This window comes from Ambystoma mexicanum, chromosome 3p, assembly GCF_040938575.1.
Source record: "Ambystoma mexicanum isolate Mex_15411 chromosome 3p, UKY_AmexF1_1, whole genome shotgun sequence".
NCBI classification, from domain to species: domain Eukaryota; kingdom Metazoa; phylum Chordata; class Amphibia; order Caudata; family Ambystomatidae; genus Ambystoma; species Ambystoma mexicanum.
Genome location: NC_090925.1, coordinates 773469189 through 774401246, shown reverse-complemented (window position 1 = coordinate 774401246; position 932058 = coordinate 773469189). Strand labels below are relative to the sequence as shown.

General features: G+C 47.4%; 1 protein-coding gene across 2 annotated transcripts; it reads right to left on the bottom strand.

Annotated features, from left to right (window-relative positions):
- Positions 1-1743: 1743 nt before the first annotated feature.
- Positions 1744-752231, bottom strand: LOC138580852 (integrin alpha-D-like). Of its 2 annotated transcripts, XM_069651726.1 has the most exons (31): positions 752134-752231; positions 650158-650272; positions 620091-620194; positions 601626-601690; positions 586602-586707; positions 579455-579582; positions 525626-525771; positions 520720-520873; positions 502019-502169; positions 454149-454222; positions 436814-436937; positions 435292-435425; positions 420268-420411; positions 393447-393650; positions 379886-380016; positions 336428-336585; positions 324570-324727; positions 321022-321204; positions 317785-317916; positions 280491-280564; positions 242762-242903; positions 199372-199482; positions 152768-152847; positions 128241-128324; positions 123921-124005; positions 99621-99728; positions 69820-69903; positions 16382-16495; positions 15992-16096; positions 5721-5831; positions 1744-2057 (listed from the first exon to the last, which is right to left on the bottom strand). In XM_069651726.1, exons 1-31 carry the CDS (start codon positions 752168-752170, stop codon positions 1959-1961), a joined length of 3645 nt encoding a protein of 1214 aa, XP_069507827.1. In that variant the 5' UTR covers positions 752171-752231; the 3' UTR covers positions 1744-1958. The 2 variants fall into 2 exon arrangements, with proteins under 2 accessions (XP_069507827.1, XP_069507828.1); XM_069651727.1 differs by lacking the exon at positions 321022-321204.
- Between the last annotated feature and the right edge of the window lie 179827 nt (positions 752232-932058).

The following is a 932058-nucleotide window of genomic DNA, read 5'->3' as shown; positions in this document are numbered from 1 at the left end:
AGATAAAACGAATATGAATGAATTTGAGGAAGTGATTATGAAACCGGTGGGTTGCTCCATGTTCCATAAAAGACGATTAATTACACCAGCAATAATGCCACAGGATAGATTGTCTGTACCTTATAAAACTTCTGTGATCACGTTCCGCATGAACCCACAGGGGAATAAGGATGCGGAACCCCCTTCATATACAGTGAATTATAACCCTTATTCTGTCTCATTCTGTTTATAGAAAAAGGGTTTTTTCCAGGTAGGAACATTTACCAGATGCAGGAATATAGTATTCCTTGATAAAGAAGTGGAACCAATGTGTGTGGGAGATCCTGTGTATTTCATATGTGGAGAAAAAGCATATCCTTGGTTACCTTGGAACTGGGGAGGTACGTGTTATTTGGGATTTCTGTTTCCTGGGGTGTTTCTTTTAAAAACATCAGACATAACCAAATTGACCAGGTCACGACCTCGCCGTAATATTGAAGACGGGTTGATTGTAGGGGACATAGCAAAATCATTCATACCATTTTGGGGCCAGGCGATAAACTCTTATAACATGACTGTCTAGGATATTGGAAGAAACAATAAATGGAACCACTGATATATTATATAATATGACTCTCGAGGAAAAAGCAATTAGATTAATGTCACTGCAAAATAGAATGGCCCTTGATATAATCTTAGTTGATCGCGGCGGTGTTTGCAAAATCTTGGGATCAGCGTGTTGCGTATTTGTAAGTGACTCCTCACCCACGATTTTTGAGGCGATAAGAAAATCGCATGTGTTAAGCTCTGATCTCCACCGTCCTGAAGGTGGCTGGGAATTGAACATAAGCTCCTGGTTCTGGGAAGTGTTGCGATCCTGGGGATGGAAGCTATTTGCAATCCTAGTAGCAGTCCTAGGAATATTTGTGACATGTTGTTGTTACATACATTGTCTCCCCATAGTATGTACTGAAATTAGCGAAGAGTGTGTACAAATGATGAAATTAAATAACTTACTAAATCAAGCACTCGCCATAGTAACGAATCTGAAACCATTAAAGAATTCATGGCAATTGATATTGATAATAATAACGAGGAGACAGCAAGTGTACATGAGTCAGAATTTGAATCAGATTCCGAATCTAATCCAAATACTTGGTCAGAAGAGGATGCAATGTATGGCATACGGCCAGGGGAACTTGGAAGTATAGTTTACCCTTTACTTCAATAAGGTTTCGCTTTCTGCATCTCTGCTCCCAGTCTGGATCTGGGACTTCTCAATAGTCACCTGCCGTTCGAAAGCACATGTTGACCTCCAGGCGGAAGAAGATCCCACAGCCATCAAAGTGCCTCCCTGCACAGAAAACCCTATTGGATGCCATTTGCAATATTATTTCACATGAACACCGGCAACCATGGTGGTTCCTGCACTCATGGAAAGTATCTTTAACTGCGTGTGGCCGGGATTTCTTGTCCTTAAGAAAAGCGACATTGCCTGGGAATGTAACCTTGAAGCTCCGTGCAAAGGGCCAGGAGCTTTGGTGAACCCATCCTGGCAACTAAGGGCATGCCTAGCATGAAATAGGGTTAGAATGGATGGATCATGGCGTGGGAATGTGCTGAGAGGTACCTTCATCTCAAAGTTGCAGGTCAGGATTAAGGTGCCCACATAGACATGTGTAGGACAACTGAATGAGGAGGCAAAGAAAGGGATGGATTAAAAAGATCACGAATCATCCATTCCAAGTATCCTTAACTACAGACTCCGGATCAATGTCTTTATTTAAAAAATCACCATGTTTCCGTGTAAGTAAAGCACTCTGGATGCGTTCACGTGTGGTGCCACCTAAAATAGGTCAATGGAGAGAAACCTTCCATTCTGCAGTCCTTCCTTGAGATCTTCTGACACGTGATCTGATGTAGTCTCCTGCACGGTTGCCAGGGTCAGAGGCGGGCAGAAGTGGCATGCCGGGGGAGGATCAGCTGCCTCCTTTGCCTGCTGGAGAGGAGGTCTCAGAGCTGGTACCATGGCTGGTATCTTCCATCATCCGCTTGTACCGACGGGAGAAGAATCCAGCCTGAAAACAAGACAACGTGAGAGTTTTGCAGCAGAAGAGATGCGGGAAATAGATGCAGCCGTATGGGGAGAGATCTGTGAAGGGGGCAGAAGGAGGAGCAGAAGGAGGAACGGATCGAGCAGGAGAAGAGAAGGGACTGGTAAGAAAAATAGACAATGGACGAGAGGAGGCAAGTTGGAAGGCCAAGGAGAGGGGAAGTGGAAGGTGGTTGAGATGGACAAGCAGGAAAGGAATTAGCAGAAGGGGTATCACATGAGAGAAAGAAGTTGAGGATGGAGAGAAGCGTTGGGTGGAGAGGAGAGAGGATTGGATGGGTTGAAGGAATACGCTAGCAGGGTGAAAGAAGGCGGAGAAGGGAGGAGCGGCCTGGACAAATAAAGATGACCATGGAGGTGGGAAGGAAGAAGTGGCGAAATATGGCAACTGGCATCAGCAGAACCCTCCTAACATTATATAAGGCAGTAGATAGTGCTTGCCTAACAAGGGGTTTCCTGTGGTACCCCCTCTGTATGATCTACTTGCCCCGCATCACCTTGAAAACTTTCTGTATGCGTGGTTAACCTCTAAAGAGTTGATGCAGGGACATCAGACTTCCCATGTTTGCAGGTAGAGAATGCCTGGTGGATGGATGTAAATACACATGTAGGAGTTATTAAGCGTAATCCAAACGTGTGCCCCTTGCTCACTGTGCCCAGAGAGGCACAGTCTATGTCACTCATGAGGCCCCAAAAGGCCAAAACATGTGTTTGGGTTCCTACATATTTGTATGTTAGGAACTTTTAATTCAAGAGCCAACATGCAGCGTGTCCTTTTCACAGTGGCTTTCCCAGTGTACTTGAGGAAATCACATCCTCAATTGAGACATGCAGCCTGTCATTTCATTGTGGTTTTCTCAGTGAGCTTCAGGAATTCACACCCTGAACTGCAGAATGCAGTGTATTCTTGCAGTGTGTCTTTCTCAGTTTGCTGCGGGAAATCGGCCTCGAACTCACAGAAGGCAGCAAGTCTTTTCAATGTGAATTTCCCCAGGCTCTCTAGGAATTCCCACTCTAAGTTCCATTGGAGCTCGTTTGCGAAGTCCCCGGAGCGTAAATGGAGGTGCTAAAGAGTAACACAGTTACGCCCATTGGAACGTATCCATTCACGCTGGGGGGGATTTTCATTGTGTTTGAAGGCGGATGGTGAGGATGCAACGGGAGTTACGTTTCCGCCTCACATTTGCTCTCTGCTTTCAAAAACCACTTGGTTCCACACCAGTATTAGATTTTCATAAGAAATCTTTGTAAAGGCTGCCCGCCCTGGGGGCGGGGTGGCAGCGTTTCCTCTATTTGCACTGCGGAGAGCAAATAGAGAAGGGTAAAGCGGCTTCCCACTGTCTTCTTACACTGTGTGAGTATTGTCTCCAAGCTCCCTTTCACAGAGTCAACCATGTTGGCTGCCTCACAGGGCCTGCAATTGAATATCCTTTCAGTGCACCTCGTAAAGATGGCCAGTGTGCCTCTAAGGAGGAACCCAACTGCTTGACTTTCACTCTTTTAGTATTTGTAGACTAACATTACTTTGCAAGACCTGGTTAATAGTCTGTAGGCATAGTTGTGTGGTGAGTGCTTGCTCTTGATGAGGGCTGACTCCATGCTGGATCCTGGTAGATGACCTTGCCATTATTATGTTCCTGGTGTCACCGCTTCGCACTGGTTAAGTAAGCACTCCTTGTTCTATTTCACTCTGGGGGTCCCCTTTTTGTGTACGTGGGGACTTGTGCTAGCGAGGCTGGCCTTTGAAAAGTTTGTCTCTTTTGTTACATCTAAATAATCATAACTGTAAAATAAAATGTTAATGAGAGACCACTGAGTGAAATGGATCTATATGAATACTACGACCCCCAGAATTCCGACAGACGAAAATGCCGACTTTTTTTTGTTTTTGGTTTTTCAACTCCCTTTACACCACATAAATATGCGGGGGGAATCCCCCGCAGTCCCCCATAGTACTATTATATCCATTACCCCCCACATATATATATATCTATATATGTGGTGTAAGGTGGGGTCAGAATAAAAAAGTCGTAGTTTCCGGAGTAGGAATTCTGGAGGCGACATTTTGGTGCATTTCCAGTGAAATAAAAACGATCTCTGGTTTCTGCTTCTTAGACAAAAGGAGGAAGGAGAAGACTAAGGAAGCAAGGAATCTAGCGCCAGGAAGGACACATCTGCGTTTAGTCTGTCTCTTGACGTTCGTTAGCAAATACCACCCCCTCCCCATCAAGGCCATATTAGGGGTGATGCATTGGGGAAAAGTAGCGTGGGGGGCACATATATTGCTGGTGTAACTGGGTTCTGGAAAGCAAATTACTTAAAAAGCCATCCAATCTGATGCATGGACACACCCTCAGAGAGTTGGTTCCAGTTGCCACTCCTCAAAGGTATCCAAGAGGGTCCCAAGCTTTTGCAAGCGCTCGAGGGTCCAAACCAGGCAAGGTAGTCCTTAACGGCAACACACTTGTGAGGGCCCTGAGTCCTCTCATCAAGTTCCCAAAGGTGAGGGTACCCCTGAATGGCAGGATACTCTTACGCAATGCTTGGTCTCTTGTTTTCCCCTTCCCAGACAAGCATGATGTGCACTAGCGCATGGGCGAGGCACATTCTGAGCTTTGTCTGGGGTTTGCCTGCCCCAGCTCATCCTCTATGATAGGAGGGTGCGTTGTGGCATCCTGAATTCCTTCATTTGCTGGTGCTTGACCCTAGGGAAGTAGGAGAACATCTGCCAAGGCATCTGTGGTCACCTGAAGAACACTCACCATGACACTACTCAGCGGTTTTACCACTGGGTCTCCATTTGGGCTTCCAATAAATGTCCTACAATATGGTGCATTGCGCATGTGTACACCTTTGTTCACTCACTGACTTTTCTAGGAAACCTTGTAGAAATCAGTTGCCTGATTTCTTCCCGGGAAGCCCAGCATATCTCCCTTGTGTGCTGCCCCAGCTTGAAAAATTACCACCCTTTGTACTCCGGTTTATTAGACCATAAACGAAATTGTAGTGTGTGAATATATCCTCTGTGTTGCGCAGTATTTTACATGCTTTACGTTGTCGTAGTCTTCGGAGAACTAACACAGCTTTCTTAGGTTTCAACATACTGTCATCTGCTCCCCAGTGTTGAACCATCCCATTGCGCATGGAACTTATTTATTTATTTATTTATAATTTATATAGCGCGGCCACTGACCCGGAGTCTTAAGGGCGCTGAGTCAAAGTGTTAGTCCAAAGAAGTGCTATTCATGGAGCCGGTTCATGGTTACAGCCAAATGGTAGCAGTCATTACTAAGCCAGGCACTTCTTTGCTAGCATAGATCACTTGATTTTGGAGCAGGAGAGTTCCCTACTAGATGTCCAGATGGAGGTTACAGTTGCACAGCTGTCTTCAGAGAAGGGAATACATGAAAGAAAGAAGGAAGTAGAGCAGGGAGCAAAAGTGGAAAAAGTAGAGCAGAGGAAGAAGCGAGTAGATTGGGGTGAAGGGGAGAAATAATGGATGATTGCAATATAGGTAAAGCAGAAAGGAGAGGAAGGAGTCCTGCGATGGCAAAGAGAAGAGATACATGAAGAAGAGCATGTGGTGACATGGGGAGCCCCGGGGGCCTCCACCTCCTCGTAGACTCACCTTATAGAGTCCAGCAGAGATTAGAGCCAGCAGCACCAGTCCCCCCAGACTGCTTCCCAGGATGAGGGGCAGGTAATTGAACTTCTCATTCACCTCAATGGTGGTCTCCATCTGAAGAGAAGAGACACAGGGGCAAGAAAGAGGGAGTGAGGATTCAGAGGATGATGCATAGGAGCAGATTCAAGGTGGTGACGGATGCACGGGGAGACCCAAGGGCTGAGACAGAAAGGGGGAGGTTCCTATGGTGAGGCACATGTTGCTTAATACATGGATAGAGGTACACACGAAGCATCAAAGGAGGCATACATGGATATAAGGAAGACACAGGCTCTGATATTTTTTGGGTGGAATAGAGAGGGTGAGGCACATGGGTTGAGCCATGTATTGGGGAAATAGAAGAACATGCCACACTTCGTGTGGCACAGGGAGTGAGATGTGGACAGACATAGATTGTGGCAAACGGGTGTGGCATGCATGGAAACCAGGGGTTACGCACATGATTGAGCAGGAGATGCATAGAAGTGTGGGTAGTGTGGGTAATATCTAGATTGACAACCAGAATGAGAAACATGGAAAGTGGGTGAGACACCAGTTACTTAAACACAAGTTATGAGCCACAGGTTAGGAGGATGTTAGAGGAGACAGCAGGGCTCAAATCGAGGGTACACGCGGGGGGACGGAGTCCACCCACTTTATTCAGAGGGGGGACTCAGTCCCCCTAGCTAAAAGAGAAATATTGGGTGTCCTCTTTGAATTTATGAATTATAGCCACCATCAGGGATCAAACCGCAGTCATCAGGTTTGTAGGACAGACACTTCACCACTGCACTACATTACCTGATGAAAAAGAGGAAATATCCTATTTCGGTACTGCAAGTCCCAGGGAAAACATTGGTACTGGTTCTTGGATTTTAAAACATGGACACCTTTTAACATTTTCCAAAAAACTATTAGACGAAATATCCTCTCTTGGTTTTGTGTTGATTGTATGCCATTCATCCTGTTCAATTTGAGTGGTCATGCAAAGCCAAGTAATTGAAATTTGCATCACAATTTCCCATTACCATTGCGTCACATCCCATTGCGTTTGCTGATGAGTCCCCCCACTTTAATTTTTAGGACTTGACCCCTGGGAGACAAGGGTTGTAAAATGGAGCGAGATACAGATGTCGAGACACAGGACTGAGAAAGATGGATGGGGCACAGGGGTGAGAAAGAAAGGGTGAGGGGCTAACAGGGAGACACGAATGTAAGCCAGATGAGGTTAGGAACAATAAGTACGTTGCAGACAATTCGGTTGAGACACAGGGTGTGAGACATAAAAGCTGTGAGGCCAAATATGCAAATGAGGTAATGCATGGGTGGCACATGGTGGCTGAGAAATAGATAATGAGATACTGGTAGACACAATGATTGTAGCACAGGGCTCGAGGCACTGGGGCGAGACAAAGAAGGCGAGGCACAAAATGTGGGACTCGGACATACAGGAGGCAGCTGCAATCCCTGGATAAGAAGGTTATACACAGAGGTAAGTGATGGGTTGGAATAGAAGGGGTAATATACAAGGCATGAAGGGTAGGGGAGATGCACAGCAATAATATAAAGGGGATGAAATGGGAGCAACACAGGTTGAGAAAGGGTGTGGGACAAACGGGTAATGCCTCGGGGAGATACAGATGAGGAGCTCTGGGAAGCAGAGGTGTGAAGCAGGACAGAGGGGAGATATGCCGTCAGAGGTCAAGGGGTGAGACACAGTGGTGAGAGACATGGGCGGTGTAGACTAGATGAGACACCCTGGCTGCTGTGCAGGAGTGACATAGAGAGTATGACGTACAGTTGCTGAAGCACAAGCATGAGACATGGGACAGCCACCGGATGAGATACAGGCATGAGACAGAGGCGTGAGGTACAGGGGCTGAGACACATGGAACAGGAAATAGTGCTAAGACAAATGGAAGTAGCTAATAGAAATGAAAACACATGGTACAAGAGATTAGCGGTGCGATAGAGGTGAAATATAAGATTAGGACATTAGGAGACACCTGGGACAAGACAGAAGGAATGAAATACACCAGTTTGCCAATCTTCCACTGGTCACAAAAGCTTTTCGCCTGTCACACTTTGCATTGCCTAAAGAATTGTGAATCTCCATGACTCCTTAATCAAATGGATCCTTGTCTGTGTTCCAAAAGTATCTTGTGACTTAAAAGAAGAGTGAAAAGTGGAGAATATTTGCTGTGCTTAGAGACGCAAGACACACTGTACTGTTGACGCCCAATAAAGCCAAAACGGGTCTGGGCTTCTCTGAGGTCTTGCGTTGAAGCGATGTGATTTAGCAGTTCGGGCTGGACTACCCTTTAGGAGTGTGATCAAGATTGACTTGCAGTGGCATGGCAGGCTGACGAACTATGGTTTGGCCATTGTCCAGAACAATCCCCAGTAGTAAAGATTTCTTCCAAACTTTGAAGCCATAACTCCCAAGGCTTTTACAATGTATTTTTTGCACATAATAAAATATAGAAAGAAAAAGATTGTATGTTTCTAAATCTTAATGGTCATGAGTTTTTAAATGAACATATTTTAATAGAATTAGCACGCCTCTTCCACCTTGTCGACACATTTCGATGAGGCAAGAAGAGCCGGCGGAGCAGACTCAGGCTGCATCTGCATCAGTCTTTGAGTATTAATTTGTTTCTGCCTGAGTCCTAAATAAGGTGTGGAAATTCAGGTGGTCCCGCGCCATTTTCCACCCTGGTGGAAAGTGCAGTTGAATCACCACCACGCTTACATGCGTAAATGGCCGTGATCAATAACAGTGGTTGCCATGTTAAACATGGCAGCCACCGTTACCATGGACTGTCCGGTCCCTTTGCAAATGCAAAAGGGCAGGCATAGTTGGAAAGGTTCAGTGCCTCTCTCCCCGCATCAAAATGTGGTGTGGCTGGAGATACTAGCAGATTCCCTAAATGGGGAACAGAAATGCACGGCCAGTATTTTCCACTTTGTGCCCCTCTCCGTTTAGAGAATATAGATCAAAATGGCCGTGAACTTGAAGTTGAAAATATGTGGCGAGCTTATCTCCATGCATCGTACCGCCTTAGGCCATAAGTGGGTTGTACATGATCTTAAATATTATAATACATTTCAAAGTCTGCATCAAAACAAATATGCTCTTTAGAATAACATTTGCCCCAAAATTAAGCTGCAATACAAATTCAGATAATGGCTAAGGAATTTGGCCAATATTTCACTAATGGATCTGAAGTTGAACTTTAACAAGTTGTAAATTACATTAATGAGAGCCTTCCCAAATGAGATAAATCTTAATCAAGCTATAAAACGATATAAAAAAGAAATTACTATCTCTTCCTCTTCGGCCTTGTGATCTAGTTCGACGTGGAAACAAGGGCTGCCAACAGGATCCTCATCAAAAAAATTGTGTATCCCCTGCCATGTGACCTACTACCTAGCACCAGAAAGTAGCTAGATATAAGAAATCGACTACTCCTCCATGAAGGCAGAAGCAGGTTGCGCATCTGACAAGGAAGGTTGGATCAGCCCAACTAGATGGGGCTGGAGGACCTTCCAAGCATTACACTGTGGTGGAACTGGAGGAGTCATGGGTCCGATGGAGGGAGCAAAGGGCAAAAGGGTGGCAGATTAGCAGAGATGAGCCAAATCATGGTGTCCCTTATGATTAATTACGGTTGCCCGTTGCAAGGTTTCATAGTTGTGATTTGCATTGTTGTTGTTTTTTTCCTGAAAATTGGATATGTTCTTATTGCGCAGTGATCTAATGCACGTTTCTGCCTAGTATGCACTTTACAAAAAAACAATAAAAAAAATAAAGTTAAATAAATACACAGGTGAAAATATTGGAAATATATCTGCTCTTGCCAAAATAAGGGCAACTCACCGCTGAGGATACCAGAACGGATGGTGGACACCATTGTTAAAGTAACATTCTTTAATGAACGTCGAAGGAGATTTGCAGACAATTTATAGATACAGATAAATATCCAGTGTTACAACTTTAGTTATGGCAGAATTAAAATGATCTGATTCATTGCAACAAAACCCCAGTAAATCCAGCGGGTGTGGGAAGTGACGACCATCTTAACTCTGAGACTCCAACCCAGAGATGTCCCCTTGATGTTTATGATCTCATTGTAGTTCCCTGCTGGGGTCTCACGTATGTGCTCATGGGCCGAGCAACAGGGGGATAGCATCATTTGCAGACCACATTGACATTGTTTTTAAATGGAGAGTGAACATTTAGGGTAAAGGCTCTTTTAAATGATGTTCTATAAATGTTTACAATTGCAAGTATGGGACGCAACAGCACATAAGCACTAATGTTGGTGGATCCCTGCATGCAGTTAACATTTTTCCAATGACCCACTTCTTGTTAAGCATACAATTTAAAAAGAGTTTTTAGTACCCTCCCATTATTCTCTTGTAAATTTGCTGCGATATTACAGAGATTTTAGGATCACTGTGATTTTAACGAAAAACCAAATAACGAAAACATTTTAACAATCCCTAAATACCGAAAAAATACAGATTTATTTTTTATTTGGGGGGGGGGTCCCCCTAATCCTCCAGTTTCTCTTGGTTTATAACCCCGCCCCAAACCCCTCCCCACCCATTTTAATCCTTTACCCAACCCCCATACAAATTGTTTTACTAAATATTTGGTATTTAGGGTTTGTTTAAAATGTATTTCGCTATTTCCCATTCATTAATATTACTGTATACCAGATTTTACTGTGCAATTACTGCAGGAATAGCTTGCATTGCTCAAAATAGAAGATGGTGATTTTTCATTTCGGAAAAGCCTCGGATGCTGCAATGCACCATGCGAGTTATATGAAAGTGGGGTTTTTTGACCGACAGCACCCCTTTCTTCGTTCAATTATTTAAAAAAATACTGGACGGATTTACAATAAACCAAAAAAGCCACGTCAGTGGTGCTTTGTGCCCAACTTGTTTCTTATTAAGTGAAAATCTATCCAGCGGCTTTGGCGCAATGGATGTGTTCAATCAAAGCAATCTTTTGTATATGGGAACATTAATGGCACTAGGCCGGGAATAACGTTTTTGTGTTCCTAATAATCTTTCAACCATTTCATGGTTTTCCCCCCAATATTTCCAGTTTGGACGGGCGAGTGCCAGACATTCATTTTGGAAAATGTTATCCAACTCTGTCTAGCGATTCAAAGGTAATTTATTAACAATGGAGATTTGGTAAAAGCTAATGCAAATTGGTTTTATCTTTAGATAGATAGATAGATAGATAGATAGATAGATAGATAGATAGATAGATAGATAGATAGATCGATCAAACACCAGCAAAGTTCTGGTTGGTTTAAAAAGGCTTGAAAAAAAACATTTCACCTGAAATGTGAAAGTAAGATAGTCCATTTGAACCAGGTCACACAGGCCACAGTACCAGCTACTAACCATTGCTGGAAGTGAACCTTCAGTTCAGAGCACCATCAGCAAATTAGTCCAAATGCAAGACTTTTGCTCCACAAAATGATCTTTGTTTTACAGGAAAGTGCTAATTTATACATACCTTTATCAACCCAAGACAGGCATTTTTCAAGGTGGCAGACAACGACATACTTGATTTCACCCTTACAAGGGATCATCAGTGCAGAATTGTCTTGACAGCCTTGTGAACCAGTGGTTTGTGCATTAGGGCATGTTTAGCAAACATCAGCAAATTTATGGCGTCACTAAAAAAGCGTGAAGAAACCCTTTTGCTTAAACTTTCAACTTCCAGCAATGGTTACTAGGAGGCGCTGTAGCGTGTGCGACTTGGTTCAAATCAAATGGATTATACAACTATATTTTATATATAGCACACAGGCGGGCAGAATTTATTTTTGGTGGGGAAGATCATACTGAATTAATGCATGAATGGGAAAAACCGGTGTTTCCAATGTCTATGACTTGTAAACACAGTTTTCAGAAACGTGGCCTTCAAGAGACGCCTCAGGAGAACAGCACAAGGACAGAGTAGACTACTCATTATAATACAATGTACACAAAACGTATACTGAAGAGATTTCTCAAAAATATTTAAGACATTAATTGTTCAATAAAAGATTGCTCCATTGGAAATGCCTCTGTGGGCCATCATGTTCCAATAGCGGCCAATTGTGTGCCTAAAGCACTCGAGAAAAGACAGACTATGGAAGTTAGATGCTAAAATAATTATTCTAAATGGCAGAGAGGAAGCGAGGTGGCGGAAACGCCTCTCCTGTCTATCATACAATTAGATGAAATGGGGGCGCAATGTTAATGAAAAGCATAAAAGCCTTATGCAAAGCTTTTACACCTTTCATTATTGTTACGCCCCTGAGAAAAATGTGCTCCTTTTGGATACATGAGAAGATCTGTAGGCAAGGCTTTTACCCCTTCAATTAAAGTCACCCACCTCAGGAAAATGAGCTCCCTTAGGGTACATGAGAAGATCAGTACGCAAGACTTTTACACTTTCAATTAATGTTACGACCCTCAGGAAAACGACCTCCCTTAGGGTACATGAGAATATCAGTACGCAGGGCCTTTACATTGAGAAGATAAGGACGCAGGGCTGATTCACCTTACATTAATGTTACGCCCCTCAGGAAAATGAACACCTTTAGGATACATGAGAAGATTAGTATGCAAGGCTTTTACACCTTCAATCAATGTTACGCCCTTCAGGAAAATGAGCTCCCTTACGGTACATGAGAAGATCAGTACGAAAGACTTTTACACCTTACATTAATGTTACGCCCCTCAGGAAAATGAGCTCCCTTAGGGTACATGAGAAGATCAGTACGAAAGACTTTTACACCTTCAATCAATGTTACGCCCCTCAGGAAAATGAGCTCCCTTAGGGTACATGAGAAGATTAGTATGCAAGGCTTTTACACCTTCAATCAATGTTACGCCCCTCAGGAAAATGAGCTCCCTTAGGGTACATGAGAAGATCAGTACGAAAGACGTTTACACCTTACATTAATTTTACGCCCCTCAGGAAAATGAGCTCCCTTAGGGTACATGAGAAGATCAGTACCTAGTAAAGGTCCAGAAATACTGGGGTTTGCTGCACATGTGAAAGCCAGAAAAAGCAAAGATAGCAGAGGGGCATTTTACTGGCTGGGTCTGCTGGGGAAAGGAGGTGGGGGAAATGTAAACTGACACACCTTAAAACAACCCGCAGAGATGTGGAAACCAATCCCCAGACACAAACACCTTCATTTTATGAGGGGCGGAGTGAGTGGGAAATGGAGATATAACTATGAGGCACAATGCATTTATGCCTCCATTTCCCGCTCTGCCCCATTTTCGTTCTGACAATGTGGAGGAGGGGGGCAGAGCAGAGATAATCTCCGCTGTGCTTACCTGCTCTGTCTTGTGTGAATACTCTTAATCCTGTATGATAATTTCATGCAGGCGTAATAAGAATGGATCCCTATGGAATCTGCCTTGGTTGTGCAGGCAGATTCCATAAAAATCCGTAATTAAATGTTGCCTGAAAAGCGTATTTGCAGGTGGTGTTTCCTTTTTTAAGAGATGGAGGGGAAAATTAAAAGAGTAAATGTGAGTTTGACTGGATTGTACTCTTCGTTTCGCCCCTCCGCTTCGCTATATTTTAAAATTGCATAAAGGGGCCCCCACAGCACATACGTGCTAATGGTGGTGGTCCCATGCATGCAATTTACATTTAGTACAAAATAAGGCTGAAAGAAGGACTCTTCTCGTGAGCAGGTCCTTGGCCTAAGCACGCCACAGGGAGGAAGAAAGCCCCAGGCTTGAGCATATGAGTTCCAAGGCAGAGGCGTTGCTAAGGGGGGGCTGAGGGGGCTATAGCCCCGGGTCGTTTGGTTGTAGCCCTGGATAGAAGCTCAGTGGTTACAACAAAGAAAGGCTAGGTAGCCCCCAGTACCAACAGTCCCAAAATTAGCATAGCCCCGGATCTGTTCCAGACCTAGCAACACCCTTGTTCCAAGGAGTGGTGCCGCGAGAATTGTGTGTGGGGGGGTGCATTTAGATGTAGAAGGAGGGCGCAGAGCAGAAAGAGCTAGTGGTGCAGAAGGAGGTAGAAGTTTGGGAGGAGTCGGAGGTGGAAAGTAGAAGATGACAAGAACTGGGGAAGGTGAAGGAGCTGGAAGGAGGATGGAGAGACAGTTGGAGAAGTGAAGATGCTGAAGGAGGTGAGAGGATGCCCCTTGCAGAACCAGTGAGACAACATCAATCTATTTATTGTCAGGGCAAAGTGGGTGGTGGGTCATGCACGCGAGGGAACCTGGAGGAGGATAGATGGCAGTCAGCGGAGGGCTAGAGACAAGGCCTACCAAGAGATCCACAGGAACAAGGGCGTAACAGCACAATGAGGAGGAGAAATAGAGAGGGTGGTTGCGATCTCAGGAAAACTGGGAGGTGGACAAGCACTTCAACAAGCACCTGTTACCTTCTGGGCCAAGCTCCCCCCTGAGAAACCGTGTGGTACCACCTCAACTGAAGCCTAGAACTAAACAGGCGTGCCAGTGACCTCTGAGCAGTGGGACCCAGTCTGTGATCACCACAAGAAGGCCACTGACTCACCAAGACATCAAGAACTGGAGCATTATTATTCAATAGATTGTGAACGACACGCGGGAGAGACCCAGAAATAATCTTGAAGAAACATTTTTGCATTGAGACCCCTTTTTGCCATTCTGGCCTTTTTGAGTTGCCAAACCTTGTATACAGTCCCAAAAACCCCTCTGGAACAAACCTCTAAGGTTTGTCATTTGTAGAGTCCACTTTGCTTTGTGATAGGGGGCCTCATGTGCCTCTGGTTTTGCATGCTTTGGGCGTGGAACCTAGGCTATCTTCGGTGGTGTAATGTTCTGTTGTTTGGTGTCTGTTCGGAGGGATATTTAGATTGCTGTTGGTAAGTGGCTAAGTTGGTCTACCACACTGTGTTCGAGCATAGACGTTGAGAATGATTACTGTGGAGAAGTTGTTGGAGTGCCTCAACTGTACACTTCCATTCAAAGTGTCCAAGGCGATGTCTTGATCGGTGCGCCACTTAAGCAGTATCCCGGGTGAGGTGCTTGCAAGGGGAGGTCTTAAAACGTCCTGGTCTAGGCTGACAGAACTGGCACTGAGCAGCACGCAACAACAGGTTTTGAGTGAGGGATTGGGGGGAGAGGCAAAAAGGGGAGCATGCAGTGGAGGATACTCGGTAGACAACGAATGAGAATGATTGCCAAGGAGTGTAGAGAGTAGGGGTGCTGAGACGGCACAATCTAGGTAGGAGGTGTAATATTTCACAGCTGTTCTTACAAGTTGTCTTTGGGCATCACAACGCCGTAGAGCAATAGCTTCATTGGGCTTCAGGGAGAATAGCACCAACACTATGGGCCTCATTACCACCCTGGCGGTCCCGTAAAGAAGGGTGCCGGTACGGGACCAGCACCCTTCTTTACGGGAGCGCCTATTACGAGGTTCCCTTTGCAGGACCCGGAACAGACGTCTGGTAAAACCAGACGTCGTTTCCGGGTCCCGCGAGGGGAAGAGGGAGCTAATAACAGGCCATTTGTAATGTGCCCGTTATTACCTCCCTTCCCATTCCTATTGAGCCCTATGGAGGCTCAAATGGGAATGGGGAATGGTTCCTTCAAGGAGGAATTACCGGGTCCTCCAGTATTGGAATGACCCGGTAATTCCCCATTGAAGGAATCCGGTATTGGAGCCCGGTATAGAGGCAGACATGGCACTAATAGCACCATGGCTACCTCCATACTCGTAATGAGGCCCTATGTTATCTAGTGTACAATCAGCATATCACTGTGGCACAAATATTACCTATTGGAATCAGGGCTCAAAGCCCAGGAGCAAAAACGCTGCTGTGGCTTTTGGTTTGAAATCAGGTTGACAACTGATGGCATGCTTTGGCCAGTTTAGGTGTGCTACTAGTAATCGCATAGTGAAAGGGATGTCAGCAGAGAAATATAGCAGCCCGGCAAAGTGAAGTCCCTTGCCAGTATATTGATAGTGATGGCGGAGGAGCATGATATAATAGTGCTGGGGCAGCCATCCTGGTGCTCTGTTTACGCAAGTATTACACTCTCCCTGTGTCATTCCTCTTTCTCTCCTCTCTTTCTCCATGTTCCTCCCGTGTCGCTCTCTCTCTGTCCCCTTCTTATCTGTGAACTTCTCAATCTCCCACTCTTGCTTTACTTTCTCTCTTGTTTCCCCTGCCTCTGCACCTGCCAAAGGGTTACCTGTGCCTGCAGGAAGCTGTCGCTTTCGTGGGAGATGTCAACATATTTTGATCGGTCAAAAGTGATCTCAGCTGCACTGATCAGGGAGAGTTTCTTAGCGGAGCCCTGAGGGAAAAACACAAAGAGAAAGGTTAGCTTACAGGACCAGTGCAGTCCACAGCAAGGACTGAAGGCATCTATGAGACGAGGCGCGCAACATCATCAGGAACACAGCTCACAGCTCTAGCATAATCAGACTCTTATCTGGCATTGCATTTTACCCTTTGAAGCTATAACAAAGTGGTAAGATCGCTCTAGTCACAACGGAGTGCATTATTTTGTTTAGGGTTCAAATAGACTACACCCATGTCCCTGTGCAACACAGGCCCCAGACACAAGTTGAGAGCTCACCTGGGGTATCCACCCGTTACCGACATCACCTTCAATAATGAATCTCAGCTCTACATCCTTCTGGAGAAGAGACACCTCGCACTGAACCTTCCGGCAGGCAAGCATGGCACAGTCCTGATGGTGGGCAAGAAAGACACTGATCACTGAGCTATCACCACAGGATGACCTTGGCGAGCAATGACTCCAGTAATCTCAACATGTCATGACTCTAACAATCACACGGCGCCGAAAAGATATTGACTCCTACAATCCAGTTGTTTCCACAGTCCCACAACACCCACAATCCCAACACAGCTCCCACACACTCATAGATCACACAATACCGTGACTCCCACAATCACACAATTAGACAGTGCTCCTTCTTTCACAACTCCATCCATTCCACAATCTTCAATCTAACACAAAACCATAGCTCCAACAATTCTATGCCTTCCACAGCTCAATCCACCCTCAATAGAACCCTCCCACAATTCCAGGACTACCAGTCCCAATAGCTCTCATGAGTCCACATTTCCCGCTATGCCAGGTTTCTCTCAAGCCCACACCTTTCACAATTGCATGCCTCCCAATGCCCCATAACTTCTAGAGTCCCCTGTCTCCCATATTCGTAGAGCTCCAACTGTTTAAGCTCACCCACAATTCAACAGATCCCCAAAACCAAAACCTCCATACCATCTATAATTTCTCGACAGTTTGAAGGCTCCCACAATGCTACGCTGCCACTTTCCAATGGATCACATAATTACAGAGTTGCCACAATCCCCCAACTTCCACAATCCCATGACGCCCACAGGTTTCAGCGTTTACACTGTCTACAAACTGCAAACCTACGCAGCCCACAATCCAACAAAGCTCACAATCCAAAAACTCCCATCATTGCATTGCTCCAATCATCCCACAACAAGAGTTTCCGATTGATGGTTGGAGCAGTTACATCAGAAATCCATGACTGGTTGTGCCATTACAATGCAGGGCCTTATACTTAGTCCCTCAACAACAATTCCACTTTATGCAATCCTCTTCCATGCTCTATGCGGGCTATTTCCTCCCATCTCCTCTTTCGTCAAGTACTGAAAGCTCATCTCTTTTAGATGGTCTTATTTTTTCTCTTCCTGCATAAGTAGGGCCAAGATGCCTTTGGGCAAATGCCCCACTTTATTTGTCATGTTAATATAACAATAGGATTTCACATGTGACTTTCAATAGTAAAAGTGGGGTTGTCCCAAATTCATGGAGATTTCCTATTGTACGCATTTTTGCTTGGATTTCTCCAGTCAGTGGTGTTCTTTAAAATAATATGCAGTGGATTGTAACATTTGAACACCTTTGGGTAAAAGAGAAACTCCCTTTGAGGAAAGGTTACACTTTGCTGTGAAGTTTCCTTTTATGATCTAATCGGTCTCCTGAGGCTCGCTGTCAGGCTGCTTCCTTATTGAACCACTGAAACAGTCATACACAAGACAGCATAATCAGTGCGATACTGGGCTGCCCGGTGGGAGAATCCTAGTGCCTGGAAGCCTTATGCATCAATGATGCTTCGCTGTGGTCACCAGACTCTTAGGTCATGATGGAAAGAAAAATCCAAGAGTTGAACCTCAAACGGCCCCTGTGGTAAGCCTATAGCAGACACCCAGAAAGCCCTTGTTCTGGGTTTGAGGCATGATTGAGGTTGTAATGCTGTGTTCTGAGGGATTACAGTTCTGGCTTTGGACTGCATTGCAGCACCAAAACCTTGACCATTGAATAGTGATAGATGCCCCATATATCCTTGAATCACCCTTGCCATGTAGTCTTAACTGGTTTCATGGCTGCCTTCGACACAGTAGGCCATTTTTCTCTCTTCACTACACATGCTAGTTGCATGGTACATTCAGAGATTAGTCCTCTCGTGATCCGCCTCCAAAATCACCCAGATGGAAGCCTCTAGCTTTATCCCGTAGTCCTTCTGTGTTACGTATAGTTACCTATAATCACCAAATTATATATATGGACCATTCTTGGAGTCCTACATCAAAACAAAGATATCAGCCCAAAGCAAAATGCTGATGGCACACATTTAATTGGAAGATTTCCTGCCCCAAAGATAACCATACACTAAATGTCCAATGAACCGCTGCCCAATTCTGCATGCCCTCTAATTTTAATCCAAACAGTGAGGCCCCCTGTTACAGAAAATACACAGATGCGTAATCATAGCTTTATGACATTAACCTGCATGGCTTCAACCTCAACCACAGCCTCAAGCAAACTCCATCACATTCATCAATGACTCGCTATACTTCTTCAATCACATTCAGAGAAAATCCAACATTGGGCCTCATCAGGGGTTGGGCAGTATCCAGGCGCCAATTGCTCTGGGATACCGCCCAACGCTATTAGCGTTACCGCAACTCGGCCTGGCGTAATTTGTGCCAGATCCCGAGTTTCAGTGGTGATTAGCAGACAGCCTAGCCATGTTTGAAGGAATCTGCCCAACCTCATGGCAAGCACCCGTAAAGCTGGAAATACGAAAAGAGATGCTAACGCCCCTGGACCGCCCTATCACGTCTTATCAGCTAAGTGGCCGCTTTAAGTGCATTGAGGAAAGTCGTAAAGACTCTCCAAAATGTTTCCACGTGAATGAACTGATAGCAGCAGAATCTCTTGGGCTATAACCCTTGCGATAAAGAACTATGGACCTGCCCTGCGGACCCCCGTCCCCACGCTCAACTCATGATCTTTGAATACTCACATTACCCCACCTGTCTACTCTACAGCTGATGTTATGTTTTATGTTTCATCTGTCCCCCCTCAACCCCATTCACAAGTGAAGGACATGGCCTCATTACAAGTATGGCGGAGCAGGAAAGAATTGGTGGTAACGGAATTACCGCCACTTTTACCACTCCCCCATGTTACAGGTATGGTCCTGTAGTTGAGGATATACCTCCAGCAAATTGCTGGAGGTAAATCCTCCAACTCTCCACCGAATAATCAGAAAAATTGGCGGAATTAAAAAGCCCTGTAGAGTCCTATGGACTCGAAGAAATTGGGGATTTACACTGTCACCACCACTTGTAATCCGGCCGTAATTCTGCTGGACCAAGTGGTGGTAACGGTATTTCAGTTTGGTGGTATTTCTGTGTGGATTTACCGCCCAGATACCACCAAACTCGTAATGAGGCCTAGTGTCACCAAGCTGAGGGCTTGGTGCACCCTTCAAAATCCCACACGTCGAAAACATATGCGTGGCCATCTGATATGGGCAGGCCTGCTCCCTCGAACCTAATCATGGCATGTGGGCCTTCAGAAAGTGAACATGTGTCTTATTTGGGGAGGATGTGAAGATGCTATGTTTAGTGTAAGAGCTCATGCTGATGGCCCTCCAGGCTGGAATACTGCTCAGCCCCACAGGGACATGTCAGTGTTCAAACCATACCTATCTGGCTACCTGCCAGGTAACATACATGTATGTTTATACACTTCCTGGAAACATGCTCATAAGCAACGGTATTGTCATGCCCCTTCGCATTAATCAGATGAACAGCGAGCACAAAATGACGATTCTATTTAAAGAAACACACATACATTCAGGCTGCAGATACAGATTTAAAAAAATGACACTTCGATGCATAAATTCAGTAATGAATTATCGTGAGCGAGAAAAAGACACAGAAGAAGAAACTCCCTAATCTTGAAGTCCTACACGACTGCAGTGCCCAATGTTTAAGCTTAAGTTATACGAAAAGTTGTATGACTGTGCTGATATGAAATTATTGTATCCGCTTAAGAAGACACCCCTTCAGTCAAGAATGTATTCATTTACTGTAAGTTGACGTGCGCTTTAAAATGCATTGTGAATAGGAAAGGAAATATATCATTTGCTCGTGCATACGCAGCTATTGAGCTCTAAATGGGCCTACCTGATGTGCAGCTGCACCAAACAAACGGACACCTACTGCTCTGCCTGCAGAGACTCTGAGGGCCTCAATGGCGGTAAATGAAATGCAGAGAATACCTCCGTCGCATGTAGTGAAATGAGGCACACTAACTGATGCCATGCAAGCAGTATTGCTAAAATCTGCTTCCCCTAAAACATGGGCACCGCACGTGATAACTACCAGCAACATGGCGTCATTCATAAAACAGGAGAAACACTGCAATGTATCAGGAAATACCATTTCCGGGCGCCGAACCTTGGCAAGTACACGGGAAAGGACAGCAGGTGGCGACCTTTCTCTGGAAAGTGAATCCGTTCTGAATCTGGACAACTATTTGCCATCCATAAAAAAAACAGTGGCACGCAGAACTCTGGGGATGCTGCGGGTGGCATGGATGGTGATGGGTGGCAATGCAAGCCACAATTCATCCAACTGACAGTCCTAGCAGAGAAAGTGGCCAAAGTGGCACCCAAGTGCGTAGGTAACCTCATGGCACCACAACAGCTCCGGGCAAGCATGCTGACCTGTGGGAAAGTGTGAGAGCCGTGTCCATGTACTCCCAGAGTATATAGGAGGGCCACAAGCGATGGGACTCCTTGAAGAATCGAGTATGCAGACTCCTGGTAGAGCACGGCAAAGAATGCCTGGCCAAGGGTGGCAGGGCTCTACCTGCCCACTTCCTGCATCACTGTGAGGTGAAGGCTCTTTTGGTCATGGACATCACAGGAGTGACAGGGCCAGGGGACGCTGAAGTTGAAACAGGTTCCCATGTTGTGAGTCCCCAATGGTGAACATATGGAAGGGGTTTATAGTCAATGCATCGAAAATGATGCATCAACATTCCAACGCATCGAAAAAGATGTATTGACTATAAAAGCGCCGACAGGGACATATTTTACAAGTAAAAGTGCCTTTCCATCGAAACCAGTCCATCGAATATATAAATAGACTGGTTTCAACGGAAATGCATTTTTACATGTAAAAGATAGCATTTTTTTGTAACGTTAAAACGTTACATGGAGCTATCCAGTGCTGAAATGTCGGCACTGGCCAACTCCATCTAACGTTTAATGTTTCGCGCAGGGTGAATGGTTCTAGGAGTGGGCTGAGATACGCTTTTCTTATGGCTAAGGTTGCCGGGCAGCTTATCAGCAGGTGTTAAACTGATTCAATTGTAGTGGTATCCTCGCAAAGTCTGCAAACGGATGTCTGCGATATTCCCCTTAGTGCTCGAATTTCATTGGTAGGGAGGAGGCTTAACCTGGCCCTTAGGAATGTTTGTCTCAATGTTTTATTCGGGGACCTCTTGATGACTTGTTCTGTTTCATTACGTTTTTTGCTGTGCAATGGCAGGTGAGTAAGTAATTTGTTGAAGTCTGCCTGGTCCTGGGTTTCAATCAAGTCACCTTGGTCCATTTTTTTTCTTGATTTTTGTTGGATTTAGAAATGGTTCCTCCTCGTTGGATGCAATTTGTTCCAGTTGGTATTTTTTCTTTGCTGCCCAGGCTGATAGCATTTTGCAACCTCCTTTTTGCAGTTCTTGATTTATCAAGTTGTATTGAGGTGCTGAGTCTGGGGTGATCACTTTCCTATATAGCGCCATTTCTTCGACTCCATGGCTGCTTTCAATGACAGTAGGCCTAGTTCTCGTCTGATTGCTGGAATAGCAGTTGACTTTGGGAAGCGCAACACCTCTCGCCAAAAGTAGCCTTACAGCTTTGACTAGGTGCCCGATGGAATTGTCGGTAGGGATTTTCTTCCATATGTCAGCGATGGGGCCACTTTAGCGTTGTAGAACTTTAACACCGGGAACAGTGAGAACCGGCCAAACTTTCTATCCATAACGCCGGCTTGGGAGGTGAGTTTTCGAGTATTTTCCCATAAATGGCTCTGCATTTATGGCTCTGTCAAACATTACCCCTAGGTATTTGAAATCTTTGACTACTTCAATTTCTATGTTTACGAGGTTCCATTGGTAGATTTATTTTCTTGTTGCTGTTTTTTGCGAGAGCCATTATTTTGTTTTTTTATGTTTATCTCAAGGTTGTTTTTTGAGATGTAACTTGCTAAATTGTTCATTTGGCGTTGTAAGCCAATCGGGGTCTGATCTAGAAGGATAATGTCATAGGTGTAGAGGAGCCTAGGAATCAGGGACTCTCTTACTTTTGGTGGAAAAGTTCTAATCACTTTGCCTGAGTCTTTATAGTTACTGAGGAAGGCAGTGAAATGGCCGGTGCGAGGGGGCAACCTTGTTTTACTCCTCTGTTGATTGAGATTTCTTCTGACATGGCGCCTTTGTGGTTCACTTTACTCTCATTGTGGTTGCCGAATTGAGTGCTATAATTGGCTCCAGGATTTGATTCAGACAATTCCAGCTCGCGAGTTTGGACCACAGCAGAAATCGATCGATCTTGTCTTTGTGTTGATCTCGTAGTCACTTTTTATGATGCACAGCAACATAATATTAACCGCTGTTCCAGTATTTTTCGTGAAACCAGCTTGAAGTGGGTCGGTGCCAGGAGAAGTTTTTGCCCAGTGTTGGAAACTTTCCAATAGTAGTGAGCCGTATATTTTCCTGATTTTGTCCAGCAACGCTATTGGGCGGAAGTTGCAAGGGTCGGATCTGCCCCCTTTTTTACAAATTGGTACAACTATTGCAGAGGTCCAAGATCTTGGTATTGACTTTGTTTGGTGTGATTCTTTTTGTGACCAGGCTGATGAATGAAGCACATTCGGCTGGATGGTTTTTTAAGTCGAAATGTGTTACCCCATCCAGGCCTGGGGCTCTTGAAGATTTTGGCTTTTGAATTGCTCTTTCAATGTTGTCCCTGTTTGAGAGGTGAGTAGTACGAGAGAGCTTGTAAGGCGTGTGTACCTGGGCAGGGGTTTGAAATAAAGTGGTGAAATGTGTCTTCCATCTTTCCTCGCTCACTGTGTTTGGTAGCGTGGAGCTTTGTTGCTTGTCAGTCGTTTTTATAAGAGACCAAAATTCTCTAGAATTTCTTCCTGCGACCTTCCTTAACATCTCCTCTGAGTCATGTTGTTAGAGTGTTATTCGATATAATTTGACCCAGGATGCATACTTCTTTGACTCCTCTAAGAACTTTTTTTTAAGTGGAGCTGATTTGGCTTTAAAGGCTTGACGCTTTAATTTTTGTAAGTCTCTGCATTTCTCCACAAGCAATTTATCATAGAGATGAGTGGTTGACTGTATGAATCATTGATGCTTTAAGGACCAACCTGGTATGGTATCAGTAATGGCTGGTAGTCAATTTGTGGTGGTCCCGTGTTGTTGCTTCGAGAGAGCTTAGTTTTGTACTTTGATGTGAGTTCTTCTATTCTTTCAACTGTTAATCTCAACCGGTTTCCTTGGTTTGTGGGTTCGACTTTGTCATCCATTGTTGGATTTAACGGTCTTGGAGAAGCCCATGTTATTTGGAGAATATTGTGATCGCTGGTGTCAGATCTTATTATCTCGAAAGATGTCACAAGTTTGAGCAGAGCCTCCGAGACAAAAATGTAGTCGATGATTGCCTTTTGGCTACTTTTTTCCCATGTGGGAATTTGAGGTGTTTTGGGGGCAATCTGTTCGGTGTTATGGAAGTTTCTCAAGTCCATTAGTTTCTGCCATTGTTGGCCTCGGGGATCACCCCGGAATTTTAGATTACACGTTGAGGAAGAGTATTTTGGTCTCGGCATTTGACATTTAAGTCGCCACAGATGGCTATTAGCCAGACTTCAAAGTTGACATATATCCTGTCAATTTCTGATTCTAATAACCTTAGAAATCTCTTGTCCGTGGTAACGTTTGGGTTCCAGTATGTCGTGATTATGAAGATTAAAGTTTCCTGGGTTTCTCCCGTCATTTAATCATGTCGGTCCCATTTCACCAAGACTGATAAGTGGCTTTGTGAGAAGGACAGCTGTTTTTGAATCGACAGCCCGCTACCTGAGCAAACTGCAATCAGGATACCTGCAGATGGACGGCCTAGCATGCCCCTTGTCGCCGGCGATGCATCTAGTGCGCATCTGTCCATTGATGGAGTGGTTGTCAGTTAGGTCTCTTGGAGCGCTAAGATGTCGAAGTCTCCCAGGTTGGTTCCACCTGTTTTTGTCAGGTACTTGTAGCCACAGGTATTTCACGAGGCCATTTTTAATGTTGTTGCGGTTAGTTTGGTTCCCGCTGTGCTCCTCAGACTTTTCTTCTTGTCTTGTCTCAACGCTAGTTGCTATTTATTTACTGTTGATGATGCTGATTTCGGCAGCAATGCCCAAAGCTGTTTGACTGGGGCGAATGATAAAACTTTTTGCTGAGTTTTTTTCAGGCGATCTTTTCGTTTCTGTTTCTTTCCCGCATTTGCTGTCACTTAGCTTGGTTGGTCCTTTTCTGGGTTGTTGTCCGAGTTTGTGGGTTGTCTCCGTGGAGTGCTTAACTGGACTCCTGCTTCTGTGCTGTTGGTTTTGGAAGCTTTGGTGGTCGTTTTGTTTAATTTTATACTCTGCTGCCTGACCAGTGGTTCAGTTCGGTTTTGGACCTGTAGTGTACCCTGTGTGATCTCGCTGGTTTTTGTGCTGATTGCTGATTGGTATTAGGTGTTTTTGGTGTGAGCTCTGTTAGGAGGTATCCTCTTTATGAGTAAATCATCTAGCGTCTCCTTAGTCGGTGTAGCTAATGTAGGCTATTTTATGTGTAGGTAAGCTTTTGCTTTCTGAGCTTTATGGTAAGGCTCCACAAGGGTGATGTCGTCTGGTCTTAGATGTTTGAGATCTCTGATGTTTCTTAGGATCTTCATGACTGTTCCGCAATTTAAAGTTAGCACTTACGAGTTTTTGGGGATTTGTTATAACTTGAACATTTTTGTCGAGACCAGCTTTTTTGTTCATGGTTGAGGGTCTGATTGTTTGGTAGACCAGGTCGAGATCCTTTGACGACGATAAGGGGAAAGTTGCTAATTTTTGTGGCCTATTATTTTAGGCTCTTCGTCCCTTGCTGTGTGGTTTCTTTCCGGCAAGTGGTTGGCATAGCTATTTCTTCTGTCTGCAGTTTTGGTTGCTGGTCTTGTTTCTGATCAAGACTGTTGAGAGAATTGACCTGTTTCTTGTTTTTTGGTGCGGACTGGTCATCTCTGAGTTCTTGTCCTTTCGCATGATTGTGGTGAAGCCGTGAGTGAACTATTCTTCTGCATCTTTTAGGTGCAGGTTTTTTTCCAGTTATCCAGGATAGTTCAGGCTCGTTTTCAGATACTTTCCTGCTCACCCCTTTTTCAGGTGTAAGTTTTATCTGCCATGAAATCTTCCACTGTTCTTGGAGATTCCTGTACATGAGATTGAGGAAGCCTTTGAGAGGTTTGGGTGAACTGTCTTTGTTGATGATTTCACAATGTCGAGTCATTTTTTTTGTATTTCTTTAAAAATATTTTTAATGCCATTTCTTCAAACTTAAACATCGGGACACAACACAGTCCCACCATCCCCTCCCTCCCACCCCCTCCCTCTCCTCCAGTTAATGTCCATGTATTGTCTTTGCAACCCTTGGAAGTGTTCATTTTAAGCTGTAAACATATCAAGAATGCGGATGTTGTGTGGGCACCATTGCAGAATATAATCGCTTTGTAGGAAGTCTATGGTGTCTCCCCAATCTGTGGTGAACTTCTGTCTGTCTCCTTGAAGGTTATAGGTGATCCTCTCCATGGCTACGTAGTTCCAGATCCTCCTGAGCCATTCTTGTGTTGGTGGGGGGGTCTTCTGTTTCCATTTTTGCACAATGGCTAGCCATGCTGCTATTAGGAAGCCCATAAAGTTCAGTTTTTGAGTTTTCGTAAGGGACTTATCTCGGGGGGCCCACATACCACACAGCCATATCTCCTCTCCTAAATTGGCCGCGCCCTCGAAGATTTTCTGCATCTGTGCTTTCACTTCCGTCCAGAATTGTTGCAGTACTATACAGTCCCACCAGATGTGTCTCCAGGTTCCCAAGGAGTCACATCCCCTCCAGCATTTCCCTTGCGTTGTTGGGAACATTTTGTGAATTCTCTCCGGCGTGTAGTGCCATTGGACCATGACTTTCGTCCAGGCTTCCCGCGTTTGAACTGCACATGTCCAATTTGGGATTATTAGCCAGAGGTATGTCCACTGGTCCCGATCAATTTGTTTCCCTAGGGTTACTTCCCACTTTTTCATGTACTGCCACTTGATGTTTTCTTCTTGGGCGTTTATAAATTTGTAGAGTGCGGAAACACATTTTTCCCCCCCGTTTGGGTCAACATATATGTTTCAAATGGGGTGAGGTCCCTTGTCCATGCTGTTGTTATTCTTGGTGTTGAAAGCCAGTGGTGGAGCTGCTCCTATTGGTATCTATCCCTTTCCGTGAGGCCCAGCAGCTCCTGGCAATCTGAAAAGGTTCTGATCTGTTGGTTTTCTATCATATCGCCCACATCTGTGCAGTCAGCCTCGTGCCATTTCCTGAAGGATCCTTTCACCAGTCTGTGGGGGGAAGTCTGGATTGTCGAAAAGTGGCATGAAGGGGGCGGGATCCTTCGTTAGGATTTCCTTCTTGGTTGCTATGTTCCATATTTCCATGGTGGTGTTCATAACTTCGCTAAGTTTGATGTTGTGATGTCTGTGCTCGGGTCTCCTCCATAGAAGGTGGCGCAGATTTGATCTTGCGACGGCTCTGTCCTGTGCCTCCCACCACTTTTCTGAGTTGTCTGTGATCCATTCATGTAGGACCCACAGTTGTGCCGCCTCGTAGTATTTTTTGAAGTGGGGGAGCGCCATTCCTCCATCTGATTTATGTGCAGAAAGCACCTGTTGGGACATGTCATTTTTTATTTTGAGTCCTATCTAGGGAAATAGTCTGGTTTTGAGTGCTCCCAAACATGTTCATTTTTTTAGTTGGTTTGCCTGAGATTTCAAGATGATCAGTTGGGGTCAGAGGGACTATCTGAAGTGGACTGTTTTTTTTGCTGATCCAATAACAATACATGCTTGATCTGCTTGTTTTAATTTATGTACAGAAGCGCGTTTTGACCCTTCCGATTTACTTTTTTTTGTTTGGAGATCTTGTTGAATACTTGCAAATCTGTAGAGTGGAGGACAGGGAAGTGGGTCTTTTTGCATTGCCATACTTGATTGTTGATTGTTGGACCAACTGGGGGCATGCGCTTGCTGTGCACAGCTATTTTCTGTTGATAGTGATAAGACGTCTCTTTCCTTGTGTTCTCTTGCTTTGGCGGTGGCAAAGCCTTCCAGATAGATCAGTTTAGTGTGCATCAGTGCGAAAAGGGTCATATGGTCCTTTAACGTGTCATTTATGGCCTTGTACAGTTTCCCAAAAGGCGCTAGGGTGATCGTGACCACCAACATTATTGACATCATGTCTGTTTTTTTTGCTGGAGTTTCTTTAGGTGGTGATTCACTTTGGCAGTGGTTTCTAGCGGGTGTGGATTGAACCGACTCGTATGTTTGTCTATCAAGTGACTGGTTATGTGAGGGTCGTTTATCTTTGCGTGGCTGAGATGAGAGGGCCCTTCTCACGGACCTTGGCCTTTTTGGTATCTGCCAGTCTTCTTCAACCTCGAAGCAGGGAGGTAGGTGAGGTAGGTCGTCGCCTTTGTGCTGATCTGCTCTGGGGTTGAGGGGAAGAGTATTGGGAAGAGTCACCTTTTTCTGGGCCTCCAATTGGTGAGCTGGTGAGGCTGGTGAGATGTCCTTAGGAGGTAGTATGGTTTCACTAGAAGGTAGAAAATCTTCAGGATTTTCTGTTGATTTTTCAATGTTCATGTTTGAAGCCGTTTTTGGGTCCAATTTTCGTTTCTTTTTTGGTGATGACTTTTGTGCAGGATCTTCATGGTGCGGCGATGATGAAAAGGACCCAGAAAGATTATTGTTTTATGTTTTCGCAAGTTTTGGGTGCTGTTTTGCGAGATTTAGGGGCAGGCGGGGGATCCATTAAAACTTCCAGGATCTCGTTGTTCGTCAATTCTGCAAGAACGTCATGTTTTCTTTTCCCCTGTCTTGAAAAGAAGTCCTTTAAAGAATTGCCGAATGTTGTTTTTAGCAGAGATTCATTTTTTGGGTCTGGTTTATCTTTTTTTATTTTTATTGTTTTTAATTGTCCTCTGGCCTTTTTTGTGGATTTTTCTGAGGAAATGTTTGTTGGGGGTGCTCTTTGGGTCCGTGTTGTAGAATTGGCTGCTCTTTTATTCTTTAGGCGAGGTAGTTGTTTACTAACCAGGTTTTTTTCCCCATCACACTTAGTGTGCATTTCGAGGTTTCACCCGTTAGTATATTTTGTATGGAGGCTGTTTTATGTGACTTTTCAAGTTCCTCTAGGGGCACTCCTGCGTCCATAGACTTCTCCGCTGTAAGGGGAGGGGGAGAGTGAGTGCCATGCTGATCTGGTGGTTGGAGACGCTGAGATTTCAGCGATTTGGGCTGCATATACCAGCATGTCGACTGCCACGGGCGTGGGCAGCCTGGCTGGTGCTTGTGCATTTCGTGATTCTGGTGAGTCTTGGGGGAGTGGCCTCGACTCGGGCTCTGTTTCGCAGAGGTTCTCAGACGACCCAGGATGTTTCTTCTGTCGACGTGGGTCCAGCGGCTCCCCTTGGTGTGAGTCGTCTCACCTGCAGAGGGGCACTCTTTCTGCTCAGCCAAGGTAGGTGAACCTTCAGTTGATTCTAATTCTCCTTCTCTTCCAAATGGGTTGGTGTTTTGTGTTGTGCCTCGGGCCTCACGTTTGCCAGCAGGAGCGGTCTCCCCCACAGTCCATCCTTCGACCGACTGCACTGGGTCGCTTCCAGCCAGTAGCTGACTTGGTGAGGCCATGGCAGCCGTTGTGTCTGTTTGCTCCCAGTCTAGGAGCTTCACTTTTGGGTAGTATAGATTGCTCTTTTCATGTTTCTCCATACTTTTTTGCGGAGCTGGGTGATTCGATTCTCGGTGTGCTTCTGATAGTAGGTCCTCATTTGCATTTTTCACTGGGGGATTAGCGTGGCGGAGTTGCCTGCCTGGCACACTCAATATGTCCTGATGAGGTACAGCCGATCGAGAGTTTTGTAGGCCTGCCGTCAGGCGTGATCTGGTGGGTTTCCTGAGAGCTCAGGATCACAATATGAGTGCGTTGTCCGTGAACTCCTCAGGCGTCTTTTCTCTGCGTCTTCTGCCTTATTCCTCTGTTTCACAGGGATGTGTTGTGGAGGTGTTTGTGGAACGTCCGGGTCCATTTGCTTGCAGCCTTTCAGCCCTGACAAGGACTGCTAAGACTGCTCCACCTCTGCTCGAGCTCCGCGACTGCTCTGCGGTATCAGGTACAATTTATGGGTCCTCCCACAAAATAGCAGCAACAGGAGGTAGACTGGAACACATAGGCAGGGTGAGCTGAAAAGACTGCTCCACCTCTGCTTGAGCCCCGCACCCGCTCTGCGGTATCAGGTACAATTTATGGGTCCTCCCACAAAATAGCAGCAACAGTAGATAGGTACATGCCTATCCTTCCATAGGTATCTGGGCAATCCATCTAATACTAATGCATGTGTCCAGTCATAATGTCGAACCAATAATGTCGAATTACAAAAATGTCGAAAACAAAAAGTCGAAAACAAAAATGTCGAATTTTTTTTTTTGGTTGCTTTTTTTTTTCGAAATGGGGGGGTCCCCCCCCCAACCCCCCTTTTTTAATTTTTTTTTTGTTTTACCCCTTTTTTTTTACCCCCGGAGCCCAAAAAAAATATATAAATAAAAAAAATAAAAATTCGACATTTTTGTTTTCGACTTTTTGGATTCGACATTTTTGTAATTCGACATTATTGGTTCGACATTATGACTGGACACATGCATTAGTATTAGATGGATTGCCCAGATACCTATGGAAGGATAGGCATGTACCTGTCCTTTACTAATAGTCCTGTGTAACAAACTCTGTAGTCTGAACAACACTAATGGGAGCTCAATATGGAAGTCATGTCTGCAGATGGCTGTGAGATGGGAAAGCACTTCTCAGTCGAATGGAAAATTCACTTAATTGGGGCAGAAAAGGATCAAGTGTTTCTCACAGAACCCACAAATACACACAAGGGCCCATAAACAAGCAAACAGCCACAACATGGACAAACTCCATGATCACCTGACTAGACAGCCCAGACATGCAAGTCAGTGAGGTTACATATCTGACATCTGTTACAAATAGATCCAGTGGATGCTTGCATCATTTCAACAGTGTACAGTAATGCCACTAAACCCTGGACTCTATTATTTCCAAAAGAAGACTCCCCCAGTGATCAAGAGGGATAATCCTTGTTCCAACGCACCCTGAATGCAAGAGCACCTGTTGGGAATTGTACCTCCAGAACCATCATCACCTCTACCGGGAACCATAACCACCACCACCAAAAAGCCCTCGGGGCACGGTAAAATCAAACTCCAGGTTACTATGAGTCACATATAAATAGTTTAAAATATTGCTAGACAGATTGTTATTATTATTGGTGTTACCCCAAATGGGACTACGACTTACATGGATGAGGATGGTGGAAAGCCTTTCACATATGTAGTGCCTCCTTAATGAACAAATCCAGATCCAATGTAACTACTTTATCTTCTGCTCTAAGACAGTATGATAGGGCTGGCTTAAATTGACGATTCCCTCTGTTGCTTAGGATTGGTTTTAATGTCCTCTGTCATATCCCAGTATAGGCTCTGCCGAAGAATAAAAAATGCCCAATGGCTTCCAGGGTATCCATACAAAAGGGAAACATCTTTGACTCCGACTTCATGCCTTCCCGGAATCCCCTTGCAGTATACAATAGAAAATAATTAAATCTGAAGCGTGTTATATAAAAGCGATCTCTTCTACTAGGGCACCACTCCAAACACAGCTGTAAAGTCAAAGTAGAAAATGCCATACGGATTCTATAGCTCCTATCACACTCCTTAATCATTTGTCTTTCTTCATAGATTTTCAATATCCTTGCCTTGGCCTTCATCCTGCAAGACCGATCTATTGATTCTGGCTGATGGAACCGGAGGCTTGCATTTATGAAGCTCAGGGAAGAACTAACACGAACTAGCCATCTGGTATTTCTCCCGTTGTTACTTCCCGTTATATGACTAATCATCTGTCTTGACAGACTAGCACTGGGATTTGCCCATGTGGAGAGCCACATCAACAATGGGACGGCGATGTAGCTATCGTCAATATAGCTCATATCCGGTTCCACATGGACAGAATATGTTCGTGCCCCTTGCGGAGTGCAAGAAGGTTCCAATAAAACCTGTTTTTTATGTGTTGTAATAGAATCGCTGCCCGGGTTCCCCATATCTCGTCTCAATAGAACCCAATGGCATTATACACTTGCTTCAAAATATCAATGGGTGGGGTTCCTATGCCCTTAGCAAACTGGGAGATGCCAACTATTGCCTGTTTCATGAAGATAGATTTCTTACAAATGTGTTCTTTTTTTGTATATGTTTTAGTCACCAATGCGACTTCTCACATTAAACAAAGCAAATAATTCATTTAACATACTATGCTCATATTGCACAAAAGTAATAAACTACTAATTATTAACAAAATCAGATAAAAATTAACTCTCTCAAGAAATTAACTACTTCCCATGTCAGAAAACTTTCATGTCCAAAGCTCATTCTTTCCTAGAATGACTGAGTCCCCCGACCACCAATCATTATCCACAAATCATGAGAACTTCTTTACCCTTAGGTCCCAGTTGCCCCGACAGACCATCATAATGTATCTAAGGGTTTGGATACATAAAGTCCCACACCATGTACATAAATTATCAGCGTATTGCTCTCTGTGCCTTACAAAGAGGATTTTCCTTTGTTGGTAAAAGATTGAGATGAAATCTGAGAAGCTCAGATCTACACCTGGAGTTAGGAAAGCGCCTCAAATAACTTAATAGGAACCCTTTGGGTTTATCAAATAGAAATAATGATTGAGATAATCTAGAGCTTTGCATCTCAGTATTTGTTCTTACTCAATCTGTTCTTTTCAGGCGTGCTTTAACGTAAATGGGGTTTCTTATCAGGACGATTTCGTCACAGTACCCCAAGATATAAAGGGCATGTATTCTAAGACCACAAAGGAACTGATTGGCACTCACTAACAACATGTCTTTTAGATCTTCATATAATGAATGCCGCCAGGGTACTAGAATCAGCCTATACAATGTGAAGGACTGAAGACCCAATTCATACCTTAAACAGGACATTGGCAAGCTCTGAGGGAGAGTAAGGGCTAGTTTCCATAGCTTGTCCTCCATTCTTGCCCAATCCAACATTTTTATTGTTGGATTGATGTCTAGGCCATAGATGAGGGAGGGAATGACCTTACCGATAAAAAACTTAAAAAAGGTTGCAGTGAAAACTTACAGTAAACATAGTTAATCTTCTTCATTTGACACCCCAGTTGGATAGGTTTGCCTTCCATAGTTGACCTTACGTGAGCATGCGATGGGAAAGACTTCAGTTTCAAACCCAGATATAAAACTCCATTGGCCACCGATATTGTCTGGCCAGATAGTCTCCAACTAAAGGTTGTCCAAGATATTAGGGTCTGAAACAAGAACCGCCCCCAATCCTGGGTGCTCATTTACACCAGAAATTGACAGCTGCTGATTATCGTTGATAGAAAGTACTTGAGCTCAATGAGCAGATTTTTGGGCTTTCACAGTGGATTTGACCTGGCTCCTCAATAATTCGCCCAACGGCACTGAGTCATCTAATTTAGGAGCCCTCAAATCATCATCCGGCAGCCCACTTCTTAGATTATAAATGCAGCACATATTCATAAGCTTTGTTGAGGGTTAAGCACTATGCAGATTCTAGCTGGAAAATGGATTAAATTGGCTCAAAGGTCCAAAGTGTAGAGGAGCAGCCGAATGCCTCTGCAGGAAGTCCCGCCCCCACTGCCTGTATTTTGGAAACCAGAAATTGCGCCATGTTTGACACCAGTAGTTGTGAGCATACCACAACAAGTATTCGAGAAGAGGTATCTACTAAGAAAACCTTATCTGATGTACCCCCGAAGAGATGATAATCTCCTGGAAGAAGTCCCCGAAGGAATATGAAGACGAAAGGAAGAGAAGCTGGAGATGTCACAAAAAGTGAGTGTGACGCACTGAGAAGATTAGCTGATGGAGAAAATGTATAGACCTTATGGGATCTGATGACGAAATAAGGAAATGAGTAAACCTTCATGTGCGAAATAAAGACTGCACGTGTGAAGAGCACTGCAGAAAATGCAAGCCATTTAATAACTGTACAGATGCAGCAACGCAAGTAGACTAAGTAATCATAAAGGCTGGCAATACGTAGTGAATAGACTGCAGGTGGTGCCACAAACTTTAGTAAATTCAAACCCATGGAGAAAGAAGGATCGAGAGCTGTGCGTGTCGCAGCAAGAAAAATAGCTAAGAATCATGGAAAGACCGAGAAGGGCTGTCTGTCATGGTGTCAAAGTGTCAGAAATAAGGGGTGGGGGCTGAAAAGACGTGTCAAGTGCTGAAAACTACATTTCCCAGTAGGCATTGGGATATTATGTAGTTCCGCCTGCGCGCCGTTTATCAGCTGCAGGCAATCTCAGGGCAGGCTTATAACCGCCAACTGCCAGCGCTCCAGTGCAGTTGATTGATGAGTATGGAGCACGGGCGGCGGCGGTGGAGCGGCATGCAAACGCTGTAATATTTTTCGTAGCGTTGCAGTTGGGCTCCAAAGATCTGGATGGAGCCATGCAGGAGAATGCCTGGGTCGCGGAGGTGAGAATGAAGGCGGCCAGGCTCATTGCAGCATTTCTTCAGTCCCGGATGACCCCACGAGGCATCCGAGCCCTCAGTTAAGTATTGCCTCTACAAATCTGTGTGCATTTATGTTAAGCTGCCCAGCCTGGGTCGTGACAGTGAGCGGAGGCGACAAGATACAACTCGCTGCATATCTTCGGGCTCGGACGGATGTATTTAAGAGGCGTTCGAGCTGTGAGTTACGTGTTGTGGATCAAAGCAAAACATTATATGTAAAAGACACAGTATTGCTAGTTATCTTGGTTGTGTGAGATATGAAGTCTTGAGGCGCCACTAAGTCTGGATATTCAATGCATATTGTGGGTTTCACCCACATGGTGGTGCAATCTGATATTCTGGTTTAGCAACAACACTTATTTATACAAGCTTTCCCTATTGCCCAGTGCATTGCCACCTTTCATGCTTGCTGGTTGTGGAGAATAATTCATGTTACATGTATTGAAGGATGTTCATTTTTTGTGGCTTAAGCTTGCCTGTCAGGGCTCTATGTCTATGTTTATGTCATTACAGGGAATTCCCTTGTTTGTGCAATGCTGCTTATGTCATTCTGTGTAATAGGAGCAGGGGGTTGGAGATTTGTTAATCAAGTTATGACATTTAACTTGTGTATGTTTTGTGGTTAGTAAGTGTGCTGAATATGCAATGTTTTGGGACATGATATAAGCATCAGGTATTAGGATAATAGGGTTTACGGTGCTTATTAGAAACAATATCATAGGTCAGGCAGGAGATTTTCAGGTGTGAGATATTATTAGTTTACAGTGTTGAGGTGTATGTTTTTCTCCCCTACCTTTCCTTTGTCATTCCATCCCCTTTCCCTAACTCCGTCTTGCCCCCATTGGCGCCACGTGGTCTCCTGTATTGGTTAAACATCCAGGTACCCGTGCCAACCACGATGAGAGGGTCGATTCATTCGGCTTCTGTGGTTCGGGAGAGAGGATTGATACCCTCATCCCTTATGAATTATTGACAGAAACAACTGCCCCCGGATTTTGGGATTATTGAACCACCCAGGCCAAATGGAGAACCCTCCCTCATTAGCGGATGTATTAAAAGCATTACAAGAAATTCAAGTGGAACTAGTACAGGTTAGGCAGGAATCGGTCACTCTGAAAACCCAAGTGCAGGGGTTAGTAGCTCAAGGGACCCCTTTGGAGGCAGCAGGTTCATCTTCAGGAAGTGCCACCGGTATCTCCCCGACTGTGATAGTCCAACATCCGAGTAGTGTGCCTCTGGCGGCACCTGAAAGATTTTCAGGGGACCCCAAAAAATGTATGATGTTTCTGACACAGTGTAGATTACATTTTTTGTGTAAACCATCAGCCTTTGAAACGATTCAGGCTAGGACAGCATTTGTTGTATCCTATTTAACAGGAGATGCTGCAGCATGGGTAATGCCTTTGGTGCAGAAAGATGCCCCGTTATTATACCACTGGGACAACTTCCTGGAGGAGTTTGGTCGATTGTTTGATCGCCGGGAAGTTTAATTAGCACAAGATAAAGAATTATTGGCTTTGAAGCAGGGTACACGTGATTTGGTTTCGTATATAACCCAATTCAATAGATTGGTAATTGAAACAGATTGGCCAGAAAATAAACAGAAGGTGTTGTTTTATCAAGGATTAAGAGAAGAGTTGAAGGACGCCATGGCTCAGGTAGAACCACAGCCCAGTACATGTACTGCCATGATTGATTTGGCATTAAGTTTGGATCATCGCATGAATGAGCGTAAGGGAGACAGAAAGAAACCGGAGGTGGTACCCTTTGTAAAATTGGATAGGGGAAAAATAAACAGCAATAATGAAGGAGAACCTATGCAGATTGGAGGAGTGAGGGGTCCGTTATCAGCATCAGAGAAGCAGAAACGGAAGGCGAACAATTTGTGTTTATATTGTGGGCAGCCAGGGCATTATATTAGGACTTGTCCAAACACTCCCAGGAAGGCTACAGGTGGAGAGAGGAACAAGGGAGAGTCGGGAAAAGGATTGGGTCGGCCTTGGGGGGAACTCAGGTGTCGGACCCAGTGGAAGGAAGGTTCCCCACTTGGGTAGCAAATACTACACACAAGGGTATTTCCCATTTGTACATTTTGGTAACTTTATTTTTTGCATGTACGAAAAACAAATGGTGTCAGCTATGGTGGACTCGGGGGCAACAGGAGATTTCATGGATATTAGTTTGGCTCAAAGCCTGGGTTTACCATTGAGAGAGAAGACACAAGTGGAAGGTGTGCAGTCAGTGGATGGTTCACCTTTGATTTCAGGTCCCATTTGTTAGCAAACTCAACCTCTAAGAATGATGTGTGGGCCCGGACATGTAGAAGAGATTGTACTGGATTTAATAGCTGCACCTCAGTTTGGACTAATTTTAGGTATTCCTTGGTTAACTCAACATAACCCGAGAATTGATTGGGTTTCTAGAGAAGTTTTTTTTGAAGGGCAGGAATGTATGGGTCATATGGAGGAAGAGTTCGGAGCGGCCGCGTGTTCCCCTTTGTTCACGCTACGAGCCGCGTGCATGGAAGCACCAGGCAAGATGGCCCCCGTCACCATGGAAGCAGGATCAACAAAATATGCCCAGGAAATCACCGCCGCGGGCCCGTGTCCCGATTCGCTACCTCGCCCCGCCCGCCCCTCCTGCTTTATATGGAGGGGGAGAGGGCCGAGAGGCGAAGCCAAGCAGCGAAGGCCGTAAGCAAAGGCCTCCGGTGCTCTTTGCAGCTCCGCTGCGTTCAAGAAGCATCCTCGACCAGCTGAGCGCTGAATCAGCTGTTATCCCCCAGTTCGGAGCGGCCGCGTGTTCCCCTTTGTTCACGCTACAAGCCGCGTGCATGGAAGCACCAGGCAAGATGGCCCCCGTCACCATGGAAGCAGGATCAACAAAATATGCCCAGGAATTCACCGCCGCGGGCCCGTGTCCCGATTCGCTGCCTCGCCCCGCCCGCCCTGCCCTCCTGCTTCATATGGAGGGGGAGAGGTCCGAGAGGCGAAGCCGAGCAGCGAAGGCCGTAAGCAAAGGCCTCCGGTGCTCTTTGCAGCTCTGCTGCGTTCAAGAAGCATCCTCGACCAGCTCAGCGCTGAATCAGCTGTTATCCCCCAGTTCGGAGCGGCCGCGTGTTACCCTTTGTTCACGCTACGAGCCGCGTGCATGGAAGCACCAGGCAAGATGGCCCCCGTCACCATGGAAGCAGGATCAACAAAATATGCCCAGGAAATCACCGCCGCGGGCCCGTGTCCCGATTCGCTACCTCGCCCCGCCCGCCCCTCCTGCTTTATATGGAGGGGGAGAGGGCCGAGAGGCGAAGCCAAGCAGCGAAGGCCGTAAGCAAAGGCCTCCGGTGCTCTTTGCAGCTCCGCTGCGTTCAAGAAGCATCCTCGACCAGCTGAGCGCTGAATCAGCTGTTATCCCCCAGTTCGGAGCGGCCGCGTGTTCCCCTTTGTTCACGCTACAAGCCGCGTGCATGGAAGCACCAGGCAAGATGGCCCCCGTCACCATGGAAGCAGGATCAACAAAATATGCCCAGGAATTCACCGCCGTGGGCCCGTGTCCCGATTCGCTGCCTCGCCCCGCCCGCCCTGCCCTCCTGCTTCATATGGAGGGGGAGAGGTCCGAGAGGCGAAGCCGAGCAGCGAAGGCCGTAAGCAAAGGCCTCCGGTGCTCTTTGCAGCTCTGCTGCGTTCAAGAAGCATCCTCGACCAGCTGAGCGCTGAATCAGCTGTTATCCCCCAGTTCGGAGCGGCCGCGTGTTACCCTTTGTTCACGCTACGAGCCGCGTGCATGGAAGCACCAGGCAAGATGGCCCCCGTCACCATGGAAGCAGGATCAACAAAATATGCCCAGGAAATCACTGCCGCGGGCCCGTGTCCCGATTCGCTGCCTCGCCCCGCCCGCCCCTCCCCTCCTGCTTCATATGGAGGGGGAGAGGGCCGAGAGGCAAAGCCGAGCAGCGAAGGCCGTAAGCAAAGGCCTCCGGTGCTCTTTGCAGCTCTTCGCTGCTCGCCTGTCGTCTGCCCAATGCCCATGCGGCACCTACAAGGTAAGAAGCACCACCCAAGCAAGCTTCTCTCCAATCCATGTGCCTCTTTAAGGCTCCGCAGATTGCGTGCACGTACTTTTGAAGCCGCCTTCAGCTCACATCCCACCCCTACGAGCACCCGCAATACACGGCTATGCTCAGGGACTCTGCAACCCTCTATATCTGCTGTTAAGGCCAGGCTCCCACGCATAGCCTCAAAGACCTTATCCACTACTAGTTGCACCAACACAGCAACCGACAAAGTACTTTACCCGCCACACAATTTTCCTACCCCCCTAACTAATGTAAAGGATCATGTGTCCACCACCACCCCCAGTGTAAAATCTGTGATATGCAAATCTTCTACCACCATTTTGAATGCTATTGTGCCAAATGCTATGCCACAGGTGTCCACCACTTCTGAAAATGAGCCCCCCAGTGTAAAATCTGTGATATGCAAATCTTGTACCACCATTTTGAATGTTATTGTGCCAAATGCTATGCCACAGGTGTCCACCACCTCTGAAAATGAGCCCCCCAGTGTAAAATCTGTGATATGCAAATCTTCTACCACCATTTTGAATGCTATTGTGCCAAAGGCTATGCCACAGGTGTCCACCACCTCTGAAAATGAGCCCCCCAGTGCAGAATCTATGTTGGCCACCTCCCCCGACACTCTCAATGCACCTAGCCCTTCCACACCACCCTCTCCCATCACAACCCCCCCCCCACAGCCACTACTGAACCCCACCTGAAATGCGCCATGATTAACGCTAGATCCATCAATGCCCACGCTCTAGACATCCACAACCTCCTAACCTCCCAAGACCTAGATCTACTCATGATCTCAGAAACTTGGCTACATGAGGCCTCCGGCCCTGCACTCTCACTCGCACTGCTCCCTGGTTACTCCATCACTAGACAAGACCGCCTCTCCAAAGGCGGAGGTGTAGCAATCATCGCCAAGGACTACCTCCCAGTCAGAAAGGTAGAGAAATCCCCTAACAACAACAGCGACTACCACCAAGTCAAAATAACTCTCTCCCCCACTGCACAATTACTGTGCACACTGTATACCGCCCACCAGGCCCAGCAGGAGACTTTCAAGCTTCTCTCATCCACCTCCTATCTGACAACCTCAAAAAACAATCTAAAGCCATTCTCCTAGGGGATGTCAACCTAGGGCTCCAGGATAGTAAGGACGTAGCAGCAAAATCCCTTGACTCTGCCCTCAAGGCCCTAGGCTACAAGAACACCATACTTAGCCCAACTCACACCCAGGGTAGAACGCTTGACTGGATAGCGCAGCACAACTGTCCACTCATCATCACAGGAAACACTCCCACCCCATGGTCTGACCACCACATCGTCACTTTTAGCATCCTCACCACTTGCTCCCCAGCTACCCCTTCACCCCAACCTCTCCCTCCCTGCCTCGCCAGAAGCTCCCGCCAACTCACCAAGGAGAGATTACTACCCTTCCTCCAAGGTCCAGCCTTCAGACCACCTTTCTCTTCAGACCCTGAAACACTCGCATCAACTTATGACACTGCCATCAAAGCAGCTATCAACGCCATTGCCCCGCTCAAACCTCGCAAATCCAAACCCACTACCCACTCCAACTCCTGATTCTCACCCGACCTCCTCTCACTCCGCAACGAAAAAAAAGCCGCACACAGTGGCAAAAGTCCCATTCCGAAAAAGATAAGACAGTCTTTAAATCCCTCTCCACCAAATACAAAAAGGCAATCACCCAAGCCCAGGCCAAATCCTTTGAATCCAGAATCTCGGAAGCCCAATCTAGCACTAAAGAAATATTTGCCATTTTTAGAGAGCTCGAGACACCCACTCCCGCCCCCCAGAATTTCACCAAAGACAAAGACTGGTGTGACGAAATACAAAAGGCCATGCAATCCAAACTTAGCCTCCTCAAAAACAAAATACTAGCCACTAAACAAGCCCTTCCGAACAAGCACATCCCAGTCCCACTGCCTGCCCCTGATCCCCCCTTACCCTTCTCCTTCAAACCCATTCAGGAAGAAGACATCATCAACATAATGAGGAACATCAAACCTTCTAACTGCAAAGGTGATGCATGCCCAGCCTCCATTATCAAAGACTGCACGGAAACACTAGCTCCCTTCCTAACATCCTTTGTAAATGCCTCCTTTTCCACAGGGAAAGTCCCTGCCTCCCTCAAGGAAGCGTGGGTCCGCCCTCTTCTAAAAAAGCCATCGCTCGATCCCACCTCCCCCAACAACTACAGACCCATCACCACTGTCCCCTTCCTCCTTAAAATACTGGACAAAGCAGCCTACCTGCAGGTCCAACACTTCATTGAAGAGAACAAACTCCTTGGACTCCGACAATCTGGCTTCCGCCCCAGACACGGAACTGAAACAGCCCTACTGGACCTGAAAAATAAGATGGACGATGCAAGAGACATGGGTAAACCAGCTCTTTTCCTACTCCTCGACCTCTCAGCGGCATTTGATCTCGTTGATCATAGCGTCCTATGCCACCATCTCTCCAACACTGCCAAATTCTCCCCTGAAGCCACAGCGTGGATCACCTCCTTCCTACAAGACAGAACCATGCAAGTTTTCTCGGACCTAGCCGCAGCTTCACCAACCATCATACTCTGTGGGGTGCCCCAAGGCTCCTGCCTCTCCCCCACGCTATACAACATCTTTACACGCCCCCTCTTCCTCATCCTCGACGCCATGGGCATCTCCTACACAAACTACGCCGACGACACACAGATCCTCCTCACTCTCACAGGTAACTATACCACTGACTCCCTGACCCTCAACAACCTCTACAACACCATCCAAGCCTGGATGGCAGATAACGGCCTATGCCTCAACTCCGACAAGACGGAACTCCTCCTGGTAGGTTCTCCCGACACCCTAAAAAACCTAGATGCCCAATTCAGCCACTTCACCATTGACTCCATTAAAATTCAAGTTTCCGACTCTGTCAAAACTCTGGGAGTCTACCTGGATTCCAGCCTATCCATGGACAGACAAATCAACGCAATTGCCTCTGCAGCTGCATATCATGCCAAACTTATCAATGCAGTCAGACCCTTTCTCTCCAAAGAAAACTGCACCAACATAGCCAGAGCCATCACCGGCTCTAGGCTAGACTACTGTAACATACTCTTCCTAGGAACCTCCAATAAAAACTTAGAGAGATTACAAGTAATACAGAACAATGCACTCCGGGCAGCCCAAGGCATTGCAAGAAGAGAACACATCTCGGAGGCCAGAAAACTAGCCCACTGGCTCCCAATAAAAGAAAGGATCTTATTCAAAGCCCTTACACTGACCCACAAGTGCATCCACCTCACTGCTCCTGCATACCTCTCTCAAAGGATACACCTCGTCTCCTCCACCAGGCCAACCAGATCGCCGTATACCAACATGCTCTCGGTGCCACGAGTAAAAAAAGCAAAAGCGGGCGGATCCAGCTTCCCTTATCTCGCGCCCTCTCACTGGAATGCCCTACCACCCACTATCCGTGGCGAGGCCTCCCTCACCACCTTCCGCAAAACGTTGAAGACCACCCTCTTCACTTAAGGCCAGACACACCAGCACGAATACCTCCATGTATCATGTATTATACGACCAAAGCGATATATGTAACATTCACAATGTGTCAACAACTTCTACCATGCCTGTAACATGTAACTAAGTTTAATGCAAGTAACAGCGCCTCAATGCCCCTGGGCTGCTTGCACGCTATATGAATGTAAATAAATAAATAAATAAATAAGAGTTGGGCCCTGCTTTGTTTTTGGTGGATCAGTCAGTTGCATCCCAAGTAGTGGGTGCGGTGGGATTACAAGTTTCTGACCAGTATCATGATTTTGTTAACGTTTTTGATAAAGGTGGAGCAGAAAGGTTGCCACCTCACAGACCATATGATTGTGTGATTGAGCTCGAACCAGGGGCAAAATTGCCTTGTAGTAGGATATATCCATTGACAGAAACAGAAAAACAACATTTGCGAGAGTATTTCGATGACATGTTAAAGAAAGTTTTTATTAGACATTCCACATCACCAGTATCATCACCCTTATTTTTTGTTCCAAAAAAGGAAGGTACACTCAGAACTTGCATTGACTATCGTGCTTTGAATAAGGTGACAGTGAAAAATCGATACCCTTTGCCGTTAATTTCAGGATTGATAGACTATGTAAAAACTGCAGTGGTATATAACAAACTTGATTTACGAGGCGCATATCATTTGATTCGTGTAAAAGAAGGGGATGAGTGGAAGACTACATTCTGGACCAAGTTTGGGTTGTTTGAGTATTTGGTTATGCCTTTTGGTTTGTGTAATGCTCCTGTGGCATTTCAGTATTTTATGCAGGAGGTATTGAGTGAATTTTTTGACATTTTTGTTATTGTTTATATTGATGACATTTTCATTTATTCCGATTCAGAGGACCAACATGTAGACTATGTTAGAGCGGTGTTGAAGAAACTGCAAGACTATCAGTTATATGTAAAATTAGAAAAAATGTGCTTTTCACACCACAAAAGTGTAGTTTTTGGGGTTTATACTGACTCCTGAAGGAATAATAATGGACAGAAGTAAGGTACAAGCAGTGCTGGATTGGCCCACGCCTCAATGTGTTAAGGATATACAGTCTTTTCTGGGTTTTGCTTACTTTTATAGAAGGTTTATTTCTAATTTCTCACAGACGGTTACACCTATAACTAAACTATTAAGGAAGGCTACGGGTTTTAGTTGGAATCAAGAGGCAGATAGGGCGTTTCAAGAGTTGAAGAAGGCTTTTATCTCAGCACATGTGTTGAGACACCCGGATCCCGAAAAGGTGTTTCAAGTAGAGACTGATGCATCAAATGTGGCAGTGGGGCCTGTGTTATCCCAAAAAGATCAAGAAGGTGTTTGGCACCCAGTAGCTTACTATTCACGAAAGCTTACTAATTGTGAGCAAAATTATTCAATTACAGATAAAGAGCTGCTAGCCATTCGGGCAGCCTTTCTGGAATGGAGGCATTATTCATTGGGAGCTAAGCATCAAGTATTGGTGGTTACTGATCATAAGAACTTACAGTATTTCAAAACAGCCCATACCTTGAGTCCCAGGCAATTGTGGTGGTCTCAATACTTCAATGAATTCAATTTTTTGGTGATGTTCAGGCCGGGAAAAAGAAATGGTAAAGCAGATGCCCTATCCCATCAGCAAAATCTAAAGAATGTCGTGACGGAGGTAAAACCCATAATTCCAGCAGAGAAAATGGTAGGAGCAGTGGTGATTAACTTGTTGAATCAAGTGAAACAAGAAATGAGAAAACAAAAGAATCTGGACTGGGGGGTGAAGGACCCTTTAGGAACCTTTAGGGATAAACTTCCTTATTATGATGGACGATTATATTTGCCCACCTGTGAATTGCAGACAAACGCAATGCATTGGTGTCATAATTCACCCTTGGCAGGTCAATCAGGCAGTTTAAAGACACAGGATATGTTAGAAAGATATTTTTGGTGGCCAGAGTTAAGACAGGATGTCAAGAAGTATGTGCAGACATGTGAAACCTGTGTACGAAGTAAAACGGATCATACGAAAAAAGCAGGTTTACTCAAACCTTTGCCCATGCCTGAGAAAGTGTGGACCCACATATCCATGGACTTTATTATGTATTTACCCCCCGATGACCAATATGACACAATATGGGTGGTGGTGGACTACTTGTCTAAACAAGCTCACTTTGTGCCTTGCAAAGGAATTCCAGGTGCAGGAAAGGTGGCAGAACTATTTTTGCAACACGTGGTCAGGCTACATGGATTACCTCGTAGTATTGTATTCGATAGAGGCCCTCAATTTACATTCAAATTCTGGCGCACCTTCTGTCAGATGTTAGGAATCGATTGTGCCTTGTCCACAAGTTACCATCCTCAGGCGGATGGACAGACTGAAAGAGTCAATCAGACGCTTGAACAATATTTGCGCTGCTATTTACATGAGGGCATTGAGTCATGGGTATGGGCTTTATGGTTAGCTGAATTCACGTACAACAACACAGAGCATGCATCCTTGGGTATGGCGCCAAATGAGTGTTTATATGGACAAGTGCAAGAAATGTTATCGAAACAGTTACCTGAGGTGACAAATCTTCCAGTGCTTCAGGAAAGGAAACAATTACTTCTGACTATCAGACAGAACGCTCGAGACAATTTAGAACAGGCAAAAGCACACTACAAAATGTATGCGGATAAAAAAAGACGGCCAGCTCCTCAATATAAAGTGGGGGATAAAGTATGGTTGTCCACATGGAATTTGCCTTTAATTGGTCATCGTAAATTTGCACCTAAAATTATTGGACCTTATGAAATAGTGAAATGTGTATCAGAAGTAGCTATGAAATTACGATTGCCTCAAACTTTACAGATACATCCAGTGTTTCATGTGTGTTTGCTTAAACCCGCAGTGCCCGGAACACGTGTGCAGAGGCCACCAGCTATTCACAAGGCAGGTCATATGGAATATGAGGTGAAGAAAATTTTCGATTCAAGGAGAAGAAGGCAAGAGCTGTGGTACCTGATTCAATGGGCAGGGTATGGCATGGAAGACTGTTCCTAGGAACCCGCAAGTTCAGTGAATGCTCCGCGACTGGTAAAACTGTTTCATGTACAAAATCCAGAAAAAGAGGTCCTGGGAAGAGCCCTGGGAGAGGAGGTACTGTCAGAAATAAGGGATGGGGGCTGAAAAGACCTGTCAAGTGCTGAAAACTACATTTCCCAGTAGGCATTGGGATATTATGTAGTTCCGCCTGCGTGCCGTTTATCAGCTGCAGGCAATCTCAGGGCAGGCTTACAACCCCCAACCGCCAGCGCTCCGGTGCAGTTGATTGATGATTGTGGAGCACAGGCAGCAGCGGCGGTGGAGCGGCATGCAAACACTGTAATATTTATCGTAGCGTTGCGGTTGGGCTCCAAAGATCTGGGCGGAGCCGTGCGGGAGAATGACTGGATCGCGGAGGTGAGAATGAAGGCGGCCAGGCTCATTGCAGCATTTCTTCAGGCTCGGATGACCCCACGAGGCATCCGAGCCCTCAGTTAAGTATTGCCCCTACAAATATGTGTGCATTTATGTTAAGCTGCCCAGCCTGGGTCACGGCGGTGAGCGGAGGCAACAAGATACAACTCGCTGCATATCTTCGGGCTTGGACGTCTTTAAGAGGCGTTCGAGCTGTGAGTTAAGTGTTGTGGATCAAAGCAAAACATGATATGTAAAAGACGCAGTATTGCTACTTATCTTGGTTGTGTGAGATATGAAGTCTTGAGGCGCCACTAAGTCTGAATATTCAATGCATATTGTGGGTTTCACCCACATGGTGGTGCAATCTGATATTCTGGGCTAGAAACAAAACTTATTTATACAAGCTTTCCCTATTGCCCAGTGCATTGCCACCTTTCATGCTTGCTGATTGTGGAGAATAATTCATATTACATGTATTGTAGGATGTTCATTTTTTGTGGCTTAAGCTTGCCCGTCAGGGCCCTATGTCTATGTTTATGTCATTACAGGGAATTCCCTTGTTTGTGCAATGCTGCTTATGTCATTCTGTGTAATAGGAGCAGGGGGTTGGAGATTTGTTAATCAAGTTATGATATTTAACTTGTATATGTTTCATGGTTAGTAAGTGTGCTGAATATGCAATGTTTTGGGACATGATATAAGCATCAGGTATTAGGATAATAGGGTTTACGGTGCTGATTAGAAACGATATCATAGGTCAGGCAGGAAGTTTTCAGGTGTGGGGTATTATTAGTTTACAGTGTTGAGGTGCATGTTTTTTCCTTTGTCATTCAATCCCCTTTCCCTAACTCCGTCTTCCCCCCATTGGCTGCCACGTGGTCTCCTGTATTGGTTAAACATCCAGGTACCCGTGCCAACCACGGTGGGAGGGTCGATTCATTCGGCTTCTGTGGTTCGGGAGAGGGGATTGATACCCTCATCCCTTCGAAATTATTGACACAAAGGCTGGAGCAGCCAAGAACTGGTTATCTATTCTCAAAGATAGCAAACGTGATAAGCAGAATCAGTCCTTGTTAAGCTGCAAAGAGAGCACACCATGAGTGCCAAGATTATTAATTCAAGGCAATTAAATGCTGAGAATCAGGCTGAAGTACGGTCTCCTGTCATGTGAACCGAGGATGAAAATAGGAGTTGGGCATATAGACCAGAACTGTGATAAGAGTGTGCCCATACTCTCTTATGTTCCCAGAGATGAGAATATATTGCAAGGCCAAGTTCAAAGGCAATCTTCATGGCAGAAGGCACGAGTGGTGAAAGATGTAGGGCTAATTGGGAGGGAAGACATGGTGAAGTCCACCTCCTAACAATTGGGGTCTGAGCTTACGTGCTGCTAGTGAACTGAATGTTTCGAGAAGGGTACAAGCGTGCCAACCAATTGTAGGAGGCCATATAACGAAGGGCCTTATAGTTTGAAAGCCAATGGTATACAATTTACTTAATAACTGTTGAGGATGACTTCCACTAGAGGCAGGCTTAAGTTGTCCACCTGAATTTAGAGACCCAATCACAACCCGATTCCTAATAGAAAGTATGCTTAGATGTTTCCCTTAATCCAACCACAACTCTCCGTAGGTTTTTCTTATTTGCCACGTAGTATGATGCCACTTATGACAAATTTTCTGCAGAAAGCTATGTTTTTATGAGAAATGCATTGAGAGCTCGAGTGAACGTCCGTTGATGTCTGTTGTAACTCCCTGTTTTAGACAATTGAGATTAAAACAGTCAGATGAGACTTTGCCAACTTCCTGGGTCGGTCTTATTATTTGGTGTAAGAGTTATTCTGCATCCCATCCTTTGTATGACACGTTACTAATTAAGGACCATAGGTTCAAAAGGGCCTGCAGTCACTGATTACAAAAAAGATGGAGGTCGGCTCAAAGGCCTGCAGTCATCGAGCAAAAAAGGAAAATTTAGCTGAGTGACTGTGCTAGCACCACTTCCCATTGTTACCCTTTATCGGTGCGTGGGCTCCGAATGCACCCGATCTCCAAACAGCCTGTGCACTAGATTAGGCGATCTAGCCTTACAATATAAAGTGTTGTTGAGGGATGCAGGATACACCCACTCCGCCTGCTATTCCAAATAAGAAAATGAGAAAGTTGGTCCTAAAGTAAGTGTCCGGACCAGGTGGCGGCCCCTGATTGAGTATGATTAAGGATCCGAGAGCCCCACAGGCATCAAACGGAAAGCAAACAATTAGCAGGCACACCCTCGTGGGTCGATGATTTTAGTGGTCTCGAGACTCCCAATACTTACAATACGTCTCACCTTGAAATTGATTCAGGTTCCTCTGTGAGAAACTAGTGAGACAGTCGAGCCACCCAGTCCGCTCAGACTGCTCAGACTGCCTCTCGTCACCTCTCGGCATCGCGCTGCGGTTGTTAGGGGTTTTTAGTGTAAAAGCATCACCTCCAAAAAGTGAAAGCAAAGACAGACTGATCTGCACTGGAAATGCTATGGGAACCTGCTCAGACTGACTCTCGTCGCCTCTCCTGTGCTCATTGTCCTGGCCAGAAGTGGAGAAATGGACACCTAAATAGTCGAAGTACTGCAATCTTTCAATTGGAGTCCCATTGACCAGAAAAACTAGAAGTGCTCTACGGATCTTTCCCATCGTCATGTTTTTTCAGCTTTCTTTTAGACATAAAGTTTGCATGCAAGTCCAAAAGCAACTGTAAAGCAAGTAGTGGCCGTGCCAAGAGTACCACATGGTCAGTGTAGGCGAAGAGGGGCAATCCGTTTCTTGGTACATCAGGGGTTGCATTTTCCAAGACCTCTTGGAGTTCATTAATATAAATATTAAAGAGGGCTGGGGATAGCACACACATTTACCACCTGTGTCATAACGCACAGCGCATTCAGTATTAGTATACAACAAAATCATTTGTTTTAAAAGTCCTTGGGGGATCCCCATATCTGTTAAGATTCTACAGAGTTGTTACCTATCCACCAGGTTGAAAGCTGTGGAGGGATCCATAAAGGCTACTTATATTGGACCCCAGTTACAAATTGTATATTTAGATGTTATCAGCATGAAGTTCAGTATTTGATTAGCTGTCCCTCAAACCTACCTGGACCCGAGTTGTGTGTCACCCAAAATATTCAATAACCTCATCTATTACAGGAGATGCAGTCTTGGTGCTTAACCAAGGATCTTCGACACGCCATCTCAAAGGGTGATTGGGCGATAGGATTTGGGATCCAATTTGTTCCCCTTCTTGTATACTGAAATTCTTATGCCCTAGTGCCTTGTGTCAGGGATTCTATGACCCTGCACAATGGCACGGAAGAGGTTATAAAACAGGTGCCAAAAGGTTCACGTTGGACTTAAAGAGGTGAGGGGACCTAGTTAGTGATTGGGATTAGATGGCTTTTACTACATTAATGTAAGAAAACTGAAACTCATGCACAAGTGGTGCACCTACCCTATCCAGTGGGGGGAGCTGTGGGGGTTGGCCACCTCCTATTCTTTTGCAAAAATGGCATTACAATGAGTTACCCAAATAGTGGCATTGGCATTAGTGGCATTCAAGGCAGACCAATGCAGATTTGACATAGGCCCAAGCAACCTCTAGTCTTAACATTAATGTCAGGTTTTGCAAACATATTGAGATAATAGTATATCCATACCTGTTCTGGAATAGGACATACATAGATACCTCAGTACAACCAACTTTGTTGTTGGTCAAAGCCCAGATGTCTGATGTGTTGCTATGTTTGAGCTTTTCCAGGATAGTTTGGCTATCATTGATATGAATAGAAATGGTAAAGCAGATGCCCTATCCCATCAGCAAAATCTAAAGAATGTCGTGACAGAGGTAAAACCCATAATTCCAGCAGAGAAAATGGTAGGAGCAGTGGTGATTAACTTGTTGAATCAAGTGAAACAAGAAATGAGAAAACAAAAGAATCTGGACTGGGGGGTGAAGGACCCTTTAGAAACCTTTAGGGATAAACGTCCTTATTATGATGGACGATTATATTTGCCCACCTGTGAATTGCAGACAAAAGCAATGCATTGGTGTCATAATTCGCCCTTGGCAGGTCAATCAGGCAGTTTAAAGACACAGGATATGTTAGAAAGATATTTTTGGTGGCCAGAGTTAAGACAGGATTTCAAGAAGTATGTGCAGACATGTGAAAACTGTGTATGAAGTAAAACGGATCATACGAAAAAAGCAGGTTTACTCAAACCTTTGCCCATGCCTGAGAAAGTGTGGACCCACATATCCATGGACTTTATATATTATGTATTTACCCCCCGATGACCAATATGACACAATATGGGTGGTGGTGGACTACTTGTCTAAACAAGCTCACTTTGTGCCTTGCAAAGGAATTCCAGGTGCAGGAAAGTTAGCAGAACTATTTTTGCAACACATGGTCAGGCTACATGGATTACCTCGTAGTATTGTATTCGATAGAGGCCCTCAATTTACATCCAAATTCTGGCGCGCCTTCTGTCAGATGTTAGGAATCAATTGTGCCTTGTCCACAAGTTATCATCCTCAGACGGATGGACAGACTGAAAGAGTCAATCAGACGCTTGAACAATATTTGCGCTGCTATTTACATGGGGGCATTGAGTCATGGGTATGGGCTTTATGGTTAGCTGAATTCACGTACAACAACACAGAGCATGCATCCTTGGGTATGGCGCCAAATTAGTGTTTATATGGACAAGTGCAAGAAATGTTATCGAAACAGTTACCTGAGGTGACAAATCTTCCAGTGCTTCAGGAAAGGAAACAATTACTTCTGACTATCAGACAGAACGCTCGAGACAATTTAGAACAGGCAAAAGCACACTACAAAATGTATGCGGATAAAAAAAGACGGCCAGCTCCTCAATATAAAGTGGGGGATAAAGTATGGTTGTCCACATGGAATTTGCCTTTAATTGGTCATTGTAAATTCGCACCTAAATTTATTGGACCTTATGAAATAGTGAAATGTGTATCAGAAGTAGCTATGAAATTACGATTGCCTCAAACTTTACAGATACATCCAGTGTTTCATGTGTGTTTGCTTAAACCCGCAGTGCCCGGAACACGTGTGCAGAGGCCACCAGCTATTCACAAGGAAGGTCATGTGGAATATGAGGTGAAGAAAATTTTGGATTCAAGGAGAAGAAGGCAAGAGCTGTGGTACCTGATTCAATGGGCAGGGTATGGCATGGAAGACTGTTCCTGGGAACCCGCAAGTTCAGTGAATGCTCCGCGACTGGTAAGACTATTTCATGTACAAAATCCAGAAAAAGAGGTCCTGGGAAGAGCCCTGGGAGAGGAGGTACTGTCAGAAATAAGGGATGGGGGCTGAAAAGACGTGTCAAGTGCTGAAAACTACATTTCCCATTAGGCATTGGGATATTATGTAGTTCCGCCTGCGTGCCGTTTATCAGCTGCAGGCAATCTCAGGGCAGGCTTACAACCCCCAACCGCCAGCGCTCCGGTGCAGTTGATTGATGATTGTGGAGCACGGGCAGCAGCGGAAGTGGAGCGGCATGCAAACACTGTAATATTTATCGTAGCGTTGCGGTTGGGCTCCAAAGATCTGGACGGAGCCGTGCGGGAGAATGACTGGGTCGCGGTAGTGAGAATGAAGGCGGCCAGGCTCATTGCAGCATTTCTTCAGGCTCGGATGACCCCACGAGGCATCCGAGCCCTGAGTTAAGTATTGCCTCTACAAATCTATGTGCATTTATGTTAAGCTGCCCAGCCTGGGTCACGGCGGTGAGCAGAGGCAACAAGATACAACTCGCTGCATATCTTCGGGCGTGGACGTCTTTAAGAGGCGTTCGAGCTGTGAGTTAAGTGTTGTGGATCAAAGCAAAACATGATATGTAAAAGACGCAGTATTGCTAGTTATCTTGGTTGTGTGAGATATGAAGTCTTGAGGCGCCACTAAGTCTGGATATTCAATGCATATTGTGGGTTTCACCCACATGGTGGTGCAATCTGATATTCTGGGCTAGCAACAAAACTTATTTATACAAGCATTCCCTATTGCCCAGTGCATTGCCACCTTTCATGTTGCTGATTGTGGAGAATAATTCATGTTACATGTATTGTAGGATGTTCATTTTTTGTGGCTTAAGCTTGCCCATCAGGGCCCTATGTCTATGTTTATGTCATTACAGGGAATTCCCTTGTTTGTGCAATGCTGCTTATGTCGTTCTGTGTAATAGGAGCAGGGGGTTGGAGATTTGTTAATCAAGTTATGATATTTAACTTGTATATGTTTCATGGTTAGTAAGTGTGCTGAATATGCAATGTTTTGGGACATGATATAAGCATCAGGTATTAGGATAATAGGGTTTACGGTGCTGATTAGAAACGATATCATAGGTCAGGCAGGAAGTTTTCAGGTGTGGGGTATTATTAGTTTACAGTGTTGAGGTGCATGTTTTTTCCTTTGTCATTCAATCCCCTTTCCCTAACTCCGTCTTCCCCCCATTGGCTGCCACGTAGTCTCCTGTATTGGTTAAACATCCAGGTACCCGTGCCAACCACGGTGGGAGGGTCAATTCATTCGGCTTCTGTGGTTCGGGAGAGGGGATTGATACCCTCATCCCTTATGAATTATCGACACAAAGGCTGGAGCAGCCAAGAACTGGTTATCTATTCTCAAACGTGAGAAGCAGAATCGGTCCTTGTTAAGCTGCAAAGAGAGCACACCATGAGTGCCAAGATTATTAATTCAAGACAATTAAATGCTGAGAATCAGGCTGAAGTACGGTCTCCTGTCACGTGAACCGAGGATGAAAATAGGAGTAGGGAATATAGACCAGAACTGTGATAAGAGTGTGCCCATACTCTCTTATGTTCCCAGAGATGAGAATATATTGCAAGGCCAAGTTCAAAGGGAATCTTCATGGCAGAAGGCACGAGTGGTGAAAGATGTAGGGCTAATTGGGAGGGAAGACATGGTGAAGTCCACCTCCAAACAATTGGGGTCTGAGCTTACGTGCTGCTAGTGAACTGAATGTTTCGAGAAGGGTACAAGCGTGCCAACCAATTGTAGGAGGCCATATAAAGAAGGGCCTTATAGTTTGAGAGTGCAATGGTATACCATTTACTTAATAACTGTTGAGGATGACTTCCACTAGAGGCAGGCTTAAGTTGTCCACCTGAATTTAGAGACCCAATCATAACCCGATTCCTAATAGAAAGTATGCTTAGATGTTTCCCTTAATCCAACCACAACTCTCCGTAGGTTTTTCTTATTTGCCACGTAGTATGATGCCACTTATGACAAATTTTCTGCAGAAAGATATGTTTTTATGAGAAATGCATTGAGAGCTCGAGCGAATGTCCGTTGATGTCCGTTGTAACTCCCTGTTTTAGACAATTGACATTAAAACAGTCAGATGAGACTTTGCCAACTTCCTGGGTCGGTCTTATTATTTGGTGTAAGAGTTATTCTGCATCCCATCCTTTGTATGACACGTTACTAATTAAGGACCATAGGTTCAAAAGGGCCTGCAGTCACTGATTACAAAAAAGATGGAGGTCGGCTCAAAGGCCTGCAGTCATCGAGCAAAAAAGGAAAATTAAGCTGAGTGACTGTGCTAGCACCACTTCCCATTGTTACCCTTTATCGGTGCGTGGGCTCTGAATGCACCCGATCTCCAAACAGCCTGTGCACTTGATTAGGCGATCTAGTGTTACAAAACAAAGTGCTGTTGAGGGATGCAGGATACACCCACTCCTCCTGCTATTCCAAATAAGAAAATTAGAAAGTTGGTCCTAAAGTAAGTGTCCGGACCAGGTGGCGGCCTCTGATTGAGGATGATTAAGGATCCGAGACCCCCACAGGCATCAAACGAAAAGCAAACAATTAGCAGGCACACCCTCGTGGGTCGATCATTTTAGTGGTCTCGAGACTCCCAATACTTACAATACGTCTCACCTTGAAATTGATTCAGGTTCCTCTGTGAGAAACTAGTGAGACAGTCGAGCCACCCAGTCCGCTCGGACTGCTCAGACTGCCTCTCGTCACCTCTCGGCATCGCTCTGCGGTTGTTAGGGGTTTTTAGTGTAAAAGCACCACCTCCAAAAAGTGAAAGCAAAGACAGACTGATCTGCACTGGAAATGCTATGGGAACCTGCTCACACTGACTCTCGTTGCCTCTCCTGTGCTCATTGCCCTGGCCAGAAGTGGAGAAATGGACACCTAAATAGTCGAAGTACTGCAATTTTTCAATTGGAGTCCCATTGACCAGAAAAACTAGAAGTGCTCTACGGATCTTTCTCATCGTCATGTTTTTTCAGCTTTCTTTTAGACATAAAGTTTGCCTGCAAGTCCAAAAGCAACTGTAAAGCAAGTAGTGGCCGTGCCAAGAGTACCACATGGTCAGTGTAGGCGAAGAGGGGCAATTCGTTTCTTGGTACATCAGGGGTTGCATTTTCCAAGACCTCTTGGAGTTCATTAATATAAATATTAAAGAGGGCTGGGGATAGCACACACATTTACCACCTGTGTCATAACGCACAGCGCATTCAGTATTAGTATACAACAAAATTATTTGTTTTAAAAGTCCTTGCGGGATCCCCATATCTGTTAAGATTCTACAGAGTTGTTACCTATCCACCAGGTCGAAAGCTGTGGAGGGATCCATAAAGGCTACTTATATTGGACCCCAGTTACAAATTGTATATTTAGATGTTATCAGCATGAAGTTCAGTATTTGATTAGCTGTCCCTCAAACCTCCCTGGACCCGAGTTGTGTGTCACCCAAAATATTCAATAACCTCATCTATTACAGGAGATGCAGTCTTAGTGCTTAACCAAGGATCTTCGACACGCCATCTCAAAGGGTGATTGGGCGATAGGATTTGGGATCCGATTTGTTCCCCTTCCTGTATACTGGAATTCTTATGCCCTAGTGCCTTGTGCCAGGGATTCTATGACCCTGCACAATGGCACGGAAGAGGTTATAAAACATAGGTGCCTAAAGGTTCACGTTGGACGTAAAGAGGTGAGGGGACCTAGTTAGTGATTGGGATTAGATGGCTTTTACTACATTAATGTAAGAAAACTAAAACTCATGCACAAGTGGTGCACCTACCCTATCCAGTGGGGGGAGCTGTCGGGGTTGGCCACCTCCCATTCTTTTGCAAAAATGGCATTACAATGAGTAACCCAATTAGTGGCATTGGCATTAGTGGCATTCAAGGCAGACCAATGCAGATTTGACATAGGCCCAAGCAACCTCTAGTCTTAACATTAATGTCAGGTTTTGCAAACATATTGAGATAATAGTATATCCATACCTGTTCTGGAATAGGACATACATAGATACCTCAGTACAACCAACTTTGTTGTTGGTCAAAGCCCAGATGTCTGATGTGTTGCTATGTTTGAGCTTTTCCAGGATAGTTTGGCTATCATTGATATGAAAAGAAATGGTAAAGCAGATGCCCTATCCCGTCAGCAAAATCTAAAGAATGTCGTGACGGAGGTAAAACCCATAATTCCAGCAGATAAAATGGTAGGAGCAGTAGTGATTAACTTGTTGAATCAAGTGAAACAAGAAATGAGAAAACAAAAGAATCTGGACTGGGGGGTGAAGGACCCTTTAGAAACCTTTAGGGATAAACTTCCTTATTATGATGGACGATTATATTTGCCCACCTGTGAATTGCAGACAAAAGCAATGCACTGGTGTCATAATTCGCCCTTGGCAGGTCAATCAGGCAGTTTAAAGACACAGGATATGTTAGAAAGATATTTCTGGGGGCCAGAGTTAAGACAGGATGTCAAGAAGTATGTGCAGACATGTGAAACCTGTGTACGAAGTAAAACGGATCATACGAAAAAAGCACGTTTACTCAAACATTTGCCCATGCCTGAGAAAGTGTGGACCCACATATCCATGGACTTTATTATGTATTTACCCCCCGATGACCAATATGACACAATATGGGTGGTGGTGGACTACTTGTCTAAACAAGCTCACTTTGTGCCTTGCAAAGGAATTCCAGGTGCAGGAAAGTTGGCAGAACTATTTTTGCAACACGTGGTCAGGCTACATGGATTACCTCGTAGTATTGTATTCGATAGAGGCCCTCAATTTACATCCAAATTCTGGCGCGCCTTCTGTCAGATGTTAGGAATCGATTGTGCCTTGTCCACAAGTTATCATCCTCAGACGGATGGACAGACTGAAAGAGTCAATCAGACGCTTGAACAATATTTGCGCTGTTATTTACATGAGGGCATTGAGTCATGGGTACGGGCTTTATGGTTAGCTGAATTCACGTACAACAACACAGAGCATGCATCCTTGGGTATGGCGCCAAATTAGTGTTTATATGGACAAGTGCAAGAAATGTTATCGGAACAGTTACCTGAGGTGACAAATCTTCCAGTGCTTCAGGAAAGGAAACAATTACTTCTGACTATCAGACAGAACGCTCGAGACAATTTAGAACAGGCAAAAGCACACTACAAAATGTATGCGGATAAAAAAAGACGGCCAGCTCCTCAATATAAAGTGGGGGATAAAATATGGTTGTCCACATGGAATTTGCCTTTAATTGGTCATCGTAAATTCGCACCTAAATTTATTGGACCTTATGAAATAGTGAAATGTGTATCAGAAGTAGCTATGAAATTACGATTGCCTCAAACTTTACAGATACATTCAGTGTTTCATGTGTGTTTGCTTAAACCCGCATTGCCCGGAACACGTGTGCAGAGGCCACCAGCTATTCACAAGGAAGGTCATGGGGAATATGAGGTGAAGAAAATTTTGGATTCAAGGAGAAGAAGGCAAGAGCTGTGGTATCTGATTCAATGGGCACGGTATGGCATGGAAGACTGTTCCTGGGAACCCGCAAGTTCAGTGAATGCTCCGCGACTGGTAAGACTGTTTCATGTACAAAATCCAGAAAAAGAGGTCCTGGGAAGAGCCCTGGGAGAGGAGGTACTGTCAGAAATAAGGGATGGGGGCTGAAAAGACGTGTCAAGTGCTGAAAACTACATTTCCCAGTAGGCATTGGGATATTATGTAGTTCCGCCTGCGTGCCGTTTATCAGCTGCAGGCAATCTCAGGGCAGGCTTACAACCCCCAACCGCCAGCGCTCCGGTGCAGTTGATTGATGATTTTGGAGCACGGGCAGCAGCGGCGGTGGAGCGGCATGCAAACACTGTAATATTTATCGTAGCGTTGCGGTTGGGCTCCAAAGATCTGGATGGAGCCGTGCGGGAGAATGACTGGGTCGCGGAGGTGAGAATGAAGGCAGCCAGGCTCATTGCAGCATTTCTTCAGGCTCGGATGACCCCACGAGGCATCCGAGCCCTCAGTTAAGTATTGCCTCTACAAATCTGTGTGCATTTATGTTAAGCTGCCCAGCCTGGGTCACGGCGGTGAGCGGAGGCAACAAGATACAACTCGCTGCATATCTTCAGGCTTGGACGTCTTTAAGAGGCGTTCGAGCTGTGAGTTAAGTGTTGTGGATCAAAGCAAAACATGATATGTAAAAGACGCAGTATTGCTAGTTATCTTGGTTGTGTGAGATATGAAGTCTTGAGGCGCCACTAAGTCTGGATATTCAATGCATATTGTGGGTTTCACCCACATGGTGGTGCAATCTGATATTCTGGGCTAGCAACAAAACTTATTTATACAAGCTTTCCCTATTGCCCAGTGCATTGCCACCTTTCATGCTTGCTGATTGTGGAGAATAATTCATGTTACATGTATTGTAGGATGTCCATTTTTTGTGGCTTAAGCTTGCCCGTCAGGGCCCTATGTCTATGTTTATGTCATTACAGGGAATTCCCTTGTTTGTGCAATGCTGCTTATGTCATTCTGTGTAATAGGAGCAGGGGGTTGGAGATTTGTTAATCAAGTTATGATATTTAACTTGTATATGTTTCGTGGTTAGTAAGTGTGCTGAATATGCAATGTTTTGGGACATGATATAAGCATCAGGTATTAGGATAATAGGGTTTACGGTGCTGATTAGAAACGATATCATAGGTCAGGCAGGAAGTTTTCAGGTGTGGGGTATTATTAGTTTACAGTGTTGAGGTGCATGTTTTTCCTTTGTCATTCAATCCCCTTTCCCTAACTCTGTCTTCCCCCCATTGGCTGCCACGTGGTCTCCTGTATTGGTTAAACATCCAGGTACCCGTGCCAACCACGGTGGGAGGGTCGATTCATTCGGCTTCTGTGGTTCGGGAGAGGGGATTGATACCCTCATCCCTTATGAATTATCGACACAAAGGCTGGAGCAGCCAAGAACTGGTTATCTATTCTCAAACGTGAGAAGCAGAATCGGTCCTTGTTAAGCTGCAAAGAGAGCACACCATGAGTGCCAAGATTATTAATTCAAGACAATTAAATGCTGAGAATCAGGCTGAAGTACGGTCTCCTGTCACGTGAACCGAGGATGAAAATAGGAGTTGGGCATATAGACCAGAACTGTGATAAGAGTGTGCCCATACTCGCTTATGTTCCCAGAGATGAGAATATATTGCAAGGCCAAGTTCAAAGGCAATCTTCATGGCAGAAGGCACGAGTGGTGAAAGATGTAGGGCTAATTGGGAGGGAAGACATGGTGAAGTCCACCTCCTAACAATTGGGGTCTGAGCTTACCTGCTGCTAGTGAACTGAATGTTTCGAGAAGGGTACAAGCGTGCCAACCAATTGTAGGAGGCCATATAACGAAGGGCCTTATAGTTTGAGAGCCAATGGTATACCATTGACTTAATAACTGTTGAGGATGACTTCCACTAGAGGCAGGCTTAAGTTGTCCACCTGAATTTAGAGACCCAATCATAACCCGATTCCTAATAGAAAGTATGCTTAGAGGTTTCCCTTAATCCAACCACAACTCTCCGTAGGTTTTTCTTATTTGCCACGTAGTATGATGCCACTTATGACAAATTTTCTGCAGAAAGATATGTTTTTATGAGAAATGCATTGAGAGCTCGAGCGAATGTCCGTTGATGTCCGTTGTAACTCCCTGTTTTAGACAATTGACATTAAAACAGTCAGATGAGACTTTGCCAACTTCCTGGGTCGGTCTTATTATTTGGTGTAAGAGTTATTCTGCATCCCATCCTTTGTATGACACGTTACTAATTAAGGACCATAGGTTCAAAAGGGCCTGCAGTCACTGATTACAAAAAAGATGGAGGTCGGCTCAAAGGCCTGCAGTCATCGAGCAAAAAAGGAAAATTAAGCTGAGTGACTGTGCTAGCACCACTTCCCATTGTTACCCTTTATCGGTGCGTGGGCTCCGAATGCACCCGATCTCCAAACAGCCTGTGCACTTGATTAGGCGATCTAGTGTTACAATACAAAGTGCTGTTGAGGGATGCAGGATACACCCACTCCTCCTGCTATTCCAAATAAGAAAATTAGAAAGTTGGTCCTAAAGTAAGTGTCCGGACCAGGTGGCGGCCTCTGATTGAGGATGATTAAGGATCCGAGACCCCCACAGGCATCAAACGAAAAGCAAACAATTAGCAGGCACACCCTCGTGGGTCGATGATTTTAGTGGTCTCGAGACTCCCAATACTTACAATACGTCTCACCTTGAAATTGATTCAGGTTTCTCTGTGAGAAACTAGTGAGACAGTCGAGCCACTCAGTCCGCTCGGACTGCTCAGACTGCCTCTCGTCACCTCTCGGCATCGCGCTGCGGTTGTTAGGGGTTTTTAGTGTAAAAGCACCACCTCCAAAAAGTGAAAGCAAAGACAGACTGATCTGCACTGGAAATGCTATGGGAACCTGCTCAGACTGACTCTCGTCGCCTCTCCTGTGCTCATTGTCCTGGCCAGAAGTGGAGATATGGACACCTAAATAGTCGAAGTACTGCAATCTTTCAATTGGAGTCCCATTGACCAGAAAAAACTAGAAGTGCTCTTCGGATCTTTCCCATCGTCATGTTTTTTCAGCTTTCTTTTAGACATAAAGTTTGCATGCAAGTCCAAAAGCAACTGTAAAGCAAGTAGTGGCCGTGCCAAGAGTACCACATGGTCAGTGTAGGCGAAGAGGGGCAATCCGTTTCTTGGTACATCAGGGGTTGCATTTTCCAAGACCTCTTGGAGTTCATTAATATAAATATTAAAGAGGGCTGGGGATAGCACACACATTTACCACCTGTGTCATAACGTACAGCACATTCAGTATTAGTATACAACAAAATGATTTGTTTTAAAAGTCCTTGCGGGATCCCCATATCTGTTAAGATTCTACAGAGTTGTAACCTATCCACCAGGTCGAAAGCTGTGGAGGGATCCATAAAGGCTACTTATATTGGACCCCAGTTACAAATTGTATATTTAGATGTTATCAGCATGAAGTTCAGTATTTGATTAGCTGTCCCTCAAACCTACCTGGACCCGAGTTGTGTGTCACCCAAAATATTCAATAACCTCATCTATTACAGGAGATGCAGTCTTAGTGCTTAACCAAGGATCTTCGACACGCCATCTCAAAGGGTGATTGGGTGATAGGATTTGGGATCCGATTTGTTCCCCTTCTTGTATACTGAAATTTTTATTCCCTAGTGCCTTGTGTCAGGGATTCTATGACCCTGCACAATGGCACGGAAGAGGTTATAAAACATAGGTGCCAAAAGGTTCAAGTTGGACTTAAAGAGGTGAGGGGACCTAGTTAGTGATTGGGATTAGATGGCTTTTACTACATTAATGTAAGAAAACTGAAACTCATGCACAAGTGGTGCACCTACCCTATCCAGTGGGGGGAGCTGTGGGGGTTGGCCACCTCCCATTCTTTTGCAAAAATGGCATTACAATGAGTTACCCAATTAGTGGCATTGGCATTAGTGGCATTCAAGGCAGACCAATGCAGATTTGACATAGGCCCAAGCAACCTCTAGTCTTAACATTAATGTCAGGTTTTGCAAACATATTGGGATAATAGTATATCCATACCTGTTCTGGAATAGGACATACATAGATACCTCAGTACAACCAACTTTGTTGTTGGTCAAAGCCCAGATGTCTGATGTGTTGCTATGTTTGAGCTTTTCCAGGATAGTTTGGCTATCATTGATATGAAAAGAAATGGTAAAGCAGATGCCCTATCCCGTCAGCAAAATCTAAAGAATGTCGTGACGGAGGTAAAACCCATAATTCCAGCAGAGAAAATGGTAGGAGTAGTGGTGATTAACTTGTTGAATCAAGTGAAACAAGAAATGAGAAAACAAAAGAATCTGGACTGGGGGGTGAAGGACCCTTTAGAAACCTTTAGGGATAAACTTCCTTATTATGATGGACTATTATATTTGCCCACCTGTGAATTGCAGACAAAAGCAATGCATTGGTGTCATAATTCGCCCTTGGCAGTTCAATCAGGCAGTTTAAAGACACAGGATATGTTAGAAAGATATTTTTGGTGGCCAGAGTTAAGACAGGATGTCAAGAAGTATGTGCAGACATGTGAAACCTGTGTACGAAGTAAAACGGATCATACGAAAAAAGCAGGTTTACTCAAACCTTTGCCCATGCCTGAGAAAGTGTGGACCCACATATCCATGGACTTTATTATGTATTTACCCCCCGATGACCAATATGACACAATATGGGTGGTGGTGGACTACTTGTCTAAACAAGCTCACTTTGTGCCTTGCAAAGGAATTCCAGGTGCAGGAAAGGTGGCAGAACTATTTTTGCAACACGTGGTCAGGCTACATGGATTACCTCGTAGTATTGTATTCGATAGAGGCCCTCAATTTACATTCAAATTCTGGCGCACCTTCTGTCAGATGTTAGGAATCGATTGTGCCTTGTCCACAAGTTACCATCCTCAGGCGGATGGACAGACTGAAAGAGTCAATCAGACGCTTGGACAATATTTGCGCTGCTATTTACATGAGGGCATTGAGTCATGGGTATGGGCTTTATGGTTAGCTGAATTCACGTACAACAACACAGAGCATGCATCCTTGGGTATGGCGCCAAATGAGTGTTTATATGGACAAGTGCAAGAAATGTTATCGAAACAGTTACCTGAGGTGACAAATCTTCCAGTGCTTCAGGAAAGGAAACAATTACTTCTGACTATCAGACAGAACGCTCGAGACAATTTAGAACAGGCAAAAGCACACTACAAAATGTATGCGGATAAAAAAAGACGGCCAGCTCCTCAATATAAAGTGGGGGATAAAGTATGGTTGTCCACATGGAATTTGCCTTTAATTGGTCATCGTAAATTCGCACCTATATTTATTGGACCTTATGAAATAGTGAAATGTGTATCAGAAGTAGCTATGAAATTACGATTGCCTCAAACTTTACAGATACATCCAGTGTTTCATGTGTGTTTGCTTAAACCCACAGTGCCCGGAACACGTGTGCAGAGGCCACCAGCTATTCACAAGGAAGGTCATGTGGAATATGAGGTGAAGAAAATTTTGGATTCAAGGAGAAGAAGGCAAGAGCTGTGGTACCTGATTCAATGGGCAGGGTATGGCATGGAAGACTGTTCCTGGGAACCCGCAAGTTCAGTGAATGCTCCGCGACTGGTAAGACTGTTTCATGTACAAAATCCAGAAAAAGAGGTCCTGGGAAGAGCCCTGGGAGAGGAGGTACTGTCAGAAATAAGGGATGGGGGCTGAAAAGACGTGTCAAGTGCTGAAAACTACATTTCCCAGTAGGATTTGGGATAATATGTAGTTCCGCCTGCGTGCCGTTTATCAGCTGCAGGCAATCTCAGGGCAGGCTTATAACCCCCAACCGCCAGCGCTCCGGTGCAGTTGATTGATGATTGTGGAGCACGGGCAGCAGAGGCGGTGGAGCGGCATGCAAACACTGTAATATTTATTGTAGCGTTGCGGTTGGGCTCCAAAGATCTGGACGGAGCCGTGCGGGAGAATGACTGGGTCGCGGCGGTGAGAATGAAGGCGGCCAGGCTCATTGCAGCATTTCTTCAGGCTCGGATGACCCCACGAGGCATCCGAGCCCTCAGTTAAGTATTGCCTCTACAAATCTGTGTGCATTTATGTTAAGCTGCCCAGCCTGGGTCACGGCGGTGAGCGGAGGCAACAAGATACAGCTCGCTGCATATCTTTGGGCTTGGACGTCTTTAAGAGACGTTTGAGCTGTGAGTTAAGTGTTGTGGATCAAAGCAAAACATGATATGTAAAAGACGCAGTATTGCTAGTTATCTTGGTTGTGTGAGATATGAAGTCTTGAGGCCCCACTAAGTCTGGATATTCAATGCATATTGTGGGTTTCACCCACATGGTGGTGCAATCTGATATTCTGGGCTAGCAAAAAAACTTATTTATACAAGCATTCCCTATTGCCCAGTGCATTGCCACCTTTCATGCTTGCTGATTGTGGAGAATAATTCATGTTACATGTATTGTAGGATGTTCATTTTTTGTGGCTTAAGCTTGCCCGTCAGGGCCCTATGTCTATGTTTATGTCATTACAGGGAATTCCCTTGTTTGTGCAATGCTGCTTATGTCGTTCTGTGTAATAGGAGCAGGGGGTTGGAGATTTGTTAATCAAGTTATGATATTTAACTTGTATATGTTTCGTGGTTAGTAAGTGTGCTGAATATGCAATGTTTTGGGACATGATATAAGCATCAGGTATTAGGATAATAGGGTTTACAGTGCTGATTAGAAACGATATCATAGGTCAGGCAGGAAGTTTTCAGGTGTGGGGTATTATTAGTTTACAGTGTTGAGGTGCATGTTTTTTCCTTTGTCATTCAATCCCCTTTCCCTAACTCCGTCTTCCCCCCATTGGCTGCCACGTGGTCTCCTGTATTGGTTAAACATCCAGGTACCCGTGCCAACCACGGTGGGAGGGTTGATTCATTCGGCTTCTGTGGTTCGGGAGAGGGGATTGATACCCTCATCCCTTAGGAATTATTGACACAAAGGCTGGAGCAGCCAAGAACTGGTTATCTATTCTCAAAGATAGCAAACGTGATAAGCAGAATCAGTCCTTGTTAAGCTGCAAAGAGAGCACACCATGAGTGCCAAGATTATTAATTCAAGACAATTAAATGCTGAGAATAAGGCTGAAGTACGGTCTCCTGTCATGTGAACCGAGGATGAAAATAGGAGTTGGGCATATAGACCAGAACTGTGATAAGAGTGTGCCCATACTCTCTTATGTTCCCAGAGATGAGAATATATTGCAATGCCAAGTTCAAAGGCAATCTTCATGGCAGAAGGCACGAGTGGTGAAAGATGTAGGGCTAATTGGGAGGGAAGACATGGTGAAGTCCACCTCCTAACAATTGGGGTCTGAGCTTACGTGCTGCTAGTGAACTGAATGTTTCGAGAAGGGTACAAGCGTGCCAACCAATTGTAGGAGGCCATATAACGAAGGGCCTTATAGTTTGAGAGCCAATGGTATACCATTTACTTAATAACTGTTGAGGATGACTTCCACTAGAGGCAGGCTTAAGTTGTCCACCTGAATTTAGAGACCCAATCACAAACCGATTCCTAATAGAAAGTATGCTTAGATGTTTCCCTTAATCCAATCACAACTCTCCGTAGGTTTTTCTTATTTGCCACGTAGTATGATGCCACTTATGACAAATTTTCTGCAGAAAGATATGTTTTTATGAGAAATGCATTGAGAGCTCGAGCGAATGTCCATTGATGTCCGTTGTAACTCCCTGTTTTAGACAATTGACATTAAAACAGTCAGATGAGACTTTGCCAACTTCCTGGGTCGGTCTTATTATTTGGTGTAAGAGTTATTCTGCATCCCATCCTTTGTATGACACGTTACTAATTAAGGACCATAGGTTCAAAAGGGCCTGCAGTCACTGATTACAAAAAAGATGGAGGTCGGCTCAAAGGCCTGCAGTCATCAAGCAAAAAAGGAAAATTAAGCTGAGTGACTGTGCTAGCACCACTTCCCATTGTTACCCTTTATCGGTGCGTGGGCTCCGAATGCACCCGATCTCCAAACAGCCTGTGCACTTGTTTAGGCGATCTAGTGTTACAATATAAAGTGCTGTTGAGGGATGCAGGATACACCCACTCCTCCTGCTATTCCAAATAAGAAAATGAGAAAGTTGGTCCTAAAGTAAGTGTCCGGACCAGGTGGCGGCCTCTGATTGAGGATGATTAAGGATCCGAGACCCCCACAGGCATCAAACGAAAAGCAAACAATTAGCAGGCACACCCTCGTGGGTCGATGATTTTAGTGGTCTCGAGACTCCCAATACTTACAATATGTCTCACCTTGAAATTGATTCAGGTTCCTCTGTGAGAAACTAGTGAGACAGTCGAGCCACCCAGTCCGCTCGGACTGCTCAGACTGCCTCTCGTCACCTCTCGGCATCGCGCTGCGGTTGTTAGGGGTTTTTAGTGTAAAAGCACCACCTCCAAAAAGTGAAAGCAAAGACAGACTGATCTGCACTGGAAATGCTATGGGAACCTGCTCAGACTGACTCTCGTCGCCTCTCCTGTGCTCATTGCCCTGGCCAGAAGTGGAGAAATGGACACCTAAATAGTCGAAGTACTGCAATCTTTCAATTGGAGTCCCATCGAACAGAAAACTAGAAGTGCTCTTCGGATCTTTCCCATCGTCATGTTTTTTCAGCTTTCATTTAGACATAAAGTTTGCATGCAAGTCCAAAAGCAACTGTAAAGCAAGTAGTGGCCGTGCCAAGAGTACCACATGGTCAGTATAGGCAAAGAGGGGCAATCCGTTTCTTGGTACATCAGGGGTTGCATTTTCCAAGACCTCTTGGAGTTCATTAATATAAATATTAAAGACTGCTGGGGATAGCACACACATTTACCACCTGTGTCATAACGCACAGCGCATTCAGTATTAGTATACAACAAAATGATTTGTTTTAAAAGTCCTTGCGGGATCCCCATATCTGTTAAGATTCTACAGAGTGTTTACCTATCCACCAGGTCGAAAGCTGTGGAGGGATCCATAAAGGCTACTTATATTGGACCCCAGTTACAAATTGTATATTTAGATGTTATCAGCATGAACTTCAGTATTTGATTAGCTGTCCCTCAAACCTACCTGGACCCGAGTTGTGTGTCACCCAAAATATTCAATAACCTCATCTATTACAGGAGATGCAGTCTTAGTGCTTAACCAAGGATCTTCGACACGCCATCTCAAAGGGTGATTGGGCGATAGGATTTGGGATCCGATTTGTTCACCTTCTTGTATACTGGAATTCTTATGCCCTATTGCCTTGTGTCAGGGATTCTATGACCCTGCACAATGGCACGAAAGAGGTTATAAAACATAGGTGCACAAAGGTTCACGTTGGACTTAAAGAGGTGAGGGGACCTAGTTAGTGATTGGGATTAGATGGCTTTTACTACATTAATGTAAGAAAACTGAAACTCATGCACAAGTGGTGCACCTACCCTATCCAGTGGGGGGAGCTGTGGGGGTTGGCCACCTCCCATTCTTTTGCAAAAATGGCATTACAATGAGTTACCCAATTAGTGGCATTGGCATTAGTGGCATTCAAGGCAGACCAATGCAGATTTGACATAGGCCCAAGCAACCTCTAGTCTTAACATTAATGTCAGGTTTTGCAAACATATTGAGATAATAGTATATCCATACCTGTTCTGGAATAGGACATACATAGATACCTCAGTACAACCAACTTTGTTGTTGGTCAAAGCCCAGATGTCTGATGTGTCGCTATGTTTGAGCTTTTCCAGGATAGTTTGGCTATCATTGATATACCTTTGGATCTTTAAAGTTTTTATATGGCTCTTGTAGCCCTGAAGGATCTTTTTCTTTCCGTATCTGAAAGCCTCCAATGGGAGGCGTTGCTGTAGTAGTTCTCTCAACCATTTCCTCTTAGTCTTCTTTGCTTCTACAAACCCTTACATCGTAGGTGTGAAGGAGTTTTTTTTAATCCCTTTATCCTACCATTCTTATTTAATTCCTTTAGACATTGAAATATCACAGCATGAGTTTGTGTTCCATTTCACAGTAAGGCCACCCCTATCTGGGGAGACCATAGCCAAACTTGTAACAAAGGTATGCAGCTTAATTGGAAGATTTAAGGTAAGATGTATGGTAAGGTAGTCACTAAGCCCTATATTGCTAGTAGTTAGGGGACTGCATAATGATTTTAGGCCTTGTGACACGTACACATGGTCGATCCAGTAGAAAACATTCCCTCTGTTCCATGCAAAGGCCTTCCCATCATGTAGACCACCCTGGGGTAAGCACATAAGCAAGCCCCAACTTTGCAAAAAACTGTCTGACTGGATCCCCGGCATTATACAAGTTGAAGGCGCCCCAATGGTAAAGCAGAAATATAATTGAGTCTAGCACCCTCCGCACAGTTCGAATTGAAATCACGCCCTATGATATTATGGGAGTGACCCTTTTCGAACCAGTTGGTAATGATGACATCCAGAGCTGCTTCAAAAGTCAGACATACTGCCAAGAGACCTTGTTGCAAAGTGTCAATTTCGTGAAACTTGGCTTTCAAGTTTCAACATTTCTTAAGTGTTCTCTTCGATGGAGTAGCTACCAGTTTCTTGAGTGTGTTGGTTCAACACTGGTTCTCTTGCCTGACATAAAAAGTTGGTAATTTTACACTGTTTCTCTTTGTTGAGGGAAGAGCCTAGTACAGGAAATTACCTTGCGATGGACTGGTCAACTAAAGATACGCCGTTATGCCCTTGATTCTCCTGAACATTTAAGTCAATCACCTCTGCTTCCATTGGCAAAGATCTTAAGAATTTGAGAGAAGACTTCCCATTGTTTTGATTGGGCATCTTAGAGTTTTTTGTTTTCTTTTTTGTTGTTGACAATTTTGCTTTTTTGCCCAGCTTTTCTTGTTTGATTGAGTGGCTGGACAGGATGGCTCAGAGCAGCATTCCAAAAGTGGCGACAGGGTGTTTGGTGTTTGACTGGTTACAACATGATGTTGGGTTCCTAATGCCACCTCCTCTAGCGTAGGGTTGTCAATGTCCGTATTAAAGGTCGTGGCACGTGTTTGCTTTCCCAGGTATTTATCCTTGGTTATGTTTGTAGAATCAAGTCAACTCTCTATTTTACCATCCACTGCTGAGTGTTTTTTGGGATTGTCCTGGACGGTGTCTTTGATATTATCATATCATCTCAGCAGGGACTCTAAAACCAAGTGCAATGCCGATATAGAAGCCGGCCCTAATGAATCCAAATTAGGCAGAACATTTGATTCACGCCTAATTTGCTTGTTTCCAGGCGTGAAATAATCAGCATTACATAGCACTTTTGAGTTCCATTTTCTGTTGGGCAGTTGAGTGTCCCTTCCCGACAAGGACTCTTAGTTTGTAGCTGGTAGTGCCGAAGTGTTGAAAATGCAGGCAGCCCCGCCATTTTCATTTAAGTCCTCCATTTCTCTACATAAGTATTCAAAAGACTTGTCCAAGATGATAGAATTTCCCCTATCGCTATTTGGGTGGCATATTGCTAGACTACACGCTCACTGTAACCATGAGCAAAGTAATCTTCCTGTAACTAAGACACTTTCCTGCAACAGCGCCTCAATGCCCATGGGCTGTTAGTGCGCTTTAAAAATCTAAAAATAAAATAAATAAATATTGCCATCGACAGCAGTGTTGTGGGATGCAGGCGTCGGAGCTAGTAGACACGTCTGCCTGCTGATAGAGCTAATAATTGGTTCAGTGTCAGTCTCCACATGGATCATCACAGACTCTGGCATTTCATTGGATGGAGGGCTCAGTGGGTCTACAATTGCCAGAGTATTCCGTAAAGTTAACCATAGTTGTCATTGCTTGCGATTTAGACGGTCACAGTCACCAGAGCAAATTCGCTACAATCGTATAACACATTGTCTTCTGTGGTCATATTGCGCTTACTACGCAACTAGAATGACTCAAACAACAAACGTGGCAAATAGCGCTGTGTGGAGTAGCTATTAAATGAAGAGATGACTCAGAATGTTAACTGAATGTAAAAGTCTGAAAAGTAGTTACAGTTGTATCAAATGCGACAACGTGAGACTGAGTTTAAAGACTATTGGCAACAGAGTATGGAAACACTGTCGCTGACAGCCGAATAAAATCTCCACAATTCACGTCCTCGAGATGCAATGAACCGCGCTGGTGATGTTGCGAAGTACAGTTGTGTTGGAAAGAATGGATTATTTATGGTCACAAGCGCTACAGGAACACGAGAACCCTCCGCACAATCGGCTCGCTATGCGAGGCTAGAGGTTCTTGTAGCTTAGACACCTCTTTCAGGCAATTGACAGCATAGACAGACTCTGCGTTGAACAGACCAGCAGCAGGAGTTCAGTGAAACAATGTAGCTTTCTCACAGAACACTCTGTGCACTCTGCATGGCCTGCGTTGCGCTGTGCTGGGGCCTGTAACTACGTGCCCGGGGCATTACCTGAAGTGGTAATGCTCCCCACCCCCCAGCTCGGGGTTTATTGCTTAAATACTTGGGTTGATTATGTATTTAGGTTTTAAGTCACCATGTGGCCATTTCAAATTGGTTGTCCACCTTGTGGCTTTTAGCAAGGTGGAAGTCTGGCCTAATTTCTACCGGCCTCCTGACTGTTTCATCCTCTGATGAGTTATGTAATCTGGAATTTGAAGGAGAACCAATTACAATTACAAATTGAACTAGTGGGGTGTTTTCCTATTGGTGCGGCCCAGACTCTCGAATGAGGATGTGAAAAAAGGTGTGCTTCTGTTGTCCTGCATGCAAAGCTAGGGACGTTTCAATGAATGATAGTTTGCAGGCCCATGAAGAAAAAGCAATGTGGGAGCACTCCTAATCTTCCCATGTGTTTCAATGAGTTCATTGGGAAGAAAGAGGGCTTGGCTGGCTTATGGAAGTGCCCACGAGAATAGGTACTTTCCTACTCAGAAGCTTATCCCAAAAGGCCATGAAAGGCCAGGTTCGATAGGCAAGGAAGCTAGGTGGAAGCACAGAACTCCTAAATGTGGGTATGATTTGACTGTTGCTCCTCTAAGCAGGTTACTTGAGGTCTGCGATCTTGAGATCTGGGAGGGGCTTTGTGGGGATGCTGGGGGGGGGGTTAAATCCCTCCTGGGATGATGCTGAGCACTTCATAATCCAGCCTTTTCTACTATTCCCTTCCTGGGTACAGTCCATGTCCTGTTAAAATAGGTCAGCAGAGTGAGCAACCATAGTGCAGAGTCAGCATAGCAGCTTCCCTTTGCAGATCTGCTTTGAGCTTTTTGAGGTACTTCTGATGTCCACAGTGCTACTTTACATGTGTTATTAACTTATTTTGGTGTTTTGTGGAGCGTTCAATTTCACCTTTCACCTACTTCAAAACACTGGTTGGTCTTGTGAATGTCATCAAGGTAAATATTTTGGGCATCAAATTGATAAGGAATTTCATTACCTTATCAGCCAATGGAATAATGTTGCTGGGGTAGAGAAGGAGTGACTGGCTAAGTGTTCCCTGATTGGTCTACTACTAGCAAAACCGAAAAATGGGTTTTGGTCACAAAATACAACTTGAAAAGAATGTAAAACCACAAGGAGAACATGCTTAGCTATAGTAGCCTCTATCGGCCTGTCCACCACTGCTGGTAGCTATCGGAGTAATCCAGATGCCTATTTGGGAAGCTTTCAAAGGTACTTATCAGTAAGGACATTACCAGCTTTGTCAGTTCGCTCAGCCTGTCCGCCATGTCAGCAGATCCCGGTGTCAGTGCAATCTCCTTGCAGCTCGCTGCCCGGCCCTGAGGGAGAGAGAAAGAAAGATGGCATCACTGTGCATCAGTCTGCAGTGTCCGCGTGCAGAGGCTGCAACTGCACTTCATCATACAAACGTATAGTGAGGACCCAAGTGGGTTCTCAATAAGATAGGAAACAAAGGGTGTGTCTAGCCGGTTTTAATTATAAAGATTAGGCAAACTTAAGAAACGGTACAAAATAAGTCAATGCAACAACACAATGGCTTCTCCTTACGGTTCCAATTCCAAAATCTCTAAAAGCAATTAAACTAAAGGATAACCAAAGAGATCAGGGTGTAGCAAAAAGTCTCTGGGCACTGTACTCTGCAATCCTGGTGTCCCTTTTAGAGATATTTTCATCAGTTCTTAGTGTCTTAGTGTCTCACAGTCTTTGGTGTGGGGGTGTGAAGTGTTCTTTCTTTCGTGGTTTCAGGTCTCTTAGCTGAAGTCCTCGGCTTCTCACCCAGAATTCCTCACAGAAACTCCTTGCCTGGCCTCTAATCCTACTGCACATTTGGCACGGAAGGATGTAGAAGCTAGGTACTGCCAAGATGTGCTCCAGCGCTTCCACCAGAAAGTTGGCCACCTGTGTTGGTCTAAGGCTGGGTCTCACCTTCCTTATTTAGGTTCAAGCCTCTGGTCCCAGACACACCATCCTTTTTTGCATTCTCGACAAGTCGCAACAGTCTCATGTCTAAGGCAAACTCTTCTTTTACGCCCTGTTCCCACTTTTCCACCATGCTCCTCCATCAACTCCACCTGCACCACCTTGACAATGTGTCAGAAGCACCCTAGACCCCTCAGGCATGTATCTTGCTATTTCTCCTTAACTTCACCAGCCTTGGCTCTACTGTCCCACCTCTCCTCCCTCTCTCCAACTCCAATCTCCATCCTAGTTCTCCTCACTTTCATTTCACTGGTGTCCCTCCCAACTTTAAATCAAAATCAAAAATCAAAATCTCCTATGCCTTCTTGTCCACCACCTCCTTCTCCTCCCGGTTCTTTACTATTTCCTTCAACTCTATGCTCTGCTATTTTCTGAGCCCCTCCCTTCAGTCTGCTTCCAACTGACACTCTTACTCTCACCCTCAATCTGCTCCAAAGCCGCTCCTCATGCTCCCAAAACCCACCCTCAGCCCAAACATAGGTGGTTTATACATGAGACCTGCCCAATTCCTCTGTGCTTAATTTTACTCAGGTGCACCTGTTTATGTTGCACACAGGCTGGTGTCATTTGAATTGGGGGCAGTTCTGCATGTACCCTGCAGCTGTTCCGCCAATTGCCCTGGGATGTGATATGAGGCCGCAAGAAGGACATATGCCATTTTGAATTGTCTCTCCACACGTGATTGCAAGGGGCTGCTACTTGTGGACCCAGCCAGAGTCCATTTGCCCTTGAAGGTTTTTAGTGTGAGATTGCTTGCAATTGTTGTATGTATATGTGTTCCAGCATGAGTACCACCGGTAATGTGCTTGCCTGATTCTCACCGTCCAAGAACATAATATCCTTGTGGTCATTGTTTGGGGTCTCCACGTTCCCTTGAGAGTATATGGTGATCAGGCCAGGAGTTTGGAGTGGTATGGCAGAGCTTTGCTTGTGGGTTGGGCTACCCGTTAAACCTGTAGGTTTACTATTTGGGGCCAATGCACAGCAAATTCATGGATGATTTGTTTATTGAAATTTTGAGCTTCCCTTAAGAGAACAGAGACATGTTTTTTCTTTATGTGCCAAGATCCTGCCAACTGATGGGGGCATGGAGGGATAAGTCAGGGCATTGCTTAGTGGGTGGTGGTACCCAGCCAAGGGGCCTCCTTCCTTTATACCTAGGGTCGCTTAGGGGCCCTAATCACAGTAGTCATGCAGGGAATCCTTCTATAGCTTGTGAGTTACACGAGGGCCCATTTCTTGAGAAGTGTACTGTTGTATTTTTGGCTGATAAAATTTTGAGTGCACTAACATTACATAATTTAACATTGTACCTTATTGGTCTAGGATAATGTATACAATGAAGGCCTATTACAAAGTAGGACTGTTTAAACCCAATTTAATTCTCATGTTATTTCTCCTCCCTTTATCGCCTGTTAGCGGCAAGGTTGAATCCCCTCTGTAATAATGTACATGCAACAAGGACATAACCAAGTTATGCTAACCTGAAGTGGAAAGTATAAATACCCACGACATTTGAACTATTGAACCAGAAACCCAGAAAATGGGCTTCATTGCAAGTGTGGTGGTCCGGAAATAAGGGTGCAGGTCGAGCCGTACGGCACCCTTTCCGGACCACCACGCTGCAACTCTGTGGGTGGCTGCTGTTGTGCCCAATAGGTCTGACCGGCTGGGCGCAACGGCACCCGCCCGCAGAGGTTTCACGGAAGCACCGGCCTGGTTAGTAACAGTGCCGGCGCTTCAGTCTCCCCGCTCCCATGGCAATGGGGAGCAACATTTTCCAGCACCTGACATCCCGGGCCGCAGGGACTTGTAATATACAGGTGGCACTGGGATATCAGGTGCCGGAAAAGTGTTACGAGCCCGGTGGCAACCCACTGATCGCACCGGTGGGTTACCGCCGGACTCGTAATGAGGCCCAATAACATGAAAAGGAAATCTTACTGTGAGGCAAAGAAGTGTGCCCCAAGGTTTTGATTGCACAATACCAGGCAGTGCTGGGGCCCCAATAAATATGACTGAACCTTGTACAATAAAGCAACAGTATATCTTCCCCACAATGGCTATGGGGATGACGTGTGGAATCTGAAAATTGTATTATTTCGTAGTTCACCTATAAACATAACCCATGTATAAGGGAAATAAAATGACACTCTTCTTGCTTTGCAAAAATGTAATTATTCAATTCCCTTATCCTTTTATTTTCTCCTTTCATGAATTGATCTAAAAAGCACCAGGCCCTGTGGTACAGTGATGATATGGGACTCCCTGTCCACCTTTCTTCCTCTCGCTCTTGCTCTCTTTTTCTCTCCTTCTCTAATCTGCCCCCCCACTTCCCCCTCTATCCCACTTCTCCGCCCTGCATCTGTTCTCATCCTTTACTCTGCCAACCTACCCTGTGCTGTAATTGATCCATTTGCACCGCAAACTGTTTAGGAACTTGAACCTGTATTCCCATACTGCTACAAAACAGTCGCAGCCATATCTCTTCTAAAGAAATCAAGTGCTGACCCCAATAACCCCTCATTCTACAGGCCTGTCTCTCTCCTTCCCCACCACTCTAAAAGCCTCAATGGGGTTGTCTTCAGACAAATTGTTAATTATCCTCATGTACATTCAATTCCTGGCCCTCTCCGATATGTAGTCTGGTCCAAACAGTCCAACGAGACTGCCCTCACCGCTGCTGCAATCTCTGCCCTCTGGTCACCACCCTGCCCTATCCTTATCCTTCTGGACCTTTCTTCTGCCTTTGACACTGTGGATCAGTATTCCTTTTTTCAAACACTTTCCCCTCCTTGGCATCAAGGACACTGCTTTGGACTGGGTGTCCTCTTATCTCTCTGACCACGCCTTTTCAATCTTATGGAACTCAAACACGTTCTCCTTTTACTTCTTCCCATGGGAGGTCCTAAATTTTCAGTAAACCATAGGTAAATCCATACCCTCCTTTGGCTTTAACTATCATATATTCAATGACGATACTCAGAGCTTCTTTTCCTTAACTTCTTTTGCCCCTGAACTCACTGAATCCTCCACACACTGACTAACTGTCATGCACCATCGAATGACCATATTTAGACTCATGCTCAATTCCTCAAAAACAAAAGGCATCTATTTCCCTTCCTCCAATACAAACCCCACACACCCCTCTCACATCCCTCCCTTGACCTTCTCACCTGATCACTCGTGCCTGCCAAACCTGGGCTTCTTTTTGACAGTGCCCTGGAAATCTTCCAGTTCATCATGGCCACTGCTAGCCGCACTCAACCACCTGAATATTTGAAAAACCTTCCAAAACATCACCACCTCTCAACCAAAACCCTTAACTCTATGCTCTAGCTCAGCAAACAGGGCTACTGTGTGAACCTACTTCTTTGTCTACCAATCTACCTTTTAATCCCTTATATTAATTTCTCAACTTTGCGACATACACCCTTTTCTTTTTCAACCTACCCAGATCCTCTCCTACCAGTACTCATCATCGCCATATTCGATGGCTGTCTATGCAAAATCACTCCCTCTTTAAATTCCTGCTTCTTGTCTCTAAAATCATCTATGGCCTTGCCCCCCCCCCCCCACACAGCTCCACTGACTGCATCTCAGTATATGCTCCCCTTTGAGCTCACTGCTCCTTGTATCTCTGCATCATGTTAGTCCCCTGCCTGCCTGGGCTAACTCACACTTTTGCTCCTTTTCCCTACTTGTCCCATTTTATTGGAATGCTCCCCCGTGGCCATTGAAGCCATATCCTCAGTGAAACTATTCTATTCAAATTGAGACTCAAACTTATTCTGCCACAAAGAGTCTACCTAATACTCACTTATGAGACTATTGTAATATGAGGCAGATGATGGTGGTAACATTTTAGTCATGAACAAAGAGAATTACATTACTATGGCAGAGACGCATCTCAGAACACCAGATTGCTTCAAAACATTGAATATAATCCAATTGAAGGGATTGGTATAGCTGCAAAAATTGTGATCAATCAACGGTATAGAAAGGGATTATTAACTGACAATGAGAAGGCCTTTTTGACAGTAGAATAGCCCAAACTTCTGACCATTTATTTTCTCCCAAAGATTCATAAGACCTTCACCGAGCTTCCAGAAGGAAGGATTGGAGGGGTGACCAAACAAATTGCCAAATATATAGATGCAATAATCCAACCAGAGGTTCATATGTTGCTGTGCTATAACAGGGACTCTATGCATGTTCTGCCAATATTTGAGAAACTTGTTTGGCAATCTGATTTCACGTTAGTCCCATTAGATGTGACGGCAATATTTACTTCCATGTTGCATGAACTTGCCTTAGAAACAATAGAGTACACATAGCATGGCAGACCTATCAGCTCCCTTAAGATAGGTAAGGGAGTGAAGCAGGGGTGCGTTTTGGCCCCTGCTTTATTTAACCTATTTATGGCAGATATTGGAGAATGTCTCCTTAAAGTGCACTACTTTCCTACCAAGTTGGGTGCATCAAAGACCCTATTTCTGACCTGTGCAGATGATCTGGCTATGTTCGATACCACATATGTTGGTATCTGAAGGCGTGCAAGTGCTGTCAATGAATATGCAAGAGATAATAACTTCACCATCAATGCCGAGAAATCTAACTGTATACGTGTTGGAAAAGTACAGAAAGATAAAGTGTGAATTGTGTCACCAGGTGCGGTGTTGCAGAAAGAACATAGCTATGGACACTGCAGTTATGAGGTCAAGCCCAACTCTAGGGAATCCTTGGTATTTGAGAAACAACACTCGAGAGCTATCGCTACTAAGATGTCAATAAGGAATTTTGTTACTACTGATGCAGAGTATAACCTATCTGGCATTGTAGCTCTCTACCGACAGAAATTGATGACCAGTATTTCCTATGCCCTTGAGTGTTCGTGCTCAGACTTTGAAATATGGGCCAATGTTTTAGAAGGCCATATCTAGCGACGCATCCTGTGTCTTTCCACAGCAACCCTAAGACAAGCCATAAGAATCCAGCTTGGTTTGACCTCTCTGAACCCACCTATAAGTATAAGTAGAAGCAATCTATATATCAAAATAATGTGTGTTGCTAAGCAATCAATACTTTTGTTGCTTAAGGACAAAATGTTAACGGGGGCTTGCAGAGTATTGGAGGAATTTAGAATTAGCAATGAGAGCTTTTTCCAAAAATTAGCATGGCTCATGGATTGGTCTGATTTTTTGGGTGCCATATTGAGCTCATTTAAAAAGAAGGCCTTGGCATGGGACTGGTCAATGAATCATGACCATATAGGGAGACTCTGATCCTTGTGTATATTTTCAAAACTGTACTTTCCTTATCTACATTTAGAAGCATCTTCACTTTAATGCGAATAAACAAACTACCTGTTATGGAAGTAAAGGGTGCGTGGCTGTATTTACCTGATGAGGAGCGTAGGTGTTGTGTTTCTGATGTTTCAGAGACAATTGAACCATTAAGACATGTCTTGATCTTGTGTAAATCTATGCTAAAATACTACATCAGATATAACATGCATTTTAAAGATGACACGGCCAATGTACGTAATTAATTGTTTTGGCTGAAATGCCTCTCGGCTTGCAGCTTAACCAGATCGATTGTCCTTGTAAGGGTTTGGCAAGTATTTAATTACAAACTCAAAGTAGGACATAGTAGTAGCCCATAACTTTGTTCCTGATTGTTAATTTGATGTCCTAAAATGAACTTTGAGTTAATTGCATTTCAAATATAGGAGGATCTATTTCATTTCTGAAATGGAAATATTGTTTCTTTTTAAGGTCTTTTTTTCTATGTGTAAACATCTGTAATATTTCTGTATTTTTAACAACTTGTTTTATTCATTTTTTATTTCTTTTGTGAATAGTTTGTGATGCACTGAAACACAATAAAGAACAAAAAAAGAAAACAACTAGAGTTGACACATGGTACCACGTCTGCTTCGTATATGATCCATTTGAAGATGATCATAGAAATTCTCAGTAAAAAATAATACCTTCTTATTCAACAATGACTATTACAAGCAGATAAAGGGAACTGCAATGGGAACAAATTATGCCCTTAGTGGCAAACGTGTTCATGGTTACCATGAATATGTGGGGCATATCATTGCCTGGCATAGATTTATTGATGAAATGCTTATGGAATGGCAATAAACCCAAACACAACTGAACTCATTTGTTGCTCGTTTAAACCAAAACACATTTGGAATAGAACACACATGCTATTCACATGAAGTAGAGATAGATTTTTAAATATTTTGGATCTTCACATTTATATCGAAAACAAGATAATCCAAAAAACCATATTGTAAGAATACAGGGGTGAATTCAACACTATGGGCCTCATTACGACCCTGGCGGTAAGTGGAAAACGATGCCGGTAAAGGATTACCGGCATCGCTTACCGCTAGGTCCGATTACGATCCGAGTAAGTGCCGCTAACAGCACCAAGGGCACGGGAACACGACCCCCCATGCCAGAAATAGCGGCATGGTGCAAATTGGGGAACATCACGAGTCAAGCGGACATGCTCTTAACGCCCTTGCGAAGGCCGTAAAGTACCTTACCGCCATGGTGCAAATACCGCCATCGCGGACCAACCGTAAATGGCCATGTGCAGTGTTCCCAGCTGCCACAGGTGCACACAATCAGCACAGGTGGAGGCAATACAGACTCACCAAGTACAAAAAGAGCACACCCCACCCCTTCCCACACCCAGTCACAATCCACAATGATTCCAATAGGACTAGCAATGTTGGGGCGGGAGGACCTGATTGCAATGCAAGTGCTACAACAACAACAACATCAACAACAACAACAACAGGCAGCACAGAGGAGATGCAGGAGGAGAAGGAGGGCAAGGCAGGGCCAGCAAGCCCCACCAGCACAGCCATTGCCACCACGCAGGCAGCCGCCAATCCCACGCATCAGAGCCAGTCCATTCAACCTCACTGCTGAGAAGAGCCACACCTTGTACCGTTTGGACCGGGACACCATCACCACCATCGTGGACATGATACACAATGACATCGTCAGCATGATTGAAACACCCACCGCCATCCCCCCCCTACTGAAGGTAGTGTCCGTGCTCCACTTCCTGGCCACAGGCACCTACCAGCACACAGTGGGGCACTTGCATGGCATTTCACAACCATTATTCTCACGTACGCTGATCCAAGTGCTCGATGCCCTCCTCCAGCACACAGACGACCACATTTCCTTACCACGGTCTGCCCAGGAGATTGCAAACACCAAAGTGGGTTTCCATGCATTAGCCGGCATACCTGGTTGCATTGGTGCCATCGATTGCACCCATGTGGAATTGGTGGTCCCACATGCCATTGAGGTAGCGTACCGCTATCGTAAACTATTCCACTCAATCAACGTGCAAATGGTATGTGACTCCAACAGGATCATCACACATTGTTGTGCCCGATTCCCCGGATCAACCCATGATTCAATGGTCCTGCATAACTCCGCAATACTACGCTACATGGAGCGACATGCAGGGCCAAGATTCTGGCTACTCGGTGAGTCTCATGTCATGGCCATGGAAATGTGAAGTGGGTAGGTGATTGACGTATCAATGCATACTTTACCTGGCTGAAAGGGGCAGGGGGAGAGATGCATACTTTACCTGGCTGAAAGGGGGGGGGGAGATGCATACTTTACCTGGCTGAAAGGGGGTGGGGAGTGATGCATACCTTACCTGGCTGCGAGTACCAGAGGCAATGGAGCCAGCTCATACCCTAAAGCAGCCCAAACATCAACTGACACCTGAAAACATAATGCCCGATGTAAGCAGCCCTACCATGTGAATGAAGGTGTGTCCCAACCATGACACAACCATCTGCAAGTGCACTGTACCGAATCGGACCACATCGACCTCAACGAAATGCACCTACATGTACCTACATGCAATGACTTCAGCCAATACACGGCACCAAACACCATCAACTGAAAGGCCAGTCCCCCATAACTGCGCACAAAGGAGGCACATGACGGACAAAAACATCTATACACCACTACACAGACACCGAGGCCCCAAAAAATTGCCTAGCATCATTAGTAGTGCTCAGTGGGCTCATCATGAGGCTGACAGCAATGTTGCCATGATGAGAGCATTGATATCACTGGACACCTGCCAGGTCAACAAAACAAACGCCATGGACTAACACAGTGGATGGGCACTCACAAGGCACTGGACCCCCCTGCCAACACTGGTTGATGGCATGCAAAACAGTCCATGAGAGGAATACACATATACTGGTCACATAGTGTGACTCCATTTGTGCATGTAAATGTGGTACAAAGTAAGAGATGAATGCATGCCATAGTGGCACGTCATGATTTGAGATTTGATGTCATGACTGACACATACATTGTTGCCCACATACAGGTGATGCAGGCTATCCCCTGAAGAGGTGGCTCCTTACCCCAGTCCGGAACCCACAGACCCAGCACGAGGAGGACTTCAATCGTGCACATACACGAACCCGTGTGGTGATTGAGCATACATTTGGCCTATTGAAGGCACGGTTTCGCTGCCTCAGCAGGTCTGGTGGGGCACTCCTGTACCGCCATGAGAAGGTGGCAAAGATCGTCATGGCATGTGTCATGCTACACAATATGTGCATCAGACGGAATGTGCCCCTGCCCCCTGACGCTGAACTGCAACCACCTGACGATGAGGATGAGGAGAGTGGGGTTGGGGCAGCACCTCAGGGAGGCAGCGATGCACAGGAGGGACGTGACATGCGTCGGACTCTGATCAACCAATCTTTCCAGCACACACGGATGGGGGGTGTCACATGGAGATGGCAACTGGGGCACTGTGTGTGTCTGGGATATGCACACTGTGGACTGTTCACCAATAAAGCACACATACGCAATGAGCATTGTCCACACATGTGATTTGTGCTCAAGCAAAAATTGTATTGTAAATGTGAATTCAATTAACACACCCACTCCCCCCTCCCCCCTCAACTCCCCAACACACCCACTCCCCCCTCCCCCCTCAACACCCCAACACACCCACTCCCCCCTCCCCCCTCAACTCCCCGCAAAAGTGCGTGGATGTCTGTGATGAAGTGCCTAATGTGGGATTGTTCCACTGGGCGGCCTATATTGGCAGCCCCCTCTGCCGGCCCCCGGGGCACCCCTGCCTGTACTCCGCAGGTTCCTGGCCGACCTGTGGATGGGGCTGTTTGGGGCAGAACTGGCAGCGGAGGAGGTACTCGGCTGCTCACTGGGACGCATGTCCCTCATTGTCTGTACAAGCTCCGAGAGCACGTGCCGCATCGCAGCAAGTTCGGCACAGATATCCTTGGTGGAGGATTGTATGGCTGCCTTCACAGTCAAGGCACATTTTATCATTTCCGCACTTGCACCTCCACATTCAGCCACATTCTGAGTCAGGAGTGAGGACAGTTGGTGTTGGCGTGTTAAGATTTGGTCCAGCGACTCTTGTTTTTTTTGGGCATTGGATAATGCCAGTGGCGTGTTCATTGGGCTGCTCCCCTCATCCACACCTTCCACCCGGCATGGAGTGGCTGGCCAGGAGTCATCAGGGGATTGCCCCTGTGTGCCATCATCATGCAGGCTACATGGGGACAGGAAGGGGGAATGAAGGTGGGCAGTGGGGGGACATTCTACGACATCATCATCATTCCCCACATCACTATCCGAGCAAGCTGCAATGGCAGCAGTCTCCCCAATCGTGCTGCTTCCTGCAGACACAGTCCCTTCAGTGGCCACCAGTTGTTGGATGTCTGTTGCTGGTGGTACCATGCTGCTTGCCTTGGTGCTTATCGGTGCCCTGGCCTGTGTTGTGGCCGTCGATTTTGGCTGCTGTGGGGGTTTGTTTGGTCCAGCAGAGGTGAAGTGTTGGTGTGGTGTCACTTCGGGCCTGACCTTCTTGGCAGGTGTGGTGCCAGTGTCTTCCTCGCCAAGGTCCGAATGGGAGCCTGTGGTGGAGCAAAGGAGGGAAAGTGTTATTGATGGGTCTGCGGACAAGCAGGCATTGTGATAACTGCCATCATTTTGATTACTAGATGGTGCACATTGGAGGCAGTGACATACAGGTTGTCTCCCTTTTGGGTGGGAGAAGCATTTAGGAATGTGGGTGCCTACAGTGAGAGTGTGCATACTGCATGTTTACAGGGTGTAGGTCAATAATGCCTGTAGGCAGTCTTCTGCTGATGTTTCGCATTGACCCTATTAGGCAACATTGTGCTTCCCATGAAACTGGACTTCAGAGAGCTTTGCATGGCTTGATTTGAGGCACCTACCTGCGTCACCTGATGTGTGGGCTCCTCTCTCCATTTCTCCGACCCCCTCGATGCTCTCGATGCCAATGGTTGTGGCACATATCTCCTCCCACGGCTGCAATTTTATCAGTGAGTCTGCTCCTCCACCAGTTGCCATGCCCAGGTTTCTGTTTGCAGACAGTATACTCCTTACACAGAGCCGGAGGTCGTCCCACCTTTTTTACGGCACTGTCTTGTGGTGCGGGGTGTTGTTCCAACTGCACTGACCTGCTGTGCGACTAGGTCCCATATGGCCTTCTTCCGTGCTATTGCCGGTCTGGTTATTTCTGTTGAGAATACAACGTCCGTGTTTTCCTGTAGGGTTTCCGCCAACATGGTGAGCTCTTCCCTAGTGAAGCGCTCCTGCCGCAGCCGATCGCAACTTTTTTAAACAACTTTTGGCATTCTGACGATGGGTGGATGTGGGTGAAGGTTTGTGGCGGGTCTCGGGGTCAGATGTGCAATGGTTGTGGAGGATGGCAATGGATTGTGTTTTTAAAGATGTCCGCCGTGCTCTTTCCCGTTCCGGTGCGATGGCGCAACTTCCAGATCCGCTTCTTTACGGTCACCGATAATAGCGGTCACCAATATTTGCAGTGATCGCTAATATCGGTGGGTAGGGTGGCGGTAGTGCACCTTGCACGGCATAGGATGCCGGTAGGTGCCGTTTTTGGGACGTTACCGGCATGGCGCAGATTACATTACTGGCATGGCGCAATGCTCGTGCCCGAGAGGTCGTAATGTACCGCTTTTAACGGTTTCTGGCCAGCACGGACACGTTAGTTGCGCCATGCCGGTAATGTCCATTAATTACCGCCTGGGTCGTAATGAGGCCCTATGTGTTATGAGTTGCCACAGAAAAAGTGCAGTTGATAGTATACCAATTGGAGAGTATGTTAGGGCAAGAAGGAATTTCAGTGACATTAATAAATTCAATGAGGAATGTGAAACCCTTACCAAGAGATTTTGCAATAGGGGATTTAGGACAGATACTTTGCAAAGGGCAGTTGTATAAACACAGAGACTTTAGAGGAGAATGCTCCTTGTGCATAAAGAACATCAAAATCTACTTACAAGGACACTGTGAAAGTCATTACGAGGTACAAAACAGACAGTCATTTAATTTATAAGATCGTGAAAAAGCACTGGCACATTTTATTATTGGATCGTGATATGAAGACATTTATATCAGATCAAAATGAGCTCATATGTACTAAGGCACCCACACTGAGATCCATATCATGCCCATCCTACATGGACAATCCACAACCCAAACAACAGAATAGTGTCCTAAACAAATTGAAGGTTTTTTCGAATGTGGCTCATACTCAATGTGTAGATATGCCAAAAATTCTAAAGATATAGGGCCTCATTACACGGACGGCGGTGGAACAAGGTGCTGTTAGCACCTTGGTCCATGCCGCTAAAATACCAGCACCGCCTTGGAGGAAAGGGGAATTACCACCCTATTCCAAGGTTGATGGGGCGGTAATTCCCCCTTCCCCCATTGCCCTTCCCCATTCCCATTTTTGACCCATAGGGCATAATGGGAATGGGGAAGATGCTAATTACGGCACCGCAAATTGCGGTACCGTAATTAGCTCCCTGGTCCCTTTGCGGGTTGGTTTTTAACGCCTGCAAAAAGCAGGCGTTAAAGTCCCCAACCCGCAAAGGGACCTCGTAGTAAGGCGGTAAGGGTTAACAGTCACCGGTACCATTAACGGTGACCGTTAACCCTTACCGCCGTCCGTGTAATGAGGCCCATAGTAATGACGTTCATAATCAAGGGTTTTATAAATTGCTGCACAAAATATGTCATACATGTGATAATTTGCATTCGTCACAAGATTTATATCAGCAATACCAAGCAGGAACTGAGAACCAGGATACAAAAACATATCAATCTGCCTGGGAACCAGGACATCAGATTACTGCTGACAGCACACTGGCCAGGACACAATCAACTGGACAACAAGCAGGATGTACAATTTGTAGAAATTCAAACCGCTCCGATGACAAAAGGGGCGATGACAGGGAACTAAGACTGAGACAATTGGATTTGAAATATAATTGCAAGTACTGCACAATACTGGAAGGCTTGAATACATACAATGAAATTAATGTTTTTTTAAATAACACCATTGTTATATTCAAGCATATTTAACTGGAACATTATATGTTATTATGACATCTATGCTCAATGATGTGGGGTTTTATGGGCTGCTGGGGGGTCTGAGGGACTTGGCCATCATTTTCCATCGCTATGGCATGTTCTCTTGCAAATTTGGAAAATGGAATGCATAACAAGAAAGATATATTGGAATACCTAGTGCAAGGATGTTGTAGAATGATGAGAACAAGCTCTTTATTATACTAGCATTGAGTAATGTACGCAGCAATCATGATCGTCAGTTAGCCAACATTATATGCCATTGATTAATACATATACTGCATGCACGCTTCAGGATGCCCTTATTCAGAGTGTAATGGCGCTCTGTAGCTATTCGTGAACAGCACGTCTGCTGAGAATGGCTTTATATATTTGGATAAGCTGATCACAGCTTTTTGGATGGACAACATTTCAAATACAATAGTGGTGAGTTTAGGGGGACTTGTCCTGAGTGCACAATTATGTCTAGTTTAATGTTTGAGGTTCATGTAGTGTAAGGGAAGCATGGTATCAAAAGCAAGACAGACACAAAAGATATGTTTGGAAAACCTTTATTGTTCTCGAAAAAGGGGTTGGAAGAATGCCTATCTTGCCCTGTATGTCTAGGATGGGAGCACGCTTGACCATCAAATAATAAACAAAACAGTCCTAGTTGAGTCTGTCAAATCAAAATGGCCTATGCTAACAAAACTTATTACCAGCCCTCACTCTAATGTAACAAAATATGTGTGAGGAAAATGTACATGCAAAAGAAATAATGTGCAAAACTATAAAGAATCAATTTGGCTGAGTCAGCTCTCCTCCCCACGCTGGACAGCACAGGGAAAGCCGGCCCCCGTGGACAGGATGACACACTATTTCTCAGGTTCTCAAAATTAAAGACAGTTCAAAACGTGGATCGAGGCCTGTCTGGCCTTCCACGGTAAACTCCAGCTTCAATATATAATTCAGCAACAAGTTCACGCCGGTCTCCCTCAGTCGGGCTCTGACCATTTCAAAATACAAAGTTCACGCTGGTCTCCCTCAGTTGGGCTTGGACCTTTCAAAGTACAATGGTTCACATTGGTCCCCCTATGTCGGGCCCAGACCTTTTCAAAACACAATTCAACAAAACTTGCAAGAGGGCTCCCTTCCCCAAGCTTATTACACTTCGGGTCTCCCTCAGTCGGGCTCAGACTGCTTTTGGATGTCAAAGACTTTCGAATGTGCTTGGGTTTCTTTAGAGACCTCCGCAGGACCACTTCAAATAAAAGTTCAAGGTTCAACTTTCACTTTCCCCTTCTCTAGGAGTTAATTTTGCTTACTGTGCTTTTGCAGTTCATTCACTTTATCGTTACAAACAATGCACCTTTCAGAGAGACCTTCGAGTGGGCTACTTCCTTTCGTCAGACCACTCCATTACTCAGTAGCACTGATTTCACAGCTGTCCTTACTTCAAAGCTAATTCACAGGTCTGCCTTTCTTCACCTCTGATCCACGCACGTGCAGCCTTCACTTGCGACATAATGTTGCTACTTCAAACTTTCTTTAACACACACCAGTCTCTCAGGTTGCTTGTGAACTCACTGGCTATGTGTGTTACTTTCTTGGTTTTACGATTTCCAATTCATGAGTCAAGGGTAGTACCACACGGTTGGCCTCGCCTCCTCAACTCTGCCATTCACCAAGGAGGGTCGCTTGCGTCCTTGAAACACAATGCAGTCTTCACTTGCAGATTCTGGCCTTCTCCATGTGTCCTTCTTGGCCTGTCGGCAGCAATGACCTCCAGTAGGTAACTGTTGGGGTTTCCGACCCGCTACTCTCATCCCTTGGTCTGTCGCTCTGCTTCAGTAGGTTTGCCTTCGCCCCAGAAGTCCTGCTCGTACTTCTGTTCCGCCTTGCTCAGTTTTTCTCAGTAAAATGTCCTTGGACTCCAAATCCCATAATTCTTGATTTTGAATTTGCTCCCACTTCGCTAGCTCACCCTTTCAGTACTCTGGCGGTTCTGGGTGCTGTAGGAGTTCAAGGGGATACTTGTTGAGGCCAGGGCCTCGCCACCTGCCCCTCAAAGGCCTGGGCTGTCCTGCTTTGCCCAGGGGAGGAGCTCTGGTGTGGGTGCCGCCAGGTATCCCCAACTGCCCCTGGTTTGGCTCTCTGGAGGCACAGTTCCCTCTCCACACTGCAGCCTCCTCTGTGCTCACAGGTTCAACAATCAGGCAGTCCTTCTTCTTCCAGGCTTTCCAGGAGCTCTCCAGATCAAATTTTCTCCCTCTGGCTTCAATGTATCATCCAGCATCCCCAGTTTACCCAGAGTGTGCCTGTGTGCTCTGCCTTTTATAGTAAGGGGGAGGCTTAATAGGTCTCAGGTGAGACTGATTGTCAAGGGATGCCCGACCTGGCCTGTCTCTATTAGTGAGACAGTCCAGACTTAGCATGGGGGAATCTGTCTTCTGTCTCTCAGTGCGGTATTGAGAAATCTTTATCCTCTCAGTCCCTCTCTTCTTCGTCTCAGTGTTTTTGGAAAAGAGAAATTATGGGGATTATGGGAGTTGTAGTGTTCCTGGGTAATTATGTGCAAATTGGGTGTAATGTTGTCAAGTCGGGGAATGTAGGTGTATGGTTGTGGATAGTTGTCCTCTTGCTTAGAATATCCCAAGAAGATTGTGGGGATGTCGGGTAGATTTGTACCGGAAAAGGCCAAATACCGTGTCTCTCCCGAGGGCATTCTTCCCGCAGTCCCCAAGGACCCCTTTTCCAGGTGATCTTCCCGCACTGGTCCACCCCCAGGGTCTGGCTCTAAAAGCGATGGCGGTGCCCTGGCCACTTGAACAAAAGCTCCTCCGGGTTTATCAGTGAGAACACCTCTGGGTTTCTCACAGTAGAATAAGGGATAATTTTCTCTATTTTAGAATCAACAGACATTACAACGTATTTGAGACAGTGTTACATTTTCTACGCGGAATGCCGGCGCCGGCTCATCCGCGGCGTTCACGCGAAGAACAGCACACTCACGGGCTCCCCTCTGGAATCAATACAGGTTGCCATGGCGCTTGTTTACACACCGGCACGTCTCGTGTCAGCTGACACCTTGCAGGCGTAAGGAACGTGCACCTAAACCATGCCCCCCTGTACTTTAAAGCACTGCTACTCGTACAGCTCTCTGCTGCTAATTGTAGCGTTACTCTCCTTGCGGTTACGTTCCTGTGATGATACACAAAATTGCAAATTTATCAATCAGGGCTTTAGATGACAGCATTAGCCGCTGAAAGCCAATAGTTTATTCAAAGTATGTGCCAAAAATGCTGACAGTAGTCTGTTGTAGCACTTCCATTACGCAGTAGTGAGCTACAAGGAATATGCAGGCCTAGTAGGGGTGGTAGGTCACATTATGCATTGTAGACAGACAGGGAGGGCGAAGGCCCCAGCTCTGTAGCTAATAGACATTATTGGATTGTTTGGAACATTATGGCACCTATATAGCGCTTAGATAGCCAGTCTTAAGCGCTATGAACACTAAGCTATGAGTGCATGCCTTTTAGAGCTTGCTCACATGGGGTTAATTTATCTCGGCTTCTCTTAGAATATTCTGCCTTTCTAACGGTAGCTCTGCATGGCTTTGTAAACTAATCTTCCTTTCTCTGGGAAGGCACTGATAAGACATTCCTGAGCTTTCGCGCAGATGGGCTCCAAGCAGGGAGGGGCACAGAAAAGGAGCACAGTGGAAATTCACAGAGTTGGGTTTTTCCATGAGCAAGCCTATATTTTGCACAGGGAAAGTTCTGGAACTGTGCGTCATGGACTGACAGCACGAGATTATAAAAATGCATGCCCACATGACTCAGGTGGGAGATCGATCTGTGGACTTGGTTTGAGCAAGATCAAGTGTCCGGAATTTGTGGCTCTGTCGGCACCCTGCAGCGCTGTCCTCTGAGCGGGGCTTGTTACAGCTAGCTTATGAGGGCCAGGGTCTCCCAGTGCTGATTGAAGGGGCGTAAGACTATGTTTCTCTATGTTTCTCTAAGTTCTATGTTTCTCTATATTTTGCATTTCTCTAAGTTTTGTGCTTTGTAATCTTCTCTAACTTGAATCCCAAAATGTTGCTGAAATTCACGGTTTAGAATAAATACTAAAACTTTTTGAAGGTGTCATTTGTCACTAGCATGAGTTCACTGCTCGGCACAATAGAACCTGTATTTTGGGCTGAATTGGGTAATTTTTGCTCTAAGGGCTGGTCCCGAGGAAGATTTGCCCAATATCAAGACAGTTCCGTATTCCCTTCTGACTTCCAGTCAGTGCTCTTTTTTGATCATCTGGTTCCCGACGCTTGGCTATTCTATTTGGACTGCATTTGGATACTCCTTTGGTTTTGGTTACGCCCGCTCCTTTACTGACCCGGACTCCTTAACGGACTGCCTGCCTTTTTCCTCAGTGATGTCTTGGTTCTACGGCCCACTAAGGTAATTGGTTGTCCTCTGTACTTGTCCACGGTCTCTTTTTTGTTCCTGAGGCCATTTCACTTGCTAATATCCTGAACTGTTCATACTAGTTAACCATATCTTCTGGATTCCACCGTTAGCGTTAACTTTGAACTTGGTTGCTACATCCTTTGGGACTTCAACATTCTACAGTGAACTACTCACCAAGTGCATATTGACGCTTTCGAGTACATGCACCAACCCGTCACTAGTGCGACCCTCGTGCCACCCGGGTTACTCTCCTGTACTAACCTTCCTTTTTTTATTTTATCCTTTCGTTGTTACCCTCCATTTGGACTTCATTAATTCCTGCCAGTTCTCCCTTCAGGTCTGTGTTTGAATTACTTACCCATTTATTTTTGGGATGCTCTGGTTTATTACATTGACGTAGAAGGTAATAGTTATTTTCTTTTATAGGTCAATAGTATAGCAGATTCCACTCCTCAAACCCCACCTAGGTACTCCTTAGTACTATTGTTTTCTTGCATTCATTCATACCTTGGCTCCTCTAACCATCTTTGTATTCCTTTGCAGAATTGGTTGGCGGTGTGTGTTCTCCCCGCTCTTTTAGGCGATTGGCAATTCTGCCTCGTCTGGTTGAAACAGCAGATAGGCACATCGCAGAAAAGAGCCCCTCCTTGAGGAAGCCTGAATCTTAGAATTCAGGTCGTGTCGGGTTACCAGAGGCTGTCTTGTGAATATCTGTGGAAACTACTGTCTCCAAGGTCGCCTATCTACAGGCAGTGATCGATTACTGGAGCGGTGAGTAACAGAATTAGCAGCCTTATAATGACTACAGAGGCTAGCGATGCCTTGACACAAATAGTGCAAATGCTCACGGATCTGAGAACCGATCTGACCAATGCTCAAGAGGCACTACGCCAGCGCATGGACGCTATCCAGGCCTTGGTGACCACTCCGACCCCGCAGGCAACCGGCGCTGGGGCTATGGCTTCGGGGTCCGGTTTTCCAGCCCCTACTCAGGAGTCGGCACCCATCATGCTTACCACACAATTCCCTCTGGCACCACCAGAACGCTTTCTGGGGGATCCTAAACAATACAGGACTTTCATTAATCAGTGTAAATTACACTTCTTGTGCCGTCCTGCTTCTTTTCCCACTTCTACCACTAAGGCTGTGTTTGTCTTGTCACATTTGGGTGGCACCGCAGCCGATTGGGCAAACCCATTATTAGAATCCAACAGTCATGTTCTTTACAATTGTGATGCTCTTCTTACGATGATGAGTAAAGTGTTTGATACACGCTACACTACTCAAGCTACCGATCTGGAGTTACTAAAGCATAGACAAGTGAACAATTCCCTCTTGGTTTATTTAGCTCACTTTAATCAGCTGGCAGCTGAGACAGATTGGCCCGAAGAGAAGAAGACCACAGTCTTTTATCAGGGTCTCTCTAACGAATTGAAGGACATACTCTCCACTGTTCCTATCATTCCTACTGTTTTCGGAGAATTGCTTGATTTAGTCCTCCAAATCGATGCTCGCAAAGCTGAACGACGAGGCGAGAAGAAATCTGCTCTGTTTGTCTCAGCACCTGCAGAAACCTCTTCCACTACACTATCTGCTCCTGAACCAATGCAGATTGGTGTTGTCAGGGGTCCGTTCACCCCTGCTCAACGTGAACATCGCAGGTCAAATAATCTGTGCATGTATTGCGGGGCCTCTGATCATTTGTTGCCCAAATGTCCTAAAAAACCCAAAAGAAAGGTGGGAAACACCAAATCCCGACAGTAGATGGAGTCCCTACGTCGGGAAGAGCTACTCTGGACTCTCCTTTGTCTAGTTCTACTCAGTTGATTCAGCTTCCTGTCCGTTTTACTGTGAACCAGGGAGGGACATTCAAAGCAATGGCAGTGATAGATTCGGGAGCAACGGGTAATTATGTGGACCAATGATTTGCTTCTATGTCTGGAATACCACTAATTCGCAAACCTACTCCTGAACTGGTTAATGCAGTTGACGGGTCAGTTCTTGTCTCTGGTATGGTGACACATCAGACGATCCCTTTGGTCATGTACACCGACGAAGGCCATACAGAAGAGATAACTTTTGATGTTATTAAAGCCCCTGCCTACAAGGTCATTCTGGGTATCCCATGGCTGCATTACCACAATCCCGCCATTGATTGGTCAACCCACTTGATCCAGTTTCCCTCTAATGTCTGCAATACTTGCTGCACTTCATTGCCTGGAATCAGCCAGGACAGCCCTGCTAGAGCGCTAGTGTCCTCCACTATGCATATTGGGGCCATTTCTAACACGGTTACCTCAGTGGTCCCCGCTCAATATGCAGAATTTGCAGATGTGTTTGACAATGGGATGGCGGAGGCCCTGCCTCCGCATCAGATCTATGATTGTCCAATAGACCTAATACCGGGAATGAAGATACCCAATGGTAGAGTGTACTTGCTCACCTTAAAGGAAGATGCTGTATTGAAGGAGTACATCGACAAGGCACTTACTATGGGCTTTATCCACCCTTCGAAGTCTCCAATGATGTCTCCGCTTTTTTTCGTCCCCAAAAAAGAAGGGGATTTACGTCCCTGTATTGATTATCGTGCACTAAATGCAGCTACCATTAAAAATCAGTATCCTCTTCCTCTGATTTTGGTCCTCCTCGATCAACTGGGCTCGTCTAAAATCTTCACTAAATTAGACCTCCGAGGGGCCTACAATCTGGTGCGCATGAGAGAGGAGGACGAATGGAAAACTGCATTTAAAACACGCTACGGCCTATTTGAATACCTGGTGATGCCTTTTGGTCTCTGTAACGCCCCGGCAACCTTCCAGGCATTCATGAATTACCTATTTCACAACATCTTAGATCAATATATCGTTGTTTATCTGGATGACATATTGATCTATTCACAGAACCTGACGGATCATATCCAACACGTCAAGACAGTTCTACAGCGTCTAAGAGACCACCATTTATTGGTAAAGGCAGAAAAATGCATTTTTCATGCATCTGAAGTTGAGTTTCTGGGATACGACCTTACTGATCAGGGAGTTCGTATGAGTCAGTCTAAGATTAAAGTTGTCTTGGAGTGGCCGGTGCCCAGGAATATCAAAGCTTTACAATCATTTCTGGGTTTCTCCAACTTTTACCAGTGTTTCATCAATAACTTTTCTGACATCTCTGCGCCTCTCACCTCCTTGACCAGTGCTAATGTGCAGTATGTTTGGTCACCGGAGGCTCATAAGGCATTCGATCAGCTGAAATCTGCCTTTACTACAGCTCTGGTTCTTAAGCATCCTGGCCCAGATTTCCCTTTCTTTGTGGAAGCGGACGCTTCAGGCTATGCGGTTGGCGCTGTTTTATCACAACAATGCCCACACTCAGGCGAAGTGCATCCCATCGCCTATTATTCCCGCAAGCTGACGCCTTATGAAAGAAACTATTCTATCATGGAACGCAAACTTCTAGCCATTAGAGATGCCTTCCTGGAATGGAGGCACCATCTTCTGGGGGCTAAACACCCTGTTACGGTCTACTCTGATTACAGAAGTCTTCTGGCCTTCAAGTCAATGAAGTGTCTCACTGCCAGACAAGCACGTTGGCACTTGTTCTTTTCACAATACCGGTTTGTTATCACCTACAGGGACAGGCCCGGACCTTGGCTCTTCAGTGGTCCCATGACTCTCTGATCGCAGCGCATCCAGGGGCTCAGAAGACATTGGAGGCCTTACGGCATTGGGCCTGGTGGTCCATCATCTCTAGAGACATACAAGACTACATCGTGACCTGTGCCGTCTGTGCTCAATGCAAGTCTTTGAGAGTTAAACATATGGGTTTGTTAAAACCTTTACTGATCCTGTACAAACCCTGGCAGATGGTGTCAATGGATTTCATTGTTGACCTACCGGATGTACAAGGACGCAACACCATATGGGTAGTTGTTGACTATTTTACAAAGTATGCCTTGTTCGTGCCTTGTTCCGGATTACCGTCTGCCCCCGGGTTGGCTAGATTGTTCATGATGAATGTATTTCGCTTTTTTTGACTGCCTTCTGTCATCGTCTCCGACTGGGGTACGCAATTTACCTCATGGTTCTGGAAAGCTCTGACTGCTTCCATTGGTATTGAGGATAGGTATTCGTCAGCATACCACCCTCAAACGGACGGGCAGACTGAAAGAACCAATTCCACCATTGAGCAATATCTACGTTGTTTATGTCTACAGTTTCAGCAGTCTTGGCTCACGTCCTTGCCACAAGCGGAATTTGCATATAATAATTCTATGCACACGTCCACTGGGGTCTCTCCATTTTTTGCTCTGTATGGGTGTCATCCTAGGACGCTTCCTCTTGATCCTGCCCTGCCTGGTTCCAATCCAGCGGTGCGTGACTGTGTACGTGATCTGGACCAAATAAATTGTGATATCCGATTACATTTGCTTCGTGTTCAGGACCGTGCCAAGAAATCTGTGGACCTGCATCGTTCTCCAGCACCAACCTACCAAATCGGCTCGAAGGTGTGGCGTTCCTCCCGTAATTTGCGGATAGCAGGGAAGTGTTCTCTACTGCCTCGATTCGTGGGTCCTTTTGTTGTCTCTGCTGTCATTAACCCTGCTGCGGTCCGATTTTCTCTGCCCCGTTCCTGGGGCATTCACCCTTTTTTTCATTTCTCTCTGGTTAAACCCTTCATCCGCTCTACTCGGTTGTCGAAATGGCCTCTTCCCATTCTGGTGGATGGTGAGTATGAGGTCTCCCGCATACTGGACTGCTGGTTTTCTGGGGGCACTGTGCGGTACTTGGTGGATTGGAAGGGTTTCGGTCCTGAGGATCGCACTTGGGAACCTTTGGCCAACTTGCATTGTCCCGATCTATTGAGGGAGTTCCACTCTGCCAGGGGGTTGCCGGTGTCTTTGGGGGCGGATGCTGTTACATTTTCTACGCGGAATGCCGGCGCCGGCTCATCCGCGGCGTTCACGCGAAGAACAGCACACTCACGGGCTCCCCTCTGGAATCGATACAGGTTGCCATGGCGCTTGTTTACACGCCGGCACGTCTTGTGTCAGCTGACACCTTGCAGGCGTAAGGAACGCGCACCTAAACCACGCCCCCCTGTACTTTAAAGCACCGCTACTCGTACAGCTCTCTGCTTTTAATTGTAGCGTTACTCTCCTTGCGGGTACGTTCAGTATTCCCTTCTGACATCCAGTCAGTGCTCTATTTTGATCTTCTGGTTCCCGATGCTTGGCTATTCTATTTGGACTGCATTTGGATACTCCTTTGGTTTTGGTTACGCCCGCTCCTTTACTGACCCGGACTCCTTCACGGACTGCCTGCCTTTTTCCTCAGTGACTTGGTTCTATGGCCCACTAAAGTAATTGGTTGTCCTCTGTACTTGTCCACGGTCTCTTTCTTGCTCCTGAGGCCATTTCACTTGCTATTATCCTGAACTGTTCATACTAGTTAACCATATCTGCTGGATTCCACCATTAGCCTTAACTTTGAACTTGGTTGCTACATCCTTTGGAACTTCAACATTCTACAGTGAACTACTCACCAAGTGCATATTGACGCTTTACGGTACATGCACCAACCCGTCACTAGTGCGGCCCTCGTGCCGCCCGGGTTACTCTCCTGTACTAACCTTCCTTTTTTTATTTTATCCTTTCGTTGTTTCTCTCCATTTGGACTTCATTCATTCCTGACAGTTCTCCCTTCAGGTCTGTGTTTGAATTACTTACCCATTTATTTTTGGGATGCTCTGGTTTATTACATTGACGTAGAGGGTAATAGTTATTTTCTTCTATAGGTCAATCCTATAGCAGATTCCACTCCTCAAACCCCGCCTAGGTACACCTTAGTGCTATTGTTTTCTTGCATTCCTTCATACCTTGGCTCCTCTAACCATCTTTGTATTCCTTTGCAGCATTGGTTGGCGGTGTGTGTTCTCCCCGCTCTTTTAGGCGATTGGCAATTCTGCCTGTTCAGGTTGAAACAGCAGAGAGGCACATCGCAGAAAAGAGCCCCTCCTTGAGGAAGCCTGAATCTTAGAATTCAGGGGGTGTCAGGTTACCAGAGGCTGTCTTGTGAATATCTGTGGAAACTACCGTCTCCAAGGTCGCCTATCTACAGGCAGTGATCGATTACCGGAGCGGTGAGTAACAGACAGTACTGAACCGCTAGTCTATATAAACAAGGTTGAACGTGTTCACGAAATATTGATCAGCAATCATATGAATACATCTTAGAAATGAAGTAAGATAATATTTTCTGTCTGAATACCAATTTCATTTGGATAACCTTTACAGATCCAATTAGTATCATTACTCTCATACCTCAGGAGGACAAATAGAATCCTTATGGAACCAAGTCATTCAAGACCATCCTATATAATAAAAGGCCAGGTGTATGTTTGCCTTAGGATATATAGTGGTCCTAATGTGTGAATGAGAACCTGATCTATCGTAGAGACTGCCCACTTCGCCTGTTGTCAAAGCTAAAGGGAGCTGTTGCCTTAGGATATTATATAGTGGTCCTAGTGTGTTAATGTAAACCTACAAAATATTGTTTTCCTATAAACATGGATTACAACCAAATATACCACATAATATATTAACACTCTGAAAATGTCTTACTTTACACACTTTGGGCCGTGTACACAGGCTTTCACACTAGTATTGATATAAACTATTTGGTGGGTTCAGTCAGCAGGAACAACACTGCTTTGGTAACTTCCCTAATGCCTGTTTCCTTGAATAGATTCTTGAGCACTCTATATTTCTTTTTTGTAATATCTATCTGTTAGGAGGTGGTATGCACTGGTGTCATTTTGCATTAGCCTTCAGCACAACTGTTTAAATTTGAAGCCTGCTCCACTCCAGTTGTGGTATTTTGGTGGAGTACCAAAGCCCTGTTTGACAATAAGTAACTGCACACATGGTGTAAGAGGTGCACAGAGAGTTTGTCACAGAAGTTGACCCTGCAACTGACTTTTTCTCTTTCCACAATGCACTGCCAAGCCCTGAATGCCCTTGTCTATGCTTGGTAAACATAAAGCATGCAGGCGCACAATAAGAATTACCTTCTTTGCTTGTTGCATGTCCCCAGTTATTTAAGGAAATGTCTTGTTTAGCATACAGACCTTGGAAGACAATGGGGAAGCATTGCTTATTTTAGGAAGAACTGCTTGTGTAGGGGGCGCTATTTGTTCATCCATGTAAAGGTGCAAACTGGTAATTGATTTAGACATGTTTCACCATTAGGCTTCTCAGTGCGGAAGATGGCATATTTTGGAAATTTAGTACTTGTCATCGACATGTGAAATATAGACTGATACCCGAGTGACATTTTCTGCGATTTGAGACCTTTTGTCTTCTGCGTTATAGGCTCGGTTATAGACTGCAATACTTAGATTAGGAACAGTAGTGTTGAAAACAGCAAAAGTATACTCAAAGCACTTTAATGCTCAAAGAGGCTCCTAGAGGCCTATACTAGCATTGCATTGCAAAGTGGCTACATAGCAAGAGAAACTCAAAGCACTTTAATGCTCAAAGAGGCTCCTAGAGGCCTATATTAGCATTGCATTGCAAAGTGGCTACATAGCAAGAGAAACCTAACACCAATATTCCTTCTAAGTTATGTATTGTAGATTCTCTGAGTAGATACAACAGTCACCTCTTGTGCTTTGTACATTCGTGTATTTCCTTTTTTAATTAAATCTTCATACACATTTTTTTAAATTTACAAAACAATGTATTAATATTTCATCATTACTATCACGCTACACAATTATTTGTTACAAAAAACTCCAATGTGGACCGACATCTTTGGTGCGCAAACCATGGTAGCACAATTTCCAGCTACCGCTCCTAGAGGCCTATACTAGCATTGCATTGCAAAGGGGCTACATAGCAAGAGAGCCTTTAGTAGTATTGTCACAAAAACAGAATGAGAAGTGTGTTAGAGTAGTGGATAAAATCTTTATTCGGAAATAAAAATTCCCACCAAAGAACTTACAATAAAATACAATACAATAGTAAAATTCATTTAGATACGATCAAAATCTTGCCATGTACAAGAGTAAACTAAAATAATTCATCAAAGCATAAACATTGCCTGCGTAACATAAGAGCCCGTTCAATATATAAATATACATTATGGGATGTCAGCTGGTCCGGGACTGACAATAAAAATCTAAGTGCTAATTGCACGTGTCTAAGCTTGGACACTCATACTGCTGGGAATGAGAAGTGTGTTTCTGTGTTAACATAGATTTATTTATTCATGAATGTTACCATTTAATAAAGCAAAGCTCTAAGCAGCTTGATAGCTTGATCATATCACACATACATGCATGCAAACACGCTTACATATGTAGTTACGAGATGGCCAGTGCATAACCCCATATGCATACATCTAACAAAAAGCTATAATGAGCAGGCTGTGGGATCAAACCCACTCCATTTTCCATGTTAAAGGAATAAGCAGCATTTTGGTTAAGAGCTAAAACAAAAGAACATGTGGCGTTGAGCTAGACCCTTGAACTAGGGACATGTAGGGCCCGTAGATAATTTAGCTTACAGCTGTAGAGATGATTGGACAAGAAGCTGAAGCTTGATCATTTGGCAAGAAGCTGAGGCGAGGCGCCCATCATATTGTTTAGCTCCATCATATGTCATACAATCGAATAGGAAGATAGTTCTGAATCAGATTCAGAAACAGGGGATTCGCCCACCCACGGACATCAAGGGGGAGTTTCCAGCAAGAGACCCTATAAAAATGCTGCAGGCTCAAAGGCCAAGACTGCAGCTGGTGCGTATGCTGATACCATACCAGAGGCTGCAGGGGGTGCGTATGCTGATACCATACCAGAGGCTGCAGGGGGTGCGTATGCTGGTACCATACCAGAGGCTGCAGGGGGTGCGTATGCGGATACCATACCAGAGGCTGCAGGGGGTGCGTATGCGGATACCATACCAGAGGCTGCAGCGGGTGCGTATGCTGATACCATACCAGAGCCTGCAGCTGGTGCGTATGCTGATACCATACCAGAGGCTGCAGGGGTTGCGTATGCTGATACCATACCAGAGGCTGCAGGGGGTGCGTATGCTGATACCATACCAGAGGCTGCAGAGGTTGCGTATGCTGATACCATACCAGAGGCTGCAGGGGGTGCGTATGCTGATACCATACCAGAGGCTGCAGGGGATGCGTATGCTGATACCATACCAGAGGCTGCAGGGGGTGCGTATGCTGATACCATACCAGAGGCTGCAGCGGGTGCGTATGCTGATACCATACCAGAGCCTGCAGCTGGTGCGTATGCTGATACCATACCAGAGGCTGCAGGGGTTGCGTATGCTGATACCATACCAGAGGCTGCAGGGGGTGCGTATGCTGATACCATACCAGAGGCTGCAGGGGTTGCGTATGCTGATACCATACCAGAGGCTGCAGGGGGTGCGTATGCTGATACCATACCAGAGGCTGCAGCTGGTGCGTATGCTGATACCATACCAGAGGCTGCAGGGGGTGCGTATGCTGATACCATACCAGAGGCTGCAGCTGGTGCGTATGCTGATACCATACCAGAGGCTGCAGCTGGTGCGTATGCTGATACCATACCAGAGGCTGCAGCTGGTGCGTATGCTGATACCATACCAGAGGCTGCAGGGGTTGCATATGCTGATACCATACCAGAGGCTGCAGGGGGTACGTATGCTGATACCATACCAGAGGCTGCAGCTGGTGCGTATGCTGATACCATACCAGAGGCTGCAGGGGGTGCGTATGCTGATACCATACCAGAGGCTGCAGGGGGTGCGTATGCTGATACCATACCAGAGGCTGCAGCTGGTGCGTATGCTGATACCATACCAGAGGCTGCAGCTGGTGCGTATGCTGATACCATACCAGAGGCTGCAGCTGGTGCGTATGCTGATACCATACCAGAGGCTGCAGCTGGTGCGTATGCTGATACCATACCAGAGGCTGCAGGGGTTGCGTATGCTGATACCATACCAGAGGCTGCAGGGGGTACGTATGCTGATACCATACCAGAGGCTGCAGCTGGTGCGTATGCTGATACCATACCAGAGGCTGCAGGGGGTGCGTATGCTGATACCATACCAGAGGTTGCAGCTGGTGCGTATGCTGATACCATACCAGAGGCTGCAGGGGGTGCGTATGCTGATACCATACCAGAGGCTGCAGCTGGTGCGTATGCTGATACCATACCAGAGGCTGCAGCTGGTGCGTATGCTGATACCATACCAGAGGCTGCAGCTGGTGCGTATGCTGATACCATACCAGAGGCTGCAGCTGGTGCGTATGCTGATACCATACCAGAGGCTGCAGCTGGTGCGTATGCTGATACCATACCAGAGGCTGCAGCGGGTGCGTATGCTGATACCATACCAGAGGCTGCAGGGGGTGCGTATGCTGATACCATACCAGAGGCTGCAGGGGGTGCGTATGCTGATACCATACCAGAGGCTGCAGCTGGTGCGTATGCTGATTCCATACCAGAGGCTGCAGCTGGTGCGTATGCTGATTCCATACCAGAGGCTGCAGGGGGTGCTAGCCAGGGGTGCACTGGGAACAAAAAGAGGCCCTGGAAATCATTTTCAAAGTGGCCCCATATTACACATTTTCAGCAAGCCCAACCATTTTCCACTGGGAACATTTGGAAATACCACACAAAAGAGGCCTTCCGGGAAATCTCCAGAGTTTCCTATAGGCCAGCCCACCCCTGGTGATAGCTCTGAGCTACACCCCAGAGTCGCGTTATAGATTGAGATGCAATGGGTTTTGGCTTGATTGAATTTTATGCAAGCGTTCTGGTCCTTAGCTGTGATTCTGTGCTTTGCATTGGATAATTACATTTTTATAAAGCACTTAATACCGGAGACCAGTTTCTAAGCCCGAGCCCGGGGTGCGAAATTGAGTTGCTATGCGCTGTCTTGCTTCCAAGACAAACACGTTGCCCCTGAGCTATCCTCCCGGCCCTTATCATATACACTGAGATGCATATGTTGCATAGGATCGTTTTATTGATTTAAGCTTTAGTTTGCCTTAGAATGGGTTTGAGTGCCTGTACACTATATTGCTTCAGTGACTTGAGCATTGTGATTTGACTCTAGAAGTGGTGTGCCACTTTACACAATATTGCTCCAGACAATATTGCTTCATTGACTTGTGCAACGTGATTTGACTTTAGAAATGTTGTGCCTTTTCCTTCCAGGAAGGATAAAGGATGGGCAGGGCTTTTGGTATTAAAATGAGAATTAAGCCCCAACATGAGAGTATAGATGTTCATTGAATAAGTTAAACTAGCAATAAGTGAAGGACATTGAAGATGACAAATGTGTTTGAACAATTTACCGATTCAGCAAGATGAAATAAAATACTTATTTTATATAACATTGGTCATTCTTGACTCTGCTAAATATTGGTACAGTGAAAGCTTATCAACAGCACTGCGTTATGTTGCTTTTTGCCTTTTTGCTTTTTGCTTGTTCCAGTAGATGCTCCCTGCTTAACGAGAAATGTATTTTCCTCTCGTGCTTTGGCCACGGAGAGTTCTTTCTCCTGTATTCCTGACCTGTCGTTCACTGCTCTTCTGCCAATGGAGACTCAGGTTCTTGTACCTGTTTTCAGCCTATAAGGGCTTGCTGCAGAACTTCGCGCAAGACACTGGCTCGGTGGTGCACCAGTCTACTGGGACATGGGCAACTTTCCACAAAAGGCTCAGCATTCTGAAGTAGATTCAGTCACTTGGAAGATGTGCAACAAGGTACTTCTGAAGATACTTTGTGCGTTGCTGTAGGGCACGCTTCCCAGCACTGTTGCCGGTTCTGCATGTGACTGGCCCGTCATGCACGGAAATCGCCTTTTTCCTCTGTAGACTTACCGACACATATCTCCACAGAAGGAGAGCTGGCAGTATATTTGTGGACACACTTGGAAGGGAAGTACCAGAATTCCTCAACAGCCTGTCGATGCAGTACTGGTGATGGTATACGAGTCTGGGAAGATACCAGAATGGCAGGGGATAATGGATGGGGAGGGATGCAGGCAAGGCGTGATAGGCTATATGCGGTGCAAAACAAGTGAAAACGCAGGATGTTAGTGGACAGAGTAAAATCCTTACCGTGCTTGGAGTTACACCATGAGCGTCCCAAACCAGGGATGGGCCTAGCGAGATGGGGATCAGGAAGGTGACTTGCAGGTCCAAACTTCTTCGGCCCCAGTTCCTCACCTGTAGTAAAACAGTGAGACTATTGTAGCCAAAGAAGGTTCAAATGTACAATTACCAGAAACACGTACAAACTACACAGTCGAAGAAAAGGATCAAGGGATGCTGATTTTGATCATTTGCAACGCGCTCCCAACAGACTTAACTGTACGCACGTGCAGATGGACACAAGCCTCAGCAGAGGTAACAGAGAGAGCGAATACACAAGTTATCCCTACACTAGGGAATCCTATTAAAACAGGTGGGTTTTGAGAGCCTTCCTAAACCCAAATAGTGACTGACAAATTCTAATCTCAACAGGGATATTATTCCATAGTTTGGGACCAAAGACTCCAAATCTCCTATCACCTCTGGAGACACATTTTGTACGTGGAATATGCAACAAAACCTTGTCTCCTGAGCGTAAGGCTCTGGCGGGTGATAACGGCAAACTTTGCCTCTGAGGTACTCTGGGGCAAGCCCATTCACGCATTTATAACTGATGACGATGATATCCTGTGAAGGGGATCAGCAGAACCGTAGAGTCACACCTAAAGATCCTGCAATCAGAAGCCTTTCCTCAGAATCATAGTCCACCAATGTGAGTACAGCACAACCTTCTGATATGATTAGTACCACAGTGTGCACTCCAAAGCGGCTTGTTTTTCCCGATTCCCTTCTTTTTTCTGCGCCCGTCAATGCCGTGCAGACTTGAACATCTAAAAACCTGAACTGTTTCCTATTATCCTGAAGAGAACATCAGCGCGTGGCGCGACTGCATGTACAAGCTGCATTGGTGGCTGTAAACAAAAAGGCAAGGCAAGAAAGGCCATCCACAGAGGCGTCGCTAGGAGGGTTGTGCGGGGGAGGCTGGCTATATCCCCTGGTCTTTTGGCTGTAGCCCCGGATAGAAGCTCAGGGGCTACAACCAAAATCCTAGCTAGACCCGAGTCCTGACAGTCCCGACATTAGCGTAGTCCCGGATCGTTTCCAGACCTAGCAACACCGCATCCAGCACAGTGTTTGACAGACCGCATTCGGGTTCCATTATGATACCTTTAAAAAAATGCAAACTCAAATCATATAATATGTGAGGCAGCTGAACACTGAAAGGAAGAGGGGAACATTTTCGCATAAGATAGAGCGCTTCCCAGATGTACAGGGATGCTCTGAAGCACTGATAATGTTTGACTTTGAGGAATGCTAGTGTCGAATGCTCCCACATCTATTGACGTGATGTAGCAGGGTATAACATAACATCTCCGGCAGGTTGACCACTGCCTTAGGGTAGAGCACACACTACTTATGCTTTGCCTCAGACCACAGTGCCCATACTGAGGCATACGTGAGTGCAGCGTGGCTGGGTGCGGAAGAATGCTAGAGCCTGGCAGCTACCCGAATAACCTCTGTGGCTCCCTCATTTCCCTCTATGCTGCTGAGCCAGGCCTTCAATGCATCCCTCGATCAATGCCCAATAGGACATCCCCAGGACCATGGGCTGTAGACACAGAAAGAGGCCGACAGCGACATGGCCTCTAACAGAACAACGAAAGCATTACGTAGTTTGGCAAACCCAAAGAGTGGGTACTTAGCTGCATACTCTACCAGCATCCATTTCGCAATTCGGATGGGGCAGCGAATTATAGGGCCTCATTACACAGATGGCGGTAAGGATTTACCGGTACCGGTAAATCCTTACCGCCTTACTACGAGGTCCGTTTGCGGGTTGGGGGATTTAACGCCTGCTTTTTGCAGGCGTTAAAATCCAACCCGCTAAGGGACCTCGGAGCTAATTACGGCACCGCAAAATTGCGGTGCCGTAATTAGCGCCTTCCCCATTCCCATAGAGCCCTATGGGGCAGAAATAGGAATGGGGAAGGGCAATGGTGGAAGGGAGATTTACCGCCCCTGCAACTTTGGAATGGGGCGGTAAATCCCCTTTCTGCCAAGGCGGTGCCGGTATTTTACCGGCATGAGCCATGGCGCTAATAGCGCCATGGCTCACCGCCTGCCGGGTAATGAGGCCCATAGTCTCCGTTTTAAGCCACAATGTTTAAACATTTTAAAGGGCAAACTTGCTAGCCAGATTCCCGGACATGGACTCCTCCATACATTCTAACTGGGACAAGAGAGAGGACAAACGTGTTGCTGGTTCTTTTCTATGCTTCTGCTGATTGCAGAAATACGAGTGTGCCAAATACACACGGGTTTCCATTGGCAACACATCAGGAATCTGAAAGAAGCACATAGGGGCCACTTGGTTTAGATGCCCAATTTCTGGAAATGTTCCTGCCATCTTATCCATAAAGGCGTCCTGTATCTTTCTCTGGAGAGGTGTGCCAGTGCCACCCCCTTGCATGATTTTATTTTTGGAGAATGCTACCGACGGTAATGTATGACAGGCTACCAGCACCCACTTGGGTGCTTTAAGCGCATTTCACAGTGACGGACCATCAAAGGGCCCGCCATTGCCAAATGTGGAAAAAGGAACAAAGTATTAATATCCACTTCAGGGGTAGAAATGGAAGTGGCACAGCAGTGGTTCATACTGCCGCTGTCCCAATTAATTAAGCTTAATAGACCCAGCCTGAGGGCCGTACCGACAGGTATAGACCCTGAAAATCGAGTTGAAGGCCGGAGCCCAACAAGGGCGTTTCACAAGATTTACAGGCCCATAACCCCAGGTATAGGCCGAGGACAAGTTCTATAAAGATTTCATACCTCTCTTCCTCTTCAAAATATAAGCTGTATATACAAGTACATAGAAGGTGTCAGTACAAAAGTAATCCTGGGGGGTTGCAGGGGATTGGCTGCAGGTACCCCCCATGCAGCTACAACCGCCTTGGAATGTAGCATTCAAAACAATGTGCAGGCCATTCTGGTTCTTATAGCCTGTAGATGGCAATGACAATGCACTCTCAGCATTCCAACAGTTATACAATGAAAGGGTCAGAACTTGCAACTGGCCAAGGGGAATGTTTCTGTTTTTGAGCATTTCAAAACACATCCTATTTGTGAATTCGTGCTGTGCTTTGTAATGCACAGAAATGCTCCCTTTACCACCCCTGCTTGTGCAACTGCTCACAAGAGGAGAAAAAGGCATAGGGATGTGGGTGACTGAAATGCAACATTTTTTCACACAAGTGACGGGAACACATTAGATTCGTGCATCCATCATTTGCATGAAAAAACGTTTTGATAAACCTTGGAGCTCATTTTATTTCAATTACTTATTTGGCTGCACACGGATGCCAATTTTTCATCAATTGCACCGCGAAGTGCAAAAGTGCTGGGCAATAGGCAGCGTAAACGTGTGTACTCCACCTTTTGCCTGTCCAAAGTGAGAAAACGCTGACTTGCATGCAAGCATTCCAGGCAGCGTTTACTTTTAATTCTGAGTGCCACTTACCATGCTCGCATGCCATACAGCGCTCACAATTGCAATTAAAGTCTGTCTGACATGCTCGGGTGCTGGAGCATTAGTATGGCGGAGATGAAAAGGAGGCGGCGCTCTGCCTCATCTCTCTGCCATACAAATGCATGAAAATGTGGCGTGGTGAGATTGAAAGGCTTTAAACCAACAATAGCTCCATTGTGTTTCTTTCAGTATGTTAGCCAAAAAACATTTATGGCCTCCCGTCGTCCTCCCTTGTGCCACAGAGAAGTGTCCTACACGCAGCCACACGCCTCATCAAGGCTCTACACAGATACGACCACATCACACCGGTCCTCACTGACCTTCACTGGCTCCCACTGCACGCACCAATCACCTTCAAGTCTTCCTGCATCATCTATAAGGCAGTCTCCCTCAAGTCACCCAGCTACCTCGCACAGAAACTCAGCATCTCTAGCGGACAGCGCACCACCAGAAGCCAGGACATGTGCAGACTTGAAATCTGCCGCTGCAAAAAGGAAAAGACCAGAAAACAAGCTTTCTCTGCCTACGCCCCAAGGATATGGAACCTCCTCCCCGTCGGCATCAGACCTGCACCACACGCTCCCACAATTCAGAGAAGAACTCAAGACCCACCTCTTCAAGCAGTCCCTCCTCCTCAACACCTAGGTCATCACGTCACCCCCTGCGCCACCTGACTCCCTAGACGCCATCCACCCCTCTGCTCCTAGCCACCCTGTACAGCTGTACCCCTCCTCTGTGCCCCTCTGTATCCTACCCCCACTGTATACTTGTTCTGTTGTTACCTCTGAAAAGCACTCTGTTATGCATCTGAATTGTTGTATATCTCTGCAAAGCGCTCAGTTGCTTCTCGGATCTAGGTCCGTGCTCAATAAATACCATAATAATAACGGGTGGAAGGATTCAGCTGCCTCGCACTTTCCTTGTTTTCTGTCTTTTCTTATTGCATTACACTATGCTCCCTTCCAACCCCTTCAGTTTTCTCTGTTCCCCCGTTAACTGTTTTCTGTTCACCCTGGTTTCGCTCCCCTTCGATGCTGCTGCCTCCATGTTTCTCCTGGTGCGCTCCTGTTTGGCAGTACATCTCCTGCTCTACGAGCTGACATACTCTTCTTGCACCTATATACGTTTCTCTCCTGATAAAGCTTACTTTCATCCTTGTGACATCTCACCGGAACCGCATTTCTATCTATCATCTATCACCATATTAGTGGCAGTTTTTTCCCCGAAGCTACATATTTTTCTGCTGATACCCCCAGATAAATGGAACAGGAAGAAGCAGGTGGATGTCAGTGGGCACTGCAGCCAAATGCCTTGTCTGATTGATGAATAATCTTCCTGTAAACACACAAAGCACACTGTGGAGCACAGTTGCCTAATGAACTGAGTGATGTAGGGGGTGGCCAAGTATTCTCATTGACCAGAAGGATACATGAAATAGAATTTTACCTTTAAACCCAATGGAACCAGAAAGGGTTTAATAATTGTAATTCCAACTATTTGATCTACATGATCAAGTACCCCTACAGATTGCAGTGTGTGGGAATGACAACAAGACCCTACAAGATGGGTATCATTGAATGCTGCTTGTGAATGCACAATCAGAAAGGCAATGCCCCACTGATGAATCACTGTTCTGAAATGAGACATGACACAGAAAGCATGTTCAGTATAGTGATAGAACAGGTCAGAATGCCCATAATTTGGGAGAATTCCCTTTATAAAAGGGAAACCGTGGATTTTTTGGTTAAATACATCTCAGAAGGTTCTCAACAAGGAGATTGAATGAGATCACCTGGCAGATACCTCAAAGCACCTCAGTACCCAACACCACAGAATGGTTCTTGAGACATGATGGCAAAAGAGTCAATTATTTGTTTGGGCAATTATACATGTCCAGGTACTCACCTGACCAGACCTAATGAGTGATATCACCTACGAAGAAGTGGATGGGAATCATGTCATGCTCATTCCAAGTATCACCCCTACCAGTAGTGGTTTTCTGAACTATTTGGGGACCATAATGTTTAAAAGAATCTTCAGCAACAAACCTGACGACCTTGGATCCCTCTTTACTCAACCCAAATCCATATACCGCACTAGGATCGAATGGAGTAACCTGGAAACCAATTTGCCTAACTGAGTCTGATTCCTTCAGAACCAACTCATAGAGGGCTCTAGACTCAAAGCTAAGAAGCACTCTATTATTACGCTCCGAGTCTAGACACTCAACCCTCTCTGTATCCTTTGTGGATATAACAATAAGGTTTAATAACTCAGACAACAATGATACAATTCCAGATCGATTTAAAAGTGGTCTTCGAAAATCTTTAAAAAAGAATATGCTTTCAAGAATGATTATGTAGATAAATTGATTAGAAGGTGTGTTGGGAACATATGTCTTTTTAGTTTCCTTTGTGGGCCTCCTTACTGGATTCTCCTCCAACTGCCCCTTTATACTATAGCTAGGGTCCGCCCCCTTATCCCCCTTCAAAATTGAAAATGTGAGAGGGGAGCTGTTTGATTTCCATTTGCGCAGTCCTGCTGTATTTGAAACAGTCGAGGGGCACAGCTTCTGGTGCAAATATGTCACCCCATTAGCATCCAAGGGAATGAAGCAATAATTCAAAGCAGTTGGTTGATGCCAAGTGTCAGAGGTTTGAGTGGGCAGAATCAGCCGTTCTGATGATAACACGTTAGGCCCCAAGTGTACCTTCGAGTTTCTATCCCCCACCTCATTTATTTCATTTTGAACCATGGGGTGTATCACAACGAACTTTCCCATTGAGTGGCAATAGTTTTTGCATTTCCTTAAGTCAATGAGCAGATAGCGTTCTGTGACTCGGCAACCACAATACTTGTGGTAATCGGCTGAATGACCCTCCCCATTTCGACAAAATCACATTGAGATTGTGCGGATTGAACCAGCGGCGGCAGAGCTTGTAGTGGTTTCTCCTAACCGTGTTGGGGTTGATTTGTGCCCGTTATCCCACTTCGGTTAATGAAGTTCGCCTCATATTGGGTATAGACGTTAGTAGCTTTCGCATAGTGATATTATTAACCGCAACTCTGACTCCTTCTCTAAACGGAACTGATGGATGGGGTACTTTTTCCTCGGAGAAGTTATCAATAACCACAATCGGCACTCTCATAGCCGTGGGGTCTGAATCTGTGGCTTGGTGCGGTTTATTAAGTGCCAGAGATTCTGGAATTGTAAGATTCCAAAGAAACTTGCACGAGGAGGATTTGGACACAGCCTTTCTCATGTTCTTAGATTTTGTTTCTTGCCGCCCCTCCATGTTGTTTCTTTTCGGAGTCACCTTTTTACTCATACGTGGCCGCTCAATTAGGTGCTCCATCAACTGTTAGAGGGCAATTGCAACTGCTCTACTTCCAGAATTTACGTCAGACTTAAGCGACTTTTTTCTGGGCCTTCACAAACATTAATTCCCCCAGGCATAGGTTGACTGAAAGTAGCAGTGGGCATGGATACAGGGGTGGCATTTTGGAGCATCAGAATCACCTGAGATAAGTCTGATCTTTCTTTATCCTGACTTGCTTGAATTATCTCCACCAAACCCGCTCTATTTGTCAAAATGTCCAGCTTATTTTGGATTGTACCCAAGACCATGGAGTGCATCCTCATGTCTGCCTTAATGTCTTCGTACAGTACTGCAAAGGTTGAAATCACCTGATTGAGGGCAATGAAGGTGACCTGAGAATTCGCATTAGACTCTGTATTAGCATTGGACAAGGAGGAGTTAGTACATTAACTTGAGGTCGGTGAGGACATTGATGCATATGAAGATAAAGTGTCCTCCCACAGGGAACCCTCCCCATCAGAATAAAAATAGGGGGGGAAATTCCCTCTTTGTAAACAAATTTCCCCTGCTGTTTTTACCGATCTCAACATTTCAGCATTGGTTATGGAAGGCTGCACCCTTTCGGACAAATGCTGAGACACAGCTACACCCCCCTGTTTAACCAACTGTAATTTTGTTGTCCTTGTTTTTAACTGGTGCCTCCTGTTCTGAGAGTGCAAAGTTTCTCTCCTCCGTAGGCGACTCTGGTAATGGCATGTCCTTTGCCATTTCCAACATGTGTTCATGTATGGTTTGATCAGAGTGTTTTGTGAGACTTCGGGGTGCATATATTGCCACTGTTGCAAATAAAAGTCCAATGAAGTTCCATTACAAGAGCTATAAACTTCAAATAACAATGTCCCAACTCACAAATAATCATTGCAGTCGAAGCTGAAACTCCCTCCAGGGACTCCCTCCACTGTGGCCTCCTTGTGCCACAGTGGACCTCTGTAGACCAATCCGCACACCACCCTACGCGCTGTGCTCTACACCACGTCTGATGTTAATGTTAAATACAGTCTGTGTCAGGGTCGGGTGTAAAGGCTCCTCCTCTGCCAGCAGTAGACAGTGCAAACAGACTCCTGCAATGCGGCCTCTGTAGACCACTCAGCACACCACTCTCTGCGGCGTGCCGTGTCTGATGTTAAATACAATCCGTGTCAGGGTCGGGTGTGAAGGCTCCTCCTCTGCCAGCAGTAGACAGTGCAAACAGACTCCAGCAATGCAGCAATACGGCCTCTGTAGACCTCACAGTAACCCCCTCTGTGCCCCACACTGCATCTGATGTTCAATACAATCCCTGTCAGGGTCAGGTGGAAAGGACCCTCCTCTGTCAGCAGTAGGCAGTGCAAACAGACTCCAGAAATGCAGCAATACAGCCTCTGTAGACCACTCAGCACACCACTCAATGTGTTGCTCTCCACGCCTTGTCTGATATTCAACACAATCCGTGTCAGGGTCGGGTGTAAAGGCTTCTCCTTTGTCAGCAGCCGACAATGCAAACAGAATCCAGCAATGCAGCCTCTGTAGACCACTCAGCATAGCACTCTCCATGCAGTGCTCTGCACCGCATTTGATGTTAAATACAATCTCTGTTATGGTTGGCTGTAAAGGCTCCTCCTCTGCCAGCAGTAAACAGTGCAAACAGACTCCAGCAATGCAGCAATGCGGCCTCTGTAGACCACTCAGCACACAACTCTCTATGTATGCTCTGCGCAGCGTTTGATGTCAAATAAAATCTGTGTCAGGGTCAGGTGTAAAGGCTCCTCCTCTGTCAGCAGTAGACAGTGCAAACAGACTCCAACAATGCAGCAATGTAGTCTATGTAGACCACTCAGGACACCACGCTCTGTGTTGTGCTACGCGCCTGCGTCTGATGTTAAATACAATCTGTGTCAGGGTCGGGTGTAAAGGATCCTCTTCTTCCAGCAGTCGACAATGCAAAGAGACTCCAGCAATGCAGCAATCTGGTCTCTGTAGACCACCCAGCACATGACTCTCCAATGACCCAACAAGATAAGCATCAATAATTGTCCTATTCTGGTGCACTGATTTTCCCAAGAGAACAATATTTTCAATTCAATGTCCATTTCATTCAACAGATAGTGGGTACGGCCATGGGTGCCCTGGTAGCACCTAATGTGGCAAACCTCTAAGGTGGGGCCTTTGAAAAAATCTGTGATCTATGATGTCAACAATCCGTTTCATGCCCTGGAACAGGTTTGGTTTGGAAAGGGGGAAAGCAAAGGGCTGATGGTTTGTGATCTTGGTAAATAATCAGAACTCATACTTTAGGCTTTTAGCTACTCAGAGCAAAAATATGGTCAATTTTCTAGATCTGATAATATATAAGGTAAAGGCGGCCTATTAGTGAAACCATACAATTAATGTGGGTAATTCCTTTGATTGCACAGTAATATAGCCAATAGGGAAGATTTTAAAAGAGAAACAGTGCATTTATTGGACAGACAGAAAACGAGAGTGTGGCCAGGCAAGGTGATTCCACGAGCCAGGAAACAGGCAAGTAATAATCAATGAGAAGCGATCTTAGAAAAAGATGAGTGAAAATGGGGAAGCTAAGATAGTCTTTGTTAATCCTTTTTTCCACATTATCTTCTCAGATAACATCTGTAATAAAAAAACATTGGAACAATTTGGACAGTGGAAAAAGTACCTTTCTCCTCTGAGATTTGCATGCAAAAGGAGCAGATCTATTCTGGACATCATTATTCAAAAGGATATGCTTCAAAGAGCAAGAAAGACCCAAACTGTCACTGGAATGTGGGGGCTACCTCCTATTCTAGTCCATGGGATGCTTGACCTTGGCACAGTGTGTAGGCTTACAAAAAGCAGTAGACCTGTATATATAGGCCTCTGCAGACATTGGTAACAGTCTGAATTTACCAACTGTAACTCAGAAATGTTGCATTACACCGCCTGGTGTCTGTGTATTTTAATGCAGATTGGGAAGACTACCAAAAAAGTCAAAATAGAGCTAGCAGAACACAGAAAGTGCATTTGGGCCAGATCCAGAAAATGTCCAGAGTACCTTTTTCGGGTACCATGGCATGATTAGAGTTAAATCAGGTGGATGGTATTGAAAATGTGTTACATAATGAGATAAGAACAGCGGAGCATCCTCACACTGACTGAACAGAAATAATTGTTTTGGCCAAAAGCAATGAAAGGGGCCTCAGTGAGGCAGTGGAATGGCATATCATGCAGAAATTGCATGTCATCTAGTTTACTGTAGCCAGTTTGAATTTGCATTTATTCGAAACCATACAAAGAGACTGAACTTGGATAGACAGAGCATGTCACTAACCTTAGGCCACAGGTTTTGCCTACAGTACAATATTACATCAGACCACATGTTGCAAAGATGTCCTTTATATACTTTAATAGTATTGCTTTTTTATGGACTAAGTGAGTGGAAAGGGATTTATACATACTTCGGCAAACTTATGTCAGTCATGTGCCCTCTCTTGGATTTCCATAGCCACAGACTAGCATGTAAGAAAAACAGAAAATATTCATAGGTATTTCCATCTTTGGATATATGAACATCCGGGTTCAGGAAGTGACATCAGTTTCCAAAGCAGAATAGCAGGTGATTTGTCAATTACATACCAAGCAGAGCAGACACTCTGATGAAAACACATACTAGTGGTAATGCAACCACATTTATGAGACAGAGCGGGTAAAGCAGGGAGGCTAGTAAAATCTGTCCTGCTCCATAACTCCTCCTGGCAAATGTTAGAAAATCCCCATGATCAGAAAAATGGTAGTAAAAGTGTACCACCACTTTTACCACCTGCACACTAACCACTACTGGACCATTTTGTGAGCTAACCTAGCACTTTAGAACTCTATTGTACAGACCGATAGGAAGCATTACTGGGACTATAGTATAGTGGCCTGACAAGAGAGCAAAAAATATAAGATCATAACAGAAACATAGACTATTCAACAGCCAGTAGCAAACCAGAAGGATCACCAGGCTACAGGGTCAAGGCAAGAGGGAGCATGCAGCAAAAACAGACCTTCACTGAATAGCTTTAAAGAACCAGGACATAGACGATTTGATTTGTGTAGATATTGAATTAATTGAGCACATCTAGATGTTTTTATTTAATGAGAAATGTGTTTATTTTTGTGAAAGAACTATTTGACTGCATGTTTCTGGGTTATGTTCTGGAAATACATACATAAACAGTAGAGACCTGTTAACAGTGAGTGTGAATCCTCAGTTCCACACAGTCCAGCAAATTAAGAGTTTACAGAGAGAGAGAAGACTCTTAGAACTCATGGTTACCAGCCAACTAAGAGGGTACAAAATGAAACAACCCCTAAACAGTGAGTAATGTCAGGGGTGGAAGTTGTGCTTGCAGATCCAGTTGTGAGTCTTGTAGAGTTAATGCTCATTGGGCATTTATATTTGGAGTGGTCTATTAAAGACAGATATGTTGTAGACTTTTAATGTTAGTCTAGGTCTGCAGAAAGAGTTTTGTACATGAACTAGACTGAGGCCATCTTCTCTAACCTTTTAAAACATGCCTGCATGAAACTGCAGAACGATCAACCCCCAGGCCCAGCCCAAAAGAATGGTCCTATACAAACTGGGTACCAGTGGATGGACTGGCTAAGACTGGATTGCACCTTGAAGCCATATCAAGAATGGTGGCTGCTGGTCTGCACACCTGGCCCCCATCATCCCTGCTTCCTCAGGAGGATACCCCCATCCTGAGAGAGCAGTGCCATCAGAGCTCTACTAGCACACCTGGCCCCTGTCCATAGAGTAAGATAAGGCTCCCAGCAGGGCCCTTTGCCGGAACAAAGAGCGCGTGTCTGTACCGTTACTTGTCCCTTATGCCAGGTCCAGGAGTTGCAGTGGGAACTGAGTGGATTGTCCTTGGGGAGGCAGTGGCTATGATACATTAGGATGAACTGCAACTCCTTTGGCTGGAGAACCTCCACCACTAACAATCGACAAAGAGTGTGCCATTGTCAGAGTCAACCTGTACTAGCTATCAGACTTTTGGCTGGGCGCCCACAGACATCAGGCATTTCCGGCCATACTGTTGGTTTGGATTTAAGGATGAACAAAGGCATTTTCCAATTAGAATGAAAACCAGGATGGAGTGAGAGAAGTGGGTCTCATTACAAGTTCGGCGGTAGCCTTGACGGTAGAACCGGCAGCTGCCGCCGAACTTGCAAATTTTACCGGCACCCGGGAATGGGCAATTACCGGGTCATTACGCCCCCGCCGGACCTGGTATTTGCCAATTCCCGGCCGCCAATAAAAAATGCTCCCCATTCCCAATGGGAATGGGGAGGCCGGATGCACCGGCACCATTCAGAATGGTGCTGGTGCATCCGACATGCTCTGTTCGCGGGTGCCTGACATGGCGGGTGAAAAGGCACCCGCGAGCAGAACTCGTAGTTTGCTGGTCCGGTAACTATGGTACCGGCAAGCTTACAGGTACCGTAGTTACCGGACTGGCACACTTGGAATGAGGCCCAGTGAGTCACCAGTACAAGTTCCAGGCCAGGTGGCGGGGGGGTGGAGGGGTAGAGTGCTTAAGAGATGTTTACAGTTTGGCATTGTGGTGCAAGGGGGTTAGCTAAATAAAATACCCACTTTGTATACTTACAAAGGGGCTCAAATATAGGCCACTCTGCCTTGTGTAGAACCAGATCTATAGGGTAGACATTCAAGGGATCCGGAGGGGAAAGGTAAATGAGGCCAGAGTCCCACAGGGTTACATACGTCAGTTTCTACCACAAGAGAAAAGCAAGCAGGAAGTCCAACACAAGGCCATGTCCACAGGTCTGAGGGCCCTATTCTTAACAGTTAGGTGATTAAGAGTGTACATATAGACAGTCCAGGAGAGGGCACAAATAGAAATAGCTCTCAGGCCCATAGAGTCCAGCGGATCCATATTGTAGATATAGAGATTTGCACAACCACCAAGTCTAGCATACTAAGAGGGCACAGAAAGATAGAACCCTGACACCCACAGAATAGAGTCAGCAGAAAAAACATCTGACCCAAAGAGTGCAACTGCCTAAGACCATCCAGACATATAGAACCCTCAGAGCCTCAGATTTCAGCCAATCAACAGAGTACCAACATAATGAACACTCAGATCCACACAGTTCACCAAAAAAGAGGGTATAGACAGAAAGGATCATCAGACCAAATTGGAATATGTGAATATGTCTTGCTTACCTCTCCAACCAAAGGAATGCCGTCAAACCTTTCCTGGTCCAGCAGAAGGTAATCCACCTCTGACACTGGTGCTGATAACATGAAGGTGTTTTGAGAAGTACCTTTGGATGCCCCCTGCTCAGGGCACATGGAGAGGGCACTTAATAAAAGCCTCGGACTATTGTTGACTTAAATACACACCTTGGGATGGCCACGGGTACTGTACAATCAAACTGTTCGTCCATGGAAGCAGAAGCATGATACAGACCGTTGTCAGGACACTTGTAAACACAGCTGCCCTTGACCAAGCCAAACATGATGACCTGATAAAATCCACAGCAATACTAAACACTGTTGTGGTTACAACTGTGACTACCTGAACATGCATGCAGCACAAGCATGATGACCTGATTAACTCCACAGCAACATCAAACAAACACTGTTGTGATTATACCGGTCATTACCTGCACTTGCATGAAGCACAAGCATGATGGCCTGATAAAATCCACAGCAGCAAAAGCAAGCAATCTTCTGGTTCTCTGGGCATTTTGTACACACAGCTATCATTTGCCTGGATGGAACATTGCCTATGTTGTGACAACCTGGAACTGGGACTAGCCTACTATGCCCTATATGAGGGCTTGCTGTGAGAAAGGAAGACAGCGCTCCTGACTACCTGCCTTGCAGAACATGCTTTCACAAAACCTCATTCTCCACTACTCTTGGTGTCATGGTCATTTATTGTGCTCGTGTGACTTAGTGGTGGTGGGACATGGTCTCCAGGTCCAGAACTGAACATAAGATGCGGAGGAAAAACTCTTCAGAGAGACCAACAGGATCAGCCAACTGAGAGGGTACAGGTAGAAAGAACCATTAGACCCATCGAGTTTGCTAACATTGAGGGTATAGCAAGAGAGGATCATCAAACCTACAGGGTCAAACCAACTAAGAGTGTACAGACAAAGGGGGCATTTGCAACCAGGGAAGGGCGCACAGCCAATCAGGTGAATGGAAACATGGGTGAGAATACACAGAGTACAGCCGCATTTTCCAGCCACCTGAGCCCCTTGCCTGGTGCCGCCATCTTGAATGTGGGGAGGCAATGGGAAACCTCTCCCTGTTGCCTCCCCATGCCTCCATCCTCCCCCCCACCCTTCCAAGACAACTCGCAACCTTCCTGCACCTCCTCCCCCCCACGTATCTGCTGGAGCAGAGCTTTGTGCTCTGGTCCTGGCCATCCTTGTCCAGCAGTCCCTTTTCTGTTTACTATGGTGGCTGCCATCTTGTTTATTTAACAGGCGATTGGACTTGCGCAATATGTGTGGAGCCCATCCATCCCCTCTTTAAAACAAAATCGGTTCAAACCCCGGACAAACCCTGGGGTGCGAATAGCAATCACCCCCACATTCCTCATGCCTACTGAGGTTTGGGATTGTGGCCTGTTACCAGCTCTGTATGCCCCCCTAAGTGGGGGTGATTGCTATATTTTGAACTAGAATAAAAAACACAGATGAGTGAGGCTAGTCAAGATAGTGGTTATTATATTAAGCCTACCTAACAGAAAGCATACAGGCGCAGAAGGAATATTAGACATACAACCACATGGATTAGCATTTCACAAGAATGTTTGGCAATACAATCTAAATAAAATGTATCAGCAATTGGTAAACCAGATTTTCCCTAAAAAATATGCCCTCCATTCGTGTAGTATTTTATTTGGCTCGGCTTTATTAAATAACCTCTGTGTTTACTGGGCTCAATATTTCTGATTTTGGTTGTTTGTATAATAATTGACCAATTTTGAACTTCGGGTCTATTGGTCAATCCTTACTGATCACCCCTCAAGCTGGATGGCTTCTTTAATTTGCAATGGGCAAGTGCATACTTGTCGAAACCTGCTGGATGACCTATGCAACTGCTTGCCAAATGTACTGCCACCTCCCCTCCACCCTCAGAGATCTATGTTTATGAGGATGGTCCATCATGAACCCCCTTTTCAGGCTCCCTGTTGACCCTCAACCTCTTCAACTCACCCCAGCGTTCTCCCCCCGACCCAAGTGTTCTACCAACCCCTCCCACTCTCCTCACCCTGAACTTCCTTCACAACCCCATCCCTGCTCTCACCTACATGGTAATAAAAAGTGGTTGATCAGGTGGACCTGTCAATCTTTTGCATTGACAACCAGTCAAGACAGTCTACCACTTTTTGACAACCAGTAGATCTGTCAGTAAGATGGTAGTCTAGCAATAGTCCATTCACCCTCCATGCTTGGTTGTGATTAAGTAAAATACTCTCTACAAAGGGTTGTGAGCATTTCCCAGAGCATATATAAGATTGCATGGATGTGCGAGAGGTTTGGAAATCCTGCAGCAGTTCTGGTGTACTTTTGTGCTTCTTGGGGGGTTGAAGACTAAAGTGATTTGCAGAAGCGCTCAGCCAGGAAGCCTTAGGATACTAGGAAATCCCCCACCTCGAGCTACCACATATTGTTAGGAAGTTCAAGCATTTCGGTTAGGCAATATGGAAAGAGGACAAGAGGACTCCACTATTGGCGTGTGCCCCCATCGGGTAAAAATTGGCAGGAGCTACATGAATGAAGATGGACATTTTTTTCTTTTAAACTTTGTTTATTAAAATTCAAATTTCAATAAAGTATAATCATGCATCATTTAGTATAACAACTGTACATACAGTCCACAGGCTAGAAGCATAGTATTACAGGAATAAACGATTCAGGTGAAGAGTAACGAGCAAAAGAAGGCATGGTAAAAGCATTACACACAGGTAACTGTCCAGACCAACTCCCACACATGGAGGCTCCCAACGCAACCAATGTACCGCCTAGCAATAGCACATCTAATCCACTGATACCGGGTCCGAGGGCATCCCCAGTTCCTTTATACTACCTGTGACTGAGCATTAAGGAAGGCCAAGAAAGGGGCACAAATATCACAGGGTCTGGCCGAAACAGCAAACATGGAACAATATTCTCGTTCAACATCACAAGCCCATGGCAGAGCTCGCAATCCAGGACGCAAATGTAGGCAGCGTAGAACTGGTCCACTTCAAAATAACACAACTCTGTGCTAAAATCATACCTGTGGCTAGCAATTTCCTAAAGTTCTTAGGCAAACCAGGCAACCAACCACACATACAACACAACAACTCACAGAGCACTTCATGTCCCAGCATTTGTGTAAACATAGAGACTACTCGACTCCAAAATGCAGATAGCTGTCGGCAAGACCAACCCATATGCAAAAGGTTTGCTGAATGCGCCTGACACCAAGGGCAGGCACCATCCCGGGTTTAGCCAAACAGCATGTATTGGGATGTGGTGAGGTACGCCCTATGTAAAGTCTTAAACTGAATCATTAAAGCTTCTTTTCATAGCACAAGTCTGTGCACATTTGCATAGTGTAGCCCACTGTTTATCACTAAGATCATTGCCCACATCCTGTTCCCATTTTGCCCTGCAAATCAGAACAGTTTTCAGAGCTTCTTGTTGCGACATGCGATAAATAGGGGAACCGACATGACTGGCATTGGCTCATTTGATAAGGAAATGCAGCAATGGTGTAGTCGACGGGAAATGTTGATGACTAGGCATGAAATTTCACATGCAATCTGAGATAAGTGAAGCGGAACCCTCGATCAACCCTTTCCTCAAACTGTTCCCTGGAAACAAACCTCCCCTCCGGATAGAAATCAAATATGTGGTGAATTCCCATGGTCTGCCATGCCACAGTAATCACCTCATTGCATGTCGGCTTTAGGGTCCTAATTCTCCAGGCATTGAGTCCTGGAGCATAAAGGGTATGCATTTTTTTTATCACTGAAGCAACCTCCTCCATGCATGGATCGTACAAGCTACAGGGTGCAAGCAACATTTATCCTCGACTCACATAGACACTAAAGTGCCCTGGAGGGAAAATGGATGGACCAAGCAGCTTTCAATAAATACATGTGGGTAAAAAGGGAAGCCCGGAATCCAGTATGATACAAAGTGAAGCTTGGAAGCCAAAAACTGTAACTCCATGTCCGGGGTACGCAGTCCCCCTTGAGCATATGGTTGAACAAGTGTTTTCCATTTAACTCTAGAAGGCTTGGGGTGCCATGTCTGAAAGTGGTACAATAGCTTGGGTACAATCACCATCTCAGCAATGGCACTACGGCCTAAGGCGTATAAAGGCAGCATACCCCTGCCTGTTTAGGCATTGCTGCCAACTGGCGCCCCAGCCTCCCCGCCTCTCCATATTTCCGTGCCATGGCTTATTGTACTGAAGAACCTCACTTTGCGATCCACCTCTATTCGAAAGCGGTCCATCGTTGTCTTAATCTTTGCCAGTGCTTTGGTGCTATTCGAATCACCAAGCTGGTGTTCGAGGTACTTCAAGTCCATTTGCAAAGTGCTCAGTTGTCGTCTGATGCCTTTAAGTATGCCATGTTCTAGAGCAAGACAACAATCCCTGAGGTATACATGAAATGTTTCCCAGAGGGACACGGATGAATCCACAGATCCCACATTGCAATCAAAGAACATCGTGATAGCATCAAGAATCTCCCCACGGAAGACTGCATCATGTAAAGCTGATGCCTTGACATGCCAGAACGGTCTTGCGATCCTGCCCTGCTCCATCTCAATCGACCACTTAACAGAGGAGTGAGCCGGGAGTGTCCTAGGAAGGAGCATACAGTCCTTGATCCTACACACTACTGCCGACCCTGCCAGCACGTAGTCAATACGAGATGTCATGTCGTACACAGACGAATAAAAAGAAAATTCCCTGCCCTTAGGGTGTAACGTGTGCCAAACATCTAGCATCCTCAGTTCATCCATACAATGTAAGACCATACAGCAGTTTGAGATAAAGGCTTGGAGCCACTGGCAGACCTGTCTTTGGAAGTGTTCAGAATTGTTTTCAGATTGCCTGTCCAAATGAGATCTGTATGAGCATATTTATAGCATTTATGCTAGAGTGATAAGCAAAAATCTGGATCATCAATGTTGGGCCCATATATGTTGACAAGAGTTGTATGTCTATGGGCCAAAATGCCTGACATAATCACAAATCTGCCTCCTGGATCCACCTCCAGTTCAAGGAGTTGGAACCGCAGTGATTTATGAATCAACGTGATCACACACGGGGCGTAAATTGAAAATTAAGTGTAGTACCTATCCGATCACCACGACTTAGCTACCCCCTCATTAACTCTTCCAACCAAATGGGTCTCCTGTAGTAGGAGAATTCTGGCACCATGCCTTTCACAGTAGTTTATTACCTTTCACACCTTTTGTGGGTTATTCAGACCCCTTACATTCCAGCATAAAGTATCACAAGACTCCATGTCTCAAACCAGGGAATGGGCAAACGAAAGGAGCATCCTCACACTCACTAGCTTCAATCGCTGTAGCACTCAGATTCAGCAACCAATGTTGTACTTTGACAAGATGCAGACCAATTTTTAATTGTATCTGCAAGTCGCCCCACTGGACCTTACCCACCCACACCCAGACTGCCAAACCGCAACCTGCAGTGAGATGACCCACCCAATAGAGAAACAATCTCCACCACATCCACTTGGTAACAACCTGGGGACATCAGACACACCAACCAGGCAAGTGGAAAGCCTTATGAGGAGGAGGCCACAATAATTGATGTTGTTGTGTACTTTTAATCAGCGTGAGCCATACAAAATCCAAATATCACAAAATGTGTTCACATAAAAAAAGGAAAATTAAAGAATAAGCCATTAAAACACAGCAGTGCAACAAATTCTCCCTGAGGTCACCTTAAAAACCTAAAACATGAGTCATGAATTAAAGTGCAAAGTCAAGTCATAAAGTGCTAGTACAGAGAACAAGTCAAGATTCAACATGTATCAGTTAACAACTTGTTCCTCTTGTACCATGCCCAGGGAATATACATATAGACAAACAATTCTACATTCAGATTTTCTGCTGATTTACAGAGAGGAAAAGCTTCCCTGGTTGTTGAAATTCTGAGCAGTGTGAACAAAGGTTTCAAATATTTCCTCCTAAAATCTCTAAAACCCTCACAGATAAGCAAAAAGTTGAGTGGGCTCTCGGTCACAGCACCACAAATCGAACAACTTTTACTTTGAGTCTTGGCCCAGCTAGCAGTGATGGACCTTAACAGCGGAGTGCCCAATCGGAATCAAATATATAGTGCTCAGGCATAGGCGGGTCTTATAACATCGAGGTATTCCTAATACTCAAGCGATGTTTTACATATCAAGTTTTCCAGCACACTGGTTAGTGCAGAGCACATGCTGATTTTATTTCTTCTGAACCTTAAATATGCAGTCTTAATAATTGGCTTGGCAGCTGTAGGGATCAATGAAGGGTTCTCCCAGTACGCACTTAGTCCTAGTGTGGCTAGTCATTTCTTCACGTGCAACAACCACAGGATTATATGACCGCTCCACAAGGACATCACATAGAGAAGTGCATCCCAGTATTTGACCAGGCCAGGAGTGCCACATACCCTCAGCCAATAATATATCAACCGGTTTATAGTCATAATGTAGAAAAAAAATGTCGATTTACAAAAATGTAGAAAAAAAAATGTAGAAAACAATAATGTCGAAAACCTATACATATAATGAAAAGAGTCCATTTTTAGAAAAAAAAATGTCGAAAAAAACATTTCAATTAGCACTATCAATAAATAAATAAACAAGAAGAGTATCATTTACTAGGGGGGTCCCCCCAACCCCCCTCACCCAACACCCCCCGGCCAACCCCCCACCCCCCTCTCACCCCTCATACTCAACACATTTTAATTATATATACATTTATTTATTTTTTTCGAAAAAATTCTAAAAAATGTAGAAAAAATTCGACATTATTGTTTTTCGACATTATTGTTTTCTAAAAAAAAATCGACATTTTGACTTTCTACATTATTGCATTCTACATTATGACTGACCACCATATCGACCTAATTTCTGCCTCTTCGCCGATGAAGCCCATATCGCACTCATTCTGCACTGCAGCGCTTGAAAATGCCACAATAATATAAAACCAACTAACATATGGACTTCAATGTTACATACTTAACTTTCGTGGCTTCGACCAGTAAACATGAAACAAGAAGAACACAAGCAGGACAAAATGAGGCATCCAAGGATGCCATCCCCATCTATAGGTATCGGGGTTGAAAGCCTGATATGGAAATGTTCGAGGGAGAAAAGACTGAAGATTATTCTTCCGAAATAACCTTTAGTCTTTTCTCCCCTTAACATTACCAACTTGGCCCCCGTGCCCCACGCCCTACCCCCTACTTACCTTGTGCCTTGCGATGCCTGTTCCCTTTCCCTTCCGTGATCGAGAACCAGCGCCACAGGGTCCTTTCCTTTATTTATTTTATTTGGGACTGGCTGCGGGGGACACCCCCGCAAACCCCACTCACAATATAGTGAGCAAGGGTGTGGGGGACACCCGCGCAGCCCCTGCCACCGAATGGGGGATTCAGTCAAACTTTTCGGCCGTTCAGTATTTTCAAACAGCCGAAATTCAGGCCAAATCTCCCATTCGGTCATTTAATCTCTGTCTTTTTGGCCGATTCCTAAAATACCGGGAACTTCAAGATTGCAAGGTACATTAGGTCTAGATCCCAATGACATCCACATTACAGCCATCTCAAGGCTCTCATCCCTTAGGCCATTGCCATGTAAGTCATTACTCCAGGAAAGTGTGCACCTCCAATGGATTAGTAAAGAAATGAGTCTTGTCATTGTGGATCGCTCTAAGTTTGGACTGGTATAGCATTGCATACTCTAGTCCATTTTCACGAAGAGAGCGCTTTGCTGGTGCAAAGGATAGATGCGCTTTCTGCACCATGAGGGTGAAGTCAAGGTAAAAAGAGACTCTTGCATCTTTGCATTGAAGATCCCCCATCTCAAGAGCCCTGCGAAGCACAGTATCTCGGTCTCTATAGTTCAGAAGGCGTGCAATGACAGGGTGAGGATTTAGAACCGGTGTATGCATTTGTGGAGAGACCAGTGGCCTCTTTAAATCAGAAATTGGGACTAGAGCAGGGGATTCAAAAGCACCTCTCTGAAAAATTCTTCCATGGATATCTCCATATTCTGCGGGGGGACCGACCCCAGGATCCCCACCACTGTAATGTTGTTGCTCGGTGATCTCGCCTCCAGATCATCGTTCTTTTTCTTTATGGTCTTGACCTCCTGTTGCAGTGTGTCCAGGGCCTGATACACTCAACATCAGTGCCTTCCAAAGTCCCAATCCTGTGCTCTGCCTCGGATATACGCTCACTCTCCTTTTCAATCCCTGTTTCATGCAGTCCACCTTGTATACCAGGCCATTGAGTTTAGTGTTCGCAGATGCAAAACCAGCTTTCATTTGAGCCAACACAATGGCCAAATCAGGAGAGCAGCTACAAGAAGTGGCACCCAAATCCTCTCCCTCCTGGATCTGCTCTGCTTCCATATTGTTCTCAGAGGCTACAGTTCTGAAAGCAGTCACAGTGGGCCTCATCATGACTCCGGCGGTAGCCGTGCCGGTAAAAACGCCAGGCTGCCACCGGAGTCATGTATTTTTCCTGCGCCTGGCAATGGGGAATCACCGGAAAAAGAAACTCCCCATTCCCATTCAAGTCCCATTGGACTCAATGGGAATGGGGAAGATGGATGCACCGGCACTGTGTGCAACAGTGCCGGTGCATCCGTCAAGGTGTGAGAGCGGGTGCCGTTCTGCCCGACAGGTCAGACCTGGCGGGCGGAAAGGCACCCACTTGCCGAACTCGGAGTATGCAGTCCGGTAACAATGGTGCCCGACCGACACACTCCTAATGAGGCTCAGTGTGTTTATTCATTGCAGGGCTATCCCTGTGTGTAAAGGGCAGACTGACATTTATTGCCCTTTGCCATGGGTAACATGCAGCAGCAACACAGCCTAATCTGAGGGATTCAGGTACACGGAATGGAGCAGGGTGGACCGACGGCGCCAACCAAAAACAAAGTTAGTTGTGGCCATCATCAGTGCACACGTCCACGGGTATTCAGAAGGTTTCCTCACAACAAAGCAAGGAGTGGTATGTTGTGGTGTGCCCGGAATGTGAAAGGGCGAATGTCAGGGCGGTGGAAGCAAAGTTGAGGCCACTGTAGACCAAAAGAGAACATCTGGACTCACCAACAAAGGCACTATCGCCTGTGTGCCAGCAGGAATAGATCTGACAACACTGTCGTATGTATTTGTTTCCCATTCGCTGCACTACCCCGAAAGCATGGTGCGCTTACCATGCTTAACTGCTGAGTCAGCCCCATCAGGCCCAGCGGAGGGACCGGACTGTCTGCACACCCTCATTCAGGCTAGTAGTGCAAGCTGTGTGACTGACTATGGGGTGCACTAATTGCAAGTGTCCGAAGGCCCTTGGAGATTGTACTGAGCTGCAGACAACTCCCACGCTCCATAGGGCACTCTCAGGGCTCCCTGCCCCGACCTACAAGCAACCGTGGGGCTACAATTGCCTATTGGTTGGATGTTGCAGAAGTCAGGCGTCCCTCTGTTGGTGCGATTGAGAACGGAAGGGGACCGCCCACACGCAGGCCCTGCTCTGCCGCAACGTGAAGCTGGTCCTCCTTCACGCCTTGGATAATGCCGCACACTGGGCATTCGGGTCAGCAAATTCAACCGGAAATGTGTCCACTCAGGCACAAATGTTTGACACACACTTTACAGTTGCCTGCTTATAACAGAGGTCGATAACTTCGCCATGCGGCCTCCTCCTCTGGTCTCATGATCACAGAGCTCAAAGCCCAGCGGCCATTTTGGTCGCAAGCTTGCGAACGTCCCTATGTCCTGGAAACTTTAACTGGAATTATTCTGAATTTAAAATAGTTAGGAAAAGTAGGGGAGCAGAAGGGATGCAGTTTCCAAAAGGAGAAAGCAAATCACCTGAGATGGGGGGACATTTAACTAGAATGAAATTGCGTGCTGTTGTGTCCCCTCAATGCCATTTTCTGCATTTGCCCAAACGCAGTGCAAAACCACAGGAGTAAAAACAGGCGAAATCAGTAAAAACAGTAAAAGACAAACAATGGTAAAACATTGGCTGTAATTAACCCTTTAAGCCACAAAAGTAAAGAGTGATTTTCAAGAAACGACATGAGCCTAACATAAAAAGACGAAAGTTATAGACTCGGTGTGGACAGTATGGGAAGATCGAGTGAGGGAGGACACATTTCTTTCTGGGGCTTTTCTTTGACAAAGGTCTTTCCCCTTGTATGGGTATTTTAAATCAAGGTGAAATCACCTTTACACCACATATTTGCATTCTGTTTTGCAAAGAGTGTAAATGCCACCTGTCATTTACGCATGGAAAGTGGCATTTACAATAGATTTCCATCTAGAGGAGGAATGCACAGTGCAAAAGGATTTTTTCTGTTCCATGCCTCAGAATGGATTTAAAATCGCCCGGAGTGTTAAAGTAAGGGGTAAATGGATGGACCCTTGCTTTTACACCTTACTTTTTTAATCCACGGTTTAGAAAATGAACCCCAGTGGGACACTGAGGTGATTTGTGGGTCCCCCGAGAGAAAGAAACAAAAGATACAAAAGGAACAACATTAAATGGCCCACAAAAAGGAAGCTTAAAAGTACTTAAAGAAGGGAACACAAATAACAAGAGTGTGAAAACCAACATGAAATCCAAAAATAATTATTCAAGACATTTTTGCAAAAGAAGTTCATAAAATAAAAAAATAAAAAAGAAAGTATGCAGAAAGAAGGAATTGAGAATTAACAATTGAGAAAGACCTTTTTTGAAAATAAATAATCACTACTCGACATTTGCTATTCTGGCCATGTGGCCAATAAAACCAATATGTTATACATACCCGCTAACCTCTCACGCTGGCTGCATGCCATTATCTAGAAGACCCAAGTGTTTGGTTGCCACTGTGGGCATTGCCACGCTGTCAGTCGACACCAGCATTACCTTTATCACTGCTATGGTAGAATTTATCTGGCTCACTACTTTGTCAGTGCTTTCAAATTGGTGTTTTCGCCTTCACTGTTCGTTCTCATGGGTGAAAACACAAATGGGCCTAATTCATGGAAGTGTTTTATAATGGCGCAATCCCATAGGAAAACGTTCCATGAATCAGGTCCAATGCCACAAGCAATCGGAGTTAGCATAAAGTCTGACCACCAACCGGCACGGGCGGAAGAAGCATTCACCTGGTAGACGTGTCTCACAAGCTTCTTCTCCTCCTTCTGCGGCTTCCTGGTGAAATTGATGTATCGCACGGACTCCTCCTCCATACTGTCATGGAAAGAAAGTCATGAGTGGTCATCAACAACTGGTTGCCCGATATCACAACACACTGCTTCCCCCGGCTGTATCTCATGGGGGTTTTGATTATGATAATAGCGTAACGTTTATAAAGAGCAATGTCTGCCATTAAGGTCGTCTCTCAGCACCAGATCAAACTATTTGGTGAATAAATGTGGGGGGAAATACATTATTCTACTGCTCTTTGGAGATAACGGTCGGAGACCTGTCAGAGCACTTTGGGATGCAGGAATGGCACGTCAACTGAGGTGCTATCCAGTACGGAGTAACCTATCCTAGTGCAGGAGTGGAAGCCGGCCTTAGGCTGGCAGAATGTTCTTAGGATCGCAGTGGCTATCAGAGGTGTCCGAGCCTTAATCCCAAGGCCCTTCGAACCATGCAACACTGCCTTCTACTGTGCCACCTGGAACAGACAAGAGTAAAACAGCAAATATTATACTTTCTTAGGCCAACTCCTCTTGGAAAAAAATACAAAAAACTGCCATTAAACTATTTTTTTTGATGCATGTGTTTCTTTACTTGTTTTGGACATGTGTAATGCACGACCTATCACAAAAGCCTCAAGGTGCCCAGCAAGATTGCACAGGGGAGTAGAAATGGGGTTAGTGGAAAGCTTGAGAAAAGAGCCAGGTTTTAGAAATTTACAAAATTGGGAGAGGTTGGAGACATCTTGGAGGGAGTATGGCATCAATTTCCTAAAATTAGTATTTCTCACTGCAAGTCCCAGCCTTCAGAGGGAGGGGCATCCAGTTGTGAAGGTGGTAGGGTTGATTAAGGTCATGTTCAATTAGCTTGTAAGGTGTGATGTTGGCAAGGTATGTGGCCCCTTTTCTATGTCTTGCTTTGTTTGTGAACCCCAGTATGTTAAAATGATAAAGCTGTCTGATAGACAACCAATATAATACGTTTTGGCAAAGCCAACAGTTTTGGCTATTGTGTAAGCATGAGATAGGCATTTGCTAGGCACTACCATAATGTTACTACCTGACCATAAATTGTCAACAGGTGGAACATGGTGTGATTACCTGGCCATATGATACCAGTACCAGGCAAATACCTATCTAATACCTATACACACACGCCAAAACTGTTGGCTTTGTCAATGCTTTTTTAAAATCAGGACTTAAGTGCAAGAAACAGATATGAATCCAATAGTTGAAGGCACACTTGGTTAAAGGAAATGTTTATTTCACCAGTCGTGCATTTACAGCTGCAATTGAGCAATTCACTATTTGGAGACGGCTTAGAAATAATACTGGGAATTCAAAGTTTGATATTTCTGCTTAATAGAGCTAGATTCCTGCTATCCCAGGAAGATTTGTGTTAGATGGGTAGTGGTTGGGAAGGTCATACCTGTTGTACAATGCAATAGTTTTGGCTTATAGGTTACACGCATGCCCAGCTTAATAGCCAAAACTAAAATTGAAGCCTTAGATGGATGTGTTGTCAAGAATCAATATAGGTGTGTTGTCTGAGCTTTGTGAAACATACTGCTTAGAGGATTAGAGTTGGCTTGCTTGAGAAATGCATTGCAAAAGTATATTTATTGACGATTAGAGGAACTGTTCAGAGATCATTATATCAGAGGAGATATTTCATATTGCAGGGGCAGTAGAAAGAGAAAACGGCGCTAATGTGGACATTGAAACAAAGTGCAGTGTCTAGGGTGATGCCCAGGCTCTTGGCCTTGTAGCTTATACAATATTGTTGTTTAGAATTAATGTAATTTGGCAAGTTGCTATGAAGTAAAAGATGTTTATAGGGAAGCAAAGAATCAGGAATTCTCATGTAGTCTGTGTTTTTAGACACAGCTTCATTCATCCAAGACTGCACGTGTATGCAGGTGGAGGGGATGACGTCATGTTGGGGGCAGGGCTCCGATTCATTGAAGGCCTTCTTCGAGGCCTAATTTGAGTATCATCAACAGAGCTCTGGAAGATACTACCAGATGTCTCGAGGGCGTGGAGGACACACGTAAATGTTTAAAATGGTGGGTTACGGAATGGAGAGCGGAGGTTCTCTGCAGGTGCAAGGTGCTGAGGAGATGAGACAGGGTCACCCTATTTCTTAAGGAAGATCTACGCCGTCAGAGGTAGAAATGAGAGACAGGTGCCACATTCCAGTGGAGGGAAGCCCGTTGATCCAGAGTGTCAAATGTCACAGGTAAGTTTCAAAAGACTAACGGTGCACACTTTATGAATCTAACAGTATGCATATAGCATATAGCACACACCTGACACTATAGATGTCTCATTGCATGCCAACAATGTACACCTCAACCTGACACAGTAACCGAACTAGCCTATCTTAAGTAACAACTACCAAAACAGTTGAGCCCTGAGGTGCCACAGGCCTCTGTCCTGTTACCACTTTTATTCACCACATATCTGCCGCGTATGATGAAATTGATCTGATTTTGCAAGTTTACTTTTTAAATCACACAGCTGATACTTGTGCATTGCTGAAATTGAATAGGAAATCAAACCTTGTTTACAGATTGCATTCCAGAAATAGATCTGCCAATGCGTAGAAACAATTTAGACTAAAAGACGGGGGAAAAAACATTTTGGGAGCAAGTAAACATTCAGCCCTCTCTGTGCCATAATTCTAGCGTATGACTTCTGGTAAAACTAACGGGCATAGAAAGAATTAGTGAAGAACCTAGGATGGCTGCTAGTCCAAAGACCTTCAATAATTTGACCAATGTCCGAGGTGGTGTAAGCCAGATTGCACCACCCAAAAGAACTTAAACGTGTTCTCTTTCTTACCTTTCCAGGTTATGCTGTTTATGATGTTGGCATGCATAATGTCGAGATTATACTATGCCAAGGGTCGGTATGCAGACTTTCCTTGTGTGGCTTGAGATACATAGAGGGCTCTCAAATGCAGAAGCACAACTACTTGTAAACATTTCTCAAAAAGTTCACATTACACCCTATGGTATTAATATAGGCTGCCAGTGGAAGAGGAGATGCATTTAGCAGCATAACACATTTAATACAAGCCAGCCAACAAGAATACAGCTTGAAAATGATGGAGAACAGGGAAAAACCCAGTGAAACACCATACGTCGAAATGTTTTGCGTTGCAAGTGTGGTGTTTGGGTTCTATTTGTTGTATGCAAAGTTATCCAACTGAGGGACAGTTTTCCTATTTGAACCTGAAGTTCTTGTGAAAGGCTAAACAGTGCTAGAGCCCAGATTCTGATGCTGTTGGTTGCCGTCTGCACAATGACATGGAGAGACCACAATTCAGATCCAGCAATTTACTGTGGACTCCATGCCACTTAGAAAGGAACATATGATATGATATGATATTTTATTTATATCGCGCTCGTACACAAGTGTTTCAGAGCGCGACAAGGCAAGGGAGGGGGACAGGGGAGAACAAAACAACGATCTTACTAGGCCCAGTGACATTGAGAACGTGCAGGTGCATGGGAGAGGGGGAGCGGGAGAGGGAAAGTGCATGGAAGGGGGGAGAAGTGGAAAGTGCGGAGCTGAAGAGAAACAGATAAACAATAATAAATAAATAAATATATAATAAAGGCAATAAACCGTAGTAGTGCAGCCAGCAAGTGGCAAGTGCTGAGTATAGCTGACAGGGTATGTCGGATAAGTGCAGAAGAAAAGACAGGGGGTGGGGGACTGTATGGGTAGAGATACAGACCCCAGTGCAAGGGGCAGCCTGGAGGCTGTGCAGGAGGTTTGCAGGGTCAGCAGGTACCTGGTCCCGGAGGACAGAGGGTGGCCAGGTGTGCAGTGCTGAGAGAAAAAGAGATCAGCAGGGGAGAACAGGGGCAAAGGCTGAAGCAAAGAGGAAGGTCTTGAGGTGCAGGAACATGAATACTCAAAGGTCCTACGGAAGGTTGTGGTCTACCTGCATGTATAACCAATGTAGAGATGGATTACTGTATAATCGGTTCCTTCCTCTAGATAATCTATCTTTGCTTTCTCAAAAAATAGGGTAAATGTATGAAGATGATTGCATTCCTAAAGGAATAGGGATCCTTCCTGACGGATCCATAACCTTGAAAAGCCAATAGGTCAATCAGTAACATTTCAGGTGCCTCAAAGAAAATCTATCAGACTTAAGGCTGAAAGTGGGGCCTGTGAAGGACTCAGCCCAGACCCTGTCAACCTTTTAGAGGTAGAAGCGTAGTCAGTAAAAGGGAGCAGTCAGAATCCTGCATCTGGCTCTCATACCTTCTCAGGACAACATTGACGCCATACTGGACTGGAAGCTCGGCTGTGTACAGGCTCTCAGGGTTCTGCTGGTCGCCATTGTCACTACAAAAGAAAGGCAAGATGTCAGTGTGCAGTCTGAGGCTTTGTTCGTGGGAAAAGTCCTTCTACCCCTTTCAATTTTTAAGGTGGGGTAAGCTATAGCAGGGAAAGCAACCCCGTTTTCAGCTACTTTTTTTTTAAACCCCCTTTACACCACATACATATGCGGGGGAAGACCCCCGCAGCCCTCCCATATTACCAAATCACATACCTCCCCACATATATATTTATGGTGTAAGAGGGGGTCTTAAAAAAGTCACAATTTTCGGCCGTCGTCATTGTGAGGGCGACATTTTGGGCCATTACCCTTCAAAAAATATGTGGTTCCTCTGCAGAAGGACATTTGGTAGAAAATAAGTATGCACTTTATTTGATGCACGTTACGAAAGTGCGTACATTATTTTTTAATCTAAAGTCACATTTATCACCCTGCCACCTTGTTTGTAATAACATTTTTGATAATACATGTGGAGAAATGTAGTCACAAAGTGCGTCACATTAACAGACACGTACGTAAGACTACGTAGTTGTTTACTCTTTATTCCATGAGAAAGAGAGTAATCCTGAATAAACATGTTTTAAATATAGGTTCTCTACACAGCGAGGCGGAAGCATTAAATATTCACAACTTAGTAAAACCACTGAAACATGGTAGCTGTGATCCGACTCTAGGGAAGAAACGCAGGATGAGATGCAATCAAGTGAACATTGAGGAGCCCAAGGAACAATGGCTCAGACTTAGATTCATTGGGCCTCATTACGACCCAGGCGGTAAGTTACCGCCTGGGCCGTGACTTTACCACCATGGCGTAAACTACGTTTACGCCATGGTGGTTGGCGGATTTACCGCCCCATTCCGACCTTGGTGGGGCGGTAAGTCCCCAATCCCCATTTACCCTTCCCCATTCCCATTTTTGCCCCATAGGGCATAATGGGAGTGGGGAAGGCGTTAATTACGCCACCGTAAATTACGGTGGCGTAATTAACTCCATGGTCCCTTAGCGCCATGGATTTTAACACCTGCTAAAAGCAGGTGTTAAATCCGCCATGGCGCTAAGGGACCTCGTACTCAGGCGGTAAGGGTCGGCGCTGTTTACGCCGCCGTAAAACCCTTACCGCCTGAGTCGTAATGAGGCCCATTGTATTTCCGTCCACAATGAAAACCGCTCCAAGGCACAAAGTGCACATTTAGAAATGCGTTCTACGAACCCCCCGCCCAAAAACAATGGAGTATTATATAGGAGCAGAGAGGCACAACCTCTTTCATTAGCCTGTGGTAGCTCTCCGCAAAGTGGTAGTGCCAATAGAAAATGAACTGTTTCCCCTCTCACCAGCGGAGACATGACATGTTGACCCGTCCATACTTTTTCTGCATTCCAAATCGGTTTGTTGGTGTTTTTTGATTTTTGTTTCCTGGTCTCCGCGTCTATAATTTTGGGTCTTAATTCAGAAGGTCATGTTGGACAACCCATGGCATCTATTAGTGTGTAAGTGGCTGATGGCTTTGGGTTGCAGATCTTAGCGGGGACCTTCATGTGAATGTGTGGTTTAGCCCTGAAGCAGGACAACTGATTGGAAACGGCTGCTTTCATTTTGAGGTAGACTTTTTGAAAGGAGATGCTGCTGACCTTGCTATTTCTGACAGCCATACCCGAATATTTATATACAGCCTAATAGGGCGCGTCCAAAGTGGGTTAAAGAATGTCTTTCTCACTGACAGAAATGAATGGCAAATGAAAAAAAAAACTCCCAGCCAATTTCGAGCGGGAACCTAGAAAAGCTACATTAATAGCTACATTCCTACCAGTACCATAGGCTATAACACATTGGCAGAATCTAGATGGCACAAACCGCAGGGTGTATATTAAACATGCAGAGGCAATTCAAATAAATATAATTGCATAGCCCTCAGATTTCCATTGGTGGCAAGCTCTGTGCATGGATCTCTAGTTCGATGGAGAGCCAAATGTATTTACAGGCTACAGGGTGGTGGTGTTGCCTGTTCCTCCAAACCCTCCTTCAGCAATTGACTTGCTCAGAAGGAGTGAGCCCCTTCAATCAGTGGCAATGGGTATATATCAAGACGTTTACAATTATTTCCAAATGCCTAATAAATAAAACGTTAATGAGTCCAGCCAGGTGAATTTCCGTTGGTATCAACACATTACAATAGGTTGCTTGAAATGTGTTTCAAGACCGATTAAACCCACTTCGTCCTGATTGTATGCATTGGGGTGCTTATTTCTAAAGCCACCAGCCGCTTCCATCCTTTCCTTTCCCAGCTGATTATCTCTTTGGGTTAAACAGTTCCTAGAATGTGAGTCCTGTGCGGCGATCAACATAAGCATTGCTTTGTGTTGATTGCCGCATCTCCAGTCACATGTCCTTTAGGCGTGTGGGTCACATGGCCCACACAATCAGGGGTCAAATGTTGGTGCCTGGGGCCACAGAGCCGCGGGATCTGAAAGCAGCGGCACAGTACAAGCCGAGCTCCGGCAGTGTCCCCTGAAGGCCCGGAAACACCAACTGAACAAGTGACTCCTGGCTCCGTGGAGCCAGTTGCTGCAGAGGCTCAGCTTGTGCTGTCTCTCCACTTTCAGATCCCATGGCTCTGTGGCCTCACCCAACAACATCTCCAGTCACATGACCTCTGGGTGTGTGGGTCACGTGACCCATACCCGCTGGGGGGACCAGAAACACAGAGGCTTGGCTTGTGCTTTCAGAGACCATGGCACGGTGACCCCGCCCAACGACATCGCCAGGCATCATTGCATAAACAATGTATAAAGCCACCTTCTACAGGGCGTCCTCGCTCTGGCTCCTATATTCAAAGGGCAGGCATTTCTAAGGGCGCTTTCCTTCCCCATTTTCCCCTGTTCGCTCTGGGTTTGTTCCCGCGAAGGTCACGTTGGTTCTTTACTTTATCTGGCCTGACGTGTGAATGAATGCTCATGATGGTTTCCGTTCTGCAGGCTCTTGCTTTATGTAAATCCAGAATCAATATACACATCATAGACCTAGATATAATTCTCAGGCAGTGAACTACACAAATCTTATGTATTCTAATATTTGTGATCATATTCCATTTTATGTTAATCTTGGCCTCTGGAATACATGCTCTCTTGTTTCTAAAACAGATTTTGGGCTTGACCGTTTCTTTTAATTTAATTTTGATTTCCTTTGTGTTCCTGAAACTAGGCTTTGCTGTTCTGACTCAGCTACCCCGTGTTCTCTCATTTCTCCCTTGCTGGATTCCTGTTTTCATGTTCTTTGCATAACCTTTCTTTAGTTCGGTATTTGTATGCAATTTGAATAACATTTATTTCGTTTGGTATTCAATAATAGCTTGTTCGGCATTCATTAATCCTTCCTCCGGTCTCCCAACCCTCTTATCATGAGTTTTCATCTGATAGGCATCTCCTTGTGCCCAAACCCAGCCCCTGGAACACCCCGGCATGACTATTCCCTCTTCGTCACTCACAGGTCTCTGGCAGCTCCTCAGGGTGCTTTCGGCTTTCTCTGCTGCAGTCTCTCTCTCCCCTTTCACTCGCCAGGAGCTCCGACGAGCAGCGTTCTTGTCCGAACCTTCCTGCTGCTTCAGTGTCCCCCAGCTCCAACGGGGACACACAGCACTGGATTCTGCAGGGCTCCCAACCTCCTCACAACCCGTTCGGGCTGCAGCATCTCTCTCTTCTCTACAGCGCTCAGCTTTCTCCACACCGGCCCCTCTCCAGCCTGCTCCGTACCAGGTTGCCGCGTCCTTTCCCCAAGTGGGTTTGCTCCTCCATGCAGGACCCTCTTATCAAATGGGTCTCTCTCTCCCTTTTATATACACCCGTAGCCTTTCAACTGGCTGCAGGTGTAAGTCCTTTGCCTGGCCCCAATTAGTGGGACTGGCCTGAACATGGTAGTGATGTTTAACAGTCCTCTTCTTCGTCTGAGTACCAGAGTATTGTGCACAAATGGAAGTGTGCATCACTCCTAGTTGCCTCTGCTTCGATATGAATGGGGAAGCGTGTGCGTGTGCGTGTGTGTGTGCAAAGGGGGATACCATGTCTCTTCTGAAGACGGCCTTTCCTGGCCACCTGAGAAGAGGATTCAAAGGGAATAGATGGGAGGATGCCCTCAGGTTCTTCACACTACATTTATTGTTGAGTCCTAAATTTAGGCGTTTCTCCATTTATTCAGGTAATCCAAATTTGAGCGTTTGATCACTGACTGCTGTGTTTCAAATCAAGAGCACACACACACACCCTTTGGAGGAGCCCGTGTGAGTGGTGGTTGCTGCACATCAGGGTGTACAAAGGGGAAAGGGATATGGGCAGCACCTGGTCTGTACACTGTGGGTGGAAAGGTCCCACCACTGTATAGCCCATTGAGGACACACTCTTCTGAACACAAGATAGGAGTGGTAATTGTAGCACTACAGAATATACAACAGTGGAGGGGACGCAGGCCACAGTCAATCAAAACAGTGTGGTTAGGATAGGGTACGGGCAATAACCAATCCTACTAAAAACAACTCACCCTTCTGCATACACCTCTCAAACTCTGAACTAAACACAACCATACCTCTACAGCACAAAAAACCGCACACACTTCACTACACTACAACAATGAAACAAAGCACAAATAGCCTTGCACTACAGCACATGACAGCTACCAACTGAAAATCACACCTATGCACAGCAAACGTTGTAAACAAACTAAAGCTGCCAACATCAAATCACAGCTCCCATCACAGCTCCCTTGCTCTTTTCTCCCGCTCAGTGCTACTAACGCATACCCCCTTACCCTCTTGCTTTACAGATACGCCAAAGCACCAAGAGATCACGCAGGTGGTTACAGTGCACAGTATAAGAACCTTTAACATAACATAACCTACTGCAATCAGTGGTTCCGCAGCACAGGATATTCCTGAATGGTAGCACCAACTCTACATAGGTGCTTGCCTTCTGCAAGACTATAAACACACCAACATTACACACACAGTTCCCCATTCATTTCGAAGTAGAGGCAACTAGGAGTGATGCACACTTCCATTTGTGCACACTACTCTGGTACTCAGACGAAGAAGAGGACTGTTAAACATCACTACCATGTTCAGGCCAGTCCCACTAATTGGGGCCAGGCAAAGGACTTACATCTGCAGCCAGTTGAAAGGCTACAGGTGTATATAAAAGGGAGAGACCCATTTGATAAGAGGGTCCCGCATGGAGGAGCAAACCCACTTGGGCAAAGGGTGCGGCAACCCGGTACGGAGCAGGCTGGAGAGGGGCCGTTGTGGAGACAGCCGAGCGCTGTAGAAGAAAGAGAGAGATGCTGCAGCCCTGCAGCCCTGTGAGGAGGTTGGGAGCCCTGCAGAATCCAGTGCTGTGTGTCCCCGTTGGAGCTGGGGGACACTGAAGCAGCAGGAAGGTTCGGACAAGAAGAACCCTGCTCGTCGGAGCTCCTGGCGAGTGAAAGGGGAGAGAGAGACTGCAGCAGAGAAAGCCGAAAGCACTCTGAGGAGCTGCCAGAGACCAGTGAGTGACGAAGAGGGAATAGTCATGCCGGGGTGTTCCAGGGACTGGGTTTGGGCACAAGGAGATGCCTATCAGATGAAAACTCATGATAAGAGGGTTGGGAGACCGGAGGAAGGATTAATGAATGCCGAACGAGCTATTATTGAATAGCAAACTAAATAAATGTTATGCAAATTACATAAAAATACCAAACTAAAGAAAGGTTATGCAGAGAACATGAACAACCTGCACAAATGAAATGAAAGTGATTTGCAATTTCGAATACAGTGAAAACAAATAAAAGCAGTAATGAACAATGTGAAAGTATAAACTAAATGAAAGCCAATGAGAAGAGCTGAAGAAACAAGTGGAAGGCTACTGATAAGCACTATTGTGAAGTATGAAAGCACGGTGGTGACAAGGAAAGCACCCCACAGAGCGAATGGTGTGAAAGTCACGCTGTGGCATAGGCAAGAAGCTGCCAAGGATAAAAAGAAATGCAAGTGGACAATTGACACAGGTTCAAAGAGGGAGCCTGTGTTGACAAGGAAGTCCAATGAGAACCAGTGAATATAACAAAGTGCCAAGAGTTATCGGTTGCGTGACGTGTAGTGGGTGGATCGTGTGGTTTGACAACTACACCTAGACAGAGTAACCCCTACTTGGAATGAACCAAGGAATGTTAAGGTACTGAAGCTGTTGTACCTATCAAGTATTGAAGTTATTCCAGAAAAGAACAAGCTAGGTGCATCATTGAAAAGCCTGAAAGGCTGCAAAGTTGGTTTGGAACGCTTGTTGAAAGTCAAGAGAACTGACTGTTTTGAACTTGGGGAAGAGAACCCTGAGCTCTTTTGTGTGGAACTGTGTTGAACTTGAGGAAGAGAAACCAAGCTCTTTTGTGTGGAAGTGTTTTGATCTTGGGGAAGGGGCTGAAACATAAGCCAGGAGCTGGAAGAAGCTCAGAACTTTACTTGGAACACCATTTCTTTTGGTGCTAAAATCTCTGCAGATGTTTTAGCTTTAGTTGTGAGGGTAAGTACAGGTTTTGAATACGGGCAGACTATTAAGTTGAACTTACTAACTCGGACTATCCTCAGTTTCTTTAGGTAGGGAAATCCCACTTTATCATAGGGCAAGTTAGGCCTTCCACCATGGGTGCACAACATACGGCCCGCGGGCCAGTTGCGGCCCGCCATGCTGTTTTTTTCCGGCCCGCGAGTCGCAAAGACTTTCCTAATGGAGGGCGGCCCGCAAGCAGCATCGGCCACCCTCCGTTAGGAAAGTCTTTGTTGTCTTCCGGGCCGGACAAAACACTGGCCGTCATTGGCTCAGCACACATGCACCACGTCATTCCTACGAGCCACGTAGTGCGTGTGTGCTGCACCAATGGAGTGCCAGTACTACGGCTGGCGTGGCCAGTAAGGCTTGATGCCGGAAGGCATTTCAGCCTTGCTGACCACGCCAGCCGTAGTACGATTCCACTTACCTCGCCAGCGTTCCAGCTTACCTGCCTTCCAGCACGTCTCCGGTAAGTGGTCTGTGTGTTTTTGTGTCGGGTCTGTTCTGCTGTATGTTTGTGTTGTGTATGTTGAGATGGGGGGTGTGTCGGATGTGTATGAATGTTTGTATTTGAGTGTTTGTGTTGTGTATGTTGAGATGGGGTGGGGGCGTGTCGGATGTGTATGAATGTTTGTTTTTGAGTGTTTGTGTTGTGTATGTTGAGATGGGGGGTGGGGGGCGTGTCGGATGTGTATGAATGTTTGTTTTTGAGTGTTTGTGTTGTGTATGTTGAGATGGGGGGGGGTGAGGGGCATGTCGGATGTGTATGAATGTTTGTTTTTAAGTGTTTGTGTTGTGTATGTTGAGATGGGGGGTAGGGGGTGTGTCGGATGTGTATGAATGTTTGTTTTTGAGTGTTTGTGTTGTGTATGTTGAGATGGGCGGTGGGGGGCATGTCAGATGTGTATGAATGTTTGTTTTTGAGTGTTTGTGTTGTGTATGTTGAGATGGGGTGGGGGCGTGTCAGATGTGTATGAATGTTTGTTTTTGAGTGTTTGTGTTGTGTATGTTGAGATGGGGGGGGTGGGGGGCATGTCAGATGTGTGTGAATGTTTGTTTTTGAGTGTTTGTGTTGTGTATGTTGAGATGGGGTGGGGGGTGTCGGATGTGCATGAATGTTTGTTTTTGAATTTTCGTGTTGTGTATGTTGAGATGCATGTATGGGTGCATGCTTCAGAGTTTGTGTGCTGAGTTGGGGGGTTTGGGTCTGTATGGGTGCATGCTTGAGTGTGTGTGCTGAGTTGGGGGGTGGGGGTTCGGGTCTGTATGGGTTCATGGTGTATGCTTGAGAGTGTGTGCTGAGTTGGGGGGCTGGGGGGTTCAGGTCTGTATGGGTGCATGTTTGAGAGTGTGTGTGCTGAGTTGGGGGGTGGGGGGGTTCGGGTCTGTATGGGTGCATGTTTGAGAGTGTGCTGATTTGGGGGGTGGGTGGTTTGGTCTGTATGGGTGCATGTTTGAGAGTGTGTGTGCTGAGTTGGGGAGTGGGGGGTTCGGGTCTGTATGGGTGCATGGTGTATGCTTGAGAGTGTGCTGCGTTGGGGGTGGGGGGTTCGGGTCTGTATGGGTGCATGTTTGAGAGTGTGTGTGCTGAGTTACGGGGTGGGGGGTTCGGGTCTGTATGGGTGCATGTTTGAGAGTGTGCTGATTTGGGGGGTGGAGGGTTTGGGTCTGTATCGGTGCATGTTTGAGAGTGTGTGTGCTGAGTTGGGGGGTTCGGGTCTGTATGGGTGCATGGTGTATGCTTGAGAGTGTGTGTGCCGAGTTGGGGGGTGGGGGGTTCGGGTCTGTATGGGTGCATGTTTGAGAGTGTGTGTGCTGAGTTGGGGTGGGGGTTCGGGTCTGTATGGGTGCATGTTTGAGAGTTTGCTGATTTGGGGGGTGGGGGGTTCGTGTCTGTATGGGTGCATGTTTGAGAGTGTGTGTGCTGAGTTGGGGGGTGGGGGGTTCGGGTCTGTATGGGTGCATGTTTGAGAGTGTGCTGATTTGGGGGGTGGGGGGTTCGGGTCTGTATGGGTGCATGTTTGAGAGTGTGTGTGCTGAGTTGGGGAGTGGGGGGTTCGGGTCTGTATGGGTGCATGGTGTATGCTTGAGAATGTGTGTGCTGAGTTGGGGGGGTGGGGGTTCGGGTGTGCATGAATGTTTGTTTTTGTATGTTTGTGTTGTGTATGTTGAGATGCATGTATGGGTGCATGCTTCAGAGTTTGTGTGCTGAGTTGGGGGGTTTGGGCCTGTGTTTGAGAGTGTGTGTGCTGAGTTGGGGAGTGGGGTGTTCGGGTCTGTATGGGTGCATGGTGTATGCTTGAGAGTGTGTGTGCTGAGTTGGGGAGTGGGGTGTTCGGGTCTGTATGGGTGCATGGTGTATGCTTGAGAGCGTGTGTGCTGAGTTGGGGGGTTGGGGGTTTCGGGTGTGCATGAATGTTTGTTTTTGTATGTTTGTGTTGTGTATGTTGAGATGCATGTATGGTGCATGCTTCAGAGTTTGTGTGCTGAGTTGGGATTGGGTCTGTATGGGTGCATGTTTGAGAGTGTGTGTGCTAAGTTGGGGGTGCGGGGGTTCGGGTCTGTATGGGTGCATGTTTGAGAGTGTGCTGATTTGGGGGGGTTCGGGTCTGTATGGGTGCATGCTTGAGTGTGTTTGGGGCATAGTGTTTGGTTGGGGGTGAGGGACAGGGGGCATAGTGTTTGGCTGGGGGTGAGGGACAGGGGGCATAGTGTTTGCTTGGGGAGTGATGGACAAGGGGCATAGTGTTTGCTTGGGGGTGGGAGCCACGGGGCATAGTGTTTGGTTGGGGGTGAGGGGCCATGGGGGATAGTGTTTGGTTGGGGGTGAGGGGGCCATGGGGCATAGTGTTTGGTTGGGGGTGAGGGACAGGGGGCATCGTGTTTGCTTGGGGGGTGAGGGACAGGGGGCATAGTGTTTGCTTGGGGGTGGGAGCCATGGGGCATAGTGTTTGGTTGGGGGTGAGGAGGCCATGGGGCATAGTGTTTGTTTGGGGGTGTGGGACAGGGGGCATAGTGTTTGGTTGGGGTGGGAGCCATGGGGCATAGTGTTTGGTTGGGGGTGGGAGCCATGGGGCATAGTGTTTGGTTGGGGGTGAGGGGGCCATGGGGCATCGTGTTTGGTTGGGGGTGAGGGACAGGGGGCATAGTGTTTGCTTGGGGGTGAGGGACAGGGGGCATCGTGTTTGTTTGGGGGTGAGAGGGCCATGGGGCATAGTGTTTGTTTGGGGGTGAGAGGGCCATGGGGCATAGTGTTTGGTTGGGGTGAGGGACAGGGGGCATAGTGTTTGCTTGGGGGGTGAGGGACAGGAGGCATAGTGTTTGCTTGGGGGTGAGGGACAGGGGGCATAGTGTTTGGTTGGGGGTGAGGGGGCCATGGGGCATAGTGTTTGGTTGGGGGTGGGAGCCATGGGGCATAGTGTTTGGTTGGGGGTGAGGGGGCCATGGGGAATAGTGTTTGGTTGGGGTGAGGGACAGGGGGCATAGTGTTTGCTTGGGGGTGAGGGGGCCATGGGGCATAGTGTTTGGTTGGGGGTGGGAGCCATGGGGCATAGTGTTTGGTTGGGGGTGAGGGGGCCATGGGGCATAGTGTTTGGTTGGGGGTGAGGGGGCCATGGGGCATAGTGTTTGGTTGGGGGTGAGGGGCCATGGGGCATAGTGTTTGGTTGGGGGTGAGGGACAGGGGGCATAGTGGTTGCTTGAGGCGTGGGGGCCATGAGGCATAGTGTTTGCTTGGGGGGTGAGGGACAGGGGGCATAGTGTTTGCTTGGGGGTGGGAGCCTTGGGGCATAGTGTTTGGTTGGGGGTGAGGGGGCCATGGGGCATAGTGTTTGGTTGGGGGTGAGGGACAGGGGGCATAATATTTGCTTGGGGGGTGAGGGACAGGGGGCATAGTGTTTGGTTGGGGGTGGGTGCCATGGGGCATAGTGTTTGGTTGGAGTGAGGGGGCAATGGGGCATAGTGTTTGGTTGGGGGTGGGGGATAAGGGGCATAGTGTTTGCATGGGGGGTGAGGGACAGGGGGCATAGTGCTTGGTTGGGGTGGGCGCCATGGGGCATAGTGTTTGGTTGGGGGTGAGGGGGCCATGGGGTATAGTGTTTGGTTGGCGGTGAGGGACAGGGGGCATAGTGTTTGCTTGAGGCGTGGGGGCCATGGGGCATAGTGTTTGGTTGGGGGTGGGAGCCATGGGGCATAGTGTTTGGTTGGGGGTGAGGGGGCCATGGGGCATAGTGTTTGGTTGGGGGTGAGGGACAGGGGGCATAGTGTTTGCTTGGGGGTGAGGGACAGGGGGCATAGTGTTTGCTTGGGGGTGGGAGCCATGGGGCATATTGTTTGTTTGTGGGTGAGGGGGCCATGGGGCATAGTGTTTGGTTGGGGGTGAGGGGGCCATGGGGCATAGTGTTTGGTTGGGGGTGGGAGCCATGGGGCATAGTGTTTGGTTGGGGGTGAGGGGGCCATGGGGCATAGTGTTTGGTTGGGGGTGGGAGCCACGGGGAATAGTATTTGGTTGGGGGTGAGGGAGCCATGGGGCATAGTGTTTGGTTGGGGGTGAGGGGGCCATGGGGCATAGTGTTTGGTTGGGGGTGGGAGCCATGGGGCATAGTGTTTGGTTGGGGGTGAGGGGGCCATGGGGCATAGTGTTTGGTTGGGGGTGAGGGACAGAGGGCATAGTGTTTGCCTGGGGGGTGAGGGACAGGGGGCATAGTGTTTGGTTGGGGGTGGGAGCCATGGGGCATAGTGTTTGGTTGGGGGTGAGGGGGCCATGGGGCATAGTGCTTGGTTGGGGGTGAGGGAGCCATGGGGCATAGTGTTTGGTTGGGGGTGGGAGCCATGGGGCATAGTGTTGCACTCCAACAGTGAACTCAAGAATAAAGCTAAAACAGGCACAGTTAGGGGGATGTACCTCCTTTGCTTTTTTGAGGAAACCTGACTCAACGAAGGCCATACTCCTCTTGGGCAATCCAAACAGCAAACTATAGCAGTCCAAAATAATGGAATGTCCAATCAAGGGTCAATAAAATATATATAATTTAATTAAACAGACGATATACAATAACTACATTGAAATAAATAACAGTGGAAATGTGTAGTACAAAATGTAAGTTTGAAATGCAATAAAAATCGTTACCCCTCAAAAACATATTCTTTTTCCATGTGTTTAATACAAATTGGGGGTTGAAAAAGCCTCCTGACATGTCCCGCCTACCGCCCCGCCCACTTTTACTTTTCGGCCCAGTATAGCCCTCATGTAAGGTACTTTCGGCCCTCTGTCAAAATCAGTTCTGCACCCCTGCCTTACACCATCCTGATATTTAAGTTAATAAAAGTATTGTGTTTAAACATTGAATCTGTTGTCTGTGTCTTGCTTCATGATGCCTTCACAAATGGTGTCGGAAGTGGGATGCGTTCCAACCGATACAAGTTGGGGGAGCCTCAAATTTGAAAAGTTAAGCACCATAGCATCAGACCCATCAGTAGCCACTAAGGCTTCTATTGGGTTTGATATTTGTAGTAGCAGGGATGAAATTATTCCCCCAAGTGAAAGAAGACTGGTACCCACTGATCTGATCCTAATTCCACCCCCTGAAACTTATATTAGATAGGCTCCCAAAGCAGGACTCGCATGGAGGTTTGGAACTGATCTATTAGCTGGGGTTATAGCCCGAGAGTGTTGTTACAGAACCATGAAAAAGATTCCTTCCACATCCATCAAGGAGATACAATTGTTCAGGGGGTGCTTGAGAGGACAATGTTCCCTAGGATCAACGAAGAGGCTGAGAGGGAGAGAACTGATAGAGGTACTTGAGGTTTCGGAAAGGTGGATGAAACACCTGACAACCCTCCAAGACCTGAACCTAGAAAGATCAGAGAGGAAGAAACTGAAATCCTTCCCGACCGAGCCTTTGCCCAAAGGAACGACTGAAGCCTTTTTAAAAGTTATTTCTGAACAAGAGGGCCGTGAGAAAGGGGGATCTTAGAACATGGGCTTATGTATCGGGATACATCACTTCAGAAGGCTTAGAAAAAACCCAACTGGTTATCCCTAAGAGCCATAAGCAAGTGGTACTAGAAATAGCTCACTCACATTTGACTGGAGGCCATCTAGGACAGACAAAGACACAGGCCCAAATTACTATCAAGTTCTACTGGCCAGGAATACATACTGACATTACAAACTTTATCCAAGCTTGTGAGATTTGCCAAACGACTAGTACTCATATGCCACCACCGGTTCCCTTAAATCCATGACCAATCATTGAAATTCCATTCTCAGGAATTGGTATGGATATTTTAGGGCCTTTGTAAACATCGAAATTGGGGAACAAGTACATTTTGGTGATCCTGGATTATGCAATGCAATATCCAGAGCCCTTTCCCCTCAGAGCAAATGCTACCCAGCAAATGATAAAACACCTACTCCCTCTCTTCTCATGAGTAGGGCTCCCAAAGGAAATATTGACTGATCAATCCTCAAACTTCATGAGCAAACTCATGGGGGACGTAAAACAATCATTGCATATTACCACTTTGAGAACCTCAGTATACCACTGACAGACAGATGGCCTTGTAGAAAGATTAAACAAAACATTCAAAACCATACTGCAGATGTTAGTGGAACAAGATGGTAGAAATTGAGATCAGATTATCCCTTGGGCGTTCGCTGTTAGGAAAACACCTCAGGCTTCCACAGGATTCTCCCCATTCATCTTACTTTATGGACGGGAACCCCGAGATGTCTGAGATATGTTCAGGGAAACCTGGGAAGAACGAGAGGAGGCTCCAAAACCACTCTCCCAAACTGCCACTAGACTTAAAGAACATATGACAGCAGTTAGATCTTTGGTACAAACCCATATGGTTAAGGCGGAAGAACAGCAGAAAGACTCTTATGAGAAAAAAAGTATTAGTGTTGTTACCAACTTCTGAGAACAAGCTAATATCCAAGTGGCATGGACCATAGGAGGTGTTAGAACAAATGGGACCTTGTAACTATAACATTTCCCAACCTGATTGCCGCCTTAAAACCCAAGTCTACCACATTAATCTTCTCAAGGAGTGGAAGGAAAATCCTCCAGAATCTAATGCCACCATGTTGTCTTCTTTGTTACCGGAGAATTCAGACAACACCGCCCTAATACCACCTTACATTACTAACAACCAAAACCAAGATCCATATGACCTTGTAAATCAGTTTCCTAATGTATAGAGGGAAGAGCCAGGCAGAGTGAAGGATATTTATCACCAAGTCCGCACTCCAGAAGGCAAAGTGGTACATTTAAAACCTTACCGGAAACCTGAATCCCAAAAAGAAACTATTATTCAGGAAGTAAGAGAGATGCTTGAGGCCAATATTATTGAACCATCTACTAGCCCCTGGTCCTCCCCTATCATGTTGGAGGCAAAGCCCAATGGGAGTTGGAGGCTTTGCACTGACTTTAGAAAGATAAAGGCCATATCTGCCTTTGACACTTATCCAATGCCACGTATTGACAATCTTATCGGTCGGCTGGGTAATGCTGTCTACCTCTCTACTATAGACGTCACGACTACTGCAACAGCCTCTTCCTCAACCTGCCTAAATCCTCCCTTTGCCCCCTTGAACTAATCTATAAGAGGCCTGCAAGTTTATCCTTGGCCTCAAGCCCAGAGACCACATCTCTCCAGCCCTACAATCTCTCCATTGGTTCCAGGTTGCTGCGAGGAGCAAGTGCAAGACCCTCTGCATCATCCACAAGGTTTTCTGGGGCATGGGTACCTGCTACATCCAACTCTGTTTCCCTAAATACCTCCTTGCTAGAGCCCTTCGGTCGTCTAGTGTTAGGGAAGATTCTCCTTCTAGGGCTAATTTCCCTCACCTAGTGAGTCCCCCAGCAACTTTGCTGGATTTCTGGAGTTATTGTTTTTCACCTAGTAAGAGTGTACACCTTTTGTCCACTCTTACATGTGTTTTGCCGTGTGTGTTTCTACTATTTGTGTGATCTTGGGCTCTGGAGCACACCACTCCAGGACTCCCTTCTTTGTTGTGTGTTACACAGCACCTTCAGTGCAGTAACACAGGGTTGTCTTTGAGACTTCCCTCGACTCCATTTCTGAGGCGACTACCGTCCCCCAGAAAAGGGTGAAGTTACCATTAACTTTACCTAGTCAATCTACCACAGATCCAGTACACCCCATCTTCCATGGAGTACTGGGAAGGGTTAATTTGTATCCCTTTTTATCTGTACCTCCTAGAGCATTGTTTCGCTCTTTTAACATTTAGACTTGGCTGGTGGCAGTGGTATATACCCTAACTTTTCTACTGCGATTATATTAGATACACGTGGTACTGTTCTTAGCTGTTATATTAGCCTCGAACATAAACCCGCTTGACCAAAACGTCTTTGTTTTGGCTCCGGTTGGGTTTATTCGCCATTTCATTTTTGTTAAAGTCCTTCTTGTGTTTTACTTTGCGCGGCAAACTAGGTTCGCCTTCTTTGTTCACTGTCTTTTGGCGGGCTTCCGCAGAGAAGCCCTCCTCAAGGTGCCTGGATGTCTAGGTGGGCTGTATGTGAGGGAGGGGTGTAGTCACCCCCTGCACACGGTATCCTAGGAAACCCAAGTCACACTTTGCCATGATTGGCTGAGGTGGTTGTCCAGGCTGGACAACCCCCCTGCTGCGTGATTGACAGCCAGGCTGTATGAATGGGGGTTTTGCGCATAAAAGGCAGGTCTCTTGGGCTAGAAGTCAGAGAGTCGCCACTGGAACTACAAGGAACCGAAGAGAAGTGGAGAGAACGACGGCTGCTGCAACTACCCCGTCACGGTGAAGCCCTGCTGCAGTCGTGAGCTATCTACCCTTCAACGAATAAGAGGAGATCCAGTCCGGAGTCTTCTTCCCTTGAGCCTGGTGGGGATAACCAGCTCATCTTCTTCAGCCAGAGGTCGCCTTCGTGCTCGAAATCGCTGCACACTGCTGTAGTGGTCCGGATAGCCACCTGAAGAGCCTCTCCTGTTTTTAAGGAGCGCACCTTTTTATTCGTTGTCGCTGCTGCCGGCTTCATCCCTGTGTGGTGCAGACCCCCTTCAGATGTCCTCCTTCACAACGAAGCTCCAGGAATCGTGGGTCTGCGGGAAACCAACAGGAACAACTGCCAGCGCACCAGCTGCATCGTTGAAATAAGGTCCTGTGTTCTACTTGAGGAAACTGGGTGAATCCCTTTTCTTCATTTTCAAGGCTTGCCCTTGTCTTCCCTCCTTCTTATAACTTTTGCTTCCGAACATTGACAATATCGAAAGTACTCTTGGCTACGTTGAATCGTGAACTGTCTGACTGTGTGATCTTCGGCAACAGGTCCCCGGTGTCACTTGACCCTGGCTCCGGCCCTTTGACTTTTGAACTCTTGTCTCTGAGTGTTTCACGATTCTGTCTGCCTAACCAAAATATTGGCTGTGATTTTTGACCCCAACTCCCTCTGGGTATCTCAGGTGCTAAATGTGTCTTTGCCCCGGTAGCATTTCATGTCACGGATACGCGTTTAGTTAGTAGACCGAACTGTCAAAAAGTGATCGCAATCTTATTCGCTGTAACGTGTTTTGTTCGTAACACCGGTTCATTCAAACACAGGTTACTTACCGTGAGACTTACTGTACAAAGGGAATTGGTTAGTTGTAGTATATTTAACGTGTGGTTTTGTTTAAAGGTTAATAGAAGTATTGTGTTTATAACTGATGGTTTAAAAATAAATGTACTTATATTTTTTACCTGAAACCTTGAGTCAGTGTTTGCTTGAGTCACAGTAATTGTGGTCCCTTTGTGTAATCTCTGTTACTGCTCATATTCTCTTGAGATAAGCCTGGCTGCTCCGCCACTGCTAAACTTGTATTGCCACCTGTAGTCTTAATTTTGTGTAGTGGTCCCAAAGGGCACTGCACAGGATTCTGCCTAACATCTAGCTCTAACTCTCTGCAGATCAGATGCTTTTCTAAGCAGAGAGTCGGGGTTAGATCGCTCTCCTCCGCAGGTGCCTCCCTCTGGAATGGTCTCACTGCCCCTCTCAGACGTGAGCCGGATCTCCTTAAATTACGGGAGCTTTCAAGACCTTCCTTTTATCTTCTTCCTGCCCTCTCCCCCACTCCTGCTAATCAGAGTCTTACAGGGCACCAGGCCCCCCTAGTCCAGTCCACCCCTGCACTTGGTCTCCCCTGGCTCCGTACCCCCCAACCTGCACTTGCTTTTTGGGACCCTTCCCCCGCACTAGCCTGGCAAGGCCTGCAACCCTGTAGCCCTTCCAGCCCCCTACCTCGTACTTAGCTTGTGGACCTTCCTTCCCCTGCACTCTGCTTTCCCCTGGCCTTGTCCACCTGGCCTCAACTGGCACTCGCTTTTCTCAGGGTCCCTTAGAACCTGACCAGCACGTTCCCCCTCCCCTCTGCCCTGCACTTCTCTTACTGCACTTGCACGATCCGAATGTCACAAGGCCTAGTAGGATTGTTTCCTGTTTGTCCTCCCTGTTCCCCCAGCCTCCTGTCTTGTTGCACCTTGAAACACATTGTGTAAAGGCGCATTATAAACACCCAATAAATAGAATTCAAATAAATAATGGTAGACTGCGCAGTTTGAGCGTACTGCTCCTTTGCAGTTGACTGGCGTGCTTCAAATGTGGAGCATTTTAACTCCATCTATTGAACACTAGCAAAGTTACTGTGGGTTTATAAAGTCTTAAAAAATCCCTTTCCACCTATGACGTGAAAATAGAATGAACAATTTCCGTTAAGTCACACATGCCACAGCACCACCAAATAACCATCACTAGAAATCCCTCCACTCTATATCCATGTGCTTAAAGCATTGTTGGCATGCAAACCAACTTAAACACAAGCCTTTCCTTCCAGAAAAAAGTCTTTGTCTTATAAGACATTACTACTTCATATATACCTTGTTCAACCTAAGACGGATAGCTCTCTAGAACGCAGACTGTTGCATACATGTTCACCTTGATTAGGGATAAACCTATGCTGTCTAAACTGACATCCGTGGGGGTGGGACATTGGGGTATCTTTAGCAAACGCCAGAAATGTTATGGTGGGTTCATAAAGCCTTGAAAAAACCCTTCCACCTGAAATGTTAAGTAGAATAATCCATTTCAGTTAAGTCGCACATGGCCCAGACCCACTCAGTAGCTATCAGTGGAAGTTCACATCCAGTTCAGAGGCACATGAACAATGCATTGTGGGCATGCAAATTAGCTAAGGTGACCAGACGTCCTGCTTTTGTTGGGACTATCCCAGAATAGGCCCCTCTGTTGTTGAGTTTATTTCATTGAAAAAAAAACTGTCCTGGTTTTGTGCTACCCTTAGAAAAATCACATCTGGCACTGCAGCGAGAGTATGCATTCTCGCTCTGGAGTCGAGGTATAACGCAATGCTCATTTAACAATAATTCAACATACCAGTTATAAAGCAAAAAGATGTAGTGATTGTTTGAACACATAAAGCAACGTCACAGCCATCCCTGAGTGGGCTCAATCCATCAGCCTTTCAGTTAGCAGTCATATGCATTACCTGATAGTGCCACAAGGATGTCTTTGGACATATTTTTGTATCCACACCTGGAAAAGCAATCAGAACACAAGCGTCTTTGTGTTTAACATGCTTTCAGTGGGAACCAAATGTGCCAGTTTATATCAAGGATAATGCCAGGATCCCCCCATCCCTTTTCCCACTAGTGAAGTCTAATCCCGGCAGCCAGTGTTACATTGTAGTCCTATGTCTATGTTGGCAGCCTGTCCCAGTTTGGTATTTTGAAAACCTGTCAACTGTATCAACTAAACATATTCTGCTCCAGAACATTGACATCGTTTTATAGCACAATTCTATCTGACACATAGCCTTTTAAACCCAAGCCAAACAGCTCCTAAGTATGCAGACAGCTGCAAACGTGTTTCACCCTTATTAGCAATCATAAGTGCACTATAGGCTGGCATCATTGTGGCTGGAGCATTGGGGCATGTTTATAAAACCCCTATAACGTTTCTGGTGTTTGCTAAAGGCTTGGGAAAAAAACATCTCCCACAAGAACTGTGAAAGTATAATAAGCCATTTCTGCTACGCCACAAGTGCCACAGTGCCACCCTGGGGCAATTGCTGGAAGTTCACCTCCTGTTCAGAGGCACATGAGCAATGCGTTGTAGTAATGCCGATTAGCTCCAATAGGGGCGTTTTGCTTGGGAAAATTGGGCGTCATTACATGGTAGGCGGTAAGGGTTTACCGGTACTGGTATTTTACCGGTACCGGTAAACCCTTACCGCCTTACTACAAGGTCCCTTTGCGGGTTGGGGAATTTAACGCCTGCTTTTTGCAGGCGTTAAAAACCAACCCGCAAAGGGACCAGGGAGCTAATTACGGAACCGCAATTTGCGGTGCCGTAATTAGCACCTTCACCATTCCCATTATGGCCTATGGGGCAAAAATGGGAATGGGAAGGGCAATGGGGGAAGGGGGAATTACCGCCCCACCAACCTTGGAATAGGGCGGTAATTCTCCTTTCCACCAAGGCGGTGCCGGTATTTTACTGGCATGGACCAAGGTACTAATATCACCTTGGTCCACCGCCATCCGTGTAATGAGGCCCTTTGTCTTGTAGGGTAGTCTTATTATATAGATAGCTTTTTTAACCTAAGACAGCTCTCAAGGATTCAGGCAGCCCGCCATAACTTTCCCAGAGTTTGCTTAACACACCTCACTGCTGCAAGTGCAAGGATGCCAGACTATACAGCTATGATGATCTGAAGCACAGCTGTGCTTTCTTGGGTGAGGTGCATAGAACTCGGAGAAGCCAAACAATTGTATAATGTGGTTTTCTAGGACAGGCTAACTTGAAATCAGCAAAACACCTGTGTTTTGGTTTGCTCCTTCTTGTATCTCTTGAGCACACTTCTGAGGGAGTTAGTATTCAGTTGAGTAAAGTGGTCCGAGTTTCCTTAGGAGAGTGCCCTGCAATTGAAAATATGAATTGATAACTAATATGCAGGCCTCAGTCTGTGCCTGCTTATTGAGAGATGGGGGGGTAGTGGGTCCATGTTGACAGAATGTGGTTGGGGCAGGAGAAGTGGTAGAATTGTGGTAGGCTGAAATTATGAGAGATGGCTGTCCCTACTCTGAGTATAGTGGTTGGTGTGCTCCCAAAAATGCTGCTTTTTAGTTCATGAAATGTGTCTGTACTTTAATTAATTGAATGAATAGGTCTGTTTCGAGTTTGCGTGTTTTTACTGTCTTTACTAACTAGTCAACAGGCCTATTTTGTATATGAACTACGCACATTTTGTGTAACATGCCATTCATTTTGAAATCTACATTTGGGATGGTATTTTTGTAAGCTTGTAACATTGAAAAAATACACTGTAGCCACTCCCCTTTTCTCATTCAACACCAGGATGCTCTGCTCACTCCTACGCAGGGAACGCACCTTTACTCACGATCCATACCTCATTTATATCAGCCTTCTTTCAGACTCAATCATGCCGATACACGCTGAGTTCATGTATTGCTTTCACTTACTAGAGATGCTTCATCCAGCCAGCCTCCTGGGCAGATAGATTCCTGGACTCGGCGTGTACTCATGTCTCCTTTACTTCAACCACTGGCGTATATGTACGCACTGCCCATGCTGCATTGTGATATTTAACTGGATAAATCACATTTGCTATAGGTCCAAATTAGTAAATAAAACAAAACAATAGAATACTATCCTATTAGAATGAGTTTGGATGACATTTATAATGTGTTTTGTAGCAATAACCAGTTTTTCTCATGTGGACATCCTGAATACAGTTCTCACTTGATGTCAGAGGCGTTTTACTGTTTCTTTTTTCGGGTTCATCTATTGATTCCAACCTTCACCCGCCATACATTTGCTCACCCTGAAACAGTTATAGCTTGAAACAGTTATAGCCTGAAACAGTTATAGCCTGAAACAGTTATAGCCTGAAACAGTTATAGCTGGGAATGATGGTGAGTTCACTGGAAGGTATGAATGCAGGGAAACCAGACATTGACAACAACATCTACAGCAAAGGCAAACCAGGTTTCCATTAAAGCACTAGAACCTGATGAGGGGGCAGGCTTTACCGGTCAGGTAATGTCCCCAGGGCGATCTTTGCAAGCCCGAGTAAAGGGCTGGTAATGCGCACCCTCTGAGAGTTAAAAGTTAATTTCCCCTCGACGGGTACTAATAGTAAATGGGGCCCTTTGAAGGCTGTCTGACGTCATCAGACTAAGATTCAAACACAATCTCATTGTTTGATTTTGGATCATTTAGCATTTTAGAAATTCTTTCTTTTGTGACGTTATGTACCGGTTCCATGGGCAACACTGGGGGCTAATGTGGGCCCCGGGTCGTTACCCCCAAGTGTTGCCCATGCAACGGATACATAAGGCCATTAGCACCCATCCCAAACGCTGGGGCAGGGCTAATTTAAAGTATTTTCCTGCCGCGAACGGGACGCCTCTCAGGGTTAGGCCAAAATGACCGAGGTTAAAAGGTCCTAGCACCAAAAGTCTGACCCCCCATTTGTTCGCATAGATATATTTCGGGGATAAAGGTAATATAAAATGTATAGGCTAAGGTGGGGGGGCTGTAGGGGTCTTCCATATATATATATATATATATATATATATATATATATATATATATGCAAACAAATGGGGGAAAAAAGAAAACAAAATCGGACTTTTGGTGGTCGCACTTTTAAACTCGGTCATTTCACGCAGATGTATTCGAGGATGGGCACCATGGAAAGTGAAGCCCCTCTTTCCTTTCCATGGTGGCCTCTACGGGGCCCTGCTTCCCTTTCCATGGTGGCCTCAGGGAGCCAGGAGGAAGGAGCGGCTGCGGCAGGTGCCACAGACGAAAACAGGTAAATGAGGGAGAGAGGGAGGCTGAAAATAAAAAGTGACAAAGGGTGAGAGGGAGATGGCGGCAGGGGGAACCCGCCATCGCCGATTCAAGCATGCGTTCCTAGCCACCTGATTGGCTGCTAATTTTGGTTAAGCAGTTTGACTAAAAAAAGGACAAATACATTTTTTATGACTTCTTCCTGACAACTTTGAATGACTACAATAGGCAGATCGATGTCGCAGAATCTAAATAATAAATGAGTGAAAAGACGTAAAATACCAAAAAACAAGGGAAATGGTATGAGGTAGGCCGGGGAAGGCAATGGGCAGTGCCTTAAGTGGCACTACAAATCGAGCCGGGGCTCATCGAGGGGGCGTGGCCTAACAACGGGGGTCTTCATGGCCCGTTAGGCCACGCCCCCTTGCGAGCCCCGGCTCAATGGGCTACTGGCACCCCTGCCAGGCAGCCTTTTGTAGAGATTAGCACCCTCTCCCCAATGGAGTAGAGGGTGCTGATCTCTGCATTTATTTTGTATAGGCTTGCCTGGCAGGGGACCGCGCCTCGCCTATTCAGCCTTAATGGTGATGCTGCCCCTCGCCAGCTGGGGAGGGGCAGCGTCACCATTATGGCTGAAAGGGTGAGGCCACTGGAAGCAGAGGCCTTTTTCCTAAAGACCGAAACTCCCGCGAATCCGCGGGAGCTTCAGTATTTAGAAAGCAAAGCCTCTGCTTCCAGCGGCCTCACGTTTTCTCCATAATGGTGGCGCCGGCCCACGTTCATCACTTGATTAAAGGGATGCCTCGCAGGTGCGGCGCCACCATTATGGCTAAAAGGCATTTTTTCTGAAGCCTGAAGCTCTCGCTCACTGTAGAAAAAAATGCCTTTTCGTGTAGTGGTCGGGGCTGCCAGGTGAGGTTAGTGGGCCCTGGCAGAGCCCCTCCTGAAAACGAAATTTCGGAGCCTGCTGGGGCCCAGCCCCGGCAGGCCCCGGCCAACTTAAAGCCCTGGCAATGGGCATAATGGGAGAATACCCCCCAATTAAATACAATGATGTAAACGGAGCAAGGGCATCAAAAAGGAGTGTTGGTCAAGTTGGCAACATCGTCATCTTGACATGTAACCCTTTCAAAAGGACTTTTGCATAGGCTACATTGAAACAAGTAAGGAGGGGGAGTACCATCACCCTGATGAGCTCCAGGAGTTGGTCTGCAGAAGCGGTACGGCCTTTCGGAGCATAGTAAGATGACATTTTATTTTGGTGACTACAGAAAATTGTGACAAAAATAAGTTTAGTAGAAGACAAAGATTTGTTTGCTACGATGAGTCAGAGTGGAGCTCATGCACTACAAATCCACACTATTGACCGCAGCTCACTGTTTAAATGTGGCAGCGGAGAATGCCTTACCATACAATGCTTTAGGCCACAGATAGATTAGTAAGGACCTCAGCTTTCAGAAAATCAGAGTTCAGTGGAAAAATACATACATTTTAATGTCAGCAGGGGTGAACTGACATTTCTGGAACTGATGGCCTGCCATCAATGATGCTTGCTTTGACACTGTCTTGGAGCTAGCGGGTTACCACACGCTTCATGCACTTGCACAGGTATACGTTTGGGAGGACTCAGGAAGATAGCTCAGGGGCAACTTGCTCGCCTTGGAAGCAAGACAACGCAGAGCAACGCAGGTTCAATCCCTGGGTCCGCGCTTGGAAACCTCTGGTAAGTTCTAAATAACCGATTACGAATTACGAATATGGGTCCAATAAGTGGCCTGCTCTTTAGGGTATGTGGTCAGAGTTTGCACCAAAATGGGGACTAAGCCTTATTGCAAGGATGCATTGATTCAGTCGGCAGCTGAACACTCAGCGTGGTCCTTAAGGAATGACGCTGATCGTGGTGCTGTTGGGAGCCTTGAAACAGTGATCTTCTGTTTCCTGTAGCACTTTGGGGGGTGCGCATTCATTTATGTTGTATTTTTATTTTTAGAATGAGAGCAATGATGTTTGGATCTTGGGAGGTTTGATGGGCGCAGACAAGAGTTTTTCCTGATTCTATGCTTGCTGAATTCTATTGGACTCCTCGGATTATCCTTAAAGCAAAGCATTGTTGAGATGTTCACAATGTTTCCATATCTACAGTACCAAGGGTGGAGCTTTGGGGAATAAATGCTTAGAGGATGTGCCCTTTCTCGAGCCTTTTTTCAGATGTGATTGAATGGAGCTTTAAACGTTGTTCACTAGTGTCCATGCCAGGATCAGGGTCAATGTAGTTCTATAAAATGATGTTTCCTTACAGGCCCTGCCTGCATAGCGGGCCCATTAATACCCTCTTCCCAGAAAGTTGTCTTTTAACATCTGTGATGGGCATTTGCCTTTTGGTGATACCCTTTCCAATAATGCGACAATTGAATTCGCCCACATGCCAGGTTGTAAAAAGAAGCGGGGGTGGGGGGGGGCGAGGGGGGTGCAGATGGATTGCGTCACACAGGGATAGAGCAGCTTTTATGTCTAGGACTCAGTGTCTCCGGGGCCTGGTACGAGGGCACAGAGTGCCACCTCTATCGCAGCCTTGTCTCGGGGCACTGTCCCAGGGATAGTGAACATGACAGCTGTAGGGAGCAGAAAAAGGGGCACTGCTTATCAGTTTCATGGCTCCCCGGTTACAAAGCATTGGTATCACGCATTCAATCCAATTTCATGAATTGCAATTAACAAAAACATCTTCCAGAAGGTCTTCTTTTGTCAAATGAAATCCCAGGATTGGAGAAAGGTGTCAGTATGAATGGGGCCATCGGGTCACCACACTCTAGGACGGAACGGGCACAGGGTTGACACAGGGATACCAGGTGCATTTTTTCGGTTGATTATCACAGGCACACAGACGGTCTCGCCAGTCAGACCGGATGAGTTTGGGGTAAAAATACCCCACTACTAGGACCTGATCAAGGGTGAGGGTTTCATATGTTCCGAGCACTGCCCAGTGTAAAGGCGAGAGGTTTCCACTTACCTGGTTGCATTAGTTTTAACCACAAGGTTTTGGCCCCATGAGAAATCTTCTGAAACATCGAATGTGGCTGCAAATATGGCCTGAAAAAAAAAACAGAAAAATGCATCATCACGGCTAGAGGACACAGAACACCTGATAAACATTACTGAAACCCCTAGCCTTTCTTAATTAGGCTGTGGGCATCACAGCAAACAGTGGGCATCACAAGCATTGTATACAGCTACATGCAAACACTCCCACATACACCAACACAAAGGCACAAACACAACACACATACTCACACACACACTCAATCACACACAGTCACACAAATGCGCTCATTTTGACTTAGTTAGCCATTTTGATTTCTAGATTTCTGCCACGCTAATTACTACCAGCTTGAAGATGGACACCTGCACATTCCAGCGGTGCTTGGTGATGAGCTGAGTGCTACAAGAATCCTTCATCCCTACATCTTAAACTTATACATAGAGCCGCCGGGGCCACTCATGGCCGGCCTCAACTTCAATATCCACCAGTATGCAGATGACACAAAGCTCTACCTGAAGGCCAACGGCGCCCATCACATTCACCAGCTGCAGCACCGCCAATGTCTCAGTCCACCCTGATCCTTCAGTACTTATCTGTAACGCAATCCAGCACCCTCAGTTTACCCATCTTTGCAGGTACCACCAACTGCACCCAAAGCCCAGAATGGGCTGACAAAGATGCAACTCAATGGCATTTCCCCACAGCCCACACTCTGTGCAAAGTCCCTCAGCTTCACAACCCACATAGTAAAAAAGACAGGCATCTCGGTACCGGCTCTCGTTCTTACGCAGCATCAAAGGCTCTCAGTCCCGCCTCGGACATCAGAACCATTGCGCACGGTTTTGTGCTCTCACACCTGGATGGTGGAAATGCCCTTCTTAGGGTACTCCAACTGCAACCATAGTCTGGCTGAAACCTGTCCAGCATCCTGAACCCTGCCTCATCACAGGGCAGATGGAAACCAAACACATCACCCCTCCAGGACCAGATCTATACGGGTCACCCTTGCAATCCCACATTCCCATCATGATAGACTGCATTGCCTTAAAAGCTCTGAAGACCATGGCACCCTATGACCTGCCGGTGAAACGTACTCACTCACAGTGCCAATGTACCACCAGAATCCAAGGCTTCTCATACTTGACTCCAAGAAGCACATCCAGGAGGAATATAGAAAGCAGCCCTGTTCTGACTGCACCCCCATACTCTAGAACGGGGTCTGCAACCTGTGGCTTTCTAGTTTGTTTTTACTATAACTTTAATGATCCCTCCTCACTGATTATGCTGGCTAGGGCTGAGGGGAGCTGTAGTGCAAAGCATCCAGTCAGCACAAACGTGGCAGACCCCTGCTCTAGAATAATATTTCCACAAACAGCAGGTTGGCTCTCACCTGCACCTTCGGGAGGGAAATAAAGACCCTGCTCTTCAAGAAACACTCCACACGACCATTGATGACAGGAGACATGCTCCCGCCCCTGCCTCGCTCCACCTCTTCTACTTGGACCTCATTCTTTATTTCTATGCGCTCTGGATCACATGACCAATGGATTTCCTGCCATCAAAGTTCATTCATGACACTAGTGGAAGTCTTCCCAAGGTGGTCCCTCTCCCTGGGAGAAGCTTCATTGCCACCGAAAAGGTCCTGGGTGCAGGTGCCCATGGGCCCAGGGAGCAAGCAGGCTATTAAGTTGATATCCTCACTATATCCCTAGCCTCAATCTGCCACCTTTAGTCAAGGTGTTGATCAAGGGGGTCTACGCCCACATTTCTTTTGGGCACTCACAAAGACGCTGCTCCCTCTTACTTCCCCAGTGCCTCCCTACCCCAAACATTTCTCTTTAGGTTATCTTTATCCGATCCTCTGCCTTCATCCTCAAAGGATTTTGGCACTTCTTTGCCAGATTTTCTGTGCCTTCTACGACGTGGAGTAACTTTGCTGAAAATGTTGGGGGGGACATGACATCTAAAAAAAAGGTGCCCCAGCCAAATGAATGGGGACAAAATGGAGTGCCATGAAAGTTGGGGGGGACAAACACCCCTGTCCCCCCTATAATTACGCCCATGCTTCTACGTGTCTTGCGTAAAGGTTGAATAATGGGAACGATACTGTAAAGCCTACAGAAATAAGGACTTGATGGGGACCAAACAATTGCCTTTCAGCCAAGTATTCACCAAGCCCTGAACGCAAAAGATAAAAGTGAAAGCCTACTTTACAGGAGCCAGAGAAAGATAAGTGGCACAGAGGTCCCCAGCTCCTGAAATCTCTTTGTGAGCACTGATCTCTTGCAGAAACATGAGCAATCTCTACAGAGCCCGGATGTGGCCATTGGGATCACCAGGGGTGTTGCCAGGTCTGGCAAAGATCCGGGGCTACGCTAATGTCAGGACTGTCGGAACTCGGGGCTAGCTATAGCCTTTTGATTGTAGCCCCTGAGCTTCTATCCACGGCTACAACCAAAAGACCCGGGGCTATAACCACCTCAGCCCACTCCTAGCAACGCCTCTGGGGATCACAACATACTCCAAGTGGCCGGCTGTATTCGTGCCTGCTTGGGTTTCATTAACATGCGTATGTGCTTAGTGTGTGCGTGCTTGTGTAGTGCCATTGTAGTAAAAGAAGAGCAGCACGCGACTTCTTATTTTTAGTTTGGGCTATTAGGTGTCGCTTGATTAACCCTCTTTTTATCTTATACAAATATTTCTTGCGTTTATTTTCTTTTTACATTAATACATCCTCTCGTACATTCCCTTTTTCTTCCTTCTGTGATATTCCTTTCGCGTTGTCCTAATGCTGCCGATATTACAAATACGAGGAAGGAGAAAGCAAAAGCTCAATCACAGTCACAGACACCCTGAAGGTCGGACAAGCCCGCGGTAGAGCAACACACTTTGCAATGTATCATCACACTTCACGTGACTTCCTACGTCAATAGAAAAGGCTCTCGTTACAATGCACGAATAACGAAGGGCCATACCGATTAGCTGCAAGAAGTACTTCCCCGCTCTTTTAATTACATTGGGCAGGATGTTTACATCTGGGAGGGTTTAGAAAAGGAGAAAGGGTGAAAGCAAATGCTTTTCCCCTAACCTGGGCATCTGTCCATTAGCTATGCCATTTGCATCAAACATTTCTCATTTGCGAGCCCCTTTCCTTTTCCCTTCAGTAAGGTGCTGCATGAGACATTTCTTTTAGTTTGGCACAACAAGGCAGCAGATTTATTTTTACATATACACAACCACTGCAAACAGGTATTGAACATAGTTCCAAAAAGTGTGGCGACTGCTCCTCGTCCTGCTTCCCCCTTTACCTCCATGTCCATTGCAGGCACAACTCTCCCAAGGCCTTTGAGTCTGAGAACCGCCTGCCCCTGCAGGTCTTTGCAGACTGGGGGAGCGCCGTTTGTTGGGGGGAAGTTGAGCCCCAATTGCTACCGCCAGACACCCCCGCCGTTTAGGCTCCCAGGAGGCGCTGTCTAGACTGGGCTACGCCCCTTCCGGTTTAGCAATGGCTCATTCAGAGTCTTTGTCTTATTATAGGTTGCCACAACCCGCCACGCCAAAGGTGGGTTACCGCCCACCGTGGCTCCCTCCTTTCCTTGCTTATAATTCCAGCAACTTTGTGCAGATATTCCAGAAAAACAAATCCATTCCCTGCTCTGACAAATGTACTCCAATCTTCAAGGGAGGAACCGTTAGTCTTACATTTTTTCAGGCCTGACGTATCGCTTAAAACAACCGGACCTCCAGCCCCCAATCTGTTTGATTGCCTCTGCTCCCAGGCCCATCCCTGCCGCTGATGTGGCTGCACCTATCCTGAAGGAATGTGTCCCGTAGACCCCCTTTGAGAACCCTGCCTCCCCCAGTGCCATGTCCATCACCTTTCTGAACTGAAAAAGGCTTAAAGCTGACCCATCGTTATGTACCAGAAAAGGATCCTCCTCCCCCGTGTGAATCCTCCAACTCAAGTACCTGTTTACGCATCCTACCGGACAAACCGGGCTGTCCTGGGTACCCCCTAACACAATGCTTCTGCCTTTTCCTGTCTGATCGGTCTTGGATCTCCTCAGAAATAAGTATAACCGCTCTCCTTGTACCCTTATGTAGCAGCTCCTAAGGAAACTTAAACCTTTACCCCTCTTGTTGGCTGGCACCAACTCGCTTACCCTTAAAGCCCCAAAAAATGCCAGTGAGAAGGCTGCTGTGAACAATGCTTTTTCATAAACATCCCTACACACCACCGTTAAGCTCCTGATCATTTCGTGCAATTTGCCCACATCTATGGGCCGTCTCTCGTCAGGTTAACTTGTCACCTGTTTGGCCCATCCCCTCATTGCCATGACAATGTAATGCTCTTTGGTGGGATCGGGCCTGCCCCCCAATTTATAGAAATGCGCAACTGCCGCCAGGTGATAGACCACCCAAGATCTGGACCTTCCTTGTTGCCAACACCATCCCACAAAGGCCCGTACTGGCTTTTCCTTCTGGCTCTCGGGCAAGATGTTGTTTTGAAAGGCTTTGAATTGATCCCAGCACCCTCTATATCTTCGCATTGTGCCTGGTGCGAGTGCCGTGTCGATCAGTGAGCTCAGATCTCCCCAACCAATCCCCACCATTGTGTCTGGAAGGGTGTCATCCTTGTGCTTGCCTCTGGGAGATTTTCCCGGAACTTTCCCCACTGTAAACGAGAAAGAGAATCAGCGGCAACATTCTTAACCCCCGGTATATGTCGTGCCCGGACCTCTGCATTCAGCTGCAGCAAGCACCTTGTTAGCTCCCTGAGTAGCCCCAGCGCCCTGCCGTTCCTACTTTTTCCTTGGTTGATAATCTGAACTACCGCTAGGTTGTCAGACCAAACCATCACTTTTTTGTCTTGCATTTGTTCCGGCCAGAGCTTGAATGCCACCACTATCGGGAACAACTCCAGTACCGTAATGTCCCTGGTGATCCCCTCTGCCTGCCATTGAGTCGGCCAAGCCTGCCCGCACCATCTCTTACCCAAGATGGTACCAAAACCTAGAGCCCCTGATGAGTCGGTAACCAGCTTCCGGCCATTTCCATTCCCCAAGTTTTCTTTCCACATCAACACTCTGTTAAAGCAGTCCAAAAAGGTATTCCACATTTTAAGATCCTCTTTAACCTCCTTTCCTAGCCGCACATGCTGGCCCGCATGTTTCAAGCCCACTGTTTTCAGCTCTGTGCTTCTAGCGAACACTTTACCTGCTGGGATCACTTTGCCTGCAAAATTCAGGTTGCCTGCTAGGGAATGGAGTTCCTTCAATGTGGCTTTTTCCTTGCCCAACATCCCTGCAATCACCTCCTTCAACTTCCTTACTTTATCTCCTGGCAGCCTGCACTCTCCTGCCACCGAGTCAATTTCAATCCCCAAAAATACTAGTGTCGTGACCGGACCCACAGTTTTCCCCTTTGCCAGTGGAACCCCAAACTCATCCATCAACCCTTGAAATACCACCATGAGCTCCTTGCAATCCTGTGTTCCTTTTCTCCCAATAAACAGGAAATCATCGAGGTAATGGAGTATCCCCGCGACCTTGGCTCTTTGCCTTACTGAAAATTCAAGGAATCGGCTGAACCTCTCAAAAAAAGCACATGAAATTGCACACCCCATCGGTAAACATTTATCATAGAATTATTCCTGCAACACCTTGAACCCCAGCAAATGTTGGCTGTCCTTGTGAATCGGCAGCAAGCGGAACGCAGACTCTATGTCGGCCTTCCCCATGAGGGCCCCCTCACCCAACGCTTTTACCAACTCTACCGCATCTTCAAATGACACGTAACGCACCCTGCATTGTTCTTCTGAAATGCCGTCATTCACTGACTCCCCCTCCGGAAATGACAGGTGCTGTATCAATCTGTACTGCCCCACTTCCTTTTATGGCACCAGGCCCAAAGGAAACACTACCAAGTTTTCTAGTGGAGATGTGGTGAAGGGACCTGCCACCCTCCCCAACTGCACTTCTTTTCTTACTTTCAGTGCCAAGACCTCAGGCATTGACAACGCAGACCTCAAATTACAAACCTCCCTTGGTCCTATTTGCCCGTTGAAAGGAATCTTAAAACCCCACCTGAAGCCTTCCCACAACAACTTTGCATCATCCTTGTCACAATATGCATTCAAAAAGGGGATCATAGCCTGTAAACGTATTGGCGTTGGTAGTTGCGTTTTAATCATGCTTGCGTTTATCCTTGCTTTTTGCGCTGCCCTTTGCCGTACTCTCTCGGCTGGAGGAGCCGTGCCTCCCTGCGCTCGGGCCCTTTGTGTGCTTGAACCTGCATGCATTTCCATATGTGCACTTCCCTTCAGCAAACAACCAACATTCTGGTAACTCCCCCTGGTAGTTGGAGCGGTTATTCCAGGAAGAGTTCCCTCGAAAGGACCCCCTCCCCCTTGAGTAGGACCCCTTGCCCTTGCCCTGTGTTGCTCTCTCACTTGAAACAGTCTCATCCACTGGCCTGGATGGGACCGTTTTTGTGTCTATATATCCTCCCACATCCACTTCATCCCAGGTCATTGCTGGCCAAACCTGCATTTTGAGTCTAAAACCCTTATCATAGTTGCTCCATGCATCTCCCCCAAGCTTCAAATACTGTTCATGAATATACTGCTCGTACGCCAACAAAGCCGCACCATCTTGTGGGAATTTTTCTAACATGATGGTGGCATACACCCGGAATGCCCTCAACCAGGTATGAATATTGAGCTCAATTTTTGGCCTCTCCCTCTCCTTCTTCTCCCTTTCCCTTTCAGTTGGCTCACTGAAACCCTGTCCTGAGGGGACCATCCCTACCAACTCCAGAATATCCATAAACTCCTTCCTCCATACCCGTTCATTGTATGCCAGTGGGATGTGCCAAGCCAGCGCGTTAATCGCCACTCTGGCTGGCGCAAACCCTGGCATGGGCCTCCCATACATTGTGATATTGTTAGCCGGCTCTTGCCCTTGCACCTGTGGAGGGGCCTGTGCACCCCACCATGGTGTTCCCCCTATTTGGGGGTATAAGCGGTGCTTGTCCCCTGCATCGCTGGGCCCGCACCCCCGTCTGCCCCGTGTTCACCCCTACTACCGGCCCACTCACCCCTATCATGGGCTGACTCCCCAACCGACCTTCTTGCTCCGGGACCCCACCTCCCTTTTGAGCCCCTTTACCCACTAGGTTCAAGGCATTAGTATTACAAAAAGGTATCTGCCCATTTACACCAGTCCCCCATGCTTCCATACATTCTTTGAACATACCTTTCACCATCTCCAAGGTGGTTGGACCCTCAGTTGCTACCGCCGGTGTGGCTACAGGTGCGCCGCGAGGACCTCCCGTTGGCCTTGGAGCCTAAGCAGGGACAGGTGCCGATGTGGCTTCAACCTCCTGCGTCCTCCCCTTTCCCTTAGGGTTGGCCTTCCGTTTTTGAGCCGCCTCCGTCTGCTGCTGGCCGTCCCTCGCTCTCTTGGTCATCACTCTTTTTCTCTTGCCTACTGGCTCGTCTTCTTCCTCGAGCTCCTCAATGTCCTGACCCTCTCCCTCCTGGGAGTGCACTTCAACCCATGCCTCTTCCATGGGTGTTGGTGGGAACAAGAGTGGTGACTCCGACCTCTGGCTGCGCCCTGCAACCTCAGCTCCGACCTGTGTTGCCATCAGCTGCATCCAGCTGGTACCATATTTGTCCCCAGCCCTCCTTGCCATGTTCAAAAATGCTTCCAGTTCTTCCTTCTGCTGTTCCTCGTGGCTTTTCCCCTGCACCTCCATGACTCTTATTGGACAAAAGTAGCTCAATTAAGTCTTACAGTGGAGCCCTGCCGTTGTTCCGTTCAAGGATGTGGCCTTCCTTGCCTTACCGGCGCTGGAAAAACAGCCTCTTCGCCACTCCTTCTCCCGGAGAGAATTTCTCTGCCCCTCGCCGCCTTTGTACTGCTCACCCGGAATGTGAGAGGTGGAGCGGGCCCGGGCTTTTAATGACTGACCCGGACTGCGCTGATTCCCCGCTGCACGGAGAGACGTCCTCCGTCCCTCGTGCTAGCAACGCCCCTTCACCGCCTCGTAATGCTCGTGGGGGGTGGGGGGGCCGCTGATGCTCCGCTGCACGGGGAGACTTCCTCGTTCCCTCGTGCTCGCAGAGCCCTTTCACCGCCTCGTATGCACTGGAGGAGAGGCCGCTGGTGCTCTGTAGCCCGTGGCGACTTCCTTTTACCGTGCCGCGTTTTCACCGCTACAAGCTCCACGAGCTTCGCTTCCCAAGCCGAGCGGGTGCTGTGCTCGCCACAGGTCCAGCCGACCGAAGAGTGATCCAAGCGCCGGCTGCTCGTTCCCTTTCTGCCGCCTCGGCTCTGTTCCCGTTCTGCCGCGCTGCTTTCTCTCTGCCCGCCGCTGCCGCTCCTGTGCTCCAAACAAACGAAAAACGAAGTCCAAACGAAAATCCTCCGGTGCTGGCGGGCGCCCGGCGCTGGAAGAGCTGCAAGTGCTCCTGTGCCGGGCGCCCGCCCCTTATGTAGCCCAAGCTCCTCCCTCTTCTTTTGTTGCCCTTTGCGGGCTTTTGCGGGCTTTTGGCGCCCTTTCCTTTGCCGCCCTCTCCCCTGCCCCTGAGGGGGAGGGACGAGAGAGCGGAAGGAGGAAGGCCCCTGCCCTGGTTATCGGGGTGCCGCCTCCATTCCCTCTGGTCCCCGTTCGTCACCTTCATTTCTTTTAGTGCCAGCTGCAAAAAAGTTAAAAACACTGGCATGGTGTGGTCTGGCCTGGCAAATGTTTTGTTATGTTATCCGACCTCCGGTGCGCTCACGGTGGTCGGATCGCTTTCATTCACGCTCTCATACACCCAGCAGGGAGCGCCAAGAAAACACATCTCACTGCTTTGATGGCTTGCTCGGATTACCAGCTTCCGGGGTGAATCCCCCTTTATTTCCGCCCTGATCACGTGGCACGGGTCTGCGTGTATCCTGTGAATTCTCCATCTGTTCACTGTGGCTGTTGCTGTATTTCAGTGGCACTGGCTGGTTGTGTGACACCTGAACAGCTGGTGTGCTGATGTTGGTTTTGCTTTTCTATGGCCATGATGATGGTGTTTTTTTTTCTGAGCCTCTCCAGGGCCTTTCAGGCGTTCATGAAGACATTCTGTATTTATTTATTTATTATTTTCTTTCGGGGCACTTGTGGCCTCGAAATCCTCGTTGCCAGTGTGATGTTATGCTATCCGACCTCTGCTATGCTATGGTGCCCTCACGGTGGTCGGATCGCTTTCATTCACGCTCTCATACATGCAGCAGGGAGCGCCAAGAAGACACGTCTCACTGCTTTGCTGGCTTGCTCGGTTTACCCACATCCAGGGTGAATCCCCCTTTATTTCCACCCTGATCATGTGCGCTGGTCAACCCTTGCTCATATGATAAGGGCTCCCTGGAATACACCACAGCAGAGAACACAGATGTGGCTGCTGATCTGGTCCGGCCCGGAGCTGAGGGGGAACGTGTACAGTGGGCCCACAACAGGCACCGTAACAGGCTGTAAAGGAAGACAGCGGTACCAAACACACCAGAGCCCCCCGCAGTGCTCAGTTGAGTGTGTCTGTAAGGAGCAGGGCCCAGCTGTTCACTGCCTCGCCGGTGCAGCACTTCTGTTCAGCATTGAAGGGAAGTTTGCTGTTTATCGCCTGTAGCAACGGAACAGCACAGCGCACAGCTGAGCGTCAAAATTAGGAGAGACTTTCCCAGTCTCAACAGAGCCCCACGGCTCTCGCCGGTTGCGTCCTTGTTAGGGGGATACATATTGTGGAGAGTTCCTGGCATAACGCGGGGCCTCTGCCACACAGTTAGCTGTAATTGAAGCACCACATGCTCATCGCCAGCATTGGTGAGGGAGCTGAGCTCCAATGAAGTGGGAGATAAAGCGCTGAACTACACAGAGCGGAGAGCGGGCAGCAGGCAGGTCTACTGCTGTTTGAAAAGCAGACGCTTTCCCTGTTCCTTCATGCACTTGATGAGGAAGATTCGACCGCTGGCGCTTTTACTCTGCACAGAGTACGAGCTGTGCTGGAGCGCTGAAGAACCTGCTGAAGCAGGCGCTTTTGAAAGCTCTCTGAGCTTTGGGCTGGCTTGCTGTGGAAGGTGTGTATAAAGGTGGAGGTAAACTCCCTATTTTTTGTTCAAGGGGGATCAATTCTCAAGTGGGAGTGGGAAGAAAGCCTAGACAAAGGGAAACAGAGAATTGATTACCCCTCTCTACTAGAAGCCAAGAGGTGACAGAGTGGAGTGGTTTTACAAGCTAAATAGCATTCGAAACAGCATTGTGATCACTCAAATTGAGAAAGTAGTTTGAGAAACAACAGGTTTTCAAAACAATTTTTTTTTAAATAAATTAATTTAATGATTGTTGTAGGGGTGTAAGTCGTTAGATAGACATTACTTTGCACTGTTAATGCACCAGATGACTATCATTAGTGATCATTTATACGATGGTCGACATGTTTTGGGCCATGACTTGAATTGGACACTATCTCTATCTCTAGTGTCTTTTTGGACTCCTCCGGCTCCCACCTCACACGGCTGCAACTCCATGGCTCGCGCCTACAAACCTCGATAGCGCTATGACCTTAGGCTCCATCCGGCATACCGTGTTGAGAGCATTAAGATCCGTCTCCAGTATCTTTTGAGTTACGATCAAATCACCACCTGCTGATACACGCGTTTATATGCACAACAATTCATATGTCGTCCGCTGCTGGCAATCCAACGACGCTTGCATCCCTTACTCTGCAGAAGCCTATGCCTGAACGTTTAGACTTTCTCAGCCGCATTGACTCTGCTCCTCTACTACCACCAGAGGAGTTGCTAGGTCTGGAAAAGACCCGGGGCTACGCTGGTATCGGAACTGTTGGGACTGGGGGCTAATTCGTCTTTTGGCTGTAGCTCTTGAGATTCTATCCGGGGCTACAACCAAAAGATCAGGGGCTATAGCCCCCTTAGCCCCGCCCTAGCAACGCCCCTGACTACCACATCGAGCTTTCGCCAATGATATGTTAAGCAACCTCTAAAGACAAAATTGGGAATTTCCCTTGCCACAAGGACGACTCTGCATTGTTGCACGCTCGCCCCTATAAAAGAAATATTTTAATAGACACATTGTACGTCCATTATTTCTCACAGAACCCGGAGAAACAAATCAGTGATGTTGCAATTACATCATAAATATGGGGTAAATCATTGAATTGAAGATTTCCTGGAAGAAATCCTTTGTCCTGAAGATGCCCGCTACATCTATTTCTGAAAAGACACTAGACATAGTGTCCAATTCAAGTCATGGCCCAAACTTGTCGACTATCGTATACAAGATCACTAATGATAGTCATCTGGTGCATTAACAGTGCAAAGTAATGTCTACCTAACGACTTACACCCCTGCTTAATTCTGTGTTCTTAGAATTTTTCCAGAGTTTGTGATTCTGTGTTTTGATACACCCACTTGCCTAGTCTGTCCTAGCAATGTTCTTTTAAGTTTTGTACAACAATCATTACATTTTAAAAAAAAATGTGTTTTGAAAACCTGTTGTTTCTCAAACTACTTTCTCAATTTGAGTGATCACAATGCTGTTTCGAACAATTCCCTGTTTCCCTTTGCTGTGGAAGGGACTGCAGAGCAGATGCTCTAAGCGGTCTCGAGACCAAGCAGAAGCCGGCCCCACTGGTGATTTACTTTCTGGGCTGCTTTTATTCCCGCGATGCAAAAGAGGGAGGAAAAGGAGCAAGTGTGGCAACATACCCTCACTGCAAAGCACCGGGGATTACTGCAGGTTTCGATGCCGCCCCCACCTCACAAGGAAAGGGACAGAGGTTGCGCTGTCGCAGGGCCCGGCTTACCAAGAGGCCCGTCTCTAGAGATCAGGAGCTCAGAAGTGGGAGCAAAATCGCTGCAGCTCGTCCATGGCTGCCATTCGCATCTGAGGGCCCGATTCTGAGGGGCTTGTACACATAGAAAAGTGTCCTTCCTTGGAGGAGGGACACTTTTCTACGTTGCACCAGATTCATTTGCAATACAAAAGGGGCGGATTGCAACATAATCCGCCCCTTTTGTTCTCCAAGCCACGTCCTCACTTTATAGCTTGGCAAAGGTCATAGTGACCACACCAAACGCTGAGCGAGCAGCGAGAGCATGCTTATTCTGCGCACCTAACACTAGATTTGCACCGAAAAATATAGGTGCCAAAGTAAGGCACCCGTTAGATGCCGTTGGGCTACAAAAGAGGCGGCATGCTTCCACCCTATTAGGTTTTGCATAGAAAAACGACGTTTGTATCAGATGACTACGTAAAAAAGAAATTACATTAAAGGTCCACAAGATGGCAGGCTGTGCGCATAGTAAGCAGAGAGTCTAACTGCAAGGACTTTGTAAAACATGATTCGATTCAATTAAGTCAGCTCCACATAATTACAGAAAGTGTTGAGCACATCTGCAAAGCTCCCGACACTTTCTGTACGATAGAAACATGTCTTTGAAGTTTGCATTCGGGTCATCTGGGCTCTGCACAAGTTAACCCCGCAGCGCTTCATCTGCGCACTTTCTACATTCATTTTCTTGACTTCTGCCGTGACATCCTGCTACCTCATCTCAGAATGAAGGCAGCGCTGATCATTGGGCCGGCTCTCGCCGGATCCAAGATCCGGCACCAGATGTGTGGCCGGATCTCGGGATCCGGCCAGAGTCAGCCGCTGCAAACCCCAAACCCACGCTCTGCCTGCGCTGTGTTACTTTAAAAAAAAGAATTTGAAAAAAATATAAAACGCACGCGATGGCACGGAGTAAGGGGGTGGAGCAGCACATTGCTGCCATGAGCACTCTCCTGGCTCCGCCCCCCTATGTGTACACAGCAGCAGTTTGATACAGGTCACAGCTGCAGGAAAAGCACAGTGTAACTTCCTCTGGTGACCCCGTGCAAGGTGTCACAAGAGGAAGTTACAGTCCTCAGCCATGACCCGGTCCTCAGTCACGACCCAGTTTATGTATTTATTTATGCAATGTTTGTCGGATACATGGACCCACATTATTTATTTATGCAATGGTTTGTTGGATACCTATATCCGACAAACATAGCATAAATAAATAAACATACAGGTATCCGACAAACATTGCATGACTAAATAAATACCCCTATTAACATTTAAACTATCACACACGATGCAGCCACCCAACTGCTTTCAGAGGGGAGCTGCAGGAGCTGTGCCAGGTGTGGTTCAAGTAAAAGAAAACGTTGCTTTTGGCGAACAGAAATCACTGTGTTTGAATAGTACCCAAGGGGGAGATTTTTTAATAAAATCGGATGCAAACTGTGCATTTTAAAGAATATATACTCAGCAACACTGGTCAAAACTATTATCTGCATAGTGCAGTAACTCATCACCAGTGCCATGTAAGTGGTTTAAAGTGGAATTGATATATAGTTTGGAAAGGAAGCAGCATGAAAGAAATAGCGCTGTTTGAAACTATTATATTGGACATTTCCTTTGATTGGAGGTCAACTGCCAGCCCCAGTCCCTAAAGCCCACGTCCTTGGGCACCGCACTGCCAAACTCCGCCCGCACGCCCACCCTTGTGGGATCCTCCACCATTTTTTTTCCATTTCCACCACTTAATGAAGGTGAACAGATCTGGAGGAGGGAATGTCATGTTACTAAGTGGCATTGAGCACAAGCTCAGAATCAAGCCCTCAGTGTCCTTGCAACTCCTCTCAGCGTCTGGGGACAGCAGAGGCTTTGACCCCCAGCACCGGGCCGTCTCCCCGGAGCCCCGGGCACATAACTATACACAGGGCTGTGGTGCTAAATATGTGCCCGTGCCAGGAGGTACACCCAGTGCCCCGGCCGTACACCGATCACAGCCGAAGCATGAGGGACCTGCTGGCCTCCAGGAACCAGAACACATGGAAGGGGCTCATTGAGAAGGAGGCTTGCTCGAGGGTGTCCTGGAAGCTCACTGCAGGTAGCGGGGACAGCAGCCGCTAGGCGCCAGGAGGAGGAGAAGACTGACCTGCCTACGGCCCAAATTCAAATGACCCCAGTAGGGTTGAAATTGAATAAAGCAGTGCTTCACTGCCATCCTAGAATGGTACGCCGGGTCGAATAAAAAAATGGAACAATGACTGATTTCCCCAAAAGTAAGGGAATTTTGCCTGGCGGGCATTATCAGGTGCATTTGGTGAAATGCAGTCAGCTCCACAGACGTGCTGGCCCGATGAACAGGACGGGCACATTCTAAGGACTATGAACAGTGCAAGACAAAGAAGAAGGTATGCACTTTTAATGGTCACGGACAAGGGGTCCTGCATTCCTCACAGCGAGCCCAGCCATGCATGTTTAGAATTTTGAAAATATAACAATGTTTTTGCAGCAGAGAAGACTGCGTTTCAGGCAAGACAGGATGTTTGAACACGTGTTGCAGCAGCACTTGCTGTCAAAGGCTGTCGGTCAACTCAGTGGAGTGCTGAAAATGTTCAAGGGGACATCTTGACAACTGAAAGAAAGGGGAGGGGTGGAGTGGGGGGACGGTGGTTCTGAGGGATAAGACTAAACTACTACACGACAAGAGTCCATTTACGACGCTCCGTTATAACTTTCATAAGACTGGTGGGTATCTTTAAAATTCAATTCCAAAGACACGCCAGTCTTCTGAAACTTATAACACCAAAGTTGGTCTTTAGAGTTCACTGCATTGACATCAGTAAAAAAGCCTACCTAAAGCAGGCTGAAGGGAGCTGGTGTTTGATTATTGCCACCAGGGCACTGACTCAAACAAGCATATAGACATAATACAAAATGGATGCCTGCAAGATTTTTAAACGGCAGATTAGGTTGCTTATTCTGTTTCATTAATTCCTTGCACCATCTTTTTTAGATGTGGAAACAGTTCACACCAATAGATTGCATCCCTGATTATTTGCATTTTATTTTATGTATGAAGCAGTAAACACTAACGAGTTTAACAAGTAAAAGAAACTTAAAGGCTGGTGTGGGCCAGTTTCTTTGGTCAATGTGGGCCCGTTTGATGAGCTACGTCACTGTGCGGTAAATAGTTTTGACTAGTGCTGCTGAATAAATATTCTTTAAAATGCACAATTGGCATCACATTTTATCAAAAAACTCCCCCTGGGTATGATTCAAACAGTTACAAAAGGAATGAATTACCATTTACAACTGTTAGTCACTTTTTCATTGGTGACCGAGACAATATTATGGCCCAGTCCGACCCTGCCTGCCTGAGTCCGACCCTGCCTGCCCAGCAGAGGCCTTCACAGGGCCCTTCATACATACATACATACAACAGCTCACACGTGCCTTCTCCAAAGTAAGAGCCCCACAGGGAAGGAAAGATTTCAAGTGGTTTGTGATCACGATTTGTACACTAGACTGGTTGGATTTTGCACAACTGAAAAAAACGTGGGGCCATGGCGCTGTGGTGCAACGTGGCCCATGCCTTCATAAAGCTTGTCTCGAATCTTGGCGTATAAATATGACGAGAAAAACTTCCCTCCAATTCGTGTTCATTTGTAAAGAGAAATGCTGGGTGGACTGAATAGCGGGCATTAGCTGCCCTCTCCCATGGTTAACAATACTGTGGCCCAATGAGCTACATTAGCAGTTTTGTGATCCACCAGCAGGAGCCCGCCAGGCGGCCCGCGCCGAAATTGCAAATCTTTGCATTTAATACAATATTTCCCTTTTCAGATGAGAGTGGCAATATTTCGAATTATTGCTTGACTTTGTTCATCTATATTCTCCATTTAAATCACTTTGTAAAATCCTTTCTGAAATGTATTTGTTCATGAAAGATAAAACAAGAAGTAACGTAAAATAAACGTATAATTTCCAGTACAAAATTATTTTGATATATTATTTGAAACACGGATAATAATGTGGGAAGGGTAAAAATGGAGAAAGACGGTCAGACACTGATGAGACTGTCGATGAACGCTATCTTTGACACATCAATCGGGTACCGCATAGATAAATATAAATGTGTCAAATATGGTCAAATTTAGTAGATTAAACTTGAATCTTATCGATTGTTCGGTACTGCTGTGCTCTTTACAGGACTAAGGGGTCAATTCATAGATTTCAGCGCAGAAGTAGTGCACGCGCCTGACGTAGAGAGGGAGCGTGCCCACGCGTGCGCCAGGCGCAGCACAAAACGGCATTTTGGCGCACCATGTATTCATGGATTTCCCGAGCCATTTGCAGCCGTGGCGCGGCGAAAATCCAGCAGTGCCAGTAACGCCCCCAAGAACGCCACAATAAGGTGCAAAGGGCTGCGCTAACCCTGGACCAGCATACAGCCCTCCTACACCGTATTCCAGTGAAAAACAGCGCGTACACCGCTCGCGGAAGCCAAATCGTGTGAAAAGGGCCTTGCAAAACCCTGTGAAATTTAGTTCCAGGCTCGCGCTAGCAAAATCATGTGAGAATCTGCTCGAGCACCCCCTTGAATATGCGTACTCCGCTTGCGGCAGCCAAAACGCATGAAAATCTACCCGCGCACACCCTTGAATATGCGTACCCCGCTCGTGCAATCCAAATCGCGTGAAAAAGGCATACCGTAACCCCTTCAATACGTGTACCCCGCTCGCACCAGCCAAATCATGTGAAAACTCCTTGGGCACCCCCTGAATACGCGTACCCCGCTTGCGCAAGACAAATCATGTGAAAAGGGTCTACCGTAACCCCTTGAATACGCGTACACCACTCGCGCCAGCCAAATCACGTGAAAACTCCTTGCGCACCCCCTTCAATACGCGTAACCCGCTCGAGCCAGCCAAAACACGTGAAAATCTACCCGCGCACCCCTTTGAATACACGTACCCCGCTCGCGCCATCCAAATCGCGTGAAAAAGGCCTACCGTACCCCCTTCAATAGGCGTACCCCGCTCGTGCAAGCCAAAACGCGTGAAAACTCCTTGCGCACCCCCTTGAATACGCGTACCCTGCTCGTGCCAGCCAAAACGCGCGAAAACTCCTTGCGCACCCCCTTGAATATGTGTACCCCGCTCGCCCCAGCCAAACGCATGAAAATCTACCCGCGCACCCCCTTCAATACATGTACCCTGCTCGCGTAAATGAAATCGCGTGAAAAATGCCTTACGTGCCCCGTGAACTCGCGTACCCCGCTCGGGCTTGCCGAATCACGTGAAAAATGCCTTGCGTGCTGGCAGCACCCACAAACACACCCTGCAGGCAGCCCACACCACAAGGGACCCCCCATCACCCGTGACCATGGCCGCAGGCAGCCCACACCACAAGGGACCCCCCATCACCCGTGACCATGCCCGCAGGCAGCCCACACCACAAGGCATCCCCCCATCACCTGTGACCATGGCCGCAGGCAGCCCACACCACAAGGGACCCCCATCACCAGTGACCATGCCCACAGGCAGCCCACACCGCAAGGGACCCCCCCATCACCCGTGACCATGGCCGCAGGCAGTCCACACCACAAGGGACCCCTCATCACCCGTGACTATGGCCACAGGCAGCCCACACCGCAAGGGACCCCCCCATCACCAGTGACCATGCCTGCAGGCAGCCCACACTGCAAGGGACCCCCCCATCACCCGTGACCATGCCCGCAGGCAGCACACACCACAAGGGATCCCCCATCACCCTGTCACTATGCCCGCAGGTAGCCCACACCACAAGGGACCCCCCATCACCCGTGACCATGCCCACAGGCAGCCCACACCGCAAGGGACCCCCCCATCACCCGTGACCATGGCCGCAGGCAGTCACACCACAAGGGACCCCCCATCACCCGTGACCATGCCCACAGGCAGCCCACACCTCAAGGGACCCCCCCATCACCCGTGACCATGCCTGCAGGCAGCCCACACTGCAAGGGACCCCCCATCACCCGTGACCATGCCCGCAGGCAGCCCACACCACAAGGGATCCCCCATCACCCTGTCACTATGCCCACAGGTAGCCCACACCACAAGGGACCCCCCATCACCCGTGACCATGCCCACAAGCACCCACACCACTGCCAGCAGGCCCCGACTCATGTCCCCCCACCAGTGACGGGAACCTGCAAGCAGGCCCCGACTCATGTCCCCCCAACAAACACATTGTCACAACATACAATCATGCAGCAAATATCCACCCAAATGCCACACCACGCTGCCCCTCCACAGTGCAACTCCACACCCATCCATTGGCCCCACTTCCCAGTACAGGCCCCATGGCATGTTATTAACAAAAGCACACATGCATGCACCCAAAGACATGGCCAACATGGCCCCACAGAAGTGACACATGACAGAGCCAATGACGATTGCCACATGCCCCAAACACATGAGAGCAGACAACACATAGATAGAACTGCATGCAAATGTATTAACAAAAATAAAATACACCAAATGAAAATCAAACATGAGAATAAAAATGAAATAAATACAAAGAGAAATGAAATACAAATCCAAATCCAAAAGGAAAATCCAAAAACGTGAAAATCGATAAAGTGGTCCTTGTCCAAAGTAATGTTTTCCGTTCCAAACGTAAACCGTAAAAAACCATTACTCCATGTGAAAAAAAAATCCAAAAATCAAACGAAGGCAAAATAAATAAAATGAAAGGATGAAGGGTCCATGATCCCAAAAGTCTGAATAATCCACGAAAAAACACCACAAAAAACCAACTGTATACAAAAAGTGGAGCAATAGCCATGGACTCCAAAGAAAAAAAAAAGGAAAGGAAACCTAACACTAAGGAACTTTTTACAATGGCGGCAGGCTAGTCCTACGGCTCACCTTTGTTACCAGGAGTTTTGGCCAGGGCATCATCGAACTCCGTGTCTATACCCCGGAGGCGGGACTGTGCTCTATCCTCGAGGGCTCGCAGGGACGCCACCATGCCCTCCACCAACTCCCTGTGGGTCTCCTCGAGGAACTCCACCTGCCTCAATGCCCGCTGCATGGAGTTCTCTGCCCTGACCATGGTGAGCCGTGTCCTCTCTGCCTGCCGCTTCTCTTCACCTATTTGCTGGCCCATCCGCTGCCACACGGAAGACACACTTTGTCCAGGGTCCTCCTGCCCTTTGGCCGATGCCTGCCCCCATGATGTAGTTGGCCCTGAGTCCTGATGCCTCCTACGTCGAGGCTGCTGCTGCCTTGATGCCATCTGCCTTTGCCACCACGACTGCCTCCAGGAAGATGGCAGCCCCCGGGGCCGTCATGCACGTGCCCTGCTCGAAGGTCCCTGCACAACCTCCATTGCCAGGGGTCCTGTTGCTGGGGTGACCACCTCTGCTGAACCTCCGACTCCCGACTGTGGCAGGGATGGGATCTCCACCAGCCTGGTCACGGTGGCTGGGGCAGGTCCACAGGGGGCACTGGTGGCATCTGGGCCGGAAGACGGTATGGAGGCCAACTGGCGCATAGTGGGTGAAGAGGAGGAAGGGGTCGCAAGAGAGCCCAGCACACAGAGGAAACCCCAGACAATGAGCCGTCCTAGCCAGCTCAGGATGGCACAAACCTGTTTGTGATGGCGTGTGTGGTCCTGCCAGGAAGCACGCACATCATCACGAATGACGCATGTGCGCATCGCGACACCGACTAGGACGGGCTCAACCCTGTCACGGATTGCCTCGTTCGCAGGTAGAGGAATGTCAGTTGCCGTGGACTCCTCCCCTAATTGCGGAAGGCCCTGGATTGAGGAATTTGTGCCGGTGCGCAGTGATGCAGTCTCAGTTTCAGGGACAGGATCAGGCACAGGCCCCCCTGGACTGCACCACTTGCACCGGTGGAATCACCCGCTCCGGGTCCCATGTGCGGGTCTAATGCGGCCTCCTCCTCCTCAACCACGACTGACCTGGATGCCTCTGCAGCGTCTTCCGCACCGTCATGCCCCTGTGGGGGCTCACCTGCCCCTTGCGCTGCCGAGGAGCCCACTACCAACCTCGCCCTCTTGGGCATCCCCTCAGCAGCTGTGGCCACGGACACGGCACCAGTCCCCTCGCTCCCGGAAGATGACATAACCAGGGAGGGTGACTGGGCCTTGCGTCTCCGCCTGGTGGAGGCATCCCCGCCGCTTTGCTCCACAGCACTATATCTACCCTCTTCCTCAATCGCTGCTGTAGATAGGGAGAGATTGAACACAAGCATCAGGGTACTGAACAATAGTCAGCTAGACACAAAGCAATTGCACATGAGTGGCACTGTCAAACATCACTACCATCGTCACCCTCCACAACACACGGGTCCGTGCAAGCAACAAACAAGCATGGCACGTGCAACAGACATTTGCATCCATGTCCAAGGCACTGTGGGAACATCAGAAAGGGAGCTGAACCTTACATGCATCATGGGACATGCACATCACATGCACACACACCACTGGACAGTCATGCATCTGGCCATGTCTACCTTCTGTCACAGAGCACTCATTGGCAACTGTGCCGCATCAGTCAGTCATGCATCGAGATGGACATGTGTCATGCATCCATGGTGATTCCCAGTCACACACTCACCACTCAGACACACGCACATGTACACCGTGCACGTCCATGAAGGTGACATTAGCATCCATGTATCACACCACAAACATGGCTGAGTACAGACACAGGCATGCAAACATGTGTGCGTCGTCACATGCTGGTGCACATCATGCATTGTAACACAGACTGATTAAACGGGAGATAGATAGCTTTGGATAACACAACAGTTATAAGCATTAAATATCAACTGCTATTTACGACACATTTAATATTTTAATAAAGACATAAAAACATTTTTTACAAGTCCGTTGTAAATCACTAAATAAAACACTCTAAAACAGTGACAGTATCATACCCTAATGGGCAGGATTGACATCAATGTTAATCAGATCAATAATAATGTAGAGTATCTAACGTTTAGTTCTCTAATATTGTCCTTTTCTCGACATTTCTCGTATTACTATGGTCAAAAAATTTAACCATTGTGTAGTCTCGACATGTTTCTGTTCGATGTCAATTAATACAGAACTTTCATCAGGAGTATAGTCATTACGATTAAAAAACCACAATCTAAACTTTGGATCTGTTAAGCCGAAGAATCTTCTGGCTGGATGTGGAAAGTGTACACGACAAATCTGGCGTGTTTTCAAATGGTTGTAACTGTTGGTAAAACACAATAGAAAAAGGAGAAGCTATTAGTGCTATTATCTCTATTTAGAGAAAAATCTCTTGAGGAGGCAAAGGATATAAATTACCTTGTCCCCTCTGTGGAGTTATTGCAGAAGCTGGCTTAATTTAGGCATATTTAAGGCTTCTGTAGGTGAAGGGACCCTTAATGAGGGATAAACACCCTGCAAAAATAAAGGTTGCAAAAATTTAGAATCACCCTGCGAGGCTGTATAAAAAGGAACACAGTGAAGAAGTCACCCTTAAGGCGTTAAGAATAATTTTGCATTAATTAGCAACTGTTCCCCATAGTATTTACCTGAAGGGTTAGGGTGATGATGGCTAAATGATCCTTGCAAAGAGGTCAATTGGGAAAGCTCTTTCTGCAACCGTCAGAATGATTTTTGTTCGGCAGAAATGAGCTGTCAGAAAAAACAGATAGAATACATCATAAGGGTCTTTAGAGGTTAGGTTGTTATGGATGATTAAGATAACTGGTAAGTTAACCGCCTATGGGTTTAAAATCTTACTGTGGCTCGTTATGATAAATCGCCGCATTCTTTAGTGAAGGCTGAAGTGAAGCTATGTTGATTACAATAGGCTTCTGTGTAGTACAGCGTCTTTTAAATACCTGCCGGAATAGAAATGGGGATGTTTATATGAACGAAATCCATTTCAATAGTAGATTATCTGCGTTTGTCGCGAATGCTAAATCTTATTGTAATTGTATTCTACGGGGGAACAGGAGTAACCCCGGTCTGTAAAATAAGAAGAAAGGTTTTACCTGTAGTTGGTATCTCGATTAGGCGAGTCCTTTGCGGGACCTCGCTGTAGCCGGTTGAATTCGCCCTCTTTCCCTCAAAGATAGGCAGCCGCCATCTTGAGTGGGGGTTTATATAAGGGCTATGGTCCCTTGTTTGTGTCGACTCCGCGTAAGTGTCAATTACAAAAATCTCGTTAGTCCAATGGCGCAAACTGAATACTCACGGAGCCTTTTAACTTAAAACCAAGCCTCCGTACTTTTACTCGGGGCAAAATTTAATGACTCTATTGTGTTACTTCGATAGTCATTTCCAGTAACCCGCATTCATTACCCTATCATTTGATGGATCATATAGAGGATCATTTATAATCCCCAATCTTTAAGGAGCTCTATAATTTAGCTTTTCCGACCAGCGCACTCTGTTTTGAGCATGGGGATCGTTTTGCATTCGGGGCGATTCAATGTCTTGGCTATCCGAGTAAAAGTACGGAGGCTTGGTTTTAAGTTAAAAGGCACCGTGAGTATTCAGTTTGCGCCATTGGACTAGCAAGATTTTTGTAATTGACACTTACGCGCAGTCGACACAAACAAGGGACCATAACCCTTATATAAACCCCCACTCAAGATGGCGGCTGCCTATCTTTGAGGGAAAGAGGGCGAATTCAACCGGCTACAGCGAGGTCCCGCAAAGGACTCGCCTAATCGAGATACCAACTACAGGTAAAACCTTTCTTCTTATTTTACAGACCGGGGTTACTCCTGTTCCCCCGTAGAATACAATTACAATAAGATTTAGCATTCGCGACAAACGCGGATAATCTACTATTGAAATGGATTTCGTTTATATAAACATCCCCATTTCTATTCCGGCAGGTATTTAAAAGACGCTGTACTACACAGAAGCCTATTGTAATCAACATAGCTTCACTTCAGCCTTCACTAAAGAATACGGCGACTTATCATAACGAGCCACGGTAAGATTTTAAACCCATAGGCGGTTAACTTACCAGTTATCTTAATCATCCATAACAACCTAACCTCTAAAGACCCTAATGAGGTATTCCATCTGTTTTTTTCTGACAGCTCATTTCTGCCGAACAAAAATCATTCTGACAGTTGCAGAAAGAGCTTCCCCAATTGACCTCTTTGCAAGGATCATTTAGCCATCATCACCCTAACCCTTCAGGTAAATACTATGGGGAACAGTTGCTAATTAATGCAAAATTATTCTTAACGCCTTAAGTGTGACTTCTTCACTGTGTTCCTTTTTATACGGCCTCGCAGGGCGATTCTAAATTTTTGCAACCTTTATTTTTGCAGGGTGTTTATCCCTCATTAAGGGTCCCTTCACCTACAGAAGCCTTAAATATGCCTAAATTAAGCCAGATTCTGCAATAACTCCACAGAGGGGACAAGGTAATTTATATCCTTTGCCTCCTCAAGAGATGTTTCTCTAAATAGAGATAATAGCACTAATAGCTTCTCCTTTTTCTATTGTGTTTTACCAACAGTTACAACCATTTGAAAACACGCCAGATTTGTCGTGTACACTTTCCACATCCAGCCAGAAGATTCTTCGGCTTAACAGATCCAAAGTTTAGATTGTGGTTTTTTAATCGTAGTGACTATACTCCTGATGAAAGTTCTGTATTAATTGACATCGAACAGAAACATGTCGAGACTACACAATGGTTACATTTTTTGACCATAGTAATACGAGAAATGTCGAGAAAAGGACAATATTAGAGAACTAAACGTTAGATACTCTACATTATTATTGATCTGATTAACATTGATGTCAATCCTGCCCATTAGGGTATGATACTGTCACTGTTTTAGAGTGTTTTATTTAGTGATTTACAACGGACTTGTAAAAAATGTTTTAATGTCTTTATTAAAATATTAAATGTGTCGTAAATAGCAGTTGATGTTTAATGCTTATAACTGTTGTGTTATCCAAAGCTATCTATCTCCCGTTTAATCAGTCTCTACCTCCCAGAATAAGATAGAGCTACCACCTATGTGGTAATCTGGCATTCCCCCTTTATATATTGTTTGTAACACAGACACCATTGATGTGGAACACGCTTGATTGGACTCACATGCAGCACCATCACGTCCCTGCACACAGATATCCATAAATGGGTCATGCCAAACATACGGCCGAGGTGCGCACTCCTGCCACACCTCAACATGCAGTATTCTGGACAAGAACACATGGACACTTACCACTCGACTCCAGACGGGTCTGCAACTGGAGATCCTGGTGGTGAAGCAGTGAGTGTGTGCGCTCCAGTACCCGCATCTGGGTGTTGCTCAAACTGGTCCTGGCGCCCCACTTCTCCACAAGCCACAACAAGGCGTCAGGCCTTGCTGTGGGTCCTGGACCTGAAGTCCTCCCAGCGCTTCCGGATGCGTTGGTAGTCGCGGGATGCCACCCCCACCGCGTTGATGGCATCCACGATGTCCGACCAGATCCCCCTCCGTCCTTCCTTGTCGAGGCGCGATGTCGAGAGGAGGGCATCATAATGCCCAGGACTTGCTCCACCAGGATGCCAACTTCAGTGGCAGTGAAGCTGGCAGCCCTCTGCCTCTCTGACTGGGGGTTGCCACTAGCCCCAGAAGGTGTTTGGTCTGACATGGCAACCCCTGAGGCAGGTGTGGGTGGGCAACTGGGTCCTGGGGCTGGGCTGTGGAGCGATGGTACAGCAGTCGGGAGTCTTCTGTTTCAGCAGAGGTGATCGCAGCAACAGGACCTCTGGCAATGTCTTCTGTGCAGGCACCAAATTGCAGGGCACGTTGGCAGCAGACTGGCTGGCGGCAGAAGATGGCTCATAGGAGGCTGCTCGGGGATTTGGGGGGCAGGTAAATGGCCTTCTGGGCAGGAGCGTGGTCTTCCGTGTGTAGTCGAGTAGCCAGCTTGATTCAGAGTGACTCAGCACGTGAAAGAACAGCGCGTTAGCGTGAAATTCGAGGAAAGGCCCTTAGTGCATAAGCACGTAAGTGGCGTGATGCGCACAGGTGTTGCCTTCGGCACGGGTTAAAGGTCTGCACGGGACATCAGTTCACTGTATGTGTTTTTCATGGAGACCTACGCGTGTGTTTCTTCTACTTGTGGGTTCACACGCGATATCTTCACAACGCTTAGAGTTTGTACTTCTTGCTTTGGCCGGGGAGTTGCGTGTGTGTTTTTCTTTTCCATGCAAGGCAGACGGTGAGTCGCGCAGGCTTATTTTTCCCACTGTGGTTCCCTCTGTGTGTCGCGTACCCCGTTTTTGAGGTCAGAGTAGCCTGTGTGTTCCACATGTATGCCTTTTTTTGTGTACGTGGGTGCCACAACGTACTGCGGGAGGTTTATTCCATGCATGTGGGCTACCTGGGGTTGCGTGCACGTTTGTTTTGTTTTTTTGGGGTGTCTGAGAGTTGCGTGACCCGTCTTTATTCACCAGGGGTCACAGACAGCCTCGCAGGAGAACAGGGGTGCGTCTACCGTCACGTACCCTGCCCCCTTCACACCAATTGCCCAGGACAATTGTTGTGTGCACCTCCCATTGGCAATAGTCCATCTGTGCCATGGTTGGGAGACCACCAAAAGGTAAGGGCGGCAAAGCTGGGCGACCTCCCAGGGCTGGGCGTGGTGGGGCATGTGGCCGTGGTGGCCAGGGAGTCCAGGGAGGCCAAGGTGGACGTGGAGGGGGACATTGCCACATGCTGGGACAGCCATGCCACCACTCCCAGCGGCTCACGGAGATGCTGCTGCTGCAGACATCCCCGGCGCATATCTGACCCCATAGTCAGTGACATCTGCTGGAACGAGGCACCAGGTAGTGGAAGCTGCAGGTGCAGCTGCGGCAACCACCACCCATGCTCGTGGTCAGCCAGCGCAGGTTGCCTTGGCACAGGAGGAATCCCAGGCAGATTTTCAGGTCAGGAAGGCCAATCCACGTGTGTCTAAGGTAGCTGTGACCAAGGCACATGTATCTGGGGCAGTGGTGACATCTGTTGCCCCAAGCAGCCAGGTGGTGGGAGCTGCAGGGGCAGATGCAGCCAACATCACCCCGGCAGTGAGTCTGCCAGCCAGGACTGTGTTGGTTACAGCCCTTGGCAAGGAGGCAGTTGTGCCGCTGGGTCTTGGCAACATCACCCAGCAGCTAATTACTCAATCAAGGCCTTCCGTCCTCATGCCATTGACTACTCCCAATGGCCAGTCCACCAGCGCCACTGCCCCTACTGACCAGAGCGGCATTAGCCACTCAGGGTCCGCACAACCGTCCAAGAGGAGGAAGTGTGTTCCTCCATAAGAGGCTGGGACCCCAGACACGGCTCCGGCCTCCGGCACAGCAATGAAGAAGTCTTTCAATAAAGAGGAACTGGACTTCCTTGTGGGCTACGTGTCGGCACACGACCGCGATATGCTGGTGGGCCCAGGTTGCCATACTACACCTGCCCAGCGTCAGGTCCACTGGCAGTGCATTGCGGAGAGTGTAAGTGCCATGGGATTAGAGATACGCACAGCTCATGATTGCTACAAGCGTTGGACTGACCTCTGACGCTGTGCAAAAGAAAAGCGGGCCTCTAATTATGCCTTGACTCTGGTGACTGGCAGTGGGCCACCACCAGAGGAGGATGAACTCACTCCACACAAGGAAATCGCTACAGAGTTCATCGATCAGGGACTAATCCAGGGAGTGGGAGGGATGCCGGATTATGATGCAACGTCCGGTGAGAATTGATGCGTGTGTGTCCAGCCCATGTGTGTTTTGCTTGTGTGGTGTGTTGTGATTGACTGCCAGTTCAGGCTATGTATTCATGAGTGCCATGTGTGACATATGCAATGCTTGACTGATGCGTGCTTGTCATGATGCAGTCTGCATGCGTGCCATGTGCTGTACACAGGGGCAGTCCTCATCACCACACATGCACCCTACTTACATGCAAGTCACTCGGCAGCCTCTCCTGTCCATGCTGAAGCTCACTGACATGTTTGCATATAGCCTGTGGTGTTGTTCCACCCAACACCCGGCCTATGTCGTCCCATGACTGACAGCTAGGTGAGGTCACCCTGCAAGCTGCTCCTCCTCACGGGCATGCTTCCTTGCCTCTCCACCACCCTGCAGCTCACTGTGTCCATGGTACTGGTGATTTCTGTGTTGGATTACTGCAACGGCCTGTTCCCCTTTCCTGTGTACATGCACACTTCCCTGTGCAATCCTGCCAAACCTATACTGTGGGGTACATACTTTGTCCTTGATGCAGGGTGTCTTACTTGGACCGTGCAGATGGCACAGGCTCAGAGTGGACATGAGTGTTCATTCATGGACCATTGCATTCCCTGCAAGCCCCTATGGGTCCGTGGGAGGCTACTCATTGTACTACATCTCCGGTACTTTGTCCGTCTCATGGTATTTGGTCATCCATATCATGCTCACTCAGGGTCACTTCCTCATCATGCACATGTTTATGGTGTCCTTGTCTGTGTCGAGCACAGGCCTCCCTCTATTACAGCCACCCTGTCTCTAGGCAACTGGTGTTGTGGCTTCTGCGTGTATAGATGTACTTGTGATGGTTCCTCATGTGTCCTGCTTTCTTTCCCCCTCTCATCTGCTGTAGTCTCGGTTGACTGAGATGATGCAATTGACACCTGCCAACACTGTCTGCAACTTCACAGTACTCTGGTCAGCCATTCAGAGCCATGCACTGCCTCCCTGCCATTCCCCGGGGGGGGGGGAGGAGGGGTTCACTATATCCCTACAACCCAGTGCCAACACTTTGCACATGATGACTGCACTTGCCCTTACACTGCCGTCATGTCACGAGATTGACATCACTACGTTTTTGTTTTTGTTGATAGTTGAGGACGTACACATGTACTGCACTGCACCCATGCACTTCTGAGCCATATTTCACCCTTCAACATGCCTATTCACTTGTGTGATGTTAAAGTGACCTGGCATGTATGTATCCATGTGCCTCCTTTCACTATATTTCAATGCACTTTCGCTGTTGCATCCTGTGACACGTGTACTTTTTTAAATATTTATTTTCTTGTAGTGCATGTTGACATGCTTTTAAGATGTGTCATGGACAGTTTTATTTAACTTACTGCTGTGGCTATTTGGGAATTCTGCCATGGCTATGCTATGTGCCATCTCTTTGTTGCCATTTGTCATTTTCGGCTAAGATCTATCCCTGCCAGAAGGTTGTGTGTGATGCAGGTGATATGCAACATGCAGTACATGTGAGGCCTTTACATTTGACACGCATCCATGTCTGTTTTCAGGGTCCCCTTCCATTTCATTGGCACTGCATGCATGCCGGAGTTTGTGTAGTGTGTGACATGGCTGCTTCATGTGTTGGCTGTCAATATTGTGTTCTCTATGTGTGTGGTATTTGCTGCTCACATTTGTTTTTTATTTTGTTACAGGTGATGAGGCACCAGAAGCAGGGGAGGAGGAGATGGCAGACGGGGTGGAGGGTTCAGGTCAACAACCATGCACTAGTGGTGGTCATGGTGTGGTAGGCCGCGAACATCCATCGGTGCTCCAGGCCATCCTGTCCAGGGCTGCCTCTGGGTACGGCTCTGAGGATCTCTTTGACTCGGATGTTGAATCGGATGCTCATCAATCCATGCCGTCGACGGTGAGTGATTCTGCAGTGGACGCTGTTCTGTCTGCCACACCTGCATTGGTGGTAGACACCTCAAGGGGACAGACAGTGTTGGAATGTCCGCCTGTGGTGGTTATGGGTGCAGGGTCACGCTCCACACCAGTTGCTCCTGTTCCTGGGGCAGCAGATCGGCGGAGGAATGCAGTCCTGCAGCCACAGGCAGTGCCAGCACAGCAAGGACCACATCTCCTTGGGCCCAACAGGTGTGGTGTCCAGCAACGCGGTGGCCGTGCGCTACTGGGGAACACTGGGTGGGAGAATGCCATGTATGCCATTGCACAGCAACAGGGGGCAGCTATTGAGATGTTGGCTCAAGGCATGGAAGATGTGGCTGATTCCATTCTCCTCCCTGATAGGCAGGTGGAGCTCCAGCAGCAGGCAACGCAGTCCATGTGCTGCTCACTGAGGCTGGGCACGGCAGCCTCCAACAGGGCCCACCGGGCTGAACTGGTGGCTCTGCGCACAGCTATTGCTGCTGAGGCACAGGGCCACAGGGAATCCCTGAGGGAAGGTCACACCTACCTCAGAACTACTCTGGCTGCACTCATTATGAGCAAGGGGACACGGGCAGAGCAGAGGATGGAGCAGCTGGAACGCACCATCTCGACTGAACTCCATGCAAGCCGGGAGGAGGTCTGTTTGTCACGTGAGGCCTTGCAGGCAGAACTCTGTGCTACACGTGAGTCCTTGCAGCAGTAACTCTGTGTTTTACGTGTGGTGCTGCATGGGGACCTCCGTGCTATATTCCTGCAGAACCAGGCTCACCAGGCCCGCATGCTTGCTGCCGTGGAGGGGCTTGCTGGGGCTATGTGTGGTCTCATCATCCATGTATGTGGGTGTTGAGGTGCACCCTGCATATCCCCCCTCCTTGGTGCCCCTCACCGCCCCCCTCATACCCCTGGGTCGACTATGGCCATTTTTCTTTTTTTTTTTGTCTATTGTGCATTCATGTCACAGTGTGGTGCTTTGTGGCATCTGAAGGCATCCACTGTGTGTTCCGGCTGGGCCCATACAGGCTTGTCTCGTGTTTGTGGCTTGGGGTCCGGACACATATGCCACTCCTGCTTCCCCTTCCATGGGCTTGCAAGGATGGCACCGTGTGACAGTAACTTACACAGAGGCATTGGGCTTCCGTCATATCTGTGGCCAGTCTGAAGTCCAACATGTGTATACACCCCTAGTGGGGATTCATGGTTTCTCCAGTGCGTGGTTGGACTGCATTTTGGTGAGTATATTGTTGACTGTGCATGATTTCATGTTGCTTATTTATGTATTGCCTTGACTGTATACATCGTTGATGCACTTCATGCTGTATGCGGTCCCATGCCCCCTTTGGCTGTTGGAGCCACTCTCATGATGGAAGGGGGACGTGGGGTGGCAATGTCACATTGTGGCACTTGTGCTATGGTGATTCGTCACTGTCTGACATTGTCACTGTTGGGTCCTGTGTTCATGATATGTTATGCTGTGTCCGTGCTGCTCAAGTTCACTTTGACTTTCGTGATCGTGAGTTGGTGCCGCAGGCTAATTTTTTTCCTTTGTTTTTTTATACAGCTGCAGGGGTTTCCAGGCCGCAAACGCCACTTACTGTACTGTGTTGTGTAGTGAGGGTGGTGTTGCGGGGGACACTCCCGCAGCACCTGCATTTTCTTTTATTTTTTGGAATTCCCTAAAATGCATGCCACCAAAGGTTCGAGGTTTTGGTGTTCACACCTTTGGTGGCATGCATTTACGTGCTTTTAGTATAGGTTGGATATTTTTGCTCACTCTTTTCTTCAGAGTCCGTGCCTGAGGGGATTGTCTGTGGCCTGTTTCCATTTGTAACGGTGCGCTTTGTGACAGTTGTGTCATGTGTGTTGATATTTTTATTGAAGTTTTCACATTGCATGCCATGGCATGGTGGGTGGGGTGGGGTGGGTGACATGGGGTTGAGGGAGGTTTATGTGACATACCAGCATTTGGATGTGCTATTTTGCATGGGGGTGGAATCTGTAGCTTGCATGTGTGCCTTTTGGTCACACGGGATTGTGTTTGTTTAAGTGGCTATGGATGCACACAATGCTGAAATTCCAAGGACACATTCTCAGGGTGTTAAGGTTGTGACAGTTGACTGTCCCTTTGTCATCATCGATTGTCACCTGGAATGTGCCAGGCCTGTGTGCACTCCGCAGGGGGGGAGTTTAGGTGAAAAATGTAGCCACAAGCTGGGTACGGGCTGCCTTGCCACGTGCCCTTTCCCCTCCCATGCGCAGAGGCCGTGTGTGTGGTTGAGGATGTGGGGGCACCACCATGTCCACCGGTATGCCCCGCCGTGTTGCAATGTTGTGCAGGACACATGCTGCCACAATGACCCTGCACACTACTGGGGGCGCATATAGTAGCTGCCCACCAGAGTGGTTAATGGAGCGGAAACGTGACTTGAGCACTCCGAATGATCGCTCCACTATACCCCGGGTTGCAATATGGGCTGGGTTGTATCTTACCTGGGGTGGTGTGGTGGGGTTCCGTATTGGCGTCACCATGTAGGTGCTCAGAGGGCAGGCACTGTGCCCTGGGGAGGTGATAATGGTTGTCATTAGTTGGGTTTGTGTATTTGTCTGTGTGTGACATGCATGCATGTGCACAGGCATTTGTACTCACCAATGAGCCATGTGTTGCCATGCCTCCCAGCTTCCAGGTCCTGGTGTAGGGCTGACATTCTGAATATGAAACTGTCATGGGTGGACCCAGGGTAGTTTGCATAGACAGAGGTGATGATTCCCTTGGCATCACATACAACCTGCACGTTCATGGAATGCCAGTGCTTGCGGTTGCGATAGATGTGCTCAGGGGCCCTAGGTGGACGTAGGGCCACATGGGTGCAATCAATGGCACCAAGCACTTTGGGGAAATGTGCCACCCCGTAAAAGTCCTGGACCACGGCCTGCTTTTCTGCGGGTGTTCTGGGCATGTATATGTGCCTGTGGACTGAGGGGTGTGCAGTCATTATTGCCAACACCTGGTGTAGGCAGCGTGACTGTGCGGCCTGTGAGACGCCCCCAACTATGGCAGTTGTCCGCTGAAATGACCCAGTGGCCAAACAATGCAGGACATTGAGCACCTTTTCCAAGGGGGTCAGTGCTTGGGAGCACAAGGTGGGTGATGTGAGGTCATTCTCACACTCAGTGACCAGGTCTAGGATGATATGAGGTAGAAACCTATACCTGCATAGACCTGGTCATCAGGCATCCCAAAAAGGCTGGTCCTGGGTAAGAACATGTGGGGCCTGGCTATCATCCTCCTCCTGCGGTGTCCCACGATCACTGCTGCGAGAAATCGGACATTCATCGTAGCTGTATATGCTTGTTTGTTGTTTGCGCGCACTTTTATGCTGCGCGTGGCGCTTCCACATGCTTTCGTGTGGCGGTCGTGTTTCCGGCTTTGCGCGTCTTTTGGCGTGCGCGGGTTTGCCCTGTTCAATTCCATGAATACGTGCTGTTAGCGCACGTGTGGGCGTTGCGAGGATTTCGCTGCTGAACTTCCCCCGTTACACCCACATTTTCACGTGCTGTTCCCCATTCCACGTGTTCCGCCCCCTTTTTAGGTGTGTGCGCTGGACGTTGTGCGCCTTCACTGGGCGACTCCCGCACAGCTTTCGGGATGTCGCAGTGACGTGTGCGCCACGTGCGGATTCGGCATAGGTCCCAGGTAAGCCAGGCGCAGTGCCTTGCATGAATTGGGAAACAGGGGCACGCGTGCGGTTCGCACGCGTGCGCTGCATTTTTCACGCTTGCGCCACACATTTCGGCCCACAATGATTCCATGAATCACCCTGTTTGTTCCACACTTAAATAGTCTGATCTTAGCACAGCTCAAAAACTCCTCCAAGTGGATTATAATGGGCGATGTAGCCATGTTGCTACAAGATTGAAGGCAGTGTGGATCACCCCCTGCTAAAAAAGCAGGGTCTTGAGTCTACAATCCGCACAAAAATATAGGCACATAACCAACTCCCCATTCCTGCAAAAAATACTGGATAGGTTGGCCTATGAACAAGTACTGAAACACCTAAAAAGTCACACTATTCTCAATAACTGGCAGTCTGGAGTCAGACCAGGTTTTAGTACGGAATCAGCATTATTGGATTTAAAATCCAATATGCCGACAAAGATAAACGAAGGCCAAATTATGATGATGATGGCCTTGGATTTGTCGGGTGCATTTGATTTAGTAGATCATCCGTTACTGTTAAGTAGATTTCAGCTGCCGTCCCAAACGTTTCCCATTGAAGCAGAAACCTTGCGGACACAGCACTCGGAGGAGGTTTTCCTTGCCAGCATTGTAACAGAGGTGTGGATCCGGCCCACATCACTGTTTGTACCTGCTCTCATAAGGACTTGTGTTGTAGTAAGTTGCAAATTCAGCATTTGCAGAAAAAAACGCTGTTATGTTATGTTATGTTACTTTACATTTATATAGCGCCTTATGTACCATTGGTATGATCTCAAGGTGCTAGTAGGTGGAACGCCCTCTGGAACTGTAGTTCAGGTCAGTAGAGAGAGAGAGATTCATAAGGTGCGTGTGAGCACCGGATATGTGTGCAGCAGGGGTGGCACTCGTGTGATAGCTGCTTCTTAGCGGTAGGTGTGGAAGTTGGGAGGTCAGGAGTATGTGTTTGTTCTGGCAGGGTGATATCAGACTGCGTTAGGCCTGAGGAGAACGCCTAGGCTGGTGTGGTGCAGCCAGCTGTGTTTAGTTAGGATGATGGGGAGTATGCGGCTGGTGTTGGTATGAGAACAGCTATACCGAATGTGTCATAGTATCGCTGTGTTCTAGTTGAGTGGTGGTGTATAGAGGAGAGTAAGCGTGGTGATGTGATATGGTGGTTTTCAGTAGGTGCTTGCTCATCCGCCCGACACTCATCATCCGCTCGATACTCTTCATCCTCTCCACATCCTTTGTCCGTTCCATCTGCTCCACACTCTTCATCCGCTCTACATTCTTCATCCGCTCCACACTCTTCATCTGTTCCATCCTCTCCGCACTCTTCATCCGTTCCATCAGCTCCACACTCTTCATCCGTTCCATCCACTCCACACTCTTCATCCGTTCCATCCGCTCACAATCTTCATCCGTTCCATCCGCTCCACACTCTTCATCCGCTCCATCCGCTCCACTCTTCATCCGCTCCACATTCTTCATCCGCTCCATCCGCTCCATACTCTTCATCCACTCCACACACTTCATCCGCTCCATCCGCTCCACACTCTTCATCCGTTCCATCCGCTCGACACTCTTCATCCGTTCCATCCGCTCCACAATGTTCATCCGTTCCATCCGCTCCACACTCTTCGTCCGTTCCATCCGCTCCACACTCTTCGTCAGTTCCATCCGCTCCACACTCTTCATCCGTTCTATTCGCTCCACACTCTTCATCCGTTCCATCCACTCAGAATCTTCATCCGCTCCAGAAAAAATAGGTCAACTAAAATTGAGCAAACTATTTTAGAATGTATTTTAGTTCAAAGCTACAGCATTCAATTAGATTGTGATGCAAGGATACAACTTTTGAGTGCATGCTAGACAATTCCAGACTTTCCATGCAGGGGAGATCAACCCCTTAGATCAAAGCATGGAGGCCATTTGACCCCCCCCCCCCTCCTCGCACCTCAAATTAATCTGTATTTGGTCCGTTTTCCAAGTCTGGAATGCTGTTTTTAGTTTGGGCTGTAAGCCAAAACTGTGGCATTAGAGCACACATGGGGAGAAATGGCACGTGAGGAGGGACACGACGCTTGTAGGTGTTTTTTGGGTATATGCCCACCCATTGACTACGCATGGCCATGCTAATTCCTGTTGCGTTCCCACCCAGTTCCTGCCCCTCCCCTACCCAAACACTTGCTCAATGGAACTCTTTGAGCTCACTTTAAACAAGCCTTACCATCAAACTTTGCACTTGAAGTGCCTGCCAGTGTCAAAGCTGTCTCCTAAAAGTTAATGACTCAATTGGAGCTGTGAATTCGCTATGGGTGTAATAAAAATGTCTTGCGGGGTCTTCCTTCAGCCACTCGATTTACAAGCACTATGTCCTTCACTGAAGTCATGTTAACAACACGCATTGGCAAAACCAACAGTTTTGGCCTGTGTGAAAGAATTAGGCATTTGCCAGCCCCTGCCATTAGATGCTCAGGTACTCGCACCATGTTCTCATCTTTTACCATCAATGGCCAGTTAATACCACTATGGCAGTGCCTGGCAAATGGCTTTGCCATGCTTCTAAAAAAGCCCTAACTGTTGGCATTGCCACTGCTTGTTTTTATTTGAGTGGCCCTGTTTCAGTTTTTTCCACTGAGCGTTGATTTACTTTAAGCACGTACAATATTGTGAGCCCCCTTCCAAATGGCCCCCCCCCCACTGTGCCTAGCTCCCCGGCAAACAGAGAAATGCATAAAACTGCATTTTGTCTGCTCCTGCATTAAGCAGCGCCATTATACCCAAGCAGCCAATGACTCATATGAACACACCTGCAAACAAAGCCAACGTTCCTCGTGCGCTAAAGGCAGAGGCTTCCGCCCTGGACATTAGGCCTGGTCCTTCCATAGTGACGGGCCTTCAAGTACAAAGCGGTTTTGCATTCACATAAAACAAAGCACATTTGCTGTTATTGGGTTTTGCAAGTGCACAATGCACACAATTGACAGTGCAATTCCCGATTGCCAGGGCAAACTGCACTGCCTATGACCTCTCTTGGCAGTCAAAGGGGCGGGATCTGGGGAAGCTCAGGCCATTGGCTCTCCAGGGGAATGCGTCACTAAATGCTCTGCCACTGTCCGTACAGGTCACAGCACTGGATGGTTGCTATCAACCCTAGAAAGGCTCCTATTGTTCAAACAGTGGAACCACAAGGCCATGGAGGGCATGAAAAAGAAACCCATGCAGGTTTTGCCTTTACCACCATCGAAGTGGCAGGGTCCTTCACAACGCAGCGTTTGGTTGCGTTGATATTAGCACCTTTGCAAGGCAGGGACGTCATTTCACCAAAATGCCTGGGGTAGCGGAAGTAACATCAAACGACCCTTCACCCCTGATGACATAACAGGAAGTGATGTCATTTGACCCCAACCCGAAGTGATATCAGGGCAAGCGATGGAACACGACCTTTCACCCATTGACAAAACAGGAAGTGGCATCACATAGCATTGTACTCTACGATAAATATGGTTACGATATCACTATAATGTGATGTACATTTCATACAAGAATGGATCACAAATTACAAGACCACGTCAAAAATAAGCATAAGGGTAAACGTAATTTATCATCTCATGAACAAACAGCCCTTCGCAATTTAGCAGCGAATGAAAATTTAATTATCAAAGAGGCAGATAAAGGTGGCAATGTGGTGCTTATGAATAAGGACGACTACATTACCATGGGCTTAGAACATTTGAACTCCCCAGGGTGCTATGAGGTTTTGGCATCCAACCCCACAAATCAATTACGAGTAACAGTCAACTCTCTTGTGTCCAGATGGCACAACAAAGGCTTGCTAACAGATGTTGAGAAACATTTTCTCATTGTAAGTGGCCCAGTTATGCCCACAGCCTACTTCCTACCTAAGATACACAAAGGCTTTGTTAATATACCAGAAGGGAGACATATCCTGATTAGGGGTGGTGGCATCTTTGAGCCAATCTCTATCTACATCAATGAATGTCTCGCACCTCTGGTAACCTCCATTCCAAGCTTTATTCGAGACACTATGCATATTCTACACATCTTAGATTCATTTTCTGTATTACCTAACATGCTATTAGTGACACTTGATGTGAAGGCACTATACACTTCGATTAACCATCAAAGGGCAATCGCCAGTGTTGATTTTATTTTTCGAGAACATTCAGTCTCCTTTTTTGAGCATATAGAATTGGTCAAAGAACTTTTATTATGTGCTCTCTCTAACAATGTGTTCTTGTTCAATAATACTTACTACAGACAACTGATAGGCATAGCAATGGGAGCCAGCTATGCCCCAGCCCTCGCAAACATATTTATGCATCACTATGAGCAAATGTTTGCCTTTACTAATGTTTTGTTCTTACCATATATTCATACATGGAAAAGATATATAGATGACATGTGTTACGCTCACCTGGCTCCCACAGAGGCGTCGTTCTGGACTGGACTGCTGCGGTCTCCACCAATGTGACGTGTAGGGCCGAGATGACGGACTGGACTGGCCCACCTAGCTTCATTTGCTTGGCCCGTAGGAATATTCTTCTGAAGTGGAGAAAGGGAATTAACCACCCGTGGAGTTGAGTGTAAATCCCCCCACCCCGCTGTTCTCCCCACTGATCACCTTGGATGTTCCCTCTTATAGTCTCACCTGATGATTTGAAAAGATGAGCTCTCCATCCTGCATTGAGCGCAGGGGCGTGTAGATAACCAGTTGCTTCACTGGCTCGAAGGAATTGGTGAGTTCCAGGACAATATTGACTCCGATATTCCCGGCAAGACGCCGTAAGTATGTAGTTCGTAAGAGTTCAAATGCCTGACTTTCACTCTTGTCCGATTCCTTGCAGGTTGCAGCTTGACCCTACTGAAGAGTTCCTCGTGGCAACCGGTAATGTTCTGGTAAGGATTTGTATTATCCAACACAGTTCGATAAAATAATGTTCATATGTAACCTGTTGCTTTCTCCCTTATTCAGGCGCTGAGACAAAGTATGAAGTCTCGGGGAATAATGCCTCCGGCGATAAATCAGGTAAGTCTTTTGTGGTGAGGAGGGTTCCCCTTGTTAGTCCCTTGTTTCACCTTGTTGTCCTTTTGTTTACTTTGAGGGGTCGGGGTTCGGCTAGGATGCAGTGGAAGCTGCGCCGACCCGTGAAGAAGAATAGTACCCCGGGTGGTAAAATCAGGTAAGTCTATGGGGGGGTATTCCTCTGTGTATTCCCTTGGCTCACCTTGCTGTTCTTGTCTTCTCCTTAGGTGCTGGAGTGCAGCGGTAACATGCAGGAGGATGCAGTGAAATGTGAAGATGCTGCGAAGGCCGGTGAGTTCAGCGCGGCGCTGCAGCGGCGAGGCGATGCGCATTAAAATAACTTCTTTCTTACAGCTCGAAGGCGCGATGGATCAGGAATTCAGGTAAGGATCAAAGGTATTGCTCTTGTACTAACCTTTTCTCCTTCTTTCTCCCTTTTTCTAGGAGCTCCAAACTCGAGGCGGGCGTGGCAGATAACTGGATGCAGACTTGCAGGCACGGTGAGCGTTACGCTGCTGGATGCAGAATCACGTGAAGCGTGTGCTGCTCTTCGGGCGTGGTTTAAATAGCCTCCAAAGTAGTCTCAGGTAAGTATTCCTCCCCAGCCCCACCGAGTAAAAAAATTGTCCCTAGGTAAAATAGTCCCTTCCAAGCCTCGTTTGGCTTGGAGCTCTTGCAGCATGGTCTGCATCAGGTAGGTTTGCAGCATGGTCTGCATCTGGTAAGTTTTAATCTATGAGCCTGGTGCCTATGGTGCCAGGACTGACCCTCCATATGAGCCTGGCGCCATAGGTGCCAGGACTGCACCCAAATAGCCCCTAGCGGGGGTTGTTGGGCTTGCTTGGGGTAACTTGATGCCTGCTTCCGGGATTGCTGGACCTGGTCTGGGTCCCCGGGGGTAGGCATCATGACAGCACTCCCCCCCAAGGCCCCTCCTAAAGTCATTCTTCCCTGTGGTTTCAGTTTGTCTGGGGAATTTCGGTGGAATTTTTTCAGTCCTGCAGGGCTGTAGGATCAAAGAGCTGCTGGATCTTTACCTGAATGTCCTCTAGTGTCTGTAGAGTAGTCATGCCAATAATCCTTTGTTCGGAAATTATAGGTACTGGTTCTGGGTTCACTTCTGCCTCTCCCATCCCCATTCGGGATAAGGCGTCTGCTTTACCATTCTTACAACCTGGTCGATAGGTTATCACGAAATCGAACTCAGCAAAGAACAATGCCCATCGGAGTTGACGTGACGATTGGGTATTGGCTGTTTTTAAATACTGTAAATTCTGGTGATCGGTGATCACAGTAATGGTATGCCTGGCACCGAGAAGATAGTGCCGCCAAGCCTTGAAGGCGGATTTAATGGCTAATAACTCCTTGTCGGTAACCGCATTGTTTAACTCGGGTGCCGAGAACTTTCTGGACCAAAATGCTACTGGGTGAAGCTGGCCAGTTTCAGGATCCTTTTGAGCAGGACAGCTCCCATGGCTAGACTGGATGCATCAGTTTCCACTATGTATGGAAGTTCAGGGCGCGGGTGCTTTAACACAGGTGCAGACGTGAATTTCGCTTTCAGCTCTTGGAAGGCATTTTCAGCTTCTTCAGTCCACATAAAGCGTTTATTTTTTCGCATGAGTGCTGTGATGGGATGTACGACATGTGAAAAATCTGGGATGAATCTGCGGTAGAAATTGGCAAAGCCGAGTATGCTTTGTACTCCTTTAACTGAACTTGGTGATGGCCACTTAAGGATTGCGTCCACCTTTCGTGAGTCCATTCGGACTCCCTTTGGGGTCAGGATAAACCCAAGGAATTCAACTTCAGTGGCATGAAAAATGTATTTTTCTAGTTTTGCACATAGTTTGTGCTGGCGCAATTTCTCAAGGACTGCTCGGACGTGCTTCACATGGTCAGATACTGAAGAGGAGTATACTAGAATATCATCAATATACACGACAACACAAACGTCAATGAGTTCACGAAGGACATCGTTCATGAAGTATTGGAAGGCTGCTGGTGCATTGCACAACCCGAAAGGCATCACCTGGTATTCGAATAACCCATACTTAGTGCGGAAAGCAGTCTTCCATTCGTCGCCCTCTTTTACACCTTTTGTTTCCCCTTAGGGGCCGGGGTTCGGCTAAGATGCAGTGGAAGCTGCGCCGACCCGTGAAGAAGAATAGTACCCCCAGTGGTAAAATCAGCTAAGTCTATGGGGGGTATTCCTCTGTGCATTCCCTTGGCTCACCTTGCTGTTCTTGTCTTCTCCTTAGGTGCCGGAGTGCGGCGGTAACATGCAGGAGGATGCGGTGAAATGTGAAGATGCTGCGAAGGCCGGTGAGTTCAGCGTGGCGCTGCAGCAGGCGAGGTGACACGCATAAAATAACTTCTTTCTTCCAGTTCGAAGGCGCGATGGATCAGAAATTCAGGTAAGGATCAAAGGTATTGCTCTTGTTCTAACCTTTTCTCCTTCTTTCTCCCTTTTTCTAGGAGCTCCAAACTCGAGACGGGCGTGGCAGATGATTGGATGCAGACTTGCAGGCACGGTGAGCGTTACGCTGCTGGATGCAGAATAACGCGAAGCGTGTGCTGCTCTTCGGGCATGGTTTAAATAGCCTCCAAAGTAGTCCCAGGTAAGTTTTCCTCCCAAGCCCCATCCGAGTAAAAAAATAGTCCCTAGGTAAAATAGTCCCTTCCAAGCCTCGTTTGGCTTGGAGCTCTTGCAGCACGGTCTGCATCAGGTAGGTTTGCAGCATGGTCTGCATCAGGTAAGTTTTAATCTATGAGCCTGGCGCCTATGGTGCCACGACTGACCCTCCATATGAGCCTGGCGCCATAGGCGCCAGGACTGCACCCAAATAGCCCCTAACGGGGGTTGTTGGGCTTGCTTGGGGTAACTTGATGCCTGCTTCCGGGGTTGCTGGACTTGGTCTGGGTCCCCGGGGGTAGGCATCATGACAGCGTGTTTCTGATTTGGACAGGCTCTTGTGATTCTCTCAATGATTTTGTGTCATATTTAAATTCCAACATATGGGGTATTAAATTTACCCACACCTCCAGCTTCACTAGCATTGATTTCTTGGACCTTTCGATCAGCATCTCTGACAATAAATTTGTTACCAAGACCTATCGCAAATCCACATCAGTTAATGCAGTACTACATGCGAGCAGCTGCCACAAGAAATCGGTTTCTTAAAATATCCCTAAAGGGGAATTTGTACGTGCCAGACTCAACTGCTCTCTAAACAAGGATTTTAACACAGAATGTGCTTTAATTCGCAACCGGTTTTTGGCTAGAGGCTACAGCAGCAGCCTCTTAGACAAAGCACAACGTGAGGTCAAATCCATGAAGAGAGAGGATTTGCTTACTCCTAAAGTACGCTCTCAAAGTACGCATAGCAACAAACTGAAATGTATTACAAGATACAATGCAGGTAGTTCCAGTCTGTACAAAATTGTCAATAAACATTGGCATATCCTTCAGCTTGACAGAGACATTGGCTCCTGGGTAGATGACTCGCCCAACTTCATCCACACTAAGGCCACTAATCTCAAGGGCATCCTCTCACCCTCCTTTATGTCGAACCCACAACATACCACTACTTGGTTACACCAATCAATTAATAAAGGTTTTTGCAAGTGTGGGGGATGCTCTATGTGTGCTTACGCACACGAAACTAGCACAATTGAATTTGGCCAACTGGGCACTCATAGAATCCAATATTTCATTAATTGCAACACTAAATTTTGTGTATATTGTATTATTTGTGTTTGTGGACAATGCTATATTGGCAGTACCATTTGACCATTAAAAATCAGGATAAGGGAACATCTCACATCCATCTCCCAGTTTGACTCAAAGTACCCATTGTCGGTACACTGGCAACAAACCCATCAAATGGACAATAAGGCACTAATTAAATTTACTGGGATGGAGAAAGTGACCCTGCCACAACGGAGGGGGGGGCAACCTTGTCCTCAAATTGAGACAATTAGAGGCTCGCCTTATTTGTCAATATCGCACTGTCACACAAGGTCTCAATACAGACCACGAATTATCTGTATTTTTATGAGCAATTGCTTTCTCAATGTAACATTGTAACCTTGTCGCTAGACGGACAACTTTTTACTCATCAGTGGCCATCCTTTTAGTATTCATTCCATATATATTTATCTATTGCTGTCACCTGCCCAACCGAGGCGGGAACCTCAGAGGCAGACGCATGGGGCATAATTTGGCCCCCCCCACCGCCATAGGTGATTTTTGAATCTAATCCTCAACATTGGCTATCCTTCACACCATCATCCAATTCCTTATTTTCCCCAGGTTCTGTGTCATGCGTAGAAACCTGTTCATTCCACTCCTGCTTCTAGTTGTTCTTCTTTCTTAATTTCCGTCCTCTTTCGTAATTCAATTTCACCAATTGTAACCTTATTAATCCAGCATACGGAATTATTAGAGTTCGCCACATTCAGTGTGATTTGGCTGATTTCTACACTTGGGCCTCTGACCCTTGTATCGCCACTGCTTTACTGCTCAGTAACCAGTCCTCACTCAAGATGGCGTCCTTGTCTCGCCACCCGTGCCGCTTTTCGGCAGTCGGACTACGTGCTTAATTACTCTGCAGGAGCCGCGCATGCCTGGCTCCTGTTCACTGTTACAGCCGAGACGCTGGTAAAACCAGCTACTTCGCGTAGACCCCTAACCTGACGGAGGGGCTTCGCACACATCCACTCTGTGCCCAGACACGCACCTTCGCTCAATTACTAATCATGCTGTTCTGTCTGCTTTCTCTCCCCTCCTGTCTGCGACCTGTTCCGTGTGTACCTCCACTCACCGCCGTATTTGCAGTTTCACGCGATTACGCTTTCAATTGTCCTTGCAACTGCATATTAAGGTATGAAGGCTTGTGCCTTTTCAATTTTGTTAACTCTGTATAATTATACAATTCACCATTAACATGGTGTATGTTATGACTATTTTTACAGTGCAGCCCACGATTCTTCTATCTTTTGTTGCTTACCACATCTATTGGTAAGTTCAATTTCTCTTGGTTTCTCAAATTACCATGCCCTCAACCGAGCCATCAGTTTTCACACGCTATTTCTTCCCCACAATCTTCCTGTCTTTTTAGTGATATTATTAAAGACTTCCCACTACTCAGGTAAATTGTCTTAACCTTTTGGAAATACATCAACTAACTGGATGGCCAACCTAGATGAAACATGCTAACATTTGTGTTATTCTTGTTTTTTTCTCCCCATTCCTTCTTTTGTGTACCATTTTAATTGCCATTTTCTGAATACTTTTTTGTCCATCTTTTCCTACATGCACCGGCATACTCTATTTGGTAATCGAATTACCTTCTCATGCCCTTGATTACTTCTTTGTGTTTAATATGATTGCTTGTGATCTCATATGCCTGATGTGCAATTGGATGGTGAACCTGCCACTCTCTTTTTGCTTTGTTGCTTGGGTTGTTTCCATGTATAATACATTGCTCTGTAATTCTATGTACTGGCCTATTCTGCATGTACATTAATCTGTAGCCTCAGTAGAAGAGCGAGTGCTCGAAACACCTGTCAGGCTACCTTCTTGGGAAATAAACACATACCAACTGCACTTTATATTGTGTGTGCGCGCAGTGTGTCTGTAAAATCAACTTGGTGATGTTCAATTATATTTTTCCAGAAGAAATCAAGAAGATCACTGAGAGGTTTCACCCAATGTATGTACTTCCAAGACAGAGGATAATGGAATGCAATTTATGACTTTATGTTTCAATTTATTCACTGGACGCCACAAGAGTGTGGGGCCGGGAATTTTTACAATAGTAGATTTCATCGAGGTAGAAATCATCCAATTTTTTACAACTGATTTTGACACCAATATTTGTAGTTGGTGGATTTAGGTGAATAATTAATGTGAGGAGGTAAGGGGGGAGGGGGGGCGGTGTGGGGTCTCCATTCACATATATTTGCTGCAAAATCGTCCAGTAAAAAAAAAAATTCACTGATTTCTACTTTGATGAATACAAATTCAAAGAAATCACATTGAACGAAAGAGTGTCACTAAAAATTGGAAGGACCAGTTAGCTAGTGCCATGTATTTCATTCCCTTGGCAAATTCTGCACCCCCTAACCCTGGCCCTAAAATTCTAGCTTTACTAAATACCTAAAAATGTGATTCATTTATACCCCCAGCTAAGAGAAATAGGCTGCATGGAAGCATCACAACAAGAAATCTGTGGCACAAGTAGACCTGTTGGACAAAAACGCGCTGGCACGCGTCTTGACTGGTAAACTATCTTAGAAAAATCAAATGCATCCAAAAGATACAGCAATCATATCAATTGTGCAACGGGTAAAGAGACTGTTGTCAAAGCTGGACTTGAAACCGATGGGGACAGGGGCACTTTATAAGACATGATAACTATATGCAGGGGATTGGCAACCTTAGCGCTTATGTGCTGTTAGGTCCCCAGCATGCAATGTGCAATGGAAGGTGGAGTTCATAAGCGAAGTGTGAAACAGCCTAAAACCCTTTCCACTTCAGTTTTACTCTCCAGCTTGCAATAAAGTATATGCTGGTTACAAATGACGCTCTGCAGACTGTGTTTACCTGCGCAGGGGCCACCTGGAAGTGGATTGAAAATCTCATGGAGTCATACAACACACAGCACTTTGAAGACGGAGGAGGAAAGCCTGGCAGAGGTCTTAACTCTGTGTCCCTTCTCCGTCTTCAAAGTACTTGAAAATGGGGCAGACCAGTACACGAAGGCATGGCAGCATTTTGCCCCATTTTTATGCTTTCAATCACTGCTCAAGACCCTGGCAAAATGACCACCATATTGCGTAGCGCTAGACACTAGACGAAAACCTACAGTTACTGGTGTCTATCAAGATTATTGAAAAAGAAATGTCTCACTCTTTCATTTGCAAAGCCACAGGAAACTCTTCACCTAATCAAATGCCACATAACACTTCACAAGTGTACAATAGTTTATGCCTTCCGTTCCCTTTCGACAATGTTTAAATGAAAATTCACTCAGGGGGTCATTTTACATGTAGCGGAGCAGGACATGCGGGTCTAATGACTTTACGCCTTCATTTACTGCTCTGACCCACTTTCAAGTACTTTTCAGTACATAACGCCAGGTACGGCCTTAGGGGGTTCTAGAAACTTATTATAAACCTCATTAAACACCCTCACTGCGCTGAGGCCTTTAACTTGGTTTTCAGGGCCTTTTATGACTGGTACCACCCTGGTAGTGGGGTTATAAAGCTTAAACAGAACGGTATTAGCATAATTGTTCCTTTTTAATTGATCGAATGGTACATTTACCGAATTCGTCCAGTACCATTCGATCGATTGAAAACTAACAATTAGGCTAAAACATACAGAACATGTGGAGCGGGGTTGTGGGGGTGGCGAGGGCGTTCCCCCACTTCCCATGATCGGTGTGTATTAGCCTTTGGGTTTTGCAGGGGTGTCCCCCCGCGTCCTCAACATGGGAGGCGGGGGACTGAAAAAAAGAAAAGAAAAGAAGAAAAAGGGATGCTGCGGCATCAGATCCGACCCGCGTTAGAGGGACGGATCTGACGCTGCAGGGGTCAAGGGAACCTGGCGGCGGGCAAACAGGTAAGTAGGTGAGGGGGCGGGGGTTGGGGCGAGTGCATTTGATTTGCGGTTTGAACTTCTGATAATTGTTAGCATGTGGGCAGTTTTTTTTTTTGGTCAGTTTACCGCAATCAATTTTCAAACGATCAAACACCACCAAACCATTAGCACATTGAAATGTTGGCAGTCCCGTTGCAGTCAGTGCAGTTGCAGGGGACAGCAATGGCTAGTAAAAGTCTTCTGACCCGACAGTCCAATGTTTGGCCTTTGTATTTCATTGTTTTAAACAGACGCATCTACCCTAATTGTGTGAGATGTTCTAATAGCAACAATGCCCTCTTCTGCTCATTACCAGGTGGTAACATCCCTTGGGCTGGTACCACCGTTTATGGCCCTCGGAATGCAGCATTATAGCTGAATTAATTACCTTTTAACAAGTTAATTCCATCTGACAGACAACATTCTAAACCCCTCAAAGAAAGCATGTGTTCAGCATAAGTAGCGTGAAAATCACCATTCGGAAACCTTACTGGCATATCCTGCATGGATATGGGTTGTTTGCCCTAAAAAACATGACCTACTGCCCATTTGACCTAATTTTTTTGACCTAATTCTTTTTGACCTACTGTGGAGGGAGACCCCGCGCAAGCCCCCCTAATGCGGGGGAGACCCTCCACCCCCTGCCCCCAGCCTCCTCCCACCTCAACCTATTCCCTTATCCCACCCCACAACTACTTTTTAAAATTAAAATGTACCATTTGACCTACCGAATTAGGTCAAAAAGATGCTGTCAAATGGGAGTAGATCAAGTTGGTATTAGGTCAACTATTCCAATACCATCTTGCACACCTGACTGCTATATGCACAGTAAACAATTTCCAATTAACATTCCCCATCAGTAACTGTCACTCTGAAAACTAGACAACTGTCGCAGCTACGAAGACAGGGGTTCTCTGTAAATATTGATAAACCACCATCCAAATTTATGTGGGGTACCTACTGAATCAGCTGGTGGCTGATTCTAGACTAGGCCTCAGCAAGGAAACTACCCAGAGTTCAGGGAGGCGCATGAAAGACAGCGTACAGCAGTCTGTCATGCACTTAGATATAATTGTGCTGTTTGGCACAGAGGCGTCACGCACCCAGATCCCTTCGGAAGGAAATTGCTAGAATGAAAAAGGATCCCGGTCGGCAATATGGGGCATAAGAGTGTCTCACGGAAACAATGAAAAAGTGGCCCAAAGTTGCAAATGGCAATTCATTCCTTTTGTGACAGACTGTTTGAGTAGTGCTCAAGGGGGGGGGGGGGGATTGAGAGGTTTTTGATAAAATGTGATGCAATTTGTGAATTTTAAAGAATATTCATTCAGTAACGCTGGTCAAAATTACTAGCCGCATGGTGAAGTAAAAAGGTGGCCCACTTTGACCAAAAAAACGGGCCCACATTAGCATTTTGTGTTTTTGGTTCGGGCTGTGCCATAATGCCAAATAGGCCAGTCAGAGCCTGTCGGCAATACATGAAAGCGAATAGAGATTACTAAAGGGTAGCCACAGTAGTTCTCTCCGTCTTGTTCCATGATGGAAACTGGTGATTGGTCCCCCCTCTGACACCCCAAGGCAGTAGAGGAACTATATACATCCCAGACATGGCAGACTCACCCTCGAGCCTTTCTTGAAGATGGGGTGGTTGATCCTGCACGAGCTGCTCCTTGCGGGGTCCTCTGTGGATTCAACGCCGCCATCGCACCTGATCAATGTTCGGCGACTCGACTAAAGACGGAAGAGAAGACACACTGTGACATCAGGACGCACGTGCTTCAGGAATCACCTCACCAGGGCAATAATGCACTACACTTCTAGCATGTGTAATAGTCTGCCATACATCTAGCATGTGTTACCATCTCATATCTATAAACTGTAAGACCATGCTATGCTTCAAATGTGTGCAATAGCATGCCATACCTCTGTATATAATAATGGATCATACTTGTGACATGTGTGATAAAATGCTATATATCTGACATAAGTAATGTAATACTTTTAATATGTTTACAATTGTAACATATTTCATTATGATTTCATTTTATTACCATATTATACAGTGAGACAATGGCAACTTTTAATATGCCTCAGACCATGCATTAAAATCAAATTCTAACAATAAAATACACATTACAACATCAATAAGACCAAAACAGATAACACATAGAACCACAAGTCACTGTGCAAATTCAAGGACTGAGGAGGGTCTCATGGCATTGTATCCAACATGATTGCTATCTTCCGCCAAACGACAGTAAAAAATATAATGCATGCTTCCTGATTACCACCCGTGATCATACCCCACAGATTGTCCGACGAGTGCGTCCCCATTACCCCCGCAGCTTTTAGGGCATTCTGCCAATGATTCTGCAGAGAAAGACACTTTGCTACGACGTGTCTAACAGACTCCAGGATGTCTTCCCCACAAAAACGGCATTGCCTGCCTTCCCTCGGTGTCTTTGAGCAAGCCCCCACTATCTCATTACTTTTTACACTGTTAATTTACGATTCGATATAATCCCAGACGAGCGTATTCCCCACAACATTTTGAATGTATCTCGGTGAAATGTTGTCGATCCAGTATATAGTCCACAAAGCGAGCTGCATGTTTTTTCGTGGCCAGATCAACAAAGAGCTGTTCTTGGTTCTGCTTAACCAGCTTATCCTTCATATACTTTTCATATTTACCAAGAGACTAACCCCAATCACAGTCTGGTGCTTAGGCAAGCCGTTTGACAGCTGTAGACCAGATCTTCACCACATTTCTAGATTGGCATAAGCTTAGCCCTAGTCAAAGTTCAAATAACATATCAGTGTATTAGCTGGAGCATCTACCAATTTCCAAGTCAGAGTCAAGCAACAAAGTTTAAATTTGACAAGGATAAGGACAATGTTAAATTCAAGATAGATGATTTCAGTCGCGCGTACGAGGATGCAGTCTCAGCAGTCTCTTCAGGGTGATGCGTTCCATTTTGGACAGCTCAGCTAAGTTTGAAAGTGCCCAATTCTCAACCCCATATAGAATGATTGATCATATCCTGGCATAATACAACTGGATCACTGCACCAATATAGTATCCTCTGCTTTTACGAGTGAGTGTGCCAATGTAACCGGTTAGAATTGCAGCTTTTAGTTCACTTGTTCCAGATGCTGTGTCCCACGTAATTTGTTGTCCAGATTTATGCCTGGTATATATACACCGAGAGTGTTTCCACTGCTGCCCCGTCCATCGTCCAGCTCACCTTTTTTTCAATTTTGTTTGTGGGACAAAAAAAAACATGATTTCCTTGCTTGAGGCCTTTCTGGGTCGAAATCCAGTTTGTTGTTCTGCCAAGCTGATCCAGGCGAACCTTCACCCTAGTGTGATCATGCAGGGAAATTATCCTTTTTAGTAATCCTAGGGGAATATCCCAATCCCGCAATTTACTCCACAACCTGCATCTATCAACAGCGGCGCTGAAGTCGATGAATGCCACAAATACCGGTCATTTGCATATCATCCACGCCTGCTGTATGGAGGTGATCACAGTTAAACCGATGACAGAGGTGTTGTGGCCTTTGCAAAACCCAGTTTGATTGTATGGGATGATGTTATAAGATTCAACCGAGTTCTCAAGTTCTGCTAGCAGAACACAGGCAAAGATCTTGCCTGGACATCTAACATAGCTAATAGGCGATAGTTACGTGGGTCTGCGTGATTTCCTGTTTTATGGACTGAGACAATGATACTGTCCCACCAGGTAATAGGGATGGATTGAGTCGTGCTGATCCTTCGCAGGAGCCAATTCAGGGCCTCTACCCAGGCTACAGGGTCAATCTTGATTAGCGCACAACAGACCCCGTCTGGGCCAAGGGCCCTGGAAGACCTGCAAGCCATTATGATGTTATAGATGTCATTGATACTTTTGGAAAATGTCCAAATTGCATCAATCGTCGACCCTGCAAAGTTTACAACTTTGACCCCATCTAGATGCCATTAATGCCTCTAGTCCTAGATACGTTGCCATTTATGATCTTCCAAAATCTGATGTTATCGTTAGTCAGAGATGAATGTACCAGTTCCCGCCACTGAGAGCAGTCGATTTCAAACTTATGTTTGAGCCATTTATAATAAGTGGGTTTAATGGCTTTCACCTTATCGGCTTGGATTGTCGGTTCTAGTTCCATATTCGCTAGGGATCGTTGCTCTCGATGTAAGGCACTCTTCTTATCTTTAATGTCTTTGACATAAGGGTAATGATGAGGCTTATTAAAGGCATTTCTCACCCTCCCTTCGATATGCTTGAGGCTTACCTATGGAACAGATTTTAATCTTCTCCCTGCTGGATTCATAGATAGTTATAGCTGTGGCAGCAACTTGGTGATTATTATTACCCTCAGTAGATTTGCACAACCATGAGTATGCCTCGAGCCTGTCGTGAGCAACAACTGATGCCTGCCCAGTCTTGCTGTCACTCCAAGATATTCAATACATGATGTGTTGATATTGAAACGTCCAGTGGAACCGAAGCTAGGGGACCCCGATGGAAAATTCAGACTGGAAACCAAGGGGTAGTGATCGCTTTCTTGGCGTTGACAAATACACATATCGTTGATCAACGAGAGAGTTGGATTCAAAGATGTAGTCAATAACACTGCTACTTTTGTTCCCAATTCATGTGAATTTTGGGGGAGTATCCAAAGGGTTTGGCACCATTTACCATAGAAAAGCCGGCTGAATACAGCATGCTGGCCCAACTATGTCCCCACTGACACACCTTCTCAGGGCTAGCGGAGTGCAAAGATATAAGAACATGATTCGGTTCCGCTAGCCCAGAGTGAGTGTCCCAGGGGAATTCTAGCGTTGAAGTCGCCACAGAGGAGGACAGAGGTGCCTCTCTCCATATTATCCATGAATGCCTCTATTATCTTGAAAACACCAGCATGCTCATCCTTATAGGCGGGATCATTTATATTTCAAATGTAAATATAAGTCTCATGTAAATGAACAGGCTTGCGTGAAAAAGTAACAAATGCACAAGGCACCTCCACAGGGCCCAAAAGAAACTTAGCAATCAGTGATAAACCTCATGTTGGCCGGCCCCTAGGCCCTTGAGTAGCTAACCGATTCAGCATAGTCCACCCGTCAATGATAAAGGGGTTCCTCAGCCATGTTTCCTGGAGAGTGATCACAGTTAATCAATGTGGTCCAGCAAACCGCCCTGATCATGCAAGTGACGATGGCCTTGTATGTTCCAACTTAAAAGCAAAGAACTGATTTCTAACACTTGGGATAGTGTGTCAAACTTCTTATATGTCAGACTTCTAACATACTTGTAACATTAATTAATATAATACACGTCAAACATGCATGATAATATGCCATACTTATAACATGTGCCGTATTATGCCATGTATCTAATATGTGTAATAATGTTATATTTTTCATATGTGCACCATTGAGAGATATTGCAAACATATTATGTCAGGTTACATTATGTTGTGTTTTGTACTACTCTGAAAAATACCCAAACAAATAAATAATACACAGAAGCAGCACCAAGTTCATAAAAAAGGACATGATGCCCGAAGTAGACTTGCACAATTAAGCTGGAAAACAGACTATACACCCCTGTTTGGATGCACAAGCATACAAATTAACTGCCAGAAGTGCCCAGTCTCAGCCAAGAGGATTCCTACCTCACACACACACACACACATATGGCTATTGCCATACGGTTCCTGCATTCTTCAAGAACTTTCAGAGCCTTGGTCTGCGAGGGGCCACAAGTCGAATTGCACCCTCATTTAAAAATGTACATATTTCCTGTCTATAGAACCTGGCCGTTCAGGGTTTAGGCATGTGTAAAGTATAATAGTAAGTAGAAGGGTTCTTCTGTTTTCTTGTGCGTGGTTTCAACATGTCCAGACTCCCAATGACACCCTGGCCTAAGTTCACAATGACCCCCTGGCACAGGTTCTCATTGACATCCTGCCCCAAGTTCACAATGATACCCCTGGAACAGGTTCACAATGACATCCTGGCACAAGTTCACAATGACACCTTGGCACAGGTTCACAATGGTTTATAGTTAATATTTCGAATTTCATTATTTCGAATGCAAAAATGTCAAAAAAGATTCCAAGATGGCGGCTGGTAGAGGGTAGACGTACCAGTCGCGTGCTCCGGCTCCTCGAGGAGAAATTTGTACGGTCCACCACCCGCCACGAATCGGTTCCGCCGCAAGCTTGAAGGAGACCCCCGGGCGCGCTTGCGGGAGGAGGTATCCGGACGATCGCCGGGAGCAGGACTGATCTGTGGCGCGACGGGGAGCGGAGACCAACAGTTGAAGTGCCGGTGAGCGCGGGGCGCTGCGGCTTCGGGCGGGCGCCCGCTGCTCTGGCAGAAGGAGGAGGGAGAGGAGGGACTGGCCGAGTCTCTGCCTGCAGGACGGGCTTGGCTGCCGGCTCCGGGAGGAGGACGCATCCCCAAGGCATTGCGGTGAGTCGGGGACCCCCGGGGGGAGGCCCGAGGCGGGGCGAGCGGGTCCCCGGCCACCTGGGAGAGGACTGAGACGGGAGAGCTTGGATGGAGCCGCCCCAGCCGCCTCCTGGAGTATTGGGGGCCTGGGCAGGAGCAGAGACAAAAGAGGCGGTGTGGCCCAGGTTCCCCCTTTCTGGATTTTTCGCCGGAGGAGGGGGTTGTGTATGGGAGGCCGGGTGTACCCCTCAAGGATTTAACTATGGGGGCAGTTTGAAGCTTTCCTCCAGTGCTAGGAGTGGCGACTGAGGATTACTCCTGGCTTGGGGGGCCCCCCACATTGTTTGTGTGGCTGGAGCTTGAGACTACCTTTTGCCTCACCCCCCTCAATTGTAGCTCCCCATCGGTGCCATGCGGGTTGTCCGCTGAAGTGAGGGCCCCCAGAGCACGGCAGTCGCCGTGAACATACATAAAGGCCCTGGCGGGGAAAGATTTGAGGGGGAGGTTATCGGAGTATCGCCGGCTTCACTGAGAAGCGAGTGGACAGGCGGTCCCTTGTGAAGATATCAGGGGGAGAGGCAGCCGCATTAGGAGGAGAAGGACTGAAGGGGAAGAAAGCGCTGGGCTGGACCCCACTTGGTGAAGGACTGGGAGGGAAACAGGGCCTGATCCCACTCTGGTGCTAATAATTGAAGGGATGGCGGCACGGAACAAAGGGAAAGGTGACAAACCGTCCCAGGACCCACGGGACCCGCAGAGTACCCTCCGCTCCTTGTGGTCTGTGCAAGAGAGAGGTGACGGCTCGGAGGGTAGCACCGAAGGGCTGGAAGGGGCGGGACCCGCAGGGGAGGCGCGGGCCTTATCCCCGGTCAACAGGCAGGACTTGGTGGGTGAGATCCAGGCCCTCCACTCCAGCTTGGGTAAGACATTCCAGGAGCAGTTCCAGCTCATGCGGGCAGACTTAAATGAAGCGCTGGGGGAAATCAAGCGAGATCTAAGGCAGCTAGGGGAAAGGACTGACCTTCTGGAAAGGGGGCTTCAGGAAGTGGAAAAGGATTCTACTGCTAATAGCGAAGCTATAGAGCGCTTGGACGTGGCTACCCACAATCTGGAGGTACAGATGGAGGACATGGAGAACAGATCCCGAAGGATTAACATACGGGAGAAGTTACTCCCGGAGTCGGTATTGGACAAGGACCTCAAACTAGAAATACAGAGCCTCTTCGCAGAAATACTGGGGGAGGCTGCCCCGAGCAGCATTGAGCTGGACCGTGTTCACAGAGTGGGCAGGCTATCCAAGGGGCCCTCCTCGAGACCGAGGGACGTCCTTGCGGCCTTTACCAGATATGCTCAGAAAGAGGCAGTCCTCCAGGCTGCGAGGAAAAAGGAGCCAATAGTGTTTAAAGGCCAACACGTAGCTTTATATCAAGACCTGGCAAGTGTCACCTTGATAAAGAGGAGACAGATGGCGCCAGTGCTGAAGATACTGAACGAGCGCGGAGTGCGCTATAAGTGGACTTTTCCATTTGGCCTCGCCTTTGACTGGGAGGGTCATCAGAAACGGATAACATCTGTTCAGGAGGGGACTGATGTGTTGCAGATCGACCTGGAGGGGGGGTCCTCCGGCGGTGAGGGTTCGGTGGCAAGTAGCAGGCCGAGGCAGAAGGTGGACCCGTAAAGGTGACAGTTGGGCTTGCGGACTGGGGGTGCAACAGATTGGGATCAGGAAGGGCGATGAGGCCCGATAGGGGGGAGGGGAAGGAGCAGGGGAAGCGGCTGCTCTGGGGAGTTGGTAAGTGGGATGGGGGGGCGGGAGGGGGATCTCACTCTAAGTTGGGGATTCGGGGTGGGAGAAGAGAGGGGGGAATGGGGTGGAGGTCGTAGCGTTCAGTGGGTAGGTTTGGATCTTAAGGGAGTAAGACGTGGAGACAGGGGGCATAGGGGTAATGGAGGCTCTCAAGTTACCGATGAGGGGGAGGACGGGTGGGGCGCAGGGTGGGACCTGGTGCGACTGGCAGGGCTTGAGCAGGTTGTGCGCTTGAGTCAGCAACTCAGTATTCAAGTGGTTAACGCATAATGTTAGGGGCTTGAATTCCCCTCTTAAGCGTACGAAATTGGAGCAGTTCACCAGGACTCAGAAACCAGATGTTTTGGCGATTCAGGAGACCCGTTTGCTGCGGAAAGATCAGCATCGCCTGAGGTTGAGAGGCTACTCGCAAATATTGTTTGCATCGGGTCCCACGAAGAAAGGGGGGGTGGCCTTGGCATTCGGGAGGGGGATGGACTTTCGTGTGAACGATACCCTCCGGGACAAGAATGGCAGGTTTATCATGGTGAGGGGCGAGTACATGGGCACTCCGTACACGATAGCCTCGGTGTACCTGAGAAGCAGTGGCTTCTCCTCACTTAAAGGGATGGTGGGAGGAAGCGGGCTTGCGGGATGTGTGGAGGGCGCTAAGGGGAGATGAGGAGGGATTTACCTTTATCTCAGAAGTACATAGAACTCAGTCACGAATTGATTACATTTGGGTGTCGGCAAGCCTGGTCGGAGGGGAGGAGTCAGTAGAGGTAGATCATAAGGTTGTCCAAATGGAACTTCGATTGGGGGGGGACGTAGACAGGGGGTGTGGAGTTGGAAATTCCCGGAGACGCTCCTGAGGGATCAGGTGATGAGGGAGGAAATTGATGGCAAAATTCGGGATTTCTTTGTGCAAAACAATAGCGTGGATACGCGCTTAGAGACTAGGTGGGATGCTTTCAAAGCGACTTTGAGGGGGGAACTGATTGCCCTACAGGCGGTAAGAAATAGATTATTAAGGGGGTTAGAGACGCAGTTGGAAGGCAAACTTGAGGCTGCCAGAGCGCGTATGGAGAAGAACCCCACTAGAAAAGTGTACAAGGAGTATAGGGCAGTGGAGGGTCAGCTGAGAATTCTAAGGACTAAAAAGGCTGAGGCGGCTAAGCTAAGGGTTAGACAAAAATTTTATGCAAAGGCCAGTAGGGCGGACTCACTCCTGGCACGTTTACTGAGGGGGAATAGGGAGCGGAATATTATTGTGGCCATGAAGGATAAGAGGGGGCTAAGGCTCACTCGGACAGAAGGGATTAAGGGGAGGTTGGCGGAGTTCTATGAAGAACTGTACTCTTTGCAAAATACGGCGCTGAGTTCGCAGAGGGACTTTCTTGGGGTTCTTCCCCTTCCACGACTATCCAGGGACGAGAGGAGTGAGTTAGGCAAAGACATCACTGAAGACTATGTTAGAGCCACAATAGCGGCCCTCCCCCAGGGAAAAGCTCTGGGCCCAGACGGCTACCCTGCGTCGTTTTATAAAACGTACTCCCACTTGTTGGTTCCACACTTAACACAATTATTTAACTCATTTGGGTCTAGAGGTGGGATAACCCCATCAATGGAGGAGGCCAAAATAACACTCATACACAAGACAGGGAAAGACCCTGTGGAGTGTACATCTTATCGGCCTATTGCCCTCATAAATACAGATGCAAAAATATATACTAAAATATTGGCCAGCCGGCTGGAAAAGTACCTGCCCTCGCTGATACATCAAGACCAGACAGGGTTTGTGGCTGGGAGGCAGACGGCTGATAACATTAGAAGGGTAGCCCACATTGTCGAGAAAGCACGGAAGACGACCACTCCGGCGATCCTCTTGGCGCTCGACGTCGAAAAAAAGCGTTCGATCGGGTGGAGTGCTCGTTCCTGTTTTTCGTTATGGAAACAATGGGCTTTGGATCAGAATTCATCAATATGGTTGCGGCAAACTATAAAAACCCTAGCTCACGGATCTTAGTTAACAGGGAGGTGTCGCATTCAATTAGCCTTTGACTAGGAACAATACAGGGGTGTCCTCTGTCCCCCCCCTGCTTTTTGCTATATATTTAGAACCCCTGTTAATAGCTATAAGAGAGACAGATAGGATTCAGGGTGTACCTTTCGGGGGATACCAGCACAAGGTAGCGGCTTTTGCGGACGATATGCTTCTTATGTTGACGCAGCCGAAGGAATCCGTTAGGGCATGCATAGAACTGTTGACAGAATTTGGGTGGGTGTCGGGGTTGCGGATTAATTGGCAGAAGTCCGAACTGATGAATCTATCCTTTGGGGAGGATGAAGCTAAAGCACTGAAGGCACTCTCCCCGTTCAAGTGGAGCCCGGGCGGGTTACGATATTTGGGGGTTCCGGTGACCCCTTCCCTTGGCGGCTGGTATGGTACGAATTACCCCCCATATTAAAGGCTATCAAAAAGGACCTACCTGAATAGGAGGAGCAATCTTAGGATTTTGTGGCTCGGGAGGGGGGCAGTATTGAAAATGGGGATCCTTCCCCGCATACTTTATCTGTTCCAGGCAATCCCTCTTTCCCCGTGGGCTTCTTTAAGGAACTGGACCGGGTGGCCAAGCCGTTTGTTTGGAAAGGGAAGAGGCCACGTCTCTCTTGGCGTCTCCTCACGGCGTCCAGGGGACGCGGGGGTATGGGCCTACCGGATTTTAGGCGATATCATGAGGCTGTGCTTCTCCGGGTGATCAGGGAATGGTTTGCAACGAGCTATGAAAAGCACTGGGTGAAAATGGATAGGGCAGTTGCCCAACACCACCTGGGTGAAGTATTATGGCTCCCCCGAAGGCAGAGGCCGCCTCATATATATCTGAGCGATATTACGAAGGGTATGGTAGACACATGGGACAGGGCAGTGGAGAGGCGAGGGATCTCATCTTTCCCGTCCCCGTTCACGCCAATCTTTAATAACGGGGACTTCACACCAGGGCTGGAGAGAGGAGCGTTCCGGAGCTGGGAGGAAGGAGGATGTAGGACCCTAAGAGATATGTTTTTTGCCCAGGGAGTGAAGACATTTGAGGAATGTTACAATTTGGAGTAGGGGAGGGGGAAAGGCTCAGATACTTCCAAATTAGACACTGGGTCATGTCAACGGAAGTCAGGAAGGCAGCAACACGCGATATGACACAATTCGAGCGTTTTCTCCCAACCCATGATGGTTCCAGTGGTCTTATATCGGATTTATATAAACTGTTGGAGAGCACGACCCCGAAGGTTACCTGGCCGTATATGAAGAGGTGGGAGCAACAGGGGGGGCGGAGATGGAATGGGGAGACTGGGAGGCACTGTGGAGGTTAATCCCAAAAGTTGTTAGGGCTTCTCAACTACAGGAAGCATGGTATAAGTATATCTTTGGCTGGCATTATACCCCTGCCCGGTTGCGTGCAATGTACCCAACAAACTCAAATGCATGCTGGCGGGATTGTGGTGAGGTGGGCTCAGCTGCACATATATGGTGGAACAGCCCGCGTATTAGACCTTTCTGGTGTGACATGGCTCGTGCCCAATCTACAGCCTTGGGGTCGGGGGATGGTGAAGACCCTCGGGAGATTTTGTTGGGGAGGACTGTAAAGGAAGGGGAGGGGCGGAGTCGGGGGAGCTGCAAGGCGAGAGTGGTTTTCACCCTCGCAGCAATGGGTCTTATCGCTCAAAAATGGAAGAGCCCGGTGATTCCCGTGGAGCAGAACTGGTTTAGGAAAATATGAGAAATTGTTTCACTGGAATGGGCCGCGTATGCGGAGGAGGGGAAATTGGCAAGTTTCGCAGCCGATTGGGGTGAGACACTGGACTATTTGAAGGGGGAGTTTAGGGAACAATGGTGCCCCCAAAGACTGAAGCTGCTGGACTTCCATTATTGAAGAGGGTGATAGGGGTCTTCGAACTATAGAGTCTACTTACGCTACGACCGGTTTTGGGGGGGAGGGGGAGAGGGTCATTTTGTTGTTTTTTTTCTCTATATTGAATTTGTTATGTTTTATATACTGAAATCAATAGAGATGTTTTTAAAAAAAATGTTGAAAAAATATTTCTGAAAAAAATGTCGAATGTCTTTTTTTTGTTCTTTTTTGTTTGAAATGGGGGGTTCTCCCCCAACCCCTGCCCTTTTTTTAAAATCCTTTTTATTTTACTCGCGAAACAAAAAAAACATGTAAATTAAAAAAATGATACATTCGAAGAAAAAATAAATCGGTATTTTTTTCGACATTTTTGTCATTCTAAATTTTATTTTCGACATATTAACTGGATACCGTTCACAATGACATCCTGGCACAAGTTCACAATGACACCCCGGCACAGGTTCAGAATGACACCCCGGCACAGGTTCACAATGATATCCTGGCCCAAGTTCACAATGACATCCTGGCCCAAGTTCACAGTGACACCCCGTCACAGGTTCACAATGACATCCTGGCCCAAGTTTACAATGACACCCAGGCACAGGTTCACAATGACACCCTGGCCCAAGTTCACAAGGACACCCCGGTACAGGTTCCCATTGACACCCTGGACTGTAGAAAGCTCAAAAGCCTGACCACTGCTGAGCCAAATGTACTCATGTCCTCAAATATTTTGCACAAAAGAACAAGCCCTTGGTGCTCTGAGATTACAACGTTGGTGATTTGGCGCAGTATAAAAAACTTTGTAATATAACATAAAGAACTGTAAATGTTGCCAAAATGAAAACTGGAAATGTTGCTAAATATTCAGGGAGTTGCGAAAAAAAGACACACTGTCATTTCTGACATAAAACCCCTCCTGACGGTTGTTATTGAAATGGTGCTCAAGTTGTTGGCTTGAAGCCTGAAAGATTCCCACCCTGCTCCTCAGTTCTGTAAAGTGGCCCTAGTGTGTCATAAAGTGCAGTGCAAGCGACTAAGAGTGTCGTAGCCTTATGCTAACAGTAAAATCATAGAAATATAACATAACAGAAAGGTGCCAGAAGGTCCCAGCATGCGGGGGGGGGGGGGGGGGCAACCAGTTGGCCCTTCTCTCCCTACCTAACCTGTTTGTTGCATACCCATCTCCACCTTTCACACAGTGTCATGAACACAGCCTGCATAGGGAGCTATAGATTGCTATGCATTGATATACTTTGATATCCAGTTCACAACTAGGACACCACCCGGTCTCACTGGGAACTAAAATAAAGGGCCTCATTCCGAGATTGGAGGTAGTCATGGCGCTATTTGCGCCATGACTACCTCCAATAACGGGTCCGGCACCGGTCTTGTTCAATGGGGACTTACCGGTGCAGTCCGACCCAGGCGGGACCGGTAAATCACCATTGAACAAACCATTCCCCATTCCCATTTGAGCCCCTATAGGGCTCAATGGGAATGGGGAAGGCGCTATTTACGGGCCTGCTAATGGCAGGAGCGTAATTAGCAGTCCTGGTCCCATAACGGGACCTGTAAGGGACGAGTGGTCTGACCACACGTCCCTTGCGGTTCCCGTTAGGAGACCTCGGAATCGGGCGGTAGGGGATTACCGGCACCGGTCTCCTTACGGGTGCCCGGTATCCCCTACCGCCGGACTCGTAATGACCCCCAAAGTCTTGCACAGAATGATATGGAGCACACTCCTTATAATAACCTTTGTGACTTCAGGATGCAGGCCTTTTCAATTTACGGTACTAGGTGGACCACTCCAATCACTTACCTTCTGTTATAAACTCTTGGCTTAGGCTTGGCAGTCACAGAATTAACATTCTATAGTTGACATTGGGTGCAACGTATAGAGATGCACAGAAACAAACTACCAAATCTCCTGGATTGCCCAAGCACACTTTGGAGCCCCACAGTCATTCAGCAGCAGTACATTGTGTGCTAACATATAATTCTGCAAATTTGCCTTGATAACACAGCCCACTTATCACAACACTTCTGGACATAGCTGCCTCTGCCCCTTTGTAAGGTATGGTCCACCTAACATGCACCTATGCCATCACAAAGCATGCCCCCCAGACTCCCCCTGCTGCATCCCTTCTTCCCTCCGTGCCTTTGTAGAATCTGTTTTCCACCTTGCCAGCCTCTTATCTTACCCATGCTCACGTTCTTTCCTTCAGCAGGCCACAGCCTGGATACCTTCAGCTGCAGCACAGTGCCATACTCCATGGATAAACCTAGGCTCTCAGCTACTACCATGTTTGTGATTTGGCGCAGTGCAATGGCATAATAACATACCATAACATGTCTAATAGTGCTTCTTAGTTTGAACATGAATTAATGTGTGCAGCTTGTACCATGTGTAATAGGGTGCTATACTGCTAATCTATGAAATAATATAACACAATTTTAGCATGTATGCTAGCACCTCTAATATTTGTAATAATACGTCTACTTCTAAAATGGGTACAAATACATCATAATCCTAATGTGTAATTATTCTCCAAACATCTAAAATGAGTAATAGTATGTCACGCTTCTAACATATATAATAGCTTTTCATGCTTCTTATATAATAGTGTCATACGTCTAACATTTGTGATTATCTACCATACATCTAATGTCGGCTCGCTGCCATATCACTAATGTGTTTAATTTCTTTCATGGGTGATAGCATGCCATAATGTTCACATGAGTAACACCTTGGCATACTTCTAATATGTGTAAGAGTGTGTCATGTTCTATACAATGGCAATAATGTACTACAGTTGGGACATTAGGAGCAGTGTACATACTTCCAGGGCTGGTAATGATACACAAAGCAATCAGCAGCCCTAGCACACATTTACAAGCTGCTGAAAGGCCGCCAGTGATAGGCCGTTCAAGCCTTGCATTTTATTCCTCTGTGACCACCTCAAAATACTATATTTTCTTGCAGGCAAGAGAGCGATAGGTCTTTTTATAGATAATGGTGCACCTTTTTAGAGGGAACCGCATGTGATGGGAACACTTAATCTATCCTTCTTAACTAATTTGGGCTATTGCATTTATGTCATCAGAGCAGAACTCTGTGCTGTTACCTAGGTGGGCTAAAATACGTCAGTTATTCCCATCCTTTCTGGGTTAGCCATAATTGCCTATTTGTGAAATGCGCCACCATTCCACATTAGAATTCGTGTGGCACCTGTTGTACTCGTGGTTGAAGGAAATGGCATGTATGTCTCCTATGGATGATGTGAGTGTACGCTCCCCCTTGTGAAGTTCCTATTGGTCAAAATATGGTGATGGTCTCTAGTGGATATGATGTACCTATATAACTGCAGTGGCTGACACCAATGAAATCACTGTTGGATTATTTAATACTCTTGTATCAAGGACCATACTGGTCATTTCCTAAAATATACTCACAACAACCAGCTTTTAGCAGCAATAATCTTCAAATGTGCAAACAAATGGGGTGGGCTCACCTTAATGTCCTCTCAGGTGCCACACCCAACACTGAGATCAACAGTCTGCGATCAGTCAACAATCTGGGCACCATGTGCCTCAATGAAACATGGCTCACTGAAACCAGCACCCCTATTATCTCTGAGATGATCAAATCTGACTGGACCCCAGCACTTGAAAAAAGATCAATAGGTAGAGGAAGTCGCTTTGCTTTCCTCCACAAAAAGTGCCAGTCCCACCTCTGCTCTCAACCTCTTATTCCCCAAACTCTTGGGATGCTTCTTGATCACGTGCCGCCCCTGTAATTCCAACACATTCCACATTCCGATCATCTGCGGTGCTCCAGGTCCCTGAAACACCTTCAACAACACCTCACCCGACACAATTGCTTCACATGCCAAACTCAGAGCATAAGATTTCAATATTTGGGCTGGTAAACCACTTTCCAACCTAGTCCATGACCTTCTTGAACAATCGGGAAGCAATCACCTTCAAACAACATGTCAATGGTCCCGCACATGTTAATGGTCACATGGCAGACCTGCTGTTCACTGCCCACCCCCGCCATTGCCTTCGCCCCTCACACTTTCCATCTACTCCAGTCAACCCTCTTTTCTCATGACCAGATCACAGAGAAAAGTCTCTGTCAAACCTATATCAAAATGTCCAATTTATTCTGATCTAATCCCCTTCCTGACTCCAGCCCCACCATTCTATGGACCAATTTTCTTAAGCCGCAACGAAATAGACCTTTGCAAAAAAAAAAAAAAATCAAGTTCTCCCCAAAAATTTGAATGGTTCACACAGAGATCTTGCAATTCAAGCACCAACTTTACTAGGTGGGGTAAATTGGCACCAATTCTACAGCTTCACAGTAAACACCATTTACCTCTCCCATCGTAGAGGCCCCAAAAAACGAACCATGAACTCGAAAAAAAACCCACTTTTCCTGTAGCAAATCCAACGCCCCTAGCACCTCCACATAACCCTTTAAAGATTGTATTGAACTGTTCAATCTACCGCATGCTGTATGCATCCGTCCAACTGGACATTCCATGTGCAAAAAGCTCTTCAGTTTCTTTTCTGACAACATTCATCGTGAGATCACATCCAAGAACCCCATCATCTGCCCCACCTCAAAAGTCCATATTTCACCACTTCATCCTTACATCATTTTGTCTCATTCTCCCACATCTCCATCTAACATACAAAATCTGAACCGCAGCCTCCCCTATGGGCCCACGCCCCTTTACCTTTTCAAAAAACACCCCCGTCTTTTCATTAGCCATCTTCTCCATCACATCGCCACCGCCCCACTTGCATAATCATCCCTCCAGAACTTAAAAAGTGATTGTCACAACACTCCTCAAAACAAACACCATGGACCACTCAGTCTCTAAGAACTATCGACCAATCTTTAACCTTGATTTACACATCAAGACCTTGGAATGATTCATAGAACACCAGCTCCCATCCTGCCTGGAAGAGCACAAACTCCTAGATAACATACAGGATGGGTTCCACCCCCAAAGCGATATGTAATTTATTATGAATTCAGTTTTAGGCTACCTGTGAATGCCCACGGAAGACAGTGGAACAGATGCCCTGATCCTCCACAATCTATCTTCAGGTTTTGACACAGTAGATCACCAAATCCTTCCCTTCTCCTATCGCAGACATCAGAATCTATCCTGGCTGGAAGCCAAACCATATCTCTTCTGCCTCACCAAGCCAGCTTTCAAAACCTTTGATGGGGGTCCCTTAAAGGTCCTCCCTCTGCCACCTCCTCTTACATGTTTACCTAGGCCCCTTTGCTCAACACACCCATGCCTTTTGCCGAATACTCTATGCAGATTATCCTGTCCCTCAGATTCTAATGAGACTGGGCAAGACCCCTGGTGTGTGACTACCCTAAACGGCTGAATGCACTACAACTGCCTAACTTAAATGGTGACAAAACAAATGTCACAAACCATCACCCTCACCCTGGGCTGTCCTCCATCTGACCCTCGTCCCTCAGACCATGCCCTCAACTCTCATCTTAGGTTCCGTCTCCATGCACAATTTTTGCTATCCTCACAAATAAATTTAGTGATAAGCTCTTGCTTCCTTCACGTCCACATCCCCTTAACATCCTTCCTTACCTGATGTTATTCCATGTAGTCACAGTGGTCAACACCATTATTCCCTCCAGGCTGGGCTATAAAAGCAGTGCTTACTTCGATCTTCCCTCTGCTCTACGTCACAGTCTTCAAAGAGTCCAGAATGCCATTTATTTTCTCTTTCTTCACCTCAGGACAATCACATACATCCAGCCTTATCTTCCCTCCATTTGCTGCCTTACCCCAATCATATTATCTTCCAATCCCTTTGCATTACTCCCCTTCCTCGCACCAAGGTTCAATCAATATATCCCCCCCCCCACAGACACCTCTATCCCCATTCTTCATGGGGAGTCAAACAAAGCACTTGCTCCAAGGCTTTGGAACTACCTTCCTTATGGCTCAAGTGCATGCGTTACCAAATTTCCTTCTGTCAAGTCCTAAAAACCTGGCTATTTAAAAAAAATGTAATCAATTGGACTCAGACCTCACCATCAAGATAATCTGCACCAAGGAATCATCTTAATGGTGAATGTTGCGCTCCACAAATATTTTAAATATTTGTATTTATTGTGAGACTAAGGTGTTTCAACCAGAAACACTTACAAGAGTATATGGGGCAATCCTGAATGAGGTGCCTTACGTTAGAGGTTAAGCTAATGAATAACTGTCCGGTTGACGTTCGGGACTACATGACACACAGCCTGGAAACAGAACAAGATACACTCAGCCTGCCACAGTGTTCTCACTTACTCCATACAACTACAAATTCAACCTTAACACTCTCTTCCACCCAGGCATTGATGTAACATGACTAATATTTGAAGTGAGTGTTAAGGTTGAATTTGTAGTGTATTGGAGTGAATGGGCCTCATTACGAGTCCGGTGTTAACCGAGGCGGTAAAACCGCCTGGTTAACGCCAGACTCGTATTACCATTCCGCCTCTGTGATTCCCGGAATTACTGGGACTTTACAACCCCGGTTTTCCGGGAATCACGGGGGCGGAATGGTGTAAATCCCCATTCCCATCGAGTCCTATCGGACTCGATGGAAATGGGGATCATGGAAACACCGGCAGCATCTCGTAATGCTGCCGGTGTTTCCTCGTCCGCCTGCATGCGGGAGGTGTTAAACCCGCCAGGTCAGACCTGGCGGGAACCTCACCTCCCGCCTGCAGGGGTCGGACTCAGGCGGTCCGGAAACAACGGTGGCGGCGGGTTTACCGCCACCGTTATTTCCGGACCGCCTGGGTCGTAATGAGGCCCAATGTCTTTACCGCGAGATTCATGACTTAATGGTATACAGGGGGTATTTGTACTTGAGACTTTACATTTTTTCATAGAGTAGCTTTAAGGTTGTTTGCTATTTTATTTCAGTGATTTTGTCAGGAATTTGGCATGTAGCATTTGAGTGTATATCGTAAAGGAGTATGCTGCATAACTGTATGTTATATAAGTGTATTGTGTATGTAAGTGTATTAGCATATGACCATATGGGCTATGAGTGTGTGTCCTATATGTATGTTGTATGTATTGCGTATTAGTGTATCGGGCATGACTTAATTGCATTGGGAGTATAAGTGTATGGCATATGTCATGTGAGTGTATGGTGTATGAGTATATGTTATATGTGTCCTGCCCTGGCGAGGTAAGTGTCCACTCTTTTCACTCTCAGTTCCCGCTCCTCCAGTTAGGCCTGTTTCTTTCTTTCCTTCCTTCTTGCCGTTTTCTTGCCTTTTTCCTCGCCTTTCCCATGCATTTGGAATGAATTTCTCTTGCCCTCTCCTCCACTGAGGCCTGTTTCCTGCTTTACTGGCGTTTTCTTGCCTTTTTCCTTGCCTTTCCCATGCATTTTTTATGTATTTTCTCTTGCTCTCTCGTGCTCTTTCCCCCCCTCTCTCGCCCTCTGTGCCCCCTCCTCCACTGAGGCCTGTTTCCTGCTTTCTTGCAGTTTTTTGCCTTTGTCCCCCTCTTTCCCATGCATTTTGAATACATTTCTCTTGCCCTCTCGTGCTCTTTTCCCCGCTCTCTTCTCCTCTGTGCCCCCTCCTCGATGTACATTGTGCCCCAGGTGTTATACTGCACTTGAAACAATAAATATTCTTGCACAAAGAAACCTCTGGACTGAATTGTGAAATAACTAGTGACAATACTGGGGTACCAACCCTCTTGCCAGCGCCACCAACCAACAAGGTTTTGTCATCCCACCCATTTCTCCTCAACTTCCTGGGAACCTTGGAGTCTGGTTCCCTGACAAAACCATGTGCTAGGCTGCAGGCTAAACCTTGAACATAGACAAGTTGCGCAGGGGACTTTGCTGTCCCGACACCAAGCTCCTCACCCCTTGCAAACTGTTTCCTGCTTTACTTGCGTTTTCTTGCCATTTCCTCGCGTTTTCCCATACGCTTTTCTGGCTCTCACGTACTGTTTACCCCCCTCTGCTTTCTTTTTTGCTAATTGTGACCCCCTCTCCTGCCCTCCTCTCTCCCTCCCTCCACCGCCCTCTCATGCCCGTGATGTGCTGCACCTGTCTGTGAAGCCAAAGCACCTCTCCTGACCAAGGCCAGGCTGCTCTTTCACATTCCGAGTCCTGGCCTGGCCTGGACTAGGTAAGTGCCCACTCTTTTCACTCTCTGTGCCCCCTCCTCCACTTTCTGTTTCTTTTTTGTTCCTTCTTTCTTGCCGTTTTATTGCCTTTTTCCTCACCTTCCCCATGCATTTCGACCAAAATTCGCATTGAAATAGCAAAATAGCCCAGGCGCCTTCAGCGCCTCCCCTCCAGCACCCTCTCCTGATTTGCATTCCCTGCACACGCCCACCTCCCAGCCCTCCCTCCACCCCTGATTGGCCCATAGTCCTTTATTGCCCCACTCCTGAGGGCAGCCCCGTGTCCATTGCATCCCCGTCGGTGAAGGGTAGATCCTACAGAGGCAGCTCCAGATCGTGTCTGCCAGTGTCAGCCGGGGAAGCAAGAAGCCAGCAGCCGTCAACCAGCAGCGACTGACAATGTTAGTGTGGTGCTGACAGGGGGCACAGCAATCACTGCACCCCACACAACTACCCCACCTCTTTTATTACTCCTACTTCACCCTAACGCTTGCATACAGACACACTGTGTTAGCCCACCACAACTAGGCAGACTGTGTAGCTTAGCCGCCTCTCTCATCTAGGTGAAATGTGTCGTAACTGTTCCAGTTAGCAATATCTGGAATCTGGTACAGGTAGGGGGAACAAACATTACTGCTCCTTTGGGCTGCCATGCCACTCTTGGTGCCTAGTATGATGCATAGGGCCTGCAATGGGTTGGTGATCATATCATGCACTAAAGCTATTATGTTAGCCAGCCATTCTGGATGAACCTCTAACTATCCACCTACAGGCACTTTGCCTCCTTATGTCTATCAGCCATAGTCAGCATTTACCACACTTGTACAAGGTAGCCATCCTGCAGCCAGCCTCATTGTGTAAGTCAACCACACTTTGCATTGTGCCAATGGTGTTGGCCACCCACAGTTTGCATTCGAGCATGTAGGGCTGGGATAGTATTGCGAATTGATTAATAAGCGCCACATCCACAAAGAATTGTGAGATAATCTTGTGTCACATCTAGATCGAATTGTGAAGGTTAGCATGGGTCACATCTAGATAGAATTTTGGAGATTAGCATGCGTTGCATCTAGATAGAATTTTGGAGATTAGCATGCGTTGCATCTAGATAGAATTGTGGAGATTAGCATGTGTCACATCTAGATAGGATTGTGATGATAATCTTGTCGCTTCTAGATAGAATTGTGAAGATTAGCATGCGGCAGATCTAGATAGTGATGCCATTAACCAACCCTACAAAAAATCTCACCCCTCTGCATACACCTCTCATGCTCAAACCAAACACAACCATACCTCTAAGCACAACAAACCGCATGCACTTCACTACACCGCAACAACAAAACAAACCACACTTAGTCTCGCACAACAGCACATGACGGCAACCAACCGAAAAGCACACTTAAGCTCAGCGAACAATGTTAACCGAACTGATACTGCCAACAGCACATCACAGCTCTCTTGCTCTTCCCCCGTTACGTCCTACTAACACATCCCACGCTCTTTCCCTTTCTGATCCGCCAGAGCGCCAGGGGACCACTCCGGGGGTGATAGTGCGCAGTATTCATATCCTTTAACATTAACATGTGTTTATGCGGTATGTGTATGGCATACAAGTGTATGGCATATGATTGTATGGCGTATGTAAGGCATATAAGTGTTTAGTATGTGAACATCTGACATATGAGTGTGCAGCATGTGTGTCGGGTGTATGACATATGCGTGTATGACATCTGTGTGTGGCTTGTGAGTGTATGTCATGTGTGTATGACATATGAGTGTAAGGTGTATGAGTATATGACATAAGAGTATATGATGTATGTGTTTAAATTGATGATTGGATTCCATGAGTGTATGCCATAGGATTGAATGAACTATAACTATGGCGTATGGTTTAAGGCATATGCGTGTATGGTATGAGTGTTTGGTATGTGAGCATGTGGCATACAAGTGTCTGACATATATGTGTCGGGTGTATGTAGATGGGAGTATGGCATATCATTAAATGTGTGTGAGTGCATTGTTTTGCGTGAATGTGTGTTGTGTGAGTGTGTGGTGGAACAAGGCCATGGGATGTAACTGGGTGGCATACGTGCACATGGTATAAATGTGTTTGGCATAAGGGTGTGTGCTGTAAGAGCATGAGGCATAACAGTGCACGGTGTAAGAGAATGCAGTGTAAGAGCATGTGGCATAAGAGCGCTTGGTGCAAGAGTGAGTGCATAAGAGTGTGAGGCAAAAGGGTGTGTGCCATAAGAGCGTGTGGCGTAAGAGTGCATGATCAAGTGGTGTAAGAGCATGGGGCATAAGAGCATGTGGCATAAGAGGGTGTGCCATAAGAGTGTGTGCCATAATAGTGTGTGATGTAAGAGTGGGTGGCGTAAGAGTCTGTATTGTAAGTGTGTGTTCCATAATAATGTGTAAGAGCATACAGCATAAGTGTTGTTGGCATGTATGACATAATAGAATGAGGCGTAAATGCGTGTGTTGTAGAAGTGTGTGGCATAAGAGTGTGTGACATAAGAGTGTATGGTGTAAGAGCATGTGCGTATGAGCATGTGGTGTAAGAACATGGCACAAGAGCTTGCAGCGAAAGCGTGTGGCAAAAGAGTGTGTGTTTTAAGTGTGTGTGGTGTGAATGTGCATGGCTTAAGAGTGCATGGCATAAGTGCATGTTGCATAAAAGCATGTGGTATAAGGGTGTGTGGCATAAGTGTGTGGCATAAGCGCATGTGACTTACGAACGCATGGCATAAAAGTGTGTAGAGTCATTGGGCCTCATTACAACAAAGGCGTCCACAGAATGAACGGTGCCGGTAAGGGACCGGCACCGTTCATTCCGGGCCGCCTCAGTACGAGGTCTGCAGCGGGACCCGCTACAAGACCAGCATGCTAACAACGGGCCCGTCATTAATGGGCCCGTTGTTAGCATCCTCCCCATTCCCATTGAGCCCTATGGGAGCTCAAATAGGAATGAGGATGTACCGGGTCTGGGTCCCGAGAATGGGAATTACTGGGCCCGCCAAAGTCGGCATGGCCCGGTAATTCCCTATTCCTGGAACCCGGACCCGGTACCCGGTATGGGGGTAGCCATGCCGCAGGACCATTTATTGTGTTTAGTTAGTGTGTTAGTGTTGGTGTGGCATAAAATTGTGTGCCGCAAGATGGTGTGGCATAAGTTTGTGTGAAATAATTGTGTGGTGTATGATGTATGAGGTTTTTATGTGTCAGTGTCTAGCATGTGAGTGCATGCCGTATAAGTAGTCTATGAGGGTCATTACAAGGTGGGTGGTAAGGGATTACAGGCACCGCTAAGGACACTGGTGCCGGTAATCCCTTACCACCCTATTCCGAGGTCCCTTAGCGGGTCCCTCCAGAAACGCCTGGTCTGACCAGGCGTTATGGACGGGACTTGTTAAAGGACTTCAGAGCTAATAATGGTACCGCAAATTGCGGTACCATTATTAGCTACGTCCCCATTCCCATTGAGCCCTATGGGGGCTCAAATCGGAATGGGGAATGGTTTTTTCAATGGGGATTTACCGGTCCCTCCAAGGTCGGAATGGACCGGTAAGTCCCCATTGAACCAACCCGGAGGCGGAACCGGTATGGGAGGCAGCCATGGAGCTAATTGCTCCATGGCTACCACCATACTCGGAATGAGGCCCATATGAGTGTTTGGTGCAAAGCCATATGAAATCCTCATATCCTATACTGCTTGTATACGTATGAAAACGTATATTTCATTAAGGTCTGAATTTGATGTGAGCTTTTATACACATAGGAGGCATATCATAGCTTTACATTTCGCAATGTATACAATGTACGCCTCCTATATGCCTTATATACAAATGAAAACTCATATCAAAGTTAGTGCTGAGTCTGATGTGAGTTTTCATACACATGGTAGTGCGCGTCTCCTACATGTCCAGTGCATATAGAAGATGTACATTCTTTCTGTGCATGTCTTCTACGCCCCCTATCTGTATGAGAATGCGCATCAAAGTGGGGTTTGATTTTCAGAGAGTTCCTGTACAAAAAGGCAGCCTACAGGGGTTTTACTTCCATACATATATGCAACTTATATCTCCGATACATCCCATTTCTATGTGAAAACTTACAGCACAGTCAGTCCTAACGTTAAAGTGAGTTTTCATATGTATAGTCCTGTACATGCATCACATGCACATCTGCTAGACATGCAAGCACCATGTCATTCGGCTCATGCTTGAAATATAGATACATCTTAAAATGTGACTATATCAATATTGGCAGCTTGATTTGCATTTTAGGACACCAGATCCTGATCAGATCTAGGTGCATGACAACGATCTCAGCAATCAAAGCAAACAACTGAGATATGTCTGAAATTTCCCATGCTAGGATAGATGCCTCCAACATTTGGTTTGGCGATTTTTCCATGGAAGGGCTCCAATGTTATTGGGAAATTATATTTTTCAAAACCCCATAGACGATTTCTCTTAACCTTACCTGGAGGTGAGACGAGAAAGGGGAGATGAGTAGGAAAGGAAGGAAGAAAGGAAGCAAGAGAGAAAGAGAGAAAGAAAGAAAGAAAGAAAGAAAAGAAGAAGGAAGGAAAGAAAGAAAGGAAGAAAGAAAGAAAGAAAGAAAGAAAGAAAGAAAGAAAGAAAGAAAGAAAGAAAGAAAGAAAGAAAGAAAGAAAGAAAGAAAGAAAGAAAGAAAGAAAGAAAGAAAGAAAGAAAGAAAGGAAGAAAGAAACAAAGAGGTAGAGGTGAGGAGAGTGGCTTGGAGAAAAATGAAAATGGTATATATATAGCTAATTCACTAGTCCAAATAAGATGTGACTGTCAAACTTATGCCGTCGATTCACAAACTGGAACCAAGGCTCGAGTGAAAACAAAAAACATACGCCTTGGCGGAAGTCACGCTGTCAGCGGAAATCACGCCATCGCAAATGTGGGGAAAACACACAAACAATGGGATTTTTTAAAAATATATTTGGGATAAACACCCATAAATACAAGAAAGCGTAAATGAATGCCAAATGGCCACCAAAAACCCTTTGATGCTTTTCTGCACACATTCATTTCATCATTGACAGCATGCATAAAAGCCATCATGACAACACCGACAGAGCTCCACTGATCCATGCCCCTCTGAAGCCCAAACCTAAAGCACAACACTACTGGTGCAGTGCAACAAATGGACCTGGTAGTCACACATCAAGTAAAACTGCCCACACCTGCTGACAGTCCCTGCGCCAACACCTGTGCTGCTGATGTGAAAGACCTCACACAAGCACACAGGTATCACCAGAAAATGTTCTCCAGCACGTGTACTCTAGTGCTCCTTGCCCAGGAACAGGAGGATGCGGAACCAGAGGCTGACGGTGCCCCACAGAGAGGAATCCCCAAACTGCGAGTGCATTTCGTCACAGGATCTCCCACTTTGGAACGTCAGACCATGAGGTCTTGCAATGGTATTATTTACCTCCTCATGTGATCATTTTTATTTTTTATTTTTTTTTCACTGACCCTCATGTGATCATTGACATGTTGCATGAGTGAGGCGGGGACCTCCAAGCCACAACTGCATGTTCTCATGCGATTAGGGTGCATGTGAAACTCTTGGCCGCCCTGTTTACACACGTCTTTTTCAGGGGACCAGTGGCATAACAGCTGGGACATCACAGTTCAGCCTGTCATGCACTGCACGGTGTCAGTTAGTGCCATGCATCACTATACCCCAATCTCAGGAGGAAAGGTGACAGCTAGCACGCCTTTTCTATGCTGTGCAAAGATTTCCAAGGGTGCAAGGTGCTGAAAACTGCACCGGTGGTGCCCTCTGCCCCCCATGCTCAGATGCATGTCTACCCAAACCACCACAGTCCTTGAAAGCCACCCAATCCGTATCCCTTACCCTCTGTAGTCCAGAATTGGAGCTCACTCATGTGGCCAGGATTGGTGGCTGGCATCTCTTTGAGGTACTTACTGCCCTTCCTCTCTTCCTTTCAGCCTAGTTGCCCCTGGGGCAACCAGAGGCTGATTGTTGTTTAGAAGTGCCTTAGGGGGTCTCAGCTAGAGGCAGAGGCAACTTTTGGTGTTGGCGGACAGGTGGTTCCTGGAGGTGGAATGGAATTTTAAATGATTCAAAGTTAGTGGTGGCTGGTTAATAATTTCATTGGAGGGGCATTACCTTCTCCCCTAAATTAACATGAACACCCAAGCGTAGCAATGTATTGAAAATGTGCGTTTTACTGCACAATTTTTCAAAATGAATTGGGGTATATAGCTTACATGTGACTTGCACATGAAAAAAATGTAATAGATGCCTGGCAACCAAGAGCACACAGAAGCATTTTGGAACATTTGATAGTGGGGATGAAAGTGCGAATTGATAATCTGCATACTCACCAAAGTGGTCCATGGTAATGAAACATTAAAAGGAAATGTATGTTTATGGAAATTCAGTAGCAGAGCAGCTCCAAGTACCTTGTTATAACCAGGTGGTGGCAGTAAACCGGAGAGCTGCACTTTCCATAAAGGAAAGGTGCACTGCAGTGTACTGTCATCGCCTTGGTTCTCTTTGTAGCACTTTCCACAGAGTGTAGAACATTTACAGGCCGATTCATGGAATTAATGTGCACAGAAATTTTCGGCGCAAGCATGCGAAAGCGTGCGAATCACAGTGCCAGTGCGGAAATCGCAGCGAAACCCGCGCACAGCGATTCATGGAAGTCCGTGCGCGTGTAAATCCCAGGATGTGTGCCAAAATTCTGCGTGGCGCACACGTCTCCAAACAGCGTGCGCTACGCGCACAGCGAAATCGCTCATAGCGCGGTGCACACAACAAAAGTAGGAGGAACAGGGGGCGTGACACGCGGAATGGGGAACAGCGCGTGAAAATGTGGGCATCACAGGGGAAGTACAGGAGGCAAATGCGCGGAACGCTCACACGCACGTTCAAAACACGTATTCATGGAATCGAACGGGGCTAACACGTGCGCCAAAAAAGACGCGCTAATCCGGAAACACGCCATTGATTGCACCCATGTGGCTCTACGTCCCCCCAGGGCATCAGAGCACATCTATAGAAACCGCAAGCACTGGCATTCCATCAACGTGCAGGTAGTATGTGATGCCAAGGGAATCATCACCTCAGTATATGCCAACTATCCAGGGTCCACCCACGACAGTTTTATTTACAGAATGTCAACCCTAAACTGGGACCTAGAAGCTGGGCGGCATGGCGATACATGGCTGCTCGGTGAGTATAAATGCCACAGCACATGCATGCATGTCAGATACTGAGTAATGTCACAACCCCACTAATGATACCGATCACCACCTCCCCAGGGGACAGTGCCTACCCTCTGAGCACCCACATGATGACGCCAATTCGGAACCCCACCACGCCACCCGAGGTAAGATACAACACAGCCCACATTGCAACCCGGGGCATAGTGGAGCGCACATTCGGAGTGCTCAAGTCACGCTTTCGCTCCCTTGACCGTTCTGGCGGGCAGCTGTTATACGCTCCCCCAGTAGTGTGCAGGATCATAGTGGCAGCATGTGTCCTGCACAACGTTGCAACACACCGGGGCTTGCCCATGGACATGGTGGTGCCCCCACATCCCCAACCACATGCACGCACGCTGCGCATGGGAGGGGAAAGGGCATGAGGTGAGGCAGCCCGTACGCAGCTGGTGGCTAATTACTTCACCTAAAATCACACCCGTGTGGAGTGCACACAGCCCTGGCACATACCAGCTGACAATCAATGATGATGACATAAGGGACAGTCAACTGTCACAACCATACCAGCCTGAGATTGGTCACCTGGAAGTGTTACATTGTGTGCATCCCTACCTACACAAACACCACCAATGCTGTGTCATCAAAAGACACACTTCTATGCGCTAAATTCATTACCCCCTTGCAAAATACAACAGGACAACAGTGCCATGTCACCCAACCCCTCCCCAGCACCGCCACCCAACACACCATGGCATGTCATGCTATGTGAGAGCAAACAAAGCAATCCCCAAAACCTGACACAAGTGTCACAAAGTACAGTGTCCCTAATGGAAACTGGCCACACACAATATGCTCCCAGTAATGTAGAACTAACAACACACATGACCAAATACTTACCAACAATAAAATGCAGCTACACAACCTCAAACATAGCAAAAACATGACAGTACTAAGTTAAAGTAGTGGTAGTCTTACAACCTGATTATGCCAGCACATCGACCCCTTCCAACTGTACAGTGTTGCTGCCACACAAAGGTGTAAGTGCACTGCTTACAACATGAACTCCATCTCCAAAGTAGACGGCCTTGTGAAGACATGAGGAATGAACCTGCAAATTAGGAGGAAGACATGGATGCACAAGCACATATCAATACACCATGCAGTGTACAATACAACAACAATATCCACTAGGAATGTATACACAGTACTATAGACTGCCCACACAGCTCATGGGAGTCCAACGTCACTGTGTAATTCACTGTCACTTGTGCACACCCTTTGCAAGCCCATGGAAATGGGAAGCAGGAGGGGTGTGTGTCTCACGAACCCAAGCATCTAACCCAAACTCAGGACAAGCCTGCATGTGTCCAACTGGAATACAGTGGATGCCCACGGGAGCCACACAAGGCAACACACTGTAACAAAAAATCAAAAATCAAAAATGGCCATGTGGGGGACGGGGGGGGAGGCAACCCAGGAGGTCCGAGGACAGGGTGCGCACCAACAGCCACCTGTGTGGATGTTGGGAAAAAAACACCTCCATGGGCTCATGACCTGCACGGCTATGCCAATGTGGGAGAACTGCTGCTGTCGCTCTCATCACCCTCTGCTGCTTCATCAGGAGGTGGTGGTGCTATGGGAGGCAGCCCACGCAAAGCCCTGGTATGGTCCTCCATGGCAGCAAGCATGCGGATGTGGAAGGTCTCGTTCTGGAGGATTATAGTGCGGAGATCCCCATGCAGCACCTGACGTGATGCCCGGATCTCCTCCCGAGTTGCCTGCATCTCAGCTGAGAGCGAACGTGTGAGCCGCTCCAGCTCCTGTTCTGTCCTCAAGTTAGTGGAAGCCTCAAGGTCAACAAGAGTCTCCCTGAGGTGATGGAGTTCTACCCTGAGAGCTTCTATTGATATTTATTGGCGTAGAGACTCCAGTGCCGCCCGTCGGTCCCTGTTGGACGCCAACATGTCTTCCCTGTGTTATTGGCAAATGGAGTCTGTTGCCTGCTGTAGTTGCTCCATCTGCCTTTCACAGGGGACAATGGAAGTGGCCACCCTCTCCATTGCTTGAGCCATCATCTCAACGGATGCTGCCTGTTGGGTTGCCATACCGTACATGGATTGTTCCCATACGGTATTGCCTGGTAGCGTACGGCCACCGCGTCGGCGGGCACCACACCTGTTTGGGGCAAGGCGATCTGCGCCATGCTGTGCCGGCACTGCCTGAGGCTGCAGGACTGCATTCCCCCTCTGATCTGCTGGCCCAGGAACAGGATCAGATGTTGTGGAGTGTGACCCTGCATCCGTAACCGCCAAAGGCGGACTTACCAACTCTGACATTCCCATAGAGGGTTCTAACCCTGTACAGGTGGGTTGGACAGAACAGAATCCCTGTCAGAAACACTTACCTGCAACGGCACATAGGTCTCATCTTCCGAATCAGCAACTGAATAGCTGTCTGGGGAGGTGCACCCAGAGACACCCCTGGACAGAATGGTCTGCAGCAAGATTGGGTTCTCACCCACCACCACACCACGTCCCCCACTGGTGCCCGATCATGCCTGAGATTCCTCCTGGGTCTGCACCATCTCCTCAACCTCAACAGCATCAAGTGCGTCATCCCCTGCAAAAAAATGAAAGACAAAAAATGGAAACAGGCATTAGCACCATAGCACACAAATAGGCCTGACAAGCTACATAACCAGTACATGATTTACACATGTCCTACATGACTATAACCCTCCCATGCATACACTGTCACTGAGTTGGAAGGGGAGGCAAAAGGCAGACACTGATGACACCAAGATGGAAGAGCAACACATTTGCTGCATGCTGGGTAGCACTGCCATCACACATTGGCCTGTGAGTGGCATGTCCAATACACATACATGACACATGCCATCACACAGATGGCATCTACCATAGCCATGGTACATTCCACAAGTACATGCATATGTCAATGAATGAGTACTGTCAGCCATCCATGTGAGATGGACATGATGAGATGAAAATGCTACATAGTGTGACACACACTGCAACACATCCAGTGTAAAAAAATACAGTGATTGCAGGCCGATGTACACATCAATGGTTTTGCACTTCAACATGACAGGAAACAACTATCATGTTCCACATTCAAATAGGCTCCAAAACTGTATGTGATCAGGCCAATACTCAATCAGCCTGAATGGTCAAATCATTCACCTAACAAGGTAACACATGTGGGCCAATGTGGGGTTCATCAATGACAGAGGCATGTCACAAATGTGACAACAGGGCTGACGAATGCGTAGCAAAAGTGGGAGAATTAAAACAATCAGCCTGAACGAACACTGAAAAATACGAACAATGTTGTTGCAAGATGCCACTTCAAGGGCAACTGCCGTAAATTACTACTGTGGGCAGAAGGGATACTGTCACACCCAAGTCCAAGGCTGCTGAATGTTTTGGATGAAGCACATGGGTGACCCATACCACTCAGGCACACACACCCTCACCTGGCACTCAATCAGAACCCGTCACCAAAACAACATACACATGCATTACACACACATGCATGGGCACTCACCGGACAATGCATCATAATCAGGTAGTTCTCCCACACCTTGGATCTGTTCCTCTGTGACGAAGGCCCCAGCAACAGACTCATGTTCAGTGAGTTCATTGTCCTATTGTGGAGACCCACCGCTAGTCACCAGAGTAGCGGCATGATTTGAGGCCAGCTTGTTCTTTGCTCTGTGTTTCAGGTCATTCCACCACTTGTAGCAATCATCAGCTGTGCGCCTCACAAATCCAAGGACACTTATGCGGTTGGCGATGATCTGCCAGTGTGCCTTACGTTAACCAGTTGTGGTCTTGGACCCTGCAGTCACCAGCATTTCGTGGCTATGTGCCGACACATAGGACACAAGTGCATCAAGTTCCGTGTCATTAAAGTAATGCTTCCTTGACGTGCCGGAGTGTGTAGCCGTGTCTGGGGTCTCAGCCTGTCGTGCCAGAGCATCCTTCTTCCTCTTCTTTAAAGGTGGAGCGGAGCCAGAGTGGCTTACGCCGCTCTGGTCAGTAGGGGCAGAATCACCGGTGGACTGGGTAGTAGGAGTGTGGGAATGCACAATGACCATAGGTCTTGATGCAGGCATTGGTTGCAGGGTAATGTTGGCAGGGGGAACGTCAGTTTGATGGACCTGGACTGACACTGTCCTGGCTGGGAGAGTCAGAGCTGGGGCGGATGGAGCTGCAGCTACCCCTGCAGCCTCCCCACCCTGCATACTTGGGGCAGCAGATGACATAGCTGCCCCAGATCCACGTGGCTTGGTGACAACAACTTGCACCGCCACACGTGGCCTAGACTTGCTGACCTGGAAGTCAGCCTGGGAGTCATCCTGTGCCAGGTCAGGTCCACAATGGGCTGGTCCAACAGGGGCTGAGCTGGGATTGTGTCAGCCACGTTTCCCTCAACCATGGGGGGGGGCATGGGTGTCCCTGATTGTTCCTCCACACATGGGGGTAAGGGGCACCCTGCAAATCCCGGCCACGTCCCCTACCGTGCCCACCACGCCCACCTTTTGAAGGTCGGCCACCTTTGCCTCCCTTACCGCTTGGTCGCCTCCCAACCATGGCACTGATGTTGTTGTGCATATGGGAGTTGCAGTAAACTATTGTCCTGGGTAATTGGGGGTCAAAGGGGTAGGATACTAGATGGAATTCGTACCCTAGTGCTCTAACAAGGCTGTCTGTGACCCCTGGGGGAAGATGACGGGTCACGCAACGCACAGGCAGCCCAAAATCAAAAATTAATGTGCACGCAACCCCTCGTAGACCACGTGCGTGAAAAAATGGACCTGCACTATGCTGTGGCACCCAGAAACACAAAAATAAGCGTACGCGTAATACATGCAGCCTACAATGACCTCTGAAGGGGAACGCGACACATGGGGCAAGCACAGTTGCTAAGTAGGTGGGGAACTCACTGTATGCCTGGAAAAAGAACGTGAAAAATACACGCGTGTGCGCATTGGCAACATCCCCGCCAAAAGAAGAATTGTACGCTGTCTGAGGAGACAGGACAAAAGGAGAAGTGAACTCTGTTTGAGGAAACAGGCCCAACCAAAAATCAGAAAAGAGCTGTCATAGGTAACAGGGAGTACGAACTAGAAACGCTGTGAAGTAATCGCGTGTGAACCGACAAGAAGTACAGATTTCACCCACTCGCTCTCTACGAAAAGCACGTACAAGGAAACGGCGTCCTACACGTAGCTTTTAAACCGGCCCACACGTACATGTCAGATACGCGTGTACGCGGGCCCTTTCCTCCAATTACACGCGATGACACTCGGACGTGCAGTTTTTCCATGTGTGCTCTGTCATCACGTGCTATGAGGGAAACGGTCGCGCGTGTAATGTAACTTACGCGCTTACGCGCTAATGGCCTTTGATCCAATGAAATCGCGTGCGTGTGCTGACGCGCTTACGTGCTAAGGCCCTTTCCTCGAATTACACGCTGACGTGCAATTTTTTCACGTGCCAAATCACTCCGTATCAAGCTGGCCACGCGAAAACACACGGAAGACCATGCTCCTGCCCAGAAGGCCGAATTACTTCCCCCCAGAAACTCGAGCACGCTCCCACCTGCCATCTGCTGCTGCCTGACTGCCTGCTGCCCACGTGCCATGCCATTTGCTGCCTGCACGTCATCCAGGGGTGTAGTTGCTGTGCCCACTCCTGCTGGAACCGAAGACTCCCGACTGGGATTCCATCGCTCCGCAGCCCAGCCCCATGACCCAGTTGCCCACCCACTCCTGCCTCTGGGGTTGCCATGTCCAGCACAACACCATCTGGCAGCACTGGCAATCCACAGCCAGAGAGGCAGAGGGCCACCACCTTCACTGCCACCGAAGTTGGTGTCCTGGTGGAGCAAGTCCTGGGGCAGTATGATGCCCTCTTTGCGCGCCGACAATGAAGGACGGACCAGGATCTGGATGGACATCGTGACTGCCATCAACGCGGAGGGGGTGGCAGTCTGCGACTTACATCATATCAAGAAGCGCTGGGAGGACTTCAGGTCCAGGACCCTCAACAAGGCCCGGCGCCTCACTAAGGCAGCGGATGCCAAGGGGCGCCGGGGCCAGCTGTCAAACCATCAGATGAGGGTCCTGGAATGCATATGCCCAGCGCTTTACGTCCAGATCCTTGAGAGGCAGACCCGTCTGGAGTCGAGCTGTAAGTGTAAATGCATGTTGATAGTACGCTGTGCGTGTCGTGCTGTGCCAGTAGTGTGCAGGTTGCACATGTGTTTATGTAGGGCCATGTAGGGATGTGTATGAACATGGGCGTGAGGCTGCCACATGTGAGTCCTCTCAGTTGTGAGACACATTGATGGTGTATGTGTTGGTAAGCATGCTGGGCAAATGCAGGTGTGGGAGCACACATGTTTGAATTTCTGTGTATGTACATTGGCATGGTTGTGGCATGGATGGTGGTTCATAATGCATGTATCTGCACTGTGTACATGTCAAGTATGTGTATCTGGCAAGTGTGCAACTGTGATGCAACATGGATGCACGTGACACTGATATGTAGAATTATGAATGGCAGATGTGACATGTATGGCGATCTCATCACTGCAACAGTTGGAGGAGATATAGACATGCATGTAAGTGTGGTGGCGTGTGTGCATATCTAGTGCACTCCTTGTGTTTCATGTGATGTCAGGCTCGCCTTTGGCTGTTCATGCTGTTGTATGTGTATGGATGGTGCTGCCTGGTGCAATATTGCTGTTGAAATGTTCATGTGTGTAAGTTAAAATGACATGTGTCATGGAGTGTGATGCCCTGTCTGTAGTTAAACAATGCCACTCATGTGCAACTGTCATGTGTGTATCAGTCCATTGTACAGTGCCCTGATGCCTGTGTTTTATCTCTCCCTGTCTGCAGCGTCAACTGAAGAAGAGGGCGGAGAGGGTGCTGTGGAGCACAGCGGCAGGGATCATCCCACCAGCCGGAGACGCAAGGCCCGGCTCCCCTCCCAGGTTGTCAACTTGTTGGGGAGTGAGGAGTCTGGTGCCGCGTCCCAGGCCGCAGCTGCAGAGGGAAGGTCCAAGAGGCGGAGGTCGGAGTTGGACTCCTGGGCAGCAGAAGGGGCAGCTGAGACCCCACAGAGTCCGACGGAGGAAGATGGCACGGAGTCATCCAGGTTGGTGGGGGGTTTGGTGGAGGATGAGGCCGTGCAAGGGACAGACACGGGGTCTGGAGGTGGGGATTCCACTGGTGCTAGTGGTGCAGTGCAGGGACAGGGGTCAGCACAGGCCACCGCGGAGGTGCCTGTGTGTAATCCTGTCCCCGATCCTGTGACTGCATCATCCCGCACCAGCAGGGATGCCAACGTCCAGACCCATTTTCAGGCAGGGGATCCGCTTACAACAACTGGCCTTCCTCTCCAAGCAGACGTGGCTATCCGGGACCGGGTTGAGCCTGTCCTGGGTGGGGTGGCGTTGCGTCAACGGGCCATGCGAGGTGACCTGCAGTCTTTTAATGAGGAGACTGCACGTCATCTCGAATAGCTCGTTGACCGCGTTGACCTACTGGGACAGCTCACCAGGGCCGGATTCCTCCGTTTGCTGGACCTTGTTCCGACCCCCTCCTCAACTGAACCCCCTATGCGCCAGTCGTACTCCATGCCATCTTCCCACCCAGGAATCACCTGGGTACCCTGTGGAGCTGCCTCTGACCCTGCGGTCAGGCTGGTGGAGGACACATCCCTGACACAGTTGGGAGTCGGACATCCAGCAGGGGTGGCCACATCAACAACTGCACCCCAGCCGGATGAGGGTGTGCAGGCAGCAAGAGCCAGGGCACAGGCAGAGGCACAGCAGCAGCAGTAACAAGGTGGGAGCCATGATGGCTCTGGGCCTTCGTCATCGGAGGGGCAGGCATCGGCCAGAGGGCAGGAGGACCCAGGACTGGAAGTGTCTTCCGTGTGGCAGCAGTTAGGCCATGCTATAGATGCGGAGCGGCAGCGGGCAGAAGAGGCACGGCTCACGATGGTCAGGGCAGAGAACTCCATGCGGAGGGCCCTGAGGGGGGCCGAGTGCCTCGAGGCAATTCGCAGGGAGTTGGAGGAGAACATGTCGTCGTCCCTGCGAACCCTCGGGGCCATGGAAGAGGACCGCCTCCAGTACATTGAGCAGGAGTTCGATGATGCCCTGGCCCGGGATATCCAAAAGTGAGCCGTCGGACTAGCCCGCTGCTATTGTAAATAGTTTTTAGAGTTAGGTTTCCTTTTCGTTTTCCTTTTATTTGTGGTCAATGGACAATGCCACACACATTTGTATGTAGTTATATTTTTAGGTAGTTTCTTAGGTATGTTTCATTTGTTTAGTTGGGCTCATGGACCCTTTACAAATGGATTGATTTATTTTTGGTATTTTTGCACATGGATTAATGGATTTTTATTTTGGACAATGGATTGTATATAGTTACATCATGGATTCATTTGGATTTTTTTTTCATTATGGACATAGACTAATGTTTTTTTTTTCAGGACAATGTATTGTAAATAGTTGGACTATGGATTGATTTCGCATTTTTATTTATCATTATGAACATGAAACAATGGATATCTTTTTTTTACCTTTTTTTGGATTTGCGTTGGTGGAGGGAGAGTTTGGACTATTTTTCTTTCAAATTATTTTGCATTGCTTATCAATTTCATTCACTCATCTTTTTCACATGCTTTTCATTTCATGTTTGATATTTTGGTATGCTTTCATTTCATTTATTTATTTATGTACATAATACATTTTCATATTTTAGTTCCATGTGTGGGATTTGGTCATTGGGTTGATGCATGTGAAATTGTGGGTTTACACAAGCAATGCCAACCAGTGTATGTGTGTGATGGACATGTGTTGATGTACATAGTTGAGTTTTGGTTTGTGTCTTGAGATAGGCATGTCGGTGTGGGGTGGATTGGGAAATCATTGCGTATCAAGAATGGGGTGGCGTGATGTGGTATTTTTTGGTGTAGAAGTGGGCCATGACTGTGCATCTTTATTTCGTGTTTGGGGGACATGAGTGGGACATGAGTGGGGGCCTGTTAGCAGGTGCCCCTGACTGCTGGGGGGTGGGGGTGCAGGGGGACATAATTGGAACATGAGTGGGGGCCTGCTGGCAGGTGCCCCTGACTGCTGGGGGGTGGGGGTGCAGGGGGACATGAGTGGGGGCCTGATGGCAGGTGCCCCTGACTGCTGGGGGGTGGGAGTGCAGGGGGACATGAGTGGGGGCCTGCTGGCAGGTGCCCCTGACTGATGGGGGGTGGGGTGCAGGGGGACATGAGTGGGGGCCTGCTGGCAGGTGCCCCTGACTGCTGGGGGGTGGGGGTGCAAAGGGACATGAGTGGGACATGAGTGGGGGCCTGATGGCAGGAGCCCCTGACTGCTGGGGAGTGGGGGTGCAAAGGGACATGAGTGGGACATGAGTGGGACATGAGTGGGGGCCTGATGGCAGGTGCCCCTGACTGCTGGGTGGTGGGGTGCAGGGGGACATGAGTGGGGGCCTGCTGGCAGGTGCCCCTGATTGCTGGGGGGTGGGGGTACAAAGGGACATGAGTGGGACATGAGTGGGGCCTGATGGCAGGTGCCCCTGACTGCTGGGGGGTGGGGGTGCAGGGGGACATGAGTGGGGGCCTGCTGGCAGGTGCCCCTGACTGCTGGGGTGTGGGGGTGCAAAGGGACATGAGTGGGACATGAGTGGAGGCCTGATGGCAGGTGCCCCTGACTGCTGGGGGGTGGCGGTGCAGGGGGACATGAGTGGGGGCCTGCTGGCAGGTGCCCCTGACTGCTGGGGGGTGGGGGTGCAGGGGGGCATGAGTGGGGGCCTGCTGGCAGGTGCCCCTGACTGCTGGGGTGTGGGGGTGCAGGGGGACATGAGTGGGGGGCCTGCTGGCAGGTGCCCCTGACTGCTGGGGGGTGGGGTTGCAGGGGGACATGAGTGGGACATAAGCGGGGGTCTGCTGGCAGGTGCCTCTGACTGCTGGGGGTTGGGGGTGCAGGGGGACATGAGTGGGACATGAGTGGGGGCCTGCTGGCAGGTGCCGCTGACTGCTGGGGGGTGAGGGTTCAGGGGGACATGAGTGGGTGATCAGTAGTGCAAGCTGACATGTGGCTTGGCTGGGGGGCATACCCATGGTAGATGGGCTGCCTGCGGGACATGACCAGGGGTACAGGGTAGTCCCCTGTGGTGTGGGCTGCCTGAAGGGCCGTGGGGGGTGTAGAGGGAACACCTGGGAGGACCCACACTGCCAATTCACATGTAGGACTCCCCGCGCACCCCCGAAATTCAGTACACCACTCTGACAGCAAAATTGTGTGTGAAACTTCCCGCGCACCCCAGTGATACACGTACCCCACTCTCACAGGGCCAATCACATGTGAAACTTCCCGCGTACCCCCGAAATACATGTATCCTGCTCAAATCGTGTGTGAAACTTCCCGCGCACCCCAGGAATACACGTACCCCATTCGCACATGGCCAATCGCTTGTGAAACTTCCCGCACACCCCCGAAATACACATACCCTGCTCAAGTCACGTGTGAAACTTCCTGCGCACCCCAGGAATACACGTACCCCACTTGCACAGGCCCAATCGCGTGTGAAACTTCCCACGCACCCCCGAAATACACGTACCCTGCTCAAGTCGCGTGTGAAACTTCCCGCGCACCCCAGGAATACACGTACCCCACTCGCACAGGCCCAATCGCGTGTGAAACTTCTTGCGCACCCCCGAAATACATGTACCCTGCTCAAATCGTGTGTGAGACTTCCCGCGCACCCCAGTTATCCACATACCCCACTCACACAGGGCCAATTGCGTGTGAAACTTCCCGCGCACCCCTGAAATACACGTACCCTGCTCAAATCGCGTGTGAGACTTCCCGCGCACCCCAGTTATCCACGTACCCCACTCGCACATGGCCTATCGCGTGTGAAACTTCACGTGAACCCCAGTAATACCCATTCCCCGCTTGGCGTTTGCTGTTTGGCAGCCCTGTAAACTGGTCCGCCAGCCGCGTGCGCCACTTGTGCTTGAAATTCTATGAATTACCCCCTTAAATGTGTACACCTGTAGGTTATCTGGCACTGCATAGAGTTGGACCCTTGAATCCTGCCTTAAAAGCATTTCGTGCCATACCAAGCGTTTGTCGCTGCCTATGGGGAGTTCAGGAAATTTTGCTTGGCTCTTGAATTAAAGGCACCAATGATTTTTGGAGGGTGTGGTGACTTGAATGGCACTAGTAAAAAGCAGCAGTGTGGCGTAAAGCAGCTGGTAGTGTATTTCCACAACCCAAGTGTGCAGTTATTGCCCCAGATTCAAGGATAAAACTATGACCACAGATGTTGGGTAGCAAACTCAATGGCTATTTGCAGCCTTCGCAACAGCTTTGGTGGCCAGTAGGCTTGCACTATGTGGTAAAACTGCCGCTCCCACTCAGCACTGTATATTGCAGGCTGTAAAATGTAGCTTGTTCCCAGACAGTATCTTTTTTCCTCAAATTAGGAACAGTGACGGTGCTAGGGGGGCGGAATGTTGCCCCCCTGCCATCCAATTGCCTGTAAGGCAGTGGATCTTGTGAATACAATCTATGACACATCCTCCCTTTTCCAAGTGGCAACCTGTAGTAAATATACTGAAAAACGCAATAGGAGAGATAGGAAGTAACAGGAATTACTAGGGTGAAAGCTGAAATAAGAAAACACACCATGCAAGCAAAACAAACTTGACTCAGGGATCGTGAGAAGACTTTGTTATTGCTTTGAGCTTTCCTCTTGGAGTACAGTCTGGAGTCAGGAATGCTGCACCATTGGTTGCAGTAGGAAGACAGAGCTTTCTGCAAAGCTGCTGACCCTTATTAAGTTTACTCATAGTGGCAGAGCCAGACCTTGGTGCTGGGTGGGCAGAGGGTTCCTTAGATGGCACTGGTCAGCACAATTTCACTACTTCACAAAACTGGCTGCAAAGAGGGAACCCATACAACATGCACCTGCATCACTGTCTCCCCACACATCGGTCTAGTGCTTTTTTCCTTATCGCTCACCTTCACCTATTTCGCCTGCTGCTTGCTCTGCAGTAAGATCGGTCAATAAGTTATGCATTTGTGTTTACCCTACAGGACGCAGGCTTGATTCCAGGCAGGGCTCTTTCAGATCATGTGTGATAAAGCCACATGGTTATAGTCATTGTTTGTCAGTCTTGCAGATTGTTATTAAAAATGTGAAGAACAAAGTGAAATTGTAGAAAACAAGCATACTGATTTTTGTGTTCAATAACTTGATTTGAAAGGCCTCTGACATTTGGTCAGCTCTCATGTGCAGGATGCCTTTCACTCAAATGGCCTGCATAAAAAGAAATAGAAGGTAACACGCTAAGCAGTGCCATAAGAATGTGAACAGGCAAACCTTTGACAGAAATCAACAGAGTACACAGTGAGATAAAATGGTTTGTCGAAGATCACAGTATTGTCAGGTAGCAAAGCCACAAAACAGGTTTGACACAATTCCACCTCTCCCAGTCCCAACTGAAGCTTTATGCAGTTCATTAGGGTGGCTAGCCAGTATTAGCAATGCTTGTTTAGGGGAAGCTCTAGACCTGTTGCTGTCTGATGCTATGTTAGTTTTTTATAAGTGCTTTATGGTGCAGGTACGTGGTTTTGTGGCGCAGGAGATGTTACTAGCACCGACGTTTACATACAGAAGCTATCAACCTCAGAAAGAGAGGAAAGACTGAGTCCCCTTGCAGGCTTTTGGTACTTTAATCTGGCATGTGAACTCAGATATCTACTACAAGTGATTAAGACACTAAACCAGGACCCAAAATGAGCGCTTGCAACTAGCCATTGTCTAGTGGTAAATGAAGCATGGAAAGTAAGAAATTATGTGTTGGTGTATGTGGCAAATCGAGGGAGCAAGTGACATTTTATCCCTGGCTGGTAGCTTCCATCTTATAATTTTTACCCTTGCTCTCAACTACCTTGCAATCCATTGTGTCACTCAAATTTATCAACATGCATTTTAACTTTGGTTATTGCACGTGATCAATTCAGCCCTCCAACAAAGGAGAAAACGCTACTCAAGTTGTGATATAGCAAATTAACATATATCTGCGGTTGTCTGCAAGATGCAGCTCACCACATTTTGGACTACGACTCCCATGAGTACTCATCATTGACAATTCTATGGCAGATTGGAGTTGTAGTCCCAAGCATCTGAAGAGAGACAGTTGCAGGTCCATGTACAGTGAAGACGTTGTAGGTTTAAATGATAAGATCGGAAGTTAGCTCCCAACAATGGCCAGGGAGAAGGCTCATGGCCTCAGTGCACTATGTATCATGGCATGTGTAATGTATGTTTTGTAAAACATGTGCAATGACGAATATCTTTCAAATAGCCAAATATCCCCAGGTGACACCCCATTGTATGAGCCCCTTTTGTCCTCCCATTAAGACGTCACTGCCTACACTTCCCCTACCATCTCTTCACTCAGTTATGCTCCTCAGTCTTCCCTGTGCCCCTCGCCAAGACTCAACTCTTTTCTGCATACTAATCCATTGTTGCCTGTACCCCTTTCTTTTACACTGCTGTGTGCCTCATTCCTCTGAACTAAAATTCCCTCTGCCCCATTCTCTGATGCACCCGTCTTCTCCTTGGGACTTATTCTCCCCCTAAACCCTTTCGCTTCTGCAGTAATTTACTTCTTTCTACCTCTTGTTTACTGTATCCCTCTCTTTTCTACATGTACCATTCCCCATGCATGCACCCTTCTTTTTTGTCAACTCCTTTCAGTTTCATTCTGCACTGAAGCCACTCTTCCAGACTTTCTACACATTCTTGCCACTGGTAGATCCCCCCCCCCCCCTTAAGACCTCCCCACCTGTCGCCTCATACTGAATGCTCATGTTCTGGTGCTCTCTTCTATCTTAGTACTTGGGATGGTTCTTTTCAATTAAAACATACATGATTCAACCAATTATGCTATCTGCTCTCTACCCTACTTTAATTTGTCACTGAATAAAGTGGTGCGATATTATGCCTTACTGAGGCGATAATCATGGCCCATTGTGAGCACTTTTGCGCACCTATGAAACTGTTCACTTTAGAAATTATATGTATTGAATAGTTCCCAGTGTCGGATGGAGCAGCCAGCCAGGGATCATGCTTTGTCTGCAACGACCCCAGCTCAACCAGCCCAGGAGAAGCTTGAACGTGCAGGCAGAACAGATACATTCTATCTCAGTTGCCTAGCAACACAGGCTCTTCTAGTTTCTAGTCGCTTTACACAGTCTCCAGCCCTCTGTGTGTGTCAGTTACACAGAGCCGAAGCTACAGGACAAATAGCTATGGCTTTCCTGACAGTGACAGTCTCACCAAGACAGCTCAGCCTAGAATACGACTGTTCAATTCAGCAACACAACACTAAAAGTGTTTGTTAAAAAAAATAGAAGGAAAGTCAGGCACTCCAATGCTACTGAAGCAAATAACTGCTGTAACTGTAACCCTACAGTCTCCTTGCCCTTACCCTGAACCACGCTGCCAGGCTGCCCTTACTCAGAGCAATGTTGCCTGATTGCACCCTCCCCTCCCCACCCTTGCCCTTCCCCGTACCCTTCACCTGCACTTTGGTTACTACACATGCATGATCTGAATGACGCAAGGCCATTTAAGATTATTTGTCTTGTCCTTCCTCCGTACCCTCGGTTGTCTCGTCGCGCCTAGAAACACATGTGTACAGGCGCGTTATAAATGACTTATCATATGATATCATAGAATATTTTGCATTGCACAATATATTCATTATAATAGCAACTATGTAATTTATGAAATCATATGTGGAAAAATCTATATAGGCAGGACAAAGATGGAACTAGGAGAGAGAATTATGGAACATATGAAGATGAAAGATGTCAGATATCCTATGTGTCTACACTGGAAAAATGAACATGGAGACATTTCAGAAATTACGTTTTTGGGTTGGAAAAAAATCCCACAGAAGGAAAGAGGAGATGGCAGAGAATTGAGCATGAGACAAAAGGAAGCAAAGGCCATTTTGTATTGATGAACAACAATACGGGGACTGAATAAAGATAAAGAACTATGTGTTCATTAATTTTGTTGCTGAGATAATGTAACATATTCACTTTGCAGCCCACTACGATTTGATAAATGTAATTTTTTCTTCAGTACAAGCTCAGTGTCCCCAGTAGTAAAATATCATAAATGTCCATTCTATTTGTATTGCAATGCTATTATTAATGTAGACTACCTGACAATTGAATAACCACTCAAACCAGGTTCAAATGTTTCTTTTTCTACATACTATTCCTAATACATGTTAACAATATTTAACAATATTTTGCAAGAACTGAATGTGTTTTGTAGTATGACCGAAGTAAATTATGGTGTAGTGTGCACACCTTTCCTTTGAGTGATTATTTATGAAGTTTGACCACGATTTTAAAATATTGTGTAATTAATCTTAGGGTGCTTGGGAAATAACTGCAACCCTGGCACAAAATGTTGCTACTATACTACAACGCAATGTAGTGTCATCAAGTGGCGGACACTTCCGTCCCCTGCACAACTTTTAAAACTGAAATAATCAGTCAACAATTCAATGGAGCTTAAGATCAATGTAGATCGTTAATATTAAGGTAGTTGCAAATAAGTACAAGTTTTTCTTTCCCACAAATCAATGTTTTAATGAAATAAAAAATCTTCAAGGTTCAAGTTAAACAATTTGAAAGTAAGTAAAAAATATGATAAGTATAATGTTTATATCAATGTTCAAAAGTAAAATTATTCAATTATATTCCCGCATGGTATTCAATATTCATTCACCTGGGTGGCTCTTGGGTAAAGTCATCACGTTTATAATGTCTCAATTTTTCACATGTGCTTGTGGAGATAGAGTCTATTAAAAAATTATAGACCCTAATATATGGTTGATATACACATTATACTTATTATATTTTGTACTTACTTTGCTATTGTTCAACTTGAACATTGAAGCTTTTTCCCTGAGATTTGCTCCTGATGAAAGGATACTCCGGAAATGCATTGAGGTCTCTTTATTTGATTAAAATATTGATCTGGTGCAAAGAATTCTGTATTTATTTGCAACTACCTTAATATTAACGGTCTACATTTAGTATGGGAGCATTAATTTAGCTTTCTTAGAATGGCCTCGCCATAATATATAGAAGCAATATAAAGTAAAAGATTGTTAGCGCATATTTTGCTATATATAGTGACTTCAGAAGGTACAAATAAATGTAATGAACACATTGAGTAACAACTACTATTCATTAAGATTAATTTGCAGAGAGAAAAATAGACACATTACATTTGTGCAATTCTGGAATACAGGTCTTTCCATTAAAGAGTAGACATTTATAGATGCCTGAACCACTAACAAATAATAGTCCTTTCTTTATTTCCATTAACTGCAGGAGTACATAAGCAAAAAAGCTTTCCAAAATGGGACCGCTCAAACACATGGCCACTACATGCAGTGAAACACATGCGGTTCACATCCCGCTTCATATAGCAGTAAAAGTAAGAGCAACGCGGGAGCAAATATTCAACTTGTAACCTTACACCGACGAAGGATAAGTACATGATATCATATTTTACAACTATGCAGAGATTTATAAAGTTGTATTTGCTCTCAACAGGGTAAATTCACACTATAATTTGAAAATGGAGAAGAAACGTATTTAACTGTATGCAGGATGACTACATAACGTACAAAGCAATTTATTTTTGAAATCTATCAGAAGGATCTCTACTAAAGGTAACCATGTATTATTGTTAATATTTAATATAACAGCATACACCCCAAACAAATAGTCTAATTTATTGCAGATTTATTCCAGACTATGAAACAAATACTGGTTTCTTCCATACGTTACAACATTGACCTATACATCTGAAGAATCAAATGCAACTAATCATACTAAAGTAATTCAACATATTGAATTCTGGAATTTGGACTAATTGTAGGTAAACAGGGTATCTGGTAAATTATGGTAAGTAATTTTTCAATAACTGCAAAGCTTGAAAGCATATTTCATGTTACTAATTGTTGTCTTTCTATTTCTTTTTATTTCCCTCCTCATATATTTACACCATCTTATTTCTATGCTTATTATCTGCATATCTGATTTGTTACTGATTGGATGTTTGCATATTGAATAGGTTTGTAGCATCAGTACACTCAGCATACTCAATGTGTTTGTGTTTACTTTACTAAACATCATAACACGCGTGATCCTATTTAGATATTGTAGTTGCATAGATCTGCATAAATAGATATTTATAAGAAATTGCACTGTTAATATTAGTATAGCAAGTGTAAATCTGCACTTACATCAAGTAGGGTCACTTTACGGTAGGACAATCCTGCAGGAAAGAAGAAGTTGACTAATGTTTTGTAGGAGTCTTCACCATCATTTTGAATAGAGACAGTCAGATCGATGGAGGGGGTGACACCCACAGCCATCACGGAAAGCCTGCAAGTGATCAGAAAGAAGGTCAAAGAAGATCAAAGCTACTTTTCCATCCTTAATACCTCTACACCACCTCTATTTCAGAAGGAGCTCTAACTCTCAGAATCTTTAACCTGTATTGTGATCTCCTGTCTCTACCTGTGTAACCCTTCCACCATTGATCCATCATCTGCTCTCTAGCAAATGTTACATTGATAGATTGTGTTTAGTTTATAAAACAATAGCACTACTACATAACATTATTACCATAGTTACAAACCATTCATTAAAACATATGTATTTTCTTTTTTTATTGAGAGTTCAGAAGTTAACATATTATGACATTGTAGCATAGAAAGGGTTACACAACACTCTGGATCGGAAACTGAATAATCAGTTTCCTCTGTAGATGTTGTTCTTTTCCATGATACGTATCCAGATGTAGCCAACCGCAGGTTATGACACATTAGCTATGCGTGCAGAATTTGGTGAAGTTTTAGAAACATTTTCTTACTTTGAAAGCAATGGTGAAAACTCCAAATGTCACTATCTGTCGAATGGTATTTTCTAGATGCTTTCAGGACTAATATCTAAAAACCGTGTGCTTAATGGCATTTTTAGAGCTCATGGGGAGTTCATGCACATAAAAGAAATTGAGAAAATCGAATCAACCGATTTGAGATTGTCAACTTTGAAAATGTCACAAAGTATCCATATTTCGACATGCACAGAGTAGACAAATAAGACCCATGGCCTCCTTACCAAAGACTGACACTGGAGCAAAGGAGGAGCTTGCTATGACCAGCACAGATTTGAACGGAACATATCCGGAGATGTTCAGGTGCAAATACGATCCACCAACCTTTGCTCAAGAACATCTCCAAAACCACTCTCTAAATAGTGGTGGTGTACTTCTGTGTGCTGCTGTTGCACAGGGGAGTAACCTTTTTTTCATAATGGGACAGAAAGACCAAGTGTGTGCCTTATGCAGCGTGATTCGGCTTCTTTAAATGATTGACTAGATTTGTTAAAGTTTAGAACAAGCAAACACTGTAATGTGAATTGCCTCTATGCGCAACCTAAAACGTTATTAAATGAGCAGTAGAATCAACTAGTAAAGTAACTGAATACATAATATGAAGCAAGGTGGCATAGTAATATTAGAACCCGGGTGGGCGGAGCCAACCAATCAGGTGTCTAGGAACGCAGGTTTGATCCACCGGTGTAAGCCAGTGTTTCAAGCCGCCTGACGGCCGGCTACCCCTGCCGCCATCTTCCCCATCCCCTTTTTTTTCTTTTTTAACCCCTTCTATTCCCCCAAATTACCTTATTGCGGCTGCAGCAGCACTCGTCACCTCAGCCGCACCTTCCTCTATGCACAGAAAGGCCGCCATGGAAAGGGAAGAGAGGCTACTTTTTTAGCACCCTGGGTTGCTGCTTTGGTAACCCGGGGTGATAATGGCCTTAACACCTGATCCGGCCCGCCAGATCATGTTTTAACACCACATTGAGTCTTCAATAATGAGACCAGTGGGCCGCAGACTGTACTGAACTATGAGTAAATATGCAATAACAAATGTGAACGTACATAGACAAATATTTTTGCGGATGATGCTATCCCTGTTACAGAATAGTATAGCATAGTGTAGTATAGTATAGGAGAGTATAGTATAGTTCAGTGTTGTATAGTACTGTGTGGTGTAGATAGGCCTTCCTAATGTCAGGAAACATTGGGCCTCATTACAAGTGTGGCAGTCTCGAAATAAGGGTGCCGGTAAGCTTACCGGCACCCTTGTTTCCGACCGCCACACTACAAGTCTGCCTGCCGGGGCCGCTGCACCCAACAGGTCTGACCTTGCAGGGCGCAGCGGCCCCGGCAGGCAGAGTTGCCATGCAAGCAACTGTGGCGGTGCTTCTGAGTCCCCATTCCCAGGGAGTCGTATGAGACTGGGGACTTACATTTTCCAGCGCCTGACTTCCTGGGCCGCCGGGACTTGTAATGTCCCAGTGGCCCCAGGACGCTAGGTGCCAGAAACGGTGTTACGAGGTCAGCGATAACCCACCAGTCGCACTAGCGGGTTAACCCGCAGACCTCGTAATGAGGGCTGTTGTCTCTAATGCTGGGAAAGTAAGATTTGTTTACCCATAACAGATTGTATCTAGTAGGATTAGGCAATGTAGGTTCTTGTTTAATGTCCAGGCAAACAAGAAATATAGCCTGTAATAGTTTACATTTAATTTGCACACAGTATAACGGAAAAGAGAACTTAGGGAGATGATTCTTTCTTTTTGATCTTCAGATAAGAATCTGAACTCAGTTGGGCTCAAATAACCAGGATTCATTTCATGTGCAATCCTGCCTCCCATTGCAGTATGGTAATATGAGTGGAAATCAGTCAATGTCCACTGTCTGGCCGAAGGATCAACGGATAACTTAGGACTTGAGAAATGTGAAAGTTTATGTAAAGTGTCATAAAGTTATTCTTCTCAACTTTTAGGAAATAATTTTGAAATAACGCAATTGAATTGCACTGAATTGCTAAAAAATGAAGTGATTTGCTATTTGCTAAATGAAACTAATTGGAAGTTAATTTGCTATTCGTAAAAAGAAAAATACAGTTTTGCCGAACCCTAACGCAACCTGATTCTGTTTTCATTCAATAAATACACAGTCTGAGGAATTCCCCCTGGTTCAGTCACCATGTTCGGCGTGACTCAGCAGGCAGGGCACGCCACTGAAAAAGTGGATGATGGGCCTAGGAGCAATTTGTGGAGGATCCGCTGGTCCTCGCTGCATAGCAGGGCCCAGTTCCCAAGCACAAGGCCCTTCTCAGGCTTCCCTTTCTGCAATCCAGTATAGTGAATCCATGAGAACTCCTTTCCCAAGCCAGAGACCTCCAAACCCCCTCCAATGCCCTAAACATCTAAGGAGGTGATTAGCAAGGCTCCCATAAACCCATGGGACTGAAAGACCCCCTTTTGAGAAATTCACAAGGTTGGTGGACATGTTTGTGTCTGTAGACTGGTCCGCAGGGTTCATGGACCCCTAAACCCACCTGAACGGTACTCACCAACATGACAGCAACCTAGAGACTTGTTCCCTGCATAGAAGGCACTCCTAGGCTCTACAAATATACACACACAAACACAAAAATTCCAAAATGGCTGCCACACTTTATATAGCTTTTTGACGACCCCCACATCATCATGCCACAATTTCAAACGCTCACCAATAGCTCCAACCCGAGGGAGGGGAGATCTCCATATTTTAGCCAAGCAGCCCAGTCAGGCACTGTGGATTGCAGGAGCACGAGGCTCGTATTTGGAGAAGTATGGAGACTGGAGAGGGATTGATAAAGAGGAGGCTAGAGAGATTGAGAAGTGTGGAAAAGAGAAATCGGGGCAGAGGGGGTGGAGGTTATAACAAGAGGTATTACACTCAGTAAGAGGACATGGATGGTTACAGCAGGAGGAGGCGATATCATCAAGAGTCAAAAGGGGGTTACAACAGGAAGAGGTGCCATCAGTGTGAAGCTGGAGATTACTACAGCTGCAGCCAGTAGTGTCAAAGACAAGGCAAAGGGGGTTACACAAGAAGTGGTTGTGAGAGTGACAAGGAGGAAGTGGTTATTTACAAATGTTAATGACAGTGATGAGTAGTGGCTCTAGAAAGAGTTGACCAAATATGACTAGAGATAGTGAGGGAAGTTCAGACAAGAGAAGCTGAGTTTGTTGAGGTGTTATTAAGATGGTCCAGGATGGCCTCGAGAAGAAAATAGAAACATGAGCAGGATGATAGCTGTAGAGAGACGAAGTGGAGGTGACTACACCTAGGGGTCGTTGTGACCATTATGAGGAAGAGCTGGTTTTGTCACAAAGTGATTGTGACCATGAGAGGAAGAGTGGCTCCCAAAAGAGTTGACTAAAAGTGACAAATGATGGTGAAGGAAGGTGAGGGATATTGAGAGAAGGGATTGATAAGTTTGTTGAAGCATTGTAAGCAAGGCAGAGGCCTATGAAGCCCTCAGGAAGACTCTAGTAATGTCACTAGAAGGACAGCTTCAGGAGAAACCGATAACATCAGGATCAAAACATAGACCCTCATTACGGGTGTGCCGGTTATCAGGCAGTAATACCGGCGGGCTACTGGCAAACCTGCTTTTCTGTATCTGTCACCCGATATCCCGGTATTACGCGGATATTAGGCTGGCAGAGTAACAGTAAGTTCCCATCCCCATGCAGTACCATAGAACTCCATGGGAATGGGTTGCTGCAATCACAGGCACCTGTGTTACCGGTGCTTGTGATTGCAGAAATGATCTGCCGATAGGGTCCTGATCTACCGGCAGGTCAGCCCTTTGGGAGATGCGGGTGCCCCACCGGCAGAAATGTACTTTGTTGGTCCAGAAAAAATGCCAGTGCCGCAATTGCCAGCATTTTTTCCAGCATTTATTCTGGACTGGTAAAGTTGTAATGAAGTCCATAGAGAGGAGGCGATAGCAAACAGAGGACAGGAGGCGGTGTGGACATCAAGGCTTAGGAGTGACACAGAAGCAGTAACATCAGAGGAATGGAATGGTGTGGAGGAGGTGGTTGGAAAGAGAAAAAGACCAGGGCATAAGCAGCAAGAATAGGACATTTCTGGCATGCAAGGTCAGCCCTAGGTAGATCCAGGTGGCAAAGAAGGACCAAAGAGAGTCAGAAAGAAGAGAACAGGATCAAAGAGGTGAGTGGGGAAGACACATGTGGCCCAAGGAAGTGCAGGCCTGAGTGACAACTACCTCTCCCTGTCTGGCACCACAAAGACTCCTCTTGCTGGGTAAGCGCTGGCAAGACTTTGCATGAGACAGTCTTCGGGTTAGGGTGCCCAGAAATCCTGCAACTAGTAAGTCCTCTGGACAGCGAACAAGCACTCTAATTGAACTGAGATTCACTAACTTGGGCAAAGGGAACTCTCTCAGGATTTTGAGTTTAAAATGATCCCATTTAGTTTCAGTTGAGAACCCACTGTTGACCATTGTGTACATATTACCCAATTAACACTGTGAAACCTAAACCTTAGTAGGTGTCATCCGCCGCCGCCAAGACTGGCGGATACTTCCGCTGTGTCGCTTGCAGTATGGGTTTAGAGGCTTGTAGTCCTTCCTCTATTTTTACAGCTCTAGCTGCCGTCCTAGTTCCCTCAGCGCGGAGCCCGCCGGGAGTATTTATTCCTCCTCCTCCCGTTGGACACTGCGTTGCAACCCCTCTGGATAGTGTTCCCAGCTTCCGGGTTTACGCTTGCTGTCGACTCTCCGTCCAGATCGTCAGTGTTTTTTGTCTGCTACTGACTTCGTCCTCTGCACGAAGTTTTCCTTCTCTTCGCTACTTTGCCTCTTACCGGTTTCATCCGGTTCCTTCGCCCGGGTCGCGTCTCCCTCCTTCGAGACCCGGTGCCTGTTCTCTTTCTGCTTTCTCCTCTCCGTTCCCCTGGTCCCCTCTCCAGCTGGATTTCCGGTCTGTTTCCTATTTCGTCTTTCTGTTCTCTTACCTGAGTCCTGTGCTCCCTGTGTCCTGCCTGGTCGCACTGGATACTAGCCACGCCTTCTGGCTCCACGTTTGCTACGGATCCTCGCTGTTTGGGTCCGTGCCGCTTCCTGCTGCAGCTTTCCTTCCCGTCTGCAACTCCACTTCGGAGGTTCCTACTTGGAGTCGGACAGAGTGCATTGCGGTGCCTGACAAGGGTTTTTTCTGTCGCTTGGCTTTTTCCCTTGTGTTTCGGCTTGTTCCCGGAAAGGGAGCCACAGGCTTGCTGTTCCATCAGCGTTCACTGTGGCTTCCCTCCGTGACAGGCAATTACCATCAAAGAAGGAGAAAGACTACCTCGCCAGACTAAACCTGTCCTCCGAAAGCTTCGACTCAAGCAGCTCAGGTGAGCAGAGTGTGGAGGCAAGGGGTGAAGTGGGAGCAAAAGGGTCACAGAAAGGACAGTAGGTAGTACCTGTCTTGGTCCCAGGGCGCCTAAATGAGAACAGCAAGTCAGGCAAATTGTTGTGCGACCATCTTAATTTTGGGAAAAGTGCAGCAGGGACGTGTGATTAGTAGACCTACAGTACTTGCCATCAACATTTGTAGTCTCAGCCAGCATGCAATGTCCCCTTTGCAGTGATACAATACTCTGCATCTCGGGAAGTAACCGCCTAAACATTCATTTTTCCTTCCATTATTAATTCACCTAAATTAACCGAAAAAAGTCTGGTATTACTTAGGGGTGCTATGTATTTAATGTCTATTATGAACTAAAATCTGAGGAGGTTGAAACTTTTGTCTACGCTTATCTGAGAGGTCTTGGAATTAGCAGCGATTGAGGTTGTTATTTTAGGAGATTTTAATAGCGAATGTTTGGATCCCCATTGGTATCGGGATCCAGAGAGGATTAGGACATCTGCCTTGGCTAGGAAAAGAGGGAGACTAATAAAATCTGAATTACATAGTTTAGATCTAACCATGGTAAATGGCAATTTGGCAGAAGACAAGCCACCCCAATTTACTTGGGAAAATGGTCCAGCGAAATCTACGCTGGACTATATTTTTGCCTCAAAAGACTTTTTCGGGAACTGTACCAATTTAAAAGTATCAGCAATGAAATCAAGTGATCCTCATTTGCTGGCATTAACTTTGGGCTTTAACATGATAGATCATATAAATGCTGATCGTTCATTGGTGTTGGACGTCAACCTAAGAGATCAATCTTTGGTTTAGAAACCAGGTTTGGCGTTCCGCTTTAATGAATGTATTTTCCATATGGGGCTAAAGATGATGCCCAGTGATTCAATCCAACTAACTATGATAAGGCTATTCAAAGGGTACTGCGGAATCTGTATGTTCCCAAAGTTGGAACAAATCAGGCCCCAAACAGGAATTTCTCTCACAAACACAAGTATGATCAATTCCTTTCATAAAAGAAGCGTGACCTTAATAGAGCTCTAAGGCAGCTCAGAAAATCCAAAATTGGTTATGAGACCAAGGATAAAACACTTAAGCAAAACTATAAAAAGTTGGGTAAAAGGCTATCGGCTTTTATTACACATTGCTGATGCGTAAACAATGTTCTGCTCTATAATCTGTAAAAATGCATATTCGTTTTGGAGATTGATTAAAGACCCTTCAGTCCAATGTTCTCCTCAATTGCAACCAATAGACTCAGCTCTCTGGGATGCCCATCCTTCTAATTTGTATCGGGAGAACGATGGAGCCAAAAGGGCTCCTGTATATAATACTCACTGGTCAGAACATCTGGAAGGTGATTTAGTAGTTAAGGATTTAATTTTAAAAAGTACAATTTCAAATGCCCCTGGTCCAGACGGCCTAGCAAACGCCATGTTAAAGTCAAATATGAACCTTTGGGCTGCTATTCTATATGTCTTGTTCCAAGAAATTTTGAAGTCAAATCACCTGCCGCCATCATGGAAGAAAGCTAATATCGTGGTTATTTATAAAAATGGAGATAGATCGCTTCCATCTAGTTATCAGCTTATCTCCCTTTTGGATGCATCAAGTAAAATCTTTGGAGCTATTATTTTGGAACAACTACGTGTTTGGGCCATTGAGAGTGACTGTCTTGATAAATTAAAATCTGGCCTTTGATTGAGTCTACCGTGACCTTCTTTGGAACAAGTTGGCTGCGATAGGCTGTCCCCCTGGTATATTGAACATATTGATCACCTTGCACTCTGATAACAGGGTGAGGGTTCTATTAGACCGAAAGGGAATCTATATGAGGTGGGTCAACACACGCTGCGGTTTACGGCAGGGTTGTGTCTTGGCACCATTCTTATTTAATCTGTATATTAATGATCTTGGTAAAAAGCACTTAAGAACGCACAAAACCGAAATTAGGAAATCTGCCAATTAAATGCCTGGCCTACGCCGATGAAATAGTCTTGCCTGCCTCGACCCCTAATGACCTTCAAATAGCCTTGACAGCTACCAACGCTTATTTTTTATCCTTAAATTTACAATTAAATGTTGATAAATCAAAAATGTTGATGATAAACTATGTAAAAAAAGACAAATTAAATTACAACTGGTCTATAGGCCACCAGCGATTGGAAGTTGTTCAAACTTCAAATATTTGGGTGTCGAGATTGGCGCAAAAAGAACAAAACAACTGATCTAGATCGGATAATAAGGAAAAAAATATTAAACGTGTCTGGAAGATTATCGGTTACTACGTTGGTTAAGTTTCACCACCAAAAACGGTTCCAAAATTGCTTTTTGGGGCTGAGACAGGTTTGTTATCAGATGAATGGGATAGGGTTGAATAGATATTATGGAAAAGGCTTTTCATTCTCCCGAAGGGGATCCCGATTGGAATCATTAGACATGAAATGGGCCTGGTTTCAATGCAGGCTTGTGCTGATTGGAAGAGGTTACAACTGTTGAGGTCGCTTTTGCAGCCTCCGGACAATTGTCTGTTGTTTGAATTACGTTCAGTGTTACTCTGTAGTACATGTAAAGTGTTGATAGAATAGTTTCAGGCATCTATGAAGCGTCTGTCTGAATATGATGTAGAAATTCAGAAGCTTCTGCTCTTTCTCTCCAAGAGTAAAAAGAGTATATTCGAATTGGACTGGATAAAGAACAGAGCTTCAGCAATTAATTATCGACTGCTTTATCATTTAAAGTACGAAGTGAGAGCTTTTAACGAGATGCCTCTGTATCTTAAACATCATCGCACAAAGGAACCATAAATTGAAATTTTACTCTTTAAATTGAACCCATTACCTAGCAGAGAAGTTACTGGTGCTAGACACGGAATTGATAATTCCCTGCGTATTTGTAGGTTTTGTGCTCTCTATCTGGAAACAATTTGCCACCTTGTCACTGAATGTGCTCCTCTCTCTGAACATCGTTTTAATTGTTTTAATCGGTTTTGTGTCAGACGAATGTTTATTTAATACCAAATGGTTTTGGGCAAGGATTCTAAATAGATGTGAGCCCTTTTTGGATATATCAGTTTTGAAAAATTAAAAATCTATCAATGTGTAGTTTATGGAATGAAATGTTCTTGTTATTCTATGGAATAAAATGCTTTTTATATTCTCAAAGGTTTTAGCATACTGAGTGTTATTTGCATTGTATCATAGTGTCATGTGATCTATATTTATATGTGTTCATCTCTTTTTTTGCAAAGGTTTTTGTTTTTAACGATATGCAAATAAATAAATAAATAAATAAAATAAATGAAAACTCATTGCAACACTTGCCACTCTCCATGGTGTGGCGCTAGATGCACACTGCACTCACAATGCACAAGGATGGATCCATACTCTACATGATACATTATTTACCATCCTGCAGTGTGGCACTAAATGCCATCCCCAAGAGATCACCCGTAGCATAGGGAAGTGACATGCTCTGCTTAAGAGTAAATAGGTTTGCAGGAGCTTCATAACTGGAGCATTGTTACTGTAGAGGAACAGGGAATTTAAAAACAAACAAATCATCTTTATGAACCACCCTGTCAGTGCACTGCATTTTTTATGTAAATTGTTATGATCTACCAAAGTGGCAGGGTCATATTAAGAATTATTTGTATTCATGGAATAAAAAATGTTAATAATATGTGAAAATAATGGGTGCTTATTTGTTGAGTTAAAAAGTGTTTACCAAAATGCAGTCAACCACCTCAGCAGCCTATAGTCGTTGCTTTTATCTTATATTTAGGCTTTGCTTTTTTCCTATATTTAGGGAATGTTGCAGCCGTGTCTGAGTCCATGCATCACTGCAGTGTCGATACTTTATTAAGAAAGAATAAAAGACTGTGGAGCTCCAAGAAGAATACTTTCCTAAATGTTTCTGGTGCTGGCTGCACCTTGCAGCCTGAACAATCTCCCTTGTTGTGCTATAGGACCACTCTTGCTGCGAGTCTGGCGGCAGCACCCCCACCACATCACCAGAGGGCTGGAATCATGCTGAAGAGACATTTCTTTTTTTTTTTTTTACATATGTATAGCGCACAAATAGCCCTTGGGCATTGTGCCGCAATTACTTGAGGGGAACTTAGTCACAGGGAAGGTACAAGCGGGTTATGCATTTACATGTTGTACATTCATACATTTAAGCACAGGTTATAAATACATTTTGCAGGTTAACAGGAGATGCAGCAAGCAATCACATGAGGTGAGTGTGGTGTTAATCACGTGAAGCGGCAGGACGTTGCACGGGTGAGCTCATGTCCCTGGCCTGACTTAAAGGAAGCGAATATGGCATCTGTGTTATTGCCAGAGTTTCTCCTGTGGTTTGGGAAGTGATAGCACTGATTGCATTGTGGTTGCTCTGGGAATATAGCAACCAAAATGTCCAGGACCTCCCATGTAACTGCAGCGACAAGTACACCCAGAGTCATGTGGCTTGATGGTGTGTAGTTGGCTATTCACAGCGCACTTAGGCCTCACCTTGAAATGCTTTCTAATGCTGGTGTGATCATGGCACTTGTGTTTCCTATTAAGAAAGGGAATGTGTAGAGCAGTGTGTGTTATACCGATCACTGGATTTCCGACATGGCGTATAAAACCTGCATGCGGGGGAAGCTGATACTGTCTTTTAACCTAAGCTCAGCAGGAGCTGTGACAAAGTGAGGAGAGCCTGCATGAAAGGCTGCAGGGATGCCAGGACTCCACAAAGTGTGTGTCTGCATGCCTCTGCTCACTCCCTGCCCTGCACTCACACCACAACAGTAAAACAGAGGGCAAAGGAATGGCTGTGTCAGCTGCTGTGGCCAAACTGAAGGGGGTTAGGGAGCAGATTGTCAGGGATGGGACAACAGGTGGCTCAGACTGAGGGTACAATTAGGAGGTTGGAAGAGCCTAATGAGTGTGTGATCGAGAGTGTCAGAACGCTGCAGCCTCAGGTGTTTTGTTTTTAAATCAAAGAAGGGGATCCTGGATATAAGTATTAGAAATGATTAAAGGGGACCTATTATCTACTGTGAGAGATATGCTCTTAGAATTGGTATCTGTATAGGATGATGGATATAGGCTGGGAGCTCTCAGTGTTGTTCGATTGCCTATGAGGGATCAACATTTATAGGATGCTGGAGGGGGGAACCGTCCTGATAATGATGAAGTTGTCTGAGTAGAGTGATTTGATCCTGGGAGCAGAGTTAAAAGATACAATGCTCCGATAGGCGGGACTTGCTCTTCTCAAACGTAAGCCTGGAAACAATGGCCCATGAGAGAACTGCTTGCAACTAAAAAGAATCTGTGAAATCCTCAGGATTCCACAGTGGTAAGCCACCCTGTAAAATAGAGAGTGTCGCAGCAGCGAATAATGGTCCTGTGGGAGGGGCTTGTTGAGGAGAAGATCAGCCACGTAATACCCGGCTGGGTTTGAGCTGGTGTCCAAAACAGTGTCTTGTGGAGGGGTGTTACTGGAGTTGTTTGCAACATGACCATCTGTCATGGTTTTACCTATGCGATCAATTTTCTCTCTCGGCTTTCCCCAGGTTGTTCAGATCTGATGGATTTCTGTGTTGTTTTGAAATCATTCTCGACTGAGAAAGATAAGATTATATCTGATTATTTGCAGCAAAGGTTTTGTCGTGATGTGCCTGCTCGGCCCATCTGCTCTTTCTCTGACTTCTGGATTTCAGTTCCTAGAGTCCACTGAGCTAGGATCGGCGGCCGAGCCTTTTCCATCCCAGCTGTACAATTACGGATTAATCTTCCTTTCGACCTCCGAAAAATTGCTGATAATTTGGCCTTACGGTGCCATAACAAAACAATCTTATTTCAGTAATCGTTTAATTATTTTTCCCTAAGTTTCTCACTGGATCTCCCCAGCGCCATTATGCCTACCGGTGTAAGCTGCGCTATATAACAAAGTATAACATTAACAGTTTAACATATCGGGCTGGGTGAGGACACTGATGCCCCATCTCCCTCAGTGTGTCTTTCTTTGTAACTGTTATGTAAAGCTAGTCATGGGTGAATATTTAGCTAAATGCCAATAAAAGAATTAAGCAAAAAAATAGAATAAACAAAACAACTTTGATAAATGGAATCAGAGATATGATAGTGCCCTGTGCGTGCTGATGTAATGTGCCATGTTTAAGTTTCTAATAATATCGTTTGAGCTTCATAACCACAGCATTGGCAGTGTAGAGGAATGGTCAGGGGCCTTGAAAGCAAAGGGATATTTTTCATTGGGATACTTATTTCTTTTAAATGTACTCTTGTGACGTACAATTGATTACACAAAAGCATAGCGTTTGACCAAAACACACTGCAGGGAAGCCATTATCGTCTACCAGGGATGCAGTGCTACTGCAAGGTATCTTTGATTTGCTGATACAGTAGCTGTACTTGTATTTGTATGTGTATTGCATTTGTAGGTAATACGGGAATTCAAGGTAAGCAGCGACTTATAAATAATGTGTTGTTAGGCAGTAATTATGCAAGATGCTTGTCACATCAGAGGGTTGTGAAGGCATGTGTCTTTCCATAAATGGCCAAGGAGGCTGTAAAATAAATGGAAAAAGCATTCATGCTCTGGAGGAGGGAGGCAATTTTGACCAGCTGAGAGACTATCTGCAAGCGCCTTTGCCAGTTCCCCTATGAACAATGATCACATGGAGGGATCAGACTATGTAAACAAACAGGCTTAGGCTGATGGTGACATTCTATGGGCTCAACCGCTCCCCCAGACTACCGATGCCCTCTCCAAATCTGCTCATCGGGTTTTAAATACACCCACAGATGATTTTCTTTTCTAGTTTGTGTATTCTAAAATACACATACAATTATACAAACATTCCATAAAATCACATCTAGTTATTTCATTTATTTCCAGCTTTTACGAGCTTCTTACCTACGATTATCGATCCTCTCCCACCCCTGTTTGCCTCAATGGGCCTCATTACGACACTGGCGCTAAGTGGTTAACGGCACCGTAAAAGGCTGCGGCGCCGTTAACCACTTAGTGCCTTACTACAAGGTCCCTTTGCAGGACCCGACCTGAACGGCTGGTCTGGACCCGCCGTTAAAGTAGGGACCCGCAAAGGGACCTCGCAGGCAATTACGGTACCGCAATTTGCGGTACCGTAATTGCCGTCTTCCCCACTCCCATTGAGCCCTATGGGGCAAAAATGGGAATGGGGAAGGGCCATGGGGAAATACCGCCCCTCCAACCTTGGAATGGGGCGGTATTTCCCCATTTCACCATGGCGGACTCGTTACAACACCAGCACCAACCATGGTGCTAAGAGCGCCATGGTTTAGCGCCGGTGTTGTAATGAGGGCCAGGTCTAGCTCCACCACTTTCCAGAAGTGTACTACAAATTCAAGCTTATTTGCCTTCCACTGATACATCAAGACCGTAGATATTCGCCACCTACACACTGAAGGTGATGTACGAATCCTCCCTGGTGTTGTGTGCAATATTGTTTTGTGTTGGGGCATTTGAAGTACAGATGCTTTAAGGTTTCTACACAACTTACAGATTCTATTTAGTTTTGGTATTTTAGGTCTAGGGCCCTTGATCTTTTACGGTTTTCAAGCGATTTAGCCTAAAGTTTGTGCAAATACATCTACACTCTTTGTCTGGAAACCAGTGTAAATATGGATGAAGAGTATGATGGTCTGGAAGGTAGTTTAAATATTCTACTGTATATTTCAAGGACATCAGACGTGCAAAAGTTTGATTCCAGGCCAAAAGACTGCGCTTTTTTAAAAATGTGCTCAACTTTGTTTCCAGAGTGTCTTCCATATTTCCATCAAACTCAAATCCCTCATAGAATTGTTGGTTTAATTCCGCAATTTCTTCTAATTCCAGGTTTTTCCTTTAAGCAAAGCTTCTTATAAGATCTCTTTAATTTAATATTAGTATTTGTTGACCCATTCATGTGTATTTTTATTGTTCCACCCCTAATAGAAATAAATGTTTTGAGGGACACTAAACCCAGTTTGTATCTTCATAGTGCTTGTGATGTACTGTTTGGGACCCCTTCTCTTTATTGCAGTGAGAGCATGCTATGGGTGATTTAGGTTCACCTTTAAGGCATGGATTAATATTGTCTGGGGTATCCATTGTTGTATGTGATGTTGGAATGCAAGCATAAATCCCCTTCATGGTTGGTGTAGGGGAGGGCAGAAGAGCAGTGCTTGGAGACATTGCTTCCAGGTGGCAGCAGAGAGCAGGCGGTGAAGTAAAGGAAGAAATAAACTCGTGAGATTGGCTGAGTTACTATAATGTAATGGAACCAGATGAAACATCACTTTAGAATGTATTCCAGACAGACACATATAAGCCAGCTTTCCTAGATGCCCTACTACAGTGTCCCGCAACCATTGGTTCTCCAGATGTGTTGAAAAAAAATTCCCTTGAGTGATAGCCAGCATAGTCTAGGGCGCAAAATCACAGGTTTTAGCCTCTGCTCTTGATACATTCAGGGGATGCTTGTTCAACTCCTGTCATGATAAATTCTGGGCTACAAGAAAAACAACGTGTTCAAACCTTTGGTCCACCAATCTTCTGGCAATATAGCATGCCTACAAACACACTTTTAGCTCTAGAAGCCAGCATGCATTGTGGGCCGAGCAGGCACTTGCAGTCATGATGATGCCTGTTGAATTAACCGTGTTGAGAGGCAAGGAGAAACCTACCGGCGAAAAGATAGAAAGCACCTTACAGAGCGTTATCAGTCGCATCTCAATGATAAAGAGTGCTGATAAGTGTAAATGAAACATCTGCTTGCGGACCAGAAATAAAGAGTGATATGTCCAAATGGCACTACCAAGTACAATAGACTATCTATAAAAGTCCTTACCTAGGCGTTCTCGTTGCTGTGAAGGAGAAAACACTGTGTAAGGTCAATAAAACACAATACACGAAATGACAATTTAAAATAGTAAATTCCTAATATATCAAAAGCTAAATATTTTCCTCAGAAATAGAGCAGGTAACTTATAATACAGGGTATTAGTATATTTGAATTATGGCAGTAAAATCTTTTTTGGCCAGCTCTACATATTTTATTCTTGTGAGGGTTACAAAGCCAAGGTATTGCTCATAACAAAAAAAATGATTTTGTACTCCCAATAGCTCTTAAATTGTGTTAAATCAACAACCATATAAAGAACACAATCTTGTTCTCTAACTAAATAGGTCACTTTAACTATTGCCTTAGAGGTCAATGTAAAAGAGTGCAGCTCTAACCAAACTTTTGCTATGTCTAATATAGCATGCCATTTTTTTTATGTCCTTGCATCATGGGATGGAGGTACCTCCATCCTGTCTGATGAGGCCCCAGAACAAAAGTGGTCTTAATGCAACATAGTGATCGATACACTCAAGATTGGTCTCAAGGTGGAGTGGTAAAATCGGCATACCCTTGGGCAGAGACAATATTTTAAAAAGCCATTCTCAACTTTAAGAAATGAAGGGCACACCCTAAATCACCATAGTTCTGCTCCATAGGTGGCGGCTTGTTTTGCCTTCATTTTGTGCTACTGGAGCACCGAGCGCAAAGCTCCTTGACCGTGAGATTTTGCATAATTATATCTAACGGCTGATTGCATTGCTAAAGTTATATTTACTTTTTCTCAAGCCTCCAATAATCAAACTCTTTGACCGGCTTGACCAGTGTTTCCTTAATTGGTAAATGTATTAATGGATTTTTGTTATAGGTGGTTCAGAAAGCCAGAGTCTTTGACTTTACTTTGTTGATTGTTAGTCCTGTTTCTCCTGGAAAGCTGCAAGCTGTTTCGTAAGTCCCACCGGCATAAGAAATATGAACACTACATCATCTGCAAATAAAAGTATCGGTCACTTATCCCTGCCCAAAATTGGAGCATCAGTTGGCAGTGACAACATTTTTTCGATGGCCCCATTAATGTAAAGGAGAACAGCAGGGGCGCCAAAATGCATCTCTGCTGGACTCCCTTCTGGATCTGGGATAATGCAGTTACTTCCTCCGCAGGTCCCCCTCTAACCACTGCCTCATTGACAGTGTACAAAGATTGAATTGCACCAAGAACTGGGAAGGGGAGTCCAAGCATTTGTAAAGTCTCCCACAGATTATTTCTTGGTACTGCAGCGAAAGTGGTCTGGAGGTCAATAAACCAGTGTCAGCTTTCTCAATAAAACATATTTTTGAAAGAGTATACACAATCTAAAGCATTGATCAGTGGTGCTAATCCCTCTCAGGAATGCTGCCTGTATGTGACTTATTAGGATCCTTGCAGCTGCCCACATTTCTACCCTACCCCGAAAGGAGCCTGGCATAAATCTTGCCAACTACATCCAGGAGGGAGATAGGACGAAAGTCACCTGGGCCCTTGAGCCCCCTTTCTTGTAGATTGGCACAATTCTTGCAGATGTCCATGACCTGGGCAGAGCTGCTGAAGCTGCTATGGCTATGAACAATCGTTGAAGCAAGGGAGCCACATGCTGATTTCTGACTTAAATTGTTCGAGTGGAGATGTATCCGGGCTAGGGGGCTTTTTGTTCCCTTGTATTGTAACTGCCTCTGTTACTTCATCCAATCTCGGGAGGATAGCTCAGGGGTAACGTACTCGCCTTAGAAGCAAGACGACACGCAGCAACACTGGTTAGATCCCCGGGTATGCGCTTAGAAACCTCTGGGTATTAAGCGCGTTATAAATAACCTATCATATCGTATCATATCAATGTGAAGAATAGCAGCTCAGCATTGTTATTAGGGTATATAGATGAAAATCATTGAAAGAAAAGGAGCTTCTAGACTCCTGATATAAACCTCTGAAGTGCTCCAACCACGTATTCTCTTGTATGTTGCATTGCAAATTAGCCTTTTCGGGAGGATAGCTCATGGGCAACGTGCTCGCCTTGGAAGCAAGACGACACGGAGCAACAGAGGTTCGATCCTCGGGTCTGCACTTAGAAACCTCTGGGTATTGAACGTGTTATAAATAACCTATCATATCATGTCCTTGCTGTGCGGTAAGGTTCCAGAAAGTGAAATCTTTCTCTATGCTAGCTTGAAACAGAGATTACATGAGCTGATTTTTTTAAGCTCATCTGCACTTGCTTAAGGAATAGCTATTGCAACTGTCCAAATCTTTCGTTATTTGTATTAAATTTCTTTTGGCCAATGAACACTCATCATCAAACCATGAGTTTTTTTAATGGCATTTCTTTTGATTGGGTTTCCATTTCTCACGAATATTGAGCCCCAGTATTTACAAGATCTTCAAAATGTGACCCCAGCTCGTGATCCAATATAGCTTGAGTAGTAAATGCCTTCTCTAGGAAAGGGAGTGCAGCTCCATACATGCTGCTTATGAGTTACAGCTTATTAATATGTTCCTATTTCAGGGTTTGTTGAATTATGACCCTAAATTCTTTAATCCAGGGCCACAGTGCCAAGTTAAGCAGAACATAGTCAGTATGGCTACTACCGAGTTTGTTAGAAAATATTTAAACAGCTGGTTTGTCCCTAGCAATTCTACCATTGCTGGCTCTTAAACCCAGTGCCAGAGGAGTGCGGGCAATTGTCAGGGCATTGTTGTGTTGCCTCATAGGGCAAGTGCCTGAGAGATCTAGGATATCCCATGCCTGATCCCTCTGAACAGTGATGCCAAGCATTTGGGGTAGTGGCTCAAATTGTATATACAAATCACCCAATACAATAATGTGTGCATCCTTGATATGCATTTTGTTCCAGATATTTTTGCTGTTACTATATTGATTGGTGAATTATCCCCATTCTTTGTTGGTTTATTACACGCGTTGACTATTAAGAATGCCAACCCATTTCCCATTTGCACTGGAAGTTCCTTGAAACTGGTAGATTCTCTCAGCGGATTAGTTATCTTTGCATCAATGCTAGCATCCACCCAGGTCACCAGTGCACCACTGTGTCTTCCTCCCCACCCTTTTGTACCTCTAGTAAATTAAGATGCATATCCCTGTATTATTACGTCATTCATAGCCGAACATTTCTTGCGTACAGATGATATGGTGCTGACGAAAAAAGTTACACCACCCATCATCAAGAAGATCTTCTGTGAGCCCTGCAGTGTTCCAAGATACGATAACATGGTCGGGTGCAATATTGGGTGGGGATGAGGCCAACCCAAGGGAAGTCAGATTACTCCTGGAATATATGCTCTTTCAGTACAATGAATCAAGACCATGTCTGCCTCAGTCTCGCATATTGTTTGTGGGCTGTCTGATACTGCCCCTTGGCCTCGGACGTCAGCGTTGAATTTGGTGCAAATAGCAGCTTCATGCTGAATGGCTGGGTCAAGGGTGTTCTCTGGTCGCGTATAAGTGAAGAGAATTCAAGGTCCTGGTCTGAGGTCGATGTTAGTTCTTGAGGGGGGTAAAGATCTGTAATGATTGCAGATTGGTTAGAAATATTATGTTTCCTATTTCATTATGCATGCAGCTTTGTGTAGCCTCACAGGAGGTCAATATGTAGTCTATCATAGAATAAACATTGTGAACCTGTAAGGGTGCAGAAGTAAGGCTCGGACACAATGGTGGCATATTTTGGGTATAGACTTTTATTTATCTAGATAAGAGTTGGGAAAAAGCCTCACTATTCCTTAAGCTAAGCAGGGTTTTCCTACATCAAAGAAAACTAGTGAAATTGTCAGGAAGTCCAAAACTAAAAGGTCTGTAACTGTTGTGTCTCAAAACCTACCTCTGTCCTTAACACTAACAACTTAACGCAACTGTGCAAGGATGATCTCTTCTGAAACTAAAGTGTTCATGGCAACTCCTACCAACAGAAAAGTTCCCTATCTCTCTGGTAATCAAAACCGATGGAAATAAACAATGTTCACAAATATAAGGCATGGGGTCTGTTCCTTTCCCCTAGACTTCTTCTTATCTCACGTTCCTTCCTTTTGGGCTCCTGAGCCCCTGTATCCTCTTAGGTAAATGTCATTGGGCAATTCACACGTCTTCATCCTACCAACTTGGCACAGTTCGCTACCAAGTGTAGAATTCTTTCAATCAGTTCCAGGGTTATTGACCCTCTCAATCTCTCGTGTGGGTGTGGATCCCAGACTGGCAATATTCTAAATGGCGTGGTTCACTCTCCTGCAAAGCAAATGTCCTTTCATGGACTGTCTCTCTTTCTCTCACAGGATCCCATACTCTCTTATTCTTTGTCACTTCAAACTTCGGTTTCTCATATCGGTGCAGGTCACAGACTCGCAGTGTAGCATGGTGCCCACTTGGTTTACTCCCCTGCCAAGCATACAACTCTTCCTTGTTTGCTTCTTTCACAATCAGGGTCCCAGACCCTCTTGGTCTTGACTTCTTATTTGGGTGCGGGTCCAGACTCGAACTGGAGAGTAGTATCCACTTGGTTCACTCCCCTGCCAAGCATACAACTCTTCCTTGATTGCTTCTTTTCCACACAGGGTCGCAGATCCTCTTATTCTCTGATCAGGGTTTAAAGCCTGAGATCCAAATGTTTGAGGGGGAAAAGACTGAAGATTATTTTTCTGAAAATAACCTTTGGTCTTTTCTCCCTGAACATTTCCAACTTTGCCTCCATGCCCCGCCCCCACCCACACCCCACACCCCTACTTACCTTGCAGCCGCTGACACGCAGGGCCCCTGTGACGCCTGTTCCCTTTCACTTCCGTGATCGGGAACCGGCACAGCAGGATCCTTTCCTTTTTTGGGGCTTTTTCAGGATGGCTGCGAGGACACCTCTGCAACCCCTGCTCACAATATAGTGAGCAAGGGTGCGAGGGAAACCCCTGCAGCCCCTCCAACCCTTAGCACTGCATGGGTGATTTGGTTGAACTTTTTCGGACATTTGGAATTTTCAAACGGGCGAAATTCCACCAAATCACCCATTCGGTCTAATAAACCCAGTCATTTTGGATAATTCCTTATTCTCGACTTCTTATATGGGTGTGGGCCCCAGACGTGCAATCCGTTATTGTATCTATTTGGTTCACTCTCCTGCCAAACATACGATTCCTGTTTCTTTATCATAGTTATTCCCAGGGTCCCTACCTACCTAGACTTCTATATGCCTCACGGTCCCAGACCCTTTCATTTCAGCTTCTGCTTTCACCCTGTTGCTTCCCCGGACCTCTAGCTTCTTTTCTCTTGGGCAACCTGTTTACCTGTTTGTGTCTTCCGTGTAGGTGCCGGCATTTCCAGAGCAGATGCCTCCCTTCTCGAGGCTCCGGTAGCTTTCGAGTGACCGGTGGGGTTTGCAGCGGCTCTTCAGATGTCTGCCTCTTCCCGGCTGTGCGTTCTCTCTCCCGCACACTTTGCCAGGGTCTTTGGCACCCAGAGGTTACCGCTCAGCAGCAGCCTGAGTAGTCCTTTGATCCTGGACCACGTTCGGGTTCTCCATATCCTCCTCCATTCACAACTTCCCTTTCCGCTCTCTTCTGCTTCTCTGGTGCACGGCTCCCGCAGTTCCTCCTCAGAGGATCGCTCTCCTCCAGCATCCCAGCTAAGTTGCTTTCAAACTCCTGCGTGGGACTGTTGTACAGCTTGGGGCCAATCATTTGCCCTGAGGAGTTAGACCGTTCACTCTGGTTCTCTAATGTGATCCTCGGACACCTGGTCTTCTTCTTCACAGTATTAGTTTTAAAACCATATGCATGATACTTTGTATTCTCTGGTATTTCAGTCTTGACAAGTATATTAGGTTGACTGACTTCACAATAGAACACATTGGGCCCCATTACAACCATGGCGGTCCGGGAACTACGGTACCGGTAAGCATGCCGGTACCGTAGTTCCTGGAACGCCATACTACGTGCTCTGCTTGCGGGTGCCGTTTCACCCACCAGGTTTTTCCTGTTGGGTGTAACGGCACCTGCGAGCAGAGCACGTTGGATGCACCGGCACAACTCTGAATGTGCCGGTGCATCCGATGTCCCCATCCCCATTCAGCCCTTTGGGGCAGAATGGGGATCGGGTCGCCCTTGATTCCGGCACCCGAAAATGGGCAATTACCGGGTCCGCCGAGCTCGGCATGACCCGGTTCTTGCCCATTCGCGGGTGCCGGAAAAAATGCAACTCCGGCGGCAGCCGTGCCCGGAATAAGGGCACGGCTAACACCAGAGTTGTAATGAGGCCTATTGACTCTATCTAGAGAGGGGGAAGTAGGATTTGATATTGGAGAAGGGGTTGGGTGTATTACAGCAGGATCATACCGTGTTTTCTGAGAATGGTCATTCTCCATGTGATCCTACCTCGGTGCACCACCCGCAGGGGGACGATTGCACTGTGGGCGCACTGCCCTGGCCCTATGGGAAAGGTCTCCCCCTAGGGGAGAAAGGACGATAGCCTCAGATTAGTAACAAACCACAGAGTGGAAGCTATAATCTTTGGCTCTCCGATGTTCCAGTCTCCAGACATATATAAGTTTGAATTCTTTCAGTAAACCTTTTAGGGCCTTGCGTCCCCACTCCAATCTAACACAGGATCCAGAACCTCATTAACGTCTGCTCACAATAAAATGTTTCCCGTTGGATCACTATTTAAATAATGTGCTCGTTCACTAAAGAACACCTGTCCATTAATCGAAAGGAGGAGGCAGTCACACATGTGGCATGCTTGATGGCATAAACTTTTATTTAGTGGAAATAAAGCGGAGACCCATCCCTCCCTAACTCTAAGAGGGGTTTCCCTGACTCTACTAAGGAACTGAGGAATCAGTCAGAATGTTAAAGTAAATAAAAAGAGTCCATTGTCGTGTTGTAAAAATGCCTACTTCTGTCCCTCACGTTTGTAACTAATATTAAAGAGGTAGTGGATCTTCCTGGTACAGAACAACTCCCTTCTTCTGGACAATGAGCCACAGTTCCAATCATAGGTGGGAACTTCGCCTAAGAGAATGACTCCCTTGCCTGGGTCACAGTTCCCTTCCAAGGAATCAAAACGAAGTTCAAGCTTGTGGTGCTGTAACGTTCTCAGTTCCAATTCAAAAAGATAAAGTTCCAACTCAAGCATTATTCCTTATTCCCCATAGTTGTCTTCACTATTGGGTTCCTGGAGAATGCCTCCCTTCTCCAGGTATTGTATTCTTAATGGAAGCATTGGCTTCCTTCCCCTGATCTTTCTTGGCTTCACGGTATACAACACCAGGGGATATGGCTTCCTTCCCATGTCTCCCTTGATTTGCAAGTTCATGAAGGCTGGGGGAATGACTCCCTTCCCCAATCCCTTCTCAGGCTTTAGTACGCAGTTCACACTGCATGGGGGGAATGCCTCCTTTGCCCTGGCTTCTTTTCCTTTTTGTTTTCACACTTCACAGTTCAATATTAACAGGGGGAATGCCTCCCTTCCCCAGGCTTGGTGGTTTGCAGTTAAAAAGTTCACAATTCACATTAACTCACAGTCTTATGGGTACGTGTCCCAGACCAGTGTATTTCTCTTGTCCTTAAGCAGTAGACCTGCTTCACTATCCTGCCAGGTACTGTGACTACAAAGATGACTTGTGTTACTCCTTATGAAAAAGTATGCATCCCAGACCTGTGGGATTCTCCCCTCTTGGTGCGGCAGACCTGGTTCAACATCCTGCCGGGTACAGGGACTATGAAGATGACTTGGGTTACTCTTCATAAAAGGGTTCAGGTCCTGATACTCTTCAGCTCCTTTGAAGACCCACTAACCGTCCCAGCAACTCAGGTACCTGAAAGGGGCTTGCCGGTGTTCTTCAGTTGGTCGCATGCTCTTCTCAGTGTCCTTTTGGGCCTTTCACGTGCCCCGCTACTTCCCTGTTTGCTGTGGAGGCTCTGCAGCATTTGCTTACTCGCGAGCTGCATGTCTCCTAGCAAACACACGTTCCAGTGCTTCTTTTGTCTGGATGCCTGCTCCTACACAGCTTCATTTTGTCTCTCCACAGTGGACCGAATAGGGACAGCTCTGCCTTCTGGGAAGCGTCCCCAGCCACGAGCTTCTCTGTTATTTGCTGTGGTCGGCTTCCATCTCACGGTTCCTCCAGGGAGGGCTTCTCTCGCCTTCCTGGTTTCCCTCTTCCGTTTTGAATAGGTTTTTCCCAATCAGCCTCTAAAAGCACAGGCCACACGGCTATTGGCTAACCCAGCCGCACCCACATTCCACTCAGAGAGTCTCTGCCTGCCGGCAGAAATCGCTGTGCAGGAACGCATTTAGGCGATGAAGGTAAGCGCTCTGTGCTTCCCTATGACAGGCAGCAATACCTTTATCAGAAAGTACTACCAGACTCCCCTTGCACCATTTCCTCGGTTTTGTCTCTGAAACAGATGCAGCTTGTAATTTACAGACGCTAGACCTTTCAGCAAAGTATTATTTGTACGGATTTCCAATCCAGTTTCATTTTCATTGGTAAGCAAATTTATACCCCAAGATTCTCGCTTTGGCGTATCAGCACATTTTACAGATACTACTAAGGCTTCGAATAAGGAGCACTTAACAGATAACAACATGCATGTATATTTTTTATAATAGGTAGCATCCAATTCCTACAAACGATTTCTACTGAGACTGATTTATGGCAGATTTACCAATTTCAGGTACACTTAATTAATGGACTGTTCACTGCCTACTAATGTGTAACAACTTTGCTATAGATATTATGGAGCGTTATTTGGTTCAAGCACACAGTACTTGGTAATTAAGTGCCTAGGAACTGCCAATACGAATCAATGTTTAATTTCAATTTAATTTTATTTGAACTCTAATACAAAGCTTTTTTCTCTTCTTATCCCCCCCCTTTTTTTGTCTCCCACTCCACTCCTCCTCTGTATGCTATGTTCCACATGGTCCATGTAACTTTTTTCATATTATGACTGCGAAACCATGTTGTAACATTTTGCATAACACACCAATGTGCTTCAATATTTTATTGGTTGCAATGCACATGTATTTGTATTATTTTCTGACAGTTATGTACTATATTGATATTAATACGCCCTGAGGAGGGCCCAGAGAGGGCTGAAACACGTGTTGGCGTGTAGTGTATTCTTTTGTGAATAAATAATCACATTATAACCCACTTTACACTGGTATTGGACTAACTGGTTGTAAAAACAAACTTCAGACCTACACCTCCATTGGGGTAGCGCAGATTGGCAGGTCTTTACCATTTTATCTACCCAGGTTTTGGGAAACACTAGACTGTTCATCCAAGTTCTCATGAGTGCTCTTTATTTTTAAGCAGTTCTTCTTTGTCCCAGTACTGATCTTGAGGTCTTCCAGTGAGTCAATTGGTTTCTCCTTCACCCCAGTACTTAAAGGATACACGTCCCTTGGGTGGTCTGCACTATTCCTTGTTTCAGTACTTTCTATATTGAGAGTTTGGCAAAAACATGTAGGAGTTCTAGGGAAAGTGTTGGTGAGAGGGGGGGTGGGAAGGTGTGTTAGGGTTAGGTGGGGCATGGCGATACCATGTTGTCCCCAGCTCCTCACTAATCCCACAGTGGACTTCCCTCCCCATGAGATACTGTGAGAAACCTGGAGGTGTCTCACCCGCTAGTCCCTGGGGATCTGTCATCCAAGTGGCCAGGACACAGCCATCGCTTTTGGATCCAGTTCCTGGGGGTGGACCAGTGTGTGAGGAGCACCTGGATGAGGGGTCTTCGGGAGGGGGAGATGGACACCGGATGGTGAGACGCCATATTCCCCTTCCCTGTAACACCTGTAACACCTTTACTCCATCCTACCAGGTAGGATACTTAACAACTCAAACCCCCTCTTTCCTGACACAAACACTTTCTCATGGACAGCTCACCATGAGCAAAAGCGGACTGACACCAGAGCCATATACCTGACATGTCCCGATACAATGGTCAGGCAAGGTCAGGCAATCACTGATCATTACACACACCTGACTTCCATCACACTTCCCCACACTGATATGATAGAATGTGGAGCACGAGAGCACACTCTGAGCAAGGCAAACCACACAAGGAAGCAGCAGTTCCAAGATGGCAGTTTAATACGAGGCAAAAGACTACAAGACCAGAAAGGGTTGCAAGGAGGGAAGTGCACTTGACCTTTGCAAACCGTTACTTTCGTGAACCCTGGAAAATAAGAAACATGGCACTAAAGCTGAAGAAACCAGCATTGTGTGTCGGAGGTACCCGGGGCTCTCGCGCGTTGACAACCAAGGCGGGAGGAGCGTTTGCTGCCGTGGTACTGTCTTTGGCTCCTAAATCAAAGCAGCACCAGTAAAGACAGCACAGCCACTGAGTCAGAGAGACTGATAACAATCCAGCCTGTGTTAGAACCTAGGGTGCAAGCCTCAACAATGTGTGAATAAATCTAAAGAGAACATTGTGTGAAACGTATGTGATGAGCAACATGTTGAAAACCAGAGGAGTGACTGAACTTTGGAGGCCAGGAAAGATCCCATCGACGGTGTGGTCCCACGCCACGTGGGTGCTCATTTGAAGGTCTCTCAACTGGTTGGCAACTGTGAAAAGGGAAGTTTGAGATCAAAGTGGTCCTGCAACGGGTCAAGCTAAACGTGTGCACATTCGTAGGTCTTCGATAGTTTCATGCAAACTGAAATTGGTCTGAGCCCAGCTGGGGGAAAGTAATTGTGTAAGAGGAAGGATCTGAGCCCGTCTGAGGGAGTTCCGGGGTGAACCGTGAGTCACCAGAGAAAGAATATTCTCTGAACATTGTAAAAAGGGGGATCTGAGCCCGGAAGAGGGGGATCCACAGTAACGATCATGATATAAAAGGGATCTGTGCCCGGTAGAGGGGGATCCAGGGTGAATCACCTGAATTGAGGACTTATAAGAGGAAAGGAACTTTGTGTTTTTGTTTTGGTAATTCAGGTCCTCTAAATCAAGAGACTTTGATAAATGAAGAGACTTGGGCAAAGAAGGCCCAGATGATGGCAATGGAACTGTATCACTGTGCCGAAGAAGCCAGAATGTGTGTGAACTGCCTTAAAATGTGGGGAAGGGAGACCAACGGCCTGAACATCCTGACATATCATTTTGTGAACACTTCTTTCTTTTTCATGAACACTACCCTACACTATTTGTTTTTAGCGGTAAGGATTTGCAATAGTTTTTTTTTTTAGTATAGGCCCTTTTATTTTGAGGAGACTCCACTAGGACTGCATTATTATTATTTGATGGTCGTAGCTTGCTCCCATCTGTTGATTTTGGATTCGATAGGCGTTTATCACACCCTTGTTGAAGTTCAATAAAAACCCTTGAACTGTGGTCACTTGTGTCTGCTTTACTGTTGATACCATGCCTTCCTTACGTGAGGTGTCAGAGGTGGGATGTGACTCAATTGCAACAAATTGGGGAACCCTACAATACCAGAAGCTTAGTCATAGAGCCTCCAACCCCTCTATTGCCATGAAAGAATCAATAGGCTTTGATATCTGTATGTGTTGACGTTTACTTCTGCATTCCCTGAACTACTGATTAACATTATAGGATCAGAGTGAGGGGCCGTACCCAGATATGCAATCTCCTCCACACTATAACACCGGAGTCAATATTGGCCTATTACCTACACCATTAGTCACCATGCCTTATCTACCAAAAGCTAATCCAACTATGCCATTTATCAGGGGGACTGACCCCATTATAAACATGTATTAAATAAAAAGGTAAACATTAAAATTAGACTATATCTAAAAGTCAATTTATTGTCCTCCTTATAGAAGCATGCTCATAACAGAAGATTATGCCAAAGTAAATTCAGAAAAGAATAGAATCGAATATGCCCCCCATTAATCTCGAGGTCTAGCATGCTCATGTGGATCACACCTGCCAGATCTTCCGTCATGAGTTAATTGACTCTGTGTGCACATCTGTGCACCATCACTGCCTGCGCACCCCGGTTTGACGGACTGAGCTCACTGAACCATGCACCGCCACTTGGGTGACTCAGTGATCTCAGAGTAACGCACCTTCATGTGTGTGTCCACGTAGCTTCATCCCATTCCTCTGAGTTCTTTACTATCACTCTCAACTTCTTCACCACTGTGGCCCCTTCTTCACCTTTGGGCACCTCATATTTAACAGCCAAGTTTCTCTAGTTCTTTTCTATCACATATACCCTCTTACCCTTCTTTTCCCCAAACCCTTGGATCTTTCCTCTCCCAGTCCACTAGGTCCCTTAATTCCCCATCTTTAGGATTTGTCTTTCCCCACCCGCAGTCTCCTGTTTCCGTCCGGCGTCATCCTTTTGTGTCTCTTGTCCTGCCCCCCCCCCCACCGACACCCCGTCTCCTGCTCTCGCCATGCTCCAGGGGCTCTGCTCCAGTGTCCTGTCTGCCGTTCCTTCTCCAGCTCTTCCTCTAGCTTCTTTTGTTAGCCTCTGCGACTAGGTCCGAATAAGCACGTCCTCTTAATGCCACCACCTACTAACTGAGCCTTTGGGTTTTCATAGGGCACTGGCCCCTTATTCTGGCCTCACTCTGATGTTATGGGACTCAGGTGTGGTAAATGGGATGGGGATTGACTGTCGTTTTCTGCCCCAGGTAATGGTTTACAGCCCTAGTGTAGGGACTGGCTCTTGGGTCTCCCACCTCAAGATGGCTTCCAGTTTTGAAGAAAGACTTTGGACTTGCTAGTCCCTCCCATTGGGCAGTTTTCTCTCCAGTTGTCATGCTCTGCCTTGCTTTTGCAGTGAATTTGCCCTGCCTATCTGTTCTCAACTGTATGAGTGTGGAGGCCTTGTGTAAGGACTGCTTGACTGCCTTTGGTCTACACTGGCCTTGACCAGATCCCCATTTTTTAGCAGCCGTGCATGCAGGAGTAACCTGCTCCACAGGACCACTGCTCCTCAATTCTCTTAATGTGGCAGGAGTAACCGCGGTTGGTTACACTCTGACGAGCTCCTGTCCTCCGTGTGCAATGCCATGTTGGTCCAGGGTCCAGCATCTTGCCGCATGTGTTGGAATCTGGTCCCCCTGGTGACCGCAGCATCTACCAACACAGTCAGGTAGGGGACTTTGTCAAAGGCCCCATCTTTGTAGTTTCAACGTGGCAATCTGGTGGCAAACAAAACTTGTATTTCCAATAAACTCATGAGGGCATACCGGTCCGGAGGGGTCGGGTGTGGGGGGGTGTCTTTGAGGCTTATTTTAATGTGACTCAATTAAGAATAATATATGAATGGCCCTGCTCGATAACCAAAAGGAAATGGGGCCGGATGGACCATGCAGTGATTGGCATGTCATTAAAAAAAGTGCTCTGGGTTCTCCAAAAGGATAGATAACCCAGCGCCTAGACCGGCATAGTTACAAATATGATGATAAACATCTGGTTTAGGCTTATTTTGTAAAGCACGTATACACAAGTGAAGTGCTTCAACACGCTACAAGGCGGGAAGGGAACGAGGGGAATATCGTTGTGGAAGACAGCATAGACAAACATGCTAAGCCTAGTACATTCAAGGCAGCGCAAGTGTGCAAACAGAAGTGCGAGGAAGGGGAGGCAGGGGGACACAAGTGCACCCGGACCAGCAGGGGCCAGGGTGAAGTTCAGAGTGGGTGACACTATCATGGAACATATTCCAAGTGCAATAATGCAAGACAGAGTGCAGAGGCCCGGAGGCAGGTGCAGGACTGGCAGGGGAGCCTTGAACATGTGAGGATCTGGAGGTACGCCAGGTGACCAGTCAGCTGACTGAACAGGTTGGGGATGAGAATGAAGGAGGGAAGCAGGAGAGAAGCGAAAGGAGGTTAGCAAGGGAGAGAGAAAGAGGAGGAGAAGAGGAATGTCTTGAGGGGTTTCTGGAACTTATGGAGGTTCGGCTCAAGGCGGAGAGAGGTAGGTAGGCTGTTCTGGGGGAGGCCCCTGCAGAGGATAAGGATCTACCACCAGATTTTTTGCCTCACTAGTGGGTGAGGGTGCAGGACCAAAGGTGGTCGGCCAGAGTGACAAAAGATAAGGATCTACCCCCAAATCACTATTTGGAAAAGTGTCTCACCCGCAGAGAGTTGGAGGAGATAGAGCAGAGGGCTCTGGGAGGAGAGTATTTAGGAAGAGAGCGTTGTAGACAGTAGGGGCCCCGGCCCCAGAAAGCCTTGTGGACTATGCAGAGGGACTTGAACTTGATCCTTGCAGCCACGGGGAGCCAGTGGAGGAATTTCAGTGCCGGAGAGATGCGGTCCCTGGGCTTGAGGCCAATGATAAGTCTTGCGGTTCTGTTCTGGAGTAGTTGAGGAGGTTGAAGAGTAGAGGTGGGAAGATTGAGAAAGAGACTGTTGCAGTAGTCCAGTCTGGAGAGAACCAGGGCTCTGGAGCCTCTGGGGGAAGGTGACAAAAGGTAAAATGCCTCTGGGTTGTGGTGCAGCTGATAGTTGGACTTTTTGGACATGTCCAAGATGTGAGAAGAGAAGAGAAGCAGAGAGTAGAGTCGAAGATGACCACCAGATTTTTTGTCTTACTAGTGGGTGAGGGGGCTGGACCAAAGGTGGTCGGCCAGAGTGACAGTGGGAAAACGGGAGCAGGGGTCCCTGTGAGGACGATCTCTGTATTACTGGCATTAAGGCAGAGATCATTGGCAGCACACCGACTGAATTGCGGACAGATAGTCCGGGGTGAGAGAGGAAGAGGAAGAGGCTGAGGGTAGCCTGAGAGAGAGCTGTGTGTCATCCACATAACACTGAAAGTTGGAGGTGAAGGCAGAGATCATATGGGCCAAAGGGGTCATGTAAATATTGAAGAACCAGGGGGATAGATTAGATTCCTGGGAGACAGCAGAAGTAGGCAGAGTAATAGCAGAGAGAAAGGAACCAAGCACTACCTGGGAAGGACGGTCAGAGAGAAAGGATGCTAGCCAAGCCAGGGCTTGATCAGTGATGCCCAGGGTCTCACGGAGACGGGAGTTCGGGATGGTGTGGTTTACCATATCAAAGGCAGAGGAGAGGTCATGAAGACTGATAACAGAGGGAGAGTTAGAGTCAAGGATTGAGTGTAGGTCTTTACGGGTGTTCAGAAGAGCAGTTTTCATGCCTGCGGATGCTCTAAAGCCAGACTGATGGTCATGGAGACAACCAACAGATTCAGTGTGGGGGGTAAACTGAGAGATAGCCAACTTATCCAGGAGTTTGCCCAGGAAAGGAGTGATGGAGATCGGGCGATAGTTAGCCAGAATAGTAGGGTCTGCAGAGGGATTTTTGATTAGTGGGTGCACAAGGGAATGCTTGAGAGAAGTGGGGAAGACTCCAGTGGTGAGGGAGAGGTTGTAGAGGTCTGCCAAGGCTGGAGTTAGCGTGTCAATGTTGTCCTTGGTGGTTTTGAAGGGGCAGGGGTCCACCTGTTTGGAAGAAGCTTTCATTGACCGGGCTTGTCTAGAGACCTCCTCAGGTGTGATAGGGCAGAGGGAGGAAAGAAGAAGGGGAATGGTGGGGGCAGCCAAGCGGGGCCCTGGAGATGGTGATGCACAAGAGGGTGTGAAGGAGAGAGAAGACAAGATGTACTGGAATCCACAGTTCCACCAGGATTCAAGGGCAAAATCTTCATAAGTGGAAAAAAATGGGATGTGACACATTACAAGACCTATTTGAGGGGAGGTATATAACATAGTTTGTGCTGCGATGTAGGGAATAATATGACTTGACTGAAAAAGACTGCCATACCTTCAAATAAGACATTTGGCTCTACACAGAAAAGCGGCCTGCATGGAAATCACAAGCCACCAACGCACTACACATCTAATCTCGGAGCTATACAAATCGCTTAAAATGCATGTGTGCATTTAAAGCCTGATCCAGGATAAGTAGGGAATGTCTCGATCCCTATCAGCAGCCCATATTAGGAGCCCTAGTGAGGCACAATCCCGGTGTGACATAAAACAGACAGTGGCCAGATTGAAGCAGCAGTCTAAAACAGGGAGCCTAGGCCCGCAAAATGCAAGTGTGGCATTATACAAGCTGTGGCCAGATTGAAACAGCAGTCTAAAACAGGGAGCGTAGGCCCGCAAAATGCAAGTGTGGCATTATACAAGCTGTGGCCAGATTGAAGCAGCAGTCTAAAACAGGGAGCCTAGGCCCGCAAAATGCAAGTGTGGTATTATACAAGCTGTGGCCAGATTGAAGCAGCAGTCTAAAACAGTGAGCCTAGGCCCGCAAAATGCAAGTGTGGCATTATAGAAGCTGTGGCAAGATTGAAACAGCAGTATAAAACAGGGAGCATAGGCCCGCAAAACGCAAGTGCAGCATAACACAAGCTGTGGCCAGATTGAAGCAGCAGTTTAAAACAGGGAACCCAGGCCCGTAAAATTGAGCCTAGGCCTGCAAAATGCAAGTGCAGCATAATAGAAACTGTGGCCAGATTGTGCAGCAGTGGTAAACAGGGAATGTAGACCTGCAAAATGGAAGTGTGACATAATACAGACAGTGGCAAGATTCAAATAGCAGTCTAACACAGGGACCTCAGGACTGCAAAAATGCAAGTGAGGCATAGTACAAGCAGGGGCCAGATTGAAACCACACTCTAAAACAGGGAGCCTAGGCCCACAAAAATGCAAGTGCGGCACAACACAAAAAGTGGCAAGATTCAAACAGAAGTCTAAAACAGGGAGCCAAGGCAAACAAAAATGCAAGTGCGGCATAATACAAGCAGTGGCAAGATTGAAACAGCAGTCTAAAGCAGAGAAGCTACACCCCCAAAATGCAAGTGCGGCTTATAAGAAGTGGCAAGATTGAAACAGTCTAAAACAGGGAACATAGCCCCGCAAAAAGTGCGGAACAACACAAGCAGTGGCCAGATGGAACCAGCAGTCTAAAATAGTGAACGCAGGCTCACAAAATGCAAGTGTGGCACAATACAAACAGTAGTACGAATAACTGTAGATGTCCCTTACATGGATGTAGCTGCAGATGGCCAGCGCAGTGTCCTGCCCGGCTGGGGTGCTAGGGCGAACAGGCAAACAGGGATGGTGAGCGCCCAGAGGAATGCACCCTTTGCCTTGCCCTTCACCGACTGCCCGCGCAAGGCTGCCCTGGGACAGAACTTCAAATATGGTGTTCTGGATCTCTTGACCTGGTACACCAATCAGATGAGGTGAGGGCAGGCAGTGGGAGGGTGGGATGTGGAGCTGGCTCTCAGGGCATGGAGCGCAGGGAAGGCGCTCATGGTAGAGATTGAAATGCCTGCAATATAATTAAAGGCATCTTGTGGGCTGCAAGGCCTGCTTGTGCCCTGGGATCACATCCCTGTGGTCGCTGGGTACTGTGAAATGGAGCTGTGTCAATTGTAACTACAGATTTGATGTTGGAGAATTATGTGGGGCCATTGGCAGTATTGCTGTGACACAGAGAGTAGTAGAGAGGTTAGGTCTGAATCAAGAAGGCCAATGTTAATACACTTTCCTCCTTTCTTCAGGATTGTGATTGGTTACACCATCTATTGGGGCTGACCTGTGTATGCAAGAAGCAATGAGTACAACAATGAGGGGGCACTCATTTGTTACTGCTGGATGAGGATCTAATGAGGAATTATGTTGCTACCTGGTATTTTAAAATGTCAGGTCTAAAGCTATGAAGAAAGTTGAAAGGTTGGACCAGTGTTGGTGTTATCAAATGTGTGTGGTAGTGTACAAAAAAACTAAAGTATGTTGCACATGATATATCAATAGCCCTTTGACAAGCAATCCTTCTGCCAGCTATCACTACACTGAGCGACTGCCCCCAATAAAATATCACCCCCACTCAACATGTTACCCCTCTATTCATACACCAATCCTCTATTGAGAGATCAACTATCCACTGCATTTTTTTTATAATTCCATATCCATATACAAATATGTATGTATATATGTATACTTATATGTATTACACATCTCTTTATCAATATACCAAGTAATGATATAATGACATATCATCATTCCCTGTATTTCCTATTAATATTTTACCCTTCTGCTGGCAAATCATCTTTACAGATGATTCTTCCAACCGCATCAATATCAACAGGTGTCAGAGCAACTCACTACGCCTCCTTTTTCGCGGACGTTCATGCCGCGACCATTGTGCTACACCAGCAACCAGCTAGCGAGAAGGTTCAGCAGGAGTAGGTGTCAATGGGAGGATCACTCGGGTCTTCCCTGGGGTAAGTGGAAGCCCACCAAAAACAAGCCTTGTCAAATCCAACAGTTTGGGCTGTTTTTGTAGGCATGGGAAAGGCACTTGCCAGGCACAGACATAATGGTACTTCTTGTCCATAAGATGGCAACAGATGAAAGATGGTGTGATTAAATCGGTATATGAGAGTGTTAGGGAGAATTCTCATAAATGTGCTAATTCCCTCTGCCTTAGAGGTCTCCAGCTCTTTTGCTAAACTTTGGGGCTTTGAACTTTTTAATTCTGTTTGTTTTCTGTGTTTATTTCTTTTGGTTATGGAGTTTTAGAAAACTCCATAGGCATCATCTTTTTCATGTGTGTCACACAGCATCCCTTCTCTGGGATAAACTACTGTTTGCCAGAGAATGTAAGGTTAAATTGACTTTACTAGTCTTTTTAAATTCCTAGACCCAGCACACACTATCTTCCTATAGAGTGCTGGAGGGGTTGCCTAGTATCCGCTGTGTCTAGAAACTCATGTAGCAGTCAAATGCTTCCCTTTCCTATCGAAATGGCTGGTGGCAGTGGTTTTACAACTAACTACCATGATTTTTCCCGACCGCGAACATCGGTAGCTAAAAATCGCGGGAGCCATGTTTTCCAAGATGGCGCCTTAAGCCCCTATGTTTAGACATGTCCCGGTCTTCTTTTTTGGCCATTTCTTTTTGGAAAGGTCCTGCTAGAGTTTGTCTCTGCGCGCCAAACAAGGTTTGGTCCCTTTGTTCATACGCCTTTGGTAGGCTTGAGGATTGAAGACCGCCTCTGGCTCCTGAGTGTCTGGGGTGGGCAGAAAGTGAGGGAGGTGCCCAAAACTCCCTGTGCTTAGTCTCCTAGGAGACCCAAATGCACTCTGGCATGATTGGCTGGCGACTGTCCGGCAAGGACAGCCACCCTGCTGGGTGAGTGGCAGCTAGGCTGGAATGAAAGGGAGAAAACTGTTTATAAGGTGAGTCTCTTGGACTGGAAAGCAGAGTCAACCACTGGAATGAAAGAACTGAAGACGAGCTGGAAGAGGACGTCTGCTGCAACTCCTGGACCGTTGGTTTGCCCCGTGAAGCCCTGCTGTAGGTCCGAATCGCCAAGTTCATCTCGACAGGGAAGCCCCTTCAAAGACGACTTCTTCCTTTGAGTTGGTGGGACCAATCAACTCGTAAGCCACCTGGTTACCATTCTCAGAGCTGGTTAGGATTAACCAGGGGGAAGGACACCAGCTTGTGTGCTTGACGACAGCTGCTCGAACCAAAGAACTTGCATTTTGCCAGCTTTTTTGACCTGTCCCCGTGCAGTGCAGGAGTCCCCCGATGCCCTGCTTCTCCCACGACTGAGGCTCAGGAACAGTGAGATCTGCAGGAACTGCCAGGAACCAACGTCTTCAACTGAATCTTTTCTTCATACTAGGGTACTGTGCCGATTGAGAGAACTTAGCTCTCGCGGTGAAAGTTTGTGGAACTTTCCCAACTTGCAGGCCTAATCAGCCTGTGACCCAACATATGATTCTTTTTCGTACAAACTACTTCTGAGAACTTTGGCAAAGACTTTACCATTTACTTCAAGAACTGCTCTTTCCTATTCAAGACACTAGCCCATTGACTTTGGCCTAGTCCTATTGAACTGAATCGAGTCCTCTAGTGAACTAAACCTATTTGCACTGCATAAGAAAGTATTTGTGATCTATTTTATTAACTTGTGCCTTTTCCTTCCTATTGAAAGTAACTGAAGTGCCGTTTTGCTCCTATTTCAGGGAGCCTAATTTAATCAGAAACGTATTGGTTTGGTATTGAAATATATTTGTGTATGATATTAAGTTGCCTCCTTCTAGTGAATGTTTTCTAAATGACTGTGTAATAAATTAATTCGTGTTTTACCAAGAAACCTTGAGTGTAATGTCTACTTGAACCACTGTGATTGTAAGATCTCTGTGTAACATCCTTGTACTGCTCACATTCCCTCTTGAGATAAGCCTGGCTGCTCAGCTCGCTACCAAAAACTGTGTAGTACAGACTTATACCAAAGGTAGGTTTTGCTTACACCTCTAGTCCTAATTGTATGTGGTGGTCCCATAGGGTAATGCCTGCAATTCTGCCTAACAGAGAGCATTGCCTGGCAAATGCCTATCTAATATGTATACACATGCCAAAACATCTGACTTAGTCAGTGCTTGTTTATAACAGGACTTTAGTGCAAGGAACATATATAATCAACACACTTGGTTAAGATAATATTTTTACATCAATATCTCATTTACAGCTGCAGTTGAGCCATTAACTCCCAGGAGACTACTTAGAAAAAACACTGGTAGGCCACAATTCGATTTTACTGCTTGGTAGAGCTAGCTCCAAGAGTTCTCAGGAGAATGCGCTTTGGGCGGGGAGGGGCAGGTAGTGGGTGGAAGTGGTCAGGCGGAATAGCATGACCTTGGGCAGTCAATGTAAAGCCTTGATTCCTCTAGCAGCCATCTCGTTAGTCATTTCAACAGCGGAATTGACTCGTCACCTTGATAAAGACCCAGGATGGTTGAAACTAGTGTTGGCCGGAAATACAATTCTATCATTTTCTCTTTGACATGACTAGTAATGTTTGAACACTCTGACATAAAAATGGATTAATGATGTGCTAATCATTTTACCCAGCACTGTTGTGATAAGGGTTCTCCCCCTCTCTTTGTTCAAACCCAACTTAGGACGGAAGGGGGCACCGTCTCTCTTTAACCCCCTCAAACACAGCAGGGTCTACTTATAATCATGATTTGATGAGCGCAGCAGCGTCTATATTCTAGTGCCCTATCATGGTTCTCAGATGGGCAGTCAATGGGTTGGTTAAAAACAATACACTTCCGAGCTGTTAGCGTCTCTTCACATGCCATCTCCTTCCTAGATGAATTCTAATGCAATAGTTTTGGATTATAGGCAGTGCATAATATTCAAAACAAAAAAAAAGGACATCACAGCAAGGAACGCAGTATTCAAACTGTAAATAGACAAAACAGACGCAGTGCCTGCAAAGCCATAAGCAGCACTGGGTTGCTGACAAAGGGTCTACTATACAATAGATGGAATGTAGTGCATGGAAGAGGCAGTGTATTCTTGCAAGACTTCACTGTTTCCAGGAGCTTCATGTATACTGTAGAGTAACAGTTTATGTTCCAGAAGTTAGACAAACATGATAGCAGGGAAGGGCAAGTTTTGGTGTGAACAAGGCCCAGGGTTGAGACGCCGAAAGGTTGTCGAATTAGGTTGTGGTTGTACTGGCCGCATCAAAGAATGGTAGTTCAATTGGAACTGCAGCGGAGTGACTAGGAAGCACCAGATAAATCAGAGAACTTATTTCTCCAGAGTGGTGCATCAGATGAGTTTTTTACAAACCCACCTAGTTTCCAAGAGATAGTGAGATTAACTCATACTAGGGATGGTAACATGTTTCCAGATGGGAGTCGCAAGAAATGTTCCTGGATGAGCAGCTTCAAGGTCTGAAAAACTGTATAGGTTTGCCAAGATGCCCAAGATCATGGGAAGTAATTTGCCAGATTTGTTGCAACAGGAGATTGACTTCACTGTTCGCACTCATACTTGATTGTGTCTTTTCAGTGGGAAAGCAGATCCAAAGTTACAACATTTTTTGTGCTGACCAATTCAAGCAGACCATGTTTAGCAACTGTTACATGAATGATCGTTGCCATTGGGAACTGAGAATTTTATGCTGACAATGCTATTAGGTCATTAACAGGGGGGTTGTATTTGAACGGTCATGTAAACATTTTTAACCAATGGTGTGGATTAATGGATAGCAGTGTTTAGGGTGCTTAGTGGCACGAGCAAGTAGGAGAATGGGGATTTGCATTTATGCAATAATTGTAGTGTATGTTCATTTTGTGGGTTTTTTCCTTCATATATTGTCACTCAGTGTGGGTGTTTTTGGGCACAGATAAAGATTCCAGGTTCGTGCAGCTGACTGACCCTCCCGGCCGTAATTGTATGTAATAAAATCTGTTTTTCTTTGTGACTTCTTGGTTTCTTGGTTCGGTTTTTGGGTCCACCGGACACATTGCTGGTGTATGAGCTGTACTAATCAAACATAACAGTGACTCATCCCAGAACAGATACTGTGTGTAGTGCGGCGCAACACACATTCTCCTTCACTATCATGATGAATCTGTCTTCCGGTATTATTCCAACTGTAGGGGCCTCATTCAGAGTTTGGAGGCAGCCATGGTGCTATTAGCCCGGGTTCCCTGAATGGGGACTTACCGGGTAATTCCTACCTTTGAGGACCAGGTATTTCCCCATTCAGGGAAGCCATCCCCATTCCCATTCGAGCACCCATAGGACTCAATGAGAATGGGGAGGGAGCTAATAACAGGCCCGTTATTAGCTCCCTGGTCCCCTAGCGGGACCCGCTAAAGACGTCTGGTCTGACCAGACGTTCTGAGCGGGTCCCGCTAGGTAACCTCGTAATAAGGCGGTAAGGGGTTAACGGCACCGGCATCCTTACCGGCACCATTAACCCCTGACCACCAGGGTCGGAATGAGGCCCTAGGTGTTTAATGTCAATTAGAGACAAAATAAGATGACACTTACCCAGAATAGTTGAAGGAAACTTTGAGCTTGTCATCACATTGGTTGTCCTGGCCACAGTTCCTCTCAAATGGTAACTATGGAAAAAAGAGGTTTGGTATGTCACAATATGCGATTCATACTATGTCTGTGCCTGTGAGGGCATGGCAGGTCCTATGTAGAGATAGAGGGAAGCCTACTGTCATAAAATCACATGTTATAATATAAACTCATACAAACCTAGTAATATACAAATAATCTTGTGTGTTTAAAGCAAATGTTACATTTCTTTCCATGAACTGTCTAAAGTGACTGCATTCCTCTGCACCTAGCCCTGTACTTATCAATAAATGTTTTGGGGATTATTCTGGTTGAATCTAATTAATTGGAAATCTTCCCTTTAGAATATTATTTTTTAATTCCAAATACAACCTTTTGCATGACAGATGACGGCCGCCGGGAGGTACTAATTAATTCCTCTCCCAGCGACCGTTGCGTTGCAACCCCCGAGTTTTGGCTTACGCTTCTCTTTGGCTCTAACGCTAGTTTTCCCACTTTCACGGCTTGCGCTCAGCCGCTCTCTTTCCCTCTGGTTCGTGCTCCTTGCGTTCCACTTCCCTTCTTCTTTCTTTGGCTATTCGATCCTTACCTTCTACTCCGGCTGCCTACCTGCTCGCTCGGCTTACCCCGCGGCGGGACCTTCTTCCTACTTTCCTCCTTCCGCCTGCTTTCCCTTCTTTCCTTGCCTCCGCACCTGGCGGTCCCTTGTTATTTCACAGTGTCTCCACCTCTGCTTCGGAGAATCAGTTACGGAACCAAGTTCCGACTCCTCGTTGGACTTCCCCCTGCCGGCTACATCAGCTGCTACTGGACATCCAATCTCTCTGGAACTTCCTATCGCAGCATAAGGGTTTTTTCTGCCTCCTCGGCTTTTTCCCTTAACGGCCTGATCACGGGAAAGGAGCCTCAGGACTGCTGGTTTAAGAGCATTCACTTTGGCTTCCTTTCATGGCAGGCACACTTCATCTAAAAAGCAGAGAGATTATCTGACTCGTCGCCGCCTCAGCTCAGAAGATTTGGAAACCTACGACACATGTGTGGAGAGTGGGGAGGAAGAAGTGCTAGAAGTTTTACCAGAAGAGGTCAATTTGAGCCACAGCCAACCCAATGACCTAAGTTGGAGCACTAATCTCAGTGTCAAATACGGGTACTGCTTCCACTTTCAATAAATCCTCCAATATTAAAATATTCATTTCTGGAGATAAATCCATGGTTCTATCTTTAGACTCCAGATCTGTGAGAGTATTCATCAATTTATTAGGACAATTTACCTCCTCTGAGGCTAATTGGCTCCTAAGACCTTTACGAGTCATAATAATAATATTTTAACAGAAGCCGACACTCTCCAGGGGAGGGGTCCTCCAAGATTAAACACATATAGATAAATACTAAGGTTTTGAGATATTAATGCGAAATTTCCAAAGGCAGAGGACACTTATAGTAGGGCTCAATTACCCAGAAACTGATAAGGTAGCAAAATAACTTCAGTTGGAGACAGGCAGTGGCTAGGCTAAAATCCCTGAAATCTTAATATGAATAGAGAAAACACAATGCTCCCTTTTAACTATTAGTCTAAGTCAATAATTCCCAAAATACATTCACAAGGAGAGACCCAAGATGGTCTTCCTAAATTATTAAAGTGCACCGTGCAGGGGATATTACCCAGCTCAAGGGCAATGTGCAAAATGAAAACAAAGTAGTATCAATTTCACTGTAGGAACAAAATCACTAGAAATCCAATTGTTTGTGTAGTACAGCGAGCAAAACAATATACATAACATGTAGCATACTCCACTAAAAGAGTTTACAAGGCAATATGCAAGTACAGTAAAGGTTTAAAGGAGTACTCTTAACATATATAGAATTTACTAAACAAGCATATTCATGAGGCTGAGTCGTTATTTTAGAGATGTAATGTGTAAAGAAGACTCCAAGTAAACAGAATATTCCCCTCAAGTAGTTAAGTACTAATGGGAGAAGTATAAATAAATGCAACATAAATACCTAAGTGAATTTATAAGTTCCTGCAAATGGTGCAAATGTGCTACAATACCAATAGACCTCGAGGGAGAAGGAACCTTCGCAGCCCCCAAAGCATCCAATCGTCCTTTGTCAAACTAGAATTATTAGTAAATTCAAACAACTCCTGAGGGGGAGAGAACACCTTGCAGCCCCCAACTACTACAGTGGCACTTCAGTGGTCACAGCCCAAGTGGCCACTCAATCGTGCAGCCCGTACGAGCCGGGAGTGTTGTTATATGCGTACCAGCACCCATTGCAGCATTATATAAAGTTTTAAAGAAATCTGTATAGTTCTAAGCGGGGATATCTTTCTGTGCCTTCTTAAATCAGCCTTACTTAGTTAGTCAGTTGAAGACCCTCAGGTTACCTGGGCCAGCAGAACCAGCAGGACAGGGTACACCCGACACCTTAGGGAGCTGCCCGAGTCCAACTCTCCCCCCTACCGCCCTGACGTTCCAAACAGCTGCTTACTGTACCAATCAGATCAAACAGGTTCACCTGCGCCGTTGAGGGTCCTTGTCCTGGACCTTGTTCCAACTAGCAGATTCAGCCAGCTATCCGCACTCTGTGGTATCCACAAGCACTTCCTCGAAGGGCTCGACGAAGATTCATCAGCAATGAACAGCCCAACAGAAACGCAGCGCCCTTTTCGCTGCAGAGGGCTCATGTTTCATGCCTGATCGTCTGAACAGTAAGGCATGATAGTGTACATCAATAATTTACACACCCAGGAGCAAGGCATTTCCCATACAAAGCACAGACATTTCCCTGACGGAGACAGGGGAGGGCCTCAATATTGGCAGTGGATTCAGAGTTAATAGGAGCACCGTGCCATGGATTAAATCATTGTTTGTTGCTTGAGCCTTTCCTAATAGTTGAAGCACCCCCAGACGTCGAAACACGTGGTGGCTAGTTACGAAGAATGAACATGTTTTGTTAAGGAGAAACACGATTGTGTTTTAAACTGTGAAAGGAGCCAATAGGCAGACTGAGATCATTTAACGCATCTAGATTTTTTCTTTTTTCTCTCTGTACTTCTCGTGCCGCTTATATTATTTCTTCATTTCAGATATCTCATCATTTCTATGCTGATGATACCCAGCGTTTTCCTTTCTTTTTGTTCTTTTACGCCTTCTCTTCAGGATCCGCTGACTTCCTGTCTTCTGGCTACTAAATCTTGGATGACAGACCACTTTCCTGAGTTAAATCCCACTACGGAAGGAAGGTTTCTTCTTTCCCGCTACTACTATTCCACCTCCTTCTCCTCCTGCTTCTATTTCTCCTCCCTCTCTGCTTCCATGTTCTTGCGCTGCTCGTAATTTAGGTCTTCACTTTGATACTGAGCCTTCCTTTGCCCTCAACTCTCCTTACTTTCACTTTCTTGTTGTTTTCATCTCTTTAATATTTGTAAGGCAAGACCTTCCTCACTTTTGGAACAACTAAGCTCCTGATTTCTTCTCTCTTATCGTTTCTCATTTATTTTATTGTTCGTGCACTCTTTTTGGACTTCCTGTTTCTCGACTCTCCTCTTAAATCTGTTTTCAATGCGTCTTCGATGTTCCCTCTCACCTTGTGACTCTATTTCGTCATCGCTGCTTCACTTGAATGGTTGTCTTTTCATTCTCGTCTTTTCTGTGTATGAATTTTGAAATCTCATTATGGTCTGCCTCCTCCATATCTCTCATCCTTGGTATCTGTCTACCTTCCTTCACACTCGTTGCATTCTCAATCACTTGTTCTTTTGTCTGTTTCTTGTCCTCCCTGCGCTCAGTCCGGCTTCCATTCTTTTTCCTTGCTTGCTACTTTGCATTGGAGTGCCCTTCCTCTGTCTCTTCGTTCCTTGACTTCTGATTCAGGGGTTTGCTTTGCTCTTTAAGAGCATCTCCTTCATTCCTAATGCTGTGTCTTGAATCATAATTCGGTTTGATTTTTAATTATACAGTAAAGTGTTTTTGAACAGCTATTTGGTATAAAGAGCTTAATAAATGCAAAATAAAATATAAAATACAAAAAATGGTAGTGGAGAGTTTGGAGTGGCGGGTAGTGGCAATGACGTTGGAACGATACCCCATTGCAGCAATGAATAGTTGCTGAATCATATTTATTTCAGACCTGTATTTTTGCCCTAAGGGCAGTCAAAGAGTTAAGAGGTCTTTTATCTGTGATACTTCTTTCACAAATCTTCCTTAAAGGCATCTATTATTCATAGGGGAGTTCTTCATTTTTTGAGTGCTCAAAGTGCTAAGTTTGCTTCACAGTTTTTCAGCACATTGAGCAATATACTCAGGGATGTTGCTAGGTCTGGAAAAGACCCAGGGCTACACTAATGTCGGAACTGTCAGGACTTGGGGCTAGCTAGCCTTTTGGTTGTAACTCCTGAGACTCTATCCGGGGCTACAACCAAAAGACCAGGGGCTATAGCCCCCTTAGCCCCCCCCCCAGCAACGCCTCTGAATATACTGAAAACTGAGTTGCATTCGCCTTTTGAATTGTATCCCCATTCAGATTGGCCAATGCATGTTTTTTAAAACATGTTTTTACTGGGCATTATATCCTGAAGTCATAAGTCAATTAATGGTCGTTGATCTTTAGATAACAAATTGATTAACTTTTCCCCCACTCCTGCCCGACCACAAAGCAACACAAAACATTACCACAGCTTCTTCTATATATCATTCAGTCCAATAGATTCAAAGCAATAAGGAGAAAAAAATGTAATGAGCCGTAACGTAAATGGATGGCGTGAAAGCCTTGCGTAGGGCTTTTACGCCATGCATTCATGTGATGCCTCGTTTTCGACCATTTGTAATGTGGAGTGGAGGGGCGGAACACAACTTCCATTTCTGCCGCCTCCCGTCCCCTCTGCCATTCAAATGCTCTAGCAGGCTTTATGTGACAGCAAAAAGCAGGCGGACCCCATATGGATCCATTGGAAACGCTGCATGCCATGCGTAAACAGCAGGCAGTGTTTACTTCATTCACACAACCCAGTTCTGGGCAAAAGGTGGCACACACGCTTATGTGCCACCTTTTGCCCTCCACTTACGCTCTTCGAAATGCAAATTACCAAAATTTGGCAGCAGGGATCTGCCTATATGTATGTCTATACGTAGCAGGTCCCAGCCGTAGAATTACGGGGAACTCAAAAATGAGCGGCACAATCTCTTCAGACATGCACAATCCCAATGTTCAAGCCTAACATTGTGTAAAGAGTGCGTCCATAACTTCCTTTAGGTCTGTGGGGACTCTTTTAGAACCACCATGAACTTCCCCAATGCCATGCTATGCCCTACTCTATGGTGCAACTTATACAGTGTGTGCCTCAAAGCACTGCAATTGGGGGCATTGCCACATACCAGAGATGTGTAAACCAGGTCCTCTGCTATGTCCAATACCATGATGTTGACTAATTCTGAACTCACCTCTAACCAGAACGCGAGAGCTTTAAGCAATCCGACAAAAAGTATAGCATTGTACTCCTCTGTCCGGAGCCCTTCCAGTTCACAACCCTGATTTCTGTCCGCAGCCCTTCCAGTTCACAACCCTGATATTCTGTTTAGTTTAGCTCAGGTGTATTCCCATCTGAGAACAATCTTGTACTGGGTTTGCATCTTGCGCACACACTATTGTTTTGGGCTGTCTCACCCAGATCCTTGTCCAGGTCTCCTCATCTAGCTCTCTCACCAACTCAGTAAGCCCCATTTTCTGGCAAGAGGGATATCCCTTCCTCCTGTTGTGTACCAAGCGCTTGTTTATAGAGGAGATCAGGAACTTTGTGAATGCATCATGTTAAACCAGGAACTACAAATCAGTTGATTTCCTAGATGCCCCGGTCTTATCTTCCAGTGTAGGGCCCCATGTCCCAGTACGGTAGTATGAGAGTCTCCCTCCCTCAATAATCCCGTAGCCCCACTTGCATTGTGTGAGTGATCTCACTTCTCGGTTGTGAATAGGTTCACCAACTTGGTGCACCCCCCTGCTGTTCACCTCGTGATACTAGATTGATGGTGACATTTCCGGATGGCCATGAATGAGTGTAAAAGGAGTGGGAAAGGAGGCCAACCCTGTCCTTTGAACGAAATGTCAAATATAACTATTGCACTGATTGTGATTGGATATTTGGGAAACATTTTCACCCACATCGTTCTACACCGTGCTTAGGAGCAAATGCCTGCGTCATCTATAGACTGCCCAATAAAAACAGTTTTTTGCCATGCTATTTTGCATCCACTTAGTTATTATATTTTTTGTGGATCCTGTATAACATTTGCAGGGATCTCGAAAGGCCAAACCCCCTCATGTCAAGAATCCATCAAAATCTTTCTGCTAGCCCTAAGTTTGGATCCGCCCTATATGTCTTAATACATCCACATGATATTTTGCAAGCAACGCCACGGCTGAAGTTATCGGAAATGCTTGAAACAGATATAATAATCTGGGAAGGACCATCATTCATATCATGGATGTTCTTCCCAACCCGGTAACGAAAAGACTCTTTCTATTGTGATGGGATCATGGATTTGATCTGTCAAGGGGGGCCATGGACCCCTCCCAATCTTGGAAGGAGGCCTACCAGGGAAATGCCATAGACAGAGGTGGTGTGGCGGTGTATGCATGGAGGCATGTATGTATGTTGGTACCTCTTTCTCTGACAGAATTCACCTGGGTCTAACACAAAAGACCTGGCCCGGAACAGGAGGAACCAACCGGTTGCCCGAATGGGACAAATTATTCTTCCACATTCAGGAGCCAAATGGGAGTCCCGACACCTACCCCAACAACCCCTATCTGGCTACAGGGGACCAATGGAGCAACAACGGTGGAGCAGGAAGCAGCAAGGAGTCGCCAATACTAAGTGAGACCCGGGAACACTCCCCATACCCTGTTTTGACAGTGACATACGGGATCCACGAGGGGAGCAGAGAACAAATGATGCAGGAGACCACATGGCAGGTAACGCTCACCTGAATCCCTCGGAGGCGCAGGTCTGGGCTGGGGGTTCTCGGAGTCTTCTAGGGTCACGCGTAGGCCTCGAATGCCACCCTGGAAAGGCCCTCTCCTCACTGAGATCTTGATCTGAAGGGTGAGGTGTCTGCAATTGGGAGAGCAAGGGGTTAATAGGATATATAAGCCTGACTGGGCAAGCTGACTCCCCTTCCTGGTACTCCCCACGTAGTTCGTAGGCTAAATGTGCTCACCTTATATAGGTGAAAGCGGAGCTCTCCATCCTGCGTCTGTGCAGAGGCGCCGAAGCCAGTTACTTCACTGGTTAATTGTCCAGCCTCTTGGTTGCAGAGGATGAAGATTTGGAGCTAGGCCGTCGTTAGCAGCACGAACGGCGGTTGCTTGAATGGAGAGCGATGGAAAGGCGAAGGTATTGCAGGCAAGTAAGTAGAAAATGTCAGTTCGAAGTTTAAAGCACTTCTTAATGTCTCTTTTCCTTTTTCAGGTTGCAGAAGCAGCTGGGTAGAAAAATAGATGTCGAGGAATGCGCCGAGGAGTGAGAAAGATGAGAGCTGCCCAAAACACGTGCGTATGGATGGAGTTTTGTATTTCTTAATGATGTCCTTTTGTTTTGCAGATGCGAGTAGCAGCGTCGGCGGAGGCGAGAAGAATGCAGCGCAGGTAGGGAAAGTTTCACGATGGTTACTAACCAATGTCCTTGCTTCCACAGGGTGCCGAAAAATGGAAAGCTGCAGCCCGTGGCTTGAGATGCACCGATGGATTGGGTAAGTGCTGCGCTGGTTGTTATCTCGTGCAAACCTGGTGTTCTTTTCCCTTCTCAGATGCTGCAGAAGACGAAGATGGGATTTCAGAAGGTAAGATTACGGATTTCTCTTCCCTAGATGCAGAAGTTGAAGATTCTCTGGAGCTGACACGGTGAGCGTCTTGCTGCTATTGCAGAATAACGCGAAGCACGTTGCTCTGATCGGGCGTGGTTTAAATAGTCCTACTGGAGTGCTTAGGTGTCTCCTTCCACAGCAGCCTCACCCAGGTAAGAAGTCCCAGCTTCCAGAATAGTTCCAGTATCCAGTCCCAGGGAGTGGTGCTGGCCACACCCAGAAGGTAAAGTAGTTCCAGCCATGGATGGATGAGGACTTCATCCTGCAGGGGAGTGAGCAGCATGGTCTGCAGCCGGTAGGTCCACCCAAGCACCATTCCTTACATCATGAGCCCGGCACGTCCTGTGCCGGGACTGGGTCCCCTTATGAGCCTGGCGCCACTGGCGCCAGGACAAGGTCCATAAGGCCCCTATGGGAGCCGATGGGTGCCTGAAAATGAAGTTGTGACCCAGCTTCCGAGGCAGTTGGGCTAAACCTGACTCCTTGGAGGCTGCGGTCATGACAGTACCCCCCCTCAAGGCCCCTCCCAAGCTTGTCTTTTCCGGAGGTTTTGGCTTGTTGGGAAAAGCCCGATGAAATTTTCGGACTAAACGAGGTGCATGTACATATTCTGAGGGTTCCCAAGATCTCTCCTGGGGTCCATATCCCTTCCAATCAATCAGGTAATATAGTTTTGATTTGGAAATCTTGGAGTCCAAGATGTCTCGAATTTCAAATTCGGATTCTCCGTCAACTTGGATTGGCTCAGGAGGTTTAGTCAAACGGGTTCCGGGTTGCACAGGTTTCAGGAGAGAAACATGGAAGACAGGATGTATCTTCATTCGAGTAGGTAATTCTAGTTTGACAGCCACTGGGTTAATCACGGCCGTGATCGAGTAGGGTCCTAAATATCTTGGGTTGAAGGTGCGTGGCCCTTTTAAAGATAAATGTTTAGTGGACAGCCAGACTTGATCTCCTTTTTGATATTGAGGAGCCTCTTTTCGATGTTGGTCCGCTCCTTTTTTGTATGATTCTGTAGCTCGTTGAAGATGAGCTGTGGCTTCTTTAAATGCTTGAGTTATCGCCGAATGCAGATGGTCAACAGAAGGTGTTCCGAGAGCTTGAGGTGGGTCCAGATTTGAGGTTCGAGGATGACTTCCATACAGCAGGAAAAAAGGGGTTTTTCCTGTCCCAGAATGGATTGAATTATTGTAAGCGTATTCAGCAATCCAAAGGACATCCTTTCAAGTACCCTCGGATTGATGCAACATGCAGCGCAGATATTGTTCTAGAGTTTGGTTAGTTCTCTCCGTCTGCCCATCGGTTTGAGGATGATGGCTGGTGGAAAGTCGTACATCAATCTGTGCTAAACGACAACAACTCCGCCAAAAATGGGAAATGAATTGGCTCCCTCGGTCAGAGATTAGTACTGAAGGGAAACAGTGCAACCGGACAATGTTTTCAAGAAATTCTCGTGCTAGAATGGAAGCTGTAGGTAAACCCTTCAGTGGGATAAAATGAGCCATTTTTGAAAAAAGGTCCACGATCACTAGAATTGTGTTGTATCCGGAGCAAGGGGGTAAATCCGTGATAAAATCCATCGAGAGCGTGTTCCAAGGGCCTGGTGGAATGTCTATTGGACGTAATAATCCTGCTGGTTTTTCCTTCTGACTCTTGTTTTGTGCGCAGATACCACAAGAAGCCACAAACTCCTTAACATCTTTTCTCCAAGATGGCCACCAAAAATGCCTTTTAATTTTCTCTGAGGTTTTGGCAACTCCAGGATGTCCTTCCATTAGAGAGTCATGGTAGCAGGTGATGACCTGTTTTTGTAAGTCAGCGCAGGGTAAGAATAGTCTTCCTTGGAAATACAATAGGTTCTGATCTATTGTAAAATCCTTTCCCTTCAATTGCCAATTCGATGAATCTTCGGGAGTTATGAGTTGATTGACCCTTGCTTTAATCTCTTCGAGGGATGATGTGTTGATTAGTCCTAGTATCTTTTGTTCAGGAATTATTGGCACCAGCTCCGGATTAGCTGTAAGTTCGTCTACCCCTATCCGGGAAAGGGCGTCTGCTTTTCCGTTCCTAACGCCTGGTCGAAATGTAATTACAAAATCGAATTCTGCGAAGAATAAAGCCCAGCGTAGTTGCCTCGAAGATTGAGCTGTAGCTGACTTCAGGTACTGGAGGTTACGGTGATCCGTGATTACAGTTACTGTGTGCCGGGCTCCCAAAAGATAATGCCGCCAGGTCTTAAAGGCGGACTTAATTGCCAAGAGTTCTTTGTCCGTAATTGTGTAGTTGATTTCAGGAGCTGAAAATTTGCGAGACCAAAAGGCTACAGGGTGTAACTGGTGCGTGTCGGGGTCTCTTTGTGACAGCACCGCCCCCATTGCAAGACTGGAAACGTCTGTCTCGACGATGTAGGGAAGTTCTGGACGGGGATGCCTTAAGACTGAAGCAGAGATAAATTTGGTTTTTAATTCTTGGAAGGCTTATTCGGCTTCTGGAGTCCACTCGAATTTTTTATTCTTTTTCAGAAGAGCCGTGATAGGTTGGACTACCCGAGAGAATTCAGGAATGAACCTTCGGTAAAAATTAGCGAAGCCCAGCATGCTCTGCACACCTTTCACAGAAGTTGGGGAAGGCCATTTGGTGATAGCATCCACTTTTCTTAAGTCCATGTGAACTCCGTTGGGTGATAAGATGAACCCTAAAAATTCCACTTCCTTTGCGTGAAAGGTGCACTTCTCCAGTTTAGCAAACAAGCGGTGTTGGCGAAGTCTCTATAAAACCGCTGTGACGTGTCTACGATGATCAGATTCTGAGGCTGAGTATACCAGGATGTCGTCAATATAAACGACTACGCACACATCAATAAGTTCTCTGAGGACATCATTCATGAAAAACTGGAAAGCGGCCGGTGCGTTACATAGTCCGAAGGGCATTACTTGATACTCAAATAATCCATATTTAGTGCGAAAGGCCGTCTTCCATTCGTCGCCCTCCTTAATGCGTACCAAATGGTAAGCTCCTCTGAGGTCTAACTTTGTGTATATGCAGGCGCCTTTTACCTGGTCCAATAATTCAGGAATCAAGGGCAACGGGTATCGGTTTTTGACTGTAATCTGGTTCAGGGCGCGATAATCGATACACGTTCTTAGGTCACCTTCCTTTTTCGGGACGAAGAACAAAGCTGAGGAAGCCGGGGATTTCGAGGGGCGGATGAATCCGTTAGCCAAGTACTGGTCCACGTATTGCCTGAGATGGAGGTTTTCTGGTTCAGTGAGGGCATATATTCTACTGCACGGAGGGGTGGATCCAGGTATCAGGTCTATCTGGCAGTCGTATGACCGATGTGGAGGCAGGGTGTTGGCTTGATCTTTCTGAAAGACGTCGCTGAACTCTTGGTATTCCAGAGCTAATCGGGGGTCCTCGGAAGTGATGGCTGCTAGCTTGATTTCGGGCTGAGGATAACAGGTTGAAGCGCATTCTGGAAACCGAATCACCTTGGCTCGCCAGTTTATCTGAGGATTGTGCTTTTCCAACCAAGGCATTCCCAGAATCACCTGAAACTGCGGGGCCTTGATTACATCAAACACGATCTTCTCCCGATGTCCGCCTTGACATAACAACGTTACCTCCACGGTGGTATGAGAAACTGGTCCGGAAGCTATTTCAGTACCATCCACTGTAGTGATTACGTCCTTTACCATCTTGGGACGTAGGGGAAGATCCATCCTGGTAGCCAAGTCGTGGTCCACATAATTACCGATTGCTCCGCTATCGATGTATACTTTGATAGCATGCATGCGATCTGGTCTATTGGGACATATGAGGACCATAGGCATTACCAAATGCGAGGTCAAGGAACTGGTTCTAACGCTCGGCAAGCGGACCTCTACGCTTGTCGGGCGAGGTCGTTTCCCGATTCCAGTTTCTCAGCAGTTTTATCAGAAGCTCCTACGGTCTTCTTGACCGGTTTCACTGAGCAATCACGAAGGAAATGTCCAGAATTCCCACAGTATAGGCACAGCTGTAATTGCCTTCTTCTTTCCCGTTCTTTCTGGGTTAATGGTCCTTTTACTACTCCTATTCGCATTGGTTCCACGGAGTCATTCCCTTTAGCGGAGCTCTGAGGTCTTGAAAGTACCCGGGTTTCAAATCTGGATCGATCGGTCTTCCTGTTCTGTAGCCCATGATCTAATTGGACCACTAGGTCGATATAATCTGAACAGTCTTGCGGCGGATTCACCACCTGAGCTAAAACGTCTTTAAGTTCCCCACGTAGACCTCTGTAGAAGAGCGTGATTCTCTTATCTTCAGGCCACCTGGTCTCAACCACCAGTCTATTAAAGGACGCTATGTAAGCCAGGAGATCCTGATTACCTTGTCTGAGTGACAGGAGTTCATTGTCCAAGGCCTGCCCCTGCGAATGTCTTGCGAACAACTTTTCCATACTGGTCTGAAAGTCTTGAAAGTTATAGAGGAGCGGGTCATCCTGTGTCACGAGAGGAATGGACCAGTCTGCAGCACTACCGCTAAGATAGGAAAGTACAAACGCTACCTTGGCTTGGTCCGTTGGGAATGCGGCGGGTCTACACAGAAAGTGCAAGCGGCATTGATTGATGAATACTGCATATCGCTTTGGATCACCGGAAAAACGTTCGGGCGGGGCCAAAGGCACATTCCCTGGCAGATTAATTTGCACCGGATTACTTGAGGTTGTAGGAGTGCCGCCCCCTCCATAGGGAGGCAGTGGCGTCTGTCCCGCTTGAGCCTGTAGCAACTGTCTGGCCAGATCATCAGTCAGTTCCTTGGCCATGATCAACTCCCTTCGTAAAGCGTTTGTTTCTTGGCGAGATGCGTGTACTTCTGCCCTTAGTTCCCCAAGCAATTGAGCCAGTTGATCTGTGTCCGAGGTTTCCATTGCGCCTGGGTGGGAATATTGCGGTAGGCTTCGCGTTCTGTAACGCTCACCTGAATCCCTCGGAGGCGCAGGTCTGGGCTGGGGGTTCTCGGAGTCTTCTAGGGTCACGCGTAGGCCTCGAATGCCACCCTGGAAAGGCCCTCTCCTCACTGAGATCTTGATCTGAAGGGTGAGGTGTCTGCAATTGGGAGAGCAAGGGGTTAATAGGATATATAAGCCTGACTGGGCAAGCTGACTCCCCTTCCTGGTACTCCCCACGTAGTTCGTAGGCTAAATGTGCTCACTTTATATAGGTGAAAGCGGAGCTCTCCATCCTGCGTCTGTGCAGGGGCGCCGAAGCCAGTTACTTCACTGGTTAATTGTCCAGCCTCTTGGTTGCAGAGGATGAAGATTTGGAGCTAGGCCGTCGTTAGCAGCACGAACGGCGGTTGCTTGAATGGAGAGCGATGGAAAGGCGAAGGTATTGCAGGCAAGTAAGTAGAAAATGTCAGTTCGAAGTTTAAAGCACTTCTTAATGTCTCTTTTCCTTTTTCAGGTTGCAGAAGCAGCTGGGTAGAAAAATAGATGTCGAGGAATGCGCCGAGGAGTGAGAAAGATGAGAGCTGCCCAAAACACGTGCGTATGGATGGAGTTTTGTATTTCTTAATGATGTCCTTTTGTTTTGCAGATGCGAGTAGCAGCGTCGGCGGAGGCGAGAAGAATGCAGCGCAGGTAGGGAAAGTTTCACGATGGTTACTAACCAATGTCCTTGCTTCCACAGGGTGCCGAAAAATGGAAAGCTGCAGCCCGTGGCTTGAGATGCACCGATGGATTGGGTAAGTGCTGCGCTGGTTGTTATCTCGTGCAAACCTGGTGTTCTTTTCCCTTCTCAGATGCTGCAGAAGACGAAGATGGTATTTCAGAAGGTAAGATTACGGATTTCTCTTCCCTAGATGCAGAAGTTGAAGATTCTCTGGAGCTGACACGGTGAGCGTCTTGCTGCTATTGCAGAATAACGCGAAGCACGTTGCTCTGATCGGGCGTGGTTTAAATAGTCCTACTGGAGTGCTTAGGTGTCTCCTTCCACAGCAGCCTCACCCAGGTAAGAAGTCCCAGCTTCCAGAATAGTTCCAGTATCCAGTCCCAGGGAGTGGTGCTGGCCACACCCAGAAGGTAAAGTAGTTCCAGCCATGGATGGATGAGGACTTCATCCTGCAGGGGAGTGAGCAGCATGGTCTGCAGCCGGTAGGTCCACCCAAGCACCATTCCTTACATCATGAGCCCGGCACGTCCTGTGCCGGGACTGGGTCCCCTTATGAGCGTGGCGCCACTGGCGCCAGGACAAGGTCCATAAGGCCCCTATGGGAGCCGATGGGTGCCAGAAAATGAAGTTGTGACCCAGCTTCCGAGGCAGTTGGGCTAAACCTGACTCCTTGGAGGCTGCGGTCATGACAGCAGGCTACACAAAAATGGATCCTGGAGAGGAGACACTGCTAAAGGCCGTTATGAAGGCTGTCAGGGGAAGCTCCAGCCCAGAAGGGAAGAATATTGGTGGGCTTTGGACTAGACAGAAAGGATTGACCAAGGGGAGCAGCTGACCACAGGCCTATCTTTTGCTGATCAAAATGTTCTTTTAATTAAAAGGTATGGTTCGCCAAAAGAAAGGGACCCACTATTTTTTAGCATCAATAGTGGTGTGTGATTTATTAGAGAATTGTATTTTTTATAGTATTGCTGTTCTGAGCGATGTGGATGCTCAATTAAGGCCCTGTGGTTTAAAGGATAATCATATTGGTTATTGGAAGAAAACTGTGTGATTCACAAAGTTATAGTTTAAATTTGAAGTATGATGCTAGAACGAGTATCATAAAGAGTGTTATGCTGATGTGTGCACTGGTAGAGCCCAATGGACAGTTAAGGGTGATATTCCAGCCAAGCCTATTCTTGTTCCAGCAATAAGGCGGCCATTGTTGCTTATTGTCTGTTTAGTTGATTGTTATTCGTTTAAAAATTATCAAGATTTTGCTATTGCAGTTAGATCTGAAAGTTACCATAACACCCTCATTATTCGTAGGGGGTGGCCCACCGCACCTCCTCCTTCTGGCTGTGGAGTGTAGAGCTGGATTTACCTTTACAAAATTCTGAAATTATGAATTTATAGAAGACTATTTGAAAGCACACTGCGAATTTGGAAAGTTTAGTACATTTGTTTGAGTTCCTGCTCCAATAAATCTTTGGGACAGCATCACCACTTATCAGGGATGCACATGAGGCTAGGAAGAGCATCACTAGTGATGCTCTCTGGTTCAATAATGAATGTAGGCTCCTTAAGAGTTGCCTTAATAAGGACGCTAAGAGTTGTACTATCTCTGCTAAAGTGGGTAAGCTGCAGGGCGAGATGATTTAAGGTAGGGTTTTTGTATAATTTCCAGAGTGGAGTTCACCACTCTTAGTGTGTGCTTTCAATTCATTTGCTTGCACACATGTCCCTTCCACGTCCTGCAAGCATACATGATCCACACAGTGTTTGACCCATTTAACTCCTTTCTATGTCAAGTAAAATGTAGTGCCTCATGCAAAAATGGGAGAAGTGGGCCACTGTGCATGACATCCCACCAGGTTCTCAGGCAGGTTTTTAGAAAGGGTCTTAGTACTTTGGACCACTGTTTCATTTTAAATATTATTATACACAATATACAAGGATTAGGAAGGAATGTGTTTCTGATGCCTTTTTAGACCTGGCAAAGGCTTTTCATTGTATGGAACGGAATGTCTTGTGTCCAAAAAAGTGACAAAACTGGTGTGCCTGAGGGATTTCTGCGACTGAATTAATTACGTCATGCAGAAACAACAGCAGCTTTGTGTTGCTCATTGGCCGATAGCTTTACCCTTGGCTTGCCCACCAGAAGGGTGTTAAACAGGGGTGTTTATTGGATCCCTTTTTGTTTATTTTATTTCTATGTGATTTTGGCCCTTCTGAGTTTTTAGGGAGAGTCAATCCTACTTCTTTACCTAGTACTCAACATGGTGTTTCTTTGTATGCAGATGAGAACGCTTCTTATTGACCTGATGTGAGGTGGGCTTCAACAAAGTGTAATATATAAAGCACACACATTTACTTTAAACGTATCAAAGACTACTATGATGGTCTTTGGTCATTCCTGTACTCGTCAGTCTTGGAGTTTGGATGAAATCAATCGAAGTGGTTAAGCCTTACCTTTATTTGGGTTTGTAATTTTCAAAGAATGGTAGCTGGTCGCCCCATGTGAAGAAGATTCAACATTAATTGGATGGCTTTTAAGGTGTTTCCATGATTTACGAGCATGCAGATTAGATAAAGGTTTGAGGCCATAATGATGTATGGCAGTGAAATTTTGGGCTGCTCTAATTGTACCGCCCTGTAAGGTATTGAAAATTGCTTTCTCAGAAGGTTAACTGGGCTTCCTCAGGGCACCCTGATTAGTGCTTTTAGTTTAGCGTTGAAAGTCACCCAATGTCATGCCCAGGTTGTTGCCTCTCTGACAAGGGACAGGATTCCTTGGTACTCCAGAGGTAGTGCTCTACTGAACAAGTGGGCTCATTCACTAAAGTATGGGAGACCTAGCGTGCCCTTCCATCTCTTCCTCCTCCTCCCTCCTTTTCCCCTTCACGCATTCCCCTCATGCTATCACTTTCCCACTTTTCAACCCCCAGGCAGCTGTTACCAGCCTCGTACTCTGCTTACCATTCCTGCACTTTAATTGACCCCTTTGCACCACAGACTATCAAGGACCACCAACCTCCACTCACCTCTCTATCATGTTCAACCTCTCTCTCCTCTCCTTAGCTGCATGTTCTGTCCATGCGATAAAAAGCCAGAGTCCGACCACTGCTAAAGAAATCCAGTGTTAACCCCAACAACCCCTCACTCTAAACTCCACAAGGGAATTATCTACAACCGGATAGTTAACTATCTTGAGGTTCACTCACTTCAGGGGACCCTTCAAACTGGTTTGCGGTACAAACAACTCGGTGAGATTGTCTGCACGCATGTTTCTATTTTCTAAACCAAGGCCCTCCACTCTGACTTCTCATCCTCATTCTCCTTCACTGATTGCATCTTTTGACACTGTGGCTCACTGACTCCTCCTGCAGAATCCCTCCTGCCTCAACTTCACGGACACTGTACTTGACTGGGTGCCCTACTGTCTCTCTGACCACTATTTCTCCATATCATGGAACTCTAGCACCTCCTCCCAACTCCCCTCATTTTGGGTGTACCCTAAAATGTAGTCCTAGTTCACTCCTCTTCACCCTTCACAACTCCTCACTTTTGCCTTTGCATTTAACTATCATCTTTTCGATGATGATTGTCAGATTGTCTTCTCCTTTCCCTCCTTCACTCCCATAATCTCTGTCACATCCTCTTCCATGGCCTGCAATCTTGGAGTTCTATTTCAGAGTGACTTGAAATTCTTTTACTTCACCGTGGCTGCTGCCACTGCAGCCAGACTCAACATCCTAAGTATTATGAAAATCCACTCACACCTCACAAACTATTCAACAAACTTCCCATTCCCGACCATAGTGCTCAGCAAGCTGGGCGACTGTGCAAGCCTACTTCTTAAAAGACACACAATGTCTTCAACCGCCCAGATATTCCCCCACCTCAGCACACTTCTTCTCCTTGCACGATTGCTCTCTCTTGAAGTACCTGCTACTTGTCTTCTTATCCATCCGTGGTCTTAGCCCCCATTATCTTGCTGATTGCATCTCAATGTACTTTCCTTCTCAGACCCTTCCGTTCCACATCTCTCTGTAACCTTTCAGTCCGCCACCCACCCTGCTCCTCCTTCTCTCCTTCTCTCTCTTTGCTCCACTCCTCTAGTATGCTCTTCACTGGCCGTCAAGCAATCCCAGGAGTGGAACACGTCAAATCGAGACTCAAGATCCATCTGGATGCAAAAGAAAGAGACCCCTTTACCCACCCACCTTCCTATCCCTGACTTCCTAACCCACTTTGCTTGCTTTATGTTCTCAAGACCACTCCATGCTGATGTAAATATGGAAATAGTGGTTTGAGCCTCTTAATGTAATAAATATATTATTTTTTCAAATTGCCTTCGTCTCTGGCCTGTTCCCACGGTTACCCCTCCTTCAGCTGATATAGCTCGTCCATCCCATTGGTTATTTTTCTGTGAAGAAACCTCTCTGTCGTTGTCATGTTTTAAAATATATATATATATTATTGTTCTGGCCTGATTGGTATTTGGGAGGAGTATGGAAATGTGGGAACCTTTTTGAGGGGGGTCTTGGCTCTCCTTCAGAGAGGTACTGGCTAGGTACGGCCATGCTGGTTGCACCTATGGAGAATTGACCTTTACACAAAACATAAATAAAAAATTGCTAATAAGAACATGATATGTTAATTATTTTAGTGAATTTTTATATGTAGATATGTTGAAAAGATGTAGAAAGATGTTCATCTTTTTATCATCTCTCATTTTATTGAGAATCTATATGTAGTTGGTCAAAACTCACTTCTGTCCCATATTCAATCCTTCCAGTATCCTACCTTGGTAGGGAACTGTCCTGCTTCCTCATAACCATAATGCCCTTCATTGTTCTTTCCACCAGAAAAGGAACCACTCTTCCTCAATGTTTCTAGGTGACTCTTACAGCCAACATGTAATTTGTTTCTTTGGATATAATTATTTTACTTTTCTCAGCCACTCCCCCATTGCTGGAAGCTACTCCTTTTCCCAAGAAGCAGCTAAGCAGGCTTAAGCCACGACCAATATATTATGCACCTTGTGTGGAAGGCGGGGAAAACCCTCCTCCTTAGACGTGAGGCCAACTAAGATAACATGTTCATGGGCCTCTCAACTCTATCTTAGGCTTTGATCCATGATAAAACCTCTTGCCAATACGTTTGCACCTAGTACCTAGCACAGCCCAACCACATTGGACAATATGTACCATTCTTGTCACACTTGCCGCAACATTGCAGATTCGCACTCGCAAACATTTTTGACAGTCTTCACTGGAGAAAGTGCCATTAATGTAGAAGCTTTACATTCTGCAATCTGTATTGATTTGAAAGGAAAACGTTAGCCACCATCCCACACATCTTTAACCATAACCCATCTGTGAGAAGGAATCCTAATTCTTCTGCCCATTTGCATTTCGCAGGTATGATTTTCAGGCCTCTCCCCTCCAAACGCCCATTATAAATTCTGGAGATTAACCCCTTTGACCTTTTCTCATGATCTAACAAGATTTCAAAGGGAGTTAACTTCTTCAACACAAATTTCTTACACTTTTCCGCTGAAAGTAATCCCTTCAGTGGGGAAACGAAATAAACAGCTAGCTGTCCTATCACCAAGCTACTCTCCAACCTTTGAACATCAATACATTTTCCAAGTCTTCAGAGCTGTCCTGTCTGCTCTGAAACAGCTTCAAATCATTCCTGATATCTCACCAGATCAATTATCTTGGAGAAGAATGGAGGGGACCAATTAAAACTAAAGGGATCAGGCCAGGTTGTAATTACCCCATTTACTCTACAGTCTCTCCACAGTTGCCAAAACCAAAAAAAGACCTGACACCAGGTATTCTTTGAGAACTCTAGCCATTCGCAGCCATAACTGAGCTTAGTACATTGATTGCGAGGGCAACCCATTGCTTCCCATGACTGTTTTTGAGAGAATCAACCACCACGTGCAACTGGGCGACCCTATAGTAACAGTTTAACGGGAAGCCACACTCCTCTTATATTCCTGGGCAAGGACATTGCTTTAAAAGGAAACATGATTTGTCCTTTGCTCCATAAGAATTTCCAAAATGACTCGGTAATCTCTTCCAAAAACTCTTGCTGTTCCTCCACTGGTAACATAGGGAACACAAATAGAAGTCTTGTCAGAATGTTCATTTTTCAAAGTTGTTAACCTCTGCATCAAAGAAAGACCCAACATGTTCCATCCTGTCACTTCCCATTTAATATATTCCTAATGTGCTGGAACCAGTTCTGAAAGCTCCACTGGAAGCCATACTCCCAAATATGTTTTCTCCCAACAGATTTGAAAAGAGTCTAGTGCCGGGGCTTCCTCCAATGTACTTGGGTTGGGGCCCAATTGGTGAATCATGGACTTTCCTGTACTTGTTTTGTATACTGCCAACTCGCTATAGACTTCCAGCTCCACCAAAAGAGTTGAGGTTGAACTCATTGGGTTGGACAGATGTAATAACACATCATCCGCGAACAGCCCCATTTTATACTCCTCTTTCCATACGCACACTCCCTGAATAACCAGAGAAAATAGGAGTGAAGACAATAAACAAACCTCCTGTGAACCTCTGCCTAAGGGCAAAGACCACGATGAACAATTGTTACCCTTACTGTAGCCAAACATAATTGTGAAATGCAGATAATCTAATTTGGACTAAATCCAAACTGTCTGAGAACTTTCAACAGAAACACCCAAGAGACACTGTAAAATGATTTTTCAGCATTCAGGGATAGTAGGACTGAGTCTGCCTAGGAACGCTTCCCCATAAGTATGAGATCTATGGTTTCATGTAAATTGTCAGCCATCTGGCAGTTTCTTACAAACCCAATCTGATGTGGATGTATAAGGTTGGAAGAAATACATCTAATCTATTGTCCATTAGCCAGATCAGAATCTTGATGTTGAGGAGGGAGCTAGGTCTATAAGAGGTACAGCTCCACAAGTTCTTTAGCGATGACTGAGATTGTGTCACTGCCTGCCGGTGTCGCACACACCATCAACGCCACTCACCTGTGAGTCCTTGGAAGCTGTACCCTCAGTGGCATGGTCAGCAGCGCCTTTCAGTATATGGTGTACAAAGGGAACGGGGGCACCGTGGTCTTTAGTGAGGCTTCCGGATTCAGTGCTTCAGAACACCAACGTCATGATGCTGCCACAAGTGCCTAGGTCAGGGGACTGGGCCCACAAAGCGGCGTTCAGTTGCCCGGGCAACCAGAGACACCGGAAGCCTGCCATGCTCACTAACAAGAGGAGGTCTTGACTTCCTCTTGGTGAGCCTTAACGCTCCTCTTGGACCTTGTTGGCCTTCCTGCTCTCTGGTCCCTGGACTAGCGCTTCTGTATGCTGCTCACTTTTCTGCCCTCCATTCCGTGTTCTTCCCCCCCTTGCTCCTCCAGTTTCCTGCTCCCTCTCCTTTTCCTTGGTTGTCTGGTTGGCTTCTGGCAGCCTGTTTGTATGACATTAGCCTTCTGGTACAGTGGAACCCTTGTGGTTCCAGTGCTCTGCGCCATGCGAAGACTGGAACGCAAGCCTGTGGTGTGGGGGAACTGGTCCCCGACTGTACCCAGGTTTCTTGCCTGCTTGGGATGGAAGATCGCTGGGTCTCCTGCCTACACTGACCTTGGATCACCCTGGACGTTCAGCAACCCGGTGTTTCCAGGAAGGAAGGGGAAAGTCCACCAACACCAAGACTCGGTAAGCAACACCCCCGTGATTTAACCATTGACACATTAAGACACCAAGCTACTGATGTCGAGATGGAGGCTCTACAGGAACTTCAGGATGAGCTGCAGGTGCTATGGTTAGAGGTTGCGACTCTACAACAAGAAAATGACACTCTTCGATCAGCGTCCTCTCATGACATTGCAGCTACCGCCTCCAAAAACACCATAGCCCATTCCACTACGATGAAATTCGACAATGATCCTAGGAAACTGACTACATTCGGGAATTGTAAGATTCAGTTCCTTTTCCGGCCAGTCCATTTTGCCCCAGACAAGGCCAGGATTGGATATATATATATATATATATATATATATATATATATATAGAGCAACCTTACAGGGAAAGCATTAGCCTGGTAGCCTGGGCTGCACTGAATGTATCTACAAATAACCCCTTTGTTTGTGAACTGGGCTAAACAGACGATAATATTTGGTTCTGACATTTGTAACACCCAGTGTTGCTGTTGCTATTCATTGCAAACTCATTTGGAGACACCGCATTCATGGGGCAAGACATCCCGTGACGGATTGTACCGATCACCGCAACCTTCAACATCTTCAAACCCTACATTGTCATAAGAGCCAACACGCCTGATGGGCTTTCTTTTTTCCACAATACAACTTCGTCCTGACCCATATCCCTGGATCCTCCAATATCGGAGCTGATGCCTTGTCTAGGTCTTTAGAACCCGACCTTCTTCCTGGACATTATCCAGCTAGCATGCTTCACCATAAACACTTTGTTGGTATCGTCAAGTCCTTCTTGGATCAAGTCCGTTTAGCCACTGGTACGGATCCCACAACAACCCAGCTCTTGGCTCTTTCAGGAGTCATCACTAAGGATGGGTTAGTGTTCAATACCAAGCGGCTGTATATACCAACTCCTGAATTACGTCAACAGATACTTGGTAACTGCCACGATGCTCTTCAGGCAGGACACAGAGGTATAAAGACCACTCTAGAATTGATATCCCGAACCTTTTGGTGGCCCGACATAAACAAACTTCAGAGTATGTAAATACCTGTCCGATCTGTGCCCAGACGAAATCCTCACAACAAAGGACAGTTGTTCTACTTCATCCCGTTGAAATACCACCCAGACCATGGCATACCATCATTGTCCATTTTATTGTGGATCTCCCTGATTCTAATGGCAATACCTGCATTATGGTCATTGTGGACTGTTTTTCCATGTTGGCTCATTCCATACCCATGCCAGGTTTACCCACAGCGACTCATATGGTCAACATCTTTCTCCATGAAGTATACCACCTGCATGGATTACCATCTAAGATCATTTCCAACCGTGGGTCTCAGTTTATGGCTTGTGTGTGAACGCAATTATGCAAACATCTGAAAATTTACTGAGGACGTAGCTCAGGGTACCACCCCCAGACCAATGGTCAGACAAAAAGGACCATACTCACGCTGCTATGCCAATGCCTCCCAGGACAATTGGTCATCTTGTTTGGACACAGCTGAATTTGCCTACAACAATTCTTGGCAGTCTGCAATTCGCTGCCCTCCCGTCCTCGTTACCTATGGCCTCCATCCTCGTGCATCTCCCATGGACTCTGTTATGGACAACCATATTCCTTCTGCTGTCCTGGTACGCTGGGTTCAATGCATACATCGTTTCACGGTTTCCATCTTGCGAGACACCAGGAACTGTATGAAACCTGACTGTTAAGGTGCCCCCCCGGTTCCTGGGTCACTTTCGGGTCCTACACAAAATTTCTGCATTGGCATACAGGTTGGCTTTGCCACCCTCCTGGTGCATTTATCCAGAGTTCCATGTCTCCTTGTTGAAACACTTCATGCCAGGCCGATATGGATGGCGGCCTGCTCGTCCCGCTCCGTTGGATGTTGATGGCTTTGCTGAATTCGAAGTCTGCACCATTTGTGACCCCACGTTCGCAGAGGTCGTCTGTATCACCTGATTGACTGGGAGGGCTATGCCCCTGTGGATCGGTCTTGGGAACCGGCCTCTCAGGTTCATGCCCCACGATTGGTTTGTCAGTTTCATCTGAGTTACCCTTGGAAGCCTGCCATTTGTGTGAGTACTTGGATGCTGTACCCTCAGTGGCATGGTCAACAGCGCCTTTCAGTATATGGTGTACGAAGGCGGGGGGGGCACCATGGTCTTCAGTGAGGCTTCTGGTTTCGGGGCTACAGCACGCCAACGTCACAGTGCTGCTGCAAGTGCCACGGTCAGGTGACCCGGCCCACAAAGTCGCGTTCAGTAGCTTGGGCAACCAGAGATGTCAGAAGCCCCCCATGCTCACTATAAAGAGCAGACGTGACTTCCTCTCAGTGCGTTTTAATGCTCCTCTTATGATATGATATGATATTTTATTTATATTGCGCTCGTACACAGGTGTTTCAGAGCGTGACCAGGCGAAGGGAGGGGAGCAGGGGAGAAGCAAAAAACGACGATCTTACCTTGTTCTTGGACCTTGTTGGCCTTCCTGCTGTCTGGTCCCTGGACTATGACAGGCGTCCTTCGGGCATTCGGGGGAGGGGGTTCTGTCATGCATCCTTCAGCCCATATCCCACATTTGTGCAAGCTCCGCTTACCGGCTGTGCCTCAGGCTTTGCACCCCACAACACAGCAGAAAACACACCCATTTGAACACGTGGCCCACCTGCAGCATCGGAGATAGGGAGCAGCGTTGCCGGGCTCACAGCACCTTTCCTTAATGCCTGGCGGCTTCCGTGGCGGCGGTGGGTTTCCTTGGCAGGTAGGCAGAGACTCGCCATCCCGGTGCATAGAGAGAACGGCAGGCACGGGACCCGATCACATGACAAGACTCCATGGACCGCAACCCATTATGCATTCTCGTCATGTGATACACGGAACAAGATCACGTGAGTGCTCAAACCGGAAATAAAACAGCAGCTGTCCCGGCGAACATTGCTTCTCAGCTGTTTTACTGGCGAGTGGCATTTTCTGCATTTCGGATAACAAATCTTGGCTTTTTGAATCTCTGACCTTATCTTTGGACTGCCTCGCCTACTCCTTCTGCTAATTTCTGACCAAGTGTTTACCTGGCTTGACCTCGGATTGTTGCATGGACTGTTTTTGTTGGATTTTCCCTTGGCACTTTGGATACCTTTGGATATTTTCTGACCTGGACCCTTTTGCTTCCAGAGCCACGTGATTCTAGTAGCTTTGGTTCATTGACTCTGTCATCCCTGCTTACAAGTGCTGCTGGTGGGCTAACTGGTTGTTCTTATACTGTTTCATCTTTCTTACATACCAGTCCCCATAAGGAACAGAATTACACTCTGATACCCGACCCTCCTTCAGTTCCATCCTCTGCTATTCAAACTGGTAGGTGATTGTGTTTTCTTTGTCACCAAGTACTGTAGGATGTGTTATTGACCTGTTCCCTTAAACTGCATATTCTTTTGCAGCAGCCACTCGCAGGACGCGGTGTTCCTGTTCCATCCACCACCTGTGGCTCTAAAGCTCAAACACCGAGTGGATTCTATTCGTCACTGTTTGTTGCTTAGGGAAGGAGGTCCATTTACTCAACGCTACAACCAAGTCATAACAGGCTGAGAAGCCGTTGGTCTGGAGTATGGATCCCTCCACTGGGGACCTGGTGGCTGCATTCGTCCAAGCTATTGCCGTGCTTCGCTCTGATATGGCAGCGGCCACAGCAGCGATCCATCAGCACCTGGACACCATCCAGAGGGAGCGTCATGCATTACCTGCGGTCCCCGAATTCGGTGATCCAGAACCACAACCAAGCGTTCCCCAACCCAGTTCAGCAGCTCCCACGCAGGTGTTTGTCCCGACTTCTTTCCCTTTGGCTGCTCCAGAAAAGTTCCAGGGTGACCCCCGTAAATTCCAGACATTCCTGAACCAGTGCAAGTTACACCTCCTATGTAGACCACAAGCATTCCCTGATGCTACCACTAAGGCCGCTTTCACTTTGTCACACTTAGGGGGTATCGCTGCCACCTGGGCCAATCCGCTGCTTGAAAATGACAGTCCTATACTCTACGATTTCAATCTTCTGGTTGCCGAAATGACCAAGGTTTTCGACACATGGCACAAAGCACAATCCAGAGATCTAGAACTCCTTAATTTGACACAGGGCAAGTCCTCCCTCATTGAGCACATCACTCACTATAACCAGTTGGCCGTGGAAACAGCCTGGCCCAAAGACAAAAAGGCTGCAGTATTCTAAAAGGGTTTAAGTGAAAACTTGAAAGATGCCTTGGCTGTGGTCCCTTTTTTGCCCGTCCAGTACCATGAGCTTGTGGATTTAGCATTGCTGGTAGATGCTCGCCATTCTGAACGTAAGGCAGAGGCCAATTTTGGTCCTGCTAAACCATTCATGGTCAGTGAACCATCGGGCGAGCCTTTGCAAATTGGCGGGGTCCGTAGTCCAATTACGGCCATCGAGAGGGAACGAAGAAGGTCAGCCAACGCATGCTTTTACTGTGGTCTCAATGGGCACTACGTTAAGGAATGTCCCCGCCGGCCCAAGCTGAAAACACCTGGTTTTCCCAAGGCTCGTCCCTAGATCAGGGGGCAGGGACAGGCCAGGATAGGACCCCCACATCACCCACTTCCACTTATGGCTCCATGAAACCCATTTCTGTACAGGCTATCTTGTTCTTTACGCCTGACATAGAACATGATGTCCATCTAGTCGTTGATTCCGGAGCAACCGGTAACTATATTGACATATCCCTAGCGGCCACACTCAAGTTACCTTTGCAAAACAAAAGCCACCCAGAGCCTATGCAGGCGGTAGACCTCGCTCATCTCAGGTCCTATAAGACAACAGACAGCACCCATAACTCTAGTGATCCAAGACACCCATCAGGAAACCATCTCCTTTGATTTAATAACCACACCACAGTATGGGTTAATCCTAGGAATACCATGGTTGCGTACCCACAACCCTGTCGTGGACTGGACCCTGGGTCGTCTGTATTTTGAGTCTTCCCATTGCCAGTCCACATGTCTTACATCTCCGGTCAAGAACGACTCCCCTTCACAAATGCTGGGAGCTGTTGCTCAACTCACACTAGACAAACTCTGCCCTATGGAATCTGACCCTCCTCAACACATAGTGGGTGCCACAGCAAAGGGGATTCCCTCAGAATACCAAGATTACTGAGAGGTTTTTGATAAAGGCTGCGCTGAAGTCCTTCCGCCCCACAGGCCCTACAATTGCCCCATAGATCTTTTTCCCGCCTCTGAGGTACCTTCCGGTAGGATTTACTCCCTCTCACCTTCAGAGGATCTGGCTCTTAAGGACTACATACAGAATGCACTACGCCTGGGTCATATTCAACCTTCGGTGTCACCTGCAGCAAGTCCCATCTTCTTTGTCCCAAAACGAGAAGGGGATCTCCACCCTTGTGTTGACTACAGGAAGTTAAATGCCATCACCATCAAAGATCATTATCCCATACCCCTCATTGGGCCCCTAATAGACTGATTGTCTCATGCTTCTGTGTATACTAAGTTGGACCTAAGGGGTGCTTACAACCTGGTCCGGGTACGCAAAGGCGATGAATGGAAGACTGCTTTCTGTGCCAGGTACGGGTTGTACGAATACTTGGTCATGCCATTTGGCCTGTGCAACGCACCTGCGACTTTTCAAAGATTCATGAACAACTTCTTTAGTGACATACTAGCCACTTTTGTTATCGTCTATCTTGACGATATTCTGATATTTTCCCCTTCCCTGCAAGTACACGTGGCCCATGTACCCGAAGTACGGTTGCGTCTTCGTACGCATGCCCTCTTTGCCAAACCCGAAAAATGCCTCTTTCATGTGGACCATATGGATTTCCTGAGGTTTCCTATTACACCAAAAGGATTGGCCATGAACACTGCCAAAATACAGGCTGTCTTTAGACTGGCCTGTTCCCACTTCTGTGAAGGCCCTACAATAATTTCTTGGTTTCGCCAATTTTTATAGGCGTTTCATATCAGGGTTCTTTTCGATTACAGCGCCACTTACAGCACTCACTAGTCCCCAGGTCCCTTATGTTTGGACTTCAATACACCAAGAATCCTTCGATGCATTAAAAAATGCTTTCACTTCAGCACCTCTCCTACAGCATCCAAACCCGGACCTGCCATTTGTTGTAGAAGCAGATGCTTCTTCGTTTGCCCTGGGCGCTGTTCTTTCCCAGGTCTGCCCTGATACCGGACTTCTACACCCCGTAGCCTTTCATTCTCGCAAAATTTACTCCAGCTGAGACACACTTTATCATCACTGAAAAAGAATTGTTAGCTATAAAGGAGGCTTTCCAGGTATGGAGGCATTACCTCCTTGGGGCTAGTCATCAAACCCCGGTCTACACGGACCATCGAAATCTGCAGGACCTGGCATCCATGAAGTGCTTGAACAGCAGACAAGTGCGCTGGCATTTGTTTTTTTCTGCATACGATTTTGTTGTCAGACATAGAGATGGCAGTTTTCATGGGAAAGCAGATGCCCTGTCCCGATATCCGGGGGCTGTTTCTATACCCATCTACCCTGAGTCTTTGTTAGAGAGAAAACACTTTGTCTGTTTATGTACACCTCCACCTGATCTTCTTTCTTCCATTCGAAGTTGGGCTTCCACCCGTCCCAGAACAACTGGTTGAATGGGACTTTGTGATACATGAATGCTTACCTTTTTGCCAGGAGAAAATATTCCTCCCTACTCCAGGCACTCGTGTCCGAGCTTTGGAATGGTCCTATGACGCCCCAATCAATGCACAACCTGCTCAAAGACGTACCTTGGCGTTACTCCAACGATGGTGCTGCTGGCCGTCAATGCGCAAAGACATTCAAGAATATGTCAATACCTGTTCAATATGCGCTCAATGCAAAAGTAGAAAGGGACGTCCTTTGGGTTTACTTCAGCCCCTACCCGTACCCCCTGACCATGGCACACAGTCTCTATGGACTTTGTTACGGATCTACCTAAGGTCAATGGTTTCGACACAGTATGGGTGATTGTGGATTCCTTCACGAAAATGGCCAGGTTTATTCCCTGTTCTGGTGTTCCTTCTGCCCCCAAGTTAGCAAGCATGTTCTTTAGGGAGGTGTTTTGTTTTTTTGGGTTGCCATTGATTCTCATTTCCTCCCGGGGTTCACAGTTCCCATCCAAGTTCTGGCGCGCCCTAACTAAATTACTTGGAATCGATGCCCGATTCTCATCTTCATACCATCCAGAGACAGCCAGGCAAACCGAACGTGTGAACCAGGCTATGGAGCAATACCTGCGTCGTTTGTTCCTTCAGAACCAAAACTCCTGGTACCACTTGTTCCATCTGGCATAATTCACATACAACAATGCCCCTCACTCCTCCACTGGTTTCTCACCCTTCTATTCTTTATATGGCCAGCATCCATGCACCCTTCCCTTACCTGTTTTGCCCATTTGCCAGAATCCTGCTGCCTCGGCCTGTATCAGGGACTTGACCTTAGTACATTCACAAACATTCACCCATCTACGCGAAGCTCAGGAGGTCATGAAAAACGCTGCTAATAGGAAGCGTTCCCCAGCTCCCAACTACTCGATCAGGGATAGGGTTTGGTTGTCGACCCGGCATCTCCACTTACCTGGTTGTCGCAAGCTACTCCCCAAGTTTGTTGGCCCCTACAAGATCACCAGAATAGTGAACCCGGTAGCTTTCCGATTGTCTCTTCCCACCTCCTGGAGAGTACACCCAGTGTTCCATGCTTCCCTCATTAAACCCTTCGTTGAGGCCACTAGAGTGGTTTTGCCTCCCAAACCCGTGGTTCAGGACGGTTCAGGAGAATATGAAGTCAGTTCTATTCTGGGTTCTCGCATCTCTCACGGCCGCCTGTTCTACCTCATCGATTGGTTGGGGTATGGCCCTGAGGAGAGGTCCTGGGAACTCGCTTCTGTTGTCCGTGCCCCACTCCTGATTTCCCGTTTCCATAGGGAGAACCCATCCAGCCCACGAGATCGTGGGCCATTGGGGGGGGGGGGTTCTGTCATGCATCCTTCAGCCCATATCCCACATTTGTGCAAACTCCCCTTACCGGCTGTGCCTCAGGCTTTGCACCCCACAACACAGCAGAAAACACATCCATTTGACCACGTGGCCCTCCTGCAGCATCAGAGATATGGAGCTGCGTTGCCGGGCTCACAGGCACCTTTCCTTCATGCCTGGCGGCTGCCGTGGCGGCAGCGGGTTCCCTTGGCAGGTAGGCGGAGACTCGCCGTCCAGGTGCACAGAGAGAACGGCAGGCACGGGACACGATCACATGACAAGACTCCATGGACCGCAAGCCGTTATGCATTCTCATCACGTGATACACGTAACAAGATCACGTGAGTGCTCAAACCGGAAATAAAACAGCAGCTCTCCCGGCGAACATTGCTTCTCAGCTGTTTTACTGGCGAGTGGCGTTTTCTGCATTTCGGATAACGAATCTTGGCTTTTTTAATCTCGGACCATATCTTTAGACTGCCTTGCCTACTCCTTCTGATAATTTCTGACCAAGTGTTTACCTGGCTTGACCTCGGATTGTTGCATGGATTGTTTTTGTTGGATTTTCCCTTGGCACTTTGGATACCTTTGGATATTTTCTGACCTGGACCCTTTTGCTTCCAGAGCCACGTGATTCTAGTAGCTTTGGTTTATTGACTCTGTCATCCCTGCTTACAAGTGCTGCTGGCGGGCTAACTGGTTGTTGTTATACTGTTTCATCTTTCTTACATACCAGTCCCCATAAGGAACAGAACTACACTCTGATACCCGACCCTCCTTCAGTTCCATCCTCTGCTATTCCAACTGGTAGGTGATTGTGTTTTCTTTGTCACCAAGTACTGTTGGATGTGTTATTGACCCGTTCCCTTAACCTGCACATTCTTTTGCAGCAGCCACTCAGAGGACTCAGTGTTCCTGTTCCATCCACCACCTGTGGCTCTAATCCTCAAACAGCAAGTGAAATCTATTCTTCGCTGTTTGTTGCTTAGGGACAGAGGTCCATTTACTCCACGCTACAACCAAGTCATAACAGACTAGCATTCCTGTATGCTGCTCACTTTTCTGCCCTCCTTTCCTGTTTCTTCCCCCCTCGCTCCTCCAGTTTCCTGCTCCTTCTGCTTTTCCTTTGTAGAATGGTTGGCTTCTGGCAGCTCGTTTGCACTACATCAGCTTTCTGCTACTATGGGACCCTTGTGGTTCCACTGCCCTGCTCCACATAAAGACCAGCTGCTTGGGATGTAAGGGGGCCTGGTCTCCTGATTACACTGACCTCGGATCATCCTGCATGTTCAGAGACCCGGTGCCTCCAGGAAGAAAGGGGAAAGTCCACCAAGACTTGGTAAGCAATGCCCCAGTGATTTAGTAATTGGCAAATTGTCACCTCCATAAACGATGGTGGGATCCTTTGTTTGGAGATTATTACATTAAATTCTTTCTGCAATTTTGGGGGCAAAACCCCCTAACATTTCTTATAAAATGCAACAGATAAACCCTTCTGTCCCGGTGCTTTCTCCGATTTCATCAATCTAATAGCTTGGATCACTTCTATCTCTGTAATAGGCGCTTACGCTATCGCCACCGCCTCCATCTCCGGATTATGCAAACCCATAGCTCTGAGACACTCCCTCATCATGGAGGGGGCTATCATCTTTCTGTTTGTTTAGAGTCTCATAGAACTCTGCAAAAGACTCCTCTACTTCCATTGACTCTGTACAACCTCCCCCAGCTCTGTAGTGATCTCACAGACCCACCAGTCACTACTCTGTTTTTTCAAGAGTGGTGCTCGAATCATATCAGCCTTATTTCCCTTTTCATAACATCGTTGTTTGGGAAAAGGGAGTTGTTTTCATAAAGCTCCCCACTGTAGAGATCCTGCAACTCCCTTTGCACTGTCTCAATCTTTTCTTCAAGATCCCCTGCCCCACTAGCCAACCCTACCTGAGTCAATAAGAACTTCAGACCATCATTCAAGTTCTTTTTTTGCCACTCTTTTTTCGATCTCAACCCTTCACTAATCATGATTCCCCTCCGCATAGCTTTTGTTGTATCACACACCATAACCGTTAGGATTTTGTTATTCTCATTTTTATCGAGAAAAAAACACTACCTAAATTCTGCATCTCACAACCATCCTTCCTCACTTTTCTTTGGGCCTGGTCAATTAAGTTGTAGTTGAACCATCTTGTGGTCTGTCCATGTCATCGGTATGATACTGGCTGCTCTGATTTGTCCCCACAGGACATGGTCCAGAGATGTGTGGTCTATATGGGAATAACTATTATGAGGTGGAAAATAGAATGTAAACTCTTTTGATCCCAAGTGCATTTCCCTCCAAGTGTCAATCACCCTCACTTCCTCCAACATACTACCATACAACATATATTACTTCCCCATGCTTCTGGAATGTCAAAGATGCGCACATTATTTCAATGGTTCCGATTTTTCAAATTTTGTTTCAGAAAACCAGCATAGATCTTCCCAGATGGACAACTTGAGATGCAACAACTACGGCCTCGGCAACTTTTCTCTCTGCCTCTTAAATTCTATTTTCAAAATTCACTCATCGGTCATCCATTTGTTGTAGCTTAATGTTCGTCGTTTCCATGAAGGGTGAAGGGTGTAAGTGCTCTTATTTCTGACAAAATGGCTTCCATATTAGACACCATCAAGGCTTGGGCAGGAGGGGGAGAGTCACTCTTTGGTCTCTATAAGTTAGGGGTTGGCTGCACACCAGCTTCTTCATTTTCTGAGCTTTTTGTTGAGCCTGTTTAAGAGGACATATTAAATGATGATTCACCTTGAATGAATATCACCACTTCCTCACCATGTGCCTTTCAGACGTAATTCACAAGCGTCACGAGAATAAATTGAACTAAAATAAAGAATGTTCCCTTTGCAGTCAAGCTACATCCCAAAATTATAACAAAGAGATATTTGGGAAATTATTATTTCCTCAAATTGATGGCTGTAAATAGCTAATAGTACTTTCTATTGTGCTAATCCTCTTCAATAGCCCCTGAGGTGGTAGGCAGGCAGTATTATGACGGTTCCACATAGATTCATCACAATTGTACTTATGAAGTGTTACTCCAATGAAAAGTATCATTCTGAAATCAAAGTTTTCCTTTCTTTTCAGTAACTTCTACGTTGAAATTATGACGAAAGAAAATGTATAGCACTGTTATTTCCTCCAACTAGTGACTGTCGATGTTTAATAGCACCTTTATTTGTTATTATCATTATCAACAGCTTCTGTCATCTGATCTCTATGGATAGGACCGCATCCAGCGTATTACGTGACCGACGTTGCTAAGAGGAACAAGTAATACGCTGGATGCGGATGCTGGAACAATCACGGGACCTCGCCGCATCAGGCCTTTTACGCCATCCCATATGGAAACACACTGAGGCAGCCAGCGGAGGACCAACTACCGTCGAGTGTCGCTATGATCTCCCACGTAAGTCAAAATAGTGAAAAATATAAACAAAAACCTCTCTGTTTATTAAATCTATGCAGGGAGAAGCGGGAGAGCAAAGTCAGCCCACCATTTTGTGTGGTGCCAGACCACACCCCCCTCATCACCTTCACACTGAACTGCTCAAGGATTATAATGCCCACCCCTGCCTTTTTATGGTCTTTAGATGCCCAATATGACAGGCCTATACCCACTCCTCATATATTCCTTCCCATTTCTCTCTTCCTGTACAAATAAGATATCAATTCTCTGCTTTTTAAATTATCTGGCTATAAGGGATCTTTCGCATGGAACGTTGAGCCACTCCACAATTAAAGTTGCAACTAACCATACATTCTGTTTTGACATTATACATCATATTTCGTTATCTTGTTCCCTTTATTTCTTCACTACATATCTGCATAACCTCATAGCCCTACCCTTCCCAACCTGCCTAAAGCAACTTAAGTTCCAACTGACCATCATCTCACCCCCTCCCTCCAGAACTAACAACCCACTGGGCCAATACTTCCTTTGGCTGCTGTAGGTCTAACGAGCGAAGATGTCAGGACCCTGCATTCTCTTCTCCTTTTGAGGGTCAGAGCAGAGAGATCATGCAAGATACGCACCTGCTCTTTGTGAACCACTGTCTGCTTGGCCCCTTGCCTTATTCAATATTCTAGACTTATCGATGTAGTAATGACAACGAATCACAGCCAATTTCCAGATCCTCCTCCACTATGTGTATGGTCCATCTGCAGTTCAAAAGCTCCTTTGTCACTGAAGAGAACAGTGATGATTTCCTGGATCTTTTTCCCCCACGTATGCCGCCATTTTACATTTCTGATCCAGAACACCAAAGAATCATCGCAAGTTGCACAGCCTTTACCTATTCCCAACATCGTTGATTTATTATTCCAATTCTCTCTTACGCGACTCCAAGGCACTCAGGCATGTATCTTATTTCATCTCCATGATGTCTGTGATGGGCTGACATCATAGAGTTACTTTCCACTGCTTCGAGACCCTACCCTTCAATTCTGGGACTATCGTCATGATTTCTGACCTCATTGCCCTGATTTCCGCCAGTATATCTCCAATGTCTCTTTTTGTGGCTGTTCCCCACGTGTTGCTGTTGGTGGTCCATCAGCTGCCATCAACACCTCCATCTTCCCTTTCCAACCAGGTTGTCTAGGCTGAAAATATATTTAGATAAGGTGACCTTCCACTCAGCGTCACCTTTCCACATTTGCATTGAGGTGTGCCAAACAATGGTGGGGGTCTGCAATCGGGCTCAAAACTTCACGCACCTCTGTAAACCTGCTCGTCTGCAGGTGTTTCCTGTGTGAGCTAATGCTGTGTCATTAGCTGCCTTCTATGTGAGTCCCCTATTTAAGTAGAAAGTCATTTTTCTATAGGCAGCAAGGGCCACTTTCTCTCCTGCTGCAATTCCACCACAACAATTTATTTTCAGATCAATTGCTAGATCGCCGTCCTCTCCTTGCCCAGTGGTGACCTTCCCTTGTCCATCCTTCTTGTACAGTCACAATGTGACGATCTGCAATAATCAAGGGTAACTCCGAGTCCTACCACGGTTTCAAGGCTCAGGCCCCTGCCACTTTCCCCTGCCTTCTCAGTTGTCCCTTCGTGGCTGCATTCTGCGCCATGCTCTGGTGGCACATTTCCCCCCCATCTCCCGAGTGTGGTTGTGTGCACGGCTGACACTGTCAGCTTAAAGGAGCTGGCCCCATCCCTGTGTGAAATGCCAACCACTGCTCTGTCCGCTGTGCTGCTGCCCACTCACGGTCTCTTGTATTTGCCAGGCCCTCTCCTCCTCTGCAATATTTTATAGGACTGGGGGGTGCCCAACCTCGGCTTCTTTGGTGGGCTTCATCTTTCCAGCTTCGGCCTCCGGCATGATCCTCCGCCGCCCTCTCTGCCAGTGTCAGCAACAGGTGAGTGGGTGCTCCGTACTCCCTTGTGCGCAGCGCCACTTCCCTTCTGGTGGTTCCAGTTGCACCCTTAGGTGAACGGAATTCACCAGAGTGTCCAGTCTGGGACGGAAGGGCTGCTCTGGGGCTGGAGGGTCCCGGCTACAAGGTTTGATGAATGGCGAGCACTTAAACAAGGCAGCCATTTTCTCTGCACCCTCCGGTCGTCTCTCCTGGTGTTGCCACTTTTGAAATGGCACCCTTTTTCTTTAATGCGTACAATTCCAAACAGGAAAATTAAAACGCTATCTTTTTTTAGATAGTAACAACTGAATGAAATGTTGAGTTGACTGTGTTGTTATTTGAGCCTGGCTTCCCAAGAAGCAGAACTTTGTGGTTTAAAGATATAAGAATGCTAAATGAAGTGAGATTTCACAAAATAAAATAAATTGTCCTCATAAAAGCAATTACTTCAGAGTAAATTAACTGTACTCCTCCAGGTCCTCACAGCCCGAAGGACAGAATGCCACCGCTTTTGATTAGACCCATGCCCAGCGGCTGCAGCCTGGGTGCGCACTTATTCCGTACATTACGGTACTTGTAGATTTGCCTTTCTCATCACCAATGCCAGAAGCGTCGCTAATGGGGGAGGGGCGGTCTGAAAGGGCTATAGCCCTGGGTCTTTTGGTTGTAGCCCTGGATAGAACCTCAGGGGCTACAACCAGAAGGCTAGCTAGCCCCCAGTCCTGGCAGTTCCGACATGAGCGTAGCCCCGGGTCTTTTCCAGACCTAGCAACACCCCTGACAAATGCGGTACCACAAATTCCAGACAGCAAACCAAATAAAGCAGAGCTGCCCCCACCTGAAATACTGTGCGGGGAGCATGAGGAGAGGGGGTTGCGCTTGAGAGGAACAGCGGTGGGAAGCATTTTATAATGGATCCTGTGGAATCTGCCTGCTGTACACCAGGTGCACATTCATGGAAACTATCATTTTGCGGTCCACTTTGAGTGGAAACGAACGCGTAAAAGTGCTTGCACACTTTTATTTTGCACTCCATCTCATGTTTGTGCCTTTTCGAGGCATAGGAGGGCAGCAAAGTGGAGTTTGCATCTCCGCTTTGCATCCTTCTCTGTCTCGCAAGAACACCGGGTTGTATGACTGCCCAGAACTAATGTTCATCGGAGACGTAATGTTAGTGGAAGCCTTAAAAGCCTTGCGTAATACTTTTGCGCCTTCCATTAATGTCACGCCCCATTTTCGTCTCCATTTGTATGGCGGCGAGAAGGGGCGGAACACAACTTGCATTTCCGCCACCTCCCTCCCCCTCTGCCATAGAAATGCTGGGGATCCCTGTGGAGCCCACTGGCGTTATGCACCAGACTAAAGCAGGCAGACTCCATAGAGATCCATTGTACACCTGGCAGGCCACGTTTACTCAATAGCCGGGTGGAGTGCAAATGTGCAGAGAAAAAGGTGCCGTACATGCGTGGACATCTCCTTTTGCCCTGCAGATTTGCACTCCGCTGTGGGGAGTCGCCTACGTGTATGTTTACACATAACGGCTCCAAATTATGCCCTGGAGACGAATGAGCCCCCATGAGATTTTCATGCGAGAGTAAAACCAAGGGATTCCTATGGGATTCGCCTTTTATTGCGCCTGATTTATAGAATGCGCTTCCCATACGAATCTATTATAAAACACTGCATGCAAAGAGCAATTTGCAGGTAGCATTTTATTTCTCGGAAAGCAGAGAGTAAAAGTGAGACGTTATGGTCATTTACCCTTGATTTATTTTCACAATTGCACTCTGCTTTGTAAGTGTGAAAATTGCTTGCTGGGGATCAGCAACACGCATGCATTGGTGGTCCTGTGCATGCAATTGTCATGCAGTGCAAAATGACCCCCAGTGTAAAATTGCCCCCATTGCTCTGACGTATGGGTCACTGAGGTGAAGAAATGATCAAGTTTAAAATCCTTTTGCTCTTTCTGCTGTCAGAATAAAGAGATTCAGCAAAGTAAGTCTTCGCGCCGTTCCACGCAGAGGGCGGGGGCGGTTGGGAGCGGTGCTCCTCTGCTTTTTTAAAGTTTTACGGTTCCTATACTTTTATTTTATAAAGAAACTGTTCCAGAATAGTTCCGTTTTAAAATAAAAGATATAGGAAGAAGTTGAAACTTGCACTTCAGTGCACTGCACTGAGCAGGTGTGTTTGTTTGGGGGTTTCGATTGTGCGTGGGAGGGACACGGCGATGGGGTTAGTGGGAAGCGGGGTCAGGCCAGCACGGTACATAGGTACACTACTTTTTTTCATACACTTCAACCTAGGGGTGGACTGGGAACCAAACGAGGCCCTGTAAATAATGTTCAAAGTGGCCCCATTACACACAATTTCAGCAAGCCCAACCCTTTTCCTATGAGCAAATGTTGAAGTTACCACACGAAAGAGGCCTAGGGTGCAGGGGGCTATCGGGAAATCTCCAGAGTTCCCTATAGGCCAGCCCACCCCTGCTTCGACCACTGCATAACATTCAGAATCACGCTGCCTTAACAATGAATGATCAGCTGGCAACAGAGAGAGCTCTGGGTGTATGTCTTACCTGGTAAATTCGCCCCACCCAACCAGCGAACATACATACCTCTGCAGTGAGGTAAGTAGGAGCGTCTCTGTCCACCACCGGCCTGAGGGCGCCCGCTTGGGAGACCTCCTTTCCGAGGACGGTAAAGTTTACCATCAGCACAATGGCGGACAGGGAGTCATCGACGCACGCCTGCAAAAGAAGGCAGAGACACTTAGTGGAGGGGATGGAAGGGACAGTGAGCAAATTAACGAAAAGCTGTGGGAAAATTATGGGGTAGGAGGGATGGTGAGGAGTTAACAAACTACTGAAAGAAAGAGAGAGGGGAGAAAGGAGGGAAGGGAACCAGAGCAAGGAGGGGAGGGTACTGGAGCAAAGAGGGGAGGCAACTGGAGCAAGGAGGGAAGGGGCTGGAGCAAGAAAGGAAGGGGGTTGGAGCAAGGAGGGAAGGGGACTGGAGCAAGGAGGGGAGGGTACTGGAGCAAGGAGGGAAGGGGACTGGAGCAAGGAGGGGAGGGTACTGGAGCAAGGAGGGAAGGGGACTGGAGCAAGGAGGGAAGGGGCTGGAGCAAGAAAGGAAGGGGGCTGGAGCAAGGAGGGAAGGGGACTGGAGCAATGAGGGAAGGGGACCGGAGCAAGGAGGGAAGGGGACTGGAGCAAGAAAGGAAAGGGACTGGAGCAAGGAGGGAAGGGGCTGGAGCAAGGAGGGAAGGGGACCGGAGCAAGGAGGGAAGGGGACCGGAGCAATGAGGGAAGGGGACCGGAGCAAGAAAGGAATGGGACTGGAGCAAGAAAGGAACGGGACTGGAGGAAGGAGGGAAAGGAACCGGAGGAACATGCTTCTTGCCATTCTTTTTCTCACTATTGGCATGGGGGGTTCGCACACATACAGAAACACGCATTTCCCCATCTTCCTGATCTATCTAAATTCCATACATTTAGACTATCTCCTCCTTTTACTCCTCCCCCATTCTCCCAATCCCCATTTGCCTTTTTACCTCCAGAGACCCAGATGTGGTCACCACTGTTGTGGGCAGTGGGCACAACATATACCCCGGACCAGCCTTTGATCCAGGACACCATTGCAGTGGCAATCTGTGGAAATCTGGGTTCAGGTAGAATGACTCTGACATCATGGTATGGATGAGTGACTTCTTTATTATGTTTCCAAGCATAACATCCAGTTTCTAGAGTCATATTAATCAGATAGTAGATTCCAGTTCACATAGGCAAGCACCGGCATCCTCTCTCTCAGGCTTACATCTTCAACTCCCCTCCAGAGAACACCAGTCATACACAAACATTCCATCCAGTAACATTCCAATGTCACTCATAACACTCACTCCAGATTCCACTAGGATGCAGGAGAAGACAGATCCTTACATATCTCCCCTCATTAGAGATATCAAAAACACGACCAGCTAACTCAGCATGACAGCTATATAAAACACCCACACACACAGACACCTACACGTTTAATGCACATGCATCATCTCACCAAACAAAGACATTCTGCTAACAACTTCCCAACACCAATGAACGTCCTCACAGCCGTGGGACACACTTTAAAACAATGCCCCTTCCCCTTTCTGCTAAGTGAAGAAGAGGCACCTCCGACTACTGAAATACCATAACTAAACTTTCCACACATAGAGGCACCCAGACTTCTCATACAAATCCTAACTCCAACATCCCACAATAGAACACACACTTAACTCCCTTAGACACTGCAATCACAAGACCCAGGTGTGCCTAAACACACACCACTTCCAACCAGGCTGAGTATATCTAATACTCGGGTAACTACTTCACAAACTCAGTGACCCCACTACCCCTCATTTGCCTGTGTTGAAAGTTCTCTTCACACAAAAACCTAACTCCGGGAGTACTACACTACATACATACCACTAGTGTATCACATATCACTAGAATCACTCACGTTATACTCATTACCTAATCTTCACATATAATGTTCCTAACATTGCACTTAATGACAACATTGTACACACTACTTTAAAACTCTTAAAACTCTAGCATGTATAAACCGATCCACCTGAAAAATTAAAATATTAGTCAAGTCATAGCATTTGAATTTAAAACATCAGTGTTTTCCACTCTCAACTAAAATGTCCATCCTGGAAAAGAAAATTATTAGTGCAGCAAACACGTGTCATATCACCTTGAGCGAGGTATCTCTACCATCCTGGTCAATCAACACTGTAATTCACTTTTGAGACCATCTGTGTGAAAAACAATTTGTTATACACGCCAATGACCTAGAATCATCATTTTGCTAAATACCGATTAAAAGCACAGCGGCTACTACATGCACTCTACCTTCACTCCATTTACTCCAATTCATTCACGCAGAAATGACCAATTAATCAACAAGCCTCACATGACAATGACATATAAGTCAAAAACTAAAATTGACTGCTTAAACCAAAATCATCAAAAGCAAAACTCAATTTTCTTGTTTTACTGTTCCTCGTGGCAGCATCTTTTAAAGTCAAAAGTACCTCTGGGGATTCTTGTATAACGCAGTTCCCAAAACAATAAGCACACAGTTCTCCAAACCATAGGCAAAGACACTGCCCCTCTGCTATCCGGCAAGAGACACCATGCCCCTCCTAGGCACATCACAAACTCCAAGCTCTCTTCAAGTCCAGTCAAAGCTCACAGGTGCTGAACCACGAATTCACAATGCCAGCAGAACGTAGCAAACCCACTTGCACAGGCTCCCAGCCCCACAAGACGCTACTATTGTGGGCTCCAACTCATTATGGTGTTGCTGCAAATGGGCTCCGAGCCCCTTTATAAGCCCAGTCACAGGCTCCAATCCCCTCCAAGCGCTGGAATGGCCATCAGGACCCTCCTCTGCTCCAGGCGCCTTGCACATGAGCCACAAGTTTCTTCAGCTTCTTCATCCAACTTCTCTGTCACTTCTAGGTGCAGCTTAGGTTCCCAACCTCTTCTAATACTGCTGCCCTGGGCTCCAAGCCCCCAGCTGCGCAGCATGGCTTCCCATATTTCCAGGCGTAACTTAGACCCCAGGCCTCTTCACTTGCTACTGCCCTGGGCTCCAAGCCCTCCATGCCGCAGCTTGGTTTTCCAAACCCCTTAAAACTGTTTCTGGGCCCTCAGCCCTGCCAAAGTCTCTTGACTTTCTCTGTGCTTGACCTGTCTAACTGGTGACAGGCCAGCTGGCATCTGGCCCTGGCGCAGCTCCTTATTGCCTTCGCCTGTGCCCTTGGCGCTAGGCCCTTCTGCGCCTACTGCATTTAGCGCTCGCCTTACCTGAGAGAGAGGGTCTTCCTTGGTTTGGGGGGGCGGTGCTTGTCTCTTCTTCTGTGCTGTCCCCCCAGCACAGCCAGCATCCTCGTCGCCAATGTGGATATCTGGGTTCAGGTAGAATGACTCTGACATCATGGTATGGATGAGTGACTTCTTTATTATGTTTCCAAGCATAACATCCAGTTTCTAGAGTCATATTAATCAGATAGTAGATTCCAGTTCACATAGGCAAGCACCGGCATCCTCTCTCTCAGGCTTACATCTTCAACTCCCCTCCAGAGAACACCAGTCATACACAAACATTCCATCCAGTAACATTCCAATGTCACTCATAACACTCACTCCAGATTCCACTAGGATGCAGGAGAAGACAGATCCTTACACAATCCTTGCAGTATAAGTTGTATAATACATTACATTACATGGACTCCCCTGGAGTCTATATCGGCCCTGTGTGATATGTTATGAGAAGTCATTTATAAGTGTTTCTAGGTGTGACTAGATAAGGGAGCGAAGACAGAGGGAGAACAAGACAAATGATCTTACTAGGCATTGTGTCATTCAGATCGTGCAAGTGCAAGAACGAGAAGTGCAAGGGGAAAGGGAGGGGAGAAGTGCAAGGTAGAGGGGACGGAAAAACAGGGCAGCAATGCTCTGAGTAAGTGCAGCCAGGGCAGCGCGGCTCTGGGTGGTGCAAGGAGAACAAGGGACTGTAGGGTTACAGTTACAGCCCCTAAGTGTGTGTTGGGCCCGGAGGCAGTGTAAGGGTGACTGATCAAGAAAGAGCCTGGTACCCAGTGAGACCCCGAGGGTAGCCAAGCAACCAGTTGGTACAGCAGACAGGTAGGTCAGGTAGGTCTGCAGGGGAGGGAGAGAGGGAAAGAAGAGAAGAGGAAAGTTTTGAGCTGCTTCCGGAACTTCAGGTGGTCCGGCGCAAGTTTGAGAGGGGCAGGGAGGCCATTCCAGAGGGAGGCGCCTGCAGAGGAGAGAGATCTACCCCCACTCTCTGCCTGGAGAAGCATCTAGCCCTTACAGAGTTGGAGGTAGCTGAGCGAAGGGCTCGAGAAGGAACGTATTTTGGATAAAACGACTACCTCTCATGATTTTACAGAAATCCTAATGTTGAGAAAAATATTGCTCAAAATTGATTTTGAAGTGGATACCTTGGGGCTTCACAGAATTCGTATCCAATCTGGTCTTTGCAAGAATGAATATCAGGGATAAGTGAGCTGGGATTCACTATATTCTGACAAAGCGCTGCTGGTATTCCAGGGGGAGAGGGGGTGCTCCTCAGCATGGTTAGAAGTTGACAAAGAGGTGCAGGGCCGGCTGAAGATGTGTCAGGGCACATGGGGGCCATTTGAACATGATGTTTGCCTATAACTCAGAAATGGAATCTATGGGACCTGTGTGGTGCTTAGATTTGAATGGCGATATAAGGGGAAGTAGAGGAGCAAGGGGAGTTAATAGCTACAGATTATCACGGGACAGGCAGCCAGGTGAGAGCTGAAACTCCAAGGGCCTAATTCTGAGCTAAAATAATAAAAGTTTAATTGCGGGATTGAAAAACAATCTTCTTATTTGCTTCGTACTCTGTAACTGTATAAATATAGGGACATGACATGGAAGAAAAGAACATTGTCTTGGTCAATCTCCAATGCTGCTTGTCTTATTTTACACGAAGCTCAGACTCAGGCCCTATAGGTCCACTGAAAAGCTATTAAGCTATCTTTGTCAGCAAGATTGAAACCGGAGTAAAAAGGGAAGTAGGTGATAAGAATGCTGCTGGATACTGCAAGAGGCCCAACAGAGGTGACAACCTGAAGGTGGCCTGTAACACATATGCTACAAAGCGCATATTTAATGTCCTGAATTGAAGAGCTATTTTACAAAGTCATAAGACTGTCAACATGAGGCAGCTGCTCGGGGGCCCCAAAAGTCTCAAGGCCCATTTCAAGTGAAAAGATTGAAAGGCTCTGATGCCATCCCTGCCGAGGTGCAGTTTACTCCTTTAGGGATCTGAACTGCTTCTAAGCTTCAAAAGGTATAAGATTCCTCTGGCCTTCCTCAGAAATACATTGTCTTAGGACCTTGCTGAGGCAGACACCAGTGCAGCAATGACAACAGTGGCCAGCCACATTGTGGCATTGAATGTGGTTCATTGCCAGCCGACAGACTCTGGGGTAGTAATGACATCAAGCCATTGGGTGGGGGATTGGCTTGTGGCATGTGATGAGGTCCTGGGCAGTAGACGGGCATTGCAGTAGCAGTGTCACCCAACTACCCATGAATGTATGGCAAGGGCTAAGGTATTCATTTATTTATTTATTTATTGCTTGCTTGCTAGGCGCTTATAGAGCAAGTCAATTGTGTTTCAAAGTGCCCACAGGGCAACAGGGAGGGGACACGGGGATGAGAAACATTAAAATACATAACAATTATTAACACAGTGGGGGGACGAACCTACTATGCTTTGTGAGGGTTCAGAACGTGCAAGTGCAGAAGGGAGGGGGGATGGGATAGGTTTCGGGGTGATCTTGGCTGAGCAACAGGTGAAGTGCAATGTATGGTAAGTGCGAGCCTCCAAGGGCGTAGGGTGTCCCGAGGCAAGTGCTGAGGATAAACAGAAGCTGGGGGCGATTCAGTGTGGGAGGTCAGCAAAAGGGCCCTGAACACCAAACAAGCAACTGTGAGATTAGCAGAGGAGAGGAGGGGGCAGGGGGTAAAGAGGAAAGTCTCAAGGTGTTTCCGGGATTTGAGAAAGTCCTGCTCAAGACGAAGAGGGAGGAGGAGGCTGTTCCTAAGAAGGGATAGCGCTCACAGACAATGGTGTTCTAGGGATATCCAGTCACAGTCTGGCATAAGTATCGGACCAGAGGTGGGTAGACAACGCAAGTGCAGCAGTGGCAGCCAAAGACCAGTCACAGTGCGGGCCTGACGAAAGTCTCGCAAGGGACTGACAGCAGGGCACACATTAACCTTATTTGGAAATTAGAGAATGACATTAGCTAAGATACTGGTGTAAGCACTCAGACAGCAGTCCAGTAGTGACACCTACTGGCCATTTACAGGGTGGCATTGGCTGAGATCCTGCAGGGAGCAGGCAGCCACTGAACCTAGAGCCTCATTGTGGGTGTGGTGGTAACAGTAAGAACATCCACTATTTTAAATACTGCCTATTTTTACAATACCACCTCTTCATGAGTTTAGATCGCATTGGGGTATTTACTACATGTGGTATATATAGAAAGGACTGCCTGGGAAAAATATGTCTTTATACCCATGGTTTATTTACTCAATGCAGTACAGATGTAATATCAATTTCTTTTAATTAGTTGGAATTGCCCCATAAGTACTATGTCCCTCATGTAGAAAATATGCCACGTGTTTCTAAGTCATTAAAAGGCAGTATTTTAAAAATAGCAGGCGTTTACAATAGCACAGGGTCTTACTGTCGCCCCTAGCGTCCACACACAGTATAACAGTTGCATGGCTCTGGCCTTTGGCCACACAGGGTGAATGTGTGCTAGAGCAGAGTCCCTTTTACTCACCGGAAGTTTCACTCGGTAAGGGTAGCAGCGCTTGAAGCCGGACGTGACGTCCACAGTCCCACTCTCATCGCGTTTTCCGGACTCAAAGACAGCGCGGGGGTTCACTCTCAGTGCAGCATCCAGGCGCAGGCCAAAGTCCACAGTGGCTTGGAGGCTCCCTGTAGAAGACCCCCCACCCCCAGAACATTGGTTACAAAGAGGCACTGATGACGCAAAGTCTAGGTGTCCACCCCCAGGCTAATGTTATGTTGTATGTAGTTGTAAAGCACAGCGGTCGCCCAAAGGCATCATGGCGCTACTGAGGGGGAAGTATCACAGGGGGACGGAGAGTGGCAGGAAAAGGAAAGACCTTAAGAGACATGTTTTGACCCAATGGGGAAACAGGAGATGGTGTTCAGTGACGCGTATGATGAACTGCAAAAAGTTCCAGAGAGTGGCAGCCGCAATAGAAAAAGCGCAGCGGCCTCCAACTCTGGTGCAGTGAAACCGAGGCACCTGGATGGATAAAGCATCGGCGGAACGGAGAGGTCTGGATGGAACGTAGAAACGAAATGTATCCTGCAGAAATTCAGCTCCACAGCCATTAAAAACATGGTCGACAATACAAAGTGCTTTAAACTTACCTCTGCCGGCTACAGGGAGCCAATGCAGTGCACGTGAGATGGGAGAAACGTTCGAGCGGTAGAGAGAACCAGAGACCGCTCTCGCAGCCGAATTTTGAAGGACTTGGAGATGGTGAAGGCGTTTTGAATAATAATGGAAACTCAGCAGCTCTGTGTGCAACATGGGCCATCAGCTGTCCTGCATATCTGAGGTGTTATGTCTGTGTGCAACACGGGCCTAGGTGCTGCATATCCGAGGTGTTATGTCTGTGTGCAACACGGGCCTAGGCGCTGCATATCCGAGGTGTTATGTCTGTGTGCAACACGGGCCTAGGCGCGTGCTAGAGCCATCACCTGTCCTGCATATCTGAGGTGCTAGGTCTGTGTGCAACACGGGCCTAGGCGCTGCATATCCGAGGTGTTATGTCTGTGTGCAACACGGGCCTAGGCGCGTGCTAGAGCCATCACCTGTCCTACATATCTGAGGTGCTAGGTCTGTGTGCAACACGGGCCTAGGCGTGTGCTACAGCCATCACCTGTCCTGCATATCCGAGGTGCTAGGTCTGTGTGCAACACGGGCCTAGGCGTGTGCTAGAGCCATCACCTGTCCTGCATATCCGAGGTGCTAGGTCTGTGTTGTCAACACGGGCCTAGGCCTGTGCTAGAGCCATCACCTGTCCTGCCTGCATATCCGAGGTGCTAGGTCTGTGTGCAACACGGGCCTAGGCGTGTGCTAGAGCCATCACCTGTCCTGCATATCCGAGGTGCTAGGTATGTGTGCAACACAGGCTTAGGCGTGTGCTAGAGCCATCACCTGTCGTGCATATCCGAGGTGCTAGGTCTGTGTGCAACACGGGCCTAGGCATGTACTAGAGCCATCACCTGTCGTGCATATCCGAGGTGCTAGGTCTGTGTGCAACACGGGCCTAGGCATGTGCTAGAGCCATCACCTGTCGTGCATATCCGAGGTGCTAGGTCTGTGTGCAACACGGGCCTAGGCCTGTGCTAGAGCCATCATCTGTCCTGCCTGCATATCCAAGGTGCTAGGTCTGTGTGCAACACGGGCCTAGGCATGTGCTAGAGCCATCGCCTGTCCTGCATTTCCGAGGTGCTAGGTCTGTGTGCAACACAGGCCTAGGCGTGTGCTAGAGCCATCACCTGTCCTGCATATCCGAGGTGCTAGGTATGTGTGCAACACGGGCTTAGGCGTGTGTCACAGCCATCACCTGTCCTGCATATCTGAGGTGCTATGTCTGTGTAAAACACGGGCCTGGGTGTGTGCTAGAGCCATCACCTGTCCTGCATATCTGAGGTGCTAGGTCTGTGTGCAACACGGGCCTAGGCGTGTGCTACAGCCATCACGTGTCCTGCCTATCCGAGGTGCTAGGTCTGTGTGCAACACGGGCCTAGGCGTGTGCTAGAGCCATCACCTGTCCTGCATATCCGAGGTGCTAGGTATGTGTGCAACACGGGCCTAGGCATGTGCTAGAGCCATCACCTGTCCTGCATATCCGAGGTGTTATGTCTGTGTGCAACACGGGCCTAGGCGTGTGCTAGAGCCATCACCTGTCCTGCATATCCGAGGTGCTAGGTATGTGTGCAACACGGGCTTAGGCGTGTGCTAGAGCCATCACCTGTCCTGCATATCCGAGGTGTTATGTCTGTGTGCAACACGGGCCTAGGCGTGTGCTAGAGCCATCACCTGTCCTGCATATCCGAGGTGTTAGGTCTGTGTGCAACACGGCCTTAGGCGCGTGCTAGAGCCATCACCTGTCCTGCATATCCGAGGTGCAAGGTCTGTGTGCAACACGGGCCTAGGCGTGCGCTACAGCCATCACCTGTCCTGCATATCCGAGGTGCTAGGTCTGTGTGCAACACGGGCCTAGGCCTGTGCTAGAGCCATCACCTGTCCTGCATATCCGAGGTGCTAGGTCTGTGTGCAACACGGCCTTAGGCGCGTGCTAGAGCCATCACCTGTCCTGCATATCCGAGGTGCAAGGTCTGTGTGCAACACGGGCCTAGGCGCGTGCTACAGCCATCACCTGTCCTGCATATCCGAGGTGCTAGGTCTGTGTGCAACACGGGCCTAGGCCTGTGCTAGAGCCATCACCTGTCCTGCATATCCGAGGTGCTAGGTCTGTGTGCAACACGGGCCTAGGCCTGTGCTAGAGCCATCACCTGTCCTGCATATCCGAGGTGCTAGGTCTGTGTGCAACACGGGCCTAGGCTTGTGCTAGAGCCATCACCTGTCCTGCATATCCGAGGTGCTAGGTCTGTGTGCAACACGGGCCTAGGCCTGTGCTAGAGCCATCACCTGTCCTGCCTGCATATCCGAGGTGCTAGGTCTGTGTGCAACACGGGCCTAGGCGTGTGCTAGAGCCATCACCTGTCCTGCATATCCGAGGTGCTAGGTATGTGTGCAACACGGGCCTAGGCATGTGCTAGAGCCATCACCTGTCCTGCATATCCGAGGTGTTATGTCTGTGTGCAACACGGGCCTAGGCGTGTGCTAGAGCCATCACCTGTCCTGCATATCCGAGGTGTTAGGTCTGTGTGCAACACGGCCTTAGGCGCGTGCTAGAGCCATCACCTGTCCTGCATATCCGAGGTGCAAGGTCTGTGTGCAACACGGGCCTAGGCGCGTGCTAGAGCCATCACCTGTCCTGCATATCCGAGGTGCTAGGTCTGTGTGCAACACGGGCCTAGGCCTGTGCTAGAGCCATCACCTGTCCTGCATATCCGAGGTGTTATGTCTGTGTGCAACACGGGCCTAGGCCTGTGCTAGAGCCATCACCTGTCCTGCATATCCGAGGTGTTATGTCTGTGTGCAACACGGGCCTAGGCGCGTGATAGAGCCATCACCTGTCCTGAATATCTGAGGTGCTAGGTCTGTGTGCAACACGGGCCTAGGCGCGTGCTACAGCCATCACCTGTCCTGCATATCTGAGGTGCTAGGTCTGTGTGCAACACGGGCCTAGGCGTGTGCTACAGCCATCACGTGTCCTGCCTATCCGAGGTGCTAGGTCTGTGTGCAACACGGGCCTAGGCGTGTGCTAGAGCCATCACCTGTCCTGCATATCCGAGGTGCTAGGTCTGTGTGCAACACGGGCCTAGGCCTGTGCTAGAGCCATCACCTGTCCTGCCTGCATATCCGAGGTGCTAGGTCTGTGTGCAACACGGGCCTAGGCGTGCGCTAGAGCCATCACCTGTCCTGCATATCCGAGGTGCTAGGTCTGTGTGCAACACGGGCCTAGGCGTATGCTAGAGCCATCACCTTTCCTGCATATCCGAGGTGCTAGGTCTGTGTGCAACACGGGCTTAGGCGTGTGCTAGAGCCATCACCTGTCCTGCATATCCGAGGTGTTATGTCTGTGTGCAACACGGGCCTAGGCGTGTGCTAGAGCCATCACCTGTCCTGCATATCCGAGGTGTTAGGTCTGTGTGCAACACGGCCCTAGGCGTGTGCTAGAGCCATCACCTGTCCTGCATATCCGAGGTGCAAGGTCTGTGTGCAACACGGGCCTAGGCGTGTGCTAGAGCCATCACCTGTCCTGCATATCCGAGGTGCAAGGTCTGTGTGCAACACGGGCCTAGGCGTGTGCTAGAGCCATCACCTGTCCTGCATATCCGAGGTGCTATGTCTGTGTGCAACACGGGCCTAGGCCTGTGCTAGAGCCATCACCTGTCCTGCATATCTGAGGTGTTATGTCTGTGTGCAACAGGGGCCTAGGCGTGTGCTAGAGCCATCACCTGTCCTGCATATCTGAGGTGTTATGTCTGTGTGCAACAGGGGCCTAGGCGTGTGCCTGTCCTGCATATCTGAGGTGCTAGGTCTGCGTACAACACAGGCCTAGGAGTGTGCTAGAGCCATCACCTGTCCTGCATATCTGAGGTTCTAGGTCTGCGTGCAACACGGGCCTAGGCGTGTGCTAGAGCCATCACCTGTCCTGCATATCTGAGGTGCCAGGTCTGTGTGCAACACAGGCCTAGGAGTGTGCTAGAGCCATCACCTGTCCTGCGTATCTGATGTGCTAGGTCTGTCTGCAACACAGGCCTAGGAGTGTGCTAGAGCCATCACCTGTCCTGCATACCTGAGGTGTTATGTCTGTGTGCAACACAGGCCTAGGAGTGTGCTAGAGCCATCGACTGTCCTGCATATCTGAGGTGCTAGGTCTGTGTGCAACACAGGCCTAGGAGTGTAGTAGAGCCATCACATGTTCTGCATATCTGAGGTGCTATGTCTGTGTGCAACATGGGCCTAGGAGTGTGTTAGAGCCATTGCCTGCCCTGCATATCTGAGGTGCTAGGTCTGTGTGCAACATGGGCGTAGGTGTGTGCTAGAGCCATCACCTGTCCTGCATATCTGAGGTGCTATGTCTGTGTAAAACACGGGCCTGGGTGTCTGCTAGAGCCATCACCTGTCCTGCATATCTGAAGTGCTATGTCTGTGTGCAACACGGGCCTGGGTGTGTACTAGAGCCATCACCTGTCCGGCATATCTGAGGTGTTATGTCTGTGTGCAACACGGGCCTGGGTGTGTGCTAGAGCCATCACCTGTCCTGCATATCTGAGGTGCTATGTCTGTGTGCAACATGGGCCTAGGTGTGTTCCAGAGCCATCACCTGTCCTGCATATCTGAGGTGCTATGTCTGTGTGCAACATGGGCCTGGGTGTGTTCTAGAGCCATCACCTGTCCTGCATATCTGAGGTGCTAGTTGTTTATTTGTTTCAGCCCGTAGCAACTATGGCGAGTTTACTTAGATTTGATAGAGACTTCTTAAAGTTGTGTTTGCTGCACCTGGTACTTGTAACACTGTGGCTTCCCAATGTTGAAAAATAAGAGAAAAAAATAATATATACTCCTTTGGCGCACTCCAAAAAAGTTTTTTTATTTTTGTATTCAACTTTTTCAATTATTGAGGTGAAAATAACAGTCTTAGGTTGTATTCAGTTCATACAATTTCAATTCATCATTTTCAATTCCAAATTCCTTCCTTCTGGCAATCAGAAAATTCCTTCCCTCATTCCAAATTCCTTCCCTCTTCATACAATTTCAATTCATCATTTTCAATTCCAAATTCCTTTCTTCTGTCAATAAGAAAATTCCTTCCCTCATTCCAAATGTCTTCCCTCTACAGATGTTTCCCCATCTTATCAAGTAGTTCTTCAGGAGGGATTTAGCGCATATTCCAATTTTATTGAGATGTTATTGTATTTCAAAATATTTTTAGAATATCAATTGTGATCATAATGGCAGTGGGAACAAGATTGTGGTAAGGTTAGAACGCCATGTGGACTATGCAATGTTGTTGGTTCATAAAGATTACCTCATGGTTTTACTTGCATTGTTTATCCCATTAATAGTCAAGGTTGTTTTCCATTTTCAATTCACCACTTCGGTGTTGGTATCCTATTGACGCTTTTGCTTTTCACGTTTTGGCAGATATATACCAATGTACGGTTTTCAATATTCTTTTGAGTTCCTTTTTTCAAGTTCTAGTATAAAGATAATAATAATTGAATACTCCCTTGTCATTATGCTTACTTGCTAGTATTTAGCACTATAATGAGTTCATAGTTTTTCCCTTTGCTTAACTTGTTGATTCGCTCCGATTTCTACCAAACGAAAACTGCTTGTTTTATCGGACCTGATAATCCGAGAGTCATTACAAAATGGCCGGTTTTATACACGTTGTCATTTACGCTGATATTTACATGCGCAGTGATGTCATTTTGTTGCTGCCTGTCAGGCGCCATTTTGAGTTGGGATATTTACATTGCGAGTCCTATTTTATGGTTTAGGCATAAATATGGAGAATTCTATTTCATTAATTGATTTGATTGGTTTGATTTGGTATTGCATGACGTTATATATTCTTGATTATCATCTAAGAGTAATTTTTAAGGAGGAGAAATAGTCAGTTTTATATGTCACTTCATTATTCTCATGATAATATGTTTGATATAATTATGAAAGTGAACAGTTATATTTCAAACCAGAAATTGTGATTTTATATATGTATATATACCCCAAGTGTACTCAACAGTTCCCTTTTGTCTTCAAACAAAGTGCGTGCTTACATATGTACATCAATTTTTCATTCATATTTTCAAATCCATATCTGAAACACAACATCATTTACAAAACATTTCCCATTTCCGTATCACAATTAAGGCCAGTTTTGCAACAATCAAGATTATAGATCCATATAGCTTTATGTTGACAAAGAAGTTTGACTCTATTTCTTCCTCTGGGTGGAGTATTCACTATTTCTAATCCATAATATTTAATTCCATTTGTACTAACATTTGGATGTTCTAATTCAAAATGCTGTCCTAGTGAGTATCTCGTGTCTTTATTTTTTATTGTCCTTAAGTGTTCGGAGAACCTGATACTTAATGCTCTTACTGTGCTCCCTACATTTTGGAGAATATGCATTCTATCGCATACACCACAAAATTTGAATTGCAGTTCATAAAATCACTGATTAGATGCTTTCTGCCATTGGGTAACATAATTTCCTTTTTACCATTGTCTGAGTAGGCACAGTAGTTACAATTTCTGCATTTGTAATTTCCCTATAGATTGTCAGTTGACCACAATTTTCTTTTTCATTTGACTTTCTTTTTTATCAGAAAGTGTCATGCGCATAAAATTTGTTTCAAATTTTTCGCCTTTCGAAATGTGATGCATGGATTCTCGTCTAGATAATTTGTAGTATAGGCCAGTGTTTTTTCAATATCTTTCTTAGAACGATGTTGTCCGAACTGTAAGATGTGATAAATCTTATCTTTCCTTCTGTTGTCTTTTTCTCTATTTGGGGTTTATTCTGTAATAATTAATTTATTGTATACAGTTTGGTTTTATTGTAAGCTTCCATTAGTTGCTGCTTTCCATATTCTCTTTGTTTGAATTTGATGATTGCTGAATTCACATATTTTGTCATTTCCTTTTCTTGTGTGCAATTTCTTTTAATCCTGAGGAATTCTCCACATGGTATGTTTTTGATAATGTGTTGCGGATGATTGCTTTCTGCATGTAAAATTCTATTTCCAGTTGTCGGTTTAATGCATAACGTGAATTGTATTTTGTTTTTTTTTATAGATAGTTCCAAATCCAGGAAATTGATTCTATTTTTACTCTCTTCCATTAAAACTTGAGATTATATTCATTGTTGCTTAAATACATGTGGTATTCTTGAAAAGATTTTTGGCTTCCTTTCCAGATGACTAGCACGTCATCTATAAATTTTCCTAAAATACAATGCTATTTTCTTTTGTGAATGCCGGATGCTGCCATGCATGTTTTAGTTCAAAGATCCCCATATCTAAATTTGCACACGATGGGGCAAATTTAGCCCCCACCTCAGTTCCTTGTCGTTGTTTGTAGATTGTATTGTTGAATAAGAAAACATTGTTGTTCAAGACAAAGTTTAACATTTCAAGATTCATTTCATTTTGTTCCAAGTACGAGATTGATCTTGCTTTTAGGAAGTAATTGACTGTTTCTATTCCCTTTGTATGTAGGATGCTTGTATTTAATCATGTAACATCAAAGGTTACCAATCTGTATTCTTCTTCCCATTCAATGAATTCCAACTGTTGTATAATGTGTTTGGTGTCCAGTATATAGGAAGCTAGGCCTGCTGCCAATGGTTGTAGATGTTGATCTATATAGGATGATACTGGTTCGCTCACAGATCCAATTCCATTGATTATTGGTCTACTTTATGGTATTTTGATGTATTTTTAATGTATTTTGGGTAAGAAGTAGATGGTTGCAAGATCTGGGTGTATGTTTTTTATGTAGTCATACTCATCATCTGTCAACAATTCATGGAGGAAATAGGGTAAAACTTCTCTGTCAACATGAAGCTATATGGATCTGTAATCTTGATTGTTGCAAAACTGGCCTTAATTGTGATACGGAAATCAGAAATGTTTTGTAAATTATGTTGTGTTTCAGACATGGATTTGAAAATATGAATGAAAAATTGATGATGTATATATGTAAGCACACACTATGTTTGAAGACAAATGGAACTCTTGAGTACACTTGGGGTATATATACATGTAGAAAATCACATATTCTGGTTTGAAATATGACTGTTCACTTTCATAATTATATCAAACATATTAACATGAGAATAATGAAGTGACATATAAAACCGACTATTTCTCCTCCTTAAAAATTACTCTTAGATGATAATCAAGAATATATAACCTCATGCAATACCAAATCAAACCAATGAAATCAAATAATGAAATAGAATTCTCCATATGTAAGCCTACGCCATAAAATTGGACTTGCGATGTAAATATCCCGACTCCAAATGGCGTCTGACACGCAACAACTTAATGATGTCATTACGCATGTAAATATCAGCGTAAATTACGACGTGTATAAAACCGCCCATTTTGTAGTGACTCTCGGATTATCAGGTCCGATAAAACAAGCAGTTTTCATTTGGTTGAAATCAGAGCGAATCAACAAGTTAAGCAAAAGGAAAAACTATGAACTCATTATAGTGCTAAATACTAGCAAGCAAGCATAATGACAAGGCAGTATTCAATTATTATTATCTTTATACTAGAACTTGAAAAAAGGAAACTGAAAAGAATATCGAAAACAGCATATTGGCATATATCTGACAAAACTTGAAAAGCAAAAGAGTGAATAGGATACCAACACCGAAGTGGTGAATTAAAAATGGGAAACAACCTTGACTATTGCTAGGATAAACAATGTAAGCAAAACCATGATGTAATCTTTATGAACCAACAACATTGCATAGTCCACATGGTGCTCTAACCTTACCACAGTCTTGTTCCCACAGCCATTATGATCACAAAGATATTCTAAAAATATTTTGAAATACAATAACATCCCAATAAAATTGGAATATGCACTAAATCCCTCCTGAAGAACCACCTGACAAGATGGGGAAACACGTGTAGAGGGAAGAAATTTGGAAAGAGGTAAGGAATTTTCTGATTGACAGAAGGAAGGAATGTGGAATTGAAAATGATGAATTGAAATTGTGTGAAGAGGCAAGGAATTTGGAATGAGGGAAGGAATTTGGAATTGGAAATGATGAATTGAAATTGTATGAATTGAATACAACCTAAGACTGTTATTTTCACCTAAATAATTGAATAAATCGAATACAAAAATAAAAAACCTTTTTTGGAGTGCGCCAAAGGAGTACTTGTATATATTATTTTTATCTGAGGTGCTAGGTCTGTGTGCAACACGGGCCTAAGCGTGTGTCACAGCCATCACCTGTCCTGCATAAGTGAGGTGCTAGGTTGCGTGCAACACAGGCCTAGGTGTGTGCTAGAGTCATCACCTGTCCTGCATATCTGAAGAAATGTTGTATTCTTAAGAGAGCTTTACCTGGGCAGAACTGTCTCCTCAATATATAAGATATATGTCTTTTACGATAGCACTAGCTACTATAGTTTTCCATTTTATAGCCCTGTAAATAACAGGTGTTTCCATTTCCCAACTTGACATAGAGATGAAGGGCTGCGTCAACCCTAAGGCTTTACAATCTTGGGGCCAGCAGGGCAGATACAGATGTCAGTAGTGTTTGCTCACATTACGGAGCCACCTGGCACCAGCCTATGGGTTTTTTGTGAGTATCCATCAATGCCAGAAGCTGCCCCTGTAAAGAGGTACCTCATCAAGATCCAAGTGGGTATATACATGTGTGCTGGACTATCTGTCATCACAGGGAGGGCTTCTATGGGCCGAACCACATCCTCAGCGAGCATGCAACAATTTGTGGGTGTAGGTTTATTTGCTGCTGCAATTGTATTGTCCTGTCTGCCTGTCGAACTGCTTCTTTAGTATATAGGCGCTTATATGTGTGTGTTTGGGGGGTATCAGTCAATGCGGTGAGCTGTCCAACAGATAACACTCCTAAGAAGCTATTCAGCGTTGCTTGTAAGTGTGGGGACCTCAGATCCGGGGTCTGCCCCAGTGGGGAACTGTCCATGTGCTTGACAGCTTCTTTATGTGGTCAGAGGCATATGGGAATGTGTGTGTGTGTTTAGACAACTTCAGACACAACACAACCCACCACGCGCAACCAGATCAGCCCAAACACACTGTTTAACCATTCCCAGATACAAGCTCCAAAAAGCAGGCGGCTCAAGCTTTCCCGTGCTCGCCACTAAACTTTGAAATACATTACCTTTGGACATTAGATCTGAACCCTCTTTTCACTGCTTCAGACACAACACCAAATCCTGGTTACTGACCAAAGAAGCCCAGAAATCCTAACACTACACTGCTACCATACCCACTGCCGGCAACCATGCAAAGTATGTAAGACTTGACTCATGCACTATTATAATACTTACGCGTGCCATACCTTGTACATTACGTGTATCTGCCTGACATTGCTCTAACTTTATGTATTGTCCATTCTGGACTATGTTGTTGTTGTTGTATTTTGACATGACTGTATTCAATTCAAGCGCCTGGATGCCCCAGGGCCAGGCGGCGCTATATAAATAATACACTAAACTAAACTAAACTAGATATATATGTATATATGGTTATCTGCCAATGCCCGAATTTGTAGATGTGGTTAACCAGCATCTAAAAAACTATAGTATGCAAGTGTGCTTTGGGACCTGTGTGTGTTTTTGTGCGTGTATACGCAAATAGAGGTACCCCTGTGGGCAGCTATGGTGGGGGGCGGGGGGTAATAAAGCTAAATAGTATAAATAAGGTCCACACCGCAATTAGAGATTCATCAAAAAATGTATTTATATTTTAATCTATTACGTGTATCATTCAAGTTATCACGTTTTAGTCTCCCAAGACCAAATTGAACACAGTCACTTCATTTCTCAGACTGGAATATTGTATTCAAACATTTTAGTAAAAGCACATAATAAAAAGATAAAATCTGTGACACATTAAGGCCTTTGGGAAAGCCCTCTTTCAAAACCATAGCAGCACTTTGAAGAGGGAATATTGTTAGAAAGAGAGAGGTAGAATGGGGAAAGAATCCCGAATCTGTCTAAAAAGAGAAAGTAGTTTTTGTTTGCACTGTTCATATGCCCACATCTTATAACATCTACTCCTTGATGTTACGTCACTACACGACCCCAGGTGGAGTGAACGTGTTTTACTTGCGAGGCCCCCCCATTTGAAAAGGTTAAAGGGCATAATGCCCCCCACCATCACCGGCTGTGCCCCACACCCCAGCAGTTTCCAGCCTTTCTAGTCACCTCACGTACCCAAGCTGTCACTGGTGACCTTGGTCACTTCAAAGCAGACGCGGGCGCTACTGACAACGCCTCCCACGCTCGCGGCCCCTGCACACTCAAACCTCGCGAGAGGGATTTCCGGCGGTTGGAATGTTATTGAAGGTGTGACTCTGAGCACCGGCCAGGACCTGTAGGGAAAAAGAGCTCATTTAAAGCATGACAAGGCATGCGAAATAAAATACATATTAACAACTGTGTGAATTGCCATTTAAAACAAAATAAAAATAGTGGCAAATAACAGTGATAACAACTGTAACATTGTGCTGTCACACTCACAAAAAATAGCAATAGTGACATAATTCTAAGAAAAGGATTGACACTTAATAAATAGAGCATCGTCACTCTATCACACCGACCCACTTGCAATAACTATGGGGACCTTACCACAACACACTGATTTCCTATTAATAGCCAATGACAACATTCTTTCTCACTGTCGCACACTCAATGACCAGGCTCGAATGCCTGTATGGACATCAGAGATGGGGCCCAAGAAGGCCGAACATGCCTGGGGTTGCTTGTGTCCATGCAGAGAGGACGTGACCTAGAGGTTCGAGCTGGACTACTCCTATTGGTGGTAGTAACCAGACTGCTTTGCATATGGCTGGTCCCTTTCAGCAACGGCGCAGGCAGGCTAAAAATCGGTGTCGTGGAAGGATGCCTGGAGCACTGTCAGTGGTTTAAGAGGTATTCAAAACATTCCACCCATCACTGCTTTGAGTTGGGCTCAATGACTAACATCTAATACATGTAGTGACATCATTATCACACCAACTTACATGTGCTAGCTATAGTGACATCCCGCTAGCATGCTAACTTGCAAGTGACGACTAGGCTGCCTACCAGGGTGTAGCCACTGCAAGGGTGGCATCGGGTAGTTTAGAGGGCCTCATTTCCCAGCGTCCCAGAGTGTCTGAATACATGCAGTGCTATTGGTACCACTGTCCCTATCTCTGTACCTACACACCTCTATCATAGCCAACCCTCTCTTTCTTTCATTCCAGAACATTTCAAGAGGCCATAGAGGTCACAGCATCCCCAGAATCCAAAGCAACTAACATCCTTTGCACCCTCCAGAAGAAAGAAATGGCAACGAAAAACAAGCTACATCTCACAGAATGCACCTGGTGGCAACAGCCCCATTCTCCTGCACCACTGCCTCCTTACAAGCGTTTTGCTGTTTTAAAACCTCAACCAACTTATGAAAGCACTCGGAAAACAATCCTGGGCTCCACACATGCCACTACAGGGGAGTAGTGGGATAGCAATGCAAGAACTGGAACTGGCAAGAAACTGCAGGGGAACAAGGAGACCCAGAAACCCTCCCGTACCTCTTTTTGCACAGAAACCCAGCAACGCTTTGAGAGCAGCCTGTGCACGTGGATGCCTGCACAAGAACAAAGACTTCCAGGGGAATTCCCGCCCCTTAGGGGAGTAGTTCCACTAGAGATTGGTCAAGGGGAGCAGGTGACAGGAAGTCATTGCGAACGAAGAGGAGCTCCAAAACAGGAAAACCAGCCGTTTCAATGAGGGATGAAAGGTATAGGAGTGAGGTTGAAGGAGGAGGGGGACTGTTTGGAGGAGAACTTGGAGAGGACACTGTGGCCTGTTTGGTGGAAGTGAGGTAAGGTGCAAGAGTTGAGAGAGTGGTAGATGTTACTGTGTGTCTGGGAGCAAGGGAGAGCGAATAAGAGATAGAGACAGAAGGTAGGAGTATGGAGAGAGTATCAGAGAGGGGAGAATAGGCATGGCAGGAGAATGTTTGAAGAGAGAGAGAGAGATCAAATGGGCGAGTTTGAGAGTATGTTTGAGAGAAGCTGTGGGTGTGAGAGTGTGTGAGTGCAGGAAAGAGTGGGGAGTGTGCGGCAGGATGGTAGCAGAGAGGTGACGCAGATATGGTGGCAGGGGAGAGGATTGTTTGGGAGAGGGGAGACCAGAAGGGAGTTGGCAGTGGATACAGGAGAGTGAGAGAAGCGGCAGGAGCAGGGGATGCAGTGTGGAGAGAGGGAGAGAGAAAGAGGAGAGAACAGGAAGACAGGCAGAGTGTTGAGAAAGAGAGACAAAGAGAAAGAAAAGGAGGTGGGGTGTAAGAGAAGAGAGGAGACAAGTGAGTGAGGAGAAGCAGAGTCGGCCATCAGAAGAAGTGACGGAAGAAGGAGACTGCCCCGTTAGGTCGTTTAGGGACGTCCCTAAGATAGGAAAGTCTGGGCAAGGGAGGTGGGGGCCCATTTGGAGTTACCCCTAGTCTGGGAACCCCAGCTGAGTTGCATATACCTATTTTTATTATAGAAAGTTAAAGCTATTAGCCACTGTGGTGAGGTTCTTTGAGCAAAGAGTCACATAACGAAAGTAACATCAAAGTCACTCTCCCTCACACATATTCATATTAGAGACCCCTTCCCACAACACTAGTTCACAAATAATAACTGTGGTGACAAGCTATCTCTAGACCTGGACGTACACAAATCAACTAAAGTCACATTATCCTTTCACACCGACTCACACGTACTAATTAGGGTGACAACATGCCATGTCTGGTCCTCGGTGTACACACATGAGCCATAGTGACATCATTCTGTCACACTAAACACATTTACTATTGTGTAATCCTTCTCCCATGTAGACTTACATGTAATAGCTTCAGTGGCATTATTTTATCACACCCGACTCCAGACCTCCACTCCTCCACACCACCATTCACACCAATGCTTCACCCTACTGCCCCACTCCCCACTATACATCAGCACATCACTCCATACTACCCCACCACCTTTCCACATCACCACCTCATACCAACTCTCCACCCCATTCCATACCCACATTTCACTCCTCCACACATCCACTCTGCCACACCAGACTCCATACCACCACACCACTCCACACCCCTAGTTCACACAACCACACCCCTACTACACAGCACCAGAGCACACCACCAAACCCCTCTACCACAGAATGCACTCCTCAACTCCAAATCACCATTCACACCAATGCTTTACCCTACTCCCCCACGATACATCACTGCATCACTCCATACTACCCCACCACCTTTCCACATCACCACCTCATAGCAACTCTCCACCCCATTCCACACCTCAATCCGACTCCTCCACACATCCACTCTGCCACACCAGACTCCATACATCACACCACCACCAAACCCCTCCACCACAGAATGCACTCCTCAACTCCACATCACCACACCCCTACTGCACATTCTCACTCCAAACCCCCACTACTCGAGACCACCAGACCTTATCTTCACACCACTCACTCCACACCACCACTCTGTACCACCACTCAACACCACCTCCACACAACCTCTACTACACACCACCACACCGCATCACACACAAGACCACCCAATCATTCTACTCCACACCTCAACACCACCACTACATTCCCCACTCCATGCAGCTCCTCAACTCCATACAACTACTCAACTTCACACCCCCACGCCCCAATCAACATCTCCACTGAAAATTGGTATGCCCATTATTTTGAGGAACTCTCTGCCACTAACCTTGCCTCAATCTTAAACATTTCTGCACTGTAATTCACTTCACAAGAGGGGAACAATACCTCCACCCAGCCTAATCTATCTCTTTGCTTGGTTCAACCGTCATATCAAGGACCCACCATATGAATGTATCTTTATCATCATGCAAAACGTTGAGTTTTTAAAGTACCAACAACGTGTTTATAGATCTCATCAAGTCAACATGTAAATCGGGTGCAGACACCGCTACCCCTAAAGATTGCGTTTCGCCATCCAATATTCAAATTCTCAAAGCATCCAATATCTTCAGTCTCAACACTCCACAGGGACTTTAAAGGAAGGTTTGGGTTGAAGACTGCCTATATCTGGCACGCAAAGGATGTAAAGACTTCAGTGAGTACCTGCATCACCCTTCCTAATCCAAACAGATGAAAATGGCTACAAATATGCGACACCTTCCTTTTAGAAGCTCACAAAGAATCACACTTCTTTCAGTGGAAAAAAACAACCTTTCATGATGTGGCTCGATGAATTGAATTGCCTGTTAGCCTGGCTGTCAGGGGCCACCGTTTAGAAGTACCTCTCCCAGGTTCCCACTATTGCCACTTCCTTCTATCTCCTAACAAAGAGACAGAGGGAAGCGCGAGTGGCAAATTAACATGTAGGTGCCATTCTCATCCTCCTGGGAAAAACGCCATCAACAAGATGATGTTGGTGATTTCTTTGGAAGTCAATTGATCGAAGTACTGCACCAAACACAGCATTGGTGTCACAGATGTGGATCTTCTTTCCAACACCAGCATGGAAGTCCGAGATATCATGGCGTGACGGGCCATCATGATGAAGGATCCGTACTGGTGACCCGCGTTCACCTCAACCAATGGTCCTTCTTTCTATCCACTAGTCTCCTTATTGGCAATTCCTCCACTTCATCTTCTTCCTCCATGTAGGGTTTACTACATCCAATTGTTTCCTATTACTTCCCCCAACCGCCTCTCACCATCTTGTAAAATATATATGTACTACATGTTGCGCGAAACCTAATGGTGTTCTCCCAACCACTCCCTCTGGATCTTCCATTCAGGTGGCCAGGGAAGGGCCATCACTTTTGCATCCTGACCCTGGGGGTGGACAAGCGAGGGAGGATCACCTGGGTGGAGGATCAAGGGGGATTGGGAGGAGAATGCCCTCAGGTGAGACATGGTATTTTCCCAGTCCAAAATACACCTTAACCTACTCTCCCTCAGTCTTTGTGGGGTGTTTAGAATCACACCTCATCTCCCCCTCCCCAATCTTGAGAAATACTGAGACGAGGAGGAGGCCACTGAGATCTATGAAGATTACCCCTAATAATAACATGGGGAAAGTAAGGGCAACCGACTGTAGAAAAATCTCACACTGCCCCATTGCTAGTCATGCAGAGTCAGGCATCCAAGGCTGACTGTTTCCACCTGACTCCACTTAACAAGCTGGTTCCCTTTATAAGGTGTGATCATGACCAGGTGAATGAGCGAGCTGAGGAAGCACAGAGGACCCGAGGACCTGGGACCTGGAGTAAGAAGGATCCGGAGGAGCATGACATTCTGGAATGCTGACCCGGTGTGCAAAGCAGGCTGCAGCATGTTGAAGAAGTCATGCCTCCTGCAAGCCGGAGGAAGTCAACTGGGACCCTGCTGGCAGAGTCTGTGTGAGTGCTTGTTCCTTTGGGGCGCTGGCCGGTCCCAGAGGTGTCTGATGGGCAGGTTATGAGACCCGACCTCAGCTGCATCCCCAAGGAAGAACACGCATGTGCCATGCTACATGGGGTAAGAAGCAGAGACCCTGTGGTGTGTGTGTGGCTGAAGCAGGATAACAGTATTGTGAAAGTGTCAGGTGGCACGGAGAGAAGGACAAGCAAAGCAAGATAAAAGATGTAGCGAAAAGGAGAATGCAGAAATGGTAAAGGTGCGCGAAAGCGGCACAGAAGAAAAAAGGACAGAAAGCAAGCAGAACTGAAAGCGGGCAAGCTGCCCGAAACAAAAGTTTAAAGCAAGTTGAAAGTAAAGTCGGGCAAGTGGCCCAAGAGGAGGAAAGCAGATAGAAGGAAGCACAGTGAAAGAAAGGAAAGTGCGAGAGTGCACGAGGAAGCAAATGAAACAAAAGGTGCAGGCACACAAGCAAATCAGGAAGGTGCAAGAGGCACAAGGAGAAAGTGAGAGAAACAAGAGCCAGGAGAGGGGTAACAGGGTCGGAGTGGTTACGCCTAGGGCAAGCCAAAAGCCTGGCATTCTCCAAAAGCCTCTGGTCCTATCCCAAATATTCCAAGAGTGATGTGTGTTTAACAATTGGAAATTTAAGAAAATAGAGTACAACCCGATAAAGGGTGACTTTGTGTTTAAGAGTTGAAATGGGCCTGAGCTTGGGGAAGGGAACCTCAAGTGGCCTGAAGACTTGACATTTTGGTTATGTTGTTAAGAGGTTTGAAGCCTGAGGAAGGGATCGGCAAGAAGCTTCCAGAAGGAACTGTGATACCTTTTTCTTTTTATGGTATTTTGGAGTTTGACCTAAGTGAAACGCGGGGAAGGGAATCCCAGAGAACTTATGAATTTTGTTAACTACAAGGGGCCTGTGAAGAAGGTCCTAAGAACAAGTCCGTTGTTTGACATTGACCAAGCAGCACCAGGTAAGAAGACCACCTGGAACCAACCCTGGTTCCCATTTTTGTGAAACCACTATTTTCTTATTTTTGAAAGACTCCCTATCCCATTTTCGCATGAAATGAGGGCAAGCATAGGTTCAGACGCAGACAGATGCTTATTTTGGACTACTAGACAATGACGACCATAAGAAACATCTGTTAAGGGAACTACGCCTTTAGAGTTGGGGCCAATTAGACATTACACCAACCAAAAAACTGTAGTAAATAAAGGTTTTCGAACTAACCATTTTAAGTCTGTGTCTCCCTTGACACTATGCCTGTCTCACAATGTGTTGTGTATTGTGTAGTTCATTGGTTTAAGTAAGAGAGTGAGTGTCCTGTTTGTTTTTCTCTTGTGCTAAGGTCCTTGTTCTGAAGGAGTAGACATATGGCCACATATTGATAGCTTCTATAATGAATTTCTATTACTTCATTGATTAGAATGCAATGATTGTTTAAAATGCCAATCACATTGATCTTTTATAAACATTTCAAAAACAAAATTGAGGGATCGGGACATGATTGCCATTTTGATATACTGCCTCTAAAGCAGCCATTGATGGCAACATTTTCTAATTGGCTGACAACTCCATCTCCTGGTCAGATGGGCAAGAGACGGAGCGGAGACCTGGCGGAAGCAGGAAATCAAGGCATTAGGAGCGATGGAGGAAGAATCTTCTATTAAACTGAGTTGAGGTTAATACTCACTGTGACTAGTACTTCAATGATACCCTGCATGATGTCAGTGATGTGTCTCGTCGTGTGCAGCTCACGACAATGTGGGAGTTGTGGCCGGGTTGCTAACCATAACTCATGAATTTCAGTGGTTTGGTGTTTAATGTTATCCTCTATCAGTATGTGTTCATGACCAGCGGACACTGTGCTTGGTGTGGGGCCATCGACGCTGCCACGGGCACAGTGACGCTTCCTGCACCTACCCACTTGACATGGTTTTCAGCCATGCTCAGAGGGCCCTGTAGGCCGGATCTATAGACAACGTGGCCAAATGGAGCAATCTTCTTTCAAATAGCACAAGGCATAAAGCATTTCCAGTGCCTGCTCAGACGACCCATGCCAGCAGCAGGACCAAAATGTTCTGTCCTGCATCAGTCATTGACATTGCCAAATTCAAATTCGAATTTGGGTGTTCCGTCCCTCTGCGGATCCAACAGATGAAATAAACATGAATAATGTTAGGCCTGACAGGTAATATCTAAACCAAGGGTTCATACTAAAGGACTTAGATGCCAACTATTAATCCAATGAATAGCAATCATAAAAATCTTGAATAGAGTCGGTCTGATAAAGTTGGAATTGTAAACTTATCGCTGTAATTGGTATCCACTTATCTCCTTTCGGTGGATGTTGCGTATCTCATTATTCCTTTTCATTTTGCTATATTGATAATTATGAAAGTGGACTTCATGTATTCTTTTATGGTTGGTTTGAATGAACTATTTTAATATGTACAGTGTCATTATTTGTGCCTATGTATTAATGTATTTATATGTGCTTCTTTTTCTCCTTTTAGGTTTTGTGTAAGGTTTACTTAGAGCCACCAGGATCACAAACAAAAACAAAAATAACAATCCACGCGTGGTCTAAAACCTTTCAGTGTGTGAGATTAAACATACCCCAGAGTAAATTTAATCGGAAATATACCTTTTTATCACCCCCTTTAACTTAGCCTCCCGCCCCCCAAACGGAACCTCATTAAACCCAAATGCATCCATAGTGTGTTGTATATTTTATTCTGCAAAATCTTATGACACTTTTTACAAATAGCGCCAAAGTTATTAGCATCTGAAAAAGTGCCCCTCCAATGGGAAATCTAACTAACAATAGCTAGAGAGGTGCTGTTGTAAGCACCTACTCGTTGGGCAATAGACCCGACCGGATCAAGTAAGCGCAAAGTTGTATTGTTTATTCAGGGTTTCTCAACACAATTGTGAGAACGGGCCAGGGAAGATAAATGAGCAAGAGTAAGTTAAGCTAAATAACAATGTATTCTCCTTTAGGGCTGGTACATCAAACCCTACCCACAAAAGCCTCCGCCAATCCCTGCAGCCTGTTCTCTTCCTAAACAGCTTCAAGTGTCTCCCAGATTAATTGTCCTAATGGCAATTTTTCAAAGTCTCTGGATTCTCAACAGAAAAAATGTCTTTCACTGTCACTCCGGGTGTCTCCCCAGTGCCACACAGAGTCTCTTAGGGGAAGCAGTTCTCTGAGTTGCGGTTGTGGGGTCCTGGGTAAGAATGTCATCCTCTTGTTAGTGGTTCCTTGGTGATTTGTCATCAGCGGAGGCAGTCCAGAACAAGTGTAGCTAGAGTCAGCACACAAATCCCGTGCCTGTCTGCTCACCTGGGCCAGCACCCAAGATAGCCCACCCCTGTGCTCTTGTCTTTGAATGAGCCAACTTACATGCATGCAGACTTGTAAAGCACTCTGCTCAAAGGAAAGTGGTGATCAGGTTTGCAGCCAAGTCTCAAATCTCTGCTTGATGCCGCCTGTTACTGACTGCATCCTGACTTTACCCAGTTTAACCGTTGCCCCACTGCACTTTTGTCTTCAACTCTCAACCGTCTAGATGAACTGTTGCCCCACTGTATTGTTCTCCCCAAGTCTAGATGAATTGTTGCTCAGCCATATAAATGTCTGCTTTACTTTAACTGTTGCCCCATTTTATTTTCCTTGACTCTATGAATTGTTTGCTCTAGATGAATTTGTTGACCTAGTTTAATCGCTGCCCCCACTATATTTTGCACCCTAAAATCCTAGATTAATTGTCTGCCCATGTTATGAAATTTACACCAACATCTGCATTCTCTTCTTCACAGCCAAGCACACTATATGCAGATCAGTTTTGCCATAAGCACGCAGCAATTTAAAATCCCTCCCTACAGACAACGGACAACAGAATTCTACACCTCAACATCCAACTTACATACAACTGCCCCAGCCAATGTACCCTAGTACCATGGCCACACGAGGCACCCATCTGGACACAAATGTCGCAAAGCCCTTGACACAGACCACCTAGAAACAGATCGGCACACAGTGCCCGGGAACTTTTAAACGACATACATCAATACAGCAGCAAAGCTATCTTCCAAGTTCCCTCTCTCCAAAATAACCTAACCCACCCTCCTTTTTCAAATTGGCAAGAGTGCCGGAAAGACCATGGAAATGGCAGCGGTGCGCAGTATAAACCCCAGTAACATAACATAACATAACATAACAGTATATATGCTTAGGCACGGATGAAAAGACAGGTCTAAAAGGAGACTGAAAAAAGGAAGGAGCTGGGCAAAGGGATGAAAGAGAGGGTAGAAAAGAGGTGGGGCAGAGAAGGAGAAAGAGAGTGAGGTAAAGAGCAAACAAAGAGGCACACAAATAGTGAGGCAAATAGAGAGGGATACTTAGAGATAGAGAGAGAGAGAGTAGGAGTGCAAGAGTGTTATACAAACAGAGAGGGAAGGACACAAGCAGAGGTGGACGTCCAAAGAAAGAGAAACATGCAAGTTCAAACGGGGGAGAGCAAGAAAGAGAGCACAAAAAGCAAAATGGTAGGATCAAGAATTGCAGAAACAAAAAAGGTGTAAGTGAAGTCCAGAAAGAAAAGCACAAACAAAGGGTAAAGAGGCAATGCAAATTATCTTTCTCTGCAAATTTATTTTGTCCACCAGGGGCAGTATTGCAGAGGTTTTACACGGTGGCCAAAGCTTGTAGAGCACATTCTCTTGTGCAAAGGAATAATCTCTATTTTGTGTGGCTGGTTGTGTTAATTGCGCAATATTAGACCTTGCTTTGCTCTTCGACTGATTTCCAGCCTTCAGCTCGCTCTGTATTGCCCATTAGCTAAACTGTGTCACTTACTTTGGAGTTTTGGCAAACTACGTTTCCCAGTGCACGTGCCATTCTTCAGGACGTTGGCGACGCGTCAGCGCTGTCGCATTAGAAGAGGCTGGTTGTCGCCAGTTTGCGCCCGGTGTTCGCCACCTGCCACCCGACTCCTTTCCCTGCACCCCAAGCATATAGTGTGCCTTTCTTGTTTACATTATGGCAGATATTTCACAAATCATTCACGGTCTACGAAACCCCTCTATAGCTACTCCAGGACAAAATCCCGCCTCCTACTGTGCCAGGAATGCTGAGATTCTGGCACGGTATTGCTCTTAGGAAGTTCCCAGCTCACCCCGCTGCCTTCATCCCCCACTTGCTTTACACCCTACATCAGACCACGAAAGCTGCAGCCCAAGTGGAAGAGGCTCGACAGGCAGGAACGTTACAGTGCCGCTACAAAGTAGATCCTGCTAGCAGAAAGAAAGACTTGTCACCTTTGGGCAGGAATGACTACACTCACCCAGCCCCTAAGGGTAACACACAGACCAATAACAGCATCAAAACGATTGTGCAGGAATCTAACAAGGAAAACCTCCCCCTTGTCAACAAGTCTGATAAATTAAACTTTTCTGCAAGCGATTGCATGCCCAGTACCTACCTTTTACCTGATGCCACAGGAAGTAACACTCGCACAAGCAGAAGCTTTCAGGGGCTGTCACTTATCCTTTCCCTTCTTACTACCCACTCTCTCATGCAACACAGGGTAGAAATGGAAGATCATCTAGTCTGCTCCAGAACTGCTTGCAGTCACAGAGTCTCAGTTGAGCGAGACGACACCCATGGATACCACATTAGCTCTTCCTACCAACTACCAAATCTTTAGAGCAGACTGTTCCGGCCAGAGAGGGGGAGGGGTAGCCCTATTGGTTAAAAAACAGGTAGACTGCCACATGGTTAAACACACAAGCCCTGAGGGCTTTTTAATCAAACCTTTTTTTTGGAAACTCCAAATACGAATTTAAGGTAGGCAGACTCAATACTACCTTATAGCTTTGTTTGTCTGTCAGTTGATTCTTTTATTTACTTGAACCTGACCTATTAGTTCTTAGTGACATATGCACGATTTCTCATGCAGTCTTTTTGATTTATTTATTTTTAAGGTCAGCAACACGGAAGTCAAGAGCCTTGCGACTAAACTCAGCATGTCCAATCTGGCAATGCTATACTTACCTTTCTGAGAAAAGCACAGCCAGTCAGCCAGATATGCTACCCTCATTTGGCCAGACGGCATTCTCAACACACAGTACACTTCTCTTCATAAATGTGCCTTGAATTGCCCTTCGACAAAAGCCTATATTAAATTATTTTTCACAGTGGTTGCTTCTACTGCCACACCTTCTGTGATGTTACCTCGCTGCTGAGATCATTCCTGGCCTATTTTTCAGATGTACTGCCCCGTTTATTTTCGGTAAGCACCTCATCTGGTTATCTTCAGATTTCATGGTATTTTGCCTTTTGGCTCAAACTCACTTTGCAAGCAATCTCGATAGAATTTAGTACTCAAACCATAGAGAATTATGTTTTTACCAAACATAAAAGTTATCTTTTGTCTGCTTCCCCACAGGGTCCAGTTGTTGCCGTTTCTTTTGCCCAGGGGAGGCAATTTTGGGAGTTAATTTCCAGACAGGTGGCTTATTTGTCGAAACGTGTTCCTGATGTCTGTCAATACTTTGCTTATCAAAAAGTTTTGAAGAACATTTACGTAAAGACATCTAAACATTTGCACACCTGTTTAAAGTCATAATTTGAAAATTTACCACAATTAAAGACGAGACATTTTTTCACGAACCAATGTTCATCTTTTGCAACCTAGGGTGATGCAAATAATGTTTCTATTTTTTCACCACCAAATGATTTATTCTGTTTTTATTTTTTTGCATCATTGTTTAATCTCAGATTGTCTAATAAGTGTCACAATGTTTTCATTGACTATATATGTATTTTTTATTTATTTTTTGGTCTAAATCTTTACCTTTGTAACACAATACTCACTAAAATAAAAGTCTCCTTTTTTCTATTTGATACCATCTTGATTGCTTTTAAAGTCTGACACAGCCATTAAATTTGCTTTTCAAGTGATATCGTTAACGATACACTCCACATGTAAATCATTATTTTCAAAAACATTTTTTCAAATTACTTTACCAGCAGTTTGGACCTCATTGTTATTGTCAACCAACTGCTGAGCTGGCACTGAATCTGTTCCCATTGGACACCTGCAATTGTTTGTTGGCTTTGGGCTTTACTTGGTCGAGCCTGCCAGCCAATGCATTTATCCTTAGGTTGCATCACATTAGCATTCAGGGCCCACCTGCTCCTGCTCTAGTACATTACAATTGATACGAGACGAAAGCAAGATATTGTATTATGTGATGTTATCAGGGTGCTTGTGGGCTGCATAGTGGGGGGCTTACAGTTAATGTGGTATCGCTTTGAACACTTGGCTAATTGCAAGGGTTTTGTTACATTAAACCATCACCTTACTGTCACTTCAACTAAAGTTTTTCACTGAATGTCAAGTGATTTGTTGAGTTGAACTGTTTCAACTTAACTGTCCCTTAACTAAACTATTTCACTAACAGGCCGATTCATGGAATAAATATGCGCCGAAAAGGGGAGCGCAAGCGTGAAAATAGCAGCGCAAGCGCGAAAATCGCAGCGCACGCGTGCCAAAGCCGTGCACATCGATTCATGGAATTCAGTGCGCGTGTAAATCCTGGGATGTGCGCTACAATCGTGGGTGGCGTACGCGGGCGCACACGTCATCAAACGGCGGGCGCTACGCGCACAGGGAAAGCGCACATAGCTCAGCACACACAACAAAACTGGGCGGAACACGCGGAATGGGGAACGACGTGTGAAAATGTGGGCGTTACGGGGGAAGTACAGGAGGTAAATGCTCGCAACGCCCACACGCGCGCCAACAACATGTATTCATGGAATCGAACAAGGGAAAGGCGTGCGCCAAAAAAGATGCGCTAATCCGGAAACACGTACGCCAGCAGGAAGCAGGCGTAAGCGGCCCGCGCAGCATAAAAGTGCACACAAACAACAAACAAGCTCAGATGCTACGATGAATACCGTTCCTCGCAGCAGTGGTCGTGGGACACCGCAGGAGGAGGAGGATAGCCAGGCCGCATTTTTTTACCCAGGACCAGCCTTTTTGGGATGCCTGATGACCAGGTGTATGGGAGGTACAGGTTTCTACCACACATCATCCTAGACCTGGTGAGGGAGTGGGAGGATGACCTCACATCACCCACCCTGTGCTCGCAAGCACTGAGCCCCTTGGAAAAGGTGCTCAATGTACTGCACTTCTTGGCTACTGGTTCATTTCAGCAGACAAGTGCCATAGTGGGGGGGGTGTCACAGGCCACGCAGTCACGCTGCCTACACCAGGTGTTGGCCATCGTGACTGCATGCCCCTCAGTCCGCAGGCACATATACATGCCCAGAACACCTGCAGAAAGGCAGGCTGTTGTCCAGCAATTTTACGGGGTGGCACACTTCCCCAAAGTCCTAGGTGCCATTGATTGCACCCATGTGGCTCTACGTCCACCCAGGGCCACTGAACATATCTATCGGAACTGCAAGCACTGGCATTCCATCAACGTGCAGGTTGTACGTGATGCCAAGGGAATCATCACCTCAGAATATGCGAACTATCCAGGGTCCAGCCATGATAGTTTCATATTCAGAATGTCACCCCTAAACCGGGACCTGGAAGCTGGCCGACAAGGCGACACATGGCTAATTGGTGAGTATAAATGCCTCTGCACATGCATGCATGTCAGAAACTGAGAAATGGGAAAACCCCACTAATGACAACCATTATCACCTCCCTAGGGTACAGTGCCAACCCTCTGAGCACCTACATGATGACGTCAATTCGGAACCCCACCACACCACCCGAGGTAAGATACAACACAGCCCATAATGCAACCCGGGGCATAGTGGAGCGCACATTCGGAGTGCTCAAGTCACACTTTCGCTCCCTTGACCGCTTGGGTGGGCAGCTGCTATATGCGCCCCCAGTAGTGTGCAGGATCATAGTGCAGCATGTGTCCTGCACAACGTTGCAACCCGCCGGGGCATGCCTGTGGACATGGTGGTGCTCCCACATCCCCAACCACATGCACGGCCACTGCGCATGGGAGGTGAAAGGGCACGTGGTGAGGCAGCCGTACCCAGCTTGTGGCAAATTACTTCACCTAAAATTCGACCCCTGCGGAGTGCACACAGGCCTGGCACGTACTAGCTGACAATCAATGATGATGACAAAAGGGACAGTCAACTGTCACAACCATACCAGCCTGAGATTGTTCACCTGGAAGTGTTACATTGTGTGCATCCCTACCTACTTAAAAACACCCAATGCTGTGTCACAAAAAGACACACATCCAAGCAGCAGGAATGACTACCCCCTTGCAAAATACCACATCAAAATAGTACCATGTCACCCAACCCCTCCCCATCTCAGCTACCCAACACACCATGGCATGGCATGCAATGTGAAAGCAACCAAATGAATGCACAACACATGACACAAGTGTCACAAAGTGCACTGTCCCTAATGTAAACAGGCCACAGACAATATGCTCTCAGTAATCAATAAGAAACAGCACACATGAACAAATACTTACCAGCAACACCAAACATCAGTACAGGATGAAACCGTGGCAATATATGACAGTAAAAAATTGAAGCAGTGCAAGCCTCACAACCTGACTAAGGCAGCACATGAACCCCTCCCAACTGCAGAGTGTTGCTGTCAGGCAAATGTCTCAGTGTACTGAATACAACATGAACTGCATCTGCAAAGGAGGCGGCCTTGTGAAGACATGAAGAACCTACATGTATATAAGGAAAAAGACATGGATGCACAAGCACATATCAATACACCATGCAGTGTAGAATCCAACAACAATCCCCACTTAGAGATGTACACACAGTTTTGACTACAGACTGCCCACACAACTCATGGGAGCCCAATGCCACTGTGTAAGTTACTGTCACTTGGTCACATCTTTTGCAAGCACATGGAAAGGGGAAGCAGGAGGGGTGTGTGTGTCAGGAACCAAGGCATCTAACCTAAAGACAGGACAAGCCTGTATGTGCCCAGCTGGAATACACAGTGGATGCCCACGGGAGCCACACAAAGCAACACACTGTAAAAAAAAATATATAAAAAATGGCCATGTGTGGACCGGGGGGGAGGGCCACCCAGGAGGTTCGAGGTACAGGGATGTTGAGGAAAATAAATACCTCCATGTGCTCATGGCCTGCACGGCTACGCTACAGTGGGAGAACTGCCGTCGCTCTCTTCACCCTCTGCTGCTACATCAGGAGGTGGCCGTGATATGGGAGGCAGCCCACGCAACGCCCTGGTATGGTCCTCCATGGCAGCAAGCATGCAGGTCTGGAAGGTTTGGTTCTGCAGGATGATGGTACGGAGATCCCCATGCTCACGGGTAACCATCCTCATGGGTAACCCGCATTTCTGCCTGCATGGCCTCGCGTGATGCCTGGATCTCCGAAACGGGTTGCCTGGAGCTCAGCTGAGAGTGAACGTGCGAGCTGCTCCAGCTGCTGTTCTGACCTAAAATTCCAGGAAGCCTCAAGTTCACCCAAAGTATCTCTGAGGAACCTGTGTTCTAACCTCAGGGCTTCCCTGTGGGCCTGTGACTCTACAGATATGGTTTCACGCAGAGTCTCCAGTTCAGCCCATCGGTCCCTGTTGGACGCCAACATGTCCTCCCTGTGTGAGTGGCAAATGGAGTCTGTTGCCTGCTGCTGGAGCTCCATCTGCCTTTCACGGGGGAGAATGGAAGTGGCCACCCTATCCATTGCCTGAGCCATCATTTCACACGATGCTTCCTGTTGTGCTGCTATACTATAAATGGAGTTCTCTCACACAGTATTGCCTGGTGGCGCACGGCCACCGCGTTGGCGGGCACCACACCTGTTTGGGGCAAGGCGATCTGCACCTTGCTGTGATGGCACTTCCATGAGGCTGCAGGACTGTATTCCTCCTTTGATCTGCTGGCCCAGGAACAGGAGAAAATGTTGTGGAGTGTGACCTTGCATCCGTAACAGTCAAAGGCAGACTTACCAACATTGTAATCCCTATTGAGGGGTTTACCCCCAGTGCAGGTGGGTTGGACAGAACAGCATCCCTGCCAGAAACACTCACCTGCTGTCAGAATTGAAACAATATGCCTCCTATCGCAACAATTGTATGTGTATTGGCCTACGCCAAGTTGTCTAAACATCATATGCGAACAAACTCCGCGGCAAGGTCTTGACCTTAGAGAAAGTAATGTAAGTCGCCATCTTGGATTAAGCTGCCATTTTAGGTTCTCTTGTAATGTGGAAGTCACCCTGAACATCAAAATGGAGGCCGAATGACATTCTGAGTAAGATTCTGGCCGTAGTGACCTCCGTACGCACAAATAATATGCCTGCAGGCCACTTGTCGGGGTCGCGAACTGAGACCTTGTCCTATTGTTGACCTATGTGTAAATGTACAACTATATCAGCAAAACTAATCAAATTGCATATATTATAGGATTGACCTGGCAAGGAACCCATAGGCCCGACTCCTAGAATGGTTAACCCGCGAGGGGGTTGGCCAAGGGCTGGATAAAGAGTATAAAAAGCCCAAGTATTCCAATGGACGGTCTCTCTCACTAATGCATCGAACCTTCGTTGAAGTTCGTTACGTTACTCTGAGAGCCGAATAGCTATCCGTTTGTCAATTGACTTTGGTAACTGTTGTAGCTTTTACATAAAGCACTTTTATGTTCTTTGTAACCTGTGTTGGTGTGTTTCTTTTTGGGTTTCCCGGCCTCATATTATCTCTCTGTTTCCACAGTTGGCGCCCGAACAGGGACCCTCAAGATTGATGCCGGATCATTGAAGGTTGACACAGACTATCGAACCGGGATCAGACGGTGTGATACTGCGGGCCCGACCGAACGAGACGCGATACCTCAGCAGCGCTGCACGATCCGATCCTTGGACGATAGTCGTGTGGTCTGACATGGCATCTTGACGAGGGTCCATTTTTGAGGCGGGCAGATTTGTCTAAACCACCAAACACAAGGTAAAATTCGTTAGGTAAGTTCTTTGGTAAACCGTACGGTCCTCCTTAGGTTTGGTCAGGTGTAGTCGTGACCCGGCTCTTAATTTAACCCTGACAATTTGAATTTGGCGTATTGTATCTGCAGACACAATTGACCAGGTAACACCAATTTGTTGTGAAATGTCTGGGAAATTGTCTAGCTGGTTTAGGGCTCTGTTCCGCAGCGTTCGACAATCTTTGGAATTTAGCTGCCCGGCACCACAGGAGGGGTCGCCGGCATGTACTATGTACTGTAAGTATGGCATTGGAAGTATAGTATTTAATGATATTTGGCACAGACAAACCAGACACGCCTCCGAATTTCAGTGGCCAATCAATGGTAGTTTTGAGATCCCCCGTATTGAATACCTAGAATCGGTCTTGCTAAAAAAGAAGGCCAGACCTGCAGCATTTGATGTTTTGCAGAATTGGAAAAAAGAATCGTTGCAGCAGCTTAAAAGTAGGGATAAACATGCATGCCGTCATAAAACTAATGCCGAAAAGGCGTTGTTATATGATAAAGAAAAACATTCGGAGTCAGTTAGAAATATGGATAGGGCTTTCTCACTAGGTATCCAGAAAATGTATCCCTCTAAAGATTTCCATGTTTCTGAAGAATTCATTGAAAAATTATTAAACGAACGCAGGCCTGGTGCCTCTGCGCCTCCTCCGTATGAACCTCTCCCGGGTGCTCTGCCCATTCCTGCTGTTATTCCTGTTCCCCCTGTGCAACCTATCGTTCCTATTCCTCTGGTTGTTGTCCCTCCACCTACCCCGCCACCCCTTCCTCTTGCGCCGATAGTTGCACCCTCATTGAATTTGCCCATACCTCCGCTCCCGAGTGGTTCTGTATTGACAGAAGTTGATCAAGGTGCGGGATCAAAGATTGTCACTCATAATACTGTTTCTGCAGACAAGAAACTGGAATTATTTGCATGGGCTAAGCACTGTATGGAGAAAGGTGATCAAGTTAACGTTTTTTCCACATTATTAAATATGGACAATTTTCCCGAGAAAAATGTTTTTATCGAAGGTTTGGGGACTCATTTATGTGTGATGTGGGGTAGATTACAAAATTCGGATCTCCCACAAGGGGTGAGGGATATAAATACTTTAGCACTTTCGAGGGACACAGAGGAGAAAGTATATGGTCATGTTGAGAGATTGTTTGAGTATAGGAGGGACTTTGAGAAATCACGAGATGAGTATGATGAAGACGACAGTATGTATGTGCAGAAACGGTTCCTTCGTGTCGTAGATCGGCAGCTGAGGAAGTACGAATTTGTACCAAAGATGCGATTCGATGGATCTCGGATTCATCGATACCGCCAAATGAAGTATATGACACGTACAGTCAGTATACAGTAGAGATGCAGAAGAAGGTGATTCAGGTAATGGTACAGTACCTGCAGGAAGAATGTGTAAGGAAGAAGGTTAGTTGTCCTATAGAGTTATTGGGTATTTGTAAAAGGGCTTTTTCGCCCGACACTCCTTCAGCTGCCTTAGCGCTCGACCTGGCTCTGTTGCTTAGTAAGCGATCAGAGTTACCTACATCTCAGTTGCCTATGAGAGAGGTTCCTCCGACATTTGTCCCTAAGGTTGAGATTCCCGCTAACGCTGGGACTGGTGCACCCCCTGTGGACATCCCTGCACACTATGTATCGCAATTTGTTTACGTCCCATTTTCGCAACAGGAAGTGAACACTATTAGACAATCAATTCCCGATATTAGGAAAAACCCGACAGGATTCTACAAAGAGATAGAGTCCGTTTTGCAGTCCTCTGTGTTCACCTTAAGTGACATTGACTTGCTATTCCCTGTACTCCTGCCCATAGATTTATGGAAGCAGGTTCGAACAATAGACGATGTGCCAGGATTAGGAGATACGTGGGCTAACATGACTAGGTTTGATGGGGAAAGACCAGCTGGTGAGAAACCACCTCAGGTAATACTTACTTTGCCTGATAGAATTGTCACAAAATTGAAAACCATAATTCCTGAGAAAAGAATTATTTGGGACAAGTTTACGGCCTGTGTTCAAGGAAAAACTGAAGGTGCCACCGAGTTCTTTAATAGATTCGTACAGGTATTCTCTGATTTCAGTGGACAGGACTTGGGCACAGAGTCTGGGAAAAGGTTGTTTGTGGACAAATGTGTACGTGGGTTGTTGCCCGACATCCAGTCACAGATTATGTCCTCCGAGAGCGCTTGGCAGGCGAAATCCCAATCTGAAGTTTTGCACATGGCTCAGTATTATGAGAACTGTGTGAATAATGAAAAAGAGAAAATAGAGAAGAGGAAAGGAGATTTGAAGACTAAAGTATTGTTACAACAAATTGTTAGAAATCCCAGAGGAGGTACGTCACAGACCAGAGGTCAGTATGTCCCGAAAGGAAACGCTCCTTTGGGTTCTGTGAATGTTAATCAATGTGCCTATTGCCGCCAGGAAGGTCATTGGAGAGCACAGTGCCCCGTCCTTCGCCAGAGGTCAAACAATGCATTTGGGAGTATGGGTAGACGACCTAGAGGTCGCCCCGGAGCGGGGGTCCCTGATAGAGGTCAGTTTTCGCAAGATCCTCAGCAACCTTTTTCACGGTAAAATCAGATTCCGAGTGTGGACACAAGAAACATATTTGATCACCCTTCTGCTGCCTACCTTTCTCAAGAGCTTCCTTCCAATAACATTTTGTTTCGTTAGGACTGCCCAAAGCAGGGTTTGGAACCTTCACCTACTACCGTTAATCAGAAAGGTCCCTACGTTGAATTGTTAGTAGGGAATAGGAAACAACAGTTTTTGATAGACACTGGAGCACAGAAGTGCTCCATTGATCATTCCCGGGTTCCAAACATTCCACTGTCAGGGCAAACAAATGTTTCTGTAGGATTTTCTGGTATACCAATTGTTTGTCCGGTTTCTTCACCGGTGTCTGTTTCTTTGGGTCCCTTTACGGACCATTGTCCCTTCCTTCTGACTTCGAACTGTGGAGAGAATTTGCTGGGGTTAAATCTGCTGAAGAAATTGAATGCAGTAATTCATTGTTCCTCTGATGGAGTACGACTGACGGTTTCACCACAGCAACTTCCCAATTCTCAGTTTCTGACTCGACCATTGCCTCCTGAGTTTAGTGTTGTTCCGGAATGTTTATGGGCGGTTGACGACAATGATGTCGGGGTACTACAGATTGAGCCCGTTAGGATAGTTTTGAAACATGGAGTTAAACTACCACGCATTCCGCAATATAAAATATCAGTTGAGGGCGAGGTGCTTTGAAGTGCATTGTCTCTGATTTTGTGCATTGAGGGGTGATTGAAGAGATTGCAGGTAGTTTATGTAACAGCCCAATTTTGCCTGTATACAAGAAAGGCGACAATGCAATCCCATACCGTTTTATAATTGATCTTCGTGCTATTAACAATGTTGTCGCCCCACAATTTCCAATTGTGCCTGATGTGACAACGATACTAACAATGATCCCTGCTACAGCTACGCACTTTAGTGTTGTGGATTTAAAGAATGCTTTCTTTAGCATTCCTATACACAAGGAGAGTAGATATTTGTTCGCGTTCTCCTTGGGAGGACGTTCATTTACATTTACTCGGGCACCTCAAGGGTATACTGAAAGTCCAAGCATTTATAGTAGAGCTTTGAAAGAGCAGCTTGACACCCTTGAATTGCCACCTACTTGTACACTACTTCAGTATGTCGATGATTTGCTTTTGGCTGCAGATTCTGAAAGTGCTTGTAAAGAAGGCACTGTATTGTTACTTATTCATCTGGCCGAAAACAGTCAAAAAGCTTTGCTCAAGAAATTTCAATATTGTTGTCAGGAGGTCGCCTATTTAGGCGACCTCTTGTCAAAGGAGGGGAGAAGATTGACACCTGAAAGAATAAAACTAATTTCTGGCATGTCTGTTCCAAATACACAGAAGGAAGTCAGAGCCTTAATAGGTATGGCTTCTTACTGTAGGTTGTGGATCCCGAACTTTTCACTAGTGATAAAACCGATGTTGGCTTTGATGAAGAAGGGCATTTCTCTGCCGCTGCCATGGAAATCGGAACATTAGCGATCATTTGAGCTTCTCAAAGCCACGTTATGCTCTGCACCGGTTCTGGGTACTCCAAATTATGACAAGGCCTTTGTGTTGTTTGTGCATGAATGTGATGAATGTGCTTTGGCTGTGTTAACACAGGAACACGGAGGGAAGAATAGGCCATGCGGCTACTACTCCTTCGCCCTTGATCCTGTCACATGCGCTTTGCCAAGATGTTTGCGAGCTGTCGCTGCTGCTGCTGCGTCCGTAAAACAGAGTGAGGGGATGGTCCTAGGCCATGATTTAATTTTGATGGTACCTCACTCTGTAGATGTCCTATTGAATAAGACTCAAACGCAACACCTCACCTCTGCACGGCTGACAAGGTATGAATTAATTTTGTTTGCCCCTCACATTCAAATTAAGAGGTGTTGTGTTCTTAATCCGGCTGAACTCCTACCTTTCCCGCAAAATACTGTTTGCGGTGACGAAGAATTACATGACTGCCTGTATACCACTGAACAGGAAACGAAGGGCAGGATAGACCTTATAGATACTCCTTTGGACAATGCAGAAGGGGAGCTGTTTTGTGATGGCTCCTGCTTCAAACTTCCAGATGGTACATCTACAGCTGCTTACGCAGTTACTACGTTGAGTACAGTTGTTGAAACTAAGAGAATTCCGCATAACTCTGCGCAGGCCGCAGAGATTATAGCGCTGACCTGAGCTTGTGAACTCTCCGAGGGGCGTATAGTAAACATATATACTGATAGCCAGTACGCCTTTGGGGTGGCTCACAACTTCGGGAGGCTCTGGTCGGAAAGAGGGTTCCTAACCTCACATGGGACCAAGATCCAGCATGGTGCCCTGATAGTGCAATTGCTCTCGGCACTCTCACTCCCTAGGCAGTTAGCGATCATGAAATGTGCAGCACATCGTAAGGTCATAGATGATGTGGGAAAAGGGAACGCTTTTGCTAACCAGATAGCCAGGCAAACGGCTACAGACCTTAGCGCAGACATGTATGCTCTAAGGGAAACAAAAGATGCCTATGTAATGGATGAGGGTATCGAGTCTGTGTGAGATATTCAAACTGATGCCACAATAGAAGAGTCTAAAAAGTGGGCCAAAGGAATGGGGAAACTGGATGACGATGGGTGTTGGGTGGATACATCTGAAGGAAAATGGTTGCTCCCTGATTCATATGTGCTGGCAATGGTTACGATGGCACACAGTCCTACGCATGTGTGTGCTCAGCAGATCACGAAAATGTTAGAACAAGTATGGGTGAATGATAACATTTCGAAGATTGCACAGCGCCATGTTCAGAATTGTATGATTTGCTTACAGCACAATGAGGGGAAGGGGACAGTAACTCCAAGGGGAAGCTTTGGGCCCCCTTCTATTCCCTTCGAGGTCATCCACTTTGATTTTATTGAGATGGAACGGTGTAACAATCTAAAATATGTTCTTGTGATTATTTGTGCTTTTAGTAAATGGGTCGAGGCTTTCCCCATTAAGGATGCTACTGCCATGACCACTGCAAAGACTATGGTAAAAGAATTCTTTCCACGATTTGGGCTTCCAAGGGTAATTTGGTCGGACAATGGTCCCCATTTTGTTGCAGCAGTAATTTTGCAGATATGCACAGCGTTACACATTGAAAAACGATTTCACTCGGCTAGACATCCTCAAAGTGCTGGGTTGGTAGAGAGACATAACAGCATTCTAAAGAATAAGCTTGCAAAAACATGTGCTGACACCAAACTGAAATGGCCAGATGCCCTACCTATTGTATTGTTAGCCATGCGTACCACACCTCAAACTAAGACTGGTCTCTCCCCATTTGAGGTAGTGATGGGGAGACCTGCTAACATTTGGGGCCTTCCGAAGCCCAAAACCTTAAGGGAGGTCGAGAATGTATTGCTTGTAGACTACTGTAACCAGTTGACTAAAAATCTGTATCTCATTTATCATCAGGTCCAATCAGCTTTACCTGTACGGTTTACGGGCCCAGGACACGATATTCAGCCTGGAAGTTGGGTCCTAGTGAAGGCCTACGAAAGGTCTTCCTGTCTCTCTCCTCGCTGGAGGGGACCCTACCAGGTACTGTTGGTCACCCAAACAGCAGTGCGGGTGGCTGGAAAGAAGCATTGGATCCACGCGACGCATGTCAAGAAACTTCCTCACCCGACGCCACACGTTACAGAAGAAGCAGAACCCCTCGCTGATGCTACAATCTCTGATCCTGGAGTAGCAAACAGCGCTGTGAGTGCGTCGGAGAATTTCTCTGAGCCCGTGGAGCTTGGGGAACAGTCCATTTCATCTCCGCACTCTTTGAAAAAGTCACTTCCGGAAAACATTGTTTCAAGTTCTGCGACTTCCGTCGCCTCCGATGTGTCGCTTCCCTCAGGAAGTGACGTTACTTTTCCGGATCAAACAGTTCTGGGTACCACCAGGTACGACCTTCGACGAAGAAAATAGAACTACGGCACATGTCTTTTCCGTGCATTTGGAAAGAAGAAGTGATTGAAAGTTTTCTCTTGTAAAAGAAAGTTCCTCTCGAACAAAAGGAAAAAAAAGGGAATCTTCTGGCTAGGGTTGGGAAGGACTAAGAAGTCGCGCGATCGTAGGGTCGCCAACAACGAACATTGGGGTCGTCGATTGAGAAACTATGATGCCTGCCACCTCCACCGCTGCTCCCCGCATTGGACTTGTAAATAAGGGGGTGACCAACTCGGACAACGAACAATGTGCCTGGGCCCCGAAAATGTATTGCTGTGTTGTGTTAATAATAATTGGAATTTGTGTAATTACTGCTGTGGGACTTTGGTACTTCAAAGAAATTTACCCTCTAAAACCTCTACTGCCAATTGAGATTGTACCTACTGCCTTGACTCCCTCTGTACACCTTCACACCTTGTCACCTAGAGACTCCCAGCATAGACGAAAGTATCATAACACTTTAATGATAGTAATGAATGCAACGCATGCCATTTATAATAAGAGTAATTGCTGGATTTGCACCCATTTACCGCAACATGGGAACAAGGGGCTAGGATGGTATATTCACCCTTTACCTTTAACGACTGCTTGCTATGCTTCTCTTAGAGCACTATTCTTTGGCCGTTGGAATGATAGCATCTCAGGGAACTTTGATGGAACTAATTTAAATGATTTTGAGAAACGTGAATTGACTCCCTTGGGATGCTTGCTTTTTGCAAATAGAAGTAGACCTAATGTTGCTTCTATTAGGCCATCTGATAAACTATCTCTTCCTTTCCAAACTCTAATTTCCTTTAAAATGGCTCCGATAGGCAATAAGGACGCTGTGCCCCCTTCCTACTCTATTAATCATAGCCCCGATTCAGTCCCCTTCTGTGTACAAAGAAATGGCTCTCGGCCAATGGGAGATTTTGAAGGTTGTGTAAACATTGTAAATTTGACTGGGGAGAACAGGCCTCTGTATGTAGGGGGGCCTGTTTATTTTGTTTGTGGTAGTTCAGCATTTCCCTGGCTGCCCAAGGATTGGCAGGGAACCTGTCATTTAGGAATCCTGTTACCTGGGGTATTTGTAGCTAGTACATTGGAAGTTTCTAAGGCTCGCCCATGACGGGACGAGAACGGAGATACCCCTGGGCAAGTATTGGGAGATGTAGCAAAATCAGTTGTGCCATTTTGGGGACAGATAGCAAACTTTGAAAACATTAGGGGGCTAGCAAGATTACCGGAGAGAACCATCAACCGGACCACGGATATACTCTACAATATGACACTAGAACAAAAGGCAATAAGATTGGTAGCGCTCCAAAATCGGATGGCATTAGATGTCACCCTGGCAGAACGAGGTGGAGTATGCAAATTAGTGGGGTCCGCTTGCTGTGTTTTCGTACCAGATTCCTCACCGACAATTTTCAAAGCAATACAGAACTTGCACATCCTTAGTTCTGAGGTGCATGTTCCGGTGGGAGATTGGAATATTAGCGCCTGGTTCTGGGATTTTCTACGATCCTGGAGTTGGAAGGTGCTTTCTGTTATCCTGGTTATTTTGGGAATCCTGCTATTCCTTTGTTGCTGTTTCCAATGTTTACCTAAATATGTGCAATGCCAGGGGGATGTTGTGCTCAAGCGGTGAGCACAGTAGGGCACAAAATGTATGCCCCCGGACACAGCATCTAAAGAGTTTGTGTTACAAGAGGTTCTGATGAACGACCTAATGGCTATAGACATTACAGATAATGATTCAGGATGTATGGACGACAATGCATGGAGTTATTTACAGAAGTATTAGAAATGATATTAGCACTTGGCATAGGCCAAAAGGAGGGTTTGTCGGAATTAAAACAATATGCCTCCTATCGGAACAATTGTATGTGTATTGGCCTACGCCAAGTTGTCTAAACATCATATACGAACAAACTCCGCGGCAAGGTCTTGACCTTAGAGAAAGTAATGTAAGTCGCCACCTTGGATTAAGCCGCAGTTTTAGGTTCTCTTGTAATGTGGAAGTCACCCTGAACATCAAAATGGAGGCGAATGACATTCTGAGTAAGATTCTGGCTATAGTGACCTACATACGCACGAATAATTAATATGCCTGCAGGCCACTTGTCGGAGTCGCGAACTGAGACCTTGTCCTATTGTTGACCTATGTGTAAATGTACAACTATATCAGCGAAACTAATCAAATTGCATATATTATAGGATTGACCTGGCAAGGAACCCATAGGCCCGACTCCTAGAATGGTTAACCCGCGAGGGGTTGGCCAAGGGCTGGATAAAGAGTATAAAAAGCCCAAGTATTCCAATGTACGGTCTCTCTCACTAATGCATCGAACCTTCGTTGAAGTTCGTTACATTACTCTGAGAGCCGAATAGCTATCCGTTTGTCAATTGACTTTGGTAACTGTTGTAGCTTTTAAATAAAGCACTTGTATGTTCTTTGTAACCTGTGTTGGTGTGTTTCTTTTTGGGTTTCCCGGCCTCATATTATCTCTCTGTTTCCACACTGCGATGGCACATAAGTCTCACTGTCCAATTCAGCACCTGATTCATAGAGTTCTGCAGAGGTGTACCCAGAGACACCCATGGACAGCATAGTCTGTAGGACAAATGGGTTTTCACCCACCACCACCCCACGTCCTCCAGTGGTGCCCGGTTGTGGCTGTGATTCCTCCTAGGTCTGCACCATCTCCTCCTCCTCAACAGCATCAAGTGCCTCATCACCTGCAAAAACATGAAAGATAACAAATGGAAACAAGCATGAGCACCATAGCACACACATAGGCCTGACGAGGCAGAGATCCAGTACATAAATTACACATGTCCCACATGACTATAACCCTGGCATGCATGCACTGTCAATGAGTTGGAAGGGGAGGCAAAAATCAGACACTGAGGACTCCAAGATGGAAAAGCAACACATGTGCTGCATGCTGGATAGCAGTGGCATCACACATTATCCTGTGAGTGGCATGTCCAATACACATACATGACACATGCCAGCACACAGACAAGTACAGCCATATGGTAGGAAACAAGTACTGTCACCCATCCATGTGAGATGGACATCATGAGATACAACATGCAAAATAGTGTGACAAAACACGCATGTACCACACGCTGCAACAGATCCAGTGTTCACTGATACAGTGATGGCAGGCAGATGGATACATCAATGGTTGGTCACTTCAACATGACAGAAGACAACAGTCATGTTCAACATTCAAACAGGGCCCAAAAATGATTGTGTGCAGGCCATTACTCAATCAGCCTGAATGTTTAAATCATTCCCATAACAAGGTAATAAATGTGGGCCTTTGTAGGGTGTAATCTATGACAGAAGTATGTTACATTTGTGGCAGTACGGCAGAAAAATGCGTCGTAAAAATGGCAAGGATTGAAACAATCAGGCTGAATGAACAGGAAAACATTTTGAACAATGTTGTTGCAAGATGACAGTAGAAGGGCAACTGCAGTAATCTGGTGTAAATTGGCTACTGTGGTCAGAAGGGATACTGTCATACCCAAACCCAAGGCCGGAGAATGGTTTGGTGGAACCACATGGGTGACCCATACCAGCCATGACTACACAGCCTCACCTGGCACTCAATCAGAACTCACCCAAGCAACATACACATGGATTGCACACATATGCATGGGCACTGACCGGACAATGCTTCAAGATCTGGTAGGTCTCCCACGCCTCGATCTGATCCTCTGTGACGAAAGTTCCAGCGACAGACTCATGTTCAGTTAGTTGGTCGTCCCCTGGTGGAGACCCACCACCAGTCACCAGAGTAGAGGCATGATTGGAAGCCAGCTTGTTCTTTGCTCTGCGTTTCAGGTCATTCCACCACTTGTAGCAATCATCAGCTGTGCGCCTCACAAATCCAAGGGCACTAATGTGGTCCGCAATGGTCTGCCAGTGGGCCCTACGTTGAGCAGGCGTAGTCTTGCACCCTGCAGTCACCACCATTTCGTGGCTATGTGCCAACACATAGGCCACAAGTGCATCTAGTTCGGCGTCATTGAAGCTAGGCTTCCTTGACGTGCCGGAGTGTGTAGCCGTGTCTGGGGTCCCAGCCTGTAGTGCAAGAGCACCCTTCTTCTTCTTGGAAGATGGTGCGGATCCTGAGTGGCTTACGCCACTCTGGTTGGTAGGGGCAGAAGCGCAGGTGGACTGGGTACTGTAAGTTTGCGAAGGCACAATGACCAAAGGTTTCGGTGCAGGCATTGGCTGCAGGGTGATGTTGGCAGGACCAACCTCTGTGTTATGGACTTGGACCGACATTGTCCCGGCTGGGAGACTCGGAGCTGGGGTGGATTGAGCTGCAGCTGCCCCTGCAGCCTCCTCACCCTGGCTACTTGGGGCAGCAGATGACATTGCTGCTCCAGATCCACGTGGCCTCGTGACAGCAGCTTTCACCGCCACACGTGGCTTAGACTTGATGACATGGAAGTCAGCCTGGGAGTCATCCTGTGCCGGTTCAGTTGACAATATGGGCCGGTTTAACAAGGGCTGAGCTGGGATGGTGTCAGCTACATTTCCCCCAACCATTGGGGAGTTGGGGGGGGCTTAGGTGGCCCTGATTGGTCCTCCACACAGTGGCCTCTTGGGCCACCCTGCACATCCTGGCCACGTCCCCTACCGCGCCCACCTCGCCCACCTCTTTGAGCTCGGCCACCTTTGCCTCCCTTACTGCTTGGTCGCCTCCCAACCATGGCACTGATGTTGTTGTGCGTATGGGAGCTGCAGTAAACAATTGTCCTGAGCAATTGGGGTGAAAGGGTTAGGGTACTAGATGGTATTCGTACCCTAGTGCTCTAGCAAGGCTGTCTGCGACCCCTGGGGGAAGATGACGGGTCACGCAATGCACAGGCACCCCGAAAACAATATCAAACGTGCACGCAACCTCTGGTAGACCACGTGCGTGGAAAAATGAACCCGCACTACGCTGTGGCACCCAGAAACACAAAAATAAGCGTATGCGTGATACACGCAGACACAATGAAGGGGTACGCGACACACGGGGCAACCACAGTTGGAAAATATGTGCGCGACTCACTGTCTGCCTGGAAAAAGAATGTGAAAAAGACACACGTGTGTGCGTTGGCAACACCCCCGCCAAAAGAAGAATTGAACGCTGTCTGAGGAAACAGGGAGTACGAACTGGAACCATTGTGAAGTAATCGCGTGTGAACCGACAAGAAGTACAAAAATCACCCGCTCGCTCTCCACAAAAAGCACATACAAGAAAATGGCGTCCTATGCTTACCTTTTAAGCCCGCCTACACGTGCGACGTCACTTAGGTGCCTATGTGCTAAGGGCCTTTCCTCCAATTACACGCAGTGACACCCTGACGTGCAGTTTTTTCACGTGTACAATAAACATGCACCCGTGTTGTGGGAAACACCCGTGCGCGTAACATCACAGACGCGCTTACGCGCTAAGGACCTTTCCTCAAATTTCACGCTGACGTGCACTTTTTTCACGTGCCAAATCACTCCGGATCAAGCTAGCCACGCAACAACACACGGAAGACCACGCTCCTGCCCAGAAGGCAATTTTCCTGCCCCCCAGAGCCCCGAGCACGCTCCCACCTGCCATTTGCTGCTGCCTGCCTGCCTGCTGCCCATGTGCCCTGCTATTTGGTGCCTGCACGTCAGCCATCTGCAGATGTGCAGTTGCTGTGACCACCCCTGCTGGAACTGAAGACTCCCGACTGGGATACCATCGCTCGACAGCCCAGTCCCATGACCCAGTTGCCCACCCACACCTGCCTCTGGGGTTACCATGTCAGACACAACACCATCTGGCACCACTGGCAACCCCCAGACAGAGAGGCAGAGGGCTACCAGCTTCAGTGCCAGTGAAGTTGGTATCCTGGTGGAGCAAGTCCTGGGGCAGTATGATGCCCTCTTTGGAAGTTTGCGCGCCGACAATGAAAGACGGAAGAGGATCTGGATGGACATTCTGACTGCCATCAACGAGGAGGGGGTGGCAGTCTGCGACATTCAACACGTCCGGAAGCGCTGGGAGGACTTCAGGTCCAGGACCCTCAACAAGGCACGGCGCCTCTTGAAGGCAGCGGATGCCAAGGGGTGCCTGGTCCGCCTAACCAACAACCAAATGAGGGTTCTGGAACGTATACGCCCAGCGCTCCACGTTTAGGTCCTTGAGAGGCAGACCCATCTGGAGTCGAGCGGTAAGTGTACATGCGTACTGATTGGACACTGTGCATGTTGAGGTGTGCCAGGAGTGTGCAGGTTGCACATATGTCTTTGTAGGACCATGTATGGATGCGTATGTACAGGGACGTGAACCTGCCACATGTGAGTATTCTCATGTGTGAGACACATCGATGGTGTATGTGTTGGTAAGCATGCTGGCCAAATGCATGTGTGGGTGCACACATGTTAAAATTTCTGTGTATGTACTGTGGCATGGTTGTGGTGTCACACATGGATGCTGGTTCCAGCTGGATGTATCTGCACTATGTACATGTGCATGCGTGTGTATTTGACAAGTGTGCAACTGTGATACAACATGGATGCATGTGACACTGACATGTAGGAGGCTGATTGCCAGATGTGACATGTGGTGGAGATGTACAGATGCATGTAAGTCTGGTGGCGTGTGTGCATGTGTTCTGCACTCCCCGTGTTGCATGTGACGTCAGGCTCACCTTCGGCTGCTCATGCTGTTGTTTGTGTATGGATAGTTCTGCCTGGTGCAACATTCCTGTTGATTTGCTCATGTGTGTGAGTTGAATGACATGTGTGTTGGGGAGTGTGATGCCATGTCTGAAGTTTGACACTGCCACTCATGTGCAACTGTCATGTGTGTATTAGACAATCGTACAGTGCCCTGATGCCTGTGTTCTATCTCTCCCTGTCTGCAGCGTCAACTGATGAAGAGGGCGGAGAGGGTGCTGTGGAGCAAAGCGGCAGGGATTGCACCGCCAGCCGGAGACGCAAGGCCCAGCTCCCCTCCCATGTTGTCATCTTGTCGGGGAGTGAGGAGTCTGGTGCCGCGTCCCAGGCCGCAGCTGCCGGGGGTAGGTCCAAGAGGCGGAGGTCGGAGGTGGACTCCTCGGCAGCAGAAGGGTCAACTGAAACCCCACAGGGTCCGACTGAGGAAGATGGCACAAAGTCATCCAGGTTGGTGGGGGGTTTGGTGGAGGAGGAGGCAGTGGAAGGGACACACAGAGGGTGTGGAGGGGGGGATTCTACTGGTGATAGTGGTGCAGTCCAGGGGCACGGGCAGGAGGCAGCACAGGCCGCCGCGGAGGTGCCTGTGTGTAATCCTGTCCCCAATCCTGTGACTGCATCATCTCGCACCAGCAGGGATGCCTAAGTCCAGACCCCTTTTCAGGGAGGGGATGAGCGCACAACAACTGGCCTTCCTCTCCCTGCGGACGTGGCAATCCAGGACTGCGTTGAGCCTGTCCTTGCTGAGAAGGCGTTGCGTCAACGGGGCATGCGAGCTGACCTGCAGTGTTTTTGTGAAGACACTGCACGTCATCTCGGATGCCTCTTTGACCGTGTCGACCTACTAGGACGGGTCACCAGTGCTGGATTCCTCCGTGTGCTGGACCTTCTTCCGACCCCCTCCTCACCTGAACCCCCTATGTGCCAGCCGTCCTCCATGCCATCTTCCCACCCATGTATCACCTGGGTACCCTGTGGAGCTGCCTCTGACCCAGCGGGCAGTCTGATGGAGGACACATCCCTGCCACAGTTGGGAGTCGGATGTCCAGCAGGGGTGGCCACCACAACAATTGCATCCCAGCCAGAGGAGGACATGCAGGCAGCAAGAGGCAAGGCACAGGCACAGCAGCAGCAGCAGGCACAAGGTGGGAGCGATGATGACCCGGGGCCATCAACATCAGAGGGGCAGGCATCGGCCAGAGGGCAGGAGGACCCTGGATTGGGAGTGTCTTCTGTGTGGCACTGGTTGGGCCAGGCCATAGATGCGGAGCGGGGGCGGGCCGAAGAGGCACGGCTCACAATGGTCAGGGCGGAGAACTCCATGTGCAGGGTGCTGAGGCGGGCCGAGTGCCTCGAGGCAATTCGCAGGGAGTTGGAGTTGAACATGGCATCGTCCCTGCGAAACCTCGGGGCCATGGAAGAGGCCCGCCTCCAGGACATAGACGAGGAGTTCGATGATGCCCTGGCCCGGGAAATCAAAAAGTAAGCCGTTGGACTAGCCCGCCGCCATTGTATATAGTTTGTAGTGTTAGGTTTCATTTTCGTTTTGCTTTATTTTGGGGTGCTTGGGCAATGCCCCACCCTTTTGTATATAGTTATTTCTTAGGTATTTTTTTATAGGTTTCATTTCATTTGTTGGGCTCATGGACCCTGGATTGAATCATTGTACATAGTTTAACTGTGGATTTATGAATACAATTTTTTTTTTATCACCATGGATCAATGGATTTTGCTATTTACGTTTCCTTTGGATTTGCTTTGGTGGACGGAGAATTTGGACAAACTTTCTTTTGGATTACTTTGGATTGAGACTTCATTTCTTTTTTTTTTCATTTTTGGACATGCATTTATTTTCTTGTTTAAAATATTTTTCATGTTTTCATTCCATTACCTTCATTTTATTACTTCCATGTGTGGTATTTGCTCATTGGTTTACTGGATGTCACAATGTGGGTTTACACAAGCAATGGCACCCAGTGAGTGTGTGTGTGTGACGGACATGTGTTGATGTACATAGTTGGTTTGTGTCATGAAATAGGACTGTCAGTGTGGGGTTGATGGGAAACTTGATTGGGTCTCAAGACTGGGGTGGCGTGCAGTGGGATTTTGGTGGACATGAGGCCCATGAATGTGGATCTTTATGACATGTTGGGGGGGACATGAGCCGGGGCCTGCTGGCAGGTGCCCGTGACTGTTGGGTGGGTGGGGGTCCAGGGGGACATGAGTCGGGGCCTGCTGGCAGGTGCCCGTCACTGCTGGGTGGGTGGGGGTGCAGGGAGCCATGAGTCGGGGCCTGCTGGCAGGTGCCCATCACTGCTAGGTGGGTGGGGGTGCAGGGGGACATGAGTCGGGGCCTGCTGGCAGGTGCCCATCACTGCTGGGTGGGTGGGGGTGCAGGGGGCCATGTGTCGGTGCTCACTTGTGCATGGTGACATGTGGGCTGGCTGGGGGGCATGGCCAGGGGTGCAGGGTAGTCCCCTGTGGTGTGGGGTGCCTACAGGCCCTGGGGAGGGGGGTGAGGGCTCACCTGGGAGGACACACACTGCCAATTTGCGTTGGGGCACCCCAGGAATACACATACCCCGCTCGGCCAGCGAAATCGCGTGTGGATCTCCATGCACACCCCCCAAAATACACGTACCCCGCTCGCCCTAGCCCTATCGCTTGTGAAAATCCATGCGCACCCCCGAAATACAAGTACCCCGCTCGCACAAGGCCTATCGCGTGTGAAACTTCCCGCGCACCACCAAAATACACGTACCCCGTTCGCACAAGGCCTATCGGGAGTGAAAATTCCCGCGCACCCTGTCATGCCTGCTGGACATACCTCTGGACCAGGAACGACCTCTCCATACAAAATGAGTTACGCCCATAGAACCATTAGACCATTCTACTCAAAATGGAGGTTGTTCGATGCATTGCCCGGAAAACGACGTCTGCATTTTTCACGTCGTTAAAATTCACGTGACTTAGGTCCGTCACGTGTATCACGGCAGTGCGTACATAAGCAGCGTGGAAAGTCCGATTGCTGCTTCTGATTAAGTCAATTTTGGCGTTTTGGTAGCTGAACTCCGGACCTGCGTTCTCGAATTCCCTTCAGCAACTTCTTTGGCCTATTTTGAGCGTGTTTCCTACACACGCTAATTCCGGAGCTGCGTGTATCCTGTTTGCGTGCCAAGTCTCCACGCGGACGCTGTCTGCAAGCGCAGCTGTTCTGAGCTGCGTGAATCCTGTTTGCGTGCCAAATCTCCATGCGGACGCTGTCTGCAAGCGCGGCTGTTCTGAGCTACGTGAATCCTGTTCGCGTGCCAAATCTCCACGCAGAAGCTATCTACAAACGCGGCTGTCCTGAGCTGCGTGAATCCTGTTCGCGTGCCAAATCTCCACGCATACGCTGTCTGCAAGCGCAGCTGTCCTGAGCTGCGTGAATCCAGTTCACGTGCCAAATCTCCACCGGACGCTGTCTGCAAGCACGGCTCTCCTGAGCTGCGTGAATCCTGTTCGCGTGCCAAATCTCCACGCTGACGCTGTCTGCAAGCGCGGCTGTCCTGAGCTGCGTGAATCCTGTTCGCGTGTCAAATCTCCACGCGGACGCTGTCTGCAAGCGCGGCTGTCCTGAGCTGCATGTATCCTGTTCGCGTGCTAATATCTACACGCGGACGCTGTTTTCAAGCGCAGCTGGCCTGGCTGCGTGTATTCTATCGCATGCTATCCTGCACGTGGTTTTCTGAATTTATTTTGAACCTTTGGTACCTGTGACAGTTAACAGGTGAAATTCTAATTTCTGTTCATTGTGGGAAAGGAAGTATTTCATGAACTATTGGAAGGTTATTGTGCACAGTACTTTGGACGCTATCCTGTGGTGCACCAAGCCGGTATCTAGCGAGAGCCTCGTGCCGTTCGGGATAAGTCTCCCTTACTAATCTTCCCTTCCTTTGTCGTTTGTTCAACTCCTGGTTTTCTTCAAGGAACTTTCGTGGATTACTTCAGTTTTTGCCATAAGGTCAGTGTCTGAACTAATGCTAAAACTGTGTTATCTTAGTAATTCGATTGGGACAGTTTCTTATGATACTTTATCTATCCTAGGCATACTTCCTACACATTTCCCACGCCCTTTCCAGTGATCCATCTCTCTGCCTGTTTCATCCAGTCAGAGAGTTGTATCATTTGGAAGGTCTAATTTGACCTGCCTACAATCAAGTCGTGTGAAAATAGGATCCGGAAGAGCCCTACCAAATTGTATCCTTTATTGGTTACCGTATCCTTTTCAGTTGATACATTGGTGATTTATGACAGAATCAGAAGCCATCGAGGGTACGGATCCTTTAACTGTTTTGACTCAGTTAATCACTGACTTGAGAAATGAAATGATTACGGCACAGGACGTGCTACAGCATCTAATGGATGTTATGCAAGATGCCATGCATGCCACTCCTCAGGGAGCACGGGTTCCAGTAGCCACTGCATCTGGATCTGGGACTGCGACACCATCATTATCACAGGAAACTCTTAAAGTGGTTATGCCCACACAGTTTCCCTTGGCTCCCCCGGAAAGGTTCACAGGTGATCCTAAAACCTACAGAACTTTTGTTAATCAGTGCCGACTTCATTTTCTTTGCCGGCCTAATTCATTTCCTGATCTAACTACTGAAGCAGCATTCGTTCCTCCCATTTGGGGGGTACAGCTGCTGCTTGGGCAAATCCTTTATTGGAATCAAATAGCCCCTTTTTGTACGATTGCGATGATCTTCTGGCTGCTATGAACAAAGTCTTTGATATGCGCTACGCTACTCAAGCCACAGATCTGGAGTTGCTGAATTTACAATAAGGCACTCAACCTCTGTTGGCTTACATTGCACGATTTAACCAATTAACAGCCGAAACCCAATGGCCGGAAGACAAGAAGACGGCTGTTTTCTACAAGGGTCTTTCAGAAGAACTCAAAGATGCCTTGTCCACGGTCCCAGTGGTTCCTACAGGTTTTTCAGAATTTCTTGATTTAATTTTACAAATTGATGCCCGAAGAAATGCCTGCAAAGGAGAGAGAAAACCTTTCCTTCATGCACCAGTTCGTTCTGATACACCGGCACCTTCTTCGAATGATCCTGAACCAATGCAAATTGGTGCGGTGAGAGGCCGGTTGTCTAGAGCCGAAAGAGAGAACTGAAGGAAAAATAACTTATGTATGTATTGCGGTTCATCTAAGCATTTATTGGCGGCATGTCCTAAAAGACCAAATAAGCCTTCGGGAAACGCCGAAACTCGACAGTAGCAGGAGTCCCTGTGTCGAGTGTTACATCGGACTCCATTACATTTCCAGCGCATGCACCGATAGCTGTTGAGATGACTTTACGTTTCAATGATCAAGACTTGGTTTCCAAGGCTATGGTTGACTCTGGAGCCACTAATAATTACATCGATATCACATATGCCAAGAAATGTTCTATACCCCTTATAGACAAGAACAAACCTGAAACTGTTAATACTGTGGATGGATTGGTCTTGATTTCCGGTATGGTAACTCAGGAGACTGTACCTATTCAGATGACTTTATCAAATGGTCATTCGGAGGAAATAGTCTTCGATGTCATTGCGGCTCCTCAATACAAAATATTACTTGGACTTAATTGGTTGACTCTTCATAATCCCGCCATAGACTGGGTTACGGGATTGATCCAATATCCTTCCGTTTTTTACAACGAACATTGCTTTACCAGCCAGGTGGTGTCAAATAAATCACATATGTTGGCTTCTATTGAGGGAATTTCCACTATTAGTGTGGTACATCAGAGCGGTACACATATACCAAGTGAATATGCAGATTTTGCTGGTGTGTTTGACAAAGGTCAGACAGAACAGCTCCCTCCACATAGGCAGTATGATTGTCCAATTGAATTAATTCCTGGAGTTAAAATTCCTACTGGTCGAGTTTATTCTTTAACTCACAAAGAAGATGTTGTCTTGAAAGAATACATCGATAAAGCTCTTGATATGGGATTTATACGGCCATCTCAATTGCCGGCTGCTTCTCCTTTATTCTTTGTTCCAAAGAAGGAAGGCGATCTAAGGCCTTGCATTGATTACAAGGCTATTAACGACATCACCATAAAGAATCAGTACCCTTTACCACTGATTAATGTTCTGTTAGATCAATTAGGAACTTCCAAGTATTTCTCTAAATTGGATTTGCGCGGAGCTTACAATCTGGTTCGCATTCGCGAAGGAGACGAATGGAAGACCGCTTTTAAGACGCGGTACGGCCTTTATGAATATTTAGTGATGCCTTTTGGTCTTTGTAACGCTCCCGCCACATTTCAGTTCTTCATGAACGATATCTTCAAAGATATGATGGACCAATTCGTGGTGATTTACTTGGATGACATTTTGATATATTCATCATCTTTTCCAGAACATGTTAAACACGTCTTAGCTGTCTTACAAAGACTGAGAGAGAACAAACTTTTTGTTAAAGCCGAGAAATGTGTCTTTCATACACAAGAAGTGGAATTTCTGGGTTACGACATTACCAATCAAGGTGTTCGAATGAGTCGTTCCAAAGTGAAGGCCATATTGAATTGGCCTGTTCCACACAATGTCAAGTCATTACAGTCATTCCTAGGTTTTGCGAATTTTTATTGCAGATTTATTCGTTCTTTCTCCAAAACAGTGGCCCCATTGACAGCTTTCACTAGTTCTAAAATTCCATTCTGTTGGAACCAGAATGCCCAAGTTTCTTTAGAGAGGTTAAAAGAAGCATTTACCACTGCACCTGTACTTCAACATCCTGATCCGGATGGTCAGTTTATCGTTGAAGCAGATGCCTCCAGTGTCGCTACAGGAGCTGTACTCTCGCAGGTTTGTGCAGAAACTAAGGAGGAGCATGCAGTTGCTTTCTTCTCACGCAAACTTACCCCATATGAACAAAACTATACTGTCACCGAGCGTGAATTACTTGCAATCAAGGATGCTTTCCAAGAATGGCGACACCATCTTCTTGGGGCCAAACATCAGGTGATGGTGTATTTGGATCATAGAAATCTTCAGTCATTCAAAACTATGAAATGTCTTACAGCTAGACAGGCCAGATGGCATGTTTTTTTTGCTCAATACGATTTTCAAATTACTTATCGCCCTGCCAGACAACATGTCAAGTCAGATGCTTTGTCTCGCAATGGTGAAGAGGTGAAAGAAGCATCATCGGTGCAAAATAAGTTGTTGGCAGATCACGTGATATGTAGTTGTTCTGCACAACCTTCCCTAAAAAACGAGTTACAGGAGTGGGTGAAACTAAATCCACAATTGATTCAGGAATTGAATATTGATATATACAATGTTTTGCCTTTTAAACAAGGAGTACTCTATCTACCAACTGGTACCACTCAGAACAAGGCCCTCAGTTGGGGTCATGATTCTTTGATGGCTGCCCATCCTGGACAGAAGAAGACTCTAGAGTTAATGAAAATATGGTGTTGGTGGCCGTCTATAACACAAGATGTTATAAATTATATTTCAACATGTTCGGTATGCACTCAATGCAAGAACACTCCTGGCAAGCCAATGGGTTTACTCCAGTCTCTACCTGTTCCCAAAAAACCATGGGACATGATATCAATGGATTTTGTGGTTGAACTTCCAAGAAATAAAGGCTACGATACCATATGGGTGGTGGTGGACTACTTTACAAAATTGGCGCTTTTTATCCCCTGTATTGGTGTACCAACAGCTGCTGGTCTGGCTGATCTATTCATCCGGCATATATTGCGGTTTTTTGGTCTACCTTCAGTGATAATCACTGACAGGGGCTCACAATTTGCGTCACGTTTTTGGAGAGCACTAAATTCGGCATTACTAATTGATGACAGATTGTCTAGTGCTTATCACCCTCAAACGGATGGACAGACTGAGAGAGTCAATAGCACTATGGAACAATATCTGTGATGTTTGTGCCTGCAGTTCCAGTCAGATTGGCTCAATGTTCTGCCGGCAGCGGAGTTCGCCTATAACAATTCCTATCATAGTGCCATAGGTACTTCACCTTTCTATGCTTTGTATGGGCAACACCCACGATCCATTCCTTTGGATTCCAGTTTGTATTTGGATACTCCTGCAGCAGGACGTAATTTTAGAGATCTTAAGAGTCTACAGAAGAAAGTTAAGCAGCAATTGGAGCAAGCTAAAAAACGAGACAAGACCTATGCCGATGCTCATAGAATCCCTGCACCTGTCTACAAAGCAGGTATGAAGGTATGGCTGTCCCCAAAAAACTTGAGGATACCCGGTAAAAAGAAATTGTTGCCTAAATACATCGGGCCATATGAAGTGCTCCACGTTATAAATCCGGCTGCTGTCCATCTGGCTTTGCCACAACGGTGGCGAGTGCATCCTGTATTCCACGTGTCACTCATCAAACCGTGCTCGGATGCTACTAGATTGCCTATACGGCCTGTTGCTATTTCTGTGAAAGGGTCAGACGAATATGAAGTACAAGACATTCTGGACATGAGGTTACGGTCTGGGAAACCATATTATCTGGTGGATTGGAAAGGCTGTGGTCCCGAGGATAGATCCTGGGAACCTCTGTCTAACATTCATGCTCCAGCTTTATTAAGGCAATTCCACTCGAAAAGGGGAGAGGCTGCTCCTTTGGGGGGTGGCACTGTCATGCCTGCTGGACATACCTCTGGACCAGGAACGACCTCTCCATACAAAATGAGTTACGCCCATAGAACCATTAGACCATTCTACTCAAAATGGAGGTTGCTCGATGCATTGCCGGGAAAACGACGTCTGCATTTTTCACGTCGTTAAAATTCACGTGACTTAGGTCCGTCACGTGTATCACGGCAGTGCGTACATAAGCAGCGTGGAAACTCCGATCGCTGCTTCTGATTAAGTCAATTTTGGCGTTTTGGTAGCTGAACTCCGGACCTGCGTTCTCACATTCCCTTCAGCAACTTCTTTGGCCTATTTTGAGCGTGTTTCCTACACACGCTAATTCCGGAGCTGCGTGTATCCTGTTCGCGTGCCAAGTCTCCACGCGGACGCTGTCTGCAAGCGCGGCTGTTCTGAGCTGCGTGAATCCTGTTCGCGTGCCAAATTTCCACGCGGACGCTGTCTGCAAGCGCGGCTGTTCTGAGCTGCGTGAATCCTGTTCGCGTGCCAAATCTCCACGCGGAAGCTATCTGCAAGCACGGCTGTCCAGAGCTGCGTGAATCCAGTTCGCGTGCCAAATCTCCACGCGGACGCTGTCTGCAAGCGCGGCTGTCCTGAGATGCGTGAATCCTGTTCGCGTGCCAAACCTCCACGCTGCTGCTGTCTGCAAGCGCGGCTGTCCTGAACTGCGTGAATCCTGTTCGCGTGTCAAAACTCCACGCGGACGCTGTCTGCAAGCACGGCTGCCCTGAGCTGCGTGTATCCTGTTTGCGTGCTAATATCTACACGCGGACGCTGTTTTCAAGCACGGCTGGCCTGGCTGCGTGTATTCTATCGCGTGCTATCCTGCACGTGGTTTTCTGAACTTATTTTGAACCTTTGGTACCTGTGACAGTTAACAGGTGAAATTCTAATTTCTGTTCATTGTGGGAAAGGAAGTATTTCATGAACTATTGGAAGGTTATTGTGCACAGTACTTTGGACGCTATCCTGTGGTGCACCAACCCGGTATCTAGCGAGAGCCTCGTGCCGTTCGGGATAAGTCTCCCTTACTAATCTTCCCTTCCTTTGTCGTTTGTTCAACTCCTGGTTTTCTTCAAGGAACTTTCGTGGATTACTTCATTTTTTGCCATAAGGTCAGTATCTGAATTAATGCTAAAACTGTGTTATCTTAGTAATTCGATTGGGACAGTTTCTTATGATACTTTACCTATCCTAGGCATACTTCCTACACAATTCCCACGCCCTTTCCAGTGATCCATCTCTCTGCCTGTTTCATCCAGTCAGAGAGTTGTATCATTTGGAAGGTCTAATTTGACCTGCCTACAATCAAGTCGTGTGAAAATAGGATCCGGAAGAGCCCTACCAAATTGTATCCTTTATTGGTTACAGTATCCTTTTCAGTTGATACATTGGTGATTTATGACACACCCCCAAAATACACATAGCCCGCTCGCACAAGGCCTTTCGCATGGGACACTTCCCTCACACCCCCCAAAATACACGTACGCCGCTCGCCCAAGCCCTATCATGTGTGGAAATTCACGCGCACCCCTGAAATACACTTACCTCACTCGCACAAGGCCTATCGCGTGTGAAACGTCCCGCACACCCCCCAAAATACACATACGCTGCTCGCACAAGGCCTATCGCCTGTGAAACTTCCTGCACACCCCTGAAATACACATACCCCGCTCCCAAAAGGCCTATCGCGTGTGAAACTTCCTGCGCACCCCCAAAATACACATACCCCGCTCGCACAAGGCCTATCGCGTGGGACACTTCCCGCACATCCCCCAAAATACACGTACCCCACTCGCCCAAACCCTATCGCGTGTGGAAATTCACGCGCACCCCCGAAATACACGTACCCCGCTCGCTCAAGGCATATCGCATGTGAAACTTCCCGCACACCCCCCAAAATACACATACCCCGCTTGCACAAGGCCTATCGCGTGGGACACTTCCCGCACACCCCACAAAATACACGTACCCCGCTCGCCCAAGCCCTATCGCGTGTGAAACTTCCCACGCACCCGCAAAATACACATACCCTGCTTGCACAAGGCCTAACGTGTGTGAAACTTCCCGCGCACCCCCAAAATACACGTAGCCCGCTTGCCGAAGCCCTATCGTGTGTGATAATTCCACCGCACCCCAGGAATACACGTTCCCCGCTCGCGCGATTGCAGTGTAGCGGCCCTGTAAGCTGGTCCAGGGTTAGCACAGCCCTTTGTGCTGCATTGGGGATTTGAATGGCTTTTCCTTGCACAAGGGGCGTTCTTGGGGGCATAGCGCTCATTATGGCTTGGGAATTCCATGAAGACGCAGTGCGCCAGAATGCTGTTTAGCGCACACGGCTGGCGCACGCTCCCTCTCTGCGCTGTTCGTGTGCGCTGCCTCTGGGCTGAAATCTATGAATGTCAAGTTTTCTTTTATGCCAGAGCTCACCCTATCAGTGGTACTAAACGTTTTATATGTTTTTAAGCTACGCACCATGGCTTTTTACACATTGCAAGACCTCGGCCCACTGGCCTTTGCCCGTGGCCACTTTGCGATAATCAGATACTGGGTAAACATATGCGTATGCAATTAACTTTGAGCAGACATTTTGTTTTTATGAGATTCTCTTGCAAGATTTTACAGTGCAAAAATCCCACGAGAACATGCTAGTTTTTCTGGATACAGCATGAATACCTCTAACAAGAAATTACCGTTGGCAGGGCAACATCCCTGCACTGATGCTTCACATGAATACATCATTGATTCTCAAAAGAACACCAAAACTCAGTAAAATTCGAAAAATGTTGTCTCCCAACCTCCACACTGAAGCCAATGTGCCCCCAGCCAATCTCCTAATATTATTGTAAGGACGTTGTTATTCCTGTAACACACTTTCCAATATTCGTTACACTTCTCATTGGAACGTTACATTTCTCAGGAACAGATTGGGAAAATGTAACTTTCTTGTTCAAAGACGAAATCTCTGACTACCCAATTCTCCTGTTTCACCCTCCTTACATCCCCCCATGACAAACATCCACTCCTAATATCATTTTAAATGCATTCAGTTTTCCGTTCTACCCGGCAGTCGAGAGAACAGCTTTCATCATTGAAGAACAAATGGCTGCTATTCATTTCTGAAATTTATTCTTGCTGCACTGCACCATGGGAGATATATGAAAGATTTTGGTGCCCCGTTCTCTGACAAATTTTAAGAACAAATGGCTACTTTTCATTTCTGAAAAGCCATTCTTGCTGCAATGCACCATGGGAGATATATGAACGATTTTGGTGCCCCGTTCTATGACACATTTGAAGAACAAATGGCTGCTATTTATTTCTGAAAAGTCATTCTTGCTGCAATGCACCATGGGAGATATATGAAATATTTTGGTGCCCCATTCTCTGACAAATATTTTAGAAACTACTGCACAGATTTTCACCAAACCACCAACAGGTACATCTTCACCACCTTGTCCCCAACTTGTTTCAAATTTAAAGCAACTCTGTCCAGTGCTTTGCACAGTACAGTGTCCCTGTTCAAAGGATGACAATTTTTCATTTGGCAAATCAAATTAAAATAGTAATAAACATCACTTTTTTAGGTTTATAGTCATTGCATCGAATGCAATACCATTGAATGCCATACCCAAGAATAAAAAGCATCAGAAAAAAGCATCAAACGCCTTTTTCTTTAACCTTTAAAACCCATTTTAATTAAACTAAACCCTTTACCTTTTAAAAAAAAGCATTCAATGTTTTTTTTCGATGCTTTTTTTTCTCTGTTATGGCATTCGATGTCATTGCATTCGATGCAATGACCAGATACCCTTTTTATGCCTTATGTCTTGTAAACTGTTCCACGCATTTTCACCAATCTTCCCATTTATATGCGAACCGGGCCTTAAAACATCTTATGGGAAATTCCATACAGACACATCAAGCGAGTTAAAGGTTAAAAGGTTATTAGCAATGGCATTTTTGCAAAGTCAATAGATCTTAGTTTGCACCATGTGTATAATTCTATCACACTGCTAAACATGCATTAATGGAGCAATGTTTTGTAACAGTGACTCATAAGTTATAACTGCAACACTGGCTCAAACATAACAAACATGGATACATTGCTAGATCACAGTCCCTTGTGAATTTTGAACTGTCACATCATACTGTCACACTGCCTCTCAAGTAATAACTATGGCTATACTAATTCTATCACTCCATTTGGTACTTATTACCTTTAGTGGCATGCTTCTATCACAGTGAGTCACACATGTTAATCATATTAAAATCACTCCATAGGACCCCATATGCGATAATTATTTACCTCAGAATGAAGGCCATCCCCTCGGCCCCCACTGCAACGTCCTTGAGGTTGTCCTTGCTGACATCCATCCCTCCACTGATTGACCGCCCAAAAAACCTTACCCCTGAAGACACTTGGGATCCGATGATTCTCTGGCAAGAGAAAGAGAGGGAAGGTCTGAGTGTCTGTTTTGAGCGGTACGCAGTCATTCTAGAAGTGGTGTAGACCACACTGGAAGCATAGGGTGATAACCACCTGGGAGTGTAAAATGCCCACAAAAAGGAGCAAAGAACACTCTGACAGCATCGCCAATGAAGAACAGCCATATGAAAGAGTTAATGTAGTCCAATTTGGGAAGCATAGCAAGTGAAGACCAAATGAAGACCTCCTAGCAAGAATTGCAAGTCGTCTCTATAAAACAGCATAATCTTTTAATTCTTAGCCAAATGTTAACACATATTTGTACCAATTAGGGCTGAGAAGATATGTGTGCGAGTTACTAAATAGTACATTGGGCTCAAATGCCAGCTTCAGCACTTAACAAAAGTTTGCGATCCCGGACAAACATTTTTCTATGCTTTATGCTACAAAATTGGGGATTTCTAGATGTGATTTAGTCCACGGTGTGTGCTTTTCAAAGGAAACCTCACGCCTAGTTTAGTACATGATTCTATGATTCTCGATGACAATCAGGGGCGGCGAGTTTTGGTTTTTCCAGGGCCAAAGCAGGTGAGGGGGGGCAAAAAACCCAGCCCATAGTAGGTATAGGAAGTTTCATGCAGATGGCCATTTCACAGCAGGGGGTACGGCCGGACCCGGAACACCTGTGTAGTCGCGGGAGGGGGGTGAGGCTGGCCCCGGAACACCCGCGTACTCGACGCCCCAGATGATAATAGTGTCCATGGACCTAACTATCGAACATGAGCCTCAATCCTGCCTGTTTTTCTTTGTTCTGTTGGCATGTTTGCTGTGTTGAGTTAATAAGACTGCCGGAGAATGAGCAGAAAATTCAGCTACCATGTACAGGGGTTAATGGTACTCTGACTGCAGAGGCATAATGGGAGTGGGCACGTCCCAGGTCTATGATCTGAATGAAATATGCCCAGCAAGCTGGAAGAAATAAGACAGTTGAGAAGGAGAAGTAAGAGAAGAAGGCCGGTTCCTAGTGGGACTGCCACCTCAGACGCGTTCCAGGGCCTGAGAGATGTGGGTGCAGCACTGAGGCACTGATAGCCAGATCCAGCGGTGGCATCAGGGCATCTGAGGTGAAGGTGTATGCTCAGATCGGAGCGGTGGGTTGGGAGGTGCTAGTGAGGGTCAGTGGGCCCATAAAGGCCTAGTCCCAGGGGAGCGTACAGCGATGCCAGAAAGGTACAGGATCTTGTGCCGGTGGCCATAAGCCAGGGCTGCGCCAGGAAGCACTGTGATGCTGGAGTTCCAACAAGCGTTGATCTTCGGCCCGTGGTGGCGGGTGGTACTACGGAGCCGTCAGGGGCCTATTCAGACTGTGTAGCAAAAGGGCATGCTGAAGTGAAGGGGCAGGCCCAGCAGCACGAGTGAGCATACATGGAGGGTACAGACCAAGCCCAAAGTGCCGGCACCCATTACGAAGTTCTGGGGCCACCGGGGTGCTGACTGGTGACCTGGGGGAAAGAACCCAATGATGGAAATGTGCATGCCAATGCCAGGTGAGGGGTCATGAGCTGTGATGAGGATAGAAGGACTTGCACTGTGTTGAGCCAGCGTTGATCCCCAGATGGCGTGGGTATCACCACAGTTAGGCTGCATGTGTCTGGACTGAGCTGCGGATAACAAACTCTGCACAAACGGATAATACCATGATGAGCTTAGGACGCTGTTGCAGGCACCCACAGCTGGGAAGGGACTATGGAGTGACATTTGGATACCCTCCAAGTCATGGGCATAATTTTAGGTGGGGACAAGGGTATTTGTCCTCCCCAACCTTTGCAGCATACCATTTCGTCCTGTTCATTTGGCAGGGGCTCCTTTTATTTAGCTATCATACCCCCGCCCCCTAACATTTTCAGAAAAGTCACTGCACTGCTCTCCCAGAGGCTGGGGTAGTATTCATGGGACCACATACTGATTATGGCTAACGCATTATTAAATGTTGCTTTAGTTAAGCAGCATTAGCATGCTGCACGGCGCATTGCACTCATAATGGCTTAGGAAGTGAAGTTCTAAGAGCTGCATTTCCACTCCCTTCCTGGTCCCAGCTGCTCTCCTTGAGCCACAAGTATGGCCGGAGACTGCATAGACACAGAAAGGGGACTGCAGGGTGTTTGGGCACTATGATGTCACATTGCAATTACGAGATCTCAAAGCAAGTGTGTACATGGGCACTAGGTCAATATTGCCTATGGATGGGGACGTGAGTATTATCACAGCTCACTGGGAGGTCCATTCTTTCATGTCTGAAGATAAGGAAAGACTTTCCCCCTAAATAAGGACACACCGGCCTGCATGTCTCACATAGTCCGGGTGCTGGGGCTTCCTTCAAGCTCATTCTCTAAGGCGTGGCCTAGAGTGGGGCCTGTGGGCTGCATGGCGGGTCAGGGACACTGTTGCTGTTATACTGTAGTCTCTTGAGTCACAGTTCGTGTTTGTTGTGCAAATGAAATCAAGTACCCTCTGGTACAAATCTCCAGGTGTGATGGGTTTTGTTACCATCCATAATAAGGGTGCTTCAGGGCCACAAGTGGGATTACCTCAAACGTCCTTAGGGTGATAGCTCACTACTCCTGATGTCTGGTAATGCAGACTGCCCGCACAGACCTATATCCCCTTGCCAGCTGGCCTGAGGAGCGGGCGTGCCATGTGGAGCGTTCCCACCCCTAGCCTGGTGGCAATAGATAGCCAGTGGGCTAGAGAAAAAAACATCGGGGCTACATGGTAAGGAACAAGTTACTTACCTGTAACTGTTGTTCTCTAGCATGGGTCTGGCATGGATTCATATGCTCATGAATATTCCCCGTCGTCAGGCTGGGAATCCTCGGTAAAGAAAAAACCAGTATCAGTTTCGTTTCTGATCTGTCTTTCCTAGTAGCAACCAATCACTGATCTCTGCGTCACTGACCACAGCCAATGACTGCCCTCTACCTAAGCCCCGCCTCTGGCAGCCATCTTCAGATTTGGTAGCATGTGAAGTGGCAGTATGACCAAGTGAAGAGCCACAGAGGGGTAGGCGGGAGGGTTCGCATGTGAATCCATGCCAGACCCATGCTGGAGAACAACAGTTACAGGTAAGTAACTTGTTCCTTCTCCAGCATGGGGTCTGGCATGGATTCACATGCTCATGAATAAAGAATACATAGCAGTACACACATGCACAACCACGGGAGGTGGCAAAGACTCAACATTAAGCATCACATCAAACTCAACATTAAGCAAATCTTACCTCCTCACCAGGCTCACCTTAGGCGAACAGGTTGCGCAGCACTGCTTGGCTGACCCTGGACTCCTCCCTGGAATCCCGATCGACGCAGTAGAATTTCGTGAAGGTGTGCGTCGACCTCCACGTAGCAGCCCTGCAGATGTCCAGCAAGGGCACACCAGATAGGAACGCCGTGGTAGCTGCGATCGCTCTGGTGGAATGGGCTCTCGGACGGCCAGGCAGGGGTCGGTTTGCCAACCGATGACAGTACATGATACAGCCGGAGAGCCATCTGGAAATGGAAGCCTTCGAGAGAGCCTTCCCCTGATTGACAGGTCTAAAGTTCACAAAGAGTTGTGACGTCTTCCGAAAACCCTTCGTGCGGTCCACGTAGAACTTCAGCGCTCTAGCCACATCCAGCGAGTGCAAAGTCCTCTCAGCCGGCGACGAAGTCGACGGGAAGAAAACAGGCAACACCAAGGGTTCGTTGAGGTGGAAGTCCGACGGCACCTTGGGCATGAAGGAGGGGTGCGTCCTGAGCACTACCCTTGTGTCGTGAAAAGTCAAGTACGGGACCTTGCAGGAAAGGGTCTGGATCTCTCCCACCCGTCGTGCGGAGGTGATGGCCACAAGAAATGCTGTTTTCCACGACAAGAACTTCAACGGGGCCGAGTGCAGAGGCTCGAACGGAAGTCCCATGAGCTTGGTCAGCACCACGTTGAGCTCCCACGCCAGGGCCGGAGCCTTCACCGGCGGGAACGATCTGAACAGTCCCTTCATGAACTCTTTCACCAGACGATGAGACCACAAGGACGTCCGCCCCGTGGTTCTGGTGTATCGGGAGATCGCAGCAAAATGAATCTTGATGGACGCATGCGCCAGTCCAGCTTTGGCCAGCGTCAGTAGGTACGGCAGCACTTGGGGAGCCGTAATCCGCAGAGGGTCAATCTTCTGTGCGTGGCACCAGACAGAGAACCTCTTCCATTTGTGTCCGTAGCATTTAAGAGTTGAGGACGCCCTGGCCTTTGCAAGAACCTCTCTGCAGTCGGCCGGTATGTCGTATCCTCCAAACTCTAACGCTGCAGGAGCCAGGCCTGCAAGTTCAGCGACTTCGGGACGTGATGGAGGATGGCACCTCCTTCCCTGGAGAGCAGATCCGCGTCCACTGGCAGCTTGATTGACGGGGACGCTGACAAATCCAGAAGGTCCGGGAACCATATCTGCCTCGGCCACGCAGGTGCGACGAGGATCATCCTGCACCGGGACCTCTTGAGCTGGTTGATGAGCCGGATCAGCAATGGCAATGGAGGGAACGCGTATAGGAACAGGCCCTCCCAGGGGAACGAGAAAGCATCGCCCATGCTCCTCGGCTGGGGAAACCTGCTGGCGAACCTCGGGCACTTGGAGTTCGTCGCCGTCGCGAACAGATCGATCTGGGGTGTGCCCAACCTTCGGAAGAGGCGGTCCACTAGATCCTGTCGTAGTTCCCACTCGTGGCACGAGCGCAGCTCCCTGCTGAGTGAGTCGGCGATGGTGTTTTTTATCCCTGCCAGATGAAACGGCACCAGAAACATCCTTTGGGCGACGGCCCAATGCCACAGATCCTGCGCCTCCCTGGACAGGGCTGGGGACCTGGTTCCGCCCTGTTTCCTGATGTAGAACATGGTGGTGGTGTTGTTGGTGAATATCCTCACCACCTTGCCCTTGAGGGACGGAAGGAAGGACCTGAGGGCCCAAAACACTGCACGGAGATCCAGTACGTTGATATGGAGGGCCTTCTCCGTCTGGAGCGAAAGGCCTCTGGCGTGCAGATTCTCGGTGTGCACTCCCCACCCTTCCAGGGAGGCATCCGTGGTCACTGTCTCCTGGTGGCCGGGGGTCTGGAAGTCCATGCCCGCCGTCAGATGTGTGCGGGTGCCCCACCACCGGATCGCTCGTCGGAAACTCTCGTCGAGTGTGATCCTCTCCTCGAAGCTGCCCGTCGTCTGGATCCAGCGCGTGTCCAGGAACTCCTGCAACGGGCGCATCCAGAGCCTGCACAGGGGGATGAGGTAAATGCAAGAAGACATCATTCCGAGGAGGGACTTGATGGACCTCACTCTGGCCGCGTCCGCAACCAGCATCCGCTGCACCTTGCCCAGAATGGCCCTCGTCCTTTCCTCCGACGGGGAGGCCAGAAGCGACACTGTGTCGAGCTTCGCTCCCAGAAACAGTGCGTCTTGCGCGGGCCCCAGGTGGGACTTGGCGTAGTTTACGGAGAATCCCAGGTCCGTGAGAAGTTGGACGGTCCTTGCCGTGTGCTCCACGGCCAGCTCCCTCGTCTTGGCTCGGATGAGCCAGTCGTCCAGGTAGGGGTAGACGTGGATCCCCTCTCGGCGCAGCTGCGCCGCCACCGGTGCGCGGCACTTGGTGAACACCCTGGGTGCCGACCTTAGTCCGAAGGGAAGGGCTCTGAACTGATAGTGACGCCCTTGGACCACGAACCTGAGAAACTTTCGGTGTCCCTTTAGGATGGGAATATGGAAGTAAGCATCCTCCAAATCCAACGACGACAGGAAATCGCCCTCCTCCAGCTGACCCAGGACGTGTTGGAGGGTGACCATCCGGAACTTCTGTGCCTTGATGAATTTGTTCAGTCGTCGTAGGTCCAGGATGGGACGCCATCCTCCCATCTTCTTCTTCACGAGGAAGTATCTTGAGTAAACTCCGGAGCCCCGAAGCCTCTTTGGGACGAGCTCGATGGCGCCCTTCCTGAGCATCGCCTTTACCTCCAAGAGAAGTTGAGGGACGTGAAGTTCTTTCCTGGCCACAGGGGGGACGCGCGGGCACCTTCTTTGAAACCGAGCGCGTGACCCTGGGCTAGGGCGTCCAGCACCCAACGGTCGGTGGAGATGGACTCCCACATGCTAACGAAGCTCGCCAGCCGGCCTCCCACCGGGGTGCTTCAGTGGGGGCCCGACCCCACGGCCGGTTCAGTCCTGCTTCGACGAGGCTTTGCCGCCTTGACCTCCTTGGCGATGACGGCGGGGTCCGCCTGACTTGCCTCGTCCCCTGTAAGCTTCCTGCGACGAAGAACGGGCCGCTTGGCGGTAGGTGGAAAATCCGCCGCCGGAACCTTTGGAGGCACCCTTGCCTCCGCCGCTCCGAAAGGGCGGCCGCCATTGCTGGAGAACCCCAAGAGCCCGGGCCGTCTCCGTGTCTGCTTTGATGGCTTGAAGGGAATCGTCCACTGTTTTCGCAAACAGGTTGTTTCCATCGAACGGCATGTCCAAGACTCTGGTCTGCACGTCTTGACGGAAGTCAGTAGCCTTGAGCCATCCACGCCGCCTAAGGCACACGCCGTTGCCCAACTGGCGAAATCCAGTGTCGGCGATGTCCGTCGCAATCGTAATGGCGTGGTCCGACGCCACCTCACCTTCCTGCAAGATCTCTAGGGCATCCGCCCTCTTGTCGTCCGGTAGGAAGTCCAGCAGGGGGGCCAGTTTGTACCACAGCTCCCTGTCGTAGCGGGCTACGATAGCCAAGGCGTTGGCCACCTTAATTGTCGTCGCTGCAGACGAGATGACCCTGTGTCCCATCGTATCCAATTTCTTTCCCTCGCCGTCTGGCGGGGAAGTCGACGTGGAGGCCGCACCCCCCCCCCCGCTTTCTTCCTGGCCGTTGCAGAGACAACGGAGTCCGGGGTCAAGGGGGCCGCGTCCGGGACCCGGTACTTCTTCTCGTACCGGTCCCTTCTAGCCAGCGTCGTGGATGGGTTCTTGAGGAGGGCGAGGCCCTCATCCCAAATATCGTCCAGTAGAGGCACGGAGAGGACCGTCTTCCTCTTGGCCTCGCGCCGTTGATAAAGGAAACCTTCCTTCTTCTTCTCCTCCGGGCAGAGCTGGAAGAGCTCGGATGCCCTGGCGATCATGGAGTGAAACGATCCAATCTCGTCGGGCGGGGAAGCCCGGGTGGGAGGTGACGACGGCAGATCCTCGTCGTAAACCTCGTCGTCCGTACCCGTCGCGGCCGTGTCAGTCCCCGTATCATCCCCACGAGTCGTGGACGGGGAGGAGGGCTGAACAGGGTGCGATGGCTGAAAAGGAGGTGGAGGGTGAATCCTTCTCCTCTTAGGGGGAGGGCTCCCAGAAGGGCCTGGCTCCGGGTCCCCCATCGGGAGCGGTACCTCTGCTGGTGGTAACGGCAGTCTTGTCCTTATCTCCGAGCATAAGGACTGCATAGCCAACAAAATGGCCGCCGAGTTGTCTTGCGGCGCTGGTTGAGGGGAGTCCGACGGGCGGTCAGGGGCCCCGTCGGCACCCTCGACGATATCGTTGTCTCCTACGTCAGGATCCCTCCCGACGGGCTGGTCTTCTTCCACGCCAACGCCGTGGCTTAAGACCTCGATCAGCTCTTCCTCAGAGGTTGAGGCCGAATCCACGACGACCTCCTGCCCCCCCTTTTTCTTCTCCGTCGGAGGTTTCACGGGGGTCCTGTCGATGGGCATAAAAGAGGACTCCCTCCGCGGTGGCAGGGAGACTCTGAGCCCCGAGGTCGCCACCACTGGTGTAGCCTCCACAGGCTGAGCCAGGGCCGCCGCGACTGTCTCGATAGAGGCCTTGGCCGGATGGATTAAGGCTTTCACCACCTTAGGTGCGCTCACCACCTTCTCCTTGGGGGGGGGACACTGCCTCGCTCTCCCTCCGATGGGGCCTTCGAGCTCGACCGGGGCCTCTCCAGGAGCTTCGCCGGGTGCTCGGCCTTCCTCTTACCCGAACCAGAGCGTTGGCTCGTGGTTGATGGTGGCGGGGAGGATGCGCCCTACCTGGCGCCCGTAGAGCCCGACCGTTCGGCGCTCCCGGTGCCAGCGAACTCGCGGTGCTTGGCCTTGTGTTGGACCCCCGTCGCCGGGGCATACTCAAAGGTCTTAGAAGACCGCTCGGATTTCTTCCTCTTCTTCTCGCCTGACGGGCTCTTCCCTTCCAGCCAGTTGGCGAGACGTTGATGGCGGTCCTTCATGGTCCGCTCCGACATATTGCCGCAAAATGCACAGTCCTTCTCCACGTGCGTCTTGTCCTCATGTAGGCAGTAAAGACAAAAGGAGTGTTCGTCCTCCTTAAAGACATTCTGAAGCTGGCATCGAGGGCAGACCCTGAACAGCTTTCCGGGCGTCGAGCTTCCCTTCTCCTGGGCCATGTCCGAGATGGGCCTGAGAAACTTCTGGAGTCCTCCAAAAGCGTAGCTCGACGAAATCTTCACCCTTGAGGGGCGTAGATGAATCCGACACGGGTCCCCGTTGATGGGATGAAGAATCGGTGGAGCTTGAGGCTCTTTTTGACCGATAAAACGTGAAAAAATAGCACTAACGCTCGAGAGCAATAGCACGAGGATCCCAACACTTCGACGTGCGGTAAAAATCTGAAGATGGCTGCCAGAGGGCAGTCATTGGCTGTGGTCAGTATGACGCAGAGATCAGTGATTGGTTGCTACTACGAAAGACAGATCAGAAACGAAACTGATACTGGTTTTTTCTTTACCGAGGATTCCCAGCCTGACGACGGGGAATATTCATGAGCATGTGAATCCATGCCAGACCCCATGCTGGAGAATAGGTGATATTTCTCATCTACAGACCCCCCATCACTCAACCCACCGCCCACTTACTCATCACCTCGTCCCACCTGATAGTCTTAGGAATTAGCAACTTTCCTACTGGAAAATGACCTACTACCAGATAATACATTCCTACTAACTATCTGACTTCAGACTTACTCCGCTTGTCCAAAGTTCCACTCACTCAGCTGCTCATGTACTGGAAGGCATTTTAAGCCCTAACTCCTCCATCTCCCACTTCCAATACCTTGGTCAGACTACTACAGACCTCCAGTCTTCCTCTCCCTCCCAGAACAACCTTTCATAGGGGAATGGCATCTACCTAGGCTGCCCCAAATCCCCAAACCACAGACTCCAATTACCCCATAACATGCAAGCACACCTCATCTTCGACCTACAACCCAATGACCACATGTCCCAAGCAGTGAAATTGCGCCATAGGCACCCCATCCAGTGAATGACCACATTCGGAGCCCAGTGCACCCTAAAGCATGCCGTCTAGAGAGAGCCCCACAATTTAATCTTGGGGAAATGTGAGGAACGCCTAGCATCAAGATCTCTGTGATCATCGAACAAAAGATTTGTTCTTCCACTCAGACTTCTCGCATCACAAGAAAAGTCGCCCAAGCCTTCTCAGACCCGTCAGTATTCTTTGGGGTCTGCAGTGTTTTCAACCCCACAATTGTTACAGTGGATTGTTTGGTTGTGGCAATTGAACTGCTACAACGTGGTAGATATTTACAAATGGATGGGGGACTGAGTGGGTAGGGATGAGAAAAAGAGGTGAAGGGGTGGCAGGGGTATTAGGGATGTAGTAGAAGGGCCCCATTATAAGGAAGAAGACAACAATTATATGGCCATGGTGAAATTGCCACACTCAACCAGTCTATTATAAAAAGTGTGGAGATAAACCACAGAGAACCATATGTATCCATCCTCCATCTAAACCACGTCACACCTTTACTTTTCTGTACATCATGTTAGAGCCAAGATACCTGAGGTGGAAGCTTTGCTCGCAGGGGTCTGCAACCTTTGGCTCTCCAGATGTTTTGGACTACAACTCCCATTACTAATAACCATTATAGTGAATGGTGAGTGATCATGTGAGTTGTAGTCTATAACATCTGTAGAGCCACAGGTTGCAGACCACTTCTCTATAGGGACCTAAATACATGAAATTGATATGCTGCACATCACAAAGTTATTTGTCCATTAGCTTACTCATGTTAAATTCTTGTAATTAAACATCTTCACATAACACACTTGAGCATCAAAAACTGATTTAACACCCTGTGATATCTTTTTCTCTTTTGTCACCTCTGGTGATAACAATATATATGCAAATTAGCAGGTGCTATGCAATTTGGTAAACATTGTATCACAAATTCAAGAACTGGCCCTGGTGGCACCTCCAAATGTTCCACACCCCATTCCACGTGAATGGCTCTGTCTCACCCGCATGTCAGAGGTGCTCACCAGACTTTACCCAATTCCTACAAGCCTTTCACAGGCAATGACATGAAAAGGAATATCCCAATTCCGACCTGCCTTTATGGGTCCCCCCCCACTGCCAAGGCCTTTTTTGGTGATTTTGGTATTTCGCCATTCAATGCCTTCTAACGTTTTCTGGTTCATTAACCCCTTAAGTGCCAAGGACAAGGTATCTCGTCCTTGGCAACAGGGATGTAATCCCAAGGACGAGATACCTCACCCTTGGCACTTAAGGGGTTAAAAATGTTTGTTTTCCTGCTCGAAGGAGAAAATTGCATAGAGTGGATGCCTCCCTCCTTGCGCTGTCTAGCGATCCCAATACAAAATGGCCCGGTTAGGGAGAGACATGCAGCAAAATTGCCTCTAGGCGTGCATCATTTTTCTCTGCAACACGGTCAGTTCACACCTCAACAAACAAGCATTTTGCACCTAGATACATTTTACCTCTTCAGATCAGGCAGTGATAATAGTCTCTTCCTGTGGCACTATGTGCACTACTGGTCCAAACATATCCATGGAGATGTGTGATTGAAAGCAGGGGGGCACGCCGATTTATATGTAGAGATGGGCAGAGGTGCCCATTTTTACCCCCACATCATTAAAAAAAGATGTGTCCCTAGTCCTCCAACTTAAGAAACTAAAATGTTTTGGGGTAAAAATGCAGGCATGTTGAAACCCCACCTTCTCATCCACTTTGCAATTTAATGCACAGAATGATTAACACAGACCGTTCTGTACATTGTGGCATTAACACACGATCCAGATTGCCGGATCAGGTGATAAGGCCATTAGCACCCCAGGTTACCAAAGCGGCAACCCGGGGTGCTAAAAAAAAAAAGCATTTTGGTTCGTTCAACGAGGGAAAATCCTTTCCCAAGATGGCTGCCATGACAACAGAAGGCAGCCCGTGGCGGGGCGGCTGCCTGCGGGTCCTGTAGATCGCAGGCTGAGATCAGAGATTTCAGCCCGTGTTCTGCAGAATCTGATTGACTCCTCCCCCCGCCCTGGGTACTAATGTTTCATATGGTACAGTAGTGGCACAAACTGCTATGTACCAAATGTGTTTCTATCCACCAAACAAGAATGAAACCTGATTTAAAAAAAGTTACAAGAAGCAACAAGCAGCTTTTCTGAGATGCTACATGTGTTATTTAAAAAAAAAAGAATCTGCATGTTTCTTATTCCTTTCCACCGTAAGATTTTCACAGGCGGCTACAGTTACTCCACATGCTACTACCAAATGCAGAAATCCATCCCGGAAATCTGCTAAAATCATAAAGGGGGCCTGTGAAGAAGAGGCAATCATATCCTGTGAGGGTGGCTCCAGCTTCACTTCAGCGGGGAACGGGGAGCACAGGGAAGGAAGGTTGAGCAGAAGGAGGTGTGGCTGCGCGGTGAGGAAACGGGGAAAGGGGAGCAGGTGGTGGAGCCCGGTGATGAGAATTGAGGCTAATGAGTATTTTTGTTCTCCTTCTTGGATCTTCAGAGGGCAGCTGGAGGAGAAGGTGGAGGGGCGAGAGTCAGAAGAGATGGGACTGAGCGCGGAAAAGGAGGCGTTCGTCTGGGCCTATTGAGCAGCGGGAAACAGCTGCCAGCGCCGGCTCAGGAGGCTGGGGGCAGTGCGTTGCCCGCACAGAGACAAGGGAAGTTGGCTGTGCTCTGAGCAAATTTGTCCGACGGGATGTCGGAGGCAAGAGCTGAGCCCTAGATGTGAAAGGGCTACTTTCCACAGCGGAACGCCGCCAACGAGGGAGCAATTTACTGAGCAGGATCTGAGGCCTATAGAAAAAGGGTTATTTTCCAGAAAGGAACACCACCCACGAGGGAGCTACTTAAGGAGCCGGATCTGGTGACAAGCTCTGGATTGCCGGGACAACAGGGTGGGAAAGAGGCAAGGGGAAAAGGAAATTCTCTTTAGACAGCAGGGTTTATTTGACGAGCGGAACACCACCACAGAGGGAGCTGTAGCAAGCCTTCCCTGCACAGCGGGACACCCCTACAAACACATACACGCCAGGTGCAGGAGGCGCACTAGGTGAGAGGACTGCTAAAGAGGGGTTGTTGTGCAGTAACACCCTGAAGGAGCCTAATTTGAGTGAATGCTATTAATAAATAAACCCCAACATAAACCTCACTACGGCATCCGTGTAATCTGTCCAATACACTGAGAAGGTGACAAGGCCTTAATGTGATATCTGGTAATGGATGTATTATTTCAGATGCATTCTCCAGAGCTGGACATGGTACATCACATGCATTCTCCTTAAGGGAACCTGGTGCTCCTCAACAGACGTACATCTCTCTGGCGCTCTGACTTTGTTGCACTGGTACGGATAATTAAGTGCAAGGACCTATATTAAGTGCTATCTTATATATAGGGTGACCAGAAAAACAAAAAAAATGAGACAAGCCATAGACATAGAAGGGGGACTACAGTAAACACAAATGGGACTCAGATAAAACTGTAGTCTTACTTCTATGTCGCTGCCCTGTTGCGGTGGGTTGTTCACAGGCACACTCCTCTCATAGGAGGAGAACGGCCAGGGAGGGGAAGGGGGAGGAAATGGGGGCGTGAAAAGCCTTCACGCACAAGAAGAGTAGCGCCGGGCCACCAATTTTGGGATTTCTGAATCGCTTCCCGGGAAAAACCGGCACCACAGCCACCCGCCCATCCAATCCCAGCACATGGTTTATTAAATTAAAAAACTCTCTGGACCCTGGGACGGAGGGCGATTTCTTCAGACTGTCCTGGGAAAACCGGGACGTCTGGTAATCCTATTTATATCCCATCCATGTTTTTCTTTATTTCCATGTGTACTAGCTGCAGCCTGCAACCGACCCCTTTATTGTGCAAAAGGATTTGAAGTAGGTGTGTTTTTGGGTCATGCAGCCACTATGTGGACATCATTTGCATTGTGAATTCGTGTCTGACTGACTTACATACTGACAGAAATATGTCAGTTTAGTTAGTAGAGATAATACTCTAGAATGTGGCTGTAAAACTGTACAGGACTCTCCAGTCGTTCCCTATGCACCCCGCTATAGTGGTGACCAGAAGCATGCACCATTCCCATCCCTAATCCATATTCCCAGGGTGAGACCTACCTGGCTGTACTGGGATTTAATCCCAGCGTCCTCCCCGTGGAAGATGTAGACGGTACCCACTCGCTCATTCTCCAGAGGGGCTCCAATAGCCAAGTCAGCACGTCCATCTCCATTGATGTCACCAAGAGCAGCGATGGCAGACCCAAAACGACCAAAACTGTTTCCTGTGACACCCTGTAGGATCTTCTGGGGTTCTGGTGACACCTGAATAGAGGGGAGAAAAAGTGAAACATTAGCAAGCAACACAGGCACATATTCGTTGGAATAAATGGTAAGGATGTTTCTCCCGTAAAAGGAACCAGGCTATGACAATCTTCTTCAGTTCACAATAGACCAATTGCCCAATGATATGCTCTAAAATGATCAGATTTTGTTGAAATGTTCAGGTTGGTAACACGTTTTGCTGGATCTATGCCTGGGCGCTTCACAATAATAGAACCGTGTGGCGACGGGGGAGAGGAGAGGTCTCGCTTTTTCTCAACCTATGATAAAATAAGGCCAACATGGACAGGCCTATCAATAAAAGCAGGTTGAAGGTGTGTAGAGCTTGCCAGCTTGGCAATGATAGACTTGACTCTCAGATCCACTGTTCTGGGTTGTAAAGGGAGCTAACACACACTGGTGCTGTCGTGACATCTATTGGTGAGTCAGTGTATGCCATTTTGTGAGGCCCTGGTGCAGCAGTGAACCCAGCAACTCATCTGGGAGGTATGAGTGAGGCATAAGTACATCTGTACTAGCAATTGATCAGCCAGACTATGTCAATGTATGAGACCTTGAACAGGGCCTGCTTATATGCCTCCCACCCTGTGAGGCTCCTCAACCTCTCCGGAGGCCTAGGATCCACCAGAAGTAAGGAAATGTGCAGACTTGAACTCTGATGATGCATGAAGGAAAGAACCAGAAGGCAGGACTTTCTGTCTATGATCCAAAATTCTGCAACCTCATCCTGTCAACGTCAGACTTGCCCCATCACTTCTACAGACCAGGAAAGAGCTCAAAGCATTCCTCTTTGAGGAATGGCTCCTCCCAAACACCTAGATCCACCCACCCTACACTCCTCACTCTACCTGAGACTCTGTGATCTGCTCCCCACTGTCCTCCCTTCCCCCCGGTTGCTTATAGATCCCTTGCTACCAATCGCCACCCTTGCCTTTCCCTGTTAGCCCACCGCTCCATTTTACTCTGTTCTTCCCCACTATGATTGTAAACCGCACACAGTTGCTTCCTGAAGCTAGATCTGCGCAAAGAAATAACATAATAATAATATTAATAATTATAAATAAAAGGCTGGCTGTGGTATGAGCCTGGGCAAGCATGTCAGCCAATGTAGGCCAGGCTATAATCCACCCATCGTAATCCGATGAATTTGCAATGTTTGAATGGCTTACATTTGAGGATTGTATTCGTAACTTTGCACACTTCCCATACTTTTTGCCAGAAAACATTCAAAAGTTTTTCTTCATAAAAACACTTCACGTGACAAAAACAATATCCTTTACACATACAGCAATCATTGGAAAATGCAACAGGTCCAAACTTACAAAGATAAAGGGTCAGGCGTATTTGTCATGTGAGGGAGGAGGGTGTACAAAAACATGTTAGCTTCTATCTATCTATCTATCTATCTATCTATCTATCTATCCATTTATCTATCTATCTGTATGTGTTTTATATTGCACCACTCGCGCAAAGGCCTCAGGGCGCTCACAAGACAGACAGAAAATAGATAATGGACTGCAGAGGATAATGTGTCAGTTATTGCAGGGATCTTGCATTCATTAATCTATCCCTCTATCAAACAGTAAGGTTTTCAGTTGTTTTCTGAATTGAGTTGTGGTTCTACATGGTCAAAGCCAGACCCATTGGCTTTTTGCCAGGGGTTTATGTAGAGGAAGTGATCTTCACTTGGCCCTGATGAGATCACACAGCATTCCTTGTTTTGGTCTGTCTTGCTCACTTGAACCATTCAGGATGCATCAGATGGCACTCTGCTATGCCCATTGCACCCACAGGTTGCAGTCTACGGTGTACGCTGCATGCATACCTGGGTATTTCAATAACACGCACAATGAAGCAACCAGAGTAAAATTCAGCATGGGATATGTAGTTGAATGTCATAAGAATATTAATAAAATGATACTGATGTGTTATTTATATATAGCGCTTTCGCCAATGCACTTTACAGAACATATTTGCAAACAATATCACCCAAGCAAGTGGTTACTCATTTATCGACCACGGAAGGATGAAAGGCTGAGTTGGCCTTGTCGGGATTCGAACCTGTGACCTGCAGATCCCACACAGATCGCAGCAGCGAGCGCTCAACCCGCTGTGAAGCAACACTAGGCTGTTAACGGTCTGACCACCCGCAGCTGTGAATGCATAATTTCTGCTGGGCTGTAGTGGGTGATTGGCGTCCGGAGTAGCGACCTAGGTGTAACAGTAAGTACCTCTGCCGCCCTTTGAGGTTGAGCAGTCGAAAAGTACTGTGACAACCACCACAATGAAGCCATTCACCAGAAAACACAATGCGCACACTCAGATAGGGCACAAGTAGATTTTGGGTTGACTCACTCAGTCTCCATCCACAGAAATACACAAGCGGCATTCAAGCATCCACACCGATGACTTTGTAAACCTTTAAAATGCAGAATTTCACACCAGCATACACAGGCTCAGGCAAGAAATTCCTTCCTATCATATATCACTGGTAATGAACTATAAACTCAGCTTGGAAACAGGATATTTTTTCTCCTCTCAAGGTTAGTATGAGCTAATTCAGCTGAACTATATAACAGTGGCCATGATGAATTGGGAGCCTCCGAAAGGCTTATGCAATGGGCCCGACTTCATCATTCCAGCCTTTAAAGAAAATAGAGAAAAGACCATCTGATTAGATTTGGCTTCAGCCAATGGAGGCTATAATGGTTTGGTAACATGGGTGGTATATTATGTAACCTCAAGAACAGTCGTGGTCAAATTCAATAATAATAATAAAAGCAGCCATAACAAACACCGTGCAGCACTAATGTGGAAAATACGTTTATGCCCCGCATAGGAATTAAATGAAACAAGCTCTTAAAAACAATATTCAATAATTCACTTCCCATCATAAACATTACCTCTTGCTTTTGCAAAATGGCTCCAATTTTAATAGAGTTTTCACCATGGTGCACTCTGTCTGCATCAGAGAGCAGCTGGTTGACACCAACGCCTCGTTAAAAACTACAGCAAGACCTTGTTGTGAGGCTGCTCACTGGCCTATTAAGAAGCTGGGACCCTGGAGAGGGATAGGAGAAATGGGAGGAGGGAGGACATGACGAGAGAGGAAGAGAGAGTCAGACAAAGTACATAAGGAGGAGAGAGGAATAAAGGTTACATGTCCTCCCCCTAAGAGTTGTGCTGTTTGTGTTCCATAACAACTGGCAACGAGCGGATTCAACCCGCGCTGTCTCTTGCGTTGGTTCACAGCAATGTCTGTGTAGCTTCGTACACCGTGTCGGCGGCAGCATTGTGCCTGTGCTGGTGACATTAGTGCGACGGCTGAACGCCCGCACCACCACTCCCTCCGCAAATGGCACTGTGTTGCTATAGCAGCACATCAGCTGAGCGGCGCCTCTGCTCCCTCCATAGACGGCATGCATACGGTGACTGGATGTCCATAACTCCGCCCCCTCCATGCATGCCACCATGCTGCTGTTACAGCCTGTTGGGGGCTGCTCCGGGTCACCGGGCAGCCCCATAAGCAGGTCGGGGGGCACCCGACAGGACACACTGGTGCGGCGCTCACGCCGCAGATGCATGGATGGGGGTACATTCCACCTGCTCCGGATCACCGGAGCTCCACACGTGGCTAGGGGCACCCAGCGCGCTGCGGCCCCGGCTCTGGGGGCACTCAGGCCGAGGTCGCCACCCCAACCGGACTCACATGGCTGGGGGGGCACACAAGGACGGTGTTGCCCGGCAGGGGCACCTCCAGACCCACAGGGACGACGTTACCCAGCAGGGGCACCGTCCAGACACACAGGGACGGCGTTACCCGGCAGGGGCACCATCCGGACGGCATTACCCGGCAGGGCACCGTCCTCAAGCTGGGCCCCGTCCCTGGGCCCAGCGCTTGCAGCGCAGCACCAGCACGGTGCGTCAGAGACGACACTGGAGCCGGATGGTGGTCAGACTGACGAGCCGGAAACAGCCCGCTACTTTTATTATGTTGGTCACGTGGCTACTGCCACGTGACCCATGACAACATCCTGGGAGCTACAGCCAACTGCTACCCATATCATACGCTGGCGAGTGGTATCCTGCATCCTACTCCACACCTCCTTCCAGGTCCTGCACGTCCTGTCTTATCCTGGGCGTCCTGTTACAAACACTGCCACCTCCTTTCTCCAGCAGATCCCAGTGAGGCCTACACATGACTCATATATACATATACTGCTTCCTAGCGAGTCCTGCCTCCTAAAACGTCCTGCCTGCAGTATTTCATAGCGGCTCTCGCATGTGACCGATCATATCTGCTTTACACTTCTTCCTGGCAAGTTCTGCCACCTCATACGTCCTGCCTCCAGCATTTCATAGCGTCCCTCGCACAGGAACGCTATTGGCTAGCTGCCCAAGGACGTACTGGTGCTACCCACACCTGTCCTGAGAGTGTCCTACCAGGGCTGCATCATGGAAGATGGCCTAGCAGAGCAGCAAGCTGCTCCTACCTCTCATACCAGAGCTGGTTTTCTCAGGAAGCCCCTGCTGCTCCAACTCCAGCCATAGCACGATAAGAGGCCCCGATGGGTGGAATGGCTGGAGGAGATCACAGACTTCATACGGGCTATGCGTGATGACAAAACCCTAGCGATCACTAACATTTTCAGTAATTTTGCAGGGAAAGATATTAAAGCAATTATAAAAAACAATTCCTAAGGATGAAAAGACGTCCAAGTATACCCTCATTGAAGCACTAAACGAAAAACTGATTATACAACCGAACAGAGACTATGAAAGGTACGTGTTCAGTCAGTGCCATCAAATGCTGCAGGAAAACATTGATGAATATGCCACAAGACTTTGTCAAAAGACGATCCAGTGGCAGTTCGGAAATTTGTCAGACAACAAAGTTATCCACTTAAGAATAATAGAAGGCTGCAACTCGCCCAATTTCTGAAAGCCGCTCCTGAAAAAACAACTACCCCTCGACAACATCAAGATGGCGAGGGTATACAAAAGGGTAGACATCCAGGCTGCTTCCATGGAATCGCCAAAGAAACACAAGAAACAAGACTTGGCGACGGCGATACAATCGTTCAAAGGTCCTGACAACTGCCCAACAATGCCTCTGACTGCACTGCAAGTCTCCAACCGTTCGTACAATCAGACGACCCCCCCCCCCACCTAGCAGGTGACCGAGAATGTGCTAGAGGTGCGGATTTGCATTTCCTCACACAGGGATTTGCCCCAGAATCAATCAACAATGTGCAAATTGTGTCTGGGAAGGTCCACGAAGATTTGTCAGAGTGATGGAAAATGCCCTAATTATGATACTGATGAATATGATGACACACGGCCTAGATCCAGAATACACAGACGTGCCAGATGGCACATACTAAGAGTACACAGATGAATATGTCAACTTAATGCATGGCGATCTTGAAATGGAAGAAGTACCAAAGGTTACACGCGACATGGGAGGTTTTGCCCATTGATTCCTTATTGACAACGGTGCCACTGTCAATATCATGGGCAAACAAGAATTCTGCCAAATGCACATTTTATCCAGGTCCACAGCAAGAATATTCCATTGTGGTGCAAGTACACCACTGCCGTCCCTTAGTCAGTTCCAACGTATGACACAGGAGTCAGTCGACTGCCACCACTATACACGTGCTGAGAAGCCCACAAGGGGCTGATGCTGATTTAGCTACAGAACATCAAAAGAAGTGGGACTCATAGATGTCCTCTACCAAAGTGAAGACATAGTACAGTGCATTGCATGCCCATCAGGAGGAGTTCAGGCGTATCCATGATGGCAGTCGCCCCCATGTCAAAACAAACACTTAAAGCATCGTTCCTGAACCTGTTTCAAGGACTGAGTAGGCTAAAAGGAACGATTATAAAACTGCACATCGATGAATCCCTATGCCTGGTCCCTCAATACCATAGGAGGGTAGGATTCCATCTCCAACAGACCATGTAACAGGAACTTCACCAACTATTGAACAATCCCTGAGAAAGCCTCATGCCCTACACCCTGAATATCTCCACTGCTGGTTGTACCCAAAGAAGGGCGGATTTGCCTATGCATTGATATGCGAGTTACCAACACTTCAATACAACCTGAAAGACACTCGGAACCTAATATAGAAGACACGATTGCCCAACTAAATAGGGTCACAAGGTTTTTCAAAACTTGACCTAAATCAAGGATACCATCAGCTGTAGCTGCACCTGACATCGAGGTCCATAACTACGTTCTCCACCCCTGATAGACTTTTCTGTTATGAACGCCTGAATTTGGGGATTTCCTCTGCGACGGAAATCTTCCAGGAAGCAATCAGACAATTACTCGTAGCGTTTGCAACAGGCTTCAACTATAGTGATCTCATCCTGGTCTATGGTAAATCTCAAGAAGAACATGACCAGACGTTGTTGGCTGTCTGTATGGTGCTTCAAGTAGCGGAACTAACTTTGAACTTTGACAAATGTGATGTAAACAAAGGGGACCTTCATTTCTATCACCACATCTTTTCTGACCAGGGAATGCGGTCTGACCCTGAGGAAGTTTGCACCATTAATGGCCTTGCTGCGCCCACCCAACTTGCGAGGTGCGATCCTGCATTGGCATGGTGGGATACTGTGCGAGGTATCTACCCATCTACATGATGACGACGGAGCACCGGCTGCTTAAGAAGGACACTGACTTTCTGTGGTCAGAAGAGTGTCATCAGATGTTTGACCAAATCAAGAGGGCTTTGGAGGTGGTCAGACAGCTGCCATATTTTAACCCAACATGGCACACTGAGATTATCGTGGATGCCAGTCCGGTGGGCCTCGGTGCCATCCTGGTACAAAGGGACACTATTTCATCCATGCCACGTCACATTGTTGCGTATGCTAGTAGCCCACATAATGTGCATACTCGCAAGCAGAGAAAGAGAGTTTGCCTGCCATGTGGGCGTGTGAACATTTCCACCATTTTGTCACTGGCCAAAGGTTCACCCTAGTAACAGACCATCAGGCATTTCTGTCGCTATTTGGGAACCCTCGAACAAAGATGCTACCACGCCTTGAGAGATGGGGCATCTGTCTTCAGGAGTATGATTAAGGCATTGTAAACCACCTTGGGTGTGATCTAAATCCTGCAGACTACATCTCATGCCACCATGGACATAGTACTCCAGGACCAAGGAAAGGAGAAGAAGCATACATTCCCTATGTAGGCACAAAAGCACTCCCGCCGGTGCTAACAATGGACATGATTACACAGGTGTCAGTAGAGGACCCTGTCAAGACCGGTGGGGGGGTCTGTACTTCCGCTCTCTATATGGTAGAGGAGAGGCACAGAAGACCCCAGCCAAGATTCTCGATTACGGTAGCGATGGACGAGCAATCAAGGCCTAGCTTCTCAGGAGGTGATGCAGGCTGGTTCTTAAGTACAGTGTATCCCCAAGCCCCCACAAAGGAATGTCCACACACTGTATTACTGAAAACACAGTCTTTATATAATTAATATTCAAGGGTTATGTACACTTATCACAATAACGCACTTTGTGCTCAGGAAAATCAGCAATGGTAAATATCTACAATTCTAAAGTGGTACCACTAATATTAGACCTCATTAAAGTGCATTCACAATACTGTTAAAATGGCACACAGATCAATAAGAAGGAAACCAGCAATAGAGAGAGGAGAGATAAAAGATGGTTGAAACAATAGGCAGAATACTGGCCCTAGCTACTGGACACAGTTCTGTGTGGAGATCCCCCCACCTGGGCAACCTGTAAAATAAAGAGATATAACACCAGCCCAGTCCGTATATTGTTCAATAGTCTATTTCTCTCCTATAATGTTTTTACCCCCCCCAATGTACCTGGTGGAGTCGAGTTCTTCGAAGAGGCGTCGACAGATCCTTCTTGAATGACCCCCTTTAAAGCAGGAGTCACGGATCGTCGAGAGGCGTCGAGAAACGTCGAAGACCTCGGGGTTCGGCGACGGGGAATCGACGGCCCTTCTTGAATGCCTTCCCTTTCAAGCGGGAGGCACGGGGCGTCGAACGTCCGTCGACGAACGAGGTAGAACGATGTCGAAGAGGCGGCAGCTTCGTCCGAGCGGTGCTCGTCGGCGTCGGGGCGTCGGCGTCCTGCACGGCGGAGGTGTGCGGGGCACCTCGATGACAATAGTTCTGGACCGCAAAGATTGTAGAGACGGGAGCCCAGCAAGGGCGTCGAGTCGCTCGAGTCTTTGGGATCGTGAGGTGGCGGGAACCCCACCGGCGGATTCTCCTCGGCGCGTTGGTCGTCCTCGACTTTCTCCGGCAGGGCAAAAGCGGTCGACGATGCGGACGAGGGAGTCCTTCAAGGCAAATGTTCTTAGGCAAGGAGCGGACGGCTCCGGTCGTCGGCGGCACGGCGTCAAGTGGTTCCCACGGCTGGGCAACACAACTTCGACGGGCCTCCAGCGGTTACACAGACCTGCGAACCCTGGTCGACGGCAATGGACTTCGACAGCGTCGAGGTCCGGGTGCTTCACTTCGATCTCCTCGGCGGTCCCGTCTCGGGTCGGCAGCCTTTCGAGGGTCTGACTTCCAGGGCGCTTCGGCGAAGATTCAGCGGTGCTCGATGGTCCCTCGGAGCACGGGAAGAGGGCGCCTTACCAGGTCCTCTCTCGGGTCAGTCCTCGACGATTTCGACAACCTTCAGTTCCGTCGAAGCAAATGCCACAGCAAGTCTTCTTCTTCCAGCTGGACGTCGAGGATCAGCAAATCCAGTTACTCTTGAGTGGAGACTCAGCTTCTGAATGCTTCTGAACAATTTCCAGTGGTGAGAGGTCCCCAGATATACTATTCTGTCTCTCATCCACACTGCTGGCACACACACAGCAGCCAATCACACAGAAGGGCATTCATGCAGTCAGTCAGCCAATCAGGCACACAGTGCATTCAGGCCACACTCCTCCCTTTCAGACACTCACAACAAGGAATGTGGATTGGGACAAGTACCCAGCCATTCAACACTACACACTGCATTCAGGCCAGTTTCGGGCAGGGCTGTCTCAGTCTTTGTCTCTCATGCCAGAAACCAGACAACCACAACAAGGAGTGTATATTGGTCACACACTCCATTCACCCAGGTCCCACCCACAGGAGGTACCCATAACATACAGTCACTGGGAAGGCTCCAGTCAGTCTAGCTGGGCCTTTACAACAACACCATATATGGAACTTCCACCCAACAGCCAGTCAGGGGGAAGGGACAGAGTCAGGGCTTCCCAGGACTTTGGGAAAAACAAGATAACAGGCAATAGAAAGCAAGAGGCCACAGGGGCCATCTTGTTTCCTATCAGGAATCAACTGATTCCAATGGCAGGGCCTGGGTATCCCAAAATGGAGGACACCCAGAGCACCTGTCAAATTCAGCATGGAGCTGCCACCAGCCCATACCCTGCTCTGTGGGCCACCCACAGGTGCCCAAAAACATACACTAGGGGCACAGGGTTGTACCCCTACCCATGGGTGCCATAAGGGTATCCCATGGGTCTGTTCACCAAACCAAAAGAGAGCTGCACTGCCAGGAGTCCCTCATGGACTCCTGGGCAGAAAACATGACAGAACACACGGTAAAAACAGAAAAAGGACAAGGATTCAGAGGCCCTGTCCCTCAGATGCATTTCCGGCATCACAGTCGCCCCCCCCAGACTGAGGTGGAGGGTGCCTAATCTCCCACGGGATAGACACCCTCATCCAGACGGTCAACATACCTTCTGGAAAGGCCATCTGCATTATCGTGACTCTTCCCTGGTCTGTGCTCTATGGTGAAGTCTAGCCCTTGTAGGCTAATCGACCACCTGAGCAATTTCGGATTCTCACCCTTCATCTGCATAAGCCACTTCAGGGGCTTATGATCTGTTTGGACCTCGAAGGTGGACCCCGTAAGGTAGGGCCTAAAACGCCTAAGGCTCCAAACTATACTAAAACATTCCTTTTCAACAGTAGCCCACCTAAGTTCTCTACCCTTGAGTTGTCTACTGATGAATATGATAGGATGTTCTCTCCCTTTGTCATCTAACTGGGACAAGACAGCTCCAATTCCGGTGTCGCAGGCATCCGTCTGGACGATAAAGGGTCGGCTGTAGTCAGGCGCACTCAACACAGGTGCCCTACACAGACTTTCTTTCAAGCCATCAAAGGCCCTCTGACAGTCTTCAGTCCAATTAACCTTCCTAGGCTGTTTGGGTGAAGTTAGAGCTGTCAGGGGTGCAGCTATGGTTCCATAGTCTGCCATGAAATTGCGATAGTACCCAGTGAGGCCCAAAAAGGCTCTCACCTGGGTTTGAGTAGTGGGAGTCTCCCAGTTCTGTACGTCCTGTACTTTACTGGAGAGAGGTTGGATTTGACCCCCTCCTACCTCATGACCAAGATAGGTAACTTTCCCCTGAGCTATCTGGCACTTGGTGGCCTTGATAGTGAGGTTAGCCCTTTTCAAGGCCTGCAACACCTTATCCAGATGTGTCAAATGCTCTTCCCAGGTGGAACTGTAGACGGCAATGTCGTCTAAGTAAGCCACACAAAAGGCTTCCAGCCCACTGAGCGCATGGTTGACCAATCTCTGGAAGGTGGCAGGGGCATTCTTCAACCCAAAGGGCATGACCCTAAACTGGTAGAGTCCCTCAGGTGTGGAGAATGCCGTCTTTTCCTTGGCATGGTCCGTCAGAGCTATTTGCCAATAGCCTGAGGTAAGGTCAAAGGTGCTCACAAATTTGGCAGCACCTATAGTGTCCACGAGCTCATCAGCCCTGGGCAATGGGTGCGCGTCAGTTTTGGTGACGGCATTGACTCCTCGGTAGTCCACACAGAACCTCCAATCCTTGGTACCCGCCGGGGAACTTGCCTTGGGGACAAGGACCACTGGACTGGACCAGGGACTGGTGGAGGGTTCAATAACACCCAGATCCAACATCTTGGCGACCTCAGCCTGGATGTGGTTTTTGACGGTATCTGACATACGATAGCTCCTGCTTTTGACAGGCACACTGTCACCAGTGTCAATTTCGTGCTTACACCACGGTGTAAGGCCCGGTGTCAGTGAAAACAGAGGGGCATACTGCTGGAGCAAAGCCCGGCAGGCCCTCTGCTGCTCTGTTGTCAAATCGGGAGAGAGTTGTACTCCCTCCACTGAGCCATCCTGAGGGTTGCTATGCAGCAAATCAGGAAGGGGCTCACTCTCATCCTCTTCTTGCCCTGAAGCTAGCAAGAGACATGAGACCTCTGCTCGCCTGTGGAAAGGCTTGAGCCTGTTGACATGGAATACCTGGGGGGCTACCCCAGAGGCTCCCATGTCCACCAGATAATTGACTTCGCCCATCTTGGAGATGATCCTGAAGGGTCCAGTCCACTTGTCTGCCAAAGCTCTAGGCTTGGTAGGCTCCATCACAAGGATTTCCTGTCCCGGAGTCCAATCCACTTGCGAAGCTTTCAGGTCATGCCAGTACTTATTCAATTCCTGGCTGGCCTTGAGATTTGCTGTTGCCTGACCCATCATTTGTGTCATCCTCCGCCTGAGGCCTAACACATAGTCCCCCACTTGCTTGGCGGGACCTGGAGGGGTGGCTTCCAAGCCTTCTCGGATCAAGGCGAGGGGCCCCCTCACGGGATGTCCAAAGAGTAACTCAAAGGGGCTGAAACCAACACCCTCTTGAGGTACCTCTCTGTAAGCAAACAGCAGGCATGGCAGGAGGAGATCCCATTTCCTCCTTAGGGGCTCTTCCAAAGCACCTAGCATGCCCTTGAGAGTTTTGTTAAATCTCTCAACCAGACCATTGGTCTGGGGGTGGTAAGAGGTGGAGAACTTGTAGGTTACCCCGCACTCTTTCCACATGGTTTTCATGTAACTAGACATGAAGTTGGATCCTCGGTCAGAGACAACCTCCTTGGGGAATCCAACACGGGTGAAAATGCCCAGGAGAGCCCTGGCAACCACCTTGGCAGTAACAGTCCGAAGGGGTATTGCCTCAGGGTACCTGGTGGCATGATCTACCAAGACCAGGATGAACCGATGTCCACCTGAAGTGGGAGGGTCAAGGGGACCGACGATGTCGATGCCCACCCTCTCAAATGGTGTGCCAACCACTGGTAATGGCTGCAGTGGGGCAATGACCCTGCCTCCAGTCTTGCCAGACAACTGACAAGTTGGGCAGGTCCTGCAGTGGGACTCCACCTCTACTCCCATCCGTGGCCAGTAGAAATGGGCAGAGAGCCTCTGCTTAGTCTTCTTGGTCCCAAGATGACCAGCCAAGGGCACCTCATGCGCCAACTGCAGTAGGAAGGGCCTGTAAACCTGGGGTACCACCAACCTCCTGCGGGCACCAGGTTCGGGCTTAGTGGGCTCACTAACAAGGAGCTCACCCTCCCAATAAATCTTGAATGTCCTAGGCACTTCACCTTGTGCCTGGGACAGGGCCTGTTTCCTCAGGCCCTCGAGAGAGTGGCACTCTCTCTGTCCCTTACAGAAGTCTGCCCGGGAGGGTCCCCCTTCAGCTAACAAGCATTGAAGGTCGGGATGATCCTCCGGGTTGAGAACCTCTCCCACAGGAGAGTCTTCTGTCTCTTCTCCCACAGGAGTTGAGTTTGGGTTTTCCGCTGGACCCAGCCCGTCCGGAGCATGGATCCCATTGGATGCTGTCGGAACAGCAGGAAGAGAAGGTGTTCCCTCCACAGAGGTGGCCTTCTTGGTCTTCCTTCTTCTTGCCTTAGGCCTCGCCTTTGGCTCGGATACCTGACTCACAGCCAGACCCGGTGTCACCTGTGACCTAGTGACTGCAGCAGCAGTCATGGGAAGACCATCCGAGATCAACCCCAACTCTACTAGATCATTTCCTAACAGAATGTTAGCAGGGACATTGTCCTGAACCAGGACAGGAAGCTTTGCTGTCTTGTCTCCAATCATGAGTGTGACTAGGGCTACAGGCGATAATTTGGGAGGCCCACCAGCTAACCTGGTGGTTTGCAGAGGAGCACCTTCATAGTCCTCTGGCTTGAGCAGGGTCCTGTCCACCACTGTCATGCTTGCCCCAGTGTCTCTCAAACCAGTAGAAGGCTGGCCATTCAAGAGGACACTTCTCAAAAATCTACGGGTGTTCTGTGGGATAGTCGCCAGTACTTCTGCGTACTGGTCCCAGGCCCCAAGGGACACTAAGGAAATCTCTACTGGAGCACCAAATGTGATTCCTGTAGAGGAGGGGAGGACAGTGGCCTCCACCTCAGACACGGGGTAAGGGTAGGTCAGGCTGACAGCCTGTACTCCAAGTGCCTTACCTTTACACTTGGGGTCACCCCTTTTGTGATCCAGAGCCCCACAATCCCAACAAGTGCCAGGAGTGCGGGGTACGGTACTGGAACCACTGGGAGCCTGCTTTGCAGCAGGTGGACCACTACTCTTATTCCCACCCACAGAGGACTTATCCCCACTAGATTTTTGGGTCTTAGGAGAGGAAGGTTTTGGTTTACCCGACTGTGACTGCTTTTGGGACTCCTCAGCTTTCTGAGAGGCCCCCTTTTCTTTGTCCTTGTCCTTCCCACTGGAGTCCTTAGGGGACACCCGGTGGGAGACCCACTTGTCAGCCAACCTAGCCAGCTTAAAGGGGTCCAAAATGTTCTGGTCAGCCACATACTGACGCAGCTCCGGTGAACAGGCTTCAGAAAAATGCTCAAAAAACAAGAGGTGGGACAACTCAACAAAAGTTTTCACCTTGTATCCATCAATCCACCCCATCATGTTCATGTGCGCAGTACTCACCCAGTCAACCCAAGACACATTCTCTCTTTTCTTAAATTCCCTGAACCTTTTAAGGTATTGGGCAGGTGTCTTGCCAAACTTGGCAATCAAAGCAGACTTCATACACTCATACTGACCCCTTTCTTCCACACTCAGCTTCAGAATACAGTCATATCCAGTTTGAGGCACTCTGCTTAACAAACACTTAGCCCAATCTCTTTTATCTACATCATGAATTGCACAAGCCATTTCAAACGCTTCAATCCATTGGAGGATATCTGAACCCTCCACAAACACACCAACCAAATCTTTCATAAACTTGGTGGCTGGGGACCTGCCACTCTCAATTGGTCTAGCTGAAGTCTCCACTCTAGCTCTCTCTAGCTGGATTCTCTGACATTCAGTGTCCTTGTCTTTGAGCGCAAGATCCCTATTCTTGAGTTCCACTTGCTGTGCCAGCTCCTCTTTCTTAAGCTCAGCTTCTATTTCCAACTTGCGATATTCAAAGGCCAATTTCATCCTTAATAACTCAAGTTCCATGGAATTGCTGGGGTTTGGAACAGAGGCAGCAGGAATGGTGGCATTCCCAGAAACAGATTCAGCGACAACCCCAGGGGCAGAGTCCTCACTGGTTGCATCCCCCCCTTCATCAAGGGTTTCACCATCAGTCTGGTAGTCCACCAGGGCAGCTATCAGCTCAGCCCTAGACTTATCCACAAAGTCCAACTCCCTGGCTTCACAAGCACTCTGGAGAGCCTCTAAGCTCATCCGAGTCAATTTACCATTTGCAATGGGCTCCATTGCCTGTAATGCAGTTATTTGGTACACACCCAAACCTTAATCTAATAAAGTGCGGATATTTTGTAAGTGGCACGGTTATACACTGAGTCTTAAAACCATAAGCATCCCACCGCTGCCACCAGCTTGTCAAGACCGGTGGGGGGGTCTGTACTTCCGCTCTCTATATGGTAGAGGAGAGGCACAGAAGACCCCAGCCAAGATTCTCGATTACGGTAGCGATGGACGAGCAATCAAGGCCTAGCTTCTCAGGAGGTGATGCAGGCTGGTTCTTAAGTACAGTGTATCCCCAAGCCCCCACAAAGGAATGTCCACACACTGTATTACTGAAAACACAGTCTTTATATAATTAATATTCAAGGGTTATGTACACTTATCACAATAACGCACTTTGTGCTCAGGAAAATCAGCAATGGTAAATATCTACAATTCTAAAGTGGTACCACTAATATTAGACCTCATTAAAGTGCATTCACAATACTGTTAAAATGGCACACAGATCAATAAGAAGGAAACCAGCAATAGAGAGAGGAGAGATAAAAGATGGTTGAAACAATAGGCAGAATACTGGCCCTAGCTACTGGACACAGTTCTGTGTGGAGATCCCCCCACCTGGGCAACCTGTAAAATAAAGAGATATAACACCAGCCCAGTCCGTATATTGTTCAATAGTCTATTTCTCTCCTATAATGTTTTTACCCCCCCCAATGTACCTGGTGGAGTCGAGTTCTTCGAAGAGGCGTCGACAGATCCTTCTTGAATGACCCCCTTTAAAGCAGGAGTCACGGATCGTCGAGAGGCGTCGAGAAACGTCGAAGACCTCGGGGTTCGGCGACGGGGAATCGACGGCCCTTCTTGAATGCCTTCCCTTTCAAGCGGGAGGCACGGGGCGTCGAACGTCCGTCGACGAACGAGGTAGAACGATGTCGAAGAGGCGGCAGCTTCGTCCGAGCGGTGCTCGTCGGCGTCGGGGCGTCGGCGTCCTGCACGGCGGAGGTGTGCGGGGCACCTCGATGACAATAGTTCTGGACCGCAAAGATTGTAGAGACGGGAGCCCAGCAAGGGCGTCGAGTCGCTCGAGTCTTTGGGATCGTGAGGTGGCGGGAACCCCACCGGCGGATTCTCCTCGGCGCGTTGGTCGTCCTCGACTTTCTCCGGCAGGGCAAAAGCGGTCGACGATGCGGACGAGGGAGTCCTTCAAGGCAAATGTTCTTAGGCAAGGAGCGGACGGCTCCGGTCGTCGGCGGCACGGCGTCAAGTGGTTCCCACGGCTGGGCAACACAACTTCGACGGGCCTCCAGCGGTTACACAGACCTGCGAACCCTGGTCGACGGCAATGGACTTCGACAGCGTCGAGGTCCGGGTGCTTCACTTCGATCTCCTCGGCGGTCCCGTCTCGGGTCGGCAGCCTTTCGAGGGTCTGACTTCCAGGGCGCTTCGGCGAAGATTCAGCGGTGCTCGATGGTCCCTCGGAGCACGGGAAGAGGGCGCCTTACCAGGTCCTCTCTCGGGTCAGTCCTCGACGATTTCGACAACCTTCAGTTCCGTCGAAGCAAATGCCACAGCAAGTCTTCTTCTTCCAGCTGGACGTCGAGGATCAGCAAATCCAGTTACTCTTGAGTGGAGACTCAGCTTCTGAATGCTTCTGAACAATTTCCAGTGGTGAGAGGTCCCCAGATATACTATTCTGTCTCTCATCCACACTGCTGGCACACACACAGCAGCCAATCACACAGAAGGGCATTCATGCAGTCAGTCAGCCAATCAGGCACACAGTGCATTCAGGCCACACTCCTCCCTTTCAGACACTCACAACAAGGAATGTGGATTGGGACAAGTACCCAGCCATTCAACACTACACACTGCATTCAGGCCAGTTTCGGGCAGGGCTGTCTCAGTCTTTGTCTCTCATGCCAGAAACCAGACAACCACAACAAGGAGTGTATATTGGTCACACACTCCATTCACCCAGGTCCCACCCACAGGAGGTACCCATAACATACAGTCACTGGGAAGGCTCCAGTCAGTCTAGCTGGGCCTTTACAACAACACCATATATGGAACTTCCACCCAACAGCCAGTCAGGGGGAAGGGACAGAGTCAGGGCTTCCCAGGACTTTGGGAAAAACAAGATAACAGGCAATAGAAAGCAAGAGGCCACAGGGGCCATCTTGTTTCCTATCAGGAATCAACTGATTCCAATGGCAGGGCCTGGGTATCCCAAAATGGAGGACACCCAGAGCACCTGTCAAATTCAGCATGGAGCTGCCACCAGCCCATACCCTGCTCTGTGGGCCACCCACAGGTGCCCAAAAACATACACTAGGGGCACAGGGTTGTACCCCTACCCATGGGTGCCATAAGGGTATCCCATGGGTCTGTTCACCAAACCAAAAGAGAGCTGCACTGCCAGGAGTCCCTCATGGACTCCTGGGCAGAAAACATGACAGAACACACGGTAAAAACAGAAAAAGGACAAGGATTCAGAGGCCCTGTCCCTCAGATGCATTTCCGGCATCACAGACCCGTCAATTGCTCTGGCCATCGAACTGACCAGCAACAAGTGGAAAGACTATCACAGACATCTGGAACAACGTCCCGGGGCAAACCGATCTGACATAGTGAGGATGGTCAAGGTACACACAGAGTTAGCAGTGTCAGCTGAATGGATACTTCTAAGAGGATGTTGGTTGGTCGTCCCAGCATCCCTGCGAGGGAGGGTAGTGCAAACGGCTCTAGAAGGGCACAGAGGAGTTGAGGACATGAAGGAGCAGCTCAGGCACTTCGCCTTGTACTAATCACAGAAGTTCAGATATCTAGGACCTGTCCTCGATAGAGACCTTAACACCAAAGAGAGGACCTAATTGGTATGCATCAGTATATGATTGTCAGTTTCCATCCCTGGACTACTTCGGAGTCCCAATATCAATATTCATGCTGTGATCCCAGCGTATAGAACACGAGCCCACAGGACCCTCCCACAACAATTTATTGCGTCCTGATGAAGGCTGACATAACAACAGCTACATAATACAGCTCCAAATGGCCGAAACACAGTCGTGTTGACTTTTTGATCCTTGGTTCCAGTGTCTAACTCATACACTGTTAAGAATTGTGTAATTAAGCACACTATAACGATTTTTGTAAATTTGTCCCCATGTTATCCATCAAGGATTGAAGGCCATGTATTTGTTTTGTATTGTGATCCGAGTTATTCATCTTGGGTGAGCACCAATGTATCATTTGTGGATATCTTTTGTGAATTGACGAGTGTCCTGAAATATGTTTTAGTTGGATATAATTTATGTTATGTATTACATTTCTCTGAAAAAGCAAAATCAACCAGTCTTTGATGTGGTAATCAAGAGAAGTGTATGTACTGGGTTTAGTGACCCTGCTCATTCGTCTTTGCCAAATGTTAACCCGCCTGGGTAGAGTGGGGCCGTAACCAGGAGCCCGACACGCATCTCCTTCCCGTCCCAACTCATGTCCAGGGTTGACCCCCCGGTACCCCTGCAAGAAACCGTGATACCTGAATGCCTGTGGCATAGGTTTGCCATGGATTTTTATGGGCCCATGGAAAGGGGTGATTACCTGCTGGTGGTGATGAATGAGTTTTCCACATATGGAAAGGATGGACAATGGTCCACAGTGTCGTGGGAAAGCTGCAAGCTGCAAATGTTATACATATGATCTGGTCCTGTCCAGAGATTGCTCGGTTTTGGGATGGGGTGATGACAATGTTCACGTCCATACTGGGCTATGATGTGCAGCGCAATCTCTTGTGCTGCATGTTTGGGTGGTTGCCGAGTTTACCTAAGGGCTATAGGAAACTACTCTCACTTGGCATGATCCTGGCACAGAGATGCATCCTAATGAAGTGGACTAGTTCCGCGTCAATGACTTGTGAAGCGTGGGTGGTGGCAATAACCAGGTGTTGTGATATTGAACAGGATTATTGTGCTATGAGAACATTGACTGATAGAACCCACGATGTTTGGTCCCCTTTCTGCTCCTTTCTCCTTGCTCAGGCTAGAGACGCGTTATCTGAAGAGAATGAAAACCGGGTTGAGAATGGCTGTGTGAAACTGGAGCATCCCCTTCATTATACAACTGTGCTGTCTTTGGGAAACTGAGTCGAGAATGTACTCTCTTCCAATTGATTTTATTTGATGAAATGTACCGGCCTGATGTCTAGCCAGATTCCCACTCTACTTTTTTTTTAGATTAGATTTAAGCTTGTGGAACCCCAAATGGATGATTGTGTTATATGATGTGCCTGAAGTGTTGACCTTGATGTGAACCCAAAAAATATTTTTGGGGGGGAAAAAGATTACCGGTGGCACTTATATCCGTAAATACTAAACCCTCATCTATTTCCAGGCACAGAGAAAAACACTTGCAATGAAATACAATAAAACCCCAAAAGAAGTGTGACAAAAATGAGAAACCCTAATAATTGGAGCCATTTCATAGAAGGTTAAATACTGCAATAGAAAGCTTAGAAGAAGAGCCAACAGGAAAACGCAATGACTAGGACATCACTAAGGCATTACGCTGGCACACTAGCAGCTCATATCTTCAGTATCACAGTCCTCCTTCTCCAAGCTCAGTGTAAATAACAGCAAACATAGTGGCCCGCCAGGCTATTGGTGGAATTTCAACACAATTTGTCAGCCTCATTATATGTTCGAATTTGTCTGACCAAAATAGATGCTTCAAAATTCAGACCCTAAGATCCTTGTAACCATCGCAAATCAGAAGAAAAAGCCCAGTATTTTCAAGTGCTGCTCCAGAAGCTTGGCAAGCTTCCTCCCCTCCAGTGCTCCACTCGCCCGTCCAGCTCCTGGTAGCTAAAATGCCCGAACATAATGAGTAAACATCTAAATAGGATTCATAGCCAGAGGAAATCTTACAATCCCAATATACCCTCGCATTTTTCAATAATGCCCTTGATGAGGAATTCATGTGATCAGGTTCAGTCCACAGAGCTATCAGCCCCAGGACTGCCAATCCCGTCTTGATATGCTGAAAACCGGGAAGAAAGATTCCTCCTGGCTGTTTCAACAAATCCATCACTGCACCTCTATAGTTCACCAGGCTTTCAGTCGACCATAGCCTTACCCGATAAAAGAGAGGCTTAGAGCTACATAACCAATCTATTCTCTCAAGGCCCAACTCTAAGCAGACATGCAAGCTTGGAGCACTTCTTGGCAGCCCTAGTGCCTGTCTGATACATTTATTTGTAGCTACTGACGGTGAACAACCAAGTACATGCCCCCAAAACACTGCCCCAAACAGTGCAGCCTGTCTGGTCTGTAACATGTAGGCCTCTAGCAACACCCTAATGGGTCCACACCCATGATCATGATTAGACCTTGATATCGCCCCAGAATATCTTTTTAGGGCAGCGGTATTCAAACTGTGGGGCGTTACCCCCCAGGGGTCCGCGGGTGCATCCCTGGGGGGCCTTGAGAGCTCAGCCTGAAATTTTTCTATTCAATTTAAAGAACTTTATTCGGCCTGAAAGGCCATCACAGTGTATCCTAAAAACAGTTCTAGTACATGTTTACAAGGAGACACATCAAAGAAAAAACAACAAAACCATAGAGATGACCGGACCCTCCTTGAATGTCCCCGATCAGATCTTTTAGCCAATGATCATGAACCATCTACCCCTTCCCTCTGGTAGCTCCCATAGCGCCTCGGGCCCAGGGCAGTCAAATTTGCCCCTGAAAGGGGACTAATACCAGAAGGGACTCCTGCTGGGCACACAGGGGCAGATATGGAAGATGCACTGACTGTGATGCCACTTTTGCCTGCCCACCGGTGGCCGTTGCATTTGTCCAATACATCCCTTGCCAAATGAGCATCTGCAAAAACCAGTTTGACAATATCCAATTTGGCTGAAGAACTGGACAATCTAGAGCACTCCAACAGAGAACCCATGGACACAAACCCACACTCCCCCACCGCCCGCACTCAATGTAGACATTTATTCCGCAGGGTGTCCCTTGGCTCTCTTGTGCCAGCCAAATGTTTTGGGACACCATGGAGGAGGACCCTGGGACTGCCACAGCCTTCAGATGTATGATGCCCCGACCAAGGCCTCCCCTGACCAAGGGTTAGGGCAATAGCCCGCCACCCCACTGGGCGCATGTTGCCCTGGGCTCTCCCCACGGGGATCCGCAAAGGTGTGGGCTTAGCCCTTGAGACTGGGTCGGTGGTCTCCCTCCGTAAGTGTAGCAGTGATGGGAGACCTACCTCTGGTTGACTCCTCATGGATGGGAGAGTCTTGGCCACGGGAGCCGGGGACGGGCAGGGGATGAGGGGATGAATCCCTTTGTCAAGGACACAATTTCCCCCCCCTGTGCCAGCCCCTGCTGAACTCTCTCCTTCCCAACCCATACCTTCCTTCCCACTGGCCCCCCGCATTCCCTTAATCAAGACTAGTAAGAGTTTTTTAATCTCAGCCATCTCCGATAACAGAAGGTGACAGGGACAACTTGGCAGAGTTGCAAAAACTGGGGAAGGTGGGGCCGGTAGACAGTGCTCTCCTTTAGGGGGGTGCTTAGAAACCCAAAGAGGGGTAAGATGGAGGAAGGATCTGGCCCGCAAAGGAACATCAGACGCAATCTCAATCCCGGTTCTGGGCGAGAGGCTGGGCTTCACTCCCCCACGCAAGACATCCAGCCGCTTGGCCCCAGAATCCAAAGACATGGGCACCGGAGGAGCGGGGCAGTGGGCTTCAGCTTCAGAGAGAGCCTGTGGCGACAGTGGGGCAGTGACATCATGGTTTAGACCTGAAGATGGATGAATAGGGTCCAGCGGAAAAAACTGAGACAGAGGTGGAGCCAAAGAAGGGGTCAACGGCACATGCCCTCCAGTCAGTTTCAAAATGCCCATTGAAATCCTCTCACAGTCATTAGCCAAGGTAGTCAGAAATCAGGCTGTGGCGACACAGTCAAGACCCCCTCCAGGAGTTAGCAGGTTGAGAGGGGTCCCAAGTTCCTCCAGAAAGTTGCTTGCAGGGCCGGTTGTAGGGATAGGAAGTAAAACAGGACCAGTGAAACAGGAGCTCCTATATGGCCATGGTTGGGGTCCCATCTGCGGGCTGGACGAGCAGAGTAGCTTGGGCATAAACTCCCCTGTGTCCCTCACTTTAGCACAAGCAGTGGGCGAGGACGATTGAACAGGTGCTGCATTCCTGCCAAAGCTCCCAGTACAAATTCCCTCCCCCTGCGTGTCTCCCAGTGCTTTATTCGATGTGCCTCCCCTCAGCCTTCTGCCCATAATGGGCTTCCGGTTTACCAGTGGGGCTAGGGTGCCCTGAAGACTCGTTAAGAGGGAGGATTTGGAGAGGTAGAGGGGGGAGAAAGGGGAGGAGATGTCTCCTTCTTCTGTGCCTCCAATAGCGACATCCCGGAGAAGGCCAATCATGATGCTGGCTGAGAAGAGAGGGGGTGGAGAGAAGGCTTAGGGTCTTACAGATCAGTTCCAGGTAGGGAAAAAGGGTCTCAACACTGGGACTGGTGGGCTGTTAGGTTGCTGCGCTGGACCTTGAGCACAAGTGGTAGATTAGTTGAGTCCCAGCCCCCACACTGATGCTGTAGGCTTTTTGCCCTCCCCACAGTGGTTGTCTCAGCCTCCCCTCTAAGTCCAGGTCACACTCAAAGGTCCAGGGGGAACACCCCCACAAGTCCGCGTATCCCCCCGCGGGACGAAAACACCCCACGCCCTTTCCCCGCGGGCTTCACCCGGCGTGTTGCATTGACCAGCAGAAGTAATGGAGGGGGGTGGTTTAGGTATGGAGGCCCTCCTGGGCCAAAACGAAATCCCCCCGTGGGACACCAACACCCTGCGCCCTTTCCCCACGGGCTTCACCCGGTGGGTTGCATTGGCCAGGAGAAGTAGTGGAGGGGCGTGGCTTAGGTATGGAGGCCCTACTGGGCCTAAACGAAATCCCCCCGTGGGACGCCAACACCCCGCGCCCTTTCCCCGCGGGCTTCACCCGGCGGGTTGCATTGACCAGCAGAAGTAGTGGAGGGGGACGTGGCTTAGGTATGGAGGCCCTCCTGGGCCAAAAACGAAATCCCCCCGTGGGATGTCAACACCCCGCACCCTTTCCTCTTTGTTTTTTGTTTTTTTAGATTGGAAGAAATGGGCAGGGGTGGCTCACATGGTCGGGCTGAAGCATGAAACTGTCTCAGGCAACAATGAAAAAGTGGTCCGCAGTTGTAAATGGATATTCATTCCTTTAGTCACAGACTGGGCCTCATTACAACTATGGCGGTACGGTAACAACCGTGCGGGTAAGCTACCGGCACCGTTGCTACCGTACCGCCATAGTAAGAGTTGTGCTCGCGGGTGACTGACAGCCCACCAGGTCTGGCCTGGCAGGCCGTGGGGCACCCGCGAGCACAGCTCGTCGGATGCACCGGCATCGTTATTAACGGTGCCGGTGCATCCGAGCTCCCCATTCCCATTAAGCCCTATGGGGCTCAATGGGAATGGGGATCTACCGGTTCCGGCACCCGCGAAAGGGCAATTATCAGGTTCGCCTAACTCGGCATGACCCGGTAATTGCCCATTCGCAGGTGCCGGTCCCGGATGCAACTCCGGCAGCAGCCGTGCCGGTTGTACCGGCACAGCTCCCGCCAGGGTTGTAATGAGGCCCACTGTTTCAATAGTACCCAAGGGGGTGCTTTGTGTTAAAATGTAAGTAAATTGTGATATATTCAGCAACAATGGTCAAAATTACTAACTGCATAGTTAAGTAACTCATCAAACTGGTCCACATTGGCCAAAATAGTGGCCCATTTTGACTGGCCCACGCTAGAATTTTACATTTTTGGTTCAGGCATTGCCCTATAGGCCAGTCTGAGCCTGGCGGCTCATCCATAATGGCGAGGAGGCGCCCATCCAGTGGCCCCTCCCCCATTATGGAGGAGCTAAGGAGCCAGAACAGTGAAACAGTGATGACTCTCTCAGCTGCTTTTTCCAGCTGATGGAGTGCTCCTGGGCTGGCTGAACTGTCAAAGGGAAACAATGTTTCCCTTTGACAGTTCAGTTGAGTTCCCCAGCCGCACATGCTCACTGACCCATGCAAGTGCTGGGGTGTTTTGCTTTGCCAGAATTGCATAGCTCATTGGAAATGCTGGCTGGGGCACTGAATGTCTGTATGTCCGAGGGGGAGCTCCTGCGCCTCCTCGCACATACGGACAGAGCAGCCTGGAGCAGGGCGTTTCAGCACCCACATGCAGGCCAATGCAGAAAGCATGTTTATGTTCATTGTTTTTATTTAAACATGTGTATGGATGCGTGTATGCTTATGTTATGAGTGAGTGTATGGTGATGGATGCTCGTGTGAATGATTGCTGTATGAATGTGCAGCGCCTTGCATACACACATAATCATGTTGATTGTGTTAGGCCCAGTGGGGCCCAGGGGACAGGGATGGTATTTTTTTTACTGGACATCTATCATAGATGTCCAGTAAAAAATGTCATGCCTGCCCCCTGGGCCCCCCAGCACCAATTGCAAACTGTTTGGCTATTTACCAATTTTTTAGTAAAAATATGCTCTACAATGCAACATTTTAACCCATTATTTAAAAAAAATTCACATGGGGAACCCCCCCCCCCCCGAACCCCTCTTTATTGGTTTGGGCACCCTCACTATGCTCGGTCGCTATGGCATTTTTGTGGGAAATAGTTATGCCCCTCCACTTAAAAAAATCACCAGCCGCCACTGGCCCTCAGACTGTATTGGGAACGGGATGGGGGGAAACCAGGGACTATGCTGGGAGCACAATGGGCGGGCACCATGGGATAGTGGTGGGAGCAGAGTGGGAGAGCCAAGGGTGTGTGATGGGGTGGGGAGAGACCAGGGACTGGGTAGGAGTGGGATGAGGGAGCCCAGCGACTGTGATGGGAGCAGGTGACAGCGCGCAATATATACTGTCCATTTGCTTCCATGTAATAATGTCGCCACAAAAATCTCGCCATGCAAAAATATCGCCGAAAAATGGCTGTTTTTTGTGGCGACATTATTGCATGGAACATGCGGGGGACACCCCCGCAACCCCCAAACTTTTTTTTTCTTCTTTTTTTTACATTTTTTTTTGCCCCTGTCCCCATATATATGGTCACCCAAATAATATCGCCACAACATTTTCCTGGCAATATTATTTACGCCGACCATATATATGGGGATATTATTACCTGGGGGTCCCGACCTGCCCAAATTTTGCTCAGGAGGGCCCCGGCCAAAAAGGTTTGAAGACCACTGCTTTAGGGACAAGCTTGATTTATCTAACTGGGCAGTCCAATGTCAATTGTCTGTTGCCCTCAGGCCACATAATCATAAGTGTTCAACTGTTCAATTGGTTGCCCCTCTGGCACCTGCTTAATCCTGGGTTTCTGTTTTGCCTGATTCCCCTTGAACACAAGGCTGTTTGTTTTGCTGACATTTATGGATAACCCATTCTCTTTACAAAATCCAATAAAGCTGCCCAACTGCAACTTCAACATCAGGACCATGTCGTCAGCAAACAAAAGTATCGGGATTTTATTTCCCAGTAGCAAAGGGGCATCTGTAGGGGGACCCAATAATTTCTTGCAGATCCCATTGACAAAAAGGCCGAACAACATTGGGGTAAGAACACAACCTTGCCTTACTCCCATCTCAACCCCAAAATGCTTGGTCGTGCTCCCACCCAGTTTCCATCTGACCGCGGCCACGTTGTTCTGATAGATGCCTTGGATGGCCCTGAGTGACGGTGGGGGGGGGGGTTATTCAAACCTTCCAAAACCTCCCAGAGCCTAACCTTAGGGACTCTATTAAAGGCCGTTTTAAGGTCAATGAAAATGGTATAAACAAAGGCCTTCTGCAAGATAAGATACTTGCTACAGACTAGTTGAAGCCACAGGCTTTGATCAGGAGTGCTTGTATTAGTTTGGAAAGCAGACTCTATGTGATGAATGGCATGATGTTCCTCAATCTAGGCCTCCATGTGTTCAAATACAGCCTCAGCAAAAATCTTCCCACTTGCGTCCAAGAGAGAAATGGGCCTGTAATTACCAAGTAGATCTCTGTCCTTAAATAAAGGAACGATCCCCGCATTGGTTCATTATAGAAACACTCCGAATGACGCCAGCAAAAAAACACTGGATGATCTCATGATGGCCTACCAACTGGTATTGCCTTTTCCCAGAATTTCTGCAGGCAGAGGAGAGAGAGAGAGATGAAGACGTTCGAAGAAGGGAAGCCCAGATCAAGCAACAGACAAGAGAGCAGACTTACCGGTCTGCAGCCAAACCAAAGGTATTCGGTATAGGGAAAGACTCCCTGGTGAGAAAACAGATGCAAAAGAAGACAGACTAGAACTGTGTGGCAACACCGTTTCAAGTAATTGGAGTCAAAGGGACGATGGTTTTGTCCTAGAGCGCAAGAGGCAGGAGATAACAAGAAACGTCTCACATTTCAAACACTTGCTGAGAGAATCTGAGGAGGAGATAAGTGAGAAAGCGGCAAAAGATGCAGACTCAGGAGAACATGCGCAGCAGTCGAGTGGAGCCACAGGACCAATGGATCCAGGAGAGATGGGGGCCGGACACAGGGAGGCCTTGAAGAATCATTAGAACACCACATCGGCTAGTGGAAGAAATATGAGATGGACCAAAGGATTTATGTGAAGGGGGTGGTGTTATGAGGCGGCCCACTGGCCCTTTAAGAAGCTGGAACCCTGGAGAGGGATACGGGACATGGAAGGAGAGAGGAAATGACGAAAGAGGGACGGAAAGGGAGGTTCAGAAAATGTATGTTAGGAAGAGAGAGGAATAAAGTTTAAATGTCCCCCCACGAGTGCCGTGCTTTTTGTGTTCCATACACCCTAACAGACCTAAAAATTAGTTTCCTGAAGTGTTGGGGTGCACAAATTGTCATTTCAGTACACATCACTTGTGGTGGTCGGATGAAGAACAGCAATCGAGTACATGCCCATTAACATGCAAGACGCAGACCCATCCTGGGCTCACCGTGCTTCGGCTGAATTTGTACACAAGCACAATCCCGCTGGCTTGTTGAGATTGGTACACGGGGGCAGCAATGAGCAAGAGGTCCGTGATCCCATCGCCCTTCATGTCCAGTGTGCATAGTTCTGCTCCGAAGTATGACCCCACCTGAAAAGAAAGATGAAACTGATTGAGGGGGGCACACATAGCATGTCAAGAACCCCATCCGGATCCATCATGCCTGTCCTGCAGTGCTGTTCACCATTATCAGATGTAAAAATAAAAAAATAAAAAGTAGACTCAAGTGAACATTACTCACATTTCACTGAACATTTCTGAATCGACAATATGGCGCCAACAATCAAATTTCCCAGGGTCACTGTGTGTTGGAGGTACAGGCACATGCAGGCTGTTTCACAACGCTTCAAGTACATTTCAGTCATTTGCACGTTTGTGTAAATTACACTTGTAGGGCCTTAATCACAAAGGACCGCCCTGGAGCAAGTCAGGAGACGCGCATGCGCATCTCAGAAGTGCACCTAATAACCTATGCCTGATTCACAAAGTCTGAACCTGGAGCAAATCTGGAGATGCCCTGTCGCAAAACTGTCAATCATTTGCAGGGATTGTGCATCAGATAGAAGCTAGCAGTTGGTATTAAGCTCTGCTCACGGGCATGTCCTGACTTGGTCCAGTAGACACCTTTGTGAATCAGGCCCCTAGACTGGAGGTAAGCACTTCTTTCCGATAGTGACTAATGCCCTCAGTGTGTTGTGCCCATTGAATGCATCAAGCTGGTCACTAAACTCCTTAGGGAGGGTTAGAAAAAGGCAGGCGGTTACATGTGTAACTTATGCCATGTGTTAGTTAACTTAAGCCTGCCCAATTTACACCAGAGTCAGCAAGGTGGTGATAGATTATTTTGGGATAAAGTCCTAGTGAAGGATCCGGAGGTGAAGATCATTCCTGGGTGAGAATAGAAGTGAATGTGTGATAGTATTATGTCAGGTGGAATTGTGAAATGATGTAACTGATCTTAGTTTTTAGGGCACCCTATTAGGACGTGTGATAGAATGAAGAGTATAACTGGCTAACTTTGGAAATATACTGAACATTTAGATGTCAATCGATGTTTTTTTTGTGTGTTATGTAATAAAAGTTTGTATAAACTAAATGTTAGAATAAAAATTAAAAAATAAATTAAAAAAGCTGAGCATACTGTACTGTACAAACATACTGTACTGTATGTTCAAATACACACACTCCGACACATAACTTCCTACAGAAAGTGAGCCTTCTAACAAGAGTATGAAGGAGAGCCCAGGAGGTGGCAATGCAAGTGTTGAAGTGTAGCAACCACGCCGCAAATTACACGGGTATAAAAAACATTTGGAAAAGTTTCTCACACTATGTGCACATTTACGGGGTAATTCATAGAATTCAGCGCACAAGTGGTGCACGTGGCTGGCGCACAGTGTGCGCGTGCGGCAGTCTGCTCCAGCCGCGTGCGCCAAAACCTATTTCGGCGCACAGCATATTCATGGATTTTAACATCCCTAAGCAGCCGTGGCGCAGAGTGGCACAGCGACCCTGCAGCAGCGCCAGTTACGCCCCCAACCCCGCCCCGTGCACCATGAACAGCGCACAAATCCAGTACATGGCGCACAGGTCAGTGGACCAGCATACAGCCCCCCAACCACGAAAACGTGTGTAAAACTCCCCGCGCACCCCTCGGAATACACGTACCCAGCTCATTCGCGGGAAGTTTCACACACGATAGGCCTAGCGCGAGCGGGGCACGTGTATTACTGGGGTTCGCAGGAAGTTTCACACGTGGTAGGCCCTGTGCGAGTGGGGCACGTGTATTTCTGGGGTTCGCGGGAAGTTTCACATGCGATAGGCCTTGGGCGAGCGGGGCATGTGTATTACTGGGGTTCACGGGAAGTTTCGCACGCGACAGCCCTTGGGCGAGCGGGGCACGTGTATTACTGGGATTCGCAGTGGAGTTTCACATGCGGTAGGCCCTGTGTGAGCGGGGCACGTGTATTTCTGGGGTTCGCGGGAAGTTTCACACGCGATAGGCCTTGGGGCAGCGGGGCACGTGTATTACTGGGATTCGCAGTGGAGTTTCACATGCGGTAGGCCCTGTGCGAGCGGGGCACGTGTATTTCTGGGGTGCCCAAATGAATTGGCAGTGTGTGTCCTCCCAGGTGTGCCCTCACACCCCTCCCCAGGGCCTGCAGGCAGACCAGAACACAGGTGAACACATTGCAGCCCATCCACCCTGGCAAAGCTCCCCAGCCAGCCCACATGTCACATGCATAAGTGAGCACTGGCTCATGTCCCCCCATCCAGGAGTGAAAAGCACCTGCCAGCAGGCCCCCACTCATGTCCCCCCACCCACCCAGCAGTGAAGGGCACCTGCCAGCAGGCCCCCACTCATGTCCCCCCACCCACCCAGCAGTGAAGGGCACCTGCCAGCAGGCCCCCACTCATGTCCCTTCACCCACCCACCCACCCACCCACCCAGCAGTTAAGGGCACCTGCCAGCAGGCCCCCACTCATGTCCCCCCAACACGTCAACATGACCCACAATCATGGCCCTCATGGCCACCCAAATCCCACAGCATGCCACCCCTGCCCAAATAACCAACCAAGCATAACATAAACCCCACATTGAAATGGCCATTACATGAAACAACCCAAATGGCATGTATGTACATCAACACATGTCTGTCACACATACACAATGGGTGCCAGTGAATGTGAAAACCCACATCGTGACATGCATGAAACCAATGAGAGAATACCACACATTGAAGTACGGGAAAAAATGTATTGAACAAAAAATGTGGTGAAACAAATTTAAACACCAAACAATGGACATAAGGAAAACAATGCAGAATGTTGCATAATGATAAAAAAAGAAAATCAGAATCCAAAATATATGAAATCAAAAATGTCTCCAAAGCCTCCCTCCAACAAAGCAAATCCAAACAGAAATGAAAAAGTAAAATCCATTGCTCCATGGAAAAATCAAAAAAGAAAATGCTGACAAATCCACACTCCAACTATTTACAAGGATGAAATACAAAAATGTGGGGTATTGTCCAAGCGCCCCAAAAAAAATGAAAACAAAAATGAAACCTAACACTAACTAACTAACTAACTATTTAAAATGGCAGCGGGCTAGTCCGATGGCTCACTTTTTGATGTCCCGGGACAGGGCATTATCGAACTACCGCTCAATGTCCTGGAGGCGGTCCTCTTCCATGGCCCCGAGGGTTCGCAGGGACGATGACATGTTGACCTCCAACTCCCTGCGAATTGCCTCGAGGCACTTGGCCTGCCTCAGTGCCCTCCGCATGGAGTTCTCTGCCCTGACCATTGTGAGCCGTGCCTCTTCCGCCCGCTGCCGCTCCGCATCTATGGCGTGGCCCAACCGCTGCCACACGGAAGACACTTGTAATCCTGGGTCCTCCTGCCCTCTGGTCAATGCCTGCCCCTCCGATGTTGAAGGCCCCGAGCCATCATTGCTCCCACCATGTTGCTGCTGCTGCTGTGCCTGTGCCTGCACCCTAGCTCTTGCTGCCTGCACGTCCTCCTCCGGCTGGGGTGCAGTTGTCGTGGTGGCCACCCCTGCTGTACGTCCGACTCCCGACTGTGGCAGGGATGTGTCCTCCACCAGCCTGGCCGCTGGGTCAGAGGCAGCTCCACAGGGTACCCAGGTGATACATGGGTGGGAAGATGGCATGGAGGAGGACTGGCGCGTAGGGGGTTCAGGTGAGGAGGGGGTTGCAAGAAGGTCCAGCATACGGAGGAATCCAGCACTGGTGACCCGTGCCAGTAGGTCAACGCGGTAAAAGATGCATCCGAGATGACGTGCAGTGTCTTCACGAAAACACTGCAGGTAACCTCGCATTCCCTGTTGACGCAACGCTATCCCAGCCAGGACAGGCTCAACCCGGTCCCGGATAGCCACGTCTGCAGGGAGAAGAAGGCCAGTTGTTGTGCGCCCATCCCCTCCCTGAAAACGGGTCTGGACGTAGGCATCCCTGCTGGTGCCGGATGATGCAGTCACAAGATCACGGACAGGATTGCACACAGGCACCTCCGCGGTGGCCTGTGCTGCCTTCTGTCCCTGCCCCTGCACTGCACCACTAGCACCAGTGGAATCCCCACCTCCAGACCCCCTGTGTGTCCCTTCCACGGCCGGGCTCCTCCTCCACCAAACCCCCCACCAACCTAGATGACTCCATGCCATCTTCCTCCGTCGGACCCTGTGGGGTCTCAGCTGCCCCTTCTGCTGCCGAGGAGTCCATCTCCGACCTCCGCCTCTTGGACCTACCCTCGGCAGCTGCGGCCTGGGACATGGCACCAGACTCCTCACTCCCCGAAGAGATGACAATCTGGGAGGGAAGCCGGGCCTTGCGTCTCCGGCTGGTGGTGCGATCCCTGTCGTCTTGCTACACAGCACCCTCTCCTCCCTCTTCATCAGTTGACGCTGCAGACAGGGAGAGATAGAACACAGGCATCAGGGCACTGTACAATGGACTGATACACACATGACAGTTGTACATGAGTGGCAGTGTCAAACTTCAGACATGGCATCACACACCCTAACACACATGTCATTTCTACTCACACACATGAGCAATTCCACAGCAATATTGCACCAGGCAGCACCATCCATACACATACAACAGCATCAGCATCCGAAGGTGAGCCTGACATCACATGAAACATGGGGAGTGCACAACACATGCACACACACCAACACACTTACATGCATGTGTACATGTCCACGAACTGTCACAGTGATGAGATCGCCACCCATGTCACATCTGGCATTCAGCCTTCTACATGTCAGTGCCACATGCATCCATGTTGCATCACAGTTGCACACTTGTCAAATACACACACATGCACATAGTGCAGATACATGCAGCTGGAACCACCATCCATGTGTGACACCACAACCATGCCAATGTACATACACAGAAATGCAAACTTGTGTGTTCCCACACCTGCATTTGGCCTGCATGCTTACCAACACATACACCATCCATGTGTCTCACACATGAGAGGACTCACATGTGTCAGCCTCACGCCCCTGTACATACACATCCATACATGGCCCTACAAAAACACATGTATAACCTGCACACTACTGGCACACCACAACACGCACAGTGTCCAATCAGTATGCATGTACACTTACCGCTCGACTCCAGGCGGGTCTGCCTCTCAAGGACCTGGACGTGGAGCACTGGGCGTATGCGTTCCAGGACCCTCATTTGGTGGTCTGACAGCTGGCCCCGGCGCCCCTTGGCATCCGAATGCCATCAAGAGGCACTGGGCCTTGTCGAGGGTCCTGAACCTGAAGTCCTCCCAGCGCTTCCGGACATGTTTGATGTCGTGGACTTCCACCCCCTCCTCGTTGATGGCAGTCACGATGTCCATCCAGATCCTGGTCCGTCCTTCATTGTCGGCGTGCAAACTTCGAAAGAGGGCATCATACTGCCCCAGGACTTGCTCCACCAGGACACCAACTTCCCTGGCACTGAAGCTGGTGGCCCTCTGCCTCTCTGGCTGGGGGTTGCCAGTGGTGCCAGATTGTGTTGTGCCCGACATGGCAACCCCAGAGGCAGGTGTGGGTGGGCAACTGGGTCCTGGGGCTGGGCTGTGGAGCGATGGTATCCCAGTCAGGAGTCTTTGGTTCCAGCAGGGGTGGTCACAGCAACTGCACCCCTGGCTGACATGCAGGCAGCAAATAGCAGGGCACGTGGGCAGCAGGCGGGCAGGCAGCAGCAGATGGCAGGTGGGAGCGTGCTCGGGGCTCTTGGGGAAAGTTATTCGGCCTTCTGGGCAGGAGCGTGGTCTTCCGTGTGTTGTTGCGTGGCCAGCTTGATACGGAGTGATTTGGCACGTGAAAAAATTGCACGTCAGCATGTAATTCGAGGAAAGACCCTTAGCGTGTAAGCGCGTCTGTGACGTTATGCGCGCGGGTGTTTCCCTCATGACGGGTGCATAGTGAATCAGCACGTGAAGACACAGCACATACGCGAATTCATTGGACCAAAGGCCCTTAGCGCGTAAGCGCGTCTGTGACGTGACGCGCAAGGGGCGTTTCCCTCAACACAGGTGCATGTTCATTGTACACGTGCAAAAACTGCACGTCCGAGTGTCAGCTCGTGTAATTGGAGGAAAGGGCCTTAGCGCGTACACGCGTAAGTGACGTTTTACGTGTGAGCCGGTTGAAAAGGTACGTGTAGGACGCCATTTTCTTGTACGTGCTTTTCGTGGAGAGCGAGTGGGTGAATTTTGTACTTCTAGTCGGTTCACCAGCGATTACTTCACAATGGTTCAAGTTCGTACTCCCTGTTACCTCTAACAGCGTTCAATTCTTATTTTGGGCTGTTTCCTCAAACAGCGTTCACTGCTTCTTTTGTCCTGTTTCCTCAGACAGCGTACAATTATCTTTTGGCGGGGGTGTTGCCAACGCGCACACGCGCATCTTTTTCACATTCTTTTTCCAGGCATACGGTGAGTCGCGCACGTATTTACCAACTGTGCTTGCCCCGTGTGTCGCGTACCCCTTCAGAGGTCATTGTAGGCTGCGTGTATTACGCGTACGCTTATTTTTGTGTTTCTGGGTGCCACAGCATAGTGCGGGTTCATTTTTCCACGCACGTGGTCTACGAGGGGTTGCGTGCACGTTCATTTTTTTTTCAGGGTGCCTGTGTGCTGCGTGACCCGTCATCTTCCCCCAGCGGTCACAGAAAGCCTTGCTAGAGCACTATAGTACGAATTCCATCTAGTACCCTACCCCTTTCACCCCCAATTGCCCAGGACAATAGTTTACTGCTACTCCCATATGCACAACAACATCAGTGCCATGGTTGGGAGGCGACCAAGCGGTAAGGGAGGCAAAGGTGGCCGACCTCCAAAAGGTGGGAGTGGTGGACGCGGTAGGGTACATGGCCAGGATTTGCAGGGTGCCCCTAGACCCACGTGTGTGGAGGACCAATCAGGGACACCCATGCCCCCCCAATGGTTGTGGGAAACGTAGCTGACACCATCCCAGCTCAGCCCTTGTTGGACCAGCCCATTTTGGAACCTGAACCGGCACAGGATAACTCCCAGGCTGACTTCCAGGTCAGTAAGTCTAAGCCACGTGTGGCGGTGCAAGTTGCTGTCACCAGGCCACGTGGATCTGGGGCAGCAATGTCATCTGCTGCCCCAAGTAGGCAGAGTGGGGAGGCTGCAGGGGCAGCTGCAGCTCTATCCACCCCAGCTCTGAGTCTCCCAGCCGGGACAGTGTCGGTCCAGGTCCATCAAACCGACGTTGGCCCTGCCAACATCACCCTGCAGCCAATGTCTGCACCAAGACCTATGGTCATTGTGCATTCGTACACTCCTAGTATCCAGTCCACCGGCGCTTCTGCCCCTACTGACCAGAGCAGCGTAAGCCACTCAGGATCCGCACCACCTTTGAAAAAGAGGAAGAAGGGTGCTCTGGCACTACAGGCTGAGACCCCAAGACACGGCTACACACTCTGGCATGTCAAGGAAGCCAAGCATTAATGACGCCGAACTTGATGCACTTGTGGCCTATGTGTCGGCACATAGCCGCGAAATGGTGGTGACTGCAGGGTGCAAGACCACACCTGGTCAACGTAAGGCACACTGGCACACCATCGCGGACATCATTAGTGCCCTTGGATTTGTTAGGCGCACAGCTGATGATTGCTACAAGTGGTGGAATGACCTGAAACGCAGAGCAAAGAACAAGCTGGCCTCAAATCATGCCTCTACTCTGGTGACTCGCGGTGGGTCTCCACCAGAGGACAACCAACTCACTGAACATGAGTCTGTTGCTGGAACCTTCGTCACAGAGGAACAGATCCAAGGCGTGGGAGACCTACCAGATTACGACGCATTGTCCGGTGAGTGCCCATGCATGTGTGAGTAATCCATGTGTATGTTGTTTGGGTGACGGGTTCTGATTGAGTGCCAGGTGAGGGTGTGTACTCCTGAGTGGTATGGGTCACCCATGTGCTATCTCCAAAACATTCACCGGCTTTGAATTTGGGTATGACAGTATCCCTTCTGCCCACAGTAGCCAATTAGCGCAACATTACTGCAGTTGCCCTTGAACTGTCATCTTGCAACAACATTGTTCAGATTTTTTCAGGGTTCATTCAGGCTGATTGTTTAAATTCTCCAATTTTTGCAACGCATTTATCAGCCCTAATGCCACACATGTGACATGCTTCTGTCATTGATTACACCCCACATTGTCCCACATTTGTTACCTTGTGATGTGAATGATTAGACCATTCAGGCTGATTGAGTATTGGCCTGCTCACATTCATTTTTGGGGCCTGTTTGAATGTGGTACATGATAGTTGTTTCCTGTCATGTTGAAGAAACCAACCATTGATGTGTACATCTGCCTGCCATCACTGTATTATTGTACACTGGATGTGTTGCAGTGTGTGGCACATGCGTGTTTTGTCACACTATGTAGCAATTTTTCATCTCATCATGTCCATCTCACATGGGTGGGTGACAGTACTCATTCACTGACATATGGCTGTACTTGTCAAATGTACCATGGCTATGCTACATGCCATCTGTGTGCTGGCATGTGTCATGTATGTGTATTGGACATGTCACTCACAGGCTAATGTGTGATGCCAGTGCTACCCAGCATGCAGCAAATGTGTTGCTTTTCCATCTTGGTGTCCTCAGTGTCTGCTTTTTGCCTCCCCTTCCAACTCATTGACAGTGCATGCATGCCAGGGTTATAGTCATGTGGGACGTGTGTAAATCATGTACTGGATCTCTGGCTTGTCAGGCCTATGTGTGTGCTATGGTGTTCATGTCTGTTTCCATTTTTTGTCTTTCATGTTTTTGCAGGTGATGACGCACTTGATGCTGTTGAGGTTGATGAGATGGTGCAGACCCAGGAGGAATCTCAGGCACGACCGGGCACCAGTGGGGGACGTGGTGTGGTGGTGGGTGAAACCCCAATCTTACTGCAGACCATACTGTCCAGGGGTGTCTCTGGGTGCACCTCCCCAGACCTCTATTCAGGTGCTGAATCGGATGATTAGACTTATGTGCAGTCGCAGGTGAGTGTTTCTGGCAGGGATTCTGTTCTGTCCAACCCACCTGTACCAGGGGTAGAACCCTCTATGGGGATGTCAGTGTTGGTAAATCCGCCTTTGGCGGTTACGGATCCAGGGTCACACTCCACAACATCTGATCCTGTTCCTGGGCCAGCAGATCAGAGGGGGAATGCAGTCCTGCAGCCTCAGGCAGTGCCGGCACAGCAAGGTGCAGATCGCCTTGCCCCAAACAGGTGTGGTGCTCGCCGACGCGGTGGCCGTGCTCCACCAGGCAATACTGTATGGGAAAACACCATTTACAGTATAGCAGCACAACAGGGAGCATCGGTTGAAATGATGGCTCAGGCAATGGAGAGGGTGGACACTTCCATTCTTCCCCCTGAAAGGCAGATGGAGTAACAACAGCAGGCAACAGACTCCATTTGCCAATCACACAGGGAAGACATGTTGGCGTCCAACAGGGACCGACGGGCGGCACTGGAGACTCTGCGCGAAGCCATATCAATAGAGTCACAGGGCCACAGGGAAGCCCTGAGGGTAGAACTCCATAACCTCAGGGAGACTCTGGGTGAACTTGAGGCTTCCCGAAATTTTAGGGCAGAACAGCAGCTGGAGCAGCTCACACGTTCGCTCTCAGCAAAGCTGCAGACTACCCATGAGGAGATCCGGGCATCACGCGAGACCATGCCTGCAGAAATGCAGGCAACCCGTGAAGTGCTGCATGGGGATCTCCGCACTATCATCCTCCAGAATCAGGCCTGCCACACCCGCATGCTTGCTGCCATGGAGGACCATACCAGGGTTTTGCGTGGGCTGCCTCCCATAGCACCACCACCTCCTGATGCAGCAGCAGAGGGAGAAGAGAGCGACAGCAGTTCTCCCACAATGGCATAGCTGTGCAGGCCATGAGCCCATGGAGGTATTCTTTTTTCCGCAACATCCACGCAGGTTGGTGTTGGTGTGCACCCTGTCCTCGAACCTCCTGGGTGCCCCCCCTGACCACCACATGGCCATTTTTGATATTTTTTTTATTTTTATTTTTTTTTCAGTGTGTTGGCTTGTGTGGCTCCCATGGGCATCCACTGTATATTCTGGCTGGGCACATGCAGGCTTGTCCTGTGTTTAGATTAGATGCTTGGGTTCCTGACACACACACCCCTCCTGCTTCCCGTATCCATGGGCTTGCAAAGGGTGTGACCAAGTGACAGTGACTTACACAGTTACATTGGGCTCCCATGAGCTGTGTGGGCAGTCTGTAGTCAATACTGTGTGGACATCCCTAGTGGGTATTGTTGTTGTATTGAACACTGCATGGTGTATTCATATGTGCTTGTGCATCCATGTCTTCCTCCTTATTCGCAGGTACCTTCTTCATGTCTTCACAAGGCCGTCTCCTTTGCAGATGCAGTTCATGTTGTATGCAGTACACTGACACATGTGCCTGACAGCAACACTCTGCAGTTGGAAGGGGTCGATGTGCTGGCTTATTCAGGTTGTAAGACTTGCACTACTTTGAGTTTGTACTTTCATATTTTGGCAATGTTTCATGCTGTGTTGCTGTATTGTGTTGCTCTTAAGTATTTGGTCATGCGTGCTGTTTGTTATTGATTACTGGGAGCATATTGTCTGTGGCCTGTTTCCATTTGGGACAGTGCACTTTGTGAGACTTGTGTCAGGCGTTGTGCATTCCTTTGTTTGCTTTCACATTGCATGACATGCCATGGTGTGTTGGGTGGCGGAGATGGGGAGGGGTTGGGTGACATAGCACTATTTTCATGTTGTATTTTGCAAGGGGGTTGTCATTCATGCTGCATAAATGTGTCTCTTTTTGTGACACAGCATTGGTTGTCGTTTCGGTAGGTAGGGATGCACACAATGTGACACTTCCAGGTGACCAATCTCAGGCTGGTATGGTTGTGACAGTTGACTATCCCTTATGTCATCATCATTGATTGTCAGTTGGTATGTGCCAGGGCTGTGTGCACTCCACAGGGGTGTGATTTTAGGTGAAGTAATTATCCACCAGCTGCGTACGGGCTGTCTCACCACGTGCCCTTTCCCCTCCCATGCGCAGCGGCCGTGCATGTGGTTGGGGATGTGGGAGCACCACCATGTCCACCGGCAGGCCCTGGCGTGCTGCAACATTGTGCAGGACACATGCTGCCACTATGATCCTGCACACTACTGGGGGAGCGTATAGCAGCTGACCACCAGAGCGGTCAAGAGAGCGAAAGCGTGACTTGAGCACTCCGAATGTGCGCTCCACTATGCCCCGGGTTGCAATATGGGCTGTGTTGCATCTTCGCTCGGGTGGTGTGGTGGGGTTCCGAATTGGCCTCATCATGCAGGTGCTCAGAGGGTAGGCACTGTCCCCTGGGGAGGTGATGATGGGTATCATTAGTGGGGTTGTGACATTACTCAGTATCTGACATGCATGCATGTGCAGTGGCATTTATACTCACCAAGCAGCCATGTATCTCCATGCCGCCCAGCTTCTAGGTCCCGGTTTATGGTTGACATTCTGTAAATGAAACTGTCATGGGTGGACCCTGGATAGTTGGCATATACTGAGGTGATGATTCCCTTGGCATCACATACTATCTGCACGTTGATGGAATGCCAGTGCTTGCGGTTTCTATAGATGTGCTCAGTTGCACTGGGAGGACGTAGAGCCACATGGGTGCAATCAATGGCACCTAGCACTTTGGGGAAGTGTGCCACCCCGTAAAAATCCTGGACGGCAGCCTGCCTTTCTGCAGGTGTTCTGGGCAGGTATATGTGCCTGCGGACTGATGGGCATGCAGTCATGATGGCCAACACCTGGTGTAAGCAGCGTGACTGGGTGGCCTGTGACACCCCCCCACTATGGCACTTGTCTGCTGAAATTAACGAGTGGCCAAGAAGTGCAGTACATTGAGCACATTTTCCAAGGGGCTCAGTGCTTGGGAGCACAGGGTGGGTGATGTGAGGTCATCCTCCCACTCATTGACCAGGTCGAGTATTATGTGAGGTGGAAATCTGTTCCTCCCATACACCTGGTCATCAGGCATCCCAAAAAGGCTGGTCCTGGGTGTAAAAATTCTGGCCCTGACTATCCTCCTCCTCCTCCTGCGGTATCCCACGACCACTGCTGCGAGGAACGGTATATTCATCGTAGCGTCTGAGCTTGTTTGTTGTTTGCACGCACTTTTATGCTGCGCGGGTCCGTGTACGCCTGCTTCCTGCTGGCGTATGTGTTTCCGGATTAGCGCGTCTTTTTTGGCGCACGTGTTAGCCCTGTTCGATTCCATGAATAGGTGTTGTAGGCGCGCGTGTGGGCGTTCCGCGCATTTGCCTCCTGTACTTCCCCCGTAACGCCCACATTTTCACACGTTGTTCCCCATTCCGCGTGTTACGCCCCGAGTTCCGACTACTTTTGTTGTGTGCGCCGCGCTATGTGCACTTTCCCTGTGCGCGTAGCGCACGCTGTTTGTTGCCGTGTGTGCCCGCGTGCGCCAAGCAGGATTTTAGCGCACATCCATGGATTTACACGCGCACGGACTTCCATGAATCGATGTGCGCGGCTTTCGCTGTGATTTTTGCACTTGTACTACGATTTGCACGCTTGTGCAGAGATTTTCGGCGCACATTAATTCCATGAACCGGCCTGTTAAGTGGGCCCATGTGTTAATTCCGCCGCAAAAATATTGCGATGCAAAAATATCGGCATATTTTTGCGGCAAAATTCACACATGGACCCTGCGGGGGACACCCCCGCAACCTCTGCATAATTTTTGAATGTGCGGGGTACACCCCCGCTCCCACATAATATCCCCCCCAAAAATATCGCCTATGGCCAACCAAACGGCCATCTCTACGGCGATATTTTTGATGGGGATATTATGTAGTGATACCATTTAAGTGCCCTCTTAGTCAACTAGTTGTGAGTGGTACACGAATTACCTCAATTTCCTAGGGCCGCACAATTGCTCGGAGGCAGTGAAACATGCAGATACAAGCTCTCTACATAGTTCTCTGCCTCCAGAACCTTTTGGAATGGGTTCTCTGGACGGAGCAGTACATGGAGCAGGAAGTCACCTCTGTCGGTTTTAAATAAAGTCGCCACCCAAATTAGATTGTGTTGAGAGCAGAGAAACTGAGATCCCCCTCCATTCTGCCTACAGGAGCAGATGGGATCAATAGGGATTCCTTGTCATCGCGGCCTCTGTGTTTGTACGTGGCAGGCAGCATTACTGAGTCATGCACGCGGTGCAGTGATCCAAGTGCATTTCCTGCCTGGGGTGGTAAATGGCACAGGAACCTGGGGACCAGCCAGATGGCTACGCCATTTACCTCCACCAAGCGAGAAAGGATCCGAACCCGGTGGAGAAGGCCGCATACACGGTCACGGACATGGTCTACTCTGCTGGAGCAATATTTACCTACTATTATCGTATGCAGCAAATGCTTGGGGTGTGAACACATTTATGGGTATATTGTTACATATAATAAGACAAAGTTAAAACATTCAAATTCTTTATGTACACTCACGCATCGAGTATTGTAGGCATTGTGGGTGCACGCTCTGTGCTATTGCAAACGGTACAGCCGTAAGCCTGCATTAGCAGTCAAAACTCCACTGCTCTTGGGAACCTGATAACATGTATATATGTTTTAAAAAGTTATGCATTTGTTGGTGAATTCCATGTCAATGTGTAATTATCAAGCATAACTCAGTGCCATCTCTGTAAATCGAGCCCAATGTGTTCATGGAACGAGGGTCGGTATATACTAAATATATCTTCCCAAAGGTTGTGGTCAGGTTTTTAATAGCTTCATTCTATCCTCAGAATGGGTAGCTTTTGGCTAACTCCAAAAGCGCTGATTCGCAAAAGAGTCTATCTTATTCCTGACTTACTCCTGTAGAGGGCTATTCTATTCACAACAGTGTAACTCATAGTGACTCCTGGTAATAAAGTAGCCCTCTACACGGAGCAAGGCAAAGTTGTAAAGAACGTAATCACGAGTAACTTTGACTTACTCCTCAGTTACTGCCAGTAATTGAGTAGTGAGTTAGAGTTACTCATGATAACTTATGGGAACAGAATAGCCCGAGAGAGAAAGAGAGAGAGAGAGAGAGAGAGAGAGAGAGAGAGAGAGAGAGACATGGGGCTATTCTAGTCGCAGAAGAAAATACTATGAGTAACACCGCCTTACTCCTGACTTACTAAGAGTAATTCAGAGTTACTCATCGTAACTTCGTCTATGAAGATAATAGCCCGCTCCATGAATAAGTTGGGTTAGTCAATTCCTCACAGTAACTTTTTTTGAGTCGGCACAGAGACATTTTGTATTAGTCACACTTGCAACTAGCTCGCTACTTTGCTACATAATCACAATGCCTGAGTGAAAGTTCTTCTCCTGGGTTCTGCAAGAAAAATAGTTCCCCTTAAATGCCGTCATGTATCCTTTGTCCTTACCATGAATTTTTTATTAACTAGTTTGTGCACAAGAGTTGTAAAGTGTTTCTCAAGTAAATTGACCTCATTTTGTAATGTGATGATAACACATTTTCCTAGCATTCAAAAAATATTTTTGTATTTTTGAAACCTACATTTTTACTTTTGAAAAACAGATTCGTTTGAATTGTGAACTTTATTGTGATTTGTTCAGACCAAGCATTGGTACAGCCAAATTATGTGTTTCTGGGATCTCCAAGTCCGGTCCTCATAAACCAAATCCCCTCCATGTTTTCTAGTTAGCCACAAAATACATTAGCATAGTCAGTGATTATCTTGAAAACCTGGTGAGGTGAGGCTCTTATCGATGGGACTTGGATTTTGGTCAGAGCAGTTTCCATGCCGGTGACCCAGAAATCACTGCATTTTTAGTGCGAGTGCAGAAGTATAAGATGGCTCCCCTCCCAGCCTACCTGTGATCCGTTGATCGCCTGTATGATGTTGCCATTGGGGCCAAAGACCATCACCCGCCCGATGTGACGATATCTGGGAGCACCGGACACGTACAGCGGACCATCGCGGAGGTTGGCGACTTTGGTGGAGTAACCTTTCAGAAAGAGAAGGCGAGGAAACATTAAGGAGTCTGTGTTTAAATGTTTCCAAATGGTGCAAGGCAGGGCCAGGTGGAGAGCTGTTTGTGTACATCCTAAAAACAGAGACTAGCCTTTCCAAAATCATTGCATGTAGATGGGTGGTATCTGGTGCATTCCAGAGTGTAAAGATGCACTTACATTCCCACCCATGTCCCTTTACTCTCTCACCACTGGCATCATTTTTAATCTTTAAATGGTCCATGATTCACCTTAGAGAGAAGATGCACCCGCATTTCATTAGCCTCCTCTGGAAGCCCCTCTGCTTGGTCGTGCATGTCTTGTGGATATGTTTATAAATCAGTCTAAGTGTGACAGGCAGGATACGGAACAGATGCATTTGGGTCTCAGGGTGGTGGCCTGCAGCCCACAAAAGGTGGAGTTCTACACCCCACAACAGAATATGAAGGTTTGCAGGCCACTCAGTGCCATGAATAGGCTGGTGGGAGCTGAGCCAGAGGCCATCCTCATCAAGCTTTGCCCTGACAAGTGGGTCATGACTTTAGCATGCATAGGGAGTGGGGGCAGGCAGCAAACTAAATCCTTGAGGGAAAACCTACCATTTGGGCAACTTCAAAAATATAGGAGAAACTGTCTCACTAAAAGTCTTCACTAAAAGATTGAAAGAGAGGGGGACACCCCACAAAACTGATTTAAAAAGTGCGTGTAAACCTCCACATAACATACCACAAGAAAGTACGCGAATTCTGCATGAAACAGAAGGGCCAAAAACAGAATAACGGGTATGTGTCCTCACTTACTCGCCTCTATCCAATCAAATTTAGAAAAGCATTGTGAAACATCTGCACATTCTCAGACTTGCATTTAACAGATCGACAAACCTGTGGAACAGTCCAGTGCATGCCATCATCTCATCAGGAAAGTGAACCCACAAGCCACACTTTCCGAAGAGATCAAGCCCAGTTGGCCATAGTCCATGTGGTGGCTGGTCAGTGCGTGCTCTAAGCACCAGAACAGAAGAAATGGACCCTGGGCCTGCAGACCTCAAAGGGAAAAATCGCCTTCCCCATCTGCAACTCAGACATGGTGGTGTACCGCATGATGCGGACATTTCATCTATAGTATATAGGCATGTCCACATCAGCCATCAAAACCTGCATCTCTCAACACAGGTCTTGCATCCAGAACAATAAGGTGATTGCCCCTTGGTGAATCATAACAAGACCTCAGGTAGACCCAGGATGCTCCCGCAGCCCAGTAGTCCACCTCCACCCTAGGGCAGTAGGAGCATCAGGCATCACGTGATGCACCTCCACCTGTCACTCGCCTTTAACCCTTCCAAATCCCCTACTGGTTTTTCATTGTTTTCAGACGGCTTTCTTACCCAGATAGGAATCCCTGGTGGGTGGGGCTTTGATGTAGGTGGGCTCCGAAGGGCCCTGCTGAGGGTACACGAAGAGACCTCCCGACCAATCATAGGCTCCGACGGCCCCAAGGAGAGTGGATGTCTGCAGTAGGGAAAGGGCAGATTGAGCGTTAGTGGCAAATAGCAGCCTGCAGGTGGTAACTGGTGTTGCAGTGTGCATTTATACTCGGCTGTGCACACACTTTATGCTAATAATACATGTGTTGGGAGCTGAAACACAGACATCATACTCACTCAAAACACTCCATCCACCTACTCATATAAAGTGCTTTTATTTATTCATCCATCAATCCAGCTACAAACCCACCTGCACATTTCATTCATGTATTAAAGAGTCCCCTACATCTGTCAATCAATTCATCAATGCACCCCCTTTTCATCCATCTGCTGGATATGTTTATTAAGACATCCACCAACACACCCATCTGATTACCCATCCACCCAATGAATGAATCTATTCATCCTGTCATGCACTGGGTTCATCTAATCGCTGTCTATCTATTGCATCGCCCATTCCATGTAGCTGCCATTTTACTACTCAACTTTCCAACCACTACATCCAATAATCCATTCGCCCAGCTATTCAGAAATTCTTTAATTTGCTTCATGATCCAACTTCACAATCGCAAATAATTGCAATCTGTCATATGATGCATATGTTGCCTGGTTCCTGATTCCCAAAGAATTATGAAATGATAGGTTATTTGTAACGCGCTTAATAACGCGCTTAATACACAGGGTTCTAAGCGCAGACCCGGGATCGAACCTGTGGTGCTCCTTATCATCTTGCTTCCAAGGCGAGCGTGTTGCCCCTGAACTATCCTCCTGAGACATGAATGGAATGAAGGAAGAGCCATGGAGTTTATGTTCACTCTTACCTCGAAAGGAGACCCCCTATTTCCACTCAGAGGGGCCAAGAATCGATGGAGTTAGAGAATGAAATGCTCCCCTAACCCCAGCAGGTGATCACACCACAACCAGAGCATAGATTGAGTCGCTATAGAGTCTGTACCCCCCAAAAGTACGAAGAGCAGCGATTGAAATGCCTCGTTTAGCCCTATTTGTGATCCCTTTGGAGAAGGGCTACTGACTGACTATGTACACACTGAACTCTTGGCCCAAGCCCCTGAGCCATCAGAGAATGTTCTTATAATCTTACTTCCAGGTTGAAAAGCATTAGGCCCACATGGCAAACCAGCTAAGGTGAAACTGGCATTTAAAGTGCCCTGGTACTATTTAAGGTGACAGAGCAGATTGGGGTGCAGAATGTTCCAGCATCATGGCAGGAAGCTGCCCCGAAAACAGTCCCCAGAGTTAGTAATCACCCAATTTACCATTACTGCCACCTGGCCACTTTAGCTAACACAGGTAGCAAAGTAAACACACCATTTGTGGCATCATGACTGGCAAAGGTGATTGGTAACATCATCCAAGATGATCAACACAGCTTTATGCCTAATAAAAGTAACACTGAACACACAGGCTTGTTCAGCTCATGATTGATATTGCTGTTTGGGTGCAGGGTGTCTCCAACTCTTGCATACATTTCCCAATGTTGAAAAGGCTTTTGATAGGCTGGACCGGGGATTTCTGTGTGGTAATGCCGAGAATGGGACTTCTGGCTGCCTTTATTGGCATAATTCATGTTTGTTATTGACATCTGTCTTCAATAGCTATACAACATGGGGAGGATATAAGGTTCTTTAAGATTAAGAGGGAAACAGGGAAATGTTTCCCACTCTTCCTGATAATTTTCTAAATTTGTATAGAGATGGTTGCTCTAGGGGGAGAACACTCCCTTCTCCAAGTGAACTATTTAAATGTTCAAGCTGGCTTTTTTATGTGAACATTATCATTCTTCCCTAAGGCTATAATAGCATAATTCCTTTGGTCTTTCAGCAAGCCTGTTAATTTGGTTTAGTATTCAGTTATTCAATAAATGCTAATAAGACTCAATAATTGATCCAGAACTGTCTGGATTATCTAGATTCTCAGGTTGTCCATGTAAACCATCCCTGGGTAACCTTCCACAAGGACCTGTCAGTGACTAGCAGGAACAATGTAGATACGGTCAGTAAAGAAGACTAGACCTTAATGTAGACATTTCAATATCTACCTCCCTCAAGGATAGGTAGGGTCAATTTGGTTGAGCTGTTCTTACTTCCAAAATATCTGTACACATTCTGAGATTTATTTTTATACCTCAATGCACAGATGTTAACACAAATTAAGCCAAGCATTTCTTTGTTTATATGGGGAAATAAATCCCTGCTGTCAAACTCAGAAATTCCTGTGCCTATAAGATGAGACTGGTTGGCTCTAACTCCCTGATTTGCGATGTTATAATTCGGTGGACCTGACTAATCGGTTGAAGGCAGTCATCCTTCCAACAGGCCTGTGTGCTGTGTCAGATTTGAAAAAATGAGGTAGGTTGGGTGATAAGCTACATTTTGTAGATTACATACATTAGAAGAGACAACCTTCCCAAAACTGATGATTTTAGCCATCTTTGGGGAAATGTGTATCTCCCACAATAGTTAGTGATGAAAATAAATGTAGTGGAACCATTTTGGAATTGAATTGCTTACGACTTTTATGGCAGAAGTCTCTATCTTGGCTTTTGATTAATTTGACAACCATTTTAATGTGCCTTTTGAGATTTCTTTACATTTCTTCAGGTTATTGGTCTCACTTCTGCCTAACAAAGATATACTTAGAAGGCAGTTGTTATTCCGTTGGGCGAAGGAAAAGGCTCAACATCACAATACAATCAGCTGTACGTAAGTAATATACTTGTGGGGGGAGAGAGTGTTGAGAAAATGTCTCCCCCATATCGGGATGAGGACACAGAAGTCTTCCTGCAGCAATGTTTAAGAACTAGGCATAGGACTGTCCTCCTAATGAGTTAGAATTTCCATCAATTTAAACTACTCTGCTGGTGGCACTATACACTAGGTAAATTGAAAAAGTGAGCTACCCCCATGCACTATAAGTGTCAAGCGTGTGAGTGGAGGGAGGCAGACCTGAATCACATGTTTGTGGACTGTTCAGGGTTGAAAGAATACTTGTAAGGGGTATTGAGCAAATCAGATGTTATAATCCATTAGAAACCCACGACAAAAAAGGGATTCACTTTGGTTTCAGCCCTATTTGAGGCTCTGCACAATTGGGATTGATGGATAAAGACTTTGCTTTTGGCCAATGTTGCTGGCACGATTGCCAATTGCCAGGACCTGGAAAGATAAAGGGCCTCATCACGAGTTGGGTGGTAGCCCTTAAATGTGGTGGTAACGCTATTACTGCTGCATTTAAGGGTCTGCCCAATCTCGAGTCTGGCAGCATTTACCCCCAGCTCTAAGTTGGGGGTTAAATGTGCCAATTTAAGGCCCATTTACGGGTGCAATTAGCGCAGCGCTATTAGCACGCGCCAATTGTGCCAAAAATGGGGGATCGGGAATACCCATTACCGCCCAACCCTTCATCCGGCGCTAATAGTGCCAGACTGGTTGGCGGTAACGCTATTAGCCCTGGCGGTATCCCGTTAGTAATACCGCTGAGATACCGCCCAACTCGTGAAGAGGCCCAAAGTCTCTCTGAAGGCAGATGCTTGGTATAAGGCACTTGTAAATAATTATTGTTTGAAAACATGGATTCTACATCCACAGGGCTGTGGGAAATGCTTCAAGACGATCTGGAAAATAACAGATGAGTAATTACATTGTGACATATTCCGGAACCCATAAGGAAACTGAGGAACCAGACGAACCTGACAACCGCGAGACAAAACCAATAATAAAATAAACCACACAGAAAGTATCCACTGCAACCTAATCAATGCAAGATCGATGTCAAAACATGCCACAGAGATCTACGACCTTCTGTCCAACGATTGGTATTGACATCCTTTTCATCACAGAAACATGGCTAGATGACAACTACAAAATTACAGGTAAACAGGAAAGGAAAAAGAGTAAGAGGACTTGCAATAGAATACAAAGAACATCTGAAAATAAAAACAGTGGAACAACTAAACATCCAAAAACTGTGAATCCCTAATCCACTTGAAAGTGAACCCCAAAACAAACTTCATATTCGTCCTGGTTTACAAACCACCGACATACGACAAATCATTTGTTGACGCTTTCACAGAAGCCATCACTAATCTAGCCATTGCACATGAACGCCTGATAATCCTTGGGAGCTTCAACATCTGGTTTGAAGAAGAAGACGCAAATTTGCAAAAATCGCTAGTCCAACAACTCAAGACGGTGAAACTATATCAGTTGGTTAAAGGAGCAAAACACAGCGGCACACATGCTTGGCACAAGCTTTGCTAATAAAACCCTTATTACCACTGCGCCACCAATACAGATACTCTGGAGCGACCACCTCATCATCACATGTGTGATCATGCTATCTAGTAAAACAGCCAACCAGCCCAATAAACCTCTGACTATCATGAAAACGAACTGGAAGACCATCAAAGATAGCAACTTAATAGTACAACTTGAACTCACAAAACCATCAACCACCAACCTCAATGGAAAAACAGACCTACTTCATAAATGGATCACTGAAGCAATCAACAACATCTCCCGAGAAAAGCTGTTCACCCCATCACGAAAGAGAGCAATGGCAAAATGGGTTGGCCCCTTCACAGCACCATATCAAGAAAAAACAAGAAATTGGAACTGGAAATGGAGGAGAAAAATATGACCAGTCGAAAAAATCTCAATATCAATGACAAATCAGATCATACAAAAAGGAAATTCAAAAGCTCAAAAAGAAACACTATAACAACTGAATCACCAAATCTAGCAACACCCAAAATAACTGTTCAACATCATAAACGAAATGAAGAACCCAACTAGCTGCAACATCACTCTGGTACCCCTCATTGAAACTATGTAACGACCTGGCAGACCACTTCAAAAGTAAAATCAGCGGTATCCACCTAATCATACAAAGCAGACAAGTCAACCAAAACACTCAACCCACACCACCAACCGTGGAACGTCAGTACTCCAAAGTTTTCTCCAAATAACCGTAGAGACATTCGTGAAGCTGGTAAGAAACAGCAACAAAGCAGGCTCCCCCGAGGACCCCTACCTTCCAGATATCTACAAACCAATCCTCGCACAGGGCACACCGCTGGAATGCTACCGAAATCTTGTTAACCTATCATTCACAACAGGGAAAGTACCCGATCATTCAAATCAGTGTACATCAAACCTCTCCTCAAGGACACAGCAGGCAACACAGAAGATTTCTCTAACTACAGACCTATCTCAAACATTCCCTACCCAGCAAAACTACTTGAAACCTACGTCTATGGACTAACACAGGAGCACATAGAAAAACACCAGCTGCTTGTCCTGGCACAAGTCGGTTTTAGGCCTAAGAGAGGGACAGAGACGGCACTCCTCTCAATCTGGGATGATATAAACACAAACGCAGACTCCGACACAAACTCAGCCCTGATACTACTGGACCTGTCTGCAGCATTCGACAGAGTCAGCCACGACATCCTCATGAAAAGACTAGAAGTATTAGGAATCACTGATATAGCACTACTCTGGATTAAACTATTCCTAACCGATAGAATGGAAACATCTGGTTGAAACCTTTTAAACCCTCTCCAAGGGATATAAACTGTGGAGTACCACAATTATCGTCCCTATCCCCACTGCTCTTCAATATCTTCCTCACCCCATTAATCAAGCTCATAAAAAGACACAGCTTCACATGCAACAACTACGCAGATGACACGCAAATCATGTACAAAATCGAAGACGCACAATGAAAAAACACAACGCTGGAAGACTTTCTACAAGAACTCTATGAATGGATCAACACAAACAGCCTCAAACTCAACCAAGGCAAAAGAGAAATGATTGTACCCAAAAACTAGGAAAACAACCACTACATCCCATAGCCCACAGAACTAAGAACAGCACCAACGCCATCAAAAACATTAAAAAACCTCAGAGTCCTAATGGACAACAAACTAACACTAGAACTACAAGTAAATGCAATAATCAAGACATGATTCTTCCTCCTGCAGACAGTAAAAAGGATCCTACCATTCCTCTTCTTCACCCATAAAACACTTACCATCATCTCCCTCATCATGTCCAGAATAGACTATGCCAACAGCCTTTAACTCAGAATGCCGGAACGCCTGCTAAAGAAACTGCAATGCATCCAAAATGTAGCATCCAGACTTCTCCTCAAACTACCACGAAGGGGCCACATTACCCCAGTGTCAAGAATGTTACATTGGCTACCTATTAAACAACAAATCACGTTCAAAACTATGTGCATTACTTATGGAGCGATCCATGGCCAAGGATCAGAATTCCTACAAAAGAAAATAACCATTTATCTACCATCAAGACCACTCAGATCAAGCAACGACATTCGCCTAAAACCAAAACCATAGACAAGAAAAACTTGGGGGTCATCTTTTTCCCACCTAGCAGCAAATACTTGGAACAGCCTCCCGAAAGAAAAACGCAATACGAAGGATCACCTAAAATTCAGAAAACTACTTAAAATGCGGCTATTCGCCTCCGAATCAGACGACAACAACTAGAAGACCGCAGGCCTCATGACAAGCTTGCCGGTCCAGAAACAAGGGTGCCAGTAAGCTCACTAGCATCCTTGTTTCTGGACTGGTGAACTACGTGTTTGCCTACCGGAGCTGCTGTGGCTGACAGGTCTAACTCTGCCGGGTGCAGCGGTTATGGAAGGCAAACCCTTCAAGGAAGTATTGGCACCGTTAGCAACGGTGCCGGTGCTTCCATGTCCCCACTCCCATGGGAAATGAGGATTAACAAATATACCGGCGCCTGACTTCCCAGCCGCCGGACTCGAAAGGAGACGTGGCACTGGGAGGTCAGGTGCAGATAAATTATTATGGTCCGCGGCAACCCGCCGGTAGCACAGGCAGGGTTACCGCCGCACCCATAATGAGGCCCCATGTGCCACTTTTGAACTCCCTAAGCACATCCAGCTAGGGGCATACCAGTTAAGGGATGGTACAGTGAAGGGTGAACACCAGCCATTGGCCAGCCTCTATCCCTCTTAGCTTATGACCCTTTGCTTTTGCTTTCCTCCTCTGCTGCATCTGTGAGCACCGCAGGCTTCTCAATTACTGTGCTGTATCTCCACACTGTGGTACTCACCTAGAATGCATTCACTTCTTCTCCTCCTGCTACTCCTCCTACTCGCCTCACCCTATGCTTTCTCCAATCATGCTACAACTTTCTCCTCTCCTATCCCCATCATATATAACGATCATGTCTCAAAACTCCCACTATTCCATCTCTCCTCCACCTACTTCCACCTACTTCAAACAGACAAGCTAGTCATGCCTTCCCTAAAACCTATTCACCTGGCCTCTCTTTCTCTGAGACTCAACTTCTCTATTCGTACTTACCTTATCAACTGAACATTACACTTGGGAATGCTCAGACTGAATGCAACAAAATGTCCTGTATCACTCACTATTTTCGCTCCAGCTCTCCTTCCCTAGACCTTCTTGCTCTCACTGAAACCTCGATTTAAGTCAACTAAAATCAATGTCCTTCATGGATGTTTTAAATCAGAAAAGGGACAGGCTTTCTAACATGACAAAATTACACCATCGCTTGGTAATGACACACTTTATAGCAAACATAATAAGAGAAGAACCGGTGGAGGCTGACGATAAAGTAAGGGAGAGCACAACCATGAAATGCCTGGAGAAAAAAACTTAGGAAGGAAATTGGTGGGCAGAGAGTGGTCAGGCTGATGAATGAATTGAGTAAGAATATCTTTGAAATTGATCCACTGCAAAAAGAGGTTGAAATGCAGGAATGTGGTCAGCCGAGAGTCGAAGCCGAAAGGCCAAATCATGCAGAAACTCCAAGTGGTCATAATAAGGGTAAGAAGAAGAAAAAGAAGTTAAAGAAAACAGGAAAAATCTTCAAAGGCTCACAAAAATATCTAAGGAACATGCATTTTACAGAAGACCTGAGAGATGAGGAAGAGCTAATGCAGTATGATAAAGAGAAAGGTTTATAGTGACTATTTCGAATTAAATAATTTCGAATGCCAAAATGTCAAAAAAATTATACCTAAAAAAAAAAAATTCTAATGTCTTTTTTTGAACATTTTTTGTTTGAAATGGGGGGTTCCTCCCCAACTCCCCCCTTTTTTTCAACCTTTTTTTTACTCGCGAAACAAACAAAAAAACATGTAAATTAAAAAAAAAGACATTCAAAGTTTTTTTTTTAGGTATCATTTTTTCGACATTTTTGTCATTCGAAATTATTATTTTGACATATTAACTGGATACCAAAGAGAAAGCCTGCATACAAGCAAAACAGAAAGAAAAAGGCACAGTTGAAGTGGTAGTGATTCTCTGCATAAATGGAGACCATAACGTGGCCCATGGCAACACGAACATAATACATCAGAGCCAGAGGCTAGGCCCTAAAATATTGCCCAGCTCCAGGTAGACTGGAAACTCCTGGAAGTACAAGAAGTGCAAACGGAAAATAGCCCACATAACAAAACCTGTTTGCCACGTGAACAATGGGCCCCTATTTTTCTGATAGGGAAAAATAAGAGGAATTTGAACTAGGTCATAAATATGCAAGTGTCACAGAGACTTACATAATCTACGACACAAATACCCACGCAGTTAAGCATGACACAAGATGTTAAAACATCAGAAGTGGACCATGCGCATCAGCACACTGATGTGAGTGAACAGTTGACCGCAATTGAAGAAGAAAGGTCTATTATTGGAGATGTGTCAGGGAGTAAAGAAGATTTTTCAAACTCTTTCTTTGCTTGTCCGCACGTCTGGCTGAAGCGTCTGTCCAAGTCAGGAGAGCAAATGACTTTGAATCGTCAATCCATTTTAAAATTGGTGAAAGAAGTTGCAGAACTGTACTTGTTTTCAACGTATGACATAGATTATATCCATTTTCCCTATGATAATATCACCAACATAGTGGAAATTGGGCTTCAATCTAGTTTAGGAGTGAACACTCTGTTATCTGCCGAAGGAGTGTTTTTGAAAAAGGGCTTTCAAATATCAACCAATAAACCTAAAGTAAAGGCGGAATTGTAAATTGTGAGGGAGATCTTGAACTGATGGACGGGAAAAAACAGAATCAAGTACAAGTTGTAGTACAACCACAAAACGAGGTGGGGGGGACACAGAGAAATGGAAATGTGGGAGTAAAATGTGGACCTTATTGCCAGGATGTTGACAGAATTGTTTCAAAAGCTAGAGGAAAATAATATGTTGCTTTAGTTAATTAAGCTTTTGATGTATTGCGCTGGAACACGGGGAGTTTTAAGAGTTTTTGCAAAAGAAGTACAGAAGACGATATCTTTGGTCAATTTGATTTAATCTTGCTACAAGAAACATGGCTACTTGTAGATTTTAAATTGGATGGCATTACTATTATGAGCCAATTTGCGGCACTTGTAAAAGGCAGTCGCCCATTGGGGGGACTGATAATTATCACACAATTTTAAAGTGTCTCACGCAATTCTAATGTGTTCAAAGCAGTAAAATTTCAGAGCCCCTATTATGGAATCGTAGCCTCTAGAATGGATTTCGAGGTAAAGAAATGTAAAAAGAGTATGATGGTGATTAATCTCTATTATAATCCCGCTCGTTCTATGTAAAACGAATTTCTGGTAAAAATAATTGAAACCCTGACAGATGCTTTGGGTGGGGGAGGAGTGGCGAGCATCCTAACAGCAGGAGCATTGAACTCCTGCTGCTTAGTTTTAGGTAATCAGGGAGCTATGGCCGGCGAAGTGGGGGTGAAAGGCAAGAGGTGCATGCAATTTTTCAAAGAATGGGACTTGAGAATTTGTAATGGAAATTAGAAGGGAGATCTGCCACCGGCTAATGCTTGGACGGGAATCAGGGTAAATCCGCTATTGATTACATAATTGTATACAGAGATCTGTTTGACAGTTGCTCTGGGCTGTGGATAACACCTACTGAGAAAAGTGATAAGAATAGGCTAATGCTTAGGATGTAGGAAGGAGTAGATTACGACAAAGGGAGGCAGCACATAGACCTCGTGGTGGATGGGTTGGCAACCAATTGGTAAAGTTTAAATGGAATGGACTAGGGTTGAACAAATACCATAAGAACGCACTATGTTCAGAATCAGAGGAATACATAAATGCAGCTTGCCAGCCAGAGAAATGTGGAGACTTTTTGTGGGAGTTAGACGCAAAACAAATAGGTGGGCCCAGGAAAGTCGCCGATCACAAATACTGGTTTGACCTGGTAATATGCAGGCGAAAAAAATAATTGAGGAAAAGATTGAGAGATTTGAGGAAAGCAAATCTTGAGATGGTTATTTATCTGGGAGAAAAAAGGGCTTTGATTAACGCACATCATAATTGGTGTAGAGCTAATAGACACTTAAAATCTCAATATCAAGGGCAAATCATGTTAAAACAATTGACCACAAAAAATACCCCAAACTTCTGGTCGCTAGTAAATGGTGCTAAGACCACACACTCAAGCCCTCAATCCAATTGCGTATCGGAAGCTGCATGGTGTGCCCATTTTGGAGAGATGTTTGGAAAGATTGATTGCGATACTGTGAGCCCTGCTTTGTGTGTTCGGTGGCTCCAGTGCGTATCGGCTGAGGTGTTACAATCTCTAATTAGAAAGTCTTCTGGTTCTAGAGCAACAGACCCAAATGGGCTTTCAAATTATATTCTAAAAGCATAATTGGAATCATGGTCCGTGATACTGAGCACCTTGTTCTAGAACATCATTGAGAAGAGTCAACGTTTTGGTTCCAATCTACGAGAAGAGTGCCAGGGCGGATCCGAACAACTACTGCCCTATCACTCTTCTTGACGCAGACAGTAAAATCTTTGCAGTGTTCATTCTTTTGGAACTGGAAAATTGGGCACAGAGCCAGGGTATTCTGGATAGGGCTCAGATTGGCTTCAGATGTGGTATGTCAACCTCTCTGAATGGATTGGCGATGATTCTGCTGAAAGATGAAGCTTGGCAGGTGGGCAGCCCACCAATTTACATGGCGCCTGTGGATTTAAGCCTTTGACACTGTGAACAGGCAATGCCTGGGGCAAAAGCTGGAGGCATGGGGGATTCCATTGGGCCTATTAGAAATTTTGGTGTATTTGCACCAAAATACTGTTATCGAGATCAGTCTAGACGGCGAGGGCCACCTCCCTATACCGATCCCCACAGAGAGGGGAGTGATGGAGGGATGTATTTTTTTCCCTCTGCCTCTTCAATCTGTATTTAACAACTTGGATGCACATGAATTTGTAAGTCCTAAAATGGGCGACAGAAGAACGAGCTGGCTAGCCTACGCAGATGATGTTCTCATTGACTATGCTCCCACGGGTATTCAGCAGTTATTAGGTCCCATGAGTGACTGTGCAAAGATGAATGAGTTGGCGATCAATCCTGGGAAAACTGAAATGATAGGATTCGGTAATAAGAAACAGAAAGTAATCAAATACAGATGACATATGAAAGTGTAGGTTATAGACCCAGTACTAGAAGTAACATACCTGCGATTTAAGCTCACTGGCCATCCAAATAAGGGGGTGGTGGAGGACAGGCTCAGAGCCAAGGCAAACCAACTAGTGGCTCAAACGATGAACCTTAAAATAAATGATTACCGCTTTTTGCTGATCCCCCTGATAAAGTTATACAAGGGTAAGGCCATCCCCACGTTGTTGTATGGTATGGATATTGAGTGCCAGGCATGGAATCTAAACTGGGATTGTCTGGAAGGGAGAACTTGGAAGAGGGCCCTGGCCCTACCCATGTCACTCCCCTTGGTGGCACTCCGCTATGAATTAGGGCGGCCATTGAATCAAAGCTCCTACTACTATATAGGCATATCAAATCTCTGATGGATAATTCATTGTACATGGAGATGTAACAGGAAGAACTGAGACAATCTAATCATTGATGAAAGGTCTGACTAAGAATGTGAACCTTATCCAGATGGGTCAAAGAAAGCCCTTGATGACTATGATTGGAGAAGAACAATTGACACCATGCAAGCATTGAAATGGCATGGATGTTTCTCTTTGATAGATAAACCAAGGGGTACGCTTCTCAGCTATCTTATTAAATTCCCAGACAGCATTTTTCGCAATGACATGCTAAGACTTTGTCTAAATCTGCTGCTAACGAGAGAAATTACTTCCAGCAGGCTCAGAGAAATGTCATGCAGGGAATCGTGCTCCATATGTAAGTTAGAGATAAGGCACTCTCTGTATCACGTATTGGTTGAATGTCAGGGGACACAAGGTTTGGCAATAGACAAATTTATTAGATTCGTATGCCACTCTAGGTGGTGAGAGACCATGGACACTTGGTACCGCCTGTCCTCAGGGAATGAAATATTTTTAACAATTCAACTTATAAAAATGTTGAGAAGTCTTAAACTGTGTAATGAATAGATCTGAGGACTGGTCGGTTGGGAATATGAACTATGAATTGTAATGTATGACTGTACCATTTTACTCTTTTGTATTATGTGAAAAGTCAAATGTTTGACTGTGACGCATTATTAATAAAAAAAAATTACAAAAAGAAATCTGGATTTCTCCATCTGACACTGCCACTCTGGCATCTCTATGCGACTTCAAACGATCCTTCATTCACTCTGCTTGACTTACTGGCAGAGGTAAAGGCGTCGGACACCTACTCATTCCCACATCAATGCCTCACAAATCTCCAATGCCATGTCCTCTCCTACCTATACCTATTTTGAATTCCCCATGTCTATTTTTGCTCCACCTAACTCGGTTCATATAATCTCCATCTATCATCCTCCTGGTCCCACTGGGCCATTCTTTGATGATCTTGGGCCATTCCCTGATTCTCTTTCCACTAAACATCACCTCATTCTCTTAGGAGACTTTAACCTTCCCACTCCAGCCACTTCTCAGAAATCTGAACTTCAGTCTTTTCTTAGTGACCACACTCTCTGCTCTATACATAACCTACTTACCCACATAGGGGGTAACTCTTTGGATCTCTTATTCATCTCCACCTATCTCTCAAGCACTATTACTACTGTCAAACCATCCCTATTTGATCACTCAATTGTTTCCACCACCATCTCCTTTCCACCCTCTGACCTCTTCTTGTCACTTACCTCATCTAGTATTAAAAGGAAATTAAAACCTTCCGCCATTCCTCCCTTTCTCTCTGACCTACAGTTCTCACTCTTCTGCTTCACATCTGATGCCCATTTCGTCAACACTGCCTTCTCCAGCTTCCAATCCCTACTACATGACTCATTCTCCTCTCACTTCCCACTGCTAACTTTTACCCCTACGTCTCAGCATCCTCAACGATGGGTCATCCAATTCATACACTCGCTCTGCACAGACATGCGTCGGCTGCTGTGCAAATGGAGGCGTACCCACTCTCATGAGGACCTGAAACTCTACCTCACTGCCCTAAACTCTCTCAAGTCCTCTCTTGATAGAGCAAAAAGGGAATTCCACCTCACCTCATTGACTCTCACTCCAACCATCCTCACCGGCTACAGGGCACCCTAAACTCATTACTGTCCTCACTCATCCTAAACCTATGGCTATCAACTCCACTCTCATGGCTAATGACCTGGCTGAATATTTTATTGCAAAAAATTCCAAAATTAGAGACTCTCTCCTGGCCTTCCTCACACTTCCTCCTCCTACATTCTACACTCTGCCTACTCGACCATCATCCTCGGCCTCTATCTCCCACTTTAGTCACACTAATACTGTAGAAGTCCTATCTCTACCGATGATGGCTGTCCCCTATTGTCAGACCCTCTTGCTCCTCAGCTAGTCAAGCCTATTGCCCCTTTAATGGCCTCTCACCTCGCAGAACTCTTCCACCTGTCATTCAACTCTGCTTACTTTCCCTCTATTTTCAAATCAACCACATTCATCCCTCTCCTAAAAAAGCAAGGAACTGATCAGAACATACCGGCTAACTTTCACCCTGTGTCTCTCCTTCTGCACTACTCTAAAGTGCTTGAAAGGGTTGTGTTCAACCTTCTTACCAATTTCTTCGACATCCACAAACTTCGAGACCACCTACAAACAGTTTTCCACTCCTGCCACTACACGGAAACTGCTCTCATAAATGTTGTCAACTTCATCAACTCTGCTAAGCACCCCGACCTATCCTCTATCTTAATTCGCCTTGGCCTGTCTGCTGCCTTTGCCACTTTTGATCACTCTGATTTCCTTAATACTCTCTTTCTTCTTGGGATTTGCGATTGAGTCCTTGACTGGACTGAATCCTGCCTGGCAACTTGCTAGTTTTCTGTTTCCTGGAGCAACAACACCTCTCAACTCACTCCTTTAACTGTTGGTGTTCCACAAGGCTTTGCCTGGGGTCCGGGCTCTTTACACTCTACACCTCTGGTCCTGGGGCACTAATCTCCTCATTTGGATTCTTGTACCAACTCTTTGCAGACGACACCCAAATCTTCTTCTCTTTTCCTGAAATCTCTTCCATCTCTATCAACATTTCCAACTGTCGCTCTGCCATTCAATATTGGACGGCTTTGCACTGAGGTTAAACTCTACCAAAACAACGATGCTCTTCTTCCCTGCCAAAAACTCTTTCTCGTTGTTTCCTCTGGCTATCCAGTTCCCACCTGACACTCTCCCCTACTCTTCCTTAGCTAGAAACCTAAGCATCATCTATGACCCTTCACAGACCTTCTCTACTTTCATCTCCAAAACTGCAACAGCAACTTGCTGGAACCTTCTAAATAGTAGGTGAAAATATATTTCAGAAGAAAATTAAAACTTATCTCTCCTGTTATTCTATCTGTGCCCAGATGCTATTTATTGCCCAGTTTCTTTTCAGATATGTGCTCAATAAATGCAAAATATCAAATCAAATCATTAGGAAATTAGGAAATATGCCACGTCCCTCCTTTCAACACTGCCAAGCATCTCTTAACCACTTTTGTCTTCTGTAAAGTGGACTAGTGTGCCAGTATCCTCTTTGGTCTCCCCAACTATGCTTTCTGTTCTCTCAACAAGATCATTAACTTCTCTACCAAACTCTCTTTGAACTCCCTCACTTCACACCTACTTCCACGTCACCAGGCTCGATGGCTGACGATGCAAAACAGGGCCAAATTAAAATGTCATCTGCTGGTTCATAAATCTATCCACGGTAAGGCACCACTGTATCTATCCTCCTCTATCCAAATCTACGAGCCTTCTTGTAATCTCTGCCCTGCCTCCTCGACTACTCTTGTGGCTCCTCGACTACTCTTGTGGCTCCTCGCCCTCCCTTTGCTTCCTCTCGCTTCTGCTCTTTCTCTCTTCTTGCTCCACTTGCATGGAATTCTCTTCCCCCAGACATCCAAGAAACAGTCCACACAGATTTGTTCAAAATCAAACTAAAAGCCTATTTTCTCATCTCTGAGTTACCCTCTTAACATATCTCCCATCTGCCTTCAGGCTCACATTTCTCCCTCGCCGCTAACCTGCCTCTGGTCCCTGACTTCCTCTGCCTCCACTCTGGCACTTCATCCATCATGGTCACATCCCAAGCACAGCTGGCCTATCTGCACTCAAAAATGTCTAACGTTTGTATGTCCTTTATGTATGTCCACTTATGTATTGCCCCCTGGGACTGTTCCATTTACTCCACTTCATAACCTAATCAGTATGTCCCTCAAGCTCACCCCATTGTAAGGAGCTCACTAATTCCCGTCAAATCTGATTTTTTGCCTATTGTACATTCTTTTGTGATCAAAAGAGCAGTGTTCCTCCATGTATATATATAAATAAATTAAACATAAATAACTAAAAGTATTGACATGTCGTCCAGTAGCAGATGACAGAGAGACAGTCACAGATACATGGGGATAGTTTTGGGGTAAAAGAATGAAAGGAAAAGATCACTGTGAGGAGATAGGCTTACCAGGTGAGGTGGTATAACGAATGATGAACCGTGTACCTAGTTGAGAGCCTTGATGTCGGACAGATAGGAGGGGGTTCAGGCAGGGCAGAGTCTTAAATATCAAGAGTGGCCAGAGTGCAGAGGGGAGAAGGGTGGTCAACAGTATCAAATGCTTGTGAGAGACTGAGAAGGATAAGAATTAAGGAGGGTAGTAAAAAAGTGGTTACCATCCTTATTACCCCTGCCCTTCTTATTGAATGTAACCCGCCTAATGGTTACTCCCTGAGTATGGTGCAGGAAACAATCAGGAAGTGGCCCTGCGTATAGGACTAAGGAAAGGGGATATTCTGTCAGATTTGTTGTCTTCTTGAGGAGACCAGTTACCAGGATCATGAATGCCAACACTCCACATACATATAGAGACTATGGGCCTTATTACGAGTGTGCCGGTCTAGTAACAACGGTGTCGGTAAGCCTACCGGCACTGTTGGTACCGGACCGGCACACTCCGAGACTGCGGGCAGTTACCGTCCCGCCCGCCAAGTCTGACCTGGCAGGTGGGACGGCACCGGCTCACAGACTTTCACGGTAGCACCAACACCGTTATTAACGGTGCTGGTGCTACCGCCATCCCCATTCCCACTGAGTCCTATCGAACTGAAATGGGAATGGGGATTACCTATTTTCCGGTGCCTGACTTCCAGGAACACCGGGGTCGTAATCCCCCAGTGTTTCCGTGAAGCCAGGCGTCGGAAAAAATCACAGTTCTGGCGACATGGCTACCACCGGAGTTGTAATGAGGCCATATAACAGGAAGAGTGAGACTCGGTGCAATTAGGATTACCAGTTAGAAGGGCATCATTCTCGGTAGTGAGGCCAATGTTTGCACATCTATGCAGTCTAAACTGCACCCACTCTTTAGGCTGTCCCCAGAATAAAAAGCCAAGGATTGGATGAGAATGACTTCTGAATTTACCCCTCGTGTAAGTGGGAACCCCCAACACCCTACTTAAAAGGAGTCTAGTGTTAAGAGATAATTGCATCTGCAACCTAGCACCTTTATTCTCAGTCTCAGAGACTTAACCAAAAGAAGGTGAACAAAAAGTTATGAAAATGGTACTGAAATGTTAAACCTACCACGATTAGCTTCTGTCTGCTTGGCATAGGGATCACATCCCAAATCATTGGGGTCTGAAGGGGCCACTATGCCGCCCCACCTGAGTGCCACAATCTAGCTGCTGCCCTTGAATTAAGGCTGGTGATCAGCATACTGGGTGACAATTGAGCATTGGTGATTCCACCGTACACACCTCTGAAAGCACAGCTGTCTCCATCACCTACCTGGCTGAATGCCGCGCTGGATCCGGTCTGGGCCATCTCAAACTGGAACGAGCTGAAGTTGGCGGCCTGAGTACCTGCAGGGGGCAAAACGGTTGGCACTTAATGTCACAGCCTGGGCTTTGTTCGACTTTGCTCCTGCACTAATGCCCGTCCAGAGTCACAGGGGTCTCCATTGGTACACAGTGTTTATATCGTATCCTGTATATTGAATGCCCATATCTCGAATATTTTATCTTGAAAACCTTTATAGTGAATGCATTTAGGGGTGCGGTAAAGTGTTAAATATTTTTGGGAAATGTTCAGGGTGGGTTTTTAGGGGTTGGAAACGGGGGTTTGGGAGAAGGAACCTCCCAAAAATAAAAAATAAACCATTAAAAAACGTGCATTCACTCTAAAACCTTTCAAGAACAAATATTCGAGATATGTGCATTCAATATAAAATATTTAGATATAAAGACATGTAACCCTCTCCATTCCTCTTCAGGATTGCAGTGACATATGGACATGTCTGATTTGGGGCATTTACACTTTTTCTGACATTCCTTTAATAAATGAGCCTTGGCAAGTGAAGTATCTGTGGTGTTGGAGGCATCGGTCCACCCCCGGTGGATGCAGTGCAGAGGGGCCCAGTGTCAGAGGCAGCCAGCATTCTGCAGTTTCTTATGGGTTTCAACAACACCTCAGTTTCCCACCTGCTAAAGGCCAGGTGTATTCCATAGGAATCCCTTAACTAGGGTGACCAGATTTCAAAAGTAAAAAACCGGGACAGGGCAACTAACACAAAAGTAGGACTTACTCTTTAAAGTGGCTGTGAAGGCACTACACTTCAGTAGCGTTGGGAGGGGGTTTAAGTGTTACTGTTCAAAGAAACACATATTATAATTAATGTATCAAAAAATTACACTATCTTAAGTTGTAAAATGGAGCATTTCTTCTGTGCAAGCTGTGCCTGCCAGCTATGAAGACCTACTACCAAAAACCGGGACCACTGCAGTTTCCAATGGAAACATAATCTTGAGAAAGGGGACAGAGCAGCAAAAACCGGGACAGTCCCGGGAAAACCAGGACGTCTGGTCACCCTACCCTTAACGAAAGCCACCTGTGTAGCATAATGTAGCATTCCACCTGGCCCTGGGAAGGTTTCAAATCGCACGCAGTGGACACCTAAGCATGCAAGTGCCAACCTTGGTGGTCCCTGCGTGTGTTAACCGTGCGTGTGTCTTTTCACATGGGATGCCACGTAGACTGCGGGCCTCATTTTAAAAGGGGGTAGCAGGAAAGGGACATGTAAAAGCATGACACTTTCCTTCTCTGCCCGATTTCACAAGGCTGGTCAATGTAGAGAAGGGGCCTGGAGCACAAATAACATCTCAGCCACGCAGGCCCTCTCCATCTTGTCAGTGCGCCCCATTTTACACCTGCATGACATTTTCATGCAGGAATGAAGCGTATGGATTCCTAAGAACCTCGCCTCGCTTTGGTCCCTGCTAAAAGGAGGCAGATTCCATTGGAACACTTTAATTAATGCTGTCTGCAAAGCGTAATTTGCAACTGGTATTTGTTTATTCACGATACGGAAGGAAAACCAAAGAGTAAATGGGAATACGCTCAGTTTTACTCTTCTTTTTTTTTTCTTTCTTTTTTTGATTTAGCTGTAAAAACAGCCTTTCAAAAGAAAATTATCAAGCACAATAGGAAAACACTACAAAATAAGAAAAACAACAATAAAATCATCACATATATACATTTACATTCTTAAATGAAATCTAAAAAGAAACTAAATTAAAAGAAATTGGTTTTGCACATTTCTTATTGTTATCACAATTAGCACTCAATTCAGGAATTTGTTCATTATTTCGCCACTTCTTGTACAGTCTCTTGGTTTAGTTTGTTCAGTTTTTTTTACTACCTAGAGATATACTTTAGATCAGATTATTCCGATATTACATATTTTCCAGTATGTCATTGCATTCTTTCAATGTCAGTGTCTCCACAAACATAAGAGTAGCTAAGTTCATTTTAGCCAGTTGGCTATGATACAGTTTATCCCATAAAACATTGTAATCAGTAACAATCTGATTCTCGAACAAGTGTTTAAAAAATGTGCATCTCTTTTCAATCAACGCAGGACAAACAGCAATTAAATGTTTTAAGGTTTCAGACTGTCGTGGCTCCTTACAAAATTTGCAATCCCCATTAGACGTCATCTTACGCATGAAACGCACTTCATTTGAGAGACAGATGTTCAATCTTATTCTCAGATAATTAAATCTGCTTTTTGGATTAGGAAATTGGATAAGGTATTGCTCTATTTTATGTACTTCCTTAATGGCAAAGGATTGGCATCTAAAAGCCTTCAGTTTTACACATGAATCCCTGGTCTTAATCCAATCAAACATCCATAATTTCTTTTTGGCTCTTTCTGGGTTACTTGTTAAGAGCTCATCATCGATGCCAGCCTCTATCATAACAGATTGAATCCACTTTCGCCAATTAGCAGTGATTTTGTTGTCTGTATTCAACATGAATTTTCCCATCATGCACATCACACCGCCATCTTTGGAAATCATAAAATATTTACGATAGAGACTCAGCACTTTCCAAAGATAGACTGCATTTAGGGATACCAAACACAATTCATGTCTTAATAGGCATACCGAAACAGACATGGGAAGGCCACATACAGACTTCCAAAATTCACCTTTTATTTTGACCCATAGAGACTTCTTCATGATTTCTCTTGTTTCAGAAGCATAGGTCAGTACAGGGACAACCTTCTGTTTATAAAATATCACAGCTGGCATCAGCGAAAACTTGCCATATCTAGCCTGTATTACTTTAGTTTGATTAATCCCAGTTGCAACTTTTTGTTTCAACACTCTGAAAAATGGTTTATCAGCTGTATCATTACTAAATTGGAGGCTTTGATATTTATACTCTGCTACTACTTAAATTTCTACATCTTGTATAACCCAACGCTAGTTAAACTCAGAACTTTTCCTCTTAGCACTCAATATCATAATTTTGCATTTCGCTTGATTTATTGTCAAGAAGTTTGCATCTGCATACTTACTCAATGCAGCCAACAGGTTGTGTAATCCCACTGGAGTTTTGGCCAATAGCACCAGGTCGTCCGCATAGAACAGCCATGGCACAGGACGACCTCCAATTCGCGGGGCATCTGCTCTACAGTTCAAAAAGTCATGACGCACCATAGCCATGAAAAAATTGAAGAGAGTGCTTGCCAGGATGCACCCCTGTTTAAGGCCTCTAAATGTCGGAATTGGATTTGATAGAGTTCCATCCGAGGCTGGTCTAATTTGCACAGTTGTATCCGAGTGCAGTTCTTTTATCCAGAATATTAAATATTCTGGACAATTTGCCTCCCGAAGTTTGTTTACCAATAATTTCCTGCACACAGAGTCAAACACCGCCTGGAAATCAATAAAGGCGAAGTATATTATTTGACCTTTTAACTGTTCTTGTTTTTTAATGATTTCCAGAATGTGCAGGTTAATTGCCGTCCTCATTCCCGGCATGAACCCAGATTGATTTGGGTCTCTCAATTTCGCCACATTCAACCACACATTCAGGTCTCTTAACAACAATCTAGCAAAAATTTTGCTTGGTATGTCTAGTAACGAAATTGGCCTATAGTTGGCAGGATTCTCATGGTCTCCTTTTTTAAAGATGGGTATAGTTATCGCTTTCTTCCAAGAGCTAGGTATACAGCGAGTTCTCACTATTTGCAAAAAAATACTTAGGAAAATTTTCGCCCAAGCCATAGGATGTTGTTTTATCATGTAATTAGATAGGCTATCAGGCCTTGGTGCACGAGATGTTGACAGTTTTGAAATTTGGAACAGTATATCATCCATGTCAAAGGAAAGGTCCTTGACTTGTCTATTAACAGTTAAAGTATAATCTTCTTTTAAATTAGTATCTGCATACAGGGACTTATAGAAACTGGCCCATACTTCTTGGGATATGGGATTCAACTGATGTATAATTTGATCTTTGGACTGTTTGTAGTTCAATAGGGACCAAATCTTAGCAGAATTCTTTGACTTCAATTTGTCTTACATATTTTCTGCATCCTGTTGATACAATATAGCATGTTTTGATTTCAATCAGTTCTTGTATTTACACTTTAACGCTCTGAGTTTGGGACCCCTATCACAATGATTCAAGTACATCACATGTCTTTCATCTTTTTTATATTGTGCTTTCCGTACAGAGACTTATTGATCATATGTGTGTAAGATCTTATACCCATTTGTTTTTACATTGTTCCTTTTCACAGCAAAAATGTGCATTTCTTCCACATATGAATGCGCATCAGTTAAGCACCCCTTCATTCTCTTCATCTCACTCGTAACCGAATTATGATTTAGCATGTGCAGAGATTTTGGACACCATTTAAATCTGTTTAACGCATTATTCAAAGACATACTTGTTGCCAGCGATTTTTCATACTGTTTATCATGAACAGACTATGACCAGGTCATAGATTGAATATCATGATCACTTGTTAGCTGGGGGAGAATAGAGAATTTTGTTATACAATTAAACAATTGCTCATCTACAAAAGTATAATCGATCATGGCAGATTGAGCACCACGATGCCAGGTAACCTGTTGTGGAATATCCCCCATTTTGGTACCATTAAGTTTAAATAGATGACGTTCTTCCATTATTGAATTCCTTCTCCGAGCAGCTATAGATAGACATTTGCCTCTTTGAGCATGACAAGTTATATTCAGATCCCCCGTAATGATTATATGATCACAGGTTCGATCTAGAACGGTCATATTCAAGAGGTTCTCCAAGGAAGTAAAGAAATCCTGATCTGAAATGGCTGCGTGGTTCCAGTAGATATTTATTAATCCTATGATCTTAGAATCAATTTTAATCCTCACCATCTGCAGAAAGCTATTTGGGGAAAACCACGGCTCTAATTGAATGTTAGGAGATATTTTTATGGCTACCATAAGTCCAGCCATCGGTCTGCCTTTAACAGGCATGATCGCTGGAACAAGAGCTACAAAATGATTATCCCAGACTGGAGCAGATGCTAGCCATATCTCTTAAAAAGCCAAGATGTCAAATTTACCCAACATGCAATCCTTGCTTTTTGTCAGATGTTTAAAACCTCTCGTGTTCCAAGATGACAGAGAGGGAGAGATTAGCTGCTGAGGTAGTTAATTTATGGATGATCTCTCTTCTCTATCATTATAACCTCTTTCACTTTCAACTGATGACTCTGATTGTCGGATTGTAGACTAATATTGTGCATTTGTGAGAGATTTGGAGTGATATTGATTTCTCAATATGGACATTTGTGGAGGATCTGTCATGGTATTATTTAACAGCTGAAACCCCAGTTCGTACAAATCCATTCTTGCTTGCCATAATGCATTTTTAACAAAGCCCGATTTCATCCACAATTTTACAACATATAAGTCACTTTGATGCAAGAACTCTATCTGGTCAATGTCAGCCGAGCATATTCCTTCCAGAGCTGGTACATCCGCAAGAATGTTCATAACTGACTGTCTGTTGAGGTCAAATGCGTGGAACGGATGCGAGCGGCACTGTAGAATTAAGTGGTGTGTATGTTTCATAGGGGTTCGCTGGGCCCCTTTAGGGACAGAATTACATTTTAGATCTCTGTGGTGCAACATTTTGTTAGAATGAGCCAAGGGACCAGATTTGTTTGATATATTTCTCTCCGAAGGGTCCATCGTATTCGAATTGTTTGCCAGAGAGACAATTCTTTGAACCGATTTCTCTATTTCATCTTTCCATTCTTTCATTAATAATGTGTCCACACCCGTCAATATTGCAGGCTCTGCTGGCAAAAGTTCATCAGAGGATTTCAAATCTATAGGCTTCTCTATATTTGCAGACGTAGACTCCACATAAACCATATCATTCCCTAACAGAGCTGGAGCTACAAGTCTCTGCTCGGAGGCGCTAGCATTCTTCTGATTACTCAGTAAAACCGGGCTGTCTAGAGGTTCATACACCAAATACGCTATTTTGGCCAATTTGGTTTGACTAGCCTTGAATAATAACACATTGCGATATTTATTGGCGATAGCTTTCCGTGCCATTGTAGTTGCCGAAACAGGTTTTGTGAGCGTCTGTATGAACTGTCTAGTTCCAGAGATGTTAGAGTTAGGAATTGATTTAACATTTTTTGATTTTTTTATAGCTTGAGGTATCGAACTTTGTTCTTTTTTAGCCTGCTTCTCAAATATGAGGTAAGTAGTCCCTTTGTTTTCTGGGACAGAATCTTTTACAATTTCAACATCCTTGCTTTGTTGGACATTTCCACTAGAAAGGGGAATCATGGTTTCTATGTTCTTCATTTTTGCCTTTCTTTTTTTGGAGCATTGTTGTCCAATAACACATTTATCCTTCACACCAATTTCGAGTACAGGAATGGGAGTAGTCACACACTTTTTAATTTAATTTTTAATTAACTTTTTCAATGTTATCAACATATATTTCCCTCTGTGTCTTTTCACTGATTCTTTTCCACATTTAAATCAATATTAAATTGGTTATTACAACAAACGTATGGAAGGTTGGTATTTTTTTGATTCAATAATACTTTGGTTAATAACACATGTTGCTCGTTCATTTTTTAATCTAAGGAGTCATACAGTCGTGTTAGTGAAAATAGCGCTGCGTTCATCGTTTGAAAAGAAGTCTCAACACCTACAATGAACGTTCCCTGAGAGGGTTGAACCTTCAGAGCCGGCGGGTATTGATTGCGCCGTGGAGTGGGATTCGTAAAGGAGCAAGATAGTACAGAAGACTCGTTTGGCAAGGGGGAGAACATCATTGGGGACTTAGATAGATCATTAATGCTCTCCCCAGTTTCAGTCTCTAGATCAACCACCTTGCTAGGAGAACTCACAATGTACCCATCATTATCATTAGTAGAATTTTCCTTGCTGGGCGATGCCTTTTCCAGTGGTACATCAGGGGAAACACTCTCTGCCACAATTTCAATCTGATCATTAGATCCACGGGCCATTGTTGGCTTTGGGGGATTAGCCATATGTCCGACTTCGTTCATTCCCCCTCTTATTCCCAGTTGATCTTTAATAATGGCCAGCGCACCAGCGGCTATTAAAGATTCCGGGGGTGTATTTATTAGATCAACCACCCTCCCGCTTGCTTCTTGGTTATCAGCAAATTCAGAACAAGCCCCCTTGGTTGAAATGAAAAATTGAGACTTTTCAGCCCTCCGCCCCATTTTGGCACCCAGTTCACAAAATTTGCGTATATCAGCTAGGGGAGTACAGGATCGTATATTTGAGGCAGATTTACATGCGCGTACTAGCTGAATGGAGCGCGTGGAGGATTTCGGAGTTTGAAAAGCCGTTGCCACACAAGCTTTTATTTTGTCTGTTTTTAACGTTAGTACCATTTAAGTGGATCAACAGAATTCATTTTCCCTTCTTTAGGAAGGAGCGAGTAGCCACAGTCACCGCTTCTTTAAAAAGCAGCAATTACAATGACAACAAAGTACAGTATTAATGAATGGACTCACCAGGCAGAATTCCACTAGTAGACTTACTCAAGGTCTGCCCTTGAATCACGGTACACAAAGCAAATTATAATTACAAAAACGCAAACAGCAGAACAGCAAACAGCTAACAGTACTTTGAAGTACTTTCCGAGTGCGCGCGTGGGTGTGCAGTGCACGCTATTTTTGAAGTTAAGTTGGCGGGATCAAAGGAGGGAAAAATAAAACACACTAGCCCAATCAGAAGGAAGCTGTAAACAAGGAGAGAAGGGAGGAGTTTAGTTCAGCCATAGATCAAGGATAGTGGCAGTATACGTTCACGTTCCACTAAAGGAACTTAAGCCAATCTCACTATTTACTTCTCTGATGACAAGACAGGCAGCTTCCGTGTATCTTTTAAAGACGTCTGCTCAATATGCGTTCAGCTGAACAGCTTAAACACGAGCGAGCAGGATCTTGAAAGGAAAGCGCAAGGGTCAGTGATACAGTCAATTCCACCAGCGTTCTCTCACAGCTAACAGTACTTTCAAGTACTTTCCGAGTGTGCGCGCGGGTGCTCAGTGCACGCTATTTTTGAAGTTAAGTGGGCGGGATCAAAGGAGGGACAAAAAAAACACACTAGCCCAATCAGAAGGAAGCTGTAAACAAGAAGAGAAGGGAGGAGTTTAGTTCAGCCATAGATCAAGGATAGTGGCAGTATACGTTCACGTTCCACTAAAGGAACTTAAGTCACTCTCACTATTTACTTCTCTGATGACAAGTCAGGCAGCTTCCGTGTATCTTTTAAAGACGTCCGCTCAATATGCGTTCAGCTGAATAGCTTAAACATGAGCGAGCAGGCTCTTGAAAGGAAAGCGTGAGGGTCCGTGATACATTCAATTCCACCAGCGTTCTCTCACAGCTAACAGTACTTTCAAGTACTTTCCGAGTGCGCGCGCGGGTGCGCAGTGCACGCTATTTTTGAAGTTAAGTGGGCGGGATCAAAGGAGGGACAAAAAAAACACACTAGTCCAATCAGAAGGAAGTTCTCTGATGACAAGTCAGGCAGCTTCCGTGTATCCTTTAAAGACGTCCACTCAATATGCGTTCAGCTGAACAGCTTAAACACGAGTGAGCAGGATCTTGAAAGGAAAGCGCGAGGGTCCGTTATGCAGTCAATTCCACCAGCGTTCTCTCACAGCTAACAGTACTTTCAAGTACTTTCCGAGTTTTACTCTTCCTTTGTCCCCTCCACCTTGTGAATGTTTAAAATTGCATGCAAATGCATTAAGTGCAAACGTTGCTAGTCCCCTGAAGGGAATTTGCATTTACTACAATGATGCCCGGTGTCTGTCATGGTTCTGTCATTTCATCAATGGATGACATTTTTATGGGTTTTTTTCCGAGTATTTTTTACCGAAAAACCAAATCAAAATTGACTTATTTTATATTTCTGGGGTTTCCCTACCCCACCCGCAAGCCACCATCCCCTATTTTTTTTTACCTATTCCCGACCACCCTCACCCCATATATATAGTTTTCTAAACCCCTCTAAAAATTTCAATTAGTTTTTTCGGTAAAATGTACTCGGGGGGGGGGGGACATTGAAATCTCACCCATCGATGAAAAAACGATATACCGTCTTGCACAGACTTGGTACTGATCCCTCGCCTGCCTGCACATTACCCTTACGCAGGAGTACTAGAAGCTCACACTACAATAGGATGTATTCTGCACACATGCCCTGAGGATGCATATTCTCTTTGCAAACTATGTATCCTTTAGCAAATTCTTGACATCCATGTAGTGAGCAAGCACACTGTTCCACTGTATGTGGCCTGCCTCCACACACCAATCCTTCTCATGCACAAGCCAGCATTATCTGGGTATAGATTGCCGCAAAAAGGTTCAGCAATCACTCATGCAAATATGACTGATTTACCTTATCCTGTCTTTGGTCAACCTCTTTGTCTCCCACTATCCCCCCTGCTCAAGCGCAGTGGTACCTTAAGGTTTGGGCGCTACACAAATGCAATAAATAAATAAATAAATAAATACAAATGCGCTGCAAGTCCCAGTAAATCTGGTGGTGCGATTGATCCATATAATTGATCTCTCTTGTGCCAGTGATATTTTATTAAGCAATCGCTTTCCACTGCCCTTGCTTCTTCCGATGTTCTTGACTGTGCCATAAACCGGGGGTCATCCAAATGGAAAAATGTCACTCCTCAAAATCAATGGATTCACTATTTTGCCCACAGAGCAAAAATCTGTAGTTTCGACAGTTTTTCCTAAATTAAATTTCTCGTTTTGTGTTTTTTTTTCTTTAGGTGAGCAAATATGTTGGCTACTTCAGGGTCACAACATTTTTCACCATCCTAATTGGCTGTAACATCTGCACGCCCAAAGAAAAAGAGCACCAATTTCGCAGGAAGCTGGGAAACCGCTAGCAACTTCGTCCGGCCAGAAAAATGGAGCCGTAGGCGAAATTGATTGATTCCATTTCCCAAGTGACTATTTTGCCATCCCTTTGTCATAGCCATTGCTCGTTACATATTTGCATTTACTCCCTTCATAATCTATGCTGCGTATTGAATGCCGGAGTGTCACAATGGGAAAATGAGAAAGTATAAAGCTATTTGAAGGTATAATAGAGATCTCCACCTTAGCAGCACTGAAATGCGACTTATTGTGGAATAGTAATGATATATGAATGAAGCAGTGTTTTATCATCCTTTTCTGAATGTTACCATTGGCTCAGCCAATCAGGAATGAGAATGTGCGTGAAGTTCCTGGCAATATTGAGGCTGCCCAGAGGTGGCGGGCTGTCCCTTTTGGTAATGGACCGCCGCCCGAGTTAAGGGCCCGAGCGAAGCATGTAGTTAGTCGTGGGTGCTAAAGGCGGTATGGGGGAGGTAGCAAGTCCGGCACAGGGCAAGAGGCGCACAGCCGTGGGGAAGCGCGAAACATGGGCTTATACCAAAGGATTCAGCCCTCATTTCCAGTATCCTGATTGGCTGCCGCCCCTGCCCAGTGTGCAAATGGGCAATATTCACTGGCAATTTTTCATTGCTGCATGGTTGAACCAAAGGGAAAGATCAGAATACAGGTGCTTTTCCTTGCTCCCATTTCCGTCATGTCCCTCTCCAACTCCTGACTCTGCCCTGGCCCACCTCTTCCCCCCTTGCTGTAGTGGGTGGCCGGACCTTCAGCCAGATCCCCGCTCCCTGTCTTTTGTTCATGCAAACGCTCACAAAAGACTGATATACACAGCTACTTCCGGTGGCAGTGTCCTGCTGCACTGGCATGTTCCCATGGGTCACTGCACCGTGAGGACACCACAGTCACAGCCGGACAGCTTGGGGTCTTTTTTTTACATGTAAGGCCGTCCCGCTAGCCTTCATTTGGGGCTATTAAGTCAGGCTTTCCTGGCTCCTGATTGGCCGGTAACACCATCCTGGCATAGGCTCTAATACTTTGATGTTGCCATTGGTGATGCCATCATTGATGTCATTGGGGTCCAATGCAACAACAAATGTCATATAATCAGAGACGTTATTGATAGTGCCCATGAACATGTCATGATATGATATGGCATTTATAATGCACCTATACACAAGTGTTTTAAGGCGCGACGAGGTACAAAGGGAAGATAGAGACAACGATCTTACTAGGCCAGGTGACATTGAGATCGCGCAAGTGCAGGGGACTTGTCATGTGTCAAATAATCAGAGATATCATCAAAGATATAGTGTGTGATGTCATTGATAATGTAATGTGTGAAAACATAAGGAGAGTGTTTTCCCATTTATTAGACGGGTATATTTTCCCTATTTGCATTCCAGGCACTGCCATCTTGTTTCTAATGAGATCTAACATTATATATAGAATTCGCTTATTTGAAGTTCCCTCAAGTCTATGCCTTGCCTGGGGTTCACATTGTGTGTGTGTATCACCTGGTTAATAAATACAAGTAGCCAATTAATTTAGTATGGAAAGGAGACCTACAACTGGGATTTGACTACCCTGCCTCCTTTTAATTCTTTATTGCACTTTCTATGCAATAACTCTCAACTGATTCCTCTTACTAGAAAAAGAAAGCCTTTGCAATAAAAGTAATGTGTTATGCAGAGGGACTAATGAGTGTAAGGTTCATTTACACACAAACTGTTTATTAAATCCCCAGGTTAGTTGGTTCTTGAAGTTGTCATTCTATTGTTTCAAAACATTGTCCAAAGATATTTCTCTGAAAAAAGTTTGTTTATGAACCCAATGAAGACTTTTTGCGATAAATGGAATTTTAAATGTGTTTATTCACCATTATCTTGAAATTCTAATAAATGTGATGTGGAGGAGGTGCGAGGCTCGATTCACACTCCAACTGGTCATTTTGAAGTACCAGGAACGTTCACGCCGAAATATGTGACGTATGGTGAACAAATAAACCAGCAGAGAGCCGCAGTAGGGCTCTCTCCAGTACCTATCAGAATAACAGCACCTTTTGAAGTACTGACACCTAAGAAAACCTGGACAATAAGGTACCCATTGAGAACACCATATCGACACATGAGACAGAATGACGATTGTCAGAATGCAATCCCTGAAGGAGCTAAAAAGATACTGAAGGAAGACGAATGGTGACGTCACAAGAACCCAGACTGGCTCACATATAGAAGATATGATGACCTGTGAATGATGAAAAAAGACGAAATACCATGGATAAGTGACATCCTGAGCCTAAAGTAAAATAATTGATGTCAAGATGTCAGAAATTATGCCACATCCACGATGAAGATATGCAGTTAGTTTAAACGTGTACATATGCAAGGAACCGCAAGAAGCACAGAAATCATGAGGCTTGCTTATGCTTCATAGTAAAAATAGATTGCGGCAAGCGCCACCTATACATATCTACCTCAAAAGGAGCACTTTATATAAGTATGCTTCCACTATGCACAAGAGCCGAATCAACCAAAGGTTACTAAAGGTCTCAAGAGGAGAGCACCGCAGCAAACAAATCGAGAATTAAATACGGAGAGAAAAGAATAATCGTGCCAAGAAGCCAAAGTCGTGTCGGTAGAAATAGACCCACAGTTGATACAATTAATGGATAGAAGAACAGAGTATCCTGTTCAGAAAGGTCAAGATAAGCTGCAGATGGCTGGCAGAATTAAATCAAATACACGAATTGCATGAAGAATAACACGATTTCACAGTGTCGAAAATCACGTGACCAGACAAGCAAGAAGGGATGAAACTTTCACACCTACGCATGGATCTGTGCCGTGCACAGACGCCTTAACTTTTCCAGACCAAGAAGCAGTCTCGAGGCCAACCACAAAGAAATAATTGACACATGACCACTGAAGTGATGATTGATTGTAGCAATAATTGGAGGGAAGCTCAGGGTGCAGACAAACTGCCTGCACCTGGCTGGCTATTCTGCACGCTGCTAAGCAAGTGGAAAAGTATGAGTGGGGTTGATGCCAACCCAATCATAGTGGACCAAGTAATCTAGGGTCCTATAGTTAGTAGAACCAATGAGACGTCATACCTTTAGTGACGTTTACAGTAGCCATTTTGAAGGAAGGGCTCAGATGCCCCACCTGACAGTGTTTATCCAATCCCCTCTCTCTGTTACCAAATACAGGTATAGTGACTATATTAAAGTTACCTTCCTAGAACCAATAGAGTTGCATGCAAAAATCAGTAATGACGAGTTTTTGTTATAAATACTATGTTTTTTTTAAAGTAATTGGAGTTGAAGCGAGAAGGAAGATTGAGCGATTGCTGATATTCCCTGTTTTTTGTATTTGTCATTAAACGGACTCCCTTTGCCAAACTATTGAGTTGTCATTATTGATTTGATGCAAGAGTATTAATCTGCATCCCCATCCATCTCGAGGGTGCTTTTGCTCATCTTAAAATGCTGTTGGGAAACCCCCAGCTCTATGGGCCGTCTGGGGTCCTACTGCACAGTGATAAAATGTGAAGAGGGTTTCCTTCAGTCTCTAGACATCGATAAATATATAAAGTATTCAGCTGCATGCTGGGGACCACCAACGCGAGCACTCAAGGGCTGCTTAGTCCTCTGCGTGCAGTCAACTTTTACAAAACAGAGTTTACAAGTGAAGAGTAAAAATAGCTGAAATGGCTCTTACCCTTCGGTGTGAGGCCACTGTTTGTAAGCAGCACGTGCAAAGGATTCATAGGAATTTTCATGCAGGTGTAAAACGATCAGCATTTTGAAGACAAAGTGGGAAAACAGGGCAGAAACGTTAATTCTGCTTCGCCCCCCTTCTCTGCCTTCAAGGTGCCCCGGGAATACCTCTCCCATCGCATCGAGAAATACATCCCAACTCGCTGACTAAGATCAGCAAACTGCCACTACCTCAAAGCACCTAGGTTCAATCGAAAGTCTACCGAAGGTTCAAACTTCCCTGTCACAGCAGCCAAGCTTTGGAAGAACCTCCTCATCGCACTCAGAAGAGAACTGTCCTATTTGACCTTCAGAAACCATGCCTCTGCACCGTCCCTGAAATTGACACATCCCTGTAGGACCCTTCTTGAAATTTTGACTCCTCTCGCCATATTTTTCCCTTTCAATGTAACTAGAGCCTAGTTCAGCGGTTCAGCGCGCTGTCACAAATGCATAAATAAATAAATAAGGTCATTGAAAATGTCCCCGGTTTACTGCTCCACCGACTGTAGAATCACCCCCTATGTATCTAGAAATGACCACCACTGAATATTTTAGCAACATTAAACATTTAATTTGAGGCACTTTGACAGAACTGTACAAAATATGAATACATATTTTCTAAAACTCGTGTAATTTTAATTTCTTTTCGTGGAGGACTGAAATGTATGCTTGATTTAGTGTCTGTCTTAGGAACACCCACAATTCTGTCAGCATCATTGACCCTGGTTCCTAACAAAGGGAACGATATTTCTTATGTTACTTGTTTGTTGTTAAACATTTGTGATAACACAAGCAAAGCATTGGGCAGAGTTAACAATGCTCGGCTCCCGTGACCTGCAAATAATTGACGTTTTGTAATGTTTTGGACAAGTTTGAGGTGAATTTAAATGTCCCTTCAGATAGCTAGCAATCGAGTACAGAGTAATCAGGATTCATCTGGGAACTGTACAGCACACAGACATGAGCCACAGACATATTCCAGAAGTTTCTTGAGTGCGATGTGACAGGTAAAAGACACGTAGGCCCAGAATCCCTGGAATGCATGCACTTAATTTAACCCTGTGCGTACAACAATGTTCAGATCTGGCATAACTGAATGAGACAATAGTCGCAAAGCAAGCTGTAGGCAGGTCACCGTCTGTTAACAAAAGGATCAGGTTTGTCAGCCCTACTCTTCCTAATTGATCTGCACCTCATCAACCTCCACTCCCCACTGCCTCCATTCTGGATGGCTCTCTACAACCGACCCACCACTGTACACATTCCTGATGCTGGTCTCAAATCCATGCATGCACTATCGCCCACCCCACTGGGCTGAGTCTATATCTCATCGCTCTCCTCCTGGCACAGTTCACACCAGCGCCGTCATCAGTCTCTCTGTCTCTGGCCCACCCTTCTCCTTCTCTTGATTCCGCTCCTTCTCTCTCCTCTTCCCTCACCACAGGAGCTCTCTAGCCCCTGCTACTAAACACACCGCCAATATTCACGCTTTCTACTCTGCTCTCAAACACTATCACCTATATCCTGAGAGGATAAACACAATATCCCAGAGCATTGCCCACTCAGGAAAACCCTGTCCCCCATCTACTTGTAATGTAATGTTATTGGTTTTCTAAGCGGGGACCTGGGGATCGAACCTGTGTTGCTCTCCCAAAGAGAGCGTGTTGCCCCTGAGCTATCCTCCCGAGACTGTGGCTGATACCTCTCTCTCTTCCCCTGCGCTCATCTGTTTGGATTACTCCCTTTATCACCCCACTGATCCCCCATCTGCATACTCTAATGAAAGGCACCTGCTTGCTGTAAGTATCTCTGATGGAAACTTCAATTGTCTTCTAAAAAACAGAAACAAATGAAGGGTTGAACCAATCCAGCTCTGTTCCCTATGAGTTTCAAATGGAGCAAAGTACTTCACTAAACAGTAAACATGCCTGTTCTTTCTCTCCCAGGATATGAGGGTGAGTTTACAAACGTATGTTATTACATTGAAAACACAGCGGAGGCCCTGGTTGAATTGTCCTTCTCCAGCACATTCTAAGAATGTTTCCATGCTGAGGAGCATGGAAAGGATTGCGTGTTCAGAGACACTGTGCAAAGGCTTGTGGGTATGCAAATAATGTGCAAAGGACCAGATTGTGTGCATATAGGACATCTCCTCATGCTCCAATTCCTTTAATATTTTGACTTGATATCTTCTGAAATATCAAGCTACAATGCAAGCTCCTTACATAGTAGTTCCTGTAGGAATTTCTTTGCAGTTTTGGTTAAGTGCTGACTGCTCTGTCTTGCCACCCTGCAGTCTGCAACTTTCCCCTCTAGCCGTATAACCTCTCATTCTAACAGGTATCCTCCTCCAGCTTTAATTCAGGTCCCCATCATGTAATTCTACCACTATTCGGCAACCTTTTCTACCATCTCATAGCCGTCCTTTGGGAGGCTTTCCAGTTGTTGTTCAAAATACATTTTGAGATGTCTCCTTTTTCAGTGCAAACACAGCCTTCTTGTTTCTGCACGCCTGTAGTGGGGGAGGCAGGCTGTGGTGCCGGGGGGGCGAAGGGCACCTAATGGGGCACAGTTAACAGTTAACTGTGCCCCATTAGGAGCCCCACTACTTTGGGCATCTACTTTGGGGACGTTAAGGAGTGCATACGGATCTGAAAGAGTTCCATTGGGCCGCGCCGACCTCCAACCCCAGCCCCTCCCTCGGCGTCGCCGCTGCATTCCTGCAATCTGTTTACATGTTTTGGTAAGCAGCAACCAGTAATATTGGCCCTGGCTCTCATGCTGTCAGTGAGGCACGGCAGGTGGAATTCGTCTCTTTTATAAATGCCTCACTTTCCCAAGCTGTTTACAGGGTATTTAATGTCAAACATTCGACTATGAAAACATCAGTGACCCTCAGAAATCCCAACATTACAAAATCCTTAAAATAGCAACCTAAGCCTCAGTAAGGCGACGTTGGATTCACATCCTCAGAGACAAAAGACCCTTTAAAGAGTTAACACAATTGGCTAGAATCATCGGCTGGAACAAGATGGGAGGCTGAATGTCTCAAGGAATTCAGCAGCCCTCCTATAAACCCCAGAATTGGGGTGTTCCTCTGAAGGTATCCCAGGGACATAAATAAATTCACCACTAAAGTCTGGCCCTCTTGGGAGGAAAGGATAGTCTATGGTACAGGTAACTTGGTTCAAATAAAGGAATTGGGGAAGTAGGTACTTTGCATGGTCTCTGCACCAGCTGACCCATGACTGTATTCAATGTCGTTGCTGAAGATTGGTGGCGGCACTGCCTCTCCATACTCCTTGCCATACGGTGTGATGCTCTCAGCATGGCATCCCTGACTGCAGTTGCTGCTCCATGAGATTTTCTATGTGCTTCTGGAGCTGCTCTGCATAGTTGAGCCTCCACCAGATCCCTTCTGGCACATACTCGTAGGGGTGTGGACAGGGCTGGGGGTCTCACTTAGGTCCCCCTGACCCTTACGTACACTAGTCCAGTGCCTTTATCATCAGTCCCTGTGTCCTGTTTCAGGTGGCATTGGATCGATGGAACAGGTGAGAAGGTGGCTTGAGGGGCAGGGGGAGAGGTGGCTAGTGTCATCCCATGGGTGGCCAGTGTGGTATTGGAGTGGTCACTCGTCTCCACAGGGGGCTGCATGCTGGTGGTGTTTTCAGTAGATGTGTCTATGGCATCAGAAGCAGTGTCAGTTGAGGTGCCGGCTGGTGGTGGCATAGCATCATTGGCAGTGGTGGTGGTGACAGGGCACACAACTGCTGAGAAGGGACCATTGAGGTTGGTGTGTGCAGCTGGCATGCAGGTGCCAGATGCTGTTTTTGGGAGGGTCTTCCTCCAGGTGTCATGCCTGTAGGGTGAAGGTAGAGTCGCTCGCGGTTATTGTTGGCTTTTCGGTCCTTCCAGAGGCATGTCCCATTGACCCTGATGTCCTGGACCCTGCTTCATCTCACTGGGTGGGCAAAGAACCTGTTGGGTGATGAATGATATGCAGTCCCCCATCATCCAGACTGGTACATGGCATAGCAAGGCAGTCAGCATGGGACAGTACCATCATGGACAGGGTATTTTCCAACGACCTGCACACAGCTCTTGCAAGGATGGACTAGGGCAGGGAACCTCAGGAACTAGGCCAGTAATGTATGCAGGGTCTCATTGGCAGATGCCTTAGGCACATGACATGTTTCATCTATCAGGCCAGTTATTAGCCCAGGTGTTTACAATGTGGGTCAATTGATATTTGAGTGTTTTAGGGATGCATGTGGACAGAAGGAGTTTCAGTTGAGTGCATATCCATGAGCTGCCCTGATAGGTGTTTCTCTAGATTGCATGAGGTTACATGCCCATATGTGCAATGGTCTGTTTCTATTTTCAAAGTCATGTGGGCATGGTGCCCCACCAAGGATAGCGCATGAATGATGCTGCCCTAGCATTGGTCCCTTTGCATTTTGGCAGGGTTCTGGCCTCAACACTGTCCATCTGATTCCACACCCTGACACATGCTAGGCGAGGGAGCCAGGTCATGCTTTCACATTACAGATGGGAAATTCATACTCACTGTCCTCCGGGTGACTGTCTGCCTCAACCTCTGCTCCTCCAATTCCCTCAATCCCTAACCCTGGGGAGGACACATTTAGCCTTTTCCTCTAAGGGTAGGAGGATGAGTGGCTCACCTGCACCACCTCCTGTGGCAGCTGTCTCTGGTCAGTGGATGGAGAGTAGGCTGCTTACTCTGGCCTTGTCTAGGGTTGCTGTTGGTACTCTTGTTCAGAAGAGAATGGCCAGGCATTTCGGTGCTGGATTGCCCTTGGGCAGGACAAAGACCGATATGTAGTGGACATTTCTCTTCTGTGGAAGGATGGTGAGCTAAAGACTGTGGTTGAGACTCTAACCCGGGATATAGGCCGATAGTAGAGAAACTCCCAGAACACCCCTTATTTTTGCATATTAAGTAGGTGTGGGTGTTCACCCTAAGTTACGAGGGTAATTCAGACGTGGAACCCTTGCTCACTGTTCTTGGACAGGCACAGCTCCAACTCACTGACGAGGCCCAACCAGGCTGAAACACGTGTCTGGGGTTGCTGTTGGTACTCTTGTTCAGAAAAGAATTGCCAGGCATTTCGGTGCTGGAATGTCCTTGGGCAGGGCAAAAACTGATATGTAGTGGAAATTTCTCTTCTGTGAAAGGGCGGTGAGCTAAAGACTCAGGTTGAGACTCTGACCTAGGATATAGGCCGGTAGTAGAGAAACTCCCAGAATCCCCCTTGTTTTGCTTGAGGTAATTCCACCACTTTTGACGACCTTTGTTTTCCTGGGGTACTGTGCCAACCACTACAACCTTCTCCTATATCTCTGTCCAGATGGTATTTTCCCTCTGGACATGGGTTTTCCTTTATTGTGCCCGAACTAGCTCTGCAGCGCGGATTACTACCTCATCCACAAGGACCTGCTGCACAGCCTCACTGAACTTCGGTTTGCTCATCTGCATTTCAGACACCTTGCCTTTGCCTCCGTCACCAGGCACGTTTAGTACTCGTTCTGGGTTTGGATGGCAACAGTAAATGGGTGATTCTGAATGAATGTAGTTTTTAAAGATGGCCACCGAGGAGCATCCTTTTTGCGGAAGGGCACTTTTTCCACCTAGATGTAATTCCACGTGCAGAATTACTGATCAGTAATTCCTTCAATTTTTCAGTGGTAATGGTAATTCAGCTATTTGGTGCTAATTCCGTGGGATGGAATTACTGTTGCGAGGAATGGTGCGCACACCTGTCAATTTATAATGTGGCACTAATTCCGCCAGACGTCACAGTGGTAATGGTAATTCTGTCCAGTGGAATTAGCGCCTATTTTACCACTGAACCCGCAATCCTCTACCCATCCCTTCCCCTCCCACCTTCCTCCTCATCCCTCTGACCTCACACAGGAAACTGTAACCACCCACAGATGTTATACTCTCCCGCAAACTCCCCTCCTCCTCCTTCCCCCTCTGCCCCCTGCCTCCTACAGAGTTTATTGTTCCATATACTGTACCACTGGTTTGTTTCAATTTTGTAAATTGGCTTCTTCTCTTGTACTGTTGTTATTATGTAAAGCGCTTTGGTGTAAAGGGTTATATAAACTCAATAAACATAACATAACATATTGCTTCCTTTCTGCTAATTAAATGAATGAAACACAAAGTGCATAATACTCACCTCTGTGCCTTTAATAGAATCCACATATTTGTCGTAATATACTAGAAATATTGGTCAGTGTGATAACCACATATCGCAATGTAAAACAGGATTTGTGCATGGGATCAATGGTGGTGGTGGGTGAGGAGGCGACTTGCCTACAAGGTGGAAGGACTGGGAGGGTGAGTGGAGTGGCTCCATGACATGGGGACGAGTGGGGGTTAGATGATAAATAATGGGCAAGGGGGGTGTTGAAACATGGTCTTGCAACCATTTTCATTACCTGCAAAAGGGCGCATGAATGTCTCAGTACGCCATTGAAATGCACCAAACACAGGAAGTACTCTGTGTATCAGAGCGTACCAGACATTGCTTAGAGGTAGTGCAAATGTTGAAAAGGAGTGGAATAGTCAAGTAAACATTTTCCGCCGTACCGTCACCAGCAAGGGTGTCACAGTCCCCATACACCTGTAGCCAAAGCACTGGCTCAACGGTCTAATTACCATTCACACAGATTTCTCGACACATTTGTCCTTTCATGCGGCAACACCACTACCACGACACAGCCTCTCTCGGCAGCGGTGTCGAGAGACATACACGCAGATTATGAACTCCTGTCCTTGTATCTCAACACTCCCATTCAACAAGAAACTTGCCCTGAAATCTGCTGCTTTTCTTGCTTCTCTCTGTGGTCGCTTCTTGTCAGAGATCGAAGAGAACAGGAACGGGAGCGGAGTACCAATACTCACCATTGTCACCATTCTAGACCTGTGCTCTTTTTTATAAATCGTTTTTATTGATTTGTTAACAAGAACAATAAGGCAAATCATAAACACTGAGTTGATCAAAAACATCACCAACAACTGGGTAGGCAGAACTCATTCTCCTTCCCCTTCCTCCTCTCTGCTTCCTGTTACCCTGATCGCACCTGTTCTTCCCTTCCCTCTACTCACAGGAAAACTCCAATTTCTAGTGTGCCATCCCTTAGATGTGTACGTACCCCTTCTTCCCCTTACATCCCATGTATGCATCTTGTTTTATCACCAGATCCCACCTCCCCCATACCCTTTGGCATTTCCCAAGGCAGCTCCTGTGTCTATAGACTATAGCCTCTAGGATTCTGCAAGGATCCACCTCCTATAACCATTTAGCCACCGCTGGCATCTCTGCAACACCCCATTTAGTTGCTAGGTCCCTCTTCGTTACCACCAATCCTGTATTGATGAATTGCTTGTCTCCCCCCGGACTCACGGCATCTCCAAGGATATGCAGCAGAGACAACTTGGTATCTCGCGCCACACCCGTCAGGACAGTACCGTCAGGGCCCTTCCCAGTAAACCCTAACTTTTGGACAACCCCATAATAGATGGAAAAAGGATCCTACCTCCCTTTTACATTTCAGATATATCTCGTCTTCCGTCTTTCCCATCCTGTGCAATCTTACCCTGGAGTTGTACACCCTGTGCAGTATCTTGCGTTGCACCAGCTTGAGTCTTGTGTACATGTTGGACTCCACTATTTGCGCATCCACCCTTTCTTCCACATCCAGCGTACCCAGGTCGTCTTCCCATTTGGATATAGCCCTATTTAATTTCAGTGACGTGTAATTGTTAATTGTCTGATACATTATTGTGATTGCCTTTTTCTCAATTGTTTCGGTGAGAAGATTGACTTCTAGGGATTGTGGCAAGTCACTAGGTGTCGTCACTTCTCCCCTGGAGGGAGATCTTTCCCATGAGGATAGGGAGGCGCTACCCAATATCCGCACCCTAGTGGTGGTTCAATGCGGAAGGAACTCCCCTTCAAGGGACTAGGACGACCATCTGGGGTATGGCGCGGTAAACACCATTGCACCAACACATACTCTAGTTCTTCTTTGCTCTGATAACATATTTTTATATAGTAGACCCATGTACTAGTATAATACAGAAGACCTCAGTGTGACCATAAGTACCACGATGAAGATGAACATGGGAATCTTGCATATCACTAATTATAGAAGTGCTAGTACGAGGCATGAGGATTGGGACCAACATAGAGAAAAAGGACTTACAAAAAAGAAAGGTCGAATGAGTCCTTGCAATACAGACAATGGACTAAGTAATGTGCCAAGCCCAGCCGGGATAAGCTGGAAGTGCTGAGCTCACCCAACGCAGGAGTTTTGAACTCATTTGGCAGGCCTGATGGAGAAGAGAACGGAGGATTCCGGTAGTTGGCCCTGTGAGTGACTCAGCAGGACCACTGGAGGAGGCCTGTGCAACCGACCAGAGGGAAAGCGAGTGGAGGAAAGCTGTTGGTTGAGTCGCCACCCGACAGCAAAAGGTAGCCTGAAGAGCCGGCAGAAGCAAGCTGGAGGATCACTGTCCCTGGAAGCCCCGGTGACGTGCCTACACTCAAATCAAGGTGACAGGTGGTGCAGGAGACTCAGATGGGATGCAATGGCACAAGCAAAGCAGGCTAAGACTAACTCCCCCTCAAGCACATGGTAACCACGGTGCTCAGAGGACCCTGAAAGGCCCTACATGTAGCACAGTTCTTCTCCCTCGTCCTAGTGGCTGTACCAATAACTCCACTGACCACCAGGGAAGGGTAGAGGACACCTACCATCAAGAATACTGCATCTTCATCCAAGTGGCCATACCAATAAGCCCAGTGACTGCCAGGAAATAGGCAATTACCCCAACTAAGATAAGCAACAGAGGAGACCATCCTTATTGAAGTGGCAGTCATAAGTCCACTACTCACAAAGAAAGGGTTGAGGACCACAACTTTAAAGGAAGTGAAGTGTACAAAGTGTGCATTCAAGAAGGCTTCCTAGCATCAGTGAGAAACCCAAAACCAATGACCACCAGAGAAGGGTCAAGGACCCCAATAACTGGGTCAAGGAGAAACTCTTCCTCAATTTAATGGGAAGGCTAAGCCCGCTGAATGGAATAGAAGGGTCTGGGACCCCGACGAAGGAAGTGTGAAAAGGGTCTGGAACCCAGACAAAGAGAATAATAATAAGAAAGAGTGGAAGTTTGCTTACACTTGGAAAGAAATGCAAACTCTATTGAATAACTGTGTAACATACCAGGTGAACCGAAGGCCTCCAGAGGAAGAGAGCTATTAACCATTGCACCTGGAAGTGCATACCAAATACAGGAGATGGGAGTCTTTCTCCTGGATCAGGACCTATTTACTTTGTGTGAATTTGTGTGAAATAAGATATCAACGACAGGGGGAGTGAGTCATTCCCCCTGGCTTGAGAACTTTTTGGACAGTTTTCAAGATGAACTCTCAGCTGCCACCAGGAGAAGGGAGTCATTCCCCTGGTGGGAGAACTTTTGTGTTATTAGATATCCTTAGTTGTAAACGGTAAGGGCTAGAGATAGGTTTGGACACAGGCTGGTGACTATTTAATTGACAGACATTGTGACATTTCTTTTAGTTTTGGTTGAGGCAGGGAACCCCCGCAAAGTGATATGACCATATAGGTTTGTCTTTAACATTTTAATAAATATTTGTGGAAAATGTCACCCCTGTGTCAGCCTCTCTCTTCTACTCCCTCGGATGGGGTATGGTCCAGGACATCCATTTCCCTCCCTAATTGCATTTGCATTGCATGTTGTAAGTGTGTGTGGATAAGTGCCTTATCATCACCCTATGTCGTTCGCGCAGATCCAGGAACGTTTCCAGTCTATCCCTGTTGAGAATGTCTCTCACTTTAGCGATTCCCCTCCTTGACCACCTCAGTTTCCTACCCATCTTGTATACATCCGGAATATTGTGTTAGCTAAGTGATGACCCTTTGCGCCCAATGGCTCCAGTGACCTCTTTTCCAATTTCTATGTTCCTACGCCCTGCTGGCAGTAGACCTTGCCCTCTTGGCCTCCCATACAAAATGTCCAACTTTGTGTGGGCTGAATTTGCTCTGCCAAATACCCATTAATTTGCTAAGACAAGTCGAGATTCCCAGTAGTATTTAAAATCCCCCCTCCCAAAATTGATTTAATCAAAAATGTTAACACTATCCACGGGTTGCTGTTACCCCACAGGATTCCATGATGTAAGGAATTGATTTAGTCGAGGCCGCTCCAGGAATCTTTATCGGAGTGTTCTGCAAAACATACAGCAATTTGGGGAGTGTGATCATCTTAAATAAGTTAGCTCTCCCTTTAAGATTCATGGGTAAAGTGTCTAGCATCCTCCTGTAACCTGTTCAGGATTAGTTCCAGATTATTATGTAGAAACCCCTATTCCTATATGTGAATCTTGATCCCCACATAAGTTAATGGTCCCAATGGTCCCTCATTGGTGTACAGAGGGCACCCTTCCGGGATTACATCAGCTCTGTCCTTCACCAAAACAAATACCGATTTGCTCCAGTTTATTCTAAGACCGCTATGTTCTCCAAAGTTCTTGTACCTTTGCTATGGCTCTAGGGCCCATGCATCTCAGGTCACCAAGATATATTAGTAGGTCACATGCATGCAATAAAATATGGTCTTCCCAGCCCCCTGGCGATACAAAGTCCATCTGGTTTTGGTCCGATCTGATTATCTCGGCCAGTGGTTCCATTGCAAAGAGAAACACCAAGGGAGACAATGGGCATCCCTGACTAGTTGTCCTTTGGAGGGAGAAGCTGTCAGACGTGAAACTGTTAACTCTGACCCTTGCCCGGGAATTTGCATATAGTAGTTTTACCCACGCCATATAATTACCCCCAATTCTGATCTTTTCCATCACTTCCCCAGAAGTTCCCACCTGACAGAGTTGTAGGCCTTTTTATGAATAAAGCACCATAATGGCATGTAGGCCTCACAGTTCTTCCATTTTAGCTGGCTCATTTTGCACCCTTCTTCAGGGACGTCAATTGGGGGTCACCTGGGGTCGCAATTGCAACCCCTGACAACTCCTGTGTGACCCCTAGCTCTGGCGCTGCCTCTGCGACCCCTGGGAATGGGTTGCAGAGGCAGAGAGAAACCAAAAGTAAAGAGGGTTCTCAGACAAGAGCTCTCTTTACATTTATTTCTTTTTGAAGTCAGTCTGACTTCAGAAAGAAATTATTTCCATTATGGATATCCATAATGGAAATAATTTCTTTTTGAAGTCATAATGACTTCAAAGAGGCCCCCCGTCCCACAGAACATGGTGGGGTCTATCTCCCCTGCTCTGCGCATGACAGGAACCATAGGTGGTTCCTTGCATGCGTGGGGCATGGGAGCCAGAGAGGCCTGCCTGCAGAGGAGTTCCTCGGATCATCAACGGATTCGGGAAAAGGTAAGAACTTGTTTTTTTTGTAAATGTGTGCGTTTTTGTGCATGAAAGGGTGTGTGTGTGTATATGTATGCATGTGTATTTGTATACTATGTAATGTCCGTGAGTGAGTGCATGATTTATAGGTGGCTCAGTGTGTGAGTGAAGGGTGGATGGGTGCATGTGTAAATGAACATATGAATGGTGTGTGAATGTATGTGCTTGTGTTCAATGCCTAGTGTAAGGGAGGTATGGTATCACAAGTATGACACTGACACAAAAGGTACAATTTGTAAAACCTTTATTCCATTTTTGGGGTTTGGAAAAACTCCTACTTTGCCCTATAGCTAGGATGGGAGTAGTCTCTACTATCAACTAATAAATAAAACAGTCCTAGTTGAGTCTGTAAAATCAAAATGGCCTACATTAACAAAACCTAATGCCTGCCCTATCTCTTGTACAAAAAGTGTGTAAAGAAGAACATGTAGGCAAAGGAAAATCAGTGTTAGAATATAAAGAATAAATGTGGCTGAGTCAGCTGTACTCCCCATGTTACACAGCACAGAGTAAGACAATATCCGTAGACAGGATGACACACTCTGGCCAGTTTCTCAAAACAAAGGCAGTTCAAAACATGGATCGCGGCCCACCTGGCCTTCCACATTAAAAGTCTCTCTTTCCAGCTTTCAGAACACAGCTTTCAAAATGCAGTTCAACAAAAAGTTCACGTCGGTCTATCTCAATCGGGCTCAGACCTCTCAAAGCAACAAGTTCACGAAAGTCTCCCTAGGTCGGGCTCGGACCTTTCAAACACAACAATTGCAGGGGTTCCCCTCCCCAAGTTTAATTCACACCGTTTAACGGTTCCCTTACCTAACTTTTAACACTTCCGGTCTCCCTCAGTCGGGCTCAGACCTTTTCCTTATGTCAAAGACTTTCGAATGTGCGTGGTTTTTGCTATAGATCTCCGCAGGACCACTTTGACTTTCCCATCAACTCACACTCTTTTGTTATTTGCCCCAGTGTTTCTTGCTCTGGGTAGTTCGATGTCATAAGCACAAAAGTTCAACATTTATCTTTTTACTTCCCCCATTTTCTCAGGGTTCCTTTTGATCACTTTGCTTCTTATGGTTCATTCACTTTATCGCTTCATAACCAAAACATTTCACCTTTCACAGAGACTTTCAAAGGGGCTACTTGCTTTTGCTGGGCCACTCTGCTACTGAGTATCGCTGTTTTCACAGCTATCAGTAATTCAAAGTTCACCACAGGTCTGCCTTCCTTTGTGTCTCATTCACACGCATGCAGCCTTCAATGTGCGATATACTGTTGCAACTTCAATCTTTGCTGAACACACACCAATCTTTCATGTCGGTCGCCAACTCACTGGCTGTGTGCATTCCTTTTTTTGTCTTTGCAGTTTTAATTCATGAGTTGCGGTTAATACCACAGGCTTAGCCTCGCCTCCCCATCTCTGCCGTTCACCCGGGAGTGTCGCTGGCGTCCTTGAAACACAATTCAGTCTTCTTATCTGGGATTTGGCCTTCTCCACGTGTCTTTCACTGCATTTTGGAAGCAACAACCTCGTACAGGGAACTGCTGGGGTTCTCTACCCTTTGCTCTCATACCTCTGTCCGTCACTCTGCTCCAATAGGTTCACCTTCGCCCCCTGGAAGATCTGCTCTTGCTCATGTTACACCTTGCTCAGAGTGTGTCTCTATGTTTCGTCATTTATCCATATAGGGTGACCTAATTGGTATCATATGTATGCCCTTAAAGTGAAGTGCCTGTCTTTGCCTGACCTCATTAGCGGGACATGTCCAATACGATATATAAGGGTTAGCCTCTTTACTCTCAGTCACCCTCTTCCTCTGTCCAGTGTTTGTGTGAAAAAGGGGGGGAGTGGAACATTGGAGGATTCAAGAAAATGGGATGGGTGAGGGTATGGGAAAGGGGGAAATACCGCGTCTCACCATCATTTGTCCCACCCCCACTCCCACTTCCCAAAGTCCCCTCATCCAGGTGATCGTCTCGCACTGGTCTGCCCCCAAGAACTGGATCCAAAAGTGATGGCCGTGTCCTGGCCACCTGGATGACAGGTCCCTGAGGACTAGCGCGTGAGACAACCTTTTGTTTCTCACACTAGATTTCTTACCAGTATTCTGCATTACCCCTAGTCCTACTCTTCCTCGTCCCAGTACTTGCTTATGAAGTACTTTGTCTCATACGTAAGGACTGGGACGACGAAGAGGGGCATAGAGGAAATGTTGGTCTAAGGAGCTAATTTTGGGGGTTTGAGGCTGAGAGTGGGAGGGAGAGGGGAAGTGTTGGGAGGATGGGGCAGGAGGGGGTGCACCATAACGTAATGGGCATCCATGATAAAGCAGTCTTGATCTATGTTATTAGTGGCTAGACTCGCATTTTGGTAAAGCATGCCTAGTTATTTCTTAATGTGGCATGACATTTATTTTTTACAGGGAATCTATGCTAATGTAAGTATGATAAGTGCTATTACCTGTCTAGACTGGCACTTGGGTGCAGCCAGTCTAGTCATTTCTTACTGTGGCATGACATTTTTACAGGGCAGCTATAATAAAGTAAGCATGATAAGTTTTATTACCTGTCCAGGCTGGCATTTGGGTGCACCCATTCTAATGATTTCTTACAGTGCCATGAAATTTTCCAGGGCATCTATAATAAAGTAAGCATGATAAGTGTTATTACCTGTCTAAACTGAAATTTGGGTACAGCCAATCCAGCCATCTTCTATTGCATCATGACATATTTTTCTGAGCATCTCTGATAAAACAATCATGATGAGTGTAGTTTACCTGGCTAGACTGTCATTTTGGTGCAGCCAGTCCTTACTGTGGCATTGTAGATTTGTTGGGACAGCTATGATAAAGTCAGCATGACAAGTGTTATGACGTGGTTAGACTGGCATTTTGGTGCTGCCAGTATAGGTATGTCTTACTGTGGCATGGCATGTTTTACTGTGCATCATCAAGGCTACAGCAAATATGATTGAGCGTTATTAAGTGTCTGGCCAAAATTGTGCAGCCAGTTTTGACATGTTTTCTTGTGGTGGCATTGCATTTTTTAATAGCAAAGCAGTATGATAGCTCAGCTGTAACGAAAGCACTATATAAATAACAAATCATTATCATTAATTAAAGTATTAATGGTCCTGTGCACTTAAAGTGACTTGCATCTATTGGATGTATGGAGGATGTATTATCGCAGCAATTGGCAATGTAGGAGATCTACTTTTCATATAATGACAATACATGAGATGCAGCTATAATTGTGTTCATAGCTTATCAAAAACGCTGACATCTTTTTTTATCACATACTTCAAAACTATTAGTTCATTACAAATGGCACTACAATACTTCAGACACAACCTTCTAAAACAAATATTACAGACATTAATTAATTCAACTACATACAAAATAATACATTTACTATGCACTCATCAGGGCCTCCCTGTCCAACCCCCAAGATTACATTTTCCACCTATCTGACAAATTGCTCCTTTCACTTCTTTACATTATGGTGGACTAATCAAGAAAAACATTTTCCCTCAACTTTTTGTGTATTGCTATCAAAATATTCACTAAAGCAATGGTCACGGAGATATCTATACAACAGTCTTTCCCACATCACCTCACTGTTTAAATGTTCTAATCTCCTTATGAACTTTCCCAGCCACATTTTCTTCAGCCCTAGTGTTGCCCTACAGCCTAGCGGGATTGGGGTTTGAAGCCTGTGACGGAAATATTCGATGGAAAAAGGCGGAATGTTATTTATTTATTTATTTATTTATTTATTTAAATTTATATAGCGCGCAAGCAGCCCAGGGGCATTGAGGCGCTGTTACTTGCAATAACTTAGTTACATGGTACATATGATAGCGATTGTTGACACATTATGAGTAGTACAGGAAATCATACTGTTGTTACAAATATTGCATTTGGGCGTAAATTACAAACCTAAATGATAAGTATTTGTGCTGATGTGTCGGTCCTTATGTGAAGAGGGTAGTTTTCAGTGTTTTGCGAAAGGTGGTGAGGGAGTCCTCGCCACGGATGGTGGGAGGTAGGGCATTCCAGAGGGTGGGCGCGAGGTAGGGGAAGTGAAAATTTTTCCCGAAAATAACTTTCGGTCGTTTCTCCCCTGAACATTTCCGACTTGACACCAGCCCCTCCCCCAATCCCCTACTTACCTTGCGGCGGCACAATTTGCTGTGTGCCGCCGACTCGCTGTGTCCCTGCGATGCCCTTTCCCTTTCACTTCTGTGATCGGGAATCTGCTCCACAAAGTCCTTTCCTTTTTTTTTTTTTTACTTTTTACGGGATCAGCTGCAGAGGGCACCCCGCAACCCCCACTCACAATATAGTGAACAAGGGAGCGGGGGACACCGCTGCATCCCCCGTAGCTCTTGCCATCGAATGGTAGATTTGCCGAAATTCAGTGAAATCTCCCTTTTGGGCTTTTTTTTGGTGGCTTTTTTGACGATTCTGTTCTAGCATTTCTGCCTCCCCAGGCTTTTTACAGAGCCGACAATTTCTTTCTTGCTAAGGGATCCCTTTTATGGGACACAACCCTTGTAGGGAACCTAGTAAGTTAAGGCTAAAGCTTATATAAATGTAACAAAAGCTTATATAAATGTAACAATATTATGGCCCTGGGAATCTCATCATGGAAGACTGAATTTCCTTATATTTCCTCAGGTGTGTGGTTAGCTCCCTTTGTAGTTTATAAAATGACATTCTCTGTATATCTTTCCCAATTTTACAATTTTCATTTTGTTGTACATCATCACCAGGCTTTCCATCAATGTACGTTTTCCTGAGTGCATTTCAGCAAGCATGAGGTCACAGCGCTCCCCAAAATTGCTCAATACTTTGTCATAATTATGGCTTAAAGATATATTCAAATCTTCAAATAGAGAACCCAAAGTTGGGACCAATATTTCCTCAGCCTATGTTTTACTTTTGTGTCTAACCCTATCATATCATGACCCCATCCGAGGTATATTAATTCAGCACCCTTCGTAAAATGTGGTTGGTATCTAAAATATTCTTGTCTGCTTCAGTACATATTTGGTATTTTAAAATGTTTACATTTATGTACTTATTTTTTTACACCTGCACGCAACATCCGGTAATGTCACCAGAGTTAAAGAGGAACTGATGCCATCCGGGTCAAAGGAAAAGTGACATCACATCCTGTGATGTGATTATGTCTGTGATGTCACTTCTGCTACCCCAGACATTTTGGTGAATCAATGTCCCTGCCCTTCTTATAAATTTTCTTGTAGCCCTCCCAGGGTCAAAGCTGCATTGATCTATGTGAATCAATCAGTTTATCACTTGAATCAGCCTATTTTCGTTCCACCGATCAACAACGAACTGTGCACTTTTAAAGTTAAAGAATACTTGCATTTAACCACCCTATCCACCCTATAGCAGTTACCAACTAAACTGAAATCTGTTCGGCTCTGCATTTAGGCTGTCAGGATGAGATTCCAGCCTAAATGTTTATAGCTGGTATCATCTTAGCCAAGGGAAGATGGAGGAGGTCCTGCTCAAGGGGAAGTCTCTACTCACAACTCACATTCTCCTGATTTTTGGAAAGCTTTTCAAGTTTTAATCTCAGGTTAAATGCTCAGACGTTATTGTTGACAAAGGTCCAGCCCATTTCCAAGGGATGCTACTTTAATATCCGGTGGCTGTGTAGGAGGTGTCCCTTTATGCCACTGGACACGTGTGCAGTTGTAGTAGGAGGCTTAGCAACCGTTCACTTGGACTACTGCAATGCACTGAATGCAATGCAATAGCAGACTTTAGGTGGCTCAAAACTGATTGGTTTCTATGTGTAGGAGAAGTGATTGTGCCCAAGCTACTTGGGGGAATCTACTCTGCTTCCAGTACAGAATTCATAATGGCAATAACGTATCACTTATTGTATAACACACAAATAGTAGCTATTCTGGAAATGCAGAATACCAGTCTGAGATGGCAAGAGCCAATACAGCCAGCTGGAACTAAACAAGCACTGTCAAAGCCAATAGTTTGGGCGTATGTCCACTGCATAATCTTCAAATGCATCCATGTCACAACTTATACCTACCTTAAGGATAACACCACACTATATATCCCAAGATGGAACCTTTGGTCTATCGCAGATCAGAGACTATTCATCCCTACGACTCTCAGATAAGGTAAGAGTTTCAGTTTGGGGCCCTGGCTTTGGAAAAATTGGCCTAATTGAGGTTGTCTAGTTTCATGCCCCTGTTGAAGAAGCATCTGTACAGCTAGGTGCCTAGTATGGGATTTAACGAATTTAAGATCAGCCACTATATAAATGTCCAAAATGAATGACCAACTGAGGGGAAAACATGAAAAGCAGTACAGGGTGAGCCCCTCCTTCTGCCCTTTCCTCCCACTTGGCTGTCAACATTCCCCTGTCCCAACCATTGACATATGTTGCACTATGCCCCCAATACGGTCACAGCTCCACTAGTTGTTTTTGGTACACTTCTGTCACTGCTTCCTGTTCTTTGCTTCTGTTCCTTCTGTTCCTTAAACTCTATTCCACCTGATCCTCTGTCTCCCTCTGCCTTGACCTAGTGCTCTGCACCTGTACTTTGTTTCTGCCTTCCCAGCTCAGTGTGTTTCGAGATTCCTGGGGAGCTGTAGCTCCCCCTTGCCAACAGCACCTTGGCCTAGCCTCATTAAATCAAGTCCGCTGATTTTTCTAGGGGAACACGCCTATGTTGTGGAGATCCGGCAGCACATTTTCTCAGTGTTTTTACCAGTGATACAGGTGAAGGCATGATCTGCACATTACTGACTTACAAGTAGATACCCCCAAAGAATGAACATGGAATCCCATGAGAAGGACACACCCAGGGAACACATGTATCTGGTGCCAGAGTAATGCACAGCTTGACAGATTAAGATGTCAGCAACTCAGGATGTGCTCCAGGGGTTCTGGGATGAACTATGGGTACTCTGGCTGGAACATGAAAACACCACTCTCAAGGAAACCCTGACCTCCTAACAGAGAACATACTGGCTTAAAACCAGTCTGCAAAGTGTGGCAGGTATCCCAGGAAGATGACCCCATTTTGCCATCTGCAAGGTGCACTACTTGTTCCGTTCCAGACATTTCTTAGATGCCAAAATTGGATAATCTTGAACAATATTACCAGTTGGAAATTTGCTTGGACTGAACTACCGACCTACCTGAAGCACTTCCAAATAGAAAACCAACCTATGCCAGCTCCTTCTACTCTTCCCTCTGGAGTTGGGTCTCTTCATGGATGAGGACAAAGAGCAGGCCAAGGATATTGCGCTGGTGCCTCTAGTTAATACAACAATGCTTCCTTCATAAAACTGGTGCCTTACTTGTATGTCCAAAATCTATGGAATTCAGGTTAGGGGTGATTGTTAGTACCCCAAAAGCTTCTTTTCCAGTTGTGTAAGAAACTGCTCTATTGGTCCTTGTTATCAGACAACATCAAGAAGGCATTGCCTTGGATGTGATTAAGACCCTGTCTTTCCAGTAGACCTGAGTCTGCCCTGGCTTGTGTAATAATAATCCTTACATCAGTGGGACTACTAGATCCCTGCAGTGGGACTACTAGATCCCTGATACTTGAATCAGGCAAACGCACCTAAATTTGTTTTGTTAAAACGGAACCAGCCTCAGGTCCTTTGGAGGATGATACTTTCAATACTGATCACTGGATTGACTCTACCAGTTCCTGCTGTTTAGCATAGCTCCCAAAATCTATTTGTATCAGCGAATGGACGTGCCTCTTTGGATTGGTGCCAGTTCTTGGAGAGGTAGGGTCTGTCGCTACCAGAAGCCACTATGTTCCCAGATGGTTATAGACTGGAGAACATGTGTGCCCTTGGAGCAGCATAACTGGTGTTTGTTACCGCAAATATAGGCAGTATCTTTGTGAGCGCTTCTGTGTTGCCGGGCACCACCCTAGTGTGGGTGTAAACGTTAGCACGCAGCTCAACATAGGCGTCCCGTTCCGACAGCCATGTTGGAATGGGCTAAACAGCTCAATGATGCAGTGCCACCTGTTCCACAAGGAACAGCGCTCGGGGGAGTGTCGTGAATGCATGACAGTTTGCAGAACGAGAACCTATTGCTCTGCCTACGCACTGTCACTATGACTCTGGATTCTGCCTCCACCTAGAATAAACTGCTCCATGGTTGGACCTATTCACTAAATTAAAGCAAATGGAAAGAACATGCAAAGAAATACCTAGAAAGAACATGCAACATTACCAGAATGAATCCTCTGAAGCAGGGTACACCATACCATGTCCCTGCCGAGCGTCCCCAATGTTTGTGCCCATGAAGAAGGGAACACTCAAGCTTTTCATCAATTATTAGAGCCTGAATGAGATTGCATGCAAGGGTCGGTACATGCTTCCTCTCATACATGGCATCCTGTGCACATTTAAAATCTTTACTGAACTGGACCCTTCATGGGGACTATCATTTGGTATGACTGAAGAGAGGAGGTGAGTGAAAGACACTTGTAGGGCACCCAGGAGGCATTGCAAATATCAAATGGTGCCCTTTGGTTGTGTAAATCTCCAGGATTCATTGATTCCATATTCGCTGATCCCATGAGTGTCTCTGGCTGTGTGCATCAAGATGTTATCCTCGTCTTCTGCCCCACTCTCGAAGGACACGAAAAACACGTATCTCTACTGCTGAAGAATCAACTATGTGCCAAGGATGAAAACTGTGCCTTTAGTGACCTCAAATGGTATTCCTGTGAGTAGATCACGCATTAATGGTCTTCATTTGAATCCCTGGAAAGTACAGGCAACATTCCATTGGATGAGCATGTACAATGTGAAATCTATGCAACTGTTATTGCCAACTACGCCCATCTTTCTGCTGAAATCTCTTCCCTGTTGCAAAAGACAAAGATGTCTTGTTGGGATTTAATAGCCACAAAAGTCTTCCAGGCTTTTGAGAAGGCATTCATTACTGCAACCGTGCTACAGCATCTGGCCTAGTCTTAACCGTTCAGTCTGGAAATGGTCCATCTGATCAGCCAATTAGGGACATTTCATTGAATTAGGACAAGAACACAAATCACAGTCTGATTGCTTGCCATTCTTGGAGGTTGACCCCAAATGAGTTGCTGCCAATTCTGGAGGGTGGTGAATTGTCTAAACTCCCCATTGTTACATGTGATGGAAGCAAGCCAACACGGACTGGGGTGGTCCAGCCACTGATTGGATGTCCCCCGAGAGATACAGTATCATGCCAACGGGTGTCTCGCTGCAGAGCTTTGGCCTGCAAGACTACATTTCCCAAGGGACTTGGCAGGACCTACTGTCAGAAAAGGAATCAGAAGAACAATCGGCAATGGGAAAAGAACAGCTGTTCTGCAAAGCAGCTGAGTTTGGCAGTTTAGAAGAAAGTGAAGACATTTTGCCATGAGACGCGTGAGGGTGTGCTGACTTACAGACCCGGAACTCTGACACACCCAATGTGGTTCCTGTCAGACCAGAGCAGAGGAGGTGAGGAGCAAAGCAGAACTGCTCTCCATCACTGCCAGTTTGACTGTTCCCTTCCTGCCAACTACAGGCGAATCAGTCTTATCCACGGCCTGGCCAAGGTCTATGGGACGATCTTTTTTAAATCGTCTTGAAAAATAGGTCCAAGATTGGCAAATAATATCAGATTTGCAAGCAGGATTCATGTGGGAAATGGCCACCATAGTCCAATCTTTTTCTCTTTTTCTTATCCTAACCAAATTTGTAATCTTAAAAAGGAAACCTTTATATTTGGTTTTTATTGATTTTAAAACAACATTCGTCTCACTGAGCCTAAATGTATTGTGGTAATTTTTAACCAATTTACAAATTCCCCCATATATAATTGCCCTAATCCAAAGATGAGATGAACTTAATATGATAGTAGTGAGATTCGGGCAATGGAGAGGTGACTGATCCGTTCCCAGTACCTAGTGGGGTCCGTCAAGGTTGCGTACTTGCACCACTGCTTTTTTTTTTTTAAATATGTTTATTTTAAACCAAGGCAGGACAGTTTACATATCACATTGTATAAGGATAATACACCAATATTTTACTTTCTCGCTCATGTTCACCCCCCCTCTACCCCCCTCCCTTGGAGCTCCTCTCTCTCTCCTCGTCCCCAGACCCCACATGGCTGGCCCTCCGTGGGTCCCATCCCTCAGGTTGGCCCTTGCTCTCTTAGAGTCCATTGCGCGCTGAGGGGTTTAAATGTTAAGGCGGGGAAATGTTGATCGTACTCCAGTACTGGGGCCCATATGATCTGGAAGCGGTGGAGGATGCCTGCCCTTGCCGCGGTCACCTTCTCCGCTATCAGGATGTCCCAAAGTTTGCCCCACCAGTGGGCCATGCACGGGCCATCCGGGAACTTCCAGAAGCGGGCTAGTACGGTTTTGCCAGCCAGGAGGCCTTGTGTCACTAGTTTCGCTCTGTTCCCAGAGCGAGGATACACTCCCGGTGTCGGGACCCCCAGTAGGACCGTCTCGGGCTCCAATGGGAGGGAAGCCCCCGTGATGTGGTTGATTGTCGCCAGGCACTGTTCCCAGAATCGCTGGATCTTGGGGCAACTCCACCACATGTGAAAGAAGGAGCCCAGCTGGGAGCATCCCCTCCAGCAGGAAGGGTCCACCCGGGGGTTCATATGGTGTAGCTTAAGGGGGGGGTAGTACCATCGAAGTAGTAGCTTGTATGCGCATTCCTTATTGGTCACGCAGGTGGATGAAAAGTGGGTGCGGGTCCAAATGTCCACCCAGGTCTGGTCCTCGATGGGGTGACCCAGGTCGGCCTCCCATTGGGCCATGGCTTGTGTCCGTACGTTCAGGAAGTCGCTCAAGAAGCGTCCGTACAGGGATGAAATCCTACCCTGGCCTGGCAGATCCTTCAGCGTTAACTCCAGAGCGGTAAGAGGGCGAAGCGCCGCCCGGAGGGTCTGGGGGTGAGAGCACCAGTGACGGAATTGGGTGTATGTGAACCTATCCCTTTCTTGGAGTTGAAACATCATCTTGCATTGTTCGAAGGTGAGTGGCACGTTCCCGGCATATAGTTGCTCCAGGGTCTCTAGGCCTCCATTGATCCAGTTCTGAAAGTTTCGGGGGTTTGACCTCGGGGAGAAGTTTGGGTTGTGGAAAATAGGGGAGAGAGGGCCTTGTCCTCTTGAGATGCCTTTTAGTTTCAGGGCCCAGTCCCATGTGATCAGCGTATGTTTGGTGGTTAGAAGGAGTGTCTTCCAGTGATCTCTCAGAGGGGCCTGGATGTGTGGAAGGAATCGCAGAGGGAGCGGTAATTGGGCTTGCTCTAGTTCTACTCATCTACGGTGGTCCAAGAGGGTTTGCCAGGCGTGGATGTGTGCCAGCTGTGCTGCCGCCCTGTAGGCCTGAAGGTCGGGAACCCTCAGAACCCGCAGCCTTGCACTCCCCAGTAGGGTTCTGAGGGGGATCCTGGCTTTCTTGCCTCTCCAGATGAACCTGAGCATCTTCCTTTGTAGGTCCTGGAGCGCCTGCCTCGAGATGGCCACCGCAAGGGCGGAGCAGGCATATAGGAATCGCGGAAGCAGGTTCATTTTTGAGCCCGTGATCCGCCCCATTAAAGAGATCTCCTGGGTGGACCAGCGCTTCAGGTCTCCCTCCAATTCACTGAATAATCTGGGGAAGTTCGCCTGGTATGTGTCCTTTGGGTTCGCTGGGATCTGGACACCCAAGTAGGGGATAGCTCGTTTCTTCCATCTGATCGGGCATAGCCTGTATAATGCCTCCTGATCCTCCTGGCGAAGGCCCACGCCGAGGCCCACTGACTTAGGGAAATTAACCGCGAAACCGGTGACCCATCCGAAGCTGGCTATTTCCTCCAGGGCGTGTTTGGCTGAGTCCTTGGGATTTGAGAGAGTCAGCAGAACATCGTCGGCGTAGAGCGCGATTTTATGTTGGGAGAGCCCTACCTGGGGACCCTTAATAGACTCATTCCGTCTGATTCTTTGGGCAAATGGCTCCATCGTTAGTGTGAAGAGGAGGGGGGATAAAGGGCAGCCTTGTCTTGTTCCACAGGACATGGGGATCGGAGGTGACAGGGAGCCATTGATCCTCAGGAGGGTTTTGGGGGATGCGTAATTGGCCATCACCATGGATTGGAAGGTTGGGCCAAAGCCAAAGGCCCCCAGGTTGAGCTTCATAAATGTCCAGTCAACTCTATCGAAGGCCTTGGTGTCGTCCAAGGCCATCAGTGCGATGCCCTGGGCGGACCGGTGGGTGATGTCAACCAGGTTCAGGGTTCTTCTGATATTATCTCCGGCCGCTCTGTTCCGAATGAAGCCCGTTTGGTCAGGATGGATGAGAGTCGGTAGGATGTGGGAACGCCGGTTGGCTAGGATCTTGGAATAGAGGCTCGCGTCAATGTTTAGCAAGGCAATTGGCCTATATGAGGCCGGATCCCTGGGGTCCCTCCCATGCTTAGGGAGGAGGATAGTTGTGGACTCCTGCATCGATGGTGTCACTGACCCAGTTTCCTTGAATGAATTAAAGAGTGTGACCATAGAGGGGATTAGCTGGGGTTTGAATATCTTGTAGAATCTTGATGTGAAGCCATCTGGGCCCGGGGCCTGAGTTCTGAGGGCTTTAATGGCTTCATCGACCTCTTTGTCCGTTATTGGGGCTTCAAGGATGTCCCTTGTTGCTGTAGGCAAGCGTGGTAGGGCCGCCCCTCGTAGGTATTCCTCTTGGTGAGGCTAGTCCCGCGGAGGCGCCGTCATTACTTGAGTCAGGTGGTCCACTGCCAACCGCTGTTTCTCTAGTTCGCCGTAGTGTGTCCTACCCTGCTGGTCTCGGAGCCCCACGATGGTATTGACTCGTCTTGTTTTGGCCAGTTTGGCTACTAGGAGCTTATTAGCTTTGTTACTCTTGGCGTAATAGAATTGTCTGGTCTTGGCCATCAACTGTGCAGTATGATCAGCGTAGTGGGCCTCCAGATTCTTTCTGTCTATACGGACGGCTCGATGAGATTTGGGAGTCCACCCCATCTTTTTCTGGGCCTCTTCCGCCGATTGCAGGTTTTGTTCAAGGGTTTGCCGAGTCTGTCGGCGATGGTGATGGAAAGCCACCCCTTGGGCTATCAGGGCTCCCCTGATCACTGCTTTCATCGCGTCCCAATTATTTGCAAGGGAAGTGTCCAAAGCAGGGTTGTCCTCGAAGAAGTTTTTAATTATGGTTGCGATCTTATCCCTGGCCAGCATATCGTGAAGGATGGGGTCATCTAGTGACCATCTGCGTGTGGGGTCGGATCTGGGGTCCTGGGTTTGAAGCTCCATGGTTATCGGTGCATGGTCTGACAGAATGATGGAGCCGATGGCGACATCTTTGGCTGCGGAGAGGGTTTGGGGCGAGGTCAAGAGGAGATCTATCCTCGAGAAGGTTCGGTGGACATGGGAGAAAAATGAGAAGTCCTTCTCGTTGGGGTGAAGCACCCGCCACGCATCCACCACATCCAGCGTTCTAAATAGGCGTAGGAGGCTGAGGGCTATGGCGAAATCGTCCAGGGCCGGAGGGTGAGATTTATTCTTGGTGGGGTCCGGAACTCCGTTGAAGTCCCCCCCTAGAATCGTCTGGCCTTCTGTGAAGCCCAAGAAGGCAGAACCCAGGGAATCGTAGAAGCTTGCTTGTCTTGAATTGGGCGCATATACCGAGACAAAGGTGTATAGATCCCCCAACAGGAGGCACTTTACTGCCATGAAGCGACCCTCTGGGCATGATCTTGAGTCCAAGATCTGGGGGTTAAGGCCCTTCCTGAAGAGGATCGCTGTGCCCCCCTTCTTGGATACCCCGGAGGCGAGGAATTGCAGTGGGTATAGGGGTGATCGAAGACGCCCAAAGTCCACTGGGAGGAGGTGAGTCTCTTGTAGCATTGCCACTCTGGCTTCCTCATCCTGCAGTTTCTGGAGGATAGAGTTCCGCTTAGCAGGGGAGTTCTGCCCATTAACGTTAAGCGAGAGGCATTGTAGGGTTCGGGCTTCTTGTGTCGAAATCCCCGCTGTGTTGAGTTGGGGTGCGAGGGGGTTGGGGGGTAGGTCGTCAGATGCCATCATTGGTGTTGGGTAGGATTGAGATGTCCTGCTCTTAGGGTTTTAACAGGAGCCCCTAACGGGGGGCTAACTTTTTAACTGGTGGGGAGGTCGACATTGTGAGTGCGGCCTTCCCCATGGCCAACGGGGCCAGTTGCAACAGTAGAGTGACTTGGATTTCCAAGGACATGAAGGTGGAACGAACCTTGGAATGGGCATGCGCCGTATGTGAAGCCCGCCGGATCATGCTGTGGCAACCCAGGGTTGCTTCAGAGAGAGCGAGTCGTTGAATAGGGTACCAAGGCCCCTAACTTAGTCATTCAGCCGTGGTTCCCGTTATCTGCTTGTGTGTCTTTCATCTCCTTCCGCCATGCGGGCCGTTTGGGCTGCGGGGCGGGGGAGAACTCCTGGTTATCTGTCACCTCCAGAGACGACGGGGCGGACCCCGTGGGGGAGGAGGGGTTCATGATTTTGTTGGCGTCTTCTAGGTGGGCTATTCTCCATAGAGTGCCATCGAATGAGAATTGGAGGGCTGTTGGAAAGAGCCACCTGTATCGGACCTGGCGTTCCTGAAGGAAGAGGTTTAGAGGACGAAGAGCTTTCCGCTTCTGAAGGGTTAGGAGAGAGAGGTCTTGGTAGATCTGAAGGCGTGAGCCTAAGTAGGTGAGCTCATCCGTTGATCGGCTGATGGCCGATATGGATTCTTTAGTCTCGTAGAAGTGGACCCTAGTGATGACATCTGGTGGTGGGTCTGTTTCCACCCCACGGCGAGGGCAGAGCCTGTGGGTGCGGTCCAGCAATAGAAGGTGCTTGTCCCTATCCAGGAGGAGGGCCTGGAAAAAATCCCCAACGTATTCCGACAGTTGGTTGTCCGGGACCGAGGAGGGAGCCCCTCGGATTCAGAGGTTATTGCGTCGGGCCCTGTTCTCCAAGTCCTCTTGTTTGTACTCCAAGATTTCACATCTGTGCTGAAGGGCTCTAATTGATTGCTGGACTTCGCCCAGCGTTGTTGTGTGGTCCTGCGTGTGGTCCTCGACCTCTCCCAGTCTCTGCTCCACCTCAGAGACTCTGTTGTTCGTCTGTTCCACGTTGGTGGATAGTTCTGTCATGCAGGCTCTGAATTCCGCTTTAATATCCGCCATAAATGCTAGGAGGTCACCCCTGGTGGCCGGGGGATCCCCCTCCTTTTGCTGGTCTTGCATGGCGGGTCCGGCGGTATCGGGCTTCCTTCCCTTATCGGAGGCTGTCAGCATGGTGGCAATGTCCGCATTTTTGGTGACTTTGGCTTGTTTGGACATGTTGCCTGGAGAGAGGTGGGAGCTGGGTGTAGGCGGCGAGGTTGAACTCTGGTTTATATTCAGCTCGATCAGCCTAATGTCTTGTCTTAAGGGAGTTGGCCCAAGGCGGGGGGGCACCAGGTCTGCAGACCGCCCAGAGGCTGCCCGTAGAGTTTAGGGGAGCAAAGTGGGCCGGGGCGCCCCAGGAAGTAGAGTTAGGAGGAGAGTGGGACCTCACGGGGCCACCACTGGGTCCCCTCCGCCCGGAATTCTGAGTGCTGGCTTCAAGGAGGGCCCGGGGCCATTCCCCAGCAGGCTGGTGTGTGTTCCGGGTCAGATGGTCGTGGCTTCCCCCAGGCGCGGGGGGGGGGTCCGATGTAGAAAAGCTGGGAAGGAGCTGGCACTGGATGGGGCTCCTCGGATTAGTCCAGTGTTGGTGTAGGGCCCCTCAGGTCGCTGACTGAGTCCCCCACCCGGGCCGCCTCCCGAGAGGAGGCATCCGATGGGAGGGTGATGCCGGGAAGGCTCAACGTCGATGGCTTGGGCCCCCGAGCGGGGCAGCACCCGGGGGGGGGGAAGCTGGGATCCCACGGCACGGGGCCAAGGGCAGAATGGGCCGGAGCGCCTCTGGTGTTGGGCCTGCGGGTCTGCAGCTGCTGGTGCAGGCGGAGCCTCCCAGCGCGGGGCAACACAGTCGGGGGAGGATTGCAGGAGGAGGTGCCCGAAGAGCCGGCTTCCCCGACCCCTGCGGCGGGGTCTTAGGTGAGTAGCGGCGTGTCCCCTACCTTAGGCGTGGACCCCCGAGCGGGCAGCGGGGGTCGCGCCTCGAGCTGTCCTTGGCGTCTGGGCGAATGGTGAAGAGCGGGCCCCGCATCGGGGCGAAGGGTGGACGTCTCTCCCCCCGCGCCAGAGACGAGTACTTCGGTGCTTGATAGGAGCGTGGGGGGGGCCCTCCCGTATTGGGCCGCCCCCGAAGGTCTCAGCGCCGACTTCGGAGTTGTGGTACGAGAGCGCCCGCTATCGTGGGGAGTCGGAGTCCTGCGCCGTGCGGAGACAGCAGCCCAGCCGGGTCCCTGGGGAGCGTTATGCTCCGATTTTTGGAGAATCGCCGCACCTGATGTTCCGATGGCCCCCGGTGTTACTGGGGGCTCGGTGGGATCTCGGGAACTCGCATTATGGGCTGATATGGCAGGCTTCACACGGGAGGCTTCATCGGAGCAGCCACATCGATGGCGCTCCAAGCCACGCCCCCGCACCACTGCTTTTTTAAAACTTTATATTAATCATTGGGCATTCAAAATTACTAATTACACTCTTGATGCCCCCAAGATAGATAACAAAAAATCAGCATCCTTTTATATGCCAATTATGCTATTCTTATCTCCAAGACAAACGGCGGGTCTGCAAAAACAGGTATGTATTGTGGTGGAGTTTTGCAAAGAAAGTGGCCTTTCTGTAAATAAGCAAAACACGATGGTGATGTCCTGTCATCCCTCCAGTAAGAACAAGGCTAAAATTTGCTGAGATGGTGAACTTCTTCAGGAGGTCAAACTTTACGACTACCTAAGCATTCGATTCGAAAGTGATATTGAAATGGGAAGCACCGCGATCCAAGAATGAATTGCCTTGATACGTGGTTCTAACACCTTCTGTACCCTAAACCAACACCTGGGCAGCCGTTCCCCTCTGGCAGCTCTTAAGGTTCACAAAGCCCAACCAGAATAAGCTGCACTTTATGGGAGTGAGTTTTGGAGAACAGAGGGACTACATAGACTAGCCAGAGCAGAAATGAAGTTTATGAAGCGTATCTTTGGCTTACCTACAAGTACCCCGACGGTCTCACTGGGCATAGAAACTGGGCTGAAACCCTTGGTTTCTGTAGCTAATGTAAACCCCTCTTTTACTAGCTATGCCTTCATAGGGTTGCCAGGCTAAATTAAATCAAAGAAACGTTGTGGGATATCAGGAAGATCCCAGGAGGCACATCCTGGTGTTGGCATCACCACTCATCATCCTTGTTAAAAAGATAAACTCTTCTTACCTCCTTGAGAAAGATTTCTCCATCACTGAAGACACTTAAAAATACATCGAAAGCAAGCTTGGCATATTGCATATAGAAACAGTAAAGCTAAAATATGTTTCTCAGTCAAGTTTCCCTGGTTTAATTACACATACAGCAGACCTAATGCCTGAAGGATACTTGAATGACATTTACCCCGTGTTCAATAGAGTACTGTATATTCTGTTTCGCTTAAATATTTTCCCAGTGACTAACTGCACTTAGGTCCCCAAGCACTTCGAAAAATTGCCCCTTTTGTCCACTGGTGATTGAATCCACAACCCTTTGTCTGTTGGACTGTCCTAAATATTTAGAAATACGTAAATAATGGATTCCCCTGGTCTTGTGTTAGTTATGTGCCAAATGACATGCAATAAAGAAAGGTGTGTTTAGAGTTTCAAGTTTCTTGTGCATGGCCTGGCGAAGGAGATCCAAAGCATTAACTCAATAATCTGCTATAAACCAAATATGACGCTGTCCTCATCTGGAATCCTTTTATTATCAGTTTTAATTGCTGTCTTTTCTGTCGCGATGAAGTATGCAATTAGACATTTTTTTGTATTGTTTTATTTGATTTTATGGAATGTATTTAATAGGTGGTGTTACTGCACCTACATTGAATATATATTAATGTGTTGGATGATGTCTGCCCTTGTACTTTTATGGGCTAGTTCACGAAACAAAGTACTGATCGATCGATTGATACTAATACAACTGTAATGATGGTTGTTAAAACCAGTTCAGAGAATAACCAATCATCTGTGAGTACTTGAATGACAATGAAGAATAGCCAATCTGAAGTGAGATTGGAAGCCGAACCCCAGTCCTGGGTGTGTAAAGGAAACCGGGCAAAACCAGAAGACGAGAGGCTCCTGGAGGCTACTGACATCCCTAACAGCACTCCTTTCCTATAACAATCGATTCCTGTGGAGAGGAACCAAAGGATGACTGCAACCTGGAGGAAGACGAGTGTGCTCTTAAGTAGAATGGAAACAAGCATGCGCAACACAGTCCTGGCTTGGAGACGCTGGAGGGAGAAGATATCCTGAGTGTGTGCTTAACTGCTGCCCACCTTAAAGGGAATGGGAAATCCAAAGCCAGGGCCATCCACCAGCAACCTTGAAGTAATAGAGGGAGAGCCGGAATCCACTGCTGGAGGGTGTTACAATATTGACTGCCTGACAAGGACCCTAATGGCGGTGGTGGTGATAAATGCCTGAGCACATATGAACCTTCAATGGACCTTTATGCCTGGGCGCAATGTGGACGCAGGAGGCATGTACAAGCATGATGAGCCCTGTTGTGTGTGGCAAAAAGTAGACCCAGCCTTGCATGGCTCCAATAGATGCATCGCAGGGATTTTGTGAGCCCACAACAGTAGCAGTATGTGTCAATGAAACAGATGTGTCGGGGGAGAAAATACAACAATATACCTAAATGTCCTACTCAAGTACAATAGTGAACAGTTGAAATGATTAGAAACCTCATGTAAACAATGCCTGAAAGCTGCCTTTTGGTGACTGCACATTTCCTGCCCAAAACTTAGAGGTCAAGAGGAACGGAATTCAGTGAATTGAACAGGAGAAAGAAAATGGGGGAATACTGACAACTCCGTGATATCATACAATCGGTAAGGAGGGGTAGATCGAGAAAGGGAAAAAACGAACATAGAGAAAGATGAGTAATGTGACCAAGGAAAGGGTGTATATGATTTTATGCGGCTGCTACATGGAAGCATAAGGTGGCTCAGTTGGCGGCCCTGTCTTCTGACAATGGTGAGCTACCCGCGTAATCAGATCTTTGAACCTGATCCTTTAGTCTTCGATCGATCTTTAAATCGAGATGACTCAATGGCAGGAGAAGTACCAATAGCCCAAGCGTGGTTTTATGTTCCTGAGGTGGAGTCTTGAGCCAGAGTCTCTGTGCTGAATTTAGAGGCGTGGCAAAGCCCGAGCAAATGGCAATCATCTTTTCACTCTACTCTCACCCACATATCCCCTTTCAGCAAACAAGTTACCTAAATATATCTACAGATTTTGGTTTCTATCACATTTGATCTTACAATCCTCCTGAGCTGTTGCGGCTATTAGAGGGCAAGGTGTGCAAACCTTTTAGAAATTTTATTTTCAGTTATTTTGCCGGCTACATAGTCCAGTAACACAATGTCGCCCAGTAGTAAAATTGAAACACGATGTAGTTTCAGTTGAACATTGTCAGATTTCCGGTAATCAATCTATTCTTGTTACTTTGTAACAATTGCTGCATAGCAGCAAACATTCATTATAAAATGGCTGCCGACAGGAGTCAAGTTGAGTGCTCATTGTGGGACTACTTTACATAGTAACGTTTATCCTACTTTAAAAGAAGTTTATTCCAAGTTTTACAAGTAAAACAGTGCGCCATGCCACTGCCTTATTAAACAAGGCAGAGAGTGGGTCTCCCATCTGGTGTCGCTCTATGTGAGGATGCATAACGTCAGGGTTGTGGGGGTCATTGCTTTTCTCTATTGGCCTTTGCCCATTTCCATTGGCACTCAAAGTGATTCCACAGAGAGAAGTTATCAGGAAGCCCTGTATGCAAAGACTGGTCTTCCTCGAGAGGTGAGCGAGGCATTCATTGGTTGTGATCCACCAGCTAGAACAAGGATAGGGAATATCATCTGGTTAGACAAGGTATTTAGCGAATTCCATAACATATTGCTAAGATTCTATTTGAATGGGGCTCCGATGTGGATAGTTGCCTGTTGGTGGAGGTCTATCAATTTCTTTAGGAGTCAATCAGGGAAAGTGTGAGGAACAGCCCAAAAGGAAAACCTGTGATCAAAGAAAACCATCATTTTTCTGGAGTGGGAACTGGGTAGGCTAATGGAGAACTAACTAGCCTTTGGAGGGAGCATACACACGTTATTGGGGTGATCTGCAGAGACTGGGAAAAGGCAGCTATGATTAAACCAGAAAAGATTAAAGAGGCCAAACATAAACATAAGGAGGTTCTGAGGTATCAGGTGTCTTATAGATGTGGAAAACATTCTCAAGCAATGACTTATAACTTACAGACAAAAACCTTTTTGGACATTAGAGTATGGTGACCTTGTGCTAGTAGGAGTCAAACTGTCAACATTCCAGAGCTTAGATGGCTTGGAAATATCATGCTCATGTAGGGGGTTATTTTGTATGGTATAAATCAAGATGTAAAAGGATAGTTCTGTTGCAACGCGTGGGTTATGGAAACAAGACCATGCTGAGGAAACACGGGTTCGAATCCCGAATCCGTGCATGAAAAAAGTGAGTGTGTTATAAATAACCTGCACACCCACAATTCAATGAAACTAGCATCTAGATACCTACGGGTTGGTATCCAGTTAATATATCTAAAACTTTTTTTTGGATGCCATTTCGTTGAAAAAAATGTTGCCGGAAGTTTTTTTAATGTATTTTTATTATGTTATAAGTTTTTATTAGTTTAGCTAGTAAAAAAAAAAAGAGTAAATAAAAAATAAACGGGGTTTGGGGGAACCCACCCATTAAAAAAAAAAAAAGAAAATTGAAAAAAATGTTTTCGCCATTTTGGCTTCGACAAAATGGCATTCGAAAAAATGACATTCGAAATACTGCAAATAAATGCACATTAAATAAATAGTGTAATACTTGTACACCTTGATTTACCGTTCAGGCCCATTTTCAATTATTATAAGGTGGAGCAGGAGCACAAAGGGGAGTTAGCATTGCAGCCATGGTGACCTCCTCTGTCTGGAATGTATTATTCGCTTTGGGCCTGCAGGAGATTTTCATGCAGGCGCAAAACAAATTGTGTCCTATGGAATATGGCCCCCTCTGGCACCTGATGAAAGTAGGAGGATTCCATAAGCACAGATTGTAAATTCCTTCTACAAAGTATAATTTACAGGCGGCATTTCATTTTTTCAAGCCCGACAGTAAAACTGAAGAGTAAAGGCAAAGTGTTTTTCCTGCTTGCATGCAGGAGGGCCAACAGCATGTAAGTGATAATGTTGCTGATCCCTTGCATTCAATTACCACTTAATATAAAATGACTGCCATACACTCGGAACGTTAAGAAAAAACAGTGTGCAGTCTCAGCGCTATTTGGTGGCAGGGACCTATACGCTTGCACTTTGGCGTGCACAGATCCCCACCGCCCAATTGTGGCTCTTTGCACGGTGGAGTGCAAAAGTGCAGGACAAAAGGTGGCAAACCACCATGTCAGACAGTGTTTAACTATAGATGTGAGTGCTCAAGCAGCATTTACTTAATTCGCACTGCAGAGTGCAAATGTGAAGGGCAAAAGGCGGTGTACGCGCTTGTACGCCGCCTTTTTGCCCTTTACATTGCACCCTGCAGTGCAAATGACGAAAATGTAGTGTCTGGGACCTGCATGTGCCTCAGTGCAAATGCACCATGTCCCTGCCATCAAATTACGACTAGGAGCAAAATGGGCTCCACCCCCTCCGGGTTGACAATGGGCCTCATTACGAGTTTGGAGGTAGCCATGCCGTTTTTAGCAGCATGGCTACCCCCAAACTCGGGTCCGGATCCCGAAAAATGGGAATTACCGGGCCATTCCGACCTTTGCGGGCCCGCTAATTCCCATTCGCGGGACCCGGACCCGGTACATCCCCATTCCCATTTGAGCGCCCATAGGGCTCAACGTTAATGACGGGTCCGTTGTTAGCATCCTGTTCTGCTAGCGGGTGCCGCTCTGCACGTCTGGTCTGGCCAGGCGTACAGAGCGGGACCCGCTGCAGAACTCGTAATGTGGCGGCCCGGTATGAACGGTGCCGGTCTCTTACCGGCACCGTTCATACCGTGGCCGTCACAGTCGTAATAAGGCCCACTGTGTGAAGTAATTTATTCAAACCTTCCAATGTTACCAGACCAGGGATTTGTCCAATAAAGGTCAAATATATTCCCAACATGTTGCCTTTTAGGGAGATTTCTAAAATATTAATCGGGCGGTTTGTCATCATTCCAAAAAAGGGCACAGAACTCACTACGCCGTAACGTGCACTCATTTGACACCTTAGTGATCCTCTCTCCTTAGTGCTAAGCAAGCCATTGCAAAATGGAAAATTAGTATGTGGAAACAGAAGCAGGATTTTCGGGCTGAAAATGTCAAAATACAACGACAGTTTACACTTTGTGGCAAGGTCCAATCCTGGGCATTCCCCATTTCCTGAACGGTGGCTCCAAGAAACTGCAGGCAGATACATTCTGAGTAGCAACAGACTGGACTGTACCTTCTATGGAGAATATCTTCTGTTGTAGCGTCTCCTGAATCTTGCCCAGAGCGTCAAAGTTGTTAGGGCTGAAGGTATGTTGGTCCTTGGGACTGGAAGCGATAGTGTCCAACTCCTGTCTGGCAGTGCGGGAGGTGAACGCATTTCCAACCTAAATAGAAACAAGACCAACTGCTATATATGTAATATTCTCAGATGCTCTGTTCACCATAGGCAAAGCTTCCCGTGTATTCCAACGTTAAAAAAAAAAATAGAAACTGTATTTAATGGATTTTAACAGAAGCCAACAACACAAAACAGAAAATAACATACAGAGTGTCCGCCCACCAGGAAAAAGAAAAAGATATAAAGGGGCTATCGCCAGAACCCCATTGTCTCAGTTCTCTGCCTGTTTATCCACATCTCAGTTCTGACAGTCTAGCTCAAGGGCAATGTGCTCGCCTTGGAAGCAAGACGATGCAAAGCAACCCAGGTTCGATTCCCGGGTCAGCGTTTAGAAACCGCTGTCTCTTAAGCGCATTAAAAATTATATTTCCATTGTATTCTGCCCCCTGTATACCCCAACGTTAAACATTCACCCCGCATTCCCCTACGATGTTCTCGGTTTCTCATTTTCCGCTGTTTCATTCCCGCAAAGCCAGCCTTTCAGACCCATTCAACAAGAACTGAACATAAAAACCCACACATCCGGTGGTCTTGCATGCAGCAGTAGCGTCCGGAAATTTGCCAGTACAAAGTCATGGCAGAACGCAATGTCCTCCAACCATTGTGCCCTTTTTTGGCCCTGTGCCATAGCCAACCGTCTCAAGCCCAGAATCAGCAAAATGCCGGCTAGTTTCCCGTGCGGTCTGGACAGCCCGGCGGCCAAACCAAGCAGCGCCACCAAAAGGTGCAATGCCACCGTTCCCTTAAATATTGCAGACATTGGGCCTCATTATAACATAGGCGTTCCCGTAATGAAGGGTGCCGGTACGCGACAGGCACCCTTCATTACGGGATGCCCTATGACGAGGTTCCCTTGCGGGACCCGGAACAGATGTCTGGTAAAACCAGACATCCTTTCCGGGTCCCGCGAGGGGAAGAGGGAGCTAATAACGGGCCTGTTATAAACAGGCCCGTTATTAGCTCCATCCCCATTGAGCCCTATGGGGCCTCAAATGGGAATGGGGAATGGTTCTGTGCATGAGGAATTACCGGGTCCTCCAAGGACAAAAACGGTAATTCTTCAATCACAGACCCCGGTATTGGAGGCCGGTATGGAGGCAGCCATGGCGCTAATAGCACCATGGCTACCTCCATACTCGTAATGAGGCCCATTGTTTCAAACACCTCTCCCCAGAACAGCGGATATGGAGGACATCCCCACGCCAGGTGCACGAGATTCGCATTCATAGCTGCACACCTCTTGCACTCCCCCAACACCTCCCCATAGTATTTATGCAACTTGTCTGGGGTGTGATATGTCTGATGCTCATAACTGAAGTGTATTTGCTTATATCGGGCGTTGAGTGACATCCCCCAACCCCCCCAAGTCTGGGCCTTGATATTCCTTTCCTCCTCTGGGATCTCCAGCCCTAGCAGCCTCTCCCACCGCTGCTTCGCCTTCTCTCCTGCCCCTGGCATGGCAGCCATCATTGTCTAGTAAATCCGAGAGATCAATTTTCCCTCCCAACCTGCCTCCACCACCTTCTGCAGTAAAGGGAAAAAAGGCGGTTGCTGCGAGAAAGTGGGAAGAAGGACTTTAACTCATTCCGAACCCTAAAGTATAAAAATGTATCCAAAGAGGACACCCACACACACCCCTTGAACTCTTCCAGGCTCAGAAACTAGTTGTTCACATAGAAGTCCCCCATCCTCCTGACCCCCAATCTATCCACCAAGATGGTGTACACCCGCTCATTCGTGATTCCTAGCTCTCTGATAAACTTCACTGGGAGAGCCGGGGAGTGTAACTTCTCAGCTCTGAGTTTGTCTGCCATCCTGCTCCATGCGACACATGTACCGGTTACCTCCCCAACACCATCCCTCTCGCCACCTTCCCTGACCAAGAACCTCTGCACGTAATAAGTGCAGCTCTGCCAGGGATCTCGCCACTTGTACATGGGGCCTGCTGGGCCCTTCCTCGTACCTAAAGGATGGAAAGTGGGCTTGTGCATCCCGAAAATAGTGTTCAAAGTCCGGGAGTGCCAGACCCTCCCCCAATGCGATTGCGTGAGCACCTCCAAGCTCAATCTTAGGACTTTCCCCGCCCAAAGGAATCCGAGCAAAATGCCCTGCAGCCCCTCAAAGTAGGTTTTAGACAGGATAATTGGGAGGTCCTGAAGTAAATACAGGAATTTAGGTAATACCACCATCTTAATTACCGCAACCCTACCCATTAGAGAAAGCGGGGGACCCATGCAACTGTCTATTTGTTCTTGCAGTTTATGCACCGGCCTCCCATAGTTTTCCCTGAACAGGATGTCTGGATCACGTGATATCTCAACACGAATTACCTTGCATGAACCAGCTCCCATCAGAACCCATAATTATCTACAAATGGCACTACCCCGGCCGTAAAAGGGAGAATTACGTATTTGTCATAATTCATTTTTAACCCTGACAGATACTGAACTCTCTGCTGCATAATGGGGTTGATATTCTTTTCTGGGTTTTTCACAAATAGGGCTTTATCATCTGCATAAGGCAAGAGGACAACCCTGTGTGAATAAAACTGAATGCCCCTCTCAAGGTGTTGTTCTCTCAACCCTCCAGCCAGTGGCTCTATAGCCAACGTGAACTGGAGCGGCAAGAGGTGCTTCCCCCTCATCATCCATAGTGGCACTGTCATTTCCCCATTAATGGCTATATGAGCAGTGGGTGAATTATATAGGAGGTTCACATAATCCAAGAACCTACACCCCAACCCCATCTGCCTGAGGGTACAGAACATAAGCTCCCACTCAATCGAGACGAACGCCTTCTCAGTGTCGAGGAGGACCGCGTTGCCGGTACCTCCTGATCTATCCCTTCAAGAAGACAAAAAATCTGTACAACCCGTAAGTGGTGTTCCTCCTGGGTATAAACCCTAAACTGCCCATCAAGGGGAGGAGGTGGTTCGGCAACAATTTGGCAAAGATTTGATTGTCCAAATTGGTACGACATATAGGCCTGTATGAGGAGCAGTGCTCCGCTGGTTTCCCCTCCTTGTGCATGATAGTGATTGTGGCTGCTCTCAAGGTAGGAGGAAGGGCACCCCGCTGTACCACCTCCTGATACACCCAGACCAGATCTGGGGAGACTATGTGATTATATGCCTTATAAAATTCGCCTGTCAGGTTGTCTGGCCGGAAGATTTAGACCCCGGCAAATCCTTGATCACCCTTATGATTTCCTCTAATGTCAACTCCTTATCCAGGTGTTCCTGTTGTTCGGGTGGCAACCAATACAACTCTATAACCCCAAGTATTGTTTAATAATGTCCACGGAGTGGATGCTCCTTGAAGATAATAGGGTGCTATAATATTGTCGGAAGGCCTACCCAATGTTAACGGTTTGAAACACATTTATGGTCCTCCTCACAAGTTGGGCGGTGCAGTAAACTATAAGCTGGAGGTAAATCCGTTGACTTTCTGCCCATTTTTGGTGCAATTACCGCAGCGGAATTACCGCTGCAATAATTGCACCGAAAATATGTCCCATTAGGTCGAATGGACTCCGAAAAAATTGGGACGTACACTACCACTGCCACTTGTAATCTGGCAGTGATACCGCCGGCCAAGTGGCAGTAACTGTAACTGCATTGGGCGGGATTGCAATGGATTTGCTGCCGGAATACCGCCCAACTTGTAATGACCCTATAGTCCCCCTGTGAGTTCTTCACATGATCAACCTGCGTCAGCCACCGTTCCACCACCAGAAGCGAGCGCTCCAGTCTTCTGGCCCTCCTGGTATTGTCAGACCTGAGCCGACTGGTGTATATAACGTCAAGCTCTTTCCTGATGTCCACCAATATCAAGCCCTCTCCCATCTCCTGATAGAGCCCCTCCAACTCCTTCAACTTAATTTCATTGGCCTCCAGTTTGGCCCTTATCCCTCTCAGTATTCCTGTCTCTTTCTCCAGTCACATGCCCCGGGCACAGCATTCAAAGGCTTCCCACAAGACCCCAGGGTATTCCACCGTTCCACTATTAGTAGCAAAATAGTCCTTTATCTCTGCCGGCAGTTCTTCATGGAAAACTCTGTCTTTTAGTGTTTCAGATTTAAACCGCCAGTTCACCCCTTTCACAGACAACCCGGGGACCAAACATTCCAACGTCACCGGCGAGTGATCTGAAAGTGTCCATGTTAACATTTCACAGGGCCCCAGTTGCAGCCCCACCTGCCTGGTCGCTAGAATGAGGTAAATCCGGGAAGCAGAGTGGTGCACCCACGATTGAAATGTATATTCATCATGAGTGGGGTGTTGTGCTCAAAACACATCTGTCAGACCATATATTGTACAGAGGTCTAGCACTTACCGGCTGGCCCTTGACTGGCAACGGGCCCCCCCACCCCCCGGTGGACCTGTCTAGACCTACATCTAAGGTTGTGTTAAAATACCCCCCCCCCCCCACACACACAAAATCCCAGAGCTAGCCACTCGGGGTAGAAGAGCAGCCACCCAGTCAAAGAATCTCGGCTCATCAGCATTCTGGGCATACGTATTTAGGAGAGTGACCTTCAGCCCTTCAATATATCAGCGCCCTACCTTCCTGGCCCTTGGCCATCTCCACTGGGCAGAACCTAAGGGAGCTGTCCATTAATATGGCCACCCCTCACATAAAAAGTATCTATGGCACCCCCATTGTGTTACCCATTTGCTCTCCCCTGACTCAGCAAGTTGGTCTCCTGAAGAAATGTTACCTGTATGTCATGTCGCCGCTTGTATAAGAGAACTTTCCTAACATTGTCTGGGGGATGCCCCCTGTATTTTCCATGTAAACAGCTTTAAGCTCTTCACTTTAACCGCCTTCCCCCTCCTCTATTCGGTGCCCTTTAAAATACTGCTCCCTCTGTGCCAATCGATATTAAGCTGTCGACCTGGCAAAGATGATTCAGTCGTCTTTGCCCCATCCTGCTGGTGGTATATGCAAGTGAACACTCTGGCAACCGTATCCCCCTCAACAGTCCCCCCCTTCACCTTCCACCCCATCAAACAACACCCCAACTGATCCAGAAGCCCCCTTCATCCCCCACCTCACCAAACAACCTCCCCAACTCATTTAGAACATCTTCATCCCCACCCCCTCCCCAATTCAACTTGGTGGAGCATACACAGGGGCCTTGTGCCTCCAACCAGCTATGATCCTCCTAAACAGCTATTTCACCTGACACTGAGCCACCACCCAGGATGAATCTCTGCGGGGCATCCCTCTCCAAACAATACCTTCATTCAAGGTGTCCATCAGGATTGTCTATTGGTTCGGTCTACGACCCCAGTCTGGTCGGCTCACCAAATTTGGTAGGCTGAACTGCAGCCACCCCCCTTGGGGGCTGAAAGGATGGTCCCAGGCTCCGGCCTCACCTGCAGTGCTCCCCCCCACAGAATAGCAGCAAAGTTCCTCCACACCGCTCTTCTTCACATCATCCGCACATACAATCCTCGACCAGCGCCTCCTCGCTCTATGACTTCAGGTTTGGTTTTGAGAAGGCCCAGCCGCTGCTTGACCAGAGTTACAAGGCGACAGGCCCCCACCTGGCCCCCTCTTCGGGATACCGTCCAAGAACCTACTGGCCTCCTCCGGTGTTACAAAAAAGTGTGCCTTCCCGGAATACTGAATCCTGAGCTTAGCGGGGAACATCATTGTGTATCTGATATCAAGGTCTCTGAGCCTGCACTTCACCCCCACAAAGGTTCTCCTCGCTGCCTGTAGCGACGCTGAAAAGTCCAGAAAAATATGTATGCAGTCTCCATCAAAGGTGCAATCCCCCTTGTCCCCAGACAGCTGGAGGATCACGTCCTGGTCTCTGTAGTTGAGAAGTTTTGTAATTATGGGGCAGGGTGGGTCCCCCGGAACCGGGAGCAGCGCTGGTATCCTGCGGGTGCACTCCACTGTGAACATTGGCGAGAGCTCTTCCCTCCCAAAGAATGCCACACATAATTTCTCCACAAAATCCTCCTTGCTCTCCATCCCCTGTTGCCCCGGCCTTAGCCAACATGTTCAATGCTCTAGGTTTGTCTGAAAAAGTCAGCAAACCTACCCACTCGAAGGGGAGAACGCTAGATTGGATAGTTGACTATAACTGCACAGCTATCATCTCTTCTATTACACCTCTACTTTGGACAGACCATTCATTGGTGTCCTTTAACTTATCCGTCACTAGACCTACTCCCACGGCCCCATTACTAGTGCCACCATGTTTAACCAGAAATAAAAAATGCATTATAGTAGAGAAAGTCATCCCTGCTATACTACCTACTCTTAATGCACTGTCAGAAAATCTAGATCCCAGCATCCTAGTCAATGAATTCAATAACATAATGCTCACTACTCTAGACAAAATAGCCCCGTTGAAATTGAGAGCAAGTAAACCTAAAGCACATCTAAATAAATGGTTCACGCCACAACTGAGAGACCTCCTTAAAAGAAAAAGAGAAACTACTTGGAGGCTTTGCCCCTCGAATGACAATAAGGCGAAACTAACCTCTCTCTCTTCGCTTTATAAGAATGAAGTCTGCCTGGCTAAGCGTAACTCTTATGACAAACGCATAGCCAAGTCGAACTCCAGTACGAAAGAACTTTTTTCGATACTGAAAGAACTAGAGTCACCAATAGCCATACCTGACATCTGCACTAAGGATAAGTCTTGGTGTACAGATATCCAACACGCCTTAGCAAATAAAATTAACACGCTCCAAAAGAAAATACAATTGAAAAAAGAAACACTGAATCTTCAGGAATCGCCCAAAAGTCCACCGACCATCAATCCATCCACGGTTCATAACACATTTCACTTCACTAAAATGTCTACCCTGGAAGTAGAAAAAATTATCCTTTCGCTCAAACCTTCCAATTGCAAAGGCGACATCTGTCCTGCACAACTTATAAAAGATGCTGCCAGAGACTTGTCCCCCTTCATTTCCAAATGGATAAACGCCTCCTTCGCCTCAGGCACCATCCCGGCTAACCTTAAACAGTCCTGGGTGCTCCCCCTCCTCAAGAAGCAGACCTTAGACCCACTGATCCCGACTAACTACCGTCCCATCACTACGGTAACTTTTCTACTTAAAATACTGGACAAAGCTGCTTATAATCAGATTCAAAAACATTTAGAACTGCATAAACTCTTAGGAGATAGACAATCTGGCTTCCGTCCTTTACATGGAACGGAAACTGCCCTAATAGATTTAAAATCCCAAATTGATGAGCTGAGAGACAAAGGGAAGACAGTACTTCTGCTACTCCTTGATCTCTCAGCAGCCTTTGATCTAGTGGACCACAAGGACCTCTGCAGACACTTGGATTCTGCCGCTCATTTCTCCCACAAAGCCATTAGATGGATCGAGTCATTCCTGAGCGAGAGAACCATGAGAGTATTCTCTCCCTCAGCAGCCGCTGACCCTACCCCCATCCGGTGTGGTGTTCCTCAAGGCTCTTGTGTCTCCCCAACTCTATATAACATCTTCACCAAGCCCCTGTTCGATGATTTGGATCATCTGGGTATCACCTACACCAACTATGCAGATGATACACAGATCCTCCTCCCGCTTTCTGAGGATCATAGTGAGGACACGGAATTGGTGAACAGGGTTTATCTTATCATCCAGGCATGGATGGCCACCCATGGCCTCTGCCTGGACGATGATAAGACTGAGTTGATAATCCTGGGCACTCATAACAACATTAAAAAACTAGGCCAAGAATTTTCTTCATTTAATATTGACGGGAATATAATCCAAGTCTCCAAGGAAGTTAAAACCCTTGGTTTCTACCTTGATTCCACTTTGTCATTTGATAAACAGGTAAAATCCTTGGCCTCTACAACGGCCTACACTTGCAAGCTGATAAGAGCCGGTAAGCCATTCCTCTCCAATGACAGCTGTATGATCTTGGCCAGAGCTCTAATATTCTCCAGAATTGACTACTGTAATGCCCTATACAGTGGTGCCAATAAAACCACCATCCGGAGGTTACAAATATTACAAAATAACGCCTTGAGAGCAGCACTCGGCATAAAGAAAAGAACCCATATCTCCCCCCTTAGACGCCAATATAAATGGCTATCTACGGATAACAAAATACAGCTAAAGATGCTATCTCTGACCCACAAAGCTCTAAACAATGCTGCCCCTAGTTATCTTACAGACAAACTCCAGAGGAAAATCTCTCCCAGACCATCTAGAGCTGGTAACGCTAATTGTCTGGCAATACCCAGATATAGGCTTACCACGATCGGTGGAAATAGCTTCCTAGTGAAGGCAGATAAAATCTGGAACCTACTGCCACAAGACCTGAGAGTTGATCAACCCTACCTACACTTCAGAAAAAGTGTAACCAAACATATCATCTCCACTGACCCCTAGTCGCTCACCACCTGGCGCTCTCCACCCTCACTTGCCCTGGGTGTCACTACTTAGTTGAATTTGTGTTATCCTATTAAGGGTAATACTTACGTACTGTATATATCTAGCGTAGTATCTGCTAAATTGCACGCTTGTATATTGTATATTTTGTATCTATGTGAGATTTATATATGTACATTGGATATTGCATAACTGTTTTATTCTGTAACCTGTAAGCTTTGCATCTTTCTTATTGCTGTGCCCTGTTACTTACGGGTCTGGTGCGCATAAAAAGTGAATAAACAAACAAACAAACAAACAAACAAACAAACAAACCCACCAGGCGTATGTTTTTCTGTCTTGCCCGGCCCTCCAGGTCCTCATTTTTAGTTGTTTTAACCTTGACTGACGTTTCCAGGGCAGCTAGTCTGGACGGGACCGTCGCCAATGCGTCTTCCAGGCCTGAGATGCTAATCTCCATCTGATCCAGTCCACCACTGTGCTAATCGAGCCGCAACTGTATTAGGTCCACCTTGGTGTCATGGGCATCCAGCTTGGTGTATAACTTCCCTATGCCTTCCTTGAGGTGCAGGAGGGATGGTATGCTCCTCTGGTACCTTAGACTTCCTCCTAGCCTGCTGCAAATCAAAGGCCAGGGTGTGCTCATTTTTGTCCCCCTTCACCATCCTGGTGCAACGATTCACCTTCCGGTTCACACCAACACCCCACAAGATATCACCCCTGGCCCTGGCAGACTGAGGCCTCACAGGATATCCACTGCCAGGGCCCTTGCGGCCCTCTTTCCAAATTGGCTCGAACACCCTCTTCCTCCTGGTCTGGTCCGTGGGCCCCAAGTGATTGCTTCCTCTTCCTCCTGCAGCCGCCACCCTCGAGGCCTTAGCAGGCACAGGCACTCCAGTGCCCTGCTGCGATCAGTATCTCCCTTCATCCCACAGCATAGGTTTCCACCTGAGGGGCTGACCCTTCAGGCTACTGGGCCACTGATATTGCTGTGAGTGCCCTGGATCCACACAGCAGCCCCCCTGTCTCTGCACTCTCCCGGAGCTGCTCCTCAAACCAGCCCCTCTCCTAGCCTTTGGGCGGGCAGGAGTTGCGCATTCCTCACGTTCCAGGGACCTCACGACCTACAGGGAATGCACTCACTGTGCAGAGATCTCCTCCTCCGCGTAGGCTGGTGTCACTGCCGCAGCATCCGTGAAGCTGCCGAGCGTTCCACTCTGCTGCCAGGAGTCACTCGCCACAGAGCAGGAACCAGGTCACTTTCCCCCACAGGCTCTGATGGCTGGCTGCCGTGCAGGTTCCCCACTCTTTCTTCCGCCGGCCACCTGGCTCCTACGCTGTCCGGGTCTTCAGGTCTCCTCCTCCTTCTCCCAATGCTGATCCCGATTGGCAGGCCAGCAAAGTCTGTGCACCCCAGTCCCTTCACTTGCCAGGCCGGTCCACCACCTCTCAACCGATGCCTGCAGTGCGCACCCCGACCGAGGGGCCAGGCCTCACGCCGGCTCATCCTTGCCAGTGTCATTGCCCAGGGTTTTGCCCACCAACCGGGCTGGAACTCGCCACAAATGTCTGTAGTCGGTGCAGAGCAAATGCCCCAAGTTTGATTACTTATGCTCTCTGCAAAGTTTCAGGATTTCTCAGGATGTGAGGATCGGGTGTGGAGCTCACACAGGAGCCGCCATGCTGCTTGGGCTCTCAAGCGCCCCGCCCCCCTTGTTCCCTTAGTTAATGAAGACAGATGTAAGATCTAAGGATATATATGTCTTAATTTAATGGCCTTATTTTACTCTGTGACAGAAAAGTTCATTGTAATGGTATGTGGGGTGTAGCATGTTCTGTGTGTTTCCCAACCACAGTAAAGTGCAGGCAAAAAGCTTAAAGAAGTTTCTGGTCGGTAGAACTCCGAGGTAAGCAACGGTTATAAATCTCCACATAATCTTTGAAGCTTATAAACGAACAATATCAACTTTGTTTAAAACTTTAACTTTTTATTTAACAATGAAGATTTCACAACATAAAGTGTGTCCTTTTTATAATTACTCCAATTTTAAAGACCATAAATAACATAAGTATCTTTTAACAGACTATTTCGACATTCAAAAGCACTGCAATATCTTTTCGTACATTTTAAATAAAAATCGGACTTGAAAAAATCTCCTCACTAATCAACATTTTAAAACTCTTAAAATACTGATTTAACATTTTTATTCCAACTTTTAAAATGTCCTAAAATAATTTCATATTGAACTAGCAACCCAGGCTATTTGAAATGCATAGATAACATTTTTAAATTTTTAGTAAACAAATAGGTCATGTTTAAAATCTGAAAATTGTTCTAGGCAATAATCACGCCATTACACATGTGCTAATTAATATTTCGATTGTTAACAATTGTACATTTCAAAATACATTATTTGTTTAACAAATATATATTACTATTTTAAACGCCTAATGGTTACCTTACAATGCAAACCTTTTAAAAATGTATAGGCATTTATTTTTTAAAGGATTTCAAGTATTTTATAATACCTGGCTTCATTTTTAAGACTCAAAAGGGGGTTATGTTCCGGGGGAAGCTGTGAGAAACCTGAGGCTTTTCTCCCAGGCTATTCCCGGGGATCCTTTGTTCAGGTGGCTAGGGGAGGGCCATCGCTCTTGGATCCCAACCCTGGGGGTGGACGAGCGAGCCAGGATCGCCTGAGCAGGGGGTCCTTGGGGTCTATGTGAGACACACCCTCAGGCAAGACATGGGGCCTCATTACAACCCTGGCGTTGGACCATGGTGCTATTAGCACCATGGTCCATGCCGGATTCCGCCATGGTGGATGGCAGATTTACCGCCCCATTCCAAGGTTGGCGGGGCGGTAAATCCCCATTCACCATGGCCCCTTCCCCATTCCCATTTTTGGCCCATAGGGCTCAACAGGAATGGGGAAGGCGCTAATTACGGCACCGTAAATTACGGTGCCGTAATTAGCACCAAGGTCCCTTAGCGGGTTGGACTTTAACGCCTGCAAAAAGCAGGCGTTAAAGTGTGAATCGGGCGTTAAGGGTTTAACGGCGCCGCAGCCTTTTACGGCGCCATTAACCCCTTAACGCCAGGGTTGTAATGAGGCCCATGGTCTTCCTCTTGTTCCTATACCCCCTACCCAACATCCCCTCCATTGTCATGGGATATTGTCAACAGTGTCCCATCATACCTCAGTACCTTTCTGTAAGGAAAAGCGAAACCATCAGGGAAAACAAAGACCATCCCTAAATTCCAACATGGGTTTTACCCCTCTTTCCTCGAAACCCACTTTTCAACAACCCTACATTCAAACCCCTTTTCCTGACAAAAATCTACATTTTTATCCCTTTTTTGTAGAACACCATAATTCCCATATTCCCATTCCCCTATTGAAATACCCAAGGACTGGGACACAGAAGAGGCAGAGGATTACCCATAGGAATCAATGGGCAATTGATTCCTTTGGGCAGTCTCCATGTTGTCCCAATAATGACGTCAGGCAGAGTCAGGCAGGGAGGGACAACTAGTCACACCTAACTCCAATCAACTCTAGCTGGGAGTATAAAAGCAGCAGCCAGAAACAGCATTTTGAGTTAGCTGGGGATGCTGAAGGGTGCTGAGATGCCAGAGGGAGACCATTGTTGCCAGAGAAAACCTGGAAGGCCTGGAGGAGGAAAACTGCGTAGACAGTGGACTGATGAGCACAGGAGAGGCTGCAGTGTGGAGTGAAGCTGTGCCTCCAGGAAACCAAACTAGGGGCACCTGGGGTCACCTGGTAGCACCCACAGCAGAGCTCCTCCCCTGGGCCAAACCAGAGAGCCCAGGCCTTTGAGGGGAAGGTGGTAGGACTCTGACCTCAAGCAGAAGATCCCCTTTTTGCTCCTGATGCTCCCGAACTGTGAGAATGCCGTTTTGGGGAGCTGAGGAAGTGTGGGCAAAATATCAAGAAGTGCATTATGGGACTTGGAGTACAAAACATTAGACTTTGAAAATTGAGAGGGTTCTAAGCCCGACTAGGGGGAAGACCCTTGTGCGAACACTGGAGAGAGAACCCTAAGAACCCTTGGGTTACAAGGCGAGGAGCTAGACAGAGCACACAAAGGGGCAGCTTACTGCAGGCAGCAGTTAAATCAAGGGAGAAAGACGGCGAGTCGAGAAGCGCGAACAAGAAGGAAATTGCCTTCGAACTTTCCACCGAGTGATCGTTGTGCTTTTGAAACCTTGAGAACAGCAGGTGTAAGGCCTGGAAGTGAAGCCAGAGAATCCTGCATTGTGTGGCTGCGATACCAGGGGCCGACCTGCACGACCCGTCGGGTCTGGGAGGATCAGCCGCCACCGTTCCTTGACTCCAAGATAAAAGCCACAAGCCACGAGCTCCACACAGCCGGTGAGTTGGAAGAAACTGTGCAAGACCAGTCTGTGTTTGAACAGAGGTTGCGAGCAGCGACAATATATCATAAAGAAAAGAAGTATGGAAGCGTTTGAGGAAAGACGCGAGCAAAAGGAATTGAAAGCTGATAATTGTGTTTGAACATGAAAACCTGAAAAGATACAAGATTGCAGAGAGGTCCGCCACTGCGGGTATGCCCAGTCAAAGGTCTCTGAATTAGTGTACCTCAAAAAGGGGAATTTGAGTTGAAATAATTAAGAGAAACAGTGAAATTAAGAGAAACAGTGAATCGAAGTGGTCCAACCGAAGGTCTAACACAAATCCTTTGCACAGTTGAAAGTCTTTCATTCAAGTAAACTGTTAATAAGAATTATAAATGGAAAGGAAGGTCTGAGCCAGGCTGAGGGAGGCCTATTGTTACTTTTGAGTTTAAAGAGGGTCCGAACCCAACCAAGGGAGACCCGTGGACAGTTATTTGGAAAGGGGGTCTGCACCGGCTGAGGGAGGCCCCAAAGCTACATAGAGTGATTGATTGAGTGAAATCCTGAGAAGAAAGGAACTTTAATGTTTGTTTGTTGCATCAGGCCCTCTGAAAGAAGAGACTTAGAAAGTCAAAGAGACCCTGATGCTAATGCTAATGTTTGAACTGGACCCTTGTGCTAGAGAAGCCAGAGACTGTGCTAAGCTTGAGTGTGTCGCCTTGGCTCGTGCTGAAAACATGGGGAAGGGTAAAAGCAGTTTCATTAAATTCATTACATTAATTAGCAACCTATCATTTGAGTTATTTAATAAATTTCACCACAGATCTTCCCAGGATAAAGGTGGGCGAGTAATAAAATCTTTAAAAGTCTCTTCCCAAAGGGCAATTAAAACTGAACAATCAATAATAAGATGCTTCAAGGATTCACCGCTTAGTTTGCAACAACGACACAGGCTATCAACCAAGGGCAACCCTGCCTGACAACCTACAACATCATTAGTAGGAAAAAGATTCAATTTAATACATAGCCAAAAATGTCGAAGATATTGTGAGGCATGCTTGGTTAAGTAATACTGCGGAACACTAAATGGTTTCATATCCATAAAAAAGTGTTCAAACACTTTATATGAGCAGAGATTATCCTTATTGTTAATCCAATCTTCTTCAAATAAAAGCTTCTTGACCTTACCTGGATTACGGTCAAGATCTTCCAAAGAAATAGACTTGTCAGTCACTACAGTCAATACCAAATTCACCCAAGTTCTAAGAGCCACACAATTGTCTTTTTTGAGCAGTGCATTGAGTTCAGTAAAGAGGGTGAATACAGGAGGAAACAATATAGACCGCAGAAGAAGTATTCTTCTCCAATCAACCTTTGTTTTAAGTGAAGTGATGCCCAAAATATGTTTTACTGGGGGAAAAAGGGTACCTCCTGGAAGATTCAAGAATTGTTTCCACACAAAGTCCTCCTCCTTGGCCCAATCCAGGTTGGCCTCCCTAACCTCTGTCCCATAAATTGGTTTCAGAACAATCCCCTGATTGTACAGTTTAAGAGCCGGTACCATTGAGAAACGACCACAATTGTTTGTAAAGTGCACGAAGTTGGGCTGCCGATGCAATCGCTGTTAATCTGAGTTCATCAGTTGCAGATGACCTAGACCGTTTAGAACGAATGGTCACACCAAGATATTTGAACTCAGTCACCAGCTGTAACCTCTTTCCATCCATATACCATCCAAAGTTAGATCTCCCCGATAAGATCTTTCTATGGTTAAAGATCAAACCTTGGATTTCGTAACTCTGATCTCCAGGCCCAGTTCCCTAAAGAAACTCTGAGCCTGCAGGAGGGACTCCTGTAATCCAACTGCTGTATAGTCAAGTAAAACAAGATTGTCTGCATAAAGAAGATACTGGATACTAACCATACCCAACCTCTGAGGATTCACCCCCTGGCATCTCCAATGCAGCCCTGGTTCTGAGAATATATAAGTTAAAATGGAACGGGGCAAGAACATATCCCTGTAGTAGACCTCGATTCACAGATTTCCACCTTGAGTACCCACCCCTCCTATCCAACCTGACCTTGATCTTCAAATCTTTATGAAGGCATTCCAAAATTAGAACCAGAGCATCAGGGCAGCCTCACAGCCTAAGCATCCCCCATAGTTTATTGTGATCCACACAATCAAAAGCTTTAGAAATATCAAGAAATTAGAGATTAATTGTGCGTTTTGTTTGAAGCGCCTGGTTTTTCAAAAGCTGCAGAACCAAACAGCTGAGGGCTGTACTTGTAGCCTTGCGGAAACCGGATTGATTACAGTCCAGCTTATTGGCGGTGGTTGCCCATCTTTCCAGGGCATGCAGTAAGTGCCAGAGAAGATCTTATACGAGACATCCAAAAGGGAGCTAGGGGGATAGTTCTTTGCCCTATCTCCCTTTTTGTATATTACCACCACGTTAGCCTCTCTCCAAGTGTCCGGACACATAGTCCGCCCAACCACATTGCGATACAACTGAAGTAAAACCTCCGCCCATAAAAGAGGTTCCGATTTTAGTGTTAGGTTGGATAAGCCATCAGGACGGGGGCATTTGAGGACTTAGCCCTCTTAATCGTGGTTTCGATTCCTGCCAGATCAATATCTAGCAGGTCCCAGGTTTCTTCACTCAAGGAAAACCCCAGTTTAGCATTTAAACATTCCTCTTGGCAACCTATAAAAGCATACACATTATTGAAAAAGTGCTCCCACTCCTGGCCTGAAATAGACTGATGCTGTAGTGAGAGTTGCACCCGCCTACCCCCTTGAATGAGTCTCCAAAAGTTGGCTGTCCATCGAGAGGACAAGGCCCTAAGCATATTCTCTGCATCGCTTTGTAAAAGCAAGTAATGGTGGCCCTTTACCCAATTCCTATGGGATAGCTTAAGCCTAGCTATAATTTGTACCACTTTTGTACCCAGTTTTAGGGTTTTCCTAAAATCCCTTCTCAGCTTCCTCTTCTTTTCACAAACCTCTGCGTTGTAACTATGTGTGCATACCAAAGGGCGAGAGTCCCTTGTAAGATGTGAAGCTGATATCAGAGCAGAAAACGGGCTCTGACAGTGGGGTGAAAATAACCATGGGCACATGCCTACAAAGAGTCCCCCAACAAGATCCTGGTCAATACTGGCATTAAACTGGTAAGCATATTTTGGTTTCCATGGGACTGTACGGTTCTGAGGATTTATTTGCACAGCGTCCTGGAGCTGGTCAGGCACATCAGTTAAGCTGATGCCACCAAAACCACCTCCAAGACGCAAGTGATCGCTAGCAGTATCAGACTCCACACTAAAATATTCAATACAAGGAAAGAAAAGTGAAGACACAAATACAAAATCCAGAGTGGATTTGTGCAAGCCACTCGACCAGGTATATATAGGAGGGACATCATCTTGAAGATTAGCATTTAGAAAAAACAGGTCAAAGTATCTAAACAGGCATAAAATAACAGCGCTGGAGCTCTAGCGGATTGCAAAATACCCCTAGAAGCCCCCGAGAGATACCACTTGGAGTCTAAACATTCGAGTTAAAATCACCCAAAATTGCAAAACACACATTAGGTAACAAGGTGCGGTGACCATATATGTTAATAATTGCTGCTAAAAAATCTGTTAAAATAGTAGTTGCCGGATTAAAATAGACATTTAAAACAATCAACACTCTAAAAGCTTGCATAGTTGGATCAAACCATGTAATTTTGCATACCAACATATCAGGGCGACCAATACAAACGTTCTCAATATTTGAACCAGGAAAAATACGCCAAGCACAGATTAGGCCACCATAAGGCCAACCCTTTAAACCCTTCCTCGCAGGCTCATAAATAACCGTAAACCCGTAAACTAAGGGAATGTCAAGCATAAGAGATTCTTGAATGCATATTAAATCCGCCTCTGACCAAAGTTTGTCATTAAGCCAGAGATGGTTGAACCCACGTGTGTTCCATGATACAAACCTCAATGGGCCCCTTTGCAATGGATTATATTGGTGCAGTGAATTAATAATATGGGACCTATCGTGCGTCACATGGCGATTGATCGTCAGTGGTAAAACATTGTTGGCAATAGGTTTATTAATATAGGCCCTTTTATTTTGACAAAACACCAATAGTACTGTATTATTATTTTTTGATGGTCGTAGCTTGCTCCCATCTTTAGACTTTAGATTTAGATTTAGATGGGCGTTTTTCAAACCCTTTTTGAAGTTCAATAAACACCCTTGAACTGTGATCACTTGTGTCAGCCGTCTTACTGTTGATACCATGGTTTCCTTACAACTCCAACAGCAAAATAAGGTGGTAAGTGTGTTTTCCGCCCTTTTTTTGTTGCATTATTTTGCTCCATTTACATGCTAGAGTTGGGGAGCAAGGCGGACAACTTGAATGTCGTGTCAGTTCTGGAGTATGGTGTCTGCTTCTAATACCTTGTCTTCGATGCTGCATTCTGGAGGTCGGCATTCTATACATGTAGAGGCAGATGGGTGACAGCCCAGAGATCTTTGGTAAAAGCACAAGTCCTCTAGAAGTTTCACATGTACACACTGGAGAACAGGACAGATGAGTGATGTGAGAGACCTTCCAATTCATAATAATAAACATGTGACAAGACACTGCAGTAAAAGATGGTTCCTAGAAAAGGGGGTCATGATGGTTTAAGGCGGAAGGGGGCCCTGAAGTAACATTAAAGCATATGTGCCCATACACTGGGCAGTGAAAGTACTGGAAACCCACACAGCAAATGTGTTGGAGAAAACAAACAACCAATTGAAAGGATTCAGTCCGGCACAGGGGAACAATAGTATTAAATGTAGAAGGTAAAGCTAGAGACCAGGAAGGGATTCAGTGTGTGGAATAGACAGGACATTGGGCAGATTGAATGATGCTGCAACACATTCAGTTGTGTAATGATGCAAAAGTAGAGCTTGAGGCAATGCTCATTACAAGTATGGCTGTGTGGGAACAAATTGGCAGTAATGGAATTACTGCCACTTTCTCTGCACCACCATACTATGAGTATGGCCTGGGAGTGGGGGATTTACCTCCAGCATTATGATGGAGGTAAAGCCTCCCACTGTGCCTCATTGCGAGTATGCTGGTGTGGTAATAATGTGCCGGTGTTACCGCATACTGACACGTTACTGCACCGGCACACTCCAAGTTTGCTAGTAGGGTGGTGGATTTACCTCCAGCTCTGACCTAGAGGAATATCCGCCACCCTACTGGCAAAACACTGCCGGTATTACCGGCCCGGTAATACTGGTGCTGGCAATACTGGCAAATCCCCACATGGAGTCTTATGGGACTCCATGGAATGGGGATTTAGTGGTGTTTCTGCCACTTGGAATCTGTCGGTAATTCTGGCAGACCAAGTGGCGGAAATGGTATTACAGTTTGCCGGTAATACTGGCGGGATACCGGCAAACCTGTAATGAGGCCCAGTGTCCGCCGAAAAAACAGCAAAAAAAGCCCCATAGAGTCCAATGTACTCTGAAAAATGGGGATTTACTCCGCCACCACCACTTGTAATCTGGTAGTAATTCCGCCGGACCAAGTGGCGGTAACAGTAATTCCGTTGGGCAATATTCTGGCAGATTCACTGCCAGAATACTGACCAATTCGTAATGAGGCCCTTTGTGTCAAGCATAGGAAGGCATATTGGGCAACCTAGATGCAACAAGTGGTTCATATCAGGTATTAGAAACCACACAATTATTGTAGCTGTCAATGAATAGACTGTTCCTACCCCAATCGCGTAACGCAGAATGAAGTTGGCTTCTGCTTCGTTGATCACATCACTCAGAGAAGTTGTGTCCCCTTGAGTCTTCCCATCTGTTATAATGATGAGGATCTTGTTGGCCTTTAAGCGTGATCCCTTTTCCGGAACAAACACTTCCCGCCTGCAAAACATGGAGGACACATTAGCAAAAGTGAAGGCCCACCTCTGCCGGTCCCCTTCCCTCCCACTCACACAGGCAGCCACCTATACATTTAAGTGTTCACCCTTTCACCATACACTCACACAGACAGCCACCTATACATTTAAGTGTGCATGCGTTCATCATTCATGCACACCCAGGCAGCCACCCATACATTTTAGTGTGCACCCTTTCACCATACACTTGACACGCATACCCAGCCACCCATAGATTTAATTGTGCACCCTTTCACCATACACTCACAAAGGCAGCCATCTGTACATTTAAGTGTGCACCCTTTCACCACACAGGCACACCCATGTGGCGACCCATACATTTAACTGTGCACACTTTCACCATGCACTCGACATGCACACCCAGCCACCCATACATTTAATTATGCACCCTTTCACCATACACTCACACTGTCAACCACATATACATTTATATGTGCACCATTTCATCATACACTCACACAGGTAGCCACCTATACATTGAAGTGTGCACCTTTTCATCATACACTCACACAGGAAGCCACCTATACATTTAATTATGCACCCTTTCACCATACACTCACACTGTCAACCACATATACATTTATATGTGCACCATTTCATCATACACTCACACAGGTAGCCACCTATACATTGAAATGTGCACCTTTTCATCATACACTCACACAGGAAGCCACCTATACATTGAAATGTGCACCCTTTCATCATACAGGCACACCCAGGCAGCCATACATACATTTAATTGTGCACCTTTTCACCATACACTCACACACGCACACATCATGAGGTGGAGGGGAACCCTATTACTTCAAAAATACTTCAAAAATAAATGGTTTCTTTTTGAAGTCACTTCCGACTTCATGAAGAAATTATTTCCGTTAAGGACCGAACCATAATGGAAATAATTTCTTTATGACGGCAGAGTGACTTCAAAAATAAAATATTTCTTTTTGAAGTCATAGAGCTCCCCCACCCCATGACCTAGAGGCCTCAGCCGAGAGGCTTACATGTGTTTAATCCCTTGGTTACTTATTGGTAATCTTCATTAATTCTAGCCCTATTCTTCCTCGTCCCAGTACTTGTGTATGAGGCACTTTGACTCATACACAATTAGTGGGATGAGGTAGAGGGACATAGAGGTAATGCATGGCTTAGTCACCTGTAATCTTCAATACTCATAGTCCCATACTTCCTCATCCCAGTACTTACCTATGAGGCAAGGATCCTCATATATAAGAACCGGGACAAGGAAAAGGGACATGGAGGTAATTCTGGGCCGAGAAGCTGATTTAAGGGTTGGGGCAGGGGGTAAGAGGAAGAGGGAATGTGTTTGATGTGTGGGTGCGGTGTGGGGTGTGCTGGGAATTGTGCGATAAATCGTAATGGTCATCCATGTACAGTCTAAGCAGGCTTGCTATTAGTGGGGCTAGAGATGCATTTTGGTGCAGCCAGTCTAGTCATTTCTTAGTTTGGCTTGACTTTCTTTTAACTGGGCATCTCTGATAAAGCAGTCCTGCTAAGTGTAATTACCTAGCTAGACTGGCATTTGCGTGCTGCAAGTCTAGTCTAGTCATTTCTTACTGCATCTGTGATAAAACAACCATGATAAGTGTTATTGGTCTGACTGGCATTTTGGTGCAACCAGTCTAGTTATATCTAATTGTGGCCGGGCATGCTTTGCTGTAATATGTTATTACGTGTCTAGACTGGTCTAGATTGTGCAACCAGTTAGACATGTTTTTATTGTGGCATGGCATTTTTAATAGCAAAGCATTATATTAATTAAAGCATTAGTGGTGCACTGTTGGTGACTTGCATGCATTGGATTTTTAGATTGGTGTTACCCTACAAAACAATTGCAAACGCTCTGGCCTTTTCGACAATTTTTCTCAGATTAAAACACATATTTATATCTTTCTCCTAGTGCAGTGTGTGGCGTACCCCTGCAGCAGCACGTTTGTGCGTATTGCGCAAACGTGATAATCTAGGCGCGACCCGTGATTTGTTGCCGAGTTGGGGGGGCCCTCAGCATGGCTTGCAGGCGGGGCCCCAAATGTTGTGTTATGCCACTGTCTATCACTGTATCTATCTGCTGCTTTTTGGCTAACGCTGTAACAAAGCTCAATGACTGGCTGGCTGACTGGTTTTTCCAGCAGTGCTGGGCAACTGTCGTGTGCGAATTGATCCAATAAAAGGATCATCCACTTCACGCTGCATGTTTGGAACCACTGGCTACAATGCTTGTCTTCCGCAGCCCTTCATATCTTGCATTTTCACCAGCCGCTGCCACATGGGGAGATAAAAATGCATTATACTCTTGCGCGAAACACCCCCTCCCATTCTTAGGCACCCTCTGGTCTCCTGGCATGTCCATTATCAAGTGTAACACAATTTTCTGTATAAACCCATAAAGGCACAGTATTGTTTAGGTGATACATGTGGTGAGTCCCTGTCCGCTGACCATGGCATCATGGGGTAGTCAGGGGATCTGCTCCACGCTGCTCCAGGACCCAGCATCACACATTTTTTTGTGTCATGCCCCCAACTTGGCATGTCTACCTTCCAATCCATGGCTTCGTTGTGTATAGCAGACAATGTAGCTCTTTACCTTTTGTCCTTGTAAACAGTGGACATTCTGCCCTTTCTACCCTTCATCTTGGTAATTAGTAGAGATTGTGTATTATTTACCTTTCATCCTTGCACATTCTTGCTACCTATTATACATTGAGTTCTAGAGGAGTGATGTGGCACTCCCCAATTGGCCAATTTCTGGGCCATTATCGCTCAGAAATCTAATAAACGGTTTGGAAATTGGCCAATGAGAGATGACTCATGTGACTGGCCCCGTCACTGCTGCGTGCAGGGCTGTTAGTGCTGCGCTACCTCTCAGCACGGGAGCGCTGCACTGAAAGACATGCAGTCTGCACGGCTCCCCTCCTCACTCGGGCCACACCTGACTGCCGTTGCCAGGGCATTCCTTGGCTCCAAGAAACACTTGTATACAGGCGCGTTATAAATGACTTATATCATATCATATCTAAAAACCTGTTGCTCCTGGCATACCTGAGCTGGATCTTTGGCTCCCATCACAGCTGCCGTATATAATCCTCTGCAGCCTGACCTTGACTCCCCTCCCCCTCCGGCCACCAATACATTTCTTTGGGGGGCCACGCCCAGAAGATCACGCCCCCTTACCACGTTGCTAAATGCTTACTGTCAACCCAGCCAGTTCTCTGCAATGATCCCAGGCAGATTCCCTCCCTCTCTCCCTTTTTTAATGAAAGAAAATATGTTTTTGGAACGGAACATAGCTCTATGCGCTATTATGCTCCATTCAAAAGGATGTTTTTTCTTAAAGCCGGGGCAATCTGCCTGTGGGAGTTGTGGGAGACTGGCTGGGTTGCCAGTGAGCACCTAGCATTTTGGACAGGAATAGAACAGCTTTACAGACCATGGCCATGGCTGGGACCCAAGGTGCCTGGGCACCAAAGTAAAAATAGCAGCACCTGGGAAGGGCCTCAGGTGGCTGTTAGAATGCAGATGGTGCACTGGTAGTTCCCACCCGCGTTTCCAGGCACCTGATTGGCTGAGCAGAGCAACCCTTCCCTGAGTACAACTACTGAGTATGCCAGGAGAAAGCTAGAGACTGCGTAATGTCTGTTTGGTAAGAGTTAGTAGTGAGACAGGCAGTCAGCTCAGTCAGAAACAGGGGATCAATAGTAGTGAGCAAGGAAAGAGAATGCTGGGAAACACGCAGTGTCTGTGGGCAGAGAAATGATTAAAATGCAGCAGTGTGTGACAGAGCAAGCAGAATTCCTCCCAGACATGGCTGATTGCACGGTATAAAGAAAGGAAAACATGGACGCCGAGTAGAGTACGAGTCAGGCGGTAAGGTTGCCGCCATACTCGTAACACTTTTCCGGTGCCTGATATCCCGGTGCCACCCATTGGATCGGGAAGTCAGGCACCGGAAAATGGTGTTCCCCATCCCCGTCCAGTCCCATAGGACTCCATGAGAGTGGGGAGACGGAAGTACCGGCACCGTTGCTAACGGTGCCGGTGCTTCCATGACAAGTTTGCTTACCGGGACCGCTGCACCCGGCAGGTCAGGCCTGCCAGGGCGCAACGGCCCCTGCCGGCAGACTTGTAGTCTGGCGGTCCGGAAAGTGTGAAGGTACGTTGCTAACGGCACCCTTAGTTCCGGACCACCAAACTTGTAATGAGGCCCAGTGTTGCTGATTTACAAAGAATTTACTATGAGTAATTCTGATATACTCTTGATTGACTCATGAACTAGGCTACTTGATTATTCAAGAAGTTTATGAAGTTACTGTGAGCGACCCTGACTTACTCATGGACTACTAGGAGTAAATGTGGCATACGGTCTTTGGGAATCAAATAGCGATCTACAGTGGTAATTCAGAGGTACTCGTAGCACCTTCTTTGAACTGGGCTGTTGAGTCAAAGCTTGCATGGCTGTGGGGAAAGATGATGGGCTTGGAACAGACTAGTGGGACTAAATTACCCAAAAGCGATCACAAAATGAGATAAAATGAGGCTAATCGCTCAGCAAACGAGGCACACTTGGACATACACAGGGGGACAATAGTGCTGATGGCAGAAGGATTCATTTGGAAACCGCACAGGGCATCAGCAAGAGGAGGGAGAGAAAAGGGCAGACAGGATTGGCCTTGTAGTCCACTTGGCGCAGTATACTTACACCACCTTCAGGATGGCAGTGGGGGTGTGTGTCCCACCCCCTTGCTGTTTGATGGACTTCATCAGGGTAGCTATATCACTTCTTTCTCGAAATTGATTAAAGTCAAAGTGAAGCGTGAACCTGTGCGAATACTGCATCAGTGCAAACTGAAATGAGAGAGAGAGTAATAGCAGGGTGAGTCATCTCTGTAAGATGTGCAGTACTGGGGCTCAATTTCATAAACATTGTTGGAATTGCAAGATATTTCAAGAATGTCCTGACACAATCCCTACACTCGCGGGCTCTCATTCCTTGAGAAATGTGTGGGGTCGGATGCATCACTGCTTCTCTGCACTGACACAAAATCCCAAAAGACCTCAGCCTGCTCTATGGCTGTCAATCCTACAAAAAGATGTTTTGGATAAGTTTACACGAGTCAATATATCTGCCTCTTCTCCTGGCTCAGTTTAAAGGTGAGCCTGGCAAGCTGCAGATTAGCAGTTTTCCTTTTTGCATTTGGTTCATTTGTGTTGTGTTGTGTTGTGTTGTGTTGTGAATCCCACCAAAACGCAATCTGCTGGGATGGATAGTGGAAGATGGCAAATGTGTATGAAGCCATCTCCATTAGTGATGTGTGTAAGTCCACTCTGTTTGTATGTGTCAAGTAAAAACAGAATTGGAGTGTTATACAATGTGCAGAGGCCTGTGATAGAAGCACACGCCTGCCATTTAGACAGAACAGACATAGATCACGAAAAAGTTAGGCAAATATTCTGATATTTGGCATGCTTTTAATGAACTATATGTCTAACATCCATACCACCTGTCCCCATTCCACCCCTCCTTTTTTTACTTCCCCCTCCTTTTCCTTTAACCATATAAGCTGATTGGTTTGCTGTTGTTGGCATATTTCTACTGTATTTTACTTACTTGCTTATTGTTTTGGCTCATATCTTGTTTCCTGTACATCTTGTATCAGTTATAAAATGTTAGCTGGTGCTTTGCAATGAAGGGCACAGGCAAAAGAAAGCAGCTGCTGCAACTTTGAATTGTTGTGTTAGCAAGATTGGTGAGGTAGAATGCTTGTGTATTAGAATCTGCAGGGAGTGACTTTCAAAATAACAGACCTTCTTTTCACTGACCAGCATTGCCTACTTCAAATCACACTGGTGTGTTACACTAACTGAACGCACCCCACCACAGCTGTAACCTGGGATGTCTAAGGAAGTCATTGAAATGCAATGCCTTCACGTTTCACTGCCTCACTGATGTCATAGAAGTTTCTAGTGTGTGCATGTGTATATCATCTAAAACCTAAGAAAGGGTATTGAAATGGGGGCGTAGCAGGGGAACCCCCCTGAACATCCTGGGGGAACTCTGTCAGTTTGCTACCTAGCTGCCGAAGTGGTGTGGCTATTGAATTAAAGGATTTCTAACATGACCTGACCCAAAATGACGACCGCTTTTCCTTGTACATGCCAATCCAGGTGCACAACTCAAATCCATTGCCCAGTTCTGGAATAATCGGGAATACAACAAGTCCTCCTGGGACTTTCCCCGGTACACACATAACAATGGGCCGCATTATGAGTCTGCCAGTCCGGAAATAAGGGTGCCGGTAGCAACGTACTGGCACCCTTTCCGGACCGGCGGACTACAACTCTGCTTTCCTGGGCCTGTGCGCCCAGCAGGTCTGACGTGCCGGGTGCAACGGCCCCAGAAAGCAGAGTTGTCACAGTTGCACCGGCACTGTTCGGAACGGTGCCGGTGCTTGTGTCTCCCCATTCCCACAGAGCCCTATGGGCAACGGTTTCCGCCACCTGATATCCCGGGCTGCCGGGACTTCCCGGTAGTACCGGGATATCAGGCGCAAAACTGTGTTCCAGTCTGGCGGCAACTCGCTGGTAGCACCGGCGGATTACCGCCAGACTTGGAATGAAGCCCAATATTGTCTATTTGACAAAACCTGCCACAGGCATGCCTTTTGGCGAGGGGGCCCATGGTCCACTGGGAAACGAGCCATTTTATTTAAGGTCAGCTCAGAAATAAAGACAGGTCTGTCATTTCTGCTTTTCTAATTTTTTTTTATTTCATCTTTTTATTGAAGCAAAAACAACAACAGATCGATAGAGTATGTCTCAAATCGACGTACTGCCATTAATATTCTTTCAATGGAATGTTAAACTGGTATTCCTGCTGCCTTCAGTTGAGCGCCCTTAAAACATGTGCGGATTTTGATAACATAAAGATATCATTCAGATATATTGCCACATGTTTTGTGTTATGGAAGAAATATGCATGTTTGGTGTTATCACCAAGGAAAGATCATTTATAAAACCACAATACTCACTCTAAACCACAACACTACTGACTGTGTTTCTCCTCAAACTGGGTGATTCAGGATTGTAACTATGCATTTCGACAGGATACAAAACACATAGGGAAGTGGGGTCTTCCCCCTTGCGAAAAAAACATGTGTCAACTGTGTTGGGATACTGAAAGAAAGTGTGGCCACCTGCTGTGCGGTTGATTCAGTATAACCTTCCACAGCTCCCATATCCTTCATCTTTTGCTTTCTGGCAAAAAGGCTGCGTCACATGTTTCTGACAAAGAAAACTGCTCTTTTGAATGTTTAGTACAATTTTGTGGAATTACTACAACTGCATTTAGTGCGTAATCCACCTGCGAAATTAGTATGTGCCCTAATATAGGATAATTCCAAGTACTGAGGGGAGACACACATACACATATTGTTTGTAATTGGTTATTTATAACGCAGCTAAATACCCAGGTTTCTAAGAACTGACCCGGGAATCGAACCTGTGTTGCTCTGTGTCGTAATGCTTCCAAGACAAGCGTGTTGCCCCTAAGCTATCCTCTAAAGACAGCTGGCACTTCAACCAGTGGAGCAATGACAAGGAACAATGTACTCCAATGTGATTTCCTCAACCATCAATATTCTATTTCTCGGCTAAGCCCTATAATGACCATGCTTCAAACTCCAGTGCAACTCAGCAGATGAACTCTATGTGATCGAGGAGGTGGCATGGCTTGTGCCGCTCACCCCACATTTCCAGATCAGGCCTTTGAGGTGCACGGCTTTAAGTGGTTTGGCCGCAGAGGCATGCTGCTTGTGGAGAAGCGCTGTGCAGTTACAGGCGATGCGCTGCACCGAACTTTTCCAGTGCTCATTGCAGCATGGCATCGATGATGCCGGAGATGCTAGAGAACATAGCGGGTGGGTGCTGCACCTTCTTCTCTCCGCTGAGAAGCAATTTAGTGGAGAGCTTGTGTGCAAAGCTTGAAAGAACCTCAGGCATTCAGGCCTTGTTTAACTATCCACTTGGCAGGTGGCTACATTAGGATCTCATGGTCTCAGCAGCCCCTAAGTCTCTTCTCTTCCAGGATATGCAGTGAGGGGTTAAGGGTGGTGTGGGGAAGCAGAGCAAGGTTTAGGGTTTTAGCAAAAGAGGGGGGTATGGGTTGAATAGTGATTGGTTATTTGGGTGTCTAGGAGCGATGGTGAACAGGTCTGTGGGTGTCCACAGCATGTGCTTCCTTTATTGTTTCCAGAGGCCCCTTCCTTGCTGCATAACACTCCCGTCGACTTCCTATGATTGCTCATTTCTGCCTTTCTGGCATCCCCGCGAGCAGACCCGAGCATTCCTTAGTCCAGCGCCTGGCCCAGTATCTGGCCTCACTGGGTGCTTAGCTTTCACCCTTTAGTTCAAGGTGAGCCATTTCCATTTAGTTTTCAGCTGAAAAATAGTTGAAAACTGATGGATGGGAGACCCCTACAAAAGACTTAGAAGGGATTCCACTGTCCCTACAAGCCATGGAATTCATGAGAAGGTGGACTTTAGGAGCCCTCCTTGCCATATGAATCTCGGCTTTCCAGAATGACTCATTCACACTGCCTTTGTCCACGCAGAAATCCTATCTTTCATATCATCATATGTAATAGCCTTCAAGGAATTAGTGCCAACCCTATATAAACTCTTTACTCTGCTGGAAAATATCTTATCCTCCGCCATTTCAGTGGTTTGAGGTTTTGTGACCCCTAAGCCATGTTGCTTACTATCCCCCATATTTGACGAGTTTCAGGCTTGAGACTAACTTGTTGCTCTGTACATTCGTATCCTATTCTGCCTGACAATTTTGACTGCCCGTCTTTCTTATCATTGTAGAGTCTTTTTCTGAAGACCAGAAGTTTCAGACTTAGAAAGCAAAAATATTTTTCTATATAATAAGGGTACCTGGTGAGGCTTGATCATCCAGGAATATACTAAACACATCGAACGTACCAATGATCAAGGCTTTTTATCTCAAACCCAAAAAACACTTTTTTGTCAGTTTGGTATCAGAACTTTTCTATTTGTTCCAAAACACAAAATATATTCATTTGCACCAAACAACACATATTTCCTTTAAAAACAATTCATATATAGACAGCCTATGGCCCTTAGTCAGGCCTTTGTACAAATCTATAACCCATGTGATGGCTTAATATTTCAATTTTAGACACACAAAAACAGTGATACACAGTTGGAAAATATGTTCACACCTATATTGATAATAAATGTCTACGACCCGCCGGGGGGTTGGTATACTAAAATGATTTAAGCAGAAATTGATGGCAGCATTGTCAAAAGGCATGATATATCGTTTCTTGGCTCTATTATTATTGCAGGCGATTTTAATACAGGAAGTCTCAGTTGTCCTCCTTCTGCTGAGCACACAATTTAATCTACTTGGCCATGTTTTGTAAAAGAACATGATTTAACACTATTACCTTTTGCAGACCCTCCCAAGGGTTACGAAGATTTCACATGGAGGAATGGTCTTTATAAATCACACTTAGATCATGTTGTGGTGGATTATGACCTCACTCTAAAGTGTAGCCTGATTAAAATCCACTTTAATAATTTGAGTGATCATGCAATCCTAAATTGGAAGTACTTCCTTGATATTGCCTACACAAATAAGAAGTAGTGCGTAAATATTAAGCCTGACATCCAGGGTAACCGACTATGTTGGTCGGAAACTGATATTAGATTCATAAATGAACTCTTAAACCAGCCTAAATACGATCTTGATTTGGCTTTTATGTCATCGAATTGGGTCTAACAAGAATGAAACACATTGACTCATATAATAATACAAGGTTAAATTATAATGGTAACAAGACACGTGTTTTGTTGACCCGCAGGTGGCTGAACAAAAACAAATATATCTTAAAACACAATTAAGTATTAGAAGAGATCCTTCTGAGAGCGACTGTGTGAAATAGGCCCTTATTAGAAAATTAACAACTCGCTACAGAAACTGGATTAAGCAGCAGAAAAGATCTGTTAATACCGCAAATTGGACAATTCTGTTTGGATGGCTTAAAACACATAATGCCCAAAAATGTTGGTCTCATTTTAATGATTGTAGAATGAGCCTATACCCCACACAGAGCTAAATTCAGGTTCTGAAGATGTTTGGTGTGCATACATTACTGATTTATATAACAAATCAACTCCCATTCTAGCCAAAACTAATCACAACTTTGATGACTGCAAACCTACGAACCTAGATATAGACGTGGACTCATTCATGAATATTATTATTCAATTGAAGAGTTCCCGCACCCTGGGTCCTGACGGTATACCAAACATTGTGATGAAAGCTGAACCGACCCTTTGGACAAAAATATTAAATAAATTATACAACCACATACTGCAAACCGGCTTAATAGCAGTCATTTTGCGGAGTTCTGTACTGGTGCCAATCTTTAAAAGGGGCTATAGGATGGACCCTACCAACTATCGCCTTCTGGCAATGAACGACTGCAGCCAAAAGATTTTTGAAACTGTTATACTAAGAGAACTTACCTGCTGGGTGGAAAAGACAACTTATTGAGCCTTTTTCAGACTGGTTTCCGTAAATCATATACTAGAATCACTAAAATCGCTGTTCTTCAATATTTAATTGCGGATACCAACAACAAATTTAGACCTAATTTTTCCTTTTGTTACATTGATTTTAGCAAGGCGTTCAATCTTGTTTCGCATCCTGTTCTCTGGAAGACGCTAATGGATTGGGGTATAGATTATACTTTATTATTTTTTATTCAACAACTATATGCAAATACCTCAATTACTGGTCCATAAAATTCTGACGGTCTATATTCTAAACATTGCGGTACTAGCATGGGATTGAAACAAGGCTGTGTCCTCGCCCCCATTTTGTATAATTTGTATACAGCTGATCGTAACTGATCTTTATCAAACATTCAAAACATTCCACCTAAAATCAATGGAATGCATGTACCATGGCTTGCCTATGCAGACAACATCATACTATTTGATCAAACTGCGATTGGTCTTCAGCGATCATTGAATGCCCTGGTCGAGTATGCTGCTAGGAATTTCATGGTCATAAACATAATGAAAACAAAAACGATGTGTCTGGGGAAAAACATCGGAGTCAAGGGCTTTCGGGTATGGAAATTAAAAGAGCATTTCCTGGAAAATGTTAGTGAATACCCTTATTTGGGCTTTCCCATTAGAATAAATCCTCCATTATCCCTTTATGAGGAGTGAATTACGAATAAAATCTGGAAAAAATGGTTGGTTGTAAGACACTATATTGTGGCGGCTATAATATACAAGGCTTGCTTGAAGTATATCGTACAGCTATAATACAAGGCACATTATATGCGCTGGTAGTTCTTCCATAAGGGCAGGTGAAATAGCTGAATGGCCTGGAAGCCAGGATTCTACGCACAGTCATAAATATCTCCCAATCTGTGCCGGTCGAGGCACTTAGATTGGAATTTGGGCAGGTGGCTTTACTGTCCTCATGGCAGATTCAGAAAGTCCTACTTTATACTAAGCTCATCCAGACCAACAAGAACTCGAACCGGCTACTGAAGCTCCTGGGCCTAAATATGGATAATGGGGGAAATAATGGGTCTTTTAGATCTCAAACATACCCATATGGCATACTTTCAAGCTCTAGGCCTACAAATAGGACATTTGTGACACTATGCCAAATTATGAAATGATAACAAAAAAGAAATCATGACTATGTGACATGGCTAGGAATGTTGACATTCTGCATACCAAGAAAAGATACACTGAATTCTCACACCAGAATTTTGTCATGAGCAAACCACGTAGCTATTTGATTAAGTTATGTTCTTTGGAACTCAAACGTTTTATATTACAATTGGGATTTAACCTTTTACCCACAATGGAATATATTGTCAAGTGGCAAAAAACTCAAGCTTCATAATGTCACTGCCGTCTTTGTCACTTTGCTATAGAGTCCAGCCGCCTTATATTAACGGATTGTATATTTAAAAAAAATATATTATAATAAAGTTTATGCAGATTATGTAACACAGATCAATCACATCCATCAGGAGCGACCAAATTTGGTCTAATCTACTTGGTGCTGAGTCTATAGTTATATCATCTGCTGCTTTTGCTATATGGAAAGAAGCACAAAAGAACTTTTGTTTTCCATGCTCTTATGAAATGTATATATGTTTATATCTGTTTAGATATTATAATTTTTATTTTTGTATTACTATTTTAATTGATAAACCATTAACAAATTAAAATGTTTTTAAATGTCATGAATTTCTGTTTTCTTTTTATCTCATTGTTTGTACTTTTATGTGCTGAAATTTTGTAATTAACTATTGCCCAATAAAGAAAATTGTACTGCACTTTCTAGCAGGTGCCATGGCAACAGCCATAGCTAGGCAATGCCTCGCTTCCGCAATGCTGAAGCCTTCAAGACCAGGCACTTTCTCTCACGGGGGAGATGCATCTTAAGCATCTCTCACCGAGATACTGATGCCTAGTTGTTTCCTTGATTCTGTCGTGCCAGCTCCTGCTTGCTCTCCCCTGTTTTCTGAGCTGCCTGATTCCCCTGCTGCCTCGCTCTCTTTCTCCTTGCTTGCCTGCTATTGCAGGTCTACTCCTTCTCCCTTCTCTCTGCATCCTCTGCATTACTCCATCATTCCCTTCTCCTCCTCTAGCAATGTCAGTCCGTAGTTGCCCTGCTGGATCGATCTTGACACAGTCTCATACCAGGACCTACTGTTTCATCTCCGCCACCTATCATCAGGGCTTTGCACTGACCTCCCACAAGATGAATCGTGGCTGGTGGCATAACCTTCTATACGGAGCCTGATTCACCACAGACTTCGGTGCAATTATGGTTAAGGCAGAGTCCCCATGCCTGATAAGGCGACCCATTTGAACCTCTTTTATTTCACGTTGAACTTTCAAGGAAGACGAAGGGCCAGATAGACAGGTTTGTAGCACGTCTTACATCCCAATTATTTGCTTCTGATCTAGCCACCTCCTTCTCCTCTGTGTTAAATCTTGTGGGCATCCCACGTCGAATTATGATATGATATGATATTTTATTTATATTGCGGTCATACACAGGTGTTTAAGAGCGCGACCAGGCAAAGGGAGGGGAACAGTGGAGAGAACAAACACAACGATCTTACTAGGCCCAGTGACATTGAGAACGCGCAAGTGCATGGGGAAGGGAAAAGGGGGAAAGTGCATTGGAGGGGGGAGAAATTGGAAAGTGCAGAACATAAGAGAGGACAAGATAAATAATAGGTAAATAAATAAATAAATACAGTGATCTAAAACAATGGTAGTGCAGCCTGTGAGGGCCAAGTGCAAGGTTGGTCAGATAGGGAGTATCTGATCAGTGCAGAGTGGGGGGGCCTGTATGGGTACAGATAGAGGCCCCAGTGCTAGGGCTGGCCAGGGGGTAGTGCAGGAGGGTGGCAGGGTGAGCAGGTACCTGAGCCCGAAGGGCAGAAGGTGGCCCGGTGCAGCATTGCTGAGAGAGAAAGCAGATCAGCAGGGGAGAAGAGGGGCAAAGGCAGAGGCAAAGAGGAAAGTCTTGGGGAGCTTACGGAACCGTAGATGGTTCTCCTCAGGTTTCAAGGTGGCAGGTAGGCAGTTCCAGAGGGAGGCCCTCGCAGAAGACAAAGATCTACCACCAGCTTGTTTCTTAGAAAAACGACTGACCCTGAGGAAGTTGGAGGTAGAGGAGCGAAGGGCTCTAGAGGGGAGGTATTTACGGAGGGATAGTTGAAGGTAATTTGGACGCAGGCCCCAGAAAGCCTTGTGGACAATGCAAAGGGTTTTAAATTTAATCCTTGCAGCCACAGGGAGCCAATGAAGGGATTTCAGAGCTGGAGAGATGTGGTCCCAGGGCTTGAGGCCAATGACAAGTCTTGCAGTCCTGTTCTGGATTAGTTGTAAAGGGCGGAGAGTGGAGGCAGGTAGATTTAGAAAGAGGCTGTTACAGTAGTCCAACCTAGAGAGAATCAGAGCTTGGGAGACAAGGAGCTTCTGAGGGAAGGAGAGGAAAGGAAGAGTGCCTTTAAGGAGGTGCAGTAAGACGTTAGACTTTTTGGAGACATCAGAGATGTGTGCAGAGAAGGAAAGTGTGGAGTCAAAGATGACCCCAAGGTTCTTAGCTTCTCTGGTGGGGGCAGGAGGAGGGCCAAGGGAGGCCGGTCAGAGAGTGAGGGGAAAGGATGGAGGGGGTGTACCAATGAGGAGGATCTCAGTCTTGTTGGCGTTTAAACAAAGATCATTTGCAGCACACCAATTTTGAATGGCGATTAGGCAGTCAGAGATGAGGGAAGGAGAGGAGGTGGCCGAGGGAAGCCTGAAAATGAGTTGGGTATCGTCAGCATAGCACTGGAAATTTGAGCAGAAAATGGAAATGCAGTAGGCGAGAGTTTCCAGGTATAGATTGAAGAGCCAGGGTGAGAGGTTGGACTCCTGGGGAACACCGCAGGTAGAGAGGGAGATAGAGGATAGGAAGGGCCCAAGTTGGACTTGGAGGGTCGATCAGATAGAAAAGAGGTCAGCCAGGCCAGAGCCTGATCGGTGATAGCCAGGTTGTCACAGAGACGATTTAGCAGGGTGGTATGGTTGACAGTGTGCTACGCTCACCTGGTCTCTGCGGAGGCGTTGGGGCACGGTTGCAGCCCTCCCAAGAATTAGATCAACCCGTCAGGCCTCCCCTCTGCAGATAAGCTGTGAGCGGCGGCAATTGGTGACACTGCTCCTGCGTGCATATGAAAGAAAGTGCTGATCTGTGACTATTGTACCTCTCAAATTCTTCTCCCCAAGGTGTGGTGTCTATGAGCATGTACCGGCCCATAAGGCTCACCTGTTAATTATTGATGACAAGCTCTCCGTCCTGCTACTTCTAACAGGGGCGCTTGTCTATGGGACCTAGTTCCTTCACTGTCCCCGGTAAGTAATAGTCCAGTCCAGCTGCGACTATGCTTCTCCTGGTTGGTAGTAAGTGTCTCGCAATGTCTCTTATCTCTTTCCCTTTCTGTTTTCTCTTTGTCTCTTCTCGTTTTAATGTCTTTGTATTATTGCTCCCAATATTGTTGTCAATTCCTGAATAATGTTTCTCTTCTGTTTTCTTCCCAATAGGTGGAAATGCAGCCCAAAAGCAGGTGTGGTGCGCGGGACGCGGCCGGGTGGTAGATGGATGAATCCACAATGTCCGACAGCAGGTAAGTGATGGTTTAAGGAAAAGCGTGAGGATCGGTGGTAGCCCAACCTTAAACTGAATGTCTTTTAAGTGTCTAACCCCTTGTCTACCGTTTTTCCTTGCAGGTGCTGCTGTCGCGGACGGAGCGCGTCTTGCTGCGGTGCCAAGATGAAGATTTCACCGTTCGGAAAGATTTGAAGATGAGCTGCAGTGCCAAGATGAAGATTTCGGCGTTCCGGAAGATTTGAAAATGAGCTGCGGTGCCAAGATGAAGATGTCAGCGTTCCGGAAGATTTGAAGATGAATGCCAGGATCAACGAAGACGCGCACAGGTGAGAACAGATTTCCCCAGGTGGTAAGTATGATGGCAGGAAGCAGGATTTCCAAAGGTAAGTCTGATCCCAGGCGGCGGTGAGCGTTACGCTGCATGGATAACACGAAGCGTCTGCCTCGGGGATCGGAGCAGCTTATATAGCCGCGATCATGGGCACGCCCACTAGGCTTGGCTTGCCTGCCACACCCTGCCACTCCTAGAGAGTCAGCACGTGTGAGGCAACCCAATAGCAGCAGCCACATGCAAGAGTACACGTGGGGCTGCTTTAGTGAATGGAAGTTTCCATGTTAAATGCACTTTGCACCCAAAATGAGGTGCTATGTCCATAATAAAGCACTCTTATCCCAAATAAATGTTCTTGCTTACTGTTATTCATGAGCCTGGCGCCAAAGGTGCCAGGACTGTGTCAATCCGGGCCCCCTGTGAATGTAGCCCTTTAATGTTTGCGTTCCCGGCCCGATGACCATGACAGCACTCCCCCTCAAGGCCCCTCTCAAGGGTGGCCCTCCTCCCGGTCCTGGTTTTGTGGGATTATTGCGATGGAACTGCCTGATTAAACGTGGAGCATGGACGTGTTCACTGGGTTCCCATGTTCGGTCTTGAGGTCCGTAACCTTTCCAGTCTATAAGGTAATACAATTTGGAGCGAACCACCTTGGAGTCCAGGATGGATTTGACTTCGTACTCCGGCTCCCCATCTAGTAATTCGGGCTCTGGTGGAGGGCAAATTCCTGTATTAGGTGTCATTGGTTTGAGGAGAGAGATATGAAAGACTGGGTGAATCTTCATGTGAGATGGTAACTCCAATTTCATGGCGGCAGGATTGATTATTGCCTTGAAAGCATAGGGGCCCAAGTATCTGGGTCGGAAGGCCCTTGGCCCTTTCAACGGTATGTATCTGGATGCTAACCAAACTTTATCTCTAATCTGGTAATCGGGAGCTTCTTTTCGGTGCCGATCAGCAATCAGTTTTTGTCCTTCTTTGGCCTTAGATGTTCTGTTGCTTCCTCAAGAACCTGAGTGATGGTTTTATGCAAGGTTTCTATTGCTGGCATTTCAAGTTTTGAGTGGATCAAACACTGATGTCCGCGGATGTCTTCCGTGCACAGTATAGAATGGAGTTTGTCCAGTACTCATGTGAACAGAGTTGTTGTATGCATGCTCGGCTACCCAGAGTATGTTTTTCCAGGAGTCCTCGGATTGCTGTAACATGCACCTTGAATACTGCTCTAACATCTGATTAGTTTGTTCAGTTTGCCCATCAGTCTGAGGGTGATGGCTTGTGGACAACCGGAGGTCGATTTTGGCAATTGTACAACACCTTCTCCAAAAGGCAAAAACAAATTGAGTTCCACGATCAGATATTATTATTGATGGTAATCCATGCAACCAAACAATTTGTTCTAGATACACAATAGAGAGAGTCAACGCAGTTGGGAGTCCCTTCAGAGGGATGAAATGGGCCATTTTGGAGAATAAATCCACAATGACTAAGATGGTGTTGTATCCATTGCAGGGAGGAAGATCCGTGATAAAGTCCATTGACAGAGTATGCCAAGGAGCTGGCGGTACCATCAAGGGACGTAGTAAGCCAGCAGGGTTTTGCTTCTGAGACTTGTGTTGTGCGGAAACACCACAGGTTGTAATAAACTGGGCGATATCTTTTCTCCAAGTTGGCCACCAGTAGTTTTGCTTTATCTTAGCCTGAGTTTTGGCTATTCCTGGATGTCCTTCCACTAATGAATAATGGTAGTTTGTGATGATTTGATTTTGTAGTTTCTTGTCCTGAATATATAAGCGTCCTTGAAAATATGGTAGGTTGTTTTCTATGGTATACCGGTCTCACTTTAAAAGCCATTCCTGTTGTGTTGACTGATTCATCTGGGATTGCAAACTGGTTTTTAAGTCATCTGCACACATGGTGGCGGCGATCTTGATTTGGATTCGTTCTTCGGGAATGATGGCCACGGGATCGGATGTTGTAAAAGCCTCTTTTTCTTCACTCATGCGTGATAGTGCGTCTGCCTTTCCATTCCGTACTCCAGGTCTATAGGTGATAATAAAGTCGTATTCTGCGAAAAAGAGAGCCCAACGAAGTTGACACGAGGATTGTGCTTTGGCAGTCTTCAAGCATTGTAAGTTACGGTGGTCCGTGATGACGGTGACCGTGTGTCTTGCCACACGAAGATAATGTCTCCATGCCTTGAATGCTGCTTTAATCGCCAGTAATTCCTTATCCATGATCGCGTAGTTAAATTTGGGAGCAGAACATTTGCTAGACCAGAATGCGACGGGATGTAACTGTCCTGTTTCAGGGTCCCGTTGGGACAATACCGCTCCTATTGCTACGTTTGAAGCATCTGTTTCAACCACATATGGCAGGTCTGGTCGAGGGTGTCGAAGAACTAGTGCTGTGGTAAATGCTAGTTTGAGCTTCCGAAGGCTTCTTCAGCTTCTGTAGACCAATGGAATTTCTTGTTCTTTCTCAGCAAGGAGGTAATTGGGTGTACGATTTGTGAAAACCCAGGTATAAAACCACAATAGAAATTGTCGAATCAAGCACATTTTGTACTCCTTTCGTGGATGTTGGTGAGGGCCATTGGAGTATTGCGTCCACCTTTCGTGTGTCCATATGTACGCCTTGTGGTGTGAGCATGAAACCGAGAAATTCGACCTCAGTCATATGGAAGAAAAATGTTTCCAGCTTGGCATACAACTGGTGTTTTCGAAGCTTCTCGAAGACTGCCCGGACATGACCGACATGTTCTTCCTTGGAAATTGAGTAGATGAGAATGTCATCTATGTAGACAAGTGCACAAATGTCCAACAGTTCACAGAGCACGTCATTCATAAAGAATTGGAATGTCTCAGGGGGTTACATAACCCAAAGGTCATGACCTGGTATTCGAAGAGGCCATACTTCGTGCGGAAGGCTGTCTTCCACTCATCTCCTTTTTTGACTCTCACAAGATGGTAGGCCCCTTGTAAATCCAGCTTTGTGTAAATCTGAGCGTGTTTCACCTGATCCAGGAGCTCTGGTATAAGTGGTAAGGGATATCGTTTTTTTACTGTGATCTGATTGATTGCTCTGTAGTCGATACAGGTTCTTAGGTCCCCTTACTTCTTAGGCACGAAGAAGAGGGGTGAAGAAGCAGGGGCCTTGATGGACGGATGAAACCGTTTGCCAGGTACTGATCCAGGTAAGTTATAAGATGTTGGTTTTCCTGCTCTATTAGAGCGAAATTCCGGCTGCAGGGGATTTGGGCTCCGGGCACGAGATCTATTTGGCAATCGTAGGGTCTGTGTGGGGGCAAAACGTTGGCTTGCTCTTTTTGGAAAACATCCTGGTAATCCAGGTATTCAAGTGGTAAAGAGCCAGTGAGGCCCAACACGATTCCTTTCTTGGGTTTCAGGTTGACGCCGTCTTTGTTGTAACAGGTGTCGGCACAGTCTTGAGGAAAGGCCAGAACTTGTTTTCGCCAGTCGATCCTAGGATTATGGGTCTCCAACCAAGGCATTCCCAATATCATCTGGAACTGAGGAGCACTGATGAGATCGAAGGTAATGTCCTCTTGATGCCCGTCCTGACACAGAAGCTTGACTTTCTCTGTGTATTGTGTCACCGGGCCGGATGATAGCTGAGAACCATCCACTGCAGTGACGTTTTCAGATTTCTGCTTTTGTTAGAGAGGAAGGCCTATTCGGATAGCCAGATCTTGGTCAATGTAGTTTCCGACAGCTCCACTGTCAATGTATGCCTCCAAGGCATATATCTTTGACGGTTGCTTGTGATTCACCAAAAGTACCGGAATGACTAGATGTGAGGCCTGCACGGATTCCTTTATCTCGCTCGACAAGTGGACCCCTACGCTTGCCGGGCATTGGAGTTTCCCGAGTCCTGTACTTCTTCTTCTTTGTCGGTTTTGTCCGTTGCTCCAACTATTTTCTTGGGTGGTTTTACCGGGCATTCACAGAGGAAGTGAACTGCTTTGCCACAATATAAGCAGAGCTGTTGCTGTCTTCTTTTCTCTCTTTCCGCCTTTGTAAGGGGACTCCGTAATCCACCAATTTGCATTGGTTCCGACTGTTCATGTGGTTTGGTCTGGTTCTCACGGGGTCGCACATAAACTGACCGTCCCTCTGTTATGGCTTGATCCATTTTCCTATTCTACAACCTATGATCGAGTTGCACTGTCAGTTCAAAGTAGTCTGCAAACCCCTCAGATGGGTTCACAGCTTGAGCCAACACATCCTTAAGTTCTCCACGTAACCCTCGATAAAAGAGCGTAGTTCTCTTTTTTTCTGGCCAGTTGGTCTGGGCTATGGGACGACTGAAGGTTGCAATGTAGGTTAATAGATCTTGATTCCCAAGTATGTGTGACAACAATTTGTTGTCCAGAGCTTGTCCTTGAGTATATCGGGCAAACAATTTCTCACTCTCATGCTGAAAACCCCCAAAGTTCCGAAGCAAAGGATCATCTTGAGTTACCAATGGTATTGGCAGTGCACCGCGTTGCCTCCTAGATATGAGAGTACGAATGCGACTTTGGCTTGATCGTTAGGAAAGGCTCCTGGTCTGCATAAGAAATGAAGGCGACATTGGTTCATGAATATGGCGAACTTGTCTGGATCGCCGATGAAGCGTTCGGGCGGGGCTAGGGGCACCTACCCTGGAAGAACCACCTGAACCGGTGTTGATTGCTGTGGTGTGGAAGAATGGGCCATCCCAGGCAAGGGAACCTGTCCTGCTTGTGCCTGTAGCATCTGTCTTGCCAAGTCGTCAGTTCTTTCTCGAGTTACAATAAGATCCCTCCTTAATGCACTGGTTTCTTGTCTTGAAGCATGTACTTCAGCCCATAATTCCCCCAGTAATTGGGCTAATTGGTCTGTTTCTGAAGTTTCCATAATGCCCAGGCAGAGAGTCGTAGAGGCTTTGCGTTCTGTTACGCTCACCTGGTCTCTGCGGAGGCGTTGGGGCACGGTTGCAGCCCTCCCAGGAATTAGATCACCCCCGTCCGGCCTCTCCCTCTGCAGATAAGCTGTGAGCAGCGGCAATTGGTGACACTGCTCCTGCGTGGATATGAGAGAAGGTGAGTGCGCTGATCTGTGACTATTGTACCTCTCAAACTCTTCTCCCCAAGGTGTGGTGTCTGTGAGCATGTACTGGCCCATAAGGCTCACCTGTTAATTATTGATGACAAGCTCTCTGTCCTGCTACTTCTGGCAGGGGCGCTTGTCGATGGGACCTAGATCCTTCACTGATCCCCGGTAAGTAATAGTCCAGCTGCGACTATGCTTCTCCTGGTTGGTAGTAAGTGTCTCTCAATGTCTCTTATCTCTTTCCCTTTCTGTATTCTCTTTGTCTCTTCTCGTTTTAAAGTCTTTGTATTATTGCTCCCAATATTGTTGTCAATTCCTGAATAATGTTTCTCTTCTGTTTTCTTCCCAATAGGTGGAAATGCGGCCCAAAAGCAGCTGTGGGGCGTGGGACGCGGCCGGGTGGAAGATGGATGAATCCGCAATGTCCGACAGCAGGTAAGAGATGGTTTAAGGAAAAGCGCAAGGTTCGTTGGTAGCGCAACCTTAAACTGAATATCTTTTAAGTGTCTGTCCTTGTCTTCCGTTTTTCCTTGCAGGTGCTGCTGTCGTGGACGGAGCGCGTCGCGCTGCGGTGCCAAGATGAAGATTTCAGCGTTCCGGAAGATTTGAAGATGAGCTGCCGTGCCAAGATGAAGATTTCAGCGTTCCGGAAGATTTGAAAATGAGCTGCGGTGCCAAGATGAAGATGTCAGCGTTCCGGAAGATTTGAAGATGAATGCCAGGATCAACGAAGACGCGCACAGTTGAGAGCAGATTTCCCCAGGTGGTAAGTATGATGGCAGGAAGCAGGATTTCCAAAGGTAAGTCTGATCCCAGGCGGCGGTGAGCGTTACGCTGCATGGAAGTGCAGAATAACGCGAAGCGTCTGCCTCGGGATCAGAGCAGCCTATATAGCCGCAATCGTGGGCATGCCCACTAGGCCTGGCTTTCCTGCCACACACTGCCACTCCTAGAGAGTCAGCAGGTGCAAGGCAACCCAATAGCAGCAGCCACACCCAAGAGTACATGTGGGGCTGCTTTAGTGAATGGACGTTCCCATGTTAAATATGCACTTTGTACCCAAAATGAGGTGCTATGTCCATATTAAAGCACTCTTATCCCAAATAAATGTTCTTGCTTACTGTTATTCATGAGCCTGGCGCCAAAGGAGCCAGGACTGTGTCCATCCGGGGCCCCTGTGAATGTGGCCCTTTAATGTTTGCGTTCTCGGCCTGATGACCATGACACCATGTCAAAAGGAGAGGAAAGATCAAGTAGGATGAGGAGAGAGGGAATGTTAGAGTCAAGGTTAGAGAGCAGGTCTTCGCGGATGTTAAGGAGAGCAGTTTCCGTACTTCTGGCAGCTCTGAAGCCACATTGGTGGTCATAGAGAGAGCCAACTGAGTCAGAGTGGAGGTTGAGCTGAGAGATGGCAAGCTTTTCCAGGAGCTTACCCAAAAAGGGAGTAATGGAAATTGGGTGATAGTTAGCCGGGCCTGGTTAGTTAAGGGCCTCTGCTTGTTATCGGCGTTCCCCTCTTGCCAATGATGATCTGTTCTTTGTATTTTGGTCATAAATCCTTATCCAATAGCCTTTCACCTCTCCTGCAATTTGCATGTTAGCAAGTGTTCCCTTCCCAGGCAAGTTAGCAAATTAATGTATTCCCCCAGTTATTCATTTGGTTAAAGGAACTTTTGTTTTTGTTATTTTAACACGTCAGGCCCCCGAAGGCAAAAGACTTTCAAAGGAAACAAGTCTTGGCCATCAACGGTCCTGAGAACTGCCATTGGAACTGTTGTCTCGTGCTGGAGAAGCCTGAGACTGTACTGTGCTCCAAACTCCCATCTTACCCCGTACTCAAAACATGGGGAAGGGAGACCCAGGCTACCACATCCTGACATTTATTTGAAAACACTTCTTTCTTTTCTTGAAAACTATCCCACTCCCTCTTTGTACTAGTTGTAAGGTTTGGCAATAGGTTTCTTAGTATAGGTCCCTTTTGATTGACAATACACCACTAGGACTGCCTTATTTTCATTTTATGGTTGACGTTTGCTCCCATCTTAGCTTTAGGTTTAGATTTTTCCAACCTGCATACAGCATTCATTGTCCGATAAACACCCTTGAACTGTGATCACTTGTGTCTGTCTTACTTGTTGCCACCATGAGTTCCTCACAACACCCACCTCCCCATCCCTAGCATCCCTCCCAACCCACCTCCCCAATCCCCAACACCCCTTCACATTGATCTCCCCATCCCCACCACCGCTTCACACCCACCTAGCCCATCTACAAAACCTCTCCCCACCCACCTCCACCATCCCCAACACCTCTTCACACCCACCTGCCACCCCCAACACACCTGCCCCTTCCCCAACACCCCTTCACACCAACCTCCCCCACCTCCTCCATCCCCAGCACCCCTTCACACCCACCTCCCCATCTCCAACACCCTTCACACCCACCTAGCCCATCTACAAAACCGCTCGCCACCCACTTCCACTATCCCCAACACCCCTTCACAGCCACCTGCCATCCCCAGCACACCTACTCCATCCCCAACACCCATTCACACCCACCTCCCCCATGCCAACACCCCTCCACTTCCCACCTCCCCATCCCCAACACCCCTTCACACACACCTCCCCATCCCCAACACCCCTCCCCATCCACTGTCCCTATCCTCAACAGCCCTACACACCCACCTCCCCATCCCCAACACCCACCACACCCACCTCCACCTCCCCATCCCCAACACCCCTCCCACCTGTCTTGTGCACAGTGAAACAGTGTCATGTAAATACAATTCATTTGTGTGGCCTGTTGCCCTTGCCAGCCTGTTCAGACAGTGTGCAAGCCACATTGCGCAAGAAGCGGTGCAGTAGACTTATAGGCAATGACCTCTCTGTGGGGGTGACAGAGGTGGAAGGCTCATATTCCTGGCCCCGGCTTTGTTGCAGGGTGAGGAACATGGTGGAGTGCATTGATTTGGCAAAAGCTGACATGTCCTCTGTGTGCTGCCTCATCCCCTAGCCCCCTGCTGTGATTGCAGCAGTCGCAATGGACAACTGCCGGCACTGGCAGTCCAATGAGCTAGCTATTCTTTGTGTGGAGCCCTCGACACAGTGCCGTATGGCCTGCATATGCTGCACCTGCCTCTCGGCCAGGTTTTCTATGGTGACCTAGCGGTACTCCATGGCGTCCAGCCTACCCCAGATTGCATCCAGTGAATGCTGACACGCAGGCTGTAGACTTTGGAGAGATTCAAGGCTGAAGCAGGAGGACCTAAAGCCAGTGTCATCCCCATCAGGTGTATGACTGCCATCAGTCCATGTATCCAGCTCTCCCTGGCGATGGGAATGGCTATCTGTCTGAGGTGACGAGGGCGCGTCAGGAGGCAGATGGGTGGGTGCAGGTGTTGTGCCATTGTGACACAGGCTCTTTGTTGCTCCTCAGGGATCACCACAGCGGCCGGCTGGGGTGTGACGGTTGCAGCTGCCAGGGGTGCCACAGCTGCATGCCATGCCATGTGCACTGCTGGTGGAGGGGCCACTGGGCACACTTGTAGGGACTGTGGCTGTCTCAGCACTTAGCATGGATGACATTATGCTGCTGTGCTCTTGCCCTGGTGACTCAGTCCTGCTCTTCCTCCTGCTTTTCCCATGGATGGTATGTGCGGGGTGGGGGTTGGTGTGCCGCCACCGGTGGAGGTCTTCTGGGAAGTGGAGGGCCGAGCCTCATGAGTCTGAGTCAACTGAGAACCTGTTGGGTGGATAATGACATGCTGTCAGTCATCATGCATACTAGTACATGAACTAATGAGATACTAGACCTGCGCCTTCTGCATGAAGCACGTCGTAAATCCAGCAGTAGCATTAAAATCAAAGTTGTGAATATTATTCTACAGTGCTGCAGTGCGTGCAGAAACGTTGGTGCAGAGGCACAGAAACCCTCTTCAAAATGGCCCCTGGGGTAACACTGGAGTGTTAACTTGTCAGTTTCCACGGCTTGTCCCCACCTGGAATCCGGATTGGGCAGCAGCTGTTCATAGTTGCCCAATTACGAAGCCGGCAGGCGTAGCCAGCTCCACACTGAAGGCCCGCACAGAAGGCCCTGTTTACGCCTGTTTACACTGGGGACGGTATATGCTCCACATCTCTATCCACGAGGTAAGCGTTCAGCCAGTGTTCACATTATCATCCTCACAACTATCTGGTGATATTCTCACTTGCATAACCAAGGAGCCACGCAACACGTATCCGCGCCCACATTGCAAACCCCGATTTATCGCTTCCTCTGGCTTCATAACCCTGCTCCTCCTCATCGAGATTTTTCAGCTCCTAGCTGCACCTGGACCGGCGCCTCCAACTCCACCTTCAAAGGGCTTGCAAACCTGACACTTGCCTCACCCAGCACGCCGTAACGAGTGCCACATCTCAACATATGCCTCGCACCTTAAACTATACATAAGCTACACACAATCTGTGTAAATGTAGCCCTAATGGCACCTTGCCTTTACTCCCAACTGTCTCCATGCCGCATATAGCATACATTATAAAGTGCTCTCGTGTCTAGTTTGAACTGCATATAATTGCCAGACTACACTTATATTGTAGTCTATTACTCGTTCTGCATCCAGCCTGGCCCTGCAAACTGCTATTATTCTTCAGCACCTAGCCTTGTAATGTAATCTGACAGCGTTTGCATCTAGCCCTGGTTGCCAACTGCTCAAATCATGCATGTCATGGTGCAATTTGTTTTGAATGTGGCCTGTTAGGTTGCCTACTGTCCTAAACGTTTGTGCGTGTTATGTACCTATCACCAACTGAAACGCCTTGCCTAGTAAGGCTGCAGGTAGCCTACCTGCAGTATCCAATAGCCAGTCCCTTATATTTCTCTATGGCGGTACCTCTCATCAGCATGCATTAGTGCCAAAGTCTGTACCGTGCATGTACTAATTTGTACCGGATTATTTAATTAAGCTCATATGAAAAATTGCTCCAATGCCGATGTGTCTGCTTCTGATAGCTTAATTCATGATTGTGCTGGTCACTCATTGATTCTCTACTTAAATGTTGTATTATGTGTACTACCTTGGCTAGCACTTTGTCGCCTTTCCAGAATTGCATTACCTAGTTAAATCTAGTTAACCTGCATATATTGGACTAGCCCTTCTTGTACAATCAAGCTGCCCTGACTATTTAGGACTAACCCACTCGGCGAACCTAATCTGCCTAGCTCTTACGGGACCAGCCTATTCCACAGACTTAAACTTTTTAGTGCCCAAACTACTACCACTGATTGTACCTACTTGTTTCACTGGACCAACCTAAACCTGGAACAGAATAAACACCATGTATATAGGAAAGAACCGGCCATATGTACTACAACTAATTCTACCCTACATAATAATGTCCTTAATCAAAGCCTCACCTCCCTCTTTACCTGACAGAAACAACAGACACTGTGCTAGACTAGCCCAACTCTACGAGCCAAGAATAAATAACTCTATCAATCTAAAGATAAATACCCACCATATGCTCAATACCTATGGTGCTGTTCTTGAATCTACAGAATCTGCTCGTGAGGCCCTACCCAAAATCACAAAATTCATAGACCGCCATCCTCCAACAGCCAACACCAAAACCAACCAACCCAGACCAACCAGTTCCCATGAACCCAAAAACACAACCACCATCTCTGGAGCCTTGATCAACTCAAGATTCCTAGTGGCACACGCCATTGAAATAGCAGACATCCTATCGTCTGACAACTTGCACTTCCTGGCGATCACTGAATCATGGTTACACGATGCAGCCGGCCCTGCCCTCATGTTAGCTATCCCAGACAACTATCAGATTCTCAGAGTGGATAGACCGAATGCTAGAGAGAGTGGCATAGCTATTATAGCCAAAACTAGTCTTGCCCTAAGACTTGGCACCCCAATACCACTTAAATCCTGCAAACTGCTTATGGCCAAACTACCTATATCCAGAAACCAGACACTAACCATCTACCTGCTATATAGACCCCCGGGACCTATCGGTACTTTCGAGGATGATCTATCTAGCCTGCTGGCCAATAATACCAGAGTCATCACAGATATTAATGCTGGATGACTGCAACCTAGGCTTTAATGACCCCGAGGACAAACATGCACAATCCATAGCGACTATACTGTCTGAATATGGACTCGCCTAAAAAGTCCTCGCCTCTACCCACAATAAAGGAAGAACCCTTGATTGGGTAGCTGACCTGAACTGCACCACCACCATCATGAATATAACCCCGCAACCCTGGACAGATCATCACTTGATAGACTTCTCTTTAACAATAGATAGACTAATGCCAAAAGCGACTGCCATGGTACCACCTCTGCTCACCAGATGCAAAGAAAATATCACATCTGACAAACTATTACCTCATCTCCTTCCATCCCTCAATGCGCTACCAAGTAACTCTGACCCGAACCTCTTAGTAGAGATCTTTAACAACACAATGGCCAATGCCTTAGATACTATTGCTCCAGCCAAACTTCGTAAAAGTAAACAGAAGGCTCATCTCAACGCCTGGTTCACACCTCACCTCAAAGAGCTAAGACTCCAGAAAAGGAAACTACAATCCCTCTAGCGTCACTCCCCTTCAGAGAAAAACAAATCGCAACAGACCCAGCTGGCGAACAAATACAAGAAAGAAATAATCCGTACCAAAAAAGATACTTTCAAAGATAGAATTTCCAAAGCTAGCTCCAACAGTAAGGAGCTCTTTGTGATTGTCCGGGAACTAGAATCCCCCATACCCCCTCTCGACAACATACCAAAGGACAAACAATGGTGCACGAGCATCCAAAATGCCCTATCTAGCAAAATAACATCCCTTCAAATAAAAATTGCTAATAAAAAAGCCTTATTACCACCCACTGAGTCACACCTCTCCACTCCTTCTGAAATCCTTAACATGCCAGTACCCTTCAGCTTCAACAAAGTCTGCATCCTGGAAACAGAGAACATCATCCTATCACTTAAGCCATCCAACTGTCAAGGCGATAACTGTCCTGCCCAAATAGTTAAAGACGCAGCGAGAGACTTAGCACCCTTTATTTCAAAACTAATTAATGCCTCCTTCAAAACTAACACTGTCCCAATGAACCTCAAAGAATCTTGGGTTCTACCACTCCTCAAGAAACAGACTCTCGACCCCTCCATCCCCACCAACTACAGACCCATAACCACGGTACCATTTCTCCTTAAAATAATTGACAGAGTAGCATACCTGCAAATTCAGGACTACCTTGAAGCCAACCATCTTCTAGGATCTCACCAATCAGGATTCAGGCCACAACATGGCACTGAAACAGTGTTAATTGATCTAAAGACCCAAATAGACGAGCTAAGGGACAATGGCAAAATTGCCATGCTACTCCTCCTCGACCTATCGGCAGCCTTCAACCTGGTGGACCATGCAGTCCTGTGCAAACAACTAGCGTGGGCGGACCACTTCTTGAGTGATGCAATAGCTTGGGTCCAGTCCTTTTTAGCTTATAGAACGATGAGAGTCTTCTCCCCATCGGCATCGGCTGACCCTATTCAAACTACATGCGGCGTCCCACAAGGTTCTTGTGTCTCGCACACTATGAATAACATATTTACCAAGCCCCTATTCGACAAATTGGACAGACTCGGTGTCACATACACTAACTATGCTGATGACACCCAGATCCTCATTCCCCTTTCGGGCAATTTTGATAAGGGTACGGCCTTGGTAAATGAAATAAACTTCCTCGTTCAGGCATGGATGGCATCCCATGGCCTCTGCCTGAATGACGATAAAACAGAGATACTGATGCTTGGCTCTAAAGCCAACCTAAAAAAACCAAGTCCTAACTATGTTTCAATCAACATAGATGGGCATATAATCAAAGTAGTAAATGAGGTAAAAACATTAGGTTTTTATCGTGACTCTTTAAAAAAACAGGTCAACTTCCTGGCTTTCTCCACGGCCTACACAGGCAAACCTATCAGGGCCTGTAGACCTTATCTAACAGAAGCAAGCTGTATGACCCTCGCCAATGCTCTAATATTGTCAAAACTGGATTATTGCAATGCCCTATATCTAGGAGCTAACTAACATATCCTTAACAAACTGCAAACACTTCAGAATAACGCCTTGAGAACGGCCCTCAACTTAACCAATAGAGAACATATCTCTAACCTCAGAAGAGACCATCACTGGCTAAAAATAAGTGATAGGATCTTACTTAAAACCGTATCACTCACCTCTAAATGCCTCAATAATGCAGCTCCACCATACCTCACACAGAGAATGACTAAAAAACTTCAACTCGCCCGTCCAGAGCAGCCAACTCCCACTGTCTAGAAATACCTAGGTACAAGTTAACGAAATCTGGTGGAGGCAGTTTCCCAGTGAAAGCTGCACAACACTGGAATGCACTACCTCTGAGCCTCAGAATTGATCAACCTTATCTCAGCTTCAGACGTAACACCCTAAACTAGCTGCGATCCAATGACTCTAGGACACCTGAGATATTTACTATTACACATGACCATGATTACTCTTATCCTACTGTACCATTCCTACATGTATTTATGTAACCAACTGTTTCCCTCAATGCAACCCACTTGTATCTGTATTGCATACATTGTATTGATGCCATGTTGTAACTAAACTGTAAGTATTCTTATCCTGCTGCGCCCGGTTACCCTTGGGTTTGGTGCGCATTACCAAACAAACAAACAAACAAACAAACTTATGCAACATGATGATTGGTCATCATCCACACATTTACTCTGATGGGCAGGGTCAGTTGCAGGCTGATGAGTACAGATCATGCAAGCTGGGAGTGGTGTCTGCTGAGGCTGTACATGGCACATGCATAGGCTCATAGCCTGTTGGCCTGACAATATGGCTTGTTGATGTGGTGGTGCAGGAGTTCACTTTGCAACGTGGACTTTCACAGCACACATGGGTGCTTCTCCTGGTACCATGGCTTCACATTCTCATTTCCCCCATTGTGACTCATGCACAAACGGATCTCACCCTTCCTTGCACATGCATTTAGTCGCACAGTGCCTTTGTACAGATTGCCATCTGGTTGCAAATCCCCTGGCCATTGGGCCAATCTATGCCTGGGGACAGTGCAATTTTCCATGTGAGAGGGAACTTAAAGACTTACCAGCATCACCTTGGCTGCTTGCTCCCACTTCAGCACTGCCAACGGCTTCTACGTCTTCCATTCGGAGGATGCTGCTGGCCTTTTCCTCCCATGGGGTCAGGATGTGTGCTTCAACGGTGTCGCCTCTTGTGGAGGGAGTCTCATGCTCGTGGTTGGCATTGAGGCTGAGGACCCTGGCTTTGAAGTCGTTTCATCCTCTGCGGCAGTCCTTGCTGTCCCGTGGGACAATTCCCAATGCAACAACTTTGTCCCGGATACTAACCCTGATTGCAGCCTTCCTTTGGCCAGACGTCCTCAGCTTTCTGGTGCCATGCAGCTCTTCCGCTAGTGCGACCACCTCATCTGTCAGCACCTGCAATTCCCCCTCGCTGAATCCTTCGCAGCCTCATCTCCATCACCTTGGCTTTCCCCTTTTCCTGGGACATGTTCCACTCAACTGCTGTCGCTGGATGGCACCAGGAAATGGGAGATTCAGGGTGGATTGGATTTTTCAAGATGGCCACCTCCAGGTTCTCTGTTTCGGCGATGAAGGGAATTCTCCCCATATGGAAATAACGCTGAGTTTGGTGGTGGTAACAGTAATTCTGCCAATCCCGTGTGGAATTACCATCCAAAGTTGATTTATGGCCGTCATTCCAAAGGATGGAATTACTTTTACTGCCCCTGGTGCATGCTCCCATCACCTTGTAATGCAGCAGTAATTCCACCAGAAACCACGGCAGTAACAGTAATTCCATCCAGCAGAATTAAGGCAGTCATCTCAGCCCAACTCGTAACGAGGACAACAAATCCCTTAAATCCACCTCGATCAATAGTGATCATGGTCTTCTGCCTCTACTGCATAGGACTAGTCGAGCTGGTGTGTTCCCTTCTGTGGCACATGACTTCTGTCATTGCTCATCCACCTTGATGCAGACCTACCTTCGGGAGACGGAGGGGGTAGTGAGGGAGTAACCACCTCTTTTTAAGCCATTCTGGCATATGTAAAAAAAATATCTGGCATATGTAGCACTTGTGTGTTTCATTTGTGAAGTGTCATGATTTCGGCCCGAAGGCATCGTCAATATGTCTTTTGGTTGGCAGAAACGTGCCATTTTTAACATGCCTTTTTTTTCATAGGAAACCTTTAGCCACTGTTAATCTCAATTCCTTAAAACAAGAAAACTATTATACATCAATGATAAAAGTCAGAAAAATAAGAGAAAAACATAAAACGAGTTCGACGAAAAGAGAAGAAAATGGTACCAAATGATCAGTCCGTAGCAGTTGTTCCAGCCAATATGACCAGGGCTTGTGTATTGGTCACGTCAATCCTCTTAAAGATAATAGTTAGACATTTGACCAATGTCAGTGTTATGGCTACCCTTTCTCCTGACAAAAGGATTTTCCACCATTCGTCCTTTGATCTATGGTCATATTTAGTCATCACTTCCATCATTATGTTTGTTCTCTGACGGTCAATGGCCGGGCAGTCCATTACAAGGTGTCTTAAAGTTTCTATAGACTGGCTCTCTTGACACAATCTGCATGTTAATGATCCTCCTTCAGATTTCCTCAGCCTTGTAGTTTCCCTGGTAGGAAATAGATTTAGTTGAAATTTCAAAAACTGTTCTCTAAAAAAACAATTAGGGAATATTTGCAGATATCTAGGGATGGTATTTAGTTTGCACCATTCTTCAAATGGTTTCCCATAAGATTTATATTTTAGTCTGTCCTCCTGTGTGCATATCCAGTCCTGGACGTAGATTTTTTAAAAAAATCTTATCTGGGTTTGCAATAAGGTTTTGTTCACTTTTGCCCAAATTCATTAATATTGTTTTACAGGTTGTTTCCCACTCTGTCAAGGCAGACTCCGATTGTTCAGTTGGGGCCTTTTTCACAAACACCAAGCCGCCCTTAGGTTGATCTTCTATACATTTCCTCAGAAACGCCAAGGATTTCCAAGTGGCTATCGCCTTTAGTGAAGTGAGCCCCAGTTCCATACGAATTGCTTGTATAGGCGTACATTTTGGGGTCACAAGTACTTTCTTACAAAACACTCCTTCAATTCTTGACTAGTTTCCGATTTTAAAATTGAAGGAGTTTTCGGCACCATATGTGAGAATTGAGGGTCACTTCAGATCGATAGAACGCGATCAATGAAATCAAGGAGAAGTCACAATACCTTTTAAGGTGTATTCTCCCTTTTCCAGCCAGGTTTCATACTTTTCTGACAAGGGACTCATATCTGGGAGTGTCAATAGTGCTGGTGTCAGACAAACTCCTAGATAAGTGAGAGAGCTCACCACTGAGAATTTCACATCTAAAAGGCACCATTCCATCAGTTTCTTCCCTTGTCATCCTTTGTGGTGTCCTAGAGGCAATATGCATGATTTTTTCGGGTTTATTAGCAAACCGTTTGACTCAATGTAAGAGTTTAGAGCTTCCAATTGCCTCTGAAGACCCACAGGGGTCTGGTCGATAAGGACCACATCGTCAGCATAGAGGAGTCTCCCGATTTTGATGTTAGCTTTGCTTGGTGGAAAACATCTGACTTCTTCAAAGGCTTGATCAATGTTGGAGATAAAAAGATTGAAAAGCTCTGGAGCCAGGGCTTAACATGCCTTGGGCCTAACATGCCTTTATTTTTTTCATTGTAACTTTTGGACCAAGGGGTTATAAAAAGGGACACAAGGGTTTTCCCTTATAAATCCCTAAACGCACGTTTCTGCTGATAAAAAGACTGTCAGCCAACTCAGCACTGCAAAATTGACATACACCTGTTTGAACCAAATCTGTATGCATTTTTATTAATTGTTCCATGATTGGGCTAGCGGGATCAGTCAGTTGGTGCGAAAACATGACTGCTGCTCTGTAGGAGTAGAGGGATGAGTAGTACCTAAAACACTTGCTGAGTCCCATATTGCTACTAAACCAACAGTGATCCCAGTCATAAAAGTAAACAAGTCACAAATCAATGGTATACCTTCTTCGCCTCTTTTGGTAATGCTGACAGAGGACAGGCTACACTTCTAAAAGAGGGCATGGGCTGGTAACAGTAGCAACCCAAACAGCATTAGTACAATGCATCTAAAATAAAAGACGGTCCAACCAAAGTTCTCTAAAACGCTGACCTTTGATTAAACAAAAAATGCATACTATTAAAACACTAACACCCCACCTCTGTAGGACAGAACACAGATAAAGGGCACTCTGGGTCTTGAAGGCAGGGGTAGACAGGCAATCAGTTCAGCAGCAAAGTCATAATGAAGGATATGTCTTTGGAAAAAGGTAGAGAGTGGATTCTTACAAGTCACTAGGACCTTCAAATGGGGGTCGGGGGAACAGGTCCACTGCAAATACCTTTTACACTTGTTCTTGCATCTCAACCACATCAACCCAGGCTTTAAGGCACTTTCGGAGGAAGTGATTTGGTGTTGGGTTGGTGAGCTGGGCAGTTGGGTACAACAAACAGTTCACAAGCATCAACAGCACGTAGCAGAAAAGAAGCTTGGAACAGTCAAGTAACGTCTGGGTTGGTGTAGCTCACTAGCAGTATGACGCAGGAATCAGGGACCACGGCTGTTCCTTAACGTCTGGGTTGCTGGGAGGCTCTGTACAGGGTCTCCAGGGGCAAGCATAGTCCTTGTTCTGCACTACCATGCCAGGAAGGTTACAGACACAACCTGCAGGAAATGCAACTTCCAGTGAGCAATATCCTAATACAATTGTTCAAGCAGCAGGTAAGTGTTGGCCCACCCAACAGCTTCACCCCAAATCTGTTCTGGGATGGTTGGGGACGTGAGCTTGCAACTTGTTTGAAGTGTATGGACTTCAACTCTCTGGTAAAGAACCTTGGAGCAGATGTTCTTCCAGCCAGTTCTAGGTGAATGCTTCTTCTTCAGTAGTCCAAAGATGAATCCTCTAAGGGGACCCTCTATACAGGGAAACATACACAGCCGATTGGTGACCTTCCATCCTTCTGTAAGGGTTCTAACCAGGGGTGCTGTGACAAGAGCCCTTTGCCTTCCAATGTCATACCCAGAGTGCTCTGTCTGCAGGAAGTGGGGATGGGGCAGGAAGGGTGTGCAGCCCCTGTGAAATCAAAGATGTTTGATCCCCTCTGTGGCCTGTCATCAATCCCTGGGCTACACTAACTCCACCCCTTTCCTCTGTCTGCCTAAGTTGAAAGAATCTCTGGTAATCATCACACTGGTGTGGACTACCAATTGCGTCCTGGTAGGCATGTCTTTGAAAGCCGGTTCCCAGACACCCCCATAGGGCATGGATCTGCAACCTTTGGCTCTCTGGGTGTTTTGGACTACAATTCTCATGATAGTTACGGCACTTGCACTATCCGGATTGTCTCACGACCTAGTAGGAACTTTATTGTTTGTCTTCTTCCCTGTTCACCACCACTTCCTTCTGCCCCCATCATTCTTGTTACAGCACATGCACAATCCAAATGTATCAAGTCCTAGTTACTTACTCTGTGTTTTTTTCTCCCTTATAACACACCCTCCCTTTTCCTGATGCACCTTGAAACACCTTTTTGCTGTATAGGCGAATTATAAATCCCCAATAAAAAAAATATATTCCTTACTATTGATGATCCTGGCTGGTTATGATAGGAGTTGTTGTCGAAAACATCTGGAGAGCCAAAGGTTGCAGGCCACTGCCCAAGGGAGATTTCCTGAGGAGGTGACACTCATTCACATGAACATCAAAGCAAAGCTTCCTGGCCTTCACACAGACGGTACCTGGGTAGGAACGAGGCTAGACAAACTGAATCCACACAGCCCTTCCATGGGTAAGTCGCTGGCCATTGGATTGACAACTGTATGACATCAAGTTGCTTTGTGGCTGTATAACTATGCGTTTGCAAGAGCCACCGTGGCAAACCAGGCAGGGTTTATTGTGCCATCAGTCCCTTACGTAACACAGTTATCATTTTAGGAAAGGAGTGCCTTTGGCTATGAAGAAAATCCCCCACCTGTCTGGAGCTGTAGGCAGCAGCAGGCTATATCAGTACACATGGGACCTTTGAACCTGCTCTGCTTTCACTGCAAAGACTCTGCAGGGGTGGTCAGGGGACAGCCCAAAGTCACATTGGTGTACTATGCTTTTACTGGCATGGGACATCAAGGGGGGTGAGGTCTAGCTAGCAGGCCCCACCACCAGAAACAGAACTACCTGTACCATTTCATGTAAATTAACAATAAAAAAACCTCAGGCTTTCCCAGCCACACAGATGGCATTCTGTCATATTGGGACAATTTCCTGGGCTATTTGTTGAACACCCAGATTAAGAATGATCATGTATATTCTAGAAATGTATTTCTCACCTAAAAACAATGTATTATTTACAAATATTCTGGCTTAAAGATTCAGCTGGAACAAAAGGAAAACTGGAGCAAAACCAATGTGTTATGTGGGGAGTTTGAGCAGTGACACAAGCAACACGATAAATCCCTGATTTCAAAGTGTTTTACTCTGTGTTATCTCAGGGAAGGGGTTTGGAATAAAGGCCTAGATCTACTAAGGGAAAATCTACAAATAATAAGGAAATCCTTTGTGAAACATTGTCAGAGATGGGACAACGAAAAGTAGGGGTAGTCCCGCTGTGTCCAGCAACTTCCAAGAAGTTTCCAATAATTCATATATAGCCCCTGATTTCCAGCCCTCAACAGGTAAGGGGGTGCACATCCCTTTCACAGGCCTGGGGCAGTCCCATGGGAACCAACCATGGGAACCAACCACCCCCACCTCCTTAATATTTCCGTAGACACAGACAACACAGTGGATTATTTAGGGATGCCAATGGGAACCATCTTTGTTTGTAACAACACTTAAACCTTTCATTAAACATTTCTATCTTCTTGATTAATAATTCAGTTCTAAATTCCCTCGGGCATGTGTTCCTTCTAAATAGGGAACGGCCCCATCAGACCACCCTTGCTTGGAGTGTTCAAAGGGAGACCCACAGGGTGTAACTGACAAGCCAGACCCCATGTCTAACACCTGGTACCACCCACTGATGCATGAGGCCAGACAATGGCCTCCGTGGGTGGTCCCACCCTCTAGGCCGCCTCAGGCAGGCTGTCGCTTACCTCATCTGCCTCACGCCGGGGTCCTAATATCATCTAGCCCTTATAATTAAAACGATAAACATTCCACTAATTGACGTTTCCCCTCTTAACTCCACTATCCCTAAATGTTCTCATAACTCTAACAGAACCTATATACACCAACCCATATATAACCCACAATAACCCACTATACGCCCCATACCAAACATTCTCAATGTACTATACAGGTCTACACGCTAAACATGCACTAATATATAAACATAATATACAAAAAAACAAGGACATACAAAACATATATTATTATACATAGAGTTGACTGCTGCAGCCATCACCCCTTCTTGGGTCTGTCCCAGGTGAGTGCAGTAGTCTCATGATTTTCTTGGGTCGCCTCATTCACCATGTGGGGCCACCCTTCCTCACCACACATTGTCCACGCCCATAAATAGCCTCTGAGCTGCTCCTGCCAAAGTGGGTGCCCACCTCACGTCATTGCAGAAACGTGGAGCCACTTTACCATCTTCTGGTTTGCCCTGTTCCCTGGGGGGGCCAGCCAACATCACTACCGCAACCTGCAGCCACTTTACCATCTTCTGGGCAGCCCTTAGCCTGAGGGGCCGTCCATGTCCCCACCAAGTCTCTGCTGCACCATCTTTGCTCCAGGCAGCGTGCCTGTTGCTATGGGGATGCTGCCTCCCTTCACTGCCATCTCTGTGGTGCCATAACAATCCTTGTGGCCCTTCCTCCTTCTGCTTTGCATTGGCAGAACGAAGGGGGGCAGGCCGCGTAGTTTTCACCCCGACGGCGATGATGGAGCAGCACAGGACCTTCGTTCCCCAGGAGCACTCCAGCTGCCAAGGGCTTTCCAACACCTGGGTCACTCTGGCGGCCCAGGGCTTTCTTCACACACAGGGCTGACTTCCTCCGCCTCTCTCTCTTCACATCCTGGGCTGCCTGGCATATGTGGCTCAGGAGGACTTTCAATGAAGAAGCCACCCGACTTGTCCAGGGGCTGGTTGACAGGGGACATGGCCATGCTGTGCCATTGGGCCACACGGCCCAGACAGAGGGCGTTTTCATCTCCCCCAGCTGCCCACAAACATGGCCCAGATGGGTTTACTCTATCCGCCCTGACTAATCTGGACCCCGGGCGGGCCAACAGCTGCCACGTCCCCGTGGGTGCCGGGGCTGCTCCGGGCCCACAGCCCGATCACACGGTTCACAAGCCAGGTCACCAAGCACACATGGCCCAGCTCAATATCTGCTTCAAGCCCTCAGGGGGCGCTCGAGGCCACAGCCTCCTACACAGTTGTTTTCTTTCTCCCTCTCATCTTTCTTTCTCTCTCCGTCCCTTGATTCTTCTTTTCTTCACACTCCTCGAACCTTTCTCTAGCAATTTTCTATTTTTAAAAACTCTGGAAACTTTTCTTTGCTGCCCAGCCCATTCTCTGGATGGGGAGTTCAGTCCTTTAGTTTTTTTTTTCAACATTCCATCCTGCCCCCTCCTAGGCTGGATGGATCACGCTTGAAAACACATATGCAAACAGAATACACACACTACATGAAATAAAGTATTTAATTTAAAACCTTGATGTCTGTGTATTATTTCTGGATTTCTGTTATGGGACAAGCAGGTAGCCCTATCTACCAGGGCCCTTTTTTCCACGGGCTACACATACATTTCAGAAACATAGTCTTAAGGAGTCTGTGTCCCTCCAGGGACACCTTGCTTTGCAAAGCAATGCCCAAAGGGGATGGCCACAGAAAGATTTGGACCTAGTCTTAGCAAGTCCTTAGCCTCTTGGATAACCCTATACTTAAGTGCAAATATTCAAATTCTGGGTCCACCAAAGAGTTTAAAAAAAACTATTCTATAAATGCCCAACCATATTCTACGATACAACACAAAGAAAGTTCTCCTGAGAAGGTATTTGCATGCATTACTCCTAGTCTCGACCCTTCTTTGCTCTTCCTGCTTCCGAGTTTTGCCTTTGGGGCTCTGCAGGCTTCTTGTGATTCATGCTTCAGCTTTGGGGCCTCTCCTCTTCCTTCTATTTCTCTACTTGTATTGGAAGGCTTCTCTAGAACATCGCGCGGAACAGTTGGGCCTCACCCAATGCCTAGTTCACCACAGTATACAATGGGCCACTCCCAGAAATCTTGATACTTAATATTCAGAACAGGTCTCTCCCAGACCACTTGGTTCTCAGTATTCAGGAAAGGTCTCGCCCAGACGTCTTGGCTCTCACCGTTCAATTGCCAGATCTTTCTAGACCTCTGGCTCTCAGCATTCAGCTTGCCAGTCTCTCCTAGACCTCTTGGTTCTCAGTTTCTGTTACAGTTCCGCTCGCACCTGCCACATCCAAATCCCAGTCTTTGCTTCCCCGTGGCCACGCTTACAACCCTTTCACAAGACCAACACACATCCCTTTTTTACTCACTGGCAGCTCTCCTAGAGGTTGCCCTGGTTGTAAAGACCGGTAGAGGGTGTCTGTACTTCCGCTCTCTATATGGTAGAGGAGAGGCACAGCGGACCCCAGCCAAGATTCTCTTTAGGGTAGCAATGGACGAGCAATTAAGGCCTAGCTTCTCAGGAGGTGATGCGGGCTGGTTCTTAAGTACAGTGTAGTCCCTGAACCCCCACAAAGGAACGTCCACACACTGTATTACTGAAAACACAGTCTTTATATAATTAATATTCAAAGGTATGTACACGATCACAATAACGCACTTTGTACTTGGAAGTCAATAATGATAAATATATACACGTCTAGAGTGGTACCACTAATGTTATCAAATCTCATTAAAGTGCATTTACTGTACGGTTAAAATGTCACACAGATCAATAACGAGTAAACCAGCAATAGAGATAGGAAGGAACATAAGATGGTTGAAACAATAGGCAGAATGCTGACCCCTACCGCTAGGCACAGTTCTGTGTGGAGATCCCCCCACCTGGGCAACCTGTAAATAAAGATATATAACACAAGCCCAGTCCATATGTTCAATAGTCTTACTTCTTCCTATTAAGATTTTACCCCCCCAATGTACCTGGTGGAGTAGAGTTCTACGAAGATGCACCGACCGATCCTTCTTGAGTGCCTCCCTTTCAGGCGGGAGCCATGGATCATCGTGGGGTGTCGGGGAACTTGGCGTTCGGTGTCGGGGAATCGACTGCCCTTCTTGAGTCTTGAGTGCCCTCCCTTTAAGGCAGGAGTCACGGGTCGTCGAACGTCCGACGGTGAACAGGGTGAACTATGGCAGGGAAGTGGCCGCTTCGTTCCTAGCGGTGCTCGTCGATGACAGAGCGTTGGCGTCCTGCAAGGAAGAGGCGTGCGGGGCACCTCGATGACAATAGTTCTAGACCGCAAAGAGATGATGAAGAACTGTGGCCCAGCAAGCGCGTCGAGTCGTCGGCGTCTCTGCGGTCTGTAGGTGGCGGGAAACCCACCGGTTGATACTCCTCGGCGCGTCGACGGTCGGGCCTTCTCCAGCGGGAGAGAAGCGGGTGACGATGCAGACGAGAGCGTCCGATGATCAATGGAAGTTCTTAGGCAAACGGGAGCACGGCAGCTCCGGTCGGCGACGGCGGTCGTCGACAGTGGCGGACGACAGTCCGAGTGCTTCTCCTTGGAGTTCCGCAGCAGTCCCCGTATCGGGTCGGCAGCCTGTCGTAGGTCTGTCTACCAGGGAGCGTTGGCAAAGATCAGCTGTGCACGATGGTCCCTCGTAGCTCGGGAAGAGGGCGCCTTACCAGGTCCTCTCTGGGTCAGTCCTTGGATGCACAACAGCTCTCAGATTGTGAAGGAGAGCAACAGCAATTCTTCTCGTCCAGCGGGGCTTCAAGGTCAAGCGTCAGTTAATCCAGTTACTCGTCGTAGTGGACTTCAGCTTCTGAACACGATTCCTAGCAGTGAGAGGTCCCCAGATATACTGTTGATCTCCCATTCATTCCTCTGGGTCACACTCAAGCATCCAATCACGACTACGGGCATTCATGCAGGCAGGCAGCCAATCAGGCACACGGGGTATTCAGGCCATTCACTTCTCTCCAGACACTCACAACAAGTTATGTGCGTTGGGACAAGTACCGAGCCATTCAACACTCCAAGCTGCATTCATACCGGTTTCGGGCAGGGTTGTCTCAGTCATTGTGTCAACCACCAGATACTAGACACCCACAACACAGAATGCATATTCGTCACACACTCTATTCACCCAGGTCCCATCCACAGGAGGTACCCACAACATACATCACCGGGAAGGCTCCAGCTAGTCTGACTGGGCCTTCACAACAACACCATATATGGCACTTCCATCCAACAGCCAGTCAGGGGGAAGGGACAGAGTCAGGGCTTCCCAGGACTTTGGGAAAACATGGTAATGGGTAATAGAAAGCAAGAGGCCACCAGGGCCATCTTGTTTTCCATCCGGAATCAACTGATCCCAATGGCAGGGTCAGGGTACCCCAAAATGGAGGATACTCCACGCACCTGTCAAATTCAGCATGGAGCTGCCACCAGCCCATACCCTGCTCTGTGGGCCACCCACAGGTGCCCAAAAACATACACTAGGGGCACAGGGTTGGAACCCCCCCACCCATGGGTGCCATAAGGGTATCCCACGGGTCCGTTCACCAAACCAAAAGAAAGAGAGCTGCACAGCCAGGAGTCCCACATGAACTCCTGCGCGGAAAACACGACAGAACACACGATAAAAAGCAGTAAAGGACAAGGATACGGAGGCCCTGTCCCTCCGATGCATTTCCAGCATCACAATGGTCACGTTGTAGGCTGTACAACCGAGCCACATCAGCGCTGCGTGTCATGGTTTCACATAATCACCTGATTCGGCGTGCGGCACTCCGGCGTGATCATAGCTTGAATGGATCGGCATAAAAGGGGGGGGTCCAGGCATTTGCTGCTTCTGATTGTGGATTCTGCCACAGAGCTTCGTTGTTTTCAATCCTTTGTTTTTGCCCTCTGTTCCTGACTATTGACTTCCTGTGTTTGACCCGGCTTGCTCCACGGTATCCTGACTTCTAATTCCTTGTCTGCAGATTGCCCGCACCGCTATTGACTTCGGCCTGTCTTCCGGATTTGAGTTTGCTTGCTCTTTCAGGTCCAGTCATTGCCCGCACCATTCTAGACCTCGGCATGTCCCTGGATTCCAAGACTGCCTACCAGCCCGCTCAGTTGCTTACTACGTCCTTCTCTCCTTCTCCTCCCCCCTCTCTTCCCTTACCCTTGTCCCAATTGTCGCAGGGTATCGCTGAACCACTCCTTATTTGTTTCTGTAACCAGTGTGTACTGGACAATTGGACGCCTTGCTGACCTTTCAACATCTCTATGCAGCAACCTGTACCTAGCGCGTCCCTCGTGCTGTTCGAATATAGAACCTGACTAACCTTCCCTTCCCCTCTGTTTACTCCTCTTTTCTTCTAAGCTGCGATAACTTTGGGACTTCTTCCTTCTTCACTACCTTTTCGAATTCCATTCTGGGCCATGCAAAATAGAAGGTAAGGACAGCAAAAGCTAAATCAAGGTTGGGGGAGGCCAGGACAGTTATTGTCCGGTTGAACCTAATTTCGTGTTCTTTGTCTTTGTGTGGTTTAGGCGCAGGGCAGTGCTACAGTCAACACACACCAATTGGAGGACTGAATTCGGACATTCCAGTCTACGGTGCCGTTCCTCTATGGTGTGTCTGGATCTCCTATTCTTCCAAGTGATCAACTCCTCTAGCGCTTATTTCTAAAAGCTAGTAAGGTATATCATTGGGAAGTATTCCCTCACTTGAGGGAAACTGGATCTTTATAATCCAAACCGATCTTCCTGACCAATTCTAGTCTGAAGTATCCGTAACTCATGATTGGTGAGTTCTGCCTTGTTGTTTATGATATGATATGATATGGCATTTATAACGCGCCTATACACAAGTGTTTCAAGGCATTGTATCCTTGATAGTTTCAATCTGCAGATCCTATGACAGTAATTATATCCTTGTGTCAGAGCCCAGGTCGACTGGAGAACTCTCAAAAATAAGTGGCTGCCTTGTACTAAGATAGCAGCCTACCTATCTTGGCAAGAGAGGCAAAGAACATGTTCTTCTCCTACTTGTTTGCTACTCTAACAACTACTGCACAGCTCCAAGTTCTCTGGCAGTGTTATTATGTGTGCCGCCATTTGTGATTGTTTGGAGCTGTGAGTGTGTTGCATTAGACAATCTCATTGGGATTTTCATACGGTGTCCCTAATTTACCCATACTAGGGTAATTGGCAACTTTGTTGCTTTGGGTAATCTTTGCACCGGGTTTCTGGTTGGTACATCGACTTTAAAGGGGCTGCAGTACATCAGCGCCATCTTGGATTTCCTTTTGTGACTGTTTGCAGTTCCATAGCATTCTGCATCTCCATTTCCTCTGGGAGCATGCTGTGTCAGCATTTCAGCTTGACGGTGTGGTCTGTGATCACACTGCCTTCTCTCTGTCTCTTGCAGGTAAGTGGGGGAGACAAATTAGCATGGGCCACAAACGTTGCGGGTTCGCAAACTGACCTACAGTGTTCCTTCAGTCTCTGGTGTTTTACCTGAGGAAACATTACCCCATCGTGGTCCGAAGGTGTTAGGAACCTATGATCCATAACAGTAGTTTGTACCAGGGATGTCCCTAATGGTCTGTTACTGCGTGGTAGAGAAGTGGGGAGCCTGCAGGATCCTGCTTTATAAAACCTCTGGGAGCCACATCAGGTAGAGCTGGGCCATCCAAGAGAATGGGGAGTTCCACCAATTCACCACAGTTACCAATTTTCAAACATCCTGAAAAACCGCTCCCCTAGGGGATGGACATGAAATGGCAAAGAACGTGATGAAAATGACGCACTTGAAACTAGACCCATTCTTGACCTAGACTAAAATGGCCATTAGGACATGCTTGGTGCGCATCTATGGGGTAAAGTGAATTGTATAAAGATGAACACCCTCTTAAAATACTAATATATTTTTTTATTTTTTTATTGTTGTTTTGACCTGAGAATTTCCGATCTTTCAACAAAATATACAACATATATAATTATTTAAAATGTCAATCATTACAATACATAATATGCTTTATAATTTAACATATGATTCTATAATTTTCCAGAATCAATAAAACATGCAAAATAATTGTTTTAAAACATAATTAAAATAATCAACAACAACAAAAGAAAAGGAATTGTCTCATCAAGAGGCTGGATGACAATGTTTTTTTCCAGTTACTGTACAGAAATGATGTTATCAGTGAATTTTAAGGTTCAAGCTGTTTAAATACCCAACAATCGCATATCGGATGCATCTTCTATTTGTATGAAATAGTTCATACCACAGGCCTTCTTCTGTTAAACTCACGTACTCAGAAAAATAGCTTTTGAAATAAACAATTCTCTTTTCCTGAAGATTACCACATTCAACCAGCAAATGTTTTAACGTTTCTGGGTATTCATTACAAAAGCTGCAATTTATGGCCTGTATTGGTATCTTTTGCAATTTTAACAAAATCTCCTTAGTAGGCCAGATGTTCAGTCTAAATCTTAAATAATCTGCCCGATGTGTGGGGGTGGGGGAACGCTGTAAATATGCTTCCACTTAACCATGTATTTTTAGACAGAATTGATTTGTTTGAAATTTGTGTAATTCCATGCACTTTGATCTCGTTCTGATCCATTCAGACATCCATAATTTTTGCTTGGCTTTATCAGGATTTTCAATCAACATTCTTTCCGTTATCCCGGCTCCTTGCAATGATTTGAGTGCAAATTTTACGGCAACTCTTCACAAAGTCCTCATTTCCTTGTTTAAGATGTTTTGAAATTATTTGTAACAAACCGTTATTATTTCCCTGAATAATAAATTTCCCTGAATAATAAATTTCCTGTACAGTTGCCATATTTTCCATTTGTACATGGCATACAGAGATTTAAGTCCCAATTCATGTTGAATAATAACCATGGATTCAGACATGGGAAGTATCAACACTTTTTTCCAATAAGATCCTTCCCGTTTCGACCAATATTCATATGTCTGACATTTCCTTGTCTCTGCACCATAGAGTATTATTGGCACTAGTTTTTGCTTATAATATATCATTAAGGGAGATATTGAAAACTTACAATATTTAGCTCTAGTACTAATAATACTGAAATAGTCTGTTCTACTCTCAGTAGTCTATTCCATTTCAGTAAGAAGGGAGTTATCCTGCATTTCTAAACCCGTCACAACATTGACGTGTTTACTAATTACACCCTACTGCTCCAATCACAAAGATAGCAGACTATATATGTAGTGTGGTTAGTGTTGATAACTAATGTGAGTGAAATGTGTATGTGGGTATCTTTTTTTTTATTTAATAATTTATTTTATTTAGAGTGTTATAGTTGAAACAACTTTTCACACATTACAAAATACAAATGTTCCACATAGACATCTCATTATCATGACAACTATACACTTAAGACCCATCTATATAAGCAACACTACTACACATTAAAAGAAATAAAAACACAATTTTCATTCCACACCCTGAAATGTCTTCATAATGTTGGTTCAAAGCCTGCACAAAGAGCCATAGAGAGCTATAGTTGAGTCCGAGCAACAGTATGACCAGAATTCCTCTGATTCAATCGATTGTATATTAAATACATATTTGCTACAAGACTTTATGTACCACAATTTCAGGGAAGAACATAGTGTTAGCAAATGCGTGTATCTAGGCTGGACAAGGGCCTCATTACAACTGTACCAGTCTGGAAAAAATGCTGGTAATTCTGGCTTTGGCATTTTTTCTGGACCGGCACACTTCAAGTTTACCGGTGGATGCCACAGATCCCCAGGCAAGCCTGACCTGCCGGTAGATAAGGGCACTACCAGCAAAGAAATGCATGAATAACTGACACCAGTAATACCATGGGAATGGGAAGTTACCGGCTCTCTTTCGCCTGTAATATCCCAGTGATACTGAGATATCAGTTGGCAGGGAAGGTAAGGGCAGTTTGCCGGTATCCCGTCGGTAATACCGGCGGAATACTGTCAAACTCTTAACGAGGGTTCCTCACGAGGGATCCCAGCCTGGGTCCCATTGTTATCAAACAGAGCAGAAGGTTGAACCTTAGCAACAACATAAACCTCTGTAGTTTTGCCATAGGCAATGTGGTAAAGTATCGTTGTGGTTTTAAGTGGTGAAACGCATGTCTCCAATACTCCACCAAAGTAGTTTTGGCAGCCGTAGAGTTAATATTATTAATTTGGTCCCACAAAACGCTGTTTCTTTTTCATTGCCTACAGAGTGGAATATAACCCAGTGAGAGATCCCATTTTAAGTCAAACTTGTCATGAAAAGGGAACAATTACAAGCAGATTCCTGTAAAACTTTTGATTTCAAGGAGCTAGATTTTAGTAACTCCCCAAATGATCTCATAATAAAGTTATCTTGCTCCAAAAGGGTTTCTAAGGGTACTAGGCCTCGTTCCTAAATTGAAGAACAAGTCGAAAGACCGAAAACTGGCTTCCACAGTTCTCCTTACAATATGTCCTGCTGGGTAAATTTCGCTGTGAGATAGGTTTCTGGGCTGTATTACATACTGGGGACAATAGCCATATTGCATAACTTGATAAGGGCCAGGATGGAACATTCCCATTTGGAGCAAATACATGTATTTGCAGCCAGGAATTTGCGGCTTGCTCTCCATCTGACCTTTTCCTGCACCATTCTCTCACTGATTCTATTCAGCATTGATCCCAGATAGTTAAAATAATTCACTGCTTCTAAGTTTTGCTCATCGATATGCCACTTCCCAAAATTGGCCTTCCTTCTTAATTTACCCATAATCCTGTTTTTAGTTTTGTCATGATTTAGCTTTAGGCCATTTTGTGCTGCATAAATAGTGAGGGTGTTTAGGGGTCCTTGCAGGCCCACAGTGGTCTGATCTGTTAGAACAATGTAATTCGGAATAGCCAACTGCACAGTGCCTCATCTATGCCTGCTACATAAAGGTTGAAAAGAAAGGGGGCAGCACACAGCCCTGTGTAAGCTCCTCATTCATTAACACTGTTCCCTACAGGGTACCTTCACTTTTTTAGCTTTGTGATGTCCTGGTAAAGTTTTTGGATTAGAGAGATTAAGGGCCTGATTCATGGAACGTTTTCCTATGCGATGGCGCCATTATAAAACACTTCCATGAATCAGGCCCTAAGCCTCTTGGTATACCCCACTTGCTTAATTTTCTCGACAGGAAACTGAGGTTAATTGTGCCTGGCGTGAAATCGACAAATGCCAGGCATAGAGAACGCTCCACACAACTATGCGTGGTCTCCATAAACTGTTGAAAATCAATGTACCATGGGTTGCCCCCATAACCTTGTCTAAATCCCAATTGGATTTCAGCCAATAACTGTCTCTCTTCCGCCCAGGCTCTCAGGACCCGTAATAATAAATTGGCAAATATTTTCCCTAGTATATCTAACATCGCAAGGATGCGATAATTGAACGGTTCCAATCTGGATCCTTTCTTAGGTACCAGGACAATATGCGCCTTTCACCTTGAGTCTGAGATTTCTATATCTCTTGTCACCTTAGCATAGACAGAATTTAGCCTTCTGGATCTGCTTTTAGTACACTGTTAGCCAGGCCATCTGGGCCTGGCACCATGGAGGATTTCCGGTTTTCTATAATTTTCACAATATCTTCCTCGTGAAATGCTATTGATACGGGGCCGTCACTCCCAGGGGGCATGTCTCCATTGGTGACGTTTCTGTCAGAATCGATTTGAAGAATGCAGCACCAATCCCTTCTGAAATGGGATTCCTCTCATGTTTTGTCCCTGTGGTCAAAAATGTGTTAAACAGTGCCCAAAACCTTTCCCTATCACGTTATTCATCATGTGCCAGGAGGTCATATTCAGGGATAACTTATGTCGCCATATCTTATTTCTTTATTGCTTTTGTTCCGGTTTAATCAACATATTTTTTGTTCATGTGGCATATCGTTGTCCTTACTTAACCTCATAAGGACATATCTCAATTATTTTTTAAATGGGACAGTTACAGCATCATTTGGAACCACTCTGCATTCTAATATTACAACAATGTTTCTTTGCATTTTGCATCCATAGCACCAAGTCAGCTCCATGATAGTTTTTACTAGGGTATTTGGGTCCTGACCTTTCAATGGCTGCTAGCATTTTTCATGTTCCCTTTCAAACCTTTGGTTGAATAACTCCACATTCACCTTATTCCACATGATACGGTTCCCTTTTCTGTTGACTGCATACATGCTTTCAGTCCTCTCCCTGGGCCCAAAATATCCTCCTTTCATATCCAGGCAGAGTGTTGCATGATCACTTAAATCAGGGTTGTCCAACTCCAATATTAATGAGGGACATCCTGAAAACCCATCAGGATTCCGGGCCTCGAGGCCTGAAGTTGGACAACGCTGGCTTAAATGATTAAACTTTATTTTAAAGGCAGTCACCGTCCTCCTTACATATTCAGATAGGAACACGAAATCAATCGTGCTGACCCTATTCATACTCCTCCATGTTGCGTTACCTTTCCCTTTCCACTATCCTATTTGTTCTATATTATTTAACCTATGCCAGATACAAACCTGATCAGATACATCCTGGGGACCGCCTCTGTGGGTATCGGAATACTTTAGAGCTGCCTGTCTTGGGTTGATAACGCTTTGTTTAAACTAGAGCTGCCCTATAAGGCAAAGGGCCTCATTACGACCCAGGCGGAAAACCATGGTGCTAATAGCACCATGGTCCATGCCGGTAACTTACCGACTCCGCCATGGAGAAAGGGGAAATTACCACCCCATTACAAGGTTGGTGGGGCAGTAATTCCCCCTTCCTCCATGGCCCTTCCCCATTCTCATTTTTGCCCCATAGGGCTCAATGGGAATGGGGAAGGCGCTAAGTACAGTACCGCAAATTGCGGTACCGTACTTAGCACGAAGGTCCCTTTGTGGGTCCCTACTTTAACGGCTGGTGTAGACCAGCCGTTAAGGTCGGGTCCCGCAAAGGGACCTCGTAATCAGGCGCTAATGGGTTAACGGCACCGCAGCCTTTTACGGCGCCGTTAACCCATTAGCGCCAGGGTCGTAATGAGGCCCAAAGAGCCTATTGTAATACCCACAATGCACTGCTCAGTGGCTCTGAACTGTAGGTGAAGTTCTAGGGATGGCCACTGGGTCGGGCTGTGGCATGTGGCATGTGTGACTTGTTGGCAAAAATGTCCTATTCTACTATGACATATATAGCAATTCTGATTACTAATGATTTACATATGCTACATCAAATACATGTCCCCAGGTTACTACGTCAAATTAGATAGGGCCTGAAAGGCTAGCAATCTCTGGCCTTCCTAGAATAGAGATGATCAAGATGGCTGTACTTTTGTTTTTCCAAGCCCCCCTGGTTTTAGTTCATAACATTTTTTTATGGAGTCCTAGAGAATGGTGTTTGCTTGTCCTTGGGAAAATAAGCCCACAGAATTCCACGAACATTGTTGAAAAGCCATAAAACGTGGAAAGGCCTTAGATCCCTGGATTTTTAGGCCTAATTCAGTGCGGCTCAATTACGTGTATTTTTGGAGTGAACAAAATAGACAACACAAAAGATGGATCCTGCTCTGGTGGGACAATCGGCCTGGGCCCAGATGGATCCTGCTCTGGTGGGACAATCGGCCTGGGCCCAGGTGGATCCTGCTCTGGTGGGACAATCGGCCTGGGCCCAGATGGATCCTGCTCTGGTGGGACAATCGGCCTGGGCCCAGGTGGATCCTGCTCTGGTGGGACAATCGGCCTGGGCCCAGATGGATCCTGCTCTGGTGGGACAATCATTGAAGATGTCCTTTAGCTACATACAAATGACTACCCCCTTAGAGCAATTTGCTATTTAGTTTTAAGAACAATTTGTATTTGAGACACTATGAGACACTATCATTAACAACTTTTCCCTGATCTATGTGTTTACTGCAAATCTTTTACTGCGTGGCCAAAAATATCCCACATACCTAAAAGTGCTACATGGTCTCGGGCGGATAGCTCAGGGGCAACACATTCCCCTTCGAAGCAAGATGTCGCAGAGCAATGCATGTCCGATCCCCGCATCCGCGGTTAGAAACCGCTGGGTAGCACGTTATAAATAACCAAATATATATATATCGAAAAGAAATACCCTACATTTTCGGCCTCCGCAGTAATCATATTGGGTATTTTGTAGTGATAGCCTTTTCGCTCACCTCTTAAACCTGTTCCCTGTAGCCCCTGTTTCTTTCCAGCCCAGCTCTACAGAGGGAGTCTTGCAGACTGGTGGAGAAGGAATGCAGGAGGTATCCGCATCATCTCTTCTCAAGGACTGACTGAGATTTAATCCTTTGCTCACTGTAAGATTTGGAATGACGGAATTACGAAGGTTGCCTCATCTGCAATTACATCAATAGAATCGACAGCAGAGTGTTCAGGAAACAGCTGCGAGGAAGTTCAAAGCCTTGGAAAGGGTCAGGGTTTCACGCTGTCCCCAGCCAGAGCCGGCCTTAGGGGGGTGAGCCAGGCGACCGCCCGGGATGCCAAGCCCCCCAGGGAGTCATTAGCCATTGCCACGCCAGCTCAGGGGAGTCTTTCAAGGGCTCCCGCGAGCTGGCGTAGTGGGAGGCGGCGTGGCAGGTGGGCTTTTGCTGTCAAATGCGCCCCTCTGCTGCAGGTGCCCCTAATGACAAAAGGTGCCATTAGCCCCCCACCACGCCAGCTCGGGGGAGTCTTTCAAAGGCTCCCCCGAGCTGGCGTGGTGGCAGAAGGCGTGGCAGGCGCCTCATTGTCATTGAATGCACCCGTGGTGGCGGGCTCATTCAATGACAATGGGCTGCTGACGCGCCCTATTAATATCATTACCTCCTCGCCGGAGCCAGGAAGATAAAAAAAAAGGGGGCCCATCCTGGACCCGCCCCCTTCCGCCCTGCCCCCTGTTAACCAGGGGCACGAGGGGGACAGGAGAGGCGCCAATTCACCCTGGGCGCTGCTGTCCTTAAGGCCAGCCCTGTCCCCAGCCTACGCTGGTTTCAGTTCTGTATGAAACATTTAGATAAGCAAAGCAGAGCGTTCACTGGGGGTTTAGTTCCAAATTATATGATAGGATTGGTTATTTATAACGTGCTTAATACCCAGAGGTTTCTAGGGGTGGACCCTGGGGATCGAACCTGTGTTGCTACGTTGCCCCTGAGCTATCCTCCCGAAATGGGGCCTCGGAGGAGTCCGTATTTCCATGTGTAATTTAAGTTTGCAATGAGGATAAGTCAACTATAAATGAAGTGAAAATGTTACAGGAATGGAGTCCGAATTCTTTAGAACTATGCTAGAGAAACTGTAATTCGGAGAAGGGGGAAATTCCTATCTGGTGGTCGTCCCCGAAACTAGCCACTTTTGGAAAGAAATTCTGGTGGCCGTTAATCTTTCATTGGATTCCATAAGGCTAGTGATCTTGCACTGGGTCTTTGGAGTAGCGATGTCAGGGATGCTTATTCAGGGTCTGGCATCTGATTTCCATGTTGTCAACTACCTCAACGCTGAAAGACGGAAGAGCCTGCAGCACTTGGACACAGGCTACAAAGACTTTCAGAAACAATGGTGCTGTAACAGCTGCCATCTGTGCTTCATTAAACCCATGCACACTTTTTGAAGATGCACAAATCCGGTTTAGGCCCTGATTCATGGAATTCATTGTGCGGTAAACAGGGACTTTGTGCGCCAAACTGTACACAAAACCCCTTTCGTCGGCTCATGGAATTGACTGTGCAGAACTTTCCCAGGACTTTCGGGGAAATCACGCAGGTCTGGCACACCTCTGCGAGCAGTAGAGCGCCTTTGCACGAGACTCCTCGCAGAGTGTGGGTTGGGCATACGCAGAGTCCAATATAGGGGGCGGAACATGCAGAATGAGGAGGAACCTGGCAAAATGTGGGCGTGTTGAGGGACAGTCCACGGCTAAGCAAGCGTACGCCCATTCCTACACAAATCCAAACGTATTCATGGATCTCAGCACACAACCTTGCTTTGGGAAAAGGTACACTCCAGTGGCGTATTATTTTGCCACTGGAACTTTACCCTCCCCCTAAAGCACTGCCCTGTGCACCCCTCCTTAAAAATCCTTCTGCCAATCCTTTTTCTCTGGCAAACTACCGCCCGATCTCTATCACTCCTGCGCTGGGCAAACTCCTGGAAAAGTTGGCCATCTCCCAGCTTACTCTCCATACTGAATCTGTTGGTTGTTGCCATGACCATCAGTCTGGCTTCAGAGCAGCATGAAGCACGGAAACTGCTCTTCTGAACACATGTGAAGACCTGCTCTCTAATCTCAACTCTAGCCTTCCTTCTGTCCTCATCCTCCTTGATCTTTCCTCTGCTTTTGATATTTTAACCATGCTATCCTGATCAATCATCTCTGTGACAACCTGGGCATCACGGATCAGGCTGTAGCCTGGTTGACCTCCTTCCTCCTGGATTGACCCTCCCAGGTCCAACTTGGGTTCTTTCTCTCCACCACCTCTCTCCACATGTGGTGTTCCCCAGGGCTCCAACCTCTCACCCTGGCTTTTCAACATTTACTTGGCACCTCTGGCCCACCTCATCTCTACCTTCTCAAACAGTCAGTGTTATGCGGATGACACTCAGCTCTCCTTCAGGCTTCCCTCAGCCTCCTCCTCTCTCTCGCTCATTCCTGACTGTCTATCCCCGATTCAGTATTGGTGTGCCTTCAACGATCTATGCCTTAATACTAGTAAGACTGATATCCTTCTCATTGTGAACCCTGCTCCTGCATTCCCTCTCTCACTCTGGCCGCCCTCCTTGGGCCCCCTCCCTGTGCTCTCCTGCGTAGCACAAAACCTTGGGATCATCTTTGACTCCACTCGCTCCTTCTCTCCTCAAATCACTGACATCTCTAAGAAGTCCCACTACCAGCTGCACCTCCTCAGAGGTATTCTTCCTTTTCTCACTTTCCCCCAGAGGCTCACTGTCTCCAGAGCCCTGGTTCTCTCCAGGTTGGACTACTGCAACAACATTTTTCTAAATCTGCCTGCCTCTACTCCTTGTCCTCTGGAAATAATCCACAACAGGACTGCAAGACTTGTCCTTGGCCTCAAGCCCAGGGATCGTATCTCTCCATCCCTGAAATCTCCCCACTGGCTACCGGTGGCTGCAATGATGAAGTTCAAGACCCTCTGCATTGTCCACAAGGTTTTCTGGGACTGGGGACCACACTTCATCTAACTCTCTCTTCCTAAGCATCTTCCGTCTTGAGCCCTCTGCTCATCCACCTCCAACTCTCTGAGGGTCAGATGCTTCTCCAGGCAGAGAGTGGGGGGTAGATCTCTCTGCTCAGCTGGTGCCTCCCTCTGGAACAGCCTTCCTGCCTCTATCAAACTTGAGCAGGACCACCTAAAGTTCCGGAAGCAACTGAAGACTTTCCTTTGCGCTTCTGCTTTCTCTCTCTCTCTCTCTCTTCCGTGCTGATGTACTTGTCTGCTGCACTAACTGGTTACCTGGTCACCCTCTGAACCTTAATGGGCCCCAAACTCCTACCTGACCAGTAGCCCCTTGCACTGCCTCCCGGCTATCGCGCACTTAGGGACTATCTCTGCAACCCTAAAGCCCCCTGTCTCCTAGCACTTATGCAGAGCTGGCCACCCCAGCAGCACTTACTCGAGCTTTGCCTATTGCACTTCCCCCATCCATTCCCATGGCACTTCTCATCTCCCTTCCCCCTGCACTTGCACGATCTGAATGACACAAGTCCTAGTAATATTGTTTGTTTTGTCCTCCCTTAGTCTCCCCTTTCTTGTCTTGCCATGCCTAGAAACACTTGTGTACAGACGCAATATAAATGACTTATCATATCATATCATACACGCAAACCCTGTGATCCATCATCCACATGATAGCAGGCGTAAACTGATGGCTGGTGTGAGGGCCTATGGGGCTGCCGAAGCATGGTGTTGAAGATGAGGGGGCTGGTGGGTGGTGTCTGGGCTTGAGGGAGCTGCCTTGGGGTGATGTTGGAGGTGAGGGGGGCTGGTGGGTGGTGCAGGGCTGCCTGTGGTTAGTGTCAGAGGTGAGGGAGGCTGGTGGGTGGTGTGAGGACCTGTGGGGCTGCCTGGGGTGGTGTCAGAATTGAGAGGGCTGGTGGGTGGTGTGAGGACTGGTGGGGCTGCCTGGGGGTGGTGTGGGAGGTGAGCAGGGCTGGTGGGTGGTGTGAGAACCTGTGTGGCTGCCTGGGGGTGGCATCGGTGGTGAGGGGAGCTGGTGGGTGGTTTCTGTGTTTGAGGGAGCTGCTGTACAGTAGGGGTATTTGGCAGCAGTTTGGGCGCGTTGGGGTAGGGTGGGGGCTTGGCAAGATCGCACCGGTGCAGCTGTTAGAGGGGAGCTTGCACAGGTTCGCAGGGATGAAGCCGTTACTTACGGGGGAGCTTGCGCAGGTTCGCAGGGCTACAGGCATTATGTGGGGCCTGGCACAGATTGGCTGGGGTGCCGCCGTTTTATGGCGGAGCTCGTGCAGGCTCGCAGGGGTGCAGCCATTACTTACGGGGCACCTTGTACAGGTTCGCAAGGGTGCTGGGTCAGTGATGGACGTGGAAGTTTGCGGAATAGTTAGTCTATGGCTATGTTTTTGGTTTGCATGGGGGCGTGTTGTGGCCGTTCCTCATGCAGCTCAGTTTTCTTTGCGGGTAGGGTTGAAATGCGCGTTTGAATCCATGAATACGCAGAGCGCACAGAAAAGCTTATGTGTGCAGGTTTCCGCAGAGTTGCTCTTGGCGCGCAGGCGTTGCAGGATCTATGTGCACTTTTCCATGAATCAGGGCCATAGGCTATCAGGAGCAGGATCACCTTCAACCTTTCTGTCCACAGTGGCTCAGAATATTGAACTTGTTCCTCTAAAGCTGTTTGCATTCAAGGAGGCGAGAGCTACATTATGAAAGGGGTGCCTCCTTGTTTTCAAGGATCTGTGGTTAAAAAAAAAGAATGGCTGGACTAAACTGGAACGATGGTTGATGTATGGTTTGAATGTAGGGTTGGGTGGAGGATAGGTTGAATGGTGTTATTTGGTTGTCCTTTTCTTCCATTTACTTTTATCCGAAAATGCTAATAAAAGATTTTTTTTTAAATGGCACCTTCAAGTACCCTGTGACAAATGTGGTTTTGGCGTTTGGAATATTCATCTCTGTCGTCACGCTGCGGTTCTCCAGCAACCCCACCAATGGTCTTTCCTGAATCTTCAAAGTCTACTCTGGGCACAATGAGCCTTCTGGGCTCTCTGGGAGAAAAGAAATGCATTCGATTGGAAGGTATTCAGGCCACAAGGAACATTGATTAAATTGACTCTATGAAATTAAAATGTCCTCCTGAACTACCACAAAAGAAAGTAGAGGAGCTCGTTTGGCTCCGCGGCATGGCATGAATGAAAGGCGTAAAAGCCAACACCTTCCATTCACGCCACACCATATTTTCACCCATGTGTATGGCAGAGAGAGGAAGGGCACAAGGCAAGTTGCATTGCCACCGCTTGCCTACACCCTTCCGCCTTAGAAAGGCCCCAGCATTGGCGCAGGCATTCATTTTCCTGCCGGAGTTAAATGCTGCGGATACCTATGGACCCTGCCCGCTTTATGCGCCAACTTAAAGCAGGCGGACTCCATAGGGACCCACTTTACACGCTGCCTGCTGTAATTATATTCACTGCCTGCCATGCCAGCGTGCTAGGCAGTGTTTGCTCATTTGCACAGCTGGGTGCAAATGCGCAGGGCAAAAGGCTGTGTACATGCGTTTACGCTGATTTTTGCCCAGCACATTTACACTGTGCCGTGCAATTTGCCAATTTGAGCCGAATACGTGCATGTCTATACTTAACAACTCCCCGGAGCAAAATAAACTCCAGAATGTTTAGGAATAGCTGATCACAAACGTGGTATGCTCCTCTAGGTTGTCCCACAGACTTCCCAATTAAAAGTGCCCCTTTAATACACATATTATTACGAGTGTGCAGAAATGTATTGCTCACCGATGTTTTCACTACTTTCCACAAGGTCTATGGGCACAGACTTCATCCTCAAGCATAAATGCTAAATATATCTCACTTGCATTCATGTTTCCTCTTATTTTCCTTTTTTTCACAACATCTGCCGATAGGTGAAAAGAAATATCACATCGATGGAAATTCATTGAAAAAGCCTAGGCGATTGTTTCATTTAATTAAAAACACAAGCAACACATATATGCATTGGGTTAGGATACTCTTTGGTCTTAAAATAATGCAACCAACAGCAGGAGAATATTTTGTAATTGAATCCTGGCTCTATGCCTGTCTCAACTAGTCTATCTCATAAAGTAAAACACTAGAACCTCGCCTCTAAAACAATATACAATGGCAACACTTTGGCGCTCTTTTTCTAACCCCCACAAGCAATGAATAAAAGCACAGTGTTAGCTGTTTATGTCTTACCTTTACACTGCATGACATTTTACAGCCATTTGGAGGGCCAGAAGGAACATGAAATGGCGTTAACATTTCTGTGGTGCATTCCTCCACCGACTTCAAAGGGCAAATGCTTTAAGACTACATGAGATTTTAATGCAGGTGTAAAAATAATGTATTCCTATGAAATCCGTCCGTGTTAGCACCAGCGGAAAGCAGGCAGATTCTGCAGGAATCCATGGTAAATGCAATCTGCAAAGCATAATTTGCAGGCAGTATTTACATTTTCTACAAACGGAGAGTGAAAGCAAAGTGTAAAGGCGATTTGGAAAATGTTTACTCTTTACTTTTGCACTCCAGTTTGTAAAAGTTGAAAATAGCACGCAGGAGACCCAACAGCACATAAGTGTTAACATTGACTGTCCCTTCCATGAAGGTAGAAAATGACCCCTTTTGTGTTTCGGCCTTGACAAAAATTGCCTAATCTTGTCCAACAAATCGGCCTTCACCAGGAGAAAATACAACTCCAATTGACGTGTATGTATCTTACGTTCTTCCCCCAATGAGTATCTTAGTGTTAAGGCCACGCTCGTTCATTCTTCAGTCTTTCGATTTCAGCATGAGTGTCACTTATCAATGTAGTATTTTTCATCAGTGAAGAATTGTATTCAAAGGTGTACAAGTGTAGTATTCAAAGGAAATGATCCCCAGGCATTTGGAACATGGTCTTTTTACTACCACTGGTTTCCAGGAGTTGACAGAAAGTATACCAGCAGACGTTTATGCTAAACATCTGTAGGAAACCTGTGTACGTATGGATACAGAGGATGCAAACCTAAGCCGCATAAAATACTTCTGCCTCACGCCTGATCCTGTTCCTGTTTGGCTCCAGCTCCGGAACCATTCTCAGGTTTAGTTCCATGTTTTCTGTCTTTGTTCTGTTCACGTTTCACAGTGCCGTTAAGCCTTAGGGTACCTGGTTGCGCTATACAAATGTTAAACATAAACATAAAACATAAACATACATTAAATCCTTTCAGTCTAGCAACAATATGCTGGCGGATGACTATTTATGGCATATATTGCAGTGCAACCTAATCCCTAAATGATGGAGAGGACTTTAAAGCATTTTTGTAGAAATGGGTGGTCAATAAAAAAAATTGGGAATAATGACCTGACAGAATTGTTGGATAGCATTGGCCACTTGTCTGACAAGCTAAAACGTGCTTATCTACAGCAGTGGCCAAGGAGAATGCACTAATCCCAGCTATCTGAAAGGGGTTTTCAAAGAATTCTTCCCACTTGGAAAATGACCTGGCCTTGGCACCTTTGCAGGATAAGGCTGAGCGAAGTAAGGGAAGGGAGTCAGACATTTTATTGTGACTTTTAAGATTATGTCATTTCCTCAGGCAAAGCAGATTCTTCTAAATATTAGGGAGCACTGATACATTGGGGGATGCAGGACTACTTCTGAGCAATATGTCGAATATGCACCCCGATAACCATTACCATGGCTCCCCATGATAGAATTTAGAAAGATATCAGATCAAATCTCAACAAGAGTGTACCTTGACACTCATCGGTCCGTTCATTCGTTATACGATGGACCAAAGTTAGGAAGGGTGCGTATTCCTGCCATAAACTGTGAAGATGATACTATCCTTGTGGATCTAATCCTAACCTCACACTAGCGTTTGCTGGTGCCGCTAAGAGGATAATGACAAGCCAATGCAACAAAAATTCAAATTGATGAGATTGAAAATCATGATTTTGGGTGGTGGGGGGGATTGTTTGTTTGGCCAATGAGCAATTATGTCTTGCATGTAGAACATGATCACTCATATTTGGTTGATAATTGGTTATTTATAACGCGCGTAATACCCAGAGGTTTCTAAGCGTGGACTCGGGATCTAACCTGTGTTGCTCCACGTCGTCTTGCTTCCAAAGCGAGCATTTTGCCCCTGAGCTATCCTCCCTGTCGTGGACATCTCTTTTTGAAAGTTTGTTGAAAGTATCATTTAGGCAGGCTAGAAGCAGATCACTATGCAGCCATATTACCTGATATTTATATTACTCCTTACACATGGAACATCTCAGCTATATAACTGCAATAGCATATATGCATACCCAGCAAATACATGCTGTCACAACATCAAGGCATCCAAGACTATTCCACCTGTTTCCCCTTTGGCTTGAAGCTTTAGGATCACATGATGGCAGCCCTATAGACTCTTCTACAAGTATTTATTTATTTGACCTTATAGAGCGCTGTTGACATAGCGCTGTACATCATTTAAATAGACAGTAACAATGATAAGATTTACAAAACTGATCCAACATGAAGAACAATTTCATTTACGTGACTTAAAACACTTGTGTATGGACGCATTATAAATGCCATATCATATAATTCAAGAAGAAGTATGAAGATAGGTTTTAAGAGAAGAACGGAAATTACCCCGCGTAGAAGAGGAACGGATAGTGACAGGAAGGCCATTCCGAAGTTTAGGAGCCGAGATGGTAAATGAATGAAAAGGAGAGCGTGCCTAAGGAGGACGCGGTACTGTCAGTAGACATTCAGATGGTCTCAGAATCAATGGGAGAAAGAGGCCAGGTATTACATTGTGTTTTTGAGACTTTTAGTTCTTTATGGTCAAATAGCATTGTCCAATCATACGTTTGGAGAACAGCCGAGATCAGCAAACACCTACATCCTACATATGCCTGAGAGACGGTGGACCGACTCACAGCCCTTTGGTCATTTCAGCCCCTGCATCTTCCTTCTGTGTAACCCCATGCAAAGCGCTCTCCGAGTGCATTGATAAATAAAGGCAGATCCTAACCTCAATTATGCGCATGCTCAGATAATAGGTAGTCTAACTCAGCACTAAAGTGCTAGTTTGTTGTCGTAATCTGGATTAGAGTGCATTTTTAAGGATTGGGTCATTACTTTAATTGGGAGTTGACATCTTTTCAAAAGTCACAGCCCTCAGTGGTTTAGGGGAAGGTCTTTTCCTGACACACTGAGACCCTTCTTATTTCAGGGCTGAGGCCCAATTGCAATGTATGGTTCATGGCCCCCTTAATTTAAACCCCTCCGTCAGTCATATAATTCCCAAAACAGAGGCATAATTACCAACACGTCATGTCCTTTGAATCCACCCATCACATCCTGGACAAATCTTTTCATCTTGGTGAAATCCTTTTCCACCACGCTTCCCGAGCCGTCAATCAGGAAAACAATGTCTGCCCCTTTGGGACAGTCTGGAGAAAGGGAGAGAAAGAGACAGTCACGACCCCTGTCAACACGAATATGTTAGAGGTGCACCCATGGCTTTAAGTGGGCCGGGGCTAGTCTTCCAGCATTTTGATCGAATGAGACTGCCCTGGTACAGGGCTTCTCCACAGAGCACAACCGATCCACTTTCACAGGTCCCACCTATACTTAACAGTTTTAAAAATAGGCACAATCTTTGCAAAGGGAAACATGTTACAGCATAACTCGGAAGCAGAACTCGTATTCCTTCTAAGGCTCCTTCGTTTTATCCCTCCAGTAGATGGAGTCCTTCCCAGGTTGGGGCTTGCTAAATCCTACGGGGCACCCCGATCCAGCAAGTTTACAACCATGGAGGCCATCTCAAACTCCTTGAGGTGCCCTCCACTTTACTTCTGGCAGCTTTGCATCAATCCAAATGTTTAACTGTACCTAAGGCACAGGGCCATACAAAAAAAACTGCAAAGCATCCAGAGGTAACCACAAACAAGATCCACAACTTGGTGGCACAATACCGTGCCTTCTCATGGCTAGAAGAACCGAAGCACCACAGCTGCCTAGACATCCTCCCAGGGTCTTCCAAGCACTTGGGTGCAAGCAGCAAGTCAGTTCCCAGACTCCCACAATAGACCAGAAGATCCATTGGACCTTGGAGTCCTCCTCCCTGGGCAATTAGACAGGAACCAAGAATCCTCCTTTTAGATGTTAGTCCTCTTGAGTGATTAGGGGAGCCTGTGGGAAGTGGAGCCCCCCCTATGTTTTCGGCACTTGCATCACTTACATTAGTTGCAAGAAGGACGGGTTCTGTGAGAGTTGCCTTACTGCAAGGCCGAATAATGAAGCCCCATCCCCTTATCAAGGAATATCAAATGTTGAAGCAATGACCCTCCTTGCTGGTGCTTCAAGGGAACAGCTGTTACCCATCAAAGAATTGAGAAGTCGAGCCCCAAACCATCAAGTGGAGTAGAAGTAGGACACAAGAAATGAGGAAAGTGCCCTACAGACGCAGGAGGCTTGTCAACGAACAGACAAGGATGTTAGATGGCAAGTAAGACAAGCACGTCGGGTTCAAGGCTTCCTGGGATGACAAGGGAAACTGTTGATCCTTATGAGCAAGTTGTTACTGCGGTGGATCACTCTGCTAGCTTGTGGCAAGAAAGCTGCAGGAGCAATGGTCTGTGCCTGGACCCTAGCGCACAAACAAGAAAACATCTGCACAAGGCACTAGACTACATGGGTCTAACCGGGGTTCCATGTCATTTCATCACAGGATGTTTTTTCGCAAGGATTTTTACCGCAATATTTTTTTACGAAAAAACCCCATCACATTTTTTTTATTATTTTTGGGGGGTTACCCCCCAACCTCCCTTTTGTAAAAAATTAAATGGGTTTATTCGAGAAAAAAAATTGCGGTGAAAGTACGTTTTACCCCTGGCCTACATCCTGGCCAAAAGGAGGATTGCAATGAGCTGGAAAGCAGCCTACAGGCCTAGAATTGAGATGTGGTGGGCAGAGGCAGTAACGGCCGCCTGGTACGAGGCGGTCAGCAGGGGGATCGGGGGAGGAGGTGGGACCCCTGATATCATGGAGACAGTTGGTGGCCTCGATGGCGGGTCCCTCCAAGGCCAACCATAGTGATGATGACACAGAAGAGAGAAAGGCAGCGGATACGTCTGAAGATGAACAGGCTGATGATATGGACACAGGGGCTCAAGTCAATGGGGTGGGAGGGGCAAGGACAGAAGAGTGTACTCTGTAATGTAATGCTGTAAAACTTAAACATGCAAGTCCTAATTGTTCGTAATGTTTGGTGTGTTGTTCAAAATAATAAAACACTTTTTAAAACATTTTTTAAAAAAGGACGTCGTACCCTAACCGGAAGCCTGATAGTGACTGCTTGCTGATACAGCAACAACAGGCCCAGACGGGCCTTTAGGGCAATGCCTGAAGTGCAGGGCCGGCATATTAGTCTGGGCCAGTCTTTTTGGTCAATGTGGGCTAGGCTTCAGGCCAGTTTGATGTGTTACTTCACTGTGCAGCTGGTGGTGTTGACCAGTTCTACTTAACAAATATTCTTTACAATGCACAATTTGGAATACATTTTACCAAAAAACTCCCTCTTGGGCACTACTCAAACAGCATGTCGCGAAAGAAACAAATTACCATTTGCACGCGCGTCCCACTTTTTCATTTGTGCCCAAGTCAATTGTATGCCCCTGTCCTACCCTGAGCAACAAGTGCACTGTTAACAAGTATGGCACAAATGACTGTGGACAGGCACAAGACAAAGCAAAGGGTCACAGAGTACCTGCTCGGAAAAGAAGCAAACAACCTCTGGACAAAAGAAGGTACCTAGAGCATGGATGAGAGGACAAGATAAACACAAACATTCATAGGAAAACCCAAGAAACAGGACAACACAGGTTGCAGCAACTAATGGTTCAGGAAAGACCACAAGGAAAAGAGCCGATGGACAGGGACAGTAGTACAAGAAGAAATACAAGGGACTGGAGTACAAAGAACACAGTGAGGAGGATTGGCCAATTTAGGACGGGTATAGAACAGAGGTGCAGTAGAAATGAAGCAACATCAGGCCCACTGATAACTCAGAGCACTGGAAACTGGAAGAAAGAGCTTTGGCGACTGAGAAGTCTGGACTGGGAGCAACTTCACTGGAGACTGGGAGTAAGAACAGAGACGACTGAGCAAGAACACCAAATACTATCAGCAAGAACAATGGTGAAATGGAAATCTGGAGACCAGAAAATGACACTCATGACTTGGGGTAAAGGAATTAGACAAAGCTGGCACCAGTGATTGGGAGCAAGCACACTTGGGATTGGAAGCGGAAAGACTGGAGACTGAGAGAAAGGCCTCTACAGACTGTGAGCAAGAACACTGGAGATTGGAAGCAGAAACCCAGGAGACTGATAGCAAGGTCTCTACAGACTGGGAGCAAGAACATTGGAGATTGGAAGCGGAAACACTGGAGATTGAGAGCAAGGCCTCTACAGACTGGGAGCAAAAGCACTGGAGATTGGAAGCGAAAACCCAGGAGACTGAAAGCTAGGCCACTGCAGACTGGGAGTAAGAGCACTGGAGTTTGGAAGCGGAAACCCTGGAGACTGAGAGCAAGGCCACTGCAGACCGGGAGCAAGAGCACTGGAGATTGGAAGCAGAAACCCTGGAGACTAAGAGCAAGGCCACTGCAGACTGGGAGCAAGAGCACTGGAGATTGGAAGCAGAAACCCTGGAGACTGAGAGCAAGGCCTCTACAGACTGGGAGCAAGAGTACTGGAGATTGGAAGCTGAAACCCAGGAGACTGAGAGCAAGGCCACTGTAGACTGGAAGCAAGCGCACTGGAGATTGGAAGCGCAAACCCTGGCGGCGGAGAGCAAGGCCACTGCAGACTGGCAGCAAGAGCACTGGAGATTGGAAGCGGAAACCCAGGAGACTGAGAGCAAGGCCACTGTAGACTGGAAGCAAGCGCACTGGAGATTGGAAGCGGAAACCCTGGAGACTGAGAGCAAGGCCACTGCAGACTGGGAGCAAGAGAACTGGAGATTGGAAGCTGATATCCAGGAAACTGAAAGCAGGGCCTCTACAGACTGGGAGTAAGAACACTGAAGGTTGGAAGGGGAAACCCTGGAGGCTGAGAGCAAGGCCACTGCAGACTAGGAGCAAGAGCACTGGCGATTGGATGCGGAAACCCAGGAGAGTGAGAGCAAGGCCACTTCAGACTGGGAGCAAGAGCACAGGAGATTGGAAGTGGAAATCCTGGAGACTGAGAGCAAGGCCACTGCAGACTGGGAGCAAGAGCACTGGATATTGGAAGCGGAAACCCTGGAGACGGAGAGCAAGGCCACTGCAGACTGGGAGCAAGAGCACTGCAGATTGGAAGCAGAAACCCAGGAGACTGAGAGCAAGGCCACTGCAGACTGGGAGCAAGAGTACTGGATATTGGAAGCGGAAACCCTGGAGGCTGAGAGCAAGGCCACTGCAGACTGGGAGCAAGTGCACTGGAGATTGGAAGCGGAAACCCTGGAGACTGATCGCAAGGCCACTGTAGACTGGAAGCAAGCACACAGGAGATTGGAAGCTGAAACCCAGGAGACTGATAGCAAGGTCTCTACAGACTGGGAGCAAGAACACTGGAGATTGGAAGCGGAAACACTGGAGATTGAGAGCAAGGCCTCTACAGACTGGGAGCAAAAGCACTGGAGATTGGAAGCGAAAACCCAGGAGACTGAAAGCTAGGCCACTGCAGACTGGGAGTAAGAGCACTGGAGTTTGGAAGCGGAAACCCTGGAGACTGAGAGCAAGGCCACTGCAGACCGGGAGCAAGAGCACTGGAGATCGGAAGCAGAAACCCTGGAGACTAAGAGCAAGGCCACTGCAGACTGGGAGCAAGAGCACTGGAGATTGGAAGCGGAAACCCTGGAGACTGAGAGCAAGGCCTCTACAGACTGGGAGCAAGAGTACTGGAGATTGGAAGCTGAAACCCAGGAGACTGAGAGCAAGGCCACTGTAGACTGGAAGCAAGCGCACTGGAGATTGGAAGCGCAAACCCTGGAGGCGGAGAGCAAGGCCACTGCAGACTGGCAGCAAGAGCACTGGAGATTGGAAGCGGAAACCCAGGAGACTGAGAGCAAGGCCACTGTAGACTGGAAGCAAGCGCACTGGAGATTGGAAGCGGAAACCCTGGAGACTGAGAGCAAGGCCACTGCAGACTGGGAGCAAGAGAACTGGAGATTGGAAGCTGATATCCAGGAGACTGAAAGCAGGGCCTCTACAGACTGGGAGCAAGAACACTGAAGGTTGGAAGGGGAAACCCTGGAGGCTGAGAGCAAGGCCACTGCAGACTAGGAGCAAGAGCACTGGCGATTGGATGCGGAAACCCAGGAGAGTGAGAGCAAGGCCACTGCAGACTGGGAGCAAGAGCACAGGAGATTGGAAGTGGAAATCCTGGAGACTGAGAGCAAGGCCACTGCAGACTGGGAGCAAGAGCACTGGATATTGGAAGCGGAAACCCTGGAGACGGAGAGCAAGGCCACTGCAGACTGGGAGCAAGAGCACTGCAGATTGGAAGCAGAAACCCAGGAGACTGAGAGCAAGGCCACTGCAGACTGGGAGCAAGAGTACTGGATATTGGAAGCGGAAACCCTGGAGGCTGAGAGCAAGGCCACTGCAGACTGGGAGCAAGAGCACTGGAGATAGGAAGCAGAAACCCTGGAGAGCGAAAGCAAGGCCACTGCAGACTGGGAGCAAGAGCACTAGAAACTGGAAAAGATTAATACACATTGAGCAGAACGAGACTGATTGGGGACTAAGAGCATAAGCAGCAGTGACTGTGAGCTTGAGGACAGGAGACTGGAAGCAATAAAAGGAGCGCTGGGACCGGGAAGCAAAAGCTCAGGAGACTGAAAGAAGCAACATAGCTTAGCAGGCAACGAGGGGAGTTGCTAGGTCTGGAAAAGACCCGGGGCTAAGCTGATGTCAGAACTGTTGGGACTGGGGGCTAGCTAGTCTTTTGGCTGTAGCTCCTGAGATTCTATCCGGGGCTACAACCAAAAGATCAGGGGCTATAGCCCCCTTAGCCCACCCTAGCAATGCCCCTGCAGGCAACACATGGTTCATTGCAAGAGGGTGACCAAACAGGCTCAATGCATGAAGAAGGAGCCCTCAAACTCATCCCGCTAGTCCATTTGGGCAAAAGGAAACTCACTTGGTGGAAGCAGGTTAAGTGTATGCACAGCACTGCACTCTCTGCTCCTTGGGCAGTGAAATGGAGACATGCCCTTGGCTCTTCGGTGGACAGACACAATCATAGTATAGACATGTCCAAGTGTTTAAAACATCACTTAGTGTATTGGGTGCCATGCAGTCCATGCAGTGTGGCAGAGCATCACTGACTCTGGGCGGTTCCATGTGTTAAAATCACTGCATAAATTGCTGTTTACTCAAAACATTGCAGCAAAAAGGCAGTGGTTTTGCTGCCTCAATCCATGTAATGGATGCGGGGCACACCCCCGCAACCCGTGGACCCATTATACCATTTAAGCGGAGGGGGGAACACCCCCGTAACCCCAGCTGCCCTTAAATGGTATAATGAAGTACACCTTTACCGGGTGAAACCACAGCATTTTTTCAGCGATTTTTTGTACAGATGACTTTTTTACTGGGATTTTATTCCTGCATTCCCTCTGGGGCATACTTTTCAGGTCCCAGCTCGTCCACATATGTTGACTCTTAATGGCCAAGTAGCAAAGATGTGAGATCAGCTGCGATATTAAAGCCCGAGCCATCTTTATCAGGTAGATATATACACAAGTAGATATATTACTCAACAAGGCGCAGGGAAAGCGCAATTCCTTATACTGTATTCTCAGCACAGACGAATGTGGGTGTGCAGGGCTGTTCCTACGATTGGTTCTCCTCAATTTCCCAATCCCTGGCACCTACCTTTGAAGATTTCCAGCACAAGCAGGGGGAAGCTATTGGATAATAGTGAATATAGCGTGGCCCCAAGCCCAGGAGTCCTTTCTCTACTGGTGGTGGCATTGCTTGCTGAGGGCTACTGTCTCTCCCTTCTCTTTGGGACAGACTGGACCTGTACAGGAAATGCCTCTCCATGATTGCGGTGGTGTATGCTGGTCCTTCGCTGGCACTTGCAGCTGCCCAGCTCCACTTAGAATGAGTTTTGCAGCCTCACGTGCAAACCTTTACCCAATAACTCTTCCTGCCTAAGATCCCCATGTGACAAGCATGTAACCAGAAAACATCTTCCCATTCCAAGATGGCTGCCAGAAGCAAGCAAATAGTAGAGGGACACTCTTAAGTTGTATGACTAAAAAGATAAGAAGTGCTGATGGCTGCAACCATATACTGTTCCCTAAAATGGTGATTTGCAACAAAGTGCTGGTGCAATGTGAGGTCCCCGGGTCCTGAGAGGTGTGACGCTGATTACTGGGAGCCCAGACTCCCCGGGGTGTGCTCTTGCAGTCTCACCTGGTTCCTTGGTCAATCTGGTGCTCTTGAAGTTTTGGTCCATAGAATAGCAGAGGCCACGGATGTAGGTGAAGCTTCGGCACTCTTTGGGAACTATCCCGCAGCCCTGTAACACACAACTCAGTGTTATATTTAAATGAATACCCTACATGGGACATTCCTATTTCCAGTTACTTGGTGTACACATGGTTACTACGTAAGCTATGTTCCAGTTTCAGGTGCGTAGTGCGGAAGGGATAGAGGCAGCCATTGGACCATTCATGCACGTGCCAGCCTCATTCCAACTGCCATGCAGGAAGCACTCATCCAATGCACTGACCCCAAGGCTCCAGTGTCACCCACGGCGCTGCATGCCGCAGCGCCCCTATTCCAGACAGGCACATCATTTCACCACCCAGCATCCGTATTCACATCTAAACAAGAGTTGTGAGTGTGCAAGCTCCAGCTCACATGTTATGGGTGTGGTGGGCTGCATCACAGTGGGGCAGGGGCATTGTGGGTCCCAATCGTCAAGGTAGTGAGCGCACGCTTGGATTCACAGTGTGTTTTATGTATGCTTATCTGCGTGTGCTCCAGCACACAGGGTGTGTTGCTGTGCTAGGAACAGTGCATACATATGTGTCTTTTTGAGTATTAGTGTGTGCCACCAAACCCTTCGCCTATAAGCGGAATTGTGTATTTAATTCCACAGTGTTTAAGTGTAAATATGGATTCTAACCCAGTGTATGAGCTTTGATTTGAACAAAGCGTGTGCTGGTATCCACAAGGAATTAAAGGATGGAATATGAGCCGTTCGTCAGTATTTGAGGGTTAGTGTGTGGTGTAACACATCATGCACGAGGATGAGCGTGTGCTACCTTCCACAGTGAGGAAAGGTTAGTGTGTGCTCCATTGAAAGTGAGTGTGGACACCAACGTGGGAGGGTGTATCAGCTTCCTGTAATAGGACATGAGATTGTGACGCACCTGAAATTATGAAAACTGTTACTGGGTACTACATGCCAGAGGGTGGCATGTAGATGTACACGTCGACAGTCTAAGAGGACGTGTGTGTTTGTGTGGGATGTCAGTTACCCTCCAATGTGTGAGGTGCACTGTAGTTGCAGCCAATCAGAGGAGAGCACACTGGTATGTGAAGAAAGTGTGCCTGCGACCTTGTTTGGCTATTGCAGAGCTGGAAAGTCTTACTTTGAGTCTTGGTGCCCTGAAAATAAAAGACACACATTTTGAAATCAGGCCACGACTTTGCGCTCTCCCTGTAAAACAAAGCTCTAATCTGTGTAGGCCAACAGAAATCCTAGCATGCTAGCCATGGTTTCCTCGACTAACCAAAATGTCCAAAGATAGAGGCATAGAACGAAGAACACCCAAGAATCCTGAGGGTTTAACCCATAAAAGCTCGCCTTGTAGTTCTCAATCAGGGCGAACCTCCTCTGTATCTGTTAATGGATCATCTTAGTTTAGAAATGTGTAGTGTTTTCCAGATGGTCGTGATTTAGTTGCGACTAAGGGAGGTCCCTTTTGGGTGGGCCGGGGGTGCCGGACCACTCTCATGAAGGGCTCTGCAGGGCAGGCCGTCTGCCTGGAGGGCGGCGCTTGCGCAGTGCCAAATAACACGCAGCCGGCAGGAGCCGGGTGGCATTGACTGCCGAGCGGCTGAGAGAACTTTGTGGAAGTCGCTGAGCCCTTTTATTGGGTCAGTCACACATGTGAACTAAAACACGTGACTAATCACAAGCCCTGTGGCAGAGTGTTCAAGTCACAACATCTCATGCCAAGGGTGTACAATAAAACAATACCAGACATCGAAATTGAGCACCTCACTTAAAAACACACATTAACACTCAGGGCATAGAAACCCACGATACCACAAATCAGTCACCTGCATAAAATGAATACATTTCACATTCAGTCAATGGCGACGTTGGGCATTGCCCATGGGAAACTTTATTAGTCCAGGAAAGGTGGGGCATGGATGGCAGCAACAAACTGGGCTGCTGGGCCCATTTGAGCACACTTGATGTGCAGGGTCTCAGCTTCACCCACGGGGGTCGGTGTGGACTACAACATGCTCAGCCGCGGGGTCCATTTTAAGCAGGCAGGTGATACGCGGGACAGCAGTTCACCAAAGCACACCGCCATTGTCTGCGGGGAAGAGGGAGCAGAAGGCCAACATCTTTATTGATCTAGGAACGGGGGCACGCTCCCCTGGCCAGCAAAGCCGCACCCGGGGACACGGAGCACCTCATTGACTGTAGGGGGATCCCAGAGAGACTGTGGGAGGTAGGTCCTTTATATTTCAGTGCGGTTGCGGCATAACATGGAGCTCCATTGACGAGGGTGCTTGATAGGTCCAAGCAGCATGACCTGCTCCTGGCGTGCGCTGCAGCTGCAGGCGCCGCAAGGATAGGCACGGTTATTGTTGGGGGCTCCATAGTGGCCGGGCTACATGATATTAAAGGTGCTGGGGAAAGGCCCGGCCGCACAATCTGCTCTTGGCCGCAAGGATAGGCAGGGTCATTGTTGTGTTTGGGGCTCTGGGCTGGCCAGGCCATGGGATATCAAAAGGGCTGGGGAAAGGCCCAGAGGCATGACCTGCCCCTGGCTCGTGGCTGCAAGGATAGGCAGGGTCATTGTTGTGTTGGGGGCTCCGGGGTGGCCCGCCCCATGATGTCAAAGGTACTGGGGAAGCCCCAGCTTCATTAGCTGCTCCTGGCTCACGAAGATAGGCAGGGTCATTGTTGAGGCTTTGTACCAGTCGCTGCGGTGGTGTCCTTGCTGCGCTGTTCTTCTGACCCAGCAGGAGTTCATTATATATCAATGCGGCGGCGGTCCTCGCCGCGCCGTTCCTTCCTCCCCCAGGCGTGAGCTATGCCGAAGACACTGTGTTGGTGGTCCTTGCCACATGGATCTTCTCCCTCAGGCAGGATTTCAATATAGAGTAATGCAGTGGTGGTCTTCGTGGGGATGCCGGCTGCAGGTCAGGGTGAGGCTGCTTTCCCCAGCAGCCATGCGCAAACTCCCTGCCTCCCCCCATGGGAAAGCAAGGTTCTCCACGCGGTCAGCATGGCAGGGACGTTCCCTTTGTGGGTCATTAATCGTCTCCTGCTAATCCCATCCTCATCGCCGGTTGTTAGGTGGGCCAGGGGTGGGCCCACTCTCATAAAGGGCTCTGCAGGGCAGGCCCTCTTCCTGGAAGGTGGCGTTGGTGCAGCGCCAAATAACACGCATCAGGCAGGAGTCTGGTGGCATTGACTGCTGAGCGGGAAGCTGCTTGGCCCTTTTATTGGGCCAGCCCACATGGTCATAGATGTGACCTAAAACACGTGACTCAGCACGAGCCCTGTGGCGCAGTGCTGAAGTCACAACATTCCCCATCCTAAAGGATATGCATGACTTATAACTGCAGAACCTTCTCAGAGCTATTTCTGGGATACAAACCGCGCATGCATTGGAACTCTGTGGTAGTGATCACGGCGGACTGGTGACATCTCAGAGGCCCAAGGGGGAGCCACGGTGCTCGCGGCAGTGACAGGACTGCTGGGTCTGCCCCTCCAGTTTGCAAGTAGAATACCAAGTGCTCTCATGGGACAGGGTCTGATTCTGTTGGCTGTTCACTCCCCTACTGTCCTTCTGCGGTGCTCAGGCGAGCCCGCGCAGCTTTGAAGGTGCTAACATGGTTCTCACACTCTTCTTACCTTGAGCTCACTAAGTGGAGGGCAGCTGGAGACAAACAGGGGTTCCTGAAGCGCTGTTGCAGCTTCTCTGCCAAAAGCCACCACCGTGAGGCGAAGGGCGCGATTGCTGGCACTCATAAAAGTACTGCAAGTCCTCGAGGTAGCGGTGCACCGAGGACCCTCAAGGAAGCTGCCTTGGCGGTCGTCACCATCAGCGATCCCCTCCCTTACTCTTCTTTTTGCTGCATCATGCCCAATCCAGACTGCGTCCTCGCCTACTGTACTAGGAGATTTCCACCTGCCTGGACCAAGCAGAGAGGTGCCCTAGTGCCCTAGCAGAGACTGGGAACACAAGATCCCGCACGAAGGATTACGAAGCGCGCCCACCATCTTCTGATGCTGAAGCGTTGGCCCACTCATTGACGTGATGATCATCCATCCTTAACTAACCTATAGATCACCCTACCCTGTACGGTTAATAGGGCACCTCTTGACTGTGCTCTTTAATTATGTTTTACAAAATGGTGCCATGAACAGGTAGGTCCACGACGTAGACTGTCCTTGCACTCATTTAAAAAGCCTGCACCTCACTTATGATTTACATAATCATTTTTAATGTTTCATAAATCGGAAATGCCAATTTTCTTTCCTGCAAAATGGGAAGGGGTTGACCCTCCCCCCACCCGCTCACGTAACATCCCCCCACGGGTTTTCCCATCTGATATTCGCCAGACACACGCCCTTCAATCTACGGAGATAATTCTGTATAAAAAAAAAACGGCAGTAAAAAATAACTTCAGTGACATTTCATCTGTAAAAAGACTGGATGCCAAGAGAAGAACTTATGAAGCACATTCTTCAATGCATTATAAGTTGCAAAGTTGTATTGCAATATAAACTGTTCTTCTGCAACATGCTGCAGGATCTTTCTAAGCCTTTGACACGCAGCTTACAAGGCAAACCATGCAGCCCGTTACAGGCAGCGTTCGGCTATAAGGTCATTCACAAAACTTGAAGCGTCTAAACTGCTCACTGAGTTCTGTGGTGTTGCGTCACACCGGAATGTTCACTAACAGAGTTTCTCCAGGTGCCCTAGAAGCCGCCACAATCCTCTGGCATCCCCTATTCCACATTCCCGTTCCGAGGGAGCTCTGGCACAACACGCTGGATCACGTGTTTCCAAATAGGCCACGAATTCTCTGGTCCATACCATTTTTCTGCTTCAATGATCCCTTGTGGGAATTCAGGAGACCACAGACCTCCTCCTTATCACTTAAGGGCAGATCTGATACCAGGGGTGGTCTGGCCTATTGGGAACTATGTTTATGTTATGTTTACGTTTATTGAATTTTGGAGATTTCCCAGTAGGCCTCTGCGCCCTGGGCCTCTTTTGTGTGGTGTTTCCGAATTATCCCATGGGAAAAGGCTTGGAATTGCTGAAAATGTGTAAAATGGGGGCACTTTGAAAATTAATTCCAGGGCATCTTTTGGTTCCCAGTCCACCCCTGCCTGATACAGGGGGTATTTTCTCTTATACCTGCCAGCCCCTTGGATCTTCATTCCTTCGTGTATTCTCTTAGCTGCTTTGCTTTGTTGTACTCTGTGGCCCTTCGAGTCCGTCCTGGATTGTTCAACTTTAACTACCCGTGGGTGAGTGACGGCTCCTAATAGGTCCAGGCTTCCTTTAAGATCATCCACCATATGGGACTGAGTGAGTTGAGGTACCCAGTGTGTGTCATGGCAGCCCCATATACTAAATGGCTGGTTCAAAGGATCAGAAGCTATCCACAGGTGTCTATGGGCTTCTCAACACTACAGGGACCGCCAGCAAGATGTCCATTTATTTTATTTATTTATTCTTGCATTTGCAGCAGCGCACAAAACCCGCATGCATCAAGGCGCTGGTTTCAAGGCAAGATATAGGGTTGCAAACAATCAAGTGTTAAAAGGCGGAGAATGTCAAGGTGGAGCAGAGGTGTTGCTAGGGGGGGGGGGCTGAGGGGGCTATAGCCCTGGGTCTTTTGGTTGTAGCCCTGGGTTTGAAGCTCAGGGACTACAACCAAAAGGCTGTAGCTAGCCCCGAATCTCGCCAGTCCCGACATTAGTTTAGCCCCGGATCTTTTACCAGACCTAGCAAAACCCCTGTGGTGGAGGAACCTTTGCAAGGGTACCTCTAGGGGAAGAGCCAAGTTTTTAGGTGATTATGGAAAGTCCAGTAGGATTGTTGAGCTCTCAGTGTCAGAGGTAGGCAGTTCCATTCTTTCCCTGCAGTGACCGGGAAGTTGGATCCTCCAGCTCTAAACAGTCTGAATCTCGGTGTGATGAGGCGGTGGCATAGGCGGAGCGAGTCGGCCTGAAACACTGGGCGGGGACCTCCAAGGAACATTAAAGTATTTTGTTTTCCAGGGAAGGGCTGCTTTAGTAGCACATAGAGAATGAGACGCACACACACCTTTACCCTGCACATAAACACATGACACCACAACAGTGATACAGAGAAACAAAGCTTTGCACCATGAGGACCTTTAAAAGTCAAAGTTCCCATAGGACCCCAAGGGAACCACAGTGACATATTCAGAGGCAGCCTGGATATGTATCTGGCGATTCAGCACGACATCGAACTAAACTTGATTAATCCATTAAAACCTACAATCTCCCTCCCTGTACTTTGATCTGAAATTGATATCAGTCCCTTGGCAATGCGCCCCATGGCAGTAGCTTTCCATGAAATCATTTAGGGAAATACTGGCACTGCTCCTGTCAAATACCTGATGGATGGGTCGTCAGGTTTGTGGTCTCTTGGCAGAGGTGCTGGATCGACGCACTTCCAGGTTTGGTTCTGTAGGTTGTGCAGTAGGAGTGACCGGTCACCTCCCAATCTGAGAATATGATACTCAGAGATGGTTAGGTACCTTCTCCCCATACCACAGACTGGCCTTCCGGTTTTTCCGTGGCATGGAGACAGTGCAAGCACTGAACCGGAAGGTAAATAGGGCTCGGATAAGTATCCAAAGGAGCCAAATAAGGATACCACTTAGCAGAGGAAGATCAGAGCCAGGCCAGATGAAGGGAGAACAGGCAGAGAAGAGCAAGGAGGAGGAGGCACGAGCAATGAACAGAGGATGGGGGAATTAGGCTTCTGAGGAAAAGAACAAAGAAAGGGAAAATGGGGGGCGTGGCCTGGCAGCCATGGAGTAGGCTGCATCTTCACCTAGCTCCGTGATCCGTCAGCAGATCCTGCAGAGCACAAGCTGCCTGCCAGCTACATTTGTCAACAAAATAGCACCAGGGGCGCATGAAGGCGTCCGGAACAACATGCAAGCATTCGCAGGCTGAGAAACCAGATTTGCAATATTGTTGCAGGCCCGTGGCTGGCAACGACGGTGAGAACAAAGGCAAGATGGCGGCGAGACAGAGACTGAAGGGCCTGTGAGCGGACATAGAGAAATGTGCGGCTCGATAAGGAGCGGTGAGTAATTCATGTCAAAAGACGTGTGCCGGGAGATTACGGCGTGCTCTCCTCTGCACGGCCCGGAACAAGTGAGGAGTCGGGAGGCGCGAGCCCCGAGCCGTGAGGGGACGGCCTGCGCGGACACACTGCAGGCGTTCGGAATCCCCCTGCATGCAAGAAGTAATGAGGAGGGAGAAGCCTGAGTCCGCGCTGGAGGGTCAGACGGAATACAGACACACTCGCGGGCATAGCAGTGTGCTGAGACTGGCGGGCCGTGAACGAACATCACGGGACACACAGCTCGTCGCGGTGCGCATTAGCCGCGGCAGGCGAGAGGAGCCCGACGGAGGGCAACCAAACAGCATTGAAGTGACTGGATGCACAGGCATCACAGAACACTTGTACTGCCCACTTGTCGACGCTAAGAAGTGCAAACATAGGCTAAAATGTTCCCGGTGAACCTGCCAGAGAACACCAACACCCAATAAGGTGAGCTGAGTGATGCAGGGCCCCCCTTCGCCAGGGAAGTTGAGAGGGGACAAATTGCTGGGCAAATGACCCCGGGACACACACCTTGGCCACAACACACTCATACCGCTCACCTGCCCAAGACAAGAGGGGCAGGCACTGGCTGTGAACATTCCCGGTGAGACGGGAAAGAATGCCAACACCCAACACGAAGAGCTGAGCGACAAGGAGCCCCCCTTCCCCTGGGATGCCGATGTGGGGCAAATTGCTGGGCAAGTGACTCTGGAGTACGCACCCTGGCCACCGGTCAGAAGGGGCCAGTGGGAAGCACACCACAGATCAGTGGAGTGATAGATGAGCTGGGGGGTAAGGAGGGCATGTCAAAGACGGAACAACGAACAAGGCGAGAAGAAACGGCCGCTGTAGAGGTGAATGTAGTCGTGGACAAAGGTCTGTGTGACACGCCAAGGCTGTAATAACTCCAACACGGAGGTAGGACTCTGAGGGACTACCACTGTGGCGCATCAGAGTTTGCCTCACAGGCAAGAGACGGATGGCAGGCTATGATAGCCACCCCCAACGAGAAAAGGCCTTGGGGCAGGATCGCTGTGGAACAATGACCAGGAGGGGCGGAAAAGCCAAGGGCAAACAGCCCAGGATGGACATCTTCGCAAAGGCCCAACAAACCCCTACTACCCCAGTGCAAGGGGTAGCAAGCACGCCCACGGAGACAGGTGCCCCGCGCGAAGACAGCGCTATTCTAACAGCCATAGCGGATTTGAACTCCACATGGGGCATAACGATGGCGGACATGAGAACAGCACTTGAGAACAAAATAGATGCTGTGGGGATCGATGTGAATTTGCTGAGGCAAGATGTGAGGGCCCTCGCGGGGAGAACGAGCAAACTAGAAAGCACGGTGAAGGTCAATACAGACACTGGAGTGAACAACGCCAAAGAGGTCCATATACTGAAACAGCAGGTGGATAATCTAGAGAGACGAGCAGAGGAAGCGGAAGGCTGGGCGAGGCGCAACAACGTTAGGATTGTTGGACTGCCGGAAGGGGAAGAGGGGCAGGACCCTACAACATACGTGGAGAACATGTTGCTGCAGGCGATAGGAGCTGGTGAACTGTCCCAGGGGTTTGCGGTCGAGCGAGCCCACAGAGCACTGATGAGAAAGCTGCAACCTGGGGCTCCTCTTGGGCAATAATAGCGAAAATCATAAATTACAGAGACTGCGAGAAGATATTAGAATTCTTTCGGAAAGGAGGGACAATAGAGAGAGGATCAGCGACCATCTCGGCATATCCAGACTATACCATGCTGGTGCAGAGGCAGCGATATAGCTACGTGGCGATTAAAAGGAGACTATGCGTAGCTGGATACAAATACATGCTCCTGTACCCGGCAAGGCTCAAAATTGTCTACAAGAACAAGGTGCTGTTTTTCGACACCCCGGAGGAAGCGGCAACGTGGCTGGATGCGCATGGATGTCCGGATCGAGATGAGGAGCTGGCCCAACAGGAACGCGATAAGTGACAGTGACGCTGCATTTGGTGGGAGTGGAGAAAGCTGCCAGTAAAGAGCAATTGAATTGTGATATAGTATAGTGATGCGAGAAGTTAAGTTAAACTAATGGCATTTGGACATGTTGGACTTGAATATAATCAGTTGAAAGTAAAATGCTGGATGGGCAGCGAACACGGCGCTCAGTCCAATGTAATTAGTAGGAGCTATATGTTGAAGGAGGCTTACCCCCAAGTAGTATAATAGGTAGGTCACCACTAGGGTGACGATTCCCCGTTGTTCTGCTAGTACGGCCCAGGCCGGAAAGGGGCTAGATGAGGGGGTGCCTGAGATCCAGGGATGGAGCTGGGCAACAGTTGGGGATGGGTGAGTGGGGGAGGGGGAATGCAGTGGAAATTCGGGCAGGGATTATGGGGGGCAGGGGGAGAGTTGGGGTTGTTGATGGGTTTTGGAGTTGGGGTTGGATGGGAGGGGGGGATAGGTTGGGACATGGGTGGGGTGGAGCCTACGCACCTGGAAGAGATATGAACCATGGGAGACCTTAAAGTAGTCACCTGGAATGTTAGGGGACTCAACAGTTATCTGAAAAGGAATAAGGTGATGATGTGCCTGCGCAAGCAGAGGATTGACGTAACTCTGCTGCAGGAGACACACCTAACGCCGGCAAAGCTGGAAATGGTGTGCAAGAAATGGAAGGGGATGGTTGTGGGGGTGGCGTATTCAGCCCATCCGAGGGGGGTCATCATATGGGTAGCGCTGCATGTCCCGTTCCAGCTATTGCAATATACTGCTGAGCCGGACAGGAGAATGGTGATAATGAAAGGGCTAGTAGAAAACAGGGAGATATGCATAGTGAACACTTATGCCCCAAACCAGGACACAGAGGCGTACTTCAGATCCTTATATGGTAAACTAGGCGGGACTATGGGGGGAGCGGTGATTTGGGGGGAGACTTTAATTACGCCTTGCACCCGAAAATCGATAGATCTGATACTAAACAAGATAGGCCCACCCCTGCGGCTAGAGCGTTGCAATCACTGTTGGCGGAGTTTGGTCTGGTTGATGTATGGAGGACCCTCCACCCGGATGAGAGACAATACTCTCACTATGCAGCCCCGCACAACCTATATAACAGACTAGACTATGTATTTGTAACACAGGAACAGGCGACAGAAATAACACATGCAGAGTATAAAGCGAGAGTCCTTTCAGACCACTCGCCGATGATAATATTATGGCAATTCAGGCCCCACAGGGCAAGAATACCAACATGGCGCCTAAGGGCAGAGGCTCTGAGGGATAATGTGTACAGAGAAGATATGAGGGAGGAAATAATTAGCTTTTTTGAAATAAATAAGGGCAGCGTCCAGGCTGCGGGCACGCTCTGGGAAGCATTCAAAGTGGTGGTGAGGGGGATAGCCATAGCGAAGTCTAAAGGGTTGCAATATGGGATTGTAACGGAACTACAGGTGATGGAAGCGGAGATAGAAAAAATAGCAAAAAGGGGAGGGAATACCACAGAAGACGCAGAGGCACTGCTTGGGTTGCAATAAAAATGTGCGGGATGCTGGGAGAGATTGTGCAACTTAAACTAAAGAAAGTACATTGAGAGACAACAAGCAGGGGGTGACAAACCTGGTAGAGTGCTAGCTTGGTTGTACAAAAATGTGACCCCCAGACCCACCATTAGGACGATTGAGAGGGGGGATGGAAGCATAGCAGACACCCAGGAAGACGTTAACCAGGAATTTGTAGAATATTGTAGGACTCTTTATGACGACCAAGCGGTAAGCAATAACCAGGAAATTAGGGAATCATTGGAAGACATAAGGTTGCTGCAGATCAGTGCAGAAGAAAGAGAAGAACTAGACTCCCTGATTACCCTGGAGGAATTGGAGGAGGTGGTGAGACAATTGCCTACTAGTAAGACCTGGGAAATGACGGGTTGCCGGGAGAATTTTATAAAACTTATGGAAAAGAGGTTCTCCCCACGCTTTTAGAGATGCTGAACGAAGCGTACGAGATGGGAAAACTGCCAGAGTCCCTGAGAGAAGTGATTATAATACTGCTCCCTAAACCTAATAAGACAGGAAGCGATTTCGGCTCATATAGGCCCCTTTCAATGCTAAATCAAGATAGTAAACAGATTGAAGAGGGTCATACACAAGGTAATACACCCTGACCAGACAGGGTATATTCCCAACAGGAACATATTGCATAATCTTAGGCGGCTTCATCGAATTATTGAGCACACGAAGGAAGACGAAGAGGAGATGGCGGTGGTATCGCTGGACGCAATAAAGGCGTTTGACTCGGTCAGATGGCCCTGGCTGCTTGCGGCGCTGAGCGGCTATGGCATAGGACCGGGATATCTTCAGTGGGCCAAGCTCATATATAGTGCACCTTTGGCCAGGATCAAAACAGGGGCTGTTATATCGCAGAGGTGGCATCTAAGTAGGGGCACCAGGCAGGGATGCCCGTGGTCCCCTGTGCTGTATATTCTGGCACTAGAGCCCTTGGCTATATACCTGAGGCAGCAGTATGACGTGATAGGTATCCCCCTGGGAGGGTAGCCACAGTAAATCTCCCTCTACGCAGACGATATGTTGTTGTACCTAGGCTACCCGGAGGAGAATCTCCGATGCATACTGGAGGTGATGGAACGATTCGCGGGGCTCTCTGGCATAGCGGTGAACCCGGGAAAGTCCTGTGTATTCCCATTGGGCGGGTGCAGGGGGGTCCCAGCAGATTGGCTACCGATCTTGCAGGTACCGTGGGAGGCTAACACCTTTAGATATCTGGGAATAAACATATATCATACAGTAGAGGCAGAACATGAACATAATACGGAGATGGTGGTTAAGAAAATAGAGAACAGCATGAGGTTTTGGGTTAAGCTCCCCCTGGCAATGATGGGACGGGGGCAATGCTCAAGATGGTAGTATTGCCCAAGTTGTTGCACTGCTTTGCGAACATTACATACTTGGTACCTAGAACGTTTTTCGCTAAGTGGGACAGTGTATGCAGGGACTTCTTATGGCACGGGACGAGGCACAGATTGGCCCTATGGGAGCTACAAAATCCATATGAGAAGGGGGGTATTAAACTACCGAACTTTGAGGCATACTATACTGCCAGCCAACTGCAATTTGTAGCTAAATGGCTCTCTGATGAGCCGACCTCGGAACTCAAGCTGTTCCAAAGGGACAGCGCTCCATTCTTTCTAAAGGAAGTGATTTGGTTACCCAAGCAGGAAATGGGGAAATGCCCAGGGATGATGAAGCTCGGGTGGGAGATATGGCGGAAGGCCTATCAGTTAATGGAAAACCCGGCCCCATGCTCCCCGCAGATCCCACTGGTTGTCGTGGCGGGTAAGGACAGGCAGTTGAGACAGGCTGTCAGGAGATACTGGGAAACGGTTGGGGTATCAATAATGGGGGATGTATGGCAAGAGGGGATTATACGGGACTTCTAAGAACTGGTGGAGGATACGGGGCTACATGCGGGCCAGTACATAGCATACCATGGGATGGTACGGCGAATCAGAGAGACCTGGTCAGAGATTGAGCTGGCAGAAGAGCCGGACACCACCATAGAGATGATATATGATATAGCGGAAGGAGGGCACGAAACATCCAGGTTATATGAGATGATAATAACTAAGGTGGGGAAAGAGGTGACGCAACTCAGGCTGGACTGGGAGGAAGAGGTGGGACCCAGATGAGTGATGGGATGTGGGAACGTGCTCAAGGGTACCACAAAAAAGTGTCAAGAAACACCAGTTTGCAACAGATACAATTATATGTAACCCACAGGGCGTATATGACACGCCAGAGGATCGCCAAATTTAGGAAGGCAGGGCGCCAAGCATGCCCGAAGTGCAATGAAGAAAACGCCGGAATGACGCATATGTTCTGGTCGTGCCCGATAATAGAGCAATTCTGGGGGGAAATCGCACAAAAGATGGAGGGCAAAGGAATTAAAATGGGGGTAGACACGGCGTGGGCTTGCCTAATAGGAGGGTTCCCCAGGCCACGTAAACTTCAGCATGTGAGGAAGCTGAAAGACCTGGCGTATGTCTTGGCAAAAAGAAGAATTGCTATGGGGTGGAAGGCACGCTATAAACCTAAACTCGAACTATGGTGGAAAGATCTGCAGCAATGGGCAGAGGCGGAGACAGGGTGTGGCAGGAGGCATGCAGAGGAGGGGAGGAGGAAGAGGCGGGCTCTCTGGCGAATTGGAGGCAACTAATAACAGAACTTTTTGGGCCCACGTACGAGGAGTCTAGTGGCCAGGACTCAATATGTGCAGATGATGTGGAACCCTAACGCAGGAAGCAGAGGCGGAATAAATAAGGAAGTAGGCTGGGGGGGGGACAGTGGAACCAGATGTAATAATATATATTTGATTATTAGCCTTTCTTTCACTGTTTGCTTGATTTGTATTGTGTGTTGAAAAGTTAATAAAATATGTTTCAAAAAAAAAAGAAAGGGAAAATGAACCGGGAATAAGGCAGCGAGGAAACAGAAGCGAGGGAACACGTGTACACGGCAGAGCAGAAGGCACCAGGCACAGAGCTCATTGTACAGGACGGCAAGAAACAGGCACAGCGAGGGTCCTGGTCAGAGTGTTGAGACGCACCGGGGAAAGTGCGCATTGGGCTTTTAGTGCCCCATCGTGTGATGGTTGACATGCGCCGAAAGCAGCGTCCATTACTCGCCCGTATTCAAAAGCTGTGTGGCGTTCTTCCTGTTCGTGAGAACCGCCCATGGGACCGGCGGTACAAGGTGACTCGCCATCGAGGATACAGGAGCTAGCCTGTAACAGGTACGGCGCGCCCGGCGTGGTGTCGCAGGGAATTACAGCTCCAATGTGACATCTTTTAATGTCAATGTTCACAGGCTTTTATCCACACATTTTAACAAATACAGTTTTTCTTATATGCTAATGAGTATCAGTGGCTCTTTTAAAAAAGATATATTTGTATTATTCTTATGCCACGAACCAACAACAGTACATTTCAGCGAGTTTGCCTGCTCTGCGAGACCAGAAAAACATTTGGCAACCACAGCTTGTCTTCATACCAATATCAACTGACAGTCTCTTGAAAGCCCTCATGAACAGAGAGCGAAGTATTATGGCAGGCAGTTGTATACTAATTGACCTTTTCACAATTGACCTTGGGAGAATTGACCTCGGGAGAATTGACCCTAATTTAGAAGGTCAATTAGGACATATATGTGGGGGGAAACCCCCTGCAACCCACCACCCAATCCAAAACCGCCTGCAACCACCCACCCAATCCCCTTATATCATTTATAATCCAAAACCAACCCAATACATATATAAAATAACTAAAATAATATAAAGGTCAATTGTGCAGAAGGTCAATTACGACCACTATAATTAGGTCAATTGTGCAAAAGGCCAATTGTAAAAGGTCAATTTGGGTAATACCTGGCACGCACTTATACACTATTTTAGTTTAAAATGGCCCTTTTTCTCATTTCCCCTCGGTCACATCCCAAAAGCATGCCGAATTGCAGCCCACGATTCTCTGTGTTGAAAACCCTCTGCTGCAATGCCAGTGGGTGGAGCCAGCAACTGAAGAAAGGGGCTTTAGGTCATTTCCTTGCAGGGATTTGGTTGAAGCCCATTTCATCAAAATTCCTGAGCAGCATTTTAATACAATAAAATGCAGGGGAGACACCACGCATCGCACGCCAAGCTCTCCACACATTCCACCCTTTTCTAATTACACACACCCAGCCCCCATGTACATTCTTGCAGTAACATGTGGTAAAATATTTTTGAGGGAATGGGACTCGATGAAAGTGGCCTGCGAGGAAAGTGGTAATTTGGAGGAAAAGCACTACTGTTTTAGTTTCCATTTACTTACCACAAGTCGCTGTGAGCTGGCGGCCAGCGTCAGACCAAAGGAAGACATCTTAGATTCTGGCAGAACTGCAGGAAAGAATGCAAGACACAATGAGCAGGGACCGTGACACATAGGATACCACAATAACAGCCTGTCTATGGATAGCAATCTAATCTAGACAGACAGAGGTAAACGTGCAAAACTGTATAAGAGTTAGAAGACTTGGGACTAGGTCATGACCTCTGACATTGCTCTGGTTATACCTCCAAATCATTGTTTTTCAGTTTGCAGTGCCATCACTGAAAGAGAAGGACCATGTACGAAGAAGGCATGGTCATATGCCAAAAGGGGCAGTCAATCCTGAACTCTGAGGTCACATCCCTTCTTCACGAGGCCACACCAAAGATGTCCTGACCTCATTGGGCATCATCAGTGAAGTGTAGCTTGAGTATCTAGGCAGAGCAAACTTGAGACCAACGTCTGGGCATACCCTTTTGGAAAACTGAAGTGATGGCTGGAAGGTGTGAACGAAGCTAAACAACTGCCATTACTCTGGGTGGTATAGCGTTCTTTCATCGACGAGTGTAATTTAGATGGGTTTTTTAAGAGTATTTTTTACCGAAAGAACTCATAGTTTCAAGTGCTGATGTACCACTCTGTGAAGGTAGAAGGCTCCAGCTTCTAAGTTATGTGGCTGACGCTGTACAGGACCCCTACATCTCTGCAGTTGTTGGTTGATAAGTACGGCAAATGTATGTTGCATCGTGGCATTAACGTGAATGCAGCAATGTGTTATTTAATGTGTTTCTCTAGGAGGAAGAAGAGAGGTAAGCAGATTTCCCTGGGAGGAAATGAGCTAATGCCCGGTGACCATTTGGAATACTTTTGGATGAGGTTCAATGAGTGGCTAGCTTGGACTGATTACAGCATAAAACAAGGGACAAAAATTCGAAAGGTCGTAGGTGGACTTTTAAGACTTGCCAGAACTCTTCACCAGTACTCTGTGGAGCACAAGCTGGCAGTATATCGAAGCAAGGGGATTGCTACAGGGGCCTACGGTGGAGAGCTGTGGGGATTTGGGAACCTGCATATTCTGCAGAGAGGAGAGCATTATTTTCTTGCATGAATTTTGGGTTACCCCCTATCCACATGAACCTATGCTACTGTGAGAAACCTGAGGGTACCCTCCCTGCTACTCCCCTTGGGTCCCCTTCACAGGTAGCCAGGGAAAGGCCATCGCTTTTGGATCCTGACCCTGGGAGTGGACAAGCGAGGGAGGATCACCAGGGTGGAGGGTCCTTAGGGACTGGGAGTGGGGGGCCCTTAGTTGGGACATGGAATCCCCATTTTCCCAATAACAACCCACCCAATCCTTCTCCAACCTTTATGGGTTATTGTAAGCCAGCTTCCCTTGTTCTGTCTCAGTCATGCCATTCTAGTACTGGGACAAGGAAGAGATGACTAGGAGTCATGCACACCAGCATGCAACTATACCACTCTGGGACTGAGATGAGGAAGAGAGCCTCAGAGGAATACCACTTCAAAAGTCAGGCATGTCTCACTAATAGGCCTAAGTACAATCAGGCAATTGAAAGGGAGGACTCACACCTGCATCTCATTCACAAACCACAGATGTATAAAAGGTGGCAAACCAAAAGAGCACTGACAGGGAGAGAAAGACGAGACACTGTGGGAGCCGTTGGATGCAGAGCTGCCGTGTGACAAGGATCGCAATACCAGGGACTGCAGAAGCTGGCGGTCTGAACTGCGATGGCGTGTGAACAGGAGTTCTCTGGTGCAACTGCAAGGCAAGAGAAGGTGGCATACTGATGGTCCGGCCTTCTAACGAAGAAGCAGAGTGCGCATTCTCCCATGGGACTGCAAGAGCACGGGAGTGTCTGGGGGCAGAGGAGGAACCCCTGGAAGCAATCAAGTTGAAGCAAGTCCAGTGCGATATGCAAGGAGCCTGCGAGAAAGCCGGTGCATTTCAGAGATCAGGATACCCGGTGTGAAACTCACAGTGAGCGCTGTGAAGGAACCAGTGATTGTGAAAGTATACATTGGAATGGAGTGGACGCGTGGGTCTGAAAGGAGCGGAAAACGTTCTCAAAACTCTCTGTCAGAAACTGTTAATTGAATCAACAATCACATAAAGCGTCAAAGGAACTGTACGGGCCTCATTACACGGTAGGCGGTAGGGATTTACCGGTACCGGTAAAATACTGGTACCGGTAAATCCCTGCCGCCTTACTACGAGGTCCCTTAGCGGGTTGGAGTTTTAACGCCTGCTTTTTGCAGGCGTTAAATACCAACCCGCTAAGGGACCTCGGAGCTAATTACGGCACCGCTAAATTGCGGTGCCGTAATTAGCGCCTTCCCCATTCCCATTGAGCCCTATGGGGCAGAAATGGGAATGGGGAAGGGCAATGGCGGAAGGGGGATTTACCGCCCCTCCAACCTTGGGATGGGGCGGTAAATCCCCTTTCCGCCAAGGCGGTGCCGGTATTTTACCGGCATGAGCCATGGCGCTAATAGCGCCATGGCTCACCGCCTACCGTGTAATGAGGCCCTACGCCTTGAGAAAAGAGAAGGAGCCATTCTGAAAGGTTCCAATCTGTGAAATAGACATTTCAATGATGTCAACAAGAAGAAATCTCTAGCGCTCAACTTTATAAAATATATAAACCTATTTAAACATCAAATTGAATCAAAATAAAGCAAATGGTATTTTCTATCTTGGGGAAGCGAACCCTAGGTCTTCTGTTGTTAACTATTTTGAACTTGGGGAAGGGAACCCGAGTCCCTCTGTTAAGAACTGCTTTAAACTTGGGGAAGGGAACCCCGGGTTCTGATTCAAACTATTTCCCTTTTATTCTATGGAGGACAATTTTGACACTTTGTAATGAAACTTTTTCACACTTGGTGAAGGGGGCTGAAAAGGAGATGCGAGCTGGGAGAAGCTCGGAATTTTGGGTTAAACACTGTTTTTATTTGGCTGCTGATATCCCTACACATTGTAGAGCGTTGGTTGTGAGGGCAAGTATAGGTTTTGGACTCATATTCTTCAGTTGAACTCCTTGACTCAGACGTTCCTTGGTTTTCTTTAGGTAGGGAAATCCCACCTTAGCATCTGGCAAGTTAGGCCTTACACCATCCAGACATTTAAGTTAATAAAAGTGTTTGAGTTGAAATTTGAATCTGTTGTCTGTGTCCTTCTTCATGGTGCCTTCACAGTACTCACTTGGAGACGGGCTCATTTTACCTCACTGATTTATTATCTTTAAAGCCAATTTTTTCATGGTATACCTTGTGGTCTAGAGAGGGAGCGGAATTGATTAAAACATTAATTAGGAATGTAATATCCTTGGGATGTTGCCTCAAAATAGGGTGGTTATTTCTATTAAGAAGAATCTCAAGGGAGTGGACTTGGGTTCCAGCTTTGAGAACCCAGAGAACATTACTAAAATACTCAAGCATGTCCTCAAACTTGAATTCATGACTATGCGGGAGCGGATTAGGGAAGATGTACATTTTGAGAAACGTACTGCACGGCATTACCTCTTCCTTGACCCATTAAGTAGTGTCGCCTGCTACCTTTCGGCATCTATTACATGTAAATGCGCAGGCAATCAAAGTGTTGTTGATGATAGTTGTGTTTGTGGTAAGAGGGAAACACTATCTAATTTTGTTCTGTTCTGCCCTGTATACAGTGATATAAGGACAACGCACCTAATTCGTCTGTTGAGGAAAAGTAATTTGCGACAAGGGAGACCTCCTTTATTGCTGTTATTGACCATCCCAGCCGTCAATGCTGCCTTTGTTTTTGCCAGTTATTTAAAAAGAGCCTGGCAAAGAAGATCAAGAATGTTGAAAATGGACTTAAAATAGCAGTGTTAGGTGAATGGTCTGATCAGATTTTGCACATTTTTTGGGGGCGGTGGAGTTTATTAGGGGCTTTGTTTATTGACTGAATGTTTTATTCTATGTGCTCTGTGGCTTTTATGGTGTATGTATTGCTTTGTTATTGTGAAGTTTTATGAATCATGTAATCCAAAACAAACTGAACAAAATGAAATAAATTGTAACTACTGCCATTGCTCCGGTCAACAGCCCAGACCATCCTTTATCCTTTTTCGGCCTGTTATGATATAAATACATTGGAGGGGATAGCGATATCAGTCCAGTTCTTACATAAAAGAAAGACATAGCTATGATGACACATTAAATAGTCTGAGCATAGCATCTAGAGTATATCTATCCGAGAGGCCAGGGCAAAGCAGGTATAAACTGATCTGGCGGGTTCCTCAAACCTTTTACAGAAGATTCGCCCTTGCTGTGAGACTGGGACAGGTTTTGGAACTGGCGGATCCTGGGTGGAACTCGGAGCAGATTTCCGGCACTAGCACAATGATTTGTGGTCCCATCAGTAGCCTCGAACCTCGGTCAAATCTTGTGTTTATTCGGCACACTCGCCAGCCAATCAGACATCTCTCACACAGATTCAACGGGCCTCATTACGACCCAGGCGCTAATGGGTTAACGGCGCCGTAAAAAGGCTGCAGCGTCGTTAACCTATTAGCGCCTAATTACGAGGTCCCTTTGCGGGACCCGACCTTAACGGCTGGTTTTACCAGCCGTTAAAGTAGGGACCCGCAAAGGTACCTTGGTGCTAAGTACGGTGCCGCAATTTTTCGGCACCGTACTTAGCGCCTTCCCCATTTCAATTGAGCCCTATGGGGCAAAAATGGGAATGGGGAAGGGCCATGGCGGCATGGGAAATTACCGCCCCGCCAACCTTGGAATGGGGTGGTAATTCCCCATTGCGCCATGGCGGACACCGGCATGGACCATGGTGCTAATAGCACCATGGTCCTCCGCCTGGGTCGTAATGAGGCCCAATGAGTTCATTTAGCCAATAGTTTACCTAGAGTCCCCCAAACGTCCACAACCCTCTAAATAAGGCCCCTGTCACTTTGCAGGTCTTAATAGGCTGTGAGCAATGGAGTACACAGATCAGGCTCACACTTGGAGGGTGTTTGGAGGGTGTTTGGAGCATTCAAACAGGGGTTTGAGGGGTTTTGTGAAGTTCTAGTTGTTTGGTGTTGGTTATTTATCTAGTATGATCTGTAGTGTGTTTTTGTCACGAATATGTGTATCCCTTTGTTTTAGTGTTAGTTCAGTGTTTTATTAGTGTGTTGTTAGTTTCCCCAAATAAAAAAAATAAAAAAAACATTGCCCTTTCCTCTTGTACCATTTGCCTTTAATATGCCTTTTTAAATTTAAAAAAGCCAACCAAACGTTTTCTGTCCCTAACCATAACCCCACAAATACCACCAAAAAACGAAAGGAAGTTGTCCCTTTCATAGTTTCCCCATGCTTTATTGTTATTGAGGTTGTCTTGCGCCCGCTTGTTGTTCTGTTAGTTTTGTCATGTAGTGTTGTTTTTAGTAGTCTATTATAGGAGTTGGAATAGTAGTATGATTTGTTTGCATGTTCTAAACTTATTTGGGTTGTGTTTGCTCTTTTTTGGTGGTGGTTTGGTTTCACTCTTTGGGTTCTTGGGGTGTGCCGCACTTCACAAGGCTTTCAAGTTTGGCATTTGTGGTTTTCATGGTGTGGCTGCGATACTGGCTGAGGAAAGGGAAGAAGGTTGGAGGAGAGGTGGAGCTGCATTTCACCTCACAGGAAGAGGAGGCTTCACTCATGACAGATAAGGAGATGGGAATCTTGTGCTGTATGTTAGTGCCGGTTTGGGGGCCCCGGCCATGTGGCATCACTGATCCTTTGATTCAGTGGGGGAGCCTGAAACATTGGGGGGCACCTGAGGAGAAGGAATGGGAGAGGAGACAGGGCCATCAGAGGACACTCTGACAAGTAGTACAGGGGCGGGGGAGACAGGAACCCTTGTAGACAACCCACAGAAGCAGGGTCAGTGGAGGAGCAGGAGCGCATGTTCTTCATGTGAAAGGATCACGTGGCTGCAAAAAGCTCCCTCAGAGAGCAGTACAGAATGGATCCTTTCTGGGTGGGGCTTTGAGGAGGAAACAGTCTCCAACTAGTAGGGCCAGGATATTGTTGAAGGTGAGGGCTAGGTCCCTTAGGAGGAGACTCAGGAGGAGGACCAATCTGTTGAGGAGCTGCAAAAGGTAGTGTATCTACCTAACGGGGGGGGAGGGGCAGGTAGCGGAAGGGGTTGAGGAGGTGGTGGAGGAGGGGACTCTTTCTGCACCTGTCGTGGTCGTGGGAGCAAGCCAGGCACAAGATGGGCCCCTGAGAGTGCAAAACACCCCACACTATTCAGCCTACATGGCTTTACGGGTGGGGCGGCTTTGCCCTGCCACCAAAGAAGACTGCGAGTTGTAAAGGTCATGGACATGGTCTCTTGGATTGTAGGAGTAGTAGTTTTCTTTATATATCAACTAGCCTAAGTACTGGCTTCGCCCGTGATGTCCATTCTCAGATTTGTTTACATATTCCGCCAAAAAAAATGAACAAATTTGTTGTTGGCCACAAAGATGAATCACAATACATGTCAATTTCACTAATTAATTGAACACCACATTTTCATTTATCTCCGATTTGAATTCTCACATGAATATAATATGTGTATGCTTACTCTGATTATTTGCAGTGTTGTTAGCAGTGGTGGCCATTGTCACTGCTAAACACACACTGCAAATAATCAGAGTAAGCATACCAAGATGATATTCATGTGAGAATTTAATTCGGAGGTAAATAAAAATGTGGTGTTCAATTAATTAGTGAATTTAACATGTATCGAGAAAGAAAGAAATCAATGAAAAGAAAGACACACTCACTCTCTTCTAAAACAATTAGGAAAACAAAAAATACGCAAGAGCAGTTCAGCACAGACGGCACGATGATGAGCACTTTCTACAAATGGCCTGCATATGGTGCGCAGAACACCACAAAATGTAATGCTGAAAAAACAATAAAAGTTCATTATCTCGGGAAGGGGACGACCTTTCGAGCTAGAAATAGTTGCATTAATTCAGCAATAAAATAAAGAATATTCCATGCAAAAATTACTGACGCCAGACCTCACTATTCATGAGGAGTAAGGTCCCCAAGATCAACGCCACCTAGAAACCCACAAACACAAACTTGTTTTATATACAGAGATATTTTGCAGGTGTAAAAAAAAAAGGAAAGTGATACTCACCTGTGGGCCTTAATGGAATCATGACTGTCTGTTGTATCTTACTAAGGCTAATCTGTATTGCGTCCCCTCTATAAGTCACCATCAGGTCTAACAAAATATTACAAGTCAGCTCAGCATGAGAGTCAGCCCATAGTGGGGCCTAGGGTTCCATGGCTTTTTGATGCAGTCATATCACTTAGATATGGCATACCTAATTGAAGGAGACTTGCAAAGAAGAATTTGCAGGGAGATAACCATAGAACGTTACAGAAAAAAAGAATGTTGCTGATTTGAAGCTCTGTTGGGGATGCAACTGCAATGGAATTAATCGTAAATATTTTTTTAATGGGCTGAGTCAGCTGCATTTTTATACTATTAACAAATCTAATGATTGTCCCCTCTGGCTTCTGCCATTCACACAGCCTTTCTTGAAATATGGGCACGTTTTGGGAAAGCCAATCCCCTAGTAATATGAATGTTGTCATGGCTAAGATGTTTCCTTCCGCAGAAGGTTCTCTCTTGCTCTGAACCTTTGGTCCAAAGTATATTACGTTTGATTGAGTCGATGATTTCGACATTCAGACCTCTCCAGGACGAGTAGTCTGCGCATGGGTCGATGCCCAACTGAAGAGCCAATGAAGAACTGGCTAGTGCATGGCATCATCTGCACATGGCAGATTTGGAAGCCAGTGACGTCCAATCTGGGTGAATAACTCAAGCTCCTTTGATGGGCTATCATTGAACAAGGATAATAAGCAGCGGAAACCAGGTGATCCCTTAGCTCATAGCCCACGAGGCTGGGAAGAAAAGTTCACCGGATGGACCGCATCTCACTTCAGCATATTTACTGCTGTGCAGTTCCGGTACTGATAGCAGAGCCAGATGAAAACCCACAAAGGCAAGAAAAACCCATGATTTGGGAAGGTTAACACAACTGAATGCTCAAGCAGTTCCTTGAATGTCAGATGGATGCGGCATGCATGGCCTATTATAAGGCGCACATTAAGACCCCAAACCCACTGCGATCCCATGACAAATGCCCATGATGATAACATTGGTTATCAGCCAGGCTGTAATTCAATTAAATATTACCTTGCTATCTAACTTCCTGGTGCTGTCCAGGAGGGCAGTTAATCAATATGATGTAGGGAAAGATTTGACCCCTTTCTAAAATATTGGACAATTGCAGCCTATGTATGGGGATTCCCCCAGTGCTTTTATGCAGTCTGAATCAATAGTCTAAGAGTGCCATCTAGCGGACATTTTAATAATTTGATTCCAGGTTTTATTGCTGTTTATGCCATTTCACTAATCCATATTACATTCTGCCTACATTTGCCTTAGAAATACCTTTTATGGGCGATACCCTCCCAGCCCCCGTGACTTCTTCTGCCTGTGAACCATCTTATTCTCCCTCCCAATTATACTATTTTTAACTGAAGTCTAATTGGACTTTTTTTACAACTAAAACCACACCTGTAATCATGCATTCATACCTGCAGTTTGACATTTATACCTCTAGTAGATACATTTTACCCTCTTTATTTACCAAAATCGATATGTTGTACTCTTTATTTTTTACTCTATTTTTTTTTGGTCACCTATATCACTGGTTACTGGTGAAATCAGCTACCAGTGAATCTGAATCAGTATGGGCAAATAAAGAGTTCTGCAGTGATAATTGAAAGTGAATCCAGGAGAGGGGGTCTCCGAAGGTCACAATCAACAAATAAATGAGATGTGGGGCAACCTCCTTGCTCCTGAAACCGTCGTTTTTAATCTTGAATACCTGTGATAATACCACATGTACTGCATGCAATCGTGATGGTTTGAGAACTTCCATGTATGCCTTGTATATCAAGATATAGGTGCACATTTCAATATTGATTATATCAATGTAAGTTGTAGATTTCATTCAGCATGACTAGAATTGTCTCATCAGAACTGGCACGGTCTAACCATAGGGAACAGACTGTAGATATGGGGCATGTTGGACCATGTAAGACCATTGTTAGCTGGCCAACTGTACTGCAGGAAGGGTCTGGCATTTTAAGCAAGGCACGAACCATCACATATGTGATCATTAAAAAAGAAAAAACAACCAAGATGGCAGCCTCTACAATTCGACTGAGAGGGATGCTACACGGCAAAATGGTGTACTCTGTTGAGGGCATCCATGTAGAAGAAGAATTGACACATGAGATCTGTTATGATTTAAATAGACTGCATACAAAGTTGTTCTTCAATCATGTATTACCATCCAAAGAAGGCTGACTGCATTGCGTAAAGGGACTGACTGTAAGGTCATGTCCGTCCCCATACACGTGACTGCATGTCAGTATAACCAGTATGGCGGCAGTCAGGTGAGGAGCTGCAAGCGTGTACTTAGACAGACAAAAATGCACGAATAAGAGCGATGTGCACAGTTTGGAATCTGGAGCCATACCGATACTTAGTCTATTTCTATTCCTTTTCTATTTAATTCTTTAGATGTTCTGATTTATACCCGACTTGGGGGAATTCTCAGAATAGCTATCGGTAGTAGAACCCCAGTTTCTAATGGAATTAATATGATGATACAGTTACAGCTAGGCCAGGTAAGCCCGCGCTAACTTTTGGCTCACTCTTGGGTACAAGTTGAGCATAATAATTGGCTGTGAAATATGGAAAAGATGGAGAGACTGTTTCCCTCATGTTTGTCCCTCCTTCAACAGGCAGAAATGTAATCAGCACATAAGAATGGAAATTGGAGTTCCCTATTTGACCCCAGAAGCAATGTAATTTGGTATTTTGGTCCTGATGAAGGTGACACAACATTGCATTCATCATTGAAACCGTTCGACCTTTACAGAGATATTCTTTGACTAAGGATAATGGATACAATATTCTTTGTGTTTTTAATTCACTCTGTATCAAGCACACTGCGTGAAATGCAATGTGGAAGACCAGTTACACACTTGGGTGAGGCTGTAATAAAGTGATATGGAAATCCCTACTCAAATGTAACATGGTTTGGTTGTGTGCTCCTGCAACACCCAGGTGATTATTTGCATTATTTGCATTTTTTAAGCAGTAGTTTAGTGGAGGGTGAACCTCTTTTATCTGTTCGTTTAGATAGGCGGTCAATCAGCGCTAGCTAGGGGCAGCCATTTTTATGGGGTAGGTGAGTCCTTCCTGAAACATAGCGATTAAATATTTTAGGCCCATTTTGAATCACAAGTCTTATTAACCCCTATGTGTTAGGAGGGCATATAAAATGCTTCCTTCAGCTGACCACTGGAGTGCTATTTACTTAGATGTAGACAGATCAATACTCTAAACAGCCTCAAAGTTCTCTGCCCCAAAATTATTTCAATTAACTGCACTTTTTTGAGTTTCTTGATGTCTCACAATGGAACATAAAACAACATCATTGGAGCAGTTAAAATTGTATACAATTTAACCAAAGACCACGGGGAATATCCCTAATGATAGAGGAAAAGGTACATCACCAATTGACCTAGGATATTTGCCTGCGGGTAAATGTAAGACCCAAATACATGTATTGCATTACAGCCTCGATACATTCTTTTTTGATTTCTACCTATACTTATTTCTTTTTAGTCCAAATACCAAAGTGTTTGTTTTATCTCAATTTATTCCCAACATATTAGATGATGCAAAAGCCACCAGTATATCAACTGTTTGTTGCAGTCTGGTGGTAGTTCAGTAGAATACGATCTAATCATCAGGGAACATGAGCATATCTATCGCCTTCCCACCCATTTGAGGTGGGGAGGAATAAACCTGTTTACCCCATTTGGATGGTCACAGATAAACATGGTTACATAGGAGGTGTGGCAATATGCACCCTTGCCTCAAAACCTTTTTCATTCCAATTGGGGCTGTTAGTGTCCCATCAAGAGTTCTTAATCTGGGAGCAATTGTCCTGTTCATAAGACCTTATTTTCCCTAACAAACTTCACAGTCCTTCAATTTTCCCCAAAACTAATCTTTATCCACCATATTGAATGTGACCCGTATGTTCACAAAACAGGCACATCGATCAAGGACAGAAGGACAAGAATCAATTTCTTTGACAGAATCAAGGACAGAATCAATTTCAAAATCCTTTCCATTTCCCACCAATGCATTTCCAATGATGCCCTCTCATACCTTGCACAGAAGCTCCAAAGACACACCTCGGCGAGAGCCCAAAGATCTTTGTACAGGCACCGTCTCATCACACCCAGATACACCTGCAGAACGGCGGGTGGCTCTAGTTTCCCAGTCCCCACTGCTACCCTATGGAACAACCGACCCCTATCTGTGGAACGAACCATCCTAAACCAAGTTCAGGAAGAATCTCAAAACCCACCTCTTCAACTAGTTTGCTATGCCTCCACACTTACTATCAGTGCATCTGTTATTGTGTTATTGTAACCAGCACCTAGATGTGCCTGGGCTATGTGCGCTCAGATAAACGGTAACATAAATAAATAAATAAATAAATAAATAAATAAATAAATATGCCTACGTCGCATATTTCCAGGCCAAATGCTTCAAAAGGAGGCACATAACAAGTGACCTACCACTGAAGTCTTTAAGTAAAACAAAGGGTGTACATCTTGGATCGGCTGCTTCTGGTCCACCCAATCCTTCAAAAGTTTGGTAATAACCTTGAAAATAATTACAATGGCAATTAAATATATATCTACTTATAGCTCCCAAGCAGGCGCGCAGCATCATTGAGCTAATCGGCCATAACCCCCCCCGCCCGAAATGTGAGCTAAGTGCCGAGATCCGTACAGAGCCTTTAACAGTTGAAAGGATTAGAAACATGGTCCTGGGCGTATTTTGTTAATTCGGAGGCAAATCTACTATCTGATAGGTCGGATGATCAAGCACTGCCCTTTTCCCAGAGTCACATTCCCCCTGAGACACACAGACTGCATCCCTGATTAACTCGACAACACGTTTCTTTTGTCATCAGCAGCATAGCCTTTCTTATGCATGATGGTGAATTTCCAACTGAAAGACCACCAGTCACCTTGCAAATCTGTGCCAGTTAAAGCGAGCAACACAATAAAGCACCATTTGAAAATGAGTTCATAGCCATAACGTCTAATAGCCTGATATGCTAAAAAGCAAAGTTCACTTCATGTCCTTAGTGAATGTTCTAACACGCTGGAGGCTTGTGACGAATATGCAAACTTAATTGAGTTTATTAGACAACTTCTTTCATTGTGTGTCTTAAAACACTGAAAATAAAGTGGGTAAATAGATATTTTGCCTTTTGCATCTTCAGGAAGTGGAAAATAAATGTGCGTTGATATTGTTTTGACCCAACATGCTGCTCTGCTATAAGGATTTACATGTTGTGATGATGCTTTATTATGCAATTTGTGTATTTTGCAAGTATACTCTATAGGACAGTATTATTGTAGGTCCTGACACCCAAACCCTAAATATTTGTTCCAAGTAAAGCGTGGAAGACGGTGGCCGTGCCCAAATTGCAGAGTGGGTTAAAATCCCTGCTTTGTTGTTTAGCGCAAGTGTGTGATCACAGGCAAATTATGTAATCTCACCCCGACTTCAACTGCAAACATTGGAGAGCTGATAAGTAATGACGTTTACGCCCTTACAATAGGACAGTTTTAATAAGTGTAGGGACAAATTGGTGTACCCTGGTGCTCCTCTGCTAGTGGCGCCAATACTGTCACTCAGAATTGCATTATTGCTTCATTGGCCCTCCGCAGTCTCGTATCACTTGATTTGACAGGCAGACAGTTTCACCAGCCAGTCAGTGCACCGGAGATTTTTTTTTTAAACTCTTTATTTATCATTTTAAAATAATACAATACATTCATCAAGTAACATCCATGTATTGCCATTTGAACCATTTAATTCCTACTTTATCCTATAAGCTAATATTTCACTTAACTACATTAACATCTTGTAACCTTGTTAACCATAATGAATCCATTGAAATACTACAACAATCCTACAAAGATTACAAGACTCAACAAAACATACATAACCTACATAGACAAACAGCAAAACGTAGTTCCCTATTATCATCAAATTCATTCACGTCCTTCCAACTCACACCTTCATCCCATTCCTCCCACCATCAATATAATAATTTAGTATCAACTATATGGCTCATTGAATGGCCCCCATATCTCATAGTATTTGTCCCCTCGCCTCTGTTTTTTTTAACATGACCTTCTCATAACTAGACACAATTTGGAAGGCGGATAACCATCCCTCCACTTTTGGATTTTTCCTCGATTTCCAGACCCTCAGGATTTGCTTCGCAGCCACCACCAATGGTCTATTAATCCATCTACTATGTTCTCGAGCTATCACACACCTCTGTGTATTTGAGAGCAGAATCACTGAGTATGATGATCTTGGAAATTCTACCCCCAGTATTATGTCTAGTCTGTCTAGAACATCGCCCAAAAGCCCAACACTCTTAAACATTTCCATAGCATGTGCAGTAGGGTACCCCCTCTCTGGCCACAACCCCAGCACCAGAGATTCTAGTATAGAGGACTAACTGTGGTTGAACCAAAATTACATTGTCTCCCCTGTTGCTCCCAACCAATGAAGTTGCTTTGGCCGCCCAGGGTACTGCCGCACACTCTGCTATGTACTGTTATGCTATGATATTCATTCTTTCATTGCACACCATCTGCCATTTTCACACTTTCTAGGGGCTTCAAGATCTGCAAGAAATAGGGTAGGGGGCTAATGCAGTAGCAGAGGGATCAGGCCAAGATGCCTTTGTTACAACATTGATGTGTGCAGATCTTAAAAGATATGGCTCTGTACGGTGAACATTTTAGATATTTTATCAGCTGTGTGGAGCAGTGGTTATGTGCGTTTCAGATAGCTACGGTACTTGTTTGTGTGATTGACAGAAAATTGAAGCGTGTTGCTTCTTGTTTTTGCCACCAACTCACCAGAGTCAAAGACCAAAGGAGGGATGGACCATCTCGCAAGGGAGCCAAGGACCAGAGGAGAGTCCACCAGAGCAGCCAAGGACCAGAGGGGCAACTGACCAGAGAGGTTCACTTTTACCTTAATTTTACTTCATTCTATTTTTTATTTTGGCTGCAAGCCGAAAGTATTGATCTGGAGTACAATTAGGAGGGAGATGACCTGTGAGGAGGGACTCACATTGAGGGTGTTTTTATTTACCAGCCCACTAGCTGCCCATGGCCATGCTAATTCCTATGGTCAATGCCACCCACTACCTGTCCCTCCCAAAACACATCCTCATGAGATCTCTTTGAGGTAGCTTTTTCAAGCATTAACATCAACCATTAGCCTTCCAAGGTGATTTCTAAGAAGTCTGCCGAGAGTTAATGGCTAAATTACAGTTGTAAAAGGCTTCTGATATAATAAAAAAGCCTCAACCAAGTGTGCCTTCAGCCACTTCATTTACCTCTATTTCATGCACTGAACTCCTTTTAAAAACAAGCAATCACAAAGCCAACAGTTTTGGGTTGCGGTATTAGAAAGGCATTTGCCAGTTAATACCATCATATGCCTAGGTAATCACTCAATCTTTCAGCCGTTGCCATCTTATAGCAAGGTAATACCATTATATCAGTGCCTATCCCGTACTTATACAAGAGCCCAAACTGTCGGCTTTGCCAGTGCTTGTTTATTATTCCAGGCAATATCTAGTCTAGCCACAAAGTAACAAGAGACATTATAGATGGCAAACCAAAGGTCAAACACCATCCAGTACAGTCCTACCCTCCCCATCTCCCACCATCCCACTCCCTCCTTTTCGGATGCAGAGTACCACTAGTTCCTTTTTTCCACTTTTACCACAGTTCTTAACACAGCACTTTTATCACAAATAAATAACTTTCTTGGCACACGATGCACCGCCGACTGTACTTGAACTTGCCTCCTCACTTGCAAACTGGTTTTATTCGAAGAAGATGTGGTTTTCCAATCTAATGTAAGCTTTGTATGGAATTTAAAGGCATAGTGACGTGCATCAGGGGTGATGGTGCTAACAGGCGGGTGCAGGTCAGAAGCACCCGCGACTTGAGTGATGATCTTCTTCAATGTGTTTGGGGATATTTTAAGAAATGCTGAGAACCCGAGGTCTGATCCCTTGAAGTGCTTTGTGGAAACCTTAGTTACGTAAAGCATTTCATTGTTAGCACCAGCATTCGTGTCCATACATTTTTAGGCAATTGAAATTGTGATGTGGGGTCAGTACTTACATGCCAGGAGAGTGATTGGATGGGTTGGGGGATCGAAGACAGCTCATTCTCACAGCTGTCCTTAAGTGGGTGTTTTCAGACTTAAAGGAGAGAGTTAACTGATTGTAACATTGAAGCTGCACTACAATAGTCTAATTCAATGCGTAAAGAAGTTAGAAGCCCCGACACAGGTAAGTTTGCCACTCCTCCACCGCTCGTGAAGTTAGCGCCTCTCCAATATTTGAATGGTTAGCCCCCTGCCTACATTTTAGCCGAGGTCCACCCCTGGATGTGCCCACTTGCATTTTGTTAGGCAGAGATGGGAGGGAAGCCTTTCCCGAAACTGGCGGTGTTCAGGTTTTACTGTGCAAAACGTACTTGAACACAGTACAACTTCAAAGCTGCTACTTTCAAGAAAGACTTCCATCGCCTCTCTGCATATTGCGCTTTAAAAAGTACTATTTGATAGTTGGTCTCCACACCAGACCATGTGGGGCGGGGGGCGGGGGGAGGGGGGTTGAACAGGGTGGGTGGAGCCTCCAAGTTTGCCCCACCTATTTTCTGAAGTGGCCTCTCCCATCACCACTTAGCCCTCCCCAACCCTCTGAAATGTCGGTTTCGTTGCACCCCTGATCCATATTATAGTGGCTTTTAGGAGAGGCCGGCGCAGTGCATGGCTACTGCGATGCATGTTGTTGTAGGGTTGCCGGCCTGACTGGCTATAAGCAAATGTTTCTGGAGAGACTAACAACCTGAGTGATTGAGGTCTAATGGGCAGGCAAGTGTCGCAGTGCCGCAGTGCAGACCACGCCTGATCTCCATCGTGCTCCGTTCCGCTGGTTTGATCAGGCCAGCACTGCTGCCCGACTACACCTCTTTTCCTGCAGAATTCTCCCGCTAACACTCTATCCGCACCCAGATGATCGGTGGAGTTTTTCCAAAGGCCCTAGAAAGAGTCCTGTGAATTGCATCAGCCAGAGGAACTTTCCATCACTGGACCTGTCTATATAACCGTGTCAGTAAAAAGACTGGGCTTCTGGTCCCAGGCGAGCAGAAAATACTTGTGAAATCCGCTCGACATTATTTCTTTCATAGTCACATTTTCTGCAAGTATTAAAGTCTGTTCAGGAAGTAATTTAAAAGGTATGGAAGTACAGGGCAGAGACTTGGACACATAACAACACATCCATTGCTTAAACCCTCAACTGGCACGTTCTTTTCTCTTTCTTCACAGCCTGCGATTCCCTGTTATGTGCATTCGCAGCTCATCCCCTCTAGCCCTGCGTAGCGCATTCCTATTCGGATGCGTCACTCACGCAGCGCACGCTTAGAGCCTATTCCCGCACTCCAGGTGCAGTAGCCAGACGTGAAAGCACGCTGTGCCTAGGAAGGAACAGGTTCCATGCATCTGGAGGGAGGGAATAGGCGCTCGGCGTGTCTGTAAGAGTAACTGGAACCCTGGAAATATAAGCAATAAAGGACCTTAAGTGTACCCGCCGCAGACCCTGGAGTTATTACATGCATCCTGGGTGACTTTCATGTGTATCTGCGGTATAATACCGGCGACGAGCTGAACGAAGAACACTAATGGCCTCATTACGACCCTGACGCTCCCGTAATGAACGGTGCCGGTACGGGACCGGCACCGTTCATTACGTGATGCCCTATTACGAGGTCCCCTTGCGGGACTCGCTCAGAACGTCTGGTCAGACCAGACGTCCTTAGCGGGTCCCACAAGGGGACCAGGGAGCTAATAACGGGCACGTTATTAACGGGCCCGTTATTAGCTCCCTCCCCATTCCCGTTGAGCCCTATGGGGGCTCAAATGGGAATGGGGATGGGTTTTTTCAATGAGGAATTACCGGGTCCTCCAAGGTTGGAATGGCCTAGTAATTCCTCATTGAAGGAACCCAGACCTGGAACCCGGTTTGAAGGCAGCCATGCCCTTACTAAGGGCATGGCTGCCTCCATACTCGTAATGAGGCCCAAAGTGTGCTGTGGAGGGGGGCACAGCCATGTCCGGTTTCTTCACTCCAAGCAGTGAGCACTTACCTTTCCTTCCTTACTCCCAGTGCATACACTCAGACCCTAGTCCCTATCTCATTCTGCAGATGCGTGCGCCATCAGCCATCGCTGCCACACTGCGCATTTATATGCTGTTCCATTCCTCTCGTGTGGATATGATATGATATGTCATTTATAACGCGCCAGTACCCAGGTGTTTCTGGGCAAGACGAGACAAGGGAGGGAAGACAAGACAAATGATCTTACTAGGCCTTGTGTCATTCAGATCGTGACACCTTGCTACTACCATTCCACACTCCCACAGTGTTCCTGCATAGCTCTTTCACTCATTAATGCAGTGCCCACTCGCACTCTAGCTCGATCACGTCCCTCCCTCCCTGAGATGCACACTCCCAATCTTTGCTATACCTCCGGCAATGCACGTTCACCCTGTCTTGGCTCACTCAATGCAGTGTGCACAGTGCCGTCGCTAGGGGGTGGCTGGTGGACCGTGCCTCCCACTGAAATCCTGGGCTTCCCCTTGCGCGCCCCTACCTAAGGTGAGCAGTGACTGAGTTCTCTGTTCGTGGTGTTATTTGTGACATTCACTAAAGCAAAGGTCTGCATATCACATGGCAAATACTCTCCTTTTGTCTCAAAGCAAGTAGTGATCTTGGTATGCATTCTGGCATTGGTATCAACCTGAGCACGAGCCACTTCTCAGGAGTTCCCTCCCGGCTTCTGCACAACAAATCCATAGTGTGCGGAGCAGCTTGCAGCCCCTAACATCAGAATGTAGCCAAGAAACTGCTGATGATGGGCCATTAGTCACTGAATGGTTTTGTGCCTGCATTTTGATGGGAGGGGAGGTGCAGTGGGGTGTGGGGAGTTGGCGTGCACAAAAGCCTCTCTGAAGGAGTGCTTGTGACATCACACATTACCTTTCATAGGCAGCTCCCCCCCCCACTTTTGTCTGTGGTCCCCTCTACTGTTGTCTTTGGCCCCCTCTGTGCCCCTCCTAAATTTGATTCCTGGCGACGCCACTGCGTGTACACTCAGAGCCTCCCCCTCCACCTCCCTCAGCATGTACTCAGAGGAGTTTCCTACCTGGAATGTTGATGGCGCTGCAACGCTTTTCTTCATAGCTGCACTTGTAGAGTTTGCCCACCTGCCCGGACACGTCTGGTTCGAGTGGGGAACTGACGACAACCCTACAAAGAAGAAGGAGTCGGGACATGGATTAGAGTCACTCTGGAGACGCTTAACTCCAAAGGTAAGAGAGACAATTCACAAGTATAGGCCTCTGACGGGGCCTGGGCACCAGAGGCGTTGCTAGGGGCGGCTAAGGGGGCTATAGCCCCTGATCTTTTGGTTGTAGCCCCGGGTAGAATCTCAGGAGCTACAGCCAAAAGGCTAGCTAGCCCCCAGTCCCAACAGTTCTGACATCAGCATAGCCCTGGGTCTTTTCCAGTCCTAGCAACACCCCTGCTGGGCACAGAACATCTACTGGGAAGCCTTGGGCCTCGCCGATCCCACCCCCAGATTCTCTTACCCCCTGGCTCTGCCCTTCAGGCTTCGCTCATGAAACCGCTTGACACATGTACACAGCAGGGACGGAATATCCAATAGGCTGAAAAGACACGCCTAAGGGGCCCAAAGGCTAAGAGGCCGGCCCCCTTGGATCCAGCCCACACCCCCTATTTGTTAGATCACATTGACACAAGAACAGTGATCTTCACTATGAAGGCCCTGTGCAGATTGCAGTGCTACTGCAACTACGCAAAGCAAAAGCAACACATGGGGCCCATCTTCGTTGAGCTGTAACGTAAAAGTTCAACGTAAGACATTTACGCATGTAATAAAGGTTATTGCTCATTTTCAGTTAAATGTATGACGTAGAGGAGCCGCGGATCATAAGTTACGATTCCACGCTGCCTTTTGCTCTCTGCCATACAAATGCTCCAGCATTTTTTCATGCTCACGCAAATGATTTTACACCAGTAAAAAAGGTAGGTTCCAAAGGAATCTATTGTAAACGCTGCTTGCATGCGTAAATGGCAGGCAGCGTTTACTCAGTGTGCATGACAGAATGTAATAGGGAGCAGTAAAAGCGAGTGCGCATACTTTTTACACTCCACTTTTGCACTCCGCCATGCAAAAGTTGAAAGTTATGCATAGGGGACTTGTTTAGCAAAAAGTGTAAGCGAATCTTACGTGAAACTCCAAAATGAGCCCCCATTGAAGAAACTATGTGGTGGTCTACTTGTGTTGTATTTTTAAAAACGTTCTCCAGTACTACATAAGAAAAAACATCACAAACTACATGCATCGAGCCTGAGGTCTTAGGGTCTCATTTTAATTAAAATCATAATTTGTTGGTGGGGATCTGTTATGTATTGACATAGACGTAGGCGGCTCTGTGCTGCCAAATTTTCATAATTTGGATGGCGGAGTGCAAACGTTTAGGGCAAAAGGTGGAGTGCATGCCAGTCAGCATTTACTTTTTATTGTGAGCGCTGCTTGCCATGCTCGCATGGCAAGCGGCAGTCACAATTACAATTAAACCCTGCCCGACATGCTTGCATGTCGAGCAAGGCCTAATTTCAATTGTGAACGCTGCTTACAATGCATGCAGAAGCTCACAACCGAGGGGTTCTCATTGACAGTGGCCTGAATCTCCAGCGCTGTATCATCTCTGCAGCCACCTGGAGAAGTCCCAAGAATATCCACGTCACCCATCACTCCTGTTTGCTTATCCACGTCACCCATCACTCCTGTTCGCTTGTCCTCGGCAGACTGGACTACTACATCAGCTTTCTTAAGGGACTTCCAGTATATAGCTTTAGCTCCTCAAAAAAATGCTGAACCTCTCCACCCATACTCTTTTCAACTTCCCTCTGCTCATTGCTGTGCAGTGGTAGTGCTGTACCGAAGAAAGTAGTGGAACTGTGGTCTCGACAGGGGAGATGGTAGGCAGAAGCATAGTGCAACATCTGACAAGTGGTGCGGCCAGGGCATTGCAATAGTCTAAGTGACTAGTAACCAAGACTCCTATTACAACTTTACCCTTGCACAAGGACATGAATGGACAAATCCTCTGTATAGAATGGTGAATAGGGTTGTAAAAAGTAAACAGAAAACACTGCTCCTGACCGTTCCCGCTGACTTTCGGTCACTGTTGCTGGGCAACCTGTAATGAAACAACAGTCTCTCTGTAAAGTGTTCCTCTTGGTCCATGCATATATATGCATGGACCGTTTTGAGATGTCCAACTAATCCCATCTCCTGCTGCTCTACCCCCCACGCTCTGCGTCCTCAAGCACTGCCCGCCACTGCAATCCCCACGCGTCCAGCCCTGCCTCTTGCTACCTAATATCAGGGCTCCCTTCTCCCTATAAGCAAGAATATTACCGCAGTAGAGGGCTTCAAGATTTGGATATACTAAATCCCCTACTAGCTCTTGAAAAGGTCCCTTGGACACACAGTTGCATCAATACCGCACGGCGCATACCCACCTTACATGACACTCAACCAGTTCTCACCTGCATATAATTGTACATTAGTGTACATTACTGGATAGTATCCACCTGTTTGCCTGTGCTATCCCATTTAAGTGTTCTTCAATTTCAACTTAAACAGACTGGTAAATGTAATGGTCACTTTTCAAAGCTCCAATAATGTAGAGTTCCCAGAAAAGGTAATGATGCATCTTCTGTTTATTTATTTATTTATTTATTCATTGCATTTATATAGCGCGCCTAACCCTTGGGCATCTAGGCGCTGGAGCCTAAGAAGACAGTTACATTGCATTCTTAGTCCGTTGCATTACATTACATTACTATTGCTTTTATGCATGTCTCGTGTTGTTGATGAGAACAATATTTTATTTTTTTAAACCAATACAAATGAAAAATACAAATAAAGCTGCATAAATAAATATTCCTTTCTCAGGGTTCCATGAAGTCCGAAAAACCCCAGATTAAAAGGATCATTTTGTTCCAATAATTGTATCTGTCTGACTTTCTGTAAAGCCGTGTTGATTTTGGTATGAACAATGTTTTGGAGCCTCTTGGTGCTACTGTGTGGACCACTAAATAATGTAACTAAATAAATAAATAATGTACCTCTTAAGGGAGGAAGAGTCCTGGAAAAAGCACTTCAGAGAACTCTAGGCATCCTCTGGCCCGGAGTCCAATAAGGAAATAAGAGAGGAGACTGGCGATTGGAGAGCGAGGTATTCGCCAGACCGAAAATGTATTATGAAAGAGGTCAAAGATGCAATAGGGTTTCAAAAATGGGGAAACGCCCCAGGAACACATATGTACCTGCAGATCAATTCAAGCAGGAGGTAGACCTTCGGGCTCCAGTATCATTAATCATCGTTAATGCAGTCGCTAAAGAAGGCAGAGTACCTAGTTCTTATATAAAAAAGGTGGAAGAGACAAGCCAGCCAATTATGGGCCAATATTATTGCTGGATGCAGCTGGTAAAACGTATGCATGCGTCCTACTGTTGCACCTCTCCAGCTGGGTCAATAAGGGAAAGGAAGTGGCGAGCCATCTTCAGGCAGGCGTTCAGCCTGGTCTAAGCACCATAGACTAAACAAGGTTGTGTTCGACAGGGTCCCAAGGAACACAGTGTGGAAAACCCTTAGCGATCTGACAACACCGAACAAACCTCTGCACGCCATCGTTCACCTATATACAAACTACCTGGGGCGGGATCGCTGGATCCTAGCGGATAAGTGTAAACTTCGGAGTGAGACAGGGATGCGTGCTGGCTCCCACGCTGTTTTCAATTTATGTCCACAAACTCATCTCAAAACGTGAACAATCAGATGGAGATGTGCCCAGATAAGGTCAAAGCCACATTTCCCTCTAAACTTCGCAGATGACGCCATCTTGTTTTCCACGGCATCGGTGAGACTAGCAAAACAGCATTGCATGAGGAGTGCAGAGAAAGTGGCCTTGGAATCAATACCAGCCAAACCAAAGTCATGGTATTACATTCACCGCATAAAAAACAACCAAATATATATATAACGATAGAGGGACTTCAAATGGACCCAGAGGGTTTGACTACCTTGATTCGCAAGTAATGACAGCTGGTCAGCCCAAGTGGAGAAAGCAACAGCGAACCCCCAACAGAGCAAGTAACGTGACTGTACAACTTGCCCATTCCCATGGGAATGGAGCACTGTCGCCTGTACAGCAATATGAAAGCAGGAGCTGCAGCAGTCTACGCTGCGGAAATGTGGGGGTATCAGAAAACTGCAAGGTTACAGATAGTGGAAAATATTTTTTTTAAAAAGGTAGCCCTTCCCCCCAGTAGCACATCAAACATAGCATTGCGGATAGAACTGGCCCAAACTGGAATTTCAGCTACAGTAGCTAGCCGCCCGATATTGTATAGGCTACACCTATGGTCCTCCCCAAACCTGTTAAAATACAGAGAAGTGAAAACGGACTTCCTGTTGCCGAGTGCAGGGAAGGACATACCATGGGGCAGCCATGTGAAATCAGAACCAGCTTCCACGGAACTGAGCCATCCGTGGACCAAGACCGAACTGATAATCAAACAAACTGAGGAACAAGTGCAACTTGCATTTGCAATAAGGATGAGGGATAAAATAGAAAATGATTTCCGGTCCACTGCACAAGCTATTGAGTCTCAACGCTGTAATCCGGGCCTTGGACTGGAGAAGTACTTGGATGACATATCACCTCCCCATGCACGCTCATAAATACAAGGAATTCCCAAGTTAGGTGAGGCAATAGTGACTTGCACGTGAGCACTTTCATTCATGGATTGTGTATTTTACGCGGCAAGTACCAATTGGACATCTTGGTATGGAATGTTATTGTAACTTGGTTGTATGCTTTTTATATACTACTATTACATTTTCTGTATTGTTTTATGGTCTAATCGGAAATAAACCTTGTAAAGAAGGAAAGTAGCTCCGAAGTGTGGCTGTGGACTCGGCAGGACAGCGAACAACACACAGCACTTTTTTTTTCAAATATCAAAACAGGAAACAGCTTTTAAGGCAATCCGAGTTCCATTCAGACACACAAACTTGCATGCTTGCATGTATTCACGCACGCTTGCATGCATAGGTGCATGCCCTCGTAGACACAAAAACATGCACATACAAAAATAGCACACACGCCCAGTCACAGTTTCACGATATGGCTCAATTCCCTGGATAGTAGTACCTGTAGTAATACATGTTTCGAATAACACACTTACACGTGTGCTTCCATGTGCTCTATATTTACACATATACAAACATGTTCATGTATACACACACACACACACACAAACCAAAGGGAGCTCAATTCACCAAAAAGCCAGGGGTAGTGGAAGTGATGTCACATGCCTGATGACATTACAGAAAGCGCCATGACACAACCTTTCTACCCAAAAACATAACCAGAAATTGTCAAATATTCTTTGACTTCAGTGACATCATAGGAAGTGATGAAACGAGTAAGATTAGTTAATAACGAAAAGTTATGCAAGTAGGCAAAGGTCTATTTTAATCACTGACCTCGTATGATTGCTGCCTTGATGTGCCAGGAGTACAGCCATGATATGCCATCCCCACTACCAGCACGGGCTTAATAAGCGAGGGGCACTGTATCACTTGGGCGGTTACTGCCATCTTATTCCAGCTGTGATGTCACGCGGCAGGTATAGTATTTAAAAGCTAAACACACTTGCATGCCTAGGTGCTGCCACAATATGCCAGTTAATTGCTCACATGGCAGTTATAGTAAGAAATCGAAAGATGAAATCTCGCATGGCAAGGTGCTGCCATCAATTGTGACGCGCATCCTCAACTTCCAAAGTATTTCTATCTTAAGCCTGGTGAATACTCATAAACCAAACATACTCATCATACGCCAAATATAGTCTCGTGTCCTGCCATTGTCTCTTAGGTGCTCATTTTCATCAAATGAGTAATTTCGCAGACGGCAGCGGTTACGTTAACCCTTTAACAAAGCGGCTCCCTGGTACCAAATTTTCATAATTTGCACTGCGGGGTGTAAATGTAAAGGGCAAAAGGTGGCATAGAAGCGTGTAAACAGCCTTTTGCTCTTCACATTTGCAATCCGCAGTGCAAAGTGAGTAAATGCTCCTCGGCGTGCTGGCATGCCAGGCAGCGTTTACTGTTCATTGTGAGCACTGATTGCCATGCTCACATAGCAAGCAGTGTTGACAATTGAAAAGAAATCCTGCCCAACATGAGGGTTTAACTTTAACTGGGAACACTGCTTACCATGCACGCGTGGTAAGCAGTGTTTTCAATGGAAATTAAACCCTCCCAAGAGCCCATGTTCGTTGGGGCCATAACGTGAATGAAAGAGATTTGTATGGCAGAGAGGAGGGGCGGAACACAGCTGGCGTTTGTGCTGCTCCCTTCTGCTCCACCATACAAATGCTTCAGCATCCATTTTCATACTGGCCTAAATGCTGGAGATCCCTAGGCGATTCGCCTGCTTTATGCACCACGATACAGCAGGCGGATCCATAGTACACTCTCCCTGCCATGCGAGCATGTCAGGAAGCGTGTACAATTACAATGAAACTCTCCCCCACATGCTCGCATGTGGGGGGGTTCATTTCAATTGTGAGCACCGCTTGCCATGCGATTATGGCGAGCAGCGCTCACAATATACAGAAAACGCTGACTTGTATGCCAGCATGGCAAGCACTGTTTACTCACTTTGGACTACACAGTGCAAATGTGAAGGGCAAAAGGCGGTGTGCATGCTTGAACACCACCTTTTGCCCTTGAGATTTGCACCCCGCAGTGCAAATGTTGAAAAGTTAGCAATGGGGAGTCGCCTACATTAAAGTATTCATGTAACGACTCCCCGCCGTGAAATTACTAATTTAATGAACATGATCACCTTAGCGTCTTCCATTACGTCTCCAGTAGTAAGTCAAATATTAATTCTTACTAACACAGGCACTGGTCGTCAAACATACCTGTTTCAGTTTGTCATTAATATTGTATCTTTACGAAGCACATGCCATTTTAAGGACACACATAAATAGGGACACTTTGAAGAAGATTGACTGTGTTGTGGAGGTTCACATTTGCCTTTGATTTAAAGTTGTTGTGAGCCAGCCATAGGCGAAATACCAAGCATTTAGTAGAAACTGGAGTGCCTCAAATCTTGAATGAAATGACTTCTCTTCCATCCTCTCCTGACTTTGTCTATCTTGGCTTTCCATCCAAATCCCACAAGCACCAAATAGCAATAATTCTCCCTCTGTCTTCCCCCACTTTGTCTCTCTCATCATCTATGTCCTATTCCAGTAAACATGATTTCCTAACCATTCTCCCCCTCCTTCTGCCTTCCCTTGTATTTCGTGCCTGTTAATTTGATTTTCCCAGCATTCCTTCTTCACATTGGGCCTCATTCCGAGTATGGCGGTAAGGGATAGCGGCCACCGCTAACGAGACCGGTGGCGGTAATCCCTTACCGCCATACTCCGAGTTCCCTTTGCGCCATGGAGGTTTTAACACCTGCTTTTAGCAGGTGTTAAAATCCATGGCGCTAAGGGACCATGATGTTAATTACGCCACCGTAATTTACGGTGGCGTAATTAACGCCTTCCCCACTCCCATTATGCCCTATGGGGCAAAAATGGGAATGGGGAAGGGTAAATGGGGATTGGGGAATTACTGCCCCGCCAACTTTGGAATGGGGCGGTAATTCCGCCATCCACCAAGGCGCTGCCGGTCCAGGTACGGCGTCAACCAAGGCGTTAATAGCGCCATTGGTTAGCGCCGTACTCGGAATGAGGCCCATTGTCTCCCTGACTCTTTGCTCATTGGGCTTACTCTTATTATCAGTTCTCCTTTGCCCTTCTCTTTGCCCAGTCTTTCTGTCTCCCTTCTGCTCCCTGTTATCATAGTATGATGTCTCCCATTTCTTCCTCTGCCTTTCCTTTGGTGACTCACTGGCTCTCCCCTTCATATTAATTTGGATCTGCGTGATTTTTCCGTCGCGGAAAAAAGTCAGTGATGGAAAGGTTTGCATGAGAAATGTGCGAACCACAAAAGGTTTGCATGTTTTCCATGCGAACACACATCTACAAACCCACAACCACAACACACCCACTACACAACCCACCCACACCCTTAACACACCCCCGCCCACACCCCCAAAATACCCCTACCCTACTTACCTTTCCTTCACGCTGTCTCCCTGCGGCGCCAGTTCCCTTTCACTTCTGTGATCGGGAACTGGCGCTGCAGGGTCCATTTCTTTTTTTTTCTTTCGGAGCTGCAGGGGTGTCCCTTGCAACCCCCGCTCACTATATCACACAGTATAGTGAGCCAGGTGTTGCAGGGGAGACCCCTGCAGCCCCAGTTTGAATTTTTTTTTCGGGACACCCCTGCAACCCCCGCAGTCTTTTTTTTTTTTTAATACTTACCTACAATGCTACCACCAAAGCTTCAAACTTTTGGTGTTCGAACCTTTGGTGGTAACATTTTTCAGACTTTTTGTACGGTCGGACCTTTTGTTTCGGTCCAATCGTACAATTCCTGTTAATTTGATTTCTCCCCCAGTTTCTTCTTCCCTCTCTCCTCAATTTGTCTCCCTTTGTCTCCTCAAGCTATACATTTGGATTTTGTTGTGTCCTATTTTTCCTTACCACCCTGGATCGCTGTTATTGGGGAATGAGAGACCACGTCAGAATGATTCCAGTATTTATTTATTTATTTATTTATTTATTTATTTATTTATTTATGCATTTGTAGAGTGCACCCAACCCTGAGGCACCTGGGCACTGAAATTCTTAAGAGGTACGTACATGTTAACAAAAGCAGTTGCATTAGCATAGGAGACATACAAAGTCATACATAGCTATGCACAGAGTGAGTATAGGATGAGGTAGCATTCAAGATATGCATTTGCAAACATTACCTTATATCATCATCCATAAAGCCCTCACAGGGTGGTAGGCGAGAAGCAATAATGATGATAGCAGGCCGGAGGGCCTGCCTGCGCCTCTTTGTGGCTACCTCCCATGATTGAACTTTGTACGACAAACACAGTTTGTGTGATGGGTGTCTGTTTTGAATTGACACTCTATCCCCTACTTCTACTCTTTGGTCCATTAATCGTCATCTCTCTCTTTGTCTCTCAGGTTGTGTTGCCTCTTTCTCTCTGACCATTCCATTGTCCACTAAAGATACTGTTGTTGGTGGATAATCAGAGAGGGACTTTTTTTATTTTATGACCTCAAAATGCCTCAGCAAGAGACACCTTTGTGTAGGAATGTTGGGTGGTGCGATATGAAATGAGGAAATCGCACAGGATATCTGCTAGAAAATACCTTTGTTCATATGAAATCTTAAACACCTTGTTTAGAGTCTGCATGAAACTGTGAACTTCTCCATTGGCTTTAGGCCAACATGGTGTGATGGGTGTGTGGTGTATGTCATTTCCCTCCAGAAATTACCAGAACTCTGAGCCTTGAAACGGGGGACCAATGTCAGATTTGAGGTGGACAGGGATGTCATGGGCAGTGAATATTTTCTTCACTACTGTATCACCTTGTGAGTGGCACTATAGGAAGCATATTCCGATGCTGGACATCTTGAGTAACTGTCCGGCACCACTGAGAAATGCTGTTCAGTCAGAATTGTTCCAAGGCGTATGCATATTTCCTGCCACAGGGCTCTGCTTTTGGATGGTGACACAATGGGTGGCACTTCACTTTTCACTGCCATGGCTTGGCACCACTGGCGCCCATGTATCAGATCATCGACTGCCGTTTCCAATCCAGGGAACCATCATTTTTTCATCTCCCTCGATTTAGTCGTTACTGCTCCATGGTGGCCCACCTGTGCCGGACATGGTACCTAGTCCAATAGTGCTGATGGTATGATGTACTTTGATCTTCTCAAAAGGAAGCCTTTGTGAGTGTTAGGAACCTATCGCGCCCTAGGCAACATTCCCCTTCTCTTACCGGGTAGACACTGGCGGCCGAATTGCAGAGGTCGCTGGAAAAGCACCTTGTCTATGCTCCCTCCGAAAATCAGCGCACACATCTCCGGAAGAGCTGGCTTCCATCATGAGACCAAACTAATCACTTGAAATATCTTTGCCCTCTCCAAGATGGCCACCATGATTGGATAAACATTCCCATACCAAAATGGCCCAGGGAAAGTTCATAATTGCCTGCAATTATTATCACATGGATCCCGCAGGATATAAAAGGGCAGGCCAGGAACACCTCTGTGTCTTGCAAACATTTGAATCCAGAGATGCCATGCTGACCTTTACTTTAGGTAATTAGACTTATTTTCTTGTTTTGTATTGTATGCCCTATATTTTCCAGGTTGACTCAAACACCAGCTACCCAATGGGGACTTGATGGTTACAGTCCAGACTTTGAGCATTCAGGTACTACTATATCTAAAATGTGGTTTCTACCTTTAAGGGACAAAAGAATAAGCGTCTGATTATTTTCCCATTCTCACCCATATGCAATTCCTGGTCCAGGTTATCACAAACCCATAGAGGCGCATTACATAGCCGCCTCCCCCTCAGGAGACAGAGCTGGCCACGTGTGTGATTACTACTGGTCTACTCACGTTTCTCGAGGTGGATTTGTTTTCCTGGCATTATCTTCCGTGGTTCCCAGAGAAGATCCTGTTCTCAGACACCGATGTACAGACGGCATGCTTGGGTTTAACAGTCAGCCCTGGACAGCTCTGACCAACCTCTTCACTGGCACTTCATCACCTCAATAGCCTGTTCTGTGTGCGAGGAAGGGCAGCTTCCTGAAGCTAGGCATCTGATGGCCTCTTGCAGGAACTCATCATCTTGAATTGCTGCTGTGATGTTCTCTCCCAATGATGACGGTAAACACTTGCTTGTAATCAAATGTCAGCCATGTTTTAGTTCTATTCGAGCAGGGTTGTCTGCCCGAGCTCTGAATCCCAATTTTACCTTTCACTCCTGCAGATGGAGTAGACAGCTTTCTTTTCACCCCGGTGAATGTGGGGCAGTGCAATTAATTATGGGTAGTAACGGCTTGTGGTTCATAATTACCAGTAATGAATGCCCATAGAGGTACAGGTGAAAGTGCTAAGAAGCCTAAAGGACGACGAGGGTTTTCGGTTTAATTTGAAAATATCGTTGCTTGATGGGGGTAAGAGCCCTGCTTGCAAAAGCAACCGGGAGACTTCATCTTTGTACATTTCCTGAATGACCACCGCCCCCAGGCCTAAGGGGCTGGCATCAAATATGATTTCTGACGCACATGATGGGTTAATGAATACTATGCTAGTGTCTGCAGGCAGGGCCTATTAGACCCGATCACACGCCATTTGCTCTTAGAATAAAATGTTTGCTCAAATTTACCATCTCTACAAACCTCTCCCCCTAGGAGTGAGACAAAGTCAGGGTCACATTTGGGATCTCTTCTTCTTTCTGTGCCTGTATAGACAGTTCTGAGCCGAGGAATTAGATGTGTGGTAAAAGAAGACACATTTTCCTCTGTTGAAGGTTAGGCCATGTTCCTCTGAACACTGCTTTAAGCTGCGTAAAGTGGTCCTGTAAGGTGATGCGTAGGATAGGAGCACCTATGTGATCACCTCGACAATGCTGATTTTTTTTCAAACATTTCATCACAATTATACACACAGGGATACCGAGGCACGTCATTTAGGGGTCGCCAGAGGTCGCACTTGCGACCCCTGAGGTCTCCCGTGCTACCTCTGTGGTCTCCCTTGAAGCTCCTGCGCTGTGGCCAATGCCATGTGGCTATTTAAACTATTCGTCTTTCTGGAATTCCATACAATAATTGCTAGACTCATTAAAGGTTTATTTCAGGCATAATTCAGGGGGTGAGTCACTGATTTAGTCTGTTCTTAAACACCTCAAATTCACAATGCTGACAAAATCCTCCAGAAAGCATTTAGAGTAGAATAAGCATCCATTTCGGACTATGGGCCTCATTAGGACCCTGGCGCTAAGTGTTTAACGGCGCCGTAAAAGGCTGCGGCGCCGTTAAACACTTAGCGCCTTACTACGAGGTCCCTTTGCGGGACCCGACCTTAACGGCTGGTCTACACAAGCCGTTAAAGTAGGGACCCGCAAAGGGACCTTGGTGCTAAGTATGGTACCGCAATTTGCGGTACCGTACTTAGCGCCTTCCCCATTCCCATAGAGCCCTATGGGGCGAAAATGGGAATGGGGAAGGGCCATGGTTCAATGGGGAATTACCGCCCCGCCAACCTTGGATTGGGGTGGTAATTCCCCATTGAACCATGGCGGACCCGTTACAACACCGGCACCAACCATGGTGCTAATAGTGCCATGGTTTAGCGCCGGTGTTGTAATGAGGGCCTATGTATTTTGCTTTTCGCAAGTTGCAATTATAGAATGTTTTTTTCTGCCGATACTTACAGTGATCCATTCTTGTATGAAATCTATATCATGTTACAGTAATATTGTAACCATATTTTTCATAGTGTACTTAGAAACAATTCTATGTGATGCCACTTCCTGTTTTGTCAAGAGGTAAATGGTCATGTTCCATCGCTTCCCGTGATGTCACTTTGGGGTGGGGTCAAATGACATCCCTTCCTGTGATGTCATCATTGATCAAGGGTCATGTGATGTCGCTTCCACTACCCCTGGCATTTTGGTGAAATGACGTCCCTGGGGATATCCCCCACATCAACCCTATACTGGCCTTATATTTTGTAGAACTCTAACCACCCCCACCATATAATTGCAGGGAAATGTGCCACTCGCAATTCAGCATTTTCGTGTTCGGCATTTTCTGCCATGCAGTGATGGCATGAGAAGGGATAGGAAGTCATCACTGACATTTATCACTCCTGGCAGGCCCCTGGGCACACTTGGAATGGTGTGTTGAAATACCTCAGCAGCTATGGAGACCCCAAACCTGAGACACTTTAACCTGAAAAGGCCACAATGTATAGAGAAGGCTGTAAACAGGTAGCTGCCACGTGCAGAGTGGCCTGGTGGTAACCTGCTGTCAGATCCACCTTAGAGATGACTGTAGCTCCCTGGAGATCAGCCACAATATCATTGATCATTGGTGTTGGATGCCTTTCTTTCTTGCTAGCCCTGTTCGGTATCATGCATGCCCTGAGAGCCTTCGGTCGTTTGGCCTTGGTAACGACCATGATTGGGGAGACAGATGGCATGGGCCTTTGGGCCTTCTCGATGATCCCTTCAGCCACTAGTTTGGCCAGTTTAGTCTCCACTTTTGGTCAGAGGGGTAACGGGATGGCTCTGCGTGAGAGTGCTACAGGTTGAATTCTGCTATCACTAAGCAGCCATACTTCTTCATTGCTGAGTCATCCGATTCCTTCAAACAGGACACTGCACTTACTCAGCATCAGCAGTTGGTCAATGTCTATATTATGCATGCTTGCTGTATAGCGCACAAGATCTAACATGTCCACGGTCGCACAGCGCAGCGGCGTTGCCTTCACTTCATCAGTCCCATAGAATTTGGCTTTGATGCATGCCAGCTCATGACAAACCTCCGGGATGAACATGCCCTCTAAAAGTAGTGGGAAGCATCCAATGTTATCTATTCATTTTTACCTATGGTCGGAAAAGCGCCAGACGGGGAATCAGAGATTTAAATTTGGTCGCCACCAGCACTTTGAGGGATGCACGCGTGTCTATGAGTACTGGCAATCTCGAAGCCAGAATCTGATCTTGGCACCTGGGATTGCAGCATTTTCCAGCATTTGAGCAGGACACCGCTGAAACGGCATATGCTTCTTCAGGTGATTGAAGTTGTGTGTCAAGAGCCACAACTTTTAATAACGTCTTTCTTGGCACTAATGAATTAGCCGGTCCTAGCACTGGGTGCCTTACTTTGCAAACCCTTGTAAATTGGTTAAGTTGTGTGCACCTTCTGCATGTCTGTCCTGACCCTGGACAAGTCCCGGAATGGGGCAGTGCACTCCACAATAGTTCCACTGTACATTTGTGTCTGTTTCGATTTGATGGGATTTGTAACACTGTCCACCTCCTCCTCTGGGTTTGCTTCTTACATTGCTTACAGAGTTGGCTTCGTGCACTCTGGGGCATCATAGGGCATGGACTCCGACATTGGCCAGTTCATGAGAGCGGCCCAGATCCAGAACGCGCTGGAAAGAGATTCTCAGTTCTCTGAGGACTTGGTGCCACCGCTTCTAGGAGAAAGAGTTCTGAATGAGCAGAGCTTTGATTTCATCCTCTTATGATTTAAAGCCGAGTGTCCGAGATGTGTGTGAAATGGATCTATTCAACTTGTGCTCATCCTGATGTGCCTGAAGTAATTGAAACCCTTTGCAATCTGTGCTAACGAGGGGTGTAAAGTACAGTGTGAGGGCTGTCTTCGCTACATTGTGTAATCCATCGGTTGTCTTGGTTTTTATTGGTTTTTATATTGTGACCTGCCCCATCTGCATAAAAAGAAGCATCGACTTCTGATCCACATCTTCATTTTCTTCTAACATGGATCCTTTGCTGGCCCTTTTCGACTCGGGAGGATTGCTCAGGGGCAACGTGCTCACCTTGTAAAGTAGATGACACGGAGCAACACAGGTTCGATCCCTGGGTCCCATCTAGAAATCTCTGGGTATTAAGCGTGTTATAAATAACCAATTGCAATTACTTGTCATCCATGATGACCAATTCTGGGACCTGTGTACCTTGGAAAGATGAGGGTCCTCACTGGGATGTGGGAGGGCTTCCTCCCTTGTTGCCGCGGCGTGGTGTGGTGAGAGTGGCATCCCTGCCACCAGAGGAGGAGTGTTACACTTCGGGCTTCCCTGCGGGCTTCCTTGCAGAATACGACTTCTTTACAAGCTCCTCTGTGGACCAGATACAGGTTGCCATGGCGCCTGTACAAACTACAATGGACTCCGTGTCAGCTGACTGTCACAACTTTTACGCAATTTGGAAAAAGGATACAGATTTATAAAGGATACAAGGCCAACATCCGCTTTTGGAACCCCTTCACTCTGGGATGTCCTGGATTATCACCAAGATGGTTCTGGGATATCTTGGACGCTAAGTGTGCACAAGACTTTCCCCCCAAGAGCGCAGCCTGTAGAAAGTATACCAGCTAACAGGCCAGGGGCTTAAGTGGAAAGGCAGGAGCAGCGACAACAGAGCTAAGGGAACAAAGAAAAGGATAGTTCAAGATAGCAGCCAAAGAGGTACGAAATTACAGCACTTGTTCCCTCCCCCTGTACTTGCCCCCTCTTACCTGCTTAGCAAGACAGGAAGTCCCGTAACCTCAGAGAGTGCAGTAGGATGGTGACTTGATGATAGAAAATGGAAGTTCCAGTGGAAGGAAGTCTGTGCAATGGTCCACCTAGCCCGAACGGCACGAGGGCGCAACTAATAGAGTTCAAAATAATCCCCAAGTGTATTCAGCAGAGCGTCCCCAAGTGTTTGTAACCAATCCAGGGAGTGACCACCAGAAACAGGAGAGTGTCCGTTTGGTCACTTCAGTAGGTAGAGCGTTGTCTTCTTGTGCGGCGGGCAGCGCCGTGGGTCTGTCCGTGGTAAAGAGTTTGTATATGTTCCGTGTAATAGGCGAAGGGGAAGGAAAGCAAGAAACTCGTGCAAGAGGGATAGCACACTAGGGATAGAGAAAACGTGCGTGGAAGTTTTCAGCAGAGAGTAGCACTGGAGGTCTTTTATTTTGCATAAATCCAAATACCATAACATACGGGAGCAGGCGAAGAACAAATCCGAAATGGGAGCCAGGAGTTCGTTAACCAGGGGAAACAACCGAGGGAGTCAGGAGCCAGAAATCGAAGGAAAAGACGTTCAGAATAGTCCTTGATACAAAGCCGGGTCAGTAATAAAACAGGAATCAGAGTAACAGAATGTCGAGTACTCGAACTGAATAGTCAGTTTTAGGAGCACCCGTTACAGGGACAAGCCACACTAAGTACTGGAGTCTGTTTCAGAACGCGAGTCACGTTGCGGGCGTTTCACGTGACCGCAAGCAGATGGAATTCTGGACCTTGTAGTGCGGCGGATTCCGTGAGCTGTAAACAGTCTCCAGGGTAGTTTCCACCTGGAAGTAAACACCCGCGAGCGTCCAGAAACAGGAATGCGGGGCATGACAGTACCCCCCCGCAAAGGACGACCACCCCTGCGGGCACGCAATCTTTCCAACCAAAAGGCCCGCAAGAGTCGGGGTGCATGCAGATTTGAGGCCGGTTCCCAAGTCCTATCTTCAGGACCGTAATCCTTCCAATCAATCAGATAGAAACGCACTCCGCGACGCAGACGGGAGTCCAATATAGCACGTACTTCATATTCATCTTCACCCTGTACAATAATTGGAGCAGGGGTAACAGGAAGCAGAGTGCCAGGTATAAAAGGACGGAGCAGGGATACGTGGAAGACCGGGTGAATCCGCCAATGGGATGGTATGTTCAAACGGACAGCAACAGGATTGAGACAAGAAAGGATCTTGTATGGACCTACATAACGAGGCATGAGTTTCCGTTTACCCCGAATGTTGAGGTTTTTAGTTGCCAGCCAGGCACGATCACCCGGTGCATAGGAGGGGGCAGGCGACCGGTGTTTGTCCGCTTGCGTCTTTGCCCGGGACTGCGCAGCTTGTAGATGTGACATAACGGAATCCCGTATAGCAACCAGAGTGTCCCTCGTGGTTTTTGCTGCAGGGATTTGGTCCAAGGAAGGCAAGACAGGTGGAAGGATCCTTGGATGTAATCCATACAAGGCGTAAAACGGGGAACATCCTGTTGAAGTATGACGAGAGTTGTTATAAGCAAACTCCGCTGTTCCCAGAACGGATAACCAATTTGTCTGATGTTGCAAGCACAGGCAACGAAGGTATTGTTCCATGGTGCCATTTGTGCGTTCGGTTTGTCCGTCCGTTTGAGGATGATAGGATGACGAAAGCCGTGCATCAATACCCAAAGAATGGGTGAGGGCTTTCCAGAACCGTGAAGTAAATTGGGTACCCCGGTCAGAAATCATGATTGTGGGTAGGCCGAAGAAGCGTACCACATGATCAAAAAAATGAGTAGCCAATGATGAGGCGGTAGGTATACCTGAGCATGGTATAAATCGTGCCATCTTTGTGAATACGTCCACCACCACAAGCACCGTTGACATTCCCCTAACCAAGGGCAGTTCTACCACAAAGTCGAGTGAAACCGTATGCCAGGGATGTGGAGGAAGCGGCATGTTCATCAGTAGACCGAAGGGTCTCCCCGGTTGCCTTTTACATTGTACACATATCGCACATGTTGATACGTACGACGCGGTGTCCTTCTTCATACCCGGCCACCAGCACCATCGATGTAACAGGTCATAGGTTTTAAGCTGACCTGGATGTGCAGCTAACGGGGTATCATGGGCCCATTCCAAAGCCTTCCGTCTGGTGTGGTCGTCAGGTAAGTATAAAAGACCATGAACATAAGGAAGACCCGTGACAATCTGGGCACCCAAGGTATCAAGATAAGAGGCATGTTCTTTGGCCCACTGTCGAACTTGTTCCAGAAGTGAGGGGGAGACCGAACAAACACAAATGACAGAACCCGAAGGTAGCATAGAGGTAACCGATTCCCGGGTGTTGAAATCGGCTCCGACACGGGATAAGGCATCTGCCTTTCCATGTAGAGGTCCACGGCGATAAGTAACTGTGAAGTCAAATAGCGTGAAAAATAAATGCCAACGTATTTGTCGAGCATTGGTACATTTTGCGTGTGAAAGAGCCTGTAAATTCCGATGGTCGGTGTACACAGTTACTGGATGTCGAGCACCCAGAAGGTGGTGTCTCCACTCTTTAAAAGCTGCTCGGATTGCTAGGAGTTCCCTCTCCATAACAGTGTAATTACGTTCAGCCTGAGATAGTTTACGGGAGAAATAAGCCACTGGATACAGTTGCTGTGTAGTGGGGCAGATCTGTGACAGAATGGCCCCCACCGCGATAGCGGAGGCGTCAGCCTCCACTATAAACAGAAGGGAAGGGTTTGGGTGCTGCAGAACGGGAGCAGTAGTAAAGGCTTCTTTTAATGCCTCAAAGGCCGACTAGGCTTCGTAATCCCAAAGGAATGGAATCTTCGGGCTGGTGAGACGGGTCAAGGGTGCTACTATCTCAGAAAACGAGGCAATAAAGCGCCTATAAAAGTTCGAGAAACCCAGAAAAGATTGAAGTGCCTTTACAGAATCTGGGACTGGCCAGTCCTTAACTGCTTTAACCTTGGAAGTACACATGAGCACCCCTTTCGCAGATATCTGAAACCCCAAGAACTCAACTGATGATGCATGAAATACACATTTTTCCAATTTGGCATAGAGAGAATGTGTACGTAAACGCTGCAATAAAGAGCGAACGTGTTGGATATGTTGAGTGAATGAATCCGAGAAGATCAAGATATCATCTAAGTAGATCACCACATAGCAATCTAGCATGTCACCGAAAATATCATTAACAAAGTGCTGGAATGTGGCTGGAGCGTTACAGAGTCCAAATGGCATGACACAATACTCATATAGCCCAAACTTTGTTTTGAAAGCGGTTTTCCATTCGTCCCCGCTTCGTATCCTCACCAAATTATATGCCCCTCTGAGATCTAATTTGGTAAAAATAGTGGAGGATGTCATCTTATCAAGCAGTTCCGTTATGAGGGGCAACGGGTACTGGTTCTTGACTGTTATCTTGTTCAAGGCTCTGTAATCCACGCAAGGGCGCAGATCCCCCTCCTTTTTCGGTACGAAAAAGATGGGAGAGGCAGCAGGGGACCGGGACGCTCGAACATGTCCCAGGCGCAATGCCTTCTCCACATACTCTTTCAGGTGTTCTTCTTCGTTCCTGGTCAGGGAGTAAACACGACCATGAGGTACCACTGCCCCAGGTACCAAATCAATGGGGCAATCATAACAACGATGTGGAGGGAGTTTTTCGGATAACCCTTTGTCGAACACATCGGAATAGTCTTTGTATACTGCTGGTAGTTCGGGATTTAGATCTCCCGACGTGGCATTAACAGAGGAGACATTAGACACCAAAGCCAAACAAGGAGACGAGGGCGTCACACCGGGGCTTCGAGAGCAATGTTGGGTACAGAACGCTGAAGAGAAATGTACCGTTTGTTTGACCCAATCAATCATAGGGTTATGAGTCCGGAGCCAAGAGAGACCAAGAATGATCCCAAACTGGGGGGCTGAAATAAGGTCGAAAACTATTTGCTCAATGTGGTCTTCTGAAGTAAACATGCGAAGTGGGACAGTCTGTTCCGTTATCCGTCCGGACACCAGATCAGAACCATCTACTCCATGTACTTCCTCAGGTCTTTTTTTAGGAACCACCGGTATACCATGGTGTTGAGCTAATTGTATGTCCATATAGTTTCCGCTAGCCCCTGAATCGATCATAACTGGACTGGTGAAGGGTTCAACACCAGGGAGGACAAAGCACATGGCAAGATAGATGTGTGAGGAGGAAGGGCATTGGTCCGAGCCATCCATATGGCGACTCATCCTTAGGGCTCGGTTTAAGGACGAGTCTTGGCGTTTCCCGCTACCTTAACAGGTCTCTTAGGACATACACGAATGAAATGGCCAGATTGACCGCAATAGAAGCATAGGTTATTAACCATAAATCGTTCTCGTTCAGCCTTGGTTAGAGGACCTCTGATGGCCCCTATTTGCATCGGCTCGGCTTCTCCTGAGGAAGTAGTCGGAGTCGTTTCTGACTTGACTGAGAGGCGAAGGTCAGGACTACGCCGTTCGCCACGTCTTTGCCGCAGCCGAGCGTCGACCTGTAGGACCAAGTCCAACAATTCCGGGAAGCCAGTTGGTAAAGCCGGTACCACTGATAAGGTGTCTTTTAACTCATCCGAAAGACCCTTATAAAAGACAGCTGCCTTCTTCTGTTCGGGCCAGGTGGTTTCTGCTGCTAATTGATTAAAGCGAGCAAGGTAGGACAGAAGGTCTGATTTGCCTTGACTGATAGCAAGGAATTCGAGGTCCGAGGTTTGTGCCTTGTAACGCATATCGAATACGCTATTCATAGACTGAATAAGGGCATCAAAATTATATAGGTTTGGATCATTGGCTTCCAGTAATGGGTTAGCCCAAGCCACTGCTGTTCCTCCCATATGTGAAAGGAGAAACGCTGCTTTGGTAACAGCGTCAGGAAATGCCAGCGGTCGACAAAGAAAATGCAGACGGCATTGATTTACAAAGGTTCGATAAGTCTTAGGATCTCCATAGAAGCGTTCTGGAGGGGCCAAAGGGAACGGTCCAGGAAGCACAATGGGTGCGGAAGCAGAAGATTGTGCCTGGGGTACAGGAGGGGCTGCTGCGGCAGCAGCATCACCAAACTCCTCATCGGGGGGTAAGGGCTGCAGAAAACTCTGTAGCACATCCATACGTTGATGGAGAGTCGCATTCGCAGATGCCATATCGGAGCGTAAGGTCGCAAAGGCTTGCATCAAAGCAGCCATTGGATCAGCTCCAGTTTCCATGACCGATAGGCAATTATAATAGGCTCCTAAATCTGTCACAACTTTTACGCAATTTGGAAAAAGGATACAGATTTATAAAGGATACAAGGCCAACATCCGCTTTTGGAACCCCTTCACTCTGGGATGTCCTGGATTATCACCAAGATGGTTCTGGGATATCTTGGACGCTAAGTGTGCACAAGACTTTCCCCCCAAGAGCGCAGCCTGTAGAAAGTATACCAGCTAACAGGCCAGGGGCTTAAGTGGAAAGGCAGGAGCAGCGACAACAGAGCTAAGGGAACAAAGAAAAGGATAGTTCAAGATAGCAGCCAAAGAGGTACGAAATTACAGCACTTGTTCCCTCCCCCTGTACTTGCCCCCTCTTACCTGCTTAGCAAGACAGGAAGTCCCGTAACCTCAGAGAGTGCAGTAGGATGGTGACTTGATGATAGAAAATGGAAGTTCCAGTGGAAGGAAGTCTGTGCAATGGTCCACCTAACCCGAACGGCACGAGGGCGCAACTAATAGAGTTCAAAATAATCCCCAAGTGTATTCAGCAGAGCGTCCCCAAGTGTTTGTAACCAATCCAGGGAGTGACCACCAGAAACAGGAGAGCGTCCGTTTGGTCACTTCAGTAGGTAGAGCGTTGTCTTCTTGTGCGGCGGGCAGCGCCGTGGGTCTGTCCGTGGTAAAGAGTTTGTATATGTTCCGTGTAATAAGCGAAGGGGAAGGAAAGCAAGAAACACGTGCAAGAGGGATAGCACACTAGGGATAGAGAAAACGTGCGTGGAAGTTTTCAGCAGAGAGTAGCACTGGAGGTCTTTTATTTTGCATAAATCCAAATACCATAACATACGGGAGCAGGCGAAGAACAAATCCGAAATGGGAGCCAGGAGTTCGTTAACCAGGGGAAACAACCGAGGGAGTCAGGAGCCAGAAATCGAAGGAAAAGACGTTCAGAATAGTCCTTGATACAAAGCCGGGTCAGTAATAAAACAGGAATCAGAGTAACAGAATGTCGAGTACTCGACATTTTGGGTCTATTTTGGAGTGGTGATTAACAAGGAGGAACAAACTCCATGTCTTTATCCTATGACATGTCAGCCAGTGGTCAGCCATAAACTGTTGGGATAGTCTTGCTATATTCTTTTTGTTTGTACTACGAGGTTTTATTGACTTGTGTATATAATATGCAACAATGAACATGTGGTGTGCAGTCACAGTTATGGTTTCCTTTAAATGAAAATATCTGTTGATTCCTTTTCTATTATTCTCTTACTTTCTATTGTATCTATTATACTATTCAATCCATTTCTATTTTAAAATATATCATCAGTTAATGGGCCTTATTCCGCGGTTGGAGGTAGTTATGGCGCTATCAGCGCCATGACTACCTCCAATACCGGTACTGAGTCCGCCCTTGTTCAATGGGGACTTACCGGTCTATTCCGACCTTTGTGGGACCGTAAACCCCCATTGAAAAAGCCATTCCCCATTCCCATTTCAACCCCCATAGGGCTGAAATGGGAAGGCGCTAATAACGGTAACGCAAATTGCGGTACTGTTATTAGCTCTGAAGTCCCTTAACGGGCCCCGTCCATAACGCCTGGTAAAACCAGGCGTTCAGGAAGGGACCCGCTAAGGGACCCCGGAATAGGGGGCAAAGGGATTACCGGCACCAATGTCCTTAACAGTGCCCGGTATCCCTTTGCGCCCACCACGTAATGAGGCCCAATGAGTCTGTATTTTTGGTTCCATGTAATAATGTCCCCGCAAAAATGTCCCCTGACAAAAAAGTCGCCGTCGTATGCAGAGACATTATTTTATTGAACATGCAGGGGACACCACCGCAAACCCTGTTTTTTTTTTAAATGGGAGCCGGGAACATCACCACAATCCGTCCCCATACATAATGTCACCATATATAATGTCGCCAATGGCTTTTCCCAGCGACATTATGTATGGGGAAATGATTACCCGATGCCGTATTTTTTGGGTCTGCTCTTATAAATCAGTATGAATAAGTTGACCAAGTCTTAAGCATATCTCAGTTATCAGTATGCGTCAATCCGTTGTATTTTTCATAAATCAGATCTTGCATCACAGTTTTAGTTCAACATCCATTGAACATAACTAATAACATAACAACAAGGATGAAACTGAAGCAATAACTAATATCACGCTAGAGGCAATTAATAGTATAGTCCATTTTTTGGCAATGATGTCCAATTTCGTGGTTCGACCTAATTATGTTAGTGTCTTATTTGACTGGTCAAATCTTCTTGTGTTTAGTGCAATTTTCACAATATTCACTTTGTGTTTCAGTTTTAATGTTCTTCTATGCATTTGTTTCCTAGTTGCTGGTTTGTACCAAAGCTCTTTCTTGCAACACCTCACTAGATGTCTATCTTTGATGCATCTAAAAGGTGTCCCCATATGGTTAGAAATGGGCTTTTCTGTCCTGAGCTCTGTAAATCAGCCGTTCAAAGGCCCCCATGTTCGCCATTTCTCTCTTTCATGCCTCCCCTCGTGCTGTGGGTACCAAGTCAATTTATCAAAAACATTACAGAGTGGTACATTTCACCACAGACTATAACACTGAAAAACACTGAAAACATTAAATAAATATATAGAGGGTTGTGGGGTAAGGGGTTAAAATGGGTCAGGATGGGTTTGGGGTGGCGTTATAAGGGTGCAAAATCAGGGGGTTTGGGCGGACACTCCTAAATAAAAAAATTTAAAAAACGTGTTTTTCAGCGTTTTAACCGCAATGAAATGTATCGCTCTGTAATGTCTGTTGGTAAAATCACATATAACCGTGCTGTGTGTGGTTTGCCCCAAAGTCCTATTATTCCTTCTTTTGCTTATGGCTGTGTTCACCCATTTTTCCTGTTGTTTAGATACCTGTCGTGTAGTATGGATGTTCTTGCTTCTCTCTGTATGTGCCTCCCTACTGTCTCTGCATCTTCCCTAGAACGCATGACCAAAAGTCCTGTATTTTGGGGCATCTCCAGATTAAGTGCAGTTTGTCACATGGTCCTGACATCTCCAGCATTCCCCATTGCTCCTCAGTCCTGCTGCTTTTCATTTTTGTTTTGTCCAATGTCAGCCCTGGAGTAGTTTGAAATGGGCTAAATTCGGTCCGGCTTCTCTCGCGGCCCCTTCATAAATGATGGCAGTTCTATCCATTGTACCTTCTCCTATCGTATTTCCTAAAGCTTTCTCCCACCTCTCCTTTATTTCTATATTACATTATTCCGCAAATATTAGTTCTAAAATTGTGGTGTATGGTCTCCTCACTAATCCCCTGTTATTCCCTCGTGCCTTTAAAGTTCTTGCAAATGGTAAACTGTTTATTGGATAGTCTGTGGGTTTCGCGCCTTTTGTAAGCCGTGATGTAGATGTCTATATTTTCCTGTGTGAACTTCGCTCCGGCCATATTTAGTTGTTATCTGTTCAGAGATCATCAATTTCTCCCATCTATCATGTTTCCTATTTTCTCCATTCCCTTTTCTCCATATTCCTTCAACCATATTGTGTTCCTAGCTGATTTGATAATTTAGTGCCCCATAGCAGGGCCTCTAAGGGCCAGTAACTAGTTACCTTGAGTAGTCAGTGGGCCCTTTCCCATGCATTCATATTATTTCTGAATGTAGGGTGATCCCTGCTCACTTTCCAATCATTGTGCATTACTCCTGTGACCTTTTGATGTGTTAACTATTGCTCCATCAGTGCCAGTGTTGGCCTATCCTCTGGTTTCCTGAAAGAAGACCGCTCTTTGCAAAAGTTGCCGTAGTAAAGTTCTATATTGGGAAACCTTAAGCCGCCTGCTGAAGCTAGTGCATGGACCTTTCCAAATTTGAGGATTCTATTTACATATGATAAGAAGGCTTGTTTAGCAATTGCTGGTGTGTACAATGAGCCCAACATTATAGATTCCTCCCCAACATGCATTTTGACAGCTGTGAATCTCTCTTCTCTGCCTACCCGGCTTTGTGTGGTTCCATGTAATAATGTCCCTGTAAAAATGTCGCCTGTCAAAAAAGTAGCCAAAAAATTGCAGTTTTTTACAGGTACATTATTACATTGAACATGCGGGGAATACCCAGGCAACCCCCAAAACCTTTTGTTTCTTCAAGGAGAGCCGGGGATACCCCCGCTCCCCTTGACCCCATATTTATGGTCACCATATATCATGTTGCCACAACCTTTTCCCGGCGACATTATGTATGGCGACCATATACATGGGGATAATATTACCAGATACCCTTTTGTTACACTCAATAGCAGGGATTCACGTATTAGTACAGCGAATCTGTGTTTCTTGCCCTTAGTCCTCGAGCTATGATACTCTTCCTACCCAGTCTCTATGCAGTATCTCCACTTCCTTCTTTTGAAGGTTGGGCTCGTGCATCAGTGCTAGGTCCGCTTGTTTAGAGGCTAAGTAACCCAGAATGTTCATGCATTTGACATAGTCATTGAACCCAATTATGTCCAATGATATCACCTCAGTGATACCAGCTTAATATCACCTGTCATTTATGTAATTTGCAAGGTTGATCTTTGTTTGTTGTTTTATTTGATGTAAAGTTGCATCGCCTATAGCGGGTTTTATAGTATACCATATACTGTGGCTCAGTCTATGTACTCTTTTAATAGCAGTCTCTAGCCAATATGTTCCTTGCACCATTATAATTATAACTAGTAACAAGAACAATGCCCATTTATTACAATTGCTATGAACAACTTCACTCTCTGCACATCCCCATGTCTTTAATGTCTAGTCTCCTTGTATTTACTGTTATCCGTACCACTAGTTTCGGGGGGGCGAGGGGTGTTTGTTGAGTGACCACATAACCCATTGTTCCTAACTCTTTCTTTGGTTGGTGGAATAGACTTCACAGTTGGCTATTCCTCTATCTGGAACACCCTTCCTTTTTTCAACCCCCATAATGCATCAATCGTTTTTTTTTGTTCATTGTACCGTCCAGGATTAGTGCTCTGTTACGTTCCCTTCTTTGCTGTCTCGAGCCCCAGCTCGGTCACCCGCATTAAAGGTCTTTTGTGATTTTAGCAGTGATCTCGATTGTTTTCTTTGTCTGTTCGATGGTGCCTCTTCTGCGGGTCTCTTCTCATAGGCTAGTTTCTCCTTAGCGGTCTGACATCTGGCTACTATGTCTTCTCGCCTCCAGTTCTGTATCCAGCATGGTTGTTGGTCCCTGCGATCAATGTCACGTCCTTGTTCCCCATGTTGCATGACACCCATTGCCTGGATGTCCATCTCTTGTAGGGATTCCCATACTTCTCCTGGATCTAGGAATTCTCTTGCCCTCTGACCTTTAGTGATTAGCATTCGGGCCGGTTCCAGTGGACCATATGTGATGTCCCTTCTTTTCAGCATAGGTCTCATTGATCGACATCTTTTGCTTGTACCCATGGTTTCCTTACGGACGTCTGCTGAGATATATGCCTTGTGTCCATCCCATAACATTGGGTTACCCTTTCGAGCTACCACCAGAATTTGTCTTATATATTGGTTCCTAAGACACCATGTGCGGTCTGGGTGCTTGAGCGCTGCAATTTTCTTTTTCTCATTTTTCCTCCCTCTGCGTGCTCTCCGTATTTAAAGTTGATGTGTGAATTATACCTTCATCATGGAGTTGACCCAGTTTTCTAAGAAGGATGTAGTGTCTTAATTTCCAGGAATCCAAAGAATTTTGCATTTCCTCTACAATCTTCCAAATCCTTACGAGCTAATTTTAGGTCATCCACTGCTTGGAGCGTGAAGATTCTATCCGCTGTCTCCTCCATCCGTCTCACCTTCTTTTCTAGATCCACCAAACTCTCTGTCAACTTGCATATTTATGCTTTGATGGCAATGACTTCTGTGTGTGTGTCTTCGCTCCTACCTGGCCCTCAGTTCCTGCACTTCTTATTTTTGAGCATTTGAGTACCTGCGCTTCTCAATGCTTGAAAGAGAGTACCGGTACTCAACTATGCTGCGAGGTGAAAATGAAAACTTTTCATTTCCCTTTATTGCAACTTAGAGGACTGATCTCCTCTCTCCACCACCTGCAGTGCCCATAATGCCTCCTTTAGGGCCCACCGTGCAGAACAAAAGGAGAGACAAACATGCCGCTACTGTGCTCTCAGCACACTAGGCGCGGAGCACTGTCTCGCTAAGTGGGCTTCACCTGTTACTGTTGGTGTCCTTTGATGGAGCAGGGCTTGATTTGGAAAGCCTGGGACATTTCTTTTTTAAGGGTTGCATGTGATGGTACCGAAAATGGTAATACCGAAAAATGTTTTTCCCCCTGCTTGCTGATTCTCATAACGCCACCTTGACAACCCCTCTACCCATTTTGCCCACTTTCCCCACCCCCATATATAATTTATAAAACTTTCGATATTTTTTTCGGTGAAAATGTTTCGGTTGTAACCTTCTTCGGTATTACCTATTTGGTAACATCACTGCATTCCTTTTTTAAGATGGTTCTTTGTTATTAGCAGTGCCTATTCCAATATGTAAAAAGGTTTAAGTAATTGGAGCGCTGATCGATCGTTTTGGACTGAAAACTCATACACTGCTCCAGTTACCTACCGAATTTCCTATTAGCCAATGAAAGCGAGCAATAATAAAACTCCCCTTCGAAAGCTTATTTAACAGCGATGATACCTGCTAGTTTGATACTCATTTAATATAGATATTCACTTACAACAAACTGGAAGTTTGTGTGAAAGGATCTCAGATACATTGCTTTACCAAAGTGTGTACTCTTTGGCACATCATTTAATCTCACTGGGCATTGCCTGCAAACAACAGTGTGTTCCTAAAGGGGACCTGGGCCCAAGGCGCCGCGCCGAAACAGCCGTATCCAAAAGAGCTGCGACGGAATGTCCAGCTTCGGAGCTTGGTGAGTACCTGCACTTCTTCTTTTTTTCCATTTATAGCACTGTTTCCAGCCATTCGGGTTGGGGAAAACAATCCTGTTTTGTATATCATTGTTAATCAGATCATATCACAACGGTATTAGTGATTTAAACCTCAGAAGGTTGTTGATATGTCAGTATTTCACTATTCTGAATGATATTGAATTGTGATTGTATTTTAGACACTTGTTTTATATTTTTGATATAATTGTTTAAATTTGAATGTATTAAAAATGAGAAGGTTAGAATGTTTGAGTGTGTATGAATGAAGTATGTCTGAGGTATTCTTGTTTTGGGATATGATATTTGTGCGGTACCTAATCAGATAGGTTATTTTATCACTTACCGATTCTAGATTTGCACTGTTTGAGGTACGTCTGATGAATTTTTGTATTTTAGAATTATAAAATTGATTTTTGCATAGGTTTTTTACACAATGTCGATATGTGAATAAAAAATATTTATGATTGTACTATGTCCTAGGGAGTAGAATTGAATTTTTTCTCCACACACATAGTTGTTAAATACGGACACTTGGTCTTCTTATTTAGATATAGGTAAGAAATGAAGTTTTGTTAACCAACTGTACACTTGAACTCTCTAACACAGATTCACGAGTTTTATGGTCTTCGATGTTCTAGTTAGTATAAGGTTATATACAGGCCAGACCATAGTACTGAGATACGCCTGTTATCCCTTGTTACTCCTGTTAGTTGTAGCACTGTTTAAAGCCATCTCCAGTGCGGTTAATTTACTATTTTAGGGGGGATTGTTTGGCCAGAGAGGGAGCTCCAGAGCTAGGCAGCTGTTTTTCTGACCAGGCCCTGCCGCTATATTCTCTTATCAAGGCCTTTTGGGAAGATGCGCAGCCAGGCAGAATGAGCACCCTCTGCATAGGGCTGTTCCACGCCTGGTAAGCGAGAGCCCCCTAACTCCCCTCTTGCCTTCATCTCCAGGAGTACTTACACAGACAACACGAATGCACTACGGCTTATTTGAGTAGCGCACCTGCTCTGCTCTGCGAAGGTGGCAATGTTGGTTCTTTTCTAGCTGGAGGGCAAGCCAGCACTGATGTACGAAGCCTTTTCCGACTGGATTTTCCCATTGAAAAAGACATTTGTAAATCAGGCCCATAGGGCCTTACTACAAGTTTGACGGTATCACGCTGGTTGGATACCGGAAAAACTGCCCCTACCATTTCTGTCACCTGCTATCCCAGAATTACCAGGATATTACACAAGGTCGGAAAGGGTGGTGAATCCTCATTCCATGGAGTTCCATAGGACTCCATGGGGGGATTACCCGAATTAGCAGCACCTGAAATACCAGCATTTATTTGTTGTGGTGCCAGGTAAATCAGTGCTTCCACCAGCAAACTTGTCTTTTGCTGATCCAGTAAAATTGTAGGTGCCAGAATTACCAGCGATTATACCGAAAATGTTACCGCACCAGAAAAACTGTAATGAGGACAGTGTTTTGTGGCATCCGGGGGCTGAGGAACGGGGCGGGTCACACTGATGACAGGAGACAGAGGAGCACAGGAAGTCTTTGGAATGAGGCCAGGGCAGGGAGTGGGAACTGTCGAGGGTGGACACAGGATCGAACAACCTTTATCGCCATTTGTTCCGTGGCACGTAGGCACCACTGCACACTATATCACTAGAACAGACTCAGTAATATGCATACAGCAGAATAGCCATTGTCCGGTAGGCGCTCTCCCTTTTCTTATGTCATCACGCTGCATCATGGGATCTGCACACAACAGTGTCCATCGGCCAAGCCAGACTTGTGTTATCCCCTGACTGGAATGGATTGCAGCACTGCCCCTATCTTATCAGCAGGAACCCTCACACGATTACATGGCTTAATAGTTGCATCTTACTGCTAAAGAGGGCTGGCAGATGCATATCCCAATACATCCCACGCCGCCTACCGGGCCCAGGCCTCTGCCCTACCGATGGGCAAAGAGCACAACCTAATGAGGATGTAGGGCAGAGCAAGAGCAAGTGTGGCCCAGTACACTCTTGCGCTCCCTCTGCAGTTGGGTCACAGCAATGCATGCTACAGCAAGGCCACTGCGGCAACTAAAGAGCACATAGCAACAGAGGGTCAACCTCCTCCAGTCACATTGCCTGGCCACAGCCAACACCACGTTTATCTCATTGGCTGATGCCCCAGGGGGCACAGCCATTGCTCAGGTGTACCAAACCAAAGCCCATCGGTAGCAAGTGCCACTCGTGATGACCCCGCATAATGCCCATACACAAAAATAGGTTAATAACAGCAAATGTGACAGTGCTTACAAGCAGGTTGAATCTGAATCTGACGTGACGTGCTATACTAAAACTTTGTATTTGTATTATTATTATTATTATTATTATTATTATTATTATTATTATTATTATTATTATTATTATTATTATTTTGAATCCCATAGCATTAAACGCTATATTTTCAGGTAAAGCACATCTGTGAAATTATTCAAAAACATGCCTACGTAGAGATAACCAGACAAGAAAGTGTATGCATACACACATACACACAGCATATTGGTGAGCACAAAAAGGCACACATACACACACAACTCCAATCTTTCTTTCTCTCCCGCTTTGTGTACCTCACACACACTCACAATCAAACTCAAACACACACAATATCAAATTGATGAACACACAAATATGCACACCACACACACACACACACACACACACACAAGATACATTCTCTACTTACCAGGTGCTGCTTCCAGCTCTGAACTGGACAATGCTCTGCCCGAAGGAGGCGTTGTTGCCCTGGAAGACTGTGGGCTGGGAGGTGTCAATGTTGAAACTACCAACCTCAGTGAAAGCTGAAACAAAGAGCAAGAGCAGAATGTGAATACAGTTGGAGGCCTGTCAACAGCTAAGATGTGGCCAGAGGCCTCAGGGTTTTGGTGGAGGGATATAGAGGTTCCCACCTCTAGGGATAACTCTGGAGTACCAGGGTGCTGGCGTCTAAGCTAAGTATAGCCAGATTTAGCTTACTCTAGAGGGACTTCACATCCAAGGTCATCATTAACAAGCATTTGGCCCCACTACTTGTCTCGGGAGGATAGCTCAGGGGCAACGTGTTCGCCTTGGAAGCAAAACGGCACAGAGCAACACAGGTGCGATCCCCGGGTCTGTGCTTAGAAACCTCTGGGTCTTAAGTGCGTTATAAATAATATCTATCATATCACTACAAGGTCGGCGGTGCAGTAAAAAAGTGGTGGTAATTCCGTTACAGACATTTTTTGGGGGCGTAACAGAATTATTGCCATTTTTACCAAACTGCCAAATTGCGAGTTTGACCTTGAAGTGGACTATGTACCTCCAAGAAACTGCTGGTGGTAAATCCTCTCCTTTAAGGCCAAAAATCGGCAGATTTTCCACGCAGAATTACTTCTCAGGGTAAATCGACCAAAATTACACATGCAGTCAAATCACCGCCAAGAATGGGGATTTACACCACCATATTACTACTCGGAATCTTGTGTAAGCCTACGAGAACAAGGGGCAGCAACAGTAAATGATTTTAGCAGTAAATCGACAGATTTACCACTGATTTACCAGCAAACTCGGAATGAGGCCCATTGTCTTCAAGATCTATTCAAAATGTGCTCGTAATAATTAAACCTCATCTTTCTAGACCCAACAGCATATGAATACCAACAATTCTGCAACAAGCTATTAACACTCTTTATCTAAACAAATCACTCAACAGAGCAACACAGTATTACCCACAAACCCCAGCAACTTTTGTGAGCCTAAAGAAACAGGCAACGACTCCTTACTTAACTGTCACTCACATCCTCATAACACGCCCAACAAAACACTCAGTGGTTTACGGAACAGCCACTCACCCAGCAGCAGCCTACAGAGAAAATCCAGCAGGAGCGCAAATATCATGGAACTACAGATCATTCATTTCACCAGTCCTTTCAAGAGGACACAGTTTGGGACATCCTCAAAAAGCTATCCGTACCAATTTACAGAAATCATCCACAGTACAGCCAGCCACCAGCAACAGCCAGAAGCCTACTATCATACCCAATGGTCTTTCCCGAACTCCAAGCTCAACTCACCACTCACAACATCTCAGACTCACTACGGTATCTTCTCTCTTATACAAAAGACAGTGGGCCTCATTACGACCCAGGCGGTAAGTTACCGCCTGGGTCGTACCTTTACCACCATGGCGTAAACTATGTTTACGCCATGGTGGTTGGCGGACTTACCGCCCCATTCCGTTCCGAGGTTGGCGGGGCGGTAAGTCCCCAATCCCCATTTACCCTTCCCCATTCCCATTTTTGCCCCATAGGGCATAATGGGAGTGGGGAAGGCGTTAATTACGCCACCGTAAATTACGGTGGCGTAATTAACATCAAGGTCCCTTAGCGCCATGGATTTTAACACCAGCAGGTGTTAAAACCTCCATGGCGCTAAGGGACCTCGGAATCAGGCGGTAAGGGTCGGCGCTGTTTACGCCGCCGTAAACCCCTTACCGCCTGAGTCGTAATGAGGCCCAGTAACTCCTTAAAATACAAACACAGAAATCAGAGGTGCCTTCACAGCAGCTGAAGATAGTGACGCACACTTTTCCGTCTGATTGTATTCGATCATGAGTAGCGTTTCACGTGGTATATTACAACCTTCTGCTTTTTGGCCTATCAGTGGTAGAGGGATTCTCAGTTGCCTCCCCACCCCATTAAGATCTTTCCTCTCAGTCACTTAAATTGGCTTCCTTCCTGTTAGACTCACCTGCTCTTGTGTGGAGTCGTGTGATGCCCTTTTGCACGTGTTCTACAACATCTCTCTACACTGCTCCTGAAGATTAGCAGTGACCAACTCAATCGTCTCATCACAAGCAAGCATGACTAACACCAGCCCCTAGACACCTGTCTGTCCACTGTCACAAAAGCCCTCACCTAACTTGTGTGACTCCTCAGAAAAGCCAGCTCAGAGCCTTAGACAGTGATATTGTTAGAAGAATATTTTCACCTAGGTTAAGGGTGTAGGGTCGAACTTTCCCAAACTGATCAAGGAGCTGGAGGGAGACCTGAAGCGTTGGACCACGCAGGAGATCTCACTAATGGGCCGGATCACAGCTGTCAAAATGAACTTGCTCCCTAGGTTTCTCTATGCCTGCTCATCCCTATCGGTGCCCTTCCCGACCCAGACCCTCCACGACCTACAGAGGAAGATATCGAAATTCATATGGAAAGGCAAAAAGGCCAGGATCCCCCACAAGACCCTGATTGGTAACGCCAGGCTGGGAGGCCTGGGGGTCCCGGACCTGCAGGCCTATAGGGCAGCGGCGCAACTGTCACACCTACACGCCTGGCAGTCGAGCACAGCCCGCCCCAGATGGGTGGAACTGGAGCAAGCCCAGCTCCCGCTCCCCCTCCGGTTCCTCCCTCACATCCAACCCCCTCTCAGGGCGCGCTGGAAGGACATCCTACTGACAACAAAGCAGACCCTAAGCTCCTGGGACTGGGCTCTAAAGCAGAAAGGAATCCCGAGGGGCCGAGGCCCCCTTTCACCGATCTTTCACAATCCCGACTTCTCCCCGGGATCCCTCCCCCGCAACTTCCAGAATTGGATAGACGGGGGCCTTGAAACCCTGGGGCAGATGTACTCCGAAAACGGACCCCGGACCTTCGAACAGTGCAAGGAAACTTTTCGGCTTCAAGAGAGGGACAGGTTCACATACTGCCAGCTCCGCCACTGGTGTTCACACCCCCAGACCCTCCAGGCGGCAACCCGCCCCCCGACTCCACTGGAGCTAACCCTCGCGGATCTGCCGGCTAGAGGAAGAACTTCAGCCATATATAGATGCTTCTCGGGGGACTTTCTGGCGGCAAAAACTCGATCTATGGCTCAGTGGGAGGCGGACCTAGGCCATCCGTTCGATGACCAAACCTGGGTAGACATATGGTCCCGCACCCACTCCTCCTCCACCTGCGTCACCAACAAAGAATGTGCATATAAACTTACCTTGCGCTGGTATTACCCCCCTCTCAGACTCCACCACATGAATCCGCAAATGGACCCCGCCTGCTGGAGAGGCTGCAGTCAACCAGGCTCTTACTTCCACATGTGGTGGACATGCCCCAAGATCCAGCAATTCTGGACCAGGTGTCTCTCAGTCATCGAACAAGTCACCGGCTCCGCCCTCCCACTGGACCCTGAGACAGTCCTACTGGGGATCCCGGTCCCCGGAATCTACCCCCGCTCCGGCAACAGGGCTAAGCTCCTCACACAATGCCTCTTGGCGGGCAAGACAGTTCTGGCCCGTTTCTGGAAGTCGCAAGACGGCCCTTGCCTGGCCCACTGGTGGGGAAAATTGTGGGACATTTTAATAGCGGAAAAGGTCACCGCTGCGAGAGCGGGGACTCTGCACCGCTTCCAGAATGTATGGGCTCCAGTGCTGGACTATGATCAGCGATTTCCTGCAATGACGTTCAAGCCAATCAACGCCCGTTGGGCCCTGGGGGACCTGGAGAGTACACACCTGGCGGGGGTGATAGACTGAATCTCTGGCCCGGGAAAACCGGAATGATGGGGGAAAGGGACACAAAGCCAGAATCTTTTCTTTGCAATGTTATACTGCCACCCGATACTGTTTGTAACCTATACTGCCTTGCTATAAATAAACACATTTAAAAAAAAGGGTGTAGGGTCGACTTTACCCCTCACTCGTTAGGAACAGGGAAATATGTAGGTCAAGAGCAGGACCAGCCTAGTGCAATGTACTTTCTCTTACAAAAGCATCCCTCTTTTAAAACCCAATAGCCTACATGGGACATGGTTGCGTGGGTAAAGGGTCTCTTCATGAGACCTCTAATCCTTCCTGTACCGAGTTATTCAGCACCAACAGCCTTATATCTCCTGCTTGCCCATGTTTAGCAGCACTGAAGCAGTGTAGGGTCCTCCAAAGTTCATGAGCAGAAGTGTTGCCACCCCTTTATCCCTTTCCTGCATCCAAGCAAGGCTCCCAAGAGAGCAGGCCCAGGTACAACAAGGAATGTAAGACCCATCTGCACCGGTCAACAATAGATAAAGGACCTGAGGGGGAGGATCCAAACAGTAGGCCATACTTAAATAAGAGATTTCTCCCAACGGCTGCATATCCTTCACAATTACATATTAAAATTAAGGATGATGGCTTGCACTGTTGAGTGGCCAAATGTAATGGCTGCTTCCTGATTGAGCTCTGGCTCACCCCGTGCACATCTGACAGATCGCATCCTCTCTACACTACTCCACAATTATACAAAGGGCACCAATCTACAGGGATCAAGATCAGAAACACCACAGATTCCATTTGGCTGGTGATCAGCAACCACACAGCAAAATAGAGTAGGCGACCAGCCATCCCGGCCCGAAGGCCGGCATTGTGAGAAGCAGTCCCGGCATGATGGTGATTGGACAGCTGCAGAGAGTGGGCAACGGTACCCGAAGGAGAGTGCTACTGTAGGAGCGCTAGAGCGCAACTTGTAAGGTCTCCAGAGTGCCAGCTACAGACAACGACATCAATATGAGTGTTGGAGAACAACTGAAGCATGAACCCAGTGGTGGCACTTAAATTGTTATGTGGTGAGCATTCTTGTTCCTGAAAACGAGAAAAAGGGTGCTTCTTGAAGTGAAAACAGAGAGGGTTGTCTCCATGAAATCTTGATAAAGGGTTGGTTTTGGTGTGAAATAGAGAATGCTAATGGCCCTTTACCCTGACAAGCCACAGATCAGAAAGGGTCATTAGCATTCCAAAGCCCCTCATTCTGTGTATCTACCACAGTAAATGGCTGCACCACATAAACCAGATTTTTTTTCTAGCTAGTCTGCGATGTGTCTAAGTTGACACAAACACAGTGAGGCAATAATGCATAGACACTTGCACATTTTATTCAGACGATGCTTGTGTGAAACAATTATGTGAGTGAATGCATGAAAGGCAATACAAGTCGGATTGTCTTGTGCAGGTTAGAAGATTTCAAGCATCAGGGTGTTGTCATTGTTTTACGAACCCCTTGATTTCGAGAATAAGTGTTGTTTAAAATGAATGTTGAAAACAAGGAAAGAGGGTGTTTTAAGAAAATGGAGATGAGCTTGGGTACAACTTTAGACTGAGAGGGCCACCAAGGGGAGCATGAACCTCTTCAGCTGGACTAACCGGGTGCTCTTGTGTAGACGGTTGAGCTCCATGCTGGGGAGGGTCTTCTAGACCAGTGGAAAGTGGGTGGCCATAATTCCTGTGTAAGCAGCTAATGCACACTGAGCTCCCAAACTAAGGAACCAGAGCACTGCAGTGATTGCTATCATGGAGCGGGAGGAAGCAGATTCCCCGCTGACAGCTGCTCCGAGAACAAATAGAACCCCCGTTGGGGTACAACGAGGGAAGAGCATTTTGTGGTCTTCTTCAACACCATGCTTTGAAAATAAGAAAAAGTCTCAGTGCTATGCAGGCAGCCACATATGCCAAAAAGATGGCATGTAAACTGATTTAATCCTATAGAACTCGCAGACAAATATGCTGTATTACAACTACAACATATACATTGACAGAAACGCACTGAAAAAGGCGACTGTCAACTATCAAATATGTGACCTTTAGAAGCCCTTTTAAATTATGAAAATTCAATCAACCAACTGTTTGGAGCACTATATGGGCTCTACAGTATACTAACAACTCGTGTAGGCTAATACCAGTGCTCTCCTTTCTGATCTGTGGCAGGGTTGTCCAGCTCCAGGCCTTGATGGCCCGGATCCTGACAGGTTTTCAGGACATCCCTCATTAATATTCATGTGGAAAAATGTGCATACATTTAGAATAATTGTATGCAAATGTATCTCATGCATATTAATAAGGGGTATCCTGAAAACCCAACATGGATCTAGCCTCGATGCCTGGAGTTGGAAAATCATCAACCGGAGAGCGACAGAATGCAGCGAGTGAGCCTCCTAACCAAGATGTGCTAAACAAGCCTCTATTCATTCAATAGGAGAGACCCTCCAATCACTACCCATTCCATCGGTGCTATAAACAATAAATTAGGCGAAGTCACAACTAAAGCTCAAGTGCTGAACTCTAAGATCAAAAAGCAGTGGACAGGACTCTCTGAAGAGGAGCACATGGTTTTGGCCACGGTGGCAAAGTGTGAACAATGGACTCAACGCTCACTATGCTCAAAGAAGAAATAAACAAGATCAATTTTGAAGAATGATGACCTCCATTACAGGGTTAGACAGAACAATATTCTCATACTCTTCTTGCCGGAGTCAACTCACACTGGCTGATGGAATTATTCTTAGAAGGATTTCTTCCTGAACACCTAAGAAATCCAGTGTTATCATGGCAATTTTAGATGGAGGGGCGTAGAGGGCTTTCGGTCCAAAAGCAGCTCTGGAACTGCCCCCAAGACCCACCTTTGCAAGGGTGCTCAACTATAGAGACAGGGATCTGACACTTCGAGCTGCTAGAGAGGAAGGTCATCTCCAATATACATTTTCTGAAATCGAGATTTTCTGGGACTTTAATCCCACAGTACAAGTCTCCAGATGGTCTTGCAATGATATCCACAAACTTTTTCGTGACCACCAAATTCAGTATGCAATGCTTTTTCCAGCAAAATTGAAACCTATTTTTAATAACAGGTCACATTTCTTTACAGACCATGACAAAACGATGCAGTTTTACTTTAAATCGATTGGGAAGTGAAGCCTTAACCGCTGACAGCACAAGTTATTTGTACAAGATGACATAATAAGAAAGAGCGAAGTAGAGTAGTTGATTCATATTCTTACTTACTAGCAGAGGTTAGCAGAAGTTGTGATTAAGGAACCCCTACGGGGCCTGGCTGGATAACCTAATTGGGTCCTTAGTAAGGGGATTTAAAAGGTGGAAAGTTGGGGTATGTCATTAATAGGAAGGAGTGGAGCGGGTGATCAAGGATCAGTTAATGATGTATTACTTTGAACCACTCAAGATGAAAGTGAATACTTCAGGGCGAATAACATGGAAGGTGCTTACTACGAGCAGACTGAACATTTAGAATCACACTAATTGCATGTTAGACCATAAAACCTTCTTAACTTCATCTTGTGGAATGTCAGGGGTCTTAATCAGCCTGTGAAATTGGGTATGGGGTTGCCTTATTTAAATCAACTAAGGGATCCAAGCAGTGTTACTACAATAAACGCATTTACCACCATAAGCACTTATTCGCAAATAGACAAATTGTGACGGAAGAATCTGTGCTTCTCTTGTTCTCCAGCATAGGGTCTGGCATGGATTCACATGCTCATGAATATTCCTCGTCGTCAGGCCAGGAATCCTCGATAAAAAAAAAATCAGTATCAGTTTTGTTTCTGAACTGTCTTTCTCAGTAGTAACCAATCACTGGTCTCTGGGTCAAACTGCCCCCAGCCAATGACTGCCCTCTCCCTAAGCCCCGCCTCTGGCAGCCATCTTCAGATTTGTTACTGCACGCTCAAGTGTTGGGAGTCCTCGTGTTTAGCTCTCGAGCTTTTGCTGCGTTTTCGTGCTTTTTCAAAGAGAATTTCTAATTTTTTGGTCAAATAGAGCCTCAAGCTCCACCGTCTCTACATCCGATTAACGGGGATCCGTGTCGGATTTTTCTACGCCCCTCAAGGGTGAAGTTTTCGTCGAGTTACGCTTCTTGGAGGATTCCAGAAGTTTCTGCGGCCTACCCGAACATGGCCCAGGAGAAAGGAAGCTCGACGCCCGGAAAGCTTTTCAGGGTTTGCCCTGGATGCCAGCTGCAGAATGTGTTCAAGGAGGACAAGCACTCGAAATGTCTCTACTGCCTTCATGAGGACAAAATGCATGTGGAGAAGGACTGTGCGTTTTGCAGGAACATGTCAGAACGGACCATCAGGGACCGACACCTTCGTCTCTCCAACTGGCTGGTGTCAAGAAGTTCCCCCCTTCTCACCTGAGTTCGATCCTTGCTGGATTTCTTGGTCGATGCCTTCTTGCGGATGGATCGGGTCTTGAATAAGGCTGCACGAGTCTCTTCCGACTCCAGCTTGCGTTCAAAGTTCCGGGATGCAAAGATCCAGGAATCCGGGAAATGTACAGAGTGCGCTGCTCAGCACACGAGTCCAGGAACGAAGAAAGGAAGGAAAGGGACTAGGAATGGGGTTGGCTGGGAAAGAACCAAGGAAAACAATACCACGAGCTACGGAGCGCACGTCTGGTCGCTACTTCGCAATAGCATTGAGACGCGCGGAGCCACGGGAGGCGTGGTCTATAAATAGAACACGCTACGTCCAAAGTGTAGAGCGAGGAAGGTGTTTCACAGTAGACGGCCATGTTGGGAGTACCAGGGAGTGTAAGCTCCGTTGAGACAAGGACCAGGAAGTCCAAAAGGGGCGTGTTCTGTAGGTCATGACAGCATGCCTTCTCCGAAGACCCGTTCCTCCGGGTTTGCCCGGGTGTATAAGGTGAAATCTTCTGAGCAGTCGAGGGGCCTTGAGATTAGAAAGTGGTTCCCAGGTTCTTTCACTAGGAGGATATCCTTTCCATTCAACCAGGTATTGAAGCTGACCCCGTTTATACCTGGAGTCACATATTCGGGATACTTCATATTCCAATTGGTTGTCGACCAGCAGAGGAGGAGGTCGGCAGGATTTCCGGGAGGATTTGGTGTAGGGTTTTAATAAGGATGTGTGAAATACTGGGTGAATTTTCTTCCAGGAGTCTGGTAGTCTGATCCGGCATTAAACTGGATTGATAATTTCCTTGATGGGAAATGGACCATAGTACCGAGGAACCAACTTGTTTGGCCGTAGATGTCGGGGTAGTAATTTTCGAGGACAACCAGACTTGATCACCAATTGCATAAGAAGTGCCTGGTCTTCTTTTGGAATCCGCATACCTCTTAGTCTGTGTTCTGGCCTTCTCTAAGTTTTCTTTGGCTTCCTGGTGTACGTTGATGAGGGTTTCTATCCAGGAGTCGACAGTAGGTACTGGTGTAGGATGAGGGAGAACAGAGGGTAGAACCGATGGATGGAAACCTTGGCTACAATAAAAGGGACTGGTCTTAAGTGTTGAATGATCAGAATTGTTGTAGGCGAATTCAGCCACGGGTATCAGGAGCGACCAGTCATCCTGAACCTTGGTGGCGAAACATCGAAGATACTGTTCCAGGGTCTGATTAGCACGTTCTGTGGCCCCGTTGGTTTGGGCATGATAACCAGATGAGAGGGCGCGTTGGATTCCCAAAATGCGACAGAGATGTTTTCAGAATTGAGAGACGTATTGAGGTCCTCGATCAGATATGATGTTGGAAGGAAGTCCATGCAAACGGAATATGTGTTCCAGGAAGATTCCAGCAAGCTCGAAGGAGGATGGTAGCTTACACAGGGGTGTAAAATGAGCCATATGAGTGAACAAGTCTATGATAACCATGATGGTTGTGTATCCTCGGGAAGGTGGTAATTCCACAATGAAGTCTGTAGCAATGAATTCCCATGGCCTTGTTGGCAGTGTAGGTTGCAGTAGAAGACCCGCCGGTCTCTTGTTATCATGTTTATTTTGACTACAGATAGTACAAGCTTTGATGTACTGCTGTACGTTGGTCTTCATTTCAGGCCACCAAAACTGTCTTTGTATGAGACGGAGGGTGTTGGTTATGCCACGATGTCCGGAGTGAAGGGTATCATGAGAGAGGTTTATTATTCTTTGTTGTAATTTCTGTGTAGGAATGACCAGTGCACTGTCCTTGAATAAATATTCTTCCTTAACTCTTAGGTTTCATTGATTTTTCCTTGAAATATCCTTCCAGAGATCAGAGGATTGGGTTTGCACTCAAATTTCTTCCAGGAGATTGACTGCTTGAGCTACAAAGATCGTGTGGGGAAACATTTTAGGATAGGCGCTATCTTCAGTAGCTACATAGTCAGGACGTCGAGATAAGGCGTCAGCAATCAGGTTTTGTGATCCGGGAACATGAGTGATGTGGAACTGGTAATGGGCAAAGAAGTAGGCCCAACGCGCCTGACGACTGTTCCTACACTCCAATGACTGTAGAATTTGAAGATTCCGATGGTCCGTGCGTACCTGAACTGGATATCTAGCACCCAGAAGTAGATGTCGCCATTCAGTGAAGGCTTGGCGGATGGCTAACAGTTTCTCTTTTCCAAGATGGAGTAATGTGTCTCACTGGGAGTCAGGGTTTGTGAAAGGTAAGCAATGGGGTGTTCCAGTTTATCCTCAAGTTCCTGCTTCAAGACCGCTCCTATGGCATAGTTAGAGGCATCCGTTTCCACTAGGAATGGTCGATTTATGTCGGGTTGGGCCAAGATGGGGGCTTGCGTGAACTCTGTCTTTAAACGTTGGAATGCCTTATCTTGCGGTGTAGACCAGATAAAGGGGGTGTCTTTCTTCAAGAGAGCAACGATCGGCTGAACGATCTCGGAAAAGGTAGATATGAACTTCCGGTAAAAGTTGGCAAGCCCCAGGAAGGAATGAACTTGTTTCACGGACATGGGAACGGGCCATGCCAGTATGGCCTTTACCTTTTAAGGGTCCATACCAATTCCTTCTGGGCTAAGGATGAATCTTAGGTAGTGAAGAGAAGTGACGTGAAACAAGCATTTTTCGGGTTTGGCTAAAAGTTTGTGTTCACAGAGTCGTTGTAATACTGCCTTTCCATGTTCTTCATGCTTTAGAGGATCTTTGGAAAAGATCAATATGTCGTCCAGATAAGCAATGACGAAGAGGAATAACATGTCAGAAAACACCCTATCCATAAAACGTTGAAAAACTGCGGGGGCATTAGCTAGTCCAAAGGGCATGACTAGATATTCATAGTGACCAAAGGGTGTTCTAAAGGCTGTTTTCCATTCGTCTCCTTCCCGGACACGGATCAAATGATAGGCACCCCGGAGATCCAACTTCGTGAATATTATGGCGCCTCTCACAGCTTCCCGGGTATCCGAGATCAGGGGCAGTGGGTACCGATCTTTGAGGGTGCATTGATTTAAGCCACGATAGTCGAGGCAAGGTCTGAGTTCCTTGGTGTCCTTCTTGGGAACAAAAAACAACGAAGCACCCGCTGGAGATTTTGAGGGTCTTATGGTGCCGTTTTCAAGGTTGGTATCCAGGTATTCTCGGAGGGCCTTTTTCTCAGGTTTGGAAAGGATGAACATTCTGCCGAAGGGAATCACTGCTGAGGGATCTGTATCTATGGCGAAGTCTTCAGGTCTGTGAGGAGGTAAGGCCTGGACTATGGCAGTTGAAAATACATCAGCATATCCCTGATAGGCCTCTGGGACTTGTATGATATTGGAAACCATGAGTGGTGTTTGCTGGTCTCTTGGTGGTTCTTGGGTGTCGAGGAGGGATCCTGGAATAGACAGTGGGACATACAAAACTCTGAGCCTAGGAATAGTGATCCTGCTGTCCAAATGATATACGGATTGTGCTTCTGTAACCAGGGCATACCCAATACCATGGGGTAATGAGATGACTTAATGATGTCGAATGTAATCCGCTCTTGGTGATGGTTTATAGAAAGCTGGATCTCTTTTGTCTGCAGGCTTATGGGTCCTGAAGTGAGGGGTCTTCCATCGATTGCTTCCACCGGCTGCATGGTGCTTCGTGTCTCATATGGATTATGATGACTAACAACCCAATCTTGATCAATGAAAATTCCCATAGCTCCGCAGTCTACCAAGGCCAGAATAGGATAGGTCTTATTCTTGGAGGGCGATAGGAAGGCCTGTATTATCACCAAATTGTTTTGTCCAGGAGAGTTCAAGGATGGAATTGATGTGGAGCAAACATCTCTCTCCCGAAGCTCTGCTCCATCTAGGATCGGGAGCTGGTGTTTCCCGAACGCCGAGGAGGGGCTAGAGGACGCTCCCTAACCAAGTGTTTGTCTGAGGCACAATACATGCACAACCCCGTATGAATCCTTCTCATCCTTTCTTGCAGGGATATAGGTCCACGGAAGGCTCCTATCTGCATGGGTTCAGGTTCAGAGACTGGGCCTGGGTTTGTGTCCGTCTTGGTGGTACTCTCAAAGGACACTTTCGGAGGATTACCTCTGGATTTCTTCTTCTCTGCCTTCCTTTCCTGGATACGGAAATCTATTTGCATGGCAAGGTCCATTAGTGCCTGGAATGAGTTTGGGCGAGCCACTCTGGCCAACTCATCCTTAATCTCCTCATTCAGTCCTCTCCTGAAAAGGGTAAAACTGGCCTCAGGGGACCAATCAGCTTCCTTGACTAATTGCTTGAATCGGGTTACATAGGTGAGCATATCCTGGGATCCTTGCTGAAAGTCTAAAAAGCGTTCCTGGGCACTATAGACCTGCTCTGGACGGTCAAACATGGTCTTAAGGGCTTGTATGAACCCATCATAGTCATCTAGGAGAGCATCGCCAGAATTAACGAGGGGCGTAGCCCAGGTTAAGGCGTTTCCTGAAAGGTGGGAAATCATGAACCCCACCTTAGCCTTGGGAGTCGAAAAAGTAGTAGGGCTTAAAAGTAAAGTGGACCAAACATGAATCCAGGAATCCGCGAAGGGTTTTTGCCGACCCATCGTATTTGTCCACTATGCTGCCCAGCAACACACTTTCTTTTGTGGCAGAATCACGGGATAGAACTAATTGTTTGAGAGCAGCGTTTTCCGCTTTTAGATTCTGCACCTCAGTTGATAGCTCTTGCATGCCACGCATCAGGTCCTGGATGGCCGCTTCCATGTCCATATTGAGTTCGGTCGGGTGGCGTCTCAAACTGTCAAGGAGTTCCCCCCTTCTCACCTGAGTTCGATCCTTGCTGGATTTCTTGGTCGATGCCTTCTTGCGGATGGATCGGGTCTTGAATAAGGCTGCACGAGTCTCTTCCGACTCCAGCATGCGTTCAAAGTTCTGGGATGCAAAGATCCAGGAATCCGGGAAATTTACAGAGTGCGCTGCTCAGCACACGAGTCCAGGAATCAAGAAAGGAAGGAAAGGGACTAGGAATGGGGTTGGCTGTGAAAGAACCAAGGAAAACAATACCGTGAGCTACGGAGCACACGTCTGGTCGCTACTTCGCAATAGCATTGAGACGCACGATGCCACGGGAGGCGTGGTCTATAAATAGAACACGCTACGTCCAACGTGTAGAGCGAGGAAGTTGTTTCACAATGGACGGCCATGTTGGGAGTACCAGGGAGTGTAAGCCCCGTTGAGACAAGGACCAGGAAGTCCAAAAGGGGCGTGTTCTGTAGGTCATGACAGCTGGAAGGAAAGAGCCCGTCAGGTGAGAAGAAGAAGAAGAAGTCCGAGTGGGGGGCGTGGCTTACCAGCCATGGAGTAGGACGTGCGGGCTCGAGCTGCTCCCATGATCCGACACTGATCCTTGAGAAAACGCACGTAATACCGGCCAAAACTGTCACCAGAATGGATGTGCGTGCGTGGGAACGTATACGCTACTAGACCCAAGAAGATTTCAGCTTGCTGGGCAATTATCGGCGAGATTGAGGAACCCGAGGAGCCTAGCTGAATGGATACATTGTATCCAAAATGGCGGCGAACAAAGGATGAGCGGCCGTAACTGCAGTACGGATAAAAGCGCACCGCGCATTGCTGCCCTGCCACTGAGAAGACGGGCCGATCCCCTGCTAGCGACCTGGAGGGAGAATTACACGCGAAGCGGACTATAAATGAGAGCGGAGACGAGGTAGCTTTCCTCGGCCACCAGCTGACTCGATGCGCGGCTCTTGCTGCCTGCAGGAAACGAAACAAAAGCATCGGGGGCCTCAAATGGAAATGCGCGAGAAATGATGGACAAGATGGACACAATGTAGCAGCAGAGGACGTGAGGAGCACACTCAGACACTCAGACCAGTAGCTGGCGTGTTATGCGAGGAAGCCGAATGCACGGTGAGGCTCCGCGGCTCAGCCGAACAAACAGAACAGCTGCTGTGACACTGAGCTGGAAGTAGATGCGGCGGGCTCAGAGGAGGACTGAAGGCCCTGCAACCAGCATTGTGGATGCTGGCATAACACGGGGAGACCAGCGAACGGCAGCTTAAACAGGAGGCCCGTGAAGGACTGGCACACAACTGGAAGGGAAAACCTTTGTTCTGGAAGCGTGGGGCTCCCCGCAGGCCATAACTGGTACTTTGCACAGAACGAACGTGCGCCGCACTACAGCGAGTGGGACTCATGGACCTAGAGCTCTTGGCCCCTGACGGAGCGCTAAATTGAGCATAATTAACAGGTCTGCGCGGAAGGGTGAAAGCGCAGTGATATGCCACATGGACTTTGGGATAGTGGCTCACAGGGTGTCTGATGCGAGGACCCCACCTACAACAAGACCGAGAAGGTGAGCCAGCGAGAATATATGCGAGGGGCCGGAGGGGCATGGTGCACAGAACTGTTATGCTGGTAGGTGCTGCCCAGAGGTACACTGTGGGATGTGACAGTGCCTAAACGCAGCCGGCACCACGGTATATGGTGGTGCGCGGGGAAGACGGCTGAAGATATACCCAGCGGTGCACGTTCCAGCGGTGCACATTGCGCAGAGAGCCCAAAAGTCGGGGCCAGCGATTTAATGAGTTGCCCCTGCGATCAACAAAAGGAGCCAATACGTGGGAGAACACAACCCACTCCAGGAATAGCCCGGCCAACGTAAGCCGGTGCGGAGGCTCTCCTGGTCAACTTTCTTGGCCCTGGGTGTGCGTCGGAACAGAAGTGCGGAGCAGACACGTCGGGGACTAAGCGCCCACAGGCAAGATGGCGGGAAGAGGGACCATAACCAAGAGTAAGAATAAACAGTCCACTATGGAAACATTTGCCAAGACGCAGTTGTCTCCAGCGACCACGGCACTCAAGGGAGCGTCAGGACCGATGGAGAGCGCCATAACGATCGAAAACCACCAGATTTTGGCGGCTATCACGGAACTAAAAGATTCATGGGGGTTAGCGATGGCTGACCTGCGCATTTCCCTGGAGGCCAAGATAGATGCAGTGGGCATTGATGTCACCTTGCTGAGGCAAGATGTCAGGGCGTTGGCAGAGAGAACGAGCTGCTTGGAAAGTGCGGTGAAGACCAACACGGACACCAGTAGCAGCAACGCAAAGGAGGTCCACGTGCTAAAGCAACAGGTAGCTAACCTGGAGAATCGGGCGGAGGAAGCGGAAGGTAGAGCAAGGAGAAACAACATTCGCGTCGTGGGACTCCCAGAGGGAGAGGAAGGCCAAGACCCCACAGACTACATCGAAAATTTACTCCTGCAAGAAATCGGGGCCGAAAAACTCTCGCAAGGCTTTACTGTGGAGCGGGCGCATAGGGCCCTCATGAGGAGGCCACAACCGGGGGCTCCCCCCCGGCCTATCATAGCGAAAATACTGAACTATAAGGATCGCGAGAAGATTTTGGAATACTTCCGCAAGGGTGGAACCATCGAGAGAGCGTCGTGCACCGTCACGGCGTATCCAGATTACACAATGCTGGTCCAAAGGCAGCGGTACAGCTACGTGGCGATCAAAAGAAGGCTACGTGCGATGGGGATCAAATATATGCTGCTGTATCCCGCAAAGCTAAAAGTGATACATAAAAGCAAGATGTTTCTTTTCCACACGCCCGAAGAAGCGACGACCTGGCTAGACCTTCAGGGGTGCCCGGAACAGGAGGTGGATCAGGCGCAGAAGTAATACGATAAGTGGCTGGGATATTACACATGGCGGGGCATGATGTACATTGGGTATCCATTAGAATTATGAGCGAAGACTATGGCTGAGGGGTAGTAATGGGTACGGGTGGCACCTGAAGCAGATCCCATGGACTTGGGCGAACACAAGGACTTGAATATAGCAAAGAGGATAGACATATGTGGTAATTGTACAGTTAAGTGTGTTGAATTCTTAGCAAATAGGAGCGGCGGAACGCGAGCACCCTACCCCCCCCATATTAGTCTTAGTAGGCTAGCCAGTAGGGCGGCCTTACCCCGCGGAGCATTGAGTACAGGCGGAAGCCAGAAAAGTGCTAGATGCGGGCAAGCCTGAGATCCAGGGATGGAGCTGGGCAACAGTTGGGGAGGGGGCTGGGGGGGTTGGGAGGGAAAATGGGGGGTGGGAGGTGTGGGGAGTTGGGTGTGGTTGGGAGGGAGAAGGGGAAGGGAGGAGTGTCAGGGGTGTGTGTAGTTGAGGGGAGTTTGAACTGGGATACGAGCCTAAACAGACAAAAACGGGTACAAACAGTCGATTGCGTGGCAGAGGTGGGGGCGGAAAACATAACAAGCCATGGGGGACCTTAAAATGATTACGTGGAATGTTAGGGGTCTAAACAGTTATTTGAAGAGAAACAAGGTTATGCTATACTTGCGAAGACAAAAAATAGACATTGCGTTATTACAAGAGACCCATCTGACAAGTGAGAGACTGGGAATGATCAAAAAGAAATGGAAAGGAGTGGTGGTGGGCTCAACATACTCGGCTTATGCTAGAGGGGTCCTTATCTGGGTGGCCCCACATGTCCCCTTTCATGTGTTACAGGAAACTGCTGGAGCGGACGGGAGAATGGTAATACTCAGGGGCCTGGTAGAGAACAGAGAGATAAGTGTAATCAATACATATGCTCCCAATCAGAATACAGCGAGGTACTTCAGAACCCTGAGCGCTACCCTGGGAATGTGCATGGGAAGTGCGGTACTATGGGGTGGGGATTTCAACTGCGTACTAGACCCAAGGGTGGACAGATCAGACCAGAAGATGGAAAGACCCGCCCCGGCGGCACGGGTGTTACAAGCGCTGCTCAATGATTTTGACCTGACTGACGTATGGAGAGCGAAGCACCCCCAAGAAAGACAGTACTCGCATTACTCGGCCCCACAACAGTTGTCCACCAGATTAGACTATGTCTTTGCAACGTCAGGCCTAATAACGGAAGTGGTGCGGGTGGAATATAAAGCGAGAGTCCTGTCGGACCACTCGCCCTTGATTGTTACCTGGCAGTACTGCCCTCCAAGAGCAAGGATCCCGACGTGGAGGCTCCGAGCGGAAGCGCTTACGGATCCTGTGTTCAAGGAAGAGTTAAGGGAAGAGATCATAACCTACTTTGATGAGAACACGGGTAGTGTAGATTCAGCGTGCACATTGTGGGAGGCCTTTAAAGTAGTGTTGAGGGGCGTGGCCATAGCGAAGTCCCACAGGCTGCAAGGCGGTATCCTGGCCGATTTACGGGAGGCTGAGAGGGACTTGGAAAAAACACAAAGAGAGGAGGGCGATACTGGTCCGAATGCGGAGCGGATACTTCAACTTCAACAAACGTGTGGAGAGCACTGGGACAGGTTGTGTAAACTGAATTATAGGAAATACATAGAGAGGCAGCACGCGGGTGGTGACAAAACAGGACGGCTTTTAGCGTGGTTATATAAGAGCGAAACCCCTAGACCCACCATCAGGGCGATAACAAGGGAGGACAGTAGTGTAGTGGACACCCAGGAGGGAGTTAATCAGGAATTTGCCAAATATTAGAGAGAACTATATGGGGATGTTGAAGAGGATAATCAAGAGAGGATAAAAGAAACACTCGAAGATATAGGCCTACCCAGGATAAGTGCTGAAGAGAGAGAAGAGCTGGATGCACCAATCACTTTAGAAGAATTAGAGGCAGTGGTGAGACAATTGCCTACTAGTAAAACCCCAGGGGCGGACGGGTTTCCGAGTGAGTTTTATAAAGCATACATGGTAGAGGTGCTCCCTCCCATGCTGAATATGCTAAATGAGGCATTTGAGGCGGACAGCTGCCGGATCGCTAAGGGAAGCAATTATAATTCCGCTCCCTAAACCAAATAAGCCTGGGCACAGTTGCGGCTCCTACAGACCACTATCAATGCTGAATCAAGACAGCAAGATATTAACAGCCGTGTTGGCGAGCAGACTGCGAAGAGTCATAGATAAACTCATACACCCGGACCAGACAGGCTATGTTCCAAACAGAAACATAACTCATAATCACAGACGACTCCACCGAGTCCTTGAATGGGCGGGGCGGAATGAAGGTGATATGGCAGTAGTGTCCTTGGATGCGGTAAAGGCTTTCGATTCTGTTAGGTGGCCATGGATGCTGTTGACGTTAGAGGAATATGGGATGGGGCCAGGATATGTCAGATGGGCAAAGATGTTATACAGTGGGCCGCTCGCTAGAGTTAAGACGGGTGCAGTTATTTCAGAGAGATGGCGGTTAAGCAGAGGTACTAGACAAGGATGCCCATGGTCCCCTATGTTATACATATTGGCACTGGAACCGTTGGCTATATACCTCAGACAGCAGTATGACACCATAGGTATTGAAGTGGGTGGGGAGCGACACTTAATCTCTTTATATGCAGATGATATGTTATTGTATCTGAAGCATCCCAAGGAGAACCTCCAGTATATTTTAGAGGTTATGGATCGGTACGCAGAGCTGTCTGGAATAGCTGTGAACCCTCAGAAGTCCGTAATTTTCCCGTTGGGTAACTATAGGGGACTCCTTGCAGAGCAGTTGCCGGTATTGCAAGCCCCTTGGGCGGTTGACACCTTTCGATACCTTGGGATAGACGTGTATCATACGGTTGAACAAGAACATAAGCACAATACGGAGGTAGCTGTGGGAAAGATAGAGCACAGTATGCAATTTTGGGGAAAGCTGCCGCTAGCTATGATGTGGCGTAGTGCAATGCTTAAGATGGTGGTCCTGCCCAGACTCTTGCATTATTTTGGGAACATTCCATACCTCATACCTGGGAAGTTTTTTGCCAAACTGAATAGCATATGCAGGGACTTTTTGTGGCAGGGGACTAGATGCAGGATGGCATTGTGGAAACTGCAAAACTCTTATGAAAAAGGGGGGATACGGCTCCCCAACTATGAGGCCTACTACGTGGCGGGCCAACTGCAGTATGTTGCTAAATGGCTCTCGGATGAAAGTACCCCCGAAACCGGATTGTTTAGAGCAGACTGTGTCCCATTTTATTTAAAGGAAGTGATCTGGTTGTCCGAAACGGATATGCAAGGGCGCCCCAATATGTTGATGCTAGGGTGGAGGATCTGGCGCCGCGCGTGCAGGATGATGGAAACCTCAGCTCCGCGCTCCCTGCAGATGCCGCTGGTGGCACTGGCCACTGGAGATGAGCAACTGCGGAAGAGGATCAGAAGCCACTGGGAGCCAGTGGGTTTGGTAACGATTGGAGATGTATGGCGGGAGGGATCCATCATAAGTTTCGAGGAGTTGGGCGAGGAAACAGGTTTACACGCAGGCCAATATATTACATATCATAGACTGGCAAGCGAAATTAAAATGATTTGGCCCGAAACTGTCCTCGAAGCAGAGCCGGATGGTATTGTAGACGCTATATATGACATAACAGAGGGAGGGCATGAGATCTCAAGGTTGTATGATATGCTGATGCTTAGGATAGGTAAAGAACCAATGCAACTTCGATCAGATTGGGAAACTGAGGTGGGAGCCCCAATGGAGGATGGGATGTGGGAGCGGGCTTTGTGGTATCATCAGAAGGTGTCGAGAAACGCTAGGTTGAAACAGATACAATTATATATTACGCATAGAGCGTACATGACACCCCTGAGGATATCAAGGTTTAAAAATGCAGGTAGACAAGCATGTCCCAAGTGTGATGAAGAACAGGCTGACATGACACACATGTTTTGGTCCTGCCCTGTGGTTGGGCGCTTCTGGGGCGAGATAGCGGCGAGACTGGCAGATAAAGGAGTTGCACTGGTTGTAGAGTCAGCTTGGGCCTGCTTATTGGGGGGGTTCCCTAGATCGCAGAAACTGAAGCATGTGAACAAATTGAAAGACTTGGCATATGTGCTAGCTAAGAGAAGGATTGCCATGGGGTGGAAAGCCTGTCATAAACCGCAGGTGGAGATATGGTGGAAGGAATTGCAAAAGTGGGCGGAGGCAGAGACAATGGTATGGCAGGAGTTCAGTATAAGGGGAGGGGAAGAAGAGATGGGAACCCTGCGGGCTTGGAAATCACTAATAGCGGAATTGTTTGGAACGATGCCAGACCTGGCGGGTTCCAATGGAGAACGGACCCCACCGCGCAGCGTGAACACAGAGTGAACAGACTTGACGGGCTCGTAGGGGGGGGTGGGTTTTGGGGAGCGGAGGTCAAATTGTATAATGAACACATTCGAAACTGTATTACGCATCTTGTATTATATATTTGGTCTGTATTGTTTTGTTGGTTGAAATATAATAAAAAACGTTTAAAAAAAAAAAAAGAAGAAGTCCGAGTGGTCTTCTAAGTCCTGTGAAGGCACCCCGGCGACGGGGGCCCAACAGAAGGCAAAGCACTGCGAGTCCGCGGGCACCGGGAGCGCCGAACGGTCAGGCTCCTCTGCTGCCAGGCAGGGCGCAACCTCTCCAGCGCCATCAACCACGAGCCAAGGCTCTGGCTCAGGGAAGAAGAAGGCCGAGAACACGGCGAAGCTTCTGGAGAGGCCCCAGTCAAGCTCGAAGGATACGGCCGAGGGGGAGTGAGGCGGTGACCCTCCCCCCAAGGTGAAGGCCACAGGTCCACACAAGGTGGTAAAGGCCTTGATTTACCCGGCCAAGGCCTCTATCGAGGAAGTCGCGGTGGCCCTGGCGCAGCCTGTGGAGGCTACACCAGTGGAGGCAACATCGGGGCCCAGAGTCTCCCTGCCTCGTGAAGACCCCGGCGGAAAAAGAGGGGGGGGGGGGCGGTGGCCATTGTGGACACGGACACAGCATCCGAGGAGGAGCTGGTGGAAGTCTTAGAGGGCCTCGACGAGGGCGTCGAAGAGGCCCGTCCCCACGGGAGGGATCCCGGCGAAGGTGACGACAAGAGTGACGGTGGCACCGGCGAGGGTCCTAGTCACCCGTCGCTCCCGTCGCTTCCGGAGCCGCATGATAACTCGGCGGCCATTTTGTTGGCGATACAATCCTTATGTTCGGAGATAAGGACGAGATTGCCCTTACCACCGATGGAGGATCCGGAACCAGGCTCAACGGAGGAGCCAGAGCCATGCCCGGCGGGAAGCCCCCCGAACAAGAGAAGACGGATCCATCCAGCCCCGCCTTTTCAGCCTTCGCGGCCTGCTCAGCCTTTACCCACGTCCCCCGTCCCTGGGGATAACACGGGAACGGACACGGCCACAACGGGTACCGACGACGGCGGCGGTGACGACGGGACACAGCTCCCATCGCCCCCAGCCCGGGCCTCCCCGCCCAACGAGATCGGATCTTTCCATGCAATGATCGCCAGGGCATCCAAGCTTTTTCAGCTCTGCCCCGAAGAGAAGAAGGAAGGTTTACTTTACCAACGGCGCAAGGCCAAGAGGAAGACAGTCCTCGCTGTGCCTCTGCTGGATGACATCTGGGACGAGGGTCTCACCCTTCTCAAGAACCCCTCTACGACGCTTGCCAAGAGGGATTGGTACGAGAAGACGTACCGGGTCCCCGACACGGCCCCTTTGTGCCTTAGGGCACAACCGACGCCTGACTCGGTCGTCTCAGCGGCAGCCAAGAAGAAAGCGGGGGGCATCGGCCTCAACGTCAACTTCCCCGCCGGATGGCGAATGAAAGAAGCTGGACGCAATGGGACGACGAGTTATCTTGTCGGCGGCAACAACGATTAAGGCGGCCAACGCCCTCGCGATCGTGGCCCGCTACGACAGGGAGTTATGGTACAAGATCGCCCCCCTGTTGGACTTCCTCCCGGATGACAAGATGGCCGAGGCCCTGGAGATCTTACAAGAAGGCGAAGTGGCGTCAGACCACGGCATTACGGTGGCAACGGACATTGCCGACACCGGTTTCCGCCAGCTAGGCAACAGCGTTTGCCTTAGACGACGAGGGTGGCTCAAGGCGACGGATTTCCACCAGGACGTACAAGCCAAGGTTTTGGACATGCCGTTCGACGGGAACAATCTGTTTGGGAAAACAGTGGATGAGTCCCCCCAAGCCATCAAGGCTGACACGGAGACAGCAAAGGCCCTAAGCGTTCTCCAGCAACGAAGGCCGTCCTTTCGGAGCACCAGAGGCAAGCAGGGTGCCTCCAAGGGATACGGCGGTGGCTCCTCTACGTACAGCCAAGCGGCCCGCTCCTCGTCGCAGGAAGCCTATAGAGGACGAGGCAAGTCGGGTGGACCCCGCCATCGTCGCCAGGGGGGCCAAGGCGGCAAGGCGTCCTCCAAGCAAGATTGAACCGACAGCGGTGTCGGGCACCCACCGAAGCACCCCGGTGGAGGCCGGCTGGCGAAGTCTGTCAGCGTGTGGGAGTCCATCTCCACCGACCGTTCGGTGCTGGACGCCCTGGCCCAGGGGCACGCCCTCGAATTTCTAAAAAAGTTCCCCCGCATTCCACCCGTGGCCAGGAAGGAAAATCACGTCCCTCAACTGCTATTGGAGGTAAGGGCGATGCTCAAAAAAGGTGCCATCGAGCTCGTCCCGAAGAGGCTCTGGGGCTCCGGAGTATACTCAAGGTACTTCCTCGCGAAAAAAAAGACAGGAGGATGGCGCCCCATCCTGGACCTGCGACGACTGAACAAGTACATCAAAGCACAGAAGTTCCGGATGGTCACCCTCCAGCACGTGCTGGGACAGCTGGAGGAGGGCGATTTCCTGTCGTCGTTGGATTTGGAGGATGCGTACTTCCACATCCCCATTCTAAAAGGACACTGAAAGTTCCTCAGGTTCGTGGTCCAAGGACGGCACTACCAGTTCAAGGCCCTCCCGTTCGGATTGAAGTCGGCACCCAGGGTGTTCACCAAGTGCCTCGCACCGGTGGCCGCACGGCTGCGCCTGCAGGGGATCCACGTCTACCCCTACCTGGACGACTGGCTCATCCGAGCAAGGACAAGGGAGCTCGCCGTAGATCACACAGCGAAGACCGTCCAGCTGCTCACGGACCTGGGATTCTCCATCAACTTTCCCAAATCCCACCTGGTCCCGTCTGGGAGCCAAGCTCGACACAGTGGCGCGTCTGGCCTCACCGTCAGAGGAAAGGACGAAGGCCACCCTGGGCAAGGTGCAGCGTCTGCTGGCCACGGACGTGGCCAGGGTGAGGTCCATCAAGTCCCTCCTCGGGATGATGTCCTCCTGCATATATCTCGTGCGCCTGTGCAGGCTTCGGATGCGTCCTCTGCAAGAGTTCCTCGATGAATCCAAGCGACGGGCAGCTTCGAGGACAGGATCGCGCTCAAAGAGACCTTCCGACGAGCGATCCGGTGGTGGGGCACCCGCGCTCGTCTGACAGCGGGCACAGACTAAGTGGAAGAGGTTCTCTGTCTGGTGCTGTGCGCAGAAGATTAACCCTCTACGGATTACGGCCCCTCAAGTGCTGCCATACCTACTGTCGCTGGCCAAGGCTGGACTGGCTCACGCCTCCATCAAGATACATCTGGCTGCGATCTCCCAATACACCAGAACCACAGGACGGGCATCCTTGTGGTCCCATCGCCTGGTGAAGGAGTTTATGAAGGGACTGTTCTGATCATTCCCGCCGGTGAAGGCCCCGGCCCCAGCATGGGAGCTCAACGTGGTGCTGACCAGGCTCATGGGGGTGCCATTCGAGCCCCTGCATTCGGCACCGTTGAAGTTCCTGTCGTGGAAGACTGCGTTTCTTGTGGCCATCACCTCCGCACGACGAGTGGGAGAGATCCAGGCCCTATCCTGCAAGCCTCCATACTTGACTTTTCACAACACGAGGGTGGTGCTGAGGACGCACCCCTCCTTTATGCCCAAGGTGCCGTCAGACTTCCACCTCAACGAGCCCTTGGTGTTACCTGTTTTCTTCCCATCGCCTTCATCACCGGCCGAGAGGACTTTGCACCCGATGGATGTGGCTAGAGTGCTGAAGTTCTATGTGGACCACACAAAGAGTTTTCGGAAGACATCACAGCTATTTGTGAACTTTGGACCTGTGAACCAAGGGAAGGCTCTCTCGAAGGCTTCCATTTCCAGAAGGCTCTCCGGCTGCATCATGCACTGTCATCGGTTGGCAAACCGGCCGTTGCCTTGCCGTCCGAGAGCCCATTCGACCAGAGCTATCGCTGCTACCACGGCATTCTTGTCTGGTGTGCCCCTGCTGGACATCTGCAGGGCTGCTACGTGGAGGTCGACGCACACCTTCACGAGATTCTACTGCGTCGACCGGGAGTCCAGGGTCGGCCAAGCGGTGCTGCGCAACCTGTTCGCCTAAGGTGAGCCTGGTGAGGAGGTAAGAATTGCTTAATGTTGAGCTTTTGATGTAATGCTTAATGTTGAGCCTTTGCCACCTCCCGTTGGTTGTGCATGTGTGTACTGCTATGTATTCTTATATTCATGAGAATGTGAATCCATGCCAGACCCCATGCTGGAGAAGGAACAAGTTACTTACCTGTAACTGTTGTTCTCCAGCATGGGTCTGGCATGGATTCACATGCGAACCCTCCCTCCTACCCCTCTGCGGCTCTTCACTTGGTCATACTGCCACTTTGCGTGCTACCAAATCTGAAGATGGCTGACAGAGGCAGGGTTTAGGGAGAGGGCAGTCATTGGCTGGGGGCAGTATGACCCAGAGACCAGTGATTGGTTATTACTGAGAAAGATAGGTCAGAAACGAAAATGATACTGATTTTTTCTTTACCGAGGATTCCCGGCCTGACGACGGGGAATATTCATGAGCATGGAAATCCATGCCAGACCCATGCTGGAGAACAACAGTTACAGGTAAGTAACTTGTTCCTTACTACACATATGCCAGGGGAGTGTAAACACTAATCCATAAAAATGTACACTTTGGAGTTTCTCAGGTGGATGTTGATCCTAATGGACACTATGCTCTGGCAGCTGGGATAATAACTGGCATGAAGACTCTGTTGGTGAATATTTTTGCTCGAAATCAGGATGATCTGTCCTTCTATCAAATCATATTTCATAAATGTTCAAACTATGTTGATTAGATGACACTATTGGAGGGGACATCAATACCACACTAAATGAGCAGTTGACAGATTCAAGCGGGGGGTGGGGGGAGGGCAGACGTCACCCCAACCCAACTGCACCATTCACAAGGTGAAATTAGCTGATCTTTGGTGGAAGTATAATGGTGCTGCTCGTTAACACATTTACTCCTCTGCATTGCACGGGTCGCACTCTAGATTGGATATCTGGCTGGGAACCCCTGGAAATATCCGTCTTTTTAGTAAATTTGAGATACGACTTAGATTCATATCATGTCACAACCCTCGCCCAAAACCCTCTCTGGCAAACCCATTGGCCAGGTGGAGTCAGGACTCGGGCCTCTAGAGCCTGGCATCCTCTTCAAAAGCCCTCATGGGGCCAGTCCTGGCGCCTATGGTGCCAGGCTCCTATACCATGAACAACAATGTGCTTGGGAACTACTTTATTGTATTGTCAGCCAACATGGAGGCATCCACATAGCTTGGTTCCCTAGTGTTTTGGGTGTGGCAGGCCTGGAACTACTTTCCCTGGTACTACTTTACCTGGGCTATATAAACCACACCCTGACTGCAGAACATGCTTTGTGTTACTTTGCAGCTTGCAACGTGACGCTCACCATGTCCAGCTATTCCCTCGAACCTCGGAGAAGCAGAACCTGCAAGGAGACAAAAGGAACATCATTAGCAGCAGCATCTTACCTGCAGTCTTCATCTTTAAACACTTGCAGCTACTGAGAACAGCTTCCTCGAATCTGAACGCCTCCCGGACAGAACGACCTGAAAGAGGAAGATAGAGGCAACATTAGAAAACTGTAGAGACATTTACAAATTACAAACTGCTCAAAAGGCTTACCTGGCTGGTCGCCTCTCGGCTGGCACCACTCCGGACATTCCACTCGCGCTGAAGAACACTGTGACCTACAAGGAAGGAAAACACAGGTTAGCAAAGGCAAGACTTCGCAGCGCTGCGCATAGCGCTTACTTACCGCATCATAGCGCTCTTAATGCGCCATCATTTACCGGCGGGGCTCAACCAAGCCAGTTCGCCGTGCTGAAGCTCCGCATACCTAAGGGAGAAAAAAGAGACATTTTAAACAAAGAAAGGCATGCAGGATAGCAACAAAACTAAAGAACAGCAATAAGACCTACCTGAACAATATCAAACGGGCCGGCGTCAGTGAAGTAACTGGACTGCACTCGCCCATGAAAGACAACGCGCCCCTGCAAAGAAGGCAGGACGCAGAGCACGCCTAATTCTACCACAAGTTGAGGAGAGGGTGCCAGAGGGACTGAAAGCATACGGGGATGGAGGGAGGATACTTACCCCAGTCGGTCAGTCTTGAGCATAGTCCTCCTGTATTTTCTGGCAGAACCTTCCCCGCAGACCACATCAGGGCAAAGCTGAAAAGCATACCAGCGAGTAACCCGGCTGGGTGGCGTCCCTGTGGATACCAGGTGAGCGTAACATATCACACCACTTCCCCATTGCAGCTGAGTTCGCCAAAAGTACTGATCGATTTAGGAATGGACTCTGTGCTGTATGTGCAATTTCATCAAGTATGACCCATGTCCCACCATCTTTCAAAGCATCAGGATAATTGGCATTTCAAAATGGTACTCCACGGGGGTTTGCTTAGGACAGACTTCTTCCGCTTCTCCAACTTCTTCCACTTTTTTAGGTATTTAATTCCTCACCCCTTGTGCCTCTGCAGGCTTGGGTACCCATGGCAAAATTATTCCCTTCATCTTGTCTCTCTTGAGTGGCACCTCTCGTTGTGCTGGTGAGTGACTGTTTATGTCATATGTCTCTCTCTCTCCTTTGTTTTGCGTAACTCTAGGTCCCTCCTTCCTCAGCCAATCAAAACCTTTGCATTAAGGCTTCCTTTTCTATTTTAGGGGTTCCAATGTTTTAAAGGCTTGCATAACCTGATTTCTCTTAGGCGATTGTGTATTCTTTAGCACCTTCTTGAGTTCTGTAGGCAGTCATATTTGTACCTCCTCAAAATCCCAGTCCCTTTTTTCCTTGCCAGGTAGCCCTTGAGCCTCGACTTTTTTTTTAAATCATGAGGTCCTTGTTTTTATTTCCCCTTATTGTTCTCATTATTGAGATCTTCTTTACCTCCTTCGGTGTCTGGTTGTTTGGTTTTTTCATTTAGAAAATTTCAATTTTTTTGAACAGTGCTGTTTTTATTCCTAACAGCTTGGTGGATATCTTTTGGTTGTCTACAATGTCTGCTTTTATGGAAGCTATTATTGCTGCTTGAGCATCGATGTTACATTCCAATGCCATCAAGTAACTTTTTATGTCTGTATCCTCTGCTAAAGTGACTTCGTCCACCATACTGGACTCAGTTGCCTCCTCAGAGAGAGAGAAGTATCCGATGAATCTGAGTATGTTGCAAAAACTGACATATCTGGAGAGTAAGACAAGCCGATGCCCTCGATAGCCTCAGGATTTTTTTTATTCAATGGCTTTTTTTCTCCGCCCAAAGAAGCTCTTTTCAGATTTCACTAAGTTTAGTAGTGAATTGTTGTTATCTATTATGTCGGACAAGCGTTTATCCTTATCAGACTCTCTTGAAACTGATGAGTGTCTATGCGAAGACTTGTCCTGGACTCCAAAAAAGACAGTAATATCGGCTTGTGTTGGCTGGTCAATTTTTGCACTTTTTAAGGCAGCATACCTGTTGTCGCTGCGTGAGTTAGGGCACTTATATTGAACATTTTCCTTTCGTATTTGTTTTTTCCGTGTCATTGTGTTCAGGGATAAGGTCTGGAATTGATACTCTGCTAATATAGCAATTCCCAGAGGCTCTGATTTACTATTTATATAGAGACCAATGTGACCCCTCCGCTTTTTGCCCTATGCTACTCTCCTCCACCAAAGGATAGGTCTATTGTTAACCAAATCACGTGTAGTATAGGACTGCAGAGGTAAGCAACTTTATTTCTTATTGCGTTACTAGTGGGGAGCTTTTATCCATTTACTCCACACGTCTCTCCCTGCCGACTGCTTAGCACTTAAGTGAAAAATCTTTGCTTACGATGCTCGCCAGTGCTCGCGTAGCGTGTATCATCCAATGCAGTCCACCTCACACCCCGGTTCCAAACGCCACAAAAACTGGAGCAGCTGTGGATGGAGGTTCTGCCTTACGGTCACAAAGCTCTCTGTGAACCAGTGGATTCAACCGTGGTTCTTCCATGTAAGCGGTAGTATAACTCAGGGCGCGAGTTATGAAAATCGCTGGCGAGCAAGAGAATGCGAAATCACTAGAGGAGAGGACCTTGCAGCATCTAGGGACACGTCAAACCAACACCGTGGGCAGTCTCTGGGCGTCGCATAAACCAGAAACCAATGGCTGCTTCCGACGTGCTATGCTATGTTGTCCATTGGCAGCATTGCTTTCTCTTCATTTACACAATCAATAAATCATGACCTTTATTAATCTTGTGTGTACTTTACCTGTATGTGCACACATGTATTATTTGTTGAAATTGGTATGCAACGCTAGGATGCATTAATTCGGGACATCAACAAACAAAAGTTAAGGCATTCCGGGTTGAGTAAAAAAGTACAATTCTACGATTTTCTTGTATTGGGGACTTGGGAAGTCCTGCAAGTCTGCACAAGCAATTCACACTGCACAAAGGTTAGAGAAAATGTGTTCCAGGCCTGTTGCCGCTGCCACGCAAGGAAGGAGTGACAGATGCAGTGCCAAGGGTTGCAAGTATAACGCCTGGGATAGCGGCTGCTACCCTTGCCAACCCCTATGTCATCCATGCTCAGTACCTCACCAAAGTTCTGCAATTCTACCAGCTGTCCTGATGCCTACCATCATCTTCTCATCATCCCCAGGCAATGTGTCAGCCAAAATATGTGTTTGATGGGGAAGACAATTGGTCATCAAGGCTCCTCTCTCTGCAACTCTCAAACAATGCAACTCGAACTTGAGCATGAGAGCACTGAAAGCCCGCCCCCCCCCCCCCCCCCCCCGCCACACCATATGTATTGCTGCTTATGGATTTGACACTTTGTTCAGTTTTTTTCAGTGGTTAGTGGTGGCTGGTGAATTTATTTCATTGGAGGGGTGTAAATACTTTCCACAAATGTGTTTCAGCGACTGAGCATAGGGAGGGGGGTCCATGAAAAACCAGATTTTCCTGCAATTTTTTTTTCTTTAAATGATCGATTAAGGCGCACTTTATATGAAAATGTAGATAAAAAGTCATTCAAAATGCAATATTTTTATAGGGTGGCACCTGAGAAAATCCAACAGATGCCAGGTCACCAAATAGTAATAGAGGTACATTTTCATGATTTCTTTCCCCACAATGCATTCCAGTGTTCTGCTATGCAAACATTTATTTTCCTGCTGGGTGTACCCATCATATATGCCACCATTGTATCGGTGTAAGAAGACATTTTCACCTGGGCTCTGTTGAATAATGGCAGTATTGCCCCTGTAAGAACACATTCAAATTGGTTTTGCCAAATAATGCTGCTTTTGTCAATGAAAGAAGGTACGTGAAAATCCTTGCCGGCTGTGCCAATATATGCCAGTAATGCTACATAAGAAAAAAACATTTTGTCTTGGTCTATAATGCCAGTCTTACCTCTATAAAAAGAAATTACCATGCTGGCTATGACAATATATGCCTCTTTTGACATTTAAGGACGCACTCATGTTGGTTTTCTGCATAATTCTATAATGTCACAGTAAGAAGCCTCGTCCATACTATCTGATTCACTATTTGCAGTATTGGCAAGACAGAACTCACTCATGTTGGCATTTTCCCATAATGCAAGTAATGCCAAAGTAAGACGACACATCTGTGCTGGCTGTACCATTAAATATTAGTATTTCCACTTAACATCACACTCACTGTGGCTTTGCCCATAATGCAAGTCATGCAACTGTAGGAAAACATGTCCATGCTGGCTGTGCCAATCAATGGCAGTATTCCTACATGAGAAGACAATCATGTTGGCTTCACCCATATTGCTAGTAATGCTGACTCATGTCCATGATGGCTATGCTCACATATAGGACAGTATAAGAAGACACTATTGTTGGATTTGGCCATCATTCCAATGACTCCACTATAAAAAGACATGCCCAAGCTGATTTTTGACCATATATGTCATCATCCTTATGTAAGACCATGCTGTTGTTGGCTTTACCCACAATGCACCAATACCACTCTAAGAAAACAAACATGTCCATATAGGCAATTAAGCAAACTGCACAAAGAATACACGTGACATCCAGCAAATTGTAAGACCCCAGTCCCCAAAGAAAGCAGGCAGCAAAAAATACCTATGTACCAGCAGCTACTACTTCCCCCCCAACCAAGTGGTCCACACTGGCCTGCATTACTCTGCTGGTCCCCACTTACTCTAGCACACTAATACACTAACAAATGCACACACACACATTCATAGACACACGTTCACATTCACACCTAGACACTATCAAACAGAATTGATCCCTGGGGCCATTCTTGTCCCATTTTAAAGGGCACTCAATGTCTGCCAGCTCTCAATTCACATTCAGTGATCATCATTGGAGGTGCTTGGCCTGTGCACAGGATTTGGGAATACCACCATGTGCAAATCAAATGGAAGTGCCTCATTTGCTTTGGGTAAGTGCCCTTTGCAAATGATGGAGCAGCCCATTTTGCAAGTGTGCCCACTGAAACAGCTGTCATGCATTTGGTAGTACAGAAGAGAGCCCTACGCTTCTTTGGTAATAAAAGAAAAGGCACTCCTTGGATGTAAACAGCAACATACACTGTTTGTTCAGTGGTCATCATTTTGTTAATATGGCCCCGGGTGCAAATGGAGAGCAGCAGAAGCAGGGAACTAATGGCCACCTCCCACTCATGCATCATTCACACTGCGTAACTGAAAGCATTCCGAGTCGTTTTCCATGGAGGGCTGACTACATCTCTGAAGGGGTTGTTAACGGTTTGGTGGCACTGCCGTCAGAACACCAACACTAATGTTATGACATGTGGTGACCTGAGGGGGGCCAGTTATATATTAAGAGGGTAATTCATAGAATTCAGCGCACAAGTGGTGCACACGGCTGGCGCACAGTGTACGCGTGCAAATTTCTGCACCAGCCGCGTGCGTTAAAATCCATTTCCGCGCACAGCGTATTCATGGATTTTAGTTTCCAAAACCAGCCGTGGCGCAGAGTGGCGCAGCGACCCTGCAGCAGTGCCAGTTACGCCCCCAACCCCTCCCTGTGCGCCATGCACAGCGCACAAATCCCGTACATGCCGCACAGGCCCCCAACCACGAAAACGCCTGTAAAACTCCCCGCGCACCCCTCCGAATACACGTACCCCGCGGCACGGGGAATGTCACACGCGATTGGAGCGGGGTACATGTATAACAGGGGTTTGTGGGAAGTTTCACACGCGAAATTCCCTGTGCGAGTGGGGTACGTGTATTCCTGGGGTGCGCGGGAAGTTTCACACACGCGATAGGCCCTGTGCCAATGGGGTACGTGTATTCCTGGGGTGCGCGGGAAGTTTCACACGCGAAATGCCCTGTGCGAGTGGGGTACGTGTATTCTTGGGGTGCACGGGAAATTTCACACGCGATTGGAGCGGGGAACGTGTATAACAGGGGTTCGCAGGAAGTTTCACATGCGAAATGCCCTGTGCAAGTGGGGTACGTGTATTCCTGGGGTGCGCAGGAAGTTTCACACGCAAAATGCCCTGTGCAAGTGGGGTACGTGTATTCCTGGGGTACGCGGGAAGTTTCACACGTGATAGGCCCTGTGCCAGTGGGGTACGTGTATTCCTGGGGTGCGCGGGAAGTTTCACATGCGAAATGCCCTGTGCAAGTGGGGTACGTGTATTCCTGTGTATGCGGGAAGTTTCACACGCGATTGGAGCGGGGTACGTGTATAACAGGGGTTCATGGGAAGTTTCACACGCGAAATGCCCTGTGCGAGTGGGGTACGTGTATTCCTGGGGTGCACGGGAAGTTTCACATGCGATAGGCCCTGTGCCAGTGGGGTACGTGTATTCCTGGGGTGCGCAGGAAGTTTCACATGCGATTTTGCTGTCAGAGCGGGGTACGTGATTTTTCGGGGGTTCGCTGGAATCCTACACGTGAATTGGCAGTGTGGGTCCTCCCAGGTGTTCCCTCTACACCCTCCATGGCCCCTGCAGGCAGCCCACACCACAGGGGACTACCCTGCACCCCTGGTCATGTCCCGCAGGCAGCCCATCCACCATGGGCATGCCCCCCAGCCAAGCCACATGTCACCTTGCACTAGTGATCACCAACTCATGTTCCCCAGCACCCCCACCCCCCCGCAGTCAGAGGCACCTGCCAGAAGGCCCCCACTCATGTCCCCCAGCACCCCCACCCCCCATCAGTCAGGGGCACCTGCCAGCGGGCCCCACTCATGTCCTCCAGCACCCCCACCCCCCAGCAGTCAGGGGCACCTGCCAGCAGGCCCCCACACATGTTCCCCAGCACCCCTACCCCCAGCAGTCAGGGGCACCTGCCAGCAGGCCCACACTCATGTCCCACACAGGTCCCCCAGCACCCCAACCCCCCAGCAGTCAGGGGCTCCTGCCAGCAGGCCCCCACTCATGTCCCACACATGTCCCCCAGCATCCCTACCCCCCGCAGTCGGGGGCACCTGCCAGCAGGCCCCCACTCATGTCCCACACATGTCCCCCAGAACCCCCAACCCCCAGCAGTCAGGGGCACCTGCAAGCAGGCCCCCACTCATGTCCCCCAGCACCCCCACCCCCCAGCAGTCAGGGGCACCTGCCAGCAGGCCCCCACACATGTTCCTCAGCCCCCACCCCCACCAGTCAGGGGCACCTGCCAGCAGGCCCCCACACATGTTCCCCAGCCCCCCATCCCCCAACAGTCAGGGGCACCTGCCAGCAGGCCCCCACTCATGTCCCCCAGCACCCCCACCCCCCAGCAGTCAGGGGCACCTGCCAGCAGGCCCCCACTCATGTCTCACACATGTCCCCCAGCACCCCAACCCCCCAGCAGTCAGGGGCACCTGCCAGCAAGCCCCCACTCATGTTCCCCAGCACCCCCACCCCCCAGCAGTCAGGGGCACCTGCCAGCAAGCCCCCACTCATGTTCCCCAGCACCCCCACTCCCCAGCAGTCAGGGGCACCTGCCAGCAGGCCCCCACTCATGTCCCCCAGCACCCCCACCCCCCAGCAGTCAGGGGCACCTGCCAGCAGGCCCCCACTCATGTCCCCCAGCACCTCCACGCCCCAGCAGTCAGGGGCACCTGCCAGCAGGCCCCCACTCATTTCCCACAGCACCCCCACCCCCATCAGTCAGGGGCACCTGCCAGCAGGCCCCCACTCATGTCCCACACATAACCCCCAGCACCCCCAACCCCCAGCAGTCATGGGCACCTGCCAGCAGGCCCCCACTCATGTCCCCCAGCACCCACACCCCCCAGCAGTCAGGGGCACCTGCCAGCAGGCCCCCACACATGTTCCCCAGCACCCCCACCCCCCAGCAGTCAGGGGCCCTGCCAGCAGGCCCCCACTCATGTCCCCCAGCACCCCCACCCCCCAGCAGTCAGGGGCACCTGCCAGCAGGCCCCCACACAAGTTTCCCAGCACCCCCACCACCCAGCAGTCAGGGGCACCTGCCAGCAGGCCCCCACACATGTCCCACACATGTCCCCCAGCACCCCCACCCACCAGCAGTCAGGGGCACCTGCCAGCAGGCCCCCACTCATGTCCCACACATGTCCCCCAGCACCCCCACCCCCCAGCAGGCAGGGGGACCTGCCAGCAGGCCCCCACACATGTCCCACACATATCCCCCAGCACCCTACCCCCCAGCAGTCAGGGGCACCTGCCAGTAGGTCCCCACTCATGTCCCCCAGCACCCCCACCCCCCAGCAGTCAGGGGCACCTTCCAGCAGGCCCCCACTCATGTCCCACACATGTCCCCCAGCACCCCCACCCCCCAGCAGTCAGGGGCACCTGCCAGCAGGCCCCCACTCATATCCCCCAGCAGCCCCCAAAGCCCCAGCAGTCAGGGGGACCTGCCAGCAGGCCCCCCACACATGTTCCCCAGCACCCCCACGCCCCCCAGAAGTCAGGGGCACCTGCCAGCAGGCCCCCACACATGTTCCCCAGCACCCCCACCGCCCAGCAGTGAGGGGCACCTGCCAGCAGGCCCCCACTCATGTCCCCCAGCACCCCCACCCCCCAGCAGTCAGGGGCACCTGCCAGCAGGCCCCCACTCATGTCCCACACATGTCCCCCAGCACCCCCACCCCCCCTGCAGACAGGGGCACCTGCCAGCATGCCCCCACACATGTGCCCCAGCACCCCCACCCCCCAGCAGTGAGGGGCACCTGCCAGCAGGCCCCCACTCATGTTCCCCAGCACCCCCACCCCCAGCAGTCAGGGGCACCTACCAGCAGGCCCTCATGCATGACCCCCAGCAACCCCACCCCCCAGCAGTCAGGGGCACCTGCCAGCAGCCCCCACTCATGTCCCCCAGCACCCCTAACCCCCAGCAGTCAGGGGCACCTGCCAGCAGGCCCCCACTCATGTCCCACACATGTCCCCCAGCACCCCCACCCCCCCTGCAGACAGGGGCACCTGCCAGCAGGCCCCCACTCATGTCCCCCAGCACCCCCACCCCCCAGCAGTCAGGGGCACCTGCCAGCAGGCCCCCACTCATGTCCCACACATGTCCCCCAGCACCCCCACCCCCCCTGCAGACAGGGGCACCTGCCAGCATGCCCCCACACATGTGCCCCAGCACCCCCACCCCCCAGCAGTGAGGGGCACCTGCCAGCAGGCCCCCACTCATGTTCCCCAGCACCCCCACCCCCAGCAGTCAGGGGCACCTACCAGCAGGCCCTCATGCATGACCCCCAGCAACCCCACCCCCCAGCAGTCAGGGGCACCTGCCAGCAGCCCCCACTCATGTCCCCCAGCACCCCTAACCCCCAGCAGTCAGGGGCACCTGCCAGCAGGCCCCCACACATGTTCCCCAGCACCCCCACCCCCCAACAGTCAGGGGCATCTGCCAGCAGGCCCCCACGCATGTTCCCCAGCACCCCCATCCCCCAGTAGTGAGGGGCACCTGCCAGCAGGCCCCCACACATGTCCCCCAGCACCCCCAGCCCCCAGCAGTCAGGGGCACCTGCCAGCAGGCCCCACTCATGTCCCACACATGTCCCCCAGCACCCCCACCCCCCAGCAGTCAGGGGCACCTGCCAGCAGTCCCCCACACATGTTCCACCCATATCCCCAATCTCAACAAAACAGAGGTACTGGTATGTTTAAGGGTTAGCCAGTGTGAAGTGTAAATGAATTAGAAATATTGCACCTGGTCTCAACCCACATAACCTTAATGGTTATCAATTTGCATGCAAAAATACATATTAGAACACTCCTAGAGAATTAAACAGATATTTACAGAGATTGATGTAAACAAGGAAAGAAATATTTAATATCATAAAAAATTAAGTACATATAGTAAAAACCAACGTGGAAAAACATGTGTAATCAAGAAAACGAACATTCATTTCCCATTTATCAATTGGGTATGAGAGCTTTGAAACAATCTAAGAAAATTGAAATTGGTACATCAAGGAAAGAACATAAATGAAAAGCAATTACAATATTGACAAAAAGCCAGTTATGTATCACTGGAATACTGGTTGAATCACAGAAAAACACAGAAGTACAAAGTAATGAGTACAATTAAACCTCTATGCAGTGTAATAGAACATATTAAGAAATTGAGAGTGGTATTCATTAGTAATTAGAATCAATTCCCGAAGTTAAAGATATTATGTGACGGGATAGGGTCTGCCACACATATCCCCAGCACCTCTACCCCCCAGCAGTCAGGGGCACCTGCCAGCAGGCCCCCACTCATGTCCCACACATGTCCCCCCAGCACCCCCAGTCCCCCCACCCCCCAGCAGTCAGGGGCACCTGCCAGCTGGCCCCCACTCATGTCCCCCAGCACCCCCACCCCCCAGCAGTCAGGGGCACCTGCCAGCAGGCCCCCACACATGTTCCCCAGCACCCCCAACCCCCAGCAGTCGGGGGCACCTGCCAGCAGGCCCCCACACATGTTCCCCAGCACCCCCACCCCCCAGCAGTCAGGGGCACCTGCCAGCAGGCCCCCACTCATGTCCCACACATGTCCCCCAGCACCCCCACCCCACAGCAGTCAGGGGCACCTGCCAGCCGGCCCCCACTCATGTCCCCCAGCACCCCCACCCCCCAGCAGTCAGGGGCGCCTGCCAGCAGGCCCCCACTCATGTCCCACACATGTCCCCCAGCACCCCCAGCAGTCAGGGGCACCTGCCAGCAGGACCCCAAACATGTTCCCCAGCACCCCCACCCCCCAGCAGTGAGGGGCACCTGCCAGCAGGCCCCCACTCATGTTCCCCAGCACCCCCACCCCCCAGCAGTCAGGGGTACCTGCCAGCAGGCCCCCACTCATGTCCCCCAGCACCCCCACCCCCCAGCAGTCAGGGGCACCTGCCAGCAGGCCCCCACTCATGTCCCACACATGTCCCCCAGCACCCCCACCCCCCAGCAGTCAGGGGCACCTGCCAGCAGGCCCCCACTCATGTCCCCCAGCACCCACGTCATGACGATCCTCAATCATGGGCCTCATGGCCACCCAAACCACACCCCACGCCACCCCAGCCCAAAGACCCAAACAAGTATTGCATCCACCCACAGAGAAATGGCCATTACACGATACAACCCGAATGGCAAGTATGTACATGAACACATGTCCGTCACACACACACAATGGGTGCAAGTGAATGTGAAAACCCATATCATGACATGCATGAAACCAATGAGAGAATACCACACATCGAAGTATGAAACAAAAATGTATTGAACACAACATGAATGTGATGAAAAAAAAAATTCAATAATGGGAATAAGAAATAAAATGCAGCATGTCAAAAAAAAAAAAATATGAAATCAGAATCCAAAGAACTCCAAATGAAAATTTGTCCAAAGTCTCAGTCCAACAAAGGAAATCCAAGGGGAAAAAAATATATGAAATCCATTGCGCCATGGTGAAATTAAAATGAAAACAAGAAACATCCACTGTTCAACTATATACAAATCAGCAATCCAGGGTCCATGAGCCCAACAAATGAAATGAAGCCTACGAAAAAGACCTACCTAATAATGAACTATATACAAAAATGTTGTGCATTGTCCAAGCGGCCCAAAATAAAAAAAAATCAGAAAGGAAACTTAACACTATCTAACTATTTAAATGGCAGCGTGTTAGTCCGACGGCTCACTTATTGATGTCCCGGGCCAGGGCATCATCGAACTCCCGCTCAATGTCCTGGAGGCGGTCCTCTTCCATGGCCCCGAGGGTTCGCAGGGACGACGACATGTTCACCTCCAACTCCCTGCGAATTGCCTCGAGGCACTCGGCCCGCCTCAGGGCCCTCCGCATGGAGTTCTCCGCCCTGACCATTGTGAGCCGTGCCTCTTCCGCCCGCTGCCGCTCCACATCTATGGCATGGCCCAACTGCTGCCACATGGAAGACACTTCAAATCCGGGGTCCTCCTGCCCTATGGCCGATGCCTGCCCCTCCGATGTTGAAGGCCCCGAGCCATCATTGCTCCCACCATGTTGCTGCTGCTGTGCCTGTGCCTGCGCCCTGGCTCTTGCTGCCTGCACGTCCTCCTCCGGCTGGGGTGCAGTTGTCGTGGTGGCCACCCCTGCTGGACGTCTGACTCCCGACTGCGGCAGGGATGTGTCCTCCACCAGCCTGGCTGCTGGGTCAGGGGCAGCTCCACAGGGTACCCAGGTGACACATGGGTGGGAAGATGGCATGGAGGACGACTGGCACATTGGGGGTTCAGGTGAGGAGGGGGTCGCAAGAAGGTCCAGCACACGGAGGAATCCAGCACCGGTGACCCATCCCAGTAGGTCAACGTGGTCAAAGAGGCATGCAAGATGACGTGCAGTCTCTCCACAAAAAGACTGCAGGTCACCTTGCATGCCCCGTTGACGCAAAGCTATCCCACTCAGGACAGGCTCAACACGGTCCCGGATAGCCACGTCCGCAGGGAGAGGAAGGCCAGTTGTCGTGCGCTCATCCCCTCCCTGAAAACGGGTCTGGACGTAGGCATCCCTGCTGGTGCCAGATGATGCAGTGACAGAATCAGAGACAGGATTACACACAGGCACCTCTGCGGAGGCCTGTGCTGCCTCCTGTCCCTGCCCCTGCACTGCACCACTAGCACCAGTGGAATCCCCACCTCCAGACCCCAGTGTCCCTTCCGCGGTCTCCTCCTCCACCAAACCCCCCACCAACCTGGATGACTCTGTGCCATCTTCCTCCGTTGGAACCTGTGGACTCTCAGCTGCCCCTTCTGCTGCCGAGGAGTCCACCTCCAACCTCTGCCTCTTGGACCTACCCTCGGCAGCTACGGCCTGGGACGCGGCACCAGACTCCTCACTCCCTGACGAGATGACAATCTGGGAGGGGAGCCGGGCCTTGCGTCTGCGGCTGGTGGTGCGATCCCTGCCGCTGTGCTCCACATCACCCTCTCCGCCCTCTTCATCAGTTGACGCTGCAGACAGGGAGAGATAAAACACAGACATCAGGGTACTGTACAATGGGCTGATACATGACAGTTGCACATGAGTGGCAGTGTCAAACTTCAGACATGGCATCACACTCCACGACACACATGTCATTTCAACTCACACACATGAGCATTTCCACAGCAATATTGCACCAGGCAGCAACATCCAAACACATACACCAGCATGAACAGCCGAAGGTGAGCCTGACATCACATGAAACACAGGGAGTGCACTAGACACGCACACACGCCACCACACTTACATGCATGTCTACATCTCCTCCAACTGTCGCAGTGATGCGATCGCCATACATGTCACATCTGGCATTCAGCCTTCTACATATCAATGTCACGTGCATCCATGTTGCATCACAGTTGCACATTTGTCAAATACACACACATGCACATGTACACAGTGCAGATACATGCAGCAGGAACCACCATCCATGTGTGACACCACAACCATGCCAACGTACATACACAGAAATTCAAACATGTGTGCTACCACACCTGCATTTGCACAGCATGCTTACCAACACATACACCATCGATGTGTCTCACACCTAAGAGGACTCACATGTGGCAGCCTCACGCCCCTGTTCATACACATCCCTACATGGCCTTACGAAAACACATGTGCAACCTGCACACTACTGGCACACCACCACACGCAAAGCGTCCAATCAGTATGCATGTACACTTACCGCTCGACTCCAGATGGGTCTGCCTCTCAAGGACCTGGACGTGGAGCGCTGGGCATATGTGTTCCAGGACCCTCATCTGGTGATCGGACAGGTGGTCCTGGCGCCCCTTGGCATCCACTGTCTTCAAGAGGCGCCGGGCCTTGTTGAGGGTCCTGGACCTGAATTCCTCCCAGCGCTTCTTGACATGGTGTAAGTCGCGGACTGCCACCCCCTCCGCGTTGATGGCAGTCACGATGTCCATCCAGATCCTGGTCCGTCCTTCATTGTCGGCGCGCAAACTTCCAAAGAGGGCATCATACTGCCCCAGGACTTTCTCCACCAGGACACCAACTTCCCTGGCACTGAAGCTGGTTGCCCTCTGCCTCTCTGGCTGGGGATTGCCAGTGGTGCCAGATGGTGTTGTGCCTGACATGGCAACCCCAGAGGCAGGAGTGGGTGGGCAACTGGGTCCTGGGGCTGGGCTGTGGAGGGATGGTATCCCAGTTTGGAGTCTTCGGTTCCAGCAGGGGTGGTCACAGCAACTGCACCCCTGGCTGACGTGCAGGCAGCAAATAGCAGGGCACGTATGCAGCATGCAGTCAGGCAGCAGCAGATGGCAGGTGGGAGCTTGCTCGGGGCTCTGGGGGGCAGTAATTCGGCCTTCTGGGCAGGAGCGTGGTCTTCCATGTGTTGTTGCATGGCCAGCTTGATACGGAGTGATTTAGCACGTGAAAATCTTGCACGTCTTGCGGGCGCGGGCGTTTCCCTCATGACGTGGGCATAGTGGTTCAGCGCGCATGGAAAAACTGCATGTCTGCGTGTGGATGCATGTAATTCGAGGAAAGGCCCTTCGCGCATAAGCGCGTCAGCACACGTACGCGATTTAATTGGACCAAAGGCCCTTAGCGCGTAAGCGCTTCTGTGACGTGACGCACACAGGCGTTTCCATCAACACGGGTGCATGTTCATCGTACACGTCCAGAAACTGCACGTCCGAGTGTCAGCTCGTGTAATTGGAGCAAAGGGCCTTAGCACGTACACGCGTAAGTGACGCTGTACGTGTGGGCTTCTTTAAAAGGTACGTGTAGGACCCCATTCCCTTGTACGTACTTTTCGTGGAGAGCGAGTGGGTGAATTCTGTACTTCTTGCCAGTTCACACGCGATTACTTCACAGAGTTTCAAGTTCGTACTCCCTGTTACCTCTGACAGCGTTCTTTATTTTTTTTGGGCCTGTTTCCTCAAACAGCATTCACTTCTTCTTTTGTCCTGTCTCCTCAGACAGCGTACAGTTCTTCTTTTGGCGGGGGTGTTGCCTACGCGCACACACACGTTTTTTCACGTTATTTTTCCAGGCAGACGGTGAGTCGCGCACGCATTTACCAACTGTGCTTGCCCCGTGTGTCGCGTACCCCTTCAGAGGTCATTGTAGGCTGCGTGTAACACGCATAAGCTTATTTTTGTGTTTCTGGGTGCCACAGCGTAGTGCAGGTTCATTTTTCCACGCACGTGGTCTACGAGGAGTTGCGTGCACGTTACTTTTTGTTTTTGGTGTGCCTGTGCGTTGCGTAACCCGTCATCTTCCCCCAGGGGTCACAGACAGTCTTGCTAGAGCACTAGGGTACGAATTCCATCTAGTACCCTACCCCTTCCACCTCCAATTGCCCAGGACAATTGTTTACTGCAACCTCCCATACGCACAACAACATCAGTGCCATGGTTGGGAGGCGACCTAGCGGTAAGGGAGGCAAAGGTGGCTGACCTCCAAAAGGTGGGCGTGGTCCTTGCGGTAGGAGACGTAGCCAGGATTTGCAGCGTGCCCCTAGACCCCCATGTATGGAGGACCAATCAGGGACACCCATGCCCCCCCCCCCTGGTTGAGGGAAACGTGGCTGACACCATCCCAGCTAGGCCCTTGATGGACCAGCCCATTGTGGCACCTGAACCGGCACAGGATGACTCCCAGGCTGACTTCCAGGTCAGCAAGTCAAAGCAACGTGTGTCGGTGCAAGCTGGTGTCACCAGGCCACCTGGATCTGGGGCAGCGATGTCATCTGCAGCCCCAAGTATGCAGGGTAAGGAGGCTACAGAGGCAGCAGCAGCTCTATCCACCCCAGCTCTGAGTCTCCCAGCCAGGACAGTGTCGGTCCTGGTCCATCAAACTGACGTTGCCCCTGCCAACATCACACTTCAGCCAATGCCTGCACCAAGACCTATGGTCATTGTGCCTTCGCACACTCCCAGTACCCAGTCCACCTGCGCTTCTGCCCCTACTGACCAGAGCGACGCAAGCCACTCAGGCTCAGCTCCACCTTTGAAGAAGAGGAAGAAGGGTGCTCTGGCACTACAGGCTGAGACCGCAGACACGGCTACACAGTCCGGCACGTCAAGGAAGCCTAGCTTTAATGACCCCGAACTTGATGCACTTGTGACCTATGTGTCGGCACATAGCCGCGAAATGTTGGTGACTGCAGCGTGCAAGACCACACCTGGTCAACGTAGGGCACACTGGCAGACCATCGCGCATAAGTGCCCTTGGATTTGTAAGGCGCACAGCTGATGATTGCTACAAGCGGTGGAATGACCTGAAACGCAGAGCAAAGAACAAGCTGGCCTCAAATCATGCCGCTACTCTGGTGACTGGCGGTGGGTCTCCACAAGATGACAACAAACTCACTGAACATGAGTCTGTTGCTGGGACCTTCGTCACAGAGTGTCAGGAATAAGGGCTGGTGCCGCCGGGGAGTAACTAAGCTTGCTTATTAAAGCATTGGTAAAGAGAACTACATTTCCCAGCATTCCGGGGAGGACCTGTAGTTCAGCGCAAGTTTCCACGCGTTGCCAGCTGCAAATAATGAAGGGCAGCATAAAGCCAACACGCTCGCAGCCGCAGGTGTGGCTTATTTTGTGTTCCTGGATGGGTGCGGTCGGAGCGAGACGTGAGCAAAGCTTTCCTTACAGCCCGTAATACTTTGGAGCAAGACGAAGCTGGCGGACTGGCGGGCAGTTGTTACAGCATTTTATTCAGACTCCGAGTGGTCCCGTGGGGCCGCTCGGAGCTCAGATAAGTACTGGGCACATTACGAGTTTACAGCAAAGTGTGTGTTTTCAGTAAATCCTTGTTAAGGACTTTGATGCTTAATACCCGTGTGTTTAAAGGCACACGGCAGAGTGCGGACCATGTTTAGGGTTGCTAAATCAGCAACATACAGTACAGGACATTCAGGGTTAGGGGCTGTTAGGCACAACAGTGATCTGTGTCCCTGTCTAGGCATGTACATTATGGCTATATGTGTTCATTGTTGCTTCAGCTTGCCCAACGGGCCATGTGTCATGTATTTCATGTATGGAATCTAATTCCATTGTTGGTGTTCATCTATGCTTGCTGTATGTTTATCTTGTTACATGTTCACACGTATTAAGGTGTGTTTATACGATTTAGAGGTAGGCTGGAGGCAAGATTAATAGCGCATACCCTATGTGTGTGGTTAATAAAAGAACTAGATAAGGAGGTTTTTTCCCTGTGCTTCCCCTTTCCTATCCACCTTAGGAGTTCCCTAACCCTCTATCCGGTGTTCCGACATCCCTACCCTATCCACAACCTCTTCCTAACTCCTCTTCCCCCCATTGGCTGCCATGTGGTGTCCTGTGTCTATAATCAGGCGCCTGTGCCAACCACGGGTGGAGGGTCGAATTCATTCGGCTTCTGTGGTTCGGGGGAGAGTGTTGATTCCTCTCCTCCATTATTGTGTGCATACTGACATAATAAGCCACCCCCATATTGGGATACTAAAACCACCCAAGCCAAATGGATACGACTCCTCCACCTTTAGCCGATGTGCTAAAGGCTCTTCAAGATATTCAGTTAGAATTAGCACAGGCACGCCAAGAGTCAGACAACTTAAAAGTACAAGTACAAGTACAAGTACAAGGTTTGATGGCTCAGCGAACCCCCTTGGAGGGGGCTAGTGGGTCTAATGTTAGAGAACCAGCTACTAGTCAAAATGGTACCGTTATTGTTCAATCTCCTAGTAATGTAACATTAGCAGCACCTGAACGGTTTTCTGGTGATCCTCGGAAGTATATGATGTTTCTTACACAATGTAGATTGCATTTTCTGTGTAAACCCATGGCGTTTGAGACCATTCAGGCCAGAACGGCATTTGTAATATCATACTTCACAGGGGACGCGGCAGCCTGGGCAATGCCCTTGGTTCAAAAGGATGATCCTTTACTGTATAGTTGGGATGGGTTTTTGGCAGAATTTGGAAGGTTGTTTGATCGGCGGGAAGTGTCTTTGGCCCAAGATAAAGAATTATTAGGGTTGAAGCAGGGTACTAAAGATTTGGTAACGTATGTGACCCAATTTAACAGATTGGTGATTGAAACAGAATGGCCAGAGGCTAAACAAACAGTGTTATTTTATCAAGGATTGAAGGATGAACTAAAGGATGCCATTGCTCAAGTGGAGCCGCAACCTAGAACATGTACAGCTATGATAGATTTGGCATTGAGACTAGATCACAGATTGAACGAGAGAAGAGGTGAAAGAAAAAGACCCGAGGCCGTTTCGTTTGCGAGACTAGATAGAAGTAGAGCAGGAAGGTTGAGTGAGGTGGAACCCATGCAGATTGGTAGTATCAGAGGACCTTTATCAACAGCGGAAAAAGAGCAGCGTAAAAGTAACAATCTATGTCTCTATTGTGGACAAGCAGGGCATTTTATCCGCAATTGCCCTAATACTCCTCAGATAGGGGGCGGGGGAGACAAGAGCAAGAAGGAAACGGTAAAAGAGATGGGCCGGCCTTAGGGGGAACACAGGTGTCTGGCCCGAGTGAAGTAAGGTTCCCCAGATGGGTAGCAAACACGGTTGGAAGCAAAACCTCTCATTTTTATATCTTGGTGACATTATGTTTTGCGTTGTCCAAAAAAGAGGTATGGGCAATGGTGGATTCGGGGGCTATGGGAAATTTTGTAGACATTACTTTGGCTGAACATTTAGGATTACCTGTGCAAGACAAGGAGAGGGTGGAAGGTGTGCAGTCAGTGGATGGGTCCCCGTTGATATCCGGACCAATTCGGAAGCAGACTGAGAAATTGGAAATGATATGTGCGGCAGGTCATAGAGAGGAAATCACATTTGATTTGATAGCAGCACCTCAGTTTGGGGTAATCCTGGGAATGCCTTGGTTGAAAGAACATAATCAAAGAATTGACTGGGTAAATCAGAGGTTGTGGTTTGAGGAACAGGAGTGTAAGGAACATATGTTAACAGAATTGGGACCGGCAGCATTGTTGGTGGAAAGGAAACTGGATATGCCAGTAGTAGGAGCGGTGGAAACAGAGATCCCTGCCCAGTATATGGAATTTGCTAAAGTTTTTGACAAAGGAGGAGCGGAACAACTACCACCGCATCGACCATATGATTGTGTTATCGAATTAGAGGAGGGGGCCAAGTTGCCTTGCAGTAGGATATATGCCCTCACTGAAACTGAAAACAAACATCTCAGAGAATATCTTGATGAGATGTTGGCTAAAGGGTTTATCCGACATTCAACTTCCCCTGTTTCTTCCCCCCTATTTTTTGTTCCCAAAAAGGAAGGCACGTTACGAACATGCATTGATTATCGTGCACTAAATAAGGTCACAATTAAGAATAGGTTTCCTTTACCTTTGTTTTCTGTCTTGTTGGATCAAGTACGGTCCGCAAAGATTTACACTAAGTTTGATTTGAGAGGTGACTATCACATGATAAGAGTTAAGGAGGGTGATGAGTGGAAGACGGCCTTCAGAACTAAGTTTGGGTTGTTTGAGTACCTTGTAATGCCGTTTGGCTTATGTAACGCTCCGGCGGCCTTTCAGTTTTTTATGCAAGAAGTATTGCGAGATTTCATTGACATTTTTGTTATTGTTTACATTGATGGCATTTTGATATACTCAGATTCCCCAGAACAACATGTTGGACATGTACAGGCCGTGTTGAAGCGTCTGCAGGAATACCAAGTGAGTGTAACATTGGAGAAATGTGTATTCCATGTAAAAAAGGTTGAATTTTTAGGATTTATTCTGACTCCAGCAGGAGTGGTTATGGATCCCAAGAAAGTGCAGGCAGTAACTGAGTGGCCTTCCCCGCAGTGCATTAAAGATATCCAATCATTCTTAGGGTTCGCCAATTTTTATCGGCGTTTCATTAGTAATTTCTCCAAGATAGTTTCTCCTATCACACAATTACTTCGGAAGGTAGTAAGATTTGTTTGGAATTCTGAGGCAGAAAATGCTTTTAAAGAATTAAAGAAAGCCTTTACTACAGCACCCGTGTTAAGACATCCAAACATTGAGAAAGCTTTTCAGGTGGAGACAGATGCTAGCAATGTGGCCACAGGAGCTATACTGTCACAGAAAGAGGAGGATGGAATATGGCATCCAGTGGCATTTTTCTCTAGAAAATTGACCGGTTGTGAGCAGAACTACTCCATTACTGATAAGGAATTGTTGGCCATTCGGGCAGCCTTTATAGAATGGAGACATTATTTACTAGGGGCACGGCATCAGGTGGTGGTGGTGGTAACAGATCACAAGAACTTGCAATATTTTAAAACTGCACAAACCCTGAGCCAGAGACAACTGAGATGGTCCCAGTATTTTAATGAGTTTGATTTTGTGGTAACATTCAGACCAGGCAGTAAAAATGGGAAGGCGGATGCCTTATCCCGACAACAAAATACAGACAATCTAGTAGAGGAAGTCAAAACAATTATTGCCCCAGAAAAAGTTATTGGAGCAGTCACTAAACACATAACTGACCAAATAAAGAAGGTGTTGTCACCAAGTCAAATGCAGAAGTGGAAAAATATGGATGCAACACGAATGGTGCGGGAGGGGTTGCCTTACCATAATGGGCATTTGTACTCACCAAAGAATTACAAGAAAAGGTGTTGTATTGGTGCCATAATTCTCCTTTAGCAGGACATGCTGGGCAAAGGAAAATGCAAATTATGTTAGAGAAGTACTTTTGGTGGCCTACATTAAGAAAGGATGTGGAGAAATATTTATTACATTGTGAAAATTGTGCACGTAATAAGTCTGAGCATGTAAAAAAGAGAGGGCTCTTACAACCATTGGCCACTCCTGAAAGAGCATGGACTCACCTGTCAATGGATTTCATTACTGACCTACCACCCGATAATCAGTTCATTTGGGTGGTGGTAGATTTTCTGTCCAAACAAGCCCATTTTGTTCCATGTGTGGGAATTCCGGGAGCAGGCAAGTTGGCAGAGTTGTTTTTGCAACATGTAGTCAGATTGCATGGTCTGCCAAAGAGCATTGTGTCGGATAGGGGCTCGCAGTTTACATCCAGGTTTTGGCGTGCTTTCTGTCGGATGTTGGGAATCAATTGTGCTCTGTCCACTAGCTATCATCCCCAAACCGATGGGCAGACAGAAAGAGTGAACCAGACATTGAAGCAATACCTGAGAGGTTACCTGGGGGATGGCAGAGAATCGTGGGTGCAGGCACTGTGGTTGACGGAGTTTACATATAATAACACTTTTCACAGTTCTTTGGGAATGGCACCTAATGAATGTTTGTATGGGCATGAACAAAACATGATACCAGAACAACTACCAAACATGGAAAATATGCCTGCGTTGCAAGAGCGAAAACAGTTGCTTCTTCAAGTCAGACAGAGGGCACGCACAAATTTGGAGAGAGCCAAAGAAGCATATAAAAGACAGGTGGATAAACATCGACAAAAGAGTCTGCAGTATCAAGTGGGGGATCGAGTTTGGTTATCAACACGCAATCTTTCATTGGTAGGATCACGTAAATGTATGCCTCGGTTTATTGCTCCTTATGAAATATGTAAGTGTGTATCAAATACTGCTATGAAATTGCGTTTGCCAAAGACTGTGCCGGTACATCCGGTATTTCATGTATCTTTACTTAAACCTGCAGCTCCCGGAATGAAGACCAAACGGCCTCCACCCATTGTACAAGATGGACAAGAGGAATACGAGGTTAAAAGGATTTTGGACGTGAAAAGGAAGAAGAAGCATCTATGGTACCTCATTGAATGGGTAGGTTACGGACCAGAAGACTGTTCATGGGAACCAACAGAGGCCGTACATGCCCCCAGATTGGTGAAATTATTTCATTTGAGACATCCAGAAAAACCCGGTCCTGGAAAGAGGCCTGGGAGAGGAGGTAATGTCAGGAATAAGGGCTGGTGCCGCCGGGGAGTAACTAAGCTTGCTTATTAAAGCATTGGTAAAGAGAACTACATTTCCCAGCATTCCGGGGAGGACCTGTAGTTCAGCGCAAGTTGCCGCGCGTTGCCAGTTGCAAATAATGAAGGGCAGCATAAAGCCAACACGCTCGCAGCCGCAGGTGTGGTTTATTTTGTGTTCCTGGATGGGTGCCGTCGGAGCAAGACGTGAGCGAAGCTTTCCTTACAGCCTGTAAGACTTTGGAGCAAGACGAAGCTGGCGGACTGGCGGGCAGTTGTTACAGCGTTTTCTTCAGACTCCGAGTGGTCCCGTGGGGCCGCTCGGAGCTCAGATAAGTAATGAGTACATTACGGTGGTAAACACTGGGAGCAGGAGGAATGCGGGCGGGCTGGCTGACATTGGTTACGGCATTTTCTTCAGACTCTGAGTGGTCCTGTGGGGCCGCTCGGAGCTCAGATAAGTACTGGGCACATTACGAGTTTACAGCAACGTGTGTGTTTTCAGTAAATCCTTGTTAAGGACTTTGATGCTTAATACTCGTGTGTTTAAAGGCACACGGCAGAGTGCGGACCATGTTTAGGGTTGCTAAATCAGCAACATACAGTACAGGACATTCAGGGTTAGGGGCTGTTAGGCACAACAGTGATCTGTGTCCCTGTCTGGGCATGTACATTATGGCTATATGTGTTCAGTGTTGCTTCAGCTTGCCCAACGGGCCATGTGTCATGTATTTCATGTATGGAATCTAATTCCATTGTTGGTGTTCATCTATGCTTGCTATATGTTTATCTTGTTACATGTTCACACGTATTAAGGTGTGTTTATACGATTTAGAGGTAGGCTGGAGGCAAGATTAATAGCACATACCCTATGTGTGTGGTTAGTAAAAGAACTAGATAAGGAGGTTTTTTCCCTGTGCTTCCCCTTTCCTATCCACCCTAGGAGTTCCCTAACCCTCTATCCGGTGTTCCTACATCCCTACCCTATCCACAACCTCTTCCTAACTCCTCTTCCCCCCATTGGCTGCCACGTGGTGTCCTGTGTCTATAATCAGGTGCCTGTGCCAACCACGGGTGGAGGGTCGAATTCATTCGGCTTCTGTGGTTCGGGGGAGAGTGTCGATTCCTCTCCTCCATTATTGTGTGCATACTGACACAGAGGAACAGATCCAAGGTGTGGGAGATGTACCTGATTACGATGCATTGTCCGGTGAGTGCCCATGCGTGTGTGTGTAATCCATGTGTATGTTGTTTGGGTGACGGGTTCTGATTGAGTGCCAGGTGAGGGTGTGTACTCCTAAGTGTTATGGGTCACCCATTTGCTTCCTCCCATACATTCATGTGCCTTGGATTTTGGTATGACTGTATCCCTTCTGCCCACAGTTGCCAATTAGGCCCACATTAGTGCACTTTACCTTGAACTGTCATCTTGCAACTACATTGTTCAGATTTTGCAAGTGTTCATTCAGGCTGATTGTTTTCACTCTCCCATTTTTGCTACGCATTATTCTGCCCTTTTGCAACATATGTGATATGCTTCGGTCATTGTTTACAGCCCACACTGGGCCACTATTTTTACCTGGTTATGTTAATGATTACACCATTCAGGCCGATGGAGTATTGGGCTGCAGACATTTTTTGTTAGGGCCTGTTTGCCCGTGGAAGATGACAGATGTTTCCTGTAATGTTGAAGTGACCAACCATTGATCAGCCCACAATGACTGTGTTATTGGACACTGGATGTGTTTCAGTGTGTGGCACATGCATATTTTGCAACACTATTCAGCATCAATCTTCGCATCATGTGGATGTGACATGGATGTGTGACAGTAATCATTCACTGACATATTGCTGTAGTTTTGTAATTTACTGTGGCTATGCTACATGACATCTGTGTGGTGGCATGTGTCATGTATGTCTATTGGACATGCCACTCACAGCCTGATGTGTGATGCCAGTGCTACCCAACATGCTGCAAATGTGTTGCTTTTCCATCTTGCTCTCCCCAGTGTCTTCCTTTTTGACTCCACTTCCAACTCTTTGACAGTGCATGCATGGCAGGGTTATAGTAATGTGGGACATGTGTAAATCATGTACTGGATCTCTGGCTTGTCACGGCCTATGTGTGTGCTATGGTGCTCATGCCTGTTTCCATTTGTTGTCTTTCATGTTTTTGCAGGTGATGACGCACTTGGTGCTGTTGAGGTTGAGGAGATGGTGCACACCCAGGAGGAATCTCAGGCACGACCGGGCACCAGTGGGGGACCTGGTGTGGTGGTGGGTGAAAACCCAATGTTACTGCAGACCATACTGTCCAGGGGTGTCTCTGAGTGCATCGCCCCAGACCTCTATTCAGGTGCTGAATCGGATGATGAGACTTATGTGCAGTCGCAGGTAAGTGTTTCTGGCAGGGATTCTGTTCTGTCCAACCCACCTGGACCAGGGGTAGAACCCTCTATGGGGATGTCAGTGTTGGTAGGTCCGCCTTTGGCGGTTACGGATGCAGGGTCACACTCCACAGCATCTGATCCTGTTCCTGGGCCAGCAGATCAAAGGGGGAATGCAGTCCTGCAGCCTCAGGCAGTTCCAGCACAGCAAGGTGCAGATCGCCTTGCCCCAAACAGGTGTGGTGCCAGTCGACTCGGTGGGCGTGCGCCACAGGCAATACTGTATGGGAAAACTCCATGTACGGTATGGCAACCCAACAGGCAGCATCAGTAGAAATGATGGCTCAGGCAATGGAGAGGGTGGCCACTTCCATTATCCCCCCTGAAAGGCAGATGGAGCAACAACAGCAGGCAACAGACTCCATTTGCCAATCACACAGGGAAGACATGTTGGCGTCCAACAGGGACTGACGGGCGGCACTGGAGACTCTGCGCGAATCCATATCAATAGAGTCACAGGGCCACAGGGAAGCCCTGAGGGTGGAACTCCATAACCTCAGGCAGAGTCTGCTTGAACTTGAGGCTTCCCGAAATGTTAGGGCAGAACAGCAGCTGGAGCAGCTCACACGTTCACTCTCAGCTGAGCTGCATGCAACACATGAGGCGATCCGGGCATCACGTGAGGCCATGCGTGCTGAAATGCAGGCAACCCGTGATGTGCTGCATCCCTAGTGGATATTGTTGTTGTATTGTACACTGCTTGGTGTATTAATATGTGCTAGTGCATCCATGTCTCCCTCCTAATCTGCAGGTTCCTTCCTCATGTCTTCACAAGGCCGTCTACTTTGCAGATGCAGTTCATGTTGTATGCAGTACACTGAGACATTTGCGTGGCAGCAACACTCTACAGTTGGAAGGGGTCAATGTGCTGGCGTATTCAGGTTGTAAGACTACCACTACTTGAACTTAGTACTGTCATGTTTTTGCATTTTTCCATGGTGTGTTGCAGCATTGTGTTGGTGGTAAGTATTTGGTAAGGTGTGCTGTTAGTTATACATTTCTGGGAGCATATTGTGTGTGGGCAGTTTCCATTAGGGACAGTGTACTTTGTGACACTTGTGTCATGTCTTGTGCATTGCTTTGTTTGCTTTCATATTGCATGACATGCCATGGTGTGTTTGGTGGTGGAGCTGGGGAGGGGTTGGGTGACATGGCGCTGTTCTCATGTTGTATTTAGCAAGGGGGTAATGAATTTAGCAGCATAGATGTATGTCTTTTGATGACACAGCATTGGTGGTGTTTGGGTAGGTAGGGATGCACACAATGTAACACTTCCAGGTGACCAATCTCAGGATGGTATGTTTGTGACAGTTCAGTGTCCTTTATGTCATCATCATTGATTGTCAGCTGGTATGTGCCAGGGCTGTGTGCACTCCACAGGGGTGTGATTTTATGTGAAGTAATTAGCCACCAGCTGCGTACGGGCTGCCTCACCACGTGCCCTTTCCCCTCCCATGAGCAGCGGGCGTGCATGTGGTTGGGGATGTGGGGACACCACCATGTCCACCGGCAGGCCCCGGCGTTTTGCAACGTTGTGCAGGACACAGGCTGCCACTATGATCCTGCACACTACTGGGGGAGCATATAACAGCTGCCCACCAGAGCGGTCAAGGGAGTGAAAGCGTGACTTGAGCACTCTGAATGTGCGCTCCACTATGCCCCGGGTTACAATATGGGCTGTGTTGTATTTTACCTCGGGTGGCGTGGTGGGGTTCCGAATTGGCCTCATCATGTGGGTGCTCAGAGGGTACGCACTGTCCCCTGGGGAGGTGGTGATGGGTATCATTAGTGGGGTTGTGACATTACTCAGTATCTGACATGCAAGTATGTGCAGTGGCATTTATACTCACCAAGCAGCCATGTATCGCCATGCCGCCCAGCTTCTAGGTCCCGGTTTAGGGTTGACATTCTGTAAATGAATCTGTCGTGGGTGGACCCTGGATAGTTGGCATATACTGAGGTGATGATTCCCTTGGCATCACATACTACCTGCACGTTGATGGAATGCCAGTGCTTGCAGTTTCGATAGATTTGCTCAGATGCCCTGGGGGGACGTAGAGCCACATGGGTGCAATCAATGGCACCTAGCACTTTGGGGAATTGTGCCACCCCATAGAAATCCTGGACGGCAGTCTGCCTTTCTGCAGGTGTTCTGGGCAGGTATATGTGCCTGCAGACTGATGGGCGTGCAGTCATGATGGCCAACACCTGGTGTAGGCAGCGTGACTGCGTGGCCTGTTACACCCCCCCCCCACTATAGCACTTGTCCACTGAAATGATCCAGTGGCCAAGAAGTGCAGTACATTGAGGACCTTTTCTAGGGGGCTGAGTGCTTGGGAGCACAGGGTGGGTGATGTGAGGTCATCCTCCCACTCACTCACCAGGTCGAGTATTATGTGAGGTGGAAACCTGTACCTCCCATACACCTGGTCATCAGGCATCCCAAAAAGGCTGGCTCTGGGTGTAAAAATTCTGGACCTGACCATCCTCTTCCTCCTCCTGCGGTATCCCACGACCACTGCTGCTAGGAACGGTATATTCATCTTAGCATCCGAGCTTGTTTGTTGTTTGCGCGCACTTTTATGCTGCGCGGGTCCACATACGCCTGCTTCCTGACGTGTTTCCGGATTAGCACGTCTTTTTTGGCGCACGCATTAGCCCCGTTGGATTCCATGAATACGTGTTGTAGACGCGCGTGTGGACGTTCCGCGCATTTGTCTCCTGTACTTCCCCCGTGACGCCCACATTTTCACGCGTTGTTCCCCATTCCGTGTGTTACGCCCCCTGTTCTGCCTACTTTTGTTGTGTGCGCTGCGCAATGTGCGCTTAGCGCACGCTGTTTGAAGACGTGTGCGCCAGCGTGCGCCACGCAGAATTTTAGCGCACATCCAGGGATTTACACGTGCACGGACTTCCATGAATCGCTGTGCGCGGGTTTCGCTGCGATTTTCACACTTGCACTGCGATTCGCACGCTTTCGCACAATTGCGCCGAAAATTTCAGCGCACATTAATTCCATGAATCGGCCTGTAAGAGTTTACTGCTGAACGTTCTTTTCCTGTAAATCGTTTTTTAAGCTAAATCAGTGATATTTATTTATTTTAAATATGTTTATTGGTATGTTTGATCATAAAGCATAATCCACAGTTCAATTGTCAATCACCAATCAGATCAGCTATTAATTGCATAGCATGTGAAAACATGTGAAAACAAGGTAAGGCAATGTACGAGAAATAACCCAACAAAAAACTGTACGTATAAAAAAAGGCAAAGCATCCAGGGTTATCAGGTCGGTGCCCAGCCGAGGAGCAGGCGTCCTCTAAAGTGTCTGTGCAGCCCATAAGCAGCCCCCATAGAGGTGTCATGGCAAACAGGTGGGCCATGATCAAAATGCAGGGGGACCGCGAGTCACGTGCTCATTTGAGCAAAACCAAAAGTGAACGTGAATGACAGTTCTCGACAGTCACGGGGTTTATCATCTGACGGACGGAACATTGCCGCTAGCAGGGCATTCCACGGCGCAACAGATTCTCTGTGGGCTCTCTAATGGCAGTTCTCAGAGCTCGGTTCCAGGTAGTTGTTTCAGCCTGGCTCCATCTAGCCTCACTCCATCTCGTGAAGTCCTTAAACCACAGACAATATTGAGGCCCGGCATTCAGTTTCCAGGCCATTACAATGCACCGTTTAGCTGATATACATGCTAAACTCATGAACTTGACAGCATGCCTGTGTTTTACGGGTCTAGCGTATGAATCCAGCAAGCATTGTGCCAGCTCGCAGTGGTATTGGGTGATCCCAGCTTTAAGACAAGCCACTTTCACTTGCTGCCAGAAAGCCTGTACTCTTTTACAGTCCCAAAACATATGGATTGTATCTGCCTCCATGGGCGTAATTTCAGGGGGGAACAGGGGTGTTAGTCCCCCCCCAACTTTCATGGCGCACCATTTTGTACACATTCATTTGGCTGGGGCAACTTTTCTTTAGATGTCATGTCCCCCCCCCAACATTTTCAGCAAAGTTACTCCACTGTCTGCCTCATTCATACCACACCACGGGCAGGGAGATGACACCGTAAGGTCAAACCTTGCAATGCGGCTAAGTGTCATATACGGTCCATGGAGAACGTTAAGCTGTAACAGGCAGAACCTTGCATTAAGCGAGATCTGATTAACTAAAATTAAGGCTGTGTCCCACTGGTATCGCTCAGCTCCTGCCCCAAGTCTGTCTCCCACAATTCCCTCAGCCTCCCAGTCCGCATAGCGACCACACTCAGCATGCATCCATACACTCGAAAAACCGGGTGCCAGCCATCCTCCAGATTATATGAAAACGCTAACAATGTTGTTGGCTCCGACTTCCCAGGCCAAGTCGTCCACTTCTTTTTAGCCACTGCTAACAGTTTCCGATATCATAGGAATTGGCCCCTGGCGGGACTTTTGTTTTGCATCAACACATCTAGATCCCTGATGGTTCCATGTCCCCCCATGTCATGAGCCCCAAGTCCTCCCATCTCCTAGCCACTGTTAGGTCTTCCAACTCCGAGCAAGTATCCGCCGTCATGGGGACAAGTGGCGAGTACAGAGTGCCCAACCGCAAAATATTCACTGCCCTTCTTCAGACCTGTTGCCCGAGCCTGACCAGCAATGTCTGGTGGCCAACAGAACAGTCTGCCACCCATAGGGCCACTTTCAATAACACTGGGCGGAGTATTTCCTGCAATAGTCTAGATTCCGTAACAGGGTCATCCGATAACCACCGCGCCACCACCACATATTGGAGTTGCGGGGCTAGGTAATAAAGCTCTAGGTACGGGAGCTGTATCCCCCTCCTTATATGGCATACACACAGTGTTCAAGGCAACCTTCTGTCTACCATGGCCCTACAAGAATCCCCTAAAGATGGTGTCCAGTCGGCAGCTACGTAATAGTGCACATTTGCGAAGGAGTAAAGCAGGCACAGGATTATTATCATTTTCTCTAGCGCAGTCCTGCCTAGAAGAGCTAGCTGTAGCCTCCCCCAGAATGTCATAGAGCGCTTCAGCCCTTCCACTAACCTGACTGTGTTGCTCATGTGCATGTCCTCTGGCATATGAGCTACATTTATCACCAGGTATCTAAACATGTTAACCTCCCATTGTAACCCCGGGTCCAGTATGTCTTGAGCATTGTATCGTCGCAGTCCCACTAGTGGAAAGAGGCACGATTTTTGTTTATTGAAGGATATCCCAGACATTTTAGCGAAGTTATCAAACACCTCCAGGATAATGGGCAAATTATGCTCCAGTTCACAGACATATAGAAGGACGTCATCCACGTAGAGGGAAACAAGGTGTGTCAGTCCCACCATCACCACCCCTGCGTGGTCATCTCTTGCTGCAGAAATACTGCTAATGGTTCAAGTGCAAATACATACAGCATGGGTGACAGCGGGCATCCCTGCCAAGCGCCACGCTGTATGTCCCACGCTATATGTCCCACGCCCATCTCCCAGTTTTCACCCTGGTCACCGGTTGCATATACAGCAGCTTGACCCATCTAATAAATCCTTCGCTGATACTAAACCTCTGCATCACGGGCAACATCCATTCACAATAAACAGAATCAAATGCCTTGGTGGCATCCAACGATGACACAGCAAATGGTGCATCTAGAGAATGAATCTGGTCCACTATGTGCTGTAGGCAGCACTAATTCATAGAAGTGTTTTGTCCAGCAACAAATCCTGCCTGATCCTCATGAATCAGGACACCAATCACTTTGCTCGGTCTTCCAGCGAGTAATGCTGTTAATATCTTGATGTCCTGGTTTAGCATAGCTAGGGGGCGGTATGACTCACACAGGTCTGCAAGCTTCCCAGGTTTGGGTATGGGTACTATGAACGTCTCTCGCCATAGTGCTGGGAAGTATACCTCGACCATATGCCTCTTCATATACCTTCAGTAAGACTGGGGTAATAGATAGCTAATTGTAAGGACAGAGCCAAACGTTTTTATAAAACTCTAAATCTGCAGGGAGCCCATCCCCACCCAGCATCTTCCCAGTGGACAAAGACGCGATCACACCCCCCCAGCCCTTCTTCCATCAGGGGTAACTCTAGGGCGTCAGCCTGTCCCTCAGATGAGAGAAGGCCTGGTGAAATCTGCAGGATCTACCAGCGTTTCATGCCTATACAATGGGGCATTACAGCAGTAGCCATGCCGGGTGCTAGCGTCATTTTTTTCCAGTGCCCGGCAATGGCACTACAGCCCCGGCGGACCCAGTAATTGCCCATTGCCGGGCGCCAGAAACAATTGCTCCCCATTCCCATTGAGTCCCTTAGGACTCAATGGGAATGGGAAGGACGGATGCACCGGCACCGTTCATAACGGTGCCGGTGCATCCGTCAAGGTCTGCGAGCGGGTGCCTTTCCGCCCGCCAGGTCGCAGACTCATACTTTGCCGGTCCGGTAACAACGGTACCGGCAAGCTTACCAGTACCATTGTTACCGGACCAGCAAACTTGTAATGAGGCCCAATGTATTATAAAACACACTAAAGGCTCTGTTTATGGCCACCTGCGACCCCCAAGAGGCCCTGCACTCGTCATGTATTAGCGTAATTGGCCATCTGGGTAGCTCCAATCTACACAGCCACACCAGCAGCCTCCCAGATTTGTCCCCCTGTGTGTGCATATGGGCTGTGTAGGTTGTGTAATTAAAATTGAGTGCATGGAGTTCAGATTCAGTCAAGGGGTCAGCGTCTCCCATGAATCTATTGTTTGAATCCGGTCCTCTAAAAGCCCTAATTCCTCCCACGGTACTTTCCTAATTCCCCCAGTAACGTACATGACCTCCCCTCTAGACATCACTTTCAAGGCCTCCCACACTGTACCCCAGCTGTCCACACTATCCACATTGGTCGCAAGGTAAACAACAAGGAATTCTCCCAGTTGGTCTCTAAAGACATCATCTTGGAGTACAAAACCGCATGCACCATGTTGTAACCCGTGGTCTGAGCTCATCAAGGGCCCAGTGCACCAACAATGGAGAGTGGTCAGCGATGGTACATCCCACACACTCTCCACGTGAAAAATATACCAGATGTTCAGTGTCTACAAACCGATAGTCAATGCGAATAGAGAGACTCTGTGTTGGGCCGAATAATATGAGTATCCCCGCCCAGTGGCATTTTGCTCCCTCCAAATGTCTGCTAGCGCTAAATCAGTAAGCACCGTATTTAGGGTCTCAGAGGCTGTTGATGATCTGGACTGGATGGAGTCTGATCTATTCAGGGAATGGTCCCTCACGCAGTTAAAGTCCCCCAACCACCCAAAGGAAAAGTGTATCTCTCATGCGGGCCAGTTTACTGCACAGGGATCGAAGGAAGTCTGCTATAGCGTGATTAGGGCAAAAGGAGTTTACTATACACACCTATTGTTAATCTATATACCCATGCACAATCACATATATGCCCTCCTTGTCGATCTCAATATCCAGGAGTCGGAAGGGGACCGTTGCATCCATCCACACCATAACTCAGCTGGCACATTTTCAGTATGTGGATCCGTACACTTCTCCTCCCCATATAGCTTTAATTTGTTCTTGTTCCACAGGGAGCAAGTGCGTCTCCTGTAGTAAAACAATTGATATATTTTTCCTCGCCATCTGCTTCCCATCATCTCCCCACATATCGGTCGCTCCCCTAGTTTCAAGCCTCCAGCACTGGCACACCAGTTCCAACACAATGCCCCTCCAACCATCATTCTCCACTCGTTTTTACACCACTGTCTAATCCCCAGGGTGTCACCCTTAATACCAGTCCCAAAGCACTAGGCCTCCCCAGTGGACTCCCAGACACCACATGGCAAATACCATTTCTCTTAGCTCTCCACCCCGTTCCTTACCAGCATTGAAAATTCCAGATGCAATAGCCCCACCAAACCACCCTAACCAAAACAATTGTAACAAAAACAGTGCATCCCCAACAGTGGGACAATTACACTGCTCAACGGCGTCAAGCCGTTCGCGTGTGCCCGAACCTCCCAGACGAAACTTCGTCATTAGGTATAGGGCACGGGTACCTATAGTGCTGGTACCAAAACGTCAAGCATCTAGGGGGCAGTCAGAAGCTCCACGCCATCGGTAGCAGCATTTTCCTCCTGCCTCAGAGCGTCTCCCCAGGCAGCTGAATCAGTACAAATGTTGTATGCATCCTAGGTGCCACTACATTTGATTAATCTCCAGTGGGACAGGAGCTCCTATCCTCTCCCGTTCATGTCAGTGTCTGTATTTCTATCCACCATCCCATTGTGATCCATCCACTGAGTCACATGTTCTGCAGACTCAAAGAACAATCCTTTCACTTTGTATAATATTTTCATCTTGGCTGGATAGCTAAGCATGTATTTGAGGCCTTGGCGGCAGAGTATTTCTTTCGTGGGGACAAACATGTTGCGTTTCCTTTGGACCAGTGGAGTATAATCCGGGTAGATAGCAACCTTGGCGTTCCCCCATTGTATAGTGCCGCCTTCTGCAAAATCACCTCCCTATCGCTGAAGTTAAGGACCCTAGCATTAATAGGTCTTAGGTTAGCTCCTGTTGCGTGCAATATGCCCTCTCTATTGTAGCCTTGGGGCAATCTTCCCGGGCCAGCCTCCTGCAATATCAGGTTTTTGATATCGGATGTAGAGTCTGCACCTTCTGCGCCTTCAGAAAGGCCAAGTAGTCATATGTTATTTCTTTGTGATCATCCCTCTGCATCCTCGGCACAGAGTTCTAATGCAACGTTCCTCGTCACCAGGGCTCTCACTCTTGTTTCCAAGTCAGCAGTAGCCGTGACAGTCTCCTGCAAGAGTGCCTCTGTAGTAGTAACCTGTGCAGCCAATGCTTGGACATCTTGCCGCCAGAGGTGTCCATCCACCTTGACTTCTTCAATCTCCTTCTAGGGACGATCTCGAAGCAGCGATGGCAGCCAGGATTTTGACTTCCTGGGAGTCTTTTGGGGGTGGCAACACATTCAAGTGTTCTGTGTCTCTCCCCGGCACAGGATCAGATCGCTTCCCCTGGGCAGCAAAGGAGTCCATGATTGTGGTTGCATTCCCTCCCTTCTGTTTTGTAGCTGGCATAGCAGTGGCACACAGTGCGTGTTCCTTAAAGCACCTTGACTGCTGTCAATCATTGTAGTGATAGTCCAGTTCGCGAGGCAGTATCCTTTTATGGTGGCCACAGAGTCGAAGTGATGGAGGTATGATTTCCTGGTTAGGTGCTCCTTTTAATGGCCTGCAAGTTTGTCAAGTCGTGCAGCGGCGTAACACAGGCCCACCATATCTGTAGGGTGCGTTGCCCCTGTCCCTCCACACCAAATCACCTGGTGCGAAGGTAGAATAATCAACTCTGCAGCTTAGCGAAGCGTCAGTGAAATGCAAGTGACTCAGCAGTGACCAGGTCGAAGGGGACAGACATCAAACAGGCTGCCCCCACATTCATGTTTAATGTGAGGAGTGTCTCTCCAGCTGTCTATCCAAGTGTTCTACACGTGTAGCAGTATGGTTCTTTCCAGACCAGGGTTGCCTTCCAGGTGTTGTGCGTAAGTAGACAGCCGCAGACCTGTCATCCAGTCCTTAGACTCCCAGTTGTGTCACACAGGAATGGAGGTGTGTGTTGCTGGCTGACTGAACCGGCAAGCCTTGTGTAATAATGCTTTCTTCTCAGGGTCCCTAGGTGGTGTACATTGGGACGGACCACTCCTGCAGAATACGGGCGTGCTTATCCTTACCTAATGGGCCGCACACAGCAAGCGGTTCCCATCCGCCGCCTCTCCCGACCTCCTCCAGGGGTCCAATGTTATCCGGCAGCCCGCCGGAGCTCCTCTCCATGGGCCTGCCCCAGGTGCAACAACTGTAGTAACAGCATGGCCGCCGGTGGACGCGCAACAGTCCTGTCCGCAGACAAACAGACACTAAGGTCCTCGGTGTCTCCAGGGAAGCCCCCGTCCACCTCGAATTGGTCAGTACCACCAGTCCGTTCCGTGTCTTAGTGGCGCAGCACGCTGTGTCATCTCACCCGGGGGGGCCGGGTGTACTCCCTCCAATCAGCGAGCTATTAGGATCCGTGAGAGGGCAATAATCCTAACTGCAGGGTGCAGCCCCAGCAACACCATATCACTGGCCCAGGCTCAGGGAGCTGCAATCCCGCAAATATTCTCTGTTAGGTGCCAAGATGTGGTGCGGCCGCCATCCTGGTTGGGCGGTCTCATCAGGAGTAGCCGGTATCTTGAAGATATCTTGGCTCGCGGGAAGTCAGCACACCGTCAGAGAGCCACCAAATTCGGCTCGGTAGGTCAGTGGGGTAACATTGTGCATTGTAGTGCAAAATAATGTCAAAATGTCACCGCAAATAGGATCATTAGCAGGATCCAGGTGGGAGCTCACGCCAGGCACGTCCTCACCGCATGGACTCTGGCCACACCCCAATAAACCAGTGAATTTCTTTCTGTTGTAGGGATTTAAATGCATATGCAATCGTACGGGGGGGGGGGGCACAAGGAAGGTTTCCTGAAGAAAAATGGTCAGAAGTATTTGTAATTGCATTGCACAAGGTGAGCATTCAACTTCAGAATGTGTGCCCTTTGAGTGCATTCCAACAATGCTAGGGAAATATTTTTTTTAGGAACTCACATTCTTTTTTGTTTTTAAACTTTATTTATTGATTGTGGTACACAACATTGCAACAACACGACATTCCATACATATCCATAACAGAGAAGTTTAGTTCAAGTACATAACATAATATACGGTATTAAAGAATAGGTGTATTACTGGGCCCTGTCGGGCTACCATTGGTCGAATCCATTTCACGTAGATACACTCTGAACGGGGCCCAGATGTCCTTTGGTTTACATGTGTTCGGTAGTGACATTACTTCGTGTTCCTCGCACTCATTAACATACATTAGCTCCTTAAGAAAGTGATTCATGTGTGGTGCCTGTGCACTCTTCCAGTTTTGCAGAATGCACTTCTTGGCCACCGCGCATGCAATGTTAAAAAGCCTTCTGATTACCTCAGGCTGCTTTCCTATATCCCCGAACAGGTACTTTTGTGGTGTGAGGTCTGCCGGTACCTGCGTAACTTCTTCCAGGATTTTCGCCACCTCCCCCCAGAATACACATATGTGCGAGCAGCTCCAGTACATGTGGAATGAGTCAGCCTGTTCAGCCCGCATTTCTGACACCTGCCGGGACAGTTTTGTGTGAATTTCGCAATTTCTTGGGGGTATAGTGTAACTTGTTCAACACCTTAAATTGGATCAGCCGGAGGCCTGCGTTCATGGATACCCTCTTGGTTCTCTCCCAGGATCTGTCTGTTATGGTAGTACCCAGATCTGTTTCCCAGGAGGTCTTTATCCTGTTTACCGTCGGAGTGTTGGCCTGTACAGCCGTGTACAGTCCCGAGACACTGGTTCCCAACCGGGTGGACAGAGCCACGAGGCATGGGGGTGGTGGGGGCTCATCTGGGAACAGTGGCCATCTAGCCTTAAATGCCATTCTCATTCTGTGTTATTGTAATATCATCAACTGGTCTCTCCCCATCCCCGTTTTAAACTCATCTAATGTTATAAATATACCGTTAGGGAATATGTTCTTGATCTTAAATTCTCCCTCCGGGTCCCATGTCTTCTGCACATCTGGATCGTATGTGGGCGCTATACCGGGAAAGTTCCAGAACGGGGCCTCCGAGTAATATGGTGTCTCCAAGCCGACAGTAAATCTTGGACCATGCTTGTACCATTGTATTGACTGGAGCGAATGGACATTCATCCTTGTGTTTATCTTGGAAGATGACTGACCTTATGTCGTTGGGTATGCTGCATGTTTCTCTAAACAGATGTGGGGTGAGGTATCTTGTTCATCGTACCAGTGTCTGACAAACTGGGCCTGTGCCACCAGGTAATATAATTCGAAGTCCGGGGCTGCTCTGCCACCTTTATTGTAGGGTTCCACCATTTTTTCCCATTTCATTCTGGCCGCACCCCAGCACCAGACAAACTCTACGGCCATGGATCTAAGAGTGTCAAAGAACTGCCTGCCAGGCCATATCGGGATATTAGTAAATATATATAGTAGCTTGGGTAGAATAACCATTTTCAGTATAGCGACCCGGCCGATAAGTGAAATGGGAAGTTTGGCCCAGAAACAGAGTTTAGTGGAAATTGTATTTAATAATGAGTCATGGTTGTTCGAGTATAGGGGTGCTTTGTCTCCCGACACAATAACACCCAGGTATCTTATCTTAATAGGGGACCATTGTAGGCCGTGTGTGTTGTTCGGACATCTAGTGGCAGGGGTCAGGGGGAAGATTTCAGATTTGGAGCGGTTAGTTCTATATCCTGAGTATTCTGCAAACTCATGTACAGTTTCCATTGGTGGCCCCAGGTGTATGTCTGGCTCTCGGACGTATAATAGAGTATCATCTGCATATAGTGATATTGATTGGGTCAGGCCCGACATCCTTATGCCCCTCTGTCCCTGATGTTCCCTAACTGCTGCTGCGACCGTTTCCATTGTAAGGGCGAACAGTATGGGGGAGAATGGGCAGCCCTGTCTCGTACCCCTTCCCAGCCCAAACCATTCAGACATGGGGCGATTAGTCAACACCCTGGCTCCCGGGTAAGTGTATAATAACCTTACGCATTTTAGAAAATATGGGCCCAGTCCAAATTTCTCAAGCACCATGAACAAGTATGTCCATGACACCGAATCAAACGCCTTTTCGGCATCCAGAGATTCGGCCATCGCCTGGGCTTCTGGTTTAATCTGGGCCATTACACCGAACAGCCTACGGAGATTCAGTGCCGTTGACCTGGTGGGGATAAATCCGCATTGGTTCAGATGCACCAACACGGGCATGTTGGGTAGGAGTCTCGTGGCCAGGATTTTTGCAAATATTTTAGCAGCACAATTTATAAGGGATAGGGGCCGGTAAGAGGACATCTCGCTCGGCGGGCTCCTGGGTTTGAGGAGCACTGTTATTATGGCCTCTCTCATGGATGTCGGAAGCGTTACCATCTCCATGGACTCCTCCCATACGGACAGTAATACCGGGGCCAGCTCCTCATTGAGCTCCTTGTATAACTCGGCTCCCAGGCCGTCTGAGCCGGGTGCCTTTCCGTTAGCTAATGATTTTATCGCTACCTTTATCTCGTCGACCGTTAGGGGCTGGTCCAGCAGCAGTCTATGCTCTATTGGCAATGTCCGGAGCGTGATTTCGTCTAGATATTCTTTAATGTCAGTGGCTGATTTCAGGTCATGATTGGCATATAGTTCTGTGTAGAAATGGGTGAATTCTCTATTTATGTCCTCCTCACTTGTGGTTACTGTGCCGTCTCCCACTATTATGCTGGAGATCGTAGTATAATGTCTCTCGGCCTTTAACAGGTTGGCCAGGGTGCGACCCGCCCTGTTCCCCTTGCCATATCGGCGTGCTCTGATTGGAGTCGCCATATTCAGTAGCTAATCTATTAAACTCTTGCAGGTTTCTATTGATTTCCGCAAGAGTGTTGTCTTCATGTGCGGCTGTATATCGTGTTTCCAACTCTCCCAACCGTTTCTCTATTTCCGCCAGTTCTACCCTGACAGACCTAAACAGCCCCATGGATTTGGAAATTAGGATCCCCCTCACCCAAACCTTGAACGTCTCCCATAGAGTTGCAAATCTGTTGACTGAGTCCTTATTGGTTTCAAGGACGAATTCTACCTCTGTATGTAGTGCGTCTGCTACTGTGGGGTCCTTAAGGATGTCGGATGGCATCCTCCATCTTCTGACCGGGGGTTTTAGATTTCCTAATGTCATATCTAAAAGGATGGGGGAGTGATCCGATAGGGTACGGGGAAGTATTTCACTATTATCAATTTGGTTCATGAGAGATGCAGACACCAACCAATAATCTATATGAGATTCAGTGTCATGTACTGAAGAGTAAAATGAGTACTGTCTTTTATGAGGGTGTAGCACCCTCCAGAAATCTACCATTGTTAGTTGCAATAGGATATGTTGTAGGATAACAGCTGTTTTCATGGGATTTCTGTGTTTAGAGGTGGAGCGGTCTAAGGTAATATCCAAGATGGTGTTGAAGTCCCCTCCCCACAATATTTGCTCGCTTCCTGAGAAGCCTATCTCTTGCATTACATTTGTATAAAAATCAGGGTCGTCCACATTTGGACCATACATATTCACTAATATTAGTTCTTCCCCAGCAATGCTGCCCCACACTATCACATAGCGACCCTGAAGGTCTATTTTATTTTTTCCAAATTTAAAACCAACGGTGGAGTGGATCAGGATGAGTACTCCTCTTGCCTGTGAAGAGTATTCAGTGTAATATCTATGCTGCCCCCACCCTTTCAAGAGCTCAGCGTTGACCCTCTGAAGTGCATGAGTTTCTTGTAACATAATTATCTGGGGATGGTGTCTGGTGATATAAGTCCCCACCTTGTTCAATTTAGCGCGGTTGTTCAGCCCACGGACGTTCCATGTGAGAAGTTTTAGCTTCAGTCCTCGAGCTATCACATTAGGATGAGCCATTTCCGTATATCCTCATTATGTCTCTTGTTTTACTGTTACTCAGGAGAGTTCCATGTGCTGCAATGTCACCACAATTTTTAACTTGTAGGACTCCTCCAACTGAGTCCCAGAACCTCAACACCCCCCGCCCATTCCCACACTGCTCAACTGAGCTAAACATTCTGTGATATTTTGATCCCCCACCCACATCATCTCCCCCAATTTGACGATGCTGCCCTTCAATTTTCTTTCCCTTGAACTGGTGGAGCTTTCCTGATGGTCGCCCATTGCAGTCATCTGGCTTGCCCCAACGGAGGCTCACGGCTCGGTTAATCAAAAGTCTTTGTTCAGGCCGTCCCTGTTATTGTACCTTCTTTGGCGGTAGGTAGCTGGCTAGTATTCTCCCTTTCAGTCTGTGGGGTCTCGCCTCTTATCTCTCGGTTGTGGTCTCGCATTTTGGTCAATTGCACGATTGCCAGGAGGCAGCAGGATGGAAGCCTCCACATATGTCATGGCTTCTGTGGGGTTCTCGATGAAGTGAGCGCTTCCCCGTGTTGTATTCTCATTTTCGCCGGGAAGATAAGGGCATAGGGTACATTGCGCATCCGTAGCTGCCTTTTCACCACTTCATAGGATCGCTTTTGCATTTGTATGTTAGCTGAGAAATCCGGGTATATGTGGATTCTGTTCTGTTCGTGATGCAAGGTTCCTTTCCCCCTGGATAATCGAAGTATAGTGTCTCTGGCCCTGTAGTTAAGGAGCCGTGCAATTATGGTGCGAGGGGGAGCTCCTGGTTTCGGGGGTGGTGCTAAGGTACAGTGGGCCCTTTCAATTAGAAAGTGTTCCGAAAAGGAGTCAGCTCCTAGGATGTCCTTCAACAGGTTTTCCACTTGTTTCTCCATGGGTCCTTTGCCAAAGGTCTCTGAAACCCCAAAAATCCGGATGTTGTTCCTCCGGGATCTCAAGTCGAGATCTTCAGACTTGCTTTGAGTTTTATGCAGTTCCGTTTTGAGGTGGGCTATGTCGCGACTGTGTTGTGATATTGTATCCTGTTATCGTGCTTATCCTGTTTTCCGTCTCTGCAATACGTGCGCTCTCTTTTTCCACTCGTGCTTTCAGGGATCCAATTGTCACCACTATTTCATCCAGCTTTACATTCACAGCCATGAACCCATTTTGCACCAGTGTTGCCAGGCGATCTATAGGATCATTCTCCTGCCTATCAGGCGTCTGTGGTGTTCCCCCAGTCGCCCCATGCGGTTGCGAACTGGCAAAGGTATCCATCGGGCCGGTCTTTTTCACTCCTGTACCCTTCTTCTCGTTGCAGCCCATGTGTTGTGACTCGCGGTTGAGGGTGGGCTGTGTTCTCCCACGTATCGTCGCCAATTGCAGTGTTGCGCAGTGTAAGATGGGGGGGATGTTTCCCTACATGTCCGCTCCTAGCTCAGGATATTCTGCATGTACACCAGGAGTGGTCCTGACAGTCCTGTATTGGCCAGATCCCCTTTGGCTGATCCCCAGGCCTGTTTGGATGGATGTCTTGTCAGAGCGTGTAGCTGCACACCTGGAGCAATAGGGACCACCCGCGGGGGCTATTGGATGTGCCCGTATTGTTTGGGGCGTATTAGAGTTGCGAGTTGTTGTTCCGCGCCTGAGGATTTGTACTTGTTCCCCCCGCAGTTGTCGAGGTTCAGCCTGGTGGGCCTTCTGGGACTGCAGCTGCAACGTATGATGTGGGCCTCCCCCCTCGGCAGTTGCCTCCGTGGGTCGCACGCTGAATAAAAGTCCACCTCCCGGGCGCCTAACGTGCCAACAAGGCCTCCTCCCCGGGTCCGGTGCCACTTACTTGGTGCGGGGGGGGCGCCCTCCCCGCGTGTCTCCAACTTCAGTGCGCTCCCTTCAGCGGAGCCGCGGGCAGTCGCTGCGTGGAGACGCGGGCTCGGAGGCAGGCCCCAGCAACACTCGCTGTGCCTCCAGCCGCGTCCTCGGCAGGAGCCGCACACAGCCTCAGGGTTCCTCTCCCACACTTCCTCCTTCTCCCGTCACCTTCCAAGGATCGCCTGGGGCGTCTGCTTGTGCCGCTGCAATCGCTTCAGGGCGGGATGGCCACTCGGCGCCCTCCTATAGCCTCAGGGTATTGCAGGCAGCATTGTGCCCCTCCCCAAGCACGGCCAGTAGCCTATGTGCTCATGGAGCCTCCAGACGGCCACCGGGAAGCCTCCCGGCCGCCGGGAGTTTCGGAGGCCATATCTCGACGATGCAGCCAAGGTTTTACACCGATTCTTTTACGGGTTGTGTCTTTCGCCTTCCGCCACCGGATTCCAGCTTCTTGATGTGTCTGGGACAGTACTGAAAGGATATATTTGGTAGCAGAATTGCTTTCGAGCCGGAGCTCTCTCTCTAGGCAGCCATGCGCGATGCGTGCAACAGCGCCCCCCTGGAACTCACATTCTTTACCTAAAAAAGATTTTGCCCTAAACTTTCCTGTGATTGTTTCTTCTATGTGGGATTGCCAGTTAGGCAAAGGCCTCCCACACCATGGACGGCACCTTCCTACAGGTCTGGAGGTTGTCTTCGATTCTTGGCCTCTCGTCTCCTTTGCAGCCCACTCACCCCATCCACTGGTAAAGTTCTATGCATTGCTTTGTTGCTTGGTACCAGACTTTTCTACTGCTAATTTGGCCCATTTATTTGAATTGTTGTAGTTGTCCCCAACCTACTATACTGCTTTGTTGGATGCTACTATCCTATTGTTCAACTCTGCTGGTCACTATCAGCCTACTTATATAAATGTATGGTCACTACTGGCCTGCTGTACTGAGTTGCTGGTCGCCAAATGTAGTTTTGTGCCCTGTGGGTGGCTACCTACCCATTCACTTATGTATCCCTAACGCCATCCCAACCCATTCTATCCAGTCACAAAGGCCACTCTGCCAACCTTACCTTTCATAAACTACCCTACCCCCTCCAGCCCCCCTCTAATCTTATATTCTCACTATTGAACACCACCCAATCATAGTGCAACAAAAACTCTTTCCTCGCTGACTACTTTTACTCCTCCACCCCATCTCTCCATATGGCCATCACTGGGACATGGATCAGTCCCCCTGACACAGCTACACTCAACGCTCACCACACCCACTCATTCATATCCTCTCACTCTCTGCAACTGGCTAATAGATCCAACAGCGAAGGCCCAATGGTCTACAGGGCTTGCCCATCCGGTCCCCACCCCTCCGATGCCTTCCTCACCTCTTTCAGCAAGCACAATGATCTTCAGCTCCTCTTCCCAACCCACTTTACTATTGTCCTCCTCTTTTGACCCCCATGCACTCTCATGTTCTTCTTCAGGGAATTTTTTCCCACTCTCTAGTCCATCCCCAATGAAGCTTCCATCATCATCCTCCTGAGCGAATTCAATCTTAGAATCATCTCCAAAGTCAAATGCTTTGAGGTTGACGCAACCCTCTCTGATCCCTCCTTGGTCGCTCTTCACAACTAACCACACACAGATATACGGCAACTCTCACAACATCATCTTCCTCTCCTTGTCCTTTGGCTCTACTCTCCCTTCCATTGATCCGACTCCCTCCGGCGACGCCATCCTCTGCTTTCCTAGCTATGTCTCATTCCACACTCAAGCCATCCTCTACCATCTCGTTTCAGACTGCAAAAGTATGCCTGACTCTAGCACTCGCTACCTAGCCAAAGTCAGGTCATCCTTTCAGGCTCTCTCAACAGCACTCCATCTCTACTCAACAGGTCTACACTGACTTCCGTTCTGTTCCCGCCTCTCGCTTTGCACTCCACTATCTGGCCTGCTTTCACTTCCTCTCATGTATGCCTGGGATCAGCCCTCGGATTGGTCAGCTGAGGGCTACCACCCAACTCCATCTATGTTGCTGGTGTAAATCCAGTTCGCCTGCTCTCCTTGTCTCATACAAGGAACATCTTTCTGCTCTCTCTATTGCCCTGCACTCATGGATGTTCATTTGTTACACCAAACCTGTCTCCTCTCTTTGCTCCTATTCCCACACTACTATCTTCTCTGCTGTAGGACATGCTCATCCTCGTCCCCCCACGTCATCTTTGCTTCTCTCAGCCAATGACTTGGCCTCTTACCTCTAGCCTAAAATGTCAAAAATGGTGTTCTGCATTTACTGCCAGTACTTCTTTTACCCTCCACGCACAATGTTGAGCGGCGCATCCTCAAAATTTCCTCCTGACTTGCACCCGTCGGCCAACACAAACCCCATGATGCATGCTCCATGCACATTTCTGACATCCATTCGTACACACAGAAAATGTGGAATTTAAGGGAGTGTGCTAATCTGCCAAACTCAGAGACTGTTGGTCCCAACTGGCTACTAGGTGCAGGAAGGCAGCCTGGCAGCCTTATTTTACAATTTATTTATTTATTTATATATTTATAGAGCGCACCAAGCCCTGAGCCCTGAGGCACAATGGGCTCTGCATTACATGGAGGCATATTGCTCTCATGCTTCCATTTAATGCTCCAGCCTATTTTCGTGCTGACACAAGGCGGAAAGGAGGCACAGAGCAGAGGTAAGCTCTCTGCCATGCTTTCCTCCTCTGTCTTGTGTGAGCACTTCATTTTACGCCAGCATGAGATTTTCATGCAGGCGTAGAACAAATGGGTTAGTTTAGAATCCGTCACGCATTTGCACCTGCTACTGAGCACTCGGATACCATAGGAATCCATTACTAAACGCTGCCTGCGAAGCGTACTTGCAGGCAAAGTTTACCTTTTCAGTAGTCATTTGAATACAATGCAACATGAACTCAGAAAGGCAAATATAGACTTCAGTTTGCAAAACTGAATAGAATTAAACCAGACAAATTTCTATCACACAGCTGAAAAATATCTCATATTGTAATTTGCTCTTTAGGGCATGTTTTCTTACAGATTCTTAGACAAAAAAGGTGCTCATCTTTTCTACTTAGCCTGCAACAATACAGGAACATCTTTTCTTTTGGCGAATGTTTATATGCAATATGCCCTTTTTTCAGATGGAAAAAACAAACTGGAAGAAATGTGCATAGATACTTTCAGTTCCTGTCATGTCACTTCCGATTGCGTACGCCACAGTCCACCCTTTTCTTTTTTTAAGGACTTGCACAGGAAATAAAGACGCAACTGCGCGGTGACATGCATCGCGCCGTTCCTGCTATACCTCATTATAGTCCTGACACAAGGTAGAGGAGGGGCACAACGTGATGATGAGGTCTCCGCCATGCTAACCTCCTCTGTCTCGTGTAAGCATGTGAGATGTTCATGCAGGCCTAAAACAAAGAGATTCTTTTGGAGACCACATAGGCTTTGCACCTGGTTCAAACCAGGTGGATTCGGTAGGAATCCATTAGTCATATCCACCTGCAAACTGTATTTGCAGGCGGCGTTTCCTTTTCCACGAGACGGGGTGGCAAATGGAAGGGAAGAAGCGAGTTTGTCTCACTTCTGCTTTTTCCTTGTCCAATGTGTCTCGTGGACCTGCACTTCGTGGACCACCGCACGGAAGGATATTCCCCTCAACTATTCCCTCTTCAATTCCACTGCCCTCCAAACAGGCCCCTCCGCAATCAGCCTGCTTTGTCATCAGCCACCGGTCCTTAGACTCTCATCAACCTCTGCGCTCCTCAGTCTCGGCTCCCATTAATCTATTTATTTATTTATTTAATGTGATTTCGTTTCCGAAGAAACTTTTCACACACAGATACAATCACTACAGACGCATACAATCATGAACAAATACATCTTCATCAATTCATACACGCAATAATTACACAGTTATAATCAATAACAATTTCTGATATTCCCAAGTTTAAAATCTCTCCATTTTTGGTTTAGCAGCAACAGTAGTCCATTTTCTGTTAAGTGCATTGTCAAGCAAAGCGTTTTTTGTACTAAGGCAGTGTTTCCAAAAGGCCTGACTCCTTCTTAATAGGGTCCAAGCCGCAAACTCACCCAGTTCTCTCATTTACAATTCCCCAAAATATTGGCACTGCATAAGTACATGTCTTGGTGTTTCCAATGAACTGGGCTTTTTACACATACGACATACTCTGTGCTCCAGAGTTACCCCCAGTCTCAGGCCTGCTACTCTTAGAACTGGTAACTGATTGATTCGGATCAGCAGAATAAGCCTAAGTACTTGCACAGCTGGACAGATGCTCAAGTATCTTTGCGGGTCAGAAATGTACGCATGCTCTGGAAGACCTCCGCAAATGTGCTTAACTTCCGCAGTTTATCGTAATTAATGCTCCAGTCCCAGGATAGAAACTAGGATATCTAGTTTCCACGTGCGACACAAGGTTGGAAAGTCCTGAGTCTGGTCAGGTGTCCGGTAGAGCAATTGAAACATCTTATTAGATAAGGTTTCAAGCCAGAAATTCTTTGCAGATGTACTCCTGGGTACTATTAGAGAGCTCACAACCCTCAGTATCGGGCACCTAGGTTGCTTCAAAATCTTAAAATATAGCAAATCCCTCTTTTCGGAAACCTGTCCTTCAAGCGACATAAGGCCTGTCTCTAGCCTTCTAGCTGGAATAGGGACACAAGGTGGCAGGGACAAAATTATCCACCATACCTTCCCTCCACAATACTTAGCCCTTTTAAATCCACAGCACTAGGGGCCTCTAGTCCATACAACATGGACGTATAGAAACATTGCCTGTATAGTCGCAATATTCCGTCCATAATGCATCCAGATGTTCCTCTTGAGAATTTTGCATCTAATGCCGTCAGCAATAGTGCCCTTATTTTCCTGTCTTTGACAAGGCAGGCGTAGCCGCTCCCCACCTCAGTATTCACTCCCAGGCACTTATAGTTGTCAGCATATTCCCATCAGCCAGATGGAGAGGAGAGGGACCAATTTATTATGAAACTGCATCGCCTTTGTCTCGGCTAGATTAATTCCAAGTTCGTTCGCAGCTGCATATTGTTCCAGTGCCCTTGAAGAGGAGTTCAGCCCACCACAAGTATAGTCTAGTAAATCTATATCATCTGCATACAGCAAGCTGCTTATATGCACTTGTCCAATCTTAGGTGGGTAATTTGACGTCCCTCTCAACATTGTAGGCAATTCTGATAGACAGAGGTTGAACAGCAGTGGGGTCAACACACAACCCTGCTTCACCCCTCTATTCATTGCTATGGGTGCAATGAATGCTGCACCACGGTCCAACCTCACCTCACCTTTACACTTGTGGTAGTATGCAGCCTCTTGACCAAGGTTAGCAGCTCTTCCGGGCATTTTAACCCACAGTTTGTCCAATTGACTGTGTCAAACGCAGAACGGAAGTCTATAAATGCTGCGTACAACATCGGGTTACCGTTTACTCTATCTATACCGGTGATATAATCCATCAACAGCAAGTTATGAGCTGTTGAGCTCCCTGCTCTGAAACCTGACTGAATGTCATCCAAAATATTTTGATTGTCCACCCATTCCTGCAGTGCTTTCAGGAGTACAGAGGCAAAGAGCGTGCCAGTAATATCAAGAATCGACAGGGGTCGCTCAATAACCGGCTCCTGTTGATTGCCTCCTTTACAGACTAGTATTAACAAGGACGTACAACAGGTGTGGGGAACACATTTTGTCAGAACAACCCTATCTGTAAGTCACTCCAACACTACTGCCCATGGCCTGGGGTCCGATCTAATGACCACATTCGCTAGTCTGTTAGGTCCTGGAGCCTTAGATGGTTTTAGCTTTTTTATGAGCCCAGTTAACGTTTCAGCATCATATTTTAAGATTGGATCTTCGACATTTGCTGCGGCTGATGGTCAATTTTCAGTCTCCACGTCTACCGAACTGTCTGCCAACAAACTTCACCCACTCCCTTTCTTGTATGGAGTGAATAATCTTCTTTGGTTTATCACCTATATATGCGTTCATTTGCTGACATATTGTTCTGGAGTCCCCACTTGCTAGCACATTCACCATCTTTTGACATCCCTGATTCCTAATACTTAACTTCCTCCTCTTCACCCAGTTTCTATATCGGTTTTTGGTGGCTCTAAAGGGTTCCAATTTCCTTCCAACCTCTAGGGGGCCCCTTGCTATCAATCTAAGCTCTCTACTGATGGTCCGTTTAGCATCTCTTACCTCACGATCATATCTTGTAATTGCTCCCATGCCCTCAGCAAACATGTAGCTTTCTTTCTGTAGCCCAATTCTGTCTCTTTAAAACATATGCTTTCATACACCTAATATTCCCTGTAGTCCATGTGATCCTATTGTTTACTGCATTAACGTTAATGTCCCCAATTAATTCCTGATCAGCTCTTTTCTCCACCCTAGGCAGACTAACTAATTAATGTATGATCGCTGTAATCTCGTTTACCAGGAGTTTATTAGTACCAATTTTCAAAAAAAGGGTAAAATAACGGATCCCCACCGTTACCGGCCAATCTCCCTTCTCGACATCCCAAGTAAAATCTTCACAGGATGTCTGGCAGCTCGGCTACTGACGTGGGCAATAGGGAATGGGAAACTATCAGATAATTAAGCGGGGTTCAGTAAAGGATTCTCAGCACTGGTCCTATGCTTTGTTCTACAAAATATTATTGAAAAATATACAAAGGTTAAAGGGGGAAAAGTTTATGTAGCATTCCTCGATTTAGCCCAAGCGTTAGACTCAGTCAACAGGAATCCTTTGTAGGGAAAGCGGTCCAAAATAGGGGTGCCGGTGGGTCTGCTACAGATGATACAGCTGGTATATGGCGATACCTCAGTTGCGATCCGGTGTGCGGGGAGGAACAAGTACTCAAAGGATATTATCACAAACAGAGGTGTCAGACAGGGGTGCCCACTGGCCCCTCTTTTATTCTCGCTCTTTCTATTTGGTTTTAATCCGCAGGACTCTCCTGCTAAAGTCATGCCAGCCAAATTAAATGGGGTCTATTTTAGTGTTCGGCTCTTGGAGGGTCCTAATGTTGATGCGTGGCGGAGTGATATGTACAGGTGGCCAATGGCAGAGACTTCTGTTTGGTACAGAGCTGTGTAGAGAGGTATGAAAGAGGCCAGTGATGATGTGGCCACTTGGACTGCCCTACACAGGCGATGTTTGTGCCTTCGGATGATATGCCCCTGTAGAAGACCAAATTGGGTCTGCATGCAGATGGGAAACTCTATCCCACCTCTGGGACCCTGGGATAAAGGGGCCATGCCTTGGTGCAGATTATTGTAATCCTGGACATGGACGGCACAAGCAGGTGTTATTGTATCTTTATTCTTGTGGTATGCAGATAATTTTCTAAAGAATCTCGAGCTGACGCTGAACTTACCCAAAACAAAGATTGTAGTGCTCAGCAGAAGTACTAAGTGGCGTATTAATCAAGAAAGAACAGAAGTAGTGCCATCATATAGATACCTTGGGGATGTCTTCGCGAAGGAAGGACGATGGTCCGTCCATGTAAATCAGCCAGCTAAGCAGATGGAAGTAAGACTAAGGGGTCTCCAAAGGTATTATTATTTGTATGGGGGGAAAAGGCTGGATAAGTGTTTAGAAGTGCTGAACCGCAAGACAAATACAGCGACGCTGTACGGAAATGGGCTGTGGGGTTATTCCCCTTGTGCAAAATTGGGCGTGGCGCAGAATGTTTTCCTAAGAAAGCTGGCAGGGCATTCCTCTGCAGCCCCAGAGGATGTGCTGCTACGCGAGCTGGGGGTTCCTAGAATGGGACGACAGGCTCGTAGTTGATTTGGCCAGTTGTTCTTGAAAGTATATCTTGATGCTTTTATGAACCCCCAATGTAAAGAAGGCCTTAATGGAAATGTTAAGCTGTACTGTAAATGGCAAATATCAATGGCTCTTTGAGGGGGTGGCTTTGCTGGAAAAATGGGGGCTGTGTAATATAGAGCATTTACTCATATTGCAGATTGTGTTGATAAAGAGGAATGGGATCATACTCAGGGGAATATGTTAAGGCCCCCAACAATTAAAGTGTATAGGGAGAGCTGTGCTGTAAGGACCCCCGACATTTTATTACAAAGGTAAACTCTCATGAGTACAGCAGAATGATTTTAATGATCAGGTTAAATGTCTTACTGGTGCCTACCAGGACCCCTTGATTAGGTGTGGAGAGGAAAGTCCCAATGTTCTAGGCCTAGAAAGTCTGTCTTTCCAGCTCTCCCTCTGTCCCCCCACCCCTGGCTTGGTTGTGCTTGAAAATACTCATGCATAGGCGCATTGGAAGACCAACCACCAAGCAATCTGAAATGTTCGCCAGATCAGTACTGTAGTTTATTAACCTGTATGTTCCCTTCCCTCGCCCCCCCCCCTTTTTTCTCCCCTCACCCTTTGTCAAGCATTTAACTGATAGATATGCCTCTGGCCTAGTATGCTAGCTATTGTTGTTAGATCATTCAGAATCTTCAAGGCTTAAGAATGACAACTGGATTACCCTGTTCCCTTCCCGCCTTGAAGCGCTTTGAAGCACTTCACTTGTGTATAAGTGCTTTACAAATAAACAATTACAATTGCAATGTGTGATGGGAATGCCCGGGACCCTTTTACATCTCTTCTTGGTATGTAAAGCTAATATCAGACCAAGAAGAAAATGGTTAAGACCACATTTTCTAAAGAATAATATCAAAAACTGTGCAGAGGCCATGTTTCTAATAATGACACTCGACAGATGGGAATTTCATGTTTGACATTGTATCGTATGTGAAAGAATCCTTGGAGGGGCAGATGTGAACTTTTTGATAGGACAGTATTTATACGTGTAATTTTATAGCATGTATTTATTTGTTTTATGATGGATGTTAATGGTATATACAGAATAAACGTTGGCTGACTGTAATCATTGTACACCAGCCATATCACTGACCATAGCTGCTAGATCTGGGTCGATGAAAACATAATCTAGAGTCGCGCTGCTTCTGCCATTTACCCATCTTGCTTTGCCCGGTACATCGCACAGCGTTCGACCGTTTAGCATCAGCAGTCCCCACTCATTGAAAACGTTTACCCAAGTTTTGTCCCTAGGGTTAGGCTTCTTGAACTGCATCACTGACTGAGTTTCCAGCACACCTATTGCCGTGTCCAACAGCTTATCTAGGCAGGGTGCGTTCAAGTCGCCAGCAAGAAGGATTAGATCATGGTCACCATGAAGTACCCATTCAGCTAGCAAAGCATACATAGGATCAGCGGTACTCTTGGTCTCTGGCCCATTGCCGGGATTATAGATGTTAATTATTATGGTACTCCTACAGTGATTGCCTACATTTAAAACCTCTTCTGCAGCTATAAAATGTGGGCACAAAATTGGCAATATTATTGCTCGAGATGAAATACTATGCTTCGCGCCAGCAGGAGCCCCCCACTCTGTCTTCCTAAAGTTCCCTTTGTTGCACGCTGCTAATAAATCTTATATCCATCAATACAAACGTTCTTTACTAGCCATGTCTCTTGGAGCAATAGTATACCCTTCATTACCAGCAGCTTGAATGAACCCCCTTGTGCAAGCCAGTGACTAAAACCTTGAGTATTCCAAATGCCGATTGTAGTCGCGCACGCTTGCTTCGCTGTTTCACTAGGTGCCATGCTTGTGATGCATTTCAGAGCCTGATGGATATCTTCCGGTTTAGGATAACTGGTAGGCATATTTGGGACATGGGGATTCTTGTTGGTTATTACCCCTTTTGAGTTTACCAAAGGAGGGTATTTTGAAAACACATAAACACAGAACACGGGGAGCGACAAGTTGAGGTGGGCTCAATTTCTCCAAAATATGGGCAGTCCAATGCAGCAGACACTTCTCCGTGGTTCCTCAAACAGTTCATAGTGTAAGGTAGAGTTTGAGCAGCTATACTGCGCAGAGGACTCAGTTTTCAAATGGATATTTCCTTTATAGTAAGATGAGAGCTAAAAATATCCTTGAATAAGCAAAAATTCCAATAATGTGGAAAGTGATTTATTGCAGTCACAGCCGACACGTGTTTCGACCTATAAGGTCGTCCTAAAGGCAAAAACGTAATGGGTTAAATCCCTAATGAGAGTTATTGACTGGCATTTGGGTCACGTAAAGGCCCGGATTCAGAAAACAGTCCTAGTCAAATGGACAGAGGGTATCAGGTAATATTATCCCCATATATATGGTCGCCGTACGATAATATCGCCGGGAAAAGGTTGCGGCGATATTATATGGGTGACCATATATATGGGCACAGGGGCAAAAAAAAAAAAAAGAAAAAAGAAAAAAAAAGTTTGGGGGTTGCGGGGGTGTCCCCCGCATGTTCCATGCAATAATGTCGCCACAAAAAACGGCCATTTTTCGGTGATATTTTTGCATGGCGAGATTTTTGTGGCGACATTATTACATGGAACCGGACAGAGTTGTGCGGCTGCCGGCAAGACGCTGCACATGGGATAGAACCCCTTTCTTTACATTCAGGTATCGATACCGCATATACAAGGCTACTAACAGGCTGTGTGTAATCATTCAAGACACCTTGCATCGCTTTACATACGGGGCACAACTCTGTCCATTTGACTAGGACTGTTTTCTGAAACATAATTGGAATTTTTGCTTATTCAAGGTCATTTGGAGCTCTCATCTTACTATGAAGGAACTATCGAGTCCGCTGCGCAGTACAGCTGCTCAAACTCTACCTTACACTATTTTGAAAACACAGCTCAAGTAGCGTCAAGATCATACCCTAGGATCAAAAAGTTTTGTTGTTGTGCTCGCATAGCAGTAACTGTCTCAGTTCTGTGGCAATAAACCTTTGATGTAGGCGCATCTTTTTCGTCCAAAGGGTCAATAAAGTAGATGTCACGAGTGTCATAAATGCGCAAAGATGTTATTAGCGGCAATAGTTGTAACAGATCTGATTGGTTTATTCTTTTCTGTTCATTTTCTAGAATGATACTCCAAATTGAAAAGGATATAACGTCCTGAGGAAGTTACGTTTTTGCTATCTGCTCCACCATCTGTGATTCTGTAGCCACAATTTCCACTTCCTCTGCTGAAGGTTCCTCCGCAGAAAGAGCACTTATCTCTGCTTCTTGGTATTGATATTCAGAGTCAAACTCAATACAACCCTCTGTTATTTTCTGCTTTTCAACAGCATGCTTATTCACTTCAGATTGTTGTGATAACCATCTAGACAATACTCCTGTATCTTTCAGCTGTTTCTGCCTATGTCGTTTCAACTTCTTACTTGTGTTCCTGCTTGATTTGTCAGAACTATGTATTTCTCTCACTGCCACAGGCTCGGGTTGGTGGCACAATCATTCCCCCCACCCTCTATTGATTCTGTGTCCTTAATAATGTTAGCTTGCGTCGCTGTTTCCTAGTTAATTTGGCCATAGATATTTAGTTCAATTGCGAGTCATTATTAGGCTCTGGCCAGGGCAACTGTAGAAGTTCATGTGCCATTATTCCTGCCAAGGGCACCAGTGGCAGCAGCTCCAAGCCACCATCAGCCTGACCCAGCGCTTCTAACTTTGCTGAGGTCACACTGTGTTGAGAGTCTATTTTGTCTTCCAGTTTTATTGACGTAGAGCTGATGTCCTGTTGGCACTCGTGAATGCGCCCACACAGTTTCAGCAAGATTTTGGAGGCGAATTGTAGCATTGAAATCAGGTGTTTCATTTCTTCAATTTGAATGGATTCTCCTGTGGACTGCATTGTGTCATTCAACTCTAGAACAAGGTTAGGTGACTTGGATAGCTTTGGGAAAGATGACTGACCCAGTTGGAGGTCAGCAAGGACACTACTACCAACCTCATTTATCAATACTTGCTCAGAGACAAGTCCGGAGGCAAGAGCAAGGGTGGACTGGCCTATCTGCCATTCTGCCAATGGCAGAATCAAATGGACTTTGGATTTTATAAACCACTTTGGGGCCGGCTTTATGAACCACATTAATATCCATGAAGCTGGGCTGGATATTTGTCACTGAAGTTGTACTTGTTACGTTGCCTCACACAGCCTGCCGGCAGCTCGCCGCACAGCGGCAAACGGATGTATTAATGATTAGAATGCACACAGTGTCAGTCGGAGAACATGATGAAAGAAAAGTTAACACTTAGTAAGTGTTAACTTTGCTTTGATGATGCACCAATAGCATGAGTTGTGGGGCAGCCAGTACCCCAGCCATCCACTGGCTTGGAGCCAGGCAGGCAGCTTCACGTTCTCTTCGAGAACACCAACTATTCCTGTCATGGGGGGTGGGCTCTACATCAAGTTTGCTTTTTTGCTTTTGCCTGCCTTGGGTGGGGGCCAGGGCGGGGCTGACCTGGGGATGACTCTTGAGCCTTGCCCTCTCAGGGCAGGGTCAGGGGGCCTGTTGATATGTAGCAGACTAGCAGTGGCAGGCAATCATGCTCAAGACACGTGGGCCGTCATGCACATTGGTGTATTGCTGGATGCCACACTGAGCACAATGCACAGATATTCGAAAGAAAGTTTTGATGACAGAGGAGGGAGCAGGTCTCAAGCAAAGCACACACAACAACAACGAGGGGCCCATTCTAGCTGCCTGGCCCAGCCGTAAACTGCAATGTAGAGTCTCTGGAGACAGAATTTGTGCACGTGGGTTACACACAGTAAGTAATACAAAAATCATATTGAATGGGCCAGCGGGGGTCGGGAGTCGGAGAAGAGGCAGTCACTCTGAACGAGAACAGTCAAGTGAAGTGTGATGTTTTTATTACTTACTGTGTGTAGCCCACGTGCACACATTCTGCCTCCAGAGACTCTCCATTGCAGTTTACGGCTGGGCCAGGCAGCTAGAATAGGCCCCTCATCGTTGTCAGGTGTGCTTTGCTTGAGGGCTTGCCCCCTCCTCTGTCATCAACACTTCCTTTCAAATATCTCAGCATTGTGCTGGGTGTGGCACCCAGCAACACACCAATGTGCATGACAGCCCACGCGTCTTGAGCATGATTGGCTTCCACTGCCAGCCTGCTACATATCAACAGGCCCCCTGACCCTGCCCTGCGAGGGCGAGGCTCAAGAATCATTCACAGGTCAGCCCCGCCCTGACCCCAACCCAAGGCAGGCAAAAGCAAACTTGATATAGAGCCCACCCCACATGACAGGAATTGTTGGTGTTCTCGAAGAGAACGTGAAGCTGCCTGCCTGACGCCAAGCCAGTGGATGGCTGGGGCACTAGCAGCCCCACGACTCATCCTAATCATAAATACATCAGTTTGCCGCTGTGCGGCAAGCTGGCGGCAGGCTGTGTGAGGCAACGTAACAAGTACAACTTCAGTGACAAAAATCCAGCCCAGCTTCATGAATATTAATGTGGCTCATAAAACCCAAAGTCGATTTTGATTCTGCCGGTGGCAGAATGGCAGATAGGCCAGTCCGCCCCTGCCTGTGCTGCTGCTACTGGGCTTGCTTCTTCATCTGAGAGGAGTGTAGCGTCCATGCACTCATTCTGCCCCACCTGCTAGCACAGCCGCATTGAAGGAGGTCGCAGGGGGGATCAGAGAGCTAGATGGGGAAGTGGCCAGGGATTCTGCAAGCTGTACTGAACCGTGGAGGTAACAGGGGTGCTGCACCCCTCTCCTGTGCCACCATTTGCAGTGGTGTACATGGGCATGTGAAGTAATTCTGACAAGTGGTGTGAGTGTATGGGTTGGGTATTTTCTGGCATTACCTCGCAAACGGTCTGACCACCTATACAAGTTATATAATGTTACTAGCAAAAAGTAGCCGTACTCCACACAGGCTCTGTAGACAGACATGAAGATACTCTCATCAATTGTTGAAACTCAATGATCTGTAGGTCCCTGTTCCGAGTCACTTACTGCTTGATGTGCTTGGCACTCTGAAGTGAACGCTACTGAGAATGGGCGCGTGTGACTGACCGACATACCCTGAAGCAGATGTGGATGGGAGGTGAGAGTTGGCGTGCGGCAGCATACTGGGACCTTCTGTGCGCTCTCCCACCTGTCAGCACACCCTGGCACAGTGCAGTGCATTGTGGTGCAAATATCTCAGAAATGATGCATCCTAGAGCCTTGAAAAATGGTTTTCAAGGTCACATGGGGACCAGTGTGTTTTGTTCCTCGCACTGAGATGCTGAAAATGAGCTCTGTCCTGTCCTTCTATGACCACATTGATGTTTCGCCGATTTCAGGCAACCGTCTCATGTGTGAAGGGGCAGACATCCGAGGAAAGGGATGGGTTTCCAAATGCCATGTACCCAGTAATGTCTGGAGGGTCCTAAACGGGAACTATGCAAAATGTGGTGCAGATTGGTGGAACGGTGTGGAATTGTATAAGGAACGAACTAACAGATTGCCTGCTTTATATATATAGATAGATGATACACAGTTTTTGCATTGTACCAAATCACCAAGGGAGTCTCAGAGCAACTAGCTGTGTTCAGGAGCAAAATGTGCCGTAGAGACCACAGCCTATTAGCCTCCCCTATAAACACACCTGACCTCTGCTGATTCGGTCCTCTGCCCAGCATTTCCACGACCTGCTTAAACCTACTGCATGCTACTGCGCACTTCTCTCTCATAAAAGCTATTTTTTTTTTATTTTTTTTTTTAATTGTTTTAATCACATTGGATTTTTACAATACAGGTCTTCTCATCATTTCATACGATTATTTATCCGATCAGTTTGTCGCTTTCTGTGGGCAATTTGTGATTTGTCGGTTTATTTGATGGATGTTGTGGTCACTGTTGTATTTGTTCTTGGTGACACCCATTGTTGTTGAGTAGTTGTTGGTCGATGTATTCTAACATTTTTGCTGCTGCAACTTGCCATGTGATTCTATCACCCCCAATGAGCCTGCACCACCAGGTATTTTCCTCGTGTAGTATATTAAAACCGGGCATGTGTGACAGATACTGTTGTCTAATAAAATTCGTTGCTGGGCATGACATTGGCAAATGTCTTATTGTTTCTTTGACAGGGTGGCTGGCATTATTGCAAAAACGACAATCGTTAGTTGCTGTTTGTCCTCTGATATGAAGTATCTCATTTGTTTTCATTATGTTGAGTCGTGCTCGTAAAATTAGATTTTGCGCCTTTTTATTTGGAAATTGATTTATGAAGCCTTGCAACTCATTTCGTTTCAATATATTATGCGGTAAGTGAGCCATGAGTTTCGATCTTGTTGTAACGTCGATCGTCGTTGCCCAATCTGCATCTTTAATTTTTTGTAGAACTTTACATGGATTTTCAATCAGTTCTTGTTCGTCCGATGCTATATCACATAATACCCCTAGATTTTCCTCTTGCCATGTTATTAGCATCTGACAGTTTCTGGCATCCATTTCGCATTTAATCATGTTGAAGATTTTATTGCTGGTGTCCATTCTGCTTTTCCTAAAGAGCATTATGGTGTTGCACACCACTGTGCATTTTAAAGATTGCAGGCTGAGTTCTCGGCGTATGGCCACCCCTGATGTCGATTTGGGTAATTTCAAAACTTTTCGCCAAAATCGGGCCTCTAGTTTAGCCCATATTTGCTTTGGCATCATGGGCATTGCTTCCATCCCATATGTCAAGGTAGGTACGACCTTCATTTTATAGAAGTTTAAAACTGGGACAAGTGAGTATTTCCCAAATTTGCCATCGATAGCTTTTGCTTGGGCTGCTAGTTTGTCTGTCTTTCCAAACAGTTCCGCTTGCATTGTGTTTTCTTGGCGTGAACTGTCTAGGAATACTCCAAGATATTTGAATGAGGTGACGGACTCGATTTCAGTGTGGCCCAGCCGCCATCTGAAGTTGCTGTTTTTTTTCTCACGATTTTGGAAGATCATAACTTTTGTTTTGCTTATATTAATTTCCAGGTGGTTACTTGTTGCATATTGCTGTAGGGCACTTAACTTTCTTTGCAGACCTATTTGTGTTTGATCAAAAAACGTTAGATCGTCCGCATATAGGAGATGGCCGATTTCTGTGACTTCGATTTTTGGCGGGAAAACCCTTATTGTTTGCCCAATGTCTTGAATGTCTCCAATGTAGCTGATAAACAGCGCTGAAGCCAGCGGGCATCCCTGCTTGACTCCTCGGGTGCTCTTGACTTCGTTAGACAGGTCTCCTTCTCGGCTGAGACGCACTCGCATTTTGGTTTCATGATGCAGAGCCTGTATCGGGGCTAGTATGTCTTCCGGGCAATTCCATTCTTTTAGTTTTCTCCATAAGATCGGCCTTTCAATACGATCAAAAGCTTGAGTGAAGTCAATGAAGACTACAAACAGACACTGTTTGTATTGCAGTGCTTTGCTTTTTAAGATGTTACACGCCAGAATGTTACACGAGGTTCCTGCGTTTTTCTTAAAGCCAGTTTGATAATCATCATTGCATTTTGCTGATGCAGCCCATGTTTGAAATCTTTTCATTAGTAACGTTGCGTATACTTTGCCTATCACGTCCAATAACGCAATCGGACGGAAATTTGCTGGATCTGTAAGGTTCCCTTTTTTGTAAATCGGAACTATTATAGCTTTTGTCCATGATTCAGGTATCGACTTTAGTTCTGTGCAGCGTCGAAAAATAGCACTTATGAAGCTTGTCCATTTGTTTGCATATTTATTTAATTCAGCGTTGGTGATGCCGTCTGGACCAGGTGCTCTGGAGTTCTTTAAGTTCTTGATTATATTCAAAATGTCTTCTTTATTTTCTACGTTGACCCAGTTTATTGCTTTCGATTGTGTCTCAATGCCGGTATATGGTTCTTCTGCTTTGAAAACTGTTTCAAAGTGTTGTTCCCATGCATGTTGACTAATGTTGTTCAGAATTTGTCTCTCAAGGGTTTGCTCTGTATCTCTTAATAGAGTCCAGAAATGTCTGCTGTTGTTTGTAATGAGAGCCTTGATAATTTGTTCCGCGTCAGCTTGATACAATTTATATCTATGGGCTCTTACCCATGCTTTGTATCTTGATTTTATGTTCCTGATATTTGCGGGTGCTTCATTGATGGATTTTTTGCGTGCGTTACGTAGCGCTTTTCTATATTCACGTCTTTTTGCAATAAGTTCTTTGTTATATGCATGTTTTGTGTCTGTTTTCATCATGTGTCCTCTTCCTTTTCTCGGACATATGTGCGGAATTAATAGTGGTTGATAATCAATGTCGGGCACTGTTGATGTCAGTGCATCTGCTTCGTATTTTGCTGTCGCTTTGATGATCTCATTCGCACTTATTCTTATTCGTGTTCCTTGTGCATTCGGTTCGAGTTGCAAATTTCGGCCACTTTTGTTGTTCTCTGCCAGCCAAGATATTACCAACATGTTGTGATCGCTCATGGACGTGCGTCGCACATTAAACTCTTTGATGTCAAGCAGTAGTGATTCTGATACAAATATGTAATCAATCGTGGTTGCCAAAGGCGCACGCTCCCATGTTGGTATTCTGTTTGTTGCTGGGAAAGCCTCATCTACATTGTGAAGTCCATGCATGCCGGAGAATTTGAGTCATTCTTTGCCGCGTTGTTCTGCGGCTTGCAGTGCTATGGTTTTGCTTGCCTTTTGTGTTGTTTTACAATTGGCATTCAGGTCTCCGCACACGAGTATTGTTGATACTTGATGCTCACGCATTGCTACCTCTATTGCTTCGTTGCACATTGCATTGAGTTTTCATAAAAGCTATTGTCAATACCTCCCGTGGCCCCGCGGTACGTCAGTCCCTTAGAACTACTCTGACCCGAGTCTTGCCATTCCTAGTCACACCTTGATACCTGATTCCAGGCACTGCATAATTGCCTACCCAGAACATTTAAGCCACAGATATACCTACACCCTTAGCCTATTGTTGCAACGGTACTGCTAAATTTAGGTGTTGCATTCTAGTCTACTGTACTACCAAATCTAGGTGTTGTCCTGCTCTGTGCTTTAGCCCACTGTACTGCTAAATCTAGGTGCTGCATTCTAGCCTACTGTGCTGTCTCAAATCTAGGTGCTGCCCTGCCTTATGCTTCTCAGCTTAACTGTGATGCCTCATTCTTAGGCGTCACCCCAGCGCATCTCAGCCTATCGCGCTGTCCCTTACCTTGGTGCTACCCGCGTATCCCCTCGGACCACCTATCACCCAGATACCTGCCACCTAGGCCCTACTTTTGAATTCTGAATCCAGGTGAACCCTGCTTGCACATGCATTTTAGCCCTACTCTTGAATCATGAATTTAGGTGAACCCTTTGCACATGCATTTTAGCTCTATCCTTGATTTTGAATTTAGGTGAACCCGTTTGCACATGCATTTTAGCCTTACTTTGAATTCTGATTTTAGGTGAACTGGTTTGCACATGCACTTTAGCCTTACTCTTGAATTCTGAATTTAGGTGAACTCTTTGCACATGCATTTTAGCTCTATCCTTGATTTTGAATTTAGGTGAACCTTGTTTGCTCATGCATTTTAGCTCTATCCTTGATTTTGAATTTATGTGAACCCCTTTGCACATGCATTTTAGCTCTACTTTTGAATTCTGAATTTAGGTGCACCCTTTGCACATGCATTTTAGCCTTACTTTTGATTTCTGAATTTGGGTTAACCCTGTTTGCGCATGCATTTTAGCCTTACTTTTGAATTCTGAATTTAGGTGCACCCTTTGCACATGCATTTTAGCCTTACTTTTGATTTCTGAATTTGGGTTAACCCTGTTCCCACATGCATTTCAGCCCTATCCTGGATGTTCTGAATTTAGGTGAACCCTGTTTGCACATGCACTCTAGCCTTATTCTTGATTCTTGAACTTAGGTGAACCTTGTCTGCACTTGCATTTCTGCGCAGATTCTAACCTATATCTAGCGTGCCTGCGCTAGTAATGTGCACTTAGGTTGCCCGACTTACACTAACCCAACATTATGTACCTGCCACTATTCTACACGGTTCTACTCAGAACCATCCTCCACTCGATGACCTCTCATAACATGAACCCAGCTCAATTACAAAACCAGCTACATAACATGAACCCAGCTCAATTACAAAACCAGCTACCTCATGGTAATGTACCCCCGGAGCTAGTTAACATGGCCATTAAACCATGCAGCCTCCAACAGCGGAATCCTAGTCTTCGCGCTAGACTCCCAAGTATTTATGACCCTTTAGCCTCTACCCAACCTGCCTCTAATCATAACAAGCACACCCTGTCTACCACTAACACTCCACTACACACAGTCAACACCGGCCTACACTGTCTACAACTCAACAGTCGAATCTTTAGAGACGCCCCTTCCCCTATATGCCAACATAAAACCCAAACGCCTTCTGACCCACTCGCCCCACTTGGAATAAAGGGTGCCCTATTAAATGCTCGCTCTATGGTAGCGCATGCCACCGAAATAGCAGACACTATACAAAATGAGAACTTGGACTTCCTGGCCATCACGGAATCCTGGCTCCATCCCGCAGCAGGACCAGCCATCATGCTAGCCACCCCAGACAACTACACTCTTACACGCATAGATCGCACTACGTCTAGAGGCGGCGGCCTGGCTACAATTGTCAAAAACAACTTAACCCTCAGACTCTCCATACCCCATAAAACTAAATCTTGTGAATCCCTTGCAGCTAAACTCACTATTGCCAATAATCAAACCATCACCATCCACCTGATATATCGCCCACCAGGTCCTATAGGCTCCTTTGAGGAAGACCTCACAAACCTATTATCTGACAATCTAAAGAACTCCACACAAAGCCTCATCCTAGGCGACTTCAACCTTGGACTAAATGATCCACGTGACCCCAATGCCCTACAAATCAATAACACCCTGGAGGAACTAGGATTCTCCCAAAAGATTACAGAGCCAACACATAACAAAGGAAGGACCCTCGATTGGATCGACGCCCATAACTGCCCAATAACTATCACATCTATAATGCCCCACCTTTGGTCCGACCACTACATTGGAACCTTTACCTTAGAAGCCACCACGCCTACCAACAACAGCACCCTAGCCCCCACTGCACCTACTAGAAGCAAAAAAAATATCACTGTTGAAAATATCATCCCCTTTATCCTCCCTACTTTGATTTCCATTTCAGATCAATCTGACCCAGCCTCCATGGTATAAATATACAACGAGGTGATGGTTGCCTCCCTGGACACTATTGAACCATTGAAAATCGGGAAGAGCAAACGCCGCAAACACCTACATGCCTGGTTCACACCCCTACTGAAAGACATTAGACAAAAGAAACGCATAAGCGAAAAAACCTGGAGATCAGACCCCTCAGACACTAACAAAAACAACTTCAAGAAATTAGCCACCCTCTACAAAAAAGAAATTATCTTAGCGAAGCAAACTTCTTACAACACCCGTATCACTCAAGCCAAATCTAACACGAAAGAACTGTTTGCCATCCTGAAGGAAGTAGAATCTCCCACACAAGCGCCTGACTCCTGCCTCAAGGACAAGAATTGGTGCACAGGCATCCAAAAAAAGCCCTAGCCAACAAGATAACCATGCTTCAGGCAGAGATTAACAATAAAAAAGTGTACATTACTGCCCCAAACGCGATTAGCACAGGCCCTGCCATAATCCCACCTCCGACGTTGAAACCGTTGGACACCCCCTCCTTCTACTTTCGCAACCAAAGAAGTCGAGAAAGTCATCCTCACCCTTAAACCCTCTAACTGCCAGGGTGACCCATGTCCAGCCCAAATCATAAAAGATGCTGCCCGTGAACTCTCACCTTTCATAACTAAACTTATAAACGCCTCTTTCACATCAGGCACCATACCCAGCAACCTGAAGCATTCCTGGGTCCTCCCCCTCCTCAAAAAGCAAACTCTGGACCACTCCATCCCAACCAATTACCGCCCCATTACCACCATGCCGTTCCTATTGAAAATTCTAGACAAAGTGGCCTACCAACAAATTCAACACCACCTGGAATTAAACCACCTCCTAGGAGTCCGACAGTCCGGTTTCAGACCACAGCACGGCACCGAGACTGCACTCCTAGACCTTAAGGCACAAATAGACTTACTAACAGACAATGGCACGACCTCACTCCTACTACTCCTTGACCTCTCTGCCGCGTTCAATCTGGTAGACCATGCAATACTATGCAATCATCTGGTCACGGCAGCTTGTTTCTCCCAAGAAGCAGTCGCATGGATCCAGTCTTTCCTAGACAATAGGACAATGCGAGTCTTCTCTCCCCTAGCTGCTGCTGACCCCGCACCCATTACTTGCGGAGTGCCCCAAGGATCCTGTGTTTCACCCACCCTCTACAATATCTTCACAAAGCCCCTTTTCGATGATCTAGACGGTCTTGGTATCACCTACACCAACTATGCAGACGATACACAGATCCTCATCCCGCTGACGGGAGATTATGACAAGGATTTGGCCTTTGTGAACAGAGTCTACCTCATCATCCAGGCATGGATGGCCGCTCACTATGACTCCTTCATAATTGATAACAACACCATCACTGTAGCCAAAGTAGTCAAAACCCTTGGTTTTTACATAGACTCTACGCTTACTTTTGATAAACAGGTGAATTCGATGGACTCAGCCACCTCCTATACCTGCAAGCTAATTAGAGCAGCCAAGCCCTTCCTCTCACCTAACAATTGTGTCACTCTAGCAAGAGCACTTATCCTGTCAAAAATAGATTATTGCAACGCCCTCTACATAGGCAGCAATAAATACACCACCTCTAAAATTCAAACATTGCAAAACAATGCCCTGAGAGCCGCCCTAAACTTCCCTAAAAATGCCCACATATCAGACCTTAGGAGATCCACCAACTGGCTATCTACTAAAGACAAAATCCTCCTTAAAACAGCCTCCTTCACCCATAAATGCCTCAACCATGCAGCCCCGCAATACCTCATAGATAGATTTACCAGACAAACAGCCTCCCGTCCCTTACGAAAAGTCAACTCTAACCTCCTGTTAGTACCCAGATTTAAACTCACCAAATCTGGCGGGAGCAGCTTCGCTGTCAAAGCGGCACAACTATGGAACTCCGTCTCAACTGATTTAAGGGAAGATCTCCCCTACCAGCAATTCAGATCCAACCTGATCCAATGGCTAAAAGTTAATGACATTTAACCTCGTGCAACTGCCATTTGGGATCTCATGTATATTCTGTATATGTGCTCTGTTCTATTCATCTGTCAATTCTGTATTCTTGTAAACCTATTGTACATATTTATAGGATCCTCTGACACCACAGGTCTACAGCACTGTAACCGCAGCTGTATTCCCTGTTTATTTGCAACATGTAACCTAAGTTGAACAACCCTCTTTCTGCCTTCGCGCCCGAATACCCACGGGTCTGGTGCGCAATACAAATAAACAAACAAACAAACAAACAAACAAACAAACAAGTGATGTAATCCCACCAGGGGTCTGCAACTGTAGCCTGCATGGGTGAGGAGAATGGGAAAAGGATGCTGAGGGAAAGGAAAATGCTGGCTATGTTAAAGGGAAGGGATAGATGCTTGTGGTGGCGGCTTGGGTGTGTGATGCTCCAGATCAGCATGGGGCGGGAATGAAGTGTGCAGGAAGCTCCAAAGGCCATTTCCCAGAACGGTCTGTAGATCTGAGAGAATTTACTTGAGGGCAGATTTAGGTAAACACAGAGATATTATACATTGCAGTCTGTGACTGCATGATGGTTTCAAGATGTGCTCAAGCGACCCCTTGACGCATAGAGGATTTATGTTGTCAGGGAATGCATTTACTTTCTAAACAAAGCAGCAGGACAGTAGCTCTGGGATTGCTAAACACAGAGACTAGGAGCTAGGGGGCAGCCAGGTCCAGGATAGACTGTGTGAGAGGGAAGGAGCGGTTAGGATGGGAGTCCTTCATTCTGAATGTGGTGCAAGCCTTGGGAGCCTAATAGCATGAAATGTTTATTACCTAATGCTTAGCTCTCAACCATTTGTGTGGCAAAGGCGGGTGAAAAAAACAGATTTTGTTTTTGACGGGTGAGGCGCCCATTGGAATGAATGGCTGTGCAGGAGGCTTGGTGGGTGAGTCAGCTGTTTACAAGGCGGGTGACACCCGCCAAAAGCTTGTGAGTTGAGAGCAATGCCTAATGTATATGTATTGATTGCTCTTACAGTGAGTACACATTCAGAAGTGTCATTTACCTTAAGAGTACATCATTGAGTATAATGACTGTCCTTAGAGTAGCAGTGCAATTAATCCTGACCGCGAGGCAGGTAAGTAGCCTTTGCAAGTGCTGTTGCCTGGAAAGCATTTCTCCGCCCCTCGGTCATGTGAGCAAGTCATTGCGGTTGGGTGCTCTGAAAGGCTTTGCATACACATTTCATGCAACATCACATATACATTTGGGAATCATTACAAGGCAACTTTGGGTGCATACATGACAGAATGAAGTTTGGTCATAGATTTGCAGAAAATTACTTCTAGGGTACCTTTGCATGCAATTCTGACCGGACTATGGGTTGAGGTTTGAAGTCTGAGCTGCCCGCTACGCCCCGTTGAAGCGCACACTGGCTGCCCAGAAACTGTGTAGCTCAAACTGTATTCTTGTGAAGAACAGTGATGAGGACCAGCTGAAATTTCAGACCGCTGGTGGCCTCACGATCTGGCCTTCAAGCCAATGAGGGCATGTCCAGGATTTCATTGCGGGTTTCTTGGGCAAAGCCTGAAGACCACATCCGCAAATGCCACTCCATGGATCATACACAAAACCATTACCTGTGGGTGTATGATACATCATCCTCTGGCTACTGCCTGCCTCAAAGTATGTCACAGATTATATGCGCTGGGCTGCAAATACGGTTTATAGTGATGTCATTGAATGACAAAGCACCCCCCCAACCCCTGTTTGTTTACCCCTAAAAACCCATTACAATTAAAATTAAACCTTTTTTTTTTGTTGTTTTTTTTTGTTTTATTGGTTAAACAAAGTTAAACCTTTAACATTCCTTTAGCAATCCCTCCTCAAAGAGGTGGAGGCCCCCCAAATTAGGGTCGAGTTCAAAAATCCCTAAATGATCGCCCCTAGGCCAGAATCACCAGTTGTTTGGGTGGCGTCCACCTCAGACTCCCCCTCCTCCTGCTCCAGGTTTAAGGATTCAACAAATTTCAATGCGTCCAAAGTACGGCCCACTTTCTCAGCTTTGATGAGCCTTTCCCAATACTCTTCTTCGTTCTCCTCCGAGATCAGGCTCGTATAATTTCCCATGAACATCAGGCGATTCAGTGTCAGGTTCGGACAAGTTAGCATCACATGCCTTATAGTTTCCAGTTGGTCCTTCTTTCTGCAAAATCTACAGTATGCTAGTGATTTGTCAATTTGCCTTCTACGCCACCTTATTTCTCTCGAGTGCCAGATGTTAAATCTACAGCGCATAAGCAGATCTCGATAGTGCTGTGAGGGAAATTTCATCAAATATGGAGGTAACATATTCAGAGCTTTGCGTTCCCAGATGACATTATGACATAGGTCTCGTGTTAATTTCTTTTCTTGTGTTTCCTCCCAGTCTTTTTCCCGATTTGTTCTTTTAGCCTTATCTGGGTTATTTTTCAGAGTGTCTTTGGAGATCGCCAGGTGTTTTAAAGTTTCTTCACATCTCATTTTCCAGTCTTGGAGAATTGAATCACTACTGGAAACCCCTGGCTTTGCTAGGATTCTGAATGGCAAAGGTGGATTGTCCAAAATACACTTTCTATAAAGCGATAATGATTTCCACGTCGTAATTGAAGTGATGGATTGCAGTCTTAGTTCCGATCTTATAAGTTCCAAGGGTACCGAATTTGGAAGGCGCAAGATCTTTCGCCAAAAATAGGCTTCGCATTGGTTCCAGACCTCCCATCTTAGGGCTAGAAGGGCCTCGGCTCCAAATGTAATGACGGCCACTACCTTTTGCTTATAGAAGGTTGTAATCGGCAACAGAGAAAATTTCCCGTATCTACGATGTAGAAGTAGCCCTTGGTTAACCAGACTTTTTAGTTTTTCTCTGATCAGGGTATAGTGGGCCTGCTCAATATAGTTTCTATTAATTCTTATCCCGAGGTAGATCGTAGTATCGACTACTGCCAGTTTTTATTTTTCCAATGACCAAGTCTGTATTTTCCCTGCTAATTTCTTTCCGCGACTTGATTTCATAGTCAAAATCATAGATTTTTTTGTGTTTACTTTCATGTCATTGGCTTTAAGATAGTCATTGAAGGACTCAATCCTGCGCTGAAGACCTATCGGCGTCTGGTCTATGAACACTGCGTCATCCGCATATAGCATCCATGGTATCTCTATGCCATTTACCTTCGGTGGGAAGGCCCGGATCTGATCTTGTGAGGACTTCATATCAGCCATATAGAGTATGAAGAGAAAAGGGGCGAGGGCACATCCCTGCTTAATGCCTCGGGATGTCTTGATCCGCCTTGATAGACCTCCATTTGCAGTAATCTGAACCTGGATCGAGGTATCGGTATACAGTGCCTGGATTGCCTCCAATAGGTCCACCGGGCATCCCCAATTGCTCAGTTTTGCCCACAGCCGTTCTCTATTTATTCCGTCGAACGCCTGTTCGAGATCTATAAAGGCCAAGTAGATCGTTGTTTTTCCTTTTAAGGCCTTCGCTTTTAATATTGATCAGGAACAGGTTAAGGCAGGTGCCCACTCCACTCACAAAAGCAGTTTGTCTCTCGTCCAGAATTCCGGCTTGAGCTGCCCAGTTCTTTAAGTCCCGTAAGAGGAAGGAGGCAAAGAGCTTGCCAATGGAGTCTAGTAGCGCAATCGGCCTGTAATTTCTAGGATTGCCGCGATCACCTTTTTTAAAAATAGGCACAATGTAGGCCTCCGTCCACGTACTTGGAATTTGTTTGGTTCTCGCTACTTGTTTGAAAAGTGCGTAGATTAGATCTGACCAGCCTTCCATGCTTTCTTTTAACATTTTGTTGGAGACGCCGTCTGGACCGGCAGCCCTGGAAGAGCTTAATTTTTTTATCAGCATTTGAATGTCTTCTCTATCGAAGTTCAATGACCAGGTAGCGTTTCCTGTTCTTTTATCAACTACTTTTTCCTCAGTTTTTCCTTTGAACAGGGCAATATAGTGGTCGAACCAGTTTTTCTCAGAGACTTGGTTAATACCTATGGCCGATTGATTAGAATCTCTGTTGTTAATTAGATCCCAGGTACTTTTTGTATTATTAGCTGCTAAGGCTGCCATCATGTGTTCCGCGTCACTTTGAGTTCTTTGGTATCTGGTTGATTGCAGCCAATTCTTGTAGGTTTGTCGGCATTTTCTTTCCAATTCGCATTTGTCTAGGCTATGAGACTTTTTTATACGCCTGAGGTTGGCTCTGTATCTTTTTCGTCTGGCGACTACAAATTCATTAAAGGCGTGTTTCCTTTTGACCTGCTTCAGTTTGGATGGATCGTACTTAACCTCATAAGCTTTAAACAGCCATTTATAATCGACCACCTCCTCGCCCTTTTCTACAGCTTCCTGGAAGTTTTTCGCCAGTGTTGGTATGATCTGATCTTTAAGTCGCAGCCTGTTTCTTCCCCACGATATCTCTGTTTCCATCACTTTTCCTCCCTTTGGGAAAGCTCTTGAATCCCATACAAGCTCAGTTTCCAGAAGAGAATGGTCACTATTAGCTTGCTTGATGACTCGAAACGATTTTATCCAGGCAAGCGTATCTCTTCCCACAAAACAATAGTCCAAGCATGCTCTCAATTTTCCACTATACCAAGTGCCGGCCCCCATGAGGTTGCCATTTGTTTGGCTGTTTAACATCATCATATCCCGTATGCCCATTTCCTTCATCCATTGGCTTTCTTTTCCTGTAAGATTTTCAATCTCTTTAATTTTGCCCCTTTTGTCTAGGAGCTTGATGTTTAAATCACCATTCAGCAATATGAGCTGATCTTCTTCCTCCGTCATGGACTTGTCAATGGCATTCGTGATAGATTTTAAGTATGATCCTGGGTTTGGCATGTTTTCCCTCCAGTATGTATTAATCAATAGCAATTTGGTCATCTCCTCCTGATTTTCTGTTGTAGAGGCTATTTTCAATATTTGAACGTAAGGATTTGGAGTTTCGTGCTTGAGTATTTGTAAGTGGCTATCGATTTTTTTTAATACCAGGAGGCCTGCAAACGGTCGGCCTTTCAGTCCCTTTTTTGCCGGATTGAAGTAGACTTCATATCCTTCACATATTGGAGGTTCACACAGCCATGATTCTTGGATGCAAATGAAATCATATTTGGTCAAGAAAGAGCTTTCCGTCGAGAACAGATGATGAAATCCTCTGGTATTCCATGAGGCACAGCGAACAGATCCATATCCAACTTCCTTATTCTATTGTTTTTTTTTTGAGTTGCGATCATTTGCCATGGGGGGCCAATCATTTGGTTTATTTTCAGGTTTGTTTTAATTTATTTTACCCTTCCTTGGGTTTTGTGAATTATCTACCGTAAACCTCAAAGATTTTAGGTTTTCAACATTTTCTTTGGTGCTGTGTAAATGGTTTTTGGGATTCTTGTTACCTTCTTTTTCGTTTTCTTTTGGAGTTTTCCTCTTCTTTTCCTCTTTTTCTTGACCATTTTTTTCTCTCTTTTTCCCCATAGATTCTTTTTCCGTACAGGATGAGATCTCATTTTTAGCACGTCTTCTGTCCTTTGGGGATATATCGATACTATCAGGCTTAATGTCATCCTCTAATTCCGTCAAACGAAATCCCTTTTTTCTTAGGATGTCAGTAGCCTTCAGAAATTTCTGCTTGATGTCATTTGAGTTAAGATGCAATATAACTTGGTCCATTCTCTGTTCTCTTGGGAATTCCACAACTTTAATGTCCTCAGTAGATATCATGCGTAGAGCTGATGTTTGGTTACAAAGCAAGACTACATAGCTCCTATTGAGCAAAGCCCTTCTTGGTCCATTGAGTGTCGTCTCTAATTTCAAATAGCATTCTTTTGATGGGGCTTTCCTCGAAGGAGGGACGGACGCTTTTATTCCTTTGTTGCTCATATTTGTTTCTTTAATTCTGTTTTTACCATCCTGTTTTAGATGAAAGCTTTCAAGTTGAAATCGTACCCTCCTTTCTTTGGTAGCTAGCTCCTGTCTTTTTTGTTCTAAGGTTTTGAAGTTGGCAGGATTGTCATCAGCCTCATTGACTTCCTCCCTTTCCGATGAGTCGGCTCCGCTTTTTGTCTCCCTTAAGATTTTCGGCGGGATATCTCGTTGGGGATTCTTGCGATCAGAGGTATTAGGGCTCCTCTCCACCATCTCCCAGTTGTCCATAGTTTTCCATTCTGATGGGCTGATGCTTTGCCACTCTTCGTCCTCCCTATTTTCTTCCATAATGTCAATCAAGTCACTTAGATCTTCTCGTTGGTCTGACTCATCTCCATTATCCTCCAAGGAGGGAGGAGGGGTTTTCCCCCCTCCCACATCCTTTGCATTTGTGTCCACCAAAATGTTTGTGTCACCCATTGCCAGTTCTCTCCTCGGCTTCTTTGCCTGTTGGGGGTTTTCTCTTCTTGGGGGCGTTCTTAGATTCCTTAAGAATGCCCTGGAACCATTTATCTTCCGTTTTAAGCCTTCATTTTTTGTTTTTTTGCCATTTTAGTTTGGTTTTTTCTTCTGCTCATTTCCCTTTTCTGAGAGCAGGTCCTTGGATGTCCCACCACTAAAGATAGCGAAATTGGATTTTTCTGATTGAAGTTTTGAGTCACGAATTCCCACCCCCTTACAACCGGGAGAGATCAATATTACCTCTTTGGTCATTTGCTCAGTTTGCATGGGTTGATTTGGTTTATTTTGACTCAATTTCATGGGACCTTTACCTCGACGCAGATTTTCAACCATGCTTATCTCATCTTTTTTCTGTTTGCATAAATTTCGCATCCACTTGCAATCTTCCAGAACCGCCTCCATCAATAAGGACTTATCATTGGCATCTCTCCTTGCCAGATCAGTGAGGCGATTTTGCCATGTGTGCGATTTTTCGGCTTCTTTGTCCATTCGTACATTCAAATTCCGCAGGGACAAATACGTTTGTATATTTGCCTCTTTAATTTGTATGTTAGTAGTAGTCATCTCTTTCACAGAGTCATTTATCATCTCATACAATTTTAGGTATGGTGCCAGTGTGATGTTCAATGAGGTCATGATCACTTGCTGGAGGTGTTTCATATCCTTTTCTCTATCCATTTGGTAAGCGTCTTTAATTAGGTGTATAATTTGATCTTTCGTAAAGGTTTCAGAACACTGCTTTTGGTCATCCACCACAGGCGTCTGAGTCATTTTCGTTATCACTTGGGGTTCTACAGATTGTCCTTGTGGTTTTAAGCTTGACGGTCTATCTTCGAGGCATGGATTTCTCCTCTCAATTAAAGATCTTTGTGACAGGGTCATTGACATGAGGTCTCTTTGGGTTTTTGTTACGAGGACCTCGGCCCCCACGGCCTCCGACTCCAGGGAGCTCCCTTTAGTTTGGTCCTTTTCCAGTTCAGCCATTTTCTCGCTTATTATCGAGAAACTCCTCCTTTTTTCTCTCTCTATTTTCCCCGTCAAGAGAGTGAGGTCTTGCATAATTTTGTTAGCTAAGCTTGAATTACTCAAATTAGCTAATGGCAACATTGTCTTTCCTTCAGTGCCTGTAGTTTTTGACAGAGTTTCGCTTCCAAAATCCCACAGGGTTTTCTTTTCTAGTCTGGCCTTTGGAGGGAGCGTCCCCTTAGGGTAAGGCATCGCCGGCACATCTTTGTGTAGGGTCCAAGGAGGAGATTCATGGTCAGTTAGGTCATTTGAGAGCAGGGCAGTTGCCCCCTGCTGGGTATTATTTTGGGGGCTCTTTTCCTTGAGCCAATGACATCTGTTATCTTCCCTGTATGGCTGGAAGATATCGCTTATCGTTGTGGTTTCCTCCATGGCTCTTAGATGTTGTTTTTTATTCTCTATTTCCTTGTTGGGATCCGGCAAGGCTTTCTCCCATAATTCCGAGTCATTTGTGTCCCATTGATCCTCCTTTTCCCACACAGACTCACACAATAGAGATCTGTTTGTGGTTTACTTTAAAGTCAGAGTAGGGGAGGTCAATGCCACATCCAGACTAGAATTTTCATCCAACATGCTTTCGCACATGTCCGCTATAGGTGTAGTTCCATAGTTTACTAGATCATTAGTCAGCATGTTTACAGAATCATTTCCCCTTCTTGGGGAAATTAAAGATGGGATCGGACAACGCGAGTCTCTCCAAATATCAAGGTTGCTAGGTTGGTCTAGTGTTTCTGTCGTCTTTTCAAGGCTCAGATTGACCAAGAGAACTGGAGTTTTCTCGGGTAACATCCCTACCGTCTGGTTTTCTTCAACTATACTTTTATCTTTATCTCCTGGGGGCGCAGTATTGATCATTTTGCTGGAATATCCTTCACCAGCAATTAGATCTAACTTCTTGACCTGATCGGCATCCTCCTCATGCAAGCTTGGTGTTTCAAAGGGTGGAGGGAGGTGACTCACGGGTTCTTCGAGAGTGGAAACTGTGCAGGCCATAGGTTGAACAGGTGATTTTGGAACTAAGAGCACAGGGTCTTCTATAACCAAACTCGACATTTTTTCGCTACTCGTATCAGTCGCGGGGGCCCCCATAGACAAGCTTTTCCGCTTCTTGGTGCAAAAGGGTAAGCGAGATTGTTTCAACATCGGCATGTTTTGTGCGCGCTCCGGGCTTCCATTTACTTCCGGGAGTGATGCAAATTTTTGCCTTACCTGCAGGCGAGTTCGCACGGCTGTTCCTGATGCATCCGTATGTACAACCGTAGGTTTCATCCTGTAGTGCAGCTCCTCAGTATAAGCTTTATTTCCTCAAATCTCAGCTCAGCCTATCGTGGCTGTTGGCTTATGCAGTGTAGTACTTACGCAGCGAGCAGCCCAGCAGCCAAACAGCACAACAGCAGGATACTCCGTGTATTCGATGACCTTTGCGCGCTCGGGCTTAGCGCCGCAAGGGTGCTTGGGAAGTCTCTTTATAGCACTTCCTGGAGGCGGTGCCCGTGGCTGGGGACGTGAAAGGGGCGGAGCCAAATCCGCACTTCTCACTCCGTCAATGCGCAGCACCTCGCTCTCCTCGCTCCTCCCACTACAACAGCTGATAGTGGGGATGTAGGTGCAGCCACAGCACAACAGCAGGATACTCCGTGCATTCGATGCCCTTTGCGCGCTCGATGCATTTTTACAATGCTTTTGTCATTCAATGCTTTGTATTCGAGGCATTGACTGGATACCGTAAATACATACAAAGGGGGTGAACACCTGGACATTTGCTGAAAATACTCCACAAATGGCATCGGCATCTAACCAAATGACGAAAATATTTGGTGAATGTTGTGCATACCTGGGCATTCAATAGCAAAAAAGCAACACTGCTTGCTTTGCCAAGGTGGTTTACTCATGTTGATGGTCAGTACTGAGTATTCCCTTTGGATACATGTCGTATTTATAGTAGTGATGTGCAGGGTCTCCAGTTTTACCTTTGGCTGCTCAGCACTATTGCTCCATCTACCCAAGAACCATCAGTCTAGGCATTTCCCGATTGCTCTTAGCATTCTGATTACACAATGTCTCCAGCTTTATCCCCGGTTTACATGTACTGTTGCTCCACTATGTCTGTCTAAGGCCCATCCAGGCTGAGCTATTCCAGTCTGCTCTCACTGCACACAGCTATTGTAACGCCTGTAGCTCTACTTTCTCTGCTCCTCCTACTCCTGTGGCTGACTCACTCTGACACAACCATCACTAACCTGCATCTTACTATCTCAAACGCTCTGGACATCCTTGCCCCTGTCATGAGAATCCATCTGAAGCCTACTGCCCTACCTCAAAGTGCAACTCTTGGTATGACTCTGACCTCGCCACCCTAAAACGCAAGTGTAAGGTGGCTGAGAAGAAGTGGAGGGCATTGCGGGCATCAACTGACAAATTGGCCTTTCTCCTGCTCGAAAGGCAATACAGACTCTCTGTCCTGTCCAAGAAGAGAGCCCACATCCAAGGCCACGTCTCTTCGGCCTCAAACAACACGGCCAAACTCTTCAAAATCTGCAAGGAGCTGGCCAACCTCACTGCAGTCTCCACCATTCCTGTTCCCTCCCAGCTCCTCTGTACGGCTCTGGCTTCTCAGTTCACCACTAAAACTCAGGACATCCTGTCTTCTCTCTCCTCTTCCTCTCCTCTACCTCTCTTTGCCCCCCCCCAGCCGCCTCTCCCTCACCTCCTCCTTTCTCCTCTTTCTCCCTGACCACACCTGACAATGTTTCTAGACAAGTTCGATCTATGAAAGTGTCATCCAAGCAGGTGCTCCCCTGCTCCTCCAGGACCATCAAGGACCACATCGACACCCTTCCTCCAGCATTGGCCAATTTCTGCTATCACTATTTTGCCTTCTGCCGATCCTTCCTTTCCGGCAAACTACCGCCCGATCTCTATCACTCCTTTCTGGGCAAACTTCTGGAAAAGCTGTCCATCTCTCAGCTCACTCTCCACGCTGAGTCTGTTGGTTGTCTCCATGACCATCAGTCTGGCTTCAGAACAGCCAGAGGCACGGAAACAAATCTCCTGAACACCCAAGAATATCTGCTCACTAATCTCGACTCAGCCTTCCTTCTGTCCTCATCCTCCTTGACCTTTCCTCTGCTTTTGACACAGTCAATCATGCCATCCTGATCAATCATCTCTGTGAGAACCTGGACATCACGGATCAAGCTCTGGAGTGGTTGACCTCCTTCCTCCTGGACTGACCCTCCCAGGGGTGATGGAGATTTGGTGATAGTTTGCCAGGCAGGTAGGATTGGCAGATGGCTTCCTGAGGAGTGGGTGCACAAGGGAGTGCTTAAAGGGAGAGGGGAAAGTTCCAGTGGCGAAAGAGTGATTACAGAAATTGGCTAAGGTTGGAGCACGGATGTCAATGGGCCTCATTACGACCCAGGCGTTAAGGGTTAACGCCGTCGTTAACCCTTAACGCCTATTCTGATTTTAACGGCTGCTCTTAGCAGCCGTTAAAATCCATGGCGCTAACCTGCCATGATGCTAATTACGCCACCGTAATTTACGGTGGCGTAATTAGCGCCTTCCCCACTCCCATTATGCCCTATGGGGCAAAAATGGGAATGGGGAAGGGAAAATGGGAAATGGGGATTTACCGCCCCACTCACCTTGGAATGGGGCGGTAAATCCGCCATCCACCATGGTGTAAACGTAGTTTACACCATGGTGGTAAAGTTGGCGCAATTAGCGCCTGGGTCGTAATGACCCCCAATATGGTAGTTGATGGTTCTGGAGGAGCAGGCGATCACCTGTTTGAACGACACTTTCATAGATGGGACTTGTCTAGAAACCTTGTCAGGTGTTATCAGAGAGAAAGAGGAGAAAGGAGAAGAGAGGGAGAGATGGCCAAAGGGGGCCGAGAGAGGAAGAGGAGATAGAGGACAGGATGTCCTGAGTTTTAGTGGAGAAGTGAGAGTTGTACAGAGGGCCTGTTGAGGGAACAGGAGAGGTAGAGACCACAACAGGATTGGCCAGTTCCTTGCAGATTTTAAAGAGCTCAGCCGTGTTATTAGAGGAGACGCAGGCTTGAATGTGTGCTCTCTTCTTGATGAGTGTTGTTGCTATGAATGGCATTTTGGTGCAACCAGTCTAGGTATGTCTAAATGCGGCCTGGCATGCTTTACTGTAATTATATTATGTGTCTACACTGGTTTACATTGTGCAGCCAGTTGCACATGTTTTCATTGCGGTATGGCATTTTTAATAGCAAAGCATTAATGTTCCTGTGCACTGGTGGTGACTTGCATGTATTGGATTGGTGTTACAAAACAATTGCATACACTGTGGCTTTTTAGACATTTTTTCTCAGAAAGTGTGCTGTATATTGCATTAAAACACATATTTATATCTTTATCCTAGTACAGTGTGAGGCATACCCCTTCAGCAGCATGTTTGTGTGTATTGCGCAAGTGTGGTACTATAGGACGGCTCCGAATGTGGCGCCACCTGTGATTTGTTGCAGAGTTGAGGGGGGCCCTCAGCATGGCTAGGAGTGGGCCGCCAAATGTTGTGTTACGCCACTGGCATCAGGATATGAGAATACTAATTGTGAGTCCCCTGCCTCCTCTTGAGCCTACAAAGCAGAAAAAGTGGGAACCTTACAGGAAGGCGAGCCACCAGTATGAGACACTGTAGGGATAATTTTCTTAAACAAAAGTGAAAATTGCATAACGGGGACTGTCACCTTACGTGTAGTGCATGCAATTTCATGACGGATTCACATGAATTTGTTTACCTTCGTGGTGCAAAGAAGTGTAAATGCTTCTTGCCATGTCCGCGTAGTGGGAAGCATTTAGGATGGATTCCAGTGGAATACACATTAACACCAGCATTAAAATCACAGGCTGTTAATGCATATTCTTTCGACAGGTGGGTTGTATGGGCCAGGCGGACACGATCAATGTATTGCATGCCACAGCTCTCCCTGTCAAAAAGCGTAAAATGCCCCAAAATGTAAAAACAGGTGCTATATCAGCTGTGCGCATGGTTTTTACACCAGTTTTAACACTCTGTAAGCTTTGCAAAAAATGACATTGTATGTGTAATAACTGGATGAAATGTACATTTACAAATAGCTAGCCACCACAGAACAAACACACACACACACACCCCTATTTACGTGACCCAGAAGAGGATATTTTGTGTAATAACTGGATGAAATGTACATTGACAAATAGCTAACCACCACAAAACAAAAACACACACACACCTCTCCCACCCCCCCCCCCCTTTTTACGTGACCCAGAAGAGGATCTTCAAGAGATGTGACAAAAACTCGCAAAATGGTGTCTTGCTAAGGCTTCACTAGAAACACACCAATTCAAGACTGAGCCTCCGCGGACCAGACAACTCGGCAGCAAACCTGATCCTCACTCCCATATGCAACAGCTCCACACTAACAGTTCAACAACATTGCCCTGGATACAATCAGCCAGCTGGGCGGCGGGCTTCTGGCATAAAGTTCCCATTGCCTGTGTCTTCCTCTCTGTTCCTTTCATTATTTCATAGAACTACTCTCCTTGCCCGGTGGTTCTTTGACCCTTTCTCACTCATTATAAGCACTCAATACTTCTTCTGTCCACACTCAACGTCCCGATGCCAAATATCTGATCTCTCAACCATGAGCAAGCTTCATGTTGCGGAAACTGTTCAATCGACTCTACTGGACAATGAACAGTTGTTCATTATGACTTACTCGTAAAACTTAAATTCTTGAAATAAAACAACAGAGAGATGGGCATTGTGACTGACCTGAGAGGAGTAGGAGGGCGATGAGAGAGACCGCCATGGTTGGACTCTCGCGGCACGGTACAGCGAGTCAAGCCTTGGCCAGGAAGCAGCCAGGACTGACCAATCCCTCTACACATCCACCCACCCACAGCATCTAATTTAAGCGTGAGAGTCATGCTGGAGGAAGTGAATAACTCACTGAGTGTGAGTGAGCTTGCATGCAGTTGACAATGATGCATCGACACACGACTGTGAGCCCCCCCACACACACACACGCGCGCCCAGGCGAGGCACACAAAGAGATGCTGATATTTATTGATTAGTTGCTTTCTAAGAGGGGGTCCATGCAAAACAAACCTGCTTCAGAGTGCATAAGGATATGGTGCAAAACTTGGCACTGCTGCCAGTGCTATTAGCTCGAGGGTACAAATTGGCTTAGCGTAGAGGTCCGTAACCTCTGGCTCGCAGTGCGTGCTATAAGAACCTATAACATAGCATAACATAAAATCATAAAGGTAAGGGGCAAGGGCAAATTGTAATGCCTATGAGGCAGGCCCAACTGGCCTATGTGCAGTGGTTTTCTGCGGCAATGTGGAGAAGTTGAATGACTTGCTTTTCTGTGAAGCTTAGCTGGCAGTGTTGATCACTGTTTCTGGTTCAATGTGCTTTACAAGGCATCATTTACCCCATATTGTGATTTCAGGTATTAATCATACAGCTTGCTATGAGAGACCTTGACATGTCATGGTTTGTTAATGTGGTCCTCGTGTTAGTTCTTGCTGGAGAGAGCTTTATCTTTTTCCAGAGCCATTGAGCAGCATTTAGAGGGAGCCTTGGTGTCAATTAGCTGCACTGTACTTCAGAAAAAGTGTATCATTGGTGAAAGCTGGACCATAGTCTCAGCCATTTGGTATAACCTAGTTATGTTATGTTATGTTAACAGAAATTGGATGCGCACGTACACCCTAAGGCATCTTGGCACAGGTAGCGTAAAAGGATGTCTGAAGGAAAGAGCTAAGTTTTTTTTATATAGAAGTGTTTTTAATAGACGTCAAAATGAGAGGTAATCAGCAGTGCCACGCAGCGGAAGAGGGAGGTCATTCCAGGCTTTCGCAGCTGCCACAGGAAAGGCACGTCCTCCTGTTCGGGTAAGTCGGTAACGGGGAACAGCTACCAGGAGGGCTGAGTGGGAGCGCAGGGATCGAGTAGGCACATAGCGCAGAAATTTAGTTTGAAGGTATTCCGTTCTGAGACCGTAAAAGGCTCGGTGAGCTATGCACATGGACTTGAAGGAAATCCGGTCTGCTACAGGAAGCCAGTGCAGTTTCTTAAGCAAAGGAGATATATGCACCCCAAATGGAGGACGAAGGATAGCTCTGGCCGCCGCATTCAGCAGTAGCTGTAGCCGCTTAATCAGGTAGCATGGCTGAGCCAGGTAGAGTGAGTTGCAGTAGTCCAACGCACTGAGGACCAAAGCTGCAACCACTGGGGCCTGGCAAGCTGCTGGGATGAAAGGAAGACCTTTCAGTTACCTAGTGCAACTGGCAAATTGGGGTGACAAATGTCAAATGTCGCTTTTAAAAGAAAGCTGTTTTTATTGATTGCTTGATACATGGATGTGTTTCCATGTTTGTGCTGCATTATAATGCAGTTAAAGAATATAAATGTGAGGCTCTCAATCTATAACAACCAGCTGTTCTGTGATGCACAGAGTATATTTCAAGGGTCCATTGCATCTTAATTAAAGCAGTGTTTCGGAAGTCCCATTGTGGAATGGTAAGGCACCCGGGAGTGTTATTGTTATTTGTGTTTGTCAGCACCAGTGATAATGTTCCTATTTAGTGTGTGTGTTTTCCTCATGTGTGACAACTTTCACTTGCTGTAGCAGGAACTGACCCGTTATAGTGAATAATAATGATAGTAAATCTGGTGTTTTATATAGCACCATAATTACTGGGGATCCAGTTTCAGAGGGCTTGCTGATAATTCCCAGTAGTAGTTCCCAACATTAGTGCCCTCAATGCAGTAATCAGTTTGCGATGATGAGGACAGGAGTACAATTGAACTAGAGAAGTATTGAATGTTTGCCTATGGGCCGCTCCACCTCATTGGACATGCACACTATCAGGCTGATTCATGGAAATACAGTCAAAAGTATCGCACGCGGCTGGCGCAGAGTGTTCCCGTGCGAATGTCTGCGCCAGCCGCGTGCGATAAAATCCATTTCAGCGCACATCGTATTCATGGATTAATCCTCCAAAACAAGCCGTGGCGCAGAGTATCGCAGCGACCCTGCAGCAGCGCCAGTTACGCCCCCAAGAACGCCCTCGCGCAAGGAAAAGCCATCAAGATCGCAAAACCATCGCAAAGGGCTGCGCCAACCCTGTAGCAGTGCGAGAAGTAACACACGCGACCTGGGGGAGCGTGTGCGTGTAATTCAGGGGTGCGCGAGAAGTTCCACACGCGATTGGCCTGGGCGCGTGTATTTCAGGGGCTCGCGGGTGGTTTCACACGCGATCGGGCCTGGGGGAGCGTGTGCGTGTAATACAGGGGTGCGCGAGAAGTTCCACACGCGATTGGCCTGGGCGCGTGTATTTCAGGGGCTCGCGGGTGGTTACACACGCGATCGGGCCTGGGGGAGCGTGTGCGTGTAATTCAGGGGTGCGCGAGGAGTTCCACACGCGATTGGCCTGGGCGCGTGTATTTCAGGGGTGCGCGAGAAGTTCCACACGCGATTGGCCTGGGCGCGTGTATTTCAGAGGTGCGCGAGAAGTTCCACACGCGATTGGCCTGGGCGCGTGTATTTCAGGGGCTCGCGGGTGGTTTCACACGCGATCGGGCCTGGGGGAGCGTGTGCGTGTATTTCAGGTGTGCGCGAGAAGTTCCACACGCGATTGGGCTGCGTGTGTGTATTTCAGGGGTGCGCGGGAAGATCCACACGCGATTGGGCTGCGTGCGTGTATTTCAGGGGTGCGCGGGAAGTTCCACACGCGATTGGGCTGCGTGCGTGTATTTCAGGGGCTCGCGAGTGGTTTCAAACGCGATTGGCCTGGGCGCGTGTATTTCAGGGGTGCGCGAGAAGTTCCACACGCGATTGGCCTGGCCGCGTGTATTTCAGAGGTGCGCGAGAAGTTCCACACGCGATTGGCCTGGGCGCGTGTATTTCAGGGGCTCGCGGGTGGTTTCACACGCGATCGGGCCTGGGGGAGCGTGTGCGTGTAATTCAGGGGTGCGCGAGAAGTTCCACACGCGATTGGCCTGGGCGCGTGTATTTCAGGGGCTCGCGGGTGGTTTCACACGCGATTGGCCTGGGCGCGTGTATTTCAGAGGTGCGCGAGAAGTTCCACACGCGATTGGCCTGGGCGCGTGTATTTCAGGGGCTCGCGGGTGGTTTTACACGTGATCTGGCCTGGGGGAGCGTGTGCGTGTATACCAGGGGTGCGCAGAAAGTTTTAAACGCGATTTCAGCAGGGTACGTGTATTGCAGGGGTGCCGGGGAGTACTACATGTGATTTGCCAGTGTGGGTCCTCCCAGGTGTTCCCTGTACACCCTCCACGGCCCCTGCAGGCAGCCCACACCACAGGGGACTACCCTGCATCCCTGGTCATGTCCTGCAGGCAGCCCACCCAACATGGGCATGCCCCCCAGCAAAGGCACATGTCTCCTTGCACCAATGATCACCAACTCATGTCCCCCTGCACCCCCACCCCCAGAATTGCGGGGCACCTGCCAGCAGGCCCCCACCCATGTCCACCTCATGTTCCCCAGCACCCCCACCCCCAGCACTGTGGGGCACCTGCCAGCAGGCCCCCACCCATGTCCAACTCATGTTCCCCAGCACCCCCACCCCCCAGCACTGTGGGGCTCCTGCCAGCAGGCCCCCACCCATGTCCAACTCATGTTCCCCAGCACCCCCACCCCCCAGCACTGTGGGGCACCTGCCAGTAGGCCCCCACTCATGTCCAACTCATGTTCCCCACCACCCCCAACCCCCAGCACTGTGGGGCAACTGCCAGCAGGCCCACACTCATCTCCACCATGGCATGTCATGCAATGTGAGAGCAAACAAATTCATACCCCAAACATTACACAAGTGCCACGAAGTACAGTGTCCCGAATGGAAACTGCCCACACACAATATGCCCACATACATGTAGAAATAACAACAAACATGACCAAATACTAAAGGATACGTTGACCTACAACCTGATAATGCCAGCACATCGACCACCTCTTACTGTACAGTGTTGGTGCCAGCCACATCTGTGAGTGCACTGCTTACAACATGAACTCCATCTCCAAAGTAGACGGGCTTGTGAAGACATGAGGACTGACCCTGCAAATTAGGAGGGAGACATGGAAGCACAAGCACACATCAATACACCATGCAGTGTACAATACTACTACAATATGCACTAGGAATGTATACACAGTATTGACTACAGACTGGCCACATAGCTCATGGGAGTCCAACGTCACTGTGTAAGTCACTGTCACTTGGGCACACCCTTTGCAAGCCCATGGAAACGGGAAGCAGGAGGGGTGTGTGTCTCACAAACCCAAGCATCTAACCCAAACTCAGGACAAGCCTGCATGTGCCCAACGGAATACAGTGGATGCCCACGGGAGCCACACAAGGCAACACACTGCACCTCAAAAATCAAAAAGCAAAAATCAAAAATGGCCATGTGGGGGCCAGGGGGGGTGGGGGAGGCCACCCAGGAGGTCCGAGGACAGGATGCTCACCAACAGCCACCTGGGTGAATGTTGCGAAAATAAAACACCTCCATGGGCTCATGGCCTGCACGGCTACTAATTTGTGGGAGAATCACTGCTGGATTCGCTCTCCTCAACCTCTGCTGCTGCCATAGGAGGTGGTGGTGCTATGGGAGGCAGCCCACGCAAAGCCCTGGTTTGGTCCTCCATTGCAGCAAGCATGCGGGTGTTGAAGGCCTCGTTCTGGAGGGATATGGTGCGGAGATCCCCATGCAACACCCGACGTGTTGCCCGGACCTCCGCCCGAGTTGCCTGCATCTCTGCTGAGAGCGTACGGGTGAGGCGCTCCAGCAGCTGTTCTGTCCTGGTGACAGTGGAAGCCTCAAGGTCCAGTAGAGTCTGCCTGAGGTGCTGGACCTCTCCCCTCAGGGCTTCCCTCTGTCCCTGGGCATCTAGAGAAATTGATTCCCTCAGATTGTCCAGGGCCGCCTGTCTGTCCCTGTTGGACGCCAACATGTCCTCCCTTACTGATTGGCAAATGGAGGCTGTTGCCTGCTCTAGTAGCTCCCTCTGCCTTTCTGGGGGGACAATGGAAGTGGCCACCCTGTCCATGGCTTGAGCAATCATTTCTGATGATGCTGCCTGTTGGTTGGCTATACCATATATGGATTGCTCCCATACGGTATTGCCAGGTGGCGGACGGCCACCGCGTTGGCGGGCACCACACCTGTCTGGGGCAAGGCGAACTGCGCCTCGCTGTGTCGGCACTGCCTGAGGCTGCAGGACTGCATTTCCCCTCTGATCTGCTGGCCCAGGAACAGGATCAGATGTTGTGGAGTGTGGCCCTGCATCCGTAACCACCACAGGCGCACCTACCAACACTGACATCCCCATAGTGGGCTCTACCCCTGGTGCAGGTGGGTCAGACAGAACAGTATCCCTTCCATGAACACATACCAGCGAATCCACATGGGTCTCATCCGAATCAACACTTGAAAAGAGTTCTGGGGAGGTGCACCCATATACAGCCCTGGAGAGAATGCCCTGCAGCAAGAGTGGGTTCTCACCCACCAACACACCACGTCCCCCACTCGTGCTCGGACGTGTCAGAGATCCCTCCTGGGTGAGCACCATCTCCTCACCCTCAACAGCATCAAGTGCGTCATCCTCTGAAAAAACATGAAAGACAGAAAATGGAAACAAGCATTAGCACCATGGCACACAAATAGGCCAGACAAGCTACAGAAACAGTACTTAATAGACACATGTCCCACATGACTATGACCCTCCCATGCATGCACTGTCACTGAGTTGGAAGGGGAGGAAAATGTCAGACACTGATGACACCAAGATGGAAGGGCAACACATCAGATGCATGCTGGCTAGCAGTGCCATCCCACAGTTGGCATGTACCATAGGCATGTCATATTTGTGAGAATGGAGCAGAGTGATGTGCAATAGAACTGGGGGTATTTCAACAATCAGCCAGAACGTGCACAGCAAAATACGGTACAATGTTGTTGCATGTTGCCACTTCAAGGTCAACTGGCGCAATATAGTGGCAAATGCCTGCTGTGGCCAGAAGGGACACTGCAATACCCAAATCCCGGGGGGCCAAATGCATTGGATGAAGCACATGGGTGACCCAAACCACTCAGGCACACACACCCTGACCTGGCACCCACCCTGGACCCCTCCCACATGCAACGTACACATGGATCACACACACATGCATGTGCACTCACCGGACAATGCCTCGTAATCTGGAAGTTCTCCCATACCTTGGATCTGCTCCTCTGTGACGTAGGTCCCAGCAACATTCTCATGTAGAGTGAGCTCAATGTCCTCTACTGGAGACCCACCTCCAGTCACCAGAGTTGCGGCATGACTTGAGGCCAGCTTGCTCTTTGCCCTGCGCTTTAGGTCATTCCATCGCTTGTAGCACTCAGTAGCTGTGCGCCTCATAAACCCAAGGGAACTTATGCTGTCCGCGACGGCCTGCCAGTGTCCCTGACGCCGAGCAGGTGTGATCCTAGACCCTGGAGTGCTCAACATTTCGGCGTCATGATCGGACACATACTGCACAAGTTGATTCAGTTCGGCATCATTGAAGCTAGGCTTCCTCGGCATGCCGGACTGTGTAGCCGTGTCTGGGGCATCAGCCTGTAGTGCACGAGCACTCTTCCTCTTCCTCTTGTAAGGTGGTAGGGACTGTGAGTGGCATATGCTGCTCTGGCCACTCGGGGCAGGAGCACCGGTGGACTGTGTCCTAGTGTGCAATGGCACACTGACCATCTGACTTCCTGCAGGCATTAGCTCGAGTGTGATAGTGGCAGGGGGAACCTCAGACTGACGAACTGGGACCAACACTGTCCTGGCTGGGAGAGACAGAGCTGGGGTGGACGGAGCTGCAGCTGCCCCTGCAGCCTTCCCACCCCGCCTACTTGGGGCAGCTGATGACATGGCTGCCCCTGATACACGTGGCCTGGTGACACTGACTGGCACGGCCACCAATGGCCTAGACTTGGGGACCTGGAAATCAGCCTCGGAGTCAGCCTGTGCCAGGTCAGCTGCCACAATGGACGGGTCCAACAAGGGCTGAGCATCGATGGTGTCAGCCACGTTTTCCTCAACCATGGGGGGGGGGGGCATGGGTCTCCCTGACTGGTCCTCCACACGTGGGGTGCTAGGGGTAGCCTGCAAATCCCGGCCACGTCCCCTACCGCGCCCACCACACCCACCTCTTGAGGGTCGGCCACCTTTGCCACCCTTACCTCTTGCTCGCCTCCCAGACATGGCACTGATGTAGCTGTGCGTATGGGAGTAGCAGGGAAATATTGTCCTGGGCAATTGGGGGTCAAAGGGGTAGGGTACTAGATGGTATTCGTACCCTAGTGCACTTGCAAGGCTGAATGGAACCCCTGGGGAAAGATGACGGGTCACGCAAAGCACAGGCACCCCAATAACAGAAAATGACGTGCAAGCGACCCCTCGTAGACCACGTGCGTGGAAACAAAAACACGCACTACGCTGTGGCACCCAGAAACACAATAATGAATGTATGCGTGTCACACGCAGCCTACAATGACCTCTGAAGGGGTACGCGACACACGGGGCAAGCACTGTTGGAAAATAGGTGCGCAACTCACCGTCTGCCAGGAAAAAGTGCGTGAAGTAGACGCGCGTGCGCGCCCACGCGTTGGCAACACCCCCGCCAAAAGAAGAATTGTACGCTGTCTGAGGAGACAGGACTACAGGAGAAGTGAACGCTGTCTGAGGAAACAGGTCCAGAGAAAAAGAGGAAAAGAAAAACTGACAGAGGTAACAGGGAGTACGAACTCGATACGCTGTGAAGTAATTTGCGTGTGAACCGACAAGAAGTACAGATTTCACCCACTCGCTCTCCACGAAAAGCACGTACAAGGAAATGACGTCCTACACGTACCTTTTAAACCGGACCACACGTCCAACGTCACTTCCGCATATACGTGCTAAGGACCTATTACAAGAGCTGTGATTAGGACGTGCAGTTCACGTCACAGACGCGCCTGCGCTGTAAGGGCCTTTGGTCCAATGGATTTGCGTACCCAGCCAAAACGCGTGTGAAACTTCTCCCGCACCCCTGAAATACACGCACCCAGCCAAAACGCGTGTGACACTTCTCGCGCACCCCTGAAATACACGCACCCAGCCAAAACACGTGTAAAACTTCTCACGCACCCCTGAAATACACGCACCCGCTCCCCCAGGCCCCATCGCGTGTGAAACCACCCGCAGGCCCCTGAAATACATGCACCCCGCTCCCCCAGGCCCCATCGCGTGTGAAACCACCCGCAGGCCCCTGAAATACACGCATCCCGCTCCCCCAGGCCCCATCGCGTGTGAGACCACCCGCAGGCCCCTGAAATACACGCACCCGCTCCCCCAGGCCCCATCGCGTGTGAGACCACCCGCAGGCCCCTGAAATACACGCACCCCGCTCCCCCAGGCCCCATCGCGTGTGAAACCACCCGCAGGCCCCTGGAATACACGCACCCCGCTCACCCAGGCCCCATCGCGTGTGAGACCACCCGCAGGCCCCTGAAATACACGCACCCGCTCCCCCACGCCCCATCGCGTGTGAAACCACCCGCAGGCCCCTGAAATACACGCACCCCGCTCCCCCAGGCCCCATCGCGTGTGAAACCACCCGCAGGCCCCTGGAATACACGCACCCCGCTCCCCCAGGCCCCATCGCGTGTGAAACTTCTCGCGCACCCCTGATATACACGCACCCAGCCAAAACGCGTTTGAAACTTCTTGCGCACCCCTGATGTACACGCACCCAGCCAAAACGCGTGTGAAACTTCTCGCGCACCCCTGATATACACGCACCCAGCCAAAACGCGTGTGAAACTTCTTGCGCACCCCTGATATACACACACCCAGCCAAAACGCGTGTGAAACTTCTTGCGCACCCCTGATGTACACGCACCCAGCGAAAACGCGTGTGAAACTTCTCGCGCACCCCTGATATACACGCACCCAGCCAAAACGCGTGTGAAACTTCTTGCGCACCCCTGATGTGCACGCACCCAGCCAAAACGCGTGTGAAACTTCTCGCGCACCCCTGATGTACACGCACCCAGCCAAAACGCGTGTGAAACTTCTCGCGCACCCCTGATATACACGCACCCAGCCAAAACGCGTGTGAAACTTCTTGCGCACCCCTGATGTGCACGCACCCAGCCAAAACGCGTGTGAAACTTCTCGCGCACCCCTGATATACACGCACCCAGCCAAAACGCGTGTGAAACTTCTTGCGCACCCCTGATGTACACGCACCCAGCCAAAACGCATGTGAAACTTCTCGCGCACCCCTGATATACACGCACCCAGCCAAAACGCGTGTGAAACTTCTCGCGCACCCCTGATATACACGCACCCAGCCCTCACGAGTGTGAAACTTCTCGCGCACCCCTGATGTACACGCACCCAGCCAAAACGCGTGTGAAACTTCTCGCGCACCCCTGATATACACGCACCCAGCCAAAACGCGTGTGAAACTTCTCGCGCACCCCTGATATACACGCACCCAGCCAAAACGCGTGTGAAACTTCTTGCGCACCCCTGATATACACGCACCCAGCCCTCACGCGTGTGAAACTTCTCGCGCACCCCTGATGTACACGCACCCAGCCAAAACGCATGTGAAACTTCTCACGCACCCCTGATATACACGCACCCAGCCAAAACGCGTGTGAAACTTCTCGCGCACCCCTGATATACACGCACCCAGCCAAAACGCGTGTGAAACTTCTTGCGCACCCCTGATATACACGCACCCAGCCCTCACGCGTGTGAAACTTCTCGCGCACCCCTGATGTACACGCACCCAGCCAAAACGCGTGTGAAACTTCTCGCGCGCCCCTGATATACACGCACCCAGCCAAAACGCGTGTGAAACTTCTCGCGCACCCCTGATATACACGCACCCAGCCAAAACGCGTGTGAAACTTCTTGCGCACCCCTGATATACACGCACCCAGCCAAAACGCGTGTATGACTTTGCGCGCACCCCTGAAATGCACGCACACGCTCCCCCAGGCACAATCGCTGAGCTGTGTATACGGTATTTTTTAATTGCACATTTTGGCGCACATGTATTGGGATGCTACCGCCTGCTTTCTGTGGCGTACGGGTATGGGCCTGTGCGCGTCTTTGGCCGTGCACTGTTTTACCCGATTCGATTCCATGAATGCCTGTTGTAGGCGAGCGTCTGGGCGTTCCGCGCACTTGCCTCCTGGACTTCCCCTGTGACGCCCACATTTTCACGAGTTGCTCCCCATTCCGCGTGTCACGCCCCGTTTTCCGCCTACTTTTGGGATGTGCGCCGCGCTATGTGCGAATTCGCTGTGGCTTTATCGCACAGCGTTAGATGACCTGTGCGCTAGCATGCGGCGCGCACTTTTTCAGCGCACATCCCACATTTTGCTCGTGCCCGTGCTTCCATGAATGGATGTGCGCTGTTTTCTGTGCGATTTTCTGCAATTTTTTCTGTGGCACTGCGAATCGCACGTTTTCGCACGCGTGCGCCGGTTTTTCCGCGCACATTATTTCCATGAATCGGCCTGTTAATGTAAACAACTGCACCATTCTGATGATCTTATGGGACGATCGCCAAGGGCCCATATGCCCTTACGCGGTACTAGCGGCTAGAAGCAACATATCAACCTTTACGCTGGCCTAGTGCCTACTTGATGGAACAGCCTTGCGGTTCAACGTGCGACAAAAGTGCTTCTTTGAACGAAAAACAACACCTTGTGTACCATAAAGGAACAGCGCATGACTCACAATAAAATTTTACGGATTTGCGGATAGAGATAAAAGAAAATAAATGACTTTCGGAGTTCATATGGCAATTGCAGAATATTCTATAAACATTTAATGTCAAATAAATGTACTTTACCAAATGCACCGTGTTGCTGTTTGATTTTAAAGTACAGTTTCATATTCCGAATTGTGGCGCGCTGTGTTGTGAGCTGATCTGTGTTGGTTTCCGGGTTCTGTGTGAAGTCGCGTAGAAGACGACTGGGCGCGTTTGCCTACGCAGCACAGTAACGTCACGGAGAGAGGCGGGGAATATGAATGTTTTGGTAATGTCAGGCTCAGGGGCGGGGGATATGATTTAGTGCAGCAAAAGCAGGTCAGCCAGGGCGATGGGGGAAATGATAGGATTATCACAAAATGGCAGCTCCCTGGTGCCTGTTTTCGCGTGCGTTTAATGGACGAAAACTCGGGAAAGGTCCATAGGAAATTTTTCTAAAATCGAGCGACTTAGGCTTAAAAACAAGTGGCCGACCCGTAGGGGCAATAAAAAATGTTGACCGATCCATTCCTTTAAGTAAAGAGTATTGTTTTCACGGCTTTACGGAATGCTAGGTGGGAGGCTTCTCCTCGCAGGGGAGGTGGTAGGGCGTGATAAGGAGTCATTCAATGTCACCTCCCGATGAGGATGTGATGAATGGCTTCTGGTCATCGGTCATTAATGTCTGAAGCACACCAAGCTTGATGCCAGCACTATGCGTGTGGGGCCTACCTTACTATGCCTTCAACATGATCACACGAACAAACAGTCAGGGATTATGATTTGAAACCCTCTTGGAGATGACAGCCCTAGGTCGTTGTAAAAATGACAAGGTCACTGAGTTATATTTAATGTATTTTTATGTAACTTAATTTTTTCCTAAAAGCAGGTATGTTGATTAGGCAAGCGACCATAATGGCAAATATAACAAGCCATTATGCTTAACAATGAAACAATCACATAAGCGATGAATGTCTTGAGGAAGAAACAATGAAAAAGTCATTCTTGTTTAAAAGCACGGGAAGGATTTCTCCGGTGCTCCACCACCAGTCTAAACACAGGCAAGAGCCATTGGGTAAGGTCCATAGGAAAGTTTTCTACGATCTACCGATTTATGCTTAAAAACACATGGCCAAACCGTAGGGACAATAAAAAAAAAGTCCCGGAACTATCCTTTAAATGGCTTCCTCTGCTATGAGCTCCACTGCCATCTGTTTCCCTCTCCTATGGGCTAGGAGCTGCAGCCATCAGTTTCCGCTCTCCCCAGTGCTCCCCGAATTTCAATGCCGCTCACGCTGGCTGAACAAACCTGCTGAAATTGTATGTGCCTGTGACTCTTGGTCTGGCCGATATATATTTAAGTTGCTAACAGAAAACGGCGGCCTGCAAGTTGGAACATCTTAATGTACGTTCTTAACAGTCATTGGGCCACTTGTTCCTCTCAGTGCCCCCCTTCCGCAAATCATTTAAAGGGGGCAACCAGCTTCACTGAGCTATCCTCATCTTGCAATCTGCTATCAAACTCTCCTCTGACATAGCTCTCCTCCTTAAAGACATTGACCTTGACGTCCTTGCTCACACCACAACGTGGTTCAAGGCCAGCTCTGTCAATGCTTTTGATACTCTTCTCCCTGAGGGCTACAACATCCTGTCCAATTGCAGGCCCTCCCGGCCTGGCGACAGAGCCTCCATTAGTACCACTCAAAACTACACATCCTTTGAAAGCCTAGTCTGCAGGATATCCGTCTTGCTTACCTTCTCTCTTACTCTTGCTCTTAATCTATAGGCCCCCCAGACCAACTTCGCTCTTCCGCTCAGAATGGGTGAACCTGTCCTCCTCTTCTTGCCTCCTCCCCCAAACGTATTTTCCTTGGGGACTTTAACATCCATCTCGACTCTCTGGATGTGGCTTCTGTACTCTTTTGCAAACTCTGGGACACTCTTTCCCTCACAATCCTTCCCTCTGGCCCAACCCACTCTTCCAGACACACCTTGGATGCTCTCCTCTCAACTCTCCAACCTTCTTAGTACCCCTCCCTCCTGGTCTGACCATTCTCTCCTCTCTTCCCATCTTGACCTCCCCTGCCCCCCCCCCCCCGATGCCTCTGCCCACATTGCCAGTCTCCTTTTCCGTCATTCGACCGATGAAGCATGCGTCAGTTGCTCCATTTGCCTCTGCTTCCTCCCTCCTCCGCCCCCTTCTCTGGTGTCTCTCATTCTGACTCTGCTCTAGCTAACCTCCATCTCTCCATCTCGAACACCCTGGACATCTTGCCCCAGTCATGAGGATCTGCATGAAGCCTGCCTCCAAATGCAACTCTTGGCATAATTCCGACTTGACAGCTTTGACACGCAAGTGCAAGGCTGCAGAGCGCAAGTGGCAGGCATGTAGCTCATCCTCTGACAAACTGGCCTGCTGCCACCTCCATCCCTCCAGGGTGTGATTTATGGCCATCTTAGTCACTGGATTCCAACAACAAACATGGCTTGCTTTCGGTTGTTTGATGTCTAAATTTCAGAGAGCAAACAATTCAAGATGTAAATTAAAACTTGGTAACACAGCTTCGCTCACTTTACGTTTATTTTCATACGTTGAAAATGAAAAAGTAACAAAACATAAGATACAAAAAAAGTCTTCAAAAATAGGCAGAACTTCAGTTTGAACGTGAAAAGCAACAACAGGGCATGAATGTAGCTTTAAGGGACACTAATCACTTTGCCACAAACAGAAATCACTCAGAAAATCTACAATAGTAAGCAATGGCAAAGCCAATACTTGTGACTTTGCACATATAAAAGGTAACATAACTATTATTTTTTATGAAGCACTACTGTGTACAATTAAACCATGATCAAGTCTCTTTCGAAGATTGTACACTAATAACTATATCACTCCCATGGACTGACAGTAATGTATTTTAGGCACTGATCATTTTGACAGATTACCAATATGGGATTAAATGAGTTGTCTAGCATCACACACTTTGATAAAGTGGTGAATCGGCAAGTCTCATGTGCTGGCTGATGGAGCCTCTCCTGACTGCATTTGCCGGCTGGACTCAGTTTGCACAGTTTGCAAACATGGAGTGTACATCTTTCGATCTGTGGCTGTCTAGTCTGCTTCAGTCCCTGCAATCCAACCACAGGCATGCATATCAGAGTTCCACTCACAGGGGACTTGGGATCCACAAAGGAACTCGCAGAGACATTTAGGAGGTGAACCATCCCCATGCACAGCACTGTATGGAAATAATTCCTCCCCCAGCTGGCTCTGCTCTGCTGTAAGTGTGACACTAAAGGAAAGGCTCTCAGTATTCCTACATAAGGTCAACAATAATGGCAGAAATGCGCTATATAAGATCACTTTATGTTACATCGCATATAATACATTCTCTAATGTCTTACGTCAGGAAATGCTCCCTGAATATGTAACTGTAGGGTGCACGGTGGAACGCCTGAGGATGGACTTCCCGGGGGTCACATGCCATACCTGCTAACTTTATCTGGCCCTGACAGATACCTAGTCTTCCATGGCCTCGTAGGAACACATTAGGGAGTCAGTCAGTCAAACATAATTCTGTCTTAGCCCCCCTGCCAAAAGCTCTAAAGTCGATATGCAGCTTGGGAGGTGGCTACACAAAACATACTGCCATATGTGAGAAACCTGAGGGTATTCTCACAAGTAGACCTCGAGAATCCCATATTCAGGTGGCCAGGGATAGGCTGGCACTCTCAGATCCCGACCCTGGAGGTGGACGAGTGAGGGAGGATTAGCAGGGTAGGGCAGCCTGGGGTTATGCTTGGGGGAATACCCTAGGTGAGACACATTACTATACCAGAGAGGAAGGTGAGTAGGACGAAGTCCCTGAAGCTTTTGTGGGTTGTTCCACATCTACCTCCTTCCCACCCACCAAAAGATCTCTCTTATCCAAATCCAACGACCCCTCCATATCTGGTAAATCCCCTAGGAGCCCGAACCATGTTCTGCTCAAACACCACAACTCCCAGAATCCCTGTTTTCCTGTTTCCTACCCAAATACTCGCAATTGTTCTTCTTCACGTCCCTCTACCTATTCTTTCCCAAACACCCAATCTACTTTAACAAAACCTTACCGTTCCCACAATCCCCCCTTTTAAGTTTACGATAATAATCCCAGTCATTCCTGTTTGTTTCCCAAACTTTACCCATCTCATCCTTCTGAGTTTATCAGCCCCCCCTGGTACGAGGATTGTAAATTCCATATAACACATTTTCCCCATCCTACCATGTAGGACAATCAGATACACTGACCCGTCCCCTTTCCGACACAAACACTGTTTTACCCCATGAAAAACAATAGACTAATACCAAAACTGTTTACTTGACATGTCCCGACACAAGGGTCAGGCAAAGTCAGGCAATTGACCAGAGCCGCACACACCTGACAACCCTTTCCTTTCCCCACAGGGATAAAAGGTGGAGCATGAGAGTACACAAAGAGCAAGGCAGACTGCACGACGAGAGAGCTATCCAAGCACGGCAGTTCAAGAGGAGGAGAAAGACAAGGAGAACCGAATGGGCTACAAGGAGCAAAGCGACCTTGCCCTTTCTGACCTAGACCTGCGAAGCCTCCGTGGAAGGAATCATAAGACCGCAAACAATAGCCACAGTGTGTTGCATGAGATGTCAATGGTACACGGAGCATGCCTACGCTGATAAGCAGGACACAGAGAGATGCCTGCTACTGTGGTACCATCATTAACTCCAGATATAAATAAAGCTAAGCGGTTCATCACAGCCGGTGAGTCGAGGGGAGAACTGATAAGAAACCGAACTGTGTTGAATGAAAATTGCAAAGTGGCAAATTAAGAAAAGTACAAAGAACTGTGAACATTGAAAGAAAACCAGCTGCAGAGAGGTCCGGCCCCACGTGGGTGCTCACTCAAGAGACTCTGGTTGATCCCGTGTCTTTTTAACTACCGATATCAGAAGGCCCTAGGAGAGATGCCAGGAAAAGGTCAAAGTGGTAATGCAGGGGTCTAGTAAAACCCCCTGTACAGTCGAAAGTCTTTGAGCTGCACGTAATTGGAAAGCTAAGGAAGATGAATCCTGCATAGGGAATTCAAGAGAAAGAATTGTGTGAAAGGAAATAATTGGTAAGAGTGAACCCGACAGAGGGATGCTAATAGAACGGGGAGAAGCTTGAAGTCCCAATGAACAGTGTGTTTGACGTAAGTGAACCCGGCAGAGGGGTGTCCACAGTGAACTGTTTAAAAAGACAATAAGACTCGTGAATGTCACAGGTCAGATTGTACTGAAAAGCCGTAGTGAATCCGACGGAGGGAGGCTGTCAATTGAGAAGGGTCTGAGCCCGCAAGAGGGGGATCCAAGGGTGAAAAGGTGTCACCCAAAAAAAAAATGTGAAAGCAAACTGTGAAAGCTTGCGAATAAGAGCCGACGTGAGCCTGACGGATGGAGGCAAACATTTGAGAAGGGTCTGAGTCCGGAAGATGGGGACCCAAGGGGGAAAAATCATCACCATAATGGCAATCTGAAAGGGACTTTTTGTTTATTATTTTGAATCTATCAGGCCCTCGGAAACAAGAGAGACAACCGCTGATGGTCCTGATATCAATAGGAACTGTTTTTCAGATCTGAGCCCGGAAGAGCAGGGATCCAGGGGTGAAAAGACATCGCCCAATGTACAAGCCGAAAGGAACTTTTTGTTTATTACTTTGACCGCATCAGGTCCTCCCAGGCCAGAGACTTTTTGTAGAGAAGAGACTTAACCACCGGAGGTCCTGATACCTGAGAGTGGAACTGTTGTCTTGTGCTGGGAAAGCTCGAGCATGTGCTGTGCTCAGGAGTCCCGCCTTGTCCCGTGCTCAAAATGTAAGGAAGGGAGACCCCTGGCTACCACATCCTGACTGATCATTTGTGAACACTTCTTTCTTTCTTGTGAACCTTATCCCACACTCTTTTTGTATTTAACTTAAGGACTGGCAATAGGTTTGTCTCAATATAGGCCCTTTTATTTGACAAGACGCCACCAGGACTGCCTTATTATTATTTGATGGTCGTAGCTTACTCCCATTTTAGATTTAGGTTTAGATCAAGAGTTTTTCCACCCCGCGTATCCAGTTTAATAAACACCCTTGATCTATGATCAATTTTCTCTGTCTTTACTGTTGCCACCATGAGTTCCTTACACATCACATTACACGTTCTGTGTAAAGGACCCTCCAGAATTGTATGTGAGCCTCCCTACTGAAGCACTGGGCTCAGTGCCACCCTTGAAAGCCTTACACATAATTAAGGAGGGTCCAGTGCATAGAACTCTCATGAGAGGCGTTTTGGGGGTCATTACGAACTGGGCGTTATCCCGGCGGTAAATCTGCCAGAATACCATCCAATGCAATTACTGTTACCACCACTTGGTCTGGCGGTATACCGACAGATTACAAGCGGTGGTGGTGGTGATCCAAGTCTCCATTTTTTGGAGTCCATTGGACTCAAAGGGGCATTTTCGGTGCACTAATTCCGCCATGGTAATTGCGCTGAAAATGGTGGAAAGTCAGCAGATTTACCTCCAGCTCAGAGCTGGAGGTGAATCCGCCAACATTCTGCCCAGCTCATATTTGGGCGGTGCGGTAATGGTAATACTACCGCATTTTTATTGCAACGTCAAACTCGTGATGAGGCACAAAATTTGTTTTGTGGCGCTGCCTACCAAGCAACAGACAGAGGAGCTCACGTGGGTCGCTCAAAGGGGAAGACCCTTATCTATGCTTTTGTGCAGAGTTACAGCCTACATGCATCTCCAGGCTGTCCTCACGAGACACAATGCAGCCCGTTTGGTCTTGCCGTAGACTTTCCCCAGAACAGACACTGATTATCTCTGTCAGGGCTGGCATTTATAAACATCTCTGCCTACATGGCGCCTCCCAGGGCAGCTAGCACCCTCCATGGGTAAACTCACCCTCACTGATGTCCTCCCACTGAAGAGGTGTGGAGATGAAGTTACCCTCAAGTGGGCACTGTGGCACGAGGAGAAACGTTAGAGGATAGCAGCTCAATTACCCGCAATGTAGTGCCAAGCACGGGCATACAGCACAAAAACAGGACAAAGAAGGTGCTTGTTTGACTCAGCTAAAATACTGCGCAGGTTACACTAGTCACTGATATTCTTGCATTACATTGCAATTCATTAGACAAGCCTTAAAAAGCTGGCATTCCCCTTCTGGCAGAAGCTTGACCCTCTGAAGGTCAAAGGCATTCTCAGCTGGGAACTGCACTATGCCAAGACACATTCCAAGACAGGGGTAGCCACCATGTCACCATCAAGGTCAAAGCCCAATTTCAGAAAGTTCTGAAGTTGCGCCCTAATAAGTCCTACAGTACCTGTCCTGTAGCAGTGAACTCCTGATATCATCTCTTCCTCACAGTCCAAAGGGTCTATGAAGCTTGAATCACTGCATCTCACCACCCAGAGGAGTTGGCCCACACCAGCCCTAGCCAGCATAGTCTGCAGTGAGGGATCATAGGAGTTGTAGGCCAAAACATCTGGAGGGCCACAGGTTGGCTACGCCTGATCGATGAGGATAGCTCAGGGGTAACGTGCTCACCTTGTAAGCATGACAACACGGAGCACCACAGGTTTGATCCGTGGGTCCGTGCTTAGAAACCTCTGGGTATTAAGAGCGTTATAAATATCATATCATATGGAGGGGGATAGCTCAGCGGCAAGGTGCCTGCCTTGGAAGCAAGATGACATAGAGCAACACGGGTTCGAACCCCAGGTCCGCGCCTACAAACCTCTGGGTATTAAGTGCTATAAATAACCTATCATGACATTGCACCATGACCTCGAAGGACGAAGCCTATTTCCTGACACTGGCCGCTCTGTCTCATTCCTGCTCCTTCAGCCCACTTCTGATATGAAACCAAATGTGTGGGAGGATTCTCGCGTTCTCAGAAAATCAGCAACAGCTGCTGCCCAAACCTGCTACTTCCTCCCTCCGTTCAAAGCCTTCTCATATTAGTGCAACTAAACAATTTGCAAACCACAGCCTCTACTAAAATAGCAAACTGATCAGCCATGATGCGCAGTTACCCCATCCCTCATTTCTCCTTTTCTGACCAACATTTTAGAAATGGAGATACAAATGCTCTTTCAGAAAACGTAGAGGCATTTTCTTGGCCGAGTACGACTACTCATGGCGAGTCGGCTATTTCGGCGATCTGAAAAGGCGCTTTCTGGCTTCAGCTCTGGAGAATATTTCACATATTTATGTGTTTTAACTATGCTGAGGTCTGGATGGGGAGTTGGTGGTAGTACCCAGGTACATCTGAAGTTGTGTGCCATCAGCAAATGTGACAGTAGCACTGCCTGTGAGGTATTTTCCCACATAGTTCCAAATGTCATCCTTTAATCAAGCCAATTCTGCTGTGCTTTGGGTTTCCAATTGTTTTGCCACATGGTAGGTTACAGTGTGAAGGCATTGGTCTGGTTACCTGCTAGCTCTTTCATTCTCTTGTATCCCTTGCCGCCTGCAGAGTACTTTCGCTCCTCCATCTCTCTCTTGCAGCTTGGGAAGATCACCTCTGTTCCTTGTGTTATGTGGCTTACAGGTACTTTTCCCTAAATGGTGAAAGGAAAAGTCTTGATCTGTCATTTTCAAGTCTGATGAATTTAGGCCCTGGTGGTCAGTAACATCCTTTGGTATTTGGGAAGTGGCAGCTACAACATCTGTAAAGCAAATCTGAAGTAGCTTTAAAGCAGTAAGGGCAACAACAGTGCTGTACATGAATATGTGTAGTGACCGCTTCTCTTTTTATTTTATATTCGAACGCTCCACTCATTTATGTCTGAGAAGAACAAGTTACTTACCAACTTTAACGTTCTTTCGACTGGATGTTCCTCCCACGTATTCCTCATCTTGTGATATTCGTATCTCGCCAGCTTCGCTGCTTCATAACATTTTTTCTCGGCAGAGGGCGCTGCGCACAAGGTCGTGGCGTTGATGTCCCTCGACGGGCTCTGTACTGTGTCGACGTCACCATCAGTATAAGTAGCTCGTGCCACGCCCGTTGGCTTTGGTTCTGTTTTTTTGATGAAATATTCGAGGAACACTCAGGCGTGCCTCAGGACTGAAAGCTCTCCGTGAGAAAGAAGTGTAAATCGTGCAAACTGTACTGGGGGGTAGGATGGGAGGGTCAATGAGGAATAGGTGGGAGGAACATCAAGTCGAAAGAACATTACAGTTGGTAAGCAACTTGTTCTTCGAATGGATTGTGTCCTCCCACGTATTTCTCATTTTATGATAGACTCCCATAGCAGTGGAAATTTTAGGAGGCGGGAGTACTAATTATCTTTATCATGGACGGAATGTAGTACCGCCTTAGCAAATAATCCTTCATGGGAAGAAGAGGCATCTAAGCAGTAATGCTTAATGAAGGTATGCATTGATGCCCATGTTGCGGCTGAACAAATATACACTACAGGGACTCCCCTCTTCAGAGCCGCGGAAGTAGCCATACCCCTTGTGGAACGGGCTTGAAGCCCATCTGGCGGTTCCTTTCCAGCCAATCTGTAGAACTCCACTATAGCCAAAATGATCCAGCGGGATATGGTCTGTTTTGTCACTGCTAATCCCAATTTATGACCAGAATAACCCACAAAAAGTTGGTCATCCTGATGCAATTTTGACATTCTTGATATATAAAAATGGAGAGCCCTTTTTGGGTCCAGTCTATGAAACCTCTCCTCTTCTTTGTCCAAATGAGGAGGAGGGTAGAACGTTGGTAGTATGATGTTTTGTGACAAGTGAAAGTCAGAAACTACTTTTGGTAAGAAAGAAGGTTTAACCTTAAGCATCTTGTGAAAAATAGTGTACGGAGGTTTGCATGAGAGAGCCTGCAACTAACTAACCCGGCGGGCTGAGGTTAAGGCTACAAGAAGGACAGTTTTTAATGTTAAAAGCCTTAAGGGACAGGAATGCACAGGCTCAAAAGGTATACAAGTTAGAAACTTAAGTACAAGATTTAAATCCCAAGTCGGGACATAAAAAGGGACTGGAGGATACACATTAGTGAGCGCTTTCAGGAAATGGATGATCAATGGAATTTTGAAGTAGGAAACCTCTTCCGAGGAGCGTTTGAAAATGGACAGCGCAGCCAAATATCCTTTAATTGTTCCAATCTGAAGCCCAAGATTGGCTAAATGCAGCAGAAAAGAAAGAACCATAGGGGTGCCACATTGAAAAGGGTCCACATTCTTATCCCTGCACCAGTTACTGAATATGTTCCAACAACGCCGGTACAGAGACTTAGTTGCTGGCCTTCTGGCTGAAAGCAAAATCTCCATTATGTCATCCGGAGGATCCCAATCCTTTTATCACAACCTCTCAGAAACCATGCGTGAGGGTTGAGTGTCTTGACCTCTGGATGGAGAACCTGACCTTCCTCTTGCGAGAGAAGATCCTCTCTTTGTGGAATACGTATTGTAGGGCAGATGGACATGTCCAGAAGGTCCGGGTACCACGTCCTCCTGGCCCAATCCACAGCAATTAGGATCATGGTTTTCCTGAACTTTCTCAACCTCCTGATTACGTGAGGAATCACAGGGACTGGAGGAAACGTGTACAGAAGTGGAAACTCCCAGTCCACTACGAACGCGTCTCCTAGAGCTCCTCTTGGGGGAAATTCCCTTGAGCAGTACTGTTTGCACTTCAGATTGACCCTGGTCGCAAACAGATCCACTTGAGGGGTTCCCCAAATGGTTAAGATCTCTTGAAGGACTTCCTGAGCTAGTTCCCACTAGTGGGATACTGTGCTCTGCCTGCCCAGAGCGTCCGCCACTGTGTTCTGCTCTCCGGCTAGGTGAACTGCTGACAGAGAGATTCCTTCTTGTATTGCCCAGAACCAGAGCTGCATTGCCTCTCTGCACAGTGGTAGTGATCCTATGCCTTCTTTCTTATTGAGGTAGTACATGGCCACTGTGTTGTCTGTCATTATCAGGACATTCTTTCCCCGTAGAGAGGGCAGGAAGGCCTTCAGTGTTAGTCTGTTTGCCCTTAGCTCCAAAAAGTTGATGTGTAGTTTGGACTCCAATGGAGATCAATGACCGCCGATTGTCAGATTGCTGGTGTGGGCACCCCACCCTGTAAGTGAGGCGTCCGTCACTACAGTTATCTCTGGCCATGGTTGCCAAAAAGATTCTCCTTTGAGGATATTGTCGTTGCAAGTCCACCATAGAAGATCCTGAGTAACTGTGCTTGGAACTTGCAGAAGATCCAACATATTCCCCGAGAACTGGGACCATTGAGTCCTGAGGGCACATTGAAGGGATCTCATCCTCAACTGGGCTTCTGGCACCAGAAAAATGCAGGATGCCCTGAGGCCGAGCAACCTCAGAAAATCGAAGGCCGGCAGATGCTGGGCATTCTGGAACTTTGTTAGCATCTGCAGAATGTGTTGAGCTCTCACCTCGGGAGTCGAAGCTTTTCCCAAGGAAGTATCCAGGACTGCACCTATAAATTGGAGTCTTTGGAATGGTATCATATGAGACTTCTTGTAATTGAGGGAGAAGCCCGGCCTGTGAAGGAAGTGGCCGGTGATTGAGAGATGTTCCTGAGCCTGTTTGGAGGAACGTGCTCCGATCAACCAATCATACAGGTAGGGGTAGACGTGAATGCCCCCTCTCCTGAGACTCGCTGCCACAACCGCCATCAGCTTAGTGAAAACCCTCGGGGCGGAGGTCAGCCCGAATGGAAGAACTCGAAACTGAAAGTGAGAATCGTCAACCGCAAACCTCAGGTATTTTCTGTGCTTGAGATGGATTGGCACATGAAAGTAAGCATCCTGAAGGTGCAATGATACCAACCAGTCTTGGAGTTGGAGAGCCTGAAGGATCGGAGAAAGAGTTACCATCTTGAGCTTGTCCTTCCTGAGGAACTTGTTCACGTTTCTTAAGTCCAAAATGGGTCTCAATCCTCCTTTCTGTTTGGGAATGAGAAAGTAAGGGGAGTACCAACCCTTGTCCCTCTCCGCTACAGGTAAAGGTTCTATTGCACCTTTTTCTAGCAGAGTTATTATTTCCTGCAGAAGGAGCGGATCTGGAATTTTGACAGAATTGTCTCCCGGTGGATGGTCCTGAGGCCTTTTTAGGAAGGGAAGTCAGTAACCTTGGGCTACTGTCTCCAGTGCCCAAGCATCTGAAGTAATGCCCCGCCATTCGTTCAGATGCAGAATCTCACAGCATCTGAACGAATGGCGGGGCATTACTTCAGATGCTGTGAGATTCTGCCTCCCACCGGGGTCTTATGAGCTAAGGTCTCAGAGAGATTTGGAGGCGGCTGCAGGAGCGGCTGAGGGCAAAGATGCCATTCCTGAGACTGGTTTCGCACCTCTTCCTCATCCACTGCGAGGGAATTTTCTTTGCATTTCTGTACGGCCTGTCCTCTTCCTCTACCAAATGAGGAGTAGTATCGAAAAGAACGACCTCTCCAGGAAGATGAGCCCGAATAAGGTTTCTGAGGCTGTCACATAGAGGTGATAAGGGATTTAGCCGCCGCTTTGGAGGTCTGCGTTTTTCTAAGCTTTCATCAGCTTTACTGCCAAACAGCCTTGAGCCGTCAACAGGCATGTTGAGTAGCCTGGTGTGCACATCAGGTGCAAACCCAGACTTCCTCAGCCATGCATATCTGCAAAGCACTGTGCTTGCAGCCATGGATCTGCTGATGCTATCAGCAGTATCCAGTCCAGATTGGAGACATTCCCCCATTGCCTTCTCTCACAATATTCAGGAAGCCTTCCCTTTTCTCACCTTCCGGAATATGATCAGCCACCTCCTTGATGCAATCCCACATGGTATGGATGAACCTGGCCAGGGTACAGGTGACATTTGCTGACTTGAGAGCCATACTGCCCGAGGTAAACAGCTTTCGGGCCCAAGCATCCACCTTCTTATCCTCTCTATCCAGGGGGATAGATGGATAGGCTGTTTGTCTTGAGGAAGTTGCTGCCTCAATCAGCAGACTCTCAGGTGTGGGATGCTACCTTAGATAATCAGGATCCCAAGTAGAAGGTCTGTACTTCTTAGGGAAATTTCTGTTAACTGCAGAAACAGTCTTAGGAGCCTCCCAGTTAGCCCCGACTGTCCTCTGAAGTGCCTTATGGCATTTTTTGTTAGTGTCGGGGATCGCTTGATTCTCAAGGAGCTTTCGAAGATTTAACGTTGGGTCGAGATCGACGAGTTTCACTCTTACTACTGGTCATGGCTACAGTAGTGTCTGACTCTCCTGCGTCGTCCAACAGAGTGACCAGGGTCTGGCTCTTTCGAGGTTTCTTTGAGGGGGTGGAGGCCGCATTCTCAAAGACCTTCATCATTTGTTTTTTTGAATTCTTCCCATTTTCTTGGGGAATCCAACCTGGTCGGACCTCTTACCAATTCGGTAGATGTGTCAGACGAAGAGGAGGGAGATCTGTGTCTCCTCTTCACTTCTTTTAAGAAGAAGATGAAGAATGCCTCGATCTACTACATGAACGGGATCTCCTTGAATGTTTGTGCCAATCCGAATCTCTCGATTCGACTGACTTTTTATGTTTTTGGAAGAGGCTTTCGAAGAAGTCTTCGAAGAGACCTTGGAAGCTTGCCGCCCCACCGCCAGTTTACGTTTTCTCTCACAAAGAGCATTCTCCATCATCAACTGACAGGAGCCACAGTCGCTGCTCCGATGGTCCAAAGACAAGTGCGGTGGGGGTCAGTGATCGACATTTTAGAGCCACTTTTTAAACCCTGTCTTGGGAGTTGAAGGGGTAGAAGAAGACAACATTGTTTTTAAAAAAATTCAAAGCGCGCCGTTAACACGAGAGCGAAGCAATCGGAAAAACAGAACTGAAGCCAATGGGCGTGGGACAAGCTACTTATACTGATAGTGACGTTGACGCGGTACGGAGCCTGTCGAGGGACATCGATACCATGACCTCATGCACACCGCCCTCTGGCAAGAAATCTTTTTTCCGAAGCAGCGAAGCTGGCGAGATACGAATAGCATAGGTTGAGAAATACGTGGGAGGACACAATCCATTTGAAATATATATTGGCAATTGTGCTTAACAAAGTCTTCCCTTGCCCCATTTTGAGATGCACAGTTGGTCTCTCAATAGTAGTGCTTTTAGCCTTGGCTCTGATGTATCAGACGAGAAGTGAACCTGCCAGGACCCAGTCTAACAAACAACCTTTCGGACCATGTATTTTGCTTTTTGCAATTTGCAGTTATAGCATGTTTTTTTTCTTCTGTTGTCTCTGTTATGATCATCACAAGACATTCCATTTCAGTGTCCTCAGTCACTTGACAGAATCTTTGTGCCTAAAAGCTTGCATACAGTGTAGACATGTTTGACCATACCACACAAACTGGCCCTTGATTTCATTGTGCCAATATGAATGCCTTGTTGTAATGTGTCTATCTTTCCTATCTCCATGGCATGGTGTTCAGGATGTTTGTTTGCATGTATGAGGTAACGAGTGCCCAGAGTACGGGATGCCATGTGAGGCCAACCTCTGAAGCCTGAAAAGTAGATCCACGCAGGCATGACATGTGGCCAACTTTGCACCAGACCTGCAGATGAGCTGGCCGGCTTTTAAATCTGTTAACAGTTTAATGTTATTCTCTAAAGAGTGTCATTTGCTTTCTGAATTATAGCCAGTAAGATAGCTCAGTGAGATATTGGGTGTATTTTCCAGTGAAACAGGATCACGAGAGTTTGGAGTGTTCCTGATGTTTACTTTATGGGCTGCTATTTTGGACATTAAACCATTATGAACTTCTTGACACCAAGCAGAGTTTTTAACAAGATCACTGTTGGTGAAGGGAGAATCCTGGAATTCAGCCAGGATTTTGAATAGTTCTCCTACATTCGACTGGACATTAATGATTCTTTCGTTGTAATGGGTAGCTTTGGCTGATATGATCAGAGCTTTACATTTCTGCACTGATTGCTTGTATGCTGTAAGAGTGAATTCACAGGGATTTTTTCACCATGCTCTTTCAAGTGCTCTTTTGGCCTGCCTTGCCCCAATAATGTCTTCTGAAAAGCAAGTATTCTGGTTAGTTTCAAGTTTGATAAGTTTTATTTTCAGTGAAGCAAGGTGATCAATACTTTCCTTAATGGAAATGGTTAGATGTTCTATCAGAGAAGAGGAATCAGAGAAAATGGCAAGAGGCCACAGATGTGAGGATAATAGCACAGAAAAGTTGGCAGCAGTGATATTCTTAAGATTGCAAGTAAGTTTGCGAATGCAAGGCAAATAACTCAATATAGGTGGAGAATCGGGTAGCGTTATCATTGCTTGAATAAGAGCATGATCGGACCAAGCACCCGGGACCACGTTCAATTGGTACATTTCCAGATTCTGGGAAATGAGCCAATCCAAAGTGTGACCACTTTTTTGAGTAGGAGTATTGATCCATTGTTTAAGTCCTGAGGATGTTAGAGAGTGAAGCAATACAGTACCCTGCTTGTGAAGGGGGTCGTTTGCCCAAAAATTGAAATCCCCCATTATTATAAGTGGGTTTTTGGAATTAGAAATGTGAGCAATGAGATCCAATAGTTGCTCTTCAAAAAGGGGCATTACCTTGGGGGTCTAGAGAGTGCAAACACATTAAAAGAGGTGGTGGGTGAGGTTTTTATTTTAACCCAGAGGGACTTGCACTCATCAAGTTAGGTATGGGGCATAATGTGACAATCCAGGTTTGTCTTGCACATCAGCGCTACTCCTCCTACTCTGCCTATTGTACGGACTGCCCTGAAACGAACATACTGAGGCGTAGAGAGCGTGGCTTTGGTCAGTAGATTAGAGATGAGCCAAGTCTAGGTAAGACCGAATACATTGGGACTATGCTCAACAACATAATCCGCTACTTCTACACCGTTTTTGATCAAGGAGCGTGTGTTGAGTGGGGAGAGAGAAAGAACCAGTAAGGGTGCGATATTTTTACCTCCTCTCTCTCTACTCATGGTTACTTTATGCAGAGTAGACCTGTCTATGAGTATGAGAAAAACCATACTGTGACAAGGAAGAGTAAGGCAAACTTGGAAAACCATGACTCTGTAGATACTGGCACAAGGAAGAAGAGAAGAGGATTGAAGAGCCCTTCAATGAACCAAAGCGAACATACTAGCTCTCAACCACACACAAGCTGGCCAAAGATAAAAAGAGAGCCTGATTATCATGAATGTCGAGCTGTGGATGTGCAGGATGAGGCAAGAAGCAAGTGGACTTCATTCATTGTCTGATCCTCCCTGGAGGAACTGCGAGCTGGAGGGAGCTGCCATGTGGGGAACAAGGACCGAAAGAGACCACAGCGTTGGCCAGACAGCAGACACGTCCCAGCGGAGCACTCCGTTGAGACATGAGGACCACAGCAGGAGGAACATGTATCCGGCAGCAAGCTGGAGAGTAGGAGGAACCACTGTACCTGTGAGGGACCCAGGGATGTGGAACTGCTGCGTGACTTCCAGGGGTGAGAGAAGCTTGAAGAAGCTGGGAGCCGGAGAAAGAAGCAACCCGCAGAGCATGGGTAAGGAGCAAACCCCTGGGGTTGAGAGAATCCATAAAGAGAACTGTGTTAATGAATTGGGAATTGCTCTATGATGCAGGGGGCAGAGCAAAGATCCTGTTGAGACCCTGAGCGGTGGAGTTGAACCACGTCGGGGCAAAAGATAAATCCCTGGGGTAAATCCAGTTGTTGAGAACAATCAATCAGCATACAAGAATCATCATCTTCCTCGTACCAGTACTTGCAAGAATCCCAGAGGGCTTTATGTGCCAAACAGTGCCTGGCAAATTAGTGAACTGGGCATGTTCAAGAGACATTACAAACTTGAGAAAGGGGTCTGGGATCTGAATGCTGAAAGGATTGAAGAGTTGTATATGAAAAACAATGCCTGTCAGGATAGTGAACCGGGCCTGTCATTATTATATGAATGCCACTGACCTGATCCGATGTGACAATGGCAGAAAAAGCAGCAAGGAACGCCCAGAGATGTATGTGACCTTACTAGCTGAACAGCAGGGAGACAGAAGCCTCAGGAAAACCGTCTGGGGGAAGAAAATCCTTCAGGCGGAACCGGTGGAGGTGGAGGTTGATGGAGTAGGATCCAGTCTGTGGTGCAGGAGAGGAATATCAGCGGGGTAGCAGAAGTAGGCCGTTTGATGGAGCAGGATCCAGTCTGTGGTGCAGGAGAGGAATATCAGCAGGGTAGCAGAAGTAGGCAGGATCCCAGGAAGCAGAGAAGAAAGATATTGCAGGAGATGTAGCACGCAGGTAAGCAGGATGGAGATGCTTCTGAAGACGTAGCATATCAAAAGAGGCAATGCGGGAAAGACTGGGCAGGAGGATGCTGCATGGAAATAACTCGTAATCAGAATGAAAAAGAACCCACCAAGAGAGAAAGAGAGCAGAGACAAGAAACTTTAGATTAGAGAATCTAGTCACTGACTTACGGAGCATCTATAAACAGAAAGTAGTGACAAGTTGGTATCCCAGGTTACGTTGTCTTTGTAGACTTCTGTGTTCAGGAGGAGGCACGGCATGACGGAAGCTTGCAGCGAAGCATAGGCTAGAACGTTGCATGGCACATCCGCCACCATATTGGAAACATTAGAGAGTCTAGTCGCTGATTTACGGAGCATCTATAAACAGAAAGTAGTGACAAGTTGGTATCCCAGGTTACGTCGTCTTTGTAGACTTCTGTGTTTAGGAGGAGGCACGGCATGACGGCAGCTTGCAGCGAAGCAGAGACTAGAATGTTGCACGGCACATCCGCCACCATATTGGAAAGTGTCTGCATGGCAGAAGGCACCACACAATGGATCTGTCTCCAGCAATTCCAAAATGACCTACACTGGATGCCGGTCATGACAGGGCCTGAGTGAGGGACATAATAAGCCTGAGAAAGAGGTCTGTAAAGAAGGCATGGTATCAAAGTAAGACAGACACAAGTGACCATAGTTCAAGGGTGTTTATTTGAACTTCATCAAGGGTGTGAAAAATGTCTATCTAAACCTAAATCTAAGATGGGAGCAAGCTACAACCATCAAATAAGAATAATGCAGTCCTAGTGGAGTCTCGTCAAATAAAAGGGGCCTATACTAAAAAACCTATTGCCAATCCATACCACTAAGTTACAAATGGTGTTGGGTAATGTTCACAAAAAGAAAGAAGTGTTCACAAAATGATAAGTCAGGATGTACAGGCCTTTGGCCTCCTTTCCCCACATTTTTAGCACGGGGCAAGGCGGTTCACTCGAGCTTAACACACTCTTGGGCTTCTTCAGCACAAGGTCACAGTTCATTTTACCAACATCAGGGCCTTCTATGCCCAAGTCTCTTTACAATCAAAGTCTCTTGATTTAGAGGGCCTGTTGTACCAGAAACAACTAACAAAAAGTTCCTTCCCAAATATTCAAGTCAGATGATTCACTCTTCCGCTGCAGATCCCCCTCAGCTGGCCTCAGAGCCCCTTTTTTACACAATTAGTATCCCTCAGACAGACTCAAAAAAATTTCAGTTAATAGGCAATCAAAGTCTTTCGAATGTGCACAGGATTTAGCTTGACCCGGTGCAGGGCCACTTCGATTTCACAGTTCAATAATTTCGGACACGCTCAGTTGGGTACCAAACAGAGACCTTCGGGTGAGTGCCCACATGATGCTGGACCACTCTGCATCTGGTACATATCTTGGTTTCATAAAGCAATTATTCACATGCGAGTCATCTTTCCTCATACAATGTCCTCGTACAATGTTGCCTCTTGCAACCTTGAGCGTAACACAGTCCGGTCTGCTATCAGTCTCTCCAACCCACTGGCTGTGCTTTGTTGTCAGTGCCAAGAACAGTACCACAGTGGCAATCGCTTCTCCCCGCCTTGGCTATCAATGCGGGAGGGCCCCATGTACCCCATGTACCTTCTACACACACTGGACCGTTGTTCAGTTGCAATTCCAAAGGCCTTTCTATACCTTGAGGCCGTTTGAAAGTCGTGGTTTTTCTCCAAAAAGGTCAAGGGTAGTTCCCTCCTTGCCGCCCTCTCTGGTCTTGCCACCTTCTTCCTCGATTTAAACTACGATCTCGGAATTGCTGCTTCCTCATGCGTTTTGCCTTGCTCGGAGTGTGCTGTCGTGCTCCGCCTTTTATCCATGTGGGGAAGTGTAATGGAAGTCAGGTGTGTGCAATTATCAGTAATTGCCTGACTTTGCCTGACCCTTGTGTTGGCACATGTCAGATATACAGCTCTGGTGTTAGCCTGTTGTCGCTCATGGTGAACTGTCCGCGAGAAAGTGTTTGTGTTGGAAGGGGGGGGGGTTGAGTTCCCAGGTATCCTAGCTGGTAGTATGGGGAAAAGGTGTTGTTGGAAAGGGGTTACCGCATCTCACACTCTGGTGTCCCCCTTCCAAACCACGAGGACCCCCCATCCAGGTAATCCGCCTGCACTGGTCCATGGCCAGAAACTGGTTCCAATAGCGATGGCCGTGACCTGGCCACCTGGATGACAGATTCCCAGGGACTAGCGAGGAGAAGACCAAGGGGAGAGAGAGATATCCTTTGGCAAAAGCCAAGAGAAAACCAGGCAAAGAGAGAGAGATATCCTTTGGCAGAAGTCAAGAGAAGACAAGGGGAAGAAAGAGATATCCTTCAGCAAAAGACAATAGAAGACCAGAGGAACAAGGATATATCCTCTGGCAAAATCACAGGGTATTATTGGTAATATTGAAAAAGAGCCCAGGAAAGGCTTGGGGTAGGGAGATATTTTTCCCTATCTTTGTGGAACTGTGAAGAGTTGCCTAAGAGGGCCTGGGTAAGGTAGGCTTCCCCCTCCACCTGTCTGGAACCACATTGAAAGGCCTAGTGACAGCAAGGGGAAAAGGGATATTCCTCCAACAGTCACAAACCGTCTAATTACATCGAAAGGCATAGTGACGGCCAGGAGGATAGGAAACACCCCCAAAAGTCACAAACTGAATAAAACCATCCAGAAGGAGGCAGCCACCTTCCTGAAGTCAGGGTGAAACTAGTTATATAGTTTTCTTTTTAGAGCAGTGGTCTTCAAACCTTTTAGGCCAAGGCCCAACCACCCCCGAGAAAAATGTGGGCAGGCCGGGCCCCCGACAAACGCCAAATGGACAGTAAATCCAAATGGCTATGAACTATTGCTCACCGTCACTGCACCCTACTGCCAGTATAGTCCCTGGGCTCCCCCACCTGCTCCCATCACAGTCTCTGGACTCCCTCATGCCACTCCTAGCCCAGTCCCTGTGCTCTCCCCACCCCACCACAGACCCTGGGCTCTCCAAATCCTGCTCCCACCACTATCCCATGGCTCCCGCCCATCCCACTCCCACCACAGTCCCTGGGCTCCCCCACTCTGCTCCCAGTACAGTCCCAGGTCCAGTGGTGGCTGGTGAATTTTTTAAGTGGAAGGGCATACATATTTCCACCAGATATGCAATAGTGACTGAGCGCAGCGAGGCAGCCTGACCCAATCAAGAGGGATTCGGGGGGGGTTTTCCCCATTCATTTTTTTTATAATGGGTTAAAATGTTGCATTTTAGTGCATACATTTAAAAAAATTGGTAAAAAGCCATACAGTTTGCAATTGAGGCTAGGGGTCCAGGGGGCAGGCATATGTTTTACTGGACATCTATAATAGATGTCCAGTAAAAAGATACCAGCCCTGTCACCTGGGCTCCACAGCGCCTGAGAAGGAGAGCTGATTGTGATAGGGGGATTGTACAACAAAGGCATGTTTAAAATGCCTTTGTTGTACAACCCTCCTTCCCCACCTCTATCTCCCACTTGCCAAAATCAGCTCAACCAATCAAAACAAACACACACATTGACACAGCAATCACTATCATTCACAGGAGCACCCATCACCATACACTCTCTCATAACACAAGCATACACGCATCCATACACATATTTAAATAAAAAATAAATGAACATAAACGTACCTTCTGCAGGGGCTTACGCGTGGGTACTGAAACGCCCCACTCCATGCTGCTCTGTCCGTATGTGCGAGGAGTTGCAGGAGCTCCCCCTCGCACATACAGACAAGCAGTGCCCCTGCCAGCATTTCCAATGAGCTATGCAAGGCTGGTGAAGTAAAACGCCCCCAGCCTTGCATGGCTCAGTGAGCATGTGTAGCTGGGGAACTGAAATGTCAAAGGGAAAATGTGTTTCCCTTTGACAATTCAGCCAGCCTACGAGCACTCCCTCAGCTGGAAAAAGCAGCCAAGGGAGTGCTCAGTGTTTCACTGGGCTGGCCCCTCTGCTCCTCCATAATGGGTGAGGGAGCCACTGGGTGGACGCCGCCTCTCCCATTATGGAAGAGCCACCAGACTCGAACTGGTCTATAGGGCAATAGGGCAATGCCTGTACCAAAAATGCAAAATGCTAGTGTAGGCCAGTCAGAATGGGCCACTTTTCTGGCCAATGTGGGCCAGTTTGATGACTTACTTTACTATGCAGCTAGTAGTTTTGACCATTATTGCTGAATAAATATTATTTAAATACCACAATGTGCTTACATTTTAACAAAAAAGACCCCCTTGGGTACTATTCAAACAGTCTGTGACTAAAGGAATGAATATCCATTTGCAACTGTGGGCTACTTTTTCATTGGTGTCTGAGACAGTTTTATGCTCCACTCTGACCATGTGAGAAGCCATGTGAGCCGCCCCTGCCATTTCCTAAACAGGTGGGGGGGGGGCGGAATTTGCGCCCCACAGTTTGAAGACCTCTGTTTTAGAGTGTAAGGGACAGAAATAGGTTTTGGACATATGACAGGGGACTATAATTTTATTTTGATGGACATTCTCTCATCATCCTTAGTTTTGTTTGAGGCAGGGAAAGCCCTCTTAGTTATAGGGACAGACAGGGTTTTTCCTTACTTTCAGTTAAATAAAGTTTTATGCCCACAAGCATGCCACCTTTGTGTCCCACGTCTACTTCTGCACCCTTACACCATAGCTCTCAACCATTTGTGCTGCAAAAGCGGGTGAAATCATCCGATTTTGTTTTTGGCGGGTGAGACGCCCATTGGAATGAATGAGCGTGTAGGAGTCTTGGCGGGTGAGTCAGCCCTTTGCAAGGCGGGTGACACCCGCCAAAAGCGTGTGAGTTGAGAGCTATGCTTACACTGAGCAGAAACAGAGGGGCACCTGCTGCTGACAGGCACGGTTTTCAAAGGCTAGAAGATTGTAAAGACACTCGCAGGTCACTCTGTGGTGCCGACTCCTACCAGCGCTAATGCCACTGGTGTTCTTCAGGCACAGGAGGGAGAGCAAATACTTCAACCACATGCAACCTGCAAGCGTGCGTCCAACAGAAGCAAACCCAGGGATGGTGGGGCAGCACAACACAGCTCCCTGAGAAAAATCCCCCAAGCGAAGGCTAAATTGGAGTGCCACCAGCCAGGTCATGCAACTCGAATGGCTTGTGGGGCTTATGCAGCTCGTATGTCTCGGTCTGTCTGTGTCAGCCTCCCACAGATACAAGAGGAAAGCATCCACCGCCGCCTGCTCAGCACAGCTCAATCGCTTTCAAGCCGCACTGTCGCCATCAGCAGCCACTTTCGACAGTGTCGCTAAAAATCTTCTTTAGATTGTTTGGTAGATGTGAGAGATTGCAAGGTGGTAGTGAGTAGTGGTGATGGTGGAGTGAAGTACGAGGGAGAGTCAGGTGGAGAGCATGTTATGAGATCAAGGCAAAGAGGTGTAGATAGGGGAAAGAGAAGGGAAGAGAAGAGAAGAGAAGAGAAGAGAAGAGAAGAGAAGAGAAGAGAAGAGAAGAGAAGAGAAGAGAAGAGAAGAGGAGAGGAGAGGAGAGGAGAGGAGAGAAAGGATTGGGGAGAGGAAAAAAGACATGTAGATGAAGACGAGGAATGGAGAGTAGGAAGAGCTCAGAAGGAGAAGAGTGGAGCTAGGCACAGAGGGGCAAATAGAGCCGTGAGAGAGAGAGAGAGAGAGAGAGGCAGAGAGAGAGAGAGAAAGAGAGAGATAGAGAGAGTTAGTGGAAGAGACAAGTGACAAAACTACATTTAAATCAGTCTGTTGAAAAAAAGAGAGAAGATTCTTTAGACATTCCCTTAGGGAGCTAGATAGAGAGATGCTGCCTTTAGATTTCATTCCCAGATTACAAAAAGCCTAGACAGGAGGGGCCACCGTCCTTTAGAAGAGAACCATAGGGACCCCCTTCATTTTAACAGCCCCAGTCTTGACTGGCCGGTTGTTTAACATTTTAAGAAAAACTAGAAAATAAACTCTTTAGGTCATCTGTGACACTATCCTGCAATCCTCCTTGACACAAATGAGCCAGAGCTCCCACTCTCTCTCTGCACCATCCTCTTCATGTGAACCTGGCTCAGCCCTGTGCACCGCCCTTCTCTGTGCAAGTGGGAGCAGCTGAGTTTGTAGCGCCATTCATTTAGCTTGTGTTTCCTTTCTGTTTCTGCTTGTTTATGAAAGTGCTGCACAATTGTGAATTCGTTATTATCACTGTGTACCACAATGCTTCAGTTACATTCTTACCTTCCCCACCTGTAATTCCGTCAACTCTCTTAGGCTACAGTCCCATAACGAATGCTGACACATGGCTTGTGGTGCCGCAATTGTTGCATTCATAATTCCTGAAAACTGTTGAAAATATTTCTTCAACCTTTTGAGGTACTCCACAGGATTTTCACCTTAAACCTATTTACATGGATTGAACTTGGTCCAATCTGTCTTTTTAGGACAAATCTCCAGGCTAGTGGGAAGCATTCCATCAGTGAAATCTTTCAGCCCTTGTACAGCGAGTTTTGCAATAGCCAATTGCATCTTTGCTTTAGTAAATTGAAAGTGTCTGGTGGGAGGGCAGACCTCAATAATTAGTTAAGATTATCACCCATAGGACTGTAAGGGGCATTGATAACCTTTTGATATTTTCTTGATAGTTAATAGTATCTTTATGGATTTTATTAAACCTTTGCACAAGTTCTGGAATAAATATAGATGTTATTATCATCGCTGTCTTGCTGAAAAATGCATGCTCACCTGGAATATCATTATAGGCTTCTATTGACTTTGATGAAAAATAATTATCCCTCTTCAATCGGCGAAGGTTGCGCGACCACTTCCTTCTCTGGTTTTCATTCATTTTGGGAAATTCATCAATATGGAGGTCACTTTGAGGAATCACTAATGCATGAACGTGGTTGACCACAAGGGACCACAAGGGAGCATACCACTGCCCACTTTTCAGGCAGCTGCATATAAGCTCTGGATTAACAGGCCCAATATCGATCCATCAGCACAGCAGTTCCTCCATTCACTCCTTGCACTTTGAGCACCTGTTTGCATCCTTTATTTTCTCCAACCGGGAAGAGGCCCATCATTCTTGAATCATGTTGTCGCATTTGTTTGTGGTATTATAGATATGGGACCTGCTTCATTGTCAACTTATATTAGTAGCTTAGAGTACTTGGCGCATGACTCTAAACACATGTCAGTCACTATTTGTACTATGCTTACTAGTTCCTTCTTCAAAAAGAGTGCGGGCAAGATAACATTCCTTCTTCCCATCCTGTGCTGGTAGCCACTCGTCCATACACACCAATAGCGGAGGTCTCTCCTAGCATCCTTATACTCCTGATCTTTCCACTACGTCTGAACATTCCATCCTTCTCATTTCAACAAGCTTTATCATTCTCCAATCTGGGATGGATACATATGCTTTTTGCTTGTTCAACCCATCCCTTTCTCCATCCTTTGTGTTTTCACATAAGTATCTTCATATGGAAACGTTCTCCTTGATCATCATCATAGGGTTGCCCATTTTCCTTCGAATTGTCCTCTGGTTGTTCATGCTGCCAAATGACTGAGGCACTTTGCATCATGTGGAGGCATCTCTTTTCCAATAAATGTTCTGGCTGCGTTCGTGCCGTAGGGGATGAGAGAACAAATGTTGCAGCTTTCATTGGACATTCTCTCTCCCACTTCCTTCATGTGCTGGTACCATAGGTTATTCCTTAAGTCAGCTGAATTGTCAAGATATGTAGTTATGCCTTCATGATCTTCTCCAACATCTCTTTTAAGTTGAAAAATGTGCAGGGCTTATTCCAGGTGCTGACAAACCTGCGCGCCAGAACATGGTCCCCTGGATACAAGATTGGCAGTTTCAATAATCAGTCTGGATTAGTTGGCTGGCTTTCTACTTCAGTCCTCTTTGACCCCTCCCTTTGGTTCTTGATCTGTTGAGACATGAAAGAAACATTTGCAGTCATTGTTGCTAGGAAATCATGCATCTCATCACCTAATGTCTTGGCTACACTGAGGGCATCAGTTTCTACCCTAGCTGGAGGAGCAAGGGGTGTTCTCATCCGGTGTCCAGTCACCAACTCATGAGGAGTTAGTAGATGATCTGAGCCTGGCTGATTTTGCAGTGCATGTAGTGCAAGGGGCAAACAGAGTAACCACCCCTTCTTCAATGTTATCTTAATCTTTACTATCCTCTCTATAAGGAGTCCATTTAATCACTCACAAATTCCATTAACCTGTGGGTGATAGGCAGAAGAGAACGTGTGTGTTATACCTAATAAAAGAGTTACATTCTCAAATAGTTCATTTACAAAATGCGGTCCATTGTCAGACCACAGCACTTCGCACACACCCCATCATGGGAACACCTCATGCACAAGGAAATTAGTGGTGCATGTGGCATTGGGTTGTGTACATGAACCTGCCTCAATCCATCTAGAAAAGGTACATACCACTACCAGCATGTACCTATAAACGTTGCATGTCTGCAACATATCCACATAATCTATATGCAGATGCGGAAATGGGCCATTGGGTCTAGGAATTGCTCCTCTCACTGTTCGCAAATTGTGTCCTGCGGTACGTTCCTGGCATACGATGCAATTCACAATAAACTGTGCCACATGTTCTAACAAATTTACTGAAAACTAATCTTCTGCAATTGTAGCAGTAAGACTCTCTTGAGTCTTATGCAAGAGATAGTGAAGCTGCTCCAGCACTACCCTCAATAATGTTAGAGGCATAACTGGCTTTCGAGTGCTATCGGGCCTCCAGATTGCCTCAGTGGGGGATAAAGACTACCCCTGCTTGCTCCATAAATCTTGCTCCTCCTGTGAGGCTCAACCTTTTAGTTCAATTAACTGAACAATAGACAGCATGTTAAAACCCTAATTTACCAACATGCATCATCCTGTCATTTGATTAAAACTTGTTAGTTTGAAATCAGAAATATTTGAGAAATATGCTTCCTTTTAGGCTTCTACATCTGCGGCTTCATTTCCACAAGAAATTAAGTCTGTACTTTTAGTATGCGCTCTGCATTTTACGACTGCGATTGTCAATGGGAGTCTCAATGCCTTAATAAGCTTATCCAATAGGGCTGCATGTTGTACTTGTATGCCGTCTGCCTGGATGAAGACCCTCCTTTTCCAGCATGACAAACCTGTGTGCACAGTTGACATCACATAGGCGGAGTCAGAGTACACCGTCACTTTCTCATCCTCATATCTTTCAAGTACGACGATAAGCACCACTAATTCTGCAGCCTGTGCTGAGCAGTGCGAAGACAATCTCACGCTTGTCACTATTTCAAATTCACCCTCTCGGTTCAGCTTTTACTACTGTTGACCCAGTATGCCTTTCGCCAGTAGTTTGATCAATTATTGAAGAACTATCAATAAAAAGAACTTCCCCCCTCCAAGAGCATTTCTTCTTACACAGGGAATGTCATAAAATTCAGTATACACTGTGCAATCATGTACATAATCATCCTCCCTTATTGGTTCTGCTATGAATGTTGCTGGATTCACTATTCTTAATCTAAGATTTTTGATTGCAGTGTTCGAGTTAATTACCTCATACCCTGATGCTCTTTGTGTGGCCAATGTTCTTTTTTCGTTTCCATAGAATGGCAAACAATGCATGCTCAACAAATAACGTTACTGAACACCCAATTGTAGTACTTGAAACCTTTTCAATTGCAAATGCAGCAGCAGCTAAAGGTTGTACACGAGGGTAATGCCCTTTCAAAACTGGATCTAAACTATCACTGTAATAAGCCAGAAGCCAGTGGTTTATGTCCATGTCCTGTCATTTTTTGTGTGTGAACTGCTGTCATGACTTCTCCATTTGAATGAGAAAATAAGTAAAATTCTTCATAATAGTCTAGAATTCCTACCACAGTGGCTGTACTAATTGCCTTTTTTAATTCCTCAAATCCTTCATTCATTTAATCTGTCCATGTTCTCTTACTTTTGTGCTTCTTTAAGTCCTTTTAAAAGTGGTCAAATATAGGTGCTATAATCGAAAACCCAAGCCCTACAATAGTTACATAGGCCTAAAAACGGTTGCATTTCCCTCACTGGCTTAGGTTCTGAAGTCTTCATAATTGCTTCTGCTCTTTCATGTGTCACTTTTCTCCCCTCTTGAGAAATTAGCTATTCTATGTACAGGATATCTTCCTAACAATATTGTAACTTTTCTCTGTCCACTTTGTATCCTTTCTCTGCTAATATGGTCATGAGTCACACTGAGTCTTTCCTGCACCTTTCCTCTCTCTCACTGCACACCAACATGTCATCTACGTACTGTATTATTGCACTTGTGAGCTGTACGTTGCCCAGGTCCATCTGAAGGACCCTGTAAAAGATTGATGGGGACTCAGTACCCTTGGGGCAAACAAGTATGTTTCAGACGAATATTTCTATATGAAAAGGAAGTCAAATATTGTGAGTCTTCATGAAGGGGAAATGAGAAGAACGTGTTTTTTTAAATCTATAACTGTGAAATATTTAGCCTTAGATGGAATATTACATAATATTGTGGCAGGATTTGGAACTAAAGGAAACTCTGCTGCAACAATATCGTTTAGAGGGCGAGTATCCAGAATAAATCTCCATGACCCCCCAGTAGATTTCTTCACTGGGTACACAGCCATGTTCATGGGGACTCTGATAGCACCAATATTCCTTGCTTCATTAAAGCGGAAATGGTCTTGAACATACCTTCATCTGCTTCTTGGGACATGGGATATTGTTTTACTCGTGGCAAAATTGCTCCCGATTTAAGCTTGATTTTAACTGCTCCTACTGGTGGTCCATACAATATTTGGCACTTTCTCCAAATCTTCCTGGAAAACTGACTGTTTCTTTTTTACCATCGCCATTCTCTGCAGTATTTCCATACTCTACACTTTCATCCAATTGGTGAGACTTATATAAAAACTACTAATAGAATAATCATCCTTAAAAGGCTCTTTGTCTGTCAAGTCTGTCAATATATATCCTGCACCACTGGCTAGCACTGCTCTCAATCCTCTACCCTCATTATCTAGTGCATGGACAACCACTCTTTCCTCTCTGACCACTGCTGCTTCTAATTCTAAAGGGATAACCTGTCCTTCTTCATCATCCATTGGTATTTCTGGTCTAAACAAAAACTTTTCCGGTTTTCTCAATATTGTATCTACCAATTTAGGTAACCATGATAATAAAACTGTCAGGATCCAAGATAGGAAACATTGGAACCTCTGGCGGTTCCGGCTGTGAGCGGTCTAGTCCTCACCCAACATGGCGCCGGAGCTTATATAATCTGGCTCCGGCCACTTCTCGGCGCGTTGTATCTGTTGTTTCACTCTCTCAACGCTCCGACTTTTGGATTATCGCCATCCCGTGTATTACTCTTCTAGTCTTTATTCCCCTTGTTCCTTCCCTGTATCTCTTTTCCTCTACCTTTACTGTTGTCTTCGTGCTCGCTAACTTTCTACTTTTTGTTTGAGGTTGCCGCCGCTAATTCTGGCACGGTGCCTCTCCGCTTCCCTGTTCTTCCCTCGCTCTAACTTTCAATCTACCTTTTTTCTTAACGCCACTTCTGCCTGGTATGCATCCTTACTCCGGCCGCGAGGGTGCTTCTTCGCACTGTGCTCCGCGTCCGTGAACCGGAGCTTCCCAGCTGGTCTCGCTATCGGCTGTTCTCTCAGCCCTTCTGTCTGGTGTTTTCTTTCTTTAACGGGCGCGGAGGCGCTGCGCTTCTCCGCTTCTGCGTTCCCTTGAGCCCCTGTTGCTAATCCTACCTTCCTGCCTTTTCGACGTGCTGCCTTCCGGCGGGTTGTTCCTTTCCGCTCCGCCGTGGTGGTGCAGCGCTGCTTCTGACTACTTGGGGCATTCCTGCTTTCCTCTCCCTGACTTGGCACAGTAGTCCCTTCCTGTTGTATCTAACTCCTGTGTATCTTTTCTTTACTATACCTTCCCTTACCTACCTTTCTCCCAGGGTCTGATACCCTTCCACTCCGTATCTTGGCATTTTCTTCTTGGTTTCCTGCCTTCAGCTACACTGAGTACGTCATCATACCTGGTATCTTGGAACTGCAACCTAAAGATCTGTACCATCTAAAGGACCTGTCTTCTGAACCCATCTATGGACTAGGGTTTTTTCTGCCTTCTGGCTTTTTCCCTAGAGCTGAGGCTGGCCCCCTGGGTTCCCCGGTGACAAGTCCACTCCTCTGTCAAGGTGGCCTCCGGAGGGGCCAGACCTTACCTTCACGAACAGAAGACCAGAACACCGAAAGGCAAGGGGCCAAGGGCTAAGCAGAAGCCCGGCAAGATTGAGACGGACCCTTGCGAACTTACCTTGGAGGAGTCAGGTGAGGAGAAAGGGGAGGTGGACTCGGATCTTGACAGTATACAACGCCCGAACCCTAACATGGCCTCCTTGGAACAATACCAAGAACTCGTGGCGGCAATGCAGAACCTCACAGTCGAAGTCCAGTCTTTGAGGACAGAGAACATAGCACTCCAACAGCAGGTAGTCCTACATAGAGACGACCGTGGAGATCTACCAGCGATGCCCCTTTCCTTCGGCAAATACGACGGTCATCCGGGAGGAATTAAGGAATTCCTTGATGCCTGTGGTGTATATTTTGCCTTCCGTACCCATGCCTATGAATCGGCAAGATCTAGGGTTGGATTCATCATTGCCAATCTCATAGGAAATGCTCTGGACTGGGCCACTCCTCTTGTGGCCAGAAACGACCCTTCCTTGATTGATTATGATCATTTCCTAGAGAGCTTCAAGGAACGATTCGATAGACCTGAGGTGTTCTACTCCTCTTTAGAAGCTATCCTGGATGTCAAACAAGAGAACACAGACATCCAGGCCTACATCTCCTGCTTCCAGAGACTAGCGGCTAAGGCAGATTGGCCTGATTCAGCCCAACAAACAATATTCCGGAGAGGACTCCACGACGAGCTCAAGGACGAGTTAGCTCGTGTAGCCCGACCAGTATCTTGCCAAGAACTGATGATCTTGTCGTTACAGATCGAGTTCCGGCTAACAGAAAGGCGGCAAGAAAGAAGACGATTCAGGAGCAATCCTCTGTCTATCAGTCTACCGACCCCCTCTCCTGCAACCCGGACCAATGTCTCATCTGAAGAACCCATGCAAGTCGGAACTACCCGGGGACCCCTTACACCGGAAGAGCGTAAACGAAGAAGAGAGACCGGGTTATGCATGTATTGTGGTTCCGCCAAACACTTATTGAGAAACTGTCCGGAAGTACCACCCCGGAGGAAGGAAAACTTCAACCCCCGATCTACAGCAAGGGAAGTCTCGGGGAAAGTGCCAAGTACCCTTGCAACCACTCAAGAACCATGAACAACCCTGAGGAAAACAGCCTGATGGTGTTCCAGGTAAGGTTATGGTTATCACCTTCAAGTCCCATTGAGGTACTTGCCATGCTGGACTGTGGAGCTGCGGGTAACTTCATGGATGCGAACTGGGCTAGAGAACACCACGTATCTACCAAACCTAAACCGACTCCCATTCCGGTAGAGGGCGTTGACGGTAGACCTTTGTCATCCAGACCTATCACCACAGAATCAATACCACTAAAGATGGAGATGAGCCATCACTCGGAATATCTGGTCTTCGAGCGGATCAGAGCGGCCCATTTCCCTCTGGTCATAGGTATTCCGTGGCTAAGGAAACACAATCCCCACATCGATTGGAAGGCCAATAGAGTGAGCTTCAACTCACTCTTTTGTAAGTCAACTTGTATGGACAGCATGGTTTCCTTCACTCACCTCGAAGCAGAACCACTTCCTACACAGAGTCCAACAATCATAGCCTCGGTTCCACCTCAATATCTCGAGTTCTCTGAGGTATTCATAGACATCCAACCACGTGATCTCCCTCCCCATAGACCAGAAGACTGCGGCATCGACATAGTACCAGAAGCAGTGATCCCATTCGGGCGGATGTACCCTTTATCACTCACAGAAAGGAAGGTCCTGCTAGAATATCTGGACTCCAATCTCCAAAACAGGCTCATTCAAGAGTCGAGATCAGCCTGTGGAGCCACCTTATTCTTCATACCAAAGAAAGACAGTGCTGAACTGTGTCCATGTATCGACTACAGAGGGCTGAATAAGGTGACGATCAAAGACCGGTACCCTATGCCATTGATCCGAGACATCTTTGAGGCGGTGCAAGGAGCCGTATATTTTACCAAACTGGACTTAAGAGGCGCCTACCATCTCCTAAGAATAAGACAAGGCGACGAGTGGAAAACCGTGTTCCGCACTCCTTTCGGGTTATTTGAATACCGTGTGATGCAGTTTGGCCTGGTCAACGCCCCAGCCATCTTTCAGAGGTATATGGACAAGGTGTTTGCAGACATGTTGTTTTTCTCGGTTGTGGTGTATCTGGACGATATCCTGGTATACTCTCGGTCACTAACCGAACACAGGTCACTGGTGAGGAAGGTACTCCAACATCTTCTTGAACACCAGCTTTTGGTGAAACTGGAAAAATGTAAATTCGAGACCACTTCTGTATCCTACCTGGGATTCATTTTATCCGGCGAAGGCATAGAGATGGACCCAACTAAGGTCAAGGCCATCATGGAGTGGAGAGAACCCAGCACTATCAAAGAGCTACAAAGCTTCTTGGGATTAGCCAACTTTTATAGAAGATTTATACCCACCTTTTCCAACCTAGTGCTTCCTCTCACATCCCTGCTCAAGAAGGGAGTCAAGTTTGCCTTGTGGGATGAACAAAAGAGAGCTATTCAGACCCTTAAGGAATGTTTCTCCTCCGCTCCCATTTTGGTACAGCCGGACCAGACCATACCATACATCCTGGAGACGGATGCTTCGATAGGAGCAGTAGGTGCCATCCTATTACAGAAGACAGCTGATAGCTACGAACACCCGGTGGCGTATTTCTCGAAGACCCTCACCAGTAGTGAACGGAACTACTCCGTCTTGGAGAGAGAACTCTTAGCCATCAAGTTAGCCTGCCAAGAATGGCTGCATCTCTTGCAGGGCGCAACCCATCCCTTCGTGATCAGAACTGACCACCGCAATCTCTGAGTTCTACAACAAATGGAGTGCACCAATGCCCGGCATGCTCGGTGGGCATATTTCTTCCTACAGTTCGACTTCATAATAACCTACATCCCAGGCATAGAAAACAAAAAGGCAGACGCCTTATTACGAAGTATCGGGGACAGTTCAGGAACCTACAATGGACATGACTGCCTTTTTCCCAATCTCAAAGTCTTAGCCTCCACTGTCTCCTTTTTCTGAGATCTGATACCTCATTATCAGTCCGTTACAGAACTACCCGCCACGGTCATCCAAGGCAAGGATGGACTGTACTATCATGATAACGCCCTTTTCATTCCCACCAAGGATCTCCAGAAGCTTGTCCTTTCGTGGTGCCATGATACTCCCTTGTCGGGTCACCCCAGCATCAGAAAGACCAATGAACTCTTGCAAAGAGGCTTTTGGTGGCCTAAATTAAAGACTGATGTATATCAGTATGTTACCTCTTGCTCAATCTGTGCCTCTAACAAATACCGAACTGGTAAACCGCTCGGACTCCTACAACAACATTCCCTACCATCACGACCATGGGAACATATATCTATGGATTTCATCGTCGATCTTCCTCCTTCTGAGGGTATGACGGTGGTTATGGTCACAATAGATTCATTCAGCAAACTGGCCCATTTTTCAGCCTTTAAACAAATACATTCTGCTTCTGAGACTGCTGAAAACTTTCTCTGAGACATAGTTCGTCTACACGGTCTACCCCAGACCATTGTATCTGACCGAGGACCTCAGTTCATGTCCAAATTCTGGCCTTCGCTTTGCCAAACCCTGGGTATCAACAGAGCCCTTTTTTTCGGGATACCACCCCCAGAGTAACGGACAAACCGAGAAGTTAAACGCGAGCCTGGAGCAGTACTTGAGATGTTTCTGCAGTACACAACAAGAGAGATGGCACTGTTTCCTTTCCCAAGCTGAGTTCGCTTACAATAATACCCTGCATACCACTATCCAAAAAGAGTCCTTTTTTATGCACTTATGGTTTTCATCCCCAACATCTACCCGGGTTTGGCTCCCTAGCCACTAAGATTCCGGCTTTGGACGGCGTTCTACAGGAACTTCAAGAGGTTCATGAACTCGCCAAGAAGGCACACCAACTCAGCCAACAATCACAGAAGAGATGGGCAGATAAGAGTAGGGCTTCCAATCCAATAAGATTTGTCCAATAGGACAACTAGTCTGGTTATCAACCAGATTTCTTCCTAGATGGGTTCATGCTGGAAAATTCTCCCCCCGTTATCTTGGACCGTTTTCCGTTCTCCAACAGGTCAACCCGGTTGCCTTTCGGCTCAAACTTCCTGACTATCTCAAAAGGGTTCACCCGGTGTTTCATGTCTCCTTGCTCAAGGAATACAAGGTAGACCTGTTCCTTAGACGCATCCGCAAGAGTCGAGCCCAGGTACATTCTGTTCCAGAAGAATACGAAGTGGCATACCTGGTGGACTCCAGATACCACAGAGGTCGGCTCCAATACCTGGTTCACTGGAAAGGCTATCCCGTGGAGGAGAGGTCTTGGGAACTGGTTAGCCATGTTCATGCCCCTAGGCTCTTAAGAAGATTTCATCACCTTCACCCGGGCAAGCCGGGGGGTACCCCGAGAGGAAGGGGGTATACTGTCAGGATCCAAGATTGGAAACATTGGAATCGTTGGTGGTTCCGACGGTGAGCGGTCTAGTCCTCACCCAACATGGCGCCAGAGCTTATATAATCTGGCTCCGCCCACTTCTCGGCGCGTTGTATCTGTTGTTTCACTCTCTCAACGCTCCGACTTTTGGATTATCGCCATCCCGTGTATTACTCTTCTAGTCTTTATTCCCATTGTTCCTTCCCTGTATCTCTTTTCCTCTACCTTTACTGTTGTCTTCGTGCTCGCTAACTTTCTACTTTTTGTTCGAGGTTGCCGCCGCTAATTCTGGTACGGTGCCTCTCCGCTTCCCTGTTCTTCCCTCGCTCTAACTTTCAATCTACCTTTTTTCTTAACGCCACTTCTGCCTGGTCTGCATCCTTACTCCGGCCGCGAGGGAGCTTCTTCGCACTGTGCTCCGCATCCGTGAACAGGAGCTTCCCAGCTGGTCTCGCTATTGGCTGTTCTCTCAGCCCTTCTGTCTGGTGTTTTCTTTCTTTAACGGGCGCAGAGGCGCTGCGATTCGCCGCTTCTGCGTTCCCTTGAGCCCCTGTTGCTAATCCTACCTTCCTGCCTTTCCGGCGTGCTGCCTTCCGGCGGGTTGTTCCTTTCTGCTCCGCCGTGGTGGTGCAGCGCTGCTTCTGACTAATTGGGGCATTCCTGCTTTTCTCTCCCTGACTTTGCACAGTAGTCCCTTCCTGTTGTATCTAACTCCTGTGTATCTTTTCTTTACTATACCTTCCCTTACCTACCTTTCTCCCAGGGTCTGATACCCTTCCACTCCGTATCTTGGCATTTGCTTCTTGGATTCCTGCCTTCAGCTACACTGAGTACGTCATCATACCTGGTATCTTGGAACTGCAACCGAAAGATCTGTACCATCTAAAGGACCTGTCTTCTGAACCCATCTACGGACTAGGGTTTTTTCTGCCTTCGGGCTTTTCCCTAAAACTGAGGCTGATCCCCTGGGGTTCACCGGTGACAGGTCCACTCCTCTGTCAAGGTGGCCCCCGGAGGGGCCAGACCTTACCTTCACGAAAAGAAGACCAGAACACCGAAAGGCAAGGGGCCAAGGGCTAAGGAGAAGCCTGGCAAGATTGAGACGGACCCTTGCGAACTTACCTCGGAGGAGTCAGGTGAGGAGAAAGGGGAGGTGGACTCGGATCTTGACAAAAACAGTCACTCTATAAAAAATAACTTCTGGATCTGAAGGGACTCCTCGTAATGATTTATGGCATGTGAAGGCTAGTATAACTTTGTTCGCATTCAAATAATGTATCCCTGGAGTGGAACACACTATTCCCTCATCAGTAAATGATATTGTCATGTTAAGTTTTGTCATCAAGTCACTTCCTAGTATGTTAACTGGTATCCGCCAAGAATATAATAAGGGCATAGACACGTCACGTTCTCCTATAGAGATTGGTAATTCATCTGCAAAAGGAACTAAACTCATTACCACAGAGAATGCCTGCTCATTCATGCCAATGTCTGACATTGGGTATTTTCCCTCCCGGACACAGAAACGATTTGCTCCGTTGTCTACATGAAACGAAAATGTATTGCCTCCTATCGTTACCTTGATCCTTGGTTCCTCTTGGGGGTCCGATTTCACTGATAATACTGAACAGATCAGGTCGCTCTGTGGGCTGTCCTATTGTGGATATAAATTAATCCCTGTACATGTGAAAGGATTTCCTCCTACCACAGGCACACTCCCTAGTTAGGTGTGGCAATTCCTATATTTGTGTTCCATTGTGGTACCTTGTCCTATTGTCTCTGTGCTTGCTGAGTCTGCATCTGTTAGGCTTTCATAGGTACTTGCTGTGGTTGCCCTTGTAGCAATTGTATTTGTAGTGGAGCTTGCTGTGTTTGCTCTGATTTGCACGCACGTGCCTGATTCTGCGTGTGATCTTGGGCATAATATTCCTGTTCTTCTGTATTATATTGTGAAACATGGCCCATCCCCCCTCTTGGAGCTTGCCAATTTTGCTGCATGCCCCCTCTAATTCTACAGGTTCTGGCTACATGCCCCTTCCTCCCGCAATTCCAGCATTGTTTCAGCTGTCTGCTATTAAATCCTCCTCCTCCCTGAGGGTTCTGAAATCCACCTCTTCCTCCTCCCCTGGGTTGGCCAAAAATTGTAGCCACTCTGATCCATAAGGTATACTACATTACTTTGCAGAACTGGTCGCATCTCTTGTGTCGCCATACCCTCATTACTCGTCAGTACTGCTTCTTCTTTGGCTAATTTTGACAATATTTTCAGTACTTACTTCCTTTCCTCCTGCATTCTGCTCTCGGCTTTCTTATTCTTTTCTTGTAACAATCGGCAATGGTGCACGATAGTTATTTGTATTTCTGGCCATGGCTGTGCTTCCATCCCTACCTGTTTCTTCATCTGCCTTTGCACTGGCTCGGGCAGTCCCTGACATAAAATGTGGTAAAATAATGCCATTGTTTTGCCCCACGGTTCACTCGTCTCAAGACTTCATCTCTCTTGAATATCCTGAATAAAAGCAACAGGATCTTCATCCTCACCCATCTTCCTGGTCATGATCGCACCCATATCTGATGTATTATGATATTGTACTCTGAGCGCTCGCCATACATCTGTTCTCCAATTATTAAATGGTGCTCCATCGTATATTGTGTTTTGTGCAGTCACGGCCGCATATCCTGCTTGCTTCCAAAGGTCATCAGCCCTCTCCCCTAGAATGTCTGCTAGCAGGCCTTGTATGTCACCTATAGCTAACGTGATTCCTGATGTCATTCTTTCTAACTCAAAATCCATTTTTATGCACCTGACGTCAAACTAGTTAATTTACATTTTAAATTATCCTTGTCCATTTGTGGCCACAGAATATATTGTGGTTGTCCTCCCTCTTTCTCTAATAATGGAAATTGTGAAAACCCTGATCCATAATCACACCCACTTACACTTCGTATCTTCCAGGTGGGGCTAGTCTCCCCCATTTGTCTCCGTCCTGGTAGTGACCTTAATCTGGTTACATAAGCCGGGGATACATCCCCTGCACTGTGTGACCATGCTTCTGGTCGCTCAGTGTATGTTGTCGGTTATGGTGTTTTTTCTTTGGTGTCCTCTAAGTCTGACCAATTTACCCTTTCTGTACACTCAAATCTTTCAAGAAACCACCTGCGCCCTCTCTTCACGCTTTCTTGTTTTCTTCCCTTTCTTCGTCTGACATAACTATGCCCCACCTTGTGTGACTTTCGTCTCTTTCCACACCATCAAGATCTAGTCTACTTAAAGACAGCGCTCTATGTTCCTCTGTTAATGTGTCACCTGACCCTCCTCCTGTTTCCCTCGATTAAGATCCCTCAACATCTTCTCGCGTTTTATTCCCGTCTTTATCTCTCATTTGCCTATTGAGAGACACGTATGGTAATAAGAGAGACACAGGGCCTCATTATGACCCAGGCGATAGGGGGATAACGGCGCCGGTAGAGCTGCCGGCGCCGTTAACCCCCTACCGCCTCATTACGAGGTCTGCTTGCGGGTCCCGCTAAGGATGCCTGCTAAAAACAGGCGTCCTTAGCGGGTCCCGCGAGCAGACCAGGATGCTAATAACGGGCCCGTCATTAACTTAACGGGCCTGTTGTTAGCATCCTCCCCATTCCCATTGAGCCCTATGGGGGCTCAAATGGGAATGGGGATGTACCGGGTCCAGGTTTCTTGAATGGGGAAATACCGGGCCCTCCAAGGTCGGAATGGCCTGGTATTTCCCCATTCAAGGAACCCAGACCCGGTACCCGGTATGGGGGTAGCCATGCCGCTAAAAGCAGCATGGCTACCTCCATACTTGTAATGAGGCGCACAGACTTAAAGGTAACAGTGTCAAAAACCTTTATTTATTAGTTCCATGGTTGGCATAATGCCTACCTGGCCCTAACTCTAAAGAGGTTGTTCCCTTAACTGATGTTTCTAAGGGCCATTGATGTCTGAAAGTCCAAAACCAAAATCCGTTTTTGTCTAAACCTATGCTTGCCCTCACTCTTTGACAAAATGTGATAGGAAGTCCTTGTAAAGAAAAAGTAGTGGTTCAAGAAAAAGGAAATGTAAACCACAGCTGGTTTCAGGTAGTCTTACCAATATGTGTAGTTCTGCCAATGCAAGATAGTTCAATTCAAAAGGGTAACCCTGGGAACCTTCCACGCAGGGCTCTTGCAGCAAATCAGCAAAGTTCACATGTCTCTGGGTCTCTAGGGGTTTCCTTCCCCAAGATCGGACTACTCTGGTTCCAAACAAAAATACACAGTTGTTGTCAGGCCTCTCAGGGTTCCCTTCCCCAAGTCTAGCCTGACTTTACAAAGTTCAACAATGGCTCTTGCACAGTTCTTGTTAGGCATCTCAGGGTTCCCTTCCCCAAGTGTAGGCCTCTCTTCACAAAGTTTAACACTGGCCCTCATTACGAGTGTGGCAGTAAAAATACAGTATTTCCGTGATTGCGGTCCCACAGTTTCCGGCAACACATAGTTCTGGAATCAAAGGCGCATTACGCCTTGTCGGCGACACGCATTCCGGAATGGCGGAAACGGTGAGACTGGCATCATGGAAACCTTGTTAAAAAGGCAAAAATCCATCCGCACCGCCACCAACGGAGCCGGTGCCCCGTTTCTAGCATGTGCATGCTGGACGCAGCTGTGCCAGCCATAGCGGTGACCGAAACACAGGTACCGGAAACACCGGCACCAGAAATAAAGTGATCACCAGAACAGGAAACTGGACAGTGGCCATCTTTAAAATCACAATCCACTCCAATCTGCTGGTTCGAGTAGCCATGCACCCCTCATGACTGCTGAATCACATCCCACAACATGAGTACTCAAATCCCTGAGACCTGCCAGCGCAAGCCACGCTTCTTAGAGGCAGAGATAAACATGGTGGCAGACACTATAGTCCAGCATGCTGGTGAGCTGTTCACAATGGACCAGCACCGCAGAACACAGCAGAGGAGGAAGGTAATCTGGGAGGAAGTGGCACGGAAGGTGCCAGCAGTGGGGACCACCCAACGCATAGTAAAGGACTGCCACAAGCAGTGGGACAACCTCCGCATGAGGGTCAGAAACCTCATGTCTGCACACCGCAGACAGTGTATGGGCACAGGTGGTGGTCCATCCTCCTCAATCGGGTTAATGCCCTGGAAAGAGAAGTGCAGCTGTATGCTACACATGGAGGGGATCGAAGGAGTTGGCGCTGCATAGGCCTGAGCCGGGACACCCGTCAAGGCCGGTGAGTACACAAAGCCCCAATATAAACCACACACCTGCCCACCCAGCCCCCCCTCCGTACCATTGCTGCAATTAAATGGCTATAGCACAGCACACATCACTCAAATCATAGACAGCCGAAGCATTGCCTTGCCTCCCCAACTTGTCAAAACGGTGCAAACCAAATCACATCCGCTGTCTCCCATGCAGGCCCCATTTCCAACCACATGACAAGGCACCTCACAGCGGGCTTCATTCAGAGTGTGGCGGTCCAGAAACAAGGGTGTCGGTAAGCTTACCACCACCCTTATTTCCAGACTGCCACACTACGAGTCTGCCTGCCGGGGCCGCTGCGCCTCACACGTTTTACCCAGCCGGGCGCAGCAACCCCGGCAGGCAGAGTTGCCATGGAAGCACCTGCACCATTAGCAATGGTGCCGGTGCTTCCAAGCCCACATTCCAATGGAGACTTTCAAAATATGCCGCCTGACTACCTGCTCCACCTGGCCTTGTAATGTCCAGGTGGCACTGGGAATTCAGGCGATGGATCCAGTGTTACGGGGATAGCTGCAACCCGCCGGACGCACCAGCAGGTTAGCGTCAACCTCGTAATGAGGCCCAGTGTCACCTGCACACTCTCACACCCAGAACATGCAGGCACCGTCACACATACCTGCATGAACACCTTAGGTACTGTCTTGCCCATACACCCAGGCCCCCTGACAATGATATGTTCCTGAAATCCCTGATGAACACTTCACAGGCACCCTGTACTGCTAAGTGAAAGAAGCATAATCCCGACACAAACAATAGGCACCCTGCCACTGCGTACTGCATGTGTGCCTGCTGTGCCACCAGTACGACCACAGCATGACAATGGTACCCCTCACCTGCACCCACACATGACCACTCACCCATCCACTGGGGAGGGCATGGGCATTCCATGTCCCTGCCAGCCCTATCACATACTGGGCCTGCAAGTGGGTCAGCCATCACATCCCAACACCCTACACACGGACAGACCGGCATGCTACTGCTCCCAGCAAATACCAGACAAACACGCCAGTAGTTCCAGTACAGCAGTGTTGCATGTGCCATAATCTCACTACCTGCAACTGAGGCCACACAATACATGCATGAGTGCAGCATGCCATTCACCACAGCATGTCCCCTCATTGGCATGCCACACAATCACCATGTTGCATGTAACTGGCCATTTGGTAGCCACGCTCGTCACTAACATCATGCCATTCTTCAACCCTCAGGCACATCATCTGACAGCGATGGAGGACAACCATCCTCATCAAGGGGCACCAGACGTGGAAGGCGGACAAATCAATGCACAACCACCACTCGGGACACGTCAGCACTGTTAGAAACCTGAGGGTGTCTCACTGTCTGAACCCTGGGAATCCCTTTCTCAGGTGGCCAAGGCACGGCCATCGCCCTTGGATCCAGACCCTGGGGGTGGACGAGTGCGGGAGGATCACCTGAGTGAGGGGTCCTTGGGGAATAGGATAGGGGCACCTAATGGCGAGACGCGGTACACCCTACCGTATGACACCCTTTACCCATCCTACTCAGTAGGGTATCTAGAAACTCAACCCTTCCCCCTAGCTTTTCAGACACAGACACTTTCTCACGCACAACTCACCAGGAGTGACAATGGATTAACACCTCCCTACCCGGCATTCCCTCTGTTACCATACACCATTTCAGAACCCATACCGTTACCCCCGCCCCAAGTCCCTACATATACCAAACCAGAAGCAAACATAGAAGAACCGCGAGAAGGAAAGTACATATGCCACCCCATGCCCTACAACAACCCATTTGTACTCAACACTAATGGCACCCGCTTCACCCTGACAAAAACCCACATGGGCTTTCCAGTATTCCTCGGAAAAACTACAAGTCCCATAATCCATCCACACTGATTTTTCCTAAAACCACTGGGACGATGAGGAGAGAGATTGGGACAATAAGATTACCCATCGGAATCCCTGGGCCATTGACTCCTATGGATGACCGCCATGTGGTCCCCCAAATGAGGACAGGCGGGGTGAGGTATGCCCTTCTAACCACTCACACCTGGATCCAATCACTACTCCCAGGAAGTATACAAAACCTCTCAAAACGTTTCTCTTTGATCCTGATGGCTAGCTGTACTTCTTTCTATGCTTTCCTGGTTTTTGATTTACCCTTCCTCCCATATCTCTTCTGACTTGCTGCAGACTGAGGTATATAACAATAACAAACAATAACAATACAAGGCGGGGCAGGAAAGCACACTTTGAGCGATTTGGGGATGCTGGATGGTGCAGGAAGCCGGAGGAAGACCAGAAGAGATGTAGGGACCCTGGGAGACCTGGAGGAGGAGAACGCCGCTCTGACACTGGGCCTGTCAGTCCAGAGGAGACTGCACTGTACAAAGGGAGCTGTACCTCCAGAAGGCAAGTCCAGGGGCAGCTGGGATTGATTGGCAGTACCCACAACAAGACTACTACCCTGGCCGGTTCAGGTGAACCCAGATCTCTGAGGGCCAGCAGAGGAGACCTTGACCTCAGAACCATCTCCCCTTTAAGCTCCAGCAGCTCCCAATGCCAAATGCCGTTTTGGGGAGCTGAGAAGTGGGAGCAAAATCCTGACAGTGCATTCTGGGACAGGAACTCCCAAAACCCTTTTTGAAAACAGTGAGGTGTGAGAAGGTACACGAGACCGGCGGTTGCAAGTCTCTTTTATGAACTTTGTGACATGGTTACGAGCCTGGCAGAGGGAGGCCCTTTGTGACACTTAAGAGGAGTCTGAGCCCGGCAGAGGGAGACCCTTGGGAACTTTGTGAGTGAAACAGGCACCAGAGATAGTGGTCCGGCACCACTTAGGTGCTCATTTGAATGTCTCTGGCTGGTGCATGCCTTCACCTGAAACAGGAGAAACAACAAATACTAAGAGGCCTCAGGGGAGGCCCGTGTGAGACGACAAGGTGGTCATACAAGGGTCAAACCAAACCCCCTTGTACAATCAGAAGTATTAGACACGGTGTGGAGGCAGAGGTAAACTCGACTGAGGGATGCCTGCGAATTGGGGTGAACCGTAACACACTCTAGAACCTTGTGTGAATGGAACTTTGTGTAGCCTGACTAGTGGCTTTAGACTAAAGCCTGACTGGGGGCTGAGACCCGGACTTAGGTAAAGGGAAGAAACTAAGGGGTCTAGAATGACTTTTTGTTGAAAAGTGAACTGTGGCAAATGTGAATCTGACTGAGGTATGCCATGAGAAAGCTAGGGGAAGGGAACCCCTGCTTTCTGATGGTATTGTTCAAATATGAACTGTGGAAACTGTGAACCCGACTGAGGGAATTGTGGAACTAGCATTTGCGTCCGGCTGAGGGGAACGCTGTGCGAACTATGATTTTGTGAAGCCTGCACTTGCCATGGGTTAATAGTGTGACCCAGCGAGACCTGATTGCCCTTCGGAAGTCTCTGTTTAAATTGGCAAGTGCTTTTGCAGGCTGATGCTGAAAGAAGGATCCGAGCCCGGCTGAGGGGGATCCTAGGGTGAAGAGTAATCGCCCAATTTGAAAGTAATGAGAAGGAACTTTTGTTTTGTTGTTTTGGCATATCAGGCCCTCCGAAGCAAGAGACTTTGGGCCTGATCACGACTTTGGCGGTAACGCCGGCGGTATTACCGCTGGCGGTATTAGCCCTACCGCCGGACTCCCCGGCGCTAATAGCGCCGGATCACGAGTTTGGTGGTAATGTAATTCCCCATTCCCCATTGAGCCCATTCGGGAATGCCCCATTCCCCATTGGGCTCAATGGGGAAAATGTGCGCTCTTACCGCCGGCGGATTTACCGCCGGCGGTAATAGCGCAAATTTTCCATGGATTTCCCCCCAGCCAAGAGCTGGGGCGAAATCCGCCGAAGTCCTGATTTGGCGGACCCTTAAATCCAGCGGTAATAGCGCGACCGCCGGATTTAAGGGTTGCCGCCAAAGTCGTGATGAGGCCCTTTGTATGAAAAGAGACTTGGGCCTTGATATTGAGAAAAGGAACTGTAAACTTGTGCCAGAGAAGCCCTAAGAGTGTGCTGTGCTCAAGTGTCCCGCCTTGTCCCATGCTTAAAACGTGGGGAAGGGAGACCCTGGCCATAAAATCTTGACTTATCATTTTGTGAACATTGCTTTTTTTCTTGAGAACATTATCCCACACTCTTTTGTAGCATAGTGGTAAGGATTGGCAATAGGATTTCTTTTTAGGGTAAACCTTTTTATTTGAATAGACTCCACTAGGGCTGTATCCTTATTATTTGATGGGTGTAGCTTGCTCCCATCTTAGATTTATGTTTAGATTAGGCGTTTATCTCACCCATTTTTACAGTTTAATAAACAACTTTGAACTGTGATCACTTGTGTCTATCTTGCTTTGATGCCTTGCCTTCCTTACAGCACCCACTGTGCCCACTACAGCTGCCATCACCACCCAGGTAGCTCCTGCAGTGGCACAATTGCCCAAAAGGGCAACGGCATAGGGAGAGACACCCCTCCAGCAGCCCCATACATATGTAGCTGTCTCCAGCAATGGGGATGCAGCTGCTTATGCAGGTGACACCACGGGGGACAGCAGGAAGCAGGCCGTTATGAATGGCCAGAATTCAACCCTATCAACCTGTCAAGCCACACACACCCGCCCTTCCATTCCCTTCCCCACCCTTCCCCTCCCTTCCCCAGTTTCAGGCATTGAGGAAAGGCAGGAATGATTAACTGCCCTGGTGCAGCAGCACCTTGAGGTGTCCTGCCTGATGCAGGGGGAGGCAGCCCTGCTACACACTGAGGCCCATGTTGTACGTGGACAAAAGGGACACTGCCACTTTAAGAGCAGCTACGAAGAAAGAGCGGGAAGAGAGAGGAAAGGGAGGGGGCTGGAGGGGAAAACGGCAGTTGGTGTTTGGGAGTGAATAAAGACAGTTCACAGCAGCATTGGCTCCGTGTCATTCTTGAGGCCTGTGTATGAGCGAATGACCCGAGTACAACACTGGCGACGAAGCCCATGCGAATCTTCGCGTGCCGGCAGCAGTGGAAGGAGGGTGGTGAGCCCAGCAGTTCAGAGGGGCCCGTGTGCCCTGTCGGTGGGGTGGGCCCGTGTGCCCAGCAGTTGAGGTGGGCCGGCGTGCCCTGCATCCTAGAAGGGCCTGTGTGCCCTGTCGGTAGGCCTGTAAGCCCAGCAGGTTTGGGGAGCGACGTGCTCCGGAACAGAACAGCGGCCCGTGCGCCCTGTTGGAGGGCCTGCGTGCCTGGCAGTTTGGGTAGGCCCGTGTGCCTTACCAGGGGCAGCGGCCCGTGTGCCCTGCCAAAAAGGGCTGTGCGCCCAGCAATCGCGTGGCCGGCGTGCCCGTAGAGGGCCTGCGTGCCCAGCAGGCCAAACGCGCAGAGGCCCGTGTGCCCTGCCACAGGGCCTGCGAGCCCAGGAATACGCAGGGCCCCTGAGCCCTACCACCGAGGTCCGCGTGCCGCAGCAGAGGCCCACCAGCAGCAGACCAGCCCGACCGAAGCTCAGGAGAGCACCAGAAGATCGAGGGGCCTGTGTGCCCAGGACAGAAGAGCCCAGCAGCGGAGGCCCGCCAGCAGCAGACCAGCCCGACCGGAGCTCAGGAGAGCGCCAGAAGATCGAGGGGCCCGTGTGCCCAGGACAGAAGAGCCAGCAGCGGACCAGCCCGCCCGAGGAACAGGAGTGAGCGACCGTTACCCTCCGGCACCACGCAGCAGGACCGTAAGGCAGAAGACTACGTCCACTTCGAAGGACGGGGGCCCGTGCGCCCGCAACGTGGACCGCATCAACAGCCACAAGTAAGGTGTCGGGGGAAGGGGTGACATCACAGCACTAAAAGGGAAACAAAGGGAATCCCGTGTCCCCCGCACGTGACATTAAAAAAAAAGAAAAAAAAAAAACATTACAGAAAGAGAAACCCCGAGTATCCCAAGAGACAGTGTTACGGGGGTAGCATTACGAATTCCGCGCTCCCCCACGTGACACATAAAGAGAGCAGACAATAGAGACTACCACAACAGCAAGAGGGAACCTGTGTCTCCCATAAGTGACACCCACAGATACCACAGAAATCAACCAGAAGAAAGGACCCCCCCATACAACAGAAGGAAGGGTCCCCGTGTCCCCCCCTCCAAGGGACACTAGAATACAACAGAGTGAGCCACACCACGTAAAGAGAAAGCCTGTGCCTCACGTCCGAGACCTGCACGGAAACACACGGCGCCAAAAGCAGCCGTGACCAACGTCCACGTGCCACATACCCAACCAGAACAAAATAAGTGGCAACAGCATGTCGGCCCCAGCAGCAGCGGACCCCAACACCCAACCACCACCGCCAGCGGCACCATCATCTCATGCAAGCCTAATGAGGAGACCCGCCCCATTCACATTAAACCCACACCATGACCAGGGCCAACGATGGGAAGAATGGGTGGAGGAATTTGAAGTCTTTGTGGGTGCCATTGGCACACAAGAACCTCCCAACATACTAAGCATCTTCGCAAACGTCGCAGGGAGAGAAATTAAAAACATCATACGCACCATTGCACCACAGGACCGTACTACATACGCAAAGCTCGGAAAATATCGAAGTGTGACTTCGCAAACTTTAACGACGAAGAAGCCATTAGATTACGCATAATAGAGGGTTGCGTATCCTCGATGTTCCGGAAACACCTCCTAAAAAAAACCCCATCCCTAAAAGAGGTATTGGACCTAGCCAGAGTTTACGAAAGAGTGGACATTCAGGCAGCAGCCATTGAGAACCCCAAGAAAGGAGAAGTAATCGCAGCAATACACCCCTACGCCCGCCAACCAGCCCCGCAGACAAGGACAAATCCGAGATACCCAACGCAACGGACACAAAGTGACCGTCAATGCTATCGCTGTGGGTTCGAATATCCACACAGAGGCCCATGCCCCGCCATCGGGCAATGCTGCATGAGATGCGGAATGGAAAATCACTTCCAGGTGATGTGCAAGGAACTACTACCGGAAGGAGGATCAACACGCCCACGACCTGGCTCCCGCATGGTGGACACACACCCGGAACAACATCGCCAGACAGACAGGAACGCGCCACCCCCCATTAATGCACATCAGCGCCCAAACACAGTGAGAGCCCTGGAAGGACTTCAGATCGAGCCGGATAGGAAAGACCACAAACTATACGATACCCACCACAGCGACTTCATGCAAGAGCTAGAGAGAGAGGATAACTACAAAACGGAAACACTAAATCCCCTCGGGCAAGCCAGAGAGTCATACCTCAAACCCCCGCCACAATACCAGATGGGAGGAACAGAACAGGTTCTATACCTACAAGATGGATATGACCGAGAATACGTATGCCTTCTCAGTGTGGAAGCTGAAGACACCTCAGCTCCCAGAGTCACAATCCAGATGGGAAACATTAAAAACAGATTCATCATCGACACAGGAGCGACGGTGAATGTCATGAACGAGGACATCTACCGTGAGATAGCCTCTGCTTACCCTCTACAAGAATCCAAAACACACATCTTTCAATGGGGAGCGGCCCAACCTATGACCTCCAAAGGAAAATTTCAATGTGATCTACGACACAGGGACATCACAACAACTGCCACGATGCACGTCATAAGGAGCCCGTCTATCGGCCGCTGTCTTCTCAGCTATCGGACGGCTAATGCCCTTGCCCTGATTGACCTACACTATGACCAATCGGAGGTAATCGAAGGACTACCACTCCCACACGAATCCATCAGAACAATGATAGACAGACCACTGGCGAAAGAAGATCTCAAGAACAAATTCCCCAAGCTGTTCGAGGGAGTGGGCATGCTGAAAGGCTCACACATCAAGTTACACATCGACGAGAACATCCGACCTGTACCGCAACACCCACGCAAAGTGGGTTTCCACCTTCAAGAACAAGTATCAAAAGAAATCCAACTTCTTCTTCTCAACGACATCATAGAGAAAGCAGAAGGACCAACACCATGGGTATCGCCAATAGTAATAGTTCCCAAGGATAACGGTCGTCTCTGCATATGCGTGGACATGCGCATCCCAAACACCGCCATCCAGAGGGAAAGGCACCCAGGCCCAAGCTTGGAGGACATGCTGATCAGGCTAAACCAGGTGAGGTTCTTCTCAAAGCTTGACCTCAACCAGGGCTACCATCAGCTCGTCCTGGATCCAGAATCACGACCCATCACCACGTTTGCAACGCACAACGGGCTATTTCGATACAAAAGGCTAAACTTCGGCATATCGTCTGCGGCAGAGATCTTCCAGGAGACCATCAGACGCCTCATAGCGTCGGAGATGAACGCACTAAACTATAGTGACGACATCTTGATATTTGGAAGGGATCAAGAGCAACACGACAGAGCCCTAAATACCATCTGCTCCATCCTACAAGAGGCAGGACTGACACTCAACGAGTCCAAGTGCGACATCAACAAATCAAGCCTCAAATTTTTTGGACACATATTCTCAAACAAAGGCATAACCGCCGACCCAGACAAGATCAAGGCCATCACTGATCTCCAAGCACCCATGATCATGGCAGAGCTACGCTCCCTGTTAGGAATGGCGGGATATTGTGCGCGTTACCTCCCAAACTAAGCCACAACAACTGACCCACTCCGCAACCTCCTAAAGAAGAACCAACCATTCATATGGGACGCACCCTGCCAGGAAGCATTCGCACCTATAAAAAAGGGACTCACTAGCAACAGACAACTGGCGTACTTTCGTCCAGATTGGCACTCCATCATCACAGTTGATGCAAGTCCAGTAGGACTGGGAGCCATCCTTGCCCAAACCGACTCCGCAGACAACGCCCATCACACGATAGTTGCCTACGCCAGCCGAGCCCTGTCACACACAGAAAAAGCATACTCACAAGCAGAAAGGGAAAGTTTAGCGGCGTTATGGGCATGCGAGAAATACCACCACTTCATCATTGGCAGGAGATTTACCCTGGTGACAGACCACCAAGCCCTCATATCCATCTTCGGGAACCCCAAAACAAAAATGCCACCCCGCATAGAGCGATGGGGAATAAGACTGCAAGAGTACGATTACACTATTGTCCACAAACCAGGAAGAGACGCGAACCCGGCGGACTATCTATCCAGACACCCCCTACAAGACGAAGACGACACCCCGCACATGAGGCCACTGAATACATCTCGTACCTGTCATCCAATGCCATGCCACCTACCATCTCGACCTCAACATTCGAAGAAAGGAGCAAAGCCGACCCAACGATCAGAGCCGCCATCTCTATCACCCGCTCCAACAAATGGAAGGAACGCCGGACAAGAGGAACAGAAGTAGAAGACGCAGACCCGAAAGAACTTGACCGGCTAGCTAAGATTCAAGACAAGCTCATAGCAACTGACCAAGGACTCTTGCTACGTGGGAAGACGCTAGTAGCACCGAGGGACCTAAGGAAGACGCTAGCAACGCTGGCACATGAAGGGCACAGAGGAATTGACAATACAAAAAGATTCCTCAGGAACTATGTCTGGTTCCCATATATGGACACGATAGTAGAGGACATGCTCAGACACTGCAGACCCTGCCAACTGGCAGCTAAAGGACCAAACTCAAACCCTCTGCAACTAACCACGCTCCCGACCAGACCCTGGCAAAAAGTTGCAATGGACTTCTATGGACCTCTAGAGGAGGGAGGTTACCTATTAGTAGTAATAGATGAGTATTCCAGATTCCCATTTGTCAAGCAAACACCCTCGACATCATTCATGGAGATTGCACCTATAGTAGATGAACTATTCAGCGAATGGGGCATCCCCAATGTTGTCAAGACAGACAACGGAGCTCCCTTTCAAGGACGGGAATTCGCAAACTTTGCAAATCACCTAGGATTCCTCCACCAAAAGATTACGCCGCTCTGGCCTCAGGCCAATGGGATGGTAGAACGGTTTATGGCCACCATCAAACTGACCAGACAAAAAGCAGCAGCAGAGCAGACGCCTCACCCAAAAGCCATCTGCAGCATGCTACGAAACTACCGAAACACTCAACATGACGCCACGGGAAAGCCGCCAGCTGAACTCATGGTAAGGCACCAACCCAGAACAAGCATACCCAGATGGGAGGACTACACACCTGAAGAAGAACTAGCAATCAGAGAACGAGACGCCGAGAAAAAGAGAAAGGCCAAACAATGGGCTGACACCAAAAGGAGAGCGAAAGAACAACAACTGGAAATCGGACAAACAGTCTTGGTGCGACAAACTCAACGTAAGAAAACGGACACTCGATACAGCCCAGAACCCCGAATAATCACAGCCATCAAAGGGCCCATGGTCACAGCAACCGGAGAACTAGGAGACATTACCCGCAACTCCTCGTTCTTCAGGAAGTTATACCTGGAAGAACCTGAAACGCAAGAGACACTCGACGAGAACCAGAGCGAGGAAGAAGAAGCAGAGCCCCTAGTGGAATCGACTGGCAAAAGTCGAGAATCACCGGGAAGACCCTCAAGGACAATCAAGAAACCAGTGAGACTCATCGAGCAGATGTAACTGGACTCCCGTGTTAAGTACGGGGGAGGTGTTGTACGTGGACAAAAGGGACACTGCCACTTTAAGAGCAGCTACGAAGAAAGAGCGGGAAGAGAGAGGAAAGGGAGGGGGCTGGAGGGGAAAACGGCAGTTGGTGTTTGGGAGTGAATAAAGACAGTTCACAGCAGCATTGGCTCCGTGTCATTCTTGAGGCCTGTGTATGAGCGAATGACCGGAGTACAACAGCCCAGCTGATGTGGGAGAGCGTGCAACCCACAGGGCGCCGCAGTGCACGTGCCCTTGGATGTGCTATGTGCGCAATTGTTCTCATGGCCAGGAGGGTCAGCGAGGGCAACAGCATCATGTCATCCATGGCAGAGTCGATGGCAATGTCCCTGCAGGCGGCCCTGGATCGACGGGCCAGTAAGCCTTCGCACACGCTGTCAACAAGGTCCTTGCCAGCAATTTCCCAACAGAGCAGCCCAAGGCGGAGGTCTGTGCGCCTGACTGTTAAAGGGCACAAGAGTGGGCCATGTAATTAGGCCCAGGCAAAACATTTGCCATGGCTGTGTCTTGGACTGGGACATAATTGACTATGTGCCACAAGTTGGGGAGGAAGTGCAGGGAGAGATAGTTAGGTGTGGGGAGGGGTACTTGGGGAGGGGCTGTGGGGAGGGATAGTTGGGGAGAGGGTTTGGTCCACCTGTTATTTCCAATCATACATATCAATACACTGGGTTTTGCATAGAAATCATGACTGAACATTCATTTTTCATGTGAGTGTGTGATTTACTTGGTGTACGGTTACGGTGTAGATTGTGGTAGATGCCCTAGGCCATGCGCATGTGTGATGTGCTCAAAATTAGTGGGTGATCAGTTCATAGTGTGCATCACGCCCATCCATGGCAACCCTGCGACGGGTCAACGGTATTTCATCCTCCCTGTCAGTGTCATCCTCTGCCTGCGCTGGGTGCATGTCCATGTCTGGGGGAAGGAGAATGTTGCGCATGATGCACATGTTATATAACATGGCACAGGCCAAGACTATCTTGCCCACCTTCACGGGGCTGTACATGAGTGCACCCCCAGATCTACTCAGGCAGAGGACCCATGACTTCAGCAGCCCAAACATTTGTTCTGTGGTGTACCGTGTTCGGATGTGTGCACGGTTGCAGGCATGCTCGTGCTGGTTTTCCAGTTGCCTGACGGGGGTCATCAGCCATGGCATCAAGGGGTATCCTGCATCACCTGCATGGAAGGGACACAAGGGGGACAAAGTAATTTTGGTGGTAGTGTCATAGAAGCCAAGTCCATATGTTGGTCTGTGTCACATGGGATTGGCAAAAGACATAGCGAATGGCACAGATGACCCTAGTATTCGGAGCATTATGTTTAAGGCTTCCTGTTTCCCATTTTTACAGATTTTTACACATTCATGCAGACGGAAATCAGAATGTTTACAGTCTATATTTATTTATGTTAATAGAAAATAAATTGACAACATGGATAGTGCAATAGTTGTATGGAAATTAGGTAGAAGGCCGTAAAATTGCTGACAGCATATTTCTTAATACAGCAGGAGTCAGAGGAGCAATCATTTGGTTTTATGTAAAGAATGAAGCTAGCATTTCTTTCCTATATATACATTGTAATGAAAGCAGAATAATACTGGTTGTGAATGATCTTTTTATATGACACCTGAGAAATATGGATACAGAATGAAAAGGCCCAGAATTAAATGTGGATGACTACAGAATGAAAGGCCCAGGAATAAATGTGGATGAATACAGAATGAAAGGCCCATAAATAAATATGGATGACTACAGACGGAAATGGGAGTTAATATATGCCATGAACCGGAAGCCTTAATCATGATGGAAGGGGTGGGGCGTGGTTTGCATACACAATTCCCTCACCATTTCCATCCCACCTTGCCCATTGACCCTATGGCTACACCAGCTTCTACCTTGTCCATTGCGTGTGCCACTTCTGGTTCTGTTTGCTTGTCGTATAATGGTCATCTCACGCATTCGTTCATCTGTGTTCCAACATTGTTATGCTTCATATCACATGCATATGGTTATGTGCACTTGCGACAGGCAGGCAATCTGGATACATGCTTTGGGGCACAGTGCTTGGGGGGTGGGTTAGATTAGTCTGACATGGTTGTGGTGCAGGTGGTGGGGAGCATGCACAGTGTGTAGATGGATTGGCATGGAGTGTGGGTGGCATGGATTCTGCATTCTGGAACCTGTAGTGCATGTGATGTGCCTGTCTATCTGTGCACAAATTGTGATGGGGTGTGCTCCATTTGCCCATACACCACATGCTAGACATGCCATTCCGCTCATGCATGCTTTCTGTCTACATGACATTGCATTACACAGATGCACTGTTGACAGTGGACAACCCACCCACAGTCCACATGCTATGGTACTTTGACTCACCCAACAGCCAGGTCCACTCTCCACGGTGTCATGCCATGTGCCCTGGGAGCATGGAGTTATGCCGCACCATGGAATTGTGCGTGTAACCAGGGAAACATGTGCTGCAGTAGGTGATGAGGCGGTCTGCATCGCACACAATCTGCACATTCAGGGAGTGGTACAGTTTGCGGTAGACTGCCTCATTTACATGTCTGGCCACCAGCTCAACATGTGTGCAGTCCAGCGCACTCATGATGTTGGGCATGCTTGCCAGGGCGTGGAGCCCCACTTTGGTGGCATTCACCTGAGCAGGTGTTCTGGGAGGGCTATGTGGTCTGACACATGCCTCACGAGTGCATCCGGGACCTGGAATAGCACCCTGGAGAAACAGGATTGGGATAACCTTTGCAGCTCTCCCACGGTGTGCTGAAAGGTACCAGTGGCCAAGAAAGACAGCAATAATACTACCTTGAACAAGGGGGGGTATTACAGTCCTGATGTTGATTAGGCTGCAGATGTCATCATGGATCAAATCAACAATGTGTGCAATGGCCTCCCTGTCCAGCCGATACAGGGTGTGGATATGTGCTGCACTCAGGTTCCAGGGTGCGGCGCTTAAGCGGGGTATGGGTGGCTGCCTGCGGGGTGCTACCTGCTGGCCATTGTTCATGGGCATGGCCATCATCCTCCTCCTCCTCCTGCGCCTCCCTTGCCTCTTCCAAATCATGCTCATATTGGAGCCCTGCATGCAGGACCCCAGCTCCATAACTGCTACTGCAGGTGCTAGCATGGTTGTGTTGGGCGGTGTGGGTGTGGTCCTTTTGAGCATTCCCAGTGCTAATAGTGTACAGCTAGGCTGATTATGACCACCTGTGCCTGTTGCTGCACTCTTGAGGCTGCTTTCCACCTGATCCGCGATGCCAGTGTTTCCGGCCTGGTGATCACGGTGGCACCAGCATTTTTATGCTGGTGTTTCTGTGTTGGCGGTACTCAGAATGTGCCCATATGACCGTCGTGCAAGTGTTTCAGGTACGGCCTCCAGGTGAGATTGCTGTTCGCGGTCACGGTGCTGTCGGCAAAGGTGGCACTGCGGGTCTTGTTTGCAGTCACAGTGTTTTTGGCACTGCAACTCGTAATGGGGCGGTCCGGAAAAGGGTGCCGGTACGGTGCGACCGGCACCACTATTCTGGACCACCACACTTGTAATAAGGCCTGGGCCTCTTAGGGCTCCCTTCCCCAAGGCTAGGCCCTTTGGTCTATAAACAAACAAAATTCTCCTGGTCAGAAAGTACCTTTCTCTGTACAGTTCTTACAGTGGGGTAGTATTAGAGACCTTTGAAAATGCTGGGCTCTTCGTTCCTCCCAGGCACGACCACTCTGACCTCTAACACCTCTCCTTATTCTCTGTACCTTTCTTCTGGCACCTTTTCCCTTCTGTGCCTCTTTCACTCTGGTCTTTGCCACTTCACTGTGCCTCCTGCATGCCTTCTTTTCTATTGTGCACACTTCCACCCTCTTTTCATCTTGCTGTGCCTCTTGCACACTTCTCTTGTCTTTATCGTCCCCCTGGCACCCTCTGTTCCTTTGATTGTGCACCCTTGCACCTTATTTTCACTTTGTCGTGCCGCTTGCACTTTACTTTTTCAACCGTCCGGTCGTTGGTACCCTCTTTTTGCTTTCTCTCACTTTTACTTTCACTTTTCCGTTCTGTCGGGTCATTCAGACCTTCTTTCCTGTTTCGGGTCAGTCACACCCTCTCTTTTCTCTTACATTCCTTAAGGTTCACTTTCCTCTTATTTCTCTTTACTTTCATGCTGCTAGCGCATCTTTCTTCATATTTTATTTCTTACTTTCCACTCTCTTTACTTTCTCTCTTCCTTTCGGCTTTCTTTACCTTTGTGACGCTTGTAAATCTTGTCTGTTTTCACTCCCGCTACAGCAACCCACACGCTCCCGAGTTTCTCTCTTCACTTTCCTGAAACTCACTAGGTAGCGCATCGCTGGCAAGCGGTCTCCTCGGGATACACCGGGTTGAGGTCAGGGTCACTCGACCTGCCCCTCAGACCCCTGTATGACCGGCACATGTCCCAAGGGAATGAGCATCTTTCTGGACTCGGCCAGCAGGTTGCAGTCTGCCTCACTGCGGCTCTCGGCAAAACAACAACTTTTATACTGGTGTAAAGAGTCAACTGGAGTCAGGGGGGACACAGTTGGAGTACAGTGTCTGGCCATGCCTGATTCTATTAGTGAGACAACCTAGTGGCAGGTTGTAGTAGGCCCTGTCTTGCTTCCCAAAGCTTTTTCTATGGGTAATCCTCATTGTTCTTAGTTGTGTCTTCTTCTTCTCAGTGTTTGTTGAAAATGCGGAGGGTGAGATGAAAGGTGACTGTAGATTAGATTCATTTAGTGAAACATTCATAGGTGACTGAAAGGGGATTTGGAAAATCCTCTAGCCTTGTTTTATTTAAAGGGATAGTTTTACCTCTCGGTAGGTCACTCTGTCCCCCTAACCTACTGACATATAAGTGTGGGACTTGATATTATTACCTGTGGTCTAGAGTAGTGGATGGTGAATGAATGCTTCCCTTAAGACCATGGGCCTCATTACGAGTCCAGCGGTAGCCGTGTCGGAAAATCCATCAGGCTGCCACCGGACTGCTAATTCCATTCCGACTCCGTGATTGCCGGAATCACCGGGGCACTATAACCTCAGTGACCCGGTAATTCTGGAGGCGGAATTATGTTAAACCCTAGGACTCCATGGGGATGGGGACCATGGAAACACCTGTTCCGTCTATGACAGAGCCGGTCTTTCCATGTCCACCTGCAGGCGGGTGGTGTTACTTCAGTCAGGTCAGACCTGGCGGGAGTGACACCTCCCGCCTGCAGGACTTGGAATAAGCTGATCCGGAAACGGTGGTTTTCCCAAAAGAAAATGGTTGCAACGACCAAAAGTTCTAAAAATGCTATCACCAAAGGTTCGAACACCAAAGGTTCGAACCTTTGGTGGTAGCATTGTAAAAAAAAAAAAACAGGGGCAGCGGGGGTGTCTCCCGCATCGCCCCGCTCACTATACTTTATGGTATAGTGAGCGGGGGCTACGGGGGACACCCCCACAGACTTCCGTAAAAAAAAAAAAAAAGGACCCTGCAGTGCCGCTTCGCGATCACGAAAGTGAAAGGGAACTGCCGCTGCAGGAACCCAGCGTGAAGATGAAGGTAAGTGGGGTTTGTTTATGGTGGGGGTGTGGGTGGGGGTGTGCTGAGGGTGTGGGTCGGGGGGTGTTATGGGTGTGTTGTGTGTATGAGACTGTATGTGTGTTCGCATGAGAAAGGTGCAACCTTTTGGTAGCTCGCACCTTTCTCATGCCAACGTTTTGCCCGCGGTAGTTTCAGCCGTGGGCAAATCACTTAGATACTCCGGAAACAACAGTGGCAGCGGATTTACCGCCACCATTGTTTCCGGACCGGCTGACTTGTAATGAGGCCCCATGTCTTTGTCTTATTGGATCTTTTTCTCACCTGTCTTCTTATAATAGAATCCTTTCTCGTCCTCTCTGGAATCAGGGTTACTGAGGCCTGGATCCAGGAGGATGGAACCAACATATCTCATAAAAGCTTCTGGGACTTCTTCTTCCTCACTTATCGTCCCGTTGGGAAACTGCATCTCTACTTTGGATGCTCTCCCTGCAGTTCCCAAGGACCCCCTGCCCAGGTGATCCTCCCTCGCTTGTCCACCCCCAGGGTTGGGATCCAAGAGCAATGGCCCTCCTCTGGCCACCTGAGCAGCGGATCCCCAAGACTACTTGTGAGAACGCCCTCAGATTTCTCACACTATATTAATCCCCAAACCTCTTCACTATGTTTCCTGCTTCATGCTTGTCAGCCCCTGTCTGTATTCTCGGTATCCCCTGCAGCTCCCTGCTGGGCTGTAATGACCCCCCTCTCTTCCTCAAATCGTTCTTGTGCTTTGATCAGCACTATACTTCTATGAAATAGATAATCTATTTTATCATCCTTTAGTCCCCTACTTCTGTTCATCTCATGTTCCCTTCTTCTCATCTCTTTTTTCTTCTTCATCTTGTCTTTTTTCAACCTGCGTACTTGTATTCTCTGTATTTCTATCTCTTCTCGCTTCTTCTGTTCTATTCTCTTTTTTCTTTCTTTGCATCATACCTTCTTTGTTCCTCCTTTCGCTTCCTCTCTTTTCCCTTCTCTTCTTTGTATGCTCTCCTGTGTTCTCTTTCTTTCCTCCCTTTTTCGAACCCTTCAATGCCCTTATCATTGAGTGTCAGAAACCTGCGAGTATTTTCTCAAGTAGATCCCGGGAATCCCTTATTCATGTGGCCACGGGAGGGATGGCACTCTCAGATCCCAACCCTGGTGGTGGATGAGTGAGGGAGGATCCACTGGGTAGGAGAGCCCGGGGTTCTGCTCTGGAAAGTGCCCCAGGTGAGACGCGGTACTAAACCCTGCACAAAGGCCCTGAGATTTTCTTTGGTTATTCCACATATACCTCCCTTCCACCCAAAGAAGTTCCTTTAATAAAATCCTACCACCCCTACAACTCAGGTAAACCAACTAGCAACCGAAACCTGTTACCCTCAAAAACCACAACTCCCAGAATCTTTATTTTCCTATTTTCTAACCAAATACTCCCAATCTTTTGTCTCCACGACCCTCTGGTTATCCTTTTCCAAACCCCCAGTCTACTCTGACAAAACATTACTGTTCCCACAATCCCACCTGTAAATTTCACGATAATAATCCTGATCATTCCTGTCTGTTTCAAAAACCCCCTGGTACGACGGCTATAATTCCTTATAACACTTTTTCCCCATCTTGCCACATGGAATACTCAGAAACTCTAACCCCCCCTTTTCCGGCACAAAAACGTTCTCACAACACGAAAGACAACAGACTAATATGAAGACTGTTTACCTGACGTGTCCCAACCCAAGGGTCAGGCAAGTCAGGAAATTGACCAGAATCACACACACCTGACAGCCCTTTAATTTCCCGACAGGGATAAAAGTTGGAGCACGAGAGCACAGGACGAGCAAGGCAGACCGCACGACGAGAGAGCTATCCACACATGGCAATTCAAGAGGAGGAGAAAGGCGGCGAGAACAGAAGGGGCGACAAGGAGAAAAGCGACCTTGCCCTTTCCGACCCAGCCCCGCGAAGCCTCCGCAGACAGAAACATAAGACCGCAAACAATAGCCCAAGTGTGTTGCAGCAGATGTCTATGGTACACAGAGCGTACCTACGCTGATAAACAAGACAGATGGAGACACCTGCTACCGTGGTACCGGCCTTGACTCCAGATATTCCAAAAAGCCAAGCAGTTCATCACAGCCGGTGAGTCGAAGGAGAACTGATAAAGCAACCGAACTGTGTTGAATGAAAGTCGCAAAATGGCATATTGAGAAAATATTTATCAAAGAACTGTAAATCATTAAGGGACGACGAGCTGCAGAGGGGTTCGGCAACACATGGGTACGCACTCAAGAGACTCTGGTTGATCCTGCGTTGCATGAAACTACTGATACCAGAAGGTCTTAAGGGAGCCACGAGGAAAAGGTCAAAGTGGTCATACAGGGGTCTAGCAAAATCCCGGTACAGTCGAAAGTCTTTGGTCGACAAACTATTGAGAATGCAAGGGAATTAAAACCTGCATCAGAAGAAAGTAGAAGGAATTGTGAAATGGCAAGAGTGAACCCGGCAGAGAGATGCCAATAAAGAGGGGCGAAGTCTAAAGACCCAAGAAACAGTATGTTGACAATAGTGAACCCAGAAGAGGGATGTCCACAGTGAATGGTTTGAAAAGACATTTAGGCTTGTGAGTGTCACAGGGAAAATTGTTCTGAAAAGTCATAATGACACGACAGAGGGAGGCTGAAATCTGATAAGGGTCTGAGCCCAGAAGAGGAAGATCCAAGGGTGAAAATGTGTCACCCAAAGAACTGTGAAAGCAAAAGAGGGAAGCATGCGAATGAGAGCCAGAGTGGACCCGACAGAGGGAGGCCAAGATTCAAAAGGGATCTGAGCCCGGCAGAGGGGGATCCAGGGGTGAAGAATCATCACCCCAAGTGCAATCCGAAAAGGATCTTTTTGTTTGTTATTTGAACCTACCAGGTCCTCGGAATCAGGAGAAACAATCTCTGAAGGTCCAGATATTGATAAAAACTGTTTGAGGGGGCCTGTGTTCAGAAGAGGGTAAGCCAGGGGTGAAGTCATCACCCAACGCATATTTGGAACAGAACTTCTTTTTGTATGTTATTTTGGAACCCATCAAGTAGTCGGAGTCAAGAGACTTTTTTTGTAGAAAAGAGACTTGGCCATCAAGGCTCCTGATAGCTAAAAACTGAACTGTCGTCTCGTGCTGGGAAAGCTCGAGAGTGTTCTGTGATCAAAGGTCCTACCTTGTCCCGTGCTCAAAACGTGGGGAAGGGAGACCCCCGCTACTACATTCTGACATATTATTTGGAAACACTTCTTTCTTTCTTATGAATCCTATCCTACACTCTTTTTGTATTTAGTTCTAAGGTTTGGCCATTCTTTTTTTTTTAGTATAGGCCATTTTGATTTGACAAGATGCCACAAGGACTGCCCTAACTTTCATTTGATGGTTGAAGCTTGCTCCCACCTTAGATTTAGGTTTAGATAAGGTGTTTTTCCAAACGGCATATTCAGTTTAAGAAACACCCATGAAATGTGATCACTTGTGTCTGTCTTTACTGTTGCCACCATGAGTTCCTTACACTAGCTTAAGTAATATCTGTCCTCCCATCCATTCATTCTGTACAATCTTCACTCCCTTAGACTTATCTTTCACTTCTCATTGTCCCCTTGCTTCTTCCTCTAACTCAATCCGTCTGTTCTTTCTCTCATCCCGCTGTTTACTTTTCTTGGGTGTTGGCATATATTTGTGTTCTCTAGTTTTGCTCTCTTCCGCGTTATCCTTACTGTTATAAGCAGGGGGCTGGTATGTCGGATTAACATACCCCGCCGCTGCTTTCAATTCCTTTAAAGGATAAAATCCCTGTTCCTCAGTATATGTGCTCTTGTTTTCAGAAGGGGAAAGAGGAGTTTTTCCAGGAGTAGAAAGAGGAGCCGAAGGCGTTATATCCTCCTCCTTATGCTGATTAAGCACCCACTTCTTTTTCGCTCCGATACATTTTCCACAATTCTAAAATGGCCAATCTTTTCTGTAACTTCTTCCCCTTGTATGTAGCATGTAAATATGTTGTCATATGTCGCAATACTGTTTATGGCAACAAACCCTCCTGAGGCCACGGCATGAGTGTTTTATTAGTTATGCCTCTAACCCCCTCCACGTGATATTGTCTTATCTTGGGTGTGTATCTCAGCATTGTAGAGGAGGAGCATCCCCCATGATGACAAGTCGATCTTGACTGTCAATGCTTACCAGACCTTTTATTTGCTTATTTTTTTATCATGTTTACCACACTGATTAATTTGAGCAGTCACCATCAATCGCTGCTTATTGCCAAAAAAATATTTTTTAAACACTTTAAAAATGTATGCAATGATGTTCATTTTGTTCCTTTGTTTACACTTTCTATCAATGTTAACCATTTTGTTTTTATTATTGCTGTATGAAGCGTCTCTTCTATATTAATTTATTATTCTCCTTTGATTTTAACCCTCCCGATCGTCAATCTCTTGATTTAAAAATCTGATGATCTCCTTAATTTTTTTCTATCGTTTTATATCTCCTAATATCGATAAAATAAAGGTTTTATACTGACATATTTATAACCCCATATACAAGTGCACTTTTACATTTTCTGCATATGCCTTCCTTTACTATCTTTAGTAAATGTATCTCATCTCACTTTTGACTCCTTTTTGTGGTTTGATACACACTCTTCTTCTTGGCCTTGCATCAGGAATCATTAAATAATACCCCTATTTGGAGCTTCAGTGTATACCCTTCCACCCCTCTTAGAACCGGGAATCGAGGTATTTAACTCTCTTCTTTGTTATCACCCAAAATTCTGTTACTTTTATCCATACATTTGCAATACAGTCCCTCCCCCCATTTTTGCCACCTTTGATGTTCTACTTACATCTGTGGCTCAGCTCGAGTCCCTCAGCATCGACTCTTCCCCAATCCACCAGTTTTCCTTCAGTCCGCATGGGCACCTGCAGAGACCGGACAGGAATTTAGTCAAAGGGGCACTGGTTAACCGATTCTTCTCACACGGGTGTATTTGTGCATTGATCTCCACAGGACGCTCCATGGTCTTCTGGCTAATGGCGGATTCAATCAAGAGTCCGAGAGTCTAGATCTGGGCCTAGGTCGATTAGACAGAACCATCAGCACTGCTACCAAAATGTGCAGTATTATACATATAGTATACATAAGTGTTAATAACTTCATTGGCTGCCCCTTATCTAAATATGTATAATAATGATTATAGAGGAAAAAATGGCAGAGGGTTGGTTTCTGCAACCTTGTCTAGCATATTGCTACAAAGACCTTCTGATTGATTGGCATGCTTTCCCAACCTCCTTAAGACTCTCCTCTTTACCTCCTCCTTCCCTTCTTCTCTCCCATGCTAATCCCACAGTTGCTGCGATTGGTGTCCTGGGCCCTTCTGCATCCTTGGGGCCCTGACCTTCCCGCACCCAATCGGCCCAGCTCCTGTCTATCTGCACTTGCACTTACACTCTCCACCGTGGTGACTCGCACTTACACCCCTCGCGGCGGATCCAGGCTGTGTAGCACTCAACATTCCTAGCAATTCATCTTCGGCTCACCCATGAGCTCAGACTTCACAGCACTGACCCTCTGCCTTCTTCCTTGCTGCACTTGCATGTTCTGAATACTCACAAGACATAGTAGGTTCGTCCTGTTTTCCTCTTCCCCCACTGCTCTTGTATATTGTGTCTTAATGTACTTTAATGTATTTCCCACTCCTGCTCCCTCCGTTGCCATGGGGGTGCTTTGAAAAGTATTTTCTTATTGTATAGGCGCTTAACAAGACAACAATAAATTAAATAAATAAACCTTGGACTTTCAGGTCGTTAGCAGCACGTAAGCAGAACGAAACTCTGTGCCGCAAGCAACGTCAGACTAGTCTCCACCTTCCCGATTAGTCCATCGTCTCTCATCGGTCAGGCCCCAAGCCAAGGCTTCTCCTTTGTAGTGGACCTTGAAGACTGCTTTCTGTTCTGGGACATTCAAGGGAGTGTAGGCACACTATTATCTTTGTTTGGGCTAATGAATGGCCTTGTTTTCAACTTTTGAATCACGTGTGAGGATACCACAAATGTGTCCATCTCAACCTTCTATTTACTGCTATTGGATTCAATTGTGCTGGGTGTCATTACACTTCTTGGCCTCTGGAGACTTGCTCACTCCATCTTACAGAGGTTTTCTGCATCTTTAATTGTCTAATACTTGGCTCTTGCAGATATTTTCTCCTTTACTTAATCAAAGAGAAATATGTCTTACGTACATGGCTTATCGTTTTGACTCACCTTGTACCTTGCAGTTTTTCCTTGAAATAGCATTCTTGATCCCAAGCTAATAGACTCTTCTTTATTCCTCACACAAAGCTGTTTTTTCCAGCGTCTTATGACTCCGCAGCCCTGGTCTGTCTCCGAGGTAACTTGTATGGTTTTAATATGAGTCCGACGTCCATCTTCCCATCATGGTCACTCTAGCCATGTTATGCTTTCCTCCACAGCAAGTTTATTTATGTCTCATCTGCCTTGCGTTTCTGCGTACATACATTTATTAATCAGAAGGTTACTTTATCTTCTTTGCATGTACGATTTCTTCATATTCGATTACAAGTTTCTCTTATTACTTCAGTTACATCTTTACTCTTTGAGTATTTGCATATCGTTTCAGTGAGTCTCAGTAGCTCTCCTCTATGACTTCACTCTGCTCTTGTCCGATTTCACTTATAGCTCTATGATAAGCTGTGGTGTGTGCAGACATCCTTCTACCCTCTCAGTGCAAGGGTACGTTTGATACAGTTGTCTGAGTGCATATCGTCGCTCATACACTCGATGCGGTATTGGGATGATACCTTGTGTCCCACATTGGGCTCTTCTCCTACTGCTCCAGTATGACGGAGGTGAGGGGGCGGGAGCTAGGGATAGCATGTCCACCTGCTCCTCTACACTACCATTGGGTAGACGTCTGGAAGGGTCTCTTTCAAGTGACAGGGGGTACACATTCTTCTCCCTTCATCAGTCATACACCAGGATAGACCTGCTGCTAGTCCCGCGGAAACAGGTGGGGGAGGTAAGGGGACCTAAGGTTGAGGTGATAACTTGGTCGGTTCATGAGCTGGTGGTGGCAGACTGGAGGGTGATGAAGCCTCCTCAGAGACAATCGCGCGGAAGGTGCAATGACACGCTGGTGAGAGGTCGGGTGTTCGGGGACTTTTTAGGGAAGGAGATTCAGGTGTATTTGGAAACCAACGACAATGGGGAGGTGTGCAAAGCTACGGTATGGGAGGCGGCTAGGGCCACGTGTAGGGGACTACTCATCACAGAAGGGGCACGGAAGAAAAGGGAAAGAGGGCTGGTCCAGGCCTGTCTCTGGGAGGAACTGAAAGTTTTAAGGACCCAGCTGGTCCAGAAGGATGCATATAGGGAAAGGCTCCTGGGAGAGATGAGTGACAGGAGTTCCACTCTGTGTCAATAGGCAAAGTGGTAAAGAGAATGAGGTTCACGTGACAGAAATACTACGAATAGAGTGATGCAGTGGGGACGTTCTTGGCGACTAGAGTGAGGGGATGCAGGGCAGAGAGGAGAGTAGACTAGGTGCGCAGGGCCGATGGGGTTATGATGGATAGAGAGGAGGCCATCCCAGCTCAGTTTGTAGCTTATCTGGAGCTCGACACCAGACCAGTAGAGACAATGGGAGAGGAGGTGCTGGGCTACTTTGACAGCCTGCAGCTCCCCAAACTCACAGCAGCAGAGAATGAGGAGCCCGAGAAGAGGGTAATGCGGGAAGAGGTGCTACGGGTGATCCAAAAGCTAAAAGCCGGAAAATCCCCTAGGGAGTAAGAGGTTCACCACAGATTTCTACAAACATTACCAGTCCCTTTTAGTGGCAACCTTGAGGAAATTCTTTAACTCTGTGGTTGGAGAGGGCATCATACCACCTACGTTTCTTCAGGCCTTGATAGCAGTTATCTCAAAACTAGGGAAGCATCTTGCCTACTGTGCCTCGTACAGGCCCATCTTCTAAATGTGGATGCCAAAATCTTTGCCAGGGTGCTTGTGTCTCGCCTGGAGTCCTGCTCCCCCGATTGATTCACACAGACCAGCCGGGCTTCATAATGCACCGGCACGGTGCCAATAACATGCATAAAATGCTTCACATTCTTAACACACCAGTGGTGGTGAGAGAGTAGGCCCTATTGATGGCTTTAGATAGTGAGAAGACCTTCAACCGGGTAAGTTGGGCCTTCATGGGGGAGGTCCTCTCTGCCATCGGGATGGGCCCTAAATGGAAGGTGTGAATCGCGGCTCTGTACTCAAAACTGACAGCCAGGGTGGTGGTGAATGGGAGCACGTCAAAGGCCTTCCTGTTACAGCGGGGCACGAGACTGGGGTGTTGTTAAACGTGGCGTCTCGCGAACGCTGGGTACATGTTCTTCCTGGTGAGTGGGGTGGTGAGGCGACCAGTCTGTCGACATATACCTAGGTGTTGAACAAGAAACGCGGGGTACCAACCCAACACCCTCCTGGTAAGCTTCAACAGGATGGGTCTGGACTGGCCTTCGGGACCCGGACATAGGACGGGACCCAAAGCGAGGCTTGGAGTGCAAGTTCCTGTATCCACATGGACTGCGCATGCGTGGGGGGTCTGGCCTGGACGCCCGCGCAGGCGCTGACCCGCGATCATGGTGGCACTCATGGAGCCAGGGACCCAGACAGGAGGAATCCGATCAAAGCGCCATCGGGGGTAAAGCCTCCACAATGGAACTCACCAGAGAAGACGACCCTGCCTCCTAAACCCGGTAAGTGGTGTGACACCATACCCCCCTCCCAGGAAGACCCGGTGCCCCGGGCTTCCAGGAATGCTGGAGGAAAGATTCACAGACCAAATGTGGGGCATGCACAAAACTATGGGGCTTCGAGGTGTGATCACATGCTGGGTAACCCTTCCAATCAACCAAAAACTGGAGTGCCCCACGTCGAATCCGCAAATTGCAGATCTCCTGCACTTAGAATTCCGGGACCCCCTATATGCAAATCGAGGCTCTGTGAGAACAAGAGCGACCATAGATGTCACTCACACAAGGTTTTCAGAAGGTGGAACACAGGGTGGGTGCACCAAGAGTAAGGCAACTGCAGGCGGAACACCACTGCAGACACGCATTTGGTGATCTTAAAGGGTCCGAAGTAACAAGGCGCCGATTTGGTAGGCAAATTGCGTACTGAAAGGTTCTTTGAGTATAACCATACCATGTCTCCAACCTGGAGTTCAGGTTCAGGGGTACGCCTCGTCAGCCTGTGCTTTTCATGCATTCTTGTGCCTTTGCTAAAGTAGCAGCCTCCAATTTGTGTTGGTCGTGAATGGTAGTCACCATTCCATCGGCAGACGCAACAGCACTGGGTAATACTGAGCAGAAGGACAGCAACCTGGGATGTACTCCAAAGGAGCAAACAAAAGGACTCAGTCCAGTGGCTGAATGGACAGAGATGTTGTAAGCCACTTCAGCGTTGTGTCCAAATGGTTAAGCCAGTTGGCTTGTGCAGCATTATCATAGCACCATAAGTACTGCTCCAGCGTTTGATTCGTTCGTTCCGTCTTTCCGTTGGTCTGGGGGTGGTACCTAGAGCTCAGTTCCCGCTGAATGTCTAAATGGAGACACAACTGCTTTCAAAATGAGGAGATGAACTGAGAACCCCGGTCCGACAGTATCTTCTCTGGGAGACCATGAAGATGATACACCTCATGAAGGAAACTGCATGCCACCTGGAGAGCAGTGGGAATCCTCAGGAATGGGATGAAGTGAGCCATTTTGATAAAACAATTCACAACCACCATGATACAGGTGTATCCCTTAGAAGGAGGTAGTTCGACGATAAAGTCAGTGGCGATGGTATGCCATGGGTAAGGTGGTGTTTCGGATGGCTGCAGGAGGCCTAAAGGTCTTTTGCGTGGGGTTTCGACTTGAGTGCAAACAGAACAGGAATTCACGTATTGCTTTACCTGACTGGCCTATCCCGGCCATCAAAACTGTTGGGCGATGCACTCCTGGGTGGCTTTGACTCCAAAATGGCAACTGACGACTGAATTGTGGAAGACTTGTAATATCGACATCTGTAGGCTGACAATGGGAATGTATAAACAATCCTGAAAGAACAATAGTCTGTCACATTCACATACATGGGGTTGACATAAAAGCCTTGGCCTGGCTGTATCCGACTGGGTTTCTCTCAAGAGGAACTGCAGATGTGGAGCAAGGGAAAGCAGAAAATGCTTCAGGGCTATCAGCTGGATATCAATATCAAATCTTTCGCTGTCATTCTCCAGGAAACGAGACAGTGCACCCGCCGTCAGATTCTGGGCACAGGGTATGTATGTCACCATGAAATCATAATGAGCAAAGAAGACGACCCAAAGAGCCTGCCGGGAGGTCTGACACTGCAGCAAGAGTAGATACTGTAGATTTATGTGATTGCTCCGTACCTCCACAGGAAATCTCCCCCCTGACATATGATGTCTCCATTCCTCCAATGTAGCTTTTATGGCCAGGAGTTCCCTCTCGATCACTGCGTAATTCTGTTTGCTTGGGGACAGCTTCCGAGAGTAGTAGGCTACCGGGTGTTTGATTCCGGAATTTGGGTCTCGTTGTAACAACACTGCTCCAATGGTGAAATTGGATGCGTCGGCCTCGATTAGGGATGGGTTCTCATCGTTGGGATGCCGAAGGATGGGTGCTGACATAAAGGACTTCTTGACTTCCTGGAAAGCTGCATCTGCTTGTGAATTCAAGAGACGCAGGGTATCCTGTCACTGGTCAAGCGAGATAATACTGCTGTTAGGTGCGAGAAGTGAGCTATTGTCAGGGATGACACTCTATTAAGAGTGGCACAGGACACCCAGAAAGGGTTTGGGTGGTTGTGCCAAAATAAAGTGGATAGATAAGTACACACACAGCAGAAAGGAAAGAGAACGAAGAGTAGGCAAGAGTAGCAAGGAAAAAGGTACAGAATGAATTCCCTCTTGGGGTGTATGCAGATATAGGAAATGAGTATTCCACGAACCTTAGGAAATACTCTAGCCTTCTGCAAAGTTTGCTATAGCAGAGGCCCACGCTGTTTGCTCATGGCTTGGAACAGCAGCTATGGGTGTCTGTAATGTAGAAACGAGACAAGGGAAGGGGCAGAGGTTGACTGATGGGAACCAACAGACAAGCTCTGTACAAAAGGGTCTACAAACAGTACAAGAGAAGATACTTACAGACAAATCCAGGAAAAGGAGGTTGATAGCAAACTAGCAGAAGGAAATGAAGGGAAAGTCGTGTAACAGGATTGGATAGCAGAGGACAGTAAGGAACAAGGTTGAGAGCTCAGAGGAGCAGGAAAGCAATGAGCAAGCCCACAGGAGCAGGGCTGTAAGGTAGAGAGCCCAGAGGGAAAGGGCTTAGGGCAGCAGAGTAAAGCAAGCTGCACGGCAAGGAACCCAGAAGGGCCGGGCAGCAAGGAGTGAGCCCTGAGGGGCAGGGCCGCTGACCATAGAAGGTTGCAGAGGACGGTAGAGGGCTGCTAGGCCGAGAACCCAGCGGAAAAAGGTAGGTAGTAGGCAGCGGAGCATGATAAGCTGCAAAGTAGGAAGCCTAGAGGACAAGGGCTGTAGGCAGCCGGAGTGAGGCAGGCTGCAGAGCAGGGAGCCCAGAGGACAAGGGCTGTAGGCAGGCGGAGTGAGGCAGGCTGCAGAGCAGGGAGCCCAGAGGACAAGGGCTGAGGCTGGAAAGCAGCAGAGCGTGATCAGCTGCAATGTAGAGAGCCCGGCAAGGCAAGGGCGGAGGCTGGAAGGCAGCAGAGCGTGATCGGCTGCAATGTAGAGAGCCCGGCAGGGCAAGGGCAGAGGCTGGAAGGCAGCAGAGCGTGAACGGCTGCAATGTGAAGAGCCCGGCAGGGCAAGGGCGGAGGCTGGAAGGCAGCAGAACGAGATCAGCTGCAAGCCAGGAGCCTGGAAGAGCAGGGCTGAGGCAGGGAGCCCAAAAGGCTAGGGCTGTAGGCAGCAGGGTGTAGCAGGCAGGACGCCCAGAGGAGCAGGGATGAGGCGGGGAGCCCAAAAGGCTAGGGCTGTAGGCAGCAGGGTGTAGCAGGCTGCAAGGCAGGACGCCCAGAGGAGCAGGGATGAGGCGGGGAGCCCAAAAGGCTAGGGCTGTAGGCAGCAGGGTGTAGCAGGCTGCAAGGCAGGACGCCCAGAGGAGCAGGGCTGAGGCGGGGAGCCCAAAAGGCCCAGGGCGGAAGGTAGAAGGCCGCAGAGCATGATCAGCTGCAAGGCTGGAGACCGCCAGGGCACTGGAACAAAAAGCAGGTGAAAGCAGGAAACCGCATACAAAGTTTGTAGCTCAAAGCAAAAAGGTGCCGGAAGGACTCTCAATGCAAGAGACTGAGCTCTCGCAGGCAGCAGCCTTTATACTGCCCAGCCCAGCACAGAAGCAGGCTAATTGGTTGCACCTGGCTCAGCACACCTGCAGACAATCGGCCACCTCCCTCTCTGTTCCTGAGCTGGTGGAAGCAGAGCAAATCCCTAGGGCTTCTGGGGATTGTAGTTCTGATGAAAAAAAATAGGAATAGCCAGGAATGGATGGTTATAGCCAAGTGCATTATGGTAAGTGTAGTTTTCTGGGAAAAATAAAAAGGCACCAAAGTCTTGCAAATGGGAAATAAAGTCCAAATAGTGAATAGCGGTTGATCCAGGAGTTTTCTGTAGATAAATGAATAACAATTTGTCCATATTGATTGCCAATGTATGCGCCCATGGCGCAGGCATGACAGTATGCCCCTCTCCAGGCCCCTCTCCAGGCTCCCTGAAGACTGACCAACAGGAAGAAGGTCTGTCACACCGTGAAAGAGTCTTATTCCAAAAAGGCATATCATGAAGCACAAAAAACTGTTTAAGGTTGTAATGTGGGAGTCTTGAAAGGTGGAGACGGTATCAATGTGCTGAACCTTTACAGTAGAAATCAGAAAAGACAAAGTCTTTGGAGCACAACACCCAACAGAGTGTTCATGAATAGAGGAACTGTGAATGTCGGTTACAGGTTCCATGGCAAAGCTTGCTTTGAAAGGTGACAGTAAGGTGTTGAAAGGTGGAGCCAGAGGTACAGCAGAGTTGGTTGCTTTAGCAAGGTTTCCCAAGGTAGCAGACACAGCAATGGCAGAGTCAAGATTAGCCGCAGAAACGTCAGGAGTCACAGTGGCGGGTTCTCCATGATTTGTAGGAATTTCAGAAGCCACCGCAGCAGAGAGATCATGAATGGCTGTGGATAGTTCCGATGCTGTAGCAACTGGGAGAGTGGGTGCCATAAAAGAACCAGCGGACAGGGACGCACCTGAGACTGATAGAGTAGAGTCCGGTAGTTTTAGTGCTGCAGAGGCGCCAGCAAGAACAACTGGAGCTGTAGTCCCAAAAGAAAAGTTGTTATCTGACTTAGCAACAGGTTCTAACCTTGCAGGCAGAGAGGAAGGGGGTGCTTCTGCTGCGAAAAGAGAGATGTGAGCTGCTGCAACAGTAGCAGATTTAGAAGTATTAGCAGGAGGAGCAGCAGAGGTTGGGCTAGCAGATACAGGAACAGGTAATAAGACAGATGTGGGGTCATGATTGGGTAGGCATTCTGAAGGCTGATCTTCAAAGTCTGGTGTGCTCAAATTACTTGGTGGGTCTGGGGTATTGACTGATGGAAAGGCTGGATTCCAGGCAGGTACCGGGTATTGTTCAGGATTGGAATCATGGTCTAGAGTCCCAGAACCTGAGTTACTGTGGTTGGAAAGTGAAAGAGCTGTGTCAGACTTTAGAAGGGATGCATATGCTAAATTTAGGTCTTCCATCTGCTTGGTATAAATCTGTATCCTTTTCTGCGTGGCAATTCCAGGCCTTACCATGTTGATCTCTAAAGACAGTATTTCGGGTGTAGGACATTGTGTCAAAAGGTCTGGAAGGTTGTGTCCCTTCATAGAATTTTTACTATGTAAATAAACAAAGTCATCATAGAGATTTTCGGTCTTTCTTTTAAGGCGTAGGAGTTTTTCTTGTAGCAGGTATGTTTCATTAGCCTGATCTAAAGCTTCAGAATCTGGTGTGGCAGAAAATTCTGTTGTAGCAATGGGAAGACTGACCTTAAGGTTATTGTGGTTGGTAGATACTGGGGAAGTATTAAGACCACCGATGGTCAGTATTGGTCTTTTGTACCCAGGACTAGGTGAACCTCAGATACATAATACCGTGTCCTGTCAAATGAGGGTTTCCAGTAGACTGGGGAGCTTGCCAATCAGATCTTGAACATATCACTCTAGCAACAGCGTACTCTGGTTTAGAGACCCCCACAATGAGTGCAATATCATTGGCTGTAACAGTGTTAGAAAAATTATCAGGCTCAGGAGTGTCTTTCACTGTTTGGGCTAACAAGATCTGTAAGAATTCATTATCTTGCTGTAGCTCTTCAACCGATAAGGACTGCGGATCATAGTTGCAAATGTCATAATAGTTATACATGGAAGAAGGGTCAGCAAGCCAGTGAGTGTAGTACCGTGCTTGTAAATCTTTGTTTACTAAGGCAAGACTGTTCTTTAGACTAAGGTTCTTGTTTGCTGTCTTTAGGGAAAGTATAGATTTTTGCAAAGGTTTCTTAACCCGAAAGGAAAGCATCCTTGGTCTGTGTGTGCCTTTCCTGCCTATGGAACAAGACATTTTTGGCTCTTGCATTCTGTCAGGGATGACACTCTATTAAGAGTGGCACAGGACACCCAGAAAGGGTTTGGGTGGTTGTGCCAAAATAAAGTGGATAGATAAGTACACACACAGCAGAAAGGAAAGAGAACGAAGAGTAGGCAAGAGTAGCAAGGAAAAAGGTACAGAATGAATTCCCTCTTGGGGTGTATGGAGATATAGGAAATGAGTATTCCACGAACCTTAGGAAATACTCTAGCCTTCTGCACAGTTTGCTATAACAGAGGCCCACGCTGTTTGGTCATGGCTTGGAACATCAGCTATGGGTGTCTGTAATGTAGAAACGAGACAAGGGAAAGGGCAGAGGTTGACTGATGGGAACCAACAGACAAGCTCTGTACAAAAGGGTCTACAAACAGTACAAGAGAAGATACTTACAGACAAATCCAGGAAAAGGAGGTTGATAGCAAACTAGCAGAAGGAAATGAAGGGAAAGTCGTGTAACAGGATTGGATAGCAGAGGACAGTAAGGAACAAGGTTGAGAGCTCAGAGGAGCAGGAAAGCAATGAGCAAGCCCACAGGAGCAGGGCTGTAAGGTAGAGAGCCCAGAGGGAAAGGTCTTAGGGCAGCAGAGTAAAGCAAGCTGCATGGCAAGGAACCCAGAAGGGCCGGGCAGCAAGGAGTGAGCCCTGAGGGGCAGGGCCGCTGACCGTAAAAGGTTGCAGAGGACGGTAGAGGGCTGCTAGGCCGAGAACCCAGCGGAAAAAGGTAGGTAGTAGGCAGCGGAGCATGATAAGCTGCAAAGTAGGAAGCCTAGAGGACAAGGGCTGTAGGCAGCCGGAGTGAGGCAGGCTCCAGAGCATGGAGCCCAGAGGACAAGGGCTGTAGGCAGCCGGAGTGAGGCAGGCTGCAGAGCAGGGAGCCCAGAGGACAAGGGCTGAGGCTGGAAAGCAGCAGAGCGTGATCAGCTGCAATGTAGAGAGCCCGGCAAGGCAAGGGCGGAGGCTGGAAGGCAGCAGAGCGTGATCGGCTGAAATGTAGAGAGCCCGGAAGGGCAAGGGCAGAGGCTGGAAGGCAGCAGAGCGTGAACGGCTGCAATGTGAAGAGCCCGGCAGGGCAAGGGCGGAGGCTGGAAGGCAGCAGAACGAGATCAGCTGCAAGACAGGAGCCTGGAAGAGCAGGGCTGAGGCAGGGAGCCCAAAAGGCTAGGGCTGTAGGCAGCAGGGTGTAGCAGGCTGCAAGGCAGGACGCCCAGAGGAGCAGGGATGAGGCGGGGAGCCCAAAAGGCTAGGGCTGTAGGCAGCAGGGTGTAGCAGGCTGCAAGGCAGGACGCCCAGAGGAGCAGGGATGAGGCGGGGAGCCCAAAAGGCTAGGGCTGTAGGCAGCAGGGTGTAGCAGGCTGCAAGGCAGGACGCCCAGAGGAGCAGGGCTGAGGCAGGGAGCCCAAAAGGCCCAGGGCCGAAGGTAGAAGGCCGCAGAGCGTGATCAGCTGCAAGGCTGGAGACCGCCAGGGCACTGGAACAAAAAGCAGGTGAAAGCAGGAAACCGCATACAAAGTTTGTAGCTCAAAGCAAAAAGGTGCCGGAAGGACTCTCAATGCAAGAGACTGAGCTCTCGCAGGCAGCAGCCTTTATACTGCCCAGCCCAGCACAGAAGAAGGCTAATTGGTTGCACCTGGCTCAGCACACCTGCAGACAATCGGCCACCTCCCTCTCTGTTCCTGAGCTGGTGGAAGCAGAGCAAATCCCTAGGGCTTCTGGGGATTGTAGTTCTGATGAAAAAAATAGGAATAGCCAGGAATGGATGGTTATAGCCAAGTGCATTATGGTAAGTGTAGTTTTCTGGGAAAAATAAAAAGGCACCAAAGTCTTGCAAATGGGAAATAAAGTCCAAATAGTGAATAGCGGTTGATCCAGGAGTTTTCTGTAGATAAATGAATAACAATTTGTCCATATTGATTGCCAATGTATGCGCCCATGGCGCAGGCATGACAGCTATGAACCGACGGTAGAAGTTGACAAAGCCTAGGAATCGCTGCAACGACTTCAGATCGTGCGTTTGTTTTCAATCCTGTATAGCTCACAGTTTGGCCGAACCCATCCGAACCCCAGAACTGCTGACCACATACCCCAGGAATTCCATGCTTTCCTGATGGAAAAAGGCATTTTTTGGCTTTGGCATACAAATGATTGAGGGACAGCCTACAAAGTACTTCCTTGACATGACTGTCGTGTTCCTCTGGACTGGTGGAAAAGATGAGGATATCGTCAAAGTAAACCCACACTGTAATGCCGATTAGATCAGACAAAATGATATCCATTAAACGTTGGAAGACGGCCGGGGCGTTACACAAGCCGAATGGCATAACTCGATACTCATAATGCCCAAATGGTGTCTTAAAGGCCGTCTTCCACTCATCCCCTTCCTTGATCTGAACTAGGTGGTAGGCCCCCCTAAGATCCAACTTAGTGAAAACCCGAGCAGCATGCAGGGATTGGATTACATTACGGATCATAGCTAAGGGGTACCTGTCCTTGCATGTTATGTCATTCAACTGACAATAGTCAATGCACGGACAGAGTGTTCCTTCTTTCTTCTGTACAAAGAATAATGGAAAGCCCGCTGGGTATTTGGATAGTACGATGTATCCCTCCTTTAGACAATCCTCGGTGTATCCTTGCATTACCTTCTTCTCGGATGGGGCCTGTGAATAGATCTTCCCATGAGGAATGGCTGCGTTGGGCAACAGATCAATGGAACAGTTGAAATGCCTGTGAGGCGGTAGAGGGATTTCTCCAGGTTTGGCAAACACTCTGAGAAAGTCTGAATACTCCTGAAGAACAGTCTGGATGGTACAAAGGCAAATAGGCATGTTTTGAGAAGACAAAGGAAAAGCATCAGAGACTGTTTGAGAAGCGTGGAAGCAAACACCAACATCTGAGTTTCTCAATTGATATTGGGATTGTGGTACAACAAACAAGGCAGACCCAGCACTAGCGAGTAGGAAGGTGATTTTATGACCTCCAAGCAAATCTGCTCTTGATGTTCATTGATCCATAAATGCAACCTCCCTGTATGCTGGCAAACGGGACCGGATGAGAGCTGTGTCCCATCAATGACTTCCACTATAGCAGCATGTTTCTTGCAACTGAGAGGAATGCCAATGCTGGCCACAAAAGCTGTGTCACTGTAATTGCCAGAAGCACCACAATCCAACAGAGCCAACGTGTTTACACTCTTTTTCTGCCATGTAACCCTGATTTCCAAGATCAACGAAGCCACAGATTGCATGGCTAGAACAGAAGAGGGGCCTTCTGTTGCCTTCTCTGTACACGACAGGCCTGTCAGTTTTCCGACTTCCGTGGGGGACGCAATGGGCAAGACCACAAATAGTGACCTGCGGCTCCACAATATAGGCACAAGCGATGGGTTTGTCTTCGCTTCTTTTTGGCCTCCAACAACGGACCCCTAAATGCCCCCAACTGCATAGGTTCTTGACCTGGATCCATAGTACCTGATGATCCCAAAGGTGCGACAGAAGGCCTGAGATGTTATCTCTCATTTCAAATGGATTGTGTCCTCCAACACATTCCACATCTTTGACATGTAATGTCCACAGCTGTGCACTTCGGAATCTTTTTCGGCAGAGGGCGTCCTGCGTCGATGGCGTCAGGTCCATGTCCCTTGAGGGCCTCGATCGAGGACGACATCACAAGATGTTATAAATAGGACGCACAGCGCCCGTAGCCTCAGTTCCGTTTTTTCCGCAAACGTGTTAACTTCGTGAGACTCGGCGCACCTTGTGTGTTTTCTTCATTCAATAGGTCTTTCTCTTCGACCCCTCCGACTCCGCTGTCCGGTTTCAAGACCTGCCGGGACTGCAAGTCTAAAATGTCGCTCACCACCCCCCACTGCATTTGTTTGTGGTGCCTCGGCGAGTCGCACAACACCGACGACTGCTCGAAATGCCAGTCGCTGACTGCAAAGGCCATGCGTGAGCGGAAGGGGAAGCTCCAGGTAGGTAGAGGCTCGAAGCCTGTTAAGTGCCAGACTTCCAAGTCCAAGGGGGTTTCCACCGATGACTCGAGGGGAGACTCTCCGCGTTGGAGGGAATCCCAGGGATCTCGGTCCCGGAGTGGTTCCTGCCACTCATCTTACTCATCCCGGCACTCGCGGAAGCGCCGTGACCGGTCGCCTTCACCGTCACCGGTGCCTTGAGGAAGGTTACGTGCCCTACGAAGTCCTCGGCTCCAGAGGAATGGGCAGCGTTCAAGAAATCTATGATGATATATGTTATGTATAAGAGCTTAATACCTAGAGGTTTCTAAGCACAGACCCGGGGATTGAACCTGTGTTGCTCCGTGCCGTCCTGCTTCCAGGGCGAGCATGTTGCCGCTGAGCTATCCTCCTGAGATTTTTCAATCGCAGGACACGGGTCCGTTCGCGCCTTCTGACGAAGCCGGCCTGGATCGGTCTCGGTCTGTGGCTCGCACACCTTCGGGCTCGGGTTCACGACGCGACACACATCGGGAGCCGTCGAGTTCCGTACGGACAAGGTTTTGAAAAGTTCGCCAGAGACGTGTCTCTAGGTCTCGGTCCTCATCCCCAGAGAGACCGCAGCAACCTAATGAGGGCTCCGGGCCTTGCCTTGCCATCGTGTCAGCCCACTGCGCCGTCGGCACCTGTGTCGACGTTGACGCCGAAGCTTTAAGCAATCTCGATGTCGAGGTTCTCGACGCTCTCGACGTCGAAGCCTTTGCCGCTATCGGCGCCTTCGGAATTTTTTCTCTTAATTTGCCATTGGAGTACCCTGACATTGTGGATCCTCCAAGTAAGGCTACATCGAAGTCCGTAAGGCCGGTTTTGGCCTCCAGGCCCCTTCTGTCCCCAGACGTTGGCTTCAAACCCCTCTGGATGATATTTTTGAAGAGGAGGAAAGGTCTGAGGTTGAGGAACCTGGTGACCTTGATGATGCCCAATGTTTTCTGGGGACAGTCAGTTGGAGCATTTGAGACAGTCCCTCCATGATGCAAGTGGACTGGACACTTCCCCGGAAGTGGAGTTTGGAAGACCTGAGACCGGGGCTCATGCAGAGTCTTCTTATAGGAGACTCATGGCACGAGTCTCGGAGTATCTGGACTGGTCTAATCCTCCAGAAGTCTGCAAGATGATCTGATGGACATCTTATATCAAGGTCCATCCTCTGACCCTGTTTTGCCATTTTATTATACCTTGCAGAAAAGAGTGGCAGGTGCTTGGCAGTCCCCGGAATCTCTTCCGGCAGTGAATAAAAATCTTACTAAGAAATACCGCCCTTCCATTAGTGACCCCAGCTATTTGTCTACTCACCCCACTCCTGAGAGGTTGGTGATTCAGGCGGCTACGGCCACCTCAAGGCAGGTGGCGTACCCTACCATCCCTCCGGATAGGGATGAGAAGCGCTTCGACGGTTGGGCACAGAAGGTGTTTTCTGCTGGTAGCATGGCCTTGAAATCAGCCAACTCCACGTGTGCCTTGGCAAGGTTTACACACACTCTGTGATCTTGTGTTGCTTTTGCGGCTAAGCGTATTCCTGAGGGGGAAGAAACGGATGGTTTCCTTGCTATCGTGCAGGATGGCAAGGATGCCCTGTGTGAGGCCCTTCAGTCGGGTTTGGATACGGCTGACAGTGTGAGCTGGTCCATGGCTGCGAGCAACATTATACGCAGATTTGCATGGTTGCGGAAGTCAGGGTTTGCTCCGGATGTGCAAGCCCGTCTTGTGAACATGCCCTTTGATGGCGCACATTTATTTGGCAGCGAGGCTGATGAGAGCCTTGAGAGGTTGCAGACCTCAAAAGCTGCGGCAAAGTCTTTAAGCGCTGTGGTGCGTCAACCTCTGCCTCCCCAAGGGGACAGCAGTGGAGGGGAGGTTCCTTTTGTTTCTACTCCTCCTTTGGTAGTACGAGAGGGGCTGCCAGTCAAAGGGGCCAGCAAAAAAGTACCCGTGGTGGTCAGGGAAATCGTGGTGCCAAAGCCACTCAGGCAGCTGCCTCTTTGCCTTCAGGCACTGCCTCAGCCGCTTCCAAACAGTCATGAGGCCAAGTCCCATGGTTCGCCATTTGGGGGCAGACTGTCTCAGCATCTCGAAGAATGGCGTGCCATTACTTCAGATGCGTGGGTTCTGGATACCATAGCCCATGGCTACTGCCTTCCCTTCCTTCAGCGGCCTCACGACAATCCACCGGGAAAACACTCTTTGAAGAGTCTGGATCCGCTCCTTGTGCAGGAAATCTTGTCCCTGTTGGAGAAAGGTGCCATAGAACTGGTGCCTGTAGCGGAGAGGAACAAGGGTTGGTATTCCCCTTATTTTTTGATCCCACAGAAAGACGGGGGATTGAGACCCATCATGGACTTGCGTTGGTTGAACAAACTTCTCAGGAAGGACAAGTTCAAGATGGTCAATCTTTCTCAAGTACTCCAGGCCCTTCATCTTCAGGATTGGTTGGTGTCTCTGGACCTCAAGGATGCATACTTCCATGTGCTGATCCATCCCACGCACAGGAAGTACCTGAGGTTTGCGGCTGGTGACTCGAACCTTTAGTTTCGGGTCTTGCCGTTTGGATTGACCTCCGCCCCGAGGGTCCTCACTAAGCTCACGTGCTAGCTTTGGATCATCTCAGTGTCACCTGCCGCACCCTCCACAGGCTGGGCTTCTCCCTGTATTTAAAGAAGTCACACCTGACACCTTCCCAACAGCTCCAGTACATCGGGGCTGTGTTGGACACGTCCTTGGGGAAATGTTCGCCTCCCAAGGTAAGTGTTAGGCAGAAACCTGTGCAGTTCCCTCTGGGACCACTGCAAAAGATTTAGGACTACAGGTGTTTGGCAGTAAACCCACTTGGTAGCAGTCTGTACCACACAGATTCACTTGGTAGCTGTGGCTGAGCAGTCAGACTTCCCTCAAGAAGGGTTAGGCAGTATACAGAGTATTCACAATAGGTCAAAAGAACATAGTAGAACAAGTAAACACTGACCAGGGCTTGGTATAAAAGAGATATAATTATTTATTTAAAGCCACATCTAGAAAAACACACAGGCACTAATAGTAAGCAATCCAAAAACACGGTTACTAAAAGATATACACTCCCTTAAAAGAATATTAGACAATTCTTAAGTAAAGCCCCACTTATTTTCAGACAGCGGTGAGCGCTTAACATCGATGGCACTCTAATAATTTGTTTTAAAAAAGGGAGAGAAAAGCAGAGAATAAATTGGAACAGATCCCAACACTTTTTCACGAACACAACAAGAGAGGAAGGCAAGTAATACCGTGAGTTTAGAGTCAGTAGGCCGGATCCACTTTAAGAGGATCAAACGAATTGTGTCCAAGGTCACACAATTGCAGTGCACAAGAGTCTTGAAAAAGGTTCAAAAAGGAGTTGTACCAAAAGAAAGAGACCAGTTAGAGGGTCAAGGCGGCCAGCCCAGTCCAGAAGGTTAAGGGGTTATTATTACCTTGTAGCAATCTTTAGAAAGGGAGGCCTGGCGGACACGGTACCTTAAAGTGGTGAGAATAGTCCAGCGGGGGCAGTTGTTCCTGGCAGCGGATGCAAGTCGGTGCTTCGTCTGGGGGAAGAGAGGATCTCGCCATGGAGGAAGAAAGGAGTCCGTTGCACTGCCAGGGAAGAAACCAGACGCGGAGTTTCCCAGGTAAAAGGAGCGGTCCTTTCGTTTGCGGTCCAGTGGTAAGTAGCTATCCGGTTGCCGGGGTGCTTGGCATGGGCAATTCGACCACTTAGCCGGTCGGGGGTGCGAAGAGAAGAAGGTAAACTGGTTGTGCCCACCAGTTAGGGGAAGAAGCCTCTCCAGCCGGGAGATCTTCTCTGTCGTCGGGAAGTGGTGAGTCGGTTCCGCAGGGCTCCACCGGTGGTGTCATCGTGGTAGGTCGGCTCAGCTTCTCCCTCGTCGGATTCTCAGGTCCTGTGGCGACTTCTGAAGTTCCAGTCCCCAAAGCCCTGCTTTTATGCAGCATACCCCCATTCACTCAGCCTAGCTGTCAATCAAACATGCTAAGTGGTGAGCCGGCCGGCTCACCACTTGGGCCAATCACACAAGAGTGCGACTTGAGTTACCAAGGTAACTCAGACCAGGGTGCCTAAACACCCTCCCACACTCCCTGTGGTACCCAGACAGAGACAGAGCACCACTTTTGGAGGCTTCTGTGGAGGAGCCCGCCAAAAAGTGGAACAAAGGGCTCGACTTGGGTTGGAGTCACAGAAGAGAACACAAACGCCATTTTAGAATCGAGTCCTGGCAAAAAATACCAACCAGCGAATTAATATTAATTAAATAAACCGGCGGTATGTTCGAGGCTATCAGAATTAAATAATTAAAGTTGGTAGCCTCGAACAATGGGAAAATCCCATAGGAATATATTTGCGGTCGAATATAAAAAGTAGTATCCACTGCCACCAGCGGAAACTCGCTCAGGGGGGACGGAGACGTGCCCCCTCGACTAACAGACCCCGGGGCAATCGAATTGCCCCGACCAGTACGTCCACAATATGATGGTTTGTGCTGGTTTCTGTTAATAATTTGGGACTAGTAAAGCCAATGGTGACTTTACATGCCCTGGGAGACAGTAGTCAGTCCCAGGGTATGGAGTCTATGGTGGGGGGTCACTATGACACCCCTGTGTTACTGCACGGAGGGTGCTGTGTAACACACATAGTAAAAACACATGAGACCCTATGGAGTAAAGGACCCCATAGCCCATAAAACACATTAACAGTCAAAGGAACACCATAAATCATGTCCAAGAGTGGGAGGAAAAGAGTCTCACTCTGGGCAGGAGAAGAAAACAAACTCCAGAAATCCAGCAAAGCTGCTGGGGGACTCACTAGGTTAGGAAATTCAGCCGAAAAAGAGAATTCTCCCTAACAGTAAGGGCTCATCACATTGTACAGATGAAGTTTCAACATACCCAGAGTCTCCCGGCTTTCAAGTTCTTAAGGTTGCTCGGCCTCATGGCTTCCTGCATTTTTCTGGTGCCAGAGGCCAGGCTGTGGATGAGATCCCTGCAACGGGCCCTCAAGATGCAGTGGTCGCAGTGCTCCGGCAAGATGACGGATCCTGTTCCAATCCCACGCTCGGTCTCCCAGGACCTTCTGTGGTGGGTGAACAAAGGGAACTTGCCGCTGAAATTGCATCCGGGTCCAGGTCCTCAGAATGAGCAATTACCGGGCCATTCCGAGTTCGGAAGGCCCGGTAATTACTCCCTCCAAGGACCCGGACCCGGTCCTTCCCCATTCCCATTTAGCCCCCATAGGGCTGAATGGGAATGGGAGAGGGAGCAAACAACGGGCCATTACGAGTTGGCTCGTTGTTTGCTCCCTCTTCCCCTCGCGGGATCCGGTAAGCACGCCTGGTTTGACCACGGGTTGCTTCCTGGGTCCCGCAAGGGGACCTCGTAATGAGGCAGTACGGGGTAAACGGCGCCGGCACTTTTTACGGCGCCGTTTACCCCGTGCCGCCAGGGTCGTAATGAGGCCCAATGTGTAAGGATGTCAGCAACAACAAAACAGTGTTCAACACAACGTTCGGAGCTCTGTCCTGCTCACAGCTTTCTTTCAGCTCCCTGCCCCAAGTATAAAGCAGTTCAAATAAATGTCTCAGAATAGTCTTAAGTTCAGATATGAAGTTGACCAATACTCTGGGTGTCACAAGTCTCTCCCCTTCTCACCTGTCTTTCCTGTTTGCTTGCGACCTTCTTTTGTGACTTCCTCTGCATGGTCCGGGATTTATATAAGCCCGCGCGCGGGTCTTCGGATTCCAGCGTGCTTCCTTCAGATTGTCGAGAATGGAACCAGGAAGGAACAATGTCCGCGCGCTGACACAGGCGAAAATCCAGGAAAGTTCGGTAAGTTTGAGGGATGAAACGAAAGGAGGAGGAATCAAGGAACCGGGAATAGAGAGATCAGGAAAATAGCCCCGAGCGAACTCTGGCAGCACACGTCCAGCTACAGCGAGCAGTAGCGTCGAGACGCGCAGAGCCGAGGGGTCGTTTCTGTTTTGTAGAATGTAGAGCGTGTAACGCAGAGACTGGCAAGCAGCGTGCCGCATCAAGCGGCCATGTTGGAAGGATTACTGAGTTCAATCCCCTATGTGTCAGGGACCACGAAGTCCAGAAGGGACAAAGACGGCGGTTCATGACAGTATGCCTCCTCTGAAGACCAGCTCCTCCGGGTTTGCCCGGATGTATAAGATGGTATCTTCGAATCAGCATGGGAGCATTCATGTTTGACACAGGTTCCCAGGTGCGCTCACTGGGAGGGTATCCTTTCCATTCGACCAAATATTGTAGTTGACCACGTCAGTATCTAGAGTCACAGATTCTGGAAACCTCATATTCGAGTTGGTCATTGATAATCACTGGGGCAGATCTTGGAGCAGTTCGAGAGGGCTGAACATATGGTTTCAACAGAGAAGTGTGGAAGACAGGATGGATCCTTTTCCATGATTCTGGTAGCCGAAGTCGAAAGGCCACTGGATTGACGATTTCTATTATAGAAAAGGGCCCGTAATAACTGGGAGCCAGTTTATTTGGTCGCAGATGTCGAGGAAGGAGTTTCGAGGATAACTAGACTTTATCGCCTACTGAGAAAGAAAACTCAGGTCTTCTTTTGGAATCGGCATGATGTTTAACGTCTTTTCGGGTCTTTTCTAAGTGTTCCTTTGCTTCTTTGTGTACATTAATAAGGGTTTCAATCCAGGAATCAACCGTAGGAACTGGGGTAGGGTGTGGGAGGATGGAAGGTAGAACTGAAGGATGAAATCCTTGACTACAGAGGAAAGGACTGGTGTTGATAGCTGCATGATCTGAATTGTTGTAATTGAATTCGGCCACAGGTATTAAGAGTGACCAATCATCCTGGACCTTGGTGGCGAAGCAACGAAGATACTGTTCCAGAGTTTGGTTTACACGTTCAGTAGCTCCATTGGTCTGTGGGACAAGGCACGTTGGATTCCCAGTATACGACATAATTGTTTCCAGAATTGGGATATGTATCGGGGTCCTCAGTCGGAAATGATCTTGGAGGGTAGCCCATGAAGCCGGAATATGTGTTCCAGGAAGATTCTGGCGAGTTCAGATGAGGATGGAAGTTTGTATAAAGGTGTAAAATGAGCCATATGAGTGAACAAATCAATGGTAACCATGATAGTTGTGTATCACCTGGAATATGGTAGTTCCACGATAGAATCTGTGGCGATGAATTACCAGGGTCTTGTTGGTATTGTTGGTTGAAGCAGTAGACCTGCCGGTTTCTTATTATCATGTTTGTTCTGATTGCAGACTGCACATGCCTGGATATGGATCCGAACATCCTCGGCCACCAAAATTGTCTTTGTATTAAACGGAGGGTGTTGGTGATACTACGGTGTCCTGAATGAAAAGTATCATGACATAGGCTTGTGATCTTTTGCCGCAGTCCAGGAGTGGGGATGATCAAGCGATTGTCCTTGAACAGATATCCGTCCCTTGTTTGAGTTTCCATCGATTGTTTCTCTTAAACTCCTTCCAGGTTTCAGAGGACTAAGTTTGAATTTGAATATCCTCCAGGAGGGCGATTGCTTGGGCAACAAATATTGTGTGGGGAAACATTTTAGGAAAAGTCCGATCTTCAAGGGTTTTGTAATCAGGACGTCTGGATAAGGCATCCGCTATTATGTTATGTGTTCCAGAGACATGATGGATTTGAAACTGATATTGAGCAAAAAAGAAGGCCCAACGGGCTTGACGACTGTTTCTACATTCTAGGGATTGCAGGACTTGAAGATTCCAATGGTCTGTGCAGACCTGTACCGGGTGTTTGGCTCCCAGGAGAAGATGACGCCAATCAGTGAAGGCTTGGCGGATGGTTAGCAGTTCCTTTTCCAGGACGGAATAATGAGTTTCACTGGGAGTCAAGGTGCGAGAAAGATAGGTGATGGGGTGTTCTAATTTATCATCAAGTTCCTGTTTTAGGACTGCCCCGATGGCGTAGTTGGAGGCATCAGTTTCCACAAGGAAAGGGCGATCAATGTCAGGTTGAGCTAGGATGGGAGCTTGTGTAAACGCTGACTTCAACCGTTGGAAAGCCGTATCTTGGGCTGAGGTCCACTGAAAGGGGGTATCCTTCTTTAGCAATGTAACAATAGGATGTACAATCTCCGAAAAGGCTGGTATAAATTTTCGATAGAAGTTAGCAAGCCCCAGGAAGAATTGAATTTGTTTTACAGTAGTTGGAACGCGCCAGGGTAGAATGGAATCTACCTTTGAGGGTTCCATTCCAATCCCCTTAGGGCTAAAAACGAATCCAAGATAGTGAACAGTTGATACATGGAAAAGACACTTCTCGGGTTTGGCCAGGAGCTTATGTTCACGTAGACGTTGTAAAACTGCCTTTACGTGTTCTTCATGTTTCAGGTGGTTCTTGGAGTATATCAGTATGTTGTCCAGATATACAATGACGAAGAGGAACAGCATGTCTGAAAACACCCGGTCCATAAAACGTTGGCAGACCGCTGGGGCATTAGCAAGTCCGAAGGACATAACCAGGTATTCAAAATGGCCAAAACGTGTTCTAAAGGCTGTTTTCCATTCGTCACCTTCCTTTATATGGATTAGATGGTGGGCACCCCTGAGATCTAATTTTGTGAAGACTAGTGCACCTCTTACTTCTTCCAGGATATCCGAGATGAGAGGCAATGGGTAGCGGTCCTTGAGAGTACACTGGTTAAGGCCACGGTAATCTAGACATGGTTTAAGCTCCTTGATATCTTTCTTGGGAACGAAAAATAACGAAGCGCCCGCCGGGGACTTGGATGGTCGTATGGTGCCATTTTCCAAGTTAGTATCCAGGTATTCCCGGAGGGCCCTCTTTTCAGGTTCTGATAAAATAAACATTCTCCCGAAAGGGATCACTGCTGAAGGTTCAGTATCAATGGCACAATCCTCAGGTCTGTGAGAAGGAAGAGCTTGAACTATGGCAGTTGAAAATACATCTGTGTAAGCCTGATAGGCCCTGGGAATTCAAATGATGTTAGAGACAGTGACTGGACTTTGCTGGATTTCTTGCGAGTTTTCAGAAAACTTTGGTAAGGAATCTAGGAATAAGCAGTGGGACATACAGTGTTCAGAACCAAGAAACAAGGAGCCTGCTGCCCAATTGATGTAGGGGTTATGCTTCTGTAACTAGGGCATGCCTAGAACCATTGGATAGTGGGCAGATTTTATGATGTCAAATTTGATCCTCTCTTGATGGTTATTTATAAAGAGTAGGATCTCTTTAGTTTGAAGGGTTATGAGTCCTGAAGATAGGGGTCTTCCATCAATTGGCTCTACAGGTTGCATTGTCTCTCGAGTTTCATGTGGAATGTTGTGAGTAGTGACCCAATCATGATCTATGAATATACCCATGGCTCCACAATCCACAAATGCCAGAATGGGGTAAGATTCTTTCTTGGAAGGCGATAGAAAGGCCTGAAGAATCACAATCTTATTTGGTCCAGGAGAGTTCAAGGAAGGAATTGATGTGGAGCAGACATCATTCTCCCGAAACTGTGCCCCATCTAGGATCGGGAGCTGGCGTTTCCCGAACGCTGCGGAGGAGCAGTAGGGCACTCTCTGACAAGATGCTTATCGAAGGCGCAATACATGCAGAGACCAGTGTGAATATGGCGCATCCTTTCTTGTGGGGTAATGGGTCCACGGAATGCCCCCAGTTGCATGGGTTCTGGATCTGAGGTCGGAGAACGTAGAGCATGTAACGCAGAGACTGGCAAGCAGCGTGCCGCATCAAGCGGCCATGTTGGAAGGATTACTGAGTTCAATCCCCTATGTGTCAGGGACCACGAAGTCCAGAAGGGATGCAGACGGTGGTTCATGACACTGGGTTCCCTTCCCCAAGTTCCAAAAAACAGTTCCGAACACAAAAGCAAGTTAAACCTCATGGTTCCCTTCCCCAAGATTTGCTTCCCACATATAAGGATATTTACCAGCTTTCTTTCCATGCCACACTTGTGCCCTCTGGATGTGGTTGGTCTTGGTATAAAAATATCATTGGCAGATAGTTGTAGCTCAAACATTTATTAAAGTTAATCTCCAAAGTTCCATTCACTCTGGAGCTCAAAGTATAATTGGTTCACTTGTATTGAATTCCCTTGCATTTGTTAAACTTTTGTTTAAAGTTCACGTGTAAGTTCAAATAGAAATTGTGCTTGGAAAGTTCACTTGGAAGTTGCATTCACAAAAAGGTATTTAGTACGGCTTTCAATTAGTTCTGAAATGTTATAGGTGTTAAAGATCTTCATTCAGTTCTATGGGTGTTATATTTCACTGTACAATACTTTGAATAATGTGCCCAGCACGCAGAGATGTTCGTAGTAATTGGAAAAGGTTTCATTTGTTTCTTCGCGGTTTTATAAGTCTCTGTAAATTGCTTTTATAATCTGCCCAGCACTCGAACATCTTTGTTACAATTAGAAATGGTGTCATTCATTTAGTTTCCTTGTAAGAAGCTTGTGAAAGCTTCCTTTGTAACATGCCCAGCACTCAGACACTTTTGAAAACATGTCTTATCATGCACATGACCACTCCGATACATTGTAATCCTCTGCAGAACTTCAAACAGATGCCCAATGCTTTCTAAGCAGTCCTACCGCCTACAGATTTGGGTGACAGATCCTACTGCTTTTTACAGTGCCTGGTAATTTATGTGACTCTAAGGCAGGCTCCAGGACAACGCATGCAATGCATTAATTAGTCTGTACAGTGGACTGGTGAATTGGGCTCAGAGCATTCCACTGACCTCACCTGACAGCAAAGTGACTCTGTCCTGCACTCTTGCCTGGGCAACCCTTAGGTGAACCACCAATGAAGGCAAGTGGCAGAGTGTAACACAATCACACAGCATCTGCCTATCAGACTGAGGAAGGTATCAGTCTCCATGTCATTCAGTGTTCACTTGCACTGCAGGAATACAAATGTATTGCCCAGGCTACTGCTACAGAGCAGTGGCAAATGTTGCCTACCAGCTCTGTGTGATTATTTTCTGTGAAGTTAGTTAATTGAATTTGGTGTTAACTTACCATTCCAAATTATACATTTTTAACATTTGAACATCTTTCCATGTTGTGCTGTTTGATGGGTTGTGTATTTTAGAATGCTTCAATGGTACCAACAATGTATGTTTTGTATTTTCCTGTGATGTCATAGTTATACAAATTATTCTTTTTGGAACATGAAAAATCCTACATCTTTTTGGTCACAGAATGTTGGCATGTATGGCATGGGTCCCCTTTTAGTGTTCACTAGGTCACACAGAGCCCCAGCACACGGGCTATACTCCCGTGAACCATTAATGTGCTGCATGCACACAGCCTCCCGCTGCTTTCTCTGGCCTATCCACTCCTGGTTCACCCTCTCCTGCTCTGCTTCCTCTTGCAACTAGGTTGGTCCTTTTATACACCTGCAGCCCTCTAACAGGCTGCAGGTGCTGTTCTACATTTAGCCCTGCCTGACCATCATTAAGGGGACATGCCTGGCCTAAACTACTCTCAGAAGGCATCTTCCTCGTCCCAGTACCAAAGTGGTAAAAGCACATAGTCCTCATTGCTCCTAATTGCCTCTTCTTCGTCCTAGTACTTCTAACAGTCATACATGAGGAAGTCAGGGGAGTTGAGTCAAAATAACCCATAAAGGGGGGGAGTGGGCAAGCAGCTAGCGGAACAGATGTAGCTGCCATAAGCTCTTGCTGCCCGGGGCCTATATCCCCCTTTTCCCGCAGACAAACCTCTCCCAACTGAAATATGGGATGAGAATAGACTGGTGATCCACTCCGGACCCCCAGGGTCCAGCAAGATTACAGGAGGAAGCACTGGTTCTATCCCGGTGAAGTGCTCAACGTCCCATTCAAAACGCATGGCTAAGCTGTCGGCTGTCATGGAGTCTGCGACATTGGCAAATGAGATGTGAGGTGGGGAAGGGAGCTGATGGTTGTGGTTCTAGAAAAGGCAGCAGGGCAGAGGTCATAGCTCTCAACTCACACGCTTTTGGCGGGTGTCACCCGCCTTGTTAACAGCTGACTCACCCGCCAAGCCTCCTGCACGCCCATTTGTTTCAATGGGCCTCTCACCCGCCAAAAATAAAATCGGGTGTTTTCACCTGCCTTTGCGACGTAAACGGTTGAGAGCTATGAGAGGTGATCAATGGATTGACTCCCATGGGGGTCTCGGAGTTCCAGTCCCAGCACTGCGGTGAGACGGCAGTGCATGTTGTGTCTGTTGGCGGTCTTAGCGGCGGACCCTGGTGAGTGGACCCAGGGTGTGTCAGGCCTGCGATGGGGGTGCCGGCACGACTGCGGTGGGGTGCCTGCCAGAAGCAGAGAGCTGATCCTGGAGCGTGGGGAATTATGTGAGAGCTGAGAGCCTTTTTGAGTCTCCACCGGCCAAAGCTGGGGACCTAGCACGGTGGTGCCGGAGGAGCACCCGGGTGGGTGTCAGCACCCTGTCCCCCCATCCCAATTACGAGCAGCAGCGCAGTGATGTGATCATGGAGAGAGATAGGAGTCGGGGTGGAGAGAGCGGGACAAGAGCACAGAGGTGAGCTGGGTTGGAGGCACCCGGACTCATGAAGTAAAGACCTGCAGGCTCCCAGTGGGTACACTGTGGGGCTCACCCCTTTCCCTGGGAGTCAGATGGGTGGCGCGGGGGAGCTTCTGCTTGACTGGAAACAAGTGGGGGAGGCTCAGCTTGGTCAGCCACGGGAGAGGAGGGCCCAAAACGAGTCACCTGGGCCCAGGGCCAAAGAGTTGCCCATTGTTTCGTTGGCCAAGCCCACCTGTGATATATCTCCCCGCAAATTGGAGTGGGGTACAGCCACAGAGGAAGCCTGGGAAGTAGCTGGCCAGGCAATATGAGCAGCGACCTGTCAGTTGTGGTGTGCACCCACAGAAAGGTTAAGTTAACATTCAGAGAGAGAGAGACAGGGTGGGCCCCAGCGTGTAACTGCGCCAGGCCCGAGGGCTGAAAAGAGTCCTAGGCCCAACCATCGGGCGGAGATCATGGCATCAGGTGGAGAGAAGCTCAGAGCACTATCCTCAGGCAATATAAAACAATTGCTATCCTCCTAAGAGGGAGCAGAGAAGCAGACATATCTCGTCAGTGGCCAGGTTCACTCGCCTGCCTCACTGGGGTCAGAGAAGGAGAGCCCCTCTGGAACACCAGCCACAAAAGAGGACATTCAGGCAATGCTGAGAGAGCTGAAAAGGGATCTCACACAGGAGATACAGGGATGGATCGACAAGCTGGCGGGAACAGTGGAGGATTTACAATCTTGCACAAATGGAGCAGAGTCGTGATTGATTGCATTGGAAACGTTATCAAGGGAACAAGCCCACGAGCAAGCCATGCTCTCGGAGAAGATGGAGGTTCTAGAGAAACGACTCGAGCAGGGAGATGCTGAAAATAGATCGAGACGCAATAATATTAGAATACAAGGCCTCCCCAAGCAAGTATAGGCACCAAGAACTGCCTGAATATTTGGTGGCAACAGTAAAGACTGACACTAGTGATCACAGTTCAAGGGTGTTTATTAAACTATACAAATGGGTGAGAAAAACACCTAATCTAAACCTAAATCTAAGATGGGAGCAAGCTACGACAATCAAATAATAAGGCAGTCCTAGTGCCATCTTGTCAAATAAAAGGACCTAGACTAAAAAAAGAAAATATTGCCAATCCTTACTGCTAAATTACAAAAGAGAGTTTGGGATAGTGTTCACAAGAAAAGAAAGAAGTATTCACAAATAATAAGTCAAGATGTTATAGCCGGGTTCTCCCTTTCCCACGTTTTTAGCACAGGACAAGACGGGACTCTTGAGCACAGCACACTCCTGGGCTTCTCCAGCACGAGGCTGCAGTTCATTTATGCAATATCAGGACCTTCAGTGGTTACGTCTCTTTTCTTCAAAGTCTCTTGTCTCTGAGGGCCTGATGTGTCCAAAATAACAAAACAAAAGTGTGTTTCCGTATGTATGTTGGGTGATGACTCTCAACCTCTGGATCCCCCTCTTCTGGGCTAAGAGTCTTCTCGACTGTTGACCTCCCTCGATCTGGTCCACTACTGCCTTTGAGTCTGAATATTTTGCTTGTTGTATTCACGAGTCTCCATGTCTTTTTAAACAACCTTTCACTGTGGACATCCCTCAGCCGGGTTCACACTTGTCAGCACAATGTTCACGGGGTTATCACTCTTCACCTCGTTTTACAGGCATCCCTCAGCCGGGTTCACATTTGCCAGTTACACAGTTCACTCAGAAATTCATTCTAGACCCCTTAGTGTGTCCACTTTACCAACATCCAGATTTTAGCCCCCAGTCAGGTTCTCCTTTTGAAGCCTGCAGTCAGGCTTCCTTTAAAGCCCCCAGTCAGGCTTCCTCTAAAGCCCACAGTCAGGCTTCCTCTAACACCCCCAGTCAGGGTTTGCGCAGTTGGTTCACACAATGTTCTAGGATGCGTTAGGGTTCACCCCAATTCCCAGGCATCCCTCAGTCAGGTTCACGTCTGCCTCCACACCATGTCAAAACCTCTACAATGTGTCAAGGACTTTCGATTGTACATGGGGCTTGGCTTGACCCTTGTATGACCACCCTGACACCTCATGCTGGCCTTCCCCATGGCTTCTTGGTACTTTGCTTTACCACAATTGTGGGATTCACTTCCCTTAGCTTTTCTCTTGGTTTATGATAGCCTCCCTTGATCGGGTTCAGACCATCAATTAACTGTGGACATCCCTCAGTCAGGTTCATGCTTGTCCTCACAAAGTTCACGGCTATCTCAGTTCCTCTGAGTTACGGGTCAAGGACTTTCTATTGTACAAGTGGTTTTACTCGACCCTTGTATGACCACTTTGACCTCTTACGTCGGGCTCTCCTAGGGCTTCCTGGCCCTGTAGTTTTAACAAAAGGGGACCAACCAGAGTCTTTCGAATAAGTGCCCACATGGCACCGGACCACACTGCAGCTGGTCTTCCCTTGGTTCTCAAAAGTTCATTAACACACACAGTCTTTGATCTTTGATTCACATTATGTTGCCATTTGCAACCTTCACTCAACACAGTTCCGTTTACTATCGGTTCTCCCTCCGACTCACCGGCTGTGATGAACCGCTTTGCGTTTCTTGTCTCTGGAGTCGAGGACAGTACCACGGTAGCAAGTGCCTCTCTCCACCTTGGTTATCAGTGCGGGAGGGCCCCATTCACTGTTGACATCTGTTGCACCACACACTAGCTGTCGTTCTTGGTTTTAGGATTCCTTTCATGGAGGTTTCACAGGTCTGGGTCAAAAAGAGCAAGGGTACTTCCCTCCTTATCTCCCTTTTAGGTTTTGCTGATTTCTCCTCCTTTTGGACTAGCACTTTGGTACCGCTGCCTCGTCATTTGTTTGCCTTGCTCAGAGTGTGCTCTCCTGCTCCACCTTTTATCCCTGTGGGGAAGGGAAAGGGCGGTCACGTCTGTATGGTTACTGTCAATTGCCTGACTCTGTCTGATCCTTGTGTTGGAACATGTCAAGTAAACGCCCCTGATGTTAGTCTGTTGCCTTTCGTGGTGTAAGAAAGTGTTTGTGTCGGAAAAGGGGGGTAGAACTTCTGAACATCCTATGGGGTAGGATGGGGGAAAAGGTGTTATAAAAAAGGGGGTATTCCATCTCCCCGTCGGTGCCCCACTTCCACTCCCCAAGGACCCCCTCATCTGGGTGATCCTACCACACTGTTCCACCCCCAGGAACTGGATCCAGTAGCAATGGCCGGGTCCTTGCCACCTGGACGACAGATCCCGGGGACTAGTCAGTGAGACACCTTCAGGCTTCGCAAAAAGGAGAGAAGCATGTGGTAACTAAGGAAGAGGACGCAGCGAGCCTAAAGGGAGGAGACGGAGGACAGGAGGAAGAGGACCCGAAGGGCGTACAGGTCTGGTGCAGCACCAGGGGAGGAAGCGACCCCGGCCTCAGGGACCTGTAAGCAAGAGCAAAACCAGGGCGAATAAACAGGAAGCCAATATGCATGTTGTATGTTGAACTGGGAAGACTCACAACTATAGTAAAGGGTAGGAGGGAGTGGGAAAAATGGGAGTTTAAGCTGGAACCGTGGAAGGAGTTTGAAAGGTATTGTGAAGACCCTGGGCATGGACGTCATTTCACCAAAATGCCAGGGGTAGCAGAAGTGACGTCAAACGACCCTTGATCTCTGGTGGCATCACAGGAAGTGATGTCATTTGACCCCCACCCGAAGTGACATCACGTGAAGCGATGGAGCATGACCGTAGACCCCTTGACAAAACAGGAAGTGGCATCACATAGCATTCTTTCCAAGTACACTACTGTTTACAATATCACTGTAAAGTGATATACATTTCATACAAGAATGGATCACCATATGTATCGTTAATAACAGCAAGTATAGGCCCATTTAGCAAATTACTATGAATGCAAGCAGACGTCCAAGGCCAAACGATATTGATGTGTTATTATATAGCACTTACACTTAAGCGCTTCATATAGAACAAATATACAAACAATATCACCCAACCTGTGTTGGTACTCATTCATCAACCTCAGCAGGATGAAAGGCTGAGTTGACCTTGCCGGGAGCCGAGCCTGCCGATCACACGCAAATTGCAGCAGTGAGCGCTCAACCCACTGAGTTAGCTTGACAGCTATAGCTATCAGAATACCAGCCACTCCAGAAACAAAGAGCCACAGGCTACTGGCCCAAAGAGCCACATGCTGCTGGCCACAGCCCAGGAGCCTTAATCCTCAATAAAAAAAAATAAAAAAAGATGTTTTTTGTAGGGTTAGCAAGGGAGACCACAGGGGTAGCAAGGGAGACCTCGGGGGTCGCAGTTGTGACCCCTGGTGATCCCTAAATGATGTCCCTGACCCCTGGGTGTCCACAAAGATGCTACTGCTGTCTCTAACACAGCACGCCAGTGCCAGTGCCTCCTCAGCCGCTCACACCACTAAGCTAATTAACGATAGCAGGTGTGAGGCAACCATGATATTAAACGCAGACACTTACAGAATGGATGCAAGTTTCAAAAACCTTTATTTAACTGAAAAGGGGTTTGGAAACTGCCCATCTTGCCCTATCTCTAGAATGGGAGTAATCTTGACCATTAAAACAAACAAAATAGTCCAAGTCAGTATGGTCGACATAAATGGCCTATACTAAGAAAACCTAACCTTGCCCTTCTTCTTAGAATAACAAATGTGTTAAAGGATTACAAAATGAAAATAGTGTGTCAAAAGGAAATGTCAGAATGGCTTCAACACCAACTCTCTCCCCGGGTTTAACCCCACAGGCTCTTAAAGAGTCTCTGTCACAATGTGCAAAAGTTCCTGCCCCCTGAGACTCCTCACCTGGTTCTTCAGCAGGGTTTGAAGACTTCGGTCTCCTTCTTCTCTCCGTTTGTAGACTTTCTCTTTCTTCACTTGACTGAATAGTCCTTCTTCCCTTCCTTCGTTCGAAGAGATAGGGGCGGTCTCCCCCCGAGGCCACCTTGCCCGCCTATAGATCTGGCAGTCAGGTGGACCCAGGGGAGTCCGCTCCTCAAACAGGGAAAAAGCCTGATAAGGCAGAAAAAACCCTGTGTTTCAATTGGGGCTCTTGATATGTCCGATGTGAAGACTGGAGAGGCTGGCGTAGTCCGGTATCAGTTGTAAATGCAAGCTCAAGGTTTGATCCTTATAGATGAGGGTTTGGCCACTCTCGGGAAGCGAAGAGAAAATCCAACCGGAGGCTAAGGAGTAGTTAGACGCAAAAGAATCCTGGACCAAGGTAAGAGAGGAAATAGAACGAGAGGCTACGAGCGTGAGAGAGTGAGAGTGTGTGAGCGCGAAAGAGAAAGAGAGGATGCGAGTGCGAGAGAGAAAGGGGAAGTGAGCGTGAGAGCGAAAGAGAGCAGTAGTGAAAGAGTAGGAGTGAAGGAGAGTGGAAAAGAGAGAGAGAGCGATAGCGAAAGAGAACGGAAGAGCGAGAGAAAGAAAGAATGAAAGAGGGATAGACAGAGAGGGAAAGCGAGCGTCAGAGAGAGAAAGAGTAATCGGCGCGGGAGTAGCACGGGTCAGCTGACACCGAACACACCGCGAAAGAAAGATAGAAAATCCAAGCAGGTACAACAGGGAGGAACGAGAGAAGAGGAATCAAGCGAGGGCTGACAGAAGTAGAGAAAAATCGGTCAAGACGCTAAGGATAGCGAAATAACAGATGAAGCAAAAGTAATAAGATTCGCTTGACGGGGCACTGCAAGCAGACGAAAGTCAGGAGACTAACAAAGCGAGTTGCAACGCAAGTTGCAGGGGGGCGTGGTCTCCTATTATACCTGCCGGTCCTAGACGACTAGACCGTCAGGCGGACCGCTGTAGAGACTCAACACCGCCTCCATCTTGCCCAGAGTTTCCACGGCCGCGGTGTGACAGTATGCCCTCTCTTCATCGACTCTCCCCCAGGTTTTCCCGGATGTAGGCGATGGAACTGTCTTAAAAGTTGTGGGGCGTGAATATGCCTTCTGGGCTCCCAAGACCGTTCTGCGATCGAATACCCCTTCCACTGCACCAGGTATTGTAGAGATCCATGTCGGTAACGTGAATCCACCAGCCTCTCCACTTCATATTCTTCCGGTTCTGGTTCTTGGAGTTTAGAAGAGGGTATATGACGGTTCATGGGATCAGGATGATAAGCCTTCAGAAGGGAAGTATGAAAAACGGGGTGAATCCTTTTCAGCCTGGATGGAAGACGTAATCGAAAAGCCACAGGGTTTACTTGAGACAAAATGGGAAAAGGGCCTATAAAGCGGGCTGAGAATTTCCCTGGATGAACCCAACGTGGGAGATATTTGGTTGACAACCAGACCTTGGTTCCCACTTCCCATTCGGGGTTTTGAGATCTCTTTTTATCCGCATATTTCTTGTATCGAGCTCTACTTGCCTCCAACTGCTGAGTAGCATCCTTCTGGATGGATCGGAGCTCAAACAGGCGTTGATCTACCGAAGGGACTGAAGTTGGAGGTATTCCAAAGAGAGGTATATGTCTCGGATGATATCCGTAGGTAAAGTAGAAAGGGCTGCAACCAGTTGCCGAATGTACAGTGTTGTTGTAGGTGAATTCTGCTAGAGTTAGAAAGGATTTCCACCTATCTTGTTCCTGATGGCAAAAACAACGGAGATATTGTTCAAGGGTGGAATTTAGGCGTTCTGTCTGTCCGTTGCTTTGGGGATGATAACCAGAGGATAAAGCTCTCTTTATTCCTAGAGTACTACATAAAGCCGACCAGAATCGGGATGTGAATTGGGAGCCCCTGTCGGACACTATGGTCCGAGGTAGACCATGCAGTCTTACTATTTCTTTGAGGAAAACTTCAGCCGTTTCGGATGCAGATGGCAGGCCAGGCAAGGGAGAAAAATGAGCCATCTTGCTCAAAGTATCCACCGTAACCATGATAGCCGTTGATCCCATTGAAAGAGGGAGATCCACGATGAAATCAGTGGAAATGTGTTCCCAGGGTTGTGATGGTAGAGGTTCTTGTTGGAGTAACCCCATGGGCCGATGAGTAATGGGTTTATTGGCCGCACAAACCGGACAAGCCTTCACGTATGTTCTGACGTCCTGGTCCATAGTCGGCCACCAGAAATATCTGGATATCAGATGGAGGGTTGCTTCTTGGCCCTTATGTCCTGCCGAAGGGAGATCATGGCACCAGAATAAGGCTTGTGTCTGAAGTTTCTCAGACGGTAAATACAGTGATCCTTGATGAAAGAATAGTTTCCCTCTCCTTTCCATACTGGTCCTATGGTCAGAAGAGACACCAGGGAAATTAGTCGAACGCTCAACTTCTTGTATGAAGGAATTGATAATTCCTAAGATTCTCTTACCAGGAAGTATCTCACCCAGGCTCTGTTCTTCCTTGGGCTCCAGACTGCGGGACAGAGCGTCAGCTAAGGTATTCTCCTTTCCTGGAAGGTAGGTTATTTCAAAGTCGAACTGGGAGAAAAAATACGCCCAGCGGGCGTGACGAGAATTACGGCATTCCATCTGTTGCAAAACCTTGAGATTCCGGTGGTCCGTGCGAACCAGAAAGGGATGGGCAGCCCCCTGCAGTAAATGTCTCCACTCTATACATGCCTGACGAATAGCCAGTAATTCTCGTTCCAGAACAGAGTAGTTCCTCTCACTCGGTGTAAGAGTTCTGGAATAGTAGGCCACCGGATGTTCTGCTCCATCCTTGCTTGCTTGTAGGAGAACAGCTCCTATGGCACCTCCGGAAGCATCCGTCTCCACCACAAAAGGAAGAGACTGATTTGGTTGCACTAGGATGGGAGCGGTGGTGAAAGTCTTCTTAAGTAAGAGAAAGGCTTGATCCGCCTCCTTATCCCAATCGAACTTCTGACCCTTCTTAAGCAAACGGGTTATTGGTAGTACAATATCCGAGAAGTTGGGAATAAACCTTCTGTAAAAGTTAGATAGTCCCAGAAATCTCTGAATATCCTTGGGATTCCTGGGAGTAGGCCATAGGAGAACTGCCTTAACCTTCTCCGAATCCATCTGTACTCCTTCCTTAGAAAGGATGAATCCTAAATAGGATACTGAAGAGGTTTCGAAAACACATTTCTCAGGTTTGACCAGTAGTTGATGTTCTCTCAGCCTTTGAAGGACCTGCGTGACGTGTCTTCGATGTTCAGAGAGGGAGGAAGAGAAAATCAAAATATCGTCTAAATAGACAACCACAGAGATGTATAACATGTCTGAGAAGATCTTGTCAACAAACCTTTGGAACACGGCAGGAGCATTCACTAGTCCGAAGGGCATTACCCGATACTCAAAGTGTCCCATGGGAGTCCTAAATGCCGTCTTCCATTCATCTCCTGCCCTTATTCTCAACAAATGATAGGCTCCTCGAAGGTCTAACTTTGTAAAGATAGAGGCTCCTTCCACAGCTTCAAGTACCTCCTTGATGAGAGGCATGGGGTACCTATCCCTGATGGTCATGCTATTCAGCCCACGGTAGTCTATACACGGCCTTAATTCAGTGGTTCCCTTCTTGGGAATGAAGAACATTGAGGCTCCTGCTGGGGAACGGGATTCTTGTATTAAACCGTTTTGCAGATTGGCATCCAAGTACTCCTTCAAGGCTCTTCTTTCCGGAAGGGACATAGGATACATACGACCAAAAGGAACAGATGACTCGGGCTTTAGGTCGATACCGCAGTCCTCTGCTCGATGTGGGGGTAAAGAACGAGGTAGCCTGTCTTCAAAGATTTCAGCATACTCCTGATAATGCGGTGGAATCGTTTGGACCACTGTAGTGCATGTCGATTGTGCTTTCCCCTTCTTCATCAAAGGAGAGGGTTGTGGTAGACATTCCTTTGAACAATACTGTGACAAAAAACAGACGGTATTTGCGGACCAATCAATCCTGGGATTATGTTTCCGTAGCCAGGGTATGCCTAGGATGATTGGGAAATGGGCTGCTCTTATAACATCAAAGACAATCCGTTCTTGGTGTTGAGACAAAGACATGTTAGCCGGAACTGTCTCCTTAATGATGGGACCGGATGAAAGGGGTACACCATCGACTCCTTCTACAGGCAAAGGGCAGGCCTTCTGACGTAGGGGTATGCCTTGTTCTTGAGCCCACTGGATGTCAATAAAGTTACCGGCCGCACCACAATCCAACATAGCTAGTACTTCAACAGATAGGGAGGATTCAAATGTTAGACGCACAGAAAACACCATAAGACTGTTGTTATCCGCAGAGGGATCCTGGTGAGTAGAATTGCAGGGATTCCTTGATCCTGCCCGGTTCCTTTCCCTGCTCAAGACCGGGGAGGCGCGTTTCCCGGACGTCTCGGGGGCACATCTGGACAGGTTCGGAGCAAATGTTTCGAAGATCCGCAGTACATGCAGAGACCCAGGTCTCTGCGTCTCTTGCGTTCCTCGGGGTTCAAAGGACCTCGGGTTGTTCCTATTTGCATAGGCTCTTCCTGTTGTGGTCTGTTAGGAGAACCTATCGAGGGATTCCCTCCTATGGGATGGAGTCTGAATCTCCTTCTTTCCAACCTTCGTTCATGCAATCTGTACTCCAGTTGCAGGGATAAAGTCACCAACTCTTGGAAGGAGGTAGGACGCGCCATTCTGGCCAGCTCATCCTTGAGTTCATCCTGTAAACCTCGGCGAAAAAGGGTCTGTTGAGCCGAATCTGGCCATCCGGAGTCTGTGGCCAGTTTGGTAAAGGTAGAGGCATAAGTCTGTACATCTTGATTGCCTTGACGGAGATCTAGGAGGGTTTCATAAGAAGAATATTGGACTTCTGGTCTCTCAAACCTGGCACACAACAGTTGAGTGAACTGAGCGTAATCCGCTAGCGCAGGGTCTGCGAGTGTTATCAGTGGGGTTGCCCAAGCCAGAGCGTTACCCGTAAGGTTGGAAACAAGAAACCCTACCTTAGTTCTATCCAATTCATATGCCCTGGGCCGAAAAGTGAAGTAAACCATACAGGCATTCAGGAATTCCTTTAGGTGTTTCGGATTACCATCGTACTTCCCAAAAGAAAAGGTCAGAGGAGGTAGATCGCCTCGGGATTCTTCTCGTGTCGCAACCTGTTGGCGTAAGTTAGCGTTCTCGGTCCGGAGATTCTGTACCTCGGCCTGAAGGCCCTGAATAGCTGTAACCATCTCCTGGAATTGTTCTAAGGAGGCCATGCCGGTAGTTGGGCGTTGTAATCTGTCACAATGTGCAAAAGTTCCTGCCCCCTGAGACTCCTCACCTGGTTCTTCAGCAGGGTTTGAAGACTTCGGTCTCCTTCTTCTCTCCGTTTGTAGACTTTCTCTTTCTTCACTTGACTGAATAGTCCTTCTTCCCTTCCTTCGTTCGAAGAGATAGGGGCGGTCTCCCCCCGAGGCCACCTTGCCCGCCTATAGATCTGGCAGTCAGGTGGACCCAGGGGAGTCCGCTCCTCAAACAGGGAAAAAGCCTGATAAGGCAGAAAAAACCCTGTGTTTCAATTGGGGCTCTTGATATGTCCGATGTGAAGACTGGAGAGGCTGGCGTAGTCCGGTATCAGTTGTAAATGCAAGCTCAAGGTTTGATCCTTATAGATGAGGGTTTGGCCACTCTCGGGAAGCGAAGAGAAAATCCAACCGGAGGCTAAGGAGTAGTTAGACGCAAAAGAATCCTGGACCAAGGTAAGAGAGGAAATAGAACGAGAGGCTACGAGCGTGAGAGAGTGAGAGTGTGTGAGCGCGAAAGAGAAAGAGAGGATGCGAGTGCGAGAGAGAAAGGGGAAGTGAGCGTGAGAGCGAAAGAGAGCAGTAGTGAAAGAGTAGGAGTGAAGGAGAGTGGAAAAGAGAGAGAGAGCGATAGCGAAAGAGAACGGAAGAGCGAGAGAAAGAAAGAATGAAAGAGGGATAGACAGAGAGGGAAAGCGAGCGTCAGAGAGAGAAAGAGTAATCGGCGCGGGAGTAGCACGGGTCAGCTGACACCGAACACACCGCGAAAGAAAGATAGAAAATCCAAGCAGGTACAACAGGGAGGAACGAGAGAAGAGGAATCAAGCGAGGGCTGACAGAAGTAGAGAAAAATCGGTCAAGACGCTAAGGATAGCGAAATAACAGATGAAGCAAAAGTAATAAGATTCGCTTGACGGGGCACTGCAAGCAGACGAAAGTCAGGAGACTAACAAAGCGAGTTGCAACGCAAGTTGCAGGGGGGCGTGGTCTCCTATTATACCTGCCGGTCCTAGACGACTAGACCGTCAGGCGGACCGCTGTAGAGACTCAACACCGCCTCCATCTTGCCCAGAGTTTCCACGGCCGCGGTGTGACAGTCTCTCATAACCAAAGGATGGGATTATGACACACTTCTGTCAGTCTTGCACACTTTGATTTACTGGCACAAGTGAAACAGTCACTCTTAGGCTTTCATCTTCTGGTAACTCAATCACTTCTTTAGGCTTAGATTGCCTTAGCATCAATACACAGTTCATATGTTGTCAATTTCTCACAGTCCTGCACAGGCTTTCCTCTGGTTCAAATCTGTTCCTCCTTCGTGGAGTTCCTCTCCACATGTTTTTATCTCAGAAATCTTTTCTCTGTCGAAGACTTCCGAAACTGCATGGAATTTACATAGACCTCTGCATGACCACTTCGACCTCTCTCTCAACAGTGATTTGGTTCACAACTTTCTCTGGTAGCACAAATCCCTCTTGGTACTTGTAGTTCTTTTGTTGTAGTTCTTATTCTCTCTCACTTGCCATCTTGGCTTTTCTCCACAATCGTTAAAATTGACCTTTGTCCTCTTGCCATATTTCACAGTTCACTTTACTTTTGCCCGCTTGGCGTATTTCACAGTTTCTCCAATATCACTTTACTCTTATTCAACCTTCTTTCCTTATTGCGGTTTCCTTCGACCTACGTTTGCAATATCTTTCAAATTCCACAAACATTTCACAGAGACTTTCGAATGTGTGACCCACTCTCTCACAGAACCACTCTGCTACTCGGTATCCTTGTCTTTTACCAATTGTTCCCTTCTTTTGTGTTTTAAAAAAAATATATATATATATTTTATTCAACAAAGGAAAAACATAATACAAATCTGTAAGTCAGAGTGAATGCATTCCTCCACAATTCGCGTGCGGTAGGGCTGGCTTACGCCTTGGTGCAACTAGAATAGGTGCCTTCGGTGGTTTTAACTTTTAACAAACCCAATTCCGCCCCTTCCCTCCTGGATCCCCAACACCATTAACCCTAGTTTTACATCCCTTTTGGCTCTATGTCCGTAAGATTTGATCCTTGCAGATCCTTTGGCGCATTTGAAAGTTTTTGAGGATTTGAGGCCTGTAAAAGTATGCTTCTCTTTCTTCTACAAAGTCCTGGAAGGGTTCCCATATCGACAGGAATTTCGAATATTTCCCCACCTTTAGAGCCGTTACCTTCTCCATGGCCATCACCCCCAGACCTTAACCCACCACCAAGGAGCCGTTGGGCCTTCTTTGATTTTACATCTTTCGGCGAGTGTCATTTTCGCTGCTGACAATAGGTGTGTGATCAAGGCGGCTTTATTCCCGGAGGCCGGGTAAATACCCTCTGTAACTGCTCCCAGTGGAATTACTTTAAGTGACACCGCCTTTGTTATCTCTTTTATGTGTCCTAAAATTTCTTTCCAGTATCCAACAGCCCTCGGGCATGTCCACCACATGTGGTAAAGGCCCCCCCCCTCTCGCCACATTGCCTCCAGCAGTTCAGGGGGTATTTCACATTAATACTGTGAAACCGATTGGGAGACATATACCATCTAAAGATTAACTTGTATCCTAACTCCTTAATTGCTGTGCACTTGGATGATTTATGTGCTCTAAGCCAAATTCGGCTCCAGTCCTCTTCCGTGAGTACTTCTCCTATCTCCTTCTCCCAATTGGCCATTTACAGGAGTTTGTCTCCTATTGTGCGTTGTTCAACAACCTATATAATCTTGTTATCCCTTGCAGACTGGAGCCTTCCTGCATGGTTAGTTCTAGCCCTATTGGGGGTCTAGTTCCCGCCCTTTTCACCGATGGGTGGGAGATCCAGTGCCTTACTTGCTTTATATCTCTCTTTTTCCCCTAGACCACATTTTTTTTTACACTCAGTGAAAGATAAGGGGACCTCCTCTTGGTACATGTCTTTCAAGGTCAGCGTATCACCTCCGGACCACCCCTCCCAGAATTTCTGCTGTAGACCCAGGGTGAAATCTGCGTACGCCAGATGTGAGAATGGACACAGTCCCCTGTGTGTGTTCTTCATGCCCAGGGCTTTATCCCAGCTGCGTAATGTCACTCTGGTGGCTTCCAGTAACTCCCCCCCCCACTTTCCCGGGCTCCCTTGGAAAGGGATTGTAGTGCTTTAACTGGGATTGTCGTGGCTGCTTGCTCCAGCCCCCCCCCACCCCTGCAGAGTATCGGGTCCCCCCATTTGAGCATTGAGGCTAATTGGGCCGCATTGAGGCTAATTGTGCTGCTAAAATGTATCTCCCGATGTCTTGGACCCCAAACTCCTGAGAAAGGGTGGACGCGTCAGGATCCTGCTTTGGATCCTGGGACGTTTCTTTTGCCAGATGAAGGTGTATTTAGCTTTTTACAATTGCTGAGTTGCGCCGGATGTTATCTCAGTTGGGATTGCCCCCGCCACGTACAATAAAAGGGGGAGGAGGGTCATCTTCACTGCCGCGATTCTCGCGAACCATGACAACTCTTGGGTCTCATATCTATTTAGATCGTCTTGCAATTGCTTCCAAAGGGGTGTAATATTGGCTCTATACAAGCTCCCTGGTTCCCGTGTTAGTTTTATACCCATATATTCCAATGTATCTTTCTCCCATTCTAGGGAGTATGATTCTTTAAGGGCTGTGATCACCTCTCCCTCTTCTGTTATATTTAGTGCTTTGGACTTGGAGTAATTAATGGTGAACCCAGAGATGCCGGCGGTTGAGGTGTCCTTCATAAAGAGCATTATATTGTCCGCATATAAGGCAATTTTGTGCGTCTTAGCCCCTCCCTGTACACCCCTTATACCTGGGTCCCTCCTGGCCTGTACTGCAAAGGGCTCCGTAGCCATTTGAAAGATAAGCGGTGATAGGGGGCATCCCTGTCGTGTCCCCCTCCTTATGTTGACCTGTATCGAGGGTTGTCCGTTTACTATGAAATTTGTTGAGGGGAGCTGAAAATTTGCCAGCACCATCTTGGTAAAAGCTGGTCCACATCCAAACCCCTCCAGTACAAGCTTTAGATATTCCCAATCTAGGCTATCAAAAGCCCTCCTGGCGTCTAGCGCCACTATCGAGAACCGCTGGTTCGTTCTCGTCCCCATCGCTATGATGTTGATCGCTCGCCTTATTTTATCTTGTGTGTGCCTGCCTCTAACAAACCCTGCCTGGTCTTTGTGTATTATCCCCGGGAGAACCCCTGACAGCCTAGTCAGCAATATTTTAGCATACAATTTTGTGTCTGTGTTTAAAAGCGCTTCAGAGGGGTCTTTGCCCGGTTTCAGCAGTAGTATGGTTGTTGATTTCCCCATATTAGACGAAAACGACCCTTTCCATCTAATGTTGTTAAAAAGGGATTGAAGGTGGATTAATAATTGTGTGCGGAATATCCTTTTGTGCGATCTGAGGAATTTTGTTGCCGCCAAATAAGCTTTCTGGTGTGCATTTACGAGAAGCTCTGGTTTTAGAAGGCCCTTGTGAAATTGGACCATTATTTCTAGCTTCATCTTTTCCGCGGTATGTGATTACCCTTGCCTATATCTGAGGCGTGCAATATAGTTGTGCTTTTTTTGTTTCTTCAATTTGGCTGCTAGGAATTTGTTTGCTTTTCCCCCATGAATATAGTATGACTGTTTGGTGCTCAGTAAAGGCTGGGCCACCCTGTCAGCGGTGTGGTTTTCCAATTGCGCTCTGATTCTCCTCATCTCTCATAGCGACTTTTGTGATTGGCAGGACTTATGTTGGTTCTCCGCTTCTTTTAATAGCCCCTCCAGTTACTGTGTAACTAGGGCCCTTTCGCTGTTATACGCCACCGCCTGTGAAATGTATTCGCCACAAATCACTGCTTTCCCCTTATCCCAGATTACCCTCCAATCTGTCTCCCCATTATCATTTTCTTTAAAGGAATTGTTTATGGTCTCCTCCATATGCGCTCTGAGTGCTAGGTCCCTTAAAATCACCTCCTTTAGTCTCCAGTGTGGACGTTGCCTATGTCCCCCCCGGATGTCTCTATGTTCACCAACACTGGTGCGTGGTTAGAGAGATATTGCGGGCCTATCTCAACTTTCGTGACCTCAGGAACAAGGGATGGCGAGATCAGGATCATATCAATCCTGGAATAACCTGTTTGTACTGCTGAGTAGTGTGTGTATTCCCTGATTTCCTCCTGAAAAAACCTCCAGGTTCCAATTACCCCCAAACCTCTAAAGAGTTTCCTGAGTGCTTGCCTGTTTCTCTGGTCTGAGGATGTCGGTGGGGGCGTTTTGTCAAGAGACAGGTCCATCACGCAGTTGAAATCGCCCCCCTATGATTACCTGACACTCGCACCATCCCCGCAGCATGTGTAGTATCCCAGTTATGTATACATCTTGCTTCTCGTTGGGCACATATAATGCTACTATCGTCAAGAGTTGACCTTTAATCCTGCCTTTGACGCCCAAATACCTCCCCTCGGGATCAGTGAATGATTGAAGTTTTTTAAATTCCAACTCTTGGCTAAGCAATGGCCACTCCCTTGGACTTCTTGCCACTTGAGGCGAAGAATTGGTGAGAGAATGACCTATCGGCCATCCTTTTCTCATCTTTCGGGAGGAGATGTTTCTCTTGTAAAATGCCTATTGCTGTCTGCATAGCTACCATTCTGCGGAGGATGGCGCGTCGCTTTGCTGGTGAATTTTGACCCTGCACATTGAGGGACATTATGGTTGTTGATTGTGCCTTATCGTATAGACCAAATGTTCCAGCCTTCTCCTCCATTCTGTTTCCCTCTGTGATCTTCCAAGTCCTCTTGTCCCCCCCACCACTCCCACAGCGGCCTCCGAACCAAAAGTCATACTCTTGTTCCTCCACCCCACTTACCCTCCCCCTGACCCTATCCCCATCCCACCCCCTCCTTCACACATCCCCTGAGGTGCCTTGTGGCCAGGGATCGTGTTGATCCCCCTGGTATTTTCCCTGTGCGTAGGGTCACCTGTATCTCAGTGAAGAACTTTTGCCAGGGCATTCCCATATCCTGAGTTGGATTACTTGACGGCGAGTCCTCCCGTCTCCGTGCAGGCCCGCTTTTGTCGAGTCTTTCTACTCATGAACAGACTAGATAGGGTACAACGTGTAGCTTTCCACAGTTTTCGGGCATCTGCGTGGTTCTGTGTTACAGAACCTTGCTCAGTCTTGGTGGTTCTAGGGGCCCGTTACTTTTGATTCTCGGTTCGCTCTCCTCTTTGGGTAGACCATTCCTATGGGTTGTCCTGTGTATTGGAAGCATTTCGAGCTGGTCTGGGTTGCGCCTGATTCTGGTCCTCTTCCAATCGTAACAGTGCCAGGCCTTCCTCACAGGTGCCGATTCTCCTTGCTTTGCCTTCCCAGGTGAAAGTCAGCCCAAATGGGTAGGCCCATCTGTATGAGATATGTTTGGCTTGCAGGGCTTTCTTGACTGGCTGCATTAGCCTACGATTGTGGAGCGTCATTAGGGCCAAGTCCTGGTAAAGATGTACATGGCTTCCATTGATCGTCAGATCTGTGTGCGACCTTGCGGCTCTCAGGATTTCCTCCTTCAAACCGTAGCAGGTCATGGCCACTAACACATCCCTGAGTCTTGCCCCAGGGTCAAATGTTTTGGGGCCCACCCTGTGGATCCAGTCGAATTCAAGCTCTCGGGTTGGGTGTCATTTAACAGATTGCTGAAGCATTGTTGCATGGTATCCCTTAGGTCGCCGTCCGCCACCGATTCCGCCAGGCCTTTGATCCTGATGTTGGACCTACGTGACCTGTTTGAGGTCTTCGGCTTGAAGTTCTAAATTGTTTGTAGCCTTGGCCACCTGGTCTAGCAAAATGCTGTTTTGATTTGCATCTTCCGCCATTCATGATAGGCCGGTTTCACCGGTGTCCACTCTGTGCCCCAGCTCGTTCACCTCTTAACGCGGATTTTAGTTCCTCTTTCATTTGTCTCATTTGGGTTTGAAAGGTGTCAGTAAATCTGGCCTCCATTAGTTCAAGAGTTCCTCCTTATCCATGGCCATTGTGGGAGAGATTATATCGGGTCTGTTGCAACTGTCTTGTTTTGTGCTGGTGTGGCTAGCAAGTCGTCCGTCTGATGTCGGAGGTTCCAGCACTTTTCTAATTGACCTTCTCGGCTTCTAACTGGGGTCTTGGCACTAGGTGGGGCAGTTTTTGATTTTGTTCCAGGCTTCGGGGTGTCTTCTCCACCTCCCCGCGATGGCTGCAAATGATGGGTGGTTCACACCGTAAATTCATGTGAGGTGTTGCGCTGCAGACTACCTTAGGACGCTGGGTACCTGTAGGGTCTCCTTGTCTTTGGGATCCCATGCCCCACCACGTTGATGTATTTCTGCAATGAGACAGGGCCTCTTCTTCCTTCTTTTCTTGAATGCGGGGCTGTAGGACTGCTGCTTCACTCACATACTCCGTCCGCTTCAATCTCCTATTGGGTGACCCAGCGTCACGCTGCTATGTTGGTGGATAGCTGCCGGACTGGCCCTCTCTTTCTATGCTTTCCTACCTCGGCTCCGTGGGCTCCAGGCAGCTATTCTCCGCTGGAGCCCGTGTATTGTCAGTGGGCCAAGGTAGTGCTTGTTAGGCAGAATTATATGCAGTACCCTTTGGGAACACCAAACACAATTAAGACTACAAGTGACAGTACAATTTCACCTTTGGTACAAGCCTGTACTACACAGTTATAGTGGTAGCAGTAGCGGAGCAGCCAGACTTATTCCAAGAGTAAGTGAGCAGTATCAAATAGTTACACAAAGGACAGCAATTACTATGATTCAGGCAAACATTGACTCAAGGTTTTCAAGTAAAAGAATATACATTTATTTCACTCTTCAGTTGTATAACATTACACTATTATAGGCAGACTCAAAATCACACTCTTAATACACCACACCACTTCCGTTAAATTCCAGACAAGTTAAGCTCACAAAATGAAGTGGGAGCAAAATGGCACTCCAGCAATTTAAAAGGAAGGGAAAAACAAAGTTATTAGAAATTAGGTCAAACCAACAGGTAAGTACTCAGGGCAATTGAACAAGAGGAACTACAGAGATAGAATCAGGTAGAAAAGGCTTAGGGCCAAAGTCAATGGGTCAAAAGTCTTTTGCTCAAGATCACACAGTTCAGGGTAGTTCACGGTAAAGTTTGTGGCACGATTTCCGGACGAGGTTGGTTGATACCAAAGTTAGTTTAAAGAGAAGAGAAGGGCAAGCCCTCGGATTGGAGAAAGATTTCAAACACTTTCAGCGCGGTGGAACAAAACGGACAACCGGATTTGCACAGTACCTTAAAACGGAGAGGAAGCTGTAGCTGAGGCGGATGTTCCTGGTAGTTCCTGCAGGGTCACAGTTCCTGAAGCGACTGTCAGACTGACAAGAGGTAGGAAGACTGGAGGCTCCTGCACTACCCAGGGAAAAAACCAGCAGCAGAGCAAAGCAACAAATAAAAGGTGCGCTCCTTAAAACCCAAGCAGGGTATGACCTTCCTGGCTATCCGGCCCACTGTAGCTCTGTACAATGAATTCGACCAGAGGAGGGGTCCTGGCTTGTAGTTTGGGCGAACTGGTTGGTCCCACCAGCTCAAGGGAAGAAGTTTCCTGGAGGATCTTCTCTGTCGTCGGATTCTGAAGATTCGGACCTGCAGCAGGGCTTCACCGGGCGGTTCAGTCGTTGTAGGGGTCCTCTTCTTCCAGTTCCTCGTTGGTTCTTTTGTTCCAGTGGTGACTCTGCCTTTCCAGTCCCAGAGACCTGCTTTTTATGCAGTTTTCCCCCATTCATACAGCCTGGCTGTCAATCACACAGCAGGGTGGCTGTCCTGGCAAGGACAGTCCCCTCAGCCAATCAAACAGGAAGTCGACTTGGGTTATCAAGGGAACCCACAGCAGGGGTCTGAAGATCCCTCTCTCACATCCTGCCTACCTAGACTTTCAGGCGCCTTTAGGAGGGCTTCTGTGCAGAAGCCTGCAAAAAGACAGCGAACAAAGGAGTCATCCCCGGTTTGGCACGCAGCGAAAAACACGAGAAAGACTAACAAAAAGAAATGGTGAATAAGCCCAGCCGGAGCCAAAATAAAATGTATTTGGTCAAGCAGGTTTATGTTCGAGGCTAATATAATAAGCCTAAAACAATACCATGTTTATATAAGATAATCGCGGTAGAAAAGTTAGGGTAGATACCACTGCCACCAGCCAAGTCTTAATGTAAAGGGAGCAAAACAATACTCCAAGAGGCACCGACAAAAAGGGATAAGAGTTAACCCTTTCCAATACTCCATGTAAGATGGGGTGTACTGGGTCTGTTGTTTAAAGTGACTAAAGTAAAGTTAATGGCAACTTTACCCTTTTCTGGGGGACTGTAGTCAGCCCCAGAAAATGGAGTCGGTGGGAAGTCTCAAAGACAACCCTGTGTCACTGCACTGAAGGTGCTGTGTAACACACATAAAACTATGAGGCCATGGAGTAGGTGAGGCTCCAGTGCTCAAGATTACACAAAAAGGGAAAACACACACAGCAAAACACATGCAAGAGTGGGAAAAAGGCTCACACTCTAACCAGGTGAAAAAATAAATCCTAGAAATCCAGCAAAGCTGCTGAGGGACTCATTAGGTAAGGGAAATCAGCCATTTATGAGAATTCTCCCTAACACTTGCCCCCCGCCCAGAATAAGGGACAGGAGGATTTAATCTCTACCTCTAGTCGGTTATAAACATCCTAGAGAGACCATCAGCATTTTGGTGGTGACAACCTGCTCTGTGCTCAATGGTAAAATCAAACCCTTGCAGGCAGATTGACCATCTTAGAAGTTTTGGGTTCTCCCCTTTCATTTGCATTAACCATCTCAAGGGTTGGTGGTCTGTCTGAATCACATAGGTAGATCCATACAAGTATGGTCTAAACTCTTCAGAGACCACACAATGGCAAAACATTCACGCTCTATGGATGCCCACCTTGTTTCTGGTTCCTTCAGTTTCCTAATGATGATGCAAATGGGGTGCTCCCTACCTTTCTCATCCAGTTGACTAAGGACTGCAACTATACCTAAATTGGAGGCATCTGTCTGCACAATGAACGGTTGGTGATAATCATGAGCTCTTAGGACTGGAGCTTGACAAAGAGCTTTCTTCAGGTTTTCAAAGGCTTGATTGCACTCCTCATTCCAACTAACCTTTTTAGGGAATTTTGGAGAGAAGATCACATTCAAGGGAGAAGCTATGGACCCATAGTTCTCTATGAAATTCCTGTAGTACCCAGTGAGACCTAGAAAAGCTCTCACTTGGGTTTGAGTAGTAGGGGTGGCCCAGTTTTGAACAGCTTGTACTTTGCTGGGCAATGGCCTTATCTAACCAGCTCCTATCTCATGACCAAGGTAGACCACTTTACTCTGACCAATTTGACATTTGCTTGCCTTAATGGTCAGATGGGCCTGCTCAAGAGCGTGCAAAACATATCCCAGGTGATCAATATGTTCTTTCCATGTAGGGCTGAACACTGCAATGTCATCCAAGTATGCCATGCAGAAGTCCTCCATCCCATTCAGAACTTGATTAACCATCCTTTGAAATGTAGCAGGTGCATTCTTTAGTCGAAAAGGCATAACCTTAAACTGGTAGAGGCCTGCTGGGGTAGAAAATGCAGTTTTCTCCTTGGCATGGTCTGTCAGTGCTTTTTGCCAATAGCCTGAGGTTAGATCAAATGTACTGAGGTACTTGGCTGACCCAAGTCTATCCACCAGTTCATCTGTCCTTGGCAAACGATGGGCATCAGTCTTAGTGACTGCATTTAGAGCTCTATAGTCCACACATAATCTCAACTCCTTGGATCCTGCCTTTGGTACTAGAACAACTGGACTAGACCATGGACTTGTAAATGGCTCTATAACCCCGAGATCAAGCATCTTGTTGACTTTTCGTGTGATGTGGGATCTCACATGCTCTGACATTCTGTAACATCTGCTTTTCACAGGTAAACAGTCAACAGTGAGAATATCATGCTGGCCCCAAGGGGTCAAGCCTGGTGATAGTGAAAACAGGGAGGCAAACTGATTCAACAGAACTTTGCACTCCTCCTGTTGTTCAGAAGTCAGCTGAGAAGAGAGATTAACTCCTTCTATCTGTTCATCTAAAGGTTGGCCTTTGAGGAGGTCAGGAAGAGGTTCACTCTCCTCTTCCTCTTGAGCTGGAGCTAGAAGCAAAGCTCCCCCTTCTGGTCTCGAGACATAAGCCTTTAAACGGTTGGTGTGAAAGACTCTGGGAGCCTCCTTAGGTCTGCCTAAATCCACCAAATATTTTACCTCTCCAAGTTTGCCCACAACCTTGAAGGGTCCTATCCATTTGTCCCTCAAGGCCCTCTGCCTTGTTGGCACCATAACTAATACAAGCTGGTCTTGAGTAAACTCAACCATGTTGGCCTTCTGGTCATGCCAATGTTTGACCAGAACCTGACCTGCTTTCAAGTTATCACTTGCTTCTGCCATCATGTGTGACATTCTCCTCCGGAGACCTATCACATAGTCAGTCACTCTGACTGGCTTGGGGGAAGGAGCACTCTCCAAACCCTCTTTGATCAGGGCCAATGGATCTCTGACTGGATGGCCATAGAGAAGTTCAAAGGGACTGTAACCAACTCCCTCCTGAGGGACTTCTCGGTATGCAAAGAGAAGGCATGGCAGTAGAAGGTCCCACTTTTTCTTAAGGGGTTCCTCTAAAGCACCTATAATGCTCTTCAGAGTACAATTAAACCTCTCTACCAGTCCATTTGTCTGTGGATGGTAAACTGTAGAGAACTTGTAAGTGTCACCACAGTTTTTCCTCATGGCTTGCATGTAGTGGGACATAAAATTGGATCCCCTGTCGGATATCACTTCCTTAGGAAAACCTACTCTGGTAAAAATACCAAGTAAAGCCTTAGCCACAGCCTGAGCCATAACAGTTCTCATAGGTATGGCTTCTGGGTATCTTGTGGCATGGCCTACTACATCCAGGATAAACCTGTTCCCTGAAGAGGTGAGAGGGTCAAGGGGACCAACAATGTCAATGCCCACCCTCTCAAATGGAACTCCCACCACTGGGAGAGGCACCAAGGGTGCCACATTCTTGGCTCCACTCTTGCCAGAGGTTTGGCAAGTGTGACAGCTCCTACTGAATTTATCAACTTCTGAACCCATTTTAGGCCAGTAGAAGTAGAGACAGAGCCTTTCCTTGGTCTTCTTGAAACTCAAGCGACCAGCCAAAGGTATCTTGTGGGCTAACTGTAGGAACTGGAGTCTGTTAGCAAGGGGCACTACAATTATTTTGCAGTCCGCAGGGATTGACTCAGTTGGTTCACTGTAGAAGAGGCCATCTTCCCAGCTTAACCTGTGCTTCCCAACGTCTTGCCCATCAAGTTGGTTAGCAGCCTGTTGTTGAAGACCTTCAGAGTAGGACACTCTCCCTCTGTTCTTTGCTAAAGTCTGCCCTGTTGGGTCCACCTTCTGACAGTAAAGACTGAAGCTCAGGATTGTCAACAGGGTCAAGATCTCCAACTAAGACAGTGTCTTCTTCCAGATCTGACTCCTCAGATGCTGGCTCAACCATACATGGTTGCACCTCACACTCTGCCTCAGCAGGTGGAGAAGTCACAGGTGTGACTTTGGACAATCTTGGTGATGTCCTTGTTGGTAGCACAGGGTTGCTGTCTGTTGTTTTCCTGGAGGTCTTGGGTTTCCCCTCTGCCTCATTCTTCCTAGAAATAGCAGAGAGCAACTCCTGTGTAGTGGGAGTGATAGTTTCTTCTATCAACTCCTCTGGAGAGCCTCTCAAGGTTCTCTCCCTTGCAGACCTAGTGAGCTCCTGATTCCTTTTACTGGGAGGCCCGGGGGTGCTTGACACAACTCCAAGAGTTTTAAGGTCATTACCCAACAGGACTCTCCCAGGCACTTCACTCTACACACTAACAGCTATTTTGACAGTCATATCATTACACTGGATGAGAGCTGGTAACTGGGGAAGCATTTGCACAGGGCCTCCGGCTAACTTGGTGAGGCGTTTGGGTGCCTTAGCAACATCCTCCACCTTGAAAAATGATTCATCCACCACAGTTATGCTGGCTCCAGTGTCTCTGATGGCAGGGGTTTCCTGACCATTCACAAGAACACTATCTTTATAATACTCTTTAGTATTATCTGGGATGGAATTATAGACATCTAAATTCTGTTGTTCCCACAAGTCCAGGGACACTAAAGAAACACTAGCAGAGACTCTCATGGGTTCATCAGCCAGTAGGTGAATGTTTCCACTTGCCGTAGGCACTTCTTCCTCTGGGGAGTAGGGTAAGGAGACAGTGTGGACCCCTGAAGGTTTACCCTTAGATATGGGATCCCCTTTCACATGGTCAGTTGACCCACAAACATAACATTTCCCAAATGTTTTTATGAATGGGGGTTTGTTCTGACCTCCATCTGGTTTGGGTCCAGATGGTGCACTAGCCTGATTTGGTTTCCCTTGTGGTTTTCCCTTATGTTGCTGTTTGTGGCCCTCCTTTGGATTGGAGGTATTGGAATTATCTTTGTTATCTTTCTTTGGCTGTTTCCCCTCATCCTTTTTCTGAGTAGCCCCAGCATCCTTGTGAGTAGCCCTGTTGGCAGCCCACAAGTCAGCAGCCTTAGCTAGCTTCTTTGGATCTATCTCCTTAGAATCAGCCAAGGGCTGTCTGAGCTCAGGAGAGCAGACATCAAATAGACTCCGGCATAACAAGATTGTTCATTCCTTCATAAGTGTTTACTTTGTAACCCTTAATCCAACCATCTAAGTTTTTCAAACACTCACATACTCAGGTAGCCCAAGGGGTACCATTGTGCTTTTTGAGGGTCCTAAACCTCTTAAGGTACTGGGAAGGGGTCTTCCCAAATCTAGCAATTAAAGCTAGCTTCACACACTCATAATCTATCCTATCCCCCTCCCCCAACTCTATCACAACATCAGATGCAACAGTGGGTAGCCTAGAGAAGAGCCAGGGAAGCAATTGATTCCCTGTAAGACCTTGAATACCATGGTCATACTCAAACATTGCCAACCAATCCAAAATATTAAGCTTAACCTCATACATACCCACAATTTCTTTACGCATACTGGGTCTCTTAGGACTGGAAGACCAAGAAGACTCTGGCAGAGAAGCATTTTCAAGAGACAATCTTTTTATTTCTAGTTCATGATTCAACTCCATTTCTCTGAGTTTAAGTTTTTGGTGTTTTTGTTCAGTTTGAGCATTTAAACATTTGAATTCCAGTTCAGGCCTCATTTTCTCTAGAGCAATGAATTCAGGACTGAGTGTAGGACCTGTGGGGGTCCCAGTGGACAAGGGCTGAGGTTGCTGAGCAGGCAAGGGGGCAGAGAGGCTTACCTTCATATACCCATCTCCCTCTTCCAACTCATCATTGACGGACATAGTATCATCCTCAATGCTTTCCACATTTGCTAGAGAGTCAGGCATTTCAGACCCACTCCCTAGACTCTGGTTCTTTAACAACTTTTCAACTAATTCAATCTTTTTGCCTTTGGCAGAGAGTTTCCTTTCTTTACACATGTTTCTTAAATAATCAGCATTGTAACTCAGGAGGGTCTCCTGACTGTGGATTTCCATATCAGACATGATTAATATTGCTTTTTAGTGATGTTAGCCTTGTGGTTAGTTGATCCAAGGTAAAAGCAGCACCCTAAGTGTAATTACTATACTTTCATCCTCTCCGCTGTACACCAGTGTTAAGCAGAATTATATGCAGTACCCTTTGGGAACACCACACACAATTAAGACTACAAGTGACATTACGATTTCACCTTTGGTACAAGCCTGTACTACACAGTTATAGTGGTAGCAGTAGCAGAGCAGCCAGACTTATCTCAAGAGTAAGTGAGCAGCATCAAATAGTTACACAAAGGACAGCAATTACTATGATTCAGGCAAACGCTGACTCAAGGTTTTCAAGTAAAAGAATATACATTTATTTCACTCTTCAGTTGTATAACATTACACTATTATAAGCAGTCTACAAATCACACTCTTTAATACACCACACCACTTCCCTTAAATTCCAGACAAGTTAAGCTCACAAAATGAAGTGGGAGCAAAATCGCACTCCAGCAATTTAAAAAGGGGGAGACAAAGTTATTAAAAATTAGGTCAAACCAAAAGATAAGTACTCAGGGCAATTGAACAAGAGGAATTACAGAGATAGAATCAGGTAGAAAAGGCTTAGGGCAAAAGTCAATGGGTCAAATGTCTTTTGCTCAAGATCACACAGTTCAGTGTAGTTCGTTGTAAAGTTCATGGCACGGTTTCCGGATGAGGTAGGTTAATACAAAAGTTAGCTCAAAGAGAAGAGAAGGACAAGCCCTTGGATTGGAGAAAGATTTCAAACACTTTCACTGCGGTTGAACAAAACGGACAACCGGATTTGCACAGTACCTTAAAACGTAGAGGAAGCTGTAGCTGAGGCGGATGTTCCTGGTAGTTCCTGCAGACTCACGGTTCCTGAAGCGACTGTCAGACTGACAAGAAGTAGGAAGACTGGGGGGTTCTGCACTACCCAGGGAAGAAACCAGCAGCAGAGCAAAGAAACGAATAAAAGGTGCGCTCCTTAAAACCCAAGCAGGGTCCGACCTTCCTGGCTATCCGGCTCTTTGTAGCTCTGTACAGCGAATTCGACAAGTAGTTTGGGCGAACTGGGTGGTCCCACCAGCTCAAGGGAAGAGGTTTCCTGGAGGATCTTCTCTGTCGTCGGATTCTGAAGATTCAGACCTGCAGCAGGGCTTCACCGGGCGGTTCAGTCGTTGTAGGTGTCCTCTTCTTCCAGTTCCTTTTTGGTTCTTTCGTTCCAGTGGCGACTCTGCCTTTCCAGTCCCAGAGACCTGCTTTTTATGCAGTTTTCCCCCATTCATACAGCCTGGCTGTCAATCACACAGCAGGGTGGCTGTCCTGGCAAGGACAGTCCCCTCAGCCAATCCAACAGGAGTGCGACTTGGGTTACCAAGGGAACCCATGGCAGGGGTCCGAAGATCCCTCTCTCACATCCTGCCTCCCTAGACTTTCAGGCGCCTTAAGGAGGGCTTCTGTGCAGAAGCCCGCGTAAAGACAGCCAACAAAGGAGTCATCCCCGGTTTGGCACGCAGAGAAAAACACGAGAAAGACTTTAACAAAAAGAAATGGCAAATAAACCCAGCCAGAGGTCTGCTTGACCAAATAAAATGTATTTGGTCAAGCAGGTTTATGTTCGAGGCTAATATAATAGCCTAAAACAATACCACGTTTATTGTAGAAATGTTAGGGTAGATACCACTGCCACCAGCCAAGTCTTAATCTAAAGGGAGCAGAACAATGCTCCAAGAGGCACAGACATAAAGGGATAAGAGTTAACCCTTTCCAATACAGCATGTAAAATGGGGTGTACTGGGTCTGTGGTTTAAAGTGACTAAGGTAAAGTTAATGGTAACTTTACCCTTTTCTGGGGGGCAGTACTCAGCCCCAGAAAATGGAGTCGGTGGGAAGTCTCAAAGACAACCCTGTGTCACTGCACTGAAGGTGCTGTCTAACACACATTAAAATATGAGGTCATGGAATAGGTGAGGCTCCAGTGCTCAAGATCACACAAAAAGTGAAAACACACACAGCAAAACACATGGAAGAGTGGGAAAAAGGCTCACACTCTTACCAGGTGAAAAAAATAAATCCTAGAAATGCAGCAAAGCTGCTGAGGGACTCTTTAGGTAAGGGAAATCAGCCATTTATGAGAATTCTCCCTAACAGTGCTCTATGGCCGCTTCCCCTCAGAGTCTTATCTTCTTGGTGGCCCACCCTTCTCCTGACCCCGCACTGGGACCTGGTACCTCCGTGTAGAGTCACTCGTTATGCCTTAGCTAAGGAATGGGCTTCTTTCGCAGTGTGTATTTGTATTTATAAAATTTTATAAAGCGCTTTACATTACAACATCATTGTGGGGGGGAGGTATGTGCCTCCTCACCTTGTCGCGCCCTGGGGGTCTCTCTGGCGCACTGCTGTTGGGCCTGGGCTGCCCCTCGGTGCACGCCTTTTCCGGGATCAAAGTGGGTCCTTCCTTGGGCAGTCCATTTATCCTCCCGGCCGGCCTGATGTCCGGGTGTAAGCGGAGCAAAGACACTCCGTGGGCACTTCAGCGCCTCATTGATGTAGCTGCACTGCTGACCCTGCTTGAGTTTCGGGCCAGCCAGCCCCCGGCCTGCCGCAGAGGTCCGGCGCCGGGATTGGTCCTGCTTCCTTGTTGGTGGGGAGGACGCGTCCGCGTGTCTCCCCACAGTGCGTGGGTGTTATGGAGCGCCCTAGGTCTAGGCTTCCGCACCGGCGCTCGCTTTTCCTGAACCCCTGTGTTCCAGACCGCTTATGTCTCAGCCACGGATGCGTGCCCGGCCGTTGGTGTCGGGGCAGCCCGTGCTTCTGCCCACTGCCAAAAACACCTCTGATTCTTCCGTTTAGGTTTTCTGGCGTTCCCCCGCTCTTCCTTTGAGCTTCTAGTTCAGTGTTTTAATCTGATGAGATCACCTTTCGAGATGTGCCTGCACAGAGGACCGAGGGTGCGCGTCCTTTAAGGCCGGCGGCCATCTTGGAATCCCCCTTCTTTCGTGTTTTATTGGCACATGTGTAACCTTCAACTTTCAAACAATAGTCAATTTCCCTCTTAACAGCAACCAGATTTTTGTTTCCTTTGATAACTCACCAGCTATGTTAATTGGATTCTTTCATCTCTTTGCTGCAGCTCAAGGACGTTACCAATAACTCTTCTGCTCCTCCCCATCTCCGCCATTCACTCGGGAGGGTTCTTCCCCAACTCCGCCGTTCACACGGGAGGACTTATTCAACATTCATATTTTGAACTCCAAGTCCCACAATGCATTACTGTGCTCCAACATTGTAAGCTCCTCTTGGCAGCATTCTGACGATCCTGGTAGCAAAAAGGTTCTTTGAGGGGATGTAACTGAGGACAGGGTCTCACCACCTGGCCAACAGGCGTCTGGGTTTCAATACCTCACCCAGGGGATGAGCTCTGGCTTGGGAGCTGCCAGCAAACTCAAGCTGTCCTTGGTTTGGCTCCCTGGAGACACAGCTCCCTCGCCACAATGCAGCCTCCCTTTTACTGACAGGCTCAGTGTCTTGGCAGTCCGTCCTCCTCCAGGTTCTCCATGGTTCCCGCAGCTGCTGTTCTCTCCTCTTGACCTCGATGCACTGTCCAGCATCCCCAGCTCACTCACAGTGTGCCTGTATGCTCCACCTTTTATACTTGCTGGGAAAGTTAATTGGAGTCAGGTGTGAGTAGTTGCCCAGCCCGGCCTGACTCTGCCTGACCTTATTAACAGGACAACCTAGGGTTAGGTGTAAATAGTCTTTCCTGTGTGTCTCAAGGTGTTCGCCAAAGGTAATCTTCAAAGCTCTTAGTCGCCTCTTCTTTGTCACAGTCCTTTGGCAGCTAAGTGGAGAAATGGAATTATGGGAGTTGTAGTGTTCCCTAGTGATTGCGGGTAAATTACTATCGGAAAAGGGGGAATACAATGTCTCACCCTCAGAAGTTCCTTCCACATTCCCCAAGGACCCCCTGCCCAGGTGATCCTCCCTCGCTTGTCCACCCCCAGGTTTGGGATCCGAGAATGGTGGCGCTTCCATGGCCACCTGAATACGGGATTCTCGGGGTCACACAGGCCATTCCTCTCCATGACAGCTGCCTCACAACATCAACAAACTTCAAGTCATACAAAACAATGCACTTCGAGCTGCTCTAAACATACCCATGCAAGAGCATACATCAGCAGCCAGAAGAAAAGCTCACTGACTCCCTGTTCATGATCGCATCACTTTCAAAACACTGGTAATCACCCACAGAGGCCTCTCCGACTCTGCCCTCCTAAACCTCTCCCAAAAACATAAAAAAGCACAATCCGCAAGACCAACGCGCTGCGCCTACTCGCACAAACTGATCAAGCAAGGATTCAAGCGAATAAGAGCGGGTGGGACAAGCTTCCCTGTCATCACCACCAAGAACTGGAATGCTCTTACTCCAGATCTGAGAGCAGAGCAATCCTACTGGATATTTTGGAAACACCATATGACTCTGCTATTCTTCCAGGGCCCCTCACCTAAATGATCAGCGACCCGCTATTGTTTTAGTTTGTTTATGACTCCACTTCCCCGGACTTGGTTTGATCGAACTTGTAACAAGCGTCTTGATGCCCACAGGTTTTGTGCACTCTATAAATGCAAAAAATAATTAATTAATGAATTGTCTGTCCTTAAAATTGCACCTAGATTCAATAAATTGGGTGTCCTCAAAATTGCACTTAGATTCAATACATTGGACCTCATTACAACTGTTGCAGTTCGGAAATAAGGGTGCCGGTCGCACCATGCGACACCCTTTGCGGACCGCCACAATACAATTCTGCGGGCGGGAGCCGTGGCACCCGGAAGCACTGGCACCGTTAGCAACAGTGCCGCTGCTTACGTCTCCCCACTTCCATGAAGTCCTATAGGACCCCACAGGAATGGGTACCATTTTCCGACGTCTGACATCCCAGGCTGCCGGGACTTGTCCCGGCGGCATTGGGATATCAGGCGCCGGAAAAGTGTTATGAGTCCAGTGGCAACCCGCCGGTAGCGCCGGCGGGTTACCGCCGGATTCGTAATGAGGCCCATTGGCTGTCCTCTAAAATTGCACCTAGATTCAATACATTGGCTACGTTCAGTGATGCACCTAGATTCAATACATTGCCTGTCCTCAAAATTGCACCTAGATTCAAGACATTGGCTGCTATAAAAATTGCGCCTAGATTCAATACATGGAAACAATACAATTCTAGTTTGTCTACCTTAATGGGCAGAGTTAACTAAATCAGTACTATTCTAGTGTGTCTAGATTCAAGAGCAGTGAAGCAGTGTTGACAGAAGTCATCCCAATCCAATTCAGTATCAGGAATCATATACGTAATACAACTGCACAGCAAACAGTAGCAAAATACGTCATCCCTTACCTGGGGTCGCAGTAGACAGAGGATATGTCCTGGCAGGGCCGCCCAGTGTGAACGGGTGCAAACAGGCAGGGGAAGTGCGTTAGGAAGGTGCCCTTTGCGGAGGCCCTTCAACGGATGCCCAGACAAGGCGGCCCTTGGACTACCCGTTATGATGGCAACTTCCTAGATGGAAGCACCAATCATGGGAGGAGTGAGTGGGAAGAAAGACGGGGGAATGGGCAAAGGGAGAAGAGGCACGTGCAGCGCGTATGGTGCTGGGAAATAGGTGAAAAATAATAAAAATGACCAACAAAAGTAGGTTTCCCTACCTGCAGGCCACTCTGCCCACTATTCTCACACCGCCTGGGGCTGAGGAGCAGGATCCACTCTCACGGGCCTGCAGTGTTGTGTGGTCCAGCGGGGTATGGGCAGCCACTCACACATGCACACACACAGTCATGCACAGAGGAGCCAGACGCGATGTTGCCGGTTGCATCACCCGGCGGCAACTGCCGCACGGACTTCCCCTTTTAGGCCTGCGAGTGCCCCTCTTATAGTGTTCTGAAAAACCTCCGCCGCTGAGGAGATGCCAAAACTCAGACGTTAAAATTGGTAAAGCCCCTCATGCGTCGTGAAGACGGTGATGAACCTAGAGTCTTGGTGGAGCTCAAGCTGGTGATAGCCCGCTCGTAGGTCTAATTTCGAAAATACTTTCGCTCCCTGTAGTTCGCCTATAATATCGTCCAGCGTTGGCGTAAGGTGCCTCTCCCTCTTAATTGCGGCATTGGGGAGACGCATGTCAACACAAATTCTCACAGCCCCTGGCTGCTTCGGCTTTGGCGCCACTACTATGGGGGATACCCAGGGTGTCGGCCCTTCCACCCTTTCAATTATGTCATTGTTGACCAGCGAGCGAAGCTCCTCTTCCACCTTTTCTCTCAGGTGGAACGGAATCCGCCTGTGTTTCAGGGCGGGTGGCCTGATCGTGTTATCAATGTGCAGCCGCACCGGTGGTGCTTTTTACTTTCCGACCCCTTCAAAAATGCCTGTAAAATTGTTTAACAGCACCTCGATGTCCATTTGATAAACTGCCATCGTGAAATGGACCAAATTCAGGGCCTCGGACGCTGTGCAGCTGAGTAACGAGTGGCGGCTCACGTCCGTAACGAAGAAACGTGCCTTTATGGTCTTACCTTCCTTGGACACGGGCGCTATAAACACGCCATCAATTGGAAGGGGGGTATCCCCTCCAAACGTAAAGATCTTGGCAGTTGATGTGCTTAGCGCCAGAGGTCCCGGAATCCGCCGATAGTGGTCTGCGGCCAGCACACAGACCGATGCACCTGTGTCGATGAGCACTTGCGTCGGCACCTCCTGGATGTCCACTACGCATTTAGGCTGTCTCTTGTTCTTGGCACCTGAAGCAATGTTCGAGCTGAAGAATACTTCTTCTTCATCCTCCTCCTCCTCTTCTGCCATTTGAAGCCTCTGTATCTCCTGCTCCAACGCCGCGATGCTTTGCATTTTCCTTGAGCCACCGCCACGTGCTCTGGCTGGGCCTCTCTGCACTGACACCGGGGTGGGGGCGCGACACATTTGGGCATAATGGCCAGGTCCATTGCATCTGCCACATGACCTATCCTTGGCAGGACATTCCTCTGAGTGGGGCAGATCATAGCCGCACATCTGGCAAATGCCATCAGACCCCGCAGTCGGGCAAATTTCCTGCTTTCTCTGCCCCCACTTGTCTCTTGACATCGACCGTTTCCCCATGGCGAATGCTTCCTCCGATGCTCCTGGACGCACCGTCGCTTCCATTTTCGCACCTCTGGACTCGACCAGCTCAAATGTTCTGCCACTGTCCAATATCTGCTGCAGGGACCATCCTGGTTCTCTTAACACTTGTCTCCGCAGTTTGCTGGAGCTGCAACCCTGTAGAACCTGTTTACGTATCATGCACTCGTCATTGTCCCATCAACAAGAGGTGGCCATCATTCGAAGCCGGGCACAAAACTGGTCGAGCGACTCCTCCTCTCTCTGCTTTTCCCCGCAGAAGAGGAACCTCTCGTAGTCGACATTCGAGAGCGGTATGAAATAGTTCTCCAGCACCTTCTTCACCTCGGCGTATGTACCTACCTGCAAGTTGAGGGACTCGTAAATGCGTAAGACCTCTAGGCCTGCCGAGTATAACAAGGTGGCCCTCTTTGCATTGTCATCATTAATCCCCGTTGCTGTAAAGTACATATCCAGTTTTTTGATCCAAAGCCACCATCTTGGGCCCAATTTCGAAGGGGGGCCTGACACATCAAATTCTTGCATGGGTAACAAGGCTCCCTGTTGTGCTCTCACCGCCACCGCTGCAGTTTCTGCCTCTCCATCACTGTCTGTCATGTTCACAGGTCGCACAGGCACCTCCTGCTGGGCTGGAGGCCGCAAACCTGACTCTGGAGGGTATTGCACGTACCTTCACTTCTCTTACTGCGTGGGGTGGCCCCCTTGTTTCATTTTGCAGCTTTCAGGTCCCCTTCATGTAGTGCCTGTCTTCAATGGGCCATCCTCTGTGTGTGGAGGATAGCCAGAAGTTCCAAATATTGGTAGAAATGGAGCCACTGGCGCACAAGCACCTTCTCAGGCCGCTACCACTGTGCTCCTGCTTCTAGAACGTCGCCGGAATGCACCCGCCGGGTCCGTGACTCATCTGCCGTGACGTCGCTGCTACAAAGTGCCATGTGTGTTTCACGAGCGCTCGTGCAGCATCCCGCCTCGTCGCCAGTTGTTGTGTGGTCCAGCGGGGTATGGGCAGCCACTCACACATGCACACACACAGTCATGCACAGAGGAGCCAGACGCGATGTTGCCGGTTGCATCACCCGGCGGCAACTGCCGCACGGACTTCCTTTATTACATTGCGCATGCGCTGGCCCAAGCGAGGCTCGCGCATGCCCAGTGCACACTCGGGACGTCACATGCAGGTAGGGAAAGGAGTGTCTGTGAAGCTGCACTTGTGTGTGTTCCTGCTTCCAGGTGGAAACACCAATGACCAGAGGGATGAGTGAGAGTGGGGCGGGAACAAGGGCGGGTGAAGGGGCAAAGAGAGAGGAGGCACAGGGAGCACGGATGGCGTGGGGAAATGGGTGGAATTAATTTTTTTAATGATCAACAAAAGTTGGAAGGGGGCCACTCACCACACTATCCTCACAAAGCCTAGCACTGAGGAGCACAACCAGCTCTCAGGGGCCTGCAGGAAGTGAAAATGGCTAATGCAAGGTGGGGGTATTATCTGCTGAGGGTCTTCACTGCATATGCATGAGCTCATCGACTGTTGGCATGGGGATGTGGCTTGTACATGTGGTGGTGCTTAGGGGTTCCCTTTGCCACTTGGCCTTTCACATCACACATGAGTGCTTCTCTTGGTTGTATGGGCTCACATACACATTTCCCCTCAGTGCATACATATGACCACAGTCTTCCACCTTCCCTTGCACATACACGTGGTGGCAATACCAGTGTACACATTGCCATGTGATTGCACATTGTTCTGTCCATTGTACCCATCTATGCTGAGGGACACAAGCATGGGATGGGCATTTGGCAATTGCATTATCATGGGAGTGGAAACATACATACTGTGAGAAACCTGAAGGTGTCTCCCTGACTAGTCTCTGGGGATTTTACATCCAGGTGACCAGGGCACAGCCATCGCTATTGGATCCTGTTCCTTTGGGTGGACCAGTGCGGGAGGATCACCTGGATTGGGGTTCCTCTGGGATTTGAAGTGGGACACTGATGGGTGAGAGGCGGTCTCCCCTTTCTTATAACACTTTTTCCCCATCCTACCATGTAGGATGCTCGGAAAATGTACCCCCCCCCCTCTTTTCTGACATGAACACTTTCTAACACCACAAAAGACAACGGACTAAAACCAGAGCCATTTACCTGACATGTCCCAACACAAGGGTCAGACAGAGCCAGGCCATTAATAATAACCACACACACCTGACAGCCCTTTCCCTTCCCCACAGGGATAAAAGGTGGAGCACAAGAGCACACTATGAGCAAGGCAGACTGCACAGCGAGACAGCAATTCCAGGACGGCAGTTCAAGAGGAGGCAAAAAGCGACAAGAACCGCGTTGGCGACAAGGAGAGAAGCGGCCTTACCCTTTTCGAACCAGACCAGCGAAGCCTCCGTAGAAGAATCATAAGACCGTGAACAATAGCCAACACATACTGTAGCAGATGTCAATGGTGCACAGAGCCCTCCTCTGCTAATAACCAAGGCAGGGAGAGACGCTTGCTACTGTGGTTCTGTGCTTGACTCCAGAGACAAGAAAAGCCAAGCAGTTCATCGCAGCCAGTGAGTCGAAGGGAGAACCGATAAGACACCAAACTGTGTTGAGCGAAAGTTGCAAATGGCAAATTAAGGGAAATCAAAGAACTGTTAACACCAAAGGGGAAACCTAGCTGCAGAGGGATCTGCCATTAGGTGGGTGTTCACTCGAAAGACTCTGGCTGATCCCCCTTATTGTTGAAACTACTGATACCAGAAGGCCTTAGGAGAGCCGCAAGGAAAAGCTCAAAGTGGTCATCCAGGAGTCGAGTAAAACCCCCTGTACAGTCCAAAAAGTCTTTGACCGGCAAGTAATTGGCAAGCTAAGCGAAAAATCCTGTATCGTGATAATGTAGAAGGAACTGTGTGACTGGCAAACGTGAACCCGGATGAGGGATGCCTGCAGAACGGGGTGAAGCATGATGCCCCAATGAACCTGTTGTTGACAAGAGTGAACAGGACGGAGGGAGGCTAACATTCGAGAATGGTCTGAGTCCGGAAGAGGGGGATCCAGGGGTGAAACCCATCACCCCACGTAATGCAATAGATGGAATCTTTTGAATAAAAGCCATAGTGAACCAGACGGAGGGAGGCTGCCATTCGAGAGGCGTCTGTCGTGATCTCTATGGCCAATGAGGGTAAGCCGTCTCAGAACCACCAACAACCGTAGACCGAAGACAGAAAAAACTTTCTCCCAAGAGCGCGGCCTGCAGGGTAGAAATGGTACCTGCCAGGCCAGGGGCTTGAGCGAAAAGTCAGGAGCAGCAACAGTGCTAGAGGGAAGGAAAACAATACCACACCATAAATACCAAAAACTCCGGTCCAACACTCCGCAACACCCCCAAGTTGTCCCACTCTTACCTGCTGAGTCAGAAGAGAATACGAAGAACCTACGTATCTTGTGAGAAGGAGTTGCAGAAAAGAAGAACCAGGTCCCAAGAAAGTCTTGATCCATGTGCAAATGTCCCAACAATCTAACCCGAACGGCACAAGGGCGCGTCTAAGAAGTCCCAACACATCCAAGTAGAGCAGAAGCTAGGTAATCCAGGTGAGCTGCTGGTGGGTGACCCAGGAGGAGAGAACAGCAGAGCGTCCAGGGGTCACAAAGGTATCGTAATGCAGCAGGTAGGTAACCAGAGTAGAATACAGCAGAGCGTCCAGCGGCTACCAGAAAATGTGATTGTGCAGCAGTTGAATGGCCGGGGTGGAAGCAGCAGAGCGTCCAATGGTCGTAAGAAGATGGAGGGAAATAGCAGGAAAGCACACCGCAGGTTAGTGTAAGAAGGGACTATCTGTCGGGGAGCAACAGCGGTCCCTAACAAGGTGCTGGGGCGTACATTAGCAGTGGGAGGAGAAAACAGGACAGCGCACCAAGCGAGAAAGAAACCAAAGTACTGCGTTAGCAGGTGTGTAGAAAGTTAGTGCACAAGCGATATGTAGAGTTGGTACTAATATTTCCAGATGCAACAAACAAATCCAAGGGCAAGAGGAGGAGCGGCGTCGGGAGGAAATCCAGAGGTTCGATAGCCAAGGAAATCAGCAATTGGGGAAAAGGGGACCAGGCATCAGAGACCGGATAGGGAACAGACGAAAGCAGTCCTTAAGCAAACCAAAAATCAGGATACCAGGAAGTCAAGAATACGGATGCGACTTAACGTGACAAGAGCAACACAGTTAAGGAGCACCTGATGAACATTTCTCACTGCTATTAATAGTGTTCTCTACTGGAAGCTGGGAGGTATGTCGCTTCCGCATCATGTGACCGTGTTTAGACAGGAAATACTGGATGATGTAGTTCTTTTGCGCTTTTAGCTGTAACACGTGCCACGGCAATCTAAAATAGTTTTTGATCCCACGGCTATACGGGGGAATCGAAAACCTGGGCATGACAGTACCCCTCTGCAAAGGACCACTACCCCGGGCATTACACAAATGTTCCAGCCAAAATGTGCGCAATACACGTGGGGCATGAATATTAGAGGCGGGTTCCCAAGTCCTGTCCTCCGGGCCATAACCCTTCCAAACTACTTAGTATCGGCGAATACCAGAGCGAAGCTGGGTATCCAGAATAGAGTGGACCTCGTATTCCTCCTCATCCTGCACCAATACTGGGGCAGGGGAGACAGAGAACCGGGTGCCTGGCAGACAAGGGCGGAGGAGAGAAACATGGAATACCGGGTGCACTCGCCAACGCGCCGGGATATCCAGACGGACAGCAACCGGATTGAGGCAGTGTAAGACTTTGTATGGGCCCACATAACAGGGTAACAACTTGCGTTTTCCATGGATGGATAGATGTTTCGTTGACAACCACACTAGATCACCAGGATGGTAAAAGGGTGCAGGAACACGTTGTTTATCCGCCTGCTTCTTAGCTCATGCCTGAGCAGTGCGCAGATGGTTGGCAACCGCCGATCGTATGGATTTAGCCGCTGGTACACGATCCAGAGAGGGCATAGTGAGAGGGAGAACCCTGGGATTTTGCCCATACAAGGCATAGAAAGGAGAACAACCCACTGAAGAGTGTCTGGAGTTATTATATGCGAACTCCGCGGCCCCCAAAACCGACAACCAATCCGATTGATGTTGCAAACAGAGACAACGTAAATATTGTTCCATAGTGGCATTGGTACGTTCAGTTTGTCCGTCGGTCTGTGGATGGTAGGCTGAGGAGAGGTGTGCGTCAATGCCCAAAGAAGTAGTTAAAGCACGCCAACAGCGAGACATGAATTGAGGCCCTTCGTCCGATATCATCACTGTAGGGAGTCCAAAGTACCTGACCACATGGTCAAAAAATAAAGCCGCTACCTGAATGGCCATGGGAATACCCTGACAGGGTATAAAACGTGCCATTTTGGTAAAAACATCTACCACCACTAATATGGTGGACATGTTTTTTACAACAGGTAACTCAACCACGAAATCCAGGGTCACAGTGTGTCAGGGGCAAGGTGGTAAGGGCATTTGCATCAACAACTCCACTTGTTTTCCGGTTAATCTTTTGCACTGTGTGCAGAGGGAACATTGAGAGACATAATGGTTCACATCCTCTTTCATCCCAGGCCCGGAACACCAACGCCGTAACAGGTCGTAAGTCTTGGCTTGGCCTGGATGTGCGGCTAATCATGAGTCATGAGACCATTCTAAGGCAAGTTTTCTGGAACTGACATCCGGGAGATACAACAACCCCTTGATGTAGGGAAGTCCCGCCACCAATTTAACACCCAGGCTGTCTAGAAGGGAAGGGTGATCCATGGCCCATTGCTTTAGTCGGGTTAGGAGAGAAACAGAGACTGAACAGACACAGACCACTGACCCATTGGGTAATATAGTAGGCTGTGGTTTGGGAGTATCTATGTCCACACCAATGCAGGACAAGGCATCAGCCTTACCATGTAAAGGACCGGGCCGGTAAGTGACTGAAAAATCAAATAAGGAGAAAAACAAATGCCATCGTACTTGGCGGGCATTCGTACACTTGGCTTGAGACAGAGCCTGTAGGTTGCGATGATCAGTGTACACGATAACAGAATGGCGGGTGCCCAAAAGATGATGTCTCCATTCCTTGAATGCGGCTCTGATAGCCAGTAATTCTCTTTCCATGATCGTATAATTGCGTTCGGCAGGAGACAGAGCCCTGGAATAATATGCCACTGGATGTAACCGTCGACCAACTTGTGAGAGAATAGCCCCCACAGCGATGGCAGATGCATCCGCTTCCACTGTAAAAGGAAGAGACGGATTGGGATGTTGCAGGACAGGTGCAGAAGTGAAAGCCTCTTTGAGCGTCTGGAAAGCCTCGTGGGTTTGTCGATCCCAACAAAACGGGACGGACGGACTCGTAAGCCGAGTAAGTGGAGCTGCTATTTCAGGCAATGAACCGCCTGTAAAAATTGGCGAAGCCCAAGAATGATTGAAGGGCTTTCACAGTAGTCGGGCAGGCCAATCCAATGCGGCTTGTACTTTAGAGGAACACATGTGTACCCCTTGGTCTGATATTCGCAATCCTGAGAATTCCACTGAAGTGGTGTGAAAGACATATTTCTCCAATTTGGCGAACAATGAATGTTCCCGAAGGCGTTGCAAAACAGAACTGACATGTTGCACATGATGTGGTATTGTGTCAGAGAAAATCAAAATATCGTCGCGGAATATGTTGTTGACAAAGTGCTGGCATGTAGAAGGGGCATTACACAGGCCGAAGGGCATGACGAGGTATTCGTAAAGACCAAACTTGGTTTTGAAAGCAGTCTTCCATTCATCGCCCTTCCGCATACGTACAAGATTGTATGCACCCTTTAAATCTAACTTGGTAAACACTGAAGAAGAGGACAGTTTATCCATCAATTCGGAAATGAGCGGTAACGGGTCTTGGTTCTTGACAGTGATTTTGTTGAGGGCACGGTAGTCCACGCAGGGACGAAGATCCCCCTCCTTCTTGGGCACAAAGAAAATTGGGGAGGCTGCTGGGGACTGGGAATGTCTGATATGCCCCAAGGGCCTTTGTCTATGTACTCCCACAGATAATCTTCTTCTTTTTGAGTTAGGGAGTATATACAACCATGGGGAATTACCACCCTGGGTACTAGGTCTATAGGGCAGTCATAACTCTGATGAGACAGAAGGTTTTCTGAGAGGCCCTTGTCAAAAACATCCCTGTATTCCGAATACACCAAGGGCAGCTCCGGAGCAGGGTTGTGCAATGTGGCGCTTATGGAAGAAACGTTGGCCACCATTGCTAGGCAGGGTGAAAGCACTGCCATAGGATGTTGCAAAACAATTTTTAAAACAATTTTATTGATTTATTTAAACAGAAAACAATACAAACCAAACACGCAGTGCATATTTCAACAGCTCAATTGTTCATTGCTTAATTTCGGTCACTGCTCCCCTTATCCCACCCCCGTTACGAGCCTATTTATTCCACACACTCTGTATCTGCCTCGCGTGGTGGGGTCTCACTTTCCGTGGATTCTGTCAGATCTTGTATCGTTCCAAACAATTCCGCTATTAATGATTTCCATGCCATCAGGGTTCCCACCTCCTCCTCTCCCCCTACATTGCTCACCTCTTGCCATACCATGGTTTCTGCCTACGCCCATTTCTGCAAATCTTTCCACCACACCTCCACCCGTGGCCTGTGACATGTCTTCCATCCCATGGCAATCCTTCTTTTTGCGAGCACGTATGCTAGATCTTTCAGTTTACTAACATGCTTAAGTTTCTGCGCTCTGGGGAACCCCCCAGCAAGCAGGCCCAAGCTGTATCTATAATAATCGTGACCCCCTTTTCTGCTAGTTTCTATGCTACTTCACCCCAGAAATGCTCAACTACTGGGCATGACCAAAACATGTGTACCATGCCAGCCTTTTCTTCGTCGCATTTGGGACATGCTTGTCGTCCAAGCTTTTTCAAAACTAGATATCCTCTGGGGCGTCATATATGCCCTGTGCGTAATATATAGTTGTATCTGTTTTAGTCTCGCATTCCTTGACACCTTCTTGTGGTACTCCAGGGCACGTTCCCACATCCCGTCCTCTATCAGGGCTCCTACTTCTGTTTCCCAGTCTAGTCTTAATTATGTTAATTCCTTCCCGACCTTAGACATCATCATTTCGTACAGTCTAGAGATCTCATGCCCCCCCTCCATTATATCATATATTGTATCTATTATAGCATCTGGTTCTTCTTCCAGTACCGTTTCGGGCCATGTTTTCCTAATTCTCTGCACAATTTTGTGATATGTGATATACTGGCCCACGTGTAACCCCATTTCCTCCTCCAGCACTTCAAAATGTATGATAGTCCCCTCTCGCCAGATATCTCCCATCGTTACTAACCCCACCGATTCCCAATGGTTCCTGATTATCATCGATAGCTGCTTATCTCCCCCTGCCAGTGCAATTAGTGGTATCTACGGGGAGCATGGGAATGGGTTCTCCATCAGCTGGCATGCCCGGCGCCACATCTTCCACCCAAGTATCATCATCTTAGGGCGCTCTTCCTGTCTTGGGCAGCCAGCTCATTTCTCTTAAATAAAATGGGGCACAATCATGTCCAAACAACCTGGATTCGGGGATCACTTCATCTGAGAGCCATTTAGCGATATATTGCAGTTGGCTCGCTACATAATAAACCTCATAATTAGGTAGTTTTATCCCCCATTTTTCATAAAAGTTCTGCAGCTTCCATAGTGCCACCCTATTCCGGGTACCATGCCACAGAAAATCCCTACACATGCTGTTCAATTTAGTGAAAAACCTCTTGGGTATCAGGTTTGGAACATTCCCACAATAATGCAGGAGCCTAGGTAGGACCACCATCTTAAGCATTGCCCCTCGTCGCATCATTGCTAGAGGCAACTTTACCCCTAATTTCATACACTTCTCGATTTTCTCAATGGCTATCTCAGTATTGTGACTGTGCTCCTCTTCCACCGTATGGTACACGTCTATCCCAAGATACCGGAAAGTACTAACAAGCCATTGGATTCCCTTATAACTGCCTAGCAGGAAAATACTAGATTTTTGGGGATTCACCGCTATACCAGACAGCCCCGCATATCTTTCCATCAACTCCAGAATATACTGGAGATTTTCCTCCGGGTGCCTCAAGTACAGCAGCAAATCGTCCGCATATAAGGAGATCAAGTGTCGTTCCTGTCCCACCTCAATACCTATAGTGTCGTATTGTTGTCTAAGGTATATTGCTAGGGGCTCTAGGGCTAGTATATAGAGCATTGGGGACCATGGGCACCCCTGTCTGATCACTCTACTAAGTTGTTCATCTTTCAGATATTACTGATCCTGTTCTGACCCTGGCCAGCGGTTCACTATATAGCATCTTCGCCCACCTTATGTATCCAGTCCCCATTCCATAGCTCGTCAGGGCTGCCAGCAGCCATGGCCACTTGACCGAATCGAAAGCCTTTACCGCGTCCAAGGACACAATTGCCATTTCGCCCTCGTTCTCGCTCCCCCATTCAACAACCCGTTGAAGTCGTCTATGATTATGAGTTATATTTCTATTCGGGACATAGCCCGTCTGGTCGAGGTGTATTAGTTTGCCAATAACTCTCCGCAGTCTGTTTGCCAAGACAGCCGTCAATATCTTGCTGCCTTGGTTCAACATCGACAAAGGTCTGTAGGAGCCACAGCTATGCCCAGGCTTGTTGGGTTTGGGTAGCGGTATTATGATCGCTTCTCTAAGTGACTCTGGCAGCTGTCCCACCTCAAACGCTTCATTTAACATTTCTAACATTGGGGGGAGCACTTGCACCCTACATACTTTATAAAATTCACTTGGGAACCCGTCCGCCCCGGTGTCTTACTAGTAGGCAGCTGCCTCACCACTTCTTCTAACTCCTCCAAAGTAATTGGTGCATCCAGCTCCTCTCTTTCCTCAGCATTTATCGTAGGCAACCCTATGTCCTCCAGTGTTTCTGTTATCTCCCCATAGCTACTTCCCTCCTCATCCCCATATAGTAACCTATAATAATCTACAAACTCCTGATTAACTCCCTCTTGGGTGTCCGCCACACTACCATCTTCTCTCGTTATCGTTCTAATCATGGGTCTGGGGGTTTCGCTCTTGTATAACCATGCCAAAATACTTCCTTTTTATCCCCTCCCGCATGCTGTCTCTCTCTATATTTTTTATAATCGAGGTTGCACAGTCTTTCCGATTGCTCCGCACATTTCTGCTGGAGTTTAAGTATCAGCTCCTTGTCTCTCTCTGTGTCACCTCCTCCCCTCAATGCCTTTTCCAGTTCCCTTTCTGTTTCTAGGTCAGCCAAGATCCCACCTTGCAGGCCTTTTGATTGTGCTATGGCTACACCTCGCATCACCACCTTGAAGGCTTCCCATAATGTGCTCGCCGAGTCCACGCTACCCGTATTCATCTCAAAGTAGTTTATAATCTCCTCCCTTATATCTTCCCTGAAAAAGGGATCCCTAAGTGCCTCTGCCCGGAGACGCCATGTCAGAATCTTTGCTCTCAGGGGGCAATATTGCCATCCGAGAACCAGGGGTGAGTGGTCCGAGAGGACCCTCTCTTTATATTCTGCCTGAGTAATCTCTGTGGTTACCTCCGACGTAGCAAAGACATAGTCCAACCTCGTATGCAACTGCTGCGGGGCGGAATAGTGCGAGTACTGCCTTTCTTGGGGGTGTTTCATTCTCCACACATCTGCCAGACCAAAGTCATCTAGTAGTGTCTGCAACGCTTTAGCCGCAGGGGCAGGTCTATCAATCTTTCCGTCTGATCTATCCACCCTGGGGTTTAATACACAGTTAAAATCCCCGCCCCAGATCACCGCGCTCCCCATGCACATGCTAAGGTTAGTACACACAGTTATAAAATATGCTGCCATATTTTGATTGGGGGCGTATGTATTTACAATGCTTATCTTCCTATTCTCCACCAATCCCCTCAGTATGACCATCCTTCCATCTGTTTCCGCCATTTCTCGCAACAGTTGGAATGGGACATGCGGCGCCACCCAGATGAGCACTCCTCTAGCATAGGCAGAATATGTCGAGCCCACCACAACCCCTTTCCATTTCTTCACAACCATCTCCATCTTTTCTCGTGTCAGGTGAGTCTCCTGCAACAGTGCAATGTCTATCTTTTGTCTGCGCAGGTACAACATGACCTTGTTCCTCTTTAGATAACTATTAAGTCCCCTGACATTCCATGTAATTATTTTAAGGTCCCCCATGGCCCATTAGAGTTCCCCTTCCCTTCCCATCGGTGCAGTCCAGATCCCACTCCCATCTCAGTCTATATAGGCTCGTTCCCCAATTCAAACTTCCCTTAACTACAAACACCCCAAACACCCCTTCCCCTCTCCCTCCCGCCTCCCTTCCCCTCCCCAACTTTACCCCCCAACTGTTGCCCAGCTCCATGCTGGATCTCAGGCACCCCCGCATCTACCTCTCTCTGGCAATAGCCTGTACTCGAAGCTCAGCAGGGTGAGGCCGCCCTAATGGCTATCCTGCTGTTTCTACTACTGTTCGGGCGGTAAGGTGCCCATGTCTTGTCGCTCCTATTTGCTTCAATTCAATCACGCATCGCTATACAGTTTACTCATGTGTTATTCCAGTCCGTCAAGTTTCAACAAACTTTAGGATACCATATCCTAGCTTCAATACTACCCATCCGTTCCCGTCTAATAGTGTCTTTACCAAGTCTCTACTGGGATACCCCGCTATGTGTTACCCCAATATACATGTAACATCCTAATCACTTATCGTGCTCTTCTTGAGTCCGTTCCGCATCTCGTTCCGGACAGCCCTGTAGGTCCAGCCATGTTGCAGCTTCCTGTGGGGTGTCAAAAAAGAACATTCTGCTTTTATGCAGTACTTTCAATCTTGCAGGGTACAGAAGCATATATTTGATGCCGGCCTTGCGCAGCCTCCTCTTTACCGCCACGTAGCTATACCGCTGCCTCTGGACCAGCATAGTATAATCAGGATACGCTGTTATAGTAGCCGAGGCTCTTTCGATCGTTCCTCCTTTTCGAAAGTACTCCAAAATCTTCTCGCAGTCTTTATAGTTTAATATCTTGGCTATTATTGCGCAGGGAGGGGCTCCAGGCTTCGGTTTTCTCATGAGGGCTCTATGCGCACGCTCCACTGTGAAGCCCTGCAAGAGTTTGTCGGCCCCTATTTCCTGCAGGATCATGTTCTCAACATAATCCGTATGGTACTGGCCTTCTTCTCCCTCCGGCAGATCAACCACACGGATGTTATTCCGTCTCGCCCTTCCTTTGGCTTCCTCCGCACGATTCTCCAGGTTAGCCACTTGCTGCTTTAGTATGTGGACCTCCTTTGCGTTACCAGTGCTGGTGTCCGTGTTAGTTTTGACCGCACTCTCCAGACTGCTTGTCCTGTCTGCCAGCACCCTGACGTCTTGTCTCAGCAGATTGACTTCTATCCCCACTGTGTCTATTTTAGCCTCCAAGGAGGTTTGCAGGTCCGCCATTGCTATCCCCCATGGGTCTCTTAGCTCCGTTAGAGCCATTAGTATCTGTTGGTTTTCGGTCCCTGGGGAGCTTTCCGTGGGTGCATTTGCACCACTGTGCGCCAACGCCGCTGGGGACCTCTGTGTCTTGGCAAACGCTTCCATCTTGGGTTGTTTGCTTTTGCCCTTGATTACGCTCCCTGCCATCTTGCAATCTTGTTCAAGTATCTGAGGTTGCTTTGTTCTTGGTGTGGCAATTCTGTTTCGCTGTCCCGCCGTGCCGCTTGTGAGGTACTCCAGCTCTGGGCTGTTATCCTTGAAGTACCTCGTATGGATTCACATGCGCTGCGCTATATCTTCGGGTGGGTTGTGTCCTCCCACATTTCCGTTTGTCCTTACTGCTTCTTGTAGATTGCTATTGGTCCCGGTCGGACCACATGTCTCTTGGACTTCTTATACTCTGCGCACCACTGTTTATGTTCGCTGAGGCCGCTCCCGCACCATCCGCCATCCAGCTCGTCCCTGTGCCTCGTACTCTCCAGTACTCGCGCTCCGTGCACGGTCCCCACATTTGTCTGCTTTCCATTCTCAATGGATCCGGTAAATTGTTCCATGGCTGAGCTGCCAATACCAATTCTAGCTGGCTTGTTCACCGTGCACCCGTGGGCCAGTCGCAGGTTCTGTTGTGTGATCGCCCCTTTCGCGGCCCGCCTTCACAATGCAAGTTGCTCAGTCAATGGGATTAGGCTCCTCCAGGTCTCTTAGCAGCCCTCAATAATCCATACCTTTCCCAGGGGGCTAAAGTGAGTCCCGGAACATTATAGTGTGGTTTGGCCCCAGAGGCAAGGGACTTCACGTGTTTCCAGGGGTTCCTGGCTTCACCCCCCCTTGTGGGTTACCTCTGATCACTGGGGTTTCTCAACTGCTGGGCCGGGGGCAGTTAGCAACACTGTTCTCGGTTGTAGGAGTTTTAATATGGGCTGCCATTTAGTGTGCTTTCACGTGCATCTCGTGTGCAATAGCTTTGTGTTCCAGGCACCATCCAGACTGCCTGCATGCTATGTACGGCTGCTTTCCACTCAATGTTCTGTTGATATATGGCCGTACCCCTGCCCACGTCACTTGTTGGGAATGCCGACAGATGCTGCAAGCTTCCTGCTAAATGCGCAGCCAGCTGTTCCCCAACAACGTTCAACACTTGTATGTTATTAGGAGTTCCTGAAACGAAGCCCTGCATTGAGCTCCCAGACTAATCCATTACAGCTGTGAGCGCTAAGTGAATCGCGCTTGATACTTTAATGTCTTTACAGGTTCAGGCTTCGTCTCCGTTCCGGGCCCAATGTACAATGTGGCAGCTCGCCTGCGTTGACCTCAGGATAGTGGCCACACTGTATCTAGTTCAGACCCAGTCACTCCCCCGCGCGTGTCGCTCTCCCAGCGCAGGCCGCTCCGAGTCAGTGCGGGTGCTCGATCTGCAGCCCCCGAAATCAGCCTCTCATATGGGCTATTCGTTCCTTGGCCTCCGGTCAGGGCGTACAGTGTGATCTGTGCCTGCAGTGCACACGGCCAACGCTGTCCTCCGTTCCGGGCACTCCTGCCATGCGCTTGCTAATAGTTTCTTGGGGTATCCTTCAATCCATCTCTTCTCGTTGTTTCCTTTGTTTATCTAGCGGGGGCCATCTTCCCTGCCGCCTCGGCCAAACCTCGAGCTCTTCGTCAGCATCTAGCTCCATAAGCACAACACAGATCCGCTCAACACTATATCCTCACATGCCTCAGAGCTTCATACACTCAATCCTTCAGTTATAGGACATTTTCATAAGTATTTGCGCAATTTCTTGCAGGATGATGTGCGGATCGCAGGAGCTCCAAGGAAAGCACGTCCTCCTACATGGCTCTTTAGCCACGCCCCCGATGATGTTGCAAACATTGTTTGGCACAATAGTCAGATGTGAACTGCACCGTTTGTTGAACCCAATCAATGACGGGGTTATGCCTTTTTAACCATGAGAGACCAAGTATCAGCCCGAACTGAGGGGTGGAAATGAGATCAAAAGAAACCCATTCAGAGTGCCCCTCAGAAGTGGACATATGTATAGGGCCCGTATGTTCTGTGATATACCCTGACACCAGTCACGAGCCGTCCACGGCTTGTACCTCTTCAGGCCTGGTTTTCGGATATGTAGGCAACCCATGTTGTTTGGCCCGATGCACGTCCATGAAATTGCCACTGGCACCGGAGTCCACCATGAACGGACAAGAAAAGGAGAGATTGGGCCTCATTACGAGGCAGGCGCTGATGGAATGAAGGGGGCCGGTACGGGACCGGCCCCCTTCCTTCTGTCAGGGCCGATCACGAGGTTCCCTTCGCGGGACCCGGATTAGACACCTGGTAAAACCAGGCTTCTTTTCCGGGTCTCGCGAGGGGAAGAGGGAGGTAACAACGGGACACTCATAATGTGCCCGTTGTTACCTCCCTCCCCATTCCCATTGAGCCCTATGGGGGCTCAAATGGGAATGGTTCCTGCAAGGAGGATTTACCGGGTCCTCCTATGTTGGAGTAACCCGGTAAATCCCCACTGCAGGAACCCGGTAAAAGAGGCCGTTTTGGAGGCAGCCAATAGCTCCATGGCTACCTCCAAACTCGTAATGAGGCCCATTGGGTGAAACTGCAGAAAAACACATCAGCAAGTAAATATGGGATGACAGGCAAGAACCACGCGAGCCGTCTGTAGGTACACTCATCTTTTCCGGTTCGGTTCAAGGACGAGTCCTGGCGTTTCCCGCCGCCTTTACTGGTCTTTTAGGGCACACACGAATGTAATGGCCAGCCTGGCCACAATAGAAGCACAAATTATTTGTCGCCCGTCTCTCTCACTCTGCTGTAGTTAGGGGACCTCTGGTGGCCCCAATTTGCATGGGTTCTACATCTGCTAACGAAGTAGGAACAGATGGGGTTGACTTAATGGGGCGGGAACTCAGCAGTCTCCCCGTCGTTGTCGAAGACGAGCGTCCACCTGTAAGACCAAGTCCACCAATTTGGGAAAACACCAAAGGAATGGACGGTACAACAGCTAATGCATTTAATTCCTCGGATAACCCTTTGTAGAATACTGCAGCTTTCTTTTGTTCTGGCCATGTTGTCTCTGCAGCCAGCTGATTAAAGCGGGTGAGATACAGTAACAGTTCCTGTTTACCTTGGGTAATAGCAAGGAACTCTAAGTCAGATGCCTGAGCCTTATACCGGGCATCAAACATGGCATTCATGGCTTGTATCAGGGCATCAAAGTCGTATTGGGGTGGGTCGTCAGCCTCCAAGAGTGGAGTGGCCCAGGCTGCGGCAGTGCCGCCTAAATGCGATGACAAAAGCTGCCTTAGAAGTTGCATCAGGGAAGACCAAAGGCCTGCAGGGTCCCCCATAAAACGTTCCGGCGGAGCCAAGGGAAATGGCCCAGGAAGAACCAATGGAGTCGGAGCAGGAGGTGGGGTTGGTTGGACCGGAGGGGCTGCGGCAGCCGCGACATCTCCAAATTCCTCATCAGGAGGAAGAGGCTGTACAAATCGCTGCAAGACATCCATACGCTGATGTAGCATAGCATGGGCGGATGCCATATCAGTACGGAGGGCAGAAGAGGCTTGTAAAAGTGCAGCCATGGGATCTGCCGCAGTTTCCAATACCGCAAAAAGAGGCTCCTTAATCTGTCGTGATCTCTATGGCCAATGAGGGTGAGCCGGCTCAGAACCACCAACAACCGTAGACCGAAGACAGAAAAACCTTTCTCCCAAGAGTGCGGCCTGCAGGGTAGAAATGGTACCTGCCAGGCCAGGGGCTTGAGCGAAAAGTCAGGAGCATTAACAGTGCTAGAGGGAAGGAAAACAATACCACAGCATAAATACCAAAAACTACGGTCCAACACTCCTTAACACCCCCAAGTTGTTCCACTCTTACCTGCTGAGTCAGAAGAGAATACGAAGAACCTATGTATCTTGTGAGAAGGAGTTGCAGAAAAGAGGAACCAGGTCCCAAGAAAGTCTTGATCCATGTGCAAATGTCCCAACAACCTAAACCGAATGGCACAAGGGCGCGTCTAAGAAGTCCCAACACATCCAAGAAGAGCAGAAGCCATGTAATCCAGGTGAGCTGCTGGTGGGCGACCCAGGAGGAGAGAACAGCAGAGCATCCAGGGGTCACAAAGGTATCGTAATGCAGCAGGTAGGTAACCAGAGTAGAATACAGGAGAGCGTCCAGCGGTTACCAAAAAATGTGATTGTGCAGCGGTTGAATGGCCGGGGTGGAATAGCAGGAAAGCACACCGCAGGTAAGTGTAAGAAGGGGCTATCTCTCGGGGAGCAACAGCAGTCGCTATACAGGTGCCGGGCGTATATTAGCAGTGGGAGGAGAAAACAGGACAGCGCACCGAGCGAGAAAGAAACCAAAGTACTGCATTAGCAGGTGTGTAGAAAGTTAGTGCACAAGCGATATGTAGAGCTGGTACTAATATTTCCGGATGCAACAAACAAATTCATGGGCAAGAGGAGGAGCGGCGTCAGGAGGAAATCCAGAGGTTCGATAGCCAAGGAAATCAACAATTGGGGAAAAGGGGACCAGGCGTCAGAGACCGGATAGGGAACAGACGAAAGCAGTCCTTAAGCAAACCAAAAATCAGGATACCAGGAAGTCAAGAATACGGATGCGACTTAACGTAAAAAGAGCAACACAGTTAAGGGGCACCTGAGGAACTTTTCTCACTGCTACTAGTAGTGTTCCCTACTGGAAGCCGGGAGGTATGTTGCTTCCGCATCACGTGACCGTGTTTAGACAGGGAATGCTGGATGATGTAGTTCTTTTTCCCTTTTAGCTGTAACAAGCGCCACGGCAATCTCCAATTGCTTTTGACCCCAGAGCTATACGGGGGAATCGAACACCGGGGCATGACAGCATCTGACCTCGGAAGAGGGGGACCCAGGGGTGAACGCCATCACCCAATGTGCATATGAAAAAGGAACTTTTGTTATTTTGAACACATCAGGTCCTCGGAGGCAAGAGACTTTTTTGTAGAAAAGAGACTTAACCACCTAAGATCCTGATACCTAAGAACGGAACTGTAGCCTTGTGCTGGGAATGCCCGGGAGTGTGCTGTGCTCAGGAGTCCCGCCTTGTTCCGTGCTCAAAACATGGGGAAGGGAGACCCCTGACTATAACATGCTGACTTATCATTTGTTAACACTTCTTTCTTACTTGTGAACCCTATCCCACACTCTTTTTGTATTTAGTTGTAAGGATTGGCAATTGTTTTTTTCAGTATAGGCCCCTTTTATTTGACAAGACACCACTAGGATTGCCTTATTATTATTTGATGATCGTAGCTTGATCCCGTCTTAGAGTTAGGTTTAGGTTAGGTGTTTTTCCGACTTACCTAAAATAAACACCCTTCAACTGTGATCACTTGTTTCAGTCTTTACTGTTTCCACCATGAGTTCCTTACAATACCAGCTTTTCCTTGCCTGCTGACTTCTAACACCCCCAATCCCTTCCATATGGTGGATGCTGCTTGCTTTCTCCTCCCATGGGGTTAGTACAAGGAGCTTCACTCTGCCGCCTCCTGTGGCAGATGTCTCACACAAGGGCTTCGGACCATGGCCTTGAGGTCGTTCCAGCATTTGCAGCAGTTTTCACTGTCCTGTAGGATTGTGCCCACTGCTGCAACCTTGTTCCTAACGCTAGTCGAGATGTCAGACTTGCTCTAGCCAGATGCCCTCCTATGCCTTGACCCATGTAGCTCATCTGCATGAGCCACAGCCTCAACAGTGCAGTCCACACCCTCAGAGGGTCAGCGGCCCACCTCCATCTAGTGCAGCCATTTCTATCTTTATTTATTTTGTATCTGCCCATGCTTCCTATCCTTCCCATGCCTCCTCTTCCCCTTGCCCCATCCGAACTCCTTACTCCCGCCCCACTTCTCCCCACCCAAGCCTGTATGGTGCTTCCAACTAGGAAGCAAAGGTCTATCGAGTGCTGCTCGACAGACAGGCAATCTTTCTTTAAGCAGTAGACCTGTGGTAGAACGGTGCAGTCCCCAGCCTCAGGCCTTTACAGCGGGTGAGCGGCCCACCTCGTACTGGTGCAGCCATTACTTTATGCATTTATTTCCCTCCCCATGCTACCTAGCCTCTCTGTGCCTCCTCTTCACCTTACCCCCTCCCAACTACTTACTCCCGCCCCACTCCCGCCCACCCGAGCCCGATTGGTGCGTCCATCCAGGAAGCAAAGGCCTATTTCTTTAAGCAGTAAACACATGGGAGAGGGTCCAATGATGCAGTCCACAGTCTCAGGCCTTTACAGAGGGTTTAGCATCCCACCTCCTTCTGATGCAGCCATTTCTTTCTTTATTTCTTTTTTCTCTCCCCATGCTTCCTAGCCTCCTGTGCCCCCTCTTCCCCTTGCACCCTCCCAGCTCCTTACTCCCACCCCACACCCACCCACCCAAGCCTGATTGGTGCTTCCAGCCAGGAAACAGGCCACTTAATTGGAAAGTTCCTTGGCAGCCTTGCCCAGGCAGCCCACGAATGGCCAGAGGCAAAGGGCAACTCCCTGGGGCAGCTCCCAGCCCCTGTTTGCACTGTTTGCGACGGGCGCCTAATAAAGTATCCTACTGCTACAACCAGGTATGGTGGTAAGATTTGGGAGCTCAGATATCACTGGACCCCTGAAAACCTGCCACTTGTCCATTACTACCACCTGATTTGGTAATCCTGTGCTCTGCTGTGAATTTTGCGGCGCTCCTTGAATAACCTTGGTGTTGGATTGCACAGTGTTCTGATTCTGCCTTTTGCTAAATATTTCTGCTGTCAGAGGTTTAGGTACTGTATTGACCCCTGACACTGTGTGAATCATGCTGCGCTCATAGGTTTTAGTTGCTGTTGATTCCTGACTTGTTTCTAAACTAGCAACATTCAGAAATGACACACTGTGACTGTTTGAATCTTGCTGCACTCAGAGGTTTTAGTTGCTGTTGAAGATCACCTGGAGACTGCCCGTGGGTGGTAGCGGTACGCGGTATAAATCAACATAACATAACATTCCTGCCATTGTTTCTAAACCATGCCACACTCAGAAGTTACACATTGTGACTGCTTTAAATCTTGCTGCACCCAGAAGTTTTAGTTCTTGTTGATACCTGCCATTGTCTCCCAATCTTGCCACATTAAGAAGTTACACATTGTGACTGTTTGAATCTTGCTGCACTCAGAGGTTTTAGTTGCTGTTGATTCCTACCATTGTTTCTAAACCTTGCCACACTCAGAAGTTACACGTTGTGACCGTTTTAAATCTTGCTGCGCTCACATAGGCTTAGCTACTGTTGACTCCTGCCACTATTTGATTCTTGCCACGCTCATAGGTCTTTAGTCGCTGTTAATCTATGCCATTGTGTCAAAAACTTGCAGCATTCAGAAGTTACACATTGTGATTGCTTTAAACCTTACTGCAGTCAGATGTTTTAGTCGCTGTTGATTCCTGCCATTGTTTCTAAACCTTTGCCACATTCAGAAGTTACACTCTGTGACTGCTTTAAATCTTGCTGCACTCAGAGGTTTACCTGCTGTTGACTCCTGCAACTGTCTGAATCTTGCTCCGCTCAGAGGTTAATTAGTGTTGATTCCAACCATTGTTTATATCATACCACACCCAGGGGTTCTGCTGGTGTGCTGATTCCAGCCGCTGTTTAAATCTTGTAGGGCCTAAAGGTCAATTACTGTTGATTCCTACCACTGTTTAAATCTTACTGCACCCATAGGTACTGCTACTGTGTTGATACCATCCATCAGGACTCAAATCAAGGGTACACGTGGGTGGATGGTGTCCATTTATTTCAGAGGGCAGACTCCGTCACCACGTTTATTTTAGAGGCTGTGTGTAGAATGAAAAACTTTGGCCTATCTTTTCTGAATGTATGGCAATCTCAGGACTCGAACCGCTGTCGCCAGGCTTGTAGGCTGGACACTTCACTACTACACCATATAACCTAATGAGAAATAGCAGACAACTAAAGTTGAAATGTAACATTTCAGGACTGCATGTTCCAGGGAAAACATTGGTATTGATTCTTGGAGTTTAAAACATGCACACCTTTTATTGGGCCTTGTTACAAAGTCTGAAATCGGCGGTAAATCTGCTGTGGCAGAATTAGCGTAACCGCCGTGTGGATGAGTGGGATTACTGCTGTATTACAACCTGGCGGGCGTGCACCAGAGGAATTACTGCCGAATTCTGACCCGGCAGCTGTAATGCTGCCAATAATCAGCAGAATTACCGTTACCGTCTTGCCTAGTGGTGGAATTTCCGCCGAGGGAAATTTCTTCCGACGGAAGTTCCCTGCGGCCTATAAAGGAAGCGCTGCAGTGGCCATTTTGGAAATCACAATCCATCATAAATCTGCCAACGGGAGTGCCATCCAGGACAACGGACAAGTGGAATCATGTCAGGGAGAAAGGGGAAATCAAGGGTGCCAGACATGAGAATGCAGAAACCAAAATTCACTGAGCAAGAGCTCCCCGTCTTGGCTGAGCAGGTGGTGGCTCATTCGGAGGAGTTGTATGGAGAGCAACACCGCCAGACCTCCCGAAAGCAGAAAAACACCATATGGGCAGACATCAGGGATGGTGGTGGCCATAGGAAATGTCCAACGCAATGAGCTGGACATGAAAAAGCGTGGGAACAACCTCAAGGCCACGGTACAGAACCTGATAACAATCCAACACAGGGAGACAGCTGCCACTGGAGGCGGCACAGTTGAACCATTTCAGCTCACACCCTGGGAGGAAATGGTCACTGGCATCATCCACACAGTTGGCACAGAGGGTGTGGGCACTGCAGAGATCGGAGCCAGCAGCCAGGCTGAATCTGGTGAGTATCTGTGTGGAATGAGCTCCCATACAAGGCCAACCCTGCCTGCATGCAACAAAAATAGAGATTGCTATGCATGCAAGTGACATAAAGCCCAGCAAGAATACACAATCAGTGCGAGGCATCAGTCAACAGTGACTCCAGTCAGAAAAGCAATGACCCCCTCACAAGAAAGCCTGGCAGAAAGTGGAGGGGATGACATCCAAGTTTCAACATTGCCATGCAAGACCCAAGGGTCAATGCACACCCACATTGCACAGCACAACCACCCCTTGGCCAACCGTGAGCACCCTTGCACAGGCACCACATACAACATGCATCCGTTTGACAACAGTATGTGCATGGATGCACATCAGTGGATGTCGTTGTCAGACCCACCGCCCATCAACAGCAATGCACCATGCAGACACTCATTGTCCACTCCACATCCGTCATCACATCCACCTGACTCACACTGGATGCAGTGCCATCACCTCACTGCAGTACCACAATGAAAGCCTCAACAGTCCTGAGGTACATCTAGTCCAGACACCCAGTAGGCCAACCCGTCCCAGGGTTGCACATCCATACTAAGCAGAGCACCTCGCACCTGGCACCTGCTTGCCCCGGGAGGAACAATACACAGTGATGAAATTGTACAAGTGACAATCAATGTTGTATCCCCATGCACCTCAGTAACAATGTGCTAATGTTTATCTGGTTTATACCCCAACAGGCACTCAAAACACCCTTGAATAGACAGATGGTGCCGGTCCCTCCAGAACACCAGCAGCAACAAGTGCCAGGAAGCACACACTGCAAGGCAGTTCTGGGAGTGGGAGAGCACCACCCAAAAAAAGGCGCCTTCTGAGCGTGCATTCTACAGGAACAATGACCGTTGTGAAGGACACAGCCATGGCGCATCGACAGGACACCATCACAAGAGTAACACCACAAGCAACAGGGCAACACACAACCACAGCTGGAGTGACTGTGGCCCTTCATGTCAGACACAGTGTTGATGACAGCACACAATCCCAGCAGGCCACAGCTGGCACGGCAGATTCTCCCCAGAATTCTCACCCCTGTCTAGCCTCTCCCCATTGCACACCCCGCCAACCCATCGGGAATTCCACTGTGCACTCCAGTACCACATGAGTCCTCCTCCGATGGGCAGGCTGAGGCAGGTCGCCGTTCACCCCATCCACTGCAGCAGGCCGACCATGGCAGCGCCCATTCACCCCAGCCAGTGCCCAGACCCACAATGCAGGCCATCTGGGACTGTTTTAGGATAGAGCAGAGGCAGGCTGAGATGCACTCCTAGGGCCTTGGAATAATTGGGACATTCACACCCCATGCAGGATTGTATCCAGGGGCATCCAGTCGATGGGCCAAGCCCATCGACAAGCTGTGCAGGAGCACAGAGCGCAGCAACGTAAGCCAGTGTCCGATGAGCCAGAGGGTGCGTGAACTGGCTGAACAGATGTCCTCCTCCCATGAGGCCATGGCCAGAGCCATCCACCTTACCATGGAACATGTTCGTGGAAGCAAACGGGAGTTCACATTCCACCCCCCCACACCCCCACTGAGGGGTCATTGGCAAGCACCCCACCCAGGTGCTCACAGCACATGATGCAATGGCTGCTGACAAGGGGGGCAAGTGGTTGCACTAGTGAGTACATGTCCAGGGGCTAGGTTGTGGGGTGGGTGGTGGAGTTGGGGATCAGGGTGTGGGGTGGGGGATGGAGTTGGGGATCCGAGTATGTCATGTTCAGAATAAATCACTGTTTAAAGAATTTTTCTTGCAAGGTGTTTTTGCTATGGCCGAGTAAATTGTGTATTCAGTGACTCATCATTGCACTCAGAGATGCATAAGTGCAAAGTCAAAGGTAATTGTCCATGAGGTCCTGGCGAACCATCCGCCCTTTCCTCACATCCCCACGAATGTCCTGTGCTGATCTGTTTACACCTTCCAAATCATCCTCATCCGAGCTAGGGGGTGAATGGGCCTCATCTGGAGGCATTTAAATGTGCCTTCAAATGCAAAAGTAGTGCATCGTTGAACTGATGAACACTATCATGACTACTTTCTCTGGTTGGCACATGAGGGCACCACCTGTCTGGTGAAGGCACCTGGATCTGCCTTCAGCAATCCAAACATGAACTCAAAGCATGACATTGTCCTCCTCTGCTCCTCACCATAGGCCTCCTCCCCTGGTGTGCCAGGATTTCTCACAAGCGTCCTCAGCCATGGTAACTGCGGGTGGCCAGAATCCCCTGCAAGACATGAATAGACTGTCTGAGGTTGATGTGACTTCAAATATGGTTCACTTGCAGTCAGTAACATTGCAGGATTCAGCAGTAATAAAGCATGTGTCACTTATTCCTACCACTGTCTAAATCTTGCTACGCCCAAAGGTTCTGCTACTGTGTTGACTCAGGCCACTGTTTAAATAGGTGCTGCGCCCAAAGGGTTATTACTGTGGATTCCTACCACTGTTTAAATCTTACTCACGCCCAGAGATTCTGCTACTGTGTGAATACCAGCCACTATTTAAATCCTGTGGCGCCCAGAGTTTTAGCTACTGATGACTCCTGCCGCTGTTTAAATCTTGCTGCACTCAGAGGTCTAGCTACTGTTGATTTCTGCAACTGCCTATATCCTGCTGTGTCCAGAGGACTTGTTACTTCCACTACACCATCTTCGCAAAAGCACAGAGGTAAACCGCCTGGATCGGCACACGGGTAAGGATCCCTCACCACAGAGGTATGGTTACACTCAGAGTCTTAATTACACTGCGTTCCCGTCCACAGCTCACTCTCCCACCCACAACAACCACAACATTTGACCCAGATTGTACCTGTCGCTGTTACGCCTAGTTACATTGCAGTGTACGTCTCCCCACAGGGCAGCTCTGACAGAAGTGTGCCTACACCTTACTACCCTACAACCCTAGTACTGGACCACCACAGAGCAGTCTTCAAAGCTGTGTGCCCAAGACCAGCACAAAACCCAACTACCACAGAGAGGTCTTTGCCACTGTAAAATACTATTGGGCGACCACAAGGAGGCTTTCGCCACTATGAACCCGATGCAGGCACAAACTTCAACCAGCACATAGAGGTAATCACCACTGTGAAGCAGCACTGGGACGACCACAGGGAGACTTCTGTTAATGAGAGCCCGATACAAGCACAAAATCCAACCACCACAGAGAGGCCTTTGCCACTGTGAAGCAGTACTGGGCCATCACAGGGAGGCTTTCGCTACTGTGAACCCGATTCTAGCACAAATCCAACCCGCTATAGAGAAGCCTTTGCCAATGTGAAGCAAAGATCTACACAGCACTGCATGTCGGACCACACAAACTTTATTTTAAAAAATGGGAAAGCGAGGAAACATAACTGGAGATCAGGAAGCAACCAACCCAAGAGTCCACCCACCCCTGGAAAAACACTAGAAGACATCTCAACCCAAATCCGATACAGAGGCCATAACCAACAACCACAGCAAGGCTGATGCCGCACCAGAAGGCCCCATCGCTTATTCCAAATGAAAAAATTAAACATAAAATAATAACATCCAGGAGGGCACCCGGCCTTGGAATACACCACAAACCTAGCACAAAAACAATAAACACATAGCACCAACATGCCTTGATACAGGAAAGACAAAGAAACAAGAAAAGAAAACAGAAACAGCAAGTAAACCACACCTCCAGAGATAAGAAACTACCCAGCAGTATTCACAACACCCAGGAACCCTGTGGGGACACCACTAAACGGACTGCGGACCAAGAAAAGAGCAAACATGTAATACATCTCACGTTACCTCTCCAGCTACGACTCCAACTCAGAGGAAAGCATACAACCAACAAACAACCCTACAAGCAAGAACCCAAACAAACATGGATTCCAACTGGACACAGAACCAAACATACCAAAACGCAAATCACAGCAACCAGGAAAATCGCTGTCTGCAAGACCCCAATAAGAATCAGGGTGAAGCTTGAATCCATGAGCATCAACACCCCCTACATAGCCAAAGACCGGAATCAAGTGCCCATCTGCAAACAAACATCCACCACCATGAACCAGAACTAAGTAACCCTGCAGTCAACTTAAATAAAATCCTCAACGAAGAAACTGAGCACCCAACCACAATCTCAGCAAACACTACCACCCAAGAGAGAATGCCAAGAAATTAAAACCCGGCAAACAACACCCCGGCTGGGACTCATGAAAGGATAAACAACAATCCACAAGGGAAAACAGAAACACTACACTATAGCTTACTCAATGTAAGATCCATGGCAAAACACAAAACAAAATATATGTCCTCCTAAGCGAGGGCAGAACAGACCACTCTTCTTCACAGAAACATGGCTATCAGACAACTACAAGACAATCCCCCACAAAGACATACCTGACAATTTCAAACTAATACACGCCAACAGAAAGAAAACGAAGAGGAGGTGGAATCACAACGGCACACAAAGACCACATCTGCGCCACGCCACTCCCCTCAACAGACATAGAAGACTGCGAATCTCTGATCATCAATATGAAACTCAATGACCGAGCCAACATAGCATTACTTCCAATCTAAAGACCGCTATCCTTTGCAACAATGCTCATTGGCTCCATCACCAACCTCTCCAACTATCATGATAGCCCAATCGTCCTGGGTGAATTCACCATGTTGTTCGAAAGAGAGAGCAAAACCACAGCAAACTCACTCTGCGCCCTCTGTGGCGACAAGGAATGAAGAGACTGACCAAGTGGTGCTGTGACGATTGCTGTACACTTTTATTTAACAGAAAAACAAACCTATCTGTCATTAACGCTAATGGGGTTTCCCTACCTAGACTAAAGAAACTTGGGTGCTCATCAGGAAGTCTGTGAAAGTCCAAAGCAAAAGACACCATCTCAGTCAAAAAAGCGTCTACTCTATCCCTGTCACTACTACAAATAATATAAAGTTCTGTCTCTGTGCATGTCACATCCCGGTTAAATTGGAGACTACCATGGCGTTTGTCTGAGCGCTATCCGACACGCAGAACCCTTTGAGACTACAATTCCCACAACTCCCGCTACTTGTAGTCACGTGACACGTGCACTACGTTGTGGTGTTTCCTTCATTGTGGACCGTATTTAAATGCCGGCTATTCGGAGATCGGGTGCTCCTAAACTGTTGTTAGTTACGAGCTTCTGTTCCCGGACTCCTGTTTAAATCCTTGACTACCCGGCGCTCGAATCAAGTTGTTGTCTCTGCCTTGTCCTTGTCTGCCTCCCGACGCCTGCCTCCCTCGATTGTCCCCCTTGGATTATATGAACCCGGCTTACTCATTATTGACCTCCCATTTCTGAATCCTTAAGTTTTGGTGACCTGATAACCCGAACATTTCCGTAAGGAAACTAGCGTGAGGTGAACGCCCGCTTCCCTGGTCATTTCATTTCTTTTCCTTGTCCGCTCCTGTTACTTTGAACACTTTTTGAGATGCTCTGCTGTTTAAACTCTGGATTGCTTTGAACACTTTTTGGGACGCTCTGCTGTTTAAACTCTGGATTGCTTTGAACACTTTTTGGACGCTCTGCTGTTTAAACTCTGGATTGCTTTGAACACTTTTTGGGACGCTCTGCTGCTTTAACTCTGGATTGCTTTGAACACCTTTTGGACGCTTTGCTGCTTTCACTGTGGTGTTCCTAGGATACTGGCACACCTTCCCTTCACCAGACATCCTCCTTGTCTCTGCATTTCGATACTAGTAGGTTACTGGTATATTGTTTCTACGGAGCAGGTAAGAGTGGGTAATTGTGTGCGGTGTTGGCTGTTTGTTTTCCGGCACTACTTGGCTGCATTTCCTGAACAATTGTTTTGTTCTTTGTCCCTCTAGCTCTGACGATTCTGCTCCGGCCTTTTCACTCAAGCCTCCGGCCTGCCAGGTGTATTGCTCCCTGTAGGCTGAGCTCTTGGGAGGGAAGTCTTTGGCACATCACCATAAATATTTCATATTCCTTGAGTGAAGGTAACTTCCCCAAAAGAGTGGGGAGGTATTATCTGCAACGACCAGAATACAATCCCTGAGTTGTGACAGTGCATGACCCAGGAGAATGGCTCCTTTCTCCTGGATGTAAAGTGCCCCAAAACGCCAAGGTTGCTCAATGTAAAAGTTCCATAAAGTTCCAGCTTCTCAAAAGCAAACAAAACCGTTCTACAGGATCTGCGTGGGCCTAGGAGAATGGCTCCCTTCTCCTAGTTGGATCCCCAATGTCTCTTATAGTTCTTAGTAATACATGTAATTCCTTTACAGAGGTTTTCCCTGACTCAACTTTCATTATATACTTTATCCTACCCCCACTGGGACGACAAAGATGCTTCCTGAGTCCCTCTTGACTCTCCAGCACCACACTCTTGTGGAACTGGCCAGGGAATTGTGGTTGAAAGTGATTCACTACCTTCTTGTTTCTTCAGGTTTTACAGTCTCAAGTATTATTGGTTTCTCTGAGGTTACCAGGTTAAAAAGAAAGAAGTCTGATTCTCAGCTTTTCAAAAGAAACACAACAACAATTACAACAGTTTTCTTCTTAATTCAAAAAGGGAGTGTTGACCCTGTGGATTGAATGGTGTTACTCACCGATTCGGTGAATGGAGAAGATGCGCAGAGATGGGTCTTCCTGATTGATTGTAGAGTCCCGGTTATACAACCTGGGTTTCCTGTCAGAGGGAAACTCTTTTCTTTGATATGCCCCTTTGCTGAAGTGAAAACAGACAGACAGAGGGACCAATCACCTAAAAGAGCCACGGAACCAGCTGGAAATGAAAGGAATCCACAGGTTAGTAGGTTGTAGATGGCAAAAGACTGTCTAACAGGCAATAGTGCTATGTATTCACCTGGGCCAATAGCTCCCCTCCCAGCTATATGGTAACCGATGTGAGTAAACCCTACAAAAGTAGAAAGGAAGTTGACTATTTTATCCGTAGGATACAGCAGATTTACAGGCAATTTATATGCAACCAGGAGGTTCTTACTGGTGTAGTAGTGAGCGTGTTTGTGAGGATGCTGTAGGTTAGGAGAGCCACAACGACAGGGGAAAATAATAAATGGGAAGGTTAGTACAGGAAAAACAGACCCGGGCAGCACGAGGGGTGCACTAGGATCGGGGAGGTGCACTGGCTGCAGAGCATCCTCGTGTGCACAGAGGTTGGGTACGATGTCCTGTAGGCAGGAGAAAGCAATCCGTGTGGTGGTAGAAGGATATAGATATACAGCAGTTTTCGAGAGGCAGTCTTTGAGAGCAAATTGATAGCAAGAATTTGGAGACAAGCCGTGTAGAGAAGCAAGATTCGGTACACAGAATGTCAGGCAGAACCAGACGCGTAACAACAGCAGCCCATTTAGCAAAGCTGAGTTTGGTACACAGAATGTCAGGCAGACCAAGACGTGTAACAGCAGCAGTCCATTTACCAAAGCGGAGTTCAGCACACAGAATGTCAGGCAGGCCAAGAAACGTAACAGCAGAAGTCTGTGTAGCAAAGCAGAGTTCGGTACACGGGAATCCAATAACAGGTAAGGCAACCACAAGGAACTGAAGACGAAACTTCAAGCCGGGAGCTAACTTGAAACAGAAGCAGCGGTCGGCGGGTTGACAAGGTTTTTGGTTCTAAGTTGAAACGAGGCTCTGGGCGTTCATTGGTGGAAATGAACATGTGTCACAGGGAAGTACTGAGGAATCAGAAGTCTTGTGGCAACCACCAGCCACCGTAATCCGTCTCTCCACTGCAACCTCCAATGCCGAAGGAACAGAGCAGCAAAGGAATGAAGTATCTCCAGCCTAACAGCTGGAAAATACCTTTGTTTGCCTGTGTTGACGGGCGCATGTCGGGTCTGATGCAGGGACACTGTTTTCCGAGGCAACCGAGGTGTGAAAAATGTACTGGGCTCTCGGCAGAATCTGGTTTTGACCAATCATACGTTTGGAATAGCCTTTTGACAGAGGGTGATTGGTTTTCGCTCAGAAGACCAGCCCTAGATTATTCTAGGGTGTGCGCAGGAGGGTTTCTATTCCCCACATGTTTTGGGATTTTGTCAACGATTGTCCTCGAAAGTCCACTTAAGAACTCTGTTCTTGATCCTGAATGGGCTTCTGTTCCTTCAGCAGAGTTCAAGATGATAACCCCTTGAATAACGTTTCAGGGGAGATGGGGTTGGATTTTTAAAGACAGGCTCAATTCACAACCGCTAAGGTGAGTGTTACCTCTATGTTAGTTAACTGTTCTTTATACTTGTTGTCTCAGTTAACACTTCTTCACACTACCCAATTGTTGCCTGTTTTCCAAGGCTCTCTCAACTTTCCCTCGGCTCCCTCCTGGACTTTTAACAACTCCAGTTACTTGATCTTGGTGTCTGGAGGCTTCACCAGTTCTGTCTGGGATCTTGTGACAATCAATAGTTTCTTAGCTCATTGGGTACTCGTTTTCTGGGCCCTGTACGGCTGGTTGTTCTGATGTCGGTAATGGACTCGACCATCTCTTCCATAAAGATCGTTCAGCCACCAACACAGTGGATGCTTTGCAAGTTCACCGATGTAGCTTTGCGAAAGGCTGGGCTTAGCGGTCCACTTACTACAGGTCACACCACCACAACCCAACCTCCGTCCTGCCGTTGTGCTGGTTTCCGGCTGACTGGTACAACATTTCCCGGGCATCACACAAATAACATAAGTTTGTTTCGCCAGGACGTTATGCAGATTCCTCTCTTTCTCTGCCTTAGTCGCCCACCAGCCACCAGGTTTCACTTTTACAATTTTTGGCATTCTGCCTTCATGTGAGGCGTCTTCTCCACCTTCTGTTTCCACTACTGCTAACACCTCGTCGGCCTGCAAGACCTTCTCGTACATTCTCTTGAACCACATCCTCCACGTCTCTCCCACAAACCTCTCGAGTCTTCCTTTGGCTTCTACTTTTGGCTTGACCTCGATCTCGCTTTCCAATTCTATCTTCTTCTCTCTCTCTCTCTCTCTCTCTCTCTCTCTCTCTCTCTCTCTCTCTCTCTCTCTCTCTCTCTCTCTCTCTCTCTCTCTCTCTCTCTCTTTCTCTCTCTCTCTCTCCCCCTCTCTCTCTCTCTCTCTCTCTCTCAATCTCGCTTCTGCAGTTGTTTGTTTCTGGGGTCTTGATATAGCAAGTTCTGCCCTGGTGTAACACCAGTTCCATTGACAACAGCTGGTCGAGCGTCTTTCCCGCTTGACTGTAGGGTTCTCAAGTTTTCCTTCGTCCCCCTACTTATCACATTAAGATTGTCTGACTCAGTACAATAACACAAGGTTTCTGATATAAGTCTAGGAAAAAACTGTTTGGGTGATGTTACTACCTTATGGTGTCGGAAGTGCAGGAGAAACATGGTATCGCAAGTATGACACTGGCACAATGAATACAATTTGTTAAACCTTTATTGAAGTTGTTGGTGCTGGATAAACTCCTACTTTGACCTTTAACTAAGATGGGAGTAGTCCCGACAATCAAACGATAAACAAAACAGTCCTAGTGGAGTCCCTCAAATCAAAATTACCTATGCTAACAAAAAAGAATACCTGCCCTATCTCTTGTACAAAAAGTGAAAACCTGAGAAATGTATGCAAAGGAAAAGTCAGTGTTCAAAAGAATAAATGTGGTTGAACCAGCTCTCCTCCCCATGTTAGACCTCATGGAGTAAGGCTGTCCCTCTAGGCAGGGTGACACACTCTGGCTCGGTTTTCGACAAAATTAGCTGTTCCTAAACATGGATCGAGGCCCACCTGGCCTTTCACGTTAAAGTCTCTTTTCCTGACTTCCAAATAATGTTTCAACAAAATGTTCACATAGGTCCTGTGAGAAACCTGTCATCCAGGTGGCCAGGACATGGCCATCTCTATTGGATCCAGTTCCTGGGGGTGGACCATTGAGGGAGAATCACCTGGAGGGGGGTCCTCGGGGAGTGGAAGTGAGACACCGACAGGTGAGACGCAGTATCCCCCTTTTTCCAACACCTTTCCCCATCCTACTACCTAGGACATTCAAAAACACTGCCCCCCCTTTCCATTTGAACACTGCACGAAAGACAACAGACTAACACCAGAGCTGTTCACCTGACATGTCCCAATACAAGGGACAAGCAGAGTCAGGCAATTGACCAGAATTACACACACCTGACGGCCCTTTCCCTTCCCCACAGGGATAATAGGTGGAGCGTAAGAAAAAAGTATGAGCAAAGCAGACCGCACGACAAAACAGCTATCCAAGCAGAGCAGTTTAAGAGAAGGAGAAAGGTGGCGAGAGGCGAGAGGCTGACAAGGAGAGAAGCAACATTGCCCTTTCCAACCCAGACTCGTGAGACCTCCAGGGAAAGAAACGTAAGACCGCGAACAATAGCCCAAGTGTGTTGCAGCAGATGTCAGCGGTACACGGAGCATGCCTACCCTGATAAGCAGAACAGAGGGAGACGCCTGCTACTGTGGTACTGGCCTTGACTCGAAGGAGAACCGATAAAAAAAACGAACTGTGTTAAATTAAAGCCGCAAAGTGTTACATTGAGAAAAGTTCAAAGTTTAAAGAACTGTAAATTGTTAAGGGATGACCTGCTGCAGAGGAGTCAGGCACCACGTGGGTGCTCACTCGAGAGACTCTGGTTGATCCCGTGTTGAATGAAACTAATGATCCCAGAAGGCCCCAGGGGAGCCCCGAGGAAAAGTTCAAAGTTCAAAGTGGTTATACAGGGGTCTAACAAAATCCCCATACAGTCGAAAGTCTTTGACTGACAAACCATTGCAAACCCAGGGGAAGTTCATCCCGCATCAGAAGAAAGTAAAAGGAATTGTGAAATGGGAAGAGTGAACCCGGCAGAGGGATGACAATAAAGAGGGGCTAAGTCTAAAGACCCAAGAAACAGTGTGTTGACAAAAGTGAACCCAGCAGAGGGATGTCCACAGTGAACTGTTTAAAAGGACGTTAAGACTCGTGTGTATCACAGGTGAAATTGTTCTGAAAGGCTGTAGTGAACCCGACGGAGGGAGGCTGAGATTTGAGAAGGATCTGAGCTCAGAAGAGGGAGATCTAAGGGTGAAAATTTGTCACCCAAAGAACTGTGAAAGCAAAAGAGGAAAGCCCGAGAATGAGAGCCAGAGTGAACCCGATGGAGTAAGGCCAATATTCAAGACGGGTCTGAGCCTGGCAGAGGGAGATCAAAGGGGTTGAAAACCATCACACCATCAAAGGGTCTGAGCCCGGCAGAGGGGGATCCAGGTGGTGGCAAAACCATCACCCCATCGACACATGAAGGCAAGAATAGGAAATCTTTAGAATACAAGCCAGACTGAACCCAACAGATGGAGGCTGATATTCGAGAGGAGTCTAAGGCCAGGAGAGGGAGACCTAAGGGTGAGAATCGTCACCCCAAGTGCAATCCGAAAGAACTTTGTTTGTTATTTGAACCTATCAGATCCTCTGAAACCAGGAGAGACAACCTCTGAAGATCCTGACATTGATACAAACAGTTTGATGGGTCTGTGTCCAGAAGAGGGGGGGCCCAGACGTGGACCCCTTGTTCACTATTCTTAGAGAGGCACAGCTCCACCCTACTGATGAGGTCTAACCAGACCGAAACACGTGTCTGGGGTGGCTGTTGGTGCTCTTGTTCAGAGGAGAATTGCCTAGCACTTCGGTGCTGGACTGCCCCAGGGCAGGACAAAGACTGTTATGTTTTGGAAATCTCTCCTCTGTGAAAGATAGTGAGCTAAAGATTTACCTGGTAGCTGTGGCTGAGCAGTCAGGCTTCTCTCAAGAAGAGTAGGGCAGTATATAAAGTATACACAATAGGGCTAAAACACAGTAGAGCAAACAAACACTGACCAGAGCTTTGTATCAAAAGTATATAATTATTTATTTAAAACACACTTTAGGCAATACACTTGCACTCTAAATCAAAAGCAAGTTAAAACACAGTCAGGTAAAGTATACACACCTCCCTTGATAACTATTAGACAAGTCAGAGTTAAGACACCACGATTTGTTAAAACAGATGTGAGCGCGTAACCTAGATGGCACTCCAATAGTTAAGTTAAAGGGAGAGAAAGGGATCACATGGTTTAAAATGCACTAAAAGTCTTTGCAGAATGTTCAAAAGAGGTTGGGGTGATTCAAGAATTAAAGTTAGAAGGTCTGGGGACAACCCAGTTGGAAAGTCAAGGGTTTAAGTGTCACCTTGGGCAAACCGAAGAAAGGGAGGTCAGGCACAACACAGTACCTTAAAGGGAGAGGAAGCTCCAGCGGTGGCAGTTGTTCCTGGCAGTGGTTGCAGTTCGGTGTTTCGACCAGGGGAAGAGAGTATCTCGCCGAGGAGGAAACGTGGAGTCGATGCACTGCACAGGGATGAAACCAGCCGCGGAGTTCGTCGGTAAAAGGTGCGTTCCTTTTATTCGCGGTCAAAGTGGTGAAGCCTGGCTATCCAGGCGATTTGAACAAGAGACGTCTTTGGGAGGTGAAAGGGGTGAACTGGTTGGTCCCACCAGCTCAGAGGAAGAAGACTCTTCCAGCAGAAGATCTTCTCTTGTCGTTGTGAAAGTGGTGAGTTTGATGCATCAGGGCTCCACCTGTCTCCTGTGGTGACTTCTCAAGTTCCAGTCCCAAAGGCCCTGCTTTTATGCAGAAAAACCCCCATTCAACAGCCTAGCTGTCGCTCACCACTGGGCCAATCAGAATAGAGTGCGACTTGGGTTGCTAAGGCAACGCAGTCCAGGGTGCCAATTCCCCTCCCCAGACATCCTGTGGAACCCAGACAGAGTGGCACCATTTGGAGGGCTTCTGTGGAGAACCCTGCCAAAAAGTGGAACAAAGGACTTGACCTTGGTTAGTGTTACAGAGACGGACCAGAACGCCATTTTAGAAAAGAGTTCTGGCAAAAAGACCCAACCGTTGATTTAATATTAAATAAATAAACCGGCAGTATCTTTAACATTGCACCAAAAAGTGGTGCGTTTAAAATCAATGGGAAAATCCCATAGGAAATATTCCGGTGGAATATTTTGCGTGGTGACCACTGCCACTAGCCAGAAACTCGACAAGGGGGGACTGCATAGTGCCCCCTTGAAACCAGACCCAGGGGCAATCGAATTAACCCCTTCCAGTACTTCCACAATATGATGGTTTTTACTGGTTCTGTTCACAATTTTGGACTAGTAAAGTCAATGGTGACTTTACATGAACTGGGAGACAGTAGTCAGTCCCAGGGTATGGAGTCTATGTTTGGGGGTCATTATGACACCCCTGTGTTACTGCACTGAGGCTGCTGTGTAACACACATGAAAAACAGATGATACCCCATGGAGTAAAAGACCCCATAGCCCATAAGCACATACAAAGTCAAAGACATACCTCAAATCATGCCTAAGAGTGGGAGGAAAAGAGTCTCACTCTTAGCAGGAGAAAAAACAAACCCCAAAAATCCAGCAAAGCTGCTGGGGGACTCACTAGGTTTGGGAAATTAGCCTTATAAGAGAATTCTCCCTAACAGTCTGGCAGAGGCGACTCCCAGGACCTCCCTTGTTAATTTACAAGGACAAGTCAGACACTGCTGCAGCGCTAATTTTTTTTAAAAAATGTATTTACTTGATTTAATCGCAATAGCAATTTTTACAAGATGAAAAATGTAGAGAAAACAAAGGTACTTGTATTTACTTGTATTTACTGACTGTGCCGTCACATTACCGTCAAATAAAACATAGGAGAAGAACTCCTTGACAAACACTACAAGCGCAAAGTTGCCTTTGGTCCTTCTTTTCTCCAAAAACATCTCCTATGGAGTGCCACAAGAATCTAGGCTCTCCCCACTCCTCTTCAACATATACAGGTCTCCCTTAATGAAAATCATTCAAAACCATGGACTGACTGCTTGCAACTACGCAGATGATACCCAACTCATTGTCAAGATAGCCACAACCCAAGACCCAAACAATACCCTCAACAAGTACCTCACCGACATATACAGCTGGATGACAACCAACAACCTCAAACTAAACAGACCAAAAAAGAAATAATGATCTCACCCCCACGAGGACAACGCAACAGACACCAAACTGGATTGGCTGCCTGGCATGGGGACCCAACCGGAAGCATTGCTGTGGTAAAAAATCTTGGAATACTCATGGACAATGGACTCTCACTGGAACCACAAGGCAATCCTGTAGCAAAGAAATGCTTATACTCCTGAGGCTAATTAGATGGATTCTCCCCATCTCTCCTTCCCACACAGAACCCTTAGAATCATCTCCCTAGTATTATTAAGAATCGACAACGCAAACAGCCTCTACCTTGGAATGCTATAAGGCTCATGAAAAAAACACCAACGCATACAAAACACTGCAGCAAGGATATATTCCTGAGACTAAACAGAAGAGATCACATCACACCAGCCCTGAGAAGTCTACACTGGCTCCTAGTAAAAAACACATTAACCTCAAAGCCCTCTGTATCGCCCCCAAATCACTGCATGGACAGAAGCTGAATTCCTCCAGGCCAAGATCAACCGCTACCAACCAGGAAGAAACCTAAGATCAAGCGATGAACTCCAAATTGAAACGAAGCAATACAAAAAAAGGAAATTCGGAGGAACCGCATGCTCACATCTAATCCCGAAGGAGAGAAGAATGACAGAAGACCACCTGACCTTCAGAAAATGACTAAAAACCTGGCTATTCAACTCACAATGATTAACTGCCAGCATTTCCAACAGGGACACAAGATAACCATATGACAGTACAAATTCCAGAACCAGCAATAAAAATAACGCAATGCACCACTACTATCCCTCCCTACTCCTGTCTCCCCTCCAGCATACCCCACACCTACCTCTCACAATCTAGCGCATCAGTCTAATCTCACAAAAACTCACAACCCACACATCGACCATGAAACTTACTGCTGCAAACAAACATCCCAACCATTGGAGGTTGCCCTACCGGATACAATACCGCAGTGCGCACAATCCAAACACACCTAGAAAACTGACACAAGAAGCCAGTTACTCCTTATTCTACAAGCACCACCAGAAAAGCACACACTCTATCATACTCCATCTGCCCTCACTAATCTACCCAATCCACTTTCTTACAGAACCACATGTGCACCTGGAGACCATGACAATGGTAACGGTGTGCATTATAGGAAAACTTAACATGACATCTGTGAGTACCTGCAGCTCAGCTTCACTAAACTTCTGCATTTACAGCCACATGTCCAGCCCCTTTCCTTTGGCTTTCTCCTGTGACATGTTTTCAGGTAACTCTATGTTTGGGTGGCAACAGGAAATGGTGGTTCAGAGCGGATTGGATTTTAAAAGATGGCCACCGCCAGGCTTCCTGTTCCTGCGATGACATTATTTCCGCTGGCAGTAATTAGAGCTGATTTTCCCGGCACTAACGGTAATTCCGCCAAGAGACGTTGGACATACTGTCGGCTGATGATCTGTGCATGCTCCCGTTACCTTGTAATATGGTGGTAATTGTGCCAGACTCCATGACGGTAATGTAATTCCATCAGCGAAATTCATTTATTTATAACTTTATTCGGGCGTTGGCCATCAAAGTACATTCTAATATGATACAAAAGCTAAAAAATTACTTAACAAACAGAGAATAAGCAATTCAAGAGAACACAATTCTCCCCATCAAAGCAGCTTGGGCAGTAGAAGACGCTCTGACTATTTGCCAATCCGGGGACCCATAGATCTACAGCCCAATGGAGTTAAAGTTGCACCCGAGAGAACTGGACTGTAGGAGTTATTTTCAGGGAGGGAAATGTTACCATAAGCAGGGGTAGTGCTGACGGAAATCTTGCTAGGTATATTCCGAGTGCAGCATGTAGAGAAACAGAGCGTGGCTCAGAATTGCAATATATTTTTGATTCTGGGCTTCCTAGGGCAGGGATATCAGATATGCCTGTCAGTATCTAACCTAGGAGTACAACAGGTAACAATCACAGCATACCTGGTGTACTAACCTGGTATAACCTGTGGTGGGCTGTGAAAGGAACTCATGGTGGCAACAGTAAAGACAGACACAAGCGTTCACAGTTCAAGGGTGTTTATTAAACTGTATGCAGGTTGGAAAAATGCCTAATCTAAACCTAAATCTAAGATGGGAGCAAGCGTCGACCATCAAATGAAAATAAGGCAGTCCTAGTGGCGTTCTGTAAAAATAAAAAGGGCCTATGCTAAGAAACCTATTGCCAAACCTTACAAATAATACTAAAGGGGTGTGGGATAGTTTTCAAAAAAGAAATAAGTGTTCGCAAATAATATGTCAGGATGCAGTAGCTTGGGTCTCCCTTCCCCGCATTTTGAGCATGGGATAAGGTGGGATCTTGGAGCACAGTACTCGCTCGAGCTTCCCCAGCACGAGGCGACAGTTCCACTTGCAGCTATCATGGCCGTCTATGGCCAAGTCTTGTTTCTCTTGAAATTCTCTTGCCTTTGAGGTCCTGACATATTCAAATAACAAAAACAAAAGTTCATTCAACAAAATAAAAGTTTGTTTCCTGGTTTCACTTAGGGTGGGGAATCTTCACCTCTGGGTCCCCCTCTTCCAGGCACTAATAATAATAATGATTTGGCATTTATATAGCGCTACGAACCCTCAAGTATCTGAGCGCTGCTTATACCCATTGCCCATGGTGTGTGGTGCTCATTTATCGACCTCGGAAGGATGAAAGGCTGAGTTTGGCCCTGCCAGGATTCGAACCTGCGTTAGCGTTAGCAAGCTCTGCACAGATGTCAAAGCGAGCGCTCTACTCGCTGTGCCACTTCACTGACCCTTCACTCAACAAATCTTCCTCACAAATCGTACAAAGTCTTTTCAACAGTTGGCTGTGAACCTCCCTTTCTCAGGTTCACTTTATCAGTGTTCTACTGGCTCACCCCTGGGTCCCCCTCTCCTGGACACAGAGCCCTCTCAATTTTTAGCCTCCCTCCATCGGGTTCACTATGGCTTTTCCAGCATCCACCAATCTCAATGTCTTTATAAACAGTTCACCGTGGACATCCCTAGGCCAGGTTCATGTTTGTCAACGCCCAGTTTCTTGGGACTTTAGACTTTGCCCCCTTCTCGTCAGCATCCCTCTTCCGGGTTCACTCTTGCCAACTTCACCTTCACATTTATTTTCAATGGTAACGGGATTCACTTCCCTTGCTCTCTCATGTGGCGGGATTCACTTCCCTTGCTTTCTTTATAGTTCTTAGGTCAAAGGCTTTCGACTGTACAGGGTTTTGCTTGACCTCCTGTAAGACCACTTTGACCTATCTTGGCGTCTCTCCTACGGCCTTCTGGTATCTGTAGTTTTACTCAGATGGGGATCAACCTGAGTTTCTCAGAACAGCACCACGTGGTGTTGGTCCCCTTCTGCAGCTGGTTTCCCCATTACAATCTTTACAGTTCTTTGAAATTCTTTCACTCTGCCACTTTGCGGCTTTCATTCACCACAGCCCGGTTCTTATCGGTTCTTCCTTCGACTCAGTGGCTGTGATGAACGGCTTGGCTTTCCTTGTAACTGAAGAAAAGACCGGTACCACGGTAGCAGGAGTCTCCCTCAATCTGGCTTATCAGAATCGATACACTGAGTGTACCGTTGACATCTGCTGCAACACACTTGGGCTATTGTCCTCGGTCTTGCGATTCCTTCTGCAGAGGTTTCGCAGGGTTTTGTCGAGGGGGTCAAGGTCGTGTCTATCCTTGACGGCCTCTCAATCTTTGCCGCCTTTCTCCTCCTCTTGAACTGCCGAGTCTGGATAGCTGTCTCGTTGTGCGGTCTGCCTTGCTTGTACTGTGCTCTCTTGCTCCACCTTTTATCCCTGTGGGGAAAGTAAAGGGCCATCAGATGTGTGTGATTTAAGTCAATTGCCTGACTTTGCCTGACCCTTGTGTTGGGACATGTCAGGTAAACAGTTTTATTACCAGTCTGTTGTCTTCATGAGGTAAAACAGTGTTCGTGTTGGAACAGGGAGGGGTTGGAGTGTCAGAGTATCCTACGAGGTAGAATGGGGAAGAGGTGTTATAGGGAATTACAACCCTCATATTAAGAGGGTTGATGACCTTAGAAAGGGAACACTGGTAGGGTTTGTGAAACAGATGGGAATGACCATGATTATTATCGTAAGACGGATAGGGGGGTTTGTGGGAATGGTAGTGTCTGGTTATGGTAGACTGGGTGTTTGAAAAAGAATCATCAGAAGGATGTGGAAAAGAAAGATCGGGAGTATTCGGGCATGTAACAGAAAGACCGGGATTCTGGGACATATAGTTTGCCACGGCACCAGGGTTTGGGTTCTTACAGGGCTTACGGAAGACAGATGGGTTATTGGCTTTGGATAAAGGAGATTCATTGGGGGTTTTGTAATTGGAGTATCCTACAAAGGTCTCAGGGATCTCATCCTCCTCTTCTTCTTCCCCGGTAATATACCACGTCTCATCTGGGGCATTTCCCAGAGTACAACCCCGGGCTCCCCTAACAGATGATTCTACCTTGCTCGTCTACCCCCAGTGTTCAGATCTGAGAGCGCCAGCTCTTCCCTGGCCACCTGAATAAGAGAGACTTGAGGTCGACCTGGGAGAATACCCTCAGGTTTCACACAGCTGTCTGTAGCACAGTGTTTAAAATATTAGGCCTCATCCACTTATCGGGGTACCACAGTGGGACTTTCCATTGGTTCTCAGTGCCCTCCAGGGGTCCCTGTTTGAAGAAAATAGCAAGCATCCCCTTGCTTTTGATGTCAGCCAAGATGTGTTTCTTGGCCACAATTGCGTCAGGCAGGAGGTTAGAGGAGCTCTGGCTTTCCTTACTAGATAGAAATATTTACAGATTCTCTCAAAAAGGTGATTCTTATAAAACTCAGAATTTCATCCTAAAATAGCCATTCCCTTCCATATGGCACAGGAGATCGTTCTGTCAGTGTTTTTTACCAATCTGACTTCTCCGGGAGAATGGGACCTGCATACATTAGATTACGTAGGACTCTCAGTGTATTTGAAGAGGATAAACAGCTTTTGTACTTGTTACTCACTGTTTGTAAATGGAAGAAATTCAGGAAAAGGAAGGAAACCAAAAGTAAAAACAGAGTCGTTGGATACGTCTGGTCACTATAAAGCCTCTGTTTCTGAAGACGTAAATTTACCAGTAGATGTTCAAGAATTAGCTACTGGATGAATCACTGTCTAATAGGCAGAACATGCAGGGGTAGCATTAATGGATGGATGCAATGCAGCAACATGGTTGTCTCCTCACACATTCATTTAGCATTGCAAAGTTGTGTTGGGGGATACTAGTTCAGCAGAGTTTGGTGTTACGGACAGTGGCTAGGAAGTGATGGACTCTAAGAAATTAACAACATTGGTAAGTAAATGTCAATGTTGGGCTCTCTCCAGACACTCATCACTCATGCCAGTTCGGGGAAAGCATTTAGACGCTACTGCCATGGCAACCATAAGATATTCTGTGAAGCGAAACTCACCAAAGTAATCTTGTAAAGCTTGTATTATGTGGACAAAATTGAAGAATACTGAGGTACAGCAAATAATATACATTTTATATCATTCTGGATTTCACACCTCTCAACTTACACGCTTTAGGTGAGTTTCAAATCCTTGGAATGGATTAATTCTATGTAAAGACTCAGAGGCTCGGATTATGCTAAACTCTACACTTTACTTCTTGAGCAGCGATTGAAAAAACATCACAACATTAAGTACAAACATCAAAGAACTACAATTCCCTTGAACATTTAGTGATATTGTAGTTTTATCTTAATGAGTCCTTATTTTCATGTGACTTTCTATCCAATCACAGCCTTTGTTCACCTACAACTTTCCTTGACTTGCTGATGTCTTACTCTTTCTTTGCTGCTCGAAAAGCAGATAAGTGCATTTTACTATATATTAGTCTGAAATGTGTGTGAATTGGTTTTTGAAAATACTGATGTGAGTGTCTGGAACTGTACACAGTGAGGGCGCACAAAGTGGCAGAGCTTATCCGCTGAGTAGTGATACGCGACAGGGAGGCAGCCTCTGGCGATCGGGTAGCACGCCAGCGACAGGAGGCACTAACACCATGGAAGTTGCAGCAGGGCGCAACGGGACACTCAAGGTTCCAGCGCTCCTGCGTACTACCGTGGATGCTGCGGTGGGAGTAGCGCAAACCTAGAATAACGGAAAACGCAGTGTTCATTTTGCATATAATTACACAACGAATATAATTGTAGATACAGAACGAGTGACTGAAGGCTCGCATAGAACCAGCTCCTGGACAAAAAGGTGTACCATGCCGGTTTGAGATAGCTGGCATCAGTGGATGAATATTGCAACAGGCGCTGTCTCCAGTTAAAAGAATATGACTGAGTCCCAAGGAAAACTGCTCACAACTCCAGCCGGACACAATCCTAGGAGTTGTGTTTTCTGTGTCATACTGCACTGTCCCAAGAAAACTGTGGAGGCCTGGAAAGGGAGGGTGATATTTGGATCATCCCTCGACATTATTATAGGGTTAGACAGGCTGGGGAGCCCAGTGCGGCCAATTGACAACAGGAGGGAGCTAGTCGGAAGAGGAATTGGCTCTTCACATCAACTGCATTGAGTTGCTGGTGAGGTAATTTGCAGTTCAATGCTGACCCAGGAGAGGAACAAATGTTATATACTTCTCTAGATGGATCACGTGTCCGCAGTAAGGTATATCAATGGCCTGGGTGGGACAAGGTCGAAGATGCTTGACATTTATGCCTGCAAAGGAGGGTCAACGTGACTGCGGAACACCTTCAGGGTGTTCAGACCCCGGGGGCAGACTTGATTTCAAGATGCCGGAGAGACTGTAGGGATTGGCAGCTGGACGAAGCAGTGTTTCAGGAAATCATGATACATCGGGGGCCCATGTCAGATGGACCTGTCTGCCTCGAGACTGAGAAGGAAGCTAACATGAATTTACCGCTGGAGACCGGATCCAGAAGCGACAGTGAAGGGTGCCTTTCACCAGGTCTGGGGACCAGCCACAGAGTACGCATCCCCTCCTTCTTTATTTTTTATTTTCTATTTATTGGGTATTTATAATGTGCCTATACAGCAAATGGTGTTTCAAGGGGCAACAAGACAAAGACGGATGGGGGGACAGGGATGAAGGAAACAAAAACGGTCCTACTAGGCCATGTGTCATTCGGATTGTGCAAGTGCATTAACAAGAAGTGCAGGGGACAGGGTGATGGGAGTACCGGTCAGAGCAGAATGCTCTAATGCTAAGGAGGGAAAGGAAATGCATGTCAGAGTGGCAGGTGCAAAATAGCAGGGGTGGGGAGGAAAGAGGGAAGGGGCCTGTGGATTAGGCAAGTGCTAAGGGGAGGCCAGGTGGACAAGTGCCAAGGGACTGCAGAGAGTGCAGGGGAAGAAGGTCCACGAGCTAAGTGCGAGGAATGGGGCTAGATGGGCTCAAGGGATGCAGGCCCAGGCAGACTAGTGCAGGGGGGGGGAGCGCGGTAGGGCAAGTTCAGGTTAGGGCAGGTGGGTCAGGGAGAACAGGTCGAGGGGTAGACTGGTCGAGGCAGGCCTGGCGCCCTGTATGAATCAGAAGCAACCAGGCAGCCAGTCAATAAGAGGCAGAGGGAGACATTGGCAGGGAAGGGGAGAGGGAAGGTGGAAGAGAAAATGAAGTTCTTGAGAACCTTTCAGAACTTAAGGAGATCCGGCTCAAGTCTGAGAGGGGCAGGGAGGCTATTCTAGAGGGAGGCACTTGCGGAATACAGAGATCTACCCCCTACTCTCTGCTTGGATAAGCGTCTGATATGCAGAGAGTTGGAGCTAAAAGAACGAAGGGCTCTAGCAGGGAGGTATTTAGGGAAAGAGTTGGATGTAGCGGGTCCCAGGCCCCACAAAGCCTTGCGGATGATGCAGTGGGTCTTAAATTGATCCTCGCAGCAACCGGGAGCCATTGGAGAGATTTTAGGGCTGGAGAGATGCAGTCCCTGGGTTTGAGGCCAAGGATAAGTCTTGCAGTCCTATTCTGGATAAGTTGAAGGGGGCGAAGGGAGGATTTAGGCAGATTGAGGAAGAGGCTGTTGCAGTAGTTCAGTCTAGAGAGGACCAGAGCTGTGGAGATATTGGGCCTCATTGTATGCCAGTAGCAATGTACCAGCACCCTTTCCAGACCACCAGACTACAACTATGCCTGCAGGGGCCGATTTCTCCTGGTAGGTCTGACCTGCCAGGGGCAATGGTCCCTGCAGCCATGGGTTTCACAGAATCACTGGCACTGTTAGCAATGGGACTCCACAGGAATGAGAACTTACACTTTCTGCTGCCTGTCCCGGTGGCCTCGGATATCAGATGGCGGAACTGTGTTACGAGTATGGTGGCAACCTGCTGGTAGTACCGGCGGCTTACCACCAAACCCCTAATGAGACCCATTGAGTTTCTGGGGGAAGGTGAGGAAATGGAGAATGCCGGTGAGGAGGTGCAGCTAGAAGTGGGCCTTCTTGGCAAGGTCTGTGATGTGTGGAGAGAAGTAGAGAGAGGAGTTGAAGATGACACCAATGTTTTTTGTCTCACAGGAGGTGAAGGGGGGCCATGGAGGGTGGCCAGAGGGAAGGAGGGAGCTGGGGTCCCAATGAGAAGGATCTATGTCTTACTGGCATTAAGGCAGAGATCGTTAGCAGCACACCATGCCTGTATAGCAGACAGTCGGGAATGAGAGAGGAAGAAGAGGAGGCATTGGGGGGATGCTTGAAGGAGAGCTGTGTGTCTTCCGCATAACACTGAAAGTGAGGAGAGAAGGCAGAGATGAAATGGGCTAGAGTGGCAAGGTAGATGTTGAAGAGCCACAGCGAGAGGATATAGTCCTGAGAGACGCCGCAGGTGGAGAATGTGATGGAGGAGAGAAAAGGGCCCAGTTGATCTTGGGATGGTCGGTCAGAGAGGAAGCAGGTCAACCAGTCAAGTGCCAGGACTGTGATGCCAAGGATATCATGGAGCCGGTTTATAAGGGTGGCATGATTGACAGTATAAAAGGCAGAGGAAAGGTCAAGAAGGATGAGAACGGAGGGAGAGTTGGAATCGAGATTTGAGAGCACGTCTTTACGGGTGTTCACAAGTGCAGTTTCCTTGCCTCTGGCTGCTCTGAAGCCAGACTGGTGGTCGTTGAGATAACCAACAGATTCAGTGTGATGGATACGCTGGGAGATGACCAGCTTCTCCAAGTGTTTTCCCAGGAAGTGGGTATTGGAGATAGGGTGGTAGTTAGCTGGGCACGAGGGGTCGGCAGAAGGCTTTTTGAGAAGAGGGTTCCCAAGGGAGTGCTTGAGGAGTGGCGGGAAATAGCCAGTGGCAAAAGAGTGATTGCCGAAATTAGCCAAGGCTGGAGCAAGGGAGGCAATGTTGTCCATGATAGATCTGGAGGAGCAAGGGACCACCTGTTTGGAAGAGACCTTTATAGAGAGGACTTGTCCAGAGACCTCACCCAGTGGTATGGGCGAGAAAGAGGAGAGTAGGAGGGAAAGGGAGAGGGGGGCCAAGGGAGGCCTGAGAGCGGGTGAGGGAGAAAGGTTGGGGGGAGAGGAGAGTGAGGACAGGATGTCCTGAGTTTTGGTTAAGAAGTGGGAGGCCAGTGCCGTACAGAGGGTCAGGGATGGCAGAGGAGAAGTGGAGACTGCAGTAAGTCTTGCAGATTTTTAACAACTCAGCCATGTTGTTAGTGGCCCGAGAGATGCAGGCTTGGATATAGGCCTTCTTCTTAGAGTGGATGGGGCGTCTGTATTGTCTTTGGAGTCGGTGGCAGGCCAGTTTGTCAGAGGATGTGCTCAATGCCTGCAACTTCCGCTCAGCAGCTCTGCACTCGCGTTTCAGAGAGGCTAGGTCAAAATCATACGAGGTGTTGCACTTTGAGGCAGGCTTCATGCAGATTCTCATGGCAGGGGCAAGGATGTCAAAAGTGTTGGAGATGGAGAGGTCAAGGTTAGCAAGGGCTGTGTCAGTGAGAGAGTCAGTGGCCAGAGTGTGAGGGGGAATGAAAGTGGCAGGAAAAGCAGTAACTTACATACACTTCATCAGTCGATTGACGGAGGAGACTGGCAGTGCAGGTGGAGGCTTAGTTGGGGGACCCAAGAGATCCAGGTGGGAGAAAAGGAGAGCATGATCAGACCAGGAGAGAGATCTAGTGATAGGGTTAGAGATGGGGATATCTGCTGAGATGAGAGCATCCAAGGTGTGTCTGGCTGAGTACGTCAGACCAGACGGAAGAATGGTGAGGGAAAGAGAGTCACAGAGACTGCGGAAGAGCCCAGAGGCTGCATACAGGGAGTCAAGGTGAATAATGAGAGAGGGGGAGAAGCTTATAGGTGAAGGCCAGGAGAGAAGAGGTGTGGTCAGACTACTCCAAGAGGAAGAGGGAGACCAGAGCAGGGGTCCTGTAGATGGTGGCAAGAGTCAGCAAGAGGATTGGAGTGACACCAACCCTGCAGACGAGGCATTCAAAGGAAAAGTAGGACTGAGTGGGCATGATAGTAACAGGGACCCATTCAGGGAAGATCAGGGCCACTCCACCCCCAGACCGGTTAGGACTGGGGCTTAGAGAGGATCTTGCCACCCTCCGGGAGGAGTGTGCCAAAGGTAGTGACAGAGCTGGCCGTGAACCATGTCTCAGTGAGAGCATGGACGTCAAGTTCGAAGTCTTCAGGGAGGTGGAAAATGTCAGAGGAGTGTTTACCAGCAGAGCAAGAGTTGTGGGTAGCTAGGTAGAGCTGGTTGCCACCTTTGAGGTCTTCCGGCGAGGGGTACAGGAATATTGTATTCTCATCGGTGGTAGCAAAGGGGTCAGAGAGGTGGCAGAAGGAGGAGTTGCAGGAGAAGGAAGGAAGTTGATGGAGGCCTAAGGCAGCGCAGGAAGTGTTTTCAGGAGGAGAAAAGATTGCAACCAATCACACAGTTTGATGGGGTCTCAGGCCTTATCTCAGCTGGTCAAGAGTCTCTGGAAGCAACACATGCAATGGGAGAGGGCATGCCCTGCACTGCAGTATGGATGCTGTGCTTCCTGTTGAGCAATAAACAATCAGGGAGGCGGTGGGCGTGAGAGGGGTTGAGGGAGGGCTGTGAGAGTAACAGGGAGGCTATGGAGGCCTAAGGCAGTGCAGGTAATGTGTTCAGGATGGGAAAATGGCAGCCAAGCACGTGATTTGGTGGGGGTTTTATGCCTTACCTCAGCGGGTCCCAAGCCTCTGAAAGCAGTGGTTGCAATGGGAGAGGGCTTCCCCTGCACCACAGTATGAATGCTGTGCTTCCAGGTGAGCAGTAATGAATCAGGGAGGGGGTAGGCGTGAGAGGGGAGGAGGGAGGGCTGGGAGAGGAACGGGTAGGTATGGAGGCCTTAAACAGCGTGGGCAGCGTGTTCAGAATGGGAAAAGATGGCAGCCAAGCATGCGGTTTGGTGGAGGTCTCCGGCCTTACCTCAGCAGTTCATGAGTCTCATTAAGCAGCGGATGCAATGGGAGAGGGCATCCCCTGCAATGCAGTATGGATGCTGTGCTTCCTGATGAGCAAACATATCAGGTTGGGGGTGGGCATGATAGGGGCGGAGGGAGGGCTGGCAGCAGAACAGGGAGGCTATGCAGACTAAGGCAGCATGGGCAGCGTGTTCAGGATGGGAAAGGATGGCAGCCCAGCACGCGGTTTGGTTTGGAGGGGGCCTCAGCCCTTACCTCAGCGGAGTCTCCGGAAGCAGCAGATACAATGGGAGAGGGCTTCTCCTGCACCACAGTATGGACGATGTGCTTCCTGATGAGCAATAATCAATCCTGGAGGGGGTGGGTGTGAGAGGGGAGGAGGGAGGGCGGGGAGAGGAACAGGTAGGCAATGGAGGCCTAAGGTAGCGTGGGCAGCATGTTCAGGATGGGAAAAGATGGCAGTCAAGCATGGGGTTGGGTGGGGGTCTCAGTCCTTACCTCAGCAGGTCCTGAGTCTCTGGATACAGTGGTTGTAATAGGAGAGGGCTTCCCCTGCACCACAGTATGGATGCTGTGCTTCCTGGTGGTCAATAACCAATCAGGGAGGCCGTAGGTGTGAGAGGGGAGGAAAGAGGGTTGGGAGAGGAATGTGAGGCTGTGGAGGCCTAAGGCAACGCGGGCAGCATGTTCAGGATGGGAAAAGATGGCAGCCAAGCACGCGGTTTGGTGGGGTCTCAGGCCTTTCGACATGATCCAGCGAACTCTCACACAGGTAAGCAGACAAAAGTCAGATTGGTCATAGTAACTCCGGAATAGAGAGTACAGGCCTGGTTTCCGGACCTGTTAGAGGTGTTGTACGACATACCAATCTTACTTCCCCAGGTGGAATCTATTTTACGAGGGCCAACAGGCAAGCCTCACCCACTAGTTCAGACAGGGAGTCTGAACCTAGTAGCAGGGGCGATTTCAGGAGATCCTGGACTAAGCCAGGACATTCGGGAGAGGTTCAGAAGCTTGTCTGGGAATCCCAGGCACCTGGAACCAAGGAAGCGTATAAAAACACCTGGTCAAAGTGGCATAGCTGGTGCATGAAGAGGGACGCCCATCCCATTCGAAAGGATGTAATTCATGTGGTGAATTTTCTAGCTGCCTTGGCAGTGCAGGGTAAAGCATACCGGACAATCAATACATATCGTTCAGCAAATTCAGCTGGACATGAGAGAGTGGAAGGTAACCCTATAGGGGAACATCTACTAGTTTGCAGATTGATCAAAGGGATAATAATCATGAAACCATCAACACCAAAATCCTCTGCTCTGTGAAATGTTAGTGAGGTCCTGAAGTTATTCAAAGGTTGGCCGGACAATCAAAATGTGTCCAGGAAGGCTTTATGGGCTAAGTTGACTATCCTGCGTTGTCTTATCTCGTGCAAAAGAGCTTCAGATGTCAAAGCACTAGGGGTGGACAGGAGAACCATTTCACTGACAGGTGAAATCAAATCAAATCAGACATCACATTTTATATATCAAAAAGGACAAAGACAGGGATTAAGACAGTAGAATATTGAGCCTTTCCCGAATTGCCCTAAGCTTTTTCTCGTTAGATATCTGACGGCCCATGAAGTCATGTCGGCACAGCTCAGACCTGCAGGTGAATCTCAGTTATTAATTGCTGTGAGGAAACCATTTTCAGCAGTCCCACTATCTATCTTAGCCAGAGGAGTAAAATGGTACATGCGACAAGCAGGCATTGATATTGAACAGCATGGGGCATAGTCGATAAGAGGCGCCTTGGCATCCAAGGCGTTCAGGATGGGAGCATGATTGGAGGACATTTTGAAAGCAGCCGACGGTCGTACAAGTCGATTTTTAAGAATTTTATTTTCTGGCCTATCAAACAGGTGTCTACGTTGGTGGTGAGTAAGCTTTAAACAAGCATAATCTGAGCCTCCAGGTTTTGACATAGAATACAGATTTTCAATACAATCGCAATAGAAAGTCATGATTCTGTTAAGGACACAGAGGAGAAGGATTAGCCCAACCTAACAATCGCTAAAGATGGAATGGCATGGAGTGATTGGATAATATAAGTGGAAGTAATAATTATACAGCTGATGCCTACCCTGACTGTGGATGTTCTCAATAGGTTTTACGTATGTTTTGACAGGTGCGGATACCAAAGCTTCAGGATCATAAAGGATAGGAGCAGATAACAGTTCAGTTCCAGCGTTAACCGGTTGGGACGCAATTTACAAGTTTGGTGAAGCAGTTAAAGAAAGAAGAAGATATAGGAAGTCAAGGGAAGTTGTAGGTGATCAAAGATTGAGATTGGATACAGAAAGTCACATTCAACAAGGGCCAATTAAGAACAAACTACAAAATCACTAAATCATACATGCCAACATCCGAGGCACCTGGGAGGGAGATTTCTTCAGAGAAATCGGGAGAGAACAATTTCCCCATAGGAATGCATTGGGGAAAGTACACTTTTAGGTGGGAGAATGTGAAAAATAGCAGTATTTTCCCCTGAAAAATCAGGAGTCTCCCGCCTAAATCGGGAGGGTTGGCATGTATGCTAAATGTTCGAGGGAATTGTAGTTCTTTGATGTCTGTACTTAATGTTGTGATATTTTTTCAATTGCTGCTCAAGAAGTAAAGTGTAGAGTTGAGCATAATCCATTGACTCTTTGTCTTTAATAGAATCATGACTTTCTATTACAATAGCATTGAAAATCTGTATTCACCCACTAAGCCTCCTACCATCTATTCATTCCAATGGGCTTCCACCCGCCCAAAACAAAATTCTCACATTTCAACTGCCCTGGGGAATAAAAATGTTGAAAGGTAAAGGATATGTAAAAACGTTGGAGTTCCTCAACTGATGATGAACACATCCAAATAATTGTTTTATGGGATGGTTCCCACTCAGAAGGGCTACAACTAAAGAGGAGAAATATTAATTTGCATACCAGTCTGGTACCAGCCACAAGGGCAGTCCAGTACCAAATGCTAGGCAAATTTCCTCTGAGGAAGAGTACCAATAGCAACTCCAGACACGTGTTTCTGCCTTGATGGACACCATCAGTGGGACTGCAAATCAAACATAAGACCAGGTTATTTGGCCCTATTCTCCTCAGAGGGGCTGTCAACTGTTTCTATTACCCATACAGCTGCATAGTCTGAAATAT

Bases quoted from the DNA above. Each gene is read 5' to 3' on its own strand.
- LOC138580852 (XM_069651726.1), bottom strand. From the start codon at position 752,170: ATGGCGGTCTCTCTCATCGCCCTCCTACTCCTCTCAG. The intron at 502,170-520,719 runs GTAGGAACAGTC...GTTTCTATTTAG, and splicing joins TTCTGCGTTACGCGATTGGG to GTTGGAAATGCGTTCACCTC. The intron at 99,729-123,920 runs GTGAATGCTTCT...GTTTTACTACAG, and splicing joins TTGTGAGACACGTCTACCAG to GTGAGGAACTGGGGCCGAAG.